The 1,040,490-nt window shown below is 40.3% G+C and overlaps 2 protein-coding genes and 10 long non-coding RNA genes across 24 annotated transcripts; 7 read left to right on the forward strand and 5 right to left on the reverse strand.

Annotated features, from left to right (window-relative positions):
• Window positions 1-39,117: 39,117 nt before the first annotated feature.
• Window positions 39,118-642,359, forward strand: MAST4 (microtubule associated serine/threonine kinase family member 4). 10 transcript variants are annotated; one of them, XM_081518402.1, is made up of 32 exons: window positions 39,118-39,902; window positions 210,450-210,603; window positions 237,789-237,913; window positions 320,244-320,318; window positions 349,351-349,382; window positions 361,621-361,656; window positions 515,521-515,609; window positions 559,550-559,619; window positions 564,923-565,001; window positions 571,185-571,342; window positions 573,550-573,625; window positions 575,516-575,725; window positions 577,704-577,805; window positions 583,705-583,837; window positions 587,739-587,806; window positions 590,180-590,265; window positions 597,492-597,700; window positions 599,452-599,590; window positions 600,891-601,023; window positions 601,990-602,155; window positions 604,121-604,222; window positions 611,648-611,770; window positions 611,974-612,086; window positions 614,090-614,217; window positions 614,875-615,110; window positions 619,061-619,261; window positions 621,228-621,457; window positions 621,985-622,107; window positions 630,902-631,038; window positions 633,801-633,982; window positions 634,314-636,754; window positions 638,402-642,359. In XM_081518402.1, exons 1-32 carry the CDS (start codon window positions 39,414-39,416, stop codon window positions 639,836-639,838), a joined length of 8,082 nt encoding a protein of 2,693 aa, XP_081374528.1. In that variant the 5' UTR covers window positions 39,118-39,413; the 3' UTR covers window positions 639,839-642,359. The 10 variants fall into 10 exon arrangements, with proteins under 10 accessions (XP_081374528.1, XP_081374529.1, XP_081374530.1 ...); XM_081518403.1 differs by lacking the exons at window positions 320,244-320,318; window positions 361,621-361,656 and having other exon boundaries at window positions 39,118-39,758; window positions 634,314-636,855; window positions 638,461-642,359; XM_081518404.1 differs by lacking the exons at window positions 320,244-320,318; window positions 361,621-361,656 and having other exon boundaries at window positions 39,118-39,758.
• Window positions 45,177-59,496, forward strand: LOC145516776 (uncharacterized). The gene is made up of 2 exons (XR_014061755.1): window positions 45,177-46,420; window positions 56,941-59,496. It is a non-coding gene; the product is annotated as an uncharacterized LOC145516776 (long non-coding RNA).
• Window positions 81,718-84,471, reverse strand: LOC145516775 (uncharacterized). Its single transcript, XR_014061754.1, has 2 exons — window positions 84,243-84,471; window positions 81,718-83,135 (listed from the first exon to the last, which is right to left on the reverse strand). It is a non-coding gene; the product is annotated as an uncharacterized LOC145516775 (long non-coding RNA).
• On the reverse strand, window positions 282,580-288,169 carry LOC145516771 (uncharacterized). The gene is made up of 2 exons (XR_014061749.1): window positions 285,937-288,169; window positions 282,580-285,838 (listed from the first exon to the last, which is right to left on the reverse strand). It is a non-coding gene; the product is annotated as an uncharacterized LOC145516771 (long non-coding RNA).
• LOC145516774 (uncharacterized) lies at window positions 411,744-418,179 on the forward strand. Its single transcript, XR_014061753.1, has 2 exons — window positions 411,744-412,331; window positions 416,275-418,179. It is a non-coding gene; the product is annotated as an uncharacterized LOC145516774 (long non-coding RNA).
• Window positions 476,757-479,216, forward strand: LOC145516772 (uncharacterized). Its single transcript, XR_014061750.1, has 2 exons — window positions 476,757-478,310; window positions 478,829-479,216. It is a non-coding gene; the product is annotated as an uncharacterized LOC145516772 (long non-coding RNA).
• LOC145516773 (uncharacterized) lies at window positions 476,863-481,298 on the reverse strand. Its single transcript, XR_014061751.1, has 2 exons — window positions 480,386-481,298; window positions 476,863-478,906 (listed from the first exon to the last, which is right to left on the reverse strand). It is a non-coding gene; the product is annotated as an uncharacterized LOC145516773 (long non-coding RNA).
• Window positions 516,306-520,371, forward strand: LOC145516778 (uncharacterized). The gene is made up of 2 exons (XR_014061757.1): window positions 516,306-517,193; window positions 519,357-520,371. It is a non-coding gene; the product is annotated as an uncharacterized LOC145516778 (long non-coding RNA).
• Window positions 625,818-632,417, reverse strand: LOC145516777 (uncharacterized). The gene is made up of 2 exons (XR_014061756.1): window positions 632,106-632,417; window positions 625,818-629,588 (listed from the first exon to the last, which is right to left on the reverse strand). It is a non-coding gene; the product is annotated as an uncharacterized LOC145516777 (long non-coding RNA).
• Window positions 642,360-644,945: 2,586 nt separating the features above from the next.
• On the forward strand, window positions 644,946-898,102 carry LOC145516782 (uncharacterized). Of its 4 annotated transcripts, XR_014061762.1 has the most exons (12): window positions 644,946-645,022; window positions 645,977-646,054; window positions 685,512-685,699; window positions 687,126-687,352; window positions 700,041-700,116; window positions 701,753-701,829; window positions 705,099-705,206; window positions 714,934-715,059; window positions 721,072-721,262; window positions 733,189-733,290; window positions 775,564-775,649; window positions 897,686-898,102. It is a non-coding gene; the product is annotated as an uncharacterized LOC145516782 (long non-coding RNA). The 4 variants fall into 4 exon arrangements; XR_014061760.1 differs by lacking the exons at window positions 687,126-687,352; window positions 700,041-700,116; window positions 721,072-721,262; ... (1 more) ...; window positions 775,564-775,649; window positions 897,686-898,102 and adding an exon at window positions 715,465-716,482 and having other exon boundaries at window positions 644,980-645,022; XR_014061763.1 differs by lacking the exons at window positions 644,946-645,022; window positions 645,977-646,054; window positions 685,512-685,699; ... (3 more) ...; window positions 775,564-775,649; window positions 897,686-898,102 and adding an exon at window positions 702,568-702,818 and having other exon boundaries at window positions 733,189-735,006.
• CD180 (CD180 molecule) lies at window positions 651,997-666,572 on the reverse strand. The gene is made up of 3 exons (XM_081518408.1): window positions 666,364-666,572; window positions 658,079-658,245; window positions 651,997-654,302 (listed from the first exon to the last, which is right to left on the reverse strand). The coding sequence occupies exons 1-3, from the start codon at window positions 666,451-666,453 to the stop codon at window positions 652,574-652,576; spliced, it is 1,986 nt and encodes a 661-aa protein (XP_081374534.1). The 5' UTR covers window positions 666,454-666,572; the 3' UTR covers window positions 651,997-652,573.
• Window positions 898,103-956,589: 58,487 nt separating the features above from the next.
• LOC145516329 (uncharacterized) lies at window positions 956,590-961,831 on the forward strand. Its single transcript, XR_014061303.1, has 2 exons — window positions 956,590-958,967; window positions 961,170-961,831. It is a non-coding gene; the product is annotated as an uncharacterized LOC145516329 (long non-coding RNA).
• Window positions 961,832-1,040,490: the final 78,659 nt, after the last annotated feature.

Consider the following 1,040,490-nt stretch of genomic DNA (forward strand, 5'->3'; position numbering starts at 1 on the left):
AGCACTTGGCATGTCTGCTGAGAATGTAAAACCCCAAATTCCAAATACAGGAAACTGAACTTCAGAACAAGCTCATTTCACATGAGTCACTAAATGGATGTTGGAGGGTGATGACCTTTCACGGCTCTTTATCTAAGCTGCTGAAGAAAGTTGTTTCCAGCCTTCCCCTTCTTTCTTCTCTCCTTCCCTCCCATCCTTCCTCTTTCTTTCTCTCCTCTCCCCCTTTCTTCCTTTCATTTGCAGTAATCTTTCTTTTAACACTTGATTGTTTCAAAGAGTAGTTTTAGGTTCACAACAAGAGTTAAAGGAAGGCTCAGAGAGTTCTCAGTTGGTAAAGAATCTGCTTGCAATGTGGGAGACCTGGGTTCGATCCCTGGGCTGGGAAGATCCCCTGGAGAAGGGAAAGGCTACCCACTCCAGTATTCTGGCCTAGAGAATTCCATGGACTATATAGTCCATGGGATCTCAAAGAGTCGGACGTGACTGAGTGACTTTCTCTTTCAGAGAGTTCTCATATACTCCCTGCTCCCACTCACGCATAGCCCCCCCCCCCCCCCGTTACCAACACACTGCCTCCCCCTCTCCCCACACCCAGGACTATTTTTTGTTACAACTGATGAACTTACATTAGCACGTCATTATCACCCAAAGTCCACAGTTTACATTACTCTTGGTGTACATTCTGTAGGTTTGGACAAATGAATACTGACATGTAACATCTTTATACTATCATACAGAGCATTTTTAGTTCCCTAAAAATCCTCTATGCTCTGCCTATTCATCCCTTCTGATCCTGATCTTTTTACTGTCTCCATAGATTTGCCTTTTCCAGAATGTCATATAGCTGGAACCATGATATATGCAGTCTTTTCAGATTGGCTTCTTAGTCATATGTATTTAAGGTTCTTCCACATCTCTTCATGGTTAATAGGTGATTTCTTTTTAGCAGTGAATAATGTTCCATTGTCTGAATGTACCAAGATTTATTTATCCATTCATCAGGATACTGAAGGATGTGTTGGTTGTTTCCAGGTGTTGGCAATTATGAATAAAACTTTTATAAACATCTAGGTAGGTTTTTATCTGGACATAAGTTTTCAGCTCCTTTGGATGAATATCAAAGAGCATGAGTACTGGATCATATGATAGGAGTATGTTTAATTTTGTAAGAAACTGCCAAACTGTCTTGCAAGTTGGCCATACCATTCTGCACTCCTCCTGGCAATGAATAAGAGCTCCCGTGCCTCCACATTCCCATCAGCATTTGGTGTTGTCACTGCTCTAGATTTTGGCCATTCTAATACATGCTTAGTATGTGTGTAGTGGTGCCCTATTGTTATTTTATTTGTACTTCCCTGATGACGTATGAGATGAAGCATCTTTTCAAATGCTTATTTGCATCTGTGTAGCTTCATTAGTGAGGTATCTTTGGCCCAGTTTTTCTTTTGGTTGGTTGGTTTCTTATTGTTGAGTGTTAAGAGTTATTTATATGTTTTGGATAATAGTCCTTTATTAGTTGTGTCTTTTTTGCCCCAGTTTGTGGCGTATCTTCTAATTTCTTGATACCCTATTTTGAGGAGCAATAAATTTAACTTTAATGAAGTCGATCCTATTAATTTTCTTTCATTAATTGTGTCTTTGATGTATCTTAAAAATCTGGTCCCATCACTTCATGGGAAATAGATGGGGAAACACTGGAAACAGTGTCAGACTTTATTTTTTGGGGCTCCAAAATCACTGCAGATGGTGATTGCAGCCATGAAATTAAAAGACACTTACTCCTTGGAAGGAAAGTTATGACCAACCTAGACAGCATATTAAAAAGCAGAGACATTACTTTGCCAACAAAGGTCCATCTAGTCAAGGCTATGGTTTTTCCAGTGGTCATGTATGGAAGTGAGAGCTGGACTATAAAGAAAGCTGAGTGCCAAAGAATTGATGCTTTTGAACTGTGGTATTAGAGAAGACTCTTGCGAGTCCCTTGGACTGCAAAGAGATCCAACCAGTCCATTCTAAAGGAGATCAGTCCTGGGTGTTCATTGGAAGGACTGATGTTGAAGCTGAAACTCCAATACTTTGGCCACCTGATGCGAAGAGTTGACTCATTGGAAAAGACCCTGATGCTGAGAAGGATTGGGGGCAGGAGGAGAAGGGGACGACAGAGGATGACATGGCTGGATGGCATCATTGACTCGATGGACATGAGTTTGGGTAAACTCCGGGAGTTGGTGGTGGACAGAGAGGCCTGGCGTGCTGCAATTCACAGGGTCGTAAAGGGTCAGACACGATTAAGCAACTGAACTGAACTGAACTGAAAAATCATCACCATATTCAAGATCATCTAGGTTTTTACCTATGTTTCAATTTTAGATTTTACGTTTAGGTCTGTGATCCATTTTGAGTTAATTTTTGTGAAGGGAACAAGGTCTGTATGTAGATTCATTTTCTTTTTTAAAAAATTTTCTTCTTTTTTAGGTTCGTTTTCTTGCATGTAGATGTCCAATTGACCTCACACCATTTGTTGAGAAGACTACCTTTGCTCCATTCTTTTTCTTCTTTCAGTGTATATCTTTACAAATTTTGCTGGATATTCTTGGGAGTTATTTTAAAAGCTATCAAAATCCTGCTTCCTCTCAAAAGAAATACAATTTCCCAACTGCCTTATCATTTTAAAACTTTAATCCCCTTATAAATTCTTTATTGCAGTGTTTCTCACACTTAAAGTTGTCATTTTTTTGTTGTTGTTGCTCTTTAACTTGAATGTTAGTTTTTCTAGGATTAAATAGTCTGTTCAGAATACTTTTCTCTAAAAAATTTGAGTAGATTTCCTAATGTCAGTTAGCAACCAGTGCTTCTGCTGAGAAGTGTGATACCCATATTGATTCTTGTTCCAAGTAATCTTTTCCTTCTGTCTCTCTCTTTAGGAACTTTCTCTTTCTCCTGGTATTAGGAAATTTCATCAAGATATATCTATTTAAATCTATTTAGCACTCTATGGGACCTTTAAATCTAAAAACTAGTGTCACTGTTGAGTTTGGGGAAATTTCTTTGATTTTTTTTTTTTATTCTGTGAGTTTTAGTATTCTTCCATTCTGAAGTTCCTATTAAACTATTCCCACTCCCTTAGTTGTATTTTTTCCGCATGATTTGGTCATGGTTCCCTGTACCCAGTATGATCATATTATCCTTAATTTTCAAGGATTTCTTCAAAATTCCTGGATTGATGCCTGGCATTTGGCATGTTGTACTCTTCATATAAGCTAAGTAAGCAGGGTGACAATATACAGCCTTGATGTACTCCTTTCCCAATTTGGAACCAATCCATTGTTCTGTGTCCAGTTCTAACTGTTGCTTCTTGACCTGCACACAGGTTTCTCAGGAGGCAGGTAAGGTGGTCTGGTGTTCCCATCTCTTTAAGAGTTTTCCACAGTTTGTTGTGATCCACACGGTCAAAGGCTTTAGCATAATCAGTGAAGCAGAAATAGATGTTTTTCTGGAATTCTCTTGCTTTTTCTATGATGCTGAATTCTATGATGTTGAATTTCTATGATTTGGCAATTTGATCTCTGGTTTCTCTGCCTTTTCTAAATCCAGCTTGAACATCTGGAAGTTCTCGGTTCATGTACTCTTGAAGTCTGACCTCAAAAGAGAATTTTGAGCATTACTTTGCTAGCATGTGAAATGAGCACAATTGTGTGGTAGTTTGAACATTCTTTGGCATTGCCCTTCCTTGGGATTGGAATGAAAACTGATCTTTTCCAGTCCTGTGGCCACTGCTGAGTTTTCCAAATTTGCTGACATATTGAGTGTGGCACTTTCACAGCACCACCATTTAGGATTTGAAATAGCTTAGCTGGAATTCCATCACCTCCGCTAGCTTTGTTCATAGTGATGCTTCTTAAGGCCCACTTGACTTTGCACTCCAAGATATCTGGCTCTAGGTGAGTGATCTGGGTCATGTAGATCTTTTTTTATAGTTCTATGTGTTCTTGCCACCTCTTCTTTGTATCTTCTGCTTCTGTTAGATCAATACTGTTTCTGTCCTTTATTGTGCCCATCTTTGCATGAAATGTTCACTTGGTATCTCTAATTTTTTTTTTAAAGAGATCTCTAGTCTTTTCCATTCTATTGTTTTCCTCTATTTCTTTGCATTGATCATTGAGGAAGGCTTTTTTATCTCTCCTTGTTATTCTTTGGAACTCTGCATTCAGATGGGTGTATCTTTCCGTTTCTCCTTTGCCTTTTGCTTTTCTTCTTTTCTCAGCTATTTGTAAGGCCTCCTCAGACAGCCATTTTGCCTTTTTGCATTTCTTTTTCTTGAGGATGGTTTTGATCACCGCCTCCTGTACAATGTCACAAACCTCGGTCCATAGTTCTTCAGGCATCATGTCTATCAGATCTAATCCCTTGAATCTATCTGTCACTTCCACTGTATAACCATAAGGGACTTGATTTAGGTCATACCTGAATGGTCTAGTGGTTTTCTCTACTTTCTTCAATTTAGGTCTGAATTATAGATGTGGAAAACAAAAATTATTCCGTTATTGCTCTCGTTCCATATAAGTCAACCTTGCCCATTCTAGTTTATTATATTCCTTTTAAGGTTTTGCTTTCTGTTAATATTTGTAATTGTTCTTAATACTGTATTATTCTATATGGAATATAAATTTAGTCACCACAGGGAAGAAAGGGTTCAAATTTTTGTCCTGTAATTCTTGAGAAGAGATAGTTCTTTTTTGTGGTTCAGGGCTGGAGGTAGAGGGCTTTTTAAAACATGCTGTTTGGCGAATTAACCTTATGTCAGTAACACCTTTATAAGTTCTAGTCATTTGAAGGGAAGAAAGATCGTTACAGAAAGAAAGTGGTCATGTTTCTCAACTCTGTAGTCTGGGAACCAGTCAGAGGAATAATAATGTTCCAGCCAGAGTAATCAGAGCAGATATGGCTAATAGGTTTCAACTTGAGTTGAAATAAATGATTGATAGGGTCTGCCTGGAGCACAGCTGTGTTGGAAAGGATTTTGAGGCCACATCTGGGTTCACAGGACAAAGTGTGATTAATGATGTCTGCCAAGTTTGTGAGAGGATGTGGTGGTGGTGTTAGCTATGCCGTGTATTTTTAATACCCTAATAAGAATCTTCTGATGAATAGAACTATTCATCCATGAGATTGCCAGATTGCAATTGGAAGATTATGGGCATCTTCTGACAGCATGGAGGTAAGATGCTAATGCTGTTTAACTAATTTTGTTCAATTTATAGTCAGGATGATTTCCTGACACCCCAACACTTGTAAGTTGAAGAATAAAATATGTCATATCTGTATACCTAACTGCTTGGTTCAAACTCATGCCAGGATCACAATGCATCCTCATGCAGACACAAACATCATGTTACACAGAAAAATGGGATATTATGCTGTTCAAATGATCATTCTAATAAAAATCTTTCTGTGTCCCAGAAAGTAGGGGTGGATTATTTTTTTCACATGCTTTATTTTACATTCAGTAAGTATAGAAAGAAGAGACTGATATTTACTGGCAATACTTCTGAGATAAATATTGCAAATATTTTGGTTTAGAACCCTCTAGACTGTTTTCTATGTATATGTTTAACAGGATCATACCATGCATACCATTTTTAGCCTAAACTTTTCATTTGATGAAGTCTAGACCTCTTTCTAAGTTAATAATAGGATGACTACATTATAGTATCTAATGGATCAATAATATTTTATTGTGTGTATATATATATATATATGTGTGTATATATATATGCCATCATTTATTTAATCAAGCTTCATAGATTGTTTCTCATAGTTTGGTATTATAATAACACTTTGATGAATAACCTTGTGTGTAAGTATTAGTGAACTGATTATTTCCTTAGAGTAATTTTCTAGAATATTTGCTGGGTCAAATTTATAAATCTTCACTTTCATTTTAAGAGTTTTGATAATGTCTTCCAAAAGGTATTAACAATATACTCACTAAATTTCAAAGAAAGTGACACAGAAAGCACAATAAATTGTTGGGATCACTACTCTGAGTGAAGAGTCTGAACTAGTTTCCACCCACATACTCACATACTCTCTTTTCTTAACTCATAATATTATGTATCTTGACTATGGAGAACATTATAATTCAAAACTGCCTCATCGAATTTAGAAGTTGGCACTCGGGCCTGTGGAGTGAAGCCAGATATGCTCACAGGGGTTTTCTTTGTTCTACAGACAAAATGCTCCACGACTCCAGCTGTCTTGACAGTCTGAGCTCTGGGAGGCACCAAGCATCCTTCCCTGTACTTCCTAGGACACGCTGGTCTTGTGTGGACAGATTTTGCAGGCCCTCGGTTCCGTTATACTGGTTCATCTCTGAGGTTACCTGCAGGTCTGCAGAGCTTGGGAGACTGGGTCTAGAGGGCTGGTGAAGTCTGGAGGAGGAAGAGGCTGCAGTTTCCCAGAGGAGGGACAAGGAGGGGTATTGCTCAGAGTGAATGTGATGAGGAGTTTTCAGTTAGTGACTTCCTCTTGTACCTAAATGCGCTTTCTCTATTCACCTCCAAGACTCCTCTCTTATCCCATTCCATTGCTTTCTTTGCCCTTGAAGTACTTTTTTACCTTCAGAATGTTTCCTTTGTCATCTGTGGCACTTGAACAAGTATTTGGTGCTGTGTATAAATTGTCATTGTTATTTAGTCGCTAAGTCGTGTCCAATTCTTTGTGACCCCATGGACTGTAGCCCACCAGATACTGGAACAAATAAATCACAGTTAATAGTATCCTGTATCATAGGTAACAGTATCTATAAAAAGTAGGAAACTAGAAATAACAGAATCATTTTGGAGGAAAATAAGCATTTTAGAGAAGTTGTCTTTTTTTAATTTTCGAATAATAGCCTGAATATTTAGTGATTCCATCTTCAAAGGTTTAATTCTTCTCATAAAATGTTGTGTTGTTGCATTTTAAAAACTGGTAACCAGAGTAACTAGGACAACTACCTCTGCATGTAGGAATGCACGGTGAGCAAGAAAACATGATGGGAAACTGTTAGCTTATCCGATTTGCAGGGCAAGTTCCCAAACACACCCAGTCTGAATAGGTGTCATGAACAGTCATTATCAGTAATAACAGTTTAGTTTCAGACCTATAAAATCCTGTTGGCAAACACACACACACACACACACACACACACACACATGCACACACACATATATCTCCCAGGAGACTAGAAAAAAGTACAATTTTCACATGTCATTTGTTTTCTAAGATGATGTTAATAGAAATTTTTTTCTTTTCATTCAAAAAGAAGAGTTACAGAATTTAAGGGTAGGGAAAAAGAAACTACAAATGATGGGGAAATTAGGTATGTACTGAAACTTAGTTCTGGAAATTTTTCACTCAGTTTTGTACGGGGAATTTGTAATTTTTTTTCTTTGTTTACAAAAGTGACACACATATGCCCATTGCAGAAAATGTATATATGAAAGTTTGAAAAGGGGAATAACAATGACTTAAATTCCTACCACCCAGATATCACTCAAATATAAGCAGTTTTGTTTCTTCTTCAGTATATATACGTGTGTGTGTGTGTGTGTATATCGGTATTCTTGCCTGGGAAGGCTCATGAACAGAGGAGCCTGGAGACTTAGTGACTACACAACAATATAACCATTGTTTAGTCGCTGTCTCCAGGCTCTTCTGTCCATGAGCCTTCCCAGGCAAGAACACTGGCGTGGGCTGCCATTTCCTTCTCCAGGGGCTCTTCCTGACCCAGGGATCAAAGCCATGTCTCCTGCATTGGCAGGCAGATTCTTTACCACTGAGCCACCTGGGACACCTTCATATGATTATATACACACACATAATATCTCTTCTTTATCTTCTTCTGAGTCTGGATCAGATTTTATACATATTTTTGTATTTTGTTTTCTTTACCAGAAGTTTTATCATGACAGTTTCTTCAAATTGTTAATATTTACTTAGCAACTATTTGTTTCAGTGCTTACAATGTGTCAGGTATTTTTCCAGGCACTTGGGATATATCTAATTAAAAACCAGACATGGCCCTTGTCCTCTTGGAGTTTGTGGTTGATTAAGAAGACATGCGATTAAAAAGCAATTACAATGAAATTAGATATGTAGTATAACATGGAATAGAAAATGTGAGAGTAGCACCTATCTGAAGAGATTTTCTAGAAGTGAGCAGATAGTGGAAAGATTAGTAGAGGCTAGCCTAAAAATATGATTGTTTTTACGGCTATACAATATTTCACAGTATCAGTTCAGTTCAGTCACTCAGTCGTGTCCGACTCTTTGCAACCCCATGAACCGCAGCATGCCAGGCCTCCCTGTCCATCACCAACTCCCTGAGTCCACCCAAACCCATGCCCATCGAGTCGATGATACCATCCAACCACCTCATCCTCTGTTGTCCCCTTCTCCTCCTGCCCCCAATCCTTCCCAGCATCAGGGTCTTTTCAGATGAGTCAGCTCTTCACATCAGGTGGCCAAAGTATTGGAGTTTCAGCTTCAACATCAGTATGCCCAATTTAACTAGTCTCATTATTGAGCAGGAAGAGTGCCTCTGATTCCTTACCACTATAAATACTATTGTAATGAACAAACTTATACCAAAATCTTTGTCAACATTGCTGATACTTGTATCAGATTCCTAGAAATTATTAATAAACCACTAAGTAAAAGAAAAAAAGCCACTTGATATTTCTTGATACATATTGCTGAATTACTTTCCAGTTGCATCAACTTTAAACCAACACCCAAGAACATGATGGTACCCATAATGCTACTCTCTTGCTATTAAATATTATCATTTAATAAAAGATACCAAAATGATAAGAAAGCTATATATTTAACTGTGGTTTAATTGATCTATATTTAATTACCAGAGAGATTTAATTTTTTTTTTGCATTTATTGGTCTTTAGGGTTCTTCTTTAGTATAATTAAGGGCTTCCCTGATGGCTCAGATGGTAAAGAATCTGCCTGCAATGCAGGAGACCCAGGTTCAATCCCTGGGTTGGAAAGGTCCCCTGGAAAAGAAAATAGCAGCCCAATCCAGTATTCTTGCCTGGTAAATTTCATAGCAGAGGAGTCTATTGGGCTACATCCAAATTACCTCTTTATGCCCCTTACCCAATTTTCTTTTGGAAGTTAATGGGTTTTTTGTGAGTTGATTTTTAAGAGCTATTTTTATATTAGGGATTGTTTGAGGGGTGTGTGTGTGTGTGTGTGTGTGTGTGTGTGTGTGTGTGTGTGTGTGTTTAGAAGGGTGGTTTTAGGAATGATTTTCCCTCTAGAAGTATCACATTACTTGAATGATTTGTTTCCTGTCACCATACCTTGCTATCAACAAGAATGGAAGGTTACTGAATGAGTGTAGATGCTGAGCAATGTTGATAAAAGGGCAAGCATTCAGGGCATAATCTTGCTTTAGGTTCTCCTGTTCCAGATGAATGAGCATGGGAAGCACTCTAAAAAGAATGTCAAAAGTCTCATGCTGGACAAATATGAAGGCAGATAAGGATTTAAGATGAAGTAACTCTTGATGTACTGACCCATTTAGGTCTATTTCCTAACTACACAAAGCCAGGAAAAGGGAATGCCCACCGAGAGTAGCCCCCATCTCCAGTGGAGGAGAGGTGTGGGAGTTAAGACCCAGGGTCACATTCGTAGGTCTCTCCCATCAGCCCTAGAGATGAAAGTTGGGAAGGTACCTTACCTGGGAGGAGTTGCTGCGGGGCTCAAGAAAGAAGTGGATGTTTGGTTGGTCATCAAAATATCTATCACAAGCCATGAGGCTTCAGCCTAGGGTTGAGGGCTTTTAGGTGCCAAAGAGCTTTTATCAGAAATACTTCACCTACTTTATTGCCCAAGAGAGAGTTTGCTGTAAAACCTGGACCGGAGAGTCTAATTTGATTGGTCTCATGTGTTTTAGCGGAGAAGGCAATGGCACCCCACTCCAGTACTCTTGCCTGGAAAATCCCATGGACGGAGGGGCCTGATAGGCTACAGTCCATGGGGTCGCTGAGAGTCGGACACGACTGAGCAACTTCACTTTCACTTTTCCCTTTCATGCACTGGAGAAGGAAATGGCAACCCACTCCAGTGTTCTTGCCTGGAGAATCCCAGGGACGGCGGAGCCTGGTGGGCTGCCGTCTATGGGGTCGCACAGAGTCGGACACGACTGAAGCGACTTAGCAGCAGCAGTAGCAGCATGTGTTTTAGAAAAGAACTTAGAAATCTATAGGAGTGCTGTTTTTACCTGTGACTTAGTTCTAACCTAAGGCTAAGTCTAACCCAGAAAATTATCTTCTGCTTCAATTGTTAGTCCTATACTTAAATATTTAAAATTCCTTATTACTTCAGTCACTCAGTCGTCTCCGACTGTTTGCGACCCCATGAATCGCAGCATACCAGGCCTCCCTGTCCATTACTAACTCCCGGAGTTTACCCAAACTCATGTCCATTGAGTTGGTGATGCCATCCAGCCATCTCATCCTCTGTCATCCCCTTCTACTCCTGCCCCCAGTCCTTCCCAGCATCAGGGTCTTTTCAAATGGGTCAGCTCTTCACATCAGGTGGCCAAAGTATTGGAGTTTCAGCTTCAACATCAGTCCTTCCAGTGAACATGCAGGACTGATCTCCTTTAGGATGGACTGGTTGGATCTCCTGGCGGTCCAAGGGACTCTCAAGAGTCTTCTTCAACACCACAGTTCAAAAGCATCAATTCTTTGGCGCTCAACTTTCTTCACCGGCCAACTCTCACATTCATACATGACCACTGGAAAAACCATAGCCTTGACTAGACAGACCTTTGTTGGCAAAGTAATGTCTCTGCTTTTAAATATGCTATCTCGGTTGGTCATAACTTTCCTTTCAAGGAGTAAGTGTCTTTTAATTTCATGGCTGCAATCACCACCTGCAGTGATTTTGGAGCCCCCCAAAATAAAGTCTGACACTGTTTCCAGTGTTTCTCCATCTGTTTCCCATGAAGTGATGGGACCAGATGCCATAATCTTAGTTTTCTGAATGTTGAGCTTTAAGCCCTTTTTACTCTCCTCTTTCACTTTCATCAAGAGGCTTTTTACTTCCTCTTCACTTTCTGCCATAAGGGTGGTGTCATCTGCATATCTGAGGTTATTGATATTTCTCCTGGCAATCTTGATTCCAGCTTGTGCTTCTTCCAGCCTAGCGTTTCTCATGGTGTACTCTGCATATAAGTTAAATAAGCAGGGTGACAATATACAGCCTTGACGTACTCCTTTTCCTATTTGGAACCAGTCTGTTGTTCCATGTCCAGTTCTAACTGTTGCTTCCTGACCTGCATACAGGTTTCTCAAGAGGCAGGTCAGGTGGTCTGGTATTCCCATCTCTTTCAGAATTTTCCATAGTTTATTGTGATCCACACAGTCAAAGGCTTTGGCATAGTCAATAAAGCAGAAATAGATGTTTCTCTGGAACTCTCTTGCTTTTCTGATGATCCAGCAGATGTTGGCAATTTGATGTCTGGTTCCTATGCTTTTTCTAAAACCAGCTTGAACATCTGGAAGTTCACGGTTCATGTATTGCTGAAGCCTGGCTTGGAGAATTTTGAGCATTACTTTACTAGCGTGTGAGATGAGTGCAATTGTGCAGTAGTTTGAGCATTCTTTGGCATTGCCCTTCTTTGGGATTGGAATGAAAACTGACCTTTTCCAGTCCTGTGGCCACTGCTGAGTTTTCCAAATTTGCTGGCATCTTGAGTGCAGCACTTTCTCAGTATCATCTTTCAGGATTATTACCAAGCTATAAATTAATTTTACTTCTTTTTCAATAAATGTGAATAATGCTATCTATATAGAGTTTGGTATTGTGCTTTTTAACTTGACATCATTTTCCAATTTCATTAAACATCTTCAAAAACGTCATTTAATGGTTGTACATTGTTGTTGTTTAGTCGCTAAGTCATGTCTGACTCTTTTTTGACCCCATGGACTGTAGCTTACCAGGCTCTTCTGTCCATGGGATTTTGTCGGGGGATGTTTAACTTTAAGGAGTCCAATATGCTGCACTTTTTCCTTTGTGTGCCATTTCTCAAGGATTCTCTGTTCCTTATTAGTTCCTCCTCAGAAACGAGAAGAACTGCACGCAGCTCTCAAGACTGAGATCATGAGAAAGGGCATCTACTTGGACTCCTTTTGGTTAATCCCTTCCATGAGAACTGAGAAGGGGTGTCTACTTGGATTCCTTTCAGTTACTCTCTTCCGTGATTTCTTTCAACATCAGCGACCTTGTATGTATTAGACCATCCATTTTTTGTTGCAATCAACGGCACTTCATCCTGTATAGTCATTTCACCAAAGGTATATAAGCCTGCATTTCTGCTAATAAAACGCTCTTGCTCCACTAGAGACCTGGGTCCCCTGCGTCCTTCTTTCTCTCTCTCTCTTTCTGATTGTCGACTCTGGTCCACCTGGTCCCAGTCTCCCTAGAAGACCACAAGTGGCGCCCGAACAGGGACCCAGGAATTCAAGATGTGTTTCAGGACAGAGTGACTCTGATCTACTAGAGGTCAGGTAAATGTGGGGTTATGGGACAAAAGACTGGAAAAGCCTAAGACCCACTGAGGTCAAGTAACTGTGCAGGATTATGGAACAAAAGGCTTGAAAGCCTCACCCTCTTTCTACTTTACTTTATCATTTATTTAAGGTTCAGGGGCTTTCAGTTTCACGTCAACACATAGAGGCATACCTTCAAACAATAATTGAACATAATCCCTGGTTCCCTGATGAAGGCACTTTTGATATAGAAATTTGGAACCAAGTTAAAAGGAATATTGAACAAGCCACTAAACAAGGAAACAATGTTCCAATAGACTTCTGGCCCCTATGGGTGCTCATTAAAGCTGTAATTCTACCATTTCAAAGTAATCCTAGCCCTTCTAATATTCAACAACAGGCAGAACACTTATTACATGAATATGAATTAGATGATGAAACTTTTCAAAAGGCCCAATTAGAACAACATAAAATATTTCAGAATTTTCCTTCTAACCCTGTTCCATTTATTTCAGAATTTTCCTTCTAACCCTGTTTCAATTACTCTAAATGCTCCTCCTCTTGCAATAGACACAAAGCCAAAAATCCCTTCAATTTTGAAAAAAAAAGAAACTCTAATGATGACTCTTCTGAGGCCCTTTTTGCCATTAAAACTAATAATACTTTTTTGGATGACAAGGATAAACCTTCAGCATGTACTCATATTTATATTTATATTTATGAGAAAAAATTATCTAATCGTTCTCCTTCACAGCAAAGTCTCTCTGAATTGTTGGCTTTACAATCTCGAATCTCTGAGACAGATGATTTTTCTGCTTTTCCAATATTAAGAAATGCTAACACACAGGGGCAAATAATACCTCAATATGTAAGCATTGATTTTTCTTATATGCAAAAAATGAAAACGGCTATAACTATGTACGGCCCTCTCTTGTCTATAATATTGTAATCATCTTATTATTGCTATTTGCTTTTTTGTAACTATATAATATATTTTCTGTCTAAGAGGTTTGAGGCTTTTAAGTTTCAAGTGATTATTCAAGCTCCTATGATTGCCACAGGCTCTTCCGGCTATTGCTTGGGGCCCCTAGGTCAGAGATCCTTGATATGAAGATAAAGAAAATATATTGCCTCAACAAGTTAGGGTCTATACCTCTTTCCAACAGGAGAAAGTTACAGGATGACTTCTCCACCCCTTTCCCTAGCAATTATATTCTGCTAAAAACAGGAAGAAATGAAAGAGTTAAAACTTAAACAGATAATACAAAACCCTATAAAACAGAAACAAACATTCTCTTGCTTTCCTTAAGCCTTATGCAACAATGTATCTTACCAAAGAACTGACCTTTCTTTGGGTCCAGAACTAATGATTACACAGCACAATGTCTTACTGATAGGAATACTTTTCTTAGGTTCTATGTTAATGATGGAGAAGGCAATGGCACCCCACTCCAGTACTCTTGCCTGGAAAATCCCATGGATGGAGGAGCCTGGTAGGCTGTAGTCCATGGGGTCGCGAAGAGTCGGACACGACTGAGCGGCTTCACTTTCACTTTTCCCTTTCATGCACTGGAGAAGGAAATGGCAACCCACTCCAGTGTTCTTGCCTGGAGAATCCCAGGGATGGCAGAGCCTGGTGGGCTGCCGTCTCTGGGGTCACACAGAGTCGGACATGACTGAAGTGACTTAGCAGCAGCAGCAGCAGCAGCAGCAGCATGTTAATGAATATAATTGTAACAAGTCTTGCCTAGGAACTTATATCTCAAGACTTGTACCTCTGATTACACAGAAACAATATATCTTGCCCAGAAACATTACCTGGAACCTGTTCTCCCTAGCTAATCTTGTGCCAAAGTTATTTCAAAATATATGTCTTAGGAAAATCAAAAATATCAAAGAGCTATCACTTCAATTCATGAGACTAAGACTATTATTATTTGAAGACTTGCCACAATCTCGGGTATGAAACACAGAGAATACAACTATCAGTTGAAACAATGGCTACTACTTTTAAAAAAGGATATGACAGATATTTTACATATGGGGAGAACACCCATATAAAAACAGATTGCCCTAAAAAACACGCAGAAAAGGTTAATAAAAAATCTCCAAAACTTTGCTCTCGCTGCCATAAAGGAATACATTGGGCTAAAGATTGCTTTTCTAAATATGATGAAGGAAAACTTATTTCAGGAAACTTCAAAAAGGGGACAATACCTACTAGACTTTTTGAACCCCTACCTCCACAAATTTCAGCCTTTTATTTGGCCAATCTAACTTAACTGCTAAAGGAATTACTGTTCACCCTGAAATATTTGATTCAAATTATAAAAGAAAAATTCAAATTATGATGTCATCTCAGATACTATGGCAATTTAAAAAGGAAAATAAAATTACCCAGTTACTTCTTTTACCTTATATTCCTATTAACTCCTCTAATGATATATAGACAAATAAATTAAGATATACAAATCAAAAACAATCCTTATAGATATCATTGATATCTAAATATGCCCAACAAAATATAAATATCAAAATTAATAGTAAAAAATTTTCTAGTCTCCTAGATACTGGATCTGACATCACTATTATCTCCAAATGCTTATGGCCCAAATCCTGGCCTATACAAAAAGTTTCTTGCCAAATCACAAGGATTTCTCAAACCAAAATACAAGAAATTTATAAAAATATTCAAATTTATCCTTATGAAGGACCAGAAGGCCAACCTGCTACATTACAACCTTATATAATAGATGCACCCCTTAGTTTAACAGGAAGAGATTTACTTATGCAATAGCAAACTCAAATACATATTCCACATTTTTCTGAGGGGCCACTGCTCATTTAACAAATAAAGCAAATATTAAAATAACTTGAAATACTGATGAGCCTATTTAGACAAAGCAGTGGCCCCTTACAAAAGAAAAATTACCGGCTACTAAAGAACTTATAGACACACAATTAAAATTAAAACATATTGAAAAATCTCATTCCCCCTGAAACTCTCCCAATTTCATTATAAAAAAAAAATCTGACAAATGACATCTCTTGACAGATCTTAGAAAAGTTAATACATCCATGAAATCTATGGGTACCTTACAACCAGGAATCCCAACGCCTACAATTATTCCTCAAAACTGACATATTATTATTATCGACTTACAAGATTGCTTTTATAGATATACCTTTGCATCCTCTAGACCAAGAGAGATTTGCTTTCTCTCTTCCTTATCTTAATTATACTGGACCTTATAAACGATACCAATGGGACTAAAACCACCAAAGCCTTATTCTAGTCTCTTAAAAAATACAAAATCTTTTCTACTAAATTACATTCTACTCAACAACATAAATTACATGCTGTTATTCAAATTATCCACCTACATCCTTACCCCATTAATATAATCTCCGGTTCCTTATATTCAATTTTTATATTAAAATATATAAACCTCCACTATAAACTCCAATCAACCTATTATTCAACAACTTTTTTTCGAACTACAATCTATTATTTGAAAACACGCCTTTTCCATTTATATTACTCATATTTGAGCACATTCCTGCCTTCCTGGCCCTATGACTTATGATAATAAACAAGCTGATAAACTCATTTCTTTTTCTACCCCTGAAAAACAACATGCCTTATTACATAATAATGCTAGCTCCTTACACCAAATATGGAAGATTCCATACCACCAAACTAAAGAAATCATTAATAAATGCTCTACTTCTAAACCCTTACACCTTCGACCCTTTACACAAAATACCAACCCTCAAGAATTACAACCTGATAAATTATAACAAAGGGATATGACTCATTACGCTCAACTCTCTCCACATTCTTTCTTACAAGTCTACATCAACACAAACTCTTCTTTCATCTAGGCCACACCTTTTCGAGATAAAACTACACAACACATTATAATTCATCTATTAACTTGTTTTACTGCTATGGAAACTCCTAGTTCTGTAAACACAAACAAAAATCCTACCTATATTTCTAAACATTTCAAACAATTTTTACAATCATTTTCTCTTACACATATTATAGATATTCCTTATCATCCACAAACACAAGATATGATCAATCAAACACATCACACACTATAACTACAAATAAACAAATTAAAAAAGGGGGAATACATAGGAACACTTCTATCTTCCTTATCCAGAGCAGACTTTACTAAATTCAAATGCAATATATTCTTTAATCCTATAACTATTGTTAATACAGCTGTATTTGTTTTACATTTTTTAAACTTACCACAAAGAGATATTTTGACAAAAACAGAAAAAAATTTCAAATAACTGAAAGACACTTCTCCTCTGCCCATTTGGTATCAAGATGGGGTGACTAAACAATGGAAATCTAGACAATTAATATTACAGGAAAAAAGATATGCTTATATTTCTCCAGATAGATCCTACGGAGTCAATTGGCTCCCTCTTCAGAAGATCTACTCCCAGGAATCCACCGGCCTTCAAGATAGAGAAGAAAAGGCAAAATCCCCGGAAAGAGGAAATTCCAATACAAACCATGGCAGCTTTCGAGATTTCCAAAAAATGCTGCACCCGAAGTCATCTACCTCATGATCTCCCTACTTGGGGACAGATAAAAACCCTTACTAATCAAGCTGAAAATCTGGTTTCTCAACAGGAAATGCCTCGGAATCCAGAAAATCTTTTTGTCGCTATGCTTGCTTTGCTTGCTTCTGCTTCCCCTGCTGAAGCTGAATTAATGAATCACACTTATTGGGCTTATATACCTAACCCCCCTTTTATTGCAGGTTATAATATGGACAGACATAAGACCAATTGTATCCACTAATGACTCAATACATATGTCTCCTCCTTGGAGTCTGGAGGGGCCCTCACACCCTGAGAAAGAAGGAAAGCTAATTAATATTCCTCTAGGTTATGAAATCCTTCCTTTATGCATGGGCCCAGCAGAATTATGCATAAACATTAGTCAACAAACCTGGCCTTTCGTCCTGCCTCCAAAAAAGAACTTTCGGACATTTCTTGGAGTATTTACTGCCCTTTCTTTTTATAAGAAACATCAACACTACTGAAACTCTAGAGAAAGGACAAAAAACATTATTATGCAAAGGGTTTACTTATAAGAACTTTTAATATATTCCTGTTCATTGGGACAGATGTCAAGCCAAATCAGGAAAGTTAATATTGGCGGCCAATTACACCATTGTTGATTGGGGACCCCATGGTATGTGGTTATCTGACTGTTCAGATGATATTAATGGCACTAAATGCGATTATGTTACTCAAGTAACATGGAAGACTACCAATATTACGATGGAACATTACCATGACAAAGGACTTCTTGGCTGGCATGATGGTGGAATGGCACCCCCTCGCCCTCAAATCATTTTCAACAAACTGATTGGGCCTGAACAATGGGACATTTGGAAGCTTGCCTCAAGCACTGAAGAACTTATAATTTGGACTGGATATTTCACAGACACTAGTCATAGTTCTAGTCGTTATTCCTTTCATTATAATCATTCATATTTCATACAAGCTTATGTTTCCCTTTCTTTTGTTGTAGCTATAGGAAACTTGCAATTTAATAAGACTTTACATTCTGTAACTTATATTAACTGCCAACTATATACCTGTCTTAACTCCTCTATGTCTATAAAAATTGAATCCTTTCTGATTGTTCGATCCCAAAGTAACCTATGGTTACCAATAGATCTCCAATGACCCTGGGAAGAAGGTCCCATGGCCAGACTAGCTTCTGGGTTACTTACCATATTACTTCAATGATCTAAACGATTCATTGGATGGCTAATTTTTAACATTTTGGGACTAATAGCCATTTGTACTACTGCTGCTGTTGTCAGCATTGCCTTACAAACCTCAATTCAAACACACAATTTTATCCAAAACTGGACTAAAGATGCTCATACAGTGTGGACCACTCAGGCTCAGAAATTCAAGATGAAACACAGAAAATAAAAATAGCCCTCCAATGGGTCAGAGATCAATTAATAGATTTACAAAACCAAACTTTGCTGAAATGTGATTGAAATTCTACTCAATTTTGTATTACCCCTGTCCAGTTTAACTATACTGTCTACAATTGGGAACAAATCAAATTTCATTTGCAAGACTTACATGATAATGCCTCCTTAAATGTACAATTATTGCAAAAAGAAATCTTTGAAGCCTTCTCTAAAAATCTACCTTCTTCCTATAATTTAGGAACTTTAGCTGAACAACAAGCTGATCAACTATCCAAGCTGGACCCTCAAAGATGGTTACAAAGTATTATGCATAATATTGGATCTGGAATTGTAACACTAATAATAGTCCTAGTGATTATATATGTACTATACTGATGCCTTTCAACTAAGATTAATCTAACTAAACTCATTTGATCAGGGCCTTTTTCACTAAAGCATCGACAGTCACCCCCCCAAAAAAAATAATAAAAAAGGGGGAATTGTGGGGGGACGTTTAACTTTAAGGAGTCCAGTATGCTGCACTTTTTCCTTTGTGTGCCATTTCTCAAGGATTCTCTGTTCCTTATTAGTTCCTTATCAGGAACGAGAAGAACTGCACGCAGCTCTCAGGACTGAGATCATGAGAAAGGGCATCTATTTGGACTCCTTTCAGTTAATCCCTTCCGTGAGAACTGAGAAGGGGCATCTACTTGGATTCCGTTCAGTTACTCCCTTCCGTGATTTCTTTCAGCATCAGCGACCTTGTATGTATTAGACCATACATTTCTTGTTGCAATCAATGGCGCTTCATCCTATATAATCATTTCACCCAAGGTATATAAGCCTGCATTTCTGCTAATAAAACGCCCTTGCTCCACTAGAGACCTGGGTCCCCTGCGTCCTTCTTTCTCTCTCTCTCTTTCTTATCGTCGACTCCTGTCCCCTGGTCCCGGTCTCCGTAGAAGACCACAGGATTTCCCCAGCAAGAATACTGAAATGGGTTGCATTTTCTTCTCCAGGGGATCTTCCCAACCCAGGGATCAAACCCATGTCTCCTGTATTGGCAGGCAGATTCTTTACCACTGAACCACCAGGGAAGCTAATGTTTGAAACAGGCATATCACATTAAATTGACCAGTTTCTAAATTATCTATTATTTTAAAAATTATAATAAACTCTATAATGAGCACCTGTATACACAACTCTTTTTTATGCATTTCTTATTACCTTTTTGCCTAAAAAGGATGAAAGTTAGAATTGGGCTGGCCTGGGGAATTTCATCCCAAGCACTTATATGTTAAAAAATGGATATCATACTGTACATATGGATTCCCACTCAGATTTTTCACTTAGCAGATTGTGAGCATTATTCCATGTCATTAAATATTCATTGAAAACATGATTTTTCTTTAGTAGCTATATGTTAATTTTATGATAATTTAATTTTTAAAAAATATATTATCATCTATCATTTTTTAGCCGTTCTCTTAAATAATCCAGGTATTTCTACCTTTTTGGTGTTATAAATATCGTTACTGTGAACATCTTTATATACACATTTAATGACAAAAACAGAATAGAATAATGAACTTCCTCATCCTATTATCCTGTGTCAACAATTATCAACAGACGTCAATCTTGTTTTACTTATAACCTCCAAATCTCCATTCCCCAGAGTATTATTCTGAAGCAAATAGCCCAGAACATTTTTTGTCTCATAAGACATAATAGGAAAATGACCATTGTGAAGCAGGTATCATTTCATGGTTTTTTTTGTTGGACGTATCTGATATTTTTAGCTTAGTAATTTCTTAGAAAAAATACTCAAAGATTCATAAGAAGTAGAAAAGAACATTGTTGAAAATGTGGTTCTCAAACACATCATTTTTAATTAGTAAATTAGTTAAATTAGTAAATTAGTTAAAATTAAGTAAAGCTTAGGTTATGCCTGGTTGTCTGAGAACAAGGAGTCATCACTGGTACTCTCTGGCCAAAGACTCTCTGAAATAGAGGAAGTAGGTGCCACTCTTCCTGGATAAACAAATGTCCCCTCTAATCTCCATAAATGGTAAAGACAGAAAAGGTTGAAAATAACTAGGAGACATACTTACTTTATAAATCATATACAATTTTCTGTAACTTCATTTGTGCCTTTAGCACTGAAGCTAGAAACCAAAAGGGTGATGGTTCATATGAGGGGACAGATTGTTCAGTGTGATCCTTCTAAAGTCAGTGAAGGGGCTTTTTAGAGTGTGGTGCACCACTTACCCACCCACTGTGAGCCATGGGAAGGAGACCACAGTGATAAACACATCACTAAAATATTTAAGTACATCATAGATCAGGTACCAGCAGCAGATGTTCTCCTTTTTGTAATCCGGCTGAATCTTCTCTACACAGAAAATTGTCAGCCACTTCCTCACTCACACACTCCAGCTTCCTCCGTGAACCTCCTACCCTAGCTTGTGTCAAGCAAGTATGTACAAATAACTCACAGGGGACCAAATGAGGTATTTGGCACTATTTTTAAATTGCTTCACTCACTGTAAATACTACAACAAAAATATTTTTTTCCAACCATAGGACCAATATTTCCTTCATTCTGCTTCTGAAATCATCCATATGTTTCCTCCTTTTCCCTCACTGACTTTATTTATTTTTTGAGGAGATAGTTAAGAATTTTATTAGGATTTATGTTCCCAGATTTTTTTTTAAAATTAATTTTATTTATTTATTTATTTGGTTGCCCTAAGCAGAGACAATAGACCCTTTAGCAACAAGGGTCCATCTAGCCAAAGCTATGGTTTTTCCAGTAGTCATGTATGGATGTGAGAGTTGGGTTAGAAAGAAAGCTGAGCACCGAAGAATTGATGCTTTTGAACTGTGGTGTTGGAGAAGACTCTTGAGAGTCCCTTGGACTGCAAGGAGATCCAACCAGTCCATCCTTAAAGGAAATCAATCATGAATATTCATTGGAAGGACTGATGCTAAAGCTGAAACTCCAATACCTTGGCCACCTGATGTGAAGAACCAACTCGTTCAAAAAGACCCTGATGCTGGGAAAGACTGAAGGCAGGAGGAGAAGGGGATGACAGAGGATGAGACGGTTGGATGGCATCACCAACGCGATGGACATGAGTTTAAGTAGGCTCCGGGAGTTGGTGGTGGACAGGGAAGCCTGGCGTACTATAGTCCATGGAGTTGCAAAGTGTAGGACACGAATGAGTGACTAAACTGAACTGGGTCTTCATTGCTTCGTACAGGCTTTCTCTAGTTGCAGCAAGGAAGGGCTACTCTGTGGTTGCAGTGTGTGGGCTTCTCATTGTGATGGCTTTTCTTGTTGTGGAGCATGGGCTTTAGGTGCTGAGGCTTCAATAGCTGTGGCATGTGAGCTCAGTAGTGTGACCAAATTTTTGAAACAAATCTTATTGAAATATAGTTGATTTGCAATATTGCTTTAGTTTTAGGTGTACAGCAAAGTGAATCTGTTATACAAATAAATATATCCACTCACTTTTAGGTTCTTTTCCCCTATAGCTCATTACAGAGTATGTGCTATACAGTAGGTCCTGATTAGTTATCTGTGTTATATGTAGTAGCATGTATATGTCAGTCCCAATCTCCCAATTTATACCCTTCCTTCAACCCCCTTAATGACATTAACACTTCAACCTCTCCTTAAAGCAATCCGATTCAGCCTTTTTTCTTCTCTTTTTTCCTTAATAACATTTTGTTTTCTTATTATTTTCTCCCATCATTGTTTTATTTTCAATAACTTTATTTCCCCAACTTTGCTATATTTGCAGGTCACTACCTAAGATTTGATTGACTCTTACCTCCTAATTCACCTCTCTATCTTCTCTTCCTTGTGTTAAACAAAAACAAAAACACTGTCAAGGGCATGTATCCACCCCTAAAATTATTGCCTTGCTTTTCTGCTAGTGGAAAGTTAGCCCAACTAGGATAACATTATTTTTTTATCTCTTTTTTAAAAATCCAAGACTCTAGCTAGAAAACATAACTTTTGATAAGCTTTGCTTTGTAAACCTAGCCTATTTTGAAAACAGTTTTACATAAGAAGTCATGATTCAGGATTGATTACTAGATGAAACAGTTAGGTTTTCTCAGGTACTACATGTCTCTATACACATTTCTGTCTCTCAATTTCTGCTAAGATTCGAGAAAAAAGAGAAAAAGGATGAGGATATGCTCTTAAAAGAAGAGAATTAGAATTTATGGGAAACTGCTTGAATAGTACCCTGGAAAAATAAACAGTTACAGAAACATTCCTTAATCAGAAATAGTCAAAGGGGTGTCAGTTGGGGAAAGTAGTCCAGAAAATTGAGGTTTGATTTGGGGGAAGATAAAGGGTGTGTTATTTCTCTTTAAATTCAGGATAAACCCAGGATTAAATTAAGCAATGATTAACAACAAAGATTATGAGAAAGGAGGATGTAGTTTTATATTTATTTAGTCTTATAGTTATTTAAATTACCTCCTAATTATATGTCCCATTTAAGCAGAGCAATTATGTAGGAATATTAATAAGTATTTGTGTTTGTCTGTTTTAATAAAGAGTTTTACTTTCATGCAAAAAAGGATAATTACAGGGGGAAACACACTAATCTTTATTTCTTATTTAATAATGCCCATGGGACATCATTTTTGGGGACAGCAAAGCTATAACCACCAGCAACACTATGATAGTTGGTACTATTTATAGATTAAATGTTTATAGTTTAAGTCTTAGTAATGGAATAGGATCCTTTAAAGATTGACCATGAAACACCAAATTTATAAAAAGAGAGCAAATGTTAGGCCAATTCAGTTGCCCTTCTCATAAATAACCACCAACAAATATTTTAAATTACATAATTTAATCACTTACTATTTGCATAACCAATAGACTTGGATAATACTTGAAAAAAATATTATATGATATATTTTTTTGTTCCTGGAAAAATCTTAGTTGTCCTATTTTCTCTCTATTGTATCAGTGACATTTATTAGTCAAGAAAAGATGACTAATACAGTCTAGAATAAAGCAATGTTGACTTTCAAAAAGGGTATTAAAATCCAGAGCAGAAAAAGTCATCTGATAGCCAAAACAGTTTTGATTTTCAAGAGCTCTTCAGGGTCTTAAGAGAGAATAGGTTTTGAGAGAGATTTGGAAAACTTGGCTTCATGTATGAAATTCTGTGCCCTAAATTGGTATTGTGACATAATATTAATAAGAAATATATAACAGAAGTGGGTTTTTTTTATAGGTGTAAATTTTAGAGAATGTCTGCCAGGAACTCTCAGGAAGCTCCGTGTTCACGGGTTCTCGGGAGGTAGAGGAGGAGTGACTGAGGGAGATGTCTGGGGCTCCCAGGACTGTGGTCACTATAGGGGAGGATAAGGTAAGTGGTAAGTAACAGACTTGAGAGAGAACAGAGATGATTCAGGTTGCCTAGATCAACAGAAGTGGGCTAGGATGGGGCCTCAGATGTTAGCAGTGGATACAATGAAGACATAATTTTTTTTTTTAATAATGTTTTTTATTTTTATTTTTGGCTATGCTGGGTCTTTGTTTCTGAGTGGGCTGTTTATATAGTTGCAGCAAGCAGGGACTACTCTCTAGATGCGGTGCAAGGGCTTCTCATTGAGGTGGCTTCTCTTGCTGTGGAGCACGGGCCCTAGGGTTTGCAGTCTGCAGTAGCTGCAGAGCCACGGCTCAACAGCTGTGGCTCTGGGGCTCCAGAACACAGGCTCAGGAGCTGTGGCACACAGGCTTAGCTGCTCCATGGCACGTGGGAACTTCTCGGGCCAGGGATTGAACCCATATCTCCTGCACCGGCAGGCGGATTCTCTACCACTGAGCCTCAGGAAAGCCCCAAATGAAGACATAGGTTGATGTTCAAAATCGAGGGAAGGAGCGCCACCCAGGCAGAGGCCAGCACATGCAGTGGATGCCAATGGGAAATGGGCTCTCTGCCAGGACCAAACATCAGTACCCCTGGGAACCCAGATAATCTTGGATTTGAACATGTTCTAAGAAATAGGAATGTGTTTCAGAATAGAAATAAATACATTGCATGAATGATGGCAAGATTAAATCTGCCATCAGCAGGAATGGGAACCAGATAGCTCCTTTCAGTTAGCAAAAAATTGTTTTCATTTTATACATCTGAGTCTTGTAACTATGTGAAATTTGCAACAGAAACGCTTCCTGTCCACAGAGACCGTGAAGCTTTAGAGAGACCATAATACCTGAAAGTGTTTTCATGTAATTATCCTAGACCATAATTAAATGAATGTCAGAGACATTCTGATTGTCTACATCAAGATTACGCTTTTCGGGCCTGATTTATCTGGCCCTCACAGCATTCGCATAGGTGACCACCACTCCCACGCCGATCCTTGAAATACCTGTTGACCTTGATCTGAGGGTTTCACAGATTTCAGTTCCCTTGCCTTTTCTCTGATCCTTCTTTTCCTTTGAAGGACACTCTTCCTTTGCGTTAAAGTTCTTGCCTGCTTGGGGCTTCCCACCCCAGTTTCTGGGGAATCCCATCCACGCTTATGCTCTCACTATCATCAAGTGCTGGTGACCCCCAAATCGAACTCTCTAGCCCACTTCTCTCTGCAGAACTTCAGATTCACATGCTCAGTTATTTCCAGGATAATTCTGCATCAATGTCTCATTGCCTATAAAAATTGGCGTTTTCAAACTCATCTCTTTGTGGCACATTGCCCTGCACAAAATAGATGCTCAAATATTTGTCATAGACATAATGTATTATTGCCTGTTTTCTCATCTTCTCCATCAGACTCTAAGTATCTCTGAGCAGGAATTAGTGTCTTCCTCAAAATCTGTTTCTTCCCCAGTACCCAGCACGTGGGTCTATATGACTCAGTAGATGCTTTAATTAATATTGCCAGAATGAATGAGAATAGAGCATAATTGCTATGGAATTTAAAAGAGAGATGACTCAAGAATTGGGAGGCAAGGGAGAGGATTCATAGGAATGTTCTAATTACTATTGTTGCATAGCAAATTACCCTCCAAACTAGTGGCTTAAAACAACCATTCATTTTTATTTGATTTGGGGGTCAGGAATTTGGCTAAGGCTTGGTGGAGCAATTGCTGCTGGGATGTTGACAGGGAGTCACCTGAAGGCTCTGTGAGCTGGACATCAAAGATGTCTTCTTCCTTGATGGGCATTTAGGCTAGAGCTCAGCCAGGCTGTTATCAGAGTATTTAGATGAGGTCCTTCCATCATGGTTCCTGATTGTCCCTACAGCAGGCATTCCAAGACAAGCAGGCATCAGGCACATGAGCATTTCTGATGGAGCCTTGAAAATGATGCAGCCTCCCCTCTGCTGCTTTCTATAAAAGAGAACCCCTAAAGATCAACTGACACTTAAAGAAGGGGACCTAGACTCCACTTCTCAGTGGGAGAAGTGTCAAAGAATTGGAGGACATGTTTCAAAACTGCCACCAATGGGACTGGATTTCAGTTGAGTTTTGGCAGAAAAATAGAATTTAAGTAGTTTGCTAGATTTGATTGGGTGGCTGCTGATGCTGCTAAGTCGCTTCAGTTGTGTCCAACTCTGTGTGACCCCAGAGATGATAGCCTACCAGGCTCCTCCGTCCCTGGGATTCTCCAGGCAAGAACACTGGAGTGGGTTGCCATTTCCTTCTCCAATGCATGAAAGTGAAAAGTGAAAGTGATTGGGTGGCAAAAAGGGCTAAATAGGCTTCTAGGTGCACTGAAACTTATGGGGGAGAAGATTGGAGCAGAGTCTGAGTCACAAATGATGAATTATCCAGTTTGGCGTGAGTGTAAGTTCTGTGGAGTGAAACTTGGAAGGTGAGCCTGGAAAGATATGGGGCCTTGCATGCTAGGCTAAGAATGTTGGCCTTCATCTTGCTGATTTGTAAGAGAGTGGCATGATCAAAGCAGTATTTCTGGAAGATTAACCTGGCATGGGAATATAAGGTAAATTGGAAGAGCTGGACTACTCTAAGCTAGAAAATCATTCAGAGGGATAGTGCTGTAATCTTACTGGTGACAGAAACCTGTGGCAGGGAAGCTGAATTTAACATGGAAAAGAGGCACTGAATGAGAAAGTTACATGAAGGAAAAATCAATAAGACTTGATAACCAGTTGGCTGTGGAGGGAATCCTGAGAGCTGGGGCATTATCTGTTTCCTACCGAGGCAAAACAATGTGGCTCAGCCTTCCTGTGCCAGTGGTGATCTGAAGAATTCCTTACCTCCCACTCCTGCACTAGGCAGCTAGATGAATAAGTACAATTAAGCTTCATCCAAGTGATATAATATGTAATAGTGTGGCTTGAAGTTATGAGGTACAATAGTTGGAAGAAAGAGCTTCCCAGGTGGCACTAGTGGTAAAGAACCCGCCTACCAACGCAGGAGACATAAGAGACGAGGGTTCGATCCCTGGGTCAGGAAGATTCATTGGAGAAGGGCATGGCAACCCACTCCAGTATTCTTGCCTGGAGAATCCCATGGACACAGGAGCCTGGCGGGCTACAGTCCATAGGGTCTCAGAGTCGGACACAACTGAAGCAACTTACCATAGCCTAGCATAGCATAGTTGAAAGAAAACATCAAAAGTACTCTGTTTTCAAAATTTATCTTTTGTCTCTTTTCCCTGCCACCTGCTTCATGAATGTCATATTCTGAATCCTTACATTAGATACCACAAATCATTGTTAATTTATATTTTTTTCTTTATGAAAACTACTCAAGGAAAAAAAAAAGCCAACACAACAATAACAGCAAGAACAGCTAGAACCACCAATTGAACTTCCTACTACCTGGCATTTTACCCTGTTTGAGATGAGCTCTTGACTTTCCATGTGATCATCCATATTTCCATGAGTATGAACAGGCTGAGCTATGGAAATCACTCATTGTTTTTATTTATGGCCTATTCCACAGCCTTGAAATTAAGTTTACATCTGGTGTTAGTAGATATTCATTACCTTTCTAAAATGCCATTTAAAAAACTGATTGCTTGGGGACTAGATGGCAAAGAAGGGGCCATTTCACACTCAGATGGTTGACCCTGTTCATAAAATACCACATTTAAACAGTCTTCTATATTTATGGGGTTTACTGCTACTTCTACAAGTGGGCCAGGCTAACTCTCCTGGGTTCCTTTGCATCTTTCTGCTTTAAAACAATTGTTATGTTATTTCTGGAATAAAGCTTCTGGGTTCTGTAAAAATAATACACATGTTGACAGCAAGATGTAAATAACGAACCATCTAAAGCAACATTCTAGCTAGCTAACACAATTTGAGTGGCTTATTTATATTGGAATTTTTTTAAACACAACAAATGGAAAGAGGAGAAGAGGCAACCCCCTAGAAATGAAAAACTAAGAAATAAACAAGTGATTCTTCACAAAGAACTCCTGCGATGTATGCCTGTGAGGCTCAGAAATCATTCAGTCCTTGAAGTTGTAAGCCAAGCCTTCTCCAAGGTGCTTTTCTTCCCCCCCAAAGAAGTCATAACAGGTATATATAGAGATCTATAATGCCTTCCTGTTGGGGAAATGAGAGTACTTTCAAAACAATCTCATAACATTGTGATGGAGGAAATGATGGCAGGTTTTATATTACCCCCTTCATACAGGTGATAGAGGCCATGATAAATGGAATTGGTGACAAAGTCACAAATAGAGGCTAGGCCTTCTGATGTACAGCTAGGACTTCAGTAGTTAAATGAAAAATATGTTTCTGTTTTGCTCAGCCCTTTCTCATCTTGCACAAAGAACTTTTCTCTTCAGTTTAAACCCTTGCTTATTCCTACCATAGATGTGTATTCCTCCCCACCTCCCCCAAGAGATAAGGCTCTCGATTAAAATTTAAAATTTTGATCTCATATTACAAAATGATATCCTAGTCAATAAATGATAAGATCAAAAAAATTAGTTAGACTGTACCCCCGTCCCCAACAACAGGCTCATGATCACAAACAGATGGACTATACCTTTGGGTAGTACAGTGGTTCATTACTGTTTGAAGGTCACGTGCCCCTTTGGAAATCTGATAAAAGCTAAGATGCCTCCCCCAAGAAAGATGCACACTCACAGTTACAAGGGCTCCTGAACCCACTACCTCCTTCACTGGGTTCATGAATGGCCTACATAAGAGTCCAACATACAGATCTTCCTTGAACTACAGTGGGGTTGTGTCCTGATAAACCCATCCTAAGTGGAAAGTGCATTTCATACACCTAACCTACTGAACATCAGAGCTTAGCCCAGCCTACCTTAGATACGCTCAGAACACTTATGTTAGTAGTTGGGCAAAATCATCTAACACGAAACCTATCTTATAATAAAGTGTTGAATATCTCAATATCTATTGAATATTGTGCTGAAGGTGAAAAACAGCAATGTTGTATGAGATCAGAACGGTTGTGAATGCATCAGTTGTTTCCACTGGTGATGGCATGGCTGATTGGGAGGGAGGCACCCAGGCTCATCAGAGAGTATAGCATGGGAAAAGATCAAAATTTGAAGTATGGTTTCTACTGAACATGTATTGCTTTTCCACCATCATGAAATTGAAAAATTGTAAGTCAAACCATTGTAAGCAGATGACCATCTGTATTACAAAGAACATAACTCGAGAGAGAGAGACCTTAGATTAAATCCTAGCCCTACATTACTGAGGGACTTTGAGAAAAACGATTTACTTTCTCAACACCAAATTTTTATCTATAAAATGAGGACTGTACCATTGGACTGGGTTATGGAGGAGATTAAATACCCAGTGCATATAAAGCATTTGGCATAGAGTCACATAGGGCTTCCCTTGTGGTTCAAATGGTAAAGAGTCTGCCTGCAGTGTGGGAGACCTGGGTTTGATCCCTGGGTTGGGAAGATCCCCTGGAGAAGGAAATGGCAACTCACTCCAGGATTCTTGCCTGGAGAATTCCATGGACAGAAAGGAGCCTGGCATGCTACAGTTCATCGGGTCACAAAGAGTTGGACATGACTGAGCAACTTCACTTTCTGTCACATAGAATATGTCCAGTATATGACAATTCTTTCCCCTTTGAGATATTTAGCAGGGAAATGACTGGAGTTGCAGGCAAGCATCTTGAAGCTGATATTCAGGCCCACTTCAAGCTGATGGCTGAAAACATTACGCCAGGGGGCAGATCAGTACAATTAATCAAGAACTGGAGCCTTTTAAATTCTAAATCATTCTAGTTTACCCTGTTAGCCAAATCTTTTGACACTCCTACATTATGATGGTTCCCTACGGTGTGAATTCCAACCTTCCCAGGATAGAATGCAAAGCCCCCGCATTTCTCAGTTTCCTTTGCCTCCAGGGAGCATCATGTGAGGAAGGTTCTGCTAATGAGATGCACATACAGAGATGTGGATACAGAAGTGATTTATGTGAGGAAGCAGGTGGGGTGCGGGGCATCTATTTTGCAGGCACAGATGGTGGGAGAGGCAGTGTGGTTCTAGAATCATCAGGACCAGCGATTCCTTCCTCAGCCAGTTCTGCACTGGGGTTCTGGGGACTGTTTCTGGAAGCTCACTCCACAGACTGTTTCTTTATTTCTGACAAAAACTTAGTGAAGATTCTAATATTTTTTCATAAATCACTTTCTACTTTAACCACTTTAGAGTAGATTCTGTGGTTGGCAACCAAGACCTCTGAGTTGTACAATGCTGAAACATCCCATTATTTCATTTTATCTTCCTCCCTGCCACCAACATTTCCTTGCTTTAATTATGCAACACTGATATAGTCACTAAGCCTTGTCAGACTCTTGTGACCCCATGAACTGTAGCCCGCCAGGCTCCTCTGTCCATGGGATTTCCCAAGCAAGAATACTGGAGTGGGTTGCCATTTCCTTCTCCAGGGGATCTTCTCAATCCAGGGATAGACCCTGGGTCTTTTGCATTGCAGGCAGATTCTTTAGCAACTGAGTCACCAGGGAAGCCCCTGTGAAACACTGGCTAAGTGTAATAACGGGTCTTAATATTCAAATAATGGAGTTTCTGTACAAATGAGGCTTTCTGTAAGTAAGGGCACAGACTGTTCCCACCCTGTAGGGTCCTGAGTGGTGTCCTTGGGCTGCTGGCAGGAAGCTGTCTTGCCAATAGGTTAAATGCTCCTCAAGTGTTCCTTCTACCTTATTCACATCACATGCAGGCAGTTCTTATCAGTTTGGCTGTTTTAGGAAGGCAGATAGTTGGGATGGAACTTTGGTGAGCAAGACAATAACAGTGGTAGTTTGAGCTGAAGCTTTTATGTAATTATTATTTTTATTAAAGTGAGGAACTGTTTGGGAATGAGGCTACAATTAATCCATTAACAGATTTTTTTCCCCCTACACAATCTTTTTGGTTCTTCTAATTGACCAATATAAGTCTTGGACTGAGCAAAATTTAGATTAATGTAATTTTAATAAAGTTGATTTAAAGTCATGTGGTGGCAATCACTTTATCCATTCATTCAACAGTTATTTATTATGAGCTATCTTATGTCAGACATTGTGCTAGGTGCTAAATAAGTAATATTTGGTTTGATTTTGCTCCCAAGACTTCTCATCACCTAGTAGAAAGACAGTCAATTCTGCCACAGTATGTGCTAAGATCTATTTCTGCAATGACTTGAAATGTCTTTTTATCTGTAAGTGCATTCTTTCTTCACAAGTATTTGAATCTTCAGCAAGACAGATCCTTTCTTCTACCTGAAACATTAACAATTTCCTTAAATTTGACTCTTATTGAGGTCAGGAGTACATCTCAATTCAGGACCGCTAAGAGCTTTTGGATGGCATTCAGATGTCTGCTTTCCATCTGGATGGGGTGACAAGTAGATTTAGGTCAATAAACCTGTATTTCTTAGTTTCCTGGTGTGAAGCAATAGCTGATTTTAGATAATTCAACCAGAAGGAAGTGCTATTGGTAACTCAGAGAACTAAAGGAAAAGCCAGAGACTAAGACTGGAAAAGCACTGGAATCACAGCAGCTCTAGATATTGCTAACAGGAGTTAATTGATAGCTTTGTCTAGATATCACTGTCCTTGTGTTACTCTTCTCAAGATTCAGAATCCAAGGATGGCCCACTCCTGAATGGACAAGACCATCAAAGGGAAATAGGAAATACCTTAAAAATGAATTAGGGTGCTCTTATCAAAAGGAGACAGAATGGGTACAGGGCAGCCAGGTACCATGCGTGTCTATCATTATGCTTATGCTCCAAGTGTGTCTCTGGGCATAGCATCGATGCTGTTACTGACAGTGTTGCCCCCTGTCGCAACCATCCCAAGGTAGTCTACTTGATGAGGGCAAGATAGGAAAAAGTTATTTTTCTTGTGGTAAGGAGAAAGGAGGGAGGGAGGACTTGAGCCCTTGAGGGTGGAATTCTCAACTTTGGTTATTATTATATCCACCTAGGGACTTTTGCTTTTTAACTTTTTATTTTGAACTAATTAAAGATTTACAGAAAAGTTGCAAAATAGTACAGAGTTCCTTAATATCCCTTACTCTGATACCTCTGATATTACATAACCATAGTATAATTGTCAAGGCATTAATATTGATAAAATATTGTTAACCAAACTGCAGACTCAAATTTCACCATTTTCCCCTATAATATCCTTTCTGTGGTTCCAGAATTCTACCCAAGAGCCCACATTTTATTTAGTTATTACTTTGTAGTTTCTCTTAATGGTTCCTCACATTTTCCTTATCTTTCATCACCTTGATATGTTTGAAGAGTCCTAATCACTAATTCTGAACAATGTCTCTCCATTTGGATTTGTCATGTTTTCTTATGACTGGAGTTAGTCATACATTTTTTGGACAAGGATGCCAGAAAATTAATGATGTACCTCATAGCAAGGGGTTCAGTATGCTGATATTTCCTATTACCAGTGGTATTTATATGGTTAGGTTGGTGTTTGTTGGATTTCTGTACCGTAAAGTGGCTTGTACTTTGTGGTGGTAGATTTCATATTTGTAAGTATTGTAGGGGAAGTACTTCAAGTCTACACAAAACCTTTTTCTCAAACTTTTGCCTTGCTAATTTGAGCACATGTTTTTGGATCTTGTCTGTTACATTGGGGACTTTCCCAGTGGCTCAGTGGTGAAGAATCCTCTTGCCAGGCAGGAGACATGGGTTCGATCCCTGGGTTAGGAAGTTTCCCTGGAGAAGGAAATGACAACCCACTCTAGTATTCTTGCCTGGAAAATCCCATGGGCAGAGGAGCCTGGCCAACTACTATAAGTCCATGGGCTTATAAAACAGACATGACTAAGTAGCTAAACAGCAGCAGCAGAAGCTGCTACATTTATTCTTATGCACAATAAATAGTGGTGTTTGCCTAATGGTGACTCTTATTTCAACCCCTTTCTTTCTACATCTGTTAACTGGAATTCTATTGTGAGGAAGAATTATCTCTGCTTGCCCATTTACCTTCTTGTTTCATCATTTATATGAGTTTGGATTCACAAATACTGATTTTATTCTATGGCTTAAAACCCACATCATCATGATTTATTTTGTCGCTCAGATTATTCTGGCTTTGGCTATTGAGAACTCCTTTAGGCTGGTACCTGTGTTCTGCTGACAAGGTCCTATCTTTTTTTTTGAGCAATTTCTTAGTTTGCAGATTGTTGTAGGCTTATCTTGTGTTTCGCCACTTTGGCCCTAAGATATATGACTTCCCACTTGGGGAAGCTGTTAAATCCTGGTGTCCAGACAACAACCCAGACCAGTTAAATCAGAAGATCTTGAGGGGTGGGACCACAGGGTCAGTCATTTCTAAAGCTCCATAGGTGGTTCCAACATACAACCACATGTGAGAACCAAACTAAAGTGATGCTTTTCTAACTGTCATGTGGATATGAAGTCCCTGGGAATCTTGTTAAGATTCTGATAGAGTGGGTCTGAGGCAGGGACCATGAGTCTGCATTTCTAACCAGTTCTTGGGTTGGCTTAGTGGCAAACCACACTTTGAGGGGAAAGGGACTGGAAGGCTTTTTTCTTCAAGTACAAAAACCCTTAAGCATTACCTTTAGGGCTGCAAGCTGGCTTATGATTGAGGAAAGAGCTGCTACTTGCTAGGTTACTATTCAGCATCATTTTATCTTCTAATTAGTTGGGGTGAGTGGTAGAAGGAACCACTTGCCATGCAGTGTAGACAGGGTCTAGGAGGTTGCTGTATGAATTGAAAATGGAAGTTTTTGACTCTGAAAGTAAACCACTACAATGAATAAAAATGAGTAAATATGTTTGCTTTTCTTCTATTTCTAAGAGACCTGAATAAATCTTTTTGAAAAATGAAGAATGATAATAAAAGAAAACATAACAAGAAAAAAAATCCCAGATGTGAATATCCATCTTATCTATCTTGGAAAGGCAGATGCCAAAGACTGGAGTCTTCTGTGGGAAATAGGTCACCATTTTGAATTTTATTTAAACAGAATTCTCCAGGGTTCTCTTTGTGTATTAGCTCAGTTTTCCCAGCTATTTTCAGAATATGCATATTTCTGTCCAGCTGCTAAGTGGCCTTCGTCTCCCCAAGGTAGTTGTCCTCCAAGAACAAAGAAGTCCAGAGGGACACAGACTGCAATTCGTCAAGCTCATTCTAGTCAATTTCTACAGAGCCGTGCACACGTCTGCCACAAAGCAGCTCTCTGATCTTCAAATTAGGATCATCTTCAGTAAGCCTCAAGCTTCAATACTCTTGACACATGCTTGGGGTGCTCCTTAAAAATGCAGATCCCCAAACCTTTGGCTGGAGCCACGAAACAAGCACCTCGTCCCTCTGTCTGTATCCCGGCCACACGAAGCAAGTGCTCCACATACAGCACGTGGAGAAGCGTTGACCTAAGAGAAGGATTGCAGCATCCTCTTGTTTGGTCCATTGGTGGCTCAGACGGTAAAGAATCCGCCTGCAATGTGGGAGACCCAGGTTCGATCCCTGGGTTGGGAAGATCCCCTGGCAAAGGGAATGGCAACCCACTCCAGTATTCTTGCCTGGAAAATTCCATGGACAGAGGCTACAGTCCATGGGCTTGCAAAAGAGTCGAACATGACTGAGAATAACACACACACAGGCTTATTTTAATTTGCTAATATAACAGCTTCCCAACCTTCTCGATCTCTAGGTCAGAGACTCCAACAGAGGCAAATCATGATATTATTGGTCCTCCTCTCTCCTTTTCAACTATCACTTAAGAAATTCGCTACTCCTCTTCTGAAACCTGTATACTATAACTTTTCCTTTCCTAGCTTCTCAAACACAAACAGAAAGTTGAAATGCTTTGAGAGCTTTTTATCCCAGCTGGATGGTCAGAAACCATCATGGTCCATATCATGATACACCCTCTGGTATAAATCAAAAACCCCAATCGAGGCCACTTGAGTGGCCACATTTTTATAGATGTTTACTTTGTCACAAAATTGTACTTTATTGGTCACGGGGCAGCAGGCAAATCTATTATTAATAATTAAAACTTAAAAAACCTACCTACCAGAGGTGAAATCTTAAAAACCTACCAAAGGTAAAGATGACATTTCATGTTTATAATCCAAAGATCATATGGTATTTAAGATTTGGGGAGTATTGAATATGAATATGTAACTTTGCAAAAATATCTGTTCTGAATTCATAACGTTCTCATTTTATGTATGTAAGGAAAGAGGACAACTGGCTTCAAGTTTATCAAGTGCTAAACTTGGGGGGAAAGTCATGACATGGAATAGACTAAGTGTGTGATGACTTGTCCTCAAAAATCCTCCGTCTCTTAGAGACAGGACTTGACACTGACAGTCACACTTGGCCCCACCCACACTTCAGAGATTGGCAGAGACAACAGAGACTCTCAGAGGCAATATCTCCCATAACCCGGGAGAACAACACAGAAAACTGACGCCAGTGCCCAGTCACAAAATAAAATGAACACTCAGCGCCTGGGGTGCTTGTTCCAGAACCAGACACTTGGGAACATGTCCAGTGAAACGTGTGAATCCTGATTACCTTGGAGTAGCCTGACCCTGTCCTTCCCACTCTATAGGCTAATCTGGCTCTGCCTTTCAAGCTACACTATCGGCTTCTCAGGAGTAATGACTAAGTTGTTTTTATTTTTCCGGCCTTGCTGACAGTGACACAGCAGGAAAAAAAGCCACGTTTTATAACTATCTCTGGTCCCAAAGTCTCCAACATTAGGGACATTTTATGAGATGTTCTCTTGGAGAGGTGCTTTCCTGGCCACTGAGAAAGGTGTTTATAATTTAATTAACAAGAAAGGTGAGCTGTAGGATTTAAATCAAAACTGGTCCAGTGGTTTGGTTGTACCCTAACATTTGTCTATAGGTCCAATTGGGTTGACTTTGGGGAACTGTCCTGACCTTCTGATCATCTTCTATTTATAGAATCATCCTTTGAGTTTGCATAGTTCTGGTGTGGAAACTCTCAGCCTGAACCTGAGTCGTATTTCCCTCATAGGTCAGCTGCGGAGATGATTAAGTACACTGCCTGCAACTGCATGTGTCAAAGTGGAATCCATTTAGCTGATCACAACTAGCATTTTTATTTTCAATAAAATATAATAAAAAAATTCCAGTGCCCATAGGAAGGGTAAGTATTGTTTCATGAAATTTTATTTATATTTGTATGCATGTACATGTGTCATGAGTTGCAATGTAAGATATATTACTTATTTGAGCTTAAAAAGTTTAGGAAATATTGATCTAGTACTTGATTTTGATCTTTAAGTGTTAAGAACATGAATACTGGGGTCCAATTCCTCGAGCATGAACCCTGGCTCCATTACTTTCTAGCTGTGTGGCTTTAGGGAAATTACCTGACTTCTCTGTGCCATGGTTTTCACACATATCACATATGAAATATGAGAATAATAGTGGCTACCTTATAGGGTTGATATGGGGATTAAGAAAATTAATACTTGTCAAGTGCTTGAAACCTTGCCTGGCCCATGCTAAGTGCTTTATATAGGATTTTGTGGAGGAAAAATCTGTTCTGCAGGTATCCTTTTATAACCTTTTATGTTTTAAACCAAGACAATAGAGTCCCTGCCCTATGGATATTTGTAGTTTAATATATATGTGTACTTGAACAAGTCCCCTTCTGAGTGCAACATATTGGAATATTTAAGAAAGGGCCTCGGACCAGATTGCTGTTGTCAAGTCACTGTTCTGCTACTGATGTGCTGTGTAACCTTTGGCAAGTTATTTGACCTTGCAGTTCCTCAGTTTCTTAATCTATAAAGTGGTGTTAACAGACTGTCTCATCAGGTTGTTGCCAGGATTACATGAGACTATCCATGGATGCTTGGGAAGAAGCAGTAATAGCTATTAGCCTTCTTCCCATTGGCAATTCAGGTCATGTCTTTGCCTCTATTCTGATGTACTGAAAAGTAGCCCTCTTCCTCTTTCATGTGAATGGCTTGCTTAAGTCATCATTTTACTTTAGCTGTGGTGAATCAACCACATAGGGGCTCAGATAAAGACCAATACTCCTGACGAGAAAAGCAATTGTGAGGCCCAGGGTCGGATTCTGACTGCCCCACTGTGCTCTCTCGTTAGCCTCACTCTCACAGCTAGTCAAGGCCCTAGAACTGTTCTTTTGCCTCAGCGGGTCTTCACAGCCCCTCAGATAATTCCGAAGTGTCACAATGGAAGCCTGACAGCCCGATGTGTTTTTCAGTATGGCTGTCTGTGGCGGGTGGGGTCACATCATATTTCCTTCCCCTTCATCTTGGGGGAGGAAACTGATCCAGACAAAGCTTGCTGCCCAACATGATGAAGCACTTTGTATGATGTATCACTTCTAAATACGGTGATAGCATAAAAGGGCTCATTAGCTGAAGGGGCTTTCAACTTGAGTCCTCCAGTTCTTAAGGACCTTTGGCAAGGCTGTTCTGACAAAGAGAAATCTAAGATGCTTGAGGACTCCCGAGCTTGAGGACCTAAACTGTTTTTCTGTCACTCTCTCCTCTTCTTCCATGGTACATTGTTCCTGCAGCACTACCATAGCTTTTGAAAATTAATAACAGAGCTATATTATGCAGCATCAATCTCTTGCTTGACCGTAAGCTCCTCAAGGGCAGGGGACCTGCCTTATTCATCTTTGTATCCCCTGCAAACACTGAGCACACATCTCAATCAACATCTGTGGAATTGAATCTGGTTGAATTTATCTCCCAGGTCGCAGTGCCAGAGCTCAGAATAGGAATGGAGCTGAAGGCGAGTGAGGAATCATTTTTTTTCCCACTGCTGAGCTGCCTGCTGGCTACTGAGAAATTCAAGTCACCCCATCACCCTGAAGGCCACCCAGGGGGGAGGCTGTTAAGGTGATTCTATTGATATCCTTGGTGGAAGTTCTTTTTCCTGGTTCTTAGAGGTAAAGAAAATGAATCAACTAGTCCTGCATTTTGTTGCTTTGCAAGCCAGGGGTAGGAGAACGTAAAGTGGAAATGTGATCTCTTTTCATCCTCTGCTTGGCTGATGTGGAAAGACAGGCAATGGTGGGCCAGCGCCCCTCTCTAATTTAGCTTTGTCTAGTATCTGGTACAGAGCTGGGCATATTCTTGGTCCTAATTAAACTGTTGTTTAGTTGCTCATTCGTGTTGGACTCTTTTGCGACCCCAAGGACTGTAGCCCACAAGGCTCCTCTGTCCGTGGACTTTTACAGGCAAGAATACTGGAGTGGGTTGCCGTTTCCTCTCCAGGGGCTCTTTCCGACCCAGGAATCCCGGCCTCCTGCATTGCAGGTGGATTCTTTACCACTGAGCCACCATAGAGGCATAATTTGTCATTTCCCTCCCTTTCAAAAGGTACACACATCTTTAACTATTCAATTTACAAACAGAAATAAAGAGAGAAAATAGTCTTGAAAACCCTCCATGTGTCTAAGCCATGCAGTCTGCTGAAGCTGTGTGTGTATTTGCTCTAACTCTGCTCATAGGGAGACAAGACAAGTGTGAACGTCTTCATTCCCAGTTGAGGATACTGAAGCCCGTGGAGCTCAAGGGGAGAATCCGGGATCGGAGACCAGCTCGGTTTGGACGCACTCACCATACCATCAAGTTTCCCCCTTTCTCCTCCAGCACGCAGGTGGGTGCGTGCGTGTGCGTGACTGTTTGTGTTTCCTTTTACCCCTAAAGCCCCGCTACTTTTCCTTCTGGTCAGTTTCCTGGATTCCACTTTTTCGAAACAAAGTCCAGTTCTCCAAGGTTGCACTGCCCCCCTCGGCCATCTCCTCTCCCCCTGGGGTTCCCAGGACCGCCAGCCACTCCTTGGCTAAATTCAGAGTCCCAGCCTTCGGCTCGGATTCCGGGATCCACTCTGACCCTCCAGGGCCAGGTGCCTCCCGCGGGTCCCCGGGGCCCGGGAGCTCAGACGGGACCCCGCAGCCCGCGCTCCGGCCCCGCCTCCCCTACCTGACGCCGGTGCGCCTGGGGCGCCGTAGCCTCCGCCCACCGGCGCGCCTGCCCTGCCATTGGCTCCCCCTGCTGCCTGTCTCTTTCGCCGGCCCCACTCGGTCCCAGAGGCAGGTTTTGCCGGAGAAGCCGCAGTCCCGGCGGCTTGGGCGCAGAGCCGGAGGACTGTGGAGGGGAGCGCGGACCGGCCCTGGCATGTCTTCTCGCCAGGGAGCTCCTGTCAGCCGCCAGGCCCGGGCGGCTGCTAACTTGGCTGCAGGCTCCGGCGGTCCGGCCGCGGCCATGTAGTCGCCGGTGGGGCTCCCCGCAGCCCGGGAGCAGCAGCGAGAGCGAGCCGGAGCCCAGCAGCTCGCGGCTTCCCCCCGGAGGCGCTGAGTGCGCGCCTCGCCCTCGCCGCTCCTCGGGCCGCACTTTGGGTCCGAGAGGGAAATGGGGGAGAAAGTTTCGGAGCCGCCTGAGCCAGTGCCCCGCGGCTGCAGCAGTCACGATGCTCCGACTCCCGCCCCTGCGGTGGCTGCCGAGTCCTCGCCCGGCGCTTCCTCGGCGGAGTCTTCCTCGGGCTCGGAAACTCTGTCGGAGGAAGGGGAGCCTGGCTTCTCCCGCGACCAGCTGCCGCCGCCGCCGCCGCCGCCGGGTGGAGCTCGGCCAGCCGCTGCGTGGGCTCCCGTCTCGGTGCCGGAGCGTGGAGTCTCAGCGCCGCCGCCGCGCCCGGGAGGAGCCGCGCCACCCGCGCCCCGGGGCAGCAGCGCGTCCCAGGAGGAGCAGGACGAGGAGGTGGGCCCCGCCTTCCCCACCTCGACCCCTCTGGTCCGGGCTGCCAGGAGACCCCAGCTCTCTACCCCGCACGCGAGTGGTGGGCAGTGCGCGCTGGGGCATGGAGCGGGGAAGGGACCCCCGGTGCTGTGCGCCGTGCCCCGGGTAATGACAGTTAGGAGCCTCGCTGTGGTCATTGGTTTCCCCGTGGCTGTCACTTGTGTGTGTGTGTGTGTGTGTTCGTGTACACATGCTGCCTAACAGTGTGCTTATACAGTATCGAAGCGGCAAACTCCTTCAGGTCTGGATTTGCTCCCTGGGTGTGTGAATGGATGTGACACTGACCACCTGGTTTGTCCCCGCAACTAAGACCTCCTTTTCCGAAGTGGGCGTTGTTTCACGCCGTAGCTCTTGGGCACAGGGGGAATGGGGTGAAGGGATGGGTGTGAGAGTACAGTGGGTGTGTGGGGGTGGGGATGGGGGCCAGTCGGGGGCAGTACTCGCGAAGTTGAGCGAAGTTTCGGTGGCATCCGCCCCAGGATCGCGGGCGGGTGGTTTTGGCTGTTCCCCCGGCGTCGGTTCTTCGAGAGAGGAGGACTCCTAGCTCTGGGCCGGCAGCGCTGAACTGAGCTTCTGCTTCTCCCATTTGGACTCGTTCCGAGGTGTCCGGATGCGTTCCGATAGGGAATGTAGCCCCTTCTTCGGGAGACTGTGCCCATCCTGGTTTGTTTGTCCACCCTGGTTTCTTGGAAGAATATTTGCGTGAAACTTGTGGGTCGCGTCCTGATACATCGAGACCGTGACTTGGTGTCCTCCCGTCTGTTTTCTCTGGCTTTTTCCTTTCTTTGGAGGACAATTAAGGAAGCGTAAGATTCTTGGTGTCTTTGATTGTTTGCTTTGGACGTTTCTTGTGGGGAGGTCATCTTGATCAGGCAGGGCCATAAATAAAACATTACCCCAACAGAACCGCCTCCTTGTGAAGTTAGTTCCTCAGGGCCAGAGTTGTATTTTCCTCCTCTCTGATGAGGTTAGCTTTAGTAAGTAATTGTCTTTACTCCTCAGAACGTGCAGACTGAGGCCAGTGCTCTGACAGTAGCCCCCTGGGGACGCCAGCCTGCGGGCAAAGACTGGATCTGGTACAGAATGAGGAAAGTCAAGTCCTAGCCTGGCAGAGATGGAGCAAACCCTAGTGGTTGGCCAACCCTCTGGCAATAACCAGGACCCATTCCCCAATGCCTGGCCGAGTGTGGAGATCCTGGACAGGTGTCTGGGGATCTGCTTTCTAGAACTGCCTGTGCTCCTGAACTGTGAGACCTCGGATGATTGATTCCTCTGAGGTCAGTTTAATAATCTGTAAAGTGAGGGGTATGACCACTGAACTTCAAGGTAAAGTTTATTGTCACATGAACACTCCCCTTTTTTGATCAGGAATTTAGGATGGATCCAAAGTTCAGATTGATCCTAAGAACAGAGTACCAAGAGTTAAGCTGAGCACCATGCCTGTCACAGAGCTACCTGGGGATATGACCCAACTTAATGATTTATTAATGCTATTAGATTCCAATATAGTGTTGCCATTGATAGAGAAGGTGGTACAGTTAATTGCCCTGTGTTTTCTGGGAAGCTGGGAGTATGCTTTATGATACATAACATGGTCTTGCAGATCCCAGGTGAAGGAAGACAGGAACTTCTCACTTTTGATCGGGATACTGTAGCTGGTTTATTGCTTGGCCTCAGGGTGACAGTGTTTTATTTTCTTGGAAGTGGATATAATGATAGCTTATTTCACAGGCACTGCAGTGAGGATTGGTTGATTGAAACACATTTTGAAAAGTGGAATGACTAAATAACATTGGTCAGTATTTGTGAAATCTCAGAATTGGATGTAAAGTGATACAGTATTGCAATTTATTGTGTAGCTTAACCTGTGACAGGGGATGCTGGAAATTGTCCAGGAGTGGAAATCTTGACTTGCTCTGAGAATTTTAAAGCAAGACTGAAACTGTGGAGTAGAGAAATGATAGTCTTTGTGGCAGGGGTTGAAGTCCAGTGCACATTTTCTGGCTCTTACACTGGTGCAGAGGTTCCTAACCTTCGAGGGGGTGCAGTGGGTCTCTTTGAGAACCTAATGGGAGCTCTCCTCAGAAAACAGGCATCATTATAAATACCATTCTAGCTGGTTGAGTGAGGAATACTGGGTTACTGAGTGAGGAAAGATGTGGGTTTGATTTCCAGCTCTGCCACCTTAGCTGTATGTGGGATGTGGACTCCTCCACTGATGGAAGGCCTGATTTTCCCCCTCTTGAATGGGAATGATAATAATAGAGTCATTAGGCATTTTATACATGCCACCTAATTAATCCTAGTATAGTATCTAGAATTGAATACTAAGTGAATATTAATTTTTAAGATTCATTTGTGATTAAAAATGTTGTGAAAGGAGGTACAAGTTTGGGCTGGTTTATTTTATTTATGCATAGTTAATCTGCTCCCTACTTTCAGAGGACCGAAGGCTGTGGCTATTCTGTTTATTACCATTGTATTAGTACAAGCTGAGAAACAGTTTTTATTTGTATCAGATGTATTATGGCAAGACATTGTTAGTGTAGTGTTAGTTATGCAATAGCAAGATACCGAGTATAAAGCCTTTAAAAGGCTTAAGTGAAACCCATAAAATGGAAGAAGATTCATTTAGATTTAAAAATTGTATGTCTAGCTTAGAATGATCACTGTTTTTCAACTTTTTTTTCATCACTTATTGCATCAATTTTTAAAGAGCAACAAAATTCAATTTCCTAGTGTATGATTGCAGTGCTGATTTTTGGTGCACCTTTATTAAAGCTGCTTGCATACACTAGTAATATCAACAGTGTTTGACCTACTTCATATTTTATCTTACTGTCAATATTTGTGTAAACTTACAAAGTCTCATAGACTTACATCAACCCTTTAAGCTTTTGGTGTCTAAAAAACAATGGTTTAACATGACAACGGTTGTAATTTTCATGTACTTAATAATCAAACACATGAGAGAGATAGAGTATGTTTTTTTGTTTGAATAGAGTGCATTTGACTTTCCCCCTGATTCCCTAAACCTGTGGACTTTGGGGTGTCTGCAAGTTGAGGGTAACAGGCTGTGTTTCAGATAGTCATGATGAGCTAAATTGGAGTGTCCCTCTAGCCACATTTCTGCGATTTGCTCTCAGGCACGTCCCTGCCCTGTCCCTTGTCAGAGCACCTGTGCTGACACTCATAAAGTACTCAGTGCTGTCTGCTGTGTGTCGATGAACTCCTGAGGGCAGGAATTTTGTCTTTGTGTGTTAGCTCAGTGCTTCTAATACATTAGTGGAGGCTCAGTACATATATTTTGAATGAAAGAGGAAAATACATCTTTGAAAACAGTTGCACATTTGACTGAAGGGTGACGATATGAGTATTCTTTTGTTGTGAATTATGTTTAAACCTCTAGATCTCTTATTAAAAAAAAAAAAGCCTCATGGATCCCAGTGAAAATATTATAAGCAGTTTTTCCAGGTAAATTTTGAAGAGAGTCAAATCAGTGAGCACCCACTCACAATGCCTGTGCAAGGACTTGTGCATTAACTCTGCTTTTCACTGTGTGTGTTAGAACTTGAAACTTTCAGGGATTCTTAGCATGGTAGAAAAAAGGCTTAGTAGCTAAAAGGATTTTCAACTCAATATAAAGCGTTTCATTCATACTACCCTAAAGGATTTACTTTACTGGCACTGGGGGAAAACAGTTGCCCTTATTAACAATAGGGACAATTAGGGGATGTCTTTTAAGTGTTCTATTGATGTGAGCTTGAAGACTGCTTTTAATATCATGCATAGATGAATGTCTAGACTTTATTGGTGAAGAGAATAACTAGTAAAACAGCAGCGAAGCTTTTCAGTGAATTGATATTTTATGAATCACAGCAGCTACATAATTAAAAAAAAAAGTAGTACGTAAATCTTGGCACATTAATCATTGAGTCTTGTCTTTGACTCCCTGATTCAATAAGAGTCACAGGTTCACAATGTCAGATAGCAGACAGCCAACGTATGTTGAGTCTGACGCCTGAGAAGCAGCACCCTGGGTGCTGAGGATATGAAGGTGGACACGACAGAGATAGTCTTGACCTCTTGAAGCTTCTAGTGTAGCAGGGGAGATACTCCCGAAACACATGACTCTTCACTAATTGATTTCCAGCGTGGTAGATGGGGAACAGGCAGTGAGGGAGTATATACCTGTTCTCACCTGGGAGGTGGGAACTGCCTTCCTGGGGAGTTATTGGAGAAGGGAAGGGATAGAGTGATGTGGGTAGCAGAGAGAGCTTGTGGGTCTAGGGGCTAAGAGACATCTGCGTTGTGTGCACGAAGCAGAGGAGGGCCTGGCATCAGGGGATGCGGGAGAGAGAAGCAGTGGCTGGGTCATGCATGGCCTTTGGACTTTATTCTGAGGCCCTGGGAGCACACTGAAGGGTTTGAAGCAAGGAAATGACTCAATCAGACTGGCATTCCCAGAGGTCAGGCAGTGTGGAGCCCACCTGTTGATGCTGTAGTGTAGATGGTTGAAATGTTCCAGGTTACCTGGGAGCTGACGACCTAAGAAGATGGCACCTTAGTAAATGGTGTGTTGATGGAAAGTGGAGCTCAGGAATCCATGTAAACACACAGGAAATGGAACGGGAAATGAGTTTAGGTCTAATCGAGAGAACACCTTTGTGTGACTGTTGTTGCTGCTTTTCACTGCAGTCTTGCCATAAGACTAGGGTTTTCTTGAAGGAAAACCTTTAATGATGAATGGAGACTGAGAAGAGGGCCTTGCAAATGCTTGTTTCCACAGTCAGTTGCAGGGGCCATTGACCTGAGATGAAAATAAGGGGTAATTGCCCAGAGGTGGCATGAGATTCTCTGGCCATGGGAAGTGCGGTGTCTGTGAGCTAATAACACACGTTATGAGAGTCTGGCTTGTTTGCCTGCATATTCCTAGAGAAGGAAGGGTCAGTGTCAGGGAAACAAGGCTTTTGCCCTTTCCACCCCAGGTCTGAGGTGTCCTAGGAAATATCGATCCACCAGTGTTTTGGAGCCAGTGACGAAGGCTGACTATCTGTTCCCTCACACTGACTGGATACAGTGTTTAAGCCCAGCTGTTTGTGCTTTTGCCCCAGTGAAGAAGGGTGTGAATGCACATTAGAGTTCAGGCTCTGAAGATGGTAAACTGTGGGGAGAATCCTGGTAGAAAAGTTCTCATAATGAGAAGGATCCATAACCAGGTGGCTTGGTGTTAGAGAAAACTGAATGAGGTTGTGTGTGTTTGTGTGCATGCACGTGTGTATATGTTGGTGTACATGCCCTTGTATATCTGAGAAGATATAATTGTCCTTTTGAGGTGAAAGATACCCAAGGTCATTTATGAGTAAGGTCGCACATTTTATGGTGATACCTGGAAAGGACTTGTGCTCCCCTTCACCATCGCTTCAGACCAGCAGCCAGTGTTCCCTGCCCTGGGGTTAGGGTCTGTAGGGCCTAAGGGTATAGACTAATGACCCCAGTTCAGCCACTTCTAGGCTGTGTGCCTTTGGAACAGTTATTAATACTGAGACTGTTTCCTTCTCTGTAAAATGGACATGCTAGTATTTACTGCAGAGGGTTGTTGTGAGAATTTTATATAGAGGTCCCAGCATGATTCCTGACATACAGTGTGCATTCCATGATGGTGTTTGCTAGTATGACTGAATGCAAAAAAGCTGGTTTATGCAGAATATCAGCGCCATAGCCAGGAATAATCAGCACCTGGACGTCCCTTCCCTGATGGATTATGCTACCAGCATGATTTGCTGGTGGTTCTGGGAGGCCCTTTCATTCATGAGTAGGTAGATGTGTAACATAGTGACCACTTTTAATTTCATGGACACAGCATTTCTTACGATATACTAATAGCAAAGCTTTATGGGCTGTGGTTCATTAACTCTTCTGTAAGACATGATCTCTCTTTTGCTTCTGGTACCTGCTGTTAGTGATCACTTATTAAATGATGTCCTCAAAGACTCTTGTGAACATACAAATTACTAACTGAGCCCAGAAAGTTGGTCAGAAGGCGGCAGCATGTCATGTGGTGAGGCTGGTGACATGACCCGGTGCTTCATGATGATTGGCGGCTGAGAAGAGAGTGACAAGAAAATGAAATGATTTTCTGGAAGCCAACTTTGGTTCATATAAGAATTGGGTGGAGGGGCAGGTGGTCCAGGGGCCACTCCCACCACCAGCTTCACAGAGGGGAATCTGTTAGAAATGAGATAGATCTTTTAAAAATGCAAGAACTCATGTATATGAATTTCCCAGCAAAAAGTCCCTTTCATCCCTTTGGGGCAGTGTAAACATTTCAATTTTTTAAGGCAAGATTGCAAAAACCTAGGATCCACTTTTGCTATAACTCAGATAAATACTGGTGCAGTGACTGCAGGTAGCTTCCCTTCCACCAGCCTGGTGCTCAGCCCTGTGTACCTGTTTAGGTTGACATTTACACAGCTTTCTATCACTCAGTTCAAGGCTGATTATGCCCTTTGTGCCTCTATTTAGTTTGGTATTAATCAGATATTTCTTATTGGGTCCTGTTATTTTGGGGTAGAGCATAAGATCAAATACAGTCAAGCAGAAATATCTTTCTCCAGCAGCTGGTGGGCACTGATTTCTTTCCCCATTTTTGTCCTCTCTCACCCCTTCAGAATTCCTGGAAAGGATTGGACAATAGTCACATGTCAATGCATTTCCCTCCTAAGTCAGGCTTAGGAGAGAAATGCATGCATGTATGCTCAATTTGCTTCAGTCGTGTCCGACTCAGCCTATGGACTGCAGCCTGCCAGGCTCCTCTGTCCATGGGATTCTCCAGGCAAGAATGCTAGAGTGGGTAGCTGTTCCCTTCTCCAGGGGATCTTTCCAACCCAGGGATCGAACCTGGGTCTCTTGCATTGCAGACTGGCTTCTTTACTGCTGAGCCTCTGGGGAAGCCCCTAGGAAAACACACCCTTTCCTAAATGTGAAACGTCAGTTCAGGACCGTGGTCAGCGATACACATACACATACATTTAAGTGTATAGAACTTGTGTGAAATTTCTGGTTGCTTCTCCAGCTTCTTTTAATGAAAAAGTTCACTTCTTATTTAATGATTTGAATTCATAACCAGGTACACCTGTCTCTGAAACAGCTGATAAATTTGTATCCTAGGCCTGCACTCTTGCTGGCCCATCAATTCTCCTGTTGGACACAGTCCATATACTTTTGATTATGATAACTACTTCCACTGAACATTTCAGCCCTAATGCTTTGTACTGATATTGGGGGCAGGGGTTGATAGAGGGGAGGCTGGGGATACTGACAAATTGGCTTTCTTTTCTTAACTAATTTCATAGGCTATGGTGTGGAAAATGAAAACTTAATTGTAATGTTCTTGACTTTGCATTTGGGGGGTGTTTTCAGTGGCTGGCGACTCACATCCATGCCCACTTTAGTGTGGGTAGCAGAATATACATTTGAAACTCATCTCAGGTGTGGGTATTTTGGCCTCTGCCTTAAGACTTGCTCAGCTAGTTTTTTAATAAGTTGAGAAGTTAGGTAGGTGGCTAGCTCCTGGTAGATGATTTTGTGCCTTTCCAAGTTTGTTTTAAAAACAAACAAAAAAAAATAAGATCATCATATCTTGGGGTTCCAGTGTTAACATTTGTTTTTTTCAGGCATTTCTTTATGCAGAGATGGGTGTACCTTCAAAATGCAGGAAGGGTCCCAGTACCTCACCAGGGAAATAAAGTAAAATCGGGTTAAAATTGGTGGTTAGAATTTTACGTCGCCGTACACTGCCCTTGAGACTTATATTCTCAGAAATTACAAATTCACAATTGCTTCTTAGGGCAATCATGGCTAGGTAAACTGCATTAAGATATTGAAATAGAATGCAGTTGTGATGAAATTCATTTTATGTATAAAGGTTAAATGATTAATTTCACAAAGAGGTTCTTGATGAATAAATTGGCTCCATAGGAATGTGTCCAGCTCCTGGACACTCAAACTCACAGAATTTGCTTTGCCACTCCTTTAGTTTTATTTAGCTAGTTTTAGTTTTTTTAATTTAAAAAATGCAACTAGAGTTGCGCGAGTGCTTAATTGAAAGCACCTGAGTCGTAACTAAAGTTACCATCAGCCCAGGCCTCTCCGTTTAAAAGGGCAGCTCCCAGGCTCCTCACCTAGATGCAGCCACGAAGAGATGGGGAGAGCAGATCCAGAGAAAAGGGCAATCCCGAATGAGAGTTTGGAGGGAAAGGACCACCGAGAAGTTTTACTTAAGGAGAACTTCTGACTCATCCCAGGTGAGTAGAGTACAAATCAGGAAGACCCAAGAAAATGCCCGCCTTCCTGTTCTTCTGGCTTTTATGAGACTAGTAAGTCAGATCACTAGGTTAAGCCAGCGTGGCCTCAGTTTAAAGACTCAGCGAGCATATGTGAGCACGAGAGAGTGAAGGAGACCGAGAGGAAAAGTGGTGGTCAAGTAAGGAAAGACTTATCTTCTTTCCCTGCTACGTTTTGGTACTTTATGTATTGTTGAAGTTTTACTTTTGTATATTTTATTTCATGTACCACTTTGGAAATTGTTTTTTTTTGTTGTTGTTGTTCTACAAACATGGTTTGCCTATAAGCTACCCTCATTCACTGTTGGCAGGGAAGAGGAGAATGGTTCAGAATGGCCTCTTGAGACCGTTTAGGACTCACTTTAATCCCTGGTGATGGTGGGTCCTAGCCCTGATGCAGAGTCTCTATTAGGACAAGAGAGAACATGGAAATTCTAACTGTGAACTCTCGTAGTTTTCTTTATTATAATGTCAGTGTCACTTTGACTTTTCAAGAATTCCATTTTTTAAATTAAAACATTTCTACCTGGAGAAAGCTGAGGGCAATAGTTCTCACATTATAGAATAAGTCCTGTTGGGAAGTGTTAGATTAGTAGAGTAACAATGTGACAGTTGTGTAACCTGCTACTCTCATGCTGTTTTAAATTCCTTTAAAATTATTTGAGTCATCACTTTTTGTGTGTTAGGTTACCTGTCATTCTGTGTTCTAATTCATCCCTGTTTCTTTCAGCCCCTTCCTACTGATAGCTTAGTCATCAGAATTTTAAAAAGAACAGCACAGATCACTTTGGTTGGGAGACTGTAGTAAAACCTTTGTTTAAACAGAATATTTGGGGGAGAGTCTTTTTTTCGTTACTCAATCTTATGATTCACTAAAAATTAACTGAAAAGCTCTTCTGTTCTCACTTTGTTGTTTACCTTTTTTCTTATAAATTTCTAGATGTGGATTTTCTGCCTTATTTTGTGTTGAACAAGCTAGCTTTTCTTTTTAGTGATTAGACATATTATAATGCTTTAGGGATCTCACTTTGGCTATCAGTCATCTTCAAAGCCTACTGAAGATGGGAAAAGTGTATAAGAAGAAGTAGAAAGTATAAAATTGAGTGTGCTATTAACAAAAGTAGTGATCTTGATTTCTTTAACTTTAGAAGTTTGAGTTAACAAAGTACTTTTTTTTCTGAGAGCTTTGCTTCACTATCTTTGACCCTGGGTTATGCCAGATCATGTATATATTATTAATATTTGTACAGTACTTAGCAGTTTTCACAGCCTTTCCTGATACTATTTCAACTGTTCTCTCATTCTCATTTTGTACACACATCTTCTTCTAGTGTAGTCAATAGTTTCTCTGTCTCTCTCCCGCTAGGTTGTATGATGTTGAGAAGGTCACTTAGCCACAGTATGGTAGTGTGGGCCAATTGAATTGCCAATTAAGCTTAAAAAGACTTTTGCAAACGTTGAGTAAATGCATGTAAAACACTCAGAGTGATGTCTTGACACACAATATGCCTCAGTAGAAATTTGGGGGCAGTGCTTTATTATTACCCACTATATGTCCTATGCATTTGGCATTAAGAGTTTGTGTCTGAAGAACTTTAAAGATCAGGGTGAAGATTTAGTTCAGTCCAGTCACTCAGTCATGTCCAACTCTTGGCGACCCCGTGGACTGCAGCATGCCAGGCTTCCCTGTCTATCTCCAACTCCCAGAGCTTACTCAAACTCATGTCCATAGAGTAGGTGATGCCATCCAACCATCTCATCCTCTGTCACCCCCTTCTCCTCCTGCTTTCAGTCTTTCCCAGCATCAGGATCTTTTCCAGTGAGTCAGCTCTTCACATTAGGTGGCCAAAGTATTGGAGTTTCAGCTTCAGCATCAGTCCTTCCGATGAATATTCAGGACTTCCTTTAGGATGGACTGGTTGGATCTCCTTGCAGTCCAAGGGACTCTCAAAAGTCTTCTCCAACACCACTGTTCAAAAGCATCAGTTCTTCAGCGCTCAGCTTTCTTTGTAGTCCAACTCGCAAATCCATACATGACTACTGGAAAAACCATATCTTTGACTAGACGGACCTTTGTTGGCAAAGTAATGTCTCTCCTTTTTAATGTGCTGTCTAGGTTGGTCATAGCTTTTCTTCCAAGGAGCAAGTGTCTTTAAATTTCCTGGCTGCAGTCACTGTCTGCAGTGATTTTGGAGCCCCCCAAAAATAAAGTTTCTCACTGTTACCATTGCTTCCCCATCTATTTGCCGTGAAGTGATGGGACCAGCAATACGTGAGGCTTCAGCAATACGTGAACCGTGAACTTCCAGATGTTCAAGCTGGTTTTAGCAAAGGCAGAGGAAGCAGAGATCAAATTGCCAATATCCGCTGGATCATCAAAAAAGCAAGAGAGTTCCAGAAAAACATCTATTTCTGCTTTATTGACTATGCCAAAGCCTTTGACTGTGTGGATCACAATAAACTGTGGAAAATTCTGAAAGAGATGGGAATACCAGACCATCTGACCTGTCTTTTGAGAAACCCATATGCAGGTCAGGAAGCAACAGTTAGAACTGGACATGGAACAACAGACTGGTTCCAAATAGGAAAAGGAGTACGTCAAGGCTGTATATTGTCACCCTGCTTATTTAACTTATATGCAGAGTACATCATGAGAAACGCTGGGCTGGAAGAAACACAAGCTGGAATCAAGATTGCCGGGAGAAATATCAATAACCTCAGATATGCGGATGACACCACCCTTATGGCAGAAAGTGAAGAAGAACTAAAGAGCCTCTTGATGAAGGTGAAGGAGGAGAGTGAAAAAGTTGGCTTAAAGATCAACGTTCAGAAAACTAAGATCATGGCATCTGGTCCCATCACTTCATGGGAAATAGATGGGGAAACAGTGGGAACAGTGTCAGACTTTACTTTTTTGGGCTCCAGAATCACTGCTGATGGTGACTGCAGCCATGAAATTAAAAGACGCTTACTCCTTGGAAGGAAGGTTATGGCCAACCTAGATAGCGTGTTTAAAAACAGAGACATTACTTTGCCAACAAAAGTCCGTCTAGTTAAGGCTATGGTTTTTCCAGTGGTCATGTATGGATGTGAGAGTTGGACGGTGAAGAAAGCTGAGCGCCGCAGAATTGATGCTTTTGAACTGTGGTGTTGGAGAAGACTCTTGAGAGTCCCTTGGACTGCAAGGAGATCCAATCAATCCATCCTAAAGGAGATCAATCCTGGGTGTTCATTGGAGGGTATGATGTTGAAGCTGAAGCTCCAATACTTTGGCCACCTCATGCGAAGGGTTGACTCACTGGAAAAGACCCTGATGCTGGGTAGGATTGGGGGCGGGAGGAGAAGGGGACGACAGAGGATGAGATGGTTGGATGGCATCACCGACTCGATGGACATGAGTTTGGGTAGACTCCGGGAGTTGGTGATGGACAGGGAGGCCTGGCGTGCTGCAATTCATGGGGTTGCAGAGAGTCGGACACGACTGAGCGACTGAACTGAACTGAACTGATGGGACCAGATGCCATGATCTTAGTTTTCTGAATGTTGAGTTTTAAGCCAACTTTTTCACTCTCCTCTTTCACTTTCATCAAGAGGCTCTTTAGTTCTTCTTCACTTTCTGCCATAAGGGTGGTGTCATCTGCATATCTGAGGTTGCTGATATTTCTCCTGGCAATCTTGATTCCAGCTTGTGCTTCATCCAGCCCAGCATTTAGCATGATGTACTCTGCATATAAGTTAAATAAGCTGGGTGACAATATACAGCCTTGACATACTTCTTCCCTGATTTGGAACTAGTCTGTTGTTCCATGTCCAGTTCTAACTATTGCTTCTTAACCTGCAAACAGATTTCTCAGGAGGCAGGTCAGATGGTCTGGTAGTTCCATCTCGTGAAGAATATTCCACAGTTCATTGTGATCCACACAGTCAAAGGCTTTGGCATAGTCAATAAGACAGAAGTAGATGTTTTTCTGGAACTCTCTTGCTTTTTTGATGATCAACGGATGTGGGCAATTTGATCTGTGGTTCCTCTGCCTTTTCTAAATCCAGCTTGAACATCTGAAAGTTCATGGTTCACAAACTGTTGAAGCCTGACTTGGAGAATTTTGAGCATTACTTTGCCAGTGTGTGAGATGAGTGCAATTGTATGGTAGTTTGAGCATTCTTTGGCATTGCCTTTCTTTGGGATTGGAATGAAAACAGACCTTTTCCAGTCCTGTGGCCACTGCTGAGTTTTCTAAATTTGCTGACATATTGAGTGCAGCACTTTCACAGCATCATCTTTTAGGATTTGAAATAGCTCAACTGGAATTCTATCACCTCCACTAGCTTTGTTCATAGTGATGCTTCCTAAGGCCCTCTTGACTTTGCATTCCAGGTTGTCTGGCTCTAGGTGAGTGATCACACCATTGTGGCTATCTGGGTCATGAAGATCTTTTTTGTTCAGTTCTTCTGTGTATTCTTGCCACCTCTTCTTAATAACTTATGCTTTTGTTAGGTCCATACCATTTCTGTCCTTTCTTAGCCCATTTTTGCATGAAATGTTCCCTTGGTATCTCTAATTTTCTTGAACAGATCTCTAGTCTTTCCCATTCTATTGTTTTCCTCTATTTCTTTTCACTGATCACTGAAGAAGGCTTTCTTATCTCTCCTTGCTATTCTTTGGAACTCTGCATTCAAATGGATATGTCTTTGCTTTTTTCCTTTGCCTTTCACTTGTGTTCTTTTCTCAGCTATTTGTAAGGCCTCCTCAGACAACCATTTTACCTTTTTGCATTTCTTTTTCTTAGGGATGGTTTTGATCCCTGCCTCCTGTACAATATCACGAACCTCCATCCATAGTTCTTCAGGCACTCTGTCTATCAGATCTAATACCTTGAATCTGTTTGTCACTTCCACTATATAATCATAACAGATTTGATTTAGGTCATGCCTGAATAGTCTAGTGGTTTTCCCTACTTTTCGATTTGAGTATGAATTTGGCAATAAGGAGTTCATGATCTGAGCCACAGTCAGCTCCCAGTATTGTTTTTGTTGACTGTATAGAGCTTCTCCATCTTTGGCTGCAAAGAATATAATCAATCTGCTTTCGGTGTTGACCATTTGGTGAGTCCATGTGTAGGGTCTTCTCTTGTGTTGTTGGAAGAGGGTGTTTGCTATGACCAGTGCATTCTCTTGGCAAAACTCTGGTTAGCCTTTGCCCTGCTTCATTTTGCACTCCAGTGCCAACTTTGCCTGTTACTCCAGGTATCTCTTGACTTCCTACTTTTGTATTTCAGTCCCCTGTAATGCAAAGGACATGCTTTTTTGATGTTAGTTCTAGAAGGTCTTTTAGGTCTTCATAGAACTGTTCAACCTCAGCTTCTTCAGCATTACTAGTTGGGCCATAAGACTTGGATTACAGTGATATTGAATGGTTTGCCCTGGAAACGAACAGAGATCATTTTGTTGTTTTTGAGATTGCATCCAAGTACTGCATTTTGGACTCTTTTGTTGACTATGATGGCTACTCCATTTCTTCTAAGGGATTCTTGCCCACAGTAGTAGATACAATGGTCATCTGAGTTAATTCACCCATTCCAGTCCATTTTAGTTCACTGATTCCTAAGATGTCGATGTTCACTCTTGCCATTTCCTGTTTGACCACTTTCAATTTGCCTTGATTCATGGAGCTAACATTCCAGGTTCCTATGCAGGATTGTTCTTTACAGCATCAGACTTTACTTGCATTACCAGTCACATCCACAACTGGGTGGTGTTTTTGCTCTCGGTTCATCTCTTCATTTTTTCTAGTTATTTCTCCACTGATCTCCAGTAGCATAATGGGCACCTATTGTCCTGGAGAGTTCAACTTTCAGTGTCCTATCCTTTTGCCTTTTCATACTGTTCATGGGGTTCTCAAGGTAAGAATACTGAAGTGGTTTGCCATTCCCTTCTCCAGCTGACCACATTTTGTCAGAACTCTCCACCGTGACCCATCCGTCTCAGGTGTCCATACACAGCACACCTTATAGTTTCACTGAGTTAAGCAAAGGATAAAGATGGCAGAGTAGAGGGACGTGCACTCATCCTCTCCAGCAAGAACTCCAAAAGTACAACTTGCTGCTGAATAATCAACAGGAGAATGTTGGATCCCACCAAAAAAAGATACTTCACATCCAAGGGCAAAGGAGAAGCCCCAGCAAGATGGTAGGAGGGGTGAAATTGTGTTTAGAATCAAACCCCATACCTGCCAGAGATGTTCGGAGGGCTTAAGCAAACCTTGTGCATACCAGGACCCAGAGACTGAGCCAGAACTGTGTTTGAGTGTCTCCTGCAGAGGTACAGGTCAGCAGTGGACTGCTGCAGGGTCAGGGGCTCTGGGTGCAGTAGACCTGGGTTTGGCATAAGCCCTCTTTGAGGGGGTCGCCATAACCTCACCATAGAGCCACAAGAACCTACACAGGACTGGGAAACAGACTCTTGGAGGCCACAAACAAAAGCTCGTACGCACCAGGACCCAGGAGAAAGGAGCAGTGATCCCACGGGCGACTGACCCAGACTTGGCTGTGAGTGTCCAGGAGTCTGTGGCAGAGATGTGGGTTGGCAGTGGCTTGCTGCAGGGTTGGGGGCACTGAGTGCAGCAGTGTGTGCATGGGACCTTTTGAAGGTTGCCATTTTCTTCATCACCTCCACCATAGTTTAGCCTCAAGTCAAACAACAGAGAGGGAACACAGCCCTGCTCTTCAACAGAAAACTGGATTAAAGATTTACTGAGCAAGTAAATCTCAGTAAGAGATGTGAGGCATCCTTCCAGGCTCAGGGGTGGGCTGTGGGAAGTTCAGCGAGGAAGGGATGTGGAGCTGAAGTGTGGTGGATGGCGATCAGGCAGTCAGAGGCGTCCCTTGCTCAGTTGGAAGTGTGTGGGCACTCATGGCTCCACCCATCGGAACAAGACCCAGTTTCCCCTTAGTCATTCTCTCCCATCTGGAATCTTCCACTTTAAGCCTCTTATCCTTCTCCATCAGAGGGCAGACAAAATGAACACCACAATCACAAAAAACTAGCCAATCTGATCATGTGGACCACAGTCTTGTCTAACTCAAACTATGAGCCATGCTGTGTGAAGATTTAACTGGTGGCCTAAAACCCAAGATCATAGGTTTAATTTGCTGAGTGGGTTTCAACAAATGAGAAGTTCTTGACATGAAACCAATTCTTATTTTACTGTTAGCATTGGGAAACTGTATTCTGCCAAGTTGTTCATTACAACCACACTTGCAACTCTGAGCCATTTTTGGCCAGATGTTTCAAGGAATTATTTTAATTGCTGTTGACATTTTGACAACTAGCCTTAAAATTTTAACAGTGATACTGGGCTGTACTCATTGGTGCTCAGGATAAACGGCTGTCAGTAGAAATGTCAGAAATTCTGGCAACTTTGTCAGGACTGGATGAGTGTTGGTGGAGAAGTTAGGAGTTCTGAACTGTGCCTCTGCTCCTGGCTGGGCAGGATATTAACCCCACGGAGTTCACATGGGATGAAAGGTGGTCCTTTCCAGCTCCCATTTATTTTTTTGTTTCCTCTTACTACAGAAACTTTGATTTAACATTTTAAAGTTGTCATCAGTATATAATCTGTTACAGAACTGTTCATTCACATTTGTCTTTTGACGAATCTGCTTTTGCCCATCTTTTAAAATTATTTGGTATGTTTCTGTTGGTCATCATGAATATATGTTGAGGGTGCTCTTACCTCCCACGCCCTGCAGAGGAATTGGACTCTGGATAACAGGGCCAGTCTTGTATTTTTCTTGATGCACTAAGTAGCATACTGTTGTGTGCACAAGGAATTACTGTTGTAGGTGAAATGATAAAGGAAGGTTTTTTTTGTGCTGACTTTCAGAGACTGATTGCAGAAGAGCATCTGCAGATTCTTAGTTCAGTAGCAGAATCTGCTTATTACAATAGGTTCCAAACAGAAAAGACTTGGGTTTCCTGTCTGGAATTACTCTGGGCCATACATCCTGTCACAAGCCTATCTAGACCAGAAATCTTTGGTTTTAAAAAAAATCATTCTTAAATTTAAGAGATTTATATGGTCTTAGCTTCCCCAAGGGGCTTCCCTGGTAGCTCAGCTGGTAAAAAATTCACCTGCAATGCAGGAGACCCTGGTTTGATTCCTGGGTAGGGAAGATCCCCTGGAGAAGGGATAGGCTACCCACTCCAGTATTCTTGGGCTTCCCTGGTGGCTCAGATGGTGAAGAATCTGCCTGCAATGCAGGAGACTTGGGTTCAATCCCTGGGTTGGGAAAATCCCCTGAAGGAGGGCATGGCAACCCGTTCCAGTATTCTTGCCTGGAGAATCCCCATGGACAGAGGAGACAGTGGGGTCACAAGGAGTCAGACATGACTGAGCAGCTAAGCACAGCTCTCCCAGACCAGCCAGGGCCCTCCTGTACTGTTTTGGATATTAGCTACCCAGCCCATGTTGTAGACTAAAGTTGGTTTGCAAAGGTAAGTTAGAATCTACCAGGAGAAATTACATTTACCAGTGTGTATTTTTTTTCTTTTTTCAAACCAGAGGCTGGCATTTCTAATCTAAGCTGTTTTGGAGATTAGTTGGGGCTTGGAGTGTGAAGTCCCATAGAGATGTAAATGGTGATTTGGTTTCCAGGGCTTTCCTAGTGACTTAGGCAGTAAAAAATCTGTCTGCAATGCAGGAGACCAAGTTTGATCCCTGGGTCAGGAAGATCTCCTGGAGAAGGGAATGGCAACCCACTCCAGTATTGTAGCCTGGAGAATCCCCATGGACAGAGGAGTCTGGCGGGCTGCAGTCCATGGGGTCGCAGAGTCAGACATGACTTAGTGACTGAACATTAGTTCTCAACATCTGATTGCCTGGATGAGGGCCCTGCCCTCCTTTCACTAACTCCCGTCTGTGTTAGTGAAAGGTGAGCTGGGGGAGGGAGAATCCGTTTGTTCAGCCTCCACTGCAGCCACTTCAGCTCTGGGTATCATCCTGAAGGTGTGGTAATGATTTCTCTTTGTCTTTAGGACACCCATGTGGATGCCCAAGACTCCTTCCCATATTGGGGCAGATTATTTTAACCCGAAACATTGTCTCCTGACACTTTTCAGCTCAGTTCTAATGGAGGAAGCCTGTGAAGGCTCAGAATTTAAGGCAGAAGGTGGTAGATATCACCTTAAGCCTGTTAGGATGGCTGTTATCAAAAAGACAAGTGTGGACATTCTCCCATGCTTGTTCTTTTAGTTTAACTCATAATAGGATTGATACATCCTGTAGATGAGGCTTTAAATAATTGCCACATATCCTTGTCTCATTGGGGCTTTACACTTGAATGTGTGTTTTAAGGCCGTTTTACCCTGAACCCGAATCCAGAGTTGAATAGTGGTGGCTGTATCACGACACCTGTATGATGGTTTTCTTCATTGGGCCACAAGCTGCTGTTTTTCTTCTCTCTCCCCTGTTTCTCTCCCCTCCCTTCATGCAAAGATTAAGACTGAGTTATAGAATTAGTGCAATTTTTAAAAAAATAGGGGTGAAGGCCCCCTCCAAATATTTTATAGCCAGGTTCCAACAATGAGAATGATGTCATCAGAGCCTCTCTAAATGTCCCTTTAGAGATCGTTTGTGGTAATTAAAAGGAAAGTGAACCACAGATTTTTGAAAAATGATAAATACAGGTTTACCAGGTGATTTCATGATGCTAGATGGAAACTCTGCTGAGAAGCACCCTGGGTACTCACTTTATACTCCTAAGAAACCTGTAATCAGATGGGCACTGTTGTGAGATTGTTCAGATACCGTTACCTGCAGTTTGTAGAAATTTATTTTGACACTTAAGGACATCTAAGAATGTAAATTTAATTACTGCTGCTGCTGCTTTCTCTGTGGGCTTGAATGAAAAGTGGCAGATTATATACTGAAATTGCCACTAAGATGTAGTTTTTTTAAGTTTCATGGGGGCTTAATTTTCTAAACTTGCAATATGGATGGATGACTTTTAAAGCATTAACAGAGTCTTCTTGGGCAGTCACACTCGTTTGACTTGGAGGGGGGCAGCTTTCAGTTTGATGTGGTTCAAACAGCTGCTCACCTAGGATATTCTAGGAGAGTAGAGCTTGAATATGATATGTTTTCTGTGTGGGTCTCCTTTTAATCCAAACTGGCAGTGGAGCTATAGATCTGGTATTATTAAAGTCCAGAGTGGCAAGGGAGCTGAGCCAAGTCCACTTCTTCTTGGGTCTCTCTCTTGCGCTTTTTTTTTTTTTTTGGCAGTGTTTCTTTCTTTCCTTTGCCTGTTGGCCTGCACGTGTGAGAAGCAGAGAAAGAGGACTTGTTAAAGTATCGGATGGGTGGACTCAAGTCCTAGAAGAAGTAAGGGTGCTGTGTTAGCATGATGTGGTGATAGTAGGTGTCGATGAAGATGCTCTTGTTGAAGGCGAGGACTCCCTGGTATCCAGGCTGCTGCTAACCCTCCCTGCTGTGGGGTAGAGCTGGTGTGAAAATGCACGGTTTTCCTTGGCCGAATCCAGAGGTTTTAGTGAGCCCTGCTGTTCTCGAAGCTCTGTAGGAGTTAGCAGTGGGAGGGACAGGAGATGTAAAAGCACTAAGAAATCTGGTCAGCGCCTAAAGCCGCAGGCAGTCGGCTGAGGAGGCCAGGCGCAGGCAGAGTGAGTTGCCCTGCATGTGCACGGTGCACGTTTCAACAAGTGGAAATGTGCGCAGGCCGACGGTGGGGATGGGAAGGGCGCCGAGTGCAGGATCAGCAGCCTGATGGGATGTATCTGGGACCGGGTTTTCCTGGTGCCCTTGATGTAAACGTCAGAAGGAAAAAGTGCTTGTGTCAGATTAAACGATTTGCCCTGTCCAGTATGTTCATTAGATACAGTTGCAGTCTTAGGAAAGTCTTGTCCCTTAAAAGTGGTAATATTTAGAAGGAATGGTAATTGGCAGTTGATTTTTTTTTTTCCGTTTGTTTATGGTTTACTCTTGCTGTGATTTAAAATTACATAAACATATACTACAAAAATTATACTACATAAAATTACATTTAAACATATACTACCGGGGTTGTAGTATTTTTCTCTAATATCAGCTTATTTATGACTTCATAACTTTCTAATTAAGAGTACTAAAAAAAAAGAGTACTTCTTTAAGCTTAATATTTCCCTAGATAACTAAGCAAATTTCCAACTAATACTTTTTTAATAACTGTTTTAACAAATTTGTTTGTTGTTTAGGGCAGTTTAGGGAGAAGGCATGTTGGGTGCAAATTTACCAGGTAAGCCATTTTTGGTGCTATCTCTTGAAAATAGCACTTTCTAAAAAAAAAAAAAAAAAGAAAAGAAAATAGCACTTTCTTTGCTTGGGTATCTTTTGGTTACTCAGTAGTTGAAATTTACCAAGTTTTGAGAGCAATGGTGTTTTGAGCCCAGCTGGAATTTCAAACGCTCCTTCGGTCTTCTTTCTTCTCCTTTTCTTCAAAGTACACTGAAACTCTTGAAGGATAAGGTCTCACCCTCTGGGTCTTTGGCAGGAATCGTGGCCTTAATTGGACCAGAGCCCCCTGCACAGTGGAGGACTTGCCCCATGGCCATGGCAGCCTGTGCCCTGGCAGCTTCCTGAGTCCTTGGAGCCATGTGGACTTGCTTGAGATCCTCAGGCATCCACAGACCAACTGGTCTTATGAGGCAGAGCCTGTGATTTTTATAAAAGGTGGTGTCTCAAGCCTCACACACCTGTGGGCATGACAACACAGACATGCTGGGTTTCCAGGGCCCTTGGGTGCTGCCAGGGTAACTAGTTCCCTGCATTTGCAGGTGCGGAGGGAAGTGAATGGAGAAGGCAATGGCAACCCACTTCAGTATTCTTGCCTGGAGAATCCCGTGGACAGAGGAGCCTGGTGGGCTGCTGTCCATGGGGTTGCACAGAGTCGTACACGACTGAAGCGACTTCTCATGCATGCATGCATTGGAGAAGGAAATGGCAACCCACTCCAGTGTTCTTGCCTGGAGAATCTCAGGGATGGAGGAGCCTGGTGGGCTGCCGTCTATGGAGTCGCACAGAGTCGGACACGACTGAAGCGACTTAGCAGCAGCAGCAGCAGCAGCAGCAGTCATGGTCTACCAGTGTGGGGGCCATGTGTGACATGGGGGCTGCTGGCAAAAGCTGCAAAATTGCACAGCCGGGGTGCTGGAGAAAATGAGTTTATGGCATTAGTGGGGAGAACTTAGAGATGGTGTTACTTACGTATGGCCTAGCAAAGGTAGGAAGATGAGGCTAGTTCTGCTTTTATAATTAACTTGAAGCTCCCAGATGAAGCAGCTTTTAGCCCCCCCCCCTCTTTCCTGGCCTAGCACATCTTACTCTTCACTTTTCCCTCAGGAAAAATAACGAAAAAAGCACCCTGTGAGCCCCGGGTGCCTGTCTGGCCAGTTCCATGACTTCTTCAAAGATTCTCTGTCCCAGTTATTTTTATTCTAACCACAGTGTGTGTGCTCTGGACTTTTGAAATTTACAGTTACAACTACGCTATTAATCTTAACTCTGAAAACTAAATATTCACTCTTCACCCGGAGCTTGCAGACAGCCTGGGTGATGCATGAGATGATTGAGAGGGTAGCGGCTATTCCTGTAAACCTTGCATCGTCTGGCCGGTGAAATCAAGGAGTTGATTTGCCCTAATGGGAAGGTGTCTGGGTGTCTAGATTTCTTTGACTCTTGAGGAGGGCAGTGAGATCCCAATCTTAGATTAAGCTATGAAGCAAATCTTGTTGGAGGTTTTCTGTGCTGCAGAAGGAAGACCACGCAAGGGACCCCAACTTGCTTATTCTTAGAGGGAGTTCCTCCTGTTCTTTGAGCTGGCAGACTTCTTTTGTGCTGAAAAGACATGGTACTTCACACACGGCCAAGCAGGAAGGGGCTGCTGGGATGGTGATTTGGGGAGAGAGGAACCTCTCGTGGTCCACAAGTAGGAAGAGAATTGGGGACCTGTCCTGTGGGAGGTGCATCTATACAGCTGAAGACAAGTCATCACTTGTGATGCTCTATTAGAGGGGGTCACCTCTGACAGGGAAATCTTTTTTTTTTAAGCTTTTAAACCTCTGTTTTGCTCTTTGCTTTTCTCCTTCTCTGATGTTTTAAGAGGAAACTGGGACAGTGGTAATTCATTGCCTTGGGGATAGGAAACTGAAGCAGTTTGAAGAACAGATTCTTCTCAGTCTGTGCCTAAGAAATAGAGAACACTGTGTGTCCTGGCCTGGAGGATGGTTTTCCAGTGAGGAAGGGGAGACAGGAAGCAGATTGCCCGAACTGGGAAAAGGGGTAGGGTGGGTGGGGTACCAGGGGGTTGGGGTTCATGATCTTTGGTGGCGGCCTGAGCCACTGGCCCCTGGGTGGGGCCTGGGAGCTCTACAACTTAGACACCTGAGCTTCCTGCTTTGGCAGAGATCCTGGGGCACCCGTGGGCATGGCAGTACAGGCAGGCTGGATTTCCAGGGCCCTTGGGTGCTGGCCGAGCATGAGCACCAAGTGTGGCAGGCTCCCCTTGGTGCCACATTGCAGGAACCGCTCTGAGGGATCAGTTTCTTTACCATGGGCTTTGGAATCGGAATTCATTTGACTTCAAGAAAAGAGTGGTTGTTTTATTTGTTGTTTTGGTACGTCTAACTTTGTAAATTGAGGTTTTAGACCTGCTGTGCCCACGATCCAAACGTAGGTTCCTGGATGAAATGCTGCATGTGTGCTAAGTTGATTCAGTCGTGTCCAACCCTTTGCGACCCTGTGGACTGTAGCCCACTAGGCTCCTCTGTCCATGGGATTCCCCAGGCAAGGATACTGGAGTGGGTTGCCATGCCCACCTCCAGGGGATCTTCCCCACCCAGTGAATGAACCCCCCCTCTCCTGTGACTCCTGCATTGCAGGTGAATTCTTTACCCCTGAACCGTCGGGGAAGCCCGATGAGCCACCGGGGAAGCCACTACTCCATATACCTCTTGGTGCTGCCCTTCTGTGCGATTTTACTAAAACAGTGTGAGATTCGTGCAGACAGACCAGAGAAGCTCCCTTCGTGCATCCCCTCTGCCCTCCCGGCACGTGCGTGGCTTCTGGCCCTGGGCGTCACTCACCCGCCTGCACTGTCCTCACCACACTTTGAGCTCCATGAGAGCAGAGACCCTGCCTTATTCATCCTCACAGCTGCAGCAGCTGCCTCCCGTGTGCCGTAAGTCTTTGGATGAATAAACACATTTGTTCAGCAGCTTAAGGGAAGCTCTGAAATGGGTGCTGGCCCTGAAAGACTAAGCCAAAAAGAACTCCAGGATAGAACCCCCTCACTTTAGCTTGATGACTGTAGGTGGGTACAGAGCGTAAGGTTTTCACGTTCATTCCATGTCCTCTTGTCAAAGGGGAGCGATTCAGAATGGGGCTCAAAGCAGATACGTTTTTTTTATTAAAAATTTTTTTTTCCATTACAACATTGTGTTGGTTTCTGCTGTACAACAATGAGGATCAGCCATAGTTATACATACATCCTCTCCCTCTTGAGCCTCCCTCCCTTTGCTGCGTCCCTCCCATCTAGGTCATCACAGAGTACAGGCTGGGCTCCCTGTGTTATATAGCCAGTTCTCCCCAGCTGTCTGTTTTACACACGATCGTGTGTATATGTCGATGCTGCTTTCTCCATTCGTCCCTCTCTCTATTTCCCCCACCGTGTCCACAAGTCTGTTCTCTACATCTGTGAACATCTTAAGGTTTTAAAACTTTTTTTAGGAGTACATGTTGAAGTTATATGTAAGAATCAGTTTCTGGAAGGCTGGCAGTGCTGGCTGGCTGGCTGTCAGCAGTCAGGCAGACCTGCCTGGCGTAAGGCCAGTGCAGGCTGGCTGGACATCCGAGTGGATGGCTCGGGGCTCCTGGTCCTCTTCCCATGACTGCTGAGAGCTGGTCAAGGAGAAGATGAAGCCCAAGGCTGGCCCCCTTGTAGGTGAAGGGCTTCTGTTCTGACTTGACAAGTTCTGTGTGGCCCTGGGGAAACCAGGGTTTTGCTTTCTCAAGCCCCTAGGGTAAGCAGCTGGCAGGGGCATCTGTGTGAGTGTGTGTGGGTGCTCCATCCTCTGAACAGGCAAACATTTAAAAATGTTTGCAAAAGCAAATTCTAGAGAGAAGTCCAGGACTTCCTCATGCAGATACTTGGTAAGTCCTGCTCCTTTTTTTTCCTTTTGCTAATTAATTTCCCTGACAGCCTTGCTGGTAGCTCTTTGCCACAATCAGTTGCTGAATTGCAAAGCTCAATTATCTGTGTAATAACATGCTATAAAAATATATAAAGCCAGGAAAAAAAACGATTGCAACCGAAGAGGCTGAGCCTTGGGAATAGACACCTTGTATATTCACATCTGGGCTGAAAGGAAACCACAGGATCTTTCAGTAATGATTTGATGGACTGAATTTCTTTCTAAAACGTGAAAGAAAACACTTAATTTGAGGATGAGGCACTTAAGTTACCTTCGAATAAAAGCGGAAGCAATATCTTAATATATTTTGAGTTTTGTGATGCAGTATATTAGAACTGACTGTGGCTCCCTAGCTTTTGAAAATATTAAAGCATTTCTGCACAGGCCTTTTTAGAAGCCTGCTATGTGCTAGGCACTTGTGCTTACATACATAAATTTTTTTAAAGAATTTTGATGTGGACCATTTTAAAAATCTTTATTGAATTCGTTACAGTGTTGCTTCTGTTTTATGTTGTGGTTTTTTGTCCGAGAGGCATATGGGATCATAGCTCCCAGACCAGGGATTGAACCCAACCCCCCTGCGTTGGAAGGTGAAGTCCTAAACCACTGGACCTCCAGGGAACTACATTATATATTTTTTTAATCCTGCTTGTGATCTTACAGGGAAGATGAGAAAATCTCCATCTCTCAGTTAAGAAAAATGAAACTCATGAATTTGGTGTAAAAACCAGTGCTTCTCTCACAGTTGGTCAGTAGAAGCAGAGAGGAGCTGGATTTTTTTTTTAAAAAGTTGTACATGAACAGATTGACCAACCTTTTGTAACAGTTGCTTTTAAAAATATATATATATATATATAAAAATTTGGAGCAGAATTGCTGAACCCTGTCTGAATTCTTGGCTCATAAAATTGTGAAGTAAGATGAAATAGTTGTTTTAAGCCTCTAAGTTTTGGGGTAGAATGTACCCCATGCCAGATAAGCATCTCCCATGTCTTGGTTCTTTGTTTCTCTGGCTGAAGAGGCTTACTCTTCTGTCGTAAGCCGTCTCTCCGTAGCACCTTGAGGTAGCTTACTGTAGGAGCACAAATGTGGAAAGGCCAATGACAGTTAAGGAAATAAATCACCAGGAACTTCCCTGGTGGTCCAGTGATTAAGACCCTGTGCTTCCAATGCAGGGGACATGGGTTTGATCCCTGGTCAGGGAACTAAAAGATTCTGCAATGCTTCATGGTGTGTCCCCCCCCCCAAAAAAAAAGAATTCACCAAAGCAGACTATTAAAGGGGGAAAGATAATGCCTGGGAAAGCTAGGAGCATAATCACAATTTTAGCCTGTGTTTCTGGCAGCCGGGGTGGAATAGAGAAATAGGTGGTATGACAGTGTTTTTGGTTTCAGCTTTGACTGTATTCAAATTCCCTTTGGAGCTTCGACACGCCAGACTCCAACTGGGAGATTGTGACTCTGCCTGCCTGTCTGGTGACGGCTGCCAGGTGGTTCTGTGAGCAGCCAGGGACGGTAGAAATGTTGGCCTGGCTCCCAGGGGCATACGGAGAAGGGTCACGTTTATTGCAGGTGTATTTACCCAGGGCCTTCATGAACAGGGGCCGTGCTGGTTACTCTCCATACGTCCTTTCAGTCCTCGCTGCAGGCCCACTAGGTTGAGGGGAGAGTCTTCATGTCATAGGTGAGGGGACAGGCGTGTCTGAGAACTGTCATTGGTGGCCAGTCTCCCAGTTGGTAACAGGGATATTATTGGAACTCATCTGTTTGTCTTTCAACTACCTAAAGTTTTACACTTGATTTTCTCCTGATCTTCATTTTCTTCTCTCTTTTTTTTTTTTTTTGGCTGCACTATGCAGCATGCAGGATCTTAGTTCCTAGACCAAGACTTGAACTTGTACCCCCTGCAGTGGAAACATGGCATTCTAACCATTGGACCACCAGGGAGGTCCTTCCTGACTTCCAGTTTTGACTGGAGGGATTTATGTAAAAGACACTGACCTGGGTCCTCAGATTAGCAAAGGATTTTGCATTCTTGGCACTGCTTTACTGCATTGTTGATGAATGTTTTGTAACTTTCAGAAGACTCGAAGAGGGTGTGTGTGTGGGTATACGTGTGTGTGTGTGTGTGTGTGTTTGAAAGCATAGCTCCTTGTAAATTTATATCCTCACTACAACCTAACTTTTGGACAAATGTCTCATTACAGAGCTGAACACTTTTCTTTTCATCGAGGAACAACAAACATGGTAGCTTGAAAGGCCTCAGATTAACTGGATGCAACTTGAAATGTTTATCCTGATCATCTTTGGGTGGGTCCTCAAATAGCAAGGCAGCTATTAGAAAGTGTCATTCCTATTAGGAGTATCGTGCTTTTTATTTCCTTTAGTAGTCTGAGGATTGCTAGTACACATTTCTACAAAAAGAGAAAGGTTTTTTGTGCTTTTTTTTCTGACTCAATTTTGCTGAACTGTTGGATATTTTGGAATGTGAGAGAGAAGAAACGGAAAAATATGCCTACCTCTCTCCCTTCCTAGGGTGCCCGTGTCTATATTTGGTTGTTAAGCCAGCAAGAGGAGGTTCCAACTGAAACACCATTTATGAATATAGTATTGTCTTCATGCAACATTCTGTGTGCCCACCCGTTGCCCCAGGGCAGGCCTATAACCCATGTGGAGGGCGATGTGGATGGTGAAAATGGTGGCAGAGAGGAGACTGGTGGTGGTTTAGTCACTGAGTCGTGTCTGACTCCTGCAACCCCGACTGTAGCCCACAGGCTCCTCTCTCCATGGGATTTCCCAGGCAAGAATACTGGAGTGGGTTGCCGTTTCCTACTCCAGGGGATCTTCCCAACACAGAGATCGAACCCACGTCTCCCGCATTGCAGGAGGATTCTTTAGTGCTGAGCCACCGGTTAAGTCCCGACTAGCTCATCTAATAGATTTTGGCCATCATTTGGTTACTTCTACTGGAGTCTCTGGAGGATTTTACCCTTGGGTCTTGATGTGGTTCCTGTCCTGAACCTTGGATCCCTGAACACAGTGGGGGCTCCCTGGGTGCTGAGTTAACTGCTGTGCCACCTGCAAAGCAGTGATGCGGCAAGGGGAACACGGGGGTGTATGTACTTCACGTACTCAAAGCTGTCAGGTCTTACCAACCTTTTGTGAGAAATATTTTTTTCCTCCCTGAAAACTCATAAAAATTCATGTTACGATTTCAGTGCCCACATGATCCTGTAGAATTTTGTTGAGCTGCTTATCCTCTTTTCTCCCAATAGATACATCTCTCTCCTCATGCACACAGGTACAGATGTGTGCTTGTGAGTCTGTACAGGAGCTCCTGTATATGCCACAGTGGCTTTGCTGGGGGAAATCAACTAATTTCCCTCCACTGGTTCAATGTGACTAAGATATCTTTATGTGTATTCTCAAAAGACTCCATTCCAACGACTATTTTAAATTTCATTAACCTTGCCTACGTTTTGCCAGATACCTTTTCAGCATATCTATTTATTTTATTATCACAATGATGCTTTGCTTTCTTGTGTGTCTAGAAAGAAATAAAATTAGTGGATTTAATTTTTTTTTTATGATGAACATTTTTAGTGAGGTCACTTTTTGTGTTAGTGTTTAAAAATAGCTGTTACCCAGGAATGATAGTGCATCATTTCCAAAATATTCTCTAGGGAAAGTCATACTTCATTATGCTTAACTCTGTAAGATGAAACCTTGATACAGAGTAAAAGGCATAGCTTGTCCTTTTTCACCAGCACTTTTATTAGAAGGTGATGATACTGTATGGTGTGTATGTATATCTCTGAGTGGGAGGATACATGGAACTACAGGACTATCCTTTTCCACCTCAAAACCATATAGAATTACACCTGTAACTGTTTCAAAGGCTCAGTACAATTCTGAATTTTGCACGTTATATGAGACATGGGCTTCCCAGGTGGTGCAGTGGTAAAGAATCTGTCTGCCAATTCAGGAGACCGGAGCTTGATCCCTGCCTTGGGAGGATCCCCTGGAGGAGCAAATGGCTACTCAATCCAGTATTCTTGACTGAAAAATCTCATGGCGGGCTACCGTTTATGGGGTCACGAAGAGTCAGACGTGACTGAGTGACTGAGAACCCCACATGTGGGTGTGGTGTTTTTATTGGAAAAAAACCACTTATTATAAATGAAGAAGTTACCATGTGAAATTAGAATGGGCAGATCTTCCGTGATACTGTTACGGCAGTCAGCCTTCGTGGACTTTAGAATAAAACATGTTTTATTTTGTAAAAACAAAGCAATATGTAGCATTCCTGGTTTTAGAGAAGAATTGAGGTCTGTGGGCAGTAGTCTCATGTATGGAATATTAATTATGTATAAATTGTGACTGAACATTCCTGTGAGTTTTTTAGGAGAACATAAAATGCTTCCCCCTACCCCCAGCCTCGCTAATGCTTTTTTCCCTCCTGCCTCTCTGTCCATCCTTTTCTCCTACGTCACTTGAGGATGATTCTGGCTTTACAGATCCTGATGTTTTTTCCTTATGTCTCACCAGACGTGTTAATTCACTTTGCTAGAATGCTAGTGATCTCAAAAGTGGAGGATTATGACTCCAGTTGGGGCTTCATCAGCCTGAGCAGGTGCATTCTAAGTAAGAGAGATACTGTTTTAATGCAAACGTCCCCCCTAATTCCGGGGAAGGGAGATATGGATAGGAATTGACACAGCGGTTAAGCCAGAATTGTTTCTAAATAGATTGTTTTTTTTCCCCTGAATTCTCTGGGCACCAGCAGCAGTGTCTCATTAATAGATGGAAGAGAAATATAGAGGGAGAGAAGTTGAGGGTGACTGTCTTAATTCTTTGTTCTGAGGGATCACAAATGCTTAAGGAAAATGAAGTTGGAGGCTCACATAAATACTTGGGAGCCTCAGTGATACGTGCTGATATGAGAGTAGAATTGAATTTGGGGACCCCAGATAAGAGGGGATGGTTGTATTAAATGCCGTAAGCCCTACTGGGAGGCAGCTTAACATGAGTGTTAACAGAGTGGCTTATAGTGAGGGTCCAGAACTTTTCCTGTCCTTCCTTTGTCTTGAAGTATGTATTGTCTGAGAAGGAGTCAGCAAACACTAGAGTAGTGTCTAAGAAGCAGGGTGTGCAGAGTGAACCAGGGCTCTGCTGTGCTGTGAATAGAGTTTTCATGTCAGGTATAATTCCACTTTGCATTTTTCTTAGCTGTGGATTTTAGGGAAACACAATGTTTTAACTGAAAATGCATTAGCCATGTTTCCCTCCTTGGGTGGTGGTTATGTGAGTGTTAATAATTTATTGCACTATACTTTTAGGTATTTTTCTGTTCATTTAAAAATAAAAAGGACTTATGGAAAAGTCATCAGTGTGTCTTTTATATTTTACAACTCAGCCATATGAAATTCATTATTCATTCCTCCATCTACTCAACATAAATTTATTGAGCACCTACTATGCACCAGGGCCTGTCCTGGCTCTGGGAATACCATAATGAATAAAAACAAGTAAAAGTCCCCGATCTCATTATTTTAGAGAGGGAAAGACAATACGTTAAGCCACATGTTAGAGCGAGGTGTCAGCAACCTTTTTCTGTAAGGGGCCAGATAGTGAACAGTCTAGGTTTTGTGGGCCAGGGGGCTTCTGTCTTTGGAGTGAGAAAGCAGCTATAGACATTATGTACATGAGTGTGTACGACTCTGTGACAACAGAATGTTACTTACAGAATCAGGTGGTGGGCTAGATTTGCCCTGAAGGCTGTAGTTTGCAGACTCCTGTGTTAGCTGCTAGTATGTCCTAAGGAGAAAATAGAAAGGGAATGTGGAGTATTGGGGTGTGGGACAAGGTATGTTGCAGTTTTTGACACAGTGGTCAGGGAAAGCCTCACTGAGAAGGTGACTTACGTAAAAATTTGGGTAAACTGGGTTCAGCTTTGTGTATATCTGGGGAAAAGAATGATCTGTACAGAGGGAACAGCACGTGCAAGGGTCCCCAGGTCAAACATAAGTGGGGAATTCAAGGAGTGGGAAGAAGGTCAGGGTGTTTGGAGCAGAATGAGTGATGGGAGAGTGGTAGAAGGTGAGGTCAGAGGCACATTCTGAAGGTGAAGGATGAGGTCACATCATGGTACCTTGTAAACCTTTTATTTTATTTTGTTTTTTTTTACTTTGCAAGTCAGTTGGATAGTAATTGGGGGATTTTGAGTAGAAGGGTGATAGAATGTAACTTTTAATAGGATCCCTGGTTTCTGTATGGATAACAGACTGTAGGGGGGCTGGGGTGGAAACCCAGAGAACAAAGAGGTGTTCAACATAAGCAGGTTAGAGATGATGGTGCTTGGACAGGCTTGTGGTGGCGGACATGGTGAGAGACAGCCGCTCCACGATGTGCATTGGCCATAGTCTCAACAGGAATTGCTCACCGTGGAAGCGGGGTATGAGGACTGGAGGAGTCCAGGATGACTCTAGAGTAAACTGGGAGGGTGGGGTGCTGTTCACCCAGCAGTCTTGCTGCACAGAGCCCTGATGCAGCACACAGCCTGAGACTCAAGGCAAGTCCATCACCGCCTGAGTGTGTGTGTGCCATGGTGGCTTTAGGTGTCCCCAGGCTGAAGTCTTGTGTCCACGCTGAGCTCGTTGGCAGACTTAGCCTCTTGCTGTGGTTCATATCTTGTGCTAAGTGCAAGTTCCTGAGATTTTGGGGGCAGGTGATGTTTCCACACACAAATTCTTTGAGTGAACTCATTTTAATTCATCAAGTTATTGAAAGAAATCCTGATACCCAGTGTATCACCACGTAGGCCCTCAGACGCAGGGAGATATGTAGGCTGGCATCTGGCAGCTGCAAGAGCCAGGGTCTTAAATGAATCGTCGATTCTACACACTACTGATGGTTCTCTGTGCTTCTTGGAGAAGGTGTAATACTCTCCCGCTCCATGGTTGCTGTGCATATAAATAACATGTAGAATTCGGTGCCAAAAAGCAATTCAGGAAGTCATGTCTGTTTAGAGGGTTCTATAAATTGTCTGCTAAAACATCTGCAGACTGTTTTTCAAATGCATTGCCAAATTTAAGACAGTGAAAGTATAATAATGATTTGAAGATTCCAAGTGGTGGTTCTTGTTTCTAAGGAGATAGATGCTTTGGCCTTACGTTTATCTTATTAGGGAGTTGTTTGTCAGTGTTTAAGATTCAATGCAAAGAAGATAGTAAATCCTATTATGTGGTGGGGGGTAGAGATTTCTGTTGGACATCCGGGTGGAGATGTGAAGAAGGTAGTATAAATAAGTCTGGGGGTGAGGAAAGACCAGGCTAGAGAGAAAGAGATCTGGGGAGTCTTTCGTGGTAGACAAAGTTGTGGGACCAATGGGATCACTGAGGGAGTTGACATAGATAGAGGAGAACCAAATTCCTAGGGGCAACAAGCAAGGAGACTAGGAGGAAAGGCCAAAAGGGAGACGTAAGAGGAAGACCAGTGGTGTCCTGGAAGTCAAGTAAAGATTATGTTTCGAGGAGAATGTGATTAGCTATGCTGAATACTGTTGAAAGGTCAAGGAAGTTTGGACTGAGAAGTGAGCCTTTACCAGCATACAAGACATCGGCAACTTTAGAGCAGTAATAGATAGTGTAGTGTGTTTATGATGGAACATTTAGATCAATAGCTGCAAATAAACTCTGTATACAGTTTGGGCAGTTGTGGCCTGTATTAATCATTGCCATTTTTCTTCTAACCACTTAACATTCATCATCATTAATATTTTAGTAGTACTAGATACAGAAAAACCAAGTCTATAATAAAATTATTTTACAAAACCTTCATGGGTTTTTCTCAGTTAAGCTATGTGATTTTGGAATCTTGTTGTCAGTACAGTTTCACATCCTTTTCTTTCAGATTCACTAGAAATTTGTACGTATTTATTAAATACACTTTAGCTCCTCTTGGGCACAATGCTATCAGTGCTACCTTTTTTAAAAAAAAAATTTAGGTCACGGTACTATGAAACAAGGGGCAAGGAGCATTCTTGTCAGTAGATCAGAGGTATAAGGGAAGTTGTAGCCTATTTTGCCAAAATCACATGTTGATTATGTATAATTGCTTCATCTAACATGGTCAGGTTGAATTTCTCCTTGCAGATAATAGAGGAAACTTTTTCCTGTGCTTAGAGGATAAAATTAATAGATTAGAAAATTGGAGCAAAGGGAAAATTAAGGGTAGAAGGGAAAAAAAGTCATGGAGAGGTTAGTGTACAAGGATGTATGAGAGTAGATCCTATGTAGTTGCTGGAAAAGGGCCAAAATTTGAGTCTGATTTTGATAGAATTATAGCAATTTAGGTCAAGAAAGAAACATTATTGTTATGTGGTTTAGTGTTAAAGAAGGCAAAAACAAACTGGTTACTCAGGTGAAGGAGAGCTTTTCTTGGTCTTGAGGCCTGAGAAATTTTCCCACAACATAGGAAATGGTGAATGATGAGAGTACAGTGTCCTCAACAAGTCACCATAGTAGGTATTCCAAAGTTACCTAGAATTGCATCTTACATTGAGGGATAATGCCAAAAGCATACCTATGTTAAGGATCCAAAAATTCTGGATCCTTTTAAAATAGGATCCTTTTTAAAAATTTTTAGATTTTTATTTTATATTGGATTATAGTCAATTTACAATGTGTTAATTTCAGGTGTACTGCAAAGTGATTGTTATACATAAACATATATCTATTTTTTAAAATTATTTTCCCATTTGGGTTATTACAGAACATTGAACAGAGTTCCCTGTGCTATAAAGTAGGTCCTTGTTGGTTATTTTAAATATAATAGTGTGCATATGTCAATCCCACACTCCTCATTTATCCCCCTTCCGCCATTCCCCATTGTTAACCATAAGTTTGTTTTGGTTCTCTTAAGTCTGTAAGTCTGTTTCTGTTTTGTAAATAATTTCATTTGTAGTTTTTTAAGGAACCTCCATACTCTTCACTATAGTGGCTGTATCAAATTACATTCCCACCAACAGTGTAAGAGGCTTCCCTTTTCTCGACTTCCTCTCCAGAATTTATTGTTTGCAGATTTTTTGATGATGACCATTCTGACTGGTGTGAGATGATCATATAATTTTGATTTGCATTTCTCTAATAATTAATGAGGCTTCCCTGGTGGCTTAGTGGTAGAGAATCCAACTGCCAATGCAGAAGATGTGAGTTTGATCCCTGGGTTGGGAAGATCCCTTGGAGAAGGAAATGGCAACCCACTCCAGTATTCTTGCCTGGAAGATCCTGTGGACAGAGGAGCCTGGTGGTCTACAGTCCATGAGGTTGTGGAAGAGTTGAGCACAACTTAGTGACTCAACAACAATGATAATTAACAATGCTGAGTATCTTTTCATATGCCTCTTGGCCGTCTGTATGTCTTCTTTGGAGAAATGTCTCTTTAGGTCTTCTGCCCATGTTTTGATTGAGTTGCTTTGTTTTTATGATGTTAAGTTGCATGAGTTGTTTATAGATTTTGGAGACTAATTCCATGTCAGTCCCATTGTTTGCAAATGTTTCCTCCCATTCTGTGAGCTGTTTTTTTTGTTTTGTTTATGGTTTGCTGTGTAAAAGGTTTTGAGTTTCATTATATTCCAATTGTTTATTTTTGCTTTTATTTCCATTACTCTGGGATATGGATAGACAAAGATGTTGCTGTGATTTATGTCAAAGCATGTTCTGCCTATGTTTTCCTCTAAGAGTTTTATAGGATCTGGTCTTACAATTAGGTCTTTAATCCATTTGGAGTTTATTTTTGTCTATGGTATTAAATATTGTTGTAATTCTTTTACATGTAACTATCCAGTTTTTCCAGCACGATTTATTAAGAGACTGTCTTTTCCCCATTGTATAGTATTGTCTCCTTTGTCATAGATTAATTGACATAGGTGCATAGGTGCATGGGTTTATTTCTGGGCTTTCTCTTCTGTTGATCCATGTGTCTGTTTTTGTGCCAGTGCCAGCACCAGTACCATACTGTTTGATTACTGTAGCTTTATAGTATAGTGTGAAGTCAAGGAAAGTGATTCCTCCAGCTCTGTTTCTCTTTGTGAAGATTGCTTTGGCTATTTGAGGTCTTCTGTGTCTCCATTTAATGAGTTCAGTAAAGTTGTAGGATACAAAATTAATGCACAAAAATCTCATGCATTTTTATACAGTAACAATGAGAGATCAGAAACAGAAATTAAAGAAACAGTCTCATTTACCATCACATAAAAGTAGGTTTATCCTGAGATATTTTATTCTAAGGAGGTAAAAGACCTGTACTCTGAAAACTGTAGATTGCCGATGAAAGTAATCAAAGATGACATAGACATATGGAAAGATATACCATGTTCTTGGACTGGAAGAATCAATGTTGTCAAAATGACTATACTGCCCAAGGCAATCTGCAAATTTAGTGTAATCTCTATCAATTTACCAATGCCATTTTTCACAGAATGCTATTGTTTCTTAGGGAAACTTGCTCTACTGATAATTGATGCTGTCAGTTTAAATCACCTCCATGTTTTTAACAGTTGAGGGAATGAAGTGCAAGCCAGGGACTGACTTTGGTTATTAAGCCTCTTTGGGCCGTTTGCCTGCATGGTTGACCATCCCTGGGGAGAGGAGGCAAGGGAGGGCTGCACCTCTTTCTTACTGCAATCCCTGTAGATAAAGAAAAACATACTTGGCAATTAAAAACATGCCTTTCCTGCCCTCAGACTCCATTAGATAGATGGTGCAGTGTGAATTCTGGTTTTGGTGCTGATGGCTTTAGTGAAAACTGGAAAAAGTAAATAGGTTTGCTATAAACACATTTCCGGAGAGGTCCTGCATCTGATACCTATGAGTCCAGCTGTGTGATTAGCTTGGCCAAGCTCTAATCCACTTGTGGACTGGCCTTTCCCTTTGAAAGTCTTTTTCTTTGCCATCCCAGCTGTCTTACACTGTTCAGATTTTAGCAAATTACTTTATAACATTTCATATTATACATCATGAATCATTTCTACCTATACCCATATATGTCTCCATTTGTCTCCATAAAAGATCTTCAAGTAAAGCTTCAGTGTGTTTTCCAGCATTTACAGCAGCTACCATCTCCCTGTCTCTCATTGACTTTCTTTGGTGTAACTCAGTATTTAGTGGAACACTCTGAGATATTGTCAGACCACTAATTGTCTGCTCATTTGCCCTGGATGCTGGTGCAGGAATGACTGAGAATGTGCAAACTAACAGGAAAACAACTTACTACAAAGCTAGTGCTTACTAAGTGTAATCAATGGTAAAGGATATCTGTGTTATTTCTAAGTTGCTTCAGTTGTGTCCAACTCTTTGTGACCCCATGAACTCTGTCCTGCCAGGCTCTTCTGTTCATGGGATTCTCCAGGCAAGAATACTGGAGTGGGTTGCCATATACTTCTCCAGGGCAACCTCCCAACCCAGGGATTGAAACTGCATCTCTTATGTCTCCTGCTTTGGCAGGCAGGTTCTTTACCACTAGCACCATCTGCCAAACCTGAAAGATGTCTATGAGTTGTTAATATGTACATATGGGTAGAAATTTTTGTGTTTGTTTTGAAACTTTGAAATATTTGGGTTAAAACAGTTGATTTGCAAATAAAGATGGAATAAGGGGCTCTTTCAGAATAAAGTGCAGGGTTGAACACAATTTTTAGCTCATTACGTTTGATCTTTATTGATGAGAAAGGGCCATTTTAGGGCAGTGGTTTTCATCCTGGTTGTCATTTGAGTTTGAGGGGGAAAAACAACCCCCGGCCAATCTGACTTTCTGTGATGGAACCTCACTACTACTTAAGTTCCTGAGGAAGAGTTAAACTATTTCATACTGACTCAGAAGTAGCCTTACACACATGGTAACCATGCTGGGTCACAGAGGTGCTGGATTTAGAAGCAACTAGGAAGGTGTATGAGGCTATTTGTCCTCTGAGAGCCCCGAGACTGCTGCACTTTGTATTCTGTCTTATTTCTATAGTTTTCTATGGTACTTCCCACTTTTTTCCCTTTTAATTTGTTGTTTTTCTGCCATAGACTTAGAAGCCATGTGATCAAATTGGTTAGAATTATGGGGCAAATGAAGAATCAATAGACTGTCAGTAAAGATCTAAGGACCTTTTTAAGAAATAAAATCTGTACATTGCAGTGGATAAACCTTTTAGGGGTTTACTTCTGTTCTCTTAGCTATACTCTAGAAAGGCTTCCCTGGTGGCTCAGATGGTAAAGAATCTGCCTGCAGTGCGAGAGACCGAGGCTTGATCCCTGGAGAAGGGAACGGCCACCCACTCCAGTATTCTTGCCTGGAGAATCCTATGAACAGAGGAGCCTGGCAGGCTACAGTCCATGGGATCACAAATAGTCAGACATGATGGAGTGACTTTCACTTTCACCTTTCTTTCTGTTTCTAGAAAGGTGAGCTGGATGAGTAACTTCTAAATGGGAGCATGGAGATAACTCGATGAAAAGAAGCAATGACAAGTGAAAGTGAAAGTCGCTCAGTCGTGTCTGACTCTTTGTGACCCCATGCACTATACAGTCTGTGGAATTCTCCAGGCCAGAATACTGGACTGGGTAGCCTTTCCCTTCTCCAGAGGATCTTCCTAACCCAGGGATCAAATCCAGGTCTCCTGCATTGCAGGCAGATTCTTTACCAGCTGAGCCACCAGGGAAGCCCAAGAATACTGGAGTGGGTAGCCTATCCCTTCTCCAGGAGATCTTCCCCACCCAGGAGTCGAACCAGAGTCTCCTGCATTGCAGGTGAATTCTTTACCAACTGAGCTATGAGGAAAGTTTCCATGTTTTCTGTATACATTCACCTCTATGTCTGAGTCCTGTATTTCAACATGTGATCTTGGTAAGATGACATACACATGAAGGAAAGAAGCTGCAATAAGAACACATGTCACAGTGAGCTGTGGGAAACCAGAGTTAGGAGAGAGCATATGAGGATTTATTTAATGCCGTTTGTGTGGTAGGCAGTGCTGTAAGTGCTTTACATGTATAATAAATCCCTCAATATGTTCTAAAAGAATGTAATTTTGGAAATAAAGCTATTGGTGACTGTTGGACATTTATGGAGCCAGGATAATGGCAAAAGCTTGCCTTATGCATAACCTCACAATGACTAGATTTTGTATTTTGTATGATTTAATATTTTGTATCCAGCAATTATTTTGTTGCATTAATTCTTAAAATATCCGGTGAGGTATTACTACCATCTCCATTTTATAGATAAGGAAGCTGAAGCAAACAGAATTTAGATAACTCTCCCGGAGTGGCTCAGTTAGTAGTAATTGGCAGGGTCTGGATTTGAGCTGAACCTCAGCAGTCTGACTCGTGACTCCATGCCCTAACAAGCTATGTTCTACTGATGCTGGCATGCATGCTTAGTCGCTTCAGTCGTGTCCAACCCTTTGTGACCCTATGCACTGTAGTCCGCCACACTTCTCTGTCCATGGGGTTCTCCTGGCAAGAATACTGGGGTGGGTTGCCACGCCCTCCTCCAGGGAATCTTCCTGACCCACAGATCGAATCTATGTCTCTTACGTTTCCTGTAAGAGACCCTCCTGTAGGAGGGTTCTTTACCACCAGCACCACCTGGGGAGTGGGGTGTCCTTTCTATTTGGTACTCAGTTCTGATTTTTATCACAAACAACTAGTACCGAGTATTTCCATACATACAATTCTGTTCTTTGAGTTAACTTCCTAGGCGTTTAAGTCCCATAAGCATAATCCTAGGTGTTATGGGTTGAATTATATCTGCTTAAAACCCAGATGTTGAAGTCTTACTTCCTTCATGCCTCAGAATGTGACCTTATTTGGAAATAGTCACAGCTGATGTAACTAGTTAAGGTGAGGTCATACTGAGGTAGGGTGGGCCCCTTATCTAGTATGACTGGCATCCTTATTAAAAGGGAAAGTTTGGGTACAGACATGCACACAGGAAGGATACCTTGTGAAGACTGGAGTTATGCTGCCGCAAGGCAAGGAGTTCCTAGTAGCTGGCAAAGGGGCTTGGAATAGATCCACCCCTAGTACCTTCAAGGGGAGCATGGCTCTGCTGACACCTTGACCTCAGACTTCTAGCCTTCATACCTGTGAGATAATACATTTTCATTGTCTGAGCTTTGTTGTATCAACCATAGGAAACTAACATAGATTGCTGGAAAAAAGTTCTCCTAGGTCAAATAGTAATCTTAAACTCATTGCTATTCAATAACTCTCTGAAACTGAAACATTATAGCATAGATGCCTGTTATTTCTTCCTGGCTTCTTTCTTTTCTATATAACTGTCCCTACCCAGTCTGCTGTGCACTGCCTTCTTTACATATGATCTTGCTCCACAGCTGATTGGACCAAGCTGGGTACATGACCCTGGGAAAAACAATTGGATTGGCTCTTCAGATTATCAGGAATTGAGATACAGAGAGTTGTTAGGGAGCTGAGTGTAGAAGTTGTGAGAGTATATAGATGTATTACTGAGTCACTTTGCTGTATAGCAGTAATTAACACAACATTTTAAATCAACCATACTTGAATAAGAAATTAAAACATCAAGGTCATGTGGACATTCAGAAGCAGTCTTGGAAGAGGTGTAAGCAAGTGAGTGGACAGAGAAAGCTCGTCTCAGTGACAGAGGAGAAGGAAGCAGAAATGGGACAAACGTAGAGACCATTGGCTCCAGAGTACAAGAGAATTCTAGAGCTGCTGTCTTGATTCTTGATGCTGTACAATTTGAGGGTTGAATTTTTTTGATGCCCACTTGGACATGGAATGACATCCTGGTTCCAAATAGGAAAAGGAGTATGTCAAGGCTGTATATTGTCACCCTGCTTATTTAACTTATATGCAGAGTACATCATGAGAAATGCTGGGCTGGAAGAAGCACAAGCTGGAATCAAAGATTGCCAGGAGAAATATCAATAACCTCAGATATGCAAATGACACCACCCTTATGGCAGAAAGTGAAGAAGAACTGAAGAGCCTCTTGATGAAAGTGAAAGAGGAGAGTGAAAAAGTTGGCTTAAAGCTCAATATTCAGAAAACTAAGATCATGGCATCCGGTCCCATCACTTCATGGCAAACAGATGGGGAAACAGTGGAAACAGTGGCTGACTTTATTTTTGGGGGGTCCAAAATCACTGCAGATGGTGATTGCAGCCATGAAATTAAAAGGTGCTTACTCCTTGGAAGGAAAGTTATGACCAACCTAGACAGCATATTAAAAAGCAGAGACATTACTTTGTCAACAAATGTTCGTCTAGTCAAGGCTATGGTTTTTCTACTTGTCATGTATGGATGCGAGAGTTGGCCTATAAAGAAAGCTGAGTGCAGAAGAATTGATGCTTTTGAACTCTGGTGTTGGAGAAGACTCTTGCTTGAGAGTCCCTTGGACTGCAAGGAGATCCAACCAGTCCATCCTAAAGGAGATCAGTCCTGGGTGTTCATTGGAAGGACTGATGTTGAAGCTGAAACTCCAATATTTTGGCCACCTGATGCGAAGAGCTGACGCATTTGTAAAGACCCTGATGTTGGGGAAGATTGAAGGCGGGAGGAGAAGGGGATGACAGAGGATGAGATGGTTGAATGGCATCACTGACTCAGTGAACATGGGTTTGGGTGGACTGTAGGAGTTGGTGATGGACAGGGAGCCCTGGCGTGCTGTGGTTCATGGGGTTGCAAAGAGTCAGACACAACTGAACTGAACTGTCCTTATTGCATGTGGACTTGGGCAATGCCACTATTTGCATTTATTAAATTTCTATGACTTTCAGTTCTCATAATCAAATGAACCCTGATGGAAATAGAGAAGTGGCATAATAGAAGGCTGCCTGAAGGATTGATAGTATCTATGTCATTCTGTAACCTCCAGAACCTGTCCCTGAATTCACCCTGGTCTCTGGAGAGTTTTGAGTCTGGACTCACCGTATTGGTCCTCTTAGAATTATATTGACAGACTTATCTTTTGTTGGGACGCATTCTTAAGGCTCCAAACTGATTTTGATAATACCAAAATACTTAAAGGGATGTATCAATACATCCTACAAACTTTGAGTATAACTCTTTTACAGAAACTTACCAGCAATTATTTGCTGATCAACAATTTATATTGACTTTCTTGGCAGCCTAGTAAACCATTTATATTTTAATAGCTTGGTGATTATCTTACGAAATTGAGAATTTGACTTGAAAGATCTACAGAATTCCTTCCCCCAAGATGATAATTATAACTTTTATCCAGAGAGCACACATAACTTCTGGTTGTTTTATATGAGGAATTACATATTTAAGAACTTAAAATCTCTATTACCATCACTATAGGGCTGGAGGGCCTAGCAGGACAGTTGCATTATGTAAATCAGAAAACAAGTAGGAAAGGAGTTCAGCAAAACTTGGCCTTGGGGGCAACTCACTGGTCTTGAATCTCCAGTGGACAACACATTGTTTTTGCAGAGGTGGAGCACGCCTGGAGAACGTCTTCCAAATAAACATCCACAACCTCAGTCTTTAAAAATGTGACTCTGAGTTGGGGGTGGGGGGTGCGCGTGACTTCTGAAACAGTTAAATGCCATCTAGAAGAAAGGCGTCATGCTTTGGCTGGATATGTTTCTTAGTTTGATTTTTGATTTTTATCCTGCATTCCTCACATAGAATCCACATAGACAGAGGCAAACGTGACAGCCGTCCATTGCTTTCCTCTGCCCTGGGGAGATTTACCGCCCTGTTCCCTCACGGTTAGAGTTTTCTCACTTTGCCATTGGAAATGTGTGGCAGTTGCCATATTTTTAAGTTGTAAACTCTGGCTTCTTGGGCTCACATTAAACTGCAGGCAGGTCTGAGGCACAGCAACGCTGCTGTTGATAGTTGTGTATTGATTGCCTTCTGAGGAAGGCTGTTGGAAGGAATGTAGATTTATTTCCTTTGTGTTTTTAATTTATTCATCTGTAAAGTAGCTCTGCTGGGGTGGAGGAGATCTCAGGAGTACTTTTAAAGAGCAATCCTAATGAGGCCATTAATACCGTAACTATAGGTAGTATAATCGGTGGGCATCATGTGGCTGAGCAGGGACAGGGGCCAGCAGACCTTGCTGGTATCCCCAGCTGTGAAGTGGGGATGGGAAGGCCTCTCTTGCATGGTGTGTATGTGGTAGAGAGAGCTTATTCACTATTACCCTCCCTTGCATCTGTCTGGAATTTACCTTCCATCCCTGTGCACATTGTCTGCAGCTTAGCACTCTTTTCTAAACAGTTTTTTCAGGGAGTTTGTTATAAAGTTCTTTACCCTAATTTACCTTGGTGAAGTGTGTTGTGTGTTAAAGGCTGAGAGAGGTGCTTGATCATAGTCAGTATAAAATATTTTCTAGGCTAAAAATTATTCTAGCCTTGAGATGTAGAAGAGTATCTTATACAATTCAGGTATTATTGGTAAGTGAAAAGTCAAGTGTATTAAATATATATACATAATATTATATTATGTATATATACATATACATATAAATGTTATATATGATCTATATAAATAATAAGCTTTTTTTATAACTATATGTCTTAGTATAGATGAGTTTGAATTTTTTTCTTTCTATTGATCTAATTTTTTGTGTGTGTCTTCAGACTTCCTGAATTAGTGGTAAGTGCTCAGTTCAGTTCAGTCGCTCAGTCTTGTCCGACTCTTTGCGACCCCATGAATTGCAGCACGCCAGGCCTCCCTGTCCATCACCAACTCCCAGAGTCCACCCAAACCTATGTCCATTGAGTCGGTGATGCCATCCAGCCATCTCATCCTCTGTCATCCCCTTCTCCTCCTGCCCCCAATCCTTCCCAGCATTAGTGTCTTTTCAAATGAGTCAACTCTTCACATGAGGTGGCCAAAATACTGGAGTTTCATCTTCAACATCAGTCCTTCCAATGAACACCCAGGACTGATCTCCTTTAAGATGGACTGGTTGGATCTCTTTGCAGTCCAAGGGACTCTCAAGAGTCTTCTCCAACACCAGAGTTCAAAAGCATCAATTCTTCGGTGCTCAGCTTTCTTCACCATCCAACTCTCACATCCATACATGACCACTGGAAAAACCATAGCCTTGACTAGACAGACCTTTGTTGGCAAAGTAATGTCTCTGCCTTTAAATATGCTATCTAGGTGGTAAGTGCTAGTTCCTAGGTATTTGGCAGCATACTTCATAGCAGCAGACTTTTTAAACATTTTATTAAAGTATAGATGGTTTATAATATTGTGTTAGTTTCTTCTGTACAGCAAAGTGACCAAATTATATATATTCTTTTTTATATTCTTTTCCATTATGCTTTGTCACAGAATATTGGATCTAATTCCCTGTACTATACAGTAGGACCTTAATGTTTATCCATTCTATGTATAATAGTTTGCACTTGCTAATCCCAAACTCCCAGTCTTTGCCTCTGCTACCCCCCTCTCTCCTATCAACCACAAGCCTGTTCTCTACACCTGTTTATCTGTTTTGGTTTGTAGATATGTTGACTTGTATCATATATTAAATTCCATATGTAAGTGATATTATATGATATTTGTTCACTGATGTTGCTACAAATGGCATTATTTCATTTTTTATGGCTAAGTAATATTCCATTTTGTGTATATACCACATCTTTATCCATTCATCTGTTGGTAGACATTTAGATTGTTTCCATGTCTTGGCTATTGTAAATAGGGCTGCTGTAAACATAGAGGTGCACGTATCTTTTTGAACTATAGCTTTGTCTGAGTATGTGCCCAAAAGTGGGATTACTGAGTCATATGGAAACTCTACTTTTAGATTTTTGGGGAATCTCCATACTGTTTTTTTTATATTGCCTGCACCAATTTACATTACCTTGAACAGTGTAGGAGGGTTCCCTTTTCTCCATACTCTCTCCAGCAGTTGTTATTTGTAGACTTTTTGATGATGGCCATTCTGACTGGTGTGAAGTGATACCTCATTGTAGTTTTGATTTGCCTTTCTCTGATAGTTAGCAACGTTGAGCATCTATTCATGTGCTGATTGGCCATCACAGCAGACTTTTCTTTCAGATCTTCTCTTCTCTTTTTACTTTAAGAATCATGTATGTTTTGCATTCTGCCACAAATATAACATGTTAATTTCTTTAAAATGACTACTTGGCATCATAAAAGGGATGCATTAGACAGATGTCCCATGTCCATTCTGTGGCTTCCATGTACCCATCACGTATCAAGTACACTTTGGAGTACAGGTGTTGTAGTTTGAGAAGCTTGATTCTGGAGCCTTGGATACCTACATTTCTCATGTGGAAGAAGGCCTTTGAGTTAATTTTTGAGGGAAATCTGGCCAAACCTATTGCTGTTTCCTCAGCTGACTTGTCTGCAAAGGTGGGAGTGCCTTCTGCTCAGGGGTAGTTTCTTCTGAGCCAGCACCACCGTCGTGGTTAACATAACATACTGGGATTTGCACTGGAGGACAGTGAAAGTGTCTGTTCTCCAGGTTATTTGTGAGGAGTCCAAACAAGAATCTGTTGACATACAATTATCTAATGCTAGGTCGGGAGCATGATAGTTATGAAAAATTGCCTTAAGGATATGCTGTCAATCCTTTGTTCTTCTAATTAAGATATTTTATTATGACCATGCCTTACTTGCCTATCATCTGGTCCAGAGTATCACATACCCAGTTTCATAACAGTCTCAGAAGTTCCCAAGATGATTCTGGCATCCTATTGCATTCTGAAACTGAGAAGATTGAAATTTCAGTAATTAAGATCTTTAAAATACAGTTTCAGAGAATTCGAAAGTGGTAAAGTGTTTATTTTTTTTTTCCCAACCAGGTTGCCTGCCTGTGTTCTTCAATTTTTAAAATACGTAGATAACATTGAATTCTTCTAGATAGTCTAAAGTTTGTTGCTGCATCACTTCAGCTCACCAGACAGCTGAGTTACTAAAAGCCTAGCATTAGACCCTTGGAATTGGCTCTTCAGAATCCCTTGAATAGTGCTTGGTTGGAGGCTGTCAGCTTACACTGAGGCACACTCCTGAGAAAAATCCCCTGAAACCCTTATTTACCTTAAAGATCCTGTTACACAGCTGCCTCATTATGAGGCCACAGGGGACAAATTTCTCCCTGGCCTTGGTCCTGAGAATTGTGCTGCTCCCGAGTAACTCATTTGTTTGTTCTTAGGGACCTTGTTTTTTCATGTAACTGATTCTGTCTCTTTCTCATGCTGATGATAAACATGATAAAAAGTCTAATTTGTGGCCCAGCTATAGTGCTCAGAGCTGGAAATCTTGTATCTTTTTCTGCTTTCAGTTGATTTTTAAAAGTTAAACTCATCTGTTAAAAAAAAAATAATCTTACCTTTTCTTCCTTTGTAGAAATATGCACACATTTGGTGAACTGCTCTAAGTAAATTTTGAACACAGACAGGGACAAAAGAACCCTAAGTGACCCTCAATGACTGTGGAAGCACGTTCACTGTAGTCTTGGCAAAGGTCAGCAGAGCTCGATGGAAGGTGTTAGCCCTTTTGTTCTCTTAATAGCCACTGCATCTTGGGTGTGAGTGCCCTGGCATAGGTCCCGGGGATGGCCCAATGATGGAACCAAGCTCTGCCCAGTGACCCCAGTCAAGCCAGACTGGCCCACTCTGCTGAAACCCTTGACCCCTCTGTGTCCTGTCCTAGGATAGTGCTTCCTGTCACCCTGGTGGTCCTGCCCCATCAATGCTCTAAATGTGACCAGAGCTGCTGAAAACCTGAGCCCACCTCCAGGATGTGAGCCCTTCCCTCCCTGTGTTTCCACTGAAAATCTTAGGGTCTAAGTTCCCAAGAGAGAGAGGTCTATACCTTCTCATTTTTGTACATACATCAGGTATATCCATTCACATAGGCAGATAAAAACACCACCAAATCTCTCTAGCTTAGAATAGCGTCAGGCTCTTCACAGTCCGCAGGTGCATCATGATCACTTGGGGATGCAGAGTCGCTGAACAGGCTCTATTTCTAATCTTGCTGGGAACAGTGCCAGAGGAAAAGAGCCCTGAGGGGTTTCCATCAGCAGTAAATGTGCTGGTCTGGAAATGACATGTGTTATTCTGTTCACAACTTATTTGTTGTGATTCTGTATTCTGTATTCTGTATTCTGATTCTGTATTCTGTTACTCTGTTCACAACTTATTTGCTAGAACTTGTTACATGGTCTGCAACTAGGAAGGACAGTGCTGTTGCCTGTCTGGAAAAGGAGAGGACTAGAAATACAAGGCCATCACACTGATGATTTTCAGACTAGGTTTTGGAATTAGCATGATGTTGTTGTTGTTGATCGTCCTTTCCCTATTTCTGTTCCCTCCAAATCAGTTTTCTAGGATAGGTAAACTTCAGCAGAACAGTAAATTAAAAGTTGGTTAGTACAGGGATGTGGGCTGGAACCAGCTATGCAACTACTGCAAATGTATCCCAAGATAAGCTATGTCTTTGCTGAAGGTTGGGCATTAAATGAAATGAAACTTTCTAACAGCCCATGTGAAAAGAGAGCTTGTGGGAAGGAAGATTGGCCCATAAAATGTGAATTCTTAACCTGGAGACAGGGGAAATGTCTCTGCACTCCTTGAAATTGTTTGCAAATTGTCGGGTGTGCATATGGAGAGGAGTCACCGCTTTCATCAGATTCTCAGGGGCATATGTGACCATACCCCCCTCCCCACCCCCCCACCCCCGCCCCACTTAAGGTTGAAAACCACTGCCATGAGATAGAGACCATTTTGTCAGAAGAAGCACTACAGACTTGTGATGCTAATCCCAGGCAGGAATTCCTCCTAGGGGGGACAGATTCTCCCCTCACTTACGATAGACACAATGATGAGTTTCATAGGCATGTTTGGTACCACACTCCATGATATAGACTGATGGAATTCCACAGATGCTTGGTCAGTAGAAGCAAGTCTATAACAGACTGGGAGTGGTAGGTTTAATACCCAGAGGTGGTAGTTGGAACGAATGTGGTCAAAACTGCTTCTCTGCTGGTTTTGGCTCACTCTAAATAGAGAATAGGAAAGAAAGATGGATTTCATATCCATCAGGTCATGATTCGTCAAACTTGTTTCCCTTCACCCAACTTTTGATAAGTATTTGATGGTACTGACGTAAGAGAGTAATTACTAATTGTACCTGGGGTATTACTTTCCTGTGCGGAATATTTAGTAAGGCCTATGTGGCCAGGATATGAGGTAAATAGAAGGGCATGCCACCTTGACTTGAAGATACTTGAAAGTATGGGGAATGTACCACGATTGTCTTTAGAAGTTATCTTGTTAAAGAGGATATTTGCTTTTCATCTTACTCTATAACTCAGAATATTTTAAACATGGTAATTTCATTTTAAAGGATACTTTTTATTAAAAAAGTAATATGTTATTTTATTAAATAACAGAAAATTAAATTATAAAAAGCCATTTGTATATGACCTAGAGGTGACACTACTCTGGAAATGTTGATAGCCTTCAGGGTTTTATGTACATAAAAATAAAACTAAGATGTGGCTCATAAGAGACATATAAATTCATAATCTAGCTCTTCCACTTAATACATCTTAAATATTTTTCCATATCAGAAAAACCAGACATTTGTTTTAAATGATTGCACATTGTATGAATGTCCCATAATTTCTTCCCTAGTGGCTCAGTTGGTAAAGAATCTGCCTGCAATGCAGGAGACCTGGGGTTCGATCCCTAGGTTGGGAAGATCCTCTGGAGAAGGGACTGGCAACCCACTGCAGTATTGTTGCCTGGAGAATCCCATGGACACAGGAGCCTGGCAGGCTACTATCCATGGGGTCACAAAGAGTTGGACATGACTGAGTGACTAACAATTTCACTTTCACTTTTTTTGCACATGTGTTTTATTCTCATTCATTAAAAAAGTTGTACACCATGCTTTGATCACACACTTTCACATGAATCTTTACACAGTTGTGTGATCTTCATCTTGGCATAAATTCCTAGAAGTTGAATTACCTGAAGAAAGAGTTGATACATTTTTAAGATGTTGCATATGTATGCCATGTTGTCCTTTAGAAAAACAGTGTATATTAATACCTATCTCAACTTTTTGCTTGTATCAAGTGGTATTGTTGTTCAGTCTCTAAGTCATGTCCAGCTCTTTGTGACCCCATGGACTGCAGCTTGCCAGGCTCCTCTGTCCTCCACTATCTCCTGGAGTTTACTCCAACTCATGTACATTAAGTCGGTAATGGTATCTAATCATTACTATTATCTTTCTTTAAGATTTGTTAGTCTGATAGATGAAAATATCCTTTTCAGTTTGTAGTTCTTTGATTACTGAAGTAGAAAATTATCATATTTTGTGGACAGTTTAGTTTTTCTCTGATTTACTAATTTATGTCCTTTGATATTTTTTATTGGATCTTTTTCTTTCTGATTTGGAAGAGTTCTCTATATTCATAGGGTACTTGTTCCTTTAGTGGTATATGAATGGGTTAATTATCCATTTTTTTGTGGCTTAAAAATTTCTCTTATTTTAAAACTTCTTTTGGCCATATCTTCTGTTTTCTTGGTTAAATTTTTGTTGACTTCATTTCTGTATTGAAGATTTTAAAATTAACTACCTAGTCACCTTTATCAATTGTCAATGGTTCCTTATTACACTATATGGAAGTTCCAGTTCAAGAATTCTTTAACCTTCTATGTGTCATGAGCCTGTTGGATGTCTGGGGAGGTCTGTGGTAGTCTAGGCAACTGTGTTCCAAGGGAGGGGTGATGGGAGTGATCCATTTTGGGAGTGGGTAAAATGGGGATGCATGGCCTGGAGAGAAAAATAATACTAAAATGGACAAAAGAGCCAGTCTCCTTTTCATTGTCACCATGCACTGGCAGTTCTGAACAAGTCAATAAGTGAATACTTGTCCCCACCAGGATGGATTTCTTTTACCTCTTCAGTTCAGTTCAGTCACTCAGTCATGTCCAACTCTTTGCAACCCCATGAACTGCAGCACGCCAGGCCTCCCTGTCCATCCCCAGCTCCCGGAGTCCACCTAAACCCATGTCCACTGTGTCGGTGATGCCATCCAACCATCTCATCCTCTGTCGCCCCCTTCTCCTCCTGCCCTCAATCTTTACCGGCATCAGGGTCTTTTCCAATGAGTCAGTTCTTTGCATCAGGTGGCCAAAGTATTGGAGTTTCAGCTTCAACATCAGTCCTTCCAAAGAACACCCAAGACTGATCTCCCTTAGGATGAACTTTGTCCTTCATTATAGCACGAGTATGTGGACCCAAGAAAAACTTTAAATGCATAAAACACAAGGGTTACAAAGGAAACCAATTATATTGAAATAGTTATCAAAATATTAAAAATGTATAATACATAAAAGTATTTGCTGCCTTATTAAAGCACTGACTGACAAGATCTAGCAGTATGTTTAATAATTGTAATTTCAAGGTAGTGATGATGTTAAATGCTATTTCATGATGTTTAAATTATGAGATATGAAAACATCTGAAGATTTCCATTGGTGACAAAGTTATAGGTATTGCAACTAGTATGTAGTCAACCTTCATAGTGAGTGGGAATGCTAAATTTAAGGTTTTGAAGAAGAACATGAAGTTGTTTTCTCACCCCAGTTCGTGGCCCTCTGAAATCTATCTTTGGATTCATTGGGAGTCTGTGTACCAAAGGACTCTTTTCTAAATAGAATAGTCACTGTAGGCTTCATTTTAAGGCCTGTGTATCTGCCACATAGTCCAATGAGATAAAACTAAGATATGGGCTGGATGGTCTGTAATTCTTAAGTAGAGGAAAAAGCAGAAGGACTCCATTACCAAGTGAGCCAGAAATAGAGAAGGAATACTTGGAGATTAAATCTGCTGATGCTCAGTAAGTAGTACACACACACACACACACACACACACACACGCACGCACACACACACACACACACGGTGCATTATGTCAGCCAGTGCAAGGAGCAGTATGCAGACCCTCCCTCCATGAAAAGTTAATAGGGTGGTGATACATAATTAAATGTAAGCTGAAGTGATAGGCGTAGGGCTTGTCAAGGAGAGCTCCTTAGAGGAGGTGACATTTAAGCAGAGAGCTAAAGAATGAGGTGGAGCCAGCCATGTGAAGATGGAAGAAGAGTGCAGTGAAGAGCTGTGAGCTGATTGGACCACCTGTGGAGAGATTGTGACATGGAGAGAAGAGTCTAGGTTGAGAGGAGGATTTCACTTGAGGATTGAGAGGAGGCCCCTGGGGGCAAGCAGAGAGCAGGAGAATCTAACAAAAGGGAGTGGAAAGGAAAGCAGGGTCGATCATGCAGGACCCTGTAGGCTTTGAGAAAGATTTTGGAATTCAAGTATGAAGGAAGGGCATTGGTCCATTTTACACTTCCAGATAGTATGTTCAAGTTAGTCTGGAAAAGGACCACTCTGGATGCTGGGTGATGCCTCTTGTGAAGGGAGGCATGAAGCTTGGAGGCCTGTGAGGAGAGTGTAGAGGTTCCTGAGGGTAGAAGGGGGCTGGGTGGTGGGAGTGGTACGGGAGGAAGTAGAAGACCCAGAACTTTACAACACAATTAGGTAAGAAGTATGAAGCAGAGGCAGAAATCAAGGATGATGCTTGAGTTTTCAGTTTGAGTAACCGGGTGCCATTTACTGAGCTGAGGGGACAGGAGGGCCACAGTTGTGAAAACAGTACTGATTTAGGGTTCTGCTTTGTATGTGCTTGAGGTGTTTATTAGATACCTGAGCATCAAAGTTTTATAGATAGTTTGGTACCTGAGTCTGGAGCTCACAGGAGAGCTTGATGTTGGAGATAGAAATTTGCAGCCGTTAGCATATAGATGATATTTAATGGCATAGGAACAGATAACTTGCTGGGAGGAAGGTGTAGAGAGGAGAAAAGATCCTGGTTTGAATCCCGAGGAGCTCCATTAAGTATATTGATAGGTTCGAGAGAAGGAACAATAGGAGAGTGGGAAGGGAAAACCAGAGAGACAAGGGCAATCTGCAGAGTATGACATAGAAGCCAAGAGGGGAGAGAGTGGTCAGCATGTTGGTTGCTGCGGAGAGGCAGCTTACATTAAAAAGTGGAAGAGAAAAACTGGAAAGGAAAAAAGGAAAAGTAAATGTCTTACATAATTAAAAAGCAAACTTAAAAATTGGGCCTAGATAGTTAATAACTATGTATTATGCATTTAAAGCTTTGTTAAGAATAAATCTCATGTTAAATGTTCTTACTACAGTAAACAACAAAGATCTTGAAAAAAGAGGGAAAAAATACCCCATTTATCCTGGCTCTCCAATTGGAATTATTCCTCAGGATAACCAAATAATTGATGTTTCTCTTTATAGAAATTTTTTTTTTTTGCTAATAAATTAAGAATTGATCTAGAATATTACTGGTTTGCAAACACTAATAAAATACAGTTAACCCTTGAACAAGCCAGGGTTGGCCTGCATGGGTCCACTTATATGTGGATATTTTTCAATAAATACTATGGTCCTATAAATTCTGTGGTTGATTCTATTTGTGGATGTGGAACTGTGGTTATGGAGGGCCAGTTGCAAAGTTATATGCAGATTTTCAACAGCATGATCCTCTATTGCTCGAGGGTCAGTGATAATGGATTTAGGTAACGATCATTAATAACCACTAACATCACACAGAGATAACTGAATATTATGTACCTCAGAATGGAAGTAGACAACACCACCTAGAATATATTTTAGCAAAAAAACCAAATTTTTTCTTCAAGTCTTGATTTTGTTCAAGTCTCTGGACCTGTCCACTTACAAGAAATACAGGGAAAAGAGAGACCTGTTAAATGAGACTTTGGGGATACAATCAACAAAATCTGAACCATGGAAAACAATATATAGAACAAACTATATGGCTTTGCCAAGTGGGGTGAATTGGATAAGAACAGAGTAGGAACCTAAAGATTAAAAAATACTTTAAAAGATATTAATGGCAATATATGAATGCCACATGCATATCAGTTCAATCAAACTAAAAACATTTTGAGACAACTGGGGAAACTGAGCAATGACCAGATATTTGGTAGTAAGGAATTAACTGTTCGGCTTTTTTAGATGTGATTTTTGTGGTGATGATTAAGAGTTATCCTTTAAATACACAGATAGAAGTTTTAATGGGTGCAATGAAATGATGCCTGGGAGGGTGGGGAAGTGGGTAGGGGCAGAGGAAACAGGAATGACCATGACGTGATGATAAGGGCTGGATCATTTTACTCTCCTTTTGTCTAAGTTTGAAATTTTTCTTTTTAAAATGACTCTTAACCTTACTCCCGTCAAGAATCACTAGATATAATTATGGTGTTATTACCCATAATTATACATGCTGAGATACTCAATTCTGAGAGTCCTGAAATTCAGTAGCTGAACACTTTGTCAAATACTGGTTCTTAATTGTATCGCACTGTCTCTTACGTTGTCCAGTGTTTTCTCTGGGATGGACATGGCACTGATAATGCCTTAGATTATGATTTGCTGTGAATTTTATGTTATTGCTTGTGTTCTTAATCTAAAATTAAATCTGTAGTTTTTGAACATAAACTGTCCCATAAATGTGAATTATTGAACATGTACCATTTAATTTCTCTTTCAATGGATTTAATGATTGTTAATATATATATATTAATAAGCCGACATAGGCTAATGCTCAGATGTATTTTTTTAGAGGAATGATTTTTGGTTGAGTCTTTTATCTGACATTTATAGAATTAAGTATTAGAACTACTTGCAGGATAGACTTAGGCAAAATCCACTTGATATGTTTTTGGTTCCTGTGAAATGTCGGGGGAAGTGTATTTTTTCAGAAGGAGGGGCCGTAAAGAAGGGCCTTCCAGGAGTGCTGACTTAAGGAAGTCTGTGTGGAAATTCCCTTATTATTAAGGTATTATCTTTTGAAGCTATTGATATGCACTGTGTCAGATGATGTCTCATATTACAATAGCCACACATATCTTCTAAAATCAAAATTTGATTTTCAGCATTAGTTACAGTTACATGTAAAGTCCATGGTAGCAAAAGGAAATGAAAGGGGTGAGAATGTAAAACATAAATGAATTCAGATGGGTGTGTGTAGGCTTTTAATGTAAGGTGTTCTTCAGTACTTAATGTTGTGCAGAAGGTGGGACTCCATATTCCATCACCATCAGACCAGGCATCAGAGTGCTGTTTTTTCAAATTTCTTTTTGGCTTCAGCTGCTTTTTTTTAATATCAGGCTTTTTCTTGTGACATTCTTTTTATTTTGCCTAGTCTAAATGAATTTTTTTTTCCTCCAAAACAACATATTCCTCTGGGTTCAATCTCTCTCCAAAAAATTAAGCTGTATTCCTTCTGGTTAAGTCATCATTAAGTATAAATGCAAACGGAAAATCCATTTACATTCCTAAATTGTTGCTGATGTTTCTAAGGGATTTATTGGGAGGGAAAGAAGAGCTTGACTTGATTTTTATCATATTTCAAGTGACCCAAATAGCTTTCAGAAGTAGAAAATGAATTTTGACAAAGGGTTATAATAGTATTTGCAGTATGAGTTTGTGTTCTGTTTTATAGAATCATATATAAATAAGTGTTCATTTACAAATCTTTTTTTCAGTTTTGAACTGTGCCCTTTGATTTTTTGGTACCTATACAATTTTGATAGTTAATAAACTGTTGAGGAAAACTTCGGTGCGACTTACTTTTTCCTTTTTTTTCAGATTTAAAAGGAAATGTTAAGATTCCATTAGATACGTGTGTGAACAATATCAATAGCTCTTAAATTCTTTATGTACTAAGGAATTACAGATCAGACCTTCATTTCTCCAGGAATTAAAGAGGTTATGAGCATTTTTGCTAGTTTTCATTTAGGCAGAGGGAAGCATGGAAATGGTTATTACACATTTATTGTGTCAATCAAAACCTGTACTCTGGGTAATCTTTGTTCATACTTTCCTAACACCTTACTCTGCTTGCTTTGTTTCTTAATTCACATTATTGAGAGAGGGAGACAGAGAGGGAGCTCATAAGCTCAGCTCAGTTTATGGATTGAATTTCCCTGAGAGAGGCACGCACACCTTGGGAATTATTATTGTTCCAGAATGGGGGCATTCTGTCGGATAGGGCTGGCTTCCAAGGGCTCCAGGTGGGGACGGTCAAGCCTATGGGAGCTGGGATCCAAACTGACACTATGTAATATCCCAAATAGGGGCCTAGAGGAGATGAGCACAAAGACACAGTTCTAATGAGTTAGGGTTCTTTGTTCTGGAGAGCTACATTTCAAGTAGTTGATTTTTTTTTTTTATTGAAGTTGAAGAAGCTGTCACTTACAGGATATTTCTTAGCTCTCTGAAATATACTTGACTGTGTCATAGCAAGGCTCTAACCTGTCATCAAATGGGCATGGCCCAATATATCCATTTTGGAAAGTGATTTATCAAGGGGTGGTATACCCTGATGACAGGGTCAGAATGTGAGAACTAAGTAGGGCCCGAGAAGCCCTGCAGTATAGGGAGTAGAAGTGGGGTTGAGGGGTGGGCTTCAGTACACACAGTGGTCACATACCCAGTGATGAGCATGTGTCCATTTTTTTTTTTCTTGCAGGTGGAGGTCCTAGGGATTTCATTACAAATACCAGGAAAGCTTAGAATCACTGTTAACCCACCTTTTTCATGTTACTGATGATGAAACTAAGGCCCAGAGGGCTGAAGAGCCATACTCCATATCATTTTTCTGAGTCATCAGAAAATTCTAGATTAAAACCTAAGTTGCTGTTACTTCTTGTCTGGTGTTTTTAGAGGCACACAGATTTCATAAACAATTATCTAAAATTATCTAAAACAATTATCTAAAAGGTTTAGTTCTTTCAGGCTATGAAGTGGAAAGGAAAAAGTGATTTCAGTTAGTTTCTCAAGATGAAGGGCAAAGACCATGTCCAGGGCAATTCTATTTTGAGAATGTTACCACTGAGCCAGGGCTTCTGGGAGCTGGTAGTGGTATTGGACAATCTGGGGTTAAAGAAAGTTTATTTCTGCTTTATGATGTTCAACTACACATGTCCATCATTCCCAGCCAGTGGAAGATGGTTAGGCAAGCTGATTTTTTTTGCTTTAACTAACTTACTGTCTGCATGTAAAGGGAGACTTGGATGAAGTTTTTTTCTCCTAAGTATTTAAATGTCTTTAAAGTACTCTTAGAGTATTTGCTTGGCTGCCCCTTTATTATTAAAAAAGAAATATTGGTTGTAAAGTTATGTGCTTTTATAGTAATAAACCACTTTAAACTGCTTGGAGTTCTCTAGCAGCCTTTGCGATTTTACTTTGAATTTTAACTTTGTATGTTAACCTTCTTATTTTGTCCTTCAAATTGCAGTGCAGTCTGCCTTTCCTCCCCTTTCCTCCCCTTTCCTCCTTCTCCTGGTAGGCATTCTTCCCAGATTTGAATCCCACCCCCATCCCACCCCTGCTTTTAGTTTTAAAACATTTTGCAGAGAAGTATCTTCTTTATTCACGTAAGATGTGACATAGTTGTATCTTTTGTTCCATATAATGCTAATGGCTCTGATTTTACTATAACAGGTTAACATGTTCTGGAATTCAGATTGGTACCATGAGAAGTGATAAGGCATTTGCTAACAACTGAGACCATGTGCCTTTTTTTGTGCCTCTCACTCCCCACACCACCCTCTGCCACCGCCCACCATTGCTTCATCATGTTATTTCCCTCGACCACATACCGTGGGTAAAGGTCATAAACTCCTCATCTTGCCATTCAGTCAGATATCTGGATGAGAGAACTTTCTGGTCATTAATCATTGATAAAGGATATACTTACAGAAAATGTTTTGTTATAAATCATTCTGACTGCTTTTAGAGCCCCAGATTTATACGGCATGGTGTGGGTTATAGGCAGACATCAGAAATTGAATTGTGACAGTGACATATTTTAAATCTCAATTATAGACTCTGATTTTAATCCTTTACTTCTTGCTGAAGCCTTGAGCTTCTCTAAGTGCTAAAAATTCTCTTCAGTTGTTACCTTTGAAAAAGTAACAGTCTCTTGCTACTTAACTTGCCCTTTTAGCTTAGGTAGGAATAACAAAAACATGGTGATAAAATGTAAATCTTGCACAGTTTTTTTTCCAGAAAACTAGCATTATTTTGGGGAAGAATGCAACATTTATTATCTAAGTTCATACAGATATTATTAATTTCTTTATTAATCTTTTTTAACACCAAGCATTAGAAAATCATTGTACCCTTTATTTTCCGTTTAATTCTAAGTCAGGTTTCACTTATTTCTCAGCTTTAGTGGATGATGTCAGATGTGCTGTGAGGACTTTATGAAACCATTCGTCGCAACCAAAAAATAGGCCAGATAACTCAAGACTACTCTAGCCCCAAGCAGCTACCCTGGCTGATAGAAACCATTGTCAGACTTGCGACTGATGTCATGTTTCTTTGTAATGCCTCGGTTTAAAGCCTGCAACTTCTACAAGCTTATTGTTATCAATGTGATTGAACTTTTAAATGACTTTCAAAATAACCTTTAAATTAGGCGGTCCAACTCAGCGATTTGTTTGAGTCATTTCTGTTAATTTCACAATTGGAGATTTGCCCTCTGCCTCCAAATGTAATAGAACATGGGTTGGTTTCCACAGGGCACGTCGCTGCCATTGCAGGACTGAGACTTGTGATTATGAATGTCAGTGCTTCTTATACAGACTTCTAAATGACCTTCATGTGCTGAATCCCTGGCCAAGTAAGCTGCTGGCTCCTAACCTGTATCTCCATTCTCCTCTGAGAAGTGACAGTTTTCAAAAGGTTAGCTCCAGAATCATTGACCGGGATGACCGGGACATCATTTAAATATTTTGTATATCTAGAACAACACTTTAAATCTTTAAAGAAAGGGTGCGTTGGAAGAGCCCTTTTCAAAACTAGTTATTCAGACCTCTTGAGTCACTCTCTCCTCCCGCTCCTGAGTGACTACCCTTTTACCCTTGATTCCAACAGCTAAAGAATTCATTTCAAAATATCTAATAGACTCCCCCACCAAATGACTTAGATATTGAGTAAAAAAATTATTACAAGCAAAAGCTATGTAACTGTATCCTGAAGGCTGGAAGTTATCTAATGTTTTGCATAGATCAACCAGTTCTTAAGAAAAACAGTACCTAGAATTATTTGCATTGTTTTATTAAGGAGGAGAAACACGAGAAGTTAAAATGTCCTAAATCTAATCTAACTCTGGTTTAAGTGCTTTGTAGTTTGATTGAAGCCTTAGTGTCTACATAACCAAACAGAGACATAGGGATGATGGGTTTTGGGCTACCTCAGTGTGGTGCAGGAAGTAGAGGCCCATTATATATCCACACAGGCTGAATGCCTGTGTCTTTTGCCTCTGGTGGGCCATTGTCGCTTCTTGAGAAGTGCCCATTCATTTTTCGTGCCTTGAGCTTTGCTGCCTTAAACATAAAGGGGAAAAGACCAAGTTTTTGAAATGAACTTGAGAAACACAGAGGTCAAGGCAGGAATGAGACCTAAGTCTAATAACCTGCACTTTAATTTTATCTGATGAGTTACTTTTATATTGTGTGTATTCAGTTTGAAGGAAATTCTTAAGTTTAAGTGGTTAATGTAGTCCGTGTGTGTGTATGAACTGCATTTAGTATTTACACGCTCTTTCAGACTTTGTGGCAATGTGGTAACTCTGACCATAATATTTTAAAAAATCTTAATTCTGAAGCAGCTTTTTGTTATAGATCCTAGTCATTTTAAGGGAGCTTTACTTAGTTATTTTTACCAGAGTTCACTGTGCTATGATTAGAACGAGAAAATTTGGGAAAGTTTAACTTGGTATGGCAGAGATTCAAGCTGAGCAGAAAAAAATACTTGGTGAATAAAGAATGTACAGGATGCTCAGGAAGTCCAGCAGAAGCAGGAAAATAAAACAGGGTGACTGTCTCTTCCACAGTTTACATTTTGGTTTTTATGCCGGAAATGCCTTGAGTGTATATTTAAGTAGTAGCAGAGAAAGACAGTAATGGACTGGTAATTTGACTTAACTTTTTTCTTGAAGTAAATGAGTCTATCCTGTCTGTGGCATTCCTACTGTGTTTTTATCCAAATCTCTGAAGAAAATGTCCTTATTAATTTTAATATTTGATTGCAGGCTAATAATTTCAGAAGAGATTGATGGTCGATTGAACTGTACCCTGAGATATTTCTAAATGAAAGCCTTGTCAAATATTTTATTTTCCTTCTGTGTTCCAATATTTGAATTGTCATCTAGTGAAATGGCTTTTGTATGCTTGATTTACCAGCTTGGCTAAAATGAAGTTGGTTTTTACATTATTTGCACAATGGTTGTACTTGCAGAATTATTCTTAAAGTAAAAATCTTAAAGTAAGACCTTCATTTAAAGTAAAAAGCAAAAGTAAAAACCTTCATTTCATGGTTTGAAATCACGATCATCTAGTGTTAATTGAATTATAAATTTGAATTATAAAATTACATTTCCGGATACCTTTACATTTTATTTTTCTACTGAAATGTCTTATTTTAGCTGGGTGGTTTGGATGTATCTTCATAAGTGTGAGTAATAGGTGTGTACATTTTACTTCAAAAGCACATGCAGTAGCACTTGCAATAGTAAAATAATCAGGCAGTTGTGAATTTTGAGTAACTTTTAAAATATTTATCTTTATATTTATGTAATTTAATTTTCATTAATGGTTTGTTGTGTTTAACAACTGGCCTTTAAATTGCTGAAAATTTAACAAGTGCTTTTCCTGAGCTGGTACAAGCTGGCTGCAGTGCATCACTGGGTGAACCCAGATACACAGAGTGCAGGAAAACCTAGGCTCAGAACCACCATATTGTCACTTTTGTTCACATCCCATTGATCAAAGCAAATATTGTGGCAGAGATCAAAGTGAATAGATGGGGAAGAGTGCTTTAGAGGGAGGAGCTGCAGGGTCAGCTGGCAAAGGGTATGGCCAGTGATTCAGTGTATCTCCATGCCCAGGACCACTGAAAAAAATATATCTGTATTATGTTAATTTCATTTAATCCTGTCTCTGAAATGCTTAAATCCTATTTCTTATGGAAGTAGCCTTGCATATAAATTCTAAGTTAGCAGATTTGCTTAAGATAGTAATCCTTTTCTTTTTTAAAGTATGTCTCATACAGTGTAACAGCTGTTATTCAGGAAAGATTTAGGGGTAAAAAAAATGAAGTCTGAAATTCTGCTCTGTCTCTTGTGAGGCAGTGACAGGCAACCATAGCTGAGGGTTTTTGTTTTTTTTTTTTTTCAAGTAGGCTGTTCCTATATCATTTAGTATATTCTTTGATATTAATTTTTTTCCCTCTAAAGACTTTTGTCTGATAGTAATGTTCATTCTTACTCTCCATTAATGTTTTGGCCCCGTGTGTCCCAAGTAGCACAGCTATCTTCATAGAATTTGTCAAAATTCTTCTTTTGATGGCTGATTCACCTCTAATTTGGGATAGTACCATTGATGAATTAATTAGATTTCATATATGTTATGTTGTTCAGTTGCTCAGTCCTATCTGACTCTTTGCAACATGCCAGGCTTCCCTGTCCTTCACCATCTCCCAGAGTTTGCTCAAACTCATGTCCATTGAGTCGGTGATACCATCCAACCATCTCATCCTCTGTCATCCCCTTCTCCTCCTGCATCAGAGTCTTTTCCAATGAGTCATCTCTTCGCATCAGGTAGCCAAAGTATTGGAGCTTCAGCTTCAGAATCAGTCCTTCCAATGAATATTCGGGGTTGATTTCCTTTAAGCTTGACTGGTTTGATATCTTTGCTCTCCAAGGGACCAGCACCACAATTGAAAAGCATCAATTCTTCGGCGCTCAGCCTTCTTTATGGTCCAACTCTCACATCCATACATGACTACTGGAAAAACCATGGCTTTGACTATATGGATCTTTGTTGGCAGTGTAATGTCTCTGCTTTTGAATACGCCATCTAGGTTTGTCATAGCTTTTCTTCTAAGGACCAAGCGTCTTTTAATTTCATGGGTGCAGTCACCCTCCACAGTGATTTTGGAGCCCACGAAAATAAAGTCTGTCACTGTTTCCATTTTTTTCCCCCATCTATTTGCCATGAAGTGATGGGACCAGATGCCATGATATTAGTTTTTTGTATGTTGAGTTTTAAGCCAGCTTTTCCACTCTCCTCTTTCACTTGCATCAAGAAGCTCTTTAGTTCTTTGCTTTCTGCCATTAGAGTGGTGTCTCTTCTGCATATCTGAGGTTATTGATGTTTCTCCCAGCAATGTTGATTCTAGCCTGAGCTTCATCCAGCCCAGCATTTTGCATGATGTACTCTGCATATAAATGAAATAAACAGAGTGACAATATATAGGTTGATGTACTCCTTTCCCAGTTTGGAACCAGTCTGTTCTTCCGTGACCAGTTCTAACTGTTGCTTCTTGAACTGCATACAGGTTTCTCGGGAGGCAGGTAAGGTGGTCTGGTATTCCCATCTCTTTAAGAATTTTCTACAGTTTGTTGTGATCCACAGAATCAAAGGCTTTAGTATAGTCAAGGAAGCAGAAGCAGATGTTTTTCTGGAATTCTCTTGCTTTTTCTGTGATCCAGTGGATGTTGGCAATTTGATCTCTCGTTTCTCTGCCTTTTCTGTATCCAGCTTGTGCACCTGGAGGTTCTCAGTTCATGTACTGCCAAAGACTAGCTTGAACGATTTTGAGCATGACCTTGCTGGCATGTGAAATGAGTGCAATTGTGTGGTAGTTTGGACATTCTTTGGCATTGCCCTTCTTTGGGATTGGAGTGAAAACTGACCTTTTCCAGTCCTGTGGCCACTGCTGAGTTTTCCAAATTTGCTGGCATATTGAGTGTAGCACTTTAACAGCGTCATTTTATATATTATAATAGTGAATAAAAAATAGATCACTTTTATTTAAGACTAGGATGATTTTAAGAGGACTTTAAAATTGTGTTTGCTATTGTCCCGGTGTAATTTTTTTAAACTTTATATAATGTCCTTTATTTTATAAATTCTATTTATATTATTATCTATTGCTGTGAACAAATTCCTCCAAAATTAGCAGGTATTTATTATCTCCCAGCTTCTGGTGATCAGGAGTCTAGATACGGCTTAACTACCTGCCTTGGCTTCAGGGTTTGTCATAAGACTACAGTCAATGTGTCAGCCAGGTCTGAAGTCTCATCTGAGTCCTCACCTGGGAGACAGGCCACTTTCTAGTCACACTTGGACTTGGTAGGATTCATTTCCTGATGGCTGCTGGACTGAAGGTCTCAGTTTTGCACTAGCTACTGGCCAGAGAACTCCCACAGTTCCTTGCTACATGGGATTTCTCCATAGACTGAGCCAAACCAAAGTGACAGTCTTCCCATCACGTGGTAGAGAAGCAAGTCACTAGGTCCAGTCCACGTTTAAAGGGAGGGATTACACAAGGGCATGATTTTGAGGAAGCGGCAATTGTTGGGTCTTACCTAGTGGCTGCCTACCATAGTTACACTGTTGTATTTGGTGCCTTATAAAATTCCTGTTTTTCAGATTAGGAAGTGAGAGGTTGGAGAGGTTAAATTATTTGTTTCCAAGGCTCAGATGCTGGTATACAATGTAACTGGTTCTTCAGATTGGAATTTTCTCCATCCCAGAAGACCATTTGAAACGCTGAGGCCAAAGCAAATGCTTGGACATAAACTTGATGAAGGAGGTGCTTGTTGTACCGTATTACCCTCAGTGTGCTAGAAATGTAGTCAATATTCCATACACATGTGTAGGGATGAATGATGAAATGATCGTGACAGTGTGACTTTCTTAGCTGTTCCTATTGCTCTGGTTTTCTTTGTGTTTATTTCCTTAGCTGTAGACAAAAATACCATACCATATAGCAAACACATTTAAATACTCTTCAAGCTTGAAAAAGCTAACCCTTCAGCTTGGATTATTCATGCTACTCTGACCTGTTTAAAGATCTTTGCTCTCCACTAAAATAATATAGCTAATTTATCAACAAAGCAGTTACAGTTACATTTTGGCTTTATTTCAGAATGAGGAATAGAGAACAATATGATAAGTGTCTACCAGTAGCCGTTTATGTCCCTAAATACCCATTCTGTTGCCTAAGAAACAGAATTCAATCTCAAATGCAAGTTGAGAGGTAATAATATAGTTTTCCTGCTTTTTCTTTTTTAAACAGTTCTTTGGTCGTAGTGTTGAGTTGGCCAAAAAGTTCATTTGGGATTTTCTGTTAACAGCTAATGGAAGAACTGAAGGAACTTTTTGGCCAACCTATAAGGTCCGTCTAGTCAAGGCTATAGTTTTTCCAGTAGTCATGTATGGATGTGAGAGTTGGACTATAAAGAAAGCTGAGCGCAGAAGAATTGATGCTTTTGAACTGTGGTGTTGGAGAAGACTCTTGAGGGTCCCTTGACTGCAAGGAGATCCAACCAGTCCATCCTAAAGGAGATCAGTCCTGGGTGTTCATTGGGAGGACTGATGTTGAAGCTGAAACTCCAATACTTTGGCCACCTGATGCGAAGAAATGACTCATTTGAAAAGACCATGATGCTGGGAAAGATTGAGGGCAGGAGGAGAAGGGGATGACAGAGGATGAGATGGTTGGATGGCATCACTGACTCAATGGACATGGGTTTGGGTAGACTCTGGAAGTTGGTGATGGACATGGAGGCCCGGCGTGCTGCGGTTCATGGGGTCGCAAAGAGTCTAACATGACTGAGCGACTGAACTGAAACTGAATTAGGTCTTAAGAGTCTTAGAAACGTGTGGATTTGGGCATAGAATAACATTACTTTTAACTTCTCTTTATTTTCACTTAAGGAAAACAAATTGTCTGTTCTTTTTGAGGCAAACACTCCTTTGTCTGCTTCTCTAAGTACCCGCCTTGAACATTTGAATTAGTGTGGTTTTGAACTTTGCCTTGTTAACATGGATCCTGGTTTCAGGAGAGGCCAGCCACGTGGCTATGTTGTTTTGCACATATTCTGGGAGCAGTTCACATAGGAGTCTATGGTCTTTCCCAGGGGCAGAGCTGTGCTGGGTCCATGATAGATTTTCAGTGGTTCATTCTTGGAATCAGCCTTGCTTAGCTCGTCTTAAGTGTTACCAGTTGGCAAACAGAGGTGGTTAGGTTCTGAAGGAGTTGCTGTGGAATAGCTAAGTCTTAACTGCTGGGAAGTAGGTGAGTCTCTCTAGGAGCTTCATGAAAGAACTGGGGACCCAGAGATGGTGATTGGCAGTCAGAGAAGATGCTGGAAGGGAACTTGAGAACAGAGACAGTGCTGCACATGCTGGGCCCTTGCAATGACTGATTCAGAGAAGAGATGGAGCGGTGAGGGAAAAGTTCAGATGAAAAGGGTAGATAGAAAAAACATTTAACTGTTGTTGAAGCCTTTTTTAGTACAAGTTATGTAGCAAAGGTGGAAAGGAGGTTTAGCAGAAAAAATAAGCACTGTGTCAATATACCTTTTTTCCCCTTTTATTGAAGTATAGTTGATTTTCTGTGTTTTACATTAGTTTCAAGTATGTAGCAAAGTGATTCAGTTATACATATATATTCTTCTTCAGATTTTTTTCCATTATAGGTTGTTATAACATATTGAATGTAGTTCCCTGTGCCATACAGTAGGTCCTTGTTGTTTATCTATTTTATAAATAGTAATGCATATCTGTTAATCCCAACTCCTAATTTATCATTCACTTCCCCTTTCCCTTTAGTTGCTTTCTATGTCTGAGTCTTGTTTCTGTTTTGTAAGTAAGTTCATTTGTATCATTTTTTAGATTCCACACGTAAGTGATATGATATTGGTCTTTGTCTGACTTCCTTCATTCAGCATGATAATCTCTAGTTTCATCCATGTTGCTCCAAATGGCATTCTTTCTTTCTTTTTTATTGCTGTGTAGTATTCCATTGTGTGTGTGTGTGTGTGTGTGTGTGTGTGTGTGTGTATGTGTGTATCTCACATCTTTATACATTCACCTGTCGATGAACACTTAGGTTGCTTCCATGTCTCAGCTCTTGTAAATAGTGCTATGAACTTGGAGTGCATGTATCTTTTCTAATTAGAGTTTTTATCTTTTCTGGATATATTAAAAAGGTGTATATATACACCTGTTTGATAGAATAAAATGGGTTTCTTCAGAATTATGTTCAGATGATATTTTAGCATGAAACAAGATTCATGCAAGAGATGAGAGGATCACACAAAATACAGAAATTCTGCATTGCTGGGATGTGCTTTCTCTTAATTATATGATGCATAGTGGCCAAGTGAATACATTATGACCCCCCCCTTTTTTAAAGGAGTATCTAAACAGACTCAGTTCTGCCAACTTACTTACATTGAGATTATGAGTTTTGATGAAACCTATGGAACTAGTTCTAGTTGTATTTGTTTTAATGTTGATAGCTGACATTTGTTGAGTGCTTTACTGAACACTAGGCATTGAGCAAACTTATGTTCATTACTTGATGGAACCTTTACTACAAACAGCAACCCTGTGAGGCAGACGCTGCTTTTAGCCCATTGAATCAGCTCAGACACGTTGTGTTGTGACTGGAGTCTAGAACTTTGGTGCTAAAAGCTTTGAAACTCACTTGAGTGTTAGGATATTAATGCTTTTGTTAGAAGATTGCTGTGCTTTAAAAAACCATTTTAAATGTAGAATCTTGGAACTTTCATGGAGGAATTAGGCTTCAGCATTTTGAAGCTGAGGGAGAGAAGTAGAAGTGATTTACTCCAGTTACATAGCTGGATGGTGGCAGAGCTGGAGTGAAAACCCAGGTATTTGGCTCCCAGTCAGTCATAAAAGAAGACAAAGAGCCCATTTTAGAAGGAGGACTTGAATGGAAAGAACAGTTATCCGGATGTTAAGAGATGTCAATTTAAAGGGCGAATTGGCTGAAAACTAATAATCCCAACGATGGGGGGTTGCGTTTGTCCCAAGTTTATTCTTCAGGAAACCAGCCTAGGTGGGTCCAGCCTGCTCTGCAGCAAATGCTCAAACCTGGGAGCTCTGAGAAAACATAAAGAAAGCACCCTGAAAAGTTTTGCTCTCAAGGAGTTTACACCCCAGCTTGGGAAACAAGATGCATCATTTTGCTGTGATGCTGCACTTACTCACGTGTCGAACTGCAGTGTGAAGTGCCTGTGTGTTATCATCTGCACGGGGGAAATGGGCTCATTAATATAGAGGCCAACCCAGCTGAAGCATGGTAGTGCTTGTTCTGAGTGCAAATGAGTAGCATGATTCAGAACTTTTACTCTGTGTGTGTGTGTGTGTGTTTTAATCCACAAACCCTTAGTCCTTTTGAATTTGGAAAATATTCTTGAAAATTAACCTCCTTAGTAACTTGATAGCTTTAAAAGTTGAAGAGTGGCATATGAATGGGGATGGCATCGTGAAGGAGGTGAACCAAGAGCCTGGTGATGAAGAAAGGGGCTCATAGGACAGGGCGGAGGAGGTGGGAAAGGCGGGTTTGGGGGAGGTGGGAACTCCGCAGGGGGAACTCGGTGAGGGCTGGGAACTTCCTGGTCTGTCTTAATGGGCCATTGCACATCAAATACTGCTCAGGTTGTTGTTGTTTTGAAATAACCTTGAAATGTGAAGGCTGTCTCTCCATTATCTTTCATGAGATTTATCTTCTCTAGCATATTTTCCTCAGAAATTGCCTGTTTGCTTGCTGATGAGGTTGGGAATGTTGTTAAATCCTATTCCATTAAATTCCACATTTAACCCTTTTCCATTTATTCAGTAATTGAAATGGCTTCCCTGGGTATGTTAACTCTGTTTAACAGTGGAAAATAAGCTTGTGCGTATCTCCCATCAGTCACAGGGTTATCTGGTCTTTTGTAATTGGGGAAGAGGAAGCCGTGAGGAATATTGATGAGAAGACAGTGTGGGTGGGACTCGCGATTCGATTAAAGAAACTCTGATAACCTCACTTGATCAGGTTCACTGGGTTTTCCATGTAATGGAGAGACGAATCTAAGATAGCTTGCTTTATTGGCTAAAAGAATGCTTTTTTGCATTGCAAGCGAATCTTTTTCCTTCTGTGATTTGACTTTATGGAAAAAAAATGCCTCTCTGTTTTAAAGTACTCTGAAGTGTTAGGTTCACATATGTTTTATAAATTGTTAAATGAAATGTTTTCCTTCTCTAGTGCCTTGGAAAGGCAAAATGTCTTTTTATACCTGTGAGACATAATTCTTGGGTATATAATGCAGGTAAGTTCAAATATTGGTTATATCGGTTTCATTTTTCTCAAGCAAAATTGAGTTTTGAGAGCCCATATATCTTACTTTGCCCAGTAGTATCCAATATCTTTCTTTCTTATATTCATTTACTTTTACAGTTATAGAGTAGATGTTGTTCACCATATTTTCTGGGAAGATTCAGTAGAGGTAAGGAACTTACCTGAAAAATGTTCATTCTAGAGGTTTTTAAAATTATTTCTGCTTTCTAGACTGATTGCTGATCAACTACATAAAACTAATCTGTCTTTTCCTTCTCTTAATAGACTGAATTTATTCACTGTTCATTGTCATTCAGGTATTTGGATGTCCAGACTGAATCAATAGTCTATCTAGTTTACTGGGTGACAAGTGCAGATAAAAATTATCAATGTTTTAACAGAGGACACTACCTTATTACCAAGGAGAATATCTTCAGAGTTTCTAATAGTTAAACAATCTGCAATCTGATGACAGTTGGACAACACCCAGAGACCCTTTAAAACACCAATTGTATCCTCATAAAAGGACACTACCCTAATATTGCATGGAGAAGAAATTGCATTTTCTCTTTTAATGTGCTGATATTCCATCCCTGCATCTCCCCCCAATTCAGTAGCAATAGTTTTCTTCAGCATCTTATAACAAAGTGAAATCGGTATCTGTAATATAATTCCCCCTATACATTTCCAGTTAATTGAATTGTGCTTTTGTAAATGTATCATCCTGATTGAAAGATGTGTGTGTGTGAATCCTATCAGCAAGGGAAGTTTAATTTCCATTCAGTTTGAGTTCTGCTTATTTCTATATGTTCTCTCTTCCTACTTTGCTGCCTGTCATTTTCCTTGTTAACCATGAAGATGACGGGAAAATGTGCTTTGGTTACTGATGGGTATGTGGGGATGTTTAGCTCTGGTAAAATGTGGTAAACCCTGAAAACAGTTCAATGAAACCTGCCTATGCAGGAGATAGCAGAGCTGAAAATAAAGGAGGGAGGTAAAAAGTGAAGCTTGCTTTCTAAAAATCCTCTCTAGTGCTCCTGTGTGGAGGAATATGTGTGTGTTGAACCGACCAGAGAAGGACTGTATACAAATTTAGTGTCCACAGGTTAACATTTATTTTCTGGATACTAGTAAGCTTTGGACTATCAGTTTGCCTTTTCCAGTGTAAGCTGCTACTTGCTGCTTCAGAACAGCAGATCCCCTCTGAAGGGAAACACTAATTGGAATGTGTGTGGTATATAAAGAGAGCCTAGGAATAGATGAACACAGGCTACATTATTCCACGTTTTCAATTTGCATCATGAAAACACATAGATTAAGTTGGTTTTTAGGCAGAATTTTGAACATGCCCTTGATTTTCTGGCTGAACATTGAGATTGGCCTGTCTAGCCTGAAAAGGAATGCAATTCCGTTGTAGAGAAAACAAAATGTGACAGAAACCAGACGGTTTCCAACCAAGTTGTATGTAAGCTTAACTGTTAATTGTAGAATGGTTATGGGTCCGCCCCCCCCCCCCCCCGCCGCCACCGCCCTCTTTCCTGTTAAATCAGTATCACATTAAACCCAGGCATGTGGGATTGTCAAGGCAACATAGCATATAGTTTTTCAAGAAAGCACTGAGGGGCTTCCCTGGTGGCTCAGTGGTAAAGAGTCCACCTGCCAGTATAGGAGACACGGGTTCATTCCCTGGTCTGGGAAGATCCCTTTTTAAGAAAAGGAAACACTAAGAAGAGAACCAGTAACCCATAGTTTGAACTCGTAGAGAAAGTGAAGTGGGATTTTTGTAAGGAAGCATTGTGAGCCTACACAGTGTGGTAGGTAAAGGCCCAGTCTTTGAGGCCAGACACTGTGTCTTCTCTGGGTCAGTGATTCAGTGATGTGTGCATGCTCTTTTGGAGCCAGACAGCATGCTCTGGCTTGGCAGGAGAGCAGCAGCAAATAAGAAATTTTATCCTCACAGCAGCCTGCAGGGGTGGTGGGAGAGCAATTGCTGTCTGGAAGTAGCTGTGCTGGGACTTGAACTTGAGTCATCATTTTTCCAGTGTTATCTCTGATACACGACATCGCCACACAGTCTCCACCTCATCTGGGTGCTCTCACTTCATCAGACAGTCTCTGGGCAAACAAACACTCAAGCGCTTTTCAAATGTGAGATGGCCTTTGATATCCAGGTTTAAAAGATACCTAGGCCAAAGGTGAACAAAACAACTCTCTTTTCCTTTAAAGCTTCCATCTAAAGTCAGCTTAGCCCTATGTACATCCTATAAGTCACAGCTTAAATTTTGATGCATTTTCCCATGATATTGGCAGTGTAAATGCCTTCATGTATTCATTGAATCATTTAGTCTGTCATTCAGCAAACTTTGATTATTTGTACATGGGTTTTATGGCTCCTAGGGATGCAAAGATGAAGAGAGTGAAGTCTTGGTGAGCAGTTTATAGCCAAATAAGAAATATCAGATATACAAAGAGACAGTCATAATGCTATGGAGAACATGCTTATGTAAAGGTGGGAATGTAAATGACTGAGGGAATAACCATCGCAGAGTGGATGGTTCTGAGTCTTTAAAGGTCAGTAGTAGTTTGCTGGCTGAGAAGGTGGTGAAAGGACTTCTTGGCATACGGCAGAGTGCTAGTGAGGACAGGGATGGGGTTCACCACTGTGCACTGCCCAAGGTCCAGGAGTCACTGTGAAATGTGATGTTTAGGAGCAGTAGCCTCTCTTCTCCAAAACCAGAGGCTATGAGTTTGTATAGGCTCCCATCATCTCTAGCCTCCAATGACCAAGACTTATTTAAAGAACATCAGTGAGTGTCTAGTAAAACTTCATTGTTTTGTCTGCAGAACACAAAATATATTGTCTGCATAACTCAAAATTTATGATAAATACAGTAAGGCTGGTCTGATTTGCTGACTGTGGTGTAGGAAACATTGTTCTCATGTTGCAAGTCAGTGGTTTTGGGCATGCTTTGGGGAGGGATTTTAGTGTTTGAGATTCAACTGTTTTTTTGATGGTAGCAAATATTTTTGAAATATTCTTTATATACAAATAATTATCTTAATTATCAAGATAAAAGAAAATTAAATTCTATAATTCAGGCATTCATTAGTGGTGCTTAAATTTCCCAACCCTTATGTGAATTTTCTAAGTTAATTTTATTTAATAAAGGAATGTGCCTTCTTAAAGTTTAATTTCTGTTAGCAACAGACAACAATTAGTCTCTCAATGCCATTGCCTTGCTTAAAATGTGGAAAATCTGATATTAGTATGTAGTTTGTTTTCAGTTTTATACATGGGTCAAGTTACGTTTAGGCAAAGTAGTACCAAAAGCTATCATTTCATTTCCTCCCATCTTCTAGTCCCCATTACTGTCTGTATCAGTGAGAATTCAAATCTGCCTCACGAAATACAACCTGAAAACAGTGGCTTTGACCTAGTGAGAAGTTCTATTTTCAGTGAAGGAAAGAGTCTGGTAGGCAATACATAGGTGGTGTGGTAGCGCCTCTGTTCCCTTGGGGATCTAGACCTTTCTTTCCCTGTGTGTAAGCTGGCCTTGGTGTGTGCATGTCCCCTCATGGTCTTAAGATGGCTTCTGTGCTTCTGGTATCATATCTACATTCCAGCAGGACGAAGGGAATAGGTAAAATTCATGCTTCTGCTGTCTGCCTGACTAGTATCTCCTCTAACCATTTTTTAATTCTAGGTAGGCATATTGCTATTTGGAAACCAACCTGGACTTTGCTAGTGAGAAAGAATGAGAAAAGGATACTTGATAGACAACTATTGTGTATGAGCTTTCCTGGTGGCTCAGATGGTAATGAATCCACATGCAATGCAGGAGAACCAGGTTTGATTCCTGGATCAGGAAGATCTCTTGGAGAAGTGAATGACAGCCCACTTCAGTATCCTTGCCTGAGAAATCCCATGGACAGAGGAGCCTGGCAGGCTACAGTCCATGGGGTCACAGAGTTGGAAATGACTGAGTGATTAAGCATGCATGCATAGTGTATGTCACCATACCCAACGTAAGGATCTTCAGGTATGCCTGGTTAGAGCTTGGGTTCTTCATGCATTTGCCCCATCACTTTGAAGATGGAATTAATATTCACTCCAGCTAGGGTTGAACTGAAAAGGGAAAAAAAAAAAAGCCCGAGCAGACACCTGTATTGGCCACTAATTAATTGAGAAATAGGCTACACAAAGAATTTCTTAATATTTTTAACTGAAGGGTGTATTCTCAAATATTGAACAAGAGGGAGTTCCAAGAGTCAATTTTAGGTCCACTTAAGTTTTTGTTTTGAAAGAATCAGCAGAATGTAGTACTAATCTATTGTATAGGCTTGCTTTTTCCCCCCTCTAAAATAATGCTTTTCAGAAGCTAACCAAACCAAAAGGGAGCCATGCAAGAGAGGTGGTGTTTTATTGGTGGTGGCAGTAATCAAAACAAGTCGGTCTGCCTCATACCGTGTCCAGTGTTCAGGGTACTACTTAACCCTTCAGGTTTTTTTTTTTTGTTTGCTTGTTTGATGAGCACCTGACATGGATCAGACCGTGTTCTAGGCTCCTGGGATAGAACCGTGAAGAACAGAGGAAAAAACCTCTACCCCCATAGAACTTACAATCTAGCGTATTGAGTGAGCGCTTCATAATTTAATTATTGGGGTTATTAAAGAAAAACACTCTTTGGACTATTATTGGCCTTCCATTTTGTTTTTCTATCTTTGAAACTTTTGTTGACTGAAATGTGTTGGTTGATTAATTAAGCCATAGTCTTCCATTTCAGAGAGACAATACACAAGCAATCAAAAGTCATGAGCAGAAAAATTTCTTTGGAGTCTGTCATATCATTTCATTTTAAGCTCTTCATTTCACATTTCCATCATGTAAAGTACTATAATTACAGAATTCTTTTTTTTTTCCTAAATATTGTAATATAGTCAAAGATTTTTGTTCTTTAGGCACTCCTTAATGTGTTCAAGAACACTTAATATTCTGAACTTTGGATGTGTAAACAGTTTATTTTAAAATTAAAGGGACAGTGGCATTTTAAGAGAGCTATAGTCAAGTAATTAGCACGCTGAGCTTGCTGGATGCCTTTTATTGCTTCCATCTGTTTTAAAGATAATGAAAAGAAACTGGGAAAAAAATCTTCTAGGAGCCTAAAGATCGTTAGCTGCAGAACGTGCTTTCAAAAGAGAAATATTTGGCCTGTCTAAGATATTTATGCAGTTACAAATTCTTTAATAATTTTGGTATTTCATTGCTGAACTCAGTATTGATACTTGTGTTGTTTGCTGCTCTGGTTGTGCATTTTTTAGTATTGAACATAGTAAGTCATAAATCCTTAAAAAGATACCCTTTCTAGGAATGGTCTTCATCTGTTCATAGCAGTCTGACAGGTACAAAGCAATCCATTAACTTGGTTCTTCATTATTCATCATTACTCTTTTCATTGGTTGAGTACCTACCACCTGCAAGGCCCTGATTTCACAGCAGTGAACAAAACAGATGAAATTCCTGCTCTCGTAGAGCTTGAAATCTAGAAACGAGAGGCACCTAAAACTAGTAAACATATGCTTGCTCGTGCGCAGTTGCTCAGTCATGTCCAACTCTCTGTGACCCCATGGACTGTGCCGTAGTCTGCTAGGCTCCTCTGTCCATGGAATTCTCTAGGCAGGAATACTGGAGTGGGTTACCATTTCCTTCTCCAGGGGATCTCCCCAACCCAGGCTTTGAACCTGCATCTCTTGCATCTCCTGCATTGACAGGCGGATTCTTACCATGTACCACCTGGGAAGTCCGTGGGAATAAAACACAATTAATGCTAAATAGTGAAAACTTCTGTGGCAAAAAATAAAGTTAGGGTAAAGGGAAGAAGTGATGGGAGGGGTTATTTATGTATTTATTTAATCAGTTAATTGTGTGACCTTGAGAAGGTGATTTATTTGAATAAAGACCTAAGAGAAGTGAGGGATTTACTTCTTCCATGGCTGTCAGGGGATAGAATGTTGAAGATAGAGGGAACCAAAGTACCAGGTCCTAAAAGAGAGGGTGTCTGCCTTCTGACCTGTTCAGAGCACATTAAGGAGCCGCTGTGGTTGGAGTGGAGTGAACAAGTGACAGGAAGCAGATGTGCTCAGAGAGATAGCAGGGAAGACGACAGAGGGGCTTAAGCACCATTTGGAGAATTCTACTTCTTGAGAAGAGAGGCCATTTGAAGGCTTTGAACAAAGGAGTGAATGGTCCTTCGTAAGTCTTCAAGCCAAAATCATGCTGGCTCTTGTGTTGATAGATTGTGGGAAACCAAGGGAGGAGCAGGAAGTGCCCAGCTGGGAAGTAATGCATGGGGTGGTGCATGGGCCAGGCTGCTGGTGTTGGCAGAAGCAAAGGTGTTGAGAAGTGGTTGCATCCTAGGTTTTGAAGGTAGACCCAAGGATTGACTAATGGACTTGGATGTGGGTTGTAAGGCAGACAGGAGATAAGGGTGACTCTATAGTTTCTGATCCAAGGAACAAAAGTAGAATTGCCATGTCCAAAGAGCTGGAAGATTGCTAGAAGAGATGATAAAAATAAAGTTTGGTATTGTACATGTTAACTTTGATGATATGTTTATGAGATTGTCAAGTATAGATATTCAGCAGGCAATAGAGATAAGAATTTGAATTAAAGGGGAGAGATTAGGGCTGAAAATACCAATTTGGAGTAATCACCATAAAGGAGGTATTTAAACCCAGGGGCTGGATGAGGTCATGAAGGAGATCAGTGTAGAAGAGGAGAGAAGAAGAAGGAAAGGTTAAGACCTGTCCAGGAAAAAAATAGAAACTGTCTCATGGGAAATGGAGAAAATGAATACAAACTTTAAAATAATGTTCAGTATGTTCAAGGAATTAAAAGATCAGATGAAGAATTTTGTCAGAACTAGAAATTAGAAAAGCAAATGGAAATAGTGTAACCAGAAAATAATAAAAATAATGAACTTAATGAATGGGTTTAATGGAAGATTAAACTCCATTGAAAAGTTAGTTAACCAAGTATATTCTTACCATCTGATCAAGCAGTTATACTCCTTGGTATTTATAGAAAGGAGTTAAAAACTTACATCTACACAAAGACCTGTATACTGATGTTTATAGCACCTTTATTTGTAATTTACCAAACTTGGAAGCAACCAAAATGCCTTATAGTATATAATGGATAAATAAGCTGTGGTATATCCAGAATGTGGAATATTCAGTTCACTTCAGTTCAGTTGCTCAGTCGTGTCTGACTCTTTGCGATCCCATGAATTGCAGCACTCCAGGCCTCCCTGTCCATCACCAACTCCCTGAGTCTACCCAAACCCATGTCCATCGAGTCGGTGATGCCATCCAGCCATCTCATCCTCTGTCGTCCCCTTCTCCTCCTGCCCCCAATCCTTCCCAGCATTAGGGTCTTTTCCAATGAGTCAACTCTTCACATGAGGTGCCCAAAGTATTGGAGTTTCAGCTTCAACATCAGTCCTTCCAATGAACACCCAGGACTGATCTCCTTTAGGATGGACTGGTTGGATCTCCTTGCAGTCCAAGGGACTCTCAAGAGTCTTCTCCAACACCACAGTTCAAAAGCATCAATTCTTTGGTGCTCAGCTTTCTTCACCGTCCAACTCTCACATCCATACATGACTACTGAAAAAACCATAGCCTTGACTAGACAGACTTTTGTTGGCAGAGTAATGTCTCTGCTTTTCAATATGCTATCTAGGTTGGTCATAACCTTCTTTCCAAGGAGTAAGTGTCTTTTAATTTCATGGCTGCAATCACCATCTGCAGTGATTTTGGAGCCCAAAAAAATAAAGTCTGACAATGTTTGCATTGTTTCCCCATCTATTTCCCATGAAGTGATGGGACCAGATGCCATGATCTTAGTTTTCTGAATGTTGAGCTTTAAGTCAACTTTTTCACTCTCCTCTTTCATTTTCATCAAGAGGCTCTTTAGATGTTCTTCACTTTCTGCCATAAGGGTGGTGTCATCTGCATATCTGAGGTTATTGATATTTCTCCTGGCAATCTTGATTCCAGCTTGTGTTTCTTCCAGCCCGGCGTTTCTCATGATGTACTCTGCATATAAGTTAAATAAGCAGGGTGACAATATACAGCCTTGACGTACTCCTTTTCCTATTTGGAACCAGTCTGTTGTTCCATGTCCAGTTCTAACTGTTGCTTCCTGACCTGCATACAGGTTTCTCAAGAGACAGGTCAGATGGTCTGGTATTCCCATCTCTTTCAGAATTTTCCACAGTTTATAGTGATCCACACAGTCAAAGGCCTTGGCATAGTCAATAAAGCAGAAATAGATGTTTTTCTGGAACTCTCTTGCTTTTTCGATGATCCAGTGGATGTTGGCAATTTGATCTCTGGTTCCTCTGCCTTTTCTAAAACCAGCTTGAACATCTGGAAGTTCATGGTTCACGTGTTGCTGAAGCGTGGCTTGGAGAATTTTGAGCATTACTTTACTAGCCTGTGAGATGAGTGCAATTGTGTGGTAGTTTGAGCATTCTTTGGCATTGCCTTTTTTTGGTATCGGAATGAAAACTGACCCTTTCCAGTCCTGTGGCCACTGCTGAGTTTTCCAAATTTGCTGGCATATTGAGTGCAGCACTTTCACAGCATCATCTTTCAGGATTTGAAATAGCTCAACTGGAATTCCATCACCTCCACTAACTTTGTTCATAGTGATGCTTTCTAAGGCCCACTTGACTTCACATTCCAGGATGTCTGGCCCTAGGTGAGTGATCACACCATTGTGGTTATCTGGGTTGTGAAGATCTTTTTGGTAAAGTTCTTCTGTGTATTCTTGCCACCTCTTCTTAATATCTTCTGCTTCTGTTAGGTCCATACCATTTCTGTTCTTTATCGAGTCCATCTTTGCATGAAATGTTCCCTTGGTATCTCTAATTTTCTTGAAGAGATCTCTAGTCTTTCCCATTCTGTTGTTTTCCTCTATTTCTTTGCATTGATCACTGAGGAAGGCTTTCTTATCTCCCCTTGCTATTCTTTGGAACTCTGCATTCAGATGAGAATATCTTTCCTTTTCTCCTTTGCTTTTTGCTTGTCTTCTCTTCCCAGCTATTTGTAAGGCCTCCTCCAACAGCCATTTTGCTTTTTTGCATTTCTTTTCCATGGGGATGTTCTTGATCCCTGTCTCCTGTACAATGTCACGAACCTCTGTCCATATTTCATCAGGCACTCTATCAGACCTAGTCCCTTAAATCTATTTGTCACTTCCACTGTATAATCATAAGGGATTTGATTTAGGTCATACCTGAATGGTCTAGTGGTTTTCCCTACTTCCTTCAATTTAAGTCTGAATTTGGCAATAAGGAGTTCATGATTTGAGCCACAGTCTGCTCCTGGTCTTGTTTTTGCTGACTGTCTAGAGCTTCTCCATCTTTGGCTGCAAAGAATATAATCAGTCTGATTTCGGTGTTGACCATCTGGTGATGTCCATGTGTAGAGTCTTCTCTTATGTTTTTGGAAAAGGGTGTTTGCTATGACCAGCGCGTTCTCTGGCAAAACTCGATTAGCCTTTGCCCTGCTTCATTCTGTACTCCGAGGCCAAATTTGCCTGTTACTCCAGGTGTTTCTTGACTTCCTACTTTTGCATTCCAGCCCCCTATAATGACAGAGAAGGCGATGGCACCCCGCTCCAGTACTCTTGCCTAGAAAATCCCATGGATGAGGGAGCCTGGTAGGCTGCAGTCCACGGGGTCGCATGGAGTCGGACATGACTGAAGCGACTTAGCAGCAGCAGCAGCAGCCCCTATAATGAAAAGGAAATCTTTTTTGGGTATCAGTTCTAATACGTCTTATAGGTCTTCATAGAACCGTTCAAGTTGTGAAATATTATTCAGCGTTAAAAATAAATGAGCTATCCATCTGTGAAATGACACGGAGAAGCCTTAAATGCATATTACTAACTGAAAGAAGTTAATCTTAAAATGTTACATTCTGTATAATTCCAGCTAAGACAGATGTTTGGAGTCAGTACTAAGACCAGTGGAAGGAGAGATGGATAGGTGAAGCATAGGATTTTTAGGGCAGTGAAAATACTCTGTATGAAACCAGTGATGGATGTTGTTGTTGTTTAGTCGCTAAGTCATGTCTGACTAGTTTGTCACTCCCTGGACTGTACAGGCTCCTCTGTTCATGGGATTTCCCAGGCAAGAATACTGACCCAGGAACTGAACCCACATTTCCTGCACTGGCAGGCAGATTCTTAACTGCTGAGTCACCAGAGAAGCCCATAATGGTAGAGACATGTCATTAAATATACATTGGTCTAAACCAATAGAGGGCTTCCTCAGTGGCTCAGTGGTAAAGAATCCGCCTGCACTACAAGAACTACAGGAGATGTGGGTTCAATCCATGGGTCAGGAAGATTCCCTGGAGGAGGAATTGGCAACCCACTCCAGTATTCTTTCCTGGAGAATCCAATGGACAGAGGAACCTGGCAGGCTATAGTCCATAGGGTTGCAAAGAGTCAGACACGACTGAAGCAACTAAGATCAGCACACATAGAAGGTATAACACCAAAACTGAACCATAATATAAACTATGGACTTTGGTGATTGTGATGCAATCAATGTAGGTTCATTAATGGTAACAAATGTACCACTTCAGTGAGGCATGTTGATAATGGGGGAGGCTATCCATGAGTGGGGGCAGGGTTACGTGAGGGTCTCGGTACCTTCCTCTCAATTTTCCTGGAAACTTAAAACTGCTCTAAAATGCAAGGGTAGGGCCAGCCTTATGCAGAATTTTAAAGAAGTTGACTGAAAGATAAATCATATAAAAATCTTCAGACTGAAGCAGAGAAAAGAACTGAAGAGCTATATGAAGTCTGGTAGAAAGGTTTAACGTACAAGTCACTGGGGTCCAAAAAAAAAAAAAAAACCCCCCAAAAAAACAACCCAAAAAACAGAGAACAGAACACAGCAATGTTTGAAGAGATTGTGGCTGAGAATTTTTCAAAACTGATAAAAGCAGAATGGGAGAAGCATTTATAGGATAAATGTAGAGAATTCTTTTGAAGAGTTTTGTGTCAAGGGGAACAGGGAAACTAGGTGATGGCTAATGGGGCAAGGGAAAAAGCAAGGGTTTTCTGGTTTCATTTTCGGTATTGTAACATGTTCATATGTTGATAGGAATGATCTGGGAGACAGTGGGTAGAGAACAGTGGGGACCACTGCTTGTACTACATGCTTCAGTAGGTAACATTGACGAGGGTCCAGTGGCAAGAGAATTACCAGCAAGTCTGCATAGCTGCCTCCAAGTCCCTATTAGCCTTTAAATGATGTAGATAGGAAAGTAGATCTGCTATCACAGTATTTCTTAGAAACCAAAACAGTATTTTAAATTGTGTAATTCTCAGTATCATTGACTTGTTTAGTGTTAATAGCATATTTAAGCAAAATCCTTCTCTTGTCTCACTCTGCGATCCACCTAAGCCCCCACTCCCCAAGTCATATTAGATATGGAGGCATCTACTTGGGACCTCTGGGGTTGTTCTTTAGTAGGAATGTTTCTACCTCAGAGTTCTTATGAGAGCTGACTTGGGTAGCAGACAACTGAGGTCTGAGTTCTATTTTCTTCACTTATTAAATGGGAAAATTGAACAAGTTATTTAACCTGTGGAGCCTCAGTTTCCTTGTGGGTAAAATGTGGTGGGATGGTTATTGTGAGTGTTGAATGAGTTAGTATGTACGCATCCCTAGAATAGTGTCTAGCACATAGGAAATAGTAAATGTTTCTTGCTATCATCTCTGATTCAGGGAAAACCTGTTGGAAGAAGAATAGTTCTCATTGGTTGTAAAAGGTTTATAGGGTCTCTTAAAAAAATACCCATAGCTGGGCTTTATCCCTTGAAGTTCTAATTTAATTGGCCTAGGATCAAGTCCCTAGACCATTAGTACTTTGTAGATCATTAGTACTTTGTTTAAAGACAAAAATAGCTCAATTACTCCAATTTGTAGCCAGGGTTGTACTTGCCCTAGGTTTTTGATTCCGTCATTCAGCATCCCCTGCCTTCAAGAAACTTTGTGCTAGCCTTCAGTTTGCCAAGACCATGTTTACAAATGTGCTTTGGATTGAGTCTTCAAAATTTGACTTATATTTTTTATTCTAGGAGACTTTGAAATGTCTCTAAGGGTAATGATGTTTATCTCTACAAACCCCTAACCAGCTAGAAAAAGTATGTATCCTTCTTGTTCCCCATGTCATATCTGGTAATCTATGTTCGGCTATATGCTTCCCTTATATGGAACTTTGAGTCTGGGAGAAATTGCACAAATCACACCAAATGAATTGTGCGGCATGCCAAAAATAAAATGGAGCATTCATTCCTGCATGTTTGCTTTTTATGTGACTTAGAATGTACAGCCTTTGGGACAGTTGTTATCACACTGACTCCATTATGGCAAAGAAAGCTAATTTAGTGGTGAAATTGGCTGGAGTGTCTCCCCTAATAGAAATAAACATGAAACCACTTTAGTGTCTCTTCTTTTCAAGGACTGCTGTTTTTCCATAAAAGTTACAAGCCCGCAGATTGATACAGAAGCCCCGACAACTCATGTGGCTGTGACTTTATAATTTAAAATTTTATTTCTCCATAAATTAATAAAATTGAGAAATGTGAGGCCATTTTAAAATCACAGCATGCAAATGAAATTTAGGAATAAATTTTGGGCATAGCTAGTAAAGTGGCCAGATGAGTAAACAGACATTTATAATAAAATGTAGCAAATGTTGGGGTAAGAATAGGTGCTGGGGTGCAAGCGGGCACTTAGCAGGGCAATTCACCAGTGTCTAGAAGGGTGGATGGAAACAACTCAGGGAAAAAGGCAGCGTCTACACTGAAAGCGGGAGGCTGAGTAGGAGGAGCCAGATGTGAAGAGGAGGGGGTGGGGGTTATTGAATGGTAAATATCATGGGATATATATGCTTATTAAGTAGAGGTATAATAATAACATCCCTTGCACTCGCAAAAATGAATTGGTTTGGACGATGTTATATATATAGTTCCTCTACCCATGATTAAGGTTTATTTATACCAAGGAATGATACAAGAAAATGTAGAGGCATTTAACTCCTTAGATTCTCTCCTTTCAAATGGCTTATTGTTCATACCTAGATAATTAGTCCTTGTAAAATAGAGGATTGCCCTAAATAATACTACTGTAATATTATCATCAGTGTCTTGTTCCTCAGGGTGTGTGTGTGTGGGGGAGGGGATTTCTTGTTTTATATTGTTTTTCTTTCATTCTTTTTCATGAAATCCATTCCCATATTAGGATATATGATAATCTTACCATGTTTTTGTTGGCCCTTGTATCTTCTTCTTCTTTTCATTTTTAAAAATCATCTGTGGCCTGGACTAGGCTGCCAAATGCTTTTGGCAGCCTTATCCAGTTCAGTGAACCTCCAGTCGCTGCTGTTCTTGCTTTTGAGTCGCTAAGTCATGTCTGACTCTTTGCAACCCCCATGGACTGTAGCCCCCCAGGCTCCTCTGTCCATGGGATTTCCCAGGTAAGAATATAGGAGTGGGTAGCCATTTCCTTCTCCAGGGGGTCTTCACAGCCCAGGGATTGAACGTGTGTCTCCTGCTTGGCAGGTGGATTCTTCACCACTGAGCCACCTGGAAGCCCAACCTCCTAGTTAGCATCCCTCAATTCATGGATTATTTCAAGTTGTCACCTAGTTCGTCTTTGTTGATGTTGATTCCCCACTCCACCATTTATCATTATAAATGGATTTTGTTCTGTTCCTCATTTTGCTGCCCGCAAACTGAAATCTTGGTAACACTGTTTGCTTGATGCTTTTGGTCTCTGGAATGGGACTGCTGCTGCTAATACCATCTCCAAGAAATGATTGAGTTTTTGTTCTCCAGCAAAGGAGAATTGAATTTGGTATTCAATTGTGAAAATGCAATTTGTTTTCATCTATTTATCATAATTTGAAAGTGTTAAGGACCAGCTTCACTATCTGTCAGTTGTAAGACTGACTTTTAAAAGGACTGCATTGTAGAGTTTGTCGTAATAGTTGATGACTTAATTTTTTCCTCATACATTGAACTTTGGATTGATTAATTTATTGAGTCACTTCCTATTCACTCTATATTAAGGAAAATCATCCACTTGAATTCCAACAAGGAGAAAGTAATTCTATGGGGTTAGTGAGTTAGTCCATGGCTTTGCACTGATTGCCAGACTACTAAGAGTGCAATCAAAGTTGGATGAATTTGGAACAGTTTGATTTTGTAATGATCACAATTTGAGATGGAAAGGAAGAACTAGAGTTATAATTTTTATCTTTAGCTTTATATTCTGTAATTAGATATCGATACCATGGTCAGAAAGCTTAAGTAGTTAAATCTAATTTTAAGTTGATTTTATATACAATTTTCTTCCTCACAGAGTCTCCATTACAGCCCTTCTGAGTATTAGCTTCACCTCTACTTAATTACTTGCTTTGACATTTTAGTTCTTTTGCTTGTAGCAACTGTGTGAAATGATTGAAATCCAATCTCCAGGCTTTGCTCCCACCTTTTTAGAAAGGATTTGAAAGGTGGCTTTTTTGACTCAGGATGGTAATTTGTACCTATTTAAGAAAGGACTTGAGCTGATTTGGGGAGGTCTTAAAGGTGGGGGAGGTAATCTGAGGAGGAACTGAGCAGCTTTACCCCCCCATCATAGTGAGGTCCCCAAAGAGGGTCAGTTTCCTTCTCTGTAAAATGGGACAGCAATAGTACACACCCTACAAGGTGATTGTGAGATCTAAATGTGAATTCAAGTGAAGTGGTTAGCAGTGTGCCTGGCACATAGAAGAGTAGCTATGTTCACAGTTACTGGTTTTGTATGATTTTGTTTCAGAGAATATTCAGGACATCAGACTTACTGTCTCAAGAAAACTGTCCACACTTGCAAGATATGATTTGCTTAATAACCAGAGGTGGTAGAAGAGAGAAGCTGGCAGGAAGGAGGAAACCTGGCCTTGGCTGAATTTGATCTCCAGCTGCTGGTTGCTTGGAGACCAGGCACGGTGGGAATTAACTGTTGTTGCAGGCAGAGGAGGAATCCTGTGCAGGAGAAATCTGAAAGCTACCCTTGATGGGAAAAGTCGGGAAGTGCCCTAAGTTCTAAGAATAAGACCTTAGTGGCTATCGTGAGAACGAGCAGTCCATGATTCAAGTTCCTTTTTTAAAATCTCAGTCTAGTGCCTGCGTAAGCATTCAATTCAAGGACAACTGTAGAATCAACATTCATCCAGCATCTATTATATCCCAGGCTTAGGTCTCAGAGAAGCTAGTTGTAGAGAGATACAAGGGAGATGTTCTCAAATAATCTCTAGCTCAGGATGCTCTGGGGCTAGGGTGCTTCCTGCATCCTGGTCATCTAGAATGTGCTCCGTTTCTATAGTAAAGATGCCACTGATGGGGAGAGGCTGGGGTACCATTTCTTCTTTAGTGAAAATGAGCAGAGACGATGGGTGTAGTGATGGGTCTCTGACTTCAGAGAGCTCGGTTTCTTTGGGAGACTTGCAGAGCTAAAGCTGCCTGGGGTTGTTTGGGGTGAGATGGGAGTGGGGAATGAAGGCTCTGGGAGGGAGCTGGTGAGGATCCTACAAACACAGGATTGTAGACTGTTGCAGCCTTTGGGAGATTTTTTTTCCCTTAACTCAGCAGTGGTGGGGCCAGGTGGGGAGCAAAGGTCAGGAAAGCAGGACAGAGCTAGGGTTGGCAGTGCACTGGGCTTAGAAGATGGACAGGCAAGGAGAGTGTGCACTTCACCCTATGAGCTGCAGAGGGTGTTTGAAGCGATTATCCACAGCACCCAGAATGGCGAAAAGGAAATCATTGAGGGCCTGGGGAGCTCTGCCAGCGCCTAGGGGAATTGTTTCTGGAATGAGTGAGCTAGTTCAGCAGGGAGCATGGAGGAAGGAATTATACTTTTGGCCTGGGTAACTTGGCGTCAGCATTTGAAAAGAGAGTGACATTTGAGTTGCACCTTGAATGAAGAATAGATGTTTGCCAGGAGAAAAGGGGACAAAGGCAGAGTTGGAGGACAAAGCTTATCTCCCAAGTGTGAACATCTGCCCAGCGTTCAGCGAGTAGGGGAAAGTGACAGGACAGGAGCCTGGGGAAGCCAGGTTACTGCTGGGACGTGCAGGGCTTTGTAAAGCCCTGTTAGGGTTTGCTGGTTTACCCTGCAGAATTGGGGTGATTCCCAATGAAGGTGTGGCAATTAACCTTGTGCAATACGTGGTTGTAATTTCTGTGAAGCTATTATAGAAGCTGACAGTCGTGTGTGTCCTGATCTTATTCAAAAGGAAGTATAAGAACAAATGCTCCAAGGTCAAATATAAATGCCTCTTGGAATTACTGTTACTTGGAATTAGTCATAGCTCTGTAGATTCTGCGCCAGTGTGTCTGCTTGGTTGTTTGTGGGTCTCAGTAATAGGAAACATGTAACTAAAATATTTTAACTTTCAAAATACTCATTTGAAATAATTTGCCACTACCTAATCTTTGATTTTGAAGAAGGCAATGGCACCCCACTCCAGTACTCTTGCCTGGAAAATCCCATGGATGGAGGAGCCTGGTAGGCTGCAGTCCATGGGGTCGCTAAGAATCGGACACGCCTGAGCGACTTCACTTTCACTTTTCCCTTTCATGCACTGGAGAAGGAAATGGCAACCCACTCCAGTATTCTTGCCTGGAGAATCCCAGGGACGGCGGAGCCTGGTGGGCTGCCGTCTATGGGGTCGCACAGAGTTGGACACGACTGAAGCGACTTAGCAGCAGCAGCAATCTTTGATTTACTTTTCTTCTGGGTTGATCTGTTTTTCCAGCGTGTGTGGGCTAAGTCGCTTCAGTTGTGTCCGGCTCTGTGTGACCCTATGGACTGTAGTCCACCAGGCTTCTCTGTCCATGGGATTCTCCAGGCAAGAATACTGGAGCGGGTTGCCATGCCCTCCTCCAGGGGATCTTCCCAACCCAGGGATCGAACTTGCGTCTCTTACATCTCCTGCATTGGCAAACGGGTTCTTTACCACTAATGCTACCTGGGAAGCCCCAGTTTTTCCAGAGTTTGTTACAAATCAGGATTCTGGAAGGCACTTAATTATGTTATCTGATGAATGTGAGTTGTAATTTGGATAAAATATGCTAATTTTCCAGGAGGTTTTGCCTGGAGAAATTCTGAGAAAAATAACTTTTAAGATTTTCTTTTCACTGAGGATTGCAGGGAGTGTGCACACAACAGCACAACTGTTTTGTGCTGACTTCTTTATCAGAACAAGCACTGAGTCCATTCCAAAGGAGATAAAAGGCTATGTTTAGGAAGTCCGTTAGAGAAGTACACATGAATTTTTTGCTCTTTTGTAATCGAAAAGGTGAGATAAAGGTGAACATTTTTGAACAAACTAAAAACATTACTCATGTATTGCATTGCTGCACAGTTTCTGTATTTTTTTTATTGCTGCTATATCAGTTAGGAGTGCATTTAGCTGAAACTCAACTAATAGTGGCTTCCCAATATGGATTTTGTTTAACTTAACAAGCAGTCTGAAAATAGGTGGTCTAGGGCTGCTCAAGGGTGTTATTAAGAATGGAGACCCTGTCTTTCCATTCCACCATCTTGGGGGCATGACTTCTGTCCCCCGTCTCACTCTTGGCATTGTTTTTATATTCAGTGGAGGCAGAGGCGTTGGTGTTAGGGAGGGAAGGGCTAAGAGCAAAAGAGGCCCTGCCAGCTTAGTCTACCCCTTGGTAGAAATTTTTCCCTAAGATGGATCTAGCAACGTCTGTGAATGTCATGTTGGTCGAAAGTGGGCCCCTTGCTTCCTCAGCTGCAAGTGAAATTTTCAAGTTCTTTGTTAGAGCAGGACTAGGAAGAACCATCTGTGAGTGGTAGCCAATCCACAGCATCTGTCACAGCTATAAGATATTCTTTGGTTTGTAGAAGTGATGATTTGGGGGATAATTCCCTTTTTAAGAGTTAGCCATGCATCGCCACAAACCCCTGTAACATCATGACTGAGCAAGGATTATGAGAGGCCAAACTGAGCTCCTTCAAGTGAGGTCTTACACAATGTCCAACTTAATTTTTTCCCTAATTTAATTCTGAAAAATCTAACTGATTCACCAACTGCATTGAGTGTTTCATTAACTTAGATTGTGTTAAGCATCACCAACTCTGCAAGGTACTTAATGTCATTAAATTTTGGGGGGAAAAGTGCTGTGTAATTTTTAAAAGCATCTTATAATGTCAAGTATTATGTTGGCAAGCCAACGTTAATTTTTCCCATTTTTAGCTGAGCTAGAAACTTACCAAAGATGTGCATGAATATTCTAATTCATTCAAATCTGTGTAAGTGCCTTAATTTTGTTTAAATTAAATATCCCATGTGTTTTATGATGTCTGGTGCTGCTATGAATACAAACCATGTTATGTAAGTGTTGGTTACAAGTAACAAAATGTAACTGAATTATACGTATGTATATATAGGCTTTAGCTGGGCTTACCCAGTTATGCATACTGACCTAGGCTTCTCTAGCTTCCTTTCCTGGTCCCAGTGAAAAATTACCCCTCATCATTGACACCTGGGAAATATTTTTTTTTTGTAAGTTGAGTCTCATTCCTTCCTTTTTTCTTCTTCCTCCTTTTATCCCATAGACAATTCTCCTTTTCTCCCATCCCTTATAGGCAGTCACTTTAAGTGCATCTCTTTACTTGAGCTATTGCAAAGTATTATTTGAATGCATTTATATTTTATTATAGTATATTTTATGTTGCTTCTCTTTATATTGTTTATATTCCCAGGGATGGTAGAAGAAAGAGAAAGGATACCTAGTATCTTAAAAACACGTAGTATAAAGCCTTTCTGCTTTTGTCTGCTCCACACAGTGATTCTTGGATCAGTTCTGTGTTGCTCTGCAGACATGAAACCCATGTTTCCAGCTGTCACCTGCGCTGCCTCCCACATTTAGTTCTCCACTTTGTCATTGCTTGGCACTTAGGTTGCCTCCTGATCATCCAGCGTTTGTAACCCTACAGTGGCGTGGCGGTCATTTCCCAGGTCTCACTTCATGGGCCATGGACATACCTTCACACCTAATTACCTGTTGGCTCATTTTACCCTGGGAGAGCTTCACTCATCAGCAATGCAAGCCCTGTCAGGGTAAGGGGCCACTTTTATCAGAGTGCAACCTTTCCCAGGCCCCAGGGAGAGGGGATGACACAAAGGACGCTCCAGTGAGCATTCCTGTTGATGCTGCCTCTGGTTCTGTAGGGCTTTCCTGATAGCTCAGTTGGTAAGGAATCCACCTGCAATGCAGGAGACCCTGGTTCGATTCCTAGGTCAGGAGGATTCACTGGAGAAGGGATAGGCTACCCACTCCAGTATTCTTGGGCTTCCTTTGTGGCTCAGCTGGTAAGGAATCCACCTGCAATGTGGGAGACCTGGGTTTGATCCCTGGGTTGGGAAGATCCCCTGGAGAAGGGAAAGGCTACCCATTCCAGTATCCTGGCCTGGAGAATTCCCATAGTCCATGGGGTTGCAAAGAGTTAGACACGACTGAGTGACTTTCACTTTCAGTTTCTGGTTCTGTGAGAGCACTTTCCTGGACCTTCACACAGGTGCAGAGCTGTTGGGTCACAGGATACTCAGATACATTGTTTTACATCCTCAGTGCCTGAGTGCGCTCTCTAGTGGTCACACCAGGTACATTTCTGTGAGGTTTTCCCCTTTCCCCACATACCTGCCTGCACTAGATATTTTCCACTGGTGGCACTAGTGATAAAGAACCTGCCTGCCAGTGCAGGAGACGTCGGAAACGCGAGTTCGACCCCTGTGTTGGGAAGATCCCTTGGAGGAGGGCACAGTAACCCACTCCAGTATTCTTACCTGGAGAATCCCATGGACGGAGGAGCCTGGTGGGCTACCATCCATAGGGTTGCACAGAGTCAGATATGACTGAAGTGTCTTAGCACTTATGCACTTTGCTGATATTTGCCAACTTGAATGGTGTTGTTCAAGGAATGGTCCTTGTTCTCATAGTTTTTCTCTGATTACCGGTGTGTTTGAGCATGCCATCAACTACATATTTTTTAATGTGTAGTTTTCTTTTCAGCAGATTGCTTGCTCACACCCTTGTTTTTCTAATGAAGTTATCTTTCTTTAGTTGATTTGTCGAGTTTTTTATATACCTGATTGTAGAAATGAATTATCTGTACAGTTGTATACATGTAAAATTGTATCTCCCTACAATCCTCAGCTATTTATTGACTTTATTCATGTATCCTCTATACAGAAATTCTAAATTTTGATGCTATCGTAGTCAGTGTTTTTGTTGTTTGTATTTATAGATTCCTAGGCCACTAACCTGGCTCATTTCTTGGTGTTATATTTTTCTGAAAGTAGTTATTGTGTCTTAATTTTGAGGGAACATCATTTGAACTTAGCATCCTATGAGAGCCCTGTGCCTTTCCGAAACATAAATTGCTGTATTTTTATCTACTTGAACTCTAGTCTGGATTTTTTAACTTCTCTGTTGACAGACCAGTTTCAACTTCACTGAAATAGTTGAAAGGTTTAGCTTCTTCAATGGCTTTTGAGCCTTTATCTTTTGCTAACATGACAAACGGGTCGTCTACATGAAATTGTACTTTGCATTTTTATGTTTAGGTAAAAATTTAAAAACAGCATTATGTAGTATGAGGCTTTCTAGATTTCACAAAATCTGAAAAGTCATGTTATGGAAAAGCTATTAATCTCAGCTTTGTTCCCCCAGAAAAGAACTTAGATCTATAATGTGAAATTAAAGTTTCACAGGAATGTGCCTAGCCATCGAATCATAGCATCTGATGTTCCCTTAAAAATAAGAATGAATATATGATGTGGGAATTTTTATAGTCTAACCTTGGGAAGTGTGACTTGGGAATAAAATTCTTTTATTGACTTGTGCTGGGGACAAAGTGTAATGACTAACTTTTCGAGGGGAGGAGAAAGGTAATAGGTAATAGGTTTGGGTAGAGTACCTGGCTTCCTTTTGAATTCTACACCCATAGGTTAACCCCCTGCTTGCTTTGCTATCAGAGAGTTTCTAGACCTCGTGGGCAGTGCCCACTTGGCTATTCAGAGAAAGTCACAGAGATAATGAGAGTATTTCTGGGAGTTCTGGATAGATGACAGAGAAGGTGAAAAATACGAAGGTTCTGTCTTGCTTCCTCCTTAAAGAGAATGCTAAGCTAATTGGGAATGGGAAGAGCAAACCTTGGGAAGAGGGTTTTCACTCATCCCAGAAACCTAAGATGAGGGAAAAGATGGGACAAAAAGCACCTTTCGGTCTAAGTGAGTTCAGAGTCTTTGTTTTGGATGAATTGCTTCCCAGTGCACTGAGAAAAATGTGTGGATGAAATTGCTGAACTTCCAGCTGACACAACCTTCAGAACTCCTAGGGGGAGAACAGCGCCAGAAGTGGAGATGGTGTTGTCTACTTTCTAAAGGAGATAAGAGGTGGATTGCATGTTGGTGTAGACATTGGGCAGTGTTCTAGGCTGATTGATTGTGATACCGTTAACAGTCCTTGGTTGCGAACAGCAGAGTCTAACTCTGATTAACTTAAATAGAGATGGGTCTTATTAGAGGGATATTGGATATCTTGATGCAAACATGAGATAACCAGTCTCAGGAAACAGCAGACACTGAGGAGGCCAGAGAGTTAAGGCAGTCAGCTTATGCGGAGGGAAAGTTGTTAGAAAACTCTCACTGGCCCTGCTTTTAGGGATTCATTGCTGCGTGCTGGGCTCTTGACTCTGCCACCAGTATGCGTTGTGAATTGCCCTGGCTTTTTTGAGCCATTCCCTGCAAACTCAGAGTCCCAGGTAGGCACAGCAGTTTGCTGAGCTTAGGGAAACTGTCCATACTGGAACTCCCTGTGTTCTGGCAAGCGAGGCATGTATTTAGCTTCCTTTGTACTTTCTTTAGAAGAAAGTGAGGCTTTCTCATTCCCACCAAGTTTCCCTCAGTAACAGAACCCTCGCATGTGGGAAGGGTGTCCAAAAATTGGAGAGCATTCAGGGGTGGTGTATGGTCACTACAGTAGTCATGGAACAGAGGTTGCCTTTGGGAACCAGCAGGGTTAACTATGGGCCATTCAGGACACATAAAACTCACCCTTTTTGTTGGGATTCTTCAGTTACAGTGGCACAAAGATGGTTATTCTGAATTTTAGAAAGATCTTTGCTAAACTCCCCCACCAGCCCAGCGTCTCATGTACAAGTCATAACTGATGGAACATCTGACCTCAGAGATTGTTGGCTAATGTGAGTGGTGCTTGACGCATCTCTGGAGGGGGAGTTCAGGCTCCTTAATGACTTGGCTGAGAACATCAGAGGGTGCTCATCAAACCCGCTTTTGAAGTTATGCGGGAATGGATATAGTGAGTACATTGGAACAAAGAGCTGACTCTAACGGGATGAAATTTCATAGGGAATAAATACTATCTCTTATTCTGACATTTGAAAAACCAGCAGTGTTTACATGATAAATAAAGAAGTTAGCACTTTACAGCATCACAAGTGGAAGTGCCTTGAACATCCCAGTTGAATGGAAGCCCTGTGTGAGTCAATAGTTTGACATCTTTAAAAAAAAAAAAAACCAGACAAAACTCTTAAGGTGATCTTACAGTGTTTGTGGAAATAAAATGTCCATCACAAGGGAGGGATTTCCCCTTTACTTTCCTGAGATCCTGTGACATATGAAGTATTCATTGATTCTGGTCACAATTAAGAATGCTTTTGGGAGGGCAGAGAGTGACAAGAATGCAAAGGGATATAAAATCATGGCATGTGAGGGGCAGCTAAAGGGGTGAGTTGTTCCCCTGGAGACCTGGGGAATGTGGCTGCTGCCTGCACATCCAGGCAGGCATCTGGAAGCAGGGGTAGGTGGTGCGACCGTAGAGGTGAAGCTGAAGCCCGTGGATCTCAGTCTTGAAGATGGGGCTTTCTAGGGACCTCTCTGCTGGCCCAGTGGTTAAGAATCTGCCTTCCAGTGCAGGGTTACGGGTTCAATCCCTGGTCAAGAAAGATCTCACATGCTGAGGAGCAACTGTGGAAGCCCGTGCTCCTAAGAGCCCGTGTACTGCAACAGAGAGTAGCTCCTGCTTACTGTGACTAAAGGAAGCCTCCAGGCACAGCAAGCGAGACCCAGTGCAGCCAAAAAAAATGGGGGGTTTCTAACACCAAGAGCTAGGTGAGTCCACCTTGAAGGGGAGTGTCATAAATTGCCCATTGCTTGTGACCACTCTTTGTGACCAGCGAGGTCATGGGGCCATTTCAAACATTTCACTAGCATATTTGCAAACACTGCTGTCACAGGTTTTAAAGTTGCCTTATGGTTGAAATTCCCCTAAAGCTCTCCTCACAAGGCTATTGAAGATTCTTAATATCTGTACGAGGTTAGCAAAAGACTCAAAGTAACTTTCAGACCTGGGAATATTAATTTATTATAAGGCTGGAAGGGAAGGTCTTATAAAAGGGAGCAACATGAGATGATCAATACTTGATTTGAGAAGATGAGCTCATAAACCAATCAGCTGAGCACTTGCTGAGAAGGAAGTTTTTCTTAATTGGCATCAGGCTGCCATAACCCAAGTGGCCACCCTTTAGGGGGCTTGTGGTTTCCCATTAAAGGTGTTTTCCTTTAAACTTAGTTTCATCCTTCAGATGTCAGTATGTTAGAATTGCCTGGCTGATGAAGTAAATTCTAAAGGTAATTGTTATGGGAGTTTAACTTGCCAGAGACTTCCAGCAGTCTCTTTCATACTTTAAAAAATATAAACAAGTTGCAAAATAATGATTCTGTCAGGAAAATTACCTATTGATTCATCATCCAGTATTGGGAATTGGGCTAAAGAATTTGTTCCTGGAACATCTCCTTTTGGAAGGTCATTTAGTGGAGGAGCAGCTTTTTGGGCTTTGTACACTGTGTAGGCTTCATCGATTGCCATGCACCTCAGTGGACATTTATTGAGTACCTCTTGCATTCATTATTGCCACTGAGGAAAGTTCTAGGGCCTGGCCCCAGAGTGGAAGTTATAAGTTGAAAAAATGATGTTTTCCAGGTTTTTGGCCTTTATGATGCCAGCCAGTGTTTGTGTCTTCAGCAGTGGTATTTATTGGGAGATTAGCATAAAAGCAGTTAGCCTGCAGCACGATTTGAAAATTACAGCCTTGTAAAGGATCCCCAAGTTGGAAATGTACAGTCACGAGAAACTACGCTGTAAAAGTCTGTGCTGATCCCTGGACTCGTTCCACTCCTCGGGCATTTCTCTCCCCGATCTCTAACCTCTCTCTTCGTGTATTGTGCTGGGGTAATGAAAGCCCCTCTGAAGGTAAACATGGCCAGCTCCCCATCACCTGATGAACGTGTTGAAAAGGTACATTCCTGGACCCAACCCCTCGACCTGCCGCATCAGCTAGGGTGGGGTCAGGTTTATCAAATGTGAAGTCCCATAGAGTCTGAGAACCCTCTGTTGTGAAAAATTGAGAGCATTTGAAAATTAGAGAGCTGGCGAGTGCTTTATCTGATTAGATTTTAGAAAGATTCCTGTGACAGTAGCAACAGATGACAATGATGTGAGACTCGAGGTAGATGGGATATGATGATAGTTCAGAGGAGAGATAAGGGCAGGGATTAAAGCTGCCCAATCAAGGGGGTTGGTCAGGAGGTGGCAGATCCAAGTTGTATTTAGGAGATAGAATTGACCAGATGTGGTGATGACTGGATGTGGCTGAGTGGACAAGCCCTCCCTTTCTGGCAGAACTCAAGGGCACTCTGTGTTCAGAAAGCTGTTCCAGAAGCACCATGGTGGCAGCTGTGCTGGTGGCAGGCGTGGGCCTCAAGCCCCCTCTGTATGTGGTGTTTGCTGTCTCTGGTTTCCTAACAGAGGAGAGAAGCCACTTAGAAGCCCTGTGTGTAGACCCCACAGAAGAGGGAGCCTGGTGAAATTTTTTTCTTCCCAGCTGCCATAACCTCCTAGCCCTCTTCCTTGCTTTCTGCATAAACTTGATAAACTTGGTTCTCCCAAAGCAACTGTGCTGTATGAAAAGCACACAGAGCTACACCATTACAGCAGTTCTAAAGAGTCCCCTGGACAGCAAGGAGATCAAACCAGTCAATACTAAAGGAAATCAACCCTGAAGATTCATTGGAAGGACTGATGCTGAAGCTCCAATACTTTGGCCACGTGATGCAAAGAGCCAACTCATTGGAAAAGACCCTAATGCTAGGAAAAATTGAGGACAGGAGGAGAAGGGGGCGACAGAGGATGAGATGGTTGGATGGCATTACTCACTCAAGTGACATGAGTTAGAGCAAACTCCGGGAGATAGTGGAGGACAGGGAAGCCTGGCGTGCTGCAGTCCATGGGGTCACAAAGAGTCAGACATGACTGAGCAACAATGAGATGAAAGCTGTGGCTTCTCAGTGGGGTTGCAAGCTTTCCCTGTGTTGGAGAGGCACTTTTGAGCATATACACTCTTCACTGTGCTCTGTGCAGGACTGTCACGTGGCTTTCACTTGACCAATGCCTTTGGGCTGATGGTGGAATTTGTCATCCTCCAAAGCCCATATCTGAATCACTAAGAGCTAGTGAAGGCAATGGTACCCCACTCCACTACTCTTGCCTGGAAAATCCCATGGACGGAGGAGCCTGGTAGGCTGTAGTCCATGGGGTCGCTAAGAGTCAGACATGACTGAGTGACTTCACTTTCACTTTTCCTGTTCATGCACTGGAGAAGGAAATGGCAACCCACTCCAGTATTCTTGCCTGGAGAATCCCAGGGATGGCAGAGCCTGGTGGGCTGCCGTCTATGGGGTCACACAGAGTCGGACACGACTGAAGCGACTTAGCAGCAGCAGCAGCAGTGATGGACAGGGAAGCCTGGCATGCTGCAGTCCATGGGGTCGCAAAGAGTTGGACATGACTGAGCAACTGAACTGAAGCTCAGTATAGACTTTTTTCTTCGTGTTACAGTTGCTGTTACTCAAATCTTATTGTTCTTTAACACATGACTTTACAAACTCCCTGAGTGTAACTAGCTCCTGCTTTCCCCTTTGGATAAAGGCTGATCTTGTTCACCCTGAGAATGAAGGAGAATGTTACATCCATAGCAGAGCCTGGCTTTATTGTTTGCATCCGTTCTGTGGCCTCCACTTGAAATGCTGCTCCTAGATTGAAGGTTGAGCTGGGAATGGCTAGAAATACACTTTGTGAACCTGGGTCTCTTTCAGTTTTTTAGTTCCTAGCTCCTTTCATCCTGGAAAGAGACACCAGATCAAGGCAGAGTTCCATGGACTTTTTATTTCTCTGTAGGATTCACTGGCTGGTAATCTAATTTATTTGGTTGTCTTAGAAGGAAATAAGGGAAGAGCCAGGCAGTAGTTACAAGGCCTGTCCCTGTGCTGTCATTCTTCGCCCTTCAGGGTCCCTCCTGTCCTCCTGGACAGTCCCCTCCATCCCTGCTGCTGGGCCCCCTCCCTTAGTAATTAAAGAGGCATGAGAGTGCCAGCCCAGCTGCTCGGTCAGTGTCCGCAGTGCCCACAGATCTTATTTTAGGGCAAGGCCTTTCCCTTCCAGCTTCTTTAGACCCCCCATTAATTCCGATGCTTTATCTACAGAACAAACAAGCTGTGATTTTGCAGAGAAGAGTGACCGAGCGCTATTCTTCTCGGGGGAGGTGTGCTTGCGGTGCCATTCTCCCCCCTCCTCTCCCCCCAGAAGGCAAATCTAAAGTAGGAAAGAATCAAGACTGCAGGGATGGTCTTTTCCCTGGGCAGATACGGGATTAATCTTCTTTAGAGCAGCAGTCCCTTGACTTGGAGCGCATACACACGTGGGAGCAAGATGCTCCATCTGAAGAGCCCAAGGGGCTGGGCAGGCCTCCCTCGCATCTGGTCGGTTGTTGACACCCTTCTGCACCTGCACGTCTGACCTCCCAGTCATAGAACATGTGCCTTTGGTCACAAGAGAGGCTGTGGCAGAGGACGTGTTCAATTCTACGAGGTTTTAACAGCAATGCTCACAAATCCAGTCTGGTATCACCCCTCACACCCAGGCCCATCCCTGTGCATACCAAAGGTGCTTAACTTGGAGAGTTCATGAAGCAAAAATGTGTCAGGCTACCAGGCTTACTGTCACACACACTTTTCACAGTCACAGTATTTCAGAGCTAGAAGGGAGCATGAGCGATCATTTCCATTCTCCTTATTTGACAGAAAAAGACATCCAGAGACATCATCAGATAACTTTGCCCGGGTCCTGACACTCCTGAGCAACAAGAGGTGGGAGTTGAGCCCAGGCCTCCAGCTCTTTATACAGAAGCACTCTTCCAGGTGCTGGGAGGAAATGGCCAAGTCAGCATTTGACCCAGTGTGGCCCAAGCACCTGCCTCAGGTCCCCTGGGGCCCATCGAGAAGGCAGATTCCGGGGCCCCGCTCCAGGACTGCGTCAGCATCCAGGAGGGGTGGGTCTCAGCTACCTGCATTTGGAACAGACTTCCTGGATGACTCATCACCCAGATGTGTGAAAACTGCTGGAGGAGACCCTACTGGTTTAGCTTTGGCCCTATCCTTCCCTTGTTCAACCACAGACTTAATTCTGAACATGCTACCTTAGCCCTAAGTGCTTTATATTTCTTCTTCTCATGCTAAAGGGCACGGCTTGGCTGACAAGAGGAAATTCTGGGAAGGTCTGGGTATTTTGGGAACCATGTGTGGTGGCGACCGTGTGGCTGCTGAATGCTGACCCACCTGTGTGTCTGTCATCCTTTGTCTTCTCTCGAATCGCCTATTCATGAAGTGACAACAAACTTACCTTCAATTGTCACTACTTTCCTGCGCACCTCTTCTCTTAACTAGCATTCCCTTCCAGTCCCCACACCGCCAAATAGCTTTACCATCATAAACTCCTCAATATAGGATCATTCTGGGGGTTGGATAAAGATGATGGATCATTGGTTAAGGTGATGGGTAACTTGGGAGTAGACAAGAGGAGAGGACGGCTGGACAGTCTAGTGTGTTTGTATTTTAACTGCTTTAATGTGTAGACAGACATCCAGACTTTATTTTAGATCATAAACACACTCGTTCCCTGACCTATATGAAGTCATCTGGTTGGATGGGTCTGCTATCACTTCCTGTGGACAGAAGTAACAAGGCTGCCCCTTGAAGCAGAGCAAAGAACCAGTCATGGATAGACCCACAGCCCAGAAATGGATTAGAATGTGTCAGGCACCCCTGGCCTTAAGTGCTTGATGCCTAAATTCTGGGGGCGTGGAGGTTAATTTCATCCACATTGTCAGTAATCTCAGTTATAGTTCCTTAAGTGCCTTCATATGCTTGTGAGTCCCCAAAGGGCGGTGTGAGGAATCACCTAGACACTATAAGTTTTCGCACCTGAAAGATGCTGGGCCAGTGCTGACGCTGAGAGCAGGGAATTGTACCAAGAGATAAGCTAAAAATAAAAGTGGGTTCAGTTTAGTTAGGGCTCTAGAGTCGTGACTGGTTTGAATTCTAGATCTATTGTTTGAGAGCATTACATCTGGGCAAAGAGGACAATCATGGGGCCTATCTCTTGAGATTATTAAATTAGATAATACATAATAGCATTCAATACAGTGCCTGGCACAGGAGTGAGGGAATAAATGTTATGTTTTGTTCTTACTGCCTGAGAGGGAGAGTGCCATTGGTAATAACCTACTTATCTGAAGAGGTGAAGGGGGTGCAGGACAAATCATTGCATATGTAAGCTAGAAAACCATCTGAGTGTTTCTTCCACAAAGGTTGACCTTTGTTTTTACGTTGTTGTATTCTGCATTGTTTTTTGGCTGTGCCCTTGGCTGGTGGTATTAAGGAGCTACAGATGGAATGAAAGATAGGAGAGGAATGGCGGGGTCTTTGGAAGAAAGAAGTGCCCCCTAGAGAAGGCCCAGCCCCTAGGACTCACCTCCGTTAGAAAGTAAGACCCTGAGTTTTAGAAATGGGTATTCACTTCCTTCTGATTGAAGAGCAGCTCCCTCACTACCCTATATAGCACAAGATCCTTTTTCTCTGCGGCTTGTCAACATCATTTTGGCTGCCACTTAAAAGATTAAAAACCTTAATTCAGCCTCAGCTCTAGCTATGGATATTAGCCCTTTGGCATCATGTAGATTGAAGCAAGGGTACCCTCATTAAGATGAGAACTAACATTGGATGCCCCTGTCCTGCAGTTATTTTGTTTTTTTGGACCATTAGATGATTTCTGCTGGCTGCTGACCACCTGCATATAAAAGGTACATGTAGTAGTGTTTCCCACAGTAACCTAGATCTAGTGTCTGACCTGATGGAGTAGACATCTGTCTTCAAACTGCTGTTCTTACATATAGTAGAACATATGTTCTCTAAGTTGACCAGTCTTCAAGTCTACCAGTTAGGATCAGGGCTAAAGGATCACTTAGAGTAATGAAAGAATGTCCCAAAGCTGACTTAGCTGGCACTCTGGCACCTCTGGAGCAAATTTCCCTGGTCCTCTGTGAATATGTAACATTAATGTTCCAAGGCCTGTTTCAGTTCAGTTCAGTCGCTCAGTGGTGTCTGACTCTTCGCGACACCATAGGCTGCAGCAGGTCAGGCTTCACTGTCCATCACCAACTCCCAGAGCTTACTCAAACTCATGTCCATCGAGTTGGTAATGCCATCCAACCATCTCATCCTCTTTCGTCCCCTTCTCCTCCTGCCTTCAATCTTTCCCAGAATCAGGGTCTTTTCCATTGAGTCAATTCTTCGCATTAGGTGGTCAAAGTATTGGAGTTTCAGCTTCAGCATCAGTCCCTCCAATGAATATTCAGGACTGATTTCCTTTATGATGGACTGGTTGAATCTCCTTGCAGTCCAAGGGACTCTCAAGAGTATTCTCTTGAGAGAATTTCAAAAGCATCAATTCTTTGATGCTCAGGTTTCTTTATAGTCCAACTCTCACATCCATAAATGACTACTTTTGGGAGTCATTAAATATTGTGTGTCCTCAGAAGATGACCTAAGACTGAGATTTGGTTTGCCCCAGATAAACTAGACCCCTGGACATCATCCAGCTTCCTTTCTAGCTTTGAGATAACCAGTGGGTTAAGATTAAATATTAGCGTTCCCCTTGGCAATGGGAGGGCAGCTGACATAAGATGTAGAAACTGGTGTTTATGTGGACCTAGAATCCAAGCATGCTGAGAGAGAGTGGAGTGTGGAGGCTTGAGTTGGGAAGACAGGTACTATACCTTAGGAATTACAGTATCGGCATACAAGTCTTATGTGTTTTTCACCCTAATCTCTTAGATTTTGGAGAAAAGGCTTCACTGTTTTAGGTACTAATATGGGAGCTTAATTTAAACGGCACAGCAGAGCGAGTGGATGTTTAAAGGAGATCCGTAGGTTCCACTCCACACTTAAGATGAAAGCTGAGGCAGTGTTTGTTCTGCAGAACCTGTTTCAACATCTTGCCTTCCAAAGAGGGCACACATCTGAGTGACCCTTTACCTGCATGGCTGTTCAGGCCAGCCTGCCCGCAGCACTTGAAGCTGACAGTGAACCTGGAGAAATGGGAAGAAGTCTATTGTATAACCATTGAGGAAATGTGTAGTCATTTCTTGAATCCTCCAGCTGTACTAGAAGCTCCTTTCCTCTTTTTTATGTTCTGTTCTCCAAGAGCACTAGTTAATAATTCACATGCAGTTACCAATTAAGTAGAAATTTCATTTGAAGCGACAGTAGGTTCAATTAAATGTGTTTGGAAATCGGGTGCCTAAATTGTTCTGGAAGGAATCTGTTTTATATGTATGTATATATAAGTATTCATATATATTCAGGTGTATGTCTGTGAATGTGAGTGTGGGTATAAGTGCATGTGCCTTTTTATACATACATTTGGCTAAAAGTTAGTGATAAAAAATTGCCTGAAGGGCTAGTTGCCAGTCACATGTCTAATTAGTTAGTCAGGCCTAGTTGTTATTGCTGTTCAGTCACTAAGTCATATTCAGCTCTTTGTGACCCCATGGACTGCAGAATGCCAGGCTTCCCTGTCCTCTACTATCTCCCAGATTTTGCCCAAATTCATGTCCATGGAGTTGGTGTTGCCATCCAACCATCTCATCCTCTGCCACCCCCCTTCTCCTTTTGCTTTCAGCCTTTCCCAGCATTAGAGTCTTTTCCAAAGAGTTGGCTCTTCGCATTAGGTGGCCGAAGTATCGGAGCTTCAACATCATTCCTTCCAATGAATATTCAGGGTTGATTTCTTTAGTATTGACTGGTTTGATCTCCTTGTAGTCGAAGGGACTCTCAAGAGTCTTCTCCAACACCACAGTTTGAAATCATCGGTTCTTTGGCACTCAGCCTTCTTTATGGTTAGGCCTAGATGGTGTAACAGTTGCTTTGTCAGTTATAAGCAGGGAGATTTTCACTGTTATCCCATTTCCTGGAAGGAGTAAGGACTCTCATTTTTGAGGGCTTACAGTAGGTAAGAGGAAGGGTTATGGAAAGGGGTCACCTTGACAGTTGAGAAATGCTGCAGGGAACCAGAATTTACTGGTGCTAAAGCAGCACCTCTGCGCTCTCGTGGGAGATGGAGGGCCTGCTGCTGGCCTCTAGGGTTCTAGTGGTTCTTAGAGTGTAAGGACAGGAACAGATGGGCAAAGGCTTGGGCTTGGTACTTAGAGCAAAATAATAGCTACACACATGGTCAAAGGTGTTCTGCAGAGGTAATCTGGTAAGTTCTAAAGGATCAGAGAAATAAAACTAGAAATTAGGAATGTTATTAGGAATTAAGAAATAATTATTTCAGGAGTTAGGAAATAAAATATTTCCTAGGGATTAGGACATAACATATTAGCATAGTTATTTCAACAGACTTAAAAAATTCAACATTTATATAGTTGTTTTAATCAGTTAAGTTCAGTCGCTCAGTTGTGTCCGACTCTGTGACCCCACGGACTGCAGCACGCCAGGCTTCACTGTCCATCACCAACTCCCGGAGCTTACTCAGACTCATGTCCATTGAGTTGGTGATGCCATCCAACCATCTCATCCTCTGTCATCCCCTTCTCCTCCTGCCTTCAATCTTTCCCAGCATCAGGGTCTTTTCCAATGAGCTGGCTCTTTGCATCAGGAGGCCAAAGTATTGGAGTTTCAGCTTCAGCATCAGTCCTTCCAATGAATATTCAGGACTGATTTCCTTTAGGATTGACTGGTTGGATCCCCTCACAGTCCAAGGGACTCTCAAGAGTCTTCTCCAACACCACAATTCAAAAGCATCAATCTTTGGCGCTCAGCCTTCTTTATGGTCCTACTCTCACAATCATACGTGACTACTGGAAAACCGTAGTTTTCACTATACAGACCTTTGTCAGCAAAGGTTGTTTCAATAGAGGCAAACATAATTGATCATTTTGCTTTTCTTCTTCTCTAGAGAATTTTTTTTTTCTAAAAGAAATCATTAATAAAAGAGTAAGTATGGAAGGATAAGTCTCAGAATGGTAGTCACTGAGTTAACTATGTATTTCATAGAAACAAGTAGATTCACCATAATTTTGTCCTTTGTTTCAGGAACCATGTGTAGGAGAGAGAGCTTCTCTCTGTGTGTGTGACTACAGAAAGAGGATGTATTTCCTACTGGAGTTTGCTTTAGAGGAAAGTGAGGCAATAAATTCCATCAGAGCATGGGGGTTAGAAGTGTGGGCACTAGAGTCAGACCATCTAGGTTAAAGTCTCGGTCCTGACAGTAGTTTTGTGATTTAGGGTGGTAGTAACCTCTCTATGCCTTAGTTTCTTTATCAGTAAAATGAGGATAATAACACTCCTTAACCTCAGACTGTGCTTATAGGGTTCACTGAGTTATATTTCAATACTTAGACAATATCGGGCCTAATAATCTGCATTCAACAGATGACAGCCATTAGTAGTTATTACTACTACCATTGTTATTATGTTTTTATTATAGCTGTACGTGGCGGTTTTATAGAAATGTCTTGTTCTAAGTAAGCAATCTGAAGATTTGAATTTCCTAATTTGGAGATTTGAAAATTAGATAAAAAATCTGTCATGGAAGTAAGACTATTTTAATCAGATTTAAAGGAAAGGCTCCTCTTTGTCTTTCTCAGCTGTCCCCTACTGGGACAAAGTGTTCCTTCATTAGCTCCTCTGCCACAATGAAACTTAAAAGCAGCATATTTCACAATGTCAAAATTCCAATTGTATGCTTCAAGCTGGATTACTTCCTCCTTAGCCCATAATCAGCTCTTTCCCTGTGCTTCTTCCCTGCTCTCACCCTTACATTTTTAAGCTCTTGAAGAAAATTACTTTCTGGCTTCCAATTTCTCCTCACTTCATTTCTCCAACTTCTCCCCCTTCCTCCCCACTCCCCACCCCCTCTCCCCCTTGTAAGAGTGTGTGAGGTCTGTGGGCAGGAATTATAGCACATACACTCGGTACTGTCAAATACTTAATTTGGTACCTTATGCATGGAAAGCATTTATACAAAATTTACATTGTAAAAGCTTAGCCATTATATTAATATTTGAGCCTTACTTAAGTAGACTTTATCTCAAGGGGTTTTGAATTGGCTGTTGTTTGGAAGGCTGAAAGTCAAGTGTGCAAAGAATGTTCTTCCTTTAAAAAAAAAACAACCACAGTTTTTGTTTGTTTGTTTTTTTAGTGTATTGGGTGGAAATCCTAACTTCAATTGCCTACCTGAAACTGTTTGGTTTCATAACTTTGTTTTCCAGCAGCTGGTTTCTTTTTTTTTAAGGAGAAAATTGATTTTTAAAAATACATTGGTCCTAAATTCAGTTATTTTCTGTTGTATTTGAACATGATGCACTCATTCTCCAGGTGCATACATGTGGCACAGAACAGTAGCTTGTGATAATGCTGCATAAATAGTTGGAACTGTCCTTATATCCAAAACTTAGATCTATCACAGTTGTCAAACTTTTCCACTGTCAAGTAAGCCTTTGGTTTACCAGATGTTTGGTCATCCATACAGCATGATTTACTCTCAATGTAAGGTCATGGTAGCTTCAGATTTGTCTTAGCATGGTTCCCACTGGACTCAGGTGCTTCTGCCTTCAAGCACATCCATGCCAAGTAGATCAGGGTGAGTGATCTATGCTCTCCAACATAGGTGTGCCAGGGCATATTGGTAAGGGTGCCTGCAGCTTTGACATGCCCACTCAAATAGGTATGAAGTAACCTTAGGAATGTTCTGGCAATCATACCTTTTGAAGCACTATCTGGAAGCAGTTCTGTTCATGGTTATAGACCAAGTATGGATGTGCTGAGCCTTTCTGGCCAGGCTGGTTCCCATAGTTGCCCTTTAGTAGAGCTGAATTCCACAGAGGTTGAACCTACAGGGGTGACCTGTGCTCTGGTGAGGATAAAGATGAAAAGGGGCTGACTTTTAATACCTTACTCTATTTCCTTGGGCAAGAAAAGAACCAGCCTTCCCACAGACTCTCTTAGATGGGTATTAAATAGAATGGTATCTTTTCTAGTACTTCTGGAATGAGACAAAGAAGGAAGCATGACTGCTATATTGTATAAGGTTAACTTACAGAAAAATTATTCCCATTGAGTGTTCAGTGATTTCATGGAATGGGAATGAGGGTGATGTTCTGAACTTTTAGGTAGGATAGGGGACAGGTGGGGAGAAATGGGGAAGGACCTTTCTTAGACCAAGACTGACCATTAAGGCCAGGCAGCCCTTCTGGTATTTGGGGACAAGGGATATGCCAGGAGCATTTGGGGAAAATGTGGTTTACAAGGCTTACTGTGAATTTATGCCTGTAAAATGATGCTCTCTTCATCAGAACAGAACCATGAAAGGACATCTTCCAGGCATTTCAGGCACTTTATTTCAGGCATTTTATTCTATCCTTGGAGAAAAAAAATGTTAAAGAAGGATTTGAGGGTCTCCTAGTAACAGTGTCTTAAGAGTCAGTAACTGCTCTGCTTAAACACTTTCTCTTTTTGCAATTTAAGCTTTAGTGAAAATGAAAACAGTTGGTTCCTTTGATCTTTGTAAAAATTCTTCATATTCGTGGAGACCATTAATTGCTGTTTAGTATTCTTTTCTTCAGGCTATCTGATCCCATGCTGTGTTATCATTTTATCTTAGGTCTCCCCTGAAACAACTAGTGAGCACTTAGAAGAGATTCCAGGGCCAGATATGATCTGTATTTTACCCTAATCAGGATTTCTTCAGTCCCAAGGAGAGGAGGAAATGAGTCTTCTTGGAGTACTCACGTCTACTGAACCCCAGTGACCACTCTGTGCCTCTAGGCTGTCTACTCTTCTGCTTCCTGGATACTGACTTTTCTCCTGTTAATTGACTTTCCTTTCTCAGAGGCTTCTCTTTCTCCTGGCTTTCATTTCTAAACCTACCCCTGTCCCATCCTTCCTGAGAAAGTTTAGCCCAGTGCATGCTAAGTTACTTCAGCCACGTCCGACTCTTTGTGACCCTATGGACTGTAGCCCACCAGGCTCCTCTATCCATGGGGATTCTCCAGGCAAGAATACAGGAGTGGGTTGCCATGCCCTCCTCCAGGGGATCTTCCCCACCCAGGGATTGAACCCACATCTCTTTATGTCCCCTGCATTGACAGATGGATTCTTTACCATTAGCGCCACCTGGGTAGCCCACTTATTGTTTATTTGGTCTACCTTGATCTTAAAATCCAATGGCTTCCAAACTGTTGTCAATTCTAAGCCTTGTCAGTATGTGCTGGTTAGCTTTGGTTGTTTGTCCCTAAAGTTGATGAATAACATCTCCAGTGACTAGGTAACCTTAGCTCTGTGTTTCTGACTAGTTTACTTTAGATCCTAACAATCATTAAAATGGACAGCCTGGTAGTATCATACATTGCGTAGTACTGTCCCTCTGGAAAGCAGAAGTGTTACAAGAGGGCAATAGAATCTCAAATTTTCTACATTCTACTGAGTAGTAACGTAGATCATTTGGGTTTCAGTTTTCTCACGTGACTTGGGCACACCCTGAATAGGCCTCCTCTGTTGCAAAGCTTTAAGTGTGGCATGTGATGTGGAAACTTTTTAGTCCTTGCAGTCACATTACTCTCATCAGCAATAATTAATCTATGTGGGGTGAAGGAATAGCTCTGATTTAGGGAAACTCTATTCCTGTTCCCTCACTAACTGGACTTGTGGCCTTGGACAAACCATTTAGCTTTTAATGTCTCAGTTTCATTTTTAGAGAGCCATGATACCCATCTTGAGTACTTCACAGGATTGCTAAACTCAGTGTTAAGTAATGAATGAAGGAGCATTTGAAAAGCTTTGGAATATTTTGTCTGTGTAATATACTTCGGGCTGCTATTTCATAAGTATGTATGGGAAGAAGGTTTTTGTATTTCGGTAACCACATGAGGAATTGTGTGTTTGTTTTCATTGTCTGGGGTTAGTATTTGCTTTAGTTTTTGCTTTAGTTTTCTTCTAGTTATTCCTTTCCAGTCTTGAACTAAAACTTCATAGGTCATTAGCTGTTAATTTTCAGAAAGTCTTCAAACTCCCTTTTCTTGAAATACTAGAATGTTCTGAAAGACACCTGGTTGTTCCCTTCTCTTACCTCAATTATGATCACTTCATTCAAGCAATTGACCCTTTATGAGCCTTCTTTGTGTACTTGCATGAATTTTCAGAGAAGAAAGAGTTAAAGAACTTTTTATCTAGCACTGTTGACGATTTGAAGAGGTGAATTTGAAGAGCACCAGAACCATAGAACTGCTGGTGAAGTTGTTGCCTCTAATAACCTTATTCCTGTAGTTCTGGAAGTGTGAATGTGTCCACTGGTGATTCTGTGGATGATACCTTTATGAAGGATGGCTACTCTCTCCAGCATTATGAAGCCTGTGGGACAGCTTGAACTTGAATATTGATAGCGGCTTTCAATTTAGGTTCGTAAATAAGAAACGGGCACTTTCATGTCAACATACTTATTGTGTGACTGTTACTGAGTCCACTTTATTAAGTGACATATAGTATTGCCTAATTTTATTTTATTCTTCACGTAACTCTTTTAGAGTGACAGTAATGTAGTAAGTTATGTTAGCAACTTGCCTAAGGTGCCAAAACCTGGTAAAGGGGGGTACTGCAATTATTACTGTTGTCAAGCATTAAAATAGAATTGATTTCCTCTTCCCACGTATATGCTAAGAAATGTTGAATCAATAAAATAAATTTCCTTGGGACAAAAATAGGGGATTTCAGATCCCTTTGCTGGAGAATTCTTTTTTGAGAAATCATTACCTTTTTGTACTATTGGTTATGATGGTTTAATTCTAAATTACTGGTTTTTCCAAGTGGCTTAATTTCCCTAGGCTTCTTGCCAAAGCCACAGAAATATCTCATAAAATATTAAGGCCATTTTTAATGTGTGAACATTAAATTGAGTAAAACCTTTTTTAGTGTAGGCAGGTGACAACAACAAAAGACTACATAGAAAATGATCTAGATAATGGCCATCTTTTAGTTGTTTATGGTAACGATCATTCATGTCCAAGATTATGGCTTTATTAATAATGTACAATTAATTAGTGGTACCCAATTTTATTTTGACTGCATTGAGGGAGGAACTATGTGTGTATGTCTGTAAATTATTATAGGAGTCCAAGGACATACATAGGATATCCCTAGTGAAAGTCTGATTTATTTTTGTGTAGCCTTGAAAGATAATTGCTTGTTAGACTACAACCTCTGATAAGTTATACAAAAAGTGCTTTTCCTTCTCTCATTCTTTTTTTTTTTTTATTATATTTTACATCTAATTATTTTGTGGATCCATTAACTTATTGTTTTTTTTTTATTTATTTTATTTTATTTTTTTATTTTTATTTTTTTATAAATTTATTTATTTTAGTTGGGGGCTAATTACTTTACAATATTGTAATAGTTTTTGCCATACCTTCTCTCATTCTTGATAGTTAAATTCCACCATAAAAAAAACAAAAAACAAAAAACAAAAAAACTTGGCAAGGAATTACAGAAAATTCAACCTTAATTCTAACTTAACTGTGATTGGATCAGAGATTCGGGCACACTTTTTCCTCTTATTACTTTTTCACATCCTCTTTTTCCTATATAAATGCTTTTGTGCTTATATTCATTCTTTGATCAAGTCCACCTCTCTTTAATTGGGTCTTGCTTGGTCTTATCTTGTTGTTGTTTAGTCACTAAGTCGTGTCCGACCGACTCTTTGTGACACTGTGGACTGGGGCCCGCCAGTCTCCTCTGTCCATGGAATTTCCAGGCAAGAATACTGTAGTGGGTTGCCATTTCCTTCTCCAGAGGATCTTCCTGACTCAGGGATCAAACTCATGTCTCCTGCATTGGCAGGCGGATTCTTTACCCCTGAGACACCAGGGAAGCCCCTGGCCTTACTTTAGAGCTGTCCTTAAATCACAGGAGCTAGACCCAGCTTGCAGAACAGCTCATGTTCATCTTCCATCCCTGAAGGTATTTTTCTTTTTTTAGTGTATTAGAGGCAATAGCTGTTCACCACCAGAACATTCAAGTGGGTCTTTTACTGACTGCTTCCAGGTAGTGGGCTCATTAAACTATTTTGTTAGAAGATAATTAATCAACTCATTTGCATTTCATTCTTCATTTTTTGATTCCCCAACTATTCTGCAGTAAGTTTCTCAATATGCTTTGAAATAGGCCAGTGTCTGGCAGGTAAGAAGAAAAACGAAAGGGGTGGGGTTAGACAGTCTTGTACGAAAACTGAAAAATGAAAATCTTTAGCTCACATGAATACAGAATTTTTTTTTTTTTTTTTATTGCAAAGCTTGACTGTATTGTTTTTCATTGGGTTAAGAAAGCTCCCAAGCAAACAAGCCACAACAGTGTAAAGGTTACAAGATTTCACAAGATTTTTTTCCTGGGAACTAGTAGGTCTCTTCCTCCATTGAACATGTTCTTGGGGCTGAAAGTTGGAAGGTCCTCTGTTGGGAGGTAGCAGCTAGCCTCCCATGGTACCTCCTTACTGATAGCTCATGTCCTGTGCTTTGCATGGCTTTCAATAGTCTTTGAAGATCAATATTGCAATCATATGAAGTATAAGAGTTTTACAAATTTTGATGCCTGTAATGTAACTTTACAATTGTAATATATTTTAAAGCAATCCAAGATTAAAATATTTTAAAATGTGTGAATATTTTACAGGGAAATGAAAGTTATAAAATAAAGGCTTTTATTATTCATTTTCACATTGTTTTAACAAGTGAAACCTTTTGAGGAACACCCTAATTTCAGGGAAACCCTTTGAGGAGCACCCTAATTTCAGGGAAATATCTGAACTACCAAATGTGTGTTTTATTTTCACTTTGCCACAAGGTTATGAAAGAAATGCACTTGCCACAGTTGCAGTATGAGCAAAATATGATTTTTAGATCATGTATTTTATATGTCCATGATTGTAAAACACAGTGCAAGAAGTTATGAAATCTCCTAAGATACAGTCCCAACTCAACAGGAGCCTTCACTCCAGATGGGGCCATAGCGTATTTAGAGATAGCACAGTAACACATGGATGTGTAACTATAGAGAGAGAAACAAGCTAGCAAGTACAGTGGAGGCTAGGAGGCCTTCACCAAGATTGTTATTATTACAAAAAAGCTATAAACAAGGGAATGGTATTGCTCCAACTCTGAAGGTATGCATAAGGCTTACGTAGGTAGGGATAGAATATTTTAGGTAAAGGAGATAATGTGTGCACATACTTGGGGGAAAGCTCAAGCTCTTTAAGTTGGCTGAAATAGAGGCTTTTTAGAGATGAGAGTAAGTTCAAATGGCATTTCTACCACCTGCCAATGGCTTTCAACATGGACTAAGCATCAGAATCATCAGGGAGATCACTGAAAGAATAAGTTGGCCAGAGTCCACCCCAGACTTCTTATATTTGAATTTCTTGGTGTGGAGCCCTAAGCTTGGTTGCTTTTAAAAAGCTCCCCAGGTGACTATAAGGTTTGGAACTGAGACCCATGGCATAGGTAAGAGAAGCTGGTGAAGGTGTGCCAAGGGCCTACCCTCTCACTGGTTTGTGGCAGCCAATGGTCCTTTTTTCCTTACCTGGTCAGAACTTGGAAGCTGGGGAAGTACTCTCACTGTGGCTGATACCACTTCCAAGCTATTGTTCCTTCTTTCTCCTTAGAAAATCTGCACTTGTTGGAGCATCTGTCATCAGGCTTTAGCAGCCCCTACAGGCTTTTATGTCTTCCTAGACTCACCTGTTCATTCATTAGTGTCATCTCCTCATTTTTTCCCCCTTTCCCTTAATGTTCCTGTCTTTCTCAGTAACAGTAGCACCCATATGATGGTCAAGTCAACATTTGGGTCTCTCAGGTCTTTGGCTTTCTCAGTCCAACATCTTCTCCCTCTGAGTTCAGCCATGCACACATGTTCATGGCCATACCCTGGCGTAATAGCTCTTGACCCATGGTCTGTGGACTTCTTGGGGTCCACTGGACATTTTCAAAGGCCTGCACAGTCACAGTTTTCATAATAATACTAAGATATTATTTTTACTGTGTGGATGTCTGCATCATCTGTGGGCAAAAGCAATGGCGAGTGAAAATTCTAGCACCTTCACACCAAATGGTACAAGCTGTTACTTTTTTCTTCACTCTTACTTGCAGTAAATAATGCCAGTTGCGCTTAGGAATGTTATTGATGGAATAGTAAAATCCTATTAATTTTGTTATATCTCAGCCCTTCAGAGTACTTCCTTTTATTATTCTGTGTGCTGAAATGGGAAGTAGCATGGAACATCTCTGCAGAGTGAAGTAGGGTGGCTGTCTCAAGGAAGGGCACTTGAGTGACTGTTTGAATTGTGGGGTGAACGAGTCATTTGATTTTTTCTCCATGGAACACCATTTTTGTTTGAAAGCATGACCTGGTTATTTGGCAGACATTTTCTTGACAGAAGTCAGCTTGAGTCTTCAGGAAAATAACTGATTACATTTGTTACCAGTGATAAATTTAAGTCTTCTACTGAAAATTAGAATGTTGGAAAACTTAACATCTACCATTCTGAGACTGAAGACATCTTGGATACTTTAAAGACTTTTATGATGTGTCATTTTTTTAAAAAAAATATCTGTGTAATATAGGAAAGCTGTACATTCCAAATGACTAAAACATGACTTAACAAAATTCTGCGTGATAAAAGATCTGTAAGATCTATCCATTCGAAGTGCAATTTGGGTAGACCAGCGTGTGTAATGTTACAGAGTCTGAACTGTTCATTAATGTGGTTTCATATTACTATCATAACTAACCTTTAAGAGATTAACACTTGTTGAGGCTTAGTGTGTAATATTAAGGAATAATATCCACAATTATCTGAAAAGCTATTATAATATTTCTCCCTTTTTCAACTACGTATATCTGTACAAGGTCAAATTTTCTTTATATACTTCAACCAAGATAGTATATTGCAGTAGACTGAAGGAAGAATCAGATATGGGAATGCAGCTTTCTTTTTTTTTATATCAGAGATTTGCAAATAGGTAAAAAGAATGCTATTCTTCCATTGTCTTTTGAAAATACAGTTATTTGTTTATAGGAATAGTATTTATGTTTACATGTAGTAGATTTAGTTTAAAATGAATTAGTATTTTTTAATTTAATTTTTATGTTTTCTCTTTTGGCCATACCCTGTGCCTTGCGGGATCTTAGTTCCCCGAAGTCGGACTGAACCCAGCAGCTGGCAGTGGAAGCACTGAATCTTTAACACTAGACTGTCAGGGAATTCCCATGAATTAGTGTTTTTAAATGTCTGTTTTAATTTCTAATGTGGTAATTATTAACAGGTAGAACCACAATAATTTGTAATAGATATGATACTTAGTAACTTTCAAGAGTACAAAGGGAGCCTGAAACCAAAATGTTTAAGAACTGCTATCCTAGGCCAAGTCCACAACCAATAATATACCACCTCCAAAATCTGAATTTCAAGTATTTCATTATCTGAACACCTCCACTCCCTATCCTTTAACATAGGTACACCCTTGTTTTTGCTTCGAGTCTCCAGTTCACTGCCTCTCCTGTTTTGCAGCCCATCAGTCCTCAGGGCCTGGCTTCCTTCCAGACACAGAGTGTGTAGTCTGGGCTCTCAGCCAGTCCCTTGCCCCTCTCTCTGTCTTCCCCAGTGAACTGGCCTTACCACAGCTCTGACTTGGCAGAATCCAAGCATCAGCATCCTCAGCACCTGTAGCTGAGTATTCCGGAGACAGTCACACAGCCACACTCACTGGCTGACCTTGGCTCTGCTAGGCCTCTTGCTGCTGTTCCCATCCCCTGAGATGACCATGTCACATCACCTTCCCTTCTCTCCTCTAACTTGCATTGTCTATCCCTTCCACCCACTGCTCTTCTTTTGTCTATTGGAACCCCATGTACTCTTGGTTTTTCTTCTCTATTTTATAGGGACCTCTTCTTTTGGTCCATCTGCAAAGGTTGAAATAGTTCAGAGCTTTGTCCTTGACTCTCTTCTCCATCTAGATATTTGCTTTAAGTTATCTAGCTAATTCCTTGATTGTGAAAACACCTGTGAAGTGGTGTTTCCTGTCCTGATATCTCCCGTGAGCTCCAGATTCATAATTCAACCGTCTTCCTGGTGTCTCCGGAGAAGGCAATGGCACTCCACTCCAGTACTCTTACTTGGAGAATCCCATGGATGGAGGAGCCTGGTGGGCTGCAGTCCATGGAGTCGCTAAGAGTTGGACATACTGAGTGACTTCACTTTCACTTTTCACTTTCATGCTTTGGAGAAGGAAATGGCAACCCACTCCAGTGTTCTTGCCTGGAGAATCCCAGGGACGGGGGAGCCTGGTGGGCTGCCATTTATGGGGTCTTACAGAGTCGGACACGCTTAGCAGCAGAAGCAGCAGCCTGGTGTCTCCACTTGGAAATCTAATGGCTCTTCATTTCCTCATGTTCTTTAAACCTGCAACCCAAGCTCTGCACATTCTGTGGTTTCTACCTTTAAACTGCCTCCTTGTCGCCACCTCCACTATCACCACCCTTGATCTCCAGGACACCACCTTTTCCTCACTTGAATTCTTGTACATTACAAATGTTCCAGCTTTGGCTTCTTCCTTCCTGCCGTCCATCCTCCATTTATTAGCTTGTATCTTGTTTAAAACATATCTTGTTCAAAGTATGAGTCATATCACTCCTCTGCTTAAACTCTGCTGCAATGACATCTCAGTGCACTCAGGATAAAGCCCAATTTCTTTTTGCCACCTCCAGGCAGCCCTGTGTGATCCGGCCCCTTCTCTCACTCTGCCCCCACCCCCCGCCCCAACCCAGCAAGGTCTCTTCAGTCACAATGGCTGTTATTCTTCCCTCGTTAATACTGGGTTCTCATCTCAGTCTCTGAAATTACTCTTGTTTCTTCTCTTAAGTGCTGTTGGCCTTAGATGTTGCGGTTGTGTCTTCTCCTCATTTAGTTCTCAAATATTGACTTTCTTAGGAAAATGTTCTAATTGCCCTAGCTGAATCAGGACATCCACCGCCCCCCCCCCCCCAAGCCCTGGCATTCCTGAGCGTGTCATCCTACGTCTTGTCTTTGGAGAACCCATGTCCTCTGCTGATAGTCATCCGTTGCTGTTTGAACAGGAGTTCTGAAGGTTCTTTGACTTGGTCACCACTCCACCCATAGTGCTGGTCTTCTGGTAGGAGTTCTACACATATTATTGTATGAAGAAATCAATTGGCAGTGCAGCTGTGGTTGTGAAACTGGACTATGACAGACGCTGCGTGGATGCTGTTTGCAGTCATTTTTGGTGTTACTGGTAGCCTTGTTTCATTTTAAACTTGTTGGCCTTACAGCTGTTTCCCTCCCTTCTTTCCACATAGTATTAGGATGTTGAATGAAAACTGATACTTCTGTGCTTGCTTTATTGGGAGCAGAGAGAATATAAATCATAGTTTAAAAGAAGAATTATATTACCTTTGTGTTTCTCAGCACCGAGATATTTGATAGAAATTTGTCTGTTGCTGTTTCAAAATGGGGTATTCTGATAGTTTATCACTCTCCATTCTAATCCCAGACACATTTTTGTTCTGTCTTTTCTCTAGTGTTCAGGTTGTCTTTAATCTTGGTAAAATCCTCTAAGCCTTAGATTGTGATATGATACACATAAATGACTTGTGTTAATCTTGTTAGAACTTGTTAAAATTGGGCAGCCTATTGGAATTTTATAAGCCAAAAAAGGCACACAAGCAGAAAAATATTGCTTTTTGGAAAACTTTGCCAATAGTTAAGATATTTCTTTTCTTCTTAAACTTCTCAATGCATTTCTTGTATAGACCACTTAGCAAATTAGATCATTGAGAAGTGTGCTTTCTAGTCGATTTGTCCTGGATTAAAGATTCTCCTGCTTCAAAGTGTATCTTCTCCATGGGGCCTTTTGCTTTTGAGTATTCATCTGTTGTGATGTGAAGCAAAACTGTTAGCAAGTGTTTTCTCTGTATGAAAATAAGGCTATGGGGAAAAAATGTATACACACACACATTCATGTATATGTGTGTATTTTTCTGTAAGATGTTACAGAAAAACCAATCCAATATATACACACACATATAGATACACACACACACACACACATATATATATATACACCCATATATACATACATACACTGTATAGAATTTCTAGATAGCAAGTTCAGATATTTTTAGTTTCTAAAGCAGATTGGTTAATTTATGGCCTTTTAGATCTTTACATGTTCACAAATAGAACTTGGGAGTGATTTAAGATCGATTAGGAAATATATTTTTAATTTTGGGGATTGCATTGTAAATGCTATTTTCATTGCTATTTATATTGATACTATAATGTACATTTATTATTAATCATAGCTTATTATTAATCACATTAATCATTAATCAATGGATTATTAATCATACATTTATTATTAATCATAATCATATATATCATAAGCATAATTACATAGTCATTAATGTTATTAATAATTGTTAAAAGGATTATTGATTATCACTAATGATTATTCTATTGAAGTTACTTCTAGTGCATATTTTAAACATTTCAATAAATGGTGGTCAATTTAAATTAGAATTTTAGTGACTAAAACTTGGGTATTTCTACATTGGTTTGATATGCATGCAATAATTCACATGGCCTTTGAGATAACTTATACAACCTGCTTTTCTCTAAATTTGTCTTAAACGTATTTTGGAAGATGATGACACTATTGTCTGATGTCTGGTGGTGCCTGGGTGTGTTTTCTTTTGTGTTGTTCGCCTCTGTTCCATTTTATAGTTAGCAAGGTGCGTTCCTATGTGTCTCCTTATAGAGGTCTGTACCTCTTAGATCTAATCTTCTGTTTCATTTAATAATTTTCCTGCACCTGTATCTTATGCTAGACAAGTCCCTGTGTCATAACCTCTCCAGGTCTTGCGGTACATTAGACCTTGATTTTCTGATCTGGTCGCTATTTGAATTTAGATGTTTCTTCAGTTTGGATTTCACTTCAAAGATCATTTTTCCTTTTTTAGAACTCTGTTTTCGATAAAAACAACATATAAATAATGGGGGGGGGAGTGGATATGAAATGGAAGAACTAAGTCAAGTCCTGATGCTAGAATTTCACGGCCTTGAGCAAATTGCTTAACCTTTCCTAACCTTTCTGTTCACTCTTTTACAAAAGGGAAATTGGTGATCCTACCTACCTCATAGGGTTGTTGTTGGGGGGAAAAAGTGAAAAATGCCTTATAGATATTAGTTTTCACCTCTCAGAGGACTTTCCTGTGCCAAAAACGTGGACTTTTCAAGTTAAAAACATGTAAAAAATATTAAATTCACATACAGTTCAGAATATACAAGGCTGTTTTTATTTTATTTTCGTAAATAAAATTTATTCATTTTTATTTTATTTTCATTCACTTTTATATGTATTTTTATTTTATCTATTTTTCCATCACTGAAAAATATTTCTTTCCTGGAAGCTTTTTGAAGGATGATGGTTTTTGCCCAGATAATTGTGGGTCCTGAGTGAGTACCACTTCCAGGAGCAGACTTAGAATTTCCGTGATCAAAAAAGTCCCTAATGTTGAATTTCTTCTTGGCCCTCTCTTCTCTCCTTCCATAGGAGATGGGAATGTTTGGCTGCTGGGAATTTGTAACCACCCTTGTATAAAGCAGAACATCTTAATCCCAAGTGGACTATCACCTTTCTGACCTAAGGTTCACTTTTTAAAAAATTCACTCAGTACCACTAAGAATTTATGAAGAACCGAAGATAGTCTTTCTTCTCATGGACTGACAGTCAGGTGTAGAGAATGTAAGATATGAGCAACACATGACTAATTACATATGGTCAGATGGTGATGAGTGCTAAGATAAGGCAAGGTAGAAGGGTGTGTGTGTATGTGTGTTGTGTGTGTGTGTGTGTGTGTGTGGTGGAGGGGGTTGTATATTTGATATGTTGGTCAGGGAAGGCCTTTCAGGTAGGGTGACATGTCTGGGAGGGCAGAATGAACAGGCCAGCTTTTAAGATATCTGTGGCAAGAATCCTTCAGGAAAAGGAATAACAGGTACAAAGGACCCTGCGGTGGGACTGTGTTTGTGTGTGAAGAAAGAGGTTGATATGAGCTGAATGGAGTGAGGGACAGAAGGTTAGGAAAGGAAGTCAGAGGTGTCAGGGACTGAATGAGGTATAGCTTTGAGGCTATTGTCAAGATTTGGGCTCTAATTCTGAATAGATGGAAGCATCTGGAGGATTTTGATCAGAGGAGTAGTATGGCACAGCGTAAAATTTTGGAGGCTCTCACTGGCCCGTGTGTTGAGAGTAGACAACAGGGAAGATGGATGGAAGCAGAGAGATTGGTAAAGCGGCTGTGGCAACAGTTGAGAGGGGAAGGAGCCGTGGCTTCAACCAAGAAGTAGTGACATGTGATCAGAATCTGGAGAGAGGTTAGACCTGCCAGAAATCCATATGAGCCAGATGCACAGCTTCATGGCTTCCCCAGGGTAGTCACATTGCACTTATCACCTCATTTCTCACCCTCTTCAGGAGTGTCTTCTCATAGGTGGTCATGAGGGAGTGAAGGGTAAGTTCCTAGTCTTTCAGGAATTCTTTTGGTGACTTAAGGAAGGTTCAATTCCCAGCAAACATCTTCAGGAGAAAGATGGCACTGACATGACAGATGTTCTTAATATTAAGCTCATTTTGTATAGCATGTATGGCATAAGCAACCTTAAAAATGATACCTTTTAAAAATGTTATTAAAAAGTTAGGATAATCTTGAAGGTATTACATAGTATAATCATTTTCATCTGGAAGGTATTACATAGTCTCTGAAAGAAGTATAATCATTCTCATAAAAAAGTCCCCTTACATTTTGAATCATATGTGGGTTTTATACATTGAATCCCTGGAGGGAGTGGAGAAGTGTGGTACGGAAACAGAACTTTTTTTTTTCCAGTGAGTAATTCTCAGGGTGAATTCTACAGGCATGTAGCCAAGGAGAATTGTTGTTTCATTGGGAAATAATTCATATACCATAAAATTTACCCATTTTTAGCATACAATTCAGTGTTTTTTAATAAATTTAAAGAGCTGTGTAGCCATCACCATAATCTAATTTTAGATCATTTCTCAAAGATCCTTCATGACCGTTTGCAATCTTTCCCTGTCCCATGCATCCAAAGGAATGGTTTTGTTACTCTTAGGAAAGTCTAGAGTTCAGAAATAGCCATTCATTTTGTATGTAAAAGAACAGATGAAGAAAAATTGTGTTTATGTCTAGTTTGAACTCCTTAGGCAAACAGAAAATACAAGTTGTCTTAAAACACAAAGATGATAATATTTTGAGTCACAAACTTTTATAGGAACCTGAAGCGTGGACACATGCAAACACTGTCAGCTTGTCCGTATCTTATATAGAGGGCAAGAATACTGTAGGTGGATGAGGTTGGTTGGTGTGTTTTAGTGATGAATTATGGTGGAAGAGGCCACAAGGCTCAAATGGACTAATTTTCATCAACATTATGGTTTGAGTTCCAGAGTTTATGATTAGGACACATACGTCTTGAAAACCTGATTTTTTTTCTTGTAACCATTTATATCTCATTTTATTATGCCATGTCTGTTTACAGTGCCAGATTTATCCTTCTGAAAGTATACTTGGTTGGATCAACTTTGTCAGTGTATTGTGTGCTTATTAAGTGCCATGTATATTCCATCTGTGAAAGGGGGCTTTTAACAACTACCTCAAGGGTTGTTAAAAAGACTTACTAAGTGTGTGTGTATTAGTTGCTCAGCCGTGTCTGACTCTTTGCAACCCCGTGGACTGTAGCCTGCCAGGCTTCTCTGTCCATGGGATTCTCCAGGCAAGAATACTAGAGTGCATTGCCATTCCCTTCTCCAGGGGATGTTCCCAACCCAGGGATTGAAACCTGGTCTCCTGCATTGCAGACAGATTCATTAATAAGTAGTGTAAGCAATGCATATGGCAGTAAAGAAATAACTTTTCAGCAATGTGCTTAGTTGCTCAGTCATATCTGACTCTTTCATGGACTGTGTAGCCCACCAGGCTCTGTCCATGGTGATTCTCCAGGCAAGAATACTGGAGTGGGTTGCATGCCCTCCTCCAGGGGATCTTTCCAAGCCAGGAATCGAACCCAGGTCTCTTGCACTGCAGGCAAATTATTTACCATCTGAGCCATCAGGGGAGCCCATGAGTATTGGAGTGGATAGCCTATCCCTTCTCCAGGGGGTCTTCCTGACCTAGGAATCAAACTGGGGTCTCCTGCATTGCAGGTAGACTCTTTACCAGCTAAGCTACCTATTTTCAGCAATAGGTTGTCATTAATAATCATTACTCCCATCTGCAGTATTATGTCCAGTATTATGTACCTCCTGCTCCTCCACTTTCTCCTTTCATGTCTTTCGATGTGTGCGACTCTCCCATCTTCCAGAGAAATGGAAATTTCATGTGTTTCTGGGTGCTGGATACCCTGGAGGAAGGGTGTCACTCAGCCCAGCTCGAGGGCTCTGGAGTGTTCTGGTATAGGATAAGCCATGAATGTTTGGTGCCCACCAAGGCACAGACACTGCCCTGCCATCATCTTTACAGTTCTTCTGGGGTCCTAGTTTTTGGATGGGGACCCATTCCAAAAATGCTCCCGAAGCTAACTCTGGAGAGTGCATATTGGAGGAGCAGATTTCCTGCTTTTTATTTACATGCAGTAATTTGGAATTCTGCTTGCACAAATTCATTTGAGATCATCTGAAGATTAAACTTACTGTGTGCTGTCTGCATTTCCCTGTAGCTTCCTTTTTTTCTGTTCTTAATGGGGATAGCATGAGCATGTTTAGAATGATAATGCTAGAAGCCTCACCGTAATTAAATACATGTGCTTCTTCAGTTCTGCAGAAGTCCCCGGTGGGTTTCTAATCTCTGCTTTACTAGTATATAGGGATTTTTTTTAAAGATAAAAACAAAAGATAGAAATGATAAAAAAAAAAAAAACTGAGCCAAATACATAATTATATAGTCAAATGCTGTGGTGTGATATTGGACAGCAAAGTCAAATAATGTTTCACAGAAACAGTTTCAGGTTCCCCTGAGTCTGCTGTGACACCTCCATTTGAGATGCTATGAAATGAGAACCTAGCTGACGACAGAACTGCATTTTCAGAATGTGTTCTTACAGCCATATGCCTGGCATTTACCATTAAATATTAGTTAAACTGAGTGCTCCAAGCTTTTGGATTTTTAATCAGAAGACATGTTTCCATGGTTCCTTTAGAATATTCACTTTCTGTAATGAAGGGTTAATGCATCACCCAACCCAAATTAATCAATTCAAAGCCCTTTTGCATACCGTAATAATAATTTTTAGCATTTTTGAATATTTCAGTGGGTTGGGCAGTGTGTGGCAACCTTTCTGTAAATTATTTGCTGTTATCATCCAACACCTCTCCAAAGTAGATAATGTTGTGGTATCTCGATTATAGACAGGGGATCAAGGGTGAGGAAGGTGAAGTAACTTATCCACGGTCACACATGCTGTAAGTGACTGTGTCTCATTCCACAGCCCCGTGGCCTCAGCAGTTAACTCTCTGCTGCTCTGGATCTTAAACTGTACTCTATATAGGAACCAATTGAGGAGGTTGATTAATATGAAGATTCCTGGATGCGGTCCTAAAATTAATAAATTAAATCTAGGTGTAGCCCAGGGATCTGCATTTTCAGCAAGCCTCCTGCTGTGAGCCAGGGACTTCTCTGAGAAATACTGCTCTCCTCTCCCCAGAGTCCTTTCCATCTTCCCCAGCACAAAGGATGTTAGGGGAACATAGAGACCTTCACGATCTAATCTCTGTGATCGTGACTGTACTCTGTGCCCAGGGCAGAGGACTCCCCATTGCAAGGTGAGTTGGAGGACAAAGCCAAGCTCCAAACCTACCTCTTATTCACCATGCTCTGTGAAATGGGAAGGCTATTTATAACTCAAAATTTAACTGAAACTCATTGTAAAAGGAGGCGGCATTTGAGCTTAATAAGACACGTTATCCTATATGTTCTTTTAAGGAATGTTTATGACTTGTCATAATGAATGTTCTTCATAGCTTCTTTCAGTGAATGATACTCTGAAAAGATGTAGAATTTTCCAGGGAAATGTGTGTTCTATGTGAGTAATGATGGAAGAAAGAAATAGTAATTTTTTGTTCTTTAAAATGATCAGATAAAGCTCTCAAACTAATGATTCATAAACATTCTTCATCTTTGGGTAGTCCATTTCATTCTTCAAACCAGACATTTTGAATAATTGCTATTTTGTGAAAAGGGGATTTAGTTCTCTGGGGATGAGCCAGGGGAGTTTGACTTAGATTTATGAAGAGCCACAGCTGAGTTACTCCTTGTCTAATAAATGTTTTGGCCACAAGAAACTTTGCTCTAAGGCCTCATTTGAATGTCTAATAATCATAGTAATTACAATGCAATTTCATCATAATCAGATAAAAGTCAAGAAACGACCAATGCAATGCTAGCCCTTCAAAGCTACTGTGAATTTCCCTTGTGATCATACCCACCATAGTTTTGAAACTTTGTGGTGCTCCTGGTTGTTCAGACATTGAGGCTCCATTTTTTGTGCCTCCCATCTTCAGGGGATCTTCCCAACCGAGGGATCAAATCCGGGTCTCTGTATTATAGGCAGATTCTTTACTGTCTGAACCATCAGGGAAATCCCTGTCTCCCTTCAGGGAGACCTAGAGAGACCTCGTCTCACTTAAGAAGTTACCAGAAAGAGACTGGGGCTCTCCTGTTCCTGGATTCCAGTCCCTCCTCATGAAGTCCTGTGAACTAGCTACTAATGCTGAAAAAGGCTGGTTGTTTTGTGGACTATAAATGCCAGGATGGCTACGTAACAGGTTGCCACTCGTGGGTGAGCCAGCCGATTTTCTGGCACTGTATGTAGTGACCGTGGAATCACAGCTGGATATTTCTCATCCTGAGCTGAGCTGTGCATGGGGAGAGCATGGCACTGGGTGGGTGTGTTGGTCTGCTAGGGCTGCCTTAACAGAGTACCAGGGGGTGGGTGACTTACAGAGCAGACATTAATTTTATTACACTTTCAGAGGCTGCAAGTCTAAGATCAAGGTTTCAGCAGGTTTCGTCTTTGCTGAGACCTCTCAGCATCCTCTTCCTTTGTCTTCACATGGTCTTTCCTCTGTGCCTATGTTTTAAACTCCTTTTCTTTTAAGGACACCAGTCATATTGGATTTAGCTTTTCATTAGCTTTTTAAAGACCCTGTCTCCAAATATGGTCACATTCTGAGATAGTGGGAGTTAGGACTCAAACATAACGAGTTTGTGGGGGATATGAATCAGTCCCCAACAGTGGGAAAGCTGTTAGACCCTGGAAGATGGAGACCAAGGGCATATGTGGTGATAAAGAACAGTGCCTTTCAAACTCTTTTAGTCAGTGGAACCCTTTTGTGTTGATTTCATAAAGATGATTCCTTCTTGTAGCGTGCTTTATGAAAGACTTACTATGAGGATAGGACCTGTGTTATTGACAATAGCAGCAGCTCCCATTTGAGTACCTGTAGGTTCCAAACCCTTTACACATTGATTCCCCTTCTTCCAGGGAAGGGAGTGGTGCTGGTAGGTCTATTTTAAAGGTGAGAAGACTGAAATGCAAAGAAATGAAGCAACTTTTCTTTTTAAAAATTTTTTTCTTGGAGTCGAGTTGCTTTACAATGTGTGGTAACACTGTAGTTTCTACTGTACAGCATAGTGAATCAGCCACATGTATACATATTTAAGTGACTTCTCTGGTCATACAACTACTAAGTGGGATTCAAACCCAGTTCTGTAAAGCCTGTCCTAATTTTATTACACTGTCTGGCCTTTGCAGCCTGCTTGCTTTTATTATTTGTAGAAAGAGTGTGGAAGATGGAAGACAATTGGAGTCTTGGCTCAACCACCGAAATCTGACCAGCTTGGGTCACGCATAGCTCTGTTTGACCTTCAGTTTTCTGATAGGTGAAGTGGTGTGGGGATTAATATCTCTATCACCAGATGGCTGAGAGGGTGAAATGAGAGTGTGAATAGACCTCTCACAATCTCAGGAAGCTCTTGGTCATGTTGAATTTTGTTGGTAAGGGCAGAATTGCATAAATGCACAAAGAATATAGTATGGGAACCCATCTTACCTAACTGACTCTGAGAAGCCACTTGAACTCTGAGCTTTAGTTCCTTTTCTGTAAAAAGGAAAAAAAAAGTAGTGGCTGGCAAGTGGTAACCATTGTTGAGTGTTCCAAATTCCTTATCAGGATCCTGTTTGCTGTTGGATTTCTGCTTTGTGTAAACTTGGCCTTCTGTTGGTGAGTGGGAAACACTCATTTTTCCCTTGGTGATAGTGAGTTGCACATTTGGCTGTCATTAAAGTTTTAGTTAGGCTGTTTGTTGCAAACCCATTTATTAGCAATTAATCATTTAAAACAGCAATAACATCCCCAAAAGTTCTTTCAGTTTCCATGTGTTCCCTTTGTCCAGAAGTGAATTTATTTCCTGGGGTGGTGGCAGTGTTTCAGAAAATATAAATGATCAGGGGAAACACAACAGTAAAAACTGCTGACATTTAAAAATAATGAGAAAAATGAGTAGATATTAGTAAGAATTTATATTGAGAGGTAATTATGGGCCGTGCACATGGAAAGCATATTACTTTCCTTATTTGGGCTTTGATTGACTTTCAAACTTAGGGTTCCCCTTCTTTTATATCTGTTACTTTCTCCAAAAGCACATTTTTGCAGGTGGCTGGTTTATAGAAAATTTCTATAAAATTCTTTTTATCCTTTTTCTGTTAAAATTATGAAACATTCCACACTTCCAGAAAAGCACCAAAAATGTCACAGACACTACCCAGATTTAGCTGTTTTTGACATCTTGATTTGTTTCAGATTAAAAAAAAAAATCTCAGTTTTCTGAAGCTTAAAAATCTTTCACTGTGCTACCTTATAAACCAGAGAATGTGTGTTTTGGGCTTGACTGTGTTACCTTCGGAGATACTGAAGCTTCAAAATTCATTTTTAAAGCTAAAATGACATTTTTGGCTCTTTATCTCTTTATTTCTCTTTTAGATTTAATGATCAAACTTATATTTGATTATATGAATTCAATGAAAATTCAATGAAATTCAGATGAATTCAGCACAATGTTGATATTATATCTGAATTTGATAGTTTAGTATAATATTAAAACTAGTTTCATATCAACATATTAATGCTGGCATTCCTTCACTGGAGGCTGAATGTGGAAAAGAACCACCACCAGAGTGTTTAAAAATCCCCACTTGATGACTAGCTAGCTTTGTGATTCCCAACCTCTCGGAGCCTCCTTCTGTTCCTGTGGGTGTTGCAGTAAAGTGATTTTAAGCTTTAGAAAATGAAGTATTTCACCAAAGTTGGTGCCATACAGGTATGTGGACTGTGAACTATTTCAGCCTTGTGACTGATTAGCTTTTCAAGCTTGGTTTTTCTGTTAATAGTTGCCCACCGTATAACTTGATCCCCTTGGCTCCAGAAATGTGATGGAAGGAGAAAGGGCGAGTTTTCTGCTGCCTCTCTCCTTCCTTTTCTGTCAAGCCTCCTCGAGTTGATGTGATTCATCTCTGCTTTGCCCCTGCTGATAGTGAGTGCTTCTAGTTTAGTTTCTTCTACCTCTCTCTAGATTTATTAATTTTAGTTATGGAAACGATGCTGCTTTCCATTCTGATTCATTCTGATCTGATTTGCCAGAGGAAGCAATGGTTGTCTTTTTTTTTCTTTTTCCAACAGAAAGAAGTTTGTTTTAAACTCTGCTGTGGTATAGAGTGTTGTTATATTTTATAATATATATCATATCAAGGTCAACGTATTACTACTTTTATTTTTCTTTCACTTGGTAAGAACCAAAGAGAAGGGGACCTTGTAGCAGCATCTTGACCTTGTTAGATGGGCAGGGCTTTTGTCACTGATCATTTTCATTCCCCTTCATCTTTCTGCCCCAGACATGAGCCTACAGACTCGTGTGTATCTTCCTGAGCCCAGTGGCTCCACTGGAACATCTCTACTAAATTCTTACTCTGCTGTGCTTAATATAAAGTAATAGACCAAGTTTTGGGAGAAAAAGAATTTTAGGTATGGAGTCTTTTTAGTTACAAAAACATATCATCTTCCTTCTGCTAGAAACTTTGGTTTATTTTTGTTTGTCAGAGACCTCTTTCTTCCGGTTCTCATATCGACTGTTTTGAGTCTAGTCTGTGGCCTCCTTATCTTGGTTCCTTTCGCTCGCTGTGTGAGAACGGCCAAGCTCTCAGATCACTCCCAGCCAGTGCTTCCCCAAGAGGCACTTATTTTGTAAGTCATTGGGACCTAATGATTTTTTAAAAACTTTGTTTTTTTTTAAAGGAAAAATCCCCTTTTGTTTATGTATATGGGGCTCCCCAGCTGGCTCAGTGGGTAAAGAATCCTCCTGCAGTGCAGGAGATCTGGGTTTGATCCCTGGGTTGGGAAGATCCCCTGAAGGAGGGCATGGTTACCCACTCCAGTATTCTTGCTTGGAGAATCCCATGGAGAGAGGAGCCTGGCGAGCTATAGTCCATAGAGTCACAAAGAGTTGGACACAACTGAAGCAACTTAGCACGCACATTATATGTATACACTTTAAATTTTCCTGGAGTACATATGCCTGTGTAACCAGCACCCGAGGGAAGAGACTGTTACTTCAGATGCCCCTTCAACTGCCTTAAAGCTAGTGTCACTTCCCATCAATCACTGCTATCCTGACCTCTAACCCTGCGCATTAATTAGGGCTGTTTTTGGACTTTCTGTGAATGCTCTTATGCAGTGTGTCCCATTGTGTCTTTCTTTAAAGTTTTATTTATTTATCTGGGGTTGCGCTGAATCTTTGTTGCTGCACTCAGGCTTTCTCTCAGCCTTGCACTCAGCCCCTGCAGTGAGCCAGGGGCTAGTCTTCATTGCAGTGCAAGGGCTTCTCAGTGTGGTGGCTTCTCTTGTTGCAGAGCAGGGGCTCTAGGCACATGGGCTTCAGCAGTTACAGAATGTGGGCTCAGCAGTTGTGGTTCACAGGCTTAGTTACTCTGCAGCGGCGTGTGGAATCTTCCTGGACCAGGAATTGAACCCGTGTCCCCTGCACTGGCAGATGGATTTTTATCCACTCTACCACCAGGGAAGTCCCGTCCCATTGCATCTTGCATCACTTACCAAATACTTTGTCTGTGAGAATGGTGTTTCTTATTGTGTGTTACAGTTGACTCTTTCTCATTTCTGTATAGTATTGCATTAGTTTCCTGTTGCTCTTGTGACAAATTATCACAAAGCTAGTACCTTAAAACAACACGCCTTAATTCTTTCAGAGACCTGCTGGTGAGAGTGTGACATCATTTTTGCAGGGCTCTTGTCAAGGTGTTGGCAGGGCTCCTTCTTTCTGTGGGCTCTGAAGGGAGAATCCATTTCCCTCTCTTTCCCGGCTCCAGTGACCCTGTGTATTCCTCGGGTCGTCACTGCTTCTTCCACCTTCAAAGTGCATCACTGCACTATCTGCCTCCTCGCCACATCACCTCTTCTGTCAGCAAATCTCTCTCTTCCTTGCACACACGCACACACAAACTCATACACAACACAAGTACATTTCCCTTGTATGTATATCTAATAATCAGTCCTTTGGTTAAGTTTAAGTTCAACCCTTCAAGTTAATGCCAGTTTTCCAAAGTGGCTGCACCAACTTAGACCCATCCAAAAGTGTAATAGCATGCCACATATCTTTCATAAAGAATAGAGCATAGTTTGAACCTGACTGTTGTGCTTCAGAATTTAACTCATTGATAGATCCGCATTTTATTTTTAAAAATTTATTTATTTTTAATTATTTATTTTGTTGGTTTCTTTTATACATCAACATGGATCAGCCAAAGGTATACATATGTTCCCCCCATCTTGAACCTTCTCCCACATCCCACCCCATCCCACTCCTCTAGGTTGTCACACAGCACCGGATTTGAGCTTCCTGCTGCTGCTGCTAAGTCGCTTCAGTCGTGTCCGACTCTGTGCGACCCCATAGACGGCAGCCCACCAGGCTCCGCCGTCCCTGGGATTCTCCAGGCAAGAACGCTGGAGTGGGCTGCCATTTCCTTCTCCAGTGCATGAAAGTGAAAAGTGAAAGTGAAGTCGCTTAGTCGTGTCTGACTCTTAGCGACCCCATGGACTGCAGCCTACCAGGCTCCTCCATCCATGGGATTTTCCAGGCAAGAGTACTGGAGTGGGGTGCCATTGCCTTCTCCGTGAGCTTCCTGCATCATACAGCAAATTCCCACTGGCTGTCTAATTTTCCATATGGTAATATATATGTTTCAATGCTACTGTCTCAATTTGTCCCACTCTTTCCTCTTCCCACTGTGTCCACAAGTCTGTTCTCTATGTTTGCTTCTCCATTGCTACCCTGAAAATAGACTCATCAGTACCATCTTTCTAGATTCTGTATATATGTGTTAATCTGTGATATTTGTTTTTCTCTTTCTTGATTTACTTCATTCTGTATAATAGGCTCTAGGTTCATCTACCTCATTAGAACCAACTGAAATATGTTTCTTTTCACGACTAAGTAATATTCCATTGTATCTGTTTACCACAACTTCTTTATCTATTCATCTGTTGATGGATATCTAGGTTGTTTCCATGTCCTAAAAAGTGAAAGTGAACATATTAGCTGCTCAGTTGTGTCCGACTCTTTGCCACCCCATAGACTGTAGCCCACCAGGCTCCTCTGTCCATGGAATTCCCCAGGCAATAATACTGTAGTGGGTGGCCATTCCCTTCTCCAGGGGATCTTCCAAACCCAGGGATCAAACCTGGGTCTCCTGCTTTGCAGGCAGATTCTTTACCATCTGAGCCACCAAGGAAGCCCTGTAAATAATGCTGCAATGAATGCTGGGGTGTTTTTTTTAATTATTGTTTCTTCAGGGTATATGCCCAGTAATGGGATTGTTGTAGACCTACATTTTAGACCTTTTATTTATAATCCAGGATTCTCCAAGTGTGTTGATGTGAAGTGGCCTGAGAGATACCCCTGTAGGAGAAATGTTTCTTTTATAAAATGAATTGGTGAAATAGTGGAATCTACTTGGAGATTTAGTTTGCAGATGAACGTGTGAAATGTTTTAAGCCTGTTTAGTTTTACCTTTGTTTGAATTAAGTCTTCCAAGTGGGTTTAACTTTGACTCAGTTTTCTTCTATTGAGATCTCAAAGAAAAAGAGTTCCAAGGAATGCCCTTTGAAAATTCAGAAAAAAACCATAGTTTCTTTTTAAAAGAGAAGATTTTATTTGTCTTTAAGGATATTTTGTAGGCTCACAGAAAAACTGAGAGGAAGATACAGAGGTTTCCTGTGTGCTCCCTGCCCCCACACCGGAGAAGGCAATGGCACCCCACTCCAGTATTCTTGCCTGGAGAATCCCAGGGACGGGGGAGCCTGGTGGGCTGCCGTCTGTGGGGTCGCACAGAGTCGGACACAGCTGAAGTGACTTAGCAGCAGCAGCCCCTACATACGTGTAGCACCCCACCCTCACCCCCACCCCGTCAACATTGCCCACCAGGTGGTGCGTTTGTCACAACTGATGAACCTGCTCTGACGCATCATAGTTGCTCAAAATCCATAGTTTACCTTAGAGTTCACTCTTGGCCCTGTTTAGTTTGTGGGTTTAGACAGATGTCTGCAGGCATGCCTTGTCTTATTGTGCTTCACAGGCACTTTGTTCTTTTTTTTTTTCAACAAATTAAAGAGTTGTAGTATTAAGACTTATTTTATTGCTAAAAAAGGCAATTTCTTTAGAATATTATGTACACTTAGTTAATAAAACAGTGGAAGTGTTTGAGAGGATTAACTCCAATGTTGAAGGAACTTCTAATGTGGGTAAAATGCTATCAAATAGCATTGCATGCTGCAGAGAAATCCTTCTTAAAAGGAAGCGTCCATCAATGTGGCAAACTTTATTGCTGTTTTATCTTGAGGAATTGTCACAGCCACCCCAGCCTTCAGCAACTACCAACCTCATCAGTCAGCAGGTACCAACATTGAGGCAAGACTCTCCACTAGCAAAAAATTACAACTCACCAAAGGCTCAGATGATGAGCATTTTTAGCAGTAAAGTATTTTTTAAATTAAGGTATGTACATTTGTTTTTTAGACATAATTCTATTGCACACTTGATAGACTAAAGTTTCGAGTAGACATAACTTTTATATGCACTGTGAAACCAAAAAATTCATGTGATTCATTTTATTATAATATTTCTTTATGGCAGTGGCCTGAAACCAAACCTGCAAGGTATGCCTGTAATGACATGTATTCATCATTATAGTATCATATGGAGTATTTTCATTGCCCTAGAAACCCTTGGTGCTCTGTCTATTCATTATTCCCTCCTAACCTGTGGCAACCATGAATCTTTTTACTGTCTCCATAGTTTTGCCTTTTCTCAAATATCAGATAGTTGGAATCACACAGTGATTGACTTCTTTTATTTGATAATAGGTGTTTCAGGTTCCCCTGTGTGTCCTCATGACCTGATAGCACATTTCCTTTTAGCACTGAAAAATATTCCGTTATCTGAATGTACCACAGTTGATTTATCCATTTACCTCCTGAGGGACAGGGTGTTTCCAAGTTCGGCAATTATGAATAAGACTGCTATAAACACTTGTGTATGGGTCTTTGTGTGGATGTAAGTTTTCAGCTCCTTTTGTTATATTTATATCAGGAAGCTTGATTGCTGGATCATATGGTAAGAGTTGTTTAGTTTTGTCAGAAAACTTCCAAATTGTTTTCTACAGTGGCTGTACCATTCTCCATCCCTCCTCACAGAAAATGAGAGTTCCTGTGGCTCCAGATCCTTGTCAGCATTCTAAAAGGTGTATGAAAGTGAAGGTCACTGTCGTGTCCGACTCCTTGTGACCCCACGGACTGTAACCTGCCAGGCTCTGCTGTCCATGGAATTCTCCAGCAAGAGTACTAGAATGCGTCGCCATTCCCTTCTCCTGGCATCTTATTCTTGTTTTGATTTGCATTTTCCTGATGACATATGACATGGAGCATCTTTGCATATGCTTATGTACTTAGGTACATAAGGTATCTTCCCTGGCTCACGGCTTGGACCCCAGTTTTTAAAATTAGGTTGTTTTGTTATTGTTGAGCCTTAATAATTCCCTGTATATTTTGGATAACATTTCTTTATCAGAACAGTATTTGTTACCTTTTGCAAATATTTACTCCCTGTGTGGATTTTCTCATTCTCTTGACATTGTCTTTTGCAAACAAGTTTTAAATTTTAATGAAATCCAGCTTATCAATCCAGGTTATCTCTTGGTCTGGCTCTAGGTTTTTTTCCTTGTTTGCATCTCCTGATGACCTTCTTTATATCATCACAAAGACTCCCTCCTACTCTTGGCACTTGGAAGCTACTTAACTCTCCTCCCTCAAACAGCCCCTTTCTTTTACTGCTTAGGTATTAATCTCCTGCTGGTATTGGTCTGGAGGAGAAGGAAAGGCAGAGACTGATATGGCTGTGGAAAATGAGTAGAAGAAACCACTCATACTGGGTAAAGTTTAGTTTGGAATTTAAAATAATCAGTGTTTGTTGAACATTCTCTTCATAATTCCTTCATCCTCCTGCCTTGGGAAATACTAACTGCCAAGCTAGACATGGTACAGAACACACTGATCAAATGATAATACTTTAGATTGTTAGGTTTGGGATTAATTGCTTATCTTCTTTTTTGCATTTCTTATTCACTTGGATCAAGATCTTCAATAGAATTTTTTATGTTTTAGTTTTGTATTTCTTATTGCAACTAACAATTATGGGAGAAATAGCCCTTTGAGGGAATGTTGTGCTTTTACTAGTGGCTTAGTTGTATTTAGTTTTCCCCACAGAGGCTGGTGAGGCCAGTAGAAAATTTAAACTGAGGTGCTCATCAGAGGTTGGTCATCTCAGTTTTAGATTTGAATACTTAGAAATGGGGCCTGGACCACATGGTCTCTTATTATTATTATTATTATTGCAGATCTTTAAAATTTTTTCCCCAGTTTATTGAGATATAATTGATATGCATTACTATATAAGTTTAGGGTTTACAATTTAATGATTTAAGTCACTTTTTGATGTGGCTTAGTTCTCTCTTGGAAAGGATGGTAATCATGATAGCTAGAACTTATTTCCATGAACCTGTTACTACTAATGCCATATATATATTATAACTATACATATGTGTGTATGTATATGTATGTGTGTGTGTGTCTACTAGCCTCCTAGGTGGCTCAACGGTGAAGAATCTGCCTGCCAGTGTAAAATACTTGGGAGATACAGGTTCAATCCCTGGGTCAGGAAGATCCCCTGAAGGAGGAAACGGCAAGCCACTCCAGTATTCTTGCCTGGAGAATCCCAGGACAGAGGAGCCTGGTGGACTACAGTCAAAGGGTCACAAAGAGTTGGACATGACTGAGCGCGCGCGCGCGCACACACACACACACACACACACACACACATATATATATATACCTATATATATACCTATATACACATATATATATTCACTGATCCTCATGATAACCTCATGAGGAAGGTATTTTTGATACCCCCATTTTACAAATAGAAAATTGAGGCACAGAGCCTTAAGATTACTCAGCCAGCTGATAAGTAGAGGGGTCATGATTCACATTCAGGAAATCTAGCCCCAGAGTCTATGTTCTTAATCCTTCTGGTAGATGGCCTATCTGACTACACAACTAACCAGTCCAAGTTTTCTTGGTTCTTTCTTGTCCTTGGTGTGCAGGGCATTGTCTTTTGCTGGTAAATCGTATTTCTCCAATGAAAATGATTTCTTCCTTTCTCTCTGCATTTTCTTAAACCCTGTATCTAAATATAACGTCCTAAGCTTTTTGCCTTTGCTTCTTGTGTTTATGATTTTACTGCTCTTTGCCCACAGCCACCACCCCACCACTCCCGCCTTCTTTAAATTTAACATTTTAGGCAGCATATTTTTTCTTTTGTACATGTTGAGTGGGAGCCCCTGCTCAGGTGCGGCCAGTGGAGAAGCACTGGGGTTTGCTTGTTGCACTTTGTGGAGGGGGTGTCCTACCTGTGTCTCTGCTGGGCTTGTTTTGTCTTCTGCTCCACTAAAGAGCTGACTTTTCTATTCCACATTCTCTTTCTTCTGCTGCTTTTTCTGCTCAGTTGCTCAGTCGTGTCCGACTCTTTGCAGCCCTATGGGACTATAGCCTGCCAGGTTCCGCTGTCCATGGAATTTTCCAGGCAAGACTACTGGAGTGGGTTGCCTTTTCCTGCTCCAGGGGATCTTCCCAACCCACGGTATTTGTATCTATTTTCTCTACCTAGGGATAGACCGCTGGCATTCTGGCCCATGAAGTCAGCAGACTCGGGTGTGTCACTTCTAGGGGTACATGAAGACTGTAGGAGGCGCTGGGCCATGCAGGGTTGTGAGGAAACTATTCAGACCTTAACCTTCCTGTGTGCATGTGTGTGTGCTAAGTTGCTTCAGTTGTGTCCAACTCTGTGTGACCCTATAGGCTGTAGCCTACCAGGCTCCTCTGTCCGTGGGATTCTCCAGGAAAGAATATGGAGTGGGTCACCATAACCCTCTTCAGGGGATCTTCCCAACCCAGGGATCGAACCTGCATGTCTTATGTCTCCTGCACTGGCAGGAGGGCTCTTTACCACTCGCACCCCCTGGGAAGCCCCACCACACAGCTACTAATGGTTGCCTGACTTTACCTCCCCCAAATCACATCGTGATGTACTGTCACTGGAAATCACCTCTACTTTGTCTGGGGTGTCAAAGAGACATTACTGAGGAAAACAAATGAATCTAATGACTTGGAAATTAATCCTTTTGCAAATCAAGTGGCTTCTGTTTTTTTTTTTAAACAAAATTGAGGATGACTCAAAACAGTTTGTCAAGGAATACTGATTATCATAAAATTATATTGAATTATCTAAGGTTTGGGAGACATAAATCTCAGAAGGAACTCAAGGAATTAAGTACCACTAGTATAGTAAAACTTTCATTCTCTAAAATAATTTATATGAACAAGGTTTTTTTACTTTGAATTTCTAACATGAAAAAAATGGGAATAGAATTGCTGCTGAAACTCTCTTTATTCTGGTAATAAAGAATATTTGTTCATGTATAAATGAACTACTTTGAAAAAATAATCTATCACCATTCATCTCATTAAGAAATGCATTTCCAATAAAAAATGACTTATGCTTGCTTTAATTTTTAGCTATTACAATTGGACATTTGTTTTGGTAAGTTGCATTCTGTTAATATTAATGATTGAATCCAGATGAAGTTTTTAAAAATTAGAGCCATTTGGTCACAGGAAATAAAAAATTTGATTTTAATAAGTTTTTGTTGCAGAGAAATATTGATAGTGTGATCAATAAAAACCTCCATAGAAGTATTACGTTATGTGGAAGAGATGAAATGGAAATACAAGTTTAAGGGGGAAAAATAACTATAAAAATAGAGGAAAGCAAAAGAAAGGTTGTTCATGTATTTTTAATATGGATCTTGGGTATCAAATCCCTGTGGTATTTAGATAACAATAGACACATTGAAAAGCTTGAAGAAAAGCAGTTTCATTTAAAAATGTCAATATTTATGAAATGCTAGAAATTAGATTCTGTGCCACTATTTAAACCTAGGTTGAGCAAGCTTAGATGTGAACTTTACATTGAGTTAGGACCTATATCGTTTTTCACATTTCTTTGGATGAGTTTGGAAGACCAAAATATTTGCAAACCACTTCTCCAAGGAATTTGACTTGGGCAAGTAAGGCTCATGACCTCCTTGCTCTATTTTTCTGGCCCATCACCTTGATCACATTAATCACCATAGTGGAGTCCCATGGCCAGAAATGATGTTGCCTTTATCAATTGTTTCTTTTCTTCTGTTTTGACTCAACCCTGGGTAAGTCATTCACTCATTAATCACATGCCTCCCACTGTGTCTCACAGCTGGAGGGGTTAGAGTACCCCGTCAAGGAGCTGGGGTCTGTAGAGAGAGACTGGCCGTTTGATAAAGGTGAGGAGCACCAAGCTAGAGTGAAGAAAGAGTTTTCCATGGTGTTTTGGTCTTTAATAGGAGGCTTTTCTAGCAGAGCTAGGACTTCCACCTAAGTTGAGTCCTGGAGGATGAAGACCCAGGATTGGATCAGGACTGTTTCATCAGGTGAGGAAGGTGGAAAGGAAGGATTTACTTCCAGTAAAAACACTGCTATTAAGACAGAAAGACGGCCAACATTCCTGTTCTTCACCTCCTCCCCCCATGATTTTTTTCTATGTTCTTTTAAACATTTTCTCTTTAAATAATGATCTGGGCAAAGGACAAAATATTTTTAATAATACAGAGTCATAGCTTATGCTCCTATCTGAAAAGGAAAGATTCCTTTGGCACTTTTAGTTTTGACTATTTCCTTGCAAATCGTGAGTAAGTACCATATCCAATGTATTAGTTTTGACATATGGTTACACCCAGTGCAGCCTCAGCCAAGCTGTCTCTGGGGATTACAAAGGCATAGAGTTAAATTTCCCAAGTTGGAAAAGAGACTTTCAGAAATGAATTTCTCACTCCACTCTGAGTGACTTTGCTACAATTTCCCTGGGGAGGTTGCTAGGCATTTAATAGATCTCCATGTTCAGAAAATTCTTCCTAGCATTTCAGTCTTAGGTGTTTTTTTTTACCCCTTGGCCTCAGTTTTATGTTGTAGAGGCTGCACCTAATTGTCTTTATGTTCAAATTTATAAAATCTCTCTTGAAGGTTATCTCTTAACCTGTTGTCATTCGATACTCCTCAGGTATTAGGTGTCATAGTCATTTCCCGTTAGCAAAGCCCGATTAACTGAGTGAAGAAAGGGAGGAGGCCATGTGAGAACTGAGTCCAGACCAGTTCCCACCACCTCTGCACAGCTGTCGGCCTTCTTCCACCCCTCAGCGCTCCCTGGGACGTGAGGGACTCCACTTCAGCGGTGACAGTGCCTTGTTGCTCTTGGCACTGCACGGTAGCTTACATCCTGTGTGCATAGAAAAAACGTCCTTTTTTCAAAGACTCTTTTCAGTATCTATAGGGTTTATATGGTGTCATACACACAAACACACACAATTTGAAACCATTACTTTGTTAGCTTTGCTAAGGAAGTAAAGCATAAGCAAAATGAAAGAGGGCATATTTGAAAGTATTTTTTTTAAAGCAGCCTTAAAGCTTGCCCTTAAATAAGATTATTAAAATATAACATCTTCTTACTCATTAAATCAGACACCTGGCCTCTTTTTCCTGCTAGTATTTTGTTAGTTTATAGAGACTTTTCCTAGTGACGGTTTTTTGGATATCTACTAAACCTGAGGGGCCCACGATGGTCTGGATCCGCTTGAAGTGCCAGGCAGAGGCTGGTCAGAATAAGCCTGAGCGTCTCACTTGCGCATGTGCCTGCCTCAGAGCCTCAGGCTCCAGCAAGATCACGTGGTACAATCATGGCTGCCACGCCCCCGAGGTGGCTGTTCACAAGAGAAGGGCACTATGGGGTTGCTGAACCTTGAAGATATCAATTACAAGGTTTTTGTGTGTGTTTGAAAATGGTTCACTTTAACTGCTTCAAGAAATACCAGTTTTGAGCTTTTCGCTAATTCCTAATCTCAGATTTACCTGGATTGTGCCCTGTGGGTGCAATACTGTACTCTTTTTTTCTTCCTTCAGCATTTATTTTACTGCATTTCTTCTTCCTTCTGCAAATGTATCCTGCATTTGAGGTCATTTTCCCTCTTGGTTACTCTCTATGCTATTTTGTTTCTCTTCTTTGCCTCTTACTTGGATGCGTCCAGTTGAGTTCTCCAATAAAGCTTTGCATTTTGCAAGAGTGACCTTGTACTATTCTTAGTTATATCTTTGTATGTTCACGTGTTTAACTCTCTGGCTGTGAAGTCCCTCTTCTTTTGGTCTTTAACATTTAAGTGCAGTTATAATGTGGCATTTTCCAAGAAACACTGAATTTCCTGAATCCTCTGGAGGAGAAGCAGTAGATCTTTCAAATACAGAGGGGTTGGAGTGAGTTAACAGAAGTCAGGTGCACGGGTTTGGAAATTATTTTATTTTAGGAAGCTAAGTATTCAACTGCAATGGATAGCATGGAGTTGCTTTGCAGTGTCTACCAAGAAGACACTGTATTTACTGATGAACCTATTTGCAGGGAAGTGATGGAGATGTGGACGTAGAGAACAGACTCATGGACACAAGTGGGGGAAGGGAAGGAGAGGATGAGCGGAGTGGAGAAAGTAGCATGAAGCATATACACTACCATATGTAAAGTAGATAACCAGTGGAAATTTGCTGTATGACTCAGGGCACTCAAACTGGGGCTCTGTAACAACCTAGAGGGGTGGGAAAAGGTGGGAGGTGGGAGGGAGATTTTGGCGGGAGGGGACATATATATACCTAGGGCTAATTCATTTTGATGTGTGGCAGAAACCAAACCAATATTGTAAAGCAATTTCCCTTCAATTAAAAATAAATAAATTTAAAAAGATGAAGGCACCATCTTGCTTACTTCCTTTTGCTTGATGATTTAAAAAGGTTTCTCAGACCGCAAGAGTTGAAAATAAGGATGTAACTAATCCTTTTTGGAGGAAATATAAACTAATTTGATTCCTAATAAGCTTTCTTCCCAGTGGGAAATCACAGTGAATTAAAATTGGAAAAGAAAAGCAAGTGTTTTTAAAGTCTTCTTTTCCTTCTTAAGCTGAGAATGTCCTGTTTGTAAACTGTCAGCTGAGTAAACATTATGACCAAATGTTTAGTGGGTTATACATTATCATGAATTATTTACAAAGTGAGATGAAATAAAATATTCTTGCTTCACTGTTCAGTGTTTCACAGATTTGCTTTTCTTAATTCATTGAAATTTGGGCAAACATCAAGATCTATGATGTTAAGACACAAAGCAATTAAAACAGGCTTTTTTTCTTGAAGTATTTGTGCTTTGTGTTTTATTTCAGGAAGGTTTGTGATCAGCTTGTCTGATTTATGCTTAGGTTTTTATAAAAAAATATTGAAGTATAGTTGATTTACAATGTTGTATTTCTACTGTACAGCAGAGTGATTTCCTTACATGTATATATATATATATAGGTTTTTCTTCATATTCTTTTCAGGTATGGTTTATTACAGGATATTGAGTATAGTTTCCTATGATATACAGTAGGACCTTGTTGTTTATCCATTCTATGTATACTAGTTTGCATCTGCTAATCCCAAACTCCCAATCCATCTCGCCTCCCACCTTCCACCTTGGCAACCACAAGTCTGTTCTCTATGTCTGTGTGTCTGCTGCTTACATAAGTTCATCTGTGTCAAATTTTATATTCCACATTCAAGCAGTGTGTTAGTCGCTCAGTTCTGTCCAACTGTTTGCAACCCCATGGACTGTAGCCTGCCATGCATCTCAGCCTGCCATGTTCCTCTGTCCGTGGAATTCTCTGGGCAAAAATACTGGAATGGGTAGCTATTCCCTTTTCCAGGGAATCTTCCCAACCCAGGGATCGAACCTGGGTCTCCCCCATTGCAGGCAGATTCTTCACTGTGTCTGAGCCACCAGGGAAGCCCTACATCTAAGTGAATCCATATGGTATTTGTCTTGCTCTGTCTGACTTACTTTACTTAGTGTAATAATCTCTAGGTCCACTCATGTTCCCGCAAATGGTAGCTTTCATCCTTTTTTATGGTTGAGTGGTATTTCATGGTATATATGTACCATATCTCCTTTGTCCATTACTCTGTTAATGGACATTTAGATTGTTTCCACGTCTTGTCTATTTTAAATAGTGCTTTCATGAACATTGAGTACACATGTCTTTTCGAATTAGAGTTTTGTTTGGATATGTGCCAAGGAGTAGGACTGCAAGATCGATGACAACTCTAGTTTTAGTTTTTTGAGGAACCTCCATACTGTTTTCCATAGTGGCTGCACAAATTTACGTTCCTACCAACAATGTAGAAAGTGTTGGAAGATTCCTTTTTTCCCACATCTTCACCAGCATTGTTGTTTGTAGGCTTTTTAATGGTGGCCATTCTGACCAGTGTGAGGTGTTACCTCATTGTAGTTTTGATTTATATTTCTCTAATAATTAGCAATATTGAGCATCTTTTCATGTGTCTATTGGCCATCATATGTGTTCTTTGTAGAAATGTCTACTTAGGTCTTCTACCCATTTTTTTGTTTGGGTTGTTTTATTTATGTCATTGAGTTGTGCGAGCTGTTTGTATGTTTTGGAATTTAAGCCCTTGTTGGTCGTGTGATTTTATACTCAAGTGTTTTTAAGCTTTGGCTGCCATCATTGGGCCATTACCTTCATTGACTGGGATGAGTTGCCTTGTATAGAGATGTAAAATATCAGTGGTAGGAACTGACATTCTTGTTTTAATCTACTGCTTCTGCTGCTAGTACTATAGCAGCTAACGTTAATTGAGCCCTTATCATGTATTTCTGCAGTTAATGAGAAGGCCTTTGGTAGTTCATTGTGAAACAGAATCTCAAATGTTGGTTAGTGATAGATATTGTGAGTTTACTAAAATTTTTTATTAGGAATTTCTTTGGATTTTTTTTTCAAGTGCAGTTTTGGCATCTAACAACATAATCACATTATAGCTGTATGTGACTTGTAATTATTTTAGAATTTTTGATATACTATATAATATATATTAAATATTATTTTGATATAATATTTAAGTGTTTAAATATTATATGTGTTATAAATTAGATGTTTCTTATAGAGTTTTTTGAAGTTTTGATGCCAAGGTTATGCTGGGTTTTAGAAAGTAAAGTGTGAAATTTGATTTCTTTCTTCTGTATCATGTAATGTTTTAAATAGCATAAAAATTCTGTCTTAAAAGTTTGCTATTGCTCCCCTGTTAAATCATTGTCAACATTGTTTATTTCTGTATAGTTATTGAATTGTTCAGAGTCTACTTCTTGAGTCAATTTTGATAATTTATGTTTCCTTAGGAATCATCTTCATCTGGTGTTTCAAGTTTTCAGCATAGAATTGTATATATTCCATTCTACTTGTATTAAATCTCCTTTGTCTCTTTGGTTATATCCATTTTCTTATTTCCAAGGTTGTGTAATTGTATTTTTTTTCTCTTCCTTGATGAGCTTTACAAGAGTTTTGTATATTTTATTCATCTTTTCAAAGAACCAGCTGTTCCACTGTTTATATTCTAATCCCTTAATTTCTGCTTTTATCTTTTTAGTGATTCTTTTGGTTCCCTTAGGTTTGGTTTTTTTCAAAGCTTGAGTTGAATAATTTAATTAAAATTTTTTTCTTATTTAAAAATGACAGTGTCTTTTTTTTTTTTTTTTTTTAGTGTTATTTCCTGACCTTGTTTCTCTTCAAACCTTAAATATCTCTCCTTCCATCTTCACCAGAGGCTGATTATTCCTATGTTGGTGAGAATTGAGAGAGGTTCCAGACATTCTCTTACCCTTCCCCCACCAGCATCGTCTCTTCTAGGCTCTCTTCCTGCTTGTTGAATAGGGCTTTCCTGGTGGCTCAGATGGTAAAGAATCTGCCTGCAATGCAGGAGACCCTGTTTCAATCCCTGGGTTGGGAAGATCCCCTGGAGAAGGAAATGGCAATCCACTCCAGTATTTCTTGCCTGAAAAATTCCATGGACAGAGAAGCCTGGCAGGATAGAGTCTCTGGGGTCGCAAAGAGTCAGACTGGACTGAGTGACTTTCACTTTAGTCACAATTAACTGTTCAAGCTCCTGTGTAAAGGAAGTCTCTCTGCAATGCCCCCATCCTATCTCCTCTTGCCTAGGCAAATGAAACTACCCTATGGAGAATGGGGAGATTGGGGAAGTGTTGTCTGTGGGTACAAACTCTTAACTCATGGATAAATAAGTTCTAGAGGCCTAGTGCACAGCACAGTGAATGCAACCAACAATATTGTATTATAATCTTCAAAGTTGCTAAATGATTACATCTTGTCTGTGTAAAAAGGAAATGATAATTATGTGCATGATAGAGATGTTCTGTCTTGCTACTATGATAATCATGCTGCAATATATAAATGTGTTAAATCAATGCAATATATACCTTAAATGCACACAAAGTTATATGTCAATTATATCTCAAGAACGAAAGAAACCACCCTAGCACTTCTCCCTTCTCTCTTATACTTGAGAATTTTCCTTCCCTGAATCCTGCTTGTTATAGCTCCATCTTTCAAGAAATTTCTCTTGCTCTTGCTTTCCCACCAGATGCCTGCAATTTCATTGTTCTATTGGACAAACTTCTGCAAAGAGTTATTTATACACACTGTCTCAAACTGATCTTTCTCTAGTCTCTCTTAAACTGAGTATAGACTTTCATCCCTTCACTCCATAGAGACTACTCTTATCTGGGTTATTGATGGCCTTCATTGGTGACTGAACTACAGTGGTCAGTTCTCAGACCTCATGTATTATGGTTAGTCCTTCCTCTTTTGTCATGTATATATAGTTCTTATTTGACCTCCAGGACACCTCAGAATCTTGGCCGTCTTTCTACATCATTAGTTGCTCCTTATCACTCTCCTTTGCTGGTTCCTCCTTTCTCCCCTGGCCCAGAGTATATTCTTAGTCTTCCTCTCTTGTCTACTTTTACTCTTTCCTTCGTGATCTTACCTGGGATGGCTACCACACCTGTATACATATGGCCTCCGACTTGAAGTCTCTAGCCCTGAATTTTCTCCCAGACTCTAGATGAGCATATCCAACTGCCTACTTGATGTGTAACTCTACTTGAATGACATGTAGGTATCTTGAACTTAATGTGTCTCACATTGAACTTTTCATCTGCTTCTCAATCCTGTTTGACAAGTCTTTCCCACTCTTAGCAAATGACTTCTTCATCTTTCCATTTGCTCAGGCTATGTTGAAAGCATCCTTAACTTTTGATCCTCTCTCATGCCATATCCAGAACAATTCTCTTGGCCTTACTTTCATACATAGCGAGGATCTGGTCAATTCTCATCTACTTGCTACTACTCTGGCCTGAGTCACTATGTCTTCTCATTGTTGGTACTTCTGTGGTCTCCCAAATCATGTCCCTGCTTCCATCACTGCCCACCTACATCCAAAAGAGCAGCCAAAGTGATCCTTTCAAAATGTGAGTCATATCAACCTGCTTTCCTGCTCAAAACTCTGCAGTTACTCCAGAGTACAGAGGATTAAAGCCAAAGTCCTTAAACATAACTTGGGCCATTACTTCTCAGAGCTTCCCAGCTCCTACTGGGTTGGCCAAAATTCATTTGGATTTTTCCAAAACAGCTTATAGAAGAATCCAAATTAACTTCTTGGCCAACCTGATGCTTTTCCCCTCCCTTGCTGCTGTCCAACATGTGGCTTCCTTGCTGTTGTTTGGACGTGCCAGGCATGCTGTTGCCTCAGGGTCCCGGCCACGGCTGTTTCAAGCTTCTGTCTAGAAATTCTTCCCCTGGATATCCAACAGGTGAATTCCCTCAACTCCTTTGAGTCTTTACCAAATGTCATCTTCTCTTTGAGACTCACACTGGCCACCCTATGTAAAATTGAAGCCCCTCCCATCCACTTCCAACTCCATTGACGATGTCTAATTTTTTTTTTTTGGTTTACATGGTACTTGAAATTTTCTAGGAGATTATATAACTTTCTCTATCTGTTTTTCTGCCTCCCTCATTAGAATGTAAATTCTAGGAGGGCAGGGATCTTTGTCTTTTTTTTTTCCCCCACACAAATGTGACCAAAGCACATGGAATGGTGCTTGGCAAATAGAGGGATCTCAATGAGTGTATGTCAGATGCATGTGAGTGAAGTCTACAGTTTGACTGTGAGAAATATTGGCAGCAGCTCATATACTTTGATGCTCAACATATTCATTGTCCTTAGTTTCTAAACAGCTATCTGGGGTTTGTGTCTCTTTCTGAGTGGGGAGAGATGACCACTGTGGGAGGCAGTCATAGGGGCGGTAGCAAGGGAGATGTATTCAGGAAGCAGTGCTCTCCTTAATTCCCAGATCACTGTTTGAAGTGGAGAATGAAGCTGCTGCTGTCATTTTCATTGAAAAGGTATGTGCTTGAGTCAAGGAGGTGGTGCTGTGCTGTGCTTAGTCGCTCAGTCGTGTCCAACTCTTTGCAATTCCATGGACTATAGTCTGCCAGGCTCCTTTGTCCATGGGATTCTCTAGGCAAGAATCCTGGAGTGGGTTTCCATTCCCTTCTCCAGGGGATGTTCCCGACCCAGGGTTTGAACCCACATTTCCTATATTGGCAGGCAGATTCTTTACCTCTGAAACACCAGGGAAGCCCCAAAGTGGTAGAAAGGTTATAAAGCCAATTCCCACATTTAAAAATAGAATCTAGTAGTGAAGTGAAATGAGGGTGTGCTGTGAGCAGAAGCATGGGGCTATTTCTGTCTTATCATCAGAGTGGATACTTGCCAGATTCTGGTAGTCCTTAGTGTTTTCAGCAAGCTTGATGTTTAGAGGTACTATGAATAGTCACTCCTTTCTAAGTCTTCAGTGACATTTTGGTGAGAAGTTGGTTGAGGCAGCACCAGGAACTTAGATGGACACCACTTTTCATAAGAAGTCTCTTCTTTTAAGATGTGTCTGTAGAGATCTTTGTCTAGAATATTGGCTGACCATTTCCAATTCCTGAAAGATGGTTCTTTCCATTGGTTATGGAAATGAACCTTTTTAAATACAATGAAGTCTATTTTAGAGTTCTTGACTCTAGCTCTCCTATTAAGCCTAGTTTATTAAGTGGCCTGAGAAATAGCCCAGAGCCATGTTTGTTTCCCTGCTATATAGCACTGCTGTGGACTAACATTGCTAAAGAGAGCTTTAGCTATTGCATTTCTGAATGTACCCTTTCAGAGGATGCCCTTCTAGAAATCTTGAGAATGACATAAACCTTAGTGATAAGAAAATTGCTAATTATTTTCCATTTTTTCATATCGCATAGTGGTATAAAGATTTTGATACATTAAGAGAAATTGCTTAGAAATTGATTATTCCTTTATAAAAACTTGAGCTTTCTTTGTGGCTGTCTAGGAAAAGCGGACTCTTCAGAGATGGTGCTAGAGTGTTTTTCCCAGGAATGATCTCAAATTGGTTCTTTTTTCCTTTTTAGTCAGATTATTGCATAATACATTTTTGTCACTTAACTAGGTCATTTAAGAGGAGAGACCAAATTATTTAGAACTAAATCACATTTTTATTAAAACCTGATGCTTTATGAAACTGACTTCTCTTAGTCTGTCTCCTTTTAAAAAAAAACAACAAACTTTAGGCAGAACATTTGGTGATGGTGAACCTTAAACCAGGCACTTTCTCCCAAATCAGTCTCAGGAACACCTCCCCACATCTCCCTTTGCCAATACGTGGCCAGGATATTTCTGGGGATGGCAAGCTGAAGGGAAACAAGGAACATATTTTGGAGGTTTGACTCAAGGATATAAAGTATGAGATTGTCACTTTTAGTGGAATTACTCTCATTTTATTTCCAAGCAAATATGAAGATTGCATATTGGCCCACCTTATTAAGCAAGGTATTAATTTTTCTCTAGGCCAAGGAAAGAGTTCTTGTTCATTCATTCCTTTTTCTTTCCTTTAGCCACAGTTCTATCATTATTCTTGAGATTTTAGTTGTTGCTTTTAAATACACTTAGAAGGCATGGAACACAGAAGTACAGGGCAGGGTTTTGTATATTGAACTGTCTCCCTGGTTAACCAAGCATATTTCATGGTCAGAGCAAGTTTAAAACTCATATACAGAAAACTCCTCAACCAGCTGAAACTCTGACTGCTAGTGATGAATTAGAGATTTGATTTGGGGTCATTCTTGCCATAACTTAGTAACTAGTGATTATTTTTGTACATTATGAAATGTCAAACCTTTTCAAGTAATATTAAGTTAAATGGTTCTTCTATAGGCTGTAACCATCCTTTTTTGTTCTCTTTAAATGTCCCACTTTTTTTTTTGAAAAATACTCAAAAGTGGTTCTTTCCTTATTTACCACCTATATCTGCCTTGCTCTTAATGAACGGTTATGTCATTTTTAAGAAATGCCACTATTTTTCTGGTTGTATGATTTCACCTTTTCTTTTTAAATTTCTACCAGTTGTGTTTATGTCTTAAGAATGAAGTACTATACTTTTCTTACCAGAACGTCTATATTAATCTTTTATTTGATCTGAAGGGATGGTTTAAAAGTGACTTCATATTTTTTAGTTTCAAGTATTGTTCATGGATTTGTGCTTTAACAGAAATCATTATAGTACATGTGTGAGACTTAGTTTTAAGCTCCAAGAACATATGCATATTTTATCATTCTCCTTACATTCTTAATCTGATTTTCAAAATGATTATAAATATTAGATGTGCCCATGACTTATTACGAAGTAAGATCCTCCTTCCCCCAAAAGAATAAGATGCCTGGTGATTCATTTGCTTCAAATGCCTTCAGAGCTTTAATGAATTTAATATCAACAAATAAGATTGCTGAAAATATGGATATTAAAAGCTTTTAACCTTTATGTCTTCATACCAAATTAGTAAATGTCTCTTCTTATTGTATTGGCTTACAAGATCTCTCAACATTTCTTAGATAGCTTGCTTACCCATTATCCAGGTATGATGGTATTTCAAAATTTCTGCTTCTCTTTTGGTCTGCTAACTGTCTAGCCTTGTTTTTCTGTGTCTTTGTATCTACTAAAAGGATAAGAGTCTGAAGCAAAAAAAAAAAAGCTTGTGCTTGTACTTTTTAAAATGCAAGCATTTATTATGGATCAGCTCTGCAGTAGGCACAGTGATAATGTGCTGGAGGCTCCAAGTTGACTCTGTTGTGATATCTGATCTTGATGCTATTCATTCATTTATTTATTAAACAAGAATTTATTGAGAACATATTATGTGTCAGGCATTGGAATATAGCCATATTAAAACAGATAAAAGTGAAGTTGGCATTCCTAATTGGGGAAGCAGATAGTAAACAAGGTCTTAAGTTAAAAATATGTACATTGTATATGTACATGCATACATTTAACTTGTATACATATACCTAACATACACACACGTACACTCAGGTTAGTGGTTAGTGATAAAGAGAGCAAAGAAGCCAGTGGAGGGAGCCAAGATGGGGATGGGAAGGCAGTCATAGGTTCAAAATTTGTAAAAAGTGGTCAAGGAAGGTCTTACTGAGGAGATAACATTTAAATAAAGACCTGGAGAAAGTAGATGAAAACCTTGGCTAGTGGAAGAGATAAACACATTGGAAATTTTTTGTTTGTTTGCTTTTTCATTTTTACTGGAGTATTGTTGCTTTGTGATGTTGTATTAGTTAATACTGTACAGCAAAGTGAATCAACCATATGTTCCCTCCCTTTTGGACTTCCTTCCCACTCAGGTCACATCAGTGCATTAAGTAGAGTTCTCTCTGCTATACGGTATGTTCACATTAGTTTTCTGTTTTTTATATAGTATCAATACTGTATCTGTGTCAATCCCTCTTTAACTAAGAGATTGACAGGGTCAGATCGTCATTTTGAATAGGTCATTCTGGCAAGGGATGTTGATTTAAGGGGATGTGACAATGTAACAGATTGGTTTGGAGGCTATTCTAGTGGTTCTGGTGAGAGATGGTGACTTAACCTAGGAAGTGGTGTGCAGGGAGTTGGGGCTTGAGACGATGTGATCAGTATATACTTAGGAAGTAATCTCAGCAGAGGATGAAATGGTTGGGTGGCATCATTAATTCAATGGACATAAATTTGGGCAAACTCTGGGAGATAGTGAGGAACAGGGAGGCCTGGCGTGATACAGTCCATGGGGTCACAAAGAGTCAGACACAGCTTGGCGACTGAACAACAACAATCTCAGCAGAGCTTGGTAGTTGCCCCGAGGGGTAAAGGTGAGAGAAGTCAAGTACTCTTTCTAACCTACAATAAGAAATACATTTTATATCTCAATTCAGTACACATGCTTATAAATACACAACTAACTGATTATGGAATATGTTGCCAAAGCAGAGTTACTTAGAACAGTCCTTTACCCAATTGTCTGTAACAATATTCTGATATTTTCTACTTTATTCAATTTTGATTTCTTTAAAATGTTGACTTTGACTTGTTAAATAGATTCTGCTGATGGATCATGACCCCAGAGTGGAAAACACCTGCTCAGGTTTCTTCATGTTATCTTCTAACAGACAGAATATCCCCCTCTGAGTTCTTTGTGGTCTCAAATCTCCAGATATCTTCACTCAGCAGAGTGGGGAGAGGGAGAAGGCAGTAAAAGGTATTATTTCCAAGTGCACTATGCTGTGGAAGCATTTCCTTTGAGGAAATAACATGCTAAGGCAACTGATGATGTCTCAGCAGGACAGTTGAAGAGCCATACACAACATGTCCCTGCCAGTTACCTAGGTAACGCATCACTGCAGAGAAGGTGGTTAGTTGTGCTGGAAACATCTTTTGTGCAGGTTTTTATTTGGTGGAGGGAGTGGATAGGGTGAGAGAGAAAGTCTTTCTCTGTTCTCTTTGCTGTTAAAATTTCCTGTCCTCATTAGATACAGAATGACAAAATTTGGGGTGCTGCACTTTTTTCTGTGGGACCCTATGTTGGGTCTAGGTTGGAAACCATTGTTGGTATTCTCCAACCAAATAGCTCAGGTTTTCAGCTACAAAATGGGAGATAATATCACCTACCTGATTGATTTGTTTCATGAAGATTAAGTGAGATAACATGTAGAAAGTACAGTGAAGTATAGGAAGCATTTTGAATAAATGACCACTATTATTTTCTTCATGCAACTAAAGTATTATTGGCATTAGACCATTTTGACCATTTTAATTAGCACTAGGAAAGATGTGGGACCTTTCTGAGTTTCATATATAGAATGAGTTAAAATAAAAATTCTTATGCTGTTGTGTGCTGAAATTTTTAAGAGTATAAATCTTCATAAAAAATGCATTTGAATTCAGATAGGAAAGATATTAAAGTGTATCTAAGTTGAGATATTTTTATAGGCGGCTTCTGAAGGGTCTTGGCTCTTTGTAATAGCACACCCTGAATTTGCCTGGAGTAAACAAAGCTTTTTTATGCCCCATAAATTACATATAAATGTGTATGATCTTGAATATTTTAATATCCTTTTTCTCACTTTTTGCATGGTAGGTCTCAAATGCATTTCAGATAGCTAAGCTTAGTTTCTTGAATATGAGATTTTTTTGAGTGATGAAAAAGTCATGGCTGTAAAAGTTTTTATTTCTGTTGAACAGTAAACAAGTTTAGCTCAAAGATGTCACTGGGAGAATCTATGGAAATAAGCAACAGAGAAAACCTCCATCAGAAGAATTTTACTGAAACCAATTTTCACTTTCCCTTTAAGTAAAATGTAGAAACAGGATGAAGGAACCTTTTCTTTTGGAAGGGGTTGGCAAAATGCTCCTTAACAAAAGTCATGATGGCTGTCTTTACACCAGTAGGTAAATATAATGTTTTAGGGAAATAACACCCAGAGGTCGGTCCCCAATATTTGGGTCCAGTGGAGGTACTGGTGGGATAAGCTAAGAGGGGAGGAAGGAGAGGGGACTGCTGAGTGCTCAGTGGTTCCTGGCTTTCCTGGAGTAGTTGTTGTTCAGTCGACAAGTTGTATCTGACTCTTTGCAGCTCCATGGACCACAGCATGCCAGGCTTTCCTGTCTTTCAGTATCTCCCAGAGTTTGCTTAAATTCATGTGCACCGAGTAAGTGATGCCATCCAACCATCTCATCTTTGAGTACTGTTTTCTTTTTGGTAGTTTTTGCTCTGTTTTATAAACACAATATTACATTTTCCATGAAGTTAATTGAAGTAAAAACATATTTAGCTGTTAGATTTGCTTTTCGGAAAAAGGAAAGAATTGGAGCAGCGCTTAATTGATCTATTTAATAGGACAGATAAGGTAAATGTGTGTTTTACTTGAGTGACTACAATGATCATGCAATTAGGGCTGGTATTTAGTTATGGATTTTGGGATGCAGTCTTAGTAAGAATAGTATGGTTTTTATTGCCGGATTTTGAAGGGAGTGTGTCTGGTAAATGATAAAGTATATTAGGAAATAGGTCTTTGGAATGTGTGTATGTGTTAATGGGACATTTAAATTACAAGTGAAATATTTCAAGGGGCTTTGTTTAAGAGAAATTACAGAGATGATGGTGTTGATTAGCTCTGTTCCCTGGAATTCTATGTATTTAAGCAGTGTGGTACACACTTTGCTTGTCTACAGCATGCCCAAGCATTTGGTCTGAAGATAGCGTTCTTTTTCATAATGAAGTGTACATTAACTATGCAGACCCTTCATAGAGCAGTGTTTTAATCATTCTCTATTGATTTATACATCACTTCAGTGCTGCATATTGAGGGCCTCTTGTTCTGCTTTACTCGGATTCTCATTCTCTCTACCTGGCTTGCATAATACTTTGCGACCCTGTTAAATTTTTTTCCCGTGGGAAGCAGTCATGATTAGGAAGCCACAAAAGGTCAACTGTACTGTCGCTTTCTTTCAGCTTTCTGAGGTGCAGAGAACCAATGATAGGCTTAGAGAAGTGTTGTCATTGTCCATAATTGATAATGGGTTATCAGAACTTGCTTAAAATGAATAAATGCTGAGTTTCCAGCTTTGGCATGAACCTGAGTGATTTATTGCAAGCTGCTGATGCCAGAAGGATGTTTTGCACGTACTGAAGGAGTGGGGTGATAACAAGAAGACTCTGTCAGTGGTTCCTGGTTTCCCTACCAGGGGACCATTCGAGGCAGGGCCGTTGTGAGCAGCCTTATGAACAGTGATGGTTCTTGGAAACTCAGGTTGTTGCTACAAGCTGCCCAATACAAATGGGAATATTTTATTATTTTTCTTTTGTCTTAGTGTTAATTTGAGTGAGAAGAAATGTAGATCTAGTTGGTGTGGATGAAGGATGCCTGCATGGACTGGAATAAATAAGTCGAATTCCTTGCCCTCCACCTGCAACTTCTAGAATCTCATTTGGATTGAAAGACTAGAGCTAGATTTTACACAGGAATAAAACTCTGCTTGCTTCATTATTATTCATGGTCAGATCCCCAAATCTCCTCCCTGAAGAGATGTATTCTTCCCAGCAAATTAAAACATCTTTTTTTTCTAGAGGCCAAATGATGGTGGTGTCAACTATTGATGAAGATGAATAGGTAATTCTTTTCTCAATTTATACATTCCTTCCCCCCACCCCCTACTGTTCAGGACGGGGGGGGGGGGGGTTGCTCATTTAAACCAAGAGCCAGTATTTCATTTCCTCTCCTCTCCATAGGTTGTATGCATCGTGTTAATCTCCTGGTTAGGTAATGGAGGAAAATATTGGAAAGTGTGATGGCTCATTATAAGGGCATTTGACATAAGCATATTTGCTAATGACGGATTGCCGGTCAGTGGTAATTTAAAGGGGTTCTGAGCAGTGGTTAAGGTAGAACATTTTTCTTGCATTAATCAGTTAGGATCAGGATAGCCTAAATTACAGAGATCTGTCAAAGTCTCTAAGTGAAAGATAGATTTTAGAAGCTGGTTATCAGTTGAACATTTGCACATCTTATGCTTACCTGCTGTGTTTCTCCCCAACTTAATCAAATTCTCATGAAAGAAGATCTGGGTTAACAACTTTCTGTTTTACTTTATGTACTGATATATTAATACATTCTCAGAAAGGAAAAAAATACTTTAAAACACATTTTAGGAAATGAAAACTGGGGCTAGAATGGGAATATTGACTTTCAAGATTTTCAAAATATTGGCAGTAGAAACACATCAAATTCTAACCTAAATAGATTTGGAACTTTAATCAAATGTGTCTTGAGCAGTGTGACCTAGTTACACATACTCCTTAAAACAGACATTAGTCCACCTCTGGAAATTATTGGAGGGGTTATGTTTTCATTTATGGAAAAATATCTTGGATGTGCCCACAGGTGAAAAGTGGTTGTTTAGAGGCATTTTGGAACTCCCAAAGAGATGCATGAGTGCATGATAACACTTCAGTTTCATCATGACATGCTTTATGATAAAGCAGCATTGGGCATAGCTTAGCAATATCCAAAGATTAGAACAGCTGTTATCTGCAGAGCCACTGGGGTGAACCCTGTCAGACGTTTGCATATAGAACAAGGTGTTCCAGTTAATATGTCGTGATAGTTTAATTACATCACCTTCCCTGGGTGTTTACTTGATTCCTGGTTCAAGAGCATCCAGTAAGATGGCATTCTATCAATTTCTCTTCCTTTAACAACTTTCATTTTTCTTACTATTGGGTCTAGGTTATATATATTCATTTCTAAAATATATGTTGAAATAAATAAGTCTTATGTATAAATAACTTTTTCTGTATCTCCCTACTAAATTCCTGAATGCTAAGACATCTTATTGTTTTAACACTTTCTTTCTCTGCAGAGCATGTATAGATATTAGGAACTCAGGAAATGTTGTTATTAGCTGGTAAAGAGGAATAATCCACAGATCTTCCACTGGCTGGCAGCTCTAGAGACACTTGGATCTTAGATGGAGTCCAAGGTACTTTGTGCTGTACGTGTAATGTAGGACCATTTTCCATTGCTGTCAAAATTCTCTATCTGAACAGTTTTCTACCTCCTTTGTTCCTTTATAAATAGAACTTAGCTGAAAATAGTTTGTCTCTGAATCTATGTACTTTATGTTCAAGACTAATTTGATTCTTAATGTTTTCTGGGGTTTTATTATCCAGAATGAAATGGTGCTGTCCAGCAGACCTTTCTGAGATGATGGAAATGTTTCAGACTCTGCAGTGTCCAATATGGTAGCCGTTAGCTGCACATAGCTTTTAAGCTCTTGAAATGTGGCTGAATCAACTGGGGAACTAAATTTTTCCTTTAAACTGAATTTAAATAGCCATGTGTGGTTGGTGGCTACCATATTGGACAGCACAGTCCTAGAAGCTTGAAAATAACTCAATTCATGTGTCTTTCCTGTTTTCCAGTTGCTCTTTATTTTTTCTCTTAGTTCTACTTACTCCTAATTCCTTCCATCTGAACAACCTGTTAGCAGTGTATCTGAGAACGTGTTTCTTAGGAGACACTGCAGAAATGATGAGAAAAGATTTTCAAAAAATCTCTTGTGCCTTGTATAAATACAGGCGATGTAGAGAAACGGAGCTTTTCTAAGAATTCAAATATACAGTGAATTTTTGTACCAAAAGTACAGCAAAAAATGATTGAAGCCATTGAAACAATTGAAGTGCTCAGCTTGCTATTTTGGAGCTAAAGGGAAATGTTTGTTTTCAGAATTAATCATATAGAATAACTACACCGAGTGTAAGGATGCAGTTCAAAATGATTTAGGTTTCACACAAATTTAATTTCATTTTAATTACTATTACCTGCAAAAAACGATGCCAGACATGGTAGTAAATGTTACTTTTACATGAATGCATGTATTTGTCCTCTACAGTATCTGGTGTTTGATGAGAGTAAGGGTGGTATTGTCAGCTGCTTGGAAGAGAGGCTAGGTTAATATCTAATGTTATATATTATGTAATATATTTATTAAATTCTGCATGATTTTTCCTCCCAGTAGATGAAGAAGTACTTACCGTAGGATCCATGGACCTTGAGGATTTACAGATAGCCTGAGACTGTTAGCAAAGTGTTGTATTTATTCTACCTCTGTGTTTATTTGGGGAAAAGAGTTGTAAGTTTTATAGAATCTGAGAACTTCAAAGGTCAAGTCACTTATTAGATTGAGATATTCCTGATTGCAGAGGCTATGTTTACTTACCACTTTATCCTCCCATTTCTGTTATAGTACCCTAACATTCAATCAACGTTTTTGGAATGTAATTGGAAACCATTTCTTTCAAAGTTGATGCATTGCCTTTCTTTTTATCTAAGTGTTAAAATGAATCCATAATAACTTTTATTTTTTCATTGCTTCTGGTGTAAGGTTTCTACTGTTCTCCCTCATATGGTGATGTGGAACACTTAATCCTAGAGGAAATAGCTCTGGCATTTGGAGGATCAGGAGAAGTTAACTTCCTCATTTCCCGCCACTTGCTTTCTGTTGAAGCTGACTGATTTCACTGCAAACCTTAGAACCATCCTGTTTTAACCTTACCTGACCCTCATACCATTGTCTCTTTCTTTCCTATCTTTATCCAGGATGGGTTAGTGACTCAGTAAACTTCAGAAACTAAACCTTAGACTGTTTAATGAGCATCTCTCTGGGCTTGCCAGGTGGCTCAGAGGGTAAAGAATCTGCAAGCAATGCAGGAGACCAGGGTTCAATCCCTGGGTCAGGAAGATCCCCTGGAGAAGGGAATTGCTACCCACTACAGTATCTTGCCTGGAAAATCCCATGCACAGAGGAGCCTGGAGGGCTACAGTCCATGGGGTCACAAAGAGTTGGACACAACTGAGCGACTAAGCATGCACTACTATTACTTGTATCTGCAATTAGGACAGAGGCACAAGATGCAAAATGCCAGAAGATGGAAGATACTTCAGTAACCATGTGTTTTGTTGCTTTCTGTTCTTTAATGTGTGTGCGCCTTGGCTTATGTGTGCTTACCAACCTGCTGACACACACATGATTTGAGCCATATTTTTACTCTGTACCACTCACTGAATGACTGTTTAATAAGATGGTAAATAACCTGGAGAATCAAATGCAAGTTCCAAGGAGAGGTAGGAAGGCTGTAACAACTATTAGATAACTGAAGATGGCACTTGGTTAGTGTCAAAGGAAGAGATTCCTGCTGGAGTTATTCTATCAAATTATTTGATTTTTTGGAAACAAGTTAGAATATGAAAAAAGATATGAGTTGTTGGTTTCATAGTCTTACATTCACATACTGTCAGCAGTGGCCCATTCCTTTTTTTCCCCTCTGTTCTTCAGTAGTTTTTGAGTCATGGTGAAGTGACAGTTCCATCATGATGATAGATTGTGTGATATATATATACACACAGAGAAGATCTTGATAGCAATGAAGGAAAGTACTATTCTATGCTTGAATATGACAAAGGATTAGGATTAGGGACCACCGGGAGTACTATCCTTGATTGAACATGTTTGCATCCTCTCAGCTATATCTGGGCTGTTGGGGTCAATGTGTCGCCTGTTCTATAAAATCACTGTGAACATGTCATTCATACAAAATAAACACACAAGCTCGCATCAAAGCCAGAGGACACTTGATATATTACTTATCTTTTGCTGTGTAAGATATTATCCCCTGCAAACTGAATCTAACAATGCATAAAATGACTTATACACCATGATTCATCCCAGGGTCATAAGGATGCTTCATTATATGCAAATTAACTAACGTGGTACACCACATAGACAAAAGATGAAAACTACAGGATCATATTAATAGATTCAGAAAAAGCATTTGTATAAACTCAACACCTATTAATGATAAAAAAAAAACCCTCACCAAAATGGGTATCGAGGAAGCATATGTCAGCATAATAAAAGCTATTTATGACAAAACCCACATCTAACATAATACTCAATGGTGAAAAGCTGAAAGCATTGCTGCTAAAATCTAGAACAGTACAAGGATGCCCACTCTCACCAATTCAGCACAGTAGGTTTTTTTTTTTCTATTGGCATATAGGTGGTTTACAGTATTGTGTTACTGCTGTACAGCCTGTTCAACATGGTATTGAAAGTCCTAGCCACAGTAATCATATAAGAAAAAGAAATAAAAGGTATCCAAATTGGAAGGAAAGAGGTAAAATTATCATTATATGCAGATGACAAGATATGCTATATTGAAACCCTAAAGACTCCATACAAAAACTATTAAAACAGGTAAATGAATTCAGTGGGGCAGCAGCATACAAGGTTTAACATGCAGAAATCTGTTGGATTCTCTATAGTGACAGTGAGATAGTCACTATACAGTGAGATAGCAGAAAGAGAAAGTAAAAAAAACAACTCTTTTAAATTACCTAAAAAAATAGAATACTTTGGAATAAATCTGACCAAGGAGGTGGAAGACTTATACCCTGAGAACTATTAATATATAATATTGATAAAAGAAGTGGAAGATAATTCAAAGAAATGGAAAGATACCCCATGCTGTTAGATTGGAAGAATTTATATTGTTAAAATGGCCATACTACTCAAATCAATCTATGGATTTAATGCAATCCCTATCAAATTACCTGTAATATTTTTCACAGAACTAGAGCAAATAATCCTAAAATTTATTTGGAACAGAAGACCCCAAGCAATCCTGAGGAAAAAGAACAAAGCTGGAGGCATAACTCTCCCCGACTACAGATAATACTATGAAGCTACTGTAATCGAAACAGCACAGTATTGTTACAGTGGTGCAGAATAGAGAGCCCCAAAATAAACCCACACATCTACAGACAATTAATTTTCAATAAAGGAAGCAAGAATATATAAAGGAGAAAAGAAAATTTCTTCAGCAAGTGGTGCTTGAAGAGCTGGACAGTGCATGTAAATCAATTAAGTTAGAATACTTCCTCACATCATGCACAAAAAAATAAATTCACAATGACTTAAAGACTTAAATATAAGACATGACACTATAAAACTCCTAAGAGAATATAGGCAAAATATTCTCTGACATAAATCGCAGCAATGTTTTCTTAGGTCTGTCTCCCAAGACGGAAGAAATGAAAGCAAAAATAAGCCAGTGGGACCTAATCAAACTTGGAAGCTTAGGCATAGCGAAAGAAACCACAAACAAGATGAAAAGAAAACCTACAGAATGGGAAAAAATATTTGCCAACAATGTTACCGACATGGGATAAATTTCCAAAATATATCAACAGTCACATACAACTCCATATCAAAAAATGGGCAGAAGACTTAAATAGACATTTTTCCAGAGAAGACAAATGACCAACAGGCACGTGAAAAGATGTTCAATATTACTAATTATTAGAGAAATGCATATCAAAATTATAGTGAAGTATCACCTCACACCAGTCAGAATGGCTATCATCAAAAAGACTACAAATAATAAGTGGTGGAGAGGGTGTGGAAAAAGGAATTCCTACAATGCCTGTGGGAATGTAAATTGGTGCAGCCACTATGGGAAACAGTATGGAGGTTCCTTAAAAAGCCAAAAATAGAGTTACCATATGAAACAGCAACCCTACTCCTGGTCATATATCCTGAAAAGACGAAAACTAATTCGAAAAGACAGATGTGTCCCAGTGTTCATAGCAGCACTATTTATGATAGCCAAGATATGGAACCTACCTAAATGTCTACTGACAGATGAATGGATAAAGATGTGGATGGACTATTGCTTGGCCATAAAAATGAATGAAAGTTGATATGTGGAAGGGGAAAAACAGTTGGATGGATGGGGGCTGGGGGTTGAGGGTGGGGATGGGCGGAGAATGGGAGAACAAGGAGAAACTCACAATGCCTTTTATGGCCAAGTTTTAGAAGATATACACCATCATTTCTGTCCTGTTGTGTTAGTTAGAAAAGGGTCATTAAGTACAGTCTGCTCTGAAGCAGGGAGCATTACCAAGGTCTACCTCTTAAAGAAAGGAGTACCAAAGAATTCCTGGGTATATAATAAAACCACCACATCTGAGCAAATGAGAATCCTTCCTGGCCTAGTGCTCATCCTTACACTTTGATTTCTTAGACCTGCTTCTACTTCTAGGCTCTTCTCAAGTCTAAAGTCAGTCCTGGAGGGGCTATATTTCATCCTTTCAAATAGCCCCTTTGACCTTTTATTTCAACTTGATTGTGACAATTATTAATGAATAAATTCTTGTTGTAAGATATTGTGACTGTGTGAGATTCTGAAATGCAAGAATTCTTTAAAGATTTTAGGTAGATCATTTCCCTCTTTTAGAGCAGTTATTAAAGTCTTGGACTATTGATACCTTCATTGTCATTTTCCTGTAGATTTTCTTTTTCTTGATTTTTAACTGTGGTGTGAAGAGTGATTTATTAAGTAAAAAAGTCCTTGATTATGTGATTTGTGTAAAGTTGTTTCTAAGTTTTCAAAAATAATTCTCAGAGTTGCCTTTCCAGCTTTTTCCTTTGTTCATATTCATTTGGGAAATATGGAAAGGTTGCATAGTTCCACATTTTTACTATTTACTTGTGGAACATAAAGTGTAAAATAAATTTACACTTGCAGATAATCCTGCTGTTACTGGCTTCCTCCCAAGACAGAAGATACTCGCCTGTTTAGCCACACCTTTCCCCAGTTGTAGAGGAGAGGTCATCTTATTTATTTTCCTTGACCTTGCTAACCCCCGTGGCAGGAATTCTGGGGAGAAAAAAGAGGATATGGGTAAGACTGGTTTGCCTCAATCAGAGAAGAGTAGCAGTCAGGTCTAAGGAGTGACTGGGCCCCTTCCTAACCCACCTGTGGGAAACTTTTGTGTTTGTAGCAGATCCACCTCTGCTTTTACACATACGGAGACTTCTTAACCTTAATTCAGTCTTCTTTTCATTCCTTCTCAATGGTGCATCTTTTAACTCCTCTGGGTAGTTGTCATCTATAATAATACTCTCAGGTCCAAAGTAGACGTTTATTCATACAATGTGTATGCTAAATGTTGACTATTCAGGCCTTTTGCTAAGTTGTAGGAGGCACAGATAAGTGATTAGGATTCATAGGGGGCCACAGACATACTAACCAAGGAGAAAGTTGTGTTTTCCCGCGTATTATGCTAACACAGAGGAATTGGCAAAGCATTTTTCTAACTTTTTTCTACCAAGCAGGGAAAGTTATTTTTCATCATTCTTGGCACTTATCCATTCCGTGTTTTATTTATTTATTTTTGGCTGTACCCAGTCTTCATTGCCATACTGCTTTTCTCTAGTTGTGGTGAGTGGGCCTATTCCCTCGTTGTGGTGGGCAGGCTTCTCATTGTGGTGGCTTCTCTTGCTGCAGAGCATGGGTTCTCGGGTGCGTAGGCTTCATTAGTTGCTACATGTGGGCTCAGTAGTTGCAGCTCCTGGGCCTTAGAGTGCTGGCTCAATAGTTGTGGCACATGGGCTTAGTTGCTCTGTGGCTTGTGGATCTTCCCAGATCAGGAATTGAACCCGAATCTCCTACATTGACAGGCAGATTCTTTATCACTGAGTCATCAGGGAAGCCTCCCCGCCCCATTCCATTTTTTATAGGTAGCATTTATTGAGGTGTGTCCCTTGCTCTCCTAGTACAATTTGTCTTGGAACACTATCATGAATGATTCTTGGTTTCCTAGTAGTAGCATAAATTGAAGGCTACAATGGGGCATTAGTCCATATACCTGTCTTGGGAATGCTTGAGAAATCATGGTAAATGACCAAATGTTCTAACTGCTCATGGGCTCCTGCGCCTCTAGGAAGAGGTAAATGTGTATATGCATAAATGGTTGCTTTAGGACTAATCAGCTGTGCCGAGGACACCATCATCATACTTGTGAGCAAAGCATAAAGGCTGACATAAGCTCTTAAAGGAGAGAAGGGGGACAGAGTAGGGCATCGGAGAACATGGACTGAGATAAGAAAGAATAGGATGTTGCTGTATGTCTTGTCTCAGGACAATGAGTTGTCGTGAGGGGCACAGCATAGTAGTACTTGTGGTCCCTAAAAGTTACAGTCTGTCTGTGCTGGATCCCCCTCTGGTGACTCCTGCACTGTGTAATGCAGAAATCTAAATGGAAGGTGTTGTGTTTTTCTACTTTGATTTTCTCACCAAGCATCATCTCCCAAGAAATAAAGTCCACAATGTTTATATCAGTGCCTGGCCCACAGAGGGCCTTCTGTAAATATTAGTTCCCTTCCTCTTTGCTTCTTTTGCAAGTCATTTCCCTATGTTGGTGAAGCTTCCATAGCTTGGTGACTTTGTTTTGGAAGTAATCTGAGGAGACTTATGTGACATCGGGCATGGAGGAAGGAGTGGAGTTCAGTGAGCATCTGGTCCAAAAACAGAGAGTGGAAGGAAGCAGGCTTAGGGAAGCCTCTTCCATCAGTCCAGGTGGCCCACACCTTCCACCCAGTACCCCAGGTACAACAGTCACAAAAAGCTGCAGGTGCGTAGCTGGGGGGCAGGGCTGGTGCTGCCTGCACAAAGATGGCATAGAGGAAGAGGATGGGCCTGACAACTAGTCGTGGGCTGAGTCTTTGTTGGTCACTAGTTCTGATGCCAGGGGCAAGTCACGTGAACACCCTAGACCTCACTTTCCTTATCTTTAAAACGGGGATGACAATAATACCATGTCAGAGGGTCGTTTTAAAGATTAAATGAGATCACTTGCCTAAAGCACTTAGGATGGTGCTTGGCATGCAGTGAGGCTGTGCCTGGTGAGGGAGGGAAGGATGGGTGGCCGGAGACTAGGGGACGGCGGCGTGGCCCAGACACTGGGAGGCTGTTTCTCACATGACGCTGTTTCGCTCGCTCTCAGTTTCAAGCCCTTGAACTTGCCTTTCTCTTGGCTTGGAAGCCCCTTCGTCCTTCACTCCCCCTCCCTCCAGGTCTCTGCTCAAATGGCCCCCTGTCAGAGAGATGGTCTCTAACCACCCACATCCTGCTCCTGCTTCATAGCCCTAATTAGCGCCCGAAGAAAGGGGCTTGGTTTTGCCTGCTGCTCCCTCCACAGAACCCAGACAGCACTTGGCACATAGGCGATGTTCAGTAAATTTACTGAAGAAATCACTTCAGGCAAGGGGGCCAGATAGTAAGTATTTTGGGCTTCATCAGCCATACGGTCTCTGGGACAGCTGCTCAGCCCTGCCACTGTGGGCAGAGCGGAAGTTATGTGAACAAACGAGTGTGGCTGTGGTCCAGTACATTCTTATTTGGCGTGTGGGCTGCTGTTGACTGGTCTCTGCAATGTCAGTGAATGGTGAAGGTCAGGAATGAACATTTAGTGGCTGTGGTGGTTTGAGCTTATGGGAATGGGCTATCTCAGCAGTAGGGGGTGACTATAACCATGGCAGCAGTTGGGGGACAAAGAAAACCCATAGCCCTGATGGGGAGGCAGCCTGGTTTCTGGTAGCTGTGATGATACAAATGGATGGGGATCGTGCACTTCGCTAGCCAGACCAGTCCTGTGGGCGCAGCCTTGGAGATGAGAGCTCTGCTCTCGCATTTGGTGAATGGGTGTTTGTTAAACTTTAAATAAACATTTAAATGGCAGAGAAATTCATTGTTTAAAATCTCCACAAAGGAGAAGAAATCTAATTTATCCTATTTTTAAGTTTTATATATGAGAACCCTAGATTTAGCGAAAGGAAGACTATACATGTAGAGTGGAGAGTTCTGTTCTCAGCTGACTTCAAGCTCAGATTTGAAGCTTTCCCTAATTTAGTGTGTTTCTTGATTCCAGTCTGGCGCTAGTGGTAAAGAACCCACCTGATAATGCAGGAAACATAAGAGATGCAGGTTTGATCCCTGGGTCGGATAGATCCCCTGGAGGAGGGCATGGCAACCCACTCCAGTATTCTTCCCTGGAGAATCCCATGGACAGTGGAGCCTGGCAGGCTACGGTCCATAGGGTCACAAAGCATCGGACACGACTGAAGCAACTTAGCACTCACGTGTATTCAACATAGAGCCTCTTCCAGCAGCAAGTCTCAGGCAAAAAAAGGAAAAATAAAGACCTGAGCATGGGAGCCAGAGCTGGATCAAATACTGACTGTTGAAAGGTCCCCAGATGTGGGTCATCCCTTTCAGATGTTGGCAGATATCAGTGTGTTCCTGCTTTCTGAGGTAAGGACTGGTTGGCTCCATACCTTGTCAGGCGTTTCCTTGGCATTCCTGTGTATTCGGTTAGTTTTGTTCTTTCGTGGAAGGGAAACAGAATTGTTTCTTATTCTTGGCTAAAATGAATATATTTTTAATAGTAGTTTTAGAGTTCTTGTTTATAGACAACGGTTAAAAAAAGAATAGGATTGAACTCTCAATCCTCTTCAACTCTTCTTGTTGCTGTGTTGGTCTTATTTATGCAACTCTACTCAGTCCTTGGGGGCTGCTTGAGAACTCAAGGGATTCTTGACAGCGAATTATCTTCTGTCTGTTTTTACTATTCTGTGGCTTCTGGTGAATGCTTATTTTAGCAGAGTTATGAACCTGTACCCAAAGGCAAAGTCTTTTCCTCACCTGATTTCAGATGGTTGCTGGGAACATCTTGACTTGTCCTTCACTCCTGAAACTTTAAGAAGAGTTTTTTTCCCAGAAGGTGTGGGCTGGTGGGGATGGGGGTTCAGAACAGAGGGTTCCTGTTTGGTGGCCAGACCCTTTTGTGGAGAATGCATAAAAATATGTGAGCTCCCAGTAATGATTGGTCATCCGATCAGACTTTTCAAGAACAGTATAGTTGGTAATCAGAGGATCAGAGGGATCAAGTTACTCATGCACTCATAACCCAACTGAATAGTAGACTATGAAGAAAAGTTAAGATGGATTCATTTTCTGAGAGTCTATCAAGCTATTCATTGCTCGTCTTTCTTCTTTTTCTTATTTTTCTCATTGCATTTCCCACCCTCTCCCTTCCTCCTCTTATGTCTTTCTGAGTCATTTTCTCCTTCCCATGTTTCTCTGGTTTGTATTCCCCTGGGGGCCTCATAGGTTAGGGCTCACCTGACCCTTGAGGGCTGGGAGTCCATGTGGTGGAAGATGGCTTGGGAAGCAGCCCTGGGATGTTGTGACTGAACAAAGGAAAGCTGAGATATTAGCACTATAACCTAAAGTTCTAGGTGTAGGTCACTCAGTCATGTCTGACTCTTTACAACCCTTTGGAATGTAGCCCTCCAGGTCCTCTGTCCTTGGAATTCTCCAGGCAGGAATACTGGAGTGGGTAGCCATTCCCTTCTACAGAGGATCTTCCCGACCCATGTCTCCTGTATTGCAGCAGATTCTTTACTGTCTGAGCCACCAGGGAAGCCCAAAGCAAGCCTTAAAACTTGGGTGTGGCTCCTACTGGAGGTGGGGTAGATGTGTGGCAGTTCCCTGGGCAGACAGGCACTGAAGCCCCACACCATGTTGGAATCTGGTCCTCAGCAGGCTGCCTTTCAGAGGCAACAGTCAGTTGGTGCCAGACCCTGGACACAAGGCCTGACCTTGAGTTCTGGGGGCCTAGGCCAGGGATTCTAGTAACTAAGGAGCAGAGACTCAGCCCAGGGATCCAGGGTAGACAGCTGGGCAGATTCTGGTCAGAGAGAGACCAAGTGGTAAGAAAGATTTGGTGCTGAGCAAGGGAAATACTGATTGAAGGTCTCATAATTTATTTAGAATTATGGACTATATTCATTTATGAATATTTAATACATTTAATATATTTGTTTCTTTATTATGTGTTAATTTTGCTAAGGCTTCCCTGGTGGCACAGATGGTAAAAAACCTGCCTGCAATGCAACATTGGATCCCTGGGTCGGGAAGATCCCCTGGAGGGCATGGCAACCCACTTCAGAATTCTTATCTGGAGAATTCCACAGACAGAGGAGCCTGGCAGGCTACATACAGTTCATGGGGTCACAAAGAGTCAGACATGACTGAGCAACTAACACTGTCATACTTTTCAATTTTGCTGAGAGAGAAGGTTTTAGGCTCTGTGGTAGGGGTGGACACAACCAGAGTGAAAGTGTGAGCTCATGTCAGAGGGGGTGGGGAAGGGGTGAACAACAGGGCATTAATGTCCCTGAACAGCTCTTGTCAGACTCTTCTTCTCTTCCCGTCTCCCTCCCCTTCCTTCCTCAGTCATTTTCTTCTCTTTCTTCTCCATTCCCTTCACATTCTCTGTTACGTTTTCCCTCGTAAAGAAGAAATGAAGCTGATAAAAATAGTTTGCGTGGGCTGGCACTACCTCTGACCCCCCAGAGCACTCCTTTGAGTTCTCTTACTATTTGCCAATTTCTCAGTGACTGTTTTTCCTGTCCTTCTGAAATATTTCCATTTTAACCAGGTGAGGCCCCTCAGCTGCTAAGAACGCGTGACTCATACTTCTCAGGAATGCTTTTCCGAACAGTGTTTATTTACCTCTTGGGTCAGGGTTCAGTTTGCTACCGCTACCCACAGCGGACTTGCTCAAACAGCCCTTTTTTCCTCTTAATGTAAAATCATGAAATGAATATTAATTTAAATGTTTTTCCAGTTAAAAGAGCTTACACATTATTTTTACAAGAAGGGCATATTTCAGTTTTTTCCTAGACACTTGTGGAAAGTTTATTTTTAGATTCAATAGATGTTACTGATCAGGAGTTCTAGTGCTTGATTATTTTCTTTTATGGTTCTGTCAAAATGAACCAGGCTAGGAGGAAATGGAAGGGGGAAGAGAAGAAATATATGAGTGCTGTCTCTTGCTAGGAACTTGATATTATCAGTTAACTTAATCCAAGAATCCTGGGAGGAGGATGTAATTATCCCTGTTTTATAGATGAAATTATGATTTGCCTCTTTAAGTGGCTGAATGCTCTCCCAGCTGTAGGCTTGCCTCAGACCTTTGCCTTCTCCTCTCCCTTGTTTCTCTGGTCCTGTCGGGAAGTGGGGTGTGATGCTCACACTGATCCCAGGGCATCTGCCACGGTGACACCATAAGAAGGACAGACATTTAAGGTCAGGCTGTGTGGCAGTGCCAATGGTGTGAGAAATTCTGATCTTACTCCTCATACCTCATTTCAAAGGTTTGTTGTTTTCCTGTCAGTCACTAAGTAGAGTCTGACTCTTGGCAAGCCAGGCTTTGCCTTACTTCATTATCTACCGGAGTTTGCTCAAACTCATGTCCATTATGTCAATGATGCCATCCAACCACCTCATCCTCTGTCACCCTCTTCTCTTGCCCTCAATCTTTCCCAGCATCAGGGTCTTTTCCAGTGAGTCAGCTCTTCACATCAGGTGGCCAAAGTATTGGAGTCTCAGCTTCAGCATCAGTCCTTCCAATGAATATCCAGGGTTGATTTCCTTTAGGATTGACTGGTTGGATCTCCTTGCAGTCTAAGGGACTCCCAAGAGTCTTCTTCAACTCCACAGTTCAAAAGCATCAATTCTTTGGCACTCAGCCTTCTTATGGTCCAACTCTCAACATTCATACATGACTACTGGAAAAACCATAGCTTTGACTATACAGACGTTTGTTGGCATAGTGATGGTTTAGCTGCTAGTTTTTCTCCTCCATTGGTTTTCATTTAGTTGAAAAAACACCTTGTCTTTCAGTGCTTATTTTGTATTTTAAAAAACTTTTTATTTTATGTTGGGGTCTAGCCGATTAACAATGTTGTGATAATTTCAGGTGAACATTGAAAGGACTCAGCCGTACATATACATGTATCCATTCTCCCCAAAATCCTCTCCTGTCCAGGCTGCCACATAACATTGAGCAGAGTTCCATGAGCCATGCAGTAGTTCCTTATTGGTTATCCATTTTTAACTATAGCAGTGTGTACATGACCATCCCAAACTCCCTAATCACCCTTTCCCCCCATCCTCACATTTTTAGTGTTCTTTCTTTTTCCATCTCTGGAGCAGCAAGCAAATCCTTCTTCCTGCCATAGCACAAAATAGTCCTGCTCAGTCTTAGACCCTGTAGACTCATGTATTTCCCCTATATAATGTTTATCACAGCAGCTTCTCAACAAAGAGAGATTTCTCTCATAAGTCCTTCTTAGACCACCTTGCTTAGAAAACAGTTTTTTTTTTTTTTTTCTGTACTCCATTAAAGACAAGTTTGAAAAGCCCAAGCTAGAAGAAAAATTACCAATGTTGTCAATCCGGAAATCAGTCCTGAATATTCATTGGAAGGACTGATGCTGAAGCTGAAACTCCAATTCTTTGGCCACCTAATGCGAAGAACTGACTCATTGGAAAAGACCCTGATTCTGGGAAAGATTGAAGGTGGGAGGAGAAGGGGACAACAGATGATGTGGTGGGTTGGATGGCATCACCCACTGACTCGATAGACATGAGTTTGAGTAAGCTCTGGGAGTTGGTGATGGACAGGGAGGCCTGGTGTGCTGCAGTCCCTGGGGTCGCAAAGAGTCAGACACAAGTGAGCAACTGAACTGAACACACCATGCTGTGCTGCTTTCTGCACTGGCTTCAGGGTCCCTGAGAAGACCCTAATCTCTGTGAGTAAATGCTAGTCAACCCCTTCCTGCATTTTAGGCATTAAGTGACGTCAGCATGGCTCAGCCAAAACAGTTAAGGACTGGAAAAAATTAATTAGATGCTGGACCACAACTCTGCTCAAGGTTGTTGTAGTCCCTCATGCCCAACTCTGTTGTTACCTTTGCCATGTCATTTCATGACTCTACTTTTGTGTCTGTCTCCTGCACTGTGGTAGAAGTGCCCTGAGGAAGAAGCCTATGTTCATTCTGTTTTCCATCCTCAGCCCTAGCACAGTGTCAGTTGTTAAAATAACCATTGGCTCCCGGAGGGATGGGATGGGGAGGGAGGTGGGTGGGGGGTCCAGGAAGGGGGGCACATGTAAACCCATGGCTGATTCATGTCAATGTATGGCGGGAACTACTACAATATTGTAAAGTAATTAGCCCCCAACTAAAATAAATAAATTTATTAAAAAAAAAAAATAACCATTGGCTGATAAAGGATGTATGAACAAAACCCATAGAAAATCACACAAATCAATTATAACGGAGTGATGGATAGCAGTGGGATTGCAGGAATAGGTAAGGGAGAAAGGTGTGAAAGGTAATAAATAGATGATAGATCTAGAAATCTGGGTTCTGGGCTGGATTCATGCACCAGCTATCTCTGCAAAGCTTGGTGGTTGACTTGGTTGGGCCTCTGTCTTCTGAAAAGCTAGGAATTAGACTACAGGTGATTTTATTTTGTAATTCTGTAACTTTGACTTGAGGATTTTGCCTAAGAAACCCTAGAAACTGCTTCTGTATACATGGCCAGTTAGGACTGAACTAGGTCATTCACACTGATTGACACCAGGGTGTAAGACTGTTTTCTCTGCGGAGCTTTCCCAGACCAGGGATGGAAGAGGAAATGAAAGTTAACTTTCTGGGGCTCCATGTGCTCCATGGCAGTGACTCCTCTTAAGGAGGCAGTTTGAAACAGTGGAAGCAACATGAGCTTTGGAGTTAGGAATCTTAAGCTTGATTCCTTTTGTACCTCCTGAGCTGATAACTTTGCAGGGGTTACTCTTTCCCAATGTGTTTGCCCATTGGTAAGGTGGGAATAATGCTACTACCTGCCTGGGGATCTACTGTCTTTACCAGAGGGGAAGCAGGCACAGAATGTCAAGTTTTGTGGCACTATGGGGGTTTTCCCCTCTGACTTTAAATGCAGAGACAATGACTGGTGAGGAGCATGTTCTCTGCCTGCTTTGTTAACCATGGTCAGAATCTTTAGTTATGTTGCTGATGGGGACATGATGGTCCCAGGGGAATTTAATGTCTTCAGATACGTAAACAACTTCAGGCATAGATCAGATTCCTAATTAAAGGTCAAGGACACACCCTGAATATTAAAGAGACAGGAAAATAAGTGATGTGTATGCAAAGTCAAATCAGTTTATTCCTTGTACTTCTCTAGTGTTGTCATTTCTAAACTAAACTTAGAAAAGTGCTATGTTTCAAAAAACTGTAACATAATATTAGCTCTGTTTTTTCATCTGTAGACAGTTGAATTTATTGCTTCACGTTCAGATCACAATTAAGTGCCCGCTGTGTGGTGCTTTGTCCTTGGGAACTGATGATATTGCTGGTGGGGTGTGTGTGTGTGTGTGTGTGTGTGTATGTGTGGTATGTGTAGGGGGCGGAGGGATGTTCATAAGCATAGGAATTAACTTTCTTGAAGTTGAGTTGACAGACAACAGCGAGATTGTGGTATCAAAGTGCTAATTTACATATTTCTCTCGGGAGGGAAGAAAGAAAATCAATTCTCTTAAGAGATGAAACTAGTGGTGCAGCTCTGTTTAGGTGAATGCCATTGTAGTTTGATCTACTAATGTATGTTAGGATGTCTCTGAAACACTTTTATATTGCTAGTTGAAGTTTGTGATTCAAAGAATTAATTACAAAACTGAAGATGGGAAATGATATTGGTATCTAGTACATCTTTCAGTTTAAATATGTTCTATTGAAGTAGCTTTCAAAACATGAATGTTCATTGAGAAAGTGAAATGCAATAAACAGCTAAATAGATTGGGTAAATTCATGTAGCTAGGAAATGGTTTGCTTAACAAATTTTGTTGACATGAACAGTTCTTGGTAAGATTCTATTTAGGCTCACTGTGTTTTGCCCACTGCATTCGTGTTCTCAGAAGATTTTAAGAGGACCTACAGTAACACATAACTCAGCAAGATGAATAGCTTAAAAATAGGTGAAGACAGGCGAAAGCAAGTGTAGAGCAGAGTGTCTTGCCGGTGGTATTATGGATGTTTTATGCTGAAATAACTCTGTTGTTGGGGGTTGTCCTGTGCATTTCAGAGTGTTTAGCAGCATCCCTGGTCTCTAGCCAGTAGATCCTAGCACATGCCTTGCCCCCTTTACGTTGGACAAACCAAAAATGGTTCCAGACAGACATTGCCAGATGTCCCCCAGGTGGCAAGATTACCATGACTTGAGACCACTGGTATAGAGAGTGTCTTAGTTTAAACCACTGTAACAAAATACCATAGACTGGGTACCTTAAAAGCACAGTTTAATTCTCATAGTTCTAGAGGGTGAGAAGTCCAAGATGGAGCCACTGACAGATGAGATCACAGTCATGGTCTGATGAGAGCCTGTTTCCTAATTCATAGTCACACCTCTTCTATCTATGTTCTCACATGGTAGAAGGGGCAAGGGAACTCTGTGGGACTTCCCGTTTGTGACAACTCTGCCCTTCATGAGCTAATCACATCCCAGAAGTCCTACCTCCAAATACAATCCCTTTGAGGGGTTAGGGGTCAACATACGAATTTGCAATGGGGACACAAGCATTCAGTCCAGCAGAGGGTAAGGTGAAATCCAGTAAGGTTATGCAGCAACCAGATCCATGACGTCTTGATAGAAACTGGACAGCCACACTTGCTGATGATGGACTGCCAGCTTTACCCTGTGATTTCTAGTGGCTGAATTAGAGGAACATGATTCGTTTTATGGTTCATGGGCTTCCTAGGATAAAATAAGACCATAGCCCAGCAGAAGCAGAATGGTTTCTAGTGCAGAGAACTGATAGCATTTTCTCCTGGGCTCTGTCTCTCAACTGGAATGAAGCTCCTAGTGGGCAGGAATTTTTTGCCTTTTCTGTCCACTCGTGTGCCCAGAGGAATATCTGGTTCGCAGCTGCTTAATATTTTCATAGAGATGAGACTTGACAAGGAGGATACTGTTCAATACAGGCTGTTATGTTTATAGAACAGTGTGGCAGGATTTACAGAGGGCTGTTTCTTACAATGTTATTAAATGGAAGCATGCATTCTGGGTGGCACAATCCAGAATGAATGCCAGCAAATTCAGTTCAATGGGCCCCAGAAAAATGTGGTCCAAGATTGTAGCCCTCTGTGTCTAACTCAATCTGTAGTGAGAATATGGGGTGCTGGGGGGAGGGAGGTTGTATATTATTACTTAGTGCTTACATGTGCCAAGCACTGTGTCAAGTCCTTTGCATCCATCCTCCCTCTGCATCCTAACTACCTCTAAGGTCCATGAGGTCCACTCTCTCTTCAGAGAGGAGTTCAGTAGCATGCCAGTGGGATTCTGTGCCTGAGAATTCAAATTTGGAGTAGGCTCCTCACTACACACATGCTGAGAACCTCACGATCAAGACCTGGGAGTTGTGCGCTGGGGCCTAGCATGAAAATTACAGCTTGAAATAATTTTTATTTATTTATCTAGTTATTTCTTTTTTGGTCTGAAATAATTTTAAAGCAGTTCATTCAAACCAAGTTCTCATTTGAGTCATAAAGAAAAAGAAAAGACGACTCAGTAAAACTGTAATCAGTTTAATTTCCTTGCAAACCATTTATGATGAAACGCACACGCCGAGATGTTTCCGAATGAAGTAACTTCCTACACGGGGATGTTAATAACCACCACAGCTAAATTGTTTTAAGTTCATATATGAATTCTTTTAAACTTCATAACCACCTCAGGAGATAGGTAGAGTCCTTATTAACATTTTGTAGATGAGGAAACAAGCGTAGTAATAGTTAAATGTCCTAAAGAGGTTAGTAAGTATTAGCATTCCTAGACACTGAGGAATTAGTATGAAAATAACAATGACTCTTAACTATAGAACCTTATCGATTTTAAAATGTTGCTTACAGGCTTTGGTTTAAATGTAAATAAAACCCAATTTTGCAATAAAGTCATTTCAGGTTTCTAGTTTGATTCCTTTCTGGATGGAAGCAACAGAGCAGTTAATTAAGATTACAAGCATAGTCTATGCAGTGGTACAATTATTCATGTATTTTCGTATCTATAGTTTCTTAGAATATTTAAAATCAAGAAACAGAATAAGTGAACAGTGTGCTCATAACCCTATGTTACTAGTCACTCTTTCTTTACTGTAAGATCCCATCCATTATGTATGCAGTGACATTGGTGATCCCTTTGAACTAATGAACTTTGGCCTCAGACACATGCACTCTGGATGGGTCTTTAAAATGCAGGTGCCCCATCTTGAGAATCATTGAGGAATTACCAAAAGGAGGAACTGATAGACACAAGTGATATGCTAGTTAGGATAGAGTTAAAAGGCCTACTAATTCATTATTAGGAATTACCTTCAGAGGTAGCAGTGCTCAAAAATTAGCATATTAGTTTATATATAGAAAAGATTCTTTGAAAAGATGCGATTTGCTCAAACCTGAGGGTCTTTTTCATGCATATAGTGTTCAACTTTGTCAAAATGTTAGAGACTCCCTTTAGTATTTTCACATTGAGTAACATTTAATATTCGAAGCTGATCTTGTTTTTTTTTCCAGTAATTGAAACCCTTTATTGTGTATGTTATTTTTTTTTTTGTTATTGTTGTTGTTGTTTAAACCAAATACCAGAGATTTGCAATTTGTTCCTTCAACCAATATTTACAGAATGCCTTTTATGTAGAACAGTGGACAAAGAGAGGAGAAAAGAGTAGTATATCATTTCACATAACTTACTTTCGAGTGGGAGAAGAAGAAGAATAAATATGAGAGATCTAACATGCCATGTAGTGATAGATGCTATGGAGGAAAAATTGAAAAGGGAAAAAAGTGGTGGGCATGCCCTTTTGTAACCAAGCAAGATCCTATGGGACTTTCCTGGGACAGAACCCTATGGGGCCTTCCTGGGACAGACATCTCCCCCATATTCTCTGCTTTAGCTCCTCTCTGAAGTACCTATGTAGTATGCTCAGTTGCTTTAGTTGTGTCTGACTCTTTTGTGACCCTATGAACTATAGCCTGCCAGTTCCTCTGTCCATGAGATTTCCCAGGCAAGAATACTGGAATGGGTTGTAATTTCCTTCTCCAGGGGATCTTCCTGACCCAGGGGTTGAACTCACATCTCCTGCGTTGCAGGTGGATTCTATACCACTGAGCCGCCAGGGAAGCCCCACCTAGATAGTAGTATCCGATGTATATTCCTGAGTTTTTCTGCAGGAAATAGAAGAAATTCTTGCTTAAGGATCATGAGCACCTAGCCCCCAACCTTCTGCTGCCTAAGGATTGATCATCATCAACCAATCAGAGACTTGTACATGGGCTAATGATAAACCCTGGGATGCCCCCCCCTCATCTTCTCTTTAAAAATGCTTTGCTGAAACCTTTCAGTGAGTTTGGGTTTTTTGAACACAAGCCACCCATTCTCCTTGTTTGGCCCCGCAATAAACCTCTCTCTGCTCCTAACTCTGATGTTTCAATTTGTTTGACTTCACCATACAGGGGGCACTCAAACTCGCATTCAGTAACACATTTAACATAGGGCAATTAGAAAGCCTTCCCCCCGCCCCAAAAAAGAGTAACCTTTGAATAGAGACGTGGAGGATGGGGGGGTGGGGGAGCATGGTAGCTAGTATCTGCAGTGCATCCCAGATATAGGAAGTGATCGGTGTAGAGGTCATGAATGGAAAGATACCTGGGGCTTTTCAGGTCCAGCAACAGACGGAAGTGGAGTGAGTGGAGGATCAGAGAGATGAGGGTAGAGGTGGCAGGACCTTGTTGGGCATTGTCAAGACTTAGGCTTTTGTTCTGGGTAGAGGGGAAGTCAGGAGAGGACTCCAAGAAGAGGATCTGGAGCATCTGGCTTACCTTTTACAAAGGTCACTTGCTGCTGTGCCGAGAGTAGGATGGAAGCAGAGAGATTTATTGGGAGGCTATCACAAGAGAGATCTAGAAGGCAGAGATGGGAGCGGCAGCAGTAGAAATGGTGATGTGATTGGGTTCTGGATATATTTCAAAGGTTGAGTTACTCCATTGGCTATGGAGTAAGAAAGAGAAGTTTAGAGCAAGTGTAAAGTTTGTGACTTAAGAAGCCAGACAAAAGGAGTTGCCATTTACTGGAGTTGGAAAAATCTCTTTAGTTTCCAAATAATATGGCTATGAGAACATGTATAAATGAGAGGACCTGTATGTTTGGGCAGGAAAGTGTCAGGAGATGAGTTTGGAGAAAACTGTCAGTTAAGAAGGCTGTAGGTTCAATGTACATCAAAAGTTGTAACATGCCTTTTGAGAAAGAAATGGATGAAAAACTATGGTATATAGCCATAGAAGAATAAATCCATGGTTTGTGTTTGGAGATGGTGGTAATGGTGATGGCAGAGACACTAAACAAAGTGCTAAGAGTGAATCTTATAAATAATTTGCCTTTAATTCATCTTTACTGATGGCAGAAGTCATAGTGTAATTGTGGTGGACTCTTGTGTTTTACTCATCCTAATACTTGTAAAACAGCAAGCAATGGGTAGAGATGATCAATATAGAAAATTGAGGTAGTTTTCTGGTGATTAGTGCTTCTATAGGACTGGTAACTTTGGAAACTTGCCCCCAAGTCTGTATCAGACTTACAATTGTTGTGTATTTGTTCTCTAAATCACTTATATGTGTCCCATGATAGCCTATTAGCAAAATTATTACTGAAATGCAACAATGAGATATCTGTCACCTCACAGCAGTCAGAATGGCCATCATCAAAAAGACTACAAATAATATAAATACTGGAGAAGGTGTGGAAAAAAGGCTTCCTACACTGCCGGTGGAATGTAAATTAGTGCAGCTGCTATGGGAAAGAGTATGGAGATTCCTTAAAAAAACAAAATGGTTATCATATGATCCAGCAATCCTACTCCTCGGCATATATACAGAAAAGAAAAATACTCTTAAGTTGAAAAGATACACACACCCCAGTGTTCACGGCAGCACTATTTACAATAGCCAAACATGGAAGCAACCTAAGTGTCCCTGGCAGAATGAATGGAACCTGTTCCTGGAGAATGTGTTTCAATCCAGGATACTTTGTGGCTAGCAGCGTGTTAGGTGAGTATGTGACAAGAAAGAAGGGGCTGGCCTTCTAGGAGTCTACTGACTCCTTGGAGAGGGAAATTAGAAATGGTTGGAGCTAGTGTGCCAAGTGCCTGCTTAGATGTCCTTGAACATGAGTGAAAGTTGAAAAGACACCCTCTGTGTGCAGTTGAAGTCCTTGTAGTATGGAGACTTTGGAAAACATTAAACTGAAATCATTCAGAGGGCAATGTCCAAAGTGATATGTTGAGTGTCTGCCATAAGCTCCAGGGTCTAATGAATTGTTTTTAAAGGGGTCATGAGCGTTTGAAACAGGACAAAAATGAAAAATATATTGCAAGGCTGTAGTGGACCATTTTGAGAAGCTTTGACTAATTGTAGAAAGAAAAGTAGAGCCACTGACAGCACAGCAAGTCTGGAAAAGTGATGTATTTAGAGAGAACCCTGTTGGGAGTGTGATTTGAGGTGAGGAAGGAAATGGGATCCTGGAATATGGCACAATGCTTATAGGTTTTTCTGCTTATACTGCATTGGAAACATTTGAAGCACTCACCATTCACTGCCTCAACTTTGCCAGATTTAAAAAATAATACCCTCCTCTTGGGGTGATTAGCCAGATTTAAAAAATAATTACCCTCCTCTTGATTCTGATGAAAAACTCAGGCTTATGGACTAATAGCTTATGATTCTATACCTGATGAAATGGATTTTATTTGCCTACACTTTCTCCTTGATTTCCTTCTCTTTCTTGTACATTTTTTCATATCTTTTATGGCTTTGTTGGAAACATGTAAGGAAATCACATAATTCCTCCTTAGAAATTATCTTCTTTCCTCTGCTATTTTTTCACCCTCTGTTAATTGGCGATATAACAGTCTTCCCCAGAGAAATTAATTATAATTCCACAAGCTGAAAAATTTAACTTCAGGTGAAAAATAAGTAACAGAAGTTGATGAACCTTAAACAATAAATATGTGTATTTTATGCAGCTGCCACTAGTAATTAAGAGAAAATGACAAAATGGGAGGAACCCTAACTTCCTTGGTTATTCTGAGAGATTACTGGTGCATTTACACAAATACTAGGGATTATGGAGCATTTTGTTGAATGTCTATGACACATTGCCACCTTGTGGCTGCAAGCGTTGCTTTCAGTGTAAAAGGAGATTTTTTAATATTAAGTCTACGTGATATTTTGTCTTATTCCTAGCATTTAAACTTCCCTTAGAAAAGGAAAGACTCGCAACATAAGAATACATACAGTACAAAGCAAGAGAATTTAAGAGAAGGCCTCTTCTGTTCTTAGAAGAGGCAGGCTGAAGTATTGAGGGGTGGAAATTCACAATGTCTGCAACTAACTCTGCTGTGGGATTGGTGAATGAAAGAGAAAGGGAGAGAGAGAGGGAGAACAAGGTTAGCAATTCACCACTTGTCAAGGGAATATAGTGTTCATTGTATTAAACTTATTTGTTGTTGTAGATTTGCTTAAATTTCCCCAAAATATTGGCAGACAAAAGAAAAAACAACTGGGATAAGGATATAAATGGAGCTAAGAAGGAGGCAGAATCAACCTCTGCATTGTGTAATGGACTGACTGCATTTGGAACCCAGACCTGGATTCTGCATTTTCTAGTATCTGACGTGTCACTGTCCAAGGTGCCCTTGCTACATTTCATTGTCCATAAGGTTTAAGGGCAAAGTGTCTAAGACTAGACAGAAACTGGAGTGTCCTTGGAGGCCCTCCTAAGTAGGACACTGATGAAATGAACAGCAAAGTAACAAATATTTCCAGAAATACAATCTGTAATTCCTTTTCGCTGCTAGTCAGGGCAGATCTTGGAGTGGATGCACCACTAGTTTGGGGACCTCTCACTGAACTACTAGGTAGCAATGAAATGTACTAAAGTACTGACTGGCAGTGAATTTCAAATGGTACTTACTGACAAGTGCTTCAAATCCAGTTGTTCTGTGTTATCAATGAGTACAGCTGAGCTTGGGGGAGAGTTGACATCATGTAACAGTTGAGTGAGCGTAATCTATGGTTGGATGGCATCACTGACTCAATCGACATGAGTTTGAGTAAACTCCGAGAGTTGGCGATAGACAGGGAGGCCTGGCGTGCGTGCTGCAGTCCATGGGGTCACAAAGAGTTGAACATGACTGAGTGACTGAACTGAACTGAACTGAATCTATTTCATCTCAACCAGCTTGAGAGGAGTAACTCATAGGCAAGATCAGCTATCTTTTTTGCCATGGTTTTGAATATGCTGCGTTGCATAGTCAGACACATAGATGACTTCATCCCGGATTTATTTTTCCTTTGAATACATCCATGAGAGTCTTAATCTGAAAAACTCTGACAGGTATAAGCAGATGACCTTCTTTCTACCCAAGAAAACAGCACATATCTTAGTGAGTTCAGTTCAGTTCAGTCACTCAGTCGTGTCCAACTCTTTGCAACCCCATGGACTACAGCACACTAGGCTTCCCTGTCCACCACCAACTCCCAGAGCCCACCCAAACTCATGTCCATTGAGTCGGTGATGCCATCCAATCATCTCATTCTCGGTCGTTCCCTTCTCCTCCTGCCTTCAATCTTTCCCAACATCAGGGTCTTTTCCAGTGAGTCAGTTCTTCGCATCAGGTGGCCAAAGTTTCAGCTTCAACATCAGTCCTTCCAGTGAACACCCAGGACTGATCTCTTTTAGGATGGACTGCTTGGATCTTCTTGAAGTCCAAGGGACTCTCAAGAGTCTTCTCCAACACCACAATTCAAAAGCATCAGTTCTTCGGTGCTCAGCTTTCTTTATAGTCCAACTCTCACATCCATACATGACTACTGGAAAAACTATAGCTTTGACTAGATGGACCTTTGTTGGAAAGTAATGTCTCTGCTTTTTCAATATGCTGTGTAGGTTGATTATAGCTTTCCTTTCAAGGAGCAAGCATCTTTTAATTTCATAATTGTGGCCCCACAAGAGACTGACCCAGACTTGCCCGTGAGTGTCCCGGAGTCTCCAGCAGACGCGTGGGTTGGCGGTGGCCTGCTGCAGGGTCCGAGGCGCACAGCAGCAGTGCCTGGAGACCTTTGGAAGAAGGTCCTCATTATCTTCATTACCTCCACCATAGTTTGGCCTCAGGTCAAACAACAGGGAGAAAACACAGCCCTGCCCTTCAACAGAAAATTGGATTAAAGAATTACTGAGCATGGCCCCGCCCATCAGAGCAAGACCTAGTTTCCCCCTCAGTCAGTCTTTGCCATCAGGAAGCTTCCATAAGCCTCTTATCCTTATCCATCTTAGTGAAGAGGCCCTTAAAATTCCTGGCTTTGTGCAATGCTACCCAACTCTTTCTTGTTTTTAAATTTCTATGAAGTTGACTCTTTTCCGTGGTAGTTGGAATATCCATGAATATCTTTTTAATTCATTTTCATTCTTAATAACTCTCTGAGTCTATGGGACTCAGGAATATTTAGTGCTCAGAAATATTTTTGTCTTTAATAACTATCCAGACACACATACATGCATATATACTTACTTGAAGGAAACCATTTAAAAATATAGGGCACTATTTAAGTATGAAAGGTTTTCTTGTGAAAGCAGGACAGATCTTGAAATAAGTGTTGTGACACAAAGGATCCTTTTGTAGAAAACTGTCTTTTGAAGTGACTTTGGTTTCTCTGACTCTTGTGACAGATTTTCTTTTAAGAAGCTATAAAGTGATCTAGGGATGTATTGATTTCTGCTAAGGGCTGTGGTGCTTAGAAATTTCCCTTCCCTACATATATTTGTGAGCACCAAAAACTTGTGAATTTTTTTTGTGAACAACCAGAGAAGTGATCTATGGATTTTCCCTAGAATCTTTAGAGCAATATTCTTCATTTTTTACGGGGGATCATGGCCCATGTTGTTGTTGTTCAATCACTAAGTCATGTCCAGCTCTTTGTGACCCCCTGGACTGCAGCATGCCAGACTTCCCTGTCCTTCACTATCTCCTGGAGTTTGCTCAAACCCATGTCCATTGAGTCGGTGATGCCATCCAACCGTCTCTTCCTCTGTTGTCCTCTTCTCCTCCTGCCTTCAATCTTTCCCAGCATCAGGGTCTTTTCCTGTGAGTCGGTTCTTCGCATCAGGTGGCCAAAGCTTCAGCATCAGTCCTTGGCACATGGAAGGACATATTTTACATAATGACTCTGGATACACACACACCCATGTATAATGTATACATTTCTTGTCACAATTGTTTTCCTTCCTTCCTTGGACTCTGATCATTTCTGTTCTGTTGCACTAAAAAATACTAGTCACAAACTACTAACTTGATTTCATAACCCACTAATATACCATGGCCTGCAGCTTGAAAAACACTATGGTGGAGATTGTACAGCCAGCCAGATACTCTTGCAGAGGGAAGACTCAACAGTGGAGCCCCGGGATCTCTAAACTAGGGTTGGGAGAGAGGGATTTAGAGAAGGAAAAGAAAGAAGGAAGTGTGCCTGCGGCGGGGTCTTTCTTTCCGTTTGAAAGTGTCCCCAGCAAGTGACACCACTGTCCTTCTCTCTGCAGCTCGATCACATATTATCCCCTCCACCCATGCCATTTCGGAAATGCAGCAACCCAGATGTGGCTCCTGGCCCTGGGAAGTCGCTGAAGTTTAAAAGACAGCTGAGTGAGGATGGAAGACAGCTGCGACGGGGGAGCCTGGGAGGTGCTCTGACTGGTGAGTTGTGTGAGTGACCTGCTTAAGAGATGAAATTGTGTTTAGACAGGACGGGCTTCCCTGGTGGCTCAGATGGTAAAGAGTCTGCCTGAAATGTGGGAGACCCGGGTTTGATCCCTGGGTCAGGAAGATTCCCTGGAAAAGGGAATGGCAACCCACTCTAGTATTCTTCCCTGAGACCCATGCATAGAGCAGCCTGGCAGAGAGTCGGACACGACTGAACGACTAAACGACTTTCTAGTACAGTCAGCCCTCCATATCCTTGGGTTCTGAACCCACAGATTCAACCAACTGCAGATGAAAAATATATATATATTTTAAATTCTAGAAAGTTCCCTAAAGCAAAACTTGAGTTTGCCGTCTGCTGGCGACTATTTACATTACATTTACATTGTATAAGGTATTATGAGCAATCTAAATGTGGCTTACATTATCCAGTAGGATGTGCATAGTTGGTGAACAAATACTATGCCATTTTGTAGAAGGAACTTGAGCATCTGTGGATTTGGGTATCTGTGGGAGCCCTGGAACCAATCCCCGTGGATAGGTAGAGACAAGTGTAGAGGGTCCCCAGTGACAGCAGACTTCCGTGTGTGAGAATCAGCCCCTTGAGGGGATGCCTGCCCCTCCACAGACCATGTCGTAAAATCTAATCCAATTCAGAGAGCAGTTAAATTGAGGATTAGATTAGTAAACTTTACTGAAGTGTAATTTACATATAAGATGTATTCATTCTAAGTGCACATGTGGATGGGTTTAGCAAATTTATATACCAAAATATCTGTATTTTGGAACTACAACCAAAATCAAGATATAAAATGTTCCCTGCATCCCTTCCCTGGGCCCAGGCAACTCTATCTCTGCTTTTGTCCATATTAATGGAATCATGCGGTACATGTTTTTTTGTGTCTGTCTGCTTTTCCTCAGTATGTTTTTAACATTCATCCATGTTGTTAGTGGAAAAAGAAATGGCAACCCTTTCCAGTATTCTTGCTTGGAGAATCCCATGGACAGAGGAGCCTGGTGGGCTATAGTCCATAGGGTTGCAAAGAGTCAGACACAACTGAAGTGACTGAGGATGCACTCACGCACATGTTATTAGTTGTATCAGTAGCATATGTTGAATTTTATAAGAAACTGCCAAACTATTTCCAAAATGATTTATTTTTACTTTCCCATCACCAAGAGGTGAGCTAATTAACTCTGCATTCTTAACCACCTGTGGTATTGCTAGGCTTTTTAATTTTAGCCATTTTAGTGGGAAAGTAGTTCTAGCACATTCTGGTTTTAATTTGTATTTTCTTGATGACTAAATGATGTCAAACATCTTTTCATGTGCTGATTGGACATTTGTATTTTTCCTTTTGTGAAGTGCCTGTTCAGATCTTTCACCCATTTTTTTCTTTCCCCGTTTTTAACTTGTGTTGTTAAAATAAATTAATTGAAAAGCTAAAATCCCTAAATCTATAAATACCTTTTATTGACTTGAAAGATAAATTAAAATTTTAAAAATTAAAATTAAAATAACTTAAAGTATGTTTTAAAAAAAGTAACTTGCCATATAAATATTCATGTTATTAGACTTAATTTTAAATCACTGAAGATTAGATTTCTATTTATTCTGAGTGCTTTTTCCTCTAAATATAAATATTTTTGGGGAAACTTTATTTTTTTTGAAACCCTGACACGAAGTTTTCTCTACGAGTGACAGTCTTGCCTGTCAGTTCGTAAATGACCTCAAAGATAAGTTGAGTTGTTTTTTTGGAACATTATGGATTTTGAGTTTTGGAGATGAAATTTCTGGGAACAAACATGCTTCTATACCATGATCAGTCTAGAACATGTGACCCAGTGTGGGCACACTGCTGGGATTGAGAGTGAAGCTGACCTCAGACCAAGAGGAAAAAATTGAAAAAATTGTTGTACTTCACTAACATTAAGAAAATGTTCACACTGGAGTTTTACTGATGTTCTTCTAATGCATATTAGGACATTTTTCTTGGCTTTCATTTCTATAAATGCAGAATTTTTTTTTTTTTTTAAGTAGGATATCCTAAAGGTTTAGTATAACTCTTAGTTTTTTAGGGGGGGATATGGAATCTTAGAGCTTAAAAGACTCACCCCTTGCTTACTAATTTCACTTAGGAAATTTACTTAACTTTGGTTAAACTACTTTTGACCAGTAGAAGGGAAGGAGTAAGGGTTCTCTCCAATTTTTGCCAAAGCAGTTTGCTTAAAACTTTCAAGTAATGCAAAAGTATTACAAATACATGACCTGAAACATGAAATTCGGCCTTTGGCTTCAAAAAATACTGAACTTGATTCCAATTTTAAAATAACAAATCTCAACAGCTCTAGCAATTCTAGCCTTATGTAATTTAGCTTGGTATAAAATTATTTTAGGTAATTAAATCTTTGGTAAGATAATTTTCAAAAATGTTTAGTGGGGAAAAAAAATGTTTAGTGATCCTTGGGAGAGCTTTAAAAAAAAAATCTCCTGAACATCAGCCCATTTTGAAAAAACAGTCACTTGGAAATTATTTCAGAATATGAAGAAAAAACGTTCTTAGTTGGTCTTTTAGATAGCTTTGTTGAAGATTTAATGAAATAACTTATGCAGAGCACTTAGCCTAGGGATGGTAGCTATTAGTATTGTGTGCATAGTGAACTGAATTTGGAATTTTCGCAGTTGATGGGTAACTTGGGCTTGTGAACATCAGTTTGAAACCTTTACAACTGAGTTTCTACTTTGTGTCAGGAACTGTGGTAGTGTCAGGTAGTAGGGCAGAGAGAAGAAAGATCGTCTCTGATCATTAAGAAAAGTAGTTTCCACTAGTTTTAGGCAACTATAAAAAATCATATATGATCTTCCCTTGGGATAGATCTTGTTTGTAAACTTAAATTAAGTCAAACTGGTTTTGCCATCATAAGTTTGTGGTATTAGATATTTGCACTATCAGTTTCTGTAGCTTTAAGACCAGTCACCTTCCTATTGTTTACCTTTATTTTGTTTACCTTATTGCTTACCTTTGTAGTATTCCAAGGTTTGTTTTCTTTTAGGAGTTTTCTACTGCTTTGTTTGAAGCAAAGACTTTATGAAAAGCTAACTTTCACAAAGTCTGAAAATTTAGCTTGAAAATTTTGCTACCCAATTATCCTTTTTAAGTTTCACTAAACTCTTAGGTTGTTGAGAAGATCTGTGATCTTCCTCATCTATTCATCCCTAATGACAGCTGACATGAAGAATTTACTGTGTGGCAGGCACAGTGTTTAGAGAATTACATTTATTGACTTACATCTCTGTGCTCTTATGAGGGAGGCACTCTTATCCCCACTTTACAGATGAGAATACTGAGGCACAGACAAGTTGAGTAAATTGCACAAGATCATGAAATGGATGATGCCAAGATGTGAACCCACGTTTTGTGGCTCACAGTCCATGCTTATAGCCACTACCCTGTGCCTCGCATAGCTGGTACCCAATAGGTCTTTAATATGTTCCAGCAGGATTGATTGGAGTAATTTTTTCCAATTAATTGGACAATTTTTGCTCAGTTTATATCTGGAGCTGACTCAATCTGTACAGATCCTGGTTTATTAATTACAAAAGTAAATTAAAAGTTGGCAATTAACACCCATATAAAGCTTTAAAATTTACGTATTCCTTAACCCAGCCATTCTGTTCCTCAGATTTCATCACAAGGAAATAGTCATGAATATGTGTAGAGAATTTGCCTTAGTTATGTTTAGAGAGCACCATTAATAATAATAAAGATTGCAAATTATCTAAAATCTAGATATCTGGCAAAAGAATATTGGTGAAACATAATATGGTACACACATAAAGTGGAAAACAGCCATAAACAGTAAATCATGTTGCAAAAAATATATTTGAACATTGAAAAAGACTCAATATATTTTTAATGTGAAATCTCATTATTGAATAGAATCATTATCTTTTCATAGGGCTTACTATAATTGTAATTAAGTAGTTATATTTTTAATGAGAGGGAGGAAAATAATTCCTATCTTCTAAAAACTTTTCTCAAACTGCAGTTCAATCCATGACTTACTTTTGCCCCTGAGGTTTTCGGTGGCGTTAGGTGGTATAGCGGTAGACAACAATAATGCTACATAACCACAAAATTTCACTGTAAAACAACAGTACATATTCCTTTCTTTCTCCCATGACTGCGGGTCAGCTGAGTTTTGGGTGATTTAGCCTGGGCTCTGCTGTGATTGCTCCCTGGGTACAGCCTAGGTCAAGATCTGCTCCACATGTCTCTCCTCTTCCTTGAATCAGCCGCTACCCAAAATACTATGCTCTCCTTCTAAAAGATGAGAGCAAAGACATGTATACCACCTGCACAGGCAGATTTCAAGTCTCTTCTGGCGCCATGTCTGCTAACTTTCTATTGGCCAAAGTGAGTTACACGATCAAGCCCTGTATCAAGGGTCAGAGGCATGCCATACCCACCATGACACCTTGGCAAAAATGCAGATATATAATACAGTTGGAGAGAAATGAAGAATTGGCACCAGTAATTCAGTCTGACATAGTTAGCCTTCCTCTCTTTTTAGACACCATCTTTTAGAATATTTACATTTACCTATTTTTCGATTAAGAAAGTATTACGTGTTCATTGTGGACAGTTTAGAAAATACAGAGCAACATAAAGGAAAAAACTATAAGGCCATAATGCTACCATGCAGACACCCTTGATTGAACTTTTGACATTTTCTTCCCCAGCTAAAGCTTTGAATGACTTGAGTAGTAGATCAGAAGAAAAAACAACCAGTACCTTTTATGCAGGGCTGGCATTTCAACAACAGACCTAGAGTTTACCATGCCCATCACTGCCTGCATTTTTTTTGTTTTTTTTGAGTCTGCTGATGTTTTATATCTTCATGGCCCACAGCTTGCTAAATAGGCACCCAGAAGCATCGTGTAAACATTAACTGAGCTTTGGAGCCCCCTGATGAGGAAAAGAAGCATTATTCAAATCATTATACAGATTCTTAAATCTGAGCATGACCAAGTGGTAATGTGCCTGACAGTTCACAGCAAGGAAGCCGCAGAATGAAGGACAGAACCTCAGAATCTTGACTCCTGGCTTTTTGCTATGCAGATAATTGCCCTGAATCCTAGTCCTGCGTTCCATAGCTGTGATGTCTGTGTTGCCGCCTTAATAGTCAGAAAATGAGGGAAGACTTCTCTCTCTTATGCAGAGTTGTGTTTTTGGCTTGTTTGGAATATAAAACCAAGAGGAATCTGTGCACGTGCGTCGTGTGCACACTAGAATAAGATATCAACTTTGTAGACAGTATAAATGAGAACTTCTAAAACCATTAGCATCCTTGTGTTCTATCTGGGGGAAAAACGGAGAGATTTTTCCTGCTTGGACTGTGGAAATCAGTTGAAGGTAACATCTGAAAATTCAAAAAAGGCATTTCAGAATGAGTTTTACTGTAAGAGGGAAGGGAAAAACAAATCATACAAACCCAGAAAACAGTCTTTCCTATAAAATTAACTTAAAGGATATTCTTCTTTTAAGTGCTGTCTAGAGTTTAATGGGTTTCTCATCCTAAAGGCCTCCTTAGCTTAGTGGGCAAGTCTGAGAAAATTTAGATAAAAGCACATTTGCATCAAATATAGCTATGTTGTATGTAGCCTTGCCGTTGTTGTTTAGTGACTAAGTCCAGCCCAGTTCTTCACGGCCCCATGGACTGTACTAGACTCCTCTGTCTGTGGGATTTTCCCAAGCAAGAATACTGGAGTGGGTTGCCATTTCCTTCTCCAGGGGATCTTCCTGACCCAGGGATCGAACCTACATCTCCTGCATTGGCAACCAATTCGTTACCTCTGAGCCACCAGGGAAGCCCAGGTAGCCTTGGTATTCAGTAAGTATTGTATCTGAATACTCTCCTATGTGCTCTGAATTTCTTCATATTTGTAATGCCATTAAAAGAATGCCTATGTAAAAATGGTGTATATTAGGATAATACCACTTGCTACAGCAAGCAAACCAAGGTATTTCTGGGGCTTAACACAGTAGTCATATATTTCTAGCTCATACAAGTTTTTTTGGGTTATCAGGCAGCTTTCTCCCTCTTGATGAGTTCATACTCAGTTGCTCAGTTGTGCCTGACTCTGTGCAACCCCTGTGGACTGTAGCCTGCCAGGTTCCTCTGACCATGGGATTTTCCAGGCAAGAATACTGGAGTGGGTTGCTATTTCCTCCTCCAGGGCATCTTCCTGACCCAGGGATTGAACCCATGTCTTTTGCATCTCCTGCATTGGCAGGTGGATTCTTTACCACTGTGCCACCTGGGAAGCACCTGATGAGTCAGGGTCCCACATTCCTTCCATCTTCTGCTTTGTTTCTTCTTTTATGGCCTTGAGATACTCTGTTTCTAGCTGGTGGAAGTGGAATGAGAGAGAAGAAGAACCTTTCTGATTTTTTGGAAGTCCCATCCTGGAAGAGACAGACTGTATTTCCATTCCCATTCATTTAACAAGATCCCCTTGCATAGGCAGAGCCAAATTCAAGGCTAAGTGTTAGTCACTTAGTCATATTTGATTCTTTGTCTCTTTGTAGCTTGCCAGACTCCTGGCCCATGGAATTCTCCAGGTAAGAATACTGGAGTGGGTTGCCATTCCCTCCTCTAGGGGATCTTCCCCACCCAGGGATTGAACCCAGGTCTCCTGCATTGCAGACAGATTCTTTACGGTCTGAACCACCAAGGAAGCCTGGGCTATTCAAGGCTAGTACTGGAATTAGGGGAGTGCTAGGAACTATGGACCCTGCTGGAACTGTTGTCTCTGAGGCCAGCTACACAAGAGGCAGGGGAGACTGAGAAATGGATTTTAATAAAGAAATTGAGTGTGATTAACTTAGTTTTCAGTACATTAGGTCTGAAATGCCTATGAGGCACATTAAATTGGAATGTCTAGAGAGGACTGTGCAGTAACAGAAGTGGAGAGTCATATTTTGATGAAGTGTGGATAAGACCTAGAGCGAACAAGCTTAGGAGCAAATGGCAATGAAGGACCTCGAGGTAGCCAACGTGTTGATGAGAGTGCAGATAGCTCTTTCGAGAGGTTGTGCAGTGTAAGAGACTAGGGAAAATGGGTATGACCTGGAAGGATATGAGGGGCCAGAGGGGGCCATCTCAATGTGGGAACCAGGCAAGTATGTTTGTAAGGTGCTGAGAATGGTTCAGAAGAGATGACAGTCGGAGAGGTGAAGTGCTGTGAAAGCGCCCGGCAGGGTATCCAGAGCACATGTGAAATGGTTGGCCTTTGTAGAGAGAGAGGTGCTTCCTTCATCATAATCGGAGGAAGGAGGAGAAAATGGATGCAAAAGCAGGTGGTTTAGGTACATCCATACCATGAAATGGGCTTCCCTGATGGCTCAGATGGTAAAGAATCGGACTGCAATACAAAAGACCTGGGTTTGATCCCTGGGTTGGGAAGATCCCCTGCAGGAGGGCATGGCAACCCACTCCAGTATTCTTGCCTGGAGAATCCTCATGGACAGAGGAGCCTGGTGGGCTACAGTCCATGGGGTGGAAAAGAATCCTATGCAACTGAGCGACTAAGCACAACACACGTACCATGAAATACTACTCAGCAATAAAAAGGAACAAACTACCAATTGTTTACTGAAAAAAACACACAATCTGAAAATTGAGTATGACATTTTATTCAGTGGACTTGCTGAGGACTTAAAGCAGCCTCTCAGACTGCTCTGAAGCCAGGATATTGAGGAGCTTTTGGAAACAACAACAACCAAATCAGGTAGCAGGGACATCAAAAGATTAGAGTTAATTCCAGAAAAGCACACATCTCAAGTTAATGCATTTGGCACTTGTCTGTGTCTGGGAAGATGCAAGATTCTGGGCTCACTGAATTTATTCCTTTGATATGCACCTTAACTATCTAGGGCCAATATCCTCTTCTCCACCCCAAATTCCCTCAGGGAGCACAGCTGGGCGGCAGCTGCAGTGGCAGCTGTCTTGATGTCTGTAACATCCTTTGTTTACTGATATGGAAGGTGACATTCTTCATCCACATGTTGCATGTGACAACCTGGGTGAATCTCCAGAGAATCATGCTGAGTTAAAAAAAAAAAAAAAAGGAAAGAAAAAACAGAAGAAGGAAATGGCAGTCCACTCTAGTATTCTTGCCTGGAAGATACCATGGACAGGAGAGCCTGGAGGGCTGCAGCCCATGGGGTCACATGACTGAGCACACACGCATGAAGGGGTGGAGAGTTGGTAGCAATAAACAGAGGTAGAACTAAAACAGAAAAAAAGAGAGGTTGCATGCTGTGTAATTTCATTTCTATACAATATTCTTGAAATCACAAAATTGTAGAAGTTGAGAACCAATTACCGATTAAAGGTTTGAGGAGGTCATGGGAGGGAAGTAGGTGTGGCTCCTGCTGCTGCTGCTAAGTTGCTTCAGTCGTGTCCGACTCTGCAACCCCATAGACGGCAGCCCACCAGGCTCCTCCGTCCCTGGGATTCTCCAGGCAAGAATACTGGAGTGGGTTGCCATTTCCTTCTCCAATGCATGCATGCATGCTAAGTCACTTCAGTTGTGTCCGACTCTGTGCGACCCTATGGACAGCAGCCCTCCAGGCTCCTCTGTCTACAGAATTCTCCAGGCAAGAATACTGGAGTGGATTTCCATTTCCTTCTCCGTAGGTTTGGCTATGAACTGGCAACATGAGGAATTCTGCAGCGGTGAAGGTGTTCTATATCTTGACTGTATCAGTGTCATTATCCTGGCTGTGATTGTACACCACAGATTTGTAAGATGTTACCATTTTTTTAAATTGGGATATAGTTGCTTTACATACAATGTGTTAGTTTCTGCTGTACAAGGAAGTGAATCAGCTATGTGTATACATATATCCCTCCATGGACCTCCCTCCCAGCCCTTTAGGTCATCTCAGAGCACCAAGCTGAGCTCTCTGGGCTTTACAGTAACTTCTCACTACTATCTATTTCACATATTGGCAGGGCAGGCATAGAGATGTTACTGTTGAGGGAAACTGGGTAAAGACTATCTGGAATCTCTCTGCATTATTTCTTACAACTGCATGTGAACCTACAGTTACTTCAAAATAGGTTTAATTTTAAAATATGTCCTTTCCAGATAAGTGATTTTAATAAATTTTCTTTTCATAAAAAGCAGGTAGTTTAGTTGCTTTAGCGGCTTTACTTCTCAGTGCCTTATGAGATATCTTGGTGGGTTTGGGGAGGGTTACATGGGAACTGACAAGAGAAGCAAGTCTGAAATGGTCTTAGAGAATAGGAAGGGGAGCTATAAATGAAGTAGGATTTCTTGGAAGCGCTGGCAGCCCATATAAGGTCTTCAGTCATGAAAGTGAAGTCCATGTATGTGTTTGAGGGAAAGTTTAAGGCACCAGGGAAATTTGTGAACTGGAAACATAGCTCCACAGAACATAGCAGGGAAGCCTGGGGCATGGTCACCCAGGAGAGCCATGGGGAGGGTGGAGGGAGCCGAGCTGTGTATGAGTCAGGGAGGGAATTTTGCTGCCCAGCGTGGGACCTTCCAGGGGTAGAGCCAAAGCCCATGGCAGCTTGGAAGTGTGATAGCGTTGTAGACTGAGCAGTGGGTAGGCTGTTCAACTTAACCAGCCTGTGAAGGATGCTGCTGCTGTTGCTGCTAAGTTGCTTCAGTCGTGTCCGACTCTGTGCGACCCCATAGATGGCAGCCCACCAGGCTCCCCCGTCCCTGGGGTTCTCCAGGCAAGAACACTGGAGTGGGTTGCCATTTCCTTCTCCAATGCATGAAAGTGAAAAGTGAAAGCTAAGTCGCTCAGTCGTCTCCGACTCTGTGCGACCCTGTGGACTGCAGCCTACCAGACTCCCCCGTCCGTGGGATTTTCCAGACAAGAGTACTGGAGTGGGGTGCCATTGCCTTCTCCTTGTGAAGGATGACTGGTAGGTTAATATGCTGAAATCTGGCAAGTTTTAAAATGTTTAAAGGGCAAAAGTCTTTACAGTTGTGAATGATGTTCTCATGATGCTCTTGATTTGCACTCTTGGCCGTTGGTCAACAGGAAAAGGAACCCAGATAATTCATACTGAAGATTATAGTGGCTTAAAAACATCCTGCTTCTATTTGTTTTACTATTTCTCAATACTTAAAAATTTTCTACTTAGAGGGCATATAACTGGGGGCTGGGATTCTTTTCAGTTGCTTTAGTGTTCTGTTTTAGAGCTTGTAACATTGTGTTCTTCATCAACAATGGTTTGTGAAGCTGGAGAGTATCTATTAACTATTTTTCTGAGTCACTGAGCAATCAAAAGGCAAATCTATTAGCATCTTCTTTTTGGTGAGGGTGCATGATTTTCAGTAGCCTTTAAAAATCACTTGCTGGTAGTTCTATTTTTGGTTTCTTAAGGAACCTCCATTCTGTCCTGTATAGTGGAGTGGGGGGTGGGTAGGAGGGAGGGCGGTCCAAGAGGGAGGGGATGTATATACATATAGCTGATTACATATAGCTATATACATATAGCTGATTCACTGCATTGTACAGCAGAAACTAACACAACATTGTAAAGCAATTATACTCTTTTTAAAACACAAACAAACCAAAAATCACTTGCTATCTTCACTGCCCCGTGTCAGTTTGTCTGGATATTTTATTTTCTATCTAGGTGTTCTAATTGGAAGATGGTGATTTCGGTGTGTGTTGTGTTTGCAGTATCTCCATATCAGAAGAGGAAGCTCTCCTGAGACTCCCACTTAATGGGGCACACAGCTGTTAGCCCACTCCTTTGGCAGACGCTGCCTCCCAGTGGCTGGCTGTCTGGGGCCTTCTGCTGTAGCTCATCATCCATGCAGATGGCCTACCCCTGAGTCATTGCCCCTAGTGACGGGGGTTGGGGGGGAGAATCACATGGCAGGTCCCAAGTCCTGCTTAGGGTCCTCATAGCAATTTATCTCTCTTCCAGTCTCTCTCTCAGTTATCTGTTTCTTTTTCTCCCTATCTCTCCCCATTATTTCTTGTGTTCAAGTGTGATTCTATAAATAAATAATGGACTTTGTTTGGTTATTCCTGCGTCTTGGGGATTGCCAAGCGGCCACCTTGTTCAGAGCCAGGCTGCAGAGTCCTATTTGAGGCTCAGTTCTCTCCTTCAGACATTTTGCACCATTGACGGCATCACAGGAAGTGATGCCAGGCAAGAGAGGAGAACCGAAGGAGGAGTCCACGTGAAGTCTTGAGGACTCGAATGTGTTGCTCGTATACCGAGAGCCAGGTGAGAGGCTGAGCAGGAACTCCAGAGAGGGCTGGCAGCCCTGCTGCATCAGCAAATACAGCTCTTCAGAAGTCTTTTGTCCAGTTCTGTACCAGATAGAGTTTGAAGGACTTAAAATTAGTCCCCAGTGTTAAGAACAGATTGTTGCCAGAAGATCTGATTTCTCTTAAGTTTCTTGAAGTGCCTTCTGTGAGGCAAAAAGTAGCTTGGGCCTTAAATCATTGTGACATAGAATTCCAAGACCGATAGCGTAGGAGCATCAGTTGCATACTGAGATAGAGCTAAACTGTGATCACCTGCAAAATGTCATTTTGGACCTTACTGGGTATATTGGATGTGATCAAAAACAGTGACTGAAATTCTTCAAAGTAATCCCAAAGAAGAGAGTGCCTAGTGGTCATTTAAAGTTTTTGATGGCATTATTTTAAAGGTTGTATGTGTCCAAATGTATTTATATTAGGAAGTTCTCTATACCAATTAGACTAATGAAGAAACTTAACAGAAACTAACCAAAGATGTAATGTATGAATTAGGTTTCCCAAAGCTGTTTATCTCTCTCCCAATTTCTCTCCCATATGAATTAGGTTTCCCAAAGCTGTTTATCTCTCTCCCAATTTCTCTCCCAGTTTTCTCTCTCTGTCTTTCCCCCTTATTTCTTATAGTCAAGAGTGATTCTGTAAATGATGGACTTTGGTTATTCCTGATTGAAAAAATGAATTTATTGAATCCATATATCAAAAATTTAAGTTGCTTGTTCTTAAAATTTTTTTTAGAATAGAAAATTGATTTCAGGTTTTTTATTGAGGGATTGAATTTTTTGAAGGGGCATAATCATATTCTCTTTTTTCTCCCCAGGTTTTTTTTCCTTTTTTTTCAGTACTTCCCTGAGAATCTGTTTAACTGATAGGGTAGACTGAGCCCTGGGCATGGCTGGACATGGTTTTCCTCTCCTTCATGGTTTGTGTACTTGAAGGTTCTGAGAAGCATGCTGATTCCAAGTTTGGAATATATACAGTTGGAATATATATATATACACACACACACACAATTTGGATATATATACAGTTTTGTATGTATATCATTTTTAAGAGGTGAAGCAATTTTGACCCCTGTGACTCTTCAGCATATATGAGAAAGTCACAGAAGTTGAATGAATTGTATCACAGTTAAGAATATGAAATTATGAATTTAAATAATGGAAAATTAGTATTGGTTATTAAATCCCACATACAGCACTCTTTGAGTTATTAGTCAGAGGGAGGTAAGGCTGGGGAAGGCAAAGAAAATGGTGGGTGCTGCCATTTCCCACCACACTGGTGCCCGGGTGCGAGGTTGGACATAGGTGGCCAGCTCTTGCGGTGATGTTTTCTCACACATTCTAACTGCAGGGCCACTGCGCAAAGGTGCATGTGTGGCTGACTGCACATGTGCTAGAATCACTAAATTAGACCACACATAAGTCCTCTGGAAAACACAGACATGGTAGTTGGCTATAATACAGTAGTGACTAGGGGAGACACAGATATGGAGGAGAATGGAATACCTGACTCACACTGATGGGGTGTAAAGATGGGGAAGCAAGTGACTTGTCAGGCTGGGGATAGTGTCTCAACATCTGTACTGATTTTTCAAAATGTGATGAGAAGGGCCTGAAATGGGGATCTGAGGCTTAGATTCTTGTCCCTTGTCAACTGCTGGGTAGCTGTGCCTTCATTTCTGGTTCTCAGTCTTCTCCTTTGTAAAATAAAGGCATTGAACCAGATAACTTTCAAGGTCCCTTGGAGCTTAAGCAGTAAATGCTTTTAGCTCCCAAGATGAGAAGTAGCGGGAGTCTTTGCAGACGCTGGTTTGCTTCTTTTTCTCACTTCACACTTACATCCTGTCTCCACTGTTGAGTGGGGAAGCCACCTCCTTCCCTGGATGGCAGTTATGTTCTGTCCTCTGAGACTGAGCACACCAGGCCATCCATCTCCTGTTTAAAACTCATTTTCACGGGCTAATCAAAGAGCAGGAATGTACACTTATTTTTGACTTCCTGGGTGGAAGCTGAAAATGAAGCTGACTTTTTGTCATCTCCACAGGAACAAGAGTAGGCAAAGAAATGCAAATGCCACCAACCGGGATGTTTAAAGATTGATAAAAATTAGTGTTTCTGATGTATTAATGGCCCTGGTGGTGGTAGCCTGCATTTGTCATTGTCATGTTCTGTTGTCATTCAAGTACTTAATCAATGCATATTGTCAGGGCTAAATTTATTTTCTTGTGTCTGCCTAGCCAGATCATTTCTCTGTTTTTTTGACAGTACTGTCTCAGGCCCCTGCATCCCACCAAGGCCTGAAGGGACAGCTGAAAGTAAGCCTCCTTGTTTTTTAACTCCTTGCTGACTTGATCCCTGGGGGATAAAACTTTTGAAAAGAAAAAACAGTACCATTTAAAAGTCTGTTTCTCTTTTTCTGGATAAGAACACAGGTGGAGTCATGACCACTGTGTAAATCATTACCACCGCACCAAATTAGGCTTGAAGAAGAATTTTTTGAAGAAGAATTTGTTTAAGGTACCGTAGCTCCCAGTTTACAAGTCCCTGTAAAGGAGACTTATGCATTCACATGCACATGTGTATGCACAACATTGCAGCCTTAGTTTTTATTTAGTGTTGCACAATGTAAGATGCACCTGCATATTTGCCCTAAAGTACTCTAGACAACAGTGAGAATTATGTATGTCATTGCCCTTTTATTAAAACCTCAGAAACAAATTGCTCTAAGCTCAGAACAAGGAAAGGGGGGTTAACTTGGTCTGATAAATTTGAATTATTTCTTTTGCTGAGTAGTGAGAGTTGGGTTTCTTACTGTGCTTCTGTCTTTGTTTTGGGTGCCAGGAATCTCAGTGCAAAGTATTTTTATTGTTTTGTTTTCACTCCATTTTGCTAGCTTTTGTCTGCACTTGTATGTATAAATAATAGAAAAATAATGGTAGGTGATACATTCACAGACCTGGAGCAATGAGACCCCGTCTCCAGTGTACAAAACAGGGAGATGCAGTTCACAGTTCTTTGTTACATTCACATTCCGTTTCGAACCCCTTCACATCACTTTCACAGCCACACTTTCACTCTATCTTTCCTGTTACCATCTTACATGGTTCTTTTCTTCCAGGATGGATCACCTTAAATTTTCTATTATTTGTGTACCTATTGTCCCTTTTACTACTTAATAGAATTCCTTTTCCTGTACCCTCATAAAAAGCCTCCTGCATTGCCAATGCTAAGTGCTCAGTAAATAGGGTCACCGGGTAAAATACATGACATTAAGTTAAATTTTAATTTCAGAGAGACAAGGAATAATATTTTTAGCACAGAGGTGGCCAGTGTAACATTTGGAGTATGCATATTCAGATTTATTTGAATTCCAGTTTATTTAGGCATCCTATATTTTTATAAAATCTGGTGACTCTATCAGTAACTACAGCAAGGGTCTGTACTGAGGCTTTTATGAGAGCTGATGTCTCTTAAGTACATGCATGGTAGAAGGGACAAGAGGCTGGGGCTTTACACACGGACATTAGTACACTATCCTTTCTCATGCCCCACTTCCCTTCCTTTATTTGGAGACAGGTCACTTGGAGACAGGACCAGCTTTGGAGACAACCATAAGCAGATCTGACCTATCAGTGTGTGAAAGTCTGTGTGTATATGCCCACTGCCAATCTTTCAGCAGTCACAGTGTTCTCTGTGAACTCAAACAGTAGGAAATTAAATACATTTAATGAATGACTAGAAGAAAATGATCAGGCTCTCTGTCTTGAGAGATGACAATTTGGAGGATGACTGGGACAACCACATGGCTACCTGCCCCCCACCGGAGCCCCAGAGCACAGATTTCCTCATAAGCATGACTGAATTCCCTAAAAAGGAATGTTAAATAGCCTAGTGATACTGTTACTTGAAGACATGAAGCACTGACCCTGGAATTCAGGGCTACGTAATGTCACCTGAACTTTCAGAAGAAGTCAGGAGCTAAATAATTGTCTAGAAATAGAAAGACTGAATTCCAACCCTACACTGGTCATTAATTTCCAGGGAGTGCTTGAAGCATTCATGAGGCTAATCCTGCCTTAAATTTCTCTCTTCTTAAAAACAAGGGCAATGCTATGTTTCGCAAGGCACTAAGTGACTTGTTAGAATTTAATTTGGGACGCAGGGCTATAGTTTGGATAACAGTGTTTCCTAAATCCTATCGCTTTTAAACCAGTTAGACATTAACTTTCCTAGTAAGGGTTATTGAGTCCAGGGGTCCCCAAGATCCAGGATCTAAAGCCTGATGATCTGAGGTGGAGCTGATGGATAATAATAGAAATGAAGTACATAGTAAATATAATGCACTTGAATCGTCTCGAAACCATCTCCCCCCACCTCACACCAGTCTGTGGAAAAGTTGTCTTCCTCAAAACCAGTCCCTGGTGCCAAAAAGGTTGGGGAAGACTGATTAGTCCTTGACTGAGATCTCCCATCCTAGAAACAGGGCATTATAATAAACTGTCATTTGAAAGTGCTGGAGGGGATCTACTATGCAGTATTTGGAGGGAAATTTTACAGTTGCGTCTCAGATTTTCTGTTTATTCATTAATCAGTATCAATAAAGATTTCTTAAGACAAGAATAGTATACTTTTTAGCAAGCATATACAGACATTCAAGAGGAAGAATTTGAATTCTACTTGGAACAAAAACCAACATAAAACTAGAAACTGTTCCAAAGAAATATATTTGGAAATACACTGGTAAGTGAATTAGATTGAATATAAATGTTTCCTTGTAAAAATATAGAACTTGTTAGGAAATTTGGACTTGTCTGGAAGTTTTTGCTTAGATTGTCATATGGAGTTTATTTTGTCTCTGTGGCTGCCTTTGTTCTTTTTGTTTCTCTTGGAAAGCTCTCGATCTCCAGTTCCTCCTTGGCCTCTGTCATAACTGTTTAGATGTAGGGCAGTTGTCAGAATGTTTACCATCTCAGGATGCCAGTGACATTTTGGTGTATCAATCAAAGCATCTTAGCATGCAAAGGAATGTTACTGAGTAGGATTCTTAATTTCTCCAAAAAGTAAGTTCAGTTCAGTCACTCAGTTGTGTCCAACTCTTTGCGACCCCATGGACTGCAGCATGCCAGGCCTCCCTGTCCATCACCAACGCCCGGAATTTACTCAAACTCATGTCCATTGAGTTGGTGTTGCCATCCAGCCATCTCATCCTCTGTCGTCCCCTTCTCTCCCTGCCCCCAATCCTTCTCAGCATTAGGGTCTTTTCCAATGAGTCAACTCTTTGCATGAGGTGGCCCAAGTTTTGGAGTTTCAGCTTCAACATCAGTCCTTCCAACGAACACCCAAGGCTGATCTCCTTTAGGATGGACTGGTTGGATCTCCTTGCAGTCCAAGGGACTCTCAAGAGTCTTCTCCAACACCACAGTTCAAAAACATCAATTCTTCAGTGCTCAGCTTTCTTCACAGTCCAACTTTCACATCCATACATGAACACTAGAAAAACCATAGCCTTGACTAGATGAACCTTTGTTGGCAAAGTAATGTCTCTGCTTTTTAATATGCTATCTAGGTTGATCATAACTTTCCTTCCAAGGAGTAAGCGTCTTTTAATTTCATGGCTGCAATCACCATCTGCAGTGATTTTGGAGCCCCCAAAAATAAAGTCTGACACTGTTTCCCCATCTATTTCCCATGAAGTGATGGGACCAGATGCCATGATCTTAGTTTTCTGAATGTTGAGCTTTAAGCCAACTTTTTCACTCTCCTCTCTCATTTTCATCAAGAGGTTTTTTAGTTCCTCTTCACTTTCTGCCATAAGGATGCTGTCATCTGCATATATGAGGTTATTGATATTTCTCCCGGCAATCTTGATTCCAGCTTGTGCTTCTTCCAGCCCAGCATTTCTCATGATGTACTCTGCATATAAGTTAAATAAGCAGGGTGACAATATACACCCTTAACATACTCTTTTTCCTATTTGGAACCAGTCTGTTGTTCCATGTCCAGTTCTAACTGTTGTTTCCTGACCTGCATACAGGTTTCTCAAGAGGCAGGTCAGATGGTCTGGTATTCCCATCTCTTTCAGAGTTTTCCACAGTTTATTGTGATCCACACAGTCAAAGGCTTTGGCATAGTCAATGAAGCAGAAATAGATGTTTTTCTGGAACTCTCTTGCTTTTTCGATGATCCAGCGGATGTTGGCAATTTGATCTCTGGTTCCTCTGCCTTTTCTAAAACCAGCTTGAACATCTGGAAGTTCATGGTTCACGTATTACTGGAGCCTGGCTTGGAGAATTTTGAGCATTTCTTTACTAGCGTGTGAGATGAGTGCAATTGTGCAGTAGTTTGAGCATTCTTTGGCTTTGCTGGAGCAGCTGTGAAGAGATACCCCACGTCCAAGGTAAGAGAAATCCAAGTAAGATGGTAGATGTTGCGAGAGGGCATCAGAGGGCAGACACACTGAAACCATAATCACAGAAAACTAGCCAATCTGATCACATGGACCACAGCCTTGTCTAACTCAATGAAACTAAGCCATGCCATGTGGGGCTACCCAAGATGGATGGGTCATGGTGGAGAGGTCTGACAGAATGTGGTCCACTGGAGAAGGGAATGGCAAACCACTCCAGTATTCTTGCCTTGAGAACCCCATGAACAGTATGAAAAGGCAAAATGATAGGATACCGAAAGAGGAACTCCCCAGGTCCGTAGGTGCCCAATATGCTACTGGAGATCAGTGGATAAATAACTCCAGAAAGAATGAAGGGATGGAGCCAAAGCAAAAACAATACCCAGTTGTGGATGTGACTGGTGATAGAAGCAAGGTCCGATGCTCTAAAGAGCAATATTGCAAAGGAACCTGGAATGTTAGGTCCATGAATCAAAAAGTAAGTTACTGAGTACAAATTGTTCTCATGTGTACTCAGGTTCATCAGTTTGCTTTGGAAACAGACAGTATTTTGTGGTGGTGTCAGATCCTTTTGGAGAAGGGTTTTAGAAGAGAAAATCAAAGCCAGTAGAAGTGACATGATGTTTTTGTATCATTTTAATGCTGCTGAGCCTTTTCACTATTGTTATGGTTACAAAACAAACAGCTGAACCACATTTGAATATTTGAGGCAATGTTGTTCAGTCGCGTCCAATTCTTTGCAACCCCATGGACTGCAGCACACCAGGCTTCCCTGTCCTTCACCATCTCCTGGAGTTTGCTTAAACTCGTGTCTGTTGAATCAGTGATGCCATCCTCCGTCGTCCCCTTCTCTTCCTGCCTTTGGTCTTTCCCAGCATCAGGGTCTTTTCCTATTTGAGGCAATAGGGATTTAAACAAAGATGAAAGAATCTGAGCCTTGGGCGAAATATAAATGAGAGACAGAATAGAGAGTTAATATGCATAGACAAAAGTATGTGATCCTGTAAAAAGTTCAGTAGGTTCTGTGTACTAGGTGCAATGTGGGACTACAAAGACAGATGAGATACAGTTCTGGTTGACACTGAGTTTCCAGTGTAGGAAAGCATATTGTGTACAGAAATAAATGGCACTCTATACACAGGCAGCCCCATAGAAGCAGGTGGTTGATGGGGGAAGGTAAGGCTAGAAGTGCCCCTGGTTGTGGATTCAATGCCAATGATACCAAAATGGGTAAAGCATCTTGGAGGGGACCCGAGCCAGCACTGAACACATAGTGTGTGTGTTCAGCACCGCACTGGGCACTTGACATGCATTACCTACAATCATCCCCACCTGAAGGCTGGACATGGAAACTCAGAGAGGGAAAGTCATTTATCAAGGGTTTCCAGCTAATAAATGGTGAAACCAGGGTGCAAATCCCTGCCTGACTGAATTTCCCACTCTGTGCTCTTGAGCTCACTTGCTGAATGAAATAAGAGCCAGGTACCCCAAAGGGCCCTGAGCTGGAGAGAATTTGATCCAGTTTGAGGATGACACCGAGGAGGAGTGCCCTTCGCAGGAAGAGTTGTTTAGCAATGGAAAGTAGAGAGGGTAATAAGCCATTGTTTATTGTGGGCCTTCTGTTTGCCAGATGGTATAATAGGCTCTCAATTTACATTCTGTGTCCTCATAGTCACCCTAAGATGTTGGTCAGTCATGTCCATTTTACAGAGCATTTATGGGAAATTGAGGCTTAAGAAGTTAACAAGGTCATGCAGCTACTTCATGGCAGTAGTCAGGCTTTGAATTTTAGATTTGAGCTTTATCAGTTCAGTTCAGTCGCTCAGTCATGTACGACTCTTTGTGACCCCGTGAACCACAGCATGCTAGGCCTCTCTGTCCATCACCAACTCCCGGAGTCCACCCAAATCCATGTCCATCGAGCCAATGATGCCATCCAGCCATCTCATCCTCTGTCATCCCCTTCTCCTGCCCTCAATCTTTCCCAGCATCAGGGTCTTTTCCAATGAATAAACTCTTCGCATGAGGTGGCCAAAGTATTGGAGTTTCAGCTTCAACATCAGTCCTTCCAACGAACACCCAGGTCTGATCTGCTTTAGGATGGACTGTTTGGATCTCCTTGCAGTCCAAGGGACTTTCAAGAGTCTTCTCCAACACCACAGTTCAAAAGCATCAATTCTTTGGCGCTTAGCTTTCTTATAAAGAAATTCTCACAATTCTCACATCCATACATGACCACTGGAAAAACCATAGCCTTGACTAGATGGACCTTTGTTGGCAAAGTAATGTCTCTGCTTTTTAATATGCTGTCTAGGTTGGTCATAACTTTCCTTCCAAGGAGTAAGCGCCTTTTAATTTCATGGCTGCAGTCACCATCTGCAGTGATTTTGGAGCCCAGAAAAATAAAGTCAGCCACTGTTTCCACTGTTTCCCCATCTATCTGCCATGAAGTGATGGGACCGGATGCCATGATCTTAGTTTTCTGAATGTTGAGCTTTAAGCCAACTATTTCACTCTCCTCTTTCACTTTTTTCAAGAGGCTCTTTAGTTCTTCTTCACTTGAGCTTTATGACTGGGGCCAAATGCTAGTGGATTTTAATTCAACCATTTCATTTCATGAGTTTAAAAACTGAAAGTACAGTTGACCCTCAAACAATGAAGTGGTTGAGGATGCCAACCCTCTGTGAAGTCAGAAATCCTCATGTAACTTAAAGCCAACTGTCTCTGACCATGGTTCCCTCCAGCCATGGTTCCATATCTGCAGATTGAACCCTTCACACTTTGGGTAGAACTGTAATGTTGACCATTGAAAAAAATCCACAAGTAAGTAGAACTGTGCCATTCCAGCCTGTGTTGTTCAAGGGTCAGCTGTCTTTCCAGGATCCAGAGCAGGCAGCCAACATGTTTGAATGGAATGAAATTTTGGAAAGAGTTGGACTAACTGGCTGAGAAGCCAGAGTATGACGGGGGAGGAGGAGATGGCTGTTATGAATTTGATTATTATTTTAAAAAGAGCAAGATGCTGGTCCTCCAGGAGGGTTTAGAAAGGTGTAGTGAATGCAGAGGAGGGTGAGGAGGGAGAAAGAGGAAGAGAGCGTGGGGAGCTGACAAGTAGTTTAACAGCTGCTCCACATATCCGCAAAATGACTCTGAGAAAAAATGGTTCTATTTATTTGCTGTTTCCTTCCATATATCTTCCCAATAGCATTCATCAATATCTGTCATTTCCCAGGGGGTTTAGACATGTCTAGCAATTCATTCTGCTGAATTATATTTCAATACGAGGATGCAGGGAGGCTAGATTGCAGATGTTCACTCTGACCTGTGCTCGGTGTCACTCAGACACCATCCCCTCCCGGCTCCCGGGAGCCCTCACTCACACCGACACGCCAGGCAACGCTGCTTGGTGTCAGATTCTTATTACCATGTTCTCATTAGGGTAGCTCTACTTAATACTTCCTTAAGAATCAATTTTAACTTGTCACATTAGCCTTTGGTCGGTACAGCTAGAGCTTAGAGTCAAACCATTATGTATTTTTTGATAGGAATTTTATATCCAGACAATCACCCCGTGAAAGGTGCAAGAGGGAGTCGCAGGCGAGGGCTGGCTGTCATTGCAGAATGGGAGAATTTGCTGGGTGTTGGTCCATCAAAAGGCAGCAGTCAACTACTAAAAACAATAGGAACACCGAAAGTTACTAAGCTCTGTTTCGTGTATTAACTCCTATGATCCTAATATCTTCCCTTATTAGAATTTGGTAATCTCAGTAGATGAGAAGAAATATTTCTTCTTTCAGAACAAGTTAAGGGAAAAGAAAAGAGGCCAGATGTATCTGTCTTTAAGTGTAGATCTGAATTGTTTCCATTTAAAAATAGACCATGTGTTGGCATGTTTGCCCTTTTGTCATTCAGTGGCAAGAGTAACAGGGTGTCTCTCTGTGACTGGGGGTGAAAAGACCACTGCTGTTGAATCATCTTGACACATTTTCCAAAGTTACTTTTGATTAAAAACTGCAGTCGACAGTGGCAGTGGCAGCTTGAGCTGCTGCTCCATAGCCTTGTGGTTTGTCCAGGGGCTTTGATTTCTGCAGATGTGTATTGTTCTGGTCTTTTTCTGCAGTACCTAGCTCTCTCATGGTATGGAATTAGGCTTTAGAGACTCCTTGACATATTTGTCACGGACCTAGTCAGTCTGGGCTTGCTCTATCAGTTAGCATCTGCTACTTGCTCTGCTTGCTACAAGCTTCCTTTTGAAGTGTCCCCCTAACTTTGTCAGATTTCCAAGGTGGTGCTAGTGGTAAAGAACCCACCTGCCAATGCAGGAGACATAAAGGATGCAGGTTCTATCCCTGGGTCGGGAAGATCCCCTGGAGGAGGGCCTGGCTAATCTACTCCAGTATTCTTGCCTGGAGAATCCCATGGACAGAGGAGCCTGGCAGGCTACAGTCCGTAGCATCACAAAGAGTCAGACATGAGTGAAGCAACTGAGCATGCGTGCACCTTGTCACCTCATCAGGTCCACGTGGTTAGTAATGTTGCCTTGCCATTCCGCGTTTAATATAGAACGCTGCTGATAATATTCTAAGAAGTGAAATTGGGCATCTCTGGTGGGGTTGAGTCTTAGTAGCAAAACAGAAGTTGACTACTGCATTGGGAGATTAATTTGAATCAGACCTTGATACCCCATTGGCATCATGGTGCTGTGACAACCAACCTCCCCCAAAATATGTGTTCTCTCTTCATTCAGCTTTCAGTTCCTGTCAGTAGAGATCCCTGGCTAGTAGGCAGTGATGTCTTCAAGGACTTGGGGTCACTCCTACGCTTTGGACTTTTCTTGTGTGAGTCAACGTACACACTTTTTTTTTCTTTTTAAGGCTAGAATAGCAGCTCAATATAGGAGTCAGTGAACTTCAGCCCTCCCTGGTCACAAGGCTGTTGGTTTCTCAAATTATATTTATTTGTGCCATTAAGAAGAATGATTTAGCAGCATTGTCAATGCTGTCTAGGTATAGTTATTCTTTTGCAGTGGGGACAAGAAATTGGAAGTCAGTCACCCATGTGAGAGGGAAGATGAAAGAGACCATGTCTCTGTGTTGCAGCAGCCCAGCTGAAGATGGATAAAGGGAGCCTGTAATTGCCTGTGAGCACGACAGTCACTATGATGCGGGAACCAATGTTTAGGGCTGAGCAATGGGGCATAAAAGAGAAATATCTTGATGATGATGGAGTATACTGTAGGGCGATGGCTGCTGACTCATGGACTCTGTCCAGATACTGTCGGTGTCTTAGCATGGTCTTTAAGCTCTCTCCATTTTGAAAGTTTGGAGAGGTCTTGGAAAACAGTTCCTCTGACTAGCAAATGATTTGGAGGGCTGAAGTATAATTTGAGTATGATTTGTGAAAGAAGGTGCTGATGTAGTTCACTGTAGATATCTTCTTTTAGACAACAAAAGTGCTCCCTCAGTTTTTCTTATATAAGGTATGATAGTTTTAGCTAGGCAAGGGAGGGTGTGTATGTATATGTGTATGAAAATATACATAATAAAATTTGCTATTTTAACCTTTCATACTTTATAGTATATTAAGTGTACAATTCAGTACATTATTAAGTACTTTCGTATTGTTGTGCAGCAATCACCACTATCCATCTCCAGAAATTTTTCATCAAATTGAAACTCTGTGCTCATTAAGCAATAGTGCCTCATTCCCTGCTGTCACCCTCCTGCTCAGCCCTCCAGTAACCACTGTTAAACTTTGTATCTCAATGAATTTGACTATTCCAGGGACCTCAAATAAGTGGAATCATCTGATATGTTACAGTATGTGTTCTTTTGTATCTGGCCTATTTTACTTAGCATGTTTTAAGGTTCCTCCATGTTGTAGAATGTGTCTGTTTCTCTCCTTTCAAAGGCTAAATCATAATCCATTGTTTGCATATGCCACATTTGGTTATCTATCCATCCATCCATCCATAGACATCAGGGTTGTTTTCACCTTTGGGCTAATGTGAATAATGCTGCTTTGAACGTGGGCTACAAACATCTGTTTTGAGTCCTGGCTTTCACTTTTTGTGTGTATATACCCCAAAGTGGGATTAGCAAGGGAGGTTTCTGTAGGCAGTGGGGAGGGTGAGGTGGTAGATGTGAACTTCCTGGGGGCTGCTGTGGAGCTTCAGCAGATGCTCAGGTCCGCGGCAGCCTGGTGACAGCCCCGAAAGAAAGCTGACGGGCGAGAGATGTGAGCCTGTGGCCCCAGCACCGTCCCAGCTCCTGCCTCTGTAATGCTTGCCCCATTCTCCTTTCCTCCCTTCTGTGGCTCCCCCACCCCTCATCAAAACCCTTGACAGCATCACATGGGCCACCTGAGCTGCCCTTTCTTCCTGGTGGCTACCTTAGAGGAATCATCAAACTTTGCCAGCATTCTTATGTATAACTGAGCACCAGAAGCCATTTCTCAAGACTGCTTTGTTATATAGAGTTCCTGGGTCTATTTCCCCTCTACTGTGCTATTTGTAGTCAAGAGAAGTAACCCAAAATGTAAGACCATGGACTGACTGCTAAATCTGTATTGAATTTCAGGTGATACAGAACTTACTGGAAGCTTTTAAATCTAGGCAGTTACCATTATTCTCTGATGACAAAGTAGGTCTCCAGAGGCTATATTTAATTCTTTATATAGCCATTCTGCTGAATTTATTGCTGACCTGATATTTTCCTACTTCAGAGGGATACTTCGAGCATACATCTTTGAAAGCATACATCTCATGTTTGAGGACATGTGTTTATGAGGTCTTGCTTCTTGGTTTGTTTTTTTTTTTTTAATTCAGGATGAAAGCAAAGGAAAACTCATGCCAGGAAAAAGACCATATGTAGCCTAGATAGAACCAGGGTACAGTCTGAGTCTTAGTAATGTACTTATTTTTGTACAAAACCTTAAAAGGTTGCAGATCTTTCTACTCTCTCTGTTCAGTAAAGACCCTGTGACCAAAACAGTGACATTAATCAGTATAAAAAGTCCATTTCAATAACCCACACCTCTATAGTTGAAGCTTGACAAATTCTTGTTTCACTCCGGGCAACAGATTTCAGCTTTAATATGGACCTCTCTTTATTGCCTCTAAATTTCTAGTTATGTCAGTAGACAGTAGCTAATAAAGGTTTTAATAAGCATATTGGAATTTTAGCAATGTGTTTCCAAAGAACACAGAGCTGATCAAAGTTCCAGTTGTAACAACAAGCTTGATGCAGCATTCAAACAGAGCAGCCAGATTGCTAGGCAAGCTCACCTCTCCTACAACAGAGTGGGAATGGTATTATCCATTAATTTCCACCCTATGCAGCTGAATAATGCATTGACAGATGCTAATTTTCTTAAATCGTAGGCAGCAAATGATGCATGAACACAGCAGCAACACACTTTCCAGAGGCTCTTGGTAGTCATCAGAAAGAAAATTTGTATAAAGTTTGATGTAATCACTACCAACTATGGCACAATGTTGATGCCTTCTAATGACTGCCTTAAATCCATCTGTTGTCCTCTTTTCCCTATTAACACTAATGGGGGTCCAGGCAGGAATAAAATATCCCATGTGTTGTGCTATCAGACCATCCAATTTGTAACATTCATATGATTCCCAGGATGAGACTAGAAATAACAACATCTAAAATCTAACCTATGACAGGATGATAAACATTATATAAATGCTTCCTAATTTAATTATTTGTTCCAGTGGCTTAACAAAATTTTATTTCTGCTCACCTTGCCATCCCTCATGTGTTGCATAGCTCTTTGTGTTTCTTATTTTTTTAAGTTTATAATTATTGAATGTTCATTATATGATGTATTTACTTTTTTGATTTTAACACCACCCTATAAGCTTACCCCTATTTTACAGCTGAGGAACCTATTTTACAAGCTGAGGCTTGGAGAAGGTTGTGAATAAGTAATAGAATCAGTTTGGGGGTCAGAATGGGCACTCAGCATTTTTGTATATAAAAAAATTATTGTCTTGCCATAAAATATGAATTTTCACATATTTAATATGGTATGTGCATGCATGCTCAGTTGTGACCGACTCTTTGCGACCCCATGGGTTGAAGCCTGCCAGGATCCTCTGTCCCTGGAATTTTTCAAGCAAGAATACTGGAGTAGGTTGCCATTTCTTCCTGTAGAGGATCTTCCTGACTCAGGGATCGAACCTGCGTCTCCTGTGTCTCCTGCGTTGGCAGGTGGATTCTTTACCACTGTGCCACCTGGGAAGCCCATTTAATATGTTAATATATTTCAATTTATTTCAATAGTTAATATATTTCAATATATTAATACATATATCAATTGTTATTATATATCAATAGTTATTAACCAGTGGGTGCTTGTGAAGTGCATGCCTAAGGAAAGATATGGGCGTTCTTTTATAAGGAACAGACCTGCTGGGGAGAATACTTAGGCACATTGTTACTTCTGCTGCAAGGTCACCAGCCACACGGGCCATAGTCCTCACGAATCTTGGAGGGATGAAGCTGGAGTCCCCACACATGCAGCCTGTAGAGGAAAATCTATGGATTGGTTACTGTCTTTTCATTGTCTTCATGTGTTTTTTGGGAAAGACGTGCCCACGTGTTCTTTCATCATTCAACAAATATTTAATGAGTACCTGCTATGACCAATTATTGTGCTACAGCAAAATATCAAACATGGTCTCTGTTTTTACTGAGAGTCATTACTATGTGAATATTCATGCCCATCCTAACATAAAGGTGTATATCTTGTGTATTGATAATTAATCTAATCCGTGTACTGAAGAAGTAATACAATGTGAGTTGGTTTAGCTGTTTGACTTTTAAAGACATACACATATATATGTGAGTTCAAGGTTGATGTAAATTGCTCAGTGAACCTACACTGACATTAATGTCCTGCTTTATGCAAATGGATACCATCATCTGTCCTGTGGACACAGCTGGATGAACATCAGTAGCTTCAGAGACAGAGAAGCTGGGAGAAAAGGGCACCAGCCCCATTTCACCTTGAAAGACTTCCAACTCCTCCTTTTGTCGGTCATGATCTTCGTAGACACTTTTCTAGTGCATTCCTATATCACTTTCCATATTAGATGTTTTAAAAGTACATTTCTCAATGCACATGTTTATTTCTACAATGCTGAGGGTGCTTTGTATGTTTATATATATATCCTCCACTCCTCAACATAGTAACAAGACCCTTCGTCTTGCCCTACAAATTCTGGAGATGAAGAGACTCACCTGGGTTTATGTGGGGACTTCGGGTCAAAACTTAAAACTGAATCTCCCGACTTGAAACAAGCTGCTTCCGGCTGCTATAAAATATAATTGTAATGTGCGGCTGAAATGGTATGTAAGGATTTCTACAGAAGCACTGCCATCCTGCCCACTGCTCATACTGCCTTCTTTTTATCCCCAACAGGCAGGTATCTCCTTCCAAACCCGGCTGCGGGGCAAGCCTGGGCAACCTCTGCGGAGACGTCCAACCTCGTGCGCATGCGCAGCCAGGCCCTGGGCCAGTCGGCGCCCTCGCTCACCGCCAGCCTGGTGAGTGTCCTCGGGCTCTGTCCGCGGTTGGTTAGGTTTGCGCCGTCTCACCAGCCACGTAGGGACTTCTAAATTTATTGAGTTTATTTTTCTAAATTTGAACTTAAACCTACATTTAATAATAAGCACAGATTTGACACTGAAATTTTTTGTTTCCAGCGTGCTGATTTTTTACCAGATTCTCCCCCTCAACCTAAGTTGTAAACTTAACTCGGTCTAAACTTTTACCTCGAAAGAAATGAAAATGTTTCTAAGCTTTTTTAAAAAAACTTATTTAAAAATAAATTTCAAACTTAAAGGAAAGTTGCAAGAATAAAACTAATACATACAGCGCCAGCTGGTCCTTTGCCTGGGTTTAGGTGTTAACTCGTGCCAATTCGCTGTACTGTTTGTTCTCTCTCTGTGTGTGTATATACACTCACAGATAACGTTTTGAACTCTTTGAGAGTAGGTTATATATATCATGGCCTTTTGTTATCGCAGGTATCAACTTCATTAAATTTATGCATGGAAGAAGTCTTTTATCTGCTCTGCCATCTGTATTTCATTTTTATCAATTGGCCCGATAATGTCCTCTATAGTATTTTCCTTCCTTCAGTAGAGGAGCCAGTCTGGGGTCATGTATTGTATTTAATTATCCTTTCATCTGGAATCTCTCCCCAGTGTTTCTTTGCCGTTTATGACACTGACAGTTTTGAAGACTATGTGACATCCCCACCCCATTTTTTAAAGGAATATTCCTCATATTACAATGTCTGGTATGTCCGATGTTTTCTTAACAGTGAGCTTTGGGTTTTGCATTCCAGCCCAGAATGTGACATTGGTGATGTTGTATCCTTTCAGGTCATGCCATGGGCAGGTGATGATATGTCCATCTGCCCATCATTATGACGTTAATTTTTTTCACCGAGACAAGGCATTGGCCAGTTTCTCCACATAGTTGTCAATAAGCCTTTGGCAGGGAGACACTTTGAGGCCATCCAAGCATGTTTCTTCTCATCAAAAATTTCCTTTGAATTCCATATTCATTGGTGATTCTTGCCTAGATCCTTCTCTTCTAGAATCATTGAAAATGGTTATTATTTTCAGCTCCAGCACTCTCTCTACACCTATAAGTTGGCACATGGCATAAATATTTATGCATTTGTTAGCAGCAAGGGCTCCTACATTCCTTTAAAAAAAAAAAAATAATAGACTTTTATTTTTAACCATGATGCTTACTAGAATTTTGTTTTCCAGTGGGCCCATTACTTTTCAATTTAACCTTTGGCACAGCCTAGAGGTCTATACAGGTTGCTTTTGCATTGGTGATGGGGTTGTATGGTATATGAATAGATTTTTAAATATCTTTTACTGATGGTGATGCAAATGATATGTCAGTGCCTTATGATTTTATACATTGATCATAAATTATGTGAGATATTTTGAAATCATTCAGTAATGGAGAGATCTGATTTAGGTCTAACCTCTAATCCTGCTTTTGTCGTTAGGTAGCTATATACATTTGAGCATGTTGCTTAGTTTCTTAGATTTTATTAGCTCATCAGCAAACTGTAAGACGAAACAACCTATTAAACAGTCTCTGGAATTCAGCGTTGAAATTCCCTGTTTCTAGTTTCAGAATCATAAAGATTCTGAACATACTGGATAATTATCCCTGAAAAGTTTCTTTGAGGCTATTTTATGACTTCAAAATTGACTATGATCTTTAAATCAAAATGTATCTTTTACTTCTCAGGAAAATTTGGGGACTTATTTTTAAAGGTTCAGTTAAATGATGCATTTTAGCATTTTCCCCCATCCCATCCCCGAGTTCAAAGTTACTTTTTCCTTCTTGAGAAATTTTATTAAAAGCTTATTTTACTGTAAGCATTTACTTTTTAAGGAAAGAAGAAAATTCCTCACAATCAGTGATTTTATTTTATTTTTAAACAGAAGTGCTTTGGGGGCCACTGCAATATTATTCTTACGCGTAAATAGATAATCCTGTATATTTATTGCCAAGCAAATCATTCTAATTAACACAAGACTGCCGCAAAGTAATGTGTCTAATACTGGTAGTTATTTACTCAGACTAGGAACTGATTGATTCATTGATAAAACACAAGTCAGGTGACCCAAGATATTTGGAAATAAGATACAAAACCAAGGAGAATAGCATTCTTATCAGAGAGTCACTTATCAGCTTATTTACCCTGCAAGTATTTATAGGGTTTAGGAGCAAGACTAGAGAAAATGCTAAAATACCATAAAAAGCAAACTTAAATAGCACCTGGCACCTAGCAAGCCTCAAATGTTAGCCAGAGTAAAAAGCACATGTGGCACCAAAGCCAGATGGTGACTGACCATATACTACTAGACAGCGAAGGTTTAAAATGTCACCCTCATCATATCTTTTCTTCAGAGGTTTCCTTGCTTCCTAATTGTTGTCTAAGGAAAACCATTTGCAGGCTGTTTGACCATGTCTTCTGTCCCCCACCTTCTCGGGTTTGATGAGCAGGAGCAGCTGGAGGAGAGCTGCCGGGCAGAGCATCGTCTTGATTTGCTCATTGTTTGGCAGCAAGTTGCTCAGGTTTCTCTGCCTTGTCACTTCTTTCAGTACGTCACTCAGCATACTTTCATGACTTTGCCTGTTTTTTTGTGCCCTTTGCAGAGTCATTCGAGTTACTCTATGTTTCTTGGATTGGATTATATCTAAATTATGCTGATTACACCTAACAGACTTGATAGAGAATGATGCTGAAGGAGTATTAATGTATATCTATTAGACCTTTTTCTTTTTCCTTTCTATCCCCCTTTTTCTTGTCTTCGAAATAGTGCATTGTACAGTAGAACATGAGAGCTGTTAATTGCTCATTCGTGTCCGACTTTTTGCAACCCCATGGACTGTAGCCCACCAGGCTCCTCTGTCCTTGGAATTCTCCAGGCAAGAATTCTGGCATAGGTAGCCATTCCCTGGGATCAAAACCAAGTCTCCTGCATTACAGGAGGGTTCTTTACTGTCTGAGTCACCAGTAGAATATGCTTCACTCTCATCTTCTCTCCTGGCCACGATAAGCCCATTGTCCCCATCTTAGAGCTGTAAGTTGACCTTCCTTCTGACTCAGCATTTATCAAGGCCCACCTTTGTTTTAGTTCTTTGTGTTTATGCCTAATATCCCCCTGCTAGACTGCACGTTCCTTGAGGGCAGAATTCCTGTCTGATCTGACCTTCTGCTCCTCACTGTTCCTAGCACAACACCTTGCATATAGGAGACACTCAGTAAATAATATTGATGGAATGGATAATCACTGGTGGAAAGTGACAGATTCCTTTAGTTGTAAGGCTAGAGTGATGATATGATTCTGTATGCTATAATGAGTGTCTAATTAAGACCATCTATCTAAAGTATTTTTGGTTTTGCTGTCCAGTGCATCATATAATTGTGATTAGCCTCAAAGTCCATGTAATGAACCAAATCCCATTCAGTTGTAAAGAACCCGCCTGCCAATGTAGGAGACATAAGGGACATGGGTTCGATCCCTGGGTTGGGAAGATCGCCTGGAGTAGGGCATGGCAACCCACTCCAGTGTTCTTGCCTGGAGAATCCCACTGACAGAGGAGCCTGGATGGCTGCAGTCCATAGAGTTGTAGAGGGTCAGACAAAGCTTAAGTACACAGGCATGTTATTGAAAGTTCCATATCAGCTGCTGACAAAATATGGTGACAAAATGAAGAAATTATCACAGTCCATATTCAATAAAGTTTCCTTGACTTGCCTGTGAGTAGTCATGCAGTCACATTGGTTTAAGTATTTTGTTGATTCTTTGAAGAGGAAAGTTGAGGTGACATATATGTTCAAGTGTGGAAAAGTTGGTAAAATCAGAATCAGTGTGGTTTATGTCTAAATGACAGGATTACACTTGATATCACAGTTTTATGTTCAACACAACAATGGAACATGTGGGGAAAGTATAGACCCTCAATCTGAGAGGTAGTCATATGTTAGTAAGATATAAATGAAGGCGGTGGTTGGGGAGGTACAGGTTTCAGTAAATGCATGACCTAGTGTGATTTAAATGCCATAGGCAAGCTTCAAGGTAATGCTAACTACCTTCTCAAGGAGGAGATTAATTCCTAGCTGGAAGTATCTAGTTTTCCTTGGCAATGCTAAATGTAGTTGTGTTCCTCCTCCCAGACACATTGGGCATTTCTGATAAATGGCACATTGCCAATTCATCCTAAGCAGCCTGGTAGCTGGCAGAATACATGCTCAGCCAGTGTCCGCCTGCTGGGGCACCAGCCGGGAGTGCTGATGAAGTGTCAGATGTATACCTCGTATACATTAATCTGAAGAGGGGAAAACTCATTTCCCCATTTGCTTCCTCCATCTTTCTGTCCCTCCCCACACACATGGGTAGTTTATCAAAGAAGTCATAGTCGTCAAAAGCAGGGGATTTATACAGATGCTGCTTTCTGGTAAGAAAGATGGAAATTTCAGGAGGCAAAGCAGGACCCGGGGTAACTTATTTTGTCCGTAGGAAAATAAGGTTGTAAGCCTTGGTGATTAAAGTTTAGAAATGGTATATGTGACCATCATAAGAAATAGTCACTTCTTTTGTTCTTTGGAGTGGGAGATGGATGCAGAAACACAGTGAAAATTAGTCTCCAGTATTTTCAACAGTTTTCTGTTTGATTTGAATCATGTGGCTCATCTGTTTTGATTCTTGTGAGCATCCCTGTCACATTCTTTCTTATTGAGCGCTTCCTTGACCATTCTGTTTGAAAGTCTTTCCCTCACTGCATGCCATGCACCCCACTTTTCTCAATAGCTTTATCTCCTTCCAATATACCACATAATTTGCTTATTATATGTCTCCTATTATTCTGATGAAAAATTCTTAAGGACAGCTATTTTTTTTCTGTTTTACCTAGTGTTTCCCAGAGGCCTAGAACAGTCCTTGGCACTTAATAGGTGCTCAATGAAGGCTTGTTGAATGTAAAAGTAAATATATTTCCTTTCTTTACCTTTTAAGTGCCCTAGAACAGACTCTTGTTTATGTTTTGTTTTTAATCTGTATTTTACCTTTTAGGTTTATATTGTTTAGCCTAAACAAGAAGATATTCCTCAAGCCAGAGAGTAGTTAATTTCGGAAACTCTGTTCAGGAATTAAACTATAATTATTCAGTTGGGCAATGAGAATGAGGGGAGAAAAGCAGAGTGTTTTAGAGATCAGCTCCAGTGTCTACCACTTATTGGCTGTGTGAGCCTCAGTTTCTTCATCTGTGAGGTGGGGCTAGTGGATCTAGTTGCCTCATAATTTTATAATGAGGAATAAATAAGCAAATTCTTGTGCACTGCTTTGCACAGCATCTGTGACTGAAGAAGTGCTGATGTCAGTGTTCCTGGGGTTGGTAGAAAAAAATATTTCTTGGGGGGTTGTCAGCTGGGCTTAGCTGAAGTGGTATTCCCAGAAGGGAGGAAATCAGATCCTTAGATTTGAGTAGGAGTTTAACCTTTTGATCCTTAGCTTTTTGCATGCTTGTGGATGCTAGTGGTTAAGAACCCACCTGCCAATGCATGAGACAAAAGAGATGTGGGTTCAGTCCCTGGGTTGGGAAGATCCCCTGGAAAAAGACATGGCAACCCATTCCAGTATTCTTGCCTGGAGAATCCCATGGGCAGAGGAGACTGGCAGGCTACAGTCCATTGGGTTTCAAAGAGTTGGACACGACTGAAGCAGGTTAGCACAGGACAGCACAGACCAGCTTGTAGTTTCTTTCTTCCTCATTTTCACTCTAAATTCACCAAGCCCACAAACTGAAAATTTTTTTTTTTTTTAAGAACAGTTAACAGTTTCGAGGGGTGGAAGTACTGTCAAATATTGTTTTTCAATTTTTAATATTAGGTTAAGTAGTATAATTTTATGTTTCTTCAGTGGCCCTCTTTTGACACTGTATCCATTTCTTGTAATGGAAAAATTATGTTTCGTGATGTATTATAAATATTAAAACCAAACTATTTAAACTGTAATATATTCAGAGAGCCTTAATGAATATTCATCTTTTTCATTTGCAAAAAAGTGCATTATGAAGAGTCAGGGAAAATTCACTAAATGTATGCAAAAGTGCATTTTTCCTTTTAAATTCATGCAGAATGTACCAACATAATGTCAGCATTTATTTAGGGTACAGACTTTATTTGCAGTCATTTAATATTATATCAATACTTCATTGGCCTTATAACTCAAAAACAAAAACCTGAGCTGAAGTCCAATTAGTTAACTCTGAGAGTGTGTCTGTTAAATATTGATGTAGGAACTATTTGAATGCCCTTGGATAAATTGCTTAACAAAAGTTGTAGAATACAATGTGAATTAGCATTTCTCCTTAGCCATTATGACTCAATTTAAAGGCTGCATAATATTCCAGTGTATGGATTTCTCACAATTTATTATACTATTTCCCCCTTTAGGTTATTTCCAAGTTTTACCCATTGAAAATAATGGTAATGAGCAGGCTTTTAATAAGTCTTTGTTCACCTTTTATTGTTTTGTCAGGGTAGATTCTTGGAGGGGATTAATATGGCAAAGGATATGAGCATGATATAGGTTTTCCATACTCTTGCTAAATTGTTTCTAGGAATACTGTACAACTTTGTGCTTCCATATATTGAGAAATCAATACATGGCTTCCCAGGTGGCTCAGTGGTAAAGAATACACCTGGCAAGCAGGTGATGTGGGTTCGATCCCTGGGTCGGAAAGATCCCCGGAAGAGGAAATGGGAACCCGCTACAGTTTTTTGCCTGAAAAATCTCATGGACAAAGGAGCACGGTGGGCTACAGTCCATGGGGTTGCAAAGTTGGACGCGACTGAGCATAGACATTATAGCGACTGAGTTGAGACATTACATCTCTTTATATTCTGGCCAGCAGTCAATATTCCTCCAAAAAATTCCACCCTGAATTTCCCAAAAAACCAAGTTTGCTGGTTTGTTAGGTGAAAAATAATTACTTTTTAAAATGTATTTTTTCTTTTTAGTGAAGTTGATGTGGTTTTTGTACACATTGAACTCTTATGCCAAAGTCCCCCCAGATAAATCAAATATGATTGTTAGGGTTATCTATGTTTTTTCCTCCAACTTCTTCCTTCCATTCCCTAAATCAGCTCACCAGCCCAACTATTGGTAACCTGTATTGCTCTTGGGATATAAGAACTGCTGAGTGTGATTACAATGTATGTAGCTGAAGGCATTATTCCACAGCTCAGAGTTTTTGTCATCTGGAAAACAGTAATCTCAATTGTGAAATAGTGCCTTCATCTGTGGACATTATAATCAAAGTCTCAGGAGTGCTTGTATTCCAGGAGTAATACATCTCCTAGTTATTACCCTCTGAGCTAGGTTCTATTGATAGTAAAGGGATGAATTTTCGTAACTCAGGGCTGAAATTGCAGTAGGGACCCCTGAGCAGGTTCTTATAGGTCAGGCCTAATCTATGAAGATAAATCTCATTGTGGGCTCACCTGGGCCTATCCACAGAGTCCCTGGTTTATCGGGAGTCTGTTAATCAAAGATCAGCTTAAAAATGAACTATAAAATCCTTGCTGTAATCCAACTCTTCTGTTAAAAGATACTCTATATGTGCATCCTTACTCTAAACATGCCTGGGTGCCATGAGAATAATTAGCAGGAAACAGGTGAAGTGTACTGTCATTCAGTGAATGAATGAAGAACTACTAACTATTTGGTAGTGGAGAGTTTTTCTGAAATTGAACTCCAGTCAGAAGTAGTCACTTAAAACTTTCAGCCCCAGCTTGCTCTTCTTTACATTTTGCAGAGCTTAAAAAAAATTCATTACTTTATGTATGTGTTGTCCTTCCTGGATAGGACAAAATGCCTGCTGGAGCAGCTCTCTGCCTGGGTGTGCCTGAACAGACTGGTCAGGTGTGGACTTCTTATCAAAGGAGTTTGAGAGTCTGTGAGATGGATGGTGCCAATAAATATCCTATGGGATTTACAGGGTGGAAATGCATGCTTTCTATTAATTGCTTACCATCATAGAGGGGAGCAAAGCAGATTTATAACAGCAATACCATGTGTGTGTGAAAGAGGGAGAGAGAGAGATCATAGGTTTTACTTACTACCCACTTACCCAGACGGTATACCTATTTCAGCACCTGACCAACCTGTCTATTAAGCATGATGAGATGATCCAGAGAATGGAGAGTGCTGGCACTCCAGCTCTCTTGTCCTCACTGTATCTTTAGCACTGAGGGTAGTTCCTGGAATGTACTGTTTAGTACTTAGATAATGGTAGTTTTTTAAGAAATGCTGAGGAGGTCTTCTCTCTCGTTTTTTGGATGCACCACATGGCTTGCAGGATCTCAGTTCCCTGACCAGGAATTGAACCCAGGCCATGGCAGTGAAAGCCCAGAATCCTAACCACTGAGCAAGCAGGAAGCTCCTGTAAGGAGGCCTTAATTCAACTTTTGATAGTTTCTGATGCTGGGAAAGATTGAAGGCAGGAGGAGAAGGGGATGGCAGAGGATGAGATGGTTGGATGGCATCACCGACTCAATGGACCTGAGCTTGGGTAGACTCTGGGAGTTGATGATGGACAGGGAGGCCTGGAGTGCTGCAGTCCATGGGGTCGCAAAGAGTTGGCTACGATTGAACTAAACTGAACTGATGCTTCTGTTCTGCTTCCTGAAGCCCAGACTAGTTGAATGGTTGGGCTGTCAAGAATTTGATTGGGTTGTGTTTCTGGGCAGATGATGGTGAAGGTAAAGGTGGTGAAGTAGTCATAGCTGCCATCTTAGAAGTGTCCCTTGGTGCACTAGTGGACAGGTACCTCTCTGGTGGACCCCTTGCCTTGACCTTTCTGGTGTCCTTTTCCCCCATGGTAAAATTACAGCACTTACCTTTTTGCTATCTTAGTGTCGAATGAATCCTACCATTAGAAACCAAGAAACTCATGGTAATTAGACAGTGCTTTGCATGAGGGAAGGTATTGGGATGTAACATTTCCTTTCTTGGGAGAAGTCAAAAATTATTATTTTAATTCATGGACTTCTTAGGAAGGTCCTGGTTATTGTGGCTTTAGAAAATCTAACATACTTTAGTATCTTTCCTACCTTATTTTTCTAGAATACTTGGCTGGTTAGCTAAGAATTAGCAGTATTGGTAATTATACTTATTCCTAGATTATTGGCACCCACAGTATCAATCTGTGGTACTGAATTCTGAATCGGTGTATTCTTTATTATGCTCATTAATCAGTTAATTGATTATTAGTGGAGTCTCTATTATACAGCTGGTATTAAAACCTATATAGAAAAAAATGTCACACATGGTCTTGATTTTTAAGCAGCTTCTGAGATAGTTGAAATGAGGCTTCTGAGAAATCAGAGAACAAGGTAGAAGATGATTACAGGCTAGAGAGTTTGCAGTGTATTCCTAGACTTCAGGAATGATATGGGCTGCAGATTCTGGAAGGTTTTGGTTGGGCAAGCTTCAAGGCATAGTGGAACTCTGTACATAGTAGAATGGGGTGAGGAGTGGTAGATAAAGTGAACAATGTGACATGGACAGTGATTTTTAACACGGACAGTTTCTTCTTAATGTGTTGTTTCTAGCGTGGGTAGGGAGGCAAAGGACCACATGAAAACCTGGAAACTCATGGGTATCTGTGATAGAAGGATTTCTAATTTAATCTGAACTGTAGGAGGTCACCAGGATTGGCACCATCTTTTGGTGAGAAAAATATCTGCATGAAGTAGCTGGGGAGCCTTCAAAGACCCCGTCAAATGATGCCTTTTTCCTTAGGAAGTTTCTTGGGTTGAAAAGCTGTTACCTTCAAGCACTTTAGTCATAAGGAAATAGTCTTTGTATTTGTTAGATTCATTGACTGGATGTTAATAATAGCTTAAGGAATTATGAGATCTTTTCTTTGTGATTTGACATACTAGTGGAGATTTCGTTTTTAAGAGTAGAGCCATGTGACAGGTCCAGCTTAGCTATTTGTAATATAATAAATACTTTATTTTATTATTCAGGGCAGATCAACCTCCATTTAAAGAAAACACTTAAAGAACAGGTGCCAATAAAATTGCACTGAAAAAAAAAAACTAGGAATAAACCTGACCAAGGAACTGAAAGACTTACATACTGAGAACTATAAAACATTAATAAAGGAAATAAAACAGGATTCAGTGAAATGGAAAGATATCTCATGCTCTTGGGTTGGAAGAATTAATATTGTTAAAATGTCAATACTACCCAAAGCAATCCATAGATTTAATGTGATCCCAATCAAATTACCCATGACAGTTTTCACAGAACTAGAACAAATAATCCAAAAATTTACATGCAGTCATGAGATCCATATTTGCGAGGGTGGGATGATTTGAGAGTATAGCATTGAAACATACATATTACCATATGTGAAATAGATCGCCAGTCCAGGTTTGATGCATGAGACAGGGCACTCAGGGCCGGTGAAAAATGTATATATATATATTACAAACCGGTGAACTGGGATGACCCAGAGGGATGGGATGGGGAGGGAGGTGAGAGGAGGGTTCAGGATGGTGGACACATGTACACCCATGGCTGATTCATATGAATGTATGGCAAAAACCACTATAATATTGTAAAGTAATTAGCCTCCAATTAAAATAAATTAATTAAAAAAAAAGAGATCCATATTTGCCAGAGCAATCTGAGGGTTGGAGGGAAACAGGAGATAAAACTTTCCAAGATGTCAAACAATACTACAAAGCTACAGTTATCAAAACAGTGTGGTACTGGTGCACAATCAGGCATATGAATCAATGGAACAGAATAGAGAACCGAGAAATAAACCCACACACTTATGGTCAATTAATAGTGTTAGTTGCTCAGTTGTGTCTGACTCTTTGTGACCCCATGGACTGTGGCCCACCAGGCTCCTCTATCCATGGTCAATTAATCTATGACAAAGGAGGCAGTAATATATAGTGAGAAAAAGATGGTCTCTTCAACAAATGATGATGGGGAAGTTGGACAGCCATACTACATCAATGCAGTTAGAACACACTTCACACCATGCACAAAAATAAACTCAAAATGGCTTAAAGACTTAAGCATAAGACATGACACCATAAAGGCCTAGAAAAGTGCATAGGCAAAACATCCTCTGACATAAATTGTACCAGTGTTTTCTTAGGTTGGCCTCCCAAGGCAGTAGAAATAAAAACAAAACTAAGCAAATGTTACCTAATCAAGCTTACACTGTAACGAGATCAAAACCAGTCAATCCTAAAGGAAATCAACCCTGAATATTCACTGGAAGGACTGATGCTGACGACGAAGCTCCAACGCTTTGGCCACCTAATATGAAGAGCTGTCTCATTTGAAAAGACCCTGATGCTGGGAAGGATTGAGGACAGGAGGAGAAGGGGGTGACAGAGGATGAGATGGTTAGATAGCATCATTGACTATGAATTTGACTATTCATTGAACATGAATTTGAGCAAACCCTGGGAAACGGTAAAGGACAGGGAAGCCTGGCATGTTGCAGTCCATGGGGTTGCAAAGAGTCGGACATGACTTAGTGACTGAACAACAACAACAGAGATCATCATACTAAGTGAAGTAAGTCAGACAGAGAAGGACAAATGCCATATGATATCACCTGTAAGTGTAATCTGAAATATGGCACCAATGAACCTATCTACAAAACAGAAACAGACTCATACACACAGAGAACAGACTCATGGTTGCTAAAGAGGCTGAGAGAGGAATAAACTGGGAGTTTGGTATTGATAGATGCAAACTATTACATTTAGAATGGATAAACAACCAGGTCCTACTGTGGCTAGCACCAGGAACTGTATTCAATACCCCATGATAAATCATAATGGAAACGAATATAAAAAAGAATGTATGTGTGTATATAACTGAGTCATTTTGCTGCACAGCAGAGATTGATACAACATTGTAAATTAACTATACTTCAATTGAAAAAAGAAAGAATGGGTTCTGGGTAGCAGAGAGCATTTTTACAAATCTCTGAAAAGACAAAAAAGCTCTAGCTTGAGTTTTGGTAATCCTGACCTCAAAGTAGGACTGATTGTCATTCTAAGCCCTATTGCTTCTGCAATTTGGCTTCTTTAGATCCCTAACTTCTGTTTCTTCTTTCTTTTTCTTGTTTTCTTTCCTTCTTAATATATTAACAAAATATTTCTTTAATAGGAAATTTTTAGTATGTATATAAAATTTAGTATGTATAGGAAATTTTTGGTATGTATATATGCTTCTTCTAGAACTCCTGTGAAATCTCTTCATTACACGAAACCTATTTGTTTTTCTTTCATTATAGATACTTCCTGCTTAACTTATATAGGTGCTCAGTTACGTATGTTTCTTTGCTAGCTTAAGTGTAACTCATTTGCTTTTTTTTTTCTTTTTGGTTCCTATACACAAGCAGTGATGTTTGAGTCTGTAAATAATATGAACCAGTCATATCATTTTATCTCCCTTTGTACATAGCTCTGATCAAAAACCCATTAAGAAACTTCTACACTTTCCCCATTTGCTGGAACATCCATCCCCTTGAGAGATTCACCTGATGGAGGGTTGGGGGGTTTTTCATCTTCAAGTGCTTCTAAAGTTTGGCAAGATAACCAGGGCAGTCGTGAACCACCTATCATTCCCCAAAGGGTATTAGATTCCTCATCTCATGCCCTTTCTTGCTCTAGAAAGAAAACACCTCTCTATGCACCTCTCTTCTTTCTGCCAGGGCAATACCTGTCTGTACCTTAGGATATGCACTTCCTCTTCCAGGAAGCCTTCCTTGATGTCTCTCCACATCCTCACATTAATTCTTTGAATTGTGCATGTCCAAACCAAAGCGTTTATCACACGAAACTGTAAGGGTCTCTCTGCTTACCTTCTCCCACTCCCCTCCTAGTCTCCAAGTGGTCTGATTGCCTAAAGAGTCCAGGAAAATGATCTATAGCGGATAAAGATGTGTGCCTAAAATATTTCATTCGACGGGCTATTAAAAATGACACTAGGTAAAATATCATGGGTTTATATTAGGTTTTGCCATAAGACCTCTCTACTTTTTAATTGACCTTTGAGAGCCTTGCTTCTGAAAATAAATCCTGAAACTGGAGAATTTTATGGATGCAATAGACCTTGGGTCAGCCCTTTCCCCTTGCCTGCAGAGACTGTGCACTTCGGTGGCCTTTATCTAAATTGTGATCAGTTTTTACAAGCGCTTGATTTAGAACTTAATTACTGTAGGCAGTTTAGAATCATGTTTAAGAGTGTGGGCTTCAGAAGCCCGGCTGCCTGGGTTGGCATCTGGTCTGTACCACCTTGACCATGGAACGCAACTTTTCTGTGCCTCTGAAAAAAAAGGGATATTAGTTGTACCTATCTTCTGTGGTTGTTGCTAGAGTCAAGTGGTACATGCGAAGGTCCTTGAAACACACAGGAATAGAGTAATAGTGTTAACTGTTGTTGCCATCTTTTCCAAGAGTAGAAAACTGATGTGTTTATTAAACCAGGAAATTTGAGTTTTACTGAATACATATCTATAGTTTATGGTTGAAGGAATTGATGAAGCTGGACTCATAAAGGTAAGTTTCTCTGATTGTTTTCAGATAACTGCAGGTCTACTATGTTTTATGCAGGATAATTTGAAAGGCATGAAGCTTGTTTGAAATGTAAAGTTGTAGGGAAAGGATAATGTGGTGTTTTCAACATGAAGTACTCTTTTAGGAATGATGTCACTAGACAATAAAAAAAAAAAAGCATCCAGAAAAAGAAACCCCAACTACTTTCCTTTCATTCTTCTCATTGGATTATGCAAAAGGTTCATGAGTTGTCTTTTTATATCAGCTATACAATTTGCATCCTTTTGGGTTGACATTTTGTGTCCCGTGTAGCACAGTGCCTGTATGTTTGGATCTTTAGGATACTAACATCTGCTTTACAGAAAATATGACTAATGTTGCAATCATTTATTTGCCATTGCCAAACTTTGCTATTGTTTGTCCATGTGTAACAAAGTCAGAGGATGCCTGCTGGGCCTCTAATATTTTGGCTTGCTCACACCATCAATAAAACATTTTGAGTATGCATCCCCTAATGTGTGACCATGTTTTAAAATGATGTTCACATAGGGGTAGAAGAGGTACTAAAAAATATTTTAACAGACCTGTGAGTCTCCACTAGGAAATCATTATTACATGTACTGTAGGGTTTCAGCAGGGGCCTGGAGGCAGCTCCCTTTGTCAGGTGTTAATCATGTGGCTGCCACATCATGGAGAGGTCCAGGGAGTCCTGGGGTAGGTGATGGGACAGGTGGAATGTACTTGGAGTGCTTGAGGCAATGGCTATTTGGTATCCTGTAAGGAAGTATTTTGGGGCTTGCTTGGTGGCTCATACAGTAAATAATCTGCCCGCAATGCAGGAGACCTGGGTTAGATCCTTCGGTTAGGAAGATCCCCTGGAGAAGGGAATGGCTACCCACTCCAGTATTTTTGCTTGGAGAACCCCATGGACAGAGGAGCCTGGTGAGCTACAGTCCATGGGGTCGCAAAGAATTGGTCACCACTGAGCATCTAACACTTCTACTTTCAAGGAAGTATTTTAGCCACCAGCATTGGTGCATATCAGCTGAGTGTCAGCCTGAATGCCAACTTATGGACTAAAACCAACAAAAAAGAAGAGACATAGAAAACAAACTGGTATTCTATTTTTTTTCCTAAACCCCATTTGATTATATTGTGTTCCCCCTGAGGTGCCCATATTCCAATTTGTAGGTCCTTGGAATAAACTACAAGGTCTGCCCTCTAAGCCTGCCAGGGTAGCGCTTTATTGATTAGAGTTTTGAGTATTCATTGAGGTTGCTTTTTCTTTTTTGGAAAGGTTTTTCACATTTCACTTACAAATGAAAGGAGTAGCAGTTCTTTGCGACACATGTCATTAACTGCTACTAAATTGACACAAATGTTAACAGTAATTGTGTGAACTGTTTCAAAGCTAATTATGTTAATTAGAATGTTACATACCAGTAATTGTATGTATTCAAATATTATACCATCACTTTTTGTGTTTTCTCCTCCAGATGTAAGACATTCATTTATTTGTTGCTTGAAAAGCTGCAGAATTATAGCTAAGATAACAAATAATTGCTGGCAAGTAAAATTAATTCTTTAGAAATATGCTTTAATTGGTTAGCTGTGTAAAAGACAGAAACAAATGTTAGCATGTGAATCATATAAATTAGAAACATTACTTATGAAATCCTTACTTTGGGGGCTTTGCATTTAAATAAGCCTTCTTATTGCAATTAATATTATAGTTTGGTTTATGATCCTTAAAAATATATTCCCTTTCAGCACTTCTTGGAGTTCTAATTTAGCTTTCTTATACATGTTAGATGATTTGCAATTTAGATTTTAATTTGATTTTCATCCTTTAAAATGCCATTTTTCTGGTAGTTCATTTTTATTTAAAGCATGATTCCCTCTGTATTCATGGAAGTTAGGCGTAAACAAACTCCTAGAAATATCAAGCTTTTAAGTGAGCTGAGAGCATAAAACATTTTAATAAGAATTTCAATTGGAGTAGCTAAATAAGTTTTTGAGAGCCCAACCAGAGAATTATGGCTCATCACAAACAAACTTTATGGGACATGGTGTTCCTAATTTACCCTCTGTTATAGTTCTTTAAAAATAGCATTTCTATTAATTAATTTTAAATCCTAACCACTTCTTATATATGTAGAGTGCTAAATATATGCCTCTGCCTGATGATTTGGGGGCCATAACTACTTGAAGACAGAGTTTTGTTCTCTGTAGTTTCTTTTAGAGTTTTGAGGGTTGTTTTTTGTTTTTTTTTTTTCCAGTTGAGAGTGAGTGCCTGTCTTTTCATTTGAGAGTGTGTGTTTTTTTTTCCCCCAATTGTGACCCACATAAATCAGCCCAGGTCTTTCAGTGCCATGACCTTAATTCTCTAGGACTTGCAATATACCTTTCTCAATTAAGTGGACTCGTGGTCTGGCTCCAGTGTGATGTGCTCAGAAGGGCAGAGCATTTTTTCTTAACCCCTCTGACCACGATCACTGCCTAATTCTGCTGGCAGCTGCTGTGTGCTGCCTATGTTTCTGCCAAGAATTTTGTTTAGTATTTGTGGGGCTCCCATCATCCTTAGCCCATGGGCCCTTTGTCTTGCTTTATTTGCAAACTGTTCTTCTAAACATAGCAGATGATGAAAAGGACTGGCATGTTTGGGTTGGGAAAACTTAGGAATGAATTATTCTAGTACTGACGTTTCTTGGCTAAGGAATTTTGAATCTTGTTGAGGTTGTAGAATGGGAATGGTTAATGCTGACATCATTGTCATTAAGTTAAAGAACATAACACATATCAGAAGTGACTGCTAAGTATTAGGCATTCTTTGTGTGTTTCTCTCTTTCTGGACTCACAATCCTGGAATTGACCAATTTGGCTATTCCTATGCCAATATCATACTTTATTAATTACTGTAACTTTGTAAGATGTCTTATTAATAACTGGACAAGAGAGCTCCCATATGTCATTGTTGTTCTTTGATTGTTGGCTATTTTGAGCTTGTTTATCTTTTCTGTAAAAACACTTGTGACATTCTGAAAGCTGATTGAGATTTTAATCAGAATTATGTTAAATCTAGAGATGGATTTGGGAAATTGACATTTTTATGGGGTTTTACTATTCTAGACTATAGTATATTGCTCCATTTACTTAGGGCTTTGTTAATGTTTTTAAATAACTTTTTATTATTTTTTCCTGAAAGAATTTGTATATCCTTTTTAGATTTATTCTTAATAAAATAAACATTTGTACCTATTTGCTAATGTATGGAAATTGAATTAGGTTTTGTATATTTTTAAATTCAGCAGCCTAGTTAATTCTTACTGATTCTTTCTCTTCTTTAGATTTGAGGGATGGGAATTTTTTGTAGACAATATAGACAGTGATGATCTTCAAATAAATGCAGCTGTATTTCTTCCTTGTCCAATCTTTTTAACTTTTCTTTTAAAAAATCTTTATTTACCATGGCTTCTAGGATTATGTTGAATAGAAATGATGATACCATGCATTCATGTTGTCCTTAAGCACGGAGAGAAAATTTTGAACATTTCATATTAAATATAATGAATACTCTGAGTCGTTTTTTTTTTTTTGAAGGGAAGTTCTACATAAGGTGAAAAATTTCTTTTTGCATTTTTATAGAAAAATCCTTGTTCTGTATTTGGTGTTGTTTTTTTATTTTATTATTTACAAATTTTACTGAGTATAGTTCATTTGCAGTGTTGTGTTAGTTTCAGGTGTACAGCAAAGTATATCAGTTTTGTATTTGTATACATTCCCACTCTTATTTTTTAATTCTTTTCCCATACAGGTTATTACAGAGGAATGAGTAGAGTTCCCTGTGCGATGCAGTACGTCCCTGTTGTTTAGTTGCTTAGTGTGTCTGACTCTTTGCGACCCTGTAGACTGTAGTCCTCTAGGCTCCTCTGTCCATGGGATTTCCCAGGCAAGAATACTGGAGTGGATTGCTATTTCCTTCTCTAGGGCAGTAGGTCCTTATCAGTTATCTATTTTATATGTAATTGTGTATATATGTCAATCCGAGTCTCCAAGTTTATCCCTTCCCCTCTAATCCCCTGGTAACCATAAGTTGGTTTTCTACATCCATGACTATACTTCTGTTTTGTAAGTTTGATTGCACCCTTTTTTAAGTCACATATGGGCAATATCATATGATATTTGTCTTTCTGTGTTTGACTTACTTTAGTTAGTAGGACAGTCTCTAGGTCCATTCCATGTTGCTGCAAATGACATTATTTTTTTCTTTCTTACGGCTGAGTAAGATTCCATTGTATGTATGTACCACATCTTCCTTATCTAATCCTCTGTGGATGGACATTCAGGTTGCTTCCTTGACGTGGCTATTGTAAGCAGTGCTGTGGTGAACATTGGGGTATGTGTTTCCTATGAATTATGGTTTTCTCTGGGTATATGCCCAAGAGTTGATTGCTGGGTCATAGGGTAGTTCTATTTTTAGCTTTTTAAGGAGCTTCCATACTCTTCTCTGTAATAGCTATACCAAGTTACATTCCCACTGACAGTGTAGGAGGGTTCTCTTTTCTCCACACCTTCCTCAGCATTTTTGGTTTGTAGATTTTTTGATGGTGGACATACTGACCAGTGTGAGGTGATAACCTCTTTATAGTTTTGGTTTTCATTTCTTTTATAATTAGTGATGTTGAGCATCTTTTCATGTGTTTTTGGCCATCTGTATGTCTTCTCTAGATCTTCTGCCCATTTTTTTTTTTTTTTTGATTGGGTTATTTGTTTTTTAAATATTGAGCTGCATGAGCTGTTTGTGTATTTTGGAGTTCAATCCCTTGTCAGTTGCTTCATTTTGCAAGTGTTTTTTTCCATTCTGAGGGTTGTCTTTTTGTTTTGCTTAGGGGCTCCTTTGCTATGCAAAAGCTTTTCAGTTTAATTAGATCCCATTTGTTTTTTGTTTGTTTGTTTTGTTTTGTTTTTGTTTTCATTACTCTAGGAGGTGGATCAAAAAGATCTTGCTGTAATTTATGTCAAAGAATGTTCTGCCTATGTTTTCCTCTAAGAATTTTATAGTGGCTGGCCTTATATTTAGGTCTTTAATCCATTTTGAGTTTATTTTTGTGCATGGAATTAGGGAGTGTTCATTCTTTGACATATATCTGTCCAGTTTTCCCAGCTTTTGGTGGTGCTTTTTGATGTTATGTTTTTTTTAAAAAAAGATACATTGTCACAGCAAATAACATGAAAAAAATACATTCTTGCATCCAGCTTACTAGCATTTTTGTTAGAATTTTACCTTCTGTGTTTATAAATGGTAGTAGCTTACCGTTTCCCTCTTCTGTATGGCCTTTGTTAAGTTATGGTAGTTTAGCAAAATGAATAGGAATGTTTCAGTCATCCTTATACTACTTCTATAATGCTGTGTGATAAAGCAGAGTTCCTCACCGCAGTCTTCAGTAGTATTTGTCTCTTGCTGTGTATCTGCAGGTTGGCTTGGGGTGGCTGCCTTGGGGCATGGATCTGTGAATTGGCCTGGCTTCCATCCAGACTGGAGGTCTGAGTTCTGTACTCTCTGTATCTTACTCTGGGGTCCAGGGTGAAGAGCAGCACTTACCTGGGATGTGGTTGTCCGATAGAGATTGGAAAATCCTATAAGGGGAAGTAGGAACACTGACTATTTCTTAAGGGTCAGGCTTGGAACTGAGCCAGCATCACTTCTGCCCACTGGTGAAAACTGGATGGTTAAATCCAGCATCAGGGAGGTAGGGAGTGTGAAGAAAGGAGTATTTGCTAAACAACGATTTTACCACCACAGAGAAAGTTCCTTCCTTTTCTCATCTCTGGAAGAGTTTCTGTAAGAATGGATGGATCTCATTCTTGACTCTCCTGAGTTTTGCCTATAAAGTCATCTGCATCTGATAATATCTTTGTGGGGACATTCTTGACCTAATTGTTTAATGTTTACCAGAATATTCAGATTATTTATTTCTTCTTGAGGCAGTTTGGTATTTTATAATTTTGCATGAATTTGTTTACTAATCTAAATTTGAAAGTTATGATCATTCTGTGTGGCATCTGCAGCTTTGACTCCTTTCCTGTTCTTAATGTTGCTTATTAGTTGTGTCTTCTCCTCCTTATTCTTTATTTTCTTGCTTAATTTTGACAGATGCTTGCCTATTAATTTTGAGTGGCTCCTGGATTTTGTGTCATGTTTAGAAAGATTTTTCTTCTTCTCAGACTCTAACAATGTTATTTCACATTTTCTTCTCTCTTTATGGGTTAGTTTTTAATATTTAAACCTCTGATCTACTTGGAGCTTATTTTTGTTAAGGAGTAAAAGAACAGTTCAGTTTATTATTCTTTTTTCTAAGTGGCTAAACTGTTATTCCAACATTATTACCAAATAACTTCTTCCTGCAATATCTAATACCACTTTTAGTGTATACTAAATTCCCGAGTGTATTTTGGGTCTATTCCTTGACTCTGTTTTGTTCCTTTGATTTGTCTTTCTGTATTTATAGTATATATAATCTAATTTCTATAGTTTCATGCTGTTTTTAACATCCAGTGGGGCTGGTAGGGGAACCTCATAACTTTTGAAGTTAAATGTATCTTCAGTTACATTTAAAAGACTGCCTCTCACTTTAGCATTTTTCTGTGAGAAATAACTTCCTCACTTTCTTTGAAAACTAGTGAGGGGAAGAAAATCTCATCCCATGTGAAGTTATTAAACGTCTGCGACTTTTATAAAATCACAGGCGTTTCGGATTGTCATTCCTTCTTTTGTCAGGGCTCCGTGTTCAGCCTCCTGGGCCGTGCACTGCTCAATTCAGGGCACCTCTCACCCCGGCTTTAATGTGGGTTTTTCTCCTGGAGTTGTGTAACACTTAACCCTGGGCCTCTCTGCCCCCTGGAGTGGACTCACTGATTCCTGCCACCACTAGCCTGAGAACCTGGAGCTTGCTGATAGTGGGTCTCCAAGGGCTGGAGATGTTTTCAGAGATGGGGGTTGGCAGTGTCAGATCTGGGACCCCCCCCTTCCATGTGGAGATTAGCCTCCTTAGTCAGTCTCAGGGGCTACCTCTTTGTTCATGATAGGAGTGACCAGACTTCCTTATCACTTGCAGCTGTGAAATCATAAATGTCACCAACGGCCACACTAGCTCTTGAGATGTCCTCTGCTGTAGAAACTATTTTTGATGGCAGTGTCACAGGAGCCCACAAAGAAGTGAAAAGTTAATGACCATAGCAGTTTGCTGGCATGAGCTGGTTCCCTGTACGGCCTGTATTCTGAGTGATTCAGAACATCCTCCACCTCCTGTGCTGATGAAAAGGATGTGCTCAAAAGGAGATGGGCACTGACAGCACACAAGGAATGATTTTCTTCATCCATCAAGCCTGACAACCATTGGATTCCTTGTCTTGTCAGAGCAGGGAGAAGCTTGAACAGGACTGAGTGGTCCCCACTCATCTGGCATTTTAAGCAAATCTGAATTTGGTGTGAAATTAACTAGATGCCACTGAAGTTGTTGGTGGCAACAGTTCTCACCGAAGTCCTAAGCTTATAACCTGTCCCACATGGCTTAAGGATGCGTCAAACTCTCATCTGAATTGTAACCATCCTCTGAACCTGTCAGTGCAGAAAGCTCTTCATTAAGAGGAAAAGATTGGGAATCTGCCACCAGGACAAACACAACCACATCTTTGATCACAGAGAACTTTATTTAGCTTTCTATCTCAGGGATCTTGGATCCGGTCAATCATTTAGGAAATTCAGGATTTGATAAATTGTTTTATTTCATTTTAAAAAGTAAATTTATATTTCCATCGTAAGCTGGTAGGTTCCCATAGGAATTTTAGAGAATGTTCTTAGAAGGTTGGGACAGAATACATGTATAACATACAACCAATCTTAACATCATCTCTCTAAGTGTAGATTTTCTTTTTGTGCATCCCAGTAATTTATGAGAGCACACATGTACTTCTCATCGCTCACATCTTGTTTCTTTCCAAGAAGCCAGTCTTGAGCTGATTACTGTTGGACTTTAAGGTCTCCCTATGGCTTTCTTTCTGCTCTTTCCCCTTATCCGTAGATCATAGCTCTGGCAGTAGAACTCTCAAGGTTTCTGTGTCTCAGGAGGCGCCAGCCCTTTGTCCCGGGTGCCACGTCTAACACATCTTTTATTCAGGTGATCCCTTCTAATTCTTCTAATCCCTCGTGCCCACTTTCCCTGTCACAGGAGTTTCTATTCTTACTTTCGTGAGAATTGTGGAGCTGAAGCGGCTCTGTCTGGCTGGGCATTTCCTCCTTGCACACCCTCTCCTCATACAAGCAGAGGACCTGTCCCTGTACAAGTACATCCCTCCGGCAGCTGCTTCCTTAAGACTGTGAGGTCCTCTGCTTCCAGCTATCAAAGCCAATATCCCTAACCGCCTCTAGATGGCAGCATTTCCCTCCCTCTGCCTTGAGGCTAGACTAGAACAGAGTGGACTGGAGCCCCAAGGATGACGTTTAGTGCGTCACCCTGGTCTTTACAGCCCTGCCTCCCCTTGCCCTTTCTTCTGTGTCAAGTGCATTTTCAACTGCAGACAGTCACGAAGTGGGAACATCAGATACCTCCTTACCCTGGGCTCATCAACTGTCTCCACCTCGCTAAGCCAGAGACAGGAATCCAATTACTCAGCCATGTTTTGTCCAGTAATTTTGTTGTGAGGAGCATTGCTTTGAAATGTAGCCTGAGGTTTTCTGTTAGTAATTTTTCCAAGGAGGGCTCAGAAGAGCTGGTGGGTAGTTCTCTGGCATGACGCAGGAACTGAAACGCTAGATGCTAGGCCCTGTTCTCCTAGTTCTTGGCAGACCCTCTGGCTTGCGAAGTTCAGTTTGACGTAATGTTGAATATACAGCCCCAAATCAAATTAGTTATGTTTCCTGGTACAGAATACTTTAAAGAAGAAGATAATTCAGAGTTGAAATCAAATTCAGGAGTGTTCAGCTATTTTTAAAAATATGTATTACGTAGGAATGTTTGGCTGATTGTAATTTTTTTCACTCACCTGTCTCTCCTATGAACTTCGGACTCTTGGAAGCCTGCATCTTTGTGTCCTCTCGTTGTCCTAGATCAGGGCTAGCACACACAGGTTGCTCTGGGGTCCTCACTTAGACTAATAGCATTGTCTCTGCCCTACATTTGGTCATGGTACCTGAGACCATAGCGTAACCCATTTATCTCAGAATATTTAACCATGCATTCTCTCTGCCAGAACTTCTCTGTTCCGGTGGAACTGCATTCAGTTGATGTAAACAAAATATCAAACAGCTCAGCGAGCACCTACTTTATGTTAGGTGTGGAACCTGTGTCCCAGGTCAGCCTTTTCTCTGCTGCTACAAAAATTCAACCCAGGCAAAAGAGACGAGCCCAGGGTCATAAAGCTGCATTTTTGTACTTTATTGGGAAATGTGTGCATTGAAGACATCCTCTTCTTCTGAGGAAATTTTTAAACAAAACCCAGAATTTCCCCAAGGTTAGGAGAGAACATTCCTAACTCCAGACCCACCAGACACTGCTTGTGCACCAGCTAATGCCCCCTTCATCCTGTGTTTTTCTTTCCTGGTGCCTTTCTCCAGAGTTTGAGTGCTTTTTCTGCCCCACAGAATGTGCCATTTGGACAAATATCACTGGACTCAGAGGAAAAGCGTATGAACGCATCTGGGAGAGAATTTACAAGGGGCTGGCTCTTGAGGCATTTCCTGGTGATCACTAATCGGAAATGCCGTTGCACATGTAACTTTTCTAGTCAACAAATAGGGAGCCCTAAGTCCCAAATAAACAAATAGGAAAGCCTTACGGTCATTCATGACACCAGTGCCAATTCACAGCTGTATGGTTCTGCTGGGCTATTGATCAGCAGCCTCCTCTCAGTTCCTCATTTGGGGGATAATCTGCCTTGCAGGAAGGAAGAGAGCTCATTCCATTTTATTGATAAACTCCTTCCTTCAATGCCCTGATTGACATTTTAATGGTAACCTTTTGTTAATACAAGAATGCATGAAAAAGAAAAGTAACCCAGTGTGTTGCTATCCCTGTTGACATTTTTATAAAACTAATACATACACAATATTAAAATGATATAAAAAAATTCACTTCTCCTTCTTGTCCTTTTCTCCAAAAGTAACCCATTGGTAATTGTTTGTTGTTACTTGTTGCAGAAAAAAAAATTATGTGTATATCTCTATAAATAAAGCAATTAAAACACTGTATATGCTGTTGGAGCCTTGCTTTTTGATTTATTAATAATATGAAGATCTCTCATATTAGCGCATACAACTCTACTGTGTCCCTTTTAATGGTGGCACGGTATTTCATCACACGGCTACATCATTGTATAAATTACCCGAGCAGTCCCTTGGTCAACTCTCAAACAAGTTGAAAAGCCCTCCAGCTCTGACCTATATGACATCTGCTGTGTGAATGCTTGCCCACAATTCTTTTTAGTTGTAGGATGATTTGTAATTGTTGGTGAGGTAAGTTTTCTCCCAGCGTCTAATTAGAGGGGCATGGAGTGTGTCATATTGTATAGAAGAAATGACTTGCAAGTTTATTTACTATTATTATTGTTTATTCCTACAAACAGTAGTTTTTCTTCCTTGCCTGCAGTCCATTTTGGCAGAGATATGCTCTGTTCCATGAGATCATTCAGGCTAACAGACGTTCTGCCATCTTTATGTCCTTTCCAAGATCACCTTGGGTGTTGACACCCAGATGTGCTTAGTCACTCAGTTGTGTCCTGAGTGCGACCCCATGGACTGTAGCCTGCCAGGCTCCTCTCTCCATGGGATTCTCCAGGTAGGAATACTGGAGTGGGTTGCCATGCCCTCCTCCAGGGGATCTTCCCAACCCGGGGATCAAAGCCAGGTTTCCCTCATTGCAGGTGGATTCTTTACTGTCTGAGCCACCAGGGAAGCCTGTTGACACCCAGGTTGTAAATAGTATAAGGGCAGGAATTGTATGGGAAGTGTTCATGGACAAATCTTTTTTAAAAAATATTTATTTAGCTGCATTGGGTCTTAGTTGTGTCATGCAGAGTCTTCGTTGCATCTTGCAGGATCCTTCGTCGTGGCACATGGACTCTCTAGTTGTGGCGCATGGGCTCAGTAGTTGAGGTACATGAGCTTAGTTGCTCCAGTACATGTGGGATCTTAGTTCCCCAACCGGGGATCAAACCTGCATCCCCTGCATTGCAAGGTAGATTCTTAACCACTGGATCACCAGGGAAGTCCCTTCATGGACAGATCTGAAAGAATGGTACATATCTACACCATCATCCATTGTCTGGAACGTGGTCTTATGGCCACACCCAAGTGCATGAGAGGCTGGGAGATGTATTGTAGCTTTGTACCCAGGAACAAAAGGAAATAGTTTGAACAAGTAAATAGCCAGTTAACATGGCCAAAACCTTCTGAATGGGATGATATACCTAAGCATCAGTTGTCACCACAAATGGTATGTCTGGCTACCTGTCTTCTCCCTTGAAGTTCCTGGTATTGAGTCTCTTGCATGCTGAGTTGCTTCAGTCATGTCCGACTCTGTGCGACCCTATGGACTGGAGCCCTCTAGGCTCCTCCGCCCATGGGATTCTCCAGGCAAGAATACTGGAGTGGGTTGTCATGCCCTCCTCCAGGTATTGTGTCTACTGGCCAGTGAATTCAGAAGAGGTGCTTTCCCCTCTGCTCTGGAATGCTTTCTGCCATTCACCCTCGAGACCTGCACAGTTCTTTGATGACCATGAATATAGTATTTCTGGCTGTGTGCCAAGATCTTAATTTTCAGATGTATAACTGAACTTGAAGAGAAGTAGCAAATGGGATGGGAAGGTTTTCGCTGAGTCCCTGGAAAGACTTTCCTGTGAAAGCAGAAGTTATGGGGGTGCTGCTGTTACTCTGCAGAACAGCCTTGTGTCCATTCCCTTGGTCCTTAGAGTGTATTTTCCTGATAAACATCACCGGGAGCTTCTTCAGTGATGATTTTCTGGAATAGAGGAGGACCAAGTAGGGCTTCCCTGGTGGCTCAGCAGCAAAGAATCTGCCTGCAATGCAAGAGCCACAGGAAACTTGGGTTCTATCCCTGGGTTGGAAAGATCCCCTGGAGGAGAGCATGGCAGCTCACTCCAGTATTCTTGCCTGCAGAATCCCATGAACAGAGCAGCCTGGCAGGCTACAGTCTGTGGGGTCACAGTGAGTCGGACACGACTGAAGTGACTGAGCACGCATGCATGCAGGTGCAGGACTTGGGCAGAGGTGGCTCACGTTGGTTTCTCTATTCCCCACCCCAGGCTCCTTGCCAGGTGGTCCCTGAATGCTAGGAGAGAGGGGGCAGGGATATTCTGCTGTCCCTTGCCTCTGCTGCTGAGGGTTCCCAGCTTGGCTGTGCCAGAGTCAGTGGTTTATGGCCACACACAGCTTAATCATATATTTCTCTGTATCAGCACTTATTTTTTGTTTTTAATGATATCATTTGGGGATGAGAGTGAAAAAAAAGAACAAAAACTATGTTCTTGGTATATGGGTCATGTTTTCAAAGTGAAAAGAGCTTTAACTGAAGATGTGATTCAGAAAATGTTCAAAATTGGTGTTTTGTCCTTCTGTACGCCTCTCCTTTGTCATTTTTTTCTTGTGTTTATTCAAGTAAGTTGGATGCCTGTCAGAGCTTGGGAAAAAGCCTCAGCATATTTCTGATGTCTTCATAGAACATACAGGACTTTCTGAGTCTGTTAACGTAGGCATCAGGTAACATGTTACCGTAAGCATCTTCCTAGTCAGTCATGTCGGGAAAGGATAATCTGGTCAGCATCTTGATTTAGTTACATATATAGTTCTAGTGGTTTCCCTGGTGACTCAGATGGTAGAGAATCTGCCTGCAACGCAGGAGACCTGTTTGATTCCTAGGTTGGGAAGATGCCCTGGAGAAGGAAATGGCAACTCACTCCAGTATTCTTGCCTGGAGAGTTCTACTGGACAGAGACACCTGGTGGGCTACAGTCCATGGGGTTGCGAGGGGTCAGACATGGCTGAGCCACTTTCACTTTCACTTTGGTCCTAGCACAGTAGTTTGTAAAGGAGGCAAATGGTTATGTTAAAAGGAATAGAAAGACCTGTTTTGTTCCTCTCAACTGATGAAGGCATTGCATACTGCTTAAATAATGATCCCTGTCAGGTTTTTGGACATTTTTCTAAGAAAGGAGAAAAGATATTAAAAAGATAGCTGTGAATGCAACAGGGACTGACGGAAAACCTGGTGACTTTGGAGATCGATACTGTAATTGTGTACATGAGCTGTAATTTATCAAAGCTGCTCAAAGAATTTTATGAAGGTGTTCAGGAGTGCTCTAATTTTACAAATGAAGCAATTCATGGACGACCGTAAACATTTCCAAGTCTAGGTCTGTTTTGAGTCTGGAGTCAGAGAAGTGCAAACAGCAGAATAAAAGATCGGAGAGGGCCAGCGGGATAATGGTATGACCTTCTGCCTTAGTGCGCCATCAATAAGTATCTTTATGGCACTGTGGTACCATAAGCCAGTGGTACCGAGCTGACCGTGGAGCCACACTGGACCAGGAAGGATGCCAAGAAACAATCAATAGAAGATGTATTTCTGAAAATTAATATTCTACTGCTGAATTAATCTTATTGATTCAGGGATTCTGAAAGTAGCCATCGATAATTTTAAGAAACAAAGGCACATGAATAGTTTGAGAAGGCCAGAATAACAAGGAAATCCCATCTCTGACACTGAACCCAGAAACCTGGTTCAACAAACATAAAACTTTCTCTGTTCATCCTCTGGAGGCCCCTGCCTGTGTTGGCTTAGAGAGGTGGTTGACTTGTGAAACCGTCTGTGAAGCTCCACTGGCACTGGTTGAATCTTTGTTCCCATTTGTCTTTTGTTTGTTGTTCAGTCATGTCCAACTCTCATGGACTGTAGCCCGCCAGGCTCCTCTGTCCATGGAATTCTCCAGGGAAGAATACTGGAGTGGGTTGCCATTCCCTTCTCCAGGGGATCTTCCTGACCCAGGGACTGAACCCTGGTCTCCTGCATTGCAGACAGATTCTTTACCATCTGAGCCACCAGGGAAGTCACCAGGAAAGCTCCCATAGTATCTATATTTAATGATGTTGTTAAGAGAGACAGTAACAGCATGGTGAAACTAAGGGGAAAAATAGAAATGCTTGGAATGTATGATGCAGGGTCAGACCTTTGAAGGAGGGGGTGTAAGGTTGAGGAGGAAAGGGGAATTCCTGGCGTTTGGGAATAGAAGCTTCCCCTCCGTCACCCCTGGAGGGCAGTGCTGCTGCAGGTGAATAAGAGTGGTTTTGGGGAGCTGCTGGCCTTGACCCCACCTGGCTTCCTCCTCATGCTCCCTGTGTCCTGCCTTCCTGGTTCTCTCATTTTCCCTCTCACATTCCCGCTTCACTGTGAGTCTATTATTTATAACGTATAGGGGGTGGTTGGTGATAAGAAGCAGCCTCCCTGGGTCTCAGTTTTCATGTCTCTTAAGGGAATGGTTTAATGTCTCTAAAAGGTGGCTTCCTGCTCTGGAGTGGGATGATTCTGGGCTTCACCTTAGGCTGAACATCCTTATTGAAGCATTTCCTGAAATAGGTTAATGAGAACTCTTTTGCAGTCCTAAGTTGTTCAAGAAGTCTAACTCCTGATAAAATTGTTCTTGGGAAGTCTTGCTCAGTATATAGTTAATGACCACTTACCACCTTCTTGTGGGGTTTTCCATCTTTTGATTTTCTTACTAAGTTGAAAAAAAAGAACAGTTTTTGTCTGCATTGTATTTTCACAAATATGGGTAGCAAGAAACATGAGGGGAACTGTTTACAGTTGGTGAATCAAGGTGGAGACTGTGGGGAATGTTGTGTTCTTTCAACTTTTTTGTAGGCTTGAAACATTTCAGAATAAAATATTGGAGGGTAAAAGTGGGCAACTGAGACAAATCAAATAAAGCAATTTATTAAATGACTCTCCCAAGGGCAATCAAGGGTTACGTGGTAGGACCTGGAATGGGTTTTAGTGGCTCAGTTGCCATTCTAGTGCTTCCTGGGCCCTATCTCTTCCCTAAGGAAAGAAAGGTATAGGAAGGAATTTCCTGCAGGCTACTGCTTCTGAAGGAGATGTCTCTGAGTCTGGCAGCATTTGTATTTCTACTTACAAATTACCCAAAAGGGCAAAGCAGGCGATAAGGACCTGTCAGCTCTATAAAAGTGCTCAATGAATGGATAAATAAGTTCACCCATTGAGAAGATATGGGCGGCTCTGATTCTGAACCTGGTATTTTTATTACTGACAGCTTTAAACAGAAAAGAATTCCATGGGCAGCAGTACTTGGTATGAAGGAAAGAATGTTAGGTGCAAACCTGATAGGAGGGGAGACAAAGTAAAAACCGTACAGTATATTCCTCCACTGTTTTCCTTGGAAGTGCATTGTGACCAGTGGAGTCTGAGAAGATCCTTGCCCTCTTTCTCTAGCTTAGAGCAATTCAGGAGAGAAATGTTGAACACACTCCAAGCTCTGCCTGAACCCAGGCTCACGTGGCTTAAGAGGAAGGAGAGGTGAGTCTCCAGGGGAGCTTTACATGAACAGAAAGTGGTATTTGCCTGGCACTTTCCCCCATCTCATGTATAGCAGGTGCTTAATCACTCAGTCATGTCCAACTCTTTGCAGCCCTGTGGACTGTAGCCCAGGCTCCTTTGTCCATGGAATTTTCCAGGCAAGAAAACTGAAGTGGTTTGCCATTTCTTTCTCTAGGGGCTCTTCCCAACCCAGGGACTGAACCCATGTCTTTTACTCCCAGGAGGATCCTTTGTCACTGTGCCACCCGGGAAGCCCTTAGTAACAAACTATGAAATCAAAATATCTGTGTCTGATGGGTGCACACCTCACTGACATGATGGCGTTTGTAAAAAGCTGAGAATCACTACTCTGTGTAGTCGCTGCTAGGAGCTCTGGGTGGATTGTCAGCTTGGGTGGGAGGCAGTCACTTTCATCCTGGTCTCAAGAAAGCACTGTCCTCTCACAGGTCGGTCATGCCCTTTGCTTGCCTCCCTTGTGCCCGACCGGTCGAGCATGATGCGCAGCCCTGATGATAGGTAAGAAGCTAGCACGTCCATCGGAGCATTCAAAACATCATCACCTAGGGCACCCTTGATGGGACAGACTCGGTGATTTCTGTTAGATCACCTTCATTTGAAACATATATTCACTTCATCTGCATTAACTCAGAGAGAATCAAGAGTTTTAAAAGCTGAGAGAAGGAAACAAGCTGAAGTGCACCGATGCTAATGAAGCTGTGTCCAGTAGGTGGCACCTCAGCAAATCTCATCTGTAGCTGATTGAAGTAAACATGTTGAGAGGATTTGTTTTTAAAGATACATTCATATTGCATGTGAGAGAAAGGTATGCTCTGGACACAGAGTGGTTCCTGAAGTCAACTGGGGAAAAAAAAAAAATCAGTTGGACTTGGTAAAAATAACCCTCTCACTGTAAGAAAACTGTCAGGAAGAGCTTATAAAAAGCTAGTGTCTAATTGAAATTAAAATGCTTCATCACATCACATGGAGATTTTTCACAACATTTGGGCTGCAGATTACTGCTATAAGTAAGACAGTGCTGTTAATCTTGATAGCCTTTTGAGCTTTAGAGAATAATATATGATCCGTGTTTTGGTATCAGGTTTGTATATTTGAATTATGTTCAGAAAATATTGAGTACTTGAGCTGGAGAAATTCCTTCCAATAATGTTGTAAAGGACATTTTAGTGCATCATGTTAGGTGTAATTCTTGAAAGAATAGACTTCATGTTTCTAGAATGCATTGTTAGAAACTTAATGCATGTGTAGTTAAACACCACACCAAATCAGCAGCCTCATGCTAAGAATCTGTTGTGGTTTTTATACTCAAAGAAAGATGCTTCTTCAGAAACATGCAAAGGAAGCAGCATTTTCACTCCATAAATACAGGTGTCCCCTCTGAAAACTGAGTAGTGAAATTGGTAACTTATTTCTAAAACATGCACTTCAGAAGGCAAGTAAGAATTTTTTAAAAAAATCCTGCTTTCCAGTCAAGTATTGTAGAATTGCATTGTATATTGTGCCCTAAAGAAGTCTGTATCTTTCCTGATGACTCAAGGAACCTCTGTGTAATGTTTTACAAAATGAAATCATAATTAATCTGTTTATATTTTCTGTGGATAAAATGGTCAGGGTACACACGTCCTATTGTGTTTAGTTTTCTTCAGAGGACAGTTAAAGAACGCAATTAATAGGCGCCTCACAAATGCCCTTTCCTGTCTGTCTCAGAGGAGAGTGGTGTCAGCCATTCACGGTTGTCAGGTGAGGTGTAAAACCATCACCCGAGTTCGGGTGGTACTGGGGAGACCTCAAGAAGGACAAGATGAAGGATCCTGTTTGCTTTTAATAACTGAGTCATTGTAATGTGTTTAGTAAGACCAGGACAGATAGGACTTACTCAGTTCACTGAGCTTCAGCTTTAGAGAAAGATTGTACAAAAATGCCTTGTCATTCCATGGAAATACTCATCTTTGATGAAGAGGTTGAAAGGCATTTTCTTTCACAGCTATGGGAATCAATCCTTCCTTTCCTTGCTATTTCCCATCACCTCTTTCCCCTCACCCTTTTCTCAAGCTGAATAATCACTTACCGAGTAGATGACAGGGAATTAGTGGTAAGTAGTGGAGACCTTCTGACCGCTGGGCTCCTGTTATCTTTCCCATCTACCCGACTCAGTAGTTCCACTTCTTTCAGACCAGTTGTTACCAAAGCTTGTCTGCACAGTGGAATCACCTGGGGAGATTCAGAAATTATTCATATTTTCCTCTCCCCCCCACCCTCCCACCCCCCCACCTAAGATTGAGATTTAATTGGTCTGGGTTTAGCTTTAGTTTTTGGAAATTATGAGGGCTCTTCCAGTGATTCCGATGTGCAGATAAATTCGGGAACCATCGTTTACGACCTCTTCCCAAACTTCCCTCATTCTCTACCCACCCTTCTGTGTTTGCAGCACCAGCACCTTGAGTAAATATTTGTTCCTGAGATTCCACCAATCCCCTTGTGGTTTTGTTTTTTTTCATGTGTTTTGAGATCCCATGACTATGTCCCAGTGGAACGGAGTCTCTCTTCCCTCTTTCTATTCTCAACATCCATCTTAATGCCTAATCCCTAGCAGCTGTTTAGAGATTGGTTTTTGAATCAAGTGCATAAAATTGTGTGTTTGTATGTATATATGTATATATAGTAATACAACGATTTAAACAAGTTGATTCATGTGCTTCTGACTCAGGGCATTTTTACTGCTCAGGTAGATACTTCTCCTTTACTTGAAGAGCCAAGATTTCTTAATCTCCCATCTTTTCTTAAAGCGATGATAAGTACATAAAATTAAAAAGGAGTATGTTCTCTTGTGTGGTATTAGCTTGTGTCACAAAATCCAGCTTTAGATAAGGGGATGAAAGAAGACTAAGCCAGTGTTCAATGAAACTCAAGGAAGGAAGTATAGAGTATTGTCCATTTCTAGCAGGAGAATTTCCTACTGCCTTCCTTACTTAAAGAATATTAATTTATCTATTTGATGATAATCTGGTCAATTTATTGTAGCATTAAAATGATAATCAGTTACTATGCCAAAATATTCAGTGATGTGCCTGAGACTTTTAACATTTTATTTTATTTTATTAGGTGATAATGGGAGGCATAATTGTTAATGCTTGATTCTGGCAAAATACAATTAGTTTCTGTGAAACACATTGTGCATTAATGATGTCATTAAGATTAATGAATATAAATGAATGAACTAGGGATTTCAAATAGAGCTGAGTGACTTTCTATCAGTCTGTAAAACTTGAGATAGATTTCCTTGATTTTTTGAGGAGAATATGCCAGATCCCCTGCTGCATTTTCATATAGACTAGAGAGAAATTAAATCAGCTACCCAGACAAATCAGTTTTAAAATATTTTTTAGGAAGACTGTTGTAATCTGATTTCCGTCTGTGAAAGCTACCTCTTAATTTTACTTTAAGAATTATTTTCAAGACCATTTTTTAGAAACTTCTATGTCCTATGTATGTCTGTGTGTATATAAATACACACTGGTATTTAAGAAAATCAGGGTAATAAATCATTGTTCATTAAATTAGAGATGACACTGTGGTGGTGGCTATTCCAGATGTTCCCCAATAGACATCTATTACATTTATATTTAAAATATTATTAAGAAACCCAGACAAGTAAGCATTTTTCTTGAGCAAACAGACGGAGAAAGGAAAAATTGGGAGAGACTACCCGTCAAAGTTTTAGATGAGAGTCAAGGACTAAATGTATAATAACATGACCCCAAGAATCTTGGTATTTTGAGTGCTGTTGCAGGACTCTCTGTTCTTGTAGTGGAGAGAGCAAATCTGCCACTGCAAGACAAAAACAAAAACCCGGTGTATCTGTGGTCCATGCACTTGTAATTTAAGCACTGTGTTTGCAGGATCCTCTTACTGAACCAGGTAGAGAGAGGTACCGTGTCATCAGGTGAAGACCCGGTGTATCTGTGGTCCATGCACTTGTAATTTAAGCACTGTGTTTGCAGGATCCTCTTACTGAACCAGAGAGAGAGAGGTACCGTGTCATCAGGTGAAAACCCAGTGTATCTGTGGTCCATGCACTTGTAATTTAAGCACTGTGTTTGCAGGATCCTCTTACTGAACCAGAGAGAGAGAGGTACCGTGTCATCAGGGGAAGCTTAACATGTAAGTCCGTCTCCTTGGGCTGACCTTCAGCTAATGCTTCTGTTTCTCCCTCTCTGCTGGTGCTTGCTTGGTTTTCTTTCTTTTTTTTTCTTCTTCATTTGTCTGTCTGTTTTAAAGTTTTGCAGGGCAGCCCTTGCCCTTGAATTGCAATTGAAGTGTTTTTGGACCACAGGAGTGGACCACAGAAGTGAAGGAGGGAGGGAAGGTATTTTGGGAAAGTGGCTGCTGTATGGGCCCCGGGACCCGGCCTGAGAAGCCTGAATGCCTTCGTTGGCTCTGCCTTTTTACTGTTTCCTTGACCTTGGGCTCTCCTTTTAACCTCATTGCCTCGCTTTCCTCATGGGTAAATTGGGCCAGTCTCTTCCTTTTCTCCTTTGAAAGAAGCTGATGAGGATTAATGAGGTAGAATCTGGAGCACATTTTGTATTTCTCCAAAGAGTACCTTTCAGGGAAGCAGGAAGACAGAGTCGATATAGTAGAGAAGTGGAACTCGCGTTGCTTACTGTGTTAGATGACAGAGTCCCAAGGAGTACTTATCTCCGTCAACTGGAAATGAGTTGTGGGCACAGCCCCATTTCGGCTCACTTCTAAATCAGATGCCATGTTGGTAGAGGATGATGGCAAGAAAGGCAGACCAAATTGAGGAGCAGTGGAATGACAAACAGGATTCAGGATAGATGTCTGACTGCCACCTGCTTCCTGAAGGAAAGCAACTTGTTTGTTTTTAATCGTTGTTATCTGCACCTCTCCTCAGCATTTTGCAGAAGAGGCACCAAAATTGCTTGGCTCTATGAATATAATCCAAAAAAGATCAGAATGAGGTTCCCAGTAAAACCTCAAAATTAATCGAACCTGGAGCCTCAAGGTAGAACAAGGTTCCAGATGCGATCTCTGGATTTAAAACAGTTTGCTCGAGGCTCTTCAGATCTATATTGTAATTCATGTGGATACAAACTCAGAGACGAAGAAAGACTGGTTACCTCATGCGTGAACTCCCACCCTAATTGTGTTCAGCATGCTGTCTTTGGTCAATCAGCTTTTAAATTCCGAGTTGACTAGGCTTGGTTTTTCTTCTTAGAAGATTTTCCGTAACTTTTTCTTCCCTTGTATTTACTTTTTTGAAGAAGTTTAGATAGGTAACAGTACATTTAACCTAGAACTTAGCTTCTTGTCATGGTAGGACTAAAAAAGAAAAGTTCAATGCATGTGTAGCCTAAAAGTGCATTTATAATCTCTGATTCAGTATATATAATCTCTAATTCCATTAAACTCAGAAGAGAGTTCAAAATTTGAAAATAACCTTCATCTTTTATCTCTAGGTAGATCTCATCACTTTAGGAATAATTTTAGAAATCTCTGTTTCAGAAGCTCATAAAACACTTAGTTGATGCCAGGAATGCTGCTGCTGCTGCTGCTAAGTCGCTTCAGTCGTGTCCGACTCTGTGCGACCCCACAGACGGCAGCCCAACAGGCTCCCCCGTCCCTGGGATTCTCCAGGCAAGAACACTGGAGTGGGTTGCCATTTCCTTCTCCAATGCATGAAAGTGAAAAGAGAAAGTGAAGTCGCTCAGTTGTGTCCGACTCTTAGCGACCCCATGGACTGCAGCCTACCAGGCTCCTCCGTCCATGGGAGTCTCCAGGCAAGAGTACTGGAGTGGGGTACCATGATGCCAGGAATATTATCATGCATATAAACACATTGACACACCCATGTCTGAAGCTCATACAGTGGGTAGATAGCCTATGGTGGCAATATCCAGTATTGCCAGTATCACTCCACTCATCTACTTCCATCTCCATCTATATATTAATGTGACATATAGGAGTTTGCTAAGTATTAGTTTATGGTCCCAGTGTATGTCATTAGCTGTATGTCATTTAGAGATGAAGGGACATAATTGGAAAAAAAAAATTGGAGCTATTTCCCATTGTCAGATCTTCATAAATGCCCCTCGATGAAAAAAATGAAGTTGTATTACCCAATTTTATTAGAAATGCTATATTTTGTTGGATCCGTGTGTTCACAAAGTAGAGAATATTTTCCTGCTGTGATTGATGTTGGGGCATTTATGAGGATAGTCTGCTATATTTCATATGTATATGAGGGTGTCATTGTTAAAATGTTCAAAAGAAAATTACGTATGTGATTTATATTTTATTACTCCTTCCTAGGATGTAACTTTTTTAATACCATGATTCCCGTCATATTGTCAGTGGTGATTTGATGGCTAATATGCCAGAAATAATTAGATTTAAAAAGGTGATGCAGATGTCAAGACGGTATAGCTTTCTTCATGCATGTTACATTGTAGAAGTCACTGATTGCATACATTGTAACAGTCTTCAGGGTTACAGGCAGGATGGAAGATGGAGCTATATGCAGGAAACGTGGGATGAAGCATATTTCAGAGGCATATGCTTGCTACTGACCCTACCTGCAATTTTCACTAAATGAAACATGTGTTTTAGAAAATGCCACTTTTTGGATAAATTCAGACTTTTGTGTATTATCAGTGGGAAGATGTGGATCCTCTCTTTTCTTTTGAAAGTAAGAAAATTCCTCCTCTCCCTAGAAGGCATCAGGCTCTTTTGTTTTAGTCTCTTTGACAGGTTTACATTTTTTTCCTCTGGGGAGAAAAAGACACATACAGTATGAACGGCATTTTTTCAACTTTTGAGATTAGAACTTTATTTTCCAGTTTTACGTGACCATTTTAAAATACAGGGCAAGGTAATTTGTAGTTTCAGTGTTTATTCCTGAGCGTAATAGCTCCTGGGACTTTGTAGAAGGGAACCTATTTCTGGGTATCTTTTGGGCATTGATGACACTGGTAATCTGTATCACTTGTATGTTACTTTAATGTTTCTGAAGATTAGACTAATGCTGTAATATTCCAGTATTGGACATGGGTGAAGATGAGTGTCAACTGTAGCCAAGCATCTAACAGTTAACATGAAGTCTGCAGCGTGCTTTCCAGCTGCCACACTTCAGCACATCCCTGGTGTTGGATCACTGCTTTCTCACTTGGGAGAGTTGTGATGAGGAGGCACTGCTGGGACGCTGAGTTCCACCCTCAATCTCTTGTGCGTACTTGGCCAGTCGAAGGAGCCTGAAACCAGGCAGGCAGCTGCCTGGTGAAGCAGATGCTTGATGAGATGCTCATAGCCTGGAGGAGAAAGGGGAGTTTTGAGTCATGGTTGTGGAGTCAGTAGAGGAGGGACCAGGTGCCCAGTGTGAGGGGCACGGACTGCTCCTGCCTGGGAGGCACTGGGACCCAGTTTCCCAGCAGTTTCCCAATTTCCCAGCAGGTAGCCTCCTCCTCTTTGCAGTTCCCACTGCTAAACCTGTAGTAACATCTTAATTTCACAAACTGAAGCTCAAGAAGTGGAGGGACTTTCCCTGGCTTCCTGGCTGTCTTGGTGGAGCCTGCCCTGGGGCACTGGCTCTCAGGGCAGGGCACTTTCTTCCAAGGATGCTAGGAAATCGTGACTCCCGGAAAATGGAAGGAAAAGTCAGGGTTGGAATTTCCCCTCCGTTTCAGCTTCTCATTACGGCTCAGGACAGCCTTGCCCTGAGTCATTTCACCTGAACGGGGTGATTTGAGTGCCTTCAATGGCAGGTTCCAGAAAACTGAAGTGTGTCAGTCTGCAGACTGAAGAGCTTTGAAAAGCCCACAAGTTCATGGGAATGTGTAGCACGCTGGCACTCGACAACTGCCAAGGGAGCCTTGGTTCTGTAGAACTGACTATTTGTAAACAAATGTATGTTATATTTAGAACTGTATAATTTGGGAGCCGGAAGGGTGAAGAGCTGTGAGAGTGGAACCTTTGGAGGCCCAGATGCCTCTGAGAAGAAACAGAGGACACACCCCAGCACTATTCCCTGGCTGCTTTCTTCCTCCACCCAACTCTTGCCGAGGGGCATCGATCTCTCTTCGGCCCTAAAGTAGCCGAGTTGTCATTGTTCAGTCGCTCAGTCCTGTCCGGCTCTTTGTGACCCCATGGACTGCAGCTCGCCAGGCCTCCCCGTCCATCACCAACTCCTGGAGCTTACCCAAACTCATGTCCATTGAGTCAGTGATGCCATCCAACCATCTCCTTCTCTGTCATCCCCTTCTCCTTTTGCCTTTAGTCTTTACCAGCATCAGGGTCTTTTCTAATTTGTTGGCTCTTTGCACCCTCCTCCTTTTAATTTTTAGAGACCTGTGGCCATGAATCTGGGATTCCACAAGCTCTTTCTGGTGTGTTCTGACCACGGATAGCTTAGAATGTGGTAATTTTCACTTTGAAGCTAAAAAATTTGACACCTCTCATGCATTCTTTTCACCTTGAAAACAGGTTTTTCTTCTATGTTTAAACATTAAGAGGCAGTAGGGTTGTTAGGAACCCAAACTCCAGAGTCAGCCTGTCAGGATTGGTACCCCAGTTCTGCCCCTCCTTGGCTGTGTAATCTTTGGAAAGTTACTTAACCTCTCTGGTCAGTTCCCTTATCTGTATAATGGGGATGATAATATACCTAATTGATAGGGCTGTTGAAAGAATTAGATGAGATGACTTATATAAAGTACTTCGAGCAGTGATTGTCACATACTGTGTGATCTGTATTTGTTGGCTGTTATTAGAAATAAAACATGGAGGAAAATAAAGTGCTAAAATTAAGAGGATTATAAATGTCAATCCTGAGATGTATATTTTGAGTAAATCTCACAGCTGCATTCATTACTGGTGTTCAGGGTTCTCTTTACCACTTAAACTGCCAGAGGAATAATAATAATAATCACAATAATAGATATTTTATATGCATTGTCATGAATGACCTGTTTCTTATTTGCAAATTTTTATGACCTTTATGTTACCTTTTTAAAATATGACATATGCATTGGCCACTGGCATTTATCTACGAGTAGAAAAAATGATCAATGAATGAATGAAGGAATTTATCCACTGGCTATATTGGATTTCCTCATGAGTGAATAGAAGCTACAAACCCTTGGTCGGTTGTCTCAAAGTAACAAGATGTTGTGGCTAATGCATTTTGTGGGTGTTTGTCTACCTTGCTAAGAAGTAGTAATGGCTACAAATACACACAAAAGCAAACATTAAGGACAAATCCCATCACAGATTGTGGCCATGGTACTAGAAATTACATTCTGAGAGAACTCTGGTGAGATGAGGAAGGGGGACTCTCCTCCCTCAGGCTAGTCTGGAGAGAGAAGCCTCCTACTCCACCAAGAAGTTATCCTCTGCTCCCCTCACACATCACCTCCTTGGCTTTTGGGCAGGTGGTCCGGGAGCCAGAAGCTGAGAGCTGCCGGCAGAGAGTGGGTCAAGTTAGGTTTGGAAACATCCCCCATCTTTGGTTTTTAAAAAATTGCTCACAGCGTTCCTCACCAAGGTTTCCTGGTGCAAGGTCCGTTGCCGAAGAGTGGGTAAAATCAGAAGCTGCATTTACTTTAGAGAAACCAATGTGGATCAGGAGAGAGGTGTACCTTGGTTTTAAATTTTTGAGAAACACATGACTGTATGAATCACGTGACACACCTGTGTCCTAGCACCAAGCGACATTGCTGTGGATGTCAGTGATCACAAAATCTCACTCTTTGTGAAAATTTGCACAAGCAAACTCTTCCCACCCCTCCCCCTGATTTTTCTCCACTGGGATTTGGTCTTGTTTTTGTTTCTGTGAGCCATTTATTGTAACAATGAGTAAAATTTAGATTTGGTCCTTATTATAGTATCCACAGATTTTGAGTATTCTATGAAGCAAATTATGCCTATGATAGTGTGTACACAAGGTGTACACATACAAATAATTTTTTAAAAAATCAAGTACCACAAAGCCTCTGGCTTCAGATTATAATTAATGACTGAGCCTACCAAATTTTATTTGAATACACATGTAAAAGCGCTACACGTTGAGTTTGGTACTTTGTGAACTGACTCATAATAATATGAACAGATTCTATGAAGGTATAAAATCGCAGGAAAAATGAGTTTATTAATGGAAATTAGGCTCGCTCCTAATTATTACCTGTGAATAGTGTCATCATTTGAAGTTTTTATTGCATTTTAACACATGGCTTATCTTGATGAGAAAATATATAGCAAAGGGTAAATGTAGCAATTTTCCTTTTACTATTCCCTCTGCTAAGCCATTATTGCTTGATGTTATTTTTCAGCAGCCTTTCATTTTTGTCCTAAATGTTTTTGCCTCTGGCTGGTTTTATTTCTTTAAAATGTACGTGTATCACTTCTCAAAGTGATACATTTTGACAGGTAATCGATATTTTTTCATACTAGATTTGATGGTGCAATGGTCATAATCTTCATCGTAGACTTAGTTAATGGTTGAATACTATCCTAGATTTTTATCTCAGAATATTCCTTTGTTAAGAAACACACTTTTCACCTTTAGCCAAGATCCCATTTTATCACTCCCAGCCACCAAACAGGTCTAGCTGCCGAGTGCCTACGATGCCCAGAGCCCACTTATCTGAGATACACATCACCTGACTTTTTGTCAGTGTCCTCAAAATGTCTTCTGATAGCACTTCCAACCATCTTACTCGATTGGTCACAGAAAAGATACTTCTGGGCTCTACATTTTTTTTTTTTTCCTCCCGACATGCTATGATCTCTGCCTGAAGGGGAAAAGTCCTTTCCCTTCCTTTTCTTTAGTGGGAACTTGATGTCCTCTATCAGACCCCACTTTCTCTAGAAGGACCAGTGCAATGAAGATCACAGCTCTCAGATCATAAGCACATATAAGGACACCATGCTTGGCTTTTGCTTTTCCAAGTTCAGCTTCTTGGGTCATGATTTTTTTTTCTTCTAAATTCAGTTAGGACTTTCTTATGCCTCTGTGGGCAGATAACAATGACATCTAAGTTGGTAAATATATTCTGACCTGCTGCCAAGGTACTTTGTCGAAGCCGGCACTTCAAATTCAGGGAGCTGCTTAAGCTCTCCTCTCAGGAGGGTGAATTGAGGGAGAAAGGGCAACAACTGTCATTCCTTTTGTTTTCATTGAACAGAAAGGTCTTCCTTTTGCAGGAAAAGATTAAAGTACAGGTGGGCCTGTCAAGGATGGGAATCTGTTTCCAACCCCTTTGCAGATTCTCCCACAGACAGCTCACCGATTCCTCCATTCCAGACCCTAGATTTTTTCTTTTCATTTCTTCTCTGCCTTTTTTTTTTGTCCTTCAAGTTAAACAAAAATGCATAGTATTTTTAAAAAATTGTGCTAGAAGGTTGAGGGTACATTTTGGTTTGAGCAATGACCAGGTTGGTGCCTTTTCTTTGCTTTTAGAGATGGCCTTACTCCTCTACCCAAGAACAAGAGCTAAAAAGTCTCTGGGGTTTGCTTCCATTAAGTGGTATCCAGTGAACACGCCTCAGTGGTAAAACACCCTGACACCCTTCTCCCTGGAAACTTCTGTGAGGGGTGGGTGGGTGGGGGGGAAGCGTTTCTTGACAGAGTCTCTGTTTGTACATCTAGAGATATCTGCAAAGATGGTTTGGGAACATAAAATGCAATCAATTTTCCTCAGTGGTTAGATTCATAAATCCCTGAGCTATTTTTAATGACATAACCTAATCAATTGATAGCAAGCCTATGAGTGTGTTGACAGCCAGAAAGAGACAGAAAGCTAGTGTAACGGCAGGTGTCGGGGTAGGAAGCGCTTGTCATTTCTTCCCCACCCCCATGCTTAGAAATTGCTAGATACCTTCATTAGGTAACAACCAGAAATTACTGATATTTTAAAAATAAATTATGCATTATGCCTGCCTTCCTATCTTTCTTTCAAGAAAAAAAAAGACTATAATGGATAAAGTGAAGAAGGGGGTAGTTCTGAGACAAACTACAGGTAGCCCTAGCATTTGCTCTCAGGACCATACTGTGCTCCCAATTTAAACGTCTTTAAAAAAGAAATCAAGGGGGAATAATTTATTATAAATTAGTAGTATCAGATATTGTTACTCCTGTGCTAGGCCAGTAATGAAAACTTAATATGCATCTCTTGGTTGCTTTGAATTGAAATAGGATGAGGATGAGCGGAGTAAACAAGCTGAAACAGACTGTGAAATTGCACGTGATGGGTATCTTTTTCTTTTTAGCTGTTTATGGACTAGAAATAGGTTAATATTCCAACTAATGATGGGGTCTTAGAATTTCTTCTCCCTTTTTACGTTTGGGTCTGGTATCAACAGAGAAAGTTGTTATCATGAGAGAGATTAAAATCTGAACTGTATCTTTGGGCTAGGAATGGGCGGTGAGGTATTTATGTAAATAAATTGGCTTGGCATTGGGAGGGGTAAGGGTCCCTCCCCCTGTAACTGGAGAGCCACCGCCCTGAGCCTCTGTTTTCAGGTTTTCCGGCTGCCTGTGTGTTCTATTACATTTTTCTTTTTTTTTCTCCTTTGATGCCATCAGAAAAGATGAGCGGCAGGAAGGTGGTGCTGCTTGGCTGGCCAGCTGTGCCCTAGTTTCTCACCGTCCCAATCAGCAGCTGCTGTTTGCAGAGGTGTCTGTCACCGCTGATTGACTTAGCTACTTTGACCTTATAGTTGCTTCCGAAGGGACTTGACCCGCGACCACTGCCGAAAGCTATTTTCTGGTCGCCTGGAATGCCAGGGCCAGTATTCTGAAGGAGTAGTGAAAGCAGGGCTCCCACGGTTTCTTATCTACTAGCAAGAGCCTCCTCTGCCTGGGTGGATGCTTTAGGTGTCAAAGCCCACTTGCTGCGCTTTCCCACCGAACTGCAAGCATCCGTGATCCCCGAAGTTGCTGGAGTGAATAACTAAGCGGGACCAGCTGACTCAGGGCTCCAATCAGCTAGAGCGTGATGTAAGTGTTTAGCAGCTGCCCGGCTCTGAATTAGCGTGCCGAAGTAGCGGTAGTACAGCATGGCTAGACTGTTGTGAGAGGCTCAGAGAAAGCGGAGGGGGAGATGGATGAGTCCAGCATTCTAAGACGAAGAGGGCTCCAGGTAGGAGATCCTTCCGTTCTTGAAATGTAGCCTTGCCGGTGGCCAGCCGTGGAGGATTTCAAAGTTCTCTTTTCATTCTTTTTCTGGGCACAAATATGTGCACAGTTCTTGGTATCCACTTGGCAACGTGATACGCTAAGTCTCTCTTTACAGAACTCGGTGACACCTCACAGGGTTCAATGAGGAAGGCTCTATTGTCAGAGACAATAGATCAGACTTTTAGTTTGAGACTTTGTTGCTTGTTTGTTGTTTTTTGTTTGTTTGTTTGTTTTTCTCCTGGTTGTTCAAGAATAGTTAAATTGTGGCTGGCAGTGACAGCTGATGAGCCGGTTGGGCTTTCTGTCAAGAGTCTGGGAAGTCTGTTGAGGGTAGCAACTCTGCTCAGTTCTGGGAACACAGGACTCAGTTTTGTGTCAGACTCAGCCCTTGCGGCAGCAGCATCTGTCTGATTGCCTTGCAGATGTGTGCAGCTGGTGAGAGGTTTCTCCTGTCAGTGAGATGAAAGTTTCTACTAGCAGTTCAATCAGAGTTCCCTGTAATTTGTTTATGTTGAGATGAGGAAAGATATGTATCCTACTGCCTCAATTCTTTGTGCCCAAGTTTCTCTAATTAAATTACTTTGACTTTAGTATACAAATGTATTCCAAGTTAAAACTTGGCAGATCAGAAAACTTGGACAAAACATCTGCTTGGCAGTTTGTAAGTTTCAGGAAGCCAAAATATGAGTATGTTCAAAATTAGTTTGTTTAACTCCTCGATAACTCTTTTTTCCTGTATATAAGGGGTAGTTTTCTCTGAAAGAATCTAATCATTAGCCATTGATAAACTCTCATTCATTATTTTTGAAACTAAAACAAAAAGTGCTTAGGAAAACCCACTATACCTTACATGTAGAAATGCCTTTCAATATTCCTTAATGGTCTTTGACTCACAGCCGGTGTAGCTGTCTGCTTTTTGTTTTAAATGTCAATTGCTAATACTATTAATATTACTCTAATACCATAATAATATTATAGATAAACTAAAGATTATTTGTGGGTAAACAAAAGAGGGATTAAAAAAGTTGGGGTTAAATGTCATCTATTGTTCCAGACCTAAGTAAACAGACTGCCTCTAATGATTTTCAGTGTGGCCATTGTTTTGAATGTACAGTGTGGTTAGTCACTGCTGTGGATTTCCTTTTCTTTGTTTTCATCACATCTATAAAGTTCTGGTAATGCACAGCTGTTTGTGTGGGTCCATGTCCTTTTTGGAGTTGCTAGTTAAATATGGAAAGGTTCTTTGTTAAAAAGGTGATAAACTCTATCAAACTCCTAATGGTCAGAGTACTAGTATGTTGATGGCAATTCTCCTGAGAGTTCTCTCTCTCCTTTAATTCATTTTAGATCATTCAAAGTGTGTTTTTGATAGGAAACTCCTTTTTGTGATTAATTTCTGTAATATAAATTATCACAGTTTCAGAAGATGTGATTGAGATATACCGTGTTTTTGAGGGTATAGATTTTGTAGAACTTTTCATTTTAGACATTTCTGTGGCTCTTTAAAATAACCAAGCTATTTTCTACCTAAGATTTGCAACAAAACAAAGGAAACATTGCTGGTTAATATAGCACTTAGACTGTTAGATCTTCATGGTACTTAACATTCTTTTACTATGCCTGCCATACTCTACTATATAATAGATAAAGAATGTCTGCTTTCTATTATAAATGAAATAAAACTCTCCACATTGTGAGAAATAGTAATATAAAAGTGCTTAAAAGTTCTGCCATCTCGTAGTTACAACTTTATTTTGGCTTAAAACGAAGCCTGTTAATCTTTTACTCCCATTATGTCCAGTATTTTTTTGAAAGACATGGCACATATAGGGTAGCTGTTTTAAGAAATTCCAATATTAGGAAACTTCTTACAAAATACCAGATGTAAGTATACATTTGTATTACAAAAGATGTTACTGTAGAGTTCTTATGAGCAACGCCACCTAGTGAATTTAGGAATTCAGTTAATTTTGAAATACATACTATATGAAACATTTCAGCACACAAATGAGGTACACCTGTAGTGAAGCTAGTTTGAAACCTACTCTTTAGTATGCTTGATTCTGACTGTGTTGCTAGGTGATCTTGAGCAAGTCACAAACCCTCTTGGTGTCTGCTTATTCTTCTGTAAAAGGCATGCTATAACATGAATTTTGAGTGTATTAGACAGGAGATAAACATAACTGAATTTTTTTTAAATCAGAGGCTATGTAATAAATACAGTATCATATAGTAGGTCCTGAATAAGTATTATGTTGTTGAAAGCAAACATGACTTCCATTCTTTATAACATTCTACATCATTACTAGTGAGATGAAATAATTATATTTTTATTCCATAATTTGTTGTTTGAATCTGTTTTTAAGTTAGAAGAATTACCTGTAAGGACAGTTATCACTATTTATAGGGATCATATGACAGAATATATTATCTAATAATAAGGGATGAATAGATGCTTAGTGTTAGGGGCTTAGAATTGGAACAGATTCGTTCTTTAAATAACTTAAAGTCTAGTGTCAGAAATCTGGAGTATATGAATATTCTAATTCTCTAAAATTTAATTTTGCAATAATGCAGAATGTGTTTAGAATAAACACATTCTAATAATACAGTATGTGTTTAGAATAATATAGTATAGAATAATACAGTATGTGTTTAGAACCTGTTAAGAATATACAGAATAGAATAATACAGTATGTGTTTAGAACCTGTTTTTAGAATTTCAGTACCTCTAGCTCTGAAAACACAGGCCTACTAAGGTGTTTTTAAAATTTGGACTCTGAAAAATTATTTTTGGTCAGAACATATAATTTCTCAAGGCATGACTACTTCATAAAATGGCAACAAAACTTAGCTGTTCATCTTTAGTGACTGCACGTTTCCATCTTTTCTGTGTACTGTATTAATATTTCCAGTACTATTGATAGCACTTCAATCACTGCCTTTGAAATGAGAAGGAGAGAAAGAGGCCCCAGTGGCTTCCCTGGTTAGAGTCTGGGAAACTTTTCAGATTGCATCTCCAAACATGGGAAATTCTGACGGATGGATGGGCTTGGGCAGACCTTGGACTTGGGGCAATTTGAATTTCTAGACAGGTCTAATTCGTCAAAGGATAACTGGCTCCTTTCGGTCCTAATATCCCTCAAACACAGGTCATATTTTTTAACTGTCAGGAAAATTAATTGTTTCAGTGATTTCTGTTATGTGTTTCCCTTTTATTTTGTTTTAATGAAAGTGTCCCTATCCCTAATGTGATAGATCCCAAGGCTGGGGAAAAATGAACAACGAGCATCATTAAAGCAGGAAGGAAGCACTAAGAGGGGGAGGAGTATCCCAGAAAGGCCTCCTGGGATCCCATTCCTGCCCTTCTCTTGTGCTTTGCTTTGCCTGGTAACCTCTTCTGTTGGTTTACCCCATCCCCAATTAAATCTGACCACTTCCGTCCACTGTGACAGGTAGCTGGAATATTAAATTTTTTTTTTCAAATATGGTGTGGTTATCAACTAAATGTTTACAGACATCTGGATTTGTGTCTAGGTTTTTGTTTTGTTTGCTTTTCTTTTCCCTATACCTTACCCCATCCCCCAGCCTTATTTGAGACAACAAAAACCTAACATTCTTACCTTGGCCTTGGTTCTGATTTTCCCCTGGCCTTTGTCAGGAATTCAGCTTTAAGCAAGTGGACTCATATTCTGACTGGGTATCAAACTCCCTCTGTTGCTAGAACATGGGTCATTCAAGTCGCAATGTCTCAGTTTTCTTCTGTGTCAATGTTACTGTGGTTGTGGATGGGTTTACACTCTGCCTGAACTTTAATAGAGGATCATTACGTGGGAGTGCTACTCTGTCCTTATTCATTTGAAGATTCTGGGTGGTTACAGGAAAGAAGTCTAGTTAGAGGATTATAATAGAAATACCTATGATAATTACACTTTGGGATAAGGTACTTTTGACATCCATAAGTTCCAATATGGCACAGAGATGACTTTGGGACAGAAAGAATCAAAACTATAAATGAACTTTTGGTAGTGATGGGTCCCTAATCAGTGAGACCAGTTTGTGGGCATATCTGAATGGTGTTTCTTATCCACTGAAGCAGTGGAGTTTCTCCCTCTGAAATAGAGATAGAATACTATAGTTTTGGTTTCCTGATCCACAGAGAGTAAGGATGGAGTGCCCTCAAAATCTTATGTCCACTCAAAGTTCTATTTTGTACCCTTAGAATTATTTTCTTAACTCTTTGCCTTCAAAATCCTGTCCCATCACCCACTGTCCAGACTTGACGTGTGTGTCTCCTTTACCTGCAATATCCTGTCCTCCAATTCTCCCTGCACATTAAGGGCCAAAGTCAATTATAATTTTTGCCTGAAATTTTCCATAATTATTGTGTTCCATTCTGAATTTTATCATTGTCATTGTTTTATTTATTTGCACACCTAATCCTATTGCATCATTTTAAAATTATCTGCATCTTATACTGAAACTGCAAACCCATCGAGGACTGTTGTCCAGTGACCATGAATAGCTCTGTAACTTTGGACCAGCTTCTTCACCTCTCTATGTCCCCATCTGTAAAACGGAGATAATACATGCTTAAAGATTGAAGGTGGTTGTAAATCTTTAGCACAGCATCTGACTTGTAGTACTTATTCAGTTAACCTTAGTTCACTGCCCTCTGGGTTGGCACAGAGCCTTGCATAGTGTAATTTTAAATAATTAACTATGGGAGTATCATGTGGGGCTTAGGCAATAAAAAGATGGGGAGCATGAATTGGATAATTTGAGGAGAGTTTATAAAAAGGGATGCTAATAATATGAACATATTAGCTATTAATATAAAAGGTGTGGGTGGGGTATAGAGAAAGTTTAAGGAACTGGAAGCAATAGGAAGCCACTAGCTTCACTAGATCTGAAGGAATGAGGGAGGGAGCAGTTATAGAACCTGGAGAGAGAGAGAAGGAATGTGACAGGTACCTTAGGTGAAGGGACACAGCCCATGGTGATTCTGCAAGGAGATAGACATCTCAACCTTATTTGCCTCCATCCTTCTGAATGCTTTCTGATGCTCCTTATTAGCAAGACCCAAGAGAAACCAGAGGGGCACAGGAGCCCCTGGCTGTGGTCCATGCATCTAACTCCACAGCCCAGTATAGGGTGGATGATCTGAATTTGCAGTTGAAGTACACGCAGCATCCTTACAGTGAGCCCATGTTCTACTGCCCCTTGCTCTTAGCACTTGCCAGTCAAAGGCAGTGTTCAGGTTTCACAGCCACAGATCCCTGGGCCCTGAACTGAGTTCAAGCATTTGAATGGATTCAGAGCTGGGTTTTTTTTTGCAAAAAGTCATGGCCCCCAATCATTTCCCACTTTTGAATAATGATGTCTTTCCTATCAGGCTCTTAATCCTCCTGGGAAAATGTTAGTCCTTCCCTTTCCACTTTAGTATCTGATACACATGGGTTTCCTTCGAATCAGTCATGCAGTGTACCTGCGCTTCAGGTCCTGCTGTCTCAATTTTGAATCACTCCGCTCTGCAGTGCCTGTCTGATACACATGGGTTTCCTTCGAATCAGTCATGCAGTGTACCTGCGCTTCAGGTCCTGCTGTCTCAATTTTGAATCACTCCGCTCTGCAGTGCCTGACTGAGAAGTGATGGGGGAGAACAGTAGCCCCTTACCATTCATCTCTTGGATTCTCTGAGCTCTGCCCTCTGGCAGATCCTAGCCCACGTAGACTGTCCATCTCTGCTCCTCTCCAAATCCCTTTACAGAATTACAACTTCACGTTTTGTCCTTGACTTTTATGGAGGGTTGCTAAAAGAAATGGTTGTGAGAGAACATCTTTGTACTTAAAAAAGAAGAAAAAAAAATTCCCCTTTAAGCCTCACCGATTATGTTATGTGTTGTCTGTTACATGAGGCCCACATGATAAACTGTCCTTGAGTTCAGTAGTCAGAAAGTTTCTTCCTCTCTAGGTAAACCAGTTAGCTTCTCTTAATCAATAATAACTGACTTGGTCTTCATTTTTGTCTTAGCTGGTCAGGACAGGGTTTCATCCTCAGTTGCAACAGTTTTGTAGATACTCATGAGCCACCACTTCTTCATTGTCTAGGTCTTAGTTCCTTCTTTTTAAGAATTATGTGGTTTTATTTATCATATCTTTTGAAAATGTTAAGTTGCCTGAAAAGATTTCACAAAGTGTAATAACATTGCATGTAAAACACAATGAACAATGAATAATTTTAGAAGAAGACAAAAAAGACTAAAAGACCAAATTATCAGTAAGCTAGATAAAATATTGAAAGTGAGAATTACACGAACTTACAAATATCAGTATGCAAGTAGAGATCATTTTATTGTTGGTACCACAGTCAAATATGGTGTTGGAATTTACTTGAAGCTTACATTTGAAATAAATTATGTGTAATGATAGATTTTCAAAGTGTCTTGGTAATCATACATTTGCCTTGAAAGCAACCAAAAGCATGGAGATTGACATCTAATTTGTGAAACACACAGGTTAGAAGACAACATTGCCATTAAAATCATGCTTTTGACAAATATTTAAAGATATGGGCAAAAGGTGACAATAATGTCAAGGAAAAGAACAGGTTACTATACTCTGTACTATAACATACATAATGTACGTTGTTGTTATTGTTCAGTCGCCAACCCAATTGTGTCCAATTCTTTGTGACCCCATGGACTGCAGCACACCAGGCTTCCCTGTCCTTCACCATGTCCTGGAGTTTGCCCAAGTTCATGTTCACTGTATTGGTGATACTGTCCAGCCATCTCATCCTCTGACACCCACTTTTCCTTCTGCCCTCAATCTTTCCCAGGAATTTTTCCAGTGAGTCATCTGTTCACATCAGATGACCAAAATACTGGAGCTTCAGCTTCGGCATCAGTCCTTCCAGTGAATATTCAGGACTGATTTCCTTTAGGATTGATCTCCTTGCTGTCCAGAGGACTTTCAGGAGTCTTTTCCAGCACCATAGTTTGAAGGCATCAATTCTTTGGCATCCTGCCTTCTTTACAGTCCAGCTCTCACAACCGTACATGACCACTGGGGAGCCTTGTGGTCCTGACTTGACTATAGCCATAGCCTTGACTATATGGACCTTTGTCAGCAGAGTAAATGCCTCTGCTTTTCAACACACTGTCTAGGTTTGTCATCACTTTCCTGTCAAGAAGCAGTTGTCTTCTGATTACATGGCTGCAGTCACCATCTGCAGTGATTTTGGAGCCAAAGAAGAGGAGATCTGTCACTACTTCCACCTTTTCCTCCTGTATTTGCCATGAAGTAATGGGGATTAAGTACAAGAACAATGGGGCCAGATGCCATGATCTTAGTTTTTTTAATATTTAATCTTAAGCTGGCTCTTTCACTCTCCTACTTCACCCTCATCAAGAGGTTCTTTAGTTCCTCTTTGCTTTCTACCATTAGAGTGGTATCATCCGCATATCTGAGGTTGTTATTTTTCCCACCTATCTTGATTCCCAGCTTGTAACTCATCCAGCCCACGTATGTGCTCCACATATAGGTTAAACAAACAGGGTGACAGCAGACAGCCCTGTTGTACTCCTTTCTCGATCTTGAACCAATCAGTTGTTCCATACAGGGTTTTAACTGTTGCTTCTTAACCCGCATAGAAGTTTCTCAGGAGACCGGTAAGATGGTCTGGTATTCCCAATGCTCTAAGAGCTTAGTTGATGAAACAGAGATGGATGTTTTTCTGAAATTCCTTGCTTTCTCTATAATCCAGCAAATGTTGGCGATTTGATTTCTAGTTCCTCTTCCTTTTCTAAACCCAACTTGAACATCTGGAAGTTCTTGGTTCGCATAATGCTGAAGCCTAGCATGCAAGATTTTAAGCATGACCTTACTCGCGTGGGAGATGTGTGCAATTGTCCGATGGTTAGCACTTTCTTTGGTACTACCCTTCTTGGGGACTGGGATGAGGATTGACATACATTATTCTCTGGGCCAAAGCAGATAGTGTATGTAGAATTCTATAAACGTGTGTGTGTATGTGTGTGTGTGTGTGTGTGTGCGTGTGTGTAGGATAGCCCTATGGGATGGAAGGAAAGCACATGTGTGGGTTTTGGAGTATTTAAGACCATCTTTTCCACTTCACTGTTTGGCATGATCCAGACTAGTTAATTCTTTACCAATAGAATACATTTATTTGTGGAATTGTTGAGAGTGAACTAAAATGAGGTATGGAAAGGCTAAAAAATGTCTATCATATCTAACATTTATTAAGAACCTATTTTTCTTCATTATCATCACCTAAAATAGTAGTAAGAAAGTATACTAAAATGTTAGTTCATTATATATTGATGGTGACACCATAAGAATTTTTTACCTTTAATTCTTCTATAGTAAGCATGTGTTGCTTTTAAAGTCAGTTTAAAAAGTGGCTTTAGGGGTCACTTTAATTTTTTTTTTTTGCTTTATTGTCTAAGAAAAACACTTTATTCCATTCAGTACCATCAATGAAAAGCTCTTAAAGGCTGTTTTGTATCTTGTGTATCCTTTTGGAATTCAGAAAAGTAAATCAGTTCTGTGTGTTCCTTTGCTCCAAAACTTAGGACCATGGTTCAATGAGGCTGTACTTTTGAACCACCTGGAGAACTTTCTAAAGCCTAGGACTTCTGCGCAATCCGCATCAGTTGAATGAGCGTCTCTTGGTGGTGTGCGGCCAGGCTTGAGACTCACTGCTCCTAAGGGGTCATGTGTTCAAGGAGCTCCTAAGTCATGGCACATACCACTTCTGTATCCCCAAATGTAAGGTTTGACAACCTTTAAGATGTCGGGGCCTTGCCTTCTTTCTTCCAGGGAGGCTGGGTTTTATTTTTATGGAGAGGTGCATAAAGGGGGTTTGCACTCACTGTATTTGTCTCTTGACTTCTCAAATAATGGCAAAGGTAGTAGTGTGAGAGCTCAAACTATTAACTTACCCACCTTGGGGGACAATTCTTACAGTGGTGTGGCTGGAGGCAACCCTGGATTATTACCCCTAAAGGATTCAGGGCACTGAGTGGTATCCAGGTGCAGTTTTCCATTTTTTTTTTTAAGATTGCTGGCACATGCTCCATGGTTTTGCAATAGGAAACTACCTCCAGGGCATGGTAAGACAGTTGGTTTGCCCGTTGAAGTGTTCTAATGTAGAGATAGCAAACACTTGTGATTTATCATAGGCCTTATCATAGATAGATACTCTTCCTTAAGGTACATGCTTGAGTTCTCAAAATATTTGCTATTTTACTTAGATTGTGAATGCGAATGCTTTTGTTTCAAGCAGTCAAGAAAAATTCCATTCTTTGCCTTCCTTTAAATTAATGTATAACGGTATTCATCATAACAGCAGCAACAGCATGTATTAAACAGGTTTGTGTCAGAGAGCTGAGTGCTGTGTCTTAAATATACACAATTGCACTTTATCACCAGGCTCTACCAGTTCAGAAATGAGTGGAGTATGGTACTGACCTGTGAGGGGTGTATAGACTGGTGGGAGAGACAGACAGCAATTTCTGTAACAGCAAGTACCATAACTGATGTCAGTTGCAGTGCATGGACACTGGAGGTAGCTGGTGCCCCCACTGCTGCAGGAAGCTGGGAAGGCTATGTGTATATGGGGCTGTTTCTGCCAGATGATGTAGGGTGAACGGGTACCAATGGGGCAAGAAGGGCATTCCAAGCAGGGTAAATGGCAGTGTTTGCAAAAGTGTGGTGGTCATACAAGGTGCATCCTTTTCAAGGTGCTGCAAATAGTGCATGCGAGAAGCAGAAGGTGATGAGCAGAGTCCCCAAAATGATGCCATATTGGAGGATTTGGACTTTAGTCTAACAGTAGGAAGCCACTAAGAGATTTCAAGTAGGGCACAGAAATATTTTACCAACTGTAAGCATTAATGAAGAATGCTTGGAAAGAAGCCAAGAACAGCTAGGAAGTTAAAAATGGGAGGTGAGCGATGCTACTGCTGGGCCAAGATGTTGGCAGTGGATGTTGAGACAAGGCAACTGAAGGTACCATTAACAGGACTTGATGACCTGGTTGAGGAAAAAAATGCAAGGAGCTGCAGGTGACTCCCAGGTTTCAGGCATAACTAGAAGCAAATGATGTGGATGGTGAGAAGGTGGTTAGTTGGTTCTGTGCATCTTGAGTTTGCAGCATCTGTAGAAGATTTTAGGTAGAGAGGCTTAGAAAGCAGAGGGATATGTGGGCTGAAACTTCTAGAGAGGTCAAGTCTAGATATAGATTCTAAAGTCTTCCCCTTTAAATAATTAATTGAACTAGGCTGTGAATAAAGAGAGAAGCCAGTTTCTCTCAGAGTCATAGGTTTCTGTTAGACTAGTTTTCAAGAATTACCATAATGTGTTATTTTAACACTTATTTTGCAGGACCGGTTAAATTACATAGAGAGCAAAGTAGCTTTATGGGTTAGTGTCAGGCCTTGAAAATAATGTATCCAATTTTGAAGATGTGTGTGCTTTTTTTGTATTTTTTTTTGCAAATTGCTTTCAACTTTGACAACTTGCCTACCAGTCTCATTCCAATACAATTTTGAAAAGGCAAAATGAAATATCTCAAACTGGAGGCTGTAATGGAAAAAGCAATTCATTCTTAAATGAAGATGATGAGGTTGGTGCCATATTGCTTGAAACGGCGAATGAATTTAAAACCTGAGTGAGATTACATCAAATCCAAGCAAGATTTTTGTTCCATTTGAATGAAATATCTGTAATTGAAGATGAGGGTTCAACCAAGAAAGACACATGGTAAATGTACAATTTTATCAGTTTTCTGACACACTGTTTTCAGTTTGTGTATGTATACACAAACAAATTAAATCATATTGATTAAAAACTGAACTTTTGCTTTTTTTCACTTTGGCGACAAATGAAGATCCAAGCTTAACTTTAGTAACTGCAGCACTTGAAGAGTTCCTGCCTGGTAATTTAGCATATTGAGGACATGCAAACTCTCAGTAAAGTAGTGGGGAGTTAGAGGTAGAATAGAATGTATTACGATGAGCTCAAAATGATTGTAGAAAATGTTAGCTAATTTTTAATGGATTTGTTTTAGCTTATTGCTCAAAGTTAGCGAGATAACAGCTTGGTCTAGAAATATTTCATTTTATAGGATTTTCATCATAGTAATATTTTTCATTATGAGATATTGATAGCTTTTTATTTTCTAATTGCCTCTTCTCTCAATTTTAGCATTGTCATAAAGGTGAAGATGAAATAATAATATTGATTTGACTATTTACACTTTTCCATTAAAACTTTATTCCAAATATAAATTTTTATGCTCATAGGTTCATTTTCCATTAACTGTTTAGCAATCCAAACCAAAAGGCTTTATGGTAAATACAAATTGAATTGGGATAGTGTGATAGATTCAATTAAGCTCTTAACTTTCCACTCCTCTGGAACAGAAGGATGCATTAACTCCCTTGCCCCAGTCTCATGGCCTCATGGCCCGCAGAGATGCTTTCTCTCTTAACTTTGGGCTCAGCTCTGTATCTTACTGAGCTTCAGGAATGTGTCACAAGCAGAGGCTGAAATATACTGTTGTTTGGTGATCCATCAGGCGAGGGCTTGCCCTGGGTAGCCACTGCCCACTTAGCCTGGGTCCCAGATGCACTCTGGTAGAGTTGACCTGTATAAACCTGCAGCCAGAAGCCAAGTCCAACAGTGCCAGAGTCTACCTGCAGACCTGCAGATGGTCGTTGTTGGTAGTTGCTAGCTGTGCGGGGACTTATTACCGAGCACATGTGGCAATGATGACTCTTACAGGGGGCAGGCTTGTGTTGTGGGGCTAAGAACGGAGGCATTTCAGAGATCTGTGTGAATGTTGATCCACCACCTGCTGGCGTGACTCTCCTGGGCATGCTTCTCGCTTCTAAATTTTAGGTTTTTCTCAGTAAAATGAGAATATCACTTAACTCCCAGGAATATTATAAAAATAAGATATATGCATGTCAGTTACTTTGAGCCGCTTCAAGCAGATAGTAGTTACTGTGTTTCGAGACAGGGGAGCCTTCCTCCTCCTCCATTTGCCTTGCTCCACGCGACTTTACTGCATCCTAGCTACAGACTCTGCGTACTAAGTCACTTCAGTCTTATCCTACTCCTTGCGACCCCATGGACTGTAGCCCACCAGGTTCCTCTGTCCATGGGGATTCTCCAGGCAAAAGTACTGGAGTGGGTTGCCATGCCCTCCTCCAGGGGATCTTCCCGACCCAGGGATTGAACTTGCGTCTCATGTCTCCTGCATTGCCAGGTGGGTTCTTTACCACTAACGCCACCTGGGAAGCCCATGTGACCCTGGAGTAGGTTAAATTTTTTCTGAGGCTTAGTTTCCTTTCCTACTACATGCAGATACCGATACCTACCTGGTGGAATTATTACAAGGACTGCAGCAAAGGGAGGCAAGTATCTGTCAGTTGAGGCTGCTCTAACAAAGTGACAGACGGGGTGACTGAGACAGTGGACATGTGTTTCTTATAGCTCTGGAGGGTGGGAGTCCAAGGTCAAAGTGTCATGAATTCCATATTTGATGAGAGCCCTCATCCTGGTGTAGAGATCTCTTGTCTCTTCCTCTTTTTATAAGGGCAATTATCCCGTCTTGAGGACCCCACCATCGTGACCCAGTCTCACCCTAATTACCTCCCAAATGCTCCACCTCCAAATACAGTCACATTAAGGCTTCAACATTCCACATATGAATTTGTGCGGCGTGGGGGTCAGGGACACACAGTCGATGGTACCAACAACCATGGCTTGGCGAGTCAGGACTTAGTACAAGTAGCTTTTCAGAAAATGAAGGAACCAAAGTGCTGCAGTTCAAAAGACATATATTGATAACATCATTCACATATATAATATCTGTGTTTTATACTTCTGCTCTTGTGGGCATTAAAAAAAATAACTCCTTTAAAATAAGAAAATTTATAAAGATGAAGGAGTAGCTAATGTGGAGTCAGTGAAGGCTTTGGATGGGAGGATTGAAAATGCTAATTAGAAGGGATTTAGGATTAGAGTACATGGATTGAGGTGCAATGTGGAATGACAGGGCGGCTCATTTACAGCATGTCTGTATTAATCAGTGTAGCAGAGCTGGCTTCAAAAATGCCTTTGTTTTAAATGGACAAAATTTGCTAAACTTAACTTTTTTGCCTTCTGGAAAGCGTTCTGATGTGTTGGCTGTAAGTCTTCTAAGCTGTGCCTGTTTCCCCTTGTTTGCTGTGTCTTGCCTTGTCTGTTTCACTTCTGTGTGTGTGCTCTGACCACAGCGGCACTTAGCTCCTGGCATTGTATGCTTTTTACCCAGAATTTGTTCCATAGAAAGCCTGTGTCCTCGACATACTTGCTTTGAATCTATTTTGATCTGTATCAGCTGGAATAGGTTTTGAGCTGCTGGGTATTAGCTTCTGTTTGCTTCTTTTTCTAGAAGCTAATTGACTGATTTGGGGTGGAGGCGAGATGAGAGTCTATACATTTGACCAATTTCACAGAGCTTACCTTGCAAGCTATTGAAATGCAAATAGAGGCTACACTTAGAGGCTCTAAGAATTCACACACGCAGTTCTTTGTTTTCTTCTGAAAAATAAGCATTCAAAATTCATGCACATTCTATTATTCATGTGGTATATATTTAGGTTCTGCTGGTGTGCCTAGATAAATCTTATCACCATTATTTAAAATTTCATGAATGAAACTTTACATCTCCAGTGCCACACTAGCCTAGACAACTTTACCCAATCAAAATAATTCGAAATGCAACACTTAAAATGAGTTCTTGTGTGTGTCTGTGTATATGCATTTATATATATACACCTATGCCATTGCCTTATCTACAGCTATTTTTATTCAAATCTACTCTGTGTAAATGGGTTAAGAACTCACAAGCTCCTTTTGGTGTTTTGCCCCCCAAAAGCCTAAATCTTTAGTATTTGCTGCCTACAAAGCTTCCCTGAGATACAGCACTGATGTCAAGGCATTTTTTCTTTGTTTGATAGTTGTCACACTGGTGGTCCTGAAAACGAGGCTCTTTTCTGTGCTGTCCTGTATTTTCAAAGCAGTCATCCACTACTTTCCATTCCTCTGGTACTTTGAAAGAATATAATGTGTCAGCAAGACAGTTACTCTGTCATTTGATCTGCTCTGCATCTTAGCCTTCCTGGAACAGTTAATGCTTTCAATAGTCCTTTATTTTCCCCCTAAGGTGTGGTCACTTCACCGCCAACACTGGAGAGAATGATTTTTGTGGGCAGATCCAGAGCCCTCCTACCCAGCTTCCTGCCTACTGCCTCTGGATGCTGGCTCCAACTTTTTCTGATGTCAGTGTATGAAAGGCTGACTGTCCCGCACTGTGTTTGGAAGAAAGCACACAGGCTTACTTGCAATACTCATAAGCCTTGTGTCCTCATAGAGGAATATTGGTGATGCTTAGAATTAAGCTGCCACTTTTTGGGAGCCATGGGAAAATGGACTTTATTAGTTCTCTTAGCGCTCTTGAAGGTTCTGTCATTTCCAAGCAAGGAGGGTCAGTTCTGGGAAAACAGCAAATGTTCACAAGAATTTTGACACAAAATTGAGCCAGGGTCTATCCGTGTCCGTGCTTAGCACAGAAAAGAGTTGCACACATTACTGTGATTGGATGTTCTTTATTTCTTTGATGGGTTATCTCAGTTTTCAGCCTTTTCCCCCAAGCCCTCAGATCCGTTGCAGTGGATATGCTGGGGTGAGCAGGGCTGACGGTGGGCAGGGGCTGCGTCATTTCCTGCCTCCGCACCAGCAGAGTGTCTTTCATTATAATAGTCCTTCCCGTCATTGTCAGATGCTTTCCTTAAGTTGTTCTAAACTGAAAACTGGTGTGAAGTCTGACATTCATCTCTAATAACTGGTCTCAGTCAGTCCTGTGTGTGTGTGTGTGTGTGTGTGTGTTTTGGTTATGGGCTGTTGGTTTCTGCTTTTTGCAGTTTCCTCCCTAGGTTTTCTCAGTTAGGGACTATGACCTTTTAAACCTTCAGGCACACACTCAGTCTTCTTTCCTGTTTCCTTAAACACAGCATCGCTTTGGATATAGTATAAGAATATTGATTTCATTTGAGAAAATTTCTTTGGATTTCTTTATCCAAAGATATTTACTATGTACGTTTAATTTGTGCAAAGCTAGGGCAACCCGCTCCAGTATTCTTGCCAGGAAAATCCCATGGACAGAGAAACCTGTGGGCTACAGTCCATGGGGTCACAAAGAGTGAGACATGACTGAGCACGCACGGCAGCAGAAAAGTTACAATAACTGTTATACACATTTACCAGCTTCTAAGTGCCTTATATGTGTCAGTTCATTTCACTTCTACATTGCCCCCTTGAGAAAGGTACTGTTATCCTCAATTCTCAGCGGGGAGAACAGGGTGGTGAACTAACCTTTCTGGCTCTTAAAGTTACTAAGCTGCAGAACCTGGCTTCAAATCTAAATGTCTAGATTCAATCTAGGTGGTTCAACCACACTCTAATGGGTTATGACTTTTTTTTTTGCTTCCCTGAGGTGGGCAAGACAGCCCAAATATAATTATCATCTACTGTGACAAGTTCAGTAGAATACTGTGACAAGTCCAATAGAAATTGTACTGAATAACATGATAATATGGAAGCCCAGAGATGAGTGTCCATGTTAAGGTGCTTTGCTGGATAGACATAGTAATGAGTTCCATTCATCCATGCTCTCCAGTGGCTGGGAAGGGCTAACACTATGTTGTATTTTTGTAACTGTAGGCTTAGATAGCGATTCTGGGCATTTTATTCATGAGAGACTGGGTGAAATAATGTCCATTGTTCTAAGAGGCAGGCTATCTTGGTCTATGAAATTGTTGCTAGGGATTAGTGAATTGGGTCTTTAAGAAAATAGAGGTAATCCATTAATTACAAACTGTATGATTGTATCAAAAAGGTATATTTTGGTTTAAGACCCCCAGAACATTCTTTGGAATCCTAGAAAGATTTCTTGAACTAGTTGATGTATGAAAAATCTGTTTGTAAACAGGGAGAGGTAGATAAGGCAAAATGATAGATTAAAATTTTAGTTTCTATGTAAGGTCATTTTAGTTCTTGGAAGATAGTACGGAAGACAATCCAATGAGCTCATGGAGATAAAAGGGTATGTAAGAACAGTTATTAATATTATTACAGAAAATAATTTTGAGTTGGAACCTATAGCTTTGTATGACTTAACCAAATTGAGGTCTTCTTCAGTTAGAAGATGTGGTACCCTGATACTGAGTACCTCCCTGACATTCATTCCTCACTTGCTTCTTCTTAGCATCCCCTGATTTGCACTTGGCTTCGGAACAGCTGACGTGGGTCCATGTCTAGAAGAGCATGTCATGTGGATTGGGCCCATCAGCATATTCTGTCGCATGGACCATAGTGAATGCAGCAATGACATGAGACCTAAACTGAGTCCAGCAGAGTGAACTTCTCTTTCTTTATCGGTTAATGGTGTGGCCAAGATGCTCCTTCTTGTTGGGCAGTAATTAGGAAATGCATAGCTAGAGGAGTAGCTTAAAACTATTTGGGGTGTATAAAGAAAGCATGCTTTAGGAAATCAGCTGTACCATTACAAGTAGGACCAAAAGATGCAAAGAAACCAGGTCCTTAACAGTTTGATTCAGGCTGCTGAATCAAACATGATCTGAAGCAAAATCTCTCGCTGGACTTTTCAGTCACACCAGTGAGTAGCCCTTTTTTTTATATTACTCATGCTGCTTTGAATTGAGTAGTTTGTTGCTTGGAATGAAAAGCATCCTCATTACTTGGTGAGTTTTAGTTGCCATTTGCTTAAAATAGCAGTTTTTCCTTGGCAATATTTTGAAACTTTTATTTTGATGCCGAAGTAAATTTATTTTGTCTCTCCCCTGAAATATCTTGCTTTCTTTCTTCTGCAAAGATATCTTACTTTTGTTATTTTACAATGTAAATGTGGTTTAATGCATAATTTCTTTATGGAGATATTCAAAAATGCATGAGAGCTGATTCTTAAGAAATGAAAACTTATTTCAGTGACATTTGCCATGAAAATGAAATGCTTTCTTCTCTGAAGGATTAGTATGTTTGTGTTCTTACTGTGATAACCTCTTAAAAGCAGGCAGGTATTTGTAGTTGTTTAACAAGTAAAGAATTATTAGGCATGACTTCACCAATAATCAGTTAACCTAAAAGTTATTTTAATTTTTACCCTAAATGATTTGACAATGATAGATAGCTGATGTGGCAAGTCAGCATAAAGGTTTATTGCCTTTTATCATTTCTGCTCTAAATAATTGTTCACATCTGTTGGTTATTAGATGCAGTTATGAGGGGATTAGGATATGTAGAACAGGAAATCCTGCCTAATGATGGTTTTTTATTCTCCATTTCTTTTCCATCATTTCTTCCCAGTTTTCCTCTTTTCATTAGAGCATAGACTTTGTGAAATATTCTCAGATTTGTGCTCATGATGGAAGATCCAACTCCACAGATGCTCTTGCCAAGCCACATATATGTCTGTGGCTGCAACATTTATACACATAGTGCAGGCCGCTGGGGTGGTTGGCATGTTCCTAGCAGAAAGCTGCATCGGACATGCAGAGTAGAGGTGGTTGAGGTTCATTCTGCCCACCCTAGCTTTGTGGTCTTTTCACATCATGAGTTGATATGGTGAGATTTGGAGGAGGGTTGATAGCCCCAGCAAACTAAGAAACCTCTCTGACTCAGTGAAAGTAATTGGGGTAGATAGGAGTGTTCCTGTTCTGGGTTCCTGTTGGGTTCTTTTGGGCAGCTTTGACTTGTGATGTAGCCAGACTGGGCCTCTGTGGCCTATAGCTTGACTCGAAAGCAGAGTTGATGGAGATCTTGAGGGTTCTGTTTAACTTTGCCCAGTTTACTCCATTCTGCTTCCTAGCCTACAGGGGGAGGCTTAGGGAGCAGCAGAAGCCCAAATCTTTTATCAGAGCTTCAGCAGGGAATCACCTCTGCACCTCTGCACCTCTGCCTGGAGCAGAAGGCCTCTCCCTGCCTTGATTGCCTCACTCTCCTCCAGCATCCTGCTTCCCCCACCTTCCCCCACCTTCCCTTTCCTGCACCTCCCTCTCTTCTTGGTTCCCCCCTTCCCTCTTCCCTGCCCCACCTCCCTTCACTCTTTCTCATTTAATCCACCTCTTCTTTTTTCTAGTTTATTTGGACTTACTCAATTTTTCCCCCCATAGCAACAACTTTCCTTTCTCAATGCCCAAGCCCAGGGTGCCTGTGCCTCTGCAGGTCCCCATCACCTACCTCAGCTCTTGTTGGACCTCATCATAATTCCAACCCTTATTGTCTCTCTCTATCCCAAGAGCCTGTAAACTTCTTTTTTTAAATATATATATAATTTTTATTTGTTCATTGGCTTTGCTGGGTCTTTGTTGCTGTGCGGGCTTCTCTCTTGTGGCAAGGAGGGGATCCTCTTCTTTGTAGTACGTGGGCTTCTCTTCGCAGTGGCTTCTCTTGTTACAGAGCATAGGCTCTGGGGTGCGCAGGCTTCAGTAGTTGCAGTGTGTGGGCTCAGTAGTTGCGGCTCCTGGGCTCTAGAGCATGGGGTCCATAGTTGTGTGGCACAGGCTGAGTTGCTTTGTGGCATGTGGGATCTTTCTGGACCAGGGATTGAACCTGTGTCTCTTGCATTGGCAGGCGGATTCTTTACCACTGAGCCACCAGGAAAGCCGTAAACTTCTTGAGATTAAGAGAATTGTCTTGGTCCTCTTAGATCCCCAGGACATGGTCAGACTGCGGTAAATGATCAGTCGAGTCTGTTATCTCCAAGGGTTACACATGATTTTAACTCTTTGTGTTTTTGTGTCATGCTTTTGTGAACCTATTTGATCCATTTTTACCATCAGAATGGGAAGTTTAAAAAAAGAAATATAATTTGATAAAAGCTATGTGTGAAGTAAAGGAGAATCTTTCAAGGTCTGTTCTGATGTTAATAGGGTCCTTGGCAGAAAGCATATTACCTCACAGGCATGAGGCAATTATTTATAGTGGTTACATCAGCCTGAGTAAAAACGATAAATTCTAGATTTCTGTCTCTGTTCTTACTGCAGGATTCCAAGTAAAGAATTTGCCTGATTTGCCTTTCACTGCCTCTGACATTTCACCAGGGTCCAGATTTAGAGCTTTTCTGTAAAAAAAAAAATGTTTCTTTTTGTTCAACAGCTAATGTGTGAGGTGCTTTGAATTAGAGGATCATAGAATTTCAAGTCCAAGAGAGAAAACTTAGATTTTGTCTAGCTTAATTTCTTAATCTTCTGGCTAATAATATTGACTTTCAAAGAAATAAAGTGACTGAACTGAAGTTACCAAAATATTGAATATCAGAATCAAGGTGTTTTCATGTATAGTCTTCATTCTATAGTAAGCTGTGCATAGCAAGTGCTTGAGTTCTTTTGTGTGGTCTCCTTGGGCTTTTAAATAATATCTTTTTTGTTGGAAGTATAGTTTATTTACAATGTTGTGTTAGTTTCAGGTGTACAGCAAAGTGATATATTCTTTTTCAGATTCTTTTCCCGTATAGGTTATTATGAAATATTGAATGTAGTTCCCAGCGCTATACAGTGGGTCCTTGTTGGGTATCTGTTATATACATAGTAGTGTGTATATGTTAATCCCAAGTTCCTAATTTATCCCCTTCTTTCCCCTTTGGTAACCATAAGTTTCTTTTCTATTTCTATGGATATATTTCTCTTTTGTACATAAGTTCATTTTGTATCATCCTTTTAGATTCCACATATAAGCAATATCATATTATCTTTGTCTTTCTCTTGTCTGACTTCACTCAGCATGATAATCTCTGGATTCATCCATGTTGCTGAAAATGGCATCATTCCATTCTTTTTATTGGCTGAGAAGGAAATGGCGACCCACTCCAGTATTTACCTGGAGAATCCCGTGGACAGAGCAGCCTAGCGGGCTACAGTCCATGAGGTCGCAAGAGTCAGACACAACTGAGTGACTAAACCACCACCACCACCAATATCCCACTCTATGTATGTACCACTTCTTTATCCTTCCCTCTGCATAAGGAGGATGGAGTAAATTATAACATTTCAAATAAAAAACTAGCCCTTGCCTAACAGAAATGATTCCATTTCAGAAAGTTTATTAATATCCTTGAGTGAGCCTTTTGATTTAGCTTAATAACGAAAATCGGTCCCAAGTTGTTGCCACCCCTCATTTACTAGCCTTCAAATATGTATGATTTCTTAGCTGTTTATATTTTAGGAGAATAAAGGCAAACTAAAATGCTCTCAGGCACTAGACACGGAAGATCCATATGTAAAGGCCGCTAGGGAGTGATGGGGCCTGTGGTCAACATGCAGAGCTTATTCCTTACTGAAGGGCGTTCAGATTCCATTTTTATTTAAAAACCCTAAATAGAGCATATCTGTCGGCCAGAACTAACCTTAGAATCTTTTGTTTGTGATTTCCATCAGATCTAAGGCCTCAGACATTTTTTTACAAAGAACCTAATATAAGCATTTTTATTTTTTCTCTTTTAAACACATCACAAAATTGCATCCAGTGGGAAGAATCTTCTTTTGGAATGGGGAAAGAGTTTCTCTTGCCAGTAGAGGCTGCTTAGGCAGCATTTATACTCAGTGCATGCTGAACATTTCCCCATAGATGGTAACCTCAGTCTTTTATAATTTAGAATGATGTAGAATCATTCTGAAAACAAATGGGATTTTAGTACAGTATTCCGTCTTGGCCCCACTTTTTTGTGTGTAAGAGCCATAATCTTGTCTGTCTATTTATTTATCTGTCTGTTTATATATATCTACGTAAAGACTTGGCAGAAAGGCTTGCAGAAGAGAAAAAGAACCCAGTAAAGTATCTCCTTAACTAGGGTTTAATAGGAGAGGGGGCAGGGGCGGCAGTCTAATTGATGAGGCTGCCGGGCAATTTGAACCAACCCGTTAGTTACAAATTTTTACGCAAAATTTAACACTCCATGGCTGGGGCCATAAGGAGGTTGCAAGTAGCCTCGGATGCATTCTTTTTTGTGCTGGCCATTGCTCTTAAAGGACAGTTTAATTTGTGTAAGATACTGTTCCAGCTTGCTGTCTCCTTCATTTCTGGGGAAATGACTCTTTAGAGTCACCATTTTCTTAATGCTTTAAACACCGGGGCTACATATCTAAAACCCTTTTTGTTTTTATTAGCTCCACATATCACTGGATTATTATAATGTGTCCACCCTTTCTCTGTCTGTTGAGCATCTCTTTGCATCAGTCTTACTTTGGTGCATATTTCCTTCTGAAGGTCGGCATTAATAACTGTGGAATAATTGTTTTTAAGAACAGTTCATATCGCTACCTTCCTTTGACTGTTTTCAAACTTGCTAAGTGGTACCTCACTTCATTGCATTGTTTATTTTAGGGCTGGAGAAGTCCTGGAGGACCACCTATTCTGATCCCTGGGTAGCCCAGTAAGGTTACCTGACTCCTTGAGGACCACCTATTCTGATCCCCATGTAGCCCAGTGAGGTTATCTGACTCGAGCTACACGTCTCCTGTTTTTTAACCAATAATAATAATAATTTCCATTAACATTTTGAGCAATATCCTCAATGTGGTGAAATATTTTGAAAATACACGATAACCACCTTCCATAGTATAGTGAATGCTACTCAATATTAGCTGCTGTGCTGGACATTCCATGTGTATTGGCTATGATCCATGACCTTATTTTCTAGAAGAAGAAAGTAAGGCTCAGATGTTCAATAAATTGTGCTGACATAACCAGGCTTGTTTTTGTGTGTACAAACCTGTGTTTCTTTGGCTTCATAATTTATACTTATCCCCTAAACCATGATCTGGTCTTTTTTTTTTAACTTTGAAGTGATTTGGGGAGAGGGACTGGACTGAAAGATATTTTGCATAGCTGAAATACATTAATTTGTGCTCTCTTTTTTCCCCTAACATCAGAAACACAGGAATTTTCTTTTATATGGAAAATATTGCAGTGAAGATTCATAGCACTCAGTTATGTGCGGCAAATTTACAAAAGTTGCAGAGCAAATTTACAAAAGTTGCAGAGATACAGGTTAACTATTCTTTTCAAAAGATACCCTAACAAAGTGTAAACTATTTTCTCTGTGTAAATAGACTTCCTATGGTATTCCTTTTGATGAGTAAGCAAAGAGGTGTGTGGAAAACATGATAAGATGAAGAGGAAGATTACAGTATCATTTTATCTGAAACTGGGAAATTGGATGACATACTCTCCTTAAGACTGTCATAGTGGGGACAGCCTCTGGTTGAAGGCCTAAACTAGTCTAAGAGAGGGTGGTTAGTAAATCTTGAGTCCTTTTGTGACCTTCCTCCCCTCACTGTTTTCTATTTTTAAATTCCTTGGTTTATGGCCTTATCCTACTGGTGGAGAGTCAAGGAACTGCTTCTAATGAAAGTTAAAACTTGCTCAGGCCATGGCTGACTAAAGAGGATTGTAGGAATGGGAAGAGAAATAGAGCATGTTGGAAAAGGCTGCACAACCTGTGTGATCATTAGTTAGCTCTCTAAGAGATCTACCTGGAATTATTCTAGCTGTATGTGTTTGATAGGTCCAAGTGTGTCTGTGTATGTTGAAATTCTTCACTGAAAAATCACTTCCCCTTATCGTTTTCTGCTGATTCCCAGAGCTGTTTGTGATGCTGTGGGAAAGCCGATGGTATTTTTGTAAAAAATAAACAAATAGGACTAAAGAAATATTTTATGAATGAGAGAGAGAGAACATTCCTTTTTTTTTAATCAGTTTGTTTTTTTCTAGTTAGTATCACGTGTAAAGGAAAAGTTCTATTACAAAAGATGGAAGTCTCACAGAAGTAATATTGTTCAGTAATGTTTAAGTGTTTCACCCAGGTTTGCACAGTGGTTACTGAGCCTCATCAAAGAGTCAGAGAATGTAGCCCTCCAAGTAGCTGATTTGGAAAACATTACAGAATGTTTGGATATAAAGGTTTCCAGCACACTGCTTTGTGGGTTTTCTGCCTGTGGGAATAGTGTTTTTGAATGAATGGAAGGAAAAGGCCTAATTCCTGTTAAGGACTTTTGTGCAGAAGAAAATCAGAAGTCTTTTCTAAATATATAGCTTATGTTCTGAGCAGATGTGACATACCCTTGGGTATCTTGCATCGAACACAAAGTGCATTAACACAACAGAAACATTTAATTATATATTTAGTAAATTATAGTCAACAGAAGTTAAACATTTGTGAAAAATCATAGTTTAGCAGGTTAGTGAAGTTGCATAAAGAGGTTTGCCACAAATCTTGCAAGCTTGCCTTTTCCAGGAATGCATTGACAGTGTCTTTTTTAAGTTAACTTTTGTGTCTGCACTGCCCAGGACATAGTACATGCTTATTGAATGAGTATGGGAAAGAACAAGAATTAGGCATCAGATGTGTGTTGAGACTATATCCATATCAATGGTAATTTTTAATCATGGTTAGTGTATGCACTGGTATGGTGGTATGGCTGCAAAACAAATAGTCCCAAACATAGCTGTATTGAACAACAAACATTTATTCTGTCAGTTTTCATGGGTCAGGAGGCCAGGAGCAGCTTGGCAGAGTGATCTAGCTCTTGATCTCTGACAAGGCTAAAATCAGGCTATTAAGATATTGACTGGAGCATCATCTCAAGGCTGGATTGGGAGAGGAACTGCTTCCAAGGTCACTCAAGTGGTAGTTGGTAAGATTCAGCTCCTTGCAGGTCGTTGGAACAAGGGCCTCTGTTCCTCACTGAGTGTTGTCTGGAGCCCATCTTCTGTTCCTTGTTACGTTGGCCTCACTGTAGGTCAGCTCACAACGTGGCAACTCCCTTCCATCAGAGGGAGCAAGTGAGAGCCAGTCCGAAACAGCAGTCTTCTGAGACCCAATCTTGGAAGTGACCCCTCTTTACTTGGTCATATTCTAATCATTCACATTAAATCACTGAGCCCCACACTGAAGGGGAGGAGATTACAAAAGGAATGAATACCAGGAGCTGAGGATCACTGTAGGTCATTTTAGATGCTGTCTATAGTCAGAAGAGGGAATGGGTGGTGTCCTGGGAGCACCTCCACAGGCAGAAGCAGGAACCCCTATACTTCACAACATGGTTACCTTTTACACACCTGATATCAGCTCATGTCACACTTCTTCCAAGTGTGTTTGTGTGAATTCTCCCTTATGAGACTGAGTTCCTTAAGGACAGGGGCCTTGTCCTGTTTAATTTTGTGACTGTAGTGCACAAGCTATTTGACCCTTAAATATTTAAAGAATAATGGAACCCATGAATTAGAACACTTGGCTTCAGAGCTGGACTAGGTGGTATTTGTTCTCTTAATTTGGGTTCACTTGTGGGACTAGTAGTAAAGAATCTGCCTGCCAGTGCAGCAGACGTAAGAGACACGGGTTCAATCCCTGGGTCAGGAAGATCCCCTGGAGAAGGAAATGGCAACCCACTCCAGTATTCTTGCCTGGGAAATCCCATGGACAGAGGAACCTGGTGGGCTACAGTCCATGGGGACTCAAAAGAGTAGGACATGACTGAGCACTTAGCACAGGAAAGCAGAGCTGGAAATGTGGAAAGTTAAAGGCAAGTTGTTTGAGAGGTGATCTCAGGCTGCGGAAGGAAAGCCTGACCCTGCAATGGGACCTCCTGAGACCCGCATGGAAAGAGTGCCCCCAGAGTCTCCATTGGAAGGACTCCTACTGGAAGCTGGAGGCATCCACCACTGGCTTCTGTCCCGCTCTGCTGAAGGTTGTGTCTCGGAAGAATTAATTCCTCCTTACTCTGGGCCTCCCAGGCTCCTCTGATCTTGGAGAAAGCCTGGGACAGAAATGGAAAAATGCCTAATGGATGTGTTTGAGATGGGATGACATTATTAGCAGCAGGCTTGAGCTTTCTCTGGGTCCCCACTGCAGCTGAGGCTGATGTTGGAGGGGATCAGAGTGGGCCCTGAGGAAGGGGTTACAGGTCACCCTTGGGATCCCTTACAATGGCAGAAGGCGACTGGATCCGTTACACTGACCAGAGGCCTAATCACACGTGGGGACTATAGACCTTGATGGTCACAGTGGGAAAAGGAGGGAGCTCAAAGACCTCTTTGGCCCCTACCTGGGATATAAATGGATAAATCTCTTTGTACAGGGATTTCTAGAAGATTTATGCTATTTTACTTTCCTGTGTCCACTTGAACAAAAGGACAACTGAGATGTTGATCTAAGTTTTGAAGCGTTATTAATTGCCCTCACATATGCCAGTCAATGTCAGTGCTGTCCGGAGGAAGAGATTAGAAGTTCCTGTGTGTTGTCTTTATCAGGCAGACACATACTGCCTGATTGTCTTCCTGATTTTAAATCTGATTCACTTTTTATCTAATTTTGAATCCAGCACTGTGTGTTTGCACAAGGAGAGCCCTTCTGCCCACATTGTTGTACGGAGATCTTTTGATTGTGCTTTTTATGAAATTGGAATGTCTTTGTTTGAAGTATTGACCTAGACAAGAGTTATGGTTACACGGCCAACTGTTAAATGTGATCTTTTAAAAAAATTGAAAAGTTCATAAAATAACTAAAAGGATAGAGACTGACGTAGCAAATACCTCTATACCTGACATCCAGAATTAAAAAATGTTTTCCTTTTGTCATTTTTCTTTAGTGTTTTTAATGAAAGCAATTGAACATTTTAACAAGTAAAAAACTTAGACTATAAAAGAAGCATGGCTGGAAACTCCTCTCCAGGCCTCTGTTCCCTCACCTCACTTCCCAGAAGCAACTCCCATTGTCATTTTAGTGTGTATATTTCCAGTCGGTTTTCATTCTCATAAATATTGTGTGGCTCCCCCCACCCAGAATTTTTTTTTTAATTTATATTTATCTTGATTCAAATAGATTTAATTCATTCATTTAAAATCCTGACTAGTATTTCATCTTATGGATATACCACAGTTTCCTTTATTCTTTCCCTTCATAAAGATGTTAGCTGTTCCTAGTTTTTCGTTTGTTTGTTTTTACTATCATAAGAATGCTTCAGTGGATATTCATGTATGGATTTCTTGCTGCCTGTGTATAAGAAGTTTAGGATATGTGCCAACAAGCAAAATTGCTGGGTTATATGGTATACACGTTTTCAACCTAATAGATATTGCTAACATTTTTGCTAAAGTGCTTTAATCAATGTACATTTCTACAACAGATTGCTATTCTCCTTCATACCCACCAGTACCTGGTATTTTGAAACTTTTAAAATTTTTGCTGTTCTAATTGGTGTAAGGTGACTATTATGCTCTTTTATTTTGAATTATACTAAAGAGGTTGTGTATCTTTTTATGTCTAGTGGCCATTAGGTCTCACCTTCTCTAATCTGTTGTGTCTTACCTTATGCCCATTGTTTTTATTTCCTTTTTTCTATTTATTTATTTTACATATTAGGAATATCTCATTTCAGTCTGAAAGTTAAAGTTGCTCAGTTGTATGTGACTCTTTGTGGCCCCATGGACTGTAGCACCCCAGGCTCCTCTGTCCATGGAATTCTCCAGGCAAGAATACTGGAGTGAGTAACCATTACCTTCTCCAGGGGATATTCCTGACTCAGGGTCAAACCCTGGTCTCCAGCATTGCAGGCAGTTTCTTTACCATATGAGCCACCAGGGAAGCTCAATTTCAGTCTAGCCCTCCCTTTAAAATTTGTGACATCATTCAGAAGACTTAAGTTCTGATGCAGTCTAGTTTATCAATCTTTTTGTGAGAGTTTTGTTTTTCGTACCTTTGTAGGAAATAGGCTCCTAAAAACAGGTCATAAAAATATCTCATACTTCATTTTTTCTTCTAAAATTTTTGAAGTTCTGTTTTGACATTGTTTCTCATTATTCTTCTTGTTTATTTCTTAGTGTGGAGTATAGCATGAATTAAATTAATTTTTCCACGTGGAAAGTGATTTTTCACCATACTGAGTTAATGTATCTTTTCCTTGTGTTGTTTTTTTGCTCCCTTCCCATCTGTGTAAGAGTCTGTTTGGGGGTTCTCTAGCCACCCCAGTCTGTTTGTTCTCCAGTGAATACCACATGATTTAATCACTACAATTTTATAATAAATCTTGACTTCTGGAGGACAAGTCCCTTCTTGTTCTTCTTTTATTCGGAGTTGATATGTATATTTTTGACTATTTAGACTTCTGAATGACTTTTAGAAATCATTTGTGGAAGTCCACCAAACCAAATATACTTAGAATTTAGATTAGAATTCTGATGGCTCTTCAGATAAATTTGGGAAGCATTTGAGTCTTCCCATCTGTGTATGGTATATGTCTCCTATAATTCTGATATTCACTTGTGCCCATTAAAGTATTTTACAATTTTCGCTGTACATATCTCATTCATCCTTTTCTTTTTTACAGTGTTTTTTGCACATTTATTCTCTTTTAAATTAGCATATACATTGCATTAGTTTAAGTTGTACAGCATAATAATTTGATGTATGTGTATGTTGTGAAATAATTGCCACCAAAAATTTAGTTAACATTTGTCACCTCACACAGTTACACATTTTTTTCCCCTGTGATGAGAACTTTTAAGATTTAATCTCTTAGCCACTTGCAAATATTCAATAAAGTGTTATTAACTGTGGTCACCATGCTGTGCATTATATCCCCAGGACTAATTTACAGCTAGAAATTAGCACATCTGACCACCTTCACCCATTTTGCCCACCCCCTCATGCTCTGCCACTGGCAACCACCAAGCTGTTCTGTTTCTATGAGTTCCATTTTTTAGATTCCACATGGAAGTGAGATTATACAGTATTTGTCTTTCTCTGTCTTATTTCAGTTAGCATAATGCCTTCCAGGTCCATCTGTGTTATCATAGATGGTAAGATTTCCTTTTTATGGCTGAATAGTATTCCATTGAAGATATATACCACATTTTCTTTATCCATTTATCCATTGGTAGACACTTGTATTTTCTCCATGTCTTAGCAATTGTAAATGATGCTGAAATGAACATGAAGATGCAGAAATTCCTCCCCAAATTCACCGTATGCCTGGAATGGGAAAACAATAGCTATTAGTTATTAAGGGTATCAAGCTGACTCTCAGGAATTGCTTATTTATTGTGCATCTAACATCCACCCACTTCGCTTCCGGTTTTAAACTCCATGTAGTTGATTGTGTGAGAATTTTAAACCGTTTGTGAATGAACACAGCCCTAGAGCCTAGACCCCGAGTTCCAGGCTTTGTGGGATCAGCAATGACTCAGATCCCCTGTCTGCACAGAAAGAAATCACGTTTAACAGAAGCATACAATAGGTGCTATCAGTTACTGCATTCCAAGGCAAATCCTAGGCTAACCTCTGAAAGTAACTGAGCAGTGACTACAGACCAGAAGCAGAAGGCCTCATCGCTGACCTCAGAGCAGACCTGGCACTGTGTTTTGCTACCCGTTACATCGTGTATCCTGACTGCGTTATAGAAGCCCTGTCCACCCCTGGTGACACAGTGACTTTCCCATGCTGTCAGGGTACTTCCACTCTGATTGTCCCAGTCGCCCAGGGGAATGCAAAATAGGAAGGAAACATGCTAAACAATCAATGAACAAAGTTGTTTTTTTTTTAAGTGAGAGGATGGGAAGTGGTAGGAGGGAAGTGCTGAAGCGGGGGGAGAATGCCGGCAGACGACAGAAAGACAGAAGCAGAGGAAGCTTTTGGGAAGAAAAACAAGAAAGGCTGCTGACGAAAAAATACTCCGGCAGAAGAAGGAAGAGGTGTTCCTTGCCAAGGAAAATGTGCTAACCTTATGCAGCTGAAACAGATATTTAAAGAAACATTGTAAGACTTTTGTCTTTAACTCCTTAATACTTAGGGTTTCCCAGGTGGCTCAGTGATTAAAAAAAAAAAAATCCGCCTGCCAATGCAATAGACACAGGAGACGCTGGTTTGATCCCTGGATTGGGACGATCTCCTGGAGGAGGAAATGGCAACCCACTCCAGTATTCTTGCCTGAAGAATCCCATGGACAGAGGAGCCTAGCAGACGACAGTCCATGGGGACACAGAATCAGACATGATTGGGCCACTGACCTCGCAGGCCTTAATACTTTATCTTGAAAAAAATATGTAATCTAAGGCACTCCTAGAGGAATCAGGGGTACTCTGTGATTTCCATTAAGAACAACACTTCTCTAAGTGTGAACCTGTCTTCTTGTGCAACAACAGAAAACCAGGGTAACATATTTTACTGTCTATATCAAATTGCAAGGTCCTTAGAGGAGAGGAAATATTTTTGTGAATATACATTTTTAAATAGTTAACAGTTATATGGGGTACTTCCTGTGACCTAATTCTCTTGCATATTACATAAATTAACTACTTTCATCCTCTTAACAGCTTTATGAAGTGGGCATTTTTACTATCCCCATTTTACAGATGAGAAAATAAAGGTGTTCAGAGTTTTGAAATGTGGCTGACCTCACAGAGCTGGTAAGACGTGAAGTTGAAATTCAAATCCAAGCAGATTGGTCACAGTTTCCTTTTATCCACTACCCCAAAGGATCTCTCATTGGTTGTAACCCATCAATAAAATATATTGAACCATGTATTGAAGGTAGCACTGAATTATCAGTTTGGCTTTTTAAGTTCTGTGACCTCAGGTATGCTGAGATGTTTCATAAAGGATGTGTAAATACCTACTAAAACCGAAACCTTACTGCTGTATTAGTAGAATTCGAAGAGAGCTATAAACATGTGACTTACAGTGTCACTCATGTCCTGGCTTCTGGGAGAAAGAGCCCTTACACAGCAGGGCAGCCTTCTTCCTACCACCGCTGCTGCCCTTCACTCTGAAGAGTGTGAGAAGCTCAAGGACCATCCTGTCCCCACTAGATGTTCTTCCGCTTGCACTTACATCATTCATTTCATGTGATATTTCACTCGGTGACAAGCTTTCACCTGACTTCCCCAAAACCAGTGGTTGCATTTAATTCACTCTTTAGTAGCACTACTTTTCAATTATCTTTGAATTTGATAAAAATAGATGGTAAGATAAAGATACCCTTTGGAAAATTGTTGCATAGTCTTAAGACTTCAGCCTTGTGGAGGCAGCTGTATGCCCATTTTATAAATGCAAACATCTGCGGGTCTTGGGGGACCTTTTCCACTATGATTGGGTGCCTTCCACACTTGCTATGTACCCCGAAAGAGCAAAGCCTCATATGTGGAAACTCTAGTGGAGAAACCAAAATTCGATATTTCACATTCTCCAGATAAAAGTTTTGGTTCAAGAGTTCAATAAATGGAATTACATTAATGTGACCTGAACATGAGGATCTTGCTTTTTTGTACTTGTTTAAAAAGTTCATGTTTTCTAAGCATCCAGGACCTTATTAATGAGAGTGACAAGATAAAATTTCATCCATATACTGTCCCCCAAGAATTTATAGTGATTCATCTTATGGTTTAAAAAAAACAAAAACAAAAACACAGGCTTGTCATTGTGCTACGGGTTAGAAGTGTTGTATCAGGTGATCAGTGTTGTCATTATGATCGGCTGTCTATGTAGGCATTTAATCTCTTTCACACAGGGATCTGCAACAAGCAGCTACAAGATGAGGGGGAGAGAGATCAGTTAAACTCTCTCCTACCTTCATCTACAGAGCCAGGTTGCTGCTTCCCCCTTCCTGGGCCCCTGACCATTCTCCCCATGGCTGCTAGAACAGATGAAACAAATCAAAATGCCTTTGAGGAGTCTGGTGCTTCCCTTGCTTAATTTAAACCCCAATCAAGCCTAATTATCAGAGCCATATTACTTGCCGGCAATAATTCGCTTTGGGTGCAACTCGGAGCTGAGTTGAAAATTTTATTTTGCCTTCAGAAAATTGGTTTACCTTTAAATTTCCCCCCCACAGATTTCCCTGCAGAAAATTGGTCCTCTTAATTTAGGTATGTTGTAATTTTTCTCATTAAAAAAAGTATGGCATGTGATATCATTAAATTTTTTTTTTCTAAATTGAACTGACTTAAGTGGGTTGACATATGTGCCGCAGCATAATTGTGCTGTGTTTTTGGAGCTCAAGTCAGTAATTACATCCATAAACTTATTGTCACTGGTAGAATATGTTAACTGGTCTTTGACTCAAAATTCATTAATTTGAATCAATATGTAATGTTCTGAAATGCTCTAACAAAGGATCATTGACAGATATAATACGGTCTCAGACCCAAACATTTCTCTATGAATGGCAGTAAATGTAAACATTCTCTAAATAGCAGGTCAGTACTGTGATTCCCAAAACACACACGTTATGAAGTCTGAAAGAAATCTGAACTATGACATGATGCCAGTAATTGAATTCCGTTGTTTTTAAAACAGGATGTCCTGGATATTTTTGATCTTTACAACATAGAGCTAACTTTCAGAGAAGGTCTTGGGATTTCAAGCATTGAGATGCATTGCGCCTCATTACAGATGAGGATGCTGGTCCTGATGAGGAGGAGACCAGCCCCCAGCTCTTTTCCCACTACCCCTCGGAGAGTGCCAGAATGCCCTTCTCCTCGGAATCTTAGCAGATTAGATGCAGACTAGCTTTTCTAATTTCCTGATGTTGAATGACTGAAAAAGGCAAATGGAAATGTGCCGGGGTTGGGAAGTAAATCTGAATTCAAAGCAAGAGTTTCATCAGAAATCCAATCCCAGGGTTTTCTTTTGATTTGACACTGCAGACCTACCAAAATTACATTAATGTGAAACCTTGACAAAAGAAAAATCCCCATCATTAGATATGTGGTGCTTCACAGATAATATCTAGTTCACCCTTTCAGCACTTCTGGGAATCGAAAGCCAGAGCAGAAAGGTACCAGGTGACTTCAGAGGGCCGTGTCCACCGTGCAGAGTGCTAATGCACGCCCAGGTTCAGTGCAGCCAGGGCCAGTTTGAAGGTGAAACAACACGTGCTGGGGAGTAAACTGGGACTTGGCAGAGGAGCAGAGCCAGAAGGGAAGCTGCCCCTGTGGTTGCAGCTGTTAACTTGTGCTCCATGATGGAGTGGGTACCTTTTGTCTTTTCTTTGACCTCCAATCAGTTTGCACCTTTCTCTCTCCCCGTCCCCTCCCCCTCTTCCCCTCCCCTCACTCTCTCCCTCCCCTTTCCCCCACTTCTCTTCCTCTCTTGTCCCCTCTCTTCATCTTCATCCTCCCTCTTCCTTTCTCTCTTCCTCTCTACCTCTATCCCCCTACTTAGGGGGATACCTGCATCTCCCTTCTGTCTTTGGGGTGTCTGGTTGGGTTTGGCCCAGTGGAGGAGTGGTGATTAGAGGAAAGGAGGCAGAAATAGGAAAAGTGGTAGAGTCACTGTTCTCTGGAGGGATGCTCTTCTGAAGATGACCCTCCAAACCTAGCTCTTCTTTTCAGGTTCTGGAAGCAGCTCTCTCCCTTTTGTCTTCTGACCTAGGGGAGGTGAAGGAACCCTCCCCCTAAGTAATTCCTGCATCAGAATTTTCTCAGACCACCTCCTCTGAGGGTGCCCTCTGTTTCCTGCAGAAACTCTGACTGAAACACGGGGTATGGGTGAGCTGGTGCTTCATTTAAATACATGTGCTTTATTTATCATTTTGATAATTATTTAAAATTATTTATCCACCATCTACCAAGGGGCAGAACTATTAAGACAAAGTTTCTGGCATCGCAGAACTTACAGAAAAAAAGACAAATACATACAAGATACCGTCAAGCGGTAATAACTGTTATGAAGTAAAGGAGGGCAGGGGAAAGGGAGTTATTGACTTAAAAAAATACACAATGTGAGAGTTGCGAGTTAAGTTTTATTTGAGGCAGAATGAGGACTGCAACCTGGGAGTCAGCACCTCAGATAGCTCTGAGAACCTGCTCCAAAGAGGCAGGATAGGAGATCAGCATATAAGTGATTTTGGTGAAGGGGGAATACATGCAGTCAAGCACATATTTTTTTTCAGGTTTCTGCTAGTCACAAAGAGCAGTCATCACCATGAAGGATTTTAGTGCTTTTCCAGATATAAGGAGATACAAGAAATGGGCTCATAATTGACTCCTTAAAGTATCTAACTAGCTGAAGACCTGTCCTGCCAGTTTTTCCCTGAGCATCTGCTTGCATGCTTAGTTGCTCAGTCATGTCTGACTTTTTGTGACCCCATGGACTGTAGCCCACCAGGCTCCTTTGTCCGTGGGGATTCTTCAGGTAAGAATACTAGAGTGGGTTGCCATGCCCCCCTCCAGAAGATCTTCCCAACCCAGGGATTGAACTCAGGTCTCCTTCATTGCAGGTGGATTCTTTACCACCCGAGTCACCAGGGAAGCCCTCCTTGAGCATAGAGTACCTCATTTCTGATCTCCACTCTGAGCTTCTTTCTGGGGTGTTGAAAATCAGCAGCTGCAGCAGCACGTGATTTAATCCCTTGTAGAGAGGTAGATGGCAAGTGCCAAGGTGCAGTTGACAGAGTGGTGGGTCCCCTTAGAAGAGGGGATAGGGAAAGTTTCCAGAAGGGAGTGAATAGGCTGTAATTTGCAAAAATTAAATTAAAAAAAAAGGGAGGTTTTTTTTTTTCACTGAAGGGCATCTCTAGGACCCTGAGCTGGGAAGGGGCTTGGAGGGCTCTAGGAATAGCACAAAGACCAGTGTGGCTGGAGTGAGTGAGGGGGAGCCCCTGGAATTCAGAAAACATGCAGGGTGGGTAGCCTGATGCTTTATAGGATCCAGAAGGAGTTGGGGTGACTGGAAAGGAAAGGTATGGAGAATTTGGAGAATAGTGATATTATTTATATATTTTATTAGGGTGGCTTTGTCTGTTGTTGGGAGGACAGACTCTTCAGAGGCCCAAAGTAGCAGAACACAGATAAGAGCCTATTGCTGGTATCTGGATGAGTTGGATGGTGTTATTGGGTTGCATTGCATCTCCCCCCAGATATGTTGAAGTCTTAGCCCCTCTTTTTGAGAATGTATCCTTATTTGGACTTTACAGTCAGTGATCAAGTTAGCAAGAATTTTTTGCGAGATCTCTAATCCAGTATAACTAATGTCCTTACAATTGAGATATTTGGATGTAGCGACAGATGTGCAGAAAGGAAAGGTTAAGAGACATGGGACGAAGATGGCCATCTAGAGGCCAAGAAGAGAGGCTGGAACAGAGCCTCCCCTCATAGCCCTCAAGAGAAACCAACCTTGCTGACACCTTGATTTTAGATTTCTAGCCTCTAGAACTGTGAGAGGGTAGAATCCTGTTTGTTGTTTAAGCCACCCCATTTGTGGAATTTTGTCACAGCAGCCCTAGGAACCAAATACAGAGAAATGACTTGGGCGAGATTGATAATGGTCAGCAGGGTTGAATTTGAGATATGTTCTGAAGTTAACACCAGGAGGATTTGCTGGGTTGGAGAGGAGTGGTGGGGTTGATGTTTGGCCCGTGGGAACTGAGTTTAAGGGTGGGGTGGCCGGTGACTCCTAGGTCATTGGGTGAGTGGTGGTGCCCTTTCCTGGAGATTAGGAACACTGAGGATGACACCCTTGGGGGACAGATGTCCGGAATTGGGTCAGGGACTTGTGAGTTTGCAGTCCCTGTTTGACATCTCAGAGTAGGCAGTTATGGGGGAGGGGGATGTCATAGCAGAGTCATAAATAGGGACCACTCCCTCCCCCCACAAATGCTGCAGTGCCTGGTCTGTTCACTCCCGTGAGCTGTGACTCCAGGTGCCGTGGACTCCATGGGTGCGCAGAAATGATTCAATCAGCACACAGATGCTTTATATGATGTTTAATGTATTTTTCTTAATGTTTTTATGCTCCATCATGTCCAACTCTTTGTGACCCCATGAACTGTAGCCTGCCAGGCTCCTCTGTCCATGGGATTTCCCAGGCAAGAATACTGGAGGGAGGTACCTTTTCCTCCTCCAGGGAATCTTCCTGAACCAGGGATTAAACCCGCGTTTCCTGTGTCTCCTGCATTGACAGGTGGATTCTTTACTTCTGCATCACCTGGGAAGTCTTTTTTTCTTAATATATACTAGGAAAAAAAATGTAGCTAGCACAACCAAGCCATGATTTCAAGATGTTATTACTTAGGTCATCATTAAAATTTGAATATATGTTTTTAAAACCCAGAGTCATCTTTTTAAAGACAACAATTAAGAAATGAGTAGTATTATAAATTAAGAAATGAGTAGCAGATGTAATAGTATACATTGTACGTGGATATGGGGGAAAAATATAAATGACTAAAGTTTGGGACACAGTGTAAAGCATTTGTAAGGAGTTACTAGGTGATTCCTACCTCATGACAGTTTTTGTTTGTTTTTTTGGCCACATGCCGTACAGGGATCTTAGTTCCTAGACCAGGGATCAAACCTGAGCCCCTGCAGTGGAAGGGCAGGGTCTTAACCGCTTTGTTCTGTTTTGTTTTGTTTTAACTGCAGGTCAAATCAATAGACTTAGTAGTAGAGACCAGCATTTGTTTAAAAAAGAGTTAAACTAGATCAGAAAGTAGAGCATACTGCTGGTGGTGTTTGGAGGCATAATTTCATGATGCAAAATATCTTTCTCAATGAACATCACAGTGAGAAGTTAGTCTCTGGGTTTGCTTTCATAGTTACAAGTATCACTTCCCCTGTCCAATTTTGGTGACTCTCCTCTTGAGCCAACTTGAAAAACTTGGGTTTGTAAGGAGACAAGAAAAAATGATGTACTTTCTTTCATCTTTACAAGGTCATGAATAGTTTTCATAACTATTTCATAACTCCTATTTCATAGGAGGTTTTCATAAATTACTGTGAGATTAGTTCCATGGGTTTTAGAAGCCTATGATATCATCATCGAAAATGTATTATATAGCCCATTTCTTCCATGTTCATTTGGGTTTCTGATCCCTATTTTGATACACCTGGTAATTGCTAGATCTCCCCAGCTTGTGAATTCTTCCAATCGATTTATTTGCATAGTTTTTTGACTGCGTGGTCCTAGATTGCTTTATTGATGTGCCTTTACCAGGACCTGTTTTCAATAGCTTTTTTGTACATACTTAAGTATAATGATGAGTAAGAACTTTGATTGGAAGTGAAATACATTTATTCAAACGAAAGGATGTCTCAGGGTTGTATGAAAATGCTTATTCTTATACAAGAGTGCATGTGATTCTTTTCAGAATTAAAACTCCTTTGAATGGATTTTTAAGAAGTCCTCTAGGAGCCCTTGCAGCAATTGTGTGATATTTCTTTTTTTATTTTGTCTTATGATAAAATATCTAGGCTGGAGATGTCTAATGATATATTTCTTTAAAAAATAATACCAAAATTATACATACACTTAGTTTTAAATTTTCCCTGTGGCTCTAATTTTGAGATAGAGTAACTTATACCTGATTTAAAGAGTTAGGTGTTTAAATAATCTGATGTCAGCCACTGAATTCATTGGGCACCCATTATTTCACACCTGATATACTGTTTTCCACAGAGCATTCTTCTAAATTTGTTTATGTGATGCAAATTAGGCTAAAGTACTACCCTATCAGATCTGTAATGTTTAGGGAACGATAATTTCTGTAAAAGTATGGTTTGCAGTGTTCAGGGATGTTTATATTTCTAAAATGACTTACTTAACAGGAGAAGCCTTGATAAAAGCATTTATCACAGAGCTGATAGATGTCTCATTAAGTTTCCAGATTATGCACATGTCAACACTTCTTTAGCCATCTTTCAATAGTTTATTTTATTTACATAACTGAGGGCTGCTACTTTTATTAGTGGTGGTTATCACAGCAAAATGATTTGGTAAGTTGACCTAAGTGATAGAAGATGCTTCTGTTTCTAGAAACTAATGGTGAGGAATCCAATCCTCCTCTTTGGCCCCCTACCCTGGCAGTAAAGAGCCCCTGTTTACATATGTAAATAAGTCATTCAGTTGAGAGTTCTTTGGATCCAAGTTCCAATATGTTATTTTGCTGATGTTGGTGGCATTAGCCAGGAGGTAAAGGGTACCAAGAGACTGAAGTCTCAGCCTGGAATGACAGATACTGGAGACCAAAGGCTGTTTTTTAAGAGGAGAAATGGATTCTTGGGACTAAGAATTTAGGAAAAGAAAATAAAGGCACACGTTTTGTCTTTAATGTTGGCCTGAGTGATAGAATTTAATGTTTCTCTTGAACATGGCAAGCTATACGAATGAATATGCTGTATAAGGATATTGGCTTCATGACATACTATTTTTGAGAGCCCTATTTTCTATTTAAAGAATGTAAAATATTTCATAATTGAACTCATGAAGTTGACTTTGCTCAGATATGTGTTGTTTGTACCTGTCTTGGATGTGGGAATCTGGCTTAAAATAAGAAAGGAAAACTTTTAAATTAAGGTCTTCCTAAAGTGAGGAAAGCAGCATGTCCAGTCTGTAATGAATTGAGTTCTTCTCAAAGGTTCCTATCTAGGGCATAGCTAAGGCCACCTTTCTACAAAGCCTTAGTAACTCGATATATGAGCCACTGACCACCACCAACTTTTTTGTCAACAATAGGATACAGTGTGACTGTATTTGAAAATTAAGATTAGGTTAAAACATGAGTCATATGGAGAAAAACTTGCTGTGAGCTGTTCAGAATTCCCTTATTTCTATTCCATATGCAATTCATTAAGATGACATTAATGCTCCAGGCTGTTCTTTGGTTTCTATTAAGATGTATTACTGAAAAAGATAAAAAGATGTATTACTGGAATCTGTGTAAATATATTGATTATCTCATAGGCCTATTTGTTCACCACAAGCAGACTATTGTAACAGAGTCAGTGTACCTGATAATAAATGAGAAAAAATGGAGACCAGGTTTTAAAAACTCACTGGCCCCCTCCATTCCCCTTGAAGGATGTGCTTGAGCTCTTTAAACCAGCCTTTCACTAACTGGGAGTTTAAGATTGAGGTTCTCAGTTTAATATCAACATCTGCCCCCTGCTGAGTTCATGGTGCAATTAGCTAATTAAAAAAAATAACATTTTTCACCTTGAAGTCAGAAGAAGAGCAATAAACCACAGGCTTAGGATTTAGTTAATTTGCACATTGACTGTAATTGTGTATTTAACGCCAAGATTAACTTTTTTTTTTGCTGATAAGTGGGAGCCTGGCACTGCACACTGGAACTCTTAAATCAGTTATAATCATTCCATAGGGAGCTTGATAAGGGCAGATAATTCTATAGATATATTAATGAGGATAATTATTTATTTACATCTGATAACTTTTTTAAGGAGAAAAAGCCTTAAAATCACTTTCTGATAAACCATTAAATTTAAAGGAAACTTCAGGTTAAACAAATAATCTGTGATTAAAAAAAAATCTATTTCTCATGTAAAATCTATTGATTCTATTGAATAGAAAGTCATACTCAATTTTTGTTTGTTTGTTTTTGTTTTTCCAAATATTCAGTGACTTAATGAGAACAATTTCTGCTGCCAAAGCTTTTGGTGCCTTTTCTAGGTCAACTAAGATTTAAAACTATTGCCTTGCATTTTTTTTCCGGAAGAGGGTAGGGAAAGAATGCATGTTGGCAGGGCAGTTAGTAGGAAAAACATAATCCTAACTTGCAATCTGCTACTTATGACATTTCCTTTTTGAAAGGTAAGCGTTACACTTTGGATGCTGAAGCAGTGATGGTTGGCAATTCAAGTGGGTGTGATTGATCCATGTCTTTAAAGTAATAGCACTGTTATTCTTAGAAGAAAAAAAGAAAAGAATTCTCAAGTATGATAATACAGATGCTGCATTTTTACTAATGTAGAAGGTCTTTTCACTCTTCTCTGTGAGCAGATGCTAACACTCATCTGACAGATATTTCACTCCCTGTGTAGATGCTCACTTGGACCAGGGGCTTGACTTCCAGGGGTTTACTGAGACCATCTCTCTGTTGCTTTCATCTCCCTGTCCCTGAAGTCACTGCCCACAGTAGATTGTGCTTGCTTCTTAAATTCTTGTTTACTGTTGCTCAACTTTGAAAGATGAAGTGAAACTCTATTCTGTTCATGGGGGGGCCCCTATTCCAAACTTTTCCTTTAAAATACAGTTGCTTGGGTTTCTTTTGGTGTGTGTGTTTGACATGGAATGAGCAGTGGGAGGTGTTAAGTCTTTCTATGTGGTCCATTTGTCACGTGTGTGTGTGTGTGTGTGTGTGTGTGTGTGTGTTTGCAAGGGTTGATCTAAGGAAAAGACCACCCTTCTACACAGGTTAGGTTATAAACTTGATTCTCAATCTCTGAGCCAATAAAACTTAATTGCATTCAGGGATAGAGCTTTTGGTGGCTGCCAGATACCAGGAATTCTGCCAGGATTATGAAGAGAGGAGCTTCTAAGCCAAGAGAGTTTTCATGATTTGGGGAAAGATTGTAATTTCTGTATCTTTTTGGTGTTAACCACATGAGTGGCAGGTGTAAGAATGTATTCTTCCACTCTAGGAAGAATGACTTCATGTTCAGTGAAATCATGCTTCAGTTTTCCTTAATATCCTTGATATAATTAGAGACAATATCAGATAATAGGAAAATGCAGACTTGATGGGAAATGTGATACTGGCCTGTGTTCATGACTATCACACACATGCATATGCAAGGCTGTTTTTAATAAAAATGACTTGCACATGGCATGCACCTTTGTAGGGGGTGGGGGAGTTGTGTCGTGTGTTTTTATTGCTGGATTTTAGCTGAAACAGACAAGTACAGTGCTGTTAAACGCTGTCCCTCTCCCTTTTCTGACCATTTCCCCATCATCCCACGCCCCGCCTTCTCCTCTCCCACCTCGTTCATCCCCATCTTCCATTCCCTGTCAGGAAGGGCAGCCTCCGAAGAGTCATTTCAACTCAGCCCGACATCGCCAGAGACTAGTGGACCCCGCTGCTTCAAAAGTGAGTGTGTCTGTCGCATGATGCATGGCGGTGTGGTCCCTGTGAGGAAAAGGGGGCTGTGGGCCTTTGTTTATGCTGGTGCATTTGATGGTCTTAGAGGAAGCAAGGTCTTCTCTACGATCAAAGACCATCCACATCAAAGGAGTTGTGGTGTCGAACCACCAGACCTGGAAACCAGCAAAGCCGTGATAAGTAGTAACTGCTGGTCTCTGTGGTTGTAAACACTCCCCCCACGGCCAATTTCAAGCAGCCGTGTGACAAAGGTGACCTCAGAGCTGGGCAGAGGTGCCCCATAGAGCTCTGTTATATCCAGATACAACAGGCATACTTCCATGTTAAAATATAGCGAAATAATTAGGAGGTGAACCATTTTGGGTATCTCTTATCTTTATTTTCAATATAATGTATTTCATTGGAAGTTTAGATAGTTTTAATCAACAACAATGGCTGCTTTTAATAACCAGTTTGTAAAATTCCTGAAAATTTTACCAAGCTGGTTTACCTGGGCTCTAGTAGAGCGGGTCCACATGTGATATATTTGTTGAGAGTAGTCTCAAGCCAGTTTCGTCATGTTCAGCTCTTATGGTCTACAGAAAAGTAGCTGAGGTTTTGAGCAAGGATTTGCTCTTCCTACACAGCTTGAATAAGTCGCAAGTCTGTTTTGCTGCACACAAACTTTTATTAAAGAGACATTTGCTGGCAAACAGGCACAGAATGTTTCTGCAGCCTGTCCTGTAAACTCAGTGAAGGGCTCTGCACTCAAGCCTTGTAAGTGCTCTAGCCAGATCTCTTTGGAAGGTTCCATTTAAGGTGGATGACCTGACAACTCTCTGGAGACAGGATGCTCTCATTTCTATGGTGGGCATCATACACTGGAGCCCCTCTACCCCAGCTGCTGAACATAAGGCCATGGCACAGTGGGGCCTCGGTGCCAGAGCTCAGGGTCCAATTTACAGACCTTCATAGATTCTTAGGCTCTGTTCATGCAAGGGTAGAGAATATCTCTAAACTGACTTTGCCAGTTCATTTACCTTAAATACCACTAGTGTCAACAATGAAAGCCTGTTTCTGATATCCATTATATTGACCAGGAGACCACTGATTTTGATTTCAGCAATGAAAACCCATTTCAGTGTGAACACACGGATACTTCTGATGTAATGCTAGTTGACTACCCTGGGGGAGTCAGTCCTGATCAGGGCTACTGTGATTAGGATATAATTTTTAATCAATATATAACATTACATTGCCTATGTGGAAGTATTTGGAGGTGGCCTCCAAATGTCATAGCCTTTTGTGACATTTAGTTAGTACCTGGGGTGTCTCCTCCCCCCGCCCCAAGTTCTAAACAACTCAGTTTGACTCAGGATCCTTATGATGAAGTCATGAAAGGTTGTGAGGGGAAAAAATAAGCTAGCTCTGAATAGGTTGGATGGTTTCATCATGTAAGAGGTGAATCTTGCTAAGGTAGAGCCTAGCTCAGAGAACACCAGGTCCTTCTCAGACCCAGCCTAAGAGTTTTCATCAATGAGGCAGTAAAACATCCTGCGGTTAAGCATATCCCCTGTTATACCCAGCATGTTCCTCTTGGTCAATGGAGTGGTAAGGACTCAACTTGGCACATGCTTTTGTTCCCCTTCTTTCTTTTTTCCTGTGTTCATTTCATTCTGCCTTGGCATTTTCAGAAATACTACTGTGCCTCACCATGCAAAGTGTTGTCTATTATACTGTAAATTAGACAGGTTTCTTCTATTGAGTCTCTGTTGTTCTGTTTTGTCTTGAGTGAGAATCATGGCTTCTTTTTCTAGACACGCTCTAAGAAGAGCTCATTAAACTGCTAAAAAGAAGATGTCTGGTGCCTTAATGTGCTGTGTGAATAGGTTCAACCAATATTCACAAATAGGCTTTAAAGGTCAAATCCTTTCTTCCCCCAAATACTGCAGTACTAGAAATTTAAGAAAGGCCTAAAATTTTTTTCTGACCTTAGGAACTGATGAGGAGAAACACATTTGCTGTGTGGATTGGTTACTTGGGCAATGAATATAAAATGGAAATGTGCATTAGTGTAGCCAGTGACCTTTTGTTATAAGCACATAGGTGCTTAGACTCTACACTGCATTACCTTCAACTCAGTAACCTGAGTTGTTATAAAGAACCCTGGCAGAGTCTGGGGTCAGTGATAACTTACAGTAAACCAGCTACTAAAGTTTTTGAGAATATGGATTCCGTTGAGTCAGCATCGCAATCTGGGGAGAAGTGTGATCAAGCAGAGATACTTGGCTTCCCATTAGCAGTATGGAGTGGTAAGGAAGAATATCCTTGACTGGGATGTGCATTAGGCTTTGTCATCAACCAGCTCTGTGACTGTGGGCCGCCACGTACCACTGAGCCCCCATGCTCAAGGTTCATTAAATGCACACACATGCTAAGTCGCTTTAGTCGTGTCCGACTCTTTGTGACCCTATGGACTGTAGCCTGCCAGGCTTCTCAGTCCATGGGATTCCCCAGGCAGGAATACTGGAGTGGGTTGCCATTTCCTTTTCCAGGGCATCTTCCCAACCCAGGGATCGACCCTGCATCTTTTATATCTCCTGCACTGGCAGGCAGGTTCTTTACCACTAGCGCCGCCTGGGAAGCCCATAAAGTGAAAGTCACTCAGTCGTGTCTGACTCTTTGTGACCTCATAGACTGTATATGTATAGTCCATGGAATTCTCCACGACAGAATACTGAAGTGGGTAGCCTTTCCCTTCTCCAGGGGATCTTTCCAACCCAGGGATTGAACCCAGGTCTCCCGCATTGCAGGTGAATTCTTTACCAGATGAGCCACAAGGGAAGCCCTCTATTAAATGAGAGTTTATTAAATATTCTCTTAACCAAATTATGGAATTATGTTTCTTCTTCATCAAGGCTTTTTATATCTAGATACTTTACCATTTAGTCTGAGATTTTTGAATGACATTTCTCAGTCCTAAAATTCCTCTAGAAACAGCACCTTTCCTCATGAATTCCAAAGCATTATTTGTGGGCGGTCTTTTATCAGTGTCTTCAACTGCTGTTAATTTTTTAAACAGAATTACTTTAAAGCTGTGGGGGAAGATATGGAGACCAGAAACAAGAAGCTCATTTTCTACTCAGGGTGTTGGCTTTTTTTTTTTTAGCCTGAAGTTTTTAATTTTTTAAATTTAAAAAATTTTAAAATTTAAAAAAATTTTTTAGTCTTCGAAAGCTTTTGAAAGTGCTTTGAGTATAGGAAAACAAGCTCTTAAATCTGTTTTATTTGAATAAGAGTTAAAGAGTTAAGGAGAAATCAAAGGTAAGTAATGTACCTCTGATTGGCTAAACTTGTCCACTGGGAATTTCTAAAATATATTTTATTTGGAGAATATGCTCACCTGTCTATCCCCCAGTATGAATCCCTCACACAGTAAATGAATAAAGAAGAAAACAGGCAGCAAGAATAATAGTTCAAAGACCACCAAACAGTTATTTGTGGAGCTGGTAAAGAATTCTGTTAAATAAAAATCAGTTTGATATGGGAGCATCAGGGACACGATCTGGGGAGGCAGGAGGTGGACAGAAAAGAATACGAGAGTGTACAGAGGATTAGTTTTCAAATCTCCTGGCATTTGAGCACAAAAGGATGATGAAGATTTATTCTAGATAAGCTGTCATATTTCATTGGAAGCTTTGCTGGTCCAGAATAAATAGGTTCATAGAGATTGTACTGAAATTTTGAGCATGTGACAATAAGTAGTGGTGGGCATAACATCTAATAAATTTCAAAACCAGGAAGTGTTGTAGTATTCTATCCTCTTAAAAAAAAAAAACCTCCCTAAATGGACAGATATTCCAGCTAACCAAAACTCTGTCTAAGATACATCATTTCAGTATGCCACAGGGCTTGAAAATCCTTTATACTAATTCTCAGCAATTTTTCTACCTTTTTCTAGTGAGAATAAGGTTTGTAAAACCTGGGCTCTCCTGCTGGGAAAATCAGCCCTGAGCTATCTCAGAGCAGACCGTCTTCTTTTCTCACTAATATAAACCTTTTAGGATTGATCCTTTTTTTCATTTTTAACTCTCTGAAGAGTAAATGTCTCTGGGACCTTAGAAACCCATTGTTTGAAGGGGGCAAAAGGCTGCGTTGACCAGCGTTCATAGTTGCAAACGTGATGTAGAATAAAAGCCATGGAAATCATGATATTGTGTTTCTTTCTTTAATAACAAAAGAAATAAGGTTTGTTTTTTTTTAAGCACTAAAGGGATAGTCTTTAAAATATTGAATATCTACATTTTAGAGCCTTATTATGGATTGAATTTTTGGATGGTAATTAACACCTTCCTAGTCCCAAGAGTTTCAAGTGTTAAAAGATAATTTCTGCTTTTTTGGAGGCTGTAATACTTGTTACTATATTTAAGGAGATATTAATAGAAAGATGGGGAAGGGGCTGGGAAGATTGGTTGCTGTAATTATTCTGGGAATATTTTAGATATATAAAATGTTGTTACAACGTAAACTTTTTGTTTGTTTTTGCAAAAGATTTCAGGGGTAGTACATTGCTGATAGAAAATTTTGAGGCAGTTTATAGTTTTTGTTTGTACATCAGCTGTCTATGAATTACTTTTGGTCCTGGCTAAAATGGGTGTTGATCTCATATCTGAAACTTAATAGCTGTGACATTGGGACAGTTACTTAATTACCCTAAGAAAGCCTCAGTTTCTTTATCTGAGAATAAAATAATATCCATCTCATGGATTGTTTTGAGGATTAAATGGGAGAATGTATATAAAGTTTTTACTGCACAGGTAGGGACTTAAGTGAAAGTCGCTCCGTCGTGTCCAATTCTTTGCCATCCCTTGAACTATACAGTCCGTGGAATTCTCCAGGCCAGAATACTAGAATGGGTAGCCTTTCCCTTCTCCAGGGAATCTTCCCAACCCAGGGATCGAACCCAGATCTCCTGTATTGCAGGCTGATTCTTTACCAGCTGAGCTATCAGGGAAGCTCCAAGGCACTTAATGAGAACCAAAAAATTGTAGCTATCCTTTAAATTATGATTATTCTTATTATGGATATCAGGTAATCATTATCTAACTTCTCTAAGATTTTTTTTTTCCCTCATGTAAAATAAGGGGTTGAGGTAGAATGTCTGCATTGTTAAAAGTGTGTACAGTTCTCCTTATGTTTGAATGTCTGGTGTGTGGTGTGTACTCAGCTGTGTGATAGGCATAGAGGAATATAGCTTGTAGGATTTAGTTCTTACCTTTAAGAGTATAATGTAATTAGCAAAGAAATAATGCAGAGACAATAATCAATTGTTTGGTCAACATATCCGAGCTGCATTAATTTCAAACCAAAGGACCTCTGTGGCCACAGTCAGAAAAGTCTTCCTGAAGCTTGTAGGTTTTCATCTGGGTCCTGAAAGAAGCAAAGGACCTTTTAAACCTTATGAGTGTGGGCATGAACATTACGAGAATGCGTGAAGTAATGTGATGGGCCAGACTGGGATGGAGTGGATGAGGTGACATGTTCCTGAATGGCTTTGCCTTGGGCGGGTTGTTCTCAATCAAGTTCTGTGTACTAGTTGTGTGGTCGAGGAAAAGTCTCTTGTTTCCTCATCCATACAGCTCAGGAATAACAATATCTACCTCATTGAGAATGTTGTTACAATGAAATGGTCTGGTGTCGCCATTCCATAGAATGATTGTGCTATTTTAGGGACAAAAATGACAGTTTTTAGTTAAATTAGACAGTCTGCCCTATGACCCAGCAATCTCAATAGAAAAGAAGTGGCCTCTGTCCAAGGACACAGATGCTTCATGCAGCCTTGTTGTTACACCAGAACATTTGGGGATATTGTGAGTGCACTGGAGGAGTGATTGGGAAAAGAGAGGGCATCACATAACACCCAGCAGTTAGAAGCAACATCCTTGAAAGGACATGCAGCAATGTGGATGGAACTGAAAACATGTTACTCTGTGAAACCAAGCTTAAAAAATTCAGTTCTTTACTACTATGCTTGTAATGTCAATTAAAAATGCACATACATCATACAACTTACAGTTTCCAGGAGCTCATACAAATAGCTGATTGTCCATTGGGCTCATTGCAAAGGTAGGCTGGAGGTAGATAAGAGGTGTGGGAAGGTACTGTCCAAATAAACTGACGGGTGGGAATAATATTCTCTGTCTGAGGAGTATGCTTAACCCTCTCCTGTACCCTTGAATTTCCCCACGAGAAAGTAGATAGGCCAAGAAATAAGATGTAAGGGAGACTTAAAGAAGTCTCCAGAGGTGAAGGCAATGCTCCTACGCATCGTGGAGCAGCTGACACTTAGGCAGCCCCGAAGCATGCCTGCCTGCTTCTAGGTGCTGTACGCCTGGGACTGGCAGCTTTAGTCCTCACAGCATCCCCAGGGGGCAGTGCTGTTGATCACCTTTGGCAGATGCTGATGCTGCTGCTGCTAAGTCGCTTCAGTCGTGTCCGACTCTGTGCGACCCCATAGACGGCAGCCCACCAGGCTCCTCCGTCCATGGGATTTTCCAGGCAAGAGTACCCGAGTGAGGTGCCATTGCCTTCTCCTTTGGCAGATGAGGCCACTGAAGCTTGCGCGAGATCACACAGCTACTAAAATGGGAGCTGGGATTCAAACCTGGACAGTTCTTGGGCTCTTGGGATCGCTGTTCTTAACCGTCCTGTGTACAATGGCTGTAACTGAAGTGGTGAGGGAGAAACAGATCCTTTTCTCCCATGGCATCCTTGGACCATGCCTAGCAGTTTCAACTACCTTCTTTTTGTGGAAACTGCCAATTGGTGTGGGTGTGTACTTGTATGTGTATGCATGTGTATAAAACTTTTTATACACATTTACATGTATACAGCTTGATGAATTTACACAAACTGGACAATCCCATGTGACCAGCACCCAGAAGAGAACATGTTGGGCAACTCTGAAAAACCAAAACTTCTGTCACTTTTACTCGGCATGAAGTTACAGTTGCTGGAAAGCAACATCATGAAAAACCCAAGCCTTTAAAAGCGAAAAACAATAGAAATATCAAAGATTCTGGAAATTGCTGCAGGTTTTGGGTGTTTGTAAGGTGTAGGAAAAGCCTTCCACCTTTTCTCGATTTTTACCACAGTTGCTTTTGTTACAAACAGTGGAGGACACAGACCATTCCTGAAGGAAAGCAGGAGGTTTTCCAATGAGTTTAAGGTCACCTCACATTATCAATGGATAAAACAGATTGACCTGCAGGCCTTAGACAGAAATAAGTAGATAAACACCTACGTGGTGTGGATCATAAGATGGCTTTGCAATGGACAGGTGAGTGAATTTTCACTTCTCCCCTGGTTGTTCTTTAACTTCCTGGCACCTGTCTTTGATGTTCAGCCTCAACTCCTCTGGGCTGCATTTGTCAGCATCACGCTCTAAGCGTGATGCTTTCCCCAAATCCAGACAGTTGGCTTAGGTTCAGACTGAGTCTGAAGTTGTATTTTGGGGTTACATTTACAATGTGATCTGTCCACCTGGTACCCCGTGCACATTTCGCTGCCTTTAGCAGACAGCACAGCGAAGTGAAATTCCTTGCAGGAGGCCCAGAGCTAGTATAAGGTGAAGCCCACTTAGTCCCTGTGCTTAGCCACCCCACCGTGCCCTTTGTGCCACCATCCTGGAGGGGTGCCCCCCTTCCCTAGGGGACACCCTGTCCTGAGTGGCATTTCTCAAGGTTCAGAAGGCAGGCACCCACAGTCCCCACGGTGATATGTTTTCTGCCTCCAGTGCCAGATTCCTCCTTTGACCCATAGCCTGCCCTCCTGCCCCCTGGCTCCACAGTACTATTGACCTATGTAATGCTGCAAAACTATCTGAAAAGCTTTATTTTCCTTACCATTCCTGTGTGTGACTATCCCAGTTCACTGGATTTATTTCTCTGTTAGCATCAACAGAATTCTAGAGCCCTAATAATTCAGCTGAAAAAATGGGAAAGAGCACCCCAATTTTTTCAGCCTAACATCTCTCTACTCAGACACATACAAGTAATTCTACAGAAAGTGGGTTCCAATTATTTATTTTCCATGATTCTGTCTATAATGTATGACATAAACACAGTATTGAAGCACTCAAAATTACAGGGCTGCAACATGCTTTTGGAATTCAGCTCCTTTAGTTCATACTGAATGATTTGGGTCTTGTGACCGAGCATTACGGGATTTATTTGACTTGAAGGTGGGTATAGCCTGCTGCTTTTGAAGAATCACTCTCTAATCTTCAACAAAATCATCTTTTCACTGAGGTATAACATATATACAGAAAAGTACAGATATCTTAAGCTTGTTATTATTATTGCTTGCTATTGTATTATAATATACAGATATATTAAGCTTGCTAGTAACTGATTTCTTTTTTTTTTCTTCTGTAATAGTAACATAGCAAAAAACTGCAGATTTCAATGAGCTTTCACACACTGACTATACCCAGCTCCAAGGTTTAAAATATAGTGCATTACCGGCACCCTAGCAGACCCTTTGTCCTACCCTGGTAGCAGTTTTCAGAATGTTTTAAATTTGCATTTTTGTTTTCAGAGTCACATTTCTTTCCTGATGCTTGCCAACATCCTAATTGATTGTCCAGTAAAATGATGTTTGTCTTTAAGAAAAGAATGGGACTGGGTTTCAAAATGGAAATAAAGAATGTGTGAAAACCATTTTGACTTTTAATATTTTAGTTGCTGGAATTTCTATGTTAAGCCCATTTAAATGTTGGGGGAAGAACTGTTTGACCTGTTTGTCTTTCCTAACACAGATTTTTTTTTTTTTTTGTAGCAGTTACCTTTTTCTGTTCTTTCTTTGTTTTTTGTTTGTTTTAACTGACAGAGGTTAAGTAGGCTTAGGTAAATTCTTACAGCTCAACCTATCTTATCCTTGGGTGGATTTTTTTTTCCCAAGGACTTAAAAAAACTGGTGAATTACTTTTGTTGACTTTTCTCATAGTCCTCAGAGTAGTGCTTACCAAAGACTTGTGTAACAGGCAGTTGGCCAAGATGAGATTAGTATTTTATTTGGAGGAAGGGTGTAGGAAATCTTTTTAATTTAGAGGTTAAAAGATCATCAGTTGGGTTAGGACTCTGAGGATGGGAAAGATTGAAGACAAAAGGAGAAGGAAGCAGCAGAGGATAAGATGGTTAAATAGCACCTGAGGATCGAAAAGAGTCAGACACAACTGAGAGACGGAACAGCAACAGTGGACAAGTACAGGTTATCCCGTTTAACTTTAGATTTATTTATGAAGAATTACTGAAATCATTTCTTTGCCTTCAAGGAGTCCTGTATCCTTTTTGCCCCTTATAATCCTCTGCCCCAAGGCAAGAAGAAAAACAAATCAAAACATAGCCAGCAACTCTAAAAGACTAATTTAAACATTTAGCCAGGCCATCCTTAGCTAGCCCAGGGTGTTCTGAGGAGTCTGATAGGGTTTTGGAAGGAGTCTCTTTGCTGGCAATAGTTGAGAAGAGCAGGCTGAGCACCTCAGACACACTTGCTGGCCAATGCTTGGAGACCATGGTATCTTTTTATAACTGACCTGATTGTCTTTGACTTCATTGCCTCCTTTAATATTTTTATAAGTTAATGTGTTTTGTTTTTTTTTTTCAAGGTGGGGTAGGAAAAGTTCTCCCTTCCCATTGTCTCACACACAGTTTTCTGCTTCTTTCCTGGAAGAGAGATTTGACTATGATATGCCCAAGTACAATTTTCCTTGTATTCATTCTGCTTGGAGTTCACTGAGGCTCTTGAGTATGTAGATTGATGCCTTTTATCAATTTTTTGGAAAGCCCTTAGCCATTATCTATTCAAATATATCTTCTACCTCATTTTCTCTCCTCTCCTTGTGGTACTCTATTTGTACCTGTGTTAGGCAGTGGAATATTGTTGCACAGATCTTAGACACTGTTTTTTGTTTTTGCTTTATTCTCCTGGTGATTCATTTTGGATAATTTCTATCATTTTGATTTAATCTTTGCTTATTCCTTCTTCTGCTTTGCTCAGTCAGCTGGTAAGTCCTTTTCATTCTGATATCTTTCAGTCCAGCTTTTCCTATTGTTCTTTATTATTATTATAGTTTCTATCTCTCTAGTGAAATTTTCCATGTATTTGTTCATGTCAGATATCTTTTCCACTGTATCCCTTTGCATAGTTATTTTTGAGTCTTTTTCTGACCACATCAAGATCTTGGTTATCTCTGCATCTGTTTGTATTGCCTATTTCTTTTATTGAGTATGGATCCCAACAGTACCCAGCACAGTTCAAGTAGACAGCAGAATGACTCAGCACTCTGACTCAAGTGGTATGACATAGAAGAGACACACCTTTTTCTGGAGCTAAATATTATTTACCTCAATTTCTACTGTTCTCTCATTTAAAATTTTTATATAAACACATGATAAAGCAACATCTCCTATTTCTCAGGCTTCCTCTTCCACTTAGAATGTAGACAATTACATTACAAGAGACCATTGTTGTTACCTTCACAATCAAAACAAGGTATGTAAGCTACAAAACCACACTTAAAAAAATAACTTAAAAAGCTAAGAGCACAAGTAAACCTGGGGCTTCCCAGGCAGCGCTAGTGATAAGGAACCACCTGCCAATGCAGGAGATGCAAGAGATGCACGTTCAGTCCCTGGACCCTGTGGAGAAGGAAATGGCAGTCCACTCCAGGATGCTTGCCTGGAGAATCCCGGGCACAGAGGAGCTTCGTGCGCTACAGTTGATGGGGGTCACAAAGAATCGGGCACAACTGTAGTGACCTCACATGCATGCACAAGTAAACCTTAATAAAGTGAATCCCTGAGTGATAAACCCATGAAGGGAAAGGCCCATGGCTATCATGGTGAAATGACAGCAGGAGGAGAAACCTTCCATAGATCAGTAACAGTGGAATCAGACCAAGTGAGAACATTCTTTTCGTTCCTAGCATTTCTTCACATCTTCACTCCTGTAATTGAAAGTAATGGTCTCTTGTGAATGTCTACTTCTTGAATGGAAGAGGAAGTCTTAGAAATAGGAGATTTGTCCAAAGAGATCAGGGAATTTGTGAACAGGGAAAAGAGAATAAAGATAAGCCTTAAAGCTGAAGTCACTCGGTCATGTCTGACTCTCTGTGACCACATGGACTGTAGCCTACCAGCTCCTCCATCCATGGGATTTCCCAGGCAAGAGTCCTGGAATGGGTTGCCTTTTCCTTCTCCAGGGAATCTTCCCAACCCAGGGATTGAACCTGAGTCTCCCACATTGCAGACAGACGCTTTACCGTCTGAGCCACCAGGGAAACCATAGTGATAAGCCTAGCCATTCATAAATCAGGGCTTAGTTGTGTCATTCTGTCACTGTTAGAAACACATGGCTATGGTAATAGTCCTTAGTTCCTGGGTGTATCCTTCACATAAACTATAGACCTATGGCATGGTAGTCATGTGTTTTTATACTTTGGCTTTATTTCTTTAATGATTTGATCCCTGTTGTGCACAAGGGATTTGTTTATTTAGCTCTTGTTTTCGGTCTTCTCTTGGATTTGTCCGGCTGTCTTTCAAGGTGTACTAGAGGACACTTGATTGAATTACAAGTGTAGGACACCTACCTCTTTCATCAGAGTGCAATACCAGACTGTGAAATTCAGTTACTAAATGCAGTTGCTGGTGTATCACATGGCAGTAATTTAGTGTCTGCTTTTCTTATGGCCACCCTATCATTGCACCGAAGTAAAGGCTCTGTGAAATGTACATTTCTCAAAGCATAGTCTGTGTACATGCCTCAGGGATGGTTCTGCCAAAGTGTTTCATGGTCCCATTAATTTGAGGAACACTGCAGATCATCCCTTTTGATCTTGTTAAATAAATGCCAGTGATTTTAAAAAGTCTTGGGGAAATCTAGCAGTAAGTAACTTCTCTGAGTTGTATTTAAGTATATTTTCTCAAACTTATTTGAGTACAGAACCTTTTACCAAAAACTTTTAAGTTTTTCTTGTCAATTCCCATTAGCAAAGTTCATTGGGTAATGTTGAGTTAAATGGACCCTGTTCCTCTTTATTTCAAGGAACATGAATAATTCTTATTGGCTGACATTCTCTATACCTGGGAAACACCTTCCCCACTGTTTTCTCGTAAGATAACTAGCATTTTTAGAAGGAGGAGGTGCTCTAATCCAGCATCCTGTCAGGTTACAGGATTATACTTAGGGCCTCCTACTTAGGACACTGGTAGTGTTGTTGAGTGCTGCCTTTGTAGATGTATACTGGTCTCTGCCACCTCACTGGTCCAAGGACTCTGCTAGTTTGCTAGTTCAAGAAAATAAGCTAGGTCAGCTGTCATATCCCCCTAAATGAAAAAAGACAGCTAGCTGCCTGGACTGCAATTGGAAGGAAAGGTCAATCAATATATTACCTTTTCTTCCATGTGTTCCTTGCCTGCTGGCTGAGTTGTGCCTTCTCACTAGCAGTGGTAATCTCTTCTGCTGAATTTTATTTTAACCTTGCAAATAGGTGAAAGGAAGGGCACAGTTAATAACATCTTCTCTCCTACACCTCTGAGTATATTATCTGGGCTGACTCTTACTCTCCCTTCCGTCAGCCCCGCCCTGCATGGTCCTGCTTAGATGGAGAGTTAGGCAAGTAGCTGGTGTCACTTACGGTGGGAATTTCTCCGAGAACCTCATCATGCTCTTGCACAGACAGAATGCAAGCATGTTTGTGATTTTTGACAGTACCCAGGATCTAGGTGGAATAAGGTTTTTTCAAAACATTTCTCAGTCAATATGTTTACTCTCCTTCACCAGCCATGCAGTGTGATACGGTACATCACCGATACTTGAAATAGGCTGCAACAGGAGGTCAGAATGGGGCATAGATTTTCTAACACGGCATGTTAGATGGAATGATTTTGTGTACTCTGAAGTGGAAAATTCAATCAGAATTTTCCACACTTTTTAGTTAAAGCAACACTGTTGTTTATTGATGAAAGGTAGACTGAGAGAAATATAGAATGAAAATGGAGTAGATAACAAATCTAGCATTATTCCTGGTCATAGCAGGAAGTACTTTTTCTCTTGTAATTTAATGAAAGCTATATGAGATAAAAAGGGTCTGCTTAAAAGATACACTATGGAATACTTAGAATATATGCCAACTTGTTTAGCATGTGTATGGGTAAAATGCAATCTGGCTTTTTAAGAAGCTTGTTTTTCATTGAGATGGACTTTGTGCTTGACAAAGGGTAGTTAAGAGGCCCAGGTAATCTATTTTGGCTTAGTTTTAATGCAGCAGAACACATTTGGAAAGCATCTGAGAAAATCAATAAGAAATTCAAGGATAGATTCTGTAAGTTTTCATTCAAGTGGAATATTTAAATGTATTACTAGTTTTCATTCATCTGTGCTTTGGTGCACAGAAGATACATCAGCATAACTACCTATTATGTAGATAAACACTTTATACTTTCAAATTGCAAAACCTTAGGGTTGCTATGTCAGATTTGTGAATGAATATTTAAGATAGAATAATAACCTAATATTAGTGTGCTCATTGTGTGCCAGTCAATTTTCTAGACACTTCGTGTGTATTCTTTCATTTAATCCACTCAATGACACTATGAGCTCTTATGACTGATCACTTCCAGTGAGGGTATGTCATTGGTCCAAGGCCATCCTCCTAAGCCAGGTTCCTGAGCCACCCTGCCTGGCTGCCCTCCTAGGACTCTGCCATCTCAGCACTTTCATCCTGGTGAGCCTAAGGGCACATGGGTTAGTAAGTTAATTCAATTTGCATAGGGTACTTAGCACTTAGGGTTTTTATATTTAGATTCTGTCTTTAAAAGATAAAATGTTTGTGTGTGTGTGTTTGTGTAATATTTTACATGTAGAATCTAAAAAAAAAAAAAAAAAATACTGGACTGGAAAAAATGAGAGTAGTGGTGTTACCAGGGGCTCGGGGTAGAGAAATAGGAGAGATGTTTAAGGGTTCATAGGACCTGCCTGCCAAGGCAGGAGAGGTAAGAGATGCAGGTTCAATCCCTGGGTCAAGAAGATCCCTGGAGGAAGGCATGGCAACCCACTCCAGTATTCTTGCCTGGAGAATCCCATGGAGAGAGAAGCCTGGCAGGTTGCGGTCCATAGGGTCAAAAAGAGGCGGCCGTGACTGATGTGACTTAGCACACATGCATGCATGTGCAACTAGCACATATAAGTCCTGGAGATCTAATACACAGTGCAGTGATTATAGACCAGAAACTATATTGTAAGCATTAAGCTTGCTAAGAGACTAGATTTTAATTTTTTCCATCACTAGAAGAAATGACATTTATATGAGGTGATAGAGGTGTTGGCTGACACTACAATGACAATTATATTGCAATACAAATGTATCAGATCAATGTTGTATACCTTGAACTTATATAATGTTATGTCAATTATATCTGAAGAAAAAGAGACATGTAGTTCTTTAACAATCTATTTTACTTAACTGTTAATACTTTTTTCCTGATTGATATATAATTCTGTTGTTTAGTTCCTTTCTCTCTTTTTTTTTTACTAGCATTTAAAGTGATAGAGCCATTTAAAAGCATTAGTGCAAATTTAGCAACTTGTCTAACTTGTGTGACTTTAAAAGATAGTTTAGGCTGCTTATAATTTTGGTTCTTCAGTGTGCTAGAGTTGATTATTTCCCTCCTTTGTTCATACTATGTTATAGGTAGTTTATACTGTTTTTTTTTTTTTTAATCTTATAGACTGTGAGTCCAGATTTAACTATCAATTTTAGGTTTCCAAGGTGACAGCTGCGTAATTCAATGTGCGAACACATAGCATCTGTATAATATAGTACAGTAAGTCTAGTATGCTTTTTATTTTTAAAAGAAAGAACTTAATTAGTGTAACAGAAACCAAAGGGGAAACCACCTAAGCTTGGTCCTGAATTACAAATGGCAGCATTCACATGTGATAAGGGGGAAACCTTCTTGCTTGGAAATTACTTAATTTTTTCAGTTGATAAAAATAAGATGCCACCTTATGAGAACTTTCTTAGGTCTTCAGTTTAAATGTCCACCCATGTTGTAGTCCTTGTGATCTGAAAACCACACAAGATGTCATCCTGACTTTAAGAGAAAGGATTCTATCTTTGCAATGAGAATAGAATTCAGTCTTAGGGAAGAGACAAAACCCAATGCCTTTCATTGCTTTTGATGCTTAAAAAAAGGCAAAAACTGCTACACTATAATATTTTCTACTAATTAACTGTCACAAATGTGATACCATTAAGTTTGAAGTCACTTCGGTTAACTTCAAAGTCATTACCACACACTGTGTGAACCTCTCAAATTGATTTTGGAAAAGAGAACCCCATTGACATATCTGTAATCAGTGTTTCCAAGGATTTTGCTTCTCATAGAACCTAATCCTAATTTGGGGCTTCCCTGATAGCTCAGATGGTAAAGAATCCGCCTGCAATGGGGGAGACCTGGGTTTGATCCTTGGGTTGGGAAGATCCCCTGGAGGAGGGCGTGGCAACCTCCCTCCAGGCAGTATTCTTGCCTGGAGAATCCCCTGGACAGAGGAGCCTGGCGGGCTCATGACTGAGCGACTAAGCACAAGCACAGCACATAACTTAACCCTAATTTAAGCAGCATTTGGTCATTTCCTCTGGGTAACAAGCACGGGCCCTTCTGATGCTCAGAGATGCTGTCAGGGTTGTCTTAATGCCAGGTATACTTTTGGATACACTGCTGCAAAGCTGACTTGCAAAGTTCACTACTATTTTTGGAGCATATCAGGAACATGTTTACCTGCCAACGACCAAAAACACAACAAATTGCAGCTTAAATAAATAAGGAGTTATTATTTCTCATATAAAAATGTTGGTTGGTTGGGTGTCCAGGGCTGGTGTGGTATGGGAAAGGGTCATCAAGGCTACGTTGTCTTTGCTCTGCTATCCTTAACATGAGACATCTGACCTTGGCAAAATCACAGGGTTACTTTTCCAGTGTTCAATTTCCCCATCAGAAAAAAATGATGGTCACCCTTCCTGTAATTGCAGGGTAGGGTAAGGCTCAAATAAAATCCTGTAGGAAAATATGTGTAGCACTGGGCCTGGCGCTCACTTGATTACTTGCACCACAGCTTCAGCCCCACAGCGCTAGCTTTCATAGTATGATGGAGGGGAAGGTGTTAAGCAGGAAACAGGGGATCCTACCTTCCTCTATGTTCAGTCTTGGGGTTCCCTATTCCAGCGTACTTTCAACTGATGTTATTTGAAACAACACATTGGACAAACTAACTTCAAAAAAGATCCGGTATCCTTTTAACAAATAGGATCTATTACTTACTAAGTAAAATATATCCTTTATAAGGCAATTGTTTATTTTATTCTGTGACCTCTTTACAGTAAATTTCAATACCATTAAAGGCTTAAGACACATTATTGATTATTTGAATATGTGTGTCATTAATCTTCCCTTGCTCTCATACATTTTATATGTACATTTTAAGTGTCGTCTTTTGCATTTAGATGAAGAGTGGTTTTAGAAGAAAGCAGACTTGTGGGTATTAGCTTCATATAGCCCTTCAAGAGCTCCCTTGAGCTGATTTGCCTGTAAATTTCTACACTAAAATGGGCTTTCAGAATAGTAGTGACTGTTAGATAAACTATGGAGTGTCTTTAGTAAATAAAAATGATTAATCTCAGCTGAATAAATTCACTATCACTTGCCAAATAGTCTCATCCAATTCCGTTTTCTCGTTCTATAAAAAAGCCTTTTTCTTTTTGTGTTAAAGTTGTCTGTAATTTTAATGGAAACTTTGAGTTATTATCTGATTTTTAAAAATTGGTTCATAAAAGGATATTGATTCTTTAAATTAGGAGTGGTTGAAATGTTGTTTATGGGCAAGCAGTCTCCTTTGCTGGAACCTGGAACCTTCCATCAAGAAAACTCATCTTAAATCTATGTTAAGACACCCTTAAAAAAAAACTCTTAGAGACTGTCTCTGGATTGGACAGTAATGTTGATTTGGAAATGCAGGGGGAACCAACAGGTAAAAGAGAAAAACTGTTAAGCACAGTCCTTCCTAGTTGTTTAATTTTTATTGCCTGCCATTGATATTCATTTCTTTCCCAGGGTGTTTTCCTGGGTAATGAGAAGATTCTAAAATCAAATAAGGCTTTTGAACAGTGAAGATGTTTGCACTATTCTCTTGAAGAATCCTATAGATTTATAGTGATCCTAAGAGGTGTCTCATATCCACTATATTAACTAGCCTTTTAGAAGCTTATGAACATTGTAGCTTTTATTGATTCCAGGGAATTGTACCCAACAATAAGCAATAAAAGTCGATGGTAACTTTCTTCCCATATAGGGGTGTGCAGATCAATATTTTGAATTTACTGTAATTTTCTGGTAATGGATGGAAGACCTGAAAAAATTGTGGAGCCTTGCAGGGCACAGCTGTGCAGTGTTGCCTTTTTATCTAAGCTCCCTGTAGGTCACGGGCTTTCCCAAGTAACAAGAAACATAGTTAGGTGGCAGGGCCGACGCGTGTATTTATCACAAGCCTTCATAAGTCTCTTTGGAAGGAAAAAGGAGAATCACAAAACTTGTCCACTGTGACCTTAATTTTCTAGTCCTGAAGGACCTCTAAAGTGTACTGACTTAAGGCAATTCAAATGTTAAATATGCAATATTTGTATATGATCTCCTTCTGCTAAAGGAATTTTTTGTCCTGATTAGTAACAGGGTGTGTTTTCACTGAAGTCTGCTTTGCTTGCAATCTTCCAACTGTTTGACAGGAATGTGCCCAGGTTCTATAGTTGGAGAGGAGGAGATAGGCATCCTGAGCACTTACTCTTTGATTTTACCCATTTCTCGCTTGTGCCCCAGGTGGCACATCTGATGTGAGTGTCACACTTGAGCCACTAGTCGTGGCTGCCATCTAGGATGCTGGTGCGTTCAGAACTGTGCTGCGGACATCATGTGTGTTTCTCAGTCCTCTCGACACCTGACGACATAAGTTATGATCGCCTCATTTTATACCATAGAAGACTGAGTCTTAGAGATGTTAAAGAAATTTTCCAAGGATGTTTTCCAGCATTGACTTATATTAGAACATAGATATATTTGAATCTAGATCCTGTTCATTTAATCACTATGAAGTATACAATGAGCTTAAATAAGAATTTCTGTTTAACACAAAGTTTGGTTGATCTAATATCCGTTTTCTTGTTTCGCTTCTTTTGTTGCAAAGGGCTGTGGCTCCTCTAATTTGATCAAGACAAATTTCTTTAATTTCAAAGATGGCACACTTTTGCTTGAAAGAGACAGTATTTTGTTCTTTAAGAAGATAATGAGCCCAGAAAGTACTGTATGACTGTGGGCTGGAAGCTCCTAACCTTGAGGAAATAAATTCACTTCACTTAGTATATAGTAAGCACTCAATCAACTGGAGATGTTATTAATACTAGCTACTACTAGGGTTCGATCCCTGCTACTCAGGAGACTTTGCAGAAATGTGGAAACTCAAGAAGCAGATTTCCCTTATATCATACTGAATTGGAAGGAGGTATGTATATAAATGTGAGATTCTCAAGCGTGATTTTTTGATATCAAGGGTGTAACATGTTAGGAAGCATCAAAACCCTAGTAATTGGCTGTAAAGGAAGCTTGTTTCGTTTGCTCATTTACTTGGGATTAACCAATAATTTGACTTGTTACGCTTTTTCTATTTTAAAAGGTCTGTGTTAAAAGTAATGTGTTTGCAAAGCTTTGCTTCAAATAAAACCAGAGTCTATAAAAATACTTTAAGTGTGAAATTTGCTTAGAAAGAGCTGCAAAGCTGTGCTGTAATACTTTTTTCTAAGAGTAATTGCCACTGTGTTATCAACTATGAATGCAACTCAATATAGCCTACTTGGGGGGGTGGGTATCCCTGGCGGGAAGAGGCGTCCCTAGTACAAATACACCAAATCTTACTTGGTGATAAAAAGTAATTAAAACTGTACTGGACTCAGACTGATGTGGGTTCAAAGACAAGCTAAGCCATTTACCAGCTCTGTGACCTTGTGTCACTACTTATTGGTCTGTGCCTCAGTTCTGCAAAATGAAAATAATAATGAAAATTAAAGAAGATAATGTATATCACCATGCAGTCAACATTAGGAACTGTGACTAGATAGATAAAGACGGGCTTAGTAAAGAAATACAATTACCACCAGTTGTGTAAAAAATTTAAAGTGGAAAGGGGGGTTGTAATTAATGATATTTAACTTTCATGCAAGAAAGACTTGGGGGGACTTCCTTTGTAGTCTAGTGGTTAAGACTTTTCTTCCAATGCAGGGGGTGCGGGTTCAAACTAAGATTCCACATGACTTTTGGCCAAAAAGTCAAAGCATAATACGGAAGCTATATTGTAACAAATTCAATAAAGACTTAAAAAAATGGTCCACATTAAAAAAAAAAAAAAAAGAATTCTGAAGACCTGACCTTTGCTCTAATTTTACTTTGCAAATCTCTCTCACATTCTCTCCCATCAGGGACCCTCTGGTCTAAATAAAATGGTTTTGCATCCCCTTATCCACATTCAGATTTCATGATTTAACTTTTGAATGGTGCTCTTCTTTCATCTCTGGATGGTGCCGTGCCCTTGGTAGTGATTTAGTTGCCCAGTCCTATCTGACTCTCTGAGGCCCCATGGACTGTAGCCCATCAGGCTTCTCTGTGCATGGTATTTCCCAGGCAAGAATACTGGAATGGGTTGCCATTTCCTACTCCAAGGTATCTTTTCTACCCACAGATTGAACCCACATCTCCTGCGTCTCCTACACTGAAGGTGGATTCTTTACTGACTTAGCTCCTAAATATTCTAAACTTTCCCAGAAGTTATGCACTTCTTTTCAGCTCCCATAGATCCTGGACACACATTTCTCTCTTGAATCTGCCCCTCCTCTCTTTCCCCACTGTTTTCTTTTCTTGGTTCTGCCACTGAGCTTTGCTTCCTGGATAAATGAATAAGCCTCTGAGTTACTTTCCTGTGTAACTCATTTACCCCCTGTTACCAGAGTGATCCTTTTAGACATGCAAAGTTAACCATCTTATTCTACCTAAAATGTTCTGTGAATTCCTCATTGCCTATAGGATAAAGACAGACTCTCCTAAAATCCTATGGTTTTCCCTGTGCCTGCCTCCGTACTCACGTCCTGTTGTTTTTTTCTTTCTACTTTCTGTTCCGGCCTTTCCAAGTTTACTAAGAGCTATATGCTGTTTCACCCCACCCTGCTTTGCTGCATCCATTCCTTCTTCTGGAATGCCCCTTTCCTCACCCACTCCTGAGGCTGCCTAGCCAACTCCCAGATGCCTCTGAAGAAAGGCCAGGCTTAAGTATTGCATCACTTGGGAATATTTGATTTGCAAGGAGCAGAAACAGCAAGTTAAACTGGTTTAAACAATGAAGGGACTTGATTGGCTCCCATGACTGAGAAATTCAGGTAGAGGCAAGACTGGATCCATTAATTCAAAGAAATCACCCAAGACCCAGTTTCTACCTGTCTTTCTTCTCTGTCACCTTCTACCCTGCAGCTGTTGTTAGTGTCTTGGGATTAACGCTCCTCCTTTCTTGCTAGCTCTTTTGGAAAAGGGAAAGAGATCTTTCCCAGGAGCCCAGAGCACACATTATTTGGCATCTTATTTTCCCAGATTGAATCAGATGCTATCTTTGAACCAATTCACCTCAGTTCAGTCGCTCAGTCGTGTCCGACTCTTTGCGACCCCATGAATCGCAGCACGCCAGGCCTCCCTGTCCATCACCAACTCCCGGAATTTACTCAAACTCATGTCCATCGAGTCGGTGAGGCCATCCAACTGTCTCATCCTCTGTCGTCCCCTTCTCCTCCTGCCTTCAATCTTTCCCAGCATCAGGGTCTTTTCCAATGAGTCAACTCTTCGCATGAGGTGGCCAAAATATTGGAGTTTCAGCTTCAACATCAGTCCTTCCAATGAACAAACAGGACTGATCTCCTTTAGGATAGACTGGTTGGATCTTCTTGCAGTCCAAGGGACTCTCAAGAGTCTTCTCCAACACCACAGTTCAAAAGCATCAATTCTGCGGCACTCAGCTTTCTTCACCGTCCAACTCTCACATCCATACATGACCACTGGAAAAACCATAGCCTTGACTAGATGGACCTTTGTTGTCAGAGTAATGTTTCTGCCTTTAAATATGCTATCTAGGTTGGTCATAACCTTCCTTCCAAGGAGTAAGCGCCTTTTAATTTCATGGCTGCAATCACCATCAGCAGTGATTTTGGAGCCCCCCAAAATAAAGTCTGACACTGTTTCCACTGTTTCCCCATCTATTTCCCATGAAGTGATGGGACCAGATGCTATGATCTTAGTTTTCTGAATGTTGAGCTTTAAGCCAACTTTTTCACTCTCGTCTTTCACTTTCATCGAGAGGCTCTTTAGTTCTTCTTCGCTTTCTGCCATAAGGGTGGTGTCATCTGCATATCTGAGGTTATTGATATTTCTCCCGGCAATCTTGATTCCAGCTTGTGCTTCTTGGTCCAAATGCTGAACTTTGTCATCACTTTAACCTAACCTGAGCTAAGCCTGACGGTTGAGAATAGTGTCAGTTCCACCAGATTTTGTTTTTATTAATGATGGGAAACATCACTGGGCAAGAAACCATCTTGACTCGCCTTAAAGAAAACTGATCACCCCCCTCCCTTGGTACTGCTGCATATTTTGAAAAAAACTCTATTCCAGGCTTTTCCACACTATATTCTAAAGCAAGCCAAGTCCTTTTACCCCAGTACTTGCCTCATCAGCCTTTACTAAAAAGTGTTCAATGGATAAAAACAAAAAACAAAAAACAAAAAACATTTTGCTTTCTTTAATCCCTACATGTGTCCCTTGTTTTCACCTTTGGCAGGAGATTTTGCCTTCTGTTTCTGAAATTACAGGACTGTAAGTAAATTGCTTCAGTTTTCCTTTGTTGTTTAAAAGGTATCTGTTCTTACCTATACTTTTCTTCCTTTTAAAACAAAAAGCTGCCCTCTTCTTAAAAAACATTTTATTTATTTATTTTTTATTAAAGCCAACCCTCTCTGCTGATGTACTCATTCAGACCCCCCTCCCCGCCTTTGCTCACATCACCACTTTGACCTGCTTTCTGGCACTTTCCCCTTGGAATGTAGGCGAAAATTGGGGCTGAATAATGCAGGTTCAGATTTTGCGTCCACCATCTCCTGGCTTTGCAGTTCTGGGCAATCGCTCGTCTCTGGACACTTCACGGGAAGGCTGGAGTGTTGCACCAAACAGCCAAGTGAATTTGTTAGGAAACTCATAGACTCCGTTTTTTATAGGATCTTACAAAACCCAAAGAGCCAGACACCCATATTGTGACTCAGGAACTGGTATATGGAAAGGCATAGGAGGTGAATGCCAGGTCTTGAGGACCATGACCGTTGATTTCAGTTCAAGGCAGAAAAAGCTAACTCAGAAAGGAAGGCGGTAGTTACTTGTGTTTTGTCAGAGAAAGTGAGCATGTGGTTGTGATCAAGTAAAATTTACACGAAAACCAAGCAAGCATTTTAGTGTGCCTTTTATGGTTTATTTTGTTGAAGTCTACTGCCACAAATAAATATGTTAAAGTGCACTATGGTTATAAATACAGAAATAGAATGAAATAAAGCCTGCAAGAAAGGGAAATCCTTTAAGATTCTCCACCCAACTCGCATGCTCACTGTGAGTGGTATTTCAGTGGTATTTTACAGGTTGGATGGTTTAAAAGTCCAGGCATCTCTGTAGATTTCTACCTGCTGCTTTTCCAGCTTTATTCTACAGTTTGTATGCAGAGAGCTGTGTACTTTATGGGCAATTCACTGGATTTTTCAAGGGTGGTTTGAACGTGAGCCACTTTTGAGTATAACTGAGTTTCAGAACCAAGCCTTTCATGTAAGATCTGGTTCTGTGGCATGGTGTGGATTCTTCTGTCCTCTGCTTCTACCTTCACAAGTAAAAATGGAGCTCAGAAAAATGGGGCTGAAAACCTTCCTTTAAAAGAGCCAATCCCTGGCTGAGCCTATACCCTAGTTAAATTTACACCCCATTGGGTAGGAAGAGTTCCACTTGGGGCATCCTTCCTTGCCCTACTGTGCTTCCCGCTTGGAAAGGAAATAACAATAAAAACCTCAAACTTCACTACTATAATGACAGCTAGAAAAGTAGTACTCCATTAAAAAAAAAAAAAAATCCAACTAATGTGCCCTTAAGGGTACTTAGAAGTGCCAGCCTCATGAAACAACATATACAAACAACTCTCTCTCCATCCCCAGGGTGGTGTTCAGACATCCATATTTGTCAAAGCTCCCTGGGTGACACTGATGGGTAGCCAGGCTGAATTCAGAACCACTGCTTGAGCTGAATTATCTCATCCCCTTTTATTTTCTCTCCCCTGTTACCATTTACTCATTCAAATTATACTGCATACTCTTGCACCTGGTGGTATCTCTTTTGTCCTGTGTATGTGTGTTTCCCCAAGTAGCTTTTAAATCTGTTTTGCTTTCTCCTTATGTGTCCCTAACAGTGCCTGATACGCTGCCGTGCACATCTTGGCTCTTTAAACTCTCTCCCTAAATTAATGGTTTGTCTGTCAGTGCAGAGTAGTCGGGAGTCACCCTTGATGACAGGGTGAGGCCACTGATGACTAATTAAGGGACGATGATATGGAGGAGTATGGGAACTTTAAATCTAATCGTTTCTGGAAAATAGTGAGGAAGTGGTGTATGCTGGCTAGCAGGGTTCTGTTTGTTTGCAGGATTTTGGTTTTCTGTTAGGGGTGGGGGGAGGGTGGGTTACCGAGTTCCAAATCCTCTTCCCTTTTGGAGGACCTCCTGGGATGTGAAGCCTGGTGGAGCTGGCCCCACCTCCTCCTGTGCTCAGGAAGGGAGCCAGTGTTTCCTTGTTCCTGCTCCCTGGGCAGTAAGGGCAGGGCCCCAGGTGCATCACGCTGACACCCACCAGGAATGGGACACTCATGGGGAGTGTCTGCCCGAGTGCTGAGAGGAAGGTGCTGGGACCTGTCGAAGGTCCTTCCCAGAGGGAAGCTGAGCTGAGCTTTGAGCAGCAGAGGTGTCCTAACAGGGCTGTTCCCCAGAGGTGATCATGTTCTCTGGGGGTTCATTTCCTAGTTCCTGCCCATTTTCAGACCTTGTCTGTGAAGCCGTCTTGTGTGAGAGCTGGTATCTACCCAGTAGTATTTTTGCTTGCTAGCCTCTTTCGGTTTGTGTGGTTTCAGGGTTTGCATAGTTTAGCGCATCATTTAGCAGCAAGTACCACGTAGCAAACTTCTCCCCACTTGTAGATTTGAAGTGGCCCTGTAGGAATACTTACATGTGTGTGTGCCTCTTCTCCTTGTCTGTCTGTCCTCTCTTCTCCTATCTCTTCCAGGCCATGGTTTTACATACCTCCTTATACATTAATGATTTCAAAGTCTATTTCCAGCCCTGATCTCTTTCCTGAACCCTAGATTCATTTGTCCAACCACCTCTTTGGAAGTTTCTCTTTGTTATTCTCACAGACATCTTGAATGTGACATATCCAGACTGAAATGTTCCCTCAAACTCCACTTGATCAGGCCAAGAACTTTGACTCTTTCTGGCTTTCTCTTCCATCTTCCACATCCAGTTCTTTCGTAACTTCTATGAAAACATATCTCAAGCCTGACTCTGACCATCTCCACTGATGGTCCAAGTCACAATCTTCTCTCATTTAGACTATTCTATAACCTTCTAAAATACTGGATTAAATATGGCCTTATAGTAAGCTTAGAATATTTCAGTATTTATTAGTTCATACATTCCATGCTCTAACTTAGATGTCCCTAACTTCCAGAGACTGGTACCTCCTGTTAAATCAGCAGCAGCATTAGATTAGAAATAAAATGCCCAGTAAATGTAATGTACTTGAATCATCCAAAACCACCCCTCTCCCGCCCTGGACACCCAGTCCATGGAAGAATTATCTTCCACATAATCAGTTGCTGGTGCCAAAAATGTTACGGACCACTGCTCTAAAATACACACACACACACACACACACACACACACACACACACACAGAGTTTTTCTTTCTCCCTACTTCTCTCTCCTCCTTTTGCTGCTGCTACTGCTGCTAAGTCGCTTCAGTCGTGTCCAACTCTGTGCGACCCCATAGACAGCAGCCCACCAGGCTCCCCTGTCCCTGGGATTCTCCAGGCAAGAACACTGGAGTGGGCCGCCATTTCCTTCTCCAATGCATGGAAGTGGAAAGTGAAAGTGAAATCGCTCAGTCGTGTCCGACTCGTAGCGACCCCATGGACTGCAGCCCTCCAGGCTCCCCAGTCCACAGGATTCTCCAGGCAAGAGTACCGGAGTGGGGTTTCCATTGCCTTCTCCTTTTAGAGAACTTTAAAAATTTTTTGAAATTATTTGAGATGTGTAGAAAAGTTGCAAGGTAGTTGAATTTTTGCACACCCTTCCCTCAGTTTCCACTAGTGTTAACATCTTATGTAACCTTAATACACTTGTCAAAATTGTGAAATTGACATTTATACATTACTATTAACTAAACTACACACTTTATTTGGCTATCACCAGGTTTTCCACTAATGTCCTTTTTAATGAGTCAAAATCTAGTCTAGGATCCAACATTGCCTTTAGTCATTGTTTATCCTGAGTCTTCTCTGATCTGTGACAGTTTCCCAGTTGTTCCTTGTTTTTCACAACCCTGACAGTTTTGAAGATGTTCTATAGAATGACCCTAAGTTTGGGTTTCCCTGGTGTTTTGTTTTGTTTTGTTGTTCTAAAATGAAACTGGAGCTCAGGATTTTGGGAGAGAATGCCACAGAGGTGAAGTCCTTCCCATCACATCATATCAGGGGCACATGATATCTGTGCCTATCGTTGGTATGATTAACGTTGTTTGGTTTGGATGGTGGTTGTCAGGTTTATCCACTGAAAAGTTGCTGCTTTCCCTGCTTTCTTTTTGGAAGGGAATCACTAAGTCCAGGGGCTTCCTAGGTGATGCTAGTGGTGGTAAAAGAACCCACCTGCCAATGCAGGAGATGTAAGAGACACTAACACTAGTTCGATCCCTGGATTGGGAAGATCCCCTGGAGAAGGGCATAGCAACCCACTCCAGTATTTTGGCCTGGAGAATCCCCGTGGACAGAGGAACCTGGAGGGCTCCAGTCCATAGGGTCACGAGGAGTTGAACATGACTGAAGCGACTTAGCACATATGCACTAAGTACAGCCCCTTTCCAGGGAAAGAGAATTAAGCCCCACCTCTTGAAGGAGGGGATATCTTATTTGTAACACAATCTATGGACATCTCCTTTCTTTTTTAAATCATAACTGGCCTATCCGTTAAAAAGAATAGTTCAAAGATTTCATGGCAGTATCACTGGGGTTGGGGCAGTAAGTGCCTAATGTTGCTCATTTGCATCCAACCAGCTCAGGTTCATCAGCGTGTGGTCCTGCAAGGCAGGACCACCGCCCCTCCTGGCTCCATCTGCAGTATCTCAGTCTTCCTGGTATTTGCAGGCTTTTGCAGCCATTGTTCACAAGGTCTTGGCCACAGCACATTCATTTCTCTCACTTTATTACCGTCACATCTGATTCCAATTTGCTACCAAATTGAGTTTCCAGTTCCGTGCCTGACATTCAAGTCATCAGGTGGATTAGCTCCTCAGCTTGGTTAGCGCGGACCCTGCAAGTCAGTTGACAGTGGCCTATTAAATGTCCCCTGCCCCTCTGCCTGCAGCCTCGGCTGCCGTCCCAGGAGCAGCAGTGCGGGGTTTGCCACTGTGACCTTTCTTCTTGTTTAGAACTCATAATTCTGGAGCTGTTGGAAAGACTTTCTGATTAAAAGCAGAGTTGGCTTTGTATCCCTTATCTTGCCATTTCAGCAGTTTTTTTCTCAGAGCAAAGCAACCAGCTTTCGGTTGGGTCATTTGGTGGAATATGATTGATTGAACTATTTGGGGATCATTTATTTGGCCCTTCCCCTCTTATCTTCTGAGTGATCTGTTTACCTACAGACTTGAAACAACATCTGACTTCTTTTCTGTTATTAATTATAACACCTCGGGTGCCCCTCCTTTTCTTTTAAAGCTGCTGTCAGATGAGCTTACTAAACAGAAGTATTTATTTGTTTAATTAAGCTCTAGGCCTTTTGCTGAATAGTAGGTCTCAGGGATTTCTTTCTCTTTATTTAGGGAAGCACAGTTGCTTTGCCATGGTGTGCCAATTTCAGGTGTACAGCACAGTGATTCAGTTATATGTATGTATGCCTTTTCAGATCAGTAATTTCTTTTTAAAAGCAACTCTCTGGTGAATGATTACTTCTAGGGAGTTCTTTTTTCTTTTTCTTTTTAACCTAAATACGAAACAGATTTCTCAGTGCTTGTCATAAGCCAAGACACACGTATGGAAAATTATTCATTGGTTGTTCTATTTACATTTCAGTTTCCAAAGAAAACTATCTTGGTCAGAGACTCTTCTTTTCTCATTAGAGGCTTTAGTAAATAAAGGTGTATTTATGTTTTGGAATCAGGGGGCTAAGTTCAGCAAACACTGTAATTTCTTGGGGCTAATGAAGGATTAAAGAAAAACTCAAAACAACAAAAAATATCCCGCCACTGAACCCTGCAGCCCTTGAGAAGAAAATGGTTAGCTATTGGGAACAGGAAGAAAATACTCTGTCCCTAAAACTGTTTTGTTTTTTTTTCTTGCAATTAATCATCTGATTATTATAACTCTATATCAAAATATATTTTCCCATTAATAAGAGAGTAAAGTAATAACTTTAATTAAGTTCTGTTTAAGGTAGGATCCTCCTCTGGGCTGCTACTCTCAAATCCTTTTTTTTTTTTTTTTTGGGTAAGCTGTGCTGAAGTAAATTGCATGGTTTAGAAGTAAGATGGGAGGCCACAGCCCATGACAAACATTTAAGGATCCAATAAAAACAGGGAGCAGGAAAGGTGAGTTTGAAGCTGAAGGGGAAGCGCCTTTCAGAAAATGATGCTTGAACTCTAGGCGGGCAAAAAATAAATGATAATTATGGGAATGAAGCCCCAAATTTAGGCAAGCCTTTCAAATTTTGAGTTAAAATAGCCAGATGACTCATTGCTTCCTATTCTTTAGTTATCGTCATCAAGTAATCATTCTCGAATGCCCAGGCTTCTGAAAGCTCCATTAGTGGGTGGAAGTATTTCTGTATCCCTTTTATTGGTTTGTTTGGCTTGTTTGCTGGGTTGTTTTGTTTTGTTTTCCCATAGACACTCCATGGAAAGTAGATAATGATCTTAATTTGAGATAAGTGTGAGAGCATCCTTTGAAACTATAAAGGAATCTATTAATTGTTGTTGCTGTCTGGTTACCTTTTTAGAGGTTCATTAACCTACTTTAAAAAATATCCTAAATCATAAATCACATTTGCTTTAAGAAATAACACTGGAAGGAAACCTTTTGCTGTGTTTCTTTTTAAAATTATGATCTTGGGTAGACACAACGTTTTGCGTGAGTTTATTTCTGTTGGGGGCAAATAGTCTGATTTAACTCCCTTTTCATTTCACCTTTCACTTAATTATAATCCTGCAGAATTTCCCCTCCTCCCCCTATTTCCTCTTTGGTTAAGTTCTTTGCTCAGATTTCCCTTACCCTCAATTATAGTGTCATGTAGCTCAACTCAGTACTTGACTGTCATTGCTTTGGAAGGATTGATGTCTTTTCTGCTCTGGAATTTAGGTAATCTGTGTTTGAACCTTAAACACAGTGTATAAAAGGAACAATGTAAGAAGGGATTCAGCATAAAATAATTGCACTAAAATCTTTTCAGTATAGAAAATGCCAAATCAAGCACAACAAGGAAGATACATTTTATGTTACCTGTTTGGTGTCCTAGTAGTCTAAGGTTAAGGCAGCATCTCATATACATGTTTTGTTTTTTCTTTTGCAGAAGGAGCTGAGTCTCCCCAGAAGAGGAAGTCTGTAAGTAGAATAATTTAGTTTCCTTATTGATTCATTGGTATTTTGGGATACAGTGTGTAATGTCATTATTCTCTGACTTGTTAGATTTTCAATGGCAGTCAAAAGATTAATGATAATCAACTGAATTAAGAAAAGACAAAGCTTTGCACTTATTTATAAATGTCAGAATTAATGATTTCAAAATAACTTGAAGAAAATTTCCAGGGTTTGTTCCTCACGCATACTGTCAGCCAAAATGCATTATTCCTGTGATAATCTTGAATTTAAAAATTATATTATGTAATCAAGCAAAAACATTATTTGGTCTGCAGATAGTTTAAATTGATCTGGCTAAAGAATTAGTGCTTTTCGACATGATTTAGAATCCCATGATTGTTCTTTATACTATGAATTTTTGCAGAGTAAATGATATACTTTTGCCTTTGAATTGATGAAGACTTTTCATCCGCTAACCTTTCTACTAGATCTAGACCTTACTGAGTTGATTCATATAATGCTCTTATAGTAAAATAGCAAATTTGCGAACATTGACTTGATTTCTTTATTATGTGTTTCAACCTTTTATTTTTAAGGCTAATAGTATATTTGCACAAATCATAGTTTTTTTTCATTATCAAGTTGTGGAATAAAATTAATTGCCTTTAATAATGCACTAAGGTCAATTTACTCTCAACTAGTACTGTATAAGGGCTGGTCTAGAAATATTTGGATTTGGTGTCTGATTTATGTTGAATTTAATGGATGGGGCAATGTCCTTTTTAAAAAAAATAAGTATAACATTTAAGATAAGTTTATGCAAATCCCAACTTGGAGAATTAGAAATGTATGTAGTGCCTGTAAGTTTTGAAAATTTCAGTCTTTGCATCTAGGAACCAAAACTTCATCAGCCGTGAACATTTCAATACTATCCATTTTGATCTCTACTTTTTTAGCTGCCAGGAGGATACTGGATCATTATTCTTGGAAAATATGCCTGAATAAATTTTCACTGGCTCCCAGCTTGTATCTCTGGATGCTACAGGTTGATAGCCTAATAGTTTATCATAGAAAATGCCCTTAGAATCAAAAACCTCCATTCTTCTGCATAATGATTAGGACTCTTCTGCCTAGACTGATAGAAGTTCAAACTTTTTGATATTTCCCATCATGATGAGAAATAAGGAACAAGAAAAACAGAAATATCTACATAAAATATATTTATAGATAAAAATCTCTTTCTCTCATAATTTTTTTAATCCTTAAGGTATCTTAGGCTTGTCTTTTATACTTTATTTAAAAACTTTAGAAGTCTAATCAAATCTTCCTTTTAGCCTTTATAAAGGTGGTACTTTTTTCTGTTAGTATGTTTCCTATAAATTATTATTATGATAATGTTAATTAACAAAGTAGACTCCTCATACTTATTGAAAGGCCATATCTCCTTTTGCACTTGTATAAATCTCAAATCTGATTATATTAGCTGATAGCCATCAGTTGGTGGGGGAAATACCTAGGAAAATATTTAAATTTCTTTACTTGAGAGAACGGAATCTTTAACAGAAATAAAAAGAATGATGACATTAGTTTGTTCGGATTACATGCTTTGAATACTTAGTAAGAGAAAGATAAAATTATATATAAGTCAGTTAAAAATCCCCTCCTAATAAAAATCAGCTGATCTATTGATCAAATTATGTAAATAAAGCATCATATATATATCAACATAAATCTACCATGTTTTTAGTGAACTTTGAAAAAATTAATAATTGCAAGTAAAGCAAATAAGAAACATTCTATTTTTTAATTTTCTATTAAATACAAGTATTCCTCAAAGAATTAATGACTTATGACATTGATGTTCTGGGATGTAATGCCACTCTGAGTTTTCAATACAAATCTAATGAAGACAAGCACATGTGTGTTTTTATTAGGTATTGGTGCTAGCCCACATCGTGGTACCTGATCATTAAACCTGTTAGCATTTCCTCAGTTTATTTACTGCACAAATGCTTTCAAGGCTTTTATTACTTCTCCCAGAAAGATTGAGGATTTCATCCTGCTCTTCTGTTGAGTTGTCTTTCTGTGTCAACAGCAAGCAACTATGCAATGGGATGTATTCCATGTTGTCTGTGGTACCTGGGCATGTGATTGAATTTTTCAGAGGGGATGTACCTTCAGAAAAGCTGTACTTTTGAAAGAAGGCACCTGGTTTTGTTACATCTGCAACTTCTAATCTGTGTGCATGGAAGGATAATATTTTTAAAATGCATTTTCATCATTCAGACACATAGATTTATCAGATTTTTAAAAGTTTAATATTGTTTTAAGTAACCTTATAGATATTGCTTGTCTGGAATCAAGTGATCAAAACATATGTGTGATATAAAGCATATATATATATATTATATAAAAGTTAAAGCTTTTACAAATAAAAGAGAATAGAATAGAAATAGGCTTTTCTTTTTATTACTAATTGAAAAGGACAAAAAAGCAAACTATATTCTGTCTAGAAAAAAAGGAATACAGATTGCCAATAATATGTAATTCACGATCATTTTCTCCAGGACTAGCTTGAGGTCCATGTTTCTCATGTGTTTTAAAAGATTGTGAAGACAATGACTGTGACTTTTCTGTTTTTAACAGTGCGAATGTCATCAGAAAGAGGGGTTAAGGGAAATTGTTTCTAGACCTGATATTACTTAATAACCAAGTGACCCCAGATCAATTTAACAGAAGTTCTTCCAGCCCTTTACTGACTTCCAGACCCCAAATCCCATCTCTATTCGGGCTCCCTGTAGGGTTGATTTTAGCTAGTTGCCTTCTTCTTACAAAGAGTAGCCATTTTCCCAGATTCTTCTAGATTGTTCCTTCTCTTTGTCCTTGGAACAGAAGTTGCCATACTCTCTGCTCCCCTTCCTCTTAGCTATTTGTCAAAAGCTATATATCCTATCTTGAGATAGTCATGCAGTGAAATACTAGACACCCAGTAGGATGACTAAACTAGAGCAAATTCCAGATTCAAGATGTTAACAGCATTTAAGTTGTAGAATTTCCAATAACAGTGAATCTAAACTGTCCATATTTATTGAAAGGTTAATAGTCTGGTGGGTCCCTTAACTAGTCTTTTGAACGTAAGTACTAAAACGACAGTGCTGAGTGATAAACCTCTCTGTGTGATGTTTGTTTTCAGACAGGGAAAGTGGGAAAAGGGTAAAAGCCCAAGGTGTGAGCTGATGGATGGTTCAGAGCAAAACCACGGTCCCCTTTAATTGTAAAGGACTCTATCATGTTTTGTTAATTGATCGAATAAATAGCCCTACAGGATAAAGGGCTGCTTCTTTTTTTTCATGGAATTCCCTAGAGAGAGGAGCAGGCTGTGTGTAGTTACCACTTTATTTTAGTTGAAACAGCAACCGACTCTTGGTGAGTTAGTTTCTTGGCTTTATGTTCTTTTGGCCCCACACATCTAGCAGTAGAAACTCAAAGCAGAAAGCAGCTCCTCCTGTGCACATAAGACCTGGAAAAGTATGTTTCCTGCATGCTGAGGAATTGCTGGGAGTACTGAAATTACTGAAAGCAACTTAAGTGTCTTCTTGGCTTAGTTTTAATTTCTCGATCTAGCAACAACACTATTCTCTCCATAGAGTTTTGTCCCTTCTCCATTCCTCCTTTCCTTTCATTGTTATTCTGGAATAGTTGAAGTCTAGTAGGATTGGTCATGGAATAAATAGGGCAAGGTGCTGCTGGCATAACATAGTTTCAGGTCTGCTAGGAAATTCATTTTCCTGTCCACGAAGAAGACAGGCATCTTAAACACATTTATCATAGTGCCAGACATCCATCCAGTTGGATCTGAAAGAACTGAAATTCATTCAGTTGGATTTTAAAGGTGTTTTCTCTCTGGAGGGATCTCACTGAAATGAACATACCTTTGGGCAGGGTGTCTCTGTGTTTAGCACAGCAGATGAGTCACTAATGGGGTGCTTTTGGTGGACTGACAAGGGACAAAACTAGATAGGTGAGGTGCTGTCAAGAACCATTTTGCAACATGTTAAAAAGTACATGAAAAAGGTGATAAGCTTATTTCACGTCTTTCCCATGTTGTATCTCTTGGGCAGGGGCAGGAAAGGATGTTTAGGTATGAGATAGAAGACCAGAGTGAGCAGCAGAGAGAGAGTGTGTTATTAGAGAGGTTAGGACAACAAAGGCAAAAGACCCTGAAAGTTATTGGAAGCTTCTGGGTGGAGCTGGGCCTATTGGACTTAGAAGACAGCTTGTCTCACAGTAGATAGGTTGAACTGGGTGCACTGGATTAGGACACAGTAAGTCCCCTACATATGAATGAATTCTAGCCTGAGAGCATGTTCGTAACTCCGATTTGTTCCTAAGTCCAACAAAGTTAGCCTAGGCACCCAACTAACACAACTGGCTATATAGTACCACACTGTAATAGATTTATAATAGTTTTCACACAAATAATACATGAAAAAACAAACACAAAAAAATAATACATTTTTAATTTTACAGTATACTACCCAATGGCACCCCACTCCAGTACTCTTGCCTGGAAAATCCTATGGATGGAGGAGCCGGGTAGGCTACAGTCCATGGGATCGCTAGGAGTCAGACACGACTGAGCGACTTCACTTTCCCTTTGCCCTTTCATGCACTGGAGAAGGAAATGGCAACCCACTCCAGTATTCTTGCCTGGAGAATCCCAGGGACAGCGGAGCCTGATGGGCTGCCGTCTATGGGGTCGCACAGAGTCGGACACGACTGAAGCGACTTAGCAGCAGTAGCAGCAACCTTGAAAAGCACAGTAGTACAACAGCTGGCACACAGGGCCACTTTCACATTTTTGAAAGTTCACAAATTAAAGGTCCATATTTAGGGGTCTTGCTTTATTTCTTAGATTGAAATTCCTCATTTTGATACAAGAAAGAAAGTGGCCTTCTATATAATTGGATAGACTCAGGTTGATGTCATTGGCATATGTAGGTCTGTGTATTTTTTAAAAAGAAGACTTATGTTCAGGCCAGTTGTATTTCAGCCAGAACCTACTGCCTTGACGAGCTGTTAGGAAAAGTAGTTTGAGTAAAATGAGGTTGTTTCTAGAATCCAAGGAGAGGGAATCACCCTGCTTTTACAACTGAGTCGAATTAGATTTATGAGATTTTCAGCAAGGTGAAGGCAAGATTTTCTGAAAGAGAGGAAAAGGGCTTAATTCAAGCAAAATAAAGGGCATGTAAACAGTATTTGGATAAGTTTTAAAATGAATTTAGTTTTCCTCTTAGTACTTTCTTCCCTCCCACCCCCACAAATATAGAAGCAAAAATTCAAACTAACTATTGTTGAAGCCGATTGGAAGTCCAGTGTCATTTTGAATGTTAGAAACCTAGAAACAAAATGAAGAAAAAATTGAGTGTTGCATCTGAATTAGCATTTAAAGTGGCATGTTTATATAAAAAGAGAATGGTATAATATATCCTGAGAGTAAAGAGAGGATTTCAGACTGTGAAAGAATGTCAATTGCATTTATGTATTCATCGAATAGCCAGTTTGGTATTTGGTATGTATTTGCAGCATCCCTTATAACGCCTGCATTTATCTTCTGTGAGGGGGTTGGGGGAGGAGACTTGGGAGATAGAAACAATGCAGGATTGATCTTCCCACCTTTGCAAAATTATTAGGAAAACCTTAGCTTTGCTCCAGGGGAGGGAGAGTTGGGTCACCTAGGGAGGTTTATCAAAATACATGTGCACATTTCTAAATGCACTTGGGGGTGCAAATCAAAACCTGTGTGTATGTGTGTTGGGTGCTGAGAAAGAGAGAATAGGGGAGGGGGCTTGTGACCTTTCACCCCATTCTGTGGGTCAATCTAAAATGCCATACTTGGCTGAGAACTGCTGTTCTTAGGGGACTGCAGGGTACGCGGCATGCAAAGTCGGCTTCTGGATGTCCAAAGGCATGAGGATGAGTTCTCTTTCAAATTTACTAGGATGATTTTTTAGCAAGCCTGAATCAGACAGGAATTTGGAGACTTTTTTGTTGAACACTTCTTTTCAGCGTGGGCTCCCCTTGTGGCTCAGCTGGTAAAGAATCCTCCTGCAATACAGGAGAGGCAGATTTGACAGAGAACACTTGACTTAACTGTGCTTGTCATGGTTTCTTTGAACATTGTGGAAAGTGTAGCCTCAAACTCTTCTTAAATATGTGTGCATGTAGCTGATTCACTTTGTTGTACAGCAGACCCTAACACAAAATGGTGAAGCAGTTATACTCCATTAAAAAGAAGAGAGTTTACACCTGAAACTGCAACCAAAAGGAAAACGTTAAGTCACATTCCAGCACTACCAGGATACTGAGTTAACTCAGACTAGTGATGGGACTAGAGGGGCGTGATGCCACTGGTGGGACATGGCAGCTCCCAAATGTCCATCATCCAGGGAGCTGTGTGACTGGGGCAGCTGAATTCTGTATTGTTCTCCTGACCCTGTTGCTGTAGTAAGTCGGACCCTCTGTGGGGAACCATTGGTCGTATCCATTTGCTCGTATAGCGTTTCTCTTTAGAATCACTCCATTTTCCTCTGCCATTCTGACTCCTGGGAATTAGACTTCCTGCTCTTTGACTCTTTGTGGCAAATGACTGTCAGACGTAAGCGACTGGGTGAGAAATAGCTTAAGATTTCCCTCTCTGCTTTTCTGCAGTAAAGGCCTCAACCTCTGAGCGTTCTGGGGGTCATCTCTTTCATCTGCATACACAGGCCTTGTCTTTGAACATGCTTTTATATAAAGCCATCTCTTCTGGGATAAGGATGAGGACTTTTCCATGCTTCTGTGTTGAAACCTAAGACATGCCAGGACCTGTACACCTCTCTTTCCAGTGGCCTTCTGGGCTCTGCTTTACCTCTGACATCACCCAGGTAGCAAAAGCTACCATTCCTAACATAAGGAAATTGTATGCAGAGAGTTCTGCAAATGCAATTACATGAGAGGAAAGATTTATTAAGCATATTCTATAAATTTTATTGGCATGTGGAAATGAGTGCCTAGTCTGAAAGGGTAAATTTTGATGTTTTTTTAAAGCATATAAATTCTAACGATAATAAATTTAAATAAGCCTAATATATTGAAGGAAAGGATTTTTAAATGCCTCTTTCCTAGAACTATAATCTTTCAAGAAATATTTGCCTATTTTGTAGATGCTTAGGTGAAAATGTTCTTCCTCTATTAGAAAGTATTAATTTGGCCTAGGCATTGTGCTTTTTATTGTGCGGGAAGAAATGATTTTTGATTTCTGCTATGTCCTACAGATCAGTGAGATTAACCTTGGGGTGACATTAGCCCTGATTGCTGAGCTCTTACTAAACAGATTTTCCAGTGCTGACTCTACTGTTCTTGGTGGTGGTGGTTGTGCTTTTACTCAGGAAGAGGTTGTCTTTTGCATTTATTTGTGTTTTTCAAAAACTGAGGAGGGAGTTTTCATGACACCCTCTGCATGCTTGTGTCACTACTGTGGGACAAATGTTGTTTACTGCAGGGTCAGTGGTGACCCTGGGCTGACATCAGGTCTAGGGGAGGCCGTGGTCTGCTCCCCTGGGCTCCCCTTGGCCTCTTGCTGAGAGGATTCGCTCTGTGCAGGGCACATGAGTGAGTTCACCAGGGGTTTGATATTTCAGGTTGTAAAACATAGTGTTTAGTATCTTAACAAATCAAGAATTGATTATCTGGGAGAATAAGCAGAAGCTTTTTTAGGTTTAGGATAAATTAAATGCTAAGACCAGTCCTAGTGGATTAAAGAAGCCTTTGGAAGCTGTGGAGTATATTTTTAAAATGCACTTGACATCAAATATGGAAATGAAATTAATAGATCAGTATATGGTTTTATGTCTTAGGGGAACATTGGTGGTTTTTTTAGTGAGATTCTAAGGTATTACCAATTTGTATTTAAATGAAGTTGATTCTGGTAGAATCACAGGGAAAAGTACTGTCATCAAAAAGCATGTTACTTAATTTTTATCTTTGAGAATTCAAGTCACTTAGCTCTATCCCACTTTTTTTTTTTTTGCTGGAAAATGTTGGTTAGACCACATCCTTAAGACCGTAGCAGGGGGTGGTGATGATGGTGGTGATCTGGGAAAATCCTTAAAAGGAGAATTAAAGCAAACGTAATTTAGATTGGTATTCCTCAAGGCTCTGTGTAGTTTCTTTTCATCCATGGACCTTTTATTTACTGTTTAACATCACCTCGGCTGTTTTATGTTAAGTACCAGGAATTGTAAATTCTAATTGTATTAAACCACAGCATAATTGAAAACACAATGAGACAAAACCACTTCCTCTCATTAAATCCCATGTAGCATGAACCAATTTAGGCTCCCCTGGATTCCCTGGTGGCTCAGTGGTGAAGAATCCATGGCCAACGAAGAGACATGGGTTTGATCCCTGGATCAGGAAGATCCCCTGGAGAAGGAAATGGCAACCCACTCTAGTATACTTGCCTGGGAAATCCCATGGACAGAATGAGCCTGGCGGGCTACAGTCGATGAGGTTACAAGAGAGTCAGACATGACTTAGTGACTAAGCAACAAGAGCAGCATAACCGTACATGCTCACAGTATGTAGCATGCTTCCCCCTCCCCCTAAAAAAAAAAAAAATCTTCATTGACCCATAATTGTGGGTTAATATTTCCCCAGCAGCAAACAGTGCTTCCCCCTCCCTTTAAAAAAGTCTTCATTGACCCATAATTGACATATCATAAATTATACTTAAAGTACACAATCTCATGCACACATATATACAGACACTCCTGTGAAACCAGCTCCACAGTCAAGGTAATGAAATATCCATCTCCTCCAGGAGTTTCCTCTTACAGGTCTGTAAGTGCTCCCTCCTCCTCCCTCAACATGCCGAATCAGACAGTTACTAATATTTTCCATTCGTAAAGATTAGTTTGCATTTCCTAAAATTTTAAATAAATGGAACAATAGTGTTTTTACTCTTTTTTGTCTGGTTTCTTTCACTCAGTGTAATTATTTTGAGATTCAGTTCTTTTGCAGTGTATGTTAATAGTTCATTGCTTTTTATTTCTAAGTAATATCCTGTTGGTGGGTACAGCATAGTTTGATTGTCCATCCACTTGCTGATAGCCATTTGGGTCACGTGTAGTTTGGGGCCATTATAAGTAAAGCTGCTATACATGATTGGTAGATTTTCTTCTGGCTTATGGTTTCAATTGCTTTACAACATCTATTAAAGAGCACAATTTTTTAGTTTTGATGAAGTCAAATTTATCAGTGTGTTCTTTAAGTGGTTATGGTTTTTTGCATCTAAGCCATCTTTGCCTGTTTCAGGGTCACAAAAGTTTTCTCTCCTTTTTCCATAAAATTTATAATTTTAGATTTAAAATTTTAGATGTTTATGTCTATGATCCATTTTGAGATAATTTTTGTGTGTGGGTGAAGTATGGATTGAAGTTTTAAGTTCTTGCATACAGGTATCTAACTGTTTGAGCACCATTTGTTGAACAGACCGTTCTCTTTCCCCTCTCCACTGAATTTCTTTGTAGTTTGGTTGAAAATTGGTTGTCCATATATGGGTGTCTATCTACAGACTTTCTATTCTGTTTCATGTCTTGTTTGTCTTATATCAGTGTCTCCAGTGATTGGATTATTTTAGCTTTATAGTAAGTTCAGATATCAGATAGTGTTAGTCATCCAGGTATGGTTTTTTTTTTTTCTTCAAAATTGTTTGGACCATTCTAAATTCTTTAGTTTTGGAATCAGCTTATCATTTTCTGCCCCCAAAAGCCAGCTGAGATTTTTATTGGAATGCATTAAATCTTTAGAGCAATTTGAGAAGCTATGAAAAAATTTCCAGTGGTTATAACATAACTTGAGTCTTAAGGATAGATTAGGGAGAATAGTGTGTCAATCAATGCAGTGTGGGAGAGACTGAGATGGAATTGTCACCCCTGATACACTGATGGAGGAGATGAGTAACCCAGCTGTGGTAGACTGAGTTGTGGAATAAGTGACCACGGATAAGCAAACATCCCCTCAGAGAAGCCCAAGAGAAATGGGTGGGTGGGTGGTTCAGGGAGCAGCTCAGGTAATGATTTCAAGCTGAAGTCAGAGAGGACTAGCTGCATTTCTTCTGGAAAGAAGACCTGCAGTGGAGAGCTCAGGCTCAGCATAGGCAGAGAAGAGAGGAGGAAGAGCATGACCAGACAAGGATTACATGTTCATGTCTGGTCTAGGAGAGGACCACAAGGCCTGGAAAGATTGTGATTCAGGAAACGCTTGGGGAGGCATTTGTCATAAAACAATGAAGGTCTCTGTACATTAGAACTAACTATTGGTCTAGAGCAGTGGTTCTCAACCAGAGGTGATATTGTCCCCCAGGGAACATGTGACAGTGTCTAGAGAGATTTTTGATTGTCACAGTTCCTGGGAGGTGGATTTCTCGTCTCATTTAGTGGGTATAGAGAGGACAGAGTTGTTGCTAAACATTCTGCAGTGTATGGGAAACCACCCCCCTCAACAAAGACTTGTCAACCCAGTATGTTCCTAGTGCTAGAGGTGGGGACCACTGGTCTAGAGAGGAAAGGCCAGGAAAGAGGGTGAAGTGAGAATGGAGCGATTGATTGCTCTGATGCCTATTGTCTATATCGTCTTGAGGAGAAATACTCTTGTGCAGTGACCGTGCAAATTTACCCTGCTTGCTCAGAAATTAGTCTCTGGAAATCTTTTTTGGGAGTGTTTTCGGAAGATGTCTGAAAGTGTTATCAAATAAGGATAGTTTAACAAAAGCATGCTTTAACTACAAGGGAAAGAATGTTGAACATTTGAGTTAATTCACTTAAGAAGAAAGTATTTGTTTAGACATGGCATTGTCCACAGATGAGTTTATCAACTGGGATAAGTAATAGAAGAAAACCTAACTGAAAATGGCTGAAAAAAATAAAGGAAATTTACCAGCTAATGTAACTAAAAAGTCCCGGCTTCTGGCAAGGGTTAACCAAGAGTTTCAGTGTTGACCCAGGGACCCAGTTTCTCCTTCATCCCAGGGCATGCTTCCTTCCTAGCTCATAGATGACTGCCAGCAATTTTCATGGTTTGTTTTTTCTTATCTATCCTCACCAGGAGTGGATTTTTCTTCTCCTGCCATTATGGGTTTCTCTTTGATTGGGCCCTCTTAAATTATGTATCCATCCTTGGATATGACAATATTTATAGCATTACCCTCATTAGCTTAGACTGTTCAGTATGGTAACCACTTGCCACATGTGGCAGTTGAGCTCTTGAAATGTAACTAGTCCAAATTGAGATGGGAAAAAAAGGTGAAATATTTAATAATTTGTGCACTAATTACATGGTGAAAGGGTAATATTTTCGGGTATATTGGGTTAGAATACAAAACCGTTATTAAAATTGCTTTCACTTGTTTCTTTTAAATTTGTTTTTAATGTGACTACTAGAAAATTTAAAATTGTATTAGTGGCTCCAAATTGTATTTTTGGTGGGCCAAACTGGCTAAGACCACTCAGGAGTCCCTTCATATAGAGTGGAGTCAACTCCATGCAAATCACACGGCTGATACCCTTATGGGAGAGAGACGGAATGGATATTGGGCAGGCAATCAGAATGAACACTGCAGTGACTGGCATAAGCAGAGAAGGGAATATTTGTTGAATTGCTGCTATTTTACTGCAGGTGAATGTCTGGAAATACTTCTGCTCTACTACCACTAAAAAGTTAATAATATTTTTTTCTTAAATATATTTTTGAAAGTTCTAGAGCAAACATATGGCTCATAGTAACTAGTGAAACAGCAGAGAGATACAGTAGGAGGAAGGAAATAATCCCCATTCCTCTCAGTCCTTGTTTTCACTCCTAACCCTGGGTGGCCCTTGTTAGTCTGGTCTGTGTTCTTCCATTCCTTATTCCATGTACATGGGAGTGCCTGCATGTCCATTGTTTTGCTGTGTTTGTTGCTACTGTCATAATGGAATTATAACTTTTCAATTTGCTTTTCTCACCTTACCAAGTCACACTCTACAGATTTATCCCATTCTTTTGAATAATACATAGTATTCTATATTATGGATATTCCACATTTCATTTAACCATTTCCTCACTAATGGACATTAATGTTATTTCCACTCCCCCCCCTTCCTGTACTCCACAACAAACGACGCTGCAATAAACATCATTGTACCTGTGTCCTTACGTACTGGTCCTTTTTTTTTCCCTATAGGATAGATTCCCAGAAGTGGAATTGCTTGGTCAAACGGTATGTGTATTTTTAATTTTAATAGATATTTCTAGATTCTTTCCCCAGAGAAATAGCAAATCACATTTGCACATAAGAATGCCCATTTTCTACATTTTCACCAGCATTGGATGCCACTGTTTCTTTTAATTCTTGCCAGTCTTAAACCTCTGAGCATTAACTTACATTTCTTCACTGACTGTCACTGATGTAGAATATATTTTCATATGTTTATTATCTATATGAATTTCTCTTTTCTTCATTTCCTATTCATTTCCGCTATCCATTTTTCTACATGGTAGTGTTTTTGTCACAATTTCTGGGAGCTATGTATTGTTTTAGAAATGTTAATCCAATGTTATATATGTGCAAATATAGCTTTATGATTCTTGTCTATGTGTATGATGTCTTTTACTAAAAGAAAATTATTAGTTATTATTTAATCCAATGTATCTATCATTTTCTTTATTGCTTCTGAGTTATCTGTTTTACTCAGGATGGCATCGTCCGTCCCATGGTTATACAAATATTCTATAAATATTCTTCCCTATTTTTAAAACATTCAAATCTTACTCCAGTTTTACATTTTGTACATGATATGAAGTAGGATTCTATCTTTTTTTTTCTCCCCAATATAGTTACTATAAGAAAGTTTATTTTTCATGGGATGGAAATGTTACCCTTATCACATATAAAGATGCCATATACACTTGTATCAGTTTCTGGCCTCTTCATTCTGATCCCTATCTGTCTGTTTCTGTGCCAATACCATTTTGTTTTGAATACAGTGGCTTTCTAGTGAGTTGTGATGTCTGGTAAGTTTTCCCTCACTGGTCTGTTTTCATACTTTTCATGGTTGTTTTTAGCCATTTATTTTTTGTTTCATATTGATCTAGCTATATTAAATTTTAAAACTTAAAGGTGGGGAATTTTATCTTAAATGTTTTAAATATATATATAATAATATATGATAAATAAAACTGAAAAATTACTTTTCAGTTTGGGAATATCTTTACTTGATGTTACTAATTGGAAAATATTTGCTAATAACGTAAAGGATTTTCTGTGAATTTTATTTCTTTAAATGTGACTTTGTTCCTGTGATAATTGTACAATTATCGTAAGGTGCAAAAATGGGGATGCAGGCATGATATATTTTAACCTGTCTAAAAATTAGATTATAATAAAGCTAAAGTGACCTTGTAAATAATTTGTATTTCTATTTATATAATGAACTAGAAGTTATATCCATACCTGGATTGGTTGAGGGGTGTGTAAATATGATAATATGACAAAAACCTGTAGCTGAAGCTTATGATAAACTATGGGTTTTCAATCTTTTTGCTTTGGTTTTTCTAAAATTTAAACAATGTTGACTTAAGAAGTTATCACATTTGAAGTTTGAGGTAAAGTTGTTTTTAATATTTTATGTTTTTGACAATTCTTACATTAAGATTTTACTAATGTGATATTAATTGTGTTCACTGAAATTCTTGATAGTTTTTTTGGAAACTTTAGTTATAGTATTAAAGTAATAAATATTTCTGCATTTCTCTGAAAGCATCTGAAATTCTAAAGCTGCCTGTGATTTAAAATAATGGTTACAGTTTCTTACAAATTGAACACATATGCAGAAGCACATGAGATCTGTATTTTGCGTATGAAAGTGAAGAAAAGTCCTCATGTTGGTCCCTGCCCATTCTTACTTGGTTAATTAGTAAAAAACCATAGTTTCTTCTATAGCCAAAAAAGGAAGTGGTGAAGTAATACATTGTGGTTATTCTTGAGTGATATAAATACTTGACAAATTATAATTGTGTTTCTAAAAATGATATTTTTAGTACTTTCACTGATAATATAATTCAAATAAATAGATAGGTATGGCAATTTTTTCCATGTGTGTAAATATTAAAGATGATAATTTAGAGAAGGAACTAATTTAAATTGTTTACATGAAAACCAAAAAAAGGACTTAGTAAAGTTAAGAGTTCACTTTGAACTTCCTATATGAATTTATAATTTTATTAGGTCAAAATCAAATATAATTTTCCTGCTCTGTTCTAAATTAGGTAATTAATAATCACTGCCTGGCTTCCACCCATTACTCATATGAAATCAGCTAGTAGGCACCCCATGGACCCTAGTTTTATTGCTAAGACTACTTTCCACTATACCATGACTCTGAAACATACCTGGATGCTACAGTTGGGATAAGTGAACACTTTGTTGGTTTCCGAACAGTTTTTTTTTTTTTTTAACCAAAGAGCAGGAATGCTTTCAGTAGTGTGTGGAGCTATAAGGAGATTAACCAAACTGAAGTAACTTCTGCTGGCCAACAGTGGAAATTTAGGTGACAAAGCAAATGGTAATTATAAGCCATTGAACAAGCTGAGTCTACTGAGAGCCAAGAGCAATCATGTTTTATCAAAGGATGACAAATGATATAAGCTGTACTATATTAAAGGCATATCACATTTCTCATATTTCCTAATAAGCTGTATTTTAACCAGCTCAAATTGTGTTTCCTGCACTTAAGTTTTGTTGTTGTTTAATTGCTAAGTCATGTCTGACTTTCTGTGACCCCATGGACTGCAGCAAGCCACACTTCCCTGTCTTTCACTATCTCCCAGAGTTTGCTCAGACTCATATCCATTGAGTCAGTGATGCCATCCAACCATCTTATCATCTGTTGTCCCCTTCTCCTCCTGTGCTCAATCTTTCCCAGCATCAGGGTCTTTTCCAATGAGTCAGTTCTTTGCATCAGGTGGCCAAAGTATTGGAGCTTCAGCTTCAGCATCAGTCGTTCCAATGAATATCCAGGGTTGATTTCCTTTAGGATTGAATGTTTTGATCTCCTTGCCTTCCAAGGGACTCTCAAGAGTCTTCTCCAGCACCACGATTTCAAAGCATCCATTCTTCAGTGCTCATCCTTCTTTACTACCTGCAATGCAGGAGACCCCGGTTCAATTCCTGTGTCAGGAAGATCTTCTGGAGAAGGGATAGGCTACCCACTCCAATATCCTTGGGCTTCCCTTGTGGCTCAGCTGGTAAAGAATCAGCCTGCAATGGAGGAGGAGGTTCAATCCCTGGGTTGAGAAGATCCCCTGGAGAAGGGAAAGGCTACCCACTCCAATATTCTGGCCTGGTCACCAAGAGTTGGACAGGACTGAGTGACTTTCACTTTCAGCCTTCTATATAGCACTTAAATTTTAATTGTCATCAAAACAGACAAAGATGATAACCATAAATATAAAGAGATATTTGTGTTATCAAATATAATATCACTTTTATGTGGAATCTAAATAATAATACAAATGAGCTTATTTAAAAAACAGAAATAGACTCACGGACATAGAAAACAAACTTATGATTACCAAAGGGGAAAAGGGGAGGGATAAAGTAGGAGTATGAGATTAACAGATATACACTACAATATATAAATTAACAAAGATTTACTGTATAACACAGGGAACTATATTTGATATCTTATAGTAACCTACAATGGAAAAGAATCTGAAAAAGAATTTACATATATACAATACACATATACACATATATGTGTGATACTGAATCACTGTACTATACACCTGAAACTAACACAGTATCATAAATAAACTTTACTACAGGGGAGGGACCTGGGTTGCCCCACCTTGAGCAGTCCCAGAGTCATCATCTTCTGCCACTGTCCAGTTATCTTTGACTGCCACATATGGATTCCCACAAATCTCCGAAGGAAATGGTCTTCATTATGGGAGGAGCCTTGGCTGTGCTCTGAACCAGAAGGGAGTCCTTGTGATTCTGTTTGACATCAGCCACGCTGCTCAGACCATTCCAGAAGGCATCTGGTTTATACCAGGAGACATCCGCTGTCTCTCTGATGTAGAGAACGACTTCCAGGGTGTTGATGTGGCTTGTGTGTTCCATATCGTGTCTTACAAGTTAACAGTCCAGCAGTGACATGGTGTGTCCATCCAGGAAGATGACTGAGAGATCAGAGATCAAGCCTTGAGCCTTTGGAGTGGGAGCACTGACTCCAAGACCCTAGACTACCAGAGAACTAAAGCTAGGGAGTATCAGATAGTGAGAACTCACACAAAGGAAACCACTTGAATACAAGACCTGGCATCACCCAACCACCAGCAGCACCCTGTGCAGGAGGCCTCATCTAAACAACAAGCAAAACAAAAATACAAACCCAATCATCAGCAGACAGGATTACCACCTCACTCAGCCTTGCCCATCAGAGGAAAAGCAAACAAACAAACAAACAAAAACTCAGTACAAATCTCACCCTATATGACGCTTACACAAACCGCTGGACCAACCTTAGGAGGGCAGAAACCAAAAGGAAGAAAGAATTCAACCTTGAAGCCTGGGAAAAGGAGACCTCAAACACAATAAGTTAATAAAATAATGAAAAGGCAGAGAAATACTACACAAATGAAGGAACAAACTAGAAACACAGAAGTCCAAAATTGATGGAGAAATAAAAAGCTTTTCAGAAAAGCAAAAGTTAAGAGAATTCAGTCCTACCAAACTAGCTTTACAACAAATACTAAAGGGACTTATATAGTCAAGAAATACAAGAGAAGAGAAAAGATCTACAAAATCAACCCCAAACAATGAAGAAAATGGCAATAGGAACATATATATCTATAATTAAATGTAAATGGAGTAAATGCTCCAATCAAAAGACACAGACTGGCTGAATGGATACAAAAACAAGATCCATATATATACTGCCTAAAAGAAACCCACTTCAGACCTAAAGACACATATAGACTGAAAGTTAGAGGATGGAAACATATTCCATGCAAATGGGAAGCAAAAGAAAGCTGGAGTAGCAATCCTCATATCAGACAAAATAGACCTTAAAATAAAGAAGATTACAAGAGGTAAGGAAGGACACTACATAATCATCAAGGGACCAATCCAAGTGGAAGACATAACAATTGTAAATATCTATGCACCAAACATAGGAGCACCTCAATACATAAGACAAACACTAACAGACATAAAAGGAGAAATTGACAGTAACAAATAATAGTAGAAGACTTTAACACCCCACTCACACTAATGGACAAATCATCAAAACAGAAAATTAAAGGAAACAAGTCTTAAATGATACATTAGATGTGATGGATCTCATTGATATCTTCAGTACATTCCATCCAAATGCAGAAGAACACACCTTTTCAATTGCACATGAAACATTCTCCATGATAGACCACATCTTGAATCACAAATCAAACCTCAGTAAATTTAAGAAAATTGAAATCATATCAAGAATCTTCTCTGACCACAATGCTATGAGACTGGATATCAATTATAAGAAAAAAAAAAACTGTAAGAAACACAAACACATGGAGATTAAACAACAGGTTTTTAAGTAAACAATAGGTTACTGAAGAAATCAAAAGGGAAATAAAAAATTTTCTAGAAATAAATGACCATGAAAACACGACAACTCAAAACCTATGGAATATAGCAGAAGCAGTTCTAATAGAGAAGTTTAGAGCAATACAATCCTACCTCAAGAAACAAGAAAAACATTGAATAGATAACCTAATTTACACCTAAAACAAATGGAAAAAGAAGAACAAAAAAACACCCCAAAATGAGTAGGAGGAAACAAATCATAAAGCTCCAAGCAGAAATAAATGAAAAAGAAATGAAAGAAACAATAGTAAAGATTAATAAAACTAAAAGCTGGTTCTTTGAGAAGGTAAACAAAATTGATAAATAAGCTATACTTCAAGTTTTTAGAAAAGAGTAAATTTTAAATATAATTATGCATGTGTGTAAATTCTTTATTGTTAATTATAAACTTATTTTTAAGTGTATATAGACTATCATAGGATCTTAAAATCACAGGAAATAAGCAATTAATAAGGATATCATAAGATTAATAATAAAGGAATGTTTCTTTTATAATATACCAAGTATTTAAGACTTTAATTTGCTCCAGGGCTACCTAAGCTTAGACTCTGAAAGATAGAATTCTTAAATTAGGATGGAGAACTTATCTTTCTTTGTAGAACAAATAAACATAATCATTTGTGACTGGGTATTGGAATGGCTGTAGTAGAGTCCATGGGCAAGAAACAGAGTTGTTGGTGTTTGAAGCTAGGAGAACTCTAGCTGCTGCGAGTATGCCATCATAGCCAAAAAACCCCCCCAAAAAACAGTGATTTAGGGGATATGAAATGATAGACTAGAAAGATAAAAGCACTAGAATAATTAAAATAGTTCTCACAGAACTTAAAGAGTAAGGAAAGAAATACCCCGAAAACTGCAACCTTAGGTACAAATAGTCACATATATTGATTTAAATTAATCAATTCAGGTTATATTCAGCTTCTTTGCCTTACATGAAGATACTAAGCAGGTGATATTATGGTGTTGACCAAAAAACAATGATGTACCTCCAAAAATATTTCAGGTATTATGTTCAAAACAATGTTCCTTAGGGCCAGAACCCTCCTTAATTCAAAGGTGTTCTTAATCTAGATCAAACTGAAGTAAAAACAACAACAACAATTTATGTGGCATTGTATTTTTAAAAGATGAAAAAAGTCTTACAACTTACAACTAAAAATTAAAACTGAATCAAGGTAAGTATTTTGCTCACATTAGTTATCAATTTAAGACTTGTAAGCGTTGCCTACAAATGATCACGGTAAATTAGAACAGTAACACTGTTCTCGGAGAAGGCAATGGCACCCCACTCCAGTACTCTTGCCTGGAAAATCCCATGGACAGAGGAGCCTGGTAGGCTGCAGTCCATGGGGTCGTTAGGAGTCGGACACGACTGAGCGACTTCACTTTCACTTTTCACTTTCATGCATTGGAGAAGGCAAGGGCAACCCACTCCAGTATTCTTGCCTGGAGAATCCCAGGGACGGGGGAGCCTGGTGGGCTTCTGTCTATGGGGTCACACAGAGTCGGACGCGACTGAAGTGACTTAGCAGCAGCAACACTGTTCTAATTCAGTACTATTCTCTTGTTCTTGTTTAAATTACCTTCATTAAATACCACCTTCATGTGTTTGCTATTGTCTTCGGTTCGGTTCAGTCACTATGTCGTGTCTGACACTTTGAGATCCCATGGACTTGAGCAGGCCAGGCTTCCCTATCCATCACCAACTCCCAGAGCCTACTCAAACTCATGTCCATCATGTCGGTGATGCCATCCAACCATCTCATCCTCTGTTGTCCCCTTCTCCTCCTGCCTTCAATCTTTCCCAGCATCAGGGTCTTTTCTAATGAGTTGGTTCTTCACATCAGGTGGCCAAAGTATTGGAGTTTCAGCTTCAGCATCAGTCCTTTCAATGGATATTCAGGACTGATTTCCTTTAGGATTGACAGGTTGGATCTCCTTGCTGTCCAAGGGACTCTCAAGAGTCTTCTCCAACACCACAGTTCAAAAGCATCAATTCTTCAGTGCTCAGCTTCCTTTATAGTCCAACTCTCAATCCATATGTGACTACTGGAAAAACCATAGCTTTGACTAGATGGAAAAGTGATGTCTGTTTTTTAATGTGCTGTCTGTGTTGGTCATAGCTTTTCTTCCCAGAAGCAAGCGTCTTTTAATTTCATGGCTGCAGTCACCATCTGCAGTGATTTTGGAGCCCCCCAAAATAAAGTCTGTCCCTGTTTCCATTGTTTCCCCATCTATTTGCCATGAAGTGATGCAACCAGATGCCACGATCTTGGTTTTCTGAATGTTGAGTTTTAAGCCAACTTTTCATTCTCTCTTTCACTTTCATCAAGAGGCTCTTTAGTTCTTCTTCACTTTCTGCCAGAAGGGTGGTGTCATCTACGTATCTGAAGTTATTGATATTTCTCAGGGCAATCTTGATTCCAGCTTGTGTTTCATCCAGCCCGGCATTTTGCATGATGTACTCTGCATATAAGTTAAATAAGCAGGGTGATAATATACAGCCTTGACATACTCCTTTCCCAATTTGGAACCAGTCTATTGTTCCATGTCCTGTTCTAACTGTTGCTTCTCGACCTGCATATAGATTTCTCAGGAGGCAGATCAGGTGGTCTGGTGTTTCCATCTCTGTAAGAATTTTCCACAGTTTGTTGTGATCCACACAGTTGAAGTCTTTGGCATAGTCAATAAAGTAGATGTTTTTTCTGAAACTCTCTTGCTTTTTGATGATCCACTGGATGTTGGCAATTTGATCTCTGGTTCCTCTGCCTTTTCTAAATCCAGCTTGAACATCCTGAAGTTCACAGTTCACGTACTGATGAAGCCTAGCTTGGAGAATTTTGAGAATTACTTTGCTAGCGTGTGAGATGAGTGCAATTTTGCGGTAGTTTGAGCATTCTTTGGCATTGCCTTTCTTTGGGATTGGAATGAAAACTGACCTTTTCCAGTCCTGTGGCCACTGCTGAGTTTTCCAGATTTGCTGGCATATTGAGTGCAGCACTTTCACAGCATCATCTTTCAGGATTTGAAATAGCTCAACTGGGATTCCATCACCTCCACTAGCTTTGTTCATAGTGATGCTTCCTAAGGCCCGCTTGACTTCACATTCCAAAATGTCTGGTTCTGGGTGAGTGATCATACCATTGGTATTATCAGGACCATGAAGATCTTTTTTTGTATAGTTTTTCTGTGTATTTTTGCCACCTCTATTTAATATCTTCTGCTTCTGTTAGGTCCATACCATTTCTGTCCTTTATTGTGCTCATCTTTGCATGACATGTTCCCTTGGTACCTCTAATTTTCTTGAAGAGATCTCTAGTCTTTCCCATTCTATTGTTTTCCTCTATTTCTTTGCACTGATCCCTGAGGAAGGGTTTCTTTTCTCTCCTTGCTATTCTTTGGAACTCTGCATTCAATTGGGTGTATCTTTACTTTTCTCCTTTGCCTTTAGCTTCTCTTCTTTTCTCAGCTATTTGTAAGGCCTCCTCAGACAACCGTTTTGCTTTTTTGCATTTCTTTTTCTTGGGGATGGTCTTGATCACTGCCTCCTGTACAATGTCACAAACCTCCATCCATAGTTCTTCAGGTACTCTGTCTAATCCCTTAAATCTATTTGTCACTTCCACTGTATAATCATAAGGGATTTGATTTAGGTCATACCTGAATGATTTAGTTGTTTTCCCTACTTTCTTCAATTTAAGCCTGAATTTGTCAGTAAGGAGAGTTCATGATCTGAGCCACAGTCAGCTCCCGGTCATGTTTTTGCTGACTTTATAGAGCTTCTCCATCTTTGGCTATAGATAATATAATCAGTCTGCTTTCAGTATTGACCATCTGGTGATGTCCATGTGTAGAGTCTTCTCTTGTGTTGTTCAAAGAGGGTGTTTGCTATGACCAGTGTGTTCTCTTGGCAAAACTCTGTTAACCTTTGACCTGCTTCATTTTGTACTCCAAGGCCAAATTTGCCTGTTACTCAGGTAGCTCTTGACTTCCTACTTTTGCATTCCAGTCCCCTATAATGAAGAGGACATCTTTTTTGGATGTTAGTTCCAGAAGGTCTTATAGGTCTTCATAGAACCATTCAACCTCAGCTTCTTCAGCATTACTGGTTGGGGCATAGACTTGGATTACTGTGATATTGAATGGTTTTGCCTTGGAAACGAACAGAGATCATTCTGTCATTTTTGAGATTGCATCCAAGTACTGCATTTTGGACTCTTTTGTTGACTATGATGGCTATTCAATTTCTTCTGAGGGATTCTTGCCCACAGTAGTAGATATAATGGTCATCTGTAAAATATCACCAGCTTCCCATCTTTATTTTGCCTTAATCCACTGTTAGAAATGTTAAGCCTCATACACATCGGAGAGAGTACAAAATACTGATGTAGCAGATCCAAGGCAAGGATGAGGCTTCTATATTGCTTCACATAGAGACCTGGTGACAGTAGTGGTAAAGAACTCACCTGCCTATGCAGGAGACATTAGAGATGCTGGTTCCATCCGTGGGTTGGGAAGATCCCCGGAGGAGGAAATGGCAACCCTCTCCAGTATTCTTGCCTAGAAAATCCCATGGACAGTCCATAGAGTCGCAAAGAATTGGACATGACTGACCTGACTGAGCGTGCATCAAAAGTTCAAGTGTATTATCACCAGGGAAGATAAGGTTCATTTGGAGTGAGGGTCCAACCCTGTCCCTGGGCTCCTTGCAGAAGTTATGAATCAACTGTAATGGTGACCTAAGCACTTGTCCTTTCTGCTGCCAGGTCTCCTGCCCATTAAGAAATGTGTTGAGACTGCTCCATTTGTTTGCATGAAGCCACTGTCTCAATGATCCTTATACTGGGTGCCTTAAAGAGGACTAACCACTCTTTTGAGAAACGTATTGTGAGCTGGTCATATAAGCCTCCAGCTGCATTTAATTTCCAGGTTAGTTAATGTCAGAGGATGGCTTTTTAAAATGGTACGTTAAATGTGGGGACCAGTTATTAAGCCCTATAGTATTTTTATACACCTAAATGTCGATCTGTCAGTCTTCTTGAGTTTTGTAATATCTTCTAACATTCAGATTCTGATGAATGAAAGAGCTCTTTGCAAAAAAAGAAAAAAATACCATTGGTCCCTTCTCCTAGTATTGAATTTGTTAAAAGCCAGCTCACTGTCTCTTAGCAAGGGATAGGATTATTGAAGTGCATGAATAGAAAACTTCAAAAGCAAACCTGTCAAAGCAATACAAAGTAAAAATATTTTAAATATAATTGCAGTTTTATTCAGTAGCAAGAGAAAAAGAGTCAAAGCATTTCTCCTTAACGGCACGCTGAGGCATGGAACACTTTGTGACAATGAGTAGAATATTGACAGGAAGGAGGGCACCTCGGCGTTCTCCAATTTAGGACGGCTTATGACCCCCAACCTCCCGTTTATGTGACCAGATTCCCAACAGCTCTGTTGAGTCCCCTTCATTTTCATCTTCTTAGACATCCCATCATGTAGCATGAGATCACATTTGTAGGGACACTGGGACTGAACAAACACTTTCTTTTACATGGTGCTTTCAGACGAATCCTTTTATGTCCTGGATGGCTAGGCTCCTTGGATGTCTGAACAATGAAGAATCGGAGCAAGAAATTTCTACACCAGAACCCTGGGAGCATAACACACTTTGAAGTAAATTTCTCCTCTTTGTGGGACGATAGTAAAAAGTGGGGTTTTTCATGATCCTTGCATTGATGTCTGCAAAGCCAGATGGCTTTGTAAAATGAGCCCCAAGCAGTATAACTGATTAAAAGAAATGCCAGGTAGTTGAAGGCTTTCCTATCCATTGTGAGCCTTGCAGATAGAATTGTTCTCTTAGGTCCATTAATATTGGGAATCACACTCTCCATCTTTAGGGGTCAGCCAGTGACAACTGAGGCAAGTGTTGGGAGCAGAAGCCTCCCAAATGAGGGCTGAAAAAGTCTCTCTAGCCAGCCACCAGGAGAACTTCCTCGAAAAGAAATGAAGCTGGCTACTGATGGGAGTGGCAGATTTTATTTTCTTGGCCTCCAAAATCACTATGGATGGTGGCTGCAGCCATGAAATTAAAAAAAAAACAAAACGCTTGCTTCTTGGGAAAAAAGCTATGACAAACCTAGACAAAATATTAAAAAGCAGAGACATCACGTTGCTGACAAAGGTCTGTCTAATCAAAGCTGTCGCTTTCCCAGTAGTCATGTATGGATATGAGAGTTGGACCATAAAGAAGGCTGAGTGCTGAAGAATTGATGCTTTCGAATTGTGGTGCTAGAGAAGACTCTTGAGAGTCCCTTGGACAGCAAAATAATCAAACCAGTCAACCCTAAAAGGAAATCGACCCTGAATATTCATTGGAAGGACTGATGCTGATGCTACAATATTTGGCCACCTGATGTGAAGAGCTGACTCATTGGAAAAGACCTTGATGCTGGGAAAGATTGAGCGTAGGAAGAGAAGGGGGCAACAGAGGATGAGATAGTCAGATGGCATCACTGACTCAATGAACATGAATTTTAGCAAACTCTGGGAGATATCGAAGGACAGGGAAGCCTGGCATGCTGAAGTCCATGGGATTGCAAAGAGTCAAACACGACTGAGTGACTGAGCAACACCAACTGAGGGGAATAAGTGCTTTGAGAGTTGTAGGTACTTCCTGAAGTTGTGACTCACATATTTCAAGTTATCCTCTCATTCTTGGCTTCTTTTGGTTGTGGTCCTACATCTGCATCCCCCTGAGCACCCCAAAGCTTCCAACACCTCGCATGTAGGGGCGACCCTCACTCATTCATCTTCTCTGTAGAGTGTAAATAACTCTTTTGAGGATACTCAAGCTCTTGCTTTTGTTGTTGCCCGTATAGAAATCATTCAGCCCGTGTTTGTAACCCAGAGCACTGACCTTAATGTAAGGACACAGTCATATATTTCAAGTTGTTTAGGGCAGGGGGGGAAAGGAAGGGTCACTGATGAAACTTGGCCTTCGGGTAGAGGAATTCATCGAGGTAACAAACTGTTCTCTGGCTCTAAAACCTACCCTTGGATTATTGGGAAATGGTGTTTGGGGCAGAGGATGGAAAAGCTCATCTTAAGATGAGCTTTAAAACCCTGTTGTAAAAGAGGTAGCTGGCCCTGGATTCAGTTCTGTTCCTGTCATCAGGAAATATTTTAGTCCTGTAGTGTTAGTCATAGGCAGAGTTTGAAAACCAAACCACCTCACTCTTCATTTTCTCCTCCTGGCCGTGTCCTCTTATTGACTCATCAGATGTAGTGCTGATTTGCTAGCAGAGTAGCAGTGCTGGGGAACCAGGGAACTGTGTCCCGTGGAAATAGCTCACTTCAAAAGAGTTTGTACATTCTGTCTCTCTGAACTTACAAGAATCCTTTCAAAGAAGAAAATAATTCAATCCTAGAGGCATTTCCAAGGCTTGTTTTTAGAGAATGAACTGATATGTGGTCTATTATTGTGGCCTATTTTTTGAGTAATAATGCATCATAGTAGGTTACGGCTAATTGGTCTTTGTAGAAAATAATCATTTAAACAATACTTCTATCAGTCACACTGGGGGTCATTATAGAACTCGGAAACAGGAAAAATGCATTCAAAATTTCCCTATATCTTACCACTTGAAGAAAAGATAGTTTAAAAAGCAGAGCATTTACTTTTTACTTGTGTCTTTTAATGCATTAGATAATTCCTCCTTCAGTTATTTTTGGTGTTGTAGTCTTATAGCTTTTAAGAAATGGGGTAGCATTTTATTTTGCTGTGAAAATTCTTAGATCATAAAGCGTTGATCATTTTTCACAATTACTTCCACTGTAGAAAAATGGAGAAGTATAAAGAAACGTTTTCGTCCATAATCCCACCTTGTAGAGACAGTCCCCACCAGCATTTTAGTGTATTACTTTTCAGGTTTTCTTCTAAATCCTCATTCTTTGATGCTTATCGATTCTTGGGGTCCATTTTCTTTCCAGCTGGAAAGTACTTTCTGAAGCCCACCAGTCATATATGAGCTGAGTGACCCACTTGCCCGTAAAATTTGCTGTGTCTTCCAACAGAAACAACCAGGAGAGCAGAGTTCTAGGCTGTTTCTAAAGGTCACATATCACTGTTTAGGTTCCTGACCCATTTCCTTACTTTCAGTAACTCATTTTATAAAGTTCCAAATGATAACTTTTTTTTCTACAGCTATTGGCAATATTAGTTTAGGTTTAGAAAAGCTGTTACTTTTTATGTGTGGGAAATCACTCAGAACAACACATTTTAATAGGCTCCACTGGTCAGCAGAGAGATGCTATATTCATTTAGGGAACAGAACAGATTTTCCTTTGTTTGGCTTTAACACTTGGGGCTTTGTAAGATTTCCCCAGAAACCAGCACTGCGGCCATTCTTAGCCAAGTTGTGATTTGCAGAGTGATTTATCGATCAGGGAGGGTTTTCCAGAGTTCCTCAGAATGTGTCATTAGTGTAACTTTGCACATGCTGGAGTAGAGGTTCCCTGGGGCCAGGGAGTTTCGTCCCCTGCTGTGTCCCCTATGTCTGCTGCTGTTGCTGCTAAGTCGCTTCAGTCGTGTCCGACTCTGTGCAACCCCATAGACGGCAGCCCACCAGGCTCCCCCGTCCCTGGGATTCTCCAAGCAAGAACACTGGAGTGGGTTGCCATTTCCTTCCCCTATGTCTAGAATCATATAACAGTTGTTTTATAAATATGGTCTATGTGTGTTTTAAAAGCATGTATCTCCCTTACTGTTTTTTGTAAATTTATTTATTTTTTAATTGAAAGGTAATTGCTTTACAGAATTTTGTTAGTTTCTGTCAAACATCAACATGAATCAGCCATAGGCGTACATTTGTCCTCTCATGGACTAACCCACTAATTAAGTTGACTGAGAAGTTACTGTATTCTTCCATTAAGTTATTCCAACTTCCAATAAGCATATGCTGTGCTTCAAATATGAATGTAGATGTTGGGCCCTCCCCTTGATGTATTTGAGTCTAGTGCAATTTTATCTTATTGTTTGCATTTACGTCTTTTATGAAAACAGGCAACAGTGATGGATTCATTACTGATTAACGTTTTTATGTTTTTTCCAGTCCTCTGTATAAAGAAGTGTCATTTAAATTTAACCTTATCCTAAATTCTAATTTATTTGTTTTGGTTTATTGTCAGAGAATTTTAAGTGTAGGTGATGGAGGCTTTCATTTACCAATCAGCATTGAGGAGTGCCAGACATAGATAACCATTCAAAGCGTATTTCCTCTCTGTCTGGCTTGAATTTCCTACGTCACAGTTTCACGGAGGGGAGGGAGCAGGTAATGCAGTACATAAAATGGATATTAGTTGATTGGAATCAGATTAAGCTTTTTGCAGTTACAGTTCCCATAGTTTGAATACATTTATCTGATAATTATTCTTTTGCTAGATGAGGGAAAGAAAGGAAAAGAGACAGTTAAAAAAAAAAAAAAGTAATCAATGGGACTGTGACCAAGGAGCACTCTGACTTTAGGAGGGTTTTTTTTGTTTTTTTTTTAAAGTCAAGGTATAGTGGCTTGCATGAAGGGGACTTTCCTGGTGGTACAGTGGTTGAAACTGTGCTCCCAATGCAGGGGACGTAGGTTTCATCCCTGGTCAGGGAACTAAGATCCCATATGCTACAACTAAAGACCCCATGTGCCACAACTAAGACTCCACCCAGCCAAATAAATAAAGATTTTTTAAAAAGGCTTGCAGGAGAGTAAGAAACACCAAATTCATGTTGGTGATTACCTCTGGGAGGAGAGAAGGGAGCTAAGGTCAGATTGGGTGCTGGAGGTTTCAACGGTGTGTGATTTATCAGGGTGAGTAGCTGATATTCAGGTATAGATGGTCATTCCATTATTCCTTTCCTAGATTTTTTATTAAAAACAATAAAAGATGGAGAGTAGCTGTGCATGGAATGGAGGTTTCCCCCAGGCCACTTGTATCTTTGAAAGATTTAGCTTTAACAGCTTTTTCAGCCCTTGCCATTCTCAGCATCTTTCAGACAGATCCTGTGGCTAAAAAGGCCAGGAGAGGAGAAAAACGGGAAGGTGTTGTGGACACAGGGAAATGTGTGTGAGAGATATTGACAAGCAGAGAACACCTAGACAGTTGAATGCTCAGAAGTGCGTGGTTACAATGCCTCTTTCTGCGTGATCCTTTCCCCTTACTCCGCTTTCACTCAGTTATTCCTACATGAGCCTGGGGCAGCTGCATATGCATGCAGTTCGGTCCTGTGTACAGACTCTGAAACGTAGGTACCCCATTTGACAAGGCCTGTTTTCTCCTTATCTTACATAGTGATGGATGATCCTTGTTAGTGGGGGAGGCCCTGTTAGAGGGAAACACTCACCCTCACCCCGGCCATTCGTGAGTATTCCTGGAACCCACGTGGCTGGAGCCCCGAGTATGTAATGATGGTGGCTGAGAAACTAAGAGCCTCCAGAGGCCACTCAAAGCCCACAAAGGAGGTGGACGCTTGAGAGAAAAAGAGCATCGTGCCCAGCCTGGCAAGGTGGGTGAAGAGGCTCCGGTCACCCCACGAAATTAGTCTGCCAAGGCTGCTGTAACAAAATGCCACAAGCTCTGGGTGGTTTAAACAGCAGGAACTTCTAGGTTTGGGAGCTAGGAGTCCAAGATCAAGGTGTTGACAGGGTTGGCTTCTCATGAGAGCTGTGAGGAAGGATCTGTCCCAGGCCTCTGTCCTAGCTTCTGTGGTTTGCTGACCCAGTCGCCTAACTTGGCTTGCACACGTGTGGCTCCCATATCTGCCTGCATCCTCACATTCCCCTGTATGCATGCCTCCTCCTGCATCCAAATCTCTCCCTTTTGTGCAGACACAGTCACACAGAATAGGACCCCACAATGACCTCATTTTAACTTGATCATCGGCAAAGATTCTATTCCCAAATCGCATTCACAGGGGCTGGGTGTATGGACTTCAGTGTCTTTTGAAGGACACAGTTTACTCCGTAACACCCCCTCCATTTCTCATCCTCACTGCTTACATCTGAAAGGGAGATTCTACTTGTCAGCTTAAGCTTGTAGTGGTCTATAAAATGTCTTCTTGTTTTCTCAAGAATTCTTCTGAATGGACTCCATCGTCCTGCTGACAGGGAGAGAAAGGACTGTGGGAAAACAGAGATAAGACAAGATACCTGTTAGGGAGAGAGCAGTTGAGAGGAGCATTTGCTAGAGAACAAAGCCAGGAAGAAATACGAATTACTGCTTGCTACCGTTTCCTTTTTCCTTCTATCCAGACTCTTCTGCACACCTCATTAGAGCAAAGACTAATCTATCAAAATCCAATCAATTCCACTTTAGATGATGGCCAATGAATATGGTTTCTACTATGTTACCTGTGAAATAGGCCTTTGTGGATAAGCCTGGAAACCTACCCCACTGTTTATAATGTTGTTTTTCTGAGAATGCAGCCTGACGCCTTAGCCTGACAGATGCACCTACAGAGCACAGCCCGGCGTGTTGTTGAGATGAACTGGGGAAATAGGGCTGCCCAGGATGAGACGTCATGGCAGCTTTCTCCCTCCCACGTCAGGGTGCTTGAGGGATGCAGAAGGACACTCTGAGCAATGTTGCTCTTCCCTGCTGGAGGGTTAGCACCTACTTGGTGAACAAGGCTGGACCTTCATGTGCCTCAGGGATTTCCCCTGGGAGCTGGGCTCATGCCCAGAACTAACACCACTGGGGCACCTGCAGAGACATTCAGCTGTATCCCCAACATCCATGGTCCCCTTCTGCTTTATGGATATAACTGATTTTTGTCAGGGCACAATTAATGTGCTCAATTAAAAGACTATGCCTAAGACCTGCTTTCCCTCACAGCTGGATGTCGTTATGGTATTGTGTTTTGGCCAATGAGATCTAAGCAGAAGTTTCTTGGGGAATAGACAGCTGGTGAGGATCCTTTTTCTTTTCTTCTATTTTTGTGTTTCTGTATGTAATGCATCTGTGTTGGCCAGAGACCAGGCAGCCACATTGGTCCCTGAGGTAGAACATGAGGGTAGATTACCAGAAGGATGATAGGACTGAAAGGTAGAAGTAGTTTAATCAGATGATTTGGTAGTCACATCAACTGTGGATTTCCTGCTTCTGAACCTTTTTCACGTGAGGAAACAATAAGCTCTTTTGCTTAAACCACATATTTGGGTGCAGCTGAGGCTATGACACCTAATCCTAAGTGAGACAGAAATCCTCTCCTAGGAACGCCCATCACTGCTCTTTAGAGTGTATCAGAAAGGAAAGGTTGGTCCAAGGAGAATGAAGACAGGAGAAATTCCCCCTCAGAATTTAAGAAGAACTAGTCTGCTGGGCCCCATGACATCTTTTCCTCAGGGCATTTTTTATATGAACTGGAGGAGAAGACTGAAACTATGCCCCCTCTAAGTGCTCTCTTCCTCATTCACAGCTCTCTTTCCTAGTACCATAGACAGTGCCAGTCATTACCATCTTCTACCAACTAGCTTGTAGTTTCAGCAGCATCACCATCATGGTAGCAAGACACTATTTTGAGTGCTTCATTGCTTTTTACCATTGTTTCAGAAAGTTGACTAGAAAATAGAGCAAGGAACATGCTGATATCAGTGATAAGATGTATAGCGCTCATAGATTTAATGCAGTTGACACCAGAAGGAAATGATTTCTTTCCCAAAAGGACTAGTACTTAATTTCCATCAGACACTCATTGTTCTTTGGCCAATGGTGTATGTATTTGTGAGTGAAAAGAACAAAATTAAAGAATGTGGACAAATTTAACATGTACTGATGAAGGATCATTAAGAAATTTGGGTAAAAAAAATGCCCTGATTATATATTTGGCTCTGTAGCGTGTTTTCAGGAATGTGGGAGGCAGGAAAGAAAATCGCCTTTCTACATGGATCCACTATCTGTTCAGCACTGATTCTCTGATATGATGCAGGGAATTGGGAGGAAAAGGGGATGAGTGGGCTTGCTTTGTAACTGTACTTGTGGATCTGAAGGAAGGAGAAGCTGAGATTTGTAAAACTGCTGGGGCTGGACTGAGGTGATATATTTTATGTTGAACAGGGGGCCCACTCCACACAGCTGTGTAGGATAAAGAAAAGTCAGCCCAAAGGTTTCTTTATCCATCTTGAATTATTTTGTGTCTCTGCATTTCCAAATTAACAGCTACCCTCTAGAGATGAAGATTTTCATGGAGGTCCAGACTTGGGGGAAACATTGTTTCTTAGGACTTACTTTATCTGTGACAAGGGGACATCATTTTCTAAGTGTCTCATTTAATGTCACAGTGGTGTGAGATTCTAAAAAGTATCTGCTGCTTGAGGAACTTAGAAGGCAGTTCAAGCCATCCATTCATGGCTTACTTTAAGTGTATAAAATGTATTTTCTCACAGAGTATGTTTTTCCTTGTTTTATTTTTATGGGGTTTCAAAAATTTACCAAGGCTTTTCAAGGTTCACTCCTAACCTCAATTCCCGTTACAGTATTTCTCCCCAAACTATTGATTTCATCACTTCTGGGTTCAGCTTTCTTGGTGTTTATCGGGACCCTAATTCTTGAAGTGAGAGATTAATTTCAGCATTGTTTTTGAATAAATATTATTATTTTTTTCTTTCTTTAGCTAGCTAGTGAAGATGGGGAAATGATGAGGCTCATGAAAGGAACCCCACTAACTCTGATACCAGTTTCTCTAACCCATTCCCCGTGAAGTGATAGTTATCACTTATAGATAAAATAGGATTGGGCATGACATTATGCTGGATGTCATTTATTAACTTCTGGCTGTCATTCTGAAGCAATCTAGGAAGTTTGAAAATTATTTGTGTTTTATATACTCATATTTTCCTTGGCCTCTATCACCAAAAATATTCAGACTGAAGACAGTGTTGCTGCTGAGAAGGCATGCATATATGAAGATTCTGTTAAAAAGGGACAGCATCCAGTTTCTCAAATGCAGGACTCGAGTGACTTCCCACTGAAATTCCAACCAGTATGGGAATACTGACACCTGTGACCCTGTTAGATGGTATTACCGGTATTTAAAGGACATCTTGGAAGGAGCTCATGAATCCATGGTATCTTCAGAAAAGTATGGAAGCACTATAAAGTGAGATTAGTATTCAGCATTCTTTTTTCAGTGGTGGTGATGGTATGGATGCTATCTTCAAATAATAACCTATCTGGTGAGAAATAGAACATACTGACAGCTGTGCATTAATTAACTATCACTTCTGAATTGCTGTACATAAAATCTTAATCAATGAGCATTTTTTATAGATGGTCTGGTGTCACACTTCAATATGAATTATCTGAGAGGTTTCTGGAGATGAGTAAGTAAGAAGTCTTCATTAGGAGAAGCTCTGTCACCTTCACTGGGAAAGATGATGAAACCAGTTTTATAAGAGATTGGCCTTTTCACTGGGAATTCTTGAGCTCAAGAGAGGAGTGCAAGTCTAGAAATGAATGCCTGTTTTAACCTCTAGTTTGCTCACTCAGTAATTTCATAAGATGCATTTTCATAGAAGACTTTATTATCTTCTGGTAGTTGAATAGTATGATTTCAAAAGTGGATGTGACCAAGAACTCTAGGCCACCCTGCAGGCTGTGTATTTCAAGAAATAATAGTTTGTTTTCTCATAAAAATAAAAATGAAAATGTGGAGGAAAAAAGATGAAATAAGCTTGTGTTGAAATTGTGCTTGCGCTTTGAATTAACTTCTCTGCATGGCTGGTTTTTATTTATGACCAGAAATGATGAAACCTTGATCTGAAAGTGGCAGTACAAACTGAATAGGCAATGAAGGCTTTTTCTGTTTTGGGGTTGATAATTAGCTATGTGCAGGTCATGGGTTGACAATTAGTTCTGTTCCTCAGAGCATGTCTGCAATCTTCGATATCTACTTAAGCTATGTAAATAATTTGCACAGTTTTTATTACGATTTTTCTGTTAATCTTTGATGGGGTGAAATTTGATGTTTTCTCTATGACAAACCATGAAATTTAGTAATTAAATCCTTTTATTTATTCAAAGTCTGCACTTAGTTAAAATAAATTTCCACAAAGCATTGTGTTGGGGTTTTCAAAATGTTACTTTGTGGTTCTTTTGCAACCAGAAAATGTATCTTTTCATAATCATTTCTAATCTGATAGTTTCATTCTTTAATTGTCATCTAAACAGGAATCATTTAAATTGGGAAGCCAGAGATTTTTTTTTGCCTTTCAGAGCTTAATATGACCAATCCTTTGCATATCTCAAATTTATTATCATTTATTACTACATTTAGGAGAAGGAAATGGCACCACACTACAGTATAATGGATAATCTCTTGAACAGAGGAGCCTGAAGGGCTGCAGTCCATGGGGGTTGCAAAGAGTCAGACACAACTTAGCAACTAAACAACAATTACTACATTTAACCATCCATAGATTCTTTCCATAGTTCTTTAATTAGAGTAAGCAAAGTACTTACATTTCTGGTAACTCTTTCTGCCTATATAGTACTTATATACCCCTCTAATATAGTAAAACTTCTGATAAAATATTTCAGTGATGATGACATTTATATATTTTGACTCCTTGAAAGTGAGATCATGTGATTTGGAATTGTATATACTTGTGTTTGAGCAAAATTTCCCCCGCCAAACCTACTAACAGTTTTTCCTAATTGTTTTACTGATCTAGCAAATTATTTTCAACTTTTTTGGTCCACACTTATTTTCTTTTCTGGTTGCATGTCATCATCTCTTTCCCACTTATTAAATGGAATAATTTGCCTTTTATAAATTACTCTTATCCTCTGATTATTTAGGTGTTCTCATCTTAGGGGCTGTGAACAGCGTTGTGAAATGTATCAACTCCCTGATGTTATATGTAAACTTGTGTGCATGTGTGTGCTTTCTGAAGCTTTCATCTGAGTCTCAGGAACCTCCTTAAGAAGGCTTATTTTGGAAATTCCCTGGTGGTTCAACGGTTAGGACTCTGTGCTTTCGTGTCAGGGAACTAAGATCCTACATGCTATGCGGCATGGTCCAAAAAAGAGAAGAAGGCTTAGTTTATTTTTTTTTCTCAAAGAGATCTTTTTTCTCCAGCTAAATTTTAAGCTTCCTGTGGGAAGGCACTCACACTTGCCCTCTCACTTGTTCTATACGGAGTACAGACGGCAGAGTGGCAGCTTGTGGAGAATGCTGACTGCTTCAGTGCTTCCCAGACCAGTGTAATTTGTGACCATGCATTTAGAAGGGTTCCTCTAAATTGAGTGATGCATGAACTTCTTTTAAAAGTAAAACATTTTCACACCCGCAATTTAGACTTCAGTATATTTATTTCAGTGATAATTGTGAACAAAGAGAGAAGTCAGGTATAAACTTATATTTAATGGTTTTTACCACTACAACTAAAACATATTATTAAAACAAATGTGACTAAACTGCAGAGCACCATTTAAAGTAACAATATCAGTACTGTATGTTAATGATTTACATGATATATAATGTATAGGATATAAAGATATAATGATTTGTCAAAACTATATCATTCTTAGTAATACCAATATGCTATTGAGTATTATGGCACCTGCTTCCTTCATTTGTGTTTTGAGTTGACACACTTGTCATATGTAGTGTAAAGCTCAGTTCTATGACTTTTCTGATTAAAAAACCTTTAGTGATGGTTCCATGTTACTCCATGATATTATTTGGCCCTCACTTCACTTGTGTACTTGGGCCTCTGTTATTTTCTCATTAGCTCAGGGCAACTGAAATAGTAATATTTGGCCAACTTGATCGTTAACACAAATGGAAATATGGCACTGAAACCATATTTAATTAATTTTGAGCCATCTGAAATAAAAGGATAGTCATTATATAGCATCAGTGAAATGTCAATAAAATTTTTAATGTAGTGTGTATTCATATTTCCCTAAGAATCACTTTTAAATTGTGCTTTGAGGAACACTGGCATGCAATATATGTAGGGCCAGAATTGGAACAAAATACTTTTAGTACTTTAATGGATATAACTTGATTTAGTAGTCTAATTGAATATTTATAATTAAAATTGGTGAGCCCAGGTTTAATTAATCCTTGTCTTCATGCACTTTACTGAAATAATTATTTGAACCTAAGCTTTGTGGTTGCTGATGTTGTATTTTGTATTTGGTTTCAGTCATCTCTTATTCAAAATCCAGCCTTGCTTTGAGTTGTCTCATGTACTATGGTTAAACTAACCTGGCAGCTCAGGAGGGGTCCCAATGGTGGGGTAGGGAAAAATATCTGCAAACCAAGAGTTAATGACTTAAAAGGTGGTGGACATCTATAGTGAGTGGAAACAAGGCATGCTTGACTTGGCAATTTCCTGTTTTCTCTAAAGATTTTCCCCCAAAGTCTGCATTTGAAAGCAATAACTACTGTATTTAGGATCATATGCTTTTTTCAGGACGTAAGTGTATTCTCCAGTATATTCTGCCGTCTCACAGCTATGTGACTTTGCCTCTGTTAAAATGGGAATGATGGAAATTAGGATTCAGTGAGACAGCGCATCAGAAATACTCTGCATAGAGTGTGGCTTGTGCTAGGCAGCAATGAGTGCTTGCTGACACCTAGTAGAAGACTAGTATGAGAAGAAAGCATTCAAACTATCTAATTTCTGACTCATTTTACACAGGTAAATGCCCGAGAAGAGGCTTCTCCATTTTTCAACTTACTCCTTAGATTTCAATACTCTGCAGTGTTTTTGGAGTCAAAGTTGGGGTACACTTCTTATTATTTCTTTTATGAGGGGAAGTGCCATCTTCCAAGGTGCCTATGGAGCCAATTACATTGTGACCTTGTAACCTTTTTACTGCCCGTTGAATCTGCCCTTTTGCCCTTTTCCAACTTAGTTATCCCTCAACTCCTTTAAGTTCTCCGGGCCATCTTTCTGTCAGTTCTGTCCTCTCTTTCCAGCTCTGTCCTGGGGGACCCCTGCCCCAGCATGCCTTGCTCCCTCACTACTTAGCATGATGCTCAATACTGATGCAACCATAACTATGTTTACCGCCCTTATGCCAACTTTGTGCTCCTTAGTTGCCAGGTGCTTCTCCATAGACGTTTTTTTTCCCTTAGTCCCTAATTCTGAAGCTAAACTGTATCATCTCCATTTAACTGATGTGAAAACCAAGACCCAGAAAGTTTCTTTTACTTGCCCAGGGTCTCATATCTGGTCACTGATAGAAAGAGGATTGAAATATCGGTCTTCATCTGTCCTTTGACTGCTCCCTTTATTTCTTGTTTTTCTGTTGCTGCTGCTGCTGCTAAGTCGCTTCAGTCGTGTCCGACTCTGTGCGACCCCATAGATGGCAGCCCACCAGGCTCCGCCGTCCCTAGGATTCTCCAGGCAAGAACACTGGAGTGGGTTGCCATTTCCTTCTCCAGTGCATGAAAGGGAAAAGTGAAAGTGAAGTCGCTCATCTTAAAAGGAGAACGTATTCGTTTGAGGATCATGCATTTCAGATAAACTTTATCAGTGGGAAATTATTAATAGTAGCCTGAATTCAAATCCTGTTTTTACCACTTAGTAGGTCTATAGTCTTGGTCAAACAGACATGGTCTTAATGGCATCCAAATCATGAGTTACTATAAAGATTAAATTATATAATATTTAGTGATTTTTTTGTGTTGCATAAATGAAATTTGTTTTTATATTATTACATTGTCCTGTCCTTCAATTAAATGCATCTTATGGGCTTACGTTTTTGTGAAACTTTTTACTATGTTTATCCTCTAGAAGTTTTTTTTTTTCTTTTTGAGAGATGTTTTATTTTTTTCCTTCCAGTTTCATTAAGATTTAATTGACATACTGCACTATATACATTTAAGGTGTACAGCATGGTGATTTGCATTATATACATCAGGAAATGATTACCAAGATAAGTTTAGTGAACATTTATTATTTTATAACTGAAAGTTTGTGCCTTTTGGCTACTTTCATCCTATTCCCTCTCTCCCCACCCTCTTACCTCTGGTAACCACATATCTAATCTTTATTTTGATGAGTTGTTTGCTTGTTTTTGAAGTATAATTGACCTATAGTAATAGTTAGTTCCTGGTGTACAGCATAGTGATTCAGTATTTCTGTACATTTCAATACATTTGAAAATGATCACCACAATAGGTTTAGTTGCCATCTGTCACCATATAAACATACAACATTATTATCAACTATGTTCCCCACACTGTACATTTTATACCCATGACTCATTTATTCTCTAACTAGAAGTCTGCACCTTGTAATCTTCCTCGCTTACTTCTCCTTGCTCCTTGCCTCCCACCTCAGCAACCACCTGTGTTTTCCTCTGTACCTACAACTCTGTTTCTGTTCTGTTATGTCTGTGCATTTAGTTTTTAGATTCCACATTTAAGCGAACTCATAGAGTATTTCTCTTTTTCTGATTTGTTTTACTTAGTGTAATACTCTCTATACTCTCTAGGTTTGTCCAAGTTGTCATCATTGGCAAGATTTCATTCTTTGTTTTACTGTTAAATAGTATTCCATTGTTTATATATACCGCATTTCTTTACCCATTCATCTGCCAATGGAAGCTTAGGTTACTTTCGTCTCTTAGCTATTGTAAATAATGCTGTGAGAAACATACAGGGGCGTGCTTTGTTTTTCAAATTAGTGTGTTTGTTTTTTCTTTGGAACAAGTCAAGAGTGGATTTGCTGGACCATATGATAGTTTTGTTTTTAATTTTTTGAGGAATCTCCATATTGTTTTCCAAAGCAGCTGTATCAGTTTACATTCCCAGCAAACATGTGTGAGGGTTCCCATTTCTCCACATACTCGCCAACACATTATCTGTTGTTTTTTTGATAATACTCACTCTGACAGGTGTGAGGTAATATCTCATTGTAGTTTGGTCTGTATTCCCTCGATTATTAGCGATGTTGAGCGTATTTCCGTATGCCATTTAACCATCTGTATGTCTTATTTGGGAAATGTTGACTCAAGTCTTCTGCCCAGTTTTTAATTTGATTGATTGGGTTATTTTCATGTTGAGTTTTATGAATTCTTTATATATTTTTGTATACGTAACCCCTTATTCAATATATTGCTTGCAGATGTCATAGTAGGCAACCTTTTTGTTTTGTTGATGGTTTTCTTTGCTGTGCAAAAGCTTTTTAGTGTGAGTAGTCCCATTGGTTTATTTTTGCTTTTGATTCCTTTGCCTAAGGAGATACGTTCAAAAAAAATTGCTAAGACCTATGTCAAAAAGCATACTGCCTATGTTTTCTTTTAGAAGTTTTATGGTTTCAAGTCTTGCATTTAAGTATTTAGTGCATTTTGAGTTTACTTTTGTATGTGGTGGGAAAAAGTAGTCTATTTTGATTCTTTTGCATAGCTATCCAGTTTTCCCAGCATCATTTATTAAAGAGGCTATCTTTTTTCCATTGTATTTTCTTGTCTCCTTTGTTGTAGATTAATTGACCATATAAGTGTGTTCATTTCTGGTCTCTCTCATCTTTCTATTCTATTGATCTATGTGTCTTTTGTGTGTGTGTGTGTGTGTGTGCGCGCGCGTGCTTTATTGCAGCTTTGTAGTATAGTTTGAAACCAGGGCTCATGATACCTCTTGCTTTGTTCTTCTTTCTCCAGATTGTTTTGGCTATTAAAGGCCTTCCATGTTTCCATAAAAAATTAGAATTATTTGTCCTAGGTCTGTTAAAAATGCCATTGGTTTGTTTTTGGTAGGTATTTTATTGATTGTCTTAGGTGGGATGGTCATTTTAACAATATTAATTCTTCATCCATTTATGATAAAAACCCTCCAAAAAGCAGGAATAGAAGGAACATACCTCAACATAATAAAAGCTATATATGACAAACCCACAGCAAACATTATCCTCAATGGTGAAAAATTGAAAGTATTTCTCCTAAAGTCAGGAACAAGGATGCCCACTCACACCACCATTATTCAACATAGTTTTGTAAGTTTTGGCCACAGCAATCAGAGCAGAGAAAGAAACAAAAGGAATCCAGATTGGAAAAGAAGAAGTAAAACTCTCACTGTTTGCAGATGACATGATCCTCTACAAGAAAACCCTAAAGACTCCACCAGAAAATTATTAGAGCTAATCAATGAATATAGTAAAGTTGTAGGATATAAAATCAACACACAGAAATCCTTTGCATTCCTATACACTAACAATGAGAAAACAGAAAGAGAAATTAAGGAAACAATTCCATTCACCATTGCAATGAAAAGAATAAAATACTTAGGAATATATCTACCTAAAGAAACAAAAGACCTATATATAGAAAACTATAAAACACTGGTGAAAGAAATCAAAGCGGATACAAATAGATGGAAAAATATACCATGTTCATGGATCGGAAGAATCAATATAGTGAAAATGAGTATACTACCCAAAGCAATCTATAGATTCGATGCAATCCCTATCAAGCTACCAATGGTATTTTTCAGAGAGCTAGAACAAATAATTTCACAATTTGTATGGAAATAAAAAAAACCTTGAATAGCCAACACATTCTTGAGAAAGAAGAATGGAACTGGAGGAATCAACCTGCCTGACTTCAGTCTCCACTACAAAGCCACAGTCATCAAGACAGTATGGTACTGGCACAAAAACAAAAATATAGATCAATGGAACAAAATAGAAAGCCCAGAGATAAATCCACACACCTATGGACACCTTATCTTTGACAAAGGAGGCAAGAATATACAATGGAGAAAAGACAATCTCTTTAACAAGTGGTGCTGGGAAAACTGGTCAACCACTTGTAAAAGAATGAAACTAGAACACTTTTCTAACACCATACACAAAAATAAACTCAAAATGGATTAAAGATCTAAACGTAAGAACAGAAACTATAAAACTCCTAGAGGAAAGCATAGGCAAAACACTCTCCAACATAAACCACAGCAGGACCCTATATGACCCATCTCCCAGAATATTGGAAATAAAAGCAAAAATAAACAAATGGGACCTAATTAAAATTAAAAGCTTCTGCATAACAAAGGAAATTATAAGCAAGGTGAAAAGACAGCCTTCAGAATGGGAGAAAATAATAGCAAACGAAGCAATGGACAAAGAATTAATCTAAAAAATATACAAGCAACTCCTACAGCTCAATTCGAGAAAAATAACCCAATCAACAAATGGGCCAAAGAACTAAACAGACATTTCTCCAAAGAAGACATACAGATGGCTAACAAACACATGAAAAGATGCTCAACATCACTCATTATCAGAGAAATGCAAATCAAAACCACAATGAGGTACTATTTCACGCCCTTCAGAATGGCTGCTATCCAAAAGTCTACAAGCAATAAATGCTGGAGAGGGTGTGGAGAGAAGGGAACCCTCTTACACTGTTGGTGGGAATGCAAACTAGTACAGCCACTATGGAGAACAGTGTGGAGATTCCTTAAGAAACTGGGAATAGAACTGCCATATGACCCAGCAATCCCACTGCTGGGCATACACACCAAGGAAACCAGAATTGAAAGAGACATGTGTACCCCAATGTTCATTGCAGCACTGTTTACAATAGCCAGGACATGGAAGCAACCTAGATGTCCATCAGCAGACAAATGGATAAGGAAGCTGTGATACATATACACAATGGAATATTACTCAGCCATTAAAAAGAATACATTCGAATCAGTTCTAATGAGGTGGATGAAACTGGAGCCTATTATACAGAGTGAAGTAAGCCAGAAAGAAAACCACCAATACAGTATACTAATGCATATATATGGAATTTAGAAAGATGGTAACGATAACCCTGTATGCGAGACAGCAAAAGAGACACAGATGTATAGAACAGTCTTTTGGACTCTGTGGGAGAGGGCGAGGGTGGGATGATATGGGAGAATAACATTGAAACATGTAAATTATCATTTGTGAAACGAATCGCCAGTCCAGGTTCGATGCATGATACAGGGTGCTCAGGGCTGGTGCACCAGGATGACCCAGAGGGATGGGATGGGGAGGGAGGTGGGAGGGGGGTTCTGGATGGGGAACACATGTACACCCATGGCAGATTCATGTCAATGTATGGCAAAACCAATGCAATATTGTAAAGTAAACAAACAAACAATATTAGTTCTTCCAGTCTGTGAGCATAGTGTATCTTTCCAGTTGTTTGTATTTTCATTGTCTTTTATCAGTGCCTTATAGTGAAATATGGAATGAAATAATATTTGTAAAAACACCTAGAAGAGTTCCTGGTGTATATGAAACATGATGTAAATGTGTTAAACAAATAAAATAAGATGACTTCACCATATAAGCTAATGAAAAAGGTTTTTTCTTTTCATAGAAATGTCTTTTTCTTATGTAATCTTCATCTCCGAGCTCTTAAGCTACCTGTCTGCTTTTAGAAAGTCATAAAACTGAAGTGTTTGGGTCTTTGGTCTTATGCTTGTGATCTTTAGCAATATCTTCTTTGCTACTCAGAGATACTTTCTTCCATTTTTTATTTTTTATCCTTTTGCTTGGAATCTCTCTCTCCTTCTGAGTACAGTGCCTGACATAAAGTGAAAAACTTAAAAGATATCTTTCTTTAATAAAATCTCCCCCTTGCTCTCTTTCCCTCTAATCATTCTACCAGTGACAAATTGCAATGAACTTTCCCTCTTTGGAAGTAGAAGGATGAGGAGAGCCCAGGGTTTTTTTATGAGAACCACACATAGGAGAGTACTCATATTATTTTAAAATACTTACTGTAATTTGTTGTTCCATAAATACTTGAGCACCTGCTGTTTGTCAGGGCTGTGTGTTTGGGTGAGAAGGCATTGAGACATGCAGTGAATAGGACACACTCAGCCCCTGCTAAGTTTTATCAGTGCTTACTCAAATTAGCATAATATTTCCCACTAGAAGGGATTAGGGGGGCTTCAGTGCACTTCCGTGTGCGCTGCTTCGTTCACTGTATTCCTAGACGGTCTTCATGTTTGAATCTCCAGTACTGTAGTGTCTCATACCAACAGTCACAAATTGTGTCTTCTCTAAATGGATTTGTAATCTGTTGTGTACACAGTAGGATGGCATTTCCCTCCCATTTTGCTAACCAGGTATCCCTCTCCCATTAGTGAATAATTCTCCCCCTGCTGACTGTCACGCTCCATCATATTTAATATACACCCTGTGACTTCTTACTTGTTTCCGTGCTCTGTGGTTTCTTTAGCCGGTACCACACTGTTTTTAAAAACTGTAGACATGTATTTTCATGTTTATTTTCCTTCGGGTTTTTATGTGAGAGGCTCATCTCTTCTTTTTTTTTTAATCTATTCATTTTTCATTCATTCATCTTTTTTTATAGGTAAATGTTAGAATTTTGTTTGTGGTTCAGTCACCATGTCAGTTTTCCCTAAGTGGAATATTAAAAATATTCCATTTAGAAGGAATTGTCATCTTATGGTATCTTTTTTTTCATTCTAGTAACATTTATTTTTTTCAACTTAACAGTAATAATAATAATAGTTTCTCTTTGTAAAGTGTTTTTTTTTCTTTTTCTTGCAGATCATAGTTTTCTCAATAAGATACCTTGAAGTATTTTTAACTATTTTTATGTTTAGATAGAATTTTTAAAATCACATTTTCTCTCTGTTATTAGTAGCAAAAGTGTTGGATTTTGTATATTTATATGGGATCTATCCAAGTTACTTAACTCTTTTATTAACTCTGATAGTTTTTCAACTGATTCTGTTTGGCTTTCTTAACATAACATTATATCATGTACAAATAATAATTTTTATTCTTCAGCATCTTTACCTCTTTTTTAACTGTCATATCAGAATGAGCCCTATTCTCAAATAAGCATTACATAGCAATCATGGTAGATGGCTTGCTCCTGGAATGCTTCTATTGCCTTGTAAAGTGAAAGACTGTTAGTGTGAAATACGCTCTCTAGTGTAAGAAATACTACAATTAAAAGGGATGTAAAACTGAATGTTTTTCTCAAGTTGCATAGAAATTTTCTATGTGTTCTATTCATATTTAGTTAAGAGTTACTTGCCATCCAGATAGAAAAAGAGCTTCAAGAAATGAGTAAATTGCTTCAAGAAATGAGTAAGTTGCCTGAATTTGACAGACTGATCCCTTTTAATCAGAAGAATTGTTTTCTGTTTGGTTCTACAGTGAGGATGCTCATTTCTGTGTTCTAGTCACGAGTTTGGAGAGGAATTGTCAAAATCCACCATACTATCAGTTGAATACCCCAGAGGGCCTGCACTGTAGGAACAGGGGCAAGTCAGAAGTAGGCTAAGTCATACCAAAAGTGCAACAACTTTGAATTAGCTCAGGATGTGATTCGTCTTTTCTCTAGAAGAGGAAGAATTACCCTTTTTGGTAGAAGATAACTTTATTTAGAGTATGTGTTCTTAAGCTGGGTAATCTCTCTCCCAAGGGGTTAAACCTTGATTTTTAAGTGGTAAAAAAGTATTGACTATTGCAGTCATTTGTGGCTTTTAAAGGTTACAACATATAAAAAAGATATACAGTTTATCCGTGTCATTATAATACCCTGGGTGCGGTGAGGGAAACACTGACTTAGATTCTTCATTTTTTTTACACAAAACCTAATAATCAAAAGTTATAGGTATACTGAGACAAAACCATATGACCAAAATAGAAGAGAAAATAAAGAGAACATAATTTTGGAATTTTGCCCCAGAGATTGAGGTTAGAATGTAGGGACTTAAAAATAACATGACTAATATTTTTTTTTTTTTAAAGAAAAGAAAAATTGGAAAGTTTCACTAGGAAATTGAAATTTGTGGTAATAAAGGCAATTAGAAAATGTTATGACTGAAAGATACAGTAACCAAAATTAGGAACTCTGTGAATAGGTTTGAAAGCAGATTAGACACAATAGAAGACAGTATTAGTGAACTAGAAAACAGGTTAATAGAAAATATCCATACTGAAATAGAAGAAATAATATGTATATGTATTTCTACTAGCTAGTGATTGGATGAGAACCATCTTTTTCTATATCCCAATCAAGAATAGGTGTTTTAACACTGTTTATATTTTGCCACTTTGTGTGTAAAGTGATATTTTATTGTTACTTTAATTTGCATTTAATTTACTAACAAAACATTGTATGCTTAATTTTGTTTTCCTGTTTATGTGTTATTTTCTGAGAAATATCTATTCATATATTTGCCATTATGTCTCTGAGAGTATATACTAGTCTTATCAATTAGTGTATTTTCTTGTATATGAGATATTACTTTTCAGTGTCTCCATTACAAACATATTTTTATATATATAAAATATTTGTGATTAATATGATATTTTAATTTTCAGCAAAACTTCTGGATTTGAATACTGACAATTATATCAAAAGAGTATATAACATGATAAAAATTAGCTTTTTCAATGAAGTCAGAGAAAGACAAATATCATATGATATCACATATATGTAGAATCTAAAAAAATTGAATTAGGAGTTTAGGATTAACATATACACACTACTATATATAAAACAGGTAAACAACAAGGCTCTACTGTATAGCATAGGGAACTATACTCAATATCTTGTAATAAGTTATAACAGAAAAGAATCTGAAAGAGAATACTATCTATGTATATATCCGAATCACTTTGCTGTACACTGGAAACTAACACAACATTGTAAATCAACTGTACTTTTAATAAAAAATAGCTTTCACAACATGATTCTATACTACATTCTTAAGTATAGAGTTGTTCCAGACTGTCATATATACAAGTTTGTGTGTACATGTACTTTATAACTGCCCTTGTAATTTAGCTTGTATGACAAAAGCTGTTGGAGATAACTTTATATTCTCAGGTAAGTTTCTTAATGATTTTATTTTTGGTCTTGGATTAATTATATCAGCTTATTCTTTGTTTAGAAATTAACATAATTTGTCTAATTTGCACATTACACACTTATTTAGGTATAATTAAATAGCTAGTAACTTTCATGCAATTTGAGATGACACTCTGGTATTGATTCCAGCATGCAAGTGTGTCTGTGTGAGAGTGAGGGGAGTGCAGTGTGTTGTTTTTCTCATATAGATCTAAAATTGTTGAATTATGGAAAAATTTTCCATTGATTTCACCTGTCTTGGTAAAGTAGCTACAATAGATGTCACACCTCTATTGTTTCATTATGGGTAATCATGTCATGAAAGATGGTTAATCTGGGGATTGCTTGCTTATTTTGGCTGTGCAGACTGGCCATCCTAGTTCTACCACTTACCACTCCACTTAACCTTAAATAAGTTAAGTAACCTTTCCAGGTCTTAATTTCATTACCAATGAAATAAGGTTAATGAAAGTATCACTTCATGGAATTAAATGTGATAATGCATGTCAAGGGGCTTCCCTGGTGGCTCAGAACTTAAATAATCTGTTTGTAATGCAGGAGACTCGGGTTTGATCACTGGGTTGGGAAGATTCCCCTGGAGAAGAAAATGGCACCCTACTCCAGTGATACAGGGAGAATTCAGTGGACAGAGGAGCCCAGCAGGCTACAGTCCATGGGCTTGCAGAGAGTCGGACACAACTGAGCGACTAACACACACAATGCATGTCAAGAACTTACCCAGAGCAAGCACTTATGAATGGAAACTGCAGTTAGCATTTCTGGTAAAACCTGCCTATTCACTTTTTGGTTGAGACATAAAAATCACTCTCTGAGATTAAAGAATGTTTAAAGATTCTTCCTTATGTTCTAAAGTTGTTACCACTTCTAAAAAATGAGCAGTGACTGCAGGGAAGTTCCACATGTCCAGATAGTTCTTGATGTCATTATCTCATGGAAGCTGTAAAACAATAGCTAAAATATATTTCTATAAATTAAGAAATTTTATATAAATTTTATATAAAATTAAGGGGACGACAGAAGATGATATGGTTGGATGGCATCACCAACTCAATGGACATGAGTTTGAGTAAACTCCAGGAGTTGGTGATGGACAGGGAGGCCTGATGTGCTGCAGTCCATGGGGTTGCAAAGAGTCGGACACAACTGAGCAACTGAATTGAACTGAAAATTAACATAGTAATGAATTCCGAGAAGCATATTGGCTTAATAGGACTACGTGGTGAATTCACTCCGTCAAGTTCTGTCTTTAAGCAAAAATTACTACTAATAGTATTTAAAACCTTTTAGTACTTGTTTGAATATTTCCATTCTTTCTTCTGGAACAATTAAAATACAGAGAACAATGTGCTTACTGAAGAACAGTGCTGTCTTCCCTGTAGTTGCATTCTGAAATATTTTGAGGCTATGCTTAATTCTTATGTTTTTCTTCTTTTTCTCTTTTTAATATTTATTTATTTATTTGGCCATACCAGTGAGGCACTCAGGATCTTTAGTTGAGGCGTGCACGCTCTTAACTGGGGCATGTGGGATCTAGTTCCCTGACCAGGGATCAAACCTGAGCCCCCTGCATTGGGAGCACTGAGTCTTCACCACTGGACCATGAGGGAAATCGCTTTTTTTCTTTTTAAAGAATTAAAGTTAGAGCATGATGAATGGTAGAAATGTAAAAATGATTCTGAAGTAGCAAAGGTATGCTTTGCATTCACCAGTCTTGTCTGATAAGTCAGTTTCAGTTTTCAAGGAACCTGAAGGGTTCTGGTGTTGTTAACTTTACATATCTTGCATAGATGTTGAGATTTTTTAAGGTACAGATAGCCCTCTTCCTACTTTCTGCTCTGTGGTTGTACATGATTCCTGTTTTCAAAACATTGTGAGGTATTTTCTGATTTTTCTACTTAAAAAAAGGTCACAATTTGTATTTTATTCTCAATAGCTTTGGTGTAATTGTTTTTTGTATTGCTGTGTATGTTATGTTGCAGCTATTTCTAAAATAATGGATTAGTTTGCCCATTAAGGGGGGAAATTGTTTCTGAAAGACCTATGTGATAAGCGTAACTTTACTTTGTATAGTTGTTTTCAAGGTTGCAATCACCTACCCATTGGTTTCTCTGAGAGTTTTTAAAATAAAAATGTTCAAAGCCAACTTTGGATTATATCCTTTTGCTAGTTAAAAGATCTGTACCATGATAAGAAAGTTAAAACTTGTGTTAAGTTGGTGGGTAATTTGGCTTTAATTTGAAACTTTATTTTAGAGTAACAGAAGACACTAGAACTTCTTTCTAAATAAAACTGTTTCTTTACAAGAGACATTTGTAAAGCACCTACCAGAATGTCTGGCCCAATACATCTCAAACCTCTCCCCTCTCTCTTCCTTTTTCATTGTGTGTGTTGTGTGTGTACTGTGTTACTTCTGACGCCTCTTTTCCCAGTAGTTATGGAAAAAAAACATGAATTTATAGATCTGCTCTGTGCCAGTTTTCTATTGTTCTGTAATAAATTACCATAAACTTAATGGCTTAAGACAACACTTATTTATTATCTCCTAGTTGGATATCAGAAGTGTGGGAAGGGCTCAGCTCTGTTCTCCTCCCAGCTCATGTCGTCAGCAGAATTCAGCTCCTTACAACTGTCGAGCTCACCCTGTTTTCCATCTTCTTTGGGCTGGGCCAGTGAAGCCATTCTCTGATGCTTTACTTTCTTTTGAAGGATTTACCTGATTAGGTCAGGCCCACACAGGATCATTTCCTTTTGATGAACTCAGAGCCAGCCAATGGTTAATCAGATCATGGGGATGATATTCCATCATCTTGACAGGTCTGGCCACCGTGAACAGGGGAGGGAGGAGTAGTGTACATGAGGGTAAGTTACTGGCTTCTGAGAATTCTGCTGCCATATGCTTGGTTTTTTAAACTTTTCTCTGAAGGAAGAAATACATGAACATGACTACTTTCTGGTAGTGAGGCAGTGTTATGACTTCCGTTTTACAAACAAATGAAACTTAAACTCACGACAAACTCGCTGACTTAAAGGACCAAACAAAAACCCTTAGCGTCAGAATCTCCATTTTAAATTGCTTTTTCATCAACAGCCGCATGTTTTCAAATGAGCCCTTTTTTAACAATTCACATTTAGATCACTCATTTGAGACCTCTAAACAAATTTCCCCAGGGAAGCTATACCAGAAATGGTGGGTGAGTTCTTAGGCTGCTCCACACAATCTGACCCAACACATGCTCTCGGGCAAATTGTCTTAGTAGTCCAGAACCCCTTGGGTCCTAATCCTTGAGCCCCATGGAGGCCACCAAGTCCCGTGGAGCTCCAAGGTCCTGGCACTGTGTAGCTGGTGTCCCTGCCTTGTGTGACAAGGGTCCCCAAGGCCCGGGCCACCAAGGTAGGGCAAGAGAAGATGCTGTCCACCAGCTCTCTCTGTGTCCACTGGCAGGTAGGTGGGGACAGCAGTAATAGCTGCTTCTGTTGTCATAGGAAAAGCCTCCAGTGTTGAATATTGGGGCCATATTTAGCTTGTCAATTTGGTCATTATGTTATAGCTTCCCAGGTGGCTCAGAGGTAAAGAATCTGCCTGCCAATGCAGGAGACAAAAGAAATATGAGTTTGATCCTTGGGTGAGGAAGATCTCCTGGTGTAGGAAATGGCAACCCACTCCAGTATTATTGCCTGGAAACTTCCATGGACAGAGGAGCCTGGCAGGCTACAGTCCATGGGTTTGCAAAGAGTCGGACACAACTGCACACACACAATTATGTTATACTCTCTATATAGAATCTTGTTAGTTGAATTATCTTTCGTATAGAATCAGTTACTGAGTGATGTCAGCTTTTTAAATGAGGCCATTAAACTTGTGCAATAGCTTATGTGTGAAACTGCTTGACACTCATTTCTAGTGTTTGTTTTTCTTTAGCTATATTGTTTTGGATCTGTATAGAAAGATGGCTTAGGATACTGATATTAAACTGATATTTACATGTTAGAATCATTTCAAAATAATGCACCCTCTCTTTCTCCTTCCCATCTTGAGTTCTATCACATTCTTCCTGTCTTTAAAACATGTTTGAGGAAAGAGAGAGAAACATGAATGATTCCCAGGGAATCCCCACAGGAAGAAGGAACCATTCTCAGGCTGAAATTATTGAAGAGAACTGAAGTGATGCCCATGACCAGAATACAGGAGGAACTGTGTGAGTGAAGGTCAGATCAAAGGTGACTCCAAAGAGAAGTGAGAGGAAGGAATATCTGGTTTTATTTTTCTATAACTCTTTTTGTTGCTTTGCCTTTAGTTTTATGGCTCAATGTCGTGTTTTGTGACTTAGAGGAAATTATGAAACTTTATGGATCTTCAGAACAAAGTGTTGATATTTGCCTACATTTAAACTTTTTTTTTTTTAATCCTAAATTTTGCTTTCTTTTCATTCACTGCCTCAGGTAAAATAAATAAATAAATGAATTCTATTCCCTTTTGATCTTCATTTCAGGTTATTCAAAATGTATGGCTGACAGCCTTCAAAGGAATAATACAGGCATTGGATGTTTTATTCAGTGTATTGCCTTTCTGCCCTTTGGTGCAGCTATTTAAATTGCTACGGAAGTGCCTGAAAGGTTGTCATGGGTTTTGCCAGCGGTAAATGACAAGTCGTAATATATATGGCAAATGTTCTAGGTGTATTGGAAATTATGGTTGCAGCATCCCTTTCATGGAAGTTTGTTTGTTTCCCATGTAATCCTCAAAGTTCAGTGTAAATTCTTTAGTTAGATTCAGGTCTTGTCTCACATGTTATGTGTGGAGTAAAAATAATTTAGAATGCAATTACAAGTGGGAAACACATAAAAGCACACAGTAACTTTTTAAGCAGATTGTTTCTTTAATAATTCCATGCCGTTGGGACAAATGACATTCCCTTTTTATGCCCTCTCCCTTTAAGATGTCCACTTGATTTTGCATTGGCTGGAGTGAAACCTTCCGCAGATCATTACCTTAGTGCCCCCTAATGAAATGTAAATAAAATGAATGATTGCAGCTTGATTATGGGGCCAGTATTTATGAGGCTCCTGGTATGGTAACTTGCTGCGTAAATTTAAGTATGTGAGTAAATTCTCTCAGGGACAGTCAACGTGAGAGTATTTTTCTTTCCTATATTTTATGATATACTAATTCTTTTCACCTCTGATTTCTTTATTGTTCTTTCTGCCTTAGAAGAAGTAGGACCCTGGAAAATGGATATATATATATTTTTTTCTGGATGACTTTTATGGTCCCTGTAGGGTTTGAACCAGAACTGAGTTTCAGCCTGATCCTGATCTGTCAAAGGAACATTAAAATAAGGGAACACAGCTTTTCTTTTTAATTCCTGTACCATATTCCATCTCCACATGAGGGGGAGAAAATGCATGAGCAATTCTTTTTTCTGTCTTTTAACATAAAATTTCAGTCTCTACATTCATGGAAATCACAAGGGAATGGGTTAACACTATTCTCTGGTTACTTAGGGATTTCAAGTATTTTAAGTTTTCTACTTTGCCTTCTAGATTATTGGAAGCAAACCTCCATCTCACTTTACTCGCAGAATTATTTTCACTGCAGTCTTTTCTTTCTAGAAGAATGGGACAGTTTCTTCCCTCCTGTGATGCTTGTCCATTCTGCAAAGCGTTTTCTCTGGCAGGAAACAGAATAACCCATAAAGATGATACCAACCAGGCTCATACCCCACAGGAAAGGAAAACTGAATTTGAATTTGAGATGATGGGTACATTTAAAACAATATATTTATTTCTTTTTTTGGCTGTGCCAAGTCTTATTTGTCACATGAAGAATCTCTAGTTGTGGCATGTAAACTCTTAGTGGCAGCATGTAGGGTCTAGTGTCCTGACCAGGGATCGAAAGATGAAAACCCATGTCAACTTCTGATTTGGATTATTTGTCTCGGACTGAGTTCTGTTAGAATGTGAGCACAATAAGAGAGGTATGTAATCTGATTCCAAGTTTGGGGTTATCTAGAAAGGGTAAGGCATTAGTGATAGTCACATAAAAATTCTGTCATTTAATCAGAGATTCCTCTTGTGCAGTTCTCTGCTGTTTGGCGTGACAGAATTCTCAAAAATTTGTGGCTTTATAGTTTTCCTTACCCACTCCAGTATTCTTGGGCTTCCCTGATGGCTCAGCTGGTAAAAACTCCGCCTGCAATGTGGGAGACCTGGGTTCACTTCTTGGGCTGGGAAGATGTCCTGGAGAAGGGAAAGGCTACTCACTCTGGTATTCTGGCCTGGAGAATTCCATGGATTGTGTAGTCCATGAGGTCGCAAAGAGTTGGACACAACTGAATGACTTTCACTTTCACTTTCTCACCCTCTGATACCCAGGTCTTTTTTGTTGCCTCTGTCCATCGCTGCTGCTTGTCCGGACTAGCCACCTCAGGCTCCAGTGTAGATTCCGAGTTGCGTGACTATTATTGCTGTTTACAGTTGATGCCATCTGTATCACTGGCTTGGATGAACTTGAATGGTTAGTTCGAGTTGGCATGCTGGATTTCTCAAGATAGCCCCAGAGTGATTCTGATATTTCTAGTCAAGAATGATAGCTTAGCCTTCCAGAAATAATCTCCCAGTTGAATTTGATGTCTTAATGCCTCTGACTATACTTTTAGTTATCTTTGTTAACTATTCTTTGCTTTGTCAAATATTTATTGAGTGCCTTCTGTGTGTGAACACTGTGCAGAATAAATACTTAGTATGAAATAGTGGACAGAAAAGGCATGACCCCTGCCCTTATGGGGTTTATATTAATATTTATTATTTAAATTTTACTCTGTAATAAGTGTTCTGAAGGAAAAGAACAGAATGACCTAGGTGAAGATAATTGTGGATCTAATTTAGATCAAAAGGGCAGGGGAGACCTTTTTGAGCAAGTAGTGTTTAATTTAAGTTGAGGTGAATATTTTAACTTAGCACATTAGCAGAGAGGCATTTTTTCCTACGATAAATTTGAGGTTTTTTTTTTTTTTTTACCATAGCGTTCTTAGAGCAGTTGAAATCATAGACCCTTCATATATATTTAATCTTACAGTACTAACCAACTAATACACTTAAGATGTCACCAAAAAAAATAAATAATTCAAAATGTATAAAATGTTTATAAATAATAATCCATATGAAGGGAAAGAATATTGGAGACAAACAATAAATACTGCAGTAAAATAGCTGAATGTGGAAATAATGAAGGCTGGGAATGGAGATAATTACTTCTTTTGGAAATAGGAAAGGTCTGAGTTCAGACAAACTTCAGTAACTATGATGTATCAGAATGTGTGCTGGGAGACAAGATACTTTGTGAGACTCCACAAGTAAATCATTTAGTTCAGAAACAATGTCCTAAAGTAATCCTAAAAACCAAAAACATTCAGTACACTGGTCTAAGAGGCACTTGCTTTTGGAGAGGGAGCAGATGTTTTAACACAATGTTGTTAATATTAGGTCGAGAAAATAAAAAGTTAATTAGGATTTGAATGGATCTCTGTTAAATGTTATATGCTATAAATGTAGACTGTCTTCCCACTGCACTCTGCAATACTTAAGGAACATTCATCAAATCGATCCTTCATTAGGCTACAGAAAGGAATCTCAATAAATTATGCAAAGCGGGCTGTTAAAGGTCCTTCTCTTCCTATCTGGGTGACCTTGGACAAGTTAATTATTACTTCTTGGCCTCCTTTCTTCATTCATAAAATGGGGGTAAGAATGCCTATAGGTTCAAGTTTATGAAACTGACACGACCACTACATGTTAGATAACTTTATGGTATAATATTAGAAATTCATAACATTTTTCAAAGGTTTTGAGAATAATATTCTCCAAAATAAAATTTGGAGGAGAAGGAAAGAATGGCTTTATTACTTTGCCAAGCAAAGCGAGAACACAGTAGGCTTGCACCTCAAGAACTGCAGAAAATTCTTAAAGAGTTGGAAATACCAGACCACTTTACCTGCCTCCTGAGAAACCTGTATACAGGTCAAGAAGCAACAGTTAGAACAATGAACTGGTTCAAAATTGGGGAAAGAGTATGTCAAGGCTGTATATTACCACCTTGCTAATTAATGTATATACAGAGTACATCATGCGAAATGCCAGACTGGATGAAGCATAAGCTAGAATTAAGACTGCGGGGAGAAATATCAATAACTTCAGATATACAGATGATACCACTCTAATGGCAGAAAGCTAAGAGGAACTAAAGAGCCTCTAGATAAGGGTTAAAGAGGAGAGTGAAAAAGCTAGCTTAAAACTCAGCATTCAAAAAAGTAAGATCATGTCATTTGGTTCTATCACTTAATGGCAAGTAAAAGGGGAAAAGGTGGAAACAGTGACATATTTCCTCTTCTTGGGCTCTAAAATCACTGCAGATGGTGACTGCAGCCACGAAATTAGAAGATGCTTGCATCTTGGAAAGAAAGCTATGACAAACCTCAACAGAATGTTAAAAAGAAAAGACATCACTTTGCTGATAAAAGTTCATATAGTCAAAGCTACGGTCTTTCCATTAGTCATGTATGGATGTTGGACCATAAAGAAGGCTCAGCACTGAAAGAATTGATGCTTTTGAATTATGGTGCTGGAGAAGACTCTTGAGAGTCCTTTGGCCAGCAAGGTGATTAAACCATTCAAGCCTAAAGGAAATTAACCCTGAATATTCATTGGAAGGACTGATGCTGAAGCTGAAGCTCCAATATTTTGGCCACCTGAGGTAAAGAGCCAATGGAAAAGACCCTGATTCTGGGAAAGATTGAGGGTAGGAGGAGAAGTGGATGACAGAGAATGAGATGGCTGGATGGCATCATCGATTCAATGGACATGAGTTTGAGCAAACTCAGGGAGATAGTGAAGGACAGGGAAGCCTGGTGTGCTGCAGTCCATGGGATTGAAAGAGTTGGACGTGACTTAGCGACTGAACAACAACAAATAAAATTTGACTAAAAGAAAAACATAAAAAGTACAATTAGAAATTCTTTGGAGGATAATAGTAATGATCAGCCAAAATATTGCAAATTTAAAAATTCAAGTTCTGCTCAGAAGAAAATCAATAGTTTGAAGTATTTCTCTGCATATTTCTATAGAATGTATTTTGTGTTTTCAGGTAACTCATCTTCATGTATATACCTCAGCAATATATTCTTGCAAAATACATTAATCTTTGATTTTATAAGATTCTTATTTCAACAATTCCCAGTGTTCTAAAACAGGTGTCATATTTGCATTGAAAGATTATGATTTTCAATGGAAGAAATGGGAATTGGAGAAGGATTTTCAGATTAAAAAAGGTGATATTTGTGTTTCAACCTGTATTCTCTGTTTGGTTTTCTTCTTTGGATTCATGATACCATGCAGGCCCAGCTTATTTGTACCTGGGGACAGCTCTTAACAAGCTAAAAAAAAAGAAAAACTGACTGTAAAGGAGATAAGATAGGATATACTCTTTTAAAAACTTTGAAAAATACACATCGATGAGAATGGAAAATATCACATTAACAACATGTAATTCTCTTTATGTTGCTTGCCCAATTGAAATAGACATTTTCTCTCTTGCTCAAATAAGATGCTTGAAGTCCAAGCAGATATTATGACCACAAAGCCAACATTAGTCTTTCCAGGCTTTAATTTCACCTCTTGTATTATTTAGTAGAACTTGGAATATCAGAATGAAAATCAGTATAACCACTGTTGTTAGGGCAAGCAAGTTTGAGCCAGCTTGTCCTACCTTCCCCCTCCCTTCCTTTTTCATTCCCTTCTTCCCCTAAAAGGTAGCCAACAAAACCTTTTCCATAAAATTCTATTTTTAAACCAAGTATGCACTTTATAATAAAACTATGAAATATTAATTTTCTTTATTATTTCCAGTATTGCGCATATAATAGGTATTCAGTATATGTTTGTCAAAGGAATGATAGCCATCAAACATGCAATATAAAGAAATGGCATTTGTTTTTCCATTGCTCTACTTGTCTCCATTGTGCGCACTGTGATGGAGACATGTAATTTTGGTGTTTTTGTTACCATGACTTCAGACTGCAGAGCAACACATGCATTTGGGTCATCTGTTACGCATTGTCAGATCATCATAACATTTCATAATAACTAAAGGATATGCTTGACTTGGAATTATGCAAGATTGTTGGGAGCAGAAATATCAGAGAGAGGAGCATTTTTAAAGAAGACTGTAGATCTTCAGTGACAATGCAAACATTTGTGTCTCTTCTTTATGCATTGTCTTCCCCAGGTTTCAGAACCTGGTGTCCATAAATGTGAATGATAACATTCCCCTAAAAGAGCTTAACTATTATATATGGCCCGTTGTCTTTAAAATTTACTGGTGACCATCTGAATTTTCACTTCTTTCTTTTAAATGGTTTTGAATTTACCATTCCCCCTCTTTTATTTAAAAAGTAAGATTTTTCTTTGATTTGTCAGTCTTCATGTTCCCTCTTTTAGGTCTCTCTAGACTTTGCATCTATTATTTATAAAAGTTTTCACAAAGCTCCAGCTGTGGAAAATACCTCAGTTGTGTAATTCACAGTGGGAAATTTTTTTTTTTAATATTAAAAATCAGATACCATTAGGGTAAGCTATTAAAGAAGGCCTTTCTCTAATGAGGAACTCTGATAAAGTGAGATGAGCTCTTGAAAGATGTTGGTGTGGCTGTTAATGGGTCAGGCCACAAGTGATTAAGCAGTTCACAAAAATAGAAAATAGTAAGGATAGTGCTATCTACTCCATGTCCCTGATAATCTATCCCAACAGGAGATAACCATGGCGTTGCTGAGTGTGGAGACAGAAGAGGTCTTTTGTCAGTTATCACCTCCAGAAAGTACTTTGTGACTCTTTTCTGCAAACCCTGTGTCATTCAATATTTTTGTTTGCTGACCATTTTTGACAGAGTTTATCTGTCCAAAAGTAGAGTTTATTAGCTTACCTTTTGGGTTACATATCCAGAGTATATCTGATTTTATGCAATATATTTTCCAAAATTCTGTTGAAAATCAATTTTTTATGTGAATTAAATATGTTGAATATCTTACCTAAAAAAATGTTCCTAGAATTATTTTGTCAAGTGACTCAATATTTATGCTTTATGATCTGGAAAAGTGTAATGTACTTTATTTAGTAAAAAAGAACAAAGTAGTTGGATTCTAAAATCCAATTTAGAATCCTGACTCAGTCACTTACTAACTATATAATGTTGGTGAGTAATTAATTGTTTTGTTTCCAGATAATGCCATCAAATTTGCCCCTTTATGTTATCATTCTGTATTTTCTGAATATTTGGTTTCATATTTTCCCATGGATTTGTCCTTTTGTTCTGTCTTCTATTTTCTTTGGTTCTGACTTAACGTGCTTTTACTTGTGAGTGTATACTTTTTTACTTTGCTTCATTTGTAATTTGCTAAATAGTGAGTAGTATATTCTTATACATTGCCCCAAATCCTGCATGGAATGATGAAGAGTATGAATAACTTTTTGAAAAAGAGGGAGTATGTTAAAGAAGTGTGTGGTGGTGATGGTTTAGTTGATAAGTTGTGTCTGATTCTTGCAACCCCATGGGCTCTAGCTGGCCAGGCTCCTCTGTCCATAGGATTTTCCAGGCAAGAATACTGGATTGGGTTGCCATTTTCTTCTCCAGGGAATCTTCCTGACCCAGGGATCGAACCCAGGTCTCCTACACTGCAAGCAGATTCTTTACCAACTAAGCTACCAGGGAAGCCCAAAAGAGAAGTGTGTGAGAAAACAAAGATGTTTGCTTTAACAGGAGATACAACTTTTTTGTCCTTTTGTGACTGGCTTATGCCACTTAGCATCGTATCTTCAAGGTTTATCCATGTTATAGCATGTATCAAAATATCCTTCTCTTTTAAGACTGAATAGCATTCCACTCCATCCATCTATCATATTTGGCTTATTTGTTCATCCATTGATGGACACCTTCATCTTTCTGCTGCAGACTGGTCTGTATGCTCTGTAGGTCTGCTGCATGGCTGTTTTCTTGGGATTCTCCTTTATCGTCATTACCCTCCTCCTGGTAATTCACTTTACTTCTTTCCATATACTGTACTTCCCTTGATCTCATGCATTTCTCTTAAGTGGCTTACTTCGTTATTTAAGTGGAGCATATCCCCTAGTAGTTTCTTGAGAAAAGGTGTACTGGTCGTTAATTTGATACCTTAAATGTCTTAAGATATCTTTAGCAAACTGTGTAGTTGTTGGTTATAAGCCTTCTTTATTAAGAAAGGGTCTCATTTTATTTGGGGAAGGAGGAGAAACAGGAGAGGGCATGAGAAAGGGAAGGGAGAAAGAGTGGAAGATGCTTCCACTTTGATCTTTCCTCATCTTGTGCCATTAGGAGGGGTCCTATCTTAGCCATCTTACTTCTTTAATGTCTTGCCCATAGGAAGCACTTGATATATGTCCTTCAGGGAATGGACACATGGCAGTTCTATGTTACCTGGTTTATGAAGTGATGGAGAATCGCTTTGAAATCATTTACTGACTTCTCAAAAAGGCCTGCTTGAAAAGCCAATACTCATCATTAAAGATATCACTAAAATTAAAACCTGGTTCTTTATCTCCATGGTGTATATAACATAAAACTGATTCCTCCTTTAATTTATATTCTGTCCTTCATCCTGTTTTGCTAAATGATAAAATCCTTAAGAATCAAGCTTGTATATGATTCATCCTTACATCCCACACAATGCCATGCTTTATATAAATGCTCAACGAATGTTTATGGTGTTACTACAATCAGGCACATGGCCCTCTTTAAGGCCATTAAATGAGCCAGCATGTCCCAGCTTCAGAGACTTTGTGATTGCTATTCTCTAAGCCTGTGGTATGCTTTTCCTTACTCCTCATGAGCTCGTTCCTTTTCATCCTGCAAATGAAGCTTGTACATCACTGAGTCTTCCTGGTCCGAATCTGAGAGCAGTGTCTGCTCCCTGAGTCACTGATCATCGTGTCACCTGTGAGGGCACCTACACAGTACCCGTCCTTACCAGAAATAATCTTAGTTATATCCTTAGTCAGTTTCCCCAACTTAAACGGACTCCATAGATGGGTCTTTCTGTCTCATCCACCCCTACATCTCTCATACCTAGAACAAGGATGCTGAAAAGAATTTTAAGGTTAAGTTTTATTTTTTATTGAAATGTAGTTGATTTACAATGTTTCAAGTATACAGTAAAGTGATTATAAATGATATCAGCTAATGAGAGAGTGAAAGTGTTAATAGTATAGTGTGGTCTAACTATTATTGGATTATGAGTTGTAAAAGAAGAGATCAGACACACACACCCCTTTTTTGAACATTTCCCTCAACCATGCCCACCTTTTAAGAATATATAAATAATTGAACATTCAGGGAGAGTGATGCTGATTTTCACTCTTGCCTTGGGGTTTTGTATATTTCTTGTGGAAGCCTTGAGTCTAGAGAGAGAAAAAATGAGAAACTATTGGATTGGGGAGATCTGCGCCTTGATTTTCGTCTAAGAAGTCAAACCCTTCTGTGTAAATCCTGTCTGCCTGTGCGCCTCAGGTCAATGTACCTGGCTGGATGCATGTGCTGCCCCTTCACTCATGGCCTCGGTGCCCCCATGGAGCTCATTTGCCTGTAGTTTGGGTTGTCTTGTTTGCAGATTTCGATGTCTAGGTTACTGCTCCGGTATGTGTGGGACCCTGGTAATTAGGTCTCTGTGATCTAGAGACACTTCTAGGATTCTGTTTGTAAAAAGCCCTTCCCCCTGAAAGCAGGATGGGAGAATTACATACACTTAGGTTAGTAATTTTGCTAAAATAGGAAATATTGACTGAGAAATGAAACAATAAGACTGCTCTCTTTTTCTCCCCCCTAAGCTTAGTGCAATGAAATCAGAAGCAAAATATTTGAAACTGGTTAATGATGCCGAGGGTCCTGCACAAACTGACTCTTGCCTTTACGGCAGGGTTCCTAGAGTAGCATTGTTGATTTGGGGTGGGTAGTTCTTTGTTTTTGGGGCCATCTAGTGCATTGCAGGGTGCTCAGCAATACCCCTGATCTCTGCCCAGGTATGACAACCGAAAATGTCTCCAGACATTGCTGGCCCTGGCTGAGAACTATTACTCTAGACACTACATAGAAGAACCCTGCTTTAAGCCATGCCACTGGGTTTGTTCAAATCCATATTGCCACCATTAATGTGATTGCACAGTGATCTTGTCTCATAAGAAGAGAAGGCTGCTTAACTCCAGCCTCTGTGCATGTCTTCTCAGTGATCCCAAAGTAGTTTAAACCAGTGTTTCCCCACCTACACACCTCCCGTCAAAATGCAGCACACTAGTCTCGTGTGACTTTGGTTTTCTCCACACTTGCATGTGAGCAGCTGGTCTTTGATGTGTGCCTTCCAGTCAGCAGAGGCTTTTCTGGGTCTCATGTGATAAATGAACATGTCCCTGTTCTCCAGTCTCTTGAAGACAACTCTCTGAGGTCATGGTTCCGACATGTAAGTTCCAACAATTAATGCTGCGGAAATCTATAATTATGAGAAAGAAGAGGCCGAGTCTCTTTGGTTGGCGGTTGCAGCTATATAGGGAGGGACATTTATTCAGCTTTCAGGAGATAGGTATTGGAAACCTGTGTGAGCTGTTCTTGGCACTGGAGATAGGTATGACCTACGTATCTTCTTGGCGCCTCCCTACATAGGGGAAGACAGACAATCAGCCAATAAGTACCAATAACATGAAATGATGATAAGTGCAGAGGAGAAAAAGACATCAGGATGATAAGGAAGCACTAGGTGTGGGGAAGGCTTCGCCTTTCAAATAGGCAGGATATCTGGACATCTCAGAGGAAAGAGTTCAGGCAGTGGAAATAGTGCAAAGGCCCTGGGGTAGGAGTGTTCCTGGTGCATGTGAAGAACAGCCAGGAATGAGCGTGGGAGTTGTAGGAGAGGAGGCCAGGGAGATGGGCCTGTACATGTCACATGGATCTTTGCAGTCCTCGTACAAACTCTTCTTCAATTTTTGTTACAGAAAATTTCAGGCATGTGCTAAACAGAACAGTATAATGAACCCCCTATCTACCTATCACCCAGGCCTAATAAATATTTACTCAGGGCCACTTTTCTTTTTTCTTTTCTTCTTCTTTTTTTAAAAATATTTTTCTTCTCTATTTATTTGGCTGTGTCAGGTCTTGGTCGTAGCATGTGGGCTTAGTTGCCCCATAGCGTGTAGGATCTTAGTTTCCTAACCAGGAATTGAACCCACATCCTCTGTATTGGAAGGCAGGTTCTTAACCATTAGACCACCAGGGAAGTTCCTACTTTTCCCTTATATATCTTACTCTCTCTCTCTAGGTTAACCTGAAGCAAAGCCTAGACATTTTATCTGTGAATATTTGGGGGTATATCTCTAGAAGGTGAGAAATTAAAAATGATTGATTCCAATATTGTATTTAAAGATAGATTATTAGTATTAACAAATACCCACTATGTGTGTACATATTTGTGTGTGGGGGGAATCTATTACAGTAATTGCTTTCTAAATGTTTGTTTATATGTTTGATATTAGGACCCCAAAATGTTTATATGTTGCAGTTAGTCAATATGTCTCAAGTCTTTTTTAAGGTTGAGATTCTTTTCCATCTTTTTTTTTTTTTTTCACTATTGCTTTGAAAATGTTTAAGGGATCAGATCATTTGTTCTGGCTTTCACAGTGTAGCTTATGCTGATCATATATCTGTGGTATTAATATGTTCCTTTGTCACTATGTTAACTGTAAAATCGCATTTTGATGTGGAGGCTCGGTTGTATCCAAGAGTGACGTGGCTTTATTTGATGAGAAGACTTCAGATATGTTATATCAAGCAGCACATAGTATCCAGCTATCTCTTAGTGATGTCAGCAGTTATCATTGATTATGACCTAGATCTGTTGATTTGTTAGGGTTTGAAAAATGGCAGTAATCGCATGTTGCCATTCATTCCATATTTACCACTTGGAATATGTCTATGAAGAGAATCGTTTTGCATCTATGAGGTTCTGTTCGTAGGGAAAGCAGGATAAGTGCTCGATTTTCCCCCTTTACCAGTTTTTAAAATTAATGGGATAGTTTTCTAACGTCTTCCAAAGATGACCCTGGCTGACTGGCTGGCTTCCTTCCTTTTTCTTTCCTCTCCTATCTCCTTGAACTCATAGTTTCAAACTTTGGATACATTTTAACATATTGCTATTGTCACTCCTATTGATGCTCAGTTGTCCCATTTTTTTGGCCAAGTTTGCCAGGTTTTTGGCTTTTACTTGGAATAAGGAGGAAACTAGTGAAGAATTTTGAGCAGAGGAATGATACATTATGAAAATGAGCATCTTGGAGTCTGTGTGGCCAACAAAGTGTAGGAGGGTGGCAGGGAGAAAGTAGAGAATTCAGTTAGAAGGAAATGACAGTGACCTAGTCGGGACACAGTATATCTTGAATCAAGGTGTTTTGGGTGGAAAGAATGATGAGATTCTGGATATTTTACACTGCAAAAAAGTATACTGGGGGTAGAATGGGGAGGAAAGTTGATCCTTCCTCTTTTGTATTCCATTGTATTTTCATTATTTCTTGCTGTTCTATGCTTTTATGCTAATTATGGTTATTAGTTTACACTTTTATGTGCCCCGTTGCAGTATTAACCAGTGAGTATTCTCCATGTGGATATGTTGCCTCTAACAGGGCGGAGGGTTGGTTAGTTCTGTGAGCTCACAAAGAAGGAGAAGTAACATTAACAAATGCCCCCAGAGCAAGTTGGCAGACTAGGATGTAGAGAAAGGTTCAGGGAAGATCATGTGGACTTCCTCTAGTCCACGTGCACCTTAGTAGGTTTGTAAACAGATGATCCTCTAGATGGTGCATAGCTGATCGTAATGTTGTAAAGGTGAGGGGAGAAAAGAGGTGGAAGCAGCCCAGAGCCTGAGTGTGGGCTTGGGAAAGTGAGAAGCAGGCTGGATTTCAGCCTTGACTTTCCTTCCTGCCCAGCACCCTTGTGCAGGGCACAACCTGAACAGCTGCACATGACATCCCTACTCTGAAGGCCCCCGGGACAGAAATAAACACACCTGAATCTAATCCTGGTTCCACCAACTGTGAGCCCTCAGCTTCATCATCTGTTAAAAGATGGAGTTTAACTTCATGGCCTTTAAAATGTAACCACTTGAACACAGTTGTTTCAACACAGTAGTGAAACAGCCATGACTTGCTAAAGTGAAATACCCAGACTTGCTCAAGTAAAATCCTGATTTGTCCTAGTATTTCTTCTCAACAAACCAATGGTTGCCAATTTGTAAAACATTTTAAAATTTGCATTAGAGAAAGTGAGTGAGATACGTTCTTCATGTACAGCAATGGAGGTACACTTAATCCCATGTTATGAATACTGTGAAAATTGTGCTCCTTGAATAAATACAGGATGAAACTTTCAGGCTTCCAGAATATATGTTCTTTCTTTCCTTCCTTATTCGTTTTTGATTGCTCTTGTTAACGTACTGCGCTGTTCTTAAAAATCAGTTTTCCAAAATGAAAATACAGGCTCCAATCTCTTGTGTCTCCAGTTGGTATTTTCCCAATTGTAGGATTTGCCTGTTCTCACAAGTCTTTGCCTCACAGCAGAGTTCAACTTCCCCCAAATTAAGGCAGTTAGTTTATTCCTCTTTCTGATGATTGCCATATATAGAAAAAAATCTAATTATTTTCATTGGGCAACCGTTCCCCGTGTCTTTCTCTGTGGAACATGACTGATTTTGTTAACTCCACCAGGGAAAGAATAAGCAGAACTTCCTGCGGGTGGCCAAATTCTATTCAGGAGCATCCCCAGGAGGCAGGGAATAGTTGAGGTTTGCTGAAGGAAACTCTTTTATAAGTATGATGCTGTTGCTTTGTTATTATTTTTTCCAGTCTGCTTGGTGAAGAGGACTTTTCATTTCACTGAGGTGAAAACTGGGTCTGTGAGAGGAGCTACTTTCTTTGGAAAAAAAAAAAAAATTAGAAACCAATTACTTGATATGCAGAGCCAAAAGCCTCATTCCCTTAACGAAATCAGTGCAGTGTGCACTGTCGTTAACCTGAGGAAAGCGGCTGACATCTCTTGATTACCACTGGAGGTGGAAGGACCGAAACTTGCAGGATCCCCCTCCCCCTCGAGAGAAGGTTAGTCCAGCCCTTTCTAGAGGTTCATTTCGGCTCTCTGTCATCGCCGGGACGCTGGCAGGCAATGTGTGTCATGGTTACAATAGAGTGTGGTAACATATAACAACCATGAAAGCCCAGCGGGAAAGGCTGCAGATTCCGGGGCTGACCTTGGAGTAAGTATTGTCTCTCTTTAATATTTTAATGCTTTCTGCATGGCACTCGCTTTCCTGTGACCAATAGCTCTTTAGCATTTGTTTGTACTGACAGCCTCAGAGCACTGCAGTGTGAGCTGGAAGGAACCTGTCTGAAATATATGGCATTTGATTTCAGCCTATGTGGAAGCCCCGACCCAGCATTTTGCATCGCAGTCAGAGGAAAAGCGCTGCTGCATATTTAAAGTTACTAAACCTCAGTGCTGGAAACATCTTAACAGCTCATTGTGAAAGAATGTATCAGCAGGCCGTGGTGTGTCTTTTTATTTTTTCCTTCTCTCTTACTGTTTGTTTATCCCCATGCTGCCTTGTTCTAAAGAAGGGCCTCTGTCTGGCTTGGATAACAGAAGACATTACAATGGATAAGAGTGCAAGAGAAGGGTAATTTGTCACACTCATTAGATGTGATCCATGCTTTATCTGTGCAGCAGAATATTAATGAACTGTAGTACATTTTGCGTCCTTCTGCAGAGTCTCCAGCCACCTCATGCGGTGTGTTTACCTAGTTGAGCTCTGTGTTTGCTTACCTTTTTTTTTTTAACCCATTAACACATCTGACTTGCCTTCTGATTTGATGCAGCCACGTAAAATGCCCACATCTAATTTGTGGCGCAGAAGTTAAACATCTGTGATGCAGGAAGTGTCAGCAAATTTTTATTTTAAATCTGTTTGTCAAAGATGCAGAAGCTGTGAGTTGGTCTGTGCTGGCACACTTAAAATAATAAAGAGCACAATAGATTTCTGCTAGAAAAACATAAATGTGTTGTTTCACTTGCTGTACAGATATAAAATTGCATTTTCATTGAAATCTGCACAACTTTGATCATCTCATTCATGCTGGACTCCTTCCAGGAGGAGACTGCAGGGGAGACCTGTGCCTAGTTCTGAGGAGTCACTCTTCCTCTTGAACCCTGTAGATGCGTCACACAAGGGGAACTGTTTCCTCAGTTGATAACTGAATGAAAACATGACATTTCTGAAGCGATTTGAGTACTTTCTCCATCAGTTCTTGCTCTAAAATTACACACCGATTTTTTAACTAACAAGTGCTCACTTAGAAAACTTAGAGGGCTCCTACAGCCTTCTTGCTAGACATGGCTTTTTATACAGCAGAGATACAAAGCGTATTTGCCCAGTGCTACTGATCTGTCCCCATCTCCACCCTGGCATTCAGCCCCCCTCATCTGTGTGGAATATTTTAGTGGCATCCACTCGTTTTGCTACTTAATCCTCCTCTCTCTAGCATTCTGGACCTGCACAGCTCCTGTGGCTCTGTGTTCCAGGCCCAGAAACTTAGTTTCAACCTCCAACTTCACTGTCCCATTTCTTTCTGGTTGTGCTGCTTCCTCGTTGTCTCTTTTGGCTTTGGCATGTACCGTTTCACATTCCAGTTTTTCTTTCTTTCATTTTTGATATCTCATCCACATTAACAGGAGATACTTCAAAGTTACTTTCTAAAGTACAAATTCAGTTGTATCTACTGTTCCATCTATAATTTGAAAGGCTGAGCTGTGCCACCAATTTTAGGACATTGCTAGTGATGAGGATGACTTATAGGTCAGCTCAACACAGGGGGTTCCCTGCATTTTGCTTTGGTCCCAGGGCCATAACCCCTTAGTCTAGCCTCTACCCTGGTACATGACACTGTGGATCTGAAATAGCTTATTTTGTACCTGAGAAGCTTGAGGCAGTAGAATAGAAGATCACTCTTCAATGTCATTGACAATGACAATAGAAATTCACTTGGAACATTTTGTTTACCTTGAAATGTAAAACTACTCTTAGGTAGACATAGCTGATTTCATATTCATTCATGGAGAAAGCTAGTTCTGCAGTCTTTGAGTAAATTCAGTTTCTTACCACTGCAGAGAACGGTTATAATGAAAAGTCTTATCACTGATTTTATTAAGGGCACGTTTAATGTATATAATTTTATTTACTTGAGGACCTCATAACACACAAACTGTGCAGAACAGCTTTCGAGTGTTCTCTCATGAGACATTTCTGTTTTTCTTCAAGAAAGTTTATTCCATAGATACTGCAGCATGGACTCTTAACACTAGTAGATTTTACACACTGTAGAGGCAATTCAAAATTTTCCCATCTGATTTATCAATAACATGAGGCGTTTCTGATTCTTGTTTCAGAAATTGAAATCCTGGATGTGAGACAGCAAATATATTAATATTTCATAAATTAATGTTTATTAATTTATTCAGAAATTTCTCATATGTAGAGAGCCTATGCATGGCTTTCTGATTTCTGAGAAATTGAGTGGTTTCTTTCACTCCTTTTTTTTTTTCAATTTTAGTGTAGAATTAGGTTCATAGACACTTTATAGCACATATGATAACATGTCTCTGCTTGGAGGCACTGAGTGGCTCCATTGTCTTTTCATGCCTATTTTAGGACCAGAAGGAAAAGATAAGACTGTACTTAGACTAGATGACGGCTCTATCAGGGCACTCATGAGGGCTTTCCAATGAGCTGCTAAGTTAGAGTACAGTATGTTGAAGAGCAGCAGATTCTGAATGTTCTCTGAATGTATAAAGAAATCAATTCCTTAGTTTACTGAGTACTAGCACTAAGCCCAAGAGTGGTTTTAGAAGATATAAAATGTTACTCCTTTGAAACATTTTATTAAACAAATTGGAGCATTGTGAACAATGACTCACATTTTGGTTTGAATCAAATACAGCCAAGTCTCAATTATCCACATAATGGGAAACAAGGATGGCATTAAGAATTTGGTAAGCCTGAATCTGATGTTAGCCACGGCTGCCACTTCTCTGTTCAGTAAAGAGTACAACCAGCTTGAATTAGCCAGTATGCAGCTCAGTTCCAAGAACTCTTTGCCTAAGGTAAGAAAATGTACAGTGTAGAATCATGGACCAAAGGACGGGCAGAAGAATGTTCTTGAAGAAACTCATTGTAATGTAGCAGGAGTTTTCAGGGCTCACTTCAGCTTAAGAGTTGGTACTAGAATACTTAGCTAATTCTTATTTTGATTTTGCCATGTGAAAGTAATTGGAAATTGACTAGTATTTACTTCATATCTTGATAGATCTCTTGGCAGAATTGTTGCAAGTAAACAAACTGATAAATTTGTTCCCTTTCCTCTCTAAAAGAGAAGAGCCATGAGGCTAAAAGAAAAAAAGGGTAAAGGGACTCTAAGCTTGGGACCCCATGCTGAATATTTGAGAATTGGCTGGTGAATGTGCTTGGGGGCTTGGATGGGTTGATGGGAGTAGGAGCTGCAATGGTCCATTGATAGATGAATTTGAAGGAAAAAAAAAAAAACTGCTTGGAGAATAAAATACTTTATAACCATATATGAGAAATTTTGAAGTTCCTTATTATGAACATAAGCATAAGAACACTTTTTACCATGAGACTTAGACAACATATTGCTGAGTATTTTTCACTAAAAAGTGCTTAAAAATATAACTTCCTATATGGAAATATTTGTTGCTTTGTTTTTTTAAAAATGACAATATTTAACCTGAATTTTCATTTCTATTTTGATGACTACTTCTCCATGGTTTTGATACAGATTTTCCATTAATTCTTACTTGGAAATAGAATACATGCAATATAAAAAACATCAACGACTTTTCTTTGCAAAAAATCACATGCCGAACATATCTGCCAAGTTGCTCTGTGACAAAAGGCACAAATAAAAATGACAGCAGTAGTGTAGAGAATGTAAATTTCAGCAGGCAGCATTGTGCTTGTTCTCTGTTTTAGAGCTGAGATGGGGCACGTGATTCGATGATTGCCTAGTGGTACTGATAGGCATGCCGTGATGATTCTGGCCTAAAGGGAACAAAGTCCCTTCACTGAGCTATGCTATTTTTACTGCCATCATTTCTCCCACTTGGAATGACATTATTTTAACTTTCAGTCTCACTCCAAGGAGCCTGAGTCCAACCCCATCCAGCCCAGGCAGTCCCTGTAGTCCTCTCTTCGCTTTTCACTTCTGGAGGTAAGCGCGCTCCAGTGCCTGCCCGGGGCTGCTTTGTCTTGCCTTCCCATCCCCCATACCCCACCATGAGTATCTGAACACTGTGGACCACAGTATGCAATAAAGTTCTTTTTTTCTTAACTATTGTCTTCATGTTAACATATGAAATGAGGAAACTGGTTGAGTTGTTTACCTGATGACTTTACAGGAACACTGAGAAAATGTACTGTGCTTATTCCACTGAGCATATCTTACTGATGTTTCACTTAGCGTCCAGTAATTAGTAGTTTGTTTGACTCCCGTGTGTATGTTACATGTGGCTTTCCTTCGGAAATGGTCTGCACTGAAAGTCATGAATTTTGACTCATCTTTTATAATAATACTATTTATTACAGTTTCTAGGAAACACTTTCTAATTCACATTAGAAATTATTTTATGTATGCTATAAATTATTTTATGTCATGTTATTTCCAGGACAAAGTACTTGACTTGTCTAAAACCATTAGTATTTTTGAATTTTTAGAATCCACACTTATATACCCCACCCTCTCACTCATAGGCTGATATAAATTCATTCTTCTCTTCTCTAGAGAGAAAGATCTTCAAGGAACTCTACTGGCATTTTAGCCCAGCTTATCATGAGACTACATAATAGAAAATGTTGTTAGTATTGTATGTATAGTACATACAATCTACTAGGATTTCCGTGGATTCATTGTCTGTGAATAGAATTCGTCTCGCTGGATCTAATCACAACCCAACTTCCCCTTACCCATTTTTTTTTAATAATAATTTTCTTTCCATGCCGCATGTGAGATTTTAGTTCCCTGACTGGGTATTGAACCTGTGCCTGCTGTATTGGGATCATGAAGTCTTAACCACTGGATCACCAGAGAAGTCTCCCCCCCACCACACCCATTTTTTTAATCCTAAAGTAGAAGGTAGAAGCACACTCTCAGTTGATGCGAAGAGTGACTTAAATTATTTTCTATTAATGAATACTTTTTATTTCTTATATGCAAATGAATGAAAAATTTGCCATGCATGGCCAGGTCCTTAAAAACACTACTCTTTGTGACCCCGTGGACTGTAGCCTGCCAGTCTCCTCCATGGGATTCTCCAGGCAAGAATACTGGAGGGGGTAGCCATTCCCTTCTCCAAGGGATCTTCCTGACCCAGGAATCAAACCCGGGTCTCCTGCATTGCGGGCAGATTCTTTACCTTCCAAGCCACCAGGGAAGACCCATCAGTGGAACAATTTAATGTGTTTCTCTCATTTTTCTAAAATAAGACTGAACCAAAATTTGAAGAATTGACTGCAGAAATGAGTGAAAGACTTTGAGCTTTGGTTCTACTCTTCTGCTGATGGGATTATGTTTATTATTGTCAAAGTGACTTTCAATATGAAAGTTTCATGTAGTAACTTTTATAAAGTATCCCCTGAATATAATAGGCCCTAAAGTATAGGAATGATTTTCTCACAATCCAAAGAATTCCATTGTTCTTGTAATTTGTCTATTTTGATGATCCAACCACAAGTAACTGAACTGTCTTCTGAATTTTTTCGCCTCAATGTAACATGCCTTTATTAAATACCCACATGTCCTTTACCTTCATAAAAACAATAGGCTACTTGAAATAAAGTTGCTATCAATAGTGGAGGACAGAAACTCCAAAGAAAACATTGTGGTATTACAGAGGAGGATGAGGTTCTGAAAACTGATTTTGGAGAGAGATGTAGAGATGTCTTTGGAACTGGTGTTATTTGAGCTGGACCATGATAAACTGGAGGGTTTCAATGAGGAGAATTAGCAGTGAAGGTCAAAACCAAACAAAGAATAAAACAGCAAGGAGGTAAGAGAATGTGGCACATTGTAGAAATGGGTTTATGGCTAGAAGATAGGGTGGATGAAGTAGAAAAAAAGCATGGACTTGGACAGAGATTGATATGGGCTTAAACATTAATTTGGGACTATGCTATGTAAGGTCTTACATACTCAGCTGAAACGTTTGACTTTCATTTTGCAAGCATTTCAGGGTATTAGAAGATTTTTTTCTGAATAAAAAAATGACTGAGAAAATTTACCTTTACCAATCTCCCAATCTGTTTACCAATCTATTCTTTAAGAATAGATAGGTCTTAAGTTAGAAGCTCCAGTGAGGGTGCTAGTATGATAACAGGTCCTGGATCAGGACAATTGCAGTGAATTAAATTAAACTTTGCAGAGTACTTGATAGTTGACATAATGCTTTCTATCTCTTTCAATTTAATCCACCTGACACTAGGCAGGAAGGAATATTGCGTCTGTTTACAGATGATAACACATTTAGATATTTAAGTGGCTTAACTAGCTTTGGATTCAAAATGAAGTCTCAAATCTTTCCACTGTGACTAACTTAAGACACACACATTGCCATGGGCTCATTTATATAGGGTTTTCCAGTTTATGTGGACTTTGTGACCTCCTTTAGTGATTTTTATTTCCCCAGTGCCTTTCTCAATTCATGGAATGTAATAAGTGTTTGCAAAATGTTTATTAAAAAATGAATGAGTGAACTGGAAATAGAAGATGTATTGGTTACGATACTGCTCACAAATCAACCACCAGACAATTGGTTTACATAAAATGGAATTGTATTTTTCACTCACAGACTAAGAGTATGGAGAGGATCCACTCTATACAGTCATTTAGTAATCCAGAGGGTTCTTCAACACATGGCCTTTAGAGTTGCCCTGGGTATCATTCCAGGTGGTGGAAAATGAAAAGATCACAGGAGATGGTGCAATGCTGGTCCTGAGAGTGGCATGCATTACTTTCACCCCCATTCCATGCCTAGAATTTGGAGTTCTACTATGCCTAATGACAAGGATGACTGGAAAATACAGCTTCCTTGCATCCAGGAAACAGAGGAAATGAGTTTGGGAAATAGCAGTCTTTGCCACAGAAGGTGATAAAAGAAAGGTGCCCACAGTAGGTGTTCAAAAGACAGTTTTGAATGAATTTACACGGAGATTTTTAGTATTAATTGAGCAGAAGCCAAGAGCAGAGTTGGAGAGGGAGGAAAATTAGTCATGGTTGAGTTTGGTCCTGAACACACTGAGTCATCTCTAAGTAGAGATTTCTGGTTGGTTGCTTGGAGTTGGCTGTCTCTAATAAGGTGCCCCCAGATTATGGTCTAATGTAAATCAGAGTCTGTCTACTCAAAGCTGTGATCTTTCCAGTAGTCATGTATGGATGTGAGAGTTGGACTATAAAGAAAGCTGAGCGCCGAAGAATTGATGCTTTTGAACTGTGGTGTTGGAGAAGACTCTTGAGAGTCCCTTGGACTGCAAGGAGATCCAACCAGTCCATCCTAAAGGAGATCAATCAGTCCTGGGTGTTCATTGGAAGAACTGATGTTGAAGCTGAAGCTCCAATGCTTTGGCCACCTGATGTGAAGAACTAACTCATTGGAAAAGACCCTGATGCTGGGAAAGATTGAGGGCAGGAGGAGAAGGAGACGATAGAGAATGAGATGGTTGGATGGCATCACCAACTCGATGGACATGAGTTTGAGCAAGCTCTGCGAGTTGGTGATGGACAGGGAAGCCTGTCGTGCTGCAGTCCATGGGGTCTCAAAGAATCAGACATGCCCGAGTGACTGAACTGAACTGAAATCCCTGAGATTCCAAATAGATTCGTGCTATTACCACAGAAAAGCATTTATTGCATCTGTGCATAGAATTGTTTTTTCTTCCACTGATTGTGAAGGGTCAGATTTCTTCTTTGTTCCTTTTTAATGAGTGGGGGTCGAAGGTCCAGGGGGAGCGGTGGTGGTGAGCATCGTCTGTTTCTGTGCCCTTCGGAGGTGCTGACACACACAGTTTCTAAATGCTGTGGTGGAAGATACTGTTCCTTTCATGGTGAAGCCCCGGAGGCAGGCTGTGTTGGGATGGGAGTTAGCCTTAGTCTCCATGGGCTTCCTGAGAGTTGCCCGGAAATGAGAGAACCCCAGCTACTGGGGCAGCTGAGCTGCTAAACGAAATGTAAGTTTAGCTGAGTGTGTCTTGGGGATGTAACCTTGCACTGCTTCAGGAGGCTATAGCATGGCACATTTTGGCTCCCTATAAGGGGAAGAATTTTCCAAGAAAGCTTCAGAGTGTAGAATGGATCCTCTCATCAGACCATCAGTTTCACACTGCTGGAAATCTCCCAGAAGGCCAAGTTCCCACTTACTTGGAAAGATGTAAAACAGAGAATTCAAGCATGTTATTCCCAAAGGCCCTTTCATCTTGAAATTCTGGTGCTCTTATTGTCTTACAACAGGACTGGAGAGAGAGAGGCAAATGACACAATTTGTCCACAAGCTTAAAAGAAAAAAAAAAAAAAATGGCCCAAATATCTGTTTATCTATACCAATTGATAGAAAACATTTAAAAAATCTTAAGTGGAATTTATATATGCCTTCACTTTCCCTCTTCTGGGGCAACTATAGTAGCTCAGAATTTCTGCAATCCCCAAGACTTAGCACACTTACCTTAATTTAGTGGCAGTTCATGTAATGAGGACACCAGTGCCTCCTGAGTAATGTGAATGTGACCTAGGCCAGCTCATAATCTGGACTGTGATTATTAGATAGCAAGATTCCAGGGCTTCCTCATTTTACATTTTCAGGATCTTTCATGGCACCTGGTAGGCCTCACCCTTAATAGTGACTAGTAAATAGCTGGAGGCTAGCTACCATAACTCAGGGACCACATTGCCGTCGATAGGAAAATATTGTTTTGCATTTTAATGGCATGGTCCAACTTCTGAGTGGATGGCAGCCCTTAGGGCATCTGTTGCATTTCCTACATCCCTGCTATTTTACCTCTTCCATCCTTCTGTTCACCTCCCCATTTGGTTCCTGGAGTCTCATGGTGGTGGTGGACACACAGCTAAGCTGGAGATGGCAATGGAGTGGCTGTTCCAGTTTTTCTCATCTCTCCCAAATCTCACTCCCTGTTTCAGCTGGGACTGAAGCCACACATGCCCCATGGCTGGTGGGATTCAGTGCTAGTTTCAGAGAAAACTATTGCCAGTGTGCCATCAACTTCATGAGGACGAGAATTTTTTTTTCCCCCCACAGATGTATCCGCGGAACCTAAAATAGCTCCTGACATATATAGTAGAGGCTCCATAAATATGTGTGGATGGAATGAATGTTACTCCTGGGGAATTCAGCCTGTTCTGATGTTTTGACCTGTGTTCACAACAGGGCACACTCTTACTCTTAAGTGTTCTTTGCAATTGGTGCTGACGCTTTGAGAGGTAGGGCGTGCATTTTGATGATTCCACAAATATTACATTATAACCTTCAAAATTTAAAAACTGACAAGGTATTAATGATAAATAAAGTAAGGTTCAAGGAGGGAGTAGAAAGGGCTTATTACAGAAAAGTTAACATCAGAGTATATTAGTGACAGTGCCTGGCTATGGTGAGGGGCAGAAGAATGATCTAGAGGTCACAACAGATGACATACTGAAGAGGCCAAGTCACTTGGATGAAAGGGAGTTAAATGTAAGCTCCACAGAACGGAGGCCTGCCTAATTTGCTCCTGCCATCTCCCTGGCACCTGTAAGAGCACTTGTTATAGGGCAGATTCTTCATAAAATCAATTCGTGTGAGTGTTAGTGTGAAAGTATTAGTTGCTCAGTCGTGTCTGACTCTTGTGACCCTGTGGACTGTAGCCGCCCAGGCTCCTCTGTCCATGGGATTTTTCAGGCAAGAATACTGGAGTGGGTTGCCATGCCCTTCTCCGGGGTATCTTCCTGACCCAGGGATCGAACCTGATTCTCCTGTGTTGCAGGCAGATTCTTTATCGTCTGAGCCACCAGGGAAGCCCTAAAATCAATTCGCTTTTGTCATTGAAGGTACTTTGAAGCAGCAAAAGTGTTCTAACTGGGGACTTTGGAGGCAGCTTTTTAAAAACAAAAGCCCTCCAGTGAGTTAGTGTTCCCTCGTGGTGTGAGTCTAGTCCAGCCTAGCCCTGGGCCCCTGCTGCCCGTTTCCTGTGGGGCTCCCCAGTGTGCAGCAGACCCTGCCTGGCTGGTCCCTTCATTCCCATTACCTGACTAGCCCTGGAGGAGTCGAATATGGGACCCAATAGACTAGCGGCATGGTGCCTGATCTTGGTCACTGCCCTCACCATGTCCAAGCTTTGAGACTTCAGGCAAGTCATAAATCATGAACGTCATGGACCTTCATCGTCTTCACCTACCTTGCCCAAGAATAAGAATAATAGCTTATAGGTATTTAGGGGGATATATTTCTGTTAACAAGAACAGGACCTGTGATGGTCCTAAAGGCCATGGGAAGGCCAAGTAGACAGTACTTTAGCAGAAAAGGGTACCAGGGACAATGGTCACCTAATGCAGTTTTGCCAAGAGCTTGTCCGTTTGTCCTGCTGTTGCTAGAAAGGTGACCAGGTGTCCACAGCTCCCTAAATCCCCCATCACTCCACTTGTTGCCATGGTGAGGGGCAGGCATAATAAGCATTTACCAAATACATGGCAGTATGCTGTGAATATGTCTCCTTTTTTTAACGTCTTCTTTTTTAATTTTTATTGAAATATAGTTGATTTACAGTGTGTTAGTTTCAGATATATAGTAAAATGCTTCAGATATATATATTCTTTTTTTTACATTCTCTACCATTATAGGTTATTACAAGATATTGAGTATAGTGCTATACTCCATATCCTGTGCTATGCTGTAGGTCCTCGTTGGTTATCTATTTTATATATAGTAGTCTGTATATTTTAATCCCAAACTTCTAATTTATCCCTCTCCCCTGCTCCCCTTTGTTTGTTTTCTATGTCTGTGAAGAAAAGGGAACCTGCCTACACTGCTGGTGGGAATATCAATGAGTGTAGCTGCTGTGGAGCACAGCATGTGTGTGCATGGGCACACTCAATCTCTCAGTCGTGTCCAACTCTTTGCAGCTCCATGGACTGTAGCCCACCAGGCTCTTCTGCCTGTGGAGTTTTCCTGGCAAGAACACTGAGAGGGGTGCCATTTCCTCTCCAGAGGATCTTCCCGACCCAGTGATCTAACCCGCGTCTCTTGTGTCTCCTGCATTGACAGGCAGATTCTTTAACACTAGTGCCACCTGAGAAGCCTGGAGAACAGTATGGAGGTTCTTTAAAAAATTAAAAATAGAACTACCATATGATCTAGCAGTCCCACTCCGGACATATATCTGGAGAAAAACATAATTTGAAAAGATACACACACGCCAGTGTTCATAGCAGCACTATTTACAATAGCCAAAGTATGGAAGCAATCTAAGTGTCCATCAACAGATGAATGGGTAAAGAAGACGTGGTACATATATGGAATGGAATATTACTCAGCTATCAAAAGAATGAATCAATACCAATTGCAGCAACATGGATAGACCTAGAGATTTTCATACTAAGTGAAGTAAACCAGACAGAGAAAGACAGATATCATATGATATCGCTCATTTGTAGAATCTAAAATAGGATACAAACGAACTTATTTATGTCTCCTTTTCACGGGACACCAGTAAGTGTGGGAAAGTCACCTGACTGATAAACCCTTTTAGTTTCACTGACTTTGTAGGATGAGTAGGACCATTTGTCTTTTCCATTGTTTCTTCTGCGCCTGCCCCCACCTCCCCCCACCCCCCGCCACTTTACTTTCTGAAGAATATTGAAAAAAAAACTGAAGAAGCTGGTACCAGATGGCGATTTTTTCATAGTCTGCAGACACTAGTTCCAGTGCTTTTGTGAATGTGATGGTTTAATGAACTGCCTTATGCATCCCTGAGTTTTATTTCTGAATTGCTGTGTAGGCCTAGGTCTGTTTAGTACAAGCACTGTACAGAATGGCTCAGCGAAGCAGAGATGAGCATGACTGTAACACTTGGCTGGCCCTGTGGGTGTGGTCCGGGCAGAAGTGGTTGGGGTCTCAGGTGTCACTGGAGTGGTGGCGGGGGAGGCGTGGGCAGGCCAGTTGGTGCTTCACTCAGCTACTGTGGTTTCTGCAGGTGCTGCCAGCTGGTGGCTTCTGTTTCCTATAAGGAGGGAGAATGAGAGGGTGTGTGTGTGGTTCTCCAGGTGAGGGGTGGATGAGGGAGCGGAGTAGACCCTATTGGGGAAGGGGAATGGAATAAACGTATTGCAGTTACCGAGCCTAGGGGATGAGGTTTTATGAGGTCAGATGGCAAGCAGAGCTTTCACATCCCTCTGGGTCCCTGGAACATGTTTATCCTCTCAAAGCCTTTGCTCCTGCAGGCTTAGGTGCCCCTGTGGACAGGCCCTGAGAGCCTTACAGGGGCCTTGGTTCCTAACATAGTGATTCTCCTTTTTTTGTTATGCATTCACTTTTTCATGCTAACTTTTCTCTTTGGCTTACAGTTTTGAGCAGGAGGCTAAAATCACTTAGGTATCTGCATGTGGGGTGGCTTAGTTTCGCTGAGAGCTTGCTTCCTGCCCGGGGCCAGTCTTAGTGCTCCCCATGCATTAACTCCTGTAGTCCTCACACCAGGCTTGTGAGGCCAGGAAGACAGTTTGACAGAAGTGAAAACTGAGACTCAGAGAAACAAACTCATCTGTAATGACCACACATCTCAGTCTGCCTCGGTTCTGTCCGGTTGATGCCTGCTGTCCCACTGCCATTAGTAAAAGGGCCCCCCTTTCACTTTCACACCCCCCAAGTTTGAACAGTAAATTATACTATTTGATCCCGTTAAAACTCAGGCTTCTGGGGGAAGAGCCCTCACCCTTATTCTGTGGCATAAAGTTGAAGTGTCTACACTTGAACACACTTCAGTTTGTAGTCATTTCAAATTTTGCATTCCAAACAGAATATGATATTTACAGGGAGGTGATTTTGTTACTCTGTCTGGACCTCAGGGCTTCCCTGGTGGCTCAAATGGTTAAAAAAAAAAAAAAATCTGCCTGCCATGCCAGAGACCTGGGTTTGATCCCTGGGTAGGGAAGATCTCCTGGAAAAGGGAATGGTTACCCACTCCAATATTCTTGCCTGGAGAATGCATGGATAGAGGAGCCTGCCTGGCCTAAAGTCTGTAGGGTTGCAAAGAGTCAGACAAGACTGAGCAACTAACATGGGCTTCCCTGGTGGCTTGGGTGCATACAAGTGAATTTTTTAGTCCTTTGTTGAGAGTGTGGTTATGGCGCTGGGGAACACGTTTTGAATTGTGGTGCCCTATATTTCTCTTTTTTAAAAAGATTTATTTTAGACAGAGCCCAAGTGACACAATGAAGGTTAAATTGATTTCATTTGGAAATCAGGCCATAGGCCCCCAAGGCACCAATAGCTACTGCTGCTCTATCCTCAGCAGTCTGTACCCAGTTTCCTCAGCCAGGGCTGGCTTGCTATAGCCCTGAGGTGACAGTGTCTCAACATTGCTGTGATGGTCTCGTAATTTTTGAGCCCGATTAGAAGACCTGCCTCTTCAGGCCTGAAGTAGGAGCTCCACCCAAAGTACAAGGAGCCTGGAAACTTCCTTTGTAGCACCCACTCTGAGAGACTCATTTGGCTTTCATCAATCAGAAGTATTTATTGTTACATAGCTTTTCTGTACCAAATATTGTGACTTCTTCACTTAACCTAATTTTGATTTTTGGTTCTGGAATATCTTAAAATTATTCTATGTAATGTTTAGCAGTTATCTCTCAGTTATTAGATCATCTTGGAGCAAATGAAAAAATATACTTTGCTGTGTGTATGTAGTGTAGGGTGGCATGGGGTTCTACCATATATTCCATTTTGTTACTGCATCGCTTTGAGACTAGGAAAAAAACATCTCACATCACTTAAAAAACGTATATCCTACACTTAAAATGTGCCTACAGCCATTAACACCCACCCTATTGAAAAGAGAATTAAGTTGTGATATTCTTTGAAAGCAAAAGATGGCGATGAGAATGTGAAGCTCAGAGGTGTCTCAGCAAGAGGAGTGAGACAAATGCCGAATTAAAAAAAAAAATTATCAAGTTTCTCCATCAGTAACATGGGGATAATAATACCTCTTGGAGGTGTTATAAGAATTAATTAGATACCATGTGTGAAGAGTTCCAACCTGAGCATTCTGTTTATTATTATTAGCTTCGTATTGTTCTTGGAAACCCAGCATTCAAAATGAACTGCAAAACCCAACCTTTGTTATCGAGGATGTTGCATATGCTAATGGAACGTGACAATGATAAGATATTATGAAAATGGCACAGCTGTACTCATGATCTCAGGTGAAGAGGAAATGAGCTGAATTTCATGGACTCGTATGCTTTTCTACTACTATTTCCATGACAGTATGCTCAGGTGAACTATTACTGGATCCATTTAATAAAACAGTGTGGGGATACTCCAAAGTGAGAGAACATTTATTTTCCTGCAGTGGTATTGGAATTGTTTTTCTTCTCCTCTTTATGTAAAATATCAACTTGGCTCTATCTTCAGTTCAGAGTCAAACGTCATATCCCTGGATTTCTAAGCAGCCTCCTAACTTATCCCTCCTCCCCACCCCCATCCTCACTTCAGTTCAACCCTTGCCCTCCTGCGCTCATTCTCCTTCCAGCGCTTGAAGTGGTCTTTGCTGTGTCCGTCCTTCCTCTGCTCAGAGCCTGCCAGTGGCTGCCCTCCCATGTCCCATGACCCGTTCCTGCTGTCTTATCATTCCTTTCCTTCTGGTTGCATTGGATTCTAATTTTTCTTGACCACTCTAAGAATGTTTGTGTCACAACCTTTTTGTCTCCTGTTCCTGAAATATTCTCACCTACCCTTTCACCTTTAAAAAAAAAAAAAAAACTCCACATCTACAAAAAAAGTTGAAAGAATAGTACCGTCAACACCCATGTTCACCTTGATTCACCGATTAACACTTTCCATATTTGCTTTATCTTCCTGCCTCCTTCCTTTTTAGCCCATATAAATATTACATGACTGTTTTTGTTTGTTTGTTTGTTTGTTGAACCATTTGAGAGTAATTTGCAAATATTCAGACATTTCACCCCAAATACTCCAACATTTATCTCCTGAAGACACGTGCTTTCTCCTTCCTAACCGTAACATCATTACATCATCATTATACTCCCAAGTTGAACCTGATTATAGTAATATCTGATATGCAGTCCATCTCAAATTTTTCCAATTATCCTTCCCAAAGTTCTTTAGAGTTGCATTTTTAAACTCCAGAATCTAGTTTAAAATTACATGTTTCTTTTAGTTGGATGTCTCTTTAGTCTCCTTTAGAACAGTTTTTGTTTTTTCTTTCATCTTTTCATAACGTTGACATTTTTCAGGAATATAGGACAACTGTTTTGTTGACTATCCCACAACCTCAATTTATCTGATGGTTTCTTGATCATTAGATTCAGGTTAAACATTCTTGAGAAGAACAGGTGAAGGTGTCTTACTCATAGGATCATACTGCAAAGCCCCAAATCTGGTTCCTGCCAAACTTTTCCCTTGCAGTTTTATCCTTTTTGCTTTATTAAGTAATCTCTGGAGCACTGTTTTGAGATCATCTGAATATCCTTTTCTCAACAAAATTTTACCCAGTGGTTTTTGCATTCATTGGTGACCTGGCTTGAATAAGTTATTTTGTTGCTATTTGTCAAATGGCAGTTTTCTAATTCTGTTACTAGCTAGTGTTTTTCTGTTACGGAAGAAATTTTCCTCCTTTCTCTCTCCCCATTTTTAGGAATGTTATTATTGATTCATGCATATTTTTAAAGAATAAAATAGATAACCTATATTTGGCATGTAAGGGTCTATGACCAGTAGTCCTTTTTGTTGGTCATGTTGTCCCAAAATTGATCAGTGGGAGGTCTTTCCAGCTGACTCCTGGGTCCTTTTAACATGATCTTACTGGTCTTTGAGCACGGCATTTTCTGGCACATCAAGTTATTCTAGCTGATCAGGACAGCTAGAGGAGACTCTACCTCGTGTTCCTCAATCATCTGATGTCTTTCACTCAATGTCCGAACTAAGTGTCACTGCAGCAGAGAGGCCTTCCCTGCCCCTCTAGGAGAAGTGTGTCCACCCCCCCACCCCACCATCCAAACCTGCTTCATGATGTTTCCTTTGGTGTTTGTTAGTTGCTCAGTTGTGTCCAACTCTTTGTGATGCCATGGACTGTAGCCGGCCAGGCAATAATACAAGAGTGGGTTGCTAGTTCCTTCTCCAGGGGATCTTCTCAACCCAGGGATCAAACCCAGGTCTTCCGCGTGGCAGGCAGATTCTTCATGGTCTGAGCCACTGGGGAAGTGTATCCCCATTCAATATTTGTTTGTTTGCTTGTAGTTTATTTTTCCAACTAGCATGAAATTTTTAAATTGACAACAATTCGCCTATTTTGCTCACAACTGGGTCCCTAGTATCTGGCCTATAGTGTGTCCTCAGCAAATAGTTGTAGAAAAAAAGGAGTGAATGGATTTACCACCCCATCTTAAGCCTTCATCAAGCTCTTCCAGATTAGCTGCTGCTCTTCTTTCCTTTGCGTTGAGGTGAATCAGGCTGCATGGAGTTCACACTCACTTGTCTGGCATATGTGACAATTTTACTTCCAGTAGTTCTCCTGCCTTTGTATTCAGGTGATAGTTTGAAACGATTTTCACTAACAGTGCATCATGTGACCCTCAGTGCAAGGCGCGTGGCTGTAACAGTGGAAGCATCTACCATGCAGTTCTCCTTCCCCAGCTTCTCTGAACAGAAAGTCTGGGTATTTTAGAAATAAAAAATGAAACATTTGACACTATGTTAGGATTTTTACATGGGATCCAATGCTGGGAACTAAAAATTAAGTAGAATAAGGGCTTTATTTTCTATGTGAACAAATAACACCTTAAAAACCATCATGGGACTTGCAAAGTATAAGGGTTGTTCTTAGCCTCAAAGGATTTCAGTCCTAGTTGTGATGATGAGAATTAAGAATAGAATATGGAAGTTTTCAACTATTACCTCCTTAAGTATTTTCTCATGCCCTTTCCTTTTGTATTCTCCTTCTGGGACCCCTATGATTTGAATGGTGGGTGTTTAACATTGTCCCAGGGGTGTCTAAGGCAATCCTGCTGCTGGCATATACCCTAAGGAAACCAGAATTGAAAGAGACACATGTACCCCAATGTTCACTGCAGCACTGTTTACAATAGCTAGGACATGGAAGCAACCTAGGTGTCCATCGGCAGATGAATGGATAAAGAAGTTGTGGTACATATACACAATGGGATATTACTCAGCTATAAAAAAAAGAATGCACTTGAGTTCTGATGAGGAAGATGAACCTGGAGTCTATTATACAGAGTGAGGTAAGTCAGAAAGAGAAAGACAAATACTGTATATTAACACACATATATGGAATTTAGAAAGTACCAACGATCCTACGTGCAGGGCGGCAAAGACAGATGTAAAGAATAGACTTTTGGACTTAATGGGAGAAGGTGAGGGTGGGGTGAATTGAGAGAATAGCATTGAAACAATGTACATTACCATATGTAAAATAGATGACCAGTGCAAGTTTGATGCATGAAGCAGGTCACCCAAAGCCAGTGCTCTGAGACAACCCAGAGGGATGGGGTGGGGAGGGAGATGGGAGGGGGATTCAGCATGGGGGGCACATGTGTACCTGTGATCAATTCATATTGATGTATGCCAAAAGCCATCACAATATTGTAAAGTAATTATCCTCCAATTAAAATTAATTAATTTTAAATAAATAAATGAAAGAATATGTGGCAGAAATTTGTGCTTGAACACTGAATGTAGTTGATGGGTGGAGAGGCCTGAATGGTGGCCCCAAAGATATCAGATCCTAATCCCTGGAACCAACAAATATTATCCAATTTGGAAAAAGAGCCTTGGCAGTCGTGGTTCATTTTAATGATTTTGAGATGAAAAGATCATGCTGGATTATCCTGTGGGTCATAAATCCTATCAACAAATGTACTAAGAGGGAGGATTGACACACAGAGAAACCGGAAGAGGCAAGGCACAGGTTCTCCTCGGTGCCTTGGGAGGGAGCATGGTCTGTTGATACCTTGATTGGAGCCAGTTGATACTGATTTTGGATTTCTGACTACCAGAACTATGAGAGAATCCATGTCCACTGTTTAAAACTACCAAGTCTGTGTTAATGTTGCAGCAGCCATAGAAGCCAAGTAGAACAGTAAACTATATTCTCCCACCTTTATTGTGATCCTCAAATGGCCCTGTACATGGGCCCCTTTACCTCTGTTTCATAGAGAAGGACCAAGGGCTTTTCTGATTCTTAATCCAGTGCTCCGTTCACTCTGGCACCCTGCCTCCTCCTAGGAATGAAAGTCAGTGAACAGCACAGACAACTAGTCAAGATAGTTCATAAAAGAGACAGGCCACTGTGGCTGGAGCCATCAGGGACAGACAGGAGAGAGGTACAAGCCCAAGGGCATCCTTAAGGGTAAAGATACTTAAGAGCTGGAAGATGACCAGCCTCTTTCCCGTGGCCCAGGGGTCTTACTCCCTTGTCAAGTGCTGATTTAACCTTCCAGACCCTGGATGCCTTTGAGCATGTGTGTCCGTCTGTCTGTATCTGCTTGGAGGAGAGCACCCCTTGCTGCCTGGTTGTTGGTACGTTTTAGCCACTGGAATCTTTGCCTCTTCAGTTTTCATGTATGTGATGGCTTCCTGACATATTACAGGCAGTGGGATCTGGGCAAGCTTGAGCAAGGCCCCAGATAAAAGCCACAGAAGGACTTGCAGTTGCAGCCCACTGCAGAGTGCTTCCTTTGGCTCACCTTTTCTCCCTGGCAGCTTTTAAAATTCTCTCGTTGGAGGCCCTGCTGTGGACTGGGCTCTAGGCCACTCGGCGTGCACTGCTGTTCCTGCCACTCACCCCGCTGACGGGGCTCTGTGTCGCCTAATTCACTCACCAGTCATTTTGCTTCTGAGAGCCAGGTGTGGTCTGGAGGAGAAGACAGTGAATGGGATTCCATCCCTCCCCTCAGGGAGCTCTCAGCCATGTATGAAACAAGCAAGGAAACAGCCTGAGTGAAGTGGGGTGACACTAATGGGGTAATGAAAATCCCACACTGCTCCTCCCGCGCCCTTCCTAGGGACACGTGCCGCGTGTTTAATAACGGGGGCTCTGCGGGCTCATCCTGAGTCCAGGGGAATCTGGCAGGGGGATCTGGATGGTTCACATCCCCACAATGTAGATCCAGATATTTTGTGTGTGATGATTTATAATGTGCTTTGGTTTATCCATTCATTGTCTGTTTCCTTCCTATAACTTAGAGCATAGTCTTGAAACCTTGATTGTATGGGCTTCCGGTTTAGCTCAGTGTGAGACAAAGTATGGATACATTAGTGACTTATTTATCCTTTTAGCATCCACCGACCACCATCCTCAACTCATTTGCATTTATTGCCTTTTATCAGTGATGGGAGTTATAAAAGGAGCTGAATTTTATGGGCATTGTGTGGAGCCCAGCAGCAGCTGGAGAGCTTGAAAAGCCTCAGATCTGTGTGCCATTGGGTGACATATGGGGTCAGCATCAGGGATCTGGGATAGATGGTCTCACCTTTGTCGTTCTGGGGATCCTTTTAAATGTCAGGCTTTTTGTAGAACATCCCGTACAATCCCCTGATTGAACATTATCTCTTGATTAAGCAGAAAGGTAGAAAGCGGAAAGTGACTGTGAATTTCAGGACATTTAATATTTTCTAATTTATTGATCACAACAACAACTATAGACATGTGGAGGCAAAATACTAGGGCTTTGTTTTTTCAGGCTGTTGGCAGTATTTGGACTCACAGGTCTCTCATAATAGCTTCACAGTCATGAGTCACTGTCCTCCGCCTTAATGACCAATCAGGTTATACTGTAAGCTTACAATGGCCATTGTCTCTTTCCTAAAGGAAGAAAGATAATAAATTATTACAGCTATTGAAATAAGTAAAGTTCCATTTGATGTTACATTTTTTGTGAAAACAGAACTGAAAGAATTTGACAGAAAATGTATTTTATTGTTTTGTCCGTACTGCCTTGATGACTGTAGTTTTGTAGTATAGTCTGAAGTCAGGAAGGTTGATTCCCCCATCTCTGTTTTTCTTTCTCAAGATTGCTTTGGCAATTTGAGGTTCTTTGTGTTTTCATACAAATTGTGATTTTTTTTTCTAGTTCTGTGAAAAATGCCATTGGTAGTTTGATAGGGCTTACATTGAATCTGTAGATTGCTTTGGGTGGTGCAGTCATTTGGTCAATTTTTGCTTAACTGTGTGTTCCAATGAAGTGGCAGTGACTACAATGGATTGGAACTCAGCCCTTTGAACTCTATGGTTGTTCTGTCTCCAAAGACATTTTCACTTCTATTCCCTGCTTCTTTGGAGCTTCCAAGTGATTTTATTTTTCACTCTGGAGTCCACTATGTAGGTGGCTGAAAAGCATACACATATTTTTATTGTTTGCTTATTCTGAGACACTGTGTTATAGTATGATATGTACAAGTTTGTTAGTGTGGTTATGAATGAACATGAGAGAGGATATACTTTGAAATTACAGTAATCAATTTAACACATTATTAAAACCAGATATAATTTTTCCTTTTGTTTTTATAGAAAATAAACTTATCTATTTTCCTCTTCCCTCCCCAAATGTAAGTTTCTTAAGAGCTTCCAAGGTTGGATAGCCATTGGGCGAGTTGTGGTAATGAGAATAAAGTTTATTAAAGGAAGGCAAGACCTAAAATGCACCCATTCTAGTTTTTCTGTGTTCTAAAGTCCTTAGGAAGTCATCTCACTATTTGTAAGTTGTAGCACATCAGTGAATAAGCAAATAGAACCAACTTTGGTTGTTTTGCTCTGCTGATATTGTAAGGCATATCAAGAAGAGGAGTTCTGATTTTCCTGGAACTTATTTTGGTTTTGAGTAACAATTTAGTTAAACCTGGACACCTGAAAAAATAAAATGTAATGGGTTATGTTAGAGGCCACATGAGTAGCACAGCCAGAGGGTTTAGAAATGTAGGAGCATGACTTGAACTGGACCATGAAGGTTGATTGGGGGGAAATAAATGAACGGATTAAACTGGACCATGAAGGTGGATTGGGGGGAAGTAAATGAACGGAAGGAAGGTCACCAGGGATGAGCACAGGAGTAGGAGTGAAAGGGACGATGAAGACGTGACCAGCAATGGACATGAGCCAGCTTGTCTGAGAGCTGGAGTAACCTCGAGTGTGGGTGGAGGGCGCTTCATGGAAAGAGCGATCGGGCACAGACTGTAGTGTCTCTCACATGCCAGTCTATGAGACTTGGGTTTTATCTTCTCGGGGTGGGGCATGTCTGAGGTTTTTAACCAGGAAAATCTTCAGTAAGATTTCTGCACTGGAGAAACATGGTATGAATAGAGTGGAGGAAGCAAAGTATACAGAAGGAGGAAAAACAATAGATCTAGAAAGATGAGATTGAGAAGGGAAAGGAAGCAGGTGACAGGTGCTGTGGAAGAACAGTCAACAGGACAAGCTGAAAGATGGGAGGCAGGACGCAGACCAGAGGCACTGTGGTAGCTCAGAAAGAAATAGGGAATTAGGGGAGAAGTCAGCTGGGGAGATAATCGTATCACCTTTAGTTGTGTTTAGTTATGTCAGATCTGAAAATGAGGGCATAACGGCCAAGTGGGACGTCCCACCTGCTGCTGGAGGCGCAGCGTGCTGGCGCTCAGCGTTGTTTCCAGGACTTTGATGTGCTGGGGGAGGTGTAGGAGGAGCAGCAGAGACACCGAGGCCTCTCTATTAGGCTGCTGGTGGGAGGCAGATGCTCTGCAGAATCCGCCTTGACTTGTGCTCCTGTGGTTTGGGTCTTAATGAGAGAAATACAGTGACTGTGCGCAGCTCGGAGTACAGGGACCGGCCTTGAGAAGTGTGTTCAGCTGCAGCCTGCAGCTGAGATTTCTTGAGTCCATCTAACTGGATCATGAGCCTAATGCCCTGAATGGAGAAACACTTGAATATCCTGAATTTGGGTCATCAGCCTCTATGTCCCCTAGAGATGCCCCCAGAAGCCAGGCAGAAAAGCTCCTTTTGTGATTCGGTGAAGACCTGAGAAATTCTAGCAGTGAACAGTAGTCTCTCTCTCTCTTTCTCTCTCTTACTTAAGGAGTTGGACTCTAGGGGTGGCTGTTAGCCCAGCCGCTGTTCTTTTCTCAAGAAAGAATAAGAACTATACCAAAGAAAAATGAGTGTTGGACTGTGAAGTTCTGTACAGTTTAGTAGGGGAGATGTCATTTAGGCGTAGAAACTTTAAAAGGAGAATTTTGTAACCTGCTGCCTTTTTCACATAATACAATAACACAATGTGTGACTCAAGGAGCACCGTGCATTTTCAAGCCTTCTAGTGTAAGGGATTTGCAAAATGTTACCTAGAATAGCTGACCAGATGGTTTAGATGAATGAAATTATTATTTAATATTAATACTTTTATTTTTTGGAAATTATCAGCCCAAAGTAGAAAATTTCATTTTGGAAAGCCATTTGACTGTAAGTCATTTGCTCATTTCGCTCTGCTAGAGATGGCTAATAATAAACACTTTTCACTACTCTTGTGTAAGAGGCACTCAGAACTCCATGTTAAGATGGATTCTGAGGGTCAGTTGCGATCCTAGTGGCTAAACACTAAGGAATCAGTCAAATGACAGGAGCAACTGTGACAGCAGCACCTGCCAATGGGAATTGTGTTGTGAAATTGGCATAGTTGCATTGGGTTTATTTTGATAAAAATTGGCCAGAAGCTTTGGATGCTTCTTAAAAACAAAACAAAACCAACATTCCTAACTTGTATTTAGGGGAACATGCATTCCATCACCCTATGAATTGATTTGGGTTGTTGAAGGATAATGGAGGCTAAGGCAGCCTTATTTTTTGCCCCAGTTAATTTTGGAATTCCATTTTTCAAGGGACTCTCTGACCCACTTTGGGTCTGAGGGTTGTACAGCGATATTGCTTCTGGAGAAGCATTCAAAACTCTGTGTCTCTGCCAAGATCAATTTGGCTCAGTAATTGTACAGAGCTCTCCAATTTAAGGACACTTCTCACATACAAACTCTAATTGGTTCCTCATAAAAGCCCAGTGAGGTCATTCTTACTGTTTATTTGTCTGAACTTTATCCCATCATTTACTTCTTTGTAATGTTTGAGGCTGCAACTTTTGGGAAATAGGCAGAGTAGGTGGAATTCTTTGGTGGTGGTGTGCCCACTTCACAGGTGAGGAGATCATCCCAACTGCATAGTTACCATCCAGTGTGTCTGAAACTGAGAAGATGGCAAAGTCTGGGACCTAGTTTCTCTTTCTATAATGGTCTAGTACATCTCACCTTTCTGCAGGTGAAATGTTCTTTTTCCCTTCGCAGCATCTTCTTTTCCCCATTCTGTACCAGGACGTCACCGTGTATGTGTCTGTGTGAGCATGTCCCCATATGTACTCACCTTAAGAATCTCCATTTGTCTTAAGGAGGCTGAAGTTGATTCTAACCAGGGTGTGGTGTGAGGGTCAATTAGAGAGGCCGTAGAGTGATATGAATGTGTCTGGACATCATTACCTGCATAGGTAGGAAAATCATGTCCAAAAAAAAGAGTATTTAAGGATGACAGGAAATTTTTATTATTTATCAAAGTGTGTGTTTCTGATGACATCATGACATTCTGTTGGAATCTCCTGTTGCTGGTCAGGGAGAACCAGCAAGTCCTGAAAAAAAAATGACATCAATAAAAATCACTAAAAGGGCTGACATTAGGAACAAAACTCGTGCTCCCCTTGAGAATGTCATATTGCGGCTTGAACCGATACCCTGGGCTGTCTTGGCTTTAGTAATGGCATCTGGCTTTGATGGCCCTTTGTTCTCCGTAGCTCATCTTTTGGCGCCAGATAGCACAATGTCAGTTCATGCTTCCCCTTCCATAGGAACTGATTTGACTACAGTTTGACTACAGTTCTCTGTAGTAGTCAAATTGCACTATGTGCAATTTGCTGGAAGGAGGTTGCCAGCCTACAACCACTATTGCCCTGCAGTGCCCTTTTGCTGGTGATTAATTTCCCCAACGACACAGGGTTCACTGTCTAGTTAGATTTAGTTTTACAGTCAATCTGCAGTACACTAGAATATGTATCAAGGAATGCTCCCCCATTCGTCAATGAGTTATGGCCCTGATCTAGCAATTTTATCTAGGGAGTTCAGTGGTGTGCATTGCTGTGGCCATGTAGCCGACTGCATTTCAGAGGAGTGGTAGAGACACAGTTTAAAGTTCTAACCTTTTGCTGCCAGTGAGCCCTTCTTCCTGTGTTCTCGACAGCTCTGTGCAACTTCTTCATTAGGAGATGTGAAAGATCCCCAGGGCCGTCACAAACCAAAGCGTTGGTGGATGAGGCCCCAAGTGAAGCCAATGTATGGGTTTAGTTCTGGAGATGTGAGTTATGTTCCTTGTTTTTTGTGCTGCTGCTTTTTCATAATCACAGATGGCCCCCGCTTAGCTTTGTTCCAGAAATCTGAATGTGTGACTCTGGGTCTGATCATTCTCATGATTATGACAGAAGCTGGGATTTGGGATGCTGATTTAAAGGTGAATAGATAGTTATTTTGTTTAATACGGTGGCTCAGATGGTAAGGAATCTGCCTGCAATGCAAGAGACCTGGGTTTGATCCCTGGATCAGGAAGAACCCCCTGGAGGAAGAAATGGCAACCCACTCCTGTATTCTTGCCTGGAAACTCCCAAGGACAGAGGAGCCTGGTGGGCTACAGTCCATGGGGTCTCAAAGAGCGACAGAACTAGGTGACTAACACACACACATTGTTTAATATATCTAGACCTCCCTCTGAGATGTTTTAACCTACCATTTTCAAGGCTCATGCAGCTTTGTCACTTGCCTTAAAGGACTCTGTTCTACTTATAATAGTATTTCTGAGCCCAGTTTCTTCATCTGTATAATGGAGAAGTCAATGCTTATGTTTCAGTGATGGGGATGGTTAAGTACCAGGCACAAAGAAGATGATTAGCAAATAATAGCTATGAAGCTGATGAGGGGAGGGCTGGCAACTTATTGACAGATGGTCTATTCCAGTGGCATACCTTCTGCAAAATCTTATTAAAGATAGAAATTCTGGAGAAGTACAAAAATTAACTCATGGCATCAGATTATGGAACATAGAGTATAGATTATCATTAAGCGTAAATGGAGAGAAGACAGAGACATCTTGGACTATGCATCCCAAAGTCTTTTGGCCAAAAGTATTGAGAGGTGACATGGGAGACATGAGTGCTGGGACGGACTGACCTTCATTCATACAGCACTCGTGCAGTTTGGGCATCAGTTACTGGCGGGGGCTGTGTTCTAGCTCTGAGAACACATCACGGAACAGGGTGGAGAAGGTTTCTGCTCTCACAGAGCCAACAATGGGGACAGGGTTCCCAGGTGGCGCAGTGGTAAAGAATCCGCCTGCCAGTGCAGGAGACGCGAGAGACTCAGTTTTGATCTCTGGGTCAGGAAGATCCCCTGGAGTAGGAACTGGCAACCCACTCCAGTATTCTTGCCTGGAAAATTCCATGGGATTGTTTTGTTTTGTTTTGTTTTGTTTTGTTTTCTAGCAGGCTGCAGTCTGTGGAATCACATAGAATCGGACACGACTAAGCAACTGAGCAGGCATGCACATGGGGACAGGGTGGGGGGCAGGGAAGAACACTCAGCATACACATGCAAGCCAAGAAACCATCGGAGAACAGCAAGTGATTTGCCAAGAAGTTAAATAGGGTGATCCGATGGCTTCTTTTTCTCTGAGGGCGTGGCATGCTAGCTGGACTAGAATGACCAGAATTCCAAGTAGAGAGAACCTCCTCCAGCTAGGGCAAGGGCAACCTAAGGAAGAGCCACCTGGGTGAGGGGGAGAGGGTGGGAGGGGGAGAGGGTATGGGGGAAGGTAAGGGGGAGGTTGTGGGGGGAGATGATGGTGGCTGGCCCAGAGGGAGAGTGGTGAGCTTGGAGAAAAGTGATTGAAGTCAAGCTGTGTTCTTCAGGAGGGTGTGTAGGACTTGCTGGCAGCTGAGTTGAAAGAGGCAGGTCAAGGGAAAGTCAAGGGCCGCTTCTGGACTGTTGGCCAGAGTAAGAAAGTAGAAGGTGGTTCTGGTTACTAAGGTAAGGAAGGCTTGAGGAGGAGCAGCTTATGGCAAAACAAGAGTCTGGTTTTATGTGAAATTTGAGAAGTCTGTGTGATACCCAGGCGGGGTCTGAATTCCAAAGAAAGGTTCGGTTCAGTCTGGAGAAGCCGGTTGGGGACTTCTAGGCCAGGGGGCGTTATGTAAGGCCATCGGGGGTGATGAGGTCAGACAGCAAGAAAGGACTCCAGGACAGACCCTGTGAGGCCGCAGATCCTGAGATCAAGCAGAGGAGCTGCAGGGGCTGTGCCCCGGGATTAGGAGGAAAACCAGGTGAGCAGTTTCACAGCAGCAACACGAAGCAGTTTGAAGGAGCAGAGTGGTCGGTCCCCTGTTCAGAGTGACGCTGGTGAGCCCACACTGATCTGGGCAGAGACCAGGGGATTAAGGGGTCTGGGGTGAGGGCGCATGGATGGGAAGTGGAAGACAGGGGCCAGAAGAAACGCTTGACAAATGGCAAAGGCCTTTGTCATTCCAGCAGCTTGAGGGCGTCGGCTAAAAAAAGATGCACAACTTGAGAGTCGCCAGTGAAGTTTTCTTTGGGCCAAAATGAGGACTGCAGCCTGGGAGGCAGCACCTCAGATAGCTCGGAGAGACTGCTCCAAAGAGGCAGTGGGAGGAAGGTCAGTATATAAGGTTTTGGTGAAGGTGGACTTCAATACTATTAAGCACTCATTTTACAAAAAAGGTTTTTTGCTAGTCAGGAGGATCTGATGTCACCATGAAGGGATTTAGTGCTTTTCTAGATGTGAGGAGATGCAAGGATTGAAATCATAAAATCTGTTCCTAAAGACCTGTCCCACCAGATTTCCCAGAGCACAGAGTGCCTCACTTCACGCTGAGCTCCCTCAGGGCGGGTGTTGAAGGTGAACAGCTGCAATCGCACAGGGTTCAATCTCTGCAGAGGCAGACGGCAAATGCCCTTGTTGTTCAGTTGTTGGCAATGCTCTTGGCAAGAGCCAATTTGTAGTTGACAAGGGGCACTAGAGTCTCCTCTTGGGGAGATCAGGCTCTTGGTCAAGGCAAGATCCTGAGCACTGTTTTGAGACCTTTTCCTTCTCTGTTACCAAGTCAGGCTTCTTTAGGGCCAGCAGTAGGGCCTGGAGTGATTTTACAACATAAACTATTTCTTTTCCTTCAGCCTGTAGCCTGCCTGGGCATGTCTGTGTAACTGAGAAAGGCCATCAGGGTGAGTGAGGTAGGAGGCCAGTCTTGGAGGCAGGATAAGATTTGGGTAGATAGAATAAGGGTATGGCAGATGGGGAGGGGAGCAGAAGCAATCCAGTTAGGAAAAAACTCAGCACTGTATCAACATGGTAATGAAAACTCCAGTAAGTAGTACAGCAAGAAGGGGAGAGTGAGCCTCACTTTTTGCTTGTGTACCTCCTACTGCTCAAAGAGATTTGAAGCCACCGACGTGTAGACATACATTGTAGAACCTGTCATTCATCCTGCAAACATGTATTGATTGCCAGTAATGACCCCACAACAGAGGCTGGGCTACCAAGATGAGTGACCCATGACCTTCCCTCAGGGAAGACCAACATGAAAACGGTTGACTGTCAAATAATAACAGACAAGGGGAGAGAGGATTAATTCTGTCTGACTTGATTTCAGCAGGAAGCTCCCAGAGGAGGTGCTCTTTGGCTATAGAAGGATGAAAAGATATCAATCAGGAAGAGAAGAGGAGTTGGCAGGGGGGGCCCACGTGGGCAGAGGGCACAGAAGGGGCAGACAGAGTGGGATGAGAGCCTGTGTTGTGGTTCCAACACAGGGAGCATGGTTCCTGGTGAGCACAGTGCAGGGAATAAAACAGAAGGGAAGACAGAGATGTGTTAAGTACTGAGCCTGGAGAGAGAGCCTGGACCAAGCTGGGCTTTGTTTTTGTGGGCTGTAGGGATTATAGGGTTGTTTTGGGGGAGGGGGGGTGGTTTATTTTAGTCCTTTGGCCTAAAATAGAGGCCAATATTTTTTTTTTAATTTTTGACTTTTTTATTTTTTAAACAGAACAGTTTTAGGTTCACAGCAAAATTAAGAATGTACAGACATTTCCCATATACCATATGCCCCTTGCCCTATACATGAATTGTTGTTGTTGTTCAGTTGCTAAGTGGTGTCTGACTCTTTGCGACCCCATGGACTGCAGCACACCAGGCTTCTCTGTCCTTCCCTATCTCCCACAGTTTGCTTAGATTCATGCTCATTGAGTCAGTGATGCTATCTAACCATCTCATCCTCTGCTGCCCCCTTCTCCTGTTGCCTTTAATCTTTCTAAAGCATCAGGGTCTTTCCCAATAAGTTGGCTCATGCCATCAGGTGGCCAAAGTATTGGTGCTTCAGCATCAGTCCTTCCAGTGAATATTCAGGGTTGATTTCTTTTAGGATTGACTGGTTTGAACTCCTTGCTGTCCAAGGGATTCTCAGGAGTCTTCTCCAACACCACAGTTCAAAAGCATCAATTCTTTAGTAGTCAGCCTTCTTTATGGTCCAACTCTCACATCCATGTGGAAAATTCTTAAAAAAATGGGGATACCAGACCACCTGACCTGCCTCTTGAGAAATCTGTTTGCAGGTCAAGGAGCAACAGTTAGAACTGGACACGGAACAATGGACTGGTTCCAAATCAGGAAAGGAATATGTGAAGGCTGTATATTGTCACTCTGCTTATTTAACTTATATGCAGAGCACATCATGCGAAATGTTGGGTTGGATGAAGCACAAGCTGGAATCAAGATTGCTGGGAGAAATATCGACAACCTCAGATACACTGGTGACACCACCCTTGTGGCAGAAAGTGAAGAAGACCTAAAGAGCCTCTTGATGAAACTGAAAGAGGAGATTGAAAAAGTTGGCTTAAAACTCAGCATTTAGAAAAATAAGATCATGGCATTCAGTCCCATCACTTCATGACAAATAGGTGGGGAAACAGTGAGAGAATTTATTTTGGGGGACTCCAAAATCACTGCAGATGGTGACTGCAGCTGTGAAATTAAGAGATGCTTTCTCCTTGGAAGAAAAGCTATGACCAACCTAGACAGCATATTAAAAAGCAGAGACATTACTTTGCCAACAAAGGTCCATCTAGTCAAGGCTATGGTTTTTCCAGTGGTCATGTATGGATGTGAGAGTTGGACTCTAAAGAAAGCTGAGCGCCGAAGAATTGATGCTTTTGAACTATGGTGTTGGAGAAGACTCTTGAGAGTCCCTTGGACTGCAAGGAGGTCCAACCAGTCCATCCTAAAGGAAATCAGTCCTGAATATCCATTGAAAGGACTGATGCTGCAGCTGAAATTCTAGTACTTTGGCCACCTGATGTGAAGAACTGACTCATTGGAAAAGACCCTGATGCTGGGAAAGATTGCAGGCAGGAGGAGAAGGGGATGACAGAGGATGAGATGATTGGATGGCATCACTGGCTTGATTGACATGAGTTTGAGCAGTGATGGACAGGGAAGCCTGGCTTGCTGAAGTCCATGGGGTTGCAAAGAGTCAGACACGACTGAGCAACTGAACTGAACTGAACTCTGTATAAAAGTTAAGTAAACAGGGTGACAATATATAGCACTGACATACTCCTTTCCCAATTTTGAACCAGTCAGTTCTTCCATGTCCTGTTCTAACTGTTGCTTCTTGACCTGCATACAGGTTTCTCTGGAGACAGGTAAGACAGTCTGGTATTTCTATCTCTTTAAGAATTTTAAACAGTTTGTTGTAATCCACACAGTCAAAGGCTTCAGTATAGAAGTAGAAGTAGATGTTTTTCTGGAATTCCCTGTCTTTCTCTATGATCCCACGAATGTTGGCAATTTGATCTCTAGTTCCTCTGCCTTTTCTAAACCCAACTTGTACATCTGGAAGTTCTTGGTTCACACACTACTGAAGCCTAGCTTGAAGGATTTTGAATATAACCTTACTAACATGTGAAATGAGTGCGAGTGTATGATAGTTTGAACATTCTTTGGGATTGGATTGAACACTGACCTTTTCCAGTCCTGTGGCCGCTGCTGAGTTTTCCAAATTTGCTGGCATGTTGAGTGCAGCACTTTCACAGCATCATCTTTTAGGAATTACATCACTGCCCTCACCAAAGTGGTGAATTTATTAGCACAGATGAACCTCTATGGATGCATCATTATCACCTGTAGTGCACAGTTTACATTACAATTGACTCTTGGTATTGTACAGTTTATGGATTTGAACAAATGTATAATGACATGTATCTATCATTATGGTGTCATACAGAGTATGATATTTTCAATGTCCTAAAAATTCTGGATCACTGGTTTTTAAACAGAGAGATAATTGATCTTTATTATAGAAAGAAGGAGAATACATAAATGTGCACATCAGTTTTTCTTTTCCACAGCTCATTTCTAGCCCTGTGCGTCCAAATGCTGAGAGAATATTGCTACTTAGATGAATTGCCAACATAGCAAATAAAAATTTCTAAAAATCGTAACTTCCTTCTCCAACACAGTATTTTGCTTCACACAGATATGCATGCACATGTATGTATTCTTACACACTTCTCATTATCTTAAGTGAGTATGAAATTACATAGATTTACTAGATTCTTCATGGTACTTTACATACTAAAAAATATTCCTTGATGTTGGTGTATTTAATAGCATGAAAGAAAAAATATACTTTTTGGAGGTGGAAGGAAACAAAAATAAATCGACTGCATAACGTTTATATGAAAAAAAACAGGAGAACTTTGTTTTAGAAAGATCTTTGTCTGGCGGGTTGACAATTTTTAGCCTTCTTAAGTGAATTTATAAATGAAAAAGTAGTCACACTTTTACATTTTATTTGCTATAACCTTCCTTCATCAGTATATAGCACATAGCATATGCTGATGAACCATGTGCAATGTGTTTTTAAAATCAGAACCTTTCAGAAGAGCTGGTTTGAGTGGCTGATATGGTTTAGGACATAAATTGCTAAAAAAGAATTTCAGTACTTTTAAAGAAAATCTGGTTCCTTTTGCTATATATTCCTTATGTAACACAACTGTAGTGAAAGATGTGGTATTTTTCTTTTTTTGCCTGCCTCCTCATACCCCTGAGAAGTTAATGGTTTAAGGAAAACACTCCAAGCCCAACAGATCATGTCAAATATTTGGTTTGGTAGGATTAATATTTTACTACAGAGCAACAGTGGGAGCACTGTCCTAGTTTTAGGGATGATTATGTAAACTAATGAGCCCCATCCATTAAAAAAAACTTAGGGAAGAAAAAGCTATTTATCATGTGGATTACACTGACTATACTTAGAGAACCCTGAAGTAGGTGTTAAATACTTACAATGGGTTACATTTAATTGAAGTTGCTCTCTTCATGATGCTAAGGTTAATAGTTATGACATTGTACAAATGTTCAATAGTTCTGTGTGAAAAAAGCTTGGTTTATTATTTTGCACCTTGCTCTTTAATGGCTTAGAATGGACTTTTCAGTTAAGTTTGTGTGCATGCTTGTTTAGTCACTCGCCAGGCTCCTCTGTCCATGGGACTTTCCAGGCAAGAATACTGGAGTTCATTGCCATTCCCTTCTCCAGGGGATCTCCCTGACCCAGGGATAGAACCTGGGTTTCCTGCATTGCAGGTGGATTCTTTACGCCCTGAGCCACCAGGGAAGCTCCTCACTTAAGTTTTACCATCTTCTCAATTATTTTCTTGACAACAGACCTAGAATTACACCTGGCTGGAGGGAGTTGTAATTGAACATCTCAGCCGCTAGAGGGAGCTGACTCTAGTATTTATTCTGGAGAGACAAGGTGTTTAACTTCTCTGATCCTGTGCCTGTGTCTTGAACTTTAACCTGGAAAGAATTATCCTTTTCATTGGGATCACCCCTGTTCCTAGCCCAGAGAAGAATCTCTGGGAAGGAAAAGGAAGGTAAAGACATTGGTCTAAGACTTGGCATATGGATATATCTGCCTGAAGTTTGTGGTCCATCCGCTTCCTTCAACACAGTTCCCGTAGACGAGCAGCTTTGTTGGGGGAAAGTGAGTGATTCTTTCAGAACCGTTTCATGCATTAGGTTTGAAATAACAGTAACATGACTAATACTTCTAGAATATCAGGCACTGTTCTCAACGCTCAAAAAATACTGACATAATCCTGGCAATAATCCTGGAAGGTAAGTACTCTTATTCTCATTATAGAATAGAAAACCAAGGCACTTACCCAACATCACAGAGCTAGTAAGTATCGATGCTGTAATTAGAAACCCAGACAGTGGCTCAAGAATCTGCATTCTCCACCTTTATGGGAGATCACCTCTCCATACATACCCAGTTTCCTGAGCACAAACAGACATTTGTAGAATTAGGCCAAGTTTGTTGCAAAGGGGAAAGTGTTTTGGTTCAAAGGGCACAAAAAGAAAACTGAAGAATAAAAATTTATACCATATTTTATCCATGAAAACATAGATTTTTTTCACATTTTAACATCTGAAGTCAACTTGTGCTTACAGCTTTATTAGAGGAATACTTGCCAACATAGCATATCTACTTTATTAATTGTTAAATTTAACATTCATAAAAGTATAATTTTTAAAAGCAATTTCTATTTTAGATCTTCGCACTTCATGAATTCTCAAGTGTGTGATGACTGTTTAGCGTATAAAGCAAAAATGTGAAATATCTCACAGGGGAGAAAATAAAGATTCGATTCATGATTTGGGTGTATTTTAATATGTTTGATAGTATGTCAGATGGAGCTTCCAAGGGTGAGAGTTCTTAGGACCTTGATGTTTTTTAAATGGCCCTGAATTTGACCTCTTCTTAGATTCTCAGAAGCACCTTTTAAGCATGTCTCTCTCTCCGCCCTTATTTGTACACAATCTGGTTAAGTCTACTTATTTTTGCTTTAGGCAGCCAGCTCATCTAGGCTTCAAAAGCAGTAACAGTATAGATGTCTGGGGAAACTGTTTGTCTTCAAAGGGATTGTGCCCAGTCATTGGTCACTTGAGGGTCTCACCAGCCCAGAATTATTCAAGCAAACTGGGCAGAGTCTTTGATATTTTGGAATGGGTACATGATAGCAATGCAGGTGTGTGGGTTTGGTTAAAACTCATTGGCACACAAGTATATCCCTGTGAAAATGCTGTTCTATGTGGTGAAGTGTTACTTGTTTTCCCCCACTGACATATTGAAACCAGCTTCTTTAAGGAAAAAATACAGTTTCAAATAAACTTTTTAAGGAAGTTCCCAAGAGTCTGCAATTACACGCACATTCACCCTAAGTAGAAGTTTTTTCAACCAAGAAAGAAAGAAGTGTTTTTCTCGAATAAGTAAAATATGATCAATATTTTTTGCTTAAAACATGACATAACTTTTATACCATTTCCTTAAATCTGTTTGAAATGATTATTATATTCCATGTCTCCTTTTCATTAATTTTTTTTATCTGTAGTCAGTGCCAGAATAGTCACACCGACTCCCTCCCTCCCTCTCTCTCTCTCTCACACACACACACACACAGACAAAGTAGCTGAGAATTTTGCTTTCACTGCTTTTTTCTAGATCTCTACCTTAGGGCGTTTCTCTGTTCTCTGGCAAAAGCCTACACAGGTTTAACAGGGAGAAGCAGAAGAGGTGAAGTTCAGACTTAGTTTGCCAGTTGCTGACCACGCTATGGAAGGTCCACTGTGGCAAGAAGTTAAAATAATTTCGTAAGTTTGCCAGCTGCTGACCACCCTGTGGTGGTGGTTTAATCACTAAGTCACGTCCGACTCTTGTGACCCCATGGACTGTAGCCTGCCAGGCTTCTCTGTGCATGGGATTCTCCAGGCAAGAGTACTGCAGTGGGGTGCCATTTGGGGAGGTCCACTGTGGCAAGAAATTAAAATAATTTCATAAGGTGAAATTTATGGATCATTAGTGAGTTTCTGTTCCTCATGTTTTGCTTATTCTGTTTAATCAAAGAAAGAAAAATAAAGCTTTATATCACCTTGGAAACACTATTAGTTTTGTTTTGAGATTATAATAAACTTTAACTAGAAGAGTATTATATTTATGAATTCAGTTTTCATCCTCAACTTTAAAGAACCAGATGACCAGAACTGTGCTATATTCCTTCATCTCCCAGGTGATGGTAAATTTATTTGGTCATATTTTTCTATGAGTTTTTTTTTTTTTAAGTTACTTAACTACTCTGGGAAACTTCAAGATATGAATCTATTCTAGAAGTTCCAGGAATCTGACAGGTAGATTAGATGTGATTTCACTGGGAAAGAAGGTGTCATTGTTTTATTTACTGGGCTATTTGTAGGAAAATAGCATGTTATGATTTTAGTTATTCCCTTCAGAAATGCAGAGTCTTTGAATGAAAAGTAAAAATAAACAAGATTCAGAATTGTTGCAGTGAAAGCTTCTTGAGGCACAATGACTCTAAAGTATAGGACCTTAAATTCCTACTTCACTCAAAAAAGCAGTTATACCCTAATCTCCTCTGAGGTAGCCAGTGGCTCGGGAGAAGGGATGTTACAGACTGCAAGCCCGACACATTCTTGTGGTACTTAGTATGCATTCATAAAATCTGGCCGTCTGGTTTGCATACTCAGATCTGTTCATTGTTTCTCACTTGTCCTTTCATTTGCTTCCTTTGGAAGGAACACACTGAAGAATTCAACAGTCTATGGTATGGCACTCGCTTATGAGACCTCACAAAGTCTTCTTTCCTTCTTCCTTTCCAAAACTGTCCTTGTTTGGATACTTATGTTAACCAGTGGGCTCAACCCATGGATCACCTGTTGGGTGGCTATGTGATCCATCCAGAACTTCCGTTCCTTGACTTGTATTTTCAAAACACAAAAGCCCTTTGTGATTTGTGGGACTGGGCCAGAGCTCTCCATTTATGAAAATTACATGCAGCAGGCTTTGCTTCCCAGAAAAGCTGAAAGTGACAGACAATACTTCATGTTTGATATACTCTACAGATACCTGGTCACTCACTGAGTTACATATGGTCATTCCTTGGTATCTACAGGGCATTGGGTTCAGGATCCTCTGTGGGTACCACAATCTGTAGACGCTCATGTTCCTTGTATTAAATGACATAGGACAGTGGGCCCTCTGTATAAACGGATGGGAAGCCCGTGGTTACGGAGGGCTAGCTGTTATCTGATCTCATTTCTGGGACCGAGTCAATGGATGGATATTTGAGAGCCGTGAATTCTGCAGTGATGTTTTTAAAGCTGTGGTGCTAGATGCTAATAAAGGATAAATAGGAGGAAAAGATTATTTCGAAGAGGAGAGGAAGGATTTTGATAATGTCAGATGCCACTGAAGATGTTCAGATGTTCAGTTTTAGATGTTAGTTTTAGATGTTTAGTTTTAGTTCAGCTTTAGCCTCATTTAGTGTCTGTGAACAACAGAAAGTTTTCCCTCCCTGAGCCCCCATCAGAGACTGCCCAAGTGCTCCTGGTTTTTCTATGTGTTTTGTATCTGGCAGTGTTATTTAAAGGTGGTTGGTGTTGCTTTGGGGAAGATGAGTTGGCAACAAGGCAGATTGATACAATCATGGAGCAAGTTACTGAAGACCAGGAAATAACGTTAAAATTTACACTGTGCTTTCATATATATTAAAACCACAACAGCAGAAATAAAAAACTAAGATAAGTTGCTTAGGATGAACTATGTTCAGTTTTCTATGATGCCTATAAATCTTTTTCCTATATACATATATGATTTTATATGATTATAATCATAGTTAAACTTTTTCTCTTGTCTTTTTCAAGTTACGTGTAACCATGCTTTTCTATAATCTATAATGATAACCATGCTTTTCTATAATCTATAATGATCACGTTTGGCAGTGGCATAATTATTACACTCAAGTCTTCTACCCCTGATGCTTGTGTGGGAACTAAGAGAGAGCAGAATCTGCATCAGGGATCGCTAGCCTTTCAGGGCAAGGTTTTGCATCCTCATGTCTGGTTTTCTCCAATGAAAAGCAGTGGGGAGATGGGATGATGGCTGCCGCTCTTGAGGATCCTTGTCTCTGGGCTCTGACTGGTAGCATCATCCACTGAACTCAGACCCTTGCCGTCAGGGGTGGACTCTGCTCCACACCTACTCCTTGCTCCTTACTCTAAAAATTTCAATCCTCTTTAAAATGTAAACACAGCTCTATGGAGAAAAGGGAGCCCTGCTACACTGTTGATAGGACTGTAAATTGGTATAGCCGCTATGGAAAAACATATAGAGGTTCCTTAAAAAACTAAAGATAGACTTTCTATATAGTCCAGCAGTGCCACTCCTGGGCATACATACAGAAAAAATTAAGACTCTAATTTGAAAAGATATATGCACCCCAGTGTCCATAGAAGCACTGTGTACAATAGCCAAAGACATGGAAGCAACTTAAATGTTCATCAGCAGATGAATGGATAAAGAATATGTGAGATACATATTTATATATATACATATGTATACACACAGACACATATATATGTATATATACATACACATATATGTATATACACACAATGGAATATTAGCCATTAAAAACAATGAAATAATGCCATTTGTAGGAATATGAATGGACCTAGAGATTATCATACCAAGTGAGGTAAGTCAGAGAAAGACAAATATCATATGCTATCACTTATATGTTAAATCTAAAAAAATGGTACAAATGAAAAACAGAAATAGACCCATAGACATAGGGAAAAAACTTATGATTACCCCAGGGGAAAGGGCAGGGGTAGGGATAAATTAAGAATTTGGGATTAACAGATATATACTATGATATATAAACTAGATAAACAGCAAGGACCTACTGTATAGCTCAGGGAACTATACTGAATATCTTGTAATAACCTGTAATGGAAAAAAACCTGAAAAAGAATATACATACATATGTCTGTATAACTGGTTCACTTTGCTATACACCTAAAATGTTATAAATCACTTACATTTGTAAGCCCAACTAAATGTAAACCCAACTAAATAGTCACATCTTCAACACTAAAACATCAACTGAAACATTACTTCTTAGCTAAACCCTCAGAAGGGATTGGTTGACTGTGGAAGAAGAGCAAGACTGAGATGTAGGGATGGCCATTTGCCAAAGAGCAAGAGAGGTGCAAGGACGGGAGATGGACAGAGGAGGCTCATGGTCACATGTTGCACATATGTGTCCATTCACCCTTCCAGCCCCTCCTAAACAGGATGGAGGTTTGCTGTGGAAGTGGACATAGCTGAGCGGGGAGTCTCGGGCTGTGTGGTGGTCATCAGCAGGCTGCCCATCTTCAGCACTACTGCCGTGGCACTCTCAGCTCTTCTCTGATCACAGCGGTGGGTTGTTTATGCTGATCATGTCCCCAGTAAGACTGAGTTTCCAGCCTCAGGTAAAGGTTACCCTGCCCAAGTTCCAGTTTTTAATCACTGTTTTTTTCAACAAAGACAAAGTAACTCTTTACTTCAGGCATATTTGTTGTGAAGTAAAAAGCTACTTTTTACTTGTTGGACAGACTTTATTTTTTTGGGCTCCAAAATCACTACAGATGGTGACTACAGCCATGAAATTAAAAGACGCTTACTCCTTGGAAGAAAAGCTATGACCAACCTAGACAGCATATTAAAAAGCAGAGACATTACTTTGCCAACAAAGGTCCGTCTAGTCAAAGCTATGGTTTTTGCAGTAGTCACGTATGGATGTGAGAGTTGGACTATAAAGAAAGCTGAGCACCGAAGAATTGATGCTTTTGAACTGTGGTATGGAGAAGACTCTTGAGAGTCCCTTGGACTGCAAGGAGATCCAACCAGTCCATTCTAAAGGAGATCAGTCCTGAATATTCATTGGAAGGACTGATGCTGAAGCTGAAACTCCAATACTTTGGCCACCTGATGCGAAGAACTGACTCACTGGAAAAGACCCTGATGCTGGAAAAGATCAAAGGTGGGAGGAGAAGAGGGTGACAGAGGATGAGATGGCTGGATGGCATCACCGACTCAATGGACATGAGTGTGAGTAAACTCTGGGAGTTGGTGATGGACAGGGAGGCCTGGCGTGCTGCAGTCCATGGGGTCGCAAAGAGTCAGACACGACTGAGCAACTGAACTGACCTGAAAAAGCTACTAGTGTTTCTTGATTCATTTCTTAATGAGTTATTAAAATCTTCCTTAAAGTCAGAGATTTAAATTTTCTATTGTTCTTTTCATTAATCATCATGAAGGCTGTCAATAATGGCAGTGAATTAAAAGAAAAAAGCATCCAACCTGTTGACAAAAGCCAAGATGGTTTTACAAGCATCCCCCTAGGGCTTGTGGGTAGAAGCCCATGAGCTCTTTCTATTAGGGAAAAAGAAAAATAATCAGTTTAGTTTTTTTTAAGGCTAACTTTAGAAAATAATATATATGTATTCACGCATTCTGCTGAATATCTACTGTGTACTTTTAGTTATATAAAGATGAATAGAAACTGACCTTGTACTTGGAGAGCTGAAAGCCTAGTGGAGAGTTGGACCTATATACAGACAATGGTGCACAGTAGAATGAATGCTGTAAAAGAGGCATGTATATGCATAAAGTTCATTGGCGATTCAGGAGGAAAAACACTTAGGCCTGCTGGAGAAAGTTAGACAGGCTGTGCTGGAGAGGTGACCTTATAGCTCATACTTGAAAGATGAGCACAAGTTTTCCAGGCAGAGGAGGTGGAAATTCTAGAAACAGGGAACAGGATGTGCCAAGGCAATGAGGTATGGCCCAGCTACTGTGTCTGGGGAGCTTAAAGTAATTCAATATTTCTGACAGGTACATATTTTAGTCTCATTGGAGCATAAACCACGAAGAGGCACACATCAAAGGATGAGGCAGAAGAGATGACAAGGAACTGCACCATAAAGTCTTCCATGTAAAGAGGTTTAGATTTTCTTAGGAAAAACCTCTAAAACTTCAGTGTATATGAGAATCCCCTGGGCACTTTGATAGGATGCACATTCCTGGGCTTCATGCTCTGAGATCCTGAGTCAGTGGGTTTGAAGATGCCTCCATGAATGTGAATTTCTGACATGCTCTCTAGGTAATTCAAGGATGGTAGGTAGCACAGGAACCAGACTTGTAGAAATGTTGCTATATGAGTAGGGAGCCACTGAACCTTGTTGCACAGGGAGTGAAATGATTGTGTGCATCCATTGGAGCTGGGCAGCTTTGGAAGAATAATTTGGAGTGGGAGCAGGGAGAGAAGGGCATTAATCCAAGCAGGAAGAAATGGAGGGCACGACCGGGGTGTGGACAGTAGGGAGAAAACAGGAACACCCATTATTCTTTATCATTTTATATACAGTAAAACTTCCCCAATTTATTTTTCTCCCATTTTCTTTTTTTTTTAATTAGTTAGTTTTTTGGTTGGAGTATAATTGCTTTACAGGTTCCCAGGTGGCTCAGTGGGTAAATAATCCACCTGCAATGCAGGAGAGGCAGGAAACACCGGTTCAATCCCTGAGTCAGGAAGATTCCCTGGAGATGGGCATGGTAACTCACTCTAGTATTCTTGCCTGGAGATTCCCATGGACAGAGGAGCCTGGCAGGCTACAGTCCATGGGGTAGCAAAGAGTCAGACATGACTGAAGTGACTGAGCACACACATATGCATATTTGCTTTACAATGTTGTGTTTCTGCCGTGCAACACTGTGAATCAGTTATATGTATACATACTTTTTCCCCATTTTCTAATTTTCCAAACTAGTGTATTTTTCTGCCATTTTAAGTGGGACTTGCTCTTTTCTCTTTAATTTTCTATTTCTGCCATGTTCATGTCATCTGGCCTTATTTTTCTTTAACCTTGATAATATTAACATTCTTTAGAAGTCTGTGTTCTAAGAGTCGCTGATAGAGATAATTCTTGTTTTATGTTGATAGATGTTCATCCATCTCTCATCTATTACTATAATGGATGACATGATGGGTTTTTGTTGTAGCTCTCATTAACCGGAATAACTTATTTTTGAAAGTTTGTTGATCCCTATGAACATTAATATGGTTGTCTTCTATGACATGTATGACAATACATTGGTTCAAAGAATATTTCATGGTTGGCATCAGAAACCTGGTCATAGCCTTTCAGTCTTTAGACTCTAGCTAAGTAAAGACAGTAAAATCTGAATTATCTAAGCCTCATTAAAAATAATGTTTGTATGCGTTGGTGAGAGGTGATCCCAAATTACAGCTAATATAATTCTTCAAAATTATGAACATCATTTTTTATGGCACACATATTTGGCTAATATTAAAACTGAGCTTGCTTTCAAGAGTATATGATTTTTCTAAGCCATGAAAGAAGAAAGCTTTTATCTACAGCCCAGTGGAGTGAAGAAGGTCTGGAATTCAAAATTGTTCACATAAAATGCACAGCCTGACGAATCTGCAAGTAATAACATATATATTCAACCCAAAACAAAGCTCTGTTTGGATTTATAACCCAGTCAGCTTTGCAAATACCCATTTGCCCAGTTGCCATAGACAGGTAAGGATTTATATCTGGAAACGAGATATTTTTCACTTTTATTTATAAAATTCGTGAGAATAGACTTCTTTTTTAAGAGCAATTTTAGTATTTATTTATAAGGCTTGTAGAGCTTTTACATAATGCATTAATTTGTTTGTCAAAAATAGCAATCAAATTTTATGAAATTTCAGAGTGAAAGTGTGTGTTTCTTAAATTTGTAAAACCTCAAAATATTTGTAAATTCTCAGTAATGTGAACTTTCAGTTCCTATTAAAAATGGCAATTATAAAAACAATATACACTTTTTACTAAAAAGTATAAAGAGGAATAAAATCAACCATAATCCCATACTCATAAGTGTCCACTAAAAATGCTTTATTTCCATCTCTTTTATTCATGTACATTCATATTTACTATGTTGTAAATAACTTAGCTCATAGAACTCTTGTTTTTTCCTTTTTTAAAACAGACCTATTTCAAGAGCATTTCCCATTTGTTACATATTTTTAAAAAGCATTGTTTTAGCTTCCTATGGCCATTGTGACACATTCCAACAAAGTGACTTAGGACAACATATATTTATTCTCTTAGAATTCTGTAGGCCGTAAGTCTACAATCCCTTTCACTAGGCTGAAATCAAGGTGTTAGCAGGGCTGAGGCCCCTCTGGAAACATGGAGGTCAGTTTGTTTCCTTGCCTTTTCCAGTTACTAGAACTGAACTCCTGTTTACCTTGCTCCTCCCTCTGTCTTCAAAACTATCAGCACAGCATCTAGCTTCAGTGTCATATTACATTCTTCTGGAATCACATCTTCTGCCTCTCTTTCATAAGACATTTGTGATTACATCCAGGGCCCACCTGGATAATATAGGATAACCTCCTTGTTGCAATATCCTTAATTTAATCACATCTGTAAAATTTCTATTAAGGTAACATATTCACAGATCAAGGAATTAGAACCTTCTATCTTTGGAAGGCATTACTCTTTCTACCACAATGGTCTTTATTGGCTTATAGTATTTCATTTTATGACTGTTTCAATATTTATTAACAGTTGCCCTTGTCTTGTACCTTTGGTTTTTTCCAATGTTACACTGTTATGAGGGATTCTAAGATTAATTTTCATATGCATAGATTTTTGTGTGTTTATTCAATTATATTTGTATAATTTCTAGATGTGGAATTAGTTCAAATATATATGTGTATATCATTTATGTGTCTATATGCACATATATACACTTATATGTATCTGTATATGTGCACATACATAAACCCACGTGCATATGTGTAGTGTGTGTGTTTTCATTCTCCAGATTACTTTCCAGAAAGTTGGTAAAGCATACTTATCTCCTTGTGCTCTCACCAGCATTCACTATTATTATCTTTTTTTAGTCTTTTCCTGTTAAACAGGTAAAAAGTATCTGATTGATGTTTTAATTGCATTTCTATGATTTATGAAAAGTGAAGAGGTTACCACTTTTTATGCTCAACACTATATTTATTCTCTGATGAATTAATATTTCTTTGAAATTCTGTATCTTCACTGACATACTATCCTCTCATTTGTGGAATAATTTCAGTCAACTTTAACAATGGAACAAAATTCTGATTGCTGCAGAAGTTCATGGTTTCTACCTCTGTCTGTATATGCTCCCTATATGGTACTTGAATGGGAAATTCTTATCTCTGATTTTAATGGGATAATTTTCCATAACTTTAGATGTCTGACCTGGAAAAATGTTCAAGAAAAGAAGACCTGATAAATTAACCTTAATCTTATATTACAGAAAGGTCTTAGTGTCAGCTACTAAAGGGCTAAATATAATTAAGTGACCCACTTAATTGACACTTCTTATAATTGCACTGTAATTCATGCTTAGGAGCTGGATGAGAAATGAGGTACCTTAGACCAAGCTTCTGGATCAAGAAACACTGTGTCCTTGAAGTTAACTCCAGATTGAGATTCTAATGCAATGATTAGTATCTGTGGTTCACTGTTACTCAGAAAGCATTTTGCATTTCATACAAGCTAGTTACACACATATTTACATGTGTCTACATATATACAACTACATACATGTTAGTCACTTAGTCGTGTCCAGCTCTTTGTGACCCCATGGACTGTAGCCAGCCAGGCTTCTCTGTCCATGGAATTCTCCAGGCAAGAATACTGGAGTGGGTAGCCATTCACTTCTCCAGAGGATCTTCTGGACCCAGGGATCAGACCCAGGTTTCCTGCATTGCAGGCAAACTTTTACCATCTGAGCTACCAGAGAAACTCACAACTACATATGCATGGTCTCTTTTCTGAGATTTTGAAATCTGAGACAGTAGACCTCCTTAACAGGTACAGCATATATGGATAATAGTATGGGCTCATGAAATCCAAAGAATAGTAGACCAAAAAAGCTTTTTAAAACATAGATGGGGTCAGTCTTCAAAATATCAGGATTCTAGATCTAACTTTGCTATCAAGTATCTTTCTTACCCTGAGAAAATCCTTCTCCCCTTTCTCCCTTAACATTCATTCTAATGGTTGTATCGAGGATTAAAAGATATTAATACAGCCTCTGCCCTCATGGAGTTCTTACTGTAAGGGGAACTCATCTGCAAATGTGCAGATACTGATATAGTGGGGAAACACTCTTTCAGCACAAGCTCTCAGGAGCAGAGCCCAGTAGAGGGAAACCTAACCCAGTAGGGGTAAGGAATCTTACAGGAGGGTTGTCTGGAGTAAGTGGCAAGGAAGTTTGGTCATAAAGCAGTCAAGGAGTTAGCCTTCCTGTTTGTCAGATGATACCCTTGGTCTCTAAGCACCACCCTAGGTTCCATAATTGGATTGCTTAGCTCTGTTAGAGGCCAGTGATTGTGAGTGGGGAGACACACTCTTTTCTGGTTTTCTCCCAGTAGTCTCCCTCCTACAGGATGAGCCCCTCCAGCTCTGTAAAGATTACACATTTTCTAGCAGCCTAACTCCTCTCCCAGTGGGACATTAAGCTATGGGGCTTCTCCCAGAACCTTCCCTGGCTTGAGAGTTGATGATAGGGTAGGTAGAGTGCTAGAGTAACATGCTTAGAATCAGTGATTTTGGTCCTGCATGTTCTAATCTCCTTATCTTTCACACAAATCAAGGAGTCACTAATTTGGGAGAAAAGTACATTTCCCATGTCTATTCTCTCCTCTTTGATTTTGTGAAGTTATTGGTTATTTGCCACATTTTTTGAGCCTTTAATTCTTCTGTAATCCAGGGAATACCTGAGGAAAATATCATATTCTCTTCCCAGTCTGCCTGTCTTTCTGTCTTTCCCCTCCTGGACCTTGTCCTTTGACCTGCCCTTGGGGATTATGTAGTTCTCTACTTAACTGATCTGGAAAGAGAAATCAGTTTTATTTGGTTTATCTATTGTTTTATCTATTCCTTTTAGAAATCTGAATCTCTCTTATCTTGTGATATTGTTTAAACATGTTTTTTTAATATTTCTGGCACTATGTAACCCTGATTATTATTCATCTTGTGACTTTGCAGCATTCAGATCTATCCTTACAAGTTAATTTTCATTGATCCTTTCATCTTCCTTCATATTTTAGCAATGGAAGCAAAAACCTTTGCTTAGTAGTTCTAGAAGAGCTTTCTTACAACTCTTTCCCATTGATTCAACTTTCTTCACATTTCTGGCCCAGTTTTTAATTTTTTTTCTTAAGAGGTACAGTGATTACAAGGATGGCTCATTCAGGATGGGCAATTTGCTCTTCATACTCCTAGACTCAAACTCTTCAAGACAGCATTTAGAAGACGACCAAAGTACAGCCTTGGGGATGCAGTCACTTCTGGGTACTCTGATGATAACGTTGGACAGAGATCAAAGTTAATGTATAGCAGAATTCCCAGACCAGGCCAAGATCAGAATACATTTGGAAACTCATTAGGAACTCCACTTGCCTTAGTGTCTTTTCACTGGACATGGCCTTGTGGCAAGGGTGACAGCGCAGGGAGCTAACAGCTTCCTAGCCTCACACCTACACTAGAAAACTCAATCTCCTGTAGGGTCTAAGTTCAAGCCCAGGGATATTATCCTTAATGCTGTTCTGTGTAAAGTGGTGGAAACCCTACCGAATGAACATGGGTCAGAGGGTGGGGTTTAGACAGAAGAATTAAGTCTGTGAAAAGGATCTGGAATTTTTTATATCAGGAGAAGGTGAATAGTGAAGAATTTGACCCTTCTTTAAATACTTACTTCATCTTAAACTAGCATTTCAGGAGCGTGACAAGCTTATTTTTCAGTTTCATTCACCTTTCTCATAAAAACAATGACTGATAATATCAACCTGATTAAATGAATGAGTATTCTGAATCACAAAGCTTGTCCACTGCTGTATAGGCTTAGTTATTGTGCAATAAGTAGAAAATCTTACTGAATATTTGTATGGGGACCATAGACCAGCTGTAGTCGTTACAATTTCCAATAATCTCAGTTTCTTCTTAGTTCTGTAGCCAGAGTTTGAGTGCCTTTGCAACTAAAATATACTTTAGTTTCTACACATGTAATTATTTTGTCTGAATAAAAATGTCAGTAGTTCTGACAGTTTTAATTCTTATATTTACTGACTGCATTACCTTCTGAATCACAGGTTCCCAGATCAAGTCAAACAGGTTAGGAGACAAGCTACACTTCAGTGGCACACCTACTCCTACTCTCACAGGAGTGTGGGAATATATTAGCCACTTTCACTGTATTAACTAGTTCATTTCTGGCTCTTCACACACTTTACCAATTTTTATTTTCCATCTTGGATACAACCCCAATTCTCAAAGACTTTGAAGTGCAAGAAACATTAAAGTATACGTTAAACATTTAAAGTAAACATTAAAAATATTCAGGTCTTCACCTATTCCTTTGAGAATCTGCATGGTGGAGTCCCCAAAATGTACAAGGTGGAGAGAGTTATGGCATCTGCTGCCCACAGACCAGAATGTGTGTCAGTCAGTCAAGGGAAGAAACACTGATTTATCCAACTTATTGCTGTCATCTTTGTGGTGTTGCCCACATGCGTAGACTTTTCTGGAAGGACCGTGGAGGGTATGAGAGTTGGTGGTACAGAGTTGCCCCAGCATTAAGTCATTCAGAATTTGAATCTTACCCACTGCATCTCCTTCCGTTTACCTCTCCTCTGACACCCACATAGCAAGTCCTTGTTGTTTCAGCCTTTTTCATCTTTGCACTTGAAGATCCTTCCAAATGGTAATTATTTCAGTATTCAAGGACAGCTGTTGCTAGTTTCTTAAGTCTTTTCCATATTCATCAGGGTCCTTCAACCCCATAATTTATATAGCACAGTTTCAAGGCCCTTTTCACCAGCTTCATTGTCTTCCCTGGGCAGCCTCTGATATATAATTATCCTAAAGGATACCTAAAAAGTGAGCACAAAACATTTGGGGGGCTTATCTTTGGGGATGGGGGGAGGTAGGATTCAAAGAGAGTTCACCCTGGATTTGATTGTGACATTTCTTAGAGCCATGTTAAGACCCGAAGAATGTTACCCTAACTACTGTTTCCAGTTACAGAATATAGATAAAAATGAGTCAATAAGAGAAAGTCTTTAGAATTTAAAAATATCCTCATGGGCCTCTTTAAAATTCAAGATTGTTTGAGTAAATCAATAGACCTGCTAAAACTGATAAATTTCAGGGCATCTTAAGAGAAAGAATAGATACCTGAACATCTGAAGTATCCCCATTCAAAAAGCATGTCTTGAATGCTTATATAAATCAGGAACTGTCAGACTGTAGAAATAGAGATCAATAAAACATGACTTTAGCCTTGAGGAAGCTCACAGACTAATAGGAAAGACAGCAGTAAACAGTCAGTTGTAATACAGTGTGACCAGCACCCCCACAGAAGCATGTTCAGAGCACCATGAAAGCAGAGAGTATGCTGTGGTATGCCCTCTGCTCCAGCCTTGCATCTCTCCAGCATGGTATTCTTTTAGCTTCTGCATATTGCCAACATTTATGTGCACCGTGTTCTAGACACTGCATGAAGGCTTTATATATGTCATCTCATTTATGTGTGTGAACCTCTCAGAGGTTGGTCCTATCATGGACCCCATACACATAGGGAAAGTGGGCAGACATTAACTGACTTGCTTAGGGTCATAGTAAGTGTTGGATCCAGAATTCAAACCCAGGAATTTTGTTCTTAACCAATATTCTATACTACTTTATTAGAGAAAGCTTTTATCTAGAGTGGTGGTTCTCAACCAGGAGCCATTTTGTCCCCCAAGGAACTTATGGCAATGTCTGCAGATATCATTGAACATCACAGCTGCTATCTAGTGGGTAGCAATCAAGGAGGCTGCTAAATGTCCTCCAATGCACAAGACAGCCCCCCCATACACACACACACACACACAAAATAGCCTAAAATATCAGTAGTGCTGAGGTTGGGAAACTGCTCTGGAGTATGGTACCATCTCTGTGTAAGCCTTTAAAAGATACTTTTTTGAATATTTAAAACCATTTTTTTAAAAAGGAGATATGACTTAGTATGGGGCAAAAAATATTGGACCAAGTATCTGATGCAGTGTATTTTGCCACATAAAATTGAGAAAATGTTGTTGTCTTTGTCTACTTGTATAGATTTCAAGAATCTGAGGAGGCCCTAAGAGTTTGAGGAGATAATGCATAAGAAAGCCCTGAATGAGAATTATCAGAAATTCTTAGAGTTCTTGGGGTGATAACATATCTGTGGGTAACCAGAATTAGATAAACAGTACATCCTAAACCAGACTCCTGTTTTGTTTACCTGGCTCCCTTGTCAGCTGACCACCCCCATCGCCTTTTTCTTCACCTTTCTAAGAGTTGGACACGACTTAGCGACTGGACTGAAGAACAACATATATTTCTGTAAGCAAGTTTGTTTCAATATTTACTGGATGAAGTAAATTAACCATCTTTTTAAATGTTATTTTTGCTTAGACATTAAAAAAAATTGGTATTTCTTGCCATATTACACCAGATTTGAGGCAGCTAATTTAAATTCTAATGTTTTCTTTGTATAAGAAAATCATAACCATTGGTGGGTTTGGGGAGTAATTTGAATACTGTGGCTTTCTTGGAAATGAATAACAACACTGATCCAACCTCCCCTTCATTCCTTCCTTTCGAACTCTTTAACACTCCTGGCAGGAAAATGATTCTAACATTGGTTTACTAAATGCCAGGCAGTATCTTCACAGGTAGTGGTTGACCAGTCCCTAGCCCATACGCGCACTGCGGCAATTCATCAGATGGATGTAAACTCGTAAATTCAGTTTACTGAGGTTTTAGGTGAGTGTGGCATCCCCTTGGCGTGCTTTTTCTACGCAACCAACAGCGTCTCTTGGCAAAGAGTCATTACTGACTTCCTCGGAGCGTTTTCCTGCCGATCCAGTCTGCGGTGAATCATGGACCTGTCCCCAGGTGTGCGCGGCATTCTCCACCCGGTTCCGGATTGCGCTGGGTTTATTTATGTAGAGGGGCGGACCCACGAGGGGCTCGGGGCTGGGGACGCGGGGGCAGCCGGAGATGCGGGGGGTCGCACGCACCGGTCTCGCCTGCCGCCTTTCCCATGAGGCCCCGCTCCTCAGGGGAGTGTCTGCGCCGGGGACCGGTCCCCGCCGCCCGGCCCCTTCCCGCGGAGGCTGCACAAAGGTGTCCGGCTGCAGTCCGCCGACAGGCCAGCTTTCTCAAAGTGCTTCTAAGTTTCCCTTTTTTTTTTTTTTTTTTTTGAGGAGGGGCGAAGAAGAGGAGCTTTTTCCATTTACATTCCTTTCCTTGTATGTAGATACCGAGAGGAAACTCAGCACTGGGCATGTTCGGATGTTGAATGGTTTTGCTGATAAGCAACCAGCCCTCCCGGAACCAAAGACTTAAAATAGTCGTCACCCCTCCCCGTTCCCACCCCCCCGCAGGAGCTGCAAATGGTATCTGCCAAACAGATGACAAAGTACCTTGGACTGAATCACACACAGACAGCTTTTTGAGTCGAACGCACGGCCAAACTCGTGTAATTACTGTTTATAGCTGGCCGAGGCTGACCAGGAGAGGGCAAAACCCAAGAGGAAATAAGTTTCCTGAACCTTGGAGAAATGGCTGTGTGTTAATTAAAGGCTAGGACGGGTACTTCTCACACGCACCAAGTTGTTCTTGAGATCACAGTTCGCAGCACGTTTCCTCTGGAGGGAGTGAGTAGATAATTGGGATCTTTTTGTCTTGGTTTTTTTTTTTTTTTTTTCCCCTCTCCTTTTTCTCTCCTCTCCGTTTTGGTCTTATGGCCTCGAACCCGCAGTGAATTGAAGCGAGAAAGAAATGGATATGTCTGACCCCAATTTTTGGACTGTGCTCTCAAACTTTACTTTGCCTCATTTGAGGAGTGGGAACAGGCTTCGGCGAACGCAAAGGTAAAAACGCGGGGGTTCCTTTTTGCCTTGGAGAGGGAATGAATACTTCGGCTTCAGAGGCTGCCGGATGGCCTGGGCCCCCCTTAGCAACTGGGGTGTTGTTGATTGGGTAACAGTTTGAAAGTTTATACTCTGCCAGGGGCGCCCTGGCTCAGGTGTTCCCTCCTCCTTGCGGATTTCCTGGCTCATCTTGATAAATGTGGTTTTTCGTAATTCTCTTTCTGAAATGTGGAGAATCGGGACCTCGAGTTGTGAGTGGTGGGGAGAGCAGGGAAGCTGGAAGAGATACTTGCTCACTTTCTTTGATCTGATCACTTGTCCATTTCATTCACTCCATTGTGGGAGCTTCTGCTTCTCTGTGTAGAGCCTTTCAGATGCTCCCTCTGCTCTGTTAAATATTTAACCTTTATGCAATGGACATATCCAGTGCTAAGATAGCTCAAGTTTGCCTGTTTCAAATTGTCTGCTTAAAGAGATAAGTCTGCATAACTTTGCATTTTATTTTTTAAATTGACTTGCTGACGTGTATTTCTAGTCCAGGACTGGCCTTTTCATTTTGTAACATATACCTATTAGAGTAGGTGAAAAGAAAAAAGATTTTTAAAATCAAGGTGAAGCTCAAGCCACAAGTGAAAGGCAGTTGAGAGTTTGTTGCTGCCAGTGCGTGAAAGAAAATGATTTTAGAGGAGGTGTGCCTCCTCTCTCTGCATTTGTGTCCAGCACAGGCAGGTGGCATGATTGTGGTTCTAGAGGGGCACACCCTCTGAGTTGTGTAAGTACAGATTTTTTGTTTTTCTTCAGAACTTGCCTTGAACATACATGTGAACACACAGGAGGCCGCAGTGCAGTCAAATAAACAGGATGCTTGGCTATCAGGTTGGAGATTCATAATCTCTGTGCTCCAGTGTTTAAAGAACACAGAGAAATGGTTCATTCTATTTGGTTGTACCAGTAACTTTTTGCAGTGTTAGTGCAGATATGTGATACTTTGGAAAACTTAGTAATTTTTCCTTTTGACCTCTCTCATGATATTTCTTAAATTTCAGAAGGTGTCCTGGAATACACTGACATATGCTATTTGTATATATGTGCATAAATACATACAGAAAAATACGTGTGTATGTATATGTGTGTGCGAGAGAAAGGGATTGCATCAATTTGTAAGGCATACCTTTTCATGTAACGTGAACGATGTTGGTACCACTAAACCATGCGATGATCTAAAGCTGTACTTATTAAATAGGATTGCTGTGCTTTTCTCATTCTGCTACAATGTTCAGAGAGAGAGAGAGACTCTTTCGGTATTGGTCATTTTTGTACAGGCTGTGTCATCCACACACCAGACCCCCCCCCCCCCCAAACAATGGATCAGTTGAAGAGATACCTACTGTACCAGAACCAGGCCTCTACTTCTCATGGCAGTAAATCCTGTGACTTGTGTGTCAGGATTAAGACACTTAACCGTGTCTAAGTGATGTAGCCTGGGCTGTGATGCAGCTGCTACTCTCACCTGGAGCCACTTCTGGGCGAGAGAAGTCTGCTCTGGCATCATGCCTGTGTGTCTGAAACTGAGGAGCAACTGGAGTGTTTCCTTCCTGTACCCACCTGTTTGATGGTATTATTGAGGCAAACACATAAAGAATTCTCAGGCTGGTCTGACCACGGCCTTAGGGCAGTACCTACTCAGTCCGGAACACTCCATTTGAGACATCTCGCCTTGGCAGAGAGCCTCGGTTCTAAAGAAACTTGGGTTCTTCCCAGCTAGATGAGAGTGTGGGAGGGCTGGGTCCATTCCCCAAGTCAGGGGCCCGTACCTTCAGTTTCGTGATACAGAGAGAGAGGTGTAATTTCTTCCCTCCCTTCTCAGAATAGAGGTTGTCACAGCCTGTTTGTTAACTGGGGATTTCCAGGATTCACAGAGTTTGGAAATTTGTATCCTGAAGATCATCTCGAAATACATCTGCTTACAGGTTTCCCAGGGCCCCAGCTGCTTTCTGTTTATTATGTAGATTCGGGAAGATGAAGGGCAGATGTCTCTCTCTCCGGGTCAGTGTATGTGGCTGTTGCCTTCTCTTATTATGCAGCGATCAATTCTAGCTCTGTGTCCTTTTCCCTTTTGTAAGGACATGAAACCTCTGCTTGTAGGGTGACTCTTCGCCTTCTGTGACCACTCTTAACTGCTCTCAGCCTTCTCCTCTATGTGCCACATTAGTCCTGTTTCTTACCGCACTGATCAGCTTCCCTAAACCTGCCCTTTTAAAAGGACCTCTCCATTCCCAGGTTGCCTGCCCCTTTCGCCAGCCTTGCTGAGGGTGTGCCTAGTGTCTGGGTGAGGATTCCTTACCCTCATCCTCAGCTGGATGTGCCTGAGCCCTTGGACTAGCTCTCTGCCCAAGCCCGGCTACGTCTCTGTACATTTGCTTGCATATTTTATTTCAGCTGTTTCTTCTGATTACCTTGTAATCCAAAGGACTTCATGATAACCCTTTCTTCAATATCAGCCTCTTACATCTATCAAAGAGTAAAATCCAGCTTTGAACCTGTGAATGAGTATCTTGGAGCGCCTCAGGATAGAATGTTTGGTATCACTTGGACGAAAGAAAGAGAAGCTGAATGGTTTCCGACTTTTCTCCGCAGTTGACATCGTGGTAGAAATTGTCATCATGGAGGCCTTTGGATTTTTGCCGTATAGCATCTGCTTTGCCATTCAGCATGGCTCTACTTTGTTCGTTTGCGCTCTCGCGGGAATGCTTTTAAGATTTCTCTTCCAGCTCAAAGCTCTGCCTGGCTCATAACTCCAGAATTCTTGGGGAAAGGCACGTACAGACTGACCCTCAGGCCTGAACTCTTAAATGGGTTCTGACGCACTGACAGCCTGACTTCCCTGTGCTATGTCCTAATGATGATATTTTGTTCTCTTCATTCCTTTTTGCCTGGCATGTGGCAGACACTGAGTTGTCTGGATGCAAGCTGATTTTGTTTGCTGTTTTGCTGTAAACCTCACATTTCCATTGGTAGTGGTTCCTTTTTTATGACTGGCTTTACCTACCTGTCCACCTCCCTCATTTCCTCAAGGTGGTCTTAATACAGCCGTTCACCTGCTGCTTTGAGGGACAGAAATCTAGGCTGAATAAACAGGGTATTTCAACCAAAATGTGTTGTTTTAAACTGAAGTAAGAATTGCACTTTTTAGAGGCTGTGAATTTCATAGGTCTTTGGATTCTCCATTCCCTGGAGGATCCCCTTACAACTTAGACGGGGAATTACTTTGCCTGCTTTGTGTTATTATTTGTTTGTAACATCTTTTCCTTTCTCATTGAATTAAAAATTTTGAGGAGGTGGGATCAAGCGTCTCTTTGACTTCTATCTTCTATATGTCACACTGTAAAAAACACACACCATCTATTTATAAACGTTGCTGCTTGGTTTTAAAGTGCACCCTTAGTTTTGTTGAAGTCTAGTGACTCTAGATGATGCTTGAATTTTAACCTTAATGGCAAAAAATCTGTCATGTTCTCTTTGGGCTTAAATGATAATCTCCAAACCTCAGTGACACCTCCGTCAGTACAGTCCTACCCAGGCCATTGGGTAGTTTGTGACTCAGTTCATCATTTTGACCGAGGCTCCAAATGTATTTTTCTGAGAACCCTTGGGATAAAAGGTTATTTTGGTTTTGCTTTATTTTTGCTGAATTCATATTACTCAGCAGTTGTAATGAACAGCAGGTACATTCAGGGTTCTTCAACTAACTGCTGTAGTTGTCAGAATGCATTGGACTTTTATGTACTCTGTGTCTTCTCTCCAGAAACATGTGTGGTGTTTGGTGATTTTTTCTTTTGTTTTGAGCATGAATATATGTCTTTAAGAAGGATAGAATATGCTTCCTTCCTGCCCTGGCATGTCAGGTATTGGTTAACCCGTGCTTACCCCTTTTTCAGAAAGCCCAGTTTAACCCACATTTATTGTGCATCTCTTATGTGCCTGGGCACTGTGACTCAAAGCTGAAAGTCATAGGCATGCCTTCAGTGTAGGGGTGAAGGTGAATCATTGCAAATCAGGGCGATCAAGAAGTATTTACCAGGTAGGTACCTACAGAAGCTGAGAGATGTACCAAACAGAAAATCGTGGGGAAGTTTTGAAGGGTAGGTTGGCATTTATCAGACAGAAAGACAAGGCCTTCCCAAGGAGCAAGAGAAATGGTGTGTATGAAGGCATGGTAGCCTCAGCAACACAGAGTTTGAGGGATTATACATAGCTCAGTATTGCTGGAGCATAAAGAGCCAGAAGCATAACTTGGTACTGATGAAGCATAAAGTTTAAAAAGGCTATATAATAGACCCCAATGATTAAGAGGGTTGATCTGAAGCCAGTTTACCTGAGTTTGAATCTTAATTCTGTGATATTGTCTATTGAATTAGTTAACTTATTTGGAATTCTGTTGCTCTATCTACAAAATAGGGATAAGTAAATTACTTATTTCATAGGATTGTTGTAAGATTAACATATGTTCATATATGTAAAATGCTGACTGCAATGACTCACATACGAAAACTTTCAATAAACCCTAACTCTTGTTATGGTTACTGTCGTTACAACGAGGGGATGAATAGTGGGCGATGACTGAGGAGAGAGTTGAGGCTCTAGGTATTTGTGGGAGCTTGGCCTTTATCCAGGGGGAGAGAGACACATCTAGCAATGCTGGGGAGTTTTAGGTCTGAGAAAGGAGAGTGAGACCTCGAAACCAATGGATAAATTATTGCGGTAGCCTTTTTAAAGGGTTTTGCAGGCCTGAGCAAAGAATGTGGTGAGATTACACCTTGAGAGTTATTGAGGATATAAAGTTGGGAGAAGTTGATGAGTTGTTGGCTCTGAGGAATGAAGAAAGGTACCACAGTGGCCCTGAGGGTTTTAACTTGGGGAACTAGGGAAACGGAGACTCACCTGCACATATAAGACCAAGAACTAGGACTTAGAGTCTCCCCTTGTGTCCCCAGAGGGGACAGTTCATCCACATTGAGTGAGCACCTGTCATGTGCTGTACTGTGGAGCATCCATTTGGTCATTCAGCCAGAACCAACGTTCTGTGTTGGGCCAGGGATGGAGAGGTGAACCAGGCAGAGGGCTTGGGCCTCAGAAATAAACCAACATCTAAGTAAGTCAAGTGCCATATGGTGGTCACTGTGTCCTGGAGCCTCTAAGCAAGAGCTGAGAAGAGAGAGCGACGGTGCAGAGGCTACTGTAGATATTGTGGTCAGGGGAGGTCTTTGAAGTGATAATATTTAAGAGACGATCTAAAGGATGAGAAAGAGATGTGGGCGGGAAGACTTCGGGAGTAGGCATCTGGGAACAGTCAAGGCTTGGCGGTGGGAAAGACAGAGCCCCTAGGCAGGCCAAGTTGGGTTGTAGGCCCGGGGCACTTGGGGAGGCTGGACCAGAAATAATAGGCTTGGAAGTCCGCATTAGGACCATGAGAAATGTGTCAGATGAGTCTGTGGGAGAGCTGAAGATGTCCCATTGAAGGAAAGGACAGAGACGCAGATAGGAAATGGAAAGGAGAGGTGGAGGAGAGTCCCCTCAGAGGGAAGGGAGCCAGCAGTGTTCTCACAGAGATCCCAGGGGAACGGCCAGCTGCTGCTCCACAGAGACGAACCGAGGTGTGCACGAGTCTGAAGACTGGGGAGTCCTGGGTGACTTCACCCTGAACCCCGGCAGCAGAGGGATGGGGTGGGGGTCGGGAAACAGAAGTGAAGTGAGGCGTCGGCGACCGTGGGTGGCAACCACTCTCTGTGGGTAGCCAAGTCCAGCAGCGACACATCCCTGTGTCCCAGCCTCTGCATGTTCACAGCTGGCCTGTCAGTCCTCTTCCCTGAATCATATCCCCTTACTCACTGTTGCTCACTTTACTGTCTGCTTCATCACCCAAATAGGCAATGACAGCTTCCTCTCCCCTCCCCTCTGGAAGCTCAGGTTCTTTCCCCAGCCTCCTGAGTTGTCTCCTTTCTGACGTGTTTTCAGTTGGAGCTGTTCCAAGTGTCTCTAGCCCCTCTCAGCCCCCTCATTGATTCCCCCCGGCCTGCACCTGAGCTGAGGGTGCAGACAGAGGGCGGGCATGCTGCCTCCTCGCCCGCCTGTTCCACAGATGGCTGAAACCTGCTGCTCACGGCCGTGCTCTTGTCCTCTCCACGCCTGACCTGCAGTCCCTGCCCCTCCCTGCGTCTCTGCACCCATTCCCTCCCACTCCTTGCTTTGCCCAGGCCTGTTTCATAACTGCTTCCTTTCATCCTTCTTTCTTCATGCTCCTGATGGCATTCTCCGCCGGCAGGACAGGCCTGCCCCTCACTGCAGGGCTTACCCTTCCACCCTCTCATCTTGTCTAGTTAGTTCTGACATGGACACTGGTCTGTGAGGCCGTCACGCCTGCACCCCTCCCCCAGCATGATCAGGGGGACCCCTGGGGAAGCGGGGACCACCGGGAGCCCAGGCCAGGAGCTCCTCTCAGTGACTTGTGTGCAGCGCCCGGCTGCCCCACACCAGAGCAGCGTGTTCTCTGGTCTTCAAGCTGACCAGACACAAAGGATGTGGGCCAGAATATACACATCTCAGAAATATTGCTGTAAACTTCCAGTGGGAAGTTTACAACAGGAGATGACTGGTCATTTGTTTTCCCCTTTTAATGTGTAGGTCTTTTGTGAGGGGAGAGGGAAGGGGTCAGAGGGAGGAGGAGAGGGGTGAGAGCGGGAGCAGTGTGTGAGATGGCAAAAAGTAGATTTCAAAAGAAGTTCATTAAAAACAAAGCTGGAGAACATGGAGCATGTGTTCCCAGGGGAGGTGTGGGCTCTTGGTTGCTGTAAGGAGTCGACTCTGGAAGGGGTATACTAGTGTCAGTAAGTTCACAGTGAGGAGAGAGAACGTTATATGCTGTTACGGCTCTGTCTGCTTCTTACACATAGATCCTGTTGTCAGAAGCCCAAGTGATACTTTAAAACAGGGGGATCATAAGCCTCAAGACAGAGATCACCTGCCTTCTGGGCTAAAACCCGACAAATGTTGGGGTTGAGAAATTGCCCCTTCACACAACAGTGGGAAGATGACTCACAGGGGAGAAGGCTTGGGTAGGGCTTTATTCTGAATAATTTGGGAGAGTCCTCCTTGTATTGGTTAAACGGAAATAGGCTGGTTTCTCAGGGAGCTCAGGACTTGAGGCTCTGAACCCCCAGCTCACCTCCCCAGCGCTCCCATCTCTCAGTGAGTAAGCACGCACAAAGCTATTTTTAATCCGAGCAGTCTTCACTACATGTAACCTAGTCATTTGGGAGTGACATCATGGTAACTGAGTAATCCCTTTGAATGTTTATCAGAGATCCAAGATAATAGAATGGTCCTGGGGCTACCTGGATGAAAGTAGGTACAGGGTGTGTGTAAAACCATTTATTAAAAGCAAGCCCAAGCTCTACTGGTAGAAGCTTTGGATATCTAGCAACACACTGGGTTTTTGTGACCCACGGCACATTTTGCAACTAGAAGACTATCTCTAAGTAAAAGTTCACGTGGTTATTAGTACTTGTTCTGATACTTTCTTTCCTCTATCTTGGTAATTAGGAAAGTTCCCTTGTGAACTTGGTTATAAATTCTGAAAATATTGACCTTAAATCTTATTAATAGCATGAGAATACCAGTGGGAGTTTTAGCAACACTAATGGTTATTGGATATGCTTGTTAGAGAGGTAATTATAGCAATATCAAACTGAAATATCACATTGTTTTGTTTTAAAGAAAAAAGGCTCAAGCAGAGAATTTAGGCTTTGATTAGCATTTGAAGATAAAATAGATTGGTGAAAAGAATAAACAGTCAATGTTTATCTTATCCTAAGCATCTTCATTGCCTGTTTTAGGACTTTATACATTCTGCTGACTTTGGAATTTACATTTATCAGTGATTTCTATTTTGTTAGAGTTTGGAGTTTCTTGGGAAACTAATTGCAGGCAAAATTCACACACACATGTATATGTGTTTTTGTGTATATACATATACATATATATATATATATATATATGCTTAGTTGCTCAGTCATGTCCTACTCTTTGTGACCCTATGGATTGTAGCCCGCCAGGCTCCTCTGTCCATGGGGATTCTCCAGGCAAGAATACTGGAGTGGATTGCCATGCCCTCTGCCAGGGGATCTTCCCCACCCAGGGATTGAACCCAGGTCTCCTGCATTGCAGGCAAATTCTTTACTGTCTGAGCCACCAGGGAAGCACATATATATTGTTATTGTTCAGCCACTTAGTTGTGTCTGACTCTTGGCGACCCCACGGACTACAGAATGCCAGGCTTCCCTGTCCTTCACCATCTCCTGGAGCTTGCTCCAACTCATGTCCATTGAGCCAATGATGCCATCCAGCCACCTTGTCCTCTGTTGTCCCCTTCTCCTCCTGCCTTCAATCTTTCCCAGCATCAGGGTCTTTTCTAGTGAGTCAGCTCTTTGCATCAGGTGGCCAAAGTATTGGAGCTTCAGCATCAGTCCTTCTAATGAATATTCAAGATTGATTTCCTTTAGGAGGGACTGGTTGGATCTTCTTGCAGTCCAAGGGACTCTCAAGAGTCTTTTCCAACACCACAGCTCAAAAGCATTAATTCATTGGCGTTCAGCCTTCTTTATGGTCCAACTCTCACATCCATACGTGACTACTGGAAAAACCATAGCTTTGACTATATGTACCTTTGTGGTCAAAGTAATGTCTCTGCTTTTTAATACACTGTCTATGTTTGTCATAGCTTTTCTTCCAAGGAGCAAGTGTCTTTTAATTTCATGGCTGCAGTCACCATCTGCAGTGATTTCGGAGCCCCCCAAAATAAAGTCTGTCGCTGTTTCCATTGTTTCCCCATATATTTGCCATAAGGTGATGGGACCAGATGCCATGATCTTCATTTTTTGAAAGTTGAGTTTTAAGCCAGCTTTTTCACTTTCCTCTTTCACTTTCATCAAGAGGCTCTGTAGTTCCTCTTCACTTCCTGCCATAAGAGTGGTGTCATCTGCATAGCTGAGGTTATTGATACTTCTCCCTGCAATCTTGATTCCAGCTTATGCTTCATCTAGCCTGGCATTTCTCGTGATGTACTCTGCATATAAGTTAAATAAGCAGGATGACAATATACAGCCTTGACGTACTCCTTTCCCAGTTTTGAACCAGCCTGTTGTTCCATGTCTGGTTCTAACTGTTGCTTCTTGACCTGCCTACAGATTTATCAGGAGGCAGATAAGATGGTCTGGTATTCTCATCTCTTTAAGAATGTTCCAGTTTGTTGTGATCCACACAGTCAAAGGCTTTAGTGTAGTCAATGAAGTAGTAGTAGATGTTTTTCTGAGTACTTCTTGAATAGGCTTTTATCTCTTCACCGGGAAGAAGAAGCTACATATCTCTGGAAACTTTCTTACCTAAGGTAGACATTCATACAGGAGATAGCTTTTTCAGATAATATATTAGTTTCAAAGTGAATCACTTGGCTTGAGGGAAGAAGGAACTAGTGAAACTTGGCGAGGTCTCCTAGGGTCATAGAATCAGAAAGGGAGGAAAACTGATGTATCCACCAGGCTCATTTTGCCATATGAGTGTTTGCTGAAGCTGTCTTTGCCATGCTTTATTCTGTCTAATTTTAAACATTACAGTGCGTGTTGATGTCTCAGGACCCTGACTTTGACCTTATGACATTTCTCTTGAGAGTAACTATTATATCATCTAGCCACTGTCAGATTTCTTAGGCACTAGATCTGAAGAATGTGAACCTGTGGCTGGCATAAAAATCTCCTATGTCCCTTTAATATACCTATTTTTTAAAGTGCAGTATGATGGATATCTTTTAATTAGAAGCTATAATTATTGAATGTTTTACTTTTACAGATAGATGAAGGGGTTAAGGGGAAAAAAGTATATTTGTCATGGGAAAAACTGCTAGCTGAATAAAACACTCTAGGAAATACGGTAAATGAAACCTTTGTTACTGTAAAACAATGGCCATTAAGTGACTATTATGTAATGTTATTTCTTAAGTCTGATCTGGAATGGCTTGTTGCTTTTGGAACTTGGGATAGAATTCCTGTACAAATATTACTTTCACTTGGCTAATCTCAAGATTTTTGAAACAAAATTGAAGACTTTTCCCTGTAGGTTATCTACGTCAGACACTGAGCATGAAGATACAGAAGCCATGCCAAATGCATTATTTTACAAGTGAAGGTTAGTTTTATCCTCTTGGTACTCTCCATTCTGGGCATCCCATGTGGCTCAGTGGTAAAGAGTCTGCCTGCCAATGTAGGACCCGTGGGAGATGCAGGTTTGATCCCTGGCTGGAATAATCCCAGCCAGGAGCTTGGTGGGTTTTAGTCTATGGGGTCGCAAAAAGTGGGACATGACTGAGCATATGCACAGGCTTACACATTCTTCATTCTAGACTCATCTAGGTAAACACAAATTATTTCCTAATCCAAAAAATAGTTCACTGTAAAATTAGCCTACTCTTGCTTAACTGCTCCAAAGGGCAGACAGGTGGCAGGACAACTGATAGGCACTCACCTGACTTGGCAGGTTGAATGAATGACTATGAATTTGCATTTTCCATAAAACATAGTGAAGTGAAAGTCGCTCAGTCATGTCTGACTCTTTGTGACCCTGTGGACAGTACAGTCCATGGAATTCTCCAGGCCAGAATCCTGGAGTGGGTAGCCTTTCCCTTCTCCACGGGATCTTCCCAACCCAGGGATCGAACCCAGGTCTCCTGCATTGTAGGCGGATTCTTTACCAGCTGAGTTACAAGGGAAGCCTACGTAAAAGATAGGTCCCTAAGCAAAGGAAATTTTTAATTTATGATTCAAATGATCATGGTGGGACAGGTAGCATATAGGATAGTTCAGGGGTGCTTAAGGTCATAGTTGTTGGTGAGGATTCTGCAAAATGAGCTAATATGTTTATGAGTTATAATTTCCTGTGTGCTTTAGGATTTGATGTTTAGGGTTAGATGTTTGGACCACAGAGCTAGTAAGGAATAAAAGTTGCCCCATTTTTATGATATGACCTGTAAACTTTGTATGTAGCATTTTTCCTCAATAGATGACTTTTTTCATGTCAATTAAAAAAAAAAATAACCTTGGAAATATAGGATTTTTAAGATGAAAAGTCAAGAGTGGTTTTTATAAACCTCCTTAACATGGTAATCTGAACTCAAGATCAGATCTCTGCTTCCTTCAATGTAGTCCTTAGATCTTAGTGATTTTTGGATGTTATTTTTACCAGCATCACTCTGACCAAGATGCCCTCCTGATAGGTTGACTTAAGTTTTTCTCTGACATCGTTATCGATTACTGATCATTTGATGGCTTCTTTAAAAAAAAAGAAAAAAAAACCTCCTTAAACAGAAGAAATTGTGATTTATTTTACCTTTCAAGATTTAATGTTATAATTATTCTACCTTTTCACATCAGACCTAGGGTGATATTAGGATCAAAAGATACAAGTTACTTGAACTGGCTAGATATACTGCAACTTTTTGATGGCATACAAACATTTCATTTCATGGATCCCAGGTTTGAAATCCATGAAGAATAGCGTTCTGACTCTTGGCACGGATAGACATATTCAGAAGTGTTGTATTCAAGCCAGAGTAAACATATATGCCCTTTACACTTTCTTTCAGTTAGCAGAAGTCACTTCTGAACACTTATTTTGGCATTAAGGAAGCTCGTCATGACCTATTGTTCCAGCAAGATTATAGTTCTCACTTTAAGCCAGTTTTCTAGTTCCCATGTAAATGAAATGCCCAGCCGAGAAAACAGGCTTTGCTTTTCAAACCTTCCATTCTTTTAGGCGTGTCCTACAGGCAGTGGCTTGTAGCTGCTCCTTCAGCCTCTTAACAGGTTTGATTTCAAATCTATTTAATAAGAAACTAACATGTTTGGAGGGGATTCATGGCCCAACATTTATGGATTTTGTTGGGAAGTTCCAGGTGTGTATATATATTAAACTCTATGTTAAGGCATGTGAGACTGAAATGATTTTGGCATGCTTTGTTTGGTTTGGTTTTTGCCTTCTAGTCATAAGAAGTCTTAGGGATTTGATTGGGAGGGGGCAGCCCCCAGTCCTTATGGCCATGTAGCTCCTCTGTCAATTTCTTGTCTTTGGCTGCCTTAAAAGCACTGAAGGAAACTCAAGTGTTTGTAAACTGGGCCAAAAAAATAGAGAAACCAGAAGCCAAAGGGGGTTAACCTCTGAAAGATGGGAAGTTAATTACATTTAAAGATACTTGAAGGGACTTATTTATGAGTTATGTATCTTGGTATGATCCTTTTTTCTGCTTTGGGGCTCATGGATGAGGCTCAATCACCTTCTGAAAGCTGATACCCTAATAACCTAGTTTGACTCTGTCTGACTTCTGTGGGCAAGTCTGGGGATTTATTGCATTGTCTTATTTATTCATTTGTGTACCAAATATTTATTGACTATCTTTTATATGACCAGGATTATGCTTATCACCTAGGAAACAAAGATATGCATGGCATGGTCGTTTTGTTCAAGTAGCTCAATCTAGTGGGGTTAGAAAGTGATGTGGACAGATAATTACGGTAACCTGTAATAGCCAGTAGGAGATCCACCAACATCAGCTCCGGAGGAGGGAGAGGAGGAGTATCTGTTGATGTATGTTGTCTCCTTTAATGCTACCTATAATATCTCTTATACAGATGAAAAAAATTGAGGCTTATAGAAGTTAATTAATTGTCCCTAAATTACTAATAGTACAGGGTAAATCCGGATAAAAACATAACTGGTTATCCTGACTCCAAGGAAAATACAGATCCAACAATGTTCTAATTATTGAAAATAGTATTTGTAAAGAAAGATTTTAGTCACTTAATTTTTACTGTACAGCAGCCACCTGGTAATTCAAAGATATTTGTGGAATACTGAGTGCTGATAATTTTGATCTTTGCTATAGAAATGCCACCTGCTGTCTAAGGGAAGAGAATAAAAAATAGAAGTAGGTTTTACTTTGTTTTAAAATGCCACCTGCTGATTCTCTTTCCCATTAATGAAAATTGTATATGTATTCTCCTGTAATTTCCCCATCGTAAAGTATCACAGTTTATAATGGTATATGAGTGGGCTTGTGCTTTTGAAATTGAGGTTTTACTTTATAGTGAAGCTCTGAACAGCTGCTTGTCTTACAGGCCTTTTGAATGAATAAAACTCTACGACACCTCTGCTTGTTTTGTTGAGATTTCTAGGTATTATAAAATCCTGTGCATTCACTTGAGTGTGTATATTATGGACACATCTCAAATTCTTTGCCAATCTTCTAATTGAGTGTGTAGTTCATTTCATAGAAGGAATGAAAATTCTAACCTCTTACATGGCAATATGTTGTGAATGCCAGGAAAGATCTGTAGGGGTTTTAGAGATGAATTGCTTACGGGCTTGTTCCTCACTTTTTAAAAACATAGTAATTTCTCTTAAGTATGCTAATGCTAACTACATTCTTAAGGAGATAGATTGATGACACTTAAATGCATATTTTTCTCTTTGAAAAATCATTGTATTTAGAGAACTAGGATGTAACTGCTTTGCTATGCTTAAAGCAATTGTGTAAGAATAAAGTATGAATAATCTACAACATACAAAAGGCACAAATATTGTGTCCAGAGTTCTCTGAACCACAAAAATCCTTCATTGGCCATGTCTTCGTTCTCAGCAGTGCAGTATGTGAACTGCGTTTGAGAAGTGGCTGTCTCTTACCAAGGATGGAGGGGAAAGGAGTCTTTCCTTCAGGTCCATTTTTTTAAATGTTAAAAAAGGTGTTCTTCACTGCCACCAATCTGGATTCCTACTGACACAGGGTTTACGACTCTAATTTACTCATACTAGAAAAAGAATGTGCAGGCAGCCAGCTGTGCTTTGCTTTGTTTTAACACTGTTTATTGAGATAGAATTTACATGTAGTACAACTATCCTTTTTAGGTATGCAGCTCTATGAATTTTGACAAATACATTCATGTAATTATCATAATGAAGACATAGAATATTTCCATCACCTCAAAAAGTTTTAGGGACTTTTTAATTGTTTGGTGATGCTAATAAAGGTTTAGAATAGCAGGTTTTGTTCTTCCTTCCCAACCCCCTTTAAAAATTTTTGTTTTGTTTTGTTTTTCCTTCCCAACCCCCTTTAAAAAATTAGCTCCATATTTTATTATGTTTTGCCTAGTTGTGCCCCAGTATCCTTTTTCTGTTTCAGAATCCCTGCTAGGATACCGTGTTCCATTGTGTCATCATTTTAAGCAATCATTTTGATGAAGAAGATGGTTAACATTACTTAACATAGTTTGATTACATGGTTGGTAATGTCAAGTAGGTACTAGGAAAATGCATCAGAATGAGATACTCGAAAGAGAAGCTTAAACTACCTAAATTGTGTGGTCCATTATTAGTGTATAATAGGTCCTTTGATGCTACGTAGATGAGGAAGTTTTAAGAAACCAGATAAACAAATTCTACTAGCAGAAAATGGTTGTAAGCAATTTGGTGGTGTTTCTTGGGGAAGGAAACAAAGCCGTGAGGTAGAAGATTGGAAGGTATGTAATTTAAGACATAGATTATGGTTGTTAGAAAAATAGACCCAGAAGGAAACATGGAGTTTTTCCATGCCAGTAAAGACAGACCAAAACATACATTTTGAGGAAGATGAAGTCAAGATATTTTATTTGCTCTGTAAAATAATATGCCATGTCTCTTCATGATTTTTATTATATTTTAATTTCAGTGGAATGTATGTAGCTTTGAGAAGAAAATGTAAACTTACGCCTAAGACAGAAAATGGAGAAAATATGAACAACTGTTAAAACCACCCCAAATTCTAGTGCTCACATATAACAACTGTGAAAAACAGGGTGCTATCCTTCCATGTATTTATTCTGGGCATGTGTGTGCACATGTGCACGTACATACCACAAAACTTATGTTTTATTGAGCTTCCTGTTTGATGAACTACTTCCCGCACTTAAAGAGGTTCCTTTAAACACCCACCTTTACAATAGTAAGATTTCCAAAAATTTTGAAAACTGTAATGTACAAGAAGGCATGGGCAGGTGGTTATCTATAAAATTGAGGGGAAGCATTCAAAATCATGCTGTGAAAGCTGCCCTGCTAATGAACAGTCTCACCGGATGTGGGAGCGTCCGCGCCGGCTCACGGGTGTGCAGAGTTGGGGCGAGGCCATGGATGCCTGTGATGTCACCTTGGATGGTCTCACATTTTAGTTTCTGTTTTTCTCCACCTGTATTCAGACCTCTTTTGAAATGTTCCCTTTAAAAATACTCCTGCTAACTCAGAAAGATTCCAATTACCATCTCCCCACAGGCTTAAATGTTAAACCTCAAGATCTAAACTTTATCCCTTATGTGTGTGAGCAGGCTTGCCAGATGGCAGGCCAATTAATATATTTTTGCAAGGTGTAGAAATGTTTTTTCTTCATAGGGGAACAATGAATCCATCTGCTCCACATCTTCCTTTCCCCTCTGTCCTTTGGGGGAAATCATCATTTAATTTTCAGAAATAAATTGTGCAACTCTCTAAGTGATGCTTTCTGCTTTTTAAGGGAGTTGGTTTTAAGAATTGAAACTTTTTCTTACTGTAAGGATGTAACAACCTTATGTCATGGATTAAAATATCTGGGCATTTAAGTTTCATCCAGGGTACTTTCTTTTTATAAGTTGGACATTACAGAATCATATATTTAAAAGCTAATTTACAGAAGCCTTAACTTGGAAGCAGCTTTGGAAACATCTAGTCAAACCCCCTCATTGTAAGATGAGGAAGTTGATGCTTAGGTACCAAAGTTTCAAGCTAGTCTCCAGATTCCAAATTAGGACAATGATGTTGAAAACAAAATCTTTCATTTCTCAAGGGAAATAAAAGGAGAGAGAACCTTGAATAAGATTCAACCAGGAGAAGAAGCATATTCATATTTATTGCCTAATTTTTCTTGAGTTTTAGACACTGAGCTGTGAGCATCACCCTTATAGTTTCTTTTCATACACAAGTGGCAATTGAAATCAACAGGTAATTAACTATTAAGAGTCTGTGTGTTCCCTCCAACTCTGTTAAAGTTCCTGAAGGACCGAGTACTGTGTCTTTTTTTTTAAAGCACTTATAAAGTGTTCCATCTGGGCATGGAATGAATGAATTACTGAGTATGTGAATATCAGTGGGGTTATTTTATAAAATCCTTTCAGGGCGTGTTGGAATTCTAGGAGCGTGACCATCTTAGAGCTTTGCCATAATCTGGCACGTTATAAGACAGAGTTTGGTTCTTTTTCCCTTGTGGTTATGAAGGTGTTCAGTACTGGGTATTCCAGAAGCTTCTCTTGGGAGGAATGTTTTACCCATAACTCTGTTTGCAAGCACTTTTGCTGTCATAGTTGGGCATAGATTGGGTAATATTAAATGAAAGAAAAGATTTAGACTTGCCTTTTTATTTTCTTTCTTTCAAGTTGGCTTTTCTTCCTTATCTACATTTAATCTAATAGACTCTGTTCATGTAGTAGAAAAAGTTCAGACTTTGGGGCAGGGAGACCTGACTCAGTGACAACCTAGACGTGTGATTTTGGCAGGTGACCTTACCTCTCCTACTTGGTTTCCTCATCTTAAGTAGGAAGCATAGCCAACAAATCTTTTTTGTGCCTTAAATAAGATAAATTGTGAAACATTTAGATCAGGGGCAGACAAGATACAGTCTACCGACCAAATCCACTCTATTCCCTGTTTTTATACATAAAGCTTTATTAGAACTCAGCCACACCAGTTCAGTTAGATATTATCTGTGGCTTCTGGTAATACAATAGCATAATCCAGTGTAGAAATCCACATACGAACTAGTTTTGTTCCGAGACTATGTTCAAAAGTCCAGTTTGTTTGTATGTCCAACAGAGTTAGTCTAGATACCCAACTCATGCGATCAGCTATATGGTACTGTACTGTAATAGGTTTATAATACTTTTCACACAAATAATACTTTAAAAATAAACACAAAAGATAAAACATTTTAGATCTTACAGTACGGTACAACAGCTGGCATACAGGGCACGTTCAGATCTTCGAAAGTTCACTACTTGAATGTTCTCATGTAGGATACTTACTGTAGTTGTAACATGAGACTCTGGTTTGCAAAGTCAAAAACATGTACTATCTGGTCTTCTACAGAAAATCTTTGCCAAACCAGGAGCTAGGACAATGCCTCACAAATACAGATGCTCAGTAAATATTAATTTTACCTTCTTCCCATGGGGTGACGAAGAGTCAGACACGACTGAGCGACTTCACTTTCACTTTTCACTTTCATGCATTGGAGAAGGAAATGGCAACCCACTCCAGTGTTCTTGCCTGGAGAATCCCAGGGACAGTGGAGCCTGGTGGGCTGCCGTCTGTGGGGTCGCACAGAGTCGGACACGACTGAAGCGACTTAGCAGCAGCATAGATTATTTCAAGCACAGTCTTTCCTTGTAGGCACTCTTAAAAAAAGATGGTGCGGGACGGCCTTCTCCAGTGATGATTCTTCTGAAGCCCCTGCCCACTTCTTGAGTATGACCAAAGCCTTGAGCCATGACGCAGGCCAGGACACTCTGAGAGTGATGTTTCCATGGCTCCCACAGCCCTGATGTGGATGGAGCGTGTCTGAACTTGCGCTGGGTGTCATTCACGTGACAGGAATAGAGTCTGCTCTAATCTGAGTGTAAATAAAGGCACTGCTCTTTTGCAACATGTCCAATTTAGTTCGTGCTATTTCTCACAGTGAATTAGTAGGTGGGTCCAACCTACACTTCTTCAAAAGCTTCCCAACACAACTCCTCAAACTGTGGAATTTTTTCATTTCTACACTAAAAAATCATAACACATAATAAATACTGTCTTTGGTAAAGGACATCCTGAAATCTTACAGCAGGATTTTTCAGCAGCAATTGTGGGCCATTTGAAAGAGAAAGTCCTCAAAGGAGCAATAACATTTTTTGGTTTGTTTATTTTGTTTTGGGTTTTAAGCAAAATGAACTCAGAGTTCTTTCGCGGTTTTGATGAGGGACACCCTGGTGTGTAGTAGAAAACTAAGACAGGGAATAGACTGTCGGCATGTGCCTGGTGAGGAGTTAGTGATACATGGCTACACTCCACCTCCCACACATGGTGGAGAGAAGGACGGAGGGCCTTTAAGAGCTCTTAAGGGCTATTTAGACGTGCTTGTTATTTTTTATTTTAAAGAATGTATCGAGGAATTTTTTTCAGAGTAATAATTTTTTTTTTTTTTTAACATTTCAGCATTACATTGTGTCTTTAAAAATAAAACTGGGAAGAAATTATTAAAAGCATTACCTAAAATTTTGTAAAGTCCTCCTTGACTCTCTGCCTTTCTGTTCCAGCATATTTTAGTGTTTCTGGTGATTCTGCACAGGCTTGTTAGCATTTATCCCAACATGTTGTGATTCTGTATATACTTCTCTGAATTCCCAGCTGATTATGACTGCCTTGAAGCGGAGACTTTCTGCCAGCCTAGTGCCTGGCACATAATAGGCACTTAATAAAGGTTTATTGAATGAAAGTACTCCACAGTGAGCATATCTGTGCATATAGCTTTTTCTGTCTTTTGGAGCTATTTTGTTAGGATAAATTTCCATTACAGAGATTTCTAGGCCAAAGTGACTGGAGAAGGAAATGGCAACCCACTCCAGTATTCTTGCCTAGAAAATCCTGTGGACAGAGGAGCCTGGTGGGCGGCTGTCCACAGGGTCGCACAGAGTTGGACACGACTAAAGTGACTTAGCGTGCATGCATGTGTTGGAGAAGGAAATGGCAACCCACTCCAGTATTCTTGCCTGGAGAATCCCAGGGACAGAGGAGCCTGGTGGGCTGCCGTCTGTGGGGTTGCACAGAGTCGGACACGACTAAAGTGACTTAGCAGCAGCAGCAGCAGGCCAAAGTGACATGAACATGTTTATGAATTTTGATACATTGTGCCCGGTAGCTTTTGTGTCTACTTGAGGTTCCTTCCAAGTTTGTGACTCTTATATCACATGTTATGCTATTGCTAGATTGGCAGTCTGGTGGTTCCATATTTCTCTAGCCAAAAAAAAAAAAAAAAATGACAGGAGGGTACCTCATTGCCAGATTCAAGTCTGGAATGAACATTGCATATGCTTTAGGATGAAAAGCTTCTAAAAGAATGAAAATTCCTCCTGTGGAACGTGGGAAATAGAGGGAGGCAAGCAGCAGGGGCAAGATGCAGGGTTAAGGACACTATTATAGGAGCAAATAACTCCTGCAGTTTTACTGCTGCTCTGAACTTTTGCTGTACTGTCATCAATATTTCATGAAAGCAATTGGCTATTTCTTTTATTTGTTTTTTACCCTCAACACATTTAATGTTCAAAAGTGAAACATTACTAAATGCAAAGTGCTATTAATGCACATTCCAAGATCTGCTTTTATCAAGGTTTGAAATTGTTTGTCTAATGTATTATGCATTTCCATCTTCAATTGATCTGATTTGTGTGTGTGAAATAAGATTGAGTCTCCATGCTGTGACCTTGGGCAGTGCTAGCTTTTTTTGTTTGAATTTCCCCTTCCTTGTCTAGTACTTGGCAGGCTCATAAATGAGCACAGATAAATAACAATTCTACCTTTTGGTACAAGTATGCTATTGGTGCACAGCTGGAGTCACCTAAATGGCACTTCATAGATGGCGTATGAAGTTTATGGGGGATAAGCTGAATACAGCAAGTGTGAAGTGAAAGTCGCTCAGTCGTGTCTGACTCTTTGCAACCCCAAGTACTATGCAGTCCATGGAATTCTCCAGGCCAGAATACTGGAGTGGGTAACCGTTCCCTTCTCCAAGGGATCTTCCCAACCCTGGGATTGAATCCAAGTCCCCGCATTGTGGGCAGATTCTTTACCAGCTGTGCCTCATAGGAAGTCCAAGAGTGGGGATCTTCCCGACCCAGGAATTGAGCCGGGGTTTCCTGCATTGCTGGTGGATTCTTTACTAGCTGAGCTACAAGGGAAGTCCAGAATATACCAAGGGCATCGTTCAATTAGAAATATAATGTGTGCAGATTGAGGATTCTCATGAGTACAAAGGTTTAACAGATATTTTAAAGAATTTGTGAATATTCTGTGTTCAGTATTCCATTGTGCATATATTCTCTTCCAGCTCAGCTTCAATCTGTTCATACTCAGACCTGTGACTTCAATCTCTCAGAATGAGATGAAGGAGTTAGAAAAACTTCCTGTATGCTAGATCTGACTTTTGGGGAATATCCCTCATCTTTCCCAGCAAACTAGAGCCTCTGGGCTTTAATCTAGTTAGACACATGTAGGAGGATCTCTGAGAAGCCAGTAATTACATGGTAGCACGTGACCACACTTGGGTCATTCCAAGCTGCAGCTGTTAAGGACTCTATGAGCAATGAAGTCAGATGATCTTGTTTTTAGTCACATTTCTGCCACTAACAAGCTGTGTGACATCAGCAGAATTTCCTAGGTCCTCTACTGCTCACCAGTTTTTAAAATCCTGAATTCTATTGACAGTATGGTGAAGCCTATGAACCACTTTTCAGAATAGTATCTTTTAAGTGTATAAAATGAAATATATAGAATTATAAAGAAAGCCAGTTATATTGAAATCATCATTAAAACATTAAAAATTGATGATTTTTGTGATTCTTTACTAGTACATCAGACATGAGGAGTTAGAGGTGTGTCTAGTTAACTATTTATTCCATAATTTGGAAGTGATAATGAGTATAAATGACTTTTTAATGCAGCAACTATACCATGATATGAAAATGTATGTGATTTCTGTTGGTGACAAAATCAAAAGGAATGCTAATGCTATGAATGTACATGGAGTAAATTATACTGTTCAGTTCATGGTTAGTGAAAACCACAAAACAGTCCAGTTTGTAGACTCATTAAATTCTATTCATAGACTCCTTACATGTCTCTGGACTCTATGGAAGTCAGGAATAGCTGGATCCAGAAGTTCACTGCCATCCCCGGCAGCTCAGATTCTAGTAGTATAGAGAAAAGTTGACCCAGATGGCCTCTTGAGTTTATCAAAACACTGATTTGGGGCAGTGGCATAATTAAGGGACTGTTTTGCCAGGAAAGTAGCATTTGATTCACCTGGGAAGTTACCTGAGCAGTTAGTAGTGAGAAATTCCCTGGGTTTCATCTATTGCTTTTATTCAGCATGTAACTAGGGCTTCTTAGGTGGCACCAGTGGTAAAGAACCTGTTTGCCGATGCAAGAGACATAAGGGATGTGATTTTGATCCCTGGATCGGAAAGAGTCCCTGGAGGAGGAAATGGCAACCCACTCCAGTATTTTTGCCTGGAGAATCCCATGGACGGGAGCCTAGAGGGCTACGGTCCATGGGTCGCAAGAGTCGGACATGACTGAAGCAAGTTAACACACAAAGGAAATAATAACACAGTAGAAACAGTTGTAACCCTGGTCACTTCCCTTTGGAGGGATCCCAAAATCAGAGCTAATGGGAACGTGACCGTGTCCCTGTTCTGTGTGTAGTAAGCTATCTCCTTTGCTTGCGTTAGAGGAGCCTGTGTCTTTCAGCATCTTGCCATCAGAGCATCACCATGTCTTTGTTATAACCACATATTTTGCACAGAGATCGTGTGTTGTACCTACCTACTTACCAGACTGGAATTGTATTGTTTCACTAGAAAGTAAGATCTTTGAAATAAAAAGAAGTTAAGGAATAACAGTGATAAAGCGCTTCTCATTTACTTAAAGTTGTTTTCTTTCCTGTACTTTCCAAGTGTTTTAATTATGAAGATCTAAGTATGTTCTATGTGAGAGGAGTGGCAGGCTAAATTTATCCTAATTCTTTCAGAAAATGGAAGCCACTTCCTCTCATTACCTTCCTACCGTCTTCAACTTTGCATTTTGGAGAGAAAAATTTTTTCTTGAAGAGAACTGTACTTTTAAGTGTCACACCACTTGCCTAATTCACCATCACTTCACAATATTCATTGCAAATGGAAAGCAAGATTCCTTTTAGCTTTGCAGTTGCATTATAAATGCCTCCATGTTAATCTGGGTACAAACTCTTAGTCTGATAAATCTGGAAGTGGAGAAGTTGAGATTTGATTTGTCCATTTGTTTGTGAAAGGTAGTTCATGTAACCATAAGAATGCTTTGTAAACATGGGCTCATTTTCAGGTTAAAAGATCCTCTGCCAAATTAGACTGGAAGCTTGAAGCACAGGCAGTAAGCAATTTTTCCTCCTGTAGGTGCTGCTATGGATCAATATCTTTTATTGACTCTTCTAGGGTTTTCATGCAATTTTCTATCATGGTCATTTATGCTAATCAGCATGAAACACAATAATTGTAAATCATAGCCCCTTAGGCACATTTTTCTCTCCTGTAATACTTGAGACCACAGAATTATGTTCAAAAGAGTTGAGAAAACCAATCCATTATTTTTCAGTGACTCATGAAGTTGACGCAGATGTGGATGGTAAGGATTCCTTCCGTCCTTATATTTGGACTTCACTATATGTTTTAATTCTGAATGCCAGTGGCAATGAAACTCACTGTGAAAAGAAATCAGGTTTAAATTAGCCAGTTACCTTTATTTGAGAAAATGCAAATGCATCATGTTAAATATGAAAGGCAGAATAACTATAATATATCCTATTTTAATGTTTGTACATAAGATTATTAAAAGTTATCTTCAAGATGGCATGTTTATGTAATTATTGTAAATTATGAGAGTTATTTCCTAAAGATGTTTAAGGATATTTATCTACATATTTAATGATACAATTCAGATAATTAGTGCAGAAGACAGCAATTTTTTTACTTTAATGTTGTACTAAGATAGGTAGCTTGTACTGTTTACATTTATTTGTAGTATTGAACTCAATAAAATATATAGTTATTACAAAAGCAAAGTAAAATATATCTGTCTTGACCAGTAACTCATATATGTTATGTATGCTTTAGTCTCATCAGAGTTCCAACTATGCCATGGAAGCAAAGTCAACTTTAGCAGTAACCATATCCCTGTGCATACCCGTAGGTGAATGCGGATGTGTTGTGTACATAACACAGTCTGGCTGGGCTGAGGATACAAGTCCGAAAGGAAACCCTGTTCAGTAATAGAGGCCTCAGATATGGTGCCTGGATGCAGAGTTGCCTCTACCTATGGACCTGCATATGAAAGATGGGGAACCTTTTTCTAGTTTTCTTTGGGTCATTGCAAATAAAAACTTGGCTTATCAAAATGGAAAGTAGAAGCTGTATACTCCCAAAGAAGGATACGCCTTTTCTGCTTGAGAGTTTTCAAGCTAAAGAAGGTTTGTGGATTGTCACTGAGAAGAGCTGGATGAAGGAGTGGTTTGACCCCAGTTTGTTTTAAACAATTCAGATACATCCTTACTTCATGGAAGCCGTTCCTTAACATCGCTCTGTTGTCATGGCCACTTCTGAGCTTAAAATGTGCTTTAAAGCAAGGGAGATCTCACTTGGGAGATGAGGCTTGGACCGTGGTGGTGGGAGCAGTCTGCTCCCCATCCTCTGCATCTCTTGGTTCATGAATTCAGTCGATATTAGTTGATCACCTTCTTTATGTCAGGGATTGTGCTGAGGAGGCAATGGTGAAGGAGACAGGTGGTTCCAGCCCTCTTGAAAGCTTGTGGTTTCATGGGGAGTGCAGTGGGGGGAGACGGGGAGAGGAGGACACAAAGGATTGACAAGAGTTTACAGCCCTGTGTGTGATTATATGTCTGTGCTTACCCACTGTTAGCCATGTTGAGTGGGGGGGACATAAAACGTTTTGAGAGTATCCCAGGGATTTGTAGCGGAAAGTAGACTTTCAGAAAATTTAAGCAGGTTGGTTTTTCAGTTTAAGATGGAAGAGAATGTTCCAGGCAATGAGACAGGTTCCTGTAAAGAGACCTGGAGCGAGAGTTGAAAAATATGATGAGAGTGATCATCGGGAGCCTGAAACTTACTCTGCAAGTGAAAGGAACCAGTAAAGGGTTTTACACAGGGTAATGGTAAGATCATGTTTTCCCATTTGGAAGATTTCTGGTAGTGGAGGATGAGTTGACATTGGACAGGGGTGTGGCCAGTATTCCAGTTAGAGCATGCTTCAGCAGGCTTCCAGGACAGAGCTGGTGGTGATGATACCATGACCAGGTTGGGGGCTGTGAGGGTGAAGGGAGATGAAATCCATAGGACCAGATGACCAACTGAGTGATTATAGCGCTTTAGGCTGTTGGGTAATGGTACCAGTCCCTGAAACTGGAGACTCAGGAAGCAGGTCATCTTGGGTAAAGATGATCATTTCAGTTGGAGAGTCACTGAATTGGTGCTTCCTTAGATACCCTCATGGAGATTTGCTGCTGACTGTTGGAAACAAGCATCTGGAACCTGGGAAGAGTTCCAGGTTGGGGATTAAGAGTCATCTACCCAAAGACTAATGGTGGTGGTTTAGTTGCTAAGTGATTTTCGACTCTTGTGACCCCATGGACTGCAGCCTGGGAGGCTCCTTTGTCCATCAGACTCTCCAGGGAAGAATACTGGAGTGGGTTGCTATTTCCTTCTCCAGGGCATCTTCCTGACCCAGGGATCAAACCTGGGTTTCCTGCTTTGCAGCCAGTCTCCTGCCTTGCAGGCAGATTTTTCACCTACTGAGCCACCAGGGAAGCTCCGGTATTAATGACAAGCACTCAAGTTACTTAGTGTTGAGTATTTTTCTTCCAGGAATCTCAAGTATTTAGGACTGCCTAGACCCAGCGACTGAATCTAATCTTTTGGACCTTCTCTTTTCACAAGTCAAATGGAGACAATTTGTACATGGTTTAGGTAGTGCTTTCTCTGCAGGACAAGCCGCAGAAACATATACTTATCTTGTACATAGACGTGTGTTTTCTTTTACTTTGAAATAGTGTTTGTGATTTAGGTATCTTTGGTCATGGAAAAGCCATAGCTACTGAAGTTTCATGGTAATTCTGGAATTTTCCATATAGTTAAAAAGTTTGTTGGGAACAATTTCTGTTGTCTCAAATAGCAAGATTTCATTCTTCTTTATGGTATATAGAATATGGTGTATATACGTATATGTGTACATGCGAAGTCACTTCAGTCATGTAACCCTTTGCGACCCCATGGGCTGTAGCCCACCAGGCTCCCCTGTCCATGGGATTCTCCAGGCAAGAATACTGGAGTGGATTGCTGTGCCCTTCTCCAGGGGATCTTCTCAACCCAGGAATCGAACCCACGTCTCTTGACGTTTTTCTGCATTGGTAGGCAGGTTCTTTACCACTAGCACTACCTTGGAAGCTCCATATATGTACGTATGTATGTGTGTATATATGTGTGTGTGTGTATATGTGTGTATGTGTGTGTGTATATATATATAACCATGTCTTCTTTATCACCTCTTGGTGGGCACTAAGGTTGCTTCTACATATTTTTCTTTCATTGAAGTATAGTTGACTTACAACGTTATGTTACTTTGATAGGTGTTCAGTACAGTGACCCAGTATACATATGTTCTTTTTCAGATTCTTTTCCCTTCTAGGTATAGTTCCTGTTCTGTGCAGTCCATAGCTTGACTGTTGTAAATAATTCTGCAGTGAACATAGAGCTGCATGTATTTTTTTCAAATTAATGTTTTTGTTTTCTTTGGATAAATATCCAGGAGTAGAATTGCTGGATCGTATGATAGTTCTTTTTAAAAATTTTTGAAGAATCTCCATACTGTTTTCCATGGCAGTTGCACCAATTTACCTTCCTACCAACAGTGCATGAAGGTTCCCTTTTTCTCCACATCCTCACCAATATTTACTTATTTTCTTTTTGATAATAGCTATTCTGACAGGTGTAAGGTGGTGTCTCATTGTAATTTTGATTTGCATTTCCCTCTTGATTGGTGACGTTGAACACCTTTTCATTTGCCTGTTGACCATCTGTGTGTCTTTCTTGCAAAAGTAATCTCTTCAGATCCTCTGTGCAATTTTCAATCAAGCTTTTTTTTTTTGATGTTGAGTTGTGGGAGTTATTTCTGTATGTTGGATATAAACCCCTTATTGGATTCATTTGCAAATATCTTCTCCTATTCAGTAGGTGGCCTTTTTTTTTTTTGTATAGTTTCCTATGCTAAGTGAAATAGAGCAGATAGATAAAAAGACAAATAGTGTATGATTTCACTTATGTGTTGAATCTAAAATACAAAAAAAATGAACAAAAAAGAAACAGTTATAGATACAGAGAGCAAACAGGTGGTTGCCAGAGAGGAGGGCACTAGCAGGAGGAAAGAAATAGGTGAGGGAGATTAAGATATAGAAACTTCCAGTTACAAAATAAATGAGTCATGGGTATAAAATATCCAGTGTGGGGAATACAATCAATAACTATGTAAGATCTTTGTATGGTGACACATAGTAAGTAAAATTATCATGGTGATCAGTTTGAAATGTATGGAAATATCTAATCACTATGTTGTATAACAGAAGCTAACAGAGTATTGTACGTCAATTATACTTCAAAAGCAAACTCAGAAAATGAGATGAGATTTGTGGTTACCAGAGGTGCAGAGTACATGGAGGGTGATTTGGATGAAGGCAGTCAAAATGTGCATCCTTCTGTTATAAGGTAAATAAGTGCTGCTGCTGCTGCTAAGTCGCTTCAGTCGTGTCCGACTCTGTGCGACCCCATAGACGGCAGCCCACCAGGCTCCCCCGTCCCTGGGATTCCTCAGGCAAGAACACTGGAGTGGGTTGCCATTTCCTTCTCCAACGCATGAAAGTGAAAAGTGAAAGTGAAGTCGCTCAGTCATGTCCGACTCTTAGCGACTCCATGGACTGTAGCCTACCAGGCTCCTCCGTCCATGGGATTTTCCAGGCAAGAGTACTGGAGTGGGGCGCCATTGCCTTCTCCAAATAAGTGCTAGGGACTTAATATACAACATGATACGTGTAATTAACGCTGCTGTTTATTATATATGAAAGTTGTTAAGAGACTAAATCCTAAAAAGTTCTCCTCACCAAAAAAATACTCTTTTTTCTATTTCTTTAATTTATATCTGTATGAGATGATGGACATTCACGTGTTCACTGAAGCTTATTGTGATACTCACTTCATGATGTGTCTAAGTCAAAACATTATGCTCTACACGTTACACTTAAACAGAGCCGTGTGTCAGTTATATCTCAATAAAACTGAGAGGAAAAACTACATCGGGAGATCTCACCATCCTGTATATTCTATCTCTAAGGAAAAAGAAATGTGTGGAAAGAGATAATAGGAGTTGAGTAGGAAATTGGAGTTGCAAAATTCTGTGGCATAGGATTTTTGATTGTTCAGTTTTTCTTTGCTACTTCATTGTATTTTTCTTGACAGAAACAAAAAACATTTCTCACTGAAAAGTGCTCTGTTGGCAGCATGAATTCTGGGTCCACATGGAGGAAGAAGGAGGTGGATGGAAGGGTAGAAAATTGAGAAGGAAAAGCATGTTTCCTCATAAGGGGAAAAGGGTAGGAGTGAGAAAAACATGTTTATTCTCGTTAAGTTTAAAATCTGATGTTGACCACATCATTGAAATGGCTGTACAGTTTGTGTTGTGTATGGGTCTGTACAAAGTTCCTAATTAATTCTGAAAATTAATCCAGGAAGATCTCCTGGAGGAGGGCGTGGCAACCCACTCCAGTATTCTTGCCTGGAGAATCCATGGACAGAGGAGCCTGGCGAGCTGTCATCCATAGGGTTGCAAAGAGTTGGACATGACTGAAGTGACTTAGCAGCAGCAGCAATCTGAAAAATAAGACATAAGTTATTTTTATACATTTTGAGATTTTTTAAATTACATATTGCATTTAATTTTTTTAATGTAGACACCTCAAAGTGGAATTTATCACAGTTTCACAATTCATCGTGAAATGCTTTGTATGTTTAGGAATAGTATAGTGTTGCAAATCCAAATTTCAAATTAAGTGTACAGTTGACCCTTGAACCATGCAGGGGTTGGGGGTAGGGATGCTGCCCCTCGAAAATCTACCTGTAACTTAGAGTCAACCATTTGTATCCAAGATTTTGCATCTCTGGATTCAGCCAACTGGAATCATATGGTACCGTAGTATTTGGTAAAATCCACATGTAAGTGGACTCATGCAGTTCAAACCTATGATGTTCAAGGGTCACCTGTGTATTTTTATCTAAATGTTTTGTATACATATGGATAAAGATCATTCACTTACTTATAGTTCTTCATTTCACAAATAATTTTCCAGTGCAATTCAGTATTAAAGCTCAATTAACTTAAAGGCAATATCTGATGGTTTAGATTTTTTCCTTTTGAATCTTGGCTTGACCCAGCCTAGTACTGATTGAAAGCCCTGAGATGACCACCTAGTTATTGGATGGCTGTTGTAAAATGACATGTTTGTCCATTTTCTTCTTAATGAGGTAATCATAGCCCTGGGAGCAGAAGCACATCATTTGAGTGACATTTTACTTCAAAAAATAAACGTGATAATTTCTGTAAATCTGCATTCCAGAGTAGTCTTGTAAGAGTCCCAGGGATAGTATTTGGAATAAGACCTGTTGTGTGTATGGCAGTGAGACTGTGGTTTTAAACTCCTCCGGTCTGTCTTATGGTTTCAGGTGGCCTTAGTTTGGTCTTTATATATTTGGAGAACCTGATGTGTAAGTGTTCTCAGCCTCAGACTTTTCCTGTCTTTGGTGTTGGTGTCACTCGCTTGCAGTGTTGCATTTTGTAGAACCTTGGATGTCTCAATAGCTCTGTTTTAATTTAGTGTCTTGGTTCAGTAGAGTATTGTGCTGAAGAGGCCACAGTCATGAATGTTGATTCCATGCCAGTCAGCTTTTACAGTGAAAATTAATTTTCCCGTAGCTTCAACTGGTGTTTCAGAATTGGCTGATAATATTTGATTACTTTTGTTCAAGTATAGATGAGGCTATCTAACTCATTAACTGTATTGGAGAAAAATAAAACTGATGTCTATTGGGTAGAATTTTTCCAAATGTCCTGGAATAGTGTTTTTTCCTGTGTGAAGAAAAGCATTTCCTTTCATCTGTGGGTAACCTCCCACTAGAGTAAAATCTACGCATTATTTCCACAAACTTATTTCGATGTAAGTTCCTGGTGGATGGAGACACCAGTCTCCTGGTGCTTATAGACCATCCTGCGTGCTCTTCATGGACAGGGAAGCTGTCAGCTTCTGGCTGCTCCAGCAGAAAACACTGGGCATTTCCTGGAATAGATGGATGATGAGGGTCATCTCTTGTCACCTCTTTAACTGGATTTATTGCTTTCAAATTTTTTAATAAGGACATATTTTAAGGTCTGTCTGGGGACTGAGAGCTCTGATCATTCATGCAGTGAACTTTGAATAAGTTGGTAAGATTGACTGGCCCCTATTATCATAATGGATGGTGACTATTTGACATTTACAGTGGTATGCTCCATTTGCACTAAAATAAATGAATTTGTATTTAAAAATAATTGACCAATCTAGTTTCCTATCAAACCTAAAATAGAGGTTATTTGCATTCGAAGTTAAAACCTGAAAAACTGCATGCAGATTTAGTGAAGATTTCCTGAATACGTCCATTGGTGGAACCCCATTCAACCTGATTGAATCGATCTTTAGCCTGAGAAAGAACAGGAATCACGTCACTGTCCTGGGCCTATGATCTAAGTTGTTAGCTTCTCTGAATACATGAGGACTTTTATTAAGTGCATATTATTCATCAGGCCTATTGGCCTTCCTGCCTACTGACCTATTTCTTGGCCAGGATGGTGGTTCTCCCTGCGGAGTCAGGGTTAATTCTAGCTTCTTTCCTTAGGAGAGTTCTGATTTGTACAGCTCTTCCAGGTGGAGACTCAGATCACTGGTACCCTTTGCTGCCCATGATACATGTGGAAATGAGTCAGTGGAAAATTCACTTACTTATCGTGACCTACTTCTGTCTCTTGCATCGAAGGTGTGCTAATTTGTCAAAAGCCATCTGTCCCCCTTCCAGAAACCCTTGCTTCATTGCAACTTTAACCCCTTAGCCTATAGATTCTTTTCTAATATTTACAGTTACATAAATATGTTAACTATTCTGTTGTATATGCAGTCTGCTTTAGATTCAGCCCTAGAGGCCAGGGATAGGATCTGACTTTGTATAGCTCTCAGTACATCCTGACCCACGGTCTCTGCTTTCTAATGAAGATTCTTGGCTTTTGAGGAGAAACTATAAAATGGTTAACTTTTACTAATTTAAGAAAGGAAGGTTTATTATGCCAGGGTTTGCTGGGATCAAACTCCTCACCCATTTTCAGCAAAACTTTCCTTTTCTCAGTTTTATTAGCTTATTCTTAGAGATTACTCATTTATCCAACAAGGTGTAATTAGCTTTTCTGTCAGATATTGTAGTAGGGTCACAAAAACAGTAAGATGCTTGCCTGCAGGAAGCTTACAATCCCTAGTAAAAGACCTCCATGCAGTCATTTTAGAGTAAACCAGTTTAAACATCATTTTAACTGTGTGGAAGAGTAGAACATTCCACTGTATGTAGAACTATACAGTCCATGGAATTCCCTAGGCTAGAATACTGGAGTGGGTAGCCATTCCTTCTCCAGGAGATCTTCCCAACCCAAGGATCGAACCCAGGTCTCCTGCATTGCAGGTGGATTCTTCACCAGCTGAGCCACCAGGGAAGCAGAACATTCCATGCCAGCACCCAAATTAGGATTGCTTCTTCCCTGACTTTGTTGCTTTCAGCATTAGTCTTGCTGCTCTCACTATGCAGTCACATATATCAGTATGTGAAATAGAGTATTTACCATTGAACTTCATGGAAATGGTGAAAGAATTTATTGAGAATAATACGATTCTAAACTGCAGAAAAAGAAAGCGATGTGTCTTATATATTTTATTAAGCACAGATACAGAAACACACATATGTGTAGCAACTACAAACAACATATAGTAGCTCAGATTCATTGCTATTGACTTCATGTCTACTGTTGCACAGACTTCAGAGTATTAAAGTGATAGACCATATGTACAATTTCAACAAGATATATTTCAGTCCAGCATTATCTAAGATAATCACTGTATGTCTTAGTATATAAATATGTTTTGCCCGAGTCTAACCATATTCTCAGATTAGGAATGAACCGTCTTACTTAAAGTTAGTATGTAGAGAAGCAAATGGAAACCAGCATTTGACGAATAGAATGGTGTTTTTGAAACCTATCTTGTTCTTGGCAGTTAATTTAGTTTTTACTGTGAACCACTCACCCTTAAAAAAAGAAATTCATGCTGACTTGATATCACTTTTTAAAAAGTGGCAGCTATTAACATTAAAATAATAAAGTAGAGTTTTGTTCTCTGCTAACTGTTGGAGTTGTGAACATTGCTTTATTTGGATCTTAATTTCTCTGAGCTTTTTTTCAGATTGTTGTAGATACCGCTCCTTTTTGGGGAAAACTCATAGAGAAAAAACTCAAGATCAGGCTGAGCTAGTTTGCTGTGATACATTGCAGCCTAGACATGGTATTATATTCTAGAAAATGTTCTGTGCTTTTTCACCAAGAGATAGAAGCTTCTGGTCAAACTTGTGAGTGAAGCAGTCAATTCTAAAGTAACTGAGTGATGGTTAAGCAGAGTTGTAGTGCTGCAGCAAAGATGTGTGATGCCCTGTGAGTTTTGTCACAGTAAAATGAGCTAGATTTTGCTCTGTGGATGAATTGATTAACTTTGACTCTACTGTGGAAAGATAGTTTACTTGTTTTCATTTTCTCCTTACAGTTGTCACCTTTATCTTTGCTTTTGCAGCCATTTTCTATGATAAGCAAAATAAGTTTGTTTCAAAGGAAAGTATTAATTTGTTGTCAAATAATATGACATGGTGGATCCTCATTTACATACAGATTCATCTGGAGATGCACATAAACAATGACGTGTAAGAACAGGGTTTTGCTCTCTATTGCCATTCATTATAGGTGTACCCTCTTTATTTGTTTGGTTCTCCATGAAGGAGACCCTTCATGGTATTTTATTCTTCACACCACAACACTTTTCCAATGGAGATTAGAACATAAGCCTCAGTTGACCAGGGACTTAAGTGTACAATGTCTTATCTGGCTTTGTGCAATCTCTTCATTTAAAACCACTTACCTGAAAGGCTTATATCTTTTGTTGTGGTGTCATCAGAAACCACACCTGAGAATTTGGCATTGTTCCTTGGAGCTTATTCAGATGTTTTCTGCTAAGCTGCTTTTTGTATAAGATGTTGAAAATTGAATTATCCTGTCTGGGCTCTGAACTCCTAACCTGATTAAAATGATCCCTGTCACTACAAAAGCATGGCATTTCTGCAATCTTTGAAGACTCAAGAGGGAAGTGAATGGGGTCCATGCCCAGTGACACTTGTGGGCATTTGGGTGGGGCTCGAGGGTTATGAAACAGTGATTGCAAAACCACAGGTCCCTCCACCCTCCCTATGGTGCTGGATTCCTAATTTAGGTTTTTCTCCCATTGGTTCTGTGGCCATGAGTTCTGTAATGAGAACTAGGTGGCCTTCCTGAGATCTCAGGCTGTGTAATAACAGGTGAAATGTTCCACATCACTAACTCCAATACTAGAAGCTTTATGCTTTCTTAACATGAGACAGTATGATTCTAGTTAGTTCAGCATTGCAGCTTCAGCTTTGCAGGTTTTCTGCAAATTGAATGTAAGACACTTAATATTCCAATGCAAGATGTAATAATTCCACTTGAATATAAATTCAATAATTAAATCTCTAAGAGGAGTGAATAGATTTAATGATAAATGCTGGGGAAAGATGATGTCTATAGAGTTCTTTGTTGTTTTAAAGTAGCTGGTTATGTCTACCACTGTAGAAATCGTGTACACTGTGGGTATTTTAAAAGGATAATCTTCATTAATGAGTATATTCCTCTAACGCCAGGGGGGTGAATTTATAAGCAAAAGAAGGATTCCTCAGAAGGTCTTCTGATTTTGAGGGAACCATTGTGATGACCTGCATTCATTTTCAAACCTCTGCAACTCCTGGGTTATATGTGGGGCTTTTATTGGCATTTTAAGTCAAGGAGACCTTATTCCTTTTGGCTTTGCCATTTGTTGAGCTGACCAAACCTGCCAAAGTCTTAGCTGTGTTCTCCCCACATCATTAATAACTATTAGAGTTGGGCCCAGCCCAGCTTTGATTAGTACCACTGTGACTATGCAACCAGCAGCCATTGGATCGTAATTAAAAGGGCATAAACAATTCCTGTCCTTAGAAAACTGTATGGTCAACATTCTGTGCTTTGTTTCTGTCTTCATGTTTTAAATCACATTTTGAGGAGGGCTGAGCCTTTGCTAAAACAATAAAATGTCATTTACTGAAGATTTCCTAAGAGAGACCTTACTGATATTTCAGGTTGCTGTGAGTTAGGACTGGCTGGTACTTCCCAACCAAGGGGATTTGGTGTGCTATTTTTTCTACTATAGCTGTTGAGTTGTTTCTTTTCCTTTGTTTTCTTTTTTTTTTTACGTCACTTTATTGAGCTAGAGTTGACATACAAAAAGCTGTGCGTATTTGATGTATACAGTTTGATGGGTTTGGAGAATTATGTACCCATGAAACCATCACCACAAAAAAATTAACTATGAATCCTGCAACCTCTAAATCTGGAAAAAATATATGTGCGTTATAAAGAAAAACAGATGCTTTTGAAAAATACTGCTCACCATGATTCCCAGGAGGAATGGAGAGTGGTAGAGAGTTGATGACAAAGTACCTATGACAGGGTCATTCACTGAGATACTAATTTGTGGTATTCTTTCTACTGGGGCTTCCCTGGTGGCTCAGATGATAAGGAATCTGCCTGCAATGCAGCAGACCTGGATTCAATCCCGGTTTGGGAAGATCCCCTGGAGGAGGGCATGGCAACCCACTCCAGTATTCTTGCCTGGAGAATTTCACGGACAGAGGAGCCCAGGGGGCTATACAGTCCATGGGGGGTCGCCAAAAGTTGGACACAACTGAGCGACTGACACTTTCATTTCATTCTTCAATGCCATACTATAGCTTCTTGGCCTTTCTGAAATAGTCAAGTGGAAACCAGCAGGGACTTCCTACTCACCTATGTCACTTCTAGTTGAAGCCCACATGAAATGGGGAGGCCTGGTCTGAGCTGGGATATGGGTACACGAGATGCCTATATTGGGTAAGAATGTCTCTAACTGGCACTGGCAAAGCAAACGTGGCTGCTGTTCCTAACTGTCACCATGTACCTCTTGAAGCCCTGCTTTGAAAAGGAGTGGGCACAGGTCCTGGCCACTCACACGGCCAGATACACCACCAGACACATTGCCTTCTGTCGTTCTTGCCTTAATCTCAGGGAAGCGCACCCCTGTCTTCTAGGCTTGGGCAGCTCCTCCCTGCCCTCTCCCTGTAGGAGCATCACTCACAGGCTCTCGCATCCTTAGGGAACGACCACCTGGGGGAAACCTGCCTTCTGGCTCTTCCTAACTTCTACTGCCACTGAATCCAAAACCTATTAAAGACCTTCTAAGGCATAGGAGCCCACACTGTGAACACAAAGACTTCTTGGAATGAGGGAAACATACCTTTCATTCCCCTCTAGTAGAAAGAATACCACTAATTAATATCTCAGTAAATGATCCTGTTATGGGGTACTTTGGCATCACCCTCTACATCTCTCCATTCCTCCTGGAAACAGTGGTGAGCAGTGTGTTTAAAAGGCTGTTTTTGTTTATAACACATACATATTTTTTCCAGATTAAGAGGTTTCAGGGTTCATAGTTAATTTTTTTATAAACAAAAGTGCAAGCACACATACATTTCCCCTTATTCCCATCACTGAGAAGTGCTCACCATCATTATTTGTGTACATGTCCTTCCAGTCCATTTTCTTTACTTTCTGTGTATTTTAAGCATATTTGGTGTCAAGCTTTGGACCCTCCACTTTTCACCATTGTAAGCAAGCATTTTGGGAAAAATATCCCATCTTGTGGTTGTAGCATAGCTTATTTAGCTACTTCATTCAGGGTTTTTAGGAGAATAAGACTGATCATCAGTCTTATTAAGACTACGTCATCCTTTGTTCTCTGCCATCTCAGGAAAAGGTCTAAAAAGACATATGTGTCGGGGAGGGGAGGTGGTGTATTGGCTTGGTTAGAAACAAAAAGGAACTTTCACAGAGAGGAGGCAGTTAATTCCAGGTGATTGTTAGTGATCTTAAGAGAGGAGTGAGGGGGTGAGCAGAGACCCTTTGTTGCAGGTTCCAGGCGTCTGTCAGCCTCAGTCCTTGGACCTTCTTGAGCCACCTTGTCTTCCCTCAATTCTGGACCTTTTGTCTTTCGATATCAGGCTAGTGTGACTAGGGCAGAAGTAGGTCCTTACTGTGAGGTAGATTCTTTAAAATACATATTTCATTTAGTACATAAAAAGCATTTGGAGGACGGAATGACCCAAAAGTGAGCTGTCCTAAGAAAAGCAGCCAACCCTATTTCTATTTCTGAGTCTTATCAATTTTTAAAAAACATTTTTAAAAGGTTAGGGAAGTAGTTTGCTTCATTTCTCTACAAATTGATTAACTCTTTCACATAGTTGAGTTAGAGATTAATCTTGTTGGGCTAAAATCGTATGTTACATGAAGAGGTAGAAAACTAATCAAAGTTCTTTTTCTAAAAGGAAATTTTAACAGGTGAAAAATGACTAATCTCTGAAGCAAGGCGGTAACAATGAGGATTAGGGAGATAGAGTTATTTATAATTAATATACCAGTAATTCTTCCTAACTTTGGGGCCAGACTCATTGCCAGTATATTTTCTTCAGCTAGAGCGCAAATATTAATTATTGGTTCTACTGGTCTTTACTGCAATAAAATAATTAAGGTTTTTTTTAATGGCATTATGCTTTGGTTTAACAGTGTATTATGGACACATTACATAATCTTCCTGGGACCTCCCCTACCCACTCATTTCCTATTTCATATTTATCAATGATAAAGTTGTTGCCATGTTAATAATCTTTACTGTCTCTACTTACTTGAGAAAATGCCTTAAGCTAAGTAATAATTTGCCTACCTGGAAAACTGAAAGCTTTCTCTAACAGTTGCGTTTCTGATTTAAGTGATTGTACGTTTATTTCATTTTGGTCTTTAGTCTTTTTCTTTTTAAACATGACAGCCTAGTTTCTGTCAAACCTTGGGTAGGCCCTTTTTTGTTGTTGTTGTTCTTTCAAATACACAATGTCTCCTTGCTAAACAATGGAGCTATTTAAAAACTCGGAAATGTCTCCCTCCCCAGATTTCCTGATTGCAAATTCATAAGCACATCTTCTTTAGGGTCCTGGTAACTGTCTTCCCTCGGCCTGGGTCAGAGACTCTAAAAACTCTTGGGGTTTTTGGTGATGTGATCAAACTGCACGTCAGAAAAACAAGTTGAGTTAAAACAAGAAAATCAGGTGGATGGCAGTGTTGTTGGAGGAGGGGAAGGAGGTTGCTTTGTCTTGTGAAACTGGTGATCACCAGGTACTAGGCCCCAGTTTGTAGAAAGGTGATAGGACCTATTGCTTACCACTCATCTGCTGTTTAAATATTATTTTACAGTATTGATGCTTTCAGATGCAAAAGGCATAACTCAATGTGTGATTTTTTTTTTTTTTTAAGTAAAACGAGACACGGTTTTTGTCATTTGAAGAACATCACAATTTTTATTTATTTTTTAATTGGAGGATAATTGCTTTACAGAATTGTGTTGATTTCTGACAAACATACAGTTTTGAGGTACTGTCTTTGAGGCTGATTAGCTAATAGTGCAGTGTTTTTGCTCCTTACTATATAATTGTGTGGGGCTTCCCAAGTGGCGCTAGTGGTAAAGAACTCGCCTGCCAATGCAATTTAAGAGATTAGGGTTCAATCCCTGGGTCGGGAAGATCCCCGGGAAAAAGGCACGGCAACCCACTCCAGTATTCATGCCTGGAGAATCCAAAGGACTGGGGAGCCTGATGGGTTACAGTCCATAGGATTGCAAAGAGTCGGACTCATCAGAAGTGACTTATGTGCACACATATCGTTGGGTGAGTTCATAAACTTGGGGACCTGCTGTACTAAACAGTGTAGCTAATATCTGACACCCAAGCAAAAAACACTCTTTCTTATATAAGTGAACCCTACAATTTTATGATTATAATGTAAATGAAAATATGATGTGGCCACAGAGCCAAAGGAGTGACTCACTTGGTAGCTATAGACAGGTTTTATTTTCCTGATGGTTTAGCTTGTTGTTTTCACATGTATGTTGCCCTTTCAAAAGGATTGAGGGTCTGTTTAGAAAAAAGATAAGCAAAAGTAGCCAGTGGGAGAGTTCACATTCATTTTTTTCTTAGTGTCAATGATTTGTTTTCAGTAAGTTGAAGTGTCTTAATTCTACTCATGATATGCAATTTAATTTCAGGTGGGCAGGTTACACTGGATCCTTTTCAATATGGAAATGTTACACAGTTGGGTGCCATCTCTCTCTACTTTGAATTTCTACTTTGAAATGTTTTCCTGTGAAGGTCAGGGATTCCATAACTTTAATCAACAGGAGTCCAGGAACACAATGAAGAGGATCTCTCTGAGTCACTGCGTGCAGGGAATGCAGAATGAGTTGAAGTGGGATGGCTGGTGAATGTGGTGAGGAGGCGGAGTGCCTGCGTTGTTCTGGAGCTCAGGGTACTTACTAATAAGGGCCAAATTCCAGGCTGGGACGATGAGGTCACCTCTTTGAACACAAGGCTGGCCCTGTGAGAAATAGGTGGCCATGCCCATAAGAGGCAGGCTGGTGATTTGAAGGTAGGTGAAGCCAGCAGTAAACTTTTCCTTAGGAAATGACGCTTTCCTGGCACTCTGCCTTGTCTGAACTCCTGCCATAGTTTTAATGTAATTCACACAATTCAGTGAAACTTCTTTCCACAGACACATTCTCATACATGCTCTCTCAGAGTCTGGGAGGTCTTTGGGAAGCAGGAATGGAGGAAGATGTAATTAGGAATTAGAGACTAACAGATACACACTATTATCTATAAAATGGATAAACAGCAAGGACCTACTGTGTAGCACAGGCACCGATAGTCAGTATCTTGTAATAACCTATTAGGACAAAGAATCTGAAAAAATATATGTGCATAAAGTTGGCCAAAGGGTTCATTCGGGTTTTTCCACACGATGTTACGGGCTTGAATCACTTTATTGTATGTCTGAAGTTAACACAATATTATAAGTCAACTATACTTTGATTTTAAAAAATAAGGGAAGATGCCGGACAAAGGAATGATATCCTGAAAGAATAAGTACAATAAAAGAATCTAAGATTGGGGATCACAGGTTTATAGAAGTCATAAATATGTACATTTTATAATGTTGAGTTTGTTGTATTTTGAGATGTATCATTTATAAATCATTCTTTCTTAAAAAAGCTTATCTCAACATGGTCCATATACATATGTTTTAGATCTTCTGCTGGCTAAATTCACTTCCTAATGTATAATATCCTCCTTTCCTCTAAACCCAGTACATACAAAAAGGCTTCACACCACAACTCATGACTTCTGTGTTCTCTAGTCTTTAAAGAGTCAGATATCTAGACACAGAAAAAAGGAAAAAAAGCAAAGCCACGTTAATGAGGATATGATCCAGAAACTTGAATTTAATTTTAAAATCTTACTAAGAACAATTTAACAAAAGAATTTGAATCACACATGCTTAAACACAAATCTCTTCCCTAGCTGTGTCTGACTAGACCAGCTGGTTTGAGAAGGGATAAGGAGGAAGTGCCTGCTTGAAATGGATAATCTACGTGCTGGTTCATTCATTGCATTTGGATCCTCAAGAATACACTGCGGAGGAAGGAATGTCCAAATCGTGACATCTTACCTGTCTGTCTTCTGTAAGCCTGATAACTGTGTATACAAATATGTGTGTGCATGCGTGCTCAGTCGTGTCCAACTCTTTGCGATCCCATGGGCTGCAGGCTGCCAGGCTGCCAGGCTCCTCTCTCCATGGGATTTTCCAGGCAACAATACTGGAGTGGGTTGCCATTTCCTTCTCTAGGGGATCTTCTTGACGCAGGAATCAAACCCGTGTCTCCTGGATTGCAGGCAGATCCTTTACCACTGAGCCACCTGGGAAAGCCCCATGTACAAATATATCCCAGGATAAAATGCATGCCCCACTTGGTGACACTAGGGTGTCTGTACGCCTGGGTCAGGCTTTCTGCTCCTAGAAAAACTTCACAACCTGAGTATGAAGCTTATTAACTTGGTCTACCTCGCCTACGTGACTGCCAGGCTGCAGGTTCAAAAACCGGTTTGTTGGTATCCCAAGAGTAGCCCCATGTCTTAGGCATGGGTCTGTGGTTAGTAAGCTCACTGATTTATGTATAGGACCAGAAATGCTGAGACATTAATTTACAGGGAGGCCAGATAACTGGTATGAGGTTTAGGCTCGTCACCGTTCTTGTTCTTTGCTTTATAGACATTTTTACAAAATGGCTAAAAGGACAGCCTCTGCAGGCATGCTTCCTGGGTTTGGATACCTGTCCTACCACTTATTAGCTGTGTGATCTTCGGCAAGTTTCTGAACTTCTCAGTTCTTCAGCTTTCAAGTCTGTAAAATGTGTGTGAGAAATGTAAGTCTTACCTCAGGATTCTCATGCAGATTAAACTGTTGCTTGGAGTGTATTAAAAGACACTGAGTCTAAGTTAGCAGTTGTCATTATTGTTCTTGTTACTCACTTTTGGGCAGACCTCTTCACGAAGTAGTCAGAAGGTGGCTCGGGGGATATGATAGCAGAACAAGGCACGTTAGCTGGCTTAAAAGATACATGGCATCAGGCAGAGGTGGATGGATGCCCATAATTTTGAGAGTTGATCTGAAATGAAGTCTGTGTTGGGTTCAGTCCCTTGCATGCCCTTCACCTTGAGGTGCTGATTTGAAGCCCTTGGAGGCACAGTTGACTTGTGGTTCTGCAGTTTCTGTTTTTCTATGTTTCTAAAGCCAATCAATCGCCCTTTTTATTGTTACGTTCTTTCTATAGCTGTGTTAATATTTACATTTATTGTCAAGTCTGCTGCCTTGGAACTAGCCTCTTTAGCTCTTGCATAATTCATTGTATTGATTTTAGAAGTTAATTCTATGGGCAATCTTGTGCGTCTTGTTCCCCAATCCTTGGGGGAAAAGCCTTAGTGTAACATTCTGTATAGGAAAGCATGTATGCATGAAAAGGTATATTGAAGAAAGAAAGACCAAAATGTTTTCTTTTTTTTTTTTTCTTTTAAAACTTTGTATTTTACATTGGAGTGTAGCCAATTAACAACGTTGTGATAGTTTCAGGTGGGCAATGGGACTCAGCCATAGCTATACTTGTAACCATTCTCTCCCAAACTCCCCTCGCATTCAGGCTGTCACATGACATTGATCAGAGTTCCCTGTGTTATACAGTAGGACCTTGTTGGTTATCCATTTTAAATGTCACAAAGTGTTTTCTTTTGACAGCTAATATTTATGAAGTACTCATTTTGCCAAGCACCATGATACTTTCTTCACATGCGTTGTCTCATTTCATTTCTACTTAACCCTCAGAGGTAGTTCAGATTTTTACCCCTAGTCTACGGATCAGTAAATTACCTCAATTTAAAACCAGCTCTACCAATCAATGGCAAGCAAGTCCTTGTATTTTATAACCGTACTCTCCTAAGAAATAGATGATCAGTGAAATCTAAAACCGAACTACCTTTTCCTTTGTAGAATGTGTAATACCTTCACATAAGACATAGTTAAATGTATTTCTGTGTCTAATGCAGATATTTCTAACTTTGAGTGTGCCCTGGTTGTGGGAGCCCACATGACCTCCTTTCCTAAACCTTATTTGCCACAAGTTGGTGGTGCTGCCTTGGAAGTCATTACATCATCTTCCAGAGGTAAAATTCTGTGGCTCAGCCCACAAATGGCAAGAGCAGGGAGACTTCATTCATTACCCAGACTGAGTACTGAGCAATTTAAAGACCAGCATCTTCTGGTATCGCCCCAGCCCTCCTGTCTTTAGATACAGAATTGGTTCCTTGTGGCCAATTTCATCTTTGCAAGATGAGAGACTAACTAAGAAAACATCAGTGGATGCAAATGAGGAAAAGAAAAGACATCTGTCAAGTTAATTAAGGGAAAACATTCCCTTGACCTCTTGTGTTTTTTTCTGTGCTTTTCATCAAGTTGGGCTATTCTTTCCTCCTTAGAGACCTGCTCTTCCCTTTCGCGTTGGCCATGAATAGTAGGGCACTCAACACTTAAGGATGGAAGGAACACACGACTTATTTTAATATCCATTTGGCAGTTTTCCTGTTGTTTTTCCATTTAGGAAACATTTTCTTCCACTTGTGCCCATTATCACAGCTTTGACATTCCTGTCATTAGCAGAATGTCATTTTGCAAGATTCTGAGTTGGGCACAGCCGGCAACAAACATACTGAACAGAAAGAGGCTGGCTTTTTGGCACCTGACGTTTCCTCACTGAAAAGCACCAAGTGGAGCTCAGATGTGGGTTTTCCATGTGTGTATGTTTGTGTTCTGACTATGGAGGCGCAGGAATCAGAGACAGTTCACTTGTGAGCAAAGCATTTTGCCAAATTGCTGTAAATGCAAAGTGCTTTCCAGTTGGAAGGGCGTTATACAGTCATGCTGTTCATTCTGGGCTTGACATAAATTTCTGTCAAGTGTCATAAAAGGAAATCCAGTGGTTACAGAAGTCAGCTCCTCCTCCCTTTTTGTGGGTCAGATTGGAGTGGCCCCAGAATCCTCGGAACCAAAAAGAGGGAACTGATTGTATGGGTCATGTTTAGCTTTGTGGCTAAATTACCTTACGAGAGTGAAGCACGGGCTTCCCTGATGGCTCACATGGTAAAGAATCTGCCGGCAATGCAGGAGACCTGGGTTCGATCCCTGGGTCAGGAAGATCTCCTGGAGAACGGAATAGCTACCCACTCCAGTATGCTTGCCTGGAGAATTTCATGGACAGAGAAGCCTGGCAGGCCCCAGTCCATCAGATAGGAAAGAGTCGGTTGCTACTGAGTGACCAACACTTTCACAGTGAAACATATCCACCAAATTCAGTGTTTCTAGAGGTAGCGAGTTAAACAGATTCAATTTATATATGGAGAGCCTGGAGTGGGTAAAATAATATTGTATCAGTTTGGCTGCTACATATATGTTCAAATAAGATTTGAATATAAGAAAATCTTTCAATCCAGATTTATAGAACTGGTGACCATTTCTTTAAAGCCATAAAGCAGGAGGTGCTAGGTACAGAGGAAAGAAGTTAATAGTAAAATTTTATTATAGTATTTCCAGAAAGGAGAATGGAACATTAGATTTAAGCTGTTGTATTTTCTCTGGTTTGGTGTTGCCACCACTTTCTTAGTGTTCTTTTTTTTTTTTAATATCTTTGCATAACACGAGCCAACTGAGAAAAATCCAATGCTATTAAATTCATTAAAAGTAATTTTTGTACTTGGCTTTCTGCTACTTAGTAAATAAAGTGTATCAAGTTGTGACTTTTATCCATACTGAATATGAAACATGGAAACTTTAAAAAAATGTGTCATGTACATCCCCCACCCCCACAACACAAGAGGTTTAAGAGAACATTAGTTTGTATTTTGTTTAGTTTTCCTTAACTCTCAAACATGTCTGGAGACTTATCTTTGGTCCGTGACCAAAGCTGTCCTGAGAACAACCAAAGGCTTATGTGTCAGCCTTATAGCTGTTTTTATGACCTTTTGTCCAGTTATAAAATTGGGGCCACCACCTCTGTTCCTCCCCTTGCTGACTCTCATTGCCTCTTTGATAGCCCAGTCAGAGGTCAGGCCAGGTGAGAGCAGCACAGATTAGACCATAATTTTGAATGACTCTAGACAATGTTTCGCCAGATCAAGCTTTGGAGCAGTCTACCAAGATATAGCACATACTCTTCAACTCTTGACCTTACCTTTGCAGCATTTTCTCCACACCCTCATCTCAAGTACAGTCTTTAGTATGTGTCTTTCATGAGGTTTAAGCTATTACACTCTATGTGACTAATCAAAAGTCCAGAATTCATCTCTTCATTGACTGTTCCAGCCTTTAAGTATCTTCGTTCAAATAGATGACCTGCCCTGTTGTCTTAGGATTCCTGGGGAACATGAGTCTAGGTATGTCCTCTAACACGTGCTGCAGATAAACTGCACTGCAAAAATTAACAGGTATTGAGAGCCTTCTCACTTTAATTATTTTTTACTTCTAACATTTTTAGCAATTGGACTTAACGTTGCTACCATAAATCCCAAGCTCCTGCTTGGCTTTGACCATTGTATTATGCCCCTCTCTTAACTCCACTGATTATCCGTTTTTGTTTTGTTCAGAGTGACATATATGTAGATTTTCTCAGTAAGATGTTTCACATCATATAAACCTGTCAGTTCTTTGTGTTTTCTCAGTTATACATGGCCTTGATCAAACTAGTAGAATTAACTGTAATATCACCATGGATCAGTTTAGTCTTATAGATTAGACTATATGTGTCTTCCAAGTTAAATTAGAAACTTCTTAAAGGCAGGAACCATATTTAGTTATTCAAAAATATTTACTGAATCTGTATTCAAATCATTTTTATTTTCTGTATTTTTCTGAGTATCCAAAGAGATTTGTTGTGTATAAAATACAATCTTTGGTCTCAAGGAACTCGTCCCCCATCTCCTAGACTGTAAGCTCCAGGTGGAATCCCTGGTTATGTTTACTGAATGAATGAGTGATGGCAGAGTGGATGCTCTGCTTGCCAGGGTCACTGCTGCAACATGGTGCACATCAGCCCCACCCGTCAGTCACATGCTCACATGTGACATCGGAGCTCACCATGTCAGCCACATAGAGTTAGCTGTGTTCATGTATCTTGCTTTGCAGTAGCCGCAAAATGGAATAATCAAGAGGAAATAGGTTTAAAAAGTTTGTGTCAGGCAGATCCCTGAGTTTAAGGGGTTGTTTAGGGAAGACCTATGAGATGGAGGGACAGTTTGGTCTGTTGAGTGTATACTCTAAAATTCTGAGCTGATGGAGATTTTATCTCACACTTGAGATAGCAGCACATTTTTGTTTGTACATCTCTGCCAGATTCTGCCTAAGAATACAGTTATCTGTGAATCAGTCTTAGCTCTTCTTTTACACTTTAAACACTTTGAGAGTGTTCTCTTCATTTTCTTATTTCCCATAGTACTTGTTACACAGGAATAGACATTCCATAAATGTTTGTTGCGTTGAATAGCATCTTGCCAATATCTGTATATTCAGCCATCTCTCTTCTCCTACAAAGACAGAAAGTTGGGCTAGATCTCACCAAGGGCTTATCTTAATGGATTAGATATATTTCTAAGAAGTACTATATACAGTAATTATATACATACACACACATATACATATTCCTCTTGATTTTCCTAAGAATTTTTGAAAGCTTCAAGACCTATACCTTCCTCTGCGTATGTAATTAGCCTGAATTTTTTGCTCCTACCTGAAAATTGTGTGAGCAGTCATTCATTTCCATGATAATTAATGTCTTTAAAAAGGAGTTTTTCTACTAATGGAAAAGTTCAAGTATCAAGCTGATAACATCAGTACTAAGTGTTCATAATAATGTACCCCAGAAAATGATAAACTAGGTTATTACACTGATGCCAGTATGCAGAGGCTTGACACTATCTGCTCAGCCATCAGCACATTACTGGCTACCTGCTCTTTCTCCAGCATTTCGGAGGCTGTATGAAAGAGCATGGCCCACTCTCATACTTGCGTTGAATCTTGGAGGTGATTTTTGGCATGACTTTTTAAAACGGAATGTTGTATTTTAGAGTTGAGTCATGGAGATGAGAATGTACTACTACCCCTGCCCACCTACTTTCTCACTGGTTTCGCTCCCTCCTCCTCTGGTTAGAATGATTCTCTGAAAACAAAGATCAGATGATGTTCAAAACCTTCCAACAACTTCCCTTTTCACCCAGAGTAAAACCCATCTTCCCTTTTCACCCAGAGTAAAACCCATCTCAGTCCTGTGGCCTGCGAGCTGCCACAGTGGGGCCCCATCCTCTGTCCATTGACCTCTTTGCTGTGCGTCTCTGACCAGCTCCGCTCCTTCACTCTGGCGCTAGCTGGTCCTGGAGCCCTGCTGCCTCAGGGCCTTTGCTCTCACTGAACGCTCACTCCCTCATCCTTCTGGTCTTCCTCAAGTACCACCTTCCCAGTGCAGCTTTTCCTAAACACCTGTTTAAAACTGTGATTTCCCACATCCACTGTCCATGTCCTACTGTCTGCATCATTTTTCTCCACTGCCATCTCTCATACTACAAATATCATCACCATCTCCAATCCTATTTTGATAATTTATTGTGTTTATTATCTTCTTCCTCCTCTAGACTACAGATCTCTAGAGGCAGCAGTGATATTTGTTTGTTTAGAATAGATGTTGTTCAGTCGCTAAGTCTTGCCGACACTTTGTGACCCCGTGAACTGCAGCACGCCAGGCTTCCCTGTGCTTCACTGTCTCCCAGAGTTTGCCTAAAACTCATGTTCCTTGAGTCAGTGATGCCATCCGACCATCTCATCCTCTCGTCACCCCATTCTTTTCCTGCCCTCAATCTTACCCAGCATCAGGGTCTTTTCCAGTGAGTTGGCCCTTTGTATCAGGTGGCCAGAGTATTGGAGCTTCAGCTTCAGCATCAGTCCTTCCAGAATATTCAGGATCGATTTCTTTTAGAATTGACTGGTTTGATTTCCTCGCTGTCCAAGAGACTCTCAAGAGTCTTCTCCAACACCACAGTTCAAAAGCATCAATTCTTCGACACTCAGCCTTCTTTATGGTCCAACTCTTACATCCATACATAACTATTGGATAAAAACCATAGCTTTGACTAGATGGAACTTTGTTGGAAAAGTACCTCTGCTTTTTAATATGCTGTCTAGGTTTGTCATAGCTTTTCTTCCAAGGAGCAAGCATCTTTTAATTTTGTGGTTGCAGTCACCATGTGCAGTGATTTTGGAGCCCAAAATAGTTTAGAATAGTACCTAGCATGTATTAGGGACTCAAAAAGTAATTTGTTGGATGAATTCATGGAAGCTTGGTTGGAGCTCTAATTTCACAGGGCATAGGGAAGATGTTAACAGTGTCTTAACTTTACCCCGGGCTTCCCTGGTAGCTTAGCTGTTAAAGAATCCACGTGCAATGCAGGAGACCTGGGTTCGATCCCTGGGTCGGGAAGATCCCCTGGAGAAGGGATAGGCTACCCACTCCAGTATTCTTGGGCTTCCTTGGTGGCTCAGATTGTAAAGATTCCACCTGCAATGCAGGAAACCTGGATTCAGTCCTTGGGTTGGGAAGATCCCCTGGAGAAGGGAATGGCTACCCACTCCAGTATTCTTCCCTGGGAATTCCATGGACAGAGGAGCCTGCGAGTCAGACACGACTGAGTGACTTTCACTTAACTTTACCTAAATAACAGAGTGTATCACAGTCAGGAATATTAATGCTTTGTTCCCTGCTGCCTTCTCGGGGGGGGGGGGGGGGGACTAGGCTTATCCAGCTGGCTGCCAGCTGTGGCCTTGTTTTGCTGTCCAGGAAAAGGGGTAGAGCTGTAGACATTAAGTGGCCCGGGGAAAGGGCAGATTGATTTACATATGAGAGACAAGAAGTTATTTCTGGTGAAGACACTAGTATGAGGCAGACATGGAGAGAAGGCGTGGCAGCATCTGAAGGAATTAAGGATATGAGGGAGAAGTGTCCAGACAGGACGGGAGGAAGATTTACTTTCTGTTGCGTGTATAGTTTTTCTTTCAAGTTTAGTCTCAAAGATACTTTTCAAGGCTTTTTTGCAATCAGATTTGCAAATACATAGAGGCCTAGATACTTAATGTTGCACAAAGGAAAAAGAAATGTCTATGATATATATAATTTTAGTGCACTTAAGAATCCTAAAATCTGCTTCAAACTCAAATGAATAATCTAAAAAAAGCATGAATTAAACCCATCTTTATGTTGCCATGGGTAAATCTCAAAAGTATAATGATGAGTGAAAAAATTAAGTTATAGAATATCTATAATATATAGTTTGTGCTAAAGTACAGTTTATCCAAAAAGTCAAAAACATGACGGTCATACAAATATAAAATAAATGTGTCAAGGATTTAATTTGCTTATTAATGAGGACAACAGTAAGAGATTCTGAAAACCATATATATATGTGAATAAATATGTTAAAATATATATATGACATTATATATGTATATTTAATAAAAATGATGAAATAAAACTTGACAGCAAATACAAAACTAGTTAATATCTTGTAAGACAGTGATATTAAATGTTTGAGGTCACTTTTTATGGGTGGATATTCACTGTATTTGTGCTAGACCAAGTTCATTTATGTGTAGTAAATGAATTTACTAGACATTTTATGGTCTAGTAATGTGGACAAGAATCATTTGTGTTACTGCTAATTTTCTCCAACTGAGCTCCAGCCTCTACAGAGTTTTAAGGTAGCCTCGTCACTAGAAAGACAGTGAAAGGTGTACACCTGATAGAACCAGATAATCTCTTGGGGATTCATCACATTAAGCCTTCCCAGCTACTGAAAGGAAAGCCAGTCATCTCTTTTGCACAATTCCAAGTCTTTGTCAGTTTTTCCTGATACATAGCCCCAGTAGTGAAAATACAGATGCATACACAAATGTTGTTCATAGGTACTTGTATATGTATATGAAAGGATCAAGAATGGATGGGAAAGCTACCAGCCACAATTCTTTTAGAGTTGCCTGGTTGGGCAGTGGAAAATGTTTATTCGTTTGGATGTTTTGGATGGCAAAATGTACATTTCCTTCTGTATCTTTAGTATATATATATATGTAATATTTACTAAATAGTAGGAATAAATATCACAAAATGATAACATTGTTATTCTAGGCGGTAGGAAGTGTTTGGTTATTTTTTTTTGTATTTTCGATATTTTAAAAATTTCATAAACCAAGCAAAAATAGGTAATGACTCCTCTGATCTTGTCCAGCCCCTTCATTGTAAAGATAAGGAAACAGAAGCTTGCCTGTTTTATAACGTGTTCTCAGCAATGCCACGTTAACTGGATAATTTCTGCCTTCTGGTCACACCCAGTTTCCTCTACTTCTACCTTCCTCTTTGTTTAAGGAATATTCGGTGTCAGATCCTATTAAGGTACCAGAATATAGTTAACAGATGTTCACATGCAGTACAGCTTTGGTCTATAATTGGCCTCCTGTGCAAATTTATCAAATTTTTCATCAAGATGAATTAATAAATTATAGCCTAGCGTTCGGAATTCCTGGGGCTCTTGTTAGGCAGTCCCCTGCCCAACAATCGTGGTCAGTCCTCTGTCTTACTGAGTGTTGACCTTTCATGTCAGCGGTGACTGTTAGAAATGACTGCCTGTTGGGGTTTCGCTTTCTCAGCTTGTCTCGCCGCCATTAGACACGATCAGTATTCATGTCCCCAGATGATTGTAATTTAAAATTAAGCATCATTTCAGCCACTCAGAACTGTTGCAGAAGGCCACAGCCTGGTGGGCCTCACAGCTTTTACAGCCCTGTCAGAGGATAATTAACTGGTTCCTCTGCCAGGAGAGGTGACAGATCCCGGTGTGAGACTTGTACAGGTCCCTCCAGAGCCTTCATAGGGAGCTCTGAGCAGAAGGACAGTCTAAGCAGAAACAGAATATGGGTCCTCTGGACCGAAAGTCCATACAGCGCTTTCCCCTTCCCTCAGGTGGTAGCTCATGGTCCTTTGTCCCTCACTCTGAGTTAGGCCTGACTTACACAATAGAATGCATGGTTTGTCTCTCTATGTTCCTGACAAATGAAGGTGCTGTTGGCAGGCACGGGAAGATGGAGGAGCTCCTTGTGAAACTGCCCTGGTGAGCTCAGGGAGCAGGTGGCACCCTGTGTGATCCTCAGGTCACCTGCCTGAGCCAAAACACCACGCTGACAAGCAAAATACTTCCCGGTGGTGGCCTCCCATCACGCTCAGGTGTCTCCACCTGAGTGCTCGTCCAGCTGTGACAGTCTTCTCGCAGAGATTGTGTCCCCACCCGACTTGCCTCCCAGCCCGCAGGGGCTAGACAGTCCTACTCACTTGGAAGTACTGTCATCACCTTCCCACCTTCCATTCTTCTCAGATCCCAGGTTCATGGTCAACAGTAATTGTACCTTGGGCATGCATGTGTGTGTGTGTGTGTATGTTGTCTGTCAGTAGGTGGGTCTTTCCAGGGAGGAACCAGAGGAATGAGGTAATAAGGAAGGCTCACTTGGCACCATCAGCCCCTGTTCTAGTCCACTGTTTACCTTTGCTGTTGTCTCAAGTTGTATAGGGTTGTCTTCTTGGGCTAAATTCAGATTTTGCAAGTAAAGAATCTGTGCCATTGTGTCACCTTGCTAGATGAGAGGACAAACTGGGCGCGGTGTCCGTAGGCTGTGCCCCATGCATTTTTTTCAGCTGGGTGTCCTGAGGAGAAGCAGGTACTTTGTGGGCAGTGGCTATTGCTGGATTTGGCTTTAAGAACCAAGTACCCTCAGAGTGGATGACTTTCATTTCTTAAAGAATGAAATAAAGAGATTGTATTTTAGGAATGGATAGCTAGAACTTGAATTCATAATGGTTCTTTAGTTTCACTTTTGCAATCAAATACCTTTACGATTCCTAAGGCTGAACTGGATTTTACAAGCTCAAATGGCTAGGAGAGGGTAAATTTTCAGTTAAGATATTCCTGCTACAGTAGGAATGATGTTCCTATTTTACCTGGTAGGATGGCACCTGTTTTTCCCCTTTGACAGGGTTTGAGAAAAAACAATGGTGGTTCAACTTGGTTGTGCTGCTGAAAGAAAAGGGACCTGATTTTTGCTCAAGTGGTGATGTCGCCGCTGCTTCATCACTTTATGCGTTAAATGAGAATGGTGTGGTCACCAGCTCCAGGGGAGCCTGCCTCACACTTGCCAGCCATGAGCTCCTCCCATTCATCAGGAGAAGAGTGTGATGCCTGGATAAATAAATGATGACAACAGAAGTCAGTTCAGCATTTTGCACCAGTGTCATTATTAACACAGGTTAGTGCCGGGTGCTGTGGCAATCTAGGTGGTAAATATTCAGGTCCCGTCCACTAGGAGTGCTCTTGTTTTGGGGTTAAAGGCAGATTTTAATTCATTTATTGGGAATCAGGTACTTAGAATAATAAGTGACTCTCAGAGATACCAGAAGTAGGTGACAGTGAGATTGGATGACCACCCTCCTCTCCAACTTTGAAAAGTTAGGTACAGAATATCTCAATAGGGTCCAGTGTTTTTAAAGTAAACACACACACACACAAACACACACACACACATACTTAATATATGGAGAAAGAAATGGCAACCCACTCCAATATTCTTGCTTGGAGAATCCCATGGACAGAGGAGCCTGGCAGGCTACAGTCTGTGGGGTCGCAAGAGTTGGACATGACTAAGCCACCACCACCACACACGTATGCTTAATATATATATATATAAATATATAAATATATATATATATATGGATTTCCCTAGTGGCTTAGAATATAAATAATCTGCCTGAAGTGCAGGAGACCTGGGTTAGATTCCGGGGTCAGGAAGATCTCCTGGAGAAGGGAATGGCAACCCACTCCAATATCCTTGCCTGGAAAATTCCATGGGCAGAGAAACCTGGTGGGCTACAGTCCATGGGATCTCAAAGAGTCAGACATGACTGAGCAACTAATACTTTAATATATGTGTGTGTGTGTAAATATATATATATATAAAATATATACTATATGTAATATAATTATATGTATATTTATTATATTATATATATATAATCTCAAGATCTAGGTACTTTAAGTTTAAATATAGTTTAAAATATGCCTCTTTACCCTTAAAAATATTAGCAACAAATAAATTCATTTGAGAGGCCAAGACTATTTTGTGAGTGTAGAGATTTGTGTACATATCTAAATTTCTGCATTGACCTGTATTTCATAAAGTCTAGTTTTTCCATGCTTTTTATGTTTAAAAGCTTCATGTTTGATTTTGAGAGATTCAAAAATTTTACTTCTCTCTCCAGCTTCATGCTAAAGATCAATATAGAAGTTAGAGAAGACAGCCTCAGGTTTGATTGGTCATCACATTTGTCACTAAGATATGCCTCAACTCTTTAAGGATTTGTGTGACACAATACCAGTGTCTTAATGGTGAACTGTTCAAATTCTGAGGCAGCTTGTTTTTAACATCCTCTTGTGTTATTAGGTAAAGAATCCTATTTTTCTTCATCCTTAATTACATTCACAATCATCAATTTGTAAAGATTACAAATCTTTAGACAATGGTCAAACATGGGATGAATGTAACATAAACTTTGTTCTTATTTTTATATTTTATATTGTTATATTGACCACATAAGTGGATTGTCGCTATTGTTCAGTCATTAAATTGTGTCTGACTCTTTGCAACCCCAAGGAGTGCAGCACACCAGGCTCCTCTGCCTCCACTGTCTCCGAGAGTTGCTCAGATTCATGTCCATTGAGTCAGCGATGCTGTCTAACCATCTCATCCTCTGCTGCCACCTTCTCGTTTGCCTTCGATCTTTCCCAGCATCAGGGTCTTTTCCAGTGAATCAGCTCTTCGCATCAGGTGACCAAAGTACTGGAGCTTCAGCTTCAGCATCAGTCCTTCCACTGAATATTCAGGGTTGATTTCCCTAAGTATTGACTGGTTTGAGGAGAAACAAGTAGATGCCATCATTTCAGTCAGACATTTCTTTTTGAGATTTGTTTTTTTTAATCACATTTTTGAAATCAGTACTTTTTCAATATCCATTTATTCTGGTAGACTTTAAATAACTGATACAACTGTGAGAATTTTTGTTTGTGTTTTTCTTTGTTTTAGATACAAATTGTTGGCTACTTTCTTGCTGTGGTACTGGACTAGTTATATTCTATATATGTCTTAGGAAAATTTAATTAAAATGCTTTTAAGAAATATCATTTTCTAAATTTTAAGCCAGCATACTTCACTAATATCCCTATGTAAATATTCATTAGATTACTGTTTCTATTGATATATTGATATCAGCAGATATCAATTGGTAGATATTTCTTATTCATTTAATTTATACGTATATAAATTAATAATTGAATATCAATAAAAATTTACATAAATGATTTAGATAAAATACTAAATGTAAAAAATAACACATATCCATTTTTATGTAAGTTAGCATGTGTTTTAGCCAGTTTACTCAAATTAGCAAATAACTTTGGTGAGAGTTCCAGGATATAGATCTGTCATTTATAATTTCTTTTATTAACATCAGCAAGTTGATATATTTAATATTCCTATATTAAAATGAAAGATATTAATTTGAATTAACATAAAATACAGTGTATACAATATTTTTTTAAAACAAGCACATGATCTGACTTGATTATGAATTTATTAATAGGTCAAATAATGATTCTTGATAGATGAGTTGATAATACCACATTCCACCTTCATAATTAAGTATCAAGGGTCTATTCTTATGCAACAACTTCTTTAAGGCTGAGTAAACATGATCTTAATTAAACACATAGATAATGCTAAGGGCTGTTGATTGCTCCAGTAAGGAAAGTAAAATGATGCAGCCTGACCTTAAGAAATTATAAATATGAGAATGTTGACAAATGATAATAGGAGCAAACATCTAAAAGAGAGGATTGGTTCCTCAAGTCAGTATTGTGGAAGAAAATTTGGTTTGGTTTTGAAATGTGTTATTCAAAAGTATTTAGAAATGTTCCTTTCATATATTTTATACAAACTCTCAAATATGTCCACCATATGTTACTTAGAAGTAGGTGAAAATTCCTGTTTAAAGAGTACTGTAACAGAAATATATTCTGAATTAAGAAGAAATTATAATAAATCTGTAATGGTGGTTAAGGGCAGATCTAGTGTAGGAGGATGGAATTACAGTGAACCTTCTAAGTGAATTCAATGAGGTAACCTGCTGGTTTTTATTATCCTTTTCTAACCATGGTTATGATGTAGTAGTCTGTGCTGCAGAAAAGCAAAGGAAAGTAAGATAATATCCACTTCATCATCAACCATTGTGTTACGCTTTAAGGCTTGTGAAAGTTACTTTGGAGTCATAACCATTTTGTAACTTTCTAGTAGCAGAAACAGGAAAAAAAATAGTTGCCCTGTAGTTGTTGCCCTGTGCATATATGTAGCAATTTATTTCTACTCACTGGGTACCAGGATAAAAAAACAGTAGGTAATATGCCTATGAGAAAAGGCCTTCATTGTTATTTTAATACAAACTGGAATCTGTTTTTATGATTCCAAAAATATTTATTTTAATAAGGAATTTGAGTGCGGTATGATGATGAAAAATGAATGAGTAGTGAAATATTGTATGTGTATCTTAGGCATCAGCTGTTTTATTGACAAAAGGCACAAGTATGAAATTTGTCTAAATAATTAGATTTTTAATTACTGCATCATTGTAAGATTAATGTCATTGCGCTTCATTGCATGTAATTTTGTATTAGAAATTTCATGTCAACAAAGATGCTACCTGTGGTTTGCTGATTTGAATCCTTATCACTTGTGTGTATGGCATGTTACATATTTGCAGTCAAGAGCCGAAGGAAGGCATTTGATAACTTCACTGGTGGTGAAGAATATTAATTGTGTTATATATGATATGAATATATTATGTTTTCTACTATTCAGGAAACAACCACCTTTCAAATATCAGTGACTGCATATTGCAAAAATTTTAGAAGTAACATGAGCAGATAGAGTGTTCAATCTAAGCTATGTCTACTTTGAACATACTTGAACACTATGGATGCTAGGTTCTCTTGTTTTTTAAACTGTTTTTCCTTTCCTTTTGACAGTTGCCGAACCAGCAACCGGAAGAGCTTGATAGGCAATGGACAGTCCCCAGCATTGCCTCGGCCCCACTCACCTCTTTCTGCTCATGCAGGTAATGAATTACTTTGAGTTCTGTTTTACTTATTCTTGTAGTTTTTTTTTTTTTTTTCTTTGCTAGTTTTTAAAAGCTGGGCATTTTGAAATTTAGATGTGTCTCCACACCTTATTATCTTGGTTTCTCTATTGCTTTATCACTAAGTTGTTCTTTTTGAGAAGTCAGTCCATCCTCTGTTTGAGCATGTGAACTCTGAAAGTGAGAATTCCTTTTTATTCCTCACGAGGTCTTATTTCAGTTTTTTTTTTCTCCCACGTCTGAATTTGTGGATGATGCAAGTCATGCTTCCATGTTAGGATTTCCTTTTGGACATATAGCCATGATAATTCACATGCAGTGGATTAGTGTTAAGAACTGTAGGGAAAGAAAAATATCTTTCTCTCTCCCCTCCTAACTTCTCCACTGGGAACCCGGGTAACCAGAGACAAATTACAAAAGAAAAGCATGCACATTTATTTAATATACATTTCATGGAGCGTTCATAAGGAAGTGAAAATCCAAAGAAACAGTTAAATTAGATTGTTTTTACAGTTTTGATCAAGAGTGGGGAGTTGTGCAAAGATGTATAGGACAAAGGTGGGCTAATCTTAGTAAGCTGGGGAAAACTCAGCAAGACATGTTTGTTCAGAGTCTTCTATGTCCCTTGTCTTCAGAGATAAGAAGGCTCCTTTCCTCCAGGTGTAGAAAGTGTGCCTCTCACATGAAGGTTTTATGACATGCTTATGGGGCAAGACACAAAGCCCTTCCTCCATATGTTGTTCCTCATGTCCCTTCACCTTAAAATATTCAATGTGCCACTGTTCCGTATTTTGGGGTCTCAAGTCCTAAAGTGTGTCAGAATGATTCAGCATTTTTCTCCCTAAAGTTTTGAGCTTACCTGTTACATAAATTAACTATCACAAACAATGATGCTCTGAGCAGTCTAAAACATGTCTCCTCTTATATGTGGGCAAGAGTTTAAAGTCTTACCTGCCAGTGGTATATGTAACTCACCTTTACATCTAGACCCATTGCAGGCACAAAGAAGATTCAAAAGATGAGACTTTTGGCCTCAAGAGCTAATTAGAAGGATGATAGAGCCATATTACAAAAACTATACAATTAAGACTGCTTTTTATTTTTTTAAAAATTCTGTCCAAGGTGGTACAAAAGGGTTAATTCCAAGCAGGAGAGTTTGGGAGCTATTGAAGGAGCCACTTGTGCATGATGTTGAAAAGTGAGCAGGACTTTGGCAGATAGAAATGGGATGAGAGATAGGGGAATTCCGAGTGTGGCTAGAGTGTGGGATGTGTGTGCTTGATTGTATGGGAATGTAAAGGTGAAAACAGATATGAGAATCAAAAAGGAGAATGAATTTTGACTTTGAGAGCCTTTCAGAGATTTTGTGGAGGATCTGTAGGAAGATGTGGTCGAGATTATGGAGGATGTTGGATTAAAAGGATAAGTGATTAAGCCCTACCTCTGATATACTCTAGTGGAAACTCTCATATACAGGTTTTCAGATAGTGTTGATTTTATATGTAACTAGTCCTTTTGCTCAGTGGGGATCCCCAGTTGAGAGTGGAAGTTATCTAAACATGTGTGGGGATGAAACAGGAGAGAGAAAGAGGGAGGTAGATGCCCCTTTGGAATGAAGCTTTATTTTCCTCATCAATAAAGATGGTAAAGTTAAAAAAGCAAAAGATAAGTTCATAAAATTATGATATGTATGCAGTAAAACTACTCAAGTCCAGAAATACTACTCCTAGACAAAACTTTATAGAAACTCCTACATGTATATGCAAGAAGACATGTTCTAGAGTACTCATAGAAATGTTACTTGTAGTAGCTAAACATTTAAAGGAACGCAACCCAAATGGCTGTCAGTTAGAAAATGCATAAATGATTTGGGGCATAGTTATCCACAAAGCATTGTGTACGTAGTAAACAAATGAACTAGCACTTGAAGATGATGTTGGGCATAAAAGCTAGTTGCAAAAGAATCGTACTTAAACCATAGCTATAAGGTTACCATGATGTTACATGCAGTGTTTTCTTTAGGGACACACACACACACACACACACACACACACACACACATAAATATGTATCTGTGTACATACATTTGTGGGCTTCCCAGGTGGCTCAGTGGTAGAGAGTCTGACTGCCAGTGCAGGAGACCTGGGTTCAATCCCTGGGTCTGAAAGATCCCCTGGAGAAGGAAATGGTAACCCACTCCAGTATTCTTGCCTGGGAAATCCCATGGACCGAGGAGCCTGGTGGGCTACAGTCCACGGGGTCACAAAGAGTCGGACATGACTTAGCGACTAAACAACAACAGCAGCAAATACACATTTGTAGTAAGAGTCTAAAGGAAAATACGGTCATTTGAAAGACCCATTTTGTGGTAGCAGTTACATCTGAGAAGGTGTGAGGAGGTAAAAGTGTGGAGAGGAGTAAGCAGTTGCTAATATGTTTCCAAACCTGAATGGTGAGTACACAACTATTTATATTATTACTTTTATACTTTGGAGATTTCTATTGTATTATTGTCATTTAGTGAAAGCTAACCAGAAGGTCAAGCAAGATCAAATACTTTACTTAGGGGCTGGAATTATCCCTTTGTTTTATCTTTTTCATTTCTCTGTCAGAGTGCCACCAGTATATAGTAGGTTCTAAGTATATGATAAATTTTATTTCTTTTATATAGTTCAGCTGTGTTAAAACATTTAGTCCTACTCCTCTTTATAGTGTTCTGTATGGATTGCATGATACTGTTGTGCCCGTTGATTAGGCTTTTATTGCCATGATTCTCTTCAGTTCTGATATTGAGATTAAAGAAAATGCAGTAAGACTTTAATGATCCTTTTAATTATTTTTCTTTTCTCTATGGAGAATTCTTTCCCCTTCAAAGTATAGTTTGTTATTTAATCAGAGGAATAATGGGCAAAGAAAATCCTGTTTTTCAGGTCTCAAGAGACTTTTTCTTTATGTTACAGAGCCAAAAGGTTGTTATTCACTCAGAAACTGTAGAGAAATCTGTCAGACGTTTTGTGAGAAATGGCATTTATCACAGTCTGGTAGGTTCCTATTTCTTTATATAAAAAAAGAAAAGGTAAATTAAATAAAGGACCCATCTTCACATCTTGATAGTGTGAAATGCCTTCTCACCTCTTCCTGTTGCTACTTTCCCTGCTGTGTATGGTCCACAGACACCAGGGGACCGTTCCTGGATGTCCCCGTGAAAAACAAGAAAAAAAAATAAGTGCCACCTCCCAGTGCTTAGTCACCCAGTAGATACACTTTGTGTTTTTCTTAGGTAAGGATTTTGTGTCAGGCCACTCATCACTGACACATGAATTTATGCCTGTCAAATTAATCGGTAGAAATGAAAATATTAATTTATTTGGGTAGATGTGTCAGTAATGCCCTTAGGAAGAAGAGATACTGGCATCGTGTTTTGGAGCTTATCTCTGCAGACAAAATAGTATTTGTTGACAGACAAGGATTCCTAAAAGAACTGTGATCAGAACAGTCCCATTAAAAGAAAAAAGAAAGGTAAAATCACAAATTTCTAATGCTAAGTGTGAAATTTAATGCAGAAACCTCAAAGGAAAAGACTAGTATGTCTCTCCTAAATTCGAAAGTTTTGTATAACAAACAAAATCAAAAGAAAACAAAGTGTGAAAAATATTTTTAAGCCCATAACTGACAGACATCTGATTGCCTTAATGTATGAAGAGCTTGTGTAAATTGATATGGAAGTGGTGAATGCACCAGGAGAAAAATGATCAAAAGATGTAAAAAGGTGTGTCACAGGAAAAAAATTGGCCAACAAAAATGTGTGAAGTGATGATTCTTTTCTATTATAAGAGAAATATGAATCAGGATAATGAGATGGTATTGTTCACCTAGCATACTGTCAAAAATTTCCTAAAACTGATAGAATTCGATGATAGCAAGGTTGTGGAGAAGCAGCCCCTTTCATATCACTTAGGTGTTGATGTTAATTGGTACAACACTTTTAGTTGGTTTGTGATATTGGTTAAAATTTCAACTACATTTACCCTTTGGCAAATCCATCTCTAGGAATTTATCTTATTGATATCTCACACAGTAACAGAAAAGAGTAAGTCTAGCATTGCTTATAACTAGCAAATGGAAAATTAAGTTGTTACTACTTTATTTTTTATTGTACCCTTTATTTATTTAGTATACCCTGTATTGATTAAGTGTACCCTTTATTTATTTAGTGTACCTTTTATTTATTAAGAATCTGGTTTAGTAGAAAATAATACAGGTATATAACCCAAGACTTCATGTTTGTTACAAAGAATGAGGTGGGGGCTTTTATATTCTGATATATGAACGCTGCCCAAGATAGACTATTCAGTGAAAAAATACATTGTGTAATTTTATATAAGTGTGTGTGTGTGTTTGAGTGCATGTACACACACATACATACTTGTATATTCATGCATATTCATAAGGAGTTTTTGGAAAGTTGAATTTAACAGTTTTTATCTTTGGAGAATAGGAAGGTAGGGAAGTTAGTGTATAGTGCTTTTATAATAAAATAAACTTCTGTAAATACAACTGGTAAATGAGACAAAATAATGCCTGATTAGTTCTCTATTACTATACAATAAATTACCAAAAATTTAGAGGCTTAAGACAATATCCATTTATTGATCTTATAGTTCTATACAAGTCTAGGTAGGCTTGACTTGTTTGACCTCAGAAAGGCCCTCAGGGTATCTCAAGGGCAAAATCAAAGAAAGATAGAAAAGATAAGTTCCTAGTTCTGTAGGAAAGAAAGTGAAAGTGGTACATATACACAATGGAATATTACTCAGCCATTAAAAAAATACATTTGAATCGGTTCTACTGAGATGGATGAAACTGGAGCCCATTATACAGAGTGAAGTAAGCCAGAAAGAAAAACAACAATACAGTATACTAATGCATATATATGGAATTTGAAAGATGGTAACGATAACCCTATATGCGAGACAGAATAAGAGACACAGATGCATAGAACAGTCTTATGGACTCTGAGGGAGAAGGTGAGGGTGGGACGTTCTGGGAGAATAGCATTGAAACATGTATATTATCATATGTGAAACAGAACACCATTCCATGTTCGATGCATGAGACAAGGGCTCAGGGCTGGGGCAATGGGATGACCCAGAGGGATGGGATGGGGAGGGAGGTGGGTGGGGGGTCCAGGAAGGGGAACACGTGTAAACCCATGGCTGATTCATGTCATTGTATGGCAAAAACTATTACAATATTGTAAAGTAATTAGCCCCCAACTAAAATAAATAAATTTATTAAAAAAAAAAAAAAGAAAGTGAAGTCGCTTAGTCGACTCTTTGCGACCCCGTGGTCTGTAGCCTACCAGGCTTCTCTGTCCAGGGGATTTTCCAGGCAAGAATACTGGGGTGGGTTGCCATTTCTTTCTCCAGGAGTTCTTCCCAACCCAGGGATTGAACCCACGTCTCCTGCATTGTAGGCAGATGTGTTACCATCTGAGCCAGCAGGGAAGATATTAGTTCTGTAGGAACACTCGCCTTTTTTTCTGTTCAGTTTTATTTGGCCAGAGTTGGTTGTTGACCTTAAAAAAAATTAAGAAGTTATTTTACCAGCAAAATGAGTTTATTTTGGGATGGCAGAAAGTTGCAATTTGGCACAAGCAAATTTACCTTCAAGGTAAGTCCAAAAAACAGAAGAGAGAGGCTTTTGCCTTTACAGAGGAAAAGAAGAAGTTGGGAGGAGAGTCCCGAGTCTTGGTGGCTTCTTAGTGCCTGAGCTGTTGCTGGGCGAAGAGAAATTCTTACCTCCCTCTGCTGGGGTCTGAGTGGTAGTGTGTGAGAGCTGCCCCTTTAGGACTTCCCCATTCCATTTAAAACAAGGCTTCGTTTATTTTCAGACTGGGCTGGTCTCTTATCTGTAGATTGAGAAAGAATCTACTTGAAGCTCATACAGGTTGTGGACAGATTCAGATCCTTGTGGGTGTAGAATTCAGTTCAATTCAGTCGCTCAGTCGTGTCCGACTCTTTGCGACCCCATGAATTGCAGCACGCCAGGCCACCCTGTCCATGACCAACTCCCGGAGTCTACCCAAACCCATGTCCATCCTGTCGGTGATGCCATCCAACCATCTCATCCTCTGTCGTCCCCTTCTCCTCCTGCCCCCGATCCTTCCCAGCATTAGGGTCTTTTCCAATGAGTCACCTCTTCACATGAGGTGGCCAGAGTATTGGAGTTTCAGCTTCAACATCAGTCCTTCCAATGAATACCCAGGACTGATCTCCTTTCAGATGGACTGGTTGGATCTCCTTGCAGTCCAAGGGACTCTCAAGAGTCTTCTCCAATACCACAGTTCAAAAGCATCAATTCTTCGGTGCTCAGCTTTCTTCACCGTCCAACTCTCACATCCATACATGACTACTGGAAAAACCATAGCCTTGACTAGACGGACCTTTGTTGGCAAAGTAATGTCTCTGCTTTTAAATATGCTATCTAGGTTGGTCATAACCTTCCTTCCAAGGAGTAAGCGTCTTTTACTTTCATGGCTGCAGTCACCATCTGCAGTGATTTTGGAGCCCATAAAAATAAAGTTTGACATTATTTCCGTTGTTTCCCCATCTATTTCCCTTGAAGTGATGGGACCAGATGCCATGATCTTAGTTTTCTGAATGTTGAGCTTTAAGCCAACTTCTTCACTCTCCTCTTTCACTTTCATCAAGAGGCTCTTTAGTTCTTCTTCACTTTCTGCCATAAGGGTGGTGTCATCCGCATATCTGAGGTTATTGATATTTCTCCCGGCAATCTTGATTCCAGCTTGTGTTTCTTCCAGCCCAGTGTTTCTCATGATGTACTCTGCATATAAGTTAAATAAGTAGGGTGACAATATACAGCCTTGATGTACTCCTTTTCCTATTTGGAACCAGTCTGTTGTTCCATGTCCAGTTCGAACTGTTGCTTCCTGACCTGCATACAGGTTTCTCAAGAGACAGGTCAGATGGTCTGGTATTCCCATCTCTTTCAGAATTTTCCACAGTTTATTGTGATCCACACAGTCAAAGGCTTTGGCATAGTCAATAAAGCAGAAATGGATGTTTTTCTGGAGCTCTCTTGCTTTTTCGATGATCCAGCGGATGTTGGCAATTTGATCTCTGGTTCCTTTGCCTTTTCTAAATCCAGCTTGAACATCTGGAAGTTCACGGTTCACATATTGCTGAAGCCTGGCTTGGAGAATTTTGAGCATTACTTTACTAGCGTGTGAGATGAATGCAATTGTGCGGTAGTTTGAGCATTCTTTGGCATTGCCTTTCTTTGGGATTGGAATGAAAACTGACCTTTTCCAGTCCCGTGGCCACTGCTGAGTTTTCCAGATTTGCAGGCATATCGAGTGCAGCACTTTCACAGCATCATCTTTCAGGATTTGAAATAGCTCAACTGGAATTCCATCACCTCCACTAGCTTTGTTTGTAGTGATGCTTCCTAAGGCCCACTTGACTTCCCCTTCCAGGATGTCTGGCTCTAGGTGAGTGATCACACCATCGTGATTATCTGGATGGTGAAGATCTTTTTTGTACAGTTCTTCTGTGTATTCTTGCCACCTCTTCTTAATATCTTCTGCTTCTGTTAGGTCTATACCTTTTCTGTCCTTTATCGAGCCCATCTTTGCGTGAAATGTTCCCTTGGTATCTCTAATTTTCTTGAAGAGATCTCTAGTCTTTCCCATTCTGTTGTTTTCCTCTATTTCTTTGCATTGATCGCTGAGGAAGGCTTTCTTATCTCTCCTTGCTATTCTTTGGAACTCTGCATTCAGATGGGAATTTCTTTCCTTTTCTCCTTTGCTTTTTGCTTCTCTTCTTTTCCCAGCTATTTGTAAGGCCTCCTCCAACAGCCATTTTACTTTTTTGCATTTCTTTTCCATGGGGATGGTCTTGATCCCTGTCTCCTGTACAATGTCACGAACCTCTGTCCATAGTTCTTCCGGCACTCTGTCTATCAGATCTAGTCCCTTAAATCTATTTTTGTCACTTGCAGTATATAATCATAAGGGATTTGATTTAGGTCATACCTGAATGGTCTAGTGGTTTTCCCTACTTTCTTCAATTTACGTCTGAATTTGGCAATAAGAAGTTCATGATCTGAGCCACAGTCTGCTCCCAGTCTTGTTTTTGCTGACTGTATAGAGCTTCTCCATCTTTGGCTGCCAAGAATATAATCAATCTGATTTCCGTGTTGACCATCTGGTGATGTCCATGTGTAGAGTCTTCTCTTGTGTTATTGGAAGAGGGTGTTTGCTATGACCAGTGCGTTCTCTTGGCAAAACTCTATTAGCCTTTGCCCTGCTTCATTCTGTACTCCGAGGCCAAATTTGCCTGTTACGCCAGGTGTTTCCTGACTTCCTACTTTTGCATTCCAGCCCCCTGTAATGAAAAGGACATCTTTTTGGGGTGTTAGTTGTAAAAGGTCTTGTATTAGTATCCCCATTTTATCCTGCTTGTTAGCAGGAGGCTGTCCTCCTCCATCTTCAAGCTTACACTGGCAATCTAGTCATTCTCATGGTTCATGTTTGTAACTTACTCTGCTATCATTCAAAGAAAATTATTTTAAAGGGCTTATCTGATAGGGTCAGGCTGAGCCAAATAATCTCTGTATATTAAAGTCAACTGATTCGGGACTTTACATCTGCAAAATCCCATCATAGTAGTACCTAGAGGAGTGTTTGCTTGGATAACTGGGGGACAGGTGTGTTGAAAAGACCATTTTTAGACTTCTGCCTACCACAGTATCACTTCAGTACTTTATTTTGATTTGAATGGCTAAGTATAATCTCTAAGAGTGATACTTACAGAGGATGAAGCACAGACTAGATGTAGATAAATAAATGAGACCTATTAGACTTTTAGAGTCCCAAGATCAAATGTTGCCCCATTGGTCAAAATACCTAACATTTTGTGTCTTCAAAGATTATTTTACTGGGAATTTGCAGCTGGCTACTGAGATTCATTTATACAAGTGTTTTTTGAAGGAAAGATAGGAAAAAAGTCTCACTTTTCTTTTGCAACTCTAGAATTATTAAAGACAAGAAATATTCTTAACCTTTTATGTTTTCATAACCTATTAAGTTAGTATCTACTTGGGAAAACTTTCATAAATTACTGTCTGTCTGTCTATCTGTTGTACATATGGACCTCGTTTCTGACGGATTAGTCACCACACTATTTTCTGTTCTGCTCACCAGGCCTCTCTTCAAAGATATAACTCAGCTAAAGGAGGCCCCATACAGGTGAACATAACCAGAGAACTGAGGAGATTGTGTGAACAATACAACTCCAAGTAGAAACTTGCAAAACTCAGAAAAGTACTAGGGTAGGCATATGAGGTTAGGCAATGAAGCACCCCAAATCTCACTTTTCAAAACACCCTGTGAACATCTTGATGTGCATTTCTTCATTATTTTCCCTTCTCATCTCTACCCTTGGAGCATTGGCTTAACAAACACAACCCAGAGTATAATGTGGTTTCCAAGTAGAGACTATGAGACATCGTGTACATTTTTTCAATAAGTACGAGAACCTTCCTTTTTTGAACTTGTGCTGGAGTCTCTTTTTGAGCCACACATTGGTCTTGCCACTTTAAACTTGCTCTCCTTGTACTTCTGCTGTATCACTTGTACTCATTCAGATGTGACGCTGAATAGGATGGGGTAACAGGCACAGGTTTTGCAGACAGGCATGCTGATGCAAGGATTTGAAAGTCACTTTACTAGCAGGGAAGTAGAGATAGTGAAAGATACACAAAGCAGAATGATAAATTCAAAGAAGAGCGTCTGGGATAGAACAAGATTCATCAATATTCCAGGGTGCCAGAGACATACGTGAGCGCGTCCCTGATGTTGGTAAGGAACCTCATAGTAACCTGCTGCCCTGAGAGTCTGAACCATAAGCTCTGAATATATAGCTGGGGGTTAAGGGGTTTAGTAAAACCTGAAGTGTTGGCCCTGTGTGCCTACCAAGTCCTTAAGTCACTTACCAACATCCATATGACCCTGTGCCATTTTTAAGGTATGATAAAATTTCATAAGAAATTTTGCAGCCTCTGTTCCCATGACTGTGATCTTCAAGGCTGATATGGTTAAAAAATAAAATGTGATACTCTTATTGTGACAGCAAAGCAGATAGTTTGTAGAAAATATGAGAAATTATGTGGAAATATAAACCCCCTTAAACCCACTATCCAAAAATAACCCTGCTAACATTTTACTGCGTCTCTTGTCCTTTTTTCCTATATGTGTTATGTCTATGTGTCTGTATATATCTGTCCATGTGACTGAAATGCCTGTGTTGAAACTATTTCATTACTCCACCCTTGCCAACACTTAAATTATAGTTTTTCAGGTTCTATTGATACAGGCCAAACATAATACCATAATATCAGTTTTATTAATATATAATTAATGTATAAATGTAACGTTGTATTTAAGATATACAACACAATGACTATATATCTTTTTTAATGACTACCACAATAAGTCTAGTTAATATCTATCACCTTACATAGTTACACATTTTTTTTTTCTTGTGAGGAGAGCCTTTAAGATTTACTCTTTCAGCAACTTTCAGATATTCAATACAGTATTGCTAACTATAGTCACCATGTTATACGTTACATCCCCAGAACTTATTTATTTATCATATAACTGGAAGTTTGTGCTTTTTGATCAGTTCAGTTCAGTCGCTCAGTCGCGTCCGACTCTTTACAACCCCATGGACTGCAGCACACCAGGCCTCCCTGTCCATCACCAACTCCCAGAGTTTACTCAAACTCATGTCCATTGAGTTGGTGATGCCATCCAACCATCTCATCCTCTGTCGTCCCCTTTTTGATCACTTCACCCATTTCACGCACCCCCCACTTCTGGCAACCACCGGTCTCGTGGCTTTTCATTTCTTCCATTTTGTTGTTCTGAGTTTGTTTTTTGTTTGGGTTTTTTTTGTTTGTTTGTTTTTAGATTCTCTATATTACTGAGATCATACAATATTTGTTTCTTTGACTTATTTCATTTAGCCTAATGCCCTCAAGATTCATCCATATTGTTGCAAATGGCAGAATTTCTTTCTTTTTTTATGGCTGGAGACTATTCTGTTGTAGACACATACTGCATTTTGTTTATAGTCCGTCTGTTGACACATACTTAAGGTTGTTTCCATATCTTGACTGTTGTAAATAATGGGAATGCAGATGTCTTTTTAAGATACTGATTGTGTTTCCTTTCAGTATGTACCCTAAACTGGAATTGCTAGATCATATGGTAGTTCCATTTTTTAAGGAACCTCCATAGTATTTTCCCCATTGGCTACTCCAATTTACATCCCCATCAATAGTGCGCAAGGGTTCCCTTTTTTCCCCATCTTCACCAATGCCTGTTATCTCTTATCTTTGATAATAGCTATTCTTTGATCAATAGCTTTCATATTCTAGTATCAATAGCTTTGATAATAGCTAGCACGTGTGAACTAAATATCTTAGTCATTTTAATGTGTGCGTGTTTTCTTAATCTTTTGTCATTTCACTGAATTTCTTTTCAGATTCGCTGTTGGTTTTAATGTTGCTTTTTGGTTAATGTAAGTTTTTTCTTATTTTTAATTTTGTCATCTAGTTTGTCTTTTTCCTTCTGATTTCTTCCATGTCTTTGTTTTATCTAGTTGTTGTAGTTTCTTTCTTTTTGTTTTAAACAAGACTGGTCTCCCTGTAAGAATCTAACAGGGCTGTTCTGACCTCACCGTTTCCCCTGCCTCTTCGTCTTTGACAAGCTTACTGTCAGTGAAGGGCTTCTTCACCTCCTTGTGTCCTTAGTCTGCCGTTTAGAGTGGTGGTTTTCCCAAGCACTGAGTGAATTTTTGAGCAGCAAGAGTTTTCCTGAATTCTTCCTAAACTTCATAGACTAGCCTATGAAGGGAGGAGATAGCAGTTTAAAAAAAAGGGCATTAAGTCCGTTTCTGTCAACTAGAGGAGACCGTACACATACGTATTTCTGCTCAGGTGTTTGTGGCTCCATCAAGTTTGCATGCAGCATGCAGAGGGAAGGTTATTACTATGAATTTTAGTTTGCTGGTGGGAACAACCCAGTCAGTAGAGACGAATGATCTTTAGGTATCAGTGAAAGATTTCTCTTTAAATTAGGTTAGACTAGAGACATCACCCTGAGCGTAAGAGTGCCTTTATTTAATCTTTTTTGTTTTGTTGAGTTTCACGCCTTCAGCAGGTTTTCTGTGCTTGAAATAATATTTGCCAAGTTGTTTAAATATGCTTTGTAGATCTTTAATAAAAGTGCTTGATCAGCAGGGCAGTGACCTCCTTTGGCTACACAGACATGATGATGTAAGACAGATGGCTCCTTTGCCTCTTTATATTTGAAGAATAGGACAGAGCAAGATCGTGTGTTTCAGAGTCAGGGCAAATTGATGGCCAGCCTTAATGGAAATTAAGTTTGCTGATGCCCCATATAACCACTCTTTCTTTGAAGTGATAGAAACTTTCTTGTTTTACTCAAGAGCAATCGCTGATATGGCCACCCATTATTTTTTTTTTCTAATTATAAGCAGATCTTAACAAAATCAACTTAAACTTATGAAACATTGTGTTCAGTTGGGAGTGCTGTAGTGTCCTCCTCACAGTTTCATTTTATGTAGGTAAATTGGCAAATCATATTGCTAAATCCTTGGGTAGACATTACCTTGGAATCATATGCTTGTCTGCTTTTATTAAAATCTTAAATGGGCTCAAGACCAGATTTCTTCATCTATTGTGAGTGTCCACAGTGTACGGTTTCATGGCACATTTGTTCTGTGACTTCAAGTACTTCATAAATCAGTTTCTCTGAATTGTAGAGAATGCATCTTTTTTATTCCATACTGTACCCACAGTTTTTTTTTTTTCTTTTTTGTTTAAACCTTAGCCTTTGTGTAAATACTAATTGTTGGCTTGAGTAATGACACATCTTGCCCTTCCTGCTTAAGGAAAAGGATGATAAAATCAGATGAACTGACGTCATTGTGTTTTCCTAGTTTGGGGTATGGCTTTGTGTTGAGTCACTAATCAGGGGTATATACCAACATCATTAGTATTTGTTAATACCTTCATGCAGCTCTATCTGCTCTGTGACCGGCATTTATCATTTTGTTTCTTTGAGAAGAGAGTAATGTTTATATGTTATTTTCTTAATAATAATTTAAAGAGTGGCATGGGCTTCCCTCATGGCTCAATGGTAAAGAATTAGCCTGCCAGTGCAGGAGATGAAGATTCAACCCCTGGGTCAGGAAAATCCCCTGGAGAAGGAAATGGCAACCCACTCCAATATTCTTGCCAGGAGAATCCCATGTACAGAAAAGTCTGTACAGTCCATGGGATCGCAAAGAATCAGACATGACTGAGTGAAAACAGTTCAATCCAATCCAATCTTTCCCCAATCTCTAGATAGTCTCCTAAATCGAAATGTAGAATTTAACCCAAATGGTCATTGATTTAGCTTTTTGGTTTCTCCTTTATTACAAATTGAAGCTTTTGGAAGCTTACTGCTAAATTTAATGCACCCCTGTGTTAATGAATGTGGCATTGTTTTGTCTTTGTTTGTGAACCTAGGTCTCTTGGGCAGCACTTAGGAAGATTTTCCTCCTCCATCCTTTGGGAAGGGCTCTTCCTCTTTTTTTTTTTTTTAAATACAAATCTTTTTGTGTTTATGCATTTACTATGGATTTTCTTCTGCTTGGTTTCTGAAGTACCAACTGGATCATAATTACATATTTTTCAAGTTAGAATTGACAATATCCATCATTGACAAACTGATGGATTTGTGGGATAAGACACAGTTAATCAAAGGTGGCTTCCAGATACCTTGCTGAGAATATGAATCAGTGAAAAGGAGGCTTCCCAAGATTCAGGAGACAAGAATAGGTTTGAGGTAGTACTTAAGAGTTCACTTTGCGGCTTATTGGATTTAAGATGCCCATGAGACATCTAAGTGGTGTAAATTAACAGTTGTTACATGGAGCCTGAAACTCAAGAATCTGTGCTGGTGAGAACAGTCTGGACTGTGCATTTATAGATAGTATTAAAAACCTGGGGATGGGATAAAATCATTGAGGGAAAGAGTTTTAGAAGTTTTTAAGATGAAACAGTGAACTGAGTCTATAAGGCCAACATTTAGATGTTCTGAGAGGACAAGAAACCAGCAAGAAACTGAGAAGCAGAAACCTGAGAGGCAGGAGGGAAAGAGAAGGAGACAGTGTCACAGACGCCAAGAGAAGGCAGGGCTCCCAGAGAGGGACGGGTGAGTTTTAGCATGAGGTCAGTGATCTCTATCAGGCACATAACAAATATTTGTTGAAATATAAATGAACTGTTTATAAAGAAATACACAGAGATCCTTTTTCCTCTGTTGACCAAAAATGCACCAAACTTCTGATCAAAGGCAAAGTTTGTTTCCCGCCCAAAGAGAAAATCCTCTTAAATATCAATCTGAGTACTTGCGAAGCCTTACACATTATAGTGCATTATTTTAATAACCGTATTTAAAAGTCATTTTAGTAAGTCTTACATTTACCTTGTCCATAATATAATCTGTTTCCACCATTGCTGAAAGCTGAGAGGGTGCTATTGCCTTTTTTTCTCTTCATTAGTTTCGATGCTAAGGTGCTTTACCCTGTCGCAAGTCCACAGAGCAGTCAAACAAGCCAGCATTTCACTGAAATTAAGGAGATCTAAACTATTCTCTTTCTGATAGAGAATAGACATTGGGAATTCTTGAAGTTACTATTTTTTTTTTATGAGAATAGAGATTCTTATAAATTTTAGACGGGTAAGAATACTTAAGAAACTAGGGTCTCAAATAGCCCAATTTCTAGAAAGTTAGTGAGATGTAGAATCTTAATTACAAATTATGGAGATTAAAGTAATTAGCTTATCAACTTTGTCTACTCTGAGATTAGACATTTTCAGATTTAAATTTCATAAGTATGATTATGTATTTCACTGTTTTAAAATATATAAATGACATGTATTATTATGTCTTCTAACTCTCTGGGAAGCTTATATATTCAAATTGGCTACCCAAGAAACATTTTTTATCTGCTAGTTGAAAAATATTGGATTGCCTTCTGTTTAAGGTTGCTTTTTTTAAGAAAACTTTTAATTTTGTATTGGCATATAACTGATTAACAGTGTTGTGATAGCTTCAGGTTCATAGCAAAGCAACTCAGCCATACATACATATATATATATATATATATATATCCATTCTCCCTTCAGCTGCTCTGTTATCCACACTGCCACATAATATTGAGCAGAGTTCCCTGTGCTATATAGTAGGTCCTTGTTGGTTATACATTTTAAATCGAGCAGTGTGTACATGTCCATCCCAATCTCCCTTCCCTGCTAGGGTTGCTTTTATTCTAAGATATATGATCAGTAAATGATGACCTAGAAAGTAAACAGATACATTGAAAATTCTTGCAGAATCACTTCTTTCCTCACCCTTGAGGTTCTCACAGCCTGATGGTGTCAGGCTGGACAGTCTGCTTTGGCGACCGTCACAGTGACTTCAGTTTTCTGGCACTGTGATGCTTCTGGCATCATCCTCACTAGCTTCCTCCCAAATTATCTCTGAATTTGAGTGATAAATTCTCAGCTATATGTAAGTACAGACGGTCTTCTTCAGCCTGTTAGCTGGTGAGAGTATGTGGATTCATATCACAGGAAAACTAACTCTTCCACAGAGATAAAAGAACTTGAGGCAGGGGTCCTGTCAGCCTGGGGATCAGCCAGCTGTCTTCGTTACACACCTAGGCCCTTGGTGGAAGGCTGTGGGCTCCCTCTCAGACAACCTATAAGGGGGAGTTTGAGTCTGTGTTTTTAATTCAAGTACCTATACTAAGGAACATTTCCCTAAATATCACATATAGCAATGCCATCTCTGTCTTTGAACTTAGTCTGGCATAATTACAATTTCCACCCTAATGTGCCTTAATGCAGATGTTTGTGTTTACTGCAGTAATGTGTGAGTACTTCTCCACAAAGCCATGCAAATAGCAGGCTTTTTAAGTTCTAAGCTTCAATATTAGGAGTTGCAGTGGGTAATTGCAGAGCTTGTCATGGATGTTAAGGTGTACATAAGTGAGTAATCATCACAGGTTTTGGAAGGTTCGGCTTTTGGAATAGGAGCCCATCCACACTCTGATGGTGGAGTTGATAGTAGATTTGGTTTCTGTAGACTAGGGAAGGGAGAGGTGGAGATAATTTAGGAAAGCATACATACAAGAAGAGTCACAGAGTTTTAGGAAGAAGAGATCATTTTTGCCTAAAAAATGGAATTTTAGGTTTTTAAAAAAGGTCTTTAAAAACTTTTTTTTTTTCCTGTTCACAAAAGCTGTACATGTTTATTACGGAAAATTTTGAAAATATACGAAAGTATAAAGAAGAATATAATCATCATTTATATTCTTATTCACCACTCAAAATTAACCACTTAATTAGATATTTGTCTAAATATGTAGATTTTACACATCTACATCTATTATAATATTTATAACATTTATGTATATGTAAATTTGTACATACAAACATGGGCTTCCCTGGTGGCTCAGCTGGTAGAGAATCCGCCTGCAATGTGGGAGACCTGAATTCTATCCCTGGGTTGGGAAGATCCCCTGGAGAAGGCAACAGCTACCCACACCAGTATTCTGGCCTGGAAAATTCATGGACTACATAGTCCATGGGGTCGCAAGGAGTTGGACATGACTGAGCGACTGAACTGAACTGAACTGAACTGAGTGACTTTCACTTCACATACAAACTTCAATTTGCACATGCACACATACCTTTGTGTATATATATGTGTGTGTGTGTATGTATATATGTAAGTATGGGATCAGATATAAGTTCGTGTCTATTTTCTTCTGGTATTGAGATTTTTACATACCATTAAATACTTTTTTTTGTTTCAAATATTTGGTTTTCAGGAGTAACAAATATTCCATTTCTTGAATATGCCTCAGTTCACTTCAGTCGCTCAGTCGTGTCCGACTCTTTGCAACCCCATGAATTGCAGCACGCCAGGCCTCTCTGTCCATCACCAACTCCCGGAGTCTACCCAAACCCATGTCCATTGAGCCGGTTATGCCATCCAACCATCTCATCCTCTGTCGTCCCCTTCTCCTTCCTCCCCCAGTCCTACCCAGCATTAGGGTCTTTTCCAATGAGTCAACCCTTTGCATGAGGTGGCCAAAGTATTGGAGTTTCAGCCTCAACATCAGACCTTCCAATGAACACCCAGGATTGATCTCTTTTAGGATGGATTGATTGGATCTCCTTGCAGTCCAAGGGACTCTCAAGAGTCTTCTCCAATACCACAGTTCAAAAGCATCAATTCTGCAGCGCTCAGCTTTCTTCACCGTCCAACTCTCACATCCATACATGACCACTGGAAAAACCATAGCCTTGACTAGACGTACTTTTGTTGGCCAAGTAATGTCTCTGCTTCTAAATATGCTATCTAGGTTGGCCATAACCTTCCTTCCAAGGAGTAAGCGTCTTTTAATTTCATGGCTGCAGTCACCATCAGCAGTGATTTTGGAGCCCCAAAAAATAAAGTCTGACACTGTTTCCACTGTTTCCCCATCTATTTCCCATGAAGTGATGGGACCAGATGCCATGATCTTAGTTTTCTGAACGTTGAGCTTTAAGCAAACTTTTTCACTCTCCTCTTTCACCTTCATCAAGAGGGTCTTTAGTTCTTCACTTTCTGCCATATGGGTGGTATCATCTGCATATCTGAGGTTATTGATATTTCTCCCGGCAATCTTGATTCCAGCTTGTGTTTCTTCCAGCCCAGCGTTTCTCATGATGTACTCTGCATATAAGTTATCTCCCCATAATGAGTATTACTCTGCCACAGTTATCTCCCCATAATGAGTATTTTGGCTATCTCCAGTTTTTTTTTTCTTATGAGTAATATTGCGGTGAACAATATTGTAACATGAATCTTTGTGTTCAACTTTGATTAGTTTTTCAGCCTAATCTAGGAAGGTATTCATTAAAGTGCTGGCTTCTATTGTCTTGTATTTGTGTTGTTGGGCCATCCATTGTTGTCTGCCTGACATTTTTTGAGTCCTTAAGACTTACAGATTAGGTCCACAGGAAATGCTATTTAATGCTTGCTGCAGATGGCATTTAATAAGCATCAAGAATGTGTTGTGTAGGCACCAAAATAATCTTACATGTATCCAAGTACATCTCAAGAGTGTTCTCTCTAGGTGAAACAATAGCTAGCTCTGTAAACTTCCAGGAACTTTGTACCTACTGAACACGGTGACTTGGTAATGTTAGTGAGGTAAATGGAAAAGGAACTTTTTACACAAAGCTGAGAGTTGTTCCCACTTCACACTGTGTTCCTGATGTTCCAGGTGTTGAGGACTAGACTAGTGTGGAAACCTCCAGCTATTATGTAACTCAGTAATCCTGCTCCCTGAACCCTTTTAATTTGAGATCTCAAACTATTAATAGAAGTACTAAATGGTATATGTCATAAACACTGGACCTCAGCTCTGCCGTGTATCAGCCTTGTTGATTTGGGCAAAGCACTCTCTAAATCTGAACATCCTTATCTATAAAATGGAAAGAGTAGAACTTTCCCCTTGTAGCCTCAGAGGACTGCTTAAATGTGACAGTATTGTAATATTATAAAGAGCCAAACAGTGTGGAGTTTTAGAAAACTATCAAAGTATTATTGTAACTAATTTGAATTCATCATGTAGTTAAAATGCTAAGATAATATAGTGTGTAAAGACAGATCAAACTAGAACACAGGCTTGTTGCAGGCTCCAGGTGGATTGCTGGCAGTGGAATGTGGCCCCCCTTGTAACAATCTCTGTTGGAGCACGTTTGTAGTAGTCTGTGACATTTTCATTTTGGCATACCAGTGTTTGAAGATCCCTCCCCTGTGTACTGTACTCTGGTTTACAGCTGACTTGGGAAATGAACAGCATTTTTTTTTTAAAGCCAGTTCCAGTGGCTCAGAACCACAGCAGCTACAGTGAAACTGCCTTGGGGTTAGGGAGTGGGAAGGGATATTTGGAAGTGGGGTTTGCAGTCCCCCATTCCACCTTTGCTTCAGCCAGAGAAGATCAAACTCTGTCCCATTTTGGGCTAGAAAGTAGTCTTTTGCTTGAGTGAAAGATTTAGCATGTACACGTGTTTACACATGCATTCAGGTTTGAAAGCTGTTCTACGGGCATTGAGATGCAGTGCAGCCAAGGGTTGAGGATCACATGGCTTGTTGGTGACAGAGCCAGGTCTGGAGCACTGCCTACCATCTCTGCCTCTTGGACTCCTCCCAGTGAGACTATGGAAACCGGCCCCCGATATATAATACCTTCTGGAGGATTGGGGAAGACCTGGGACATCCTCATTGTGAGCTTTTTCTCCCACCCCCAGTTTCAGATTTATTTATTTATTTCATTCCTTTGTTCGTTCATTTATTACTGGGTGCCTAAATAAACTTTTTGGCTAACCCAATATTTTTTAACCTTAAATCCTACGTTTCATTTTGTTGTTGTTTATTTATTGGCGTATATTTGATTTATAATGTTGAATTAGTTTCAGATGTACAGCAAAGTGATTTGGTTATACATATAGCTATTCTTTTCAGATTCTTTTCCTATATAGGTTATTATAGAGTGAGTTCTCTGTGCTGTACAGTTTGTCCTTGTAGATTAACTGTTTGATATATAACAGTATGTATATGTTAATCCCAAGTGGTGGTGAGCATAGCTGCCTTCCAGAGTAAGCTTTGATTCACTCTTTTCTAGAGCCAGGCGCAGTGTGTAGATCAGCGCTTTTCTTCATTTCTGATTCTTCTACTCTCTCAAAGAGCTTGGTCCCACACCTGAAGCGGAGGAGGGGAGCTCACTTTTTTTTTTTTTTTTTAAAGAAACACATAGGTTTACAGGCATTTTGTTGCTACAGTTATTCATGTTGTGTTTTAAGGATAGAGAAAAATGCCAGATTATTTTAGGAATGAACTATTGCTGTGATATGTGAAAAAAGTAACTGGTAGTCAGGAGATGATCAGGATAATGGTATACTAACAACCTTCCACGTGACTAAATCAGCAAGGATGATCAGCTGGAAGTGGTACCTACCAAGTAAACAAGTGGGCTGAGAGAGAGAAAATCCCTACCATTTTAATGAAAACTGTACACCCCCTAATTATACTGCTGCTGAATCTCATGCGGACATCCTCCTCATTGGTGGAGAATCTCTGATACAGGTATACGAAAGGATTTCCCCTAAAGCATGAACGTTCCAAAGTGGTTCATCTGTTAAGGTATCAGATGTTGGTAAACTGAAAACCAGCATTTGATTATATGCACTATTTTTCCCTTAGATAAAGAAGCACTATGTTCATATTTTTTCCTTAGATAAAAAGAAGTGATAATTCAGGTTAATTTTCCTAAACTTTTATGGTAGTCTGCTGTCAGTTAAGTCTGGATTTTTTGGCTTTAATTTCTCTTAAAGGAGGAGGCTGAATTACATGTATTTTTTTTCTAATCATCTTTTAAAGCATTTCTTTTAAGGCTTTAGTTCCATATTCCTAAATTTTTACTTGTTTGTTTGTTTTAAAAGGGTTGTTTTCACCCTGTGTTTTTGGTGTTGATTCATATTGGTCTTATGTTGTTTATTGGGATCATGCTTTAGGATCTGAAGGAAAATGTTCTCTCAGCATCTAAAATATTAAGAAAAATATCGGTTGGGATGGTAGGTTGGCCTTTGCAGACCTAAGTGGAGGCAGGGGGACATGACTGAATGCCCCACAAGCATTTTCTAGATATGGTCACTTTTTCTCATCATCATCTGAGAATGGATGCTCCATTTGGACTTTTGACGGGAAAACTGGTTTTCCCGTTGCCTAGGCATCCCAGGTCACTTTGAAGGCTTTTCCCTTGATTAATTGGTATAGTGTTACTTCCCAGTTAGTGGTAAATATATCTATAAACTGGAACTTTTAGGCTTGAAAACCTCCTTTTGCTCATGTGGGAATATGCTGGAACTCTACAATAGTTACCGGAGTGACCAACCAGTCATTAAAGGAATGAATTTAGTTTTGCAAGTTTTGAAAGAGGGAGAGGTGGGGGGTGGGGTGGGGTGGGGAGGGAAGTGTGAGTGAGGAGTGTGTGTGTGTGTGAGATCTTCAGGCAAAAAACATGCCCCACTTCAATGTTAAGAGATGCAAATTGTATTAAATAGGCCAAAAGCAGGAAACGGAGCAAGTTCCTTAATTGGTTAAAAAAAAAAAAGCCTACTTCCTTGTGGAATCAGTAATTTGGCTCAGGAATGGACATATTCTAGCATTCTTGAAATTGAAAAAAAATATGTGACTTAGTTCACATTTCTTTCTTTTGCGCCATTATTTCAGTGGGATTCAGGAAATGTGTTTTAAGCTTATCACTAGTCATTTCATTTGACAGTTTTGATTTCAAAAGAAAAAGACCAATGCAAATTCTTCTCCCTCCTCTGGAGACCCAGCAGACTTTTAACATTGAGAAATGTACACACCTCCCCTGACAACAAATTTCGCATAACCAGAAGCAGTCTGCTTTGTCAGTAGTTCTGCGGAACTTTTTATTTCATCCCTCCTATTCTTACTGTTGATACAAATGATGGATACTTACTTCTTCTGGTGATGTGAGGTTTTAACCACTTCTGTCATGAATATGTTCTGCCTAACCTGCTTCTGCTTACCATTCTGTTTCCTGAAATAGCAAGATAAAAGTTATTATTTGAACTAGCAAAATAGAAGTTACAAAACCTGATTTTGGTCACTGACTTTAACGTACCTCAGAGTGAATGGTTGACATACAGGCCAACCCATTTGGTGTTTGGTGGTTATTCATGCTTTTCATTGAACTATTTATAACAGCATACCAACCCCAATTTGTGAAACTGCAGTAATACTGGAGATTAAGAATATGTATCAAAGATTGGTTACATCTTTAGAGAAAACACATGATTCAAAAATAGTCAGTTCATGGCTAGATCTCAGAAACAGTATGATAACTCAATAGGCAGAAGCAAAGGTGAATTTCAGCCTCCTACACTATTTACCCCTACAGCAGAGTCTTCATTCCTGGGCCAACAACCAAAGTATCTGGCAGACACTTCCCACAATAAGAAAGCTTTTTGAGCTGAGCAGAGACATCTAATGCCTACTTTGCCCCAACAGCCTCATATTTCTGTGTCAGAATTTTTTCTTTTTTTAATTAAAAAAGTTAAAAAACAACACTTTATTGGAGTATAGTTGATTTAAAATTTTGTGCTAGTTTCAGGTGTACAGCAAAGTGATTCAGTTATACCTGTATTCATTCTTTTTCAGATTGTTTAACCCATACAGGTTATCACAGAATATTGAGTAGAGTTTCCTATGCTATATACTAGGTCCCTGTTGGTTATTGATCTTATATATAGTACTATGTGTTCATCCCAAGCTCTTGATTTATCCCTCCCCACCCATGTTTTCCTTTTGGTTAACATAAATTTGTTCAATATCTGTGTATTTCTGTTTTGTAAGTAAGTTCATTTGTATCTTTTTTTTAAACTTAGATTCTACATATGAATGATATCATATATTTGTCTTTCCCTGTTTTCTGTGTTAGTTTTAAGAAACTATACTTTCTGGTATTAATATCCATGCCAGATAAATTGGGGATTCATTAATTAATTTATAGCAGTATCTCCTCTTGGTGGGAGACCAGATAAAATGGCAGAAAAGCAATCATGAAAGATACTATTTAGGAAGACTTTCCAAGTTGGAAGAAAAATTGAGTGAAAACAACAACAAACCAAAACAGAGAAATAAAACTGTGCCCTAAATATAGTCCCAAGATTTAAATTTTTGAAATTTTTGAGTAATGAAGGGAAAACATCTGAACAGGGGAAAAACAAAAAAGACTAATTGCTTACAAAGGAATAAAATTGATACTGGCCTCCAACTTTCCACAAATTGTAATGGTGTTGTAGTCAAAGACTTCTATTTGCTAAGATATTATACACATATATATTTGTGTATATAAACATATTTGTATTCATGCATTATCATATGTTTGAGGTCACATAAAATATACTTTCCATATCTTTCCTGAGAAACTCACTTAAAGATAAGTAGAAAATGACTGAGAGTTAATTTAAAATGAAGAACTAAAGAATTGGAAGGCTGGAGTAAAAGTGTACAATGGTGAGCATTAATGGAAAAGTAAAAGTTTGAAGAGGATTTTTAAAAAATGTAGTAGAATAAATAATGACCCACCAATAGCAATATAGATTGGAACTAATATCAACTAAAATGAGAGATGAAGGTGTGCCAAAAGTATGTATACACTGAGCTCCTTGATTGATTTTGGAAAGTAGGGTAGGAAACAAGAGTTATACTGCATCCCTTTTGAATTTATTAATCAGTAAAATATGCATTCAGGTGTTTATCTTAAACACTTAAAGATATCTTTATCTTTAATAGCATGAAAAACAATGATTTCATGGTGCATTAAGAAAATACTCATATAGCACAAAGTAAGAAAACCACCAACCCAATTCATTTTTGAAATGTAAATGTTAAAATTTAATAGAACACTGTAAGAATCATTCACTGTAAACTCCTGAAGTTTATCCCAAGAATGCTGATTGTTTTAATAGTATGAACACAACTAATACATTATACTAGTGGGTCAGCAGTTCATCAGAATACATGGTGAAAGAATAGTCTATAAAATTAAACATCCAGTTCAGCTAAAAATTCTTTAGAGAATGAGAATGAACAAAGAATTCTGTAATGTAGTAAGACATATGGGAGAAGGCAATGGCAACCCACTCCAGTACTCTTGCCTGGAAAATCCCATGGACGGAGGAGCCTGGTAGGCTGCAGTCCATGGGGTCGCGAAGAGTCGGACACGACTGAGCAACTTCACTTTCACTTTTCACTTTCATGCATTGGAGAAGGCAATGTCAACCCACTCCAGTGTTCTTGCCTGGAGAATCCCAGGGACGGCGGGGCCTGGTGGGCTGCCATCTATGGGGTCGCACAGAGTCCGACACGACTGAAGCGACTTAGCAGCAGCAGCAGCAGCAGTAAGACATACCTAAGTTAGTCTTACTTTCGAAAATACTAGAGGCATTCTGTGGAAATCTCTCCCCATTAATATCTAACTTTATTCTAAAGGTTCTTTGCAGACAAGCAGAAACATAAAACTGAAACAAAATCTGTAGCTCAAAGATGGTAAAATTTGTTAAATTCAGATGATATAAATAACCTAGACTGTCCAGCAGGATAAGATATGTGTTAAAATTAACAAAAGCATTCATTAAATAGATTGTATACATGATGAATATACAGAAATTAATCTTACTATGTATTACCAGTTATAACCAGTTAGAAAGGATATTGAAAGAAAGGCATCAATTCGTGATAGCATTCCACTCTCTTTTCTCATACTCCCTTTTCCCCACAAAAAAGTCATAAAATATCATGTCCTTGAATAACCAGAAAGAGATTTGAAAGAGATTTCTATGAAGAAACAACAAAACTTTATTTGAAATGTGAACTATTTTTGCATAATGAAAAGAACATGTCATATTTGTTGGAGAAAAGGCTAAAAATTATTTCCCCAAATTATATTGCAATTCTTAGGCAATTCCCATCAAAATCTTCGTGTGTGTGTGTGTGTGTGTGTGTGTGTGTGTAACTGTTTCCTTCGTTGGAAGCACCACACGCACTCTTATCTAGTTTAAGCAGAGGAGTATTTTAAGGTGTATTATGTAGCTCCCAGAATTGTCAGAAGGGCCAGAGAGTGAGCACTGAAGGCCACAGTCCCCGGCCGTATCCTGGCGCTGTGCCAGCACTGGTCATGGCTGCTGCTGCCCCTGGTCTCTGGATTCCAGAAACTCTGACACTGTTGCCCCCAAAGAGGGATAACTTTGCCACCAAAATTGATTCCTCCAGCACCTCTCTCCTCATACTGCCTTCTTTTGAGCTAAAGTGAGATTAGACTTCGCTTGTGCTCTAGATACAAGGAAAGCTGGAAAAGTGGGTGGTGGCACCAACTTTGGGGAGACCGGTCTCATGATATAGGAAATTTTTCTTATGTAAGGAGGCTGTTCAGAGATACTGGGTGACCATAATCATGACAAATACTCACTGTGGTACTTGGCGTGATGATTCTAGAGTACATTTGGAAGACTGAGTCAATACGGTTAGCCAAGTAAATTCAGTGAGTCAGACCTGACTACCTGAGATTAATACACACCATAAAGTAATAACAGTGCGAGCAGCCATTCACACATGAAAGAAAAATTGACAGAGCTTGAAGATAATATGATGAGGGAAACATCACACACCACTGAGAAAGAAAAGTTCGGTTGGCAAATGATTTGAAATTGGCTATCTGTATGAAAATATGTGAGGTGAGCTTCCTCCATACTATATGTTAAAATGGTCTGTATGTATCTTAAACTATCTGTAAAAAGTTACACCCTAAAAAGTAAAATTAATATACAGTTGAATATTTAATGTATTTAGGATGGGGAAATAATTTCTGAGCATAAAAATGTAGAAGAAATTGCTAAGGAAAAGATTGATAATATGAATATATTGGATTTAAAATTCTGTAAGTTAGATACCATAAACAAAATGAAAACGCTAACTAGTAACAGAAAATACGTGCAACAAATATAATGGACAGAAGTTTAGTAAAGAACTCTTTTAAATAATGTAAGAAAAAATTCTAATATCCCACCAAATAAATAGGCAAAACACATGGACAGACAGCTCACTTAGGAAGAAATGGAAATGACAAGTAAACAAATGCAAAGTTCAGTCACTCACTAATGAAATGAATGCAAATCAAGATAATGAAATGCCAGTTTTCACCTGATTTGCAAATATTAAAAAGCATATGTGGTAATAATTTTCTGGTGATGGTATAGTGAAATGGATATTCTCAATACATTGATATGAATTTACAGTCTTTTTAGAAAGCAGAGTGATATTTTATGTCAAGAACCCTAAAAATAGTTCATATCACTTGAACTGTCATTTGCTTTTCATGAAATATAATTTAAGGAAATCCTCAGAAAAATGCTCAGAAATCCATATTTCAGGACGTTAATTGCAACATTATTTATAATATCACAAAAATAGAAACAGCTGAAACGTTAAATAGTAAGAAGAGTGATGCTTAAATTATAGTCCATCTGTATAATGAATGATTTGCAGCCATTAAAAAATCATATTTTAAAAAATATTTAATGGCATAGGAAAATTTTAATAACAACCTAATTACAAAGAGCAGGATAAAAAACTGAATGTGGTTTATAATCCTATTTAAAAATATGTTTGTGTATATATGTACACACTATCATAAAATAGGCCAAAGAAAAACCCCACATTATGTTTTTAGAATTACTAATTTCATTCTTGTAATTTTAGGTATTTTCAAGTCCTCAACAATGAGTGTGTGTTAGCTTTAGAACTGGGTTTTTGTAATTTATTTTAAAAGTGAGCAGTTCCTTTTCTATGGATTTTAAATGTTCCACCAGCAAGATCCTATGTGCATATTGCTTCCACCCTCACCATCTGCCTCCAGTTTAAAGCAGTTAAACAGTTTTATGTTTAGCATTTTCCAGTATCAGTAGTACTACTAAAGTTATCCCCTCAGTCTAATTTATCCTTAATCAGCCCCACAGTGGTGATGGGCATATGCTGCTATATGCTCTTGTTTTCTACCCTAACATCGCCTAGAAAAGCTTGCTACTGCTGGAGGGTAGTGTTTGATCTGGGTGAAGACTGGAGTGGTTTTTTAAGACATACATTGCCGAATAAAAATGTCTTTTCTTTCTTTTTTCCTTTGGTCTGAGTTAATTGCTGTTGGAAGACATTGCAAAACTATTTAGCAGAACTTTTTCATATATTTTCTAGTAAAATAGCTGTGGTTAACTAAAGATACCCTGAGTAAAATTGTCGTTTGTTAAGGTTCAACAATTAGATATTCTAGCCTGTGGAGGAAACATTTTGGTTTGCTATAGCTTCCTATCAGAAAATGTGAAAGCCAACCCCTCATTTGGTTTTCTACCTGATAGCACATTTTTAATATTAGGTTTTAAATCGTTCTGTGAAATTATGAGCTATTACAACATTTGAAGTGTCTTAAAAATTATAACTTGATTAAATTAATAACCAAATGTAGATGTTATATTCATTTAATATCACAGTAAAACAAGGTCAAATATTCCTACTCCAGTACCCTTGGGAAACTAGTTCAGGTCCAACATTGACCAAGATTCAGCGAGGATGTACCCAGGCATGACACCACTCCTGTCCTACTGCTCTGCTAAAACCATGACCTCCTACTGGTCGAACGCAACAATATCTTTTTAAAATAATATTACTCAGTGTGAGCACCCTTGCAGGTTTTGATATTAGGAAGCACTCTCTAACTCGTGACTATTTCTCTTCCCTTGCTTCCTATGATACTTCCATATTTCTGTCTTTCTTGTTGGCTCCTTTTAGTTTTCTCATTCATTTTAAAAAACTCTTGGGATCCCTTAGGTGGCATCCTTTGTCACCCTTCTACTTGTGACAGTCACTCCTTGCCCACTGTCTTTTGATTCATGTGTGTGATGAGTTTTCCTGCAGTTTTTATCTTGGCCTTTCTTCTGAGCACAGATGCCTGTTTGCACTTAATAGTACTTTCTCCTCATGAATATGTCCCACCAGCACCTTAAATCCAACTGTTATTCAATACCAAGTTTCTTATCACCAATTCTGTTTATTCTCAGATATTGGCAACATCATCCATGTGGTCCACCCAAGCTAGCAACTTCGACATCAGCTTTTGTTAAACCCTCCCTGCTGAGTTTTCCCTGAAATAGGTTTTAAACCCGGCTTCTCTCCCCACCCAGTTGCTCAGGGCTTTTGTGGTGAAATGAGAACTGGGCTCCATCTTTTGCATGCTCTTATTGCCTCTCAAATCTCTCTTCTAATTGAAGGTGTTGTTTTTTAAGACATGAACTTAATTATGTCTTTTAACTAAAGAAAAACATCCCATGGTTTGTCATGACACACACGAGTGTGAAATTTAAAAAAATGTTAGCCACTCAGTCATGTCTCACTCTTTGCAACCCCATGGACTGTAGTCTGCCAGGCTCCTCTGTCCATGGGGACTCTCCAGGCAAGAATGCTGGAGTGGGTAGCCATTCCCTCCTCCAGAGGATCTTCCCGATCTAGGGATTGAACTCAGGTCTGCACTGCAGATGTGTTTTTTACCATATGAGACACAGGTGATCTGCAGATCAGCAGCACCAGAAGACTAGTTAGAAATACAAACTCTCAGGCTCCCACCCATCCTCACTGAGTAACTATGGGGATAGTGCCCAGTAATCTGTGGTCCAGTAAATCCTCAAGGTAATTCTGATGCACTCTGCAGTTTTGAGAATGACTGCATTGCTGGTCCTAAAGCCTTGCTACATATTATAATAACCTGTGGAGCTTAAAAAAAAAAAAAAGAAATACCCAAGTCCCAGACCAATTAAATCAGAAACTTCATCTGTCTGACCTGGCATCAGTATGTATCTTTTTAAGGGCTCCCCAGGGGAATTAGATACGTCGAAAGGTTAGAGAACAGCTTAATCTATACAATTCACTTTCTTTAGCAGAATCTAAAGCAGTGCTTCTCCCACTTGAGTGCACAGTGGAATCACCTGGGAAGCTTTAAAAATGATTGATGCTTCGCTCACCTCAATTCCCATTCTGATTTAATTGGACTGAAGTGTGACTTGGTCATTGGACTTTTTTTTTTAAGTTCCCTAGGCTATTTGAATGTAAAACCAATATTAAGAATGAATGTTCTAAAGCTATGCTGAAACTCTAGTGTGCCTAAGTATCACCTGGAGTACTTAATAAAAGCAGGGACGCCCATAGTCCTGTCCAGGTCAAGAATCACCTGGAATATTGCACTGAAAGATTTTTCTAGCTGGCCTTCAGATTTCTCTAGTTTGATCTTGATGCATTCTCTAAGCTCCGCATCATTTACTGCCCTGTCCTAACTTCTTACAACCACCCCCTCAATGTCATCATGTTACTTGGCATACCTTAAATATACCTTACTTAAGTCAATGGGGAAAATGTAGATTATTAAAGTCAATGGTTTTGAATCACTTGATTAGCTATTTGGAAAAGAAGTTACCTAGATTGCTATATCTTACTCCTTAAATAAATCCCATGTAGATACAAGAAATAAATAAATAAATAAATTAAAGAACAGCCATAGGAAATTCCCTGGTTGTCCATTGGTTAGGACTGCATGTTTCCACTGCAGGAGTCATGGGCTCACTTGCTAGTGGGTGAACTAAGATCCCATAAAATACAGAGGGTATCAAAAAAATTGTACTAGTACTAGAAGAAAATATGGTTGCATTTAGAAAATAATTTGGGAAGGGGGGAAGACCTTTCTGAACAACGTACAAAGCCTTATAAGCCATAAAGGAAAATGATTGTTAAATCTGATTAAATAAAAATTTCTCTGCAGAAGAGTTAATATTAGCAATATTAAAAGATAAGCACAAATGGAAGAAACGTCTTTAGTGTGTACAAACACAAAAACTACAAATTAATTTCAAAAAAAGACTAACATAATAACTCAGAGTAGTCAAGTATGAAGCAGGTAATTTGGACAAAAAGGAACAAATGGTCAGGTAATATTTTAGAAAATGTTCAGTTTCACTCATCCTAAACAAATTCATATCAAAATAATATGATACCACCAAAATCTGAAAAAAATGCACTGTTGACAAGATTGAGGGGAGATGGTGTTCCCGATGCCACTAGTGAGAGTGTAAATTAGAGCAGTGTCTTTGGAGAGCAGTTTAGCTCTATGCACCAAAGTAAAAAGTGAACTGACTTTGGAGGCCAGTGTAGTCTTGCTTTTAGGAGTTTAGCTCCTGGCTATAATCACCTGAGTATGCAGAAGATATTCATTGAATAATCAAAGCACTGAAATCACTCTAAATATCTGTTAATAGAAGACTGAGTAAATTATGGCATATGACATATTGAAATTTTGTTTGATACTAGAGATGACAGATTTAGATGAACTGATATAGAAAGTTGTAGCTAGATTATTAACAAAAAACATCAGTTATAGAATGTGCTGTGCTGTGCTCAGTCGTGTCTGACCCTTTGCAACCCCATGGACTGTAGTCCCCCAGGCTCCTCTTATCCATGGGGATTCTCCAGGCAAGAATACTGGAGTGGGTTGCCACGCCCTCCTCCAGGTGATCTTCCCAACTCAGGGTTCGAACCCAGCTCTCCTGTATTCTTTACCATTTGAACCAACAAGGAAGACCAAGAATACTGTAGTGCATAGCCTAACCCTTCTCCAGGAGATCTTCCTGACCCAGGAATCGAACGGGGATCTCCTGCATTGCAGGTGGATTTTTTACCAGCTGAGCTTAGAACCTATATATATATATATATATATATATATATATATATATAAACAGTTGACCCTTGAACAACACAACAGAGGTGCCTACCTTCTGTGCAGCTGAAAATCCAAGTATTACTTAGAATTGGCCCTTTATATCTGAGGTTCTTATGATTGGCAATTTCTCTGTATTTGTGATCCACATCCACAGAGTCAACCAACTCCTGAACACGTGTGGTGGTAGAGTAGTTACTATAGAAAAAAATCCACATGTAAGTGGACCTGCACACTTCAAATCTGTGTTGCTTGCTCAAGGGACATTGTATATGGCACAGCATTATTTGGGAAATTTTTAAAAATATACATTGTGTATACTTATGTATCTATATGTATTTCTGGATAAATCCGTGCATCTGAAGAGTGGAACTGGGGCTGGGAGACGACATGGAGCCCATAGCTTGTTGCAGTACCTGGCCCGTAATGAGTTCATAGTAAGTGTTTGACTGAAGCAACGAATGAGAATCAGAGGCTGGGAAAGAATTTTACATATCAGCTTTAACTGTTTTTTATACCACCTTTTTTTAAAATACCACCTTTAACTATTTGAACTTTTTTACAATGTATATGATTGTTTTTGTAATAAAATGAAGATGTGTAAAAATTTACTATCCACTTTTGAGACTCTGTCCCTTTGTTTGCTTAGTTTCCTCTGCTTCAAAAGGATCACTTCCTTTCTCCTACAATTTTCCTTTGAGTCAGATGAAAGGTTGCCCCTGTGCAGCCATCCATTCTTCTCTCTTCTGAATGTGTGGCTTCCTCATTTTATGTATACTGAATACATATCACCATGAGTGCAGTATCCCATCATGTTCTGTTGGGTCTTTCTTTCCTGCCTGGTGGATGAGAGCATTATCAGGGATGGCGTGATTCATCTAACTTCCTCCAAAGGTTACTAGGGGTCTACCACATTGTAGCTAAAAAGGAGGAAAATATGGCAGTACTTTCCTGTCCAACTGCTAAGTGCTGATCTGTGTTACATTCATGCTGACCTGACACCCAAAGTGATTGTCCATTTTTGACCCTTTAAGTATTCTCAGGATACAGAACTCTAGCTTAAACAGTCTCCAAAATACCAGTATTCCATTTCATCCAGCATCTCTGCCAACATCACTTGAAGGAGTCTCCCAGTATCAATTACTTAATAGATCTAGAAAGGTATCCAGCAGATATTGACTCTTTTTCTCTCTCAAGCTTTATTGAGATATTAATGACATATAAAATATGCAAATTTAAGGTATATGACATGATTTGATATGTGTATGTATTGTGAAATTATTACCACAATTAAGTTAGTTAACTCCTATATCCCCTTACATAATTACAATTTTTGTTTGTATGGTGATAACCTTAAAGCTTTAGTCTCTTAATGACTTTTAAATACATAATACAGTATTGTTAATTATAGTCACCATACTGTGCATTAAATCCCCAAACTTATTTACCTTATGACTAGAGATTTGTATCTTTTAAACATGTCCCCATTTCCTCCACCCCTAGCAACTGGAAACCAAATTTCTACTCTCTATTTCTGAGTTTTTTAGACTCCACATATAAGAAAGCATATCCAATATTTGTCTTTCTCTGTCTTATTTTGCTTACTGTAATGTCATTAAAGGTCCAGCCCATGTTGTTACAGTAGGCAGAATATCTTTTTTTATGACCAAATAACATCCCATTGTGTGTGTCCATTCATCCATCAGGGGACACTTAGGTTGTTAATGTGTCTTCAGTTCAACTCAGTTGTGTCCAACTCTTTGCGTCCCCGTGGACTGTAGCACACCAGGCTTCCTTCCCTGTCCATCACCAACTGTGTCTTGGTTATTGTAAATAATGCTGCAGTGAACATGGAAGTACAGATGTCTTTTTGAGATAGTGATGTCATCTTCTTCAGATTAACACCCAGAAGTGGAATTGCTGGAACATATTTCATTTCTGTTGTTAATTTTTTGAGGAGTCTCCATGGTGTTTTCCACAGTGGCTGCACCAGATTACATTCTCACCAACAATGAATCAAGATTCTCTTTTCTCCATATCGTCGCCAACACTTGTTATCTCTTGTCTTTTTGATAATAACCTTTCGACAGTTGTGATATGAAATCTCACTGTGGTTTGGTTTGCATTTCCCTGATGCTTAGTGATGTTGAGCACCTTTTCATGTGCCTGTTGGGCATTTGTTTGTCTTCTTTGGGAAAATATCTATTCAAGTTGTTTCCCATTTTTTAATCAGATTGATTTTTTGCTATTGAATTGTATTATTTTTTAATATTAACCCCTTTATCAGCATATATTTTATCTCATTCAGTCAATTGTCTTTTCCTTTTGCTGATTGTTTCTTTTGTTGTGAAGCTTTTTAGTGTGATTTGGTTTCATTTGTTTATTTTTGCTTCTGTTGCTTGCTCTTTTGATGTCATAGCCAAAAAATTATTGCCAATAAAAAGCACATGAAAAAATGTTCAGCATCACTAATTATTAGAGAAATGCAAATCAGGACTATAATGAGGTATCACGTCACACCAGTCAGAATGTAAAAACATCTGTAAATAATAGATACTGGAGAGAGTGTGGAGAAAAGGGAATCCTCCTCCGCTGTTAGAGGGACGATAAACTGGTACAGCTATTATAGAGAACAGTATGGAGGTTCCTTAACACATGAAAAACAGAGCTATCATATGACCCAGCAGTCCCAATCCTGGACGTTTATCTGGAGAGAATCATAATTAGAAAAGATACATGCAGCCCAGTGTTCATTGCAGCATTGTTTTCTTGCTATAGCCAAGACATAGAAGCGACCTAAACGTCCATCAGTAGAGAAATGGAGAAAGAAGATGTGGTTTGTGTACACAATGGAATACTACTCAGCCATAAAAAGAATGAAATAATGTCATTTGCAGCAATATGGATGGACCTAGAGATTGTCATACTGAGTGAAATAAGTCAGACAGAGAAAAACAAATATCATATGTTATCAGTTGTATGCAGAATCTTAAAAAGGGGTACAAATGAACTTATCTACACAAGAAAAATAGAGTTACAGATATAGAAAACAAACCTATGGTTGAAAGTGAAAGTGAAGTTGCTCAGTTGTGTCCGACTGTTTGCGACCCCATGGATTCTAGCCTACCAGGCTCCTCCATCCATGGGATTTTCCAGGCAAAAGTACTGGAGTGGGTTGCCATTTCCTTCTCCAGAGGATCTTCCTGACCCAGGGACTGAACCTGGGTCTCCTGCGTTGTAGGCAGATGCTTTACCATCTGAGCCACCAGGAAAGCCCTTATGGTTAAACTTATGGTTACCAGGATGTAAATAGGGAGGAGGGATAAATTGGAAGATTAGGATCGACACATCCACACTATTATTTATAAAACAGATAACTCATAAAGACCTACTGCATACTACAGGGGACTCTATTCAGTACTCTGTAATGGCCCATATGGGAAAAGAATTTTAAAGAGTGGATTTATATATATGTGTAACTGATTCATTTATACCTGAAACTAACACATCATTGTAAATCAACTATACTCCAATAAAATTTTTTTTAAAAATTGTCACCAAAACCAATGTTAAGGAGTTTTTTCTCTGTTTCTTTCTGGTAGTTTTATTGTATCAGCTCTTACATTTAGTAAGATAAGTATTTGTTAATGATTCATTATGCCAAATGATGTACCTAATTTTTCATTCAGAGGTCCTTAAAGACTTTGTTGTGCTTTTTAAAAGAATAATCACAACTTTTTCCCCTGCCTCAACACACCCCAATATGCCTGAAAGGTTCAACACATTAGAATTAATAGCTGTGGCTCCTTATGGTAGTGGTTCACTGAAGATTGATATCTGTGCATTCAGAATCTCAGAGTTGCAAACAAGTGCCCCTCACTCCATCCATCAGTTACTTGGGACTGTATGCTAAAAATATGGATACATGTATAGATCATAAATAGAGTAAGGCTCTGAATGGACACATCCCTATTATGGATAAGGGTGAATTGTGTTTTCTGCAAGGAGGAATGATTAGAATAATTAGAATGATTTTAGTTTTGCTTCTGATATCACTGGTTCAATTGAGTCCCCCCTGCCACATGCCTTGGTTTTAACCTTTCTAATAATTTTACATGTTCTAATGTTACCTAGGCCAAATATTAGGCATTCTGCTTATTTAAAAAAATGAAAGAATGAGATGTATAGTTTTAAGGCTAATATCTTCTTCATATACTGTTAGATACGGATTATAAAGATAGCTGGCATTTCAGCTTTAAGCAGTCAAATGATTAGAGTTAATAGTAAACGTATAAACACAGTTGTGGTTAATGAGTGTATTCTTCCCTACAACTTCCTTATACAGAGACTTTTAACCTTAACCCAGGAACAGAGGAGTGATACACAGCTTAGCTTGGGGTGTGGGTGTTCCTCTTTTAGAAGAGAGAAGAAATTGTGGAAATAATTGAGTTTAAAGGAGAGTAACAATAGGACGCCAGTAGAAGCGTAATAACTTACTTGATTGACCTGTGACAACACCTGTGGACAGGTGGGATTTCTGGAGTGTTGACATGGTGGGGTGCTGTTTGTTTAGGCTGATGGGGAAGAAGTTTCCAGTCTTAGTCCTGTTTTGAGACTACTTGGAGGTCAGAGTGAAGTGAATATATAAAAAGGACATTGCGCTAGTATAGCTGAAATAAGAGGCAGGGAAGTTAAGTTATAGAAAGTGGATAGTGTAAAAACTTCAAGACTTGAGGGTTCTGAATGGCTGGTGAAGTCTTGAGCTTGATTTACTAGAGTACACTGAAACTCTAAAGCTGTAGTTCTCAGCTCTCGCAGCTTACTAGAGTCACTTCATTCAAAAAGGGTAGACTGGGGCCTTGGTATCAGCATTTTTAAAGCCCCCCCAAGTAATTCTCCTGTGCACCTCAGCTTGAGAACTGTTTATTGATCCAAGGGCATGGAAGCAGAAAGTGAGGGGAAAAAAAAAAGATACTAGAGGAGAGTCTCAGGGCCAGGGTATTTCCAAGATCTTGTATAGTATGGTTTATGGAATCTGAAAGCCAGAATTCTGATTTATTAGATACTTGGCACATTACATATTATTTTATTATGAAACGGTAGAATTGAATGTATTAGATTCTTTTAAATCTCGAGATATTTCTGGAGTCTGGACATAATTAAGTATTTAAAAAATACATAACACATATTTTGTTTCCTTCAGATGGAATGCCTTTTTATCAGAAGCCAAAAGAACATTTTCCATTTGTTAAATTAAACCACCTTAAATTTAGTATTTATATTTTTAAGGGGAGCTGAAAGGAGGAGATTTATAATAGAGAATACATCTAGATTGCATTTAGCAAGTTATAAGGAGATGCAGCATTTAATTTAAATACATCCTCTTTGACTAGAAATTATTCAGCAATTGAAGGAAACAATCTGAGAGGAACCAATTTCTTGATATCATCCACCCCCTTTCTAGGTAAAAATGCAAATTCTTTGTATCTAATTATGTTAAAGAATTGAAATCCCTTCATGTAAGATAGAAAAAAATATGCACACCTTAGGTTACATTCTTTGACTTGGTCATTTATCTACATTCAGAGACTAATTAATTATCTAAAATTGATAGACTACGTCACATTTCATAAAGCTGCATGAAACTTAGGAGTATCTGTTATGGTAGCTATGTTCTTATCTCCCCTTTCTTGACCTTACAGACACTCCTCAGTAACTTTATACAAAGGCTAAAAGTAATCTCTTCTCTATTGCTAGAAAGATGAATTACTGTAGATGGGAGGAAAACATACAACTAAAAATCAACTTTCTTCATCACTCTTGACATTCACTAGTCTTTACTTTCGATCACCTTGAGATGTGACATCAATTCAGAGTAATAAGGAAGGGTCAATGAAAAGCTAAAACATTCTTGAAAACCCATTATAACACATCTCCAAGGGATTTGTGTCAATGCCACAGCATTTCAAATACACTACACAAATTTCAGAGGAATGGCTTCATGAAATGGAGACAATAGGCATCTGCGAGAGTCTTATGACATAGAAATTGACCTGTTATTGGATCTCTCTTTCACTCCCTACACGTTTTTCACCCTGTAAACTCATCAGTCATCCCTTAAAAAGCAGGGCATGTCCATTTGTTAAGTATCTGTTTCGACACGCTACATCCTCCATGTGGTATCATCATTGAAAGTTGGTTTTTAGTGAGTAATTTTGAGACATTTAAGGGCTGTGGTCTAAGAAAGTTTCTTTTCCACATGAATAAGGATCCAGAATTGATTTCACAAGATGTGTCTAAAGTTGGTAATGTACAGATCTTCTATCAGTAGATTTTTAGTACTTTGGGTCTTGTTTACCTGTTTAATCTGTTCAGCAGGTAGCTCAAAGCTCTGTATATAATAAGAACTTAATACATAATTGTTGAATTAGAAAAAATTCAGTACAATTCTCATTTACTATATAACAGACTACGTTAGGCACTGAAAATTCAAAATATGCTTTTTGTGTGTCTATATGTATGTATAACCAGAGTTTATCCTTCACCAGTGTTGAGAATAAGTTAGTGAGAAGTAGCGGAGGAGGCAATGGCACCCCACTCCAGTACTCCTGCCTGGAAAATCCCATGGACGGAGGAGACTGGTAGGCTGCAGTCCATGGGGTCGCTAAGAGTCGGACACGACTGAGCGGCTTCACTTTCACTTTTCGCTTTCATGCATTGGAGAAGGAAATGGCAGCCCACTCCAGTGTTCTTGCCTGGAGAATCCCAGGGACGGCGGAGCCTGGTGGGCTGCCATCTATAGGGTCGCACAGAGTCGGACACGACTGAAGCGACTTTAGAAGTAGAGAGAAATGAAACATAGTACACGTCATTATATTCCATTTTACCTACGGTGACAGGACATAGAATGATTGGAATTATAAATATTCAGACTTCAGTGGTTAGCCTGTAAAATTATCTTTCTCTGCAAACCTTTAACTAGCACTGTTGTCTAGTTTGGCCATATTAAACAGACCAAAGCTATCAAATCTATTAGGCACTAAATAATGTGAGCTGGAAAAATGTTATTTGCTCTCAGGTACAATAAAAAAACTTAATAGAATTTTTTTTTTTGTAATAGAATTTTTAAATGTTTAATTGAGTAGTATAAATGCTACATATAAGAAGTGTAACATTGTGAATTGCATATAGTATGGAAGTGTAATGTTGTTAATTGCATACAGTATGGAACATAAGTAACATTTTGAGTGTGTGCGTTCAGTTGCTCAGTTGTGTCCGACTCTGGCCCCATGGCATGTAGCCCGCCAGGCTCCTCTACCCGTGGAATATTTCAGGCAAGAATACTGGAATGGTGTGCAATTTCCTTCTCCAGGAGACCTTCCCGACCCCAGAGATCAAACCGGCATCTCCTGCATTGGCAGGTGGATTCTTTACCATGGGCGCCCCCTGGAAAGTACATTTTAATATATTTAAAATCATTTGAGGTGGTGCCTCCATAAATAGCATAAATCCCACTCAAATTTTCAAGCGTTTTATTTTGCATTTTTTAAACTAAGTATTATTGATTTGCAAGATTATGTTTCAGGTATACAGCATAGTGATTTGTTTTTTGTTTGCTTGCTTGTTTTTACACATTATTTCTATTTTAGGTTATCACAAGGTACTAGGTATACTTCTTTGAGTTATACAGTAAATCCTTTATTGCTTTTCTATTTTACAGATAGTACCTAGTTTGTGTCTATTAATCTCATACCCCAAATTCGTCCCTCCTCCCCTTCCTCTCCCCTTTGGTAACCATAAGTTTGTTTTCTAAATCTGTGAGTCTGTTTCATTTCTTACATAAATTCATTTGTATTGCTTTTTAGATTCCATGTGTAAGTGGCTTCATATGGTACTTGTCTTTCTGTCTGACTTACTTCACTATACGTAATGCCCTCCAGGTCCACCCATGTTGTTACAGATGGCAGCATTTTGTTCTTCTTTATGGCCAGGTAATAGTCCGTTGTATATATGCACCACATTTCTTAGCCAGTCATCTCTTGATAAGCACGTGGGTTGCTTCCATGTCTTGGTTATTGTTAATCTCTCCTCACATCCCCAAACCCTGTCTGCCTTCAGTCTTCTCCATCTCAGTTAAAGTCACCATCTATCTTGCTGAATCCTAAGATCTAGGAGTCATCCTATGTGTTTGTGTGTGTATATATATATATATATATTTTTTTTTTTTTCTTTTTTTCCTTCACTTTGTGGCTTGTGGGATCTTAAACGTCCCCTGACCAAGGATCAAATCCAGGCACCAGCAGTGAAAGCTCTGGACCACCAGGGAATTCCCTAGGAGTCATCCTTGCTTCCTCCCTTTCCCCCATTATTCCACTTGGTCTTTTCCAGTAAATCCTTTTGGGTCTACCATCAGAACATACCTGAGATCTGCTTCCATTCTCTCCAAACCACCATCACCTCTTACCTTGTCTGTGATGTAGCCTCCTTTCTGATCTCGCTGCTTCTGTTCACTGCCTGCTTAGAGCCCACTGGACATGGAACAGCACAAGGGCTCTTTCTAAAATGTAAGTCAAATCATACCACTCTTCTCTATTAGCAAAGGATTGATAAGTATTTGTTGAATTAATCAGATGACAGTGAGAAGTGGTACTGGATAAGGAGAGCCAGTGTGACAAGGATGAAAAAACCAAAAGAGGTTCAGAGAAGCCAGATTTTAAGAAAGCCTTGATTTATTGTTCACAATTCTTTCTTTACTTGAAAACCCAGGCATAGAAGTCTATTTATTGGCCTGCTGTACGGGCATGCCTGGTGGTTTCGGTGGTAAAGAACCTGCCTGCCAAGCTGGAGACGCAAAAAGAAATGAGTTCAGTCCCTGGGTTGGGAAGATCCTGTGGAGAAGGAAAAGGCAACCCACTCCAGTATTCTTACCTGGAAAATTCCATGGACAAAGGACCCTGGCAGGCTGCAGTCCGTGAGGTCGCAAAGAGTCAGACATGACTGAGCATGCACACGCTATACTATGTTATATTGGCCTGCTGTGAACACTTAACAGCTTGCCCTAAGAGAGTGCTACTGAAGGCCAATCAAGGTTTTTCTCTGTCCACTTAGAGTCTAAACAGCTGCCCAGGTTTAATTAATATCCCACAGTTATATCTGGAGAGTAGCCAGTTTCTGAAATGGCTAAGTGAGAGGAGGATTTTTAACTCTCCTCTTGCGTTAGCAGGATCTGATAGCATAGATGTCAACTTCTCGGGTGAATTTGAACTGTTATTTTTCAAAGTCCACTCAGCCTGCGGTCCCTGCATAACTGTTCGGTTGCCCCTTCATCTGCTGCCATTACATTTTCAAGGGAATCCTAGGTTTGGTCCTGTGAAGTTTGGACTTCAGGTTTTTCAGCACTATCAGTTTATTGCTGTGAATCTCCTGCAGAGCGATGAGAAACACAGTGCTGTTTGTTAGGGTATAAAAAAGTCACAACTCATTTAAGCCGATCATCAAGTAATGACAACAAGGATTAAAGTGGGGGCTTACTTTTTGATCCGCCAGGAATTTCAAATGGCAATTATCATTAATTCTTGGATTCCCTCAGTCCTGATAGAAAATCAAGGCAACCAGAAACTATCATTTTGTAAACAGACAGCTATTAAAAGCACATTAATAATCTATAGTGGGTATAGCATATGCCTTTTAAAAAGATTTGCAGCTTGTTTCTCTGCGGTGAAGACAGAGGACCTCTCCAACCTAATTACAAAGCAATCAAACAATTTAATTAATCTGGAAATCACTTTCTTAACAATAACAGCCTCCAAAATGAGGCACCCTGTGTAGCTCCGTTAGGTAAGTACTGTTTTGATGTACTGCCTGTGTGTTCGCCGTGCCAGTTCCCCCTGGGAATCACGGAGTTAATTACCTATCCAGCCCCTGCCCACCCACCACTAAGGTTTCCTTTACCAGGTCAGAAGCAGCAGTCTATAAAGTGTCCTGGCACTCAAACATCCAAGAGCCAGCAAATCCCTTCGAACAGCAGGATTTGAATTATAAGCAAGTGCTGCACATATGGGCAGAGAATTAACTGGCACTGGTTTTCATCTGAGAGTCTCTCAGGTATTGTTTTGCAGATGGGTGGATGAATTCAGAGAGCAGTGCTGTGAGTAGTGAAGGTCAAGTATAGGACTCTGGTTCCACTCCATCTTGTTTTCTTGTCCTGGGAAAGTGCTACAAGTGTCCACAGCAGTCTGGTCCTCATCTCCAAGTGAAGAATGTATAAAGTGTGCTTTATATTTCAATCTGTTCTAAATTAGTGTTTTTATGTGTCACAGAATAATGTCCCTAAGTCTTCAAAGACAACACACAAATCAATGTTTGTTTCAAAGAAGAACAAAGACCTCAAAGATTGATTTGTGCCTATCTTAATCTACTCATCTTGTAATTTCTCCGTGAGGAAAATTGAGGAATTTTCTGTAACAAATGACACAAAAAGCTCTAGAATACTCATCTATCCTTTTCCTCTACTGTTACTACCGCCCCAGTTCTCTCGGTGAGTTCCCTGTTGGAGCAGTCATCCTCCCAGTCTGCTAACCTTGGTAGTATCAGTTAGTGTGTAATCTTTGTCATCACTTATTTTTGATCCATCACCAGTTACACTTGGTTTAGTCACCAGAACATGCTTTCTGTTGGCTTTCCACATCCTAATCTAGCTCCTTCTCCTTGGTGACTCCTCTGTCCACTCCACATACTCACACCAGGTTGAAATATCGAGTGCCTCTCTTGCGTTCAAATTCCTCTTAAGCTTTCCACTAGGTAGTATCAAAACATGTAGTTCACAACTCATTGACTTGACCAGTCTGAATTCCCTGATAGTAGAGAGTCTGTCTCTCTACTGCATTGCCTAACTGTGTTTGGATTGATTCTGTCCCCTTCCTGAAGTCCTTCCATTCCTTCTCTTATCCTGAGCTTGCTCAACTGCCCTCAAATTAAGCTGCAGTCTCTTGTCCTTAAGGAATTATCAAGTATTCTAGTTCATACTGCCCTTATTTGCTCCAATAGCCCATTGTACTTAAGGGCCTTTGTGATAATGTGGGATGTGTGTATTTCTATTTCAACTAGCTCTTCAGTGTGACCAGAAACAAGAAGAAAGATCTGTGACTAGTAGGATAATACAAATGGCTATATAACTCGGAGTTGAGGAATATTTTCAGTGTATGGGCCTGGAAAGGCCACACAGAATGAGAAGGCAAAACCCAAGATAAGAAATGGTAAAGGGTAGCCCTGTTTTTTTTTTTTTGTCTTGTTTTTTTAAAGAGCGGAGTTAAATTAACCTACCTCTATATCTCTGTCTTGGCCCATTCATCCTCAGTGTGATGGGCCGCCATGTCTTATAAGATGTTACATGGTTTCCTGGGGGGCCACTCATTAAAATCTCTAAAAATGAAAAGATTCTTAAGATAAATCCTGTTTCTGCTTCCTTCAGATTCTTAAAAATATTTAATAAGCTCCCTCTACTTGTTCTGGTTGATCTCATATAATCTCCAGATATAATGTTCTCTTTACAAAGAACACAGGGCTAAGAATTTGGTGCCAAGTTTTATTGGCCTTATTATTTATTCTCAGTGATTAGAGTAGTAGGGATTGTTCTCAAAATGCCTTGGCTTCAATCAGTTGTTTTGTTTCTCATAATTTACTGATAGTTTGTTCTGTGTGGGGTGTGAGCAAATCAAATGTTTTTTTCCAAGTAAAAACAAAATCAACCCAGAGATTTCTGGCATTTGACCTGTTTCCCTTTAGAAACAAGATTTCTAGCCATCTTGAAATCAAGACCTTTTAAGGAATATGAAGAGCAATGCACAAACTAACTAGGGGAGAGGGTGGGGGAATGAAGGCTGTTGGGAGAAGTTCAAATAACTTAATTTAGCTGTGTAGATAAAGGACAGAAAGGGTCCTGGATTACTGGGTGGCAAAAGCAGAATCCATTTCTCTAGAGGGCCAAGAAACAGCAGATGCAAAGGCATGATAAATTTCATTGCAGCAGGGGGAAAATGCCTCTTGATTCTCTATCCATAAAGAAAGGGGCTTTTCAGCGCTTCCCAGTTAAATGGCTTTAATTGTGCTGTCTGTCATAAACTTAATGGCATCTGTTGATGCGATCACTACAAAATCTGCAACTTTAAGTTAACTGAAAAATTTCAGTAGAGGTGCAGCCAGTCCAGAAGTAAAGGTAACACTGAAATTATCCACTTTAATGTGCTAATCTACTCTTTTTGCACACAGGTAATAAATTGTTTACCTTTATGGCTAGGTGCCATTTTGTGTTCCACCTAATTACAAATTGTCACTTCTGGTATGAAATCAGCAATGTGGCACACTGGCTTGCTGTTAAGGATTAAACATGTCTTCTTGATTTATTTTCTGTGTTTCAAGAACACGCAGCGTTTATTTGCAGCCTTTCCTAACCTCCTTGTTTAAACCAGCTACAGTCCCATCGGTCCTCAGGCAATTCTGCCAACCTAATTAACCATGCAGAGGGAAGCGGGGTGGTCCGGCCTGCCTTGGGCCTCCCCTCACCTGCTGCCTGCCAAGCTTGCTCAATCATCAGCAACAGGTTGCATGTTCTGATGGAGAAAGTAGCAAGCCTCCAGACGAGCTGTCACCTTACATAAGCATCCACGTTCCACCCACCACATAAGAACTTGGGGAAGATGCCTTCTGCGAGCCACTGGGTGACTGTGGCTTTACAGGCAGCCTGGCCAGTCACCCCTTCAGCTGCGTAGGAGTAGAGGGACTATTGAAGAAGATACTTCTGGGCCTCTAGGCTGGGTCATTTGAGGTCTGAACTGCTGGGGTTCTCCCCAGTATTTTATGCCCTGTTCTGACATTTCTGCCTTTAAAATATATGCTTTGAAGAATGAGGATTTATTGGGAACTCAGACTTTTATTCTGTTTCGGTAAATAAAAATACTGAGGCTGCCTCCCTAAAATGGAAAGCCTCACCTTCCCAGTTGAAGCTTATCTTCTCTATCTATCCTACTGTGGAAATGTTAACATCTGGAAGAGCAGGAACCAAGGCATATGTATGTATTCATTGTTCTGTGGGACTGAAATACTTACATTATGAAATATATGGAAGTCTGCTGGTTGGTGACATGGGTTTGTTTATTCATCTATTACACCCTTGGAAAGTTGTGCTGGAACTCAAGCCAGTCCCTTCCTCTGCTCCAAATAAAACTAAACCATTTTTTGAGGAGATGGACATTTTACAAAGGTACAGAAGCTTACTACTAAAGAGAAGAGCATTCTGGATGTAGCTAATGATACAAGAATAAAATCTTAATGTCATTTTTTTTTCCTTCTTTCTCTTTACAGGGAACAGCCCTCAAGATAGTCCAAGAAATTTCTCCCCCAGCGCCTCTGCCCATTTTTCATTTGCACGGAGGTAAGAACTGTTTGTGAGTAGAATGATAAAGTGTTATGTGGAGAAACCCTCCCCCCGCCCCAGTTCCTCCACTACCCGTTAGAGTTATAGATGCCTCCCTTGGTCCTTCCCTAGATGGTGGGCTCCCACTAAGAGCAGAGAAAAACATTTTCACCTTTTCTCCCATCCCTAGTATAGAGTCTCATACATGCTTTTGATGCTCAACAGATTTTTGCTGACTTATCTGAGCTTATATTATAAGGACTTGATTCATCCATGTGTCCTGGTGCAGTTGTCGTTGTTACTGAAATACTCAAAAATAAATAAATAAATAACAATGACCTTACTTGGGATCACAAGGTATAAACTCTTAAGATGCCTCTTTCCTTGAGAGCACCAAGCCAGCAATTTAGTGACCTCCCTGAGTGTTTTCTCTTCCTTTCTTAGTTAGAATTGGACACCAAGTATCAAGACTATATGTCTCATATCCGGTTGGTGAGTCACGAGAAAGTATCGTTGCTCGGAGGATAGTGGGCATACGATCTGTTACCAAAGCTTTTATTTAGGGATCACCTACTGTGATATCTCCCAGTCAGAGATGTCTGCACAGCCCCCTCTTCTGTGTGTGAAATTCGTGTACTTCCCCTGTCACATTCAGATCTTCACTTTCCTCCCTTCCTCTTCCAGCCAGGGAAAACACACAGAAGACAAAATTGCCCCTTTAGCAGGTTTCTGAATATTTGGAATGAATTGCTTTTATGGTCTGAATGTCCTGCATATTTATTAAGTTTTCTTCAGAGAGCTAATCATACCTTGAAATGAATTAAAGTAGCATTTAATTAAGACATACAGGTAGGTTAAAAAAATATATTTAACACTTTATGTGCAGACCTGCAGCATCATCACTGCCGTTTGTCACCATGTGATATGTTTTCTGTTACTAGGTCCAGAGGAAGGGATCTGCTTACAGCGTATTCGCAACTCCTGATAATTAAGATTCTCTTGTCAAATCACACATTCCCCACCACATGGTAAATGCCCATGTGTACCAGGCCTTCCCCATAGGGAGGACAAAAAGTAATTGAGATGTGATCTCCAAGGAACTTTCTGAGACCCACACCCTGGTTTTCCCCAATTCCAACTTTGATTCTTTTAGTCCTCTTACAGCCTGTAAGCACTGTAAAGAAAATGTGACAATTAATCAGTTCCACAAAGCCTGTGTTTGTTTGTCCAATGAACATTAATTCACGATGGTGCTACTATTCTAAATGAAAAGGGAAATCCTATAAAAATTGGTTTAAAAAAGAACACAGCATAGTCCTTAAAATACGTTTCTTTGAAAAAGAAAAAAAAGGGGGAGGTAGTGGTGGAATGCATTTAATTACTTTAAGTAAAAAGAAAACGCACATCTCATAACCTGTTTTTAAATGTGACCAAAATCATAGTCTTTTAATCCTGCCAGATTTATAAAAATGAAGAGAGCCTAATAATTAAGTGGCTGACTAGAGGACAGATGACTCTGGTTTTCTGTGCTATATAAAAAAAAAAAAAAAACGCAAACCCCCAGGCATGTTAATTTTTGAGAAATAAGCCATAAACTGTAACAGAAAATTACCATAGGAGACCTCTGGTTCATTTTGCAGGAATTTCCAGATGGAACTCACTGCACAGTCTTCAAAAAGTATTAATTTAGATTAGGACATGAGTGATCATCTTTTAAAACTTTTATTGAAGTAAACAGAACCTGTGTTTGCTATGAAAACTCAAATTGGCCTATTTTTAACATCTGGCATCTTTCTCTAACATTTTAAAGTTGATTTTTCATTCAAGAAACATGGAAATTCCACTCATGGGTCTCCATTCCCTACCACTTGGTATGCATTTCTGAGACCTTAGGAAGTAATGCCATTTTGGGAGTCCCACATTTTATTATTTTGTATATTCAGTGCAACAGATGCAAGAGATTGCCCTGTTTTAAAAATTATTCTTGGGTAAAGGGATAAAGGTCGGACTTATTAATCTTTTCTGACCCTACTTATAACATGTGAGAATTTCCCCTCAATATTCATCTCCTGGTAATGTACCAGTTGCAGTTAAGACTGGCAAATAGGACAACACACACTTGCTTTCCATACTATCTAATATGTGTCTGAGAGTGAAATTATCAAGTCAATTTTTTTAGTATTGGATTAAAATACTAGGATGATGAAAATGCATGTCATAGTGTAGTGGATTTTGTCTGGGACAAGGAAACATATTTGTATTTTGCTAGTAGCTGTGATTGTTGTTTTTCAGTTGCTAAGTCGTGTCAGACTCTTTGTGACCCCATTGACTGCAGCACACCAAACCAGTAACTGTGATACTGATTTACAATCCATCTGCTTGTGGAGTTACTTAATGTTGTATTCCTTGGTGGTAAAATGGAGGTGATGACGTTGGTCTTCCTTCCCTAGAAGTTGTGTAGAGGTTTACATATCATACATTGCTTTTACTTTCATTAGAAATATTAAGAGAGCCCTGAATAAATGCTGGGGGTGTCTCCTGGCTGCCTAGGTGTTATTTATCAGGTGAAATATCAGAATGTATTTCCATAGACAAATTACTGGAACAGATTTGCCCACTAAGGTCAGGTCATGAGACGCTCATTGAGCACAGGTGGGCTGAAGTTACTCTGGTTACATTATATTGGCATAGTTCATCTTGTTCCGATATCAACTAGACCATAAAGTGTATCATGCCAGATGACTACAACAAACAAATAATGAAATCTGTTTCCTCTTTATACAGTTGTAATAGCCAGGTTGATATTGGAACATTTCTTTCTTCCTTTGTCATACACCATATTAATCTAACTTTTTGTGGTCGGTGTTGGAATGCTGGCAGTTTGGGGGGAGGGGCAGATTTTGAGTGGGTTGTTTTTGTGAGTCTTTTTGTAGCCTCTGTTCCCATCAGGTGTGTTTCTCCTGTTACTTTTTCATATACTATAACATTGAAATTTCCACCCACAAAAGAAACACTCTTTTCAAAAAAAGCCTTGTGGCTTTGGCAAGAATGTAGTTTTGTTTTCAGGTAACGTTTTACTGGTAGCTGCTACAAAGAAAAGAGAACATTATTAGTAGGATCCAAATTGTACTTGTGTGATAGATTTCTTCAAAAAAGGGCATGCTACCTCTTAAGCATGTATATAGCATATATAGGAAGTTCTGATGTGCAGTTGTCATGGTAATGAAAATGCAGTGGTCCTTTGTGTTCCATTTGAATAAATAGACACAGACAACTTAGGGAACTTTATGAGACGTAAATTATTTCTGGTCCATGGCTGTACAGAGTAGTGAGCACATTCTTGTTTAAACATCTTTCTAGTCGTGTGTTTTCCAGAGTAAGCAAATGTAATTTATGCTTCAGAACTAATAAGAACATGTCTCCTCTTGGAGTTGTTCATTCATCTGAAATATGTTCATTGATACCTGAGGGAAAGGAGAGTTAATGAATCACAAAGCAGAATCATGGTGGGGGAAATGGTGTCCCTCACTCTTTCCAAAGACTAGTTTCAGATAATTGCTATTAAATGGACTGAATAATTCTTTGAAAGCCATATTCTTTTAAAAATTGGAAGTGTTTAAAATAGAGAGTCCAGGTATGGGTTCCTAAGTCTGTAATAATTAGCCAAATAAGCCAGGACCAACCTGTGTCCATTTAATTGATGGTCAGTTGTCTTTGGAAACATGTTATTAGAATTAGTTTCTTCTTAAATCTTTTAACATTTTAAATTGTGTAAGATTATTTCTAGAGAACTTGTGGCATTTCTTTTCATTCCTTTTATCTGATACATTTACAAACATCTTAATTTGCTTCTTTTTTTTAAAAAAATACTTGATTCAATTGTACTCCGATCATGGTCACAGAATTGGCAGATAAATTTTATTAAAATCTTAATGCTGTACTACTTCTGTGATTTGTCCACTTGAATTTCTCATTTTGTCTTTGTAGACCATTTGCATTTATTGGAGGTAAAAATAACGTCCATGGTGGTCTATGATTATATTCTCCCTTGATTTTAATTTAGGCTAAGATGTCAGTTTTCTACATAAACATGTGATTGTGACATTTCTCAAATTCAAGTCAAATTTTGGTGAATTCCCTGATGTCCCCTTATAGTGAATGTGTTTGTGGTCAATTTGGTCTACTCTTACCTCTTACTTGGTAAATTAATATAAATCATGAGTTACAAAAAGGCTACATATGGTCAAAGAATGCATTATAGCTCTTATGAAAAGTGTGTTTTTCCTTTTCTCCCCATGGCAAATGTGTGTATATTTGTCTTCACTGTGTTATGTGATTTTGAAGGCATAGTCCTATTCAAAATTGCTAATAAAATAATTATTTTATTATTGCTAATAAAGTAATCCTACTTTAGCAACAGGATTGTCTTCACTGCTTTGACAACTCATCTGAGACCCTTGTAATGACCCTAATTAATAACTATAGAGTTCAACCTAGAAGCTATCCATCCTGTTGCCATTTGGGGATAAAAAACACATTGTATTAAGACTCTTGACAGCTTCACCTCTGTGACTAGCGCAGGTCACTTTACTCTGCATTAGCTTCTACCACTAGTGGAGAATTTTCTTTCTTCGCTCTCTGTCACTGGCCAGAGCTGGGCTGCACGCTCATAAACTCTGAAAGAGGCATTTGCTGGAACACTTTATAAAGCCAGGTCATGTCAGAAGGTAATAACTCTTAAGAGATTCTGAGCACAAGGTCAGTCACTTTCTTAGTGCTAAAGTTATTTGCCACTTAAGGCTTGAGCCGGCCATGAGTCCCCTGATCCTTTCCTTCCTTTGGTGTGATGAGTAGGATTGCTCTCTCGAAAGTAATAAGCTGAAAGTCTTTGGGATGGGGTGGAAGTCCCCCGGGGCTCTCATACCATGTCGGAATTCAAGCCCTTCCAAAGATCGTGGCCCCAGTTATCAGTCTCCACATACGAGTGTTTTTCCTCCTGCCTTTCTATTTTTAGTCATCTGAATCTGCTGAGTCCGACCAATGTAATTATCCCTGGTATTCATTTTGTCAAAGTGTATTAGTGAGAGATCAATAGTATGGATCAACCCATTCACTTTCTACTTGTTTGGGGGTATTGATTCAGTTTAAATAAAAGTCAACCTGCTGTGTAATGTTTGTTTACTCTGGCCCTTGCTGAACATTTCCACATCCTCACTGACTGTGTTTGTGTCATTGGTTCGACTAAGAACACTCGGTTTCCCTGGGGCTCCCGTGTAACCCTACTCCCGTGTTGGCCTAAGCTAATCGCACTTTCTCACCAGGACTGATGGACGCCGCTGGTCCTTGGCTTCCCTCCCCTCCTCTGGCTATGGGACAAACACTCCCAGCTCTACGGTCTCTGTAAGTGCCCAGTTTTTCTCTCGTACACCCCAGAGCTCTTGCATGGGCAGCACTTTCTCGGGGTGTTCCCTGATAGGGAGGAGAGGATAAATTCTGCATGTCTGCCCCTCCGAGTAGACTTCACATCGAGTGGTGAGCTGACAAACACAAAGAGGACCTGCTCTTTGCTGCAAGCTTTTAAATTATGGTGCACAAATTGAGCGAGTCCCCAGATCACAAGTTGGGAGGAGACGGGGAGCTTTTGTTTTAATACCATTTGGTGTTTGGGGGTAGGGGAGGGAACACAATCTGGTTTTATTGATTTGGTTCCATGCCAGTGATATTAGTACTGAAAATGCCATTAAACTTTGATGGCCTGGGTCATTTTTTTCTTGTATGGCCTAGATGTAGAGTTCTGTTTTGCTTTTGTTTTTCTCTTTCAAAGAAAAGAAATGGCAAGCCTTAAATTTGTACCTTCTGGATAAAAACTTTTTTTTAAAGGAGAGATTAAAAGAACTTAGCAGTAAGTTAAGATCAATACAGAGACAAGATGAAGCCATGGAAATAAGATAGAGGAAGAAGAATACTGTTGCCGCAAACTACAACATTGCAGCAAGAGCCCTAGCAGTTACTGAAAGTGATTCAGTGGCTCAGATACTTGCCTTCTCCATTTAAATTAGCGATATAGTGGGATATTTGTCTCCACAGAGCTCTATTTTTTTACTTTACTTTTTTTATTGAAATATAGTTGATTTACAATATTGTGTTAATTTCTGCTGTACAGCAAAGTGATTCAGTTATACACATACACATATATACATTCTTTTTTATATTCTTTTCCATTATAATTTATTCCAGGATACTGAATATAATTCCCTGTGCTATACAGTAGGACCTTGTTGTTTATCCATTCTTTATATAATAGTTTGCATCTGCTAAACCCCAGACTCCCCATCCATCCCTCCCCTACCTCCCTCCCCTTCTACAGGGCTTCTACAGAGATTTAGAAGCTGGTGGTCATTTAGAAGGACCTAGAATATAGTGTAGGTCAATCAATAAATACCTAATGGAGCAGTGGGAAAGCTCTTATACCAACCAGGAATGTGAACCTGATGGTTTTAGAGCCACTTCTGAGTCATTCCCATCTCCATTTTGTCAAAATCTGTGGTTTATCGCAAAGGGATATCTATCTTTTTTTTCCCCCCATAAATCCCAGTTCTGTGCTAAGCATGTAGGTTCACACTTAATATCGGTGAATTGAAAAGAAACTGTGATTAAATGTATAAACTTTAATTGATATCACCAGTGCCTTATATTTTATGTTTCCAGAGTTCCAGATGCAATGTAACATGGGTTTTCTAGAGCAAAACATTGGCCTGTTAAAATCTGTTGGATTATTTTTACAATCTTCTTTTACTATCTTCTTATAATGTTTTATTGAGGAGCAATAATTTATTTTCCTATCCATTATTCCATTGTGTTGTGGTATGTGAGTTTATTGTCCATTTAGATCGTTTTTGTGAAACATCCTGGCAACCTTGAATAGTTTCAGTGGCACTTCAGCCTCACATCCAGGAAAGGATGTTCAAAACTCTTGAATGGTTTCAGTGGATAGAATTGTCACTAAATAATGGTGAACAAAGTCACCCTTGTTTTTTGTGTGGCAGTAAGCATCATTGTTTATTATTAACCCACGTTTCAGATCTGAAAGCATTGGTTACCACAGTGTGAAAATGATTGCTGAAACTGATTAACCAGAAAGCAAAAAAGAGAATAAGAATTTTAAGTGGTATTCTTCCCTAGACTTGTGAGCATCTCCAGTTAGAATCCAACCACCAGTAAACAGAGTACTTGTCCCATTCTCATACATACTCTCATTGAACCCTCCCCATGCCCCAAATTTGTATCTTCTTTCTTGACTTCAAATCCTTTTTATTTTAACTGTTTCACCTTGCTTTGCCCTGCAGTCAAGTCTTATTATAGTTTGGATATAGAAGTTTCTCTTTTACAAGAAAAACAGGGGAGCTTGCAGGATCTTTCTTCTTCTGTCTCTAGCTAGTAAACCATATGTCATTTTTAAAAGTGAATCTAAAAAGCAAGGGTGAGCTACATAGAAGTGGACCCCATTTGGTACAAAGTACTTTAGAAATATTTTTATAAACACTTATTATGTGCTAGGTACCAGTCTCACTATTTACAATGCATTGGATCATTTAATTGTAAATGAAAAATGTGAAAAAAAATGAAAAAATTTTAAATTGGAAAATTTAATTGACTTGTTTAATTCTCATTTATTTGTAAAAACATACTTTATAATGTAGTTGCCATTGTTTTCATCATTTTATGGCTCAAAGCTCTGAGGCACAGAGAATGAACTGAGGGGCTGTTTACTAACCCCTGTGTTGTAGCAGTAAGAATACAGTAAGTTTCTCAACCCTGGGTACTTTTTAAAAAAGGAATTCACAAGGTATTGTTTAAACCAAACTTGATAATTAATAAATCTGACCATCTGTCATGATGTCGTTGCTGTCCCTAACTTACGTATATGCCTGAAGAGGAAGCTTTCTGAGACAATGTTTAGTCACACACAGGTATTATGTGTTTCTAACAGCTTCTGCCCAGAGGTAAGGCATCTTTTCTCCTAGGTGTTTATTTTATTGGAGAAGGTGGCATCATATAACTGGATCTCATATTCCTCTTTTCCCCTTCAAAATCAAATTGTAACTTTCAAAATGACTGTCTTTACCAAAAGACATAAGGAACTGTTAGATTTTTGGAATGTGGGTGCTCTAACAAGTTCAGTTATTTTTGTCTCCTTATTGGCTATTGATGAAGATGATAATTGAAAATTTGGAATGCTGCTTCTCATTTTCTTCAGTTTCTTTATGTTCTTGCCCTTTAAATGTTAGGACAAAAAATTGTGCAAAGCTGCTCAGGAGTTGCATTTTTTTCTTTTCTAAGTCTAACTGAATCACTTTTAGAGTCTCATTTTCTGGGTTAACTGGTTGTGGTTAAGTCAGTTAGAAATTATTTCGGTTATTTTTTAAATAAAAATACAGAATATATACGGATAAAATCACAAACACTTTGAAAATACAGCTTAAGTTTTACAGATATTTGTTGTTAGCTGAGTTCCAGAGTTGCTAATGCTGAAAGGTAAATACCATGTTCTTTGGGTATTATAGAAACTGCAAAACTCCCAAGTGTTAAAATGCTTCATTCTGAAATTGAAAAGATTCGGTCATATGAAGTTAATCAGTCCTTCCTCAGAATATTTAGTATTGCTGCTTCTCTTAATTTCAAGTTTTGTAGTTAAAATTAATTTGAGAAACTCTTCCAAGGTAATATTCAGATTATAATTTTTAATTTTAAAATAAGTAATATAGAATTACAGCAGTCAGAAGACATCTCCCATATATTTCTTACAGATGAATTATTTTCTGCTGGGGGAAAGAATAAAAATAAAAATATAAATACTTATAAATTTGAGGTCTGACTAAAAAATAATACTACTTTGAGTGGAAAACTACACATACATATGAATACTGTCCTTTGCAAAATACTTATCTTGGGAAACTAGTTTATTTGAATATCATTACTCTCAACATTTTGGGGAAACTCTTCTAATTGCCTTGAGAACTAGAAACACTGTTCTTTTTGTAAATCTTCACTCTTTGAAAGTGGATTTGATTTATGATGTAGTCAGAAGTTATATATGCAAACTAGTTGGGTGATGAGACTTACTGGCACCACATTTAGAGAGCATGCTAGAAATATAAAGTCATGGGACTTAATTTATTGAGGAATTCCCAACTAATTCTTGAAACTCTAGTAAAAGTGCTGTTCCAAGGATGTATTGACCAGCAGAGCTGTCTTTTCAGTAAGCTTGTGAGGCCCTAGGGACAGCTCCTGCAGCCTCTGTCACAAGTTCTCCTCTGAGTCCCCGATCTTTGCTGGAACTGACTCCTGGACTGATCCTCTGTTGTCCATTAGTGACTCACTCTGGGAGGCCCTGTTTGATACCTTTTGAATTCCCAGGCCGTTTGGAGAGCCTCCAGTTGTTCCCTGTTCCATAAACTCATCCAGTGTCACTTGGATGTCACTAGGATAGTGTCACCCTTTTCCCATTTACACCTTGTTTGTCCCAACTGAGAGGAGAGACGCTGTCTCCCCAGAGAAGCCCTTTGCCTCTCACTTCTCTAATACTTTCCCCACCTCATCATTCATTCTAACATATCCCCATCAGTAAGCCCTGGGCACATTGCTGTGGAGTTCAGTCACATGGGTATGTATGTGGTATAACCACAAAATTCTCCTGTTGGAGTTAGCACCTGTAAACATTTTATTACATTTGCTACAGCTATTTTTAACATAAACTTTTGTTTTGATTAATAAAATATTAAAGTAGAAATAAAGCCCTTCTCATACAGTCCTTTTCTCTTCCCTCCTCCTCAGAAGGAATCACTCCCTAAAGTCACTTGTGTCCTTGTCATGTAAGCACTGGTTCATAATGCCTTATGTGACACTCTTTAGTCTGGTGTGGTTCTAGAATTAATTTTCACATTTTACAAAGTTAACATGATCCTCCCTGTACTGTACATAACAGCCCAGCAGCAACTGGGCCAGCAACTCAGAATCAAATACATTAATATTTCTGTGGCAAACCTGAATTAACATTCACATCAAGTGGATTAAATGCATATTTTAAATGGCTTTCCATCAGTTCAATTGATGGCTTGCCACCAAAAAATTATTACTGGGAATTTATGAATAGACCTCTGGGTTTTTGAATCTTGGCTACAGAATTGTGTACATTGATTTACCTTTGAGACATATATACAAATTCTTAATTCCGGTTTTCTGTTTGCTAATTTCGTCATCTTTGCTTTTACGGCTGCTGCATCTCTCCTGCTGGCATTGATTTCTCTTGTTCTTTTACTGATTTCTTGAGTTGACTTTGAGTGTTTTGTTTCTTTTTTCATAGTGACAGTATTTAAGACTTGTGTTTTGTGACTAGAGCTCTGGCTTACCTCAGAAGTCTTTCTAGTAGTGTTCTCATTTTTATGGTTTATAAAATAATCTCATTACATTGTAAAAATTCCTCTTTGTCTTAGTATGTACTTAGAAAGTATTTTATAATTTCAAGGTATAAGGATATTTTAAAGCTTTAGTCTATTAATTTCTAATTGCTGCAGTGTAGTGCTGCAGTGTTTGTGAAGTGTGCTCTTGATGTGGCATTTTTTTTTTTAAATAAAAAAAAAAACCCTGCTTGAATGGAATATTCAAATGAGTGGTATCTTTCAAAATACGCTTATTCTACCTGTGTTTCCATTACTCAAACATTTCTCATTTCTTTTGTTAGAATCACTTAAAGAATTTACCTCTCAATAAAAGCAAAAAAGCAATCACATTGTTTAATAGTTATATTTCTCAGGTTGATTAAAAGCAGTGTTGTTTAGCCATTCACCTTTTCTACCTTACTTTTCTCTAAGTGCTGAGTGATTGTCAGAGAGCACATCTAGGTTCAAGGGATTAAAAAACTCAACACCACTGAAGCTGTTAAAAAAGAAAAAAATAGCGTTAAGTCAGAAAACACAGAAAAAATTTCTAATTCCCAGTTTTTAAAGCAATGACGTTACTGAGCCAAGTATTTTCTTTTCCCATCCCCTTTTCACCCAGGACTCATATTGATGATAATCGCGTCAAAGGACAGCATGCTTTGTAAAGACAGATCTCATTACCTTATTACTTTATTTATGATTATACATCACAGAATTCATTTATGATTATACATCATAGAATTAATTTTATGTTACTTACCCGAATAGCAAGTGTTAGAAGTGAGGATGTCACACTCAGCTGAGAACTAATCTGTGTTTATTTATTGCACCCAAATTCTTACTCCAGTTGTCACTTTCTTGCTCTGGCTTTGACTGGGTCCCATCCATTTTCAGACCATGGTTTTTCTTCAGAGAGTAAACTATTTTTGAGGAAATTGTAGACAAGCGAGATAAAGTATGGTAGCCATCTAGACCTCTAGAGATCACATCAAGGTATACATGTACACACTAGCTATTGTAATTATAACATGGAAAGGAAGCAGTATAAAATGGTGATATGACAAAATTTAGTGCTGTGATCTAATATTCATTTAAAGAATCTCTCTTTGAGATAGTCATTAAACCTCACTTTGGTTTGTTGTAGTCATCCTGTTCCTCCCAGGAGAAGTTGCATCAGTTACCATATCAACCGACACCAGATGAATTACACTTCTTATCAAAACATTTTTGCACCACTGAAAGCATCAGCACAGAGAACAGATGCAGGAACACACCCATGCGCCCCCGTTCCCGAAGTTTGAGGTATGTAGACCTTATTGAAATTTTTTATTAGTTGGATAACCTCTTTTCAACCATTTCAAGGAAAGACTTCTGGTCTGCTAATTCATATATGTGTTAATTGGTTTATGAACTACTATAAATATAGCGTGATTTTTTTTTTGCATCTACACATGATATAGTAAATTATGATTGAAAGGCCGCTTACTATTTTTCTTTTAAATTCTTACAAGTTGCTAATTGCTGTGGTAACAGAAACCACAGTGCACTCTAAGGACCACCCGAGAAACTTCTAGCCATTGGAAATTTCAAGACCATCTAATTATGGTGTTACATCAATTAATATTTTACAAAGAAGCTTGGCTAAAAAGGAAGGGCAGCATGTTCGGTTCATATTTGGAATTCAGATTCCTTTTTACGGAAATCCACCCAGGTCTTGGATTTTTCCTTCTCATCCCAAGTCTAAATTTCTCCAGGATTTTGAGTGAGCCATTAGGATTTTGTGTCCCTTGTATTTTGTCAGTGCCAACTGTAGTCCATTTGACATTGAGTAGGGCTGGTTTTATTTTGGCCTTGTCTCAGAAAAAAATAGATGTCACTCTTTGGCTCCTCTGAAAGTGATTCTAACAGAGAGAAGAAGATATTTATTAAGGAGTGCTTTGGAATTACACCTGTCGGGGGGAAGGAGTGGGTAGTGGGATTGAGCAGAAGAGAAATCCAGCCGCTGTGCAGGCCCGACAACCACAGTCAACCCCATAGGGAGTTCTGGGGATGACTTGACCCGTCAGAGCTGTCCCTCTGGACCAAATGACCCTTCCTTTCTATCTCCACTCAGTCCTGGAATGTAGTAGCCTGGGAAGGACTTGGCCTTGGGTGAGGGGGTTCTGCGTGCATGTGAAGTTGCTTCAGAGGTGTCTGACTCTTTGCAACCCCATGGACTGTAGCCCACTAGGCTCCTCTGTCCATGGAATTCTCCAGTTAAGAGGACTGGAGTGGGTAGCCATTCCCCTCTTCTTGGGACCTTCTCGACCCAGGGATCGATCCTGTCTGCTGCAGCCCCTGCCTTGCAGGTGGATTCTTTACCACGGAGCCACTGGGGAAGGCTGAGGGGACTCTGCATCTGAGGCCATATCCAGAGGGACTGACAGCTGAAGGCTTCTACAGCCCCACCAGCTGGGACAACAGGTCCTTCTCTGCAGGGGGAGCAGGGTAGCCCATCTCTGGGTCCTCCAGAATATGAGATCTTCATGGTATATAGAACTGGTCTGCTTTGATATGAATATGAGATCTTCATGGTATATAGAACTGGTCTGCTTTGATATGAAGGTTTATTATGAAATATAGTTTGTCACATGTTCAGCTGAAAATCAGAGTTTGCTGAGAAGGGTTTTCTTTTTTTTTTCCTTTGTACCTTCTTAGTGCCATATAGTAAACATAGCCACATGGTGTAATAGTGTTAGATTATTTTGAGATATGGAATAAAATGTTATGAATTCATTTAGAACCATTGTATTTTACCACATGGGTGCCATTTTTGGTATTATGAAAGGAGTTCACCAGATAGCTAGTGCAAGCAGCTATATCTTCTCAGGAATACATAAAGTCACACTGCAGTTACCCAACCGTGTTACCACTAGGAAGGAGCAGGAGCCTACTATTGAAATAAAAAAAAACTCCGAGTTGTGTGCTTCTGTTTCATACTCACACGGTGCCTACCTCAGCATCCCAATCCCAGCTAGAAAATGGATTTCGATGGTGACACCTGTGCTGTGGAAAACTCTTAAATCTCTTCAGGGGCACATGGCAGAGCGCAGGTGTATGATAAAAGTGTGAAATTAGACAGTGCAGCGTGCCCTGGACATTGCTGTTTGTACTCTTTTATATCCCAGTTCATTCATTGGTTTCTGGAACCACTCAAGCACATGCTACATACAAAATGTAATTGCAACTTAAGAATGTTTTATGAACTTTTATATTGTACCTATAGTTAATTTTCAGCATTCTACTTCTGGAGCTTTCTTTTTGAGTTGTATTCAGGGTTTCTCTGTGTTTGTGAGTATATGTGTGTGTGTTTGTGTGAGCTAATGAGTGATTTTGTGGTTTATTACCTAATATACTTTTGTTACAAAGCCTGCATAGTGCTTTTGTTGCAACCCATTGTTTATAAATAAAAAACTTATTTTCATTTCATGCTGTGGCAAGTTTAAAAGGGTAATTTGCTTTGCTTGCAGCCCTGGACGTTCTCCTGCCTGCTGTGACCATGAAATAATTATGATGAACCATGTCTACAAAGAAAGGTTCCCAAAGGTAATGAATTGAATTGAAGATGTCTAGCATCTAAACGAACAGGCAACATAGGTTTAGCGTCTGTAAGGTGGTTTTGTCAAGGGAAGTAATGGTCCAGTCCAGTCATGATTTGCATAAAATAGCACTGTAGCCTTCTTTAGAAAGATAAAATCACTAAGCCTTTTTAAAAGCTGCTGAGAGTTAGCCACACATTCTGTGGACTGAAATGGCTGTAAAGTAAATCCCATTGGTTCACCTACCCACTGTGACGAGTTGGAGATGGGGGTGCTGGTGAGATGCTCTGTGAGCGACTGCTTTGAAAGGCCACTAGACTCTGGGGCTCCCCTGGGGGCTCCTTCTGCCCATTCTGGGCCTGCTGCTGTATAGTCCAGCAGAGACTGTTCAGCTTCCTCAAAGCCTGTAGATTGGCATATGTCACAAAAGTCTTTTATTTTTTTCACCTAAATTTTCTTTTCTGTGGCTTCCAATCTCTTTAGCAATTGTAAGTCTAATCCTCTTTATTCAGAAGGAAAGTCCAATTGCAGTGTTCCCCATTAGACAGGCCAGTAGAATTCAGACTGAATCAGAGAGCCTTTGGAGATGGGTTGATGCCAGTTGCCCTGGCTGCAAAGAGCTTCTGTCTTCTAGTCCCCATCACCTGGTCTCCATGGCTTTTCCACCAGCGTGTTTCTACACATTTGGGAGAAACAATCGCTCCATTCTGTCCCTGTTCCTCCCCTTATCACCTTTGTAACCCTAGGCAAGAGAGCAAAAGGAAATCCTCGGCTTCATAAATCAGGAGTAGAGTACTTATTATTTGTAACGAACCCACCATTGATGTCATTGATTATGGTCGTTTTAGCCATTTATCACATGTCACTTGTTCACCAGGGAAACAGATCCTGACTTTACTAGTTAATACTGGTTAGGATTTTAGAAAGGAACAGGAGGCAGAGGGAATCTCCCAGCATATACAATAAATGCAAGCAAGGAATACTGATTAGGCAATCGGGGATCCCAGAGAATGAAATAAAAACTGGAAAGGAAATTTTAGATTTATGTAGTCAAGGGAATCCCTTTGACCTTTTGCCCAAGATGTAGCTTTTTGAGGAAAAGGTATTGATGGTATGAGATGCTTGTTCCTGGAACATTAAAATACAGCCAAAAGAGCAAACTGTTGGCCCATACTATGGAACTGTAACTTCAGCTTTGATTTTTGAATAGGTAAAAACAGAGCTGTAAGTATTTGATATTTTTGGCAAACTATCTGAAAGAGCCCAAGATCTGAAATGACAGCACAGCAATTCACAGATACTGAGTTAGTTGGAGAAGCTTACATGGACCATTTTACATTTGATAGGGCATAGAAAAGAAGTAATTATCACCCTGGGAGATTCAGTTTCTCGTATATACCTCTTTTTCCACTTGGTGAGGCTTCTTCTTCTTCTTTTTTTTTTTCAAATAGACTTTATATTTTTAAGGCAGTTTTAGATTCATGGCAAAGTTGAACAGAAAGTACAGAGAGTTCCCAAATGCTCCCTGACCCCATACCTACACAACCCCCTCTTATCAACATCCCCCTACACACACCCCTGGTCCCAGAGTGGTCCATTTGTTATCACTGACAGACCAATACTGACACATTGTAATCACCCAAAGTCCATAGTTTACATTAGGGTTCACTCCTGTTTTGTATATTCTGTAGGTTTTGACACATGTATAATGACATATATGAATGTAGCATTTTATAGTATCATACAGAAGTGAGGCTTCTTTTAAATTTAATTTCTAGAATTCTATTTGATAACTTCTAGAGGTCTCCAAAAATACTAGATAAATGGGATGATTGTACTGTTTACCTATTTGTGTTTCCTTGTATTATGTCTGTGTGTGCATGTCTTCTGTGAACAGGCTACAGCTCAGATGGAAGAGCGCCTAAAGGAAATCATCACCAGCTACTCTCCAGACCACGTTCTCCCCCTTGCAGATGGAGTGCTTAGCTTCACTCACCATCAGATTATTGAACTGGCTCGCGATTGTTTGGATAAATCCCACCAGGGTCTCATCACCTCACGATACTTCCTTGAATTACAGCACAAATTAGATAAGTTGCTACAGGAGGTATGGACCTTATAAAGTCTTTTGATTTGTTTTGCTTTTACCCTGAAAAAAGACAAATTTTATGAGTGCATTTGCCTAACAAGTTTCAACCATGAGATGGAGTTCATATTACAGAGAAGCAAAGAAGAAGAAAAAATTGATTGCTACTTGCTATAAATTGATTCTGGTCAACATTTAGAGTAATAGAAAGTTAATATAATAACCTTTACAGGAACCTTGGGACCCAGCAATCTATGGCTGTTGGATAAGTGGATTGTGAAGGATTCTGAAGCAGTGATTTTTTTTTCCCCCTCCTTAACCATAAAGTTATAAATTGCCTGTATGTATGTGCATTATTTGATGATGCTGTCTAGTTCTAATATCTGGAAAAGCTAAATGGAAAATTGCTGGCTTCTTTCAGGCCATGTGTCCTGTTAATTAACCTGCATGTGGTATTGGGTTTTCATTGGTGTCAATATTTCTTCTAACAAAATATTCAATTTCTAAAATGACAGATAAACACAGGCCCCTTCCAGGCCTAACACTTGCATGCCTAGCTCCTGATAACACCCCAGACAGGAAGGGAGTGTGCATGGTAGGATGGAATTAGTGCATCATATTGCTGTCCTGATTGAAATTGATCAGCCACAGCCTACAAGTAAAACCTATTTAGCCTATATATTTGGATATATTGTATTTTTGTATCCCATTTTCATACATTATGCCCATGTAAATAAAACCGTAGGTGGTTTTCTCTTAAGGATGATTATGTAAATAATTGCATGGAACTGAATGAAAATATTGGCATCCTAGTTTTCTAGGAATCCATCTGTCCTTGCTCATACTGAATTTAGTTGTGGCAAGATGAGACAGTCCTCTGACAGGCAGCCACTATTTTTCTTCCCTTTCCCATCTAAACCTCCCAACAGAGTTCTGTGCCCTGTCCCCATTTCTCACATTTCAACCTTTTGTAGCCCAAAGAGGCAGTTTTTCTCAGATTATCTTTGTGTGAACACTGTATCATGGGGTTTCATTGTCAATTTCCAATGTGTCATAGACCAATTCTACTACAGATTACAATAAAAATGTATTTACCTCTGTGAGATATCTTTTCCTTAATTTCTCAGTCCTGTATCAGGATATTATTATAATTACCAGTTAAGTTGTGTGGTTCATTCCTTTATAGGCTTTCCCTGTGAAGGCTTGAATCCATAGCCGAAGCTCTTTGCATTGAAATACCCCACTTAATTTTGTTTCTATATGATAGAATTGGAAAGCTGTTTCATGGCAATCAGAAAAAAATCTTAGGGTTTCAAAAAATCATTTGAATGCACCATATAATAGATTAACTGTTGACTTTTAGAGAAATTTTTCTCTTGGGCAGAGGAGTATATATATGTGTAACATAAAGAGCACCATCAGGATCTGTAGTTATAGTTGCTAGTTGGTTGTCTTTAAACATGTTTTATTTTATAATCATCCCCCAATGGTCATTTTCTCTATTTTTTTTAAATGTTAACTGTTTTGTTTTTGTTTGTGTATAGTTTCTCTGCCTACATTTTGGAAAAGTTGCATTTGATTTAATTATTCACCTAACATTTGATATAAGCAGCATACAGCTTCTCCAGTTGTATCTGGAAAATCAAGGTTCCTCATCAACTATCCACTCTGCTTATATCATGTACTTGATGTGTCATAAACCTTTAATGTCTCTTTCATTCATAGATCACATTAAGAGCCCTAATGTTTGATTTTTAACTCAGAGAATAAATCAACGTTTTGCAATTAAAATGTAGCTAATGGAGCCATTTTGTAGATCTAGACGTTTAGTAGCGTCCGTTTATGTAGAGATAATGTCTGCTTATCAATCTTTTAAAAGTATGTTCTAAGTCACTTAGTTTTTGAATATTTTCAGTTATCTAATTAGCATGCTTTGCTGACTTTCTTTCCCATTTAATGGAGCAACTCTCTCATCATTCTTTTCATTGCTTCCTCATAGGCTCACAATCGTTCAGAAAGTGGAGAGCTGGCATTTATTAAACAACTAGTTCGAAAGATCCTGATTGTTATCGCCCGCCCTGCTCGCTTATTAGAGTGCCTGGTGAGTTGTCCCTCGAGGTGACTTTGTTATTTATTGTTAACTGTGGGAAAGCAGGGACCACTCGAAAGCTCCAGTTGCATTTGGCTTCAGAAACAGCTAAATGGAAAGAGTCAAGAAATAGAAAATGAAATCGCTCAGTCATGTCCGACTGTTTGAGACCCCATGGACTGTACCCTGCCAGGCTCCTCTTCCATGGATTTTCCAGGCAAGAATACTGGAGTGGGTTGCTACTTCCTTTTCCAGGAAATCTTCCAAACCCAAGGATCAGACCCAGGTCTCCCACATTGCAGGCATACTCTTTACAGTCTGAGCCACCAGGGAAGCCCAGAAAGGGTCAAGAGGAACAGCAACTCGTGAATGTTGATGACAACATCCGTGCTTTCCTTCTCTGGTTTTTGGTAAAATTATAGGACTTGTGTTGCATTAAGAGATGGTCATTATCACATTCTGGTCAAACCTAAAACATTGATCATGAATAATGCACTTGACTTTATCTCAGCATAATTTCTGTGTTCGGGCTGATTCAAGACATTCACTGTGCCTCACTTTCCTGGAGGTGCCAAGATGCAGAGAAAGGGGAATCAGAGCGAGGATAAGTGGTAACCTGTGGTTATAACTCTTACTTTTGAAATGTGGCATGTTCGAAATAAGGGCTTGTCAGCAGCCCATTTGGAGAATACAGTAGGGCCTTATCCAGACCTCAAGGAATGAGACTTTCCATGATTAGTTTGTTTTATCAATTATACTTTCTTTAGTCAGTGACCATTTTCCTGTTTGAAAATCTTTACTTTATTTTATGTTGTTTTGATTGAAATGTCAGTCAACACTGAACAAAAATGAGGGTTCAAACAAAAGAATAGTTTCATGGGGCTTCATGTAGTATCAAAACTCACTTTTAAGTACACAAGCCATTAGAGTATTGATATTTATAACACTGCGAACAGTACAGCTTTTCAGAATTTTACATGTACACACACATATACATACTTGGTGATATTATTTTGGTTTTATTCTTATTGTAATTAAGATTCGTGGATTTTTTTATAACAGTGAAACGTTTACAGCCTCATAAACTTATACCAGTGCATAGTGAAATGTGGTAGAGGGTAAGTCTAGAGGAGGAAGGTAGGCATATGGTGGAGGAAGTCTTGCCATCAGTGCAGGGACTCTTAGACTCCTAGACTCAAAAACACCATTCAGCATTTGAGTGTCTCTGTAAGAATAAAGGGAAAGCAAAATACTCCGGATGCCTCTAGGGAGGAGAACCACGTGACTGCCAGATACCAGCAGAAGGAAGACTGTTTTTTTTTTTTTTCCTGCTCTTTGTGTTCAGTTCAGTTCAGTTCAGTCGCTCAGTCGTGTCCAACTCTTTGTGACCCCATGAATCGCAGCACTCCAGGCCTCTCTGTCCATCACCAACTCCCGGAGTTTACCCAAACTTATGTCCATCGAGTCTATGATGCCATCCAACCATCTCATCCTCTGTCGTCCCCTTCTCCTCCTGCCCCCAATCCTTCCCAGCATCAGGGTCTTTTCCAATGAGTCAACTCTTCACATGAGGTGGCCAAAGTATTGGAGTTTCAGATTCAACATCAGTCCTTCCAATGAACACCCAGGACTGATCTCCTTTAGGATGGATTGATTGGATCTCCTTGCAGTCCAAGGGACTCTCAAGAGTCTTCTCCAACACCACAGCTCAAAAGCATCAATTCTTTGGCACTCAGCTTTCTTCACCGTCCAACTCTCACATCCATACATGACCACTGGAAAAATCATAGCCTTGACTAGACAGACCTTTGTTGGCAAAGTAATGTCTTTGCTTTTAAATATGCTGTCTAGGTTGGTCATAACCTTCCTTCCAAGGAGTACGCGTCTTTTAATTTCATGGCTGCAGTCACCATCAGCAGTGATTTTGGAGCCCCAAAAAACCAAGTCTGACACTGTTTCCACTGTTTCCCCATCTATTTCCCATGAAGTGATGGGACCAGATGCCATGATCTTAGTTTTCTGAATGTTGAGCTTTAAGCCAACTTTTTCACTCTCCTCTTTCACTTTCATCAAGAGGCTCTTTAGTTCTTCTTCACTTTCTGACAGAAAGGTGGTGTCATCTACATATCTGAGGTTATTGATATTTCTCCCGGCAATCTTGATTCCAGCTTGTGTTTCTTCCAGCCCAGCGTTTCTCATGATGTACTCTGCATATAAGTGAAATAAGCAGGGTGACAATATACAGCCTTGACGTACTCCTTTTCCTATTTGGAACCAGTTTGTTGTTCCATGTCCAGTTCTAACTGTTGCTTCCTGACCTGCATGCAGGTTTCTCAAGAGACAGGTCAGATGGTCTGGTATTCCCATCTCTTTCAGAATTTTCCACAGTTTATTGTGATCCACACAGTCAAAGGCTTTGGCATAGTCAATAAAGCAGAAATGGATGTTTTTCTGGAATTCTCTTGCTTTTTCGATGATCCAGCGGATGTTGGCAATTTGATCTCTGGTTCCTCTGCCTTTTCTAAAACCAGCTTGAACATCTGGAAGTTACGTATTGCTGAAGCCTGGCTTGGAGAATTTTGAGCATTACTTTACTAGCATGTGAGATGAGTGCAATTGTGCGGTAGTTTGAGCATTCTTTGGCATTGCCTTTCTTTGGGAATGGAATGAAAACTGACCTGTTCCAGTCCTGTGGCTACTGCTGAGTTTTCCAGATTTGCTGGCATATTGAGTGCAGCACTTTCACAGCATCATCTTTCAGGATTTGAAACAGCTCAACTGGAATTCCATCACCTCCACTAGCTTTGTTCGTAGTGATGCTTTCTAAGGCCCACTTGACTTCCCATTCCAGGATGTCTGGCTCTAGGTGAGTGATCACACCATCGTGATTATCTGGGTTGTGAAGATCTTTTTTGTACAGTTCTTCTGTGTATTCTTGCCACCTCTTCTTAATATCTTCTGCTTCTGTTAGGTCTATACCTTTTCTGTCCTTTATCGAGCCCATCTTTGCATGAAATGTTCCCTTAGTATCTCTAATTTTCTTGAAGAGATCTCTAGTCTTTCCCATTCTGTTGTTTTGCTCTATTTCTTTGCATTGATCACTGAGGAAGGCTTTCTTATCTCTCCTTGCTATTCTTTGGAACTCTGCATTCAAATGGAAATATCTTTCCTTTTCTCCTTTGCTTTTCACTTCTCTTCTTTTCCCAGCTATTTGTAAGGGCTCCTCAGATAGCCATTTTGCTTTTTTGCATTTCTTTTCCATGGGGATGTTCTTGATCCCTGTCTCCTGTACAATGTCACGAACCTCTGTCCGTAGTTCTTCAGGCACTCTGTCTATCAGATCTAGTCCCTTAAATCTATTTGTCAGTTCCACTGTATAGTCATAAGGGATTTGATTTAGGTCATACCTGAATGGTCTAGTGGTTTTCCCTACTTTCTTCAATTTATGTCTGAATTTGGCAATAAGGAGTTCATGATCTGAGCCACAGTCTGCTCCCGGTATTGTTTTTGCTGACTTTATAGAGCTTCTCCATCTTTGTCTGCAAAGAATATAATCAGTCTGATTTCGGTGTTGACCATCTGGTGATGTCCATGTGTAGAGTCTTCTCTTGTGTTGTTGGAAGAGGGTGTTTGCTATGACCAGTGCGTTCTCTTGGCAAAACTCTATTAGCCTTTGCCCTGCTGCATTCTGTACTCCAAGGCCAAATTTGCCTGTTACGCCAAGTGTTTCCTGAGTTCCGACTTTTGCATTCCAGTCCCCTATAATGAAAAGGACACCTTTTTTGGGTGTTAGTTCTAGAAGGTCTTTTAGGTCTTCATGGAACCATTCAAGTTCAGCTTCTTCAGTGTTTCTGGTCAGGGCATAGACTTGGATTACCGTGATATTGAATGGTTTGCCTTGGAAACGAACAGAGATCAATCTGTCGTTTTTGAGATTGCATCCAAGTACTGCATTTTGGACTCTTTTGTTCACCACGATGGCTACTCCATTTCTTCTAAGGGATTCCTGCCCACAGTAGTAGATATAATGGTCATCTGAGTTAAATTCACCCATTCCAGTCCATCTTAGTTCACTGATTCCTAGAATGTCGACGTTCACTCTTGCCATCTCCTGTTTGACCACTTCCAATTTTCCTTGATTCATGGACCTAACATTCCAGGTTCCTATGCAATATTGCTCTTTACAGCATCGGACTTTGCTTCTATCACCAGCCATATCCACAGCTGGGTATTGTTTTTGCTTTAGCTCCATCCCATCATTCTTTCTGGAGTTATTTCTCCACTGATCTCCAGTAGCATATTGGGCACCTACCGACCTGGGGAGTTCATCTTTCAGTGTCCTATCTTTTTGCCTTTTCATACTGTTCATGGGGTTCTCAAGGCAAGAATACTGAAGTGGTTTGCCATGCCCTTCTCCAGTGGACCACATTCTGTCAGACCTCTCCACCATGACCTATCCATCTTGGGTGGCCCCACACAGCATGGCTTAGTTTCATTGAGATAGACAAGGCTGTCGTCTGTGTGATCAGATTAGCTAGTTTTCTGTAATTTTAGTTTCAGTGTGTCTGCCCTCTGATGCCCTCTCGCAACACCTACCGTCTTACTTGGGTTCCTCTTACCTTGGATGTGGGGTATCTCTTCACGGCTGCTCCAGCAAAGCGCAGCCACTGCTCCTTACCTTGGACAAGGGGTATCTACTCACGATGGCCCCTCCTGACCTTGAATGTGGAGTAACTCCTCTCGATCCTCCTGTGCCCACGTAGCCTCCTCCTGTGCCCACGTAGCCGCTGCTCCTTGGCCCTGGGGTAACTCCTCTCGCCACCGCCCCCGGCTCTTTGCGTCGTACCTTTTGAATTATGCACCACTGGCTTGTACTTCCTGCAGTTGTTCAGTTTGGGGGAAAATACCATTCAGCATTGAAATTTGCTTCTCTGGACAGCAGCAGACATGCTAAGAGAGATGTTGCCTTCAGAGAGGAAATGACTTTTTACAGTAATCAATCTTAATCAGAAGAGAAGCAGTAAAGGTCCATGTAGCCCATTAAAGATAGAAACGAGCAACCTGCTTTTTGAGCCGTTTAAAGCTCAGATGAAACTGGAGTTTGAGAATTTTAGGGAATATTTCTCCCAACCTTTCATCTTAGGCCTGTAGTTCCAATCTTGCCTTGTCTCTGGTTTTAGGTTTCTGTAAAGGGTACTGAGTGTGGACGTTGGTTTGGCTTTACTCCATTTGTAGCATGCCTTTTCATTTAGAAGCAACAGCCAGCCAAAGAAGGTAAACTACTTAAGAGAATGTTACCAAATTTTTACAAAGAGGTAACCGGAAGTACTAACTTTGTAATTTTCTTTCTTAATGTTCATATCATGTGAATATTAATAGCATAATTTTAGAGTTCAGTGATAAAAGTAGTAATTTTGAGATTTTTCTTTCTAATATTTTTGGACACCTCTACACTAGTGGAGTTTCCTTCAAAACTTTTCAGAAAAATGCATTCTCATATTACTTCTTAGGTTCTTTGTGCAGAGAGAGAAACTGAATCTCTTGGAAAGAGATTCATGGATTTTTAAAACTTTTCTAAAATGGCACAATTAAACATTCAGACCTGCTCATTTTCAGTAGGATAGATAGCTTAAGTGGAGCCTGGTACCTTCAAAGTCACATTACAAGGAAATTGGAAATGGAAATTATCTTTAGGTTACCAAGTATTTAAATGTCTTAGAATATGATTAGGCTTTGAATATGACCTGAAAATTATATGCTTGTTAAATGAAGTAATCCTTTTGCCTTCTTTCAGTATAAATAACTTACAACCATATGTATCCAGCAATTTCACTGTGAATGGGGTTTATGCAATAAAACGTTAGACAATTTTGGCTCAAAAAAGTATACATCTGTGTTTGTCTTCTGTTAGGAATTTGATCCTGAAGAATTTTACTACCTATTGGAAGCAGCAGAAGGCCATGCCAAAGAAGGACAGGGTATTAAAACTGACATTCCCAGGTATATCATTAGCCAGCTTGGCCTCAATAAAGATCCTTTGGAAGGTGAGTGGTACCTGGTTGGGTTGACCTTTTATCTGCTTATGCATCATGGCCTCATTGAAGAACTTAGTGACAAATTTTTCCTTTTTCTTCATGTTTTGGCTCTATCTGGTGAAAAGGCCAAATCTGGGGGCGAATTGTGATGCAAAGGAAAGGGCTCTAAATCAAATTTTGTGTTTGCCTAGAGTAGGGAAGAAACCTTGAAATCCTGAAGGCTTCTCAGCCTGAAACTTATTTCCAGGAAGGTTTAGATTTCCATCTTCTCTGGGTATTGTTTCTCCTGCAAAGCACTACTGGATTCTTCTCAGGGGTGCACAATGTTGGTAAAGAAATTAATTGCATTTACTTTAAAAGTGACATTTCAGTGTAACTGAGGAGTAACGTAACTGATAACTGGTGATTAACTTTAAGTCAGGTGCAGTGTTTGTAAATCTATTTTTACTTACTTGTCTCAGAAAAGTATGAAAAATAGTAATATATATATATTATTATATGTATACTGGGGAGCCAGTTGGAGAGAGAAGTCTTTCTAGAACTTAAGCAAGGATTTCTGCTTGATTCAAAAAAAAAAAAAGTCTCCTGCTATTAAATGCAGAGAAGGGGAAGCACCCTGTTAGTGAGCTGTTCTCTGTTTTTTTTTTTCCAATCTGATATTGGCAAACCACCCCTGTCACCACCTTTTCCTGTTCATTATTGTTTGGGATTGTCATTTAAAACACTTAGGTTATATACTGCCTGAAAAGACTCAAAAACAATCATAGACTCCTTTGTTCAAAACTGTCTTCCTGGTTCATTAAATTGAATTTGCAAACAGTGTTTATCTTGCTAAATTGTTTGTGATGATGCTAACTGTTGGCACAGATATGTTCCCATCTATAGCCAGGGAACCTGCTGCTCTCTGCCCGCTCTCCTATTTCCCCCGCTTTGTCTGCTCTTATGGCCATCGAATCTTTGCTTCCAGTGAAATGATGCATGCATTACGGGGAGATAATGCCAGATAAATTTAGACTGTACTGAAAGCAATACCACAACAGATTCATCACTTATCGGAGACTGGTGGCTGCTTTTCTGAAAAGTTCCCTGGGGAGAGATTTTTCCCCACGGCTTTTAAATTACCATCTTTACCTTTTTGAATCATGAGTCTTCAGAAATGGTTTAAATCAATGAAATAAAAAGGGCAGATGTTTAATGGTATTTAGATGAGTTTTAAAAATCTCTTCAGGCATTACAAAATGATGCCTTAGCTTCCTGCTTCAAAAGCTGACTCTTGGTTCCATTCCATTACTACCCACTGCTTACAAATAATATGTATTTCCCAGATAATAGTTATTTAGCAGCAACTCTATTTAAAACAGAACCATCTTTTAATTTGTTTTTTTATGAAAATAATTGGAGTGGGGGAGGCTGTCAAAGTGTATTATAGTGACTCTTCACGCTGGTAGAGTTAAGGTTGTGTCAGCCCTTGAATTGTAGACTGAGTGAGCTCTTCACAGTTTTCTTACCTGGCAGGAAATATCGCTGTAGACCGAACCTTTGATAGGGGAATAATCTGAGGCCCATTAATATACCTTTATAGTCTTAAAAAATGTTTAACACTGATTTTTGACAAGTTTCATGTTTTAGTTATACAAATTTATCAGTAGGAGTTGTGTTTTTAACTTTTTAATTTTCTGGATTCAGATCCAAGGATAATTTTTAATCTGTTTGCCATAATCACTTAAAACGTGATTATGGCAAACTCTTATCTATGTATGTTTGCCTTCTTGTCATCATGGACACTGGCAGACCTAAAGCTTGACTTTTGAGGGTTAGAAGTGAGGGTCTAGCATGGGACTGCCCAGAGTGTCAGCACTGTAGGTGAGTCACCCTGATCACACTGGGATGAGCTTCCTCGTGCCTCAGTGCTTTCCCTAAAAACTGAATAATGGCACCTCTTCATACGGTTGTTTTAGGATTGTATGAGTTCACCTCTGTACCCAAGATGTATGCTGGTAAGTCACTTCAGTCGTGTCCGACTCTGTGCGACCCCATAGACGGCAGCCCACCAGGCTCCCCTGTCCCTGGGATTCTCCAGGCAAGAACACTGGAGTGGGTTGCCATTTCCTTCTGCAGTGCATGAAAGGGAAAAGTGAAAGTGAAGTCGCTCAGTCGTGTCTGACTCTTAGCGACCCCATGGACTGCAGCCTACCAGGCTCCTCCGTCCATGGGATTTTCCAGGCAAGAGATGTATAATAATGCTTAATAAGTGTTAGCTGCTGTTGCTGTTTTGGGGCTCCCCTGGTGACTCAGGCAGTAAAGAATCTGCCTGCAGTGCGAGAGACCCAGGTTCGATCCCTGGGTTGGGGAAGATCCCCTGGAGAAGGGAATGGCTACTACTCACTCCAGTATTCTTGCCTGGAGAATTCCATGGATAGAGGAGCCTGGCAGCATATAGTCCATAGGATTGCAAAGAGTCAGACATGACACACAAATGCATACTTTGAGCCCCTCCAACTGAATACATTATAGTTTACCTCCTAGTCCATAAATTCACAGTGCTAGCCACATAGGATGTTGACTCATTTGAATGACACAAAGAAAGCACACAGTTTTTACTGAGCTCATTTTTAATTCCTGAGTTTCCTCTATGAGTAACCTGGTATAGTGTCAATCTCCAGTTATTTTAATTTCTGGAGTTAATTTTTCTCTAAAGGCAACACTCTAGTGTTGCTTTGCTTCATATCTTTTATATGTAATCTCTCTCAAGAAAAGGATGATTATATTTATAAGAACATGAATATGTAACTAAAAGTTGTAACTTTTTATTACACTTGTTTGATTTTTTAAAATTAGAAAATTCAAATGATTTGTGATCCTGCCATTTAGAGATAACCCCCTGTCAAAGTTTTGGAGAAAATTCTTTCATGTTCTTTTTTTTAATAAAACGTGTTTCATTTTTTTCTTCTTAAGTATAAAAATCAAAACAAACCATAAAATGAGTTAGGTTTTCTCATTTTCTTATATAAACTCAGGGATGCATTCCAGTATTGGTTGAACAATTAAATACTTTGTCTCTTAACTAGACCACTAGGGTGAATTTAGACTGGTGTCAAGCATGTGACATCCAGCCCAGAACTGACTACTTTACATGATATAATTAATAGTAATAAATAACAATCAACACTCAATAAACACTTAATTTTTATTAGTTAACATGCTAAGAGCTTTACATGCATATCACTTGTCATACTCATAAAAAACTGAGATAAACAGTATTGTTTCCACCCTACAGAGAAAGAGCCCAAGGTTAAAAACTCACTAGTAAGTGCTCTTAGTGGTGGTAGCTCAAGTCATTTCAACTCCAAACTCTTGTTAACAATTACTGTTGCTTCCTTTCTGACAAATTGCAAGTTCTTATGTACTAGGAATGCTTGCTCACAGTGCATATGAAGGAATGGAGCAAGGGGTAGCTCATCACAACTTGAGACTCAGTCTCTGAGCTATAGTCAGTGCATCGCTGATGCCTGTCAGAGCCTAGGAAACTCCTCTCTTGAGTGTCTGTTTACAGGCATAGTCACTGAACCCTCCAAACCTCTTCCACGCTGTGGTGATAGTGTCAACCAATGAGTCCTGCCAGCATGAGCAGAGGCCCACCTCTGAGTAGGACTATGTCTGAGTGTTCATAAGGAATGCGGTTCTTGGGAAAAGGACATGTAATGAACAGTTTCAAAATAGCAGTTGTTGGTTCTTGCCATTTTGGATTTAAGATTTCCCCATGTGTCCCTTGGAATATAGAGTAAATTTTTCCTTTTTTTAATATTGAAGAAAATAGTTTTTCTTTAGTTTTAGTAATAGCATAGTACTCCTGTCCAATTGCAATAATCCTATTTCTCTTAAATCTTGCTTTTTTTTTTTTTCAACTTAGAAATGGCTCAACTGGGAAACTATGATAGTGGGACAGCAGAAACACCAGAAACAGATGAATCAGTGAGTGTAAGTATCTTTCTTGATGAAATATGATGTTGGTTTTTCTCTTTATGAGCATCTGGAGATTTTGGCTGTGTTAATTACTTTATTTGTTCAACACTATTGTGCTTCTATAGGCGAGGCACTAGGTGTACAACTTTAGCCCCTCTCATCAAAGAAAAACAAATTAATATAAGGAAATCATGCACAAAAAATCAAAATGAGAGACTTGAATGAGATCGATGAAAAAGGGCCACATGTTCCTGGAACATAACATAAAGAGATTTACCTTCATCTCGCCAGTCCAGAAAGATCTCCTAAGGAAGGGACACTTGACATGTGAGGAGTTACTAGGATGAGAAGGGGCAGAAGGAACATTCCAGGCCAAGGAAACGTCAGGAGACAAATGATAGGAGAGTGCTTCTGAGGGCTTAAGAGTGAAGGTGACCGTGTAGGCTTCAGCTCCATGTTAAAACTCTCCAGCTCTGGTTAAAACTGGACACAGACGTTCTTGCTGTTCATCTTTGTCAAATCGTTTCTTTCGAAGAACAGTGGGAAGCTGTGGTGCTGTGGAGGAAAGGTGTGTGTGTTGTGTTGTGTGGTGGGGGAGGAGTAGGTAAGGAGATGACCCTAATAGAGTTTACATCGTGAAGAAAGTCACACTGATTGTAATGCAGGAACTGGGTGGGGTGAGGGGAGCAGGCAGGGGGGACCCTGGGGAAGCCATCTGAAAGCCTGCAGCAGTGGCACAGGTGAGACGTCCTCATGCTGATGCCATCTTTCCTATTTGTGAACAGAGGAAGAGGAACCAGGATGGACCACCCCCAAGTGTCAGGGGTGGTGAGGAGAGAGGGGCAGCTGTGTAGCCTGGGGGATTACAAGCCCAGACTCTGGAGTCAGATTGCCAGATTTCAAGCCTGGCTTCACTTCTCACCAGCTGTGGAAATCTCTCTATACCTCAGTTTCCTCATCTATAAAATATATATGAAAAGTTAATATGAGGTCATCTGTGTGAAGTGGTTAGGACAGCATCACGTAGTAAATGCTGAATAAAGGCAACTTGTTCATTAGTTTCATTATAACTGCTAGAATTTTGAATGCGCTAAAGCTGAAGTTCCTTTGAGACCTCCAAGGAGAGCCAGTTTATGTAAGGTGTGGGACCTTCCAGCCCTCAGAGGGAGAGTTTTTGGTGGATGGTCTAGGTGGCTTAGGAGTCATTCATGGGAGTAGGTGAGGAAGAATTAATGAGACAAGAGATTGGTTCAGGATCTTTGCAGCCCGAGCTGTGGAGAGCAGTTAGAGTGGGGTGGCTGAATAAGTAAGTGGTCCCAGTCTCGGATTATGTTTCCTGAGGTAGAGTGCTGGCAGGTGATGAGTAGACCCAGGTCCTGTGGCCAGAGGCCTGGGAGAAGTAGAGAAGGGAGCTGTTTGAGTTGAGGAGGCCAGGTAGACCTGGACCAGGTTGTTTGGTGAGCTCTCTGTGTAGATACTGAAGTCACCCAGGACGGTGAGAGAACCCCAGGTTGAGGAAGGTGGGAAGGTCAGTCTAAGTCTTCCAAGGATGGCGGGCATCAGGTCGGCGGGTGCCATCTCTGAGCGGGGGCGGATTCCTCAGAGTCATGGAGGTTCTTCCAAAATTATGAGGAGGGGATTCTGGTCTCTGCAGAGGAAGCAAAATGACTGTTAACTCCCTCTCAGTGCTAAGATACATGGAGTGTGAGACAATTTTGTAGATAAACAAAACACTGTTTATTCTTTGAGCTGAACTTTTAAAAGGGCTGTCTTTTTGAAAATTGATATCTAAACCATGGTAAGACTTACAGTGAATGGAAGTAAAGAAAGACAGGCATGCTCTGCTTGGCCACCCCATTCATTGCCAGCTACCTGCTCCAGACAGGAAAGGTTGCCATAGGAGTAAAATAGACATGTTCTGGGCCAGGGGCAGAGAAGTCACACCATCCCCTAGCCTGTATAGAGCCACTCCAGCCCATTCGATTCTGATTGACTAAAAGCAGAATTAAGCTTTGGCATTTTGGGCTTACATCTTAAAACTTGAAGATGACTTTAAAGACTTAAAATCTTTAAAAGACTAGGATGAGGTTCACCTGAATACTTTACAGAGGTAAGTTAAAATCAAGAATTTTCAAAAGTTTGGTGCCTCTGTCTCCTGGAAATGAGGTTCACTTCAGTGAAACTGAGCCACTGTCACGAGGAATAGTTTATCAGCGCTGCTCTGGAACATTGATCGTAGAAGTTGTCCCCCAGGTTCCTTTGGCTGTAATACTGCACTTTAACATATTAAAAAAGGGAGCATGTAATTCAGATATTAGTTATTTTGCTGCTAAAATCATTTTCTTAAATTCTGTGCTGTTTTTTTTAAATCCATATTTTGTCTCCAAGAGCTCTAATGCTTCCCTGAAACTTCGAAGGAAACCTCGGGAAAGTGATTTTGAAACAATTAAATTGATCAGCAATGGAGCCTATGGGTGAGTAATTCAAGAAAACTCTCTATTGTGTTTTAACCTAAGAAATATATTCTTCACATTGATCTTATGCCAAATAGATATTGTTGAGGACTTTAGTTTTCAGATCACTGCTCCTTCAAATGGGTGTAAGGTGAAGCCCAAGTCATTTTTCATTGGATACCTCATCAGAAAATATTTCAAGTGACATGGGTGGGAGTTATTGTAGAGGGTTGGAGACAAAGACTTTAGAAAGCAAAAATTTCTAAAGTAAGGGAACATTTTTGCATATGCCTGTTTCTCTGTAGATATGTAGATACATATACACATCTGGCTGTATATTTATGTGTATATATATTTGAATACATATAAATTCATTTATAGCATTTCTTCTTGAGAATTAGCCAATATTTCCTGCCTGACCAGCAGTCAGCCTTGGAAGAGAAGAACTTAAATAACAAGGCTGACTGAAAATATAAAGTAATACAATTCTTTGTCTTTCTGTTACACCAGAATTTTTTTTCAATTGGCCTCTATGCTATAGTCTGATCATATTAGTGGTGCCCCTTCCTTGACTCAGTTTATAGACACAGAGTTTCTTTCTCATGGCATAAGGTCAATACTGATAAGGTCCTTCTTGAGTTACTAATAATTTGGAAGGATAATTCATGCACAAACTGTGTCCTGATCCACTTTAGACAGCCCAGAACTCTAGTTTAATTAATTATTAATCCCAATTCCATCTGTAGGTGGAGGGCAATAAACCATCCCATAGACATTTATTGCCATTTATCACACACATGAGCAGATGAGATAGAAATGATTTTTGTTATGCCACAAGGGATGTTTCTTACGATTTTTTTCACCTCTAATATTTTCCACACCATTAACTTAGTGAAGAACTTAAATATTTGTGAGTCCTTTCTATGCTTCACTGATTTGTTTTCAGGATTATGTCAAATGGCATATTTCCTGATGTGGCTTATAAATGCTTTCTGATTTTTTTTTTTTTTTTTTTGCAATGTTTTATTTTTTTCAAGGACCTCACTGAAACTCTTCTACCTAAGAAGATCTTTTTAGCATGTGGTTGTTTGTGGGTTTTGTTTATATATTGTTAGCTTTTAGTCCTTTTTTGTTCTGGGGATCCTCTGAGGATTTCTTCTTTGATTAGAAAGAAGACTGAACTTTGATTTAAGGGATCTGTGGGTATGAGCACTGCTTGATTTTATTGGAAGTGAAATTCTGGCACAGGATTGTCAGTGAAGCACCACTTTTATAAAATTTGAGCAAATATCTTAGCTGTATATGGAGTTCTAATTGGTTGAGTAAACTCATTTGTAGTGCAATTAAACCACTGTATAGTAGATGAGGTATATCACACTTTGGGGAATGGTTGGGAATATACAAGAAGTTAAACAAGCTGTGAATCCGTAAACACCCAGGACGCAGGCCAAGTCATTATTGGGCTTACAAGCTGCCTGCGGGAGCCTCTGCTGATCAGCCAAAACTTTTTTTTTCTCTTTTACTCTTCTCCAAGTTAATCTCTCTCTGTGTTTCTGACAGATTTCCTCTAAGATTTAATTATTTTGAACTTAAAGTTTGAATCGAGCCACTCCCATTGGCCCACCCAATCAGGATGCTATAGTGGGCTTCTGTGAACTGGCTGAACAGATGGATCCCTTGTGGGCCATAAATTGAAGCCGTTCAAGGCTCTCTTGAGCATCCCTGTAGCCGAATCCCCTGCTCACATCAGTGATCTGTTCTTTGACTTTTCAAAAACTGGTTATGCTGGAAACTAACCCTTTCCTTAGAAAGAGCTGTAACAGATCAGGATTTTCTCAACATCCTACTTAGTGACAGTTCATGGCATGAAGGGCCTTCCCTGATGACTCGGATGGTAAAGAATCTGCCTGCAATGCAGGAGACCCAGGTTCAATCCCTAGGTCAGGAAGATCCCCTGGAGAAGAGAGTGGCTACCCATTCCAGTATTCCTGCCTGAAGAATCCAATGGACAGAGGAGCCTGCCAGGCTGCAGTCCATGCAGTCGGAAAGAGTCAGACGAGACTAAGTGACTAACACTTTCACATGGCATGAAGCCATTTTACCAATTTGATAAGCACTGAATTTCCTTCTCTGTTTAACAGGTTTCAGATCCCTGCCTGGAAGTTGAAACTTCCTTCCAGCCAACTTAGCACTTTGTAGGAAGTGAACACCTACTGTGTGCCCAGCATTGGACTAGTCTCTTTATATATGTTCTCGTCTCACAAGACCCTTTGAGGTGTTGATGTGGGAAAAGAGGCTTCCAGGCCTGGTCACACATACACTGACTGCAGCAGAGTTCTTGTCTCCCTTTATAATTTGTTTATAACTTTTAGTCATCTCAATTGGGGTGTAGAAATCCTTCTTCCATGAGTACACCCACCTAGATTTTGTTTTTATTTATTTATTTTTAAATATTTTTGGCCACGAGGCTTGTGAGAGCCTAGTTCCTTGACCAGGATTCAAACCCGGGCCCTTGGCAGTAAGAGCATGGAGTCCTAATCACTGGACGGCCAGGAAATTCCCTCCGCCTAGATTTTTAGATAACAATTTTGAATGTTTTCAAAGTGAAAGAATAAAACTAATCTAAAATTTTTTAAAGTAAGTGAACTGGATCTGAGAGGCACAGCCCTTGTCCACTTCACATTCCTTTCTTGCCTTTCTTGCTGCCCTTTCTTTTTTTCACCCTCAAAGGACAGAGTCATTTACCTGAGAGACCAGGTATACAAGCTGGCAGATGCCCCCTCTTGATAGACTTTCCTCTCAGTGTCTCGACAACACATGCTCTCTCCTTCCCACGTGAGGCTCTACCCACGGGGATTCGTGTATCAGGCTCTCAGATTCATGAGTAATTGTATATGCATGAGACATTCACACTCCCCATAGGACTGATTCATTCTGCTCTAGATCCTGCCTGCTTCCGTCCTGCTTCTCCCTGCCCCCACCTCAGTTCTGTTTGAGTGGAGTGATGCCTGGCTCAGCGGGTTGCCCCTCCCGATGCATCACCTCCCATCCTTGAGTCTTCCTGTTTCACAGAGGGGTCAGTATAGGAAAAGAGACACAGAAGCCTTTTCAAAGAAAGCAACCCTTGGGGACAGAAAGCAGAGAAATGGGAGCCAAATCAGTTCAGCCTAGTTTTATAACTAGATTTGGGTGGTTTGCAACTCTGCCTAGCAGTGGTAGATGTCTGTCTGTCCCACTGCTGTTTGTCTCTATTTCTCTCTCTTTTTCAGCCTCTCCTTCCCTCTCTCTCTCTGTCCTCTCTCTCTGCTGACTTGCGTAGATTTTGAACACTGACTTACAGGAAGGGAGGAAAGGAGTATGTGAGAGAACACTTATTACTAAATGAACAAATTTCAGCGGTAGAAATAATATTCCCAAAGCAGTACCGAAATGTAAAAGCAGAACATAAACAAAACAAACCCAGCTGCAGGGGATTCTAATTAAGTCTAAGTTGACTTTTGCATCTTGAACGAGATATGTTTGTCCTGAGGAAATGGTATCTCAAGCTACCTATAGGATTAATTTCAACTGAAATTAATTTCAATTAATTCCTAAGGATTACCTGATTGTTTTAAATAAAATAGCAAGGGGAAGCAGAAAGTCAAATCAAATTTTATGAACTGAAAATCTGAGGATAAAGATTGAAGGCCTTTAATTAACACTGTACCTAGTATAAGTGCTGGTCAAATTGAGCCTGAGGCTTCTTTCTCTTTTGTTCTTTCATAAAGTCATGTGCAATCCTATTCTTGTTTCTTTCACTTCCTGTTGTCTTCACACATATTGAATTTTTTTTGCAGTTATTTATGTAAGAAATGGTGGTGCTTTGTTGAAAATCAACATGGCAGCCCTGGCAGTCCAGTGGTTAGAGTTCTGTGCTTTCACCGCAGGGGGTATGAGTTCAATCCCTGGTCAGGGAACTAAGATCCCACATGCCTTGTGGCATGGCCAAAAAAGAAAAGAAAGATACAACAGAAAAAAAAAAAAAATGGCAACCTACTGATAGTCTAAAAGTGAAATTCTCAATATCATACGTCTGGAGATCCTAGCACTAAACCTACTTAATATTAAACTTTGAAAGAAGAGATAGTGACTGAGCTGTACGCCAGTTTTCTCTCAAGAATAGGCAAGTGCTTATATAAAGATACTGGCTTTTTCTTTTTAACATTTTCAGTTCTGAGACTTATTTTAAAAAGAAAACTTTGTATTTCAGAAATCCCTCTTCATGACAATATCTGCCAACGCTTGTCTCATATCTAAGCCGAGGCCAAGTTCTTTTCTGTGCTCCCTTTGAGTATGTCTGTTCTACTATCAGCTTCTGATTAGGAGAAGCTCAAGTGTTTTTGAATCTTTTGTTCTCCTCTATCCAATCAGTAATTGACAAAAGGGGGGAAATGGTCAAAGTATTTGATTCAGAAAGAATGAGTTAAGTTGGTTAATGAAAAAGTTAGACAAAGTAGGAAATTGCCAAAAAATGATATGTACTTTAAACATTTTAATTTAACTTAAATGTATGTAAATTGACCAACCTTTTGATGTAAGACTTTCATAAGACAGCTAATATAAACCATAGTTACATAGTCATTCTTTGGTATTACCTCCCTTGGATACTAAAATCCACAGATGCTCAAGTCTCTTACATAAAATGGCATCCTCTCATATAGTTAAATCATCTGTAGACTGCTTATAATACCTAATACAATGTAGTGAAAGTAGCTCAGTTGTGTCTCTTTGCAACCTTACGGAATAGTCCATGGAATTCCCCAGGCCAGAATCCTGGAGTGAGTAGCCATTCCCTTCTCCGGGGGATCTTCCCAACCCAGGGATCAAACCCAAGTCTCCCGCATTGCAGGCAGATTCTTTACCAGTTGAGCCACCAGGGAAGCCCAGTACAATGTAAGTGCTTTGTAAATAGTTGTCAGTGTGGCAAATTCAAGTTTTGCTTTATCGAGTTCCTGGAATTTTTTTAATGTTTTCAGTGCTCGGTTGGTTGAATCTAAGGATATACAGAAGACAGGGATATGTAGGGCTGACTGTACTATGTTGTTTGTTTCCCATTTTTAGCTTCCTTATAGCTGAAGAAAAAACTGAAATCAATCTGTCTAGATTTTTATTATTTTCTTAACATTTAGAATCTTTTCACTTATACTGAATCGGTAGGAATTTTAATTAGTAACTCACATTTATCAGTACTTTCCCAAGTATTCCATTCAGTTTTCTTATAAACAAGGATGTTTTCTCTTTTCACACTCACTTTCCATCAGTTTAAATATTTGTTTAAATTAGTCAGTTATGGTATCAAGCCTAGTGAGGAGAACAGGTGTAGAAATAAACCCAGCTGGTGGAAGCCCAAGTGTCTGGGCATCATGAGGAGGACCCCGAGCCCACATGGAAAGTAGTGAGCACCCGGCTGGCCAGCGCCCATGCCAGTTTATTGTACAGTGGAAATAGGAACACCAGGTTATTCCTCCAGTTGTCTATGTAGAGTGTGGTTCTGACAGCTTGTGTGATTTTGTGAGTCAAGGGAAAATATGGATATAATGAGAAGACAAAGATAAAGATGTACATATTTGATAGATGAATTCCTAGTTGAGCACTTAAGAGGAAAATGTGAACATTGATTAAAGTGAGATTGAATATACTTAACATTTACATCAGTGGATCACTCTGACATTTTGGTTCAGCAAGCATGTAGGGGTTCCTAGTCCCCTTTGTGTTCATTTTTTTCAGGGACAATGAAAATCACTAGTGGGAAATGAATCTCAGATAACACTTTGTTTAGGAAGCATCCTACTGGGTCGAGTTTACTGTGACTGGTAGCTTCTTAGGTAAATTATTCCTTAGTTTATCATTGCGTTTGTTCAGGACAGCCTCATATAACCTATTACACACTTCTAATGATGATGGCTCTTCAGGTAAATTATTAAGTATTTGCACACTGCCTCACCTGATTTCAACCTGTTCTCCCTCTATAATGAGATAAGTGAGGAGTAACTTACGAGAAAAGGAGCCTGTCCAAGACATTTTCCTTGTTGCTCATCATTTCCAGGTGGGTTGAAAGATCTTCCTCCTGATTACTTCTTTTCTGTACATCATTTGAAGCTCCAAGGAGTCCATTGTCTTTTCCCAGCCAGAACTGGTTCTGTAGAGTATTTGGGTGAGGCTTCTGGCAGAAATTCCATGCAACCTGCTCATTTTAGCGTAAAGTTGCTGGGCACCTCACCTGTGGGTCAGATGCACCAGAAATGCCATATACTCTGGACCCCTTTTCAGTTGAGAAATGCATTTCCTGTTGAAACAGGCATAGGTGTAACTCATGCCAAGGGCTGTAGTGAATAAATATGCTTCTCTTTGTAGCAGGGTGGGCAGCCCCCTATGACCTATTACACACTTCATATTTATCTAGAAAGTTTATGTGTGCATGCTGAGCCACTTCAGTCATGTCCAATTCTTTGCAACCCTATGGACGGTAGCCTGCCAGGCTCCTCTGTCCATGGGATTCTCCAGGCAAGGATACTGGAGTGGGTTACCATGCCCTCCTCCAAGGAATGTTCCCAGCGCAGAGATCGAACCGGCATCTCTTCTGTCTCCTGCATTGGCAGGCGGGTTCTTTACCACTAGCGCCACCTGAGAAGCCCTATGAAAGTCAATGGGAAGTAAATTACTCTCAAGTTGGAAGTCAGCTACTTTAAGAAGCTATAGTCTATGGTCTGTTTTTGTAGATCTCATGTGTATCACATAGAAAATTACTGCTTTAGTGAGTTGTGAGAAGATGTCTAATAGATATCTAATGCTAGAAAAGCTTTAGCTCAGAATATGTATGTACTTTTTTCATTGTTTTCCTGTTCTAATTTATATATTGAATTTCGTTCTGTTTATGAAAAAAACTGAAAACAACAGCTAGCTATTGGAAAATAGCTCACTCTGGAGACTGTCCATATCCTTCAGCAGTGAAATGAATTTGATGTCTTCTGTGTGACCCATAACCTTTATTGAAAGGGTAAAAAAAAAAAAAAAATCAATCTAGCCAAAGGACTTTGACCTGAAATTGAATGTTGATAGTTGCCAGCATAGCCTATGTGGGTTGAATCCCAGCTGTCATGTGAACTTAAAAAAAAAAAAAAGTGGATGATCACATCCACCTACATGGCTTACTGTACCCAGAAACATCCCCTCTTCCTTTGAACCCCAACTCCTGTGCTCCTTTTCAGGGCAGTCTATTTCGTTCGGCATAAGGAATCCCGGCAGAGGTTTGCCATGAAGAAGATTAATAAACAGAACCTCATCCTCCGAAACCAGATCCAGCAGGCCTTTGTGGAACGGGATATCCTGACTTTTGCAGAAAACCCTTTTGTTGTCAGCATGTATTGCTCCTTTGAGACCAGGCGCCACTTGTGCATGGTCATGGAATATGTGGAAGGTGAGTCAGTCTCTGACACACAGAACGTGGCGCTGATACCCAAAGCCACTATCTTTGTGTGGCTGACGTTTTCTGTACTTGCGCTACACAATGGTTGTATCCATACAGGAACCGAGGCTGGGCAACGAGATGGCTGTATTCCCAGTCATTATCTTCTGATAATTGCCTGTAAAGTGCCAGCTCTATTATAACAAAGGAAAAAATTAGTGCTATTTGAAAAAAAGGTTGTTTTCCTTTTTAAATAGCCTTTCATCCTGAGTACCTCCTCTCAATTGGTCATTAAAGTTAGAATATAGGTGATGGGATTTTTCCTACTTATTTTTATCACATATCATAAAATCATTCATTACAGTGGATCTTCTTAAGGAATGTATCAAAAATATGTCCTTTTCAGTCTATGGTGTGAAATTAAAAGTGAGTTAGAAGAAAGATACATTCAAGAAAATCTAACTTCTAAAAAAAATACAAATCAACTTATTTACAAAAGCGAAATATACTCACAGTCATAGAAAACAAATTTCTGGTTTTCAAAGGGGAAAGGGGAGGAGGAATAAATTAGGACTATGGAGTTAACAGATATATACCATATATATAAAATAGATAACAAGGATTTAGTGTATAGCACATGGAACTCTATTCAATATCTTTTAATAACCTATCAATGGAAAGAATCAGAAGTTGTACACCTGAAACTAACAACATTATAAATCAACTACAGTTTAATTTTAAAAATCTTGTTTTTCTTTCGGAAGTTCATGGTGTATCTTTTAAATGCTCCAAGTAATATTATTTCCATCAATTTTACGTGAATCGTTTGAGTGTTTCAGTAGCCATGACGTATTAACATAAGTAAAACTATAAAATGAATAGGTAAGCAAGGGCCAAAACAGTTTTCAAAACATCTGATTTAAGCCCTTGTAATTATTTGAACAGAATCTCAAAACTTTACAATTTGAAGAAACATTAAATAGCATTTTCATTTTGCAGATGAATGAATTGAAACCCACGTTTCACTAGATATTTAGGTAGATGTAAGACAAAAGCATAACTTGCCTGATTTCTATCCAGTGTTCTTTTCACCACACCGGTACTTTATTAACTTTTGCTGTGGTTATTTTAACAACAATCATTAATGTTTATCACATGTTTAATATGTGTTGACAGCATCCTAAATTCTTTACATAGATTACTTCATTTAATTCTCACAATAAAAAGGATGATGTTATTCATATCCTGACATAACAGACAAAAGGACCAAGACCAGTTTGCCTAAGATGTCCCCATCTGTAAGAATCAAAGCTGGAAGAATTTGAACTCAGGCACCCTGATTCCAGAATCCAAGTTTTAAAATGGTTTATTATATATTTTTTAATTAGTTAATTTATTTTAATTGGAGGCTAATTACTTTACAATATTGTAGTGGTTTTTGCCTTACATTGACATGAATCAGCCATGGATTTTATTATATTTTAAATTGTTCCTAAAACACATCATTAGTTCTTCAACTTTTTCTTTCACTTCAGGTCCAATCTGCTCTCTCATGAGCAGTGCTTCTTAAATAGAAGTCTGTATTTTCTTCACAGCACATCTTAAGTAGAAACATGGTTACCTAACACAGTCTCCACTTATGAGCATGATAGACTTTGTCTGTGGTTAGAGGCCATTCTGTTTTGAAATTCTGCAATCTAAACTGGTGATCTTTAATCCTAGCTGATACAGTACTTGCTAAGTCTTTTTGTTGTGTTTTATAGGGGGTGACTGTGCTACCCTAATGAAGAACATGGGTCCTCTCCCTGTTGATATGGCCAGGATGTACTTTGCTGAGACGGTCCTGGCCTTGGAATATCTACATAATTATGGAATTGTACATAGGGATTTGAAACCAGACAAGTATGTACACTGATGCAATATGTCTGTTTTTCACATAATACAAATTTTTGTCTTTAAAAAAATGTTTTCTTTTAACACTGCTTTGCACATTTAAAAATTCTCCCATAATGTTCCCCAAAGTTATTTTTAGCAGCATTTATAATTTTTGTATAATCTTTTTAAAGGCTATGATGTTTATAATGATAGCTTATAAGAAACAAAAGAGTATAAAGCCGGGGTTAATTTATTTTTTTAAGTTTTTTATTATGTAAGTAATAGGTACATAGAATGCCATGAGTTGTTTTCTGGATAGTTTCTGCATTTAGAATCATATTTAGATAATTCTTTTCTCCTCCAAGATGATATTCTTGATATTCTATTCTATTTCATTCATGATTTATTATTTAACTTTTAATCTATGTGGAGTTCATTTTGGTGTCTGATTTGAGATACAGATATACTGTTTTCCCACCAAAGTCTTAAATATTCTTCTTGACACCATTTATTAAATGTTTTATGCTTTCTCCACTAATTTGAGATGCCTCTAGAAGTATTTTTTTCAGTGTGCTGAAAACTTTTTGATAAAATTAACTCATGCTCATTCCAGAAGTTTTGGGAAGTACAAAAAAAAAAATTATTCACAAAATTACCAAACACAACTATTAGAATTTCAGCATATATCCTTCCAATAGCTTTATTATTTAGACTCTTCCTTTAATTTTTTAAATTATTAAAATTTCCTATGCCACTTAAAATGAAAACAAATTTAAACTCTAAATTCATAAAGCTTTCCAATGTGCACTCTTTGCATGTAAAAGAGATGTAGGTCTTGTGCTTAGTGAGTAGAAACTTAAGTTTGAGCCAGAAGTTAAAATCTTAAACAATGCTATTTTTCTTCCAAGTTCTTTATCTTATTTGAATCACAGACTGGTAGCTTATCTTAGTTGCTGATATGTAACATAGGATTATCAGTAGCCCTTTCTCAGTTGTTTTTTTATTCTGAAAATGCAGAGATGTCAGAGTTCCATACTTGAATTTTTCTGAGTTGCACGTTGTAAGTGATGCTGTATGTAGATGCTCCGGGGAAGACAAGTGGGTCCCGATCTCCAGCCCTCCTTTGTGGATTACACTCAGCTGCCAGATACATATTAATATATTTAACATCTTTGTGTGACTTCATCTCTTTGCAGGCTGGATTTTATAATAAGATTGATACCTGTATACTACATAGTCTTAAAAACTGTCAGTGGAAGGGAGAAAAGTAAAACCAAAATATTGAGCTTCAAAGGAGTATTGTCATGTATGTCCTTCTGCTTCACAGTTTGTTGGTCACCTCCATGGGGCACATAAAGCTGACAGATTTTGGATTATCCAAGGTGGGACTCATGAGCATGACTACCAATCTTTATGAGGGTCATATTGAGAAGGATGCCCGAGAGTTCCTGGACAAGCAGGTGAGGTTGCATGCTGCTCATTTCTAGTAAGTGTTAGTCCCGTGGTCAGGTCTGACTCTTTGCGACCCCATGGACTGTAGCCCACCAGGCTTCTCTGTTCATGGGATTCTCCAGGCAGAAATGCTGGAGTGGGTTATCATTTCTGATACAAAGTACAGCATTGCCAATGAGATTCAGTACCAAAACTTGGCTAGGCTGTCTTCATATTAGCGCTGGGGCTTTAGATGTCTTGATAAGCCTTACATTTAATAAAGTGCAAATTGCTCCCATTTTTCTCCTGGGACCTCTTTGAACTATAGGTCCCTCCACATTCCTCCCCCAGCATTATGGTCTATTAGTAAGATGAACGATCTAATTGCTCACAAGTGAGAGTGTGAGAGAGACAAATGGAAAACTGTTTTTGTAAGGAATTTGGGAGTCTCAGTAGAGTCCTCATGAAACTCATGATGCGTCGTACAATCACGGGTGCTAAACTCCAAGCCATGGACCATTTCTCTTTAAGCACGCCTCATTACCATGTGCCCACAATCTGTTCATTGTACAGTTACTTAAGGTGAACATGTCTCAACTATCAGGCTTTTATGAAGTAACCAGGATGTGAATATATTTCGGTCGTATAAATACTAAAACTCTCTGAGAGTGACAGATGAAAAAAAATGCAGTATTATTTTAAATTTCAGGGATTACAAATGTTTGTGCAAAGTAAGTAAAGCTACTCAAATTTGAAATTAGATATTACACACAGTTTTCTGTTAAAGCAGCATTTTAAGCTTTGCTTTTTTTTGGTATTTAAGTAATTCATTGCTTTTGGTATGATAGATAATGATTTAGAATCGCTGGTCTTAAGTTGTTTGTCCATGTGGCTGAGCAGGTGCACTCTAGGCAAAATAATTGATATTGAGCCACTTGCTCATTTTAATTTGTGTCTAATATTCCAATTATTCTAATATTGCAATCATCTTTTAGGTCTGTGGCACACCTGAATACATTGCACCAGAAGTGATTCTGAGGCAGGGCTACGGGAAGCCAGTGGACTGGTGGGCCATGGGGATTATCCTCTATGAATTTCTGGTTGGATGCGTGCCATTCTTTGGGGACACTCCAGAAGAGCTATTTGGACAAGTCATCAGTGGTAAATATTATCAGGAGTTATCTCTAAGCTACCGTTGGGAAGCAGCTTTTTAATGTAATTCTGGGGAGTATTACTGTTTTTACTACTAAAATGTTAACCTTTATCAAATGGTTTAGCCAACAAATTAAAAGAACTCACTCATCATAGCATGAAACTGACTTTCACAATCTCAACAGAGCCATTTGTGTTGGAAATTGATCTGAAGAACTTTTGTTAACGTGGAATTTAGAAATGTACTAGCAATGTAACTGATTTTTATGGTGTGCTTCATCTGCAAAAGAAATTGGTGTGGGATTTGCAGATGATTTCACTGCTGTCCAGTCTTCCCTTCCATAATAGGAGAGTTGCACCAGGGAAGAAAAGGTTAATGTGGGTAACATTTGCATAAATGGGGAAAATGGCTATTGGCACGGTGAAGAAATTAGCAAAAATGTAATAAACCCTAAAACAAATGTCTACCAAATAATAAATAATGAGAATGGGGAGGAAGCAAATTTAATCCACAGATTGTTAATGATTTCATTGGTAGTTGTTAATGGTGTAATGTTATTTCTTAACAGCTGTTCATCTTTCATTTAAATTCAATAACCTTTAGATCTTAACCTGCAAGCTGACCCTAACTATTGTTATGTGGCTTGTGGCAAAACTAAATGATAATTAAATAGGCCTATTACTACCCTACCTGCTGTTTTTATAAATTTTCCCGAAGCAGAGATCAGAAAGGCCTCTTACTCAAAGTTTGTTAGTCATCACTCACATCTTCACCCACCTCTGGTCCCTTTTGGACTGTACTTAGAAGGCCCAACGGTGGAAATAGGGGGATAATTCCTTTTGGTATAAGGAGCCTTTTAATCACAGCATTATTTTCTGTCACTGAGTTTGCAAGCCAGGCATCTTTGTAAACTTGAACAAAGTAGATTTGTGAGTTGCCTGCAGTGTATAACCCTTTTATACAATATGGATTTATAACTAGACCGTCTTCTGATATACCAAGGCCTGAGTGGCAAGAGGAATCAACTGTTTAATTAACACAAGCAGCAAATGCTGGCTTTGTTTTCTCAATGCCTTGCGGCTCAGATGCATATTCATGTTTTATTTTCCAAATCAGATTTAAACTGCAGCAGAGGAAGCTAGAGGCAGGCACACACAGAAATAACTCATGTTTTTATTGCATTTCCATACACACAAGCATGCACACCTATCTTCAGGCCAACTCCTTGAGAATGTAGAACCTATTCTAATATTTATAGCAGATTTTAAATACTTCCATTTCTACAATTTCTTTGGGTTCTTTTCTTCTTCTTCAGTCTTAGCATTTTAACCTTTTCCTTTGTCTCTGGAAATAGTTATTTTCACAAAATTATTTTTCACTCCTCGAAGCACAACTCTCGAGCTGTGGCCAAATTCTCAGTTAAGTATGATAGTAGGAGAGAAAAATCTGACTCCGCGTGATCCCTGGGTGGGTAATTGCCTTAAACACAGGAGTTTAGAGTTTCCACTATATTGAGGCCTCTTAATATCGAGAGGACTAATTTGCAGTGTCGGTTCTACCAAAGAAAAATGAATCAAAAAAAAAAAAAAAGATCTTCCCAACCCAGGGATTGAACCCAGGTCTCCCGTGTTGTAGGCAGATGCTTTACCATCTGAGCCACCAGGGAAGTCCTAATTTACAGTGTCGATTCTACCAAAAAAATAATGAATCAAAAAGGTAAATGACAGATACTCATTTGAAATGTTCTCACGCTGCTTTGTTGAAAGCAGTTCTATTCATATCTTGGGCAACAGTGCTTCTCAGACTTGACTGATCCTAGGATTCAACTGAAGGAATCAGCTGTGGATTCCGATTCAGCTGGTGGAGTGGGACTTGAAGTTCTGCATTTCTGACTCCTGAACGCTGTCCGTACTGTTGGGACATGGACCACCATTTGAGCAATACAGTCTATCAACCACTGTTCTTCCTTCTAGATGAGATCAACTGGCCTGAAAAGGATGAGGCACCACCTCCTGATGCTCAGGATCTGATTACCTTGCTCCTCAGGCAGAATCCCCTGGAGAGACTGGGAACAGGTTAGAGCACATATGTTTTAATTTTGCTAACATGTAGGAAATAATGTCAGTGTGGAGCACTCAGAGGTTTGTATTTTTGTTTTGTTTTTTGCATGGGAAACGTCTGTTGGTTGATGCAGAATATGACTACAATACAGTATAACAATAATATTTAAATTTTTTGTTCTGATTCAGAGCAGTATATACGCTATGAGGGTTGGTGGCTGTTGTTTTGTTATTGTTCTTTTTTGGAAAGCAGAAATTTTTCTTACTTTGTTTCAGTCAATAAAATTCTAGAAGAAAACTTCAAGGGCAAAGGGCACATGTAACTCTTCTGTCTTGAAAAGCATGAATCTTAAAAATTTGAAACAGAGAATTAGGAATATGGAGAGTTTTTTTTCCCCTAGAAGGATTTGACCCAGCAGTTACTATCTACAAGTTTGAAACAGATTATCAGTACTTGAACTAATTACTAGAAAAGAGTGCCTTGGGTTGAGCCATACTATCCCATCATGGTGATCAGCACCATGGCCCAAGAAAGAGGATTAAAAAACATTAACTTTCAAGATAAAGGAGATAGTAGATTTGTTTCTTGCTGATTATTTTTTCTGACTGTTCTACTACCAGTTTTTTGTTTTTCCAAACTCCTTTTCCTTTTCTTCCTTATATTCTTAATAGACAGACTGAGAGATTGCAATACAGTCCTAGCCAACTCCAGTATATAAATTTACCTAGATGAGACTAAATATTAAATACACATAATGTACACACATGCACACACACATACAACACACATCACACATACACACTGTATTGATAAAAATTTTCATCAATGACAATTGTTGACTTGATGGGTTGTTTATTCTGAGCTGTTTGATTCTACCCCATTTCACTAGAAAGATAAGAAAATGCTGATGAGATCATTCTCTCACCCAGTTTTTTCTAGACAAAAATCATTTGCAAAAACTCCAAATATATAGATCTTATATTGTTCTCCACTTTTGCTCAGAGCTTCCTCAGTTGGAGAGCTCTTTTCTTGCTTAAGTATGGTATGCTGTGCTACCCAGAGTTTCTGATGTCGCATTAAAACCCCTGGACCCAATCTTTATTTTGTAAGTTAAGTTTTATTGAATCACAGCAGTGCTGTTCACTTGCACATTATCTATGGCTGTCTTCATGCTTCTTGGCCGAGTTGAGTAGTCATGACCAACTGGATGGCCCACAAGGCCTAAAACATTTACTGTCTGGCTCTTGGCAGAAAAACCTTGAAGACCCGGCCTTAAAGACTCCAAGAAATTTTCACTGGTGTTTTTTTTTTTTTTTTTGGCCACAGTACGAGGCTTGTGGGATCTCAGTTCCCCCACCAGGGATGGAACCCAGGTCAATGACAGTGAAAGCCAGTGTCCTAACCACTGTACCACCAGGGAATTCCCGAGAAGTTTTAAAATCAGAACTCAATTAGGAAAACTAATTTGAGTTGAGTTTTGTATGAGAGTGCCTGCCTGCATGCTAAATCACTTCAGTCGTGTCCAACTTTGTGACCACATGGACTGTAACTGTCCATGGGATTCTCCAGGCAAGAAGACTGGAGTGGGTTGCCATGCCTTTCTCCAGGGGACCTTCCTGACCCAGGGATCGAACTGCGTCTCTTCCCTCTCTTGCATTGGCAGGCAGATTCTTTACCACTGGTGCCACCTGGGAAGCCTTTATGCTAGAGTACCATGTGCTTTTTGCTTTCTTCCATGGGTAAGTGGGCCCTTCACTAGGAAAGGTGATATAATGGAAGCCAAAGGCATAAACTCGGGAGTCAGATTGCCTGGGTTTAAATCTGAACTGTGTGGTCACAAGCAGGTTGTTTCCCCTTCTGTGCCTCGCTCCCTCATCTGTAAAATGGAGCTGATAGAAGGTCTGCATCCCAGGATTACTGTGAGGATAAAAGATCATCAACACTGTCTCTTGGGACCAGATGTGACACTGCTGCTGCTGTTGTTATTTTTTTATTTTTCTGCATGTATAATCCCATGCTTTCCCCTTTGGCATATGAGATTTAGGAATGGTGATGGTGCCCCCACCTTTGAGCTGATTGAACTCTTTGAACAGAATTCTTTATCTTTCTTGTCACCCTATTTGGATTTCCTTTTGTCGGAAGTGACTAGCAAACTGGTTATTTCCCTCTGTCTGTGATCTACAGTCAGATTTGCTTTATGCTTCAAGAGATAAGCATAGCTGTCCAAGAATGGGAGTCAAGGCTCTGTGTGGTGCAGAGATTTGAAAGGTGGTTTTACTCACTTGAGTCAAATATGAGAAGCAGAGGCATTTTAAGAGTGTCCTGCAACAATGCAAGTATCTGTTTGTACAGTCTAATCAACTGTCCCAGCGAAGTATTGTTTTAAGGTAGAGGTAAAAATGTATTGGAATCATATCAGCACTCCCTCTAGAGTTCTCTTCAGTGTTCGTGCGTCACTTTGGAGAGTTTCCCTATTTACTCTGCCCATTCCCCTCTCCTGGGAATGTGTGGGCTCTCGATTGGCCTTTACTTAGCAAGACAGGGCTATGGATGATGGTCAGAACATCCATGTCTGTACGTTATATGCTGCAAGTTATCTTTGCACATTTTCTCCTTGACTGCTGCTTTCAGTCGTTTCAGGGTTTGACAGATTGAGAAACAAATCTTCTAGCAGAAGCTTGAAAGAGACTTTAAAAGACCCTGCCCAAGCTCTTAGCATTGTCAAGGAGAGCTTGCCAAACAGGCAGGTCCAATGTGATGGTCCCAGTAGGGCCCAGAGAGCAAGTCTAAGAATCCCGCAAGTCTGCCATGCTGCTTCCAATGACAGTGTTTTGGATTTGATGCATATTAAGAGGGCAAAATAATGCACCATGAAAATGTGCAAATGCACATTTGCCCGAGAGACTATAGAGAGGCTGAGAAAAGGAGTGTGAAGAACATAATGGATGTTTAAGAAAATTCTGTGAAAGGAGAGAAAAGCTCAAGGGAGAACACTAGCGCCAAACCCTAAGTTGCAATTTGGGACCTTGTCGTACTTGAACTTGACTTTTGAACTTGCAGAATATTGAGTGTAGCTGGGCTCACTGGACTTGACACCTGCTCGGATGTGACTGACTCCCACCCATGAGCCAGCTGGGAGGTCATAAGTCATTTCTTCATTGCCTGGAGTCTCAGTTTCCTAATCTATAGAAATAAGCATGTTACACACCTCACGGGATTATTGTAGGATTGAGGGCAGGCATGTTGGAGGAGGTATGTGGTTACATTAATCTGGTGCATAGCAGGAGCTCAAGAAATGCTCACTTTCCCTTCCTTTACCTTTCTGGTGAATTCTTATGGTGAGAGTGACATTTGCATGAGTTCCTGTGTCTGATGATTTGTATTTGGCTCATAAAGTCACCATCTATATTATTCCAAGAGGTTGTTGTTCAGTCGCCCAGTCATGTCTGTCTCTTTGTGATCCCATGGACTGCAGTAAGCCAGGCCTCCCTGTCCCTCACCATCTCCTGGAGTTTGCCCAAGTTCATGCTCATTGCATCAGTGATGCCATCCAGCCATCTCATCCTCTGATGCCCTCTTTTCCTTCTACCTTCAATCTTTCCCAGCATCAAGGACTTTTCCAATGAATCATCATTTCGCATCAGATGACCAAAATACTGGAGCTTCAGCATCAGTCCTTCCAGTGAATATTCAGGGTTGATCTCCCTTAAGATTGATTGGTTTGATCTCCTTGCTGTCCAAGAGACTTTCAGAAGTCTTCTCCAGCAACACAATTTGAAGGCATCAATTCTTTGGCATTTTGCCTTCTTTATGGTCCAGCTCTCACAACTATATGTGACCACTGAGAAGACCATAGCCTTGACTACATGGATCTTCGTCGGCAAAGTAATGTCTCTGCTTTTCAACACACACTCTAGGTTTGAGGTTGTGCCGTGTGCTTAGTCGCTCAGTTTTGTCCTACTCTGCGACCCCATGGACTGTAGCCTGCCAGACTCCTATGTCCATGGGGATTTTCTGAGCAAGAATACTGGAGTGGGTTGCCATGTCCTCTTCTGGGGATCTTCCCAGTCCAGGGAACTCAGGTCTCTCACATTTCAGGCGGATTCTTTGTCTGAGCCATCAGGGAAGCCCAAGAATACTGGAGTAGGTAGTCCATCCCTTCTCTTGGGATGACTTTCCGACTTCCCGACTCAGGAATTGAACTGGGGTCTTCTGCATTGCAGGTGGATTCTTTACCAGCTGAGCTACCCAGAAAGCCCCAGGTTTGAGGTTGTTAGCCCAGGGTTAATTTTTCTCTGGTATGTCTTTTTGATTCTGTAGTTCCCCCTCTCTCCAGAACTGCATGAAAAACAGGGCTCAGTGATAAGCAGCTGCTTCTCACTGGGGCACAGAGGCCAGTGGGTAAGGCCTGTGCACTGGGTCAGCAGTAGGCTGGGCTTCCCGGGGAGGACCCATTTGTCATTCTCTACAGAGAGCAAGCGAATGCTCTCAACCAATATGTGTCCCAAGGTGCAGATCAGGGAGCAAACACTCTGGATATGGTCTGGAAGTGTCTTTTGAGCCTTTGGGTCCAGAGAACTATGCTTTTCTGGGTAGAGTTGAGTGACTTGGATGCTCCAGAGCTGTCATTTGATGTGGCCCCAAGAGTGAGTGGCAGCTGAAGTCATAATCGTTGCTGAATAGTGTTTGGTAGGCCACTAAGTAGAGCCTGACTCCTTGGACCTCAGTGTCGCTGGCACAGTGAGGGAATTGAATTGATGCACATTTAAGCCCTTTGATCGTCTCCAAGCAAAGATCACTGGAAGAAAATGTCCCTGGCAGCTGTGTTTGGGGATGTTTGTTGGGGTAGATGAGAACCAGGATGCATGGAGGACTGGAGTTGGACTCAGCAGAGATGCTGGGGAGCTGGGTGTATGGCTCCCTTCTCCGATATCCACAATTGTGAATCCATTTGAAAGTTGATGTGAGAGAGAAGGCAGGGTAGGATCCAAACTAAACCATGCTTCCCCCCTTCATGACATGTGGTGCTGTGGCACTGAGGATGGACTGGTTGTTTTTAGACAGACCTCAGCTTAGCCCCTGTAACCCTTACTGGGTAATCTTGACCCAGTATGGTTTACTGCTAATTTGCTTTACCCATCCAAAAAATGGAGTTGACAATGCCTGCTATGAGGCATTACTTTCAGTGGTTTAATTAAAAGAAGCAAGTTGCCTCTTGTATCTAGTGTAATACTTGTCAAAGTTGGCCCTCAAATTCCATTTGCTGATGCTGTTGCTGTTGGGCTCAACATGAGACTTGAGTATCGTGCTGTAAACATGGAAAAAAACTGGGGAATTCTAGATGAAGATTCTAATCAAATACTTTGTAAAGAACCCATTCTCCCTTTTGGGGGGTGATTTCTTCACTTGGCATTTTTCTCTTCGTTCCATCATTTTCAAAACATTGGTTTCCCTTGGCTGGTTTGGAACTCCAGCCAGCCTGCTCCTTGTGCTCGAGGGAGGCCCAGTGGGGACAGAACGATGACTTGGAACTTTACAGATACCTCCCCTGCCCCGAGATCTTTCATTCAGCTTGCATTTCTCATCCTATTCCTTTTGTACCCCACCGAGGACAGGATGAGAAGCATGAGTGACAACTGCATTAAAGAGGTATTTGCAACCCATGTCGAGGGGCATCTCCTGGTTGGGAGACTGCTTAGATCCTGGTACTAGTCTTGTGAGAAGTATCTCTTCCTGAAATTGTTTCAAGATTGAATTTTCCTTATCTCCCCCGTCAACAGTGTGCATGTTGGTTGTAGGGTGGGGGTGTGATTCTCATGCTGAGATTTTTATAACATGTGTACCTTCTTCTCTTTACATGGGAAAGTGAAAGTCGCTCAGTCGTGTCCAACTCTTTGCAACCCCATGGACTATACAATCCATGGAATTCTCTAGGCCAGAATACTGGAGTGGGTAGCCTTTCCCTTCTCCAGGGGACCTTCCCAACCCAGGGACTGAATCCAGGTCTCCCACACTGCAGATAGATTCTTTACCAGCTGAACCACAAAGGAAGCCCAAGAATACTGGAGCAGATTGCCTATCCCTTCTGCAGAGGATCTTCCCAACACAGGAATCGAACCGGGGTCTCCTGCACTGAAGGCGAATTCTTTACCAACTGAGCTATCGGGGAAGAAAGTATGCTTTACAGTTTATGGAATTCTCCAGGCCAGAATACTGGAGTGGGTAGCCTTTCCCTTTTCCAGGGGATCGTCCCAACCCAGAGATCGAACCCAGGTCTCCCACATTGCAGGTGGATTCTTTGCCAGCTGAGCCACAAGGGAAGTCCCTTTGCGTGGGGAACAGTGTAATACTTTGAGGGGATCTGCCCTTCAAAATCTCTCTTTAAAATCATAAACTGAATTACAAATATTAATTCAATTCACTGAATTGTGCTATCAGGTTCACTTGGCAAAAAGAAACCCAAAACTTAGGAATTGTGGTTGCTTTTCATCACATGTATTATAAATCTGTCAAACAAGTTTGCCAGTTCCTTATTTAAGAATCTGTAAGCCATAGACTCTAATTCCTACCAATGTTAATGAGCAATCCAATAAAATTGAATGGTAACCATTATATATTATTTAGGAAAAAATCATCTTTATTAAAATCTTACCTTCATACATATACCTATGGCTGATTCATGTTGATATATGGCAGAAGCCAACACAATATTGTAAAGCAATTATCCTTTAATTAAAAATGAAATTTTTGGACTTCTTTGGAGGTCCAGTGGTTAAGAGTCTGCCTGCCAATGCAGGGGACATGGGTTTGATTCCTGGTCTGGGAATATTTCACATGCCTGGGTCAATGACTGAACCTGCATGTCCTAGAGGCCACGGGCCACAACTAGAGAGTAACCCCCACTGTCTGCAACTAGAGAAAGCCTGTGTGCAACAGCAAAGACCCAGCATAGCCTATATATATATAATTTTTTAAAAAGAAAAAAAAAGAGGAATCGATTATGGTAGGTACCCAAAAATAAATAAATAAAACGTACCTCCAGAGGAATTAGTGCCATGAGCACATTTTATACCTTCTTAGAATTTTAGGGGGGTTGTAATCGGCAAGTCTGCTTTGGGCCAGTGTGTGTCCACGTCCCAAGGTTCAGCATAATGGGATTTTAAGTGGCCGTGTCATTAACCTTTGAAAAATGGAGGAAGTCATGGAAAAATTAACAAAGAAAAACTGTGCCATAGCAACTGCTGTTAGCAAAATCAAATCTCCTGCTGATAAATTATGGGAAAATTTTTGGAGCTTTGGGTTGTAGCATGAAAAAGATTTACCTGATTTAGTTCTTAAAAACTGTTGTTCTGTTGTTCTTAAAAACTGATTCTTACCTTTGTTGGGAGGATAACTGAACACTTTTCCCTCTGTCCTTTCCCTCCACTCTCTACCCTAAGGTGGTGCATACGAAGTCAAACAGCATCGATTCTTCCGTTGCTTAGACTGGAACAGTTTGCTGAGACAGAAGGCAGAATTCATTCCCCAACTGGAATCTGAAGACGACACAAGTTATTTTGATAGTACGTGCATTATCTGACATAAAACATTATTTGGCCTTTTCTTTGTGGAAAATCAGCTCTGTTTTTGATAGGTACCTTCCAGTCCTGAACCCATGAGTTCTGAAACATAATGTTGCCTTGGTAGAGAAATGCATAATTAAAATAGCTAAGTTAAAGCTGAAATTCTGAATAATTGAGACTGCTTTCCAACCCTTTTCCTGCAGCTCGGTCAGAGAAGTATCATCATATGGAGACTGAGGAAGAAGATGACACGAATGATGAAGACTTTAATGTGGAAATAAGGCAGTTTTCCTCATGTTCACATAGGTTTTCTAAGGTAAGGGAAATATGGCATAAACATAGAGGGTCTCTCTTAGAGAATTTCCTGCTGGTCAGATTTGTTGTTGTTGCTTAATTGCTAAATTGTGTCAAACTCTTTGTGACCTTGTAAACTGTAGCTTGCCAGGCTCCTCTGTCCATGAAATTTCCCAGGCAAGAATACTGGAGTGGGTTGCTATTTCCTCCTCCAGGGGATCTTCCCTACCCAGGGATCAAACCCACATCTCTTGCACTGGCAGGAGGATTCTTTACCATCGAGCCACCAGGGAAGCCCACGGGTCAGATAGTTGGTACCTTAAATACCTTTACAAGATTGTGAAAACTACCTGTGGTGTTTCGGAGCTTGGAGTCTCTTTTAGGGGAAGGAAAGAGTGACCCCATCATTTTGATAAACCAGCGTTCCTACCCCCATGCATTGGTATATTTCTCTGTTTCCAGCTCCACAGATTAATATCCTTTTTCTTGGCGGCAGAGACTTGCACTCACGGTTTTTCTTTGGGAAGTGTCTAATACCATCTCCGTGTTGACTCTGGTCTTGCTGGGCCATGGAAGCATCCTCCCATTGCTTCTATAAGAAGAACTTTGAGCTCATTGTGTACAGAGCCCTCTCCTAGTATCCCATGGATACAACACAAGGGAGAAGGCTTAGTCCTTGATATAAGCCCAGACACTTGGAGACAGTTGATTGTGAAATGAGACAATCTTTTTAATTAATGATAGAAAGTGTAAGATATATTAAAGGGGCAGTAGGCCAGCCAAGCTAGAATTTTGGAAATAGTAGAAGATAAAGTCAATGTTGTAGAAAGGTGCTTTTTGACTGGTAGTGGGGAGATTTAAAAGACAAACAAACTGAAGACACACCTGATAGGCCTGAGATGAGCAGGGCCCTAGGAAGATAGAAATGAACCTAGAGGGCACCCTACCTTCATTTTGCTATTTTCACTCAAGATGTATTTTCTGTTGCCATGGCATTTTGCATCATCATTGTGTAGCTTTTCTATAGCAGTGAGTGATTTGAAAGTGTACCGTAGCTTTTTCTAAGTGACTGCCCAGGTTGCTCTGCAGATTGGCCGACACTGCCCTCCCCAGTTATAGGAATGACACAGAGAGGCAGGGATTTCCCTGGAGGGAGGCCCAGGTCTAGACCAGAGCCAGGAAAGAAGCTGATGACAGAGTTCAGGCTTTCCCGGTACCTGTTCTCTGGCCCATCAAAGCCATCCCCTAAACTGCTCCCTCCCTGCTGTCTCCTGTTCTTTCGCTGCCTTCCTCCTAATCCCAGGAGATTATAGGAGCTATAAGGGCCATTCCCGTGACAGCAGCAGTGGGCTGGCTTGGGTGTAGCGAGTGCTGCCTGGGTTGCACTCTCAGCTCTGTTTTTGCTTCCACCTTGCTGGTGGTACAGCAGAGACCTCAGTTTGCTTAAGCTCTGATCCCCTTCAGAAATCCCAGTATCAATATATGAGGCTGCCTGTTGGTATATGTGATTTATAAGCCAAACAAATACCTCTGACTCCTCACCAAGAACACACTGCATCTCCCCGCAACGGGTCTTGAAACAGGTAATTTATTCTTCTCTTCCCTCTCAATTCCAATTCATTTTTCTACTTCCTGCCCCTGACTGGGGGCCATTAAATCTTTTTCTCTGTGATTTTCTTTTTCTGATTGACTTCATGGTTAAATGTAATCTGATGTGTGCATTGATCCCAGACCTGGAAACCCCAGCGCATCTATGGATTTTGTTTGCAGATACAAAGTCCATAGTGAGATATGATGAGAATGTGATGAATTCATAGCTCCCTACTCCAGAAGGAAATAAAATTGTACAATTGGTCACTCACCTCAGTACTCAAGTAAATAGCATTGGAAAGTACTTTCTGAAAACATGGCCCCAGTTCAAACCTTAGTCATACTCTCAGGTTGTTCTCCCAGGACTTCTTTTTTTTTTCTTCTGACAATCCCTTTCAAGAAGATATTAATAAGCACTGATTCTTTGCCTTGCAGGTTTTCAGCAGTATGGATCGAGGTACTCAGAATTCAGGAGAAGAGAAGGAAGACCCTGGGGACAAAACTAAAAGCACAACTTTGCCATCCACAGAAACATTAAGCTGGAGTTCAGAGTATTCAGAAATGTATGTGAAATGCTTGTTAAGAAGCATTGTAAACAGTAGCTACTAGGGCAGTGGTTCTTAAACGCGAGCATGCATCCAAATCTCCTGGAGGGCCTGTGGAAGCAAAGTGCTGATCCAGGAGGGCTGAGATGGGGGCTTGAGAATGTACATTTCTCTTTTCCTTTTTTTAAAAATACAATTCTATATCCTTTTGCATGTTTTTCATTTATTTATTTTTGACTGAGCTGGCTCTTTGTTGCTGCACGGGCTTTCTCTAGTTGCCATGAGAGGGGGCTACTCTCTGGTTGCAGTGCATGGGCTCACTAGTTGTGACTTGTGGGCTCTGCATGGGCTCAGTACTTGTGGCGCATGGGCTTAGTTGCTCCACAGCATATCGGATCTTCCCAGGGATCAAACCCGTTTCCCCCGCATTGGCAGGTGGATTCTTACTGCTGGACCACAAGGGAAGCCCCAAGAGTGTGCATTTCTAACCATTTCTAACCAATTCCTGGGGATACCTCTGGTCTGGCACAGTTTAGAAGTCAGTGCCATCAACATGTGTTGGTTAGGTTATCTCAGTTCCATTTTTACCTGCTTTTTTTTTTTCCCTAAAATTCACCTTGCACACAATTTTCTAGTATATGTAGGTATATGACTTTGTTTTTGTGTTTAATTAAGGCAACACTTATCCACATCCAACTCTTCGGATACTGAAAGCAACAGACATAAACTCGGTTCTGGGCTGCTTCCCAAGCTGGCTATTTCAGCAGAGGCAGAACATGATGGGGCTGCTCCCCACCCCAGAGAGCTGCACGAGGAGCCAGAAAAGCCAGCCCTCCCCCCTGCAGAGAGTGCTCAGGAGGAGCCCGAGGTCACCACCCCGGCCAGCACCATCAGCAGCTCCACTCTGTCAGGTAAGGCCATGGGCTGGCCCTTGCCATCCCAGCATCGCCCGCCAGGTTGAAAAGTGAGTGTGGTGCTCGGAGTCCCAGGCCTGGCTTTGGACCAGGCAGTGACGATGGGTGTTTTGTGTTGCTAGACTCTCTCACAGCCCCACTCCTTAGGCTTGGGCGATGGGCTCCTCAGAATGAGATCAGACATCTCAGCCCTCTCCTGAGTGCATGACTGTACAGCCAGTCTTTCTTGCTTCACCTGAAGCCTTCACGTCCCCTGATGCGTTTCAGTGGCACCCTTGGATGGTCTTCAGAATGCAGTAGGGGAGCATGTTCTTCATTGTGGAGGGAAAGGCATAGCAAAGGTCTTGTGAGGATGCATCTAACTCAAAAGTGATGAGTGAGCAACCCTGTCAAATAGTCAATAAGACCCTCAATAACGTCTTAAATCACCACCTATATAGTGTAAGCCAGTTTTCCCTCTGGTGTTCAAATGGGTGGTTGTTTCCTTGAAGGAGTTGGTTTTTGTTGTGGGACCACATTACACCCAATCACCAAATAGTCTCCACTCGAAACCCTCAGTCAGTGCAGCAAAATTCTCATGCCATGAGGTTCACGGATTGAGAGGGGAGAGGGGAGTCAGAAATACCGACATGGTTCAAACTGCTATCTTGTGTGGCTATGAAACCACTCCCCTGCACACAAGTTTCCAGCCTCTAGGTAACTGGTGAAGACACTTCTGTGACATAGTTTGGTGTGTGGGAAGCAGTCCAGGGGCTTAGGCCTTTCCTGGGAGAACTCGTCTTGATGTTACTTTTGGCTGAAGTCAACCTTCCTGACCAGAGGAGCAGTGTCTCCATAGGTTTTTAGAATGCCTAATGTATCGTGGATACTTGCGGCCCTCAATCACAGAGGTGTCCTCATTAAATAATTGGACTTGCGCTTCCCTCAGAGCAAGCCCTTGAGGCGCATCTCAGATATTATTTGGTTTATAAAAATGTTATGCATAGCACATCTTTCTACAGAGCAATGTGCATTTATGCTTTCAAAAAATAAAAATATGGATATGGCCTAAGGTTACTATAATAAATGTTTTCATTAAGCCATATCCAGGATGCTATATTGATAACCGTGAATGATTATCATGAACATTTTTTTAACTGACTGAATATTCAGTGTATAATTTTGTTTTGTTTTGAATCATTTCAAAATAACAAATTTTACAAACAGGGTTTATTTCTGCCTCACTAAAAAGTCTGGTTCTGTGGAGCTTCATGTGAGCTGATAGTTGATCATGGAGAAAAATAATGTTGGGTTTTTCCCTTCTCTCTTTTCCTCTCAGTTCTGTTTCCGTGTGGGATAATTCCACATGTCCTAACTTTTTAGAGCCAAGATAAAAGCAATGAAGAAGTGTGTAAAAACAAACTAGTAGCCTAAGATTCTTGTTCATCTTGGTATCGAATCAAATGTGGATATGTCAAGTGCTTTAGATTTCTGGTCACTAAGTTCTCATGTGTTTCTTAGTTTATTATTTACCCTGAATAGAGCTGCCTCTATTTCACATTTATTCTTAATATGATGAATTGTTTATGATCTCTTGGACTCTTCTGCCTACTGACTATCAGAAAGTAACGAGGTAGAGGGAGGGGAATGGTGTCTAAGCATTTGATTGATTACTTTCATAATTAAAAAAAAAATCTGTCTCTGTCTTGCCATGCATTTTGATTAATAGATTCAAACCACCTTTCTCTCTGTCTTCCTCAGACACACACTAAAAATAATCGAAGACCTTGGGGGCCATACAGAATAGAGAGATGAGCTGATTTGCTCATAGCCAAGGATAATTAGGAAATCTGAAAACCGTGACTGTAGTAAAATTAAATTTGTTGATTTTTATATTGCTCCACCATCAAAAAGAAAGAACCCTTGACATTTACAGAACATTAAAGTGACATTATCCACCCTTGGCAGGAAGGACTCACACGTTTATCTACAGTGCTATGAAATGAGATGGCAGAGGCAAGCAGGAGGGATGATAAAAGACACGCACTCCAGCCTTTAGGGAAGTCCATCTTTGTACCTGTTTCCTTTTCTCGACTACAATGTATTTGAATCAGTGAGAAGCAAAAGTCTTGAAAATTTAGGTGTAGTGCTCGAACGCATCCAACAAATTATTCATTGTGAAGAGATTCAGCTTTTCAGTTTATACTTGTCAATGATCCCATCCAAACCAAATTAGAAAGGAGAAATGAGCGTGTAACTTATCCCAGAGCAAGCTGAAGGTTTTTGAGGTGAGATTTTGTTTGTGAAGCAATTTTTGTCTAGTCCCTCAGCAGTTGATTTCTTTATTTAGAGTGAATAGAAGAGATACACTGTTAAATGAGGTTGAGTTTAGCATACACAAGTGGAAAGGTGGTTGTTATTTGCCTTGAGATTGTCTTCTTTAGTAGGTCAGATGGGTGTCACACAGAAGACGGGATCGTCTCCTGTGCCTGCAGCGCCTGGGGGGCCATGAACTGTGCTGTTCACAAGCCCCACTGTCCCAGGCCCTAAGCTTCCCTTAGCGTGGACCACGCCTGTGGCGTTGCGCCGCCTCTGTGAACTAGGACCAAACTTCAGCTGTACCGTTGTGAGTCTAGCACTGAAACAGAAATGTTAGTTAAATCCAGTTGAGCCTGTTTTCTAGGCAAAGAATGTCATGGTCAGCAGTTTAAAAAGTGCTGGCTGGTCTTCCAAAGGATCATTTATAATGGTATTAATTCTCTCTGTGGATTGCATATCTTAATGTGATGATAGTGTTGATGATTTTTAAAGCACAGGGGGCTTCTAATATAGCATTTAGAAAGAAAAGGGAGATAAGCATTGTTTTTTCTAGACAGATAAATATGTATTATCAGTGATAAGAAAAAAGAAAGGAAAAAAGCCAAAAAACTGATAGACCGTGAAAGAAAGAATAGGAGAAATGGAAAGAGATGGTCATGTGACTTGTTTTTCAGTATGTCACTTCTGACAAGAGAGAACTGTCTTCACACTGGGCATGTGCACTTACCAGACTGGTATCAGTAATATTCCATTTCTGCATTGTTCTATTTGGTGACATATTCTCTTACATTACTCTGCTGAGGGAAGTCCTAATTTTTTAACTTAAAAAATCCCTTCCAGTTTATATTCAAGGTAATAAAATTAAAAATGAAGAAGACATGTAGCTGGCTTAGAGGGGGGACAGATATTCTCACTGGTCCAGGAATTTCAGGACAGGTCAGCATATGGCTGTGTCAAGACTAAAGCCAAGAAGATGGAGCAAGTCATTGGGTAATGCAGCGTGTAGCGAGAAACTCTTTGTCTTAGCTTGTGAAATTTACAAGGAGCTTAGAGTGAAAGGAGGTGTGCGAGGTCAAAGGTGACACTTTAGGTGCTTTTATGTAAGTTACATCCTGAGCCTAGTGTGGGGTGTGTCTTGGAAAGATGGTAGGAGATGACAGGGGCATAAGTCTCTATGAAGTGACTAAAGGATGTCCACGTAGCAAAAACCAGTATTAACTGCCTTGCTAATGCTGATCACCAGTATCATAGGATGATCGTAGTGTGCCATGGGCGGTCATGGGGTTCGTAAGGTGATGTTTGGTTCGTGGCCTTTCATAGTGGGGTCAGGAGGAAGAATTGTCTCTATGAGAGTTGTAAATGATTCTAAAACGCAATTGTTCTTCCAGTTAAATGGAGTCGACTAAGAATTAGTGGACCTGTGTACGAGGAGAATGAAACCTGGATGGACAGCTCTTTCATTCTCCCTCCTCCAACTCACCTTTCTCGAACCAGTCGCGTGATTTCCGTGTTTGCCTGACACCCCCGTGGGCTCATGCACCACACGGGCCCCTGCTTCCCGGTGTTCGTCGTTCCCTCTCTCTCTTCCCTCTTCTCCAGCTCTCCTATCCCAGATTTTCCTGAAATGTTTATCCTTCTTCTTTGTACAGTTGGCAGTTTTTCAGAGCACTTGGATCAGATAAATGGACGAAGCGAGTGTGTGGACAGTACAGATAATGCCTCCAAGCCCTCCAGTGAACCCGCTTCTCACGTGGCTCGGCAGCGGTTAGAAAGCACAGAGAAAAAGAAAATCTCGGGGAAAGTCACAAAGTCCCTTTCTGCCAGTGCTCTGTCCCTCATGATCCCGGGAGGTAGAGAGACATCGACTTGCATGCAATTGTGTGACTTGCGCATGTGCCCCCAACCCCCAGTGTGGCATGCTGGCTGAGATGCAGGACTGCTTGGACCAGTACTGGGTGGCACCCTGGCACAGCCCTCCTGAGTGTCTCCCTGGAGGCCTCCAGAGCTCCCAGAACACAAGCGTGACTTATTCCTTCACACTTCTTTCGGCAGCAGGAGATGAGGCAGGATCCCTTCCCACAAAGGCTTATTTCTTTTGTTTTCCTTCTTTTTCCTTTCTCCCCTCCCCAAATTAAGTAATAAATTTCCCTCTTCTGATTAGTTTTTCTTCCCTAGACCATGCATCATTTATATCCTTTACAGAGCTGTTTACAGCATCTGTGTCAGAAAGCTAAGTATAGTTTTTCTCATCTAATTAATGAGAAAATCAATACAGAGAACATACGTTTTTCATTTCTGGGGATGCAGAGAGTATCACAGACAGCACTGAAATTACAAGTTTACCAGCCCTGTCTGTTGGGTTATGCTTCCTCCTACTGGTAGCCCAGTCATTTTCTGCCCTATATTTTAAAAACTGGGCTTAATTATGATTTTGTTGAATTGCAGTATTTTTCCACAACCTAGTTTTGCTTCTACTAATCACAAAGTCTGGTGTAATTTCACTGGCTGAGATGAAAATATACACCCTGGTGTTTGTGACTTATCACTCAGATGACAGACAGTAAGGGAATGGAAGTGGCAGTCAAATTATATTGCAGATGGCTTGCAGTTGGAAGAATACAAACCATGTATAAAAGGGATTGTTTACATTTTTGAAATTTCAAATTTGTGCAGAAAGAAATGTTCATTGAGAGGGTAGTGCTCACTGTAGCATGTTCTGTTTTCTGGGAGATGTCCGTATAGCACCTTAAAACAAACACCCTAGTCTAATGACTATTCACAACCAAGAGGCAATGGCTCCAGTGTGGTCGGTAAGTGGAATGTGGTCCAGTCCACTTTGAGAGCTGGTGAGAAAGCCCACATCTTGGTGAACATGGGTCAGTTATTCAGTTTGGGGAGATAAGGAACGAGGTATTGAGGAGAAGAGTCAGGGGCATGGCTTTCTTAGCAGTTTGGATCTGTGTGTCCACTCTGTCTTCTTTCTACCTTTGCATGTTTTGAAGTTCCCTGCGCATCAGTGTGGATCTGTTCACCTGGCCTTTGGATAAGACAGAAGGTAGCCAGGAAAAAAGTGTCAAGATGCCACGTGAAGTCAGAGTGAAAGAGCCTGGACAGTGATACATTTAGCTAATTGTTCTCCTTTGGACAGATGTAAGATTCTTGCCTAGATAATCCCATGAACAGAGGAGCCTGGCAGACTACAGTTCAGGGGGTTGGAAACAGTCAGACACGACTGAACACACACGCATCCCAAGAATTACAACAAAAGATAGTCTGGATACTTTCAGCTTGCTGTGGCCACAGTGTTACTCACTGCACCCTGGGAGTCTTCAGTAGCACTGGCCTTTTGTAGCCTGGCCCTTGCTGAGCTCACATTTCAACCACAGCATCTTTTTGTAGATTATTCTTTTTCATACACAACACACACACAGTTGTGTGTGCACAATTTCATATGACCAGTTAGGATTTGTTTAGATTCACATAGATGAAACAATGACAAGAACTATAAATATAAAAAGTGTGTTTGTTCATAAAACAAGGAAAACAGGATAGAATTGGTGTTGAAGAATATGAAGTGAGTTTTTCTTAAAATTTCTCTATCCACCTGCATTATCCTCTCAGAAACCTTGCTAGAACTGCAGGTAATTTATGAAGAGAATCAGTTCTAATCATAGTAATAAGGAATGATTCTTTTATAGGAAAGTTAACATTATAGTGTTTTCCTGATTCACGTTATTTAGTCAGCACTCACTCAATAATGTGGCTTCCCTGGTGGCTCAGTTGGTAAAGCTTTGATGACTGGCTTCTTTGTTGCAGATATGTTTGCTGTTTCTCCACTGGGAAGTCCAATGTCTCCCCATTCCCTGTCCTCGGAACCTTCTTCCTCAAGGGACTCCTCTCCCAGCCGAGATTCTTCAGGAGCTTCTGCCAGTCCACACCAGCCCATTGTGATCCACAGTTTAGGGAAGAACTATGGTTTCACCATTCGAGCCATCCGCGTGTACGTGGGAGACAGCGACATTTACACAGTGCATCATATCGTTTGGGTAAGACTCTCTTTCTGGCCAGTTTTCATTCCCAGCAAACTAGAGAATGAATACATCAGCTGAGGTATAGTTAACAGCAAATGTGTTTCCTGCTAAGCTGGCATTTGGGACCTGCTTCATACTCTTGCCCTTTATCTGTGTGGTAGGACTGAATTTAGCAAAAGTTAATTCTTTTTAATAATTTTGTTAGTCTTCAAATCTGATTATCCACACTATATACAAAGCTTGTAGAAATAGTGCAAAATAATCCTATTTTTATCCTTCTTTTCTTAGTTTTTTCCACCTGGCCTTCTTTTTTTCTAAAATACTTTCTCAGGTCACTTGAAATATTGCTTAAGGAACCGTAGGAATTACCCTATTTTAGGAGGATGACAGAACAAAAATAGTGAACCATACTTTACTGGTTTCCTCTTAGAATCACAGCATCATTTGTTGATGAACTCAGAATATTGTGCTGCAAGAGAACAGTAGGTGTCAGGGTTGTCATTTGTTTGCTTACTGTTATATCTTCTCCTCTTGAATTTTAGAATGTAGAAGAAGGAAGTCCAGCTTGCCAGGCAGGATTGAAGGCTGGGGATCTGATCACGCACATCAATGGGGAACCGGTGCATGGACTTGTCCACACAGAAGTTATAGAGCTCCTGCTAAAGGTACTGTCTTTTTGATGTCATGGCCATCTAGATGAAGCAGGTAGCTAGAAAGAGCTAGCACCAAAAATTCTTTACTCACGTTCTAGTGTTCTTTTATATGGGCTATCCATACAGACTCAGTCTCTTTGTTGAGAAAGCATTCAGTGGTCTGTTTAAGGTGAAGGCAAGAACATCATGAATTTTTTGGTTTTATATCATGAAATCCACTTTCATGTATCTGCACAGTCACTTCCTAATTTAGTTTTGCTTCTTATCCTAAATTACAAATAGAGTTCTCTTGGTTTTATGTTTCACACACAGTAAAATCTGCTTGGAAATATCCATTCTCGATGCGATTTTCTTTAGCAACTTTCAATACATTTTATTCTATTATGGCAGAAGACAGTGGTATTAAACTGTGAGGTCAGACCTGAAGCTTGATTCGAGAGTTGGGTTTCTTTGGAAGCTAGAGCTATGTATATATAATATACACTATAAATGATAGAAATAGGTGATAATGGAAGAAGGGATTCTAGCAATCATTAGACCTTTCCCTCCTTGTACAAATAAATTTGAATGTAGATCAGTCTCTACTTGGAATTAAGTTGATTCAAGCCAATGGAGTAGGAGGATCACAAAGAACATGAGTGTGATGAAGAGAGATGGTCTACACTCATTCTCTCATTTCTGTTGGGCTGTTTGCTTTGCCACTGCTAACTAAAGAATATAAAGTTATAGCTCCAAATATGGATCTGGTTAAAACAAAGATGAATCTGAGTCTCGATTTTAAGTTTTTTCAAGGAAAAAATCCTATCTGTGATTAAAAAAATACAGTCATTAATTGTAGGATTATTTGACATGTCAGCAGATTTATAGATGACCTCTCAGTGTGTGAACACAGGGAGGGATTACTAGGGGCTTCAGAGAGGTGTGAGCCATCGCCTCAGATAGCCTGCAGCCTATTGAGAAACAAAACATAAATGCACGTGTGTCATTTAAACAACATCCATTCAGATTGTTTCTAGAGCACTCGCTAGGCCGGTACCATGGTAGACACTGGTAACATGTCTAGACACGGTAGACATTGCAAATTAAGGTACAGTTCTTACCTTGAGGACTGTGAGAGATACAAGACATGTATGCAGGCAGATGAAGTTCAACTTGATTAGCCAGGGCCATATTAGGGGGAAGAATGCCATACAGTTGCAGAGAATATTCTGTGAAGAGAGAGTCATCACAGAGAAGTGACACTGAACTGAAACTTGAAAGAAACTTGGGAATTTGGAATTAGTGCAGGTAGGTGGGTGTACAAAGCCTTTGATAAGTAAGTAAGCCTTTGATAAATGACTTTTATCCTTCTTTTTGTCATCCCCCAGCCAACACAAGTGTATTCTTCAAAAGATTCAGGGTCTGGCCCGGATTCCGAGAGTAGTAATAGTATGTACATTCAAAGGTTCGTTGTGAAGTAGCAGATTGTAGGGAAGTTATTGCCATTGATCCGTCCACAGCATTAATGAAATTTTGGTCTTGACTTCAGGCCCCATGGGAGTAGATGACTGTCTTTGCTATCCTCCATATCTACGGGTGGTTCCCTTAACTCTAGTCAGCTTTCTCACAAATGCATAGTATTGCTCACTGGAGGAATAGGATGAATATTGAGAGGAGATTGCAGAGCCACAGGCAGTATGGGAAGCCAGCCATGGCCGTGATGAAAACACGGCAGATCTGACAACAGCCCTGCAGGAGAGACATGGAGCTACTATTAAAGCTCCCCACGTCATCCCGGCATTTACACAGTGCCGGGTTTGCAGCTGGGTACTTAGAAAGTGTTTGTAGAATTGAGGTGAATAGTAGGGTTCTCCCTCGCTTGCTGTCCAAAAGTCACCATGGGAGGAGCCAAGCACCATACAGCTACTTGTGTTGTCTTCATGTACATGCCGTTCAGTTTGGGAGTAAACCCTTGAGATGCCTGGAGTCTCTCTACGCTTTGCAATATGCCTACTGAGTAGTGCACGTGTGCTTAGTTGCTCAATCATGTCCAACTCTTTGCAACCCTTTAGACTGTAGCCCGCCAGGCTCCTCCATCCATGGGATTTTTCAGGCAAGAATTCTGGAGCAGGTTGCCATTTCAAAACACTTAGCGTTTCTGGCACCTACATGGGTAAGACTTGAGTTTTTCCATTTCATTCACCATCTGTTTCTGATAATATTACTTATCCAACTGCCATGGAACAACTGTCTCTTAGTAAGTGCCCCCAAAATGGGAGGCAGAGCAGGATTGTGGACTTTGAGAGTCCTTGGCTGTGAGAGTCCCCTGAAATGACCTCAGACTTCCCAAGACAAAATTCAAGAAGAGACCAAAGATTCATGAGTCTGACCAGCCTCTTCTCTCATAGTACCTGATCCAGTGGTCCAGGGATACCCCATTGCTGGCTCACATCAACCCTTTGTGAGTAAAGGCCAGGCTCTATCTACTATAGCCTGTTTGTCTTTCCAGTGGTGTAGGGACTACAAAGGTAGGCAGAGAGGTACTTCTCTCTCTCACGTGCTCCGTGAGCTTTTCTAGGACCTCCCTTTTGTTTAGATAATAAAACTATGTTTTATATGTGAGTTTCTTTTTGTTGTCACTCACCTGACTAGAAGTTTTCCAAGTTTTGGCATCAGCAGTTCAAAGATGGTCAGATGGATTTTAAATGGTAATAGGTTTAACCTCTTCTGTTCTTTGTAGCAGTATTACGCTACATGCATCTTAGGTCCTGGCACAGTATATCTTTATATTATTTCTTGCATTTGCTCATAAAATCAGAAGAAATAATAAGCTGAAATATACATATCTTTAGGAAATATGCCTCTGTTTATTTTGCTAAGACATATTTGTCTCTTTCATAATTTATTTTATAAAACATTTTCATATGATTCTGGATTTTAAAACGTCTCTTTCTACTTCTGTGAAATTTAAATGTATGTTTCTCCTGAACGTCTCTGGCAAGGTCTCTGAAAAGAGGCAGTCAATCCCATTTATAACATTTTGTCCTCATCTGGTTACGGAGTGCCTGCATTCCTGGATCTGGTTGACCTCTGTCCCTGAAATGCCACGAACATGCTGTAACGGAGAGCTTTGGCATCCTCCTGGGCCATGGCGTGCTGTCTCCCATCTAAGCAGAGGATCCTGCCTCTGGCTCATAAAGGAAGCTCTTGAAAGAGCAACCCATGTAAGGAAACAGAGTGGATACAGGGGGCTTAATTATCTTCCCATGGAACTGTGTTATCATGCATCTATCTCCTAAATGCGAGTAGTGATTCTTGAACAAAGGGTGAAGTGACTAGTACCAGCCCTGGATCCCCATGTACCATCAGTGGCAGACCAGCAGGGTCATAGCTGTATTTTGGTGTTCTCACATGCTGTTTACCCGATGCTTTATACTTGCAAACTACTTCACAAAATCTCATGGCATCCTTAGAAAAAGGTGGAAGAGCCATCACATAGGGCTATATATATTTTTTAGAAATCCATGTGCGATACTGGGCTTCCCTGGTGGCTTGGATGGTAGAGAATCCAGCCTGCAGTACAGAAGACCCCAGTGCGATCCCTCGGTGGCAAAGATTCCCTGGAGAAGGGAAGGGCAATCCACCCCAGTATTGCCTGGAGAATTCTGTGGACAGAGAGGCCTGGCAAGCTATAGTCCATGGGCTCACAAAGAGACACAACTAAGCGACTAACACTGTGTGCAATACTTATTTATCTTTTGGATTGTGAACATATTAAGCATATTCCCTGTGTCACGGCTTCACTTTTGGTCTCACTTACCCTCACAACTTCAAAGTGAGCACTAACTTACGTGCACAAAGAAGCAAAGTCATAGTTATTCGGTTCAGTTCCCCATCGGCTCTGTGAATCCCTGAAAATGTGCTTCCTCAGTGTTACCTCAAACCTCTCCTGCCACAGGGAGTTAATCACCTTCATCCAGATTACAAGTAACTTCCTTAAAGAACTTTTCCACAGCACCGAAATCTCTCTGTCCCCACTATGTGGAGTGTGGAGGCCACATGGACCCAGTCATACCCCCTGCTCACATGATTACCTGCCTAGTGTAGCCTCTCAAATGCAGGAAACCCTCTATTCAGCCAGGTTGCTTTCTTAGGACAGCATTAGTTTAAATGCCCAATCATAAGAGAAGCTAAAATAACACCAGCCACTGCCTCAGTATTTCCTTTCCCTAAACTTTGGGAACCTCCGGATACTAAAATGGGGGCTAAAAAAGCATCATTATTACCACTCTTACATACTAAATGGATCCCCAGAATGTCCAAAGTTGTGTGAGGTACCCAAGGATCACACAGCAGATGGCACATATGAATACTAGGTAGTCAAGAGCGCTGTCATGAGTAAACTCAGGTCATCCTCATACCCTGGGCACAGGTGCTATATATAGAAATGTCCCCATTTTACAGATGAAGAAATTAAAACAAGGAGAAGTTAGCAAAGCAGCCAAGGTTCTGTGCTAGGAAAGAGCAGAAGAGGATTTGCATACCAGCAGTGCTGCTCCAGAGCCTGAGCTTTCAACTAGCATACCACTGTGCTCTGGACATGAGGTCTGATTGCCAGAAACGTACAGCCCAGTGTTCACAGGGGAAACAGTGGCACCGCTAGGCTATAATCAGGGTGTCAAGCCAAAGGAACAGACTGTAAATAGGGCCCAAGTGCTGAAGGAGAGAGAGCTTTCCACCACGATGGACAGAGAGTTGGGGGTTTTCTGTGCAGGACTGTGAAGGGTGGGTGGATGTTAGTGTAAAAGGAAGGAGTGTGGGATGATCTAGGCACAATAAAATGATGCTTTAAACCACAAGAACAGGAAGCTCAAAGTACTTGAGGTGCGTGAGTAAACCAGTGTGGCTGGAGCCTGAGTTCATGGCATCTGGGATGCAGCGTGCAAGGTGACTAGGGCTGGATCGTGGAGAGTGTGAATGGAGCAAGGACACAGGTAGGAGAATGCATTCCCCATGGGTATTTTGCAGAGGAAGAAATGTGAAAGCAGTGTTGCTCAGGGAGATACCCAAGACCAAATGATAAACTAATGTGGAGTCAGATTGAGAGAAGAGGCTGGGTAGCCTGACTTCTGCTTTTGTATTCAGTTCAGCCAGCTTAAAATAATTTCCTCCCCACCATGCACTAATCACACAAGCAGTTTAAAGTAAGGCTTAACTAATAGAGCATTTGACAGTCTTCTGGCCCCATTTTGTTGTTGTTATTTTTTGAAATAGTGCCACAGAATCTCTCTAATTCTTATTAGAATTATTGCTCCTTCTTCAAAAGAATTTGTTGAGGTCAAAGGACCCAGTAAAACAAATTGCCAGTTCTGGCAGCACTTGCTATAGCTGATGGATCCACCAGGTGGCAGGCTTCACAATTCTCACCTCGTCCCCATAAAATTATTTTTCAGTCATTTACTTACCATTTTTGTCATCATTAACTTTTTCAACCGAATGTTGCACTCTGCATTTTTTTCTGTCTGTATTTCCTCTTAGGGAAGTTATCTCCTTGTGTATTTCCATAAGTCAAGTGAACTGTCCTCTGAAACATCCCTGTGTAGAAACAAACAAAAAACTAGGCTTGTTTGTCTTTTTTGAGATTTTTCTTTAAACTTTTAAAAATTTTATTTATATTTTAATTGGTGGAAAATTGTTTTGCAATCTGTATTGGTTTCTGCCATACACCAATGTGAATAATTATATATGTCTTCTTTCCCTCCACCCCGCCCCTGTCAGTCATCACAGAGTGCCAGGCTGGGCTCCCTGTGCTCTTTAGCAACTTCCTCCTAAGTATTTTACACATAATAGTCTACATATGTCAGTGCTACTTGTGGAGAGGGACATTTGTACAAAGCTTAATGATACGCTCTGATTCAACAAACTCCAGCCGTGACTTTTCTAATGAAAAATGTTAAGCATTTTATTATATTTATCTCATACAATGTATGTGGTATTTTTCTATGTTTAAAATTGAACTGTATTAGAAGGGATAGCAGTGGTTCAGGCTTAGACGGCTCATGGGCTCTGGCAGCCCCAGTGATCACTGTGACTCTGTGTCCTCTCTGACGTCATATAGTAAAGGATGGAAAGAATCCCGATGACGGATGAACTCCATCATGTTTGTTGCCCCTTCCCTTCCCCTAAGGCATATAGGAAAAACCAAAACTTTAGGCTGGCCCCAGTCAAATTGGAAAGAAAAATCCCCATTCCAAACAAACTTTGGTAGCCCTTTCATACTTAAAAGTGGAGTTTTCAGTTTAAAGAATAAACTGAATGTCAGTCTCTAATACCAGATAAAGGTTTACTTTGGAAGTTTTGGCATCTGCATATAAATATAAAACAAGTAATTTTTCAGAATGAAAAACACTTTTTTCCCTTTTTCAAATTCAAATCCCATTTCCCTAAAATATTTTTTTTTTACAGTTATGGCACTAAGTTTGGGATTATATGTTCTTAAATATATAAAGAACTCGAAAATCATTCATTTTCAGTTGATTATTGATTTTTAGATACAAAATTGGATGTAAGAGATGAACAAATCATTATCTAAAGAAATAAAAATGATGAAAAATAAATGAGGTGAAATCCAGCTTTAATACCCAAAGAATAAAAATTAAAACTTGATGTAACTTTTTCCTATAAAATTGGTAATTTATTTAATATTAGTATTCAATTCTGACAGGCATGTGCTAAGATGGGTACTCATGTGCTGCTGGTAAGAGTTTAAATTGACATGAACTTTCTGGAAATTAGTGCATCAGTGTGTACCAACAGTCTTTAAAAAGTTCAACTGGACCCTCCAATACAGTGTATTGAGTCTAGTTAGATAATCTAAGGAAAATGTCAGAGGTTAGGACACTAATTTATAGATAAAGACATTTATTTCACCTTTTACAGTAGAAAATAGAAAACAAGAGCTATAAGGAAATAGTTAAATTGATTTTCCTATCTCATGGAATATTTTTAAATAGCCAGTAAAAATTATGTTAAGGAATATTCAATGATAAAGTGCAAGTTTTTCAAAGTTACGAAATGTGAAGTGAAAAAAAAAACTATTAGCTTAAGATTAAAATTACTTATAAAGTATGCCTACATATATAATATATATGCATAATTTATACATTCTTGATAGAAGATCAGCAGGAAATATACAGAAATATTATCAGCATTAGCTGAGTGGTAGGCTTCTCAATGATTTTTTAAAATATATATACATTATTGGAGAAGGCAATGGCACCCCACTCCAATACTCTTGCCTGGAAAATCCCATGGACGGAGGAGCCTGGTAGGTAGGCTACAGTCCATGGGGTCGCTAAGAGTCGGACACGACTGAGCGACTTCACTTTCCCTTTTCCCTTTCATGCACTGGAGAAGGAAATGGCAACCCACTCCAGTATTCTTGCCTGGAGGATCCCAGGGACGGCGGAGCCTGGTGGGCTGCCGTCTATGGGGTCACACAGAGTTGGACACAACTGAAGCAACTTAGCAGCAGCAGCAGCAGCATATACATTATTGTTTTCTTCTAATAATGGCATGTATTACTTTCCAAGTTGGGTGGAGAAGTGGATGTTGATATTTAAACAGTCTGTTTATTCAGTCCCCTGCCCAACCATACCCAACTCCCCATCTCTTAACATCACTTAGATCTGAGTTGCTAGGCATCTTACAGGCATAGGCCTTTTAAAAGGCCCTTCTGTGTATACTTGTTGTCTTTTTAAGGTAATCAGGACCATCTGTGACTTTGAAAGGATATGTTTCTCCCTTGGTTATTAAGAAATTCAAGAAGAGATCATTGAGACCAGAGTGAAGGGGGAGGGTTCTGCCTACCTGTCCAGGGCACCCCTCACCCTGGCCCCTGACTCTGCTCTCAAATCCATCCCTAGGGCCTGTCCAGCAAGGGCCGGACATCCCTAGGGCTGGTCCCAGGTTCAAGTCGAGGGGCACAGAAACCCCCCAGGAATGACCTTACCACGCCTGACCTGACAAAGCAGAAGCTGTTTTACACCTGCTGGCATAAACTTTCCAGCTCTGCCGGGCTGACAGGTTTTCTGGTGGTAGAAAAGAAAACTTTAAAAATAATTAAAGATGAAAGTCTCATTCAGTTGTGCTGCTTTATGGTTTCTAGGTCAAAGGAAAAACACAAAAAGGAGAGAGAAGAAAAATAAATTGACCAAGAGCACAGCGTCTCTGGGCATGTTTACACTAATACCTGTGCATGGGGATAACCGTTATTATAGAGTCCTTTCCACGTGCCACTCTGGGTGCTAACAGCTTTACACACTCTATCCCCTCGATCCTCCTGAGCCCTAGGAGACAGGTGTGACTCTGCTGTAAGGTGGTCCGGAGGAAAACAAGTGCTCAGGTCACAGGCTCAGATTTAAACTCAGCTCAGTGGTAAAGACTCTACCTGCCAACGCAGCAGACGTAAGAGACACGAGTTCAATCCCTGGGTCAGGAAGATCCCCTGGAGTAGGAAATAGCACCAGTATTCTTGCCCGGAAAATTCCATGGACAGAGGAGCCTGGAGGGCAGCAGTCCATGGGGTCACAAGGAGTTGGACGCAACGGAGCACAACAGCAACTGTGCAATCCACATCCCGCCACCTTAAGGAAACCTCACGTGTTTTTTTCCACCCAGTTTTTCAGGACTTGATTACCTGAAGGGTCATTGACACGTGGTCATGTTCCTCCTTTTGGATGTTTATTTGTCTTTGGATCTCCTATATCTTTTCTGGCCTTGTTTCATCACAGCATTTCCCTTTAATACCACCTCATTTCTTTTATAGAGTGGAAATAAGGTGTCAATCACGACCACCCCATTTGAAAACACATCAATCAAAACGGGACCGGCCAGGAGAAACAGCTATAAGAGCCGGATGGTGAGGCGGAGCAAGAAATCTAAGAAGAAGGAAAGTCTAGAAAGGTGAGTTAGAGCCGTCCTCTTTGTGGGTTTGGTGTGTTCCCACACTGAAGGAAAGTTGCTGCTGCTGCTGCGAAGTCACTTCAGTCGTGTCCGACTCTGTGTGACCCCATAGACAGCAGCAGTTACTCCTCACTTATTTTAAATGCTTGCATGTGAGGAAGATCTATTTCTCTGTAAGAAATGTTGCCCTGTGGTTCACATGTATTTATGCACTAGAGTTTATATTCATTCATAACAGCATTGTGTTTCATAATGAAAAGATTTATGTAGTTACACTGTAGAATTTAGATTACTTTTTCTCATATGTGAGAACCATGAAAAGCTCTGCTTTTTCTTAAGTTTCCAGACTTCATGTCAGTTGGATTTGAGGAACTAAAACTTCAGGTAGCTTTTAGCATTAAATCTATATTTAATAATGTCTATCTAAAAACACCAGAGAAGCCCTGGTAGCTCAGTGGTAAAGAATCTACCTGCAATGCAGGAGATGCGGGTTTGATCCCTGGGTTGGTAAGATCCCCTGGAGGAGGGCATGGCAACACACTCCCGTTGGGTTGCCTGGAGAATCCCTTGGACAGAGGAGCCTGGCGGGCTACAGTCCATGGAGTCGGGAAAGAGTTGGACACGACTTAGCAACTAAACAATAGTAATAATAAATAATCCAAAAACATACAGTTGCTATTTTTGAATGCCAGGTATTCTAAGATAACTAGATCTTCAAAGCATCTAAATAAGCCTAGAAATAAAAAGACTTTGTTTTACTGCCTGAAAGTCTATTACACATTTGCACTGTGAAAGGCACCATGAGTATCATTTAGTGCCCTGTGCAGACACTGGTTGGAGAAGGAAATAGCAACCCACTCCAGTACTCTCGCCTGGAAAATCCTATGGATGGAGGAGCCTGGTAGGCTGCAGTCCATGGGGTCGCGAAGAGTCAGACACGACTGAGCAACTTCACTTTCATGCATTGGAGAAGGAAATGGCAACCCACTCCAGTGTTCTTGCCTGGAGAATCCCGGGGACGGAGGAGCCTGGTGGGCTGCCGTCTATGGGGTCGCACAGTCAGACACGACTGAAGTGACTTAGCAGCAGCAGCAGCAGACGCTGGTGAGGAGTGTGTCTGTGTGTCTTTGTATGTGTGTGTGTCTTTGTGTGTGTGTGTGTGTGTGTGTGTGTGTGTCTGGTGGGGATGTTTCTTCCAAACAGTTGTCTAGATGTGCTCCCTACATGATGCAACAACATCTTGACTCTACCCATTTGAATTTGGTGTATTGGATCACATTATAAGGATTTTAATGCTAGAAAAGAAAAAGATGCAAATGAAAAAAGCAAGGATTATTAACTCCAGGAAAGACAAATTTGTACAAGAAAGGAAAATAGAATTATGCTCTTCATGGCCAAACTATGAACAGTATTTATTGTATAAAATAAAGAAAGCTTATCAACCTTTTTTCCTAACCAAAAAATTTGGTTTAGCTCAATTGAGAGAAAGTATATTTGGTTAGAAGGGGGAATAGGTTGTTATAAGAGCTAAATTTTCATCTTCTGTGGTAGGAAGTCAACAGATAATTTAACTGAAAAAACAGCATAAGCACATTACTTCGCAATTTGCAGACAGCTAAAAGAGTAGAAAGAGTTTCTCTGAGGATTGGGGAAAAGGCAGAACAGAGCTATTTTTCATTATAAGCTTATAAAACTATTTGATTTTTTGACCCAAGTACATTTATTACTGTGATTAAAAGTACACATGCACGCGCACACACACACATACATTGATGTCCTTCTTTATTTTTTTAATGTGAGCTTTATATTTTGAGTGTGTGTTGGGTCATATAGAACACACTGCTTCAAGGGAGAGTAGAAAATGTGTGACTTAGCCCCTGGAGGTGAAGGAACCCTATACAGCCACCTGCTTTCAAAGCCACCTGAAGCTGTGCTTTTAACTTTAAGACGTGCTTGTTGGGCACTCACTGCACATTTGCTTTCTGCTGAAGCGTGGTGTCTGCTGCCCTGCTGGTACGATAAGTTTCAGTTCACCTCCCTCAATTTTTCTGTGTAAATGTGCAGCCTCCACTGTCCATAGGAATATTCAGGAGTTCACGATGGAATAAGCACAGCAAACAGCCCCTCAGAGATGAACGCTTCTACCCAGTAGATCACCATTAAAGAATCCAGTATTCCAAATGACGATTTTTCTTCCAGGATTTACTTTGTACTGTCTCTTAATTTAATTGTGTGAGTGTGTTCAGAGATATATACTTGGAAGGTTTCAGGCAAAAAACAGTATCCACAAAAACCTGACATACAAATAAATGAACATGCATTTATTCTTAGTTGCTCAATCATGTCCATCTCTTTGTGACCCCATGGACTGGAGCCCGTAAGGCTCCTCTGTGCCTGAAATTTTCCAGGCAAGAAGACTGCAGTGGGTTGCCATTTTCTTCTCGGGATCTTCCCAACTCAGGGATCAAACCTGGGTCTCCTGCATTGCAGGCGGATTCTGAGTCACCAGATATATCTTTCCTATTTTCACAACTTTTCTTAAAGTGCTTCAGATTAAGAGGGTTTCCATTGTGTAGTCTCAAAGCCTCTTCCTTTCTAAGTCATAGAAAAGTTTTGAATGTAAAAGTGGAATCCTTCTCTGTAAGAGGCCCTGCCGTCATGTCGCCATCTCTGGGTATACTGAATCAGTGCACTGGTGCTTTGAGGGAGGGGGGTGGTTTTGAATGTAGAATCTGATCAGTTTTCTCCTGTTTTCACTCTAGGAGGAGATCCCTTTTCAAAAAACTAGCCAAGCAGCCTTCTCCTTTACTCCACACCAGCCGAAGTTTCTCCTGCTTGAACCGATCCCTGTCATCAGGGGAGAGCCTCCCAGGGTCCCCCACTCACAGCTTGTCTCCCCGATCCCCTACACCCAGCTACCGTTCCACCCCCGACTTCCCATCCGGTGAGTGAACCTCCTCTCCTAGCAAGAGTTGAGGGGCCACCAGCTGCGATCTTGGAAGACAAGCTTATTCCAGCTTAAAGAAAGAAGGTGGGGATGTAATTGACAGAGAACAGGATTGACGGGAAGGTCAGAAGATATAGCTATTCGGTTCCTTAGAAAAGACAGGAAGTACTGGGTTGACCTTTGGGGAGGTTTATCTGAAAAGTATTTATTCGCTAGACTGAGATGCTGAGACAGTTTGCTGCCCTTAGCTAAAACAGCTAGGATCTGAAAGCCTGAAAAGAAAGGGGAAGGTGGCTCTTGCTCACAGTGTCCTGTTTTCCACCCACAGGTACTAATTCCTCCCAGAGCAGCTCCCCCAGCTCTAGTGCTCCCAACTCCCCAGCGGGGTCAGGACACATCCGGCCCAGCACGCTCCATGGTCTGGCCCCCAAACTCAGTGGGCAGCGCTACCGGTCAGGAAGGCGGAAGTCAGCTGGCAGCATCCCCCTGTCTCCACTGGCCCGGACACCCTCTCCGACCCCACAGCCCACCTCGCCGCAGCGGTCCCCATCCCCTCTGCTGGGGCACTCACTTGGCAATTCCAAGATGGCTCAAGCCTTTCCCAGCAAAATGCACTCCCCACCCACCATCGTCAGACACGTCGTGAGGCCCAAGAGCGCGGAACCCCCTCGGTCCCCGCTGCTCAAGCGCGTGCAGTCGGAGGAGAAGCTCTCTCCCTCCTACGGAGGCGACAAGAAGCACCTGTGCTCCCGCAAGCACAGCCTGGAGGTCACCCAGGAGGAGGTGCCGCGGGAGCAGCAACAGAGGGAGGTGACCTTGCAGAGCCTGGAGGAGAACGTGTGCGATGCACCTGCCCTCAGCCGGGCCAGGCCTGTGGAGCAAGGCTGCCTGAAACGTCCCGTGTCCCGGAAGCTGGGCCGCCAGGAGTCTGTGGACGAGCTGGACCGAGAGAAGCTAAAGGCCAAGGTGGTGGTGAAGAAACCTGATGGGCTCTCGGAAAAACAGGAATCCCGCCAGAAGCCCCACGGACTTGGCAATGACTTGGAAAACCTCTGTGCTTTTAGGCTCGAAGAGAGAGACAAGAAAGTCTATCCGAAAGCTTCAGAGAGGTCAAACCATTTTGAAAGCAAAGCAGCCGTGCAGGAGGCGCAGCCCCTGTGCAGCCTTTTGAAAGACACTCTGCACAAGCAGGCCAACGTACGGGCCAGCGAGGGTGTCGCCTCTGAGGGGGTGACGGCCACCGGGGACCACGGTCAGGGCACCTGTGACCTCAAACGAGCCTCGACTCACAGCACCCTCCAAGACGGCCTCTGTCACGCCACCCACAGGTCCACCTCCGGGAAGGGGGACACCACGGAGAAGGCCCCCCAGGCCAAGGAGGGTCTGCGGTGTGAAAAGTTAGACAGCAAGTTGGCCAACATCGATTACCTGCGAAAGAAGGTGTCCCTCGAAGATAAAGACGAGAGCCTCTGCTCTGTGCTCAAGCCCAAAGTGACGGCCGGTGCCCAGGAGTGCCTGCCCGGGAACCTGGGCCGGCCCGTGGGAGGGCAGCAGGAGGCCCCCCCAGCCTCCGAGGGCCGCACACCGTTCATCGGCAGCGCCCACGCGGCTCAGCTCAGTGCCGTCTCCTTTGTCCCTCTCAAGGCCCTTTCTGGCCGGGTGGACAGTGGAGCAGAGAAGCCGGGCTTGGCTGCCCCGGAGTCGCCTGTCCGGAAAAGCCCCTCCGAGTATAAGATGGAAGGGAGGTCTGTGTCGTGCCTGAAGCCCATTGAAGGCACCTTGGACATTGCTCTCCTGTCGGGACCGCAGACCTCCAAGACAGAGCTGCCTTCCCCGGAGGCTGCCCAGAGCCCCAGCCCAGGCAGTGATGCGGGGTCCCCTGTGTCCCTGGCTCTCCCCAGCAGCACAGGGAGGAAGGCTGACACTGCGAGTCAGAGAGAGTCCTCCCCTGCCGGCTTCAAGGTGAACAAATCCTACCTGCTTGAGCCCCGGTTCCCACCGTCCAGCCGGGGTCTGCAGAGTTCACCGGTGGCTGCCCCGCCTGACCCAGAGCTGAAGCTGGACAAGAAGGTCTCCCAGGCAGCCCGCGCCCCAGCAACCATCATGGAGAGCCATCCCCAGCGGGGAGAGGGCCACCCCAGCCAACACCAAGACCACAGCCCCGACGTTAAGCTCCTTCCCTTCCCGGGGCAGAACCTCCAAGGAGCCAGTGCTTCTCGATCCCGCAGCCCACTCTCACCTGAAAGTGTCCCCCCCAGGGAGAAGCCGAGTGGGAGGGAGTTGTCCGAAAGGGGCCCTTCCATAGTCAGGAGTGAGCGGTCAGCTGCGAGGCCCGACATCCGCAGAGACCCCTCCAAGGAGCTGTGTACCCCAGAAGCTGCTAAAACCAGTGACAGCTCCAAAACCCTCCCTGTGGTGGGGAGGACCCGCCCGGATGTCTCCACCCAGACCCAGGCCTGGGAGAAAGCATGGGGGCCTTGCGGGAGAGCAAACCCCAGAGATGGCCGAGATGAGGTGAGGCTGCCGGCCAGAGAGGACTCCTCTTTGCGCTCTGCGGGGGCTCCTTGTGACCGAGAGCTGGGCGCAGAGAGTGGCCTGGAACCCAAGATGGAACCCGCTTCTACCAGGTGGTCTCTGGAGCCGCCCAGGCCAGAGAGTGAAAAGAGTGAAAGGCCTTCTGGTTTCCAGTCTATGCAGAAAGACAGTCCCAAGGAACCGGAAAGGAAAGAACAGCCTCTGCAAAAGCACCTCACCAGTAGTTCTCAGCTGGTTCCCAAGGAACTAGAAAGGAAAGAACAGCCTCTGCAAAAGCACCTCACCAGTAGTTCTCAGCTGAGTACCAAGGAACCGGAGAGGAAAGAACAGCCTCTGCAAAAGCATGTCATCAGTAGTTCTCAGCCGGGTCCCAAGGAACCAGAAAGGAAAGAGCAGTGTTTGCAGAAGCACCTCACCAGTAACTCTCAGCCGGGTCCCAAGGGACTAGAAAGGAAAGAGCAGTGTTTGCAGAAGCACCTCACCAGTAGTTCTCAGCCGAGTCCCAAGGAACTGGAAAAGAAAGAACAGCCCCTGCAAAAGCACCTCACCAGTAATTCTCAACTGGGTCCCAAGGAACCAGAAACAAAAGAGCAGCCCCTGCAAAACCACCTCACCAGTAACTCTCAGCCAGGTCCCAAGGAACCGGAAAGGAAAGAACAGCCTCTGCAAAAGCACCTCACCAGTAACTCTCAACTGGGTCCCAAGGAACCAGAAATGAAAGAGCAGCCCCTGCAAAAGCACCTCACCAGTAACTCTCAGCTGGGTCCCAGGGAACCAGAAAGGAAAGAACAACCCCTGCAAAAGCACCTTGCCAGTAGCTCTCAGCCAGTTCCCAAGGAACTGGAAAGGAAAGAACAGCCTCTGCAAAAGCACCTCACCAGTAGTTCTCAGCTGGGTCCCAAGGAACCAGAAATGAAAGAGCAGCCTCTGCAAAAGCACCTCACCAGTAACTCTCAGCTGGGTCCCAGGGAACCAGAAAGGAAAGAACAGCCCCTGCAAAAGCACATCACCAGTAACTCTCAGCTGAGTCCCAAGGAACCGGAAAGGAAAGAACAGCCTCTGCAAAAGCACCTCACCAGTAGTTCTCAGCTGGGTCCCAAGGAACCAGAAACGAAAGAGCAGCCTCTGCAAAAGCACCTCACCAGTAACTCTCAGCTGGGTCCCAAGGAACCGGAAGGGAAAGAACAGTGTTTGCAGAAGCGCCTCACCAGTAACTCTCAGCTAGGTCCCAGGGAACCAGAAAGGAAAGAACCGCCCCTGCAAAAGCACCTCACCAGTAACTCTCAGCTGAGTCCCAAGGAACCAGAAAGGAAAGAACCGTGTTTGCAGAAGCACCTCACCAGTAGTTCTCAGCTGAGTCCCAAGGAACTGGAAAGGAAAGAACAGCCTCCGCAAAAACATGTCACCAGTAGCTCTCAGCTGGGTCCCAGGGAACCAGAAAGGAAAGAACAGCCCCTGCAAAAGCACCTCACCAGTAACTCTCAGCTGGGTCCCAGGGAACCAGAAAGGAAAGAACAGCCCCTGCAAAAGCACCTCACCAGTAACTCTCAGCTGGGTCCCAGGGAACCAGAAAGGAAAGAACAGCCCCTGCAAAAGCACCTCACCAGTAACTCTCAGCCGGGTCCCAGGGAACCAGAAAGGAAAGAACAGCCCCTTCAAAAGCACCTCACCAGTAGCTCTCAGCCGGGTCCCAAGGAACCAGAAAGGAAAGAACAGCCTCTGCAAAAGCACCTCACCAGTAACTCTCAGCTGGGTCCCAGGGAACCAGAAAGGAAAGAACCGTGTTTGCAGAAGCACCTCACCAGTAATTCTCAGCCGAGTCCCAAGGAACTGGAAAGGAAAGAACAGCCCCCACAAAAGCACCTCGCCAGTAGCTGTCAGTTCCCACCCCCCACCACAGAGCTCCCTGGCCTGGCTTGTCAGCACTGCATTCTGCCCAGCCCCCCTGCCACCTCTCTGCTGGGGAGCAAGCCCTGTGCTACGGACTCCAGCTTCCAGGACGCTCTCAGGCCCTCTGCTGTGCACGGTGACAGCAGCAGCCACAAGCCCAGGTCTGACCCCGACCTGGGCCCTCCAAAGTCTAAGTTCCCAGACCGGCCCCTCTCCTCCCAGAAGCCGAGCGCTGAGGCTGCAGTGAGCAAAGAGCCTGGTGCTCAGACCCTCGGCAGAGCGGGAGTGGGGAGTTGTAAGGGTGTGTCAGAGGAGTTCCCTGTCCTCCCAGGTCCCCAGAACACAGCCCGTGAAGTGATTGGCCAGGGAGCCAGTGGGCGCTCAGTCCCCCTGCCCGTGGAAGGGGGTCCTCTAGACACAAAGCTGAGACCCACCAGCTCTGGGTATCCCCCAGAGGCACTGGAGATGCTCGGACATCCACCAGGGCGAGGACTCCTCGGGGCCAGTAAGTCAGTGGACCAGAAACTTGCCACCGTCAGGGAAAGGCAAAACCCGTCTCCAAAGGCCCCCATACCATCCACTGTGAAAGATTGTCCCCCTCTGTGCAAACAGACAGACAGGAGCCTGAGCCCGCTGGCCACCAGCGCCGACGCCGGCAAGTCTGAAGGGAAGAAATGCACTGAAGCACTTTACACCCCTGCGGATGGTGAGAAGCTGGGGGCTGGCTTGTCCTCAGTGCACAGCGAGGCTGGGCCCACGGGCGCGGAGAGGGCGGCAGCAGCCGCTGGGACGGGCTGGCCGGAGGCCAAGCGGAAAGGGCCCAGTCCCCAGAGGCCACTGACCGAGGCGAGCAAGCCCAGCGACATGAAGCGGTCGCCCTCAGCCACGGTGCAGAGCTCTCTCCGCTGTGCCACCCTCCCAGAGAAGTCTCTGAGCTACTCCTGTGGCTTTCCCGAGACCAGACCAGTAGTTCCAGAGACTTCTACCACCTCCAGCGACACCTCCTCTGCCAAGGCCGGCGGGCCTGCAGCAGAACCCCCAGCCTCCAGCAGCAGGGACCAGCAGAAACCCCTGCCTGGGGCGGGTGGCAGAACCCAAATGACCAAGAGCGACTCCTTGCCATCCTTCCGCAGCTCAGCCATCACTCTGGAGTCCCAGCACCCCAACCCTGGCCTGGTGGCGGGCACCAGCCACCGGGACAGGGCCCTCTCAGTAACCGCCACCGTGGGAGAAACCAAAGGGAAAGAGCCAGCCCCCATGCAGCCAGCTCAGACCAGGAACCAGTATGTGAGCAGAGAGGCGACCAGGCCGTCCCCCGCTCCAAGCACTGAGCACCTCATCGTTCTTCCTTCTGAGAAGGACACTGGGCTGCGACAGAGGCGGGGGAAAGAGAGTTTGCGCGGCAGCTCCCACAAAAAGGCCTTGTGATGGGGCAGGCCTGGGCGGTATGGGGAAACCCACCCTGCGTGTGTAACTGCATCTTGACTACCTTGGAAACCAGCACTGTGGGGACCCTCCCCCCCCTCCCCGGACATCGGCAGAGCCTGGAGCCTCACTGAAGAAGCGAGGAGACGAGACAGAGAAAGAGGGGACCTTCTTCCAAATGCCTTCCCAAATTGGAACCGGTAAACTGTTACCAGATAGTGTTTGTACAAAATAAAACAAAAAAACAAAAAAAAATTCTTTCTGGTTGAGGTTGAGGGTTGTTGAGGGAAAAGATTTTCTCTGTAAATATCTAGCAATGTGTTTGGTTTGGGATGTAGAGTCGATACCTTGCTGCTGATGGCGTCGTTTACTACAACATTTGGGGTTTTTTTAGTAGGATTTTTGCTCTACCATTGATCACGATGCAGTCATGAAGTGAAATGGCTAAAACTGGGTGTTTGTTAAAATATAGATGCACCCATATTCGTGTATATACACATCCACCCACGTGTTTTGGTCTGTGGTTGAAAAGACTCTTGCAAGGCTACATTTTTTCTAAGTTAAAACATTCTGAGTAGAGTTGATGGTGAAAGAAAGCCTGAAATACACTAGATTGTGAGTCTGTATGTGTGTTTTTAACCAGAAATTTGATAGCACTGTATCTGGCTACCTATATTTCCAGATCTCAAGCAAGAATGACTCGAATCACTGCATCTGGAATGCTCCTCCACCAGGAATGGCCACAACAGATGGAGCTAGCCATTCTCATTTCACTAATGGCCATTTTGATCCTGGGCCCAACTGTCTCAAAGGCCAGTTGTCCTTGTCTGTGGGTGTATATGTCAACTCTTCACCATAGGTAGAGCGAGGGCTATAAACACACATTGACTTTTATTTCTGTTCTGCTTTCCCTCCTTCTCATGCTCTTAAATAAACTCAGGCCTTTATGCTATGAGTCGCTAGTCCAAGAAGCACACATTTTGTAGTAGTTCTGCGTCTGCCCTGCTGTTGAACAAAAAAGAAAATAACTGGCCGCACACAAGTCTGCTCGTATTTAGGTTGGTTAATAAGCACTAGGCATTGGAAGAGGTTTTCACTTTGCTTTTTTGAGGAAAAGTGGAGGGGGTATGGATTTTGGCATCATAGCATATATTTTAAGGAATAATCAGGACATCAGATACATTTTAATACATAGCTGGGGCCTTATGTTGTAGATGAAGCTTGCTGTTTTTAGCAAGTTCCTGGGTTTCACATTCATTTCTGGTGCATCAAGTAGCTCCATACATTTCATAACATGGTCTCTTTATTTGTATGCAAAAAAAATACTGTATTAATAAAGAGCAGCATTTTTGTAACAAAAAGACTTGTTGGAGCTATTTGGTGCTTGAATGTGACTGTCCTTTTTACTTTTGCTAAGCCTTATTTAAATTTTGTATACCATGGAATATGTAGGATTTGTCCAATCATTTTAGTGCTGAGGGGGTCTTTCTGTTTTTTGTTGCAGTTTTCCTGGTGGCTCGTTTTGTATTGTAAAACAGCACTTGCTGACATAAGTACTAAGGCACTAAGAGAAAATACACACAGATAAGTATTTATAAGATTCTTGGGATCCATAGCAGGATTTTTCTTTTCTTTTGTAAGATAAAAAAATTACCAGTAAATACTAGTCCAGCACCCGATCCCCCTCCCTCGCAGGGATATCTTAGTATCTTCAGGCTATAAAATTGTTCACCTAAGCACAGCATCATCTTACATCCCTGTGGATTGTGAATCACTCAGTGAGGCTGTAAACTCCACTCCAAAAACAAAGGCATAACTTAACCAATTGCTTGGTTGTCCTTCATTGTAAGATGAGTTGACAGTGGCGAAAAAACTCTCTTCCTTTCCCCTAATTTTTTTCCCATGAGATTTTAGCCATTCCACATCTCTATGTTTTGAATTGTAGAAGAAACATATTTTGAAACAAATGGGTTTAAAAAATGGTCTCAACATTTATAATTCATACCTGCATTTGGCGGCTGTCATAACCCAACCCTTCTGCACCCAGACATCTAGACAGGTCTGTCGGGGAGGTAGTGTATGGTTTACAGCCTTTGCTTTTTAACTGTCCAGTTTCCTTTAAAGCACAACTAGCTGCTTGTTTACAAATGATATTTTAAAATGTATATTTTGTATAGTGTATTATCATTTTTGCCAAATATGTTTTTGCATTTTGGATGGCTATAGAGTCCCTAAGATTGCATTCGTGTAATACCTGTTTGTTGTTGTAAACCCCTCCAGTCAGATGGTAGAAATTCTCCTGTGTTCTGTTCGGTCGGTCTCCTGTGATTGTAAGGTGTGCTCCTCGCTAGTACTCCCAGCTGTAGATTTACCAGCTTAAAATTTGTTAGCATCTGTGCAATAAAGTGTTTGCAGTCTTATTTTCTCTAAGAAATTCCCTATGGATGTCATAATTGTTGTATATTGAACAAATATTTATACTTATGCAGTTGCATAACATTGAAATAAAAATTTAGCATGAAAAGATAATGGCTATTAAGTTTTTTTTCCCCATCCACACACATGCATAGCATCTCCAAAACATGACTGAATAGAACTCTATTGTAGAAGGGGTGTTTTTCTGCAGATCCCTTTTGGTGGGTGGAAAGCGGAAAGGTTTGCTAATTTTTTTTAACTGAAACAGTGTTCCTTTCTTCAAGACTGTCTGCCTTTAAGTAGACTCCGCTCGCTCATACTTCAGTTCTCCCAAAACTTTGCTCCAGCAGTTACCATTGTGTTCTCTCATCTTTCTTTTCCTTCCATCCAATCTCCTCCCTTATAATTAAAAACCAAGAAGACATCAGGATGGAAGGAAGCAACCTTACATTTATAGTCTGCCTACACTGTGTGTACGCTTAGTGCTGGGCAACATGAATTTTATCTGCCATCTTATTTGAGCCCCAACACCAGCCTCAAACCAGATGGTGCTGGCATCCCCATTTTACTGAGGAGCAGACAGGCCCCGACAGGCTGTGTGGTTTGCTTAACACACACCCTATAAAGACAGCTTACTTTAGGATGTCGATTTTTCTGGTTCAAAGCTCTTGACCTTTCTAAACATTACCAGGTATCATGCACTTGAATTCAGATCCAGGCCCCTCTGAATGATCTAAGCCACCTCATTTTCTCTTTTTAAGTTTATATGCAGAAAAACCGTATCATGCAAAATTACAAACTTGATGATTAGTGGGAAGCCATGAGCCAAGGAAGCTAATCGTTCTCTGTAATAGGGGTCATTTATTAGTTGTAATTAATCAGTAGGCAATTTCCCTTCTAGATTTTTGGTTCACAACACAAATGTTACATGAAAACATGTAGCTCTATTAACTGGAAATTTGCCTCAGCATAGGCTGGACATTAAGCAACTCAATGGTAGGGCAGTTCACTCAATTTAATTTCCTTCCTACCAGTATGTTTTTAACACTTTCCTCAATGTCATCATTTTGTGTATTCCTCTCTCTTCCTATCTCCTACCCCAGTTAGTATTGTATGTATCTCATATATCTAGGAAAGCTGGAAATCACTACAGCTTTGTTGAACTTCAGTTTCATTACTTTTTTTTATACTGAAAGTCAATCATTTGGCCCAGGTTCAGGTTCTCTGGCAGTTCAGACACTTCAGACCCTGGACTGGAGGCTTTAGCACCATTCATAATAAAAAAAAAAAAAATACAATAGCATCTCATGAATTGCTGGGACCATGCATTCCAAAAGACAAGATCGCCTTCTCATAACATCATAGGCTGTGATGGGGCTGTCAATCCCAATACTTGGATGCAGGCAAACGCTTCAAAAAGGGACTCTGTTCCCAAGACTGAAGTTCCCTGTATGTTTTGTGACATGCCATCGAGTCTGTTCAGATGTAGGGGAAAAAGAAGAAGATCCGTTGCATAGGGTTTCCAGGAACTGCTCCACAGAGCTTTACAAAAAGGCTCTCAATATTATAAAGCTGAAAGCATCTCCCAAAGTCATTGGCTTTTTCACTGAAGCACTGAAGAGATGGCTGTCAGAACCTAGAGGTGAAGAAAGCTGTTGACAAGGCCTAAAGGAAGAATGTTGCCACTACCCAGCCTTCAGATGTCAGCTGGCATCACCATCTCCTTCAGCTGTAACCTGTCTAGATAAATATCCTTTGCCTGAAAGTTCTGTCGCTTTGGAATAGGAACACTGTGTGAAACAGTGTTGTGCTGAAGTGGCTTTCCTCGGCTGGAGGCAGATTTTCTCGTACAGGGGACGGAGGGCAGTCCCTGTGGACGGCCTGCCATGTCCGTCAGCTCAGAGCCACCCAGTAAGACGACTCTCAGCCCCTTGGCCTGCTCTCCCTTTCCAGAAGGGATCCTTAGAACACCCATGGCTCCTTCTGTTCTCAAGGGAAAGGAAAGAGCAATCCCGGAAGTTTGGGCTTAAGCATTTGCCTTTGAAATCACAAAGCTTTAGAAGAAGCCCGCCTCCTTTCTCAGTACTGGAAATTCTCACCATCTCTTTATTCTTGTGCTGTTGTAAAAATCAAAAACGTCTTTAAAAATTCTTATTTTTCTTTATTGTGCAATATACATGGTCAAGTGAAGACAAATTACAAATACAGAAAAGCAAAAAAGAAAAGTCACTACCCTTCCCCAGACACTTTCATTCTTTAATTTATATGGATTTTTAACAAAAAAGAAATAATAGCATGATGTTGGGCAACTTCTTTTGCTTAGTATTGAATCAAAAATAGATTTCAATGCCTATAAGTATCCTTCTGCAATACTACGTAACGACCACGTGGTATTTCATGTTAAAGACACGGCGCAGGGTTTTCTCTCGTGCACCCATGCACAAGTATAGAACCTCAGACTTGGATGTTTGAGGTCATCCTGCTCTAGTCTTGGCTCATCCACCTTGGAGCCAGGGTGCATTTAACTTACCCCTACACTCCCATCCAGCCTCCTCTCCTGCCCCATAGGCAACTATGTTAATTGTTTGTGTTCTTAAAAAATGTAAGTATCATTGTTCTGTATACATGTATTTTTAATTTATGAAAATCATGTTAATAAGTCATTTGGGTGTTTTGTTTTTGTTTTTCCATTAAGCTCTATATGTTGGTTCACAAACTGGCTTTCATACATGGAAGACAAGGAGAGACCGAAGAGAGAGCAGCCCCAGAGTGGTAGGTAGCAGGTTTATAAGCAGGGGAACTCACCGACGGGGCTTCTCTTTGATGGCCACAGGACAAGGGGGTCTCCGCACCCACCTGCCAGGGTTTAAAAGTTAACATAGAGGCCTTAACAGGATTCAGGCATGTATAACGTGCAGATGATTGCGGCACCTTGCTCTCTCAAGGCCAAGTCCTTGGAAACAACTCCTGTGGGAACACCACACATAACTTTATGAGGACAGGGGAGGGGATGAGGAGACTCCAATTGATGGGTCCAACTTCGGGTCAACTGGTGATCACGTCCTCTCCATGACCTCCTCCAACACTATATGTTTAAGATTCAGCTACATCGCTGTAGCTGTGTCTAACTCACCACTTCAGGTTACTGGATGATGCGCCATGGTGTGCATCTTAGATGTTTCAGATGCTCGTTTCCCTAGTGATGACCACTCAAATGGCTTTGAACTTGCCCCTAAAGAAACAATGCTGCACTGAATACCATTGTGGAGTTGTGAAATTTTCTTGTCATACACACCCAGTGCAGGATTGGTGGGTGATGTATTCAATTTGATGAAATTTTGCCTCGTGGTCTACGAGAGCTACACCAGTCTACACCCCTAAGCAGTGTGTGCAGTTCCTATAAGCTCACATCCCACCTACACTAGTATCCAGTCTCCTTTTTTTTTACCAGACTACTAGATATAAACCTTACCTTATTTTAATCTGTGTTTCTTTAATTCTTGGTAGTATCAGCATGTTTATGCTCTTATCCCACCCAAGAACATAGAGTGTCTTTCCTTACCTTATTTAATCCTTTATCTCTTGTTGGATATTTAGATCATTTCCAAGAAGAGTAGAAAGAGAAAAAAGAATGCCCCAAGCTATTTAGAAAGCCCTGACATGAATGGAGAAGAGGGAGATGGATGAATGCTCAGGTGGTTCCCTGTCCTCTGCTTCCCTTTGCAGGATCTAGTATCACGTCTTGAACAGCCAAGTGTTTACAGAATATTATGTAAAAATGGAGGAAGAGGTGGCCAGCGAGAGGTGAGTGTTCAATGTAGTTCACTGTTTAATCTTTCATGAGCAATAATGGCTTTTTAAAATCAAATTTAAAAATCGTAGATTCAGTTCAGTTCAGTTGCTCAGTCGTGCCTGACTCTTTGTGACTCCATGGGCTGCAGCATGCCAGGCTTCCCTGCACATCACCAACCCCCGGAGCTTGCTCAAACTCATGTCCATCGAGTTGGTGATGCCATCCAACCATCTCATCCTCTGTCATCCCCTTCTCCTCCTGCCTTCAACCCTTCCCAGCATCGGGGTCTTTCAAATGAGTCAGTTCTTCGCATCAGGTGGTCAAAGTATTGGAGTTTCAGCTTCAGCATCAGTCCTTCCATTGGATAGTCAGGACTGATTTCCTTTAAGATTGACTGGTTTGATCTTCTTGCCATCCAAGGGACTCTCAAGAGTCTTCTCCAACACCACAATTCAAAAGCATCAGTTCTTCGGCGCTCAGCTTTCTTTATTATTCAGCTCTCATATCCATACGTGACAACTGGAAAAACCATAGCTTTGACTATATGGACCTTTGTTGGCAAAGTAATGTGTCTGCTTTTTAATATGCTGTCTAGGTTGTCCATAGCTTTTCTTCCAAGGAGCAAGCATCTTTTAATTTCATGGTTGCGCTCACCATCTGCAGTGATTTTGGAGCCCAAGAAAATAAAGTCTGTCACTGTTTCCATTGTTTCCCCATCTATTTGCCATGAAGTGATGGGACAAGAAGCCATGATCTTAGTTTTTTTAATGTTGAGTTTTAAGCTAGCTTTTTCACACTCCTCTTTCACTTTCAACAAGAGACACTTTAGTTCCTCTTTGCTTTCTGCCATAAGAGCGGTGTCATCTGCGAGTTACTGGTATTTCTCCTGGCAATCTTGATTCAAACTTGAGCTTCATCCAGCCTGGCATTTTGCATGATGTACTCTGCATATAAGTTAAATAAGCAGGGTGACCATATACAGCCTTGATGTACTCCTTTCCCAATTTGGAACCAGTCCGTTGTTCTATGTCTGGTTCTAACTGTTGCTTCTTGACCTGCATACAGGTTTCTCATGTGGCGGATAAGGTGGTCTGGTATTCCCATCTCTTGAAGAATTTTCCACAGTTTGTTGTGATCCACACAGTCAAAGGCTTTAGCATAGTCAATGAAGCATTGATGTTTTTCTGAAAGTAGATGTTTTTCTGAAATTCTCTTGCAGTTTCTATGATCCAACAGATGTTGGCAATTTGATCTCTGGTTCCTCTGCCTTTTCTAAATCTAGCTTGTGCATCTAGAAGTTCTCAGTTCACAGTTCACGTACTATTGACGTCTACCTTGGAGTATTTTGAGCATTACTTTGCCAGTGTGTGAGATGAGTGCAATTTTGCAGTACTTGGAGCATTCTTTGGCATTGCCTTTCTTTGGGATTGGAATGAAAACTGACCTTTTCCAGTCCTGTGGCCACTGCTGAGTTTTCCAAATTCCAAATTCCTTTTTCAAGACCCACAGAATTCAATAAGTGATTTCCAGTTGTCAGTAGCTGGGATGGGGCGGGGTTGGATAGGTGGCAGAACAGGGTAGTTGAGGAACAGAGGCTTGTGGCCTGGTGGTGGTGGCAGAGAGACGAATGAGCTGCTTGCCCAGGTGCCTCACTCTTGGACTGGAAGCCTCCTTAACCTTTTCTTGCCATTTTGTTGGGATATTTCCTCTTATAGGGTATGGCATAGTTTTTTAGCTCATGGAGTCTGACACGTATTTCTGTTACTGTTTGATAAAGTTAAGGGAAGGATTTTACATGAAATAATTTGGCTAAAAGTCCAAGGCCAACCCTAGTGTAACAGAATCCCAATATCTACAGGGTGGGGCATGGAAATCTGTTCTGTAAAGAATTTCCCCGATGATTCTGGTGATCAACCAGTGTCTGGGAGCTCTGGGAGTCACACTGGGCCGCTGACTCCTCTGCAGCCAGACTAACTTCCATCGTATTAGGCATCCTAATTCTTAATGTCCCAGGCAATTGATTCTAGCTCAACACCCAGGACCCCCCTCAGTCATGACTTGCTTAGAACTAACCACATCCTCTCTTGCTGTAATTAAAGTTAATTTTTTCTTCAGCATTCAGAACAGATGGAAAGCAATGTCAGCCACCGCTCTTGCATCCTATAGTAATATATGAAAGTATTATAAAGCCATTTATTTCATACTTTTATAAACTTCAAAATTGCAAGCATCACTTATTGGGGAATTAGATGAGTAGAAGTGAAATGACAGTTTCCTGTCCTGAAATTTTACATGGACACATAGATAATGCCTGTGTTTGGGTCTGTGCTGTGTTTAGTTAGCAGTCAGGGCCGCTGGCACAGGGGAAAGGTATAATTTGCTTCCAGACTGTGGGAGTTGCAGTTCACTCAGAGCATCCTCTGTGATGGAGGCCAGGCGGTTTTTATGGACTTCATCACTATTTGCTTCAGTACACTTTGAAATGCAGGGTCAGCTCACTGAGCTACAGCATGCAATAATAACATGTTTTTATAGGAGTAGCTTGTCAGAGCAGCAACAACATGCGATACATAAAACCAATAAACACACTGTGGCTGCAAAGTCTGTCCTAGTAACTAGGATAAAGCAATAAAATTGACAGCAGCCATCAAAAAGCTCCCTTTCTGACTTTGTAGGGTGAATTTACTATTGCTTAAAACAGAGGAGCTGTCACAAAGCCCTAGATCAGTGCCCAGTTATGGAGTAGCTCGTGGTGTCGCATAAAAGGGCCTGATACAGCAAACCTGGGCCATTACAGATTGTTAGGGCTTGGGTTCCTAAGGTCTTGAGGGGGATGTGTTTCGCAGCAGTGGTCCCCAACCTTTTTGGTACCAAAGACCAGGTTCCTGAAATAGTTTTTCCATGGACTGGGGGTGGGGAGGGGGGAGATGGTTTGGGAATGATCCAAGCACATTACATTTATTGTGCACTTTAATTCTTATTATTATGTGTAATTATTATTACATCAGCTCCACCTCAGATCATCAGGCATTAGAGCTCAGAGGTTGGGGACCCCTTCTCTACAGAATGTTTTTGTTTTTCCAAGTTACGTGTTGTGGAGGACAGTGTGGCAAGGGAGTGGTTAGGTCAGCAGTTAGTATTTCCTGAAAGTGAAAGCCGTTCAGTTGTGTCTGGCTCTTTGTGACACCATGGACTATATAGTCCATGGAATTCTCCAGGCCAGAATACTGGAGTGGGTAGCCTATCCCTTCTCCAGCAGATCTTCCCGACCCAGGAATCAAACCAGGGTCTCCTCCATTGCAGGCGGATTCTTTACCAACTGAGCTTTCAGGGAAGCCCTATCCACAGCTTAAATCCTTAAGGCAGGAAGGAGATTAAGTTTGTTAGAATATACAGGGAACTTGGTGGGTTGGTGCTATCAGTCTGGATTCTTAACAGTGTAGACTTTTATACTGCCTGATAGGATTGAAGGAAGAAAGGAAGGGTAGGAAGGAAAGCAGGAAATAAGTGAAAGGAAGAGGGAGAGAAAGAGGAATGAAGGAGGGGAAGAAGCAACAAAGAAAGAAAAAGAGAAACAGAAAAGGGAGGGAAGGACCATGAGCGTGGTTTTGGCATCTTCAGATCACCACCAGGAATGTCTCTCAAACTTTCCAGAACTGATCATCGAATTTGCTGCAAGCAAATGAACAAAATCAACAAGGCAAAATAACTGTGTGTCCAGCTATATCCCTGCCTCAGTTCCCAGAGGTGAATGCTTCCTGCACCACAAGAGTGGGCTATGTAGATGGTGGTCAGAGGAAGATGTGCTCTCTGACCTGGGAGGGATGGCTGCCTGCCTGGCTTCAGGTCCCTAGAATGAGGGGCCTTTCCTGTGGCCACAGCTAGGAGGCTTCCTGGAAGAGCACCTGCTGAGTGCAGGCTGGAGCACTCATGCCCATTTCTGCGTTAGGTCGCCTCTGAGCCCGAAACTCGAGGGGAAAAGGCCTTGGTCACTGTCAGACTCAAGGCCAGTAATAGCGCAGGCAGTGGCTCAGACTGGCCTTCTCGGGGGGCTGCCCCACCATTGTAGACCCAGGGAAGGCATGACAGTGGCTGAAGAGGGGTGTCCCCGGGCGCTCATAGTTCCAGGCACTTTCTTTCTGCTTTAACATGTATCCTTGAATGACTTCCTTGCCCACACTCCCTCAGGAAAGCCAAGGAAAATTCCTTTCCCACACCCCTGTTTTCCCAAACACTGGTGTTTCAGATAATCAAAGCAGTGAATTGTGTGAGGTTTCATTTCATTAGCAGGACAGTGCCCTGCTTCCCCTCTCTCACCAGAGGGTTTTGGTACCCATTCATCTCTGCCACCTCTCTTGCTTTTGAAGGAAGGATGCAAGTCTTTGCACCCAAGAGCTGGGAGACAGCTGAGGATGAGAACAAGGTATAAGATCTTGAACACCTCTCCCTGTTTCCAGAAACCAAGGTGAAGGAGATGGGACATTTTGGAGGAAAACTGAGATATGGTGCCTACTAATAGGTCTCCAGTAGACAGTGGCCTGGGAGTTAGATGGGAGTCCCCACTTCTGACCAGTCCTCAGGATAGGGACAGGGCGAGGTGAGTGAGGCACCTACCTTGGGTGCCAAATTTAAGGGGGCACCAAAAAACTCAGTAACAAAGATAGATAGTATTTTAATGCAACATTAAAAGAATCAAAACTAATGTAAAATATCCACAGTGAGCAAAATATCAAAGTTTTAAACAAAGGCAGCATGGTTACTAATAATTTTCCTGTTGCCTCAGGCTCTAGTACATTTCAGCATGGCACTGGTATAGATCCTGGCTATGTTTAAAATTTTTTTATACTTATTGTGGATTTTTGGCTTTAATTTAGAGTTTTAAAAATAAGAATTTTTTTGCCTTGATTACTGAGTTTTTTGGTTCCCCCTTAAATTTTGCACCCAAAGCAAATGCCTCACTCCCAACCCCGCCCCCAACACCCCTTCCCTGGCCACTGTCTTGTGTCCTTAACCAAGAATTTCTGGGAATACTTAGGCTCCTGTGTAGTATTACACACACACACACACACACACACACACACACACACACACCCTAAGACTGGTAAAGCATTTGCAGTATATGTTTATGGCTTTCCTTCACCATTCCCTTGTCTTTCCTACTTTTCTGGAGGCACAGAGATAAAGAAGAGCTGGTCCCCAAGTTTCTACTCTGTTCCAATATTATGCCCCCAGCCTAAGGTTAATCAATTCTGATTGAATGTTAACTAATTTTTACTTTGCTATCCAATCAAAATTTAATAACTCTGCTATCTCTAAACTAAAATTGGTTAGTCTACTTAATCCAGGCCTTATAAATGCAACACCTGAGCACAAGAGCTCAACTCTCTTCTCTGCCAGTGCAGACTTCAGAAGATCAGGCCCTGCAGGGTGTCACCCTTTGGGCCTTGGAAAGAAGATGTGAGTAGAACACTGCTGGCTTCCCAGTTCTCTGTCTGCATCTATTGGCCCTGTCCACTCTCTCTTGCTGGTACCATCTTTGCAATATCTCCAGCCTCAACAGAAACCACTACTCACTGAGGCAGCTTGTTGGGTTCCCAGTGGTGAGGGTGCCTGAATGCTTTCTTTCTTCCACTGGTTTTCATTGTAAATATGCTGTCTCAGTTGCTGTCCCAGGTGAGTAGGCTTTTGAGAGCTGGCTTGGGAACCAAACCACCATTTATCCCATGGTTCCTATGAGAAAGAAGCTTCTAAGGACTAGACATTCAAATGAAAGGAGTATTTTTCTTTTGAAAAACACACAGCCCACCTGTAATTTAGGATCTGTAACATAATAAGAGTGAGAACACTGGATGGGTTAAAAAAAAAAATCCTCCTTGGTTCTGAAATGAGGGTAGTCAGTGTGCAAAACATCTCAGCCTTGGGGGAGGGGTATCTTGGTGGGGATGTCTTTTTTTTCTTCCTTAGAGCTATTTGTACCATGGCAGCATTGTAGAATCCTTGGAGACCTAAGGTTTAAGGAGGTTAATGAAGTCAATTTGATGGTGAGATTCATTTCTCAGCCTCTTCTTTTAAATTCATTGTGTTTTCTCTTTTTCATTTAAAATATACTTTGAGACTTTATCCCCAACTTGTCTGAGAACTCAGACCCAAGCACAATACTAGAGCTGCAGGAGAGAGAGATGTGGGAGGGTCAAGGTAGGAGGTACCTCCAGGGATGCTCATGAGTGGAAGTGATGGCCTCCTAATAGTCTCCTGGCCTTTCCCTATACCATCAGTCCCCCTCAACTTCTACCCACCTTCCATATGAGGAAAAGACTCTGTGTCTTTCGTAGCTGCATCTGACCCTCTGGCCCTAGTGAGTTTGCCTTCCTGGGAGGTTCATCAGTTCTGGGATTCAGAGAAGTACAGTGAACTCCTACCTAATTCCAGGAACCAATCAGAAAAGTCTGGTCAACTAACAGACAACAGTTCCTTTACCCAGGGCAATTTTGCTAAGCATATTTATTTTCCATCTCCAGAAACCTTCAGCACTAAATGTGCTGGTATTTCCACCTAAGAATAAATTTAACTGAAAAAATGAGCAGAAAGATGAGCAAGAATACAAATACTACAATAAAGAAAATGCCCACGCCCGTAATCCCACAGTGCAGTTTGACCTCGGACAGTTTCACTCCCCTTAAATGTGGGGGATTTGCACACGTAGTCTCCTCCAAGTCCTCAAGTTTATGTAGGTTTTCTTTGTACCATGTTATGAAATGAATATTTGAGCAGGTGCAGTCCAGGGGATTGTGACTTAAATTAATGGTGCTCTGCTGAGACAAGGCAGGGAGGAGATGGGGTGGGATGATGCAAATGTTATTGGAGGCCAGATTGAGGTAGATCCCCTTAAGATGGTTAAGAGCATCCGTGCTGTCTCCTGTCAGGCTGTTGTGGCTCAGGTCTAAGTGGTTCACATTCCCAAGGCCGTGAAATGCTTGCTCGTCTATGGAGAGGAGATTGCAGGAGGATAAAATCAGAATCTCCAAGCTTCCTAGTGTCTGAAGTAGGTTGGTCTTTGAGATGCTCCCATCTTGAAAGGAATTCCCTTGTAAATTCAGATGCTGGAGATCCCGCAGGCCTGCTAGAAGGTGCTGATTGCTGGTATCAAGGAGGCAGTGAGAGAGATTCAGAACCCGCAGGAGATGGAGGTTTTGGAAAGGGCTGTGTGGAGCCTTAACACGTAGGTGGGTAAATGCCAAATCCAGGAGTTCTAGCTGAGGGCATTCTTTGAACGCCTGATCCTCGAGACCAAGGGGCTCATTGTAGCTCAGGTTTAAGTATTGCAGGTGGTGCAGGTTTTTGAGTTGCAGATTGCAACAGTCGGAAGCCTCAATATCACTGTGGCTTAAATCAAGTTTCTGAAGATTTTCTAGTTTTTCTAAACACCTAGTGCCGAGGTCAAGTTTCCTCATGTTGCCTTTGATATAAAGGTCCCTAAGGGACGGGAAACTGGCAGCACTGATTTGACACAATTGATCAAAATTATTTGCATTGAGAACTAATTTCTTGAGCGAGTTCATACCCTCAATCCCAGAAGGCAGTCCTTTCAAGTGAGCTGCTGTCAGATCCAACTCCTGGAGTCGAGTGAAGCACTGAAATGTGGACGATGATAAGTCATAGAAATGGTGCTTTTGTAAGTTGATGCTCTCAACAGACATGTCACAAAGTCCCTCAAATGTGGCTGAAGTGAGATCTTGGTCATCAGTGTCCTCAAATGTCCCCAGCCAAAGAGACTGAATAGTAGAGTTCTGTAGACCTTTAAATATAATAGATAAGTTGAGAGACCCTCCAAATTTCAAACTTTGAAAGATCTTTGAATTGAAAGCCCCGGGTTCAATGCCTTTAATGTCATTGCCGTTGAAGTTAAGGCTAAGGTCAGTGGCCTGTTCCAGAGCACTGATGTCTTTTCTCGAGATGTAGTGTATAGCATTATTCTGAAAATCTAGGACTTTCAGATTCTGTGTTGGGAAGTTTTCTGGGAGATTAATGGAGGAAATATGGTTGCTTCCAAGATGCAAACTTTCCAAATTTTCCAGGTTGTGCACTGGGATAAACTCGAGATTGGATATTCCTGTTTGGGTTAAGAAAAGATGCTTCAGCAACTTGGGCCCAGTAAGTGACGTTTCTGCCATGAATATCAGGGGATTTCCAGTTAACACAATGGTGTTCAGTTGATGATGGTTTTGAAAAGTGTCTTCATGTACCCAGTTAATCTGGCACCTTAAAAAGATAATAGTATTTAAGAAGAATTAATTAAGGAAAAGAAAAAAATTCTATCACAGTGACATAATAGCAAGGCCATCTTTTGTGTATAGTAAAGACAGTGTACACTATTATCCAAAGTAAAAGATAATAAACTTTCTTCAGTACCCACAGATGGCCTGTGGAATTAATGACTAGCCTGTGATCTGAACACTCTGACTTAGAATTTTTTTCTATATATTTTAAGTTGAACTCTCAGAGATTTGTGTTTGGAACAATCAGTAGTTTGTTTGTAGACAAAATCAAACTATTATTTACTGTTATAAGCAATATAAAATATGTCACTAAATACATAATGTATAACATGATATATAAAATATGTTATCTGTGCCATCCTGAGCAAGTCACAACTTTTCTCAACCTCTGTTTTTTATTCTATAAAGTATAGCAAACAATGAGTGCTTTGTAGAATGGTTGTGATTCAAATGATATATATGAAAATGCTCCATAGAAATATGGAACTAGAGGTTCAGAGAAAACTCATCCTGATATTATACCTCAAAATACTGGACTATACATCCACACACAAACACATAGCTCCCCTGGAGGTCAATAAGTGAATTGTTTAGAGATGTAGTGTCAAAAGGAAACTTGAAACCATAGGATCAAGTTCTGGAGCTAGTTGTGTCATATCTGTCAATATCTGCTGATCCTTGGTGGCCTAGAGTCCAGATTTTAATGAGCCACACAGCCCAGTAGCAGGAGACAAAGCTTTGGGGATAGAATAGGAGGTCTTTTCAAAAACCTACAAACTACCAAGACCCTCAGGGGATCCTTTCAGTGGGTGAACTTAAAAAAAGAAAACTCACCGAGGGAGACTTTGAGGATATATGTTTATCTTGACCTTGCTTCTGGGTAGAATAACAAGAAGAACAACAAGAAAAGCATCCTCTGAGAGTCTCTAACCACCACCAGCTTCCACCTATGAAAACTGTAGCCTGAGTTTACACTGCCTCTGTGAACTTCCCCAAAGAAACCCAAATGGAAAATTTAGCTTAAAACAGTTCCAGAATGGTAGTGATTTCAGGTAACTAGCAGGTGAAAAGATTTACATAAAAACCATTCCAATTTACATAAAAGTAAAGAGAAAAGTACAATGAATTTCCATGTATATATCACACAGATGCAACAGTTCTCACCATTTTGCCATAGTCATTTCTTTCTCTATACCTACTTCTCTCTCTTAAATTAAGTCAAATCCTAGGTGTCTATACATATTTCAGTATGCATCTCAAAAAAAAAGGCTTATTTTCTATAGCCGTGATGCCATTGTCACATATACCAATATTAATAGTTCATTGGTGTTATCTAGTTCAAGGAAAACATTTTAAACAAAGATTTATACAAAGTTCTGCATGATAAATCCTCAAAATAAAAATTAACTAAACACTTAAGGAAAACACATTAGCCAAAGTCAGCCAAAAAAAAAAAAGCTCTACAGAATCAGATTTAAAAAGGCAGCAGATGCCAGAGTTATCAGATATATCTGATAAAGTATACATATATGTGTGTCTATGTGTATGCAATATATGTATAAGATGTATAAAGAATAGATGATAAAGCTTATATGTATTATCATATCATTATAAATACACTATGTCAAACATATGCTTGATAGGCTTAAAGGAAATAGTAAGAACCAAAAGTGTGATAAAGGAAAAAATATTAAAACTGACCTTATATATTTGTAAAATAAAAAATAAATTATATTAAAATGGGAAAAGTTAATAATTGAAATTAGAAAACCAGAGGATAGCTTATACAAGAGATTAAACACAGCTGAAGAGGATATTAATGGACTAGAAGTAAATAGGAAATTACCTAGAATGTAGCCAAAATAAAAAAAAAATAAAGAGTTGGAAAACAATAAAGAGATATTAAGATATATAAAAGAGAGTTAAGATGATGCAATATAAGTCTAATCAGAGATCCAAAGATGATACAAGGGTGAGTGGGAGCAAACCGGAGTTCAAATGGATAGTGGCTAGAATATTTTAGAACTGATGAAAGACACCAATCTCAGATTCAAGGAGCCTGACAATCTACACAATGCATCACTATGATATAGAATTCCAAGGACAAAGAGAAGCTATTGAAAATATCCAGAGAAGAAAAGACAGATATTCAACATATGGACAATGACTGGATAGATGACCTCCCAACAGCAACAATGGGAGACTGAAATGATAATCTTGAGGGGCTGAGAAAAAAACTACTGTCAGCCTAGACAGTTGCCAGAAAATGATAACATATGCCAGAAAATGTTATCTTGCAAGAATCTGAAATAAAAACATTTTCAGAAAATCAAAAACTGAGGAAGTTGACTGCTAACAGACACTAATCAAAGAAATGAAAAGTCTAAAAAGGAAAAGAATTCCAGAGAGGAAGTTCTGAAAAGCAAGACAGAAGAATGAGCAAAGGGCAAAGAAAGCAAACTGGTAAAGCTAAGGAAACAGCAACTGTGTAAGGTCATGAAAACGTGCCTCGTTTGTAGCCAGATACAGGGTGGGGAGGAGAGCAGAGGGAGGAGGACTTTAGAAAGTATGAGGTCCCATTTTCATCACTTTTTGAAAATAGCAGAAGAGGAAACTGAGAGTGCCCTAGTTGTGAAAGCTCCCCTGGCCTAATAGTTCTTAAAAAGTCAAACTCTTCTCCTGTGAAAATGAGAAATGTTAAAAGAGAAAGTAAATTCTGAACTGGGAGTCAGGAGACCAAGAGTCCTAGTTTCCTTCCTGTGTGAGTTTAAGCAAGCTCACAAAATCTCCTTGAGCCTCTGTTTTCCCATCTAACACGGGTGGAATGGCAGTATTTACCACGCTTGCCTCCCAGGCAGATGTGACTGTATAGTCTTATGGACGTGAAAGGACTTTCCTGGTGGATCAGTGGTAAAGAATCCACCTGCAATGCAAAAGAGGCAGGAGACACGGGTTCGATCCCTGGGTGGGAAAGATCCCCTGGAAGAGGAAATGGCAACCCACTCCAGTGTTCTTGCCTGGAAATCCCGCGGACAGAGGAGCCTGGTGAGCTACAGTCCATGGGGTCACAAAAGAGTTGGATGCAACTTAGCGGTTAAACAACAACAACAAAGGATGTGAATACCCTTCTGCTCTGTAGAAGCTTAAGTTGAAGGACCGAGGTAGAAGAAATGGAACTTCTGTAAGAGGACTAGGCTCCATTCACATACGGAGCCCTCCCCCAATTTACACACGCATACACACACACACCAGCTGCATTTCTCTCTTGCTCTATCGCTTTATTTTCTTCTGGCACTTCTGCCCGCTGGCTTAGAAGCCCCTGGGTCCGCATTTAGAATCCTCATCCTGCCTCTAAAACCAGTTTTCAGGAAAAAAGTTAGTAGATGATGTGTATGTCTCCTCTAATTTTTTTCTTAAAATGTCACACCCATTCATAATCAACTCTGCTAAAATATAGTATGATGTGACATCTGATTTAGTACAAGATTATTTTCAGTTGTGTTACTGATATTCCTTCGAATTTCTTAAACAGCACTAAGTACAATCTATTTTGAGAATAAGCCACTTTCCTCTCCACTGATTGGTGCTTATTTAAGTTATATTCTACCTGTGTAAAAATATTTCATGGGAAGGGGTAAACACACAGAATAAGCAGGTTGTCCCTGCTCCCCAAAGGAAGGTCCTGGAAACAGTTTGAATGCACATTGTGTTTTGACCTAAGTAAAACATCAAGCACACACAAAAAACTCAGATGCAAACCTGGTCAAATCCAAAAAGATAAGATTTATGAGCCTGCTGAAGGTTATATTTTGAACTGTCGGCAAGAAGTTGAAGCTGAATTCCAAAACTTCTGTTGTGTTTGGCAGAGTGTCCGGAATTTCTCTGAGACCTAAATTTTCACAGTTGTATGTCCTGTTGTCTTCTTTCTGATAAGAGAAACAGTGTGAGCTAACATCAGACAGCATATTTATTGGCTCTCTAGTAAAATTACATGTTTTGTCCTTTGGGCAGAGGTCTCACTTCTAGGAATCATCACCAAATAAAATACTTGGAGAAGCACAAAATGACTATGCATAACATTATTCATTGTAGTATTTTTTACAATAGCAAAAGATTGGCAATAACCAGATTATCTATCCATACAGGCCAGTTAAAATATATACATTCACAAAAGGGAACACTGTGTAGCTAAAAAAGGACTAAGTACAATCTCCATATACTGATATTGGAGTGATATGCAGGTTAATTGTAAGGGGAAAAAAATCAAGGTGTAGACATCTATTAGTATATGGTGCATATAATATGTAGTATACCGTATGATACCTAAGGAAAGTATGTGTGCATTTTCTTGTATTTACAAAAAGAAACTAGAGGCGAGGGGAACCCTGAACTGGCTATATTTAAGGGAAGGGAAGGAAGCAGATCGAGGTGTGGTGATAAAAACAAGCCTTTTCTGAACATAATTTGTTTCATAGTTTTGATTTTTGATGCATAAAAATGTTTTTTTTTTTTTCGCTTTGAAACAAACAAATCAACTCTAGTGTCAACAAAAGAAGACAATTGCATACTTTGTGATGTGATGCAGTTTGAAGTATGGAGCTTCCCAGGTGGCACTAGTGGTAAAGAACCCACCTGCAAATGCAGGAGACATAAGAGATGTGGGTTCGATTCCTGGGTGGGGAAGATCTCCTGGAAAAGGAAATGGCAACCCGCTGCAGTATACTTGCCTGGAGAATCCCATGGACTGGGGAGCCTGGCAGGCTACAGTCTATGGAGCTGAAATGACACAATTGAGTGACTAACACTTTCTTCACTTCTGGCACTTCTTTAGATTCTGATTCAAACAAGGCATTTGGGAAAACATTGTCAGGGAACTTCAAATGAGGACAGGATATTATAGAATATTAAAGAACTGTAAATTTTGTTAGTGATGATGACCTTGTAATTATGTAGGAGAGATGTTCTTATTTTGAGTTACTTTTTGAAGGTTTTAGAGCCAAAATGACCTGATGGTGGAGATTTGATTTGAAATACTTTGGCAAAAAAAGGAGGGCATGGATAGAGGAAATTTAGTAGCCAAAAGGTTGATGGTTGCTGTGGAGTGATCCATACAAGGTTCCCTATAACTAACCGTTTTTGTATATATTTAGAAATTTTCTTAATGTTTAAAAAAGGAAAGAACTAGCAACATGGTACAGACGTTAGGTCATAAGGTCTTATAATCTTGAAGTATGACTCAGTTTAGGATCTCTGAAACCGCAGGCTGCTGATACCAGACCCAGCATAGGGCACAGCTCTGCATGTAAATTCAGAGGGTCCCACATGCTGATGTGAGAGTCAAGTGTTTTCACATCTGCTGCTTACTGCTTGCTAGATGTGCTAACTCAAGTTACAGATCTTGGACTAAGCAGGTAAAAATGTGAAGGGGTTCTTTAGAGGCCCTTAGAATTATGGGCTCATAATTTATCTGGCTGATGCCTTAGAATAAAGGGTAGTGGGATAGGGTGAAGGTCTGGTGGGGTATATATTGCATGGGGAGGCTCCAGGGAAAGAAAGAAATGCTCTCCAAGAGAAGTACACTTGGAGACACAAAGAAGATAGACATCCCAGAACCACGGACCATAGCTCAGCTCATCTCAGGCTCCACGTGATTTCATTGCACCTTTCAGGCCCTGCTTTCTCCAGGCCACATGGTGTCCTCACCAGAGGCCCCACTGAGACTGCCCTGCATAGGGAATGGCCTGCCCCGTTGAAATCTGCATCAGCAGCTTTCCTCATACTGGGCTGCAAACGGGTCTGCTTAACTGCACACACAAGATGGCACACGTCTGCCTTTACCCTGAAGCGCTTTGCTTTAGAGGTGCTACCATTTTAATTGCTTCTTGCCTTACTCACTCTCCAACTTCTGCTTAGCCAGGTCCTTTTATGTAGCAACACTGAGCACGCTCATTTACGGGAAGTCACTGGTTTTCTTCTACATGAAAGTGATAGTTGCTCAGTCATGCCCGACTCTTTGTGACCCCATGGAACTGTAGCCAACCAGGCTCCTCTGTCCATGGAAGTTTTGACGCAAGAACACTGGAGTGGGTTGCCATATCTTTCTCCAGGGAATCTTCCGACCCAGAGGTCAAACCCAGGTCTCCTGCATTGCAGGCAGATTCTATACCATCTGAGCTACCAGAGAAGTCCAGTTTTCTTCTATATTGTGACAACATTACAAAGTCAATGTTGAAAATGCCATATTTATAATCCCTTGTCATCCATAATTGTTTCATAGACCCAAAGTCCTTCAGGCACTGCCACAAATCCATAGAATGCCCTTGAAATGCACACTTGGCCTTTAAAATCTATTTGACTGACAGGTGAAGGAAAACACAGGCTGAGATCCTTCTTGGTCCCCAAGAAGAGAGAAGACCCAGGGAGAAGATGTATGTGCACCTTCTGAGGTTCAGATTAGCTTTGAGGAGATCCATTTTTCCTTTCTGATCTCTACTGGCATAACTCATGTCATAAATACATGGAGAAGAGGAAATGGGCCTTTCCTCAGTTTGTCTTGCTCTGTTCTGGCCCTGCAGTAAAAGGCTCGGCATTGGCAATTCCCTCCTTTTCCAGAATATATACATTTCTGTGACAACTGAATTACTCCTCTTGTATTCTTCACTAAGCACTTCACTGAGTTAATGTGATTCCAAAAGTTGAAAGGAAGAATGAGCTCTCCTAAACCACTGGTCTAGCAAATGGAAAGGAATAACTCAGTTTCAACCCAGTGAAAACTCAAGAACCAGTGCACAACCCTTCCCAGGAGGACTGAGAAGCTCACTGGCAGCCTGGGTTGTAACATTCAATAATCTCTAGTTAGCTAAACTGCAATGAATGATCTGCCCTTGATTCCTAAGGAATGAGGCAAATGATAAGAACTCATAAGAAAATTTGAAAACCAAGCACATTTCAGAGACTATTCTGATGGCTTTTACATCACTGATTTCCATTCAGTCATTGTGTCTCATTTCCATATCTCTTCTGTCTCCTTTAGTCTGAGCAGATTCTTCAGCCTTTCATGATCTCTACTGACATTGATTACTTTTTTTAAGAATCCTGGCTCATAGTCGGCAGAAATTTCCTTCTCTGTGGTTTGTTTCCTCATGATTTGATTCAGGTTATACATTTTTTGTAAAACTGTATCAGTGAGATTGTGGCTTTCTCGCTGACAGTTTTCACAGCAAAACTTTCCAAGAGTGAGCTCCCATAGCATAGCACAGGATTCCTGGGCAGCAGACTGATAATAGAAAGGAGCCTGAAAGGGTAGGGTGTAGAAGAGAATTCCTGTGTCCCAGCCATGTGGTCACTGCCACTGTGCTCAGGACTGGGTCAGCTGTGAGGACCACATGTTCAGTTGCTTTTCTAGGCAGATACCCACTACTGCTTTTGCAGCCCCTGTGGTTTTCTGAGCCCCACGTGACCACTTCCTATAAACCCAGACTTCGTTGCTAGACCTCAGTCTAGGGTCAGTTTTCAAAGTCACTTTCTCACTCTTCTGCTTTGGCCATTCCACTGCAGACTGGACCCTTCTGGATGTGAACAGGGCTGAGGCAAAGCCCCATGGTATTCAGGACAACTGACCCATGCCCACCTCTATTCCAGTCATGGGCATTTGCACTGGGACCCATGCCCATCCCTTTGTCTCCAGCTCCACCTCAGAGCTGTGCCATTACCCAGAGTGGGGCTCCCAAGTGCTCCATCTGTGTCTGCAATCCCTTTTCCCTCCAGGTATTCATTTGCATTTTTTTCAGTCATGATCTTATTTTGCTTCTTTCTGCTGTATCTCTGACTCCCTCCCAGCCCACAGTATTTCTCTCCTCACAAGTGATGAGACCATTTTCTGACTTCAGATTCTCTGAATTTCACACAAGCGCTGATGCCCACCTGTTTGGATATCTCCTCTGCAGTTGGCACCTGCAGCAGCAGCCAGCTCCCCCAGGTATGGGGAACCTGGGACACTGAACTCCAACCTTCCCTCACTAATCATTTCTCTCTATCCAGAGACAGCAATTTGACAGAGTCAAATCCCATAGTAACAGTTACTCTCTGAAAATAAGACAAAAGACTCTGAAGAGGTCACATCCCTAAAACTCTGTTGTCAATCTGACTCTAGGCAAAGAGCACTCAGATTAAAAGCAGTTCACTTTCTGTGTGTCTTGAGGCAGACTGCTTGGGTTCACATCCCAGCTCTCAACTACCAAGCTGTGTTCTCTGAGCCTCCTTTTGTGCTCAGCTATGGACTGAGGACAATTACCTCTCTTGGTAGACCAGCTCTGAGGATTAATGAGGTAATATACATCAAGTGCTCACAAGAAAAGTCAGCATTTCCCTGGATCATTGAAACATCATCGTCATTGTTAAGAGTTATTGGAAAGTACCTGTATCATGAACTTGGAGTTCTCTTAAAACAGAGCTCTACTAAGCACTTTCCCCCATACCTGGACATGAAGGATTGTCTCCTACCATGGGTTTGAGGGGACTGAATAGTCATCTGGGAAATCAACCCTGAATGTTCATTGGAAGGACTGATGTTGAAGCTGAAGCTACACTTTGGCCACCTGATTCCAAGAGCTGACTCATTGGAAAAGACCCTGATGCTGGGAAAGATTGAGGGCAGGAGGAAAAGGGGATCAGAGGATGAGATGGTTTGGATGGCATCACCGACTCAATGGACATGAGTTTGAGAAAACTCTGGAAGATAGTGAAGGACAGGAAGCCTGGTGTGCTGCAGTACATGGGGTCACAAAAAGTTGGACATGACTTAGTGACTGAACAATGACAAATAGCCATCTGAAAGGAGGAGGCATGCCTATACTCACAAGCAGTGATTCAAGAGCACATATAAAATATTACCTGAATCCAAATCACAGAAGGCTGAATTCCAGCTACTGTTTGCATGTTTATCAACCTTCAAAAACTTGGTCATAGATCTAATTCTGTTACTTACGATACACACACATGCATACATACATTCCATTTAAACATGGAAGATTCTGTGTGGAGTATTTATTGGTGTTCATTATAATATCTTGAGAATATTTCAGAATTTGTCAAGGTTTGACATTTTTTTCAAACAAAAAGTTTTATTTAAAAATTCATCTTGACTCCTCTACATCACATGCAAAAAAAAAAAAAAATCCAGATGGATTGTAAATTTACATATGAAACTTAGAAATTAATACAAAATGATAAAAAATGATAAAACTTCCAAAAGAAGATATAGGATAATATCTTCATTGCTTTGGATTGGCAAAAATTTCTTAAACGAAAAGACATTCACTTAAAATAAATAAAAATGATAAATCAAGCTATGTTAAAATTAAGGACTTCTGTTCTTCAAAAAATATTCAGAATGAAAAGGCAAGCCACAGAGTAGAAGATATTTGCAATCTGATAGAGAAACTGTATCCAGAATACATAAAGAACCACTACAAAAAAAAAAAAACCCAAAACCCGTGAACAGTCTAAGAAAAAATGGGCCAAAGACTTGAAAAGGCACTCACACACACACACATACACACAAAAATACACAAATATACTCAATTTAATTATCAGGAAAATATGAAATTACATTGAAATGCCCCTACTCATCCATCAGAATAGCTATTCTTAAACAAACAATAGCAAATGTTAGTGAGGCTTTGGGGCAATCAGAACTCATATCCACTGCTGGCGAGAATAAATGGATACCAGCACGTTGAAAACTGACAATATTTACTAAACATATGTGTACCTTATGACCAAATACATCTACTATTTGCTTACTGAAGACCTAGGTAAGAATGTGGAGCTTCCAAAGAATCTGCCTGCCAGTGCAGGAAATGCAGGAGATGGGTTCTATCCCTGGGTTGGGAAGATCCCCTGGAGGAGGGTGTGGCAACCCACTCCAGTATTCTTGCCTGGATAATCCCATGGACAGAGGAGCCTGGCAGGCTAAAGTCCATAGGGTCACACGAGAGTCAGACACGACCTAGCAAACAACAACAATGCAACAGAATACCATTCAGTGATGAAAATGAGCACATGGTGGCTGCACACACCATCGTCTGTAAATCTCATATGCTTGATATTGAGCAAAATCAGCCAGATACAGAAGAGTATACCCTGGTCTCATGTATACAAAATTCATAAAAGAGGCAAAATGCATTTTTGGTGATAAAAGTGAGAATACTGGAAAGTCTAAGGGGCTGGTGATCTGGAGGAAGCATGAGAGGGCTTCTTAGGTGCTGAGAAGGTTCCGCTTTGTGTTCTGCATGCTGCTCACATGGATGTGTTCACTTGGTGGAAACTCATTGAGCTCTGCACTTAGGGTTGGTAGACTTTTCTGTATGTAAATTTTACTTCAATAAAAACTTTACTAAACTCAGAACCAAACCCTTGTTTTCAGGATAGGGCCTGAAAAGAAGGCCATCAATAAGCCAAGGAAAGGGACCTCAGAAAAAGCCAACCTTGCTGACACCTTGATCTTGGACTTCTAGCCTGCAGAGTTGTACCAAATTAGGTTTCTGTTGTTGAAGCCAGCTGGTCTGTGGTACACTATTGTGGCAGATGGAACAATTTCCCCTGGGCACTGTACTTCCTTTTGGTCTGAGTGTGCATCCTGATTCTGTCCCAATATCAGATTAACAAAGCTTGCCAGGTGGCTCAGGGGTAAAAAATCCACCTGGCAATGCAGGAAACGTAGGTTCGATCCCTGAGTCAGGAATATCCCCTGGAGAAGGAAATGGCAACCCACTCCAGTATTCTTGCCTGGAAAATTCCATGGACAGAGGAGGCTGGCAGTCTACGGGGTTGTAAAGAGTTGGACATGACTTACCTTCTGATCATACACGCACCAGACTAACAAGGTCTTGTTGCTTTCTGCTCCTAGGCCTTATTAAAGTCCTGCCTTCTGTTCTTTCTCTTATCTGGCTGGTCCTTGCCCCACTTGCCCTGGTTCCCCTGACCCTGGATCTTAAGCTCTGCCTTTCTACACTGAGCTACTCCTGCCTCTTTTTTGCCATTCAGTTCCAAACTAGCAAAGCAGCCCAGTCAGCCACCAAGACTGATGGTCCTTCCTGTCCACAGCCCTTGTCTGACAGGCCACGTGGTGCTGGATATCTGATGGGATCAGAAGTAAAGGGAGGACGATGGCAAGAGAATGATCCCTTTTTCTTTCTCTATCTCATCACCCTGCCCAAGAACTTCCCATGCGTGTGTGATTGCTAAGTCGCTTTCAGTCATGTCCAACTCTTGCAAACCCATGGACTGTAGCCTGCAGGCTGCTCTGTCCATGGGCTTCTCCAGGCAAGAATACTGGAGTGGGTTGCCATGCCCTCCTCCAGGAGAATCTTCTCAACCCAGGAATTGAACCCACATCTCTTATGTCTCCTGCATTGGCAGACGGGTTCTCTATCATTGAGCCACTTGGGAAGCCCCAAGAACTTCCCACAGGTCAATAAACATTGCTATGGTCCAAAACAGAAGGTATAATTTGGCTCTATTCTCAGATGTTACTCCTGTGGGTTAGTGAAACAGATGGAGGGCTGTCCGACTTGAGGAGAAAGCCAGGCTCATTCAGAGTGATCTTTCTATTCTCTAAAGCCTGGCACAGGGGGTCTTCACTTATCTCCACCCTGAATGCCAGGAAACTGAAGGACTCTTTGGGGAAGTGGCCATGTGGTGGGAGGTTGGACAAACAGCTCCTTTATACTAGGGAGCAGGTTTGGGGCTCTGCTCTTTGCACTGGGACCCTGTTGACATTTTATGTCCCAACTGGGATTATTTGGGGGAAATTGTTTGCAGAGGAGAACAACTCTCATTTCTTCCTACTAGGAATAGGTAAGTGCATCTCCCCAGCAGAGCTCTTTGGCTCCTTTTTCACAGCAAAGAAAAAGTTCTACACACCCCATTGCCCTTTTAAAGACAGTGGATATTGGAACGCCAAGGCTCAGATATGATTGCGTGCTGAATCTCAACATTTCCAGGCAGCTTAATCTGGACAAAGACAAATAGTTTGGACTCACCTCAGTGCACTTCGGATCTGAGGAGGGGATGGCTTTACAGCTGGCAGAAATCAGCACCGCCAACAGGAAGCAGCCGACATGGGGAGCCATTCCCAGGACCGAGGCCACCCAGCTTGGTACGGTTGAGAAATCGAATCAAGCTATGACAACCTTGGTAATCTGGCAGCCAGAGAGGTGCTCAGAGGGTAATCTGGGAATAAGAAGTGCTCTTGACTGCTGAGCATTTGGTGGCTTTGAACTGCAAAAAAAGGGGAAGTCCCTTTTGCATAGGACTCACTCTTGCCAAAAATAGCTGAGCACCCAACCTCAGAATGGCCCAGGGCACTTTGAGCAAACAGGAATCAGTTGTGCAGTCCCCTTGCTCTGGTCACATGGACACTCGGGGCGATGGTTCCTAGTGACCCTTGGCAAGCTTCCAGTCCCTCTCCATGAAAGAAGCTGTGGGAGCAGGAGGCTGTCCACCTTGTTGGTTAGCCTAGGTGAGTGACCAGGAGAGGACTGGGGTCCACTGGAGGGGCAGAGCGCTCTGTGGGGGTGGAGGGAAGGTGCCTTGCAGTGGCACGTGCTGGAGCTGGGAACTAGGGCAAGAGGGAGCAGGGTCATCCCAGAAAGAGGGTGGAGCTGCTGCCTTAGCCTCTTCCATGGTCCCCACGTCTGGTCTTGGTCTTGGTCTTGGAAGACAAATCCATCCCATGACCCAGTGATGCAGGCTTGCTAAAGCTGGCTGCCATGGAATCCCCTCTTGTTCCCTCCCAAGGTAACCCAGGGAAGTACAGCCCACTGCCATATACAGAGCAGTCTGGCTCAGAGAGAGCAGAGTTAAGCATGTCAGCCTTGGCTCTATTTCTTCTTAGAAATAGCCTTGAAACAGGATTGCAACTACCCTCATTATGAGGCAATATACAACAGTGATTAAATAAAGTTAAAGTTCATTCATTCCTCACTGGGCTGAATTCAGCTGCCTCAAATGTTGCCTGTTTTCAGTCCTTTGGCATATAAGAGATACTTGGCATAACTGTCCTCCCATTCTGTTTCCAAGAGCCAATTCTTAGCATCAGAGATCACAATGCCTTGAGGTACTACCATTACTGTGTTACCAGCACTAACATGAAAATCACAGTAGCTACCGTTTCAGTTCAGTACAGTCGCTCAGTCATGTCCGACTCTTTGTGACCCCATGAACCACAGCACGCCAGGCCTCTCTGTCCATCACCAACTCCCAGAGTCTACCCAAACCCATGTCCATTGAGTCAGTGATGCCATCCAACCACCTCATCCTCTGTCGTCCCCTTCTCCACCTGCCCTCAATCTTCCCCAGCATCAGGGTCTTTTCAAATGAGTCAGCTCTTCGCATCAGGTGGCCAAAGTATTGGAGTTTGAACTTCAGCATCAGTCCTTCCAATGAATATTCAGGACTGATTTCCTTTAGGATGGATTGATTGGATCTCCTTGCAGTTCAAGGGACTCTCAAGAGTCTTCTCCAACACCACAGTTCAAAAGCATCAATTCTTCGGTGCTCAGCTTTCTTTATAGTACAACTCTCACATCCATACATGACCACTGGAAAAACCACAGCCTTGACTAGACGGACCTTTGTTGGCAAAGTAATGTCTCTGCTTTTAAATATGCTGTCTAGGTTGGTCATAACTTTCCTTCCAAGGAGTAAGCGTCTTTTAATTTCATGGCTGCAATCACCATCTGAAGTGATTTTGGAGCCCAGAAAAATAAAGTCTGACACTGTTTCTACTTTTTCCCCATCTATTCACCATGAAGTGATGGGACTGGATGCCATGATCTTAGTTTTCTGAATGTTGAGCTTTAAGCCAACTTTTTCACTCTCCTCTTTTACTTTCATCAAGAGGCTCTTTAGTTCTTCTTCACTTTCTGCCATAAGGGTGGTGTCATCTGCATATCTGAGGTTATTGATATTTCTCCCGTCAATCTTGATTCCAGCTTGTTCTTCCTCTAGCCCAGTGTTTTTCATGATGTACTCTGCATATAATTTAAATAAGCAGGGTGATGCATCCTTGATGTACTCCTTTTCCTATTTGGAACCAGTTTGTTGTTCCATGTCCAGTTCTAACTGATGCTTCCTGGCCTGCATACAGATTTCTCAGAAGGCAGGTCAGGTGGTCTGGTATTCCCATCTCTTTCAGAATTTTCCACAGTTTATTGTGATCCACACAGTCAAAGGCTTTGGCATAGTCAATGAAGCAGAAATGGATGTTTTTCTGGAACTCTCTTGCTTTTACAATGATCCAGTGGATATTGGCAATTTGATCTCTGGTTCCTCTGCCTTTTCTAAAACCAGCTTGAACATCTGGAAGTTTGTGGTTCACGTATTGCTGAAGCCTGGCTTGGAGAATTTTGAGCCTTACTTTACTAGCGTGTGTGCTTAGTCACTCAGTTGTGTCCGACTCTCTGTGACCCCATGGACTGTAGCCCGCCAGGCTCCTCTGTCCACGGAATTCTCCAGGCTAGAATACTGAAGGGGGTTGCCGTGCCCTCCTCCAGGGAATCTTCCCGACCCAGGGATTGAAGGTCTTCCGCATTGCAGGCGGATTCCTTACCGTCTGAGCCACCAGAGAAGCCCAAGAATACTGGTGTGTGAGATGAGTGCAAATGTGCGGTAGTTTGAGCATTCTTTGGCATTGCCTTTCTTTGGGATTAGAATGAAAACTGACCTTTTCCAGCCCTGTGGCCACTGCTGAGTTTTCCAAATTTGCTGGCATATTGAGTGCAGCACTTTCACAGCATCATCTTTTAGGATTTGAAATAGCTCAACTGGAATTCTATCACCTCTACTAGCTTTGTTCACAGTGATGCTTCCTAAGGCCCATTTGACTTCACATTCCAGGATGTCTGGTTCTAGGTGAGTGATCACACCATCATGATTATCTGGGTCGTGAAGATCTCTTTTGTACAGTTCTTCTGTGTTTATTGAACACATGTTATGTGTCAGACTCTAAGCAGGTTTTCTTTTGTGTATGTCTCCTTATCACATATTCTATCAAAGAGGTGCTATTTCCCCCATTTTATAGATGTAGAAACTGATGCTTAGAGGAATAAATGACCTCTCCAAGGCCACATGAGCTTCCCTGATGGCTCAATGGGAAAAGAATCTGCCTGCAATGCAGGAGACATAGGAGATGCAGGTTCAATCCCTGGGTGGGGAAGATCCCCTAGGGGAGAAAATGGCAACCCATCCCAGTATTCTTGACTGGGAAATTCCATGGCCAGAGGCACCTGGCAGGCTATAGTCCATGGGGCCACAAGAGTCAGAAATGACTGAGTGACTAAATACACACACACACACACACACAAATAGACAGTGGTGGATCTTTCAGATCCAGACAGGCTCATTGCAGAGACCGTGCTACTACTCTGCATAGTTTAAGAAAGAATTCTCTCTCCTGAAAAAGCTGAAAAGTGGACAGGTTAAGGGACGTTCTTCATCCAGTGATTTCAGCGCAGATGTGAAAAAAAGCAAGGGAGGGAGGGTTGGAGACACTATGTACTTGGCTCTGTGCTCATGCTATTACAAATAATTAGACTTTTTTGGCCACCTGTAAAATGCCATCTTCATCAACAGAAGCACCTTCAAAGATGCTTTTGGCAAAATGCCATCCATCCAAGCAAACCCAGACTGATGACAAGCACCTTGCTTTAAAGAAGATATGCATCTTAGTGTCATGGGAAGAGGTCTTGGACTGAAAGAAGGTCCTACTTCAAAGTCTCAGATTCATTGTTCATCAATGGAGCAAAGCTGAGCAAGTCGTTTAACTTTTCTGAGTCTATTTCCCATCTGAATAATAGAACAAGAATTCCAATTCCTGTTCTGCCAATATCACAGGGTAATTATGGGGATCGAATGGGATCATTTACGTTAAAATGCTTTCTTAACCTCAAAGTTCTACATAAATGTGAAGAATGTGAGGCAAAAACTCTTCTGAGTAACCCAATTCCGATGTCATGTAACTATCACTCTCAGGAAATTGTCTCCTGCCCCAGAGACATTCAAAAGGCATATTATACTTGCCTTCTTAAAGAAAGGTTTGATGGCTCAGTTAAGACCATAAGATTTTGTCATTTTCTGAGGCCACACTATTTGCATATGATTTGCATGTGTTTGCATAATGGATTCTAAAGACTCTCTGCAAGTGTATAAAAGAAAATAAATGAATACGAGTGACCTTCTGCCACAGCATTCAAATCAAATATTCAGGGCGTAATACCCTGAAATATGAAATAGATTAAAATTTAAACTATTGCAAACAGATAGGAAGATAGATTTTAGAGCCTGGAGGCAAGAATGAAACCCTTATTTGGTTCCAGGTTGTAAAGAACCACATACTCTTAAAGGTCACCCTATCCAGATGATTTTCATGCCTGAATTTTCTCCTCCACACCCCTTACCCCACCTGTGTCTGTCGACAAAATATACACACTACAGTACCTTCCTGTCTTTCCTGAAGTTTCTCTGGTGACAGAAAGCTTATTATCCCCCAACAAATTGTTTTGGCTTATTTTGACTGCTTAAAGGATTTTATCGTATGAAGTGAAGTGAAGTGAAGTGAAGTGAAGTTGCTCAGTCGTGTCCGACTCTTTGCGACCCCATGGACTGTAGCCCACCAGGCTCCTCCATCCATGGGATTCTCCAGGCAAGAATACTGGAGTGGGCTGCCATTTCCTTCTCCAAGAGATCTTCCCGACCCAGGGATTGAACCCAGGTCTCCTGCATTGGAGGCAGATGCTTTAACCTCTGAGCCAACAGGGAAGCCCCATTTTATCGTATACTGACCTGCTGAAGTCTTTCCTCTTATCATTTCATAATTGACCTTGTTTCCTCAGGCCAGGAGGTCATGTTCAAGCCCTTTTACTACTTGTCAGTCCTTCAAGTATTTGAATATAGTCATTATGTCCCTGAACGGTCCCCTTTCTAGGTTAAAAATATCATTCCTTCAACCGTATCACAAGTTCATGCATTACAGTCCCTAACGGTCTGTTTATCTGAATATTTTCCAAATCTCCCAGGTAAGCCACTAACTTGAATTCTGGTCCTAGCTTTGCCATTAACTAGTTGTGCATTTGGGAAAGTCTCTCTGTCTTAATTTCCTTATCAGTAAAATGATGGGGCTGGACTATTTATAAGGTATTTCTGCATCTGAAAAATCCTATCATTCTATTTCCAAACAAAGATTTCATTTTACTTATTTAACAGTCATTTGCTTGAGCCAATAAAACAGAGTTACACTGGATTTTTGTTGACAATTGCTCTTTCTTTACTAATGTAGGTAGGTGGTCTTAACCCTTCTGAAAAAATATAAAAAATAGAGAGGTTTGGCTGGAGCTATGCACATCATGACTGCTGCAAACTCAATTTATTCACAATGCCTTTGAGGGATGGACTGACATCACCTGTTATAAGGACCAGTTCTTGCAGAGATATGGAGAGCGATATGAGAAGATGAAAAAAGGCACAGGTAACTCATTTATTTCTACAGATTGGTACCCATGTCAGTGGAGAAACAGCAGACCTGTGAACTGTAGAAATTTTCATAAAATTCAAGTACCGTTATATTACATATTTACATATAAACCCCAAACCATTCTTCATTGTTATTGTATTGTGTCTTGTTTTCCACCTAGTCTCCATGAAGTTCATCCCTTGGGTCAGCTGTCACCCTATGGGTGACTCCCCACTTTTATGTCTGGGAGACCCATGTACTCACTTTTGTGTGTTTCAAGGTAATTATAGTCTGGGAAGCCATGTGGAGTTCTTATATACCTTGTCTGGCTCTTTCTACCCTTTCTTAGCAATGACTAGGGCTAATTGCTTTTTTTCAAGGGTGTGCAAACCAAAATATGCTTTTGTGATTCAATTTTAGCCAAGAACTAGATGTTTAATATCCGTTTCGGCTTATGGGTACCAGTTGGTATTAAACTTTATTTTTTTTTCCCCTTCTTGTACATTTAGTTTTTTGTTCTGCTTTTTGGGTCACGCCTGCTTTCGCCTCTGTCTCCAGATGGTTAAATCTACTTGCATATAAAATTCTCTTTTAACTTGACTATTCAAATGCATCTTATGGTCAGTTTTACTCCTTATCATTATATTTCTCCATATTTATTTGTGTTACCAAGTCCTTATGACACACGGTTCAGAGTCATAATGGTTGTAAGTTGCCCCGTCCTTGTCTCTGAGAGTGTGCTGCTCTGTGGGCACCTGTGAACAGAGCCTGCAAGCCTGTGTCACGCTGCTTGGCTGCTGCCTTTGCAGTTGATGGCTCTTGAGAGGTCCCCAGACTAGACAGAGCAGGCGATGCTTGTGGGCCTCTTCCACCTGGAGAGGTGATGTGGCTCTTCTTACGTCCTGCTTGAGTCCAAGCTCAGTTGTGCCAGCCTTGATCCTGCTGCTCCAGGCTCTTCCTCTGCCACATAAACTGATGTTACCGTTGCCACCACCATGAAAGCAGGCATAGTGTCTTCCCATGGCATTGCTAACTCCCCTCCATCACAAAAAATACTCTAAGACTTTTCACGTCTCAGAGCCCAAGGCTTCTTGGCTTTGCACTATGGGAAAGGGGGTGTTCTTCTTGCCCCAGAATTTCTCTCTCCTGGAGATGATCAATATTGGAAATACCTACTCCTGCGGGCCGTTATATAAATTAAAAAACTCTCTGATTTGGTACATTTCTCTAAAACTAGATTTCACTATTCTGTAGTCACCCAATTATGCACAAGTGGTTCTGGAAATATCTGTAACATAATAGAATATTTGTTCAGCTTTAACTTCTAATTAACGGTGAGTGCCATTTACTAACTTCTCTTTCACCTGGTGTATTTTATAAAGGCAGGAATTTTAAAGGCATCTTTATGGCTTTTCTCTTAAGCTTTGAATGAATATGATATTAATAGGTAGTGAGATGTGGGGACTAGAGCACAGGTCTGGGAATTGGAATTCTCAGATAAACACTCTGAAATAAAAGTGGTCCTAATGGTGGTCCATTAACATCAAAAAATTTAAAGCTAAAAATAAGCTTTAAAATAACTTAATCCAACCATGCCATTTTTTTTTCTTTTAAGAATGTAAAAGAAAACATGAGTCTAGCATTCTCAAGAGTTGAGATTATTCATATTATTATTAAGTCATTGACTTTTAGGCCTTCTGGAACATTTTCCACATCCTGTCCCTTGAGAGGCTTTTTACTGTGAGTGTAGTATTAGTTTACGTTCCCACAGCTCTTGAGAGTGAAGCATGGGAGGAAAGGAGTTTGTAAAACAGCAAGAGATAGGCCACAATTTCTGTAAATTGGAGCCATGGCCTCCTTTCTTCATCATGGCGGTCCTCAGTGTGTCCTGTCAGTGTTTGTGGGGGGTGAGAACATGGTGGTTTGAGGGGAGCATGTTCATTCCTCTGCTCCATGTGTGGCACTGACTTCCTCATGTGAGCACAGGATCTGTAGCACGTAGGAGTGTGTGCAGCACAGAGGAGTTCAACAGCCTTTTTCATCCTCAGACACAGCTACTGATGTGACTTTGGACAAGCCATTGCCGTCTTAGAGTCTCAGCTTCCGTAAAATAGAAATACTGTCTGCCCTGCTTCTCTCTCGAGGCTGCTTGTGAAAGAAAGGTAACCCGTAAAGGACTATAAAGGATTACTTATTATTTCTGGATAAAGCTTATGCATGGTCCCTTGCCCTCATGCAAGTTTGTGTTTTTAAGAAGCACCTCTGCAGAAGGCAAAGTAAAGCTAGGAACAAAAACTAGCAAGACTACAGTCATCTCAAATATCTGTGAGTCACTGGTTCCAGGACCCCAAGGGAAAGCAACATCTGCATATGCTCAAGTCTCACATAAAATGGTGTCAGATTTACATAGAACCTATGACATCCTCCTGTATACTTTAAATCATCTCTAGATTAATTATAATGCCTGTCAGTTCAGTTCAGTGGCTCAGTCACGTCTGACTCTTTACAACCCCACGGACTGCAGCACGCCAGTCCTCCCTGTCCTTTACTGTGTCCTGGAGTTTACTCAAACTCATGTCCATTGAGTCAAAGACGCCATTCAACCCCTCTCATCCTCTGTCACCCCCTTCTCCTCCTGCTCTCAATCTTTCCCAGCATCAGGGTCTTTTCCAGTGAGTTGGCTCTTCACATCAGGTGGCCAAAGTATTGAAGTTTTAACTTCAGCATCAGTTCTAACAATGAACATTCAGGGTTGATTTCCTTTAGTACTGACTAGTTTGATCTCCTTGTTGTCCAAGGGACTCTCAAGAGTCTTGTCCAGCACCACACTTTGAAAGCATCAGTTCTTCAGTGCTCAGCCTTCTTTATGGTCCAACTCTCACATCCTTACATGACTAACCATAGCTTTGACCATTCGGACCTTTGTCAACAAAGTGATGTGTCTGCTTCTTAATACTCTGTCTATGTTTGTCAGGTTTTCTTCCAAGGAGCAAGCATTTTTTAATTTCATGGCTGCAATCACTGTCCCCAGTGATTTTGGAGTCCAAGAAAATAAAGTCTGTCACTATTTCCACTGTTTCCCTATCTATTTGCCATGAAGTGATGGGACCAGATGCCATGATCTTAGTTTTTTGAATGTTGAGTTTTAAGCCGGGTTTTCACTCTCCTCTTTCACCTTCATCAGGAAGCTCTTTAGTTCCTCTTCACTTTCTGCCATTAGGGTGGTATTGTCTGCATATCTGAGGTTATTGATACTTCTCCTGGCAATCTTGATTCCAGCTTGAGCTTCATGCAGCCTGGCATTTTGCATGATGTACTCTACCTAGAAGTTAAATAAGCAGGGTGACTATATACAACCTCGACATACTCCTTTCCCAATTTGGAACTAGTCCATTTCCAAGTCTTGTTCTAACTGTTTCTTCTTGATGTGCATATAGGTTTCTCAGGAGGCAGGTAATGTGGTCTGGTATTCCCATCTCTTTAGGATTTTTCCATCGTTCGTTGTGATCCACACAGTCAAAGGCTTTAGCATAGTTAATGAAGCAGAAGTAGATGTTTTTCTGGAATTCCCTTGCTTTTTCTCTGATCCAGTGGATGATGGCAATTTGATCTCTGGTTCCTGTTCCTTTTCTAAATCCAGCTTGTACAGCTGGAAGTTCTTCGTTCATGTACTGTTGGAGCCTAGCTTGAAGGATTTTGAACATTACCTTGGTGGCTCAGATGGTAAAGAATCCACCTCCAAGGTGGGAGACCTGGGTTCGATCTCTGGGTTTGGAAGATCCCCTGGAGAAGGGACTGACTACCCACTCTAGTATTCTGTCCTGGAGAATTCCATGGACAGAGGAGCCTGGCAGGTTACAGGCCATGGGGTTGCAAAGAGTTGGACACAACTGAGCGCCTTTCACTCACTCTCTTGCTAGCATGTGAAATGAGCACAATTGTGCACTAGTTTGAGCATTCTTTGGCATTGCCCTTCTTTGAGATTGGGATGAAAACTGACTTTTTCCAGTCCCATGGCTACTGATGAATTTTCCATGTAAATGTTGTATAAACAATTGCTGGTGTGTGACAAATTCAAGTTTTGCTATCTGGAATTTTCTAGAATTTTTTCCCAAATATTTTCCATCCATGGTTGGTTGAATCCATGAATGCAGTACCTGTGGATATGGGGGGGGGCACATCTTTATGGTAAAGAATCTGCCTGCAATGCAGGAGACCCAGTTTTGATCCCTGGGTTGGGAAGATCCCCTGGAGAAGGGAATGGCAACCCACTCCCGTGTTCTTGTCTGGAGAATTCCATGGACAGAGGAGCCTGGTGGGCTACAGTCCATGGGGTCGCAAAGAGTCAGACATGACTGAGTGACTAAGCACGCGCAGGGAGCATTTACCATGTGCTTGGTACTTTTGTAAGCACTTGATGTGCATGATCTCATAAATCTTCAAAGGAACTTGTTGCAGTAGGTCTTTTTGTTATCCCAGGCTTATCGGTGAGTAAACTGAGGTCAGAGTGGCTTAAGGATATTCACAAGGTCACACTTCAGAAAGTGGAGGAGCCAGGTCTCCTACCTAGATCTTGGGCCCAGTCACGGTCTCACCCCTCAACACTTCCTCTCCAGAAATTCTGTTGCTGTACTGAAAAAAATCCCAGAGCCCCAGCCACATGGCAGGAAATTTGCCTGGCATTTTGTCCCAGGTACTCAGGTTTGCAATTGGGCCCTCTTAGTCTGCCGTCTTCAGGGACTCTTTCTGGCACTGTTTAACAACCCCATTTTCATAGAATGGAGAGGGTATTTGGAAGAGATGTCAGCCTTAGAAATTTAATCAGCTGAGCTGAAAGCAATCAAGATGCCATCTGGACAGACTCTGACTTCCTGCCCAGAAGATAAAGACATCTGGACTTGGTAAATGCTAAGGACGTGCTGACTTGGTCCCCAGGCCCATAGTCCACTCCTCGTGTTGCGCAGATGCGTTTTCTTAATTGTGCAGAACATACAGCTCTGAGCTGCTGCTGGGGCCACCGAGTGCCTGATGCTCTTGGCCACCCTGGGCTTTCCTGTTCACCTCCAGTGACCGCTGTGAGCCGTGGTGTCTTTCTAGTACTAAGGAGATGGAATGACTGCAAAGACCCCAGTAAATAGTCCCCTTTAATGATGGAGCAGGAGGTGGCTGCCCCAGGTCCAATTTATCATTGTAATTAGAGCCCATCATGACCACTGATTGTTAAGTAGGGCTGAGAGGAAATGTTTGTACAGACAAAGAAGCTAATTAAGGTGGCTCACTGGGTTTGCATACCCATCTAGGCCGCTTCCTCCTGTGAGGGAGGCTCTCTCCAGTCATGGGAGTTCTTGAACCAACCTGTGGAGGACAAAGGGCTTTGAGGGAAGAGCTGAGGAACAAGGAGTAAAAGGCTAAGATTCTGCACAGAGAGCTTTTAATGTGGCAACCTCTGGACACGTTTTCTAAACACATTTCTAGAAATAGCTTGACTCTCACACACCAGCTTATGTCTGTTTTAAAGCGAAGCAATTCTCTCAATAAGCTGCTGAATTTAGCACAGCTGGAACCAAACTCTTCTCCCTCCTCTTCCGTCAGAGAGAGGTGCCATTTGCCCCAAGTAGACTCCTGAAATCCCAATGCCCGAAAAATGGCAGTAATAAAACCTACTCCAAATACTTCTCTTAGCTCCATATAGTTGGAACATACTGAAGGCTTTGGGGTTTGGAGGGAAGATTTGCTAGTCTGGGTATAATTGACATTTGAGAGTTTTTAATTTCAAAATCATAAAAATATTGTGTCTATAAATGTTTACCAAGTTACTATCGTTTCTGACTTAAACACCAAATCAAACCAACCCCAGTGGTAGGAATGTGTCTGTTCAGATGGAGATAGCTGGAGAAGTGGTCCAAACCTTATCATCTCACTGGATTCTGTGCTCAGGAAAAATCCTCTTCTTTCTTCTTTGCTCTCTTACGTGTTGCATGTCTTTTCTTGCTTGTCTTGCGTTTCATTTCTGTTGCATTTCCTTTCTGAAAATCTTTTCATTGTCAGGTCTCTGTCTTTGCTGGCATTTGGTTCTTGCTTCAGTTGTGTCTCTGTGTAAGGTTTTTCCCCTCTGATTTTCATATTTTATTTTTGAGCCTCACCTTTAGCAATGGCTGGTCATAATCCTACCATGCCCTTTGTCCCTCACTTGTCAAAACTTGTTTTCTGTAGGATCATTGTATTTCTTTGTCTCTGGAAGGGCCCAAGCAACATACATTTGTCCTTTCCCCTTAGAACTTTGTTTTGTGGGGGCCTGACCAATAGTAGGCACCTCTCACTTCTGAGAGGGTGCCAATCTAGCTTTTGGCCTTTTTTTTTGAATGAGATGCAAATATGTGGATTCTTTGGGGGAAGACAACAGGAAGCCAAGACCTGGGGTATCTTAAGATTTTCAACAAGGGAGAGAAAATCCGCTTTGTATTGCTGAATATATTATGATAAGACTCACCATAAATTAACATGAAGTTAAGAGCAAAATCTCTACATGGAGAGTCAATCAATACTGGCTAAGTATGGAAAAATTTTAAGATTGTAGCTTCATTTCTAGCAGAATCTTCCTTTTTAGAACACAATCTGTTCCTGTTGTACTCTGTTAATATCAAACAAAAAAAAGAAGAAGAAGAAAGAGGAAATTCTAAAACTTCCTTTCTACTTTCTAAACATGGTTGAATTCACTTAAGCAAATCAAGCATAAAAATTTAAATTTTATGTAGGACTGATAAAAATACAACCATTTATTTTATCAAAGAAGTCAATTTGTGACTGCTCTGCATTGTAGAATTCCTGCAACCAAATCTTATGCAGTCTATGATCAGATTTTTCAAAATGTAATTACACATATATCTGCTATGAAAAATGAGGCTGATCTGTAGCTTTTGAATACATGCACATTCACTATTCAAGAGCCAATGAGAAACTAAACAAATGACAAAAAGTTTGCTTTATATAAGTCAATAAGGTCCTAATCAAGGTTGAAACTGAGCTACCTGAAGCTGTGTGTATGAGGTTTTTCTGGGAAAAAAATTGTATAGGCTTGGTGGGACAATGTGGTTTTGGAGTGTCTGGAGAAGTTGCCTGTGATGTCAGAATTCTGTTGTCATATGGGAAATGAGAGAACCACCACCACAATCAAAAGACCACGGACAGGTTATAAAGCATCTGCTAGCTCTGGGGTCTCAGGCTCTGTTTTTCTGCAGGGAAGGGAATGGGAAGCTAGATACCTGTGGGGTTAGATGCTTCCTTGTCAGGAGGTGGCCCGTTTCCAATCCAGAATTCTACCAGGAAAAGAGCCTGACCATGGTTCATCATTCTAGAATGGATGTAAATACCTTTTGTGGAGTGGTCACTTTTTTCTTTACAATTTCATCTGAAAACTTGGAACTCGAAGTTGTTTTTTGTCTTTGTTTAAAAACTAAAACTTAGAATTCCAACTACTTACCAACTTCATAAGAAACTGAGAAAAAAGTTCTCTTTTTTACCTAGGGAAAATAATAATAATATTCAGCACATAGTGTTTACTGTTTATCACCAGGTACTATTCTATGTAAGTTAGAGACTTTAACTCGTTTAATCTGTAGGACTCTACTCTGTCATCTCTGGGTAAAGAGACACAAAGAAGCTAAATAATTTGCTCAAGGTCATTTGGTTCTATGGCTAAGGGAGGGCTTGAACCTAGGGACTGTGACACCAGATAAAACAGGACAGTGACAGGGAAAGCTGAAGATGTAAAAAAACATAAGAGCCACTCGTCTCCCTTAAAGCTTTGAAGAATACTTGGCAGCCTTTCTCCTCCTCCCAGCCCCAAACCCCATTCTGAACCTGCTCCTTAGGACGGAGTGTGTCCTGAGCCCAGTGCCGCCAGAGCAGAGATGGATCCAGCTTTAGAAATCAGGGATTGTGTGTGGAGGAAGCTAGTGAGAAACTACCCAGTCATCCTGTGTCCCGAGGACTTGGCTCCACTCTCCCTTTGGGACAGAAACAAAAAATGCTCACAGCTAGGATCCAGCTAGTAGTTAACTGCTATCGGTGGTAATTTGCAAATGTTAACCCTGCCACCTAGTGACCACTTTCTGAATGTCACATGGAGATTGCCACGTAGAACATCCTGTGTTCACCTCAGCTTGGCAACCACCCTTCCTGACAGCTGAGACTTTCTCCTGCTTAGAGACCCTGTGTGGCACTGAATAGCTGACATGTCATTACTGTTTTAGGGCTTCTGTAGTCATAACTGCAGAATAAGAGCTGAGCTGCCATTTCCGCCTCTGTTTCCTCACAATGATAAAGTGCTCTCAAACGTCTCAAGAACGTCCTCCGTGCTCAGTACTGTGATGGGAGGAGGTGACTTCTGTCCCTACAAAGGTCCAAGTCTCCGCTATCCCTTGTTCTTGATTCTATTACAGCTCTTGAGTGTTCTGTTTACTCCTATGCTCCTCTCCTCCATTGAATTATGAAATCTGTGAGACCAGGGACAATGTCTTGCTTATACTTTATCCCCACAGCCTGGTTTGGTGTCTGTCTGATGAATGCCAGTTGAGTGAGTGGATGGAAGGTACAGCTATAAATTAGGGCTTCCGTGGTGGCTCAGACGGTAAAGAATCTGCCTGCAATGCAGGAGACTCGGGTTTGATTCCTAGGTCAGTAAGATCCCCTGGAGAAGGGAATGGCAACCCACTCCCATGTTCTTGCCTGGAGAATTTCATGGACAGAGGAGCCTGGCGGGCTACAGACCATGGAGTCGCAAAGAGTCAGACACGACTGAGCGACTAACACTCACACATAGCTGTGAATTAATTGCCCTTTCCACACCCTTCCCACATTTTTCCAGTTGAGGCATCTTCCCCTTTCCACTCTCAGTATGAACTATGTCATTTTTTTCCTTCAGCTCTCAGTCTCCTCCTTAATCCCTTATATACTCCACACATGATTAGCACTTGACCTTGTCTTGAATTTTGGAATTATAAAGGTGAAGTTAGGAACTTTCTAACTTACACCCACTAAACCTCCAGACTTACTTTCATCCATATCTTATATTCCTTGGAGTCAATGCCATTCCTTCCAGATGTGCTCTGAATCCCACACCACTCATAGGAATTGGCTGGGAAGCTTTAATGATGACTGATGCCTAGGTTTCAACTCAGAAAATCTGATGTCTTTGGTCTTGAGTGCAAGCTGGGAAATAGGATTTTTTAAATGTCCCCAGGGACACCTAAACTATAACCAGGCTTGAGACTTGATTGCAGCATGCTCCCCCTTTCAGCCTTCTCAGGCTTCATTCAAAGGTAATCTCACCCTCACATATTATTTCCATTTGTTTTCATTCTTTCAGATTATTTCCAACTCATACACAATGCCCCAAACTCTTCTATCTGAAAATAAGAGTGAAAAATCCTCCCTGGATCCACTATCCATAGCAACTATCTGCTCTGTTTGACTGTTCCAAGTCAAACAAAATTCAAGAATAAGGTCCCCACACAGGCTGTCTCTGCTTTCTCATCAACTATTCAATCTATTCCAGACTGGGTTCTGCTCCAGAACTGGTCACTCTGTTGTTCAAAAACATTCACATCTCTTGGCCTCAAAGACCCCATGTTCTCCTGTTTCCTCCCTGCCTGCCCCTGCCAGGGTGTCTTTCTCCCTGATCTCTCAGTGTTAAGAGTTCCTCAGGACATGGTATTTGGCTATCTTTCCTTTTCACTCTACTTCTGATGCTTTCCGGGCTCTGGGGCCTTGGGGCTGATAACACCTACTCAGACCATTCCATCAATCTCCTACCAGCACATCCGAATCCCTGTTTGGTCTTCCTCTCCATTAGGTGTGTGATAGATATCTCAGAGCTCATGTTCCAAACTGAATCTTGATATCCCCTACACTGCTCCAGTCCTCTTACACTGCTTCTAGTTGTGTTAGTTTCCTGTGACTTCTGTAATGAATTACTACAAATGGATTGGCTTAGAACAGCACGTACTTATACTCTCACAGTGGGAAGGCTAGAAATCTAAAATTAGTTCCTCTGGGCTGAATCAAGGTGTCAGCAGGTCTATACTTTCTCGAGGCTTCAGTGGTGAATCTGTTTCTTGATTTTTCCAGTTTCTGGTGACTGCTAGCATTTCTTGGCATATTAATGAGGTTTTCTAGAGAAACGGGCTTCCCTTGTGGCTCAGTTGGTAAAGAGTCTGCCTGCAATGTGGGAGACTGGAGTTCGATCCCTGGGTTGGGAAGATCCCCTGGAGAAGGAAAGGCTACCCCCTCCAGTATTCTGGCCTAGAGAATTCCATGGACTCTACAGTCCATGGGGTCGCAAAGAATAGGACACGACTGAGTGACTTTCACAGCCTCACAACCTCTAGAGAAACAATAGTGTGTATTTACGTGTGTGTGTGCATGTAGTTTTATTATAAGGAACTGGCTCATGTAGCAATGCAGGATGAGAAGTTCTTCAGCCATCAAGCTAGAGGCTCAGGAGGGTCCATGCTATAAATTCCAGTCTAGGGGCAGGAGAAGATGACTGTTTTGGTTCAAACAGTTAGGCAGGAGACATTTCCTCTCTCTCAGACTTTTTGTTCTATTCAGGTCTCCAGTTTATGGGATGAGGAACATCCACATTAGGGAGGACAGTCTGCTTTACTCAGTCCACTGATTCAAACAAATCTCATCAGGAAACACCCTCACAGACACACCCAGGATGATATTCGACCAAATGTCTGGACATCCTGTGGCCCAGTCAAATTGACACATAAAATTATCACACTTGGCTTGTGGCCACATCATTCCAGTTTTCAAGGTCAGCGTCTTCAAATCTCTTTGTCCCATCTTCATATTGCCTTCTCTTGTGTGCATATGTGTTTTAATCTCCCTTTACTTCCCTCTTACAAGGATACAAGTGATTGCATTTAGGGCCCATCCAGATAATCCAGAATAATCTCCTGTCCTCAAGATCCTTAAAATAATCATACCCGTAAATGCCTTTTCCAAATAAGGTAGCATTTATAGGTTCCAGAGTTTAAAACGTGGATATCTTTAGAGGGTCCATTATTAAGTCTCCTACACTAACTCATGCAAATGGCACCTTAATCCAGAAATTAAACCAAAAATTCAGGACTCACCTTTGTCAATAAAAATCTCTCCAACCCCATTAATTCACTGACAACACCTTTATTTTCCATCTTCTAAACAATCTTGAATCAGTTCAGCAATTTCCATTTCTTCATCTACCAACCTAATCCCAAATAGAATGTCTTTTCTGGACTCTTTTAATAATACACTTATGTCAACTGTAATTACCTCTTTATTTGTGGAGTTATTTGTTGAATATCTCCAGTCACTAAGTTGTAAGATGCTTTACGGTAGGACCATGTATGTTTTGATCACTATGATATTTTACACCCCAGCAAAGTGCTTTGTTTGTATAGATTCACTGTGTGTGTGCATGTGTGTGTGTGTATATGTGTGTGCATACACTCAGTTGTGTCCTACTCTTTGCTACCCCATGGATTCTAGCCCGCCAGGCTCTTCTGTCCATGGGATTATCCTGGCAAGAACACTGGAGTGGGTTGCCATTTCCTTCTTCAGGGGATATTCCCCACCCAGGGATCAAACCCGTGTCTCCTGCATTAGCAGGTGAACTGTTTACCACTGATCACCAGGGAAGCCCAATTGATTAGCTGCTCAGTAAACATGTATCCCATGTATGATGGATGGATGGTACCTATCCTGCCATGGCAAAACTACTAGTCTGGTAAAGGAGCCATTCAGTGGCTTTGACTATAAATCATTTCACTTGCTCATTTAAACTATTTGTATTGAGAGCCATCTATAAGATAGACGTTCTAGGAGGCTCAAAGAATTAACATTATTACCCATTAACAAACTAAAACTCCTTGCTCTTATGGAACATCACATTTTAGTGTGAGGTAAGACAAATAGAAAGCATAATATGTGTAAAACTAATGAATTCTATATATGTATATGTGCCTGTATATCACATTAGACGGTGTTAAATGACATGAAAAAAAAATAGAGCAGTTCAAAGGGGATTTGTACGCCTTTGTAATTTTGGATGGGGTAGAGCTTTCTGAGAATTTCACATTTGAGAAAAGATCTGAGTGAGTTGAGGGGTGAGTCATGACTATATCTGGGGAAAGATCTTCCCAGACTTAGGGAAGTGCATTCAAGGAGGTCTCGGAGGCAGGGGTGGTCTTGGTCAGTTCAAGGAGGATGAAGAGGCCAGTGTGTCTGGAGTGAGAGAGTGAGGCTGAGAGCAGGAGGAGATGCTGGCTAAGGAACCATGGAAACAGACTGCACGGGATCTTATAAGACAGTGGAAGGACTTTGGGTTTTCCTCTGAGTAAGATGGGGATCCATTGGAGGGTTTCCAGATGAGGAGGGACACTTTCTGACTTACAGATTAAAAGTATCTCTCTGGCTGCCATGTGGACGGCAGGGGAGCAAGGATGGAAGCAAGAACCCTGGGAAAGTTATTACAGTAATTGAAGTGTTACATGGTGTGGCTTGGACCAGAGTGCTAGATAGTAGCAGAGGTGGTAAGAACTGGGCAGAATTTTGAAAGTAGGACCAATAGGATTTCCTGATAGATTGGGTATGGGGTGGGGGCCAGAGAGAGAGAGAGAGAGAGAGGTCAAGAATGATGCCCGGATTTTTGGCCAGAGCAACTGGAAGCTAGACTAAATTCAGTTTTGTCTGGAACTCCTACCCCAAACATCTTAATTCCCTAAAGTAACTGGAACGGCCCAGCAGCCCTGAACTTTGCAGACAGCTGCTCAGGGTTGTCATCCATCCTTCCCTGGAGAGTGTCTGATCCCTCCCCTAAATGGACGCCCTCTTTTCTCTCACATCTGTGCACAGAAACTTGCTCACTTTGCCTTCAGCTCAATGTCAGCCCTCGGCCTTTATTCCGTCCATGACACACAGTCCCAGCACAGGCTTGGCTTTCCTCTAGAGATTGGTCTGAGCCTTGGCACACTGTTTGGGGTATCCTTCCGACCCTAGCCTTTTGTTCACACTCCAGACTCGAGTTGGGCTGGTTATTATTTTTTCCCACAGAAGTTTCTCGTCATTCTAGTCCAGAACAGTTGAGGTCATTCAGTAGCCCCTGGATCTCTGTCGGCCCAGGGGGCCTGGCCAAGGGCCACTTTAGGTAACAGTGCCTTTCATTCAGCTTCTTCCTGAATTTTTATTTAGTTGACAGGGGCTTTGGGCTGGGCTGTATGATTGGTTCAATGGAAAGGCCATTCCGTCAAGAAGCTGTAGCTGTTATGAAAGGAAGCTCACCCTCCCCTGCGTGTGAAGTCATGCCGGCACGGGTATCGGGTGCTACAGGGCTTTGGGAAATGTCTGGAAAGTCAGTGGCAGAACAGTTGTCTACGGCTGGCCTGCTCTGACCCAGTCTCTCACCCCACATAAGCCTCTCAGCGAGTAACATGAAAGGGTCAGGCATCTCATGTTTCCTCCCTTGATGAGAATCAGGGTACCAGTGTGATGGCATTTCTCCCCACCGTCAGTCGCTGGGAGACCCGGTTCGTGCGTGCGCATTGTGTCCTTCAGTCCATAAACCTATGTGTACTTGGAAAGAAAAGTTTCTTGGGGGATGAAACTTAAATGAACTCTCAACTCTTTTTCCAGGCGCTGCGGTCACCAGCTTCTTCCTAAAAGCCAGCTCTCTAAATTGCACAGACGCCCACATAAACTCGAGATACGAATGGTCTTGCCCTTCCGGGTCCCTGCCCACTTCCCCACTGGGTGGCTGGTCCACAGTGGTGCATGCTGGGTAGGCTGGCTGGCTGCCGCGGCAGAAGTGAAAGGCTCCTCAGGTATGGGAACCAAACGATCGGAAGTGCTGCCGGCCTCCCCATGGGGAACTGAAAATGGTGTAAATGCGGGTGGTGGGGTGGGTGTGGTTTCAGCAGAGCTTTTGGACAAAGTGGTCCAAACCGAAAACTGCTTCTAGGGGATCAAAGACTTCTTTGGTGGTCTCCTGAGGCCCCGCCAACTCGCAGCCGAGCCCTGGTCCTGTTAATTTCTTAATATACACCTCCTGTGAGATCTATTCTAATTAGAGGACTCAGTAGGAGAGGTTGGGGGCAGGAGCTGCAGGCCGAAGACCCCCACATTACCTTCTAGAAACACCTCGTGACGAGGTGTGGAACTAAATCAGCTTGGGCAAAACTTGGGGGTGCTGATTCAACATAGCTCAGAGTACACGGGTGAATTTATCTTTCATTGCGATGTAATCAAATGAAAGGGCAAGAAGCTGCTTTTACTCAGTTTTCTGAAAGGGGTTGCAACAAAACACGTTAGGAAGCACTCTTACACGGGTTGTTTGGATTAGGTGGGATCAGAGGAAGGGGGTGTGACTTCGCCGAGGGGAGCGTGAGCTCTGGTGAGCATGAGAGGTGGCAGCCAAGTCTGCTGGAGTCTGTCTCTGGAATGTGAGCGGAAAGAAGCACTTCTGAGCCCTCGTCCTGCAGAACTGCAGCTTTTTTGTGCACGTGTGCTCCTAGGGTCTAATTGGTAAGAACTTCAGAATCTTGAAATGTCCTCTGCTAGGTACCACGTGAGGAGAAGGCAATGGCACCCCACTCCAGTACTCTTGCCTGGAAAATCCCATGGATGGAGGAGCCTGGTAGGCTCCTCCAGTCCATGGGGTCGCGAAGAGTCAGACACGACTGAGCGACTTCACTTTCACTTTTCACTTTTATGCATTGGAGAAGGAAATGGCAACCCACTCCAGTGTTCTTGCCTGAAGAATCCCAGGGACAGCGGACCCTGGTGGGCTGCTGTCTATGGGGTCGCACAGAGTCGGACACGACTGAAGCGACTTAGCAGTAGCAGCAGCAGCAGGTACCATGTGAAGGGTCATTTATTTAGCATTGACTATGGGCCAAGTACAGTTCCAAAGGCTTTCCATGTATGAGGCTTACAAGTTACTGTATATTTACAATTACCGAATATTGTTAAGAACAAAAGCCAAGTGGCCTGCTAGTGTGCATTGAGTTCTTTTGTTCCTGTACAAAAGTGATTGTCTTTTGTATATATTTGCAAGCAAGGGAAAACTTCTAGAAGGGTACTCAGAGAAATGACATAGCAGTTTTCTTTAGGAGACTGAGAGAAGCCTCAACTGTGGAAGTATGATGTGGGAGGGATATTTTTCATTTAGTACACTTTTGTTCTGTTTGAATCCTTTTAACCATGTGGGATGTATTCCTGTTTCAATCTTAAAAATATTTGTTTTTAAAGAGAATGAAATGAAAACGCTGTAGCCCAAGACAACCTTGGGCTGAGTCCTAGAGGACAAGTCCAAAGTAATACAGTGGACAGAGGACTGGAGGGGGACCTTTGAGGAGATCTATTTCGCCACAGACGAGCTTGCTATCTTGGTGACTGAACAACAGCTCTAATCTCAAATTGAAAGAACTGGAAATGGCAGTTAAAGTTCTCCTGATGTGAACCAGTATCAAACTAAAGTAAGAAATATGAAATTACACCTGTAACTTGCGGTCTATGCTGCTATATTATCATTCTAATCCCCAGGTTACCTCAGCCAGATAGACAAGGAGTCCTCACTCTCATACCGCTAGGTTCCTTCCCAGCTGGTGAGAAACTATAATGTGATTGTTGTTACTGTTACAGGCCGTCAGGAAACTGGCCCAGTCATCCGGTCCTCAAATAGGGAGACAGAAGTCACTGCTATCATTGTGAGGGGTCCAAGACAAATGAGACCCTAAACCTGCCATACCAAGGAATCCTACATCTTACAGAGATAAGACATGACCCATTTACCTTAAATGGAGTCTCCACTGTGTAAAGACCACCAGAGGAATAGATCCAGGGTTACAGGATTTCAGGGAAGAGGAGGACACTAGCCAGGAGGTAGTCCAAACAATTATAAAGGAATTGCTTGGCACTTAGGATATTCGTAGAGGGAAGGAAGTGGAGGAGAAGCAGGCTGAAAGTATCCGGGAGGGTCCTGAGCTCCATTCTGGGTAAGCAACAGGTACCAATTTAGTTCTGAGCACAGGAATAGCCAGAACTTGAGTCCTTCAGGAAGATGAACCTGGCAGCAGAGTGGAGGTAAAGAGATGAAGGACCTAGGCCTGGGAGATGGGTTTGCAGGTTCTGGGATTAGTCCTTCAGCTGGGAGCTAATGAGAGTCAAGGAGAAAGAAAGAAGAAGTGGAGACATTCATGACCGATTCTGCAAAGGACACAGAAAAGAAGTGATGATTGATTGGGGACCCCAACTGGAGGAGTTCTGAGGCTGATTGGCTAAGAGGAAAGGGATAGAATAAGTGGAATTGGTGGCACCGATGCTAAGGAAGAGGATGAGTCAGCACAGGGTATTTTGGGGTACTTGTACCCATGTACAGAAGTCAGGCTGGAGCTCGGGAGGGAAGCTGGAGATTTTTGTGGGGAGTGAGCTTTGTGGTGGAAGTGGTTGAATCCAAGATATTAGATGATTTTGCAGTTAGGGGTTTTTGAAAGAAAAGACAATGATCAAGCCAGATAAGCTAAAGAAAGGCGATAGCAGAACAATAAGGAAAGAGTGGAGTCACCGAGTTTTGGTTATTGCAGTTTAACACAGGAGTTTGTGATACCATCCTCCGCCCCCGCCCCCCCACCCCCCACAGAGAGAGGTGAAGAAAATTAGATGAGAAAGGCCATTGTTTATAGCAGCTATGTGATCACGACCTTTTAAGAGAACTGTTCTTAGAGAGATATAAGGTGTGTGTGTTGTTAGTTGCTCAGTCGTGTCGACTCTTTGCAACCCCATGGACTGAAGCCTGCCAGGCTCCTCTGTCCACGGAATTCTCCAGACAAGAATACCAGAGTGGGTTGCCATTCCCACAGATCTGCAGGGGATCTTCCCAACCCAAGAACTGAATGTGGGTCTCCTGCATTGTGGACAGATTCTTTACTGTGGCCACCAGTGATATAAAGCATAGTTTGCAAATTTCATGGCTGTAGGCTGAATCCAGAAGAGGTATTTTATTTCATTCTCAGTGTTTAAAAAATCAAATTAATGGCTAATATTTAGAAATTGTTCAATTTCACTTAAAAATCCCAAATTCCAAACCTACATGATCTAGCCAACCAGAACCCTCTTGCCTCTTGGTTGGATGATGGCTGAATGTTGGCCCTGTGTCTGCAATGTGGAATGGGGAGTGTGAGAGGTGGCTGTGGGGTGGTGGGAATCTCCAGGCAATCTCCCTGTTGCCCCAGCTACACCCAACCTCATTCTGACGTTTCTGCTGTCAGTGTGTTTGCACATGGTTAAGGCATGTGCAAGGCTTCCCAGATGGCACTGGTAGTAAAGAACCAGCCTGCCAATGCAGGAGACGTAAGAGACTCAGGTTCGATCCCTGGGTCAGGAAGATCCCCTGGAGGAGGGCATGGCAATCCACTCCAGTATTCTTCCTGGAGAATCCCCATGAACAGAAGAGCCTGGTGGGCTACAGTCCATAGGGTCACAAAGAGTCAGACATGACTGAAGTGACTTAGCATGCAAGGCATGTGAAACTGATGAGGAAATAGATGTCATTTACTTTTTCAAGTAGACCACTCCTTTGAAAGCTTGCAGATGACATGCTGAAGAGAAAAGGATGGTTAATCAGGGTAGTCAGGAGGAGAAGAATGGGTGTGTTACGGTGATGGACACTCATGCTCCACTTGGTGTTATCCAAGAGGAAAAAATTGAAGTAAAGAATAAGAGACTGAAGAGATGGGAGAGGAACTGATTGATAAAACCAAAATTATATGTGGGAACTGAGGAATAAGCAAGATTGGAAAGAAAAAGAACCTCTCTACTAATGAAATAGGAGAAGCCACATACAGAAATAGCAAGGAAGAGAGGAGGGAGTCTGGAAGAAGAGCTGCGATTCATGTTTTGTGTGGGTGGGCTAATAAAACTGGGCTGAGTTCAGGGCCAGACCAGTAAGTGGGTGGGACTGGAGGGGCAGAAAGGGGTGATTCTCAGGGCAGGGAAATAGTTTGGCAGTCTTCGAGTGGTTATTCCTTAAATATTTGTCCAGTAGTCATGTTTTTGAAATGGCAAAGAGAAGTTGATTTTCTCTTTTAAAATTACATGCCTATGTTTATATTTAGAAATTGGAGTTCATTACAGACCTATATGTACCATAACATTTACACTTAGTTGAAATTGTCTCTCACTTCACATATTTTCTGTAGTGATAGGTACTCTTATTTTCTAAGTACAGGGAAAACTGCATGAATAGTAGGAAAATATTGTTAAAAATGTATTTAAAGGTTTCTTTTTCTGACTTACATGATTGTAAAACACATCTCATTTTTCTTTAGTTCTCTTTCATTCTGTCCTTTTTTTGAGATATTTTTTTTCCTGAGCCAGACAACTTCATAGAAGTCTTAGATCAGTGCTTCAAACTGAGATAACCATGTGAATCACTTGTTACTGATAAATACTACAATCTGCATCCTGCAGTTTCATCATTCCGTTGGTCACTTGGTGCTGGCCTCAGCTGTTCTATCAGCTGATCTCAAGATCTGTGGCTCTTTGGGCAAACCATCTAACTTGTAAAGTGAATTGTAGCAAACAGGTAGTGCCTTACAGTATGCTTTAATACAGTATACATGTTGGTGTAGACATGAGCTTCCCTGGTGGCCCAGCAGTAAAGAATCTGCCTGACAGTGCATGAGATGCAGGTTGGATTCCTGGGTTGGGAAGATCCCCTGGGGGAGAAATGGCAACCCATTCCAGTGTTCTTGCCTGAAAAATCCTATGGACGTAGGATCCTGGCAGGCTATAGTCTTATGGGGTTGCAAGGAGTTGGACATGGCTAAGCAACTAAACAGCAACAACAGCGTGTTGGTTAGAGTCAGGAGTGGGCTTCTCTCTGGCCAGTTATGTGAAAAGTTTCATGTAGAAAGCTGAATTCACCGGCATCGTGTTGCAGACTTATTCCTGTGTTGGTTCAGTGCACTTTCCTGATGAATTGTTACCTGTAATAGGTGCTTGGGTCTTCTTGTGGATTTGGGTAGGATTTAGGCTGCAATATGGAATCAATTTGTGGGGGGTGTTATAGAGGATGTGAAAGTAGATCTATTCAAGGCAAACAAAAGGACCACCTAGACTTAGAGAGGGACTTGCCAGTTTGTGGCTGAGAGATAAAGGGAGAGACCAGAATGATTTTCTGGAGGCCAGCAGGGTGTTGCAGTGATGGTTCCTGTGGGCTTACCTTGGGCAAGTGGGGTCAGAGTTGAGAGTGGACTGATGGTGGCTTGGAGGGAGTGGGGAAGGAGAGAAAGTGAAGGAAACTGTAATTGGATTTCAGAAGTCTAGTCATTTTAGTGGAATGCTCATTATAATGAAATATCCTTAAGTTGCTTTTAAAAATACAGCCCTATAAAATTATAATTAAAAATTCATTTCCATGATGTGTGAATTTCTTGAAGAACTGACTTGTCATTATAAGCTTCCTGTGACTAAGAACACTTTCTGTTTCCCAGTTGTCTTTGGGAATCCAAATTGCAGTGCATTTGTGGCAGTCTTCAAAATAATAGATTTCTCATGTGACTGCACATGATATATCACTTTATTTTTCATTTTAGTTTTTCTGTCACTCATAACTGAGTTACGCTAGTCATATTGCTGAGCACTGGCAACTTATGTGGATATAGTTAGGTGTCGTTAAAATGATTTGGTGACCATTCATGAAGGGATAAACACTAGCATTATTATCATTGTGACTGTCCCTCAACCTACCTGAGTCTTGGTTCCTTTCTTTTAAACTGCAGTGGGGGGAGAGTGGGGGTGGAATGGGCCAGGTGATCTCTAAAACACTTACCCTTTTAAATGTCAGAGAAAATGACAATAAGCTAGGATGGTAGTTAGGACAAAGTTTGAATGCTGAAAGATAAACTGAGGCATATTAAAATGTTTAAAAGTTTATTTGAACGAATATGAGCTCTGATCAGGCAGAGACAAACCAGAGGTAGTTAAGAGTTAGAAGCAAGGCTTTGATAGAGGAGACTTAGAAGGAGAGCAAGGAAATTATATGATTGGCTGTAACTTAAACTGTTGCCTCCTTCAGGAAAGTCTAGTGAGTTGTTTGTGATTGGTTCTGTTTGGTTTCAATTTCTTGACCTTGAGGCTTAGATTTTGGTTTGTTTACGTAGGTGCCAAATATTAACACTGCATTAGAACATTCAAGTCACCCCAGTCTAACGGCCTCCTTGCTAAACTAATTTAAAGAATGTGATGAAAGTAAGAAGGCAGCAGCATGAATGTCTTAGTTTTGTTAGGAGAGCTAGGTCATTCGTGGCATTACCTCAAAAATTCTTCCGAATTCCAAGAAGACAGTTATGGTCAGTTACATGTTTAAAGCTCCTTATGGCTAAAATATACATTTTTTGGCTACATGGTGGAGCTGTTTAGAGAACATAGTGCATACAATATATTTATTCTTATTTTATAGGATTTAGGAGATGGTGTTACTACTTTAGTTGATTCTGGAGCTTATGGTTTTTCCTCTTTGTTTCCCTGTGTTCTGGGATGCCACCGCTGTTCAGGCTTTAGCATCCAGGCCCCATGAAAAAGATGTCTCTTTCCTGAAATGACTCCACTCTGATGCCTGCAGGAACTGAAATTTTGCAGGGAAATTCTTACGAAATTTTGTGGGTCCCCATCATGGTGGTCTTACCTATTTCCGTTGTCATTTGGGAGCAGTCAGCCTCTAAGCACTGTCGACCTACTATTGATCACTGTTGTACTGTAGGCCATCGTGGGGAGTTCTGCGAGAAAGAAACCATCTCTGACTCCACCTCCCCATTCGAGCAGCCAGAATCCCATTTCCCAAATCAGTACTAGTCTTCTCCACAAAAAGGGTATCATCTGGGGCTTCTCTATCAGGTACCTACTGAATTTCTTGATCGGCTGTCTGTAATTCTAGCTTGTTAGCCAAGCTTTCTTTCTATATGGTTCCACCTGGACAACTCTGCACTGAAATGTGGCTGCAATTACTAAAAGTGGTAAGGTATGACTGGTAAACTCTTGTTTCCTGATATTTAGCTACCAGGCCTTCTAAAACCTCATTCCTTTTAGTTACATTGAAACATTTTATTTTTGTACTATTATTTTCCTTTCTATTTTTTTTTTCCCTTGGTTGATATTTCTAGGCTACAAGGATAATTTTTGTCAACAAAGTTAACTTATCATAGTTTTTAATGGTTTATACCTAATTGCCAAAGGTATACTAGGCAGCTTAGAACAGCATATTTAATACTGTGCTAGACACTTTATGTACATTAATTCTTTTCCCCCATAATAACACCTCATGAGATAAGAATTATTATTCTTTTCAAGTTCATATCATGAGAAAGGAACAGGTTAAATTCATGCTTCTTTTCTCCAATATCAAAGCACTTTCTGCTGTACTTAGCTGCTTCTTCACTACGTAGTTTATTTTTTTTTAAAGATTTTTTTGATGGGGACCATTGTTGAAGTCTATTAAATTTGTTACAATATTGCTTCTGTTTTTTATGCTTTGAGTTTTTGGCCGTGAGGCATTTGGGATCTTAGTTCCCCTGGCCAGGAATTGAACCTGCACCCCCTGCATTGGAAGGCAAAGTCTTAACCAATGGACAGCTAGGGAAGTCCCTGTTAAGTTGTTTATAATATTAATTACCATTTATCTGTGTTATATTAGTATATAGAGATTAACATTAAAATATTCTCTGAGTTTTCTTGGTAGAAAAGGAAAACATGTATATATGTATATACAGGTGTATATATATATATATGTATATATAGACAGCTATAGGGAGAGGGAGTAAAGTCTATGTTAATAAAATATGTATGTTCTTACACATTTAAACAAATTTAATATGGTAAATTTGATGAGGATTTTTTCACTAAATTAAAAAGTCATATTGTAGTTAAATGAAAAATAGTTGAAATCACTATAATTCAATTTCATAGTGTTTTAAAAGTAGATTATTTAAAGTCATATCCCACTCCACCTCTGCCCTCTTCATGGATAGGTCTTAAATGCTGATCTGAAGATGATCTCAGCCATTTGTAGAGAAGCTTATTGATCAAAAGGCCTCAAACATGTGCGTGCGTGTGTGTGTGCTAAGTTGCTTCAGCTGTGTCTGACTCTGTGTGACCCTATGGGCAGTAGCCCACCAGGCTCCTCAGTCCATGGGATTCTCCAGGCAAGAATACTGGAGTGGGTTGCCATGCCCTCCTCCAGGGGATCTTCCTGAGCCAGGGATCAAACCCATATGTCTCTTGCATTGGCCGGTGGGATTTTTTTTTTAACCTCTAGCACCTCCTGGTAAGTCCCAAATACATGCATATAGTATATTTCATATTTCTATTCCATTTTTAATGTTGTCATTTTTATCTCCACCTCTAGATTATAAGCTCCTTGTGAGTGGAGACCCCTCTTCTAGTTCTCTCCTATCTTTTCAGGGAATTGGTCAGGGTCAGGCCCATTATATGCTCACTAATTAGTGGCGGACAAGCAAAAGTGCCTTGAGGCCCTGAGAGGAGGCGCCCAAGAGTAAACAGAGGAAAAAATGAAGAAGACAGAGATGCCTGGCAGGAGAGGCCGATTATGCAAGATGGAAACTGGCCATGCAGCCTCATCGTCTGCTCTGGGGCTTCTTATTCAGGCTCCAGTAACCTCAGATGTGGAGATTATAGTGCTTAATGTTGTTGCCCCTTCCTTTCACCACGAATGGAATGGGGGCACTTGCTGGGGTCACGAGGCATCAGTGATCTGTCATGACTCCAGGCTGGGGTGGATGTCCAGGCAGATATTTTTTTTTTTTGAACGAACAGACAGGCTGACTCCTGAGATCTGAATGTGACTAGAACTTGGAGGAGATTCAGCTGGCTTTGGTTCAAACCAGACAAACTAAAACAATACCAACAGTAAGGGGAAGGAGTCTAGACCTTGCAAGAAATGCTGCTTCACCTTCAGCCTGAAGTCTGTAAATTCTTAGCATGAGCCTTCTGGCAGCACGAGTGTCCTGTATCCCCCCCAACTCACCCCGCACAGAACCACAAAAGAAGATCTTTCACGGAGATGGATAACGGTTGAAGATTTCTCAATAATAACACTAAGTGATGTTGCACCCATGTCAACCTGTCATAGGTGAAACAACAGAAGCTTATTCACAATATAGAGGATTTTTAGTTGTAGAAAATTAGAGAACTCCTTGGAAAACTCCAAACGCTGCTGTTTACTGAGTGTTGACCATGCCCAGCATGTAAGGCCCATCTAATTGCCTCAACTCATTTGGGTGGAAAAGATAATGTCTCTAAGAGTCTGACTCTTTGGGACCCCGTGGACTGTAACCTGTCAGGCCTCTCTGTCCAGGCAAGAATACTGGAGTGGGTATCCATTCTCCTCTCTGGGGGATCTTCCTGACCCAAGAATCGAACCTGGGTCTCTTGCATTGCAGACAGATTCTTCCCATCTGAACCACTACGGAAGCCCTAGAGGGAACTAGAATGGAGTGGAGACATGGCAAGGATGTTGTCCATGTTTGTTAATGCTTTGGAAGCAGGTGGCCTGCTGAGGCTCGCAGCACCTCAGCGTGGTTCTTCGGACCCGATGTCCAGTCCTCTGTGTACTCTCCAGTCCTCTTTTGGGTCGGGGCGTGAGCAGTAGTCTGAAGCATAGCAGCTAGCTAATTCCATGGCTTCTCCATCTCTTTCTGTCTTTGTCTCCCTCTATTCCTGCCTCTGTCTCTCTCAAACACACACTGACATTTGTATGAGGGAGGGCAAAATGGAACATAGAATGTGGTTTAACTTTCAGAAGTTTAAATGAGAAGCTCTTTGTTAGTGATAAAGCAAACAAAACAAACTGGCCACAGGGTCAGCATGCTCTGGAATGTAGAATTGTTTGTCACCAGTCAAACAGCCGCCTGATGCTGGGTTTACATAATGTTTCAGCAAACCGAAACAATGAGGACATTTACCATTAACTCAAGGCCTCAGCCATAAAATCAGAATGGGGAAAGATGAGGGTCACTAACTCTGCTCTTTAAGGCCCTCAGCAAATAGCTATGCCCAGGGCAAAGTAGCTCCTTAGACCAAGTGGTCCACATTTATCAAACACCTAGTCTTTTGCCAAAGACTCTGAATAGGAAGATGGAAGACCCCAGTCCCTTCATAGGGCCAGGGGCATGCTAACATTTAGCTGGCAGACAGAGACACAAATGATGGTGAGGTGACACTGTTAAAGTGAGTTTCATTTTAGACAAAACTCCCTGTGTGAGAAGAGCAGAAGGGAGAGCCCAAGTTCTCACAGGTCAGAAAAGGTGCCCAGAGAGATAGCATTTGAAGTGAAACCAGCAGGAAGAGTGGAAGTTTCTCAGTTCTGCCTGGAGGTGTGATGGGGCAGGAGCCAAGGTGCATGCTCGAAAGAAGGTTAAATAACTGCAAGGCATGAGGAGCCTGGATTATTCCAGAAATTACCGAGAATAACTTAATGTTGTCCAATGTGAGGAGTGTCAGGAGAAGGGGTGGGGAGGGTGGCAGTCAGGTCAAGAAGGGTCTTGTGCGCATGTGAGGCCAGGTGCTGACATCTATCCTGTGCGGGGAGGGATGCCAGGGACATCTTTTGAGCTGGCTTGGCCGCATTTGCTTCTTGGCCTTGGCCCTGAGGAGTACAGGTGGGAGGGAGCGGCTGGAGGGATGAAGTGGTCCTGTGAGGGAAGGGGACGGCACTTCTGCAGTGGATGTTCTGAATGGACACCCTGAGGAGTTGCCAGGCCCGGGTAAACTGAGATCCACGCTGATAGTGGTGGGATTCGTGAGGGGACAGTGGGATGGCAGTGGGCTACATGGTCCGCTCTAGCTCCAGGCAAACTCCAGGGCTCAGGAATGGCTCTGGGGGGCTCCAGGGTCTCACCTGCCTTTTGAGGGCCATTCTCAATGCTGAGACACAGCATCACTACCGACCTGGATGTGTGTCAGGTCCGAGGGGAGCCTCTGAGGTCCTGCTGCTCTGCAATTGTCTGGAGCACAGCAGTGGTTCTTAATTAATACTTGGTGATTGAACCGAGTTGATGATATTGGTGCTAATAGAGGAGCTGGGGTGCAGCCCTGGGCACCGTCACACAAAACTCTGTCCTGGAGGAGCATCTATTCCAGGTGGTGAGAGAAGCAATTAACAAAAGAAGCAAAATGCACAGAAAGCTAGATGGTGAAATACACTGTAAGGAAACAGGTGGAGAGTGTGGTTTGCGATTTTAAATAAGATAAGCCAAGACCTGGAAGTGGGGAGTACCCCTTTGGATCTGTGGGAGACAAGCATTCCAGGAAAAGGAAGGAGGGCCAGAGTGTGGAACTGGGTGTGTGCTTAGTTTGCTGGGAAGCCACAAGGAGGCCAGCATGGCCGCAGCGAGGTCTTCGAGGTGAAGTGGGGTGAGGGCAGGGGTGTGCTGGGCGGGGCTGCCATTGTCCTTAGGCTGAGTGAGGTGGGAAGTCCCGCTGATTCTCCTGTGCTGTGCATCTTTCTCCCCTCCTGCTCCTTCCCCTCATGATCACCACTCACCGGTGCACGTTTTATAGACAGCTGGCGCAGACACAGGTGGGAGCCAATGCCACTGAAATAAGAGTTAGGGGGACTGCTCTATTTTAAGGGCCTGAAGAGCTATAGTAATCAAACACCGTGCTTTAATTCTTAGGATAAGGAGGATGATTGGAATGTGGACTAGTATCAGCTGATATTAGTTACTCTTGATTTGCTTAGGTGTGATTTTTCTACTAAGGTTACAGAGGAGAATGTCTTCATTCTGAGAAGACACATACTGAACTATTTAGGGGTGCAGTGTCTTTGATACCAGCAACTTACTTTCAAATGGCTCAGCATACACACACATGGCCACAATGAAATGGATACATACATACCTACAGACAGAATGCCAAAATATGAACAGCTGCTCCATCTTGGTGGTGGGTATGCAGCTACTAGTTCTACTAGACTATCAACTTTCATTTTAGAAAATGTTCATGTTAAAAATTTGGGGGAAATCCCCTCTGCTATGGACCATTTCTTTTGACTCTGCCTTTGACTACTGTTATTCATTTTCTTGAGATTCTGCCCAGCCCCCTCAGGCAGTTTGTTTGCTTTGGGTCAGAAATGTTTGTCTCTGGAGACTTAGACATGGAGCTCAGGGATTCAGGTGAGATGTCAGCGGGCTGGCATCTGCCTGCTTTGGGCTGGCAGACCCCAACCGAACAGGCCTGTAGTCAAAGCATAGTAGGAAGGTGCCTGACAATTTTCAGAGACACTCTGTAGGGCAAGAGGAAGACAAAGAAGAAATGCAGCCTTGCAGAGGTTATTTCCTCTCTGGAGTGTGTACTTTCCCCCTGATGTCGAGTTTCTAAATTATTTCTCTCTTTACCTGCTGTGTGAGTTGACAAAAGGCTAATGTGATTTAGAAACTCAGCAGTCATCCAGAAAGTCTATTTCCAGTCTGGTGGTTACCAGACCTCTGTCAGAGGATTGAGTTCTGGTGTATTAAATCTCAGATTTAATCCGGGGGCCAATATGTCTGTGAATATCAGAAAGCTTAACCCCCCTTCACATGGGTCACATCAATTCCATATGGTATTTTCCATGATGAAGCAAGAAATAGTACATCCAGAAAGTTGGGCTTAGCACCTATGGATCTCCTGATTAAATTTCAGTGTATAGTTAGGATGTGAGCATTTATATACACACAACCTCCGCCAGCCACATAAGACAGAAAAAATAAATAACTCCTTATGATTATTATTATTAAAAATAGAGCTCTTCAGAGCTCAGAGAAAAGCCAAATGTAGGTGATAATATATAAAGGACTTCCTAAAGGAAAAGTTGTTTGCAGCCTATTATTTGGTTTTAAAAAAGTCTTTTGTTTTGCTGCAGGAATTAAAATAAGAGACAAAAATTATTTGAAACTAAGGGAGGAAGTAGAAAATTGGTCACTATTTGTAGATTTGTCTGTTCTCGGTACAGTAGTAATAATAATAGCCACAATAGCAACAGTTAATATTTTTGAACATGTACCATATGCCAGGTATAGTTAGCACTTTTGAAATTTAATTTAATTCTGTGACAAACCTATGAAGTAGCTTCTACTATTGTCTTAATTTTTAGGGAGCTGAGGGCCAGAGAAGTTAAATAGCTTGTGTGAAGTCAGATGACCAGCAGTTACCATAGGTAGTATTTAAGCTGTCTCTTGAAGTGAGCTAAATAAAATTTGATCCTATTTTCTTTCGCAAAATCTTAGTTCCCTCACCAGGAATCAAACCCATCCCCCCTGCAGTGAAAGCACAAAGTCCTAACCATTGGATCACCAATGAATTCCCAATTCTATCCTATTTTTTAGAGGTATATATTTGTTTTTACCTTTTTCAATGGTAAGGTTTGTTCTGGTCCCTCTGGAGGATATACTGAAAATGTTAGTCCATTACATTCCTAGCAAGCCAGGTCTCTAGGGAGACAGGTCTCATCAGACTGCCAGAGTGGACCATGGCTCCAAAATTGATGGCAGACTTGGCTCCATGACGGAGAAAGCCTTGAACACAAGCGGAGGGGTTCCGGATTACCTCTCTAGAAATGGGTCATCCTAGTCACCCACCATCAATATCAGTTTTTGTGAATGGTCTGGCAAAGGGAGAAATGGGGTGTTCCTCATTCTAGGTGATGCAGAACTGAGGCACAGCGAGTCGGTTGCTCCTTTAAGTCTTTCTTTTGTCACTATGTCTGTCCCTTCGTGTTTAGTGTCACATCTTTACCTTCTTCGTCCTCCATGGACATGAGCCCCCCTCTTGTATTTGGCACACAAATCCATGTCAGGAGCCTTAGAATTACTATTTTGGCAAATTTATTAAGGTGGCCCTAGTGGTAAAGAACCTTCCTGCCAATGCAGGGGACATAAGAGATGTGGGTTCAATTCCTGGGTTGGGAAGATCCTCTAGAAGAGGGCATGGCAACCCACTCCAGTATTCTTGCTTGGAGAATCCCATGGACAGAGGGGCCTGACAGGCAAAGCATTGGACACGACTGAAGCAACGTAGCACATTAATAAATTGAGAAAGGCAGTTTTGTGTATTGGATGCCCATTATTCATCATCTCAATAAAAAACCCAAATGACTCATTTTCTTCTCAGTGTGGTGGGAAAAAACTACACTTCTGAACTGAGTCCTGGCAGTAGTCTTCCTGAATTACCACATCGCTTCACAGAGGTAAAGGGCTAGGGGAATGACCAGTGGGTTTAAATTATTTCCAGACCTGCATTGTAAAGTGCTGTGAACACTAAATAATAAATAACAGACCTGCACTGTCACAAAAATCTGGTGAAACCTTGTAATGGTTTTCATTTAGTCTTGTGTTTAATTTAGTTATAATATTCTGTACATTTACAGAAAAATAGTTTATTGTATATTCTATGATATGAGATGTTTGGCAGATCTGAATTATTTTAATCTTGGGATCATCAATATACATAAACTTTAATTTACCTCTGAAATTCCTTTGAGATAATATGAATTCCCTTCCCTGATGTTATTAGAGTTATCGTTCTTAAAAGCAAATTGAAAAACTCCCTTCTTCCTTTTTTTTTGTAAAACAATCTTTCTTTGTTCCTTTATTGTCAGTAGATAGGACTTCAAGGTGCCTGGAATAGGATCCAGTGTTTCCTGGTCTGGGCTCTGCTCCCTCTTCATGGTTGACCATTTCCCCAGATGTTATCTCTATTTTAACCTTTCTGAAGTCCCTGTATTTTCCTGCATGCATTCTGACTTGTCCAACTTCCATGGCTTTGGATAGGTGATTTGTTCACTTATCTTGCTTTACTTCCTGGAAAACTCCCAGTGGTCCTTTGAAACCTCTCAGGTATCACCCTCTCTCTGAAGACTTGCTTTCTGCTGACCTCCATTCATTGCTACCCATCTGACAGAGTAGGAGAATCTGTCTGTGTTCACATATTAACCGGCAATGTTGATCTGAATGCATTAACATGGTTTATTTACAGAATTGTATCCTTCTTAAAAATGGAATTCTACTTGAACACAAGGACTGCGTCTTCACTGTCCTTCCTTATAGCCTCTTTCTCAACTTTTTGACTCCAGTCACTGCTGTGACAGCCCTGGGCAGTTGTGACCCACTGGGTCCCTGCTTCAACTGCACCACACAATTCTTGCCTTCTGACCTGGGCCTTTCCTGAGGTTGTTGTTTCCAGAATATGAGCCATTCTGCCCCATGCACACACTGGAAGTGGGAGTGAACTAAAACCCCTTGGGGGAATGATGGGAGTTGAAGGATAAATAATCCCCACATCCCATACTATTCAGGGAGACATCCGGGTCATTCTACTAGACAGTTCAAAGCATCTCAGGACTATGGAGCTAGAGTTGCCCATTCTAGTGCCTAGTTCAGTGAAGTGGCTTTGGATCAGCTCAGCTTCCCCTCTTCCCCTGTTTAAATCTGCCCAGTCCTCCACTGTTCCTTGGAATCACATCCCAGGGTAGATGATCTTGTCTCAGGCTCTGCTTTTGGGGAGAACCTAAACTAAGACAGAGCCCTCATTTAAAACCAGCTTCACTATGTTACATTTTTCTAGATTGAGAGATGTTTGGAAACTATTTGCAAGTCTCAAACAGTAACCACTAAATAAGGATGGTACAGAATACAAGTAAATAGGATAGCATCCACTACATAATAATGCTACAATGAATGAAATGTTTTGTGAATTAGGCATTTTTATTCCCTCAGGAGATGGACTCAGACAATTGCTCAGTTTTATAAAAATAATTCTCCATAATTTTACAGCTCTGTCTTAGGTAGTAACTGAGTAGTAATGTTTTGATCATTGCTTTATAGATGGTGAGGCCCTGACCCAGCAGCTTTCACTGAGAAAGTGGTGAGGCCCTAGAAGACTCATGTCTTTCCCATAAAAGGTCAGTGCAAGGAGTCTGGGTGTGAAATCCTATACGTATACCAGTGCGCCAGGTGGCTTGCTCTGATGTGTGTGAGTGTGTGTGTGCACACATGTATGTATGTGTGTGTGTTTCTTTTTTAAAACACACAAATGGGTTCCAATCTAATGATCTTAAATATTACAATCCTTGGATTACATATAAAAAATGACATGTTTTGAAAATGAAAAGTATTGGACAGTGAAATTGACATCTAGAACCCTGTGCATTCCGAAGGTTTAAATCACAGAATTCTAGGATCTTCTACAGCTAGGAAAAAAAAAAATAGTCACTCAGGGCAGATGGTTATTAACAGAACCCAGGCTAGAACCTAGGCCTGCGGAGCCGCCTTCTCATGGTCCTTCTGTTACACCACACTGCCTTCTCTTGATGATCCTTCTTTTAAACCAGAGGTTAGCAGACTTTTTCTGTAAAGGTCCAGATAGTAAGTAATTTAGGTCTTGCTGGCCTATGGTTGCTGTCACAGCTGCTCAATTTTTATGTGAGAGCAGCCGTAGAGGATACTGCTGTAAATGAGCATGGCTGGGTTCCAGTGAAGCTTTAGTTACAAACCCCAGTGGTAGGTCTGATTTGTGTCCCGTTTTACACCATTGGTGTCATGGTAGTTTCTGCCTGATGGTCACCAAAAGGCTACTGAGTCCTAGAGAATTAAAGCCACCCCCCAGCCTGTTGGTGAGCTGGGCTGTTGCATCAGCGCCCACACACGACTGGGCTTCCTTCCAGGTCAGGGTCTGGGCAGACTCTGAGCCAGCAGCTGAGAGAGTGAGCCTGGCACCCACAGCACTCTGGTTTCCAGAAGGAATCACAAATCCCCTTCCTGTGCAGATAAAGGAACAATTGTGCCACGGGAGAACTTACTGGAAAGTAACGCAGGGTCACCAGGAAGGAAGAGGAATTCACTCCTTGGTCACAGCCCTTCGTCTGGTTGGGAGTCACTCAGACTTGGAAAGGTCAGTGCGGATGCGTGTCTGACTTTGGCCGGCCTCCAGGGCTCTGCACTCGCAGGATGAAACACTGTGCTTGGGTGATTTCTGTGTGCCCCTCAGAGCTTCCTTTGGCTGCTCCAGTGACCCCGTCCTCTTCACAGTCAGGTATACAATTCCCTGCACTGTTTCACCCCATCTCCTAAACTTACCACCTGCCAGTGCTAAGCTTTTCTTCCTATTCATCAAAATCTCCAGTAGACAAAGATCGTCTCCTCTCGTTTTCATCTTCCACAAAACTTGACAGCTTGACTTGTGAGTCCCAGGTCTAAGGACCTACAGGACAAATGTCTTTCCACAGAAGGTCAATGAAAGAAGCATGGATTAAACCCTATGCTTATGTCAGCAAACCGATGACTATTTCAGTTCGTGTGCATTCATATGTGTGCATGTGTATGTATGTGTTCATGTGTGTGCCTGTGTGTACATATGTGTGTGTATCTGAGTTAGACCTTTCAATCAGGAGCTCAACTTCCCTTTGGGCCTCTCTGAGCAGGAAAGATCCTTTAGTAGCTTCGGTACTCTTGGCTGGACTCATGAGTGGGTGTTCCCTAGCCATCATTCTCAAGTCTTTATTCCTTCTCTCTCGGTTTTCACCCCGTGATTCCATATAATGGTCTTACAGGCTGGATGATGTTTCCGATGGATTTAATCATCTAATCCTGAAGAGTACATGCATCACTTGTTTTGATGATGAACTGGTCAGAACTGCTGCTGGGCATAAGCTCCTAATGAATGTCTAAATCCTTGGACCTGAAATGACTTAGGAAAACAATGGGCATTATTAGTAGTTCTCCAAGTAGCACACTGGCCCCTGGGGAAAGGGATGCTGATAGTTCTGTGAGAGGAAGCAGGAATGAAGAGGAAGGAAGAAAGGAGGGAATAATTCATAAACAACCAATTCCTTTAGCACCTGGCTATGATTCCTCCTGCTGTGAGAAGAATACCAATGGCTTCGATATTCCATTGTTTGTTTCTGGGAAGCATTTGCTTATGTGCTGAGCGGCCTGGATCTCAGACTGGCAACAGGGCAGAAAATGTGGTCGATATGAAAGGAAAACTCCAGCCAAAATGCTTTAAATCACATTAGTTTTTCCTTTATCACCCACTTTGAAATTCTTCTTACTAAATCTCTGGTTGATTTTTAGTTACACTCCTTTAGTCTGAAGTGTGGCATATTCTTCAAGGTACAAGTTCTACTGTTCTCCTCACATTATTGCTATTTTGTTAGTTTCTTTAATTGCCTACTTTGTTTTGGTGAAATCTGTTTCGTCCTTAGTAGCAAATGCTGAGGAATGATTAATGGATACAAATGAAAAAACAGCTCACAAAACAGAAGCGAGAAAAGGTGAGGGAAGAGATATGACTCTGGGAGGATGAATGTGAAATGGCTTATCACCACAAGGTGGCGCTATTAAAACACCTCATTTTAAAGTCCTAAGAAGGTTGCAAATAAAGAAGGAAAACACAAAATTAAAGAGACTTTCACATAGAAAATACTTAGTATCAAAGGAGCGAAGTGTGTATGTGACGCTTTTTGTGTGTATCTGTGTGTGTATTAAAGCTGTAATCATTTGAGGAAGAGTAAATGTTATGGGGAACAGTGATAGAATTGTGTTTGTTTTTTTGAGGGAAGTGTTTCACAGCTAAACTCTTGTAATTCAAATATTAAATATTTTTATTAGATATTCAATACATTTAATTCCAATCCGATCTTTCCTGGAAGCTTCTGAAGTGTGGCATTGTAGACACCAGAATGATGGGTTACGCTTACCATTCCTTAATCCATTTTCATTCTACACAGAGAGCTTGCGCACTAAAGGCATTTATTTGAAAATAGCTAGTGCCCCATTAGGGGAAACATGAAGCCTGCAGGGTCTCAAATGTTCTTGACTGCTTTGGGAACTCGGCGTGTGGAAAGTTGGTAAATGAATACTTGGAAAATAATTCTTCACTTTAAAACATGTTGTCTGTTATGTGACTCCCTTGGTGCCAGTACCATTGTCAGTAAAAGTGAACGTTTTTGTGTTTGCGTGTTCTGTGTATGCATGGAGTATCCACTTACTGATGGGCAGAGAGATAAAAAGCTGATGTTTTTCAAGCCTGTACATTGAAGGTGAGGTATTGATATAATGGTACAGATAGATAATCTTTCTTGAAGAAAGGCAGAAGTGGCCAGTGATCTAATGTGAGTAAGTAGAAGCACTCAGAACTTTACACTGATGCTCCTTTATTTTGTCTCCATAGCAACCCTCTGAATCAGATGATGTTAATATCTTCATTCTCAAGGAGAGGCTCTAAGAAGTTAAATAACCTGTCAACAGTCACAAAGCTACTGTGTGGCAGAATCAAGAGGTAAGCCCAGAAATTATTCATGGGAGAACAGTGCAAGGATGTGAAAGGGAAAAAGGGTCTGCATTGTCTTGCAATTTGTATTTAGATAAAACCTGGGAAAATGACATAGGTCTCTCTGAAAGGAACAGACCTGTTCTGTTCTAATGCCTGCTTCCCATATAACCAGATGAGGGATGTATATATTGTAATACATACACATTACATATATCATAATATACACATTTTTTTCTGATTCTTTTATATAAATTTTCATCAACTTCTATGTCAGCATAACTATAACATTTTCCACCATTCACAAAACAGGAGGCCTGGAAAAGCTGAATTTTTGCTATAACTGGGGAAAATAGTATAAGTTGATCATGGAAATTGTAGCTGTGGTGTCTCCCAGATAATTCATACTAAAGAGGCATTGACCTAACTGGAAATTCAGTTCATTGTATGGAAATCAACTGGTTCCTGCTTAGGGAAAATATGTTAATAAGAATATATAACTCCAAGGACAGTGATATATACTACATGCCCATCATGCTGGTGGAATGTTCGCCTGTAGAAATATTTTTAAAAAGCTTTTTATTGTTTTGAAGTGTATGGAAGAACTGTATATCAATTATTAGACTTTATGATTGAACTATAGGGTAGTAATGTTTAGCCTTTATTTTGCAGAGATGCCTTTGGGTCCATCTGGGAAGTGGTATGGAGGGAAATGTTATGTGTGAAAGTGCTGAGGGAGTGTAGTGGGAGATACGGGTTTTAGTCATTCACTTCAGTTTATTCTGAAGCAGCCGGGCTATTTCTGAAATATACAGTGCTTTTGTACATGTGGAATATTCGATTTTGATGTCAAGTCCCATAATATATCAAGGATCTAAGAGATTTATTTAGGACAGTTTTTCGTGCAGTCATACTTAAAATATTCAGATATTTTGATGCTTTTTTAAAAATGACAAAATATCCCCTGGTCCTATGGCTATCAATATTGGATGTGACATACTATTTGAGAAGAAAAGTCATTGTAGCTTTTAAAGAGATGCATCGCAAAGGAATCAAGTTTCTAATTTTATAAAAAGGAAAGACTCGCACTCTGTGATGACCAATCTCGAACCAGCTGGAGGCTAATCATCATAGAAGCAAGAGCAGCTAAGAAGCCTTCTGATGGAAGCGGAAGACCGGGGTTTATGTTGGAGTTTTTGATGTGTCCTCTGGTGGTTCTGAAGCATTGACAGGAGTGCCATATATTTCATTGTTTCTTTGCTCATTTGTTCACAAGTGTATGTTATGAAGAGATCTCAAATGCCCACTGTAGGGATGCAAATCAGAAGACTCGGATCAGCTGCCAGCTGCCAGCCTTCTTTGTTTATGAGAAAGGTGTGCTGTTTACATCCTAGCCGATTAGTTGTATTTTCAGGATAACATCTTTGGTAAAAGTGCCACCTGCTTGTTGTTGCAATTGCACTGTTGCCATTTGCCTGTTTTGCTAACGATTTGCTGCAGTTGAAACATGGTGTGACTTGGTCTGGTTCCCAGCTCCCGAGACCACAGCAAACACAGACAGGTACCTGCTTGGCTCTCCAAGGCTGCAGACATTCCTTGGCGTGTCTTGTGCAGCACACACTGAACTTCCTGGGCCGTCCCACACCCAGCCATTGGGCCCTCACCTGGGGGCCTTCAGGGAATCTTGGGGAAACTTTGTTGATTTGGGCTCAAGGTCAAGCAATCTGTTTTAGACTTTAGGAAACTTAAAGTAAGCAATATTAAAAGGGCTCATAAAAGAGGTTTGGAGGGTTGGCTTGCAGTTGGTTTTTAATGAGACTTCAGAATCATATCTTATCTTGCTATTTAATCATTTAATCAATTATTTTCAACATGATATTTCCTTTTTTCTTAAAAAAAAGTTTGTCCCTGACAGTAAAGCATTGGCCAGAATGTAGTCTTCAGTGAATTCCTGGAATATGCCTTTTGCTTTTCTTTTATTATGATGTCCCATCTCTCCTCAGTATGGAGAAACAACAGAGGAGAAAGGGAAATGTAGGATAGATACATTCAGCATCAGAAGTCAAACTGAGGTATTTGGATTCCAAGTTCAGTGCACCGTTTTAGCATTATGAATAGTCAACCAAGTATTTAACAGCTAATCAATGAGGACCTGAGATTGTGGCTTCATTTTTAAAAATTAATTAATTTATTTTAATTGGAAGATAATTACTTTACAATATTGTGGTTCTGGGCATACATAGACATGAATCAGCCACGGGTTCCCATGTGTTCCCCATCCTGAACCCTCCCCCATCTTCCTCCCCACCCCATCCCTCCAGATTGTCCCAGAGCACTGGCCTTGACTGCCCTGCTTCATGCACCGAACTTGCACTGATCGTGTATTTTACATATGGTAATATACACGTTTCAATGCTATTCTCTCAAATCATCTCACTCTCACCTTCTCCCACATAGTCCAAAAGTCTGTTATTTACATCTGTGTCTCTTTAGCTGTCTCGCATATAGGGTCATCATTACCATCTTTCTAAATTCCATATACGTGCATTAATATACTGTATTGGTGTTTCTCTTTCTGACTTACTTCACTCTGTATAATAGGCTCCAGTCTCATCTACCTCATTAGAACTGACTCAAATGTGTTCTTTTTTTATAGCTGAGTAATATTCCATTGTGTATATGTACCACAACTTCCTTATCCATTCATCTGCCAATTGACATCTAGGTTGCTTCCATGTCCTGGCTATTGTAAACAGTGCTGCAATGAACATTGCAACGCCTGTGTCTCTTTCAATTCTGGTTTCCTCAGTGTGTATGCTCAGCAGTGGGATTCCTGGGTCATATGGCAGTTCTGGCTTCATTTTTGAGATTCACATACACCAAAAACTAGGGAGCAACATCTGAGGGCACATTTATCACTAACTTACTTGTGCACAGCCTCATTCCATAAAGGGAATGAAGTGGTCTGCCACAATGACATGCACAATAGATAATGGCAAAAAGTAAACTGGAGGAGCTGGAAGATCTAGATGAGGACAAAAGACTGATGCAAACTGAGCCAAAGGACTTCAAGTGTGTTACGTGCGGGCTCATCGGTTGTTACAGTCTGTTTTCCTCTGTGGCAGCAGCCAAGCTGAATTCAAGTGCAGAAGGACCACAGACAGAAAAGAAGAAGCGTTCCCTGATAAAAATATCCTCTCTGAGTGCATAGAGTATTCAGCACCACTCAATTCGCTGCACCCTAGAAAGTGAAACAATTTTATAGAGCTAATTTCCCTGTGTAGGAAACCAGCATTTATTGTTAGAGGATGGGGCACGAAGCAGGCAACTTGTTGGTGAAAGGAGGTCAGGTTGGGAGGTTAGCGTCCTGAGGCTGAGCCCAGAGTGGGTAATGCAAGGATCTTGGCCCGGGGAAGGTGACAGCAGTGTGCGAATGGGGACCTCTGATGACAGATGTGACCTACACCACAGTTTGGTTTGTTTTTTTTCCCTAGTATTGGTCCTAGTGTAATACATTTCAAAATAAAAGGAGGCAAAGGATTGCTTGGTAGAGAAATATGTACACTCAGTCCTAAAGAAAGAAAGGAAACTGGCAAGGGATACCCTCTTTCTACAGAGTACTTTGTTGGACTTTAGTTATAACAGGGTCATTCTAATGAAGCCAAACCAAGGCATGTGGAAGCAAAGAATTTAGGTTAGCCTGATTTTATTTCACAGTCTTTTGCAAACTTTCATGGGTCATATTGTGATGCAAGGCATTTATGTCTGCAGATGACCTTAGGTGCCCTCTCTGGGTGGCCTTGGCACTGATTCAGCTGGCCCCTGGGGGGCTCCCCTTGCCAGGGAGAGGGGCTGTAATTCTGAGCTCAGTTTCTTACCTGAAGCATGGCCTTCCTCCTGAGTGGGGTGGCCTGCAGTCTTGCATGGTTCTCAGATCTCTGGATGCTGGCTGCTGGCTTGCCCCAACAATTCTAGTAGACAGCTGGCATCTAAAGCCACCCTGCCCAGCACCAGGAATCTGTCTGCTCTTCCTATAACAGTGTCACCTTCTCCTGTGTGTCCTTATCAGAGGCAAAGAGAAAGGGGGCTCGGGGTCCTTGACTGAGACGTAAGCCACACTGCTTGTCTAGTAGGATGCCCTGGCCCCCTCTCCGTGGAGACAGAGGGTGACCCCACCTCCTCTAATATTGTGAGCCTAACTGTGAAAGCCTCCACTTCCCTCAACAAAGCCCTTTCTTGAACTTATATTCTGTGACATTGCCCTTCCCTCTAAAGTCCTTACAGACAGATTACCATCCATGAGATCCATGTTTAGGACAGTTGTTATGAAGGTAATGAGTGATAGTCTTTATATTCTAGGTTTAAATCATGACTCAGAGGTCCTTCCAAAAACTTACAGCAAAATGGCATTTACTTCATGATTGAAAATCCTCTTGAGTGCAGGGTGAGCTCTCAACCTGGAGCTAACTGGCTCTTCTTAGGCATCTTTACAGCCTTACATGGTAAAATGCTTCCTGTATTTAAATTCTAATCTCAGCCCTGTTAATGTGTTGCTCTCTGTAGGTAAGTACTAAGCAGGCCATAAAATGAAGTGTTTATGATCAGGTTTCATACTAACTCTTGAATGAAAGATGCTGAACACTATGGGTGGTCTTGTCAATGCAGTCACCATCACTAATGGTTATTTATCCATCCCAGACTGGGCGCCCTGCTCCACTGGCTGTGTGCTGAGTGGATCCTAGTGTTGGTAACAAATATGGGTTTTAATGTCATGGAAACAGCAAAGTCTTATACAAGTGGAAAGTCATCACTCAATTATTTGTCTTTTTATTGTTGTTATTGTTGTTAGAACATTAGTTAATTCAATTCTGTCCTCTGAATTGAACTTTAACTAGGATTAGTTTTTATGACAGTGAAAGACATTGCTTATGAATGAGGGAAAATAAGGATTGAATTGGTTTTTCACAAGTCTTTCTTTTAAGCTTTGTGCCTGAATATAGCAGAACCTGTTGTTTTTGTTTTCATTTTTATTGACATAGTTTATTGTGTAGATTCAAACAGGTCATGAGTCCATAATGTCCTGTAAAGAACATCTGCTTAAAATCAAAGGCTCAATTATGTGTTTAGCTCATTTATAGATATTGAGCACTGTCTGTCTACCATTTTCAGTATTAATGAAGGATTTTATTAAGCTTTAGACAAAAATATTAAGTAAGATATAACACTGAGTGCTGGTTAAGTTGAAGAGCCATACAAAGACAGAATAATTCTAATAATAGACTGAGGATTATACATTATAGGAAGATTTGCTCTTTTTAGTTTTTTTTTTTGTCCCTAGCTGCATAGAATTTTATTGATCATTGATTATAGTCTGATTCAAGACATGTGTGGTTCAATATTTTTAAATAAGATGAACATCCAGGAACCCACTGCCCATTCCCTGAACAAGGACATAACTGAAAATAACATCTGCTCATATGGTTACTCTTTATAGTAAAGTAGCCTTATTGGTTGCTTTCATTATTATTATCATACTTATTTCTTGAGCTAAGCAACACTTGCAGGTACATTTTAGAACTATATTGGCTATTCAATTTTATACCCACAGACTATGTAAACTGCATGTCACAGAAGATTAAGCTAATACAACCAATGCTGCATACTTTTGATCTGTCAAATGTTATCATGCTTCTCTGGGAGTCCTTTATTTTCAGTTGCAACCTCAACTTCATACTTAATGAGAGAATTGTACTCCTAGCAGGTGTCAACATTCCATGTTCCTAGGCTTCCTAACAGTTTAGTTCCCATCTTTAGTTGATTCATTTGTTCATCCATTCATTTATTTGGAGATCATTTCTTGAGAGCTGAGAACTGAGCTTGCCTCTAGTGTTTCAGATGCCAAGCTGGGAAGACAGAGTTGCAAAGAGATCACTGTAACAGGAAGTGATGCTTCTGACAGAAGCTCTGTTTGGTCAAGAGGGCGAGGGCTGTGCTGTCTGTCCTGGAACGGTTAGGGAATGCCCAAGCAGCTCATTTTTCATACGGAGAGTTTTTTTGGATGAAGAGAAGTAGAGGTTTATGCAACAGTGAATGAAGTTACTCTAATGGAGAACAGGAGGGAGACTTGAGACAGATTTTTAGGCGCCTCTTGTTTCTCTGAAAGCCTGCAGGTCTTGTCAAGTTGTTTACACTTGCTCGTAGCCAGAGAAAGAAAAAGTATGAAATTGTGCTGAGACCCCATCCCTTGGCTAGGGTTTATTCTGTAGGATACTACTGGAGCTACATTTTGTGGGCAAACGGAAAGATATACTTCTAACTGTCTCAGAATGTGCAATGGGCAGATAGAAAGAGCAGCAAGCATATAATCGTGAGAAGTCTTTGTGGTTCCAACATCTTTACTAACCCTGCAGATAGAAAGAGTATTATAATGTCAGTAATATTACATGCTGGCCCAGAAGTCATTGCCCTTCTATCTTTTACACACCACTCAGTTCTGTGTCTTTTCTACAATGGAAATACAAAATGCATTTGGAACTCCCCCAGAATCAAACAGAATACAGTGTCTCTTGAGGTTTCTCCTTCATCTGCTTGTTAGAGATAATAGGGGGAGAGACCAGTGAATAAAGATTAGAAAAGTATCGTTTGGGTGTGCAGTCTGCATAATGATGTCGTAGCAACAATCCTTTGTTTCTTACAGTAATCAAGTCAAAGGCTTATCATAATATGATTCTATAGCCAGACCAGACAGCAGATTTCTGTGGACCTGAGTCTCTCAATTAGATTTCTGTGGCTTGGCCACAGGAAGCCATCAGAGGTTAAAGACTTAATTTTTCTCAATGGTGTGTCCTGAAGAAAAATGATCAGTATGCAGTTTTCCTAACAGCCTCTCTGTCTTGTAACATTTTATTTTCTCTGCTTTCTCCTACCATTGTCATTATGGTTCTTCATTATTACAATCGTGATGAATGGGGAGAGGTTGTCTTTGTTCTCACTTTCTAGAATTATCCTCTGGTTAGAAGAGTCTGCCCTGGGTGCCAGAGAGCCGTAGCTCATCTGGACTGGCCCGAAATCTTTGAAGAGCCCTCTGTGGTGGTTACCCAGGTTCGGTTCACAAATGACACTTCTTCTTCCCCCTTAGAGACTTTAGTCTTAAAGCCATCCCCGGCTCTTGGTAAAGAAAGCTATTCAGAAGTTTTATTTAAATTTTCTCTTAGCAGACAGGCTGCTCTCATGGAATATACTGAAAATTATTTTCAGATTTCAAAGAGACCACCCAGTACTTAGTGGGCAAAGGTAAGACACAGCAAGGCAGCGAGCGATGAGGCGCAGGGCACGCCAGACTGACACTCTAAAGAGCTTAAAGGGCTCTTTTCATGCTGAAGCCTTCTGCTCTCAGTATTAGACTAATATTGTCTTATTTGACTTCTTTCAACTCCGTGGTGGCCTCAGAAGGTGGAGATTTTGATATCCTGTACTTACCAATCCTTACCTTCAGAATCTGTGCCCTGGAAACAGACCGTGATTTATAACGATGCCTGTAGATAGAGGCAGGGAGACCTAGAAACCCGAGAACTAGGGTTGCATTTCAGCATCCTTCTTTGATTTTTAAAGTGAATAGGATTGGCTTTTTTAATTCATTTCACTTATATCAGTTTTTCATTTAATAAAAGTATGGCAACTCATGTTTACCTCTTACACCTTCTGGGACAAGGTGGGAAAAGGTGAAGAGAGTCCCTGTTCATCACCCCTCTGGTGGTGGGGGTGATTATCCCTTCCCTTCCCTCTGAAAACACATATTCACGGAACAGAAGCACTGAAACTATTTTTTGAGTTATGATTGAATTACATAAAGATTTTAGCAAGCTTTACTGAGTTTCTTACACATTCTCATTTACTCCTCATTACAACCCTACAACGTAGATACTGTTTTTATCATTCTGTTTTACAGACAAGAACACAGAGGCACAGAAAGCCTAAATAATTTGCCTGAGGTCTCACAGCTAGTAAGATGTGGAAAAATACTCAAAGTCTCAGAATATTGCTTTTTTTAGGGTCTTTGGGGTCTCTATTCCATGTGGAATAGGGGTTCACATTCAGTAGTGTGCTCCAAAGTGCATGTTTTGAGTCCCTGAGCTTCACTTGTACTCCTCTCTGGTGCTGGCTGGCCCTTCTCTTGGGAAAGCATATGCTGCGTATGTTTTCCCAATATACGCTTGAACAACATATTCCCAAAACAGCAGAAACCAAAATACAAAACAACAGGCTCATACAATCTATTTGTAATAGCAGATGATGTGTAATTTTGGTCCATTACTTTCCAGGTAGTATTTCAGGTAGAGTGAGCCCTAATCCTAAGTAGGGCCCTCGTGATTCGGAAGGTGACAGAAACTGAGATTATTGGCATTTTTGCTGACCCTTTCTAAGGTAGAAAATTTGTATCCATGGGCTTAATCCCTCAAAATATAAATAAAAGAGAAACAAAATGAAGTGACTTTTCAATTGTAAACTCCAAAGGAAAGTATAGAAAAATCAGTGATGGTGTTTTGATAGTCAAGGTCAAAGAATTCACTTCCTTTTTTCAGAATGAACCACTTTTGCTGTGTCAGACTTTATAGCCTTGTATAATTTATGTACTCCCTTGATGTTGGAGGCACTTGGAAACTTAGTGAACTTGCTCTAGCAAATCACAATCACCAATTTATTTGAATTTTGGATCCTCCATTGGGGATTATGTTTAATGCTCCTTTTATAATTCCAGTATACTATGTGACATCTTACTAATGAGTATGTTCCCCTAATGTGGCATTAAGACTAGAGACCCAAACTATGTTGATTTGTAGCAAAATAAATTTTTTGTTGACTTGCTCAATTGTCCTTGTCTTTAACTCCATGTTCCAACTTAGGGCAGGGAATAATTTGCTGAACAGTCTATTCCTTCTGAATCTCAGAAAGCTAGTTGGAACAAAGACCCATCCCAGATGGTAGCATTCACTTTCTTTCTTTCTTTTTTTTTTTTTTACCCAATTTTCAAGTCTTGTTTAATATTGAGGCTCTCTGAGCACTAAATTCCATAGCTCCCCAGCTGTAACATAGACAAAGATACTAGTTGGTGAGTGGAAGTAGCTCAGGAATGGGCAAAGAACTAACTTGTCTTGAGTTTTGTGTACCAGGAATTGTGCTAGTGCTTTATACATTTTTTCATTTAATTCTCAAACCAATCATATGAGGCAGTAACTAATCACTCCATTTTTATAACTAAAGAAAGCAATATTCTAAGACTTTGAGTATTTTTCCCAAGGGCTCAAATTAGCTAAGGATTGAGACTGAGAATCAAACATAGGTCTATTTGGTTATAAAATGCATGTTGCTTGCACCAAACTGTTCACCATGATTCACAAGGCCTTAGGTTGTTCATTTATTCATTCATTTCACAAATTTTTACTGAGCACCTGCTCTGTGCCAAGTATTCATCTAGTCCTTAGAGATGCAGTAGTGGTTTAGATAGAAATTATGACTCTTCCGAAACTTTGCCTTCAAGGTGGGAATGTGGGGAGACAAATTGAGGGGAGAACATACACACTATGCAAATAAATAAGTCAACATTTCATGGTAAATTGTTTTAGAAAAATAAAACAGGAGGATGCGATAGCAGAGTGATGGAGTCTACTTTAAACTGAACGGACAGGGAGGACCTTGTTGAGCGTGACACTTAATGTGAGCTTCAAATGATCAGCAGGAGTGGCCATCTAGAAGAAGAGCTCCCAGGGAGAGGAAGAGCTTGCAGAAAGGCCCTGAGGAGGGGACGGTGACGTGAGAAGCTGAAAGAAGGCAAGGGTTGTGAAGAGTGCTGAGAAAAGAACAGGTAGGAAATGCAGTTGGAAAGGGATGTGGGGCCTGGATCCCATAGACCTTGTGGGCCCCAGTAAGGTACTTAGATTAAAGATGCCTGGGCTGGAGTCGGGTGGGGAGAGTGAGTTTAAGCAGGGTTGTGATATGATTTGTTCATTTGTGAAATACAAAGAATGAATTAAAACAGGAACTGTGGAGGGCCAGTGACAAAATTATAATAACAATAGCCCAGGCGAAGTTTGCTGGTGCCTTGACCAGTGGTTGTGGAGATGGGGAGGAGTGGACTGTTCAGGGATACATCCTGGAGACAGTCTTTGGAACTAGCTGATTCCTTTATATACTAAGTTGAGTTACAAATAAAATAGGTGACTTAAAAAAAGTCAGGTATCATTATTACATAATATTATATTATTTTCAGATGTACAACATGATGATTTGAAATGATCTCCGCAGTAAGTCTAGTTAATATCTATCTCCACCACACATAGTGACAAGTGTCTTTTTTCTTGTGATAAGAACTTTTAAGATCTACTTTTAGTAAATTTCAAATATACAATTCAGTATTATTAACTACAGTCACCACACTGTACATCTTATCCCCCCAAATTGTTTATTTTGTAGCTGTAAGTTTGTATTTTTCACCTCCTTCACTGAAATGAATGACTTTTAAATGACAATTAGTATTTTTTGGCATCAACTTTATCCTTAAAAGAATGAGAATGGCTTAGAGTTCAGCTGTATAAGTCTAAGTTTCATGATAGCTAATTGTTAAATGTAATTGGGAGAAGATTCCATTCATATAATAGGATACATTATAATATATGAAGAAAATAAATGCATTATTAAGAAAACTTGAATTAAATAGACATGTTTTGCTTGTTCCAGGAAGGAACAGTTTAATCAAATTGTAAGGCTTCAGGTCTTTCCAATTATTCTAATGGTACAACACAGTTCTAACCACAATCCCCCATTTTCCTGAAACTGAAGGGGTATCTTTTAAATCCATTTGAATGAATAAACAGTTGGTAATAATGAAGGGAGAATTGCCCTCTGAGACATTGATGTGGTTTATAAAGCTGTAATGACTAGAACAGATAATAATGGCATAGGAATCAGAAGAAAAAAAAATCTATGGAGTAGAACAACAATTCTAGAAATAAACTTAAATATATAAAGTTTTGGTATAAAATAAAAAATTACAAATGAGGTATGATTTTATAAATCATTTAGTAAATGGTGTTTAGACATTTGGTTTAAAAATTATAAGAAATAAGCTATATTTTATACCAAGAAATGATAGATATTAAACATTTAAAAGTGAAAAAATCCTTTGGAAGTACAATAAGGAAATTTAAGTGTTTTTAATAATCTTGAAGGAGGGGGAGGTTCTTTGTAAGGATGATATCAATGACAGAAACCAAAAAAGAAAAGAAAAATTGTGAACATTTTTTATTAAAAAACTAAAAAAATTAATAACAAATGAAAAAATTGGGAAAATATATTTGACACATTATTTTGGCAAGTGATTGCTATCTAGTGAGCTGTGAAGTAAAAATTAGCTATTCACATAAGTGGAGATTTCACAAAAGGACTAATACAAATACCAAAAAAGAAGAGCGTTCCATCGGCAGAACTAATTAAGAAAGAGCAACTAAAACATCAGTGAGATCTTATTATTTCCCTTTTTAAATTGGCAAAGATGATAAAATATCCAATGCTGGTAATGGTGGGGGAAGAGGATGATTTAATACAATTTTGACAGGAATGAAAATTCATACATTTCCCAAGGCAATTTGGCAATATGTAAAAACTGTATATCTTGTTTCTAAGAATTTATCTCAGAGATTTAAAGATGTGTGAAGAAGTTATCTATTAGATTATTTATCACAGCATTCTGTATTAGAACCAAAATGTCCAAAAGGAAGATGGATTACATACATTATGGTATAGGGATAACAATGGAAAACAGTCATTAAATATGATAGGGTAGAAGTGTATTTATTGACATAAAAAGACCTCCACAATATATTTCAAATGAAAATACAAAACTTTTACAGCAGTATGTTAAGTATGATCTCTGTCTCATTTTTTTAAAAAAATTGGGGGTGTATGTACAAAGTTTGTAAAAGAGGTTTTATCAAGTTGTTTCTGAGTGTGGTGAAAATTGTTTTTGCTCTCCTTTTTACATATCTAATTTAAAAAACATTTCCATCATGAAAGTATTTTAAAGGACTGTAGCCAAGATCATGTTCTCTGAGTTCAACTGAATCTGTGCATATCCACTAAGTGTCCATTGATAACTGGTTAGCTAATTAAATCCCAGGCTTCCTCTTATAAAATGTACATCATAATAATACCAAGCTGAAAGATGGTTGTGTTAAAGTAATGCATTGAAAAGTGCATACCATATTTCTGGCAGAGTTAATGTACTTTATTTTTTACAGTTGGTATTTTATCAATAATGAAAACTGCTCCTTCAAAATAGAAAGGATTGATTCTACAATTCAATGAGAATTGAAAAAATAAGCATCAGCTCCTCTTCTTGGAGGGTCAAAACCAGTCAATTTTATTTTTTATTTTTCACCTGTCCCTGACATGGTCTCTGGATTGTGCAAGGCAGGTTGCCACCAGCCAGGGCAAGGCAGTCAGCACAAGGCAGTCAGCACTCCTTGCCAAGATTATAAAACCACCTGGACATTACTGTTTCTGGGTGCGATCTCTGAGAGTTCCACGTGCTCTTCAGTCTCAGCTGGTCAGCTGTGAAACGACTTGATTTTGGAGGAGAAAAATAGACTAAGAATAGCACATGAAAACACCACTAAGTAGTCTTAATGTTTCCCTAAATGATGGACAAACAAGATAGAGCATATTCAAGCAACAGAGAGAGCCTTGAAAAGTTTGGTTTGGTGCAAAGAGTTTGTGGTACAAACACAGTGTATGTAATTCCTTCTGAAACATGCTAGGAAGAGGGCGGGTGCCAGCCTGTGGATTATTTATCACGAGAGGAAAGGTATCTCTGTTCAGACCTGTGGTCATGGCATGCATGTTTCAAGAAATAATATTTTCTAAAGTGGAGCCTTTTTGGCTTTTGTTTGGTTTCACATACAGTTCCATGGGGCTTAAGATGCGGAGGGAGGGTCAGTTGTGCCTCACGTGGGTGTCTGTTGTGCTTTTGATTCCTCACTCTCCTTTTCTTCTCTTGCTCAGTTCCTTCTTTCTCCTTATCTGTGAAACACATTCATCCATTGTTGTCAGTTTTTCATCGAAGAATGGGTAGCTATCCCAGTTGTAAGGAGTGCTTCGTCCATGCTCATTAACTATTTTTTGATATATTTAAACATATTCGTCCACCTGAAGACTGCAGACAGTAGGATGGTAGTGAGTTACAGTCTCTCTCTGCCTAGTTAAGGAACATCACCAGCATTTTTAAAGGGATTTTCCATCTAGTCCTTTATGCTGGTAAGAAAGTGGATAAATCCCTGGAACTGGCCGGTGCAGTTTTGTTTGTTTTTTTTTTTCCATTAGGCATTCATTTGAGTCACAAAAGAAGAGCTGGATTCAATAAGATATATGCAGGCTGACAAGTGGCTTATTTAACTTAATATGGAAAAATATAAAATAATGGGAACTAGGTCAAAAATGGCAAAAAGGATTAGGGCTTAAATAGAGACAGGCTTACAGACAGTGAAGGGAAGAGTATCTGGCAGTAATAGTGTCTATAAAGGCCAGCCCATCAGCTTTGCGTCTGGCAGTAATTAGGAGGCCAAAGGAACACTGCATGGATCTGCTGAGGACAGGGTGGGAAGGAGAAAGGGTTCTTGGGCTCTGTGGAGCTGGATGACTTTCCAGAGGAAGAGGAGAGCTTGCAGGAGACAGTCCCCCAAGGTTGGAGGGAACAGCAGCGCACCTCCTCTTTGGCTCTTTGTGGGTGGTCAGTTGCTCCACACATGAGAGAAGACAGAGTGGATGGAGGGAGTGGTGAGTGGCACGTGAGGTTTCCTCCGTGACCTGTTGGGATTCAGACATCCCCATCCATGATTCTCCAGTATGCCCCCTGTGGGCCTTGTGGCCCACCTCTCACTGCTAATTTCCAGCCGTCTCCTTAAAACTAGACTCCAAGAGGGAGTCAGCTATTTAGTAGGGTCTTTCTTAGTTACGACACCTCCAGCTTCCTTAACATCTTGCTATTGAATCTTTCTCCCCGCCATCCTCCTGCCTCCCAGGGATGCCAAACACACACAGACATGACAGCCTTCTGGACTTCAGCACTGAGTTCTCTGAGACTTGCCAGTCTGTTCCGTTATTTAACCAGGACACATACCAGCTGGGTTTAAGAGTGCAGCTGGTTGCCTTTCAAGGCTCATCTGAGCCTCAGCTGCGGTGTATTTTTTTGTGTGTTTGTCTACATCAGGGATGCCAGTTCATGCTGGGAAGCTGAGCAGCGATCCTTTTTGTTGCATTTACTCTGCAGAACACCATGTGCAAAGTGATGTCCAGTCATCCCTCTAAGACAGTTAGGATTGCTACCAACAACAGAGGAATGAACTGTGTAAGAAAAACCAGAGGATCAAATAGATGTGCAGAGCTCTAGAATTGGAGTTAAAATGTGGCTCTCTTCTCCAGATTGAGACAAACACACTGTCTGAGGAAGAGGGGGGAAGGCACAGTCCACAAGGGGCCTTTGTTGAATCAATCCTCAGCAGGGGTATGGTGAGGACCTGAGGCCTCTAGGGACATGAGAAGAGCTATCAAATAGCTGAGCTTAGCAAGATCCATACTAAGGGTGGGAAATTAACTCTTGTGGGTCACCTGAGATGCCTGTAGTGTCTGCTACCAGGAAGAACTTAGCATTGGTCTACATGTGTCTTATTTTTAGGACAATCAAGTTTACATGGTAGGGTGTCCTAGTGACTTCGCATGACTGTTTGATACCCAGTTGTAGAACAATGGATATTGTAATTTGGATATTTCTTTCATGTTTGTCTTTAGGATACTTCCTAGCAATCAAGATATATTTACATAAACTTAATCATCCCTTAGAAAACTGAAGTGAATTCACTCAGTCAGAGATAAACTTTGCTTTGGGCATGGAGAAGTGTAGCCATCAACAAAAGAGATATAAATTCTTGCCCTCAATGCTCATACAGTCTTGTGGGTAATCAGGGGAAACACAAAATAAGGTATTCCATATGGGGACTAGGTATAGTCAAAGCTATGGTTTTTCTAGTAGTCATGTATGGATGTGAGAGTTGGACTATAAAGAAAGCTGAGCGCTGAAGAATTGCTGCTTTTGAACTGTGGTGTTGGAGAAAACTCTTGAGAGTCCCTTGGACAGCAAGGAGATCAAACCAGTCAATCCTAAAGGAAATCAGTCCTGAATATTCATTGGAAGGACTGATGTTGAAGTGAAACTTCCTGATGCGAAGAATTGACTCATTAGAAAAGACCTTGATGCTGGGAAAGATTGAAGGCAGAAGGAGAAGGGGACGACAGAGGATGAGATGGTTGGATGGCATCACCGACTCAATGGACATGAGTTTGAGCAAGCTCCAGGAGTTGGTGATCGACAGGGAAGCCTGGCGTGCTGCAGTCCATGGTGTCACAAAGAGGCAGACATGACTGAGCAACTGAACTGAACGGGATATAGGGTATGATAGATGGTGATAAGTACTATGTAAAAATAAGACAAGAAGGACATGGGTAATATTAGGGAAAGGACTGAATTTGATGTCTTGAAATATCCAGACATCTAGCAATACGCAAACATAATTTTGGATATCTAGGTGATTACTGTCTGTTATCTTTTAGATACTCCATTTATATGAATAATATCCTTAGGTTTGTATAGAACAGTATGATTTTCAAAGTATTTTCATATTCACGGACTGACCTTTTGCTAATTTCACATAGATAGACAATTTGCTCTGGTCAGGCACAGATTTGAAGTGTATTAAATTTGGACTTTACAATACATTTAGGTAACTTAGTGGGGAAATGCCCTTTTCTGTCTTTGAATGTCTTGCAGTGAACTGCATCGATCATTCCTTCATGAAACAGAAGAGTGAGATATCTCACGAGTGGCCTGGTGGACTCTTGAGAAGGCCTGGAATGAGGAGGAGTCATCGAACACAGGAGCATATTAGTGATCTGTCACACTGCCGTGGCTATTTGTGATGATAGTCCCATAAGTCCTCCTCTGTCATGTACGTGGAGCATGTAAGTGACTGAGAACCCTTGCAGACCATCCCTGTGAGGTATGTAGGAACACTCCACGACCACTGTCACACCAAGGCCCTAGCATCTCATCTCCTACTTAGTATTCAGTCCTCCTTGTGGGTCCTACTTTCACATCAGTGTCATTTGGTCCAAATGAAGCTCATCCTCCTCTGCCTGCCCCTTCTTATCTGGCTTATCCTCTTGAGTCTTAAGTCTTTGTGGATTCCTTAGATCTCCTTCCCATCCCCCAACATACTTAGAAATCTGCCCTTTCTTCCTGTCCTTTTTTCCAATCGCCTCTGGGCCAGGACTTTTAAACTGAACAAATATCTAAATAATGGCAGTGGTCCTCTCTCTCTGATCACTTCCATTTCAATTTCAATTTCAACATTCTCCTCCATTTCAGCCTCTCATCGTTTGGGAGCACCAACTTCATGCTCCAACAAGAGCAGTCTGAAAAGTCCTTGCAGGTCCTGGTCTCCATGCACTTGGCTCATCTCCCCTCCCACCAGTCTCCAGTGAGAAAAAACCAGTCCCCCTTCTCTTGCCCTTTCTAAATCTGACTCATCCATCAAGTTCTTGCTCAAATGCAGCCTCTTCAAAGATAGGGTTACCAGATAAAATACAGGACGCCCAGTTCAATATGCATTTCAGGTGAATGAATATTTGTTTACTATAAGTATTTTGCAAATGTTGCATAGGAACTACTTACAAAAAAAAGAAATTATCACTTACCTTAAAGTCAAATTTCACTGGGCATCCTGTATTTTAATTTGCTGATTATGGCAACTCTACTCCAAGAAGTCTTCTCTGGCCACTCTGACTTCTGTACTTCCCAGAGCCCTGTGTTTGTGGAAAAGGCTTATAGCATTCATTCACAACCTTGAATCTTTTTTACCAGAGGGTAGAGTGTAAGTAGTAAGTTAAAAACTAGCAGTGTTTATATTCTGTATTTCAGTGACTACTGAAAACCTACTATGTGCCAGAAAGTGTGGGAGGCAATGTGGATGCAAAAATAAAAATAGTTCTGTCCTCAAAGGTGCCTGATACAGTAACAGTCCTGCCAGCACAGTTACAAGGCAGCATTTGGTGGCTCCTGTGCTTACTAAGGGGCTTCCCTTGTGGCTCAGCTGGTAAAGAATCTGCCTGCAGTGCGGGAGACCTGGGTTCGATCCCTGGGTTGGGCATATCCCCTGGAGAAGGGAAAAGCCACCCACTCAGGTATTCCGGCCTGGAGAATCCTATGGACTGTATAGTCCATGGGGTGGCAAAGAGTCGGACACGACTGCTAAGAGCTGACTTCCTGGTGGAAACCAGGTCTGGAAGGATGATGGTTGGCAGGGATGGGTTGGAGGGTGCAAGCATGGGGGAGAGGCAGGAGGAAGGTGTTTCTGGGCAGAGCGAGAAAGAGGTGCAGAGGCCCAGGTGAGGGAGAGACGTGGATATGGCCAGGGAGTTGGAAGAACTTCATTGCTCGGGGGAGTGTGTCGTGTGAGATGACCCATGGTGTGTCTGGAGGCCCGGTTGTTAAACATTTCTGATCGCACCGCTGAAGATGAGGTTCAGAACGTGAACAAAAACCAGGTCATGACGATTTTGTGTGTCATGCTTTTCAGGCTGAGCTTTATCCTGAAAGCTGTGGAAGACTGCTGAACCAGTTAGAGAAGTGACACACTCAGATTTCCCTTCAGACCGAGAACTTGGAGTGTGGACTTAGGGGATAAGATCAGCAGCAGTGAGACTGGTTCAGGTGAGCAGCACTGATTCAGGCTAGAGATGCTGAGGGTGATGGACACGTGGAAAAGATGTGAAGGCATAAATCAGAAGGACCTGCGGCCACACGGACATGAGCTGAGGGGGAGTAAGGACGGCTTCTGGCACGGGCAGCCTCAGGGAAGGCAGAGACTTCCAGGAAGGTGGAGGAGACAGGAGGTTAAAACAGGTTTGGGGTGGAGGTGGGGATTATGAAGTGATCCATCAGAGTGTGTCTGATCTCACATTTGGCCTTTTATTCCATTCGGTTGTATTTTGTAACTCGTCTTTTCATGTGCTCTGTTCCCTCCCCAGGTGGACACCGATCTTTCTGAGGTCCTGGACCTTATTACCCCACCTGGGTGAGCCCATGTGCCTTTAACTCAGGACCACTCCCTGTGCGTTCACCGCCCACTCAGGCCACGTGGCGCCCTGCGCCTTGCCCGCCAGCAGCTGCAGCCAGCATGTCTGCTCAGTTGAGCGTGGCAGGATCTTTGAGCTGGGACACAAGTTCACCAGGGATGTGTTTCTCCTCAGAGGGAAGCTAAACACCCGAGCTGACCTTGCCCCTTTTGGGAGGGAGGACCCCGTCTCCCAGTGGCAGCAGAGGCTTTGGGTCAGTGGGGTGATGACCCGGTCCTGGGAGACCCTGCTGACTCCTTGCAGAACCCCATAAATCCTTCCAAAGGGAGTAATTCCTTCAGGATCAAGAGGGCCCTCCACATTCCTGAAACCAATGAAGGCGATATGGACAGGGATTTCTGAGAAAAGTAAATGTGGCAGGAGCATGATCCCTGGGTGTTACTATGCAGCAGAGGAGTCTTTTTTTTTTTTTTCTTCCCCTCCACTGAATGGTGTTCTTTGCTCTCCAGTTAACTCACGCTCTGGATTCGGTCCAAGTACATTTTGTTTCTTGATTTCCAGCCAGGGTTCTCTCCGTTGTGGTGCATTCTCTGCTTTGCTCCTGTCCTTCCCCCCGGTCCCGTTCGCTCTTTTTATCAGCATTTCAACTTTTCCGCGTGACTGCACCGATGCAGAGGCAAACCCCACCAGCTTAGGTGGGGCTTCCGCCCAGAGTGAGGCTGGAGGGACTCTGTGCGTGGTGGCCCCTCACCCAGCCACAGCCCACGTGGCAAGGAAGGTCTGCAAGCGGCTGAGGCAGAAAGCGTTTGAACTCTGCCCCCTGCCAAATGATTTCCAGATGTGTAAACTCCAGCCTCCCTCTGTTCCCTGACTGTAGCCCTGCCAACATACATCTGCAGATTGCCAGTGTGCAGGAAACATGAAAGAGTATCTTTCACAACATCTGCTCTCTCTCCCTCATTCTCCCCCTCTGTCCTCTCAGGCTGCCCTATATTTCATCTCCCCCACCTCCGCCCTTAAATAAATTCATTCAGGAATCACGGCACAGCTCTCCTTCTCCCACAGATGCCAGCTCATCTGTCCTCATCCCCCCACCCACCCCCATCCCCTCTGAGTCTGTTCTTGTCTCTCTGACCCTTGACCAAAGCACCACCAGACTCATTAAAGAAGCATATGGGGCTTGCGGAGGGAGAAAAGAACGGAGTTTTCTCCATGGGGTTGGTGCCAGTCCATAAGCTGTAGGGGTGAGTTTGGCTGTAAGGAGGACAGAGCAGGCCCTGGAGGTGAACACGCGAGTCTCCCTAGAGGGTTCGCTGGCTGCACAGCCTGCGGAAGAGGTGAGGTCTTCTTTCAGGGCAAAACTTTTCTCATGGACATTAAGTTTCTTGGAATCAACAAGGCAGGCTCCTGTAAAGTTGGAAGTATGTATGTGCAGAGTGAGTTCCTGGCCTCCTCTCATCTCCTAGGGGATGGCACCCATCAAACAAGGGGAGAGAAGAAGACCTATTCTTAATGTAACTCAAAGTAGGAGAAAAGAGTCAGCAATCCTTTTAGCAAAGTTGAACAGAATCTTGTTCTTGAGGCCCACACTCTCACTAGGAAGACGATCTGATCCACCTGGGTAAGATTGTCCTGCCTGATTTGAAGGACACAGCAGAGAGAGGGTGGCATTTACACTCTGCTTTAGTAGGTCCAAGCATCTCAATCTTTGGTGTCAGATGAAGCCCTAAGGGATTTGTCTGCCTTGTTGCCACTGCAGCCTCCCTATTTGAAACAAACAAGAACATCAGCCTCATAACTTCAAATAGGGCTTGTTTTTTTTTTTTTTTTAAAAAAAAAAAAACCAAAGGAGGAGATAAAGCTGGTTCTGGAATTCCTCTCCATCCACCCATGTCTTTCTGTGCAGCTCCCCAAAGATGTTGAAACACGCTTGCAGCTATGGTAGCTCTGTCCTGAAGAAAGGACAGAATCTGTAGAGTCTGCTTTTTAGCCAGGGTGGCTAAAGTAAGGGGTAAACAAAGCTTTCCCTTCTACATGAAAACTTGCCCTTTGGGTAGCTGTACAGCTACGTTGGGCTTCCCAGGTGGCTTAGTGGTAAAGAATCCACCTGCCGAATCAGGAGACTCTGGTTCGATCACTGGGTCAGGAAGATCCCCTGGAGAAGGAAATGGCAACCCACTCCTGTATTCTTGCCTGGGAAAACCCATTTACAGAGGAACCTGGCGGGCCACAGTCATAGGGTCACAAAGAGTTGAACATGACTGAGTGCGTGCATGCGCGCGCGTGCGCACACACACGCACACACACTGCCATTACTCTGGCAACCTCTTAAGGGTAAAATGCAAACTGTATTTCCATTACTTGGAAATTGCTGATGATAAAAATGACCCTGACTGATCAGTTATACCTGGGCTGGGAGGAGCTATGAAAGACCGTGCATTCCTGCTAAGGACACCATTCTTGAGGCCTCCCCGGGTGTGGTGACTTTTATGAGGTATCCCTGGAGGGAATGAAAACGACGGTGAGGGATTTGTTACAGGAGAGGCTCCTTTGAGGAGTGAGGATATTCAGCCAGGTTAGCTCCCACACCTGCCAGTGTGGCTCTCACCCCTCGCACCTGAGCAAAAGCTAGCGCGGAAGGGCTGTGCAGGCTGACATTCAGACTTCCACCAAGGGAGAGCCCTGGTACCGCCCTGCTGGCGACCTGTGGACCTGCCCTGCACTACCCTGAGCAGACCAGTGGCGGCCTGAGATTATCACGCAAGTGTCTAGGTAAGGCCAAGAAGATCCTCTGATGGGTGATAGAGAGGGTGTGACTGGTTTCCTATTAATGTCTGACTCTCCTCAGGGGTAATTAGCTTTTACAAAAGTAAACTAGTGGGAGGAGAGATACCTGGGGTGCCCAGTATGCCTCACGTCACACCCCTGGGGCTCGTTCTGGCTTCAGCACTTTTCATCCCCCCTCAAATGATACCTGTGAAGAAAATGGGTGGTATCTAATTTTGCTTTGTGTGTGCCTATCACCTAGAGCTGTTAGAACTGTAAGAATCACACTGGCCTTCTACATGACCCTAAAGGCTCTAACTTCAAAATTCAGGGAGCTGATACGAGGGGTTTCCATTTTCTAAGTTTACCTGTCCCAATTGTAAACTCAGTTACTGGAGAAATAACTACTGGCTTCACTGTGACTTGAACCAGGGTGGGAATTTCAATTATCACCTGTCCTCTGTACTTTCTTCTCTAATCAGACAAACAGTAGTAACTGGCATTTATGATTTCTTATAGCAGCCTAAGGTCGAAGCAACTTTGTACTTCCCTTTCCCCGGTACACAGTACTCTGGGAAGTGTCCCTAGGTCACTTTGGAGAAAGGCAGAGGGAATGCTTATTGTTAATACTTGTGATGGACGGCCAGGGCTTTTCTTTAAGGAGATGCAACCTCCCCTTCAGTCAGTGGGCTCTGGGTCTATGAATGAACTTACCTGGGAGCCAGGCAGAGGGCCTTATTTTTTCCATAGTAGCCTCTAATTTCAGCTTTCTTTTCTCTAGCTCTTAAGCTTTTATATTTTTGCTTATAAATAGAGCTCAAGAAACACTCTACTGCTGTCCACCCATGCTACCCCTTGGAATACCATGGTCTGTATCAGACATCATCACAGGCTCGGAGCAAAGCCCTGCCAGGTGGCACCTGTGTAAGGCGAATCAAGACTTGGGGCTTTGCTGCAGCAGTAGCTTGAGTAAGAGGTGGGGGCTGAGAGGATTTGAAATAGAACACACCTGTGTCTGATGCACCCAGGCCTGGGCTCAGACAGCATCTTTGCTGGCCCAGGTGATTTCTACCTTCTGGCATTGTGTAAGCCACTCCCCTTGCGCAAGTTCAGTTCAGTTGCTCAGTTGTGTCCGACTCTTTGCGACCCCATGGACTGCAGCACACCAGGCTTCCCTGTCCATCACCAACTCCTGGAGCTTACTCAAACTCATGTCCATCAGGTTGGTGATGCCACCCAACCATCTCATCCTCTGTTGTCCCCTTCTCCTCCCGCCTTCAATCTTTCCCAGCATCAAGGTCTTTTCCAATGAGTCAATTCTTCCAATTAGGTGGCCAAAGTATTGGAGTTTCAGCTTCAGCATCAGTCTTTCCAATGAATATTCAGGACTGATTTCCTTTAGGATGGACTGGCTGGATCTCCTTGCAGTCCAAGGGACTCTCAAGAGTCTTCTCCAACACCACAGTTCAAAAGCATCAATTCTTCGGTGCTCAGCTTTCTTTATAGTCTAACTCTCATATCTGCATATCTGAGGTTATTGATATTTCTCCTGGCAATCTTGATTCCAGCTTGTGCTTCATCCAGCCCAGCATTTTGCAGGGTGACAATATACATCCCTGACGTACTCCTTTCCTGAAGTTCTTGGAACTTTCCTGGTTCCTGGAACCAGTCTGTTGTTCCATGTCCAGTTCTGACTGTTGCTTCTTGACCTGCATACAGGTTTTTCAGGAGGCAGGTCAGGTGGTCTGGTATTCCCATCTCTTGAAGAATTTTCCACAGTTTGTTGTGATCCACACAGTCAAAGGCTTTGGTGTAGTCAATAAAGCAGAAGTAGATGTTTTTCTGGAACTCTCTTGTTTTTTTCGATGGTCCAATGGATATTGGCAATGTGATCTCTGGTTCCTCTGCCTTTTCTAAATCCAGCATGAATATCTGGAAGTTCGTGGTTCACGTACTGTTGAAGCCTGGCTTGGAGAATTTTGAGCATCACTTTGCTAGCGTGTGAGATGAGTTCAGTTGTGCAGCAGTTTGTGTAAGTCGCTTCTAACCAAAGAAGACGGCAATGTGGAAGGGCTTTCACCCCTATGACTTGGTTACCAAAAGTGTTACTCCTGCCTTGCTAGGAAATTCTCTCTTTTGGCTTTGATGAAGCAAGTTGCTATGTTGGGGAGACTCACATGGCAAGGAACTGAGGGTGACCTCCAACCTATAGACAGAAAATAACTGAAGGTTGCATTCCAACAGCCCCATGGTACTGACTCCTACAACAACCTTGTAAGTAAGCTTGGATGCAGCTCCTCCCCTGGTTGAGCTTTCACATGAAGCCCTAGCCCTCTTTGACACTTGAACACAGCCTCATGAGAGGCCATGAAGCACAAGTTCAGCTGAGCCTTGCCTGGACTCCTGACTCACAGAAGTTGTGAGCTAAATAAATGTGTATTATTTTAAGCTGCCAAATTTTACAGCATTTTTTAACTCTTTTATTTTATACTGGACTATGGTTGACTAACAATGTTGTATTAATTTCAGGTTTACACAGAGTGATTCACTTATATGCATATCTATTCTTTTTCAAATTCTTTTCCCATTTAGGTGGTTACATAATATTGATCAGAGTTCCCTGTACTGTACAGTAGGTCCTTGTTGGTTATCCATTTTAATATAGCAGTGTGTACCTGTTGTTACTGGGATGACAATCTCGGTTTGCCTGTTCTAGTTTTGGCATTTTAAAGTTTTAAAATTTTTTTTAGAATTGAGAAATAATTGGTATATAACATTATATTAGTTTCAGGTGTACAACATAATGATTTGTTATTTGTATACATTGCCAGATAATAACCACAATGAGTCTAGTTAATATCCATTACTACACATAGTGCTTTTTTTCTCATAATAAGAACTTTTAAGATCTTTTCTCTTAGCAACTTTCAAATATGAAATACAGTATTAGTCACTATACTGGACTTTACATCCCCTCACTTATATTTTTATAGCTGAGAATTTGCATATTTTAGCTCCCTTTACCCATTTCTCCCCTCTTCCCAGTCTCCCACCTCTGGCAACCACCAATCTGTTTTCTATGAGTTTAGTTTATGTTTGCTTTCTAGATTCTATGTGTTAGTGAGCTCTTACAATATTTATCTTTCCTTATCTGACTTATTTCACAGAGAAATAGCATAATACTCCTGAGGCCCATCCATTTTGTTGCAAATAGCAAAACTTCATTCTTTCTTTGTGGTTGAATAACATTTCTGTGTGTACTTATGTGTGTGTGACATTTTCTTTATCCCTTTGTTTACTGGTAGACACTTAGGTTGTTTCCTATTTTAAATAATGTTGCAATGAACATGAGGATGCATATATCTTTTCTAGTGAGTGTTTTTGTTTTCTTCAGATAAATACCCAGAAGTGGAATTGCTGGGTCATATGCTACTTCTGTTTTTAAGTTTTTGATGATTTCCATACTGTTTTCCAAAATGGCTGTAGCAATTTATATTCCCACCAACAGTACACAAGAGGTCCCTTTTTCCTGCATTCTCACCAGCACTTATTATTTTTTGTCTTTTTGATAATAACCATTCTAACAGGTATAAGGTGATAGATATTTTACTGTGGTTTTGACGTGCATTTCCCTGATAGTTAGTGATGTTGAGTGTCTTTTTATGTACCTGTTGGCCATCTGTATGTCTTCTTTGGAAAAATATGTATTAATATTTGGATCTTCTGCTTATTTTAAAATTGGATTGTTTGCTTTTTTGCTGTTGAGTTGTATGAATTTCTCATACAATATTTTGAATATTGTATGAGGATATTTTGAATAGGCAATATCTTGAATATTAACCTCTTATCAGACATATAATTTGCAGATGTTTTCTCTTATTCGGTAGGTTGTCTTTTCATTTTGTTGATGATTTCCTTTGCTGTGCAGAAACTTTTTGGTTTGATGTATTACCACTTGTTTATTTTTGCTTTTGGTGTCAGATAAATCATTGCCAAGACCACTGACAAGCTTACTGAATATGTTCTCTAAATTTTAGGGCAATTTGTTACTAGGATGACCAATAGTCTGAGTTTGCCTGGGATTGTTCTAGTTTGAGTACTGAAAATTATGAGTTTCAGTAAAATGTCCTGGACAAACCAAGATGATTAGTAGCTGTATTTGTAATGAAGCAATAGATAATTAACATTTGCTTTTGCATCTTCAATCTATATTCCTGGAAGTGGATTTTTTGAGGTCTAAATGGTAAATTCATCTAGACTTGTGTTAGATATTCCCAAATTCTCCTTTGTAGGGATTGTAGCATTTCATACTCCCATCTGTAATATGAGAGTGCTTATTCCTCCATGCTCTCCTAACAGTTTGTTCTAATTATCTGTTTTTTTTGATAACTAAATTAATGTTTGATTACATGTGTAACTGTAAGCTGACTCAAATTAGAACAAAAAAGTACATTTAAACATTAACACTTGTAGAATTAAAGTGCATGATTTATACTTTGTTTATTCCCATAAACTCATTTCACTGAATTCTCAAAGGGAAACAAATGAACCTAACTGAATATAGTCAGTGGATCATGGGCTTACACAATGTATGTGTGTATCTGTTTGTTTGTTTGTATGTGTCTATGTGTGTCTTTTCAACCTCCCTCCCCCATGACTTGATTTCATGTAACTTGTTGATTAACCTTTCAATTTCACTTTCAGTCTCTTGCTCCAACATTAGAATTATCCCAAATGGCATGTTTAACTTCAGTACTAGAAGATGTGATGTGGTGGAGGGAAGAAAAGATGATGATTTGAAGCGACCCCCGTGAGATTGCTAGCAGATTTGGCAAGTTCAGATGCCTATAATGTCAGGCATTTAACTCAAGGGAATGAACATGGCTGGGTTAGGAAGCTGATGAGCTGGATAGCACATGCCATGTCTAAACAATCAACTCTAACAATCATGTGGCCATGCAGAAATATGGGCCCACTGTTGCCATCCCAGTTTTTCAAGACAAACTGAAATTGCAGTTTTAGAAAAATATTTAATTGTAATGTCTTTTTAAAATTAAATAAGAATCAAAATGAAAACAACCCACAATTTGCAGCAAAATCATGTCTATAGGCCAGCTTTGGCTTGTAGGCTGCCAGTCTGGGACTATGATACTGAGTGTAGAAGAAGGGGAAAATGAATCAACATTTCCTGAACATCTGTGGCTGTTGTTTTTCAGCTGATCCTGGGATAAATGTAGTATCAACCTCATTTTCCTGATGAAGAAACTGAAGCTCAGGGAGGTTAAGTTCATTTAACCATAAAGCTAAGATCATTTGACAAAATTGTGTCAGGTGCGTGCGCAAGGCTTTGGATGCCTAAATCTCCATTCTTTCCACACTATCAAACTAAAGTCAGTGCTGTCCATGGTGTGAGTGATCTTTCAGTTTTCCTCAGATAAGGAAGCTGAAATTTAGAGTGCAATTGAAGTGACTTCTTGTTCCTCTCAATTTTGTTCCCTAGAACAGACACATTTATGGTTACAGTTGTTTCAGAAGTGCCCCTGGACCCTGGACCGTGCACAGTGGAGCTTCACCCTGTGTGTGAACAGTGGCTTCCTTTCAATGGGAAGGGCACCCAGAAAGAACTTCACAGTCTTGATTTCCCATGAACTGGTTTAAACCTCCCTTTTAAGAAACATGGGGGTGAAGGAAACACAAAATTAGATTAGGAGCCCAGTGTAGACGAGCTGTTCTGTCTTCCGTCCTGTACCTGGCAGGACTTGTGATCCTGTTTATTATGCTTTCTGTTTATAGTCCTTATTTCCCCAAACTGCTCCCCCAGGACAGCCTGGGAGGTGGTGTAAATGGAGGGTTTATAAGGTGGTGTGAATGGGGCTCTTGTAAACACAAGTAAGGCCAAGGAGTTTCAGGCCCACAGGTTATCAGTCCTAAGGACTGCTGGTCCCTTATAAAAGAACCTCCTGAGGTTATAAAACATTCTTATTCTTATTTAAATCATTTTTTTTATTCTAGGTATCTTTTTTATAAATTTGCTTTTAATCACTTCACTCAGCAATTTTCCCTATTAATTCTCCTTATTTTGGAGTTTACTTTTTTTTTTTTTAAAGATTTTAGAATTTACATCTCTCTACCTGTTTTGCAGATTGTTTTTAATGATCAGAAGAAAGTTGTCTGAATTTTTTAGAATCCATATAAGTCAGCCAGCCTCTACAAAATTCAAAATTACATAGTTTAATAAGAAAGTGTTTTGGTGCTCTTTGAGTACGCTCTGTGTGTGTTAAGTCACTTCTGTCGTGTCCAACTCTTTGCAACCCTATGGACTGTAGCCCGCCAGGCTCCTCTGTCCATGGGATTCTCCAGGCAGGAATACTGGAGTGAGTTGCTATGTCCTTCTCCAGGGGATCCTCCCCCATCCAGGGATCAAACTTGCATCTCTTATGCCTTGTGCATTGGCAGGTGGGTTCTTTACCACTAGTGCCAACTGGGAAGCCTCTTTGCATACACTGGATACTAATATAAGAAGATGGGAATTAATGATAGTAATTTGGCTCCTAAGGTAATTTTTTCCTGATTTGGAACAAGTAACAGGGCTGGGCACTTTCTTCATGCAGTTTTGGGGACATAGAGTGATGACTTATAAGTCTCTTGTAAATTTCCATTTATTTTCAGTTTAACTGAAAAAGAAAAAAGCAAAGATTAGCAGATTAAAATAATAGGGATTTTTTTTTATGAGAGTGACATATTTGTTCTCAAGAGAGCTAGATCAGGGGAGAGAAATCAAGCTATCCGCAACTTTTCATTTTTAACTTTCTAGTTTTCAGTATTATTTAATAAAGCTAATTAGATCCTTATTTAATTCCAATCAGTTAGGAATTGCTTCTGGCTTCTACTAATAAAGACTCAAAATAACAATGGCTTTACAAATAAGGCCCTTTTGCATTTTCTTTCATGTGAAATAGAAGCAAGCAGCCTAGAACTAGGACAGCAGCTCCATGGTCCTTAGGAACTCAGGCTCCTTTTATCTTTTTTGCTTTTCTATCCTTAGTGCATGCCTTCTGTGTTCAAGGTCACCTCACTGTCAAGAGATGGCTATTGGAGCTCTATCCATCACTTCTGCCTTGCAGACATCAGGAAGAAAGAAAGCAGGGTGAGTAAAGTCACTTGCATTTCAATTGAATCAACTTCTTTTGAAGACCTTTCTCTGCAGCTTTTGCCAGTAACGTCTACTTAAATCTCATTGGCCACCTGTGTCTAAAAGGAATGTTTGGAAATGTGGTTTGTCTATTGCAGAGTCTAACCGTGTAGATGTCTCTAAGGACAAAGGGAGAATAGATATTGGGTGTGCAAGCAGCAGCTTCTACTGTGGTCCCTGTGGTTCTACTTCTTTCTCTGGGCAGGCTCACTGCCAGATGTGATGGTGAAGGGTAGGGAACAATCGAAGCCACAGGGTACCTTGGTCAGTACTATCCAAGAAAAATTCACACAGGGCCTGCTTTTTGTGGCTGAGTTAGGCATATGTACTCATGTCCTTATATTGTTGTTGTTCAGTCAATAAACCGTGTCTGATTCTTTGTGACCCTATGGACTACAGCACACCAGGCTCCTTTGTACTCCACAGTCACCCATAGTTGGCTCAAATTCGTGTCCAGCCCTTACATTACCTTATCATTATGATGTTTATATTCATTTCCTATAGCCTCTGTAGCAAAAGAAGTCAGTAAACTTGGTGGCTTAAAGCAACAGAAATTTATTCTCTTATAATTTGGGAGGCCAGAGTCCAAGATCAGTTTCACCAGGCTGAAATCAAGATGACAGGGCTGTGTTCCTTCCAGTGGCTCATGGAGAGAGCCCACTTCTTGCCTCTTTCAGCTTCTGGTGGCTACATCACTCCAGGCTTCACATGGCCTCCGTCTTCACATGGCCTCTCCTCGGTGTGTCGCATAGCTCCTTCTGTATAAAGGGACATGTGATTATGTTTAAGGCAGACACAGATAATCCTGCTCTCAAGATTAACTTAATCATACCTTCTACCATATAAAGTAATATTCCTTCTTTTGTATATTAGGTAACATTCATAGGTTTTGAGGATTAGGATGTGGATGTATCTTGTTGGGCGACCATTCAGTCCACTATGATGGTGGTGGTTCAGTCACTAAGTCGTGTCTGACTCTTGCGATCCCTTGGATGGTAGCTTGCCAGGATCCTCTGTCCATGGAATTCTCCAGGCAAGAATATTGGAGTGGGTTGCCATTTCCTTCTCCAGAGGATCTTCCTGACCCAGGAATCAAACCCAGATCTCTGCATTGCAGGCAGATTCTTTACCAACTGACCCGTGAGGAAAGCCCCACTATATATAGGGAATAGTTTATACCCTAAATCACCTTCTCTGGCATCTATATAAATATTTTTTTTCTTGATAATCTAGTTTAGGATAGTTGGTTTTCTTCCAAATATATGAAAACTTATATAAATATGATCAAAATCATACAAAGAGCCAGATATTTACCTTCTTTGTATCTTACAGACATCAACTAGTGTTAAACTGACTTGTCACTTAATAGGACTTTGTGTTTTTGTTTTCTTTCTGTTTTTTGGTGCAAAAAATAAATACTTTTTCTCACTTTTTAAAAAAGTAAGGTTTATTGAGGTATCATTTACATACTGTAAAACTCTCCCAGTTTAAGTATACAGTCTGTAAGTTTTGAAAAACATATATAGTCATGTAATTCCACAAAAGTTAAGTTATAAATATTTTCAAAGCCCTTAGGAAAAGTTCCATCATGCCTCTTTATAATAAATTTTGCCCCTCCAGCATACACCCTGGAAACCATTGATCTTTTTCTTTTCAACAATGTCATAAAAATGGAATCCTACAGTATTTAGCTTTTTGTGTCTCACTTCTTTCACTTAAAACACTGTTTTGAGATTCATCCATGTTGTTGCATGTATCAGTAGTTTGTTCCTTTTTACTTCTGAGTAGTAGTACAATTTATAGATGTACCATAATTTCTCTCTCTCCTAGTTGGATTGTTTTTTGACAATGATTAAAGATGCTATAAACATTTTTTATAGTTTTTTTTTATAGTTTTTATATGAATATCAATTCTAATTTCCTTTGCAAGGATACCTAGGAATGGGTGTTGCTGGGTTGTGTGGAAATTTATGTTTAACTTTCTAAGAAATTGCTGAAGAGTTTCCCAAAGTGGACCTTTTCATGCCCACTGGCATTGTATGAGAGTTCCCGGTGCTCCGCATCCTCACTAGCCCATGGTAATGCCACCTTTTTTGTTTGTCTGTTTGCATTCTAATAGGTTTATTGTGGTATCTCAGTGCAATTTTAATGTACATTTCCCTAATGTCTAATAGGTTTGAGAGCCTTTTTTATGTTCCTGTTTGCCATCGACATCTCTTTGATGAAGTGTTTCTTCAAATCCTTTGCCCATTTTTAATTAAGGTTGTTTGTTTTCTTTAAGCTTTGAGAGTTCTTTATGTGTTCGGGGTACCAGTCCATTATCAGATATGCATTTTGTGCATATTTTCTCAAAGTATGCATTCTCATTTCATTTTCACAGCTGTCTTTTAAGAAGCAGCAACTTTTAATTTTGCTGGATTCCAGCTTATATGCTCATTGCAAAGCTACCTGGGAATGCACAGCTAACTACATCAGCTAAGCATGCAGTTTGATTCTTGTCTTTGCCGGTTATATAGGTAATAAAGAGCAGTTTCTTGAATCAATCAATTCATTAATCAATGAGTGTTTATGAGTCTCGGCTCTGCCATTTGCCATTTGTATGACCTTTGGCATCCTGCCACTTTGTCTGTAAAGCAGAATGAGGAATTTAATAGTACTTAAAAATTTTTTTTTATTAGCATATAGTTGATTTCACAATATTGTATTAGTTTCTGCTGTACTGCAAAGTGTATCAGTTATACATATACATATATCTACTCTTTTTTAGATTCTTTTCCCATTTAGGTCATTACCAAGTATTCAGTAAAGTTCCCTGTAGGTAGGTCCTTATAATAGTACTTTCAATAAAATAGGTACAGTCATAATTGCTTCTTTGCTTTCATGTTGATACTTTTGATGATTTTTAAATGAAAATAAGAAAGGTAAAAATATCTTATAAAACATAAAATAGAATCCAAGCATATTGAGCCCTGCTTCATGACCAGTAATCTTCTAGGCCTTTGGAGGAAGAGGGATGTAAGGAATATATGGAATATAATTCTTATAACTGCAGAACTATAAAAATTGGTGCTATTCTATCAACACACATGGCATCACTATAGCAACCATGTGTCTGGGGTTTCCTGGAACCATCCTCTCTTCCCCCTGCAAATTCTGTGTCAGATATCATGTCTCAACTTTTGGTTCAGAAATATATTAATCACAGACACAAAGGAAAGTCCATAAACCTCATGGAAACTACCAGGATTTGGGATTGCTTCTGTAATAATTATAATTGTTTTAGTTTCAAAAAGGCAAAAGGCTTGTTGTGTAAGTGTATGACTCCTTTGGCTTTTGATGAGCCTGAGGGGTATGTGTGTGGGTGTTTATATGTTCATATATATGTATATATGTTATATATAACATACGTGGTTTATATGTTAACCAGTATATTTTTAATTGGTAAAAAACTAAACCTTTCTTTTCAGGAATAGTATTCACATGATCAGTTTCACTCTCCCCTCATTTGATATAAATTTGATTTTGAATCAACTAAACACAAGGGAATGCTTTGTCTGAAATGTTTTCTTTCTTTCTTAAAAAATTTTTTTTTTTTTACTTTCCAGAAACTTGATCCAGCCAAATAAGAGTCTTAGCCAAAAATTTGTTCCCAAATTGATATTATCCTATAGTCTAATTCCAAGAACTAAGAAATAGTTCTTGCTGAAGATAAAGAACCTTTATGAGATCTTTATCTTTAGCAAGAACTAGTATTTTCTTTCCCTTTAGAAAAGAAAGCATGTTCATAAAGAAGGCATAAAAATACTATTTCTGCACTGTGACTGAGCGGGTCAGCAAGTGCAGCCTGTTGAGGTCCACACACGCAGGGACAGAAAGAGGAGCAGACACTCTGCTCGGTGATGCTGATTTCAGCTGAGGGCCTCTGCTGCCAAACCACAGGAACTATGATAGGAGCTGTGCATACCGTGTCTTCTCATACATAAGATTTTAAATTAGCACATGATTCAAAACATACTACTTGCATGTCAACCTCTTCTTGGTCATTTTGGAGATAAACAACAAGCAGAGACCTCCTAAGCTGTGTTTCTAAGAGCCTGTTGATATGTCTGTGCCCAACATAAACATAAAATCAAACACAGGAGTTTCTAGCCTCAGGGACTTCCATCTGGATTCTGAGGACTCCCTGAATACAAGTCTGGAAATTGAATGGGGGAGCTGAAAGAAATCGGGCTCTTTCCCATCCCTGCTCACCTCTCCCCTTCTTTTTTCCTTTTCTGCCACTGAGGGGTGCTCTGCATCCTTTCCTAGGAAATCTGAGAATCCCAGGATGGGCCAGTGTTGAAGGCCACACACCTGCCTACACCACCACGCAAAACTCTACACTTCTCTGACCCTGCCCTAAGGCCAGAAGGAGTGGTAGGACCCAGATTACCAAAGTGTTCTTTCTGATGATTTACTGAGTAGATGAGGAATACACCAACTAACAAAAAAACTCACTCTGGTTAGTCCTAATTATTCCTGCTCTGATACTGGAAGTGGGGAGAGCAGACAAAAGCTTGTGCTGAATCTAGATCTAGCGGTGTGACTACTCCATCATTGCCAGGTTCTAGCATTCTTCCATCTGGATATACCTTTGGATGAACAGATTATCTAGGAAAGAAAAGAAGCCAAAGTTCCCTTGCCTACTTTACAGACGCTCTTGGCTGCAGAGATTCTCATCCTAGGTGTGGGAGGAGGGTAGCAGAACTTTCTAGAGGCTTTGTGAATGACACAGTCTCTGAGTCTTCTGCTGTCATCTCCTACTAATCCCCTTATCGAAAATCAGGGCCCAAGAGAGCCGTGGTTTAGACAGAAAAGTGTCACATCCCTTAGGTAAGGGTGGGGGTGCAGCTGGAAAAAAATCAAGAACAATTTTGTTGGACTTTATGACATCATGTGATCCCATCCTTATTTGCGTGGATAGCCTTACTTGTTCTCTGTATGAGTCAAGTTCAACCAGAGACCCAGAACCAGTAGGAGATAGATACTACAAGGAACTGGCTTACATGACTGTTGGAGCTGGAATCCATGGGCAGATAGATCTAAGAAGTGAAGATCAAGAGCAAGTTGGACCCCACAGGCACAGGCTGAAGCTGTTACAGGGACAGAAGTGCCAGTGAGGGGAGAGCAGTTGAACACCCAGATGCGATTGGTATGTGGCTCAGGGAATGCCATGCTCTATTTAAAAGGCATACACAGGTTAAGTCAGGTCTATCAACATAATTTTGTTTAAAGGCAGTTGATTAAGGACCTTAATTTGAGCCATAAAATCCCTTCATAGCAGTGCCTGGACTAGTGTTTGAATAACTGCGAGAAGGTACGTGTTTACTGCAAAATGGCTGTTGCCTCCCCTTCCATCCTTGTAGTTTACCCCAGTCGATCTAACATACTGAAACCCATCACACCCTTCCCTTCCCTCCCTCCCTTCCTTCCTTTCTGAAGAGTTCCAGAACTCTTTTTCTTTAGGACTTAGAATTCAAGCATTTCCAAGGTGCAGATTGGATTTTTAGAATGTTTTTTTGTTGGAAAAACCAAGGCTGTAAGCTAGAACTATGTCAGCATGTGTCCACTGTGTCAGCGTGCTTCTTTGGCCTCTTCCCTCCAACTCAAGATGCCTGTTCATTCTCGGACTCAAGACACTGGCTGTCCTATGTGCTACCCCATCCCCAGGTTATTCCAGGCCGGGCTGTCCAGTCCAGGAGCATGGTAGGCAAGGATCTGTGTAACTGGAGAACCAACCACCATGCACTCGAAGAATGACTTTAATATGGAAATCTCTACCCCTGCTAAATCTGTGCACACGAAATAGCCACAATAAATGGGGCTGTAAACAATGCCAATTGTGCTGACTCCAGAGCATACACAGATGCAGCAGCTTTGTAGATTCAAGTTAACAAAGGGATGAGTCAGACTTGTTGTTGGCAAACAATCCTGCATTGTCTTCCCTCTCTCTCTCCCCCAAGTGGGGCAACATTCTGTGAGCTCTGGGAAGCACTGCCTGCTTGGGTGCGAAGCTCTGTGGGACAGTCAGTGGATAAACGCCAACTACCCCAAGATCCAGGATTGCCTGACACTCAGTCTGAGCATTGTAAGAATAGGACAGCATTAAAACCTTCAATCCCAGTGATGTTCATCTAGGGCAGATCCTTTTATCAACAAGGCAAGCCCAGAGTTCTGACCCCGGGGTGTGTGTTTGGAATGTCTGACAGATTACAGTCCAACACCACAAAATGGGGCCCCATTGGCCTCTTTTTCCCTCCTCAATGTTTAGCTGATGTAATTACACATTTATATGATTACAGTCTGCTGTTTACCATGAGGTAATAGGGGCGCCCAAGGAACTTGAATGCAGCAGCTGAAAATGCACAGATCATTGACTTTAATGGCTGCACAACCAGAGGGATCAGAATCCCATGACAGAGCAGTTTCTCTTAGGCCTCAGCATCCAAGAGCAGTTTGGCCTCTGGGTTCTCCTCCTTGGTGAAGGAATCTTTAATGGGGAAAACAGCCTCTCTCCTCCTGATCCCAGATAGAAGCGCCCAGAATACTCTCTGCTCTTTACTCTTTCCCTTAGTGATGTTAGAGAGAGATAGGCAACTGTTCTTTAAAGGCATGCTAAGTCGCTTCAGTCGTGTCCGACTCTTTGTGACCCCATGGACTGTAGCTTGCCAGGCTCCTCTGTCCATGGAGTTCTCCCAGCAGGAGTAGTGGAGTGAGTTGCCATGCCTCCTCCAGGGGACCTTCTTGACCCAGAGTTCGAACCTAGGTCTCTTATGTCTCCTGCATTGGCAGGTGTGTTCTTTACCACTAGTGCCACCTGCAAAGCCTTTTTTTAAAGGGCCAGATAGTAAATATCTTACGCACTGGGGGCTGTAAAGTCTCTGTTGCAACTACTCAACTCTGCTGTATGACAGTATGTAAAGAAACAAGTGGGGCCATTTTCCAATGAAACTTTATTTATGGACACCAAAGCATTTTAATTTTCATGTAATTTTTGCATGTGGTAAAATATTCTTCTTTTGATTTAAATATGTGAAAACAATTCTTGGCTTGTTGTTGTTCAGTTGCTCAGTTATGTCCAACTCTTTGCGACCCGGTCCTTCACCATCTCCTGGAGCTTGCTCAAACTCACGTCCATTGAGTCAGTGATGCCATCAAACCATCTCATCCTCTATCGTCCCCTTCTCTTCCTGCCTTCAATCTTTCCCAGCATCAGGGTTTTTTCTAATGAGTTGGCTCTTCATATCAGGTGGTGAAGCTATTGGAGTTTCAGCATCAGTCCTTCTAATGAATATTCAGGATTGATTTCCTTTAGGATTGACTGGTTTGATCTCCTTGCAGTCCAAGGGACTCTCAAGTCTTCTCCAGTACCACAGCTGGAGTTGGCCCACAGCTGGAGGTGTTGAATCTTGTCTCAGAGCCACTCAGTGGCATCTTCAGATGCCACTCAGAATTCGGAAGGGGAGGCAGCTCTGGTGCTCCTTCCAGCCATAAGGTCTGGCATTTGGTCCAAAACCCTAGACTTGCCCTGAGGTATCTCAGTCTTGGTTTTCTCATCTGCTCTCTGGTGCTGCCCCCAGTTCCCTAGCAGCCTGATGTAGGAATGAATGAATGATGGAAAAGCCTATAAAGAACGATGAATTCAAGTTCAAACATCTTTTTTTATTTTGATTTCAATTTTTTCTCATGTTCACTGTGGTTTTGAAACATTTTCTTCCTTCTTAGCCACCTGTACCAAGGGTCTTTTGGTTTCGAGGATGGCAGTAGTTTTGATGAGATAAGCTTGTCACTTAGATTTTGAAGTGTGAAAAGTCAATGAATGTCAACATGCTGACGAGGCTGTGGGAGGCTCTGCTGTTGCTATTTCAGCCAGGTTGAGTGCCCAGTGGAGCCCACTTAAAAGCTTTGTCTTGTCCATTTCTCTGAGTAGAAGAAAACCTTTCCTCAGATGTCTTTTCATTTTAACTGTGATACATTGCGTTTGTAAAGCTTTAGATGAAAGAAATGCTTTTGAATATCTATGTGTCAGACTTGACTCTATCTTGAAAATATAATAAGCTCTTTGGATACCATTCCCTTGTAAGAATTTAAGCCACAACTTGTAATTTTGCTTTCTTTAAGTCTGAACAAGTTTTACCATACTTTTAATATTGCCACCTCTTCTTAGAGGATTTCAGACCCCCCAACCTCAAAGAAAAAGCCAATAAATAGAGATAAGAAAAGTGATAGTGCTCACAATGGGCCACCTTTCCCCTCTGTCTGCTTTGGTTCTGCCTTTACAAAAGAGCTGGGTAATAAGCTTACAACACTTTGTCATCTGGCAGAGAAAGAATAGGACCACACCAGCACTGGCCCCTCTGTAATTTTCTTTGGCAAAGGAAGACAGAAGGCAATAATTTTATTCGTTTAAATGCACTAAGGTTTGGAAAGGATTTTGAAGTAGAGTTTATAGTAAATTATATTGAAAATCACAGTGTCATTCTTCACTCAAATGGCACACGGCCTCTGAAATGGTCAAAAGCTTTGCCAGCCACATACAGAACTTCAGCAAGTCACCAAGTCCATATCTGCACCCTGTCAAGTTCAGACATGAAGCAGAGTCCAAGGCCAAGCAGAGCTGCCTGCAGCTTCAGTGGCTCCAGAGAGATTCTTGCCCTGAGTGGTCTTTACTGTTTAAGGTTGTTCAGGGCCATTCTCCACACAAGGGAAGCGGCTTTCCTGTGCTCCACTCATAGATGGAGCCCGCCCTCGGGGCTGGGAAGCACTGTACTGGAGGGCAACACAATTTTTCCCAACCTTGATGAAGCATGCGTGGGGTTGGGAATTTCATAGCAGTAACTAAGAGTTTGCTCTTCTTCAATTTCATTTTCACCAACAATGTAGAAGGACAGCTCCTGCAACGGTTATGGCCACAGGGACTTGGTGGCCCAGAAATTGCAGCCCTTGGCTCGCACTCCTGGTCTTTTTACCACCAGCCATCCCTTCCTGCAAGAGGCAGTTGTTATGTTTTTGCCTCTGCCCTATCTTTCCCCAACACGTTGCACTGGTGTGTGTGCGCACACACCACACACACAATTTCATCATTTCCCATGCAAGACTAAGGGCAAGGCATGGTGCTCATTCACAAAGTACACAAAGTGTGACCACATCTAGATGTGCAAAAGACAGGAAAAGTTACCTTCAATACTCAGAATAGTGAGGGCACCCTCGGATCCTTCAGCTCCAAGTGCCTGGTCCTCTCGTCTGCTGGCCAAATGAAGAGTAATAAAGGTGGTTTTCATTTTTCTTCCCTGTCCCACCTCCTGTCAAGAAATAGAATGATTCATTCCATGGAAGATATGAAAATCATTCATTGATTATATCAAATAGAGCTTGAGTGCAAACTATATGCCTGGCACTGAGTTAGAGAGAAAAGACAGAGTGATGAGAAGAAAAACACTATACCACTAACCATGTCACTAAATAGCTGTGTGACCTTGGACATGTCACTAAAGTTCTCAGGGACTGGGCTGCATCTCTAGTATTGGCCCTTTCTCTGATAGTTCAAGAAGTCAATAAAAATGGGGGAAGGAAGTGAATAGCTAGCTTAGGCATCAGTGGCAGAAAGGACTCCTGAAATGATGTTCTGTTTGGTGACAGTGCTGTCTAGGGGGACAAGTAAGACAACAGTAACTCAGACAGCAACCACCTGGACACGAGAAGGAAGCAGGCAGGGCATTGTCAGGGGAGTTCATTAGAAGTCAGAGTCCCCTTCAAAAAGGGATCATTGCTGCTTTCCAAGTACGGGAGCTTACCTGTCACATGGATCATTTGTAGAAGGGGGAGGAGGAAGATGTTCTCTGTGGCTAATTGCCTTGGTCTGTGTCTCTTTACTGAACAGACTGAGAAATCTCAGTTCCTTTAAGTAAGTGGGTGTCCCTTGAGTTTTGGAGATTTAGAATGTGAGAGGAGTGGAGGAAAAGTGAAGGTCTTGAAGCCACTGAAAGTAGCCTTGTTTTGATGTCTCTGTACATCAGTTTCCTCTGCAAAGGAGGCTGCTAGAATTCTTTCTGTGTGGGTAATGAGTTACACTTTTCCAGATAGCCTCATATGCATGCTTATTTCATTCCTCCAGAGAGCTAGATAGGAAAGCAGGTCTTAATTTGAACAAGTCCTTTGATAATGGACTATTCTGTGAACAGTCCATCCATGAGAAGCTTTTGGGCTAGAGCACTAGTCTATGTCTTTTCAATTGATGTTTTAGGAGACCTTCAGCTTTGAGGTCCTCCAAACTTCGAGCAGTTACAGTAGTGGTCATTATAAATGTCATTGGTCAATACCAGTTTCCAGTTCTACATAAAACATAAGCTGGCCCTACCTCTAAGGAACAAGTCACTCATTTTCTCATTACTGACACAATAAGCTCTTAGAATCATTAGCTATTACTGGGGGAGGGGTGGTTGGATACATTGAGGTGTACTTCCCAGGTGGTTGGCTTTGTAGTAAAGCACCTAGTGAATAAGTGTTTGATTCTTTCATCTAGTTGTTTCTAACCCTTCAGGATGAACATAAAAATGAAACAGCAGATTTTTTATTCTCCATCTCAATAGAATTTTGAAGGATTCTTGCTGTATTGTGCATTGAAAGCCTTCATTAGCGATGCAAGCACTTCAGAAGGCAGGGAGTGACTCAGACACGCTCCAGAAATAGTACTAAGGAAAATTGCTTTTATGTAACTCTTTCTCGGAATGTCACACTGTGAATTCTTATCATCTCAGCAGAAGCACATGGGAAAGATGGCATCTTCCGGGGCTGGCGGGGATGTACTCACTCCCAGAGCCATGTCATGCCTCCCAGGACTCCAGGAGCCACTGGCAACTTGAGGGCAGCTGCTGAGGCACAATGGGGGAGTGAAATGTGAGGGGAAGCCCAAGAAGTGACTTCCCTCTTCAATTTCAGTGGCATTGCATTCAGTACATGTGATCCAAAGAGGTGACATTTTGATTTATTTTTTGTTAGTGTTACTTTGCTTCCAAATACGGACTCTTCGAACTTATTAAAAATAATTGTGGTGAAATATATAGAACATAAAATTTATCCTTTTAAAGTGTATAATTCAAAGACATTAAGTTTGCTCATCGTGTTCTGCAACCGTCACCATCCATCTTTTTCATCTTTCCAAACTGAAACTCCGTACCCATCATACAATAACCCCCCATTCCCTGTCCTCCTAGTCCCTGACAACCCCTGTTCTGTCTTTTATCTGTATGATTTTCTATACTCTAGATAACCCGCATAAATGGAAGCATACAGTATTTGTCCTTTTGTGACTGGCTTATTTCACTTAGCAAAATGTCTTCAGGGGTCATCCATGTTGTAGCATGTGTCAGACTTTTATTCCTTTTTATCCGTAAATAATACACTATTGTATGTATTAATATATATCACACTTTGTTTATCCATTCATCTGTGGACAAACTGGGATTGCCTCTACATTTTGGCTCTTGTGAATAATGCTGCTTTAATTATTGATGTTCTAGTCCCTGCTTTCAGTTGTTTGGGGGTATATACCAGAAGTGGAATTGCCAAAAAAGCACTCTTAAAAATAGAAAGGAGAGATCCTGAGGGGAGTAGGCGGTCATACAGTTTATGCTATCAACACACTAGAAGAGAAGGGGCAGTGGTAAATGCTCCAGAACACCGAACCTAGTGGGATTGATGGAAGCAGTCCCACTCAGGCAAGGAGGGGGAGATGAGAGGGTGGGTTTGGTCTTAAAGAAGATTGAGCTGTTGACGAATTGAGGATTGGATCTGGAGAGGTTCTTCGCCTTGGTGAGATTGTAGGGGGCTTAGAGCGAGCTCTGGAAAGCTAAGCCAGGGCCAGGACCTCCAGGAGCCATTCCAGTGCACACCGTCAGGCATGCACACAGAGGGACCATGTTAGCCCTTCTCCCCTCTCTGCTGGTGAGGCCTTCCCATGGGCACCTCTGCCCTGTGCCCAGCAATGTTCAGCACCAAGATGTCTGCAGGTTCTCCCATGTAAGAAATGGGATGATCCAGGGTGTTCTGGGCTCCAAGCTGCTCTGGGGTAGTTAGGATAGGTGTATTTCCTGCAGATTCCTGCATTCAAATGACCCTTGGAAGCAAAATCAGACTTTGGGGTTTAACATATGGTTTCCCAAATGTGGGGGCCCCCAAAGTTGGCTCAGCTGTGTGTACCCTCTGGGTTGTGAAAAGCTTTTAGGGGAGAGGGCAGATGAGATGAGCTCAAGTAGGAGGTCACAGCAAAGCTTAGGATGGTCACCTTTGATGGCCTGGAATGATCTGACCTGGCACCAGGGCCTTCCCTCCCTGGGGCAGGCCCAGCCAGTACCCCAAGGACCTGTGTTTTTGTTCTGTGCTGCCTCTCCCATTAAGCAATGATGAAAGCACCTGCAGATAATGACCAGTCTTGGAGAGATTTGCATTCTGCATACTTGGTTAAAAATTTTTTTAATGCAACCGGTGTTCTACTTTTTCCTAGAATCTTAGCCTCTCTAAGGACTAGTCCTTGCTCTTGCAAAGTGAAGGGAGAAAGGGATCCAAAAAGTATTGGTCCACAGTAACTTTCAGTTAGCATCATTAGCCAAATGCTCTGAAGTTCTGTGAGAGCCCACTCAAACTGCTGCTTCGTTATCTAAAGGGGCCCTTCACTATAAAATAGCCGACATTTCGGGCCTGGATTTCAAGAGGATTTATTAGTCAGCGGCAAGCAGGGAGTTTGGCTCCATGACAACTTGGAACATTTGCCACAGATCTGGAAAAAACGACAGCACACGTTCTGAATAGAGAGAAAAGGGACAGAGTTCTCAGCTGAACACTAATGAGAATAAGATGAAAGTGCTTCAAAAAGGTGTCCAGCCTGCAGGTTATGTGGTGGATGGTTTGAGTATGGAAGGTCACACCCAGGAGGGACTTGTCAGGGAAAAATGGGTACTTAAATTAAGACTATCCAGGTAGCTCTCATCAGAACACTTTCCCCAGGGTTTTTTAAAAAAATTGCATATAAAAGAAGGATGCGCTTGTTTAATTGTCTAGATTCGCTTACATTTTGCCCTGTGGCCCCTTTAGAGTTGAATGGCAGTGGAAGACACTAATTTTTATGTAAGTGTCTTGGAACCGAGATATAAATGAATAAAAAGGATAAAAAAAAAATCTTTGAATGATTTACAAAGCAGTGGAAAAATTCTGCTTTAGGAATGGAGGAAGATGGAACTAGCTTTGGCTCTGCTGCAGCTCTGGCTGTTCAAAACGAGAGATTATCTTACCCATTGGCCCTCTGCTTTCTCATTTTATAATGGGGTAGGAAAAGTGGGAGGTGGCTGGATTAGATGACTTTTGCTCATGATCCAGAGGGCTTCAGAATCTTGTGAACCCTCCAAGATAGGATAGTTGGCAGTGTGTTATATCTTGGTGCACATGGGCATTTTTCTGGGGAAGGCTCATTACTTTGGTTCTGTTCCCTAGTGGTCCATGGCTTCTCAAATTTTAACAGCTCCTGAACTGGATCCTTAAATACCCTAACAGTCTTTGAATATGCTGTTGCACTTCTGTGATTCTAAAGTTATTCAGATGTGCTCTGTGAGGGGGCTGTGAGTCCCTCAATCTATTATGTTTTCATTGTAACATGAGAACATGTTACAATGTAGGTACAGTCTTGTTTCCTGGTCTTGGCTGGGCTTTCTGGGGACAAGTAATTAAGAAGTAAGAAATACGAGTCTTTGGCTTCTCTGATCACTCCAGTTCCTGATTGTACCTGTTCATCCCAACCCTGAGGGTCTCAGACAGCCCCATTGTGAAGCCCAAGCAGGTTTTCTGCTCTCCATCTTGGCTGCTGTGTCCCTACCACCCTCACCTCAGCCCTCTACCCAGACATGCCCATGTGACATCCCTGTCTTCCAACAATTGATTCTAATTGAAAAGTTTGATGGGGAGTGATCTCTGGGTGGGTGAACCTTTCAGTACCCTCTGGATACCCTCTCCCTCTGGTAGAAAAACATCTCTGCTGAATTATTAAGCTCTGCATGTGCAGAAGGAGGCAGAGATGGAGGAATGTGTTCTTTTGAAGGGGAAAGCTCCTGGGGTAGAATTTCATACTGGGTGAACTTGCCGAGAACACCCACAGAAGTGGCACATCAGACCATTCTGCCCACAAGCTTTAAAAAAAAACAAAATGAAATCAAAAGATCCTCTGTTTGACATACACAAAATTCACTGTTTCAAAACACTTTCAACGTGATTTCTGTTTCGTTAGATTTCTTGTTCCAAGGATTTTGCCCCGCCCAGCATGGGATTGCTGAATATTCTGAGAACTGTGTCTCCTGTCCTGAGTGTGACCTCAGTGTAATACATGACATAGGGATGGTCACAGACAGAGTATGGGCATCTTAATAGGAGTGGGGCTTTGGGCTCTTGAGGGGATATAGCTCTGCCTTTATTACTAAGCTATTCAACAGACATCATTAGCAGCTTTACTTTCCTTCAATTGTGGGAATCCTAGAAATGGCACCTGGGATTGTCCAGTTCTCAGACAAAGGCTGAAAAAGCTGACAAAGAAGTTGCTAGGGCACTGCTGTTAAAGGTTAGCTTGTATCTGCTCTGGACGATTAGGGAAAGTGCCAGTGGGAACTTCATGTGTTTCATGAGTGTTTTGATCTTGTTTCCAGAGGATAAATTCAGTCCAAGCCATTTGGAATTCTGAAAATCATCAAATTTCTTCTTTCTTTCTTTTTTTAAACAGAAGTTCTTCTTCATTTAAGACATATTCCATACACAACTTTTTAAAAGGAAAATTATTTTCTGGATATTCAGTTTTACACTTGTTATCCTTAATGTGAATCCATGTGACCCCACCACTCAGCTCACTGTGCGGGATGGATTTCAGAGATTTTTGAAAGCTGGAAGAGTTTTATCATTTCCCTTCCATTAAATGATTCTCTTTTACCAGCTTTGGTATTTTCCCTAAAATGTTGTAAGAAAGAAACTGTATAGCAACTTTTCTTTTCACATCACATGTCATTAAAACCCTGCTGTGGGATGAGGTTTGACTCTTGAACAGAAGTCTTTTGATAGCTCAAAATCTGATGTTCAGCAATTATTGCTTTTTGAGAACTCCAAGTACACCCAGCATTGCAGTTTTTGAAACAATCGCCTCTTTTCTCTGGTTTCTCATCTCACTTGGCTCCTGTGGAGACATGAGACAGACCCTCTGTTTCTGTTTAAGTAGAACAACTGACATTTATGGCCCAGCTGGAAGGAGAGAGGTGGGTTGACTGATTCAGGCTTTCATTTTTTTTTCCCAACTAAAAATGTGATATGAGTTTGTTATATGTTTATTTAATCTTAATTCAGCCTCCTCTATAAAAATCCTGGTGGGAGAAAGAACCCAAAGCCTCAACATATGTGGTGAACTTAGAATAAGAAACTGTAATCCTTGGAAAAACAGCATTGTGTCAATTGCAGATTGCAACTAATCGCAGTATATTCAGACAGTGGCAGGAACAGTTTATTTCCCATTTTAATATTCAGTTCATACAATCGTTCATTAAAGTGAACTTTTGAGTACATATTTTCCCTAAATTTTCTTCAGGCCTATATTTTATTTGAAACCCTAGTGGCCTGTATGAAGTGAGCCAGATGTTTTCCATTTACAGAAGGTGCACCTGATACAGCCTTAGCAGGTTTGCTGGTTGCCAGCTGTTAGCTGGTGTTCTCAGCATCAGTCTGCATTTTACCTGCAGAGAATAAATGAAAGGCTCCATTTATTGGTAACTTATATGCTGTTCCCTGTGTTCCACGCTTCAGGTTCATTAGCTGGTTTATTACTTAGATGACCTTATGAAGTGGGTTTCTTACTAGCCTACTACTTTATTGAAGATAAAACTGCAGATCAGAGGAGATACATAACTTTTCCAAGGTCACAAAGATAGAAATTAGAAAGAAAAACTGGGGTGTCTGACTATAAATCATTATTATGTTATACCCCTTTGGCCCAAATGTCAGTTGGGCCCGTCACGCTGGTTCAAATATGAGTAAACAAGAAACTCACTGCCATCCAAAAATGCAAGGAAAGTCCAATAGCCTCTTGTGAGTTCCTGGGGATGTAGGCTCTTTTTGGGAGGGGCAGTTCAGCTTCGCGATTGGGAGCATGGGCTAGAGAAGGTATGATTAACCCATCTGTGCCTCTCCTTCCTCATTTGTAACATGGAGATAAGAATGGTTTCCACTTTGCAAGGTGGGTGTGAGGATTAAACTAGTCCATTCATGCTCGCACACAGTAACACTCCAGGCCTGATGATTACTATGGATGTGACTTTTGGACTTGGGATCCTCCTTCTGCTCAATACATTCAGTCTATTGAGGATTCGTCCTTGGTTTCCCAGGTCTTACTCCTGTATCAACCTCGTCATAGAACTCAGTCCTTTTGATTTCCATAAACCTACTGTTTCTCCAGACCCTTGAATGTGTGTTTAAGTAGGTTTTACCAAGGGCTCTGAGTGACTCAGAGGGGAATTTCCATATTGAAAGGCATATAATCTCAGTTGAATATTGGCTGCGCTTTTTCTTAAAAGTCCATATTGTCCACATTATAGCTTTTATTGCCATGTCTCCTGCTAATTCCTGTTCTCATAGCCTCACACTCTACTGTATTAAGATGAAACAGTTTTCTAAAGAGAATCCTGGAGCTGGCTGTTAAGGTAATTTCTTTTTTGACTCTAACACTGATTTTTAAGGCAGAGAAGCCTGTTTTGCTGGTGATGGTGTTCTTTTTTTCTCCCTTTCTCCCTCCTAGCTTCCCTTTCTACCCACTACCTGCACAACTTCCCTGTTCCTAAATCTAAGAAAAAGACTAAATTCACTGGTTAGGTATTTCTAATATCAAGAACAATGTATGTGTTGAAATGCTACTTTTGGCCCTCTCTAGTTTTACTGAATTTTCAGAGAATCCTTCCTTTTTCTCCTAATTACCTCTTAGAATAGTTCATCGGTCATGCTCACCTCCTAGCTCGCACAGATTGAGCGAGGAGCCCCGGGGGAGCTGTTATCTGAGAGCATGTTGTCCCCTCTGCTTTTCCCATTGTGCCGTCTCCCATCCTGGCTCTGTGGTCTCTGGAGCAAGACAGCTGGTTAGGGTCAGGGTGCATCTCTAGATTGTCCCCCTCCCCTCAACGGAGGAGCTCACTTCCTCAGGGAGACAAGCCATAAGGTGGTGAGTGCCTATAGGAGAGGAAAGCCTGGGCGGAGGAGAGGACATGACCGAAGCTGGACTGGCCCAGCAGAAGTATGGTTAATATGAAGTAGATGTGTGTGAGTGTGCATACATACATGTGCACATAAATATGTATGGCATTATTTTTCTAATTATATAATTACTGCATATAAAATAATTTTGGTTAGGGGATTTGGAAAATATGGGATAAAACCAAAGCAGATAAATAAAAATATCCACAATTTCACCATCCAGAGAAATCTCTGCAAAACATTGCTATGTTTCTTTCCACTTTTCTTTGTATGACAACATACATGCTGCACATATAACATATTTCAGATCAGAAATGACCTTATGCCAGCTCATTAGGCTAAATTAGAATCAATGTGTTTTTTTGCCTGACACAGGGAACTTACTCACTGGCCTTCTCTGATCTTTACAGTGTTCTTAGCGTCTATGCCCCTTTCCAGTAAGCTCATCATTTAATCTGCTCAGCTCAGTCACATGCATCTCAGCATTCTCATTTCTGCCCATCCTCTTGTAGCACGCTTTCTTGACCTTTTGATTAAATCTAAATGACTTCGATCCTTTGTACCTCTGCTGGTCCCACCTAGCCTGTCCCATCACAGACAGGAGGACCCATTTGCAAAAGTTTTTATACATAGCTGAGCTGCAGGAGACACCGGTTCCTTCACAGGTGTCTATGAAATGGATTATTTCAGCATTCGAAAGCAAAACAGTAGGTATAAACTTTAGGCTTGCAGGTATAAACCTAGATTCAGGGTCATTTCTCTAGACAAAGTTTTAGCCTCTGTAAAGTGAGATATTAAAAGTAAGCATTTGATTCTGGATTAATTTAAGGGTTCAGTGAGATAACTCAGGAAATATGCTCAGTCCCATACACATGATATGAGGAGTTCTCAATTTGTGGATATCATGGTTCACCAACTTCAAGACTGTAGAACAAAATGATATGTAGAATTCAAGTGACATTTTCCCAAGGTGAGCCATACAAGGTGGAACTTTTCTGCGAAGAGTAACTGACATGGAAGGTGAGTCGAAATGGAAGTAATGGAGCAATACAATGGTAGCAATAGCTACTTGAGCACTTTCTACATTCCAAGCCCTTCACAGGTTTCATTTAATTTTCTCTGCAATTCTAAGAAGTGGATACCACTACTTTGTCTATTACAACATTTGAAATTCCAAAAGAAGTTAGCCTGAATGATGAGAAAATTCATTCTCTCTCAGGACAAGAAGTCCAGAATTAGAGCAATCTGTAGAGCTGGTTGATTCAGTGATTTAAATTGTCAAGTGCAAGCTTATTTTTTCTCTCTCTCTTCTGCCATCCCTACATTGGCTTCTCTCTTAAGCTAGAAGCAAGATGGTGGCAGTAGTTTCAGATATCACAGCCAAACACAGCAAAGTTCAGAGTAAGATTATCTCTTTGCATGGCTCTCTCTTAAAAGTGAAACAATTTCCCCAAATATCTGCTGTAGATTTTGTATTACACTTTAGTGTTCAAAATTTTGCCTGTTTCTGAATCAGTCTTTAGAAAAGCAAATGTAATTATTCTTAAGTCAATTAGGTCTACTCCTGGAGTTAAGGGTGGGATTAGCTGCCCTGAAGGTCATGCCTCCAAGGGAAGAGGTGGATATCTGGTAAAACTGGGGTCTTGTTAAGAAGGGAAAATGGATGCAGGGTTGGTACCCAATAGCATCCAGTTAAAGATCATCCCTGTTTTTCAGATGAGGAAACTGGCGATCATAAAGCTTAAGTAACGTGTCTGATGTCCTATAGCTAGCAATGTGCAGAGATAAAAATTATAATGCATGGTTCATCTGACTCCTGTGATTACACATCCTTAAAACAGGTAAATATATAGCTGCCCTTTGTCTTATGCAAATACACAGATCATGAGGCTGCATATGAAGTAAGATTCTTTTAGAAGATTGTAAAATCTGGTGGAGCAACCAAATTCTCACACTTAGCAATGTGGAATGCTGAGAATGCCGTGTGGAGCCAACGTGATTTGGTACATGGCCAGGAGCAGGATGGCGCCTCTTGAGAAGCAGTGGAGGTGAAAAGGCTAATCCTTCAGCAGTGACAAGTCATACAAAAACCATGTGTAGTCTTGTGCCAGAGTCCATGCTGTCCAAAGGACAGTGTCCCCATCATACATCATTGGTGCTTCCAATGCCAGCTCCCAGACACTGTATTCTTCACAAATGTTTACTTAGCTGTTCATCATGAGATCAAATAGAGGTAAAATCCTTCTCATATATATGACGAGAAAAGAAATCTTGAGGAGTCAGAATTTCACCTGTGGCCACAAAGTTAAAACCTGTGTTCTTCCACGACCAGTGCTCCAGCCACATTCTTCTCTCTCTAACAGCTCCATGAGCTGCCCTTCCCTTTGTGTGCCAATGGACTCCATCCTTGACCTTCCCCTCAATTCACATGCTCTCCTTGACTATCTTGAAAGGTAGACTGAATGACAATGATGTTTAGGTCTGTGTTTCAGACTCCTGTCTTTTGCCTAAACTCTGCGTCTTTATTGCATCTACCAATGGATGCCTTTATCTAATCACCTCAGGGGCTCCTCAAACTCAACATGTCCATACATTCATATCTTCCTGTGCCCACCAGAACCAAAACGAGAACATTTGTTTCTATCCCACAGTCTTTTGAATTGGACACAACCGTCTAGCCCATAGTGTGACATGGAGTCCTTGGGATTATTTTGACTTTTGACTCCTGATATTTCAGTATACCACGTCCTGCTATTTCTACTTCCCCTCTCCAGTCTTGTCCAACTCCCCATCCTTATTGACTCTGTTCTGGAGCAGGCTTTTGTCCTTTCCTGCTTTGGCTGTTTCAATAGTCTTTGCCTGTTCTCCCTCTGTCTCTCTTCCACATGAAACCCATTCCCCTTCTGCCACTGGAGGTATCCCCCTAAAACATAGGCAAAGTCACACCACTTCACTGAGCAAACTCTTGATGAGCCTGAAGGGTAAAATCCATCCTCTTCAGAATATCATATAAGGCTCTTCACAGTCTTGAACCAATTTGTCCCCAGAGAACTTTCTACCCCATAGAGAACTAAAGCATATCTTTCAAGACTCAGCACACATATTCCTCCTGGGTTCCCAAGAGAGAATAATTTATTCTTCAGTGCTCCTCTAGCACATGGCACAGGCCGTGACCCAGTGCTTGTAGCATTACATTGTAATACAGCTTTTCTTTTTAGGCTATACCCCTCTAAACTGTGAGGATCATGGTTTTCTTTGTATTTTTAGCTCCCATTCAGCTAGGAGGGCCTGCAAGATAAATTTTGTTGAAAATGAAATAACTGCTTTGAGCTATGTAGCTGTCTACATATGGTGAATGTTTGTGGTTAAATACTAAACTAACCAATGCTTGTGTATCAGTTTTTTTTTTAAACCTTTACCTCATTCACATAGGCAACATATACTCCTTGTAGTAACTCATTTTGGAGTGACATGCATGCGCCAAATTTTCTCTAAAGGCGTGCTAAGTTGCTTCAGCCGTGGCTGACTCTTTATGACCCTCTGGACTGTAGCCTGCCAGGCTCCTCTGCCCATGGGATTCTCCAGGCAAGAATACTGGAGTGGGTTTCTATGCCCTCCTCCAGGGGATCTTCCCAACCCAGGGTTTGAACCCACGTCTCTTACATCTCCTGCTTTGGCAGGTGGGTTCTTACCACTAACGCCACCTGGGAAGCCCTTGGGTAGTGACTCTCACTCTTAAACAATGGGGTAGGTGATGGTATTCCTTGAAACTCACTGCTGTGTCCCATTACAGATATGTTTGACATGATGAACGCTATAAGTTTCAAATTTATACTTTGTGCCAGGCCTTGTTCCTTTTTGATATTTGTGTATTAAGTCATTTATTTAAATTATTTAAACAATGATCTTGGTACTACCGCTTCCCCAATTTACAGACAGGGATGCTAAAGCACAGAGAGGTTAAGGAACTTGCCCAAGTCATTGTCGTGCGTGCGTGCTCGGTCATGTTCCACTCTTTGCAACTCGATGAATTGCAGCCTGCCAGGCTCCTCTGTCCAAGGAATTTTCCAGGTTAGAATCCTGGAGCCACTTGCCATTTCCGCCTCCAGGGGATCTTCCTGACACAGGGACTGAACCTGAGTCTCCTTTGTCTCCTGCGTTTTCAGATGGATTCTTTACCACTGAGCCACCTGGGAAGTCCCACCTTGCTCAAGATCATACCACTTAATCAGTGATCAAGCAGGAAGAGAACGCAGACTGTCTTGTTCCAGGGCCAAGTGATCTGTACTGCTAATGATCTGGAACCACTAGCAATGACCCATTTCCATCTTATAGTCACAGTCAATCATTTGTTTTACCAAAGATATAACACTTTGATTAACATCATGAATGGTCAGGAGCAAATATGAATGTTTGAGTTTTCTTCTTCTGGCTTTCTTAACTGGGACTCTTTTCTCATCAACAGATTCTTCTACTAGTGCTTGGAATCAAGACGTTCCTCTCACATTCACCTAAATTAACAAATGATTATTCTGCACAAAGATGAACAATAAGAAATCTGACCATTAATTTGCCAAAATGTTCCCCCATTATACACTCCAGATCTTTTCCTCTTTTACACTTGTGATAACACACTTATCTTTGTCCTACGAACACTGATGAATAACAGATAATGTTAGTACACACTGGAAATTTGTGGACTTGGACCTTGAAGAAACAAATAAAGTGAATAATCCTCTTGCTCCCCCATCCCTCAAATCAACAGCCATTGAAGGAAGAGGGCTCTAATTTCTCTGCTAGAATTTGAACCTGTGGTTCCAGGGAGTCTGAGCATTTCAAACCCTCAGGCTGAAAATTACCAAACTTTCTGCTCTGTGTGTGTATGTACATATATGTGGGTGGAGGAGGAGCAGGTAGTGTTCAGGAAAAGAATAAAATCCACTTTCAATGTCAAGGTTAGCCATCCTTTTGCTTATACTTTGGAGGGAAGAATAAGGATCCTGTTCCTCCAAACATAACATAAACTGCCCCAGAGGAGGTCTTTATTACCCTTCCACTTTGTCTCTCTCTCTCTGCTCCCTTTCTTGCCTCTCTATTCTCCCTCCTTCCCTCTGTTTACGTGTAATTGACCCGCTGTTCTTTCCTTGTCAGTGCTGTTGAGAATCAGTTTGCTGTTGTTTTGTATTTGTTCTGGAGCATTGTGTGCTTTTGTGTGGTTTGTCCTCACCTAGAAGGCCCCGCTTCGTCTTAGCCTCCACTTGTTTTTCTCTCCACACGACCCATGTAGGATGCAGTGTTTCATCTGACACGCGTGCAGAGCACTGGCGAGGACAGGCTTTCTCTGCGGATGAGGAAGTCCTGTTTTCCCACTTGTGATACCACACTTGTGATAACAGCCCTCCAGGGTTCTTCTTCTGTGCAGGGGTGACCATGCCCTTTCTTGTTCTGTGGCTGTGCATTTTTGCCTATGAAGTGTCCCTGCTTAAAATCCGTGATGCTATGTGATGGCTGCTTCTGAGAAGCAGGAGAAGGCACAGATGGAAAAAAATCATGAATGTGTAAGGCTGGATCAACCCTGGGCCTGATTTGCTCAGATTACATGAAATAAACCCCAAGGAGCACTTAGAAGAGACTTTGGGATATTAGGCGCTAACCAGTGATCTCTCCCTTTTTAAAATTGTATCTAACATTTTTCTTCCCAAACATTTTAAGTCCTGCTCAGGCTTCCCTGGTGAAAGGGGTGCTTTGGAGTGCCACAGGGAGAAAGATAGATTACAAAATGTGTCGCCTCAAACTCATTAGAATCCACTTGTAATATTGTAATATTGTTTGCTGGATTTTAAGCTGGCAAGCTCTCATTTTAGTAGACATCTTGATTGATTTTGGTATACCTAAGGTCATTTTGTCTGTGCAAGGCAGAGAGGGACAGGGGGCAAACAGAAGCCACACACACACAAAGCCCTGATGGGGTTCTCTGGAGCACGCCAAGGAAGGGGCACAGAGGTTTTGAATTTCCAGCCAGGTGGATATGTGTTCCTCACGTGCTGAGTTGCATCAACCTTCTCCACCTGGTCTAGGCCCTGTATGAGATTCTGAGTGTTGGAGGACCTTTTCGGTGCTGCTGTCGAGAGAGAAACATCCTCCCTAGTGGGCTAACTCCCTAACACTGGAAAATGGAACTTGTCTGGCCCACTGAAGCAGGGAATGATTCATTTCCTGTCATTAACAGAGTGAGAAAGATGTAGTTCACAGAGTTCTTTAAGCTGGAAAAGCACATTATCTTAAATACTCAATTTCCTGGTGGATGGCATCAGCTTTCCTAATTTCCTTTCTGCAGCAGCCCTGCTCTTGGATATTTCTAGATTCTGGGGGCTGTTGAAACACGCGCTAAGTGGTGCAGATGCTTGACGTGCTGAGAGGAGAGAGGAGATGACACTAACTCAACTCTGGGTTAAAACAGTGATGTCTGCTTTCTTCTGAATGATACATTGGTGTTTAATCCTCAAGTTGCTATAGAACCTTTCTAAATATTTAGGTATAGGATCTCAGGTTAAAACTTTCATGTTCAGGCTCACGTGGGTGTAAATCAGTCAAAACAAGCAAACCAAAAACCAAAACCCAACCTCCCACTTCAGTTCTCAGTGGGTATTATTTGTAGGTAATCCCTTCTTGGGAGACAAGTCTTTCATCTAGAAAAACAAGTTTGCATCAAATAGTCTATTTAGTTCACCTGTTGATGTTATGTTGGAGAAGGGAATGGCAACCCACTCCAGTATTCTTGCCTGGAGAATCCTGTGGACAGAGGAGCCTGGTGGGCTACAGTCCATGGGGTCACAAGAACTCGCACACGACTAAGTGACTAACACAGACACACTTGTACATGACTAAGCAACTAACACACACACACACACACACATACACACACTCTAATTGTAGGTTTGGATATATAGTGTACTCCTTTTCAAGGAGCTTAAAGAATTTAATCCTCTCTCCTATTTATTTGCAGAAGGCCCTCAGGAGAAAAAAGATAGTAACTAAATTTCCCTTCTAACATACAGCAAACGGCCTAGAATTGCAGAGAGGTCAAGTGATTTGCCTAGGGTTACACAGTGAGGGATGGGATCTGGTACAAAAACATAAAAATACATGTGCTTACTCACTGTTTAATGCTGCCTGCCCATGACACTGATAATGCATTTCAAGTGACTGATAATTTCTGTGTATGGAGTACCTGAAAACATACCTTGGGCCACAGACTTGTCTCATTTCACCACCACTAGAGCTTTATGAGGTTGGTATTGTTATCCCTACTTTACAAGTTAGAAAACAAAAATTCAGGGTCACAGAGCTGGCAGAGATAGTGATAGTGATTGGACTCTGATCTGAGTCCACTGTACCAGCTGCCTGTGGAACATACGAAAACAAAGATATCTGAACATGAAGTATTAATAGATACAGTGGGCAGTGGGTTCATTGACATCTGGGGAGTTAGAATTCTGAGAGAAATTGAAGAGTAAACATTTCAGATCAAGTTTGGTTTGCTAGTTCCTGGTTACAATAAAATTGTTAGTATGTGTTTCCCTTCTGACCAGAGTTAATCTTCTGAAAGAGATTCTGAGGGTTGTTGCAAGCAGGATTTCCCATGAGTGGGGAAGAAAAGAGTGTGAAAGGAAGGGAGGATGATTGAAGAGGACCTTGCTTTGGTGGCCCCGTTTGTCTCTGCAGAGGTCTTATTTGGGGCAAGGACTCTGTGTAGAGAGGGAAGGAGCACTCACTGCTGCTGCTGCTGCTAAGTCGCTTCAGTCGTGTCCGACTCTGTGTGACCCCATAGACGGCAGCCCACCAGGCTCCCCCGTCCCTGGGATTCTCCAGGCAAGAACACTGGAGTGGGTTGCCATTTCCTTCTCCAGTGCCTGAAAGGGAAAAGTGAAAGTGAAGTCGCTGAGTCGTATCTGACTCTTAGCGACCCCATGGACTGTAGCCTACCAGGCTCCTCCATCCATGGGATTTTCCAGGCAAGAGTACTGGAGTGGGGTGCCATTGCCTTCTCCTGGAAGGAGCACTAAAGGCAGACATTAACAAGATGCGATGAGCCTGGAAAGGACCCAGGGCCGTCCTCCCCTCAGTCAAAAAGATAACAATACCACCCAAAGACAAATATTTCAGAGGGAGAAATGAAAACCCCAGAGAGAGGAGAAAAGGGCTTCAGAGAAGCCAAGCAGGGGAAAGAAGACAGTTCCTCAGGGCTCAGGCCCTCTTTGCTGGCCTGGGAATTCTAGGATGCTTGGGCGTCAAGAGCAGTCTTGGTATCATCATCGCTAGGGGACTTCTTAGAACTCAGATGCTCAGGCTTCCCCCTAGACCTACTGATTCAGAAATGCTGGAGTGGGGCTCAGCAAGCCAGGATTTAGCAAGCTGTCCAGGTTTTGAACACGCAGCATCTTTGAGAAACACTGCACTAAGAAGGATTGGCACTGAGACATATAGAGCCATCCAGGTGACCTCTGGTAGCAGAGAGAGAGAAATGGCATCACAGGTGCCATTTTTCATTTACTAACATGATTATTTGATTAATAGCCACGCACCCCACTCTACGCTGTGAGTACAGACTGTGTGCCAGTAATGGCTAGATGCTTGTGTACGCTTCTGGGCACAGAGGAAGACTACATTTCCCAGCTTTCCTTGCATTTAGACTGGACAGCCTGTATGGGACTATGAGAACTAGATTTTATTGTAATAAGTAGTTGAGATTTGGGACATTGTTTCTCACAGTGGCTTCTATTAACTACTCTGATTAATACAGACTGTTAGTAAAAACAGGGTAAGGACCAGTCCAGTTTTTTTGTTCATGATTATATTGAGGGGTGGTATTCAAAAGTTAATAGATGCTATAACCTGGGAACAACCAATGTATGAGGACACTGACTGTAGTACTGAGTAGGGTCCTGGATACCTTCTGCATTTCCAGGCATTCACCCTTTAACTGAGGGATCTGGGGGGACTCTAGGGATTCCAAATGGAGAGGAATTGGCTGGGGCAGTACAGAAGAACTTTAGTATTCTAACAGCCCACACAGTTGTAGTGGTATAAGCCAATTATATCACTAATGCTTAGAACAATGATGGCACAGTAGTTGTCCAATAAATTTTTTTGAGTTGTAACCAGGTAATTTGCATATAAAATACTTAGGGTCCTGACTAAGCTTTGCGGTTACAAATTGCAGACGTCTGTTTTGAGTTTTCCTTAGTTTAAATAGTCCACAGAACCTAGAGACATCCATGTGGGCTCCATTTGATCTACTTCTTTGCCCTAAAAGATTACCTAACACTGTACACAAAAATAAACTCAAAATGGATTAAAGACCTAAATGTAAGACCAGACAGTATAAAACTCTTAGAAGAAAACATAGGAAAAACAGCCTTTGACATAAACCACAGCAAGATCTTTTTTGACCCACCTCCTAGAGTAATGAAAATAAAAACAAAAATAAACAGGACCTAATCAAACTTAAAAGCTTTTGTACAGCAAAGGAAACCATAAACAAGACGAAAAGACAACCCTCAGAATGGGAGAAAATATTTGCTAATGAAGCAAGGGACAAAGGATTAATCTCTAAAAAAATATACAAACAGTGCATGGAGTGCAATATTAAAAAAACAATCCAATCAAAAAGTGAGTGGAAGATCTAAATAGACATTTCTCCACAGAAGACATACAGATGGCCAAGAGGCACATGAAAAGATGCTCAACATCACAAATTATTAGAGAAATGCAAGTCAAAACTATAATGAGGTATCACTTCATACCAGTCAGAATGGCCATCATCAAAATAATCTATAAACAATAAATGCTGGAGAGGGTGTGGAGAAAAGGAAAACTCTTGCACTGTTGGTGGGAACATAAATTGATTCAGCCACTGTGGAGAACAGTATGAAATTTCCTTAAAAACTAAAAATAGAACTACCATATGGGCCAGAAATCCCATTACTGGGCATATATCCCAAGAAAACCCATTCAAAGGACACATGTACCCCAGTGTTCATTGCATACATGGAAGCAACCTAAGTGTCCATTGACAGATGAATGGATAAAGAAAATATGGTGCATACACACAGTGGAATACTACTCAGTCATAAAAAGGAACAAAATTGGATCTTTTGTAGAGATGTGGATGGACCTAGAGTCTGTCATACAGAGTGAACTAAGTCAGAGAAAAACAAATATCATATATTAATACATATATATGAAATCTAGGAAAATGGTACAGATGCATCTATTCCCAGGGCAGACATAGAGATGCACATGTAGAGAATGGACATGTGGACACACGGTGGGGTCGGGAGGAAGGGGAAGATGAAATGAGCTGGAAGATTAGGATTGACATATATACTCTGTGCTGTGCAAGTCGCTTCAGTCGTGTCTGACTCTTTGTGACCCCGTGGCCTGTAGCCCACCAAGCTCCCCTTTCCATGGGATTCCCTGGGTAAGAATGCTGGAGTGGGTTGCCGATATATACACTACCATGTGTAAAATAGATAGTTAATGGAAACCTGCTTTAAAGCACAGGAAGCTCAGCTCAGCGCTGTGTAATGACTTAGATGGGTGGAATTGGTGGAGGGGGAAAGGGTGGGAGAGAAGCCCAAGAGGGAGGGGATATATGTATACATATAGCTGATTCACTTCATGGTACAGCAGAAACTAATACAACATTATAAAGCAATTATACTCCAATTAAAAAAAAAAAAGATGGATGAGGACCTCTTTTCAAATTATGTCCCTGACCTTTGTTGAGTTTCAAAATCCTTTGGTGTTTAATGAAGTTTATGTTTTCTTCTTAAAGGAGTGCATGTACACACATAAATACAAGGATGTGGATACTATTTTGGGAGGTTCATGAGTCCTTTGAGGTCTACCTCCAGAAATGAAGAGTGAAATATGGAGGAAAGCAGTCCCTGGAAGTGGTGAGGTGTGGCCCAGGACCTATTAATATTTGCCTTTGAGCAAAAAATACATGTAACTCTTAATAACAGAACTTGGGAGGTTTCTGAAGCATCTGTAACTTCCAAGATGTTTTATTTTTCTCAGTTCCTATCCTCTTGGCTGTAGTGATTAGTGGCATAAACTCTTAAAAAAACAAAAAAGGGTTTGTGACTTTATCTAGAAATGGGTATTAGCATTCACGTCATCATTTGTAAATTGAATTTGACTTATACACTGAGGCAGTTTATAAAAACTTGCATGTTGTGTCCATACACTTCCTCTTCTGTCTCAGATCCTGCTTAGAGAAACAGGAGGTTCTTCACACTGCCAGAACCTGTTTATTTTAACATCCACCATAGAGGGACCTGCCTTCCTGTTCCCCCACTGGATGTAGAAACTGTTGGATGGTGAATCCTGCTGATCTAAAGGGAGGAATTTCTGGTGGTTGAATGATTCACTTCCTGACGTTAGTATAGTGAGAAAAATCTCATTCATAAAAGTTCCCTCACTTGTAGCAACTTGAACTTTCATAGGTTTTTATTACTGCATCATTCCAGACCCTGATGCATCTTTTTGGCATGGTCTGGTGGCGTGTGAGGTTGCTTGTCATTCCACACTCCAGGGGCCACTCCAGGGACCATAGATAGATGGTCATCCTGCAGCAGAGGTCAAGGTGATGCCAGACACAATGAAAGGGCAGGTTTTTTTGTTTTTTTTTTAAGGTAGTGTGGACTCAACTCCTGCCAAGTTAAAAAAAAAAATATATTGTGGCTTCCTAACTCTGTTGCTGTCAAATGAGCCTTCATTTGCTTGTGTCTGAGAGTTGAGTACTTTAGGGGAAGGGATTTAGAGAGCCTCTGCATTGTGCAGTTGAACCTGAAGTCCTGAGAGAGGAATGAACTTACTGAAGGTCATTGGCTGTACAGAGGCTGGCGATGGTTCTGTTTGGCTGAAGCCGGTCTGGTGGAGGGGTCTAGTGAGAATAAAGCCGAAAACTGGCCAAAGGAAAGGATGGTGGTGGGTTTGGAACGCCTCAGCAAGAATTTGTGCTCGATCCTGTGGGCCATAAAATAGTTCTCAAATTCTGAGTCTGAGAGTGAGGGAGCCAGCACCAGGATTTGTCTAAGAGATAAGCCAGGACTGGGACAGACCGGGCACGTTTGGTGGGTGTATTGAGACACATCACCTACTTAGTAATTTTGCCTTGGACCTGGCATGAGTTTGCTCCTCAAAGATGTGGTGGTCTCCACCCTGGTGTCCGTGTGGGAGCCCCATGCCCACATGGCGGGCTGGCAAGGCTGAGCCAAGGGCAGGAGGCAATCAGGTTCCAGGAATGAGGGAGGCAAAGAAGAGGCCAGGCAGGGGTGAGGTTATAAACAAAGCTGGAGGCAGAGAAGAGGTCAAAGGTCACAGAACCAGTCAGGCACTGAGGCGTTTGTGGGATTTGGTTGTCCTTAAGGGTAGCTCACCAGAGCCAGGACATCAGGGCAGACCACTCATCTCCAGAGAGAGAGCAACATGTGTGGGCCTGTGAAGTGGGCTCCATGCTCCACACCCCTTGGCTGGTTGCAGGCCTGAAGCAGCCCTGTCGCCAGGGAACTGCCTCAGAGAGGTTGGGTTACTCACACCAAGTCACACGTCTTGACTCTGCCAGTGTTGGGGTGAGAACTTGGTCTTAGGTGCATTTAGTGGCCATCTGGGAGCTGAGGTGGAGTTGGCCTTGTGGAGTAAATTTTGGTTTTCATCCTGGATGAACAAGAACTGTTGGCTGGTCTTTCCTTCAGATACATCCATTATATAGATGTCAATGGAGACCCTGCAGGTCCCAGAGGAGCTCAGGACTAGGAGAAAGCTGGGGCTGTGCCTGCCTTCTTTTCACGTGGCCTGGTGGACGACCAGGCCGTGAGTGGAAGAGAGGTGTGTTGGGCAGGAGGTTGGGCCACCTTTTCCCTCACCAAGGTCCCCGCCATCCTGCAAGGTGGATGGGTTCTTTTGTTCCTTAGCAGGAGAGAAGGAGAAAGCAGAAAATTGGTAGGTCACAAGCGATGAGAGCGCCCTTTTCTGAAGAACTTTTGGTGTTTTTCTTTATATCACTTAGGAAGACTGCTGACAAGAGAAGGAGTTCCAGAGTTAGAAGGTCTAAGTTTTATCCTGCCTCTGTCACTAAGTGGACACATGGCCTTGGGCAAGTTACTTACTTTCCTTGAGACTCTAAAATAAGCTAATGAGTTGCCCCCTCTTGCATTTGTTTTTAGGATTCAACAAGATGATAAAGGAAGAGCAATAGATTAGTACCTAACATGGAGTAATCCCTCAAAAATATTAGCTGCATGGTGTTAGGAAGTGTTCTAGTTTCATTCTTTTATAAGTGGTTGACCAGTTTTCCCAGCACCACTTGTTAAAGAGATTGTCTTTTCTCCATTGTATATTCTTGCCTCCTTTGTCGAAGATAAGATGTCCATAGGTGCGTGGGTTTATCTCTGGGCTTTCTATTTTGTTCCATTGATCTATATTTCTATCTTTGTGCCAGTACCATACTGTCTTGATGACTGTGGCTTTGTAGTAGAGCCTGAAGTCAGGCAGGTTGATTCCTCCAGTTCCATTCTTCTTTCTGAAGATTGCTTTGGCTATTCGAGGTTTCTTATATTTCCATACAAATTGTGAAATGATTTGTTCTAGTTCTGTGAAAAATACCATTGGTAGCTTGATAGGGATTGCATTGAATCTACAGATTGCTTTGGGTAGTATACTCATTTTCACTATATTAATTCTTCCAATCCATGAACACGGTATATTTCTCCATCTGTTTGTATCCTCTTTGATTTCTTTCATCAGTGTTTTATAGTTTTCTATATATAAGTCTTTTGTTTCTTTAGGTAGATATATTCCTAAGTATTTTATTCTTTTTGTTGCAATGGTGAATGGTATTGTTTCCTTAATTTCTCTTTCTGTTTTCTCATTATTGGAGTATAGGAATGCAAGGGATTTCTGTGTGTTAATTTTATATCCTGCAACTTTACTATATTCATTGATTAGCTCTAGTAATTTTCTGGTAGAATCTTTAGGGTTTTCTATGTAGAGGATCATGTCATCTGCAAACAGTGAGAGTTTTACTTCTTCTTTTCCTATCTGTATTCCTTTTATTTCTTTTTCCGCTCTGATTGCTGTGGCCAAAACTTCCAAAACTATGTTGAATAGTAGTGGTGAAAGTGGGCATCCTTGCCTTGTTCCTGACTTTAGGGGAAATGCTTTCAATTTTTCACCACTGAGGATAATGTTTGCTGTGGGTTTGTCATATATAGCTTTTATTACGTTGAGATATGTTCCTTCTATTCCTGCTTTCTGGAGGGTTTTTATCATAAATGGATGTTGAATTTTGTCATGGCTGATTCATGTCAATGTATGGCAAAAACTACTACAATATTGTAAAGTAATTATCCCCCAACTAAAATAAATAAATTTATTTAAAAAAAAAATTAACTGCAATCACAATGGTGATAATGTCCTCACAGTTGACACCAGTAACCCACTGCTTCCCATTTTCACATTTCTCAGCCTAACCTGGGAAGGTGACACTGGGTAGGAATGTTTTGGTGGTGATTAACTCTATAAAGAGAGTGTGTTGGTGGGTTGCCTGGAGGAGAGAGTGTGTACCACTCCTGAAAAATTACTCTCAGCTGGTGAAACCAATGCTCTTGGGTGACTCAGTGGAGGAAGTGAGCTGCACAGTAGATGATGGGGGAGAATTTTATTCCCAGCTGTGGCACTAATGAAACTGCAGACCAAGTGCCAGCAGTTAAGGTGATGATGGAGGGACGAGGTGGAGGGAGAAAAAAAGGAGATGGGTGTTGGGAGAGAGAACCATTGGCTAGGAACTGAACCAGAACTTCAACTCAGACGGGAGACAGCTCATGAATCAGCAGTAAAAGTCCCTCGTAAAGGCCATATGTGCAGTCCCATGAAAAAGTTTATCCCCCAGATGTGACATTTTAATATGATTAAAACAAGCCTTGACAAAGTTGAGCCAGATGGGGGTGGGGGTGAGTGGTTTCTGAAATCCTGCAGATTCATTGTGAGGTGCAGAAAATGTATAGGAATTTTCTCAAAAGCCTCGGCAGACCAGTAATTGCAGATTTCATGTAGTTCTAACGAGGAAGCATTGAAGTTTGGCAAACACGTTGGCGCTGTGTGTCCCCAAAGCCCAGTGGTATTTGTCTGCTTGGCTTTTGAACTCTGAGAAGTGGCACAGCAATTCCAGTAATCACAGGAGATTTCAGATCACCAATGGATTTATTCCAGAAACGTCTTAGCACGGGGCTTAAGAAAACCTCACACTCTTAATTATGTGCTGAAAAAGGTCATTGGGTGGAATTTCCTTAAGAAGGATTCCAGTGTTTTATACAGAGAGGCCGGTAGGCTGAGACCATTTTGACATCCTGCTGTAAAGCCAGCTTTTTGCACAATTTCCATGGAAAAGTGGTGAAGAATTCTGTAGCCTTTAAGTCTATGTGATTTTGGAATGCTTCTCCTTCTGGCAGGGGGGCTTTAGTAAAGAGGATTCTAAGAGAGTGATGTATGTGGGAAAAGTGGGCAGATTTTGAAGACTTAAAAATAACAAATGCATTCTTGGGGTTCATGTGACTAGCACTCTATTGTGTGGCTTCTTTGAAGCAGTGGGTCCTTTGACTGAATTTTCAAACTCATCTCTCACTGTGGCCTTTGGGAACAGAGCACTAAATCCCAGCCGTGGTTTATGCTGGGGTGAGAGAGGACGGAAGGTAATTATGTTTCTCAGAATTCACACTGTGTTCAGATTAGAGAGAGTGAGCCCTCACTTGAGAACATGTGGACATGTGTGTATGTTTGTGGTGATCATGTCTTACACAAGATGCAGCAATAGTACAAGAGTCATCAGTTGCACGAGCTCACTGAGGCCAGGAGAGACAGTAGATGAAAACTTTAGGTGAGCTGCAGATGCCCAAGGTTCAGGCAGGTCATTAAATCTGTATATGCCTAGATCGAAGGCAAGATCTAGTTGGTCTGAGCATGGAAATGGGACTTATTTCAGTGTTTATTGTCCTAGGGAATGTGTAGGACTGAGTTTACCTGTTTAGATAGCTTTAGCTTTCAAGAGAACAGCTCTACAAGATTGGAAATGAGCAGATTCTGTGTCAGAGCTAAGACTCTTTCTGGAGCCAGTTTACCAATGAAGCTGTCTTTTAAAATAACTTTAAGATTTCCTACTCACTCTTCCCTGGTGGCTCAGTCAGTAAAGAATCTGCCTGCAATATGGGAGACGTGGGTTCGATCCCTGGGTTGGGATGATCCCCTGGAGGAGGGCATGGCAACCCACTCAGTCTTCTTGCCTGGAGAATGCCCATAGACAGAGGAGCCTGATGGGCTGCAGTCTATAGGGTCACAAGTGGGTGTTAAGATATACTTGAAGGTTTCTATTCCTGATAGGATAGAACCTCTTAGATCCAGGTTGCCCAAGGAACTGACCATCAACTTTCAGCATGCTGTTCTTTCTCCTCAGCCAACCATCCTTTCCCCCTCTCTCCTGCTGACTGCCTGTTGGGTATTTCTGTACTCATCACACTCTCTGGTTGCTTTATCCCTGATGGTACTTTGGCTTTTCTAGGATGGAAAATAAAAGGCCTGTTGTTTAGTCCTGTGGAGGAATTTTCTATTTGCTGGTGCAGCCTGTAGAGTTTAGAAGAACAAGGTATAGAGTCTTAAGTTCAATTTGCAGGTATATCTAGCTCTTCCTTCCCCTGGGAATATGTTTAGGCTGCATGTCCTAGCCGCCTCTTGGTTGGTAGGGATCATTTGAGTAAACCTGGCAGATGAGTTGTGAGCAGAGTGACAGTCATCACCTCTGAGGTGGAATATCTCATTGCCAATGTGACACCTTCCAGAACTCTCCCTTCCCTCTGGGGAATGCCCATGATGTGGACTTGACTTTGAAAAAGAGGCCCTCTCTGCTGACCCATGGTAAACACCCTGCGTTGCTTTTAGATCATTAAGATTTTGGAGTTATTTGTCATAGCAACATAACCTGGCCTATCCTGGCTTACTTTTAGGCAGGTATGTGTGTGATGAAAACTCAGGGTCTTCTTTCCTTGTTGTGAAGTAAGTCTGCTGTGATTTATAGGTTCTAGAAAGGCTCTTCTACCTTAGCATATCAACACCTCCTCATACCTGCACCCCCTTCCATCCTGCCCTTGAGCTTGACATACCTGAAGTCATGTGACTTAAGGCAAGTCACTGTGTCTTTCTGAGCCTTTGTTCCCTGGCTTTAAGGTGAGGGGCTGGATGAGATGACCTCCAGGGCCACAGCTGGCTCTCTGTTGTGTGTCTCAATGGTAAACTGGTCTCCTCGGCACATATTCCGGCTAGGCTGACTGCCTAAGATGGGCTTGGCGTTCATAAATCTTTCTCAGAGACCACAAATGCTTCTGCCCAGTCCATCTACAAGGTCTTAGTGGGTTTTATTCCTTCTGCCTTCGTCACTCAGACACAAGGAGCTCAGCTGTTATCTCCCAGAGAGGACTTCCTTGAAACCCCTATCACACATGTCAGTCTCATGTCACCCAATTACCTTTTCACCAGAATGCTAGCAGTATCTGCAGTGGTCACATCTAATTATCATTAATATTTAAATAAATTATTTTTTTGTCTGTCTCCCCTTCTAGAAAGTAAACTGCTTTGGAGCAAGGACCTTGTTAATTTCATTCATTTCTGTATTCCCTGAGTACCCTAAGTACTACTGGTTGAATTCTGGCCTTCTATGCTAGGGACTATGGAAGCAAAAAGAGAACAGAGGCCTGTGCCATATGTGAGCAGTACCTGGTTTCACATTAAGCAATCTGCTACCCATGTGCCTGCCCTTCTGGGCAGAGTGTGCATGCAAGAGCTGGTTTACTGGGAGCCTAATGTAAACAGAGGCATTTTCCCTACAACTGGAGAATGAAGCTCACGGGATCCATTACTGCCCAGGTAAAGTTTGAGGATTTGCCAGCAACAAATTGTTACACAGTCTGTCTGCCTGTGTTGAGCGGGGCAGCAAGCAGGAGAGAGGCAAAGCAGGCCTAGGACCCTGGGAGCACTGGCAGTCTTTGTGGTTCTCTGCTTCTGGCTACAAATGAGTCCAGAAATGCTGCTTTATTTATTTGCTTAGAATGATTAGAGCACTTTGAAGGAAAAACTTTTTAAAGTGATGTCTCCATTCCTGAGACCCCCACTGTATCTTCTTGGTAGTGAATTTCCAAGGGGGTGCTTGAACACTGGTTTATAAAATCTTGGTCTTCTTTTCATGATCCACTGTCCCTTAAAAAAATGAATATGTCTACTCAGTAATAGCCAGAAAGTGAAGTGAAATCCTGACAATAGACTCTCACTTGGCTTTATATGGGAGAAGGGACTAGCTCCTAAAGGAGCATGTGAATTGCCTTGCAATAAGGTGGAAGGGGCTTATTTGGAAGCAGACAAGTCTGCTTCTTCTGTCACTTACAAGTGATGCAAAATATAAAGTCAGATCATTGAAAAACTGGTTTTTGGAGTTCTAGACTTTTTCAGAAAGTGTTTATTCATTACCAAACATCTGGTTCTTTGGGTACCATCAAGGTGGTCCTACAACCTACCTGGATGTTGGGCAAAATGATGGTTAAGCAACTTGGAGGGAGGGGGCAGGATCACTTAAACTGATTAGGTGCTTTGGTACTATCTTTAAATCTCTGGAGAGTCAATCTAAATTCTAACTTAAAAATTAGGATTAATTTACCTTTTTTGGAAAAAAGATTGACTTTTATGTATTATGCATTTTTCGTTTTCTTCTTCCTGAAAATGAAAAGAATGGCTCCCTCCTTCATATTCAAACTATCTGTAGCTCCATGAGAGGTCTTCCCACCACCCTGGAATTCAGCCTGCAGATGATACGGCCAGAGAGCAAGCTGGGACTGTTCTTGGCTTGGAGTAGAGAGCTGGGCTCAGCAGACTTTCAGCATAAAGCCAGTTTATTCAAGTCCTACTGTTGGCAAAGCTGCAAATTGCTCTTTTGTGGGCACTTGGGAATTCACAATTGGTTGTCTGTTTCTTGATGGACACAGTAAAGAGGCAAAGCGGCCTCTTTTCCCCCAGCCCAGGACAAGAATTCAGGAGCTTTGCCTCTTTCCTCCAACTCTCCCACTAACAGGCCCTGGCCCCTTTGGCCCTCCGAGTTGGTCAGCCAAACCCTCTATGACTCAGCTCCTTTCTTTGCAAATTGGGGGTGGTCAGATTAATTTGAGAGCCGTAAGGCGTTTTTGAAAGGCCTTTGAAAATCCCTGCTCGTGTAGAATGACTGGCTATATCTATGGTTTGGAACTGGCACCAAGGGTAGGGGAACTTCCCTTTCTTGGGTGGAGGTCTGTGGTGTTCTGTGTAGAAGGGTTAGGGTAATCAGAATTCCTCTGATCCCATCTCTTTCATCTCAGGACCTGGGCCCCATGTATGGGATGCTACCCCAAGCAGTCTAAGCCTATAAGCCCTACTTTGTCCCAATTTTCTAGAAACTCCTCCTATTTCACATAAAAATTCACTTCTAAGAGTCCAAGGATTTGAACAGATGGTTTACATAGAAGGAAAACAGAATAAGTGAAACAGCATGTAGAATAAATACATAGCTTTGAAAATGACTGAGAAAATGAAAATGACAACTTGAGTTAGAAGAAATAATTGCAACTGATCCAGCCTAATGGGCTCAGGGCACACGCGCACATTAATTGTTTTATTAGTAGCTCTCTATTATTCTAGCCTTTATAAACAGTGACATTCATGGTACAATAAAAGTTACACACTTCATTGAGGAATATACCCCCCAAAGAAAGAAAGAATGACTTACTAAAAAATGTCTACAGCAGTGAGATATATCAATAAATAGATATGAAAGAGAACATTCACACAAATGATGATCAGTAGAGTAATGCTTAAGTAAACTCTGGTTCTTCATCACCATGAAATGTTATATTTTGGTGAAGATCAGAATAGGGGTTAGGAGTGAGGGGGCTCCTTGGCCACTATTCTAACAAGCCATTGTTACTGGTAGGTGATTATCACCTTCATAAAGGATATTGGAATAGAGAGAATATATATAAATATATACTAATATATTTTGTTTATCCATTCTTCTACTGGTGGACTTTTAGGTTTATTTCTTACACAGTGTTAGGGAAATTAAAATGGAGGTAGCCTCATTCAGGCTTCAGAAGTAGGGGAGCAGGCCTCTGACTAACTTCCGACCTTGCCTGGACCCTGCCTGGGCTACATGCCAGTTTGCAAACACACCAATTGTTATCGGCAAGTCAAACAGCACTTTAGATAGAAAGGGAATGGGTCTTGGAATTTCTTAAGCCCCTTGGGGCCTGGCCAACACCCTCCCCCCATCAACACCCTCCCCCCATCAGTGTCTAATGAAATCTTATAATTCAAGGTGAAACAAACAGCATTATAAAATTTAGAGAAAAACCAGAGCTGCATTTTTGTGTGCAAATTGATGATATCAGTTTGTGATCTGGGATTATAAACAGGAGCTCCCAAAGTTGTAATTTGAAGTCTCACCCTTGAGGTAGATGAACTGCCTAGCACTCTTTCCCAGCCGGGATTCTAGATTGCTGTTAATGAGGTTCTTCCCAGTGCTGTACAAGTCTGGATGTAGGTCTAGATTGCTGTTAATGAGGTTCTTCCCAGTGCTGTCCAAGTCTGGATGTGGGTCTAGACTGCTGTTAATGAGGTTCTTCCCAGCACTGTCCAAGTCTGAATGTGGGTCTAGATTGCTGTTAATGAGGTTCTTCCCAGAGCTGTCCAAGTCTGGATGTGGGTCTAGACTGCTGTTAATGAGGTTCTTCCCAGCGCTGTCCAAGTCTGGATATGGGTTGTTGGCCCAGTTTGGTGACGTGTTACTTCTCTCTATTGTTTCTATCTCTTTTCTTTTAATGACTATATGTTGATATTAAGTCAAATAATCTATAAAAAATTGAAATTGTGTGTAATGAATAGTTTCTTTTGTTAACGAATACTTCAAACCTAAAACAAAAGTAAAGACTTTTGGCAAAACACCTTGACAATTGTGAATAGTGCTTCACTGAACATGGGAGTCCTCATATCTCCTTGAGAACCTGATTTAAATTACCCAGATGAGTGATTACTCTATCAAATAGTAATTTCATTTTTAATTTTTTGAGAATTAAAAAAATGTTTTCTATCAAAGCTCTACCATTTTGCATTCACACCAATGGTGTATGTCGTAGTTGTTCCAGCACCTTTGTTGAAAAAGGTAGTTTTGCTCCATTGTATTATCAATGTTTTTGTTGGTATTTTCCTCTAAGTTGAGGGAATTTCTCTCTATTGTTATTTTACTAAAAGTTTTTATCACAAATGAGTATTCAGTTCAGTTCAGTCACTCAGTCGTGTCCAACTCTTTGCAACCCCATGAATCGCAGCACGCCAGGCCTCCCTGTCCATCACTAACTCCCAGAGTTTACCCAAACCCATATCCATTGAGTCGATGATGCCATCCAACCATCTCATCCTCTGTCGTCCCCTTCTCCTCCTGCCCCCAATCCTTCCCAGCCTCAGGGTCTTTTGTCAAATGCTGTTTCTGCATCTATTGATAAAATCATGTGATTTTTCTTTTTAGTCTGTTGATATGATACACTGTATTAGTTGATTTCTGAATAGTGAGCCAACCTTACACACCTGGGATAAATTCCACAATTTCTTGGTGTATAATTATTTTTATACACTGTAGGGTTTATTTTCTTCTAGTAGTTTCACAGTTTCAGGTCTACATTTAAGACTTTAATTCATTTTGGATTTTTTTTTTTTTTTGGTGTGTGTATGGTAGAAGATAATGGTCAAGTTCCATTGTTTTATGTATCTGTTCTTACACCAGTACTATACTGTTTTGGTTATTGTAGCTTTGTTATACATTTTGAAATCAGGTAGTATGATGCCTACAGCATTGAATCTGTAGATTTCTTTGGGCAGTAGTGATATTTTAGCAATGCTAACTTTTCCAGTCCCTGAATATAAATATTTTTTTCCATTAAAAAAGATTACTGAAATGCTGTATATAATTATTGAATTATATAATTATTAAATTGTTAACATTTAGGTTTATGCAAGAATATGATACATGTGACATAATATTTAATGAAAAATATTTTGTAAATAATTATTCTACCTGTGTAAAAAAGCATTTATATGTCTGTCAGTTCAGTTCAGTTGCTCAGTCGTGTCCGACTCTCTGCGACCCCATGAATCACAGCATGCCAGGCCTCCCTGTCCATCACCAACTCCCGGAGTCCACCCAAACCCATGTCCATCGAGTCGGTGATGCCATCCAACCATCTCATCCTCTGTCGTCCCCTTCTCCTCCCACCCCCAATCCTACCCAGCATTAGGGTCTTTTCCAATGAGTCAACCCTTCGCATGAGGTGGCCAAAGTATTGGAGTTTCAGCTTCAACATCAGTCCTTCCAATGAACACCCAGGACTGATCTCCTTTAGGATGGACTGGTTGGATCTCCTTGCAGTCCAAGGGACTCTCAAGAGTCTTCTCCAACACCACAGTTCAAAAGCATCAATTCTTTGGTGCGCAGCTTTCTTCACCGTCCAACTCTCACATCCATACATGACTACTGGAAAAACCATAGCCTTGACTAGACGGACCTTTGTTGGCAAAGTATTGTCTCTGCTTTTTAATATGCTGTCTAGGTTTGTCATAACTTTCCTTCCAAGGAGTAAGGGTATTTTAATTTCTTGGCTGCAATCACCATCTGGAGTGATTTTGGAGCCCCAAAAATATATGTCTGTATGATGCTCTAAAATGCCCTCAGGATGGTGGACAATGATATAGATTTCTTTCAAAATTTTATTGTAAAATGTGAAGTTTCATAATAGAGTTGATGATAACAAAACAAGTAAAACAAGCCTCAACCATTTTCCAGTGTGTCCCTCTGGGACAGAGAGAGGGAGTTTTGCCTCTCTTTTTCCCCTCGGCCTGGCACAATGTTTGGCACATCATAAGGGCTCACTGTACACTGGTTGAAAGTTGTTGAATAACATCCAATTGCATTAGGACAAGGGTATCTGCCAGTTGATCTGTGCAAGTTGTATTGACTAGTTGCTGCTGCTACTGCTGCTGCTAAGTCGCATCAGTCGTGTCCGACTTTGTGTGACCCCATAGACGGCAGCCTGGGATTTTCCAGGCAAGAATACTGGAGTGGGTTGCCATTGCCTTCTCCAATGCATGAAAGTGAAAAATGAAAGTGAAGTCGCTCAGTTGTGTCCAACTCTTCACGACCCCATGGGCTGCAGCCTACCAGGCTCCTCTGTCCATGGGGTTTCCCAGGCAAGAGTACTGGAGTGGGGTGCCATTGCATTCTCCATTGACTAGTTAATATTAAACTATTCCCCTCTCTACCCTGCCCATTAATGGTTTTATCCAGGTGAGATTCACGTGTATCCAGAGGTTTCTTAAGAAATTCAATGCCAGGAATTAAAAAGAACATATCAGGAAGGGGAAAAGGGATTAGATGGTTTTGGTGAGAAATTCCTTTATTTGCCATTCAAACTAAGCAGTAAAGGTAGCTGAATAAATATCACCCAGTAGACCTTGTCCTAGCTAAATAATGAGAGTAGAATCAATTCTCCCTGTCATGATTAGCCTTGTGATGTCCTTTTGTGAACCGCCCCCCAACCAGGGGAATATAGAGAGCCGCACAGGGGGTCTTACCAAAGTAGCTTTCTGAATGATCCTGATTTTCTTATAACCTCTTATAGTAAGCTGAAATCTTCCTTGAAAAAGCCAGTCCTTTTAAGGCAGGAAATAAAGTGTCTCTTAAGACTAGAAGAGGGAGATGCTTTCTCTTCTGCTTTCCAAGGTGGCACCACGGTCATAGGGTTGGGATGGGAGGGGAATGGTTTTCTGAACACACTGTGGTTAAGAATTGAAGCCTCTTCTGTCCCACCTACCCTGACCCTGGGATGGAGGTGTGATAGATTCTTGGAGATAAAGTGAGAGAGAGAGAATGTATAATACTAAAAGTACACCGCTTCTAACTATAGTAGCATTCGAAGCCCAGGCTACCATGATGTAGAGTAAATAGTGTTGCATGTAACATATATGGAAAGTTTTCTCCATTTGCTGAGAACCTGAGACTTTTCAGTTTATTCAGTGGAGTTGGAATCTTAGCCCAGATTTACTAGAAAATAGCTTGAGGGAAAAGCTTATATGCTTCCCTGTGCTTTATGGAGAAGATGTCATGTCAGGGAAACAAAGGGGAGGGGAAAAAAGAGGCAAGGGAGGCAGGGAGCCAAAATACAAGGGGATGTGTTACAGAGAAGCATGCAGCTTTGTGTTCAGTCATGGAGGTGTGTTCACAGAGCCTTCTGAAGAGAGTCTCAGAACCACTCACCTTCTCTCTCCTGGGCTGAGAGTCTGGTCACTCTGGGAAACAGCTGGAGCTGTCGCTGCCTCTGTGGACCCCGCCAGCCTGTGCACAGGCCTCTCCTTGTCAGTGGTGGCGTGGTGATGGAGTAGCACCAGCAACAGATGTTCCATCCACGGGAACATCTGGAGCTGTTGTAGGAATTCTGTGGCTAGGAATCAAAGGGCAAAGCCCGTGTGTAAAGCCTAAGACACAAGCGACAGAGACTTAGATCAGAATAGGTGGACAGATGCTTGGATGGTCACAGCTCCTTGAGGCCTGTCTGTAGCATCAAGCTGTTGGGATGTCTCAGTTGAGGAAGGGACAGGCCTGCAGGGACTGCACTGTCTCAGAGGTTGCAAGGACTGTGTTGAGCTTCTATTTTCAACAACATCAAGTAATGGTTCTGGCAATGACAGCAGCAGAAAAGGTGGCCATTCCATGGAGGATACTGATTGATTTTATGCTTCTCTTTCCATGAGGTGATCATTAAGACTGATTCCCTGCTGAGCCAGCATCTTGGGGTCTCGGACTTATCACAAGAAGGGAAGACAGTCAGTCATTCATGGTAAGAAAACTAGAAGTCAGTTAATAGAACATTTAAAGATAAGTGATCTCATTTTTGTATCCCAACTGAGTGAAAAGGCATCTATCCAAGGTCTACAGTCATCTACACCACTTGATCAAATACCTAGTTATGAATGAATTTCTTTGTCAAGGTACAAAGACAGAAGGCTGCTGCTGTTGCTGCTGCTGCTAAGTCACTTCAGTCATGTTCGACTCTGTGCGACCCCAGAGATGGCAGCCCACCAGGGTCCTCCATCCCTGGGATTCTCCAGGCAATAACACTGGAGTGGGTTTCCATTTCCTTCTCCAATGCATGAAAATGAAAAGTGAAAGTGAAGTCGCTCAGTTGTGTCTGACTCTTCGCGGCCCCATAGACTGCAGCCCACCAGGCTCCTCCCTCCATGGGATTCTCCAGGCAAAAGTACTGGAGTGGGTTGCCATTGCCTTCTCCACAGAAGGCTGACAGTAGAACAATAAAGGAGAGGGGACTTATTATTAAATCTTCCTTCATAGTACTTTGCTTAAATCAGTGCAAATGGATGTTTTAAGTTGGGAGGGCTCAGCACGTGTATGAAACACATGCATTCCAATTGTTCAACTTTTAGCAGCATATGAAAAGCACCTGTATCAAGAACACTGGGATTCATACCCTTCCATCTTAATGTCTTGGTTCATATGTGCCCTTCTTATCTGGGGAGCATATAACAATTGGCCGTGGAAAACCCAAATAATAAAATATCACACAGTGTGAATGGCAATTGCATTCTTTCAGTTGGTTACCAATAAATATTTACTAAGTACCAAATTGAGTTTTAAATGGCTTTGGTTTAGGCTCAAACTGGGGATTTTGCCTTGATGTTATGTATTTTTAAACTTTGAGGTTAGATTCAATCAATGAACTTTCCATTTAGAGTGTTTGGCATTTGTCCCAGGAGCACCATCTGTTAAATATAAGATAGCAAGATTAAATTCTAATATGTCAAGTGCTTTCCATCTTGAAGACTTGGTTTGCCTTCTGGGTTTATGATGCCACCAGAACATCTCATTTTTAATCTGTTTAACTGGCCTTATCATCTTGGTGAACTTATAGTTGTGACTACTTCAGAAGGCAATAACATTAGGCCACAAAATGAATAATTGATTTGACATGTGTATCAATTAGGACCTAATCAATGAAGAATAAGGAAGCTTATGTTTCTGTATGCATAGAAGGAGTTTCACATTATATGGAGATGGAATAACAGTATTAAAGTTTAGTTTGATTTCCTATTTTTCTATGCCTGGACAGGATCATCATCTATTTTTTGTTGGTATACAATGACATTTTTCACATCCTCCTTCATATGAAGGCTATTCCTTTACATCATTTACTTTTTGTCACCTAGGTTTTAAGCTCCTGGAGGTCAGTGGCTATGTCTTAATTTCCATTGCATACCTCATTGGGTTTTAATTTAGTAATTCATGTGTCTTGATGTAAGGACTGAAATTTCTATTAAATTATTCAAAATTAGGTAAGAGTGTGTTTCAATTGCTGAAGAACTCTGAAGCTTTTTAGAAATATTCTGATACGTTGCCTGGAATCACATCTAAGTAAGTTCAGTTCAGTTCAGTTGCTCAGTAGTGTCCGATTCTTTGCAACCCCATGGACTGCAGCACGCCAGGCTTCCCTGTCCATCACTAACTCCTGAAGCTAGCTCAAACTCATGTCCATTGAGCTGGTGATGCCATTCAACCATCTCATCCTCTGTCATCCTCTTCTCCTCCTGCCCTCAAGCTTTCCCAGCATCAGGGTCTTTTCCAATGAGACAGTTCTTCGTGTCATGTGGCCAAAGTATTGGAGTTTCAGCTTCAGCATCAGTCCTTCCAATGAATATTCAGGACTGATTTCCTTTAGGATGGACTGGTTTGATCTTGCAGTCCAAGAGACTCTCAAGAGTCTTCTCCAACACCACAGTTCAAAAGCATCAATTCTTCGGTGCTCAGCTTTCTTTATAGTCCAACTCTCACATCCATACATGACTACTGGAAAAACCACAGTTTTAACGAGATGGAACTTTGTTGGCAAAGTAATTCTCTGCTTTTCAATACACTGTCTAGGTTGGTCATAGCTTTTCTTCCAAGGAGCAAGCGTCTTTTAATTTCTTTACATCTTTTACATTAAGCATCTTTTAATTTCTTTACATCTCAGTAAAGATTCTTATAAATTCTTTCCAAGCAGGTGAACTTTGACTGTCATGTGTGAGGAACCTTCTAGGAGCAGCATCAATGTATGACTTTTCAGTGACACTGAAGATATATTCCAAGGGTGTGTGTGTGTGTGTGTGTGTGTGTGTGTGTTTGTGTTCTGATTACAAAACACATTGATTATGTCTGCTAATGCCCTAGATCTTTGAGGAAATAATGACCATCTAAATATCTGCTTCCTTGGAGCAGACTCCATTTGCTTGGCAAACATTGGTTCTCATGCTACTCTGAAAACTAGACTGAGCCCAGGAAATGGACAGAGAGGATGTGGAAGTGCTTCTGGATAGAAAATCAAGGTGTCCAAATTTCCATGGAGCCAAGTTTTATATTGAGAAATATTACTATTCATTTGGTCCTGCATATTCAGTGCCAGAGTTTCTGTTGGCAGATCATGGTAAAGGTCCCAGAAACTGTGAATGCTCATGACCTTCCAATGTCATGCTAAGAGACAAGGCTAAGCAGACTGACAGTGCTCTGGAATTCTGACTGAGGACTTTTGGAGCACTTTTTATATATTCTGAGCAGTCATCTTTATTTGGTTCTATTTTTCCTGGTTGCTTTCAGCCATGAGCACCCAGGTACTCAGCTGAGCCTTGATGGTGGTGTGAATTTGAATTAAGTTCACATTGGACACCAGTGGTCACCTCTCAGTCCATTGGAGTCTTGGATGTACAGGGGTTGGATGGCTGCATTATCTCCAAAATAGTCAATCTTCATGGGGGTGGTGATGTAGGGATATGTGAAACCACAAGGTACTGCTTTTCTTCTTTTGAATTTGGAACCCCTCAAACCTTTGTGAAGGGGATCCCAGTGAATCCAAGCTGCTGCATAACACTTCCATGGACGCTCTCCTGGGTCCTTAGAAGGGTGTCCAGGGAAACTGTGCATGTCCACAGTGCCTGAATGGAGGAAAGAAAGATGGCAGCCATGCCAGTGGGTGTTCATGAGTGCTCAGAACTGCAGTCTCTGCAGGGGTCTTATATAAGACCCTCCTTTAGGGAAACAAGAACCCTCTCCTCCCCTCCCCATCAAGAATATGCACAAATTTGGCTATAATTAGTCCACAGAGCAGATGCTATTAATCATATCGTTACTAGGGGAAATAATGTATGGTACCACATAACCACAGGCTCAGGGTTTTCTCCACATTTGGAGCTGCCTGCTTACATTTATCAAGGGATTGTATAGAGCTAGTATAAAGCTGAAATGCCTTCTTTTTACAACAGGGCTCTCTCAGGAACAGACATCATCTGGCATAGGGAGGGATGTCTTTTTGTGCCAGTGATGATTAAACGACAGCAACTAGAAAGTAGCCTTCGTACTCAGTGCCCGTTGCCATTTCTCATTATTGTAAGAATGTCTTCAGTTGCCCAGGAGTGTATTTTTTCCTTGTTGTTATTGGTTTAATTATGGCGATGCCATCCTCTGGGAGAGAACTAATTAACCTTCTGTCAAGAAATCAACTCTGCTATATTGCATGTGACATTAATGGCTGTGTGTATTTCAGGGCAAGTTCTTAAAGGTACTTTGCTGTTTTGTTATTGTCGACACCTTGAGAGGAAACCGTTTTCTATCAAATACAGATGTATTAACTCTCTGTGGCAGATATGGGTATCATATTGCTGTTAATGATTATTAAAAATAAAATGATGACAGAGGGTAATTTAGTGAACTACAAAAGGTATCTCACAGGAGTGTTGACTAGGTGGGGTAAGTGGAAAAGAGGCCAGAGTGAGGAAGGGGAGAGGGGAGAAAGAAGGAGCAGGGACCTGCTGTACGTTGGCTGCCGACACACACAAGGTACTTTGGAGTGGGTGGGCCAAAGAGTTCGTTTGAATTTTTCCATACCATCTTACAGAAAAACCTGAACAAACGTTTTGGCCAACCCAATAGCCCCACAACCCTGCAAAGTACGATTTATTCTCCTCATTGTATAGATGAGAAAATTCGAGGTCCTTAGAGGATGTAGAAGTAGCACCCAGAGCTAATGGTCACAGTGGGGTTGGCAGGATACCAAAAGCCAGGCTTTTCTCAGAAGAACAAGGAACGATCTCGTAGCCCGTGAGACCTTCCTGAGCCTTCTTCTGTCAGTGATGTCACTCACCATCCTCAGTGCTCCCATTTCTGGCTTACCTGCAGCAAATGTTTAGGTCTTTATGTAATGGGCTGTTTCAATTTTATTCCCAGCTCCATTTTATATCCCAAGTCTTGTTTTTTCCTGTCTTAGTCCCATTTTGGGGGGGGGCATCTTATATTCTTATATATTCATGGAGGCTGTCTTAACTCTTTTCTGAAAGAGCATAAGGTGTCAATAAATAAAAGTAATTTTCACAATAATCCTGTAAGAAAAGTGATCTTTTTATATGAGAGAAGTCACTTGCTTAGGCCACCCCTCTATAATGTAGAAGAATGGAAACCTGAGCTTAGCTCTTTTGATCTTGTGCTTATTTCACTTGCATTGCATGGTGTATTTTAAAAATACTAACAAAGGAGAAAAAAAAGCACTCAAAGCAAAGGCATAATTCAATATTTGGCTTTTACTGAGGGTCCATAGAGTAATATACTCTTTGAGGAAAAAGAAAATGAGTAAGAAAGAACATTTTCACCTACGTGGTAAGCCAAAAGCTAAGCTGAGCATAACAGTATTAAAATATTTAAAATATTTCTGTAGACTTAAATATATTAATTTTTGTAACCTACTTTGTAGTTTGAGTCTATTAAGTCATACCAGTATAGGAATAAATTGCGTATCTGATTTGGAGACCAAGATCTTATTTCTTTACTGGACCCTTGAGTGAGAATGACTCTATCCTCATTGGTACCCTTGCTAACAGTTTACCCAAGATCTTCTGAACATCTTCTGGTGCTATATACATTTTTAAGGTATAGTATTTTCTCTATTAAGCTTGAAAAGTTACAATAGCCCTATGTCTATTGTAAAACAAGGTAAGGTACAAATAAGTGTTACTTCTTAGCAACCAATACTAGAATCCACATTTATATATACATACCATTTTTTGTTCGATATTTGAGACTGTGGGAAGGAATTTGAGGATTTGGCCAACCTCCACTTTCTCCCAATGCGTAAATGAGAAAACTAAAGCAGGGAGAAGGAAAGTGATTTCCTTAGAGTTACCCAATAAGTGATAGTCTCTAAGTGCTGAAAAACCTGGGTTTGAAGTCTTAATTATCTTGCAGACATTTTTCAGCAAATTTCTGAACCACAAATCCATGCAGAGTTTGTCATTTCACTTTGGAAAAATCAAGTAGGATTGACTGCTGCTTAAGGTCACAATTTCTCAGAACGGTGATGCAAAACAGTGTCCCAGGTCATCCTTGGATTACTTTACCTATCCTAGCTGTGTTATAAAAGACATCACTCATCCCACCTAAGAAGCTAGAAAGCTTCTTCTAGGAAGAAATATCTTCCGAGCCTTGGAGGCAATGCCTAATAACAGATGTATTTCTCTTTCTAAGAGGAATTAATCCTGAAATGACTTTGTCAGATTTTGGGACACACTGATGGAGTCACATTTTCTAGTGGGAGGAGTCCTACCTACAAGCATGGCTGTGTGTTTCTGCCTCCATCTGAATAATGTTTAGAACAAGAAATTGGCCCTGGATTTGTTTTTTCTTTCTCTTCTGTTACCGTGCTGTCATCTAGGTTGGATCTCTCTCCTTTTTGCACAGACACATTTAGGTATTTGGGAATTCTCTTTGCATTTAACTTGGTGGCAGGAAAAGAATGACCATAATGCTTCATCAGGGATTCTTGTCAAATTTACCAGGGACCTCTGCTTTGTGGGTACTGTGTGCCTGGTGAGTGGTAAGGTGGAGTTTTACATCTCAGTTCCCACTGTCCTATGTATATACGTCCCACAGGAAACCTCAAAGCTGGAGGTGAGGGATGCGGATGCTGGTGAGGAGGATGGGGGGCAATGCTTACTAAGCCAAGACAGAATTTGGACCTTTCTGTATTATTGTCTCATATTTCCATGTCACTATCTTATCTCAATTTCTAACATAGTTCTCTTTGGATGCAAATTGGAAAACATTTTTCCTTGGGAGCTGTGTTGGAAAAGGCCACTCTGTGAATGGAGATAACTCTGAGATGTGGAAAAAAGAAGTGAGAGACCAAATAGGTCCCAGCCCCGTTGTGAGAGCCTAGGATAGAGAGGGTTTGAAACCTACTTTGTTTCTAGGTTTTCTAGTAATTGATCTAAAATTTTTCTTCTGTTATGGATTCAAGACATTTTGAGCTGGGGTTTCTGTTAATTAAACTAAAGTAATTTTAAACCTGCAAGGATGATTTCCAAGGCAGGAAGGTTTGGATGAGGGGAGAAAAGGAGGAAGGCAAAACAAACAGAGTGTGGCCAAACAGAAACTTCCTTTACTTCAGAATTTGCCAACAGCAAATCTTGATCCCAACTGTCTGTCTATCTGTCTGTCTGTCTCACTCTCTCTCTCTCTCAATCTCTTTCTGTCTTCCAGAGTATTTCTGGGGTCATTGTGGGTGAATGGTAACATATTTTCCAGCACACCCAGAAATGTGACTTTACCTAGAACTTTAGCCCCCACATACTGGGTTACCTTGTGTGTAAAGAAATATAGTACCTGCTTCACAGGGATGGGGGAGGAATGAAGAAAATAGCACATACAACTCATAGTATATAGTCTGTGCTTGATACTCATGAATCTTTCTCTTGCTTTGATGGTCTGACAAAGGAAGGCTTAATAATTAAGTCATAGATGAATGTCGAAGCATCTATTCAAAGGTTACTAAATCTATATAAATGCAAAGGATATTTCTAATGTAAATGATGTTGCTGCCAAGTTTTATAAGGCCTAGAGTTTCCTATAATTATTTACTCACTTTCAAAACAACTTTTCAGCAATAAGAATCTCAATGAGAGAGCAAATATGGCTTTTGAAATAGATACTGATGGATTCCCTGACATTTCTCTTTTTAATTGGAATGGTTATGGTACAGTTACATGGTTTTGCCCCTCTTAAACCTGGTGGGACTGATTGAAGGATAACTAAATTAATTAGGAAAGAAATTACTATTTTTGATGAGAAAATACTTGAAGATACAGGAAATACTTGAAGTCCTGTGTTTTGTTTTGTTTTTTCACTTTCAAATCCTAGACATTTATGTGTATAATACTCAACACATGTTCTTCTGAACATTTGAATGAATGGAGCCTGGTACCTGGCAAGACCTAGGTCCTGTGCTTTTTATTCATGGTAAAACCAAGTGCTATTCTTAAAAATAGTTAATCTATCAAGTTTAATGCAAATTCCCTTTCCCCCTCTATAACCAGTATGTACACTCAGTGGTATATGTTTACAGTTCATTCCAGTTTGAGTTAAATCTGTGGGCTTCCCCCATGGCTCAGCGGTAAATCATCCTACTGTGTGCTTGCTATAGGGAGGTTTTACAGCTTAAAATTCTATCCCAAAGCATTATGGTCTCTGTGATCTGTTTTAGGATTCCTCCTTCAGTTTATTACAGGAGTTTTATATATGTCATTTGTTTCCTATTTTATGCTGTTCCAAAGTGTAAACATGCCGCAAGTAATTTCCCTTTTTCTTCTTCAAAACCTTGTTTATTTTCTTTGGAATGCTTACAAACACATCTTGATGTTCTGAGGAGCTGTCACTTACATGCGTCTCTGGGATCACACTGGCTTTGACCGTGAGAATTGGCATCTTTGAGATCTCGTGAGAAAGGGCTCTGCATCAACATTCCAGACCTGGAAAATGCCATCCCATTGCCCTATCGAGTGAATGGGGGCCACAGTGAGACAGAATAAGGCACGTTCTGTGATTCTCCGATGATGTGGATGAACATTTTTTGAGTACCTTTTTATTTGGGAGCAACGTTAGATTTATAGAGAAGTTGCCAAAGTAATACAAAGAGTTTCCATACACTGCTCATCCAGTTTTTCCTATTGTTAACATCTTACATTACCACAGTACATTTGTCAAAACTAACAAGCCAACATTGTTATGGTACCATTAAGTAAACTCCAGATTTTATTAGTATTTCACAAGTTTCCACATTAATGTTCTTGTTCTGTGCCAGGATCCAATCCAGGGCACCACGTTGCATTCAGTTTTCATCTCCTTAATCTCTTGTCTGTGAGTTCTCAGTCTCTCTTTGCTTTTTAGGATCTTGACAGTCTTTTGAAGAGATCTGGCCAGGTATTGTACCAGTGTCTCTCGTTTTGGACGTGTCTGATGTTTTCTCATTAGTTAGACTGGGGTTATGGGGTTTTGGAAAGAAAGCCACAGAGAAGGTACCCCCTCACCAATGTACATGTTATTGGGGGTACACGTTATCAGCATGAGTTTTCACTGATGAGGTTAACCCTGATCATTTGGCTGAGGTAGTATTAGCCAGGTTGCTCCACTGTGAAGTTATTATTCTCCTTCCCTTTACCCTAAACTCTGTTCTTCGGATGCAAATCACTAAGTCCAACCCCTGCTCAAAGCGGGAGGGGTTTAAGCTCCATTTCTAGCGGGATATCTACTCATAGTTGTTGGAATTCTTTTGTAATAAAGCACTGTCCCCTCTCTCCTGAATGATTTTTAGAGATGTCAATGTAATGGAAGTCTTCTGAAGCAGTGAGAGGTCTAGTGCTGGGTGTTTGGGAGAAGTGTAATCTTTCATCTTCCCACCTGTTTCCTTGAAAGCATTAGGATACGTGAGAAGTACCTGCTCAGGCAGATATTTCTACATCACCCAGACAATAGGACCACATGGTTTAGATCCTCTCTGGCATTTTTTCCAAGCATGTTTCCACCATATGCCCCTTAGAACCTGCATTACTCTGGTATCCAGGGCCCTGGACTTTTCTGCTCAAATGACCTTCCATGGTCTTCTTTTCCAAGTATGAATCCAGAAGTCATCCTGGGTCACTGATGCAGAAACTTCTAGGCCTGAAGGATGGTCAAATGACTGCTGTGGATGGAGCCCGGCTTTGCAGCCTGGATGTCCATATGTGTGGACAGAGATACAAGATAGAGCTGGATTTGGAGCAACTGAGTTTGGGAAGAGGGCAGTCCACAGTTTAGAGGCTGAAGTTGGTTCTCCCCTAGATGCTGTCCCCTGATGTCATGTTCTGGTATAAGTTCTAAGAATTCTACTTTGAAATCTGATCATCCAAGTTGTTGAAAAAGAGTATTTGTTAAGGTAGGTGACTAGAACATATCTAATAGCTTGCTTGTGTGAGTGATAATTTAAGTATATGGCATGTGATCCTCCATTTATACCCTTTCTCTGCTGCTACTGCTGCTAAGTCTCTTCAGTCGTGTCCGACTCTGTGCGACCCCATAGACGGCAGCCCACCAGGCTCCCCCATCCTTAGGATTCTCCAGGCAAGAACACTGGAGTGGGTTGCCATTTCCTTCTCCAATGCATGAAAGTGAAAAGTGAAAGTAAAGTCGCTCAGTCGTGTCCGACTCTTCGCGACCCCATGGACTACAGCCTACCAGGCTCCTCCGTCCATGGGAGTTTCCAGACAAGAGTACTGGAGTGGGGTGCCATTGCCTTCTCCAATACTCTTTCTCTAGGCTCTGAAAATATCTGAGGCATACCTGCTTATGCACAAAGTTGCATATGAGAAAATTTTGGAGCTATTGGCGATAATCTGCTGCCCAGCTCCAGCACTCTGGAATACTATGCCCTCCAGAAAATGGCTAGCACTGTGTCTCTGGGGTCTTCCCTTAGGACACAGTTTAACTTCTTTGAAAAGCATGAGTGGAGAGGCTTCTCTGCTGTCATCACAGAGGACTTGTCTTTGCTTTCATCTGCCTAAAATCCCCTTTACCCGCCGACATCTTACTTTCACTCTGCCTCACCTATCCAGCACTCTATTTTCTAAAGTTCAACTTTTTCCATGAAGATTCCTTGATTCCACAAATGCCTTCTTCAAAAATGTGATATTGTTACTGATTTGTAGCTGTGGGTTTCCACAGGTCACTGCCCTTTTCCTCTGGGAACTTTGAGTGCAGTCCTAACACGAGACTGTCAGGTTTGAATGAGTAGTAGCTCCTGGACTAGGGGTCTGCTTGCCCCCAGCTCTAGGATCTCCCAAGTTTTAACTGAGAACTCAGCATGTTGTACACTCTATGTGATAAGTACATTATATTGTAAGAGTCTATTTAAATAAGATGTATATTAGACCAGGGCTGAGAGAAATCTTTAAGAAAAGTGAAAATAGATGGTTACTCAGTAATCATTATTGATTCTTTCATCGAATCATGATTTTTCTCCTAGGTTTATTAGAATATTTTCTGTAATTCATCTGCAGTCACTTATCTGACTCAAAAGCTCATTGAGGAAGAGATGAGAAGCTCTAGATTTCCAGTAACCCTAGGAGGTGCAAGAGCCCTGCAGTCATTGTCTACTCAAAGAGATTTATCTGCTGTTAGTGGTCACTTTTCTTTTCCAACCATGCGTGGCACCTCCGCTCTCCTCTTCCTTATAATCTGTTTTTTTTTCCCCTTGTAGTCTGTTATTTTTTTTTAAAGTACCTATAAAAGAACTGCTTTTCATCGTTGGGATAAAGCCAAAATCCACAGAAAGCAAGTGAACCAGAGAATGATGTCCAGGTTGGAAGGAACTTGTCCTCCTTTTGGGTCCGTCCTAACATTATAAAGTATTAAATGAATATTATTCTTCCCAATTTTTTTTTTTTTACAGTTTTCCTTCTCTAAAGATAATATATTCTTTTCCATGTTTCTAATTGTTGCTTTCGAAGATTAGGTCACCATGTCTATAAAAGAACATACTTAAAGGAGCAGAAAAAGAAATCAAGGTTTTAAAACAGAGATGTGAAATGATTTCATCATAAAAATTCTATAACAGGGGTTCCCAACCTCCAGGATCTAATGCTTGATGATCCGAGGTGGAGCTGATGTAATAATAGAAATAAAGCGCACAGTAAGTGTAATGTGTTTAAATTATCCTGAAACCATTCTCCCCACCCCTGCACCCTCACCCGGGTCCGTGGAAAAATTGTCTTCCATAAAACCAGTCCCTCACAAGTGCCAGTTTGTGTGGGGCCTGCGCTGGCTTTCACTCTGGTGAGACGGGAGCTGCCAGAGGGTTTGAGAAGAGGAATGATAAGACGTGACTTATGTTTCAGAGGGTTGCTATGGATGCTTCCCAGGTAGAGCAGGAAGAGAAGCCAGTGGCCAGTCAGTTCAGGAGGCTGCTGCAGCAGTCAGGTGAGGGGTCACGGGGACTTGGGCCAGTGTGGTTATGATGCAGATGACGAGAAGAGGGCAGATTCTCGAGACATAATTGTACATGTGTGTATATATATACTTCATACTAAGCAGTTTATTGAGATATGCCGTGCAGTTTATTCATTTAAAGTCTACAACTCAATGGCTTTTAGTATAGACAAAGATTTATGCAACCATCACCACTATTGATTTTAGAACATTTCCATCATTCCCAGGAGAAATCCTGCACCCCTTAGCCATCATCCCTCAATCTCCCCTCAGCCCTAGCAACCCCAATCATGTTCTGTCTCTATAGACTGGCCCATTCTACACATTTCATACACATGGAGTCAAGCAATCTGTAGTCCTTTGTTATGGCTGGCTTCTTTCACTTAACAATGTTTTCAACCTGGATATGTTTTGACAATAGCATTGAGGGAATTTGCTGACTAGTTTTCTTTTTTTTTTTTTGAGCAGCTGAGATGAGGAAAACTATAGGAGGTACAGGTTTGAGGGATTATCAAGAGTTTAGTTTTAGACATGTTAATTTGGGATGTCTGTTGGATATTTAAGGTGAGAAGGTGAATTGGCATTTGATAAATGATTTAGGAGTCCAGGAGAGGAGGTCTGGCTAAAGTTAAAAATTGGAGAGCCATCAGCTCATACATGTAAATTTTATCTTAATGAGATTGGTAATTCCTGGAGGTGAGAGACCATTTTATATACTGATGCCCTCCAAGTTGGGCTTCCCAGGTGGTGCTAGAGATAAAGAACCTGCCTGCCAATGCAGGAGATGTAAGAGATCTGGGTTTGATCCCTGGGTCAGGAAGATCCCCTCAAGGAGAGTATGGCAACCCACTTCAGTATTCTTGTCTGGAGAATCTCAAGGATAAAGTAGCCTGGCAGGCTATGGTCCATAGGCTTGTAAAGAGTTGGACACGTCTGAAGTCAGACATGACTTAGCATGCATGCACGCCCTCCAAGTTACAGGGATCTTCCTTACAAACATCTCATGTTCATAGTAGTGGACTATTACACAGAAGCTGGCCCAGTGGCCCAGTCTCCATTTTTACCAACCTGGAGGCTCAGCCCAGGTGACAGACTCATGGGAAGGAGTTCCTCGAGGCAACTCTTTTAAGCTATTCCTGTGTCTACTTCCACAACATCAGGCGTGCTCAGCCTGGAACCCTGGAACTGTTCTCCTTTGCCCATTCTTTGCACCTTGCTTTCCCCACCCATGACTTTCCCAACCTCTGACTCTCTCTCTGCTTTGTCTTACTCTTAGTATTTGATGGACAGTCTCTTCTTCTCAAGTGCACTAAGCCTTGGGTTATCACATTCCAATTCTCCACCTCAGCATCTTGTTGTAGAACAACCTGAAATGATTCACTCTAGTCAACCAGCCTGTGGCCTTCTGACATGTTGCTCCTTCCCTCCAAGGCAGTTTCTCAGTCTCAGCACTATTAACATTTGGGGCAGCATTTTGAGTTTTTATTATGGGGAGCTGCCTTGGGCATTGTTGGATGTTAAGCATGTTCCCTGGTCCTTAAACATCAGATGTCAGTAGTATGTCTCTACTAGGTGTGAAAACCAAAAGTGTCTCCAGACATTGCCTGATACTCCCCATGGGGAAAACTTCCCCTAACCCTCTTTTATAAAACACTGCAAAAAGGGAAAATGTAATTCTGACTGAGGCCACTGCCAGTTCTAAAATCCTATTATTGTATATCTACTGTATGTTGTCCTTTACTTATGCATATACTGAGCCTTTTTCATTCCTCCTAGTATTTTAGGCTGTCTAGACTTATGATCATATTCATTTGTCTTTCCCTCTTTTATTTTCTCCTTTCTTTTTTCTCCCTCTTCTAAATTCATCTATGAGCCACAGAATGGTGATACATGTGGAAAATAAACAAAAATGAAGGTACACCTACATGTTTTGTAGTAGAAGGGAAAATGAGAAGTTAAACTATCATGAAGAATCAATGCTACCTATCTGGAAAGCTCTTAAAAATATACAAAAGTCCATCTCTGCAATATCATCTGTTGCTACCTTCTGGCTGTGGTCTGATGTAAACTATTCGTTAAGCACCAAAATTGGGTTGAATAAAAACCCATTTGGATTTAATTTAACATTGTTGCTATTGATTAGTAGTTTTCTAAGAGTATAGCTTCCTACTCTTGAGGTCCAGCCTGGAAACAGAACCAAAGTGATTGTTTGGGGATCATACACTTGAAGTTCAAATAAATGAAATGAACTCTTGGGAAACAGAATTCATTCTAAGCTGGTGACAGCATCTGCTTTTTATGACTGACTTACAGCACAGAGTCAGTGTGCAGAGACTGGAAGTGAGATTTGTCAAAGTGAGGGTGTTCCAATGTGGCTTTAAACCAGTTTTGTTTCTAGCACATGAGATGGAGAATTGAGAGGAACACTGTTAAGAGTAGTTCCTGGCACCACCCAGCAGCATCCACTATGTTTTTCAGTAAGTGCTGGTTTGCTAGATATTGTGAGGAGTTAAAAAAGCCATCATGGTCCTTAAGTAGTATTCTGTTTATTAAAGCAGGCAAGAAAAACAGGAAAATGTACAGAAAATGCAAATATATGTAACTGCATTGGTGTTGCCATCACCCTGAGAGCTGGATAATTGTTGCCAGTGGGGGCAGGATGAATAAGGAGAGCCAAGTGGGGTCAGTCAATAACCACCCAGAATGAATTGCTAATCAGAAGCGAAGCTAGCACAGACTGATAAATAACAAGGTTACTTGGTCTGAAGAAAACCTGCTTCCTCTCAAGTCGGTAATTATATCAATGCAGAGAAAAAGACAACTTGGCTTTTGCTGGTTTACAGCCAGATGATGTTGTAAATCAATTACACGTTCACAGGAACCCTCTCCTACAGTTGCCTGGCAGGGTACAAGCAGAAGCTGATCCCCAGTTGCAGTGCCCAAGCAGCTTAATGACTGCCTTTGTACCTAGCATATGTCTGCAGAGGAAGCCTGGGCTCACGTCTATGTAGAGCCATGCTTTCAGACGTACCGTGCCCACTAATTACCTGGGGATCTTGTTAAAATGCAGATTCTGATTCAATAGGTCTGGGGAGGAGCTTAGGAGTCTGTTTCTAATAAGCTCCCAGGTGATGCTGATCTGTGGAACATCCTTGATCAGAAGATTACTGGGGAGAAAGAGAGTCCATCAGGGGAGAGAGAAGTGAAATCGAAAGAAGTGAGAATAAAAGTAAGAAATGTGTGGATTTAGTCTCCTCTCCAATCCCTCTTGTCTTGGATTCGTCTTTCTCCCTTCATGGCTCTTTACCCCTTCCTTTCCGTGCTTGTAACCCCCTGTATACACACTTGGCCAAGGGATCCCGATTCAGTGGCTGTGGGCTGGAGCCTGGGCACTGGGATTTTTAACCAGATGATTGGATCCTCAGATGACTGTCACATGCAGATGGATTTGAGAGATGCTGATTAATCATCTTTTAAGAACTACTTACTGAGATTGTCTTAATTCAGCACATAGATTTATTATATGCAATTAAATTAATAAATGATTTTTTTGTGGATGATCAACTACATCTAATATGTACTGGAGTTTGTCTGTGTCCAAATTTGGATGCTCCATGAGAAGCAAGGTGGCAGCGCTTGTCTCTTGGACCCCTTGGACCTCATAAGTGCCTCCCATTGCTGCTGCTACTCTAGGTTCTAGACAGCCTGTCAGAATCACCCTGAGCTTATTCTGGATGTGGATTCTAGGCCCCTGTTTTAGACCCAAGGAACTAGAACCTGCACTTTAATAGGATCCCCACTTGCATGCTTGAGCACTCCCTTCCTGAGTACCGCCTTTGTCTGCTCCTTGCCATGAGCCACCAGGGCTCAGGGCACCTGTGTGCCACTGGGGAGAATGGAGATGTCTGCTTTCTTTGCACCAGCTCTTCCCTCTGGGCCCATTCTGTATTTTTAAGTCTGTGAGATGACGGTGCAACATCTTTCATCTTATGAAATCTTGCTCTTGTGGGGTGGAAATCTTTCCCTTAAGAAGTCAAGTTCTGGTTAGATGAATTTCCTTTTGGGCTTGTGCTGATTTCTTGAATGCCAGGGTTGGTTGGGGGCAGGGGGCAGTCACTGAAATTCACTGTCAGGTGGATGGGTTCTGTATGTCTGGCTGATTCTGGTTCTCATGGGGCATCTTGCATTCTAGTCACAGGGCTTCTGCTCAGAGATGGATGGCCTCATAATCACAACACTTTGAGTTGCCATTGGTGGCTCAGACAGTAAAGAATCTGTCTGCAATACAGGAGACCTGGGTTCGATCCCTGGGTAGGGAAGATCCCCTGGAGAAGGGAATGGCTACCCACTCCAGTATTCTTGCCTGGAGAATGCCATGGACAGAGGAGTCTGGCAGGCTGCAGTCCATGGGGTCACGAAGAGTCGTATACGACTGAGCAACTAACACTTTGAGTTTCTGTTACTCCTTTCTAGAATATCATCTTGACAGCCCAGATTTCATAAATGTCCCCATTGATGAATGGAAGTATCTGTACTTGAAAATGAACACGCCAAAGTCAGCTCAGACTATTTTTCTCCCTGCAGCTTCCTGTCATTTGTGGTGTTCTCTTCATAAACCACAGGGCTCGGCAGTAACTCGCGGCTGTTTACAGAGCTCCGGCAGTAATTAAATCAAATTGGATCTGCTCTCTTAGTATGGTGAGGAAATAGACTGACATCCATTATGTACAGGCTGGATGGGGGGGGGCGGGCGGAAACAATTCTTGTCAGTTTTGCACATGTTCAAGCTCAGGAACATGTAAAGGAAGAGAAATCTGTGTAGAGTGAAAACAGAGGGCTATGTCAGAAGCAGAATTGCTGCTGGAACTCAGTGGTGTTGGGTTGGGAAGAGAGGAGAGGAGAGACCAGATCTCTGTGGTGGGGATGAGCGGAGCATGCGTAAGTGGACGGACACACACTCCTTGGGGTGTCTCGGCCGGGCTGCAGTCAGTCTGCCCTTCATGCGTCCCGGAGACAGCCCGCTCTAAAAGGCGCTCCTGCTCTGCCTTCCACCCTGGTCCTGCTCCATCATGTAACTCTCGTGTGTTTCTTCACAAGATTAATCACATTCTCAATTAATCCTACTTATTTATTTGATTACTTACTGTTTTTCCTTCCCACTGGAGTTCTAGCCACTTGAGAACAGGGATCTTATTTGTCCTGCCCATTGCTTCGCTCACTGTGACTAGAGGCCATTAGGAGCTGTATTAATTTCCTGTGGCTGCCATAATAAGTTACCACAACCTGGGTGGTTTCAAACAGCAGAAATTTACTCTCTCCTGGTTCAGGAGGCCAGAAATCAGAAATCAAGGTGTTGGCAGCGTCAGTTCCTTCTGGAGGCTCTAAGGCACAACTTGTTCCCTGCCTGTCTTCTAGCCTCCGGTGGTTGCTGGCAGCCACTGGATTAGTTCCTTGGCTTGGAGCTGCATGCTCACTCCGATGCCTGCCTCCCTCCTCACGTGGTCTCTTCCTCATGTGTATCTGTGCGTCCTCTCCTCTTCTCATTAGGACACCAGTCATTGAGTTTAGGGTCTGCCCTTCTCCAGAATGACTGCATCTTCACTAATTATATCCACACAGAGGCAAAAGGCGAAGAGGTGGCCGAGGATGAGATGGTTGGGTCGCATCACCGACTCAGTGCACATGAGCTTAGGCAAACTCCGGGAGATAATGAAGGACGGGGAGGCCTGGCATGCTGCAGTCCATGGGGTCAAAAATAGTCGGACACAACTAAGCAAGTGAACAACAACAAAAGACAGTCTTTGCAAATAAAGTCACATTCTGAAGTTCTGTGTAGACACAGATTTTTGAGGGACCCTGTTCAGCCCTCTACAGGTGCTCCACAAACATTGTTGAATAAATGAGTCATAGGAGGTTTCCACTGATATTCAGGTGTAAGTCCCAGAGGAAAGAGTGGACAAAAAGAAACAGAGGGGCTACCTGTGATTCTAAACAATGTAGGAGACAGTTCAGTCTTGTCTGCTGAGGACAAAAGCTCAATGTTCTCAGGAATACTCCAGTAGAAAGACACTGGAGAAAAGACTTCATTTTTTTCCTATGAAAGCTTGGTGAATTTCTGGGTAGGGGCCATTGTGCCATTAGCAGGGCTCTGGGACTAAGCTCCTCACGTGTAACTGGGGGTTCTGACACTGGACCCAGTGCTGTGCTTCTCAGGAAATGGAAGGACCTGGGGGCACCAGCAGGGAAAGGTTCCAAGGAAAATGGTAGCATCTTGAAGAAGTATTCAGATTTAAAAATGTTTTGAAAAAGTACCTGAATCATCATGATGAGAAAAACGAGAATGTACTTGGACTTCATTATATTATGATTTAACTTTCCTTTTGAATTTCATATCTGCTGGAGGCACTAGAATATTCTCAGCACTCTCCAATGGGTTTAATCCAGCCCTCAGGGAACCTCAGTATCTCTTTCTAAGCTGTTGGCAGTTTCTTCTAGAGGTTTAAGTGGATTCCTCATGTCTGTAACTTGGATCATGCAAGATAAAGCCTGAAGCAGGTTCAAGACACTGAGGCATTGAGAGGCCCTGCCTCATGACATGGAAGTGACCTTTCTTCAGCCGGAATGGCGTCTCTGAGGGATATTGACCAAAAAGGGCAAAGAGGAAAATGTGTTCTGGTGGAGACACCAGGGACGCCATACTACTTGAAGTCCAATCAGAGTAGAGTATCATCGCCTTCCCTTTTCCCCTAACATCTTGTGGGGGCACTGAGACACAAGCTGGCCACCCCCTAAGCAAGGTCTTGCTCTGTGGATCTTTGGATGGGCAATGTCCAATAGCCTGCTGAAGATTTTCTTTCTGCATTGTTGTTCCTTTGAGTATCCCCCAGCCTGTCTATAGTTAGATATTATATCTTGGTCTCATCCATTCTTGAAGGCATTAAAGCTCAGCTCAGGGAGTAATATTTCAAGGAGAAAGACAACAGTCTGGACAACTAGTAGTGAGTTGGCAAGTAATGACCCATGCAAATGATGATTGAGCTGTCGAGAAACAGGAGGCAGACTGAAGTGCAGGTTGCAGTCAGGATGAATCTGTGATGTGCAGGTCTCTCCAGAAAGATCCAGAAATAGTTGAGGTAGGAAAATTCCTCCCCAAACTAGCTTTCTTTAAGTTCTTCAGAATGGGTTTTCAAGCTGCTGAGTGTTAAAGGTAACATTGGCTTGTGACAGTTGAGGATATGGGAAACCTGGATTGTACACTCTAATTTATATTCATCCAGAGTTGTTGGCTTTTAACTTTTCATATGTCCTGATTGAAGCTGTCTGCTGCTGTTATATATTTTTCTCACTTATTGTTATTTAGTGTCCATGGTGAATTTTCAGTTGATCTGTGCCTTGCTTATAAAGGACCACATCACCACCACTGCCCTGGCAGAGTGTGGTTGAGCTGCTGAACCTGGCAGCCAGTCTGAGCAATGCTGTGTGTGGGGCCTATGTGGAACTGGAGCTGTGCCAAGTCCTGAAAGGCAGACAGTGATGTTCACTCACAAAAGTGCTGGCTGTGGCCAGGCATTGCATGGGAGAATCATTAGCATGTGATTTTTAAAAAAATGTTCCTTAATTCAGGGTGGCTGTATTTGATTTTGTGTTAATAACTGACAATGTCCTATTGGGTGGACTCGGGAAATAAATGTTTCAAATCATGTGCCCTCTTAGAAAATGACTGGAAGCTTGCACACATTTGCATTGTATGGTTATCATGCTTGGGAGTAAAGTGAAAACCTGGTGACTGACCTGCTCCCTTGCCTTCCCATGAAGACGTTTGCTCTGTTCTAGGAAGATGGAGATCCTTGCCCATGCAAAGGACCCTGTGGATGCCCAGTTAATCCCAAGAACCCCCTCTGCTTCAGAGCTGATGACATCTTCTGCTCCCCAGCAGAAGGTTGAGCTTGAACTTTTTATGGGCCCTGATAACAGCTGGGGATTCCTCTCCCCCTCTGTTTTCCTGCCACCCACAGCCTCCCGAGAGGCAGGATAAAAGAGAATGTTGTTGCTTTTCCTTTCTTCTCTGGCTTTGATTTTCTCTTCCTCTATGTTTCGGAAAATGGTAAAACAAGCAAACAAATAAAATATAACTCAGTTCCTTCTGAGCTTTGCTTCCCTTCCTGGTCTCCCCTGTATCAACTCCTCTGCCCCCATGGTCTTACACCATTTCCCTTTTCTCAGTTGCTCCTCTTTCTTCTTTGTACTAGTTAGGATTTGGGTTTGGCTGCTTCAAAGCAGAACAAATAACAGTGATTCAAACTAATGAAAGTTTGAATCTCACATGAAAATATGTGCTGGTCGGTGATCACAGGGGCCTGGGCTCCTTCTAGCTTGTCCCACCATCTTGCTGGGGAGTTATCTGGGTTCTCCGAGTCATTGTTGATGCTCTGTGACCCTCACATCTGAATTCACTCCCAAATAGAGGGAGAAGGAATATATAGGGATACAACACGACCTGGTAGGTCCTGGAAATTGTCCTCAGTACTTCCACTTGCATGCTTTTGACTACATCTTTTGGCATCATGGCTGCAAGACAGATTGAGAGAGGAAGTCTCTAACTGGTGGCCAAGCATTCCGCTAAAACCAAGGGGTTCTGTTATCAAAAGGAGAAAGTAGAGAATGATGTGGAGGACAAATACCACTCATGCTATTAAATTACATGTTGGAAAATGATAGAGGGTTATGATAAAGCAGATTAGATTCTAAGTAGCTAATGGAAAAGAAGAAGGAAAAAATGTTCAACTACTCCAGTAAGGCCAAATATACTAGTCCGCCAATCATACCCTGTAAATATACAGACCCTAGAGTAGCCCCTCAGCAGTTCTTGTGAAAAGTGAAAGTGTTAGTCCCTCAGTCATGTCTGACTCTCTGCAACCCCATGGACTGTAGACTACCAGGCTCCTCTGTCCATGGAATTCTCCACGCAAGAATACTGCAGTGCATTTCCATTTCCTTCTCCACAGATCTTCCTGACCCAGGGAATCCTGCATTGGAGGCAGATTATTTACTGTCTGAGCCACCAGGGAAGCCCCCTGCAGGTCTTACCAGGAGCAAAAGGAATTTCATGGCCGTTTATGCCAAACCAACATGGCTCCAACCCAGCCTTCCCTCTCACTTGCTGTAAGACTTTAGGAAGTGATGTAACTTCCCTGAACTTGGATTTCCACATCTATTAAGTGGGGACCGTAATACCTTCTTTATTGTGATGTTAGAGATAATACATAAAAGTTGATTCTTACGATGGTTGCAGCAAGGTGAGCTTGCAAGAAATGTTGGCTGGTGTAGTTTCCCACAAGATAAAAGTTGTTTTGGAAGCTGTACTGGATGCCCCTGAATTAGAATCCACAAGCAGAAATGGCAATTGCTTTAATGCCAGTGATGGCATTGGAACTCTGTGATGAGGAACTGGGGGGAGTGCCTTATGGAGCATAAGGGAAGGATTCTTTTGGGTGTATTAGGTTGGATATTTCCAGAAGGAGAACTTGAAGGCAAGAAAATGGGATGTGGTCCAGGAAACGCTGACAGGAAGTGGGGAAGTGAGAGAAGGGAAGGAAACCAACCTCATCAAGCAGATTAATGCTGTGTGCAGTGGGACACAGTCTGCTGGGCAATTCTGGAGGCACTGTAGAAATATCTCAGGTTATCCCACCTGAAGAGCTCAGTTCAGTTCAGTCGCTCAGTCGTGTTCGACTCTTTGCGACCCCATGAATTGCAGCACGCCAGGCCTCTCTGTCCATCACCAACTCCCGGAGTCCACCCAAACCCATGTCCATCGAGTCGGTGATGCCATCCAACCATCTCATCCTCTGTCGTCCCCTTCTCCTCCCGCCCCCAATCCTACCCAGCATTAGAGTCTTTTCCAATGAGTCAACCCTTCGCATGAGGTGGCCAAAGTATTGGAGTTTCAGCTTCAACATCAGTCCTTCCAATGAACACCCAGGATTGATCTCCTTTAGGATGGATTGATTGGATCTCCTTGCAGTCCAAGGGACTCTCAAGAGTCTTCTCCAGCACCACAGTTCAAAAGCATCAATTCTTCAGCGCTCAGCTTTCTTCACCATCCAACTCTCACATCCATACATGACCACTGGAAAAATCATAGCCTTGACTAGACGGACTTTTGTTGGCAAAGTAATGTCTCTGCTTTTAAATATGCTATCTAGGTTGGCCATAACCTTCCTTCCAAGGAGTAAGTGTCTTTTAATTTCATGGCTGCAATCACCATCTGCAGTGATTATGGAGCCCAAAAAAATAAAGTCTGACACTGTTTCCACTGTTTCCCCATCTATTTCCCATGAAGTGATGGGACCAGATGCCATGATCTTAGTTTTCTGAGCGAGCTTTAAGCCAACTTTTTCACTCTCCTCTTTCACCTTCATCAAGAGGCTCTTTAGTTCTTCTTCACTTTCTGCCATAAGGGTGGTGTCATCCGCATATCTGAGGTTATTGATATTTCTCCCGGCAATCTTGATTCCAGCTTGTGTTTCTTCCAGCCCAGCGTCTCTCATGATGTACTCGGCATATAAGTTAAATAAGCAGGGTGACAATATACAGCCTTGACGTACTCCTTTTCTTATTTGGAACCAGTCTGTTGTTCCATGTCCAGTTCGAACTGTTGCTTCCTGACCTGCATACAGGTTTCTCAAGAGACAGGTCAGATGGTCTGGTATTCCCATCTTTTCCAGAATTTTCCACAGTTTATTTAGCCATCCACCAACTTCTACCAGTATGGGTGGAAGTCGGCTCCAGAGCATAGGAACTCCCTGGTACTCTGCCAGTCCCTCTTCTGACTCACTGGGCCAGGGAAAGCCACCTGGCAAAGAGGCAGAGGTGCATGCAGGTGGAAGGCCACTGGGTTGGTTCGTGCTGAGAGTATAGGTGAAGTTCTCACAGAATGGCTTCTGCTACACTGGGTGGCCTCACCCAAGGCACAGACCTTCCCCTGTGGTCTGAGGGGGAAGCCCAGGGGGTGAAGAAGGCCCATCCTCTTTTTATAGCTCTGCTTCCACTCTGTTCATTAGAGAGTAATTCAGTCATTTGCTGTGTTTAATAACAACCAGATCCCTTTGGTAACTGCTGTGAATCAATGCCCAAGGATTTTGTTTTTCCTAAAATAAATGTTGATGTGCTGAGAGACCTTGAACCTCATGGATCAATATAATCCAGTGGAAGATGTTTCACGATGGTGAGGTAGGAGGAGTCTGCAGTCACCTTCTCCCATGGACACACCTAATTTACAGCAAATCTACGTGTGGAACAGTTTCCTCTGGAAGAGGCCTGAAAACTAGCTGAGCAACCCCTTCAGGTCTGCAAATGATAGGACAGGCTGAGATAGAGTCCTGCCTGAAGCACTACCCCTGGCATGACAACCCAGCCTGGGAGGGAACGCAACACCTAAAGGTTCTCCCTGAGGAGTAAAGGGTTTAGGCCCCATATCGGGTGCCCAGCTTTTAAGACCTGAACCTGAGGACAAGCCTCCAAACACCTGGCTTTGAAAACCAACAGGGCTTGTGTCCACAACACCAAAAGGGTTGTAACGAGCTGGGGAAGGGCTGGTGCACAGACTAAGTGGCCAAGGGCATGCTCAGAAGCACTGTTTGAAAAGTCCTGGACTTTTTGTCAAAGAGCTGCACCTGCTGATCTTGATCTTGGGCAGGCATCATTTTGAATCTTGCTAAAACCCGTGAGCTCTTTTTTTTAGTTTAGACTTAAAAAAAATACACTTGGTAGGCATCATTTTCCCATTCTCCCACTGCCAGTTCCACAGCATCAGTGGTTCCCATGGGGGAGCATTCGCGAACGTCGTTGGATGCCTTGGTTTCTGCAGCAGCTGCCCAGGGGACGCCCCTGATGGTCTGACTCTGGAGGTGGGGACCTTGAGTTCCTAGGTCCCTGGGATGGTAATATGCCACCCTCAGGGGACTGCATAGATGGTGGACTGAGACACTCGCAGTCTTTCCAAGAAAGAGGCCTGTTTGCTTGTTCTAGAGCTTCAGTTCAAAGGCAGGCTTCTGGGCTGGCATCCTCCTCCTAGGGGCCAGGAGAGGGGCTTTTGGAACAGAGGCAGGGGAATGCCATCTTTGCACCCTCCCTCTGCTGGACTCCAGCTCACTGATATTGTCCAGAAAGGCACTTAGACACTTGTCTGAAGCTCTGAGTTTTGCAACTTTCACCCTAGGGACACCTCTAGATCATCTGGCCAGGGGGACTTTTGCATGCATTACTAAAGGGTGGTATGTATTTGCATATTTAAAAACCTGCTTCCTGAGAGTCTGGCTTCCAAACAACCTGCATCTAGGTGCTGACTGAAATCCCTCCTCCCCTGCCTTGGGACAGTGACAGGTCTTGGCACACCCTCAATCCCTGGGAGCGATTAAAAATGAAATAGGCTTCTTGGACACTCAAAAATGTTTGAGAGGCAACCAAGAGCCAGGGCAAGATTGAACAATAAAGTTCACTTCCTATAAAAGGCCACTCCTTCAAGACTGAGAGAGAGAATTGTTTCCTCTAATATACAGAATCCAACACAGAAGGTCATGCAAAATGAGGAAACAGAGGAGCATGTTTCAAACAAAAGAACAAGATATAACCTCAGAAAGAAGCAATGAAACAGGGAAAATTTGGCAGTTTATCTTGTCATCCAAAGGTGAGATTCTGACTCTGCTGAATCACAATTATGGTCATAATGGATTGAGTGCTTCCACACTAATAGGGACTGTGCTAAACACATTGCTATGTAATCTCGTTAACCCTCATAACTTCCCTGTGATATATACATTATTCCCATTTAGCATCTACAGAAGTTGAGGCTTAAAAGTTGGGACAGATTATAAAATGGTCATCGGTGGTATCAGATGCTTCTTTGCTTTTATAAGATGATGAACGCTTATGTCTAATGCTTATGCTAGCAAATCTGGAAAACTCAGCAGTGGCCACAGGACTGGAAAAGGTCAGTTTTCATTCCAATCCCAAAGAAAGGCAATGCCAAAGAATGCTCAAACTACCACACAATTGCACTCATCTCACACGCTAGTAAAGTAATCCTCAAATTCTCCAAGCCAGACTTCAGCAATATGTGAACCGTGAATTTCCAGATGTTCAAGCTGGTTTTAGAAAAGGCAGAGGAACCAGAGATCAAATTGCCAACATCCGCTGGATCATTGAAAAAGCAAGGGAGTTCCAGAAAAACATCTATTTCTGCTTTATTGACTATGCCAAAGCCTTTGACTTCGTGGATCACAATAAACTGTGGAAAATTCTGAAAGAGATGGGAATACCAGACCATCTGACCTGTCTCTTGAGAAACCTGTATGCAGGTCAGGAAGCAACAGTTCGAACTGGACATGGAACAACAGACTGGTTCCAAATAGGAAAAGGAGTCCGTCAAGGCTGTACATTGTCACCCTGCTTATTTAACTTATATGCAGAGTACATCATGAGAAACACTGGGCTGGAAGAAGCACAAGCTGGAATCAAGATTGCTGGGAGAAATATCAATAACCTCAGATATGCAGATGACACCATCCTTATGGCAGAAAGTGAAGAAGAACTAAAGAGACTCTTGATGAAAGTGAAAGAGGAGAGTGAAAGAGTTGGCTTAAAGCTCAACATTCAGAAAACTAAGATCATGGCATCTGGTCCCATCACTTCATGGGAAATAGATGGGGAAACAGTGGAAACAGTGTCAGACTTTGTTTTTTTGGGCTCCAAAGTCACTGCTGATGGTGATTGCAGCCATGAAATTAAAAAACACTTACTCTTTGGAAGGAAGGTTATGACCGACATAGATAGCGTATTTAAAAGCAGAGACATTACTTTGCCAACAAAAGTCTGTCTAGTCAAGGCTATGGTTTTTCCAGTGGTCATGTATGGATGTGAGAGTTGGACGGTGAAGAAAGCTGAGCGCCGAAGAATTGATGCTTTTGAACTGTGGTGCTGGAGAAGACTCTTGAGAGTCCCTTGGACTGCAAGGAGATCCAACCAGTCCATCCTAAAGGAGATCAGTCCTGGGTGTTCATTGGAAGGACTGATGTTGAAGCTGAAACTCCAATACTTTGGCTACCTCACGCGAAGAGTTGACTCATTGGAAAAGACCCTAATGCTGGGGAGGATTGGGGGCAGGAGGAGAAGGGGTCGACAGAGGATGAGATGGTTGGATGGCATCACCGACTCGATGGACATGGGTTTGGATAAACTCCGGGAGTTGATGATGGACAGGGAGGCCTGGTGTGCTACCAATTCATGGGGTTGCAAAGAGTCGGACACGACTGAGCGACTGAACTGAACTATGTCTAAGACTTGGAGTCTTAGGTTGGGTTTGCGTGATTCTGCCTTAAACTATTCAGAAGAAAGATGTCACACACACACGTGGAGCTCCCTCTCCTCTGGTTGTTCTTTAATTTTGCAACATTGCCCAACTCTCTTCCTCTTCCTCCCCGCCTTGCCCCTTTTTATCTTTTTGCCTCTCAAATAGTTTGAGCCTGGCATAAGAAAGAAAACTTGCTGGAGATTACTAGCTGTGTGGTAGGAAATAAGAGCAGAAAGATACAAGGTATTTGACAAGGGAGGCCCCAGTCAAACATTGCTCATCTTGCTGTGTGGCTGTGGTGAGGCTGTCTCTCCAGTTTGTATGGGGAGTGCTCTGTGTAGAAGGCCAGTTTCTCAATTTACTTTAAAAAGTAAGTTTAGTACTTCTGAAAACTCTTCTTCCTATTGTGCAAAATCAGAGTGCAGATTGCTAATGGCTTTCTGGTCAGTCTGCCTTAACCCTGCTGGAGCAAACTTACCTAGGAATGCAGCTAAGTATTAATATTAATAGATATGATGTGTTTTACATTCTTGACCCTCTTTCTAGGCTGCCATTATGAGTGCCAGTGGGGAGAGCAAATCGTATTACAAGGACATATTTCCAATCTGTTAGCTCAACATTTAACTCCTTTTATACAGCCTGGTAAATAGCCCTCAGATGGTAATGAATTCTAATTGTAGCCAAGAAGGAGGGAAAAAGGAAGGCAAAGCTCCACTCCCTGAAATCCCTTGGAACAATCTGGTCCTTCAGAAGAGGCTGCTTTCAGAATCATAATTTCTAAATGAAAGGTCTGATTGAATTTGTGCTGGGCAGCCTGGGTGAGTGGATGTGTGGCTGAAAATCCTCCGATGTTCTGCAGGAGCTTGTTAGCAACTTGTTACTCCCCGTGGTTTCTCTCTCATAATTGTGCACAGCAGGCTGGCATGAAGAGTGTAACCTTCCTTTGAGGTGTGAAAATGCATTAACTTGTATCATTTTGAAGTCATGACCAACGCTGGAGTGAGCAATATGGAATAAATATTCACAGGTGACGCTGTACTGTTAAGGGTTTTTATAACTCTTTCTCTCCTTTCCATTCCTGTTAGCACCCTTGCAATTGCTAAAATAAATAAATAAAAGCACCTTTTTAGGCTGTAAGGAATAAAATCTATATAGTAATTTATATATATATATATATATATATATATATACACATACATACATTAAGCATTTTTGTTGGTGGTATAGATCAGAATAAAGCATCAACTTTTTTCCCAGAATTACATTTATTTACTCATTAAACATTAATTGATCCATGACTCTGTGCTGGGTCCTGACTGAATACAAGGACATAAAGACAAAGACATAAACCCTGCCCTTAAGAAACTCACAGCATTACTCATAAAATAAATCAATGTCCCCATGTTCATTGCATGACTTCTTGGGTGTCAATCAAGAATGATTAGACAACTTATAATTCATTAAACATATTCAGATATAAATGATAACCCTTCAAAATATATACACCGATCCCAATCTCTCAATCCATCCCACCCTTCCCTCCCCTTCCCCCCTTGGTATCCATACATTTATTTTCTATGTCTGTGTCTCTATTTCTGCTTTGCAGATAAGTTCATCTGTACCATTTTTTGTAGATTCCACATATATGAGTTAATAGACAATATTAGTTTTTCTCTTTTTGACTTATTTCACTCTATATGACAGTCTCTAGGTCCATCCATGTCTCTGCAAGTGGCACAGTAAGTGTAAAATAGATAACTAATGACAACCAATCATATGGCAAAGGGAACTCTGCTCGGTGCTCTGTGGTGACCTAAATGAGAAGGAAATCCAAAAAAAGGGATATATGTATACGTGTAGCTGATTCGCTTTGCTATACAGCAGAAAATAACATAACATTGTAAAGTAACTATACTGCAATTAAAAAAACAAACTATGCTCCAATATAAAATAAAAACTGAAAAACCAACAAACCCCCTCTCCCCCACTAATTGTATATAAGATCTTTTACTGGCATATGTACTTGCTTTACATGGTGAAGATATTAAAGAATAATATGTTTTTATCATAGATATCAACATTCAAACTCTTAAATTACTCTGCTACAGGCCTGAAACATGGGATTTAATTATATTTTTATTGCATTGAGGGAAATTTCAAAAGTCCCAAATATTGGTGAATGTCCCTGCTAGCAACCCCTCCATACTTATCTGCATTACCTTCACTCTTTTCTTCTTACTTTTTCTCCCCCCGCCCCTTTTTTTTGAGCAGTGAGAGGCATATCTCTTCCAGTGCAAGGTTAATTCTTAAACCTTTTCTTCAAGTCCCATCCCTTCCTGCCTCTCTGAGGTGTCTGTCTCAAGTCCCTGTCCCACTTCTTGCTTTTGTAGAAGCTCCCTTAATAATGAAGTGAAGTCCATCAAGATGTCAAAGTAGTCTAAACCCAACAGATTAAAAAAAAATCCCCTTCCTGAACTTCATGCCCACTCCTGTAATGGCCCTGTCTCTTCTTATCTCTCTCCTGGTCTCTTGTAGATAACTAATCTTTCAGAATGAGTTATCTACACAGATTTTCTCCTGTTTTTCTCCCATTTCAAAACAGCCATCTACAAATGCATCCTCTTCACTCCCATGAAAAGCCTTCCATCAATTCCCTAATGACCTTCTTGTTGCAAAGTTAATGAATATTTTCCATTTTGACTTTATTTCTCTGCACTGTTGATAACTATTGATCACTTTCACCTTTTTAAATTAACTTAAAATATATACAAATATAGTACACACTCAAGGTGAGATATTACATCAATCCTGGAGGTACACTATGTGATAATTTACAGGCCCCTTCTCTTGTCTGTGACTCTCCAGCCTTACTTTCTTAAGGACCTTTTTTTTTTTTTTGACAGTCTATTGTATATCCTTCCAGAAATATTCAATTCAGATTCAATATGGAAAAAATACAAGGAGATCATGCCACACATATCATTCTTCAGTGACCTCTTCTCATGTACTGTGTGTTGAACATCTTCACATATCAGTGCATTGTTGTAAACTCTCTCCTGAAAAGATCGTGCTCACCAGAACACAGCAGTGCTCCTCCTTCTCTCTGTAAGCATCTCCTAGTCTCCTTTGCAAGTACCAGTGCCTGAGTCCTGTTCTAGGGTCTTTGAGTTTCAGCTCCCACTGTTTCCATGGCAGAAACCATCAAATCCCATTCACTACTGTATGCTCTTTTACTCTAAGCTTTCAGTTCAGTTCAGTCGCTCAGTTGTGTCCGACTCTTTGCGACCCCATGAATTGCAGCACGCCAGGCCTCTCTGTCCATCACCAACTCCCGGAGTCCACCCAAACCCATGTCCATCGAGTCGGTGATGCCATCCAACCATCTCATCCTTTGTCATCCCCTTCTCCTCCCGCCCCCAATCCTACCCAGCATTAGGGTCTTTTCCAATGAGTCAACCCTTCGCATGAGGTGGCCAAAGTATTGGAGTTTCAGCTTCAACATCAGACCTTCCAATGAACACCCAGGATTGATCTCTTTTAGGATGGACTGGTTGGATCTCCTTGCAGTCCAAGGGACTCTCAAGAGTCTTCTCCAGCACCACAGTTCAAAAGCATCAATTCTTCGGCGCTCAGCTTTCTTCACCATCCAACTCTCACATCCAACTGTTGCTTCCTGACCTGCATACAGGTTTCTCAAGAGACAGGTCAGATGGTCTGGTATTCCCATCTCTTTCAGCATTTTCCACAGTTTATTGTGATCCACACAGTCAAAGGCTTTGGCATAGTCAATAAAGCAGAAAAAGATGTTTGTCTGGAACTCTCTTGCTTTTTCGATGATCCAGTGGATATTGGCAATTTGATCTCTGGTTCCTCTGCCTTTTCTAAAACCAGCTTGAACATCTGGAAGTTCATGGTTCACGTATTGCTGAAGCCTGGCTTGGAGAATTTTGAGCATTACTTTACTAGCATGTGAGATGAGTGCAATTGTGTGGTAGTTTGAGCATTCTTTGGCATTGCCTTTCTTTGGGATTGGAAGGAAAACTGACCTCTTCCAGCCCTGTGGCGACTGCTGAGTTTTCCAAATTTGCTGGCATATCAAGTGCAGCACTTTCACAGCATCACCTTTGAGGATTTGAAATAGCTCAACTGGAATTCCATCACCTCCACTAGCTTTGTTCGTAGCGATGCTTTCTAACGCCCACTCTAAGCTTTACCTCCTGGCAAGATCACGTTTCTAACTTCCATACTTAATTGCCTATCATATGCTTCATCTTGAATAGACTGCAGAAATGTGGAATGTAACATATCAGGAACTCAGCTTATGCTTCTTCTCTGTTCTCATTTCCCAACCCTGTTCTTATCTCTAATTTCCAACCATAGTGACTGCTGTCTCACCCAACAAGTTGCTAATGTCAGACACCTGGAGTCATCATTCATTTCTCTGTGTCCTTTATCTTCATGTGTAATCATCAAGTCTTTTTTAACTCCTAAATGTTTTTTTTTTTTTTTAACACAATCACTTATTTACATCCCATGGTTATTCTCCCCATATAAGCCACCAAATTTCTCATCTAAAGTATTACAATAAGGCTCTTTATAAATAACTCTTCCTGTAGTCCTGTATTCTCCCCCACCAAAGAGTCATATTTCTAAGACACAAAATAAGACAAAGTCTAAATTTCTTCATAAAGCTAGTAAGAGACTATCCCCAATTACACTCATTATAATTCTTTTTCTTTTATTTTCATTTGCCCCTCCCTTTATACTGTGGACTTCCCTGGTGGCTCAGATGGTAAAAAATCTACCAGCAATGCGGGAGGCCCAGCTTTGATCCCTGGGTTGGGAAGATCCCCTGGAGAAGGAAATGGCAACCCACTCCGTATTCTTGCCTGGAGAATCCCATGGACAGAAGAGCCTGGTGGGCTACAGTCCATGGGGTCAAAAGAGTCAGACATGATTGAGCAACTAACACTTTCACTTTCACTTTTCCCTGTATACTGTAGATCTGCTGAAACAACAATTTTCTTATTTGCCTCTCTGTTTGTCCCTACCACCTGGCCAGAGGGACAGCATCATGAAATGTTGTCTTAACTGCAAGAGAACTGACAGCCCTTTCCCAGTTAGCACTTTGTTGATTGGGAGGGAGATGTCCATGTGCTATGTTGGTCCTTTCTCCCAATCTCTGCTTATCCCCAAGTTGTTTATTTTTTTAATTTCTCAAATAGGGACAGGATTTCTAGATTCTTTGTAGAATTAGGAAATATCTAATAACTTTTTCCAGCATTTGCTCTAATTTATATGCGTGTCTGGTCTGTGATGTCCTTCCAGGGCTCAGAGGGGCCAAAGCAGTGTCCACCCTTGGTGTTGGAAACCTCTACATTGCAACTTAGGAAAGTTGTAAGGCTGCAGCTAATAGACAGTGATGGCATTGGCCTAGAAGAGACCTGAATTCTAGAATTCCTAAGAACTGATTACGTGCCAAAAGGGAAATTGGGGGGATTAGAAGAATATAAAATGCCAAAGAAAGTAAAAAATGCACAAGATTTTACTATAGAAGTAAAAATTTATTACTGGCAGCAGAAAATGTATTTGGCTAGAGAGATAATATGTCTCTAGATCTCTCCTTACAAGATACCTATGTATCTTGGATTTAGTCACTAGGGCTAGCCTGTGGGGCCGGATAGGGACTGCTCCTAGAAATCCTTGATGCTTTGACTTAATGATGTATTAAGAGGTGTGATGGATCCAAAAAATATTTGGGATGTGCATTTATAAGGTTTCTGATTGAATTTGGGGAATGGGAATAACAGAGATTGGAAGCAGGTTTCTAACTTGGAAAACTAGATAGGTGTGTGTGTGTGTGTGCGCGCGCACACGTGTGCTCAGTCGTGCCTGACTCTTGTGTCCCCATGGCCCTCCTCTGTCAATGGAACTTTGCAGGCAAGAATATTGGTGCAGAAGGGGTTGCCATTTCCTACTTCAGGGGATCTTTCCAACCCAGGGGTTGAACCTGGTGTTTCTTTTTTCTCCTGGATTGGCAGGTGGATTTTTACCACTGGTGCCACGTGGGAAGCCCACTGGATAGATGGTGGTCCCACAAAAAGTATAGAAAATAGAATGAGAATTAGGCTTGAAGGTAGAAGGTGAATACTATGGTTTTAGACAGTTTTAGTTTGAGTTCTCTGGGAGATATCCAGGTGGAGATACAAGGCTGTGAGGCTTGTGAGAAGTATTATGCTAGAGATAATAGATTTGGAGAGTTCCTTACCATATACAGAATAAATGAAATCAGTGCAATGGAAAGACTTAGCTCTTCATTTTCTCTACACTTATAGTTCAGGCAAGGCTCTCCCACTTAAACTTGCACCCTTTACTACAGATTCTCCCACTAGGTCTTCCCCTTTCTTGAATCCAGCACTATCTTCTGAAATCCGAACAATCTCAGAGAAACCCAAGTGACTCTTTGTATCCAGGAGAGGGAACATTAGTGTGAGAACATGAAGAGTGGGAAAAGTAGTGGTGCCCCCACATTTCAGAGTTAGGTGGAGACAGATGGCCTCATTGGGGACTCATTTATCTGTCAGAAAAGCAGGAGGGAACCCCAGGAGAACACCAGTCACAGACATTAAGTCAGGACAGCTTCACGAAAGAGAGGTCAAGGAACCATTTACCTGAATTTTCTGCAGTGCTGGTGAACTCCAGGTTGCCTTGGATACATTCTCCAAGAAGACAGTGACCATAATTGCCCTACTGCATGTTACTTGCTATGATATTTTTTCACGGGGCAAAATCTACTTCGAGAAACTACATTTGAAGTGAGTCACATATGGGACTTCCCTGGTGGTCCAGTGGTTAAGATCCTGCGCTTCCATGGCAGGGAGCACAGGGTTGATCCCTGGTCAGGGAACCAAGATCACACATGCCATGTGGTGCAGCCAAAAAAAAAGAAAGAAAATATAAAATGAGTCACATACCAAGTCCAGTCTATTGTCAGGAGGCTCAGCCAGCTCTGACTCAGACCCTCATCCTTAGGAGGTTGTCTCATATCTGTTGACCACAAGGATGGTTATGTGCTACTTCAGGATGGAATTTTAAAAATTTGTTTTGCTTTAAAAATTTAAAAATAGATTTTATTGTTTCAAGCAGTTTTGTGTTCTCACTAAAATTAAGAGGACGTCACAGAGGTTCCCCATGTGCCCTGTACATGCATAGTCTCCTTTGTTATCAACATCTCCCACTACAGTGCTACATTTGTTACAACTGATGAACCCTGACACGTCATTTATCACCCCAAATCCATAGTTTACATTAGGATTCACTCTTGGTGTTATACATCTTATGAAAGTAGTGAAAGTGTTAATTGCTCAGTCGTGTCTGACTTTTTGTGACCCCATGGACTGTAGCCTGCCCGGCTCCTCTGTCCATGGAATTCTCCAGGTCAGACTACTGGAGTGGATAGCCAGTCCCATCTCTAGAGGACCTTCCTGATCCAGGGATCAAACCCATATCTCCTGCATTGCAGGCAGATTCTTTACTGTCTGAGCCACTAGGGAAGCCCCATTGGATTATTGTGCAATGATATGAGCATGTGTCAGGCGGTGCTAGTGGTAAAGAACCCACCTGCCAATGCAGGAGACACGAGAGAGATGGGTTTGATCCCTGGGTTGGGAAAATCCCCTGGAGGAGGGCATGGCAACCCACTCCAGTATTTTTGCCTGGAGAATCCCATGGACAGAAGAGCCTGCCGGGCTATAGTCCAAAGGGTCACACACACACACCCAGCAATGTATCTTTTGAACCACATGTTTTGACTAGGTTGCAAAAATAGCAGCAAAATTTTAGTTCAGAAAAGCTCAATGTGGGAAATATACAACCCTAACCTAACTCTCGAACAAAGGCTTCAGTTAAGATGAAGGTCATGGTTGAAATAGATCAGTTGATTATCTGTTTTGCACATCACTGTAATTTTTTCAAAAAGACATTTCACATTTTGTTCACCAATGTTTTGATGAGGCCATGTTCTGATATTCTCTACAAACAACAGTGTCCCTCTCCAGCAAAGATGATCCCAAGTACATATTGTATTGCTGGAGATATTAGAGAGGGACTCTGAGGCAGGCATGGGGTAGACAGACAGTAGGAGCAGCAGTTCTCTCAGGGATGGAGTGCTTGTTCCAGCCACATGTGTCATATTTGTTTTAAGGCCACTGGAAAATGAGATACTGAGTAGCAGGCATTGTGTTGGTTGCTTCCCATGCATATATTCTTGTGTAGGTACTATTATCCTCATTTTACCCAGAATGGAACTAACGTTTAGAGAGATGAACTTATCCAAGGGCACATCGTGTAAATTGTAAACATTCATGGTTCATGAAGTCCTCAGTGCAGGAAGACTTCTTAAGAAAAAGATAAGGTGTACAGTTGATTTGGGGAACACAATGCCCTTATCATAGCATTGTTTTTGTTTCAGGGCCAATAACCACTATATTTTTCCAGCAAGATACTGATGTTTTGTCTTTTTTTTTCTCCCACTCACTCAAATGAGTCAGAGACTTTTAAAAGCTTAAAAAGGTAATTGAATAAACTGTCCTTGTAAAAAGCACTCTGGGTTTAAGGAGGTTTGACCATTCCAGCTTATGTTAAAGATGGAAAATTATGTTTTTAAGATAATTACATGTTCCTTTTGATAAAGCAAAAACATTCACAAACACAGATGTAGTTTCCGACTGGTCTGCTGAGCCTGTTGCCAGCTGTGATTAGCTTGTGGTAATGACTCTTGTCCTCCCTAGGGAGAAGCCAGCCGCACAGGATGGTGAGGGGGGGTGGTGAAGAAAGAGTAGACTGGCTTAGTAGGGTCACACTTCACGTGCAGCTCACACTTTGCCTTCAGAGGCCAGTGCCTTAACTTAGGAGGTCAGGCATGTTACACATTGATGGTTAAGAAAGGACATGTAAGAGGCCTTGGGATACACCAGCTAAAATTGTATAGCTACTTGCAATGTAATATTTCAGCAGAGTGCTTCTATAACTTTCATAGAACTCATATCCACTGATGGTTCCTCCTCTGTGTCCTTTGCTAGTTCCTTTGCATCTTCCAGATCTCTTTACCTTCGAGAGCCAGGTCCTATTTTTCTCTAACTGCATTTACCATATTATCTAAATTCATCAAGTACTACCTGAAAGGTGATGAGTTCCAAACTTAAATATTCAGCCCAACCTCTCCCCAGACTCCAAACTCATTCTGAATGACCTCCTTGACATTTCCTCTTGATACCTAATAAATTTCCTAAACTCATCACATCCAAAATGGACTGATCTCCTAATCACCAGCCTTCTATCTTCCAACAGCACATCCTTTCTGTATCTTAGTGAAATTCCATCTTTCCTGTTGCTTCAGATAAAGAACTTTTGAGTCACCCTTGACTCCTCTCTCTCCTTCTCTACATATAAACCATCAACAGGGACTTCCCTGGTGGTCCAGTGGTTAGGACTCTGCGATTCCACTGCAGGGGATCTGGGTCCTTTGTTGGGGGAACTAATATACTGTAAGCTGCACTGGGGGAGAGGGGCAAAAAAAAAAAAAAAAAAGAGTATACAATCAACACAATCGCTCTTGGCTATATCTCCAAAATATATCTGCAAGCTAACCACTTCTTACCATATTTATCTCTGTCCCCCTGGGTTCAAACTACTGTCTTCTCTTACCACTGTTGTCTCCACTATCTTTTCCTAACTCAGCAGTCAGAGGAATCTTTCTAAATGAGGTTTAAAGACATTATGTTCTTCTGCTCAAAACCCTCCAGTGGTTTCCTTATCCCCTGGAATATAAGTCAAAATCCCTATGGTCTGTAATGCTCCCTGCTGCTTGCTTCCCACCACCCCCATCTCCTCTTGTTACTCTCCCTCTGGCTTCCTTCCCTCCAGCCACACTGGTTTATTTCTCTGAGAGTCATTGACTATGCCAGGCACAACTTACACTGAGAGGGTTTGTTAAGACATGGGCTTCTGGGCCCCGCCCCCAGAATTTGTGACTCATCAGGGCTGGGTTGTGATGGGTTAATTTGCATTTCTGAAAGTTTCCAGGTGACTTTGTTGCTGGTGTTGCAGGACAACCCCTTGACAACCACAGGTGGTGTGCTGATAAATCAGATCCTGAGAGAGTGGGTGGCATGCCTGAATAAAGTATCTGCTGATTTCTCTGGTGTGAATACCCCCACCTCAGCCAAGTTTAACTTCTCAGCCCTGTATCAGTTGGCTCACAAAATTCCTAAAAATTTAACAATCGCCTCTCAGAAGCACATCCTTGGAATGGAACCACTCATTTAGGACAATTCTCCAGAGCCTGCATAGGGAAGAGGATTAAGGAAAGGAATGATCACTTATTTTATAATTACTATGTGCAGGTCACTGTTTTGGTCCTTGACATAAAATGTTTAATTTTGTCCTAGTAACAAATCTATGAGATTGTATTTTTCTATTTCCATTTTTTTTTTAAGGTGAGGAAATTGAGAATTCAATTATTACTTTTCTGAGTTACACAACTGAGGTTTGAATTCACGACTGAGTGAACACAAAGCCCCTCTCCCTCAAAAAAAAAGCCCTGAACCTCTGTGGATGGCATCATATCACTATAGTCATCAGTGTAGGGAATGAAAAGGTGAGAAGCTAAAAGTAACCTACAGCACAGGTATAGATGTAAGTTGACCTTAGAGGTGGCTGAATTCTGTTCAACTGAGTTTTTGGAAAAGAGCTCTGGTGAGTAAACTTATATACAAAGTAGGCTAACTATGTGGGGGCTGCAGCCCTCAGAACTGGCCACAGCCTGTGGGCCAAGTGCAACTGGAGAACATGTTTCTTCCCCTGGTTACTGCCTGATAACACGGGAACTAGTAAGTGCAGATCAAAGGAGACAGCATAGCTCATATATTGAGAATTCTGGTGCCAGGTGCTGAAATAACCTTCCTTTGAGGGCAAGTAAATTCTCTCAATTGATGGAACAAAAGTTGCTCCAGGCAAAGGCCCCACTTGCTCCCTTGCTTAATTACCTTACTAACCCTCATTCTGGATTGAGCTTCAATCACTTTACTTTCTAAGCTTGGAACCCCTGGGACAGGTTTCCACTGGCATGCTTTGCAAGCAATGGGGGCAATTATCCAGGCATCAAAATTGCTTTTCTCAGGTCTTTTCTAGCCAAGCTCAGTCTCTGTTCCTCCAAATGGCCTGGAACACTGCCCTCTGCCTCATCATCCCGTCCTGGTGGAGACCTGGTCTCAGGCTGGGCGGTCTGGCTCTCTGGCCCAAATGAAGACTTCAGACCTAAATGTTAATGACCTTATGCTGACCCCAAAGTCCAAGGCAGCACAAAGTGAAGTCCAGTGTGATGAAAATCAAGTTGTATATTCTGAGCTAGTTTGATCTTCATACTTGGCTATTGGGTGAAAAGCTTTTGAGCTTCTGTTGTTCCCAAAGCATTTCAACGTGGCTCAAAGTGACAGAGGAAAAGTAGCCCCGAAGAAGACCAGAGAAGATTCCATCTCTCATACAGATGGGCAAGCAAGGGCTATTTCATTATGTTTTTTTGAAAATCATTACCTATTCATTCATCCAAATGCTGTTAGAGCAAGTACAGTGGGAAGCTAGAAGAGAGAGACTAGAGAACACTTCTTAGAAAGCTTTAGAAGGGATTTTTGGAGATGTAGTTATGAGGACATGATAGTAGGAGAAAGGGGGAGACCTCAGGCAGTTATCTGCCCAGAATATCTGAATGTTAGATTTTTTTTTTTCCACCTGCACTAAAGGACAAGAATCAAATTAAAGCCATCAAAGAGTAAAGTTTTCCTAACTCGTTCTGTGCCATCTCAGGGCTTTCTTATACCCCTCAAGATGGATTGAGAAATCTGCCACCATTTCCCTTTCTCCTACAAAGCCATCCTCTACCTCCAGGCCAAAGAACAGAAAGCGACATAATGCTTTGTCCATTAAAAATCCGATTGAAGTGAAGTCTGTTTTCTTGGAATTCATATCACTGTTTCTCATCTTCAGAAGGTCCTTGAGAGGACCTATTAATGGCTAGAGAACCAAAATGTCACCCTTACTATGATAAAACTTAGTTTGGATGGTGGTTGTATGACTCTAGGCAAGACAGCCTATGATGCTGAGCCCAGACTAAGCAGACTTGCCCACCTAAGCCAGCATGGAGAGATGGTGGTGTCTTGGTCTCCGGTGTGGCAGATGCTGGGAGAAGCAGGCTCAGATTATTTTTCCCTTTACCACTTTGCTCTCCTGTGATCAGATGAAGAAAGGAGAGGACAGAGACCAGGACTGTTATCCTGGGGGATCCTCCTCCACCTGGGCCATAAGGAGTTAGGAAGAAGCAGTTATTCCTAATATTATGCACTGGCCAAAGAAAGACAAGGTCACTGGGGCTGTGGTTGTGGGGAATGTCTCCAGAGAGACGAGGTGAACTTCTTCCCCAAAGCAGAACCATTAGAAAACATTTCCAGTGGGGCATTTCGTTTCCCCCCCCCCACTTCCATGAGGTATTGAGATGGGAAAACTTACCTCACAGAAACTTGAGTCCCTGGCAGGCCCACCCTGAGTGGGTTCCGTTGACATTCATTTCTGGCAGTCATAAATAAGAAGAGGTAAAAAAGGAAAGACCTGGCTGAGGGAGGGACAGGATTCTGGGGCTTCTGAGCTTTGGGAATAAGGCAGATTTAACTTGACTCCATCTCTCCAGGACCTTATTAAAAGAAGAAAGGATAATGGGGATTTTGTGAGGCAAGAGTAGAATAAGGCTGAGTTTGTGCTCTTACGCATTTGAAATAGAAAGAAGGAAAGAAGGACCAAATATGGAGTTGGCCTTCATTTCCAAGCGTGAACCTTCATCACTTTCATCAGTAGCCATCTGGCATGCAGTGTTCTGTGGCATTTCTCTTAAAATGACTGGCAACCTCCAACAGTTTCCTTGGCACCACCACTGAGAAGCCTCCGTTCTTAGCAACGTGCTAGAAATAGTCACAGCTCAACACAGGCAGGTAATGATACTTACATAATCAGCACCTTATTCAATCGCAGTACAGTGAAGCCCTCATCCCCATGTGATATTCCCAAATGCATATTCAGAGCTTCTTTCTTTGACTGTTGACTCATGTGGCTTCTTGAAAGAGATGCTAGTGATGGGGAAAAATAACAACACACATATACACACACATGTGTACACATACACACACGCAAATCCTCCCGTCCTTTGGGTTTCACCTCGTTGTATTCACATATCCTTAGAGCACTTAGTCTAATTATCTGTTTATGTATCTGTCTTTTCCAGTAGATTTTAGCACTTAGAGGAGAGAAAATATATCCATTTCATCTGTGTATCTTCATCATTGAGCACAGATGCTCAAGGAAGATTTTGATGGACAAATACATTATGCTTTCTATGCTTAGTAAACCAATCACTCATTTTCAGAATATAAATGAAGCTCAACTTTCTCAAGAATTGATGGCTTTGAAGAGGATTTTTTTTTCATAAGAAGTACCTTTTCTCAAGGTGATATGTCACAAACCAAGCCAACACCTAATACAAGTCTGACCAGTAACCCCCAGGATACTTTCCACAAGCACAAATGTGTTTGCTCTGGTGCTCTAGCCAGCACTTGGAACTGGCAATTCTTAATACAAGAATTTATTCAGACTTTTAAGGGAACAAACTGAATCTCTTAGCATTTTGAAAGAAAGAAAATGTACACATGAACCAAGTCATACACATGCAAGTTTGAGAGACCCACAAAAGTTTGTGGTGATGCTGTAATAAGTTTGTTCTATGATAGAGAAAAGAGGGAACACATAGGACCAAGATTTGTATAGAACTAACTTCTTTCAGAAGACCCTATAGAGGGGCAAGCTCCTGTAACATTCTATGAAAAATAAATCTAATTGATCGGATGACTTCTATTGATTTAATCTGCATATCCAAATAGAGTTCTGTATATTTTTTTATGTCACACCTGGTTTGTAAACCTGTAGGTCCCTAAATATTTCTGTGGGGAACATGCATGCATTTTACTCAGTGATACCTGATGATGTCTAATGCCATGCTAAACAAAATAAATGCACCTCTCAACATTAGGTGGGAGAAGGCAATGGCACCCCACTCCAGTACTCTTGCCTGGAAAATCCCATGGACGGAGGAGCCTGGTAGGCTACAGTCCATGGGGTTACTAAGAGTCGGACATGACTGAGCGACTTCACTTTCACTTTTTCCTTTCATGCACTGGAGAAGGAAATGGCAACCCACTCCAGTGTTCTTGCCTGGAGAATCCCAGGGACGGCGGAGCCTGGTGGGCTGCCGTCTATGGGGTCGCACAGAGTCGGACACGACTGAAGTGACTTAGCAGCAGCAGCAACCTTAAGTAATAGCTAAATTGCCTGTATCAGTGTTTGATACAGCAAAATTTCTGGGCAAGTGAAAAACATGGACCATGGAGCTTGTCATTCTGTTTTTTGACTTGTCATTTTCTCAGCAGAATTTTTAAACTATTAGTGCTCTAGTGTGGAGTAACATCTTTTGTAGGCAGTGTTTCCCAAAACCATAGCTTTGATAATAGTTGTATTGGCATTTGGATATCCTCCTCCTTCCTTCCTTGCAGAGGTTTCATTATTAGAATGTATGTATAAGTACCAAGAAAATTTGGACTATCGATACAGAGCATACATGATCCACTTTATTGCCCCCCAGACACCAAGGACATTTATTTTGCTGTTTATCATCTTTGGAAAGTGAAAGTGAAAAGAGAAAGCGTTACTCGCTCAGTTGTGTCCCACTGTTTGCGACTCCATGGACTCTAGTCTGCCAGGCTCCTCTCTGTATGGAATTAACCAGGCAAGAATACTGTAGTGTATAGCCATTCCCTTCTCCAGGGGATCTCCTGACCTATGAATTGAACCCGGGTCTCCCACATTGTGGGCAGATTCTTTACTGTCTAAGCCAGTGAAAGCAAATAGTATTTCTCAAGCTAAGAAACCATATCAGCTCCTTTTAAAAGCAAAAGAAAATTCCTCAAGGTTCCCTTGGAGGTCCTTGGAACTCAATTTGATTGGCATTGAATTTAGAAATCAGAGTTTTAATTTATGGAAATATCTTTTGAAAGGAAATATCGAAGACCTGTGATTCCTCTAATAATTAATTAAGGAAATATATAGCAATCATCTGGTAGAATTTTACAACTAAAATTATGAAGGAAGTTGAGATCAAAAGGTGGACCTATAAATGAGGTCTCTAGAACTCTACCTCCAAAAGTCTGGGTGTTTCGAATCTCAGTTCAGTAAATGATGGAAAAGAACTAATGATTTCTCACCTTCAAGACCTGAAGATTAAAGAGATGTCGGTAAACTTTTGAATTGAATACAGATAGCTACTTTAAACTTTTAGAAATATTTTTTAATGTATCATACAGGCATTTCTCTTAAGTTTCTGTAATGCCAGTTATTAAACTGCAATTCAAATCTAATGCTAATTAATTAAAGGACACAAATTGAATGGTGTGAACCCATTGTTTGGAATTTGTAATTAACACCACAAAAGTCAATCAAAGAAAAAATTGGAAGTGCTTTATTTGAATAGCTGGCCTTTGTTTTTCTACTTCTTGCTGGTGTTTGTGGTGGAATTGCCAGCAACATTGTTTAAGGCAAAGATGACAGAGGAGATGAGGAGTTCCTGAGTGTGAGAACTGAAGGGCTAACAAGAAAACATTTGTGCCTTTGTTCAACCAACTTATTTTTAGCTTACAATAACAAAAAATACTTATACAATAAAATTGTTTTCATTATTAGAAATCTAAAAGAAAAAACCACTTTATTATGCAGATGTAAATTTTTCTTGTTTTTCATAGATTTTCTTTTGTTGAAACAGGTATTATTTTAAACATTGTATGATACTCTAATGTTTTTAAAATTAGAAGTACCATATTACTAACAAACAGGCTGATTTTAATGCTATTATATTTTTTAAAATTAAGAGTTTTACATATTCCCTTGTAAAAATTAACAGCTTTATAAATCCCCTTGATTTGATGGGAAAAGTTTAATAATTTGGTTGAATACAACCAAATTATTGTATTCAAATACAGTTGAGTTTCTGCTGTGCATATTGTGGTATCATTATGACAGGAGAGCCATCCCTGTGGTGATGGCAAACTCCGAATTTAAAACACTCCATACCTGCAAGGAAAAGTTGTATTTAAGAATTTATAAGTCCTGAGCTTCATCTCTGCATTTTTTTATCTTTTTTTTTGGCTGGCCTTAGTTGCAGCCTGGGGACTCTTTACTGTGGCATGTAGGGTCAAGATACCTTGCCAGGGATTGAACCCTGGCCCCTGCACTGGGAGTGCAGGATCTTAACCACTGGACCACCAGGGGTGGTCCTGCATTTTTAATCTTTACACCCTTACATTCTGCTATAGCAGGCAACACCGTGATACTTAAATGGAGGCACTTTCATTTTACCATGCTGTATTTTGGATTAGAGTGTTTATTTAGAATCCCCTTTCTTATCATTTCACTGTGGCAATATTTTGCTCACTTGAGCTAGTTTGAGTGTCGTGTTCTCCAAATCGGTCATTCTTGTGTTTCGTTCTTTATGCCATGGTGACTACAGCATGACAGTTATTGACAATTATTGGGCCTCTGTTGTGTGATAATTCTACAGTAGAGTGAGATTTTGGATGTTGGAGTCAGAAGTATGCAGTAATGGATTGATAGTTCAGTCTCTTAGAAACTGGCTATGAGATTAGAGAAGTTATTTAGCCACTCTCAGACACAGTTTTCTCAAAGTGGGATTAACTACACTTCAGCAAATCTGTGAGGTCTCAAAGTAGTTAATCCCACTTGGAGAAAACTCTATCTGAGAGTGGCTAAATAACATATATGCACGCATATACAGCACGGTTTCCTATCATATGGGAGACCCTTAGTAAATAGTTGTGATTATTTTTTCTGTATCTATGTTTGCTTCTCGTTGTGTTTTGACCTACCTGAGGTTAGAGACTGTCTTACAGTAAAACCCTAGAGCAGGGTAATAGCGGAAGAGAGGTTAAGTGATTGAATGCATGACTTGCAAAGTGATTGAATGAATAAATGGTGAAATATCAGAGAAAGTAAAAGAGACTCCTGAATCCTCATCTTACAAACTACACATTTAAAGTAATGAGAAAACCTCACACCTATTTCTTAGGCCTTTTTTTTTCTTAATCATCAGGTTATTCAATGGTTAGAGCCTGAGACTAAGGAAGTTGAGATCTTTGATTCCAAAGTGAACAACTTCCCAATGTCACTGACAGTATTTTCAGTCACAAAGAATTATTTAGAAATGTTTGCCATCAATCTCCTGGCAATTTGGATGAGAGAGAACAAGTGAGGGAAAGGAGGATTATGATTAGCCCCAAACCATTATAAATAGTCAATAGGTATGCTTGGCTATTAAAGGTAGGACTTTTATGTTAGCAGTTATATCTTAGAGACAACATTAACACTGGAAAGTGGATGAATCTTATAATCAGAGAGTTATAGGATTATAACTCATGACTTCCAAATCTCAACCCCTTGTACTGGATTCCCTATAATGTTTGATTTTGTATTAACTTGGCTGGACCTCCCTGCCCAGATATTTGGTCAAACATTATTCTGGATGTTTCTTTGAGAACGTTTGGGTGAGATTTCTATTTAGACTGGTGGCCATTGAGTAAACCAGATTGCTCTCTCTTTATTCATGCCTCATTAAATCAGTTGAAGGCTTGAATAGAACAAAAGAGTGATCTCTCCTGAGCAAGAGTGAGTTCTCGAGCAGACTGACTTTAGACTTCATCTGTAAATCGGCTCTTCCTAGTTCTATGGCAGGCTACTCTGGGACTTGAACTGCAACTCTTTCCTGAGTTTCCATCCTGCTGGAGTCCCCCAACAGATTTTGAAAATATGCAAGAATACATACACACATACACACACACACACACACCCCCCTATATGTGTGGGTATATATGTATACATATATATGAAATATGAGTGGTTCTGTATCTCTGGAGAACCCTGATGAATGCTCGGACCTATAAGATCTATAAATTTATAAATTATTAGTATGTTACTTTTCTCCTATGGCATCATTAAGCAAACTCAGACCAACTTTTACCCATTGATTTTCAGAACTTTGCCCAAAGAGTCCTCACTTGTTAAACTATGTACCTGTCCAATGAACTTTTTACACCAGAGTCAAGAGGGAACTTTGCTGAAATTCAGATTTCCAGGCTCCACCTCAGACATATTGAATCAGAATCTCTTTGAGTGGGACTTGGTGATCTGTATCTTTAACTGGTTCTTTGGATTCTTGTGCACATGAAAGCTTGAGAACCACTGATTTCTATGGTATTTGTTTTTAAATTTGCTTGGACAGTGAAATTTCTGGAGAAAAGATTATTATAACTAAGACCAAAACTAGTAACTGAAGAAGGATTCAGCAGTGAGGAAAATGGAAGATGATAAACTCTATATGGATTATACATTTTCTTTAAAATATGAGTTCAGTTCAGTTCAGTCACTCAGTCATGTCCGATTCTTTGCAACCCCATGGACTGCAGCACACCAGGCCTCCCTGTCCATCACCAACTCCCAGAGTTTACCCAAACTCATATCCATTGAGTTGGTGATGCCATCCAACCGTCTCATCCTGTGTCGTCCCCTTCTCCTCCTGACCTCAATCTTTCTCAGCATCAGGGTCTTTTCAAATGAGTCAGCTCTTGGCATCAGGTGGCCAAAATATTGGACTTTCAGCTTCAGCATCAGTCCTTCCAATGAACACTCAGGACTGATCTCCTTTAGGATAAACTGGCTAGATCTCCTTGCAGTCCAAGGGACTCTCAAGAGTCTTCTCCAACACCACAGTTCAAAAGCATCAATTCTTCAGTGCTTAGCTTTCTGTACAGTCCAACTCTCACATCCATACATGACTACTGGAAAAACCATAGCCTTGACTAGACAGACCTTTGTTGACAAAGTAATGTCTCTGCTTTTTAATATACTGTCTAGGTTGATCATAACTTTCCTTCCAAGGAGTAAGCGTCTTTTAATTTCATGGCTGCAGTCACCATCTACAGTGATTTTGGAGCCCCCCAAAATAAAAAAAAATAAAAAATATGAATTATGGGTGGATTATGCATTTCTTTTAAATGACAGTCTAGTTACTGTCATTGAATGGAGTTATATGAGAGATTCAAGTTTAAAACATCACAGAAAAAGCCCCAAAGTGTAATTATTTAAAGGGATGGGGAAAACACTAAGAGAATGTACAAAGATGCAAAGGAGAATGGGCGGTGACACTGAAGCCTGTGAAGAATAAACAGGTGGTTATATAAAGCAGCAGGCAGAGACTGATGGTAACCCGGGGCTTGGTTTAGAAGTGCTCCCACAGGAATTGATAGAGCACAGGAAACATTTTACTTCTGGCTGTAGCCAGTCCCTAATTCCCTGAAGGAAGGTGGGGGAAAGGAGAAGGATGGACTCTGTCTCTATTGTATAGATGCAATTGCATAATACATAACATATGGGATATGTTTTTCATCAACATTATGCCAAAAAGATTTTGACCCACCTGGTTGTAGAGATGAGTGGGTTTGTGAAACAACTGGCATATGGAATAGATTATGAAGAAGGTCATCTTAGCATCTGGCTTACTACAACTCCACATTTCCTATAACTCTAGGTCATAAGAAAAGCAATTCCTGTAACAGATTAAGGCCAATAACATTTGAAGAATGACTTATTTTCACCCGGGATAACCTTTGTATTTATTAACATGCTATTGATTTCCTGTTTGCTTTTTCTGAGTCAACATGGCAAATGATCTTTAACCCCTAAAAAAGTTATGAGAACTAAATAGTCAGACAACTGAATATTGCTGAAAGAACTTAATTCTTTATGTTCATTTTGACTTCTTTGTGTGCTATTCATATGGGCTGGTGGATTTTTCAGAGAGACTCTGAAAGACTCTGGTTAAGTTCAAAGTGCTGACAAATTGTAAAGTTTAGCCTAAGAAGCTCAAAAGCCCCCTTTTATTTTTTTATATCTAGAAATTTTTAGAAATAAAGGACACCATGTGGAAATCCTTGCAAATTTAGAATACATAAGATATTTTTAAATCAAAGGGTTTAGACTGACATTTTTTACCCTGCATAGAAATATAGTTAAATTATTTAGCCCTTTTAGGCAGAAAAATCATTTAGAGATCTATAAGTTCCAAATTTATTTTTAAAATCGTTTGGGAGAGAATTAACTATGAAAAGAGAATAAGAAACACTGTAATTGCTATGGAACAAACAAACACCACTGTTTCTCCCAAACAAAAATAAAAACTAGTGTAAAACCTTAAGGCATCTTTAATTTTATCTGGTTCATAGGAGAGGGTATGAATGCAAAATTGTTCTAGTACAGAGGTTGACAAATTATGGCTTGTAGTGCCAAATCAGTCCACCACCTGTTTTAAAATAGCATGTGAACTGAGATTTTTACATTCTTAAATATAACAAGAATATGCAAAATTAGCCATAGGTTGCCCACAAAACGTGAAATATTTACTATCTCTTTTAAGTAAAAGTTTGATGACTCCAATATAGTCTAAGTGAGAAAGAGTCTTACTTACTTTACATGATGTACAGAGTACATCATGCAAAATGCTAAACTGGATGAAGCGTAAGCTGGAATCAAGATTGCAGGGAGAAATATCAATAACCTCAGATATACAGATGACACCACCCTTATGGCAGAAAGAGAAGACGAACTAAAAAGCCTCTTGATGAAATCCAAAGAGGAGAGTGAAAAAGTTGGCTTAAAGCTCATCATTCAGAAGACTAAGATCATGGCATCTGGTCCCATCACTTCATGGGAAATAGATGGGGAAACAGTGGAAACAGTGGCTGACTTTATTTTTTTGGGCTCCAAAATCACTGCAGATAGTGATTGCAGCCATGAAATTAAAAGATGCTTCATCCTTGGAAGGAAAGCTATGACCAACCTAGACAGCATATTAAAAAGTAGAGACATTACTTTGCCAACAAAGATCTGTCTAGTCAAAGCTATGGTTTTTCCAGTAGTCATGAATGGATGTGAGAGTTGGACCATAAAGAAAGCTAAGCACTGAAGAATTGATGCTTTTGAACTGTGGTGTTGGAGAAGACTCTTGAGAGTCCCTTGGACTACAAGGAGATCCAACCAGTCCATCCTAAGGGAAATTATTCCTGAATATTCATTGGAAGGACTGATGCTGAAACTCTAATATTTTGGCTACCTGATGAGAAGAACTGACTCATTGGAAAAGACCCTGATGCTGGGAAAGATTGAAGGCAGGAAGAGAAGGGAAAGACAGGATGAAATGGTTGGATGGCATCACTGACTCAATGGACATGAGTTTGAGCAAGCTCCAAGAGTCAGTGATGGACAGGGAAGCCTAGCATGCTGCAGTTCATTGGGTCACAAAGAGTTGAACATGACTGAGCAACTGAACTAAAGAAAGTCTAGAGCTATTCCATCATCTCTGTGACCCCTGGTAAATGACATGTCTTCTCTGGGCCTATTCCCTTGTCCATGACTTTAGGATGATTAAATCTGCATGGATTCATGCTCAGTCACTTCAGCCAAGTCCAACTCTTTGCGACCCCATATACTTTAGCCTACCAGGCTCCTCTGTTCATGGAATTTTCCAAGCAAGAACACTGGAATGGGTTGCCATTCTCTTCTCTAGGGGATCTTCCTGACCCTGGGATTGAACCCATATCTCCTTCACTGTAGGCAGATTCTTTACCCACTTAGCCACCTGGGAAGCTCCAATTATACCTGACAGCCTCACAGATAAAAGAAAATGGGGGAAAATCTGAAAAGCTTTCAGACACACAACTAGACATTCATAGATAGTGCCATCTAAAACCTGTGGCCTCTTTCCATTGAAAAATAAGAATTTCAATAGAACTGCTTTTAAATTTTGGGAGGGAAAATGACAGACTTAATTTGTGGCAACTTTATTTGGGGGACTACACTTTTCATCAAATTATTTGCTTTGAGCCCATATTGGACAATGCTCCCAAATATCAGACCTTGGTACTTAGGATCAAGTCCGAGATGTGACTTATCTTTGTTGAGCACATGAAGTCTTCCTTCCCAGATTGTGCCAATTATCGTGAGCAGAAAGGTGACTGTATTTCTGAATGTAGAAAGGGGAAACTATTTAAAATATTTGAAATTAAACTCCTTTTAAGTGCCTCATTTTGGAATTCTGAAGATAACACAGGGTCCTGAGAGTTGGAGAAGTATTAAGACCAAGACACAAGTGAAATGCCATGTCTGAGATGGGGGAACAGCAGAAATTTAGATTAACATCTTTCTGAGAACTGAGAAAGATGAAAGGAGACCCACACCTACCCAACAGTGGAGAGGTTATCAATTGGCAACGGTGCAGAGAAGAATAGGGCAAGTACATTATCAAGTCAAAATAATGAATATAATCGTGTATGCAACACTTAACCACACTCAAGATCTCAGCTAATCACTTCATGTACATTATCTCATTAAATCGTCACAACTGCATTATGAGGTAAACGTAATGATTTCCATTTCATAGATGAAGAAACTGAGCAAGCTCACAGAGAAGTTAAGCAACTTGTATAAGGTCGGCCTGCACTAGAGTAACCAGGAACTTCTCAGGAAGAAAAGCAGCAGTGACAAAATAGCCAGGAAAACAAATGCCTGGTTGAAGCCCTGAAAGCTCAATTTTGATAATGAAACATCTGGATTTTACTGCCTTGATTACAGCTGTCACCCTGGTGATATCCTCATCCTAAGTACTTTTAACTGAGGGCCCTGCTGGTGGTAATTATAAACCTATGGAGTTGCGATTAAAAACCTGATTGTGTAGTGAATTTGAGGAAGGAGGAAGAGACAGAGAGGTTTCCTTTCTTTTTTTTTCATTTTAACAATCTACTCACATGCAAATTAGTGAAATGAAAATAAAAACCACATAGTTTTTCCTTTTCATTAAAGTAGGTTCTTTACTAGGCATTAGCCTAGTTTACTTGAAAGTAACAAAACCTCAAATATTTCACGATCCAGATTGTTGTGAATTTCTGCCAATACGTTTCTCTACAGAAAATAGTCATTCAAGTAATTCAAGGAAGGGCTTACTATTCAAGGATTTAGGGGTTAGAGGAACACCTCCATCCCAGTTTATTAATATCTTATCTTCATATCATAGTATTTCATAGGGTTGGTCATAGAAGTAATTTCAGGGAGCATTTAGGCCAACCTCCCTTATTCGTAAAAGGAAACTAAGATGCAGAAAGGCCATGCGATTTGCTCACAGTTACACAATGCCCTGGGCAGCATAGATAGAGCGGTGGCCATGAGCAGTGCAGCACTTGGATACAGCCTTCTCTGCTGTGAGTGTTCTACCTATCTGCCAAAGAGCCAGATCTGAGCCCCTAATATACCGTATTCCCTTTTTTAAGAAATAATTGTTTTTGGCTGTGCTGGGTCTTCATTGCTGCACGCGGGCTTTCTCTATTTGCGGCATGTAGGGGCTACTCTCTAGTTGCGGTGCACATGCTTCTCACTGCAGTGGCTTTTCTTGTTGTGGAGGGCAGGCTCTAGGCGCATGGTCTACATAGTTGTGGCACATGGGCTTAGTTGCCCTATGGCACATGAAATCTTCCCAGACCAGGGATTGATCCTGTGTCCCCTGCCTTGGCAGGTAGATTCTTAACCACTGGACCACCACGGAAGTCCCAGTGATGGTAAAGTGTCTAAGCTAGGTCTATCCCAGAAGGTCCGTGGTTCATCTTCACAGAGATAGAAATCCTGCTCTGGGTATGTGCTAGACTGTTCTGTCTGCATAATCTTAGCCAATACCACTATCCAGGGACTTGCAGAAGGCCTGATCCACAGACATGGATCCAACTAGGGATCTGACTTTGCACAGGGCAGTGGGTGTAGGACATGAACACAGCATCTACCACATACTTCACTGCCCACTATCCTATAGGAAATGACCTCAGAAAGCCCTCGAATGACTATCTGAAGGCATGCCTGAAACACTAACTTAGAGGCAATATTATGAAAGGATGGAGTGCCATCCTTCAAGATGCAGTATATGCATTACTTCAGAGACCTCTCTACGATGCTGTGTCCCAACAGGAAAATTCTGCAAGTCTGGGAAGTAAGGGGTGGGTGCAGGGGCGGCTCCCTTTGCCTTCACTCCCAGGGACCAACTGGAGATTTTCCTCTCCCTGAAATTCTCTGCTCACAGGGTTGAAGAGTACACAGTCAGGTCCTGTGAAGTCCAGGTTACCCTGCTGGCAAAACATTTTGGAGAGATTGTGTCCAGAGCCCAGCAGGCAAGAAGAAAAATTAACTTCCTGTCAGCGGTAACACATTCTGACCAGCAGCAGCAATAGGTCTGCGTTTGCACAATGGGGGCCATGAGGAGAGATGTATGTGGAAACTTTCTGATCCACTTTGATATCTGCTGGTACTCCCTACCCCTATGGGGCTGAGAATGAGTAAGTGTAGCAACTTGAGGCCCAGAAAGGTGTGATTTCCTAGAAGGAATGAAAATGTGGGTCCCACTACTAGATAAGCCACCAAGATTTGCCAAGGTGATAGCAGGGGATGCGGGAACGTAGAATAGACAGTGGAGGAGGGAAAGGATGAGAAGCAGTGTTGGCCTGAGACCTACTAACCTCCTTCAGTAGGAGATGAAGGGATGAAGGAGCTGCTCCTAAGCCTGCATACCGAAACCCACCCCTGTGCAGTACAGGGAGAGTGTGGGTGGCCCTGAAATGCACTCTCAGATCTCGTACTGCAGAAGCGTAGTTGGCTGATGGCCCCAGATGCTGTCCTTCTGGATCCGCCACCATTTCCCACTGGAGTCTCACTTCCCACGGGCTTCTCTTGGCCAATGACTGGGCACAGAGCGGGGCTCACGCAGGCCCTTCCCTGCCTCTGATTGGTTACTTTGGCTTAAGGACCTCCCATTGGGCCAGCCAAGACTTTGCTGGAACTGCACCGCAGTCTGGGACTCTTCCTGTCCATCTTCCTTCTTGCCCACTCTCCTTCCCAGGACTCAGACCTGCATCATGGCCTACAGGTTCTTCCCACCCTTCTCTGGCCCCTTTCCCTGTTCCTTCACAGGCATTTCCTCCAGTAAATGGCCTACATGTATAACCCTGCCTTGGTTTCTGGCTCTTGGAAGCCCTGAACTAACACAGTGGTGATCCTCACCTTCTCCCTGAGTTTCTGGTCACTTGCTCGGTGTGAGCTACCTTCTGACCTTCATCTTCCTCCTCTTCTCCAGCAACACTTAATCGGTTCTTCTAACCTAACATTTCTTCTCCATGGAGTGGACACATCACAAAGGCCCTTTTGTTTCCCTTACTTTCTACCACCACCTACTCCACCTGCACAGATTTTTATGTCCCCGACCTTGAGTTAAAGTCTATGCACGCTCCTCAGAAGACTACATGCTACCTCATCTCCTTACTTGAAATGCCTGCTCTAGAACTCAGTTTCTCAGTGACTCCACATGCTGAGGGACATTCTCTGAATATAGTGATCACTCCTTTCTTGCACACTCAAACTTGCCATGGTCTCATAGCATCCCTCGTAAGTTGAGCACTCTTTCAGGTATTCAGTCATTCCTTCCAACAGCTCCATCAGGTATGGAGCTTTAGTACCTACCCTCTTCTTACCAGATAAGGAAGTAAGGTACAGGTCATTTAAATAATTTGCTCATGAACAGGTATTAATAGTAAATCCTCTAGAAGCAGGATTTGAACTAATGTCATATGAGAGAGAGAGCAAGGAGATCATAATTAGAGGAGGAGACTGGGTCAAAGGAAGTCCTGCTTTGATTTTTCTTTTTTAATAAAACAGACTTGAGTTCCTCCCTTCTTTCCCATTTTTTGGAGTTTTTTTTGATCAGCAAAAAGCATGTGTTGGACCAAATGATTTCCTGTTCTTTCTTATCATTTTCTTGCTTGTTTGTGTGATGATAACAGAAGACTCACTGAGTTGCAGAATGCTCTGTGACTCAGTCTTTCTTACCTTGTCTGTGCTTGGACCTTCTTGGGTTGGCACCTGGAGCACCACAGCTCCTGGACAGTCTCAGTTTGCAGATGTACCAGCCCCAACCTATAACCCCGGAGACTGCAAAGATCTGATTGCTTTCCTTCTCATTCTTTGTTTTTATCAAAAATAAAGAGAATATACAAACCGTTGTAAGATTCTGCATGATACAAAGCTGGGACAGACGTGATTTCCCCTCAGAGTTTCTGGACACCATGGGAGTCCTCTGACAGTAGCACGTGTGGAGAGGGTAGGGATGGGCTGTGGAACATTCTCAGTAAAGTCTGTTTGTCACCAGCCTGGGGCTCTCCTGACACCCAGCAGAGTTAGAGTCGGAGCAGAGTTAGATAAAGCCTGGAGGATTTGTGCAGGTAGAACAAAAGAACAGAAACAAATGATCAGCTTTTAATGTCTAGGCAGCTAAATCAGGATTAACCTTTTTCAGCTTTTGTGCTGATGAGATTTAGTGAGCCCTGCACGTCTCCTGGCTTAGAAGCAGACTTTTTGCTAAATAAGATTTGTACCGTTTCATAAATATTAACCCAGATATACACAGCCAGTTAAAAGTAATAATGCCCCTGAGTTGAAATCTATATGTTAATTTCAAATTCTGTTTGAATTGATTGGATTGATATTAGGAGGATTAAAAAATCTTTGTCAATTTATGTTTCAAGCCATGCATTAATGAGAAAAGTGAAACACCACAGGCATTTTCTCCAACTTTGTTTTTCAGTATAAGTAGGGATGATGTCATCTTTCTTTCAACAAAATCATTTCGACCCTGATGGCCCTTGTTTGTCCATTGTCTAACAAGCAGCAAGAGCTTTAAATTTATACGTCAAGGGTAAGTTGCTACAATTCTTCTAAATAGCTAAGTATGAAGATCACTTTGGGGAACTTACTATTTGTAAAGTTTTACTACATACCAGGCACTCTATTTTCTGTGTAAACCTATTTAATTCTTAAAGCAACCTATGTTAACATGAGGATTCTGCCACTCAGTGATATTGAAGTAACTTGCCTGCAGCAGGGGGCAGAGCCAGCTTTTAGGCTCACATATTGTGACTACAAGTCTAGTGCTTTATTCCCACTATATGTAATTTATTTATCCATAGATAACGTCTTCCCTGGTAACTCAGCTGGTAAGGAATCTGCCTGCAATACAGGAGACCCCGGTTCAGTTCCTGGGTTGGGAAGATCTGCTGGAGAAGGGATAGGCTACCCACTCCAGTATTCTTGGGCTTACTTGGTGGCTCAGTTGGTAAAGAATTTACCTGTAACGCGGGAGACCTGGATTCAATCCCTGGGTTGGGAAGATCCCCTGGAGAAGGGAATGGCTACCCACTCCAGCATTCGGCCTGGAGAATTCCATGGACTGTGTACTCCATGGGGTCACAAAGAGTTGGACACAACTGAGCGACTTTCACTTTCACTTTAAGGGTAAAAGACCATGGGCTCTGGTAGCAGAAAAACCTGCAATCAAAAGGCATCTCTGTGGCTACTATAGTTGTGTGACCCTTGGAAGCCACTTAATGTCTCTAATCCTCTATTTCCTTATCTGTAACATGGTGATAATTTTTAACAGACTGAGTTGTTTTAGTGATTACATGAGGTAAAACATTTAGCATGTTGCCGGGCACATAGCTAGCTCTGTTATGTAGTACTGATTTCAAGCTTTTTTGTGTGTGTGTTTCCTGTTTTAAGTCAAACTTTTGGATGTTCTTGGTAGAGTAACTCATGGGGAATAATTTTTAGAAACACTACCCTTTTGAAAATATGTTGCAAACCTCCTTATGTTTTTACTGCATTTTTCTCTTGTAATGAAGTTCTGTTATACACAAGAAAGGTTTTACAGGAAAAGAGAAACAAAGTTGATCCTTTATTCTTTATACCCAGGCTGGTTGGATCCTGATGAGTATCCACTAACTAGAGGTCACTGGGGCTTGATTAGTGGGCATGTATTACAGTGCCATTTGAGCTTACCTAGTCATTATTCATTAACTTAAGGATTCTTTCTGTTCCCATTTTTTTGCAGACCAAACCCTAGGGCTCAGTTCAAAGGTGAAAACCCTGTAGTTTTAGGATTTGAATATTTGGAGAGCTAACCTGTGGGATGAGATCTCAAGGATAACTTAGAAGGACTGACTCTGCTGCTGATGACAGACTCTGTGCCCTATGCTGGGGTTGTGCGATAAGAGAGAATGGCTCCATCAGGAAGGGCTTTCAGCCCTTCATTGATCCACACTTTGACAGAGCCTTAAATGAACCCATCAAACCTTCTGTCTGTAAAAAAGAAAACGTATGACTAGTTTTCAGGCCAAACACTTTATGAGCTAGTTTATGTTACATTTATGTCTAACAACTGTACATATTAGTGGCTCAAATTAGACTTGTCCCACATTAAGGAAGTCATCTGTCAGCAGAGTTGGTGAGCTCATAGCTTGATTCATACCCTGCCTTTCATTACTGTTAATATTAGTCTTCATTTTCCTTCAACTTTATCTTATTTTGATGATTTCAGCTACCAGTTGTCCTAGGATAATCTATAACTTTATTTCATGCAAAATAGTCCATTTTACTTACATAATCCACCATATGAATGCCTAAGCAATCTGTGCTGTTTGCCTAGAAAAAAAACTTGTGAATATATAACAGAGCCATTTTCTGCCTTTGTATAATAACTTTGCCACTTGACTTTTGGGGTAAATTGTACTTACGTCTTTTGTCCTCTGAATCAAGCCATATAATTTTCATCACTGTCCATGCTGCTCCAACTAAGTGAAGAAAGAAAATACCACACGGTGCTGACTTGACAACATAAACATTTGGTTCTGTTCACATCATGTGCATGCCATCATATGAAATATATCATATACAAAGGCTTGGATCTTTGTAACCTGAGTGTTTACTCTGCATGTTTACTTTATTCATCTTTTTTTTTTTTTTTTTTTTTTTTACTGCTCAGAGGTTGGTAGTTGAGCACAGATTACTGTGAAAAGGCCCATTCGCACCTAGGGAATCTGAGAAATGGCTTAAGCAAATGTAGGTGGCTGATGTTGATTTGGGTTAATAACCTCCTTGTGTCAATGTCCACAGTCTAGAGCTGATTGGAAATAAAACTGTCCCATCTCTCACAGCTTATCTCTTCCATGCATATATTTTGTGTGTGTGCAATTATATAAGAACCTAGACTAAAATGTAGGATACACAGTCAACGTTTAACACTGATTATCATGGGGGGTTAGGATGGGAGTGTTTGTTAACTTTTTACACGTACAATTTTATATTGTTTAACTTGTTACATGAGGCACATAGTACTTTAAAAAAATCCAATCAAATGAAACAAAAGACAAAATATAGTATTATTAAAAAAAAGTTACAAACTAAATTAGTGTCTAAGATTTAATGTGTGTATAGTTCATTTATGTTTACTGCACATTTTGATTCACTAGTTCTGGGGTGGAGTCTCTGTTGCTATAGTTGCTACAGATCCCAGGTGGTGTCAATGCCATGGACCAATCCAAGGACCACACTTTCAGTAGAAGGGTTTAAGTCTAGAAGTAGATAACTGGACTTGGTCCTCATAATGGAAAACAAAGGAAATAGTGTTGTTTTTTTGTTCTCCATCAGTTTATCCTATTAAACAAAAAAGAAGATTCTATTTATTTCTGAAGTCTATCTTAAATTTAAAACACATTTCAAACCAGACTAGAGAAATGGCTTAACAGGCAGTCGATATTTCTGAAGCATGGTGCTAGCTCAGAGTGAGTACCCCATATGAACAATTATAGTTAACCCTTGAGAAACATGGATTTGAACTGTGTGCATCCATTTATACACAGATTATTTTTCAGTAGTCGTTACTACAGTAGTACATGATCCACAGTTGGTTGGAACCATGGATACATAGAAATCATGTATTCAGAGGGCTGACTATAAATTATGTAGATTTTCAATTGTGCAAAGGGTCAGAGTCCCTAACCTCCACATTGTTCAAAGATCAGCTGTATTTTGTCAATCAAGCACGCATTTGTTCTAAAAGGCATTTAGAAGAATTAGATACAGCCTATGTTCTCAAAGGATTTATTCTCTTGTAGAAATAAGACTTAAAAATCATTTATGCCTGGTGGAAAGTAATGTTTGTAGGAATGTGGGAGATAGGCCTGCTGATAGGCAAATATAAGGTACATACAAGGGCGTTGCAAAGAAGGCTGGGATCTCAGGGAGGGAAGCCAAACTGGCACTAAACTTACAGACCCAGAAAGCATGGAAGGTGCAGAAAGAGCATAGGTTTCCTCTTAGCTGAAGTCTTTATTTCTAGAAGGTGACTCTTGGGTGCTTGAAAGAAGCTTAGAGTTTTTCCTAGCTTCAGGTTTCATGCAGCCGAAGTGGGATTAGCTACTGATTAGCTAGGAACTGCTGACTAGGATCAGCTCTGTTCAGCAAAATCTCATTCTCCTCATCACATCCTCATATTCAATTACTCTGACTAAAATAAGTATTTGGGTTGTGTCTGCCAGATGGTCAGCTTTCTTTTCTCTAGAAGAGCTGTTCATTAAAGTGGATTAGGGATAAAAAATACTTGGTAGGAAATGTATAAATAAATGAATTACTTATTATATCTTTGTGCTATTATCTGAAGATTCCAGAAGGGAAATAGAAAAGGACAGAAATACTGTTTAACTCAGATTCCTGCTGCTCTCAAAGCAGATTAGGCAGACAGTGGGCCAACCAGCCTTCACCTTCAAATGCAGGTTTATGCAAGTATGGTTTATCCATGTTATGGCTTGGAGCGTGGACTTGTTAGTAATATTTTGTCCCCTGACTAATTAAAATGGGTAGCTTTTTATAGATATTATCATTCTCATGTGATTTTACAACATATATTTTGTATGCACAGGACTTTATTTCAATTAGAAACTCACTTTTTCCCCCAGTAGAAGACAAAATGTAATTTGCATAAAATCCAATAAGAACAAAGAACTTCTGCAATGAAAATTGGGTTTAGAAAAGTTTTTCAGAGTTGTGTTCACAATATTAGGTTGAGGCTACTCTTTACCATATACAATTAAAACATAGCTGGTTGTCTAACATGGAAGCAATTAATTTTTCACATTTTTATTGAATTGATGGTTTCATTTGTGTCCAGTGACAATGAGTATGAAGAAAAAAGTGTCAATATATGAGCATTTGCAAATGAGTGCTCACCTTACAAAATCAGTGAATTGAGAAGTATTTGAATTTTCTTTGAGTAAGTAATTTTGATCAACAGTATTAACTGATTATATTACTCAGACTTAGCCTTATAAGTTCTCTACAGGTGCAGGGTTTTGGAACATGAAGTAACGAGGTTAGGGATGGAGGCACAGAACCAGGGGGAGACAGAATTGTATAGAGGCTAAGGCCTCAGTTCTAAGGATAGAGTTTATTTCTAGATTCAGATCCCGGTTTTACCACTTAACTGTCTCTGTGATTTTGGAGATGGTGGCTTAACTGAATTTTGTTGTCTTTAAAATGATAGTCTAAATGACATCCAATGATTTTAAAGCAATTACTTGGTATGGGATATGGTTGTAAATTCTTTACACAGATTGCTTCATTTAATTATTATGAATAAGAGCAATTTCATAGACATAGAATTATTAAGAAGGGGGATAAATGAGTGCATAAAAAGGACACCATACATGTTGGCAGCTGCCAATTATGGGTGTGGTCTTTGTAGTTCTCATCACCAACATCACCATGATCTCAGATGAGATCTACATCTAGAGGTGGGTGACCTCCTGCTTCTTACTGAGCAGAGTCTGTCACTGGTTGTGTTTATTAAAGTTAGCAATTTTTAGAGCGCTGCTTGAGAGGCTTTTATGTCTATATTGGATATATTTGGAAGATTAAAATTATGTCTTTTATTCTTCAACAGGGAATTTAGAATCAAATGCATCTTGAACTTATCCACCCCTCCAAAATATCTATTGTTCTATTATACATTTTGAATATTGACATAATTGTATAAATGTTTAATAATTCTCCATTTAGCTAGAAAAGTTGTATCTTCAAAATAATAAGCAGTAATTGGTAAGAAAAAAGAAGACCTTGGCTTCTTTCAGGTCATAGAAAGTTCATTTAAGACCATCAACTAAATATATACATCTAATTATCGGAAATAATATATTCATTTAACAAATATCTACTAATGCCTCTCTATGGCTGCAGCAGTTGTAACTTTGGGGGTGTAGCAATACGCAACATGAACAGAAATACCTGTCCTCACTGAACTCACATTCTAGTTGAGGTGACACCCCCACAGAAGATCATAATTGCACATGTGTATGTCTTGTTTCTCTCTCTCTCTCTCTCTCAAAGTAGAGAGCAAAGCTAGAGGAGAGCAATACGGACTGAACTTTTAATGTGGTCCCAGAGAGAGCTCCTTTGAGGGATGACATTTGCAAATTGATAGGCTCACTATCGGACTTCCTCCGATTGTTCAGCCGGTAAAGAATCCGCCCGCAGTGCATGAGACACAAGAGACGAGGGTGTGATTCCTGGGTTGGGAAGATCCTCTGGAGGAGGAAATGGCAACCCACTCCAGTATTTTTGCCTGGAAAAATCCCACGGGCAGAGGAGTCTGGTGGGCTATGTTCCATGGGGTTGCAGAGTTGGACATGACTGAGCGAGTAAGCACACGTACACACAATGTCACTGTGTTAGTTGTCAGTGATACAGCCTTTGCTCTGTTTAAGGGAAGTGATACCCACAGTGTATTTTGGATGCCCTGAAATACTCACTAGAGCTAGAGAGTGAGGCCGAGGGTCATGGGTCAGTCAGCAAACACTAAAAATTTCAACCACCTAGGAAGAATTCTTTCTTTCTGTTTTTTAAATCTGCACTTCTTCCTTTCAAACAGTTTGAGTTTCCCCCAAGGCTTGTTTCTCCCAGCTTCTTGGACCTGTCTGCTCCAGAAGGTCCCAGCACATATGCTGGATGGGGCTCTTAAAATCTTTACCTTGAGAAAGATGGCAGGAGAGAAATAGCCTGTCAACTCTGTTTGGCATTATGAGCATATATTGTACCTCCTTGAAGAAGTAATCCAAGGTTGCCAGTTGTATTTAAGTTGTTTACTCATTCTACTTCTTTTCTACCTCATTTTAATAAACATCCTTTTTTTTCACTACATCACATTTTTGGATTTTTGAAATCAGAAGAAGTTAACAACTGGTGGATTTTCTGCCTTCACTTTGTAAAAGGAGAAAGATATATTTATTCAATTTTAGTTCTTTTAATTACAGATAAAGTCTTGAGGATAAAGTAAACCTAATTTAGGTTAGGGAAAGCGGTGGGAGGAAGGGCTGTGGCTTCCACCCTTACCGCTTCTCCCACAGACAGCTACATGGGAAATTACCCCATGAATGACTCTCAGTCTTTCCTGCGGCTGACCTAACAGCCTCAAAGGGTTAAAGCACTTTACATACACACACACACACACACACACACACACACACACACACACACACTATTTAGTAGGTCTTTTAAAATATGAAGTTACTTTTAGAATCTCTTAGATGTTTTCTTTTCTTTTTTTTTTTTTTTTTTATTGTTTCTTTTTTTTTTTTTTTTATAAATTTATTTATTTTAGTTGGGGGCTAATTACTTTACAATATTGTAATAGTTTTTGCCATACATTGACAAGAATCAGCCATGTTTTCTTAAAAAGGAAAACTAATATTTCTAGAAAGAGAAAATGGTCAGCATAGAGAATCTCATATTCAAACTCAACAAATTGTATTACGGATAATAGAAATCAAAAGACAGGGAGAACTCTTTTAAGAAAAAAAAAAATCCCTATTTTCCCCACTTATTTCCATACTTCAAAGTTTTTTACAAAATTTACTTTTTTATTTACTGATATTACTTTCAAATTTTATTTTGCAATTAAATAAAATTTGTCTCATTTATTTTCATTTTTTGCTCCTTTGTTTTTAAAGTCCTGGTTGAAGCTGTTTGTAGATACTTTTTAATAAAGAGTTAGGAGGTTTAAGCATTTTTACCTGTATTGAAAAGAATAAGTGACTCTGTCCTCTGACAAGGGATCCCTATGTCTAGTTGACTTCTATTTGCTGCCCTTGAATGTACTGTTTCCTCAGGAGCATCAGGAGGATCCCTTTGCTCTCCTTCTTCTTCATTCCTGCCCTCACACTGCTCATGTGTTTTTGATGAGACAGTCATGTTTATGTAGATGACTCACGAATCTACTTCTCTGGGCCTGACTTCTCTCCTGAGCTCCAATTCCATTTCCCTCTCTTCCTGATAACATGGCAGTCCTATCCTTACTTCAATCAGTACATCTAAAAGTGAGCTCTACTTTTGAGAAAGCTCTACTTTCTCTTAAGTCCCACTCGAGGTTTCCATATTTCTTTCAATGCACCTCCATTCTTACTCCACCTGAAAACTTGAGTCTGCCTTGAGGTCTTCCTTTCCCTCCCATCCCTAACATATACAGCAGTCGTTTGGGACGATCCCACTGGCTCTTCCATTCTACAGCCTTCTCCTCTTCTAACTTATTTCCCACCACCAGCACCCCAACCTTAACCCTACTCTCCTCATGCCTGGATTGTAGCAAAGATTGCTGGACTGATTTCCCCTTTTGCCCCCACTCTTTTCTCTTATCTTTTCTCTTTCAACATCTGATTAATATGTACATAAAGGATGGGACTATACCTTAGAACTCTTGTATTCCCAGAAGAGAAATTTCCATAATACAGCATTCAAATTCTGTTTTGTTTGGTTTTTCAAAAGGACAAAAGGGTCATTTCTAATATTTGCCATATGTGTCTGGTTAGAAATTTGAACTTCAACATTGTGCAGATCTCCTTAAAAATGTTATACAGATGTGTTCATTTTCTGTGATTATTAGTTGACTGAGAGGGTCTCTATGGTTTTTCTCAATTTCTAAATTTCCATGATAATGGTAGTATAAGCAGGTTTTACATGTACAGCACAATGTGAAAAAAATGTAATTTGAGCTGCTAAGACACATTTTTATTTGAAAAAAAGATTTAAATTGAGTAAGAAAATCTTTTATCTTCCTAGTAGCTGAAAGATTTTTAATTTATAGTTGTACGTTCAGTTGTAAAAGAGGATAAATAGACTTTTGAAATATCCATTTTAAGCAAATATTTAAACTGGAAAAGAAATAATTCAGTCAGCCAAATGGTCTTTTAAAGAAATCAGAGCAGGAACACCTAAAGTTGACCAATGGTTGTTCTAAGTCATGGTAGAATTCAAGTCATTTACTCTGAGGAAAGAATCACAATTTATTTAACCTTTCTCTTCTCAGTGTGAAGAATTTGGGAATAGAACACATTTATCTTTTAAAATATTTGCCTAGAAATATGATACTTATGCTTTGGAAGGAAAATGGTACGATTTTTCTATGCCACAGTTATAGACAGACTTAGTTTCAAACATCATTTTATTTAATAGCAAATAATGAGAACAGTAACAAAACATCTTAACCCATCATCATCAACTCCATGTAAGCAAACAAGAAATGCTGTACCTTTTTTACAGTAATTTGGATCCAGTGTTTTCAAGCGCTGCTGGGGAGGGGAAGTCAATGCCATCTTATATTTTAGCTAACTTATTTCCTTCATCCAACTCTTGTATGAATGTATCACCCTTTGTGAAAGGGGCCCTGGGAAGGCTCCAGGACATATGTCTTCAAAAATGATTCATTATTTACTTTTTTTACCCTGTGGAAATTTTAGTTGCTTCTTCTATGCAGAATTTGTGAATTTTTCATGTTACTCCAGGAAGGTGAATTCCTGTGTCTTTATAGTAGATATCACACATGGCCCTTTGAATCACATAACTGAGCAAATCCTTAAGAAATCTAGGCCATTGTAGTGGCCTGAATTTACATTCAAAATCAGAGGAATCATGTGGTAGAATCATTTTCTCTATAAGTCACTGATGCCTGGATTGTATACCAGTTCCTCTGCAGAAATAATTTTCAGTAACTTTACCAATGATTTCCCAAGTTGCTAACTCCAAAGGATTCACCTTATATTTTGCTCATATGACCTGGTTAACTATCCCCTTTCTTTGAAAAATTTTATCTCTTGGTTTTCATGACACCATGTTCTTTTGAATTTTTCTTTCTCCTCTGATGGCTCTTTCTCAGGTTCCTTTGAAGATGTGTTTTTCTCTTGTTGTTGTTGTTCAATTAGTTAAGTCATATCTGACTCTTTGCAGCCCCATGAATGGCAGCAAGCCAGGCTGTACTGTCCTTCACTGTCTCCTGAAGTTTGCTCAATTTATGTCCATTAAATCGGTGATGTTATCTAATCACATCTCATCCTCTGGAACCCCTTTCTCCTTTTGCCTTCAATCTTTCCCAGCATCATGGTCTTTTTCAATGAGTTGTCTCTTTGCATCAGGTGGATAAAGTATTAGAACTTCAGCTTCAGCATCATTCCTTCCAATGAACATTCAGGATTGATTTCCTTTAGGATTAACTGGTTTGATCTCCTTGCAGTCCAAGGGACTCTCAAGAGTCTTTGTCAACACCACAATTCAAAAGTATCCATTCTTTAGCGCTCTTTATGGTCCATCTCTCACATCTGTGCATGACTACTGAAAAAAACATAGCTTTGACTATATGGACCTTTGTTGGCAAGTCATGTCTCTGCTTTTTAACATGCTGTCTGGGTTTGTCATAGCTTTCCTTCCAAGGAGCAAGTTTTTGAATTTGTGGCTGTAGTCACCATCTGCAGCAATTTTGGAGCCTGAGAAAAGAAAATCTGTCAGTGCTTTCATTTTTTTCCCCTACTATTTGCCATGGAGTGATGGGGTTGGATGCTGTGATCTCTGTTTTTTGAAAGTTGAGTTTTAAGCTAGCTTTTTAACTCTCCTCTTTCATCCTCATCAAGAGGCTCTTTAGTTCCTCTTCACTTTCTGTGATAGAGTGATATTATCTGCGTATCTGAGACGGTTGATATTTCTCCCAGCAATCTCTATTCCAGCTTGTGATTCATCCATCATTCTTTCTCTTACCAGCTTGTAAGTGCCCTGGGCTCTTTTCTGGTCTTACTCTACACTCTTCTTCTAGGCATTTTCATTCTTGGGTTTAAATTCTAGCTATAAAAAGACAAATCTAAAATTTCAATCTCAGACTCACATGAAGACCAGAACCACATATTCGAAAGGATATTCCAAAAATCACTCCAACATACCATTGATGTCTCAACAATCTTTTCCCCAAAGGGGCTCTTCCTCAGTTTTTCTCCTCTCAGTGCGTGGTGCTTCTAACCACACACTAGTGTGAGCTAGGAACTGGAAGCCATCTTTGACTTCTGCCTCTGTTTCACTACCCACACCTCTTAATGACTCCTTTTCCTAGCCTATCTTGAATCTCTATCTCTCCATCTTTGCCTTCCCTACCCTGGATCAACTCAAAGTCACATTTTTTCCTGCAGATGCTTTCACAGCTTCCTGCCTTGAGCTTCCTAATTTTTCCTCATCTTCCTAATAACGCCTCAGATTTCAGACTTTTGTCCTCTTATGATCCTTTTCCCATACTGCATCCAAATTGATGGTTTATACTTTAAATTGAATTTTACTCCCTTATTTGAAGCTTGCAATGACTTTTTATTAAACTTAGAATAAAACACAAGCTTTTCAATATGACTGGTGCACAGGGCACTGTGGGATCTGACCCTTGCCCACTTCCTTCTCTGGCCTCATGTTGTGCTTCTTTCTTCTTTGTTCACGATAAATTATTTTTCTTAGTGTCAACTATGAATTGACTCTTGCTATTAGCACTTGCGATCTGCCTCTAAAGGATTAAATCAGGTGCTGCTACAGCTACTGATTTTCAACACCTCCTGAAAGGAGTTCAGGGTGGAGAGCAGAAATAAGGCATTCTGGACTCAGGGAAAAACTGCCAGGATGGATCTTCAGATAGAGATTTTCAGGAGCTAATTTTATAAGCCCAATTCTTATATCTCCCCCTTATCTAGAAAAAAAACTAAAATCCTTCATGGTGACAGCTGTTTCTCGTGACTAGCAAAGCTTCACAAGACTAGTAGAAACCTTCTGGAAAAATGTGCTTGATTGCATTTATTCCCCCCTCACCAGAATCACGTATATATTAGCCTTCCTCTCTGCCTCTTTGGAGCAGTTTCTCAGAGCTATCTGAGGTGCCATCTTCTGGGCTGCAGTCCTCATTTTGCCCCAAATAAAACTTAGCTTGCAACTCTCATGCTCTGTATTTTTTTTAAATTTATATTTATTATTATTATTTTTGTTGTTGTTAACATTTTGCTACAGTTTAATTGAGGTATAATTGGCATATAACGTATACATTTAAGGTGTACAGTGTGATGATTTGATAAATGCATATATATACTGTGAAATTGTTTACCACAATAATGTCAGTTAACACATCCTTCACATCACATAATTATTATTTTTTTTGGTATCTGTTATAGTGAGAACAGTTAAGATCTTCATTCACAACAACTTTCAAGTATACAAAACAGTATTGTCAACTATAGTCACTGTGCTATACATTAAATAAATCCCTGGGATTTACTCACCTTATAACTGAAAGTCTGTATCCTGTGACTATTATCTCTCCCTATTCCCCACTCCTCCCCTTCCCCTCTTCAGTTCCTGGTAACTCTCAACTTACTTTCTGTTTCTATGAGATTAATGTTTTCAGATTCCACATTCAAATGAGATCGTGGAGGTATTTGTTTTCCTCTCTTTGGCTTATTTTGCTCAGCATAATGCCTTCAGGGTCCATTCATGTTGATATAAATGGTAGGATTTCCTTTTTTTATGACTGGATAATATGTATTGTATATACGTAAACATAAGAGTGAGATATTTATCTTTCACATTTTCTTTATCCATTCTTCTGTCTATGGATACCTAAGTTGTTTGTCTTGGCTGTTGTGAATAATGCTGCTGTGAACACTGGAAAGCAGATATCTTTTTGAGATAGTGATTTAATTTTCATTGGATATATACCAAGAAGTGGGTTTGTTGATTATATGGTAGTGCTATTTTTAATTTTTTGAGGAAACTTACAGTTTTCCATAGTAGCTGTATGAATTTACATACCCACTGACGGTGCATTAGGTCTCCCTTCTCTCTACATTCTTACCAGCAATTGTGAGTATTTAAAAGATAATTTTTAGTTAATGGCAAATAATGCCAATAATCATTTGTCTTGTGTTTTTGTGGATAGCCACTCTAACAGAGGTGAGGTCAAAACTATCATTATGGTTTTGACTTGCATCTCCCTGGTCATTAGTGATGTCGAGCACCTTTTCATATACTTGTTGGTCATTTGTATGTCTTCTTTGGAAAAGTACTCATTCAGGTCCTTTGTACGTCTTTTAATTGAATAATTTGCCTTTTTCCCTTTTGAATTGTATGAGTTCTTTATATGTTTTGGATACTAATACCTTATCAGCTATGTGATTTTCAGACATTTTCTCCCATTCCCTAAGGTGCTTTTTCATCTTGTTGATTGTTTCCTTTGCTGAGCAGAAGCTTTCTCGTGCTCTTCATCCCATTTGTGGATTTTCGGTTTTGTTGCTTGTGATTTTGGTGTCATTACCAATGTCTAGGAGCTTTCCCCCTATGTTTGCTTCTAGGAGCTTTATGGTTTCATGTTTTATGTTTAGGTTCATAATCTATTTTGAGATTATTTTGTGAATGATCAAAGATAGTAGTTTAAATTCATTCTTTTACATGTTGAATATCTGGTTTTTCTGAGCACAATTTATTGAAGAGACTATCTTTTCCCCATTGAGTATTCTTGGCTCCTTTGTCAAATATTAGTTGATTCTATATGCATGGGATTCTTTCTGGGCTCTCGGTTCTGTTCCCCTGACCTATGTGTCTGTTTTTATGCCAGTGCCATACTATAACTTTGTAATACACTTTGAGACCAGGAAATGTGATGCCTCCAGTTTTGTTTTACTTCCTCAAAATTGCTTTGACCATTTAGGACCTTTTGTGATCCATACAAATTTTAGGATTGTTTTTTGTATTTCTGTGGAAAATGCCATTAGAATTTTGATAGAGATTATACTGATGGCTTTGGATAATGTGGAAATTTTAACAATACTAATCCCTGTCCATTAACACTGAATATGTTTCCATTAATGTGTGTTTTCTTCAGTTTCTTTCATCAATATTTTATAGATTTGTATATATCATTCACTTTTTAGAATGACTTTATTCCTAATTATTCTATTGTCTTTGATGCTGATGTAAACAGTATGTGCTCAGTCCTTCAGTCATATCCGACTCCTTGCAACCCCATGGACTATAGCCTGCCAGGCTCCTCTATCCATGGGGATTCTCCAGGCAAGAATACTGGAGTGGGTTGCCATGCCCTCCTCCAGGGGATCTTCCCAACCCAGGGTTCTAACCCAAGTCTCCCACACTGTAGGTGGATTATTTACTGTCTGAGCCACCAGGGAAGCCTGTAAATAGTATGGGTTTTTAAATTTCTTTTTCAGATAGTTCACTGTTAGTGTCTAGAAACACAACTAATTTTTGTGTCTTAATTTGGTATCCTGACACTTTACTGAATTTGTTTATTCTAACATTTCTGTTGGTCTTTATAATAATTTTCTATATACAAGATCATGTCATCAGCGAGACACAATTTTACTCCTTCCTTTCCAATCTGGAAGTTTTTTATTTCTGGTTTTGATTACTCTGGCTCGGACTCACAGGACAATGTTGAAAAGGAGTGTTGAGATTGGGCTGTCTTCTCCTGTTCCTGATCTTAGAGGGAAAGAAGGTGCCTGTGTAGTGACCGGGGCCAGTTGCGGACATACATATGGTGGTGGCGGCCAGGGCCAGCAGCAAGGGCTGAGGCCAGCCCCAGGGCATTCGCAGCTGCAGGAGCCCTGCTTGTCAGCGTGCAGTCCTGTGGCTGTAGGGTCTCACCACTTGTGTTTGGTGAGGAGAGCTGGGCCTGCCAGATGCAGGTGCACAGCTGGAGGAGCGAGCAGCAGTTAAGCCCCATAGGGCAGGCCAGCGACAAGAGTCAGGACCAGATCTGGGGCTCGTAAGCAGCTGAAAAGGCTCTGTCTGTCAGCATCCAGCCCTGTGTCTCCAGTATCTCAACCAGATTCTCACAGTGAGTATTAGAGGAAAATTCCTTTCTAGTTCTTGAAATAGACTTTCTCCATCTCACTGACTTTGCATTCCATTTCCTGGAGCACTGTCCCCCCAACTCTGCCTAGCAGTACCTACTAATTCTTTAGTAATCAGCCTTAAAATCACCTTGTCAAGAATTTTCTTTAACCAGGGCCCCCTGTTATAACCTCTCATCAATCACTTTATTTTTCCCCTGTAGAAATTATCCTGCATTTATTTGAGAGGTTACCTCTCTCATATCACACTCCCTAGGAAACCTGAATCCCTGAAGCCCTGACATTTTTTCTTTCACTCATTCTAGATTTTGTTTTCTGTGTTCCCAGTGTCTACATAAACACAATGATGCACGGGTCATGCCCATCTCTTCCAAGCTCCCTGGTTAGTGAAATCATGTTGGTAGCTTGAAATCAGCTGTGATGAGATAGTATGTACACCATGGAAATGGGTACTTGTTATAAATCAGGTGCCCCTCCTCCTAACTAGTTCGTAAACATTTAGCATCAAACTACTGCGCATATCTATACATACATATAATTTTTACTGACCCCGTGTGTTAGTCACCTTCCTGTGTTAAGATTTATCTCACTTAATATAATAATTACATTGTAGATATTTTTAATCTTCATGTAGTTATTTTCCATTTAGCTTTGAAAGTGCCAGACTCTCATCACATGTAGCATACAAGCATCGTATTTACCCCTTACTAAATATTCACGCTCATGCTCGGTCACTCAGTCGTGTCTGACTCTTTGTGACCCCATGGACTATAGCCTGCCAAGTTCCTCTGTCCATGGGATTTTCCTGGCAAGAATACTGGAGTCTTTTGCTATGCCCTCCAGGGGATCTTCCCGACCCAAGGATCGAATCCGTGTCTCCTGAATCTCCTGCATTGCCGGCAGACTCTTTACTGACTGAGCTATCAGAGAAACCTTAATAAATATTAAATAACTCTATATAGTTGAAAGAATAACTTGGTAAAGATAAGCCTGCAAAAGAAACATTGCTTATCCTTCTTCTATTCTCTTTAATAATACATAAGTTCTGGTTATTAATTATTACAACATCTAGGATGTTAATTTTCTGTTTTAAATGTTTTTAAATTGTGAGACATCTTTATGTTTTCTTAGAACCTGAACTCTTAATACCTTCCCCATAGCAACAACAAATAATATAAGACAGCTGAATGTTACCGAGGAAGTTTAAGGGAAATATGAGCTAAAAGCTGTGGCCTTTCAGGTGTAAAGTCAACAGACTGAAAATAAAGTTCTTTTTGAATAACCTGTTATATTATGAAGTCCAGCCCAGCCAAGAGGTGAATCAAAATAATGAATAAATAGAAAAAAAAAAAAAACTTGTAAAAAAATTGATATGACTCTTTGCATCCTTTTGAGTTTAAAACATGAAGTCATTATGAGAATTGTGATTGTAGAACTAAATCTAAATATTATAAGCATTAAGCATATGAAAATGATTAACAAAAAAGATGTGAAGGAAGGTTAAGTAGGAAGATATGTAAGATTAATACTTTATCTCTTACAAGGGATCAGAGGATATCACCTAAAATTAAAATTATTCTTATTTTTTAAAGGTTTTGTATATTACATATATTTTTAAACTTTTTATTTAATATTGAGGTGTAGCTGATTAACAATGTTGTGATAGTTTAAGGTGAACAGTGAAGGGACTCAGCCATACATATACATATATCCATTCTCCCCCAAACTCCCCTCCCATCCAGACTCTATATAACTTTGAGAAGAGTTCCGTGTGCTATACAGTAGGTCCTTGTTGGTTACCCATTTAAAATATAACAGTGTGTACATGTCCATCCCAAACTCCCTAACTATCCCTTTTCCCCATCCTTACCCCCCCATCCCCAGCAACCATAACTTTGTTCTTGAAGTCTGTGAGTCTCTTTCTGTCTTGTCAGTATCATTTCTTTTTAGACTATACCTATATGGGGTGTCATATGGTATTTCTCCTTCTCTGACTTATTTCACTCTATGACAATCTCTAGGTCCATCGGTGTTGGTGCAAATGGCATTATTTCATTCTTTTTAATGGCTGAGTAATATTCCATTGTATTGTATATTATGTTTTTAATATGGGAAGAATCTATCTTTGTTGTTCAGTTGTGTCCGACTCTTTGAGACCCCATGTACTACAGCACACCAGGCTTCCCTGTCCTTCGCCATCTCCCAAAGTTTGCTCGAACTCATGTCCATTGAATCAGTGGTGCCAACCAACCATCTCATCCTCTGTTGTCCCCTTCTCCTCCTGCCTTCAATCTTTCCCAGCATCAGAGTCTTTTCCAACGAGTCAGTTTTTTGCATCAGGTGGCCAGTCCTTTGCACCTGTCCTTCCAATGAATATTCAGGACTGATTTCCTTTAGGATTGACTGGTTTGATCTCCTTGCAGCCCAAGGGACTCTCAAGAGTTTTCTCCAGCACCACAGTTTGAAGGCATCAATTCTTCAGCCCTCAACCTTTTTTTATTGTCCAGCTCTCATATCCATACATGACTACTGGAAAAACGGACCTTTGTAGGCAATGTAATGTCTCTGCCTTTTAATACACTGTCTAGGTTTGTCATTGATTTTCTTCCAAGAGTCTGTCTAAAATTTAGCTATTTCACTTTACTTTCTTTAATTTCACTTTACAATTTACTTTAATTTCACTTTATTTTCTCTATTAAATTTAGGTAAAATTAAACTGAAGGTTTTTATTCAAAAGTAGAATGTATCATATGGATCTATTTTAATGAAATTATTGCAATGCATTCATAAATCTGTCTGCCCATGTTTTATTTGTCCATATACATTGAGAGATGTCTATAAAGTTGTCTACCAAACATCAATGGTAATTATGGAGATTCAGGTGATTTTTAGAATTCTTTATTATTACTTGATTTCTTTGTGGGCAGGATTCACTTTTATAAGTCAACACATTCTTTGCTCTTCAAATAATCATTGAATACTTTGTTTATTGCATTAAATCTGGTTATTAAGAATTTATATTTAGGCAAGATATCACCTAGGCAATAATTTTATTTTGTATGCCTTAATTAAACATATTGGTGAAAAAGGAATCAACTTTGAGTTAGTTTTAAAGAGTAAGTAATTTGGATGTTGGAAATTAACTCTCTGTTTTGAGTCCAGTTGAGAAGCAGAGTTTGCACAATCTCTACTCTCTCCATTAATGAAAAACACTGGCAAGGCATCCCAGTGTTTGTTCCTGGGAAGCAAATGATAGGATTTCCCCATTTAGCCACCTCTGACTAATTATGCTAATTATAAAACAAGCTGTAGGGAGCAAGTAAGCATGATGACTTGAATTTTCTCTAAGAATTAGTTTTGAGTTGCTAAACAGAGGCACAGGATGGACTATTGAAACCATTTCTGTATCTGTAATAGGTATCTATGCAAAGAGAAGAGAAAAATTGTTTGGATGGCTACGGGACTTGATTCTAAGTTTAAGAGAAATTTCTTTTAACAAAAGATTTTAGAAATAAGACCAGTGTTAACTCTAGACTCTAGTACTTTATGCTTGACATATTTTAAGTGGTGTACCAATACTTTCAGAAATATTTTCCTCATTAATTGATAAATTGCATAATATTCCAAATCTTGCTCCATTCCCCACCATGACATCTTTCCTTTTCTTCAATGCAACTAGCATGCAAAGTCTTTTTGTGCGGTGAATGAGTCAAACAAAATGAAGATATTATTTATTTGAACTGGTATCACTGTTTTTAAGAAAACTGATGGTATGCTAGTATAGTTTTTCAGCATGTGCTGACACACACACAAATAAATAATATTTTATATGCATATATAAACTAGTAGTTATTCTAGACTTCTGTTTCTCCTTCATATTATATTTTTAATGAACTTTGTGCAAAACTCTTTGAGGACTATTGTGTAGGAGGTCTAAGTACTATTAATTCTTTAGAAACAAATAAAAGGCTAGAAGTAAGGAAAGGAGACACATAAGAAAGAAAACTTGATGCCAGAGGCAATGAAAGAAAGCTATTAAAACTTTAAAACTCAAAAAAAGCCTGCTTGAATGAAAGAACTGATAAACATTAAGACCTTGACCGACAAATCTTTAAGAGACTTGAGGTTAACTCACTTATTTCTTCTGCACTCAGCATTGGACCCAAGCCTTTAACTGCCCTTGTTCAGCTCTTTTCAGCTACCTTTGTTACTAAGGTGTTCAGTTAAAATTTTTTCTTGGATACAGTGTATCTCAGATGATTAAAACAAAGTAAATGCTGTTGGTATCTGCTTGTGTTAGCAAGTAACAAACATATCCTTTTATGAGGATGATGATTTTACCATGCCATGTCTTGTGTCTGTGACCTGCAAAATTACAGTCAACAGTTACTGTAAGACCAGCCACAACAACCACAGGAGGAATTCCTTGAGAACCACTGTTTATCTTCCTATGGGAGGAAGTCCTTGTGGGAGTCCTATCTATAGATCCATGCAGTGAAACTTGGATTTTTTTCTTTTTTATCTATCTAAAGCTTTATTATTGTCATCTCTGCTTGTATCTACTCTAGAAACACATTTCTGAGTTGACCACATAGAGAGGATATTTTGCAGTCCAGGGTGTGGGTCAAGAATACAAATACAAAAACAAAACTTCCAATGTTATCCAATAGCTAACTCCATGTATAAGTATACAGAGGAGTCTGATGAATTCAGAGTTTAATCAGTTGGAATTTGGTCTACATATGGAGGAAGGTGGGGGGAAAAAAAGGATCAACTTAATGCCATAGAAAAAAAATCACTGCTGATGGTGATTGCAGCCATGAAATTAAAAGACGCTTACTCCTTGGAAGGAAGGTTATGACCAACCTAGATAGCATATTTAAAAGCAGAGACATCACTTTGCCAACAAAGGTCCATCTAGTCAAGGCTACGGTTTTTCCAGTAGTCATGTATGGATGTGAGAGTTGGACGGTGAAGAAAGCTGAGCACTGAAGAATTGATGCTTTTGAACTGTGGTGTTGGAGAAGACTCTTGAGAGTCCCTTAGACTGCAAGGAGATCCAACCAGTCCATCCTAAAGGAGATCAGTCCTGGGTGTTCATTGGAAGGACTGATGTTGAAGCTGAAACTCCAATGCTTTGGCCACCTCATGCGAAGAGTTGACTCATTGGAAAAGACCCTAATGCTGGGAAGGATTGAGGGCAGGAGGAGAAGGGGATGACAGAGGATGAGATGGTTGGATGGCATCACTGACTCGATGGACATGGGTTTGGGTAAACTCCGGGAGTTGGTGATGGACAGGGAGGCCTGGCATGCTGCGATTCATGGGGTCGCAAAGAGTCAGACACGACTAGGCGACTGAACTGAACTGAACTGAACTGAAATGCCATAGAGCAAGAGGCAGCCTTGTCTGCCTTCAATCTTTTTTTCTTTTTTGAAGTTGAAATACTCTGTAGCTTGTAAGGATATTCAGGAAAGGATACTTCTGCTGTAGCTCCTTGTATTCCAGTTGTTTTTGTTTGCTTGTTTGCTTAAGTAATTTATTGTCTCACAGTCCTGGAGGCTGGAAGGCTGAGATCAAGGTGTCATCAGGGTTAGTTCCCTGAGAAGACTGTGAGTATCTGTTTCAAGGACTCTCTCCTAGCTTCTGGAGGTTTGCTGGCAATCCTTGGTGGTCCCTGATCCCTGCCTTCATCTTCACATCCCATTATTCTTGTGTACGTGGCTCTGTGTCTGAATTTCCTCTTTTTTAAAAAATTAATTTTCAAAAAAATTTTTAAAGGTTATATTCCATTTACAGTTATTACAAAATACTGTCTCTATACTACATGTTGTACAATACATCCTTGTAGCCTTACACCCAACAGTTTATACCTTCCACTCCTCCACCCCTTATTTGATCTTCCCCCACCACCTACTGTTAATCACTAGTTTGTTTTCTGTATCTGTAAGTCTACTTCTTTTTTGTTATATTCATTAGTTGTATATTTTAGATTCCACATATAAGTGATACCATGCAGTATTTGTCTTTCTCTGTCTGACTTATTTCACTTAGCATAAGTCCCTCCAAGTCCATCTATGTTGTTGCAAAAGGCAAAATTTCATTCTTTTTTATGGCTAAGCATATATTTGTTTGTATATGTATATAACACATCTTTATCCATTCATCTGTTGGTGGACACTTAGGTTGCTCCCATAACTTGGAAACTGTTAATAGTGCTGCTTTGAACACTTCATTTTTGATGTCTCCAGAGCTGAGAGGTTTGTATTATTTGAACAGTACAAAGAATAAAGAGGCTTTGGCTCTTTGAATTTTTTTCTTAGAAATCAAAATATGAACTTTTTGCCATTATGGATGGTGGTTATGTGAACGGTGTTGTTTTCCCTCAGCACATACAGTAACTGAGGCTGAGACAGAAAGGGGAAGGAAGCAGTGGTAGAGCAAGTTCAGTCCAGTTCAGTCGCTCAGTCATGTCTGACTCTTTGTGACCCCATGAACCTAGCACGCCAGGCCTCCCTGTCCATCACCAACTCCTAGAGTTTACCCAAACTCATGTCCATTGAGTCGGTAATTTCATCCAACCATCTCATCCTCTGTCGTCCCCTTCTCCTCCTGTCTTCCATCTTTCCCAGCATCAGGGTCTTTTAAAATGAGTCTATTCTTTGCATCAGGTGGCCAAAGTATTGGAGTTTCAGTTTCAGCATCAGTCCTTCCAATGAATATTCAGGACTGATTTCCTTCAGGATGAATTGATTGGATCTCCTTGCTGTCCAAGGGACTCTCGAGAGTCTTTTCCAACACCACAGTTCAAAAGCATAATTCTTCGGTGCTCAGCTTTCTTTATAGTCCAACTCTCACATCCATACAACTACTGGAAAAACCATAGCTTTGACTAGACGGACCTTTGTTGGCAAAGTAATGTCTCTGCTTTTTAATATGCTGTCTATGTTGGTTGTAGTTTTTCTTCCAAGGAGCAAGAGTCTTTTAAATGAAGTGATGGGACCAGATGCCATGATCTTAGTTTTCTGAATGTTGAGCTTTAAGCCAACTTTTTCACTCTCCTCTTTCACTTTCATTAAGAGGCTCTTTAGTTCTTCTTCGCTTTCTGTCATAACCGTGGTGTCATCTGCATATCTGAGGTTATTGATATTTTTCCTGGCAATCTTGATTCCAGCTTGTGTTCATCCAGCCCAGCATTTCTCATGATGTACACTGCATATAAGTTAAATAAGCAGGGTGACAATATACAGCCTTGATGTATTCATTTCCTGATTTGGAACCAGTCTGTTGTTGCATGTTCAGTTCTAACTGTTGCTTCCTGACCTGCATACACATTTCTCAGGAGGCAGGTCAGGTGGTCTGGTATTCCCATCTCTTGAAAAAGTTTCCACAGTTTATTGTGATCCACACAGTCAAAGGCTTTGGCATAGTCAATAAAGCAGAAACAGATGTTTTTTCTGGAACTCTCTTGCTTTTTTGATGATCCACCGGATGTTGGCAATTTGATCTCTGGTTCCTCTGCCTTTTCTAAGTCCAGCTTGAACATCTGGAAGTTTGTGGTTCACATACTGTTGAAGCCTGGCTCGGAGAATTTTGAGCATTACTTTGCTAGCGTGTGAGAAGAGTGCAATTGTGTGGTAGTTTGAGCATTCCTTGGCTTTGCCTTCTTTGGGATTGGAATGAAAACTGACCTTTTCCAGTCTTGTGACCACTGCTGAGTTTTCCACATTTGCTGGCATATTGAGTGCAGCATTTTCCCAGAATCATCTTTTAGGATTTGAAATAGCTCAACTGGAATTCCATCACCTCCACTAGCTTTGTTCATAGTGATGGTCCCTAAGGCCCACTTGACTTCACATTCCAGGATGTCTGGCTCTAGGTGAGTGATCACACCATTGTGATTATCTAAGTCATGAATATCTTTTTTGTATAGTTCTTCTGTATATTCTTGCCCAAAGCTTGTATTTTACCTGAAGGGAGATAATCTCTATCTGCTTGGTCAATAAAGAACAGCTTTCAGTTCAACTTTTTGTTTTATCCTGGTAACCACAGAGGAACTTAGAGTGGAAATGTCTTTTTTTTTTATCTTAAAGAAAATTAAATATAATTTTTATTATTTATTGAAATTTTATTTCAGTACCTGTGATGGGAACTAGAGATGTACTTGCCAGGATAAGAAAGCTTGTCTTCTAAAACTCACTCCAGGCTTTCTTTCATTCCTGTGTATTCCAGTTCTCTACTGTCTCTTAACAAGCATAGGAAAATGTAGGTACCACGTATACCCTGAGAAGAGTTAGGGGTGTATTTTGTATGGCACTTGAAAACCCGAAGAAACAGTTTTCAGTTTGGCCCAAGATTGAGTTGAAATTTTAAGCATCCAACCCACTCCAGTGTTCTTGCCTGGAGAATCCTAGGGACGGGGGAGCCTGGTGGGCTGTCGTCTATGGGATCGCACAGAGTCGGACATGACTGAAGCAACTTAGCAGCAGCATCTTATCAGTTCCTAGAGAGAAATACTTCTCTGGTTGCTGAAGATGCTGATTTATTTTTTATCTGCCCTGATTAGAAATTCAGATTGGAGTATAAGGTGATACAAAGAGGACTGAGACACTCAGAGAGCAAAGCCTATTGCTCCTCCCTTAATATTGGTATTCCCCAAGGCTCCACTTTATCACTTCTTTCTTAGCCTAAGGACTAGCCTTGGGCATTCTCAACCACTCCCATGGCCTCAGTTTTCTACTGTATCTGCTTATTATTTCCAAATCTATATCTGCAACCAAGATGTCTCTCCTGAAACCAAGTACTATATATGCAACTATTAATATTTCTTCAATTAGTAATTAGATGCCTCATAGGACATGTCTAGGACTCAAATCATACCCTTTCCCCTTTAACCAGATGCTCTTTCTGTTTTCCTTTATGCTGTTGACATTTATACCATGTACTCAAATATTCAGTTGTTTAGTCAAACTCAGAAGAATACCTCATATTTATTTATTCTCTTCCTTCCCAAAACCACCTCTCAAGCTCTGATCTTAGTCATTTCTCTGCTTGTCTATTGTCATTATCCCCTAGATAAATCCTTTCCCTTGCATCTCATTATTATGAACCTCATTTTTTTTAAATTTACTGAGATATTATTGACAGGCAATAAATTTCTCATATATAAAGTATACAATTTGAGAACTTTGGAAACTATCACTGCTTGAAAATAATGAACATACAGTCATCTTCAAAACATTCCCTATGTTCCCTTGTAATCTTCCCCTTGTTCCCCCACCGACATAAATCTATTCCAAGTCAGTTACTGATCTGCTTTCTGATATTACAGATGTCTGCATTTCCTAGAATTTGATGTAAGTGGAATGTCCTCTCTTTTTCTGACTTCCTTCACTCAGCATAATTATTTCTTCCTTTCTAATTAAGATTCCTTTTGTTTATTTATCTTGCTTTGTTGCCTTTGCTTGCAGTTCCAGTTCAGTGTTGAATACAGGAGGTGAGAAAGGACATCTTTATCTTGTTCTTGATGCCAGTCTTTGATTGTCAAATATAATTTTAGCTGTAGGTTTTGCATAGCTGTCTTTATTCAGGTTGAAGAATTCTCTATTTCTAGTTTGCTATTGTTTACATGCATTTTACTTCTATATATGTTATAAACCCTACAATATATTGTTATTATTTTTGAATTAGTCAATTCTCTTTTAAATAAATTTTAAAAACCGAAAGAAAAAGTCATTTCCATTGCTCTTCATTCTTTTGGTAGATTCAGATTTCCATATAGTATTACTTCTCTTCCACCCATAGGACCTCCTTTATTTATTTATTTTTTTTAGTATAGGTCTATGAATCCTTCAGCTTTTGTATGTTATGAGTTTGTATTTAATCTGGTTTTGCAAGAAATTTTATCTGGGTATAAAATTCTAAGATGACAGTTTGTCTTTTCCTTCAGTATTTTAAAGATGTTGCTCAATGCCTTCTGCTTTACATTTATATCCAACAAAAACCTTGCTGTTGTTCTTATCTTTATTTCTCTGTATGTAATGTTTCCCCCTGACGTAAACTTTGTTTATGATTTTCTGTTTATCACTGGTTTTTAACTAACTGGATTATGATGAAACTTGGTGTTATTATATGTATGTTTCTTATGCTTTGGGGTTCATTTGTCTCTTTGAATCTGTGAGTTTATAGTTTATATCCACATGGGGTAACTTGATATATTATTCCTTCAAATTTTTTTTTGTCCAACCTCTTTTTTCTTTCCTTCAGGAACTCAGTGCATGCATATTAGGAAGTTTGCAGTTCTCCAGTGACTCACTAATACTCATTTACCTTTGGGGAGGGATTTTTTTTTTCTCTCTCTGTGTTATTTTGGATAGTTTCTAAAACTGTGTTTCAGATTCAATGCTACATTTTTTGGTAGTGTCTAATCTTCCCTTCTGTTAATCCTACCCAGTTTATTTTTCATCTTAGACTTGTTTTGTCTCTAGAGTTCAATTGAGATGTTTCAAAAATATCTTTTAAATCTCTACTTAACAGGCTCAAACATTACTTTGACATTTGCACATTTGGAATATAGTTATAACTTTTAATGTACTTGTCTGCCAATTCTTTAATCTTTGTCATTCCTCAGTTTGATTCTGTTGATTATTTTTTCTACTCATCATGGACTATATTTTCCCCCAGCTATGCTGAAGCCAAAAATCTCTCTCCACACAGGAATCTGGGAAATCATAGGACTCAGCTAATTTTTCCCCTTCTCAAGAGTCAGTGTCTGACACTACTTGTTGACAATGTCTGAAAACCTTGTTTCATATGTCATTTTTTAAAATTAATTAATTTATTTTAATTGGAGGATAATTACTTTACAATATTGTGGTGGTTTTTGCCATATATCAACATGAATCAGCCATTGGTGTACATATGTCCCCCCATCCTGAACCCCCTTCCACCTCCCTCCCCACCCCAGCCCTCTGGGTTGCCTCAGAGCACGGGCTTTGAATGCCCTGCTTCATTAATCAAACTTGCATTGGTTATCTATTTTACAAAGGGTAATATACATGTTTCAATGGTTTTCTCTCAGATCATCCCACCCTCACCTTCTCCCACATAGTCCAAAAGTCTGTTCTTTACATCTGTGTCTCTTTTGCTTCCTTGCATATAAGATTGTTGTTACCATCTTTCTAAATTCCATATATATGTGTTAATATACTGTATTGGTGTTTCTCTTTCTGATTTACTTCACTCTCTATAATAGGCTCCAGTTTCATCCACCTCATTAGAACTAACTCAAATACATTCTTCTCTTTTTTTAATAGCTGAGTAATATTCCATTGTGTATATGTACCACAACTTCCTTATCCATTCATCTGCTGATGGACATCCAGTTTGCTTCCATGTCTTAGCTATTATAAACAGTGCTGCAATGAACACTGGGGTACATATGTCTCTTTCAGTTCTGAAAATCTTGTTTCCTATACCTTGTCTACTTTTTTCAGTTGTTTCAGGCACAAGGTTAAATCTGGTTCCTGTTATTCTATCTAGGCCCAAAGCCAGAGTTTCTTCATAACTAATATTTTAAACTATTGCCTGAATTAGTGTTCTGAATCTCTGATCTAATTTTGTTATTCTCCTACTTAAAACCCTTTGGTGATAACTTTTTACCTTCAAATCAATGTTCTAACCTTTAACAGAGCATTTAAGACCCTTCACATTATGACACTTTCCACACTCATTCTGGTGTGTTAATTCTTCCTTTCCCTACCCCACCTTCTGTACATATGGACACCCTATAATTAACTACATTCCATTAACCACAATTCCTAAAATGCACCATCCTAGTGTTTTGATCATGTTTTTGTGTACCTTCTTGAGCTGATGAGATCTTACTTTGTAAGTCCATACATCCTGGTTCATATATAGCCTCTTCTGTAAAGCATTCTGTTGTCTTCACTGTTCCTGGTGAGATTAATAGCCTGCAGTTTCCTTGCTGGAATATTTCTGTTCTTTATGGAACTCTTATCATAGTACTTGTTAGCACCCTCACTAAATTGAGAGCTTTTCCAGAGCATCACTTAGCAAATTTATTCTCTAAAGGGCCAGGTAGTAAATATTTTAGAGTCTGAGGGCCTTACAAGTCTTTGTTGCATATTATGACTTATTTTTCTTTATAATCCTTTGAACGTATAAAGTTGATTCTCTGGTTGTCGGGGGGAGTCAAGGAAAAACATGCTGCTGCAGGCTGCAGTCTGCTGGCATTACCCATAGAGGAAGGAGATTGTATTTCATTCTGTTACCCAGTAGAGTGCCTGACCTTGAGAAGGATGTTGATAAAAATGGGCAACTCTTTAATAATGAACATAAGATTATCCCATAATATTTGAATTCTTCATCTGTGACAGTAATTCTCCTAAGAATTCAGTGTAGGTTCTATCATTTGGTTTGCACAAAATGAAATCATATTGTCAGCAGCATTTTATTGATGAGGCAGTCATGGCATGGAGATAACTGAGGGACTTGCCAAAGATTATGCAGCTGCAAGTCTTTAAGAAGTTAGAAAAGCAGTCGAACTGGGACAGAGGCAATTGTATATGTTCTTCCTCTCTTGGGTTAGACTCCAAAATAGGACATGATGTCCCTGCAATTGATGTATTCAACATCCCTCTTTCTGATGGAAAACAAATGTAGATTGACACGTATCTACAGAACCTTTGAACTAAGGATTGCATAGTTTCCAGGATAAGTAACCACACTTGCTCATTTTTATGTTTATCATACAGTTGGGAGAAAATAGCAAAATTGGTTTTCTAAAGACAATAGGTATTGCTTTTTAAAACATGAAAAGTCTTGGATGTATTGCCATCATCATATTTGTTTCCTTGAAATCTAGAGAACTTCTGTTCCTCTTTAAATATAATAATGTCCTTCAAACAAAACACTTGGTCTAAATTAGTTTTCTTCAAAGCATATTTAGTTGAATCAGAAGCTAAAGAAACATATTATTTTAAGCCACACACAAATGTTTTGTTTATTTTTTAAATTTCTTGACCAAAAGGAAAAGATAATTGTCTTTGTGCTTTGCAAAGAAAACATATTACCTCATGGCTGACAGTTTGTGACAGAGCAAACCCACGTGAGCTGATATTAAGAATTTTTATGATGCCTTTTGGAAATTCAACAGACTAGCATTATTAACATAGTGAAATTGGAAATCCAACAATCAATCAAACCATCATCATGAACCAAAATACCCTCAAAGCAGTGGCCATTTACAATTAAGTGATATGATCTTTATAGGAAAAATTATGGTGGCGTGAAAGCACCTGCTGTCAAAATTAGCTTTTCAAAAAGCAGAAGCTATTTCACTGCTGTAATTTTAAGCAGTAATTGTTATTAGGCCTATTTAAAGCAAATTAGCACATGGTTTGTTATTAAATATATAACATATTTACATCAAGAACCATATTGTAAATACCATTAATTTTCCCCACTGGAAATTAAATACATTTTGTCAAATGGCAACTATGCTTTTTCCCACACTGAATTCTGCCAGCCAGAAGACAGACACAGAGGGCTGCAAGGGAATGGAGGCAGTGGATGTGAAGTGGGCTGCCTTTAAATCAAGGGCCCATTCTTTGGAATTATGTAACTGGCATTTGTTTCAGCTTCTAAATATGAATCTCTTTGACTTTTAATCATTGACATTTCTCCTTCCTTCCAGCATTTTATGTTGCTTATGTCATTGTCTTCATAAGCATTGTTCTTGACACCCAAACAAACAAAACTAATAAAATGAGCAAAAGAGAAAATGATGAAGTAGTAGCATAAATACAGAATGCAGATAGGTTGTTAAGGGTATCACTGACTATTCACAAAACATCAGGGTTACCTCTGAGAATTAGGGAAAATTGGAGTTGTAAATAAAGTTCTATATTCCTTTAAAATAGACCCCAGTGCAGTGCTGTGTCCTTCTCTGAGGACACATCATTCCTAATCACTAGTTCAGCTAAAGTTGGGTCTTGTGGCCGAAAGCTGAGAGGACTAGGGCTGAGTCAGCTTGACTGGTCAGGGAAAGTTGGGAGGAGACAGTTGTTGAGTCCACATCCGTGGCTCACCTGGCATAAAGCCACACACCTTCCCATGGCAAAGTCAGCCAACACACAGTGGGGCTGGGGGTGGGAACTCTTTCGCTCACTAAATTCGAAAATGAATTTTGCACATATTTCCTCTGGGGAACAAGAGCACATGCAATGGCAGGCAGGACTGAGAGGTACACTACATGCTCTAGTCAGTGAGATCATGGTATTACCATCTCATTGGGGAGATGATCATGTAGTGATGCATGCATTTCTGAAGAGTTGAGCAAATGGTATAGGTACGTTGAGAATGTTTATTTTACATATTTTATTTATTTTTTCAGCAGTGGTTCCCTGAAAAGAATCAGAAACTAGGTAATGATTTGTGCATTTCTGCCTTTTTTTTTTTTTTTTTTAAGAAAGCATTGCATTCCGTAATGAATCAAACTTTCTCTGTGTCCTTGATCATTCCCATGTGGAAATGATGTGGCTTCTGTGGGGTCACTCTGAAATATTAAACTCACTAGAAAAGGTCTTCTAGATGGCTTCATACATTGCTCTCGCCTCCCTAATTGCACTAACATCTCCCTTTGTTCTCTCCTGGAATCACTTTTTTCTTTAGATTTCATAACATAGGGTCTCCAGGCTTGTTCCCTTTGTCTGATGCTGGTTTTTAACCCTTCTCTTGTTCAATTCTTTTGTTTTATTTTTTCCATTTAAATATTCCACAAGGACCTGATCTAACCACATTCTCTGCTTGGGGAATGTCATGGCATTAACTTTCACCTTTGTGAATCTTTGTCACTGGCCCCAACTATCCCTCAAGTTCCTCACCTTTATTTGTTCGTTATTGCAAACAATACCTTTATTCATGGCTTCCATTACAAAGTAACAAACCCTAAACTCATAATCTTTCTTTCAAACTTGCCCTGGCTCTTTCCTCCTCCATCATTTTTTTTTTTCCTGTTTTAAGTTTTTTCTTTTCTTTTTTTAAATTTATTTTTTTATTGAAGGATGATTGCTTTACAGAATTTTGTGGTTTTCTGTCAAACCTCAACATGAATTCAGCCATAGGTTTGCATATATCCCCTCCCTTTTGAACCTCTCTCCCACCTCCCTCCCCCTCCCACCCTTCTAGGTTGATAAAGAGCCACTGTTTGAGTTTTCTGAGCCATACAGCAAATTTCCTTTGGCTATCTATTTTACATATCGTAATGTAAGTTTCCATGTTACTCTTTCCATATATCTCATCCTCTCCTCCCCTCTCCCCATATCCATAAGTCTATTCTCTATGTCTGTTTCTCCATTGCTGCCCTGTAAATAAATTCTTCAGAACCATTTTTCTAGATTCCATATATGTGCATTAGAATACAATATTTATCTTTCTCACTCACTTCACTCAGTATAATAGGTTCTAGGTTCATCCACCTCATCAGAACTGACTCAAATGCATTTCTTTTTATGGCTGAGTACTATTCCATTGTGTATATATACCAAAACTTCTTTATCCATTCATCTCTCGATGGACATCTAGGTTGCTTCCATGTTCTAGCTATTGTAAGTAGTGCTGCAAAGAACAATGGGATACATGTATCTTTTTCAACCCTGGTTTCCTCATGGTATATGCCTAGGAGTGGGATTGCTGGGTCATATGGTGGTTTTATTCCTAGTTTTTTAAGCAGTCTCCATATCATCTTCCTTAATGGCTGTATCAATTTACATTCCCACCAACAGTGCAAGAATGTTCTCTTTTCTCCACACCCTCTCCAGCATTTATTGTTTGTAGACTTTTTGATGAGGGCCATTCTTACTGGTGTGAGATGATATCTCATTGTGGTTTTGATTTGCATTTCTCTAATAATGAGTGATGTTGAGCATCTTTTCATGTGTCTGTTAGCCATCTGTATGTCTTCTTTGGATAAATGTTTGTTTAGGTCTTTTCCCTACTTTTTGGTTGGGTTGTTTGTTTTTCTGATACTGAGTTGTATGAGCTGCTTGAATATTTTGGAAATTGATCCTTTGTCAGTTGTTTCATTTGCTACTATTTTCTCTCATTCTGAGGGTGGTCTTTTCACCTTGCTTATAGTTTCCTTTGTTGTGCAAAAGCTTTTAAGTTTAATTAGGTCCCACTTGTTTACTTCTGTTTTTATTTCCGTTACTCTAGGAGGTGGATCATAGAGGATCTTGCTTTGATTTATGTCATCGAGTGTTCTGCTTATGTTTTTCTCTAAGAGTTTTATAGTTTCTGGTCTTACATTTAGGTTTTAATCCATTTTGAGTTTATCTTTGTGTATGGTGTTAGGAAGTGTTCTAATTTCATTCTTTTACATGTAGCTATTAAGTTTTCCCAGCCCCGTTTATTAAAGAGACTGTCTTTGCCCCATTGTATATTCTTGCCTACTTTGTCAAAAATAAGGTACCCATAGGTGCATGGGTTCATTTCCAGGCTTTCTATCTTGTTCCATTGGTCTATATTTCTGTTTTTATGCCAATACTATGCTGTCTTGATGACTGTAGTTTTGTAGAAAAATCTGAAGTCAGGATGGTTGATTCCTCTAGCTCCATTCTTCTTTCTCAAGACTATTTTGGCTATTTGGGGTCTTTTCTGTTTCCATATGAACTGTGAAATTTTTTGTTCTAGTTCTGTGAAAGATGTCATTGGTAATTTGATAGGGATCGCATTGAAGGGTAGATTGCATTTGGTAGTATAGTCATTTTCACAATATTGATTCTTCCTACCCAGGAACATGGAATATCTCTCCATCTGTTTATGTCATTTTTGATTTCTTTCATTAGTGTCTTATAATTTTCTGTGTACAGTTCTTTCATCTCCTTAGGTAAGTTTATTCCTAGATATTTGATTCTTTTTTTCACAATGGTGAATGGGATTCATTCCTTATTTTCTCTTTCTGATTTTTCATTGTTAGTATATAGAAATGCAAGTGATTTCTATGTATTGATTTTGTATCCTGTAACTTTGCTAAATTCACTGATTAGCTCTAGTAATTTTCCGATACTATCTTTAGGGTTTTCTATGTACAGTATCATGTCACCTGCAAACAGTGAGAGATTTACTTCTTCTTTTCTGATCTGGATTCCTTTTATTTCTTTTTCTTCTCTGATTGCTATAACTAGGACTTCCAGAGCTATGTTGAATAATAGTGGTGAAAGGGGAGAGCCTTGTCTTGTTCCTGATCTTAGGGGGAATGTGTTCAGTTTCTCACCATTGAGAATAATGTTTGCTGTAGGCTTATCATATATGGCCTTTACCATGTTGAGGTAGGTTCCTTTTATACCAATTTTTTGAAGAATTTTCATCATAAGTGCGTACTGAATTTTGTCAAAGGCTTTCTCTGCATCTACTGAGATTATCATATGATTCTTATCTTTCAATTTGTTAATATGGTGTATCACATTGATTGATTTGCGTATATTGAAGAATCCTTGCATTTCTGGAATAAACCCAACTTGATCATGGTGTGTGAGCTTTTTGATGCATTGCTGAATTCTGTTTGCTAAAATTTTGTTGAAGATTTGTGCATCTATGTTCATCAGTGATATTGGCCTGTAGTTTTCTTTTTGTGTGTTGTCTTTGTTTGGTTTTGGTATCAGGGTGATGGTGGCCTCATAGAATGAGTTTGGAAGTGTTCTTTCCTCTGCAATTGTTTGAAAGAGTTTTAGAAGGATAGGCATTAGCTCTTCTCTAAATGTTTGATAGAATTCTCCTGTGAAGCCATCTGATCCTGGGCTTTTGTTTTGGGAGTGATTTTTGATTACAGCTTCAATTTCAGTGCTTACAACTGAGTTGCTCATAATTTCTATTTCTTCCTGGTTCAGTCTTGGAAGATTGAACTTTTCAAAGATCTGTCCATTTCTTCCAGGTTATCCTTTTTATTGCCATATAGTTGTTCATAATAGTCTCTTATAATCCTTTGTATTTCTTCATTGTCTGTTGTAACCTCTCCTTTTTCATTTCTAATTTTGTTGATTTGATTCTTTCTCTTTTTTTCTTGATGAGTCTGGCTAAATGTTTGTCAATTTTGTTTATCTTCTCAAACAAGCAGCTTTTAGTTTTATTAAGCTTTACTATTGTTTCTTTCATTTCCTTTTCATTTATTTCTGTTTGGATCTTTATGATTTATTTCTTTCTACTAATTTTGGTGTTTTTTTTTTTTTTCCTTTCTCCAGTGTTTTTGGTGTAAAGTTAGGTGGTCTATCTCTTGTTTTTCTTGTTTTTTGAAGTAGGATTATATTGCTATAAACTTGCCTCTTAGGACTGCTTTTGGTGCATCCCATAGGTTTTGAGTTGTCATGTTTTCACTGACATTTGTTCATAGAAATTGTTTGATTTCCCTTTTGATTTCTTCAGTAACCTGTTGGTTATTTAGAAACGTGTTGTTTAATCTCCATGTGTTTGTGTTTCTTACAGTTTTTTTTCCTTGTAGTTGATATCTAGTCTCATAGCATTGTGGTCAGAGAAGATGCTTGATATTTCAATTTTCTTAAATTTACTGAGGTTTGATTTGTGTCCCAAGATGTAGTCTATTCTGGAGAATATTTCCTGTGCACTTGAGAAGAACGTGTATTCTTCTGCATTTGGATGCAATGTCCTGAAAATATCAATGAGATCCATCTCATATAATGTATCATTTAAGACTTGTGTTTCCTCATTAATATTCTGTTTTGATGATCTGTCCATTGGTGTGAGTGGGGTGTTAAAGTCTCCTACTATTATTGCGTTACTGTCAATTTCTCCTTTTATGTGTGTTAGTGTTTGTCTTAGGTGAGAGGTGCTCCTATGTTGGGTGCATAGATATTTACAATTGTTATGTATTCCTCTTGGATCGATCCCTTGATCATTATGTAGTGTCCTTCCTTATCTCTTGTAATATTCTTTATTTTAAGGTCTATTTTGTCTAATATAAAGATTGCTACTCCAGCTTTCTTTTGCTTCCCATTTGCAACGAATGTATTTTTCCATCCTCTCACTTTCAGTCTATGTATGTCTTTAGGTCTGAAGTGGGTTTCTTGTAGTCAGCATATATATGGGTTGTTTTTGTATCCATTCAGCCAGTCTGTCTTTTGATTGGAGCATTTAATCCATCTCCATTTTAAGTAATTATTGATATATATGTTCCTATTGCCATTTTCTTAATTGTTTGGGGTTGATTTTGTACATCCTTTTTCTTCTCTCGTATTTCATGACTATATAAGTCCCTTTAACATTTGTTGTAAAGCTGGTTTGGTGGTACTGACTTCACTTAACTTTTGCTTGTCTGAAAAGCTTTTGATTTCTCCATCAATTTTGAATGATATCCTTGCTGGGTACAGTAATCTTGGTTGTAGATTTTTCCCTTTCAGTACTTTAAATATATCCTCCATTCCTTTCTGGCCTGCAGAGTTTCTGCTGAAAGATCAGCTGTTAAGCGTATGGTGTTTCCCTTGTATGTTACTTGTTGATTCTCCCTTGCTGATTTTAATAGTCTTTCTTTGTGTTTAGTGTGTGTCTTGGTGTGTTTCTCCTTGGGTTTATCCTGTATGGGACTCTTTGTGCTTCTTGGACTTGATTGACTATTTCCTTTTCCATGTTGGGGAAATTTTCAACTATAATCTCTTCAAACATTTTCTCATACCCTTTCTTTTTTTCTTTCTTCTTCTGGGACCCCTGTAATTCAAATATTGGTGCATTTGATATTGTCCCAGAGGTCTCTGAAACTATCCTCAGTTCTTTTCATTCTTTTTACTTTATTCTGCCCTTCAGAAGTTATTTCCACAATTTTATCTTCCAGCTTACTGATTCGTTCTTCTGCTTCAGATATTCTGCTATTGATTCCTTCCAGAGTATTTTTAATTTCAGTAATTGTGTTGCTTGTCTCTGTATGTTTATTCTTTAATTCTTCTAGTTCTTTTTAAATTGATTCTTGCATTTTCTCCATTTTGTTTTCAAGGCTTTTGATCATCTTTACTATCATTATTCTGATTTCTTTTTCAGGTAGTTTGCCTATTTCCTGTTCATTTATTTGGACTTCTGTGTTTCTAGTTTGTTCCTTCATTTGTGTAGTATTTCTCTGCATTTTCATTATTATTATTATTATTATTTTAACTTTTTGTGTTTGAGGTCTCCTTTTCCCAGGCTTCAAGATTGAATTCTTTCTTCCTTTTGGTTTCTTACCTCTATGGTTGGTCTAGTAGTTTGTGTAAGCTTCCTATAGGGTGAGATTTGTGCTGACTTTTGTTTGTTTGTTTGTTTGCTTTTCCTCTGATAGGCAAGGCTGAGTGAGGTGGTAATCCTGTCTGCTGATGATTAGCTTTGTATTTTTGTTTTGTTTGTTGTTTAGATGAGGTGTCCTGCACAGGGTGCTTTTGGTGGTTGGGTGATGCAGGGTCTTGTATTACAGTGGTTCCCTTTGTGTGAGTTCTCACTATTTGATACCCCCTAGGATTACTTCTCTGGTAGTCTAGGGTCTTGGAGTCAGTGCTCCCACTCCAAAGGCTTAGGGCTTGATCTCTGGTCAGGAATGAAGATTCCACAAGTGGTTTGTTATGGGATTAAGTGAGACTGAAACAAATATCCAAAAGCAAGAAACCAACGATGAACCCCAGGCAAATGGCAGTTACAAAATCAGGCAAATAATAATTAAAATAATGGAATATACACATATACATATACACCCATAAGCAAAGTCAAAACAGTCCAACAAAAGTAAAGCACAATAGATTGATCTGGTGAACAAAGAAAATAAAAAATTATATTTAACAGTTAAGAACAAAACTAACTAAAGCAGAAAACTGGAAAGGAAAACTAAAGCAAGGTGCCAAATTGGGAATAAAGCAATGAAAACAAAACTAACAAATATGTTGAGAGGAAAGAAAAGAAAGAATAGCTATGCAAAGTTAAATAGAGGTAGATGAAGAAGATTTATATATATTAAAGATTAACTGCAAGGGGAAGAGAACAGTAGGAAAGGCAAACAAAGGAATAAATGTAGAAAAAATATAAGGTTTTAAAAAAATAAAAGTTAAAATTATAAAAAAGAGAAAAGATTTAAAAAAAAAAAAGGAAGAAGAAAGAAAAAAGAAGGAAGAAAAAGGAAAACTCCACAGAACTACAAAAGCCCAATGTAGGTGCAGAGGTTTATAACAACAATAAAAAGTGTGACTGAATATACACAAATATATACACACCCATAAGCAAAGGCAAAACAGTCTGACAAAAATAAAGTACAGTAGATTGACACAGTGAACAAAGCAAACAGAAAATTATATACACCAGAACAAAATTAACTAAAGCAAAAACTGGAAAACACAACTAAAGCAAGGTGCCAACTGTGGAATAAAGCAATGAAAATAAAACTAACAAATATATTGAAAGGAAAGAGAGAAAAGAAAGAAAGAATAGCTATGCAAAGGTAAATCAAGGTAGATGAGGAAGATTTATATATATTAAAGATTAACTGCCAGGGGAAAAGAACAGTAGGAAAAACAAACAAAGGAATAAATATAGAAAAAATAGTACTAGGTTTAAAATATTAACAATTAAAATTTAAAAAGGAGAAAAGAAAAAACAAAACAAAACAAAACACAACTCCCCAAAACTGCAAAAGCCCAAAATAGAGGCGGAGGTTTATAACAGCAATAAAACATGTGACTGAGGAAAAAAAAAAAAGCTCAAAAGCTTAGTTAGATTACATAGTGCCAATAAAATCGACAACTACAACAGAGAGCAGGGGAAAGGAAAACACAATCCAAAAGAATCTACAGAACAAGTCAAAACATAAGAATAATAAATGTTTTTCTCGAGTCACTGCTGTCGGAGTCCTTTCCCTCACTGGGAGTCACAGTCCACTTTACCCCCCCTCCAACACTGTGCTGATCTCTGGACCTGCTGTAGGGGCAGCTCAGATTCTAATCTGGTCCTACTCCTGTGTGTTCTTGCCTCCAATGTCCACAGCTATCAGAACTAGTGTGTTTTCTTTTGTGGGAGTTCTCAATGACCTTTTATATATTCCATAGATACAGAGTCTGCCTAGTTGATCATATGGATTTAATCTACAGCTTGTACAGCTGGTGGGAAGGTTTTGGGTCTTCTTCCTTAGCCACACTGCCCCTGGGTTTCAACTGTGGTTTCATTTCTACCTCTGGATTTGGGTCGTCCACTGGGGTCTGCTCCTGAGGCTGCCCTGGAGGACTTGGGTTTGCGCCTGTGAGGGCCAAGTGTGGAGGTGGTGCAGCTGCTTGAGTCGCAGGGGTTCTGGCAGCACCAGGTACTCAGGGGAGTTGGTGGCTAGGGCAGCAGGAAATATAGTGTTCTAGAAGGTTATGGCAACCAGTACTGGCCAACACGCTCCAGTATTCTTGCCTGGATGACCCCCTTCCCTGACAGAGAAGCCTGGCAGGCCACAGTCCACAGGGTCGCAGAGTTGGTCACTACTAAAGTGACTACTAAAATTCTTTTATTCGTGTAAGCGTGAGACCTTTTTTTGCCTGTGGCAGCTCCGCCCCAGTGAGAGTTGACCTGAAGATAGTGCAGCTGCTTGGCTTGCGGGGACCCAGGAGGCGCTAAGTGTGCAGGGACACAGACTGCCTCCACCGCAGGCGTTATGGCCCTATCAGAGTCTTTTTCTAAGCCTCTTGTAGCTGGCGATCAGCAGGCCTCTTTGGTCAGTCTTTCTCCATAGCTCTGCCCGTTCAGGCACTTAGAGGGCTCCCTTGCCCGAGGCCTTCTCTGTTGTTCGGGGTGTCAGGCACTTAAGGGGGCACCCTGGGTGGGGTCCTGCTCTGTAGTTCAATGCATCAGGCATTTGATGGGCCACCTTCTCTATTGTTCAGCTGCTGATGCTGGAGTGTGGAGAGAGAGAGGCTATGGTGATGGCTCCACCCCCTATGCATGACTCAGCAGTATCGCCTTGCTTCCATGGCTGCCTGGCTTTCCTCCACAGGCATTTCCCACCACAGTCTCCTCCCTCACATCCCCTTGATCCGTCTCTCCACTGTCAACAGCAGCCCTCTCCCTGGGATTGCTCCACGATCCCTAAACTCCAGCTCCCAGCCACTGTGCTGTCCAGGGTATGTATGGCTGCCGCAAGGACTGTTTGATTCTCATTCCACTTAGGCTGCCACAGATCAGCTGTTTCCCTCTCAACCTTAATGTTTCTCCTCTGACTCAGACGATTGCCCGGATGTGGGGATCAGACCCCTGCTTCGTTTCCCCCACCCACTGAGGGCAGGCCCAGTTCTACCAACACTCCTGTTTTCTCCCCCTAGTTCCCTCGTCCTACCGAGTTTTGCATGGGTCTATATGTTCTTTTCTGCTGGTCAGGGACTCCTGTCTGCTCTCAGCTGGTGTTCTGCACGTGCTTCTGTGTCTGAAGGCATACTCCTAATGTGTCCGTGGAGAGAGATGTGCTCCATATCCACCTACTCTTCCGCCATCTTCTTCCTCCCTCCTCCATCTTCCTGACAATCTGGCTTGGGAATCTCTACATTAATTCTGATTCTTCTTTTTTCCTTGCCTCTCTTCAATCAGTGACTATGTTATTTTATTCTTTAATCTACAGGGAAGAAGTGTACCAGATTGGTCAAAAAATAAGGTTCAGGAACCAGAGACTGAATCCCTTAATGGGTGACCATAGGCAAACTTTAACCTTTCTGTACTTCAGTTTTTTTGCATCTATAAAGGTGAAAGAATAGAGCTTAACTCAGAGCACTGTGTGAGTAAATGATTTACTCACTTATTCTCAGAACAGTGCCAGATGCACAGTAAATACCCAAGACATGTGGGCTATTGTGATTATTGCTACTTTTTGCATGTATCTCCCCCTCTCCCTCCATTCTCCTTGTAATAATGCTAACCCAGGCACTTTTAGTTCTTGGTTGGGCATTGAGCTAATTCTTTTAAAAAATATTTTATTTATTTATTTTTGGCTGTGCTGGATCTTCATTGCTGTGTGCAGCTTTCTCTAGTTGCAGCAAGCAGAGGCTACTCTTTGTTGGGGTACTTGGACTTCTCTTTGTGGTGGCTTCTCTGGTTACAGAGCACAGGCTCTAGGCCCATAGACTTTCAGTAGTTGCAGCACACAGGCTTCAGTAGTTCTGGTGCGTGGGCTTAGTTGTCCCACAACATGTGGAATCTTCCTGATCCAGAGATCGAACTCGTGTCCGTTTCATTGGCAGACAGATTCTCAACCAGTGGACCACGAGGGAAGTCCTGAAGTAGCTCTTAATTGATCTCCTCCTCAGGATCTTCTCAGTCCAATTCAGCTTACATTCAGCTACCAGATTAATCTGACAGATGGCAAATATTTTTATTCTCGTGCTCAAAAGGATTTAAATTAGAAAATAAGGTCTTTATCTTCTTTGTTTGGCATAGCAGATTCCCTTCTGTTTTCCACTGTTAGCTGCACTACCCTCTTTCAGGAACCTTTCAGCCCAGCCATGATGAGTGGTTTACTTTTCTCTATTTATGTTTGCACTTGCCCACTTCCTTGCTTTTGCTTATTGTGGGCCATCTGGTGGATCACCTTCCTCTTCACACTCTTCACTATGTGGCCAAGTCTTCCTTTTCTTTGAAGCTCTGTTCACAAGACTCTATCCATGGAGACTTCTTTTACCGGGTCATGTCCCTGGCCCCACAGGAAGTAATATGCCCTCCTTTTACCTTCCATAGAAACTTATCTGTGTAACTCTGATAATTCTTTTTAACTTTCTGTTATATTTTTGTAGTACTTAAGTACCTTTATTATTCATAAATTCAGAGCAAACTTATACTTGATACAACTTTAAATTCTTCTCACATCTACACAGTGCCTCACTTATAGCCACTGGTCAGTACCTGGTCCCTGGGTCTGTGGGCTAGTCAATGCCCAGTATATCTTAAAAATATCTTACATGACTTGAAAAAAGAAAGAAAATATTTATTCTTTATTCCCAGCCAACATTATTTATTATTCATGGTAAAGGCTGACTCTTTCCAGTAAGGGTTGCATTTGAACTCATAGAAACCACAGCATGTGGGAGTCAACATTAACCTTAGAGGGAGTGGTCCACCCTCTATGGGAAAACTAAGGCCAGAGGAAGACAGTGACTAATCCAAAATGCAGACCAAGTTGTAAATAGCTAGTATCTCAGTAGCAGAGGCTGCTGTTAAGTTCTGTACACTTGGACTAACATGTTTTCTTTTTGATTGTTCTAAAATAATCTCTTTGTGGTCTACGAGTAGTAATCAGAGAGTTCATATAAAGTTTCCTTCAAACTCTAAAATAATTTCCAAACAGAATAATTATTCATCATTTATGAAGAGGTTATAATTAGCATAGTGAAGAATGAAACAATTTAGACTGCTGAGTATTTGTGGTACTTAAATATAAGAAGCATTGGAAACACTAGAAGCAATGAAAATTATTGGTGTACATGGGTGCTCCTTGATGACAATAGCCAGCTCAAACTTCTCATGTAGAACTGGTCATTTGCATATTACCTTTCCTTCCCTCGTGCTTCCCTTGATAGCTCAGTTGGTAAAGAATCTGCCTGCAATGCACGAGACCCTGCTTTGATTCCTGGGTCGAGAAGATCTGCTGGAGAAGGGATAGGCTACCCACTCCAGTATCTTGGGCTTTCCTTATAGCTCAGCTAGTAAAGAATCCGCCTGCAATGTGGGAGACCTGGATTCAGTCCCTTGGTTGGGAAGATCCCCTGGTGAAGGGAAAGGCTACCCACACCAGTATTCTGGCCTGGAGAATTTCAGTCCATGGGGTTGCAAAGAATTGGACTGGACCGAGCGAATTTTGCTTTCACTTTTCCTTCCCTCCATTACAAAGTGATTGTTTTTTCCCCTCTTTCCTCAAATTTCACTCAGAGAATGACTCTGCTCATCTGTAAAATGTAGATTATAATGTTAACCTCACTGGATCTAGGAAAATTTATAGAATGTATGTGAAGTACCTAATGCGAAGCAAGTACTTAGTTACTATGAGTCCCCATCTCTTCTTTATCACCATCCTTGAGATAACAGAGGCATAGAAATTATGCCCAAATTAGAACATGTCAAATCTTCCTAATGCTTTCTGGCTGAGCCCATGGAGAGCCTTAGAATGCCTTTTAGCACTCACTCCAGGCTGCTACTATCAATGAGATAGAGTTCACACATGAGGTAAGACTTATTTGTCATCCTGTCCTGGATAAATGAGAGATGATTTTTCCCCCGATTTCTAACTATGGTTCTGCTACATCTACCTGCTTAGTTCCCACACCATCTCAGTCTTTGCCTTCTGACTTTGTTTTAGAACAGGGCCTACCCACATTCTACCTTGATTTCTGTTTCTTTTCTTTTCTAAAATGGTTCTGAGAAACCAAGGTTGTGGCTTACTATGGCTTGGATATACAAAGTTATACTATCCTGAGTTGATTGTAATACTTTGTTACTTTAGTTATTCCTCCATTTTAGCAAAAGAAAAATGTGTTTTCCATTTGTTTTAGCAAAAGAAAAGAAAAAAATATATATATATGGAAGATTTTAGTCTAAAACTTATTCTTTTGAAAGTTTCAAGACCAGACTGAAAAAAAGAAAAAAACTTAGAATCTGAATGTAATATTAGGTAGACAAGTCTCTAAAGATCAGAGAAATCCTAGTTTGAACATATTCTGTTTCTAGAGTTTCAGAAATCTTTGAGTAATTTCTAGTCCTTGACTATATAATCTTTAAAACCATAATAAAGCTCTCTCCTTGTTATGAAGACTTAAAATAATTCATGAACAGTGCTCACTGAATACAGGGTGTCACTGAAATAGAGGTTCAATTAAAGAAATTATTAATTTATCCAAGTGTACTTTCAATCTAAAAACAAGAAAAAGTAATTCTGTAAATTTCCCACTGGGAAAATAGCATCTCATTTCCTTCTTTTGAAAGAATGCATGACCTTTGACAAAAATCTCAACTTAAGCAAAAAATTGCTTAATGAGCTAGTTTGCCAGACTTAGTGAGAGATGTAATAAAAGTTCTTTTACATTTAGATCATCTTTCTTTTTAATAAGTATCTTCAAATATTCTACAGAAATCTAAAATGCTTTTTTGAAAAATAAGCTTAATCCAAGGAAACTATAATGGAATTGATTATAAAAAATTTAAACTCAGTTAGCATTAGTTATACTTTAAATATAAATGTACTAAACTGTGCCGGAGTCCTGCTCCAGCTGGTCCAGGGGTTCCCTCAGGATGGACGGCGTCGGCGATGTGAATGAGAAGACACAGCGAGTCTCCAAGTGTTTCCAAGTGTCTCCTGCCTTTATTGTTTTTTAAGACAGCTTTTATATCTTTAGTGGTACACAGAAACAAATGTATAGAGTCATATCAAATCAGCTTAATGGGTCAACAGTGTTGACCTTTACCGACATCGTTTGCATATCTTAGTTCATTTTGTTTACATCATCTTCTGGCCTGGGGGCCTGCCAACATCTTGTGACTCTCCTATTGATAAGGGTTGATCAGTCAGAACACTTTTGTATCAGGCACGGCAGGAAAGAACCCATCAATAGAAAGTTTCAAGGCAAAACCTGTTTTCGGTAATTTACTTTACGCCTTGAGCTTAACAGAAAAGAATGTGGTCCCATAAAGTCATAGAACAGCAAGCTGAAGTTCAGCTCTAAGTAAGAATCTTTAGTTAAATCAACAATTGTCTCACTATTTGTATTACAGCTAAACTTCTATTTATATAAATCTTCAACTATTATGCTTTTATTATATAGGCTAAATACGTTAAGAGTAAAAACATAGCGAGTAAATATAGACTAAGCAACAGTTTCACAAAGCAACATTTCCTATATTTCCCAACAAGCCTTTTTTCCTGCTAGACTAAGCAACAGTTTCACAAAGCAACATTTCCTATATTTCCCAACAAGCCTTTTTTCCTGCGAAGGGTTTTGTGCCCATTGGGGCTTTCTGTGTGGAGGCTCTCAATGCTGTTCTGTTGTTAAGGGGCAGTCAAGCACATTAGCTCCAAAGGCACAGGTACATTTATTAAACAAACCAATATGTTAGCAAAAGGAATTTAGATCAGCATACTCTATATCCCAGATAATTTTATTTAGGGTGCTACAGTTCAGGGGCCTTGTTGATTGAGGTTTCAGACTGATCTATTTCAGAAGAGAATCAGGAAAAGCCTTTTGTCCAAGTCACAGAAGACAAGAAGAGGTCTATTATAGCAAGCGTCAGAAAGAGAGATCTAATTTTTAAGGTGAGCGCTGAGGCAGCCTCTTGAGAATCCCCGAGGCCTGAGAAGCCGTGCTCAAATCAGTCCTCTTTCTCATGACTCTGTCATGGGTGGGATCTCATGAGCTGGCTCCCAGCAAAACTGTTAAAATAATGTATCTTGATGGTGATGGGGTATAGAATTAGAGATAGAAGTAGAGATTCTTCTTTATGTATTTCTATATTGAATTGCTGCAAAAAGCATTACTATTATTTTTGACAGTGAATTTGTAAAAGAGAATTGAAAATGAAAATGAAGTCTCTCAGTTGTGTCTGGACATTTTGCGACCCCATTGACTATAGCCTGCCAGGCTCCTCTGTCCATGGGATTTTCCAGGCAAGAATACTGGAGTGGGTTGCCATTTCCTTCTTCAGGGCATTGTCCCAACCCAGGGATTGAACGCAGGTCTCCCACATTGCAGGCAAACTCTTTACCATCTAAGCCACAATTTTTACTAAATTAAATTACTTTTTAGTTTTGACCCTTGGTAAAATTGTGATGCAGTTATGCGCATGGTCTCTATTATCTGCCTCCTTATTCTGTAAGATTTTATTCCATTTCCTGTTTCCTTATTGTAGTGCTCATGCTATCTTTCTATCAAAATTTCCTGCCAAGAAGAGTATGAGAAATCGATACTCTCTTAAATATATATTATTTCTAAGAGCATACATTTATTTCCCCTTGAATATATATTTGTTATTCAACAAAGATCAAAGTCATAAGATCAGACATAAAGATCACCTTTCTTGAATTTCTAATTCTCATCAGCAAGAGGAGGGTTTTATAAATGATGGAGACTTTCTGGCTCCATAAGTCACATCATTAGATGTTGGAAGCAGTCTATTCTGCCTTGTGCATAAACATGGACCTGGTTACTGGACCATAGCATTATTGACTGATTGATGTGGATGGTTCTACCCCAGCATGTTTAGACCACATAAAGATCTTCCATGTTTTGTGACTGATGTTTGCTTTTCAATAAAATGAGATGCCACTTCAGAGTTCTGAGCAAATTAGTGACAAGATGTACCTTCATTATAAAATGATTGCTCCAGGTGTTGGGTTGAAACTAGGATATAGGAAAGTGAGGACGGAAAACAGAAAGATCACTTAGGAAGCTATTGCAATAATGTAATTGAGAAATAGTGGTAGCGTGGGTGGGAAAGGAACAGTGGTAGTAGTATGAATAGTTCAAATTTCACATCAAATTCCTGTAGAGCAAACAGGATCCCCTGTAGATTGGATCTAAGACACATGAGTCAACAATGATTCCATGGTTTTGGCCCAGACAATTAGAAGGATGAAGTGGCCTTCATCTCTGATGGTAATTTGTATTTCATACCAATTTTCAGTAAACAGTTGAAAAGTTTTATCTAGAAGGGGCTGAGAGAGGTACTGGATCTACTCTTGATTTTTTTCTCCTCTTGCAGTCCTCAAGCTTCTTCCAGTTTGCATCTGATTTAATTCAAATGAATAACCTTCTCATATCATGATCATTAGACTGACTGAAGAGAATTTTTATTACTCTTTTTTAATCACTAAAAAGTTCAGAATTTAAGTTCAGAATCCTCATAAACTATATTAATAAAGTCACTATGATTTATGTTCTGATTAGTGTTCATGCATTCCAATAGTTCAGAATTGAAAGAGATACAGTTTTATAATATCTACAATGCCCACAAATGTCTGCTGCAAAGCTCTGGAAATTTTAGAAGCCTGCCTCTTATCAGTGCAGTGCATCAGTGTTCTTGTATTAAATACTTTACTGGCCCAAACTGTATCAGCAGGTTTTTTTCTTTTTTTTTTATTACTATTTTTTTATTTTTTTAAAAATAAATTTATTTATTTTAGTTGGGGGATAATTACTTTACAATATTGTAGTGGTTTTTGCCATACATTGACATGAATCAGCCATGGGTTTACATGTGTTCCCCATCCTGAACCCCCCTCCCACCTTCCTCCCCATCCCATCCCTCTGGGTCATCCCATTGCCCCAGCCCTGAGCATTTTCTCATGCATCGAACCTGGAATGGTGTTCTGTTTCACATATGATAATATACAGGTTTCAATGCTATTCTCCCAGAACGTCCCACCCTCACCTTCTCCCTCAGAGTCCATAAGACTGTTCTATGCATCTGTGTCTCTTATTCTGTCTCGCACATAAGGTTATCATTACCGTCTTTCAAATTCCACATATATGCATTAGTATACTGTATTGGTGTTTTTCTTTCTGGCTTGCTTCACTCTGTATAATGGGCTCCAGTTTCATCCATCTCAATAGAACTGATTCAAATGTATTCTTTTTAATGGCTGAGTAATATTCCATTGTGTATATGTACCACAGCTTCCTTATCCATTCGTCTGCTGATGGACATCTAGGTTGCGTATCTCCTGCTCACTTATGCATGATGACATCAGACCAATCAAGCCACTGTGAGAGACCTGCCAATTACACATTGTCATTTGCTTATATTACCCACACCAAGAATAGTACCTATTTAATATCGGTTTAAGGAGAAACAGTGGAGGAGATGTTTGTTCATTTCTCTTTTAAAAATGCTTCCTATGTGGCCAGGACTACAGGACAAAGTTTTTAAAAGAACATTATTATACTCTCTCCTTAATAGCTCAATGGCATGAGAACATTCTGTGGTCATATTTTCTGAGCACAGTCAAAGAAATCAATGGAAACCAAGCTGTAAAATGTTTGGAACATCTGTTAAGTAGAATCAAGGGACTAAAGAGAAGAGGGCTGAGGATGCTTTATACTAAAAACCTTTTTAAAAGGATGTGGATAGAATATTTTTCACAGACTAGGATAAAGCTGATCCCTTTAACAGACTATTTATTTTAGTCCCTGCACCATCTTTCCTTCCTTTTCCTCTTTGGCTAATTAGTATTCCCACGAATCAGAATGAGGTAAACAACCTTTAATACATAAAGCAAAAATATAAGATAAAAACATCTGTATTGTTAAAAATATCAACTTCCCTCACATTGATGTACAGATTCAATGCAATCTCAATAAAAATCCCAGAAGCATTTTTGTTATTGTTGTTGTTGAAATTGACAAGCTAATTCTCATGTTTATGGGGAAAGTAGAGCATCTAGGGAGAAGGCTCTGGTGAACCACACCAGTACTCTTGCCTGGAAAATCCCATGGATGGGGGAGCCTGGTGGGCTGCAGTCCATGGGGTTGCTAAGAGTTGGACACGACTGAGCAACTTCGCTTTCACTTTTCCCTTTCATGCATTGGAGAAGGAAATGGCAACCCACTCCAGTGTTCTTGCCTGGAGAATCCCAGGGACGGGGGAGCCTGGTGGGCTGCCGTCTATGGGGTCACACAGAGTCGGACCCGACTGAAGCGACTGAGCAGCAGCAGCAGAGCATCTAGACTAGAACAAAGAACAAAGTTGAATAACTTATATTGCTTGATTTTCAAATGGACCATAAAGCTACAGTTAATAAGACAGTGTGGCTGAAGTGAGGTTAGACAAATGAGCCGATGGAACAAAACAGTCCAGTAATAGATTCAATTGATTTTTGATGAATGTTCCAAAGCAATCCAGTGAAGAAAGGAAAAGTGAAAGTGTTAGTCCTTTAGTCATGTCCAACTTTTTGCAAGCCCAAGGACTGTAGCCTGCCAGACTCCTCTGTCCATAGACTTCGCCAGGCATGGAGTGGGTTGCCATTTCCTTCTCCAGGGGATTATCCGGACCCAGGGATCGAACCCAGCCCTCCTGCATGGCATGCAAATTCTTTGCCATCTGAGCCACCAGTGCTAGAATAATTAGATATCTCTAAGGAAAAATAATAGGGAAACCAAACTCCTATCTTATATCAAAATATATTTAAAAATAAATAGGCTGGCAGAAAATATTCACAAAACACAAATATAACAAGTTCTTATATCAAGAATCTATATGAGATTCCTATGACTTAATAATAAAAGACAAATATCCCAATTAAAAATTGGATAAAAGACTTGAACAGACACTTCACAAAGAAAAATTTATTAATGGCCTACATAAATATGAAAAAAGTGATCAATGTAGTTATCAGAGAAGTAAAGAGTAAAACCACAATGAGATACCACTACATACCTTCTAAACTGGCTAAAATTAAAATGACAAATTACAACTTTTACCCAGGATGTGGAACAGAAGTTTATTACTGGTGAGAGGGTAAAATACTGCAACCTCCAAAGAAAAAAAGCTTTGCAGGTTAACAAAAATTATTTTATTACAAAGTTAAACATATAACTGATTTATGATTCTTTTCAGTATTTATTCAAGAAGAATGAAAACAATTGTTCCCAAAAAGGTTTCTTCAGGTATATATGTGGAAGATTAATTATTAACAGCCTATTAATTAAAATCACCCAAATGTCCATCAATAGGGTAATGGACAAATAGTTGTGGTATAGTAATGTAATGTAATACTACTCAACAGTTAAAAGGAACAAAGTACCAATATACCCAATAATATGGATGACCCTCAAAAACATGCTGTGTGAAAGGAGCCAGGCACACAAAAAAGTACATATTGGATAACTACATTTTTATGAAATTTTAGTACAGACAAAATTATTCTATGTAATTAGAATTCAGTGTTATTATTGCCTCTTTTGGGAATAGGGAGGAATTGACTGAGAAAGGCATTAGGGATGGTTCTTAGGTGATGAAAATGTTCTATATCTTCACAGGAATAATGGTTATACCAAATTTTACACTTGTTAAAATTTATCAAACTGCAATTAAAATAAAAAAAATAACTTAGTATGAGATAACAATAGAAAAAAATTAATGGACACAGGAGACAAATCCATTCTCTCCCCAGAGAGTATAGCAAAAGAAAATGGCACTTTCTGTATTTTGAGGGATGAGAAGAGAGGGGAGAGGAATTTCTGCAGTTCCAAGCAGAAATTCACTGTTTCAGCATGAAAGATGCAAGATCTATGAGATTTCTTGGCCTCGGTCACTTTGAGTTGGAGGGTGGTGGCTCTGAATTGAGGTGTTTTGGATCTGGTATGAGGTAACTCAGAGTTCATTTCCTTTTTGATTTATAGCTCATTTTTTAAAGTATTGTCCAGAACTGTTTTGTAAGTAGAATGATAGACTGAACCGTGGGCCTGAAATCCAGCCTCGTCTCTGCTATCCTGAGTTAATGTATTTGTGTCAAACTCTTAACCTCTATAAACTTCTGCTGTAGAATAATGTAAATTTCATCAGGTGCTGCCTGTCAGGGATGTTGGGAAGTAGGAATGAAAAAGTGGTGAGGGAAATATTGGTCGTTACTTTATGGCTGTGAAAGTGTTCTCTCTCTCTCAGTGAAACTGGGCTGTTACAGTGACATTCATACTGTTTGCCCTCCTGTAAATACTATTTTGTTGGTAATTCTGGGTGTGTTTGCTCAAGTTGACTGTAAAAGCACTCACTATACTCTGACTTTTCCCCCACATTTGTTCTTAGGACTTTGAGTTTATCTTCCCTTCTGCAGAACACATGCTTTTAATAAACAGTGTTTTTATAAGCCCTGAAGCTCAGATTGAAGATGGGATTTCTAGGACGGTTTTATTTAGAGAGAAGCCCTTAAAGTCCATGGGTTTTATTTAGAGAGAAGCACTTAAAGTCCATAGTCAATGTGTTTTTTTAAATTTTTAGATACTTTAAAGACTCTTTTAGAATAGAAATTACTATTTGAATATTGGACTTTCCTGGTGGCTCAGACAGTGAAGAATCTGCTTGCAATGCAGGAGACATGGGTTCGATTCCTGTGTCAGGAAGATACCCTGGAGAAGGGAATGGCTACCCACTCCAGTCTTCTTGCCTGGAGAATTCCACGGACAGAGGAGCCAGGCAGGCTACAGTCTGTATATTATTAATAAATCAATATTTAATCAAACCAAGCTCTAAATATAAAAGTTTCTTCACCACACTCTCATAAGCCTCTGGGCTTTCCCCCTTCAATGATTTACTTGGCCTGGCATGCAAAGAGGTCACCTTTTGTGAATAATGGCTGTGTAATTCTTTTTAGGACCTATCTCCATTAAGACTCAAGTTAATCTTTGAGTAGTGATCACTCCCTCTTCTGTGCTTTAATAATTGGACTGTGGGCATTTCGAGAGCAGGGGTTGTGCTTTATTTGTATTCAATTCCAAGTGTAATGTCTAAATGTGTGCTGAGTACACGAACAAATAATAAATCAATGAATAAAAGAAATAAGCTTGTAACTACCTAAAGTTCATTTAGGCTTTCAGAAAAAGATAAGAATTGTTTTTTAAGGAAATATACCATAAGGATTTTACAAAGGAACCTCCATTTTACACAGAGCCATAGTATACTTAAAGCTATCTATTAATGAGTTTTTTTATATCTCTAGTGAATGAATCACCAAGGATAGATATGAATACTTTTGCTTATGTGGCATAAAAGGAGTCACTTCCTTTCTCACTTGTAGTTCTGGGTCAGTGTTCCATGTGAGTTGTCTCAGCTACTTGTTACCAACAAGCTGAAGGGTTTAGTATAAACACATAATATGCTTATGTGGCTTTTGTGGAGAGGATTATCATGTCTAATTGAGGAACATTACCTAGGCTACATTCATGGTCAGCTCAACAACCAACATACGTTTGACTGCCCTAATTTTAAATATTTCTCACTAGAGATGCAGTTCTTGGGGGATAAAACATCAATATTGTCTGTTACTCATAAATGGGTCTTTTGTACCACAAGTGGACATTTTTAACCCCAAGGCCACATTTTAGGGCTTCCTGACTGGGACATGGGAAGCACAAGGATATTTTATGGAGGATGGAAAGGAAGAGACAAGACCGCTTGGATATTGTCAAGTTGCAAGACCCAGCACATAACTTTGGTGATCTTGGTGCTATTGCAAATACATATATATGTATATGTATTTGTGTGCATATATGTATATGTGTGTGTATATGTATATATATATGTATGTGTGTGTATAATATGTGCTTTCCTGATCAGATTGGTGGGATCACTGTGTTTTGTCACTCTCTATCCCTTATATCCTTGCACCTTGTGGCCCAGTAATAGGTAATTATTGAATGAACGAATGCATTGGGATATGCGATATAGACCAAACACCACTTAAAAGTAATCTCTCTATCCTGATATTCAAGAAACTAAACATGTAGTATTTTATCTGGGCAGTTCTTGCATCACTTGTTTTCCACTTACATTGTAGTTATTTCAGTGCATATTTAATTATACTACTAGATTGTCAATATCTTGTACAGAGGACCTATTTCTAATTTACCTTTACATTTCCTACAGTACCTGCACATGGTTAGCAGTCAATTAGATGACTTGTCAAATGGGTGAATTTCAAGGAGCCCTGTCAAACATAAAGTGATATTTAGTGGTACATGCTAATTAACATTCAATGAATATTTTATTTGGACAGCAAGGAATTTTACCTCCATTGTATCAGATCCATCAAACTTTTAGTCAATGACCATTGCTTTTTCCCTGGGCATGTGACTGGTGGAGGCTCTGGACGAAGCCTTGTTTAGGTAGGAGACACTGTGGACAGTGTGAATTCCTAATTCCATTATGCAGAACTTCTTTAATTACATTGCCTTTCTATTAGACAAATGTGCTGATTCTCAGAGTGCTTACAGGCAAAAGATCCTTTTAATTATATACCAATTTAGCTTATAAGTGATCAGCAACAAAATTCTGATTATTAGAGAATCAAATTAAGTGTGTGGCCCTTGTGCTATGAACCTTGAATCCTTGGCATCTGGCCATATTATTGGAATATAAAATGGTTCACTATTTGCTACCACTTTGGGGAAAACTCTGGCAGAGAGGTCTCTGACTCTTAGACAACTTCATTCAGCTTGAGATTATGAATGTTTCAACCCAAGGTGAACTCACTTTTCCTTGCTTTCCTCCAGAGTCTTTTCTGAGCTAAATTCTGAAAACACCTTGTATTTGCAAGTAGGATCAAGTGGGCTATCAGACTGAGAGGGTGACACATAGGTTTTGAATCCTTTTTATTGTGGGGATGGGAGTGGGAAAAATAGCAAAACAGAACTGGAGATGGAGATTAGCCAAGCATTCTATAGGTAGACCTGGAGAATGCAAGAGAAACGTAGCAAGTGAAGAAAAAATTAAGAACCTGAACCCTAGTAAGCCCCAATACCAAAGTCATGGAGAGTTTCAAGAAGGGAAGTTAATGTTACTGAACCAAACTCAGGTCTACCCATCCATGTCAGTAAGGCCAATCTACTGACAACTGATTGTAATGAAGGAAAGTGCAGTATTTATTATAAGGCACCTGTAAGGAGTTCAGGACATCCAGTGCTCAAAAAGCCTAAACTACCAGAAAGCATTTTTAAAGGTCGGGCGAAAGAAGGGAGTCTCAGAGTAGGTTATAAGCCCATGCAAAATTCTTTGATTGGTTGATGGTGAGGTAACAGGGTGATGTCATAGGGGTTAGTATTATCAATCCTTTGGCTCCAGTAGGCCTGCAGGCTAATGATTATCAAGCAGTTAGCATCTTCCATTTGTGGGGGTTTTAACAACTGCAAAACAACTCGGAATATGCATCAGATACTGTTATATAGGTAAATCAGAGAGGAGCTAAAGCAGAAGATGGGGGAGAAGGGTCTGTCCCATAGAGAAGCCCCTATAGAGTTCTGCTAGGTTATATTAACATAGTAAAGGGCCACCTAGAGAATGCAGAAGACAGGGAATGAATAAAGAAGTAATTTGACTTGTCAGGAAGGGGCTATTGGAGACTCTACAGTGTGCAGTTTCAGTAGAGTTGTAAGGAGGGAAGCCAATTGCAAAGAGATAATAAACAAGTAGTAAAAAATGGAAGCAATGGTTATAACCCACTTATTCTAGAATTGTGGCCATGTTCTCTGGAAATCATTTTTCATGTCTATTACCTTTCCTTTTCCATTCTGTTGGCCTGTTTGAGTTATAAAAACTTCATTTGAGTCAGGGAGGGAAAAGAATTTCCTGTAGCTGGGAAATTTGGGCAGAGTTGGCAAGGTCACCTCTTTGGCTATCTTCACATTCAACTTCTTTCTTTATTTTAATAACATTGGATGATGATGAGTGGTTCTGTTTTGACATTAGAACTACTTTCATGGCTTCCACATGCAATAAAATGAGATCCAAGTGCCTAAAAGGGAAAATTGGTTGAAATATCAAAGTGACGGTGGGGAGGGGATGGAGAGGAGGAAGCTAGTGGAAGACAGTTGAAAAGATGAAGATTTGGGGAATGCAGTGGTGGATGTCAAGTGCAATGCATTTATTTTAAAGGCAGAGATTCAGGGGCTCAGTGTTTGGTGTTGGCCTTGGGTTAGATGGATTGGCTTTTGTGTTGATGCTCGCACAATAAAAGTCAGGAGAGAAAATTACTATGTTAGCATTTTGCTCCTTCTGAGTTCCTGTGGCTGTATGTGGCTCTTATTTAGTCTGGGATGGGTATAGGGGTGTTTTGTAGAAACTAATGTTATTTTGTTGAGGATGGTTGGTCTGTTTACTCTTTGCTTCTTATACTTCTTCAAAGGATGGAGTAGTGGAAAGTTCACTGGTAATCATTCTGTTACTTGCCTTATTACCTTCACCAAAGGAAGAGATGCTACCCAGGATCTCTAAATTTTAATTCTCCTTTTTTTTGTCTGTAAAATGGCTTGAATAATATCAACCTTCTTCCAGAGTGGTTGAAGGGTCAAATGAAATATGATAAAAAGCACTTTAAAACCAGAGTGATTATAAATAAAATCCAATATTATCAAATAAAGAAAGGGAAAGACAACGAAGAATGGAGGCAGGGATAAACATCCCTTCTCTTTCTCATTACCTTCATCCCTGTGGGGGTAGCTGTGAACCAACTGCCTTTGTGGGCCTTCATAACTCAGCTGAACTGACTTTGCACTGAGCCAGGAAGTGAGAGGCAATCTCCAAAGCAGGAAATCAAAGCTCTGGAATTCTGCTGAAACTTTAGTTTGTACAAAATGCCTCTCATTGGGTCTAGAACATATTTATCACTCAGTAAATGTTTTATATTATTCATTCTTCTTGGCTCTCCTCCTTCCAGACATATATTGACCTTATTAATGCTATTCAATGATAGATCCAAGTTTGTGGGGCCAAAAGCATGCACAACATTGGACCATCTATTTAAGTAGAAAATTGCAACAAAATCTCCTTTTATATATTTTAGTAAAACATTTAGTCGGTTGATCAGATTACTAGGACAGCTCAAGGCCTTGCAAGGGATCCACACATGGGAAGGTTCTTAAAGCTTAAATATCAGTAATTGCACATATTTTTGACGTTAAAAGTTAAATTGAGTTAAAAATGATTTTGGTTTGAGAGTTATATGTATCTATTGAAAACATTTGAGAACCTTGAAATTTTAAATTCTTTTTCAAATTCTTTTCCTGTTTAGATTATTACAGAATATTGAGCAGAGCTCCCTGTGTTATACAGTAGCTCCTGCTAGGCATCTATTTTAAATATAGCAGTGTGTACATGTCAGTCCCAAGCTCCCAGTTTATCCCTTCCACTTCCCCCAATCTGGTAACCATAAGTTCATTCTCTAAGTCTGTGAGTCTGTTTATGTTTTATAGATAAGTTTATTTGTATCATTTTATTTCTTAGATTTCCCATATAAGTCATATCATATGATATTTGTCTTTCTCGGAGGTACTTCACTTAGTATGATAATCTCCAGGTCCACTCATGTTGCTGAAAATGGCATTATTCATTCTTTCTTATTTATTTTTTATGGCTGAGTAATATTCCGTTGCATATATGTACCACATCTTCTTTATTCATTCATCTGCTGATGGATATTTAGGTTGCTTCCATGTCTTGGCTATGTAAACAGTGCTGCAATGAACATTGGGGTACATGTGTAACTTTAAACCAAGTTTTTCTCTAGATATAAAATATCACATGTGAGAATCTCTGCCCAGGTCACTTTGTACTTAAAATTACCTTAACATTCAACTTATAAAATGTGTCATTTAGGTAGCAGAGGATTTTTCAATTTTTCCTGCTTACAGAGATAGAGCCAAAAATAACTCAAGCTCTTTGGTCCATCCCACTCCCTGTAGCAGACCACCTAGAAATCATCACTGACAGGCAAGAATCTGTTCCAGAGAGGAGCCCTTCATACCTTGCTTTGAAAGTTACCACCCTGTTAGGACTTTTTATTTCTGACTGAACAGCCTCAGCATTTAGAGTTTTAAATAGCTCAGCTATTTAAAATAGGTAGTGAAGAGTTCTGACAAAATGTGGTCCCCTGGAGGAGGGAATGGCAAACCACTCCACCATTCTTGCCTCAAGAACTCTATGAGCAGCATGAAAAGGCAAAAAGTTATGACACTGGAAGATGTGTCCCCCAGGATGGAAGGTGTCAAGTATACTACTGGGGAAGAGCAGAGGGCAATTACTAATAGCTCCAGAAAGAACGAAGTGACTGGCCAAAGCAGAAATGGTGCTCAGTGGTGGATGGATCTGGTGGTGAAATTTAAGTCCAATGCTATAAAGAACAATATTGCATAGGAACCTGGAGTGTTAGGTCCATGAATCAAGGTAAGTTGGACATGGTCAAGCAGGAGTTAACAAGAATGAACATTGATATCTTAGGAATCAGTGAACTAAAATGGATGGGGATGGGAGAATTTAATTCATAAAACATTAAATAGTACATAAAAAGATTAATAAACTTTCATCTAATGGATGCATTTTTGTTCATTGTTACTTCTCTTTGGTCTGGTTCTTTATGTAGGATTTGTGGAAGTAAATAATAGTTTTAACTAAATTGAGTAATCCTCCTATATATTTTCACTTTAAAAGCCTCAAATAATTAAGTTCTCCAGTATATCACATCCTCAGAAATAAATGTTATTAGTTTTTTATGTTCCTTCAGTCTTTTTTATGCATTTGTGTTGGTGTATATGAACATCCAGGAAATAGTTTTTCTCGTTTCACTTATACCATGCATGTTTGTGTGTTTTAAGTTCTATACAATTTTATCACCTGTAAGTTGGTATATTCACCATGTCAGTCAAGATACTGAACAGTTCCAGCCAACACCACAAGGATCCCTTGTGTTGCACTTTTATAATCACAAGTACCATTTTTTTTCGCTGCACGAACCTCTGCAACCACTAATATGCTCTTCATTTCTAAAACTTATCCTTTCAATGATGTTATAAAAAATAGAATCTTATAGTGCATAACCTGGACGTTTTGTAAAGTTAAAGAAAACTTGAATGCCACATGTCAGCATTTTCTTCTTTTCTCTTTTCGTAGATGAGAGAAATGACTCAGCCTCCCTTGGCTTCACTTTTCTCTTCTGAAGCTTTTGCCTTCAAAGCCCTCTGCTTTTCAAAGACTCTCATTCTCATCTCAAGTGATTTCTGGCTGTTGGGAATACATTTTGAAGTATAGTAAGAGCAGAGAATGGCCGTGGCCAATGTGGAGGAGGAAATGAGATGAAATCTTGTCTTAAATTATGAGAATGAGAAAACCCTCAGAGCAGTGAGGGGAAAATGAGTATTTCAGGACCGTCATGATGCCTTTCCGTAATGTGTGCCCAGGGAGAAACTACAGTAGGAATCCAGAACTCTGCCTGAGGCTCATTATCAATACAACATAGCAAAATTGTCAGAAACCAGAAGGAAAGGAAAAGACTCCTTTTCTTTGCTGTCAGTTATCAGGGAAAGAAACATCATTGAGATCCTATAGATTTTCCAGTTTTCCTGGTTTGCCACTATATCCGGACGTCTGGTATGCCTGGGGCCTCCCAAGTCCTACTATGGAATGGATCTGGGAAAAGGGCTCCCTGCCTGTGATGCCTACCATTTTCAAGGCTCTAGATAGTTGACTTCAGTATGATTGTCATACATTGACCTATTAAGGTATTTTACCCATCTGGAATTAGAATTTTTGAAATATAATCAAGCTTAAATAAGTTCATATGAAATATTTGCAATTTGAATCTGTTTTTGTAAGAAAAAATAGATGAATAGTAAACTACTAAAGTAGATATTAACATAAGGTCTCTGATGACTCAGCAGGTAAAGAATCTGTCTTCAATGCAGGAGACACAGGAGATGCGAATTTGATCCCTGGGTCGGGAAAATGCCCTGGAGGAGGAAACTTGGAGGCAACCCACTCCAGTATTCTTGCATGGAAAATCCCATGGACAGAGGAGCCTGGAGGGGTACAGTCCAAAGGGTCACAAAGAGTCAGACACGACTGAGCACAATACTATTGTTATTATAATGGGTAGTATCTCATTCCACAAAATTGAGTTGAGGATGAAATAGTTTATTTTTTCTAATGATATTATTTTGATCATTTGAGTCCTCATTTCTTTGGGAAGAAAAAAATAAATCCCCATCAATTCTGGTCTTCTTGCTCCTCCATTTTCCCTTAAGTTGCATCCAATTTCCAGGTTTTCTCTGGTGCAATGGATGTGTCAATGGGCATTTAGGGGGAAGGAGAGAGTTAAGTATTGATGAGACTTAAGACCTTATTAACATTAATAAAACATTTTCACTCCTCTTGCAGAGTTATCAAGACTAATCTTAAATCAGAAGTAAAGTAGTTAGTAAAGTGTGTCTTGAAAATCATATACACTTCTAGCAGGACTCCCGTCTGGTCTACCTTCACTCTTCAGGGCAGCAGCGATGGGAGGGGTAGGGGAGGGAGGGGACTCTCCTCCTAAACAGCTTTCAAAGACTCCTACTTGAAAGCGGCACCAATCAGGCTGCTCCCCAGCCCAAACCCATCCTCTGTCCTCTCCCATTCAGTCTTCACTGGTCCCACCTCTCCAAATCCCTCCTTTCCCCAATACTTTATCTCAGATATCTATTAGGAAGAAAGACATGAAAGGAAACTATGTAATATATAGAGAGCATCTGCTATGTGCCAATATTAGATTTTGTTCTCAGTCTGTTTCCTCCAATCAATCAGCAAGTCCTATCCTGTCAACCTTGAAAGTGTCTTCAGAATCCAGCCTCTGTTCCCCTTCTCCCTGCCACCACCCTGGACCAAACCACTAGCACCCCTCATGGATGGTCTTCTAAATGGACTCTGCATCTACAGTTGTTTGGTCACTAAGTCATGTCTGACTCTTTGCCACTCCATGAACTGCAGCACCCCAGGCTTCCCTGTCCTTCACAATCTCCTGGAGTTGGCTTAAATTCATATGTATTGTATCCATGATGCCATCCAATCATCTGCTATCCTCTGTCGCCCCCTTTTCCTTTTGCCCACAATCTTTCCCAGCATCAGGATCTTTTCTAATGAGTCAGCTCTTTGCATCAGGTGGCCAAATTATTGGAGCTTCAGCTTCAGCATCAGTCCTTCCAGTGGACATTCAGGGTTGATTTCCTTTAGAATTGACTGGTTTGACCTCCTTGCAGTCCACGGGACTTTCAAGAGTTCTCTCCAGCACCATAGTTTGAAAGGATCGATTTTTGATGCTCAGCCTTCTTATGGTCCAACTCTTACATTTGTTAAGTGATTATTGGAAAAACATAGCTTTGACTATACAGACCTTTGCTGGCAAAGAGATGTCTGTTTTTTAATATGCTGTCTAGGTATGTCATAGCTTTCCTTCCAAGGAGCAAGTGTCTTTTAATTTCATGGCTGCAGTTACAGTCTGCAGTGATTTTGGAGCCCAAGAAAATAAAATCTGTCACTGTTTCCACTTTTTCTCCATCTATTTGCCATGAAGTGATGGGACTGGTTGCCATGATCTTATTTTTTTGTATTTTGAGTTTTAAGTCAGCTTTGTTCTTCTCCTCTTTCACCCTCATCAAGAAGCTCTTTAGTTTCTCTTCACTTTCTACCATTAGAGTGGTGTCATGTGCATATCTGAGGTTGTTATTTCTCCTGGCAATCTTGAGTCCAGCTTCTACACTTACCTTCATGGTTTAATCATAACATGGGAGCCAGAGAGATTCTTTCACTACAGAAGTCAGACCATGCACTCTCTCTGCTTAGAATTTCCAGGGGTTCCTGTCTTATGCAGAGTAAAACCCAAAGCCCTTGCTTGCACTAGCATGCAATGCCCCCCATGATGCTCAGCCCTGCTGGTTCTCTGGCCTCATCCCCCACCACTGATGACCTCACTGGCTTGCACCAGCCACCCTGGTGTCTGCACAGATCCTCTGTCAGAGCCTTTGATCCTACTATGACCTCTGCCAGAACAACTGTTGCATCAAACATCTGCATTACCAGCCAGGACTATTGCTACTCACCTTATCTAAAAATGGGGTTCCCTACAGCACTTACCAGCAGTCAGCTACTTGTCTGTCTGTCTGTTAATCATCTGTTTCCCTGAATCCTGCCCCATTACCGTTCCCACACAAACCATTGTCTGCACCAAGATGGCAGGGATATTACATGTATTGTGCACTGCCGTGTCCCCAGTCCCTGGAAGAGTACCTGACACAAAGGTCTCAATAAATGTTTGAAATGAATGAATGATGCTACACAATAATCTGGGAAGTAATGATTTCTTTTATTTATATGGATGAAGTCAGCAGTGCTCAGAAAGATAATTTATGAACACTCACACAATTGCTAAAAGGTGGAAACAAGTATATACCACAGGAAGCTTTTCTAGTTAGGATAGAAAAGAACCAGGCCAGTATTTACAAAATGGCCTTGCAGATAAATAATATATTGTATATTATCCTTCCTAACATTAGGAATTTAATTTAAAAGGAGATTAATTTTAAAAGAGATTACCTAGGAATAAGCAGTGTCTTAACCTGGGGGAATGTGTTTTTAATGGAATCTCAGGCACATTGGCAGGTTTTGCTGGTGCTGTCTTGGGGCCAGGAACCAGCTATGCTGCTAGTCCAGTGATTAGGTCATGTGCTGGCATCTGCTAGGAACTTTGATAAAGTAGATTTTTGGCCAAGCTCACTTTAATATAAAATATGTTTTTGTGGCATTCTAGCCCTGGTTCAATGGACCTTTTCTTTAATTCAACTTTGGAAAGAAGATTTGGAGTGAGCATTCAGAAGACACATTATTTTCTATGTCTGATCTGCCATTAAAGCCCTTTCCATATAGGAAAATGGAAGTATGGTAGGCTGTTTAATGTTTCTATTAGAAAAGTAAGAATTGAAGGCAGGAGTTAATAATGGGATAATTCCTTAGAAATGAGAAAACACTATAAATCTAAAGTAGAACAAAAGGTGAGCAAGGCTAAAGGGAACTTTTTAAATTTTTAACATTGGTTTACTTGCCTTATTTTCAAAAAATACTATATTCCTATTCTTTTTTTTTTTCTTTTCAAGCATTGTATTTGGCTTTTTAAAAAAATGCGGTTTCCCCATTTTATATAGGTGGAAATACATCAATACAGTCTAGTGCTTCAAAATCACCCAAGTCATGAAGTCTGTAGCCTGACATATTTGGCTGTGATTGATCACTCAACTAGATTTTATTATTTTTGTTAATTTTCAAAGAAGTGTTTCAAAGATAGATGAGAATACAACTGTATTTATTTTCTGACTGGAAAATATATCTATTTACACACACGTATACACACAGGGTTGTGGCGGCAGCCTTGCAAAGACGGAACATGGATACTTAACTGTGTGTGTATCAGTATATTATCATAGGTTCTTGTATAAGGGATGAAAGTGAAAGTTGCTCAGTCGTTTCCAACTCTGCGACCTCATGGACTGTATGTAGCCTGACAGAGTCCTCTGTCCATGGAATTCTCCAGGCCAGAATACTGCAGTGGGTAGCCTTTCCCTTCTCCAGGGGATGTTCCCAACCCAGGGATCAAACCCAGGTCTCCTGTATTGCAGGTGGATTATTTACCAATTAAGCCACCAGGGAAGTCCCTGTATAAGGGATAGGGAATGGTTAAAGATAAGCTAAAGGGAAGAGTCTTAATTGTTCTTCAAGCTTCAGACTACACTATGAATGAACCTGTAAGGATTTAGAAGAGGTGTAAGGCCTGCCCCAGACCTGGTGCAGGGATTCTGCAGAAGTCACTGGAAACTTGTCCAGTTTATTTATTAATTTATTTTTGTATTTTGGCTGTGCTGTGCCACATGTGGGATGGTTCCCCAACCAGTGATCGAACCCAGGCCTCTGCAGTGAAAGCATTGATCCTAACTCCTAAGCCACCAGGGAACTCCCCACTGCCTTCTTTTTTCAGTTTAGAATAATTTATATTTTTCATATTTGTTCAGGATGGTGGGGATACCCTTTCAAGCTGTGGAGTAACCAGCTGTCAGGTAAAATAAGGAAGCTGAATGAGCTTACCGCTGCTTCTCATGGTATCTTGGGTAGCTTGTTTATGAATAAAGAAGCAGTCATATTAGAAACATATAGGCTAAACATATAGGCTATTATTTTATATAATTATCTAATTATAATAGTTCTTACAAATATATTAAGTTCACATTAAAAGCACAAATCATTCACACTAAAAAGGACAAACTACATAGAAGTTTGTTAGTTTGTTGTTTTAATAGTAGTAAATTACTAATTGACCCGTTTTGGGTATCTTTTCTTGCATAAAGAGATGTTTTAAATATAGAAGTCTAAACTCAATAGGTGTTTCCAAAAACACCCACTGGAAAACTAAACAAGTTGTGTACTCTACCATAGGAAATATGTCATGGACAACAGTGCAAATCCTAACTGAATAAATCCTACTATGGCCAATAAGCTGACATGATGGGTAATCTTTCCTTAAGTAGAAACTTCTTTTATGGAAGTAGGTTAAAAACATTGTTGTAAAAACTGAGGGTTATGGAACCTCAGAAACTTCTCTCCAGTGTATCTATAAATATGCCATTATTTCAACCATAAGATCTCTCAAATTTTTGTTCTAACTGGCATGAAAATGAGTAAGAGAAGTAAGTTATCATAGTTCTCCACCATTTGAGGGGTGCTGGACAGAGGTCAAGTCATAAATCTAAAGGAAAAATAACATGGAGAGCCAAGCTGAGCATCAGGGGAAGAAAATTTATCTCCAAATTCACCACATGCTTCGGGCAGTTGTGTTGCTATCAGTCTAGGTTACAGAAGAGCCAATAGAAAAGAAAGGAATAGCACGTTCCCTCTCGGTGTCAATCTCTTTTTCCTTTTCTGCTTATTAATTTTTCTCTCTTATGTCCCTGTTATTCTTTCTTCCATCTCCCACTTTGTATTTCAGCAGCTTGGTCCCGCAGTTCTTGGAGGCTTTCTCTTTGAGATTTACTATCATCTGTGTGCAGTCAGAACCTCAGCTTTAACTCTGCCTCTCCTTGGATCATGCTGTACCCTTCTTACCCTCTCAGAATCTCCTCTAGCTGAACACGGGAAGGATGTCAGTTCTCAGTGAAGAGGATCTAGGCCTGCTGGGACTTAAGCAGGACACAAGGAAGTGTTCATGGAGTCAGCCTCTCTTGAGCACTGCTCTCCTCTGTTTGCATGATGTATCCTGAGGCTCCAAAGTCCATCCCTGGAATCTATGCAGAGCAGAATAGGTGCTATGCAGGGAAATGGAGGGGATAGGAAATTGCACTGAACAATAATAGGAACGATCATACCCAGTGGTGTGATAGGAGTGACTTAAATTCTATTTAATAATTTAAACTAATATTAATTTTAATTGTTAAATATATTGAAAAGAAATTTTATTTTGGTGTTTTCCAGTTTTTCCTCAGAGCATGTACTTTTAAAACAGAAAAGAAATGCTTTTGTTATACTAAGTGAAAATGAAAATTCAGCTTCATGTATATAATCTAGCTACAAATATATAAAAATTATGGCAGAAAAATAAAACTGGTAGGATATATACAAGCCAATTAAGGGTGACTGCATTTGGATGGTGGGGCTAAGGCTTATTTTGATATTGTTGTTATTGTTGTTTCTAGCCTGATATCGTCTCATTTTGCTCAAATGCACGTGTTTCACTTTTAGAATAGACTGTATAAAACATACTTCACTAAAATAGTGTTCCTTCTTTTCCTTTTTTTTAATGATTTAGGTTGCAAAAAAAGCTAAGATAAATAAAAAAGGGAGTTTATAAGCAACATTTGTTGCTTTTTAGTTAAATTTGAAAACATATGTCTATATTTAATTAAATGCTAGATACGGAATATAATTTTACTACTCTTTCTTTTTTTTTTTTTTTTTTTTATAAATTTATTTATTTTAGTTGGGGGCTAATTACTTTACAATATTGTAATAGTTTTTGCCATACATTGACATGAATCAGCCATGGGTTTACATGTGTTCCCCTTCCCGGACCCCCCACCCACCTCCCTCCCCATCCCATCCTTCTGGATCATCCCATTGCCCCGGCCCTGAGCCCTTGTCACATGCATCGAACATGGAATGGTGCTCTGTTTCACATATGACAATACACATGTCTCAATGCCATTCTCCCAGAACGTCCCACCCTCACCTTCTCCCTCAGAGTCCATAAAATTGTTCCATGCATCTGTGTCTCTTATTCTGTCTCGCTTATAGGGTTATCGTTACCATCTTTCAAATTCCATATATATGCATTAGTATACTGTATTGTTGTTTTTCTTTCTGGCTTACTTCACTCTGTATAATGGGCTCCAGTTTCATCCATCTCAGTAGAACCGATTCAAATGTATTTTTTTTAATGGCTGAGTAATATTCCATTGTGTATATGTACCACAGCTTCCTTATCCATTCGTCTGCTGATGGACATCTAGGTTGCTTCCATGTCCTGGCTATTGTAAACAGTGCTGCGATGAACATTGGGGTACACGCGTCTCTTTCAATTCTGGTTTCCTCGGTGTATATGCCCAGCAGTGGGATTGCTGGGTCATATGGCAGTTCTATTCCCAGTTTTTTAAGGAATCTCCACACTGTTCTCCATAGTGGCTGTACTAGTTTGCATTCCCACCAACAGTGTAAGAGGGTTCCCTTTTCTCCACACCCTCTCCAGCATTTACTGCTTGTAGACTTTTGGATAGCAGCCATTCTGACTGGTGTGAAATGATACCTCATTGTGGTTTTGATTTGCATTTGTCTAATAATGAGTGATGTTGAGCATCTTTTCATGTGTTTGTTAGCCATCTGTATGTCTTCTTTGGAGAAATGTCTGTTTAGTTCTTTGGCCCATTTTTTGATCAGGTCGTTTATTTTTCGGGAATACAGCTGCAGAAGTTGCTTGTATATTTTTGAGATTAATTGTTTGTCTGTTGCTTCATTTGCTATTATTTTCTCCCATTCTGAAGGCTGTCTTTTCACCTTGTTTATAGTTTCCTTTGTTGTGCAAAAGCTTTTAATTTTAACTAGGTCCCATTTGTTTATTTTTGCTTTTATTTCCAATATTCTGGGAGGTGGGTCATGGAGGATCCTGCTGTGATTTATGTCGGAGAGTGTTTTGCCTATGTTTTCCTCTAGGAGTTTTATTGTTTCCGGTCTTACGTTTAGATCTTTAATCCATTTTGAGTTTATTTTTGTGTACGGTGTTAGGAAGTGTTCTAGTTTCATTTTTTTACAAGTGGTTGACCAGTTTTCCCAGCACCACTTGTTAAAGAGATTGTCTTTTCTCCATTGTATATTCTTGCCTCCTTTGTCGAAGATAAGGTGTCCATATGTGCGTGGGTTTATCTCTGGGCTTTCTATTTTGTTCCATTGATCTATATTTCTATCTTTGTGCCAATACCATACTGTCTTGATGACTGTGGCTTTGTAGTAGAGCCTGAAGTCAGGCAGCTTGATTCCTCCAGTTCCATTCTTCTTCCTCAAGATTGCTTTGGCTATTCGAGGTTTCTTATATTTCCATACAAATTGTGAGATGATTTGTTCTAGTTCTGTGAAAAATACCATTGGTAGCTTGATAGGGATTGCATTGAATCTGTAGATTGCTTTGGGTAGAATACTCATTTTCACTATATTAATTCTTCCAATCCATGAACACGGTATATTTCTCCATCTGTTTGTGTCCTCTTTGATTTCTTTCATCAGTGTTTTATAGTTTTCTATATATAAGTCTTTTGTTTCTTTAGGTAGATATATTCCTAAGTATTTTATTCTTTTTGATGCAGTGGTGAATGGTATTGTTTCCTTAATTTCTCTTTCTGTTTTCTCAATATTGGAGTATAGGAATGCAAGGGATTTCTGTGTGTTAATTTTATATCCTGCAACTTTACTATATTCATTGATCAACTCTAGTAATTTTCTAGTAGAGTCTTTAGGGTTTTCTATGTAGAGGATCATGTCATCTGCAAACAGTGAGAGTTTTACTTCTTCTTTTCCTATCTGTATTCCTTTTATTTCTTTTTCAGCTCTGATTGCTGTGGCCAAAACTTCCAAAACTATGTTGAATAGTAGTGGTGAAAGTGGGCACCCTTGCCTTGTTCCTGACTTTAGGGGAAATGCTTTCAATTTTTCACCATTGAGGATAATGTTTGCTGTGGGTTTGTCATATATAGCTTTTATTATGTTGAGATATGTTCCTTCTATTCCTGCTTTCTGGAGGGTTTTAATCATAAATGGATGCTGAATTTTGTCAAAGGCTTTTTCTGCATCTATTGAGATAACCATATGGTTTTTTTCTTTCAATTTGTTAATGTGGTGTATTACATTGATTGATTTGCGGATGTTAAAAAAACCTTGCATTCCTGGGATAAAGCCCACTTGGTCATGATGTATGATCTTTTTAATATGATGTTGGATTCTGTTTGCTAGAATTTTATTAAGGATTTTTGCATCCATGTTCATCAGTGATATTGGCCTGTAGTTTTCCTTTTTTGTGACATCTTTGTCTGGTTTTGGAATTAGGGTGATGGTGGCCTCATAGAATGAGTTTGGAAGTTTACCATCTTCTGCAATTTTCTGGAAGAGTTTGAGTAGGATAGGTGTTAGCTCTTCTCTAAATTTTTGGTAGAATTCCGCTGTGAAGCCGTCTGGTCCTGGGCTTTTGTTTGCTGGAAGTACTCTTTCTTTTGTATAAATAGCACCATGGAACACAGTATTAGACGAGAGTCAGACAATAGAAACCTCAGCTCCGTACTTGTCCCCAGCCATCTAGGAGACCTTGAGCGACACAGGTTCCTCCCCCTGCTTCAGTTTTCACCCATTTTGATGCTGAAAAGTTTGGGGCAGTCAGTGCAATCTGGCACTTTCAGCCTCTAAAATACTCTTGTAGTATCTTTCTGGCTTTGTACCTTTCCTGGTGTGTCTCTGCCTCTCTCCTGTGCAAAAGGATATAGTGGCAATGGTTTAAGACCTTTTATCCTCAGGGAGTTTAGCAGCAGGTGAGAAAAAAATTTTTAATATAAGCAGCATTACATATGAGAGTGAGATCTTGTGGCATTTGTGACTCTAGTATAACTGTATTTTTTTTCTCTTGCATATAGCGTCATTCTACTTCTAAGCTCTGAGAAACAAAGATATCTTCTACTTTCGCTACATGTTTTTAAATGAATCCTTTTTTAGTCCATCTGCAAAATAATTGGCCATGAATGGAAACAGTGGTACTGCTGCTTCCAGGGGAACACTGGATTGGATTACATAGGAAGAGTCTTGGTCCTGGAGGTGCTGGATGGATTAGTTCATTAATCTGAGCAAATAGTGACTTTTATAACATGGTTGAAAGAACACCCTGTTACAACCTTGATGAGATCCTTTTAGACTTTTGATGTTTACTCTCTTTGTCTTATTTATTCAGTCAGATTTGTCACTGATGATATAGATGGCTGTACACCTATTAAAACTACTGAAGTTATAAACCATTAAGCGAAACGATGAATGGAATTTCAGAATGAGTTGGCTTTTGTATCTGTAAGAAAGATGGTTTCTTGTTTATACTCCAGTCCAGGGACTAGATTGCAGGACGAATAATAATTTCATGATGATGATAATAGTGGCTAACACTTAGCTAGCACTTCCTGTGTTCTAGACATTGCTCTAAAACTTTTAACAGTTTTAACTTATGTAATCCCTGAAACAACCTTAGGAGTAAGGTGCCATAGTTGTCCCCACGTGAGGTGGAAACAGAGAATGACTAATTGCCCAAGGTCACATGCCTGAGAACCTGAACTCAGATAATTCTGACTCTAAAGCCTGTGCTCGTAAACACACTGCCCTCTGCTCATCCGTGTTCAGCAATCTGTGGAGGACCTTGATGTAGATTATGTATGTTCCTCACTTTCTGTTCCCCGTACCAGAGGACTCATCCTGCTATCTCCATGCTTTCCTGCCACGTAGAATCGTATTTTCCTAATTAAATATTTGCTGGGACTGTAGTTAAGAGATTTAGAAACAAATTGAACTTTAGGCCCATGTTCCCCTGGTCCTGCTTCCAGGGGAATATTGGAATTACACAGGAAGGGTAATAACTCCAAACTTTAGGGATGCCCAGTAAAGCAACAATTTGTAAAAGAATGCCCATTTCAGAACAGGGAAACCTGGGCTTGATTTCCAGTTAAGCTGGGCCACACACCTGGTCCCAAGGGAAGCGATTCTGATCCAGTGGGTCAGGTATGGGGCCTTGTAACTATGTATTTACAATTTTTCTCCAAGGAATTCTGACACTCTTCCCAAGTTTGATAATCCCTAAACTAGAACATTTGGAAAGTAAACTATTCTAGGGAAAAAGGACAGTGAATCGCCACTGATTATGTTCATTAGATAAGGTGATGGGGCTCTCCAACAGTCTGATCCTGGAGGGCAAAAGGAAAGAATCAGGATTAAGGGCAGATTTACTCTTAAAACCCCTTGACTTAAGCAAGGATGTTGAATAGCTCCCCAGTATCACATGATTGGAGCTTTCTTGACACCTTGCTGTGTGTTGGTCCTGCTGTTATAGCATGATGAGCCCAAAGGGGAGGCAGCTAGCTAGACCTGGGGAGTTAAGAAAGATTTCGTAGACAAGTTGACCTTTAGACAGAAAGCATTTACATGTAAGGTCCTTATTTGGACCCAAATCTTAAAGCATTTTAGAATCTGAACATAAAGAGGTTTATTTTGGAAGACGTAACAGTCGTTCGGTGAGTGGTTCATTAGCCCCAGCCTGACCATTCCATTCCGTGGACAATGATAAAAACTGACTGTCTCCCCTCACTTCACCCCACCCTGACCTGCCTCTTTATTTCTCTACCTGTTGGTCTAGATCTAATCCTCTCAGGTGAAAATCACTAACTAGGAACTAAAACAGAAATTTTATCAGAATCCTTGGTGTATTTTAGTCACCTTTACTACATGTTGAGTATGCCCATCGTGGATTGTATTTACATTTTTAAGTTGTTAATTTAATTATCAAATATTTGAAACATATAGACAATTAAGGAAATGAAATGATACCCACATTTCTATCTTCCATCTTTAACAAATGTTAATCTTTTACTCTGTTAGCTCCAGATTGTTTTCACTTGTGAAGACCTAAAATGTTACAGAGACTGTCAGTGCCTACCCCCATCTTACCTCTGGCTGCATGGGCCCTCGGGGACCCTGTACTTCCTTTGACAGCTGAGTCCTGAAGATTCCAGGAAGCACACAGGGTTCTGCAACATGGCAAAGTTGGTCACCCAAAAGTGTTCTGTTTTTTTTTCTGATCACTTCTGTGCTATATCAGGAGTGTTTGCATGAGTGTTGGGAGGATGGCAACATTCCCACTTTGAGTTTTAGATTCTATTTATCCATTTTTATTCCACTGCAGCAGGGTTCATTCAAGCCCTCATTAACTCTGGATAATAGCAGTAGCCACTCTGTAGGACTCCTCTCCTCACAACTTACTCAGCTGTACCACACACAATGCACATTTGGTTGGCTGGATGTCATCGCATTTCTTCTGAAGTGTACTCATTTCCATGAGAGTTTTGGCAAGAAAATACAAGAGAGGAAGAGATTCTGGTGTCTGATATAATAATAATCATAATAATGGTCCCAAATATTTACTAAAGTTTCACTCTGTGTAAGAATTGTTCCATAAACTTTGCATGAATTAATTTATTAAATTTTCATAGCATCCCCATGACATAGATATTATAATTATCTCAGTTTTAAGGATGAAGAAACTTAGACACTAAGATTAAGTGACATGCTCAGATTTTCCCAACGAGTATGTGGCAGAGCTAAGGTTTGGACATGGGCCACCTGGCTTTAAAGCCCACATTATTTATCACTATGCCACCTCGCCTTTCACTGTAGCTTCTGATGACAATGAATGAAAGAGCAATCCCATTTGGGGGCTTCATATTTTTGCTGTTTCTTTATGCATAGTGTACTATGTCAGATCCTTCAAAAGTTGGTAGTATACTGCATCTTTTGAATGAGTTCTGTTGGGCAATTATTTTAAAATTGAAGTATCTGTAATGCTAACACATTTCTTCATAGGAACACTTTTATAAGGAATACTTAAATTTCCAGACAAATCTGTAATCTAGGTAAGCCATGAAATATCTAAATCAGCTTATTTGCAATAAAACAAGAGAAAAATAGCAATGTGGTTAAAATATTAGTGAAAAAAAGAAAGCCGAAGTTGTTATATTTTATTCTTAGACGATTATACTTAAGGGAAAGAAGGATGAAGAAAAAGAAACTTTGGGAAGATTTTAGAGTACTTATAAGGCTTTTGGAGATAAATGTTTATTATATGCAATTTCATTTTAAATCTAAAGGATTTCTTTTTATCTGACACAGTTGTGCTAATAGTGGTGTTTTTATACTTCTAAAACTCCAAAACAAGAAGAACTTCTTGTTGTTTGCATATATAACCAAGAAAAGATGAGAGATTTTGCTAAAGAAATTATGTAAGAGTTAGAAAAGAAAAAGGAAAAGAGTTATAGAGAATATACGTACTTGTTTTGTAAATAGAGATCCTTTGAACTGCAGTTAGCTGCAAGAATGGACATAGAGTAGGCAGTGCATGTACATGCCTTCCAAGTGCGAGATGATTGTAAGGAAAAGATTTTGAGTAACATACTTCCTTCTGGCAGTCAGAGTAGCATCATTGACTCAAACCGTCATAGTGGATAGAAAGAGAAGGAAAGTGTGCAACCAGCTAAGCCCATGTTAACAAAGGGCATTTGTAATTTAACACATACTTTGTAATTGTCTGATGTAAAGTATTTTCTTTTAGGTTAAAAATGGATTAGGCATGCTTTTGAGAAAATGACATTAGAAATCTTGTGTTCTTAGGAAACAAAAGTGAATGTACTGTGTGTGTGTATATATATACATATACATATATATACACATATACATATATATATATATATTTTTTTCATGGCGCCATTAATGTAGGGTCTCTTGGTACCTACAAATGTAGGGTTTCATGTCACCATTTGCAGAGTCTCTTCTTTTACATCTAGTCATTGTGAGGATTGTAAGAAGCTTTGCAAAGATGGTTTCAAATAATCTACTGCTTATTGTGGATGAGATAAGCTTGCCCAGTTATTCAGGCTCAGCCCTCTTCCTATCCCACCTTTCCTATATTTTGTTTCTTTGTTTCGTGACATAGTCACTGGGGTGAACATACATTTTTTAGCTACCCTAACAGAAAGCTTGTTTCCTTATTATCCACAGACCTGGAAGTTAAGCTCAACCTTGGCTGCTGTGAGAAGGAAGTCCGGGACATGACATTGCTAAGGGAGCTAGAAACATTGCTGTTTCAAAACATGTCACCAGGTCATTAATTAAGCACTAAAGCAAGTAACTTGAATGGAATCAGTTTAGGAGAACACTTCCCCCACACTGCTCTCATTTTGGCCTATGTAAAATACACATAATTTATATCTTATTGAATATGTCTAAGTGCTCCACTCTCAATAGTTAGAATTACAGTAATATAATTTTTCCAGTTTATGAAAGGAAGAATAATGGACTTGAGAAAAACTGGCTTATTTTCATTTTAATTGCTGAGGTAATGATAATGATTGGAATGATTGATTTAAGTCACCTACTGATTGGAAATGTTTTGAGAGTAAAGCTTTATAAACCCTGCTCATGTGGTTCCTTTGAAGTTAGTCCTGGAAACACTTTGTTCTTAGAAGATGCTGGAAAGAGCTCCAAAATGGACATTTGTTCCCCAGAGGGTATGAAATCTGACTTCTCTAAAATTCTTGGAGAAGTGATAAACACCATGGTATCTTAGTTATTTTTCATTTTCTACTCAGAACTGCAGCTCTGAAATAGTCTAATGAAATTGTTTAATTGCATCAACCAACTGAAATCAGGGATGCAAAGCTTTTTCTCCTGATTTCTGATTTTATAGCTCCCAAGTGGACTAAAACGAGTGATTTCTTTCTGCTGAGTAGCAACTTAGAGAGGGTACTTTTGAAATTTTGTCAAAGTAAAATTTCAGAGAAGCTCCTTTGGATCTTTTTCCTGGAATAAAGTGATCAGGAGGGAAAAACAATCCCTTTGCCAGATAAATATTAAAGCATTCTAATTCTGCACTGATGTTCCTGAAAGTTTTTATACAAAGACCTTGAAAAAAAACTGTATATATATATATACATTTCCTGATATCTTTTTCAGTTTGAGACAGGATTGAACACGACCACATTTTTCGTATCTATAGATGGAGAAGTGCAATTTTTAGTCACATAAAAGTTTATTTTTTTTTTTTTAAAAAAAGCCTCTTCATGAATGTTCTGTGATATCTCTGCCCCAGTGTCCATGTCCACATAGTGAGCCACAACCCCCACCCCCAGCCCCACCTCCCCAGGAGATCCTGCAAGACCATCAGGTAGGTCTGGCCCAGGCTCCTATGAAGTCGCTGTGTTTTCTGTGAGTCCTGGTGCCCATGAGACCTTGTGTGTTCCCTCCAAGAGTGGAGTTTGTATTTCTCACAGTCCTATGGAGTTCCTGTGATCAAGCTGAGCTGCCCTTCAAAGCTAAATGCTCTGTATGCATGCATGTGAGCGTGTACATGCATACTCACTGTGTCAGACTCTTTGCAACTCCATGGACTATAGCCTGCCAGGTTCTTCTGTCCATGGAATTTTCCAGGCAAGAAATACTGGACTGGGTTGCCATTTCCTTCTCCACAGGATCTTCCCAACCCAGGGATCAAACTCATATCTCCTGTGTCTCCTGCATTGGCAGGTGGATTCTTGGCTTCCCAGGTGGCTCTATGTGTTCAGTTCAGTTCAGCTGCTCAGTCATGTCCGACTCTTTGTGACCCCATGAACCGCAGCATACCAGGCCTCCCTGTCCATCACCAACTCCTGGAGTTTACCCAAACTCATGTCCATTGAGTCAGTGATGCCATCCAACCATCTCATCCTCTGGCGTTCCCTTCTCCTCCTGCCCTCAATCTTTCCCAGCATCAGGGTCTTTTCAAATGAGTCAGCTCTTCGCATCAGGTGGCCAAAATATTGGAGTTTCAGCTTCAACATCAGTCCTTCCAATGAACACCCAGGACTAATTTTCCTTAGGATGGACTGGTTGGATCTCCTTGCAACTCAAGGGACTCTCAAGAGTCTTCTCCAACACCACAGTTCAAAAGCATCGATTCTTCAGCACTCAGCTTTCTTTATAGTCCAACTGTCACATCCATACATGACTACTGGAAAAACCACAGCCTTGACTAGATGGACCTTCGTTGGCAAAGTAATGTCACTGCTTTTTAATATGCTGTCTAGGTTGGTCATAACTTTCCTTCCAAGGAGTAAGCGTCTTTTAATTTCATGGCTGCAATCACCATCTGCAGTGATTTTGGAGCCCAGAAAAATAAAGTCAGCCACTGTTTCCACTGTTTTCCCATCTAGCTGCCATGAAGTGATAGGACCAGATGACATGATCTTAATTTTCTGAATGTTGAGCTTTAAGCCAACTTTTTCACTCTCCTCTTTCACTTTCATCAAGAGGCTCTTTAGTTCTTCTTCACTTTCTGCCATGAGGGTGGTTTCATCTGCATATGTGAGGTTATTGATATTTCTCCTGGCAATCTTGATTCCAGCTTGTGCTTCCTCCAGCCCAGAGTTCCTCATGATGTACACTGCATATAAGTTAAATAAGCAGGGTGAAAATATACAGCGTTGACGTACTCCTTTTCCTATTTGGAACCAGTCTGTTATTCCATGTCCTGTTCTAACTGTTGCTTCCTGACCTGCATACAGGTTTCTCAAGAGACAGGTCAGGTGGTCTGGTATTCCCATCTCTTTCAGAATTTTCCACAGTTTATTGTGATCCACACAGTCAAAGGCTTTGGCATAGTCAATAAAGCAGAAATAGATGTTTTTCTGGAACTCTCTTGCTTTTTTGATGATCCAGCAGATGTTGGCAATTTGATCTCTGGTTCCTCTGCCTTTTCTAAACCCAGCTTGAACATCTGGAAGTTCACGGTTCACGTATTGCTGAAGCCTGACTTGGAGAATTTTGAGCATTACTTTACTAGTGTGTGAGATGAGTGCCATTGTGTGGTAGTTTGAACATTCTTTGGCATGGCTCTATGTGACTTGGTGCTAATTCCTGGTCTTCTCTGAGGCTTCCTCCGCCCCTCCCCTTCTAGATAGTGTAGTAGTACCTATCTCACAGAGTTACTTTGTGAATTGGATAAGACCCCTCTGCACCTAGTTCTTGATAGATAGAAATGGGAATACTCATATACACACAACTTACTATATGTCAGCCATAGTTCTAAACACCTTAAAGATATTAACCCACTGAATTCTCACAATATCCCAATGGGTCAATAGTATTTTATTCCCATTTTACAGATGAGAAGACAGAGGCACAGGAGTTTAACTTGCTCAGCATCAGAGATGTGTTGGACCTGAGTTTGAAATTTAGGACAGACTGCTACCAAAGTCTGTGTGCTTAACCATCACCCCAACCTATCTCTCAATAGTAATGGTCTTTTCTATTAAGAAATAAAAGACTTTAATTTGGATTTATGGAACATATATTTTTTTTCTCATTTTTCTTGAATTCTGATATCTTGAATTCTGCAGAATCTTCTAGCAGAAACTTTCCCCCTAAAATAATGGCTTATGAATAGCATAATTTTTGTGAAGTAAAAAGATGCAATAGATTCACAGATTTTCAGATACTCGCATGCACAAACTGAGAGAAGCAAAATGTGTTTGATCAAATTAATTGCCCACACTAAGGTTTAGTATACTTTTAATTATCCATTTTATTGGAACTTTATAATGACCTGAAATAAAATTAAAAAGTATTTTGTATATCTGCAGAAGTAAATCAGTTTTAGAGGACCTTATTAATTGTGATTTAGGTAAGTTTCAAAATTCTGTAAGTCCTAGTAGTATTTGAACCTGAAAAGTAAGAAATATAATCCCTCTTGTGTCTATAGTGAGAACCAGAGAAGAACATTGATGAAAATGGCTTTGGCAAACTTGAAAGAGCTATATAAATGCAAAAATTACCATTCATGTCGAAAGAGTCCCAGGATTTCATGTCCAGGATTTAATGAGTCCCAGGAGCTCATTAACATGCTGAGAAAGCTGGGATGTGAAATCCACATTTCTCAATCCAAGACCTTGGCTAATCATTTGAGACATCACACCATTGGAAATACATGGAGTGTGGACCACTTTGCTTAACTGGGAGGTGTTGGCTCATAGAGATATGTGGTTTCTATGAATCGATAAGAGCTGGCCTAGTTGACTTCCATGGCCCCAACTCTAAGAATTTAGAATTCTAAAATTAAAATAGGGAGAATTCTTCTGCAAATTAAAACTTCAAGATTATTTAGTACTAACATTTTATAGTAGAGCATTTGCAAAGCAAACCAAATATAATCACCCCAGTGTTTTGAGCAGACTCCAATTTTTCACAGAAAGTGAAGAACTCTTTTTCATTTTAGCCATAGGAATTGCTATGATTTATTTCTTTATCCATATGTTTTGTGTCTGGAAATGTCCAAAGTTCCTCCAACTCAGCAGATCATCCTGACCCCTTCCTCTAATATCCTTGAAGTTTACTCTCATCTGCCTCTTCTCTACAGTTTCTACAGGATCCCCACCATCTCTTTCTTTTATTCAGTGTTGTTCCTTACATTCTCCCTCTCCTTATCTCCCAGTTCCTCCCTCCTCTTCCTCATTTACTGAGTTTTAATTATGCACATCCAAAAGCCTTGAGAAATAAGATCAGCAGCTCTAATTCTATGATCTTTTCTTCCAGCCCACACAAGCTTTACCTGGGGAAGATGTGGGTTGGAGGACAGGGAAGGAAACATAAGCCTGATATCAGAGACCTACCAGTTTGATAGGATAAACAGCTCTTCTTTTAAATAAGGGCATGCCAGAGTCCTGCTCCAGCTGATCCAGGAGTACCCAAGGGATGAACAGCGTCGGCGAGAGGAAAGAAAGAAACAGAGTTTTTTTGATGGCCCAAGGACCGTAATCTTTATTGCTTTCAGTTTCTATTTATATAGCACATGTTCTTCTACGTAATGACTCTACAATATTTTTCCGTTCAGATCAACATCCCCTGATTCTAAGATGTGTTAAAAGTTTTTTCCTAGTCCTTTGTCACATTTTGGTTACATGTTTACCCCAAAATCTACTTTTATTCTACTAAAACATAGTCTATGAATCATATTATCCCATCTACTTATTCTGTACAGCCTGCTACTACAGCGAATACAGCATCTTGCTTCAGTGAATAAGTACTATAGTGGCATCTAAGGTCAAGAGTTCCTCATAGTACAGCCATTGTCAGTAGTGGTTTGTTTACCATCTACCCACATACCACAAGACTATTTCTGGCGGGGACAAGTCTTTTGCAGTTTACCTTGAAACCATTTACAATACAATTCATATATTTCTTTCTGTTTATACTTAGATTCTAAGGGGCACAAATATCTCTAGCATCCCAATCTTTATGAGAAAAGGCAATTGGCTTAGTTTCTGTAATTTTCCCTAATACATGACCCAAGTTTTCCAGTCATCAATAATAATCTCCTCATGAGGCCAGGTCACAATAGGCTTAGGGATTGTTTTCCAAATGATCATGGCCTTATTCCCTGGCTGAGTGTTAGGGACCCACCAGCCAGGGGCCCCAGTAAGTTTAATCATTTTTGGAATGTTTCTCTGGGGTAAGGGATCATTTTTATTTTCCCTGGACTCTCGTGACCTCGTCATGGAAGCCCCTACAACTCCAGCCATCAAAAAATGAAACAGAGTTAGCCACAACAAAGGCATAGAAACAGGAAGGAGGGAAGGTTCCGATCCTGGAGAGAAACTGCTTTGCAGTTTCTTCTTGAGTGGTGCCGTGACTTTGTCATCCGGCAGTAGATCTAGAATGGCTCCCAACAGAAAGGAAGAAACACAGCTAGCTACAACAGAAGCACAGAAACAGGAAGGAGGAAAGTTTCCGATCCTGGAGAGAAACCGCTGTGCAGTTTCTTCTTGAGTGGTGCCGTGACTTTGTCATCCGACAGTAGATCCAGAACAGCTCCCAGCAAGGGCGAGCTGTCTGCTGCGGCCTCTTTGGAAGAACTCTTTCTCATCATGCCTTGCTTTGCACTTTTCTTGCAGAGCACTTCTGGCTGCCCCCCCCCCCCGCCCCCGATTCTGGCTGTTGTCTGGCTGTCCTTCAGCCCTCTCTGATCCCCTCCCTTTGAGGCATCAGTGCTGGCTGCTGGGCTCTTCTTGTGCTTTTCCCAGTTCTTCACACTTCTGCTGCCAGTTTAGGAATGATTCATGATTTCTGCATCCAAAGTTTAGTTCTAGAAAAAAATCTCTGGTTTCCCGGTCTTGTTTGGCGAGGTGTTCACTATCCCAAGCCAGAGAATGGGCAGGAGAAAATTTGAGATTCTTGCAGGCCCTTGCTCTGGTTCCCTTGTGGGTTGTCACATTAGCTGGGGTTTCCAAGCTTGCCGTGAAAGTCATGATCTCAAATATACATGCTTCCTTTTGCTTGTTCTGTTTCTTTCACGTTCTCAGTAAAGTAAACATGCTATTATTGATTTCACAATGCTCTTGCTTTCAGCTGAAAATTACACTACTGATGTTTGAGGAATTAAAATGCTTCCTTTGGCCTCATGAAATCATTTTGTGTCATTGGTTTCCTTCACCTTTCTTTGGATAATATTATGTTAGCTTTCGGTGTAGTTAGAAAAGTTGTTTGCTGTTCACCGATTGTCTGCCTTTCTTCCCCTTGATAATGTCATTCCTAATTAATTATGTCCTCTCCCCCCTTGCCAAGACCACCTAGAATTTCCCCCTCTTGGATGTTTACAGCCTTCAATATCTTGCACATTATCAATGGAAAATGCCTGAGTATTTGAACTTTGTAAGCACAAACCATTAATGGAGAGGCAACATAGCGTATGGCTGTGATGAATGAAACTGTTTTTGACATGACTATTTGCTCTGATAAATCTAAGTGATTCTTGATCCACCAGTGCTATAATCTGAACTATCAAAAATCACCTAAATGTCTGATACTGTCTCCATGTTGTTTTCTACCACATGCTCTGTAGGACTTCTGTAGTATCCATGACAAACTTACAAGTGCTATATAAATGCAAAGATCATCACTAGTGTCAAGAGAGTCCCAGGATTTCATGTGATTGCTTGTTAATGTGCTGAGAGAACTGGAATGTGAAATCCACATTTCTTAATCCCAGACTTTGGCTAGTCATTTGAGATACCACCCTATTAGAAATATACACAATCAAATTTCCCCCTCTTTAAGATGAAAGTAAAAGATAGGCAGAAATCTCCAGTGTGGGGTACTGAGAGATAGATGAGAATGCCAAGCATGATGATATACATGTAGAGAGGTGAACAGCAGTGCTCTTTCAATATTCAGTTTATTTCAACACTTGGGTCTTAAGGAAAGCCAAGGTTTTGGTTCAGCATTCTCCTGATGCTGTTAGTGGGGTAGCTGTAGTCTCTAACATAATAATTCTGAAAAGCTGGATTTTTGTAGTATAAAATTTTGAAACTTATGTTTGATGCTAATATGGAGTTTTATGGGACTCCTAGGATAGAGTCTGGTGGCACTGGAGAAGAACAATGGGGTCTATAAGTGGGAAAAAAAGGTGAGAAAATTATTGAGGTCACGTGGACTAATGATTTCAGATTGATTCAGTTCAGGGAAAGTTATTCCTTTGATCAATGACATCAAAAAGATCTACGTTAGAGTTTTTCTGACTAATTACCTAGTGTCTTTCCATTCTATCCTTGGTAAATACCTACTGAGATTATTTGCATACTCAGAATTTTTCCTTCTTAAATTCTACTAATTTACACATTTTTCTAAACAGGCTCAGTAAATGACTTGCAAAACCATGGGAGAATAAACCAGTGCTTTGTCATATTATTGACTATATGTAAAAAACATTGCATTACTTTGCCTTTTTAAATGCATCATGCATCCTTTTCATGTGTAGAAACAGTTGAAATCTATTCTGTTTCTTTGAAAAATACTCCTAGAATGGAGGAAAATAACATACCTATAAACCATAAGTGCAAAGTGTTGAAGAAAATTTCCTGCTAGCAAATGTCATGGCAAAAGCTTTGGGTCCTTAAAACTAACCATATGTTGATTAGACCATCTTTGGAAATGTGTAAATAAGGTAGAAAGATGTTCACTGGGATCCTCTATATCACTAATCTATCCTACACATGCTATCTGATTAAAACTTTGTATTGATGCCCTTTGGAAATTTCATTAATAAATTTAGAAGGTTTAAGGTTTTGAAGAAAAAAGTACATTGTTTAAATTGTAGCTTTGTCACAAGTCAGTTCAGTTCAGTCACTCAGTCTTGTCCGACTCTTTGGGACCCCATGAACCGCAGCACGCCAGGCCTCCCTGTCCATCACCACCTCTCGGAGCCTACTCAAACTCATGTCCATTGCATCGGTGATGCCATCCAACCATCTCATCCTCTGTCATCCCCTTCTCCTCCAGCCTTCAATCTTTCCCAGCATCAAGGTCTTTTCCAGTGAGTCAGCTTTTCCCATCAGGTAGCCAAAACATTGGAGTTTCAGCTTCAGCATCAGTCCTCCAATGAATATACAGGACTGATTTCCTTTAGGATGGACTGGTTGCATCTCCTTGCAGTCCAGGGACTCTCAAGAGTCTTCTCCAACACCACAGTTCAAAAGCATCAATTCTTCAGTGCTCAGCTTTCTTTATAGTTCAACTCTCACATCCACACATGACTACTGGAAAAACCATAACTTTGACTAGATGGACCTTTGTTGGCAAAGTAATGTTTCTGCTTTTTAATATGCTGTCTAGGTTGGTCATAACTTTTCTTCCAAGGAGTAGGCATCTTTTAATTTCATGGCTGCAGTCACCATCTGCTGTGATTTTGGAGCCCAAAAAAATAAAGTCTGTCACTGTTCCCGTTGTCTCCCCATCTATTTGCCATGAAGTGATGAGACCAGATGCCATGATGTTAGTTTTCTGAATGTTGAGATTTCAAACAACTTTTTCACTCTCCTCTTTCACTTTCATCAGGAGGCTCTTTAGTTCTAATGTCTTTAAATAAATTGCTTAACTTGTTTTTTTCACTTACGTGTTTTTGGTTTTTCTTATCTGGTAATGGATTAAATCAGTGATCAATGCAAAGAAATAGAGGAAAACAATAGAATAGGACAGACTAGAGATCTCTTCAAGAAAATTAGAGACACCAAGGGAACATTTCATGCACAGATGGACACAATAAAGGACAGAAATGGTATGCACCTCACAGTAGCAGAAGATATTAAGAAGAGGTGGCAAGAATACACAGAAGAACTGTACAAAAAAGATCTTCACAACCCAGATAATCACGATAGTGTGGTCACTCATCTAGAGCCGGACATCCTGGAAGGAGAAGTTAAGTGGCCCTTAGGAAGCATCACTATGAACAAAGCTAGTGGAGGTGATGAAATTCTAGTTGAGCTATTTCAAATCCTAAAAGATGATGCTATGAAAGTGCTGCATTCAATATGCCAGCAGATTTGGAAAACTCAGCAGTGGCCACAGGACTGGAAAAAGTCAGTTTTCATTCCAATCCCAAAGAAAGGCAATGCCAAAGAATGCTCAAACTACTTGCACAATTGCGCTTATCGCACATGCTAGCAAAGTAATGTTCAAAATTCTCCAAGCCAGGCTTCAGCAATACGTGAACCGTGAACTTCTAGATGTTCAAGCTGGATTTAGAAAAGGCAGAGGAACCAGAGATCAAATTGCCAACATCCGTTGGATCATCAAAAAAGCAAGAGAGTTCCAGAGAAACATCTACTTCTGCTTTTTGACTATGCCAAAGCCTTTGACTGTGTGGATCACAAAAAGCTGTGGAAAATTCTGAAAGAAATGGGAATACCAGACCACCTGACCTGCCTCCTGAGAAATCTGTATGCAGGTCAGGAAGCAACAGTTAGAACTGGACATGGAATAACAGACTGGTTCCAAATTAGGAAAGGAATATGTCAAGGCTGTATATTTTCACCCTGCTTATTTAACTTATATGCAGAGTACATCATGAGAAGTATAGACTGGATGAAGCACAAGCTGGAAGCAAGATTTCTAGGAGAAATATCAATAACCTCAGATATGCAGACGACACCACCATTATGGCAGAAAGCAAAGAAGAACTAAAGAGTCTCTTGATGACAGTGAAACAAGAGAGTGAAAAAGTTGGCTTAAAACTCAACATTCAGAAAATTAAGATCATGGCATCTGGTCCCATAACTTCATGGCAAATGGATGGAGAAACAGTGGAAATAGTGACAGACTTTATTTTGGGGGGCTCCAAAATCACTTCAAATGGTGACTGCAGCCATGAAATTAAAAGAGGCTTGCTCCTTGGAAGAAAAGTTATGACTAACCTAGTCAGCATATTAAAAAGAAGTGACATTACTTTGCCGACAAAGGTCCATCTAGTCAAAGCTATGTTTTTTCCAGTAGTCATGTATGGATGTGACAGTTGGACTATAAAGAAAGCTGAACACTGAAGAATTGATGCTTTTGAACTGTGGTGTTGGAGAAGACTCTCGAGAGTCCCTTGGACTGCAAGGGGATGCAACCAGTCCATCCTAAAGGAAATCAGTCCTGAACATTCATTGGAAGGACTGATGCTGAAGCTGAAACTCGAATGTTTTGGCTACCTGATGCAAAGAATGGACTCATTGGAAAAGACCTTGATGCTGAGAAAGATGGAAGGTGGGAGGAAAAGGGGACAACAGAGGATGAGATGGTTGGATGGCATCACTGACTCGATGGACATGTGTTTAAGTAGACTCCGGGAGTTCGTGATGAACAAGGAGGCTTGGCATGCTGTGGTTCATGGGGTCACAAAGAGTCAGACACGACTGAGTGACCGAACTAAACTGAACTGAATGGATTAAATAGAATTTCCCTCACAGAACAGTGGAGGATAAAAAAACCAATGCACATAAGTTGCATATGTAGGAACCAGTACTTTTTTTAAAAGATAGCACATCTTCCTTTATCAGCCTTGATGCATTCTGTTGGAGGTTTAATTTATATTATATAAATATTGACCTAAACTATGCTATACTTTCAGCTGTGTACAGAGAATTAGCCTAGTCTTTGTAGTCTTTAGTTTTGATTTCAAACTGTATGAAGGGAGGCCACACCAAACTGATGGAATCTGAATTGCATCTATTATTATACTTTAGCTGCTTCAGTTGTGTGCGGCCCTTTGTGACCCCAGGGACTCTAGCCCTCCAGCCTTCTCTGTCCATGGGATTCTCCAGGCAAGAATACTGGAGTGGGTTGCCATTTCCTCCTCAGGAGATCTTCCCAACCTTAGGATGTAACCCACATCTCCTGCATTAGCAGGCGGGTTCTTTACCACTGAGCAACCTGGGAAGACCCTGAACTAATGTCTCATCTGAAAGTTTCCCGGTTTTGACAGGATGCCAAAATGAACTGATGTCCAAAGAGGAGGAGGGCTGGCAGTGGATAAACAGAACCTGTGAGCAGGATTGGTCTCTTAGGAATCTCTCTAGGTGGCTCCTGTGAACTTTGCTTTGTTGTACAATGCCCCACGCTCTCCTTCAGCTGCAGTCTTTAGCTGAGGTTTTTATTTCACCCTCAGGGCCTAACACCTGACTCACCTTCAGAACCTCTCTGGGAGTTGCAGCTGGAGTAAGTAAGAGGGTTTCTGTCCCTGAACCATTGCAACCTTGCCAGGAGAGGGGAGATTTAGAGTTATGGTCAGAAACTGCCACAGCATTCACAGAGTCTCTTGAAACATCTCCTTCTAAAGGTCATGTTGCTTAATAATGATCTGGAAAAAGAAATTATCAGCATAAGAAGCTTAAATAACTCAGCCCCCACATGTTATTTTTAGGTACTTAACATAAATGCTCAGATTCAGGGTGGGCCCTCTTTCAGAGTTGGAAAAACCTCACCATGTGGGTGGCCTTGGGGGTTCCACTTTAGGATGAGAAACTGTCAGTCTGTATTTCTATCAGAAATTTCCTTTTGTTTCCTCTCTCTCATCTGCTTGGAATTGCACCCTGCAATTTTCTCTGACATTTTCAGTGAGTAGCCAGGCCTGAGACCAAAGGGCCATCTGAGATGTAGACATGAGTTTACTACTATATACTGTTTTAAAAAAAGGATCAATCTCCTTTTAAGAACTTTTTAAAAAAATTGATTTACCAAAATGGCCATAACTGTCATTCTCTGACAGCTCACATGGAACCCTAATCCAACACAAATGATTTCAATTTATATTTGGTCCACAGGGTATATGTGGTATTTTTTACTGAGCATTTCAAATGCATGGGACTTGTTTCCACATTGAATAGGAGTTGATCAAGTGAAACAAATTTCAATGGTGCAGGTGAGGTAACAGAACTGCTGTCTAAATTCAGTCTCTCTCCCTCATTTCCACCCTTCTGGGCAGTTTCACCAGGAGCATAATGGGCTAACCAGTTGTTTGACTGACTGGCTGTAAAGTTCCTAGCCATGATGACTAATAGCTCTATAATCCTTTGTCAAAAGTCAGCAGATCTCTGTGGCCACTCCAAATATCTCTGGAACTGAACAAACTCATATACAAAGCTGTTTTCTTATGGAAAATGACTAGAGTAATATAACATTTTCCTTAAAGGATGAGGATAACTTTAACCTTCGTATTTTATTTTATTCTTAATGTTTAGAAATTTTTATACAATTTTTAAAGTTTACTTTCCATTTACAGTTATTATAAAATACTGGCTATATTCCCTGTGCTGTACAATACATCCTTGAGCTTATCTTACATCCAATAGTTTGTGCCTTTCACTCCCTTACTCCACTCATGCCCCTCTCCCACACTGGTAACCATGAGTTTGTTCTTTGTATCTGTGAGTCTGCTTATTTTATGTTATATTCTGTAGTTTATTGTATTTTTTTAGATTCCACATATCAGCAATATCATATAGTATTTATCTTTCTCTGTCTGACTTATTTCACTTGGCATAATGCCCTCCAAGTCCAATCTATGTTGCTGTCAGTGGCAATATATCATTCTTTTTTATGGCTGTGTATTATTCCACTGTGTGTGTGTGCACGTGTGTGCACGTATGTGTGTGTATATCACATCTTCATGTCTCAGTGTATACTTACTGTCCTGGCAAAATTTTTAGTGGTACTTTACTCTAAAAAGTACCTGGTTTTGGACAAGGTTTTTAGTCCCTCTCATAATGAGGTTCATGGGAATTAGGAGCCTGAGGTCTGCCTATGAAATCTTAATATTAATATCATAGTATATGTACAAGATGTAAACCTGGCAGCAAATGTGACTTGCAGAATCAACAATGTTTGTAAAATTTCTGTGGTAATTAATGCTCTTTCTCAGGTTTCTAATATCTGAGTATTTAATTTTATGCTATGTCCAAAGCTTGAATTAATCACAGACTATAATGTTTAGTATTTATGCCCCTTCTCATTTTAAACAGAGTAGAAATGTCTTATAAAAATAGGCCTAACAAGAAAATGTTATGTGAGAAAAACTGGTGAAAGGAAGAAATAAGGTTAGTAAAAGTAGAATGAAACTTGGGGCATGGTTATTACAAATGTATGGGAGTAAGTTGCTCAAATGGAGGCAAGGATGATTAGGACATTAAGAAATTTAGAAGCTCAGATACTGGAAGCAACTCACTCCCATGGCCACATTTCAGAAGAATTTATCTTTTGAAATCATCACTGCTATATCATGCTTTGAAAAAACATCCTATTTGTCTGTCAGTCTCTTTTTTTTTTTTGCCTCCTCAAACCTTCCCTTAAGCTCACTGAGACCTTTCAGTGATCTGTTGTATCCAGGTCTGTCAGCATTTTCTATCAGTATTTTAGAAGCCATTTCCTCCTCTATTTAAATATCCTCCCCTCTTACCAATACCTCACTCTCTAATTCTTTTACCAACACTCTTTCCCCTTTTTCTTTCTGTTGCACTCTCCTCACAATATCCAGCTCTGCATCCATTTGAGTATCTGTTATTTTACTCCTACGCTTAGACTTCTGAGCACAACTAGAGAAAGTCTCACCATATTTAAGTGTTCACATGGATGCTGTTAGCACTGCTCAGTCTCCAGTCTGGTTGGGCTGATCCTTCAGTCTTAACCAGCCAGCTCTCACTGAAGTTGCTTCTGGTGTCTATTTTAGATTTTTTCCCTGCCACGTACCTGTGAGCCACTTGAATTTTTTTCCCTGCCAGTTTTGCCAGTTTCCCTGCCATTTCCCTGCCAATCAAAATGAGATTGACAAACAAACATGATGTTTTTTCAAAGCATGTTATAGCAGTGATGATTTCAAAAGATAAATTCTTTGGAAATGTGGCAGTCTCTGGTTCTGGCTGGCACATTGATATTGAATAAATGTTTGTTGAATGAATAAAACCTTCATACTAATCTCCTTTTCCTCCTCCTCACTCACTGGCAACTGCTAACATTGCCTTTTTTTCATGTAGAAAATAGAAGCCACCCTAAAGACATACATCTCAAACTTCTATAACTCTCCTCTCCTTCATCACTAACTCAGTGAAAGAGGTATTCATTCATTTGTTCAGGGCCAGTCTCTTCAACTGTGTTCTGAACCCTTCTGTTGACTGTCCTGCCCAACTCTCCCAAGTACACATTCATTTTGTGAACTCTCTAAGGGGTCTCTTCTCTCTTTCAGATCTTCAGTTATTTCATTTCTAATGGTCTTCACTCTCAGTATATAAGTTTCTCTATAGTTTCAACCTGAACTTCCTCTCTGTTAGTTTTTGAAATTACTTTTTCCAAGTGAACTTAGGTTCATTTTACCACCAAAGTTGTCAAATTTAGTGGGAAACTATTCTACGGTGTTGCCATCCCTATTGATTATTCCTTCCTTTTCAGTTCAATCCTGCCTTGGATTGTGTGACACTTTGCTCCTGTGTCTTGCTGCTTCTTCTCAGATGTCTTTATAGATACCTCCTTCATTTATCCACTCTTCTAAGGAATATACTTCCCAGAGTTAAAATCTCTTTCCTCTCCTCCTTCACACTATATCCTCTCCTTTGGTGACCTCAGCTATACTTATAGCTTTAATCATGGACTTTGTAATGATCCCAAAGCTGTATCTCTAATTCAGATTTCTTTCTTGGAATCTCTGGTTACTACAAATTATTCATTTTTGCATGATCCATGGATGGAAAGAAGAAGCATGAGTGTGTGCTACATCACTTCAGTCGTGTCCGACGCCTTTTGACCCTATGGACTGCAGCCCGCCAGGCTTGTCTGTCTATGGGATTTCCCAGACAAGAATACTGGAGTGGATTGCTGTGCCCTCCCCCAGGGAGTATTCCCGACCCAGGGATTGAACCTATATCTCTTACATCTCCTGCACTGACAGGTGGGTTCGTTACCACAAGTACCACTCCAATCAAATATATCTTAAACTAACTCATCACATTCTAAATCCCTCTCACATTCATATTTGTGATTGATGTCACCGTCCATCTGCTCACTAAGCCTAGGACCACCCGAGTCCCTCTTTATCCTCTCCTCATTGTGTCTAGTCCATCTCCAAGTTCTCTTGATTCTTCTTCTTCATTATCTGCCAACTTCATGCTCTTCCTTCCGTTTCTCCTGTCATTATCTTAGTTCAGGCTCTCATCATTTTCTTGCAACAGCTTCCTAACTGGTCTCACTGGCACTTACGTTCATTCATCATATAATTGGCAGAGTGATTTTTCTAAAAGGAATGTCTGAACACGTTAGCCCTCCTTGCTTAAAATCCTTCCATGTCTCCTAAACCTTTCAGGATCAAGTTCAAAATTCTTATTAGGGCACACAAGGCCCATGTTGATGTGACCATTAGCCTCTTTGTAGCATCATTACTCAACCATAGCAGTATCAAGCATTCGCTGTTTCCTTGAGGGTGCCCTCTGCTCTTTACTTCATGGTCTGGTATAAGATACTCCTCTGTCCAACCTACTCTGTGGCTCAGATCACTCTTACCAGCTAAACTTTCCCCAACATGTCAGGCCCCACAGCACCTTAAGCACCTATCTTTAGATTCTGCATGTTTCTCTGTCCACTACAAAACTGTGGCAATTAGGAATTATCTCTCTCGTATTTATTATCTCTATGCCACTCCTATCCCCACTTATTGGAGTTTTCACAGATAGCATTTTCTACTCTAAATAGATTCCAGAGACCAGTTTAAATCTTGTCAAAAACAGGAAAAAAAAAAATCCTGCAATTTGAAGACAATAACATGTCACTGCTATTTTCATAAATGTACGCAGAAAGACCTGGAGGGTGGAAGGCCACATCTGTGTAGCTTTTGCCACCGGTACACTTTTACCTGTATGATGTATGACCCCTTGATGTATCTATTTACAACAGCAGATACATTGAAGTTTGAGAATACTTAAGGTATTAAGTAAATTAAATTTTTAATTATGCATTATATATAGAAAGAGAGATATAATGTACTTAACCATATGTTTTTATTATTTAAATATTGTTCTCTATGGAAACTTAAGCTTGACTTTCTGCACAATTACTGTATAAACTCTAGCAATATCACAGTTTACTGTATTGTTAAATTCTGTTCCATTTCTCACTTCCTAAACGCATTGTGGCTTGTGTCAGATGAGACTTTCCATTTCCCTAGCACTTCAGTATTTACAGGGCCTACCTATCATGGGAGGATGTGACCCAGGCAGATTGAAATTTTGTTCCCAGTGTCTGCAACAGGACAACCCCACCATGTTTAACTTTGCACTAATGAACTTCCCATCTGAGACTCTGAGGCGCTGGATTTGCATCAACTGTATACAATCTCGAGCTCTTTGGAAGTCCAGAAGGTATAATCTTGGGGGAAGGAACTTTAGCAATATGCTAATTTTTCATTGTGCATTGTACCTATAGTGCTTACTTTGCTCCAGCTTTCTCTTCCTTTTTTTTTTCTGCTTTGAATTGTATTTCCTGTTTATATGAGCTGGGGTGATCCAGAGGCCTCCACGGGCTATAAATCCTGCAGGGCAAAGGCAGACTGAGATAGGAAAACATTATTCCCCAGTTCAATGGACAAGGCAGTTCTGGAGCCAGCAGTATGGTTTATATATATATATATATATTTTTTTTTTTTTTAATTCCCAGTGTGGGTTGTTCACAAGGAAGGACCAAGAGCAGCAGACCATTTCTCTTTATTCCAATTCTCACTCAGAACAAGCTCTAGGAAACAGATTGGAGATTGTGAACAGGAATAGAATCACACATGATCTGATGACTACAGTTAAATTATTAATAGAACCAGGGAGAAAGTTATTTCTAAAATCCCTCCTTGCCCCTTATATTTGAATTTTCCAAGATAAAATACAAGAAAATGTTTATTTTTGATCTACAAAATGAGCTGCAGGTAGAGAAGTGATTTTTCTCTGCTTTTCAGATTATTTGCTTAATTTATTAGAATGGTTCAAATAACAGAATATTGTTGTCTTTGGCTTTCTAGTCTAAACTCTCATTTTATAGATGAAGAATCTGAGGCCAAGAAAGATTTTCTTTTCTTAATATACAGTCTTTTCTCTTTCCCAGTCATGTCTAATTCTTTTTAACACACATTCACACCCCTTGCCTGCTCTCTGCCCACTCAGATACCTGTGTTACCAACTCTGGTTTTGTTCAGGGTTCATTGGCATTAGTAGGCTGAGCAAAACTAGGGTTCCTGAAATGTCCTTAAGTAGTGATTAAGTAATTAAACTCAAATTGCCATTTCAGAAGAGAGGGAAGAGGGCAACCATGTTCTCAAGGTCTCTTAAGCACAGAAGGACAAATTTACAAGAAATTACATCTCACGTTCTTGAGGCCATCCATGATGCTCAATAAAGGCTGTCTCCAAGATCCAAAATTCTGGAGAAAAATCCAAGAACTTCCAAGAAGAATTAGATTGTTTTTAGCAAGTAAAGAGGTGCGAGGAGATAAGAAGACATAGAAAATACAGCTCATTAAAATAAAAATTGTTGGATTTCATCCCCCCCCCCCAAAAAAAAGAAGACATAGAGAAGAAAGAGCAAGTATGTGCAGAGAAGGCTTAAAAGAGAGGCAACTCCCTGAAGTGACCAAATGACTGAGGTCTGGACAATAAATCTCTCGACAGTTCAAAGTCTGAGAAATCTGTGTTTAGGAGTCAGCTAAGACACCTGCTTGAATTTCACTTTGGGGTTACTTATGTTCTATAGAATTTAGCTGGAGTTTTAAAGGGTGATGAGTGATTAGTGAAGCTGATCCTGATCTTTATTGAATTTTTCAAATCAAATGAATTGTATTTTGCACAGATAATTTGTGTGGGTAAAGTATCAGCAATTAGTATATTTGAAGAGGAATAAACAATGGGATGAACTCTCAACCTTTCCATTAACTTTTTATTTTAAGCTAGTTATAGACTCACAACTAGTTACAAAAAAATAATATGAAGAGGTCTCATGTGCTCTTCACCCAACTACCTGCTGCATAGTAACATCTTACATAAGTCTAGTCCATTATCAAAATCAGGAAATTGATATTGGTGTAATGTAGTTAAGTAGGCCACAAATCTTATTCAAAATTTCACCAGTTTTTAACAGGTACTCATTTTGTGTGTGTACTTCTAAGAAATGTTATCTTCTGTATAGATTCATGTAACCACCACCACAACCAAGATACAAAACTGTTGTATCACTACAGTGGAACTCCGTCATATTGCTCCTTTGTAGTCACCTTTCAATAACTTTTTATATGACTGCATGTGTTCTGCAGCCCCTTTTCTTTAATGAATACTATAAAAAGTTGAGATGCAACTTTCTATAAAATTAGGACATGGGTGTTATATATATATATATATATACACACACACATACACATATATATGATATGATATGGTTCAAATCCCTAATATAATTCTTGCAAAATGTCAAAGAAACTCTCTGACAGGTATAAAACCCCACTGTTTACAGTTGCGAATGACAGCTTGGTAATGGAATGCAAAGATACTGTGTCAAATTTAGTAGAAAACTGCCCTATCTAGCCCTATTGAATGAGAATCTTTGATGAAATCATGCAATATTTTTCCTGTTTATAGAACTGGAATTAATGTTCCAACATTCTACTCTTATTATGTATCTTGGGTAGACTGAAGAGTATCTTAAGGGTATTTTCTTCTTTCATAGACAGAAGAAAAAGACATTTTTGGAATTTCTTTACCTGAAGGTTAAAATTTAAAAAGCAGATGGTCTTTAGAGCAGGGGTTTAATAAAAACCTTTGTGCTGTGTTGGTATCAGAAATGCTTCTATAAACTCCCAAGATGTAGGAACAAGTCACTCTATCCTAGTAATTAATTAGATTAGCTTCCAGTTGGTAGGGTTTGGGTTTATCTGAGACCACACCTTCTTGTTATGCTTCTTGTAGTCAGCACCTGGAGAAAGCTGTTACCAGGATAGAGCAGGAAAACACCCAAACCTTGTTTCTTTAAGATCAGGGCTTGGTAGATGTAACTCTACTTGCCACCATGGATGGTCCCGACACTGTGCCATGCTGCTCTGCACAGGGACCCTTGTCATGGCCCTACCTAATATTCTGAAGAAAGTGTTGTGTAGGGAAGAGCTGGCCCCACTAAGGATGTCTTCCTGAAAGTTGTATTAGAGTGACAAAGCTTGAATCTCTTCTTTAAAGCCCTTGAAACCAGAAGGTCATCAACTGCTGATATTGGAGCTGTGCTCGAAAACTTTATCATGGATAACTGAGGCTGAGATGATTATTAAAAATGTCTCAAACTAGATATTTCTGTTTAGTGAGGCCTAGGGAGGTAACTACTTTATTCTAACTGAGCCACTTAAGTATTTCTGATGCGGACATTCTTGCCCATAGGCTATATTTGGAGAAACATGTCCACAGAACAGAGTCTGCCATCCTCACTTTGATGGTAATGGATACTGAACCCAGGCAGTGATTAAATACCATCTAAAAATCATACAATATCTGGGACTTGTCTTCTGACTTTCAAACTAACTATTGAAATAGCACCCACTAGCCTTTTTTAAAAAGAAAAAAAAAAAGCATGATTATAGGCTTAGGAAAATTTTCTCTTAAACCAAAAAAAAAAAAAAAAAAATGTGTGGCTGGAAATTGTGAAACCTTGGACCAGCATGTGCAAACAACAAACAGAAGGAGCAACTCAAGTGGAAAGAACGCACAAGAACATGGCCCTGGGAATCACATGATTCCAACAAGGACAAGGTATCAGAATACAAATGATGAACTGTGTTTACACAGTTTTCCAGGAGCTCAGAGTACTTGGTAGGCTGTTTCTTCTTAATTATGAATAATTCTTATGCTGAACTCATTATTATTGATTCTATCTTGCCACCATGGAGACTCCAACACAAAGAGAAGTGGCTGGTTTGTGGTAATGAAAGATGATAGTACACATAGCTAAGTGCCTGGGTAACTGCTGCAGCCTCTCTTCAGACAGACTTCAGTCCTTAATTAGAAGAGCCCAGTGCTGGTTCATGGTTCCACTTGGCACCAAAGAAAGCATTTTCAATACAACCTGAGAATACACCTTGCCAATAACGGTTAAACATTATTTATACTTATTGTTTTAGGGCATTGTTTTAAGGGCATCTGTGAAGCTGAATACTTAAGCAGATTGGCCGTACCTTAGAAGAACAGTTCTCTGGGCTGGGAGCTATGAAAGTGCAATGAAGAAGGTCTTGTCACATATTAACTCTACTCAACACTGCTAGTGTGTGAAACACAGGATGCTGAATACAGCTATCCACCCATAGGACCACAAAAAATAATCTCGGAACCCGTGGTCTCATTTTATAAATTGGCTCATTTTGTGGATTAAATTGAGCCCTGCAAAAGAAAGACATACTTTTCTCTTTTGGTTTTTGGTAGTTGGGGAAATTACTGGAAAATTACTCTATATGGCTAAAACAGTGATTATGTTGGAGTATCTGAACGTAATGTTTTGTCTTACTAAGTTATTTGCTTTGACAGTGTGGGCTATAAATTTCTCAGATTTGATTATTTTTCTATAACTAATCTTATAAGAAATTCCTGCTACTGTGCATTTATTTATTCATTCACTGCTTATTGAGCACCTATTATATACCACCATTGTGTTGGAGAAACAATGGTGATATTGCTTAAAATAACTGAAAGTATTATATAATACGTCAACTTTTCTATTTATATCCAATTAGTTATTGTGTTACTACATAATTATGAGGCAAATAATCTTTAGATGAATTGTCTTAACTGCTATAAAGAATTAAAGCCAGATAGTAGTTGTTTGGTGAACTAAAAATGTGAAAAACATTTGTCCAAAATTTTTCTGTGTCCAAGAAATGGCTCTTTTTTTTTATTTAGCAATAAATATCTTTCTTTAGTTGTGTGTTTTTATAATTCTAATCTTTAATATTAGACTGAATTATCTCACTAAGTACAGTTTCTCTGCATAATTTTATTGATGACTGCTATTTACCTTAAGCATTGAAATAATTTAAAGCCACAGTTGCTTCTGTCTTCAGCCTTAATTTTTCATTCTAGCATCCAAGGGGGAAATTTGTGCAGCAATAATTCCATATAATATAAATTTTTTAGTGTACATAAAATGTTTTCTTTGTCAGAACGACTTTCTGTCCTTTCTTTTTTCCATCAAGTTGTTTGGCAGTTTAGATAATTGTTCAGTTTAGAAATGGAGAAAATCAGGTATAGAGAGGTACTAAACAATTTTCTCAAGCTGGTATATTCAATTTGTAACCCAGATGTGGCCAGAATAGGTGGTGATTTTTTTCCTAAGTCACATAACCATCTGATATGCGAAATAAAGAATATTCAGTGCTGAAATATTCTCTCAGTTATAAAATAATGTGTGAGATGTGTAGGGTCTTTGCAAATCATACTGCATGGTAATTCTACTTCTAATGTAGTAATCATGAATATTTGTGTATGTCTGTAATTAGTCATAAATTATTACTTATGATTACATTGGAAAGAATGAAGCACATTTTTTAGTTGAATGCCTATTTGCAGATTTATTGCCTGGAACATATTTACTTGTTCATTGAAACATCTGCTAAACCTGTTGGTGTCTTATTAAAATAGCAGATCTAAGTATAAAGTGATATCTTTGAATATCACCCTTGGGCTGGTCAGGAAAGTTTAATTGGATAAAGGTTATGTTTGAAACATGTGACACTCACGGCCTTTGTAGATTGTATTTGACTCAACTCAGTAACAGAGTTCTTCATACTAGCTATTGAGTATTTAGGGAGGAATACTACCTGACCTCCATCTCATATATGTGGATTAATGATGATATTGATAATTATTTATGCTACTGATCAAAGGACTTTAACAGATATCTAAAAAACTGGGTGGATATGTAATTCTTTTCCCTAGTGGAGGAAGCTGGAAGACTTGAGAAGTTTTATTCATAAGCCTGCTCTCACTTTTTTCTCAATCCTATTAGTTTTTCATGGTTCAGTTCAAGCCTCACCTTCTCTAAATAAACATCCCTATTTTTTCCAGGGCATTCATTTCTCTCATTTCTGGTCTCCTCTATTGTATGTAGTCACTATCTCATTACTTTTATACTTACATTTATATTGCCAGTGTGTGTGTGTACATATATATGTTATATAGAGAGACAATATATTATTATATAATAATATAATATATAATATATTTTAATATTAATATTAATTGATATAATATTAATATAAAATATAATATATTAATAATTAAAATAAATAATAATAATATATATATATTTTGCTTATAAAGTCATGGTTCATATGGCCAGTATCACAGGCAAATGTGCAGTCTATTAAAGTCCTTTATTTGAAAGGAGCCTCAGCTCCATCAAATTCTGTTTTCTTACAGCCACTACCCTCACACATCACAGTTGCTCTAGTCTCTTCTCAATGATCCTCCCATTACACATCCACACAGAGACATATTCATCTAGGATAAGTCTGCTTCCGATCATGATAAAGTAACTACTAGCAAACTTTCCCTTCCACTGAAAACAAGTAGGAACTTGGAAGAAACACAAAGCAATGGGTTTCAAACCTCAGACAATAAGCAAACTAGAACTGTATCCCATGAGAGAAGAGAAGAAAACAGGGTGAGTCCTAGAGTGATCCAACTTTCTGCTTAGAGGTGTTCAGTGGACCCTGGCCCGGAGAGAGGAAACTCAAGGAAAACATTGGTGGCTTCACCAAATTGAGGTAATAGATATCAGAGCTGACGGAAGTGGAGGCAGCTGGAAGTTGTGGGGCAGAGTACTAGAAGAAGGGCAGCTTCTCAGAGAAGGAACTCCAGGGCTCTGCACGGGAGTAAGGGGGTGGGTGGGTGGAGGGGAGGGTGATTTTGAGTTTTTAAATGAAAACTGAATTGTGTATTACAGGGTGAAACTCTAGGAGGACAAAGAATGACCAAGGAGCTGTAAGTGAGACAATCCTAAGCAGATTGCCCCTAAGCATATGGGGCAGAAAGACATTCTAGTTTTAACCATCCAGAATGAAGAGACTCCTAAGGCATTCAATAGAGACTCCTGAAAGATCAAACTTCATAAATATGGCCAAATTAGACCATCCTAACAAAGCCTAGAAGCGAACGCTAAATGGATCAAATTGATCCTTTCAATTTAGTGAAGTCGCTCAATCATGTCCAACTCTTTGTGACCCCATGGACTGTAGCCTATCAGGCTTCTCTGTCCGTGGGATTTTCCAGGCAAGAGTACTGGAGTGGGTTGCCATTTCCTTCTCCAGGGGATCTTCCTAACCCAGGGATCGAACCCAGGTCTCCCACATTGCAAGCAGACACTTTACCCTCTGAGCTACCAGGGAAGCCCCCTTTCGATTTAACTGCCTAACAAATGAAAAAGCAACATTTTTAAAGCAAGACAGTACAATTTAGATGCACAACAAAACATAGCATTCATTATGGAGCATCTAATCCAAAATTGCTTAGATATCAAAAGTAGCAAAAACATGTAATTAATAACCAAGACAAAATTCAGCCATGATAAATAGACACAGAAATAACAGAGGTGATGGAATTAGAAGACAAAAACCTTAAATGAACCTTTAATATTCCACAGTTTAAAATAAAACATAAACATAATGCAGAAAGGGATGGAAGATATATAGAAAATAAACATGTGAAACTTTTAAATGAAGCACTTGCACCCAGAATATAGAAATAACCCTTATAATTCAGTAATAGTTAATTGAACCAATTAAAAATGAGCAAAAATCTGAACAGCCATTTCATAAATGAAGACCTACAAATGGCCAATTAGACATGAAAAGTTACTATCATTAGTCTTCAGTCATTTAAAATTGTAAATTAGTCAATGTATGGCAAAAACTACTACAATATTGTAAAGTAATTAGCCCCCAACTAAAATAAATAAATTTATTTATAAAAAATAAAAATAAAAAAATAAAATTGTAAATTAAAACCACAGTGAGATACCATTGTATATTATCAGAATAGCTAAAATAAACAAACTGACAGTAACAAGTGTGTCTAAAATGTAAAGTAACTGGAATTCTCATTCACCGCCGCTGGTTCTATAAAATGGAATAACCACTTTGGAAAATAGTCTGGCAATTTCTGAGAAGATTAAAATACACTTACCAGATGACTGAGAGCAGTAGACCTTAGACTTTTGAAAGATGCTATTGAACGTTAAGAAGAAAGTGTTCCTTCAGCCTTTGCCACTGTGTGTCCCTTGCCTAAGGGAACTCCTATTCACCTATTATTTCCTGAATCTGAGTCTCAAAAGTCTGTTAAAAGATAACTAAAACATATTAAAAAAAATTAGTATATCTGAACAAAAATTGATTCAAATTGAGCAGTGCCAAAGTGAATGTAGTTAGAAGTGCTGTGGGACTGGAGTTTGGGAGAGACTTTCATAGAGAAAAGGTGGAAACAAAATAAGGAAAGTATTGATTGGCTATAGTTTAAAGCCTCATTGACTCTTCGTGATTGGTTGTCCTTAGCTTTTGATAAATCTTAACCCTGAGGCATTTACCAGCTTAGATTCTGAATTGCTTAGATAGGCTGTCATGGCAGTAGAGCCGCCTCAGTCTAATGGCTTCTTTGTTTAATTAAACAAGTCCAGGTACTTAAGTGGTTAGACAGGTGCTTCTTACATGCAAGAAGTTGGCAAGACACAGAGTAGACCAAGCTGGAATCATCTTTAGCTGCAAGAGGTAAGCAGAGGGCCAGAGGGCCAGGAGAACTCATATATAATTATTATGTGTCATAGTTGTAATGTTCTTATTGATTACTCAACGTATGAGTTAGACTCAGGTTAGGGTTTTCATGGTCGCTCAGTGGAAAAGAATCTGCCTGCAAAACCCAGGTTCAATCCCTGGGTTGGGAAGATCCCCTGCAAGTCAGCTTCGTATCTTAGGGTTTCTCTGATGGCTCAATGGATAAAGAATCCACCTGCGATGCAAGAGACACAGAAGACGTGGGTTGGATTCCTGGGTTGGAAACATCCCCTGAAAAAGGGCATGACAACCCACTTCAGTATTCTTGCCTAGAGAGTCCCATGGACAAAGGAGCCTGGAGGGCTACAGTCCAAAGTGTTGCAAGAAGTCAAGCATGACTGAATGACTACACACTCTCTTTCAAGAGTTATTCAGTCTTACCAAGAAGGAAAAAATCATATGGAAAGTGGCATCCTAATAGAAGAATAAAGTGCTATGTGAATTCATGTGTATTACTGACATAAGTGTTGACACTTTACTGTTTTCAATATCAATCCTATTTCCTCACATTTTAAGTAAGAGGCCAAGTATCAATGTTTTGAATGTCTGCTATATTAATGGAAGCATCTAACCCAATGTTAAAAGCATAGAGCTCCATCACCATAGATGATTACTTGATCAGTTAGTTAGTTATAGGCTTAGCAGAATCTCCTAAATGGAAAACTCAGGAATCTGGGACATTAAAAAGACATAGGTTTTCTTTTCTCAATCCTGCAAGAGGTAGAAGGTCTGGGGTTGGTAAATCAGGGCCATAGTTATCAGGAACCCAGGTTCTTCTTTCTGCATCATCTTTTGTGCCTCTTATTCATCTCTAAAATGGTCCAGAATGACTGCTGGAGTGCTGCTGTCCATCACGTGTATGTTCAGGTCAGAAAGAAGCGGTTCACGGTGGTGAAGAGAGCTGCAAGTGCCTACCCTCTGGGAAAGCAGCTCCCTTTAAAGAGATTTGCCAGAATCCCGACCCAGTTACTTTCACTTATGCCTCGCTAGTCACGACTAGCTGCAGAAAGACTAGGAAATGTACACTTTCATCTGGGCATATCACCTCCTTGAATAAAATCAGATTCTGTAGATAAGGAAGAAGGGGGAAATGCAGACCATGTGGTGGTCAAGCAACCGTCCTTTCCATGATCTATTTTTCAGTAATCTCAAGCTTGTGAAGGCTAAGGTGGCTATTGCCAACTAGGTGGTTATGCTTTTCCTTCTTTCTAATTCCAGTGGGAGAAATTGTTGATACATCCTCATGGTTCTTCAGGTGTTGTGTATACTTTTCTTTGGGAATGTTGAGATGTTTTTCTTGGCACGTAGGAGAAAGAGCTTTCATGAAGAGCAAAGCAACATACGAGGACAGAGAAGACTTCCTAATCAAGAGATGGCATGTGGGATATTTTGGGTGATGAAAGAGTAAACTGATGACACATTGGCTTTCAGGATCTTTATGCCAAATGGTCAGTATTGAAGGAGAGAGTTAGGGTGCTTTGAAGTACCTTTGAGAAGTGTCAGATGAGCCAAACTTATTCTTCCAAAATGTCAGAATGGTCTAATTCTCCTACAAAACAAAAATAGACAGATGAACTTTATTTTAATTTACTAGCTTTATTTTATTCACAAATGCACTTTATTCTTATTTACTAGTTTCACTGGTGCCCTGGCTAGAGATAATAATTAATATTATCTGCCAAGTTCCCAGAAAAATGGAGAAAATTGAATTATTACTTTATTGGTCTCTCAAATAAGATGATAGTATATTTTTCCAAATCCTCTTTATCTGCAGCAGGAGGAATGTTGTTCCATTTGAAAGCACTGTTATTATCAACAATAACGGAAAAGACAGTAAATGGCACCCAGACCTAGGGCATATCATCATGATACAATTTTTGCTACATCAGCTTTGTGGCAGGTGCTATGCTGAATGAAGTTTAAGTATAGCTTCTGCCCCATGGCCAAGATCAATTTTGCAGCCATTATTCTGTTTCATTTAGTTTTAAGACTAAATGGTCAATTGTGTAGTTAGGTTCTTGCCAATGCATTTGTCTACAGCAGCAGCATCCACTTTTGAGATGAGTCATAAGTGTAAAATTGAACAAGAAGAGGAAAAAATAAATGAATCACAAAGCCTGTTAGAGGCCCTTGAAAGTCCAGCCCAAGTGCTAGTAAATGGTAAAGGGGAACATGTTTACTGTAGTAGAGATAGACTAAATGGGTTAAATGGGTAGATAATTGGGAAGGGTATGTGGGAAAATTGAATGAGTGTAATGGGTAAATAAGCATAGCACAAATGGACAAGTTTTTGATGTTGAAATTGAGTACAGCCAAGGCCAGTGCTTACATCACCCAGATGAAAAGACTGCAGTTTGCTTGGGCTAGAATGTTTCTGCATGCCACACACATCTGGTTTGAAGCATCTTTGACTTAGTCATGCCTTCCAGGAAGAATGCTTTAATTAGGCAGAGAAATGGGGTACAGTGAAAGATAATGGGTCTGTGAGAGGGATTAGTGACCATAGGCTTGTATTCATCCCAGAAAAAAGGTGCAGGGTACACACCCTTAGCGCTGAGTTATGCTACTCGTGATTAGCATTTTCACTGGCACAACTAGGTAGAATTATTTTACTGATTTATTTTCCCCCCACAGTAGCTGGTTCTTGCATTCATTCCTTCTTTGTTTAACTCAACAATTATTTAATAATTGCTTTCTACATACAAAATACTGGAAAATAAATCACATTTTTAAAAACTCATACTGTCCAAAGGGTCAAGACATCTATATTTGGGAAGATAAAATATAAAGAACATCCATTATGAAGGACTTTCTATGAAATATGGGTGATAAACGGTAGCTAGGTCATTGGGAGCACTTGCTGTTTGAGTTTTTTTCCCAGAAGTTTTAAAAATGTCCCTTGAGGAATGAAACAAAGTGCCGGACTTTCAGATTAAGAATTGCAACCATCAGCTTCCTTCTTAGTGGTTCATAAATACCCATTAAATTTTTTTCAATCATGTGCTGACAAGGTAATGAAGACTTCATTGCATATTCTTTATGGTTTAGCACTAGTGGACTTTGCTTATTTTGCAAAAGATTATTTATCTTCAGTGGGACTTAACTTCCAGTTAAATGAATATTCTGATTAACTGAGGGTTTTGTATATGAATTTGAATTTAATATAGTACACTTAGCAATAACACTATCCCAGAAATGATTTAATCTGATTTGTTTCTGTAAATAGTTTAGGAATTTCCAAACTAAAACACAGGAACAAAAACTACTAGGATCAATCCAGAATTTATTATGCAGGACTGCATATGTGGAAGTTCTGGAGAGTGGAGTGGAGCCCATACTAAGCCCAGGACACATCCCTAGAGATTACTTAAAAAATAAGTCTCTGACATTAACTATTCACTAGTCTCTTTTTTATGGCAGTGGAATGCAGAATATACACAAAAAGAAAGAAAAAAAAAAAAACACAGAAGAACCAAAAACTAGAAGAACTGGGATAGGATTGTGTGTATATAAGCTTTTATGAAGATGTGAGAACTAAGGAAAGTCCTGTCTCTTGCTTTTCTCTTAACTTATACTATGTGTCCTCGTCATTCAGTCTTACCCGATTCTTTGTTGACTCCATGTAGCCCACCAGACTTGTCTGTCCACACTACTTTATAACTAAGTAAGTGAAGTGAAGTCACTCAGTCGTGTCTGACTCTTTGCAACCCCATGGACTGTAGCCAACCAGGCTGCTCCATCCATGGAATTTTCCAGGCAAGAATACTGGAGTGGGTTGCCATTTCCTTCTCCAGAGGATCTTCCTGACCCAGGAATCGAACCCGGGTCTCCTGCATTGCAGGCAGACGCTTTACCATCTGAACCACCAGGGAAGCCCACAACTAAGGAAACTTTCCCCTACCTCTTGCCTTAAGCAATATTATTGTGTTCTGTACAACGGCATCTTCACTCTTCTTCCAGTCTTGATAATGGCAATAGTAGCAGTCTTCTCTCCATTATCTCTGGGGTAGCCAGTGTGACTTTTGGTCCAAGCATTGCCCAAGAAGAGAATGAGGCAATACCAGAAAATATCTTGCACAGTAGCTGTAGCTGTATGTCTTCTTTGGTCCTTTGTCATTTTTAAATGGGGTCGTTTCTTCTCTTATTGTTTTTCCTTTTCCTTTATCCAAGAGTATGAGCTTAGATTTCATTTTTAGGTAGATTTGCCAATCGGTTAATGAAGGGAGTTTGGCTCAAGGAGAGTTAGAGTGGTCCCATTTTACCCTCCAGATCTCCATAGCTTCATTCCTAGGTCTTTATAATATGTTAATTGTCCTACTTTTTCATTTTCCCATAAAAGAATTTAATTTAATAATATCACACCAATTTTAGTATCTCATAGTGTAGCGTTTAGCTTGTATGAGAAAATAATTTATAAAGAACTAAAAAATGATATGGGAAAGGGGGTAAAAGGCAGATAACTGAGAATGGCTGGTTCAGTTCAGTTCAGTTCAGTTGCTCAGTCGTGTCCAACTCTTTGCAACCCCATGAATCGCAGCACGCCAGGCCTCCCTGTCCATCACCAACTCCCAGAGTTTACCCAAACTCATGTCCATAGAGTCGGTGGTACCATTCAGCCATCTCATCCTCTGTCTTCCCCTTCTCCTCCTGCCCCCAATCCTTCCCAGCATCAGGGTCTTTTCCAATGAGTCAACTCTTCGAATGACGTGGCCAAAGTATTGGAGTTTCAGCTTCAATGTCAGTCCTTCCAATGAACACCCAGGACTGATCTCCTTTAGCATGGACTGGTTGGATCTCCTTGCAGACCAAGGGACTCTCAAGAGTCTTCTCCAACACCACAGTTCAAAAGCATCAATTCTTCTGTGCTCAGCTTTCTTCACAGCCCAACTCTCACATCCATACATAACCACTGGGAAAACCATAGCCTTGACTAGACGGACTGACTGAAATTCTTTGTATGTAGCTTGTAAGTAGATATTTTCATTTGGGAGACACAAAAGTTTGATAAAGATGGATTGAATAGATAAATCTGGATGTAGTGACATTTCAGAAGAAAACACATTTATTTTGAAAATTTTCCTCAGAAGAGGTGGTTATCAATCTTTCCCTTCCACACATGGACAGACTATTGAAATATTGGGGCAATTTTACAAATGAAATAAATGCTTTTCTGAGAGGTGTCATAATTGTTAAGGAGAGTTGCAAATCTAATTGTATAGCTCCTAAGCTAAAGATATATTCTATTCCCTACCCCCTTCCAAAACATTCACTAGTTAATTCACTTTTTGAAAATGTATTTCCATAGAACTTTGGGTAGTTTCTATACTCTAACAAGAAACATGAGTTACTTTCATCTCATGTAGCAGAAGGACAAAGCAATAAAGAATTTACTACTTAGAGGGGGAATGGGTTCACAACAGGCAATCAGTTCAGTTCAGTTCAGTTCAGTAGCTCAGTCGTGTCCGACTCTCTGCAACCCCATGAATTGCAGCATGCCAGGCCTCCCTGTCCATCACTAACTCCCAGAGTCTATCCAAACCCATGTTCATCGAGTCGGTGACGCCATCCAACCATCTCATCCTCTGTCGTCCCCTTCTCCTCCCGCCCCCAATCCTACCCAGCATCAGGGTCTTTTCCAATGAGTCAACCCTTCACATGAGGTGGCCAAAGTATTGGAGTTTCAGCTTCAACATCAGACCTTCCAATGAACACCTAGGATTGATCTCTTTTAGGATGGATTGATTGGATCTCCTTGCAGTCCAAGGGACTCTCAAGAGTCTTCTCCAACACCACAGTTCAAAAGCATCAATTCTGCAGCGCTCAGCTTTCTTCACCGTCCAACTCTCACATCCATACATAACCACTGGGAAAACCATAGCCTTGACTAGACGGACTTTTGTTGGCAAAGTAATGTCTCTGCTTTTAAATATGCTATCTAGGTTGGCCATAACCTTCCTTCCAAGGAGTAAGCGTCTTTTAATTTCATGGCTGCAGTCACCATCTGCAGTGATTCTGGAGCCCAAAAAAGTAAAGTCTGACACTGTTTCCACTGTTTCCCCATCTATTTCCCATGGAGTGATGGGACCAGATGCCATGATCTTAGTTTTCTGAACGTTGAGTTTTAAGCCAACTTTTTCACTCTCCTCCTTCACCTTCATCAAGAGGCTCTTCAGTTCTTCTTCACTCTCTGCCATAAGGGTGGTGTCATCCGCATATCTGAGGTTATTGATATTTCTCCCGGCAATCTTGACTCCAGCTTGTGTTTCTTCCAGCCCAGCATTTCTCATGATGTAGTCTGCATATAAGTTAAATAAGCAGGGTGACAATATACAGCCTTGACGGACTCCTTTTCCTATTTGGAACCAGTCTGTTGTTCCATGTCCAGTTCTAACTGTTGCTTCCTGACCTGCATATGGGTTTCTCAAAAGACAGGTCAGATGGTCTGGTATTCCCATCTCTTGAAGAATTTTCCACAGTTTATTGTGATCCACACAGTCAAAGGCTTTGGCATAGTCAATAAAGCAGAAATAAATGTTTTTCTGGAACTCGCTTGCTTTTTCGATGATCCAGTGGATGTTGGCAATTTGATCTCTGGTTCCTCTGCCTTTTCTAAACCCAGCTTGAACATCTGGAAGTTCACGGTTCACGTATTGCTGAAGCCTGACTTGGAGAATTTTGAGCATTACTTTACTAGCATGTGAGATGAGTGCAATTGTGCGGTAGTTTGAGCATTCTTTGGCATTGCCTTTCTTTGGGATTGGAACGAAAACTGACCTTTTCCAGTCCTGTGGCCACTGCTGAGTTTTACAAATTTGGTGGCATATCGAGTGCAGCACTTTCACAGCATCACCTTTGAGGATTTGAAATAGCTCAACTGGAATTCCATCACCTCCACTAGCTTTGTTCGTAGTGATGCTTTCTAAGGCCCACTTGACTTCAGATTCCAGGATGTCTGGCTCTAGGTGAGTGATCATACCATAGTGATTATCTGGGTCATGAAGATCTTTTTTGTACAGTTCTTCTGTGTATTCTTGCCACCTCTTCTTAATATCTTCTGCTTCTGTTAGGCCCATACCATTTCTGTCCTTTATCAAACCTGTCTTTGCATGAAATGTTCCTTTGGTATCTCTAATTTTCTTGAAGAGTTCTCTAGTCTTTCCCAATCTGTTGTTTTCCTCTATTTCTTCGCACTGATCGCTGAGGAAGGCTTTCTTATCTCTCCTTGCTATTCTTTGGAACTCTGCATTGAGATGGGAATATCTTTCCTTTTCTCCTTTGCTTTTCGCTTCTCTTCTCTTCGCAGCTATCTGTAAGGCCTCCTCAGACAGCCATTTTGCTTTTTTGCATTTCTTTTCCATGGGGATTTTCTCGATCCCTGCCTCCTGTACAATGTCACGAACCTCTGTCCATAGTTCATCAGGTACTCTGTCTATCAGGTCTAGTCCCTTAAATCTATTTGTCACTTCCACTGTATACTCATAAGGGATTTGATCTAGGTCATACCTGAATGGTCTAGTGGTTTTCCCTTTTCTTCAATTAAAGTCTGAATTTGGCAATAAGCAGTTCATGATCTGAGCCACAGTCTGCTCCTGGTCTTGTTTTTGCTGACTGTATAGAGCTTCTCCATCTTTGGCTGCAAAGAATATAATCAATCTGATTTCGGTGTTGACCATCTGGTGATGTCCACGTGTAGAGTCTTCTCTTGTGTTGTTGGAATAGGGTGTTTGCTATTACCAGTGCATTCTCCTGGCAAAACTCTATTAGCCTTTGCCCTGCTTCATTCTGTACTCCAAGGCCAAACTTGCCTGTTACGCCAGGTGTTTCTTGACTTCCTACTTTTGCATTCCAGTCCCCTATAAAACAGGCAGTCACTGAGAACTAAATTAAACATGCTGACTAAGAACTGATACTGACACTACTGCACTTAAAAAGACAGGATTCAGGAAGATAGAAGACTTTGTAGGGTCAGAACTGATACATATGAGATTCCTGGTTACATTTGTATATCATGGAGTATCAAAATGTACACCATTCTTGGGTTGTGCTATCATAGAAACTAAAGCTGTATTTAAAGTTTCTCATTTGAGATTGTGTGTGTGTGTTTGAATGATTTTTACTTTGAATTAAATCCTCAACAATTTGAAAAAAAAATAAATTCAAGGATTAGAAAGACCATTATTATTCTATTTAGTTTCTTGGTCCTACTCCTAGTAGCTCAAGACACCTGACTTCTACACTGCAATTGTCCACCTGCCTTCCTCCTCTTTTTCTCCCCTCCCCTTGTTCTCTCCTGCCCTTCTTCTCCCCTCCCCTGCCCTTCCCTCTCCTCTTTCCTTTTCCTTTTAACAACCTCCAGAAGAAACTTTTGTTCCTGAGTGATACCCTGTAGTCTCTAAAGATCCACTTAGTAGAAGAAGAAGAAATGCTCATCTTGCCTCTAAAGTAGCTTAATGAAAAGAATGCCAGAGGTGTTTACACTAGCAGCAAAGTAAATTAACCCCCAGTTATCTATTGTGGTCTTTCACTGGACTCAGTCAACCATACGTCACGTTAAGGTACTATGAAATTTATTAAAAAAGTAAATTACTGAAAGAAAAACCTGCAGAGCATTACTAGATTCAATTAATGGATTAAAAGAAAATAAGTGTACTGCAATCAGGATGAAATTAGCATTTTAATGTTATGAAATTTTGTAGAAACAATTGATTCTGGAAACTATAGAATTTTATTTTTTCTTCTAGAATATAAAGGATCTTACCTTGCTTTTACATAAAATGTACTTTTTTCCTATCTAATGATACACTTTATGTATTCTGTACCCTTTACAATTATGCCCTTGTCTTCGTGTGTCTCATCTGTGAATATATGTTTTCCATCACTGTCATATGTCTAAAATTAGAAAACCAACAGGCTCCAACCCCAACCTCATTCAATAATAGTATCTTACTATTGAACAGTTTTGATTCTTAATGAATATTTGAAAATGTCAGACTTGATAGAGCAAAATTGGTTTAACTATTTCAAGTGTCATGTCAATACTAAATGAGAAGTGATAATTAAATATAGGACTTAAATATAATTACAAATCACTAGCAATATCTTCATGTTTATTGCTTTATTTTGCTGGATAATTTTGATATCTAACACCAAAGTAGCCTGAATAAGTATCTCTAACCTTCACTTGTTCGTACAATAAATATACTTAGAGTCAACAGTGTTGTTGACACTAGTATCTACTCTTCACTGGTCAAAGATGAACAAAGCATTATTTCTCTCTTCAAGAAGCATAGGAGTGATGGAAGAAGAAACCAAATGAGTATTGTGTGTTCAGCTACTGAACTCTTACTATTTGTTCAGCGTTATACTATGTTTCTGGTGTTTTAAATCATTTAACATCATAAAGAGTTTCAATGGTAGATATTATTACTTTTACAAATTTTTTTTTTTTTTGATGAAGGATCTGAGACTTAAGATGCTAAAATCTTGCCATTAGTCTTTCAACTAGAAGAGCAGAAACTCAAACCCATGTCATTTGACTTCTGTGTTCATAAATGACTGTGCTGTCCGAATTGCTCAGTTGTGTCCGACTCTTTGGGACCCCGTGGAATGTAGCCGGCCAGACTTCTCTGTCCATGGGGATTCTCCAGACCAGAATACTGGAGTGGGTAACCGTTCCCTTCTCCAGGGGATCTTTCCAACCCAGGGATCGAGCTCAGGTCTCCCGCATTGCAGGTGGATTCTTTTCTGTCTGAGCCACCAGGGAATGACTACTTAAGCATAAACCTTGTAATCATCAAACTGATTATGGTCTGTAAAAGTACAAAACATAAATGCTTAATAAAACACCACAAAGTGGATGTAATAATGTCTGATAGGACATTAGATTTCATATAGGAATTCAAAAGGTGTCGTTAATAGTCTCCCTTTGTAGATAGTACTGCTGAAACTTTGGGGTGCAGGTATATTTTTGAATTAGCTTTTTTTCTGGATGGATGTATACTCAGAAGTGGGATGGCAGGATCATATGGTAACTCTCTTTTTAGTTTATATAAGGAACCTCCATACTGTTCTCCATAGTATCTGCACCAATTTACATTCCCACCAACAATGTAGAAGTGTTCCTTGTTCTTCACACACTCTCCAGTATTTATTATTTGTAGACTTTTTATTGATGGCCAGCTAGAAGCACTATTTACAATAGGCAAAACATGGAAGCAACCTAAATTTTTACTGACAGATGAATGGATACAGAAGAGTATTACTCAACCATAAAAAAAAATGAAATATTGCCATTTGCAGCAACATGGATGGACATAGAGACTATCGTATTAAGTGTAATAAGTCAGAAAAAGATGAATATCATATGATATCACTTATATGAAGAATGTAAAAAATGATACAAGTTAACTTATTTATAAGACAGAAATATATTCACAGATATAGAAAACAAACTAATGGTTACCAAAGGGGATAATAGTAGGGGGAGATAAATCAGAAGTTTTGGATTAACATATACAAATTACTATATATAAAATAGATAACCTACAAGGATTTGTTGTATAGCACAAGGAATTATATTCAATATCTTGTAATTACCTTTAATGGTAATGAATCTGAAAAACAATGTATATATTTACATATACATATGTAAAACTGAATCATTTTGCTGTACACCTGAAATTAACACACCATAGTAGATGAATTATACTTCAATTATAAAAATGACTAAAACATAACAAAACAAAAAGAAGTCTCCTAAAATCTGTGGAGTTTTGTAATTCTTTCTTCATTTAACTCTACACCATGAAAGCCTAGTCATTAGAAAGAACTTAGACGTTTCTTTCCACATTCTACTTCAGCTGCAGTTTCTAGTAGAATGTTTATTATCATTCTTTTCCATTTTGTTATTGTTGTTTAGTCACTAAGTCATGTTCTGTTCTTTATGACCCAAAGGACTATAGCATGCCAGGCTCCTCTGTCCTCCACTATCTTCCAGAGTTTGCTCAAATTCACGTCCATTGAGTCGGCGATGCTATCTAACCATCTCAGCCTCTGCCACCCCCTTATCCTTTACCTTCAATCTTTCCCAGCATCAAGGTCTTTTCTAATGAGTCAGCTCTTTGAATCAGGTGGCCAAAGTATTGGAGCTTCAGCTTCAGCGTCACTTCTTTCAATGAATATTCAGGGTTGATTTCCTTTAGTATTGACTGGTTTGATCTCCTTGCAATTCAAAGGACTCTAGAGAGTCTTCTCCAGAACCACAGTTCGAAAGCATCTGTTCTTCAGTGTTCAGCCTTCTCCATGGTCCACTTTTCACATACATACATGACTACTGGAAAAGCCATAGCCTTTGACTTTATGGACTTTGTCAGCAAAGTGATGTCTTTACTTGTCAATATGCTGTCTACGTTTGTCATAACTTCTCTTCCAAGGAGCAAGCATCTTTCAATTTCATGACTGCAGTCACTGTCTGCAGTAATTTGGAAGCCCAAGAAAATAAAGTCTGTCACCTCTTCAACTTTTTCCCCTTCTATTTGCCATGAAGTGATGGGATCAGATATCATGTCTTCATTTTCTGAATGTTGAGTTTCAAGCCAGATTTTCACTCTCCTCTTTCACTTTCATCAAGATACGCTCTAGTTCCTCTTCACTTTCTGCTATAAGAGTGGTATGCCTATGTGCATAGCCACTCAGTTTTGTCCAGTTCTTTGGACCTTTTAGACTGTAGCCCACAAAACGCCTCTCTGCCCATGCAGTTTTTCAGCCAAGAATACTGGAATGTGTTTACATTTCCTTCTCTGGGGGACTTTGCTGACTCAGGGATCGAGCCCACATCTCCTGTGTCTCCTGCTTTGTAGGCGTATTCTTTACTCTCTGAGCCACTGGAGAAGCCCAGTTAGAGTGGAATCATCTGCATATCTGAGGTTGTTGATATCTCTTCTGGAAATCTTAATTTCAGCTTGTGCTTCATCCAGCCCACCATTTAACAATGTACACAGGGACATCACCAGATGGCCAATGTCGAAATCTGATTGATTATATTCTTTGCAGCCAAAGATGGAAAAGCTCTATACAGTCAGCAAAAACAAGACTAGCAGCTGACTGTGGCTCAGATCATGAACTTCCTATGGCAAAATTCAGACTTAAATTGAGGAAAGTAGGGAAAACCACTAGACCATTCAGGCATGACCTAAATCAAATCTCTTATGATTATACAGTGGAAGTGAGAAATAGATTTAAGGGACTAGATCTGATAGAGTGCCTGATAAACTATGAACGGAAGTTCTTGACATTGTACAGGAGACAGGGAGCAAGACCATCCCCAAAAAAATGAATGCAAAAAAGCGAAGTGGCTGTCTGAGAAGGCCTTACAAATAGCTGTGAAAAGAAGAGAGGTGAAAAGCAAATGAGAAAAGGAAAGATATACCCATTAGAATGCAGATTCCAAAGAATAACAAGGCGAGATAAAAAGCCTTCTTTGGAGATCAGTGCAAAGAAATAGAGGAAAACAATAGAATGGGACGAACTAGTGATTTCTTCAAGAAAATTAGAGATACCAAGGGAATATCTCATGCAAAGACGGGCTCAATAAAGGACAGAAATGGTATGAAACTAACAGAAGCAGAAGATATTAAGAAGAGGTGGCAAGAATACACAGAAGAACTGTACAAAAAAGATCTTCACGACGCAGATAATCACGATGGTGTGATCACTCACCTAGAGCCAGACATCCTGGAATGTGAAGTCAAGTGGGCATTAGGAAGCATCACTATGAACAAAGCTAGTAGAGGTGATGGAATTCCAGTTGAGCTATTTCAAATCCTTAAAGATGATGCTATGAAAGTGCTGCACTCAATATGCAGGCAGATTTGTAAAACTCAGCAAGGGCCACAGGACTGGAAAAGGTCAGTTTTCATTCCAATCCCAAAAAAAGGCAATGCCAAAGAATGCTCAAACTACTACATAATTGCACCCATCTCACATGCTAGGAAAGTAATGCTTAAAATTCTCCAAGCCAGGCTTCAGCAATATGTGAACTGTGAACTTCCAGTTGTTCAAGCTGGATTTAGAAAAGGCAGAGGAACCAGAGATCAAATTATCAACATCCACTGGATCATCGAAAAAGGAAGAGTAGCAAAAAAACATCTATTTCTGCTTTATTGACTATGCCAAAACCTTTGACTATGTGGATCACAATAAACTGTGGAAAATTCTGAAAGAGATGGGAATACCAGACTACCTGACCTGCCTCTTTTGAAATCTGTATGCAGGTCAGTAAGCAACAGTTAGAACTGGACATGGAACAACAGACTGGTTCCAAATAGGAAAAGGAGTACGTCAAGATGTATATTGTCACCCTGCTTATTTAACTTATATGCAGAGTATGTCATGAGAAACACTGAATTGGATGAAGCACAAGCTGGAATCAAGATTGCTGGGAGAAATATCAATAACCTCAGATATGCAGATGACAACACCTTTCTGTCAGAAAGTGAAGAAGAACTAAAAAGCCTCTTGATGAAAGTGAAAGAGGAGAGTGAAAAAGTTGGCTTAAAGCTCAACATTCAGAAAACTAAGATCATGGCATCTGGTCCCATGACTTCATGGAAAATAGATGGGGAAACAGTGGAAACAGTGTCAGACTTTATTTTTTGGGGCTCCAAAATCACAGCAGATGGTGATTGCAGCCATGAAATTAAAAGACGCTTACTCCTTGGAAAGGTATGATCAACCTAGACAGCATATTAAAAAGCAGAGACATTACTTTGCCGACAAAAGTTCATCTAGCCAAGACTATGGTTTTTCCTGTAGTCATTTATGGATGTGAAAGTTGGACTTTCACAAAGAAAGCTGAGCGCCAAACAATTGATGCTATTGAACTGTGGTATTGGAGAAGACTCTTGAGAGTCCCTTGGACTGCAAAGAGATCCAACCAGTCCATCCTAAAGCAGATCAGTCCTGAGTGTTCATTGGAAGGACTGATATTGAAGCTGAGACTCCAATATTTGTCCACCTGATGCAAAGAGCTGACTCTTTGGAAAAGACCCTGATGCTGGGAAAGATTGAAGGCAGGAGGAGAAGGGGACAACAGAGAATGAGATTGTTGGATGGCATCACTGACTCAATGGACATGAGTTTGAGTAAACTCTGGGAGTTGGTGATTCACAGGGAGGCCTGGTGTGCTGCAGTCCATGGGGTCACAAAGAGTCCAACAAGCCTGAGCTACTGAACTGAACTGAACTGACTCTGCATATAAGTTAAATACGCAGGGTGACAATATACAGCCTTGATGTACCCCTTTCCCAATTTGGAGCCAATCCTTTGTTCCATGTCCAGTTCTAACTATTGCTTCTTAATCTGCATACAGGTTTCTCAGGACACAGGTAAGGTAGTCTGGTATTCCCATCTCTTGAAGGATTTTTCACATTTTGTTGTGATTCACACAGTCAAAGGCTTTAACATGGTCAATGAAGCAGAAGTAGGTGTTTTTCCTGGAATTCTCTTGCTTTTTCGATGATCCAACGGATGCTGGCAATTTGATCTCTGGTTCCTCTGCCTTTTCTAAATCCAGCTTGAACATCTGGATGTTTCCAGTTCACGTACTACTGAAGCCTGGCTTAGAGAATTTTGAGCATTACTTTGCTAGTGTGTGAGATGAGTGCAATTGTGTGATAGTTTGAACATCCTTTGGCACTCCCTTTCTTTGGGATTGGAATGTAAACTGACCTTTTCCCGTCCTGTGGCCACTGCTGAGTTTTCCAAATTTGCTGGCATATTGAGTGCAGCACTTTCACAGCAACATCTTTTAGGATTTGAAATAGCTCAACTGGAATTGTATCACCTCCACTAGCTTTGTTCATAGTGATACTTCCTAAGGCCCACTTGACTTCACATTCTAGGATATCTGGCTCTAGGTAAGTGATCACACCACCGTGGCTATCTGGGTCATTAAGATCTTTTTGTATAGTTCTGTGTATTGTTGCCACTCTTCTTAATATCTTATGCTTTTGTTAGGTCCATACCCATACTGTTTCTGTGCTTAATTGTGCGCATTCTACATGAAATGTTCCCTTCTTATCTCTAACTTTCTGAAGCGATCTCTAGTCTTTCCCATTGTATTGTTTTCCTCCACTTTGCATTGATCACTTAGGAAGGCTTTCTTATGTCTCCTTGCCATTCTTTGGATCTCTGCATTCAGATGGATGTATCTTTCCTTTTTTTCCTTTGCCTTTCACTTCTCTTCTTTTCTCAGCTATTTGTAAGGCCTCCTCAAACAACCATTTTGCCTTTTTGCATTTCTTTCTCTTTGGGATGGTTTTGATCACCACCTCCTGTACAATGTTACGAACCTCTGTCTATAGTTCTTCAAGCACTCTAACAGATCTAATCTCTGGAGTGTATTTGTCACTTCCACTGTATAATCAGAAGGGATTTGATTTAGCTCATATCTGAATGGTCTAGTGATTTTCCCTACTTTTCTTCAATTTAAGTCTGAATTTTGCAATAAGGAGTTCATGATCTGAGCCATAGTCAGCTTCTGGTGTTGTTTTTCTGACCATTTGGAGTTTCTCCATTTTCTGCTGTAAATAACATAGTCAATCTGATTTCAATATTAACCACCTGGTGATATCCATGTGTAGAGTCGTCTCTTGTGGTTGTTGGAAAAGGGTGTTTGCTATGACCAATGTATTCTCTTGGCAAAACTCTGTTAGCCTTTGCCTGCTTCATTTTGCTTATTTGAAATAAACAAATTAGAGGAAACAAATTTATTATAACCAGAAGTAAGTTACCTCAAGAGGCAATCTGAGATCATTTTAAGGACCTATGCCTTTTGTACTTTCCTCAAGAATTATAGAAATTAAATGATTGTTTTCCTTCTAGAAGTCTGCTTAATCATTTGGAATCTTGGGAATTCACATGGATGCCTGCTTGATAGAAGCTGTCTAACCTTGATAATCATTTCTCCTCAACCTGGTTTGCAGTGATTATGCTTTAAATATTTAAGAACATCTTCCTTCTAATTATACATTTCTGTTGTGATGATGCTGGAGTTGTAAAAGTAAATGAAATCAGCATGACAACTCAATCCCAGTGGGGCTTCACTGAAACTATCTTGTGAAGAACCCGTGTTCTAACATGCAACAGGGTATGTGAAATGGGTAAACTGTTAATGAGCTGAAAAGCTTATTTATTAAATGAACTCATTTTAAATATGGAAATGGATCTGGAAGGGGTTTATGGTTCCAATATTAGTATCTTGTGTACATACTTGTATGAGAGTATTTCTGGGTCAAATTAGTACATAGAAGATAAAATAGGCACCCTGTTTGTGCTAGTTTTAAAGCCCAGTGTAAATGTCACTAAATGAAATAGCAGAAGGACAAGGCACAGCTCTGTAAAGACTCTTAATTGTCCAGGCTGGTTGATGCTTGCTTCTCATCCTAACATATTTTTCATCAAAGTCTTCAGGGAAATAGGACAGTTTACCCACACCAGTGCCTTCCTAGATATGTGCTTTTGTACTCTACTGGTGATGGAAACCTTCTCACTGTAGATTACATAAGTGAGTCTCAACAGGAGTTCAATTTACTAACATAAAAAATTAAGTAAAATTAAAATGTGGTAAGTTTTGATAATTATAAACTAATTTTTTTTCTTGTATGAGTGTTCAGCATATTAAAAGCAGAGACATTACTTTGCCAACAAAGATCCATCTAGTCAAGGCTATGGTTTTTCCAATAGTCATGTATAGATGTGAGAGTTGGACTCTAAAGAAAGCTAAGCACCAAAGAATTGATGCTTTTGAACTGTGGTGTTGGAGAAGACTCTTGAGAGTCCCCTGGATTGCAAGGAGATCCAACCAGTCCATCCTAAAGGAGATCAGTCCTGGGTGTTCATTGGAAGGATTAATGTTGAAGCTGAAACTCCAATACTTTGGCCACCTCATGTGAAGAGTTGACTCATTTGAAAAAGACCCTGATGCTGAGAAAGATTGAGGGCAGGAGGAGAAGGGGACGACAGAGGATGAGATGATTGGATGGCATCACTGACTCAGTTGACATGAGTTTGAGTAAACTCTGGGAGTTGGTGATGGACAGCGAGGCCTGGCATGCTGCAGTCCATGGGGTTACAAAGAGTCGGATACGACTGAGTGTCTGAACTGGACTGAACTGATGAGTGTTCAAATTATATTCTTCTTACTTTTTAGGGTTTAAAATGTCATTTTGAAAAATAATAAAATAGGGATAATAGTTGGGAAATTCTTAATGTGCTTACCTAGAAAAAAATAATTTATGTAGCTTCCCTGATTATTTTTTCTAATTTTTATAGTATTGTGAAATTTAAAAACCTGAGATTAATTGACTTAAGTTATTCTTTGATAGTAAAATTAGTTCTTTCAGAGAATAAGCAGATTAAGTTCTATGTTTGAGACTAGAAAGAGAGTATTCCTAACATCTTATGGAATGGATGTAGTGTGTGTGTGTGTGTGTGTTTTAGTCCCTCAGTTATGTCTGACTCCGTGTGACCCTATGGACTTTGGCAGGCCAGGCTCCTCTGTCCATGGGATTCTCCAGTTAAGAATACTAGAGTAGGTAGCCATTTCCTTCTCTAGGGGAGCTTCCTGATCCAGGGATCAAATCCGGGTTTCCTGCATTGCAGGCAGGCAGATTCTTCACTGTCTGAGCCACCAGGGAAACCCCATGGACTGGATAAAGGTGTCTAGTTAACTAAAATATACTTGATTTGAATACATTGAAAGTGGGTTCTTTTGTTTGTTTGGGGTTTTGTTTGATTGTTTCCCACTCCCTGCCAGTTGTGCTCAAAACCTAATAGAAATGGATAAATGGGCCTGAGAAGAATTTAGGTTAAAGCAAGTCTTCTGAGTCTTGAACAAGAATCAGTAATATGCAGTTTTCAAGGAAGTGTAAGTGGAACCCTGTGAAATGCCTGTGTCCTTGAGCATTTATTGGTGTATTTGTCTTGTGGGAAGGGACAGAGATTGAAGATGCTGTATTGCATGTTACCTCACGAATTATTTTCTTGACTCTGAGGTCTTTATGATCCTTCTGGCAACTGACATTTACTTGTCACTATGATTTGAGAGAAGAAAGGCTGTAGTAAAATGCTTCTAAAAAGACTACTCTCTAGGAATAGCAGATCTACCTAGCATTGTGTCTGTGTTGTGTCATTAACAGCATCTTTCCTAAATCTGCACAGTTGCTAGGCAAGAGCTGTAACTTACATTTTAATTCTGTTATCCCAGAAGAAAAGCTTTTTACTATATTTTTATTATTGTACTAAGTACAAGATAAACAGAGGAGGTTATTGAGAAGAGGGGAGGGGAATGCTAAGACCCTGTAATTTTTTTCCTGCAGTTAGTAATAAAAAAAGCATTGGCTGTACAGTTATCATTTAAAGGAATTTTAGTGAATCATATACACAAATTTAAGGAATAGGCTCTATAAAGTTATATGTAGGTATGTTAGCTGCTCAGTCATGTCCAACTCTTTGTGACCCCATGGACTGCAGCCCACCAGGCTCCTCTGTCCATGGGATTCTCCAGGAAAGAATACTGGAGTGGGTTGCCATTTCCTTCTCCACTATAAAGTTAGGATGGTCATAAAACATGTTTACATGCTAAACTGAGCCTATAATGCTCTATTTTCTTAATATTTACAGAATACCTTTGCTAGGTACTGTACTAACTTCTAGGGATATAATAGTGAATTAAATATAGTCTCTGACCCCAAAGAAGCCTCATTGCCAAAGCTCCAAACCTTTGAGAAAGAGCCACTGTTTAAATTCAGAACCTAGATGTGTTAAACACAGGCAGTTGATTTCTTATTGATAGGAGACATGAAAGGACCAATCAATATGATCTCGTTTTCTTTCTGCCTACCTACCTAAATGATAGCTAGTTATTTTTGACAGCTTAACAAAGCCAGTTTATGATTGTTGTATTTCATCTTAAAGCTATCTGAACTTAGACTCTGTGAATGAGATTTCTTGCAGAGATACATGGAAGAGCCTTAGCACTATGGACTTCCTCACATGCATGTGTATTGCTGGTTGGTACCCCATGCTAAGCCAGAAACAGCCATGGTGCCATGAAAGAGACTCAGCATCCCAGAAACCTAAGGTTAAACCCATGGGCTAACTCACATGGCAGGGAGAGTTTGGATTTCAATCTACCCAGCTCAGAACACAAGGTCAAGGAACACCAGGCAGGCCACGCTTGCCACAGCAGCTTCCTGGATGCCTGTCAACTAGCCCAAAAAGCCTTTTACCCAGTTTACTTTTATAAACTTGCATTTTTGGCTCTTAGACCAGATAAGATGTTTCAAATTTATATCCCTTCATTTATTTTAAATAATGAGAAAAAACCAGTTATGGTCAACAATCCTCAGGGCTACAGTCCTTTTGATTTGGGCAAATAGATAATAAAGCCTATAGAGTTTCCTTTGCTGAAAGTACACTTAATATGACCAATGTAGTAGGATTAGCAAGGGCCTGCCTCACAGAATTTTGCACCTTTTTTGTCTTGTTTTGATTTGTGTTGTACAGCAGAAACCATCACAACACTGTCAAGCAATTATCTTCCTCCAATTAAAAAATAAAGTATTAATAATAAAAAAATAAAACTTGTTTTTTTGTGAAAAAGAAAGAGGGGTTCCTTTATGAATGCAAATGATGGCTTGCTTTTGTTCCACAAAACATTGAGAGATGGTGTTAGCTATTGCTGTCAAATATCCATGCATATACAAATGTACATACAAGTCTACTCTGTATATTTGTGAGCAAGTCAGAGGCATATATCTTACGAACTTGGATATTCAGTTGCTTCCAGGTTGATGGAGACTGATGAAAATAAAAGTCATCTCTAAGTGAAAGACTTTTCATAATTGATGGTTTTGGACTTCAGAGATAAATTGACTTTTTGATCTTTTGGGTATGAGGGAAGACAGGGAAATCAGGCTCTGCCTTTATCTGTCATATGATAAACCCTTTATTTATAGCCTAGCCCAGAACTCAGGGGACCCAGTGTCTTCCCATATGTACAACTATGAGCTCCCTGCAGGTAAAAACCAAGATCTTGTCTTCATTTTGAAAACAGCAGGTACTAGGCCACTTGTTTTAATGTTTCATATTTTCCATTTTATAGTAATCATATAATCATGTTTGGGGCCTTATTTTTAGACCAAGAAAGATTTTAATGATTTATCTGAAAGCTTCAAGTCTTATAACTTAATTATCAAAATCCATGTACCTGTCAGAAAATTCAACAAAGTGTTTGATTACAGGGATGACTTACTAGGCAGTCAGGTAAAGTGTTTTAATGGAAGTAGTGTGGTTGGGACACTTTTTCAACATGACTATGCTGGGTAGAAAGAAAAGCTCCTCCATCAATGGAAACTTGGGCAAAGACTTTCTTCCTGCAGTTTCCTTACATACTGTGCTAAAGGAAGTATGAAATTCTGAGCAAGCAAATTAATGTTACAAAGCACTTAGAGGCTGAATTTAAAGTTCCAGTGGAGATCATTGGAAAAATATGTTGAGTGCTTTTAGTGAAAAGTCTGCTTATTGCCCAGTTGTAACCAACAGATGTAGTGTTATAACTGGCAGGGAGTCAGACTGTGAAGAGGAGGATGGCTAACAGAGTGTAACATGATGAATCCGGGGCAGACGTGATCCTCATGTCTTGATTCCAGATTGGGATGTAAAGTACATTATCCAGATCCATTCTCTCAGAAATTGTTCCAAAGATTTGCCCAGAGATATCAGAAGACATCCCACAAGCCCACAAGTTGTTTTTGTAAATACTTGACTTATGAATAAAATGACCACATAAATTATTATTCAGAATTTTATTTGGACAGAATGTGAAATCAGGTAAAATGCTGAGACTCTACTGGGCACAATAAGAATGGTGGTTACTGTATTTATGAAGAACTTGCTCAATGACAGAGAGTGACTGATGGTTCCTTCACCATTTCTGAGTGAACAGAGCAAGTTGCTTATTGATAATGTTTCCATTTCCCATTCCATGTGTACATGCTCCTGTCTATCCAGCAACATGCTACCCTAGGCAACTTTTTTTGAAATATAGATAAAACTAAGCTCAGAGTTTTGCATTCATTTGTTAATTTCAGGGTTATTTGTTAAGTTTTTTTGAAGAAATTTTTACCCCTAAGTGTGTCTGAGACAGTAGTTTTCAATATGCATCTTCTTATAACACACTGGAGTGTCATTAGAAGTATGTTATAGTGATAGGTAAGGTACCAAAATTTGTAACGTACTACTTTTGCATAAATTCAGGTGAATTCAACATTATCACTATGATGGTATAACCCCCAGATATTTCAAAATGCTTTCTGGAGAAATAGAATAAGGGCGAGCTTGAGAGCCAGCCTTTCTTATATTTTAAATCTCGTTGAGTTGAACAGTGTCTCCTCATTGTGTCTCTTACCTGTGTTTAACTAGAGAAAAAGTTGAGAATCTGTTTTCCACTTATCTACTGCTACATGACATTCTAATACATAGATAAAGGCTTAAAGCAGAACAATATGTTTTTCTTTTGCTCAAGAGTTTGCAACCTGGTCCCGGGCCCAGTGGGATTAGCTTTCTTTTCATCCACTCATAAACAGCTGCGTTGATGCTAAGGCTAGAAGTTGAAATTGTCTGCAGGCTTGCTCACTCTCATGTTCAGTGAAGAAATGTAAATTGTTGTTCACAGAGGATTGTGGCTGTACTGTATTTTGCAAAAGTGGCTGTAGCTTCATTTCTGGTCCTACATGCTTTCCCAGAACCTTGGCACTTGCTCATCAAGAAGTGGGGTTTATATACTTTCCCCTGGATCCTGGGAAGGATAGGAATGCTCTGACTATTCAAATATGGCAGAAGTCTTGCCAGCCTTGACTTTAGAGGCTGGGCTGGAAAAGGTAATGTGGCTTTCCACCTGCCTCCCTCTCTCAGAGTGCTCACCCTTAGAAGCCCAGGCCCCATGAAGAAGACATGGGTGAGTGTTTGGTCAACAATCCCAGCAAAATCCTCAACAAGTGACTAGAATCAGTCAACAGACATGTGAGTAAATGAGTCTTCACTCATTCTAGCCCCCAGTGTTAAGCCATGCCAGTTGATGCCATGCAGAGCAGAGACGAGCTATCCCCACAAGGTCTTGTATAAATTGCAGATTTGTAAGAAGAATAGATAATTGCAACATATAGCTTAAACACTGTGCTTTGAAGATTAAAGGAGGATATAGTCAAAATTTTCTGAAGATCCCAGAGTTTACTCTGGAACACAAATGGCTTATTTTTGTCTGCTGATATATTTTTTCTGTGTAGTTATATTTTCCTGTATAGATATATTTTTCCTGTATAGTTGAAATGAACATGAGGCTCTTATCAAATTTCACTTACTTCCACCAAAGCATGTATTCTGATTCCCTTTTCTAGAAAGTATCCTTGCTGTAGAATGCAGACTCACAGAGCTACACTGATAATTTGCAGATTTGGCAATGTGTACTCTCAAATTCTCCACTTAAATCTTCTTATTTCTGAGCTGCTAAATGAGATAATATTAAACTCTAATTTTTGAGCTACATGGTAATGATATCAAAACATTCTTATTGTATTAGTGTTGGTGGATGCCAGGATTTTAGGACTTGGATGTTAGCATGAGTCCAACTTAACAAACATACATGGCGTGCTACATTCCATGGGGTTGCAAAGAGTTGGACACAACTGAGCAACTGATCTGAACTGATAGGGTACATAGAAATATTATATGACAATGTGTAATGGAAGATTAACAAGATCAAGGTTATTTTAGTAGGATTTTGTTGTCTCCGCTATGTTTCATGTTAAACAGGAAAACATTGACACATGGTTTTTCTTCTTAAATGGCACTATATTATTTATTCATGACAAGAATTCTGATAAATGTGGAATTTTTACCTTTCAAACATAATAAATGATTAAAAATGCTGTAAAATTCCCACAAAAACATCATGGGAAAAATCTTTCCTATAGATTTTAGTATTGTGTTATTCTATTCTCTTAAGTAGATTTCTAAGGATCCATATCAAAGACCACCTGGAACAATCATTCTCAAGCTTTATGTTCATTAACATCATCTAGTGAATTTGTTGAATACCTGATTACAGGGCCCCAATGCCAGAGTTTCTGATTAATAGAGGGCAGCCCAAACGCTGCATTTCTAATAGTGCTGCTACTCTAGGGACCACACTTTGAAAACTACTGATCTAGAGAAAGAGGATAAAGGCTCATTGTGTGTGCAGAGCTTTTTCTAACCACTATTGTCTGAAATACTACTCTAAATATAAGTCAGCTTTCAAGTCACCACATGACAAAGTCATTTTCATTTATCCATGGGTTAGATAAGCCATTTCTCTAAGCTACGTTTCATCACATATTGGGGTAATGTTAGAGAAGAAATAAATTGGCCCTTTCAGTGTGAATGTCAGCAAGTTCCAAATGAGTTCTAAAACTGAGGATGTGTCATGAGAAAGTTATCACAGGCTTTTCTCACCAGCGCACAACCAGAGAATTCGGTTAGTTTTGCCAATTTGATTATAAAATAGCTAGAATTCTGTCTCATGTATGTCAGTAATAAATAATGTAGTAGAAAAATTCCATTATTCCTGGGAGCTTAAAGACAAGAACCAAATTCGTCCTGGTCTAGAGGCCTTGGACATAGGAGTCTCAGGAAAGCATCTGTGTCCTTAAGAAAAGTATGAAAGGATCTCTCTCCTTAACTCCTGAGAGAGAAACAGATCTGTCACCCTGAACAAATATATTTTTTCAATCTTTTAAATATTTTCAACTAACTGGACCTAATTGGATTATTCAAAGAAATGGCCTAGTTAGCAGTGTTCCAGGTCATCACTGAAATCACTGAAATCATGGATTTTACATTGACTTTTTTCCATTTATATTCATAATTTAGTTGTTTCTAATTTAACTATTTCATAAATGAACATTTTTGATTACTGTTTTCCATTATGGACTCTTTTGCTTTGCCTGAGATTTATATCAATTAATATATACTTTTTACTTGTACTTCACTAAAAATTCTTCATTTACTTAAAAAATTAGTTGTTTGTTATAAAAAGAAATACATGTTCTTTGTAGGAAGAAAAGTTAAAGAAAAAATTAATATCCCAAAGTCTATCATTGCAGTAAGTATTGCAGTAAATATTATGGTGATTGTCTCAATTTTCTACACACATTTTCACCTAAATATATTTATAATTTTTAAAATTTTAAATTGAGTCATATTATAGAATTTTTAAGAAATCAAGTGGTTTTTAAAAAACTAAAACACATAAATCAAAAGAAATGAACAAAATTATAACTTAACCATAATACTACCCCACCCCAGCTATTATCTTTATTACATTTTAGTTTTATCTCTTCTGATATTTCTATATGCATATAAATGTGTTTTTCTGAAAATGAAATTTTCTGCATATATTGCTTTGCTACCTTTTTTGCTAAGTTCACCATAGAGAATACTTGTGCATATTTTATCTTATTCTTGAGTAAATTCTGGTGAAAAGGCTTTCTGTATTAAAATGAGTATATATCTTTTAGACTTTTGCAAATTATTGTCCAGAGTGTTGTATCAACATATTTTCTCACCAATATGTGGGAACATTTTACATTCTCACCCTAAAATACCCTATTACTTTTTAAAAAATCTTTAGCATTTTAATAAGCTAAAATGACACTTTGTTATATTTTATAATGATTTCTTTTTTAAAATAAGCTTAATTTTCATAGATTGACCATTTATGCTTTTTAATTTTCTGAATTATCTAGACATTGTTGATGTCTATTTTTTATATTATTATGTTCATCTTTATGTTTATTTGTAGGAAAGTCATTATATATTAAAGATATGTTACAATGTTTCAAACTAGTGTGTCTTGCCATTTCAATTGTACAGAGTATTTTTCTCTATGTAAAGTTTAAGTTTTTATGACATCAAATACAATTTTTTAAAAAATTTATGGCCTCTGAAAATGGCCAGAAGATATTTGTTACTGTTTTTCAGTTGCAAATAACAACCACTTATTTATTAGTCTTAATGAGATGATTCTCTCATCTTATTATTATTTTTGTGGCACAAAAATAACATGTATATTGCTAAATGTGTTGTGTATACTTGAAAAGACTGCATATTTGCTCATATTGAGTGGAGTGTACAGTAAGTGTTCATCAGGTTGATACTGTTAAGTCCTTTAATTCTTACTGATTTTCTGTCTCCTTGTTCTATCATTTATTGAGAAGGAGGGTATTGAAATATTTAATTTCATGTGTGGATTTATATTGGCAATCTATCAGGTTTTTGCTTTGTGTATTTTGAAACTATACTGGCAAAAAAGGAAAATTTCAGAAAGTATATATATATGTGGGTGAACATAAAAGTCAGTTCAAAAAGAGAAAAGCAGCAAAATAATAATGTTTTGTGAAGTTTATAACACATAGAAGTCATATATATATAACAACAATACCAAAAGGCAGAGGGGGTGGTAAAAATGTTTGTGATATCATAAAATATTCAAGGTAAACTATAATAAATTGGGTGTGCATATTTTAACATCTAGTGTAATCATTACAAATAATACAAAAAGATATAGCTAAGAAAACCAATCAAAGAAATACAGTGAATAAAAACAATCTTTGCTTAATTTGTTTTTTTTTTTTTGTTTTGTTTCTTTTTTTTTTTTTTTTTTTATAAATTTATTTATTTTAGTTGGGGGCTAATTACTTTACAATATTGTAATAGTTTTTGCCATACATTGACAAGAATCAGCCATGGGTTTACATGTGTTCCCCTTCCCGAACCCCCCACCCACCTCCCTCCCCCTCTCATCCTTCTGGATCATCCCATTGCCCCGGCCCTGAGCCCTTGTCACATGCATCGAACATGGAATGGTGCTCTGTTTCACATATGACAATACACATGTCTCAATGCCATTCTCCCAGAACGTCCCACCCTCACCTTCTCCCTCAGAGTCCATAAAATTGTTCCATGCATCTGTGTCTCTTATTCTGTCTCGCTTATAGGGTTATCGTTACCATCTTTCAGATTCCATATATATGCATTAGTATACTGTATTGTTGTTTTTCTTTCTGGCTTACTTCACTCTGTATAATGGGCTCCAGTTTCATCCATCTCAGTAGAACCGGTTCAAATGTATTTTTTTTAATGGCTGAGTAATATTCCATTGTGTATATGTACCACAGCTTCCTTATCCATTCGTCTGCTGATGGACATCTAGGTTGCTTCCATGTCCTGGCTATTGTAAACAGTGCTGCGATGAACATTGGGGTACACGCGTCTCTTTCAATTCTGGTTTCCTCGGTGTATATGCCCAGCAGTGGGATTGCTGGGTCATATGGCAGTTCTATTCCCAGTTTTTTAAGGAATCTCCACACTCTTCTCCATAGTGGCTGTACTAGTTTGCATTCCCACCAACAGTGTAAGAGGGTTCCCTTTTCTCCACACCGTCTCCAGCATTTATTGCTTGTAGACTTTTGGATAGCAGCTTAATTTGGAAATAAGTAAAGAAGATGGAAGAACATATTAGATCATTTGAAAATAGCTGAATTGTAGAGCTAATCCCACTTTATCAATGATTACATTTGCTATAAGTGGCCTAAGCATTCCAACTAAAAGAGATTATTAGACTGGATTAATACACTTGTGTTCATACATACATGACCCAAACATACACAATTAACAAGAGACACTCTTCAAATATAAAGACATAGGTAGTTTGAAATCACAAGAATGGGGCAAAAGATGTCATGCGAACACTACAACCTGAGAGATGTTTTGACTACATCCTTTTTAAAAATGAAATTTTCTTATAGGAAGAGAGGGAGAGGAGAGACGAAAAATAGAGAAGATGGAAGAGAGAAAGGGTTTGGGAATTTAGAGGAGAAAATAATGGAGACAGGAGAAGAAAGGAATAGGAGGTAGAAAAGAACAGTGAAGGATATGATAAGATGGAGAAAGTTACTGCTATAAATTTCACAAGTAATTTCTCTTTGGGCTTCAAGTTGCTGGAAGCTCCAGCTCCCAATTTTTGACAGTTCTTTCTATTATGGACCACTTCCTAACCTGTACCTTTCCATTATTCTATATATTACATTTTCTAATGCCCAACATTTTGTTTTTTTTTAATCAGCAAAAGGACCTCTGCTCAGTCAGAAAATGTAGTATAAAAATGCTTTCAATGCTTGAGTGCCACTAATTACTTCGATTACCTGAATTTTCCTTAGGGGATGCTAAGGAGCTTCTCCTTGGGAATGCTAAGTACTCCATTCCAGACCCCATGGCCAACACCCTCTCTGCTGAGGGACTGATTTAACAGGGGACTGCTCCACTACAAACATTTTGAAATGAACTTCATGAGGTTTCATATTTGAAATGACCCTGAGGCTTCAATCACTGGCAGCACAAAGCTGCAAAAATATGACAAGATGGGGTGCAGTTCATCCAAGAACAAGGCAGTCTCAATTTGAGGCCTTAGATGAGATTTATAGACATTTCTGTGGAAAAAGAGAAACCATTTCAGATTGTCATTCCTGGACTGGCCTCAAAATAAAGAAGTATTTTGTAGGGTTTTAAAACCATCCTTACAATGGAATTAGTGGCTTGAATTTTGTCTATTGAATGTTTGACAATACTAGTGGACTTAAATGCACACATTTTTTATGATGACTGGACCATGATGTGGCTAATCATTTCGCCCTCCCCAACAAATATGTAAATATTGTCCAAGGTTGTGGGAGTTGGGAATAGCATATCCATAGTGCACATGCTGTATTTTTCCCCCTTCATGGCCAAGTTTGAAAATTAAGCAGGCCCTCTTTCCCTAGCTCCTTCGAATCCTTCTTCATACATCACCTGAGCTGTACCACCAATCATGTAGGCCTGGCTATGCAGTTTCTTAGCTTTTGAGTGTCTGTGTGCCACCATCTCCTTCAATAGTCATAGATTCTCTCTCAGAATAATACTAATTTATTTGATTTTTCAGAAAACAATTAAATGCATTAAGTAAATGCATAGGATTATTATAACATGCAATTACCAAAATTTTTATAAATCTGAAATACAGTAATAAATTTGCCCTTTTATTAAGAAACATTAAGAAACTAAAATGACATCTATCAATGAATTTTCATAAAAGTTACCAGGTTTGAACACAGCACTGAGCATAAATAATTCCTCTATACAGTTATGACATGATATAAAAAATCTGTAATTTATAGTTGACAAAGTCACAGATACTTTTTTCCCCATCCCAGTGAACCCTAGGTTAAGAATCCTAGGAGGGTAATGTGACTGAGGGGTCATGAAATTTGAAACCTACTGATTTTTAACAAAAACGTAAGCAACAAGTAGACTATTAGAGACCAAGAGAATTAAGTGTTTAGGACATAAGAATTTCTCATAAAAAGAAATAGGTTAAAAAATTGAAGTTCAATATTAAAGATTAATATTAATGATTAGTGAGATCAGTATAAGTCGATACATTTTAGGCCTCTATTGCTTTTTATCATTCTTTACTTTGTTTTTCTTTCCTACTTTGATGGAAGGAGACATGCCTTTCCATAACAAAGTTGTGGTCTTAATAGAAGCCAAAATCTTAATATGGAACATGCTTTGGGATTTGTGGGCATATGGAGTATAACAATAAAAAATGACATATATCCTAAATGTTGGCTAGATCTATATTTAAAAAAAAAAATTTCCTTCCTGGCCCTGGAAGATGATTTCAATATCTGAATTTCTGTGTAGACCAACGTCGAGTTGGATACAACAAGCATTGTATCATGAGGTCCTTTCTGTCTATTAGGCATTAACAATCACCTCTCAGAAGGATGGACCTGTGGCCCTTGGGTTTGTATCTCATTTGATCCTTTTAAAGAAAAATTAAAGGGTGAAAACCCCAGACTAAAAATCAGAGTCTCGACCAGACCTCCTCTGACATCAGATCCTCTTTTTCCTTCTCTTGTAAATTGTCACTAAGGCAACACCTTCTGTTTGTGAAATTGGCCTTTACCATATGTCATTAGGACTTCCCTGCTGGCTCAGATGGTAAAGAATCTGCCTGCAATGTGGGAGACCTGTTTTGATCACTGGGTTGGGAAGATCCCCTGGAGGGGGCACAGCAACCCACTCCAGTATTCTTCCCTGGAGAATCCCCATGGACAGAGAAGCCTGGTGAGCTACATACAGCCCATGGGGTCACGGAGTCGGACCCAACTGAGCGACTAAGCACCATAGCACAGCACATACGTGATTCAGATGTGAAGATGGACAGTGAAGCTGTGAAGTAGATTGAGGACACCTATCAAGAAAACTGTGCAAAGCAAGGATAATAGCCCTTTAAGGAAAAAAAAAAAAGCCTTTCAGAAGGAAGAACTTCAGAAGAGGATATAATTCAGTAACCAAACAAGTCTTGTCAAGTTTTAAAAAGTACAATTTAGAAAATGAATGGTTAGGAAATCAGTCGGGCATGTTCATCAGCGAAATGTTATAACGTTTGAAACAGTATCCGCTGTTGGAGCCAGGCAGGGCCTATCATTACTGGTCTAGAAGGGCATACTTTCTTAGCTATTTTAATTCTCTTAAAACAAAAATAATTTGTTTTCTACTTTTTCTTTTTTTTCCCCATTGAAACTGAGAAGGTAGTAGATGGAGGACGAGTAGATTCAATTAATTTTCTTCATCTAGGAGAAAGGTTATTAGATGTTATACAGTTATAGCCATAATAAAAAGCATATGTGATATGGGAGATTTTATATGATTATTGGTAAACATCATAGTCTTTCAAGAGAAAGCTGACTCTTGAAATGCAAAATATGTACTGTTACAAACCATTTGAGAAATTCTGCTGGAAGTATTTTTTCAATTGAGTGGAGTGACACATATCATTGATTCATATACAAGGAAGCCTTGCCAAGTCAACCACAGTTTACCATACCACAGAAGTTTTCACGAGCCTCTTCCTTCTGCCAGCGCAGTGCATCCCCAAGAAGATCCATGTGTGGACCACAGCGGCTCCCTCAGTTCACAGATCCCAGGCTTCCCACAGGCAGACAGTATGCTGGGGGCAGTGGGCATGATTCTCTGCAAGGCAGCACCCATCGATGACATTGTGCATACTGACATTGACAGCTCACTCCAGTCCACACACCTGGAAAGGCAGGAGGAGGAAGGGCCATCACTAGGACGTGGCTTCTCCAACACTGCCCCAGCTCTCTCCACCTAAAGCACTCATTCAAGCCAGTCCCTGGCAACTGTGCTCCAACATTCACTCCCGGGGGCATTCTCCTAATTGCCTCATTTTCAATAGAGCATCTGAAACTTTCTCTATAGTAAGAAAAGGAGAAAGAGAGTTTCTGCCAGTCCCAACTCAACCTTCCTTCCAGGGACACCCACCATGCAGATCTGGAAGTCCGCCTGCAGAAGCTGTTTCCAGCTGGCTTTGCTTTGGTCTCACTCTCTGCAGAGGCATGCCGGCTCTATACCCTTCACACCTGGGTGAGGCACCTTGACCAGTTGACAGGGTAACCTAGGAGGGAAGTTCAGTATCGTAATCTGCAGCTTCTGTGTGTGTGTACGATTTGTGAGCAGAGAGGATGGGCCAAGCATGTGAGTACAAAGCCTTTCATGAGTCATCCTTCTGTATTGTGCTGCTTGGTTGGGCCTTGCCTTGCTAAGCACCACTTAGAGCTTTTGTTGGGGAGCCCAGCTGCCTTCCGTTGAACCACATGATATGCTTAAGGATCATTTATTCAAGCAGCATGGCCTCTCCACCGAAGCAAGTGAACCTCTTGCATTTCAGTAACTCTCCCACTAGCGAAACGCAAGCCCTTCTGCAGGACCAGTGTCCTGAGAGCTGAGAGCCCCACTGCCCTGCGGGCTGTGCTGAGACAGAGGAAGGGATGAATAGGATCCAAGTGGCATTGTTTCTGGCCTCGGCACAGGCCCTTGGGGTAATGTGATAATCCCCGCAGGCTAGCCTGGGGAGGAGGCCTCTGCATACCTCACTCAGGGATCAACTTCTGACCTCCTGGCTCCCACTCCCCCCATGCTCCCACCCAAATGATTTTGTTTAAAACGCTAGCTGCTCTGCCATGAATTATTCTTTAGTTAAGGGGTTTGGCTCCTGTGTGAGTTACTGGGGTTTGAAAAGAGAAAGGAAAAATAAATCAGAGCATCTGGGTTTAGCCAAGATCCAATGCCTAATCATGGAGAAGTGGAAAGAAGCTGGACATGGCAAATAGAGGAGCAGGAAGAAGAGGTTTATGGATGTGCTCTTTCACACCGCCCAGATCATTACTTGTTGATAGTAAAATTCAAATAGAGGAGCAGGAAGAAGAGATTTATGGACGTGCTCTTTCACACCGCCCAGATCATTACTTGTTGATAGCAAAATTGTTTAGAAGTGTTTTTTTTCTGTATCTGAACTTCTCTGGGAGTGGGATAAGAACAAGATGCATTCTGATGATAGTCAACGTTGTCTTCTTTGGGTTTTCAAACCCCTTACAGGGATTCTTAGTGAGCTCTGGAACTGCTTCTCCGACAATCCAGAAACAGGTCAGGGAGCCGAGTTGCCCAGACACAGGTTTAACCTGCATTGCTGCTTGGTTTTGCAGAGAAAATGAACAGATTTTGTTTGTGATTTAGCTGGCATTTCCTTGTGCTGTCACTGACTGATTAGCAGGAAAAGAAAATATTAACTGAATGCCCAAAGCAGTTTGAAGTTTTACTTTTGTCCCAGTTACTCACTCTTTTAAGGTAGGACAAAGACTTTTAAACAAAAATGCTCCGTCTTTGGCAAGTCTCCTCTTCCCCAGGTTTCTTTCTTTCAGTGGCGTCTGGCTCTGTGGGTCATTGGGAGGAAATAGCCCTGGCCTCTGGCTCACCGAGCAGTGGCGTGTAGCAGCCTGCTCCTGGGCACTGTCCCACGGCCCCCGGCATCCTTTCCTTACGGGCTTCATATCTGTAGATGGAAAGTGCGTGGCTTCTTTGAGTTTGTCCCCACAGAGCCAGGGCCACCCTCTTCTTGCTGATTTGGCTTCCCCATAGCTCTCATGGGCTGTGGAGCATCACCCTCCTGCCTCACCCTGCTTCTGCCTTTGCAAGATCACCCAGCCTTGTCCCATAAAGTCCCTGGCAGTACATTCTCCTAGCTCAGTATAGGGGCCACCTAGGGAGGGGTTCAGATCAGTTCGGAAGCAAAGTCCAGGGCTTCTCTGTTACCTCGATGTCCTGTCCTGGTGGGGTCTAGCTCAGGGGGTGTCTGGCAGCCAGAGAGGAGCAGCTTGATTTCTTTGTTACCTCGAGTGCCTCCCACCCTTGGGAACAAAGCCTAGAGGGGCAGTCAGGAAACACATGTTTCATTACTACTTTCTCCTACCTAGATCTCCCCTTGTCTTCCTCAGGAAGAAGGTGAAAGAATAGAATTTTCCTTTATCCCTTTCTTCCACTTGACTCTAGTTAAGCCTTAAACAAGAGTACTTGGGACATCATCTCACATTTACAGAAAGTCATTAGCTGGTCTTTTCAGGATTGCTCTCAATATACTAAAGGAGAGAAAGGAATTTAGCAAAACTTCTCTTTCCACAAAAGCTGATTTTTAAGCCTAAAATCTAAGAAGTAAAATTTCACCTGCTCCTGCTATGGGGAGCTTGACCTCCAGGATGAAAAATTGCAATGAAATATTCATTAAAGGAACATGTAAAGATCATAAGTTTAATATTTGCTGATGCATTTTTAGTCCTTAAATCTCATGTGACCAGGACTGCTGCACTGTATACCTCGAGGGGGATGAGATTGGTGCTCACTGGAACATCTGGCATAGAGTTGTTGAAAGGAGAGGATTCCCGGAGGTAGAAAATCTTTCTGGAATGAGAGGTCAATCGAATTCTTAACCATGGGCTTCTAACATTGTTTGCTCCTGTAATAGCGGAGTAACCAGGAAAAGGAGAGCTTCACTTAAGTTAAATGGCAGGAAGCTGCAGGTGAAATATATTTTGACTATCCTGTTGTTTGACCTTCTTCACCAAGAATGTTTTTACATGACACCAGTAACCACAAATGTTCCATATTTCATCTTTGAGGATAAGCTTCTGATGTTCTGTGTTACCATCCTCTGTTTGAGTGAATAGTCTTTCTGTGCTCCAGGTTTCCTTTGGTAGTTTTCCATGAAATTTTAAAATAAACATAAAAATAAATGCTATGCTTAATTGTAAACTTTGAAAGGGTGACTTATGTTCAAGTTCCATTTATGAGATGAACTACCTTTCCCCACTTATTGAAATATCACCTTAGTTATATATTAAATGTGGTTTATATTAGGATTTATTCCTCTTCACTAATTTTTTTATTTTTATTTGTCTATTACAAGACCATAGTCTTTTGTTAGCCATACCTTTCTATAATGTGTTTGTGTCTGATAAAACAAGTCCCCCTTCAATTGTTTCAATGACCAGGGAGAAAAGTAGGGAAGAATACCTACCAGGCTGTCTTCTTTAGTTCATGAGAAGCAAAATGAGGAGGTGCTGGAGAAGTAGTAAAGATGGTAAGAGTGGAGAGAAGGAATGGGGAAAAAAAAATTCAGGATAAGTGCTACCCATGGAAAAAAATCACACGTAAGATAAAATTCCACCCAGATCCTTTGCTTCCTCCTACTCCATAGAGGATGATGGTATGAATATTAGCAGTGCAATACATACCACCATCATGATCATGTCCAAAAGAACATCATTGGAGACCTGCAGTAGTGGATAAGGCCCTTGAGAAAGTGGCTGAGATCTCTGGCCTAATATCTATGGAGTGAGTTTGAGCTCTGAATTCAGAGATGAATGTAACTGGTACAAAATGACCCTCTGAAAGGAGGATCTTCTTTTCTCCAAAATGATGGATCATGCTAAATTGGTAACAGTGGTGTTATATACCATTTTGGAAGGTCAAATATCCTGATCAACCTAACTCTGTTGCACGTTTGTATTGCTCTCTAAGGACACAAACAGAAAACTGCTTCTGGAAAAAGCTTGGATTTTTCCCTTGAGTGAAAGGATCCTTTCTGCCTCAGGAATTTTTATTTTCACCAGCTTTCCCAAAGGTCTCTCCATCTGCTCTTTCTTTCCCACAGAATCAGTTAACATTCTTTGTTGAGAGTACAGATTTACATAATTGGTTCTTCCTGATTGGAATGGATGTATTGTAAACCACTCTGGGAAGCCTGTAGTAGAAGACCCACAATGTAGACTTCTGGAAGCTTCATTATTATTTTTTCTTTCTTGTCCTCTCTCTCTTTTATTTCTGATTATTTCTTCAGTCTCTATGATTTTCTTTCCTTGTTTAGTTAACTTGAAACCATTCTCTATGAAACTATTATAGACCTTTATCCTATATAATCAGAAGTCTTTGTTTAATGTATAGATCCTTTGTTAAAGGAATTTCATGGGAAAATTTAATGAAGTCATTTTAGTGAAGTAGTTAGCAGTCATTTTGTATGCAAACCTTAACTTGGGAAGTTGGGAGATGTTTGCAGAAATAAGATGATGTAGAAAAATCCAAATGCCCACTTTTTTTTCTTTTTTGCATCATCTATTAATATAGAATATCTACATTGCTTCTACTAGGGTATTTTATGTATAGCTTTCCTTGAACAAAGGTGGAGACCATAGACTGTATTAATTTATATTGACTTTTTGGATGTTTAAATTAAAAGTCATCAGATTTGCATGAACTAGACCTCTGGATTGTTAACACACACACACAAAATGTTGAGAATGATGTATGGGATGAAAATTTGAAATTGTATACATTTATCTTTAAAGTAGAGCTGCCACCACCCTCTGAAAATACAAAAGATTTATTTGCCTTCTTGTTCAGCTCTCTTCTGAGTTTTCACATAAAAACTTCTTAACTGGCTATCAGAGAGTAATATCTACGTCTCCTCCTAAGATCTCCTAGGTATTTTCCCAGAAGGTGCAGGAGAAACAAGAGAGGCATATACTCAACAATATAATTGTTTTATAGACACAAGATTTGATTCCACATGTGTTGTTGTAATACTAAGGAAAAAGATTCTCATTGCTTTTCTTTCATGTTTTTCTAAAACTGATCTTAATTCAAGATAAAAAGACAGTTCTAAAATTTAAGACTATTTTACTATCAGAGAGAGACAACAAAAACTGCATTTTTATCAAAATTGTAGGCTATATTTTCTTTTTAAATTAAGCTTAAAAAGCCACTCCCAAGTTTTAGCACAGAAGCCCACAAAGGGTAGGGGCAATATTTACTTAGCAAGGGTGGTTAATAATTGTGTTAATCTGACCTTGTTACTATTTTATTGCAAAGTGAATATTGTTATAAATTGAAGGAAAAATGTGTTTCTGAACACCTTAAAAATAAAAAAAAGCAAAAGCAACCTTTTGAATTTAGTTCGAAAATTTTCGAAATGAGTAAGACATAGTGAGAAAAAGTACTACATGACAGAAACATATTTGTGAACTTATTATCTACAATACTTTCTTGAAGTATTTCCCATTTTTTTCTCCTATCTTTCAGTTTGATAGCTGGCCAGGGTTCATTGTTTCCTAGATGCTTTTTAGATTGAAAATTCCAAAAGCCCAAGATTGAAGGGAAACAGGTGGTGTGGATTTGAAGATGGTGGTGATTTTCTTGGAAAATAGAAAATATTTCCTTGGTCTGAGGAGGAGAGAGACCCTGTATCCAGGACAGAGGGGCCCTGGACTCTGATTCTTGGACGGCCCCATGAAGGAGACTCAGGAGACACCAGAGGGGAGCTTCAAATGCATTATGGGTACATTCTAGTAAGACCGTAGATTGCCACTCCACACACAAGCACCAAAATGGTTCCCATGTCCTTCCCTGAGTAGAGATTCTTCAGAAGTAGTGGAGAACACTCAGTTTTTAAAAAGCCAAGCAGATGGCAAAGAGGGCTGTCTAAACTGCCTCTGCACACCCTCAAAGACAATGAATAGTTTAGTACATACCAGTACAGACAAAAATCTTCAAGAAAAGGAAGAATGTTGCGTACTCCACTGTGCCTTCATACTTGGTCAGTCCTCTAGAGTATGTATGCCTGCATACTCGGTCATGGCTGACTCTTTGTGACCCCTTGAACTGTAGCCCACCAGGCTCCTCTGTCCATGGGATTTCCCAGGCAAGAATATTGGAGTGGGTTGCCATTTCCTTCTCCAGGGGATCTTCCCAACCCAGGGACTGAACCTGCATCTACCTAAGTCTCCTGCATTGCGGGCAGATTCTTTGTTGCTGAGCCACCAGGGAAGCTTCTAGAACTTATTGTTAAAGATGAGAGGGGAAAACTGCACAGCATACTGATGGAAATTAGCTTCTGTCATCTGCCATAATGGGAACAAAATAGAAATTCTTTTGAGTTGTAGACAATAAAGTTATAATTTCCCACTTATCTCAGTGTGTGGATTGAGATTTATAGTCTGTAATGGAGGGCAGGGGAAATGAGGATGAGTATCACAATATCAGGAACTTCTACCACTTTATTAGATTCAGCTGAAGCCATAGAAGGAGGGTTATTCTTTTTCTAGAAAGAACATAGTTTTCTTTAATGACTGTTTAAAGCACAGTCAGTATCAGTAGACTGGCAAGAGTTAAAAAGAGCTCCTAAAGGCAGTCTATCTCCAGGTTCTGCTGTGAGATCCCCTGCTGCAGGAAGCCAGTCTTCAATGTGTCAGCTTTTTTTCTTTTCTTTCACTTTCTTTGTTCTGTTTGTTATGTATTAAGTCTGTCTTCTGTTTTATTGTTCATAAACTAGTAATACTTTAATAGGTGTCATTGCTATGATATAGACTGCATAAGATTTCTACTTTAGTTTGAACTTTCTACTTTACTTGCTTTTCTAATTTTTAATGTCTTTTTGTCCTCTGTTTTATTTCCATTACTTTAGAACCCTATTGCCACGTAATTTTTCTTTTTCCTCTTTTAAATTTATTTTAGCACTACTTGCTTTTATTACCTTCTATTGTAATCCTTTCCTCCTTTCTGGTTTTGTGTTTTGAATATATTGTGTTTTTATCCTTTATCTTAAGTGTTATTTTTTCTACCATATATTACTTTTCTTTCTAAGATGTTTTATCCTTCTAGTTATTGGTAACTTTTCTTAGTCTGAAGATTAATCCTCTTCATCCTCTATCTTTTCTTAATTAGTTTACTTTATTTTTACTTCTTTTACCTTGAAGGAAATGGGATTTAGTTTCTAAATTACAAACAAAAAGCAGGGTTCTAATCATGCCAGTAAGGTCTGGCTTCTGAAAAGTCCAGAGCAGTGCTATTAACTCTCACAACTGAAACAGATCTATGAGAAACTAATAAAAAGATAACATAAATTAGGCAAAACAATGTTAGTAGGACCAGAAAGAGAAGATTTATATAAAAATGAAGGGGAACAAAGTCAAAAGATTTCAGAAAATAAGAGGCTATATCTTTTATCAATTCATTAAGAGTTCTAGATAAGATGCTAGAAAAACTATTATGATCCATCCATTCTTCCTGTAAATTAAGGAAAATAATTTTGATTCATTGTAAAGTAAGTATAGTGCTTCCCTGTTTCAATTCAGTTCAGTTGCTCAGTCATGTCTGACTCTTTGCAACCCCATGGATTGCAGCATGCCAGGCTTCCCTGTCCATCACCAACCCCCAGAGTTTGCTTAAACTCATGTCCATCGAGTTGGTGATGCTATCCAACCATCTCATCCACTGTCACCCCCTTCTCTTCCTGCCTTTAATCTTTCACAGCATCAGGGTATTTTCCAATGAGTTGGTTCTTTGCATCAGATGGCCAAAACATTGGAGCTTCAGATTCAGCATCAGTCCTTCTAACGAATGTTCAGGACTGATTTCCTTTAGGATTGACTGCAGTCCAAGAGACTCTCAAGAGTCTTCTCCAACACCACAGTTCAAAAGCATCAATTCTTTGGCACTCAGCTTTCTTTGTGGTCCAACTCTCACATCCATACATGACTACTGGAAAAACCATAGCTTTAACTAGATGGACCTTTGTTGGCAAAATAATGTCTCTGCTTTTTAATATGCTGTCTAGGTTTGTCATAGCTTTTATTTTATTTTATTTTATTTTATTTTTTGTCATAGCTTTTAAAAGCTTCCTCTTGGCTCAGTGGTAAAGAATCTGCCTGCCAATGCAGGAGACATGGGTTGGATCTCTGTATCAGTAAGATCCCCTGGAGAAGGAAAGGGCAACCCACTCCAGTATTCTTGCCTGGGAAATTCCATGGGCAAGAAATATGTCAGGCTATGGTCCATGGGGTCATGAAAGAGTTGAACATGACTTAGTGACTAAACAACAATAACAACAAAAGTAATTATAAAAAAGAGATAATACAGAGCATAATAATGTCCCTACAGAAAATCTAAAGCCAGAAAGTCATGCCTACAGAGCAAATTAAAAATAAAACCTGATAACCTAACCTTTCAAAATAAGTTAGAACTTAGAAATAATAAAAGTCAGGAAAGAATTAGTAATCAAAGAAAAATAAAAATTTCAGAACTGAAGACTAAACTTGAACATACATGAGAATAAGTGAGTAAAACCAATAATACCTGATGATAAATAGTAAGCAAAAAGAAAAAAAATTCAGGAAGAGAAAATAATGTAAGAAAAAGTGAAAGATGAAGATAGACAAAAAGGTTCAACATGTATATAATTAGGAATCTCTGAACAAGAAAACCAAAACAATGGAAAACTATTAAAAAGCATAGCTCAAGAAAATGTTTTTGGAATTAAAAAGACAAAACAGCATATTGAAAGAGCTAACCATGTATCTGTTGGAATTTGGCATAGAATTGTGTCATTTAAAATATGCATAGACCAGCAAGTCACATCATAGTCAATTACCAGACTGTAAAGAAAAAGACATTGAAAACTAAGAAAAAAGACCAATGCATTTATCAAGAAAAGAAAATCTGATATCATCAAACTGCTTGATGGTAATACTTTCTTGCCAGAAGATAATGAAAGACCATGTTAACATATTCAATAAGGGAAATATGACCAATAATTTTCTCTCCAGTCAAAGTGACTTTCTGATATAAAGTTGCATGCAAACCGTTATGAATATGCAATAATTCATGGAATATATTTTTTCTTGAAGAATGTACTAGAGAATGAGTTCAGGCAACAATAAAGAATGAAAGAAAATTGGCAAACATGCTGGTGATGAATACTAAATATATATTTACATATAGAACTAATACCAAATGGTAGTTATGTAACAGGAAGTATGGTGTTCAATGGCTACATAGTCTGAAAATTATGATATATTGTTATTATTAAAATAAAAGGAAACTAAATCACATAAAAGTGTAAAAAGCTTACTAAGTAATTTATGGCTCAAGCCAGATGCGGAGGTAGAGGCAAGGAAAAGAAGTTACTATCTTATAATATCACTATGTGTGCATGTGTGCTAAGTCACTTCAATCACATCTGACTCTTTGCGACCCTATGGAGTGTAAACCACCAGGCCCCTCTGTCCATGGGATTCTCCAGACAAGAATACTGGAGTGAATTGCCGTGCCCTCCTCCAGGGAATCTTCTGGACCCAGGAATGGAACCCGTGTCTCCTACTGTGTCTCCTGCACAGTGGGGGCCAAATAGGAAATAACCAAAAAAAGGAGGTTGCTGGGTGTATTATATAACATAAAACAATATGACAGAGTTGAAATGAAAATATTGATCATATCAAAAAATAAAAAAGTTAATAGAATTATAAATTATTTTTCTGATTGGAAAAGTAACATCCAATGCTATGTTATATATTATACATATCCAAAGGAAAGAGATTTAGAAAATTAATGATGATATAGAATAAAGCCAGTAAATATTTTTTGGAAAAGGCCAGATAGTATATATTTTAGATTTTCTGGTCCATACTGTCCCTGTTGCAGGTACTCAACTCTTATGTTGAAGTATAAAACAGTCAGAGATAATGCATAAATAAATAGGTGTGGTTCTTATCCAAGAAAATATTATTCACAAAAGCAGGTTGGGTCAGACTATAGTTTGCTAACTAGCCCTTCATATGGAAACCTAAGTAACATCATAAGTATATGCATATATCTTTCTATGTAATTAAAGATTATATATTGCTGTCTAATCATATGTAGATATTTTTTCTAGTGTATGAGGAGCATTCACAAAAATGAACCCTAATAAAGTCCATAGAAAAATTCATAAATTTCAAATATATGATATATTACAGGAGTATTTTCTTACCATAATGGAATAAAACTAGAAATTATAAAGACCTAAAAATGCACAAAACATTCTAATACCTGGAAACTTATGCCATTAAATCCTACGTCCATAAGACTAAGAAAAATGGAAAATAAAAAACTTCATTTATTGGAGTTAGAAAAACTCCATTCAAAATGTTAAAAGTTAAATCACAAAATAAACCAAAGTAATCCAAGAAAGGAATTAATTAAAAGCATAAATGAACAAGTTAGGAAACAGAAATGCTATAAATAAAATGATATATATAGCAAACAGAAATACTATAAAACCAAGAGCTTCATTCATTTAAAAAACTAAGCAAAACAGAAAGCCACTAGGTAATCTGATCAAGAAAGGAGAGAAAGCATATTATAAACAATTAGAGAGGGCAAAATAAATAGTCATAAAAGGAGAAAAATTTTAAATAATTTTAAGACATTTTGGAAATACTTTGGAACTCTATGCAAATATTTGAAGTCTAACTAAGTAGATAATTAAACAAATGTTACCAAAATAACAGGAGAGACAGTCTCTACAGGCAGATTATCTTCAAAAAAATAGGAAACATACCTAAAGCTACCCCTATGAAAGAACATAATCTCCCAATAGTTTCATGGGAGAATTCAACTTTTTAGTAATGACATGATTATAATTCCACTTATATTATTCCAGAGTGTAAAAACAGAAGAGAAAAATTCAAGTTTATTTTTATGAAGAAAGTATTAAATCCCCATAGCTAACCCAAGGTTGCATCAGGAATGATGGACTAATCTTACTTATGAATATTGATACAGACATCCTATATGAATTTAAATATTAGTATATCAATAAAAAACAGAGTCCATTGATACCTTTTTTTAAAGTATGAATAGGTGGGGTTTATTTTAATAATAAAGGAATCCCTTAGAAGAAATGGAGTAGCCATCATAGTCAACAAAAGAGTCCAAAATGCAGTACTTGGATGCAATCTCAAAAATGACAGAATGATCTCTGTTCATTTCCAAGGCAAACCATTGAATATCACGGTTATCCAAATCTACGCCCCAACCAGTAACGCTGAAGAGGCTGAAGTTGAACGGTTCTATGAAGTCCTACAAGACCTTTTAGAACTAACACCCAAAAAAGATGTCCTTTTCATTATAAGGGACTGGAAGTCAAAAAACACCTGGAGTAACAGGCAAATTTGGCCTTGGAGTACAGAATGAAGCAGGGCAAAGCCTAATAGAGTTTCGCCAAGAGAACGCACTTGTCATAGCAAACACCCTCTTCCAACAACACAAGAGAAGACTCTACACATGGACATCACCAGATGGCCAACATCGAAATCAGACTTAGTATATTCTTTGCAGCCAAAGATGGAGAAGCTTTATACAGTCAGCAAAAACAAAACCAGGAGCTGACTGTGGCTCAGATCATGAACTCCTTATTGCCAAATTGAGACTTAAATTGAAAAAGTGGGGAAAACCACTAGACCATTCAGGTATGACCTAAATCAAACCCCTTACGATTATACAGTGGAAGTGACAAATAGATTTAAGGGACTAGATCTGATGGAGTGCCTGATGAACTATGGACAGAAGTTTGTGACATTGTACAGGAGACAGGGAGCAAGACCATCCCCAAGAAAATGAATGCAAAAAAGTGAAGTGGCTGTCTGAGAAGGCCTTACAAATAGCTGTGAAAAGAAGAGAAGCAAAAAGCAAAGGAGAAAAGGAAAGACATACCCATTTGAATGCAGAGTTCGAAAGAATAGCAAGGAGAGATAAAGCCTTCTTCAGTGATCAGTGCAAAGAAATAGAGGAAAACAATAGAATGGGAAAGACTAGAGATCTCTTCAAGAAAATTAGAGATACCAAGGGAAAATTTCCCACAAAGATGGGCTCAATAAAGGACAGAAATGGTATGGACCTAACAGAAGCAGAAGACATTAAGAAGAGATAGCAAGAATACACAGAAGAACTATACAAAAAAGATCTTCATAACCCAGATGATAATGATGGTGTGATTACTCACCCAGCTAGACATCCTGAAATGTGAATTCTAGTGGGCCTTAGGAAGCATCACTACAAACAAAGCTAGTGGAGGTAATGGAATTCCAGTTGAGCTATTTCAAATCTAAAAGATGATGCTGTGAAAGTGCTGCATTCAATATGCCAGCAAATTTGGAAAACTCAGCAGTGGCCATAGGACTGGAAACGGTCAATTTTTATTCCAATCCCTATGAAAGGCAATGCCAAAGAATGCTCAAACTACTGCACAGTTGCACTCATCTCACACACTAGCAAAGCAATGCTCAAAATTCTCCAAGCCAGGCTTCAGTAATCCGTGAACTGTGAACTTCCAGATGTTCAAGGTGGTTTTAGAAAAGGCAGAGGAACCAGAGATCAAATTGCCAACATCTGCTGGATCATGGAAAAAGCAAGAGAGTTCCAGAAAAACATCTATTTCTGCTTTATTGACTATGTCAAAGCCTTTGTGTGGATCACAATAAACTGGAAAATTCTGAAAGAGATGGGAATACCAGACTACCTGATCTGTCTCTTGAGAAACCTGTATGCAGATTAGGAAGCAACAGTTAGAATGGAACATGGAACAACAGACTGGTTCCAAATAGGAAAAGGATTACATCAAGTCTGTGTATTATCACCCTGCTTTTTTAACTTATATGCAGAGTACATCATGAGAAATGCTGGGCTGGATAAAGCACAGGCTGGAATCAAGATTGCTGGGGGAAATATCAACCTGATATATGCAGATGACATCACCCTTATTGCAGAAAGTGAAGAAGAACTAAAGAGCCTCTTGATGAAAGTGAAAGAGGAGAGTGAAAAATTTGGCTTAAAGCTCAACATTCAGAAAACTAAAATCATGGCATCTCGTCCCATCACTTTATGGCAAAAAAATGGAGAAACAGTGGAAACAGTGACTGATTTTATTTTTTATTTTGCAGCTCCAAAATCGCTGCCGATGGTGATTGCAGCCATGAAATTAAAAGACGCTTACTCTTTGGAAGGAAAGTTATGATCAAACTAGACAGCATATTAAAAAGCAGAGACATTAGTTTGCCAGCAAAGGTCCATCTAGTCAAAGCTATGGTTTTTCCAGTAGTCATGTATGGATTTGAGAGTTGGACTATAAAGAAAGCTGAGTGCTGAAGAATTGATGCTTTTGAACTGTGGTGTTGGAGAAGACTCTTGAGAGTCCCTTGGACTGCCAGGAGATCCAACCAGTCCATCCTAAAGGAGATCAGTCCTGGGTGTTCATTGGAAGGACTGATGCTGACATTCCAATAGTTTGACCACCTGATGCAAAGAATTCACTCATTTGAAAAGACCCTGATGCTGGGAAAGATTGAAGGCAGGCAGAGAAGGGGATGACAGAAGATGAGATGGTTGAATGGCATCACTGACTCAGTAGACATGAGTTTGGGTAGACTCCGGGAGTTGGTAATGGACAGGGAGGCCTGGTGTGCTGCAGTCCGTAGGGTCGCAAAGAGTCGGACACGACTGAGCTACTAAACTGAACTGATTCTAATAATGCAAGAGTATTTAATGTCATAGAAAACGTTAAAATCTATCATACTAACAGAAAACATTAAAGGTCTACAATACTAATAGAACTACAATACAAAATCATAATAGAAAACATTAAAGATCTATAATACTAATAGAACTACAGCACAAAATCATATGATTACTTCCACAGATGCAGAAGGGCTTCCTTTGTGGCTCAGCTGGTAAAGAATCCACCTGCAGTGCAGGAGACCTGGGTTCCATCCCTGGGTTGGGAAGATCCCCTGGAGAAGGGAAAGGCTACCCACTCCAGTATTCTAGCCTGGAGAATGCCATGGACTGTATAGTCCATGGGGTCACAAAGAGTCGAACATGACTGAGCAACTTTCACTCACATATATATATATATAAAAGGCCTATAGAAAAATCCAGCAACTACATGTGCAAAAACACTCAGTAGACTGTAACTGATAGATGCATTCTTAATAAGGATAAAATATAAGATAACTCTACCTTATAATCCAAGAATTTTTCTCTTAAGGAACTCTGGTACATAGACCCCAAAATGTCTGTGATAGCATTGTTTATAATAGCCAAAAGCTGGAAATAAGCTAAATAATCATCAAAGTACTACATTACTGCTATATAACTACTACAGTAGTTCATACAAATTAGCTAGCACTAAATAGATTGGCTGTGCACCTATCTGCTAATTTCAATCAACATGACTTTGTCAAATCTACTTGATTTCCTTGGGCTTTTGGTGTTCCTATCTGTAAAATAGAGAAATATCTATTCTGCAGTGTTACAGTCAGATTTAGAGTTAATATATGTGTAAAGCTCTTGGCACAGTGTGACATAGGCACTCAGTTGATGATTATCTCATAAGTGCACTAATGCTGCCAAGTTTACTTAACTAGGTTATAGCAACTAAAATAAATGGAGCTTTCATAATAAGGCAAAAGCTATCAGATCCTTTTCATTATGTTGTCTTAGCTGAGGTCCACATCTCTTTTTTGCTTGAATTACTATAATAATCCTATCTGATCTTCCTGACTCCAGTCTGGTTTTTCTTATCAAGCGTTTTTCAAACCATAGGTCACATCCCGTTAGACTTATGAAGTCAATTGAAGGCTGAGACCAGAATTTTAAACAATGAAACAGAATAGAAAGTATCAGTGCATCACATGCAGTGCAACTCTCTTTTGCTTTGTGAAACTATTCTTTAGTTCTCTTTCTGTGTTTAAGTGTACTATTTGCTATGTATTTCCTATGAGTGATAAAGTTTGATGTATCTCTGTATATGGTCCATTCTCTATAAGTCAGCTAAAGTGATCTGCAATGCAAATCTGGTTATGTCACTTTCCAACTTATATAGCTTTGATGGAAAAAATTAAGCTCTTACACACAAGTCTCCTGGAGATCTTCAACTATTTTTCCATCCTTGACTCCTGTCTATGGCCTCTGTATTACCCCATTTGCGCCATGGTGATCTATTTGTAGCTCACTGAACAAGTTATACTGTTGGCCTTCACTCTTTGCACGTGTGGTTCCTCCCCTTAGTTACCCATCTCCTCCTTCTGTGACTAATATCTCTTGATTATGCTATAAAATTTAGCATATGTCACTTCTTTCAGGAAGACTTCCCTGATTCTCTGGGAATCTACAAGTGCCACGTTCTTATTGTTACAATAATACTCTTCTGGGCTCTACAAGTGCCATGTTCTTATTGTTACAATAATACTTATGCTGAGTATAAAAATTTTATTAGCCAGTCTTATCTGCTAGAACATAAGTTTCTTGAAAACAAGGACTGTTTTTATTTAACTAAGAATCCCCCATGAAAAGCAGAAAAGCTGACATCTCTCAGGACCCCAGTATGTGATTACTCATGCTTACTTGGGTGGCAAGTGAGAGATCGTGGCGCACATGATGAAAATCTTAGGAATATATCTGCTTTGTTTTATTTTGTTTTCCATGCCCCAAATTTGGTCTTTAATTGATATTCAGTTTACTTTTTTATAGTAAGGCCAAAAAAAAAAAAGACCTTTTGGAGTCACTTATAGAAAAGCAGATTTGAATGTAGTTACCCTTTGATACATTACAATCTTTTGTCTATTAATTTTAACTAGAATCCCGAGTTATGAAACCAGTGCTTTAGTCTCTCTCTCTCTCTCGATTACTGATGTCTGAAATCAGCTTGTTAAATAAAGTTCATCTGCAGAGCCTCTTTTGTGGCAGCTGGCCCCAGGAAACACATCCCCTGCACCATGGCATGTTAAGTCTTTTGAGCCAAAAGATATGTCAAACCATTAGTTATCAAAGAAGATATGACATGTCTGGGTAGTGAAAATTCCTTAAGCTAAATTGCATGTGGATCTGATATAAATGAAATATATCATTACTCTTCAAAGATGGATTTTCTGGGTTTTAGGCTGTTTTTATTTCACATTTTCCCTCTCATTTCCTGTCTTTTGATCATTTATTTATGGCTAACAGCTTTGTAACAGCACAGATACAGGGAGAATAGAGGAAAATTAAAATGTGTATAAAGTTCCTAATATTCATAAGAATGAGAGCTGAGTACTGTTCAGCATTCACTGTCTGTCAGACACTATAATCAGTGCTGTTCTGTGCACTGTGCATTAGCTCACACCAGCCCTGTAAGCCTTAGTTTGGGAAATTAAAGTTTGGCAAGATAAAGTAAGCTGTCACAGTTACATAATTAGAGCTGATTTCTCATTCTTTATATTTAAAATGCAAAAATATGATTGGATAGAAGGTAGACATGAGGGGCTAAACTGGGAATTTGAGTTTATGGTTGATTTCTTCAAAGAAACTTTTTCCTGCCCATGGGTTATATAGAATATTCTGGACAATGAGTATCCTCCTGTACTTCACAGTTGTTACTTGTCTGGTATATTTTGCTGTACCATTAAGAAATTAATAAAAATAAAAAAACAAATCTTATTCATCCATTCACTTATTCATATTTTAGAGTCTAGAGATAAAAGCAAAAATAGGAAACGCTAGAATCAGTGAAGAATTTAGACATGTAAGTAAAAATTATAGTTTGTAATTATAGATACCTATGAACTGATACAAACAATAAGAGAAAAATAGAATGAGCACTTAACTCTTTCTGGAGAAATTGGGAAAGACCATTTGAAGAGGTGACCCTTGAAATGAAGGATAAGAGATTTCTGGGTCATTCCTTACATGCATGTTAAAAAGAGACGTAGCCTATGATGACAATGGCCTAAAAAACTGCTGCAGAGAACAAACTTTTAGAAAGCTGATGAAAGCGATTGTCCAGAGTTAGAACACTACAACTTCCAGGACATTTCCTATTCCCCAGGCTTTCAAGTCTGCTGAGATGACAAGTTCAACATGAACCTGCTTCATGAATTTTATGATGGGAGTTTGATGGTGGAGAAGAAAGAAAGTATTGGGAATGGGGAAGTTTGACAACTTCTGAAGTGCCTCATCATTTTCATTTTTTCAGACCTTGTTTCTTTCTATGTTGAGTGAGGCACCATCATAACAATGCCATTAGCCTGAACATTACAGTTCATTCCCAAGTAAAGTGATAGGGACTGGCCTCCTTCTGATAGGGATTCACCCATCCTTAACTGCTTCTGAATTCTTGGCAATAGTATAAATCAAGAGAAATATTGTTAACTACCCTTGAACTTCTTGGAAGTACCAGTTTAAGAGAGAGCTCCAAAGACTCTTTCACTCTTATTTTTTATACATGTGAAATAATGGAAAACAGTAGAATCAAGAAGGGAACGCATTCTGCTTTTCCAGATCCACTTGGTACAAGTGCAAAAGAAGCCTCAGATGGAAGCACACAGATGGACTCCTGCTGCTCATACAGCTGTTTCTCTGTTGGTACAGAAAACCAATTGTGGGTGGGAGCAATGGAGGAAGAGACAGTATTAGAATGCAATGGCATTTTAATTATACTTACCATAATTCCAATGTTTTATTCTGTGGTGAATTGTTTGGGGAGTTGTCTTGAAATTAAAATCCAATCCTGCAAACTTGAATCAATTAAAGCAATACTGTTTAGAAATATACAGAGAAGTGAATTTGCAAAAGATTTTCCAGTAATCTTGCTTTGTGATGTTTAGACTTCCTCTGGTGATTCTTGGGTTGGAGGGGAGAGGAAAGGGAGAAAAGGCCAAGATTTAAAGTGCCTCATTTCTGTTCCCAAGGGATGTTCATTGGAGAATATCTTTAGCTCCTTGAACTTTTTAAATTCTAGATACTCTTATCAGAGGCCAGGCCTGTGGGGAGTGAAGCCAACTTGCCTGAAAGAAGTAATGTGACTCTAAGCTAGTTCTGCCATTCCTATTTCTAGGAATGGAAACTTGAGAGCCAACTAAGTAAGTTACTTACTTACTAAGAAAGCTACTTATTGAGTGTCAGGCTGAATTTCATTTTATAAATTATTAGATGCCTGCTATCTTCCAGGCACAGGGTTGAGTGAGAGACACACTGTTCTTGTCTTCCTAGAGCTTATGGTCTAGTAGGGGAAACATATTTATTTTGGACTAATGAATTAACTATGTGATGATAAATGGAATAAATCCAAAGTAAAAGGTGATATGAGACCATGTGCTCAGTTGTGTCCAATTCTTTGCAACCCCATGGACTGTAGCCCAACAGGCTCCTCTGTCCATGGAATTTTCCAGGGAAGAATACTGGAGTGGGTTTCCATTTCCTTCTCCAGGGAAAGGGTGATAGAAGAGCATATCAGAGTGAAACTAGAAATAGATTGAGGGGACAGCAAAGGCTCTCCTGGGCAGCTCAAGTTTTACATACTGAACAGAGTTATAAAATTAAGAAAGAGGGCAAAAGAGCTCCAAATACAGGAAACAGCATATGTGAAGTCTCTGTGGCTGAAAGGGGATTGAGTTGTTTGAGGAACTGAGAGAAGACCAATGTGCCTGGAGGACAGAGACTGAAGGAAGGCCAGGGAAGTGGGCAGAGACTGGACTAAGAGAGCCTTGTAAGCCATACAATAATTTTGTATTGTAGTCTAAGGACAATGGGAAGCCAAAGATTTTAAGGAGGGGGGTGACACTTCAATGTGAATATTTTTAAAAGGTCCATTTGGCAGTTGTGCATAGGTGATTTGGAGGGTTGCAAGTCTGGAAGCAACCCACTCTAGTATTCTTCCCTGGAGAATCACAAGGACAGAGGATCCTGACAGGCCATAGTCCATAGGGTGGCAAAGAGATGGACATGACTGTAGCAACTTAGCACTCATACACACAAGTCTGAAAGCAGATTTAGTCAAGAGGTTCAGGTGGCACCTCTGATGATAAAAGTCTCGTAGATCCGAGAAAGATTTCTGAGTCACATCAGTGAGGTTTGGTGAGTGATCAGTTATAAATTATGAAAGGAGAAGGGGTATTATATTTTCTCAGTGAACAAATGGGTATTTGATCGTGTCATTTGCAGACATTAAGACCCAAGAGAAGGATCAGACTTGGTGAGTGGGTACAGTGCAGGAAAATTATAAGTTTAAGTTCAGACAGATGAATCTGGTGTGTCTCTGAGAAACACCCAGTTGAGTAGACAACATAGAAATGGAAGAGTGGAGGTGCTGAATTGAGATGAACTGAATTTGTATTACCTATGCTGTCACTTACCATCCATGAAATATTGGATAAGTTTTAAAATAATCTTATATATCCTTTTCCCCATCTTTAAAATGGAGACAACTAAAACAGCACCTTCCCTGAGTTGTGCAAATTAAATGAGAACATACGTCAAACTAACAGTAGATACCTGAGGATGAGCAGATGAGGTGGTGTAGGAAGCTGAATAGTAGGCAGACTGATATGACTGATCTTTTTCTTTTCTATCATTTTAGTTTTCATAAGAATGTATATCTTGTCAATATTATATGTATACTTGAAAACAAACAAAAGGATAAAATATGATAATACTTAAAAGACTAAATTAAAAATTTGCATTACAGCGCTTGTCAGAGCACTTTGTGAACAGTCACTAAATGTTAGCTCTCTGTAGACATTGGGAGCTGGAGCTCAGAGGGAAGTCTGGTCTAGAGGTGTGCCTTTTGTAGTCTTCAGCATTCCGACAGTAACAAAAGCCATGACAGTTGATGAAATCATCTGGAGAGAGATCTATGTCTTCTGCTATGTAAAAGAGAACCAAGGGTTAAACTTTGAGGAAGTCCACTGTTAAAGATCAAGTAGGAGAGACTGAATAGCTAAAGGAGCCTTAGAAAAGGAAGCCAGCAAGGCAGGAGGAAAACTGCCCATCCGGGCAAGGTGAGCTTACTTTTGAAAGAAGACATAAATCATATGGCATGTTGTTGCAAGCTGTAATGAGTGGAAAACTACAAAGTGTGCCTTGGATAAATTAAACTGGAGTCTTGAGCAGGCTCTCTGGATAATCAGAGAACAAACTTTGCTGAGAAACTATCTGGTTCTTTATTTTAAATCAAATCTTGGCTTCTGTCCTGGAACCTGGGCCAACCAGTTGGTTATCTGGAAGTTGAATCCATATTTCTTATGAGATTCTCTGTCTATTGGAAGGTGCTACTTAAAACTGAGTCAATTATATAAAATGAAAAATTATCCTTGATGTCAGAGAGGAAAGCAAAAAGGTACAAAGAAAGGAAGTTTTATTCTTTTCCCTCATTAGTTCTGACCAAGGTATAACCTTTAATTTTTTCAACAAAATTTATTTTGTTTCCTTGACTTTTAATTTAATAGACAGCCATTCCTCTTCCTAAATTTCCTTTTTGTAAAAATTGATACTTTCCTCCTTAATATTTACAAAAGAATGATTTTCTGACCTTACAAAAAGAGAGTTGAGTCCTCATTAAATTATATATGTTTCCAAAGGGAGAGAAAGGTTTAATTCTATGCCCTGTTTTTCAGTTATATAGCATTTTACCTTAAGACACTAAAAATGCTACTATTTTTTGTTTGTTTTGTTTTTAATTTTAATTAATTTATTTTTTTATTGAAGGATAATTGCTTTACAGAATTTTGCTGTTTTCTGTCAAACCTCAACATGAATCAGCCATAGGTATCCATATATCCCCTCCCTTTTGAAACTCCCTTCCATCTCCCTCCCCACCGCACCCTTCTAGGTTGATACAGAGCCCCTGTTTGAGTTTCCTGAGCCATACAGCAAATTTCCTTTGGCTATCTATTTTACATATGGTAATGTAAGTTTCCATGTTACTCTTTCCATACATCTCACCCTCTCCTCCCTTCTCCCCATGTCCATAAGTCTATTCTCTATGTCTGTTTCTCCATTGCTGCCCTGTAAATAAATTCTTCAGTACCATTTTTCTAGATCCATATATATGTGTTAGAATATGGTATTTATCTTTCTCTTTCTGACTCACTTCACTCTGTGTAATAGGTTCTAGGTTCATCCACCTCATTAGAACTGACTCAAATGTGTTCCTTTTTATGGCTGAATAACATTCCATTGTGTATATGTACCACAACTTCTTTATCCATTCATCTGTCAATGGACATCTAGGTTGCTTCCATGTTCAAGCTATTATAAATAGTGCTGCAATGAACAATGGGATACATGTGTCTCATTCAATTGCTGGGTCATATGGTGGTTTTATTCCTAGTTTTTTAAGGCGTTTCCATATTGGCTGTATAAATTTACATTCCCACCAACAGTGCAAGAGTGTTCCCTTTTCTCCACACCCCTTCCAGAATTTATTGTTTGTAGACTTTTTGATGAGGGCCATTCTGACTGGTGTGAGGTGATATCTCATTGTAGTTTTGATTTGCATTTCTCTAGTAAATGAGCTATGTTGAGCATCTTTTCATGTGTTTGTTAGCCATCAGTGGTTTGTGTGAGCTTCATATAGGGTGAGATTTGTGATGAGTTTTTGTTTGTTTGTTTGTTTTTCCTCTGATGGGCAAGGCTGAGTGAGGTGGTAATCCTGTCTGCTGATGACTGGGTTTGTATTTCTGTTTTGTTTGTTGTTTACATGAGGCGTCCTTCACAGGGTGCTACTGGTGGTTGGGTGATGCCGGGTCTTGTATTCAAGTGGTTTCCTTTGTGTGAGTTCTCACTATTTGATACTCCCTAGGAGAAGGCAATGGCAACCAACTCCAGTACTCTTGCCTGGAAAATCCCATGGACGGAGGAGCCTGGTGGGCTGCAGTCCATGGGGTCGCGAAGAGTCAGACACGACTGAGCAACTTCACTTTCACTTTTCATTTTCATGCATTAGAGAAGGAAATGGCAGCCCATTCCAGTGTTCTTGCCTGGAGAATCCCAGGGACGGCAGAGCCTGGTGGGCTGCGGTCTATGGGGTCGCACAGAGTTGGACACTACTGAAGTGACTTAGCAGCAGCAGCAGGGTTAGTTCTGTGGTAGTCTAGGGTCTTGGAGTCAGTGCTCCCACCCCAAAGGCTCAGGGTTTGATCTCTGGTCAGGAATAAAGATTCCACAAGTGGTTTGTTATGGCATTAAGGGAGAGTAAAACAAGTATCCAAAAACAAGAAACCAAAGATGAACCCCAGACAAATGGCAGTTACAAAATCAGGCAAATAAAAATTAAAATAATGGAATATACACATATACATATACACCCATGAGCAAAGTCAAAACAGTCCAACAAAAATAAAGTACAGTGTATTGATCTGGCGAACAAAGGAAATCAAAAATTATATTTACCAGTTAAGAACAAAACTATCTTAAGCACAAACTGGAAAACAAAACTAAAGCAAGGTGCCAATTGGGGAATAAAGCAATGAAAATAAAACTAACATATTGAGAGGAAAGGAGAGAAAGAAAAGAAAGAAAGAATAGATATGCAAAGTTAAACAGAGGTAGATAAACAAGATTTATATACATTAAAGATTAATTGCAAGGGGAAAAGAACAGTAGGGAAAGGAGACAAAGGAATAAATGTAGAAAAAATAATAATAGGTTTAAAAAATTACCAATTAAAAAAAGAGGAAAATCCCGCAGAATTGCAAAAGCCCAATATACAGGCAGAGGTTTATGACAACAATAAAAAATGTATCTAAGGAAAAAGAAAAAAAAAAAGCTTAAAAACTTAATTGGATTTCTTAGTGCCAATAAAATCGACAACTACAACAGAAGGGGGAAAAAAAAGAAAAAAATCCAAAAGAATCTACAGAACAAGTCAAAACAAGAATAATAAATGGTTTTCTTGAGTCACTGCTGTCAGAGTCCTTTCCTGTGCTTGGAATCACAGTCCACCTTACCTCCCTAGGGTGCCCTTCAACACTGTGCTGATCTCTGGACCTGCTGTGGGGGCAGCTCAGATTCTAATCTCTTCCTACTCCTTTGTGTTCTTGCCTCCAATGTCTGCAACCATCAAAGCTAGTGCGTTTTCTTTTGTGGGAGCTCTCAATGGCCCTTTATATATTCCATAAACACAGAGTCTGCTTAATTGATCATATGGATTTAATGTGCAGCTTGTACAGCTGGTGGGAAGGTTTTGAGTCTTCTGCCTTAGCCACACTGCCCCTGGGTTTCAACTGTGGTTTTATTTCTACCTCTGGATTTGGGTCGTCCACTGGGGTTTGCTCCTGAGGCTGCCCTGGAGGACTTGGGTTTGCGCCTGTGAGGGCCAGGTATGGAGGTAGTGCAGCTGCTTGAGTCGCAGGGGTTCTGGCAGCACCAGGTACTCAGGGGAGTTGGTGGCTAGGGCAGCAGGAAATATAGTGTTCTAGAAGGGTATGGCAACCAGTATTGGCCAACACGCTCCAGTATTCTTGCCTGGATGACCCCCTTCCCTGACAGAGAAGCCTGGCAGGCCACAGTCCACAGGGTCGCAGAGTCGGACACTACCAAAGTGACCCTATGCGCGTAGGCGCGAGACTTTTTTTGCCACTACCAAAGTGACCCTACGCGCGTAGGCGCCAGACTTTTTTTGCCTGTGGCAGCTCCACCCCAGTGAGAGTTGACCTGAAGGTGGTGCAGCTGCTTGGCTTGCGGGGGCCCAGGAAGCGCCAAGTGTGCAGGGACACCGACTGCCTCCACCGCAGGCGTTACGGCCCTATCAGAGTCTTTTTCCAAGCCTCTTGTAGCTGGCGATCAGCAGGCCTCTTTGGTCGGTCTTTCTCCATAGCTCCACCCATTCAGGCACTTAGAAGGGATCCCTTGCCTGAGGTCCTCTGTTGTTTGGCGCGTCAGGCACTTAAAGGGGCACCCTGGGTGGGGCCCTGCTCTGCAGTTCAATGAATCAGGCATTTGATGGGCCAGCTTCTCTATTGTTCAGCTGGTGATGCTGGAGTGTGGAGAGAGAGGCTGTGGTGATGGCTCCATCCCCTACCCGTGACTCAGCAGTATCGTCTTGCTTCCATGGCTGCCTGGCTTTCCTCCACAGGCATTTCCCACCACAGTCTCCTCCCTCACATCCCCTTGAGCCGTCTCTCTGCAGTCAACAGCAGCCTTCTTCCTGGGATTGCTCCACAATCCCTAAACTCCAGCTCCCATCCACTGCCCCTTCCAGGAGACCTGCGTTCCTGCCCGGCGTATGTACGGCTGCAGCAAGGACTGTCTGATTCTCATTCCATTTAGGCTGCCACAGATCAGCTGTTTCACTCTCAGCCTTAAATGTTTCTCCTCTGACTCAGACAATTGCCCGGATATGGGGATCGGACCCCTGCTTTAGTTCCCCCACCCACAGAGGGCAGGTCAAGTCCTACTAACGCTCGTGTTTTTCCCCCTAGTTCTTTTGTCCTACTGAGTTTTGTGTATATATTCTATATATTCTTTTCCACTGGTCAGGTACTTCTATCCTCTCTCAGCTGGTGTTCTGCATGCACTTCTGTGTCTGAAGGTGTATTCCTGATGTATCCGTGGAGAGAGATGTACTCTGCTTCCACCTACTTCTCTGCCATCTTGTTCTGCAAACTGCTAGTTTTATTGAGGAGTAATTAACCCTAATCACACCATAGAGAGAATGGGAAGTAGAAGAAAAAAGTGGGTCACAATAAATTTGAGGTTTTAGATGGCACTGGGATTCTCTGATAGCTCAGTTGGTAAAGAATCCGCCTGCAATGCAGGAGACCCGAGTTAGATTCCTGGGTTGGGAAGATCCACTGGAGAAGGAATAGGCTACCCATTCTAGTATTCTTGGGCTTCCCCTGTGGCTCAGCCGGTAAAGAAGCCTCCTGCACTGGGAGAACTGGGTCTGACCCTTGGGTTGGGAAGATCCACTGGAGAAGGGAAAGGCTACCCACTCCAGTAGTCTAGTCTGGAGAATTCCATGGACTGTTTTAGTCCATGTTATCGCAAAGAGTTTGACACGACTGAGCAACTTTAAGGCATAAGGCAGATGGCATTATTTCTAGCTCCCTCTTCTGCTTGGATTCTGAGCAAAGGCAACTGAGGAACTAAGAGGAGGATGCTTTAAATAGCCCCTCCCACTCTGCATCAGTTCTGCTTGTTTAGGATGCAGCAGAGCACGGAGGTGAACATTCTGCCTTCAGCACATTAAACTTCCTACTAGCCCAGTTTTGCTGGTTACCCAGGTGTCTCAGTGGTAGAGAATCCATCTGCCAATGCAGGAGACACAGAAGACATGGGTTTGATCCCTGGGTCAGGAAGATTCCCTTGGAGTAGAAAATGGCAACCCACTCCAGTATTGTTGCCTGGAAAAGTCCATGGACAAAGGAGCCTGACAGGCTACAGTCCATGGTGTCACAAAGAGTTGGACATGACTGAGTATGGCACAGCAACAGTAGCCTATTTTTGAATCCCAGGCAAGTCATTTCCTTCCATGAACATCACTCTCCTAATCTGCTAACAGGAGATAACAATCCTGCTAGCCTCATAAAGTTAAGAGGAGTGGGTAAGTCAGCACAGGCAAAGCTCATGGCATACAGAAAACTCTCATACGTGGCATGACCCAACATTCTTAAATGTGAGAATTCCCTCAGTAGAATTGTTAATCTGTTTGTTTTCATCTGTCCAAGTTCATTTAGGAAATGTCTTTCTACTCCCCCTAATCGCCTTCTCCCAAACTTCGAGATTGACTTTATAAAGGCGTCAGGTTTGGCCCTCCATCAGCAAACTCAGTTACACAAAATAAAGTTTTTGTTTTCCTCAAACTCAGCCTGATTTTTATTTGAGACCTATTCTCCCAGGAAGGGTAAAAACACCCTCCATCAATTTAAGGATCGCTCTCCCGCCTTTTCCTTCTTCTTTTCCTGGGATTATGCGTAAGTATGTGAAATGCACATAACGCCAAAGCTTGGGAAGAAGGAGCATTTGTCCTTAAATATGCAAGGAATGGTTGCAGTGTTCATGCCTGGTCCTGACCATTCATCATCACTAGTTTCACTGGGAAGCCACGGTTCTTTATGTGCATGGTCTGTCTTGGCTGATATCTCCTCTAATTTCATGTGTGCTGTCACATGGAACTCCTTCCCTAAGGTAGAGAAGCTATGCTTTCTTCCCAGATTCTCCTAATTATTTGCTCTATATCCTGAGCCACTAAGTTATTCTATGATCTTCTGTTTGTATTTTTGTTTTTTAATTTTATAAAAACCAAAGACTTGCACATTATTTCTACTCTCCTACCTGATACACTCCTTTTTCACAGCAATAAATGCAAAGCTAATTACCCACTTGATGAGGGAAAAAGGAAGGGACTACCAGAGAAGGAAGGACCAAAGTCAGTATCACAAATCTACTGTTTGCCCTTCAGGTCTACAGACATATTATGGAAGGCCATGCTTTCTACCATGGAGCACACTGAGCTACTATGTAGTGAAAGAAGTGTCATGCAGAATTTACGATATATACCAGCTTGGCAGAAGGACATTTTAAAAGTGCAAGTTTTGTTTTTCTTAAAATGGACCAGGATTGTATATAATGACTTCAGTTTAAAATCTTCCGTGAGTAATAAAAGAGGGCTCATTACACAGACTAGTGAGGGGAACCTTAAAGTCACAATCATCACACCTATATCAAAGAGGCAGACAAGACCTGAAACATTGTGTGTGCTTGGAAAAATAAACTCATTTTCTCTGGTGTTGGAGCCTTGACTGAAGGCCCAATTCCATGCTTTTTGGCATTTTAAGAATTTTTCTTGACTTTTTCTGGACCCAATAAATTCTGCAGAATTTAGCAAGAGAAAAAAAAAAAAAAGTTTTCTGTTTTGCTCCCGTCCACTTGTAAATGTAGCTTTCTTGTTGCCCTTGGTTACATCCTGTGTTAACAGTAATTGGAGGGAAAACAATTCACAATTTGGTTTTCAAAGAGGACAAAGAGATTGGGAAGCATTATTTACCTACTAGGCAGAAGCAGACCTTGGTGGCCATCTGGTACACCATGTTTTTGGGTAATTAACATGCATCCACACTTCTATTTTGCTTCCTTTTTCAACTGGATCTGAAAATGTGTGCTAACAGACTGTCTGTAACACAAAGGAGCCAATGCTAAAAAAGATTATACTCATCCTGTTTCAAAAAACAATGGAAAAAAAAACCAAACTCTGTTTTGCCACCAAAGGCAGAAGCTGCCCTGGGGGCTGCCAAAGACTCTGGGTCCAGTACAGAATTCCTTGTTCGATTCAGTCACCACATTTGGTGAGCAATCTTGGAGGCTCAATATTCCCCTTTCCTTTTCATCAGCCTTGTCACCCACAGCCTTCAGGAGAACATTTACATGACCGAATGTTCACGGCCAGAGTGGTACAGCCCCTTCATGGACTGGATTTTGAATCTAGGATTAGTTCTCACTGGTTAACAGCTTGAGTTTGTTTTTCCAAATGACTTTATCATAACTATAAAATCGAGTGAGTCAACCTATTGAATGGTGGCTTAATATGTCTGTGTGCTGGCAGTATACATTTGATTAAATCTACAGGGAGAAGAAATGATTTTGCCTGGAATAAAGCCAGGTGGGAGAATTCAAAAAATAGGTAAAATGTACAAGTCTAAACAATTTCTTTCTGGAAGATTTTACTTTATAATGTCAGTGCAATAGCTTCATCCCCCAAATATCTGGATGTATTTTAATTTAACCTGAACGAATAGATGAGAAAACACAGATTGTCATAGTGAATATAAGCAAAAATATATATAGATAAAAATGTGCAGCTGAAAATAGTGGCTCAAGGATAAAGGTGAGAATTAAATGAAATTTCATTGTAGAATAGTAATCTCACAGTGTGAAACTTTAAAAGTAAATTAATTTTTAACACAAGTTGATATTTAATATTTAGTTTTTTAAAATGTGGAAAGGTTAGCTTATTTTGAGTGAATGCAAATTGTATATAGACTTAAGAGCAATTCTACATTTAGATTTCATGTAGAGTTATATGTACTAGAAAAGAAATATTCTAAATGCATTACATTCCCCTTTTACACTTAAGAAAATTGAGTTTAAGAAACAGATTACTTGACTGTGTTCACTTGTATAGGTAGATGTTAAACTTAAATGGACCCTAATTCATTTAGTCCCTCCTTCTCTTCCTATGTCCTTGAATTATTTGATGAACCTAAGGTAGGTGCTTGAGTACACTGATGTGTAACACAACAAGACCAGAACAATCACCCTAAAAGTGATTATGTTTCATCAGTTCAGTTCAGTTCAGTCACTCAGCTGTGTCCAATTCTTTGAGACCCCATGGACTGCAGCATGCCAGGCCTCCCTGTCTATTACCAACTCCCAGAGTTTACTCAAACTCATGTCCATTGAGTCAGTGATGCCATACAACCATCTCATCCTCTGTCACCCCCTTCTCCTCCTGGCTTCAATCTTTCCCAGCATCAGGATCTTTTCAAATGAGTCAGCTCTGCGCATCAGGAGGCCAAAGTATTGGAGTTTCAGCTTCAACATCAGTCCTTCCAATGAACACCCAGTACTGATCTCCTTTAGGATGGACTGGTTGGATCTCCTGGCAGTCCAAGGGACTCTCAAGAGTCTTCTCCAACACCACAGTTCAAAAGCATCAGTTCTTCGGCACTCAGCTTTCTTTATAGTCCAACTTTCACATCCATACATGACTACTGGAAAAACCATACTCTTGGCTAGATGGACTTTTGTTGACAAAGTAATGTCTCTGCTTTTTAATAAGCTGTCTAAGTTGGTCATAACTTTCCTTCCAAGGAGTAAGCATCTTTTAATTTCATGGCTGCAGTCACCATCTGCAGTGATTTTGAAGCCCCCCAAAATAAAATCTGTCAGCGTTTCCACTGTTTCCCCATCTATTTGCCATGAAATGATGGGGCTGGATACCATGATCATAGTTTTCTGAATGTTGAGTTTTAAGCCAAATTTTTCACTTTCCTCTTTCACTTTCATCAAGAGGCTCTTTAGTTCTTCTTCACTTTCTGCCATGAGGGTGGTGTCATCTGCATATCTGAGATTATTTATATTTCTCCCAACAATCTTGATTCCAACTTGTGCTTCATCCAGCCTAGCATTTCTCATGATGTACTCTGCATATAAGTTAAATAATCAGGGTGACAGTATACAGCCTTGACATACTCCCTTTCCTATTTGCAACCAGTCTGTTGTTCCATGTTCAGTTCTAACTGTTGCTTCCTGACCTGCATACAGATTTCTCAAGAGGCAGGTCAGGTGGTCTGGTATTCTCTTCACTTGAAGGATTTTTCACATTTTGTTTTGATTCACATAGTCAAAGGCTTTAGCATGGTCAATGAAGCAGAAGTAGGTGTTTTTCTGGAATTCTCTTGCTTTTTCAATGATCCACGGATGCTGGCAATTTGATCTCTGGTTCCTCTGCTTTTTCTAAATCCAGCCTGAACATCTGTAAGTTCATGGTTCACGTACTGTTGAAGCCTGGATTAGAGAATTTTGAGCATTACTTTGCTAGCATATGAGATGAGTGCAATTGTGCGGTAGTTTGAACATCCTTTGGCACTCCCTTTCTTTGGGATTGGAATGAAAACGGACCTTTTCCAGTCCTGTGGCCACTGCTGAGTTTTCCAAATTTGCTGGCATACTGAGTGTGTCACATAGAAGAGAGAAAAACCCTGAGCATAGAGGTGTGGGTGTGGAGCACTCTGGGGATAGAGAAGGGTGCCTGAGTTGTGTGCGCATGTGCAAGTAAGTGTGTCGTGTGCTGGGGACAGCAGGCAAGGAGTTTGAAAGACTCACAGGAATAGAAAATTCTTAAGTATTTTCTGCAAACAAAATAAGGCATAGCTATCACATTGTTTTTCTCCATGGGCTCCCTTTTCCTTTTTCTGATGGCACCAGGAAAAGAAGCCACATTTGGGTCTAATTCTGAGTTCAAGATATCTGCAAGTAGAACTAAGGCAAGCCATGAGTGAGTAGGTCATGAGCATTCAAAGCTACAGCTCCTAGGATTGTAATCCTTAATGCTCAAGGATTTCCAATGCACATAAGTGAACAATACAAATTGGGAAGTTGAGATAGGCACGTGAGTGGGGCCAAAAATAGACTATTCATGTTCAAGACAGAATGGAATCAGTGGAACCTGAATAGGGTTATTGGATGGAAGAGGTGGGATTTGCACTGGACCTTGTCAATGGAGATGATTTGTCAGTGCTCATCCTAACCTGATGATTGCCTAAACAAACACACAGAGATGAATGACTATGCATTTTTCAAATTCTAACCTCAGAGGCTGCCTACCAACATCATCTCACAGGTGGGGATGGTGGTGGTGGTAGTGATGATAGTGGCACATATTAAAGCTACAAAACAGTGGACTAGAAGGACAAGCACATTTCCAGGGATGGAGGGGAGGCAAGGAAATGGACAAATATGCCATAGGCCAGAAAGCAGAAACATGCTTGTTAGGAAGCAGCTCTGTACAAGGTGGGTCTAACTCAAATGTAACTATCATCAAGGACAGCATTAGGATGGAGAGGAATGTAGTCCTGTCCCTCGGGGTATCTCAAGAGGAAGAAAAAAAAATATATGCTGATGGAATGATACAGGCAGTGACAACTGGGTACAGTGGGACTGCCAGGGCCAGGAGGTAAGCAGAAGCAAGGCCCTGGGTCTTCTTAAACTCCTCTCCGCAGGAGCCACCCTACCCCACCCCACCCTTTTGCTTCTTGTTCCCAACCTATGATGGAGGGTGAGAGAAATTCTCTGTTCTCCTTTCCTTTTTTTTTCCTCTAAATTTTATAAAGAAAGGGGAAAGAATGGATGGCATGGTAAGGAAAGGAATTCTTTTAACATTTTTCTGATAAGGAATCTTTCTGTGGGTATACATTTTCCTAGACTCTTAGTAAATTCTGGGATTTTTCTAAACCTCGTATACTGTGATGAAGCAAAACACCTCTCTTCTGTGGCTGCATATTATGGTGTCCTTAGGAAAGAAAAGAGCACAGGGTGAAGCAATTGAATCTTCTCCACCTCTCTGTGTCAGTTGGGTCCCCTGGAATAGAATACAAAGTAGAGATTTATTGGGGGTAATAATCTTGGGAGATGAAAGAAGGAATAAGACTAAGCAAGGAAAACCTTTAGATCATGGTATAGATCTGCTACCTAGGAAAAGAGAAGGGGAGGAATGGAGCATTAGGTAGGAGAAATTTCAGACTGCACTGAAGCTCTACTTGGTCTTGGCCAGTCTGCTGGGTGCTGTGGTACATGCAGCCATCACACATGCTAGGAAATAATGCCCTGATACCTCTACTGTGCTGAGACATTAGCTAGAGACTGCCCAGGAAGAGCACGACCTTGGCGCCAATGTTGCTGATCACTGCTGACTGATAGAGTCTGTCTTGAAGGCAGATATGGGCAGTGTCCCTCCTTGGCTGCCACACAAGACTGGTAATAGGGTGTGTGGCAGCTAAGAACGCTGCCCTATTGGCCCTGTGGCCGTATCTTCATTACAGCCTGAATCTTATATTGTTATGCATAAAATGTCACCAAAGAAAACGTTTAGTTTCCAGTTACTATGAAAGTCCCATAGAAAGCTCTCCTATTTTATATAGTATTAGAAATAAAAGAATCTTTTCCTTAAAAAAAGTAATGCATATTACTTCCAAATTTAACATTCACTGGGCAAGAAAATTCTTGTGATAATTTTTTTTTAATTGATTACTTATTTTGTTGAAGGATAATTGCTTTACAGAATTTTGTTGTTTTCTGTCAAACCTCAATGTGAATCAGCCATAGGTATATATCCCCTTCCTTTTGAACCTCCTTCCCATCTCCCTCCCCATCCCACCCCTCTAGGTTGATACAGAGCCCCTGTTTGAGTTTCCTGAGTCATATAGCAAATTTCCTTTGGCTATCTATTTTACATATGGTAATGTAAGTTTCCATGTTACTCTTTCCATGCATCTCACCCTCTCCTCCCCTCTCCCCATATGGAGATTCCTTAAAAAACTAGGAATAAACCACCATATGACCCAGCAATTCCACTCCTAGGCATATATCCTGAGAAAACCAAAACTGAAAAAGACACATGTATCCCATTGTTCATTGCAGCACTATTTACAATAGGTAGAACATGGAAGGAACCTAGATATCCATCAACAGATGAATGGATAAAGAAGTTGTGGTACATACACACAATGGGATATTACTCAGCCATGAGAAGGAAGATATTTGAGTCAGTTCTAATGAGGTGGATGAACCTAGAACCTATTATGCCGAGTGAAGTAAGTCAGAAAGACTTACTAATACATATATACGGAATCTAGAAAAAATGGTACTGAAGAATTTACTTACAGGGCAGCAATGGAGAAACAGAGAACAGACTTGTGATACTGTTTTAAATCTCTCATGCTGCTCTGTTCAACTCATTTTATCTTGGCTTAAATTAGTAGAGAAGAAACGCAGGAATTTTCACTTACCTGGAAACAGTTCTCCTTGCTTTCATTTCTCATTGAGGTTAAGATGGCCCAACCGATTTTAACTTTATGTAGTGGTCTTATTTTTTTTAAAAGTATATGTACATAAATATGCATTATAATATATTTGTTAGTAAATATATGGTAAATAGTATAAATTTATATTTATTAATACACACACATATGTCACCATAGAATTGTAGGCTGTGCTTTGCTTTACTGCTGATGCTTTGCTAATGGAAGTAGTTGACATAAGAAATATTCTGAAAGGCATATTAGAAACTATACATGAGTGATTCTCAGTGCTACTTCATTGAAAAACTAAGCCATGAACATAGACACTCTGCTAAAAGTCAAATATGGGTTTTAAGCCAACTCTGCCATTATCTAGATGGATGACCTTGGGCATGTCATAAAGCCTTCTCTGCAAAATGATGAGCTTAAGTTAGATGACATCCAAGGTTTTTTTCTGCCTCAAGAGTCTTTAATAGTGGTTTCCAAACTGTTCACGCTGTGCAGATCTAGGATTTCATGAAGAAGTTAGTGGGTTGAGGGAAGGGATGTTCAAGGCAGAAATTTCAGTGAACCATGATATAGGCCTCCCATCCCCCACTTCAAACTGAACAGGTAGGTTTTTTGTTTTCCATGCTGAATTTCAGTGTAAGATAATCATTTCCAAACACTTTAGTTTTTGTAGTCATCTATCTCTGATAAAAGGCAGGATTAGCTAATCAGGGGAAAGCAATGTGTTTGTTTATTGGCTTAAACAAAATTGTGTAAGGTTATAGGTACTTTTTGCCTGTAAAACAATTTTTAACATTTGTACATGGAACAGATACCTGTATAACTTCATCAAGTCAGTTGCTAAAACCACAAAATCCCCCTTATACCCTTGACCACTCTGATTTCACTGTGTCTTCATAAGGTGCCTGATGACATCTTCAGGTCACTGACCGTTACCTCTGTAGCACTCTTTTCCTTTCCTACGTTTTTTTCCCACCTGTGTATGCATCCTCAAAAATCAGATTAGTGCTGCCTGTTCTTGAACTGTGTGTGAATAGAATAATACTGTAATTACTATTTTATGACTTGTTTTCCCCTGCATATACATTTGTAAAGTTTGTATACTCTTCTGTAGTGTATTCAAATATATTTTATGTAGTATCCCATTGCAAAAACATAAAACATTGTATGTATTCACTTTGCTAAAGGTGGGTATGTGGGTTCTTTTAGAAAGTTGGTTATTATGAGCAAGATTACAAGCATATTTTTATTGAGGTATAGTTGACATATATAATATTTATTTCAAGTATACAACATAATGGCTCAATAGTTTTATACATTTCAAAGTGATCACCACAGTAAGTCTAGTTAATGTCCGCAATGTTATACAGTTAGAAATTTTTTTCTTGTGATGAGAACTTTTAAGGTTTATAGTATTTATCTTACTTACTCTGTCTGACATTTTACTGAATATAATGCCCTCAAAATCTATCCATGTTGTCCCAGATTGTGATTTCATTTTTTTTTTATGTCTGAATAATGTTCTAATGTATTTGTGATGTTGATGTTGAGCATCTTTTTATGTACTTGGTCATTTGTGTGTCTTCTTTGGAAAATGTCTATTGAGATCTTCTGCCCATTTTTTAATTGGATTTATTTTTTGCTATTGGCAATAAGCAGTTCATGATCTGAGCCACAGTCTGCTCCCGGTCTTGTTTTTGCTGACTGTATAGAGCTTCTCCATCTTTGGCTGCAAAGAATATAATCAATCTGATTTCGGTGTTGACCATCTGGTGATGTCCACGTGTAGAGTCTTCTCTTGTGTTGTTGGAATAGGGTGTTTGCTATTACCAGTGCGTTCTCATGGCAAAACTCTATTAGCCTTTGCCCTGCTTCATTCTGTACTCCAATGCCAAACCTGCCTGTTACGCCAGGTGTTTCTTGACTTCCTACTTTTGCATTCCAGTCCCCTATAATGAAAAGGACATCTTTTTTGGGTGTTAGTTCTAGAAGGTCTTGTAGGTCTTCATAGAATCGTTCAACTTCAGCTTCTTCGGCGTTACTGGTCGGGGCATAGACTTGGATTACCGTGATATTGAATGGTTTGCCTTGGAAGCGAACAGAGATCATTCTGTCGTTTTTGAGATTGCATCCAAGTACTGCATTTCGGACTCTTTTGTTGACCATGATGGCTACTCCATTTCTTCTAAGGGATTCTTGCCCACAGTAGTAGATATAATGGTCATCTGAGTTAAATTCACCCATTCCAGTCCATCTTAGTTCGCTGATTCCTAGAATGTCAACGTTCACTCTTGCCATCTCCTGTTTGACCACTTCCAATTTGCCTTGATTCATGGACCTAACATTCCAGGTTCCTATGCAATATTGCTCTTTACAGCATCGGACTTTGCGTCTATCACCAGTCACATCCACAGTTGGGTATCGTTTTTGCTTTGGCTCCATCCCATCATTCTTTCTGGAGTTATTGTTCCACTGATCTCCATTAGCATATAAGCTCAACCTTCAGAACACTAAGATCATGGCATCTGGTCCCATCACTCCATGGGAAATAGATGGGGAAACAGTGGAAACAGTGTCAGACTTTACTTTTTTGGGCTCCAGAATCACTGCTGATGGTGACTGCAGCCATGAAATTAAAAGACGCTTACTCCTTGGAAGGAAGGTTATGGCCAACCTAGATAGCATGTTTAAAAGCAGAGACATTACTTTGCCAACAAAAGTCCATCTAGTCAAGACTATGGTTTTTCCAGTGGTCATGTATGGATGTGAGAGTTGGACAGTGAAGAAAGCTGAGCGCCGCAGAATTGATGCTTTTGAACTGTGGTGTTGGAGAAGACTCTTGAGAGTCCCTTGGACTGCAAGGAGATCCAATCAATCCATCCTAAAAGAGATCAATCCTGGGTGTTCATTGGAAGGTCTGATGTTGAAGCTGAAGCTCCAATACTTTGGCCACCTCATGCGAAGGGTTGACTCATTGGAAAAGACCCTAATGCTGGGTAGGATTGGGGGCGGGAGGAGAAGGGGACGACAGAGGATGAGATGGTTGGATGGCATCACCGACTCGATGAACATGGGTTTGGGTAGAGTCCGGGAGTTGGTGATGGACAGAGAGGCCTGGCGTGCTGCAATTCATGGGGTCGCAGAGAGTTGGACACGACTGAGCGACTGAACTGAACTGAACTGATTTTTTGCTATTAAGGTGTTTGAGTTTCTTGTATTTTGAATATTAACCCCTTATCAGATATAAAATTTATAAATATTTTCTCCCATTCTGTAGGTTGCCTTTTGTGAATAGCTTCCCTTCCTTTGCAGAATATTTTTAGTTTTATATAGTCTCACTTGTTTACTTTTGTTGGTTTTGGCATCAAATTAAAAAAGAAATTATCACCAACACCTGTCAAGTAGTTTACCACCTCTGTTTTCTTCTAGGAGTTTTATGATTTTAGATCTTACACTCAAGTCCTTCATCCATTTGAGTCAGTTTTTGTATATAGTGTAGGATAATTGTCCAATTTTATTCTTTTGCATGTGGCTGTCAGTTTTTTCCAACACCATTTATTGAAAGGACTATTTCCCCCATTGTATATTCTTGGTTTCTTTGTCATAAATTAATTGACCATATATGAGTAGTTTATTTTTGAGCTCTCTATTCTGTTTCATTGATTTATATGTCTATTTTTATGTTAAAAGTTTACTGTTTTGATTACTGTAGCTTTGTAATGTAGTTCAAATCAGGGAGCATGATGTCTCCAGCTTCACTTTCTCAAGATTGTTTTGGCTAATGTGGTCTCCAGGATCCTGGAGTGGGTCTTTTGGGGTCCCATGCAAACTTTAGAATTGTTTGTTCTAGTTCTGTGAAAAATATTATTAGAATTTTGATAGGGATTGCATTGAATCTGTAGATTGCTTTGGGTAGCATGGATTTTTTTTTTAACTTTTAAGTTTATACTGGAGTATAGCCCATTAACAATGCTGTAGTGGTTTTCAATACAACAAAAGTAGTTTCAGGTGAACAGCAAAGGGACTCACCCATACATACACATGTATCCATTCTCCCCCAAACTCCCCTCCCATCCAGTCTGCCACATAACATTGAGCAGAGTTCCCTGTGCTATACAATAGATCCTTGTTGGCTGTCCATTTTAAATATAGCAGTGTGTACCTGTCCATCCCAAACTCCTTAACTCTCCTCTCACCCTGTTCTTCTCCCTGGCAACTATAAGTTTGTTCTCTAAGTCTATGAGTTTGTTTCTATTTGGTAAATAAATTCATTTGTATCATGTCTTTTTAGATTCTGCATGTATAGAGGTGTCATATGATGTTTCTGTTTCTTTGACTTACTTCACTCAATATGACAGTCTCTAGGTTCACCCATGTTGCTGCAATAACATTATTTCATTCTTTTGATAGCTGAGTAATATTCCATTGTATATATGTACCACGTCTTCTTTATCCATTCCTCTGTTGATCAAGGACATTTAAGTTGCTTCCTTGTCTCAGCTATGGAGATTCCTTAAAAACTAAAGATAGAGCTACCATATGACCCTGGAGTCCCATTCCTGGGCATCTATCTATGGTCTGAAAGGATACATACACCCCAGTGTTCATTCAGCACTGTTTACAATAGTATAGGCATTTTTAACAGTATTCTTTCAATCCATGAACATGGAATATTTTGGAATATCTTTCCAATATCTTTAATATCTTTCATTAATGCTTTATAGTTTTTAGTGTATTCTACTGACATTTTATAATGTAAATCCTGGTATACATAAGCAACCATATATTTAAAGTATATACCTATGGGTGAAATTGCTAAATTAAAGTGTTTGGCTAAAATTAAAAGATGGACAATACCAAGTGTTGACAAGTTTGTGGAGAAAATGAAACCCTCATATACTGCTGGTGGGGATGTAAAATGGTGTAGCCACTATGAAAACAGTTGGGCAGTTCTTCCAAATGTTAAACATGGTAATGTCATATAATACAACAATGCCACTCCTAGGTAATGAAGACACAAGAGAAAAGAAAACATGTTTGCCAAGAAATTGTACATTGAAGTATTTATTCATAATAGCAAAAAAGTGTAAACAACCCAAATCTTCATCACCTGATGAATGAATAAACAAAATGTGGTACATACAAAAAGTGGAATAGTATTCATTCATAACAAGGAATAAATTGCTGATACATGCTTACTGCAATGTGGATGAACTATGCTAAGTGTCACAGAGGACAAAATATTGTATAATTCCTTTTAAATGAGGTGTCTAGGATAGTCAAATTCACAGAGTCAGAAAGTGTATTGGTTGCAGTGACTGGGAGGTATAGTAATAGGTAAAGGGTAAAGGGGGTTTTGGGAGTTAGGAGTTAAAAACATTCTAATATTGGATAGTGGTGGTGATCATACCACTCAGTGAATATACTAAAGTCACTGACTTGTATACTTTAAAGGAATGATTTTTATAGTATGTTATTTATAACTTAATAAAGTTATTATATAAAAATAGAATATTTTTAAACCTCAGGATTGAAATATAATTCTTATATAGTTTCTTCTAATAGTTTTATATATTTGACTTCCATATTTAATTTTTACATAGATGAAATTGATCTTTGTATATGGTATGAGATAGGTGTTCAAGTTAAATACCTTTTCAAACAGATATTTATCCTGGAACTATTAAAAGTTGAACTATAAAAAGATGAACTATGTAAAGTTCATCTTTCCCTGTTGATCTAGGTGCTAGTTCTCTCATAAATCTAGCATGTATTTATTTCCTGAGTTTTTTTCTGAGCTCTCCATTCTGTCCCCTCATCTATTTGCCCATTTTTCTGCCAATACCACAATGTCTTTATTGTTATAACTTTATAATATACTTTGACATCAGTAAAACATGTTGTCTCACATTCTTCTTTTTTCTTTAAGAGTATCATTGTTATTCTTAGTGGTTTCATATTATATACATTTCTAAACAAATTTAAGGAGTTATCAAGTTAAAAAAAGCAGGCACATGTACATACACACACAAGTGCACTAATATTTTTATTAGCATTGCAATGCATTTATAAGTCAGTTTGTGGAGAATTAACATCTTTTCAAAATCTTCCAAATTATTTACATGATAGGTCTCTTGTTAATTTAGGTCTTAATATTTACCAATAAAATTTTATAATTTCTCATCCAGAGGTCTTGTCCACCTTTGATAAGATTCACTCCTTGGTTCTCTATTGATATTTTTGATGCTGTGGTAAATTAATTCTTTAAAAATATTTGTTTCCTAATTGTTCCTGGTTTACAGAAAAACAATTGACTTTTGTATATTTTGTATATTGAATTTTGTATCCAAGTGAAAGTGAAAGTTGCTCAGTCGTGTCTGAGTCTTTGTGACCAATGAGTATCCATTTGTATTCAATTACCTTGCCAAATTCTATTGTTTGAAGATTTACATAGGATGATTTTGGATTTTCTTAATGCTTGATTCTATTATTGACAAATAGTGACAGTTTTTCTTCCTTTAAATTCTTATGTTCTTTTAAAATTTCTTAATTTACTGGGTAGAATCAATGTTGTATAGAAGTGAAGACAGCAGGATAGCAAAATAAAAACTTCCAATTTTTCACTATTAAACAGGATATTGGGTCATGTTTAGGTCTTTAAGCCTGAGGAAATAGGTTCTTATGATCCATCTCCATGGAGAGAAGTTATTTTACAAGTCTCCCTACTCTCTACAGGCCTCTGAACTCTATCTCTATGGCCCAGCTGGAAGCAGAGTTCAAAGGCTTGATTTCCAGACAAAAGTAGCCTTTGAAACTTCAGCATCCCCCTTATCCTTTGATTATAGACTTTCAACCAAAAACTGGCCAAGAAGTTCCCCTGTGTCTTTTTAGATTTATATTGAGAAAGAGTCTGAGTAAAGTCAAAATAACACACAGAGAAGATGATAACCTTGAAGATTATTCTAATCTTGATCTGTGGTTTCTGATATTTTCTAATGATGAAAAATGAAAGGCACTCTGGACTTTTACTTTCTTTTTCTTCCTGTGAATGACAGGCTTCATATTCCATTTTCTGGCCAATTAACAGTTAAAGCATTGAGAATCTCCTCTTTCCAGGACATAAGTCCCTTTCAATTGGGAGTGTAAAGAACCATCCCACCAGTTACAATTCCCTATGGGAACCATTACATTTTTCTAGGATAACACTACACATTTATAAAAGGAAAGGAGGTCTAGGTACACACCTAACCTTTTTTTTTTTTTTTTAATTAAGGTTGCTGACAATGACAGCAGTCAGATCCTTCCAGAAAAAAGTGCTTAGGGCTGCTATGTAAGGCAACATTGAGCTGGATAAATCTTTGGCCTATCTGTAGTAGTAGTAATGTTAGTCTCTCAGTCATGTCTGACTCTTTGCAAGTCCATGGACTGCAGTCAGCCAGGCTCCTCTATCCATGGAATTCTCCAGGCAAGGATCCTGGAGTGGGTGGCCATTTCCTTAGCCTATCTGAGGATGCTATTTCTTATTGTAAGCTAGCCAGGTAATCACCTACAGCACTGTCGTATTTTTCTTCAAATGAGGACACCTCTTTCTGAGCGCTGCGTGGCCTCCTGGCTGCACAGTTTGCCTTCTCAGTCTCGGCTGTCTGTGTGCACTTTGCCTTTCCACAGAGGACTCCTGTGTGTTTTTCCCTCTACTTGATAGAGGCTTTCCTCGTGTCTGTATAGAAGCAGCTGTGATATTTGGGGTGCCTCATTTAACATTAAAAAAGAAGAAAGTAAGCTATTTTAATGAGCAGAGACACTAATAGCTCTCCAGTAACTTGGTAATGTCTCCTCTTTTTCCTAACCTCTATTGTCACGCCAGGAGGCACCTCCAAATAACAATGATGATGACTGATGATATGGCCGTGCCTCCCAGGGCCCATTCATCACCTGCAAACTCAGTTCAGTGTTACTTTTCCTGTGCTAGATGTGGCCTTTGAGACTGGCATTTGGCTGTGCTCCAAGCCTTTTTCTGGCTTCTGTCCTGGTGTTTATATATATGATCTGCAGGTGTTACTGATATAATTTGTTCATGAGTTATACATGATATCGTGCTTACTAACCTAGATTTTCCTGCAGTCAGTATAATATAAAGAAAACCTAAAAATGAAATCACTGATGATTACATAATGTAATGACATCCTAGAAATAGCTTGGTGTGCCTGTGTTTGAGATGAGAGCATATGGTTATCTCTAATTTAGATTTGCTTTTGAGAATTAATTTGGAATGAGAGATCCAGACTAACATTTAGAATCAACCATATGATTATAATTTTAGAATTAAAAGGAGACATGATTCAATTTCTTGTGGATTTTGGCGATAAGATGTTTCAAAGGAGGTAGAGGAGGATCTTGCCTTGAGATGTTCTGATACAAGCAGATGTGATGGATTAAAGTTAAGGATGGGTTTTATTCACACTGAATGTGAGTGCATTCTCCATGGCTGCTGTATTGATTTGTGCAGTTTGTTCTCAGCACTTTGAACATCTACTGTTTCCACCTTCCTCTCCTAAAACTAGTCTAGTTGGATAGAATATACCAAGCTACGTATCAATAAAGAAGAATGACTCTTGGAAATATATCTGTAAAATAGCTTCAGTTAAGAATTTCACTGTAGCTAGGTTTATAATAAGAAAAATTCCAAAGCAAAATAACAAGTGACCTCAGTGTAAATTTTAAGCCCACCTCTTCAAAGGTGTGCATGTAACGAAGCAAAAGCAGGGGCTTCCCACCTGGTGCTAGTGGTAAAGAATCCACCTGCCAGTGCAAGAGATGCAGGTTTGATTCCTGACTTGGGGAGAACCCCTGGAGAAGGAAATGGCAACCCACTCCAGTATTCTTGCCTGGAAAATTCCATGGATAGAGGAGCCTGGTGGACTACAGTCCATAGGGTCCCAAAGAGTGGGATATGATTGAGTGACTGAACACACACAAACAAGAACAGGAGGCAAAAAGAGTCTCTGAGATCCTTGGAGTTAATAGAATGTGTGCCCTGGTTACATAACCTTGCTCTTTTCAATGAGCTATGTATGAGAAGTCTGGTGAAAAACTCAGGAAAGCTAAATTAAGTGAAATGTTCTAGAAGATGAGCCAGAACATTAGACTGAATGTGGATGCTCTCTCTTCCTAAAATATCTCATCCTTATTTTTATTCCTCACATTCTTCAGCTAGTTCTTAGACAAAAAAAAATTTTTTAATACAAATGGCTTTTCTCACTCAAGAAACTAAATTCCCAGTTGAGCAATAATAATTATATCAACACTACATAATATTGAGTTGGCTAAAAAGTTTGTTCGTGGTTTTCCCTAACATCTTATGGAAAAACCCAAATGAACTTTTCCATATTTAGGCCAACCCAACATGTATTGAACATCTTCTATAAACTAGATTATTAAATGTTTTACGTGCATGTTTATGAATCCTCACAACAGATATTGGATTAGCTAGCATTTTCTCTGTTTTATAGATTTGGGAAACAGAGGCTCAGAGAGGTTAGATGTTTTGCTTAGGTTAATATAGCTTCAGCGTTAAAGTAGAGATTTGACTAGAGAGCTGATTGATTCTAATTCTACAGTGTTATACTGCTTCTCCTAATAATATTTAATACATTTTATTCATTTACAGTAAGCAAATGCATCACACGTTCTTGGTTAATTCAGTAACAATCTTGCAGAGGCTCTTTCTTTTCTGTTTCACTTGGTTCAGAACATGTTGCACAGATTTCACCCTAAACACTTTCTGAAACTAGAGAAGTTAAGGGTGTTTTCCATGGCATTGTTCACTTGAGTGCACTGTTTCAAAGGCTGATTTGGACAACCTTCAAATTTTGCGTTTCTATTACTGACTCATTCTTTGATAGACTGATTTACCAAAAAAAAAAAAATTGCCTGAATATTGAAATTCTAATTTCATGTTCTCAATTCATCTTTCATCTCTCAAAAGGCTATTCTAAATAGAAAAAGATTCTTACAGACCAGAGATTGAAACTGATGTATTTCTAGCAGTATCTGTTTTCCTTCCTATAGTTAAATCACAATGAGTTTTATACATTAGGTACATTTTCACCTTTTTTATTTCTAGCCAAAAACCTGGGACTTAATTGTTAGCTTTTTAGTGACTGCTATTTATTTGAAGAGGTTGACATTTGCACAGTGTTATAAGGAAAGTGATTGCACATTTAACAACCTAGAATTAATTACCTCTTTTGTCCTTGAAAAACTCAGGCAAAAGCATCATCTCACTTTTCACTGTTCAAATCACATGATCTTTTATCACTTAGCAGAGAAGATGTAAGATGTGATTCTTTGTGCCAGCAGTGCTCTATTTTATTCTCCTTGATTCTTTCTAAAAAGTATATTAGGTAACTTATCTCTTTATCCCTGCTTTTCCCTTACAAGTTAATATAGTTCATTTATTACTCTCCCAGTTATATTCTTAGACAGATTTACAACTCAATTTGTATTTTGAGTTTATGAACAAATGCTGCTAATTGATAGAGAAGACAAATTGGTTCCCTAAAAGAGACTTAAAAATTTTAGCAATAATCTAGCCCTAAGTAGCCCAGAAAATGTAAATCAACTTTTTCACTGCTGTGAGTATACTTCCAAGAAGGAACTTAACCCTCAGGATAAAAACAATTTGATATTTATCAGTATAACAAAATATAAGATACCTTCCCCCCATTCTCAGGGAAATTTGTTGAGCCTGTGACCATTATTGTTTTCCAGCTTTGATAATAGTGAAGATTCATTCTTCTCCATAAGCACATGGCATAGAAAAAGGAAAAAAAAAATAAAGTGCCCAGTTAGAACTCTGAGTGTTCTGAAATACTGTAATCAAAGTCTATATGGTCACAATAGCATGGAGAATCATTAAGTAAAAACAGGACTTCATTGGTAGTCACTCATAATTCATTCAGGCCTTGGGGGGAGGGAATGAGACTAATTAGAATTTATTGAGTTTTCTTCTTCTTCTGTTATCAGCGTGCCAGATAACCTGAAATGACTTCTAACACAACGCTGAACTCACCTCTCCACATAACTCATGCATATTCAGAATTTCAATTTTCTTAACTTTATATGTCTAAAGAGGAATGACTCATGATCTCTGAGGTCAATGCAGAATTAAGGAACGTAACATATATTGTTTGCTGTTGATGTACTCACGTTAATGACCATGTTAGGAATAATTAGTTTATAACCCAGTGGATAGATTGTGTGTGCTGTGTGTTCAGTTGCTCAGTTGTGTCCAACTCTTTGCGACCCCAGTGGCTAGACTGACCATCTCCCAAATTCCCTAAAACCGGCTGCAGATACATAGAAAGATACATAATTAGATAGACAGATACAAATGTTGCTGCTGCTGCTGCTAAGTCTTGTCTGACTCTGTGAGACCCCATAGACAGCAGCCCACCAGGCTCCGCCGTCCCTGGGATTCTCCAGGCAAGAATACTGGAGTGGATTTCCATTTCCTTCTCCAGTGCATGAAAGTGAAAAGTGAAAGTGAAGTTGCTCAGTCGTGTCCGACTCTTAGTGACCCCATGGACTGTAGCCTACCTGGCTCCTCCGTCCATGGGATTTTCCAGGCAAAAGTACTGGAGTGGGGTGCCATTGCCTTCTCCGATACAAATGTTAGGTAGTTAGAATAGGAAACAGGAGTCCAGAATGGCGGTAGCTAAAAGACAAGTAAGGGAAAAGCCCGCGAAAATAGAACAAAGGAAGGTCCGAGGACTGCAGTGAGGACCTCAGGTAGAACAAACAGCCCTCCTGGCTAGCCCAATTTACATAGGGCAGGCCCAGGGGGAGGAAAAAACATATAAAAAGAGGAGGCAAAGGGCCAGGGCTCTCTCTTCTCTTTGTGTCTTTGGGTCAGCATGCCCTCACACCCCAAGGATGTATTTTCCTGTTATTTTCAAAATAAAACTGAGCTGTAACACAGAGCTGTAACACTGATCTGTCCAAGAGCTATAACACAGTCTGTCTGAGAGCTGTGACATGCCGAGGGGTTTAACGTCCATTGCTTCACATTTTTGTTGAAAAGAGACAGAACCGAGGAGATTACACTCCCCTGACACATATATACATACATAATAAGTCCCCTCTTATCTGGGGTTTCACTTTCCATTAAAGTCCAAAAATATTAAATGGAAAATTACTGAAATAAACTTCATGAGTTTTAAATTGAATGATATTCTGAGTAGTGTGATGAAATCTCATGCTCTCCTCCTCTGTTCCACCCTGGGTGTGAATTATCCCTTTGTCCATCATAGTCCATCCATAAGTCACTCAGTAGCCATCTCAATTATCAGATCCACTGTCAAGGTATCACAATGCTGGTGTTCAATGCTTATTTTACTTCACAATGGCCCCAAAGTGAAAGGGTAGTGATACTAGAGATTTGGATGTTCCAGAGAAAAGCTGTAAATTGCTTCCTCTAAGTGAAAAAGTAAATATTCTCAAGTTAATAAGGGAAGGAAAAAATCAGATGCTGAGGTTGCTAAGATCTACAGTAAGAACAAATCTTCTGTGAAACTGTGAAGAAAGAAAAAAATATTTGAGCTACTTTTGCTGTAAAGCCTCAAACTGCAAAAGTTATCACCATAGTATGTGAGGAGTGGTTAATTGAGATGGAAAATGGGTTATATTTGTAAAACAAGATATTTTGAGAGAGAGATCACATTAGCATAATTTTATTACACTGTATTGTTATAACTGTTCTATTTTATTTATTAGTTATTATTGTTAATCTCTTGCAGTGTATAATTTATAAAGTAAGCTTTATCATTGGTATGTATGGATAGGAAAACAGTATATTCAGGATTGGGTACCATTTGTAGTTTCAGGCACCCACTGGTGGGTTTGAATGTATCCCCAGGGATAAGGGCTATCTACTGTATGTTTATACCTACTACTTCCAGCAACTCCCAAGACATAAAGGAGATGAAAATTAGCCTTTCTAAAACTTTACATTTCAAGAGACTGCATTTCCTAGACTTAAGACTGACTTTGATTCAAGGCTTGTGAATATATTCAATTCTGTAACAGAAACTGTGAATTTCTCTAAGTTATACATTGCATAGGAAAAGTTTTTCAAAGCTTAAATGTACTTATCAACCTTCTTATGTTTGGAAAACACTGGTAGAGCAAATGTGTTTTGATTTTTTTTTTTTTTTGGATGTTCCCAGGAGGCAAAGACCCTTCGACATCTCATTTTCAATTCCTTGGAAAGAGATATTGAAGTCAATCTTTTCCAGGAAGCAGGGATCTCTATTTTTAGCCTCTGTTGATTAAAACCACATTATCTAAATAGGAAGACTGTGAACTGAGCGTACCTTTCACTCCCGAACAGTGCTCATCAGGTTTCCATGATACTGACAGGGTATACTTGTGAATGGACATGTGGACAGTAAATCACCTTTATTTGCATTCGCTGAAGAACATCGTTGGGTCAAACTGGGTCAGTTTTTCTTTGATTTGGGCTTTTATTTTGTGCTTTTCAAGGGAAATTCAGTTAAAGTCTTGTGTCATAAAAATTTCATTTTGGTCACATGGTTCTTTGATATTTGTTCATGTAGGAAAAGTGGGATAGAGAAGAAAGTTAGTTAAAGCTAAAAAGAGAGAAACAGGAAATTATAACCTAAGTTTAATAAAGGGAAATTGGCATCCAGATGGAAGCAGATGAGATTCAGGGAGTGAACAATAGTGAAAATGGCAGGTGGAGGTGGAAGAGTGAAGTGAAAGAAGAAATAATGGTTAGATTCAAATTAAGAGTTTTGTAGAGATGGAAGCTGGGATGGAATGGGAGCAGAGGGAAATCTTCTGATGGGGAAGGGGTCAAGAACCCAAATGTACCAGAAATTAAAAGCAGAGAAATTACCATTAGTAAAATACTGGTGCACCAAAGCTTGATAAAGAGACTTGGGAGAATAAAAATTGTCTGGTCGCAAATTCAGAACTAGTGTTGGCACTGTATACCCAGGACAGTAGGAGAAAAATAAAGGAGAAACAGCTGTTGTGTAGATTTTAATGGCAAGAGAGAATGATAAGGAATGAGAAGACCCTAGGTCTTCCCAAGAAAAGGCAAAGCAGAGTGCCACTCTCTTTGTGTCGAGGCAGGTGGTTTTTATGGAGGAAGAACCACCTTAGGAGAGAGCAGCTGAGTCAGCAGGAACCGCCAGAGCACGTGGAGGGCACGGTACCTGATTTTCTACCACATCTGTTGGCTACCTTACATCTTATTTCTTCCTTTTCTCCTAAGACTCAAAGTGCTCTCTCCCCTCTCTGCAGGTTCTTTAAACAATGACAACTTTAAAAGGCTCCAGATGGCTTTGAAAAAACTTGAAAGTCATCCAAGGTGCACTGCAGGCCTTTGTAGACACTCCATGTGGAGCCAGTCTGAAAACCTTGTAGTTTTTCTGTTTGGATTTTGTCTTAGGGATGAGCTACAATTGCCAACACACACACACACACACACACACACACACACACACACACACACACACACTAAAAATTAAGATGACCCCAGTCCATATGTGCCCAGAAGCAAAAAGGCAACATGTGCTTTTGCAGCCATGCAGGCCTTGGTGCTCATCACTCTGTACCCTGCTTGGCTGTGTTGTGGGCAGAAGGCAGAGGACATAGTGACCATAGAATAACTCATTCCCTACTTCTCAGATATCAGTTCATAACATGCTCTTTCATTAGATTTATTGTGTTTGCATAGGAAATTTAACCCACCATGGTTTCATTGGAGATATATTAGAAAGGTTCATAGACAACCAATTTTGCTTAGCTTTTGTATAGGACTATTTAAAATATCGTTATGACTTTTCTATAGGAAGTTAATTTCTTAAGTGAGTTATGTCTAAAAGACTTTAATAAAAACCAAGAAGCATAAGCAACTACTTTAGAGGATGGGAAGATGGCATAAAGCTTAATTTTAAATTCTATTTTTCAAGGAACAAACTGAAGGATAGGGTAAAGATTGTTTGGATTCACTGGCTTCTTGCAAGGAAATAACCCAAAGTTTTAAGATAATACAAAAATGCAAGAACTTTTATGGATAAGATAAATTTACATGTGGACTTACATCCTAGAAAAGGCAAAGGGTGTATAAGACAGAGAGAGAAAGGGGAATGGAGAGACGAAACAGAGGAGAAATAAAATGTTTATTTACTGATGTGTTGACTGATTCATAGCAAGATGATTTATGCTACAAGTGTGTTTTTCAGGACATTCAGCCCTTCTATCAGCAGACAGGTTGGCAGGAAAGAACATGTGGGGTGGAGAGAAAGTTCCAGGTATTACATGAGTGTTACTTTTGGTCATTTTTAAACTTATGGGGAGCTATTTTACTTTTAACACCATTCAACACTAGTATATCTTGTGTCCCATTTGTTAACATGAGACAGGAGGGCTGGAGGGATACTTAGAGTGGCTGGTTCAGTTGACACAACTGACTCAGTTGAAATATCCTTGCTGGGGTAAATTTGCAATTCCTTCGAGGATACTAATGACAGATGTCAGGATTTTTGTAACGATTCTAGTCATTTAGTCAAATTAAAAATTGCAGTAACATCTTCCAGCCACCATGGAGCCTCTGCACTCCAACTACAAGTATTACCAGAAATCCCTGAAACAATTGTCAGGTCACTGGGGAGATACAGTGTGATTGTGAGTGCTGCTTTTTTTGTTCTTTTCCTAAACCCACATGTAAAAAGATTTTCAGGGGATTAAGGGAGGCTTGCGGAAAAAAGGCCTAAAATCACATATTGGTTATTGACAGGATACGAGTATTATCAGGAAGGTATTTAGACACAGGAAGGAATTTCCATACATAATACAAAGATAAATATCACCAGTATCTATGGCTTTTTGAGCAACTCACTGTCTAGTGATGTGTGAATCTAATAGCAAGAGGAAAATCAGGAAGTTTGTCTTTGACTTTTGTGAAATAAAGATAGTGTTTTCCTAACTTCAGACACTCATGTTCCAACTGCTTTTTATTGAATTTTTCTTTAAATAGATTTACTTTTGCTTACATTAACAAAAGAACTGGCCCTCAGGAAGAAGTTAGATGGTGAAAAAGGGATTTAAATTTACCTATAATGTTGATATTTGTAAGGATCAGATGGGTTTCCTAGGTGACTCAGTAGTAAAAATTTCAATCCTTGGGTTAGGAAGATCCTTAGAGAAGGAAATGGTAACCCACTCCAGTATTCATGCCCAGAAAATCCTATAGACAGAGAAACCCAGAGGGCTACAGTCCATGGACTTGCAAAAGAGTCGGACATGACTTAGTGACTGAACAACAATTAAGCATCAGTTGAACTGTGTTTGTTCTGATATATGATCCAATATGAAAAATCTATGTTTGTTGCCTGAAAAAACAAAGATGTTTGCACAGAGTTTGTGACGGTATTTTTTAAAGGATAAGGAAAAGGATCTAATGATTATATTTGGTCAAAGCCTGTAGAAGAAACTTAACAGCACATCTCCTAACAAAAATCATTGACTTGTCATGGATCACAGTACCTGATATTCTGGATCCTGTACAAAGAGTGATGGAATGAAAACCTCAAGCAGTAAAGCCCTGCTTACCCATGTGCCCAAGTAGAACATGAGCCTTTCTTGGAAAGCTGAATCAAAGCAACAGGGTGTGCAGAAGTTGTTCCCTGGTGCAGGATTCACCAGCTGCATTCCACAGAATATAAGTTTGTGGGTTAAGATTAAGTGTGTATATATATATATATATATATATTTATATATATATAAAGAAAAAGAAAGGAGAGAAGGAACAGTGGTCAAACTAGTTGGGATATTCTGAGTTCAACAAAGTCAGGCAGCCTAATGGAAGGCATTGCTAGGCTGCATGCTAAGTCACTTCAGTCGTGTCTGACTCTTTGACCCCGTGGACTGTAGCCTGCCAGGTTCCTCTGTTCATGGGATTCTCCAGGCAAGAATACTGGAGTGGGTTGCCAGGCTCTCCTCCAGGGCATCTTCCTGACCCAGAATTGAACCCGAGTCCCTTTTGTCTCTTGGATTTGGCAGGCAGGTTCTTTACCACTAGCACCACCTGGAAAGCCTATATGCTAGTTTTTCTCTAGAGATGTTGTTTTGTCACTAAATCATGTCCAACTCTTTGTGACGCCGTGGACTGTAGCCCACCAGGTTCCTCTGTCCATAGGACTTCCTGAGCCAGGATACTGGAGTGGGTTGTCATTTTCTTCTCCAGAAGATCTTCCCAATCCAGGGATCGAACCTACACTTCCTGCATTGGCAGGTGGATTCTTTACCACTGAGCCACCTAGGAAGCCCTCTCATGAGTATGTTTCATGACAGAATCACCACCTGGTCAGCCCCTCACCCCAGGAATTGACAGGACTGATTATCAGGCAGACTCAGTTTGGAAGCCTTGGTGTATCTCTGTGAGTTGGTGGGGAACCCTTCCAGATGGCTTTCCTGGGATGAAACACAGTTGCTGGCTCTTTCTGAGCAAAGGCAAGGAGTTAAAGAGAAAAGTCAAGGGCTATGGCTCAGTTCATGGGTAGACTCGGCCAGCCATGTCTCTGGGCAAGGGCAGGCTTTTCATGCAAGAAGTGCCATCTGTACTGTTGCCTGCTAAAATGGCTGATTTATTAACAGTAAAAAGAATAGGGAACTATATTCCAAGTTCCACATTTAAGTGACCTTCAATGGATATTGATACTTTTCTGGATCTCAGTTTCCATCTTGTCAACTGAAGGGGTTACTTAATCAGTCTTTGAAGTCCCTTCCTGCTCCAACACTCAACAGTTAAATGGCCTTTGGATGTCTTTTCCAGCCTTATTGTTGTTTTAGTCTAAAGACAAAAAGATAAAACCCAGATGAAGAAAGAATAGCTAAATGATTTGAAGATTGGAAGTTACTGACTGAATAATGGTTTTCATACCTGGGACGCAAAGTCTTTCAAAAGCCATCTTCCCTAATAAGTCTGTAAATAGACATGTGCAGACAAAATGCAGACACCACTGAGGTTTGTGCCCGGCGTGAGAGCAGAGCCCCATAGTACTATATGATGCTTTAATTCTTGTAGTAAATGTTTGGTTCTTTAGCAAAGACAAAAAAATAAGTTTTAATTTTTCTCATTTTAGTGTTCCTTGAAATGACATCTTTCATCTACAGCCAACAGGATTCTTGAATTTTAAATTGAAGGTACTAGTGACTCAGACTTTAATTGGACACACCTCTTGGCCGAGAAGATTAATAATTAGTCCTTTTAACATGAGGGAACTATGTACCCTCAAGCCTTCAAAATAAATGTTACAGCAGAGATGGAGAGGAAGTAATTTATTATAATAACTCTCCTAAAGTTGCCCAAATGCAAGGATAGCAATTTACCATGCTGTTCTCACTGTCATCTCCTGCTGGCTCTTTATCCTGAACCTCCCTGTGATTCAAACTACAAACGTTCCAAGGAAGTGAGGGTGTCGTAAGGGGAGGGAGGACTGCTCTGTGCAAGATGGGACAGTAACTCAACTACAGGCAAAATCAGGCTTGGTTTTCTGACAAACGGGGGTTGGAATTTGGAGCTCTAGGTGCTAGTGCTGAATTTAGCACTAATTAACAAGAGAATATTACTTGCCTATGCTTCAGCTTTCTGGTGTAAAATGAAGGAGTTAGAATAGAAAATCTGGGACATCACTTCCTGTTAGGGGGAAAAAAAAAGCACATTTATTTTAGGTCCAGGGAGTGGGATTAAGATGGAAAGGAAAGAGTCAATTAAATATCCACAGAGGGAGGCAGGAAATGTAAGGAACACAACTTAGCCTGGGCTCAGCTCTTTAATGGTTGTTTCTGAGCAGGAAGGCAGGGCATGACCCTGGGAGGGGCTTTAGAGATGAGAGTAACATCCCTTTCCCTAAAGCGAGTAAATGGGCTTTATTTGTTGTGTTATCATTCATAGCTTACTCACATTTTATATACATGTTTTATATAGTCACTACTTAGTATACATCAAAACCAAATTAATATATATAAATACAAATAATAAATAAAAGACTTTTTAAGAAGAACAAAAATGAAGCATCCCTTTACCTTTATGACTGAACTGAGTATTTGTTAGTGCTCTCTGTGGCATATTCTACCATTATGACTTTTCCTGATCACCCACGTGGTAGCTGCTGCTTACCTGTCAGGCTTCATCTCCCACCTGTCTCCCCTTAACCCTCCTCTCAGCAATATTCGATTCTCTGTAGGTTCTCACATATGTTATACTTTCTAATGAATCTGTGTCTTTCTGTCTGTGATCATTGTGTCTGGAATGCCTCCCCTGAGTCCGCTCCAAGAGTTCCCACCTATTCATTCAACTTTATGTCAAATGCTTCTGGTGAAGCTTTTTCACATCTCCCCCTGGCAGACTTGGACGTTCCTTCAGCCCTACTTGAATACACATTGTGTATCTCTGCACTAAATCTGCTGTATATTATACTAATTTGCATACCTGATATATGATGGATTGTAAACTTTTTGAGGGCAGATATTGAACTTCCATGTGTTTCCAAACAACCTGGCTTTCCGTCTATCCACATTCATCTACCTGTTCTATTTATCTTTTCTCACTCTTTTTGGTGCAAAGGAAAGAGATGGCTTGGAGGAGCTGAGCAGTGGATAGGGTGCTGCATAAGCAAATGTAAAAGAACTTTTGTTGATGGGACCTGGGCTGAGGTTGGTGGAGATGGTGGGCAGCCAACTTGGTCACCATTAATATTTGGGCATGACTGGGCTTCCCTGGCCTTCCCCGGGGGTTCATCAGTAAAGAATCCACCTGCAATGCAGGTAATGCAAGAGATGTGTGCTCAATCCCTGGGTCAGGAAGATCCCCTGGAGGAGAGCATGGCAACCCATTCCAGTATTCTTGCTGGGAAAATCCCATGGACAGAGGAGCCTGGCAGGCTACAATCCATGGAGTCAAAAAGATGAGGACACAAATGAAGAGACTGACTATACATGCATGGGCTTCCCTGGTGGCTCAGACAGTAGAGAATCTGCCTGCCAATGCAGAAGACCCGGGTTCAGTCCCTGGGCTGAGAAGATACTCAGGAGAAGGAAATAACAACTGACTCCAGTATGCTTGCCTGAGAAATCCCATGGATAGAGGAGCCTGGTGGGCTACAGTCCATGGGGTCTCAAAGAATTGGACACAGCTGAGCAAGTAAACCTGCATGCATATACAGGACTCAGAAAGTATCTAGAAATTATGACTTGGGTACTTGGGCTGTAGCTGTCATCTTCTTTTGATAGAAAAATGCTATTGTTACACTGTATCAAGTATAAAATTATTAACAAAGAACATGTTTAAATCTAGATTTATCAAGACTACAGTTAATATTTAAAGCGATTTTATCTTTCCAGTTTCAGGAAAAATCTCTTTCTCTCTCTTTCTCTCTCTCTCTTTTTCTCTCTCTCTCACACACACACATATACACAAAAGCCAAAATACCCCTGATTTTCTTTCTTTCTTTCTTTCCCAGAGGCACTTAATTCTATTTTCTTCCCAAGTACTCTACCACCTTCATTTTCCGTTGTTTCTTTCTATGTTAAATCCTTTGAAGCTAAACCAGGTTATCCCGGTATCGTTCCTTCATTTATATTGTGCTATACTCCTAGAATTCTGGGTAATCTCCTTATACAAATCCTATTTGTCCCTCAAGGAGTAGTGCAATTACTTCTCCCATCAAGTTCTCCCTGGTCACTGTTGGTCTTATTGAGTTTCTACCAGCATTACTGGCACCCAGCCTCTACATGCTGACTTAGCTCTTTCTTCTCTTTTTTTCCTGTGCCATTTATTCCTGGCTCACTTTTTGTGGGTGATAAGTTGTCAGATGAAGAGCAAGGCCAAGGCTTAGCTCTTCCATACACAGTGTAGCTCCAGTATAGTTTTAAGTACATAATTTTGACTTAATAAAATAGTTATTTGATGATTTGATTACTGACAGGGAAATCACCCACCAAGATTCATTGCCAACATGATAATTAAGTTTCAGTTCAAAGTGATCTTCACAAAGTGCATTTGTGCCCCATTCTTCAAAATAGACAAAGAGAAAAAAATTATGAAAATGACTCAACTTCTGAAATCCTCAGCTTTGAGAAGTATTCATTTTTAGAAGAAGGCAGAAGGTAACAGGTGAACTCCAAGGTAATCCAGGCTTGCACTTAGATTGGAGGTCCAGGATTAAAATAGCTTCAACACTGTGCATTCTAAGAACTAGCCAAAAGTCAGAGGTTTCCTTGTCATTTGAGTGGAGCTGAATATAATTTTGTATTTCTTCACATAGAATCACTTCACATACTCAGATTTATACAGCATTCTTTTCTTCCCAATTTAGAGAAAAATTTAATATCCTGTTAATATTTATAAGCATTTACAAAGTTAATTACAATTACTTCAATATTATTCATTTTACAATTAATGTTTTTGCTTATAAATCTCCATTTATGTCTTAAATTATTTCATAGAGTTAGATTCTAGAGGTAGAATTTCTGGGTCAGAGCACATAGACCTGCTTAAAGTTCATATTTTGGAAAACAGAAAATTATGATTTGACATGTGATGGCAAGGATCAGAAATATTATGGCTTTATTTTTATAGACCTTTTAGCCCCTAATCTAGTCACATTTTTTAAAACTTAATCTCCAAGTTACATCGTTTTACCTTAAGTGGTATATGTGGAAACAGCTTTATCAAGAAACTATTTGTATAGGATGCTGTGTAACTCATTTTGACCACTCAAGGCAGTAATATTCAGGGCAGTTCAACCCAAATCACCTCTATACATTTTCTATAATGGTTCTTCAATTCAGGATTTTATGAAGATGGAGGTAGGATTAGTTGATGAAAAATAAACCCACAGTCTTTTAAAAACATTTTATTTATTTGTTTATTTGTGTCTGTGCCGCGTGTTCATTGCTGTGTGAGGACTTTCTCTAGTTGTGGAGAGTGGGGCTTCTCTCTAGTTGTGCACAGGCTTCTCCTCGTGGGGGCTTCTCTTGTTGCAGAGCATGGGTTCTTGGGTGCAGGGCCTGCGGTAGTTGTGGGACTTGGGCTTACTTGTCCCACAGCGTGTAGAATCTTCCCAGACCAGGAATTAAACCCATGTCTCCTGCGTTGGCAGGCAGATTCTTAACCATTGGACCACCAGTGTAGTCCATAAACCCACCATCTAATGAAAACTCTAGACCTGACTATAAGCTTAAACATGGCTATTCAGGGCAACTTGCAATTTATATATATACAGATAGGTAGATAGATAGATATAGATATATAGATCAATATATAGATACATTTTCACACGGAGAGATCAAGGACTGCTATGAATATGCTTTCCATCCTCACTAAAAATTGCTGAAAAACTCCAGTCTGGTGCACCTTAAAATAAGTGATCTCAGATATCTCCCCAGTATGAGCTCTTTGAGGACCTCAAGGGAGAAGATTGTGGGGGGTTCACACAGGACCTAAGCAGATTTAGGCACCATCAGCTCCGTTGCTGGGGGATTTTGCTGCTCTCCGTGAGCTCTTGAACTGCTTATCTCTACCTCTTATCGAGGAGTGACTTGTCTCTGCTGGGCTATCTTGCACTTCTGTGACTCTGTACTCTGGGTACAATGTGTTCTCTGGCTGACTTCTCCTGGATTCTGCCTTCATGTATTTCTGGATTAAATTTTGGTTAATCAATAGCATAATTTTCCAGCGGGGGTATGAGCTGAAAATGGATTTTTGCCATAATGTATAAACTTGGTTACCATGTTACCCCTTCCTTGTGCTCCCATAGAACCGAGAGCACAAAGAAGGGTTAGGACATTTGTACTGTCATATCTCTTTAGTATCTTCCTCACTCACAACCTAAAGTGCAAAGAGCTTCTTTTTTGTTTTTCCTTTTGTTTTTAATCCATCAAGCACATTGCTCAGTGGATACAAAATTTTGTTAAATTATTTGTTGTTAAGCTATTGTCAAACAGTTGAAATATTTACTTAGCTATTTTTGCTCAGCATTTTGCTGTTTAATCACTTCATCTCCCTCTTGTGGATTGTAGCTATTCAAAAATATTAAGTATTCACTCAGTGCCAGTAATAAATTTTGGTGCGCTTGTGTCTTAGCCCATGGAATGCTGCTGCTAATCTACATGTAGAAAGTGTGTTTTCAAACTCTAATTCAGAAATAAGGTATCACCATAACTTTTTTCAATTAACAAATTTATTTCTATAAATAGATTGATAAGGACTTAAAGATTCATTCACATTTCAATTTCCACTTAATAAATTTTCACAACTAAATAAATACATGTAGTGCCACCTGGATTATATCCATAAGGATGGATATAATTATGCAGTGGTAAAAAAAACAAACAAAAAAATTAGTGGTTTAAAACAACAGGGCTTATTTCTTACTACATGTCCTTGTGGTTTATAACAACGAGGCTTATTTCTTACTAAATGCCACATGTCCATTTGGGTTGCTGGGGCTCTGTTTCATATTGTTTTCACTTAGGTTTGCAGGTTGACGTTGTCTCTACCTCCTGAGCATTGCTAATCTGTATAGGAACACAGTGGTGAAGCATTTGCGTTTTTACAGACTTCAACAAAACAAAATACATTACTTCAGCTTATATTTTATTGGTCAAAGCAAGTCACGTGGTTTTCTGAACTTCAAAGGATAGAGCAGCATAATTCATGTGCCTAGAAAGAGAAGTATTTGGTATACAAAACTAACAGTTCTCCCACTCTATAGTTTGCAATCAAATATTCAGCTCTTTCTTTCCCTCTGCCAAGTGACTTAATAGTACTAGTTCTGGGAAAAGAAAGACCATAAAATTACTTGTAATTTCACAAAAGGGTGTAGATAAATCAACTGTAGAGCAGCCAGAGGAGGCTTGAATCCAGTTTGAGAGAGTCTGATGATCCAGTGGACAAGAGGTAGCCAGCTCTTAAATCTTTGGGCTGGTTCTTTGGTTTTAGATAAGCCAGAGTCTTAATACAGGAATTCAGACAGAATAAATATCAATCCCTCACAAACATAATAATGAATGAGAGCAGAGTAAGTGTCATAAACCTCAAGTATCACTGAAGAAAACCTGGATCTTAGAACATGCTCATTTGCTCTTCTATATCTTCAGCTCAGGAGGATAGAAGAAGGCTCATTGTTTGAAGGAAATAACATAAAACAGAGACTTGCAGTGTGTTTGCTTTGCCTTAACAAAGTCTAGGAATTTTTATGGAGGCTCTTTTATGGAAAATAATTATCCTTAGCCATTTTGGGTCACATACTCCATTTACAATCTGACAATGCAATTCAATGGAGGAAGGCTTGCCTTTTTAATAAATGAACTGATTTGGGCCTCATATTTTGTACAAAAATTAACTCAAACTTGTTCATGTGGTTAAAAGAAAAATAAAACTATAAAACTTACAGAAAAAACATAGAAAAATCTTTTGGATCTGGGGTTAAACTTGACACCAAAAGCATAATCTATAAAAGGAAAAAAATGGTTAGATTGGAGTTCATCAAAATTTTTAAAAATTTACTCTGCAAAAGATTCTTAAGAGAATGAGAATACAAGTGACAATCAAGGAAACATTATTTGCAAATTACAAAGGACCTCTGACAAAGGACCATTATCTAAAGTATGTGAAGAACTCGAGGTTTAACAGTGAAAAACAAATTTAAAAATCTAATTAGAAAATGGGCTTCAGCATGAAGAGATATTTTGTGAATATAATATACAGATGAAAAACAAATGCACAAAAATAAATTCAACATAACTAGTTATTTAAGAAGTGCAAGTAGAAACAGCAATGAGATATTGCCATGTCTGTCAGAATGGCTAAAATAAAAAATAAGACAACATCAAATTCTGGAAGGGGTTCAGAGAATCTGATCACTCCTACTCTGCCGGCGGGAATAGTATAGCAACTTTGGAAAACTGTTTGGCAGTTTATCATAAAACTGGCCATGTTTATTAGTTGGTTTGGGCTGCCATAACAAAATACCACAGACAGAATGGCTTAGAAATAAACAGAAATTTATTTTCTAGTAGTTCTAGAGACTAGAAATTCAAAGTCAAGCTGTTAGCAGACCTTCTTTTGAGGCCCGTCTCCTTGGCTTGCAGATGGTCACTTTCTTGATACGTCCTCACATGATAATTCTTCAGTTTGTGTGTTGTTTGCGTCCTAATCTCCTCTTATAGGGACACCAGCCACGATGGATTAAGGCCCATCCATATAGCCTCATTTTACCTTATTTGCCTCCTTAAATTCCCCATTTCCAAAAAAGTCACATTCTGAGGTACTGGGGGTTACATTTTTAACATGAATTTTAGAAAAACACAAAATAGTTCGTAGTGCCATGCAATTACCATGCATGTGTGCATGCATGCTCAGTGACTTCAGTCATGCACAACTCTTTGTCACCCCATGGACTGTAGCCAGCCAGGCTCCTCTGTCCATGGGATTCTCCAGGCAAGAATGCGGAAGTGGGTTGCCTTGCCCTCCTCCAGGGGATCTTCCTGACCCAGGGATTGAACCTGTGTCTCTTACGTCTGCACTGGCAGGCGAATTCTTTACCACTAGCACCACGGAGGAGACCCACAACTACCATATAGCCTAGCAATTGTACACAACCATTTATGCCAGGGAAATTAAGATTAATGCTTTTAAAAAAATCTATACTTGAATGTTCACAGTAGCTATATTCCTAAAAACTGGAAACAATCCAGATGTCCCTCAATGGGTAAATGGTTAAACAAAATAGTACTTCCCATGCCATGGAGTATGACTCAGCAATAAAAAGGAATGAGTTACTGACATACGTACAACGTGGAAGAATCTTTAGGGAATTATGTTGAGAGAAAACAAACAAACAATACCAATTATACTATATGATTTCATTTATATAATATTATTTACAAGGTGACTAGTGATTTCCAGGGACTAGAAATTGGGGTTGGGTGGGGAGAGGGAGGTGGTATGGCTATAAAAAGGATAACACCAGGAATTCTTGTGTTGGAAGTGTTCCCTGTCTGGAATGTATCAATATTAAATAAATAGCTTTAATTGAGTGTTTTGTTTTGCTCATTTTTACTTGAAGAGTCTTGCTAGGTATTTATTAATGTTTTTGATCTTTGAAAAAATCAATTTTTAGTTTTGTCGATTTTCTGTATTTGGGAGGTTATTTTCTTTTTTCATTGATTTCTGCGTTCATTTTGATTTTTCTGTTGAAAGTCTGTCCCTGAGAGCAGAATCTGTGATGGATTTCACATGAGGATATTTATCAGAGGTTAGCTCCCATGGAAGGGAGGAAGCTGAAACTTCATTGGTCAGACAGAGAAATCTAACAGTAATGGAGCCTGGAAAATGTCAGACAACCCTATGAAGAGCTGGACGGGTATTTAGGCTTGTAGTAATGCCCTGCATTGATCAGAAATGTCTGAACTTTAGACTTCCACTGCTATCAGTCACTGGATACAGGCTACCTGAGAAGGGTATAGCCTTGGCCGAGGAGGTTCTCTGTAATTGAGGCAACTCCTGAAGGAGTTGAGAGCCAGAGTCTATCTGCTGATGGCTGAGACAGTTTGTCTTCATTGATATTGATGGGCAATCTGAGTGGCATGTCTCTGAATTCACCACAATTTCCTTCCTTCTTTCTTTGATAATATTTTTTCTTTTATTAAACAGTTGAGATGACCATTAGATCATTACTTTTAGCCTTTATTTTTTCTAATATGAGCACCTAAAGCCAGTATATTTTCCCTTTAAGCTTGCTTTGGCATCATCTCACAAAATTTGGTATGTTATGTTCTCATTATTTTTTAAAGATTAGAACAGGTTTATTGAGATATAATTTACTTAGAATAAAAGTTACCCTTTTAGCATATAGTTTTATGTATTTTTATTATTTTTACTTCAAAATATTTTCTAATGCTCATTGTGATTTCTTCTGTGACTCATGAGCTTTATAAAATTATGTTGTTAATCTCTAAATGTTGAGGACTTTCTAGTTAACTTTTAGTTATTCACTTCCAGTTAATTTTCATTGTGGTTAAGTAACATGAATAAGCTAATCATTTGAAATATACAAAGAATTATCTAAAGGACACATATGTGGTTTACATGGTTATTATTTTATGTATATTTGAAAGGTATGTGTAGTCTCCATTTGTTAGCCATAGTGTATTTGAATATTAATTAGGTCAAGCTGGGTAATAGAGATTTTCAAATCATTTATATATTGCTATTTTAAATAGTTTGCTTCATCTCTGAGGGAGATGTATGAAAATCTCCAGTTGTGATGGTGGACTAGCCTGTTTTTCCTTCTAGATCTGTCAGTTTTGTGTCTTATGTTCAGCTATGTTATTAGCTGCACATACATTTAGGCTTGTCACATCTTTGTGAGAAACTGAGCCTTTATCATTGTAAAATATTCCTCTTCAGTATTCATACCTTTACGGTATAACTTCTTCCGTCTTTTCATTTTCCTTCTATCTGTATCCTTCTTATATGAGAGTGCATCCTTTGTGGATGACACATATTGAATCATGGGTTTTTATTTTTTTAACTTTTTATTTTGTATTAGGTATAGCTGATTAACAATGTAGTGATAGTTTCAGATGAATAGCTAAGGGATTCAGCCATATATATCTCCATTTTCCCCCAACCCTGCCATCCAGACTGCCACATAACACTGAGCAGAGTTCCATGCTCTATACAATAGGTCCTTGTTGTATAAGCTCCATCTTTTAATCAGAGGATTCAGGCTTTTTTGTTTGACATATAATTTAATTACTGGTATGGTTGGATTTAAAGCTACCGTTTTGTGTTTTCTATTTTCCCAATCTTGCTTGATCGCTTGGTTACTTCTTTCAAGCTTTCTTTCGAATTATTATTTTAAGTGTGTTTCTTCCTCTTTTTTTGGCTGTGCTGGGTCTTCATTGCTGTGTGGGTTTTTCTCTAGTTGCTAAGAGCAGGGGCTACCCTTCGTAGCGGTGTGACGGTTTCTCACTGCGGTGGCTTCTCTTGTAGAGCATGGGATGTGGGGGCTCCTGGGGTTCAGTGGTGGTAGCATGTGGCCTCGGGAGTTGCAGCTTCTGGGCTCTAGAGCAGAGGCTCAGTAATTGTGGTGCACTGGCTTAGTTGCTCTGAGGCATGTGGGATTTTCCCGGACCAGGGATCCAACCTGCGTCTCCTTCATTGGCGGGCAGATTCTTTACTATTGAGCCACCAGGGAAGCCCCTATTATTTTATTTTATATGTTTTGTTAGTTTTGTGTTTCATTTTAGTGTTTATGCCATATATTAAAGTATATATCCTTGATTTAGTAAAATCTTGAATTAAAATTTTACCACTTCACAAACAATGTAAGAAGCTTTCAGCCCCACCTTCTCTTTTTGCTATTGTTCCATGTAGTTTAATTTTATATATACTATAAATTCCATAAAACATTATTACTTTTGCTTTAAACACTCTTTCTTACAAAGTAAAAATTTTTATTTCATATCTACCTATGTATTTACTCTTTTTGGTTCTGTTTGTCTCTTTCTGCAATTCCATGCTTCCATCTGGGATAATTTCCTTTCATTCTGATGTCTATTCATTTAGCAGCTGTTGGCAACAGTTATTCTCATCTTTTCATGTCTATAAATGTCTTTATTTAGCCATTATTTTTTTTTTTATTTGCTTGCCATTTATTGAGTAATTATTTGTAGCAATGAGTTGTTGCCGTTTGTATTTTGGTGGTATAACTGTTTTTTTTTTTTTTTTAATAAATTTATTTATTTTAGTTGGGGGCTAATTACTTTACAATATTGTAATAGTTTTTGCCATACATTATTTTTAAAGAATATTTTTCTAGGTATATAATTCCTGTCTGATAGTTTTTTTCACCCTTTCAACACTCTAAAATTTCCATTCCATTGCTTTTTGTCGTTCCCCTGAAGATAATATTTCTTTATTTTTGGTATCTGGTTGTGGTGATGGAGGGAAGAAGAAAAAAAAATTATCGATCAACTTCTATTTCCTCTTGGGGTGGGAAAAGCCACTGGCTACCTTCAGCAATCTCAGTTGTCTCACTGGCAAGAGATAAGTCCCTTGGAAGGAAGAAAGAACTGTGGGTATGGTAGGGTTGAGGTGGCAATGCTTATGAGCAACAAGAGAAACCTGGATCAGCAGATGCACTGAGTCCTTTGGTCCGTAGAGATGATGAAAACACATATGACCTTAGGAGTAATATGAGCATTTTCTAGGATTTCCAGGAGGGAAGCAGATACGTATATGGTTCTGAATGAGCATAAAGCTAATCTCGAACAATGTATAAGGGAGATATTTCTTTTTTTCGGTCATACAAGTTTTAAATGTGCCCTGCTTCCCTTAGTTTGATGTGGTCCTAACAAGACCATAGCTGGGCACATACCTTAGAAGAGATCCCCTGAAGGGCAGATAAACATAAACTGCTTGTAAGAAGTGTTGAAACTGCATATGGAGTGAAGACTATAGTATTCAAATGCTTCTTGCATGGGTGAGGAATTATGCTTGTTCTATAAAGAACCATAGATCAGAGCTAGGACGTATGGATAGAATCTCTAATGAGAAAGATTTTCATTTACGATAAGGAAGATATTTCCATGTTTCAACATAGTGAGTTCCCAATAATGGAAGTAAAGAAACACTGGCTGGATGACCATCTATTTGGGATTTTATTGAGGGATGTAGCCATATTTGATGGTCTCTATTGTCTCTTCTCTGGTCAAGTTCCCTGATGGGCAACTGTTGGGATTAGTCATGAAATAACTTTGAGGTGATGTAGATGCAAAAAAAGATAACAGTAGGTATAGAAAGAGAAAAAAATATTCCTTTAGGCAATATACTAACAAAAGAAGAGATGTCTGGTCATTTGAGTGCCACCCGTGTTGAATTGATCAAGTTTGTATTGCTAAAAATAGGAAACACATTAACTGACTCATAATATGTTACGAACTGACAGTATCCCCAACTGTCATCTAATCCAGCTCTGTCATTTTACAGATGTGGAAACTGAAGTCCAGAGGAATTGACTTGTCTAAGGCAGAGATTCTCACTGTGTAGTTAGAAGAATACTAGTCTCAATTCCTGGGGAACTAGCTTATTATACAAATCCCTGGTCTCCAATCTAGTGCTACTAACAAAAGAAATCCATAGAAATGGAGTCCCATAAGCTGTATTTTATCAACTATTGCAAGTTATTTTGTGCACATTGGAAAAATATCAGTCCACATCAGAATGTTGATTACTTACAGAGTTCTAAGAAAGACTCAGGACTCTAAACTTCAAATCCACTATTCCTGTTAGTCTAAATTGTCTACTCTTGAAATAAATCTGTCATCATCCCCTACAAACTGACTTCTGAGCCTAGAAACAGCCCTAGAAATTCAACTGTATTATGAGTATAAAATTGTTGCTATTTATAAAAGGCAAAAAAATGATTTGGAAAATACAAACAAAGTCAATAAAATCAGAATGAACTCCAGGATCAGAGGCCATAAATATTATTTTGATGACACACTTAGAAAGCCTTGGAGCAATCCTTCTCGGTCCTTGACAGTGGAACATAGGGAGCATGGCTTTTTGATCTGATCTAGTCAAAGGCTGTGACCTCAGTCTAAAGTGGAAAAAGACATGCTTTGCATACAAGCTCATGTTAGACATACTAGCATATTTGTTGTCATTTTAGAGTGCAACTGGTGCAACTGAACTAAAGGACTTTAGTTAACATTTTGTTAATTAAGCCTAAATCTTCTTATATATACATATATACACAATTAAAAGTGTTCTTTACTCATTTTTACAGCTTATATCGTCTGTGGAGATCATATCATAGAAACAAAGGAAAAATGAAGAAAAATTAGATTTTACACTTACTACTATACACTTACTACTGACAGACTTTATTTTTGGGGGCTTGAAAATCACTGCAGATGGTGATTGTACATTAGGAATAAATAGGGGATCAAACCACACAACTGAAAATGGTAAAAGCCCATCTGATCATTTGGTTCAAATATATAGAGCTTGATTTAGCAGTTATGGTTCTGCATTGAAAGGAAGGCTACTTGAATGTTTACTATTAAGATTAAGAATGTTTACTATTAAGATTAAGATGTCCATTGATAACGTAAATGCCAGAAATCAAGAAACCCCTTTTCAAATAATTATGTAAAGTTGAGAAAATCAAGTTTCACCTTTATTACCCATGGCTAACAGTCCAATCCTATTTCCTATTTGGAACCAAGTAGGAAAAGGAGTATGTCAAGGCTGTATATTGTCACCCTGCTTATTTAACTTATATGTAGAGTACATCATGAGAAACGCTGGGCTGGAAGAAACACAAGCTGAAATCAAGATTGCCGGGAGAAATATCAATAACCTCAGATATGCAGATGACACCACCATTATGGCAGAAAGTGAAGAAGAACTAAAGAGCCTCTTGATGAAAGTGAAAGAGGAGAGTGAAAAAGTTGGCTTAAAGCTCAACGTTCAGAAAACTAAGATCATGGCATCTGGTCCCATCACTTCATGGGAAATAGATGGGGAAACAGTGGAAACAGTGTCAGACTTTATTTTTTTGGGCTCCAAAATCACTGCTGCTGGTGATTGCAGCCATGAAATTAAAAGATGCTTACTCCTTGAGGGAAGGTTATGACCAACCTAAGATAGCATATTTAAAAGCAGAGACATTACTTTGCCAACAAAGGTCCGTCTACTCAAGGCTATGGTTTTTCCAATGGTCATGTATGGATGTGAGAGTTGGACGGTGAAGAAAGCTGAGTGCCAAAGAATTGATGCTTTTGAACTGTGGTGTTGGAGAAGACTCTTGAGAGTCCCTTGGATGGCAAGGAGATCCAACCAGTCCATCCTAAAGGAGATCAGTCCTGGGTGTTCATTCGAAGGTCTGATGTTGAAGCTGAAAGTCCAATACTTTGGCCACCTCATGCGAAGAGTTGACTCATTGGAAAAGACCCTAATGCTGGGAAGGATTGAGGGCAGGAGGAGAAGGGGACAACAGAGGATGAGATGGTTGGATGGCATCACCGACTTGATGGACATGCGTTTGGGTAAACTCCGGGAGTTGGTGATGAACAGGGAGGCCTGGCGTGCTGCGATTCATGGGGTCACAAAGAGTCGGACATGACTGAATGACTGAACTGACTGAACAGTCCAATCACACTTGTGATTAATCGTTGCTATCTCTTGGGTTCCTGCAGGTAAGGTGCTGTATGCAAAATGCTTAACAATCTTAGGTCTCTACTCTAATGGGTTTTTAGAAGCTTCCTGTTGTGCCAGGCTTTAGCTCCTTAAAAGCTCCTTTCAGATTCAGAAATCAAGCAGGCAATATGAAGTCATTTTAAATGTAATCTGATGGCAAGAATGCTTTAGCAATATGGTTCTAATGGAGTATAGCTGTAAATTCATTGGAGAAAGAGGGATTTGAAGGTTGGAGAGTGAAAACTATTGAATTTTTAAAGTAGAAGATAAAGATATTAAATAAGGTGATAGTGTCCGCAATAAGATTTGATCATAACTTATGAATGCTTTTAAGTAAAGAATAGAGAAGAATAGTTGAAGGTTAATTTAAAATTTCAAGTTTGGTGACTGGTACAATAGTAATACCATCAATAGGTATAGTAAATAAGGAAGGGGACCTGGATTGAATTTAAGGATGAATTGGCTTTAAGATAAGTTGACTAGAGTAATGATTGTCTAGAATGCAACTGGAAATAAGACACTAGAATCTGTAAGAGATTAGGGGGCTGGAGATACATATCAGGAAATTACCTGCATTTGTATAATGATTAAAACCATGAGGGATCAGTTTTCACAGGAAAGGAGAAAAAGAATACCAGGAATTGAATTCTGAGCAATAGCCATAGCCAGAGAATAGAAGAAAGTTATGTTCTTGACAACAGTGGAAGGGAGTTAGAGACATGGCGAAGATTCAGAATAATATATGTTATGAAAGTTAGTGTTGAAGAGTTTTAGATGAAAAATTGCATATTATAAAAGTTAAGAAGAGTGCATGTGGAGGAAAAAATCAAATATGGCAAGTAAATATTGGGAGGTTTTATGAAGAATTAGAATAAAAGGAAGAAATTGAATATTACAGGGTGAGCAACAGTTCGGGATATAGAACAACAAGCCTCAACCTCTAATTTGAAATGCCAAAGAGAAAACAATGAATTCTACCCAATGAGGAGTCAACTGAATTAAGCAGAGAGGAAACATTAATAAAAGAATGAAAAGATAGTTGCTGGAAATCCTAGAAGACACAAGTTCCTGGAGAAAATGAAACAAAAGAGACACAGAGCCCAAATGGACGTCTTTGCTGTGATGTTTTTTTTTTTTTTAAAAAGGAGTTATTTTCCCTAAGACTAGAGGCAAAGCTATGTACTGGAGCATAGAGACAGAGGCAGAGAAGAGGCTGGGTGAGGGAATTTATGCTAAATGATGGTTTTCTTCCTAGTGGAGATGAAAGCCCCGAGACCATAGTTTTCATTTGGCTGCATGTAATATGAACTTGGTGACCTGCATCTTAAAACATAAGCATGTTTCTTATTTAGTTAATACATAATCCAGAATGAACAGGTTTCAAGAAGAATTTGGCAACTCAAAAATGGATCAGACCAAGCTCTGTCTTTCTACTCTGCCATTCTTAGAGCATCTTCATGTTGGTACCCAAGCTATTGCCTCATGGTGTCAGGTTGATAGTGTTGCTGATATCACATCCTCATGTTTCCTTAAGACAGAAAGGAAGGCTCAAGGCAAAAGGTTTTTACTTTGCGAGACTTTGTCTCTCTAAGGATGTTGCTCCACTATCTTCTAGTCTGCACTGTTTCCAGCTAGAAGTCTGTTTTTATTCTTATTTTTCTTCTTCTGTAGTGTTTCTTGTTTTCCTCTGGTTGCCTTTAAGATTTTTTCCTTTTCATCAGTGTTTCAGCAGTTTATTATGATGTGCTTAGGTGTACTTTTCTTATGTTTATTCTGCCTGGAATCTGTTGCTTTTCTTGGATCTGTGATACAGATTACATTCCACTTGGAAAATCAGCAACCATTATATTTTCAAATACTTTTTCTGCCCCTGCACACTTCTCCTCTCCTTCTGGGGATGTCACTTGGTGTCATCTCACAGCTCATTGATGTTTGTTCATTTTTTCCCTCTCTGTATTCTATTTTGGGTAGTTTCTATTGTTCTGTCTTCACATTTACTGATTTTTCTTCTGGAAAATCTAATCTCATGTTAATGCTTTTCAGTGAATTTTTGTCTCAGATAGTATATCTTCCATCTCTAGAAGTTTGATTTGGGTCTTCTTTTATCTAACATTTCTCATCATTCTCACACTTTCTTCTACCTTCATCAGCATGTGAATGTATTTATGAGTTGTACTATATTTTATATCTATTTTTAAAATTTTTGCATTTGTTAAATATTTGGGCATTTTGTTCTGATATGAAATTACTTGGAATCAGTTTGATTCTTGGTTTTGAGCTTTACTAGGGTGGGTCCAGAACAAACTTTACCCTAAGCCTGATTATCTCTCACTAGGATGGGCTTCCATGTTGGCTCAGACAGTAAAGAATCCACCTGCAGTGCAGGATACCTGGGTTTGATTGCTGGGCTGGGAAGATCCCCTGGAGAAGAGAATGGCTACCCACTCCAGTATTCTTGTCTGGGGAACCCCATGGACAGAGGAACCTGGTGGGCTACCGTCCATGGGATCACCACTGAGCAACTAACACTTTCACTTTCACTGCTCAATGCCCTGTGTGTTAGAAGATCCTTAGTCTCTGGGTGTTGGAAAAATAAATGGGTCCCAGCTTTGCATCAGCTGCGGGAATTATTTCATCTACTTCTTTCTAGTGACTTCCCCTTAGTTTCCCCACATGCATTTACAAGACCGTACTCAGGCAAAGACTTGAGCTTTACCCTCTGTAGGTCTTTGAGTTTTGTTTATCTGTGCACCTCTTTCCTCTTTGGGACTCTGCCTTGCATATTCTAACTACCTACTGAGCTCCAAATTCTGTATCCCCAATATAGGAAAACCACTAGGCTATGATTGGATTCTTCCTCCATGTTCTACAGTCTGGAAATTTTACATATGCTTCAACAGAAAACCAGAACTTTAATTTTCAAATTGTCTTTCAATAAAGTTAAATGTTAGCTTGGTTCTAGAAGACAATTATTTAATTCAAGTTGTTTCACCACATAATTTTGCTGCAACACCCATCAACTGTCCAAAGGCAGATGATCTTTCCTTTTTGAAGGATGTACATTAGATGGCTTTAATCACCTAGAGTCTATAAAACTCTGAAATGATCCAAAGTTTGATCCAAAGTACAAGTACATTGAAATGACTGGCTAAATAGTGAAGCAGGTCTTAGGTATGCAGTTACTGTGGGCTAAGCATGAGTCACATGGATGGAATTACAGAGAAATGCACATGTTTTTCCTGTCCATTTTACACCTGACCCGGAAAGCATAATGATGCCTTTAATTGCTCCATGGTTTTCAAGCCAGCATATTTTCAAATCACTCACTCTTGCTCTCAAAGTAAATTGTTATGAATTTTCAAGAGGAAAAAAAATATCTTCAGATCTAAACAGGCTTAGTGCTATGTATTGGGAGTGAGTTAGGAAACTATTTCTACAGAATATGCTGTCCATTCTAATCTAGCAATCTTGGAAAGCCAGAAAGGAGCTTAAGAAAATCTGAAACCTTGTGAAGTAAAACTCATTGAATTAGAACTTTAGATCCACATGTTTCTATAATATAATCATTGCTCACATTTATTTACATACTATTAAAATTAAATGAACATTGTTGGATTGCAGCTGTTTAGATTTTGATAAATGACAAACAGCATTTTCTCCTTCCAAATAGTGCAAGACATAAAATTTATACTTTAGAGGAAAAAATATGAGATTGAGAGAGACTAACAGGAAGTGGGTTGATTCACTTTGGAATTCTATTTATAAACAGACCAAATCAGATGGACCCTAAGCCAGAGGGTGGCCACATCTTGATCCTATAAACACACACATTCTAATCACTTTTGGACAGCATCTTTTTGGCCTTTGTTTGGCTTTATGCATAATAAAGTACATCAGCTATTTATATTCTTGCCAGTTGGAAATGATGGGCCAGGTTTGTGGGACTTTTTATTTTTAACAAAAATGTTAAAGTCAATTTATCTTGCCCTGATTCTGCTGTCAGAAAGCTAGAACTACTGCAGTGGCTGTGTATGAAGAGGCAATTGCCATGGACTGTCAGTGAATCAATGACTTTGTTGCCTAAAAATACAAAAAGGGAAAGAAGGTATTTTAATTTTTTTATTAAAAGTCATTTGTGAAAACATGAACTTTTTAATATGTGAAGGTAGAGTAATACGGTATCCCAACAGTGCTGACTTTTTCTTTTCAAGCTATCTGACTTTCATTAATAGAAAAGAATACAATTATTTTCTTTTTTTCATTTATTACTGGAGATGATGGGCATCAGTTTTTTTAGTCATCTCAGCATTGTCACTTCTTTTAGAAATACCTCTTCTACATACTCCAGTTAGTGGTTCAGAAGAAGTTTCCATATTTTGATATGAGCTCACCCCTCTCAGAGCCCTGAGGCTTGTGAGGTTAAATTATTTGCTTTAGTTCACCTGTCTGAAACTGGTAAACTAAAAATTTCCTCAGTATTTCTCCAAATTGAGAGTGAGCATGCATCAGCTCCTGTCAAGTGGTAGAGATTACAAGTTATACAACTTGGTATAGTTGATAGCCATGTCTACTGCCCTTTGCTGAAAAATGGGCTCTGGTAAGAGATTGAAGCCAACATGTGGTGCCAGGCTGAACCAGTGCTTTGCATTGGGAACACTGTGTTCTGAATGGTGCATAGACAAATCGCATTATATCCAAATTTGGGGGCTGATACCTCACAGTTATGTAGTGCCAGGTCCCACATATGTATTTTAAAATCACTTTCACTTACTCTTCTTGAAAACCTATTGTGAGCCATTTATAGAGTCATAAGTATAGAAAACTTCTAAAGGGTATGGCTCCTTTAACAAATATTTGACTAGTTATTTGCATTTATGCCTTGTAGGAACATAAAACAGAACAGTATCAAGGAACCAATAATCTAGTAGAAGAGATAAATAAAGAAAATTCACCCTGATCAAATACGTATATGTGGTAACTGCTAATCTCTGGTGCATCAAAGGATATATGAAAAGCACTGGGACCTCTAAACTGTCAGTCATGATAACATTATGAGTTTATTGTATGAAACTCACCCTTCTATTTCATAAACATATACAGTGGTAATTGGTGGTGGTCCACTAGACCCAGTAACTGCAATGAGGTGGAGACAATTGGAGATGGTAAATCTAGTCTTAGGTCTGTCTTACAGTGAGACCATTGAATTTAAATCTACCTGGCAGCTTTTTTCCATTTCCCCAATTCATAGTCAATATGAACTGTTTAACCTTCATCTTTATTGTTTGACCTATGAAAAGACCTTAGTTGTCCGCTGGAAATATTTCCCTTACTGGCCAAAATTGTAAATTAAGAACAAAACAACAACAAACAAAGAACAGTGCTGTATTTTCAGGGATTATTACACTCTCAAAGACTTAAACAATCCACGGCTAGTGACCCTCATTATAGCTTCATTCAAGTCACCAGTCCTTCCCCTACAAAAAGCTGATGACAGAGTACTATAAACAAGTCAGGAGTAATGACGATCACAAGATGTAATCTTGTAATGCTGCACTAGATGTAGTATCATTGACAGAAAAATTAAACAGAGCCTCTGGCACATGGTATATGACTACTAATTTTGCTAATGTTTATATTTTAATACTCATCAGGAGGGAACAAGAGTATAAGATTGAAGATAAGGAAGTCAGGGGAAGAGACATGTAATAAGACCTATGGAAATGGATCCTCAAAATGGTGAGGGTCTTTGTATTTTAAGTTAATCACTAGAGAACTTTTCTTTCAGGAAAAAAGCTGAACATCCTGTGGGAAGGGGATTCATCCTGTGGATTGCAGCAAGCCCATACATTTCACCATCTTAAAGCATGCACAGTGGGCATGTGGAAGGAATGGCCCTGGTAAAGAAACGGAGGCTATGCATTGGCCCACAGGCATGGACCCCCTTGTACCAAGAGTGATCAAGTTAATGTTATTAATGAATGTCCAATGTGTTGGCAGCTGAGAGAATTTCTGAGACCACGACACAGCTCCACACCTTAACAAGGCTAACCAGCTATTTGATTAGTTGATTATATGAGACCCCCTCTACTCTGGTGGATTCATTGGAAAAGACTCTGATGTTGGGAAAGATTGAGGGCAGGAGGAAAAAGGGATGACAGGATGAGACGGTTGGATGGCATCATTGACACAATGGATATGAATTTGAGCAAACTCCGGGAGATAGTGAAGGACAGGGAAGCCTGGTGTGCTGCAGTCCATGGGGTCACAAAGAGTCAGACAGGACTTAGTGACTGAACAGCAACAGCAACTACCCTGGTAAGGGGGCTTCCCCTTCCTGGTAATGGGGCACTAGTGGTAAAGAATCTGCCTGCCACTGAAGGAGATGCAAGAGATGAAGGTTTGATCCCTGGGTCTGGAAGATCCCCTAGAGGAGAAAGTGGCACCCCACTCCAGTATTCTTGCCTGGAAAATTCCATGAGCAAAGGAGCCTGGTGGGCTACAGTCCATGGGGCTGCAAAGAGTCAGACATGACTGAATGCATGCACGTGTGCATGTGCACACACACACACAGACAAACACACACACACACACAACACCCTCCCCCCGGTAAAGGCTATGAATTCTCCAAACCAAGATATACCTGATTTCTAGTTATAAGGTTGCCTTTCCTACCTATTGTACCTAAGCCAGTACCACTGCCCAAAGCCACACAGAATGAATATCTAATTTACTGACATTGCTTCTGATCAAAAGAACCATTTTATGGTGAAGGAGATATTACAAAGGGTATATGACCATGTGATCTTTTCCTCCCACATATTACATTGCCCAGAAATTGCCAGTTTAAGAGAGCATTGGGATTACTTTCTTGAAAGAACAACTAAAGTGCCAAATTAGAAATGACGCTCTGTGAGATTCAGGTGCTGTCCCTGTATATATATGTTGATATATACACGTATACAAATTTGGGAAGTATGATAAAATATATATCAGTGTGATTAATGGTGATTTGGTGCTGATTACATAACAGGGAGTAAGGTGAACATTTTTTAATAATCCTGTAATTCCTATATAAAGAAGTATGCAAAAAGGCATAACTTTAATGAAATTTATAAATTTATAAAATGCCAGCATAGTTAATAAATGTACTCTACCTGAGCATTTGAAAGCATCATACAAAAACAACTGCCTCAAAGGAGCCTTCTTGGGTGTGGAGGTAGTGACAATCGTAGTTCTATTTTCTGATGGAATGATAACCGACACTGGCTGTGGGACGTCTGTGTGTGTGCGTATTCAGGCGTGTTGGACTCCTAGCAATACCATGGAAGATAGCCCGCCAGAATACTAGGGTGGATTGCCATTTCTTCCTCCAAAGGACCTTCCCAACCCAGGGATCAAACTCATGTCTCCTGCGTCTCCTGCGTCTCCTGCATCTCCTGCATTAGTAGGTGGATTTCCCAAATGGAGCCACCTGGGAAGCCCAAATTTAACATCTGCTCTTTGTTGGTGGTGTTTCAGTGGCTAAGTCTTTTCTGACCTTTGCGACCCTATGGCCATATGGTGGCTGAGAATAGTTAAGTAGCCTGATATCTGCCTATTTTCTGTTTTGACAGAGAAAGGCAAATAAAGCTTGCCAGTACAGTTCATACCAGGTAGTTCTGATGGCGACTTAACACCAACTATCTAGTCAATTAATTAGAGCTGAGCTCAACTAGCAGCAACCCAAGGGAGTCCACAGTTGAAGCTGGCTTTTTGGGTTTAGGTTCTGGTATGAGCAGCCTCAGTCGGCTCCACAAGCCCCTACTCTCTAGGAATCCCATGACCTGGTCACTCTGTGAGAGCAGGGTAAGTTTTCTCCTTTGGGCAGAAATGGGACGTGGGGAGGAAGGCCAGGATTTGATTAAGTAGCAACCAGTTGACATTTGGTCTGAAAATCCATTTGACCTCTTTCCCCTTTGTTGAAATCACAATGAGTTTTGCAGACCCATCTCAGTTCCCTCTTCCTGAAACTGAAGTCATTGCTCTAGCCTCTTTAACACTTGTCATCTGCAGCACAGCTTTTCACTTTCTGAAGACACTGTCTGTACCTGCCGTATTTGATTCTCTTTATCCCCAGCTAATATCAGCTGGCAGATGTATATTCCTGCGGGCAGGAGGATGTCCTAAAGTTCTTGTTCTTTATTTGTCTCAGCACCTGGGATATTGGGATTTCAGACCAACTTCTGATGAATTGCCCAGATTTACTTGAACTCTTGAAACAAGCTACTCTCACCCCTCAGATATGTTGGCCAAAGCTATGACCTTTTTACCATTTTTGTTGACAGGAAACCGCTTACAGAAAGAGATAGGAGATCTTTGGCCAGTCACAATCTCTCTGAGCCTCAGCTCCCCACTAATGGGCTAAAAGTACACTTTCCTGAACTGGTGTGAAAAATATTAATAATGTAGCACAGCACTACGTTGTTGTTGCTTAATCTCTCAGTTGTGTCTGACTCTTCTGCGGCCCCATGGACTGTAGCCCACCAGGCTCCTCTGTCCATGGGATTTCCCAGGTAAGAAGACTGCAGTGGGTTGCCATTTCCTTCTCCAGGGGATCTTCCCAACCTAGGGACTGAACCCATGTCTCCTGCTTGGCAGGTGGATTCCTTACCACTGAGCCACCAGGGAAGCCCACAGCACTACCTAGAAGGTGATTAAGGAAGGGTAGTAATGATGACCAATTCTTCTTCTAGAGACAGTTTTTCACAAACAGCTATAACAACAACAACAAAAAAGCCATGGGGGTAGTAAGTGGAGAAGTGAGATTCCTCTTTGGTGAAAATCTTGCCATGAAAACTTTGCAGGATGACTATAGAGCATAAATTGGATCAGACACCCTGCAGTAGCCCTATCAAAACAGTACTGAGCAAGAGGAGGCATTGATGCAGTTGGGGTGGTGTCCGTATGTGCAATATTTGAGGAGCATCGACCGAGAGATTGGGAAAGGAGATTCCTGTGCAGTAAACCCTCAGTTTGTTTGGCATTTCTAAGTAAGGAAATGAAGTGTTTCTTCTAAATAAATTATAGCACTGAAGGAGCTACCGATTCAAGATTTCTGCTTGTGAAGTTACTTTAAAAGTACAACCAGTTTTCCCACTTCGTCTTGCCGCATGCGTTAACTTCATTTGCTAGTTTCAAGTTGGTATGACTTTATAAAGCAAAGACAGGTGCCTCTGAGAAGTGGTGAGAATTCAGCATTAAGGGCATGTGGAGATCTATTCTGTGTCTGAAAACAGGCTATGCATCTAAAATCTTCCACTGTGTCTGTGCCACTTGAGTGCTGGAATCATAAAACACAGGAGGAGGCAGAACAATTGTGTGATTGTTTTTAATGTCCTCAAAGAGGATTTCAGAGTACCATAAGCTGCTAATGAATTTCAGGAGGCAGGTGCAAGACACACAATTGTGTTTCCATTCCCATCCCTTTTATGATTTGAGAGCACTTACAGATTATTCATTGATTTCCATGGCAGAGGCTTTTTGTGAGAAAGAAATATCCTATCAGAAAACAGCTATTAAACATTGTTCAAGACATCTTTAATTGGAAGGAAAATAAGTAAGACAATGAAAAAAACTGACAATTTCTCAAATTAAAGAATTTTTAGTAGTTCTCATTGAAAGTTCCAAATGATTACTTGATTTGCTTTTACTGAGGGGTTACCAAGACTCATGATCAGACTCCATACAATCTTTTTGCAAGAAATCCTATGTTTTGCTCCTCCGAATCCATTACAGTAATCTTGGGCCTTAGTTGGCATTGCTTCAGTTTTATCTGCTCCTATTTGTTGCCCCGTCCAGTCTTCCTGGATTGCAGCTCCCTGGTACAGGAATTTTAGACCTTCATGGCCAATAGGAGACTAGGTTGGAAGCACAGTCCTGAGACAACCTTAGAAGTTTAGAGACAGAATTTTCTCATTTCATGTTGTTGCAATATAGGCTGCTTTTATGAAGATGAGGATGGCTGTTTCTCATGGGATCTCCTAGTCCTTGATCCATCCACCACTCTTTCTATCATCAATAATTACTTCAGCTTTTATATCTTAAAGAATTTTTAAAGTCCTAGAATTGTTGCCAAAAGTGGATACCCAAATCATCAGGAACCCAGTTTGCAAAGTCGAGAGAGCTACCAGCATGTAGAGCTGTCCTCCCAGCCTAAAAGATGGCCCCAGAATCAACTCCATGAATCCAGCCACTCATCTTTCTTCCCCTTTGATCATTATAGTAAGAGGACTGGTGGAGAGAGCCTGGTCACTGGTAGGAAGCAGGTTTTCTTGAGGAGAAGCTCGTTTGTTTTCACACTGTGGTGGTCAAGTGGGGCTTTGGCGTCCCTGAAACTAATTCAGGAATATGTCCAGACTTACCAGTCAAAGTGGAGGTGCTGTCCTTTCATTACCCTGATAGGCAACTATGCAACCAGTGAAGTGGAGGAAGACTTGGAGAGTGACTATGGGGCCAAAAGAAGAGGTAAAGGCCAGACAGCCTGTACTCACTCCTACCACTTAGCTTGGCAGGAATGTGTGAATTTTTTTCAGATTTTGTTGTTCAGTTGGTCAGTCATGTCTGACTCTTTGCAACCTCATGAGCTACAGCATGCCAGGTTTCCCTGTCCTTCACCATCTCCCAGAGTTTGCCCAAACTTGTATCCATTGAGTCGATGATGCCATCCAACCATCACATCCTCTGCCTCCCCCTTCTCCTCCTGCCCTCAATCTTTTCCAGCATCAGGGTCTTTTCCAGTGAGTTGGATTTTTGCATCAGGTGGCCAGAGTATTGGAGTTTCAGCTTCAGCATCAGTCCTTTCAATGGATATTCAGGACTGATTTCCTTTAGGATTGACTGCTTTGATCTTCCTGCAGTCCAGGGGACTCTCAAGAATCTTCCCTAGCACCACAGTTTGAAAGCATCAATGTTTTGGCACTCAGCCTTCTTTATGATCTAGCTCTCACATCTGTAAATGACTATAGAGTGGACCAACAAGAGATAGTTTAGCTGGTCTTGTCCTATCAAGGCACAAAGATATTGCCAGTGGGTCATAGAACATTAAGGTGAGAGCTGAACAAGGGGTCGAGGAGAAAGGTTAAGTCACTGGTTAGGTCAAAGGTTAGGTCAAAGGTTTCTTTTCATCAGAAACCATGCACTGGGGAGACCCCCAGCTATTTACCCTGAGGATCACACGAGTTTGGCTTAGGTGACAGGCAGCAAGTGGATGGCTGCCATGTGAACACAGTGGTCCTGGCAATGGTCAACCTACGAGAAGACTTCAGCCTTACCATACCCGTCCCCTAAGGAAAATTGCCTCTCTCATTTTTTTTTATCCTGGCTTCTATACCTAAGAAAAAGAGTTGAGAAGAGCAATAGAAAGTGTGGGAACAGCATACCTGCTTCCTTTCTCCCAGACAGGCCTGACTAGTGCAACAGAGAGGGAAAATACCCCTGCTGAGTTTGACATTTTAGTTTTAAAATGAAGAAGATTCAGTATTAACTGAATACTGAAAGCTGTTCATTCATTCCACAAATATTTATTGATCACCTACTATATGTAGGCATTGCTCTAGGTGGATAAAATTATTAGTGAAAGACATAAAAGATTCAAAGAGTGACACAAGGTTAATACTGCAAATGACAGGGAAATTATAAAGCCTGGGAAATACATGATCAAAAGAACCACCAACAGTGGGGGAAAAGGCTCAACAAAGCCAATCTAGTTGCCTCATGCTTATATGCCAATGAGTTGACTGTTCTAAAAACTATTTACCTACTTTTATCAGCAAGCACATTTCAGTTGACAGCTGCATTTAATGGGCACAAGGTGTGTTCCCAGAAGAAAGGAAGTTCAGATAGGGAAACTTTGCAACAGCAGTGGTAAAGTAGAGAATGGGGCAATCAAGGGAGCAAGAAGGCTATGGAATCACCACACAGTGTTTTTGTTCAGGCTAGTCTTGCTGTCGTTGCTGGGAAACCAACTGGCCACTAGGACTTGAAAAAGAGAATCTCCACCATCCATCCTCCTTTCTACAGTAATGTAATGAACACCACCTGCATGCGAGATGCTACCTGTGTCAGAAGCAAACATAGAGGAGGTGTGGAACCTGTCCTGGGAGAGTCTAGTAGGAAAAGAAGATCTGTACATAAGTTACAGTGGCATTATCTTATATTTGCATGGGTGCTTACTTCCCTGGTGGCTCAGACGATAAAGCATCTGCCTATAATGCGGGAGACCCAGGTTCAATCCCTGGGTCGGGAGGATCTCCTGGAGAAGTACTCTTGCCTGGAAAATCCCATGGACGGAAGAGCGTGGTGGGCTACAGTCCATGGGATTGCAAAGAGTCAGACACGACTGAGTGACTTCACTTTACTTCACTTACAATACACACGGTGTTTTCGCAGATGTTTGATTTCAGAATATTGCTGTCAGGTAGAGCATTCTTTTTCAGATGAGAAAATTCAAGTTCAGCTTGGTTAAGTAAATTGACCAAGATTGATAGCTAGCCAGTAGAGACTTGAGCCACATTTTCTATTTTCTATTATTTGCAGGACATTTCACTGCATCCTAGTATTTATTAAAAAATAAGTGTGTAATAAGTAGTGAATATACAATACTCAGAAGGGATGGGCAAATGTCTTCAGAAAGGTCCAGATAGTATTTTGGGCTTTGCAGGCTGTAGAGTCTCTGTTGCAACTATTCTGTTCTGTCATTGTAGTGTCGAAGCAGCTGTGGACAACACATCAGCAAGTGAGTGTGACTGTGTCCAGTAGTACTTTATATACGAAAACATGCAGCAGTCGAAATTTGTCCCATTGCTTGTGTGTCTTTACTATAAGGAGACAGGCTCATTCTTTCTTGGCAGTAGTGCACTAGTAAATATTTAATCATTGTACATCTGGGGTGGGGAGAGGAAACCTGATTTGTAGTGGTTGCCCATTTCTGTGCTGTAAATATTACCTCCGTAGCTGATTTCAAGGTACTAATATGAAGTCACTGCATGAGGATTTGGAAAAAAAGTGTATGTAGGCCAGCCCTAGTGCATCACTGCCTGAGATGACCACTGAAGATTGAGCTCTGGGTAGGATATCAACAGTTAAGGCAGAGTATGGATAGGGGAGAAAAAACAAGAGACACATCATTAGTTCAGTTCAGTTCAGTCGCTCAGTCATGTCTGACTTTTTGCTACTCCATGAATTGCAGCATGCCAGGCCTCTCTGTCCATCACCAACCCCCGGAGTCTACCCAAACCCATGTCCATCGAGTCAGTGATGCCATCCAACCATCTCATCCTCTGTTGTCCCCTTCTCCTCCTGCCCCCAATCCTACCCAGCATTAGGGTCTTTTCCAAAGAGTCAACTCTTCGCATGAGGTGGCCAAAGTATTGGGAGTTTCAGCTTCAACATCAGTCCTTCCAATGAACACCCAGGATTGATCTCCTTTAGGATGGATTGATTGGATCTCCTTGCAGTCCAAGGTACTCTCAAGAGTCTTCTCCAACACCACAGTTCAAAAGCATCAATTCTTCGGCGCTCAGCTTTCTTCACTGTCCAACTCTCACATCCATACATGACCACTGGAAAAACCATAGCCTTGAGTAGACGGACCTTTGCTGCAAAGTAATGTCTCTGCTTTTAAATATGCTATCTTAGGTTGGCCATAACCTTCCTTCCAAGGAGTAAGTGTCTTTTAATTTCATGGCTACAATCACCATCAGCAGTGATTTTGGAGCCCAGAAAAATAAAGTCTGACACTGTTTCCCCATCTATTTCCCATGAAGTGATGGGACCAGATGCCATGATCTTAGTTTTCTGAACGTTGAGCTTTAAGCCAACTTTTTCACTCTCCTCTTTCACTTTCATCAAGAGGCTCTTTAGTTCTTCTTCACTTTCTGCCATAAGGATGGTGTCATCCGCATATCTGAGGTTATTGATGTCTCCCGGCAATCTTGATTCCAGCTTGTGTTTCTTCCAGCCCAGCGTTTCTCATGATGTACTCTGCATAGAAGTTAAATAATCAGGGTGACAATATACAGCCTTGACGTACTCCTTTTCCTATTTGGAACCAGTCTGTTGTTCCATGTCCAGTTCGAACTGTTGCTTCCTGATCTGCATACAGGTTTCTCAAGAGGCAGGTCAGGTGGTCTGGTATTCCCATCTCTTTCAGAATTTTCCACAGTTTATTGTGATCCACACAGTCAAAGGCTTTGGCATAGTCAATAAAGCAGAAATAGATGTTTTTCTGGAACTCTCTTGCTTTTTCGATGACCCAGCGGACATTGGCAATTTGATATCTGGTTCCTCTGCCTTTTCTAAAACCAGCTTGAACATCTGGAAGTTCACGGTTCACGTATTGCTGAAGCCTGACTTGGAGAATTTTGAGCATTACTTTACTAGCATGTGAGATGAGTGCAATTGTGCGGTAGTTTGAGCATTCTTTGGCATTGCCTTTCTTTGGGATTGGAACGAAAACTGACGTTTTCCAGTCCTGTGGCCACTGCTGAGTCTTCCAAATTTGCTGGCATATCGAGTGCAGCACTTTCACAGCATCATCTTTGAGGATTTGAAATAGCTCAACTGGAATTCCATCACCTCCACTAGCTTTGTTCGTAGTGATGCTTTCTAAGGCCCACTTGACTTCCCCTTCCAGGATGTCTGGCTCTAGGTGAGTGATCACACCGTCGTGATTATCTGGGTCGTGAAGATCTTTTTTGTACAGTTCTTCTGTGTATTCTTGCCACCTCTTCTTAATATCTTCTAGGAGTAGGCAAATGCTAAGCATGTTCTGGGATTGGTGGTCAGCTCAGCTAGGCTTGAGCATGGGATGAGTAGTGGGTAAAGGCAGGTGAGTGAACACCAGGTGTAGAGTGCATACAGCCTTGACTGCCATCCAAGGAGCTTGGGATTTGTTAAGTAGACCCCTCTGGCCTCTGAAGCTTTTTAACCCAAGGACAGTTATGGGGCTATATTTTAAGATGTATCTAGCGCCGATGAAATTGACTCAAGACAAATTGAAATAAGGGAGGCTTATTGAAAGAAGGAGCCATCATTGAGATAAACAACAAGCCAGTGATGGGCGATGAGTAAATCCTGTCTGGTCAGCAAAATAGAAAAAAGTCAAATAATTTCATACCCAGAGTAGTGTAGATCTAGTATATTCTCTGTCCTACTTTTTTCCTTTCCTCCAACCCTTTTTTATTGTATTCATCATAGATTGGCTATGGTCCAGTGGCTCTCAAATTTGTAAATGCATCAGAATCACCTGGAAGCCTTGTTCAAGGTGGGCCTTGTGACTTGAACTTGCATCTTCTGAATTTCAAGTGCTATTATTTTCATAACATCTGATTGCATCCTAATATTCATAAAAAGCTATATGCTATAAATAGTGAATTTTCAGTAGAAGAACAATGAGCTACATACCAAGAGTCCAGAGGTTCTCCTTTAATAGATCTAGTGAGAGATCTAAAATTGTACATTTCTAAAAAGTTCCCAGATGATGCTGAAATCAGTGGCTTTGTAACCACACTTATACTGTTCTGGCAACTACTGTAACTCTTTTTAGTATGGATATTTCTCAGTCACCTCAAACCTTAAGTCCTTCCATTGAATATTCAGGGTTAATTTCCTTTAGGAATGACTGGTTTGATCTCCTTGCAGTTGAAAGGACTCTCAAGAGTCTTTTCCAACACAGCAGTTCAAAAGCATCAGTTCTTTAGCACTCAGCCTTCTTCATGGCCTAATTCTCACATCCAAACATGACTGCTGGAAAAAACATAGCTGTGACTATATGCACGTTTGTTGGAAAAGTGTTATCTTTGCTTTTTAATATGTTGTCTAGGTTTATCATAGCTTTCCTTCCAAGGAGCAAGTATCTTTTATTTCTTTTATATCTTATTTCATGATTGAAATCCCTGTCCTCAGTGATTTTTGAGCCCAAGAAAATAAAATCTGTCACTGCTTCCACTTTTTCCCCCTTCTATTTGCCGTGAAGTGATGGGACCAGATGCTATGATCTTAGCATCTTGAATGTTGAGTTTTAAGCCAACTTTTTCACTCTCATCAAGAGGCTCTTTAGTTCCTCTTTACTTTCTGCCATTAGGGTGTTTTCATCTGCATATCTGAGGTTATTAATATTTCTCCCAGCAATCTTGATTCCAGCTTGTACTTCATCCAGTCCAGCATTTCTCATGATGTACTCTGCATACAAGTTAAATAAGCAGGGTGACAATATACAGCCTTGATGTACTCCTTTCCCAATTTGGAACCAGTCCATTGTTTCACATCCAGTTCTGTTACTTCTTGACCTGTATACAGATTTCTCAGGAGGCAGGTCAGGTGGTCTGGTGTTCCCATCTCTTTAAGAACTTTCCACAGTGTGTTGTGATCCACACAGAGAAAGGCTTTTGCATAGTCAATGAAGCAATAATAGGTGTCCTTTTTTTTTTTTTTTTTTTTGAATTCCCTTGTTTTCTCTATGGTCCAATGAATACTGACAATTTGCTCTTTGGTTCCTCTGTCTTTTCTAAATTCAGCTTGTACATCTGGAAATTCTCAGTTCACGTGCTGCAGAAGCTTAGCTTGAAGGAGTTTGAGCATAACCTTGCTGGTTAAATGAGTGCAATTTTATGATAGTTTGAACATTTTTGGGCATTGCCTTTCTTTGGGATTAGAATGAAAACTGACATTTTCCAGTCCTGTGGCCACTGCTGAGTTTTCCAAGTTTGCTGACATAATGAGCACATCACTTTAACAGCATCATCTTTTCGGATTTTAAATAGCTCAGCTGGAATTCCATCATGTCCACTAGCTTTGATTGTAGTAATTTTTCCTAAGGCCTACTTGACTTCACACTCCAGGATGTCTGGCTCTAGATGAGTGACCACACCATCGTGGTTTTCTGGGTCATTAAGACCTTTTTTGTATAGATCTTCTGTCTACTCTTGCCACCTCTTTTTAATCTCTTCTGCTTCTGTTATATCCTTACCATTTCTGTCCTTTATTGTGCCCATCCTTGCATGAGATGGTTCCCTGATATCTCCAATTTTCTTGAAGAGATCTCTAGTCTTTTCCATTCTATTGTTTTCCTCTGTTTCTTTACATTGTTCACTTAAGAATGCCTCCTTATCTCTCCTTGCTATTCTGTGGAACTCTGCATTCAGTTTGGTGTATCTTTCCCTTTCTTCTTTGTCTTTTGCTTCTCTTCTTTTCTCAGCTATGTGTAAGGCCTCCCTAGACAACCATTTTGCTTTTTTGTACTTCTTTCTCTTTGGAATGGTTTTGATCACCACCTCCTGTACAAGGTTAAAAAACTCCATTCATAGTTCTTCAGGCACTCTGTCTACCAGATCTAATCCCTTTCACCTCCACTATATAATCATAAGAGTTTTGATTTAGGTCATACCTGAATGGTCTAGTGATTTTCCTTCTTTCTTCAAGTTAATCCTGGACTTTGCAGTAAGGAGTTGATGATCTGAGCCACAGTGTGTTTACTGACTGTATAGAACTTCTCCATCTTTGGCTACAAAAATATTAATCAATCTGATTTCAGTATTGACCCTTTTGTGATGTCCATGTGTAGAGTTACCTTTTATGTTGTTGGAAGAGGGTGTTTTTTTATGACCATTGTGTTCTCTATGCAAAACTCTCTTAGCCTTTGCCCTGCTTAATTTTTATTCCAAGGCTAACTTTAACTGTTACTCCAGGTATCTCTTGACTTCCTACTTTTGCATTCTAATCCCCTATGATGAAAATGATATCTGTGTGTGTGTGTGTGTGTGTGTGTGTGTGTTCTAGAAGATCTTGTAGGTCTTCATAAAACCATTCAACTTCAGCTTCTTCAGCATTAGTGTTGGGACACAGACTGGGATTACTGTGATTTTGAATGCTTTGCCTTGGAAATGAACCAAGATCATTCTATTGTTTTTGAGAGTGCACCCAAGTACTGCATTTTAGACTTCTGTCGACCAAGAGGGCTACTCCATTTCTTCTAAGGGATTCTTGCCTACAGTGGTAAATATAGTGGTCATCTGAATTAAATTAGCTCCTTCCCATCCATTTTAGTTCACTGATTCTTAAGATGTCGATGTTCACTCTTGCTATCTCCTGCTTGACCAAGTCTGATTTATCTTGATTCATGGACCCAACATTCCAGATTCCTATGCAATTTTGTTCTTTGTAGCTTCGAACTTCACTTTCACCACCAGATGCATCCACAACTCATTGTCATTCTGCTTTGGCCCAGCTACTTCATTCTTTCTGGACCTATTAGTAATTGCCCTCTGCTTTTCCCCAATAGCATATTGGACACCTTCTGACCTGTGGGGATCATCTTCTGGTTTCATATCTTTTTGCCTTTCCACACTGTTCTTGGTGTTCTTGTGGCAGTAATGTTGGAGAGGTTTGCATTCCCTCCTCCAGTGGACCATGTCTTGTCAAAACTCTTCACTATCACCCATCTGTATTGAGTGGCCCTGCCATAGTTTCATTGAGTTATGCAAGACCATTCACCACAACATGACTGTAATTCACGAAGGGGAACTTTGCCACTAGATTAGATTAAATAGCCTCGCTATATTTTCCCGTGACAGATATGCTTCTCAATACCTTCTTCAGAATGAAATTGCTTTCGTGTATGGATTCCCAGGTAGAGGCCCAGATCTCCAAGGAGAGATACTTTATGTCTAGTACACCATCCTCTCCCAAATTCTTAGTACCATGTCCAGGGCATAACAGGGACTCAGTTTTGTTGAATTATAGTCCTTTCTTCATTACTTTCTTCCTCTTCTTCACTCTCTCTCCTGAGAAGTACAGAAAACATGAGTAGTTTCTTATCCAATATTTATTTCCCAGCCTTCTTCTCTAACAGAGCTCTGATTTTGTGAAAGTTTATGTCTATAATGTGTCCAGGGATGGTGGAACCCCTTTCAGGAGATTCACTGAGGAGAAAATTATTTTATTTCCAGTACTGATATAGAATATAAAACAGAAACTAAAACAAAAAAGTTAAAAAAAAAAGAAAACTCTTGACTTTCCAGTATAAAAGAAACTCATGCATCATCCATCCACCCTCTAGTACATTCTTCTATCTGTGAAACTGAGTTCTAGGCTCTAGAGACTTATGGTGAGGAAAGCAGATATGATGACTAGACGCATGAAGAAGTAGGAGGTGCACTGTGTGTCTGTGTCTGTGTCTGTGTGTGTGTGTGTGTGTGTGTGTGTGTGTGTGTGTGTGTGTGTGTTTGTCTGTCTTTGTGTTTTGGAAGTGGACCGTGATATTCCAGATGGAGGGAATATCATGTGTTAAAACCTGGAATTGAGAGTCTAGATGACCTGGAGGAACTGCAAGCAGTTTAGCTTGGTCAAAACAGAGAATGCAGTGGACAACAGTATGATATGTGGCCTAAGATGTTCACAGAGGCAGATCAAAAAGGGCTTTGTTAGCCATATTAAGGGATTTATCATAAGAACAATGGGCTGTTTTGGAAGGATTTGGACCAAGGCAGGGCATTTTAGCAGGCTCCACCTGGATGTGTGTGGAGATTAAATTTTAGAGGTGAGAGAGGAAACAGTGAAAGTAGAAGAGTCATTAATCCCGTCTTTCCTGATATTTTTCCCAGCAGAGAATACATGAAAAAAGTTTATGTTTTTCTGCATACTCATTAAACTGAAGGGAATTTAAATCCCCTGGTTAGGTTTCTGGCTGTTGGAGGGGACAGGCTTGAGGACTTGGTCCTTCAGGCCAGTGGACTACTCCTAGGGCAGAAGAGAATCAGTAGTCTAGGTATTTCAGCACACCTGTAAGACTTTTTCTTGCACATTTGTTGGAACGCTCTAATTCAGTCCTATCTCTGGTGCTTACATTTTCTCTTATGAGGACATGATTGTGAAATGCAAATAACCTCAATGATAATGAGGTCTTTGGCTATTCTGCCAGAGCACTTCCTACTACCCATCTCTGGCCCTCTCCTGGCTTCTAGATCATTGTGGCTTCTACAGAACTTTCTCTACCTTCTTTCAACTCTACATAGCCCACCCTCTATGCACATTCATTCTTCAGGGCTCTCCAAGAAGAGGACAGTGAGTACAATAACCTTAAAGCCAATTAGTTCTGTCACACTAATGTTTAAGTCAACACAGCATTACCCAACCAGAATAAAACACAGTGTCAAGAAGGTCATTAATGTGAAATGATACTAGTGGGATTTTCTAATGGAAAATTAGAAACAATTGAGGTGAAAAGGTAGAGGAACTGGGAGGAAGTAGCAAGAACATCCATAGAGCCCTTGACCTAAGCTTGCTGATGGCTCAGTAATTTGCCAGGTGGATGAAGATGCTTAATTTGCATAAAAATGCAGCTAGGCCTGTCTGGAGCCTGCAGTGCCTCCAGGCTGGACCTCCATTTTAAACCGCATTTTGTAGTGAGAGAGTTCGTTTCATCAAAAGGCTCCATGGAGAGCTTTAACGAGCATTTGGTAATTAAATTTCGAAACATCTTAGGAAACAAGGAGTGCATGAGAGTGGATGTCTCAGGAAAGCTAGCCTCTTTGTTTCTGGGTGCCACATAGCATCTGACGTGAAGCAAAAGTTCAGTAAATGTCTCCATGAAAGTATTGCTTAAGTAACTTCTTGGAAAAAATTAAAGATATTGATAGGGTGGCAGACTGATGCCTCAGGAGACCAGTGGATCTAGACCAGTGGATCTCTGGTTTTGTGACATCAAATGTCTCTTCTGCCATGTATCTTTTTACATGGCAGAGCCCTAATACCTGAACATTCTCACTGTTTGGTGAGTTAAAACTAGGCCTGTGGATCTTTAAATAAGTGTTTCTGAGTGATTTTTAATAGAGACTGTATGAGTTTGCTAGGGCTGTCACTACAAAATACCACAGAATGGGTGACTTAAACTACAGAATTTATTTTTTCACAGTGCTGGAGGCTTGAAGTTTGAAATCAAGGTGTGGGCAGGGTTGGCTTTGCTCAGGCCTCTCTCCTTGGCTTACAGATGGCTACCTTCTCCCTGTTTCTTTACATGATCTTCTTTCTGTACGTATCTGTTTTGAAATTCTTCTAATATGCCAGTATTATTGGTGTACAGTCTGCCTGAATAACCTCATTTTACTTAATTACTTATTTAAAACCCTATTTCCAAATATGCTCACATTCTGATGTACTGAGGAATAAGACTTAAACATGAAATTTTTTGTCAAAGGGTGCACAGTTCAGCTCTCAGCATAAACTGATTGTTTTGGTCCACTGCTATAAACCGACTCACCAACTGTGAGTGTTAAAGGTAGAATAAGACTCAGACTAAAGTCCTTGCCCTTTGTTTTATGAATGAAAGAAGCCTAAAGACCAGCACCTTTTTGAAGCAGAGTGATGATTAGCGCTACACCTTCCCATCACAATCCAGGGGGGCAGGAACATTCTAGGATCTATTCATTGATTACAAACAGAGCTGAAGACAGTGCCAGGGGCACAGTATAGGTCAAATGAATGAATTCACTGTTATTTCTTCAGCATCATTCTTCCCCATATCATCAGAAGAGGCTATTTTCAAGTTGTGAAAGGGATAACGCAATGAGGATTCTGGAAATATAAATTATTTTCCTTAGTGGCAAAAATATGAGTTCTTTTTCTGAGCTTAGTGAAAGGAAAAAGCCATTTTTTTTCCCCTCTGGAATTCCATTTCATTTTCCTGGAGCTCCTTTCTTCCCACAAGTTGACAGGGAATCTTCCCTTGATCAGAATCACGAGGAGAGGGAAGCTTTGTTCTTCTCAATACATCTCGCTATCTTGTGCCATTGGCTTGATAAGCTCTGTGTAACTTGTGTCTAACTAAACAACAGCAAGTGTGGCTTTGTCCAGGGCCAGGGGAGGCTTCTAGTCTTATTTTATGTGATACTGAGGTGGGGAACCTACATGCAGCTTTGCTACTGAAGACACCAAACATGTGAAGAAGTGAGAGCCCAGTTGTCACTGCTGCCAGTCACTTCATGGATGCAGAGACCAGAGCTTAGGAGGAGTTCCAGGGAGATAGCTCCTTGCCACAGAGTGGTTTGTATCCCTAAACTTACACCTACCAATGGTAAGCTTATTCTTTCCAGTTTGATTCAGAAACGAGGGGCTCTAGAATTTCTAATTTATTTAATCTACCCATCTCTATCCCTCAGAACTTCCCTGAAAACACAGAGAGTAGCTACACTCCCCCACTTGGCCTCATGACCACACTCCCTGTCACACGGTGTAAGACAGGTGGCCCTGGGGTTTTGAAGAGGTTGTGAGGACCCACCATGTGTCAGGGTGTGGCTTCCTCCACCCCCTTCACATGCAGTTTTGAAAGTCAGCGGTTGCAATAATTTACTGTAAACATCCCACAAGACTGTTGAACCTAAGAAATAGATTACATCATATTACAAAGGCAGAGATGTGTCAACTATAAACCTCAGCTACTGCAGCATCTGTATCACTGACAAAGATCTTGCAATATGATGGTAGAGAATGATTCTAGCCAGACCATATGACCTCCTTGCTGCTTTAAGAGACTACTGAAGAGGGAGGTGGAGAAGGACATGGCAACCCACTTTGGTGTTCTTGCCTGGAGATTCCCATGGACAGAGGAGCCT

The sequence above is a fragment of the Giraffa tippelskirchi genome, chromosome 8, assembly GCF_054371585.1.
Source record: "Giraffa tippelskirchi isolate mGirTip1 chromosome 8, T2T-mGirTip1v1.2.pri, whole genome shotgun sequence".
In the NCBI taxonomy this organism is placed as follows: domain Eukaryota; kingdom Metazoa; phylum Chordata; class Mammalia; order Artiodactyla; family Giraffidae; genus Giraffa; species Giraffa tippelskirchi.

Coding starts and splice junctions, on each gene's coding strand:
- MAST4 (XM_081518398.1), top strand. CDS start 461,325: ATGGATATGTCTGACCCCAATTTTTGGACTGTGCTCTCAAACTTTACT. Junction 577,806..583,704: donor CTCGCTTATTAGAGTGCCTG/GTGAGTTGTCCC, acceptor GTCTTCTGTTAG/GAATTTGATCCTGAAGAATT. Junction 614,218..614,874: donor AGTTCAGAGTATTCAGAAAT/GTATGTGAAATG, acceptor TGTTTAATTAAG/GCAACACTTATCCACATCCA.
- CD180 (XM_081518408.1), bottom strand. CDS start 666,453: ATGGCTCCCCATGTCGGCTGCTTCCTGTTGGCGGTGCTGATTTCTGCC. Junction 658,246..666,363: donor CAGATCCGAAGTGCACTGAG/GTGAGTCCAAAC, acceptor TTCTCTTATCAG/AAAGAAGACAACAGGACATA. Junction 654,303..658,078: donor ATCTTTTTGGATTTGACCAG/GTTTGCATCTGA, acceptor TATCTTTTTAAG/GTGCCAGATTAACTGGGTAC.